The sequence below is a fragment of the Microcaecilia unicolor genome, chromosome 5 (assembly GCF_901765095.1).
Source record: "Microcaecilia unicolor chromosome 5, aMicUni1.1, whole genome shotgun sequence".
In the NCBI taxonomy this organism is placed as follows: Eukaryota; Metazoa; Chordata; class Amphibia; order Gymnophiona; family Siphonopidae; genus Microcaecilia; species Microcaecilia unicolor.
In genome coordinates, this window is record NC_044035.1 from 310,787,913 (window position 1) to 311,941,345 (window position 1,153,433).

The 1,153,433-nt window shown below is 42.4% G+C and overlaps 3 protein-coding genes across 5 annotated transcripts; 2 read left to right on the forward strand and 1 right to left on the reverse strand.

The window, feature by feature from the left end:
- Nucleotides 1-203,950: 203,950 nt before the first annotated feature.
- Nucleotides 203,951-639,312, reverse strand: PHKB (phosphorylase kinase regulatory subunit beta). 3 transcript variants are annotated; one of them, XM_030204382.1, is made up of 32 exons: nucleotides 639,157-639,241; nucleotides 636,884-636,996; nucleotides 584,312-584,401; nucleotides 566,163-566,301; nucleotides 509,197-509,296; nucleotides 494,860-494,967; nucleotides 483,049-483,129; nucleotides 476,489-476,604; nucleotides 426,145-426,208; nucleotides 380,907-381,002; nucleotides 377,519-377,716; nucleotides 374,760-374,817; nucleotides 362,676-362,753; nucleotides 346,615-346,773; nucleotides 330,103-330,197; nucleotides 295,571-295,626; nucleotides 293,737-293,830; nucleotides 287,666-287,749; nucleotides 283,802-283,906; nucleotides 281,655-281,737; nucleotides 281,430-281,520; nucleotides 269,417-269,478; nucleotides 269,161-269,323; nucleotides 268,278-268,359; nucleotides 264,283-264,340; nucleotides 252,773-252,863; nucleotides 249,318-249,520; nucleotides 216,256-216,390; nucleotides 214,673-214,802; nucleotides 212,073-212,180; nucleotides 208,868-209,008; nucleotides 203,951-205,275 (listed from the first exon to the last, which is right to left on the reverse strand). In XM_030204382.1, exons 2-32 carry the CDS (start codon nucleotides 636,936-636,938, stop codon nucleotides 205,138-205,140), a joined length of 3,261 nt encoding a protein of 1,086 aa, XP_030060242.1. In that variant the 5' UTR covers nucleotides 636,939-636,996; nucleotides 639,157-639,241; the 3' UTR covers nucleotides 203,951-205,137. The 3 variants fall into 3 exon arrangements, with proteins under 3 accessions (XP_030060242.1, XP_030060239.1, XP_030060241.1); XM_030204379.1 differs by lacking the exon at nucleotides 636,884-636,996 and having other exon boundaries at nucleotides 639,157-639,312; XM_030204381.1 differs by lacking the exons at nucleotides 252,773-252,863; nucleotides 636,884-636,996 and adding an exon at nucleotides 255,791-255,881 and having other exon boundaries at nucleotides 639,157-639,312.
- A 33-nt stretch (nucleotides 639,313-639,345) lies between these two features.
- ITFG1 (integrin alpha FG-GAP repeat containing 1) lies at nucleotides 639,346-951,933 on the forward strand. Its single transcript, XM_030204383.1, has 18 exons — nucleotides 639,346-639,753; nucleotides 663,023-663,095; nucleotides 664,730-664,869; nucleotides 667,675-667,732; nucleotides 671,126-671,200; nucleotides 692,832-692,926; nucleotides 720,425-720,486; nucleotides 759,401-759,485; nucleotides 802,845-802,939; nucleotides 818,378-818,541; nucleotides 847,438-847,588; nucleotides 849,687-849,795; nucleotides 863,098-863,141; nucleotides 885,094-885,172; nucleotides 909,577-909,701; nucleotides 918,884-918,966; nucleotides 935,741-935,858; nucleotides 951,492-951,933. The coding sequence occupies exons 1-18, from the start codon at nucleotides 639,531-639,533 to the stop codon at nucleotides 951,549-951,551; spliced, it is 1,839 nt and encodes a 612-aa protein (XP_030060243.1). The 5' UTR covers nucleotides 639,346-639,530; the 3' UTR covers nucleotides 951,552-951,933.
- Nucleotides 951,934-981,443: 29,510 nt separating this feature from the next.
- On the forward strand, nucleotides 981,444-1,084,892 carry NETO2 (neuropilin and tolloid like 2). Its single transcript, XM_030205147.1, has 9 exons — nucleotides 981,444-981,729; nucleotides 1,029,472-1,029,528; nucleotides 1,040,060-1,040,200; nucleotides 1,041,580-1,041,828; nucleotides 1,048,639-1,048,683; nucleotides 1,048,790-1,048,917; nucleotides 1,057,855-1,058,083; nucleotides 1,081,180-1,081,293; nucleotides 1,084,232-1,084,892. The coding sequence occupies exons 1-9, from the start codon at nucleotides 981,696-981,698 to the stop codon at nucleotides 1,084,810-1,084,812; spliced, it is 1,578 nt and encodes a 525-aa protein (XP_030061007.1). The 5' UTR covers nucleotides 981,444-981,695; the 3' UTR covers nucleotides 1,084,813-1,084,892.
- The last annotated feature ends 68,541 nt before the right edge of the window (nucleotides 1,084,893-1,153,433 follow it).

Here is a 1,153,433-nt window from a genome sequence, read left to right on the forward strand (position 1 = left end):
AGGCTTGCTTTTTCAGTCTGTGACAGATTCAGTTGATTGGGCATTTGCTTGACCAAAAGATGTTGTGTATTATCATTCATGCTTTAATTGTTACACACCTAGACTATTGCAATGTGCTCCTTAGAGCATTTGCCAGAGAGAGATCAAATGATTGCAACTCATTCAAAATGTAGCAGTTAAGTTGCTTTTTCATGCTAAAAAGTATGATCATGTGACACCATTACTGAGATTAGAGCACTGGTTACTGGTTGAATATTGTTTAACCTACAAAGTATTATTACTGTTATTCACTTGAATATAGTGTTATTCAAGATTCTCCAGACATATTTACTGCTTTGTACCTCTGTACAGGCTTTACATTCTAGTCAACAGCATTTATTGACTGTCCCTTCGGTCTGGGTCATTCCATCTCATACATTTCGTAAACTGATTCTTAGTGTAGTAGGACCTACTCTATGCAATGCCCTCCCTTTGTCATTCTGCACGTAGCCCTTCTTCTCCTCATTTAAGACATTACTAAAAGCCCATTTATTTCAGCTAGCTTTTAACACCTGATCTGGTTGCTGATCTACTGGATGACTTTTGATTCTGGGGTCCTGTAACATTTAGCAGGCAAGCTAATTCTCTTTTTATATTGTATTTTCTTATCCTTCTTTGTATTATTAAAATCATAGTAATGTAAACTGCCTTGTTAGGATTGCCCTAGGCTGTTAATCAAATAAATGTACCCTTGAATGCACCCTTGTGTCCATATGAATAAAGCTTAGTAAACCAGGTCTTTAATGTATATTCAAAATGGAATGAGTGATTATATATGAAACATAGAATATGATGGTAGATAAGGCACTTAATAAACCTAGTTCTACTGCTGTTGCTAATTATGTATTGGCTTCAAAACAGGAACTAGTTTGAACTTCTTGAGATTACTTCTAAGTTTGCTGGTTAACGTTAATGGCAACTACTTTCAGCTTTTACATTATACTAGACTTATATCCCATTAATACCATGAATAGTTCCAAGTGGGTTACATATTAAACAAGAATGAACCACATATTCAGATGTTACGTATCACTCAGTTAATAAGTACAGTAAAGATGAGAAACGTCAGCTAAAGACCAGTTTCTATACATTAAAATACTTCCGAAATAAAACCATTAAGTGAATTCCTAAAATATAGATAATTTACTATCAACTTAAGTTCTAGAGATAGGTAATTCCAAAATGATACTGCCTTATAAGAAATATAAGTAGACAATAATCCCTTAAATCTAACATTATGTACCTACAGGAAATACAACAGACATTGTCCTCATAAATGATTAGACTTAAAACCAGTTGAAATATTAAACATTTTAGAAGATAGTAAGGGCCCTCACCATACAGTATCCTAAAAACAAGAATCCCAAGTTTAAACTGCACCCTCAGCTCCACCGACAGCCAGTGCGTATCAAACAAACATGGTGTAACTGAATCAAATCAGCCTGACCAATTTATTTTGTATTATCTGCAAACTATGTAATGATGCTTTGGTGTGATTCTAAAAAGAATTAAAGATTGAACCACTAATCTGAAGGTAGAGGTGATGAAATATTTCATAATATACTACAATTTTTTCAACAAGAAAAAAAGACTTTTTAACAACTACGTTTATATGAGATCACATATTAAGCATATTACCTAGCTCTATACAGAGTACTCTTGTTGACTTACCAAATGAAAACAATCTGTCCCAATATTAAATTGCAAACAACTAAAAGGACGATCCACAGACCCCAACCAGAGAAATTTTGTATTTTCCTTGTTCAATTTTAACCCACAATTTTCTATTATAGCAAAACATTTCATAATACCAATAAGAGCTTCAGACCAGTTAGAGTAAACAGGTCACAAAATTGAAATATCATCTACATATATGAAAAAAAGTTAGATTAGCCTCCTCCAAAAAAGACAGCCAATGATTGCAATAAAACACTGAATAAAGTGGGTGATAAGGGTGATACCTGCAGAACTCCACAGGGTGATCCCCATTAGTTTAAAAATCCCTCATTCCATTTTACTAAGACCTGTTGGTAACAAAGCCTTGAAACCACATTAATACCAATCCAGAAATTCCAAATTTGCTCAATGTAAACATGATTTCATGATCAACCAGATCAAAAGCACATGAAAGGTCAAGTTGGATTAGGATGGCACATTTACCTTGACTCAGCAATTTTTTTCCCAAGGTGACAATCGAATTGACCATGGTTTCTGTACTATAAAGCCTTTGAAATCCAGATTGAGAATAATGTAAAATATCATACTTATCCAGATATGTTTGAAGTTGTTGAATAACAAGACCTTCCATTAGTTTTGTTACAAATGACATAGAGGCTATAAAGAAGACTGAAGGTAGAGACAACATTATGATCATCATCTTGTTTTCCCTGGTCCTAGATTGGTGCCTTTTTTTCTTGGCACCTTTCTTGTGGAATAAGGCTTCCTTTGCCACTGCATTAGGAACCTTCATATCTGAAATATAGAATAGGTCTAAACACATACCTGTTTCAGTATCTTATGGGACATTGGCACCTGGCTAGAGCAGTATAATCATTTTCTGTGGTCCAGATTGTTTCTTGGATTTCATTGAATGTATCTTGTGTGCTTGATTTCTTTCCTATCATTTGATTAACAGAGTTCTTTTCTCATTTCTCCTCTTAGGGACATAGTTATGAACATGGGCTACTATTAAGACATGTTATTTTACTACAAACTTGTTCTATTGTAGCACAGATCTGATTTTAGACAAGTTAGTAGTAACTAGGGTTAACAGTTACATAACAGGGTCAATATTCAAAATGATTTAACCTACCAGAAATGGCTCCTGGCTGGTTAAATTGCCTGTTTGAGGCTAGCTGATCATTTTCAACAGCATTTAACCACAGTTTGTGCTCCTGAAAATGACCGGTTAGTGCTTATAGCAAAACTGACTATTTGGGGGGCATTCCATGGGCAGCGTTGGCAGCCAAGGTCATCGCACATAAATAGGACCATATAAAAGTCAGTCCTATCTTTATCAGTGCCCCATAGCTGGTTATATGCTGAATATTGCACTTAAGTGGCTATGGTGTAGTCAGCTCTGGAAACCTGAAAATCCAATGCCGAAGCCCAGACATAGCATGACATTAAATTTCTGGGCATAACACTAGCAGTGGTCAGCAAAACACTAGAAGTGGCCAGCAAAATGCTGAGCACCACTGGCTGAACATCGATCCCAACACATCTTAACAGTGGCTTATATTGATAGCTTCCACCTGACAATCTGTAAATCCTCCGACTTGCTTGCTTAAATAAAGCAGAATAGTAAATGCAAATAAATAAATAAATCATTATTAAATACTACATCTTCCTTACCGTGTGAGAAAGGGTACCTAAAGTTTCTTGGGGGAGGAACAGTATATTCTCAAGGAAATGTCTAAATTTAACATTGTGCAAGCAGAAGGGCAAGTGTCAAAAAGTATAGCAATTCACATTTTGAACCTTTTTCATAGCTAGTACTGAAGCTATGTTTTTAATTTTAATTTCCCTGTGGGTAATGTCTCCAGATAAAAAAGCTGTCAGGGAAGCTAAGTGTGGGAACTGTGCTAAGTAATTCTCACAAATGCAGCAGTGTACAAAGATTAGTACCCAAAATGTATCCCCTGAAGGACAATATGAATCACAGCATATCATGAATACAAAATCTAAAAATAGTGCATGTATAAGTATAGAGTGAGAGCATATCATGGTAGCACATCAAAAACTATAATTAATTTTAACATTTCTTCATATGATTTCAGTAAAGATGATACATTTGTGCTGGTGTCATAATGCATTGCCTGTTAAAGACATTTGCAAGCACAGCCGAACATATGGCCTGATTCTTGGAAAGATATTATGGGGCTTCCGATTGCCTTTTTACAGCATATGGTGCCCAGCTATTCTGGGTGATCTGAGAGGTTCGGACTTAATGGTGATAAAACTGAGAAGGAAACTTTTACAGAGCTAACAAATGTAGTCAGTCAGTCTCTATCACCAGGGGAATGATTAGCTGATGCATATTGCTAGCTGCAGATTTGGAAATATATTTCAAATAAAGACATTTAAACTAATAAAATAGGAACCTAGATTTTGCAGCTTTACATTGAGTCACTTTGGGGTCAGTTTTCAAAGACCATTGGGAACCATTGGTAAAACAAATGCTTAGATATCTAAAGTTTAGATATCTAAAATTAAGAGGATATTTTGATGAATGTGGAGGGACATTTTTGATATGACATTCAAATGGCAAAATAAAGGTTTATTGGAAAACATCTAAAAATGCAAGTCCATAATGGAAGAAAGAACCAAACTTTTTCCGATATTCAGAAATATAGAAAAAAACGTTTAGAAAGAGGACGCACTGCGAACATCATAGATGTTCAAAGAGAGACGTCTGCTCCAATAGGAAATACACTACGCAAAATGTGCAATGGCTGTACTGGTCCCCATATCAAGAAAACGTCCGTGGCAACGGCAAGATTTAGATGTCATTCTACTCAAAATGTTTTTATGTATGGGTCATTATTGAAAAAATGTCCATTTTCCAAACATCTAAGTGGCTGCAGCTCAAAAGTCTACAGTACCCTATAAAATGTGCCTCTGGGAATTATGAACCTTCCCATCCCATCCCACAATTGCTATGGCACCAAAAAAGAAGGTCTCGAGCAAGAAGTGCAATTTCAACAATGGCGAGATTGAGCTCCATGTCAAGGAGATCACAGCACACCATGCCAATCTCTTTGTTCCAAAGAGGCAAACAAGCTGCCAATCCTGGGGCAAGCAGTGGCTTCCCCATGTCTATCTCAATAACAGAGTTTCCTCCAGGAACTTGTCCAAAACTTTTTAAAATCTAGATTCGCTTACCGCTGTTACTACATTCTCCAGCAAAGAGTTCCAGAGCTTAAGTATTCATTGAGGGTTCCTTTTTCTAAGCTGCGGTAAAAGGGGGCTACGCTAGTGTCAGTGCTTGTCAAAAACATGCGCTGATGCTAGCTCAGAACCCCTTTTACCACAGCAGGTTAATGGCTGTCTTTTTTCTGGAAAAGAAATGGGGTACCCAGTCAAAATAGCCCCGACAAAATGGCTTATGGCTCACCTGCCTCCTCATCAGCCATATTCAACAAATTTTGTATCAAAAATTAACTTTTAATATTAACTTTATGAATAAACTCTTCTCTACTTATCTTAAAAAGGTCAATCAGACTGCAGGACCAAAATGCCAACATGATCTCATCAGGGAACGATCCTCTATAGTAAGCATTTGCACTTCATTGATAAACATCAAAATATGAGTGGGAACCAGAATAAGGCTCATAACATACCCTTATAGGGCTAGATTCTATATATGACACCTGAAAAGTGGCATTGCTTTCAATGGAAGTAAAATTCTGGACTGGAGCCATATGGTAACCCCACCTAGGTGTATTCTATAAATTTAGGCGTACTTTATAGAATAAGTCTAAATTTCCACATGGATTGTAGAATAAGCCGAGCACCTGTCCGCATGAATTAATTTAGTCATGGGCAGTTTACACCAAGTAAAACTTGGTGTAAATCCAGACACCTAAATTATGTATGGACTGGGTGTATTCTATAACAAAACACATAAATTTGAGAAATGCCCCCAACCTGCCCATTCCAGCCCATGACCACACCCCTTTTCAACTATCAGGCTTATTTTCGAAAGGGATCGCCGGCAATCTTCCGACACAAATCGGGAGATTGCCGGTGATCTCTCAATCTCGGCCAAATCGGTATTATCGAAAGCCGATTTTGGCCGGCCCCAATTGCTTTTTCGTTGCAGCGCCGGCCAACCTTCAAGGGGGTGTGTTGGTAGGGTAGCAAAGGCGGGAAGGGGTGGAGCAGGGTGAGGTTACGAGATGGCCGGCTTCACCTTATTATGAAAAAAAAACGACAGCTCGAACGAGTATTTCGCCGGGCGGACTTGGTCCATGTATTTTTAGGACCAAGTCCCAAAAAAGAGCCCCAACTGACCAGATGACCACTGGAGGGAAGTGGGGATCACCTCCCCTTACTCCCCCAGTGGTCACCAACCCCCTCCCACACACACAAAAAAAATTTAAAACATTTTTTGCCAGCCTGTATGTCAGCCTTAAATGTCATACCCAGCTCCCTGACAGCAGTATGCAGGTCCCTGGAGCAGTTTTTAGTGGGTGCACTGCACTTCAGGCAGGTGGACCCAGGCCCATTCCCCCCCCCCCCCACCTGTTACACTTGTGGTGGTTAATGTTGAGCCCTCCAAAAAAACCCATAACCCACTGTACCCACATGTAGGTGCCCCCCTTCACCCCTTAAGGCTATGGTAATGGTGTAGACTTGTGGGCAGTGAGTTTTGGGGGGGATTTGGGGGGCTCAGCATACAAGGGAAGGATGCTATGCACCTGGAAGCTAATTTGGGGTTTTTTAAAGATTTTTTAAGTGCCCCCTAGGGTGCCCGGTTGGTGTCCTGGCATGTCAGGGGTGCCAGTGCACTACAAGTGCTGGCTCCTCCCATGGCCAAATGCCCTGCATTTCGCTGGGTTTCAGATGGCCGGGTCCAGTTTCTATTATGGCTGAAAATCGGAGCCGGCCATCTCATCTAAACCCAGCGAGCGATTTGGCCGGCGCCAAGCGTATTTCGAAAATACACTTGGCGCTGCCTGATCATGGCGCCAGCCACGAAGATGGCCGGCCATCAATTTCGCCACTGCCGTTTGATTATTCCTCTCTATGTGAGTTAGAATTTACATGCATCACGTTGCAGAATACGCTTAGACAGTTGAGCGTGTAAAATCTAATTAATGCCAATTTGTGTCAATAATTGCTTGTTAATTGGCAATGATCGGCGCTGATTGGCTTCTTAACTAATTAAGTTCCACGCGCAAATCCAGAATACGACTGGATTTGCACACGTAACAAGTCGTGCTATATAGAATCTGATGGATAGTGTGAACCTTTCACTTCACCATAAGCAATACTGCAATAGTGCAAAAAATATATGTTAAGACAACCAAACAGCAGCAGCAATCCAAGGAATGACAAACACTGCAAGAGTTTATCCAAATGTTAATTTTAATGGAAACAGGACCCAACCTGGCCAAGTTTCATAAAAACTTTTCTCAGGGGTCACACAGATTTCCACAATACCTTCACAGATTTAATACATGTACTGCAATACCTGCATGGAAAAAGCTGTGGTCAAATTCCAAAAGTCAGTAACCACCAAGAGTTAATCTTATTCATAGGTTACATATAAGACAGTTTAAAATAATCAAAAGCTCCATATAAAATATTTAGAGAGGCCAAAACCAATTATCAGGACCTCTAAACTCTAGGGGGTTTTTGTCTGGTAGCAGTGCTGGGTCACCTGGCAAACAAATACTGCTATACAGCAGAAAATAAAACTGAATTCTACCTTTTATGACTTAGTGCTACACCATTCTTTAAAAGAATCAAGAAATAATTGCCAAAACAACTTTGGAGTTGATGAAAACATGGATTATGTTTTTTAAAAATGCTTTTAAAAACCCACTATGTATTCCACCTATGCGTTCCAATTAGGTCATAGCGGACAGCATGGCCGCTACAACTAAAAAAACACTTAAAAACCTTTATTTAAGCAAAATAAAAGTATAAACATGAAAGATAGAGGCTGCTTATGTGGTTCTTATAAACAAAACTGTGTTTTAAATGTTTCTAAAATCGTGATTAAAATTTGCAAAAACAAGATGGCTGTAGTTTTTTTTAAAAGATTGATAGCTTCATTAAAAATGTATATTTTGGAAAACAAAATACATATTCATGAAGGGCAGGAGGTAAGCTTTCAGACAGTACCTAAAAAGCTTGGTTTTGAAGCATTAAAAATCATGCATAGCCATTAAGACAAGAAATAGAAAATCAGCCATGTTACTTCTGTGGTAAAAATGGCCGTAGTGCATAAGGGTCCACTAAAGGCCATTTTCTAACGCAGCTTAGTAAAAGGACCCCTAATTTGTACTTGAGACAATAAAGAGTGACTTGCACAGGATCACAGGGAGCTGAAGTGGGATTTCAACTGAGTTCCCCTGGTTCTCAGCCTTTTGCTCTAGCCATTAGGCTACTCCTAATACTGCCTCCATTCTGTCTATATTCTTTCAGAGAGACAAAGAAAGCTAAATATGATTTTCTTTTGCTTCCTCCATTTGTGAAGCCTTTTTGAAACTTAAAACTTTCTAAATTTTTACCTCAGACACATCGCCTTTAAATCTCACTTTTTGGTGCAGTCCTCCTTGGAATTTTTGTTTTGTACCGGAGGCAATGGAAGGTGAAAATGATTACCTAGCTTCTCAGGTTCTCAGTCCACTGTTCTAACCACTAGGCCATACCATTGAAAGTATGTTCTAACATAATGCCCATGTTCACTCACATCTTGATACTTGATACTGCTACAACATCTAGAACTACAGAGCCGGTGGTGGGAGGCGGGACTGGTGGTTGGGAGGCGGGGATAGTGCTGGGCAGACTTATACGGTCTGTGCCAGAGCTGGTGATGGGAGGCCGGGCTGGTGGTTGGGAGGCGGGGATAGTGCTGGGCAGACTTATACGGTCTGTGCCCTGAAGAGGACAGGTACAAATCAAAGTAGGGTATACACAAAAAGTAGCACATGTGAGTTTATCTTGTTGGGCAGACTGGATGGACCGTGCAGGTCTTTTTCTGCCGTCATCTACTATGTTACTATGTTACTGTTTGAGAGGTAAACAGTTGCAGTTAGTTTATTAAATTTATTATTACTACCACTACTTATCATTTCTATAGCGCTACAAGATGTACGAAGCACTATACACTGAACATGTAAGAGAGAGTATCTGCTTGATAGAGCATACAACCTAACCAAGACAGACAAGCAGGACAAATAAGGGATGAGGAAATTATTTATGGTGGGAATGGTAAAGCAGACATGAGTATTGAACAAGTGAACAGGAGTTAAGAGTTAAAAGCAGCCTCAAAAAGGTGGGGTTTTAACGTAGATTTGAAGACCGCCAGAGCTGGAGCTTGACGTAGTGATTCAGGAAGTCTATTCCAGGCATATGGTGCAGCAAGATAAAAGGAATAGAGTCTGGAGTTCGCAGTGGAGGAGCAGGGTACAGTTACGAGAGATTTACCCGCCTGGCTATATATCAAGATCACAGCGGTGTACAATTAATTTTAAAATAATACAAATACACAATAAGAAAAGGGAAATACAAAAAATGATAGGAAAGCTCAATCATATAAGACCACCTCCACACATATGAAAACATACACAGTAAAAACATATTAAACATACACTTTCTAGTCAGTCCACTACTGGGTGTGGCAGCCTGGGAGACGGTCATGAATGAAGGTCCCAGGGAGGGAGAGAAGGGTTGAAAAGGAGAGGGAATGACTGAATGTGACTGGAAGGGTTTAATACAAGAAATAAATGGGAGTTGGGGGGGGGGGGGTCTTAAATGTATGCAATGTTTCCTAGTTGTCCACTTCCAGGATAGAGATTTGAAGTCTTGGATTTCTGACAACACCATCTGATGCATTATGGGACATGCAGAATGCAGCTGTGATTTTAATGGGTAGAATCAGGAATTATAAATATCACACTACTTTAAAGATGTAGGTTCAAAACCAGAACAGGCAAAAAGTCTCCCCACCTGAAACTGGATAACTTGGGTAGCTTGGTAGCTCTGAGTATGTTTGCCTGGGTCCCACTATGTTATTAATCTGGCCCTGAGCTGAACTTGGAAGCCTAAGAGGGTACATTTTTTAAACACAAATCATGTTTTTAGATAAAATTTCAAGTTTGGTATCTACAATCTGTCGATCCATAACTGGGAGGAGGCTTTGACATGGATGAGCCTGAAATGGTATCTGTAATCTCAAAGCTACTGAAAGATCCAGCAGCACTAACACTAAGGTAGATCACCATCATGGGTTCTATGGCTATTGTCTAGCAAAGATTGTAAAGACGGTCTCCAAGCTGTAGCTGTGCCTGAATCTAGATTGAGACTTAGGGCTCTTCTTACTAATGATTCCCAGGCAGCAAAAGTGACAAAGCCTATAGGAAATGAATGGGCTTTGTCACATTTGCCATGCCAGGAATCACTACCGCAGCTTTGTAAAAGGAGCTCTTAGTTTATGCATTTGTTGCATCCTAGATTGATTAAGGTAATGCATTTTATATGATACTTCCACTAAAATCTTTATGCCATCTTTAGCCTGTGGGCATGGAAACCATATCAGTCCAGTTTTTCAAGATTTGTTTTGACTTCCTCTCTCCTATATTTAACCCTGGCCTGGGGACAACAAAGATCTAGTCTCCAACTTCACTCCTGGCAGAGCCCATCCCAGACTAGTCACACAAAGTTTACTTCAATTTAGGGCAAGGGCTAGGGCTGGAACTATCTCATGTAGCCCGGAGGGTTTCTTACCTTCACATCAGGGTTCTCTCTCTCTCTCTCTCTCTCTCTCTCTCTCTCTCTCTCTCTCAGCCAAAGAATGAGTCCACAATGCATGTAGAACAACTCGAATGCTTTACTACGCCAACTGGGTAACATAAAACAGGTAGTGATAAAGAACAAAAACAATCAGTCTTCAACAATATTTACAGTTCAAATGGTAAATTGTCATGGCATTTGATAACTCAGGGCCCTGTTTACGAAGGTGCGCTAGTGTTTTTAGCGTGCCTACACTTAGCACACACTAACCTTGTAGGCGCCTATAGGGATATTGTAGGCACGTACATGGTTAATGCGCATACATGGTTAACACACGTTAAAAACATTAATGCGCCTATAACACTGCTTAGTAAACAAGGCCCTCAATTTGTCTGTCCCAGATAAATAAAGTTGGAATAATTTACGTGTGATAGAACTATGGCTTGCACAATCTTGCATAAATCCTGTTGACAGAGGAATGATTTTATCTGCTTAATTAGATGCAAATTCAAATCAGACTTCTTTAAAAACAGTATTTACTTCCATATATAGTGTGAAATCCAGAATGATTCCTAAACTGTATACCTTATTTTGAAGGGGAGCTACTATCCCATCAGTTGTAGGATTACTTGCCAGTAGGGATCAATCTTTCCCCAACTCAATAAACCACCATCTTGTCCTTGCAGTAGTCTATTCCACTCTTGACTTGAAATCTTGCAGGTGTGAGCAGGAGCAGTTGATCATCTAATTCTTCTGCTTTTATTTTATGGAGCATATTTGTCTTTCCTAGATATTTTACTTGGTTTGTTCATGTTAATGCCAGTAGTTTGAAAAACAGTTGCACTTGACTACTGAAGCTGGTTCTCAGCCATGTAGACTCATTGTATCATGTTTTAAATGTAGCTTTAGGTTAAGGTTGAACATTTATGTTGCTTTCATTATCTTATTCTTCATTTCTCTTTTCCAGGTTTAGCTGTCAGGGATTGATATGTATTAAGCTCATGCTCAATGTGAGACTGCTATTTTATAGGTGGTCATCAGCCTGGTCCTCTGAGTTTGTATGACCTTGTCATAACAACACTCTATAAGCACATTGAGCCTGCAAATAGGTGGGAAAATGTGGGGTATAAATGCAATAAATAATAATAATAATAATAATAATATGGAGCATTAGAACTGTTATTTTAATTTATTTTTGAATTACAATGTGTTTTATTATTACTACTGATAATCATTTCTCTTGAAAGTGTACCTCTTTTTGAGTATTTTGTACTGGAACAAGTACATTTTATAAATCAATAATTCATTAAATAAGATGCTGATTTTGTACTCTAAAAGCCCATCATAGCTATTTCTATATTCGTATCTTATTATAAATTCCCTCTATAATCACCTTGATTGTGCTAATTATCATAGGAACACTAAGTTCTGTTATTTCGTTGAAGCTGTTGCTAGCTGGAAGTTGATGAAAAGGTCGATCTCATCTCCGGTTTATTAGTAAGTAATTACATAAGTATTATTTTGTTTTTTTCCCCCATTCATCATTAGTTTCTGTTTCTTAGTAATTATTATACGCTTTTAAAAATATCTTATTAAACAAATATTCTTTGCCCATGTGCAATATTGCTTTCTTTCTCCCTTGACTAGGTAATCATACAGCTGAAAGCTATTTTTCTTGCATTTCTGTTCTCAAAATCTGATTATGGTCGATTAGTATCTCTAATAAAATTGTCTGCAAATAGTGCAATCTGCTGAGGCACATCTTCAACTAGAGTACAATAATTACGTGTTCAGGCACTAGACAGCTTAGATGTGTGCTTAGCTTTCCTATAATAATGGAGTTCTTTTCATGCTTATTTTTATGTATTGTAAACCGCTTAGAGCTTTTTTTTTTTCCAAAGGGCGGTATATCAAGTTTAAATAAATTGTAATTGTTGACAGCATGTAGGTGCTATGAGCTATTACAACCTTCTCTCAAACCAAACATCATAGAACGAATGGGTTGTATATAATTCATATTATTCACACTTCAGAAGCACTTTAAGGTACTAATAACCCTGTGAACTGTTTGTATGGAGAAAATAAACACGTGTGCATTGTTATTCTGTGATACAGAGAGGAACAGGAAGTAAAGCTGCTAGTGAAAAGTTTATGATGAAGAGTAGTTTAAGATCTTGAGAGTCTTTGGACAGACACTAGTTTATTTCCCCTTTTTATACATCTGTGTTAGATTATTCTTTATAAACTTTAGGGTTTGGCATATTGAGACAAATGCAAGAGCAGACCATTATTCCTTTTGAGATACCATCATAGAGTCTTCTTTATCAAAGCATTTTTCGTCATTACACCAAACAACAAATAACATAATCACCATATATTTCATAATGACAGATGTGCTACATAAAAAATAGTTTACAGATTTATATAAAGCTGTTCCCAGATGTCTGTTTCTGAAAACCTGCATTGATCTCCACTGTACTTATCAAATACATTTTTTTTTTAAGAATTGTGCAAACAGTTCATCCCTCTTTGCAGCACTGTTGGAATGTGTCTCAGTGAGGGGCTCATTTCAAAACAGAAAAACATCCCAAAAATGGCACACAGCAGCAGATGGATGTTTTTCTTGCAAAAATGTCCAAATCACTATTTTCAAAACCCATTTTTAAGACTGTTTCCTACACAGTTACTCTGCAGTGCATCCAAATCACAAGGGGGCATGTCGGGGTGGGTTGGGGGCAGGATTTGGGCATTCCCACAGCTTGGACATTTTTCTGCCATAATGAAACAAAGCAAAAATGTCCAGGGTTCAAAGTTGGACGTTTTGGTCTGGACTTGTTTCAATAACAACTAAGTCATAAAAAGGTGCCCTAAATGACCAGATGACCATTGGAGGGATTAAAGTAAGACCCCCCCTACTCCCCCAGTGGTTACTGACCCCCTCCCACCCACCCCCTAAAAATGTGAAAGAACCAGTACATAGTAGCCAGTCCTATTAAAGTAGATCCCTGGAGTAGCCTAGTGAAGAAGAGGACTCAGGCCCATAATCCACAATAACTGTTACACTTGTGGTGGAAAGTGTCAGCCCCCCCCCCCAAAACCCACCAAAAACCAACTGTACCCACATATAGGTGATACCTGCAGACATAAGGACTATTGTAGTTGTGTACAGTTGGGTATAATGTTGACCTTAATACCCTTATCCACACCTGTCTTTTGCCATTTGCAGGATACAAACCATAAAAGTCTGTCTGGCACTGGACTTAGATTCCTAATCCACACCTGTCTTTTGCTATTTGTGGGACACAGACTGAAGAAGTTCATCTGGCACTGGCCTTAGTTCCCAACTACCATTAAACAACATAATGCCTCAACAACTACGTTTTGTTTCCGTCCACCTATTTAATCAATCGTTTTGTTTATCCCACTTATTTTTGAATTCCTTCACTAGTTTTGACTCTACATCCTCTCCTGGAAGGGCCTTTCAGGCACCCCTAAATCTACTGCTCTGGAACCTCCATTCATGTCCTCGAGTTCTCCTCTGGAAGAAGTTTGCTTCTATATTAATACCTTTCAAATATTTAAATGTCTGTGTCATATGTCCTCCTTCTATCCTTCCATCTAGCTTATACACATTCAGGTCTTCCAGTCTCTTTTAATACGTTAAGGTTGCAAACCCTGTATCATTCTTGTTGTCTTCCTCTGGACCACTTCAAATCTTTTTATGTCCTCGGAGAGAAATGGCCTCCAAAACTAAACACAATACTCCAAGTGGGTCCTAACCAATGACTTGTACAGAGACATCAACACCTTCTTTTTTCTGCTGTTTATGCCGCTCTCTATGCAGCCCAGCATTCTTCAGGCTTCAGCCACTGCCTTGTCACATTGTTTTGCTGCCTTGAGACACTGTGACACTTTCAATCCAAGATCTCTTTCCTGATCCATGCACATCAGTTTCTTGCCCCCTAGCGTATACTGCTTGATATATCAAGCACTAAAACCACAGACACCACAGTTTTTGTTATTGGTGTTGAATACAGTGCAATCCGCTTAAGTGCAAGGGTCTGGGACCATAGAAATACGTGCAGTTAACCGGAGCATGCACTTAACCGTTGTGACCCAAAGAAGCTTGACATCTGATAAACATATGTACAGTACTGTTTATTATACATACAGTATACAGTCTCCATTAACTGACGTTAGGCTTACTTGAAGTAATCAGTCATAGTCCTCTGTACACTCTTGTGTCTGTGAGTTCCATAGACTACGTCTGCCAGACGGTAAAAACTGTCATAGCACTGTCAGCCAGTGGCCTCCAGATAGGCCCGCATGGTGTTGAGACTCTCCAGAGCTCTTGCAAAAGTGACAGGAGGTCGTTGAATTTCGTCAGCATGTGCCTCGCTGCTCATTTCATCATCTGTTTCATCATCAGCCGTTGCCTGCGTGTAAGCGCATATCTGGACATCAGTGCTGATGTCAGCTGTTTGTAGATCGTAATCAACAGCTACGTAGTGATGAAACTCCTCTTCAGTAACACCGGCTGGGATGTCAATAGCCTGTTCATCTGAAGCACATGCAACAGCTGCATCTGTTTCGTCTCTCTCCACATCCTTAACAAAGATTGCCCACCTGTAGCAGTTCACAATGGTTGCCTGTGTAACATGATTCCGGGCTTCTTTCTGCATATGTAGGGAATCCAACAGTGATAGATTATGAGCCAGTTCAACAGCATTTTTATCCTTGCCAGTCTGGTCATCCATAACGCTCATCAGACAACGTAGCACAAGAGCCCGATAATGTTGTTTGAAATTGGCTATTATGCCCTGATCCATAGGTTGGATCAGAGTGGTAGTGTTTGGTGGCAGGAAGACCACCTTGATGTTAGACAGTCTGACATCATCACTGTGGGCAGCAGAATTATCACAAAGCATCAAAATCTGACGCCTGTGCCCGCATTCTAGTGTCTAACTTCTTTAGCCACTGCTTCCAAATTTCCCCAGTCATCCATGAATTTGCGTTAGCCTCATATGACACAGGAAGTCGCTTAACATTCTTGAAGCAATGGGGCTGTTTGCTCTTTCCAATGATGAGTGCTTCCAACTTCTCACTCCCATCCATATTGCAGCAAAGGAGGATCATCAGTCAGTCCTTCGACATTTTACTTCCTGTATTTTTGGCTTGTTTGAATGCAAGTGTATTGCTGTAATTATATTGCAGGATCCTGTCATGTGTATTGAGATGTTTGCCATTATTGCAGACTTATGTCTGGTCAAGTTTAAGATATGGGATAATGTAACTGTATTACAAATATCTGTTTTTATATTAAGTATATATGTGGTTTATATTGATGCAGGGCAGCTGTTGGGCAAACTACTTAGAAATCCATCATTAAGTGCTACACATACCTATATACATAGTGCCCACCCATATTAGCTCCAGGCCCACGCAAAATGTCAGGTCTGGCTACACCACTGTCTGAGAGTAGATCAGTCGACTGACTCCAGTCCTCTCTCTTCTTTGCAGTGCTGCCAGCTCACCATCACCTGAGCGCCATGCCCATGCCCAGTTCCGCCCGGGGCTACTCGGTCTCTCACCGGCACGCTGCGTCCCTCCTCCTCTTTTTGCCTCCACACCGCCGATCCGCCTTAAACAGGCTTCAGGCTACCCAACGTCACCGATCATCATTATGATGTTCTTCTTCGCCTCAGGCTCAGCCAGTCAGAGTCAGCCTTCCCTACGAGAGCTCCCGTCCCGTCATGATGCAACTTCCTGTTCCGCATAGGCGGGAGTGCACGGGAGGGGCCGTCACTGAGTAGGGAAGGCTCAAGGCTGGTTAAGAGTGACTGTCTGAAGTGTTCCCACTTCCTTCCCAGACCCAGACCATAATAATTCGAGGAAATTGTGGCACACGGCGCACGTTGGATTTCAGGAGAGGTAGGTGCTGACTCTGAAGGGTTTAAGTCAAAATAAAAAAATTAATATTTTGTTTCATGCAGATCTCTTTTGTTTAAACATAACTAAATGGGCTATAAGCCCCTAATACTTTTGGTTTTCCTATATTTTGTTTGTGATGACTTATACTGTGCCAAAATTGAAATTTGAAAACTCTTATCTCTATCTGGTCATTAATAAAAGGAGCTCATTGTGAACACTATCTACCCTAAAAGGGTGTTTTGTGGCTCCACATGAGAATTGTGATATTATGATCCCTTGTTTCATATTGTTGACGGTCTGCATTTTCGGTATGGGTGGTATATTGGTGTATACTGCTCAGTGTAATATTTATGGTACAGTAAGGTTCTGAGTGTGTTTTTGCACAAAGTTGTGCATAGTGTTTTGCAGTTGAGTGATTGTGGTTAGTATATGCTTTGAGCAACCACTTTATTCTTTGACATATGATACATATCTAATATCTAAATTTAATAAAAGGTATTAATTGTGACTATTTTATTTTTACTTTTTTTTTCTTTGTGTTGTCAGACAATTATGGATGTAAGCTCCGCCCCTGACCACACCCCTAACCCCACCCCCTTTAGCCTCCCCAAACAGTTCAGCCACCGACCGCCTATGTGGAAGATGTAATGGGGCAGTTCTACAAACTGAAGAGTAGCAAATCTCCTGGACCGGATGGTATTCATCCCAGAGTACTGATAGAACTGAAAAATGAACTTGCGGAGCAATTGTTAGTAATATGTAATTTATCCTTAAAATCGAGCGTGGTACCAGAAGATCGAGAAATTATAGACCAGTGAGTCTGACGTCGGTGCCGGGCAAAATGGTAGAGACTATTATAAAGAACAAAATTACAGAGCATATTCAAAAGCATGGATTAATGAGACAAAGTCAACATGGATTTAATGAAGGGAAATCTTGCCTCACCAATCTACTACATTTCTTTGGAGGGGTGAACAAACATATGGATAAAGGTGAGCCGGTTGATATTGTGTATCTGGATTTTCAGAAGGCATTTGACAAAGTACCTCATGAAAGACTGCAGAGGAAATTGGAGAGTCATGGGATAGGAGGTAGTGTTCTATTGTGGATTAAAAACTGGATAAAAGATAGAAAACAGAGAGTAGGGTTAAATGGTCAGTATTCTCATTGGAGAAGGGTAGTTTATGATGTTCCCCAGGGGTCTGTGCTAGGACCACTGCTTTTTTACATATTTGTAAATGATCTAGAGATGGGAGTAACTAGTAAGGTAATTAAATTTGCTGATGACACCAGCGGGCTTATTTTCAAAACAGAAGGGCGCCCATCTTTCGACACAAATCGGGAAATGGGTATCCTCCCAGGGTCGCCCAAATTGGCATAATCAAAAGCCGATTTTGGGCACCCTCAACTGCTTTCCGTAGAGGGGACAACCAAAGTTCACGGGGGATGCTTTTGTGTCACATAACGAAGTCTGCCTGAGCCTACTGTGAACCATCTATTCTTAGATAGTTTTATTCTTTGAGGCAGTGTTGAGAAGATGGTATGATTCTGTGCAGTCTTAGAAGTTGCTTTAAGTGCATTCAATTCCTGCTTTACTTTACTGAGCTCCTGTTTTAAACTAGATAGCTGAAGACAGATAGGACAAGACTTAAGTCTCCAGATGATTGGCCTTGAAACTAAAGCACCACAATTATTACAGAGAATAAAAGTCATCCTGGTTGGTAGAAATGGTTATGAATAGGTGTACTATGTTGGGGTGAACAGTCTGTAAGATTGCCTGTGTATGACTGATGAGTAAAGTTAATGAGTTTTGGCTTGTCTATAAATGAGTGGAAAACCCTGGGGTGGGTGGGACTTTAAGTCCCAGTGAGTCAGCTAAGTTCTGTACCAATGAAAGTTCTCTAGTATGACCAGAAAGTCTGATCAAGGAATTTTCAGTTCAAGATTAAACTTTCAAATTCCCCTAGAATATAACTTTCCTTTCGTAAATAAATCTAAATATTACTACTACTACTACTATTTAACATTTATAAAGCACTACCAGGGTTGCGCAGCGCTGTACAATTAACAAAGAAGGACAGTCCCTGCTCAAAGGAGCTTACAATCTAAAGGACAAAAAGTGCAGTCAATCAAGATTGAGGCAGTCTAGATTTCCTGGATAGAGGTACAATGGTTAGGTGCCGAAAGCGACATTGAAGAGGTGGGCTTTGAGCAAGGACTTGAAGATGGGTAGGGAGGGGGCTTGGCTTATGGGCTCAGGGAGTTTATTCCAAGCATAGGGTGAGGTGAGGCAGAAAGGGCAGACTCGGAGGACATGATGGACGGGAGGAGATTAGAGATACTAGAGCAGTGATGGCGAACCTATGGCACGCGTGCCAGAGAGGGCACACAGAGCCCTCTCCCTTGGCACGCGCGCTGTCGCCATCACTGGTCTGCCCACTCTCCCTCCCAGTTCGGCCTTCCTCCCGCCCTCCCTCCAACCCAACGAGCAACAGGCCGCCCGCCCGTCCTCCCTCCCTCCCAGCACCAGGAAACCCCCTCCTCCTAAAATTTAAAAAGCGTACCTCCTCGGCTCGGAGTCGGGGTTAAGGCGGCGTGCGTCCGTAGCGGCAGCGAAACGCGTGTGCTTCGCTCGACGCGCCTTCGGCCTTCCCTGTCTCTCAAGCTCTGGTCCCGCCCATAGGCGCTTACTAAAGTCTCCAATGACCTATTACTGGCTAAATCCAGAGGTCAATATTCCATCCTCATTCTTCTTGATCTTTCCGCTGCTTTTGACACTGTCGATCACAGCATACTTCTCGATACCCTGTCCTCACTTGGATTCCAGGGCTCTATCCTTTCCTGGTTCTCTTCCTACCTCTCCCTCCGCACCTTTAGTGTTCACTCTGGTGGATCCTCTTCTACTTCTATCCCTCTGCCTGTCGGCGTACCTCAGGGTTCTGTTCTTGGTCCCCTCCTCTTTTCTATATACACTTCTTCCCTTGGTTCATTAATCTCATCCCATGGCTTTTCCTACCACCTCTATGCTGATGACTCCCAAATCTACCTTTCTACCCCTGATATCTCACCTTGCATCCAAACCAAAGTTTCAGCGTGCTTGTCTGACATTGCTGCCTGGATGTCTCAACGCCACCTGAAATTAAATATGACCAAAACCGAGCTTCTAATTTTCCCCCCCAAACCCACCTCCCCGCTCCCCCCGTTTTCTATTTCTGTTGATGGCTCTCTCATTCTCCCTGTCTCCTCAGCTCGAAACCTTGGGGTCATCTTTGACTCTTCTCTCTCCTTCTCTGCTCATATCCAGCAGACCGCCAAGACCTGTCGTTTCTTTCTTTACAACATCCGTAAAATCCGCCCCTTTCTTTCCGAGCACTCTACCAAAACCCTCATCCACACCCTTGTCACCTCTCGTTTAGACTACTGCAATCTGCTTCTTGCTGGCCTCCCACTTAGTCACCTCTCCCCTCTCCAGTCGGTTCAAAACTCTGCTGCCCGTCTCATCTTCCGCCAGGGTCGCTTTACTCATACTACCCCTCTCCTCAAGACCCTTCACTGGCTCCCTATCCGTTTTCGCATCCTGTTCAAACTTCTTCTACTAACCTATAAATGTACTCACTCTGCTGCTCCCCAGTATCTCTCCACACTCGTCCTTCCCTACACCCCTTCCCGTGCACTCCGCTCCATGGATAAATCCTTCTTATCTGTTCCCTTCTCCACTACTGCCAACTCCAGACTTCGCGCCTTCTGTCTCGCTGCACCCTACGCCTGGAATAAACTTCCTGAGCCCCTACGTCTTGCCCCATCCTTGGCCACCTTTAAATCTAGACTGAAAACCCACCTCTTTAACATTGCTTTTGACTCGTAACCACTTGTAACCACTCGCCTCCACCTACCCTCCTCTCTTCCTTCCCGTTCACATTAATTGATTTGATTTGCTTACTTTATTTATTTTTTGTCTATTAGATTGTAAGCTCTTTGAGCAGGGACTGTCTTTCTTCTATGTTTGTACAGCGCTGCGTATGCCTTGTAGCGCTATAGAAATGCTAAATAGTAGTAGTAGTAGAACAAACACAGAGAACTAGCAGAGCTATGCACAGGCTAACAAGCCACACGGTGCCTAAGCTGGCTAGTCTAACACTAGGAACAAACACAAAGAACTCGCAGAGCTATGCACAGGCTAACAAGCCACACAGTGCCTAAGCTGGCTAGTCTAACACTAGGAACAAACACAGAGAACTAGCAGAGCTATGCACAGGCTAACAAGCCACACGGTGCCTAAGCTGGCTAGTCAAACATAGAAGCTCACACAGAGCAAACACTGAAACAGTGTACAGAGCACTCTACACACCAGGGCCCTTAGATGAGATGCAAAGGCAAGGGCTGTAGTCTCTAAGTCATTAATAAAGCCCTTCCACACCAGAGGCACAGCTGCAGCAATCACCTTGCATCCAAACAGAGGCTTGACACACAGAGAAGTCAGCTCAGCGGGAGCCATCTTGGATACTGGCATAGAGGAGTCAGCAGCAGCCATCTTGGAAGAGGCATAGCCCACACAGGTGGGGTTGAGTAGGGCAATCAGCACACAGAGCCAGAGAGAAACTAAGACAGAGACAGACACAGAGACAAGCAGAAGCCAGCACAGACACTGACTCCCAGAAACAGGGTAAGTCTGAGGGTTGTCACGGCCACAGACGTGACAGTGGGAGGGAGGCCTGGTGTTGGGTGCTGGGTGAAAGGGAGGCCTGATGGTGGGTGCTGGGTGGGAGGGAAGCCTGATGGTGGGTGCTGGGTGGGAGGGAGGCCTGATGGTGGGTGCTGGGTAGGAGAGAGGCCTGGTGTTGGGTGCTGGGTGGGAAGGAGGCCTGATGGTGGGTGCTGGGTGGGAAGAAAGCCTGATGGTGGGTGCTGGGTGGGAGGGAGACCTGATGGTGGGTGCTGGGTGGGAAGGAGGTCTGGTGTTGGGTGCTGGGTGGGAGGGAGGCCTGATGGTGGGTGCTGGGTGGGAGGGAGGCCTGGTGTTGGGTGCTGGGTGGGAGGGAGGCCTGATGGTGGGTGCTGGGTGGGAGGGAAGCCTGATGGTGGGTTCTGGGTGGGAGGGAGGCCTGGTGCTGGGTGCTGCCAGGTGCTGGGAGGGAGGGCAGGGGGGAGAGGAGGGTGGCTGGACATTTGTGGCTGGAGGGGAGAGGATGGTTGCTGGACATGGATGGAGGGCAAGAAATGAAGAAGAAAGGAGAAAAGTAAAGAAATCAATGGAAAGGAAGCCTGGAAACGGAGTTAAGAGAACAGATAGAGAGCAGCAGAATCAGCAACTAGAACCAATATGGATAGAAAAACAAAATCACCAGATAACAAAGGTAGGAAAAATCATTTTATTTTCATTTTAGTGTTTGGAATATGTCGAATTGGAGAATTTACATCTGCTGTCTTATTTTGCACTGGGTATACTGGAGCTGTAACAGCTTACAGAAATGATTTATAATGAAAGAAAATCATGTTATTTTTTTCTCCTATACTAGTATAATATTTTCAATGATGTCTGTTTATATGCGCCATGGCTGGTGTAAGGGATGTGGCTATCATAGGGGTGGAGTCATATGTGGTGACCCCGCCCATAATGAGTACCGGCACTTTACGATAAATAATTCGATTTTGGGTTGCTGTTTGGGCACTCGGTCTCTAAAAGGTTCACCATCACTGTACTAGAGGATAAGGTGGGAGGATCGACAGCCTGGAGATTCCTGAAAGTAGTGGTTAGTGTTGGGCGGGACTGAGGGGGAGGGTGATGAAGTGTAAAGGTGATCAAGTGATGATCTGAGAGTACCAAGATCAGAGTACCAAGGGAAGAAGTATAGATGGAGAAAAGAAGAGGTCCCAGGACAGATCCCTGAGGTACACCAACTGACAGTGGGATTTCTGGTTACTCTATAACCATTACCTCTCAGGAACGAAACGTGATTAGCTAGGTAAGCAGGGGCATTCCCAAAAAGAATTTTATGAACCAATGTTATCTATTGCAAGGTGCAATATCTCTGTGCATTCAGAATTAAGAATTTTGGGAGTTATTTTCAATAATGAATTTTTTTTAGTCCCATATTAATTACATTTTTAAGTCAGCATTTTTTCCAGTTGCAGGTGATATGTAGTCTGGGGCCTTATCTGTTACAGCCATCCATGCTTTGGCTGTAAGCCATCTTGATTGCTGTAAAATGTTGCTCTTTATAAGAAACAATTTGCCAAACTGCAGCACATTCAGAACACTGCAGCAAGCATTTTGCTGGACCTCATATTATCTGATCTGATATTACCTGCACTAGATTCCAGTTATATTGCAAGTAAAATTTAAAGCCTTGGCTGTCGTTTTTAAAAGCATTGGTTTTTTTGAGGCTCCTGCTTCTCTGAAGTTGAAATTGATAAGGTGTAAAACCTTCACAAACATTAAGATCATCTTAACATTAAGTCTGAGGTCAAATCCTGATGTAGCAGAAGACATTTTCCAATACCCCTGCAATGTAGAATAAAGCACACTCCTTTATTTGCCAGACTGAACCCTAGCTGTACTATGAAGACTACCCCTAGGAGTCAAAATAGCCTTCTTTTTTTTTTTCAATCCAGGCTGCCGATAAGGCTGAAGCATTTGGGGATCACTCCTGCTCCATACTAGCTGCAAGGGACCCCAGAAGGAGTCCAAGGGGTGGGGGAGGTTTGGTGCAGTCTGTTAAAGGGGGTCCGAGAGGAGTAAGGAGGCTGATGGACACTGCAGGGGGGCTTTGAGGGGATGGGAAGTTTAAGTTTACCCAACCTAAACTCCTGAACTCTGCTACACAATTGAAACTCTTACCAGAACTGGACAAAATCTATCTCTCTCTCCTTGATCACTTAAAATATTCTGTCATCTATGAACATCAACACTGGACCACTCTGTATTTCTCCTACCGGAATTGGCGACCGCCATCATGGTACTATGTAAGCCACATTGAGCCTGCAAATAGGTGGGAAAATGTGGGATACAAATGCAATAAATAAATAAATAAATAAATATGCATGTTGGGCTGTCATAATTGCATCGCTGTTAGCTCCTCTTTAGTAACATAGTAACATAGTAGATGACAGCAGAAAAAGACCTGCACAGTCCATCCAGACTGCCCAACAAGATAACTCATATGTGCTACTTTTTGTGTATACCTGACTTTGATTTTTACCTGTGCTCTTCAGGGCACAGACCGTATAAGTCTGCCCAGCACTATCCCCGCCTCCCAACCACCGGCTCTGGCACAGACCGTATAAGGCTGCCCAGCACTATCCCCGCCTCCCAACCACCAGCCCCGCCTCCCAACCACCGGCTCTGGCACAGACCGTATAAGTCTGCCCAGCACTATCCCTGCCTCCCAACCACCAGTCCCGCTTCCCACCACCGGCTCTGGCACAGACCATATAAGTCTGCCCAGCACTATCCCCACCTCCCAACCACCAGCCCCGCCTCCCGATCTTGACTAAGCTCCTGAGGATCCATTCCTTCTGCACAGGATTCCTTTATGCTTATCCCACACATGTTTGAATTCCATTACAGTTTTCATTTCCACCACCATTTGCCACCAGTGAGGTGGCAGCAAGTGCATCCACACACTATCTGCAGCTGTAACAGTACACAGTAACCTATCGTGCGCTAATTGAAAACTCTGTTCATTCCCATAACTAGTCCATTTTCCATCCTCTTCCCATCTTCTGCCATGGCAAGCAATTACCGTGCAGTAAGAGAGTAACCCCCACCCCCTGTTTACTAAGCCACGCTAGCGACTGCCATGCGGCAATGATGACATAGCCCATTTAAAACAAATGAGCTGTGTCGGCATTAGCAAATGGCAGCCACTAGCGCAGCTTTGTAAACAGGGGGGTAAGTCTATAAAGCATGTGCTAACATTTACGTGCCCATTATTCCCCAGATTCTATATGTGGCACCCAAAATAGGGCACCTATCCAAGATGTATGCCCAACTAAGGGGCCCTTTTACTAGGATGCGTAGGCGCCTATGCACGTACAGCACATGTCAAATTAGAACAACCACTCAGATACCGCGTGCCCCGGGTGGTAATTCTAATTTCTACGCGAGTCCAAAACGCACAGCAGAAAATAATTTCTATTCTATACTGCATGGCAATAACTGGGTGGTAATCGGCAGTGTACGCACACTGACAATTACCGCCCGGTTAACGCATGAGACCTTACCGTTAAGTCAATGGGTGGCAGTTACGGTCTCAGGTCCAAAATAGACGCACACTGATTTTTCTTTTGCCACACGCCCATTTTCGGCAAAAAGGCCTTTTTTGTAGGCGCGCTGAAAAATGGACCTGCGCACATCCAATACAAGTGTCTGCACCAACGCAGGCCATTTTTCAGTTCAACTTGGTAAAAGGGCCCCTAAATTGGCTAATGAGCCAATAATTGGGTGCTACCTGGCACTAATTGGCACCAATTTAAATTTGCATGAACATCATGCTACGTGCTATTCTATAAGAATGTGTGCCCAAAACCCATAGCATGCAACCAAAAGGAGGCGTGGCCATGGGAGGTGAATAGGCAGGTCAGGGGCATTCCTGAAATTTGCACGCAGTTACAGAATACCGGTGTTGTGCACCCAAATTGGGTGCTGGGAATTACATCTGGTTTCAGCAGGCATAGGTCCTGGTGCCCAAATTTGTGTGACAAAATCAGCATTCAATGCTGTTTTCTAATGAGCGCTCATCTTTGAATGAGCACCAACTGAATCTAGCCCTATGTGTGTAAATCATTAGAATAATAGCATGTGCGTGCATATGCATGTAAATCACAAAAATGTGCCTAAGTGCTATTCTTTCAATATGCGCATATCTTACTTTTTACAGATAAGCTACTCTACTCATACAGTAGGTGGAGTCTAGATGGAGCATGGTTGAGACTTACACTTACATGGGTAAGTTATAGAATACCATAAGCTCTTGTGAGGAACCCCTGAGGGTCAGGGAAGAAGGGATCCGGGAGAGGAGCAAGATGGGTAGGTTTCATACCCGGGATTCCAACTACAAGTCCCAGGATCCTAGGGGCTGGGAAGCCAAGCCCCCACAGAGCCAGAGAAGGGAGGAGGACTACAGTTCCCAAGAACCCCTGCAAAGCCCTGGGGGCAAGGAAAGGGAGCAGCAAGGGAACTACAAGTCCCAGGATCCCGAGGGAGAGGAGGGGGATTGACTGAGGAGGAATAATCAGGAGGGAGAGGACCAGCTGGACACCATAAAGGGAGAGGAGCCCATGGAATGGGAGGTGGAGAAAGAGGTCGAAGAGGAGATCCAAGCCCAAGATGACTGGGGAAGTGAGCCCATGGAGAATGCTGCTCTAGCTCAGGTACAAGGGAAGAAGTTAAAAGGCTTCATAACAAACCTTCTTCAAGGCTGGGGAAAGCTTGGAGGAAAAGTTAAACAGCTGTTCCACTCAAGGGGGAGAGAGGTGCTGTGCTGTAAAGCAGTGAATGATTTCAGTTGTGGCCAGAAGTCAGACTCGGCTGGAGAAACAGGTAGTGACTTAAACTATGTCCAGGAACCTGGCCATGCTGGGGAAGCAGTGAGTGATTTAAACTGTGTCCAGAAGTCATGCCATGCTGGGGAAGCAGTGAGTGATTTGAACTGTGTCCAGAAGTCATGCCATGCTGGGTAGGCAGTGAGTGATTTAAACTGTGTCCAGAAGTCATGCTATGCTAAGAAGCAGTGAGTAATTTAAACTGTGTCCAGAAGTGGTGCCATGCTGGGGAAACAGTGAGTGACTTGAACTGTGTTCAGAACACTGCCATGCTGGTGAAACAGTGAGTGATTTAAACTGTATCCAGAAACTGTGGCCAGTGGGGGGGAAGGAACAAGGGGTGATATGTGCTGTAACCAAGGACTGTGTCTGGAAGAGGAAATGTCTTGACCTTGCTGATGGAATAAAGCGGTTTTAAGTATATTTTTGGAGTCTGCTTCTGGGAGTGCTGTGTCCAGGGAAGGGCCCTTCCAGGGTCAGCCGAGTTCATGCCTGCAGGAAGGCCTGAAGGTGGTGGCCTGCTGACACTCTGCACATATCTCTGGCATTGAGATGTGTATGTTTGTTGTTATGGTAGTATTGTATAAAGTACTGTAGATACTTATGTTCCTTTATAGAATAGGTTCTTACCAGGTACCTTCTGGGCACCTAATTATAGGTGCACAGTTATAGAATGACTTCCTAAATGCTGTGGCTGTGCAGTTAACTATTACCATGTGCTAATTCATGCAGTAGCTGCTTACTGCACTTTAATTATAGGCTCCTATATTCAGATCTATTCTAATCTAATCTAATACATGTCTTATATGTCGCTCTATCCCAACAGGAGGTTCCAGGTGGTTTACATAAAAATAAACTCAATCAAGATGAGGAATTTACATAATGATAAATGTAATAGACAAAATTTTAACCATCATAATTATCAAATAAAAAAGTTTTCAGCATCTTACATAAGTGCAGATAATATTGGACTGTTCGATTGTACCCGGTAAATTATTCCAGATAGCAACTGCTTGAAAAGGGAACATAGAGTCTAGTTGATACTTGAATCAAAGATTTTTAAAAACAGGGATTTCAATAACAAACTATCACAAACTTGGGTTGACATATAAAACCATTGAGAAAAACACTAAATTAATAGTATCAAAGTATTACCATATAGAATCTGAAAAGCTATTCATGTAACTTTAATAGTAATCCATGCCACAAGCACGAAGCCCAATCCAACATACAAAGAGTTACAATAATCTAAATTAGACAGAACCAGCATCTGAACCAGAAATGCAAAGTGAGAATTATGAAAAAAATACCCCAGTGTTTCAGACTAGCTTAAAAGAATTCTCTGCTATCCCGAACAACCCCCTAGAAAGAAAACACTAGGGAACAATGCTGTTAAATCAGCAAATAAAGCACATTATTGACAGCTGAAAATCGATAACTCTGCCAGACTGGCAGTTCTTTAGTACCAGAGAAATTACAAAAAACTATCTAATATGACTTAAATATTTGTGCTACGTTTGTATTCTTCAGTTCCACATCTGTTTCCAGCCCACCTTCATCACCCCCCCCCCCCCAATCTTTTCCAACAGTAACCTCTGGTGAAAAATCAAAATCTGTGAAAATAACTGGGTGCCAAAGGTCTGTTTTGTGACATAAATGAACAGTTTGGGATGTTAAATACAAATGAGAAACACAGTAATAATATTGTTCATTATCCATTCTCGTCTGAATCTCTTATTTTTTTCTACTGTCCACCAGCACTTTCCTGGACATCCTGATTAAAGCAGAGAAAGTGGAATTTAATGCAATATTTTGTCCTGTCAATATGCCCTTTCTGTGTTGAGTCATTGACCTTTATGTTTTTCCATCAATAACTCAAGTGCTGACTCCCCCCAGAGCCCATTTAATCCCCCCCCCCCCCCCCCCCCCCCCCGTGGGCACGGGATGACAAAATTACATAAGGATTCAAGCTTCCCAACATGCTGAGTCATGACTTTTAGCAAGCTTGTTTTACAAATGAGGCACTGCGCTCTTATTTGTTTGATATAATTTATTTCTCCATTTACCCATAGCTTAATTAAAGTGAAAACGTATTAATTGAAAAATAACAAACATGCATTTATCTAAGGACTATTCATTTACAGCAGAGATGAGTGCTGGTGTGCACAGAAATATCCTTCATGAAAGGAGAACGGATGTCCATATACCACAGGAGCTGTTAGAAAATTCTCCAACAGCTGAAAACAAGCATTTTTCTACATAGTTAATGTATAATCAAGGCACCATCTGGCACTAATGAAAATGACTGAAATCGACAGAAACATTTCCAGTTTATATCATCTCCATGCTTAAGCTTTCTTATGTATCACATAGGAAAATATGTTAACGACTGATCAGACATATGGGGCATTGTTGTACAAGTACGCATTTAAATGAGCCGGAATCTTCTGCTTCGTGCACTTAATTGAAAAGACTCAACATTGCTGCACAAACCTATTTAGCATACCCTTCCATTCTTATCTGAGGGCACTGTTGCAAAGTCAAATGTTTTATTTCTCTTTCAGTGTAAATGGATGGCTTGATTTGCATTTCTGGCATGTCCCAGAATGTCTAGCGGAAAGGAACACAGGACTGCAACTAGCACAGAACAAGGGAAAATCCAGAAGCAAATCCAAAACATCACGATGCTCTTGGTATATATCCTATGCCTGAAAATCACGTAGGCGTAAGTAATCAAAATACCTGTGTTAGACTAAATCCCAGGGGTAGCTTTTGCTCATGGGGATTCCACAATAATTAAAATCAAAACTAAATGGGTAGTTTGGCTTTGATTAAAAGTATTACACTGTCTAGATAAATCCGTCGTATGTAGCATTCTTGTATGTTCTTGTTGCCACTAAATTGGACGACTGCTCCCCTATCTATGCAGAAATCAACTTCAATCTTCTTAAACAACTGCAAGACTTCTAGCGCCTGCCACTCAGTTTGATTGTGTGACTCTGCTTTTCACTTACATCACTAGCTCCCCATCTCGTCCAGAATGTATCATAAAATACTTACCCTTACTCACAAAGCATGTGTATGGGAACACCATCCTACCTAGCCTCAGCCATTTCCCTTTTCATTCACTTTAGGGCCTTTCGCTGTGCCACAGAGTATCGCATTTGTACCACCCCCCCCTCCCCACCCCCCGTTTTCTGTTCTCAATTTGCCTTCTTCTACAAGAGGTGTAGCCAGACCTCGATTTTTGGGGAGGCCTGAGCCCAAAGTGGGGGGACACATTTTGCCCTGCTTCTCCAGCACTCTCTGCTCCACCACAACCCCACATACATGGGCTGGTGGGGGTCCCCAAGCCCCACCAGTGAAAGCCTTCCTGTGGCGATACTCAGTGCTGTGTTACCTGCCCTGCTTTTCTGCCCCAGTGCTCATGCTTGGTTTTAGTGAAATTGGGCATGCGTGAAGTTTGTGCGTGCTCAATTTCATTAAAACCGAGCATGAATGCGAAAGAGGGGGAAACAGGGCAGACAGCATGCAGCAAATATTGCTGAAGTAAAGCTTCTGTTGGCGGGGCTTGGGGACCCCTGCCAGCCAAACCAGCAACTTTGGAAGGCCCAGGACCCCCCCCCCCCCCCCCCCCCCCATGGCTATACCACTGTTCTACATTTCATTCTTCCTCTGGAGTGCTCTACCTCTCTCTCCATAGTGAGCTCTCTTACCCAAGAGTCAGATCCTCTCTCAAAACCCACCTGTTCTCTGTTGCCTTCCCTGGAGGGGCAGTCTAGGGACAGCAGTCAGTGACCTTAGCAACGGACCAGTTGGTTCTTGTCCCTCCCTTATATCACCCCCCCCACTTCCCCTCCATCCAACCCCCCCTTTTTTTCCTCTCTCTACTTTCCTTTTTTTTTTAATTGATTGTATTTCTTTTCTACTTGCAATTAGCCTGATGGCAAGTGCGGAAGAGCGATATAGTAAGAAGCCAGTAAGCATAAACATATACATCTGTGCCTGTTATTATTATGTAGGTACTATTTGAAAGCAAATGTTCTGCCCTTGTGCCATTTAGGTGCAACTATGACAGAAGGTTAAACATCTGACCTCATTCTAGACTCCATGATGTCACGTGGTGAGAATCTATACTGCATCTGGGCACCAGATTCCAATATAGAATGCTCCCTCCTCCTCTTCCCCTCCTCCTCCTTCCCCTTCCTCCCGCCCCTCCTCCTCTTCCCCTCCTCCTCCTCCTCCCCCCGTCATCACAGCACCCCTCTCCCCCCTCTCTCTCGTCTTAGGACCCCCCTCTATCTGGGCTCCCCCTCTCCTCCCATTTCCACCGGCCAGCGCCTCCCTCCCTCTGTCTCTGTGGCCTCCGACAGCAAGGAGGACGTGTGTGGGTGCCCCAGCCCTTCGTATGTGGCAGCTGCTGTTTAAAAAGTTTTACCTCCTGCTTGTCCGCCCCTCCTCTACCCCCTCCGCCCTCATCTCTGGACCTCCCCTGTCATCTCAGGACCCCCCCTCCCCCCCTGTCATTGCAGGACCCCCCTCTCTCTCATCTCAGGACCCCCCTCCTCCCCCTCCTCCCATTTCCTCCAGCCAGCGCCTCCCTCCCTCTGTCTCCGTGGTCTCCGACAGCAAGGAGGACATGTGCGGGTGCCCCAGCCCTTCGTAAGTGGCAGCTGCTGTTTAAAAAGTTTTACCTCCTGCTCGTCCGGCAACACTGAAGTGCAGCAAGTACAGACGCCGCTTGTTTCAGCTGTTCCTCTGGTCCCGCCCTCATTTCCTGTTTGCAGAAGGGCGGGACCACAGGAACTGCAGAAACAGATGCGAAACCACAGCCTGTCTGAAGCGGCATCTGTGCTTGCTGGACTTCAGTGTTGGTTTCCCAAGCAACACGGTGACATCAAAGGAAGGCTTCAGACATTACAAACCGGGCTTCAACTTCCGGGCAGTCAGCTTCAGAACGTTGGAGGTGCAAATTATTATATTAGATAGGTTCTACATATGGAATAGCAAAAGTGCATAGTTCTGATTGTTCATAAAAACTTCACTGGCTACCAGTACAATAAAGGGCTAAATTTTTAAAACTCACTTTCTGATCTTCACGGTCATTAAAAGAAATGGCCCTGAGTACTTCAAGAACAGGATCAGTCTCTACACACCTCCAAGGACACTAAGGTCCTCCCAAGGAGTATCCTTAACCACACCCTGTCCAAAGGACATTACAAGATGAGATACTCACAAGTGAGTCTTCTCCAGAGTAGCCCCCACACTCTGAAATGGACTTCCTGAAAGGCTCCGCTCAATACAAGACTATCTCTATTTCAGGAAGCAGGTGAAATCGCTTACACACACACACAAACAGAAAGTGACACAGGCTGCACATACTGCAGCAGGACATGTTTATCCACTCCTATCCTAATTGAGATAATATTTAATCACCTCTCTGATCTCATGTGCAACCTTCTTTAAATTAGTCCCCTTATTTTCTAACTCCTTATACTCTTTTACCTATCTATTTGTTCCATCTTTGCTTATACCCTATGCTGTCTATTAAAATGTTTATTATGTACTATGTTGACATTGTAAGTAGTATACTATGCCATACTTTGTACTGTTATTTTAATATTTTTACTGCTGCATTGTCTATTGCTTATGCTTGATTTATTCCTACTGTACACCGCCTTGAGGGAATTCCTTCAAAAAGGCAGTAAATAAATCCTAATATATAAATAAATAAATATGTACTTCCTTTCTCACAAACAAATCTTGCCCTGAGAATTCCTCCTAACCCTCAGGAAAATGTATGTACTTTTACCCATGTTCTGAGGGAGCAGTAATCTATTTGATTTAGCTCACACCTTTCTACTAGTGTAATCAAAGATCCCATTTCCATGGATAAAACTGCATTTTACCCACTGAAAGTGCTTTCATTATTGCCCTCCCAGAGAAATGCTGACAAGGCTGGGATGATGGAAATGGCATACATATGAGTTTCTTTGCTTAGTGGTTCAGCAGAAACAAAAAGCAAACTGAACTAAGACTCAGCTGTATCTAAAGTGCTTGCTTGGTAGGATGGATCAGTCGTGTTGTTTTAATTTCAGCTGCTGCATTTTGCCTATGAAAAAGTGACAAGCCGTCAAAGTCATAAGAACAGAAGTGTTGCCATACTGGGGCACACCGAAGGCCCATCAAGCCCAGTATCCTGTTTCCAACAGTGGCTAATCCAGGTCACAAGTACCTGGCAAAATCCCAAAAGAGTAAAACTGATTTTATGCTGTTTATCCTAGAAATAAGCAGTGGATTTCCCCAAATCCATCTTAAATAATAGCTTATGGACTTTTCTTTTAGGAAATTATCCAAACCTTTTTTAAACCCTGCCAAGCTAAGTGCTTTTACCATAGATGTACACAGTGCTGTACACTGAACATGTAAGAGACAGTCCCTGCTCGACAGAGCTTACAATCTAATCAAGACAGACAAATAGGGATAAGGGAATTACTTAAGGGGGGAATTATAAAACAGACATAGGTACTGAATAAGTGAATATGAGTTAGGAGTTAAAAGCAGCCTCAAAAAGATGGGCTATTAGCCTAGATTTGAAGACGGCCAGAGCTGGAGCTGGAGCTACCCACTCCACTCCAGTCAGTATTTTATAGATCTCTATTATATCTCCTCTCAGTCCTTGAAAAATACTTTCTGGAAATAAATGTTGGTGATATGTTATCAAAAATATCTTCTTTTATTAGATTTTGCTCACGTCTACCCGTTCCACTCCAGTCACTATTTTATAGACCTCTGTCATATCTCCCCTCAGTCCTTGAAAAATGCTTCCTGGAAATAAAATGTTGGTGATATGTGATCAAAAAGCTCTTCTTTTATAACATCTAGATTTTGCTCACATCTTTTCCAGTAGTAGCTCAAGTGAATTACATTCAAGTATACTACACATTTCCCTGCCCCGGAAGGACTCATGATCTAATTTTGTACCTGAGGCAATGGAGGGTTAAGGACTTGCCCAAGATCATAAGGAGCACATGCTGTAGCATGGAACTGCAAGGGGGGTACATGTGGGTGGAGCATGGGCACATCTCCAATTTATACATGTAAGTTATAGAATACTATAAGTTACACACATTAAATGCTAAGTTAGCCACCAATATTCAGTGCCAGGCCATGTCTGGGCACCAGCATTGAATATCAGGGCCTACATGTGGGTGAGTTTGTGTAGGACGGGAGCAAAGCTGCTATATTCAGGCTTGGTCCCTTGAAAAAAGCAGACGGCAAAACAGATGTCCGTTGGGACACATCAAGCCAGAGATAAGTGCAGCCCTGCTGAATATATATCTTATCAGTTATTTAGTCATTTGTCATTGAAAGTTTGACATTACTAGAATATTATACACAGATGCACCCATTTTGAAACACTTTAAGTCACTGGAAATGGATGGAGGGGTTTTTTGTCGATGATTAGACTTATCATCGCAAAGGTCTTTACATGACCAGGTGATTAATGAGACTCCCCCCCCCCCCCCCCCCCCCACCACCACCACCACCACATCTCTCCATAACCTCACAATAATAGAAAACACAGTGAACGCACAGTCTACTTTTGGCTGATATATCTGATGTGTTAGAGACTGTGATTAAAGCCTACAATTTAGTAGTTATTAAGTTTTCTTACATCATTAGTGCACAGTGTAACCAGGGTCCTCCAGGTGTAGCCAAGGATAGAACAATCTCCTTCAGCCACAGGCTCCTGGTACAGTCAAGAAATAAATGTCCACCAGCAACTTCAATCTTAAGGACTTTATTCCATGCAGGTTTCTAGTAGACCTGATACACAGTTCCAACAGCAGCAGCATTCACCTTCAATCTTAAGCACATATGAGCCACCTGAAAGTGTGTGGCAAATAGTCCCCTTTAAGCAGTAGGCTATCAGCACATACCAGGATTCCATACAGGCTCACAGTCAGCTCCAGTCTGGGTTCTTTATCCAGTGCACAATAAGCAGTAGTTCAATTCCAAATAGAAGCAGTTCTTTCAGTTCATCATCACAGTTAAATCACAAAGCAGCAGTTTCTACCTTCTACTCTCTTTACCTTCAGGAGAGTTCAATACTTTAGGGACTTCTCATACCCAAGGAATTTCACTCTGCATCAGCTTCACTGGTAAATTCAATACTTTAGGGACCTCCCTTACCCAAGGATTTTCAGCCTGCAAATACTTTTGGGACTTCCTCACACACAAGGGATTTCAGCCTGCTTCAGTACTTTAGGGACCTCTCTTACCCAAGGGTTTTCAGCCTGCAACTGCTTCTCTCTTTCTGCTTCTCTCTTCCCTGGGACTCCTTCCCACCTGCCTAATCAATCCCTGGCTTCTGCTACCACAACCAATCATTCTCCTTCCATTAGCTTCCCCCACACCCATACCAGCTGAGTTAAGCATTAGACTAATGATGAGCTCCTGCACACAGGGTTTCCTATCTCTCTTTCCCCCTAGTGGCAGCCAATCTACACATCCTGCCAGCTTACACCCATGTCTTCCCCCATTGCAGCTAGGAGTCTAGTCCGGGTTCCTCATCTCACCCCCTAGCTCCATGCCTGCAATGCCTTCTGGGACTTGTATTTCAAACTGACACTGCCTTAACCCAACTATCCTGGGTGTGAATTTATCACAACAGTCATAAATGAAATTAATGGAAAATAAGGAGTTTTTATGGTCACGGTAAAAATGGCCTTAGCACGCATAAGGGTGTGCTAAGACCAATCCATACTGCAGCTTTCTAAAGGGACCCCTAAGGATTCAATGTACTATAAACTGTGTCAATGGTACAAAAGCAGTAACGAATGTTATACACCTTTTGTAAGTTAACACAGCAGTTAATGACCCCATCATTTGTCTCGGTACTTCTTGATGTTCCTATTACCATGGTTTGTTCTATTTGGAGATTATTTTAGATTCTCAACTTTTCTTTGTGGATCAAATCTCTCAAGTTCTTAAATGGAGTTTTTACTCATGACGCCATCTGTATGCCATTCATAATTGTCTTGATTTCCCATCACTTTGTACTTTAATAATGCTTTTGCCATCTCCTAGATTGGCTATTGCAATTCAACTTATGTTGGTATCCCACGGTCTCAAGATGTCTTGTCTTCAACGTCAGTGAGCCCTTAGGTCCCGCAAGGCCCCGAAGGACCTCAGAGGACAGCCGTGCAACCCCAAATCTTCACCCGCGGCAACCGCCGTTTACCAGGGGTTGAGCCCCCAGCTGCAGGCAGTCAGCAGGACTGCTGGAACCGTGGGGTTGACGGACTGACCTGGCTAGAGTCGGGAGTAACGGGCAATCAGCAAACAGCAGTCAGGCGCAGGGCAACTCTCTGGGCAGGCGGCTAGCAATCAGTAGTCAAATACAAGGCACAGTCTCTGGGCAGGCGGCTAGCAATCCGAAGTCAAGTACAAGCACAGTCTCTGGATAAGCGGCTAGCAATCCGTAGTCAAGTATAAGCACAGTCTCTGGATATGCGGCTAGCAATCCGTAGTCAAGTACAAGCACAGTCTCTGGATAAGCGGCTAGCAATCCGTAGTCAAGTATAAGCACAGTCTCTGGATATGCGGCTAGCAATCCGTAGTCAAGTATAAGCACAGTCTCTGGATAGGTGGCTAGCAAGCCGTAGTTAAGTACAAGCACAGTCTCTACTCCGTAGACGGGTTCAAGCAGTCTCTGGGCAGGTCCAAGAAGACGCAACACGGAACCACTGCGCAGGCTTTGGGAACAGAACCTGAAGCAAGGGTGTCAGCTAGATTCCCCGCCCTCGTGGGAGAAACCCACCAATCCGGCCCTGGGAGTCGGCAGAGCCCCTCGGATTGGCTCTGCCCGATCTCCCAGGCGGAGTCACCGCCTTGGTCCTCCAATCTGGTGCTAGGTAGGCGGAGCACCAGAGCCCCCTGGCTCTGGAGCGAAGAAGACGTCGGCCCCCGCGTACCAGCACCGCCATCTTGGGCGGCGCAAACCTCCTCCTGACCTCCTGCAACCAAGAGACCGGCGTTCGCCGTCGCCGGCCGCCAGTCCCGCGGCAGCGCCGGCCCCCACGCCGGAACCCCCCGACCGTCCTCTCGCGCCGTGGAGGCTGCTGGCTCCCGCCCCCCACGACGGGAGAGCAGGTAGGAGCGCGGGACGCGACACAAGAACATGCAAACCCTCCAAAACACCTGTGCTCATTTTCAATGTAGGGCTTGAAATTCTGATCATGTCTCACCCCTGGTTACCTGTGGAGTATTGTTCTTGCTTTAAGATCCTCTGCCTAGCTCGCAAAGCCTTACATCTAGGAGCTCCCTCAGTTGACATTCCATATATTCCTACCCATGAACTCCATTCACTAGATTCCAGTCGTCTGGTGCTGCCCCCTCTTAAACATGCCCATTATGAAGCTATCTGTAGGTCAGCCTTCTTTTTTGTGGCCCCTAGACCACTGTTCCCTCAAAACTGAGCAGGAGTCCTCCAACTGCAATGCTGCCAGTGGGGGGTGCTGCTTCAATATTGTGTCTTCAGTCACTAGGGATAGGCGGGTTCCATGGAGTTCTGCAGAGCTTGCCTGTCCCTCACTATTAAAAATGTGATATTGAGACTGCATTCCCACTGGCAGGACTGTAGGTGGAGGACTCCTACTCAGTTTAGAGGGATCAGTGGTCTGGGGTTGAATGAGCTCCCTGCATCGTGTGATTGTTGTTCATCTATGCTTTACCTTTGCTTTTAATATGGCGTTCCTTTTGTTTTGTTTTATTTGTGATCCTTCTGTTGGAAATTGTGATATATGTAGTATTTTAATAAACATTAACAGGAATGTTAATATTCATAAATTAGCTTGTGTTAGAGTTAATGGGAAATCTACACTAATGAAATAAGATGAAAAATTATGCTAAATAGCTCACTACCTATTAGCACAGTGGAAAATATACTTCAAAATGCATAACGAGTTGTCCAGATATATTAATGCAAAAAACTGTCTGGAAGCAATTGTTGATGAGGTAGCAGCTAGTGAGAGAAGGACCTCTAACTTACAAAAAAATATTTATTTACTCAGGGGAGTGTGGAAGTGCTTTGAGAGGGTGATCTTATAAACATCCTCCTTCCCTAGGGGTTTTGCAAAATTATGATTATTTGCTGGAATAAGCTGTTTGGGGAGATAAAGAAGGAATTCAGTAGAACACAGGAGAGAAAAAGTTACAAGCAGCAATATGGTTCATCAGCGGGTAACTAGGAGGCAACCCAAGTGCTGAGACTAAAGGGAATTCCGGGGCAGGACATGCAAATTACTGACCTTACTGTGAGGTGAAAATCATATGTCACTATTATTTACCTGCATAAATAATAATATCTTTCAAAACTGAAGTGTTAGAATATATTCCATATTTGTCTCACTGGCTTCCTCCTTGGTTTTTGGACATTTGAATGAAAGAACAGTGGAGGAGGAGGGGGGGCTCATCTAGCGGTCAAAGTTAAAGTGCCGTCTGTAGGCTGTATTAGCTGGAATCACTACAGAGCTAATCAAGAAAGCCGGACACTAGAACCGTGTTCCCATGGCTGAGTGCACAGTCTTCTAATGCAAAAGGTTTATGCTCCGAGGCAGTAAATTAATGCCATGCAACTTACCACAACATTAAAAAGTGTGCAATATCAGAAAAAAAAACAGCACACATGTCAGTGGTAGTTTGCAACCATTTGCTGTAGAAGAGCAAAACAATGTCCCCCTTCTTGTTAGTGCACGAACAGTGATTGGCTCATGCACTGACAGGAAGAGGGACATTTTTAAATATCCTGCTGCATCTATATCCTCTCTCCTCCTCCACACCCTTCCAATATCCCAACATTATCCCTAGTGGTCTAGCAGCAACTCTTCACTCCCCCAGACCTTGACCAACCTTACCCCACCCCTACCCCCTACTCACAACTCACAAGTAAGCCCTGTTAGTCTCGTGGACCTTTCTTCCTTCCCTCCCTCACCTCAACTGAACATGACCCCCTACTCCAAGACACAAAAAGCCCTTGATAGTCTAGTGGACCCCTCCCCAACCTGACCCCCTGCCTCTGACATAAAACAAAATCCCCAGTAGTCTAGTGGACTCTCCTCCTCTACCTGAATTCCCCAGACCCTCCCCACTCACCTCCCAGAGTGGAAAGATAGGAGTGATATCCACTCTCAGGTGCCACCGGTCCTTCATAATGGCAGAACCTGATTTCTAGCAGAGCATCCCAATGCACCATTGGGGATCAGTCTATCAAAGAGGGCAAAAAAAAATGCAATGCTAAGGGTCAAGTGCAACTATTTTGAATGATGGTAGAAAAGGAGGCAGGAGTGAATGGACATCTCTCCTGCCTTTCGTCTTTTTGAGGTGAGTGGGGAGGGTCTGTGAAGGGAGGGGGTCGCGAGACCATAGGTTCCAAATGCATTCCCAAGGGGAATGTGAGCCATCAGCAGGAGGAACACAGTGCCCAGCAAGACAGAAAACCAGACAATGTAAGTGCTGGTTTTCTGTCACTGCTGGCCACTCCCAGGTCACTGCTTGGTCACTGCCTGTTCCTCCATCCCACACTTTGTCATCATAGGCGACACATAAGAAACTTGGGGAGGCCCAACCTCCCTGACTTGAATTGTAACTTCCTTTATCTCCTGCTGTCTTCCCAGGTCGGAGCAGTAGCAGAAACATTGTGATGATGCGTAGGACCATTGAGATGATGCACCACTGCTAGCTCTGATCCCTCCCGGCAGAGAGAGGTTCCAGCAGCACAGAAGCAGGGGAGCAGGGACCCCTTCAGATAGAGGGAGTACAACAGCTGAGAGGCAACAGCCTCAACAGGGAGCAGTAGATATAGGCCAGGCCTAGCACCACAAATGCTCCCAAGTCTTCCAGCAGTCACCTGTCCAGTTGCACTCCTGCCTATGGATAAGACTTAGGGTATTGCAGAAAGTAAAATGGGGAGGACAACTAGTAATAGGAGATTGGGGAGAATCTCCCTCTGCATTAAACTTCCAAATAATTTCACAGGAATGAAATATAATCATTGATCTATGTCTCTAACAAACAGAAGTGCCTGTTAGATATTAGATACTGGACTTAAAAAAATATTTACCTTGTTTCGAGCTTTAAAAGCACAAAACATAAATAGAATAGACTGACATCTGACTGATTACATATCTATTAGAGACTCTCAACTTTCCTAGGAAGCAAACACTTCAAAGGGACTCAGACCCTTATCAAGCACTGTTTGCACAATTACACTCCACTGTTAATTGCTGCCAAGACAAACTGGCTTTGTGTTATACTGAATATCTAGAGAGCTCTGTAAGCTTACCTACCTTAAACAAGAATATGTTTTGGCCTAGTAAACCAAAGATCATCGTACATCCCAGCAATCTGGGGAAGAGAAACAATAGACCAGTAGCGGAGCCAGAGTTTAATTTTTAGATGGGCCTGGAGGTGGACTGGGTGGTCACAGGCCTCGTATTTCCTCTCTACCCGCTACCACCCCCCCCCCCCCACCCACCCGCCACCGGTGCCACCGCATTTCCTTTCCACCCGCTACCCCCCCCCCCCCCCCGCGACAGCCCCCTGCACATGGTCAGTTCTAGTCATTTTTACTGACCTGAAGCGCCGTTCTCCCTCCAGCACCAGCGATTCCCATAGCCAGCCTTCTGCCAGCGCGCGTCCGTCGTCAGAGCCTCTTCTCAGGTGCGTCCTGCCTACTCTGCAACTTCCGCAAAGGTGGGACGCAGGAAGTTGCAGAGTAGGCGGGACATGCCTGAGAAGAGGCCCCAACGACACATGCTGGCAGAAGGCTGGCTATGGGAATCGCCGGTGCTGGAGGGAGAACGGCGCTTCAGGGCAGTAAAAGTGAGCAGACCACGTGGACAGGGAAAGCGGGCAGAAGAGGCTGGGCGGGCGTGGAGCAAAAGTGGTTAGGCCTGGGCCCGTCCAGGCCCACCCGTGGCTACGCCCTGCAATAGACTCCCCCATCTGCCTAGAGGACACAAACTCAAGCTTACTGCAAACCCTGCAACAGAATCAGCCCTCCTGAACTATGGTGTGCCGCAGGGATGTCCCATTTTATTTAATATCTACCTCAAGCCTCTGGCTGATGATGTAGAACTGCTCATACCCACTGAACCAGGAATGGGCAAACAACAACATACTCTGCCTGAACCCAAGCAAAACAGAGACTCTTTGGGTATCTAACTCAAGTGGACAAATATCTGACTTCTCAATACGAACTCCCCCTAAAATCACAGGTCAGGAATCTTGGGATACTACTAAACTCAACACTTACTCTGATCCTGCAAATTCAAACAACCTTTAAAAATTGTCTCTATCACCTACAGCAGCTATGAAATCTCTCTCCATATATTGAAAAGACGAGTCTGACCACAGTGATCCATGCCATGATAACATTGGTCAAGACAAAAAGAGTTTGCATCAGCTCCAAATAATTCAGAAGCACAACTGATAGAAGGCTGCAAGCAGTATGACCACATCATACCCTTCGTGCAAAAACTACTCTGGCTACCGGTACCTTAGAGGGCTAAATTTAAAACTCCGTGTTTGATTGTCATGGCCCTCAGACAAAATGGGCCAGAATGCATAAAGAATATCAGCCCTTTACACACCTTTGAGACCTTTAAGGTTCTCTCAAGGATCTTCAGTATCTGTCCCCTTATTAAAAGAAATACCCACCAGTGAGCCTTCTCAGGAGTAGCCCTCACACTCTAGAATTTAATTCTAGAGGGGCTATATATAACTTGAGACTACCTCTACTTTAGGAAGAAGATGAAAGCATGGCTCTTCTCCCAAGCTTTTAATACATAGTGTGACTGATCATGCACTCATTCTGCACCTGGTCTACCTTGCTACACACACTGTAATAGATCAATTCCTTACATCTTGTTTAACTGTAGAAAGAATTTGCCTTGAGTTTAGCCACCCATCTATTTAGCCCAACTGATTCTGTACCACCCATCTTGTCCCCATCTATATATCTGCACTTGGTCCCTCAGCTAAATGGTAAGTTGTATTGTAGAAAAGCATTAGTATCATAGCTATGTTATTTGAATGTTCTAATGTGTGCTTATTAGATGTTTCATTAGTATTATGCCGACATCGCATTATATTTCTATTATTTGAATTTCAGTGTTGTTAAACGTGTATATTTTTGATCCTGTTTCATGGTAGTCCTATTATTAGGTTTCAATTTGCTGTTTTCAAGTTTACACTTATTGTATTTATATTTGTACTTGGTCATTTTACTATTGTTATGCTGTTAACAAAATAAGTTTTAAAATTTTAACAGCATTACAAAATATAATGCTAAACTGAACGTGCTGTACACCACCTTGGATGAATCTCTTCATAAAGGCAGTTATTAAAGCCCAATAAATTAATAAATAAGGGTTCATTATCTAGCTGGTAATATTGTGTTGGGATTGGCACCACAAATTATCTGAATGGCTATTTGATATTTTGATCCCTCAGCTGCTTAAATGTGCTGTTAGTACCTTCTATGAACCTATGGTTGTATGAGTTGAATAAACTTTTAAATATTGTCAATAGGTTTGTTCATAATCTTACTTGTGGGGTGGTTTTTCCTGGGGGCTAGAAGGGAAATCCCACCCCATTAACACCCTTCTTTCTCAGATGGATGCACCAGGAGCCACACATTCAGGAACCAATGGAGCCTGCTCAAGGCACAATCCTACCAAGTTGACCCCAGATCCAGGGGGTGCTACACATATAACAAGCTGTCAAGGCAAGGAGGCCAAGTAGGGCACCTATTTCATAAGGGCATAAATGAGTGCTTATATGTCTGTATAAACCTGATCCATAAAACCTGCGTAAATCCCAGCTAAATATTACAATTTCTTTGGGGCTGGTGTAAGTGTATGCAGCTGGAATATGTGTGTGTGTTTTGTTACCTACACATGCACTTCACAATGCCGGCTCTGAACAAAGTGCTCCTTTGAACATACCTACACTTAGGTTGCATAAAAGTAAAGGTTTTTTTGTCATTTACATAATGAAGCCACACACTTGTACAGATTAGCGCATTAGCTATACTTAAAGAAACAGAAAAATATCACAAATGTACCACAATCAGCTATAAGTTCAGAAAAAGGATGAATTCCAAAACTGAAAAAGCATATAGAAATTAACAATTTATCCATCAAATAAGAAAATAGCAACCCAATTCTCTGTCCTCAGAAAATATTATTCCCCACAGGTGATTTACCAGTGGGTATAGATGAAGCATCCAAAGATCTGCAATTAATAAAGACAAAGAGCTGGGGTGGCCAAAAAAACACACCATGTATAAACGACTGCATTTATAGGGAAATATTAGGGAAATTGCCTTTGTTTCTTTTGTCTTTTCCCCTCACAATATCAGGAAACAGTCTAACATCACAATTCATGAAAGAGGCTCTTGGGTGCCTAAAATACAACTATAGAAGCCAACCCTACCCATCAACAAGGCCAGAGAAATAATCATAGTAGAGGAGTTATATTAGCTGCCTGAGATGTCTCTAATCAAGCAGAAACATCTATAGGAACATCAGTCACAGCAGAGTCCTCAGTACTCCCCTGAGATTTTTATATTGCCAGTAAATAATAAACCTTAGACACTGGCAGCATTGATTCAGTCAAAACTTTCAAATGTTCTCTTAGATATTTTTGAAACATCTCTTGAGGCGTAATAAAAGAAGATTTGGGAAAATTTATCAACCTGAGCTTCGAGCCACAAACAACATTCTCTAAGTTCTCTGCTTTATTCTTTAAGATCCTGAAGTCCATGATCATATAGTCTGTAGGCTTTTTTACCATGAAACTTTCTCATGTATTGCTAATAGAAGAAATCAGAGATTGTATGGCTTCCAAGATAGTCTCTAATTTAAACATCTCTGCACACTGTAGGGTAAAAGATGAAGAGCAAATCCTTTTTTTTTTTTCCTGTCACAAAGTGTTGCTTGCTGATCGGCTGGCTGTTTCTTTGTTCTCTCTGTGGATTAACTTGTTTTTATAACCACATGTATACATAAAGGATTTATTCTAGCCAATCAGCTTCTTCTCAGAGAAAGTTGTTTGTGACCCCTGAGGCAGGCGCTTTGGCACCGAAACACGGACCATGTCAGGTTCTTGATATGAATATTCTGACTAAACTGCTTCTTGATATTATCTCCCTATTGGTTTGCACATTTGTCAGCCTCTACTTTTGCTGTTTTGCTTTGGGTAAAAGATGAAGCCATTAAAGCAGATTATGTACTCACGGAAGATTCTACAATTGCTCCATTTATGGATTTGACCCAAAGGTAAAGAATTCACAAGCACTGAGAGGGTCTTTTACTAAAGATTAGCTTGAGTTGTCTGCAGCAGGACCCATAGGAATAAAATGGGAACTGCTGCAGATAACTCGAGCTAACCTTTAGTAAAAGACCCCTGAGTCAGTTCTGCTCACAGCTTCTTGCTCCTCCATTCCTGCACCTCCTGCTGAAGGCATAGTGGCTCCCTGCTCCAGTTGGGGCGCCAAAGAATCTGTGAGTCAGGATCTTCCTCTCCCATTGCTGTCGCTAAGGCTGAGAACATCTATACTGTTCTGGGAAGGTCTCACAACTCTTCCGCAACTCCAGGTATTCATGCTAGAATCTGGCATCGGGCCACCCAGCTCTGGTATCAAGACAGCCTGCTGAGGTCTAGGGTCATTGTGAGGACTCAACCATTGCATAAAGGAATCCGTCAGGTCTTGGAAAGAGGCTTGCTGGGGTTCAGAGAGGTAAATCTGTAGCCTGCCTATGTACTTCACTGTAGGAAAAGGTAAAAGCAAGCAAGCTCAGAACATAAGGGAAACATGGCCGCCATCTTGGAACCCCTGGGGCATAAATGAAAAAGCAGGAGACTTCAAAGTACGTGTCTTCTTGTCAACGCTATACTTTTACATGTGGAATAATTGTATCCTGGGACAGGAAGAGCAGGTGCAGAGATTTTTTTCCCCTTTGCTGTTTTTAGTGCCAGAACTTGAGATGTGACTGTTCAGAAAAGAATAATTTTCTCTATTATAATAATCAAATGGTCTGAACACTAGTTTACAAAATTACCCCCGAAAGTATATTGTTTTGCTGTTTTGGAGTGTGAGAGAGCTGTTTCCTTGACTATTCACAGTGGTGTTTACTTTTCTAACTACTTGCTTCTGTCCCTGATCCTCAGATATATATGTTGTTGTGAAAATTAGGGGGCTGATTGACGGGATTTTGCATAACAGCATTAAATTGCATACTGTGGGTGCGCTGAGGCATTCCGCAGTAATTTTTCCATGTTCATGTGCAAACCATGTGCTAAAAATAGGTTTTATTTTTTAGCACTGGGGTGGGTCAGGGGGCAAAAAGTAGGCATGTTCTTCACTAATCAGTGCAACTACATTGCCATGTGATAACCAATTAGCACATGGTTAGTGCATGAGTCTTTACTGCCTATAAAATAGGTGTCATTAAGGGCTCACGCGCTAATGGCAATGTGCTAGTGGGAAAACTAGCATGTGGCCATTAATGCTGGAAATTGGAAAATTGGCCATTTTACCCACACGGTAAAATTGGCCTTAGCAAGTGTAAGTAAACAAAAAAAAGGAGGTAAAAACCCTCACGATACCGTGAGATATGAAACAAAAAAAGTGAGGAAAAACCAAATGAGGATACCAAAAAACACTTTATTGTATTAAAAAACGACACGGCCATGTTTCGGCCCTAAGGCCTGCCTCAGGGGTCTTGAACAATCTCAGATGATCTAGTGTATGGACATACACTAGTGAAATTTTACTTAAACGAAGACTTCATTGGTCTCCTCTCTTCTACAATATCATATATTCAGTTACCATTTTAAAATCAGTTGGTAACTATAAGTAAAATTTAAAGTAAAATTTCACTAGCAAAGCAGGTCATGGAGGCACCCCAGCCAATAAGATTTTTAGAATATCTACAATGAATGTTCATGAGAGAGATTTGCATGCAGTGGAGGCAGTGAATGCAAATCTTTCTCATGAATATTCATTGTGGATATGCTGAAAATCTGACTGGCCGGGGTGCCTGAAGGACCAGGTTTGGGAACCACTGCACTAAGGGTTTCTTTCACAAAGCCGCACTAGCAGTTCTTGTGTGGTACATGAAAAGAAGCCCATTCAATTCCTATGGGCTTCCTCTCATGTACCACACAGGAATCACTAGCGTGACTTTGTAAAAGAAGCCTAAGGCCACTTTTCACCACATCTTAGTAAAAAATGCAAACATTAACTCCAAATGTAACTTTCATAATTTGTACATAAATTGTATTTCATTGCCAAACAGAGGGGCCTTTTTAGTAAACCATATTAAATGCTAATGCATGTTTAAAACGGGGAAAAAGACTTATTGCAAAATGCGTTAAAGCGTTTTGCTGTAATGTTTCTGTCAGTGTGTGTTGATTTGCACTATTTATTTATTTAATGTTTTGAGAAGAGATGTCATGGTTAGGAAATGGGCTTGGAAGTATTATCTGGATAGTGCATTTGCATTAGGGCATGCTAACTAGATAAAGCAGAAAGTGCAGGAGCACTTAGTAACTCTTAAATAGAACACAGTAAATTCATTTTTGCAGGTCTCATGCACTAATGGAAATATTACTGCGGGCCCTGCAAAAAGAAAAAGCCCTGTTTTAGGGTCATGTTAAAAACAGGCTTAGCTTGCAGAAAAGTCCTGCATTAAAACACACTAAGCCCATTTTTTAATGTGTTCTAGTAAAAGGGCTCCAGAGTAAACAAGAATACTCCAAAATACAACTTAAACTTGAATTTGGGAAGAAGTCATCACACACCTAAACAGGTTTTTAAAAATGCAGACAGCATTCCAGCATCAGAGAGCTGGCTATTTGTATTTGGTCTTCGATAAGAAATAGGCACCCAAAATGCATGTAAATGACCAGAATACCATCACATATATGTGTATGTGTGCCAGGGGCGTAGCTATGTGGGGCCATGGGGGCATGGGCCCCTGTAGATTTGGTCCTGATCCCCCCCCCCCCTCCTGCCTCCGCCGCCATCGCTGTCTGGTACCTTTGCTGGTGGGGATCCCCAACCCCCGCCAGCCGAAGTCCTCTTCTCCAGCGCGGCCGCGTTGCTGATCTGCAAGGCTTCTGTTTCTGTGAGTCAGAACTCCTGCGGGGGGGGGGGGTCTAAACTGTGCCCCTCACCTCGGGCTCTGGACCCCCTCCCACTGAAGTCTGGCTACGCCCTTGATGTGTGCACATACGCATGTAAATGCCAACATTCTATAAAATGGTGCCTACCTGTGATGGTGCATAGTTTGAAGGTGGGCAGAGCATGGGTGGGGTGCACAATTATGCACATAAATTATAGAATACTATAATATACAAGCCCTTCTATGATAGCTCTTTTAAATTATCAATCTAGCAAGATATGGAATTCTCTACCTGTTCACATTCAGTCTTTATCTACTTATTTTCAATTTCGTAAAGTTTTGAAAACCTATCATCTTAGTAAGTATTTTGATTCTATTCTTTGAGAGAGTTTGGTTATTCTTGTACCTAGGAAACTGTTTTAACCACAAATGTCATAGTGTTGTGTTGATTTAGGTGTTTTGTAACCCGCTTTGATTTCATAGCGGGATAGAAATGTTAAAATAGAATAGAGTCGAATGTGTTTTTAGCAATCTTGGCATGAGTATTTACAGTATACCACCTGCTACACTTGCATGCTATATAGGAATGTGGATTCTTAATTTATTTATTTATTATTTATTTATGCATTCTTGTATCCCACTGTTATTCAAAAACAGGATTTGGTTCAAAGTGGCTTACAATTTCCATTTTGTTGAAGTTACCCTTCACATGTCACAGGTATAATTAACTGCCAGCTAGGAAAAGGGTAGATGTATGCATCCAATACAACGAGCTCCTAGCTTTCAGGGAACAGATCTGGTCTCTAGAGCAGGGGTTGTCAACCCTGTCTTCAGGACACACCTGGCAAGTCAGGTTTTCAGGATATACACAATGAATATGCCTGAGATACATTTGCATGCACTACTTAAGACACTCGTCACATATAATCCAAATGTTACAAGAATTTGATGAAGACACAAAAAATATTATTTTGGTAACTTTCAATATTGAGGGCCTGTACACCAACATCCCTCAGGACAAAGCATTGACCATAATCACTAACATTTTGAATGAAAGAACGGAAACAGTGAGAGTACCAACATTCTTTGTTATCTAACCAGCCACCCTGGCTTTAAAAGAAAATTTCTTTTGTTTCCAAAGACAATACTATAAGCAAATCAAGGGGACAGCTATGGGAGCCACCGTGGCTCCCAACATTGCCATCTTATACGTTGCCCAGTTTGAGAAAGAATTTTTACAATCACATCCATTCAAAGAAGAAGTCAGATTATGGAAAAGATACATTGATGATATCCTGATGTTATGGAGAGGAAGTGTGGCAAGACTACAAGATTTCCATGCATGGCTGAACACACTAGACTCCAATTTAAAATTCACCATGCATTATCATCATCAGATTATTCCCTTTCTAGACATTAATATCAGCAAGAATACTTACGGTTTTGGCACTTCAATATACAGGAAACCAACAGACAAGAACCACTTCTTGCACTTCAGTAGTTTTCATAGCAGACATCTGAAAGAAAATCTCCTTCACTCACAATTTTTGCATTTAAAAAGACTGTGTAATAATGTTGAAGATTTTGAGCACCAATCCAAGCCAATGATTGAACGATTTAGGAACAGGGGATACCCCTTGCAGTACATAGAACAGGGTTTCATGAAAGCAAGGGCAGCTGCACGGGAAGATTTACTTCAGCCGCGTATAGATAAGGATATACCAGATATTGTCTGCAGTTTAAGATTTTCCCATCTATCACATGACATAAAGAAGATATTGAGAAAAAACTGGGCACATTCTGGAAGGCCACCGCTGTTTTAAAAACAAAAAGGTAACTGTAGCACTGATTTGTGACAAAAATATCAAAGAAACAATAGCACCATCTGCATTTCCAGACCCCAAGGTACAAATACATCACAATTTGAACGGTCATCACCCATGTGGCGGATGCTCTGTTTGCACATCATCTATGGATCTTTTGGAATTTAAACACCCTCGTACTGGCAAGATATATCACCTACATAACTATACAGACTGCAACACAGAATGTGTGGTTTACATTATCATGTGTCCATGTTCACTGCTCTATGTAGGGAAAACAACAAGAAAACTGAAGACAAGAATCATAGAATGCAGGAGCAATATACGCAGACATAATGTCACAGCCCCACTTGTTCATCATTGCATGGAATTGTCACATATATTTGCAGACCTCAGATTTTTTGTGTATCAAGTCGCCAACACCTCATGGCGTGGAGGTGATTAGGATTCAGTACTATTACAAAACGAACAAAGATGCATCTTCAAAATGAATACTGTTGTTCCAGCAGGACTTGACAATTTGTCTGTTTTTTGATTGTTATATCAGTCTATGTGAACCTCTAGTGACTATTTGAAGACAGTTTATTTTCAAGTACTTTTTAATGTGCTTTTTGACATTTTTGAATAATATATTTCTTTTATGATTAAGACAATAATGTATTATATTATTATTTTACATTACTTTAACTTTTTATTACTATATTGTCAGAGGATTTAACAATTATGTTTTTTCAGTAACTAGTGTTGCCTTATAGTGGACCTTCATTATTATTATTATTTTTCATTTATTTTTTCACTCAGTGAATATTTTTAGGTTGATGTGGAGGGGCATAATCAAACGGCGCCCGGCCAAATCGATGGGCGGTCATCTTCGGGGGCCAGCTCCACGAAGGGGCAGAGCCACGTGTATTTTCAAAATACGCTTGGCGCCGGCCAAATCGCTTGCCGGGGTTAGATGAGATGGGCAACTCCGATTTTCAGCCATAATGGAAACCGGAGCCGGCCATCTCAAATCCGGCGAAATGTAAGGCATTTGAGCGTGGGAGGAGCCAGCGTTTCTAGTGCACTAGCCCCCCTGACATGCCAGGACACCAACCAGGCACCCTAGGGGGGCACTTTAAAAAATTAATAAAAAAAAAACAAAATTAGCTTCCAGGTGCATAGCACCCTTCCCTTGTGTGCTGAGCCCCCAAATCCCCCCAAAACCCACTGCCCACAACTCTACACTATTACCATAGCCCTAAGGGGTGAAGGGGGGCACCTACATGTGGGTACAGTTGGTTTTGGGGGGCTCCCATTTACCAGCACAAGTGTAACAGGTAGGGGGGGTGGGCCTGGGTCCACCTGCCTCAAATGCAATGCACCCACTACAAACTGCTCCAGTGACCTGCATATTGCTGTCAGGGAGCTGGGTATGACATTTGAGGCTGGCATACAGGCTGGCAAAATATGTCTGATTTTTTTTGTGTGTGTGTGGGAGGGGGTGGTGACCACTGGGGGAGTAAGGGGAGGTGATGCCCGCTTCCCTCCGGTGGTCATCTGGTCAGTTGGGGCACTTTTTTGGGACTTGGACCTAAAAAAAAAAGGGTCCAAATAAAACGGACCAAATTCTTCTGACGGCTGGCTTTCTTTTTTCCATTATCGGGTGAAGCCGGCCATCTCAACGCACGCCCCTGTCCCGCCCATGTCCCGCCTTCGCTACAATGTTGACATGCCCCCTTTCAACATTCGCCAGCCCCGCGATGGAACGTAGTTGAAGCTGCCCAAAATCGGCTTTCGATTATGCCGATTTGGGCAAATTCAGGAGATCGCTGCCCATCTCCCGATTTGTGTCGGAAGATGGGCGGCAATCACTTTCAAAAATGAGCTGGATAGTGACCATGTAAATTGCATAGATGAATACTACACAGTTGCAGTCCTTCCATTACTACTGATGATGTTATGTTTTATTAACTACAGTTATTTACGGATGTAATATTAGTACTGTTATTATAAAACATCAGTTTTAAGTTTAAAAGATTATTTTATCATATTTAGAAACATTTTCAGATATCACTATTATTGTTTCTGATGCTGTTTTTATTTCAGGTAGCGCTACAAATTTTGGATTTTTTTTTTTTTTTTTTTTTAGTTTCACAAACACTATATCGTTACACCTAGTCACTGTTTTATTGACAACTATTCACTTCAGGCACTGTATACAATACTACTCTTTGGCTCAAAAAACTACCTTACCATTAAACCTACACACTACCAGAAACAAAATAAGGGAATAAGGGTTTAAACAATATGGGTCCGCGTTTATTTCTTTTAGTCAACTGTTGACATGCAAAACAACTAAGATAAGACGTCATTCGTGATGTTGATTGATACGTTATTCTGATTAACAAATTTAAACAGCATGACTCGATGGCACATCCGTTTGCTCTCTGAACTAGATACGAAGGGACTTGACACTCCTGACACATCGAGTACAACTTCTCTCGAACCATATGGGTGAGTTTAAGCCTGCTGGTTTCCAGCATATCTCATTAGTATTCGTGTTTAAGCATTATATTTCTTCAAAAACACAATCAAGTGTAAAAATATGTTTTTTATAATCGAGTGGAAGGGATAGTCGCAACATTTAAGACCATAGTATATTGGAAACATTTAATTTACAATCTATATTGCTACTGAGCTTTGTAATTGTTTCCTGAGCCCCGATGTCCTTGCATTTTTCCCACACTTTCCAAGACATAGGTAACGCCTTGATCATAAGTAAAGTCTGTAAGTCTGATGAATATCACTTTGACGAAGGGATGCATGTATCACTTGTAAACATAATCTAAGCTACCTCATACCCTGTGAACATAGTTTCTTTCTTTTTTTCTTTTTTTCTTTTTGTTGTGTACATTTAGTCGGTAAGCTAAGAGATGCACTGCACCTACGATCAAGCATTTGTAAGCGGTAGCGTCTATTATTTATTTAATTTTATATTTCTTACCCATTATACACCAGTTGAAAGACTTGACTAAGACATTGCTGTTGCATCATAGGCAGTGTCCTTTTGATACCAACATCTCCAACACAGCACATTTAGCACATTTAAAGAACAAGTATCAATTTTTGTTGTCTTTTAGATTGCTATCCAATTTTATAGGAAAGAAGTTTTGGTCTTTGAACACACCAGGTGAGCGGTTACATTTTACAAGGTTTTTATTGTACCAATGTGGATGCAGCTACAACTTATTTGGTTTTATTATCACCAAGTTTGACATTATTTATCTAGGAGAATTACTTTGTGCCATGATAGAAACTGTGGTTTGCCATTACTACCTATCTTTGCTGCGCAGATAATGTTCATTTTCAAAAGGATTACTAAAGACAGTCCTTGGGTATAATTATTCTTTTATATACAGTGGGGGAAATAAGTATTTGATCCCTTGCTGATTTTGTAAGTTTGCCCACTGACAAAGACATGAGCAGCCCATAATTGAAGGGTAGGTTATTGGTAACAGTGAGAGATAGCACATCACAAATTAAATCCGGAAAATCACATTGTGGAAAGTATATGAATTTATTTGCATTCTGCAGAGGGAAATAAGTATTTAATCCCTCTGGCAAACAAGACCTAATACTTGGTGGCAAAACCCTTGTTGGCAAGCACAGCGGTCAGACGTCTTCTGTAGTTGATGATGAGGTTTGCACACATGTCAGGAGGAATTTTGGTCCACTCCTCTTTGCAGATCATCTCTAAATCATTAAGAGTTCTGGGCTGTCGCTTGGCAACTCGCAGCTTCAGCTCCCTCCATAAGTTTTCAATGGGATTAAGGTCTGGTGACTGGCTAGGCCACTCCATGACCCTAATGTGCTTCTTCCTGAGCCACTCCTTTGTTGCCTTGGCTGTATGTTTTGGGTCATTGTCGTGCTGGAAGACCCAGCCACGACCCATTTTTAAGGCCCTGGCGGAGGGAAGGAGGTTGTCACTCAGAATTGTACGGTACATGGCCCCATCCATTCTCCCATTGATGCGGTGAAGTAGTCCTGTGCCCTTAGCAGAGAAACACCCCCAAAACATAACATTTCCACCTCCATGCTTGACAGTGGGGACGGTGTTCTTTGGGTCATAGGCAGCATTTCTCTTCCTCCAAACACGGCGAGTTGAGTTCATGCCAAAGAGCTCAATTTTTGTCTCATCTGACCACAGCACCTTCTCCCAATCACTCTCGGCATCATCCAGGTGTTCACTGGCAAACTTCAGACGGGCCGTCACATGTGCCTTCCGGAGCAGGGGGACCTTGCGGGCACTGCAGGATTGCAATCCGTTATGTCGTAATGTGTTACCAATGGTTTTCGTGGTGACAGTGGTCCCAGCTGCCTTGAGATCATTGACAAGTTCCCCCCTTGTAGTTGTAGGCTGATTTCTAACCTTCCTCATGATCAAGGATACCCCACGAGGTGAGATTTTGCGTGGAGCCCCAAATCTTTGTCGATTGACAGTCATTTTGTACTTCTTCCATTTTCTTACTATGGCACCAACAGTTGTCTCCTTCTCGCCCAGCGTCTTACTGATGGTTTTGTAGCCCATTCCAGCCTTGTGCAGGTGTATGATCTTGTCCCTGATATCCTTAGACAGCTCCTTGCTCTTGGCCATTTTGTAGAGGTTAGAGTCTGACTGATTCACTGAGTCTGTGGACAGGTGTCTTTCATACAGGTGACCATTGCCGACAGCTGTCTGTCATGCAGGTAACGAGTTGATTTGGAGCATCTACCTGGTCTGTAGGGGCCAGATCTCTTACTGGTTGGTGGGGGATCAAATACTTATTTCCCTCTGCAAAATGCAAATAAATTCATATACTTTCCACAATGTGATTTTCCGGATTTAATTTGTGATGTGCTATCTCTCACTGTTACCAATAACCTACCCTTCAATTATGGGCTGCTCATGTCTTTGTCAGTGGGCAAACTTACAAAATCAGCAAGGGATCAAATACTTATTTCCCCCACTGTATGTATTACTAAGTGCAATATACAGAATTAATTACTTCTATTATATTAATTTAATTGATCATATATATATAAATATAATTAGATTCTGTTCAAATATGTAATTCATATCTTTTACACAATTTCATAGCAGAATAGTTATTATGATTTAAAATTTCAAATTATATTGTTGTGTTTCAATTTTTGTTTTTCAATTATTGTTTTTACTTATGGTTTTTTTAACTAATGTTTTTTTATTACTGTTTTAAACAATTTAAATCTACATGTTTTATTTGTTTTTCAGTATTGTCGTTCTGATTGATATGTTTATGTATGTTTAATATAGACCCCTGACGCAGGCGCTAGGCGCTGAAACACAGCCCGTGTCGGGTCTATCATGGAATATCAACAGTTGTTAATAAAGAATCGTGTCCCATTTTCCTAAGGCTCTTGGTGCTTCTGTGGTTTTCCTGACTTTTTTTGTACTTTGGACCCTCTCTGTACTGCTTTCTGGACATTACTAAATTTTAGCCAGGGGAACAGCCACTACACATATTCTTAAACAACACCCAACTTTGCTAAGGTTTATAGAATAATGTTAAGTGCATTGTTTTTTGGTGCCGATTTTTTAGGTGGTATATATCGAATCTAGTCCTTTATGCATATTTGGAAACTAAAAAGGATCAGACCCTATTTCTCATCAGAAACATTCAGACTATTGGTACAATCATTAACATTATCCCAATTCAATTATTGTAATGCCATATATGCTGGTTGTAAGGGGTACCTGTTCAAAAACCTCCAATAAGCTCAAAACACTGCAGTCAGGTTCATGTATAAAATTTCTCATTTTGAAAGTGCCTCCTCTTTATTAATCAAATTACACTGGCTTCCCATCAAAGCAAGAATCACCTTCAAATTATGTACCTTTACTTTTGTTACATTTGTACCCCACGCTTTCCCCACTCATGGTAGGCTCAATGCGGCTTACATATTGTATACAAGTACTTATTTGTTCCTGGGGCAATGGAGGGTTAAGTGACTTGCCCAGAGTCACAAGGAGCTGCCTGTGTCTGAAGTGGGAATTGAACTCAGTTCCTCAGGACCAAAGTCCACCACCCTAACCACTAGGCCACTCCTCCACACAATAAAACCCCACTAAAAGTCATAAAGTCTTTTTTTTTGTTACATTTGTACCCTGCGCTTTCTTTCAAATCTTAACTGGCACAGCTCCAGAATATACGGTACCATTAAAAAACTTACCTCAAAGAAACGCTAAATATGAGGCAAGAAACTATCTCAGACTAAACTTCCCAAATGGCACAAAAGTGACTTACAAAACTGTCCACTCTGCAGACTTCTCTTACCTAGGAACCACATGGTTGAACTCCTTACCACCCAAAATAAGAAATATACAGGAATGTATTAGATTCTGCAAAATCCTCAAATCGTTCCTATTCAAACAAACCCTCACAAAGAACAACCAAAACTCAAACAACTAATTATTACATGAATTGTGCTTCGTGTACAATTTCTCATTCATAATAGATTTTCTAAATGTTAAAACATCCATAGCTATCCCAGTATGTTCATGATACTGTATTGTAACACTGAATTCTTACAACAAATTACTTTCTTATGCATTATTCTTTGTTATGTATCCTATGCTGTTTATTGTAAGCCACATTAAACTCAAACTTTTTGTGGATAATGTGGGATATAAATATAACAAATAAATAAATAGTTATGGCCATGTACATAAATGACTTCAGAGTGGAGGAGTGGCCTAGTGGTTAGGGTGGTGGACTTTGGTCCTGAGAAACTGAGTTCAATTCCCACTTAAGGCACAGGCAGCTCCTTGTGACTCTGGGCAAGTCACTTAACCCTCCATTGCCCCATGTAAGCTGCATTGAGCCTGCCATGAGTGGGAAAGCATGGGGTACAAATGTAACAAAAATAAAATAGATACTATTGGAGATTCTACATGGAATGTTGCTATTCCACTAGCAACATTCCATGTAGAAGGCTGCGCAGGCTTCTGTTTCTGTGAGTCTGATGTCCTGCAGGAGCCTGCGCAGCCACATTGGTGATCCATGTAGAATCTCAAATAGTAGCAACAGTGGAGGAGTGGCCTAGTGGTTAGGGTGGCAGACTTTGGGCCTGAGGAACTGAGTTCAATTCCCACTTCAGGCACAGGCAGCTCCTTGTGACTCTGGGCAAGTCACTTATCCCTCCATTGCCCCATGAAAGCCACATTGAGCCTGCCATGAGTGGGAAAGCGTGGGGTACAAATGTAACAAAAAAAAAGACTTTATGACTTTTAGTGGGGTTTTATTTATGAGATTTCAAATTACAACTAAGCAATAAACTTGTGACAGTATGGGGTCCTTTTACTAAGGTACGCTGAAAAATGGCTTGTGTTAGTGTAGGCGCGGGTTTTGGATGTGTGCCGATCCATTTTCAACGTGCCTGTAAAAAAGGCCTCTTTTTTTGCCAAAAATGGACGTGCGGCAAAATCAAAATTGCCACGTGTCCATTTTGGGTCTGAGACCTTACCACCAGCCATTGACCTAGCGGTAAAGAATCCAGGTGGTAATGACCTACGCATGTCAAATACCACTTGGCACATGTCCGTTATGCATTTCCAAAAGTAAAAAATATTTTTCAGATGCGCGTATCGGATGCGCGCCAAATATGAAATTACCGCAAAAGCCACATGGTAGTCGGGTGGTAACTCCATTTTGGTGTGCATTTGGTGACGTAGACGCTTATGCTGCTTAGTAAAAGGGCCCCTATGACTTTTAGGAAGTAATTTTATAATTGGGATCTTAAGCAGAAACCTATGTTTAATTGGTAGCCACTGCAACTTTTCTCTTATGGATATAATGTGATCTATAAAATTCATGCCTGTGATAACTCTGGCAGCCATATTTTGTACTTACTGTAACTTCCTCAGTGAGCTCTGAGATGACCTGATTTCTAGGATATTGGATACAACCAGTGCCTGAATCACAGTGATCTACGTAGGGATGTTCAAATACAATCATGACTGATCTAAAAAAAACTCTTGAGCACCACAAAATTGCTTCTGTTCCATTTTAAAACTTTGTTGGGGGTTTATCAGCGGGCTGCTCATGTTTCAAGGTCTCCTGATGGGGAAGAAATTTGTTTTCCCTTGTGGATAAACTTAGCAACTTCTGGCATACAGTATTCCAAATATATGTAATTCTTTCAAAAATTTATTTTACCCCCCCTAAAAACGTTTTGCATTCATCGGTGAGTATTTCAGCTAGCCATCTTCTGAACATACCTGTTCAGATACTGCTTTAATCCCCCCCCCCAAAAAAAAAAAAAAAACAATTACAGTGTTCCTTTTAAGACCACCATATGGCAAATTCCTGCACATATATGAACTGCTGTGAATCATTCTTAACATCAGGGGAAATGGATTATCATCAGGAAATCACTTTTAGAGCATGATGAAGTGGCCTGCAGTGACTGAATATTTGAAACTAACTGTTCTTTCATTTATCATTGCATTTCAAGGCTGACTATTATAGCCTGAACAATTTTATTATCTCATCCTATTGTATGTGCAATTGTACCTTCAGATATCATATTTTTTATCTTAAAAGGCAATGCCAAAAGGAGAATGTAGCTTTCTTTCCTCTTCACTATAACTAATCCTCTGTTTGAAAATATTTTGAAAAATAATCAAAAATGGAGCATTGCTGTTCATGGGACATGGGTTTAGAGAGAAATAATATATAGAACCCCTTTTTTTGTGGGGTACTTCCCCAGGTAGAGATTAAGGGGTTCACCTTTAGAGGCTGTAGCTCAACTGCTCTTTGCAGTGTTTCAAAACAGGTTCTGGGAGGCCTTGGCCATAAGGGATCATTGACATGGTCCACTCAACTCAACTCAAAAATAGTCTGGTCCATCAGAATCCACAAGCCAATTCTGTTACTCGGTCTTCTTGAGAGTTTTGCGACATGAATCTTGAGCCTCTCAATTATTCCAAGGAGGTTTTCTCAACTCTTCACTCCAAAGACTTTCAAAAAGCCCTCCTCTATACATTAAACTCATTTTCCTCAAATATATTTTTAAGATTATATCTGGGTACCTGTCTCTTTGACCTGGGGAATGGCACACTTTGTGGATCCAGCTTCACTGAATTGTCCTCTCTGACTCTTCTAAGACTAGAGGAAAGACATCTTCTCTCCAAAGTATAAGGAAAGAACTTACTCTCTTTCTCTCCTGAGGAACAAGTGAGAGAACAACATACTAAAAAAAAAAATACATGGGTGGTTTACCTACACAGAGCAACAGTTACAACCCTAACCACCTTAATGGGCAGACTGGATAGGCTATTTTTGTTTTTATCTGACCTCGTCTACTAAATTACTTTGGAGTATATTATAGAATATTTAAGTGTTCTTTATATGGATTAGAAGCAGATTTATATGCATAAATTGTCATATATGTATAAATAGTGATTTTAGAAACAGTGTTACTTATGTATATACTTGGCAGCATGCAGAAATTCAAAGGAGGCATGTTTAGAATGGCAATCCAAGTATATCTCTGATAACTTCCATAATCAGCATTTACATCTTCAGATCATGAATAATGCTAATTAACTTCATGCTTAGATCTGGAATTTGGAGGAGTGCTGGAGGGGGGACTTGTGCTTACCTCACTGACTCTCTAATTAGCCAATCATGTGCATGTAGGTTTACAAAATACAGCAAACACCGTAAAGGAGGAAAAGTCCTCTATGAAAAAATACAGAAGAAAAGGAAGTAAGGGAGGACCAACAATAAAGTGAAAGCTGGGAGTCAAAGTTTGTTAAAATAAAAAAATAAATAAGGCGGCAGATCCAGGAAAAACAAATCCCCCAAAATAGTACAGGGCAGATATTCCAACCACAGGAGATAGTCTGCCCGCCCACATTTAGCCCCCAATATTCAGTGCCAGTGTCAGGACGTGGCCCAACACTGAATATCGGGGGTACTTTAGCCAGCAATGATCATTTTAGAAAATGCTGACTACCACCAGCTGAATATTGGGGAGCTACTGTTTCGGGGGACTTGTTTTACATAGACCCGGCAACTTATTATTTTTTTATTATAATAAACTTTGACTTCAAAGTTTCCTTTTTCTACTTTCTGTTGGTCCTCTCCTACTTCCTTTTCTTCGGTTTACAAAATACATCACTTATACATGTATGTGGTGCTACTCATAAGTGGCAAAACTACATCTTATGTAACATTTCATTTTGTACTCTTGAGTCTCCTTCTCACATTGATGAGACCTTGTTTTGACATGGATATTGAGCCCCACAGACCAGTTACATTTCCTATGCCATGCTCTGACTATATTTTGGTTATTTTCCCTCTTAATATGCCTACTACACCTGAACAGGATTAAGAAAATGTCTCAGAAAATTCATTCCATTGATTGTGAGCGATTACTGACCCTCTTCCAGGATTCTTCACCTTTCATTGTATGATTAAGCTCTGCTTTAGAATTCTATTCTGCAGAGGACCTTTGATAAAGATGAACCCTTAAGAGAATACCTCATTCCATCAAAGCATGCTCAACCTTGGTTCACTTCTGAGGAATTTTTTACTGAAAAAGTATGCATGCCAGGAAGAGACAGTGTGGAAGGCAACTAGAAGTCTGGTTGATATGGCTATTTATAAGGAGTGTTCACTCACTTATAAATCTCTCCTGAGAACAATAAAAAGGACTACTCCTCAAATCTGATTCAGTCTCAGGTCACTTATTAGGAGCTCTATCATTTGCTCTATCATTCTTGACCTTGGTCTCACACATTGAAATAAATGACAGATGTTTCCCTTTAGCCATCATCTTAAGAAAGTGAATGATATCCAGAATTACCTTTTATTGATTTTATCTTATACATCTGCTTCTTTAGTAGGTTTTCCATCATACATTTCCTCCCTTTCTGGGATACTTGGTAGTACTTTGCAGGATTTTAATTCTCTGCCAATCCTGAATCTGGGAAAGTAAGTCATAACTATGCCTGACTGCTCATCAGAAACAGAGCCATCACCCATGTTTCACATCAAAAATTCTTCCATGGGACTTTTGCCACATCTTATTTGCATGGTATATTCTAGTATTCCCCAGGGGTTATTTCCTGGCTTTTGTCCATCCCTCTCTGAAGAAATCATCATTGAACCCTTCAGTTCTAGCAAATTATCCTCAAGATAACTAAAAAGATTGTTTCCCTGCAATTGCTAGATTATTCAGACAAAACACATAGAGGGGCATAATTGAACGAAAACGTCTATCTCCATGGGCGTTTATCTCCGAGAACGGATCCGTGAAGGGGCGGACCGAACCGTATTTTCGGAAAAAATAGACGTCCATGTTTTATTCGACAATTTGTGAGCTGGGCGTTTTTGTTTTTTAGCGATAACGGAAAATGAAAGCGCCCAGCTCAAAAACGAATAAATCCAAGGCATTTGTTCGTGGGAGGGGCCAGGATTCGTAGTGCACTGGTCCCCCTCACATGCCAGGACATCAACCGGGCACCCTAGGGGGCACTTTTACAAAACAAAAAAAACTGGTAAAAGAGCTCCCAGGTGCATAGCACCCTTCCCTTGTGTGTTGAGCCCCCCAAATCCCCCTCAAAACCCACTGCCCACAAGTCTACACCATTACTATAGCCCTAAGGGGTGAAGGGGGGCACCTACAAGTGGGTACAGTGGGTTTGGGGGGGGTTGGATGACTAATAAGCATTAAGCAGCACAATTGTAACAGGTAGGGGGGATGGGCCTGGGTCCACCTGCCTGAAGTCCACTGCACCCCCTAACAACTCCTCCAGTGAGCTGCATACTGCTGCCAGGGAGCTGGGTATGACATTTGAGGGTGAAAATAAAAAGTTGTGAAACATCATTTGTTTGTGGTGGGAGGGGGTTAGTGACCACTGGGGGAGTCAGGGGAGGTCATCCCCGATTCCCTCCAGTGGTCATCTGGTCATTTAGGGCACTTTTTGGGGCCTTATTCGTGAAAAAACAGGGTCCAGGAAATGTGTCCTAAATTCTAGCTACAAACGCATACTTTTTTCCCATTATCGGTGAAATGCGCCCATCTTTGTTCGGCAGATAACCACACCCCAGTTCCGCCTTCGCCACACCTCTGACACACCCCCATCAACTTTGTCCGCATCCGCGACGGAGTGCAGTTGAAAACGTCCAAAAATCGGCTTTCGATTATACCGCTTTATTCGTTTTTGTGAGATAAACGTCCATCTCCCGATTTGGGTCGCAATATAGGCGTTTTTCTTTTTCAATTATAAGCAGGATAGTAACATAGTAACATAGTAGATGACGGCAGAAAAGGACCTGCACGGTCCACCCAGTCTGCCCAACAAGATAAACTCACATGTGCCATTTTTTGTGTATACCTTACCTTGATTTGTACCTGTCTTTTTCAGGGCACAGACCGTATAAGTCTGCCCAGCACTATCCCCGCCTCCCAACCACCCGCTCCGCCTCCCACCACCAGCTCTGGCACAGACCGTATAAGTCTGCCCAGCACTATCTCCACCTCCCAACCACCAGCCCTGCCTCCCACCACCGGCTAAGCTTCTGGGGATCCCTTCCTTCTGAGGAGGATTCCTTTATGTTTATCCCACGCATGTTTGAATTCCATTACCGTTCTCCTCTCCACCACCTCCCGCGGGAGGGCATGTTTTGGCTTGTGCCTGCTTCAGGAGCACATGATGTTACTTTAATAGGGAATTTCGGATTTAATTGTCAAGATTTCAAACATTCAGCAATGAGGTCTAGTCAACTAGGTAACTGCCTAAAATAAATGCTTTGTGAGCCATGTGGGAATGGTCATTTGCTCAATAGATTATTTAAATACAACTGCAGAAAGGAATTGACTAGATCTCATTGCTGTATGTTTGAAATCTTACCAATTAAATTTGAGATTCCCAGTAGAGGTAGCATCATGAGTCCCTGAAGCAGGTGCAAGCCGAAACAAGTCCGAGTCAGGCAGGTGACCTTTGTACCAGCAAATGAACTAAGGGGGGGGGGGGGGGGGATTCATCAAGCAGCATTGTGACCTTTATACATGATAAAGGAATTAGTGCAAGCTTAATGCTAAAAGCCCAGTCTATGCCTATGGGCTTTTCCCTATCTGCCTCCACAGAGAACTAGTTCCTTTAGATTGTAGATTTCTCTCTACAGGCATTTTTCTCTACAGAAATTTTACCCACACAAAATGTGAAGCTTCAAGATTGTGCCAATAACCGTTTTTTCCCCTCTGAAAATTAGGTACAGGGTATCCATGGACTCTGCACTTAGCAGGCAGTTAGTGAAGCAGTTTTCAATGTTGCAAATTTTAAACATAGAACTTAATTATTTTTATTTTGCAAAGCCAATTTTGGAACCTTTTAGAATCCCTGAAAAAGGGAAAGAAGTAACTGAGGGGCCCTTTCACAAAGCTGCGGGAGGGCTAAAGCACAAATAGCACTCACCAAATCGGCAGTGCTGCCGGAGTAGCATAAGCACCCGGTGGTAATTCTGAGTTTGGTGTGTGCCAAATCCCGTGGTAGAAAATATTTTTTTATTTTCTACCATAGAGGTGTTCCCGGGGGTAATCGGCAGCACGGCCATATTGGTGCATGTTGCATGGTTACCATGCAGGTAGCGCGTGCGCTCTTACCACTAAGTCAATGGCTGGTAGTAAGGGCTCAGGCCATAAACAGGCACATGCTAGTTTTAATTTTTGTGCCAGCCCATTTCCCAGCCCATTAAAAAATGGCAGCCATGGTAAAAACTGGTCCAGCCCACACTACCACAGGCCAATTTTTACCACGGCTTTGTAAAAGGACCCCTCAATAAATAGTTAAGCTCCAGAACAGTGGTTTGTGTATCTGGGTTTTTAAAAGGTTTGACCAAGATCCTGGAGAAAAAGTCCATAGTCTGCTATTGAGACAGACATGGGGAAGCCACTGCTTGCCCTGGGATTGGTAGCATCGAATGTTGCTACTATTTGGTTTTCTACCAGTTGCTTGTGATCTGGATTGGCCACTGTTGGAAACATGATACTGGGCTACATGGACTACTGGTCTGATTCAGAATGGCCATTCTTATGTTCTTATGTTCCTCCCAAGATCTACCCATGGGACCGCCCCAGTCCTCTCAGGATCGTGCCAATGTGGTCAGAGGACATATTCAGTAGCACTGTCCAGTTAGTACAGCTGAATATCCTCCTCACCAGCACTTATCTGTTTAGCACTGTCTGCTAACTGGATAAATACCTTTGAATACCAGCCCCATAATAACAAGATAAATAACATCATAAAACAACACCCACACTAAAACTTCCCAAACCTCCCACTGATCCTATCTGCCTCTAGAGAACTAGTTCCTTTAGATTGTAGATTTCTCTCTACAGGCATTTTTCTCTACAGAAATTTTACCCACACAAAATGTGAAGCTTCAAGATTGTGCAAATAACCATTTTTTTCCCTCTGCAAATTAGGTACAGGATATCCATAGACTCTGCACTTAGTAGGCACTTAGTGAAGCAATTTTCAATGTTGCAAATTTTAAACATAGAATTTAATTATTTTTATTTTGTAAAGCCAATTTTGGAACCTTTTAGAATCCCAGATAAAGGGACAAGAAGTAACTCAAGTTTTAAATAATTGGAACTCAATTACTTTAAGAGTGTTAAATGAGATTGCCCTTTTAAAGACAAAAATAAAACGGCATAGGAAATCAAACCCAACTTCAGCAGAAACAAACTTGTAGACAATTAGAAAGTGGAGACAGAATAACTCAGAAATAAAACAAACTGGAAGAATGCTATAAAATATTACAAAGTATTATTGAAAAACAAAATGAGAGAATATTATATGCAAGAGACAGGGAAAGACTTGAAGAAATTATGGGGTCCTTTTATTAAGCACTAATGTTCAACTTCAAATGACGCCACTGCAGGGGTCTTTTTACCGTAGCTTGTATTATTATGGGTTTTTTTACATCTTAGTCTCTTGATCACTGTAATCCGCATTGAACTTAACGGATATTGCGGAATATAAGAATCAGAAAGATGAAGGTTCAAGGTTACATTTATTTGATTGACCACCTAAAGACAATGCATCAAAGTGGTTTGCAAAGTTCAATAAAAAAAAAAGAAATACAAATATACAAAAAGGTCAGATTGCAAAGTTGTTGTAATCCAACAGAGCCCCGAACGAAGAACCTGCATGCAAAATAGATAGATGGATCATTTCAGCTCTATAAATCTTTGGATTTGGAGCTCTCTGAGGTTTTTCCTTCCTTTTTCACGTAAACATTATATGATTATATTGAATGTATTACTTTGTTTTTGTTTATCTTTTGAGATTTTTGAGATTCCACACCCAATTTTGTTGTTGCTTTAGTGAATATATAAATGAAATGCATTTCTAATGTAGAAGTAGGAGCAGAGCTTTTATTATGTTCTGTCTCTTTCCTCCTTCACATGTAAACAAACAGTTGAAAATATAAATGTAGGATACAAGTCATCATGAGTCATACTGCCTTTTCCACTGATGACGTGAGCTCAAGAGTTAGAATTACAGCAGCTTCACTGATACAATCCACTTCCAACTATGGAAATAAATGCCTGATCTAGTTTATATCAGTGACTTTCAAGTAAACCTAATGAACATACAGATGGTCCAGAATTTCAGTTTTGCCCTCCTACTGTCCTTTACTCCTACAGCATTGTATTTCTTCTGTTATCAATCCCCATAGCGCTTCAGCCCACCCACACGTTGATACATGGCTGCCACACTTTGAAATAATATGTAGTACAACCTATAATCTAGACACATTTACACAGATTTTTTTATTTGCATTTATGTTATACACATCAAGCCTACCAAGAACTGAAGCAGAAATCCAGTGATATAATATTATCCAAAACCATCTAATTCTGTAAGAAAGATGTGTACCCCAAACTCCTGAATGAAATAAGACCCAAGATAGAAAGGCCAGGAGGCAAGTAAACCATTAATAAAGCAAAAGTAAAACTAACATACAGAGGAGCACAATAACTAATCTTTAGGTAAAAGATCTAAATACTCATAACCTTTCTATTCACTCCACTGCTCTAACCCTAAGAAAACCTAGGCTCTTAGAAATAGCAGAACTGTGAAGCCTCAAGAAATAGTTAAGTTTAGCCAACTTAAGCATAAATTTACAAGAACGTTTAGAAAAAAAAAAAGAAACATCAAGTGAAAACATTTCTAGGACACATGGCAGTAAACATTATACACAGATGTACACAGATTTTGAATGGCATTAAATTGGCATATACTCAGAACAGTTGCCAAAGTTGCAACATTTTGAGTCAGTACTACAGATGACATTGCTTCTCTTCTCAAAATTATTCTTTCATTCACTGAGAATTACAGTGTGCAACTTTAATATGTCCCATTTTTTATCATATTAGCTCTTTACTGTCCCCATAACATTACATATTTAGGGTTCTTTTACTAAGCTGTGGTAAAAGGGGCCTTGTGCTAGCGGTGGTGGCCAGTTTTGCCATGCGCCAGAGTCCTTTTTATCGCAGCAGCCAGGTGAAAATTGGAAATATGAAATGGCCATGCGGTAAGTTTGCACTTGCCATATGGCCATTTTGAGGGGAGCAACTTACCACCACCCATTGAGGTCATGGTTAGGGCTCCTGCGATAACCTAGCGGTGACCAAGTATCATGTGGTACTACCCGATTACCGCTGAGTAAGCCCCCTGCGGTAATATTTTTCTCTAATTACCACTAGTGCAGGAAATGATATGTGCTGGGGGTAGAACTACAACTGGCACCTGCATTGGGATGGTTGCTACAAGGCAACCCTTTAGTAAAAGGGCCCGTTATTTATTTCATCATTTATATCGAACATTATCCAATAAACTATCGTTTCAATGTGACTTACAATAAAAGTTTAACAATGACAGAATTACATATAGAAAAAAACAGAAAAATAAATGCAGATAAAGCCCATATGGCCTATCCAGTTTGCCCATCCATGCTATCTACTCTCCCTTTCACTCCCTTATAGAGATTCCATGTACTTGCCCCAAGCTTTCTTGAATTCAGATACAGTTTTCATCTCCACCACCTCCAGCAGGAGGCCGTTCCATGAATTTACCACCCTTTCCATAAAGAAGTATTTCCTCAGGATACTTGAATCTATCCCCTTTCACCTTTGCCCTCCCCATTCCAGAGCTTCCTGACAGTTGAAAGAGACTCACTTCCTGTGCAATTATGCAGAGCTGCCAAGTTAACCATTCCAGGAGGAAGATGTTTTGGCCGGTTCTGATGTTACACTTACATCCCAAAGCAGTGTAGCATTTGTAGTCCAGGGTTCTATCCATTGAAATCAGTGCTGCAGGTCCCATAATACACCAGGCTGAGGTTTGGCAAAATCCAGGACTGGCCAAAAGTCTCCCTCTAGGAATGGGTTACCTTGGCAGAACTGATTATCGTCACGTAGGTAGGTATTTAAATGTCTCTATCATATCTCCCCTCTCCCACCTTTCTTCCAAAATACATATTGAGATTTTTTAGGAGCCCTTTTACCAACCGGCGGTAAAAAGTGACTCGTGGTAGTGTTGGCACATGGAATTGCAGTGCGCAGAGGCCACGTTTTACCGTGGCAGGAAAAGGCATTTTTTGAGTCATTTATGGCTGGCTATGCTCTAATATCAAAATTAGCATGCGGCAATGAAGCTACAAAGTAGCAAATTTAATACAAATCAGAGAAACGTTTTCTACACTGAACAGAACATTAGTATGATAGAAAATACAGAGATTTACCTAGCTGCAAAACCAGTGCAAACCTGATACTGCACAGACTCTGATAATGAATCAGCAGGACTGCTTATTAACCCCATCCCTCTATAATAATGGCATGTGAAATGAAAGTCAACATTTTTATGCTGACAAAACGGAATCACTATGCCCTGAAAAGTTCATTTTAATTTCTATAGCCATTAAACATTTGTGGTAATAAATGTTGCTGCTAAAGAGGTAAAAAAATAAAGTAGGATTTGGAAAAATTAACATTTGTTTTTACCAGTAAAAATTTAATGGACAGGGAGGAATGAAAGTTTACTTTTCAGGGACCATACATATGTGAAACATAAACAATACTGAAATCCATGCCAACACTGGAAACACTGAAATAAAACACAACGTGAATGTAATGCAATTTACTGGCAAATAAAGGCATTTGTGACACAAATGGCTAATAATAGCGTCTTTGTTAGGTATCTGCTCTTCAGGGTCTAGTGTGTGCATACTCAGTAGATCAGATTGTCTACTATATGATGTTTATTAGCTTTATCCTTTCCAAAAACAGTAGAGAAGACCCAAATGTTTCTACGAAATATAGACGCTTTTAATACCTCAAATCAAAGCAGGCATCAAATGATGGGAAGTAGAGGCACCCTGGTAGAAAGCTAGTGAAAAGCAAAATGAGATTTGCAGGTTATGTTCTTGGAAGTGTTTTTGGCTAATTACCTAATGTAATGATGAGAATGATGAAGGGCAAAGGGGGGAGACAAAAGAAGAGAATAGAGTAGAAACAGAGAAAGAGAAAAGCTGAGCACACAGGTTTGACAGGGTAGTCAACCTTCATATCAAAAATGACACTCAATAACAATGATGATAATAAATTTAGTTGACTAAGGATAAGTGTCTTACTGCTACCATCCATTATAATGTGTGGTGCTGTGAGGCTTCGGAAATGGTTCTTATTATATCATAGACTATAGCACTCAGTGCCACCAAGAAGCTTGAGGATGGCGTTCGTGGGGTTTGTGGAGCCAAAATATCTGGAACAAAAACTGGTGGATGGGGTAGGTGATGGCTGAAGGACTGGGTAAGCAAGAACTGGGAAAATAAGAGTGGAAACAGTAGGAACTAGGGGATTAGGGTTGGGCAGCAACTGGGGCATAGAACCTTGAGAACTGAAAAAGTCAGGGGAAGGCAGTACGTGGTGGCATTGAAGGAGGAATGCGGGTTGGATGGGAGGGCATCTACAAGAACTGGGAGATTGGAGGTTTGTGTATTGTATTTGAGGGATTGGGTAATTCAATGAATGATGATTGGCAGAGTGTTGACTGGGGAGTTGGAAAGTGGGATGGGGATCTGGGGAGTTGGCAGGTGCAGGATATAAGTCTAGAACAGTGGTTATCAACCTTTTTTCAGTTGGGACACACCTGATAGACAATGCTAGAATACATGACACACTCCATACATGTCCCTCTTGGGCCTTTGTTCTGATACAGTATGGCAATTCTTATAGATGCAGCTGTGTAATCCTGTCCCTTGCCCCTGGGGAGGGTAAAACACTTCAGCCCTAGAAGCTGGAATAAGACAGACAATCAGACTTAGATATAGGCGCAACCAGTAAAAGTCTTTTTTGGTAGCTCACTAAGCCAATACAAAATAATTGTTCTCTCTGGAGCAGGTTGTCACCCAATAGCCAAACGCACAGACTGAATAACAAAACTGCTCAGCAAAAACTTTCTTAGCCATCACATATATACTGCTGTAAGTTTCGTTTCTCCTAAATCATGTGATTTCTCCTAAACTAACTAATGGTCATATGTTTATTTATTATTTATTTATTGTATTTGTACCCCACATTTTCCCACCTTTTTGCAGGCTCAATGTGGCTTACAAAGTCTGGGTATGAGAACATCATTACATGTTTTATACAGACAGTTGATCATGAGCTGAGGTGAAAGAGGAATAAGATGGAGAGGTTTTGGATAAGGTCGTGTGAGAGGTGTTCTTTGGTGTATTTGGGTGGTTTAGGAATGATTTGGTTCATTGAGGGTAACTTTTGTAGGCTCTGTTGAAGAGATGTTCCTGTTTCCTTCCATCACACAATATAGTAATATACAAAAATGGCAATTTCCTGTATTCTACCATCCTCTCCTACTTGTGTTCACATGTACACTTTGTGGCAATTGGCTAATTCCTTATCAGTAAAGCGTGATTACAGTGTGCCAAAACCATGTAGCAAGCAAGTAGATATTATAAAACACCTGGTGTCCTTCTATCTGACAGGAACATCTCCTTCTGTGGAGGGTCCTCAGTCTCTCTTCACCACCGAGGTTATATCCAATTGTATCTGCCATATATGGGCCGCATAGCCTCAGTTCTTCCTGTCACCTTGACATGTAACATGTACTTTCTATGTCCTGAGAAAGCACTGTAACTTACATGCACAGCTGCAGGAAGAAACTAAAAATATGCTGAAGACAGCAAGGCTAGGAAAGCCGAGGGCTAGCAGAGCCATTTTACAGGCCTAGTACCATATTACAGATGTAGTATAGGAAGGAAGATACAGAGCACATTTTTACATTTCATTAATAAGAACCTTCTCCCCCCCCCCCCCCCCCCCCGCCCCTCAACAGATGCAGATCATAACTAGCATATTTTCTCCATTGCAGTTACCATACAAAAAATGCGAAGACATCTGTGATGCACAATTCCCAAAGCTAACAGAGACCACCTAATGAATTCAAAATAAAACACTTTTTTATTTTTCTAAGCATGTCAGTCCCAGTTACTTTTTTCTGCTTTGTTGTCTTTTTTTTGTGCTCTTTTTCCAGGGAGTACCGTCCATTTGACCACCTTTCTCCAGTTTCTCCTACCTTCTTCCATTTTGTTACGACCACGGCCATGCCCCACGCCCCGACTCACCTTCAGGCCTTGAGAAGGGGCATCGTGCTCAGTCTGTGGCTCCTCTGGGGGTCTCAGGCTGCCTCGTTGGTGATGCAAGCTAGGTGAACAGCACAATATATAAATTGCTCACTGGGAGAAAAGACAGACTAATGATCCACATTTACATTATCCATTACAGTTGATAGAGTTGGGGCTAATATACACATTCACTAAATAACATAGAGGGGCAAAATCGAAAGGGGCACCCAAGTTTTTATGAGGGCGTCCTCGTAGGACAGCCCCGCGAAGGGGCGGGGAGACCCATATTATCGAAACAAGATGGGCGTCCATCTTTCATTTCGATAATACGGTTCGCAGCATCTTTCAGTCTCACGATTCCATTTTTAGTCTTCCTCTTTTCTCTAATATATCGAAGAAATTTTTGTCACCCCTCTACATTTCTAGCCATTTGTTCTTCCGCTTGTGCTTTCACCAGATGTTTCTCTCTCTTGGCTTCTTTCAGTTTCATCCGGAATTCCTCTCCGTGTTCCCCCCTCTTCTTGAGTTTTTCTGTATTTCATGAACGCCAACTCTTTAGCCTTTATTTTCTCAGCCACTTGCTTGGAAACCATATCGGTTTCCTTTTTCTCTTGCTTTTATTTACTCTCCTTACATAAAGGTTTGTGGCCATATTTATAGTTTCTTTCAGCCTGGACCACTGCCCTTCCACTTCTTGTATGTCCTCCCAGCCCATCAGCTCCTTCCTCAGGTATTCCCCCATTTTACTAAAGTCAGCATGCTTGAAATCCAGGACTTTGAGTTGCTGCCCTCCATTTCAGCTGTTATATCAAACCAAACAGTTTGATGGTCACTGCTGCCCAGGTGGGCACCCACTCAGACATTTGACACACTATCCCCATTTGTGAACACCAGATCCAGCGTCACTCCCTCCGTCGTGGGTTCTGTCACCATTTGTCTGAGCAGAGCACTTTGAAAAGCATCCACGATCTCTCTACTTCTTTCTGATTCCGCAGATGGAACTTTCCAATCTACATCTGGCAGATTGAAATCTCCCAGCAACAGCACCTCTCTTTTCTTTCCCAACTTTTGGATATCTGTAATCAGATCTTTATCTAGTTCCTCCAATTGTTAAGCAGGTTAGTGGGTCAGAGAAAACTCTCACCAGATTATATTTGGGACAGTCTAATTGTGACCTCCCTGGAATTCAGACCCAGAATCAATTCCTCTGGTATACAGAGATTCTGTCCAGGATTTCTGTCTCTTGGTATTTTGACTAAGCAGGAAGGCTTCCTTTTATTGAGGAAATCCTGGAACTGCAGGCCACAGGCTCTCAAGAGCTAAGAGCTGTGGACCTGGCAAAGAAGGTACTCCTGGAGGCTCCTCCTGAAGACAGTAGATGATTTACTAGGTAGAAGGGCCTCGCAGCAGATCAGCCCTTGGGAGCAGGCTCAGGGCAGACCCATGAAAGAAAGCTGAGTGTGAGAAAAAGTTCCATTGAGGGTACAGGGAGGTCCTTGGAAGCAAGCTCAAGGTGATAAAAAAGGCCATGGGCAGGGAGGCCCTTGGGAGCAAGTTCAGGGAGAGAAAAAAGGCCTCTGAATACACAATCAGTGCCCAAGGCCCAGCAGCAGAGCAGATTCAGGGCAGAGGGGCCCCTGGGAGCAAACTCAGGGCAAGGTAGAAGGCCGCTGGAGCACGATCGGTGCCCAAGGCCAAGCAGCAGAGCAGCAATTGGGCGAAAGTTCAAGGCGAGGCAGAAGGCCTCTGGGGGAGCAATTGGTGCCCAAGGCCCAGCAGCAGAAAAGCTTCTGTGAGCACAATCAGCACTCAGAGCCCAGAGAAGGCAGAGGCTTCTGGGACTACCATCAGCACTTGGAGCCCAGCAGAGGCTCCTGGGAGTGAAATCGGTGCTTGGAGCCTGATGGAGGTGAAGGCCCCTAGGAGTGCAACCAACGATTGGAGCTCAACAGCGAAGTTGGCCAAGCCCGACTGACTCAGCCCCTCATTGGCCGTCCAGCAGCCACTGGACTGGTGCTCCAGCGAGTGACATCTGGTAGGGATGGACAAGGGGAAATATTTGGGGAAGGAGCAAGGAGTCATAGGAAATACTGCCACTCCAATAAAAAAGACTAAGTAAAGGAACAGGGAGATGTATTTAAAGCTACCACATTGGCAAAGAGGTTAACTAGCTCCACGAGCACTGTTTAAAGGTTATTTAGTAGGTTGCCTATTGAACACCATTCACTCAGAAGGCTTAATAAGTTGATTATCACAAATACTTCTCATTAGCAAATGTCTTAATGCTTTTATATAATATAACTTGTAGACAGTTCAATAAACTTACATTTCAGCCAGCCTTGTTTACAGCGGTCTTTTTGAATTTCCTAGGAGGGGAAGGAGGGAAATTCCACCCACTAACACTTTTCTTCCCCACGTGGAGGCCCTAGCTACCAATCATTCCAGGTCCCGACAGAGCCTGCCCAAGGAAGACTCCAGCCAGGTCAGCTCTGGCCCCAGAGATGCTCACAAGGGGGCACTACATCTGTTTGATTATAGACCGTTGATGAAGATTTGTAGCTGTTTTGTAAATAGTATAGGATAGAAATAGGGCTACTACGCCTTCAGAATTTTGCTGTTCAGAGTTTAAAGGACATAATCAAATGACTGAGTTCTAGTTTTCAAGAGACAAACTATGGGTTTTGGTTTTTTTTTACTAACAAGTTTTTCATTGCAAATATAACATTTTCTTTTTACTAATTGATGTGTACTTTGTTGAAAGATCAAGCTGTTCTAAAAAATCCAAAATAACTTTTTTGTGTCACATTCTGCTGCATGTGACTGAGGAACACTCAATAGTGATAAGTTGCACATTAGCTTTTGATGTAAATAGAGCCTAATTACCACTGTGTACTCACTTATGAGAGATGCCATGCAGAAGCAAGTTAAATGGATTCAATTAAAGGATTTTGCTCAACAATTATTCAGGAGTTAGGAACAAACTGTTCTTCACAAAAGATAACTAGTTTTTCTTTCCAACTACGAGCTTCTTTTCTTTTTTTTCAACCAGGATTCTCAATAATTGTTAATCTTTATTGTACAGTATAAATAATTACTTAACTGATATGCTGACTCTAGCTGTACATTCCAACATATCGTTAGGATGGCACAATTTTGAGGAAGGGTGCTACCGGGACAGGAGCAATTTGTAGTGCAGTTTCAACTGGACTTTTGCCCACCTGAGGGAGGTACGGGCATTTGGGAACAGGAACAGCCCATCAAGGATTATTTGAATGCAGGGAAGGGGGTAATTTTAATATTGGCAGTCCCATGGAAAGTCGGCAGGCCCAAGAAGGGGCTTGCCATCTGCTGTAACTGTAACCAGGGATGCAACATTATTCCTGGCCAAAAAAAAAAAGACTTAATAATTATTATGAAATATACTAAACTACAGTTCTCAATAAACTGAGCCCCTATCATAAGCCCTGTCTGCCTGACAATAACTTGTTTTGCAAGGTGAGAAATTAAATGTAAAATGCAATTCTACTATTTTTAGGTTTTAAAAGAGCCCAATATTCAAAGGATTTACGCTCAAATTGGCATTTTTGAAAATTTTCTAAAGCTGAGTGTTTAAATTTATAATCAAAAGTTCACTATAAATTCTATAAATTGGCAGGAAGATTTAGTCAATTCTATAAATTGGCGCCAAGATTTAGGCATCCCAATGCCATGCGCTTAGCGCCAATTCTATTAGTGTCAAGAGTCTATTATAGAATACTAACTTAAGTCAGAATTGGTGTGCCTAAATTTAGTCACCAGCAGTTAGGATAAGTCAATGACAGTTGTATCTGTTGGTGCCTAATTGTTCCCTGAAGTGCACTTAACTTATAGCATTCTATAAATTATGTACATATCTCAGAGACATACCTATAGCCTGCCTATAATCCGCCCATATTTATGTCTCCCCACACTTACACATATGCTATAGAATAGCACCTAGCACTTCTGCATGTAATTGCCAATTAGGGGCATAAGCATAGGTGCCAGCTCTTTAGGTACCTGAGTACCCCCAATATATTATAATGTAGTTTATTAAATGTAAATCTGAAAACTCCTTACTGTAATGCAGAAGGGTAAGGCAGGAAGGAAGTGCTTCTGTATCCCAGCTACTGCTCCTACCTTCTCCTGCAGCCTGTTGGCTGGCTGTATCTGACTGATGGGCTGTAGAGGGAAGACAGAGCTACTTGTAGCTTAGGATAAATGCACTTCCTGTCTATAGCTGCCAATGGGGAAGGGAAGAGCAGCAGATAGACACTGAGAAAAGAAAAGAAGACTGAGCCACATAACTATATTGGCAAGATAAGTTTTACATGTGTTTCGAAAGCAAATACATTTAACAGTTAATATTTTTAAAATCTCAGGCACCGATGCTGAAAACTCCGGTGCTGTTCTGAATAGTGCCATAAAAATACAGCTGTAACAGCACAGAAGAACAACACCCTAATGCTCAACACTAATGAGATGCAAATAGAGGCACACCCATAGCACTGAGCATTAAGGAGTTCAGCAGGAGGATTGTGCTGGTGCATGCGCAGAAGAGTTCTGAGGTAAGTTTGGCTCCTGTGCACATGCACCTTGTAAAACCCGAACATGGAGCACATGTTGGTGTCTGTTTTCTGAGGTCTAAATATAAGCATTTTAAATTTTTTTCAGCTTGGATGCTTATATTTAGACATAGGAAACAAGCGCTAGTGTGTGATTTCACTGATCATTTTTCTTTTTTTTTTCAGCATTGATGCTTTAAATTTAGATGCAGGAAACAGACGCCAATGTCTGCTTTCACTTGGATCTGCTGTTTCTCATGACCAGAGCTTAAGGGCTTGCACAGGCTTCCTTCTGCTTCCAAAAGCAATCCAAACTGGCAGATTTTGCAGAATGAATCATGAAAAAAGCATGAGAATCATCAGAAATCCTCTCTTCCAACACCCTAACGCCTACTCTCACCTGACGTTATTTTTTTGCACGGGTAAAGCAGTTTTGTTTCAGGTGCTCTTTTCTGAGCATTGGAGAGGAATACAAACAGGCTTATTTTTGAAAGGGATCGCCGGCGATCTTCCGACACAAATCGGGAGATCGCCGGCGATCTCCTGATCCCGGCCAAATCAATATTATCGAAAGCCAATTTTGGCCGGCCCCAACTGCTTTTTCATCGCGGCGCCGGCCAACCTTCAAGGGGGCGTGTTGATAGGGTAGCGAACGCGGGACAGAGAGCGGGATGGGGGCGTGGGTACGGGATGGCCGAAAATGGCTGGCTCGAACGAGCATTTCACCGGCCGGACTTGGTCCATTTATTTTTAGAACCAAGTCTGAAAAAAGTGCCCCAACTGACCAGATGACCACCGGAGGGAAGTGGGGATCACCTCCCCTTACTCCCCCGGTGGTCACCAACCCCCTCCCACCCAAAAATAAAAAATAAAACTTTTTTGGCCAGCCTGTATGGCAGCCTGCAATGTCATACCCAGCTCCTTGACAGCAGTTTTTAGTGGGTGCAGTGCACTTCAGGCAGGTGGACCCAGGCCCAACCCCCCTCCCACCTGTTCCACTTGTGGTGGTTAATGTTGAGCCCTCTAAAACCCCTCAAAACCCACTGTACCCACATGTAGGTGCCCCCCCTTCATCTCTTAGGGCTATGGTAATGGTGTAGACTTGTGGGCAGTGGGTTTTGGGGGGGAATTGGGGGGCTCAGCACCCAAGGTAAGGGTGCTATGCACCTGGAAGCTATTTTTTTCAAGTGCCCCCTAGGGTGCCCGGTTGGTGTCCTGGCATGTGAGGGGGGCCAGTGCACTACAAATGCTGGCTCCTCCCACGCCCAAATGCCTTGCATTTCGCCGGGTTTGAGATGGTTGGGCCCAGTTTCCATTATGGCTGGGGGAGAGAATTCTGCAGTGAAAGAAGCAGAAAAAAAAAATGCTCCAAAGAGAAGAGAGGCTGGATGATGAGGGACAGAGACTGGGAGTGCAGCTGTGAGAAAGAGAGGAACTCATAGCCTGATGATCAGAAGCCCCGCGCTGGTCTGAATACAGCTGGTACCCAGATAAGAGTCTGTGGTCACTTAATACTCAGATATTCAGTGCGGCCTATCCAGGTACGGCCTTGTGCTGAATATCTGAGTATAAAAAACCCCACAATGGGCAGCATTTAAAAAATGACTACATTAAGGGATTTTGTGATAGTTTGTCCCTTTCTGTATGTTAAACTGTTCCTTTCTGAAATTTTCTGCATTTTTTGTCAGGGGCATGGCAGGGGCAGAGAATGGGCGTGGAAACATTAGACAGCTAGCACGTTACACTTACCATGCTCTAACAGGAGGTAGTAAATGTTTCCGCATTAATTGTGGCTGGCTACCATTTGCTAATTGTCACTTCAACATGAGACCAACATTAGAAAATGCCGATTCTGCCCTCACTGGGTGCCACATAAAATTTGCAGCTACCCCCAAGTTGAAAGATGGTAACTACAAATTTTACCAGTTTAGTAAAAGGGCCCCTTAATTATTTGATTGAAAGGGGCGTTTTATATGGTTAAAGATTTTAAACAGGCCAATCACATTTCTGAACACATCCTTGACCAAGACATTGATTTTCAGATCTCATCAGCAATATCATGCTTTTTATGTGGGTAATTGAAATAACTATTAATATAAAACAAAAGTTTATGCACAGGAATGACTTCTTTTTTAAAATTGCCCTGACAATACGATATCAAGAGCCTGTATTTGTATACGTGTAGCTAAATGTGTAGGCATTTTTAAGGGCAGGATTGGAGAGGAGTTGGTACTTACGTGCATAATTTATAAAAACAAACATACATGTGTAAAATAAATCTGAAAATGTGTGTGTACTAAATCTCAGTTTAAAATGTATATGTTTACTTTCCGTGTTGTAATTTTCAAAGGGAATGTTATGTATGCACATTCTTTCCCTCTGAAAACAGGTATAAATTATGCGCACAGGTTACACAGGCTGTTATAAAGTTATGCTTTGTGTGACTAGAGGCTGTTTCTTGAGCTGCAGGGTCATCTACACAGATTGCATTCAAATGAAGGAGTGGTTAAATACAGAACTACTTTGCTATGCAGATGTTTCTCCATTAGTAAATTCAAATTGATGAGCGTCCACGTAGCAGATCTGATGCCAGTGTGTGCTATCTGCTGTGGTTGAGCAGAGACTAGAGTTCACTTATGAACTGTCTTCCTTGCAGTCATTTGCCATTTGTTGGCTGCCCTAAGAAAGCTCTTTGGGACTACGGGTATTGTTCATATGTGCAACGTTGCCAGGTCACTGAAACTGAGCTGATAATAGCATTGCCTCAAAGCCTGTCAGACCTGATGTGTGAAATAACTCTGTCCTCCCATCTGGTATTACACCTTGTGAACAGATAACTACACGGCAATATTTACTTTGCTGAAGGACTTAATACTGTAGACCAATAAGCAGAAAAAATGACATCGATTTCATGTGGACAAGTGCAGGGTAATTCATTTGGGGGTGCAAAAATAAACAACCGGCATAGCCGTCAGTAGGGACAGGCAAGACAAGAGACTGCCCAGTATGCCAGACCTGGGCAGAGCAATGTATCTCAACAGGGCATCAGTGCTCGCCTCTGAGGAAACAGGAAGTTACATCAAGAGACAGGCCGCAGTAGGGAGAAGAGATCGGTGCCGGCAGCAGGGCAGCCTATGGGAATCGCTGCTCCATGTTTTTGTGCTGCTACAAAGTGGCTGTGCAGCCTTGAAATTTTCCGTGGCAACTAGGGTGCAGCCATGTGATCGCAGGAGGACTTGGGGACAGCCTTTATGTTGATCTAACTTTATCCAGATAGTTACCCAGTTAGCAGATTGAGGGATGTGGTAATCAACATGGCCTACCAGTAAGATGTGTTATTTTACCATGCCTCACCTTTCTATTTGCAAAGCATATGCATCACTCCCGCCAGGCATCTCTACCTTCTGATCTGTCTTACCCCGGTGTCACATTACTCACCGCTGCTCTTTATCTTTTACTTTACCTCGCTTTGCCTTTTTCCCATTATACTTCTAGGACATTAATTGTTTGACCCCTGACATGCTGTGTTTTTATGTAGATTGTTGTAAGCCACATTGGGCCTGCCCATGGGTGGGAAATTGTGGGATATAAATGCTGTAAATAAATAAATAAATACATAAATGAAATGTCATTTTTCTAGTTTATCATGGTCTACCATCCATCCAACTTAGGAAACTGTTACATTACTATTTAGTAAGAACAAGTTTAACCCTGAACCCCCCCCCCCCTTGCCTCTGAACATGCTTCCTGTGTCTTCCCACATCTCCTTTAAATTTCTAATCATTACACCCCAAGTGATGCACACTGGCATACCTTCCTTTGGCCTTAGTTTTCTTATTCCATATGTTCCTTCTCACACTCACTGCACCTCCAGTCAGCATCTCCTCACTGTGCCTTCATTTTGCCATATCTGACTTCACACAATCCATCACTCCTGCTTTAGGGGCCCTCTTACTAAACGGCAGCAAGCCCGCTGTGGACTTAACGTGCGCCAATCTGTAGCTACCACTGGCCCAATACATGCGTCGGCGGTAGTTCTATCCCCCAGTGCACGGCATTTCCGGTGCAAGTGGAAAATATTTCCACAGGGGGTTACTCGGTGGTAATCAGGCAGTGCCACGTGCTACCTGGTTACCGCTGGGTTAGTGCAGGAGTCTTTACCACCACCTCAATGGGTGGCGGTAAGTGTTCCCCCCTCCCTCATGGCCATGTAGTAAGAGTAATCTTAACGCATGACCATGTCTTTTTTCAGCCTTTTTACCTGTTGTGGTAAAGAAGGCCTCAGCGTGAGGCAAAAACAGTCCCCGCCGCTAGCGGTGGAGGGCCTTTTTACCACAGCTTAATAAAAGGATCCCTTAGTGTTGTTGCAGCATACCTTCATGTGTTTTCCCACATCCACCTGCCCTCTATATATCAATCATTGCTTTGTAATTAAATTTGTAATTATTACTCCTTCTTGTGTTTTGTTTTTGTTCTTTTTATCTCATTTTCCCCTTGTTTGTCCTGTATTAGTGTCTGTCCCTTTTTATCCCTTTTTAAAAATGTTTTGTTTAATGCTGCTGAAAATCTTGGTATGGACCCTATGATCACATTTTATTCTATTCTATTCTATCAGATTCTTATATGCCGGCCGCTGTTCCAAGATTGGATTCACAGTGGTTTACAGAATGAGAGACTAGTTAGTTGAGGGGGGGTTCTTTGGGTGGTCAAGGGTCACATCGTTAGGGGAGCAGTTCGAGGGGCAGTGTCAGATGATATAATGTAATCGGGAATTAAATATCGAATAAGTGAGTTTTAATCAGTTTCACGAGCCATTTCTACCCAGGTGAATTCCACTGAAGATTGACAACTATGTTCATAGATCAAGGATACTTTTCAAAGTATTTCCATGGATAATACAATGATTTTACCTTTAAAAAATGGAGGAGTAGCCTAGTGGTTAGTGCAGCAGACTTTGATCCTGGGGAACTGGGTTCAATTCTCACTTCAGCTCCTTGTGAATCTGGGCAAGTCACTGAGGAGTTTTATTACCAAGCTGCGGGAAAAAGGGCCCTGAGCTAGCGGTGGGGGCTGTTTTTCCCGTGCGCCAGGGCCCTTTTTACCACAGCAAGTACAAACCCCCAGACACACATAGCCATGCAGTACAAGAACTCTTACCATGTGGCCATGCGGCAGGGAACTACTACTACTACTACTTATCATTTCTATAGCACTACTAGACGTACGCAGCGCTGTACACTTGAAATGAAGAGACAGTCCCTGCTCGACAGAGCTTACAATCTAATTAGGACAGACAAACAGGACAAACAAGAGATAAGGGAATATTAATGTGAGGATGATAAAATAAGGGTTCTGAACAAGTGAACAAGAGTTAGGAGTTAAAAGCAGCATAAAAAAGGTGGGCTTTTAGCTTAGATTTGAAGACGGACAGAGATGGAGCTTGACGTACCGGCTCAGGAAGTCTATTCCAGCCCTTTCCACCACCCATTGAGGTGGCATTAAGGGCTCCCGCACTAACCTGGTGGTAACTGGGTAGCACTTGGCAATGGCCGATTACCGCTGGGTTACTGCCATTCAAGCCATTTCTGGTGGTTTTCTTTTTCCCCTGGAAATGGTGCATGCTCAGGGTGGGACTACTACTACTACTACTTAACATTTCTAAAGCACTACCAGGGTTACGCAGCGCTGTACAATTTCACAAAGAGAGACAGTCCCTGCTCAAAGAGCTTAGAATCTAATAGACACGTGAACAGTCGGACCGATAGGGGCAGTCAAAATAGGGGCAGTCTGGATTCACTGAATGGTAAGGGTTCTGTGCCGAATGCAGCATTGAAGAGGTGGGTTTTAAGCAAAGACTTGAAGATGGGCAGGGAGGGGGCTTGGCGTAAGGGCTCAGGAAGGTTGTTCCAAGCATAGGGTGAGGCGAGGCAGAATGAGCGGAGCCTGGAGTTGGCGGTGGTGGAGAAGGGTACTGAGAAGAGGGACTTGTCCTGTGAACGGAGGTTACGGGCGGGAATGTAAGGGGAGATGAGGGTAGAAAGGTAGTGAGGGGCAGCAGACTGAGTGCATTTGTAGGTAAGAAGAAGAAGCTTGAATTGAATGCGGTATCTGTTTGGAAGCCAGTGAAGTGACCTGAGGAGAGGGGTGATATGAGTATATCGGTTCTGGCGAAATATGAGACATGCAGCAGCGTTCTGAACAGATGGAAGGGGGGATAGATGGCTAAGTGGGAGGCCGGTGAGGAGTAAGTTGCAGTAGTCCAGGCAAGAGGTAATGAGAGCGTGGACGAGAGTTCTGGTGGTGTGTTCAGAGAGGAAAGGGCGAATTTTGCTGATGTTAAAGTGGAAGAAGCGACAGGTCTTGGCTATCTGCTGGATATCCGCAGAGAAGGAGAGGGAGGAGTCAACGATGACTCAGAGGATGCAGGCAGATGAGATGGAGAGGATGAGGGTGTTATCAACTGAGATAGAAAGTGGAGGAAAAGTGGGTTTTGGTGGAAAGACGATGAGCTCAGTCTTGGATATGTTCAGTTTCAGGTGGTGGTTGGACATCCAGGCAGCAATGTCGGATAAGCAGGCTGATACCTTTGCCTGGGTCTCTGCGGTGATGTCTGGTGTGGAGAGATACAGTTGGGTGTCATCAGCATAGAGATGATACTGGAAACCATGAGATGAGATCAGGGAGCCCAGGGAAGAGGTATAGATTGAGAAGAGAAGGGGTCCAAGGACAGATCCCTGGGGAACACCAACGTGGTCACCGCCAGTGACCACGTTGGGCTGTCAGTAGTCCCGAAAGATCAAGCGGTAAGCCCATGTTGGGCTTACCGCTGTTCTGTAAAAGGGCCCCTTAACCCTCCATTGCTCCAGGTACAAATAAGTACCTGTACATACTACGTATACTGCTTTGAATGTAATTGCCAAAAAAAACAAACAAACAAAAAGACGATATATCAAGTCCCATTCCCTTTCCCTTTTATAAAATTGATGACTGAGTAATATGGATTGATTGCACTGTTGAAGTTGTATATGTGCTTGAAATCCATTTATCCCTGATGCAGCAAGGCGAAACATTGGCCACCATTGGATACGGATGGTTTGAATAAACATGTTCAAGAAACAGCAGCTCAATGACTATAGCAATGTTGTCAAGATAAATGCTAGATAAGTTTATGTTTCTTGTTCTATCTAAAGCACCCAAAGTTTTTTTTCACTGTATGTAAAATATTGGAGTTTTCAGGTTTAATAGGAAGGTTTTTTTTATATGATGATTGATTTCTGAACTCTATTGTAAAGCAGTTTTAAAAGAGTTTCCTGATGCTTTTTCCTTCGTAAAAACATGTGGTTATTGTTGACAACTGAGAGTAGTGGAGGTGATTGTGTCAATATTTAGTTGACGTTTTCATAAAATTGACCACCCCATATGCAGGTCAAGGTATGCAAGTACTGCAAGTCACACATATTTTAACCCCTAAATGCATACCTTTGAAAATTCAAAAGCATAAGCATGCATGCATTTCATTCAGCAAAAATATCCCTGTATATCCCAAAAGTCTTGAAAACTATGAGTAACCACCGAAATTATTGAAAAAACCTAAAAACTCACCTTTTCAGAAAGGCATACCCCACTCAACCAATATAAACTCCGAACTATGAAACATAACAATTAATCAAGTAATGGATACCACCCAATCCCTCACCAAATCGATTCCACTCTTGCAACCCACATGGAGCAAACCGCCTAATCTTTAATTTGTACTATCCACTTTTTTGTATTTGATCACACCGGACTCAGAAACAACCTCTCCGGAACTATGTAAGGCACATTGAGCCAACCAAAAGGTGGGAAAATGTGGGATACAAATGTAACAAATAAATAAATAAATAAAAGTTAGGTAAGACCCTTTCATACAAACTTTAAGAGCAACATAAACTCAGAATAACGTGGAGGGGCATAATCAAAAGGGGAGCCCAAGTTTTCCTGAGGATGTCCTCGCAAAACGTCCCGGCGAAGGGGCGGGGGAAACCTGTATTATCGAAACAAAATGGGCGCAAATCTTTCGTTTTCATAATACAGCTGGGGACACTCAAATTGAGAAATTTAGGTTGACCTTAGAGATGGTCGTCCCCAATCTTCGGTGATAATGGAAACCGAGGACGCCCATCTCAGAAACGACCAAATCCAAGCCATTTGGACATGGGAGGAGCCAGCATTCATAGTGCACTGGTCCCCTTGACATGCCAGGAAACCAACCGGGCACCCTAGGGGGCACTACAGTGGACTTCAGAAATTGCTCCCAGGTGCATAGCTCCCTTACCATGGGTGCTGAGCCCCCCCAACACACCCCAAAACGCACTACACACAACTGTACAACACTACCATAGCCCTAAGGGGTGAAGGGGGGCACCTAGATGTGGGTACAGTGGGTTTCTGGTGGGTTTTGAAGGGCTCACATTTACCACCACAAGTGTAACAGGTAGGGAAGGGTGGGCCTGGGTCCACCTGCCTGAAGTGCACTACACCCACTAAAACTGCTCCAGGGACCTGCAAACTGCTGTGATGGAGCTGGACCTGCATAATACTGTGATGGAGCTGGGTATGACATTTGAGGCTGGCATAGAGGCTGGCAAAAAATATTTTTAAAGTTCTTTTTTAGGGTGGGAGGGGTTTAATGACCACTGGGGGAGTAAGGGGAAGTGATCCCCGATTCTCTCCGGTGGTCATCTGGTCAGTTCAGGCACCTTTTTGAGGCTTGGTCGCAAGAAAAAATGGACCAAGTAAAGTCACCTAAGTGCTCATCAGGGACACCCTTCTTTTTTCCATTATCGTTCGAGGACGCCCATGTGTTAGGCACGCCCCAGTCCCACCTTCACTATGCTTCTGACACGCCCCCTGAACTTTGGTCATCCACGCGATGGAAAGCAGTTGAGGTCGTCCAAAATCGGCTTTCGATTATGCTGATTTGGGTGACCCTGGGAGAAGGATGCCCATTTCCCAATTTGTGTCGAAAGATGGGCGTCCTTCTCTTTTGAAAATAAGCCTGATAATATATTAACAGCCTCATTAAATAAACATTTACCTAATTATCCTTTTCTTGATACTCAAAGTCACTTTCATTGTCAGGGAAAGAAGCAATAATTAGACCAGCTGCTCCCACGTTCTTCACATCATAGAAATTACAAATGTTGCAGCCTTTGAGGTGGATATGGGGCTTCCTAAACCCTTCTGCTTGTATATCTATGTAGCTTCCTGTGAAAAGGATGGTTTAAGAGACTCAGCGGTGTCTGGAATGTTATCTGAAAGACTTTCTGCTTACACACAAATCATCTTGGCTTTATCCTAATGGAACTGTATGCTTGTTGTTATTGCTTGGTGATAGATTACAGATTGCCAATAGCAGGTCTGCGATTTCATATGTAGTATGGATACCATCTGGCTCTAGTGATTTGCTCCTGTTAAAGCTCTTCCCTGTCTTCTAATATAGCTTCCAGTTCAGTTTCACAGGATAACTGCTTTTCCTCAGAATCATCATCTTCAAAGAACAGCTTTGGTGTGGGAGTCTCAGAACATGCTCTCCACAAGACTAAAGCAAATTTAGCTTTTCTGTTATTTCTTAGTAATCCAACACATTCCCTTAGAGGCTTAAGACTTCTTTTGTAACTTGAAAAAGTTGTACTACACTTTTACCTCTTTGGAAAGCTTCTTTTCAAATTCTCTCTTGACACGCATTTTGCAACTTTACATCCACTGTTTCAATCCATGTGTGACGGCACCTGGAATACTGTATGCAGTTCTGGTTGTCACATCTCAAAAAAAAGGTATAGCATAACTATGAAAGGTAAAGAGAAGTGTGACAAAAAGGAAAGAAGCTTAAAAGTTTAGGGCTTTAGCTTGGAAAGTGAAACTAAAGAGAGGTTTATAAAATGAAAAGTGATATAGAACAAGTTAATGGAGAATGGTTATTTACTCATTTTAGTAAATAGAAAACATTTTTTTAATCAATGTAAACTTAAACTATGAAGTACTGCCAGAGAATGTGGTCAAGACTAGGGACTATAATATGTTTATAATTATGGTTGCACTGTACTGTTTTACCCTCCTGTTTACTAACCCGGCTACCGCGCGGCAATGCCAACACCGCCCATTCATAGTGAATGGGCGGTGTCGGCATTCGTGCACGGCTTAGTAAACAGGGAGGTTAGTGTTTTATGTTTTAATTTAATGTATTATATTTTATGTATTATGCACTTATGTATGTTTCCTTTTTCCCTGCCTTGAGTTGTATGGGACTAGATTCTGTGTATCATGCCTAAAAAATTGTTGCCAAAATGAAATTTGCATAAGCGTATTCTATGTTACTGACACTACTGACACTACTTTATCAGAACAACTTTATATTTGCCTATTTTATCATCCACCTGGAAATTGGCATCTGAAAGAGGATGACCTCTTTGATTTTATTTCAAATATCTGTGTCAACCACCCTAATATCCTTCTATTAGGAGATATTAACCTGCACTTAGATAACCAAGCAAAGCCTAACACAAAGGACTTTTTGAATTTCTTATCCTCCTAGAATTTCTTACAACCACACACCCCTGTCTCTAATTGGAAAGGCCACCTTCTTGATCTTTTTGCTTATAGATTTACCAACTCATTAGCCTTATCCATATCTGATACTTCATGGGAAACAACCCTATGGTTAGATCATTACAAATTAGTATTCACCTTAAATTGGCTATAATCATTGAAAGACACAGACCCCCAAGTCCACTCTCCCTCTTTTAAGTCTAGAGGAAGAATTGAAATTGATGACTTACGGTCGAACATTCAAGATTCTGAACTCATGTCCATGTCTAATTTAGTTAGTAGTTACTGAGGATGGGCAGACTGGATGGGCCATTTGGCCCTTATCTGCTGTCATGTTTTAATGTTTCAACAATTTTCCCAGAAACAGTTATGCAGCAGTAGGGGATTTAAAACTCTAAAGGTTAGCTTGACAAATCCTTTGAAGAGTGACGTATATATTCATTCCCTTTGTAGAGTATCACAGTTTACTAAGGCTTCAAACTGTGAATGAAATGAAAGGTGTGAGGGATTGAGCATCAATAATTTATGTTCTCTGAGCATGCTCACACTGACAGTGATTAAACTTGAATAACATGTACTAACATTTGATATCTAAGTATATGTTGGCTGATTTATTTTTCTGTACTTTTGCTTTTCAAGCCAGGGTGTCAAAAACACATTTTGACATTCTCCCATGTAAGGTATATTTGTGGGGGTTGGAGTACATATTGTTCATTATGTTCTCTGCTGGGTCTTAGGTCATATGCATTTGTATTGTGTAATGCTGTATTGTATGCCTTCCCATCATACTCCCCCCACCCACCCCCCAATGAAGCAACATGACAAAAATTTAATATCAATAATAAGCATGTTTTAAAAAGTTTTTTTAAAAGGTCCTCTTTGTGGTTGACTGTTGATCAGGCTGTCTGGACTTTTCACAAAAAGAGTTTTACTTGCTCGTCATATTTGGTTTAGATGTTTCTGGCTCTTTTATCATTTTTGGGAACAAGCCTTCCACAGCTTTCTCCTAAACAAAAGGTTTTTAATATTAACAAATGATTGATACCCTTAGCCTTGCAGCTTTCTGAGGAGATCTGTATGCTGGCTTCAGGGGAACCTGCTGTGCAGTGAATTTCTTTGACAGTCAGGGATAAAATCCATAACCTGGCTGCCAAGGAAGCAAACTGTGTACTTTGTATTGTCTACACATGTACACAAAAAATTGCCTGAAGTCTATAAAGAAAACATCAGAATTCTCAACAGCAAGAAACTGCTTAGAAACAAATATCCTTTTCTGGCAACTTTCCAGAGCCGAACGCAATTGAAGTACTACAAATAGAACTTGGGAGGACTTGTTTTATAAGCTATTTAACCAAAAAATACCAATTTATAGGGACAGTTACTAACACTGTAAAGGGAATAATGCACATTTGTTGTCAAATAACATGCTTATGGGAAAAATGTGCATCACTTACCCTTAAGACATGATTTTTAGTGCAACTAAAGTAGAATAATGATGAGATACAAAGTAAGCAAAATGAATGCAAAGCAGCTCATGATTACGCAAAATTTAAAACATAGCTTGTGTTTGACCTTGCAACTGCCCCTCAATTCATCTCCCACTAGCACCTACTGGGGTCTCCCTAATGAGTAGTGGACATCAGGACTGATCCTCGGATGCTTCTGACTCAGCATTGTAAGAAGATAAAAATTGCCATACTGGGACAGACCAAAGGTCCATCAAGCCCAGCATCCTGTTTCCAACAATGTCCAATCCAGTTCACAAGTACCTGGCAAGATCCCAAAACAGTACAATACATTTTATGCTGCTTATCCTAGAAATAAGCAGTGGATTTTCCCCAAGTCCATTTTAATAATGGTCTATGGACTTTTCCTTTAGGAAGCCATCCAAACCTTTTTTCAACCCTCCTAAGCAAACTGCCTTTACCACATTCTCTGGCTATGAATTCCAGAGTTTAATTACACATTGAGTGAAGAAATATTTTCTCTGATTCGTTTTAAATTTACTTCTTTCTAGCTTCATTGCGTGCCTCCTACTCCTAGTATTTTTGGAAAGAGTAAACATGCAATTCACGTCTACCCGTTCTACTCCATTCATTATTTTATAGACCTCTATCATATCTCCCCTCAGTTGTCTTTTCTCCAAGCTGAAGAGCCCTAGCTGCTTTAGCCTTTCCTCATAGTCAAGTTGTCCCATCCCATTTATCATTTTCGTCACCGTACAGAAGCTTAGCAGAGATTGGGTGGCAGCGCTGGTGGTTGGGAGGTGGGGCAAGTACTGGGCAGACTTCTATGGTCTATGCCCCAAAAATGGCAAGGATAAATCAAGGTCAGGTATACATCTAAAGTAGCACATATGAGTTTATCTTGTTGGGCAGACTGGATGGACCGTACAGGTCTTTATCTGCCGTCATCTACTATGTTACTATCCAGCTTATTTTCGAAGGAGATCGCCGGCCATCTTCCGACACAAATCGGGAGATGGCCGGCGATCTCCTGAACCCGGCCAAATCGGTATAATCGAAAGCCGATTTTGGCCGGCGTCAACTGCTTTCCGTTGCGGAGCCGGCCACACTTCAAGGGGACATGTCGGTAGGGTAGTGAAGGCGGGACGAGGGCATGCTCACAAGATGGCCGGCTTCACCCAATAATGGAAAAAAGAAAGCCGGCCCTGACGAGCATTTCGCTGGCTTCACTTGGTCCCTTTTTTTTCAGGACCAAGCTTTAAAAAGGTGCCCCAACTGACCTAATGACCACCAGAGGGAATCGGGGATGACCTCTCCTTACTCCCCAGTGGTCACCAACCCCCTCCCACCCAAAAAAATATATAAGTATTTTGCCAGCCTCTATGCCAGCCTCAAATGTTATACCCAGCTCCCTGACAGCAGTATGCAAGTCCCTGGAGCCGTATTTAGTGGGTGCAGTGCACTTCAGGCAGGTGGACCCAGGCCCATCCCCCCCTACCTGTTACACTTGTGGTGGTAAATGTTAAGCCCTCCAAAAACCCCCAAAACCCACTGTACCCACATGTAGGTGCCCCCCTTCATCCCTAAGGGCTATGATAGTGGTTTACAGTTGTGGGGAGTGGGTTTTGGGGGGATTTGAGGGGCTTAGCACCCAATGTAAGGGAGCTATGCACCTGGGAGCTATTTTGAAGTCCACTGCAGTGCCCCCTAGGGTGCCCGGTTGGTGTCCTGGCTTGTTAGGGGGACCAGTGCACTACAAATGCTGGCTCCTCCCATGACCAAATGCCTTGGATTTGGCTGGGTTTGAGATCATTGGCATTAGTTTCCATTATTGGCAAAAACCGATGCCGGCCATCTCTGACATTTGGCCGGCCCCAACCGTATTATCGAAACGAAAGATGGCCGGCCATCTTTTTCAATAATACGGTTCGGGACTGCTCTTTGCGATGCCGACCAAATAGATGGACGGCCATCTATTTGGCCGGTGCCATTCGATTATGCCCCTCTGTGTTACATGTTACTTTTCTAATTTCACTATCAGGTGAATTTTCGAAAGAGAAGGACGCCCATCTTCCGACACAAATCGGGAGATGGGCGTCCTTCTCTCAGGGTCGCCCAGATCAGCATAATCGAAAGCCAATTTTGGGCGTCCTGAACTGCTTTCCGTCGCGGGGACGACCAAAATTCACGGTGACACTGAAGGCGGGACTGGGGTGTGATTTAGAGATGGGCATCCTTGGCTGATAATGGAAAAAAGAAGGGCATCCCTGACAAGCATTTGGTCAACTTGGTCTATTTTTTTTTCACGACCAAGCCTCGAAAAGGTGCCTGAACTGACCAGATGACCACTGGAGTGAAGCGGGGATGACCTCCCCTTACTCCCCCAGTGGTCACCAACCCCCTCCCACCCCCAAAAGTTTTTTTTTTTTAATTTTTTCCATCCTCTATGCCAGCCTCAAATGTCATACCCAGCTCCCTGACAGCAGTATGCAGGTCCCTGGAGCAGTTTTAGTGGGTGCAGTGCACTTCAGGCAGGCGGACCCAGGCCCATCCCCCCCCCCCACCTGTTACACTTGTGGTGGTAAATGTTGAGCCCTCCAAATGTTGAACCCTCCAACCCCCCCCCCCCCCCATCGGGATACTCTATCTTCCCTGTTTTTGTGATATCTTGTTCCGAACCATGCGTTTAAAAGCTGCTCAATCTCCTTTAGCTAGATAGATAGATAGATAGATAGATAGATAGACTTTAGAGAAGGGGGCCAGGCCCATATTCCACTCTAACTGGTACACTTGTGGCGGAAAATGTGAGCCCTCCAAAAACCACAAATACCTACTGTACCTACATATAGGCAGGGCTTTTTTTTGTGCCAGTACATGTCAGTACAGCGAACCGGCACCTTTTTTTCACCAGCAGCTGTCCTGACTTTGAGCTGCTTTCTCTCTCTCATTGCTGCCGCTGCCTCTGCCACCAACGGTAGCTGTCCTGAGCTTCTCTCCCCCCTGACACCCCCCCCCCCCATACCTGTTCCAACATGATTTTCCCCTTCCAAGCACTAACAGAGGCAGCATTCCACATTGAGCTGCCCGCCTTGCATCAGCCCAGGAGTCCTTCTTTCTCTCTGCCGCCCGCTGCCTCGCCCCTGTGGAAACAGGAAGTTACAGCAAAGGGAGCAGGGTGCTGCAGAGAGAAAGAAGGACTCCTGGGCTGATGCAGGGCAGGCAGCTGAATGTGGAATGCTCAGAAAGGGAAAATCACTTCAATGTTTACCTGACACTGGCAAGGAGGGGTGGGTGCAGGACAGAGACATGGGGAGGGGGGAAATGTTTACCTGACCTGGATGAGGGGGGTGGGGCACAGGAGAGAGACATGCTGGAGTGGAGGTTAGAAAAAACAGGAGACGGGGTGAGCCAATTACACTGGTTCACCCTTTAACAATAGCAAATGCTATTGAAAACAATAGAAAAAAAGATTACTAGAAATAAGGGACTGCCTATGCCTGGTACATCTGTAAAAAGTTTAAAGTTGTTCCTGTTGGATAGGCAGTGCCTTCAAAGGTGGAAGGGAAAAGATTTTTTTTGTTGTTCTTATTGGACAGCTTTTTGATTTATTTGAAAGCTTCCCATATGTAGATATAGTTATATATGCTATATTTTGTGCTCATTTTTCGACACTGTTCTATACAATACAGATGGCCACATTTCAGTGAGTATATCCTGTTTCAGAACGGTTCATCTTAACTGTTGTTGTAATCTGCATTGTGAAGCCTGGTGTTATAAATATTGGAAGTAAAATTAAACTCTCCATTCATTGGGGCACATGGGAATCATATCTTCACCTGGACATAGATGGAGAAGGGGAGCAGGGGAGAGAGGAGATTTGCTGGACATGGATGGAGAAGAGAGATGGGTAGAGAGGAGAATTACTGGACATGGATGGAAGAGAGGGCAGGGGAGAGAGCAGAATTGCTTGACATGGATTGTTGGAGGGGAGGGCAGGGAAAAGAGACTCACTGGACATGGATGGAGGGGTGGGAAGAGAGAAGAAGGAGATGCACATGGGTGGAGGGGAGGGGGAAAATGCTGGACATAGATGCAAGGGATGGGAGAGAGGAGAAATACTTAACATAGATGAAGGGGAAGGAAGAGAAAAGAAGAAGATGCACATGGATGGAGATGAGGGAAAGGGAAAAGAGGAGAAAAACAGCACATGGATAGAGAAAATAGGCAAAAACTGGATTCACTCTATACCTCTTCCAGTCAAGTCTGCGGAGGACCCAGCTTTTACTTATGGATGTAGGGTAAGAAATGAAGAAGAAAGTAGGAAAGTAAAGAAATAAATGGACAGGAAGCCCTGGAAACGGAGTTAAGAGAACAAATAGAGAGCAGCAGAATCACAGACTAGGACCAACATGATCAGAAAAACAAAGTCACCAGACAACAAAAATGTAGAACAAATAATTTTATTTTCATTTTAGTGTTTGGAACATGTCCAATTTGATAATTTACATCTGTCTTATTTTGCAGTGTATAGGAGGAAATATGTTTCTTTCTGTTTTCCTGGTATTGTGCTGCATGCAGAGTCTAGCTTCTTAGGATTTCAGGTTAATTTGTGTGCTAATTTGGTTTGTGTCATTTTGGGTATACTGGAGCTGTACCAGCTTACAGAAATTATTTATAATGGAAAAAATGACAATTTATTTTTATTTTACTAGCCGTGGTGCATATAAACAGGTGTGTGACTACTGTGGGTGTGGCTGCTGCAGGGGTGGAGTCAAATAGTGGCCCCGTCCCTAAGGTTATCCATAATGAATACCAGTACCTTTTTTTCCTTCAAAAAAAGCACTGCATATAGGTGACACCTGCAGGTTTAAGGGCTGCTGTAGTAGTGTACAGTTGGGTACAGTACAGTTTTTGCTACTCTTTTATGTTTTTCCCTGGGATGTTTTTTTCTCCCTGACAATGGTATCAAAAGATAGGTGCACTGAGCACAAAAACATCTAGATAATAGGAATTTTCAAAACAAAAGATAGATGTTTTTCTTGTTTGAAAATCACTATGCTTGCCACTTGATTTTTGGACATTTTCATCAAAACATCCTAATTCATATCAAAAATGCCCCTCTATGTTACTATGGTCAGAATCTCGTACGTGATTTTAGTTTTCTGTCTATTTAGGAGCTGTGGGTGTGATGGAGCTCTAACCCATTGATGAAGAACATTTGTATTTTGAAGTGGTGGACCCTGATGCAGTGACAAATGAAACACAGCAGAATCAGGTTATCTGAATCAGTGCCGTAGCGAGGGCAGATGACACCCGGGGCGGGTCGCCGCTGCACACACACACACCCCCCCCCCCCCCGGTGCAGCACGGCACACACACACCCCCTCAGTGAGCACCATCCCCCCTCCGGAGCGCACCCCCCCCCCCCCCGGAGCGCATTCATACTTGCATAGGGAAGCAGCAAGGGGTGATCCGCCCCGAGTGCACGTTGCTGGGAGCTGCGTCGGCTCTGCTGGTTCCCTGTTCTCTCTGCCCGGAACAGGAAGTAACCTGTTCCAGGGCAGAAGGAGCAAGGAACCAGTGAAGCCGACACCCCCCAGCGGTGTGCACCCGGGGCAGACTGCCCCACTGCCCCCCCTTCCTACGCCACTGATCTGAATGAGGACTGATAACTTGTCTACCTACGGTTTATAAGCTGTTCACTGCAATAGATGCTGATAGAATATATGATCATATAGACTCTAATAACATCATGGCAATAGAGAAGAAGGGCAATATGAGAGGATCATATGGAATGAAAGACCAGTTAATGTTGAATAAAGCCATCATGGCCAGTGCTAAGAAAAGCAGAAATCTTAGTATAGCATGGATTGACTATAAGAGAGTCACACATTCCTGGATAATAAATTGTCTTGAAATATACAAAATCAACCCTAAATTAATGGAATACATCAAGGCTATCATGAAAGTGTGGCAAACAATTCTCTACATGCAGTATGCAAATGGACAATTTGTCAGTCCTAACATCAAGATTCAGGATAGCATATTTCAGGAAGGCTCCCTGTCCTCACTTCTGTTTTGTTTGGCACTTAATCCACTGAGTACTCTTAACTGCTTGGGCTATGGGTTTAGCCTTACTTCAAAAGATGCCAACAATCCAGAGGTTACATTGCATTTACTGTTTGTAGGTGACCTGAAACTCCTAGTTCCAGTGACCAGCAATTAGTGGAAAAACTTCAAATGGTGAAACGCTTTTCAGATGACATCAAGATGACTTTTGGGCTAGACAAACATCTCTCTGATGACTGTGAGATAAAAGAACTTGAACAGGAAGGTATATATAAATATCTGGGAGTGGAGGGAGGAACAACTAACAAGCAGAAATCACTGAGAAAAAAAATCAGTAAGGAATATTATAGGAGACTAGAACCGATATTGAAGAGTGCATTAACATCACGGAATAAAATACAGGCTATCAATCAAATGGCACGTCCTGCACTCTCATATATCTTTGGTATTGTAGACTGGCCTCTTAAAGACCTTGAAAAACTAGATGTGTAAACAAGAAAACTCCTTCATTTCCATGAGGTCATCTATAGGAATCAGTGTATGCCTAGACTGAAGGAGGGATGGGTTACTATCATAGGCCTCCAGGCTTACCTAATGGCATCATCAGATCCCAATGCACAAAAGGTGCTAAAATATGAAAGAAAACTTACAGAATTCAGTTCCATCATTAAACTTGGACGAGCATTCTGACATATAGACAGTGCATTTTGTCTAGCAAAAAAGGTGCCGGTACTCAAATGCCAGGCCACCCTTCAGGGGTGGAGTGATCATTGAGGGATCCACCCTACAGTAGCCAGGATCCCTGCAACCAGTCATAGAATCTATGACAAGGCAGAGTTTGTATGTAGAACCTGAGCTCTTTCATTAAAATACCAGAACCATGGGTCAAGTTTAGCAGACAGTGGAAAAGGTGCCGGTACTCAGTACCCCCAAGTACCACCTCAAAAAAAGCCCTGCATATAGAAGGAATGGGTGAAAATCCATCACTTCCAAAAGGGAAGGAAGCAACAGAATTTGCAAAGGAAGAGAAAAAAAATTCTTCAAGGAATTGGATCAACAGTGGAGAAACAAGAAGTGGCAAATACATAAGTACAGTGGGAAATATAAACTGTTACCTCCAGGAACCATTAGTAGATCAACATCAGACACATGAATGGTTAGGGAGAGATGAAATAAAACCTACGGATGAGCAACTGATAGTTGCAGCCTTGGACAATGGATTATGGACAAGTTAGTTTACAGCAAACAATAAAGAAACTAGGGCAACAAATATCTGTAGATTCTGTAAGAAAGAGCTAGAAACAGTTACTCGTCTTGTGGCTGGCTGCGAAGTGTTGTTGGCAGAAAAGCTTTATACAGAAAGGCACAACAAGGTGGCACATCTCATTCATTGGAAACTCTGTAAACGTTACAACATCAGTGTGCCGGAAAAGCACTGGGATCATGACCCTAAGAGAATTGTGGAAAACGAAGAGGTTATCATCACCTGAGACATCCCCATCCTGACTGTTAAAAAGCTGGATGCCAGAAAAACAGATAAAGTATTAAAAGACAAAAACATCAGAACAGCATTGATTATAGAGGTGTCAGTCCCAAGCGATTACTCAGTGAATCGTATCAAGAAAGGGAAGATCCTCAAATACCAAGAAACGCAGTCTGAGACTAAGAAAATGTGACAGAAAGATACAGAAATAATTCCCATCATTTTGGGTGCCAAAGGCTTGATTACAAGTAACTTCCAAGCGCACTTGGATAAGTTGCCTATACATGATACATCTTATGAACACCAGAAAGAAGCTCTCTTTGGTACAATGCAATGAGCGTTGGCAGTACATTTGAGAGACTGAGATCATACTCCATATACCCTGGCTTAGGAGTGAGTTTCATTCTTATTATCATGGTATGCGCAAAACTAACCCATTTGGAGAAACTGCCCCTGGAAGTAACTTTTTTTTTAAATATTAATTATTTGTTTGGAAGTCTTTACATCAGGCTACCTACCAGGAATGGTGGAACTTAGTGCTCCAAATTTACAAATTCGAATCACACCTTGCAAAGAAATCTCATTTTGCTTCATATAGGGAAAAATGGCTACCACTTGTCTCTTATTTTGATACGATACAAAGATAAGTACTAAATTTGATGTATTTTTTTGCATATGCATGCTTTATACTTTGATTTGTATCCCCCTAGCGCCCCCCCCCCCCCCCCCCCTTTCCCTCTTCTTTTCCTCTTTCCTCCCTCTCGCTTGTTTTCACTTAATTTGATTCTGAATGTAGATTGCTGCTTCTTACATGTGAGCTCCGGTATTGCCTTACTTTGTAAAATGTTACTTGTTGTTATGTTGTGAGCTCTTGATGGTATCTGTATCAAAAATCAATAAAAGAAATTAAACTTTAAGTATTTGTTTAGAACTCTTTAAATATGCCACAGAACCAGTGATATGAATGTTATGATGAGATATGTACTGGCTCTTAACTGCTGTAGTGTGATAAGTTGTATTTTGAGAAGTATCAATATGGTAGTGGCTATACTGATAAACTGCCAAGGCAATACTTTTTGCAGAGTACTCAATGTGCTATCAGCACAGATTTGGGCCTCGAGGAAAAAAAAATATGTACAGACTCTATTCTGGCCAAACTTGTGTCATCTCATCAGTGTCCTGAGGCAAAAGTAATCAAAGCTTTTATGTCTTCAAGGACTGGAAGCCTTCAAGATTTTGAGCAGCAACTATTTGAAGCCTTTATAGAAAAAACAAAGGTGTTTATATATTAGCTATTCATCTATTCTCTGCCCTTGCCACAATCATTCAAGTATTCTGTTTCTTCAAGAATTCTATTTCTTTGTACTTTTGCTATTTAAAAAAAAAAGGTCCTTCATCCCAATCTATAGATGCTAGTGACTTGCAGCCAACTTAACAGGGTTCAATAGAAGATTGGACAAGTTCCTGGAGGAAATGTCCATTAAAAAAATTATTAGCCAGGTAGACCTGGGAGAGCCATTCCTTATCTCTGGAATAAGCTATAAGAAACAAATCTATTTGGGGCTCTACTAGGTACTTGTAGAGGAGTAGCCTAATGGTTGGAGCAATGAGGGGTCCTTTTACTAAGGTGTGCCAAAAAATGCCTGCGCTGTTGTAGGCACATGTATTGGATGCATGCAGGTCCATTTTCAGCACGCCCTCAAAAAAGGCCTTTTGTGGACGGCCAAAAATGGACGTGTGGCAAAGTAAAAATTGGTGCACGTTCATTTTGGGCCTGAGACCGCCACCCATTGACTTAGCAGTAATCGTCAGCACGCGTACACTGCTGATTACCACCCAGTTAGCATCATATGGTAGAAAATGAAAAACATTTTCTGCCGCACATGTCGAACACGAGAAAAAGCTAAAAAATGGAATTATCACCCAGACACGCAACAGCTGGGTGGTAGTTTTCAACTGACGTGCATTGGACACTCATAGGTCTCTATGCCCTTAGTAAAAGGGCCCCTGAGTTCGACCTGAGGAAAGCTGGTTCAAATCCCACTTCAGCTTTTTGTAACTTGGACAAGTCACTTAACCCCGCTGTTGCCTCAGGTACAAACTTAGAGGCCCAGTACTTGCAAAAGATTAGCAAGGAGCACTTACTGCCTGTCCCTCCTCTTTTTTCCCTTCCTCCCATACCCCCTACACTTGGGGCCAGTCTCTCTCTCCTTCACTCTTTCTCACCCCCCCCCCCCCCAGCTAACTCTTTCTCACGCTTTGGTCCAGTGTCTTTTTCCCTCTCACCCTCCTCAGTCCAGTATCCTTCCCCCTCTCTTCCTCTCCTCCAGTCTCAGCATTTCTCTCCCTCCCTTCTACTCTCTCTGCAGTAGCTCTCCCTCTCCCCCCCAAACTCCTGGGTCCAGTCCTCTTTCCTGTCTGTCCTCCCTCCCTCCCTTCCCCCCCCCCCAGGTCCAGTAGAGAGCACCTCTGATTAAAGAATACTAGAAACTTACAATCTCTGTATCTCAGTAAAATGTTATCTTTATGTTTCCACGTGGAGTCACTACCACATAAGTACATAAGTACATAAGTAGTGCCATACTGGGAAAGACCAAAGTCCATCTAGCCCAGCATCCTGTCACCGACAGTGGCCAATCCGGTCAAGGGCACCTGGCACGCTCCCCAACGTAAAAACATTCCAGACATTATACCTAAAAATGAGGAATTTTTCCAAATCCATTTAATAGCAGTCTATGGACTTGTCCTTTAGGAATCTATCTAACCCCTTTTTAAACTCCGTCAGCTAACCGCCCGTACCACCGTTCTCCGGCAACGAATTCCAGAGTCTAATTACACGTTGGGTGAAGAAAAATTTTCTCCGATTCTTTTAAATTTACCACACTGTAGCTTCAACTCATGCCCCTAGTCCTAGTATTTTGGATAGCGTGAACAGTCGCTTCATAACCACCCATCCATTCCACTCATTATTTTATACACTTCTATCATATCTCCCCTCAGCCGTCTCTTCTCCAAGCTGAAAGCCCTAGCCTTCTCAGCCTCTCTTCATAGGAAAGTCGTCCCATCCCCACTATCATTTTCGTCGCCCTTCGCTGTACCTTTTCCAATTCGACTATATCTTTTTTGAGATACGGAGACCAGTACTGAACACAATATTCCAGGGCGGTCGCACCATGGAGCGATACAACGCATTATAACATCCGCGCACCTGGACTCCATTACCCTTCCTAATAACACCCAACATTCTATTCGCTTTCCTAGCCGCAGCAGCACACTGAGCAGAAGGTTTCAGCGTATCATCAACGCGACACCCAGATCCCTTTCTTGATCCGTAACATCCTAACGCGGAACCTTGCAAGACGTAGCTATAATTCGGGTTCCTCTTACCCACATGCATCACTTGCACTTGTCAACATTGAACTTCATCTGCCACGTGCACGCCCATTCTCCCAGTCTCGCAAGTCCTCCTGTAATCGTTCACATTCCTCCTGCGACTTGACGACCCTGAATAATTTTGTGTCATCGGCGAATTTAATTACCTCACTAGTTATTCCCATCTCTAGGTCATTTATAAATACATTAAAAAGCAACGGACCCAGCACAGACCCCTGCGGGACCCCATCAACTACCCTCCTCCACTGAGAATACTGGGCCACGCACATCCTACTCTCCTGCTTCCTATCTTTCAACCAGTTTCTTAATCCATAATATACCATACCTCCGATTCCATGACTCTGCAATTTCTTCAGGAGTCTTTCGTGCGGCACTTTGTCAAACGCCTTCTGAAAATCCAGATATACAATATCAACCTCCGCTCCCCAATGTCCACATGTTTGCTTACCCCCCCCTCCTAAAAAATGCATAGATTGGTGAGGCAAGACTTCCCTTCACTAATCCGTTGCTGACTTTGTCTCATCAGTCCATGTTTTGTATATGCTCTGCAATTTTATTCTTAATAATGCCTCCACCATCTTGCCCGCACCGACTTCAGACTCACCGGTCTATAATTTCCCGGATCTCCTCTGGAACCCTTCTTAAAATCGGAGTAACATTGGCTACCCTCCAGTCTTCCGGTACTACACTCGATTTTAGGGACAGATTGCATATTCTAACAGTAGCTCCGCAAGTTCATTTTTTAGTTCTATTATACTCTGGGATGAATACCATCAGGTCCCGGTGATTTACTACTCTTCAGCTTGCTGAATGACCCATTACATCCTCCAAGGTTACAGAGAATTTGTTTAGTTTCTCCGACTCCCCCGCTTCAAATATTCTTTCCGGCACCGGTGTCCCCCCCCAAATCCTCCTCGGTGAAGACCGAAGCAAAGAATTCATTTAATTTCTCCGCTACGGCTTTGTCCTCCTTGATCGCCCCTTTAACACCATTTTCGTCCAGCGGCCCAACCGACTCTTTGGCCGGTTTCCTGCTTTTAATGTAACTAAAAAAAATTTTACTATGTATTTTTGCTTCCAACGCTAATTTCTTCTCAAAGTCCTTTTTTGCCCTCCTTATCTCCGCTTTGCATTTGGCTGGGCATTCCTTATGATCTATCCTGTTACTTTCAGTTGGTTCTCTTCTCCACTTTCTGAAGGATTGTTTTTTGGCTCTAATGATTCCTTTATCTTACTGTTTAGCCACGCCGGCTGACGTTTAGTCTTTTTTCCCTTTTTTCTAATACGTGGAATATATGTCCTGAACCTCCAGGATGGTGTTTTTAAACAGCATCCACGCCTGATGCAAGTTTTTTACTCTGCGAGCTGCTCCTTTCAGTCTTTTTTTCCATTTTTCTCATTTTGTCGTAATCACCTTTTCTATAGTTAAACGCTAGCGTACTTGATTTCCTAGTTTCACTTCCTTCAATGCCAATATCAAAACCGATCATATTATGATCACTGTTATCAAGCGGCCCTCGTATCGTTACCCCCTGCACTAGATCATGAGCACCACTAAGGACTAAGTCTAGTATTTTTCCTTCTCTTGTCGGCTCCTGAACTAGCTGTTCCATGAAGCTGTCCTTGATTTCATCAAGAAATCTTATGTCCCTTGCGTGTACAGATGTTACATTAACCCAGTCTATATGCGGGTAATTGAAATCCCCCATTATTATTGTGTTGCCCAGTTTGTTTGCGTCCCTGATTTCCTTTAACATTTCCGCATCCGTCTGTTCGTCCTGGCCAGGCGGACGGTAGTACACTCCTATCACTATCCTTTTCCCCTTTGCACATGGAATTTCAATCCACAGTGATTCCAAGGAGTGTTTTGTTTCCTGCAGAATTTTCAATCTATTTGATTCAAGGCTCTCGTTAATATACAATGCTACCCTCCACCAATCCGATTCACCCTATCACTACGATATTTTGTACCCCGGTATGACAGTGTCCCACTGGTTATCCTCCTTCCACCAGGTCTCAGAGATGCCTATTATATCTAATTTTTCATTTAGTGCAATATATTCCAACTCCCCCATCTTATTTCTTAGGCTCCTGGCATTCGCATATAGACATTTCAAACTATGTTTGTTGTTCCTAAGTACATCATGCTTAGTACTTGACAGTATTAATTGGCAATCTTTTGTCTGTTTTTATTTTTATTTAAAGATACCCGATCTACTACAATCTCTTTGCAACCTCACTATCAGGATACTCTATCTTCCCTGTTATGGTGATATCTTTGAAAGATACCTTATCCCGAACCATGCTCTTTTGAGCGACTGTCGGCCTTCCCCCCATTTCTAGTTTAAAAGCTGCTCTATCTCTATCACATGTGCTCTAACACATATTTACTCTAGCTTACCCCTTGTTTGATAAATGGACTTGAATTTTGCTAGCTGCTGTCAGGCTAGTACTGCTCCAAAAAGATTCTGATTTAAAACAGAATTTCATTGTAGCACATTTGTTATGTTAACTCAATTTGAATAGAAATTTCTCACCTCTACCCAGGGAGAGATCCTTGCTCGACATCTTTCTCCATGGCACATCTTTCCGGTCCTTCTGCTGGGCTAGAGATCACCTTATTTCACATACTCCAAATCATTCACACTCCACACTCACTCTTACTCTCTCTTTCTCTCTCTCTCTCTCTCTCTCTCTCTCACTCACTCACTCACGCTCCCCTTCTCTCATTCTGGCTAATATCCAGGAAATCCCATCTTAGGTAGGATTTGTCTCCATAGCGATTAATGGTATATCCTGTCATTGGCTGTTGACAGACTAACATGGAAGTAATGGAGCTTGGCAATTTATGATTGGTCCAGCTTAATGAGGATTAAGTCATGGGGGTTGGTTCTATGATGCAAATGCCTAGTCATTTTTCATAAGTCCATGAGGAGAGTCTCTGCAGACCTGTCTTCTGACCACCTACTTGGGCAGTCATAATTGAGCTTGGGTTGTCATGTCCTCAGCTGTTCCCAGGTCACCTAGTGCATCATCACAATTTTTCTGTCCCATAATCTTACCTAGATTAAACAATCTAGCTCCATGTTCCAATGCTCTTTGGTACACCAGTTTGAATCAATAATGCTGACAGCTTAATTCTCCTAAAATAAGTTCAGGCCTGGCCTGAACAACTAGGAAGCAAAGCCTAATTTGACCTAACTTTCCTATAGCCAATAGACTCAGAGCCACCCCAAATCTAGCCATAACAGGAGATGATGCAGGCATCTGGAGCGGTCCTGAGCTAAACATCCCAGTAAGAGTCAGGAGTAGAGGAGTAGCCAAATGATTAGTGTAGCAGGCTTTAATCCTGGCAACCTGGGTTCAACTCCTACTACAGCTCCTTGTAACCTTGGGCAAGTCACTTAACCCTCCATTGCCCCAGGTCCCCCCAAAAAGATTGTAAGCTCTCTAGGGACAGAAAAACCAGAGAAACTACCTGTATATAATGTGTACAACACTGCATACATCTAGTACTGGTATATAAATTAGTAGTAGTAGTGGCTTGCAGCTAGGAAGACATTGAGGGGCATAATCAAAGAGAGGCCCATGTTTTGCTGAGGACGTCCTCGCAAAACGTCCCGGTGGAGGGGGGGAAACTAGTATTATCGAAACAAAATGGACGTCCATCTTTTGTTTCAATAATACGGTCGGGGACGCCCAAATCTTGACATTTAGGTCCTTCGAGGTGGTCGTCCCTAGACTTGGTCGTTTCTGATTTTCGGTGATAATGGAAACCAAGGACGCCCATCTCAGAAACGACCAAATGCAAGCCATTTGGTCATGGGATGAGCCAGCATTCATAGTGCACTTTCCCCCTGACATGCCAGGACACCAACCGGGCACCTAGGGGCACTGCAGTGGACTTCATAAATTGCTCCCAGGTATATAGCTCCCTTACCTTGTGTGCTGAGCCCCCCCCCCCCCAAACCCACTACCCACAACTGTACACCAGTACCATAGCCCTTACGGGTGAAGGGGGGCGCCTAGATGTGGGTATAGTGGGTTTTGTTGGGTTTTGGAGGGCTCACATTTACCACCACAAGTGTAACAGGTAGGGGGGGGATAGGCCTGGGTCTGCCTGTCTGAAGTCCACTGCAGCACCCACTAAAACTGCTCAAGGGACCTGCATACTGCTGTCATGGAGCTGGGTATGACATTTGAGGCTAGCATAGATGCTGGCAGGGGCGTAGCTACGGGTGGGCCTGGGTGGGCCCGCCCACCCAGTCTCAGTGATCACCAATCAGGTGCCAGCTGCCCTGCACATCACATCGCTGCTGCTCCAATCACTTAGCTCAGTCAGCTATGTGTAGAAAGTAGCAAAACAAATCTTGTGAGCTGAGCCCTGCAGTTTGGTGTTATTTTTTTAATTTACCAGTGCTACAACAGACCTTCAGCAAGCAAAGTAACAACCCTCCTGCTGTTATGCCATGTTTGCTACTTTACTCTGTTCTGGACTCTGGAGTTGGGCATCGGGGTCTTTGTTAGTTCGTTCCCTGCTGTGCTCTTAAGTAGGGTTACCATACGTCGGATTTCCCCGGACATGTCCTCTTTTTGAGGGCATGTCCGGGGCGTCCGGCGGATTTGCCCCCGCCCACGTTTGTCCGGATTTCTGGACAAACGTGGCGCGGGTGCGGGCAGCGCGTGCGTGCGGTGGGCGTGTGGGCGGGCGATCCGCGCGTGGTCTCCCGTCCCCTCCCTCCCTTCCTTACCATGTTTCCCTGGTGGTCTAGTGACGTCTTCGGGCAGGAAAGAGCCCCTCTTTCCTGCCCGGAGCGCTGCCTCCCCTGTCTATCATCCTTCTCGTCTGGCTGGGGATTCAAAATGGCCGCCGAGAGTTGAACTCTCGCGAGGCACTTCAACTCTCGGTGGCCTTTTGAATCCCCAGCCATACCGAGGAGGATGCAGCAGGCAAGGGCCAGGCAGCGCTCCGGGCAGGAAAGAGGGGGCTCTTTCCTGCCCCGAAGAGAAGACGCTACTAGACCACCAGTGGCTAGACAGTAAGTGAGGGGGGGTATGTGATGGGGGGGGGGGGGGCACCATGTGAAGGGGGGGGGGGAATAGGGGCGGAACCCGGACCTGAAGGGGGCGTGGCAGGGGCGGGGCATGAGGCGGGGCGGGGTAGGGGGGCGTGACATGTGTCCTCTTTTTCAGAGGACACAAAATGGTAACCCTACTCTTAAGGTGTTTACCTCAGTCGGCTCAGCTGTTCTGCTTCCATTCCACATGGCTGCTGCAATAGTAAGCAGTTCTTTTTAGTGTTCACTGACTCACTGATGTTTGTTTGCCCCTGCTGTGCGATCATGGATCCTGCACAGCTCAGGTCTCAGTCAGCCCCCAGGACCCAAACCTGTGGAAAAGTCAGGAAGTCGGAAGTCCCGGAGACCAGTGCTGCTTTGAACTTAGCAGCTGGGGAAATCTGGGTACTCATTATCCTCCAGCCCCAGGTACCAGGAGTGAGTCAGTAGTCTACTCCCCACTTCTCCCCGACACTGCACCACCTGCACACACTGATCGGGCTGTAGAGTTCTCTGAAATCTACAGGAAACTTTCTCTGCATTGGGTAATAAAAAAAGAAAGAAAGAAAAGAAAAACAGTTTTATATTTAATGGTGATGGGCTTCTGGGTGCGTGTGGTCTTCACAATGTTCAGTTTAAAGAAAAGCTGTATATTTCCTGTTGGTGGTCTTCTGGGGGGGGTGAGATCTGCAGTGGCTAGGTTAAACAAAAAAAAAAAAAAAAAATATATATATATATATATATATTTTAGTTGGGCTTCTGGGTGGGGGTGGGTGATTGGGAAGGGAAGAGGGATGTTAGACTATGGGGGAAGAGAGAGGGAAGGGCAGGACTGTTTCCAGACTATGAGGAGTAGGTAGAGGAGGGCTGATGCTGAGCTATGGGGGGATGGGGAAGGGGGAAGGGAAGGACAGGACTGATGTCGAGATACAAGGAAGGATGGGAAAAGGGGTAGGCAAGGGCAGGGCTGATGCTGGGGTATGAAGGGTAGGGAAGGGCAGGGCTGCAGAGATGCCAAGTTATCCAGTTCCAGGCTGGAGATTTTGGGGCAGTCCTGGTTTTGAATTTATATCTAGATTGTAAGCTCTTTGAGTATGGTGTGCAGCGCTGCGTATGCCTTGTAGCACTATAGAAATGATAAGTAGTAGTAGTAGTATATCCCCAAACAGTGTGGGATTTGTAGTGCCCATTGAGTGCTTCGAGTCCCATAATGCAACAGAATGGAGTGGGCAGAAATGCAGGACAGCCCCAAAATTTCCAGCCTGGAACTGGGTAAGTTGGCATCTCGGGGGCTGATGCTGGGCTACGGGACAATTCCTAATTTTTGATCCTTTATTCTGTAATTGGTGAGAGTTGTTCTGTGTTTTGGCATGTGCTTTGTGTGGGGACCTATATCAATCTGACTTGTCTGGCTTTTACAATGGGACATATATTGCTGTTGTATATATTCACTGCTGCCTTTTTAAAGGTACTGTTATTGATATTTGTGTGTTCAGAATTGATGATGTTAAGGTTTTCTACATAGGCTCTAAGAAGCTTCATAAGATTTAATGTTACTTCACAAAGAATCTGGCAGGGAATGGATTTTGACAATGTTGCTATTACTGAGGTCCTATCAGAATCTGAATACACTTTTTTACAGTGGAAAACTGTAAGAGGAAACATCTTAGCTGTGGACTATGACAGATCTGCCAAATATTTTTAGGCCAGTGTCCAATTTGCCATTTTTATCTAAAGTTTTAAAAAAGGTGATTTTAACACAGTTTAATCAGGCATTTACGTTTGTTGTAAAGCAAGGTTTGATGAATATGTGCCATTGCTATAATTATTTTGCAGGATACTGTGATGTGTGTTGAGGTGTTTGCCATTATAGTAGACTTATGTCTGGTCAAGTTTAAGTGCTGTTTGTCTAGTAATTGCCTAGAATTGTGGGATAGTGCAGGATAGAAATTTTTAAAATAAATTTTAAAATGGTGGTGTTCCATGAAGTATGTACGCAGTTTATGATGACACAGGACAACAGTTGGGCAGATTATTTACTTATCCTTCATCAAGTGCACTCTAAGGCATTTTTTGTAATATCCCATGAAACACTACTCATACCTGTATACATAATGCCCACCCATATTAGCTCTGGGCCCACCCAAAATGTCAGGTCTGGCTACACCACTGGAGGCTGGCACAAAATATTTTTAACAATGTTTTGTGAGGGTGGGAGGGGGTTAGTGAGAACTGTGGGAGTTAAGGGGAGGTCATCCCCGATTCTCTCCGGTGGTCATCTGGTCAGTTCGGGCACCTATTTGTGGCTTGGTCATAAGAAAACAGGACCAGGTAAAGTCGTCCAAGTGCTCATCAGGGATGCCCTTTTTTTTTCCATTATGGGTCGAGGACACCCATGTGTTAGGCACGCCCAAGTCCTGCCTTTGGTATGCCTCGACATGCCCCTGTGAACTTTGGTTGTCCCCGCGACAGAAAGCAGTTGAGGATGCCCAAATCAGCTTTCAATTATGCAATTTGGGCGACCCTACTACTTCTACTACTACTTAACATTTCTAGAGCGCTACTAGGGTTACGCAGCACTGTACAAATTACAACTAAGGACGGTCCCTGCTCAGAAGAGCTTACAATCTAAAGGATGAAATGTCAAGTTGGGGTAGTCTAGATTTCCTGAGTAGAGGTGTTGTGATTAGGTGCCGAAAGCGACATTGAAGAGGTGGGCTTTGAGCAATGATTTGAAGATGGGTAGGGAGGGGGCCTGGCGTATGGACGCCCATCTTCCGATTTGTGTCGAAAGATGGGCGTCCTTCTCTTTCGAAAATGAGCCCAATAGTCTCCCCAAGCATCTTATACCAGGTGCCTATGCCCTCTCCCAAAGATCCATTTCATGACCACTTAGTGATAAATTCCAAGTTGAAACTCTTAACATTTATTCTTTCTGTGCTGGATTCCAGCCTGGCATTAGGTTTTGTGCCTAGTAATTATGACCATGTCTGCCTACTCTTAAAATCACAATACTGATTACCAGTATCCACCAGAATCAAGCTCAAAATTCTTGCTTTAATGTTTCACAATCTCCATTCTTATAGTTCCCCTTATCTTTTGGGTCTTCTCATTCCCTATGACCCTCCCATTCCCTCCATTCTCCCCAGGCTTCACCACTTGCACCACCTCCTCCTTCCCACCACCAACTTGGTATTTCTCGTGACTTACTTTTTGATATTTGGTCCCTTCCCTTTGGAAATCCTTGCCCCTTTATATCTGTTTGGAGAAATACTTTTCCAAATTTAAGAGAAGGTGTAAAGCTTGACTCTTTGAAATCTATTTTTGCTGAGTGCACCGTGGTGGAAATACAGTGCCCTCCTGTTCTATCGCCTTCCCTCCTCCCATTCTGTCCTCCCTTCTCTTTTCTGTCAGCCTCTCTCTGATGCCCTTTTCCATCTGTAACATGTTATGCTTTTAAATTTATAACTGTCCTTGATGTTCTTTTGTTCAAAGGGCAATATAGTAATTGTGTGTAAATAAAATAAATAATAGAATAAAATCCATATTCTTTTACGAAAGTTTAAGTTTAATCAGAGCTTGATATGCCACCTTTTGTTTGTTGAAGGTCAAGGTGGTGTACAATTGTACAATTACAAAAATAAAGTAAGAAAGGAATTCCATTGGAATAGTAAAGAACTCAATCATATCAAAAGATAAAAGTCACATTCACCCAGACAAAGACAACAACAGGTTAAAAATTGGGGTGCGGGGGCGTGTTAAGATGGCTGCATGACAGTAGGCTTGTGAAACACTCCGACCTCCTGGGAAAGACAACATTTGTTTCTTCAGCATGCCGCATTCCAAACGAAAGGGAACGTTGAGATTAGTACCTCTGCCTACCTCAACATCTTCTCCTGCCCAGCCGTGTCTAGAGCATTACTTCCCCGGGACCTCCAATTCACAAGAGGGAAAAGATCCTATAGCGGGGGTTTCTGGAGAAGCAGATTCCCTGCTGGGAGATGAAACGTCCCTCTTGCCACCATCAGCTTCAATGTTTTCTCCCTGTCCGGCGTCGAAGACGGCCCTAGAGGGAAACCTAACCAACCCCGGAAGTGTGTTGGAGATGGCAACCAGCGAGGACCTAAGGCCGCTATCAGCAGACTTCCGAAACCTGAAGGAGTTTATTCTTCTTCGGAGAAGACTTCGGAGGTACTCTGGAAGCAATTTGGGTGATGTTAAACGGATGGATGCCACATTACAGAAATCTTCAGGTGATGTTGAAATCCTTAATAATACGTTTGAAGAATTAAAATTGACTGTACACTCTGTTAAACAAGATCTGACTACACGCGTTATAACTTTGCAAAAGAGGTTGACTCATTTAAGGAATTTAAAATACGGTTATTAAAGATAACAGTGATATATGAAGGAAAATAGAGCAGATGGAAATTTTTAACAGATGCCTAAATCTCCGCCTCCTGAATTTCCCTAAACTATCGGGGGTGACCCCAGTAGAAACTTTTTGCAGATATTTGAATGAAGTATTAAAAATTCCTCTGGATGCTATCCCTCCACTAAATAAGATATACCATATTCCTAAACCTAGAGGAGAAACGGACGGTGTGGAAAAGGAAAATGAGATTCTTGATTTACAAAATATATCTGCTATACTAGAGCAATCCTCAGAAACAATAATAGAGAGATCTACATTGATTGTTTCATTGCTTTTGAGCAGGACTTCAATACAGTCTTAAGACTTTACTTCAGAAATTCTAATTCTCTAATACATCAACTGACCAGTGTCCAGCTTGGCGTTGTCACCAGTGCTTCAACATTCTGTGTTAGTGTACCCTGAGGAAGAATTGCGAACGGGACTGTCGGAATCTACACGCAGGAACAGACTGTGACCTAGGCCATAAAGATAAAGTTGAAGATAAGTAACTTTGTGGCTTTTGGCACTATATGAGTGATTTACACGCAATCTGAAATGGATAGTTCCATGTATAAAGTGAAGACATTGGACTAATGAATTTTGGACACGTTTTTTTGGATGGGATTAATTTTGGTTCTAGTTTGAATAAGCAAAATATAATTTTCAAAAAAATCTGTTTTTTTCAATGGGGGTTTTTTCAGTCTATGATGACTGTTGTGCGTGCAACACAGTTGAAGCCTAATGTTGCCGTACTAGTTGAGACTTTTTCCCCTTTGATTTTTTTATTTTTGAAGTTTTGATATAGACAGTATCACTCTGCTATTTAGGTTTTGTTGTTTCAATACTGTTCAGCAGTTGTGTTGATCTGAATGCGATATTGTGCATGACTAAATTTAGTCATGCGGGTGGGCGCTTGGCATATTCTATAACCTGTGCCAAAATTTAGGCATATTTTTCTTTGGTGCTGATTTTTTAGGTCTGATATATAGAATCTAGCCCATAAGGGGAAATTCTATATACGGTGCTGAACATTAGGTTCTACTTCAATGCCAAATTTTGAGAATGAAAAGTGTTCTAACAGATGTAAGGCGCTGAAATGTGGCAAAAATGCAGATCCTTGTGAAAACACACACTTCCATTTACAGACTAGCACCTAAGTGTTTCCTTGTGGATCTGCAAAGGGTGCATGGCCATGGGAGCGTCATGGGCAGGTCAAGGGCATTTCCTTAGAATATACACAGTGTTATAGAATTCAGGGAATCTACACCCAACTTGTGCGCCTGGATTTACACCTGGTTTCAGTTGATGTACCTCCTTGCATCCAAACCTGATCATGAATCCCACTGCTATGCACTATTCTATAGTGGGCTCCAATCCCATAACACCCATTATAGAATATCATTGCTCTGTTTTTCAGGAAATATATAACATCTCAAATTATGGAAGAATACAATGTTAGTTATGGCTTCACTGAAGCATCTTAACTATGCTCTCAAGGGACAGTTGTAGATATGTGAAAGGATATGGACTAAATCATGAACTTTCATTTTGATTGAATTTATTCACATCAGACTGGACTATGCTTATCAGCTCACATCTTTCTCCCACTTTTTCCACTTAGAAATTTGGGGAAATAATGCACATCTCTCTATAAGTGTATCCATGGATTCAAGTGTCCTGCAGAGACAGCTACCTAATGCTTGCCCCGTGGAGTGGAAAACAGGTACCCAACCAAATTTATTGATTTAGAGGAACCAAGTTGAGACTGGCTTATGCTAGTAGGCCAAATAAGCAGTTCAGACATTTGTAAATCTCCACACTCAAAAATTCAGGTGACTCAGCAAGGTTGTTCTGTACCAGAATTTTACTAATGATTTTAGAGTCAATTATACTTGAACTGTGGAAAGGCGTCAACATGTAACAATTGAAATAGTAACTGTAGCAAAGGTATACACAAAAATCTACCCAGCAGTTCATTCCTGTTTCTCAGTAGTGCTGAACCTCCTTTAAATCTTATATCCTACCCAGTGTGTTTCTTTCTTCTACTACTACTACTACTACTACTACTACTTTTTGTTCTTTCTAGCAAAAAAGGTGCAGGTACTCAAATGCTAGGTTATTCTTCAGGGCTGGGGTGATCACTGAGGGACCCACTCCACAACCTATGACCAGGCAAAATTGGTATGTAGAGCCTGAGCCTCTTTCATTAAAACTTGGGGTCCATGGGTCAATTTTAGCATACAATGAAAAGCTGCCGGTACTCAGTACCCCCTCAAAAAAAGCCCTGCTCCTACCACTAAGGGTGGCAGTCAAACACAGTTCTCCCAGTTCTTTCTTCCCCTGCAAGGTACAGAGGTACAGATAGGATTAGCGATTCCCCTAATATAAATGTAAGAGCTGTTATCAGTTAGTTATCATTTACAGTTGGTTGATACTCTTGATGGAAGCCCAGGAAGATTGAGCTCCAAACAGCGACTCTCTGATTTGTACTCTTTTAGCTGTGCTGGAACTCACAAACCCTTCTGCAAGGTGATAATAAACATTAGAGCTCTTCATTCTTAAGACGTTTATTTCTGAACCAAAAGGTTTGTGGTCCAGTGCCTGGTTGGAAATCACACCAGTAGTCCGATCTCCTCTTCTCCTTATTTTGGGAGTAGATTAGAAGGATGTAGAAGGGTCCCCAGTTCCTCTAGGGATCCAAACAGGGCAGTGGATCTGACACCTGCACACTTCAATCTATCTCCTTATATTTAATATTTTATTGGTCTGTGTTACACAACTGGGTTTCTAGCCCAGGTATTATGCTGGTAAGGCAGGCTGGACGGTTGTTTCTAGCTGTGGTATGGGCAGAAGTGGGAGATTCAAACCAAAGACATGGTTTCAAGGGGCTGTCTTATACTCAGAGGATGGGTTCTACTGTCACCAGAGCCTCCCACTGATTATACTGGACACTCTTTTTATTCTACAAGTTTCTTGGCATCTTCTAACCTCTTCTGGAAAGTCAGGAAGTTAAAAGTTCAATTAAAGGCCATCTCACCCATGCTGAACTAGATACAGGTGAAGGAAACCCTCTGAACATCCCAGGACAGCACTACATTTCTACCCTGCTTCTGCTCCATTTCCAAGTGCAAGTCAAGCATCATGACCGGCACTTCCAGAAAAAGCTACTAGAGGGTCATAACTGTGCTGTCATAGGTCAGATCCAGCACATGACTCTCTCTCTCTCTCTCTCTCTCTCTCTCTCTCTCCCCCCCCCCCACCCCCCCCCCCCCCAATTATTGAAGTACTTGAAGATATTTGTTCAATTCCCTCAGTGTAACACACACTGACCCTACTGGTTCTTGCCTCTGTTCCTTAGCCTTCCAGGTATACCTACTCCTCCCCTCCCTTCATGTGCTGAGATGAAAAGGGAAAAACTGTCTTTACCTTAGTCCTTCAGGTGTGATTTCTGCATTTGTTCTTCTCCATTTCCTTTTGCAATTCGTTTGCCTTTTTAAAGTCATCTAACATTCAGCATTTGCCATTGTTATCAATTATCCCAGTAGCTCTTTAGACAGAGGTGTTGAACCAAAACAGTTTCGGATAGGCTTTTCCTGCACCTGGGCAGATCTCTTTGTTTCAACTAGGCTTAATGCAGTAAGTGTGATCATTTATATACATTAAATAACAGATGAGAACTAAGAGTTCGGGTCTTCTCCTGTGGATGTTGGAGTAATTTAACTGACTGGTAAATGCTGTAGTGCAGCACAGTGTGAATCCAGAACAAAGACTATGAGAAAAAAGTTACATACACTGGGGTTGCAGCCCCCCCCCCCCCCCCCCCCCCCCACTAGCAGCATATTTAGCCCATGCAGCAAACTACGTTAGAATTTATCTGCATGTAACTACTGAACTAGGAACATTATGCAGTCACGGTTGAGCAACAATGAGACAAAAAAAAAACATGTTTTGTATCACTCTGCTGCAGATTAGCTGGGTGGTGAAACACAATTTCAAAGCAATCATTTCTCTAAGAACCCCCGGAGCTGGTGCTATTCGTATGGAATTATTGTCATAGAGTGCTCTGTTGGTTTCTATGAGATACCATTTTTGCCTGTTATAACTTAGTCGTGTATTTTGTATTCATTTCACAAACCTACAACAAGAGGGCAAAGATTCACAGAATTAATGCTGCCTCTGTGACTAAAACCACTTGAGTAGGTGCGGCCTTTTGAGACATGAGGATTGAAGGCTCAGAGTAGCCACAAAGGTTACAACACACACTATCCGGCTTATAATTGAAAAAGAAAAACGCCTATATTGTGACCCAAATCGGGAGATAGACGTTTATCTCACAAAAACGAATAAAGCGGTATAATCGAAAGCCGAATTTGGACGTTTTCAACTGCACTCCGTCGCGGATGCGGAAAAAGTTGATGGGGGTGTGTCAAAGGCGTGGTGAAGGCGGAACTGGGACGTGGTTATCGGCTGATCAGAGATGGGCGCCTTTTGCCGATAATGGAAAAAAAATATGCGTTTTTAGCGAGAATTTACGGCACTTTTCCTGGACCCTGTTTTTCCATGAATAGGGCCCCAAAAAGTGCCCTAAATGACCAGGAGGCTCATTTTCAAAGCACTTAGCCTCCCAAAGTTCCATAGAAACCTATGGAACTTAGCCTCCCAAAGTGCTTTGAAAATATGCCATGACCACTGGAGGGAGTCGAGGATGACCTCCCATGACTCCCCCAGTGGTCACAAACCCCCTCCCACCACAAAAATATGCCGTTTCACAACTTTTTATGTTCACCCTCAAATGTCATACCCACCTCCCTGGCAGCAGTATGCAGGTCACTGGAGCAGTTATTAGGGGGTGCAGTGGATGTCAGGCAGGTAGACCCAGGCCCATCCCCCCCACCTGTTACACTTGTGCTGGTAAATGGGAGCCCTCCACACCGCCCCCCAAACCCACTGTACCCACATGTAGGTGCCCCCCTTCACCCCTTAGGGCTATAGTAATGGTGTAGACTTGTGGGCAGTGGGTTTTGAGGGGGATTTGGGGGGCTCAGCACACAAGGGAAGGGTGCTATGCACCTGGGAGCTCTTTTACCTTTTTTTTTTTTTTTGTAAAAGTGTCCCCTAGGGTGCCCGGTTGGTGTCCTGGCATGTGAGGGGGACCAGTGCACTACGACTCCTGGCCCCTCCCACGAACAAATGCCTTGCATTTATTCATTTTTGAGCTGGGCGCTTTCATTTTCCATTATCACTGAAAAACAAAAACGCCCAGCTCACAAATTGTCGAATAAAACATGGACGTCTATTTTTTCCCAAAATACGGTTCAGTCCGCCCCTTCACGGACCCGTTCTTGGAGATAAACGCCCATGCAGATAGACGTTTTCGTTCGATTATGCCCCTCTATGAATCTTTTCAATTTCTACACACAGCAGCACTTAACATGACCTAGCAGCAGTGATTCACAAGAAGAATTGGACTTCTCAGGGGTTGAGGTGGGATGTGCCTCCGAAGCGGAGCCAGGTTGATGACACGGGGGGAGCGAAAGCGGACTTCTGCCGGCGCTGGCGCACATTTTCAATGCAACACATTGAGAAAAAAATATGGCAGAACTTCCTTTGGGGGAGCGGCCGCTCCCCTGGCACCCCCCCCCCCCCTCCCGGTTACACCACTGATGTGCCTACCTCCTGAGGGATACAAAACTTTCCTGTGCAGCAAGCAGAACACCATCAGGACACTTGGGCCAAGTCCTGTTAGCCTCCACTGGTTTTCAAAAGTCTCTCACAGCTGGCTTCTCTTCCAGACCCTCCTTGGGCATGACAGCCTATTCTACTCTCCTCTCCTCTCCTCTATCTTGGGTTTGACCTAATCAGACTAGGGAAGGCAGCTCTCCCTTTCTTGTATGAACTTGCTGGCCATCAGAGGGGCATTTCCCCTTGCTGGTTCTGAGTCCCCCTTGGCTCCAGCAGTACCTCTGCCCCCTAACGTTTCCTGGTGTTGCTTTTTAGTTTCCCTCCTTGCAATTTCATTTCGTATCCTCTAATTATCTAGCCTGTCTGTTATTGGAAAAGGTTGTTTTCTTCCTTACTGTCTTTCGAAAATTTAAATATCTATATCATATCTCCTCTATCCCTCCTGTTCTGCAGGGTACTCGTTTTCAAGTCTTCTCATACATCTTCTGGCACAGACCCCATATCATTTTGGTCATTTTCCTCTGAACAGCTTCAAGTCTTTTTATGTCTTTGGCAAGTTACAGCCTCCAAAACTAAACACAGTATTCCAGAATGCAGTCTTTCTGACGACTTTTTCAGGGGCATTATCACCTCCTTTTTCTGCTGGTTATGCCCCTCTTAATGTAGCCAAGCATCTTACTGGTCTTGGGCACCACTTTTTTCACATTGTTTCACCACATTGAGATCCTCAGACACTATAGCTCTGAAGTCTCTTTTTCAGGTCCGTGCATATCAGCCTCTCAACTCCTACCTCATATAGCTCCCTTGGATTTCTACACTACATTTTTTTCACATTAAAGCTTAATGGCCCAGCATTACCTCAAGCTTCTAATTTTTGTAAATCACTTCTGACAGATTTCATCTAGAAAAAGGCATTCTTTTTCTTCTATCCATTTGGTAACATTGCTCACAAATATATATGTTAAGCAAGAAGGTAGTGGTGTAAGTTTGTCTTTTTGTTGTTCATTGAATGCAGTGATTGCTTTGATTGGTCCCTGTAATCCCTGAAGCAGCAGTTCAGCGAAACGCTGGCAGATATGTAGATGCGATATTCCAACCTACATCCAGCAGATTAAAGTCTCCCCTTCATATTGACATTCTTGACCCTGGGCAGAAATTGCGTTGCGTCAACACCTGCCGTGGATCTTCACAATGCTTTGTTTTAATTAGTGTCAAATTCCCTTGTCCGCAACGGTTCTATGTCAGCTGTAGGATGTCTGCTGAGGTGGAACAGCAGGCTGTCTATTCCCCATGCCCACCACAGCTGGAAGGGCCAGGCTCATGCCCGCTCTCACCACCACCCCACAGGATAGGGTGGTGCCCCGGTCAGCTGCGGCACTTTTCCAGCTCTGCTTCACACACCAGCATGACCAACCCAGCCCTTGGAGCCAATCCCTATCCCAAAGTTATGGATTTGCTGACTTCCCTTACCTACATTGTTACATTCAAGAGCTCTGATATTTCATTTGGGGCCAGATGCACTAAACCTTAACGACCCTTTTAATGACCCTTTACTGACCCTTAACGAAGAAATTTTCAACCGTAGCATGCATCAAAGGCCTTTTCCCAACGAAGCTAGCAGCTAACGAAACCAGAATGCAAACGAGAAACTACCATTGAAATGTTGACAATTCGGAATGCACTAACCATACCGACGATAGCAACGAATCACTTACCGTCAGAAATTTAACGTGAGCTCAGACCTGTCGTTAAGGCCTGAGCTATCATCTCCCCACTGGCCCCTGCACCATAAAAATCATGTTTAAAAAGAAACGTGAGCTCCCCGCTTCCCTCTGCCTAAAATAAAAATGAAACTAACAGCAAAAAAGGATCGGGAAGGGGCAAAGGCACTCATCAGGAGCATCCTTCACGGACGGCCTTGTCCCCGCCCCGCCCGAATTCGCCGCTACTCCCTGCTTCCCCCCGCTTCAAAACCAAAATAAAAATAAAACTAACTTTAAGGCTGCCCCGGCCCCCCTCCCTTCCTGTCTCTTTCCCAGCCCCACCTCCCGACATCCTCCGCCCTGTGCCCCGCCCCCTCTGCCCCCTCCTGGGGTCGTCGCCGCCATTCCCCTCTCCACCAGGTCCCCCTCCTACCGGGCCCGTGCAGTGCCTCTGCCTCTGTGTGAAGGCGCTGCATGGGCAAGAAGAACAGCTCACTTGATGCCTTCACCCAGTCTTCTCATTCGCGTCTCTCTCCTCCTGAGCCCGCCCCCGTCTGGCTCCTTTTACTAATCTGCATTAAAAAAAGAAGAAGAAGAAGAAGTGGCCTTAGCATGCCCTTACCTGGGTCTTTCTCCCCTGCTAAGGCTATTTTTAGAACAGCCATTAGCACGCGTCATTAACACAAATTAGCACGTGAGCACTTACCACACTTATTTTGTAGGCGGCGAGAGCTCATGCGCTAATGCTGCACTAATCAGTTAGTATGCTGTAATACAGCTGCAGTAACTGATTAGTGCAGAAACGCCCACACGCTTCATCCCCCCAGACAACCCCCTCTGTGCTAAAAAATAAAATATTTTTAGCATGCGGTTTATGTGTTGCACATTACAAAATTACTGCAGGGTTTCATGCTGTAGGTGCGCTAGCATTTTTAGTGTGTGCTAAAAATTAGCTAGAAACACCCATGGTGTCTCCAGCATTAGCGTGCGCTAAAAATACTAACACACCTTAGCAAACAGGGCCCTCAGACTTATCCCAAGGCAGTTGAGGCTCAAGTTATTTAAAATTTAGATACTCCTATAGTGTTTGTTTTCTCAGCTTTGGGGAGCATTATTAAGTATTAGTATTTAGAGTATTTCCTTTAATATACATTTTAGTTACATCTGTTCAAATGGAATTCGTTGCCAGAGAGTGTAGTAAAAGCAGTTAGTTGAGCGGGGTTTAAAAAAACGTTTTGATAGCTTCCTAAAAGAGAAGTCCATAAGCCATTATTAAAATGGACTTGTGGAAAATCCACTGCTTATTTCTAGGATAAACAGCATAAAATGTATTGCACTGTTTTGGGATCTTGCCAGGTAGTTGTAACCTGGATTGGCCACTGTTGGAAACAGGATACTGGGCTTAATGGACCTTCAGTCTGTCCCAGTATGGCAACACTTATGTTCTTATGTATGCTTGGTTTAAATACATTTAGTTGAATAAAATGATAAGCAATGTTCAATAAGCTATCATCAATGTTCTGTAGTTCTTCACACAGGCCTTCTAAAATTCCATGAATAGATTATGTCAGTAATTTAATTTACGCTCCGTTTAACCACTCTATGGTGTTTGGAATGAAAGTATATTTATTTGCTTGCATAAGTAGGTTTCCCATAAATGTTAGCAAGGCTTGAAGAGTTGTTTCTCCTGTTTGTATAAATAGTATACAAGGCCTGTGGTTTCCTATCATACCTTCAATGCAGGTTGTTGAAGCATTGCTGTGGAAAAAGGATAGAGAATCACCCAACCAGGACTAAATGACAAGTGTGCATCCTATATTTCAATTTTGTATATTGAAACTGGCTGGGAAAATAGCTACAGTAAAGCATCAGCTAAAACTAGAATAATCTGAATCAGGATTAATATGTTGTTCGTTGAGTGCAGTGATTGCTTAGATTGGTCCCTGTAATCCCTGAAGCAGCAGTTAATATACCACTTAAACTATTCAGTACAAAGCAGTTTACATTATGATAAAATAACATACTAATAATACCATTAACAGAATGCCAGCAATCAACAGGAAAGCCTAACTCAAACAGATCACATTCAACCCCATACATACATCTTAGTCAAATCAATTAAAAGATTAAAATACAATAGATTAGATTTATTATTTTTAGTCCACCCTTATCCAGGGCAGATTACAATAAAAATATTCATAAAATATACAAAAATACAAAAGCAGCAAAAACAATATATCACTTAAACAGGATAATAAAAAGCCTTAAACAAAAGAAAGTCTCTTAGGTGCTTCCAAAATGCTGGCTCACAGGTTTCACATTTGAGCTGCAATAGGGCCATGGATGGAAAAAGTACTCATCCTTGTGAGTTCCAGGTGCAAATGTTGCAATGTAGGAGTCGCCAGCATATGCTGATGCTCTGAGTGCATTGATCATGATGGTGTATACCACTGCACGATACAAAAACAGAAGAAACAAATCTTCGCAAGGGTATAGAAGGTAGAACAAACAGCGAAGAGGACTAAAATAAAAGACGCTCCAGGGAAAAAAAAAAGAAAAATAGAAAATCAATAAATTTTCTATGTATACCACTGAACTGCAGTTTTCAAGTACAAAGCTGAATCTTGGTAAATAGCTTGATAAACCATAGTCAACAACTTATATAGAATCCTCCATTGCAGTGGTAACAATTACAAGCATTTCAGACCAGAAGAAAGATGTTCAGAGTGGAGAAGTCCCATCAATAATCGCACAGCTGAATTTATTGTTGTCTGAAGCACTTGGAGGGAGTACTTTGGCAACCCAAGGTAAACAATGTTACAATAATCTAGACAACTAAGTACCAGAGATTGCAACACTGCATTAAAATCAGTCCAAAACAAAATAGATTTCAGCCGAGATAACATTCTCAATTTAAAGTACAAAGAACGAATCAACGCCTTGAACTTGCAGTCTAAATGTAAAAGCAGAATACAACACAATCCCCAAGTTTTTAACCTGTTTTACAATCTCATCAACACCAATTGTGTCGGTAACTTAGTAGTAGACGGCAGATAAAGACCTGAATGATCCATCCAGTCTGCCCAACAGTCACATTATTAATTCATGATTAAACCAAGAATGAATGGGGTATAAAACTACTTGATCCTGGTCTTTCTTTGCCATTTGCGGCACACAGACTATAGAAGTCCACCTGGCACTGTCCTTACACTTCAAGCTCCCTCCAGCTCATCCCAACCTGTTTCATCATATATAGGACACAGACCATAGAAGTCTGCCTGGCACTGTCCTTTACATTCCAACCACTGGAGTTGTCGTTGAAGCCCTCTGCAGCCCATCCCAATCTGTCTTGCCATATGTGTGCCACAGACTGTAGAAGTCCGTCCTGCACTGGCCTAAGTTCCTCACAGCCAGAGTCGCCATCCAAGCACCACACAACCATCAACACACATGCAGTCATTTCAATTTTGTTTTTATACCATCTATTTTATAATTAGTGATCCTCTGTGTTCTTCCCACGTCTTTTTCAGAAATGTCAAATTAATTCTGCAAGCTGTCCTGGGCTCTGACCCCCAGTTCAGTCATACTGCAGATACACTGGGAAACACAATTGCTTTGGAAGGGTCACCTTTTTCTACCAGTTTGGTATGGATTGTTGATCTAACCTGAGTCAGTGGGTCTCCATACATATAGGAGTGGGAAGGAAAGAAAAATGCAGATGGGGTCTTGTGAGAGAGAACCTCAGACTGTTAAGGAGTGAAGAGAGACTACAGAAGGAAATTTCCCCAGGGGACATCTCCCAGTTGCCTCTAAAGGAAGAATCTGAAAACTTCCATAATTAGTTTAATCCAGAAGGAATAGTGAGTGGAATGGAAGGACTGGAAATGTTAACTGAAGAAGAATGAAAATAACTGCATAATACTTGCACTACTACAACTTTTCAAAAACTGTATATATCTATCCTGTGAATAGTTGAAAGCATCTAGACTGAGGTACTCTCTATATTGTTGCCCCATTGGGTCACCATTAAATTGAAGTTAAAGGTACCCACTGTGGTGTGCAGTGGACTTATTTCATCTGATATAACCCACAATTGAAGGTCAGTGTACCTGCAGGATAAGGGAGAGAGTTCCCCCTCTCCCCACCAGGAACCATATCATTTTTGCATTTGAGTACCCTCAGAGACTGCTAAGAACAAGAATTTACCTGGGGGAGAGGGGAAGGCCTGCACTGGAATATGACAGTTTCACTCTAATGAAAGGGGCACCCAAGTTTTCCTGAGGATGTCCTCGCAGGACGTCCCGGCGAAGGGGCGGGGAAACCCGTATTATCGAAACAAGATGGGCGTCCACCTTTCGTTTCGATAATACGGTTGGGAGCACCAAAATCAAGAAATTTAGGTCGACCTTAGAGATGGTCGTCCATAGAGATGGTAGCCCCTGATTTTCGACGATAATGGAAACCGAGGACACCCATCTCAGAAACGACCAAATCAAAGCCATTTGGTCATGGGAGGAGCCAGCATTCATAGTGCATTGGTCCCCCTGACATGCCAGGACACCAACCGGGCACCCTAGGGGGCACTGCAGTGGATTTCAGAAATTGCTCCCAGGTGCATTGCTCCCTTACCTTGTGTGCTGAGCCCCCCAAACCTCCCCCAAACCCACTCCCCACAACTGTACACCAGTACCATAGCCATAAGGAGTGAAGGGGGGCACCTACATGTGGTTACAGTGGGTTTCTGGTGGGTTTTGAAGGGCTCACATTTACCACCACAAGTGTAACAGGTGGTGAGGGATGGACCTGGGTCCGCCTGCCTGAAGTGCACTGCACCCACTAAAACTGCTCCAGGGACCTGCATACTGCTGTCAGGGAGTTGGGTATGACATTTGAGGCTGGATTAGAGACTGGCAAAAAATATTTAAAAAGTTTTATTTTTAGGGTGGGAGGGGGTTGATGACCACTGGGGGAGTAAGGGGAGGTCATCCTCGATTCTCTCCAGTGGTTGTCTGGTCAGTTTGGGCACCTTTTTGAGGCTTGGTCGTAAGAATAAAAGGACCAAGTAAAGTCGTCCAAGTGTTCGTCTGGGACGCCCTTCTTTTTTCCATTATCGGTCGAGGACGCCCATATGTTAGGCACGCCCCAGTCCCGCCTTCGCTACACGTCTGACACGCCCCGTGAACTTTGGTTGTCCCCGCGACAGGAAGCAGTTGAGGACACCCAAAATCAGCTTTCGATTATGCCGATTTTGGGCGACCCTGGGAGAAGGACGCCCATCTTCCGTTTTTTGTCGAAAGATGGGTGCCCTTCTCTTTCGAAAATAAGCCTGATAGACACACAGGGGCTGATATTCTGACCATGGGAGTTATCCGGTCTGCATCCCGCAGTTGGCACTGAGCCCAGATATTCAATGCCAGGCCATTTCCAGTGACCAGTATTGATTATCCAGTTAATTTTTGACCGATTTAAACCAGGGGCGTAGCCAGACCTTGCCGGGAGGGGGGGCCAGAGCCCGAGGTGGGGGCACTGTTTAGCCACCTCCCCCCCGCCCGGCGCTACTGCCGCCACCACTTTGGACCCTCCCTGCTTATTAACAGCATGCCATTCAAGACTTGAACCCCCCCTCCCGCCACCAACTCTCCCCTGCCGTCGCCGCCCACCCTGCCGCCGCATCAGATACCTTTTTTGCAGCCGAAGAGAGTCTTCTTCAGCGCCCGAGTAACGCATTCGTTCAACGAAGTTCCTGCAATCAGCTGTTTCGACGCCTTACGTCCTGCACAGGGCTCGGTGCAGGATGTAAGGCATCAAACAGCTGATCGCAGGAATTTCATTGAACGAAGGTGTTACTCGGGTGCTGAAGAAGACTCTCTTCGGCTGCAAAAAAGGTATCTGATGCGGCGGCAGGGCAAGCGGCAACGGCGGGGGAGAGTTGGTGGCGGGAGGGGGTTCAAGAGGATCGTTGGGAGGGAGGCCAGGGCCAAATCTACAGGGGCCCAGGCCCCCTCAGGGCCCACGTAGCTATGCCACTGATTTAAACTTAACTGGCCAAGTTGATATTCAGCACTGGCCGGTTAAGTTTAAACTGGCCAAAGGTAGTAGGCCTGTTATTTCAGTGACCCAATTTGGCCACCAAAATTATCCAGCCATACACTGAATATTCACAGACAACCAACTATATTGCACTATATAGCCAGTTATCTGCTAAGTGCTGACCGGAAATATTCAACAGGAGATAACCACCTATCTTTTGCTGAATATTGCTAGATAGCCAGTTAAGTACTATTTATCTGGCCAGGAGCCATTAGTCACACAGAAAAAGTTACTGCTATAACCAATCAACGCACATTCATACAGACAGGTATCTTCGGGCCATCAGAGGTGGTATTCCTCTGTTAAGTATTGGTGCAGTAGCAATATCCACCTTTCTGGTCATCGGTCCACGATATAGAAAGCCTTTCAAATATCTTTTTCAATTCTTTTTTCACCTTTTTATAACAACACAAAGTTTGGGGCTCCCGGTGGTCTCCCTGATTTTCCGCTCCTCCTCCATCCAGGCTGTACTGCTGAAAAACAAGGAAGCCCATTTCAAATCCTACTACTGCTCCTTGTGATCTTAGGTGAATCACTTAACCCTCCTTTGTCTTGAGATTGTAAGTGCTCCAGGGACAGAGAAATGTAACTCAGCTTCAGCTGCTACTGAAAAAGATGTGAGCTCAATGCAAATAAATAAATCATAGATCATTCATACTGACAGCGGCTCATCTTCGCCTCTCCTTTCAACTGATCTACTTGGTGCTACCACATGTAATAAGAAAAGCTCAGCCCTATCCCAGTGGACTCCCCTGTGTTGGGTGATTATGAAATATGTCATTGATTGCTTTGTGAGGTGATTCCAAACATTCCCTTGTGTCAACATTTTGAAAGCTGCTCTGGGATGAAGCTTATTATTTTTAGCACATGCGGAGCTCACCTCTGGCCCCGCTTGTCAAACATCTGCCAGAGTCTCAGAAATGAAGATTAAGTGCTTCCTTCATTAACAGATGCTCCTCTGAATTTAGAGTGACACAAAAAGTTTGTGGCATTTATCAAATTCTCTGATGCTCGAGCTGCTGCTGTATCAGTGGTGTGGTTTCTATAAACAATCTCTTCATTTACATGAATATGGTCAAGTGAATTACATGAGTGAGATCGGGGCCAAAACCGGTAGTAAAATGAAATAATTGTGCTAAACGTTTGTCATCTAAGTGAGAAAAATGCTGCTCTTAAGGTGTGAATGATTCAGATGTGTAAAGTTCTTTCTTAAAGGAGTATTGTGTTCAGTTTTGGAGGCCGTATCTTGCTAAGGATGTAAAAAGAATTGAGCGTGGCAAAGAAAAGCTACGAGAATGGTATAGGATTTGCGTTACAAGACCTATGAGGAGAGACTTGCTGAACTAAACATGTATACTCTGGAGGAAAGGAGAAACTGGGGTGATATGATACAGGCGTTCAAATATTTGAAAGGTATTAATCCGCAAACGAACCTTTTCTGGAGATGCGAAGGCGGTAGAACGAGAAGACATGAAATGAGATTGAAGGGGGCAGACTCAAGAAAAATGTCAGGAAGTATTTTTTCATGGAGAGAGTAGTGGATGCTTGGAATGCCCTCCCGCGGGAGCTGGTGGAAATGAAAACGGTAACATAAGTAAGTAATGCCTCACTGGGAAAAGACCAAGGGTCCATCGAGCCCAGCATCCTGTCCACAACAGCGGCCAATCCAGGCCAAGGGCACCTGGCAAGCTTCCCAAATGTACAAACATTCTATACATGTTATTCCTGGAATTGTAGATTTTTCCTAAGTCCATTTAGTATTGGCTTATGGACTTGTCCTTTAGGAAACCGTCTAACCCCTTTTTAAACTCTGCCAAGCTAACCGCCTTCACCACGTTCTCCGGCAATGAATTCCAGAGTTTAATTACACATTGGGTGAAGAAAAATTTCTCCGATTTGTTTAAAATTTACTACACTGTAGTTTCATCACATGCCCCCTAGTCCTAGTATTTTTGGAAAGCGTGAACAGACGCTTCACATCCACCTGTTCCACTCCACTCATTATTTTATATACCTCTATCATGTCTCCCCTCAGCCGTCTCTTCTCCAAGCTGAAAAGCCCTAGCCTCCTTAGTCTTTCTAACGGAATTAAAACATGCGTGGGATAAGCATAAAGGAATCCTGTGCAGAAGGAATTGATCCACAGGAGCTTAGTCGAGATCGGGAGGCAGGGCTGGTGGTTGAGAGGCGGGGATAGTGCTGGGCAGACTTATACGGTCTGTGCCAGAGCCGGGGTTGGGAGGCGGGGCTGGTGGTTGGGAGGCAGGGATACTGCTGGGCAGACTTATATGGTCTGTGCCAGAGCCGGTGGTTGGGAGGTGGGGCTGGTTTTTGGGAGGCGGGGATAGTGCTGGGCAGACTAATACGGTCTGTGCCCTGAAGAGCAGAGGTACAAATCAAAGTAGGGTATACACAAAAAGTAGCACATATGAGTTGTCTTGTTCGGCAGACTGGATGGACCATGCAGGTCTTTTTCTGCCGTCATCTACTATGTTACTATGTTCTGTTGAACTACCCCTTTACATAAATACAATTAGAAGGGTCTTTGTGAGTTATTACAGAACAGCCAAGTACTGGCCAATAGGAATGTACAGTTGTTTTCAGACAAATAGGCAAATGCAACGAAAGGGCATTTCAGTTTGTTTCACCTTTGCCATTTTATTTGTTTTTGGCAAAGGTCTGAGGTGCCTGAGGGCACAGACACATTGGAACCATTCTAGGAGAGGGAGAATGGGAGGACACAAGCCAGAACACCAGGCATTTCAGCTAATCATATTGAAATTCTGACTAGCAGGGAAACAATCCCTGACTGACTTATCCAAATCCTTTTGCTGATGATGTCAGCAGCTGGGCAAGATGCGACACTACAGGATCAAAGCAAGGCTCCATTTTCTATCAGAAATTTATAGGAGGAAAAGATCTTGTGCTTGCTCCACTGCTTCAGCAAAATATTTCATTTGTCAAAGTGAACAAGGTGTCAGAGAATAAAACAAAAAAATCATCCAAAGAGCACACATTTCTGTAACTGAATAAGATCTGTGTCAGAAACAAATAACATAAGAATATAAGCGTTGCCATATTGGGACAGACCGAAGGTCCATCAAGTCCAGTATCCTGTTTTCAACCGTGGCCAATCCAGCTCGCATGTACCTGACAAGATCCCAAAAGAGCAAAATAGATTTCATCCTTCTTATCCTAGAAATAAGCAGAGGATTTTTCCCAAGTTCATCTTAATAATGGCTAATAGAGTTTTCTTTTAGGAAATTAGCCAAACCTTTTTTAAACCCTGCTAAGCTAACTGCTAACACAGTAAATGATAGCAAAGACCTTCATGGTGCATCCAGTCTGCAAACAAAGGGGGGTCAGAGCCAACACTCGTCACTTTGTGCAGGGCCCCAGCCACCCATGCTTAAATACTAGTTTTCAAGTCTCCACCATTCCAACCATATAGGCAGCCAAACATGATGGCTAAACAATTACTATTATTATTTCTATCATGCTTTATCATTATCATGTAACCCAAAATCCTTCTGTAATACCAAATGCCTAGTCTCTTCTTACTTCCACTATTCATGATATATTGTAAGCCACATTGAGCCTGCAAAGAGGTGGGAAAATGTGGGCTACAAATGCAATAAATAAATAAATAAATAAATAAACAAACATATTTCATCCCCAAGTACTGCTGACAGTATTCCACTTACAAGTCAAGATGTCTTCCCCTCCTGGGCTGTCCAGCACCCTCGACAATAAGGTGATCTACAACACTGGAGTTGCCAAAGCTTCACCTGTGTTTTGCCGTATGTGGGACACAGACCATAGATGTTGTCTGGCGAATCTTCTTTCCATCTTTTGCCATTTGCAGAACACAGACCGCAGAAGTATGTCTCGCTTTATTTATTTATTTATTTGCTGCACTTGTATCCCACATTTTCCAACCCATTTGCAGGCTCAATGTGGCTTACAAAATGTTACAATGACATATACACATTATAGAATAAGACCCCCCTCCACAAACCTCCATGACAGACAAAACAAAACCACACACACACAATACAACAGAAACACACCCTCAAAGCCACACACCAATCTAACCCACTTTGCCAGCACAGCACAGCACACCCCCCAACCCCCAAGCAAAGAACAAAACAAAACAAAAAAAGACACACATCAACAACCTGCACACACACCGCACCCTCACACACTCACACACACACACAAAATAACTCTGTGACACATACACACACACAAAAAACCACATGCTAGCGCCCGTTTCATTGGTTTTGGAAACGGGCCTTTTTTACTAGTTTCAGAATAAAGATACAGATAGGAGCATAAGAATATCATAGCAATCATATTAACGGAATAATAATTTTACAATTGTTACAAATAAGAGTGCAAAAGTAAATCATTTAGGACTGGAAGTGGATTGATAGATAAACATAACATAATGATATCAGGACAAGATATAAGCTTTGGCATTAGCTCCTACAACTCTTGCCCAAGTTTGGGTGAGGATGCCAGACCGGGGCAGTGGCGGGGGTGGCATCTCATCCCTGTCTCAGGCGGCAGATTGCCTTGGGCCGCCTCTGCTGGCGCCCTTGCAATGACCCTATTAAAAATGTATTTGTAACTGACATTATCTCTTATTACTGAGCAGGGCCTATCTGTAAAGTAATAACTTGTCTTCAAATGGCTGTGCTTGTGACTGGGATAATTTGAAGATGATGTGCCCTTTTAATGTGTGAAACTAAATATGCCTGACCACAGCCTTAAGTATATTAAGTCGGTTTTTCTGATAGACTCATTTCTAAATTCAGTGCAGAGGGATGACAAGAAGCTAAAATTAGCACCTGCCAGGTGATAAAGATCAATGTGGCTGTTGATTTCATATTGAATACTACACATCTGGCACTGTTGTGTACCATAAATGTTTGTGTGAATATTCATAAATTGATCCAGATTACTTTACAAATGTGCAAAGCATAAAATTTCCAGATCTGCCTGTAAAAAGATCTGCATCTCTATGTTTCATCCACATTTGAACAAGTAAATTTCGATTTGTTTACTGAACTACGGTGAAGTGCTCCACTACAATAACTGGAGCCACATTTCCAGGTAATCATCATGAGACTGCTATAACTCAAGACAAAGTATTTAAATTAGAGCAAACATTGTCACTTCCCTTATTATTTGTTTGTATTTATTTTACACTTTCCTATTTTTGCTGCGTGGTGTCATCTTCAGAATGTAAAGATATTCCAAGCTATGTCTCTCATTTACCTCCCAGGCAGGGCCGGTCCTAGGGTCTCTGTCGCCCCCCTGCAGACGATGAGTTGGCGCCCCCCCCCCCCCCCCAGCATCTCCTTTCTCACTTCTCCCACCCTGCCCCTGTCCAGCTATTCTCCTTCGCCCGAATCGCTCCCATCCCACTCCGCCCTTGGTGCTTTAAATCTTTAATTTACCTCCGTTCCGGCAGCCGCGTCATTTGAAAGCCTTGCCCCGTCTCTAGCCTTCCCTCCCTTCGTGAGTTTGTTCTGCAGTCCCGCCCTTGAGGAAATGACATCAGAAGGCGGGACTGCGGAACAAACTCACGAAGGGAGGGAAGGCTAGAGACGGGGCAGGGCTTTCAAATGATGCGGCTGCTGGAACGGAGGTAAATTAAAGATTTAAAGCACCAAGGGTGGAGCGGTATGGCGCCGCAGCGGTGCCCTTGAAGGCAGGCGCCCCCCTGCGGCGCTTACCCTGCTTACTGGGTTTGACCAGCCCTGCCCCCAGGCCTATCTCCCTCCATCTTTCCATTTTAAATAGCAAGGGAAATAAATCAAGATTTCCTCTTCAGCTGTCCTATGCTGCCATTACATTTTTCTGGAAGTTCAGATCATTGAATCAAATGAAATGCTCTTATTCTCACTTTTATCTATGTCAGACTTGGACAAAGAATCTTACCAAGATGGTTGTCCTTTTCTCCTGAAATAAGGTTGTACTGAGAACAGTTCTATAGATAACTGATAGTGGCCTGTATGCTAACCTATGTAATAACAAATACACTTCACTATACACACGTGTTCAGTTTTATTCTTTCTTTTATGATGACAATTATCTCTTACTACAATTCACTCATAAAGAGTGGAGAGGAAAAATCCTCAGATAGTGCAGGTCATTCCAGTTATCCAAATGATCCTGCTGCATCAATCACTGAGTGGTGTAGAACGAGTAGAAGTAAATCGATTTTTTACCTGTTCCAAAAGTACAAAGATAAGGGACACTCAAGGAAGTTACATAGAAATACTTTTAAGACAAAAAGGAGGAAATATTTTTTCACTCAACAAATAGTTAAGCTCTGGAACTCTTTGCCAGAGGATATGGTAACAGTGGTTAGCGTATCTGGGTTTAAAAAAGGTTTGGAAAGTTCCTGGAGGAAAAGTCCATAGTCTGCTATTGAGACAGACATAAGGAAGCTACTGCTTGCCCTGGGATTGGTAACATGGAATGTTGCCACAATTTGGGTTTCTGCCAGGTACTTATGACCTGGCTTTGCCACTGTTTGGACTATTGGTCTGGCCCAGTATAGCTACTCTTATGTTCTTATAGGAAAAAAAAAAAACCTTTCCCATTTATGCCACAATGATGTAACAGTCATGCTTTCTGTGAAATCTGCACGGAATCAGCATCCCCGCTACTTAGGAATGGGAAGAGATCAGGGAAAGGGGAGTCCAGAAACTGCTACCAAATCACATCCATTTGAATGCCCTCAAATTCCAGGACCTGACCTCTAACCTCTAACCTCTCCCCTCTTCCCTCTCCTCTCCTGCAGTCTAGCATCCCGCTCCATCCTACCTTCAGACTTGTCTTTGAGGTATGGTAGCAATTTGTGCAGGTTGCCTGGGACTGTCTCTGGAGCTTTCCTTCTCCTGTGTCCCACCCCCTACACCATGGAGTACGCTCAGTGCCAAAAATGTACGCATGCGTGAAAAATAGGGATGTGCCATTGGTAGTAAAACAGAGGAGATGGCAAAGCCTGAACCGCTTTAATACAAGTCGTACAATAAGAGAGCATTGCCTGTTGGGGCAATTTTGTTAGGGGGCCATTATGTCAGGCCATTTTGTCGGGGGATAATATGACAGGGTCATAATGTGGGCAGGCCATTTTATCAGAGAATATTATGTCCAGGGGTTTTTTTTTTTAGGTTTTTTTTTTTTGTGGGGGTGGGGGGGTATTTTGTGTCGGGGTTTTTTTGATGGGGCTATTTTGACAGGGTTATTTTGACCCGGTACCAGAATTCTCAAATCATTTAACATTTCCAGGGGAAAGCTTAGAGATATCTGAAATTGAGCAGAGGAGTACATCTGGTAAAAGATCTTACCAGAGAGGCTGGAACAACAGTGAACATACTGTCAGTGAGAATGGAAGTGAGGTCATAGAGGTATTTCTTAGAACCATGGCACCTGCCATAGTACAGTCACATGCAACTAGAACCTTCTTCACTTCTAGCTACTTCAAAGGCTTATTATATTAAGGGCTCTGAGAGGAGTTTGGGTGTAGAGAAGGATGGAGTTGCTTACATGTCTTTTGATCTGACAATGCAATTGGAAACTTCCATTGAGGAACCAGCAACAGAGTCACTTTGGTGGCTTCCTTTTTTCTGGCTTCCAATGTGATATGGCCTTATGATATTACCTCCATCTAACTCATCGCTTTTTTATGGCCATAAAATATATGCTTTCCCAGATGCTTCTATTAGGTCACAGAAGGTTTGGAAGAATTGCCTTAAGTTTTGTTAAAGAGCTTTGACTCTGAGAATGATTTTTTTTCCAAAGATTCCTTCAAAATGTTTTGACAAATTCCAGAGATGGGAATGTATTTCAAGGATCATCACAAATTGAGGAATTTATAGTGTTCATGAAGGAACCAGCACTGGTGGTCAAGAAGGTGCATCATCTGATGTTAGTGGGTAGGGTTACCATATGGCTCCAGAAAAAGGAGGACGGATTGAGCCAGCCGGGTTTTACTTCCATTGCTTTCAATGGAAGTAATTGAGCCAGCCGGGTTTTACTTCCATTGCTTTCAATGAAAAGCAATGGAAGTAAAACCCAGCTGGCTCAATCCGTCCTCCTTTTTCTGGAGACATATGGTAACCCTATTAGTGGGATTTGTTAAGAATATTGAGATAAGGGATATTTATTTATTTATTTTATTTATTTGTAGCATTTGTATCCCACATTTTCCCACCATTTTGCAGGCTCAATATGGTGGTTACATTATAACCTTGTTTTTGTTTTGCTGTAGTTTTTTTTTTTAATTGAGGTTCAGCCCTTCCGCCATCTTTATAATTGTATAGGTTATATTTTCGTTTGTTTTCTTTATATTTCTTAAAGGACTTTTTAGTAAGCTATGCTAGTAAATGAGCTTAGTGCGACCTTGCATAGACCTTTTCCTCACACTAAGGGCCAGATTCTATATAAGGCGTGGTGAGTAGCACATGTTAAATTGTGCACACACCCAATTTACGCATGCTAGTCACTTGAGTAATGAACCAATTAGTGATAATTGGTCAATAACAACCAATTATCATCACTAATTGGCAATAATTGGAATTTGCATGTGTTTTTTTTTAAATATCTTTGTTGTAGAATGACACATGTAACATATGAATAATATCAGAGTACGCAAAGATCCTCAAGCAAACCTACATAACAGGAACAGTAGTACAAGGACAGAAACAAACTTGTCATGTACATGACCTATTCACTTTTCTTTTAAGTGCCCCCCCCCCCCATCCCTCCCCTCCCCATTTCCGTGCTAGTTTAGGTAGGCGATGGCTGCCCTTGTAAGTAGTCTTGTGCCATTTTCCAAACATCCATGAACGGCCCGTGGGTTGGTGTATGTTGAACAGTTCCCAAGAGGCCATCTGCAACATATTGGCCTTCCACTCGGCCGAAGACGGAGGGTCCGCTCCCACCCAATAATGCAGGATCAACTTTTGTGCCAGCATTAAAGCTACTAGCACAATTATGGGTTTTTTTTAACCAGATAAATTGAGACAGTTTATACTTGCTAAAGAAAACGGGGGCGAAGTAGCCTTGGAAACACCTGAAGGGAGCTAAAACCACTGGTAGGCCTATGGATCCTACCCTCTCAATGTAAATTTATCTAGAGTATTGTCTCTTAATTTCCCACATTTTTATTATTTTGCATTTTGATCATTATGTGAGGACTAAGTAACAATGCATTTTCATGTGATCCTTGACTATGTAAAGGACAACAATTTTTTCCTTTTGTTATTTCCTGATTTTCCTACATTTATTTTAAAATGAATGTATATTTTGAAATCTATAAATAAAGAATTAAAAAAAAAAAGCTACTAGCACAAATTGTTGTTGATGTTCCAAAAGTCCCTGAGCACCCAAAGCAGAGTCCAGACCCGGTAAAAGGGTAGCATATGTCCACTCGCACTGGATTCTCACCATCGCTTCTATTGTGGACAATACATCAGACCAAAAAGACTTTAATTTATTGCATTCTAGAAAATGGTGCACCATGGTGCCCCTTCCCAAACCACATTTATCACAAACATCTGTATCCCATAATGCCATAGATTTCCTCTTGCTTTTTGAAATATAAGTATCATGCAAAATCTTAAATTGAGTCTCCTGCAGGCAGCCTCGCATTGGGAGTAACTTTAAAGGCCAATTCAAAGCACATTGACAAATCTTTCCCTGTTAGTATTTTCCCCAGGCTTTCATTCCATTTTCTCGCCCCCAGTATTTCTTCCCCAATCTATACCACACTGAGAGTTTGTTTGAGGAAGCCGGCATTTGCATAAACACAATATCCAACTGGGTAAAAACAGGGTAACGGCCCCCCCCCGGCTTCCCCAAAGATGTAGAGACATAATGTCAGAGTTGGAGATATCAGAAGAAAAAGTGAGCAGGCAACTTCCATTCCCTCTGACAGTCCCCAAAAGATGGTATACTACCCTCATCCAATTCCAAGAATGGTCCCACATACCTACATCCACCATGTCGCCATAATTCCCAAGTACTAAAACCATGCCCCTCAGGAAAATCGGGATTCTGTACAAGCTCCAAAAAAGGCGAGGCTCCCACTGCACCCCAGAAGAGGAGCGCGTAAATTCCAACGTACATAGCTGAAAAGGGTGCATGACCATGGGAGGAGTGTGGGAGTGTTAGGGGTGTCAATCAAATTTAAGTGTGCTATTATAGAATTTGGAGAAAACACATTTACATTTAGGCGCAGGTACTTACACCTGGGTTTCAGTGGCGTAAATGGCTGCGCCTAAGTGTACGGGTGTTCCCTATCATATGCCCTATTCTATAAACAGGATCTTACTGTAGACGCGGATTATAAAATAGCATGATGCGCGTTATTCCAATGTGCTTAGGCGCTGACTCCGTGGGTGCTATGGGTGCTCGAGCACCCCCAATATTTCACCCACCGGAAGTCTGTTCACCCACCAGAAGTTCGTTCCCTTCCTCCTCCCTTCAAGTTCCAGGCCCCCTCCCTCCGAATTTTAAAAGTCATCTATTTTACTTCATCGGGGTTACGGTGGCAGCAGAGGTAAAAAGCATGCAGGCTTGTCTCGGTGCTTAGTTCAGTTTTCCCTTCTCTCTCTCTCAGCTCTGGTCCCACCCTCATTTCCTGTTTCCACAAGGGCGGGACCAGAGCTGAGAGAGAGAGAGAAGGGAAAACTGAACTAAACACCAGCCGAGTCTGCATGCTTTTCACCGCTGCTGCCGCCCTAACCCCGAAGAGGTAAGATAGATGACTTTTAAAATTAGGAGGGAGGGGGCCTGAAACTCGAAGGGAGAGAGGGAGGAAGGGAAGGACGACGACCCTGAAACTGGGAGGGAAGGAGGGAGACCCTGGAACTGGGAGGGAGGGTGGAGGGAAAGGAGAGAGAGAGAGAGGGGATGGAGGGGGGCCTGGAACTCGGAGGGAGGTGGAGGGGGGATGAGGGAGGTGAGACAGGAGAGGGGGAGGGGGACAGGGGGACAGGGGGGAGAGGGAGGGGGGATGAGGGCGAGTGGTTACAAGTGGTTACGAGTCAAAAGCAATGTTAAAGAGGTGGGTTTTCAGTCTAGATTTAAAGGTGGCCAAGGATGGGGCAAGACGTAGGGGCTCAGGAAGTTTATTCCAGGCGTAGGGTGCAGCGAGACAGAAGGCGCGAAGTCTGGAGTTGGCAGTAGTGGAGAAGGGAACAGATAAGAAGGATTTATCCATGGAGCGGAGTGCACGGGAAGGGGTGTAGGGAAGGACGAGTGTGGAGAGAGAGTGTGGAGAGATACTGGGGAGCAGCAGAGTGAATACATTTATAGGTTAGTAGAAGAAGTTTGAACAGGATGCGAAAACGGATAGGGAGCCAGTGAAGGGTCTTGAGGAGAGGGGTAGTATGAGTAAAGCGACCCTGGCGGAAGATGAGACGGGCAGCAGAGTTTTGAACCGACTGGAGAGGGGAGAGGTGACTAAGTGGGAGGCCAGCAAGAAGCAGATTGCAGTAGTCTAAACGAGAGGTGACAAGGGTGTGGATGAGGGTTTTGGTAGAGTGCTCGGAAAGAAAGGGGCGGATTTTACGGATGTTGTAAAGAAAGAAACGACAGGTCTTGGCGGTCTGCTGGATATGAGCAGAGAAGGAGAGAGAAGAGTCAAAGATGACCCCAAGGTTTCAAGCTGAGGAGACGGAGAATGAGAGAGCCATCAACAGAAATAGAAAACGGGGGGAGCGGGGAGGTGGGTTTGGGGGGGAAAATGAGAAGCTCGGTTTTGGTCATATTTAATTTCAGGTGGCGTTGAGACATCCAGGCAGCAATGTCAGACAAGCACGCTGAAACTTTGGTTTGGATGCAAGGTGAGATATCAGGGGTAGAAAGGTAGATTTGGGAGTCATCAGCATAGAGGTGGTAGGAAAAGCCATGGGATGAGATTAATGAACCAAGGGAAGAAGTGTAGATAGAAAAGAGGAGGGGACCAAGAACAGAACCCTGAGGTACGCCGACAGGCAGAGGGATAGAAGTAGAAGAGGATCCACCAGAGTGAACACTAAAGGTGCGGAGGGAGAGGTAGGAAGAGAACCAGGAAAGGACAGAGCCCTGGAATCCAAGTGAGGACAGGGTATCGAGAAGTATGCTGTGATCGACAGTGTCAAAAGCAGCGGAAAGATCAAGAAGAATGAGGATGGAATATTGACCTCTGGATTTAGCCAGTAATAGGTCATTGGAGACTTTAGTAAGCGCAGTTTCGGTTGAGTGGAGAGGGCGAAAACCAGATTGTAATGGGTCAAGAATAGCATGTGAGGAGAGAAAATCAAGGCAGCGGCGGTGAACAGCACGCTCAAGTAATTTGGAGAGAAAAGGAAGGAGGGAGATGGGTCGGTAATTAGAGGGACAAGTAGGGTCAAGTGAAGGCTTCTTAAGGAGAGGTGTGACCACAGCATGTTTAAAGGCAGCAGGGACAGTCGCAGTGGAAAGTGAGAGGTTGAGAATGTGACAGATAAAAGGAATAAGAGTAGGAGAGATGGCATTAAGAAGGTGGGTGGGAATGGGATCAGAGGAACAGGTGGTACATTTTGAGGAAGAAAGGAGAAGTGTAGTTTCCTCAATAGTAACTTCAGGAAAGGAGGAAAGGGAATGAGGGGAAGGAGAGAGAGGGGAACGGACTAGTGGAGGGAGAGCTGGTGAGGTAGAGAAAGCAAGGTTTATCTTTTGAACCTTGTTGTGAAAGAATTCAGCAAGGGTCTGAGGAGATAATGAAGGGGGAGTTGGGGGAGGGGGCACCTTGAGGAGAGAGTTCAATGTGGTGAAGAGAAGTCGAGGATTAGAGCCAAGAGAGTTGGTCAGTTGGATATAATAATCCTGTTTGGCACGTAAAAGAGCAGATTGGAAGGAGGTCAGCATGAACTTGAAGTGTAAGAAATCAGCAAGGGCCCGAGATTTCCGCCAGAGGCGTTCGGCGGAGCGGGTACAGGAACGTAGGTAGCGGATATTAGAAGTCAGCCAGGGTTGGGGTTTTGTACGCCTTACAGGGCGGGTCATCAAAGGTGCAAGAGTGTCTAAGGCAGAGGATAGAGTATTGTTGTAAGAAGAAACAGCCTCGTTGACAGACGTGGATGGTGCCACAGTAGAGAGGAGGTTTGAAACATGGGAGGATAGAGATGAAGGGTCAATGTCGTGAAGATTCCTAGATAAATTAGATAGGATAGGACGGGACTGGGAGGGAGGAGATTTAAGTGTGAAAGTTATAAGATGGTGATCAGAGAGGGGAAGATCGGAGGCAAGGAAACTAGAGGGTGAACAGTTGGAGGAGAAGATGAGATCAAGACAGTGACCATTTTGATGAGTGGGGGAGGTGGAGCATAGTTGGAGATTAAAGGACGACGTTAAAGCGAGTAACTTGGAAATATAAGAGTTGGAAGGATCATTAGCAGGAATATTAAAGTCACCAAGGATGAGAGAGGGGGAGGAAGGATCATGGAAGAAGGCAAGCCAGGCATCAAAGTCACTGAGAAAGGATGAAAGGGACTTATCAGGGGGACGATAAATGACCGCTATTCGAAGAGGCAGAGGAGAGAAAAGGCGGATAGAGTGGACTTCAAAGGAGGAAAAAGTGAGATTGAGGTGGAAGAAGGGGTTGAAATCTGGAGGAGGGAGAGAGAAGTAGTCCAACACCGCCCCCACGGCCAGCAGGGCGAGAAATATGTGAAAATAGATAACCGCCATGGCACAGGGCTGCGACTGAAGCAGAGTCATCAGGGCAGAGCCAGGTTTCTGTTATGGCGAGCAGATGGAGGTGACGCGAGATAAAGAGGTCCTGGATATAGGGGAGTTTGTTACAGATAGAGCGGGCATTCCATAGGGCGCAAGAGAAGGGCAGAGAAGAGGAGGGGAGTAGAGGAATAGAGATGAGGTTAGAGAGGTCACGGTGAGATCTGTAGAGTTTGGATAATAGTTGGTGAGGAGGGCCAGGATTGGGATTGATGTCACCAGCTGAGAGTAAGAGAAGGAGTAAAAGAGAGCGGAGGAGAGTAGGAGAGGTGTGGCCACGAAGGCGTCGAAGGCGAGAGGTATTTAGGTGGAATGGGGAAGGCAAAATGGAGGGAAGAAAGAGACGGAGATTAAAAGCCAAGAGGGAGGAAGAGGGTAGGAGAGAAGGTGAGGTGATGAAGTCAATGGATGGGAAGTGAGTTCCAGTAGCGGAGAGAGGTAGGGGGTGAGGGAAAAGATTAGGAAGGGACAGAGCTAGGAAGAGAATGTGAATAGGGGCCATAAACGATTAAGGTACTTTAGCAACTGGAAAAAGATTAGATACAAAGAGAAAAATGCCCCGCGCACCGTTAGGCGCGCAGCACCTAGAGCGGAGGCCCTGAGTGGATCGGGGTGGACCTGGGTGTCACCCCGGAGAAGGCTGTAAGGATATGCAGATGAGCTGCAAGTCCTCCACAGCACCTGAAAGGCAGCCGGTGGTAGAGGTGGGCACCTCTCAGCTGAGGAAAGGCTTACCAGGGGTTAGGCCGAAGCCAGCATTCCTCCCCCTGAGGGTCGCCTGATCCTAGCCAAAAAGCACCTGGGAACTCTGGGCACTTGGAGAGAAGGCCCTGGGAAGATCGGGGTGGAACTGGAGTCACCCCGGATACAGCTATGAGGAAATGCAGAAGGGCTGCAAGTCCTCCACAGCACCTGGTGGGAGCGCTGGGCACCTAGAGCGGAGGCCCTGAGTCAAAGAATGACTGGGTACTAGAAGTGTATGTGGGGACTCGGAGCTTGGATGGGATTTTGAGTGAGGATTCAAGGACCGGGTAAGGTGGAAGAGTGGGGATATGGGAATTAGCTAGGGGATAGTAGGGGTTAAGAACTTAAAGACAGTGAAGACTGAATGCAGAAAGTTTGGGAAAGAAAAGGGGTTTTGAAGGCCTTAAGAGTTTGAAGAGAGGTTGGGAGGTAGTAGAAAGGGACAGAGTGGACTGAAAAAGGTGAAAGATGTAGAAAGGGGGATAGGCCTTTGACGAAAGTGAAAGAGAGTGGTAGGTACAAGGAAGAATGGAAGTCTGGGTAGTTGGGTAAGACATAAAAAAGGGTGTGGAGGTGATGAGGGGATGAATGATGAGGAAAGAGCTGGGGCTGGTAAGGGAAGGAGAGCCAGAAGAAGGGAAATGTGACTGGAGAGGGAATGAGTACAGAGGAAGGAAATGGGGAACTAGAAAGCGGTTCATACTGCAAGATTAGCTCCACAATGGGAGTGTAATAACAAAAGTTGGCTCAGGGTGCTACAACCCCTTGAGCAGCCCTGGGCATAAGCAAATATGTCGTATCACATATACGTATATGTACCTGCTGTGATATTGCTCTTTTTCTGACCATGTATATTTATTAAATTGTTCTACTCATGTGCATGTCACCATTTCTAGATGTACTTATGCCAGCCAAGCCTTTTATAAAATACTTGCCTAGTTTTACACAGGTAGACCTGAAATGTCCGTTTATCCATCTATGTAGCCTATTCAAAGTTGTCCTATAGATGCCCTAGAAGAAATGTAGGCACTTTCTTAATGACCTCATTCATCTATCAGCAGGCTATGAACTTTGCCTGTTGACCAGATAGACCATAGGGCCCTGGGAGCCTGGATGTTCACATAGCAGCTGTGCTTGTGTTGGTGGTTGTTTGGATTACTGTGGGACCTTGTATGCAGACATGGGAATGGAGGGGTGCTGGGTGTAAACTAAAAGGGGGATCTTTATGCTCAGCTAACCAGGAGGATGGTGTAGAACAGAAAAAAAATGAAGAAATACCATACAGGCAGTCATGCTGTACGACTGGCAGCAGAGATATACGCTTGGCAGAGTAGACAGGAATAACTGTGCAAATCAAATGGAGAAATTAGTTTTTCTCTAGCATCATCTACCGACGTTACTATGCTACATAGCAGCACACATTGGAGTCCTTCTACTAAGGCGTGCAGGCGCCTATGTGCGTCCAACATGCGCCAATTTGGAACTACCACCCGGGCGGTAATTCAATTTTTTACCCACGTCCGATATGGGTGCCAGAAAATCATTTTTATTTTCTACTGCGCGGCACTAGCTGTGCAGTAATCGCTAGTGTACACACCGATGATTATTGCCCGGTTAATGTGTGAGACCTTATCGCTAACTCGATGGGTGGCGGTAAGCTCTCAGGCCCAAAATGGACGTGCACCAATTTTAATTTTTCTGCACATCCATTTTCGGCCACAAAACAAGTCCTTTTTTACAGGCGCACTGGAAAATGGACCTGCGCACATCCAAAACACATGTCTACACCAGCACAGGCCATTTTTCAGCTTGCCTTAGTAAAAGGACCCCATTGTTATTTATAACAAAGTGAGGGTTTTAATGTAGTACACTTGGTTCTTAATAACTGCACTAAGTTTGGAGCTTTATCAATAACCAAACGCTCAGTATCCCTGTACCAATTTGCAGAGCCATCTGAGTCCCACAAGAAGTTCATTACTACAAAGTATAAAGCATACATTTTATCTATCCTGCAGAGACATTTTCAGGGGACCTTCTGGTAATAACTTTGAATATTTCTGAAAGGCATAAATGCACCGTAGCCATGTACCTGCTGTGACATTGCATAGCAATGAACTATCTAATTAGTGAATAATTACCCAATTACCTCTAGCTTAGAAAATAAAAAAAAAATACATTACCAAAATAGAACGTTGTAGAGCTAAATGAGTGGGAACCTAGCCCAACCAAATCATCCTGTTTATTTTATCAAGGCAAAAGGATGCCGATATCTGATTGCCAATAGACGGCCAGTCTGCTTGAAGTGTCGAATGTACCCACACCATGAGTGTGGGCCAGAATGGGAGCTTTCCTTGTTTTCATTTCCCTCTATGAAAATGATTCATATATTTATAATTAAAACCAATTCATGTCATTTTTTGTTTCAAATTCCATTGGCACAGACTTTCTACACAGGAGTACATCACACTGCAGGAAATAAAGAACCTAGAAGATGCATTGCAATATTGCAATCTGTTCTCATAATCTAAAACGCCACTTGTAAACCTGGAATTTGCCCTGAGGCTGGGTATACTGGATACCAATTACAAATATTAATAACAAGGAACCAGGAAATATGGGAAAAGAATTACAAAGGAAAGGAAGCATTATATACGGTTTGTTGGGTTTGGCCTGTAGCATCTCCCTGGCTCTTTTAAGCTCTCAGTTCAAACACCACTTGCCTCAGCTAAGACTATGGGGCCATTTCTTTTCATTCACAGCTTTGTGAGGAAAGGGGAAATCCTTCTTTTTAATCCCTCTTGGTTAGCCCATTGCAGTGACAGTCTTCTAACAAATAGGCACTGTTCTTTCTTCTTGATCTGCCCACCACCACCACCAGAAGGTGTCACTCTTGAGCTATGGTTTGTTCTTCCTTGCAATCTGTGGATGTTGCCCCTGTGATGTCTTCAGCTACTGCTGGTTTGAGAAGCAGAAATTCAGTCCATGAACCGAATCTAGACTTCAAGGCAACTGTAGATGAGAGGGTGGGGGGGGGGGGCAAGTTTCAGCAATGGGCTAACTGCATAAAGTTACAGATATAATGCCTATTTAACTATGTGGATTTTCAGGAGCATTAACTGTTCAAGTAGCATGACCGAAAATACATAGAAATAAAGATAAGATATGTATTTAGTTCTATCTCTGCCATTTCTGCAGCACCACTTAAATAGATATCACCACGTAGGAAGCAGCCCCATAGGCCACTGACTACCATGCAAATGAATAATGCTGCGGTGTTATTCTAGCAGGCTTAATCAGAGGGATCTACTTCAGAGGGTCTGAATCGGAGGGGGGGGGGGCTTTACTTTGTGGAGGGTTGGATTAGGGAGGCTCTTGATCTGTGGGGGAGGGAACCCTGTAGGTCATGGCCAGGATCATTGACCTAGGTGGTAAAATAACCCTTTTTCCATAATTTGAGGACCATAGAAAATGACTTACAGGGTGCACCTGCTGTTCACTGAAAGTCATGTTATAGAATTTACAAAGTAATGAGCTGCATGTTGTCAAGGTCACCCCCACGCTCCACATCGGGGTCCCATGTGACGCGCTCCGCTGCCCTCCACACTGCTCCCTCCTCTGGCCTGCCGACAGCTGTGTGTGCTCGTTCAGGGGAGGCTGGATTCAGGTTGGCGCTGCTTGGGCCCACCCCTCACTGACATCATCACCCTGGGCCTTCTTCTGCAGTCACTGCTCTCTGCCTCTTTGCCTTGCAACATGCTGTCCTGGTTCCAACATCCAGCTTTGCTTCAGCTTCCAGTGCAGCTCAGCCCTGGTTCCAGCTTTCAGCTCAGCTTAACTTCCAGCCCTGGTTCCAGCTATTGGCTCAGCTTCAGCTTCCAGCCCTAGTTCTGGCTTCCAGCACAGTTGCTTCCAACCCTTCTTTCAGATTCCAGCACAGCTTGAGCTACCAGCAAAAGCTTCAGTCTCCAGCACAGCTCCTGCTTCCAGTCCTGGTTCCAGTTTCAGCACAAGCTTCAGTCTCCAGCACAGCTCCTGCTTCCAGTCCTGGTTCCAGTTTCAGCACAAGCTTCGCCTTCCAGCACAAGCTTCAGCTTCCAGCACAGCGCCTGCTTCCAGTCCTGGTTCCTGTTCCAGCACAGCTCCTGCTTCCAGTCCTGGTTCTGGTCCCAGCACAGTCTCAGCTTCCAGTTCAGGGCCCAGCTTCCTGCTCCCTTTGACACCTCTAGTGGAGCAAGCCCTTCTGCAGGGACTCACCTACCACCTGCTGTAGCCTGTTCATCTTCTGGGTAGGCAGGCAGTACTGTTCCACCGCGGTCCAAAGGCTCACTCACCCTGAGACATGTTTTGCATCTCATTACTATGTAATCTGCGGTGATTTAAATGTCACTGTGTTAGGGAAAGGCAAGCTGCATTAGTGCCCTTTAAGTCCTATTAAGGAGCAAATAATTCAACTTCAAGTCCTAACACAGCTTGATAACGTTCCCCCCCCCCCCCCCCCCCCCCTTTAAATGGACACCTTTGTAGCTAGCCCTGAAACAAATCTAACCTTGCCCATTTTTGGAGAGATATCTTTGGCTGTTCAATGATTTAGATAGCCAAAGTTATCTGTATAGGTGGCCCATGTTTTTGTTTGAAAAAAAAAAAGTAGCTATATGCCACAGCTGAGCATGCGTGCTTTGAAATGTCAACCTCTTAAATGGTAATTTTATAAAGTCAAACCTAGGTAATACACATTTTCATCCACCTAATTTTACACTTATTTTATAAAGCCAAGTATGTACATGCCTCTATGACTATAAAATACTAGCATAGGTGCGAAAGAATGCGCATATAGTTACAAGATAAATAAAGTTAATCTCCACTCTCACAGTGTCTTAGTAGTTCTGAATCCTCTGACTTACAAGAAGGTCATTGTAGGAAATACTTTGTAGTTGTTCTCTTGCTAGATCCAGTCTTCAAAGAGGGCTGATTTGAGATAGATGGGAACACAAGGAGCTGAGCCTGTAGTCCTAGTAGCTGATTCCTTCCCTAATGAGATTCACTACTGGGATTGTCTGACGATGCTTCTCCTGGATAAATGGTTTCCGCTGCTCCTCTCCTTATTTTACTACAAATCATTTCTATAGCGCTACCAGTCATACGCAGCGCTTCACAATTTAACATGAAGAAAAGACAGTCCCTTCTCAAAAGAGCTTACAATCTAAATCAGGACAGACAGATAGGACAAATAAGGGATAAGGGTAGGACAGACAGGACACAAAGGGAAAGGGACTACTGAAGAGAGGAAGACAAGATAAAGGTTACGAGCAGGTGACAAGTTAGGAGTTAAAAGCAGCATCAAACAGGTATGCCTTTAGCCGGGATTTGAAGGCGGCCAGGGATGGAGCTTGACGTAATGGCTCAGGAAGTCTATTCCAGGCATAAGGTGCGGCAAGATAAAAGAAACGGAGTCTGGAATTAGCGATGGAGGAGAAGGGTACAATTAGGAGAGATTTGCCTAGTGAACGGAGTTCCTGGGAAGGAGTGTAGGGAGAGATGAGGGTGGAGAGGTAGTGAGGGACGTTTCCTCTGATATCAGTGTGATGGTCTGGTCCTCATTCCAAATACACCATAGAATCAGTGCATCAATGGGAATGTTCTGCCCCTGTTTCATTCACTCTTTCTTTCCCCTGTGTACTGGTAGTCACAAACTCCCCTTGCATTTAGAGGTGTAGAAGCCTGGGAGCAGAAGCCATAGACAAGGCAATTCTCCTGGGTTAGGCCCAAGTAGCCTAATGGTTAGTGCAGCAAACCTTCATCTTGGGGAAGTGGGTTCAATTCCCACTACAGCCCCTTATGACTGTGCAAGTTACTTAACTCTCCATTGCCCAAGGTACAAATAAGTACCTGTATATAATATGTAAACCATTTTGAATGCCGTTGCAAAAACCACAGAAAGGCAGCATATTAAGTCCCACACACACACACTCTTCTCTTGTAGTCCCTCAGTTTCCCTCCACAATGATGTCTCCTCCTACTGCTGTTACTAGGCAAAAAGGTTGAACCTTTTTCTAGAAACTGCAAGAGCTTTCCAAGTCAAAATTTTACACACACCTGACAGGCAGGATCTATAGGGCCTCTATACCAATTTCCTTAAAAACAAGGTGAAAACATGAAACCTAAATGCCTGATATTCAAAGGATTTAGGCATCTAAATTTGAGACTTGTGCTCATAAATTGGCCTCTTTGAAAATTTAGGAGCATAAACAGTGGGTGGCAACAGGAGCAGATTTAGGGTGGGAAAAAGAAGTTAAGAGCTTAGAACTCATTTTCATAAATTAGCCTCATAACCCTAAGCAACAGATCAAAGGCTTAAATTTGTGAGCATGACTTTTAAGCTCCTAAATTAAGATGAATTTTCAGCTAAAAAGTTATGCTCCTAAATCTGGCTGACAATAGGGCACAGATTTAGGAGGCTAAGCGCCCTGTTTACTAAGCCAAGCGTTAATGTTTTTAACGCACACTAATCATTAGCATGTGCTAACCATGAACATGTCTAAAATATTCCTACGGGCATAAATTAGGAGTTCAGCATTTTCTAAATATTAGGCCCTAAGAACATAAGACATGACATGCTGGGTCAGACCAGTGATCCATTAAACCCAGTATCCTGTTTCTAATAGTGGCCACTCTGGCAGACGCTAAAGAGGAAATCCATTCTCTATTATTCACTCCCAGCAATAAGAGGTAGTGATCCCCATATCTACCTGGTTAATATTCTCTCCAGCAGCGGCTTCTTCCGATCTGTAGTATGGTCTAGTATGTGAACCGCTGTAGCATGTCGGAGGATGGATCTTCCTTACTATTAATTTCTAAAATATCCTACATGACCTTTAAAAATGATAGAACCCTCACTTGCTACATACGGTGATGCTGTAATAATTGTTATAGCAATATTTTACTGTCTATACCATTGCTGCATTTTAGTAGGTGTTGTATATGTAAGGGGAGATTGCAGTCTCATTAATTCTTGTTTTCCCCCCACTTGTTTTGTTGTTGTCATTAATTCTGCTATTAAGGTTAACCATTTTTTTAGCAAAAATATCAGCAGCATTAATTTTCACTCTATAAATACATATTTTGCATATGAAATGAGATAGAATATTTTCTTTTTTAAAACGTGATTAGTTAGGAAAGTCAAAGTTTGTATCCAATTCCTTGGGGAGGTTTGGCAAGACGGTAGAAGCACCACATTGTAAATTGTTTACAACTGATGTTAATGGGTATTCATTTGATTTAATGTCTGATGTGCTGTTCAACTGCTCCAGGGGGGTTTCTTATAATAGTCAATCTTGTCCATAATTGCTCTGGTTCTGCTTCTGCCTGCCTGTAAAATGAATATATAAATGGGAAAATCCCATGAACCTCAAACAGAGGTAGTTAATTGTACAGCGGAAAGTTTTCTGTAAAATTAACTGCAGCCCAAGAAAAACAGCGGAGATCAATCCACCCAGCGCGGCTTCTGAAACTGTGTAGCGTTTTTGGATGTCGTCAATAACGCGCACTATTTCCCAAGAGTGCGCACTATTTGCAAAGAGAGTGCGCTCTTTAGGAAATTGCGCTGACTTTGCAAATAGAGCACCCCCTTGCAAAAAATACGCTCTCTTTCAAAAGAGCTTGCATTCTTACTGAAAGAGTAAGCTGTGGCAAAAGAGAGCCTGCACTGGCATCAGCACGTGTTTTTGAGGCGTGCTGAGGCCCCCTTTTACAGAAGTGGGTAAAAGGCAGGTTTCTCTTTGCTTAAAGAAATGGTGTGGCAAGTGAACCACTTACCGCCAGGGGCGTAGCTATGTGGGGCCACGGGGGCATGGGCCCCCGTGGATTTGACCCTGCCCCCCCCCGTTGCCAACCCCCTCGACCCCCCCTCTCGCAACCAAGCTTCCCTCCCCCCCACCGTCAGGTACCTTTGCTGGCAGGGGTCCCCAACCCCCGCCAGCCGAAGTCCTCTTCTCCGGTCCTGACGTCAGACTCACAGAAACAGAAGGCTGCCCTTGCAGATCAGCAACGCGGCCGCGCCAGAGAAGAGGACTTCGGCTGGCAGGGGTTGGAGACCCCCGCCAGCAAAGGTACCGAACAATGGCGGCGCGGGAGGGTTAGCGGTGGCGGGAAAGGGGGTCAAAAGAGTTGGAGCTGGGGGTCAAAGGTGGTGGTGGCGGTGGTGGCGACGGGGGGAGGTCCAAAAATGGCGGGGGGTCGGGAGCGCTGGGGGGGGCTACATTGTGCCGCCTCACCTCGGGCTCTGGACCCCCTCCCGCCAAAGTCTGGCTATGCCCCTGCTTACCGCGTTGCCATTTTGGGGGGAGCACTTTCTACCACCCATTGAGGTGGCAGTAAGGGATCCCACGCTAACCCGGCAGTAACCAGGCAGTGCGTGGCACTGTCCGATTATCGTTGGGTACACACTGGCGGTAAAAAAATTGAAATATTTTTGCCACACCAGAAATGGCGCATGCTAGGGAAGTTAGCTACCACTGGACTTCTGAGGTAATCCATCACTACTTCCCTTTTAGCGAGCGGTAAGCCCATGTTGGGTTTACCACCACTTCATAAAAGGACCCCATTCTATTCTATTCTTGACATTTACATTCCACTTTTATCAGCTAGAAGTCTAAGGGGTACTTTTACTAAGGTGCGCAGAAAAGTGGCCTGCACTGGTGTAGACACGTGTATTGGATGCGTGAAGGCCTATTTTTCAGTGCACCTGCAAAAAAGGCCCTTTTTTGGCCGAAAATGGACGTGCGGCAAAATGAAAATTGGCACGCGTCCATTTTGGGCCTGAGACCTTACCGCCACCCGTTCACTTAGTGCTAAGGTCTCACATGTTAATCAGGCGGTATGTGTACAATAGTGATTACCGTCCGGTTAGCACCGCGCACCAGAAAATAAAATATATTTTCCGGCACACGTAGTGGACGCGCATAAAAATTTAAATTACCACCCAGGCCATGCAGTAGCCAGGCAGTAGTTCCGAATTGGAGTACGTTGGGCACATGCAGGTACCTACGCGGCTTAGTAAATGAGCCCCTAAGAGGGTTACAATCGGGTTTTAAAAATAGAATTCAAAGGTGTAATTACTAGATCATATATTTATATACTTATCAAAAAGATGTTTTCAAAGGTTTATGAAACCCTGAAAGAATGTGGATTTGTACTGGAATAGAATTCCAAATTCTTCTAAAATAAGGGCCAGAACGTAATATTCAATCTGGAATGTATTTGTGTAGTATTGCCACAGATAGTGTGGCCTGAACCTTTGCAAGATTTTAAATGCTTTCCTTGGTAAAACACAGAATTCAGGAAATACTCAAGAGTGGCCTAAGACTATAGGGTAATATTTATTAAGTTATTACCCTTTAGGTCATTTTGAAAGCCATTGATGTGGGCAAACATGGATTTACTACCTGAAAACTACCCTCTCTCAATACAGCTAAAATTGCACCTGTACTTTTAGGTACATTTAGAGGAGGTCTCCCTTGGGTCATGTTTACAACAGATGAGGAAAAGTATGTAGACAGCGCATTCAACTCTATTAGCATATTTTCCATGAAAAGTATGGGCACAAAAAGCAAATATGAAACGTAAAGCACCCAAGGCAAGTTTCAAAGTGCAACCTTCTTTAAATTAGTCGCCTTACTTTCTAACTCTTCTTATTCTCTTACCTATCTATATGTTTCATCTTTGCTTATAACCTTCACTGTCAATTAAAATGTTTCTATTACGTATTGTGTTGACATTGTAAGTAGCATACTATGCCATACTTTGTATTTATTGTTAGTCGAATATTTTTCCTGCTGTAATTGCCTATTGCTCATGCTTGATTTATTCTTACTGTACACCGCCTTGCGTGAATTCCTTCAAAAAGGTCATATATAAATCCTAATAAATAAATAAATAAAGTGAAAGCACGCATGTACTGTCACTTTGAAAAACTGTGGCAAAAACCATGGGGAAAAGTGGCCTGGACAGTTCAAAAATGGCCACCAGAGGGAGTAATTTTTGACAGCCCATAGCATTGCAAAATATTCACCCACTTCTGCATGTGGTACTTGTAGCGATGCTAGCTAGCTGCAAGTGTACATGGTTCACATGCTCTGCAGCTGCCATTTCTGTGAGTAGATGATCTAGGATAAAAACAAAAAGCAGGTACAATTTTTTCTTTTTGAAAATCAAATCTACCTTGGCTGTTTTCTTCTCCTGATCTAACACAGCATTTTTATTTATTTTTTTATTTTATTGCATTTGTATCCCACATTTTCCCACCTCTTTGCGGGCTCAGTGTGGCTTACAATAAGATATGAATAATGGAAATACAATATGGTATAACTTGGTTATGGATTACATTGTGCACAGTTGTGCAAGACAATCGAAGTGTCGTTAGGAATATAACAATGGGACATAAACAATGAAACATTGGAAGGAGACAGTGGGAAGCTTAAAGGGCAGAGTTAAGACACAATGAAGTATGGTGTACATATTTCTGTGAGTAGGTGTGTGGGTGATGTGAGATTATGGGGAATGAGAGATTAGAAGTGGATGTATGGTGTATTGAAGAACAGTGAGTGTGGACTCTATGTGTTTTGGCTCTTTCCGTAGATTTTTTCAAAAAGATGGGTCTTCAGTAATTTGCGGAAGGAAGCTTGCTCGTGGATTGTTCTCAAGTTGCGCGGCAGTTTATTCCATTGGGAACTTGTTTTGTTTACCTGGATAAAAGTTTACAGCCTGTGAAAGGCAGCACATATTTCTAGGCTCTCTAAGAGAGGCAATTTTCCAAAGGGCAAGTTACCTGTGTAAAATTTACCTGGTTTGAAAGCGACTGGAAACCCCTTGGTATTGTAAACCTGGGGCGTAATAAACTACAGAAACTGACATGGGTAAAATATGTAGATTTTGAAATTTTGCAAGTGATAAAATCAAATCTCATGGCAGGAAAAAAAAGCAACAGTGTACCCTCTTGTCATGAAGGCAACTTGAATCGAGTGCTTTAATTTTATTTTAGCAATCCTAATTGAGCAACAGATAAACTGGATGGCAGCTCCCTGAAATTTCTGCAATAAAACTAGAGAACATCAATGCACTCTCATTGGCATGGATCTTCCTAGGATTCTGAAAGCTCTATTTTCCTTCATACCTCCTCATTCAGATTGAGTGTATATGGACGTGAGAATCAGTTTGGACCCGGTCCCATGACTAAAAGGGCTGGGTTGTAGCTGTGGGCAAAATGGCACCACCTACAAAGCTTGAGTTTCTGGCAGATGGTCACTCATGAAACTGGCAGTCAGCACAGTAATAAGCAAATTTGAATAGAATTGCTTTCATTCCCCTCCATTCCATTCAAGTCATGAAGCAGCTTCAGATTTGAAAAGGCAGTTCAAAAATTGGGTGAAAACAGCAGTATACACTGATAATGAATGACCCCTTTTAGTGACCTCTCTGTTTCAAGACAAGCTTAGGCTCTATTGAAAAATCATTTACTATACAGGACAGTTTTGATTTATCCAAATTCATGGATTAGAAATATTTAATGGTCAAAAGTAATTTGCATTCTATATATAAAACAAGAATGAATAGAGGAAATGCATATTTCAGAAACGTCATGTAATCTAAACTAAGGGCCTTTGCTTTGCCCCCATTTGCATGGAGGCAGGTGATGGGGTTGTGTAATAGGACTAGAAGCCCTATTACACACCCCAGTCCAGTTCCCTGTATCTTACGGGACTCTTTCCATTGACTTGCCTTGTTCTCTAAGTATGTGCCTCCCCCCTCCCCAATCGGGTCTGTAAAAGTTAGATTGCAGCAGTGGCGTACCAAGGGTGGAGCGGTGGGGGCGGTCCGCCCCTGATGCTCACCGCTGGGGAGGGTGCCGCGAGCCTGTCGGCTCTGCTCGTTCCGTGCTCCCTCTGCCCCAGAACAGGTTACTTCCTGTTCTGGGCAGAGGGAGCTTGGAACGAGCAAAACCGACAGGCGCGCGCCCCCCCCCCCCCAGCAGGTAAAAATGCACCTGGGGGGTCCTTTCACCAGGGGGGGAGGGGGTGTCCTTTCGCCAGGGGTGGGGGGGTCGTGCTGCACCCGGGGGGGGGGGCGCATCGGTGATCCACCCCGGGTGTCAGCCACCCTAGGAACGTCACTGGATTGCAGCATGTTTCCTCTGCTTATGCTGTATTTCTGTTGCACGATCCTTTCAAGCCATTGTGTCTCCTTCAAGATTTCACCAGTGTAAAAGTATAAACAACATTACTACTTAGCAGGTTGCTGAAATCTCCCAGCCTCTATTGCATGGAGAGAGAGCTGGTTGAGAACAAACTCCTAGTTTGCAAGGCAAAAACTCTTATCCAGCACATCTGAACTGTAAGTTATGTTATTCTTCCTTGTTTGATCACCGCATTAAAAAAGATTTTGGTTTAAGAGTTCTGAGTCTTCTTATAGTGGTGTTCTATACTCTGGTTTCAGCTGCATGCCAATCACCCCAGTCAGAAGTCAGAACAGCCTTTGACAGGCTTCCAGTAGGAACTGTACAATACATTGTTAGCTTGAATCCCTTTATCGGTATAATGCTACTAACATCTGAAACTGGGCAGAAGCAGCAAGATTTTTTTATTTTTTTATTTATTTGTATCCCACATTTTCCCAACAATTTGCAGGCTCAATGTGGCTTACATTTGCCGTAATGGCGGTTGCCATTTCCGGGTAACAGAATTATAAATGGTAATGTGTTAAGTTGCACACATACATGGTAACATACATGTAACATAACATACGTGAACAGATCATGGTATAGATATATATCATGTGCATATATATGTTAAGGAAGAATAAATTATGGTAATACATGAAAGTTCCTGAGTAAGAAATTGGAAGATTAAATTATAGTAATATATGAACGTTCCTGAGTACGAAATTGGGTTGTATAATTCCTTAGGTCATCGACTATGGAGAGACCATATTCGACATAGAGATTGAAGTGGTTATGCTTATTCATTAGTGGTAAGGAGGTTGATCAGTCAAGTGATAAGATTTCAATTATGTCTATGTCATGTAAAGTCTTATTTTTTGGTGTTTAAGATGGGTATTTATGGTATGCCTTCTTGATGGGTATTCTTCTGCTATAATGTCAGCTACAACCATAGGTGCCAACATTTCAAAATGCCTGGGGGTGCCCAAACACAATACAATTTACCCCTCACTAGACACGGTGAAGGAGCTTACTCAGTACTGGGGGTGCTTGATCCTAAGGCTACAACTAAGGACAAGAAGCTAAACCTATTTGTGCAAAGTTTAGTCATTACACTATCTTAATTAAATACCATCCAAAAACTAACACTGCCAGGGAGAAGGAATGCTTATCCGCCTCTAAGTCAGCAGCAGTAGGGCAGTCAGGGGAGGGGGAATTGTAGTGACTACCCCAAACCCTATGCCACTGTACATCAGAATCTGCTATCAAGCTTCCCATTAACCTTTGACTAGAACCTTTTCTTATCGTGTCTAAAGTGCAACACTACGTAGATATGACAGAGTGTCCTTATTGTATTTTCAGTTACATTGGCTACTAATAGAGGCTTGGGTACAAGAGCAGCTAGTTAGGGAGCTACCCTCCAAAACTCTCTCTCTCTCTCTTTCCCCAGGAAGGTGGTTTTGAATACCAAGCAGGTATGCACGCTTCCCTCCCAAAGAATATCTCCAAACCTGAGATCCAATATAAAACTAGCTAGGAATTTCTAATAGTTGCTCCTTGGGCTTCCAGGTCAATTTGAAACCAGCCTCTACTAGTCCCATTAACCTTCATCTTCTCCCCCCTCCAAGATTTTCTTCTGGGGTTTTTTTCTTCCTGTCAACTAAGCCTAGCCATTGCAGCATTAGGTCTTGGTATGAGCCACAAATTGAGGATCCCTCCAGGTCTTGGCTAGCAGGGATTCTAATAGCTAAGTGACCTTCCCTTCAGAGGTTATCATCAACACTGCCCCAGCACCATTCCAAGGCTTAATTATTCTGAGGAGCAGAGCTCCTGACTCAGCAATCAAACTCAGGTCTTGTGCATGACAGAGTACAGCACTTCTCATTCAGCCACCAAGTCAGCCCCCTCCCCCCATGTCCTATTTTTATTTCCCATAGGTATGGAACTGAAATCACTCTTTTCTGAAAAGAGACATTTGTGATTATTCAGAAAGAATAAAATCATTGAAAAATATTCTTAAAGTGCAGGGCTAGCATAATTCTTCTTGCTTATGTCAAAAAGCAAGTCAACACATTTTCTACCATTTTTTTTGCTTAATGACCACTGTTTAACTACTTCCTACTATATAGACTTTAACATGGTAACGTAATAATGGCAAAAAAAAAAACACTGAAATGACTCATCCTGTCTGACCAGCCTTCCAAATCCTAGTAAAGCTAAGCTGCGTTAGGTGTTAATGCACACCTAACGCAGCAAAAAACGTGCTCAGGCATCCTACAGTAACTTTGAAATCTGTGTGTGCAAACCAAGCGCTAATTTTTTTTTTTTTTTTTTGGGGCAGAGCGTGGGCATTCCTGTGCTAACCAGTTAGTGCATCTACTGTATATTACTGCACACTAACTGGTTAGCACATGGATGCAATATGAGCACATACTGTCTACAGCTGGGTGGCGGTAAGTGCTCACGTAGTAATTTTAAAAAATGGCCACAGGCAAAGGCAGCATTTTCCATCCGCCATCTTGTTGCCTTACAAGTGATTTATGAGTGACGTTCTTCCTTCCGAGGCAGCCTATGGTGAAACAAGTGACCCTGGTCGGGGTTTGGAGAACTGTGCTGAAGCAGACTGGAATGTGAATCCAGTATTGGAGATGAGTAACTGTACTAGCCGTCCAAAGTTAAGTAGTGTTTTTTTGGATGAAAGATTGATTTTGATTTTCATGTGCACAGTACTTTTTGGGAACGCTGTTTTGGTTTTGGTTTTTTTCTGGGACAGTTTGAGGGATTACAGTGTGCTGTGAAACATGTTTTGTTGGCGATTAATTTCACCTTTTTTTTTCAGCAGTAGGTTTTTCTCTGTTAGAGTTTTTTTCCTCTGCATTTTTTTCCAGAGTTATTGAAACCAATGATAGGACTGGGTGTCCCGGGAGATTTGAAGTTTTGTTTATTCCTATTTTTTTGGCGTTCACATTCATTAGCCGCAGCCTCCCGCAACCCGCCTGTTTGTGTAAAAATTGTTTCTTTTTTAACGTTAGCACACATCCATTAATGCAAAAAATAGAAAAAAAGTCACTTTTACGGCTGCAGCAAAAATGTCCTTAGCACGCTGGAAAGACCCGCATAAGGGAACAGTAAGGTCACTTTTTACCGCAGCTTAGTAAAAGGATGCCAAAGTGTTTAAGGCTGTAACTGCTATTACATTTCATGCCTTCGACATTGGATTATAGTAGTGTGGATGATATATTTGTCCACTTTAAAGTTTAATGAATAAAAATAAAATAAATAAAAAAGAATATAAAGTTTTTATTGAATTAACAATGCATGGTGTACTGGGCCCATGCCTTATAGCTGATGATACAGGCTGGCTGGGTGGTACTACTGAAGCCTTTTTTCTCCACCTTGGTGAGGCTGGGTTACACTGGGAAGGGTGCATTTATCTACAGTTGTAGAGTTGCAGCTATAGAGCTGGAACAGTGGATCTTCATATACAAATTGAAAGCTATAGTATACTTGGGTTTTTGTACATAAGAACATGAGTAGCCATACTGGGTCAGACCAATGGTCCATCTAGCCCAGTATCCTGTTTCCAACAGTTGCCAAGCTAGGTCACAAGTACCTGGCAGAAACTCAAATCGTGGCAACACTCCATGCTACCAATCCCAGGGCAAGCAGTTGCTTCTCCATGTCTGTCTCAATAGCAGACTAAGGATTTTTCCTCCAGGAACTTGTGCAAACCTTTTTAAAACCCAGATATGCTAACCGCCGTTATTACATCCTCCGGCAAAGAGTTCCAGAGTTGAACTGTTAGTTGAATGAAAAAATATTTTCTTCTATTTGTTTTAAAAGTATTTCCATGTAATTTCATTGAGTGTCCCCCTAGTCTTTGTACTTTTGGAACAAGTAAAAAATTGATTTACTGCTACTCGTTTTACACCACTCAGGGCCCCTTAAGTTTGTACCTGAATCAATGGAGGGTTATGCCTTGCCCGAGATCGCAAGGAGCCACAGTGGTTTTTAAACCCTGACCCTTCTTGGTTTTCAATTCACTCCTTTATCAGGCTATTCTTCTGCTCCTATTTATGGTGATTCTCCTTCTCATTCTCTTCATTCCCAGTTGCTGGTCCTATTTCAGCTATCCCATGCATCAAGGGTCCCTTTTACTATGCAGCACTAAAATGTGATCCGCACTATCCCCAGCATGGGTATTTCCCATTCAGTGAGGCCATACTAAAAGTGGCCCCATTTTCAATTTTTTCTATTAATGGTCACATGCTAATTTCCCCATTAGCACATAAGCCCTTATCATCACCTATTTTGTAGGTGGTAAGGGCTCACATGATAGCCATGTGCTAATTGTTTAGCTGCGCTCACCAAGTAGCACAGGACACATTTACTACCTCCATACATGCCCCCAGCGCTAAAAAATAAATTCTGCTTTTTAGCGCGTGGGTAGCATGCACTGATCCCAACAGGGCCACCGAGAGAGGAGGGGGGCAGGGGGCAAAGTTCCCCAGTCTCGGCTTCCAAGGGGGGACCTGGGCCCGGAACAGGCAAGCTTCTTCCTGCCTGCTTCCAGGACAGGTCTGCCTTTTCTCAAAAAGGTTGGTCTCTCTCCTGCTACATGCCACCCAGGACCCAGATGACTGTATTAATGTAATATTGCGTTACTGCAATCACCCTGGTCTGGGCAGCATACACAGAAGGAGCAGGAGAGGACAGCGGCAATTGGTAAGGAGGTGGGTGGTGCAAGTTGGTGCAGCGACAGTCTGAATATAGGGGGCGGTGCAGCAGCCCAAGTGTGGGGGGTACAGTGGTCCGGTCCTGCACCAGGCATGGCTGGGTTTCTCAGCGGCCCTAGTTCCAAAACTATTGTGGGACGCCTGAGCACGCCCCGCGGTAGTATTTTTTAACTTGCGGTCAGCAAACATAAATACATACCTCAGTTTAGTAAAAGGACCTCCAAATAAGCTATTTCCATTCTCAATGGGTCATGCTAGGGTCAAACACAAGACTGGTCCACGCTTTAGGGTGGATTTCAACTCCAATTTTTATTCTGAAACATCAGATAAACAGAAATAAGGGTTCCTTTGTCCTGGAAATCAAAGCAAATTACATGTTCCACAGTACTGTACAATCAACATAAATCTTCAGCATTTCATATGCACAGTAACGTGGAGGGGCATAATCGAAGTAGGCGCCCATCTTTAAGGATGCCCATCTCTAAGGACGCCCCGGCAAAGGGGCGGGGCATCCCATATTATTGAAACAAGATGGCGAGCCATCTTTCGTTTCGATAACACGGTCGGGGACGCCCAAATCTCAACATTTAGGTTGACCATCTTGACATTTAGGTCGACCTTAGAGATGGGCGACCTTGGTTTTCGCCACTAATGGAAACCGAGGACGGCCATCTCAAAAACGACCAAATCCAAGACATTTGGTCATTGGAGGAGCCAGCATTCGTAGTGCACTGGTCCCCTCTCACCTGCCAGGACACCAACCGAGCACCCTAGGGGGCACTGCAGTGGACTTCACAAATTGCTCCCAGGTGCATAGCTCCCTTACCTTGGGTGCTGAGCCCCCCAAACCCCACTGCCCAGAACTGTACAGCACAACCATAGCCCTTAAAGGGTAACGGGGGGGGGGGTGCCTAGATGTGGTTACAGTGGGTTTTGGAGGGCTCCCATTTACCACCACAAGTGTAAAAGGTAGGGGGGGATGGACCTGGGTCCGCCTGCCTGAAGTGCACTGCAGTACCCACTAAAAACTGCTCCAGGGACCTGCATACTGCTGTGATGGAGCTGGGTATGACATTTGAGGCTGGCATAGAGGCTGGAAGTATTTTAATTTGGTTTTTTTTGGGTGGGAGGGTGTTGGTGACCACTGGGGGAGTAAGGGGAGGTGATCCCCGATTCCCTCCGGAGGTCATCTGGTCAGTTCGGGCACGTTTTCGAAGTTTGGACGTGAGCAAAAAGGGACCAAGTAAAGTTGGCCAAATGCTCGTCAGGGACGCCTTTCTTTTTTCCATTATCAGCCGAGGACGCCCATCTCTTAACCACACCCCTGTCCCGCCTTCGGTACACTGCTGACATGCCCCCTTGAACTTTGGTCATCCCTGCAACGGAAAGCAGTTGAGGACACCCAAAATCGGCTTTCGATTATGCCGATTTGGGCGCCCTTAGGAGAAGGGCGCCCATCTCCCAATTTGTGTTGGAAGATGGGCGCCCTTCTCCTTCGAAAATAAGCAGGATAGTGACATAGTAGATGATGGCAGATAAAGACCTATACGGTCCATCCAGTCTGCCCTATTCTATAACCCGCATACTCACACAGATCACAGAATTAACCCATTTAGAGACATTACTTCACCAGACACCAAGTTCAAGACACAGAGAAATTATCTCTCAGCTACAGCAAATAACAGGTTCAAGGCTCATAGAGGCAACTGGGCATCAAAAGTTAGGCTCCAAAACGCAGTGTTCCGAGCACAAATTCTAGAACAACATCTGGGCGCCCAGATTCTATGGTAGAATACTAATGTCAACAGTTAAGCATGCACACTTAGACCACGTCGATAACAGGCATAAATTTGCATGCCTAAATGCGGCAGTTTAATGCACATAAAGATCTTTAATTGAATTACAATGATATAAAAAATAAAAGTACATATGAGAGGACACATAACCCAGACCCCAGTTCTGAGGTCCTCAGCACAACACTTAGGAGTCCTTTTACTAGCCTGAGTGCTAACACATGTTTACTGCAGCTTAAAAGGGCTTACCAGGAGACACATTCAGGTATCCTGCAGTAAGGTCCCAATCTGCAAACCATACACTAAAAAAATTATTTTTCAGGGAGGGGGGCATGTCTGGGGATGGAGAGTGGGCATTCCTGCATTAATCAGCGCAGCTACATCACTGTGTGCTAACTAATTAGTGCAGGATTAGCGCATGAGCCCTTACTGCCTACAGAATAGGTGCTGGTAAGTGTGTATGCACTAATTTTATTTGATGGCCGCACGATAATGGCAACATTAGCACATGGCCATTAATTCAAATAATGGAAAATTGGCTATTTTACTGCTGCGGTAAAAATGGCCTTAGCATACTAAGGCCACTCCCCTTAGTCATCTGATTGTTGGGGGATATTATTTATATTCAATTTTCTATGCCACCTAACTTGAAAACCAAGTCAAGGCAGTGCACTAGGCTGTTCCATGCCATCCAGTGGCGCAGCTACGTGGGGCCTGAGGGGGCCTGGGCCCCCATAGATTTGGCCCTGGCCCCCCTGGCGACGATCCCCTTCAACCCCCCCTCCCGCCACCAACCCTCCCCCACTGCCGTCCTCCCCGCCGCAGCATCAGATACCTCATTTGCTGCAGCCGAAGAGAGGCTTCTTTAGTTCAGCGCCGGAGTAGCGCCTTCGTTCAAGGAAGTTCCTGCTGTGATCAGCTGTTTCTGATGCCTTACGTCCTGCATGGGGCAGGCGGCGACGGGGGAGGGTTGGTGGCGGGAGGGGGGTCCAATGTGGCGGCGGCTGCGGCGGCTGGGGGGCGACGGCAGGGGGGTTGGTGGCGGGAGGGGGGTCCAACGTGGCGGCTACAGCGGCTGGGGGGCGACGGCGGGGGTGGCTAAACAGTGCCCCCCCACCTCAGGCTCTGGCCCCCCCTCCCAGCGAGGTCTGGCTACGCCCCTGCTGCCATCCCTTCTGAATCTCTGAGGACCAATCCAGATCCTCAGTGACAGAGCTGCAGGTCTAGGCTGGATCCAGTAGCAAAGCTCTTTTGACTGCTGAGCCTCAGATCAAGGTAGCTGAAGAAATCGGCAAATACTTTTAAGTGAGTAAAGGAGAGCATTTTTCAAATAGGGCATCTTGGTACATTCGGCCATTTTAATGTGGTTAGATTGGCTTTGGAAAATTTCCCTCTGATTCTTCACTCTGTCCTTTTGTGCTTTTTATTGTTAGATGCCCTATTCACCAAACTATAGCATGAACTTCAAGAATGTCATCAAGATGAGTTTAAATAAGTAATCATAAAATTATGTCTGCAACTGTTTTTAGAAGAAAACAGAGATACCAAGATTTATACACCAAACAAATGCAGAATGAATTTCCTGCTTCATAGAGATCACTGCAGAAGTGCATCAGCTCTTGTTGGGAAAACCAGCAGGACGCTGCAGCCTCGGAGAAGAAAGCTTGTCAGACCTGCACAGTTCCTTCTGATCTTTCTGTATATGGGTGGCGTGTCCACCGTTCAGTATTAAGTTATATATTATGGTAACTGTAGACCTTTGCTGCCTTTCATTCTACCAGATGCCAACCAAAGAAAACAACAAAATACTTTATGCCATTTTGTGGCAATAGAACCTTTCTCCAAACATCATTGCAAAGAAACAAGATTAGAGAGAGAGAGAGAGAGAGAACCAGACAGAGAAAATTGCACAGCAGGTCAGTGAAGATACGTTTCATAAAAATGCAAATTAAAAAGCAGAAGAAGCAATTAAAAAGGATGGGTTGTGAAGTGAAAGCAAATAGAGATACCCAAAAGAGAGAAAGAGAGACAATTTGCCTATTCAGCTTGAACAGCATAGCCCTGAGACTGTATATTCTATCAAATAAAAGTGCTTTCAGAAAATACAAGATATTCTTGGTTTTAAATACCAAAACCCAGAAAGAATGACAGAAGCAATGAAGACAACTAATAGTTAATGCTCCTTCATGATAGCTGCGTATGCCTTGTAGCGCTATAGAAGTGATAAGCACTAGTAGTGATAGTGTGAGACACATGGTACAGTACAAACAAACAAAGCAATTCCTTTTCTCCTGAAATGACTAGCATATCACACTGTCCAGCTATGCTGAGGTAATATAACCTGATTGTTTATTCCACATCTCTGTCAACTTATTATCTTGCTGACCTATAGGAGTCCCTTGACCCCTGATGCAGGCGTGCGTACGCCGAAACACGGACCGTGTCAGGTCTCCATTATAAATAAAGAACTACATTTTTCTCAATCCTGAAGGCCCAGTGTTTGCTTTGTTTGGTTGGTTGCTCTTGTATGCTGTATTCCCTCTCTTTTGTGGCTGTACATGGTACAGTACAACACATTTCTAGAATATGAGATATTTATTTATTTATTTAGATTTGCTCACACCTTTTTCAATAGTAGCTCGAGGTGAATTACATTCAGGTACACTGGGTATTTCTCTTTCCCTGATATATCACACCTTTCATTAAACCAACATAAGAAATGACAGGAAGAGGCTGTTGTCCATCAGCTCTTAGCACCATGCAAGTCTGCTCTTCAGATGTGAAAGAACAATGTTTATAAACCCAATGGGAGCAGTAGAAAGGACACTTAGAGGTACATTTACCAAACTGTGGTAAAAAGTGGTCTTAGCATGTGTTTACATAGGTCATTCCCACGTGTTAAGGACATTTTGTACCACATGGATAAAATGGCCACTTTTTCTTTTTTTTTTTTTTAATTAATGGCCATGCGCTAATTTTCTTATTAGCACGTGGCCATTGGTGAGTGAACCCCTACCACCACCTATTTTGTAGGTGGTACGGGCTCATGTGCTAATTATATGCTAATCGGTTAGCGTATGGTAATGTAACTCCAATAACCGATTAGTGCGGAAAACACCTACTCTCTGCCCCCAGCACTAAAAAATGAAATCTATTTTTTAGTGCATGGGAAGCGCGCGGCAATGCCAAAATTACCACAGGATGCCTGAGCGTGACCCACAGTAAGGTATTTTAAGCTGCAGTAAGCACACGTTAGTGTTTACCGTAGCTTAGTTTTTTAAAAAACCCTTAGTCCTGTTGGGGGTATTCAGATGTTGTGGCAGGGTCAGTGAATTAGCATAAAATTGCGAAAGGTTTACTTCTTTCTAGTGTCAGAAGTATTGTGAGTGGGAAAAGGTGAAAAGAGAAGTTGTAGAGTTTGATTAAGTACAGAACAAACTTTGTGCTTGAATATTCATGAGGTGCTGCTCTTGGCCTTGCTGCATTGAGTTGATAATCCATCATCCGGTTATATCTGCCTTAGTAGATAAATTAAGGGCATTAGATGTGTGGCATATTTTTCCCTTGTAGCACCGGAGTTGGCAGTTAGAGTTTTACAAATGAGGCCATATTCAGAAAGAAATGTTCCCCATTTTTAGCTTATGGTAATAAAATATTGAATAAGGCCCTGACACCCAGCCTCCAGTATCATGTAGCATATTTGCATAATTTACACAGTATTACATGTCAAGTAATTTAACATAACGTGGTAACCTAGTAAGTGACGGCAGATAAAGACCCGAATGGTCCATCCAGTCTGCCCAACAGTTACATTCGTTATCAATGCAAGATTAAATCAACAATGAACGTGACGTTATATGTTTCAAGATGACAGAGGGTCCCTGAACTCCAGGTTTCCCTCCGGCAGGTTCCACTGCTCACCCCACACCCCCCACACCAGCAGCATACTTACTGTTAGGGTTAGAGTTAGGGTTTAAACTTTTTGGAGGGGTTTAAACTTTTTTTTAAACTTAAAAAAAAAAAAAATTTCTGAACTTTTTAATGTACCTTGATATTTTTTAAGTTTTTTTCTTTTTCTGTGTGTGTGCTTTTCTTGGTGAGGGAACATGGGTTTTAGTGATCAGTACAGAGAATAAAAATAACCACTGTCTCCTCTTACTGCTAGCTGGCTTAGGGAAATTAGCAGGGGATAGAGGAGAAGGAAGGAGGCCTGCTGTGTTCATGCTTGCTTGCCCACAATTATATAAGGACTGAGCAAGGGATGGATTTTATCATAATTTTATTTAATTTCCAATATCTATAGTTCATATTTTTAAAGATAATTTAAGCAAAAGCTGATAACAGCAATGTAAGGGCCCTTGCACCAAGAGGCACTTTTCAAAATGTATCAAGATGGAGCAGATGCACAGGATCTCCACACCATTCTAAGATATAAGAATGCTGGGGTAACAAACCACAATCCCAAGAGCTGCAAACCAACCAGGTTTTCAGGATATCCCTAATGAATATGCATTAGATATATTTGCATAAGTGGTCAGTGCTTGCTGGTACATCTTATGCCTATTCACAAGGGCTATCATGAAAACCTGACCAGTTATGAGCCCTCCAGCAGGGCCGCAGAGAGGGAGGAACAGGGGGGACAAAATTCGCTGGGCCCGGGCCTCCAGGGGGGCCTGGCGCCGCATGTCACTTGCACGCAGCATTCTTTTCTTCATCCGTCGCCGGCAGTGCTGCCATTCATTCTCACAGGCAGCTCCGCTCCCCTCTGCCGTGTCTATCCGGCCCTCTCTGATGCACTTCCTGTTTACATAACATAGGGCCAGATGGACGTGGCAGAGGGGAGCGGAGCTGCTTGTGAGAATGAATGGCAGCACTGCCGGCAACGGATGAAGAAAAGTAAAACGGTTAAACGCGTGCGGGGGTTAGGAAGGAATGGCAGGGGGGTTAGGAAGGAATTGTGAGTGAGGAGGGCTGTCGGGGAGCTGAGGGAGGGCAGGGAGAATCGCTGGACAATGGATGAGAGGGCAGGGGGTGAGGAAATCGCTGGATGAGGAGGGCAGGGGGAGAGAGAAGAGATCGCTGGACATGGAGAGGAGAGGAGGGGGGAGAGAAGAGATCGCTGGACAGGAGAGGAGGGGAGGGCAGGGGGGAGAGAGAAGAGATCGCTGGACAGGAGGGGAGGGCATGGCAGGGGGAAGATAACTAAGAGATCGCTGGGCAGGAGAGGAGGGCAGGGGGGAGAGAAGAGATTGCTGGACAGAAGAGGATGGCAGGGCAGGGGGGAGAAGAGATCGCTGGATAGGAGAGGAGGGGAGGGCAGGGGAGAGCAGAGAATTGTTGACCAGGAGAGGAGGGGAGGGCAGGGGAGACAGGAGAATTGCTGAACATGGATGGATGAATGGAGGGGGCAGGGGAGAGAGGAAATTTACTGGATATGGGTGGATGGAGGAGAGGTCAGGGGAGAATGGAGAGTTGCTGGACATGGTTGGATGGAAGGGAGGGAGGGAGGGAGGGAGGGAAGTCAGGAAGGAGATACACATGGATGGAGGGGAGGGAAGAGCAGAGAAATGCTAGACATGGATGGAGTGGAGGGCAGTTAAGAAAGGAGAAATGTTGAACAAGGATGGAAGGAAGCAGATGCACATGGATGGAGGGGAAGGGAGAGAGGAGAAATGCTGGACATGGATGGAGGGGAGGAAAGACAGAGGTAGTGGCGTTCCTAGGGGGGCTGACACCCGGGGCGGATCACCGATGCGCCCCGCCCCCCGGGTGCAGCGGACCCCCCCCCCCCCCGGTGCAGCGCGACCCCTCCCCCAGCAAAAGGACACCCCCCACCCCGGTGAAAGACCCCCCCCGGGTGCACGCCGCTGGGGGGGGTGCCGCGCGCCGGTCAGCTTCCTTCGTTTCCATGCTCCCTCTGCCCTGGAACAGGTTACTTCCTGTTCCGGGGCAGAAGGAGCATGGAAACGAAGGGAGCTGACCGGCACGCAGCACCCCCCCCAGCGGCGTGCACCCGGGGTGGACCGCCCCCACCCCCTTGGTACGCCACTGGACAGAGGAAGTAGATGCACATGGATGGAGGGGAGGGAAGTGAGGAGAAATGCTGGATATGGATGGAAGGGAAATTGCTGAATTTAAGGGCTGGATCGGAACACTTTGAGGGCAGATGCTGAAACCGGAGGAAGGATAGGGACAGGGCTACAGATGCTAGACAGGACGCATAAGGACACAGGAGGATGGTGGACATGGTGAGAGAAAAAATATCAAATGAAAAGAAGACACTACATAAAACAAAAGACGCTGAGACCAAAGCGAATAGAAAAACTAAATGATCAGACAACAAAGGTAGAAAAAAATATTTTATTCAGAATTTATTAATTGGAATATGTCAGCTTTTGGAAATGTGCATTTGTGATATTTTTCATGTAAGTTTCCATTGTTCTAGTATTGCTGCATGCTGAGTCTGACTTCTTGAGGTAACTTTCCAGTTCAGTATTTTGCCTTCATATTTTTTTTTATTTCTAGTTCCTTGTGTCATATCTGTTGTCATGTGTTTTTCATGTGTGATCAAGGTGCAGTATTCTGCTAGCATGTAGTATTTGCAGCCCTTTTGTTTTGTTTTTCATTAGGCTGTGTACTGGTGTTTTAGATCCCGGTGTAATTATAGCGCTGCCTTTCCACACATAAGGTTGTAGCTCGTCCTGTCCTTGGAATTAGTGCTGTTGTGGTTTGGTAAGGTTATGAGTGGGTTTTTGCACAAGTGTGTGTATAGTGTTTTGCAGTGGCCTTACTGAGGTGGCACCAAAACATCAGAAAAGGTGTAGAGCCTAAATCATGACACACTACCTCTTGAAGGATCTACATATAGTGCAGGGGCCCGGCCCGGTGGCGGATGGAGGGAAGCGGGTGGAGGGGGGAGCGGCGACGATCTCGGGGGGGGGGGGGAGGCAGAGTCGGCCTTGGCCCGGGCCCGGCCCAATCTCTCAGCGGTCCTGCCTCCAGGGTGGCAGATTGATATCACTGCCACAGAGGAAGAAGAGAGAAGGTGGCACCTATGTTTTCTCAAAAGGTTTTGTTAATTTTTCTCATGTTGCTCCAACATAAGACATAACAGCCCACTAAAATACCAGGTATGTATATCAGAACCTTTGATAAGTGATGAAATATGGGTTTTGGTTTCCCCTTGCATTTTAGCATCCTCCTTGAATTAAAATTAGTCTTAGTAGAAGCAGTCTTTGGTGCTTCAACAATGCCAGAATGTGGGAAAATTTCCCATCCTAGACTGGTCAGGAGAGATTATTGGCCATAGTCACGTCTTGTCATTCTGCAGTGCAGATGGCTGAAACACCTTCTTCCAAGACAAATCTACACTTTCCCTAAAGAGCATTTCTTTTTCCAGCTGTGAGCACTGTCGATCTGAAGAAATATTAAAGTACTGCATTTCTTATGTTAACAGAAAGAGTCCTTCATAAATAAACATTTCTAAAAACCTTCAAATTATTTATGCAGGGGATCTCAGTCTGCCTTGTGGATAAGTTTATTGTCCTTCATTCACAATGGATTTCAAATAACTGTTTTCTGAGGAAGAGGAGCTTCATGTGTGCAGGAAATAGAAACAGAAAAATATTTTCATACAGAAGAATTATCAAAGTTGTCCTTTAGGAGGAAACCAATATTATTAAACCCTTTGTTACAGAAACCTTATGGGTCTCAGATGAATGTGCAAGTCAGGAAAATACTGAATGTGTACAGGGGGGGGGGGGGGGGGAATACATTCCCCTTACTAGCAGTAACTTCCGAGGTTTGACAGTCTCTGCTATCAGTGACTGACAATGGGAGGAGTTATTCTAATAGTATTTTTCAAAGGAGATGTGACTAGCCTGGAATATAAAACCCTTGTAAGGGAGGGGACTGGGTGCTTCCTTTGGCAGTTACTGAACTCCAAGGAGTGGGTCCTTGGGCTAATAGGCCTGAGGTTGGAAAAGGGAGACTATTGCATATGGTGTGGAATCTGTCATTCATAGATTATTGGTTCATGCATTGCATACTATCAGGAGAAAGTGCTATTCTATAAGACACACTTATTTATTTATTTAGATTTTGCTCACACCCAGTGGCGTAGGAAGGGGGGGCGGTGGGGCAGTCCGCCCCGGGTGCACGCCGCTGGGGGGGTGTCAGATCCACTGGTTCTCTGCGCTCTCTGCCCCGGGACAGGTTACTTCCTGTTCCGGGGCAGAGAGCGCAGGGAACCAGTGGAGCCGACGCAGCTCCCAGCGACACGCACTGGGAGCGGATCGGCCCTCCCGCCCGTCCCTGCCGCCTTTGAAGGTAATTATGTGCTCCAGGGGGGTGCGCTACGGAGGGGGGAGGGTGCGTTTTGCTGCACCCGAGGGGGGGGGTGCGCAGCAGCGACCCGCCCTGGGTGTCAGGTACCCTCGCTACAGCACTGCTCACACCTTTTTCAGTAAAAGCTCAAGGTGAGTTACATTCAGGTACTTCTGGATTCTCTGTTCCAGAAAGGTTCACAATCTAAGTTTGTACCTGAGACAATGGAGGGTTAAGTGACTTGCCCAAGATCACAAGGAGCAGCAGTGGGATTTGAACCTGGTCACCTCTGGATTGCAAGACTGGTGCTCTAACCACTAGGCCACTCCTCCACTCAGCCTAAAATGTACTCATGATCTGAAAAAGGGGGCGCAGAAATGGGAGGGTCATGGATGTAATGGGGCATTCCTAAAATTAACACACGTTATAGAAAAACAGAAATATGAGCCTCATGTAGGCGCATAAGTTTACACCATGTTTCAGTTGGTGCAAATGGCCACACTTAAAGTTAGGAGCAATTCCCAGATGTAAGCTCTATTCTATAAACCGTGCCTAACTTTAAGCGTAGTTTATAGAATAGTGCTTTTTTTCCACGCCTATTTTTTGGCATCATATTTACAATCTAGCCCTTTGCGTGCAAAATGTGCCCTCTTAACTGCAAATGACATTCATTTGAAGCAACTGCCTATCCCTTTTGAAGTTTGCTTTCATACAGTGCTAAAGAATTGCATCAACAATACCCTTTTTGTTTGAACAGTTATATAGATTGGATATTGCTTTTATAAATGTGACAGGACTGACTGTGACTTGAGAAACAAGCTGGATGAGAAACTTCCATTGAGGTAAGGCCTTGAAAATTATCTTCTTCCCCTATTCAACACAGCTCTCTGGAACCCACTCAAGTTCGTTACACACATTGGGCCAGATTCTATATATGGTGTTTAAAAAATCTGTGTGAAAAACATATAGAATACGCTTAGTTGATATCCCAGCGCCTAAAACTACGCGCCTCCGTTTACACCAACGAAAATGTGGCGTAAATCCCTTTGCGCAGATTTACGTAGCCTGGGCCATATACTATAACAATGCATGTAAATTTGGGAATGCCCACAAAATGCCCATTTCCCCGCCCTTGGCCATGCTCCTTTTGAACTGCACGCTTTTGAATTTAGGCACGGTTTATTAGTGAGTTATGCACGTAAATTCTATTTATTGCCAACTACTACTACTACTACTTAGCATTTCTATAGTGCTGCTAGGGTTACGCAGCGCTGTACAATTTTAAACAAGGGGAAGGACAGTCCCTGCTCAAGAGACTCATTATTGCTCGTTAAGTGCTGTTAAAAACCCCAATTGGCTTGTTAAGCCAATTACGTTACGCACATTGATATGAAATACACAGATTTCAGCACGGAATGCTAGGTGCAATATATATTTTGTTACATTTGTACCCCGCGCTTTCCCACTCATGGCAGGCTCACTGAGGCTTACATGGGGCAATGGAGGGTTAAGTGACTTGCCCAGAGTCACAAGGAGCTGCCTGTGCCTGAAGTGGGAACTGAACTCAGCTCCCCAGGACCAAAGTCCACCACCTTAACCACTAGGCCACTCCTCCACTCCAATCTGGGAGATTACATCAAACATGACATATTTAGGAACATTCTGCAATTCTCTAAAATACAGTTTTAGATTTTTTTCCTAATTTCAATCATTACAAAATTTCACAACCCTTGTGATAGGAGGGGGCAATGTTTTAAATTTATGCAGAGCTTGCAGACCCAAGGGGGCAAGCAAAATTTCGAAGGAAAACATCTTATGGAGTTTCCCTTAGAATAGCAGTGCCCATTCCTCCACCCCTTTCACAGAATAAGTAAAAGTAACCACATAGTTTGACAACTTTTCAGCCCCTAGTAAAGACTTTTGACATTTCTTCTCGTAATATTGTAAAAGGAAAAAAAAAATCCAAAACCTTGGCCTCTATGCCTACTCGAGACAACGAAAGTATGTGCATAGAATAACAGTAAACTGCTTTGGTTGTACCACAGAAAGACAATGGTGCCCTTTTACTAAGCCGCGTAAGCGTCTATGCGTGCCCAATGCACGCCAAAATGGAGTTACCGCCCAGCTACCGTGTGGCTCTTGTGGTAATTTCATTTTTTGGTGCGTGTCCAAAAAAAAAAATTATTTTCAGACACGCGTATGAGACGCACACCAAGTGGCATTTGATGCGCATAGGTCATTACTGCCCGGTTACTGTGTGAGTCTTTACCACTAGGTCAATGGCTGGCAGTAAGGTCGCAGACCCAAAATGGACACGCGACAATTTTGATTTTGCTGCATGTCCATTTTCCGTAAAAATTTTAAAAAGGCCTTTTTTACAGGCGCGCTGAAAAATGGATCAGCACGTGCCCAAAACCCGTGCCTACACTACCGCAAGCCATTCCTCAGCGCTCCTTAGTAAAAGGACCCCAGTATATCAAATGCATGACCCTCTACCCATCCAATCCTTCCGCTCACCTTTGCTTAAAAATACATGATCTTTTGCACTTTAAAATATTCTATCTCAATTCACAAAACAATACTGCATTTCTCTATCTTACCTGTTTGATGGATTCACAGTAAATTATTGAACCTATCAGTAAAATGGATTTAACTACCAAGCTGTTTTTGATTTTGAAGGATACATTTTAAACACTATTCAAATTATGCCTAGGGTTTCCCATTGAAAATGTGCTTACGGCAGTGGTTCCCAAACTTTCTATTTTCCAGACTTTTTGTGCTCAGTTTGGGGAAAGGGAAAGGGAAATAGGACTTGATATACTGCCTTTCTGAGGTTTTTGCAACTACATTCAAAGCGGTTTACATATATTCAGGTACTTATTTTGTACCAGGGGCAATGGAGGGTTAGGTGACTTGCCCAGAGTCACAAGGAGCTGCAGTAGAAATTGAACTCAGTTCCCCAGGATCAAAGTCCACTGCACTAACCACTAGGCTACTCCTCCACTAGCAACATTCCATGTAGAGGCCTGCCCTTGCAGATCAGCAATGCGGCTGTGCACGTATGTGCAGGACGTCAGACTCACAGAAACAGAAGCCTGCGCAGCCGCGATGCTGATCTGCAAGGGCAGGCCTCTACATGGAATGTTGCTAGTGGAATAGCAACATTCCATGTAGAACCTCAAAAAGTAGCAACAGAATCTCAATAGTAGCAACATTCCAGAATCTCAAATAGTAGCAACAGCAACATTCCATGTAGAATCTCAAATAGGGAAAGGGAAATGGGACTTGATATACCGCCTTTCTGAGGTTTTTGCAACTACATTCAAAGCGGTTTACATATATTCAGGTACTTATTTTGTACCAGGAGCAATGGAGGGTTAAGTGACTTGCCCAGAGTCACAAGGAGCTGCAGTGGGACTCAAACTCAGTTCTCCAGGATCAAAGTCCACTGCACTAACCACTAGGCTATTCCTTCACTTCTTTAGGTAAAATTTTCAACCCCCCAACATCCTAGAGAAAAACACACAAAAACAAGCCACAGGGATGGCTGTGTAGCACCATTCCCAGTAAACTGGCCACACAGACATCCCAGCAGAGCAGAAGGGCAGCCTAGTGATCAGTGCGGTGGACTTCACATAAAGAGACCCAGATACAAATCCCACCTTAACACCCATATTTTGTATTGTGAGCCCTCCAGGAACACCTAAAACCTACTGCAGCTATCTATACACCACTACAAAAGCCTGCAGATCTGAAGGCTTTGTAGTGGTGTATAGATAGCTGCAGTAGGTTGGCTCATGCACAAGACAGGAAGGGAGACATTTAAAAGAAAAAGCCTGCTCCCGCAAGTCACATCCACCCCCTACCCCCCCCCCCCCCCTCCAGAAATCCCTGGTAATCTGGTGTACCCCCCAATCCCCCAGAAAGACCCCGACCAGGGTGGCAACCAAGCTAGGTATACCACTGCTCATTTCCATCCATTTCAATAGGATGTGCGCTGGTGTCTACCTTGGGGTTTTGCACAGGGTTAGCTTCTGCACAAACCCTTTTTCTGCATTGCACATCCATAAAGCAGAGTACAGACATGGCACGAACTGTACACTTCTGTCTGCACTAGCTCTCTACATGGGCCCCTGTGTCTGCAAAAAGTGGCAGCACTCAATTCCAGGCTGTTTCAACAGAAACTAAGCACTGCCTTTATTCTATCAGGGGCGTAGCCAGACACCCAATTTTGGGTGGGCCCGGGCCCAAGATGGGTGGGCAGAACTTTGTTCCACAAGTGATTTGGTCTCTCCCTCTCTCACCTGCATGCCATATGGTCTCTCAAACATCCCCTCTCTCCCGCATACCTTTTAAATAGCAGATTTTCACTGGCAGCGAGCATCAACTAATACACACTGCTCATGTTGGCCCCACAGTCTTCCCTCTGATGCAACTTCCTGTTTCTGCATAATTGGGAATACATCAGAGGGAAGGCTGTGGGGCCAGTGTGAGCAGTATGTATCAGTCACTGCAGGCGAAGACCTGCTATTTACAAGGTATGCAAGAAGGACAGTTGTTGGGAGTTTTCGGCTGGTGGGGCTTGGGGATCCCTGCCAGCCACATCATAGGTGTACTGCTACTGGGTGGGCCTGAGCCCAAGGTGGGTGGGCTCGGGCCCAGGCCCACCCTTGGCTACGCCACTGCTGTCTATCTTGCAGGCCGATGCTCAAAACTCCTGCGCTGTAGGAAACAGCTCCTTCTTTATACCGCAGGAGCAGCGCAGAAAAACAGTGCTCCAATGCTAAAAGCTAATGTATTCGAGCAGGGACTGTCTCTTCATGTTCAAGTGTACAGCGCTGCGTACGTCTAGTAGCACTTTAGAAATGATAAGTAGTAGTAGTAGTATTCAAATTTATGTGCGGTGTAACAGCACTAGCATGAATGCAAAGTGGCAGGAATGCATGTGTATTTCTTTCACTTGCTGATACAAGCCCAGAACAACGCAGTTCTCCCATGCATCTGCAGTGATTGATACATATTATGTGTGTGCACTACATAAGCGTGCCGTAAAGGGTGGAAACACTGCTGAAAAAGTGCTGTAAAATAGTTTTTTAATGGCTTCTAGTTCAGCGTCCTGGTCTCTTTGTCTTTGCGTTTCATTGGCATTGTGCATGATTGCATTGTATTTGTGTGTGCTTTCAACGTAGGGGTTTTTTTTGGGGGGGGGGGGCTTGAGGTGAGTGTAAGACATGTATGTTCAGTGATGTTTGTTATCCAGTATATGTGGTTTTCTAACCTTCTTTTTCCTTTTTATGCATTGTCTTTGCTTGCTTGCATTGGCATTTGTTCCTCCAATAGCCTGTGGTTTGTCTACTGTACAGACGTAAGTGTGAAAGGTGGCATAAAAAAAATCCTGCTTGTACGTTTTGGTGATGTTGGTGATGTGTGCTTTTCCTACAAGTGTTCCTGATTCTAGCCCTGTTTCTTCATAGCATAATTTGTTTTTTAAACAGTTATGAAACTACTTTTTTGGTACCCCATGCTATAACACATAAAAGAGGTTTCTTCAAACAAAAATAAATATTGTATTCCAATTATAAGTTGAAAAGAGGGACAATGATGAGCATCAAAACTTCAACAGAACACAGTAACACAATATACTATAAATCATATGCATGGTGGCAAAGACTTGAAGGCTGAGTGACAGGAACGCAGTCAGCAGTCCAGAGAAGAATGATGTATTCTGCATGGAGATATAAAAGCTGTATCAGTCAGATAAGCAATAATAAAATAAAGCCATCCGACCCCTGCCCAACCAACCTTTTTCAGAACCTTATAGTAACAGAAAAGTACACATGCCATCTCAAAATTATGTCTCCTCTCGGGTCTAAAATACTCTTCCCATGGGCCTTCGTAGGCTACCTAGGAAGTAACAAAAATCCTTTTCCTGCAAAAGACTCTCAAATCTGGGATATACCTAGACCAAGCACAAAAATACTTGAGGAAAAATTGGACAAGTATTCTGGGATGGGATTTCAACTGCGGGCAGGGTCGCCGAGAGGGGGACAGAGGGGCAAAATTTCCCGGGCCTGGCCTTCAAGGGGAGCTTCTTCATACCTGCCTGCCTGCTTCCAGATCTGTCTCTCCTGCTCCTGCTGTGTGCTGCCCAGGACCCAGATGATAGCATTAACGCGATATCGCATTAATGCAATCATCTAGGTCCCAACTCCCAGCACACAGGAGCATGGGAGGACAGTAGCAATCACTGAGACAGGAAGGTAAGGGGGCAGGCAGCAGCGGTGGTCTGAGTGGGAGGGTGGCCCGAGTGTGGGGGCGGCAGCGGTCCTGACTGAGGGACCTTTTTTTAATTGCCTACCTCACCTCTCTTCTCCCATACAGATCTTGCACCTAACAAACCCAAAACAAATGTATGTTATGAAAACTTTATAAATCTCAACATGGTTCTGTCTTACTTACTTAAAAAGTATTGATCTATAACGTTTTGCCTGATCTCATTCCCCCTGATAGCATCTGTCCCCTTGGCAGCAGCTGCTGCTGGGTGAAAATCCGCCTCTGCACATCAGGATTAATGGGGATCTCCAGCCCATGCTTTGGCGCTATGTTGTGCAGCCTACAGCATGCCACGACCATTTATACAACATTCTGTGAGGAATACTGCAACACCCCTCCTGAAATACGTAGACAGTGGAATATGCTCTTCAGCACACCAAAGGTATGCTCTATTATTTTCCTAGTTTTGATGTGCGAAGCATTATAGAGTTACATAGTCCTACCATCGGATTCATCAGTCATGGCTTGTAGCCGTATCCAGCATCTTCTAGCAAACAGAATAAAAGATACATATGAATGTTCAGTACTGTTAAAGTAATCCCCCCCCCCCCCCAGTGAACAGTCAACTACTTGTTTAGCCATACCCTGCCACACAGCCCCTTACAGAGAAAATTATGTAACTTCCATAACAACATCAATATGGAGTATCTACTTCTAAGCATTCCCAGTAACCCAAACCATTTAGATCCATGCAGTGGACCACCAGGGTTTTGTTTTTTTAAGTTTTGGACTTTCTCTGGAGAGCAGCCCTGTGAGACGAGATGAAGGAACACATATCTGCAAAAAGCAAAAGGTTGGGATACGTGTGGTGTTTCTTATACCATTTCTACATGCTATAGGTGTTACTCACCCAAGATTCAGCCGGCACTGAATTTACCAGTGACAAAATTGTGACCTAATGCAGAGTGTGCAAATATGCAGGAGTCATGGGCAGCTCCCTGGGAACATCCACGATCCTCATGTTTGCATCGTACACAATGAACTCAAGATTCCATGGGATAATGTGGGATATAAATGTCACAAGTATGTCTGAACGTTCATACAGTATGACAATTTCCCGTTGTGGTATGCTGCTTCTCTATCCGCTGATGGGGTGAATGGTACGAGTGCAATCTATTGCACCCAACATGTTTGGAAAAACCGCAACCCTGAAAAATTGCTCTTTTAACTCCTGGATATATTCCCAGAAATTCTTTGTCAGGGCATGCAACACCTGCATTAAGGACTAGATTCTATATATCACGCCTATAAAAATCAGCACCAAAATGAAATTCGCCTAAGCGTACTTTATAGAATAAGCCTAAATTTCTGCATGGTATACAGAATACACCAAGCGCCGGTCCATGCAACTAAATTTAGTCCCAGACAGTTACTCCAAGTAAATCCCAAAGTCTAAATTAGGCGCAGACCGGTTGTATTCTATCTACATCAATGCACGTAGATTTTAGAAACATCCATGATCTACCCATTCCACGCCCATGGCCATGCCCACTTTTCAACTATACGTCTTAGAATTTATGCACAGCACGTTATAGAATACGCTTAGACAGCTCTGCGCGTAAATTCTTATGCCAGTGTCAATAATTTCTTGTTAATTGCTATTTATCAGTGCTGATTGGCTTGTTAATTAAGTTGTGCACGCAAATACAGAATACAACTGTATCTGCACATATTACGTAAGTCACGCTATAAAGAACCCAGGGATTATGTGTCTTGAAAAAGTGGATTGCTCCACACCACAGCAACCTCCTTCAACTTGCTGGAATGACGCCGTAGCTAGAAACTATAGGGTACACGATACTTTAACAAGTTCTGGGACATGTGATCATGCTGTGGAGAATCAATATCACATTGGATATTTTTCTGCAGGGCCAAAATAGCAATCCTGTTCAAACGGTAGTTTTCCACCACCTCGGTATCATGCATCCCCTCCCAAGACACCCTTGTATGATATACACACTGTCAAGATCTGTTAAGGGGCCTCAAAACCTGGGGTTCCTCTCTTCTCCTTGCCTGTTCTTTATCCTCTTCTCTGGGCTGCTCTGCTGCATGGGGGGGGCAGACAAATATGCAAGCATCAACGGGAAACCTCCATCTGCAGACATTTCACTGAAAAAAAGCACTCAACAAACTTTTGAAAACATGCCAAGAAGATGCGCTAAACAAACACACCGAGAAGACACACTCAACCAAGCACCTCTTCCTGCATTTTTCCTTCCGGTATGGTACAGAGTAAGCTCACATCTATTGAGTGTGGGGGGGAGGGGAAACTTATTTGTCCGCATGCCCACAAAATGATTTATCTATAATTTAAAGCAATAGAAGCAGCACTCATGAAGTGTGCTTTTCAAACTGTATGCTGTCGTGAATTGTGGCAAGGCAGATAAAATTTAATGTGGACAACTGCAAAGTGATGCACATTGAGAAGAATAATCCAAATCATAGTTACCTGATACTGGGGTCCACCTTAGGAGTCAGCACTCAATAAAAGGACCTAGGTGTCATTGAAGACAATACACTGAAATCTTTTGCCCAGTATGCGGCGGCGGTCAAAAAAGCAAGCAGTATGCTAGGAATTATTAGGAAAGGGATGCAAAATAAGACCAAAAATATTATAATGCCTCTATATCATTCCATGGTGCGACCTCACCTTGAGTATTGCATTCAGTTCTGGTGGCTGTATCTCAAAAAAGATATAACGGAATTAGAAAAGGCTCAAAGAAGAGTGACCAAAATGATAAGAGGGATGGAACTCCTCCCATATAAGGAAAGGCTAAAGAGGTTAGGGCTCTTCAGCTTTGAAAAGGGATGGCTGAGGGAGGATTTGATTGAGGTCTACAAAATCCTAAGTGGTGTAGAATGGGTAAAAGTGAATTGATTTTTCATTCTTTCAAACAGTACAAAGACCAGGGGATACTCAACGAAATGACATGGACATTCTTTTAAAACAAATAGGAGGAAATATTTTTTCACTCAAAGAATAGTTGAGCTCTGGAACTTGTTGCCGGACAATGTGGTAACGGCGGTTAGCGTATCTGGGTTTCAAAAAGGTTTGGACAAGTTCCTGGAGGAAAAATGCATAGTCTGTTATTGAGGTGGACATGGGGGAAGCAATGGAATCTTGCTACTAATTGGGTTTCTGTCAGGTACTTGTGACCTAGATTGGCGACTACTGGAAGAAATATACTGGGCTAGATGGACCATTGGTCTGACCCTGTATGGCTATTCTTATGTTCTTATGTAAGGCACATATGGATTAAGCTAAATGATCAAATATGCATTTATTTTTAGTTTTGCTCGCACACATTTTATTTTTATTTATTTATATTCATTTTGTAAAAAAACAAGACAAATCTGCAGTTTTAATCAGTAAAGGTTCAGTAACAGTGTTCTCTTGAATCCTACTGCTGGCCTGGACCTTGCGTTAATTTTCGGTGTTAGAAGCTGTCAAATCCTTCTGTGCATTGCAGTACTGTTTTCTGAGCATTGGGAAGGAATACCAAAAGACCCTATTTACATCCATTTGACCATTTAAATACAGTTTGTGCTAATCTTTGGTGTGCACATTGTTTCATATGCTACAGCCTTTAAGCATTCTGCGCACATTAACGCCAGTCCGGTGCTAATTGCTTCTAAAGCTGGCATTAGATTTCGAGTATTGGCCCATTGAAACTTTGCAGAACTGAGGCTGTATTTTCTATGTGTTTGGTCATTCAGATCAGCTGTGAATGCTTTGCCACTAAGTTCTGTGGGGAAAAATCATTCCTGAGCCAGAGGAAGGCAGCCACCAGAACCCTTTATGTCTAATGTAAACCTTGCACAATAAAAAGAATTACAAGGGGCACTGCTGTCTGCAGGCAATGGAAAACCAGAGGAGAGTAGCCAGACTACTGTTTATATTTTTTTCTTCCACCTGGCTAGTACAAGGAATGCAACACTTTAGCTCCCATCCAGTAAATCCCTTTGTATATATATATTTTTAATTTCTGCAGCATATATATGCATTCAGAATAGGAAGAAAACCACCAGCAGATCCTTTTATAATACAACCACCCCCCCCCCCCAAAAAAAAAAAATTGTAAATACACACCACTTCTAATTGGCTTATAGTCACCTGGCATTAACTTCCCAAGAAACCTCAGATAAGACTTAAAGCAGTTTTTGCAATCCTCACTCCACAGAAGATTGTGTCCTTTAGCTTCTAAGTAGGATTTCTGCAGAGAGGCTAATTCTTCTTGGACACTGCAGGGCATTTTGTAAGATTAAGAGCTGTGAGATCAAAGGCCCTCACAGGACTACATGCTTATTTTAGCTTACCAGTTTCATTTGGATTAACCTTTTAGTGACTGCTCAGCCAACCCAGAGCCCACAAGTATGCAGAGTTAGATTTCACGGCACAGGTGGATTTGCTATAGGTCACGTAGCAAACCCACTAGCCACAATTTTCCTCCTCCAGAGACTCTGGGGCTCAAAATGTTGAAACCCCAATGAAAAACATACTTTAGCAATCCTGCTTGGCCAGTCTCAATATTGTTCTCTTAAAGGTCTACCTGGCAGGATCGTTTTGCTTCAGTGTTTCTATGGAGTCCCCTGGCAATTATGTGCTCAGGAATAGAACAGCCAGGCTTAAATTATGGGTATGTCCCCAAAAACAAACAAACAAGCAAGCAAAAGAGCATTTACAAGCAGGATCTTTCTCGGCTCTCACGGTGTCAAAACAGATTAATCTCACTGTTCTGGAAGTATTAGATGAGGCCATTTAAATGATTGCTGACTTTGCTGGTTTTGCAACTCACTTCTTCCATCATTGCTTCTTTTCACTTACACAGTGTATGTTGAAAAATTGCTTTGATTATAATTTTAGAAATTGCTTTTGCCTGTAGCGCGTGCGTTTGAAGGTTGAATAAGCAGCACTGCAGATTGGAAACTGCAGCCCTTCCTTTGATAATCCATATTACAAAATGTACTGGGGAATGGGCAAGCAATCAGACTTCTAGTCTGGCATGGCTCGTGCACTGCATTATCTGTATGGTCTAGGCAGGTGTGCTAGAACAGTATTTAGACTGTTCCTCAGAAGAACATCACGTTTGTTTTGTAGAAAGCGATCTTATAGTTAAGTCCTGTCCTCCAGATGATGCAATATCATCTCATACCAAGCAAGGGTCTTCAGGACTTGTGCCCAGTAGGGCATCTTTAGAATAGCCATTTGTAGTTAGTGATTCAGTCATTGACAATATAGATGCCTGAGTGACTGGTAGATGTCACCATTGCTTAGTAACTTGCCTATCTGCTATTCTTGACCCACTACAATCTGGTTTTCGCCCTCTCCACTCAACCAAAACTGCGCTTACTAAAGTCTCCAATGACCTATTACTGGCTAAATCCAGAGGTCAATATTCCATCCTCATTCTTCTTGATCTTTCCGCTGCTTTTGACACTGTCGATCACAGCATACTTCTCGATACCCTGTCTTCACTTGCATTCCAGGGCTCTGTCCTTTCCTGGTTCTCTTCCTACCTCTCCCTCCGCACCTTTAGTGTTCACGCTGGTGGATCCTCTTCTACTTCTATCCCTCTGCCTGTCGGCGTACCTCAGGGTTCTGTTCTTGGTCCCCTCCTCTTTTCTATCTACACTTCTTCCCTTGGTTCATTAATCTCATCCCATGGCTTTTCCTACCATCTCTATGCTGATGACTCCCAAATCTACCTTTCTATCCCTGATATCTCACCTTGCATCCAAACCAAAGTTTCAGCGTGCTTGTCTGACATTGCTGTCTGGATGTCTCAACGCCACCTGAAATTAAATATGATCAAAACCGAGCTTCTCATTTCCCCCCCCCCAAACCCACCTCCCCGCTCCCCCCGTTTTCTATTTCTGTTGATGGCTCTCTCATTCTCCCTGTCTCCTCAGCTCGAAACCTTGGGGTCATCTTTGACTCTTCTCTCTCCTTCTCTGCTCCTATCCAGCAGATTGCCAAGACCTGTCGTTTCTTTCTTTACAACATCCGTAAAATCCACCCCTTTCATTCCGAGCACTCTACCAAAACCCTCATCCACACCCTTGTCACCTCTCGTTTAGACTACTGCAATCTGCTTCTTGCTGGCCTCCCACTTAGTCACCTCTCCCCTCTCCAGTCGGTTCAAAACTCTGCTGCCCATCTCATCTTCCGCCAGGGTCGCTTTACTCATACTACCCCTCTCTTCAAGACCCTTCACTGGCTCCCTATCCGTTTTCGCATCCTGTTCAAACTTCTTCTACTAACCTATAAATGTACTCACTCTGCTGCTCCCCAGTATCTCTCCACACTCGTCCTTCCCTACACCCCTTCCCGTGCACTCCGCTCCATGGATAAATCCTTCTTATCTGTTCCCTTCTCCACTACTGCCAACTCCAGACTTTGCGCCTTCTGTCTCGCTGCACCCTACGCCTGGAATAAACTTCCTGAGCCCCTACGTCTTGCCCCATCCTTGGCCACCTTTAAATCTAGACTGAAAGCCCACCTCTTTAACATTGCTTTTGACTCGTAACCACTTGTAACCACTCGCCTCCACCTACCCCCCTCTCTTCCTTCCCGTTCACATTAATTGATTTGATTTGCTTACTTTATTTATTTTTTGTCTATTAGATTGTAAGCTCTTTGAGCAGGGACTGTCTTTCTTCTATGTTTGTGCAGCGCTGCGTACGCCTTGTAGCGCTATAGAAATGCTAAATAGTAGTAGTAGTAGTAGTACTGGTGTCTCAGTGGTGGACCTTATGCATAACCAGAGATAGGATTTAGACAATCCTGGAGAGGAGCTGGCTGCCATGGTACATGTGGGCACCAGTTACATTGGAAGACGTGGGAGGGAGATTCTGGAAGTCACATTTAGTCTTTTGGGTAGAGAGTTCAATTCAATAGCCTCAAAAGTAGCATTCTTAGAAATGTTCCCTGTTCAATATGTAGGACCCCAGAGACCAGAAGAGCTTCAGGTTTATTACTGTCTCTTCCTACTCCCCTCTCTTACTCCCTCACAGTTCTGTAAAGTTTTGGCTTTACAGGACCACAGGAGAGTGAGAGAGGTAAGGGAGCAGTGCTGGACTCATGAGGAGGGGGTAAAAAGAAGGGGAGAGAGCAGCCTGAGGTGGGAGAGAGAAAGAAAAGGCTTATCCTGTAGACCAAGTGAGGTTAGAGGCTGGATATTTTGACATCCTTAAAAGCCGACACCCTGGGCCAGAGCCTCACCTGGTCCAGTGGTTAAGCTGGCCCTGCCTACGACTGAGAAAATGCAGTGACATGTGGTGTCATATCTAATTAGCCAAAATGAAGGTAGTTATATTTATAGTTTATTGAATTTGCTTAACCATTCTAGCTGCCTAGTCAGAGCATAGTAGTATACAAAACTAAAAATACATACAGAAAAGGAAAGGGAATACAAATAATGATAGGAAAGAAAAACTATCGCACAGAATAAGGAGAGAGATACAATCACACAGAAGAAGGCACTGAAGCACATAATCAAAGTAGGGGTAACTTGACCTGACCAACTGGCAGCAACCCCTAGTCAACCCTAATCTCCACAGGCTTGTCTGAAAAGCAAAGTTTTCAGGTTTGCCTTAAAACTTTTAAGAGACAGATCACTACGCAGGGAGAGGGGCAGAGAATTCCAGATGTGGGGAGAGAGGAAAAAGAAAGCACAATGTCTGGTTGTCTCTAGCTGGGCAAATTTAGGGCTTGGTAAAACAAGGTGGTGGTCGTTTAAGGAACGGAGGCAGGAGAGTAGGGGATAGTAAGTGGGGAGAGATAATCAGGAGGGCCTAAACTAAATTCCTTAAACATCAGAAGGGCGACTTTGTAAGTGATCTGGTATTCCACTGGACCCCAATGATGCTGTTTTAGTAAGGGGAATGTGTTATCAAAGAGATGGGCAAGGCATAGTAGTCTGATGGCCATGTTCTGTAAAGTTTGTAGGTTCTTAAGAGCAGAATGAGATAAGCCTAAGTAAATTATATTACAATAGTCAAGATGTGAAGTAAAAAAAAGAAAGAAGTGCATGGAAGCTATCATGGTCAGAGTGATGGTGGATAGTCCATAAATGTCAAAAAGTTAAAAGCAAAGCTTGAACAGGTGTCAGATATATGGCAAAAATGAGAGAGAAGAGTCCAGAATTACCCCCAAATAGTGAAAATGTGAAACCGGAGAGGTCACTTTCATGAACAGAGAAATAGGAGAGGGAGGAGGGGTTTCGATACTGGAGAACCAACAAGCCACAGTCTTTTTGGCATTGAGGACTAGTTGGTGTTCGAAGAGCCAGGTAGCAATGGCATCTAGTTTACACCTAGTCCTTAGTAAAGTGCAAGAATTGGAGCAAGAGGTAATGTTGGGGGGGGGGGGGGGCAGTGCTGGCTCAAGGAATAATGGTGCACTGAGCCATCTTGCTTTAGTGGTATTACTCCCCCCCCCCCATGGTATCACTTCTGGCACCCCCCTCCCCTTGCAGGTAAGGCATCTCTCTCCCTCGGGCCAGCATCAATCCCCCTCCCCCTGTCTGATCTCTCTTTCCTCCATACTCTGTCACCTCTCTCCGCAGGTTTGGTACTGCTCCATCTCCTCTCTCATTTCCCTGCGGTCCTGTAAAGCTTACAGTGGTTGCAGGTAGTAGAATGACAGGCTGCCTTCAGCCAGCCCCTGGGTCTTCCCTCTGCCACATCCTGCCTCTTCTGATGCAATTTCTTATGGGTGGGATGTGACAGAGGGAAGACCCAAGGGCTGGCCGAAGGCAGCCTATCATGCTGCTGCTGCTGCCTGCAGCTGACAAACTTTACAGGACCATGGGGAGTGAGAGAGGAGAGGGAGCAGTGCTGGGCTCACATGGGGGATTGAGAGGCAGGACCTCGGTTGGGGGACAGAGAAGGGGAGAGTCCAGACCAAAGGGGTGGGGAAGAAAAGGCTTGACCTTTAAACCAGGTGAGGTGAGAGGCTGAGTTTTTTTGATGTCCTTAATCACCTGCACCCTGAACCAGTGCTTCACCTGGTCCAGTGGTTAAGCTGACCCTTTGGCAATAGTAATCACAAAGCAATTAAATTTGTTTTAATAACTGGAGGGGGAGTGTCACAAAATGCCTAGCCACCCGCCTGGGGCTAGGGTGGCCACGTAGAGGGTCTATCCTCAGCACAGCTCAGGTCTGCCTGTACCTGCCACTTGTGCTCTACACTAGCACCCTCCTCCCACCGATTGGGTCACAACTGCCTCTGGGCGAGTCTCCCACTCTCCAATTATCCCCAGTGAATTCTAGGTTACTGGAGCCACACTCCTAGTGATCCCACAGTTCCCAAAAAGCACTCACAGACCTAACACACAAACCACCAGGATACTTTATCAGTACAGACAATCAGGGCAAACAAACAATTATGTTTATTCTCTTAACAGAGAGTTGAACAGCGGGATAAAATAGTGCAATTTAGCAAACAATAACAGGTAACTGAAATATGGATCAATTATAACACTAACTAAACACTCACATACTTCCTAGAAAGTACCTGGGGAGATCAGGACATATATCTGTTTCACAGAGCTTCAGCAAAGAGATGTCTCTCTCCTTCTTCTGGGCTGAAACTGAAGCAACAACCAGCAGCAACTGCTGGGTAATTTCAAACAACAGGCCAATCAGAGCCCAGTCAACAAGTTTTAAAGGTATACTGCTGCTTGCTTGCTACCTGCCTGCTTGTGTTAAAGAAAAAGATCATTCAGTTCCCTATAACAGCTTTACAGCAAAGAAACATCACCTGCTGGCCAAATAGGAGAAATACACTTCAGGACATCATTAAAACAGGGAAATATCTAATACATTTTACAGGCTTAAAACACATTGTTTCTTCATACTTCCCTCCTCAAGAGAGAGACCCCAGACTGCGGCCTCCACAGACCAGTGATTAGGTCTCAATAGTCCAATGTCAGGGCGGATCTGGCTTTTCCTTTGTGGAGAGGCCATCAGCTTTGCCATGTTCCTTGCCCTTCCGGTGCTTATAACAGAAGTTTTTACCTATATGCTGGGCTTATGATTCATCATGTGGCTCCACCATTTCCTTTAATTTTGGAGGTATGCCTAGGATGGGGAAGAGGTGTTGAAGTTGTGGTATTGTAGAAGTTGTGGTATTGTAGAGGTTGTGAATATAGCACTACTCACAGCCTGTCGCATGCCTGACCAGTATAGCAATGAGGAAAAGATGGTGGCAGTGAATGTGGCAGAAGGTAGGCACTGGATGAAGAAAGAAGGGCAGCAGCAGAAGGCAATTTTGACAACCTTCAATCTTGCCGCATGGGTCATGGTGGTCTTGTGGTTCCCCTCTGACTCGTCCTCTGCACTCCTTTAATACATCTCTATTCTAGTCCCTCCTTGCAGGCACTCACATGACTCCCTTCTGTTCTTCTCTTACCTCCTCTCTCTCTCACACCCAGTGTGCTACCCTCTCGTTTCACTCTCCCTCCTCCACAGTCCCTTTTTGTCCCTCTCCTTTGAAGGGTTACCAGCTTTTTCAGCAGCAAAAAAACCCCTAGTGTACTTATTATGACACTTTCTTAATATAATGCACTAATTCTCATGGGAAACCTTCAGGGTTGCTACAATTAGGGAGTGAAGCACAGCATGAGTTATGGAGGTATTAATGCAGAAAGGAGAGACTAACACAAGATGATCTTCACTTCAGGAAGATGAAAGTTTGGCTCTTCTCCCAAGCCTTTAATATAACAAGCAATAAGTATTCATATGCATAAGGACTAACACCTTCTGCACATACTGTACTGGACAAGGACTTGCTTAGCCACTTCTACTCTAGCTGAAATCATTTTCATATACCTTTTCTGGCTCCAGATGCAATTTTTCCTTAGTCATCCTTATTTCCTACCTAACTACTCTTACTCTACCGTATTTGTCTATATTTGTCCAGCTCCACTTAAACCCTGTGGTCTTTGTAATGTGCATTGTATATGATATATGATATGATATGATGCTTGTAGTCCGCCAACTCCCAGAACTTAGGTTCAAATCAGATAACAAAAGATAAAAAGAAAGACATTAATTAAAGATACGATTTCTGAAACAGATAAGTCTTCCAATTATTTCAAAAAGATAGATAGGTTGGCATAGTCCTAAGTTCAATAGGCAGAGAGCACCAAATATGAACTGCCTGATAGAGAAAAGATACCTGTAAACAGTGCATTTTTTCTAGCGAAAAAGGTGCTGGTACTCAAATGCCAGGCCACCCTTCAGGGGTGCGGGGGGATCACTGAGGGACCAACCCCACAATAGCCAGGCCCCCCTGCAACCAGTCATAGAATCTATGACAAGGCAGAATTGGTGTGTAGGGCCTGAGCTCTTTCATTAAAACTTGGGGACCATGGGTCAAATTTAGCAGATAATGGAAAAGGTGCCGGTACTCAGCAGACTATCAGTTGGCGCGCGCCCCCCCCCCCCCCCCCGGACCTGCCTGGCTCCAAGGCACATCTGGGGCGCGATGGAGGAAATGGCTGGGTTTGGCCTGAGCCTCCCCGATTCCCCGGCGCTTTAAATTTACCTCCCTCCGCCTCCGGCTCTGACGTCTGCGCAGCGTCAGTGAAAGCGCTGCCTATCTGACATCTCACCACCAGCCTTCCCTTCGCTCGTTCATTCCCTCTGTGTCCCGCCTTCTTCTGACGTCATTTCCTTGAGGGCGGGACACAGAGGGAACAAACGAGCGAAGGGAAGGCTGGTGGAGAGACTTCAGACAGGCAGCGCTTTCAATGACGCTGCGCAGACGTCGGAGGCGGAGCAAGGTAAATTTAAAGTGCCGGGGAATCGGGGATGGAGCAGAGGAGTAAGTTTTTTTTTTAAAATACAGCTCAACGGCGCGGCGCCCTTGAAGGCAGGCGCCCCCCCTGCGGCGCTTGCGGCGCTTACTGTGTTGGCACGGCCCTGGTACTCAGTACCCCCAAGTACCCCCTCAAAAAAGCCCTGCCTGTAAAGATTTTTTATATTTAACCCCAGAGAATAACAGAAAATAGAGAAGACAGAAACCTCCAGCTTGAGAAGAAGCAGGAGACAAAGGAAAAGAGAATTAGCTAATCAAATATTCTGGACATACACTTTCAAATCATTTATAAACACAGCAAGCCAGCTTAAAAGAAATGTGTGCATTCATGGGCAACCATTGCAGCCTAACCAAACAGGGAGTAGCATCATCAAACTTTTTTTCCCTAAACACCATCTTTGCTGCCATATTTTGTCAAACCTGTAGTCTACAGACTAGTTGAACTGATAAAAGACGGTAAAGACCATTACAATAATCCAAGTATGACAGAATCATTGAATGAACCAAGATAGAAAAATGTTTTTCAATGAAAAGTGAACGAATGTTTCTAAGTTGACGCAATTTTAAAAAGAGGGTCTTAACTACAGCATTAATCTGGGGTTTCATAGATAAGAACGTGTCCAAATAGACTCCAAATATCTTCTCTTTATTGGGTTAAAATCCATGTGCAGCATTCTGTTTCTCAATTCTTTTTACACTTAAAAAAAAATCTGAGGTAGAATTGAAGTCAAATTTCCTTGGTCAGTATTTACAAAAAATATTGCCTGCATATGAGAAACATTTTAACACTGTTATTTGAATTGGTGTACTTGTCAATTACTTATATATGGCTTATTCTTGCACCTGACAAACAAGGAAGGATTCCCGATAGGAAAAAGTGCTATCCAGCGAAGTAGGGAAGGGAAGTAAGGCAACCCAAACATGAAGGACTCCAGAGGTAGATGGATAAAAGCCTTTATTAGCAAAGAACAGATAAAAAGGACTCCAAATCAATGTCTAGGATGACTAAAATGATATCTGAGGGCCCCATCAAAGTCATTCAGCATATTGATTAAATATGTGGAGTCCCTAACATAAGTATCTATCCGTGGGATGAATGGATGCAGGAAGAAGTCGACAAAGATCACTAGGGGCTCCAATACTGACGCGTCACCCGATTCCTGAGACAATGGGACATCCTGGTAGATGTTCAAGAGATTTATGGTTCTTGAGCAGTACATACAACATAGGTATTATTGGTGTCTTAACCTAAAGAAATTCACTTTCCCTTGACAGGGAGCAATCTTGACAACCTCTTCAATTACTTTCTTTAGATTTCCTGTAGGATCTGATGATAGATGGTGATAATACATTCTGTCCATTGGTGTTCCTAGCTTGTTCATCACCCAGGGAGGGTCGCCACTGCACCCCCTGCTGTACCACCCACTCCAGCGTGTCACCCCTCAAGGCATGCCACACCCTCCCCCCCCCCCCCCCAAAGCATATCACCCCACCACCTTTCCTCCTAGCAAGGGAGTGTGCAGAGCAGGCACACACCTGTCAGCTTAGTCGGTCCCCTGCACACTTACTATGCACACCCCCTGGCAGACTGCCCCCACCACCCTGCCCTGCGTATGCTACTGGGTCTGTCACTCAACTGTCGCTCAATTTCTTCAACATAATCAGTGCTAATTGTTATAACAATGCCTCCGCTCTTAGCGGGCTATATAATAATGTCATGGTTTGACTTCGAAGAGTCAATAGCCTCTTTCCTGTTTGTTCAGATTAAAATACCATTGTTTCTTTCATTTCACTAATCTGCTAACATTGCGCTGGACACAAAGGTTGAATGCAAGTATGAGTGGATCCATAGATTCTGGGGATATCCAGTTAGGATTTCTCACTGTAGCTGAAACTCTTGGTCTCAGTCTTGCATCAGAGAAGGAATGAACAATCTGTAGTTTCCCTATGAATTTAAAGAGATCTACACGCATCTGAAAAGAACATGGACACGTAGGTACAAATAAGTCCTTTTTGTAATACATCAAAACTTCTGATTGTGAGAGCTGGATGTCTGACAGATTAAATATAGGTATTTCTAATTCCAGTTGTCTTGCCGCTGTCATTCTCGGTTCCAACTGTTCTCCTGCTTTGAGTGAATTTCTTCAAAAAAGTGGTAAATAAACGCTAATAAATATATAAGTGCCACAGTTTGCTACACTACTTTCTCCAAGATAAAAGCTAGCAACTCAGGTCCTGTCAGAGTGGCAGACACCAAGGGGTCTGTTTTCTGATCCATGTTAGCTGTTTCCATAGCAATTAGCAGCATGACCTGACCACTATGTTAACATTTAATTCAGTATGTTAATTGTGTAGGGGGTAGGCAAACTCGGTCCTCAAGGGCTGCAACCCAGTCCGGTTTTCAGGATTTCTATAATGAATATGCATGAGATCTATTTGTATACAATGGAGGCTGTGCATGCAAAACAGATCTTCATGCATATTCATTGGAGGAATCCTGAAAACCTAACTGAGGGGGTCTTTTACTAAAGCTTAGCTAGAGTTATCTGCAGCAGGGCCCATTTTATTCCTATGGGCCCTGCTGCAGATAACTTGAGCTAAAGTTTAGTTAAAGACCCCCCCCCCCCCCATGGGTTTCCCACCTTTGTGTTAATGCATGCTAACTGCCACAGTTAACAGTTTATGTCAGGGGTACTTAAGCCTAACCTGGGGGTTCACAGACCAATTGGGTTTTCAGAATATGCATTAACCCCAAATAATTGTTCTTCTATATAATAGTCTTTATTCATATCAAATTCTTAAATAATTCCTAAAATCTTTTTCTCAAGAAAATGAGAATTGGATTGGTTCAGATCAAAGAAGATTGGAAGATACAGAATTACTCTACTGGATTTGGACTGAAAGAACTATGAATGTCAATTATATTTGGTGATGCAGAAGATTACAAAAGTAGAGTTTATAATACTTTTATAAGATTGAGTGATAAAATGTGAAAAGAAAAATGTATGAATGGTTCCAGTGATAAAAATACAAGACATTGTGGAGACATTGTGGAGGGTGAGATGAGCAAGGTAGTGGAATGAGAGGTTTAGAATAGAGGAATGAATGAGTGTTTTGAGAAAAGGTTTTTATGGAATTATTTAAGAATTTGATACAGAAGAATAATTATTTGTGGTTAATACATAAACATGAATATAATTATATTGAAATTTAGATACCCATTTAGAAATATAATAAATATGCATGAGAGAGATTTGCATGCCTGTTATTTCCATTCAGTGGTGTATTTAGGGTAAGTACATCGTGGCATACACACCTTCTATCAGACCCAGCCCCCCACCCTTAAAATCCTCTTGGCTTCACCCGGGCAGTGGCAATGGAACTCATAAGCAGTCTGCAGCTAGCTCCGGGACTTCCTCCCTGAATCATCCCACCGAAGGGGCAGGATGATTCAGGGAGGAAGTCCCGGAGCAGGCCTCAGGCAGCCTAAGAGTGCTACTATCGCTTCCCAGGTGAAGACTAAGCCAAGAGAATTTTAAGGTGAAGGTTGAGGGACGCACCCCCTGTAAAATGTTCTTGGCTATGCTACTGTCTCCATTATATCCAAATGTCTCTCATACATATTCATTAGGGACATCCTGAAAATCCAACTGGCCTGTGGACCCATAGGACAGGTTTAAGGAATCCTGGTTTATGTAGAAAGGGACATGTAAATGGTAAGGACTGTGCCTTAAATTTAAGGCATAGTTACCACACATTATCTATGAATGCGGCAGATAACACAGCTAATGTCATCTGAATAGATGTAGCCAACTTCATTGTGTTATCTGCAATGCAGTTAGATGGCAGTTCTATAAAAGGGAGTCTCCTTTTAGGCACTCCAGTGCCACACAGTGATGTCCAATCTATAACAGAAGTTGTGAACCAAGATGTCTTTGTACATACTAGTGTAAGCTGCCACTGACACACCTAACATTTGTGCTCTGGCAGTTACACAACCCCTAAAGCATAAATGCAGTAAGGGCATGCATAAGTTATAGTATTCTATAAGTTGCATGTAACACAGTAACATGGTAAGTGATGGCAGATAAAGACCTGATTGGTCCATCCAGTCTGCCCAACAGTCACATTCTTTTTCAATTCAAGATTTAAGTGTACAATAAACGTGATATTATATACTTGATCATGATCTTCATGGACCACAGAAGTCCGCCCGGCTCCATTCTTATGTTTCAACTACTGGAGTTGCCATCAAAGCCCAGTCCAGCCTATCTGAATCCATATTGTCATTTGCGGGACAAAGACCATAAATGTCTGCCCGGCACAGTCCTCGCGTTCCAAATTACTAGAGTTTCCGTCGAAGCTCTCTCCAGCCCATCCTAAACCGGAATTGCTATATGCAGGACTCAGACCGTGCAAGCCAGCCCAGCATCAGCTATAGTTGATGCAACCAGAGTCACCATCTAAGCACCACTTGACATGCAAGCACATATGCATCCCTTTAAGTTTTGTGTTTTTATATCATTCGTTTTCTAATTAGAGATAAGTGGGAGCCTGTCTATGCTCAGTCCATATGTGCACTCCCCTTGCAGCTGCTTGCCATATCACTCACACACATGCTTATAGAATAGCATTTAGAGTACCTCTGCATTCAAGTGCTAACTTTTCTCAGCACTTTAACACTCACCCCCACATTCTACATATGGTGCCAAGATTTGCATTCCAAAATTTGGGGGTGCTCCCGAGATGCAAGCACAAAATTAATCGACTAACCAGCCAATTAGTATTAATAATTCTGTGATGAGAAAAAAATAGTATAGAAATTTTCTTGCTTTGCTGTGCCATTTATTACTTATGATTATTAATCTCTAGCGTAGGTTTATTAGGTGTCCCCTTGATATGGACTAGAATATTGTAATGTGTTTATTGATTATAGCTTGGTTATTTTTCTTCTTTTTGTTCTTATTTTACCTTGTGATAAGGTAAAAAAAAATCTTAATTAAAAAAATACTAATTAGATGCTAACAACCGATTACTGAGGTTAATTGGCACCCATTAAAATGTGCGCACACATCCGGCTGCACACTGCTCTAAAGGCGGGGTGCCTAACTCCAAAAGCGCATAACTCAAAAGGGATTGTGGCTATGGGCATGTCAGGGCATTATGTGTGTTGTTATAGTATACTGCCTCAGTGCACCTAACATGGGTGCCAGCATGTACATCAGGTTTCAGCAGGCATAAGTCTGGCACCCAAAGTTAGGTGTGGAAATCAGCGCTAAGTACAATTCTTTAAAAGAAGCACACCCTTTGTAGAATCACCTTTAACGCCAATTTTTTGAGCACCATTTATAGAATCCCCACCCTCCATGTGTGTGCAACCACAGACACTTATATATAGAATTGCCCTTTTAACCCTGGATTCTTATAGATTTGGAAAAACGCGATTTGAAAGTGCCAAACCCCTCCGGGAAAAACGACACTGGCTAGCAATCAAAGAACGTATAGCTTTCAAAATCTGCACCCTGGTCCACAAAATTATCCATGAAGATAATCCTGGGATACATGACAGACCTCACAGACCTACCATTAAGGAACACAATCAGATCAACTCGAACATACTACTACTACTACTACTTCTTAACATTTCTAAAGCGCTACTAGGGTTATGCAGCGCTGTACAATTTAACATAGAAGGACAATCCCTGCTCACCGAGCTTACAATCTAAAAGACAAGTATACAGACAAAGTGGGGCAATCTAGATTTCCAAAAGGTTAGGTGCCGAAGGCAGCATTGAAGAGGTGAGCTTTGAGCAAAGATTTGAAGATGGGTAGGGAGGGGGCTTGGTGTAGGGGTTCAGGAAGTTTGTTCCAGGCATAGGGTGAGGTGAGGCAGAAAGAGCGGAGCCTGGAGTTGGCGGTCGTGGAGAAGGGTATTGAGAGGAGGGATTTGTCCTGCGAGCGGAGGTTACGGGTGGGAACGTAGGGGGAGATGAGGGTAGAGAGGTAGTGAGGAGCAGCAGACTGAATGCATTTGTAGGTAAGGAGGAGAAGCTTGAACTGTATACGGTATCTGATCGGAAGCCAGTGAAGTGACCTGAGGAGAGGGGTGATATGAGTATATCAGTTCTGACGGAATATAAGACGTGCGGCAGAATTCTGAACGGATTGGAGGGGGAATAGATGGCTAAGTGGGAGGCCAGTGAGGAGTAGGTTGCAGTAGTCAAGGCGAGAGGTAATGAGAGCGTGGACGAGAGTTCGGGTGGTGTGCTCAGAAAGGAAAGGGCGAATTTTGCTGATGTTAAAGAGGAAGAAGCGACAGGTCTTGGCAGTCTGCTGGATATGCGCTAAGAAGGAGAGGGAGGAGTCGAAGATGACCCCGAGGTTGCGGGCAGATGAGATGGGGAGGATGAGGTTGTTATCAACTGAGATAGAGAGTGGGGGAAGAGAAGAGGTGGGTTTAGGTGGAAAGACGATGAGCTCGGTCTTGGACATGTTCAGCTTCAGGTGGCGGTTGGACATCCAGGCAGCAATGTCGGATAAGCAGGCCGATACCTTGGTCTGGGTCTCCGCGGTGATGTCAGGTGTGGATAGATAAAGCTGGGTGTCGTCAGCATAAAGATGATACTGAAAACCATGAGATGAGATCAGGGAACCTAGGGAAGAGGTGTAGATTGAAAAGAGAAGGAGACCAAGGACAGATCCCTGGGGAACTCCAACAGATAGTGGGATGGGGGTGGATGAAGATCCATGAGAGTGCACTCTGAAGGTGCGGTGGGAGAGATAGGAGGAGAACCAGGAGAGGACAGAGCCCCGGAACCCAAACGAGGACAGTGTGGCAAGAAGTAAATCATGATTGACAGTGTCAAAAGCGGCGGATAGATCGAGGAGGATGAGGATGCAGTAGTGGCCTCTGGATTTGGCCAGGAGCAGGTCATTACAGACTCTAGAGAGTGCTGTTTCTGTCGAGTGTAGAGGGCAAAAGCCGGATTGAAATGGGTCGAGGATGGCATGAGAGGAAAGAAAATCAAGACAGCGGCTGTGAACGGCACGCTCAAGTATTTTGGAGAGGAAGGGTAGGAGGGAGATGGGGCAGTAGTTGGAGGGACAGGTATGGTCAAGTGATGGTTTTTTGAGGAGAGGTGTGACTACGGCGTGCTTGAAGGTGTCAGGGACAGTTGCAGTGGAGAGAGAGAGGTTAAGGATGTGACAGATGGAGGGGGTGACGGTATGAGAGATGGTGTTGAGTAAGTTGGTGGGGATGGGATCAGAGGAACAGGTGGTGCATTTCGAGGAGGAAAGAAGGCGGGTGGTTTCCTCCTCAGTGATGTCAGGAAAGGAGGAGAAAGAGGCCTGGGTTGGTTGGTTGAGGGAGAGGGTTAAAGGGTGAAGAGGAGGAGGTGGCTTGGTAGTGAACTCAAGGTTGATTTATTGCACCTTGTCGCGGAAGTAATCAGCCAGTGATTGAGGAGAGAGTGAGGGGGGAGTGGGAGCAGGGGGCACTTTGAGGAGGGAGTTAAGGGTGGCGAAGAGACGACGAGGGTTGGAGCTGAGAGAATTGGTCAATTGGGTGTAATAGTCCTGTTTTGCAAGGAATAGGGAGGAATGGAAGGAGGATAGCATGAATTTGTAGTGAAGGAAGTCCGAGTGGGTACGAGATTTCCTCCAGAGGCGTTCTGCAGATCGGGCGCAGGAGCGAAGGTAACGGATGCAAGGACTCAAATACAAATCAACTTATGCATCCTGCTTCTCCTACATAAGCACACAACTGTGGAACGCACTACCGAAAGCCGTGAAAACAATGTATGACCACCTACACTTCCGGAAATCACTAAAAACCAACCTGTCCAAAAAGGCATACCCTACCGACCCAACTTAAGTGCCTAAACCCTTCAACACAACGAAACCAAAGCTTTTAATATACCTTGTACAACTCTTCCTCTATCCGATTCCCATATGTGCCTACAACACAGGAACCTTATTCGACCACATTAGCTCTTTGTATTTGTTTCTCTACCGGAGAAGGCAAACACCTCTACAGTATACTATGCAAGCCACATTGAGCCTGCAAATAGATGGGAAAATGTGGGATACAAATGTAACAAAAAATAAAATATAGATATATATGGTGCTCAAAACTGTGCATGCAAATTTGGGCATGCACCGAATTTGTGCACACAATTTAACTGAGCAATGAGCCAATTAGTGCCAAAAACTGGGCACTAGCAATCAATTACTGACTTTAAATAATTGGATTTATGCATGCATCTTGCTAAGCACTATTCTATAAAGATGCACATGCAAACTGTTTATTGCATGCAACTGAAAAGGGGGTGTGGCCATGGGAGGAGCATGGGTGGGTCAGGGATATTATTATTATTATTAGCATTTGTATAGCGCTACCAGGTGCACGCAGTGCTGAACACATGACACAAAGAGACAGTCCCTGCTCAAAAGAGCTTACAATCTAAATAATAATACAGACAGACAAGACAGTTACAGGCGAGGGAAGTAATGGGTGAGTAATGCACTAGTGATGTGCATGCTATTATAGAATTCTGAGTATCAGTGCCTAATTTACACGTGAGGATTTACACCAGGTTTTAGTTGGTGTAAATCCTCACACCCTACACGCTATTCTATAAACAGCACCCAACTCAGAGCGCCATTTATAGAGTAGCACTCCGCATTCATTTTTTTCAGTGTCCTCATTTGGGCACCATCTATAGAATCTAGTCCTTAATGTGCAGGTAGTGAGAATCCCTCTGTGTTTAGATGTGAAACTGCTGGGAAAGCACCCAGCAGTCAAGGCAGAGATTTTGCAGTTACTCTAGGTTAATTTTGACAATTAGGACTAGATTCTAGATATGGCACCTGAAAAATTGGCGCCAAAAATACTTCCGCCTAGGCATATTCTGTAAACCGTGCCTAGCTTTAGACACAGCTTATAGAATATGACTAGCAGCCATGCCTGCGCCTAACTCTAGGTGTGTCCATTTACACCAAGTAAAATCTGGTGTAAATACTGGGCCTAAGTTAGGCACAGAGCAGGTGTAGTCTATAACCGTGTGTGTAGATTTTCAGAACGCCCATGGTCCACCCATTCCATGTCCGTGGCCACAGCCCCTTTTCGGCAGCACACATTAATTTTCAAGTGCCACTTTACAGAATATGCCTAGCAAGTTGTACATGTAAATTCTAATTAGTGACAATTAGTATCAATAATTGCTTGTGAAGTAATTAAATTGCATGCATAAATTCAGACTATGACCAGATTTGCGCATGCAATTTCAGTGACACTATATAGAATCCGGAGGTTAATGCATTGGAACTGCAAAATTATTCCTGACTTCAGTAAATATTCTAAGTGATTCAAAGCACTTATTGTAAAAAAATATATATAACCAAGACTCCAGTAAAAGCTTTTCATTTGAAGACAGAAAAGATGTACACAAGCAACTCTCTGTTCTCTGCAGAGGAATTAAAAAAAAAAAACCCAACTTAAAATCAAACACCCTAATGTAACAAACAGATTCAACAATAATACCACACTTTAATAAAATAAAGACAAGCATCATTATAACAAATAAATGGTTTGCTAAGATTAATCTCTTATCATAAAACCACATGCTAGATATCTAATATAAAAAAAAAAAAGAAAGAGAAAATATATTTCTCTCTCTGTCTCTCTGCCCTACTCTCCTTAAAGAGAAGGAGACATCTTTTGCCCTCGGCACTGCATGCTGTTACAGAACTGCAAAATTTCTCACTTATTGAACTGTTGAAAATCTCTGCTATACTTTTCCTTTGACATTTATACATAAGAGATTTCCTCTCAGTCCAGACATGGTGTACAGGCCCTTGAAACTTAAAAATCCACCCACTTCAGGGCTGAGTTTTCATACATAGTCTTCCTAACACATAGCCAATTTGTTTTCAGTTAGGTGACTCTCTTTAGCTTTTCCTATTCTAATATAACTTATCTGTATCAAATTCAACCATGAAAATGACTATTATTTAAAGCAATAGCTGCAGTGCCTTAATCCTGAGGCAGTCCATTTGGAGCCTTAGAGCTTATCCCATCTGAATCCAACTGTCTGCTTTGAAGGAAAAAAAAAGTTGACTCAACTGAAGGAAGAATTAGCTGTAATAAAAAGGGCCTCCTGCAGGATTCAACGTGAAGATAAGCCACCCCCCTCTCCCACAATCAAATAACTCAAAAATAAATGGATTATTCTAGGCTCTGGCAGAGTATAACCAGCTACACAGAAATACCCACTTTCCCAAAGCATACACCTGCAAAATGCCTCTCTCCTCCTTGGAAAACATTGAGGCTCCAAAAATAGAATCTGAAGTGAAGCTATTAAAGATGAGCAGGCATCCAATGTACCAGAAATCTCTCAAGCAATGTCAAAAGAGCCCAAAGGAGAAACTGCTACTGTTGAGAGACTCTATATTAGAAGAATCAATTTGAATCACAGTTCAAGGGACAGAAAAAAAATTAAGGACTAGATTCTAAAAATGGTGCCTGAAAAATCAGTGCCCAAAAAATGTCTGCCTAGGCATTTTTTTTTTGTTACATTTGTACCCCGCGCTTTCCCACTCATGGCAGGCTCAATGCGGCTTACATGGGGCAATGGAGGGTTAAGTGACTTGCCCAGAGTCACAAGGAGCTGCCTGTGCCTGAAGTGGGAATCAAACTCAGTTCCTCAGTTCCCCAGGACCAAAGTCCACCACCCTAACCACTAGGCCACTCCTCCACTGTTGCTACTGTTTGAGATTCTACATGGAATGTTGCTATTCCACTAGCAACATTCCAAGTAGAAGTCGGGCCTTGCAGATCACCAATGTGGCCGGGCAGGCTTCTGCGAGTCTGACATCCTGCACGTACGTGCAGGACATCAGACTCACAGAAACAGAAGCCTGCGCAGCCTTCTACATGGAATGCTAGTGGAATAGCAACATTCCATGTAGAATCTCCAATAGTATCTATTTTATTTTTGTTACATTTGTACCCTGCGCTTTCCCACTCATGGCAGGCTCAATGCGGTTTACATGGGGCAATGGAGGGTTAAGTGACTTGCCCAGAGTCACAAGGAGCTGCCTGTGCCTGAAGTGGGAATCGAACTCAGTTCCTCAGGACCAAAGTCCACCACCCTAACCACTAGGCCACTCCTTCTTCACTAAACTGCGACTAAATCTAGGCACAGTTTATAGAATATGTCTAGCGGGTTTATAGAATGCACCTAGTGGCCATGCCAGAGCCTAACTCTAGGCACGTCCATTTATGCCAAGCAAAAATTGGTGTAAATACCGATGCCTAGTTAGGCACAGAGCAGGTGGATTCTATAGCCCTGTGCATACTTTTTCGGAATGCCCACAACCCGCCCATGGCCAAGCCCCCTTTTTGGCAGCGCACATTAGAATTTACGCACTCCACTTTACAGACTATGCTTAGCAAGTTGTGGGCCCCTTTTACCAAGCGGCAGCAAAAGGGGGCCTGCACTGGCGTCAGCGCTTGTTTTTGATGTGCATTGAGGCCCCCTTTTACTGCAGCTGGTAAAAGGTAGGGCTTTCTTTTTTTTAAGAAATGAGTAGGTGGCAAGTGAAGCACTTGCCGCACAGACATTTCTGGGAGGGAGCCCTTACCACCACCGGGGCAGCGCGCAGCATGGCCCGATTACTGCCAGGTACACACCGGATATGACAGCGCACTGGGGTGGGAAGTACCACCAGGCTGCTGGAGTAGCCCGGTGATACTTCCTTTTTAGCGAGCAGTAAGCCCATGTTGGGCATACCGACGCTTTGTAAAAGGGGCCCTGCGCGCATAAATTCTAATTAATACCAATTAGTGTCAATAATTGTTTAATTGGCAATTATTGGTGCTGATTGGCTTACTAAGGCAATTAAATTGCACACGCAAATCCAAAATATGACCAGATTTGCATACACAATTTCAGTCACGCTATATAGAATTCAGGGGTAAATGCCTCCCAGGATCCTCAGCCAGCAGAAACATAAACCAAATTGTAAACAAAATCAGAAAGGAAAGTATGGATTATAAAACCATGTGCAGTTCAAATAGACGTTCAAATATGGGAGATAGATTAAATCCTTAATCAAATCTATAGCATTTTCAGAAGTTCCATCTGCTTATGATAAAGGATGAAAGAGACTGCATCACACAACCAGCTTTAATATGTGGCTCCAAACCTGGTGTAAGCAAGAAAGGTTTTAAACCAGGAGCTCTCAACTTAGTCCTCGAGACTCACCTAGCCAGTGAGGTTCTCAAGATACCCACAATAAACATACATGAGGTAAATCTGTGTGTGCTACCTCCATTCCATGCAACTCTCTCTCAAGCATTTCCAGGTTTATAGAGATTTGTTTGTTTCTCTGACTCTTCAGCATTGAGTATCATTTCTGGCACTGGTACCTCCCCCACATCTTCCTCATTGAAGACCGAAGAAAAGAATTAATTTATTCTCTCCTCTATGACCTCTTCCATGAGTGCCCCTTTTAAAATTTAAAAAGTAAAAACGGTTTGGATAATTTCCTAAGTCTATAAGCCATTATTAAGATGGGAAAATCCTCTGCTTATTTCTAGGATAAGCAGCATAAAATCTGTTTTACGCTTTTGGGATCTTGCCAGGTACTTTTGACCTGGATTGGTCACTGATGTAAACAGGACACTGGGCTTGATAGACCATCAGTATGTCTCAGTATTGCAATGATTAAACTGGGACAGGTTAAATATACTTTTTATTCACCTGATCATCTAAAATCATTTCTGGACTTGAAACAACTGAAATAACATTAATAATAAATATGGGAGTATTACGCCACCTAATTACCTCTGATAATTGTATTTTATAATCTTCTCTAACTCATATCGACCCCCCTGTTTTTTTTTTTTGTTAATGGGGTCTAAGGAAGTAGAATTATTTTGTTATTAATGATTAGATTATGATATTGATGTTTAGTTTATCTTTGCTTTAAAAAACTTTTATTATGATTATATGAAAGTAATTATGGCTGTATTTCAAAACAAGTGTATTCTTGTTAAAATGTAAAAGCTAATAAAACAAATTTAAAAACATAAAAGTTACAATTTTAACAGCATAACAATAGTGAAATAACCAAGAATAAACATAAATACAATACATGAGATAAACTTGAAAAAAGCAGATTGAAACCTAATAATAGAACTACCGTGAAACTGTATCAAAAATATACACATTTAACATCACTGGAATTCATGTATATTTATTGTGGATTTCCAGAAAACCTGACTTTTGCCAGGTGGTCCCTGAGGACTGGGCTGAAAGCCACTGGTACAGAGTATTTCCACTCAGGTAACTCACATACACACACACACACACACACAAAGAGCATAGAGGTGGGTAACCTGCATGCAGTCGCATGTACAACCCTAACAATGAAGGGGGAGAGAATAACCTGCAGAGTGGCAGGTACAACCCTAAGAACAAAGACAGGGAGGGTAACCTGCATGGAGCCACAAGTACAACCCTAGCAATTAAGTAGGGAGGGTGACCAGCAGGGAGCGGCAGGTACAATCCTAGGGCCCTGTTTACTAAGCCGCACTATAGGCGTCCTAGCGTTTTTAGTGTGTGCTAAAAATTAACATGTGCTAACGCAAGTTCAATCATTACAAGAAAGAGGGGGAGGGTAACCTGTACAGAGCAGCAGGTAAAACCCTAACAACAAAGGGGGGGGGGGGGTATCCTGTTCAGAGTGACAAGTTCAACCCTGGCCACCTTTCTGGGCAGACTGGATGGAGCATTCTGGTCTTTATCTGCCATTATCAACTGTGATAAACTATATTAATATAAATGAGCTAGCTGAGATGCTTCACATAAAAATAAAATGTAAAAGCAAGAGAGTGGGGAAGATAGGCTCTTTCCAATCAGTGAGAGGGACGTATATAATGAAAAAAGTTTATTGGTAGCATCAAACGATGAGTCATTTCTTGATGTTACCAATAAACTTTTTTCATTATATACGTCCCTCTCACTGATTGGAAAGCGCCTGTCTTCCCCACTCCCTTGCTTTTACATTTGACTTTTTCTCCGTGGGGATTAAGTGCACCTCCACCTTTGTGTGGTCTCCCTCTTGTTCACATAAAAATAAAACACAGGCCAATAGGGAGAATTTATTTTGCTGGTAATTCTGCTGGAGTAACCAAAACCAGATCTTCTGAAACCTGACCTGGGGACCCCCCTGGTTTTCAAGATATCCACAATGAATATGGATGAGATCAATTTGTATATACTGAGTCTCCACTGCATGTAAATTGATCTAATGTATATTCATAGTAGAGATCTTGAAAGCCTAGTTGGCAGTGGGGTCCTCAGGAGAGGTTTTGGAAGCCCTACACTAAAATGAAAGTGTTTCTGTAATGCTAACGGCCACACAGTTCATTATGCTCACAAAAACCAGCATGAAGAATGACTAATGTTGCTTATATTTTTTTCTCAGTTTTATGCGTGTGTCCCTCAGAGGAACATGTCTAGTGTTTCCAAATCTCTGTAATTTTCTAAAGGTGGATACTGCAAGGAAAGCCTTGGTATTTGGCAAGCTAATTTAGACTTTGTTCCGCTGAACAGAAGGGAAAGACACAGGCTTGCTCCATGCATCATCATACACTAATTGCAAGGTGCCAGGCACTTTTATTTTTTCCTTTTTTCCACAGAGACTTTCTGATCTATTTCACGGGATGCTCTGGACAACTGCTCATAGTTTATAGACAAGCAGGGACATGCATTACTGCCGACCATTACCATGGGCTATACTTTGTGATAATTTATGAAAGATTCTTAGCAGGTTCCTGCTCAAAGTATATTACCAGAATGACAATAATTTCTCAGTCTACTCAGCTCGTATTTTTAGGTCATGGCCATATGAAATAGGGATCCACATGAGTCATAGCAGTTTGTATTGAACTGCTCAGGAAAATGACTTGCATAAATCTAGGATTCACATTTAGGTTGTACTGCTACCACTAGGACAACTAGTGCCTACTGGCACTTTATTTATCCTCAGTTAAGTAGAATATATAAGGATGAACTGGCAGGGCTGCCGAGGGGGAGGGGGGAGGGAGGTGGAGCAAAATTCCCTGGGCCCGGCCTCCTTAGAGGGGCCGGTGCTGTGGGTCTCTCTCTCTCCTGCTCCTGTGTATCAGGACTTTGGTGAATGCGTTAATGTGATAACCCGGGTCCCGGCACACAGGACCAGGAGAGTGACAGGCCGAGGGAGGAGCAGACGTAGAAAGGGAAGGGGGCAGGGGGTGGTGGCTGCCCATGTGAGGGGGAGTAGGGCCAGGGACCCTGGCCTGGCTTTGTCTTTCGGCAGCCCTGAAAACAGGTAATAGCAAAAGAATATATTCTTACATAAAGGGATGGTCTCTCAAGTGTAGAATTGAGCAGATTTGCACGACATGGTAGAAAGATGCGTTATTTAAAAAATGTTCAGTCCAAGGAGCATTAAAGATAACAGCACTTCCGTACAACTAATTAATTTCAGACATATTCAAATTAAAAAAAACAATAGCAAACAACTTGTAGAAGGATGTTAAATTCCGTTTTCTAATAACAATAATCCTTTAGATCATCTAGCTGCATTTGGCCGTTTGACCCTGATGCAGCTAGATGAAACACTGGCCACCGTTGGTTACGGTCAGCCCGTTGGAGGAAGGAAAGTTTTACAAGCTGAGTACTGCTAGCTAGATAAATTGTTTTGAATAACTGTTTAAGACAATTTGAAGACGTTTTTTCAGTCTTAAAAGTTTTGTTACTATTTTCACGGAGGTTTTTTTGCTGATGATGAAGCAGTCCTGCTCCCGTGGCTTTTAGCTGGGAGCTTCTTGAGGCTTTTTCCTCCTTGTTTTGAAATGCCCATTTATTACTCTTTAAAAATTGCCCACCTTGTACATGCTTCTTTTAGTTTTTATAGCCTTTATGATCTAGTGTTTTGCATTGACTGCAGAAGCTGTGTGCTGCCCCCAAAAGCTTCTGCTCTAGATGACCACCTCTGCCCAGCCGGCTCTGGCCAGTTTTCAGATAGTTCCCACAATAGTAAGTAAGGAGGTCATTTTTAAAGTGACCCTCTCTGGTTCATTAGAATTTTCTACAAATCTGGTGCAATAACAAAGATAAGAAGATAAGAAGTCCCTCCCTACCTCTCTACCCTCATCTCCCACCCGTAGCCTCCGCTCTCAAGAAAAATCCCTCCTTTCAGTACTCTTCTCCACCACCGCCAACTCCAGGCTCCGCCCTTTCTGCCTCGCCTCACCCCATGCCTGGAATAATTTCCCTGAGCCCATACGCCAGGCTCTCTCACTGCCCATCTTCAAAGCTTTGCTCAAAGCCCACCTCTTCAATGTCGCCTTCGGCACCTAACCACCATACCTCTATTCAGGAAATGTAGACTGCCCCAACTTGACATTTCGCCCATTAGATTGTAAGCTCCTTGGAGCAGGGACCGTCCTTTTTGTTAAACTGTACAGCACTGTGTAACCCTAGTAGTGCTCTAGAAATGTTAAGAAGTAGTAGTAGTAATACAACATAATTAGCACATTGGGTTGAGCTGGTTTCTCTTTTATGAATTTCTACACATCCCTGTCACTGTAAACAAGTGTTGCAAATTGCATTGGAACCCCCAAACTTTTTTTTTAAACAGGAATCTTTATTAAACAAGTCTCCAAACTTTTTTTTTTAATAAAAGTATTTTAAAAATACTGCCCTAAGATAAAATAAATAACTAATTTGTTTAGGTTAACAGAAGACTGACTTTTCTAGTGATATTTAGAAATGTTTAAGCGAACAGAGAAAATATAGACTCACTGATTACAGAATAAGAGCTCCACCCAGCTTTTCACTACTGGATGTCATCCTGAGCACTACAATTTTACCAGAGCACAATTTTCTGCATTAGACACTAACATGTGGTACCTCAAATTAATTTACCTGCACAGGTTAATGACTCATGCGATAAACTAAAATTTGCATTGCTACAGCTGGGAATATCATCTCCCAGATTCTATATAGATGTGAGTGTAAACTAATTAGTCAATTAGGTGCAATCAATTATTTATTGCATTTGTATTCCACATTTTCCCACCTATTTGCAGGCTTAATGTGGCTTACATTGTACCGTAATGGCGATCGCCAGTTCCGGATCAAGAAATACTTGGAGGGGCATAATCGAACGCAAACGCCTATCTCCATTGGCGTTTATCTCCGAGAACGGGTCCGTGAAGGGGCGGGCCGAACCGTATTTTCGAAAAAATGGACATTTTTGAGCTGGGCGTTTGTTTGTTTTTTAGCGATAATGGAAACTAAAAACGGCCAGCTCAAAAACGTCCTAAACCGAGCCATTTGGTCGTGGGAGGGGCCAGGATTGGTAGTACACTGGCCCCCCCTGAATATGCCAGGACACCAACTGGGCACCCTAGGTCAGTATGGTGGACTTCAGAAAAAGCTCCCACATGCATAGCTCCCTTACCACGGGTGCTGAGCTCCCAACCCCCCTCCCCCAAAACCCACTACCCACAAATGTACAACACTACCATAGCTCTTAGGGGTGAAGGGGACACCTACATGTGGGTACAATGGGTTTTGGAGGCCTCCCATTTACCAGCACAAGTGTTACAGGTAGGGGGGGATGGGCCTGGGTCCACCTGGCTGAAGTGCACTGTGGTACCCACTAAAAGTGCTCCAGGGACCTGCATACACGCAGGCCTCTAGGACTTGTTGCTGCTGTTTAACATTCAAAACAATGTATACAGTAGAGGATATCAAAAAGTACAGTATGTTACAGCAAGTTGTAACGGGTAAGTCTCATATGTGCTCAACGGCTGGTGTCACTTCACTCCCTCGGTGAACCTCTTGCCGCATACATATTATAATCATCGACTTTTACCCCCAACCTACCAATACTTAAATTTTTCACTCTTTATTCTTAACATTATATAAAAGTTAAGGCAATGTGTTACTTATCTTGTCTTATTTTCAAACAGGTGTGCTCACAAACCCCGACAGGTAGCCTGTTTCGCAATACTTGCTTTGTCAAGGGGGAGCTCTTCACCACATCTGTCAAAGTACAAGCAAATATACCTTAAGATCAAGTAAACATAACGTACTTCTAACTATTAATTCTCCCAGCTATCAGACTTACGTTTGATCGTAACACCTCTGGTTTTCTTAACAAGAACCTAAGATGGCGACGGCGTTTTTAAACTTTTGCCGCTCCTGGAAACAGCTGATAACTAGATCCGGTGAAGTGTGATAAACCAATAACTTACATAAAGCATCCCCAATGTACATAAGAATTGAGCCCACTTGGTTCTATGGTATTCAGTTTATGTATCCAGAAGGTTTCTCTTTGTAATACTTTTCTATTATAGTCCCCTCCTCTCAACGACGGAAATCTTGTTCAATAACTAAACATCTTAGCGATTCTACATCCTGACCAAACTGTATACAATGCTGGACAAGAGGGGCTCCTAGATTGTGTGCCTGGATACGCGAACGGTGTTCCGTCATGCGTATATGCAGTGACCTAGTGGATTTGCCTATATAAATCTTAGTACATGGGCATCTTATCATATATATAATCCCCACTGTCCTGCATGTCGTATGTCCCTTTAAAATATACTTTTTACCAGCATAGGTAAAATTATCTCCCTCTTCAGTAATCATACACGTCTTGCAATTTAATTTGTTGCACTTAAAATGACCTGCTGGTAATGAAATGTCTCGGTGTCTGTCTTCTCCAACATCATCAGGTAATTTCGCTGGACTTAAGATCTCTTTGAGATTACTTGAACGTGAAAACGTTGTTCTCAACTGACTGTCGCTAAATAAAGGATGGGACTTCATAATATCCCAATGACGCTTGATCATCTTTGCAACCATTTCTCCACCCGGAACATATCTCATCACAAATGTAAACAACTGTTTATCTTCTTCCGTACGCTGTTTCTCTTGTAACAGAAGACTTCTTTGATTGTATTTAGCACGTTTATATGCACGATTCAAAATTGTTTTCGGATAATGTCTATGTTGTAATTTCAAACTGAAACGTTCTGCTTCTGCTGTATAGTCTTCTTCATTCGTACAGATCCTTTTAAACCTGAGAAACTGTGAAAACGGAAGGCTGTCTCGTAAAGCTCGAGGATGACAGCTATTATAGTCCAACAACGTGTTCCTGTCAGTTGGTTTAGTAAAGACTTTCGTTGTAAATTGTCCATATGTTAATTGAATTTCTACGTCCAAAAAATGTACGACAGTCGCTGACCAAGTAATCGTAAATTGAATTCTTGGGTGGCGCTGGTTAAGCCAATTATGAAAATCTGTAAGTTCTTGTACTTCTCCTTGCCATATGACGAAAATATCGTCAATATAACGTCTCCAACGTCTGATAGCTGGGAGAATTAATAGTTAGAAGTATGTTATGTTTACATGATCTTAAGGTATATTTGCTTGTACTTTGACAGATGTGGTGAAGAGCTCCCCCTTGACAAAGCAAGTATTGCGAAACAGGCTACCTGTCGGGGTTTGTGAGCACACCTGTTTGAAAATAAGACAAGATAAGTAACACATTGCCTTAACTTTTATATAATGTTAAGAATAAAGAGTGAAAAATTTAAGTATTGGTAGGTTGGGGGTAAAAGTCGATGATTATAATATGTATGCAGCAAGAGGTTCACCGAGGGAGCGAAGTGACACCAGCCGTTGAGCACATATGAGACTTACCTGTTACAACTTGCTGTAACATACTGTACTTTTTGATATTCTCTACTGTATACATTTTTTTGAGTTTATATTTTAGTAGAGAAGTGCCCTTAAATTTTGACAGTATGCTGTATAACATTGGCACACCAGTTGACACCTGAAGACTAATCTCTCCAAAAACGTCCTTTATTGGAATAAGCACCATACTCACAGGTAACTAACTGCAGAGGTTGTGCCCCACTGGCAACGAGTCTCCCTGGTACTGAGATTAGCAGTAGGTCAGAGATGGCAGAATGCTGTACAATGCCCTCTTTCAGCCACATTCAAGGTAAGAACTAAGTTCTGTAACATGGCTAACACAGGAAAGGGAACTAAAACTGGCTTACAAAAATGGCCACTACCGCATGGACTACAACTGGAAACACAACAGGGCACACTCTGACCCAGTAGGCAGGGGGAAAAGCACCATAGGAGAAGAGCCTACCAACTACCAACAACGTGAGACTGTAACACAAGCTAATGAAATCACGGAGCCCAATACCCTACACCTACCACAATGCAATGCTGATGTGACCCTGTAGTGCACCCGAGAGCCACATCTGACCCAGGGAAAGACTGTGAGAGGATCGAACACATTCTACTGTCATGGAAGTGGGTACGGCATTTGAGGCTGGCATACAGGCTGGGAAAAAAGTTTTTAAAGTGGGGTTTTTTTTGGTGGGAGGGGGTTAGTGACCACTGGGGGTGTCCGGGGATGTCATCCCCGATTCCCTGCAGTGGTCGTCTGGGCAGTTGGGGCACTTTTTTGGGACTTGTTCGTGAAAAAAACGGTCCAAAAAAAGTGACCCAAAATCACGGTAAAAACGCCTTTTTTTTCGATTATCAGCTACAGACGCCCATCCCTCCTCGGCTGATAACCACGCCCCAGTCCCACCTCTGACATGCCTCTGACACGCCCCCGTCAACTTTATTCATTTCCGCGACGGAGTGCAGTTGGAAACGCCCAAAATCGGCTTTCGATTATACCAATTTGGGTGCCTTTGCAAGAAAAACGCCCATCTCCCGATTTGGGTCAAAATATAGGCGTTTTTCTCTTTTGATTATAAGCTGGATAGTGGTATTGTAGTAAAGTTCGTACAAGACAAAGTAAATTAAGCAGTCAAGTTTTAACATTTTTTTTTACCGGGTTAAGAATTCAAGTGGCATTGCGTTAAAGTTCAGTAATTGACAGTGTAGGAGAAGTAGTCAAGTATTGAAGGTTCATTTTGTCTATTTCAAGTATCAGTTTCTTTGTCTGATAATTAGTGTGGGTCAATTGTGGTATGCCTTTTTGAACAGGTTGGATTTTAGTAATTTTCAGAAGTTTGTTAGGTCATGCATTGATTTTATGATGTTTGGTAGTGCATTCCATAATTGCATGCTTATGTATGAGAAGTTGGATGAATATGTTGATTTATATTTTAGTCCTTTGCAGCTAGGGTAGTGGAGGTCCAGGAATGTTCATGCTACCTTTTTGTGTTTCTGGTTGGTAAGTCTATGAGGTCTGTCATGTAGATTGGAGCTTCGCCGTGAATGATTTTGAGGCATATTTTCAAAGCACTTAGCCTTCCAAAGTTCCATAGGGTTCTATGGAACTTTGGAAGGCTAAGTGCTTTGAAAATATGCCTCTTTGTGTACCAGGGTGCAGATTTTGAACGTAATACGTTCTTTAAGTGAGAGCCAGTGTAATTTTTCTCTTAGGGGTTTGGTGCTTTCGTATTTTGTTTTTCCAAAAATGAGTCTGGTTGCTGTGTTTTGAGCAGTTTGGAGTTTCTTAATGATTTGTTCTTTGCATCCGGCAATTATTGGCGTTAGCACTTATTTGGCAGTAATTAGGTGTTATGCACACATTTGCCCTATGCTCTCTTCTACAATATGCAAGCCTACATTTCATAGCGTGCAACCCAAAAGGAAGTATGGCAATGGGAGGGGCATGAGCGGGTCAGGGCATTCTCAGGTATTAGGCATGATGTTATAGAATACTTGGATTTATGTGTCCATAGCTATCAGGTGGGAGTGAGGATTTACACCATGTTTCAGCAGGCTTGAGTCCTCATGCCCGAAGCTGGGCATGGGAATCCACATTAAGGACTAGATTCTATATATGGTGCTTGAAAAATCAGCATTGAAAATATTTCTGCCTAGGTGTATTCTGTAAACCGAGTCTAGATTTAGGCGCGGTTTATAAAATATGCTTAGCCAGTTTAAAGAATATGCCTAGTGGCCATGCTTGGTAAACCTTGGTCTAAATATAAGCACCTAAGTTATATTCTACACCCACGTGAGCAGGTTTTTGAAAAACCCATGGTTTGCCCATTCTACACCTATAGACATGCCCCCTTTTTAGTAGCATGCATTAGAATTTGCATGTATCACTTTACAGAATATGACTAGCAAGTTGTGCACATAAATTCTAATTAATGCCAATTAGTGTCAAGAACTGCTTGCTAAGTGGCAAGTATCGGTGCTGATTGTCTTGTTAAGTAATTAAATTGAACACACAAATCGAGAATGAGCCCAGATTTATGTGTGGAATTTCAGTCGCGCTATATAGAATCCAGGGGTAAGCACTATGCTATAGAGATTGCTTGTTGCTAAGTGACGTTTATAAAATTGGGACTTAGCATGGATTTAACGGCACCATTTACTGAATCTGGCTCCATGTCTTCATAGCGACAGCAGCACAAAGACAGCATGCCCAAGGTTGGGCCCACTATTTTTCCAATATGGGCTGGTGGTGTATGAAACAATCCATGCTCCCATCCTGAATACCCCCCCCCCCCCCAATATCACACCTGCCCCATCAGCACTCAGGTTCAAAATAGTGCCAAAAGCCCTGATGGTAGTTTCAAGGTACACTGCTAGGGGTCAAACTGACAAATAAAGGAGTTCTTATTAATATTGGTCTGCATTCCATATACTACAGTATTTCAGATCTGGACTTTAACAGGACCCTATGACTACCTTGCTACACCCATAGCTCTGCTTCTCATAATCACTTAACTCTAGATAAAGGTTTTCACTGTGCTTCCTTGAAATAGGATTACGATGTTGTATGCACCTGCTTTCTCAAAAAAATATCACTTTCCTCACCAGTTTTTCATTTATGGGGATAGAGAAAACGTGCATGAGTGCTTCTTTGTTCAAAAACTGCAGCTATAAATCAGAGAATGGCAGTAATCAATAAAATAGTTTATGTATTACTATATTTAAGCATTTTTTTATACATTCTATATAGTTAATAGAGAATCAGCTTCTCTCATTTAGGGGAAAAATACATACATATTTGTTAATTAGGAAATATTTGTTTAGAAATGTTTGTGTTTTTTCCTGAAATCTGGCTTGAGCTGCACAAAAAAAGCCAGAAAATCAAATCAAATATATTAAAATAAATAAGATGTTTCCAGCTGGATGTGATTCAAAGTCTGCTTGCTTGTAGATTGCTGGAAACCAACCAAAACCTGATTTTCTGGCAGATATTTTTCATCATATTTCTATACTGGTTATACTACTTCTCTGCATTAAAATTCTATTTTAAAAAATCGGGGTGGGTAGGTGGGGTGGAGGAATTCACCATATATTTGCTGAAACACTAGGGACCCAGACACTGTTCAGTTTTAGAAGTTTTACAATACTACATTTTTTTTAGCAATTTAAAATTACACCTTATGGCCCTTATTTTACAAGCATCCCCATGTATAAATGGGCCCAAACTCCTCAAACATACCCCGTCAGCAGGCCCATAATTGAAGCCTGTCCTCAAGCAGTAATACCATGATATTAACAGTAGAGGCATTTTGAAGAGCTGGACACATGAGTCAGGAGCAAGTGGGCATTGCTTCCACCCCACTACTCACCAGGGACTGTGTCCAGGGTGGTGGCAACAACATGTTATGCTGTTGCTAGCACGGGATGGGCTCCCATGCTGGGGGTGGTTGTTTTTGGGAAGGTCTATGCTGCAACAGGGCTGAGGGGTTTGCTTAGGGGGAGTCTGGTTCCGTGATGGGGGAGGGTAGTAGTTAAATTGGGGGCGGGGTAACGTGGTATCACGGTAGAAGACGCCTATTGGAGGGACCATTAATGCTGTCAACTGGGGCCCTTTGCAGAGGGAGCAGCGATTTTAGAAAGCTGCTCCCATATAACCTTCTAAAAACTGCTGCACCCAGTGGCGTTCCTAGGGGGGGGGCGGTGGGGGCGGTCCGCCCCAGGTGCACGGCGCCTGGGGGTGCCTCACGCGCCTGCCCTCCGTTGTTCCATGCTTCTTCTCTGCCCCGGAACAGGTTACTTCCTGTTCCGGGGCAGAGAAGAAGCATGGAACAACAGAGGGCAGGCACCCGGTGTGGGGGTGTGTGGTGGGGGGGGGGGGGGGGGGGGGGGCAAATCGGCGATCCGCCCCGGGTGCCAGCCCCCCTAGGAACGCCACTGGCTGCACCCTCTGAACATGGGGGGGCTTTTATGTACAATCCTGTACATATTTTATAAAAGATTCTATATTTGGCAGAGCTGATTGTATAACAGGATGGGAATTTTCCACATTCTGACTCGGGCTTATGAATTCCCCTCTCCATGTTCTAAAAGCTGCCTCTACATCAAATAATTCATTTTTATTTGCAATGGCCATTACGTTATACTGTCTCCAGTAGGAGTGAGGAGCTATACTCATGACTCAGACCCTGCCCTTGGATCCCATTCCAAAAAGAGGTCGGAAGTCATTTGACTACTATGGGGCTACTAATTGAGTTTCTGCTAGATACCTGTGACCTGGCTTGGCTGCTTTTCAGAAACAGGATATTGGGCTAAATGGACCATTGATCTGACCCAGTGTGGCTACTCTTATGTTCTCATTTTCAAAGCACTTAAAGTTCCATAAGTTACTATGTTACTTTGTAAAGTCTAAGTGCTTTGAAAATACAGTTCTATATGTTTACTCTGGTTTCTCTTCAGTGAGACACAGGCTACTAATGCTTTATGTACCAGTAAGCATATGGAAGAAAATTTCAAAATAACAACCAGCTCTCTCCTCTCAAAATCAGACTAACATTTCAGAATACAATCATCTCACACCATCCTTACTGCAACTTTATAACAACCAGAGCCCATGAAAGGTTTAAATGTTTATTTACTTTTAAGATAAAAGTACATTTCCAACTATTTCTTGCAATCCTTATACAGCACTGTACACCATAGGGATGAATCAATTCTACTATGATTAGCACAAACCATGCAAGTGTGAAACTGAAGACCTTGCCAAACAACCATTAGCACATCTAATTGACCAAGTGTAAAACTTAGATTGTGCATCCTTTTGACCTTTGGATCCTAAGTCATGATTATCTGGATTGAAAAAGACTTCTGCTTCCAAACACTTTTAATACTTTTTCCACGCTTATTCAAGTAAAAGCTGAAAGCAAAGTGAATTTCCCCCCCTGTATTCTAACCTATTGGAGTTATAGCAACAATAAATATTATTCCTGTTTCAGCACTTATCCACAAACAGTAGTTTTGAATTTGTTTTCTAAGCTCTTGTTATGGCAACCTACACATGATGTGTCTGAGAATAGTTTTTCAAATTATATGAGGCCTTACATGTAAGGTAATAGAAATCTAATTGCTTGTATATATTATGATCCATGATTAGGTTACAAATGTGAATAAATGACTGAAACAATATTTTCACAGCTTTTACAAGGCTCTTATTTCAATAAAAATGGGCCAAAAGCTTGTTTTGCAGGTAATCCAAATTAGTGTATCTATAGACTGGCACAAAAATTGCAGTTATGATTAGTCCTAAACTCTGCTCTAAGTCATAACTGGGAAGCATAGATGATTTTTATTGGATAGATTTAGTGAAATGTGTAAATGGAAAGAAAATCAGATGGAAATTCTTGCAAAACACTAATGATTAAAAATTGCACAACTGTCAGGTGGATATATATGATCATTGATTTACCATCAAGCAACAGTCAATATAAATTCAGGTAACTTTATTTACCTCTGAGAAGTCTCACTTCAGAGACATAAATAATATGCTACAAGGGACATTCAGTATCTCAATCCATATGCAATTTTATGTATTTAGGTGAGGCCTGTTTATTGCCGATAGAGTTACTCTTCGCACTATTTTTTTGCTCTTGAATATGTTTTATGCAGACAATTAATGAACCAGTTATAGAATTCTTTATACCCAGTAACTATGTTTTTGCTGAAGAAGTCTCTCTCTCTCTCTGTGGAAAGAGTTGGGCCAAGGTATTGCCTATGGTTTACTCTTTGAAAGACAAACTAAATATCACACATAAATTACATGTGCTAAGCCACAGGGTCAACCCTTTTCTGTCCTCTTTCCAAACTTCAGCTAACGGTGCAAGGGTCATCATTGCTTGGCTTGACTTCACCTTCCAGCAAAAAATTCATTACTGCCTTTGTCAAGTAGCTGCAAGTTCCTCTTTTACCCAGCGGGGGAGTTTTGTAAAACGTATTCATGTCATCCTGTAGAAATAAAGAATTGTACATTTTGTCAGGGCTTGAGCATCGTAAATGTAAGTATTACTAGCAAGTTTAGGAAAACAGTCTTGCAGATGGAAATGTTAAAATGTTGCCAGTTCACCTGAAGTGTTTCAATCCTACAACAACGTAAGATAACCAACACGGAATTTAAAATCTTCTTTTAAAGATTAAAAGAGACTAAAAATATATTCAGATGCACATTCTTTTACCTATAGAATATTCAGAAAAAAAAACTACCCATCTAGTCACAAGAGGATTTAAAATGATAAGAATAAAGGTGTGTGAAAGGTTACAAACAAAATGGCAATCACATCTTTCAAACAACCCACATTTTCAGGTGCAATCCATCCTTCTGTAGTCAATTTTAATAGTGTTGCACTTTGTCTTTCAAAATTCTAGTCAGAGCTGAAGATGCATGTAGGAAGCACTATTTTCTCATTCACATGGAAAGCAGCAGTTACCTTTAGTAGGAACTTGGGATGAGTATGTATAACTACTTTGTTATGGTGAAACAGTGTAGGGTAGATTTGTGTAAGGGCGTCTAAAGCTAGGTGCCAGGATACAGAGTGCTAAGTGTGGATTTTTGAATGATAATTGTGCATGCAATTGCCATTATGGCATTATAGACCATTCATTTGGCTTGCAATCAAGTCCCCGCTGGGCTCCCCAACCCTAGAAGCATTTGTCGTCATTGGTGCAAAGGGGACACCTCCGTTCTAACATCCACCACTGTACTATGGTCCACAGATGAACTGTGATAGAAAGAGGCTGGGGGTACCATGCAATCTGAGATCTCACTGTGATCTTCTCATTTTGAGGTGAGTGAAAGGCACAACATGTACTGGAGTGGCCACATGGTCTAACATCTGCAAGAAAGATCTGGATCTTTTTACTGCACTAAGGGCAAGGTTGGTATCCAGACTTCATTTACAAAATCTTTCCAAAGAAAAAAAAATGTCTATTCTTACTGTACACTGCCTTGAGTGAATTCCTTCAAAAAGGTGGTAAATAAATCCTAATAAATAAATAAATATTCAGCAAAGTGAAAACAACAAAACTGAGGGACTGAGGAGACTGCTGCACACAGGAAAGGCACAACTGCTGAGAACATTAAACTTAGTTCTGAGCTCTGGGACAGCTGTTCTGTCCCACCAATATCAGATGACATCACCCACTTTTGGGCCTGGCTCAATCCTGTGTTCTTGATGGAAAATGTACCTCATGAAAGGCTACAGAGGAAACTGGAGGGTCATGGGATAGGAGGAAATGTCCTATTGTGGATTAAAAACTGGTTGAAGGATAGGAAACAGAGAGTGGGGTTAAATGGGCAGTATTCACAATGGAGAAGGGTAGTTAGTGGGGTTCCTCAGGGGTCTGTGCTAGGACCGCTGCTTTTTAATATATTTATAAATGATTTAGAGATGGGAGTAACTAGCGAGGTAATTAAATTTGCTGATGACACAAAGTTATTCAAAGTCATTAACTCGCGACAGGATTATGAAAAATTACAGAAGGACCTTACGAGACTGGGCGGCTAAATGGCAGATGACGTTTAATGTGAGCAAGTGCAAGGTGATGCATGTGGGAAAAAAGAACCCGAATTATAGCTACGTCATGCAAGGTTCCACGTTAGGAGTTAAGGACCAAGAAAGGGATCTGGGTGTCGTCGTCGATAATACACTGAAACCTTCTGCTCAGTGTGCTGCTGCGGCTAGGAAAGCGAATAGAATGTTGGGTGTTATTAGGAAAGGTATGGAAAACAGGTGTGAGGATGTTATAATGCCGTTGTATCGCTCCATGGTGCAACCGCACCTTGAGTATTGTGTTCAATTCTGGTCGCCGCATCTCAAGAAAGATATAGTAGAATTGGAAAAGGTGCAGCGAAGGGTGACTAAAATGATAGCGGGGATGGGACAACTTCCCTATGAAGAAAGACTAAGGAGGCTAGGGCTTTTCAGCTTGGAGAAGAGACGGCTGAGGGGAGACATGATAGAGGTATATAAAATAATGAATGGAGTGGAACAGGTGGATGTGAAGCGTCTGTTCACTCTTTCCAAACATACTAGGACTGGGGGGCATGCGATGAAACTACAGTGTAGTAAATTTAAAACAAATCGGAGAAAATGTTTCTTCACCCAACGCATAATTAAACTCTGGGATTCATTGCTGGAGAACGTGGTGAAGACGGTTAGCTTGGCAGAGTTTAAAAAGGGGTTGGACAGTTTCCTAAAGGACAAGTCCATAAACCACTACTAAATGGACTTGGGAAAATCCACAATTCCAGGAATAACACGTATAGAATGTTTGTACATTTGGGAAGCTTGCCAGGTGCCCTTGGCCTGGATTGGCCGCTGTCGTAGTGTGGCATTACTTATGTACTTACACTATCCAGCAATATTATCAACCTGACCTTAAGATGCAGACTCAGAGCTACTTCAACTTTGTTGCTAAGGCCTGTTATTTGCTGAAGCTGTGACCTTGCATACAGACGAAGACTGCTCCCAAGGGTCCCCATGTGCTAGAATAAAGTTGTTATCAGTATCGACATCATGGCCAGAAGAGTCAAGGACTCTTGGAGTCTCCCATGCAGTTAGAAAGACACTGTGGCTGGCAAATTGCTTATGAAACCCTGGCTTCTTGTCAAGGTGACCCCATTAATGTGGAGCCAGTGAGACAATATTGAGGCCCTTGAAGTCAAAATAATGGGGATAACACTGTTATGTGTGCATCACCCCAAGGCCAGAATGTACGTCATTATCACAGCTGCAGCCCATGACTTCTGTATAAAAAGGGGCTCTTATCTGAGGCAAGAGGCTGCTGTGTTGACATTCCATCCAAGGAGCAGACTGCACTGAATATGAATGAACATCTGAAGAACATGCTGTCACCTGCTAGAAGTCTGCATCAGGTTGTGTGTGCGCCATGTCCTTTTGTATAAGTGCTGTGGGCTCAGTGTGACTCTTTCACTTAGGAGTCTAGTTAGGGACTTATGTGCATTTACCCTGAGCTGTTCCTATGATAAGACTTCTTGTATCTTTATTCTTACCTTCATAGCACATTATTTTTGCTGCTATTTGTAAATAAATGCACACTATTTTTATAATACTTGGTTGTAAAGTTAGTTTTTTTTCTATAATTTAGGGCATAGTGAGCTTGGATGTAAGGATAAGAAGGAACACATTTGCTTCTGACATGTCATTCACTAAGACTGCTATTGGTAGAGACCTATTCCTTTTAGAATATATGCTAAGTGTCAGATACCCCAAAAAGGGTTGTATCTGTATGTGCTCACATATTTGTCATATGGAGGTAAAAGGAAAGGTGACAGTGCCTTAAGCTGGGAGTGGGAGGGATGGCAAGTGCTAGGGCCCCCACAAATGTTTTGGGGTTTTTGCTAGCTATAGAATATTTTGCATTGGTGCTGGGCCTGGAAAATCTTTGCCACCTTCCTAAGTAACTGGAGTCTCAGTCCACACCCCTACTATACCTAATTGTCATTTCCACTCTTCTAATAGCCACACGTCGCAAACAGGGCAAAACTATAAATACTGTCTGCACATACAACTTTTCTCACCTGTTTTTCCTCTCCTTTCAGTCGGCTCTGGTCTTTTTGAAAGTCAATGAATGCTTCCTTGACCAATTTATCCAAATCCACCTTTTCATGAAACTCCAGTTCAGGGTTTCTTTCCAAAATAATGGATACCACCATTAGCAGCTATTAAAAACAAAAACAAAAATAGAAAGCTCTTATGGTCAGCTTAGTGTGGAAAAAAAAAGGATTCATTAAAATAAGACATTTCTCATTTAGATTACTATTTTTCACATGAATCGTCTAAAATATTCACACTAAAGGTAACACGTTTTCTAAGGGAAACTATGCACGTTTTCCTTTTCAAAATTTCCCTAATCGGAATGCACATATTTCTTGGCTTATTTTATGCCTTTTAAAGATGACCCCTCCCCAACACCATACCCAAGAATGCCTCCACTCAGTTTGAGTACAGTTATGCATGTACTTGTATAAGCATATAGTCCAAGCACTTTTAAAAGAATCCTTTGCTGTGGGTTAACCTGTTTAATGTATGTATATGGCTTTTAAAATTAACATCTAACCCCCTAATTCTATAACCGTTAGCACCTAAATGTGAGAGCCATTTGCGCATAAGATTATGGAATACTTGCACTTACACGCGTGAATGTCCTATTCACGCACTTAAGTGCTATGTGCTAGAATGTGAATATGTAAGTTGCAAAGGGCTAGATTCTATATCCTAAAATTTACATGCATCATTATAGAATAACGGGGATCTGCGCCTAATTTAAGTGCATTCAATTTGCACCATGTTTCAGCTGATGTAAATGGCTGTGCTTAAAGTTTGGCGCGGTTTATGGAATAGCGCTTACACCTGGGAATAGCACTTAACTTTATACACAGCCATTTGCATCAACTGAAATGTGGTGCAAATGAATGCACTTAAATTAGGCGCAGATCCTCGTTATTCTATAACGATGCTTGTAAATTTTAGAAATGCCCATTATACCTATATCATTATACCTATGTCCCAACTCATGTCCACTTCCCCTTTTTCAGACCCTATGTAAATTTTACGTGCAGATCCTGCCCCTAAATTTATGCATGTACATCCCAATTAAATCTAATTAGTGTGAATTGCTTGTTAAAAAGCCAATTACTGGCACTATTTGGCTCATTATTCAATTAAATTGCAAGCACACTTTTTAGCGAATTTTATAGAATTAGGGAATAACTAACAACTGCAAGGGGGGATTCACAGGGGGAGGTGCATGGGCAGGGTATGGGTGTGTCAAACAATTACACATTAGGTTATAGAATACTGTGATTTGTGTGGTGAAGGGTCACATTTTGGTGCGTTCAGTTATGCCTCCTGTAGACATGCTGCAAGTTGGCGCCTAAATGCTGGCGTGCAAATGCTGACTTCTGCTAATATTCTACAACAGAACCTGAGCACCCAGATGCCGTTATAGAATTTGCTCTCAATGCTCTATGTTTTGGTGCCCTTTATAAAATTGCCTCCGAAATGTATTACACATCTACCTTATTATAAATTCTATACTTTGGAAACATTTCTGTGGAAGTGGGAAGGACGTCGATGGAGTCCTATATTTGTTTTGGATGGGGATTTGGATTTAGCTCATACCTTTTTTAGTAGTAGCTGCTTTTTTATGATTCTAAACTGAACTGGGCAGTTGTAAAACTCAGATTGCAATATATAATAAATGAAAGGAAATATTTTACATTACAATATTAAATTTACTTCTAGCAAACTCCTATTTTTATATTAGATTGAACAAAATTTTATGTGCTAACTTCATATTATCAATTACTAGTGGAACCAAGCCCGTTTCGTCAAAAATGAAACGGGCCCTAGGAAGTCTCTCGTCTAAGCGATTTTTCCTCTCTCTCCTGCCCTCCCCTCCATGTCCAGCAATTCTTTCCTCCCCCCTCGCCCCTCCGTGTCCTGCGATTCTTGCCTTTTCCGGGTTTCCCACAGCACTATGGCCTTGTCTAACCATGTGGTCAGTGGTTGGGGGGCCGCCCACAGCAATCATGTCTTCAGTGTTGCCAAGCTCTGCTTGCCAGCGAAATCCAGGTCGAAGCAGCGGCAGGCAGGCAGGCTGGGCTCGCGTCGCCTCCAGTGTTCCTTTGTCTTCCCTCTCAGTGTCCCGCCCTCCTCTGATGTCATTTCGTCTCTACGCGAGAGCGGGGCAGTGAGGGAAGGGGACGCTGGAGGCGAGCTGACATCAGCAAGATGTTACGAACCCAGCCAGCCATAGAACCCTGTGGTACAAATTATTATATAGGAGAATAGGCAATCTGGCCTCAACGAACACACATGCAGGAGGACATATACATTGGTCATGTAAAAATGTAAAACTTAAGGCCCTGTTTACTAAGGTGCGTTAGCAACAAATAGTGTGCGCGCTAACCATGAAGGCGCCTATAGGGATATTGTAGGCGTGTACATGGTTAACGCAGATTAAAAACGTTAACGTGCCTATAACGTGGCTTAGTAAACAGGGCCCTTAGTTGCTATCACAAAATCATTCACGCAGATGCCCCACTCTACATGCTAAACCTAGTGGACCTACCGCCCAGAAACGCCAAAAGATCAGCCCACAAATTCCTCAATCTGAACTTCCCCAGCTGTAAAGGACTTAAATATAAGAAGCATACACCACTACCTTCTCGTACAGAAGCACACAGCTATGGAACGCACTACCCACAGCCCTGAAAACCATGGACAATCTAATCAGCTTTCGCAAATCTTTGAAGACACATCTCCAACAAAACCTACAAAAAGAACCCTTAACGACACAAATCACCACCCAACCCACCCAAGTATCAAAATACACCTCTTACACCACCCTTTCTAACACCTCCTTCTCTAATACCTCATACATCTTCTGCTTAATACCGATTGTATACAAGATCCTGTCATGACTATGTCATAACAACACTCTGTAAGCCACATTGAGCCTGCAAATAGGTGGGATAATGTGGGGTACAAATGCAATAAAAAAAAAATCAAATCATAAAGGAAAAATGTCTTAAGCAATGGGCAAAGCACAAAAAAAAAGCAAAGCACAGATGTAATTCAGTTCATCCTTTTATTCTTCAATAATTCTGCCTGAATCTGTTCTTTACAAAACTCTTAACAGGTTTATAATTACTACTGCTCTTGCAGTTGTCACAAAAAACACTTTAGCATTACGTTAAATTCATCTGCTTTGTTGCATACCTCAACAATGATCTGTCGATACTCTGGCTGGGTGATATTCTGCAAAATGTCCTCTACCAGAAGGGAAAAGTTCATCTCGTACATTGTCATATCAGACAGGGTTGGCTGCTGCAATGACACATTTAATGCTCACAGTTATTACATCCTTCCTAAAATAAGTGTTTTTTAAATCTGAAACTAGTAATTAAAAAAAAAGTTTCATGTATTCATGCTGTTTCCTAAAAACTGCTCTGTTCTATAAAACAGCAAAACTTTCAACAGTTAGGCAGACATCTGGGTTATTTCCTTGACCATATGTAGACTTGTAATCAAATTCAAGGAAATACAACATGAATATCTTGAATGCAAAAGATAAAGGTAGCAAGAAACACCAACTGATGTCTTTTCTTTTATATCTACTACAGTTGAAAATTTAAGATGGGGCTACATAGAAAATACATATCTACTAATCTTAGGGAGGACATTATCAAGATGTGGTAAAAGCAGCGGTGTACCAAGGGCGGGGCGGTCTGCCCCCGGGCGCAAGCCGCCGGAGGGGTGCAGAGAGCAGCCGCGCGCCTGTCGGCTCCGCTGGTTCCCTGCTCCCTCTGCCCTGGAACAGGTTACTTCCTGTTCCGGGGCAGAGGGAGCAGGGAGCCAGCGGAGCTGAGAGCCGCGCGATTGCTCCCGGCAGCTAAGAATGCACCTGGGGGGGGGGGGGGGGGGTCGATGCGCCAGAGGGGGTGTCGTGCTGCACCCGAGGGTGGCGGTAGGGTGGGGGGTGTGCATCGGCGATCCGCCCCGGGTGGCAGCTGACCTAGGATCGTCACCGTGTAAAAGGCGAGCTTTTACCCCACATTGATTTACAGGTTGCTGACTCCCCTGATAAATGAATAATTCTGCTTGCAAAACACCTCAAAGCTGTGGCCTGATGCCCCTGGATTAGAGCCTAAAGGAGCTGTGGTGCTGTCTACCCAACCCGATTACACTCTCCACCCCTCAAAGGACCCCCCCTTCCTTTAATGGGTGTCTATCAGCCCTATAACTGATAGTCTAGTGAGTTCTAGAGCAGCAGCAATTCCTAGTTGCTCCTGTCCTGCAGGCGCCATCTTCTAAAATGACACCTTTAGTGGTAGTCTCATGTTACCACTGCTAGGGGCCATATTTACATAAAAGGAAATGTGACTCATAGCAGTAGTAGCATGAGACTACCACTAGGGGTGCCATTTTGGGAGATGGCACCTGCAAAGGAGGAACGACTGGGGATCTTTCCTGCCCTAGAACCCAATGGTCCACCAAGCACGGAGTTAGTAAACCCCCAATGATTGAGCAGGTCCTTTGGAGATTAGGGAGTTGTGATCGGGAATGGGTGGACGGCAACACGGCCCCTTTAAACTCTAGCCTGGGAGTATCAGGCTACGGCTTTGAGGCCTGATGCTCCTGGCATAGTAAAATAACCCTAACTTTTGGCTGGGGTTATTTTACCATCATTTTATGGTCATAATGTGACTTGCAGTTTGAATCTGGTCCTCATTGCAAACTGTGTTATGGATTTTACATAGTAATCAGCTGCTTTATATACATTCACATGTCTTGCATCTCATTACTATATAACTCATGGTGACCTAAATATCATGTTAATGAGCTAATAATGTGTGTTATTGTCCAAACTCAGCTTTTTAACTCCCCCCACCCCCCCAGTTTATCCTTTTCAAAAACCTGCTGTAGCAGATCAAACCAGAAAAATCACTATGTAGCGTGTTTTTATCAAAGGGCTTTTCACACATGCATAAAATGTTTTTTTTATTAGCATATTAATAACATCTTTGCAAAAACCATTGGGTGGGAGATATAAAAGTATATGATAAGTGAAATATGTCTATGGTTCTAACTTACTTAGGGGGTCTTTTACCAAGATACGGTGAAAGGACCCCTGCAGGTGCATCAGCACACAAGTTTGCCGCATGGCGAGGCCCTCTTTTCCGCAGCAGGTCAAAGGCTTTTTTTTTTTAAAAAGGAAATGGCTGTGTGGTAAGTTATCTGCTTACCACATGGCCATTTCCCAGGGGAACCCTTACTGCCACCTATTTATAGGAGGTGGTATGGGCTCCCGCGGTAACCCACCGGTAACCGGGCAAAGCGCAGGAATGCCTGATTACCACCGGGTAAGTTCCGGCACTGCTGGGCTCCTGTGGTAACCTGGCGATAGTGCTGAATTGGCGCACGGCTTGCTTGTCCATTTTTTGAATATTTATCAGTGCTTTTGTTTGAAGCTCATTGGATTTTTTAAATTTATATTGTTTTTGTTCCATTATTTTTGTTTGTGGATTTTTCTGGTGGTGGGTTTGTTTAGATTAAAATTACAAACTGGAAAAGGAAATACAATATATTTGGCAAACATTTTAGGATTAATTGTGCATACATCACATCTCCACCCCACATTCCTCGAAACACCTATGCATGGTGCATATATAAGTATGTGTGATCTTGTCAGCAAGTGTACATATTAAATCACACAGTCAAATATGCTTGCATAAGTCTGTTTTCCACATATAATACATGATTTATGTATGGAAAAAGCTTTATAAAATTACCCCCTTTATATGTAACACACATTTTACCTGCGGTAAGAATTTTCCAGCCACTATTATGCCATTAGGGGTCCTCTCCAAAATCTGCCACACTCTATCGTAAAAGCCTGTGGATGTTCGATTTAGGGAACCATCTATTTGGCGTTTGTTAAGCCAACATCTGTCAATAAAACAAACATATTGTGTTTGGTTTCAAGAACAAATCTGGCCTGCATGCAGAAATTAAACCTGTTTCATAGATTTTTTTTTTTTTTTTTTGTTCAGTAAGACGAAAAGGGCAAATGTGTTCTGCATTTCGAGTAGTATCTGATATGAATATAGAAATAGAGACACAAATGAAATAAAATGCACCTGAAATACGATAGAATGGAATTAGAAAAGGGCCACCAAAATGATAAGGATAATGTAGTGAAGGAGAAGCCTAATGGTTACAAACAGCGGGCTGAGAACCAGGGGTCCCTGGTTCAAATCCCACTGCAGTCTGTTGTGACCTTGAGCAAGTCATTTAGCCTGCAACTGCCTCAGGTACAAATAGATTCTAAGCCCTCAAGGGAAATACCAACTGTATCTGAATATAGCTTGATTTGAAAATAAATGGAATGAAATTATCCTCCTTTGTGGAAAGACTAAAGAGGATAGGGCTCTTCAGCTTGGAGAAAAGACAGCTGAGGGGAGATATGACAGAGGTCCATAAAATCTTGAGAGGAATGGAATTGATAAACACAATTTTTTTCAAAAAGTACAAAGACTAGAGAATATGCCGTGAAGTTGTTAAGTAATGTATTTAAAATAAATAGGAAAAATGTTTTTCACTCAATGCATAGTTAATCTTTGGAATTCATTGACAGAGGATGTGGTAAACAAACAATCCCTCCCCCCCAAAAAACTTTAATGTAGCTGGTTTAAAAAAAAAGGGTTGAACAAGTTCCTGGAGGAAAACTCCACAAGCCATGGGGGTGTCCACAGCCCCCAAAAAAGTTTGGTTGATTCTCGTTTCAGAGAAATTTTCACAATTTTTGGGCTTTTTAAAAAAAATAATTTGAGCTGCATATTTTTAAGGCATGCACTGTATGCAGGCAAGAACATAAAATGTGCTTAAGCAGTTGTATGTACAATAATCTGTAAACATACATGTGTACAAGTGATTTATATGCACTTTATATTTTTACGTGTCCAAACGAATCAAACATGCGCTCAAGGTTCTTATGACCTTGATTGTCCATTGTTGGAAATAAGATGCTGTGCTTGGACCTTTGGATTGACCCAGCAAGCAATTCTTATGTTCTTAAAAAAAAAAAAACCCCAGAGTGCACTAATTTTCTGTACATTTTTGTTTTGTTTAAAAATTCTGAATATCTTCCTACAATTGGGATTGCAGATTTGTTTTCAACCTGTTATAAATGTCCTAAAATCCAAGGTTGGGGAATTGCTCTGAATAGATCAATCTATTCCATTCCTTCCACTATCATCTGTGCTCAGTTCATTTCTCTCTTTCTGAGCCTACAGCTTAGTGTGCAAATGACCTATTGCAAAAGAGAGATTATGTACAGAAGCCTGGTTTATTTCTAAAGCTTGTGTGGGTGCCAGAAAGGGAGGTTGTTGGCTCCTCTTACCTCCCTTGCTGCTGAGGCTGAAGGATATCCAGCAGAAGCTGTTTAACTTCACTGGGCGACAGCTGGTACAGATCCCGGGCTGGCATGTCCCCTGCGCGGATCTTCAGTTCATACTTCATAGCATGGATAATCCATCTGAAATGTAAAATGAAACATTTAGTCATAAGAGTTCATTTTAAAAAATCTTGCTTTGGTACGGTAATTCTGAAGAAAGCGGCAACACTCATTTAATAGATACACCTCAAGATTAGTCACTGAAAAGAAAAAATGAGCTTGACACTGAAAAGTAATAAAACCACAACTGCAAAGCTATGAAAAAAAACCCTAACATATAATCAAGCCTTCATATTTTTGTGTTTTTTTAAAAATAAAATTCTGTTGAGCTGTTCTAATAATAGCAATACTAAAAAGATATGAAGACCTTTTACTAAGCAGTGTTAAAAAGTGGTCAGCACTATCCCCAGCGTGGGTCTTCCCTGCACGGAGGCCACTTTTAGCGTGGTGATAAAATGGCCCCATTTTCCACTATTCCTATTAATGGCCATGCGCTAATTTCTCCATTAGTGTGTGAGAACTTACAGACACCTATTTTCTAGATAGTAAAGGCTCACGTGCTAATCAGCTAGCATGTGGCGATGTAGCTGCGCTAACCAATTAGCACAAGATGCACTTTAGTGCATGAAAAACATTTTATGTTTTAGCACATAGGAAGCACATGCCGACTCCAAAACTACTGTGGGATGCCTGAGCATGTTCCATGGCAGTGCTTTTCAATCTGCGGCAAGCAAGCGTTAGTGCTCTTGCCATGAAAGAGCTGCACACTATTGCTTGAAGGCCCGAAGAGGCCATTTCAAAGGCTTCTTTCAGCGAGCCTTCCAGCTTCCTATCCTGCAGGTCTTTTAGGGCAATGACCCCTTCCACTGGCAAGGTGGTTTTCTTTAGTCACCACCGTTAACAAGGGAGTCCACCTTGGGAAGCTGCAATTTATTTTTCTCCTCCAGAACTAATGGGTAGAGGCAAGCCATATGTCTTCCCCACTCTCAGCCCCACGTCCAGTGAGACCCATTCTGCTATAATTAAGTCCTGAATGTCTGAATGCATCAGGAAAGCCTTAGAAGGACCTGTACGCCCCCTCATGATCGACGAAGATATAACTACTGACACCAAAGCAGAAGGCTCCTCGATGGAAAGCACTGCCAGTGCCAGAACTCCTGATGCCGAAGCAGAAGGCTCTTCATTGGAAATTACTGCCAATGCCTTAGAAATAAATGTACTGAGCTCCTCTTTATGAAACCTCAGTACTTTGGATCATCCCCCTCTTCAGGAGTGAGCTCTCCCTCCTCAATGGCTCCTTCAACAATGGCTCCTCTGAATAGAATGAGGCCACATCAGATAAGGAAGGAGAAGCAGAGATTGCCTCATCTGCCCACTCCTTCAGGTCTAAATGAGATCTCTTACAGCTGGAGGGCAGCATAGTGAGAAACTGAAGCACCTTGCACTAACTCAGAATGTCGTAAATAGGCCTGGTGTAAGAGCAATATAAACTTCAGAGAAAACAAAGATCCCAATGCAGCTGAATGCTCTAGCGGGCCATGAGGCTGTAAAATGGTGTCTGGGCTCTGCACATGATCAGACAGAGGCTGCTCCTCACTGTCAGTCGGCCCCGACAAAATGGTGCCTGTTCCTGCGCTCTCCTGCATCAAACTGCGCACCGTCCCTGCCAAGACCTCAAGGACTCTAGCATATTTGGATGGTGCACCAAATCCGAAAATGTGATGCCGTTGTTTTCTCCATGTCCCGTGGGATTCCTGGCTTGAATGCACTGCAATGCTCCAACACCAGTCGGCAGTTCCTACAGTGGGAACACCGCTTAACTGCCTCTGCAAGAGTCATCATTCACCCCGACTGGCACAAGTGCAACACAACATATCCCAAGTGGTGAGTCAAGATCCATCTCCTACAACAAGTACAATTTGTAGCCCTCCAAGCAGTTCTGAGTCTAACTTTAGTTGGACTTCCACTGCCACCTGCTCCTCCCAAGCTCACAGTCTCCAGAAGTCTTACTATAGATGAGAAAGGCTCAGGACTGATATTCTGTCCCATGCTCTCCAGCAAATCTTTCTCCTTCTCTCTCTCTCTTTTTTTTTTTTTTTAAGGTTGTTGTGCTGGAAAAGGAGAGCTCCACAGGGGACAGGTGAAAGAAGGAAAGAAGTAAATTTGCAGGACATCAGAGACAGGGATCTGACGACCTCTAGATATGATTTTGTAGACTCAAACCACCCAAAAAGCTCAACTGGGGACCAATTGACCAACTGGATCAGGAGCAAAGAACTCAGAACCAGAGGCTGTAAAGTGTGTCCATCCACCTGCTAGAGACAGAAAATATTGAGGAGCTGGACTGGATGCCAAGAGAGATATGTCTCAGCTTAGTTTTCAGTTCTCTATTTCCACCTGCTGGTTGATGGGCACAACTATCCCGCAAGTTCTGGATTAGTGGGAAACTATGAGGCATATTTTCAAAGCACTTTGGGAGGCTAAGTTCCATAGGTTTCTATGGAACTTTGGGAGGCTAAGTGCTTTGAAAATGAGCCTCAATGTAATACAAGAAACTGCTGAATTTCACATTTCAAACCAGCCCCAGCTCCCACAAAAAAAAAAAAGACAGCTCTATGGGTTACCACTCTGTTGACATTTAAACTTCCCATAAGGAATATTCATTTTTTTTCAATATGCTCAATGGATCAAATAACTGAATCCCTTGAAAAATACCTTATGCGCGCCAAAGAGATTCTTTAAGTTTTTTATATTATATTAATGAAAAACATTAATTTCTCATTTGCATGTATGCACTTATTAATGCTCTACACTTCAGAACACCTTAATACCTCAGCAATTTAGAACAGTTTTACCTCACACCATATACATCTTATGATGAAAGGAGGAGTGGGGGAAAGACATCATTCATTAAGATTTGACTTCTCCATAATTGTAATGCTATAGGGAGAAACTGCTTCAATTTACAGGTCAGGTCTTCCACACACTCCAGGCCAGCTAGGGGCTGCTGTGGATCTGTCATTAATCTTATAGAGATGTCCTGGGAGCCAGATTATGTGTCATTTGAATTATTTGTGTGTTATGTTCATGCATTTTCATTTTGGCAGGCTTGGCATGCCCCTTTTATGCTGTGTTAATGAACTGATCATGTATTATGTATACCATGCTGATTAGATTTTATAATTTATAGGCACAGTTTATAAATGAAATGAAAGGGTGTCACCCAAGCTAATCAAGCACATATATTCTACATAAACATCTGGCCCCAGTTAAGGAAACACTGGATATTATCTGTTGTGACAGAGCCAATGGCCTCTATTTTAAAAGTATCTTCTTATGTAAACATCAGCATTTACAAATATAGATCCATCCTAGCCAAACATGACATTTTGAGTGGGCCTAGAATCAACATGGGTGGGCACTAGGTATCTCTCTCCTGACCTCCCTGCTACAGATCCAGTAATTCTTTCTCTCTTCCTCCCCACCCCCCCAAGGTCCAGGATCACTCTTTCAGCTCTCCAAACCTCAGACCTCAGTCTCCCAAACGTGCACATCTTGGCTGCCCTCAGACACCTAGGACACCTTCTCTCTGCTGCATCTCATCCACTTGGTAACAGGAAATTGTATCACAGGTGGTGGGTTGAGGCAAAAGGAGGGCCCCAGGCTGGCTGGAGCCATCTTGCTGAAAGACATGCAACTCTGGAGGACCAACAGCAGGGGTGGGGGGGGGGGGGGAGGGGAAGATGGGGAGAGAACAAGAGAAGGAGAGATGTTGAAAGATAATGCAGTTTTGTATCTGGGCACCACTGGAGGGTCAGAGAGTAGCGCCTAAGAAAAATGGCAGCACCCAATTGGCAACCAGATTTGAGATGGGCCCAAGCCAAAAATGAGTGGCCATCCAGGCCCACCCATAGCTACACTCCTGATCCATACACATGTAAACAGCAATTTTAGAAAGTTTTTACACAGAAATTTCAAGGGGGCCTGATTTGGGCAGGGCAAAAATTTACATATGTATTCCCCATTCCACAAAAGGAATACAAGTCTAGAAGGAAAAATATTCTTGCCGGGTCTGACAGCAGTTCAGAGCCATGCAGATTTTTTTTTCTAAATTGCTTGTTTTCCCCACGGCTATACATGAGGAATTCAAAGAGTACTTCTGCTTAATCCTTTACTGTTTATTTCTACCTCCAAATAGAAACAAAATTGAGGGCATAGTTATCAATGTGGGCTACCATTAAGATATGTTATTTTTGGAGATCACGTTATGTGCTGTCCAGAGTGGCTGCATTTTTTTTGGAGCTCCTGAGCTCTCCCTGAAACTACCCCAAAATCGGGCAATATTCGACAGTGATATATGTGCCTTTTCTTATTCAAGAACAGCTAATCTATGGACAGATTTGTACGCAAATGAACTATAGAGATGGCTAGGAAATCAGCAAAAAAAAAAAAAAAGGAAAAGAAGGCGGCAAGTGTGGAAGGCGCGATGGCGGAGTGTGTAATATTTGCACTGCTGCCTTTTCATAGATAAGGTTGCTGCTGCTTGAGATCTGGGAGTTTCTCCTGTTTTGTTATGGCAGGTCTGCTATATAGGCTGCAAGTGACATTTCTGTACATGCTTTAGGAGTCATTTTATGAAATATTTTCCATTTGTAAAGAATGCTTTACATGTGGAATATGGCTACTATAAAATCGTGCAGGTGTATACATGCATATAAGTGTGAAGGCCAAGATTAGCATATGTACTTTTGTTTGCTCGATGCATAGGCATTTCCAGGGGCAATGTTTGGGTGGAGAAGGGGTAGAGTTGAGATATATGCATACTTTCCAAAATATGAATACAGTTTTCTCCTGTCTTGGAACAGGTGTAACCTTGTGCATTACTGGGGCTTGCTCCAGTAGTGTTTCAAAAAGGCATACATATACATAGTCAAATACCCACATATGTTGCTTTCAAAAATACGTTTATTTCTTGACCTTGGGTTTGTTTTTGCTTTTTTTAATAGGTACCCTTTCCAAAAGTCTCCTGTATTGCAGTTACAGTGGCAAGAAAAGAATCTGACATGGGGAGTTGGAAGGGGAATCATTCTAGTTCAACCTAGTCAGGCAAACATTTCAAAGGCTATTATTAGCAAATGTAGCTTAGATTTCTTGATTTTTGGTTTTGTTTGTTTTTGCAGTCTGCCTTCAAAAATCAAAGATGACATTTATCAGACACTGGACCCCTTTTACTAACAGTGTGCTCGCTGCCTACTGCCATAGCCCATTATATTCCTATGGATGTGATGGCAGATGGTGCACATTACATGTTGGTAAAAGGGGCCCATTTTGACATAATTTCTGAAACACATTTGTGGAGGGTGTATGCATTGCACTTTCCCTTTGAATCATGTATACTTTTAGGGTGGGCATTTTTCAAAAAGTTATTTCACTTGGGCAAATCTAGATTTAATGGGACAAATGACTTTTGAAAATTGCATCCCCTATATCTAATGACTGTATCTGATCTTATAGCATTATTCTGAGACGGGTGATGATGGGGTCCACTGAGTATAGAGTTTAATTATCAAAACTTTAGGGGAGGTGAGAAGTTGGTGTACAAGCCTGAAAGTTAATGGAGGGGCATGCTCAAGGATAAAGGTTCACTTTAGAGATTGGCCACAGACTTTGTTCACTGAGGGGTCCTTTTACCAAGCTGTGGGGGAAAAGGGCCCTGCGGTAGTGGCGAGGGCCCTTTTTCCCATGTGCCAGGGCCCTTTTTACCGCAGCGGGTAAAAAGCCCCCAAAACAAAATGGCCACGCAGTAAGAAAACTGTTACCGCATGGCCATGTGGCGGGGAGCCCTCACTACCACCCACTGAGGTGGTAACCCAGTGTTAACCGTGCAGCGCGTCGGGTTACTATAGTGCTAACCATTTCCGGGGTTCCCCCCCCTGGAAATGGCATGCGCTCGATCCGGAACTACCACCGGCAGTCGCATTGGGTTGATGGTAGTCCCAGATTAGCGAGAGGTAAGCCCACGTTGGACTTACCGCCGCTCTGTAAAAAAAGGGCCCTTGAGGCTTTTCTCTCATCCTGAGTCTAGCAGAAAAGGATTTGATGAGTCTACACTTCAATTTTATCAGGTTGAACAGCTGAATTTCTAGTCTTCCACTCCAGTTTGAGATGTTTCCATCCTCATCCATCCCTACTAATAAAAACCATTACCATTTATGAAAATGATGTGAAGTGCATAGTACTAAAATCAAATTATATTTGTAGAATGTAACAGAATACTACATGAGGAAAGAACTGGAAAATTGGTAATCTGGCACAGAATGAAATCATCTGCTCAATGGAGCTCAGCTGGATTGCATCACCTGATCTTTAACACCACGCATTACATACAAACACAAGAGCCTGCATTTACTGTTTAATTAACCTCGGTATAATTTTACAACTATCACCGTTCAGCTAGATTTTACATAGTAACCTGTGCCTGATTCAAATTCATGACTGGAAAATGTTAATCCCATAACATTGTTTTATCAAAAGCAAAGAGGGAAATTTTGTATTGGATAATGAGTTTGTATAATTTTAACTGATATTTAATTTCAAAATCAAATGATTAAAAAGGAGAGAGAGAGAGAGAGCGGGAATGAGCGCACATCCTTCTTTTTTCATTATGTCAGTTATACTGTCTTTTCAGTCTAAATTTAAATCAATCATATTGTCAAAACAATCAATCTAGTGGCTTTTGAGAGTGCTTGGCGTGAACATGGAGAGATACAGCAGGAAAAGAGGTAAAAGATCAGGAAAAGGGCATTATGATAGGGGCAGTGTTGGGTTTCATATACTTTTTATGTGTATGTATCCATCTACCTGAAGTAAAAGAATCTCAGCTGGGCAGATTGTATGGTCCATTTTGCCATTTTGGTCTTTTCTGCTATCATTTAATCTCTTTTCTGAGGGAGTTCTAAGAGAAGAGAAAGCCTCTCTAGGTAAGTGAATATTACTTTGCTGGGAGATTTAATGATTTATGCTTTTCATAGATGAAAATATGTAGGGTTCTTTAAAAAAATCAGTTTTAATTTCTTTTTTTAATGGTCTGTTCTTTACAACCTGCGCACAAAGTGTTACAGTAGTCCAGATGACTTATTACTAATGACTGTACTAGGGTACGGAAGATGTTTCTTGGGAAAAAAGGTTTTATTCTCTTGAGTTTCCACATCGAGTAGACAATTTTTTTTGTTGTATTCTTCACGTGGGTATCGAGTGTGAGGTATCGATCAATAGTGACTCCAAGAATTTTCAGATTTTCTGAGATAGGGATTGTGCAGTATGGTGTGGTTATGGTAGGGTAGTTATTTATGTTGTATTGGGAAGTGAGAACTAGACATTGGGTTTTTTCTGCGTTCAGTTTTAACTGGAATGAGTCCGCCCAAGAGTGAATGATTTGGAGGCTCTGGCTGATCTCGTTGGTTATTTCGTTTAAGTTACTTTTGAACTGGATATGGATCGTGACATCATCCGCATATATGTAGGTGTTAAGGTTCTGATTGGCTAGAAGTTTGGCTAGTGGTATCATCATAAGGTTGAAAATAGTTGGCGAAAGGGAGGATCCCTGAGGAACTCCACATTTCGGTGTCCAAGGTGGTGATCTGTCATTATTCGTTGTGACTTATACGGTCTGTGCCCTGAAGAGGACAGGTACAAATAAAAAGTAGCACATATGAATTAATCTTGTTGGTCAGACTGGATGGACCCGTGCAGGTCTTTTTCTGCCATCATCTACTATGTTACTATGTATGTTACTATGTTACTTGGTAGGATCTGGTGGTGAGGAATCCTTTGAACCATTTGAGAACTGGGCCTCCGATTCCAAAGTATTCTAATAGGTGTAGTAATATTCCATGATCTACCATGTCGAAAGCACTAGACATGTCGAATTGTAGTACGAGTATGTTCTTGCTGGTTGCAATTGGTTTTTTTGAATGAATTCATTGAAACTAGTACAGTTTCAGTACTATGATTTGATAGATAAATTAGATAGAAAATTGAAATCCTGAACTTTCACAGTGGCATTCTCACAAATGCTCCCCATTCCACGTATAGGACCCAAGAAGCAGGCTGAGCCCTGGAGTCTCAAAGTATGGAAGAGTTAATGATGCAGGGAAGATGGATTTAGATTTGTTTAGAGCTAGACAACATTTATGGAAGAGGAAGACTATTCCAAAAAGATGGACTCCATTTTAATCAGGGTGGAACCTGACTGCTGGCTAAACTTTTAAAAAGGAGATAGAGCAGCTTTTAAATTGGCACCTGGAGAAAAACTGACAGCTGCTTTGGAGCTATCCAAACAAGGAAGGCCTTTGTTACAGGTGCGCTGAAAAATGGATCTGCACGCACCCAAACCATACACCTAGATTAACGCAGCCCATTTTCAGTGCACCTTAGTAAAAGGACCCCCTAGTGTCATCGTGGACAATACGCTGAAATGTTTTGCAAACAGAATACTTGAAATTATTAGGAAAGAGATATAAAATAAGAAAAGAATATTACAGTGCATCTGGATCACTCCATGATGCAACCTCACCTTGAATATTGTGTGCAATTCTTGTTTATGTATCTCAAAAAAAGATATAGTGGAAATAGACAAGGTTCAAAGAAGGTTTATCATAATGGTTTAGGGGATGGAACTCCTTCCTTATGAGGATAGGCTTAAGAGGTTAGGGCTCTTCAAGTTCCAGAAGAGAAAGCAGGGGGTGGGGGTGGGGGGAATATGATAGAGGTCTACAAAATCCTGAGTGGAGCAGAACAGATAAACATAAATTAATTGTTTACCTTTTACTACTGGTTCTGATGGGCAGATGATCAGAAGCAAACGCAGGTGCTAGAGGCTATTAGCGTCATAATAGTGCCTGTGTTTGCTACTGCCCCATAATCAGCACCCCCGAGTGCGTGAAACATGATTGCAGGCTCTGAACACAATTAGCATGCAAATGCATGCTAAACAGGGCTGTTAGCACAAGTAGCATGCAAATGCATGTTAAACATATTCCTCCCCAATGATCAGCGAGCCAAACATTGGCGAACTGTCCACGGCAAACCCTATGGCAGCTCACAGCTGGCGTTAGGGTTTGCACACCATAGGGGAGGAATGGTGAGCCCTGTTCAGCATGCATTTGCATGCTAGCAGGCCCCCCCCATTCCCCCTAATACAACCCCCCCCCCCAGAAGTGGAGGAGTGGCCTAGTGGTTAGGGTGGTGGACTTTGGTCCTGGGGAACTGAGTTCGATTCCCACTTCAGGCACAGGCAGCTCCTTGTGACTCTGGGCAAGTCACGTAACCCTCCATTGCCCCATGTAAGCCGCATTGAGCCTGCCATGAGTGGGAAAGCGCGGGGTACAAATGTAACAAAAAAAACAAAAAAACAGAACCCCCGACCCCCAGCCAGTGACACGGTCCCCCTGACCCAAGTTCAGGGGTAGCTGGAGAACCAGTGGGTCTCCAGCTCCCTTGACTCCCCCTCACATCCCCCTCCCAAAAAAGCCATGGTGACCCAGTGGGTCGCAAATCAACCCCCACAAACCTGGTGGTCTAGCAGCCCTCTTTCCCAACCCCCCTACTATTGTTGGAGGAGGGAGATACAGTCCCTCCTTTTCCAGCAGCACTGACTTGAAAATGTTGGCGCCCAGCCCTGCCCCGTGGTATGCGCTGGGCGTGGCTTCATGCCATATAAGGGAGAAACTCTAGGCCACCAGGGCCATGCTGTTTGGGGTCTGGTGGTCTCAAGGACATCCTGTGTTTGATGGGTTTGGGACTGGAACTTGAAGTCAAGGCTCGAATGGAACATGAAGACAAGGCAGGACTGGAACCGGAAGACAAGGCACGGCTAGAACCTTAAGACAAGGCAGACTGAAACTGGAGACAAGGCAGGAACTCGAAGACACACAAGAAGACCTAAAGACATTTTGAGAAGGTGTTGACAGGGAGGCAGGAACGTCCTTAAAAAAAACCCCTGAACAGGAAGTGATGTCTTTGGAAGGCTTCCTGGGATCCCCGCTGCAGGCCCTTTAAAACTGGATCTGACAAAAACACATGCCTTACAAGATCGGAACACAGCAGCAGGAAGAAGGCGGGTTGTTGCCCTAAGGCACACCATGGAGAAATACAGAAATATTATGATATTTTGTTATCCTCCATTCCTTTCCCCAAAAATGGTGAATAGGTGGCATAGGGGGAAGGCATGGCAGAGCTGTGACACCTATTTCTTATTTTATTTCTTTCTGATTTATGTTGACTTTAAGCTCCCTTTCATTGTGGACTAGTGGAAGAAGTGTAATTTTCATTTGTATTCTGTTGTATTTTTTACTTTTTGTTTTGATTTGTTGTGACACACCTTTTCCCTTTCTTTTGCAAGTTTAATGCTTGTAATTCTGTTGGAAATTTATAAAGAAAAAAAGAAAGAAATGCAAGAAGTACGACGACAGTGAATATTTGCAAGCATCCCAAGGATTAATAAACTGACTCAATTCATTCATTATTTCACAGATTGTACAATGCTGACATTTAAAATGGCCCCCTTTCCACCCGCTGAATACCTTCAGAATTCACAGGATGTCTTCAAAAGAGATAGAATACCTGTGTACCACATTATACTCGTTTGTTTTGCACAGATTATTACAAAACAATGGAATATTCTTCAAGTTTACTCCTGTTTTCATTCTACTCAATGATTGACTGCAAATTTACAAGCATTACTGTCTCCTCTGAGTTCTGTAGTTATTTTCCAATCTTTGTCTTCTAAAAATACAGCTGTGCTTTGTTGAATATTGGGCAGACATCACGTACGTTTAGAATGTGCTTGACTGAATATAAACGCTACTTATTGCATTCAGTCACCAAAATCTTTTTCTCCACTATTTGTTTTTGACTACTATAGGTTGTTAATCAAGTGTTTTTTCACTATTTACATAGGGTGAGTTTTTGTTATTTTGTGATTTCAATTACCACAATATTGTCTGGATAAATGTCATGTTAGGAAATGCTAGGGAAGTAAAGTTCCCACATGAAATTAATGACTGCTTTATGGAGCAGCTGGTTCAGGAACCAACAAGAAGAGAAGCTATTCCAAATCTAGTCCTTAGTGGAATGCAGGATTGATGCAAAAAGTAACAGTGTTGGGGCCAGTGACATTAGTGTTTATAACATGATCAAATTTGAGAAAATAAAAGAAGTTAAAACACTAAAGAAATCTACTGTTTCAGCATTTAACTTTCAAAAGTGTAACAATGTAGAATGAAGAAAATTATTTATAAAAGCTAAAAGGATCAGATACAAAGGTTAGATGTTTAAATCAGGCATGGATATTTTTTAAAAATATCATCTTGGAAGCCCAGACCAGATGTATCCCTGTATCCCTTCCCCTGAAAACGTTCCAGAATTTGGTGCAATCCACGGTACTTACCCATGTCGACTACTGTAATAGCATTTTCTTAGGTTGCAGAGCCCATATCCTGAAAAAACTTCAGACCGCCCAAAATACAGCAGCGAGACTCATTTTTGGCATATCACGTTTTGAGTGAGTAACCTCTCTTCGTGTAAAACGTCACTGGCTCCCTATCAAAGAGCGAATCAACTTCAAGATCCACACATTAATCCACAAGATTATCCACGGTGAATCTCCGGACTATATGCTTAATCTGATTGACCTTCCTACCAGAAACATGTCTGAACCTTCGCGAAATTACCTCAATCTGCATTACCCCAATTGCAAAGGAATCAAATACAAAACCTATTATGGATCTAACTTCTCCTTCCTAGGCAGCCAACTCTGGAATGCCCTCCCCAGATCTATCTGATCTATCCATGACTACCTACCCTTTCGGAAAGCACTAAAAAACCATTTATTCAAGCAAGCCTATCCACACGACCCTGATTAATCTTATGAACCCATCTACCTATCAGACACATTGCCTATCCCTACCTACTCATCTCTCCTATTATTCTGGTATACTTAATTTTTACCCTTTCTAACAATATTCTGTATTCCTATTACTATGCAAGCCGCATTGAGCATGCTTTGAGTGGGAAAGTGCGGGATACAAATGTAATAAATAAATAAATAAATAAATAAATATTTAAAAAGGTGGAAGGAAGGCCAAATGACAATTAGCATGGTTTAAAGATGAGATGAAAGGGACTATTAGAACCAAAAGCATATCCTTCAAAAAATGGATCCAAATGAAGATAGTAACATAGTAAATGACAGCAGATAAAGACCTGTACAGTCCATCCAGTCTGCCCAACAAGATAAACTCATTTTTGCATGGTATGTGATAATTTATATGCATACCCGAATTTGATTTGTCCTTGCCTTTCTCAGGGCACAGACCGTAGAAGTCTGCCCAGTACTGTTCTTGTACTTCCTGACATTAGTCCCGAGTCTGCCCCCCTTCAACCTCAATTCATGTCCTCTAGTTCTACCGCCTTCCTGTCTCCGGAAAAGGTTCATTTGCGGATTAATACCTTTCAAATATTTGAACGTCTGTATCATATCACCACTGTTTCTCCTTTCCTCCAAGGTATACATGTACATGAAGAAAACAGGAAGCAGCATAAACCCTGGCAAGTTAGATGCCAAGCATTATAAAGAACTTGCAAAACACAATTCCCATAAAACAGCAATTAAATATGATGCTTCACATAATGCTTCAAAAAACTCCATCTAATATAAGAAATGTGCTCATATATTTTCAGTGGGACTATCACAGAAGCATTGGTCTCAAAAATGTCCTAATCAAACATTACTCAATTTTTTTCTTTTTTTTGTGCCATAACATGCTACCTATTACAAAATATGTTAAAATCACTTCACTTCTGAGTCAGTTGAATGGAGGAACTGAAACAAACCTCTGTGAACCTGGAAGATGTAATAAGCTAAGTCAACAAGCTAAAGAGTAGTAAATAATCTGGACTGGATGGTATATACCCAAGATTACTGAACTAACTCAAAAATAAAATTGGAGCGCCATTATTTTTTTTATTTTATTAGTAATCTATAACCTATCATTAACATCGTCCATGATACCTGAAGATTGGAAAGTGTCTAATATAATGACAATTTTTAGAAAAGGGTTCCAGGGGTGTTCTGGGAAACTACACTGATGACCTTGACATCAGTGCCAAGCAAATTGATAGAGACTATTATAAAGAACAAAATTACTGAACACAGACAAATATAGTTTAATGGGACAGTCAACATGGATTTATTTATTTATGTATTGCATTTGTATCCCACATTTTCCCATCTCTTTGCAGGCTCAATGTGGCTTACAATACATCATGAAAGGTGGAAATATATTAGAAGATAGACATTTAGTGTTACAGAGGATCTTGGGCAACATGATAATGATAAAACATATTAGTATAACAAGCAAACATTGTAAGACAGTTCTGAATATATGTGGAGGAGTTGTGTATATTCATATTGGTTGATCTTTCTGGTATGCCTTGTAAAGAGATGGGTCTTCAGTAGTTTGCGGAAGTTCGTTAGTTCGTAAATCATTTTTAAGTTGCGCGGCATTATTTTAGCCAAGGGACTCGCCATTCTGCTACATTTTTTGAAAGTATGAACAATTATCATTATTATGATTATTACCATTATTAAAAGTACCACCTACAAGCTAATGGAAAGCAATGTAGATTAAAAGCAAGGAGGCAATGCCCTGCTGCAAATTGGGAACTGGTTAAAAACAATAGAAAACAGACAGCAAGGCTAAATGGTTAATTCTTTTAATGGAACAGAGTGAATAGTAGAGTGCCAAAGGGTTCTATATTGGGATCGATGCTTTTCAACATACTTATAAATGATCTGGAAATGGAAATGATTGAAGGGCCCTTTTACGGCAACCCGTAACTACCGCTGGCTCAACGAGTAGTTCCACCTCGAGCACGTGCCATTTCCAGCACAACAAAAAATAGTTTTGTAATTTTTACTGCAACATTAACCCAGTAGTAATCAGTGCTGCCAAGTTACCATGGGAGCACTTACCACCACCTCAATGGGTGGTGGTAAGAACTCCCCTCCATATGGCTATGTGGTAAGAGTAATCTTACTGCATGGTCATTTTTTTAGGGGCTTTTTTTACCTACTGCGGTAAAAAGGGACCTGGTGCAAAGGAAAACTGGTCCCCACTGTTACCGCAGGGCCATTTTCACCGCAGCTTGGTAAAAGGACCCCTGAGTGAGGTGTTCAGAATTGGAAATGACACAAAATTATTCAAAGTTATTAAATTGTATACTGACTGTAAGAAATTGCAGCAGGACCTTATGAGACTTACAGTTTATAATTTATTCCAAATTTGATGCACCACCATTTGGCAACACCAGCATGATGGTTTACAAAATATATTAAAAAAAAAAAGAATAAAAAGAAGTTACAATTCATATATAGTATAGCGTAGAAACCAAAACTGTTACCATGTGTTCCAAGCCACTTGAAGAGTGTTGAATCTAATTGGCTGATGAAATGGAAGAATAATCCAAATTATAGCTACATGATGCTAGGTTACATATTAGGAGCCACCACACAGGAAAAAAATCTAGGTGTCATCATGCACAATAAATCAAAATATTCTGATCAATGTGTGATGACAACTAAAAAAGCAAACATGTAAGGAAATATTGGGAAAAGAATGGAGGATAACAAAATATCATAATGCTTCTGTATCGTTATATGGTGTGTCCGCACCTTGAGTACTGTATGCAATTTTGGTCACCATACTCAAAACCTCCCCCACAAAACCCAACCCAAAAAAGACGTAGCGGAATTGGTAAATAGAAGGGCAACCAAAACGGTCAAGGGGATGGAAGAACTCTCATATAAGAGAAGGTTAAAAAGATAAGGCCTCTTCGGCTTGGAGAAGAGACAGATGATGGAAGATATGCTTGTGATCTATTACATCCTGAGTGGAGTAGAACAGGTAAACACAAATCAATTGTTTACTCTTTCAAACAGTACAATGACTAAGTTGTCAGATATTTGTGACCTTGCTTGCCCAAGGAAACTGTGCTAGACAGATCTTCAGTCTGACCTAGTATGGTGACTCATTTGTCTTATGTTACAGTTTAAAACAAAATTTATCTCACAGTAAATGAGTATGGAAGTGTTAGAATTCAAGCATGCTTCAATTATGAGAAAAAAAGGCTAATATAAATATACCGACCCTAAGAGAGAAATGATGATGATGTATGCACACAAAAAGGAAACAGAAAACGAAGCAGATCTTTCAAACGGACCCAGAAAGAGTCATCTCTCTAATCAGCATTGATGAGGTTTGTAGATTTACACCGGCTGGTTTGCATTGCCCCTGACACAGCCTGGTGAAACACGGTCATGTCGGGCACTTGTTTGAGAGTCCTGGGAGCTTTGAACAACCAATAAAAGACTGTTTTTCTTCAAAAGGTCTGCTTCCTTTTCTGTTTCCAAGTTGGATCTAGTGGGCTGGTTGCCTTCCTGTTTTATTACTCCTGCACACAAAAAGGGAAAGAGATGTTTGTTGATATCTAAAAAGTTAATACAATTAAGTTAAAAATAAATATCATCACATAGTTAAATTTAGATGCCCACATGTGAAAGGCAACTAAGTGTACTACTAAAGAAGAATGGGAAGCAGTAGTTTTTTTTTTAAACATTTTATCCCGCATCCCTCCTGCTTTGAAAAACAATTTAGAATTTCCACAGTCTTACGCACAATCATAAAAAAAATTAATCAAATGCTGCAAGGGAGAAATTGGCAGGCCCTTTCCAAAACAATAATAAATCAGGTAAAAAAACACAGAATGGGTTTATTTAGCTGTTTCAACTATGAAAAACTACTGTAGAAACAGACTATATCTAAATCAATTTGTTAAAAAATAGTATTTTAACAATATGAATGTCAGAACATGAAAATAATAGTCACATTTCGTTGTTGTTGGTTTCAGCCACTTAGTGATACCTGGTACCACTTCTCTCTTCAAGTTCTGAAAGTGAACTTTAAATTAGCAAATGGTACTGCCATAGCAAATACTGAGTCCACCAACCATAGGAACAGAATGAGAGAAATGTAATGTAATGACTTTTAGTTAATCTGGAACCTAAAGCCTATCCTGGCCAAGACATAAGACAAGGGAATGAAATGAAAAGGTGTAAAAAAAAAGAGGAAGGATGGAAGATGAGCTCATTTTATTACCTAAGCTAGCTCATCTCTAGCTAATAACATACAACTGAATCTCCTAAGATAAATTACATCACTGCAGTCCTGCTTCACTGCCAGCCATGGATATTCTTATTCTCAGTATAACAGAGAATTAATTCTGAAATAAAACTCCAGGTATGATTTACCATTCACTTACTAGGAGTTAAAATATCTATGAGAAAACTAGTTGAGCGAATCAGAATTTGGACTTTACTTTTCACTGGGAAATAGATCAACCAGTAGGTTAATGATGTAGCAGAATGACTGTAATATGACTTTTCATGCATACTGTATGACACCATAAACTTAAAACCAGAGAAAATTATATTCTTTTCTAACAAATCAAAAGATCACACAGAGGCCCGGGGTACTTAGTATTTGATATTCAAGGATGTGGAAACTCAGGCTCCAGGGCTCTTTCCGGAATCCTGCAAACATGGACCCCAAATCCAACCAACAGGTGATACCGTTGCACAAAGACTATACCACTCTGTTAGAGAATCTGGGGGAGCAGGCCTATGCCAGGAATCAAATCCAGGTCCTTCCACATGGCAGTGCATAGAACTGCCGCTAAGCTGGCTCTGGTTTCTGTTTCCTAAGGGGCCCTTTTACTAAGCCGCATAAGTGTCTACATGCGTCCAACACGTGCAAAAATGGAGTTAAAGCCCAGCTACTGTGTGACTCTTTCGGTAATTTCATTTTTGCCGCACGGTCTATATGCTCAGCCGAAAAATTATTTTTATTTTTGGATGTGCATATCAGACTAGCGCCAAGTGGCATTTGACACGCGTAGGTCATTACTACCTGGTTACCACACGAGACTTTACCGCTAGATCACTGGCTGGCAGTAAGTTTGCAGACGCAAAATGGACGCGTGGCAATTTTGATTTTGCCGCATGTCCATTTTTGGCAAAAATGTTAAAAAGGCCTGAAAAATGGATTGGTGCTCCCCACTATCCGCACCTACACTACCACAAGCCATTTATCAGCGCACCTTAGTAAAAGGACCCCCCCCTAAGTTAGCACGTGCAAAGTGTGAGACTGAGGGAAGCCATCTTCCACATGGTTTATCTGGACACTGAAATAATGGTAGGATTAAACAAAGCAGGCCCATAGCTCACACACCACTTTGCAGAACCACAAGAAAAGTCTGCAGAAATAAATCTTTGTTAAGATAATCATTGAGTGGTATGCCAGGAAGAAGAGTTCAGTAACCGATTGTCAACTTAGACCATCAGTTTCTTGTGTTCTCTTGGAGAAAGAAATGCTGTACAAAAACAGTGTGCTATCTTCTTTGAGAATTGGTTTGCTGATACATTGATATATGTCAGACATCAGTGAAAAGCTATTTACAGACAAAGCCTTTTCTGACTGTAATTGCTTATGGGAGTTGTTCTGACAGTGGGGAAAGTGAAGATGAAACATAGCTGATAAAACAAACCTTTAGAGATCTCTTCTACTAAAATTTGACTGACATAGCATGGTGGACAGAAGCTGATTGGAGGTCTTTACAGTAATAGGTCTGTCAAGTACTTGATCTATTTCAACATGAAAGCCAGAACACAAATCAATAATGAGACTCCAAATCAAATCATTATCAGAATGGAATGCTATTTCTGTGAAAAGGTTAATTTTGCTCGCTGGAGTGGGTGAAAACAGTGGAATTGAAGAAATTGAATGTATAGGATTAACCTTGAGAGAAGGAAGAAAAGAGGTACATTCTGACTGATTTAAATAAGATTGGAGAGTGGGTAATGTGCATAAGGGGGGCAAACTAGATAAAAGGCGTTTGCTACGAGAATGTAAACCAAACACAATTAAGACCGCAGCCAGCAAAGATATATTATTGCTGCCTAATGGAATGGCATAAAAAGGGCAGCCATACCCTTCTGTGTCTACAGACTGTCGGGTACATTAAAACAATTCAGCTCCTGTTGCTCATATGTTCCATCTTCCTTCTTTCCTACTCAAGGTTCTTGAATTTATTTTATTCCAATATCTGGATCTCCCAAAAGAAATCATAACGCTAGTCATATTTCTGATGGGCAAGGTGCTATTTTCTGATGGACTAACACAAAAAATGTTGCTTCTCCATTTGTATTCTCCTTCTCATTACATCAATAGATATGGGCATGCAATGTCGACGACTTGTGCAAGCTCCAGTGCTGAGAAAAGGCTTTTAGCAAGTGTCTCTGTACTAGCAGCAAGTTATTTCTTTTAGTCCTCATGTATGAGAACTGAAATCATCTCTCTTTATTGAACAAAGATCAAATAATACAATTTTTACTTTGGCATCCAGATGGTATGCGGTGACACAACCAGCCAGAGATCTGATGGCAGCAGCTACTCCTGTAATAAACTACATGAGGCCATCTACAAAATATTAAATTGACAGATATACCATTGTGTAAAGTTCACTATCCATGAAAGGCTTCATCTTATAACTATATATGATCAAAAACAAGGGATTCCACCTGCTGCTTTTTAAAATCAAATACAAGAATGTACACTACCAAACCTGCCCAAGTGGCATTATGCAGGTGGGCATTTCTGTATCTCGTATTGATGGATATTGCAAAGAGATATCACATAAAAATGAAAATCTAAATATGCATGTTAACATTAATAAAAGTAATTGACCTATTAGAGGCTGATGTAATTAAACATGAGAAACAAATCTGCATAAAATGTATTGTATTTTTCTTTTTAAAACACATGCATTTAAAAAAATGCTTCTAATGCAATTAGCAAAGAGCATGCAAATGAATTGTTGGTTAATAACAGAATGCTAAAAATGTGGGCAAAATATGTATTGATAGATACACTAAGCTTAATGCACTTTTTTTTTACATATCAAAAGGTAAGTTGAAATGGAAGTAAAGCCCCTAATTTAATTACTGTTTTTAACATCAGTTGTTATTTATTTATTTGTAGCATTTGTATCCCACATTTTCCCACCTATTTGCAGGCTCAATGTGGCTTACAATATTCCGCTCTGGTTATTGCCATAGCAGAGTGAAGATACAATTAATAGAGGCATAAGTTAACATGCACCATTAAGCACAGCGAATTGCAAAACTAGGCAGCTGTCTGGCGCAGGCCAAGACTCCTGGGCCAGAGATCCTCTCCACTAGGACTCTTTCTAACTACTCACCAAGATCCCTCACTTACTCAACAATACACTCTTCACCAACCAAACTGCATTTAGGCACTCATTAGCTCATTCCTTGCTCATTTAACTGTCCTCCCCGGGAATACTACAGGTCCCCTATATTTACTTATCCTGGTGTCTACAGTCTTCAGTATGGAGGTTTAGCTGAAGTCAGTGACTTTAACTAAGCATATACTATTTTTAAATGGCTAGTATTGAAAACAGGGAGGAGCAAGGGGCTTATAAGGAGGAGAGTTGTTAAACGGGTGGGGATAGTTACGTAGATCAGGTGGATTAGTAAGTGGGTGGAGGAAGGAAGGAGAGGCAGGTAGGTAGGCTTAGATTTCCCAGGGCAGAATCCTTCTGACTCAGGGGTCTCTGGCTCGGAAACGTTAGTGCCTAGCCCATTTTTTGGGGGGCCTGGAAACTTAACCCTTGAAAAAAAAGTAAAGGCAGGTCACATTTCAGGAGCTAGTATTAGTCTATGGTGCTCTGCCAATGTGGTCCCAGAACTAGGGGCTCCTCGATGCAGCTGGGCACCCTGGATCAAGAAGACCCAAGTTCTGCACCCATGCACCCAGGAACTCCAGGTCCTTGCTGACCCACCGGCATAGATTAATTGCAGCCCCCCAAAATTGGAGTTAAGTTTACTCCACCTCTGACCCAGGAATCAAATTTCCAATCCTAAGAAAGTCCAGGCTAGGCACTGGGATATCTACATCAGGGACCCCAAGTGAGAGATGCACATTTTACTCACGCGTTTTTGTGAGCTAAAAATATTACTGAACTGTGCAGAGTTTAACTCATAAAAGGTCTGATAAGCTTAGCACATCTTATTAGATCAGCCTCTTAATTTATCAGTTTACTGGGATGATCATAATGAACTCATATTTCAATAGCTGCAGAGCACGTAGTTGAGGTGGAAAAGCAATGCATGACCTATATTAGGCACAGCAGAGTTCAAGGAAGAGAAACTGCAGCAATTAATTCTAAACTGTAGTTTTGCAAAATAAAACTTCAGTGTTAATGATTCAACTCTTTTATCACTTCCCACAATGAAATGTTACTGAACTGACATGTTTATCTTTGGTAACTAATTTATATTTCTGTCCAAAGCAAATATAATGCACTTTCATATAGGTGAGTGACAAATACATTCAAGGCATCTTTCTGAAATAAATTAGGTCGGTTGTAATGGGAAGTCAAAGAGGCTGCAGATCACAGAGAACAAACTAGCTGAGCAAGCACCATGTTTCAGTTTCTTTGCAAACAGTGATTTATTTCCTTATTAAAAGAATGCTATACAAAGGCACAACTTGTGGTCACCCAAATGAGTGGTTCTCAGTTCCAATCCTTGGGACCCACTGGTCAGTCTGGTTTTCAGGATATTCAGTGAATATGCAAAATAAATGTATGTATGCATGCACTTATAGTATGCAGATATCTCTCATATATATTCTTTGTGGCACATAAAGCTCCCAGAGCCCATTTATTTGTCTTGTCTGCATGTTTACAGAAGACTAAGCTCCAAGGAGCAGGGGCTATCTTTTGTGTTTGTCTTTACTATATGCTGCATAAATCTGCAGTGCTAAATGCAGAAATGAATCCTATTAAATAATATTCTGAAAAGTGCACTGGCCAGTAGGGTCCCAGGGACTGGGGTTGAGAAGCACTGGTCGAGAGACAAAGGTTTTCTTCCCTTTGAGCAGCTAGGTGACCAAGTTCCAGGAGGGAGATTTTGGTCAATCCTCATTTTGAATTTATATCCCACAGCAGTGTGCTATGCATGACCCCAGATTATACTCATTAAAACCAGTGCTGTATAATGCATCAGGATAGGGCTGGCAGAAATTCAGGAAGATGCCTTGCACCTCTGCATATTAGGGTGGGCATTCATGATCCTATAAGTTATGTCCAAAAAGTGAGATTAAAAAAGAGAAGTCAGTGCCCACAATCCTGGAAGGTAAGCAGAAGCCACTCATAGGTTGAAAAATACCCATCCAGCCTGGCAGAAGGGAGTGGGGGTGAAGAAACTATTTCAAACTGAGAAACTATAAACAACAGAAGTTTAGAAACTTGTGGGTGGGGGGGGGGGGGGGTCTTTTACATAGGCACGCTGGCGTTTTTACAGCGCATTAAAAATAGGCACGCGCTCCCCCTCCGAAGGGACACCACCTTGTAAGTGGTGGAGGGGCTTCCGTGTTTCAATGACTTAGAGGGCTATGCTGAAGGGTTACCCATATCAGACGGGCCTCTGAGGAGAAACCAGACAAAGAGTGTCCCAAACTGGAGGATCCAAGATGGCGTCGAAGGATGACGTTAGTTGAGTTCCCGTTTTACACCAGAATACCTGAAGAAGTAGGCGCGCTCCCCAGAGAATGGGGAAGAAAAAAGGCAAAGCCATGGTGTTGTCCTCCTCAAATACGGCTGGGGTTTCCACCACTTCTCAGTCTACTTTGGAGAGATTCGGGGTCATAACGTTGGGGATATCGGTTCCTGCTTCGGGGAACAGCAAGGCTTTATTGCCGAATCTCAGTGGAGAGGGAGTGACTTTGAGTCCCCCTGTTGGCATGACCTCTCCAAGACCCGGAAACAGTAACTCTTCGCTATGGAGGTCGACAGTGGAAACACCCGAAGTGGGTTAGGATTCTCACGCGATCCGAGGAGGTCCTGGCGCAGCACTGACTCCGGATAATAAACCAACTGGGGGATTGGAAAGTGAGCTCTTCCCCCCCCGAAGATATCTGGAGCGGTTTCTGTGGAGAAATTGGACCTGGTGAAGCCAAAAAAATGTCATAATGGACGCACTATGGGAAGTGCTGTAGAGTGTGAATAATTTTCTTCAGATGTCAAAAATTTTTCAGGAATAAATATGTGATTATATCAATACTTATCTAACAAAGTGGAAGTCCAAGATATAAAAATAGAGACTTTGATTACGGAAATGGTTTCTCTACGAAAATCAGTTAATCTGGTAATGAAGGACAGTCATGTTTCTTGTAAAAAAGTGGAACTTCTGGAAAACCAATTAAGGAAAAATAACTTGAGAATGATAAATCTTCCTAAAATACCCTATATAGAGAGTTATATTACTAGTGACTTTTGCCTTTGATTTAGATAGGAACAATGTTTTGAAATTGTATTTCCGATACATGGCTGATAGTTTTTTGGGTTCAAAGATAAATATATTTCCTGATATATCAAGGGAATCGCAGACTAGGAGGTGTGAACTCTTGGCTTTTAAGCCAAGAATCATTGCCCTAGGTGGGACCTTCCTAGAGCGATTTCTTTGTAAGTGTTTTATTTCCTTATATTACTTATTTGTTGAACCCAAGAAATTACAAGAGTTTGTGGAGTTAAAAGAACAGATGAAGAACCCTCTGCAGCAACTTCCTTTAGTTACCACTGTACCGGCTGCAATTACCGATTAACCTTCCTCCCTCAGAAAATATGAATTTGTAAGATTAACCATTTGGTGTTTTTCTTATTTTCTTTGAGATTGTTTTCCTGATCTTGGATCCCCCAATTGTGGACAATTATATATATTGTTGTGAGAAAATGTTTTTTTCTTTTTCCTTATATTAATTTCTGTTTTTCCTTACATTTACGTGATAAATGTGAATGTAATTAAGTAAAATGATAAATAAAAAAAAAATAGGCACGCGCTAGATGCATTTTCCGCTGTCGATCCAGGGGAGAATCCATCTTTTCAATATGATTTTATTTCCCAAACTAGTAAAAAAGGCCCGTTTCTGACACAAATGAAACAGGCGCTAGCAAGGTTTTCCTCGGAGTGTGAGTGTATGTGAGAGTGACTTTGTGTGAGAGAGAGAGTGAATGTGCAAGTGTGTGTGTGTGTGTGAGAGAGAGAGTGAGTATGAGTGCGAGTGTGTCTGTGAGAGAGTGTGTGTGTGAGAATGAGAGTGTGTGCAAGTGTGTATGTGAGAGACAGTGTGAGAGAGAGAGAGTGTGTTTCACACAGATACAGTGTGTGCGAGAGAGAGTGTGTGTGAGACACAGACTCTCTGTGAGACTGAGTGTATGAGACGAAGAGAGTGTGTGAGTGACTGTGTAACACATAGAGAGTGAATGTGATACAGTGTGAGACAGAGTGTGTGAGAGTGACAGAAAGACATTGACTGTGAGAGAGAGAGTGTGTGTGTGTGTGTGTGTGTGTGTGTGACAGAGATACCCCCCCTCTCTGGTGTCTGCCCCCCCTCCCTCCCTCTCTCTAGTGTCAGGCCCCCCCTCTCTCTCTGGTGTCTGAGCATTACTGTGCAGGACACTGAGTTCTGGCTGTGCTTCAAGGAACTGACCAATCCTATTTAATAGAATGCACCTCCAACATTCTGAAGCCGAGAAACCTCATGTGGTTGGTCACTTCTGCTTGTGGCGAACCCAGAAGTACGTGATGTCAATTCAGTAGATGGATACAGAGAGCAGGAATGCCCCAGCCATGCAGTTAGCTTCAGAATGTTGGAGGTGCGTTTTATTATATAGGATGGTTGTATGCTTTTCAATTGTTACCTATTAGAGTGTTGAAACGGGACTTGAATGCATTACGGAAGCTCTTATCTCATTTTTGTTGGGCAGGTAGGAAGCCGAAGAAGTCTTTTAAGCATCTGATTGGATCACTGAAGTATGGCGGACTGGGTCTTCCCGACCTCAGCCTATATAACTATGCTAGTCTACTTCGTCATCTTGGGGACTGGGTACTTGGAGAACGGCATTACACACCCAGGGAATATGAGTTGGCAAATTACTCAACGTGGCATGTTAATTCCTTTTTACATTGTGCAGCGGGGGAAGTGCCGCCTAGTTTATGCCGGATTATGATCATCTGCTCAATGAGACAGGTGTGGCGTTATTTGGTACAGCTTCTGGACAGGCATCCAGGAGCCTCTGATCAACTCCCAATTAGGGGAAATCTATGTTTCTCTCCGGACCAAGATGGAACTCATTTTCAATGTGGGGCGATGAAGGGGGTCACATTGATACAATAAGTTATAGATGACAGGGGTAGGATGCTTTCCTGGGGTCTGCTACAGCAAAGAGGGATTGTTGAGCCTAAAGATTTTCTGGCATACCGCCAATTACAGCATTATATTGGCTCTTTGGATAGGGCCGCGTTAGCTCCTTCTTTGGGTAGTTTATTGGAGAATTTTTTTGATAAACTCAGAGATAGTGGATTGACGGTTTCTGCCCTCCATAGGGCCCTACAAAGGGTCATCCCGAGGAGGTCGTTTGAATATCTTACTCAAAAGATGGAGCAGGGATTTGGGGGGGGGGGGGGGGGGGGGGGGGGAACGATAGCCTCTCTTGATTTTCATAAATTGATTAAACATATTTCGGAAATCTCGGTGAGTGTTGAGAGTCGAGAGTGTCAATTTCGCACATTACATAGGGCTTACTTTATACAAAAACAAAAGTTCAAAGCAGGGGGCATAGACACACCAGTGTGCCAAAAGTGCCGACAAGATAATAATTCATTTTTTCATGCCTTTTGGAGCTGCCTGAAGATAACACAATTCTGGAGAGACATATCAAATTATTTGGGGAGGTTGCTAGAACAGGAACTGCTGTTTTCCCCAGCAGGCTGGCTGCTTGATAAGTATGAATTTTTTAATATTTCCAACTGAACTCAGGTCTTATTAAAGATACTTTGTCTGTTTCAGATTTGTGATTCAACATTGTCAAAGCACTTTGTTCCTGATGAAGCCAGGTTTTCCGGGTGAAACGGTGGTCCCCGTCGAACGGTCATAGAAGAGTGCTATTTCAAACCACAAGCTAAGTGCATTTTCCTTTCGCACACAGAAAGACTGCTTTATAGTTGCTTGCATTGTGTGTTAAAACCCTTAGACCATTGTAATGATCTGGGAAGAATATTGAAAATTTTGCACAAAAAAAGACTGCTTTAAGAACGGTCATAGAAGAGTGCTATTTCAAACCACAAGCTAAGTGCATTTTCCTTTCGCACACAGAAAGACTGCTTTATAGTTGCTTGCATTGTGTGTTAAAACCCTTAGACCATTGTAATGATCTGGGAAGAATATTGAAAATTTTGCACAAAAAAAGACTGCTTTAAAAGTTGCTTGCATTGTGTATTAAAACCCTTAGACTCACATAACGGTCTAAGAAGAATATTGAAAAATTTTTGAGACTTAAGTACAGGTCCGTGTAAATTGGAGTTTTTTTGCCCTATGATAGAACTGTTGCGTGAGTTATACTATAAAAAACCTTGCATAACCTCGCACTAAACCGCTGGTATTTCACCAAAGGTTTCTGAGGGCTTTTTCTCCTTTTTACCCACTAAACATCGCACCAACACATGAATATTGGCTGGAATTTTTTGCTACTTTTGTATTAGGTTACTTCTTTAATCCAGCCAGGCTGCATCAGTTATATGTGATTTTCCTTTTGGGAGTAGGCAGCATGTCACAAAACCCATGGAACTCAGGATTTAGTTTTTCCAATGACCAATTCAAGAATTTACTCAGCTTTCCCTCAGATTTCGCTACGAGTACTCACTCCAGTCCCACGGACAGTGGGTGGAGTGAAATCACTTTGAAATATAAAGACATTGTAAAGATAGAATTAAATTGTGGTCTGCTAATCGAATATTGCAAGAAAGAACAAATCCCTAGGGGTTTACGCTTTAACAAAGCTCCACAATGTTTCACTGATGACCCTAATTTTGTAGACAAGTGGAATAGAATACTCAACAAATGTTCGCTTGATCTAATGTTACTCATTATTGAGAAAAGCCAAACTAGTCTGAATGTTCAGAAAGAGGAATTAGACACAGAGCTGTCCAAACTTAAGAACACCATTGCGACAGTAGAATTTGACAAACAACACTCTATTTTGAAGGAAAATATAGACAAATTTCGCGAAAATATCAAAAAGTCAAAGCTCAAAAAACTAATTAGAGATGAAAAAGATTATTCCACCAATAACGTATACCCTTGGATGCAGACGGAAGACGTACAATCTTCTGTTTATAAAAAGCGAACCGCAACTTTCAATTCTTCATCATCCGGTAGTAGTGGAGACTCTGGTGACAGTGACAGACAACAATCTTTTTTAGGAAAACGAAGAGGGAGGGGAAGCAGAAGGGGATACATAGGACAGCGGAACAAACCATGGACACGGTCACAAAAGTGAATTCCACAGTCATTAATCTGTCAAACAGAACTTTATCTCCCGCAGAAGAGTCTATTCTCCTTAAAGGATTCTCTTATGTACCATCCACTCACTTTAATAATTTCAAATTCCACACTGATCTAGAGAAATTCATTAGGAAGTTGGAACTCAAATTATTTTTTTACGGCCGTGAAAACATGTCTGATAAAACTATTATCAAGCCTAAAAGTATTTGGAGACCGCCAGTACCACAAATTCCAGCATTACAAACTTTCAAAGCAATGATTCTCAAAGATCTGGATTATTTCAAAAAGAAGAACAGTCCCCTGCACTTCAAACACTTTAACACCACCAGAGTAGAAAAAGAAGCCCTTTGCACTCTTAAGAATGACAATGATATCATTATTAAAAAGGCTGACAAGGGCGGTGGAATTGTTGTCCTCAACCGCAGTGATTATGTTAAAGAGGCACTAAGGCAGTTAAATGATACTAAATAATATAAAAAACTTTTGCTTAATCCAACCAGCCGACTGAAGTCCTTTATAAACAGGACAACCACAAAAGCGGTTGAAGAAGGCTATATTACTTCCAAAGACAAAAAGTTCTTATGTAAAAATTCTCCAACTATCCCCGTCATGTACTTCTTACCCAAAGTACATAAAAGTCTGTCGGACCCCCCCGGCAGACCAATACTATCTGGCAAAAATTCTGTCCTTGAACCATTGTCCACTTTTGTCGACTCCTTTTTGAGCGCTGAAGTACTAAAAATTCCCTCATACATCAGGGATTCTACTCATTTTCTTCAAAAATTACAAGATGTAAATATTGACCACAAAAAGATCATAATGGTCACTTTAGACGTATGCTCTTTATACACGTCTATCCCGCAGGAGGAAGCCTTAGACACAATTAGACTAGTACTAGATAGCAGACCAAGACCACATCAAATACCTACCGATTTTCTTATCACGCTAGCTAGAACAGCAATGAAAGAGAATTATTTCATGTTCCTTGACAAGTTATATCTTCAAACCAGTGGAGTAGCTATGGGAGCAACTTTCGCCCCTTCGATAGCCAATCTGTACATGTCACAATTTGAATCAATATGGATTGCAAATTCTCCATTTAAAGAAATTATTTTACATTGGTGGAGATATATAGATGACATCTTTATGATCTGGGCAGGCACAACAACAGACCTCCAAAGATTCCTGAACTGGCTCAATAGTTGCAACCAAGATATTCAGTTCACTGAACAACACTCGGCTGAACACATTCACTACCTAGATGTAGAAGTGCATAATACATCTGACTGCTTTTCCACCAAAGCATTCAAAAAAACCACGGACAGAAACACGTTTTTGCACAACTCCAGCTGTCACCCTCTACACCTCAAGAACAGTCTCCCTTTCTCGCAGATGTTAAGGTTGAGACGCATATGCTCAGATTCAGCCACCTTTAAAGTACAAGCCAAAGACTTGATGACAAACCTTTCAGACAGAGGCTATTCAAAGTCCGTTTTAAAACATGCATACCGGAGAGCAAAATACAACGATAGACAGCTACTGTTGTCTAAGCCTATGAAACATAAAACTGAAGATAACATACTTACCATGGTTATGCAATACAATGAGCATGGCCCCTTTCTTGCTAACATGATTCGCAATAGGTGGGATATTATGAAATCTACACAAACATTCAAAAACACCCACCTTCGTATAGCATTTGCTAGATCTAGTAATATCAAAGAAACGATCAGCCCTGCTGATATTCAACTATATACCAACAAAGTAAAAACAACAGGTCATTTTAAATGTGGTCATTGCCAAATTTGTAACATCACAAAACAGATCAAACAATTTGTCAACCCGCATACTAAAAAAACACACAAGCTGACACACTTTTCAAATTGCTCCACTGACCATGTGGTATACTCATTAAGTTGTCCCTGTAATAAAACATACATAGGTATGACTACGAGACCTTTGAAAGTCAGGATTTTGGAGCACAGATCAAACATCCGCAGGTCTGCAATAAAAGAACCCATTGTGGAACATTGTATTACTCAGAAACACAAATTCGAGGATCTACAATGCTCTGTCATCGATTGGATTGCACCACCTAAAAGAGGTGGCGATCGAAAACTTAAACTGGCCAGGAGGGAGGCGAGATGGATATTTGAATTGGACACGCTAGCACCCAATGGGCTTAACAGCTCCATTGATTGGTTCAACTTTTTCTGATACCTCTCACGTCATTCTCACGCAAGTATATCTAACAGCTGACTCGACGTGAACGCTGAGGCGCCATTTTAACACTAACGTCTCCAGCATAAGTATGCCTGTCTATGGGATGACCTTTTAGAGGTGTTTTCACTAAAGTTTTTTCGCACATTGGTAGGCATTTTAAAGATACTTTGTCTGTTTCAGATTTGTGATTCAACATTGTCAAAGCACTTTGTTCCTGATGAAGCCAGGTTTTCCGGGTGAAACGGTGGTCCCCGTCGAACGGTCATAGAAGAGTGCTATTTCAAACCACAAGCTAAGTGCATTTTCCTTTCGCACACAGAAAGACTGCTTTATAGTTGCTTGCATTGTGTGTTAAAACCCTTAGACCATTGTAATGATCTGGGAAGAATATTGAAAATTTTGCACAAAAAAAGACTGCTTTAAGAACGGTCATAGAAGAGTGCTATTTCAAACCACAAGCTAAGTGCATTTTCCTTTCGCACACAGAAAGACTGCTTTATAGTTGCTTGCATTGTGTGTTAAAACCCTTAGACCATTGTAATGATCTGGGAAGAATATTGAAAATTTTGCACAAAAAAAGACTGCTTTAAAAGTTGCTTGCATTGTGTATTAAAACCCTTAGACTCACATAACGGTCTGAGAAGAATATTGAAAAATTTTTGAGACTTAAATACAGGTCCGTGTAAATTGGAGTTTTTTTGCCCTATGATAGAACTGTTGCGTGAGTTATACTATAAAAAACCTTGCATAACCTCGCACTAAACCGCTGGTATTTCACCAAAGGTTTCTGAGGGCTTTTTCTCCTTTTTACCCACTAAACATCGCACCAACACATGAATATTGGCTGGAATTTTTTGCTACTTTTGTATTGGGTTATTTTGTGTGCCTGAGTGGGGGAGGAGGACCCCTCTTTTTGGGCTTGGTGAAACCGCATGCATGTGTTGATGCTGTTGGAAAGAAGACATGCAGGCTGCTTCCCCAAGCGTATGACACTATTTTTTTACAGTGTGGGGATGTTTATATTTAGTCATTCCGCACAGGGCCGGGAGCATGATCTTGAACTCTGTTTGAGGATTCATCTCCTATTCTGTTTTCCTGGTGAACTGCTGGACCGCCTTAGCCTTGCCGTGTCTTGGTGAATGTAGGGTTCGTCTTGGACTCGAGCCGCATGTGCCTCACCTCGATATTTACATTTGGTCGTCCATGGGGTTTTTTGGTGCGGGGCGAGGGAGGGTTTGGGGGGGGGGGGAAGGGATTTGATGTTAAATATGGAAAACTGGATGATGGATTTCTTTTCATACTGTTTTGAAGATACTATCTGCATTGTGTTATATTGTTTGGTTCTATAATGACTAATGTGGTTTTATGTAAATGAATCATCAATAAAATTGCTAAATCATAAAAATAAGCGTGCGCTAAATGCTGAAGATGCCTATATATTCCTATGGGCGTCTTTAGCATTTTGCGCGTGCCTATTTTTAATGCGTGCTAAAAACGCCAGCGCACCTACATAAAAGACCCCCTTGGGTCATTAACTAACTGTTAGCTTGGATCAATGTAAGAAGTTGAGGATTTCTCAGTAAAAATGAGAAGAGGGACTCATCGTTCAGAATCAGGACCAGCGCGTCAAGCTATGTAACAAAAGGATTGGGCTCATTAATGCTGACCAAGTAAGAAGTTGGACTTGATGGTTTGTTAGGATACAGGGCTGTTTTTGTACGATTCTAGTACCTAAATAGTTAAACACATTGCAGTTGCTCCTGTTTATCATCCAGAAGGATGAGAAGTTGTTACATACAAATTCGTGTAAATATCTGTGGCAAGGAAAGAAGGAAAGACTACTGCTAAAAACATTTATGAAACCTAAGGTTTCAGGAGGTTTGGGATTATTTGATCTTAATGCAATAAATTGGCTTGTGGTATGCGTCATCTGAGTGATTGTTTTAGAGACTCTAATTATATCTCCACTGTAACACTTGAAATTAGAATAGAAATACCACTGTACATTAGTTACATTTTATATAGTAAAGCAGCTAAATTACGACATGTACAAAAAGACATCTTCATTGGGCCAATGAGAATTACATGGCAGTGACTGTACAAACAGATTAAGGAGCTCATTTTCAAAACAAAAAAAAAAATTCCTCTCAAAAATGTCCAAGTTGTGACTTTTGACACTCCAATTTCAGATGTTTTGCTCCATAATTCGTCCATATTTCAAGGGGGTATGCTGAGAGCGTGTTTGTGGCGGGAGATGGCTGGCACCAAAAGATAGACGTTTTTCTGCAATAATGGAACAAATGAAAACATCTAGGGCCAAAATTAAGACATTTTTGCCTAGACGCGTTTCAATCACGATTAAGTGACCAAGAGGTGCCCTAAATGGCCAAATGACTACTGGAGGGATTAAGGAATAACCCCCTTACCCCCTCCCCAGTGCCAAGCCCCATAAGATGTGACAGTGACAGTACAAACTAGGCTCTATGACAGCTTCAGATATGATAGCCATTCCTATTACAGCAGCAAACAGGTCCAAGGAGTAGCCCAGTGGTCAGTGCAGTGGACTGTAGAGAACAGGATTTTGGCCCATATCCTAAACCAACTGGTTCACTTGTGGTGGGACATATGAGCCCTCCAAAAAACATTGAATACCTACATATAGGTCACACCTGCAGGAATAAGGGCTACTGTAGTGGTGTACTGTTGGGTACAGTAAGTTTTTGGTGGGTTTTGCAGGGCTCACTATACAATGGTAAGAGGTGTATCTGGGACCTCTTATGTGGTTCACTTAGTGCCCCCAAGGGTGCCCTACTGCTCTGCTGGGATGTCTTGTGTGGCCAGTCTACTGAGAATGATGCCCCCCCCCTCCCCCCATGGCATGTTTTTGTATGTTTTTTATACTACTCCTCTGGTTCTTTCTTTTCCAGCTTTCCTGCTCTAATGGAATTCCTTTCAATATTTCTATTATTAATTATATATGTACATGTGAACCGCTCAAACAGATTAAGATGGGTGGTATAATAAATAATAAAGAAACTTAAATCCTTCCAATACTCTTTGTTCCATAGTCAAAAAAATGTGTTTGGCGCACATTGTTACAGTGGCAATTAGTGCTCATTATTACTTGTCAAGTGTTATCAGCGCTCATTAGATTGTTAAATTACACACATTCTTATAGAATTGGTGCCGATTTTGGCACTGATCTCTAGGTGCGCTATATAGAATCCAGGGGTAAGAAGGAAAATTCTATAAAATTGCACTTAAAATTCGGCACTGAACAGTGTACTTTAATGGGCATTCCGGGACCAGCACCTTATGGAATAGAACATAGCACCCCAAAACACTTACGCACTATTCTATAAATGGGCGTGTGTGTTTTTGCATGGATCTGCTGTTTCAGTCCCAATTTCGGCGCCTTGTGTTCTAGAACACTTTTTTGTGTCAAAAATACAGCGAAGTAGCATCTAATTTTCAGCACCATACATAGAATTTCCCCTTAAGTGAATTACATGCATCATTTAGGGCCCCTTTTTCAAAGTCACGCTAAACATTAAGAAGCCCATTATATTCCTATGGGCATCTTAGCTTTTAGCTCATATGAATTTTTAGCTCACTCTAAAAATACTAGTGCACCTTTGTAAAAGACTCCCTTATAGAACAGCACAAGAGTGCTCAGCTAGCACTTACGTAAGTAAGCATACACTAACCGGCATAAGTTCAGGTATTTTATAAATTTTCATGTACAATTGAAGTTTAAATTTAGGTGCAATGTTATAGAACAGGGGTTCTTAACCCCATCCTCCGGACACACCAAGCCAGTCAGGTTTTCAGGATACCCACAAAGAATATGCATGAGATAAAATTTGCAATCATTGCCTTCATTGCACGCAAATCTCTCTTATGCATATTCATTGCAGATATCTTGAAAACCAGACTGGCTTGGTGTGTGACAAGGAATGGGTTGAGAACCCCTGTTACAGGATGAGAGGGATACTTTCCTTGTGCATACTTTTTGTATGAGGTCACATAATTTTACACTCCAAAAAATCTTTACAAAATTACTCCATTAATGTGCCTCTCCGAGTTCAACCCTGGTATGTACGCACAGATTTTTTATATTTACTTGCTGCCATGCTTCAGTATATTTGAGAATTAGTGCAGCACAAAGAAAAGGCTATAGATAAATACAATCATTCCTTTTATAAACCACTACAGGATGACAAAAGAAGGCATCATACTAACCCAACTCGTATTTGTAGCATGCCACTGAAAAGCTCAGGAGAGTTTGAGATGATCCAGCCAATATGAATGACAAGTTCTTGCTGTAAAACAGCTTCTCGCTCATCATGGGGGCTGCACTTGTTGTAGATGATGTCCTTAATTACTCCTGGAGACAATGGGTTTGAAATAACCTCTTCTTCATGGCCAAACACCCCAAGGGTTACCTATGAATACAGTATATAATCAGGATTTTTAAAACCCCCAAAAAAACTAGAATACTGAAAACTGTAGGTCTTAATGAATTCATTTTATATAATGGCAGATGACACTACAGTAACAAAAGGGGAAAAAAAAACAATTGAAGACTACTTATTACATGCAGTGATTACCTATTCACATGGGTCATCACCACAGTCATTAAAATACAATTATCTTAGGTATTTAGGTGTTTTCTTGTAATTTGTTTGGTTTTGTTTTTTTGCGATGTGCTACCTCAAAGTTCTTTCAGCTCAATATTAAGGAGTAAAAAAACACGGAACTTTATATTATGAGTGTCAGCCTCCCTCTCTTCCCCCTTCACTCCCACCTCCCCTCACCAAAAAATCAAACATTCTACAGCTCATCCAGTGATTTGATTATTCTTGGATACAATGTAAATTAAGACTAAGAAGTACATTGTTAATGACTGAAATCTATCAGCTTGATTGCTATTTCTATTTTAACAATTCAAGATGCAAAAAAGATAATGTTTGAAAAATGCTCTTCCAATAGACAGCAATGTCTTTGGGTGGCAGCTGCATTTTACAGGTTTCTGCACAATAAAGAGGTCAATTCTGTAAGTGAGTACCAAAATGTAGGTAATCACTTTCTGTGGGCTGTGCACCATCCACTTACACTAGGTCTATGGAATGCGTAAATGAGCATTGCTAAATATAGCACGTGTTAACGTAGTATGCAAATGTCAGCCCGCCCATGCTCTGCTCATGTATATGCCCCCTTGCATTTATGTGCTAAGGCTTTTGTACATGTGTCTGTCCTACAGGAGCGGAAACTATTATAAAGAATAAAATTACGGAACACATAGATAAATATGGTTCAATGGGCCAGAGTCAGTATGGGTTCAGGCAAGGGAAGTCTTGCCTTAACCAATTTGCTTCATTTCTTTGAAGGTGTGAATAAACATGTGGATAAAAGTGAGCTGGTTGGTGTAGTGTATCTAGAAAGCTTTTGACAAAATTCCTCATGAGAGACTCCTGAGAAAATTAAAGAGTCATTACCCCGCGCTTTCCCATTCATAGCAGGTTCAATGCGGCTTACATATTATATACAGGTACTTATTTGTACCTGGTGCAATGGAGGGTTAAGTGACTTGCCCAGAGTCACAAGGAGCTGCCTGTGCCTGCAGTGGGAATCAAACCCAGTTCTCCAGGACCAAAGTCCACCACTCTAACCACTAGGCCACTCTTCTGTTGATTAGGAATCGGTTATTGGACAGATCTAGGTTGTCATTGTAGATAATATACTGAAATCTATTGCACAGTGTGCAGCGGGGGCAGCCAAAAAAATCAAACAGGATGCTAGGAATTATTAGGAAAGGGGTTGTAAATAAGTCCAAGAATATTATAATGCCTATGTATCACTCCATGGTGTAACCTCACCTTGAGTATTGTATTCAATTCTGGTCGCTGTACCGCAAAAAAGATATAGCGGAATAAGAAAAGGTTCAGATAAGAGCGACCAAAATGATAAAGGGGATGGAACTCCTCTCATATGAGAAAGGGCTAAAGAGGTTAGGGCTCTTCAGCTTGGAAAAGTGATGGCTGAGGGGAGATATGATTAAGATCTACAAAATCCTGAGTGGTTTAGAACAAGAAGTGAATTGATTTTTTCACTCTTTCAAAAAGTACAAAGACTAGGGAACACTCAATGAAGTTTCATGAAAATACTTTTAAAAGAAATAGGAGGAAATATTTTTTCACTCAATGAATAGTTAAGCCCTGGAACTCGTTGCCGCAGGATGTTAACAGCGGTTAGTGCATCTGGGTTTAAAAAAAGGTTTGTACAAGTTCCTGGAGGAAAAGTCCACAGTCTGTTACTGAGATGGACATGGGGGAAGAAACTGCTTGCCATGGGATTGGTAGCATGGAATTTTTGAATTTCTGCCATGTACTTGTGACCTGGATTGGCCACTTTTGGAAACAGGATACTGGCCTAGATGGACCATTGGCCAGACCTAGTATGGCTATTCTTGTGTCTTATAAAACACTGTTATGGACACAGCTAGCATTTGTGTGTGTGCATGTATATTCACATGCCTGAGTGCTAGCATTCTATAAATATACAAAACACACAAAGCTTAACTTTAAGCGCACTATTATAGAATTAGTGTCTGCCTACAATACAGAATCATTTTAATAGAAATTCATATACTTCCCACTAAAACCAGACTATTTCATCATCTCTTGAAATAAAATAAGATGTCCGTGGCTTCAAATGTTATGTTTCTTTAAGGATCTGTTCTGTACAACCCAACAGAAGGCAAAATATTTTCAGAATTTCTGACACTCAAATCTACCTTACAATAATATCTATGTATGTTATTTCTTTTAAGAGAGATTAAATCCGCCAAGGCATCAAACTGTAAGCTGTACAAAGACAAACACTAGCATCCAGTCACATGCAAGAACAGTACTAACAGCTGTGCAAATGTTATGAGAAAAGAAAACACCCAAACCACAATAAAAGTATTTGTAGCACACAACAGAAGGAGGTTAGTGGAAAAACTTAATGAGCATGAAAACAAACAATGATAAGCCATGTTTCACACAAAGTGACTTGTACAGATGACGAAGTCCCTTTAGTAAAAGCAAATTAAAAATGTTTAGCTAATAAATGCATTATAGCTTGCTGTTTTTAAATGTATGATACTACTGCTGCTATGACTACTGTATTAATGCATTTAATTTTCTTCTTTTTGTCCTCTGATACACAGCGTGATTCCTCCCAATTTGCTCTGTGACTGGAATTTGCTGTTAGGGGAAGACAATCTGCACCAAGGGGAGGAGTGAAAGGAAAAGCAGGATGCTACTGCAGAAGAAAGAGCAAAAGGAAAGCTCCAGTGAACACGGTGTTAGAGAAAATGGAAAAGTCAAATCCACATCTGCTTGACTGCAGTCTTGCTGAATTTGGTGTGTACAGCTATTTGTGCGATTATATAGCACCACACATCAGAAAGTACCACTTCAGCAGGGCTGCCACATTTTGTACTGAAGATGGCACTTGAGGATTCATTAAATGGAAGAGCTTGTTACAAACTGCTCCTTTAATAAAAGGGTATTCTTAGATTGTGCAGTAATGCTAGTTTTACTTGTATATAAATTAAATAAGAAATCAGACTCTCTTTTTGAAATTAAATACATACAAATAAAAATTCCGAGTCTATATTTTTTATGTAGTTCTGAAAATTGCAGACTTACCTGTTTGCCCTGAACTAAAACATTAGTAATTGATGGAGCAAGGCTGTCCACTAGTTTACCTAAAAGACTGGCTGCACAGCGTACAACAGACCTGGGGGCAAAAAAAAAAAACAAGCAGTCCTACTGGGTATCAAATGCTAGTTTAATGAATTCAGATCATCTGAAGTTCCTTTACAAGGCTAGAAAAGATCCCAATAACCAATGATGTACAAATGCATAGATATGTTCAAATTTCTACTTTTAAAATAATTGACCAAAGAAAATAATTCAGCACCTCTGCTTTGGCATTTTCTTACTGCGCAGATTAAATACATCAATATGATGTTATTTGAACTCATTAAACCAGTTATCTTCACTAAAGTGTGCTCATTTTCGCAAAAAGAACCACAAAAATATGAGAATCCAGGCCAATAAAGGGCAGGGGAGTAGGAAATCCTTTTCTATTGATGTAGTTGGCCTGGCTCTTTGTGCACACTTAGAGAGACTGATGTAACTAAAATGAAATATATTTTCCAGTTCTCTCCCCCCTCCCCCATCCTGCATCTCCCACTTACACTCTTCCCCATGCACCTTTCCCCATCTCCACATGCTCTGGTTCCCCAATAAGCACTCTCACCTAGTGGCCGATGCACAAAGGTCGCTGTTAAACACAGCAGCCGCGGGTGAATTTACCGACTCATAAACTGCAACTGATGCACAAGGGGACGGCATACAAATGAGATGCATAGAAATTTAACGGCGGCCTTTGTGTATCGGTCCCTGGAAGTGCCAAGCACATGTGCAGAACAGTTGTTTCCAGGACACGGGGGTGGGAAGAGCTCCTGCACTGAAATGAGCTCATGTTCATCTTCGGGATAAATTCTGAGCTCCTGTGGCTGCCTGTGGCAATGGGGGGACCTGCATAACATCTGCTCTGTAAAGACAGCAGCGGGGGCTCGGGTGTGTGCGCAGGTCATGGGGTACTGAGGAGAACCAGGAGAAATAAAGGTCAGCAGAGCCCTGGAAGAAGAGGAGAGCTCTCTGCACAAGGCCGGGGGATAATAAGGAGGCAGAGGATTAAGAGAGAAGGGAACTGGACAGGGGGTCCCCGGAGTTGCCAGCATAGATGAGGAGGGCTCCTCTCTGACAGTTCCTGACCTGACATAAAATCTAGCACGTTAAAGGTAGGTGTTCCTTTCTTTTCATCGCATGGAATGCTCATTTTAATACTGATGAGCTTGTTGTAATATATTTGCATAGGGTTATTGGCAGCTGTTTTAGCGAATGGTAAAAGGGATGCAGAACCCCTTTGTGCATTAGATGCTAAATAATGTTTGCTTTAGACTGGCTATGACGGTCTAAAGCAAACAATGCAAGCATGGTAAGATTTGCGCATCGGCCTCCCAGCCCCATTTCAGTTGGTATCAATTTGCACTTACTTCTCCCATCTGTCAGCTCCACCATCCTGTCACCACCCCCACCTCCTGCAGACCAGCTCTCTCCTCAATCTGCTTTCACCTTCTCTGAGGCCTTGCTGCCAGCATTGCCTCTAGAAATGCAGTTTATTTTGTTCTTTCACCACATGGCTCAGTTTGTACCTACAATCCCCAAACACCTGGGCTGGTCTCATAGTTTCATGAGAATGGACCAGGAATTAGGGCAACTTGGAGCTTCAGTAGCAGAGGTGGCAGCAGCAAGCCTCCAGAGGAAGTAAAAAGAAGATTGTGTGCTTAGGAAGAGAATCAGGATGCCACACTTAGGGTTGAAGAGAGCTGCCACTGGCTCCCGGGCCTTAAAATGAAGAATACAACATTAAATGACAGAGAAAGCATAGCCAACTGGACTCCTATCCAGTAGTTCTTGTTTCAGTATGGCTGGGTAAAAGCTGCACTGTGAATGGTTGACAAGGTTTCATTCGTTTCTTAATCACCATGCCTCAATTTTGTCTTTAATTCAGAATATATCAACACTGAAGCATACACATTTTTGTTTTATCTAGACATTAAAAGCCATCACCAGTGTTTTCACTCTTCATTCCGCACTGAACATGTCACGGTGGAAAGAAGTGGCCAGATAAAGTACAAAGCTCTGTCTAGTAAGTGAAAACTCATTCTTCCTTCCATATTCTGAAGAAAATATGCTTTAGATTTTCTCTGTATTACACCTTTACAAGAGGTTTCTAATTTCTTTCATACCTATATTATGTTTTTTTTCATGTTAAAAAAAGGTCCTAAAGCATTAACCGTTCTTTTCAAGTGCCTTCAGCAAACTGTAAAATTGTTAATTGTCTGTCCAAGGAGTGAACACAGAACATGTAAATATTTACTTGAAGACATTTTTTAATGTTTTTTTTTTTTTTTTTTTTGCTGTAGACGATGTTTCATATTTGAAAGCTGAAGAGATGCATACAGCTTCAAGGATGGCTTTCTTTAATTTGCAGTAGCTTATATTTCAAAGGAATCTAGGTAACTAGAGAGATACTTAGCAAAATCTCAGACGCTGAGAACGGCCCAGCGCTCAATGCCTAGATCAGGTCAAAGAGTTAGCTCCAAGGTGAGTGGGGCGACTTTTCTCAACTATACTTTCCAGCTTATACTTGTGCCTACAGTTAAGACAAGGTGGTCATTGCTAAATCTAATGTTCAAAGGGAAGACATTATGGCATTTTCTTTTTGAAAACTAGCCAGAAAGTCTGTGGATACAAAAGTTCCTGCAGGCGTTCAAACTATATGGCCTTTTGGAAACTGCCTCCTTCACTTTCATTACCACCTGACAAAAAGTAGTTAAGCTTATGAGAGCAAAATGGTTTTAATCTAAATAAAAAAAATGTTTAATGAAAGGACAAAGAAAACATATACAGTAAGCATGGATACAGTTAGTGCATTATACAGTAGCACAAATGGATGGATTGCTTTTTATGTCAAAAAAACATTTGTGGGATGCAAAGTGCAAAGCATTTATTTCTCAGAAATACATTAGCTAAATACAAGAAAGCAAACACATGGCAAGTCTCACTGCTTCAAATCTTTGTGCATTTTACCTGCTTCCCATGTACCAGCATAGTGGTAATATGTGGGGCTATAGAGGAAGCAAATTTCTTTGTAAAAGCAGCAGTGTAGCGCACCACCATCCTAGGTATTGCACATGACAAGCAGAACAGAAAAATAGAGAAAAATGTTGTTACATCAACTCTCCTCCAAAGAAACAATAGTTACTTTCATGGGAAATGCCAAGCAGACTGTTGAACGAAAGCCCCATGATTACCCAGCCAGCCAATATTAATACTGCTGAAATGTATTTAATAATTTTGAGGGTCATTTATTAACAGTGCACATTAATGCTGTTAATATGTGTTATTTGTTGTAGGACCCATTTTATGCGATGTCATTAATGGTGTTGGTGTACCGTTAGTAAGTGACCCCCTTTATGCTCGGAGGATGCATTTTCTGTTACACAATCCTTCTAAAGTAAAAATGGAATGATTTCTTGGCAGGTATATAAATTGCTTGCTTCTTTGTTATAATGACATTTCTCTTCAGCAGGACAACTACTTGACACACTGAAATTTGTGTGCCTAGACATAAAACTGAAAATCAAGACTCAAGTTTAGAAAAAGCGAAGATACTTACCTGCAGCAGGTATTCTCCAAGGACAGCAGGCTGATTGTTCTCACATGTGGGTCGAAGTCCGGGTTGGCCCTGGAATCGGCAAAACTTTTGCAAGCAAAATAAAATTAAAGTCTTCCCAGAGAGTTCCGTCGTGCGGGCAGCGTGAACCGCGCATGCGCAAACGACTTCCCGTCCGCCACGCGAGTGTGCCTCTTGAGTTTAATCAAAAAGCATATAAACAAGAAAACAACAATAACAACAACTCCAAAGAGGAAGAGGGCAGGTTTGTGAGAACAATCAGCCTGCTGTCCTCGGAGAATACCTGCTATAGGTATGTATCTTCGCTTTCTCCGAGGACAAGCAGGCTGCTTGTTCTCACATGTGGGGTATCCCTAGCAACCAGGCTCACTCAAAACAATGAACATTGGTCAACTGGGCCTCGCAACGGTGAGGACATAACATAGATTGACCTGAAACCAAAATCAACTAACTGAGAGTGCAGCCTGGAACAGAATCAAAATGGGTTTAGGGGGGTGGAGTTGGATTCTAAACCCCGAACAGATTCTGCAGCACCGACTGCCCAAAAAGACTGTCACATCGGTCGGGTATCCTGCTGGAAGCAGTAGTGAGATGTGAATGTGTGGACTGATGACTACGTTGCAGCCTTGCAAATCTCTTCAGTGGAGGCCGACTTTAAGTGGGCCACTGACGCAGCCATGGCTCTAACATTAGGAGCCGTGACATGGCCCTTGAGAGTCAGCCCAGCTTGGGCATGTAAAGGAAATGCAATCTGTTAGCCAATTGGAGATTGTGCGTTTTCTGATGGTGACTCCCCTTCTGTTGGGATCGAAAGACACAAACAACTGGGCGGACTGTCTGAAGGGCTGTGTCCGCTCGCTCCACGTAAAAAGCCAATGCTCTCTTGCAGTGCAAGGTATGCAAACTGCTTTCGCCAGGGTGGGTATGAGGACGGGGAAAGAACGTTGGCAAGACAACTGACTGATTCAGATGGAACTCCGACACCACCTTAGGCAGGAACTTAGGGTGCGTGCGGAGGACTACTCTGTTATGATGAAATTTGATATAAGGTGCATGCACCACCAAGGCCTGAAGCTCACTGACCCTAAGAGCTGAAGTAACAGCTACCAAGAAAATGACCTTCCAAGTCAAATACTTCAGATGGCAAGAATTCAGTGGCTCAAAAGGAGCTTTCATCAGCTGGGTGAGAAAGACGTTGAGATCCCATGACACTGGTGGAGGTTTGACAGGGGGCTTTGACAAAAGCAAACCTCTCATGAAGTGAACAACTAAAGGCTGTCCAGAGATAGGCTTACCTTCTACACGATGATGATAAGCACTAATTGCACAAAGGTGAACTCTTACGGAGTTGGTTTTGAGACCAGACTCTGACAAGTGTAGAAGGTATTCAAGCAGGGTCTGTGTAGGACAAGAAAGAGGATCTAGGGCCTTGTTGTCACACCAGATGGCAAACCTCCTCCATTTGAAAGAGTAACACCTCTTTGTGGAATCTTTTCTGGAAGCAAGACTCGAGAGACAACCTCAGAAAGACCCAAGGAGGTGAATTCTAAGCTCTCAACATCCAGGCCGCGAGAGCCAGAGACTGGAGGTTCGGATGTAGAAGCGACCCCTCGTTCTGGATGATGAGGGTTAGAAAACATTCTAATCTCCACGGTTCCTCGGAGGACAACTCCAGAAGAAGAGGGAACCAAATTTGATGCGGCCAGAAGGGAACTATCAGAATCATGGTTCCGCAGTCTTGTTTGAGTTTCAGCAAAGTCTTCCCTATTAAAGGTATGGGAGGATACTCATACAGAAAACCAGTTCCCCAATGCAGGAGAAAGGCATCTGATGCTAGTCTGTCGTGGGCCTGAAGCCTGGAACAGAACTGAGGGACCTTGTGATTGATCTGAGTGGCAAAAAGATCCACCGAGGGGAGGGGGTGCCCCACGCTCGGAGGATCTTGTGGACTACACCCATGTTCAGTGACCACTCGTGAGGTTGCATAATCCTGCTCAACCTGTCGGCCAGACTGTTGTTTACGCCTGCCAGATAAGTGGCTTGGAGAAACATGCCGTGACAGTGTGCCGAAAGCCACATCTGGATGGCCTCCTGACACAGAGGGCGAGATCCGGTGCCCCCTGCTTATTGGTATAATACATGGCAACCTGATTGTCTGTCTGAATTAATATGACTTGGTTGGACAGTCGGTCTCTGAAAGCCTTTAGTGCGTTCCAGATCGCTCACAATTCCAGGAGATTGATCTGAAGACCTTTTTCCTGAAAGGACCAAGCTCCTTGAATGTGAAGTCCATTTACATGAGCTCCCCACCCCAGGAGGGATGCATCCATCATCAGCACTTTTTGTGGCTAAGGAATTTGGAATGGACGTCCCAAGGTCAAATTGGATCGAATCGTCCACCACTGCAAGGAATTCCGAAAGTCGGTGAACAATTGGATCACATCCTCTAGACTCCCTGCAGCTTGATACCACTGGGAAGCTAGGATGTATCCCAACCGGACTATTTGAAGAACCCACGGGTCAGAGGTTATGAAAGGCCACCTTTGGTGAAAGAACATCAACCTCCCCCCTACAAGCAAGTCGTCCGGTAACGACACTTTTACAGAGGTTATGCTGAACTGGAGCCAGTCAAAAGCCCGTCCCTTGCTTTTGCTGGGGAGCAGAGTGGGCCTTAGATGCACGCTGTTGACGAGAACGAGTGCGCTGGGGCTGAGCCTGGGCAGGCTGCCGAGAAGCAGGAGTGCACCTACGCCTAGAGTAGGAATAGGGAGCACTTCTCTTCCCTCCAAAATAACTCCTAGATGAGGAGGTAGTAGCAGAAGGCGCCTGGTGGGAGAGAGAATCCATAGCATCATTATGCTTCTTGATCTGATCAACGAGATCCTCTACTTTTTCACCAAAAAGATTATCCCTCCGGCAAGGAACATCCGCCATTCGCTGCTGGACAGAATGATCCAGGTTAGAGCCACGCAGCCATGAGCGTCTGCGCATCACTATACTCTGAGGAGCGATCCTGGATGCTACATCAAAAGTGTCAAACATACCCCTGGCCAGGAATTTTCGGCATGCCTTCTGCTGCCTGATCACCTGGCGAAAAGGCTCAGCCAGCTCCGTAGGGAGTGCATCCATCAAGCCCGACAGTTGCTGTATTAAGTCCCTCAAGTGTACGCTCGTGAAGAGCTGGTAAGACTGGATCTTGGTGGCAAGCATAGTGGCCTGATACGTCTTTCGCCTGGGGGCGCCGAAGCATACTCTCTAGTACTCCTAGAGAGTGGAATCCACTACCATGGAATTGTGGAGTAATTGGGACTTCATCAATCCAGGTTCACCATGGATCCGATATTAGGATTCAGCTTTCTTGGGAACCACAGGGCCAGATAGAGGGGCAGACCAGTTTCGCATAAGATACCAAAAGATACCAAGAAAAAAGCAAATGAAATCACTAACTACCGTCCAGTAGCATCGATCCCTTTGGCAGTCAAACTGATGGAAAGCATGGTAACCAAACAACTTACAAATTACATAAACAAACACTCAATACTACATGAATCACAGTCAGGTTTTCGCCCCCTCCACAGTACTGAAACAGTACTAATCACTCTCCTAGCCAAATTCAAACAGGAAATAGCAACAAGTAAAAACATCATCCTCCTCCAATTCGGTATGTCCAGTGCATTCCACACGGGAAACCATAATATATTAATAAGATTACTAAACAAACTCGGGATTGGTGGAAACATACTTAGCTGGATCAAGGGCTTCCTAACCACAAGAACATACCAAGTAAAATCAAACTCAAGCATATCACCACCGTGGAAAGCAGACTGTGGAGTACCGCAAGGATCACCACTATCACCGATACTCTTCAATCTAATGATGATTCCACTAGCAAAATCCTTATCCAAGCAAGGCCTCAACCCTTCCATATATGCAGACGATGTCATAATATACATTCTGTACAATACCAAACTGACAGAAATCACCAACGAAATCAAGCTCAGCTTGAACATCTTGGACTCATGGGCAAATGCATTTCAACTAAAACTCAATAAAGAAAAAACTCATTGTCTCATCCTCTCATCCCAACACAGCGCGGACAATCCCACAAGTATCAACACCCCAGACTACACCCTTCCTATATCAGATAGCCTGAAAATCCTCGGCAATACAATAGACCGCAACCTAACACTAGAGAGCCAAGTGGCATCCAAAACAAAGAAAATGTTTCACTTAATATGGAAACTCAAACGCCTGAAACAATTCTTCCTCAGGGAAACATTCCGCAACCTGATACAATCAATGGTGCTAAGCCACGTAGACTACTGCAATGGAATTTATGCAGGATGCAAAGAACAAACCTTAAAGAAACTCCAGACCGCTCAAAACACGGCAGCTAGGCTTATATTCGGAAAAAACGCAATTTGAAAGTGCAAAACCCCTCCACGAAAAACTGCACTGGCTCCCAATCAAAGAACACATTGCCTTCAAAATCTACACCCTGGTCCACAAGATTATCTACGGTGAAGCCCCGGGATACATGACAGACTTGATCGACTTACCAACTAGAAACACATCAGAATCAACACGATCATATCTAAACCTGCACTACCCAAGCTGCAAAGGACTTAAATACAAATCAACTTACGCATCCAGCTTTTCCTACATAAGCACACAACTATGGAATGCATTGCCAAAAGCCTTGAAATCGATGTACGACCACCTAAACTTCCGGAAATCACTAAAAACTAACCTGTTCAAAAAGGCATACCCCACCGATCCAACTTAAATGCCTGATCCCTGCAACACAACAAAACTAAAGTACGTAATGGACAAAACGCAACTCTTCTGATGTACATTTCCCTAATGTAGCTATGCCACATGAACTTCATCTTACCACAACGTCACTTTGTATTTGTTCTCACCGGAGTCTGCAAACGCCTTCCCGGTACTATGTAAGCCACATTGAGCCTACAAATGTAACAAATAAATAAATAAATAAGAACTTCTTTCAGTACCTTATGAGGAGGGACTGTCACAGCCTCTTTAGGTGGAGAAGAATAATCCAGGACCTCAAGCATCTCAGTCCTGGGCTCATCCTCAATCTGCACAGGGAAGGGAATAGCCGTTGCCATTTCCCGGACAAAGGAGGAAAAAGACAGACTCTCAGGTGGAGATAGTCTTCTTTCCAGCTGAGGGGAAGGGTCAGAGGGAATCCAAAAGGACTCATCAGAAGAGAAGTACCTGGGATCTTCCTCTGATTCCCACAAGCGCTCCTGCTCAGTGTCAAGGTACTCTGACACTGGACCTGCCTCGACGCTGAGGAACAATGTCCTCTGTGGCAATGTTGAGAAGTCAACGCCCGATCCAACTGCGGCGAAGCTCCCTCCACCGATGTCGAAGGGGAGTTGACTTGGGTGGCAGCCAATGCCGATGCTGCAGGTGGCGCTGCAGTCGGAGACCTCACTACAGGAGAAGTGCCAGACAGCAGATGGTACAGTAGACGCAAGCACCCCTGACACCGAAGTTGATTGTCGCAGTAAGTCTTCCAGAAGTTCTGGAAACAAGGCCCGGATATGCTCGTCGAGAGCCGCCATCGGAGAAGGCTGTGGGGGGCTGGTGGAACAGGCGGTGTCAGAATCCGTGGAGGCTCGGGAGCAGGTACTGGGATGCAAAGAGACTGACGCATCGGTACCTCCTGTACCAAGGGGGAGTGGTCCTCTCGGCGCTGACGCTTCTCGGGTGCCAACTCTCTCAATGCCCTGGAGCTCCCGGTACCATGCGAAGGAGAATGATGACGGTCCTTCTTAGCCTTTGCTCGACGCCCGTCATCGAGACTCCTCAGTTAAGATGAGGAGGACATGGAATCCTCACATCTCCTAGGGGCCGGGTCCGATGACGGTCGGTTCCGGGGGGCCTGCATAACAGGAGGCCTCGAGGGAGGTGGAGACCCACTTGACGCCTCACTGCTACCAACGTGAGTTGGTCTCTCAGCAGCCATTACCTCTCTCCTCGACGTCGATGCTCTGTCGATGTCGACGCCGACCTCGGTACCGATGTCGAAGGACCGGACTGGGCCCCAAAAAGCTTCTCTCATTGGGCCTCTCGAGACGCTTGGGTCCGTTTCTTCATACAGACACAGACAACAAGCGGCTGGGCTATCGTCGGGCCCAAGGCACTGGATACACCAGGCGTGGGTATCTGTACCAGAGATGGTCCGGTTGCACCCAGTACAACGTTTGAAGCCGCTGGGTGTCTTCGATGACATGGAAGGAAAAACGGCTTCGGCAAAATCAAATGACACGATTGTGCCAAGAAAGAAAAAGCACAAAAAAGGGAAAAACCCAACCGCACGGCCAAAAGACATATAAAACAAGCGAAAGCCGATCTCGAAAATCACTGAGAAGTTCTTCCTGGGCCTGAGAGAGGAGTGATTAGAAAAAAACGAATCACACCCCACCGCAGAGAAAAAAGAACTGAAGAGGCACGTTCGTGCATTCGCGGTTTGCGCTGCTCGCACAACTTTGATTTTATTTTGCTTGCAAAATTTTTTGTCGATTCCTGGGCCGCCGCGGACGTCGACCCACATGCGAGAACAAGCAGCCTGCTTGTCCTCGGAGAATGAGGATATTCAGCAAAGAAAATGAATTAGAATAACTTCTGAATGTCATTTGATATGACATCTAAGTATGACTGGAAGTTTTGCACAAAATGTCCAAAATCCAAATAAGAAAGAAGATCATTTTAAAAAAAGAAAATGCCTATCTTTTTTTTTTTTTTAAATACTATTTCGAACAAGGTTTTGTGCTTTGGACGTTTTTTTTTTTTTTTATCCATTAAAAAAATGAAAAGGAAAAAAGAGAAGAATTGCAAAACGTTGAAAATCAAGCCATTGGGATGTGGGAGCCAGAAAATACTGATTTGTACGTTTTTATGAGAAATACATCCAAATGCTGCTTTATGCCTCTTTTTAGACATTTTTCTTATTCGAAAATGAGCCCCCCCATGTCATCCAAACATCTTCTTTATAACCTAACACATTCATGTAATTCTTGAGCATTGCTAAAAATGTAAACTGCTTCAGAGTACGTTACATAAAATCCATTCACATTGTAACAAAGTTTTTAATGTCATTCATTTTGTTTTTCATTACAACTATTTTACAAGTAGGTTCATACATATGAAATAAGCCTGTGGAATCAGTAGGGCTCCAAGTAGACAAGAAGCATTTCTAAAGAACCCTCTTGTGTTTGGTTCTAACTGGTATTTTCTGTTGGAACTTTTAGCACAGGAATCAAGGACTGAATAGACATTGCAAGTGAATCCCTCTCAAGCTTTCAGAAAGAGAATGAAGCACATTGGCATGATATATTTTTTATGGCGATATATCTTTACTGGACTAACTAAATACATTTGTGATTAGCTTTAGGGGTATAGCTCTTGAAAACTAGACACAAATATATTTAGAATCCAATAAAAAGAAATCACCTACAACTGTTTTGCCGACTCTAATTTTTACATAGTCAGGAAAGACAACATCAAATATGCAGTCCAAGGGCCAAATGCAGCCCTTCTGACTTCGGGATGTGGTCTGCCTGCAATTTTTATTAGAGTAAAATTATCTAATTAGCTAGCACATATGATTTTCAAGAATTGCATTTGGTGGAAACGATCACAATTTCAAAAATATACAGATTTTCATGAATATGAATTATAACAGGCTAGCCTATAAATGAATTGATTTCTGCTCATGTGGCTTGCATACATATGAATCTCTGAAAAACACAGATGCTCCTGAACTATTTTTATGAAAAATCAAGTTGCCTTATTGTTGACTTCAGAATGAGAACAAACTACTAAGGCCAGAAAAAAATGGATATACACATACCAGAGCTTTTTGCTGCCAGATCTTCTATAGATTCTTTCTATCTGGTCATAAACAGTACCTAAGTAACAATATATAAAGGATAATGATTTATGAATGGATGCTTTAAATAATTTATCAGTATAACAGAACCTGTTCTACAGGGATACACGACCATAACCATGGATACAATCCCACCTCCTGTCTGATTTCAACTGTACTGGAGGTAGGGCCATTAGAGTGACACACTGAACATACACCAGTCTGCCATCTGAAACAGCTACACTGAATTATTGTTTTTATTATTTACTTATTTGACTCACACCTTTTTCAATTGTAGGTCAAGGTGAGTTACATTCAGGTACACTAGATACTTACCTGTCCCTGAAGGGCTTACAAACTAACCCCCATGTTTACTAAGCCTCGCTAGTGGCTGCTATGCACTAATGCTGACACAGCCCATTCACTCTGAACGGGCTGTGTTGGCATTGCCGTGCGGCTTAGTAAACAGGGGGTAAGTTTGTAACTGAAGTAATGGAGGGTTAAGTGACTGCCCAAAGTCACAAAGAGCTGCAGTGGGATTTGAACTGAGATTCTCTGGTTCTCATCCCACTGCTCTAATCGTTTGGCTAGGACTGGATGACATTGATTTGAGCTGGTGGAAATTCTGATATGTTGTGAGTTACGTGATTTGACACATAGGACTTTCTGATAACATTTTCTTATATACCCACAGTAGAGATGGAATGGATTGCAGTAAAGAGTATGAACTGAGGATTATAAAGTTGTGGACCAGAAAACTAAATGAAGTTTTCTGTGAAGCAGAGCTGTTGCCTTGAAACACGAATGTCTTGGAGAATTTACATCTATGACTACAGTTGTTGAAGATGAGTTTTTGAGGGTTTTTTTTTTTTTAGTAAAGTGGTGTGGTAGCTGTGTTAATCCAATTTTAAAGGTAATAAATAGAAATAAAACAAGACATAGAAAAGAAAATAAGATGATACCTTTTTTATTGGATTAACTTAATACATTTTTGATTAGCTTTTAAAGGTAACCGTTCTTCAGATCAGAAATGAGTAAGTATTGAGTTTTCTTTTTAATGAAAACACCTATTTTGAAATTGAAGCAGTTATTTAAAATCACCTAAGAAAGGATTGATTATTTATATCTAGAGAGGAGGAATAATCTGCTTATTTCCCTTATTAATCTGGAAATTTTCTTTTATGGTAGTTCTAACACTTCACTTTGGGGTCCTTTTACTAAGCAGCGGTAAAAAGTGGCCTGCGGTAGCATAGGCACGTATTTTCAGTGTGCGCCAGGCCAGTTTTTACCACGTCTGCAAAACAGGGCTTTCTTTAATGGGCCAGGAAAAGGGCATGCACTAAAACCGGCCTGAGCCCTTAACGCCGCCCATTGATCTACGGGAAGGGCTCATGCGCTACAAGCACGGTGATCGGTCGGCATGCACCAACTGCCGATTACCGCCAGAAACTTCCAGGCATTATGGGTGCATGGCAAATCTGAAATTACTGCCAGGAGAATGCGGTAGCCTAGTGTAGTCTCATTTTTGGGCACATTAATACAGTCTAACATGCTTTCATAAACGGGCCCCTTTATTTGGAATATTATTTATAGGAGCACATATAATAGGTTTTTGAACTTAATGATAAAAGCATTACAATGTTTAATCATTTGTCAGTGCCAATTCATAGAGCATGCCCTAAGACCTTAGAATATAAGCGGGAAGAACCTAATCTTGATTGTTCTCTATTTTGACCGTACAATTAGTACTGTAACTCTACGAAAATGAGAGAAAATAAACCTGGCAATATCAATTACCTTTCACTATTTTGTGTATAAGTTGTGGAAACGTGGCCTCATGGTTCACACACAAGCAGGTGAATTTTCGAAAGAGAAGGACACCCATCTTCCAACACAAATCGGGAGATGGGCGTCCTTCTCTCAGGGTCGGCCAAATCGGCATAATCAAAAGCCGATTTTGGGCGTCCTCAACTGCTTTCCGTCGCGGGGACGACTAGAATTCATGGGAGCGTGTCGGTACCGTACCGAAGGCGGGACTGGTGTGTGATTTAGAGATGGGCGTCCTCGGCCGATAATGGGAAAAAAGAAGGGTGTCCTTGGCGAGCGTTTGGCCAGCTTTACTTGGTCCATTTTTTTTCACGACCAAGTCTCGAAAAGGTGCCCAAACTGAACAGATGACCACCGAAGGGAATCGGGGATGACTTCCCCTTACTTCCCCACTGGTCACCAACCCCCTCCCACCCACCCCCAAATTTTTTTAACATGTTTTTCCAACCTCTATGCCAGCCTCAAATGTCATACCCAGCTCCATCACAGCAGTATGCAGGTCCCTGGAGCAGTTTTTAGTGGGTGTAGTGTACTTCAGGCAGGCGGACCCAGGCCCAGCCCCCCCCTACCTGTTACACTTGTGGTGGTAAATGTTGAGCCCTCCAACCCCCCCCCAAACCCATTGTACCCACATGTAGGTGCCCCCCTTCACCCCTTAGGGCTATGGTAGTGTTGTACAGTTGTGGGGAGTGGGTTTTGGGGGGGGGGGGGGTTGGAGGGCTCAGCACGGAAGGTAAGGGAGCTATGCAGCTGGGAGCAATTTGTGAAGTCCACTACAGTGCCCCCTAGGGTGTCCGGTTGGTGTCCTGGCATGTGAGGGGGATCAGTGCACTACGAATGCTGGCTGCTCCCATGACCAAATAGCTTGGATTTGGTCGTTTTTGAGATGGGCATCCTCGGTTTCCATTATCGCCGAAAACTGGGGACGACCATCTCAAAAACAACTTAAGGATGATCATCTCTAAGGTCGACCTAAATTTCATGATTTGCACGTCCCCGACCGTATTATCGAAACGAAAGATGGACGCCCATCTTGTTTCGATAATACGGGTTGCCCCGCCCCTTTACGGGGCCGTCCTGCAAGGACGCCCTCATGAAAACGTGGGCGCCCTGTTTGATTATGCCCCTCAAGGAGTTAAGAACCATGGAAGACACAGTTGAAATCCCACTTCTTCCAACACTGATGTTACTTTACCCTCCACTGTTTCATGTGTAACTTAGATTATAAGTTCTCTGTACCTACTGTACCCGAATGCCTCTGCCCTGAGTCACCATTAAAATGGAATGAGTGGTCTAATGGCTCAAATCCCACTGCAACTCTCTGTGATCTTGGGTAATTCAATTCACTCTCTATTGCTTCAGGTGGAAACTTTGGGTCTCTTTTAAGCTGCATTAGGCACTAATGCAGGATGCTCTAAAACGTTCTGCGTTGTTTTGTCAGGGGTGGAGAATGGGCGTGGATGCACCAATCAGCTAGTGTGCTACTACCTCTGTGCAAACTGGTTAGTAAGTCCATAACATGGGGCGGTAAGTTCTCCTGCAATAATTTGTTTAAATAGCTACACGCTAATACTAACATTCGCACATGGCCAGAAATAGAACAAAAAGAAAAAAATCCCTTTACAATAGCCGTGCTAGAAATGGGCTTAGCATGCAGGAAAGGCCAGAGTAAGGACACAATAAGCCCATTTACTAGCACACCTTTGTAAAAGGGCCACTTAGATTATAAGCTCTCCAGGAACAGGAAAATACCTCTTGTACCTGAATATAATGCCTTGAGATACTACTGAAAATGATGTGAGCTAAATTCAAAATCTCTTCTCTTTGTCCTCGTCCCCACCAATCCAAATAAACTCACCTTATCTTTAAATGTAATTACTAATGTTTCAGTTTAAATACATTAGAGTAAAACAAATACCTCACACTGCCTGCTATGATGACAACCCACCATTACAAAGACTGTACAGAACTGAGGCATTCTTACGTGTGGCTAATTATTCTAGTCTAACATCTGAATGTACACCTGGCTTCCACTAGATCCAAAAGCTCGTCCAATATATTATTTTCTATTATTCATATGCATTAAAACCTGCATGAACAATGGTGTACTTTTCTAGAATAGAAACAATTAATGTAGAAGAAACACTCACCCTCTCTGGTGATAAAATGTGGTCCTTCTCTCTTAAGGAGAATACTTAAAAGAATTGCCTGACTGGCTAAACAATTGCAGTCCTAACAATGAAAAAACATTTGACATAAATAAGTTATAACAGATTTCAGCATGCATTTATTAAAAATCCTCAAGACTGGGGGCCAGCCTGGTGACTCAGGGCAAATGTGGAAGATCGGGGTTCAATGCCCAGTTTTGCTTATTGGGCTCTCTGGGGTCTGAAGGGTCCTGTATTACCCTCAATTTAAACAGTTTTTACATTTCTTCCTCATCTCTGCATGTTGGACTATCACGTAGTTTGGGCCTATTGGTGTGTCTTAGCCTGCTGGCACAAGGATATCTCATTTTTTCTTCATGGTGTTATCTCTAATCCTAGATAAGGTGAAATGGTCCACCTAAGTGGATGAACGCCAAAATTCCACGATAAAATTGCAAATTTGAAGGGAAGTGAGAAGCTTTCCAGCTTTTCACAACTTTTAGCTGTCTTAGCTAACTCTCGCCAAATGTCTTTTTCAAGACCACCAATGTCGGTTTGGCTTCTAGACCACCAGTATCATTATCGACTCCCTTCTAGAATATGATTTGTTCACACAGCTAACAAAGACTACTGAGGCAGGCCTGTAGCCGAAACACAGATTTGTGTCAAGTCTACAATAAACCACCATGAATTTTATTTGTTGTCCTTGTCTCGAGTCATTGGCTCACTTCCCATTTTCCTTCACATTTGCAGTTATCTCTAACCCTACCACAGACACCCAGTAAATAGCCTTTTATAGCACAAAAGCTCAGTACCATATTGGGAAGGAACATACAATACAATTTCCCAAGCTTTATCTAAAATATTCATTTTTGACACTCCTTACATTGAGTTTTTGGAGAATTTCATAGGTTGGCTTGTTTTTCCATTCATTTATGTTGATCTCTGCTTGTTGCTCCAGTTCAGAAGCATTAGGTGTGCTTGTCTGTCTTTTGACTTTTGAATGTTTTGGAAGTTCAAGCTCCTCAAAACTTTTGAATTCAGGAAGCCTTCAAAAAAAAAAAAAAGTCTGTGTTTCATACAGGTCTCATTTTATTTTAATAAAAAGTGCACATCATTTAATTTCCCAAATGACCCCTTACTCTTCTGTTTCATTGATCCTAAGGAAGTCAAGTTGCTCAACCACTGCTCCAGAAATTAATGTCTGAAACACAAAGAAAAAAGGTATACTGAAGGTAATAAAAAGTGAACAAAAGAAATAGAGGGCAAGATCAATACTCTACAAAGAAATAAGGAGATTAGTGTAGAAAATGAAAAATTTAACATGGAAGCTTTGTAAGTTAAATAAGATGCACTTATCTTCACATCCCCACCCCCAAACTCAGTAACCATAAGCTCTTTGAAAGAATATGGTTCTATTCTGCAATATTTTGGAACTGTCAAAAAAAGTGTAACAAAGGAAAAAATCTTCACCCCTGTCCTCAATGTATTTTCTGCAGCATGAGAATAAAGATCTTCAGATGTAACTCAGGAATTTTGCAGATCTGACGCCACAAGCAGAAAATGGAAGAATATTCTCTGCAACAAGAACTTATCATATTTGAAGCCTTTACTATTTTTTACTAATATCGGCACATCAAGATACTCTGTAATTTGCAAAAGTCTGTTAAAAAAATTACTATTTTTGAAGTGAAAGGAAGCGAATGTACACTGCTGTAGCCACAATGGATTGTTTCATGTGGTTACCCATCAGGTCGCTTTATAACTGAACTGTTCAACTGTATATATTCCAAGTGGGAGAAGGTAACAGACAACTGAATGTGCATTTCTATGCTATTCTAGTAATGAACTCTTTCTTCCAACTGAGAAATAAAACTGTGCATATCGCTGTTATTTATACAGCCCTGTAGCACAAGCCTGCCTGAGCTGTTAATAAATGGAAAATGGAGGAGTGGGAGAGGCATGAAACTAGATCTTGCAGGCTTAAAAAATTACAACTGCAATAACAAGACATTATATTAAAATTCCTATAACCATAGCACAGCTGAAGTGATATTTAAACAAAGGTGAATCACAAGGGCTAATGGATACAGCCCACCAGAGCTACTAAGTGAACCCACAGCTGTTAGCAGGGGGAGCAAATGACGACTCCTCCTGCAGGCCTCAAACTTTGGAAAGCCTTGGACAGCCATGTTAGCATCACTCCTAAAATGATTTCCTCTGCTACCTGACAGAGTTGTTGTTGAAGAGAAAGTGAGTGGCAGATATTCTGGAAACTCCAAGGAGACACCCATGCCCCCAAAACATCATTATTCATTCTCCAGAACCTCTATTTACCCTCTTCAACCTTGGGGAGGGGCCCACTCAGGCAGATTTGCCCTTGACCACAGAAACCCCTATGTAAGGGAAGGGAAAGGGAAATGGGACTTGATATACCGCCTTTCTGAGGTTTTTGCAACTACATTCAAAGCGGTTTACATATATTCAGGTACTTATTTTGTACTAGGGGCAATGGAGGGTTAAGTAGTCCTGGCCTTTTTTTTATTTATTTGAATTGAATTTGCTCACACCTTTTCAGTAGTAGCCCTCTTCTGATATATTTTGGTAATTTAAGTGTTGATATCAAAACGGAAGAAAGAGGACTGTGATTACTTCAATGAACTTCAAAAAACGGGATACCTGCCATCTCTTAATCTCCGCTACCAGAGACTTCAGGAACACAAAAAAGTAGATCACATGATTTTTAAAAAACGATCCAGCAAATCAGTACATCCACAAAAGCTATCCCTGGAATTAATCTTCTGAAGTCTGTGGGTCTTGAACTCATACAGCAGGAACTCATCAAGCTGCTCATATAAGGGCCTTTTTACTAAGCCGTGTAGGCGTCTACATGCACCCAATGTGCACCAAAATGGAGTTACCGCTCAGCTACCGCATGGCTTTTGAGGTAATTTCATTTTTGGTGCGCATCTGATACGTGCGGCCGAAAATTTATTTTTATTTTCGGATGTGCGTATCAGACGTGCATCGTGACATTTGATGCAAGTAGGTCATTACCACCTGGTTAATGTGTGAGACTTTACCACTAGGTTAATGGCTGGCAGTAAGGTTGAAGAACTAAAATGGACGCGCAGCAATTTTTTACAGGTGCGCTGAAACATTGAACAGCGCATAGCCAAAACCTGCGCCTACAGTACCGCAAGCCATTTTTCAGCATACTTTAGTAAAAGGACCCCATAGTGCCCAAGCCAAGGGTAGTTTTAATCCACAAGGTTTGCACCAACAATCAAAGCAGAACTGCATGCATAATTTTTCTTTGATTATTGCCACTGGAAAAGGTACTTGTAGAGATTTATGCCTGTTTTTTTTTCCAAGTAATTTTGTTAAGTTCACTGCCTCTCCTTCTTGTGGTATCATCCCCAAACAATGCAGGAAAATTTACGAAGGTGGGTAGGGAGAACAGCTGCTGAGGAACTGAGAGAGGGGGTATAATGGTGAAAGAGATATGCAGGTGTGGAAAGCAGAGACTGGGGTCATGGGATGAGTAGCAACTGGAGAATAGGCAGCAGGTTGTGGGAGGTAATAGTGAAATTGGAGGGTGGGGTGAACTGGGAATTGGTGAGATTGGTAACCTTAGTGGGTATGTTTAGGAGATGGATCTTGCAGTGTGTGAGTGGGTTATAAGATATGGGGTTATGAATGTGGGGCAAGCTATGGGTTATTTGCAGTCAGGCGAAAGATGAGGCAAGGGATTGAGAGGGAAACTGAAGGTGGAGAAAAGGCAAAAGAATGGTATACAGATCAGGAAACAGGCAAGAGGCAGGGATTGGACCTTGTGAAAGGATGAGAAGCAGAAAAAAGAGATGAGAGCTGGGGAAGGGCTGAGTATAGGGGAAAAGAAGGACTAGGTAAAGAGCAAAAAAAAAGATAAAGGAAACGAGGCTGGGAGAAGAGTGAGAATGTGGGGGAGGAGGTATGAAAGCTAGTAGATAGATAAGAGATGAAAATAAAATAAAGAGAGTGAGAACTGGGAGGGGAAATGGGGAAGAGGGCAGGATGGGAAAGGTAAAGGATCATGGATTTGATATAGATAACAGTATCATTGACATAGATATAATCTCTAGATTGTAAGCTCATTGAGCAGGGATTGTCTTTTTTGTGTACGGTGTACAGCGCTGCATATGCCTTGTAGCGCTATAGAAATGTTAAATAGTAGTAGTAGTAGATACTTGCCTTCTAATGGTCTGATTTAATTATTGAAGCTATAAGTTACACTACTATGGAAGGGGCTATTGGATTAATAAAACAGAAATGGCAAAAGGTTGGGGGGGGGGGGGGGCACAGAGAGAAGGATGAGTCAGCTTGAAGGGAGAAGCTGAGATCGTTGAAAGGAGATGGTTGGAGAGGAACTCATAGGCCGATGCTCAAAATGTAATGCCAGTGTTAGTGAGCACAGAATGCTCAGAGGGCTCTAGCTCAAGAGAAAATGAACACGCCAAAGATTTGCACACACAGCATGCGAATGTAGTCAAACAGATGTTAATGATGTAATTTCCTATTTCCTCCCAATACTCAGAGAACAGCACACAAAACAAAGCCGCCCTTACAACTGAATACCTAACGCCAGCTCAGAGCAGGCGTTAGGGTGTTTGATGAGAGGATTCTCACGATTCTTTCTTTCATATCTCATGTTTATTTAATTTGGAAGAAGGAAGCCTGTGCAAACCCCTAAGCGCTGGTAGCAAGAGGTGAACGTATGTGAGTCAAAGTAAACCATAAGTGAAAGCACACATTGGCACCTGTTTTCTAACTTAAATATAAGCCTTCCAAGTTAAAAAATTTTTTTTTTGAAAAGCTTATATTTAAAGGCGCAGAAAACAGCACTAATGTGTGCTGAAATCTTCACAGTGTGTGGTGGCAGCCAGAAAAGGATGCTAGGAATTATTAGGAAAGGGATGGTGAGTAAGACTGAAAAAACTACAATGCCTCTGTATCGCTCCATGGTGCGGCCTCAGCTTGAGTACTGCGTTCAGTTCTGTTCGCCGTATCTCAAAAAAGATATAGCAGAATTAGAAAAGGTTCAAAGAAGAGCGACCACAATAATAAAGGGAATGGAACTCCTCTCATATGAGAAAAGGCTAAAGAGTTTAGGGCTCCTCAGCTTGGAAAAGAGACAGATGAGGGGAAATATGATTGAGGTCTACAAAATTCTCAGTGGTGTAGAATGAGAAGTAAATCAATTTTTTACTCGTTCCAAAAGTACAAAGACTAGAGGACACTCAAGGAAGTTACATGGAAATACTTTTAAAGCAAATATGAGGAAATATTTTTTCACTCAACAAATAGTTAAGCTCTGGAACTCTTTGTCGGAGGGTGTGGTAACAGCGGCTAGCGTATCTGGGTTTAAAAAAGGTTTGGATAAGTTCCTGGAGGAAAAGTCCAGAGTTTGCTGTTGAGACAGATATGGGAAAGCAACTGCTTGCCCTGGGATTTGTAACATGGAATGTTGCCACGATTTGGGTTTCTGCCAGGTACTTGTGACCTGGCTTGACCGATGTTGGAAACAGGATACTGGGCTAGATGGACCATTGGTAGCCCATTGGTCTGACCCAGTATGGCTACTTTTATGTTCTTGTGGGTTTGCCTGATGCATGCGCACAACAGCTTAGCTTAGTTCGAAACTCTTCTGTGCATGCGTGAGCACGTCCCCCTCCCCCCGCTTTCATTTTTAACAGCATGCATATAATTTGAATACCATTTCCGAACCAAATAGTTGAAGACTGGTGACAGGGAGATAGAGGCAATAGAGGGAGGGACTGGGTAGATGAATAGCTGGGACAGGAGGACTGGAAGGAGAAAAAGAGGAGTAAAATCTTTTTGTATGAATAAAGAGGCAGAAATATGCCAGAGACAATATGGGGAGGGACGTGAAGCAGACAAGAAGGAAAAGATAAAGGAAAATAATTCCTCGAAAAGGACAAAACTGAAGGCACAGAAAAAACAGACCAAAATCAGATAAAACATAGAATGTGCAGAAAATAAAAGGGAGAAAATATTTTAAGTTCATCAATTGAAATAGGTCAAGTTTGGGGATGTGCATTGCTGGTAATTTTGTACTTTGCACAGTACAAGAGGATATGTGATTTCTATTTTAATTTCTCCAGTGCTACATTGCATATAGAGTTTTACGTTTTAGGGTTTCTATTTCTATTTTGTAATTCCTTATTCCGTATTTAATTTAATTGAATGCAATGCAAGGCCTTTCAACCCAAACTTTCAAACTAAAAATCATACAGTACAGAGTAACATAAAAAGTAAAATATAACCCACAACAGAAATTTCCAACAACCCAGGGCCTGTCTGTGTTCTGTGTGCATAATGGGTATTCTGTTAATGTTTTGTTTCTTTGTACAATCAATAATAGTCTTTTGTCTCAGTAGAAGGTGTATTTTCTAGGGCCCAGGCTGCTTTGTTGAGCGCTACTGTTGAGCAGTAATCTACATTCAGGATTTTTGGTGTCCTTTATCCCCTGAAGAAGCCCCACGATGAAACAGTTCCGTCGGGTTCAGATGCCTGCCTGGGAGGATGTATGCAGCCAAGCTCAGCCAGCTAAGTTGAATTTATAATACTACAACTGCAGTACTGTGGTGGAAAATGCTAGTTCATTAATAAAAAGATCATTTTGTACACAAAAGCAAACAAGAAAAACAAAATAAATTTAAAGTGTTGCTACAATACATGTAGGTTGGCCCGGGGTGGGGGGGTTCTGACCAATGATTAAAGAGAAGAACTGTGCCATTAAGATTTCAATTGTCCATTCCAGCCTAGCAGCTGGTGGCCACAACTTTCTGAGGTCTTTTCCCCCGTTCTTCTATTTATGTTATGCAATTTTTTTGAAATAGTAATATGGTATAGTGGGGTGTAAGATGAGGGAAGGGGGTGAAGATGGTAACTGAAGGTGGAGAAAAGGCAAAAGAATGGTATGGAGATCAGGGAACAGGTGAGAGGCAGGGACTAGACCTTGGGGGAGAGGGTGAATAACAGGGAAGATTTTGAGCTTGTGATTTGATTTTTGAGAGCTGTGGAAGGGCTAAGTATAGGGACGAATAGGTACTCCATAAGGTACAGTGGGAATAAGAATATGGGCATTGGTAACGCCATCCCCCCTCCTGCCCCCAAGTTGGCAACTTTAGGTCCTTCCTTTGTGAGAATCATCTGTTTCCTCTCTGCCTCTATAGCACAGGTTGATGATTGCTGTGGTAGAGGACAAACAAACAAGTTGTGTTAGTTCATTGGCTCGGGAGCATCAGGCTGCCATGTCCTAACCAGATGCTAGGTCAATTCTAAATGAGGCAGCACCAAATGAAGGGAATTGTCCCTATGTGGCCCCTTCAAACAAGGTCTTCTCTTAATAGTGCTTCCAAAATACTACCCCCCCCCCCCCCATGGCTCTCTCTTATCCATACCAGTACATTTCCCTGGAGGTCTAGGGGGCAGGTAGGAGACCCTACTTGCTCCTGCCCTGCCAGCACTGAGATTCAAAACAGTGCCGGTGACCCCTAGCAGTAGTCTTGTAGTACTACTCTTAAGGGTCATCATCTTTCCATATAAAGAGCAAAAGAAGCCTAAAGCTAGGGTTATTTGACAGGCTAATCTGCAGCTTGCAATTTGCACCATGTATTTACATAGTAATGAGCTGCATTAAGGGGCAAATAACATGGGTTATTGCCCTAACGCACATTGATAACTTCCCCCCTAAATGTGGTTAGGAAGTAGGTTATTTTCATCTTCTAAGGGTATATATCACTACTTTTCTTTCAGTTAACATCCTTCACGAACAAGAAATGTGACAACTGTCAAATAGATGTGGAGGGGCATTTTCGAAAAGGTTGTCCAAGTCAGAACTTGTGGAGTGGAGGATTAGCCTAATGGTTAGTGCAGCAGACCTTGATCCTGGCAACCCAGGTTCAATTCCTACTGCAGCTCCTTTTGACCTTGGGCAAGTCACTTAACCCTCCATTGCCCCAGGTACAAAAAAGATTGTGAGCCCTCTAGGGACAGAAAAAGTAACTGTATATAATATGTATAGTGCTGAGTATGTCTGGTAGTGATATAGAAATGATTAGTACTAGTAGTAGAACATCCCAAATGGATGTCCATCTCACATGTATTTTCGAACAGGATAAGTGACATGGACATCCATGTGCTACAAACGTCCCATATGAACATCTATTTTACAAACTGAAAAGCCCAAATTTTAAATGGAGAAAACAAGGGACATGGACATATCTGTATAGCAGCATTCTTAGAAAATGGCCAGACAGACTTCATGCAGAGTAGAGGGTCAGCCTAGTAGTGGTTAGTGCAGTGGACTGTAAACCAAGTAACCCAGGTTCAAATCCCACTAACTCGTTGTTGGAGTGGAAGAGTAGCCTAGCAGTTAGTGCACTGGGCTTTGACCCTGGTGACCCGGGTTCAATTTCCACTGCAACTCTTTGTGACTCTGGGCAAGTTACTTAAACCTCTATTGCCCGAGGTACAAAATAAGTACTTGTATATAATATATAAACCGCTTTGATTGTAACCACAGAAAGGCAGTAGGTATATCAAGTCTCATCCTCTTTCCTTTTCCCTTAATTGTGAGCCCTGCTGTACCTGAATGTACACCATTTCAATAGCCTTCAGGCTTGCAGGATTCGTATATATTTAGATACCTTTGTTATTTTTCTCTTTCTAGAGGATTCACAATTAGTTCACTGCACTAACCATTAAGCTACTCCTCAGATTTGCTTCCTTCTGTGTTAAGAATGCCCATGTAGATAGCTGGGTGGCTGATGGACGTGAGGATTGCCTGGACACTTGCCTGCCTGGTGTAAAGGTGGCAGACCTTATGCATCACCTAGATATGATTTTAGATAGTGCTGGGGAGGAGCCGGCTATCTTGGCACACGTGGGTATCAAGGACATAAGAAAATCTGGGAGAGAGGTTCTGGAAGCCAAATTTAAGCTCGTAGGTAGAAAGTTCAAATCCAGAACCTGTAGGGTAGCATTTTCTGAAGTGCTCCCCATTCCATGCGCATGGCCCAAGAGACAGGTAGAGCTCCAGAGTCTCAATGCATGGATGAGGGGATAGTGCAGGGAGGAGGGTTTTAAATTTGTAAGGAACTGGGCAACACTATGGGGAAGGGGGTGCCTATTCCAGAATGATGGGCTCCACCTTAACCAGGGTGGGACCAGGCTGCCGGTATTTGCATTTAAGAAGGAGATAGAGCAGCTTTTAAACTAGAACCTGGGGGAAGACCGACAGTCGTTCAAAATCACATGGTTCGAAACAAGGTATCTTTCAAAGATATCACCAAAACAGGGAAGACAGGGTATCCCGATAGCGAGGTTGCAATAGAGATCATAGTAGAACAGGTGTCTTTAAAGAAAAAGAGGACAAAAGATTGCAAATTAACACAGTCAACTGCTGAGCAAAATGTAAATAGCAACAACAAACAGTTTATAATGTCTATATGAGAATGCCAGAAAACTAAGAAATAAGATGGGACAGTTAGAATATATTGTACTAAATGAAAAATTAGATATAATAGGCATCTCTGAGACCTGGAGGAAGGAGGATAACCAGTGGGACACTGTCATACCAGGGTACAAATTATATCCTAGTAATAGGGTGTATCGAATTGGTGGAGGGGTAGCTTTGTATGTTAAGGAGGGCCTTGAATCAAATAGCTTGAAAATTCTGCAAGAAACAAAACACATCTTGGAATCCCTATGGATTGAAATTCCATGTGTAAAGGGGAAAAGGACAGTGACAGGAGTGTACTACCGTCCACCTGGCCAGGATGAACAGACAGATGTAGAAATGTTATTAAAATTAGGGAGGCTAACAAACTGGGAAACACAATAATAATGGGTGATTTCAAATACCCCAGTACTGACTGGGTAAATATAACATCAGAGCATGCTAGGGATGTAAAATTCCTTGAAGAAATCATGGACTGCTTTGTAGAACAGCTGGTAAAGGAGTCAAAAAGAAGAGGAAAAATTCTAGACTCAGTCCTTAGTGGAACGCATGATCTGGTGCGGGAGGTAATGGTGATGGGGCCGCTTGATAACAGTGATCATAATATGATCAGATTTGATATCGGCTTTGGAGTAAATACACACAGGAAATCAAATATATTAGCATTTAACATGCACACTTTTACACCTTCTTTGGAGCAGAACTGAATCCTCTTCCCTCATAATTTTTACAGCCCCATATATACATTTAGGTCTCCTTTTACAAAACCGTGCTACCAATTCTCACTTGGCAAATGCGACAAAGCCCATAGGAATTGAATAAGCTTCATCGTATTTACTGCAACAGAATCGCTAGTGTAGCTATGTAAAAGGAGCCCTTAGTGAAGCTGTATATTTTTTCATTCTATTATTTCAGAAATCAGTTCCTGGTTTAAACCTAAAGTTAGGGTAAAAAAAACCTTAAAAAACCTTTGTACAAGGAAAATGATTTCAAATCATAGGAATTTACAGCATCTGTCTATAAGGTAATGGAAGCTTGTCTTCAACACGTATAACTGTCGAGGCATATTGGTTGTCCTAGCATTTGAGAATAAAAAGAATGGTTAAATTTGTATAGCACTTTCAATAACAGCAGGAATCACACAATTAATACAAATTAATGATAAAATCTTGCCTCTCCACACTGAAAGATTCGGGACAAAATAATTGATGATGTTACCGTGTTTACGACAAAAAAAAGTTTACAAGCTAAACCTGAGCATAGGGAGGTTATGTGGCCTAGTTACTAAATAACATTAAGGTTTTGCCATTAAACGCAAATTGAACACTTGTTGTTCAAGAGTTTCAAGGCTGACCTAAAACCTTGGTTATTTAACCAAGCTTATCAGGCCCTTTTCTGAGTCCCCAAGATGTTTAGTGCTGGTCCATTGCAGCCTCTTTTTTTTTTTTTTACCTTTACTGACTTCTTTCTCTCTATTCTGTCCTGGCATGAGTGATTTTGCTGTCCTATTATAATGTGGCGTTCATTTCTTACTTTATGTTTAGCCTGTACACCGCTCTGCTCGTCAGTAGAGCGGTATAGTAAATTTCAATAAACTATATTAGCAGTAATACTTCCACAGTAATGCTTTGGAGTGAGAGGGGGTGTGGTTGGCAAGTGGGAGGAATTAGCCACAATGTCAATGCAGCAGCTATTACTATAGAAACACTTAATTACATCTCTGGAGCGGCAGACAAATTTCCATAGCTGTTTGCCTTACCATTAAGATGTGTAATGGAAATATCTGTGCTACATTTCTCACCCCTTTTGTCTCCTTTCAAACATTTAAATAAAATTCCATTTTAGATGTTTAATGTGGGATTTAACTGCAGTAACGTTTAAATGGTTAATGTTCATGGAAAAAAAACCCTATACCTTAAAAACCTGTGGTAAATAGGTTGTAAATAGCTCAAGATTATAAAATGTGTGATCGAGACAGGAATTGTAGTATCCAGGTTTCACACCTATGTGGAACCTGACCATAAACCTGTCTATGGGTAAAAATTACCTGAACATCCTAGAGGAGAATTTATATCTATGACACGACCAAGAGGAACACAAGATTTCATAAACCTAGCCAATATTAACTTGTGTTCAATAGAAACAAACATGCTCAGAGCTCAAATTCTAAACTTTAAAAAGCATTCAAAAACTGTTTGCTATATACAGGACTAAAATGCCTAAGTACCACTGCATAAAGGGGTCCATTTACTAAGCAGTAGTAAGGCCAATGTGCGGGTAGCGCGTGCCAAATTGGCACTACCACAGGGGTAGTGCGAGCAACCTCCGGTAGTTTTGAAGTTGGAGTGCACTATTTTCTACCGGGGGGGGGGGGGGGGGGGGGCGTTTCCAGCAGTAATTGGTAGTGCGGCCTGATTACCGCACGGGTACCGCTAGATCGCTGGGTGGTGGTAAGGGCTCAGGCAGTAAGTAGCTGAGTGCTACTTTTAATTTTGGCACACGACCATTTACTGGCCCCATTAAAAAATGCCCTTTTTCACAGCTATGGTAAAAAATGGCCCAGCATGCACCAATTTCACGCGTACACACTACGGCAGACCACTTTTTACCACTACTTAGTAAAAGGACCGCAAAGATAGGACCAACTTTTATACAGTCCAACACGGACATTTAACTTAGGTGATTAAGTGCCGACTCTGCCCCCTGACCCTCCCCCCCAATAGCCAGCTTTCACTTTAGGGGTTTGTGGTGATATTCATTGGTATTAACTGGTTAAGACATGAATAGCCTACACAAAATTTACACCTAAGGGGTGAGAAAAGCAATTAATAAGAGATCACATGATTATATGTTTATATTTTAAAGATGACGCTCTGTTCATGTAGTCTACATGTAATTTTTCTTTGCAGATAAAATGAAATAATACAGCGTGCATAGGCGCTGACTCCGTGGATGCTGTGGGTGCTCGAGCACCCCCAATATTTCACCCACCGGAAGTTCCCTTTGCCAGCCCAGAATTTTAAAAGTCCCTCCCTTCGAGTTCCGGGCCCCCTCCCTCCGAATTTTAAAAGTCATCTTACCTCTTCGGGGTTACGGCGGCAGCAGCAGTGAAAAGCGTGAAGGCTCAGCGCTTCAGCCTTCCCTTCTCTCTCTCTCTCAAAGGGCGAGACCAGAGCTGAGAGAGAGAGAGAGAGAAGGGAAGGCTGAAGCGCCGAGCCTGCACACTTTTCACTGCTGCTGCCGCTGTAACCCTGACGAGGTAAGATGACTTTTAAAATTCGGAGGGAGAGGGCCCGGAACTCGAAGGGAGGGAGGGGGACCCTGGAACTCAGAGGGAGGAGGGGCCTGGAACTCGGAGGGAGGGGGGATAGCGAGAGGGAGGAGGGATGAGGAGAGGGAGGGGGACGAGGGTGAGGGGGGAATGCACCATCTGTAAAAAAAAAAAATAAAAAATTCAGCACCCCCAATCATTTTGAAAAGTTGGCTCCTATGACAGCGTGCATTTACTACAGAATTTAAATATACCACTTAAGTAATTCCTTCCACCCCAGAAAATCATATGTATGCTAGTAAAACCAAAGAACAAGAGTGATTGAAACCTGAGTGTGGCACTGCTTTTAGTAACGTACCTGTAACCTGTCAACGTGAACCTTCACATCTCCAACATTTCCTTTTTTAAATGATGCCAGCATGTCCAAGATAGGATTAAATCTGCTTCCTCTGTGTATTAAAAGAAAAGAAAAATAAATCAAACAGAAGGCCTTGCTAGGGAGGCATAGATGCTAATGGGGGAGGGGGAAGGCAGCATCATATCTAATAATGAACTGAACTGACCTCTCTGCATCTTTTCATACCTGATGTTATCTTCTCGAATAAGTACAAGGAACAGAGGACGTCCACGCATTTTCCAATACTGTTTAATAAGCTGCAGTGCATTCTGTGCAAAAACAAAGCAAGATACTTAATACAAAGGAACAGAATAAGCAAGCCACAGAATTACTAACAAAGGCAAAGAAAATGCTAAGCATCACTGGTAAAGAAATGATGTTTTCAGATATATCCCATTTCTCAGGCTACACCCTTTGGCATAAAAGGTGATCTTTAGTATACATCAAACAAAGTAACAATGATTTCATTTTGCATGAGCCACATAAGACAGAGAATTCAGAGAATTCAGAAATCTGTTCCTATCTAATACTAAAAGAGTGTACTTTGTGAAAGAGAATGATGGAATTACTGCAGTAATAGTTAAAAAGTGTTTATGTTTCATTTAAGTTAGCACAGCAGCCTTCTTCATATCCTCTTCTTTCTAGCCTGCTGACATAGTTCATAATTCTGCCACATCTCATTGGTCACTCTGTGGGACCCCTGATTGCACAGCCTGCCTGAAATATGTTGACCACTATAAAATGTAGACACTACAAGAGGAAAGTAAAACAAAAATACAGTACTAGACTTTGAGCTCAAGCTGCGGGAGAAAACACTGGAAGGATTGTGGATTCCTAATTTCATGCCAGATGTGGGTGAGGAGGGTCCAAAAACTCTGTTCTATATTTAGCGGGTTGTATTTTTTTTTTGAGTGGATCAACATTCTTGCTGTACACTGCTTTGAGTGAATTCCTTCGAAAAGGCGGTAAATAAATCCAAATAAATAATCATACGTACATTATTACAAGACTATAAGGGTGCTATTGTAGCTGGTGGCGCATAAAGACCAAATTGACCTATTCAGTTCGCCCAGTTGCAATTGTTTTTAATAGATGAGCATATTAACAGCCACAAACAATCCAACACCAACATGTATCCATCTGGAAGAAGTACTTAAATGTTTTCAAAATAATCCTTGCGTTGGCCTACAGAAAGACAGTGCAGCCTGTAGAACAACTGATTGTCTTTAGGACTAACTCGGCCACTGTCACTCTGCATCTGTGTGCTTTACAGTGACTGTAGTACGGAGGGTGGGGCACAGGCATGGAGCCTTCAGAGATACAGGTGGCAGACAGAGTAAAGCAGAAGAAAAGTCTTTATTATACCAAAAGTCTGTTATTGTCACAGACCAGGTAAGCCAACATGGGCAGGATTCAAATGGAACTTCATTCACACAAAAAACGACTTTACTCTTTCAGGTTCCCCAAAGCCCAGCTTCATTAACTTAACGCTCACAGTGACAGCTCCTAGCAGGCCCAACTTCAGTACTTCACTTGAGTTCTATAATCTTCCTACCTTGACTGATCTTGAAACACTGCAGTCACAGGCTGGTTAAATACGTCACAATACAAACCTCCTACTCTGACCATTCTTCAAACACTGCAGTCACAGGTTAGGACTCTCCTGGAGGACATCTTCCTCCAGTACCAGGCACATCTTCAAACACTGCTGCCTGTGCTTGGAATTCTCTCTTGGAGTGCCCTTGTTACCTGTTGTGGGCCTCCTGTTCCCATGCTAGGGATTTTGACTGTGCTCCATTTGAGCCCTGCCCGCCTGACTCAGCAGTCTAGTTAGCATTCCTTTAAGGTGACCTGGTGAGCAATTGCTTTTAAGGGGTGCTGTGTTTACTCACTTCCTCACAGCCATTAAAAATCATGTCCCTTTCCATGAAGCCATTGTACTAAATAACTTCTGTATCATTTGCATGGATGTCCATGGTGCCTTCCCCTACCCCCAACAGTTTATTTGCTCTGGGTATAATAAATTTGAAATGTGTTTTTCAATGATTTTCAAGAAGCAATATAAAACAATTGAATAATATGACTAAGGAAAATGCACCATGTTTAGAAAGAATTAAACACTTGACAAATTTAGATGAGGCATCTTATTATCTCTCCTTACTTACTAGACTGGATGTCATGCCCCAGCTAGCCTCACACCTTAAAGAAAATATAGCTTTCAAGGTCAAGTTAATTGCATCTGGACAAATTTTATACAGATATTTCTTAAAAAAATAATCTATATACACCATTGTTCTTTCAAATATATTGTGGACACACAATAAAAAATATACCTTTATATCATCAATGAGCAGCATAACATCCTGAGACATGTAGAAGTCACTTAAATCAAAAACAATAGGATAACACACTACCGTCTTTCCCAGAATTCGATAAATCTGTAGAAATAGAATCAAAGTCATTTAGTTAAGCCTTGAAAACCTGCAAACCTGGAAATGTTTATGTTTATTAAAATTTGATATACTGCCCTATCTAGACAAGCAGTTCAGAGCACTTTACAATAAATAAAATAACAATATATAAAGCAGAAAAAAGAAAAGAACTCCAAATATATGAGGAAAGCCTCAATCGTATCAGTTCAACCATACTCAACTAAACAATAAGAGCATAGACCAAGGGGGAGGGAGAAGAAAAACAAATTCACACAGAAATACTCTCTACTGCTGAGGCCCAAAGGTTGAGAAAAGAAAGAAAGTTTTAAGTAATGACTTGAAGGTCTTATAGGATGGTTTAGATCTTAGAGAGGGAGTCAGTTTTGGCCCTAAGAAATGGAGGGGCCCTTTTACAAAGCTGCACTAGCGATGGCGATTGTTTCTGCTGCACGCCAGGGCCCATTTTACCACAGCGGGTGAAAATAACCAAAAATGAAATGGCTGTGCTGTAAGTTTGCACTTGCTGTGCAGCCATTTCTGGGGGAGCGGTAAGGTGAGGTGGCAGTAAGGGCTGCCGTGCTAACCAGGCAGCGCGTGGTGATGCCCGATTACTGCTATTTTTTCAATATTTCTGCTAGCACCAGAAATGGGGGTGGAACTACTGCTGGCACCCGCATTGGGCTGGCGGTAGTTCTGGGTTCCTGCATGGTAACCCTTTATTAAAAGTTGCCCCAAGCACGTGGAATGCCTGGAAGAAATAATCTGAGGTGTTTCCAGAAGTAACATAAGTAATGTATTTTCTAAAAAGCTGCCTCTGCATTCAGCAGGATAACCAGTTATGCAACTGAGCAACATCATCTAACTGTTCTGAATGCAAAAATCATCAAGCTAAGCTTTAAAAACTTAGAAGGCTTTTCTGAACATACAAGGGAATTCCTGTGCAGCTGCCATCATGTGAGCTCCTTCAGTCCTATGTAAAATCTTATAATCCAGCTTCGTAGGGAGGCAGAAGGATGTATGTGATTGATTATCCTGTTGTCTGCAGAGAACACCCATCGCAGGTCAGCAGCTGTTTTTTTTTTTGTCGACAAGCAGAATGCCACGAAACACCTAGCCACCCACCCGCCTGGGGTTACCCGGTGGCCACAAAGGGTCTATCCCCAGCACAGCTCAGGTCCGCCTGCACCTACTGCTTGTGCCCTACACTAGCACCCTCCTCCCACTGACTGGGTCACAACCGCCTCTGGGCGAGTCTCCTGCTCTCAAGTTATCCCCAGTGATTTCTAGGTTACTGGGGCCACACTACCACTGGTTCCTCAGTTCCGAGAGAAAGCACTCACAGACCCAACACACAAACCACCAGGTTCTCTATCAGTCCAGACAAATAGGGCGAGATGTTTATTCTCTTAAAAATATTGAACAGTGGAACAAAATAGTGCAAATAGCAAACAATAACAGGTAACTGAAATATGGATCAATTATAACATTAAGGAAACATTTGAATACTTCCTAGAAAGTACCTGGGGATATCAGGACATATATAGCTGTTCACCAGTTATCAAATGTAAGTGTTTTTTACAGGGCTTCAGCAAAGAGCTCTCTCTCTCTCTTCTCCCAGGCTGAAACTGAAGCAACAGCCAGCATATGCTGGGTAATTTCAAACTCCAGGCCAATCAGAGCCCAGAACAGTCAAGTTTCAAATAAAAACTGGTTACATCACTACAAACACTTCCTATTATCTGTGTGCCAACTAAGGGGTGCTGTCGCACAGCTGACAGCATGCTTTGGAAAAGGAGACAATTACCTTTGCAGTTGATAAGCAGCGGCACCTTAATAAACTAATTTACTTAAGTTGCTTTGGCCACAGGCACAGAATAGGGGGGGAAAAAACGTCTTAGTAAATCAATTTCTAAAGTAGCAACTGTTAATCTGGGAGGGGATTCCAACCCCCCACCAAACTTCACTGGGGACAAGGTTGGAAGAGTGGGAAAGGAGAATCAAGAAAGGAGCCAGCTTCTAAGACCTAAGTTTTGGGGCTGGCTCCTAGATTTAATAAAAATTTGTTGAGGCCTGTCCTAGGAAGATATCTTAGTACAGATGCCATAACTAGGGATATTATAATCAAGTCACAATCTGTAAATATGCTCCCTGTGACAATCTGTTTTGGACACTGTCTGATGGTAAGAGGGGTACCACTTGAAGTTTTTGGCTTGAAACGAAACAAAATTATTGCAGCTGAAAAGAAAGCCAGCACAAAGCTGCCAAAGAGTCACTGGGATGAAAATATTCTGGGGCAGCAATGTTGACATCATAAAAGAAATGTAACATTTTCTGACAAAACCTATTAAGCAACTGAGAAGACTCACAAGACCCATAACGGTGACAAAAAAAAGAGAATTGTCAACAGCATAAGACCACAAAAAAGTGGTAGCAAGACAAGCTAGAAATGTGTGCGCCTAATCCTTGACCTGAAAGATTGATTTTGTGAGATTATTCAGCAGCAGCTGCTGCTCTAAACTCCAATGCCTACTTAGAAGAGACTTGTTGGCCAGAAGTAGGCAACTCAATTACTGGAAGCTGTTTCGGTTTTCTTAATATCCAAAATCAATATGGATGAAATATATCTGCATACAATGGAGAGAATACACTCAAATGTATCTTGAGCATATTCAGTGTAAATATCTCAACCAGCTTGCAGCACCTTGAGGACCAGATTTGTCTCTACCTGTTCTAGGTTTTTATAAGCTTAGGTAAACATCTCCTTTGGAAAATAACACCCACTTGTTTGGCTAATCACACTGCTTGTTGGTGGACAGTCTTTTCCTCTAAAGTGAGCTTGATTAAGGTGCTTTCACTAGTAGAATGATTATTCATTATTAAATACTGCCATGTTTTTCCAGGTGTGCACCAAAGACATATAAAGATGTGCTTGAGCGAATTTATAACAGTTTTACAATACCATTTTGAATTTCTACATTTTTCCTTCAACAAAGCACTCAATGTGTCATATAAATTGTAATAATTCAGTTACTGCAGTGCAGCCAAACTGCATGAATGACTGAAAAGCGACATGGCTGGTTACGTTTAAAGTTGTGCTTGAGACCTTCTTGCTGCATGCTTATGGATATGAAGTAGATTTGAGTCTGTAATATTTTGCTATTTTTTTAGGTCTGTGTGATTTCTGTATTCTATGTGTGTATATTTTGTACTGTGCCCTGGATAAGGGCGAGCTGTAAATAATAAATCTAAATCTAAATCTAAAGCAAAGGGTGGGTCAAGAACAGTTCAATGAACTATACAGTAAAGAAGTGTAGCAAGCTGCCCAACGACTCACAAGTGTAAAGTGACAAAGAAGGCACGTTTTAAGACTTTTTTTTTTTTGCTTCACTATTTGGCTATCTGGCAAGTCACCACCCATTGCCTCTGCTTTTTCAGTGCCTTCACATCATAGAACAGTGCTTTCTAGACCTGCCCTAGTGACCCCACAGTCAGTCTGGCTTTCTGAATGATCACCATGAATATGCATAAGATTAATTTGCATACTTTGGAAAACCACTATATGCAAACTTCCCTCATGTGTATTATGGATATCTTAAAAGTTGGTAGATCATCAGCACAGGTGTGGGAAGCCCCATAAAAAGATATACTTTCAAGTGCATATGGCTTCTGCAATGAACACAATTATTTATTTTCTGAATCAACTGTATAATTAAGAAGGATGCAAAGATTTTTCAGCTGTTAAAATAAACATTTTGTGGCAGGGACCTTTGATGTTCCAAGGCATCCAATGGGTCTATCAGGTCTTCCAGATAGTCCGAGTTTGTGATTGACACCCAAATGTTGGTAAGCCTGTAAGAAACAGAATAAAGTAATATTTCAAACTAGATAATCAAAACACTGGTGGATTAATGGCAAAAACTGCAGGCCCAGAAAGGAAATGCTACAAAAAGCAAAACTTTTTTCACACCATATAAATTCAAACAAAAGTGAAAACAATATTGGATGAAAAGGAAGGAAAGAACCTCACACAAGCCTGATAACTGAGGGGGTCTTTTACAAAGCAGTGGTAAGCTCAACATGTGCTTATCACATGCTAAATATGAACTACTGCCGGATCAAAACGATTACCAGTAGTTCTGGGTCTAGCGCACGCCATTTCTGGTGCTCTGGAATTTTTTAATTTTTTTCTAGCATGGCGGTAAACAGATGGAAATCGGGCATCACAGCTCACTGCCCTCGCTGGGTTACCGCGGGAGCTCTAATGGGTGGTGGTAATTACTTCCCACCACACGGCCAAACGGTAAGAATTATCTTACCGCGTAGCCATTTTTTGGGACTTTCTACCCACTGTGGTAAAATGGCCCTGGTGTGCAGGAAAAAAAGCCCCCACTGCTACCATAGGGCCCTTTTTCCCACAGTGCAGTAAAAGAACCCCTGAAAGCACACTCACTTTGACTTCCAATAAAGCTTACTTGTCAATCAAAGGTCATAAAACCTCCCATAACAATAACAACAACAAATGCCAATGAGTTCCTGGGTAAAGTTTTCCTCCTTTTATAATTGCTCATCATAACATTTTTACAAACATTAATATATTTATTTGTATATTTAAACATTGCATGAAGCTATGTTTTGGATGGTTGTCACATGATATATCCTTATATTCCAGTTTTTTTTCGTGGTTGGTATAAAAAATAATTCACACATGACGAATGAAATCTCAAAACAGAACCAGGATCTGAACACTAACTCTGATTTCATTGGAAAGAGAAAGGAGGCAAAAAGTGAACACAACACACAAAAAGAACCAAACTTATTTCAGCATTTAATAGCTCAGTTTTGTAGCCCCGTTGAATCAGAAAAGGGGCTGTAATCCCTCATTTGCAACTACTTAAGAGTATATTATCCCCAGTTTACATCCCTTCTCTTTCAGGTTGGCTGTCGTGATGATGTTGATTCTTGGTCAAAGATCATGCAACCATGCTTCTTTAGGAGCATTTGGCTACTAGTTGTCAAGGTATTTTATTCCCAAAACATCCCCAGTCTTGGTTTGCTAGAGGAGAAGAATTCTGACCCAAGAATTGAACCCCACTGCTTCCAAGCCATAGGGCTACAACTAAATATTTACTACTATTGATTGCAAACAGAATTTTCAGTTCAACGTACATTCCACTTAAGTGCACAAAAACATCTACATCTAAAAACTATACATAATATAACCTTTTTCATAGTGCATTATAATAATAATAAAAAAACTATGCAAAATCAAAATGTGCTTCCTTCCATTTTAATAGTTTAATATATACAGATCACTGTAATTTCTTGAGTTCAAACTTTTTTAATAAAATATGAAATGTACAGAAAACAAACCAAAACACAAATATAACCCAAAATGTTCTATTTTTCTCCAGCTGCACTAAGTGTTCATTGTTATAAGCACTTCCAGGAGGATTACATATAAAAAATTGATACTGAACAAAAGTAGTTTTGCCCATAGGCAATTTCCTATTAATATCTCTCCAAGTCCCTTCATCACCAACAACGATCTCCTTGACACACTCTCTCTAGTGGCCTGCTTAAAACACATGAACTGTGGCTGCCAATACTACATATAGTTAAGATTGTTACTGCTGATCTTACCCCTCAATATTCCTGTATCTGCAGTAGGGAAAGTGAAAGTCTGCTTATTTTTAAGGTTCAAATACAGAAACATCCTGTCACTGAACCCAAATAGAAATGGCTCTCTGTAGCTTAAGTTGAAAATTAGAGAGGAATTTTGGGTCCTTTTTCCATAGCTATATTCCTTGCTACTCTTCCAAAAAAGTAATTGGCCCCTATGGTTTTCACAGTCACCATCCAAATGACTACATTATATTACATTCCAGTCTTATATTCTGCCAATACCTTAACAGTTCACGGCGGATTACAATTTTAAAGACTAGAACCAATTTGTCTAGGAATGCCAGTTCTATGAAATCAATAATCGAAAGGTACTAAATATTGCTTGATAAACCAAATTTACAGTACAGATAGGTTTTTTAGTTTTTTCCGGAACCCCAAATAGTTTCTACAAAGTCTTGCAGCAGTTGGTATGGAGCTCCAAATTGCCACCGTTTGGTATGACAGAGAGTTGGTAAAACTGCTTTACAGACATCAACTTATGAGCCATAGACTGAAAGTATTACGAGTGTTTTTTGAATCATGGAGAAAAGTGACTAGATCGGTTTGATAAGTTGGAGCTTCGCGCATCAGTATCTTAAAAACTGATATTCCTTCTTTAAATTGTATTTGTGCCTTTAATGGAAGCCAGTGTAAACTTAGACTAGAAAGCTTTCATAGTATCTTCTCAATCTATAAATTTGATGAACTGCTGTATTCTGAACTAATTGTAGATGACAGAGAAGGATTTTAGTACAACCAGTACTAACATTTTTACAGTAGTCTAATCTGGATAAACTCAAGGATTGGACAAAAAGCTAAAAGCTCAAAATATTTCCTGGGTCGTCTTATCTATGAGTCATTCTCATCAGTGCCATAGCACTCTTGCTAATTGTTAGCTTCATGGAAGTACACAGTCTCTGGCTGTGCTGATCTTAAGCTCAGCACAGTCAAAATAGTTCCTTACAGCTTTTAGTTTCCTGAGAGCATAAATATATTTCTTTACAATAGCCTGAGTATATGTTCTCAAGTGAGAACATAAGTAGTTCCAGACTTGGGTCTGAGGCTTTTTCTCTCCACTTAACTTTTTTAATTACTTTAATTATTGACTAATACCTAGGAGTTTCTAATCATGTGATTGGGTTTTTGGTGTAGTGGTCTGGTATTGGGCTTGGTATGATTGTGAGACCACCTTTTTCTAACAATTTTTAAAATTTGGTTCTATAAGCAATGGCTCTCCAAAATCTATTTGGCTAATATTTTTATGGACTTTTTCTCCAGGAACTTGCCCAAACATCACAATATCCTCCAGCCACAGATTCCAAAGATTAATTATGAGCTATATGAAAAGATATTTTCCACATTTTGTTATCAATCTGCTTGTCATTAGTTTCCTGTAGCATCCTCTCATTTTATAAACTTCTATTATATCTGTACTCAGGTGGTAGTTACTAATGAGTAATAAGAGAATAATGCATGACATTTGCTAATTAACACAAGCTAAACAGCAAAACTGTGTTATTTTACCATAATGCACATTAGTGTAAGTCATCGTGGGATGAATAACGATTATATGCAAAGCATGGATATGTATGCTTGCACCTCATTATCATTCAAATTGAATAACACAGTTTACATTGAACTCTTCAAGGTGCATTATTTATGGAAGAATAACAGTTAACGTTGGCATTATTTTTCCTGACCAGGAGCATCAGGCTGCTAACATGTGGCCTGATGCTCCTGGGCACCATCTTAAAGGGGCCAGAGCTGCACAAATAGAAGAAGGCTTTGGGTGCCCCCCTTGCCCTTCAGCCCCCACCCCAGAAGACACACTGTTTATCTATATTCCACCCTCCAGGACCCTCTGAAGACCTTCCCTATCATAGGCTTCCCTGGGTTATCCTAGTTAGTCCCTGGTGGTCTTAGGGACCAGGGGTAAAAACAATTACTAGTTGCTTCTGCTCCAGCTGGTGCCTAGTTCCAAATGGTACTGCTGATCCCTAGTGGTAGTCTCATGGTACTACAGCTAAAGGGGGGGGGGGGTGTCACATGATGTAAAAGAGTACAAGTCCAAAAATTCAGACTGCTCGGAGATTGGGTCAGTCTGGATTTTCAGATTTTCTGCATTCTCAGGCAGTACTTTTAAAATTCAAATTTAAGGAAGAATAAAGAACATATGAAGAGGCAAATTTTGTTAGTTTATGCATTAACAAATACAGAATGTTTCATCCAGTGTCTCTTCCTCTCTCTGTATGTCACCCTTTCCCATCTAGCATCACCCCATCTTTGTCTCTCTTCCCCACCCAGCATCTCTCTCTCAATGCGCCTCTTTCCCATCCAGCGTCTCTCTCTCCCCCTCTTCCTCATCCAGCGTCTCTCTCTCTCTTTTTCCCATCCAATGTCTCTCTCTTTCTCTGTCTCTCTTCCACATCCAACACCACCCTATCTCTGTCTCAGCAGCTTAAGAAAATGCCAGAACCCAAAGGAGGGGGTCAGATCCCCTTGTGGCTATGTCCTCCTTCCCTGCTCCCTGCATGGTCTGGCATCTCTCCCTCCCCTCCCGGTCCTGTCCATGGCTATCTTTCCCTCCTCGCCGCCAGTGTACCTTTTCGAAGTAAGCAAGTCTTCTGTGCTGCAGTGCCAGCGGCAGACTTACTAACAGGCTGCCTCCAGCCTGCAATGGGCCTTTCCCCTCTGACCTGTCCCGCCCCTTCTGATGCAGCTTCCTGTTTTCGGAAGGCCAGATGCAGCTTGTAAGTCTGCAGCACGGAAGACATGCATACTTTTGAAAAGGTACACATGGGGTTTGGGCAGGGGAGTAAGAGAGAGCAGCATGTCATGGTGGTGACTGTTTCCTTGTCTATGCTCACCTCGCCCTCTGGTGGCCTGAACCAGTGGCTGCTATGAACTGTCACACGTTCCAGACTTCAGCCCAGTCTGGTCCGGATCTTCCAGGCTGCCAGACTTGCTTTTCTTGTCTGTACCTGAACAGCACCCGTAGCTGCCTTGTGATTCCTGCAGCTGAACTTCAGCTGCTGATGGGCTTTATAGCCACCTGGAAACTTCTGTTTGCCTTTGCATCGTCTAAGGCCCCTGGTATATGGGTGTGCTCTGTGCACTTCTGCCTAGTCCAGTTCTAGTCTGAGTTTCTTGCCTGGTTCTAGTTTGTTTGTGTGTAGTTAGCTTTGGTTTTATTGCTTAGTTCCTTGTCCAGTTTCTGGTCTGCATTTCCTTGTCTTGTGTCTGTGTTCCTTTTTAGTGGCTGCTTGGCAGCTTTCAGTCCTGTCTCTCACTTGTCTGTGTTTCTGTCTTAGTGGCTGCCTGGCAGCTTTTAGTCCTGACTCTCTTGTGTGTTTCCTGTTGGTATCCAGTGCCTGCCCTGTCCTGTAAGTCCTGCTGGCTGCCTGCACCCAGGGGCTCAACTCCTGGGGAACAGCGGTCAAGCGCAGGTGAAGTCTAGCTGTTCCTGCTCTGCCTGTCCCAGCTTGTTTGCCTCTGCTGCAACTCCAGTCCGGGGGTCCCAGTCCTGTTCTGCCTTGCCTCTGGTTTGGGGATGGTTTTGCCTGCCACTGCCGCTCCACGGCAGTGGTCCAAGGGCTCACAAACCCTGTGCTTCTGTGAGAAGCCTGACATAGCAGGCAAGGCTGGGAGTGGAGAGAGAGATGCCAGATCATGCAGGAGGGAGGGAGAAGGTGTGCAGCATTTTAGTCTGGATTCTCAGGTGGTTCAGATGTTAAAGGGACCAAATTCTCAGGTGGTCCAGATTTCTGGCATCCAGAATTTTGGACTTATATTGTAAAAGGCCATCATTTTCCTTCTCTTCTGCTCATCATCCCCGATTTCAATTTTCCAGGCATTCCTTGACCTACCACATATTTTAGGGCCCTGTTTACTAAGGTGCATTAGCATTTTTAATGTGCCTACAATTACCATGCGCGCTAACCGTGTAGGCGCCTATAAGGATATTGTAGGCACATACAAGGTTAACAAGTGTTAAAAATGCTAATGTGCCTATAATGCAGCTTAGTAAACAGGGCCCTTCATTTGTTATTAAATTAACTCATTATGAGATCATGAAGATCATCTTCTGTACACAGTGCAGGTTAAGGATATTGTTTATTTAACATAAAATCATGGAATATATAATTAGTAGAAACTAAGAAGTTAGAATTGCTTACCTTCACAAGTTCCTGCTGAGGCCATATCTGAATGGGTTCAACCTGCTGGGGAGTCTGGGTTTGGATACCGTATGTATTCAGAAAAACCTGCAAGCTACAACACAAATGTAAAACAGGCACAGCCATATGAAACTTGGACTTACAGAAAATAAATTTTAAAGACAATACATGTGCTGTCATAAAAGAATTCTGAAGATTAGCTGGAAAGATACAATATCAAATGAAAGGCTGCATGAGATGATAGGAGGCAAAAGACCCTGACAGACGATTTGGCCGTAAATATTGCTGAGACTTGCTGTTCATGTACTCAGAGGTTCTAGTGGTAAACTAGTAAACGAACACCTAAGTGAACTAACAGTTAACATGTGCTATTTGCCACAGGGCCCATTTTTATATATTAATGGCATTAGTGTGCATTAATTATTATAAAATTACTCCATATCAGGGGTAATTAGTGCAAATTTTGCTGGATTTTCAAAGCATGCATGCATTTTTATTTTGAAAATTATCCCAGGAAATGGATCCTTATATATAGTTTACATGGATACCTTTTCTGAGTAAAGGCATATACATGCTTTTGCAAATTCTAATGTATGCACTGAGTTCCAAATTCCAGCCCAGCCCTGCCCCCAGGAACCCTTTCCCTTACACTCACAAACTCAGAAAAAAATAACATCACATATGTTCTTTTACCCATATATGGTGGGGTAGTCAATTTTATAAAAGTTCATGTTCTTGGGCAATGCACAATTTTACCCAAGAATATGAATTTGAAATTTACCTTTCCTATAATTGTGAACAAAAGACAGAGCGAAAAAGAGGAACAACAAAAGGTGATGCCAGGAGCTATTTATATATTTAGTTGTTTGGAATTTGCTCACACCTTTTCAGTAGTAGCTCAAGGTTAGTTATATTCAAGTACACTGGGTATGTCCCTGTCCCTGGAGGGCTCACAATATAATTTGTACCTGAGGCAATGGAGGATTAAGTGACTTGCCCAAGATTGCAAGGAGCAGCAGTGGGATTTGAACCAGTGAACTCTGGATGTCAAGACTGGTGCTGTAACCACTAGGCCACTCCTCCACTCCACTGTTAAAGTAAAGCTAAAAGCTAAACACAATCAAAAACTGAAAGCCACGATAGATGCCAGCTTCTGTATTAAATATAGCACTTGATGATGACGATGACTGCATTGTGTTATCACCACATTTTGGGCCCTGTTTACTAAGCCGCGCTGTAGGCACACTAAATTTTAGCACACGCAAAAAATAGCACGTGCTAATGCTAGAGCAACCTATATATTCGTATGGGTGTTTCTAGCGTTAATTAGCGCATGCTAAAAAGGTAGCGTGCATATAGCGCAGTTTAGTAAACAGGGCCCTCTGAGGGTAATTTTACAGTAAAGTACCTAGTACTAATAGGGTGGCAAGAACGTGCCTATTTTTACAAGACTCATGAGAGACTGAATTTTTGCAGAAATCGTGCCTCCATTGAAAGCACTTGCTCTCAACCACGATTAAATGTTAATGTAAATTATTCTGCCCACCCCCCACCCAAATTCCCACATGTTAACATGGCTTCTATACAAATGCAGGTTTGCAATATGCATACTTTTTTAAGCATGATCTAATGTTAGATAAGCCCATTTACACATATAAAGCAATGTTTTACGGGAAAAAATGGATTATAAATTTGCCCCCTGTGTCTTTTCACTGAGCATGCAAAACAAAATCAATTTTTCACATACTTATGCTCTTAAATGTTTTGGATAACATTTTTTTGTCATCTGCACCTCCCTGTAAACAAGTACTTTTAATGGTAGTTGATGACATACCGTTGACTTTCTGCTATCAGGGCAACATGGATCATCACATCATTTTCCAGGGGTCCCTGAAAAGTGAATGGGCGGAAAATAAATACATTCAGGTAGATGGTCATAGTTAGATGAATTGGATAACGAGGATAATAGGATCAACCTTTATGCAGTCTATTAAAATTAACATGCATTATTGTTTTTATCTCCATGCTTTCTACTGTAGACAAAGTAATGGCATGCTATAAAAATAGATGATAAATCTCATGACCACAGTGGCTAGACTGCCAGTGCATAACAGAATGTGAAGGACAGCTAGATTCTTTGTCGTTGCATTAAATTTCTTGACACAGAAAAAATTAGATATACAGTATTTATTTAATGCAATAGGGTTCCTGAGAGGTGCTGAAAGGTTCGAATACATTATGTGACTGCATTAGAGTGTAAAAATAAACATGAACAAAATAGATTACTCACACAAAAGAATATTTCATACATACAGTGCTGAGAAAAAGTTTAAACCCCCAAGGGTGGTCTTGCATTTTAGAACAATTTCAACTTTAAACAATTCTAAACTATAAGATAGAATAATAACCCCATTAAATAAATAGCTGCGAAAAAGATGTTTTTATCATTTATTCAAACAAAAAGATTCCACAATGAGTAATCGTGTTTAAAAACGTATATGAACCCTTCATTCAGTAGTTGGCATTGCATTCACAAGCAGCAAAGCAAAACCTTCAACTAAACATTTTCTGTAACTGCTGATCAATCTCTCACCATAGGAGCCAGCTCTGCGGGTGCTGTGGATGCTTTAGCATCCCCAATATTGAGCAAACTCCTTAACTATGTCCAGGGATGGCTAATTTCAATTGGGTTTAGCACCCCCCCCCCCCCAATCATTTTGAAAAATTAGCTCCCATGAATCTCACATTGCTCTTCACAAATTTTGGCCATGAAAAGGACTGTATACGTATAATCTGTATTTGTTTATTAACCATGTATGTTGGTTGCAATCCATTAAGAACATTGGATTGGTCAAATCTAAGGGCCCTGTTTACACTTTTTAGCGTGCACTAATGCTAGACACACCCATAGGAATATAATGGGCATCTATCAGTGTGTGCTAAAAAGTGTGTGTGCCTACAGCATGGCTTAATAAACAGGGCCCTAAGGGGTCTTTCACCAAGCTATGGGAAAATGGGACCTGTGTTAGCGGCAAGGAGGCCATTTTTCCCACGAACCAGAGCCCTTTTTACTGCAGCAGGTAAAAAAACCCACAGACACACATGGCCACGTGGCAATATGGCAGGGCGCCCTTACTGACACCCACTGAGGTGGCGATAAGGGCTCCCACGCTAACCGGGCAGTGCACAGCGATGCCTAATTACTGCCAGGTTATCGCCGCGCAAGCCATTTCCAGGGTTGTAGTAGTCCCGGAAGAGCGAGCGGTAAGCTCATGTCGGGCTTACCACTGCTCTGTAAAAGGGCCCATAAGTATTTTAAAATAAGTAAAAGCTCTGACAGTTGAGAGCTTCCTTGCATGAACAGCTTGCTTCAGGTCTTACCACAACAATTCATCACAGGTTTAGATCAGGACTTTGGCTTGGGCAATCCAAAACACAAAATCTCATCTTCTTCAGCCATTCTGGAGTAGATTTACTTATATGTCTTGCTGCGTGACTTATTTTCAACTTACCTTCAGCTCAGATAGATGCCCTGACTGGCATTCTCCTCTATAATTTTCTAATATAAAGCAGAACTCATGATTTCATCAATGAAAACAAGTCACCCAGGCTCTAATGAAGCAAAGCAGTCCCACACCAGGATGCCCCTACCAGAATGCTCGACAATCAGGAAAGCAGTGATCGGTTCTTGTCAAACAAAATCGTGGTTATGATGACCTGAAAGTTACATTTTTGGCTTCTCTCTCCAGAAAACACTATTCCAGAACTTTTGTGAGTTGCTCCGATGGCTGGTAGAACCTGGGGGACTCCTTGCCCTTACCTTGGCTCTTAGGTTTCAGAGTCCAAGGTGTGTTCCAGAAATAAAACATAATACAGATTACAAGTGAATAATTATCTTAAAGCTGGATTTGGAGAGCTTGTCACAACTGCAAATCACAGTAGTCTCTGCCCTCCCTTCCAGCTGTCTTTTATTAGTAAATTTTAGACTACAGGCTAATTTCTTGGCATGGTAACATAATTGGCAAGCAACTCAATTTTTCTTTCTCAGGCTCTGTCTTGTCTTCATACGTCAATAGGCACATCATAACCTTTGGCCCCACATCCTTCTTTCTAACACAATTTGGGGAACCAGAGGTAAGCAGCAATGTTCTTTTTAAACAATAGTGGTAGTGGTCCCTTCCTGGCTATTCTGCCATGAAACTATTCCCATTCAGTTTCTTCCCAATGGTTGATGCATGAACATAAAAACATAATCGTTGCTATACTGGGACATTCCAAAGGTCCACCAAGTCCAGTACCCTGTTTCCAACAGTGCCTAATCCAGATCACAAGTACCTGTCAAGATCCCAAAACAGTAATAATGGCTGACAGACTTTTCTTTTAGGAAATTATCCAAACCTTTTTTAAACCCTGCTAAACTACCTGCTTTTACTACATTCTCTGAGTTTAAATACACATTGAGTGAAAAAAAATGTTTTCTCTGGTTTTTACTACTTAGAAGCTTCATTGTGTGCACCCTAATCCTAGTATTTTTGGAAAGAGTAAATAAGCGATTCATGGGTACCACTCCACTCAGTATTTTATAAACCTCGATCATATCTCCCCCTCAGCCACCGCTTCTCCAAACTAAAGAGTCCTAGCCACTTTAGCCTTTCCTGATAGGGAAGTCATCCCATCCCCATTATCATTTTCGTCGCCCTTCTCTGTACCTTTTCTAATTCCGCTATATTTGTTTGAGATGCGGTGACCAGAATTGAACACAGTATTCAAGGTTTGGTTGCACCATGGAGCGATATAAAGGCATTATAACATTCTCATTTTTTCCACTCCTTTCCTAATCATTCCTTTCACAGCTAGAAGAGCCGGTAAATATTTAGACATTAGTCTGGGGTTCTCTTTGATTTTGTGGATGAGTAGATGATTCCCCTGTTTGCTTTTGGTGTGAACTTTGCTCAGAGGAAGAATCACTGTAGCCTTTGACTTTTTCATTTGTAGGCTGACAGCAAATGGATGGAGCCCCACATTTTTATAAATGGTCTTTTAACTATGTCCAGACAGATTAGCATAAGTACATAAGTACATAAGTAGTGCCATACTGGGAAAGACCAAAGGTCCATCTAGCCCAGCATCCTGTCACCGACAGTGGCCAATCCAGGTCAAGGGCACCTGGCACGCTCCCCAAACGTAAAAACATTCCAGACAAGTTATACCTAAAAATGAGGAATTTTTCCAGTCCATTTAATAGCGGTCTATGGACTTGTCCTTTAGGAATCTATCTAACCCCTTTTTAAACTCCGTCAAGCTAACCGCCCGTACCACGTTCTCTGGCATCAACTACTTTTTTTTTTTTTTTTTACATAGGTCCTCTGATTTGATTTGAATGTGGCATGATGAGTTCCTACTAACTTTTATGGTGAAGATAAAATGGGAAATCTTTTGGACTTTGATACAGGACCGAATGCCTAGTCTTGATCATGTAAGTTTACTCTACGGAGTTGTTTAATTGTTACACAATTATTTAAGTAACTGATTACATTAACCAGCTTATTTTCGAAAGAGATCGCCGGCCATCTTCTGACACAAATCGGGAGATGGCTGGCTATCTCCTGAAGCCGGCCAAATTGGTATAATCGAAAGCCGATTTTGGCCGGCTCCAACTGCTTTTCGTCGCGGAGCTGGCCAAACTTCAAGGGGGCGTTTCGGTAGGGTAGCGAAGGAGGGACAGGGGCGGGACGGGGGCGTGCTTTGAGATGGCCGGCTTCACCTGATAATGGAAAAAAGAAGGGCGTCCCTGGCGAGAATTTGGTCCACTTTATTTGGTCCCTTTTTTTTCAGGTCCAAGTCCCAAAAAAGTGCCCGAACTGACCAGATGACCACCGGAGGGAATCGGAGATCACCTCCCCGACTCCCCCAGTGGTCACCAACCCCCTCCCACCCTCAAAAAAACAACTTTATGCCTCTATGCCAGCCTCAAATGTCATACTCAGGTCCATCACAGCAGTATACAGGTCCCTTGAGCAGTTTTAGTGGGTGCAGTAGACAGGCAGGCGGACCCTGGCCCATCCCCCCACCTGTTACACTTGTGGTGGAAATTGGGAGCCTTACAAAACCCACCCAAAACCCACTGTACCCACATGCAGGTGCTCCCTTTCACCCACAAGGGCTATGGTAATGGTGTAAAGTTGTGGGGAGTGGGTTTTGGGGGGGGATCTGGGGGGCTCAGCACCCAAGATAAGGGAGCTATGCACCTGGGAGCTGTTTTTATTTTTTAATTTTTAGAAGTGCCCCCTAGGGTGCCCGGTTTGTGTCCTGGCATGTCAGGGGGGCCAGTGCACTACAAATGCTAGCCCCTCCCACAACCAAATGCCTTGGATTTTGCTGGGTTTGAGATGGCTGGCCTCGGTTTCCATTATCAGCGAAAACCGAGGCTGGCCATCTCAAACCCGGCCATCTCTGACATTTGGCCGGCCCGAACAGTATTACTGAAACGAAAGATGGCCGCCCATTTCGTTCGAAAATACGGTTGGCCCCGCCCCTTCACGGCGCCGTCCTTGGAGATGGCCGCCCTTAGAGATGGGCATCTCCGGTCGAAAATGCCCCTCCAAGTCTATTAACTGTGCTAAGGAAACTAGGGGTTCGCTTACTAGTTCACACACTGACTCTGTTATTCCTACTTTGTACAGGCTTTGCTGTTCCCACTTTATATATTGCATCTCTAAAATATGAAATTGTTTATTTTACACCTATTTTTACTGCTTAAGACTAGTTTCAATTAAGCAAGGATATCTTGATAAGAACTTGTAATTCTCATGATTATACTTGAGAGGTCATAAACTATTCCTCAGCACTACACAGAGACACGCTATCCGTTGGGTATAAACAAAATTGCACAATCATATGCGCACAAAACTGACTAAAATTAACTACTGTTCAGAGAGCATAAAACAACAGCTGAGATGATCTGTCAGTCCTTTATTTCTTGTGCTATTATCATAAAGACAACACAGATTTCCAAGTTTGTTCAATAAAGAAAAAATATTGTTCAACGAACTATTCTACCTTTTGGGATAATGGCTTTCATAATTAGCCCAACTGACTGTTTAGATTTATCGTATGAATCTATACTTACTTATACATAGGTAATTATATCATACACACATAAGAACAAAATACTAAGCTGTATTTACTACTAACTACTTTTTAAGCCAGAACAGGTCAGATCTCTGGCTTACCTTAATTGATATCTAAAAATACAACTCTATCAAACCACAAATATTTAGATTCTCAGTAATGAGATTCTCAGGCTTAATTTCAAAACATCTTTCGACACAAATCAGAAGATGGGCGTCCTTCTCACAGGGTCGCCCAAATTGGCATAATCAAAAGCCGATTTTGGCCATCCTCAACTACTTTCCGTCGTGGGGACGGCCAAAGTTCACGTTGGGGTGACTTGGGCGTGCCTAACACATGGGATCCTCGACCCATAATGGAAAAAAAGGGCATCCCTGACGAGCACTTGAACGACTTTACCTGGTCCTGTTTTTCTTACAACCATGCCACAAAAAGGTGCCCGAACTGACCAGATGACCACCGGAATTGGGGATGACATCCCCTTATTCCCCCAGTGGTCACTAACCCCCTCCCACCCTCAAAAATATCTTAAAAAATATTTTGTGCCAGCCTCTATGCCAGCCTCAAATGTCATACTCAGGTCCATCGCAGAAGTATGCAGGTCCCTGGAGCAGTTTTAGTGGGTGCAGTTCACTTCAGGAAGGCGGACCAGGGCCCATCCCCCCCTACTGTTACACTTGTGGTGGTAAATGTGAGCCCTCCAAAACCCACCAAAAACCCACATCTAGGTGTCCCCATTCACCTGTAAGGGCTACGGTTGTGGTGTACAGTTGTGGGTAGTGGGTTTTGGGGGGGGGGGGGGGTTGGGGGGCTCAGTACATAAGGTAATGGAGCTATGTACCTAGGGTGCCCGGTTGGTGTCCTGGCATGTCTGGGGGACCAGTGCACTATGAATGCTGGCTCCTCCCACGACCAAAGGGCTTGCATTTGGTCGTTTCTGAGATGGGCATCCTTAGTTTCCATAATCTCTGAAAATCAGAAACGACCAAGTCTAGCGACGACCATCTCTAGGGACGACCTAAATGTCAAGATTTCGGCGTCCCCGACCGTATTATCTAAACGAAAGATGGGACGCCCATCTTGTTTCGAAAATACGAGTTTCCCCGCCCCTCCACTGGGACGTTTTGAAAGGACGTCCTCAGCAAAACTTGGGCGTCCATATCGATTATGCCCTCTCTGAAACAATTAGCTTTGAAGGGTGAGAGACTGACTCCTAATAAGAAACCTAAGTAAGAGAAATGGTTAGGTAAATCTGAGGTCACAAGCTACCCATAATGCCCTTATAGCTTTGATGCTCTGTCTTTTTTTATTTTCCCAATAAAATTGTATTCAATACCCGAAGAGACAAAACATCCTCTCTATCATGTCACATACTGATGACTCATAACCTGAACCAAATTTCCTTATATATCTAAGGGCCCTGTTTACTAAGGTGTGCTAGTGTTTTTAGCATGCGCTAAGCACTAGAGACGCCTATATATTCCTATGGGCATCTCCAGCATTAGCGAGCGCTAATTTTTAGCTCGTGCTAAAAACGCTAGCGCGGCTTAGTAAACAGGGCTCTAACAGTTTTAAAGTCTGTGCAGTAAGTAACACTTTAAAAAACCCATTTCTTTCATCAGCATTATTTGCACAGTGCAAAAAATAGCAGAATCAACAACTCTGCACACAAACTATAAAAAACAGGAAAAGTGCAGAAAGAATACAGTTAAAGTTGTTGCTCTCTAATCCATATTTAAGACTTGCTCTCATACTATTTATTTTGTCATCATGATGGAGCAGTGCTGTGTACCAGATGAAAATTATACTTTGCTTTTTCCATATCATCTTTTAAATCATTTAATTAAACAAGAATGCAATCTACATACAGAAGATCCTCCCCTTATCCCTTTATGCAGCCACCAGGGTGTAGCGTGCCTATTCTGCAATTACCACAATGATATTTTAATGTTTTACAACCAGGGTTTAATTTGTAGACAAAAAAAAGTAGAACTGTGGAGCTGGGGCTGGGGCTGGGGGGGGGGTGGGGGGACAAGCAGGCAGGCAGGCAGGCCAGGGTGGGGGGGGGGGCAGGAGAAACAGGAGAACAGCAACATTTCTTTGCTCTATTCCAGGTTCAGTCTTCCCTGCAGGCTGCCTGGAAGGAGGGACTGGAGTAGAACACACCTGATGCTCTGGAGTACATTTGGGACCAGAATCAGCAGTGCTTTTTTTGTGCCGGTACGCAACGGTACGGCGTACCGGCACCTTTTTCTCCTCCTGTCCTCCCCTCCCATTATTTCCAGCGATTCTCCGCCTCTCCCCTGTCCTCCCATCGATGTGCAGCGATTTTCCGTCCCTCCCCTGCCCTCACCTCTCCCATATCCAGCGATTCTTCGTCCCCCAGCGTCCTCCTTCACTGCCTGCCAGCCAGTCGGACTCAGAAGCGAACGGTGCAGGCAGCGATTGGCTGGCAGCGTCGTAGCTTCCCTCTGCAAGTCCCGCCTATGTGTAAAGAGGAAGTTGTAGGCGGGACTTGCAGAGGGAAGCTACAACGCTGCCAGACAATCGCTGCCTGCACCGTTCGCCTCTGAGTCCGACGCTGGCTGGCAGGCAGTGAAAGAGGACGGCTGGGGGACGAAGAATCGCTGGATATGGGACAGGAGAGGGAAGGAGAGAGGAGAAGTGCTGGACATGAATGAAGGGGAGGAAAGAAAAAAGAAGATGCACATGGATGGAGATGAGGGAAAGGGAAGAGGAGAAAAACTGCACATGGATGGAGAAAATAGGCAAAAGCTGGATCCATGTTATACCTCCTCCAGTCAATTCCATGGAGGAGGACCCAGCTTTTACTTATGGATGCAGGGCAACAAAAGAAGAAGAAAAGAGGAAAGTAAAGTAAAGAAATAAATGGAAAGGAAGCCCTGGAAACGGAGTTAAGAGAACAGATAGAGAGCAGCAGAATCAGAGACTGGGACCAATATGGATAGAAAAACAAAGTCACCAGACAACAAAGGTAGAAAAAATCATTTTATTTTCATTTTAGTGTTTGGAATTTGTCTTATTTTCCACTGGGTATAACTGGAGCTGTAACAGCTTACAGAAATTATTTATAATGAAAAAAAAATCACATTATGTTTTCTCCTATACTAGTATAATATTTTCAATGATGTCTGTTTATATGCGCCATGGCTGGTATAAGGGGTGTGGCTATAATAGGGGCGGTGCCATGTGTGGTGACCCCACCCACAATGAGTACCGGCACCTTTTTTTCTACAAAAAAAGCACTGAGAATCAGTAAATGGCGCCCCAAATTAGGCATAATTATAATCCTCACTAAGATAGTATTCTGTAAATGGTGCTCTGCACAGAGTGCCCTTTACAAAGTACAAGCTTGGCATGCTTCTCGCACTCTAATTTTGGGTGTGATCAATGTGTATACCGTGAATCATCTCACTATTTGATGGACTGTCTTTGTTGGTGTCACATGAAGTGGATGCTTCGTTCTGAGTGCTCTTGCTCTTCATGGGTTCCGGACTTTCGACTTTTGTCTGGAAAGTACTAGGCAAATAATTTTTTCTGTAGCAGGTTCTACAGAATGGAACAAACTCCCTGGTGCCCTTAGGAGTCAGAAGAAATTTGGACTCTTTAAAAAAGAGCATCTTTTTTTTTTATGTGAGTTGCAAGCTGCTCTCAATATAGTGAGGAAGCCATACAGTGAGGGGCCTAGTTGTATTATTTGGTATTTTTGTTATTTTTATTGTATTGTTCTTTTATATTGTGCATGTGATATTGTACACTTCTCTGGATAAGAGTGGTTTATAAATGATAACAAATGAAATAAAATACCTGCCAAAAGCTGGTATAAATGCTTGCACCCAACAAATGGCAGTCAGGCGTGCAAATGCAGGTATTCTACAATATCACGTCTAGTTTCTGCAATGCCCCTGACCTGCCCATGCCCCTCCCATGTCCATAGACCCCTTTTGAGTTGCGTGCTATGAAATTTAGGCACGCATGCTACAGAATAGGTCAGATCCACACATAACTCCCAATTACTGCCAATTAAGTACTTGTTCACTCCAGTAACTTATGTATGGATGTGGAATCTGCGCACAAATTTGGGTGACCTATACAGAATCTGGGAGTTAGTGCATTTTGTTATGTTATATCATCGAGTGACATCATGGCAGTTTATAATCCAGTAACGAGTTGGGTGGAAACAAATAACAGAGGACCAGACAAAGCAAGAAGACAGATCAGACAGGGGAAAAGCATCAAGGAGAGGAATGAAGAATCTGAAAAGAAGCAGTTCAACAGCGATACAGGCTGTTCAAGTTCTGTTTACAGCCACGTGGCTAACATTGAGTGTGAACATTCTTCTTTAAAAACTGCAGACATAAACAGAACAAATTCCACATCACAAGCATTTATGGCAGAAACAAAAACTCTTACTAGCAACCCTCACCGTAAAAACAATAACCAGAACCACACATTTTAGAAAACACCTAGTGCTGAAAACAAAAAGAAACATCTAATGACTGCTGACTGATAAGAACTCCTATAGGTAGCTCTGGACAAATTTCTTAAAAATTTAAGGGACCTACACTCAGATTCAAATTAACTTAACATCTAGCATTTAAGTTTGACCCACAGTTTTAATCATTCAATGTAACATAAAAACAAGCAAAAATATGTACAAGTTCAACCTAACATGAATCTCCTTTTCCAAAGGCACAACTCTGTTCAATGTAATCCATAACCTAGTCGTAACAAATGTATTTCTATTATTCAAGTCTTATTGTAAGCCACACTGAGCCCGCAAATAGGTGGGAAAATGTGGGATACAAATGCAATAAATAAATAAATAAACTAATGCACAAACTGAATGTACCTATAACTAACATATCAATCCCTACTCACAGATTCAAAGTACATGATCTCAACAGAAACATGTATAAGAGCTTCCAAACAGGAAGGTAACAAAGATCAATGCTAGTATAAACACTAACAGGGCACGTCTATAAAGTTAATACCCACAGTTACACATTGATTATAAACTTATTTCATTAGAATATATGTGTGTACATCCACATGTGTATGCCAAAATTTTGCTTGAGCACTGTTTCATAAATACCTGCATATCTTACACAACATGGGTGGAATTGGAGGAGGGATGTAGGTTGGAATCCTTTAAGTTGCATGTGAATCTCCGGCATTTAGGTGTGAGCAATTACATCAGCTCTATGGCTTGCTTAAGTATTCATGCATAACTTACAAGTGCATATTTTTGAAGTTATGCCTATGGGCCTGATGTTATAAAAGGACATCTATGTGCTCTTATACAATAGGCACCCAGATGCAAATCTGGTTGTATTCTGATTAGTGCGCAACTTAACTAGCTTAACGAGCCAATCAGCACAGATAATTGCCACTTAACATGCAACACTAATTGGCTTTAATTAGAATTTACATGCACAACTTTCTAAGCACATTCTGTAAAATGATGTGCGTAAATTCTAAGATGCACATCTGGAAGGGGGTATGGCCATGGAAGAAGCATGGGCGGGCCAACGGCATTCCTGGAATTTACATGCAGTGTTATAGAATATGCCTGTTATGCGCGTAATTTAGGCATGGGCATTTACACCAGGTTTTAATTAGTGTGAATGGCCATGACTACATTTAGTAGTGGGAAATGGGCTCTAGACATATTCTATACACTATGCCTAAATTTATGCATAGTCTATAAATTGCGTCTAACTTTAGGCACAGTTTATAGAGTACACCTAGGTGTAGTTTTCTCGGTGCTGATTTTTTAGGCGTCATAAATAGAATCTAACCCATTGTGTGCAAATACTAATACACACATTTACTCCTGCTCTGAGGGTCAGTGTACTCTATGTGTGCATTCGTTTGTTTCAGAAAATCAATGGGTAAATCATATCTCCACTCTTGTTCTGTTCAACATACACTCCCATGAACACCTACAAGTAGGGCAAGTAGAAGTATCTTGGTGGTGCATGTACTTATATGTGCCTATATTACAAGGCAATTTTATAGAACACCTTTTCTTGGTGTAAAAAGTCTTTACACATGAAAAACCTCTATAAAATTGTCCCCTAAATTACTGGTAAGTAAACTGAAGAACTCAGAGATCAAGAGCCCTATTTACTAAGCTGCGCTTTAGGCGCGCTAACTTTTTAGCTCACGCTAACAACAGAGACACCCATTATATTCCTATGGGTGTTAGCGCACTAATTTTTAGTGCATGCTAAAATGTTTGCATGCCTACAGAGCGGCTTAGTAAACAGAGTCCTAAATGACTTCCTGAAATGAATGCACATAGCCCAGGACTTCTGCCTGACCAGCCATTTAATGCTCTTATCACAGCATTATTCCTCCTTTCTTCCAGTAACTTATAAGGAATATCTGTTAGCCTAGAAACCACAGTATACAAGGCAACCAGCATGTATCAGGAACAATCAGCACTTTAAGAAACAAGCCTTATAATTAAGAAAATTAAGAGGCTTTTGGCACAAAACTTGCAATAAAATATTTTTAGCATGAACTCACAGAATATAAAATATACACACAAAGATACTACTTAAACATGCTATGAAAAGAGTGCTCGTGTCCACAGGTCAAATTTTAGTCAAATTAGCCTGCATATGCCCAAAAAAGAAAACACTGCTGTGAATGTTCCTCATGCTAGAAATCTCAACCGGGCTAGTAAGTAGTGGGGCTTACCTCCATTTCTTTCTCTCCCAAATCCGAGTGCTCTTTATGGCCCTCAGTTCACTAAACCCACTTGTACCTTCATCCTCAACCCTGCCAGCACCCTTCCAGAAAGTAACCGAACTCTTCTGGAGGATCCTAGGTCTTTGCGGGCAAGAAAGATGGCAAAACTCTTTTCCCTGTATCTCAGTCTGACATCAAATGTCACTACTAGGGCTACTTCACTACTATCATGTGATGGGACCTAGGGGTGATATGGGGTTTTGCAGGGGGACCATTAAAAACAAAAAAGGCTTAAAAAGAGAACAGGCTACAATTGTGAAAAAGATAGGGATGCCCAAAAGGCAGCTTATTGTTGAGGAGCGAGGAAATTCCAACTAGTAATTAGCTCATTTTACTTTGGGCAAGTTAACAGTGGGGATTTCCTATAGTACACCAAATAAAGTGGTGTAGTGGCCATGTTAGTCCACTTTTACAGGTAATAAATAGAAATAAATCAAAACATAGCAAAGAAAATAAGATGATACATTCTTTATTGGACTAACAATACATTTGATTAGCTTTCGAAGGTAACCCTTCTTCAGATATTTGAAACAGATGCAGTATACCCCACATTAAAAACTGGCATAAAACCAAATACTGAGGAGGATTTGCATTACAAGCATGCATCTTGTGTGCCTTGGTTCAATACACATGCGTAAATATAAGTGAAAGACCAATCTCCTATTATAATTTCCACCCTCCATTGACGTAAGTTACCTACGTAGGTAACTTACATCAATGGAGAGCGGGCCCAGGAACAACAGACTGACGTCGGAGGAGGGAGAAGCAATTGGTGATCAGATATTTTATCCAGTGCAGCGCCTCCACATACAGGTGACAAGGGCTGCGCGGGACGGTAATGCGGAGGGGGGGGGGGGGGGGGGGTCCGGGGGAGGGTGGGAGCGGCGGCGATGATCCCAGGGGGGCGGGGCACGGGGGCGGAGGATGGCGGGAGGTGGAGCCCTGGAGCAAGGGACAGGAAACACAGGAAGGGAGGGGGACCGGGGATGAGAAAATGTGGAGATTGGTTTTTATTAAAACCGGCTGAAGCGGGGAGCAGTGGCGATCTCGGTGGGGGGGGGGGGGGGGGCAAGGGTGCCCATACAGGATGCTCCTGACGAGCGCCTTTGCCCCCTCCCGATCTATTTGGATTTTTTTTTTGTTTTGGTTAGTGCAGGGGGAAGTGGGGAGCTACGTGTTTGTGTTGTGTTTTTTTTGGACGTTTGTGGCATGCGCAGAGCAGCCAGCATAACGCTTGGCTGCTCTGCGCATGATTTAGGGGCCCATTACCGACGGGGATTACGATTCATTGATACATTGTACTTTTCGATACTGCAACGAACATGTTTGACCTGTTTTTTTTGTGCATGCTTCGGTTTTTCAAAATCGTTAAGGACTTTAACGATTTAGATTTTTTTTACGTTTGTTTGATGCATCTGGGCCAGAGTAAAAATAGGTGCCTATATTTAGGTGTTCATCAAGGGAAATTTTCAGTTATGCAATTCTAGGTGCTTTAATTCAGGTACCTAAATCTTCTGAACATCAAAGCCTTAGCTTTTAAAGAAATACATAAAAGCATGCTTTTGTATCCACTGATTTTTGCACTCCTGCACTTTATTCAGCACATCCACTCAAAGTGATCATCTCCTGTGGTGCTGAATTAGAATCTAGGAACTAGCAGTCCTAATAAAACAACATACTTAGAATTCTGCTCATCTTTCTGACTCTTAGAATTTTCTCCAGACTGTTGGTTGCTGGTCATGCCTGAGCCTTATCAAACTTAATGTCAGAAATCTTCCAAGCACAGCAAGTAAAAGCCAGCTAATCTTCTAAGAGAACCCACTTGAGAGATGATTATCAAACATCCAAACCAAGCACTGTGCAATCAGAAAATCATCATGGAACATTAAAAAATGGATATACTTACTCCTCCATATCATCTTTTCTATCTTACAATATATATATGTAGAGCCAATTGCTACAGAATCAGATATTTTAAAGCATTTCTCAAATAAGAAAAAAATGTAATGAAAAAATGTTCCTAAAAATCCATGCAGAGACTTCTATTGAAAGCTTGTTTAATTGCGTAAGTTAATGAAACTGGGAACAACTAGCATTCACCAGGTAGTCACTACAAATTTCTCATTTAAAAGGCAGATATTTAGAAAGAATGTTCATATTGAAAATGAGACGCCTGGGTAGGGACATGTAAAATTACGGTAGTATTTTAGAAAAGGATCAGCCTGTTGTAAAATATATGTAGGAGTGGACGTGTATGCACCAGTTAAGTGCAGCACGAGCATTCACTTTACAAAGAAGAACATGGATAACATCAATGAAGGAAGCATAGCTACATACACATCAATGTTGCAGCACACACACATGTACCATATATACTTGACTATGGAGACATTTTGACTAACGGATGCCTTAAAAAAATTTTTTTAAACAGGGTCATCTTAATTGAAAAAAATTAAGAAATCCCCCAACCCCATCAGCAACATGATCCTGTATCTCACCACCAGCTCATGGGTTCAGCGTCTCAAACCCAACCATCCTCACTGTGCACTTTCAAAAGTATATTCTATACAGCCGCTGCAGTGCAGCGATTCTCCTAGGCTGCCTGCAGCCTGCTTGGGAGCACTCTCTCTGAGACAACCCATTCCTTCTGACTCAAATTCCTATTTCTGCAGGGGCAGGACAGATCAGGGAGAATGATCCAGAGCAGGCTGCAAGCAGCCTAGGAAGATCGCTACACTGACATGGCTCTATAGAAGATACTTTTGAAGATACACACCAAGGAGGTGGGGATTGAGATGCTGAACCTGCGGGGGCTGGCAGAGGGAGGGGAGGGAAAGAGAGGAAGCTTTTCCAGACCCTGGAAGTGAAGAAGACAGAGGTGCTGGTCGACGTGAGGAAGGGTGGGCGAGAGGGGAGCCTTGACTTATATTTGGGTCGCAGTATATTTTTTCTATTTTTAGTTCTAAAAAGTGCCCTCGACTTATACAAGACATCGACTTGTAGTTGAGTATATAAAGTATGTATTTCAGAACCTAGATGTGTACAGAAGCCATTTTGCAAACACACATTTACTTGCTGTCAATTAAGGAAGGAACCTGCAAAAGTTCAAACGATTGATTTTGGAGAACATTAAAAAAAGATTGTGAGATTAAAGGGGCAACCTTCATGAATCCCTCCTGTGGAGCACTGTCAAGAACTGTTCTGAAACCTAGAAGTCCTGAGGAGCAGCTGTAAATCCTAATGTGAACAGACATGAATTTCCCTTCTGACGTGGGAAATACACATGTATCTTTCAGAAGCGTATATCCCGGCTTTCTAAAATCAGGGTTTAGATGTGTATGTGATATACACATCTAAATGCAATTTATGCATATCCATATTATGACTAGGACTCCTAACATAAGGGCCACAGTCTAGCATCAAAACTGGGCACAGATACAGCAAAGATACATACCAGTAGCAGGTATTCTCCGAGGACAGCAGGCTGATTGCTCTCACATGTGGGTCGACGTCCGTGTCGGCCCGGGAATCGGATGGCATTTTGCAAGCAAAATATAAAAAAAGTTTTGTCAGAGTCTTCTGGCACACGTGCAGCGCGAACTGCACATGTGCGGACTGATTTTCTGCCCATCGCGCAAGTGTGCCTCTCAGTTAAATCAAACAGCATAACAATCTAGTAACAACTCCAAAGGGGAGGTGGGCTGGTTTGTGAGAACAATCAGCCTGCTGTCCTTGGAGAATACCTGCTACAGGTATGTATCTTCGCTTTCTCCGAGGATAAGCAGGCTGCTTGTTCTCACATGTGGGGTATCCCTAGCAACCAGGCTCACTCAAAACAATGAACATTGGTCAATTGGACCTCGCAACGGTGAGGACATAACATAGATTGACCTGAAACCATAAACCACTAACTGGGAGTGTAGCCTGGAGCAGAACAAAAATGGGTCTGGGGGGGGGGGGGGGGGGGGGGGGGGTGGAGTTTGATTCTAAACCCCAAACAGATTCTGCAGCACTGACTCCCCAAACCGACTGTCGCATTGGGTATCCTGCTTGAGGCAATAGTGAGATGTGAATGCGTGGACTGATGACCATGTTGCAGCCTTGCAAATCTCCTAAATGCAGGCTGACTTTAAGTGAGCCACTGACGCAGCCTTGGCTCTAACATTGTGAGCCGTGACAAGGCCCTCCAGAGTCAGCCCAGCTTGGGCGTAAGTGAAGGAAATGCGATCTGCTAGCCAATTTGAAATTGTGCGTTTTCCGATGGCGACTCCCTTCCTGTTGGGATCAAAAGAAACAAACAACTGGGTGGACTGTCTAAAGGGCTTTGTCCGCTCCAGGTAAAAGGCCAATGCTCTCTTGCAGTCCAAGGTGTGCAAACTGCTTTCGCCAGGGTGGGTATGAGGACGGGGAAAGAATGTTGGCAAGACAATTGACTGGTTAAGATGGAACTCTGACACCACCTTTGGCAGGAACTTAGGGTGTGTGCGGAGGACTACTCTGTTGTGATGAAATTTGATATAAGGTGCATGCACTGCCAAGGTCTGAAGCTCACTGACCCTATAAACTGAAGTAACAGCCACCAAGAAAATGACCTTCCAGGCCAAGTACTTCAGATGGCAAGAATTCAGTGGCTCAAAAAGGAGCTTTCATCAGCTGGGAGAGAAAGACATTGAGATCCCATGACACTGGTGGAGGTTTGACAGGGGGCTTCGACAAAAGCAAACCTCTCATGAAGTGAACAACTAAAGGCTGTCCATAGATACACTTACCCTCTACACGGCGATAAGCACTAATCGCATTAAGATGAACCCCTACTGAGTTGGTTTTGAGACCAGACTCTGAGAAGTGTAGAAGGTATTCAAGCAGGGTCCGTGTAGGACAAGAAAGAGGATCTAGGGCCTTGCTGTCACACCAGATGGCAAACCTCCTCCATTTGAAAAAGTAACACTTCTTCGTGGAATCTTTTCTGGAAGCAAGCAAGACTTGGGAGACACCCTCTGAAAGACCCAAGGAGGCGAATTCTAAGCTCTCAACATCCAGGTTGTGAGAGCCAGAGACTGGAGGTTGGGATGTAGAAGCGACCCCTCGTTCTGAGCGATGAGGGTTGGAAAACAGTCCAATCTCCACGGTTCTTCGGAGGACAACTCCTGAAGAAGAGGGAACCAAATCTGACGCGGCCAGAAGGGTGCAATCAGGATCATGGTCCCGCAGTCTTGCTTGAGTTTCAGCAAAGTCTTCCCTACTAGAGGTATGGGAGGATACGCATACAGAAGGGCCTGTCCCCCAATGTAGGAGAAAGGCATCTGACGCTAGTCTGTCATGGGCCTGAAGACTGGAACAGAACTGAGGGACCTTGTGATTGATCTGAGTGGCAAAAAGATCCACTGAAGGGGTGCCCCACGCTCGGAAGATCTTGCGGACTACGCCCATGTTCACTGACCATTCGTGAGGTTGCATAATCCTGCTCAACCTGTCGGCCAGACTGTTGTTTACGCCTGCCATATAAGTGGCTTGGCGAAACATGTCGTGACGACAAGCCCAAAGCCACATCTGGACGGCTTCCTGATACAGAGGGCGAGATCCGGTGCCCCCCTGCTTGCTGGTGTAAAACATGACAACCTGATTGTCCATCTGAATTAAGATCACTTGGTTGGACAGCCGATCTCTGAAAGCCTTTAGAGCGTTCCAGATCGCTCTTAATTCCAGGAGGTTGATCTGCAGACCTCTTTCCTGAAAGGACCAGGCTCCCTGAGTGTGGAGGCCATCTACATGAGCTCCCCACCTCAGGAGAGATGCATCCGTCGTCAGCACTTTTCGTGGCTAAGGAACTTGGAATGGTCGCCCCTTGGTCAAATTGAATCGAATCGTCCACCACTGAAGAGAAATCCGAAAGTCAGTGGATAGTTGGATTACTTCCTCTAGATCCCCCGCAGCATGAAACCACTGGGAAGCTAGGGTCCACTGAGCTGATCTCATATGTAGATGTGCCACGGGCGTGACATGAACTGTGGAGGCCATGTGCCCCAGAAGTCTCAAAATCTGCCAAGCCGTGACCTGCTGAGATGCTCAAACCATGGACACCAGGGACAGAAGGTTGTACACCCTTGTCTCGGAAAGATAAGCTCGAGCTGTCTGAGTGTTCAACAGGGCTCCAATGAATTCCAATTTTTGAACTGGGGTGAGATGGGACTTGGGATAACTTATGACGAAACCCAGTAGCTCTAGCACCCGAATAGTCATTCGCATGGACTCCAGAGCACCCTCCTTCGAGGTGCTCTTCACCAGCCAATCGTCGAGATAAGGAAGCATATGCACTCCCAGTCTGCATAGCGACGCTGTGACTACAGCTAGGCATTTGGTAAATACTCTGGGCGCAGACACCAGACCAAAAGGCAGTACACGGTACTGGAAGTGCTGTGTTCCCAGCCGAAATCTAAGATACTTTCTGTGAGCTGGAAATATCGAGATGTGTGTGTAAGCATCCTTTAAGTCCAGAGAGCATAGCCAATCGTTTTCCTGAATCATGGGAAGAAGGGTGCCTAGGGAAACCATCCTGAACTTTTCTCTGACAAGAAATCTGTCCAGGGCCCTTAGGTCTAGGATGGGACGCATCCCCCCTGACTCCTTTTGCACAAGGAAGTATCTAGAATAGAACCCCAGCCCTTCTTCCCTGGTGGAATGGGTTCGACCGCTTGGGCCTGTATAAGGGCGGAGAGTTCCTCTGCAACTACCTGCTTGTGCTGGGAGCTGTAGGACTGAGCTCCCGGTGGGCAATTTGGAGGCTTGGATTCCAGATTGAGGGTGTATCCTAACCGGACAATTTGAAGAATCCACCAGTCAGAGGTTATAAGAGGCCCCTTTGGTGGAAAAACATTAACCTCCCCCCAACTGGCAAGTCGTCCGGTACGGACACGTTTACTTAGGTTATGCTGAACTGGAGCCAGTCAAAAGCCCGTCCCTTGCTTTTGCTGGGGAGCTGCAGTGGCCTTAGGCGCACGCTGTTGACGAGAACGAGCACGCTGGGACTGAGCCTGGGCAGGCTGCCGAGAAGCAGGAGTGTACCTACGCCTAGCACAGGAATAGGGAGCACTCGTCTTCCCTCCAAAAAACCTCATAGTTGAGGAGGTAGTAGCAGAAGACGCCCGGCGGGAGAGAGAATCCATAGCATCACTGTGCTTCTTGAGCTGGTCAACCAGATCCTCTACTTTCTCACTAAAAAGGTTATACCCCCGGCAAGGTACATCCGCCATCCGCTGCTGGACCGAATGATCCAGGTCAGAGACATGCAGCCAATAGAGTCTGCGCATCACTATACCCTGGGCAGCGATCCTGGATGCTACATCAAAAGTGTTGAATGTACCCCTGGCCAGGAATTTTCAACTCGGCCTGCTCCGGAGGGAGTGCATCAACCAAGCTAGACAGTTGCCTCACCGAGTTCCGCAAGTGGATACTTGTGGAGAGCTGGTATGTCTGGATTTTGGCAGCGAGCATAGCGGCCTGATTTGCCTTCCTTCCAAAAGAGTCCAAAGTTCTAGATTCTCTGCCTGGGGGCGCCGAGGCATAGTCCCTAGTACACTTGGCTCTTTTGAGAGCTGAGTCCACCACCATGGAATTGTGAGGTAGCTGAGACCTCATCAATCCAGGCTCCCCGTGGATCCGATATTGGGATTCAGTCTTTTTTGGGATCACGGGATTAGACAGATGCGACCAGTTTCGCATAAGGACTTCCTTCAGTACATTATGTAAAGGAGTCATTGCAGCCTCTCTAGGTGGAGAAGGATAATCCAGGACCTCAAGCATCTCAGCCCTGGGCTCATCCTCAACCTCCATAGGGAAGGGAAATAGCCGCAGCCATTTCACGGACAAAGGAGGTAAAGGATAGACTCTCCGGTGGAGAAAATTTCCTTTCTAGTGGAGGGGAAGGTTCAGAAGGATTCCCATAGGACTTGTCAGAAGAAAAGTACCTGGGATCCTCCTCTTCCTCCCACGAATGCTCATCTTCAGTATTGGACAAGACATCCCTCAGAGCAGTCCGAAACTGAGCCTGCTTCGACGCTGAGGAATGACGTCCTCGATTGCGGTGCTGAGAAGTCGACGCCCGCCTGGATTCCGGTGAAGCTTCCTCCACCGACGTCGAAGGGGAGCTGACCTGGGTGGCAGGCGGCACCGAGGTCGGGGACCTCACCACAGGCGAAGAGCCTGACGCCGCTGCAGCAGATGGTATGGAAGGCGCAAGCACCCTTACCACCGAAGCAGACTGGCGCAGCAATCCTTCCAGAAGCTCTGGAAGCAGGGCCCTGATGCACTTGTCGAGAGCCGCCATCGGACAAGGCTGCGGGGTCAGTACAGGAGCCGGTGGCAGAATCCGGGCTACCAGAAGACCGCCGCATCGGCACCTCCTGAGTAGAAGAGGAGTGATACTCTCGGCGCTGACGCTTCTCGGGTGCTGATTCCCTCAACGCCCTGGAGCTCCGGCACCATGTGTCGAAGGAAAATGATGACGGTGCTTCTTCTCCTTCGCTCGTCATCGAGACTCCTCGGTACCGATGAGGAAGACGTGGATTCCTCACACCTTCTCGGGGCCGGGTCCGACGAAGGTCGGTACTGGGGGCCCTGCATAACAGGAGGCCTCGAGGCAGGTGGAGACCCACTCGATGCCTCACTGCTCCCAGCACGAATAGGTCTTTCAGCAGCCATTACCTCTCTCCTCGACGTCGATGCTCCTGTCGATGTCGACCTCGGTACCAATGTCGACATCGAAGAACTGGACCAGGCCCCAGAAAGCTTCTTTCGTTGGGCCTCTCGAGACGCTTGGGCCCATTTCTTCATACGAAGACACAGACTACAAGAGGCTGGGCTATGGTCGGGCCCAAGGCACTGGATACACCAGGCGTGGGTATCTGTACCTGAGAGGGTTCAGTTGCACCGAGTACAACGTTTGAAGCCACTGGGTGTCTTCGATGACATGGAAGGAAAAACGGCTTTGGCGAAATCAAAAGACGCGATTGTGCCTGTTAAAAGAAAAAAGGACACAAAAGTAGGGAACAAGCCGGCCGTGTCGAAAAACAAAGGAAACTTTAAAAGGGGACAAAAAAATAAAGGACACTACGGGTACCTTTTATTTATTTTTTAAAATGGTAAATTGTTAAAAGAAAATAAGAAAAATAAGGCAAAAAAGCCACGAAACAGACAAAGACTCTTCCCAGGCCTGAGAGGAGTGCAGAAAAACTCTACCGTACCTCAACACAGAGAAAAGAAAACTGAGAGGCGCGCTCGCGCGACGGGCGGGAAATCAGTCCATGCTTGCGCGCCAGAAGACTCTGGCAAAACTTTTTAAATATTTTGCTTGCAAAATGCAGTTCGATTCCCGGGCTGAAGCGGACGTCGACCCACATGTGAGAACAAGCAGCCTGCTTGTCCTCGGAGAATAAACTAATCCAATTTGATTATTGAAAAGAAACTTGAAACTTTTTAGATTCCTACTTTCAAATTTAAGAACTGGCAACACAGTGAGTGATGTACCCCAGACAAGGAAGAGAGATTATATGCTTTTTTTCACCATTTTGAATTGTTCATTGATGTATAACTGTTCAGATGATGTATGAACAGGTTATAAGTTGTGCTTGTTCAGCTCAAAAATTTAACTGACACAACTATATGGCCAAATGTTGAAAAATTACTTCTAGGACATAGCACCTAGGCTAAAAAGCAGCCAATATACTTTATTAAAAAAACAGCTGAGCTACTCATTTCTCACCTAATAAAACTACTTGCCATGAATAAAAGTTTATGAACTGCTGCGCCTGACAATATCCATTATCAAATCTATGCATTTCTGGTCCAGGAGATCTGGCACATCAGCCATTTTTGGCTTTAGAGCAGGGGTTCTCAACCCAGTTCTCAGGAGACCCCAAGCCAGTCAGGTTTTCAGGATTCCTACAATGAATATGCATAAGATAAATTTGCATGCACTACCTCCATCCATATCAAGCATATTCATTGTAGGACTCCTGAAAACCAGACTGGTTTGTGTCCTACTGTCCTGAGGACTGGATTAGAGGATATGATGTTACAAGAAACTACCTAATGTGCAAAACTAATATTATGAGACAATGCATGTACTATACTGTTGCAACATTTTTTTTCTGATCCCACCCCTCTGTAATGACCTTCCTGTATGATGATGCTTGTCTACCTCTGACCTTTACCTCTTGTATACCAACTTTCATTCAGCCACCAGTTCCAAAATTTACCAACAGCAATCAATGTTTTGGTGAAATAGAAAGCATTACAATAATCATTTGAATTTCCAGTAAGGAAACAAAAGCAGATAGAAAATATGTATTTGACAAACATTAAAAAATATATCTCAGGAATAAACAAACTGTAAAATAAAAAACCATAACACATGATGGTGGTGTGCTTACCACATACCACAGATTCTTCAAAATGCACACGAGGGCCCTATTTTGTATAAGGGCACACGAGTTAAGGTCTAGCAAGAATTGTCTGCAACTACTCTCCAAAAGCATAGAAAATTCCAGATGTCACCCTTCTCCTGTGCAAAGAGAGGATACGTTATAAATTGCTTTTTCCCTTTAGGATGGCATTCTTTTTCAGAGGGAAAACCCACCACGTTAAAACTGTAGGAGATGATATACCATCTGATCTGACCCAACTGCGGATGATCAATCTTGTCCCTCTCTGGGCTACTACATGGTTAACGCTCAGGATGTGACAGGCCTTGCCTCTTTCTTTAATGGGACTCGAGGCCTTATATTATATGATTCTAATCCTTAAATGGACATATAAATTGCAAGTTCTCCCAGTATTTTTGTTGCACCAGGAAGAATACTCTCTACACAGTTTGGTCACCAAATTCCTATGGTGCGGCCGTTGTCCCTGACTTTCTATGTTTCAAACATATCTGCCCATCCCCAGGGTGGCTTGGGGATACTAAATGTTAAGTTTTTTTCTGTAGCTAGTTGTCTGAGACATCTCACGGACTGGCTTTGTGGCACATTTTTTTCATGCACGACTACGGAGTGCAGGCTTCTGGAGCTCCACCATTTTAGTTTTTGGATTCAGACCACCTTGACAACAGTTGGAATTCCATCCTCTTATGCTCCTATTTTTTTTTTAAACTCCAGCCACATATCCAACTCCGAGTGTAGTCGGTGGTCTACAAGAGTCTCCGGAAATCCCACAAAGTGGAGATTAACTCTCCAGAATCTGTTTTCAATGTCATCAAGTTTTGCCGCTTGTTCTTTGACCATCAGCTGAAGTGCCTCAATATCATGCTGGCTGTTGTGCGCGCTGTCCTCCATGTCAGATACCCGTACCTCTAGCTCTCCCGTTCGCTTCAAGAGATCTGATAGCATATGCTGAACCGAGGTAAGCTGCTGTGATAGTTGTACTAGATGTGGATCCAGAGCTTTGACTACTGCTGTGGTGATACCATCTCTCATACCCGCAGAGGCTGGCCCCAGCGAGGCAGGTGCAGAATCTGCCATTTTGGAATCTGCCACTTTTGCCTTACTCCCGTCTCGTTTCTGTCCTTTATTCGTTATTTGTGTACCGGTGCTGAGCAGAAACTTGTCCATAAACGTTGCCACCCCTTCAGATTGAAGTTCTGGGGGTAGGGCATGCCCCCATCTCCCAGGATCCTCTTTCCCTTGAGGGCTGTCCCTAGGCTGAGGATTATTCTCCCCTCCTCATTTCTTGTTTCATAGGCTAAGCTTAGGGGTCTTACAGGGATACCATTACTGTTCTTCCCCACAATATGTCAACTGCATATTTTATCAATATCATCATTCAAAAATCACAGGCAAGTAATGCATGATTCTGCAATATATGTTTAATTCTGGAAACAAATGGCAGTCTGGACTTGGGGTGATGGAAATAATCAAACCTATTTAGAAATAAAGACTCACCAATACCAGCATGAATTTCTGATAACCTAGTATGGAACAAAGGCTTTAATCCGGCAAAAAAAGAAAACTAAAGTTGATTTGACAACATATTTTCTGAGCTTCTGAATGGTAGCTAACCCAGAGAACAGAACCTTCTAGATTTATTAAAGTGGTGTTTGAGACTTTCCTTCAAGTTATGACTATAATTATCACCTACATAAAGCATCAGTGGGCACCTTGACTCTGAGCACTGCAGCACTGTAATTTAAGCTTCCAACATATATTTGCTTAGAATATACTATTTTATGAGTTATTACAGTTAGATCAGACCACAGATTCATAGCTGAATGCCCCAACAAGCTGTGAAATATTAGTCTTCCTGTGCCTCGAGAGAGACCTTATGATGACTGCCTCCTAATACACCTTTTGTCACTGAATGCTTCTCAAGCTGGAACAGCAAGGTTAAAAAAAAAACAAAAAAAACCATGGTAAACACTATAAACAAAGCTACAATATAGTGCAATAAATTTCACTTACTAGGTGGAAGGGGATCCATGAACTATAATCTCTTGCAAAGAGAGAAACATTACTTCAAGACAAATTACTATCAATGGAGCCTTTAAGTCACTAAAAGCATACTCCTTGTTAGGAAAAATGGTCTAATTATTTAGAAATTCATCAGCAAGAAAAGAGACCACTAGAAGGCAATTAAGGGCAAATGCCAGATGTTATTGTACATTCCAACTATAGGAACAGTACGAAATTATGAATCCCAAACTATTATACTGTTTGGTTTGCAAAACATTCCCATTCGTAACATATAATTACATTCAGAGATACGTTTCTGTCTTATGGCCTTTGTTTCTCATTGTGAAAGTTGCTTTGCTATACTGCTTGAAAGGTGGCATGCCAAATAAACTAAGTAACATAGAGGGGTATAATCAAACGGCGCCGGCGAAATCGATCGCCGGCGATCTATTTTGGCAGCGCCACAACAGCTGGCCGGAATCGTATTATCGAAAAAGATGGCTGGCCAACTTTTGTTTCGATAATACGGTTGGGGCCGGCCAAATGCCACAGATCGCCAGTGATGTAACCACTTGGCCACAGCTCCACTTACTTGGGTGTCCCTCCCTTTTGATTATACCCCTCCAGGTCTCTCTCAGCCACTCACAGACAGCTTAACGCACTGTGATTGGCTGAGAGAGACCTGAAGGGGTATAATCAAAAGGGAGGGACAGCCAAGTAAGTGGAGCTGTGGCCAAGTGGTTACATCATGGCTCTTGTAATGCAGAGGTGGCTGGTTCAAATCCCACTGTTACTACTAAAAAAAACTGTGAGCAAAAACTGTTTTGATTTCCCTGTTTGGGGAGAAAGCCGGCCATTAAGAGAAGTGCACTTTCGGAGAGAAAGACGGCCATCAAGAGAAAGACGGCTAATAAGGGAAGTGCACGTCAGGGACGGCCATCAAGGGAAAATGAACGGCAGGGATTTTTTAAATTTGTATGAAGTCTTTCTTGAACATTTCTCAAAACAGTATCACAAAATACAGCACTCCAGAACAAGTAAGTCATAACATAACTGATCAGCAAGATCTTTTTTTTTTTTTTTTACGAGCTGGCCGACTGGCTTCCCCTCCTAGGAAGGAAATGTTTTAAAGTTTTTTTTTTGGGTGGGAGGGGGTTGGTGACTACTGGAGGAGTATGGGGAGGTCATCCCCGATTCCTTCCGGTGGTCATCTGGTCAGTTTGGGCATCTTTTTGAGACTTGGTCGTGAAAATAAATAGACCAAGTAAAACCGGTCAAATGCTCGTCATCGCCGGTTTTCTTTTTTCCATTATCAGCTGAAGCCGGCCATCTCGTAAGCACGCCCACATCCCGCCTTCACTACCCTGCCAACACGCCCCCTTGAAGTTTAGCCGCCTCCGCGACGGAATGCCGGCGAGTGTGTCCAAAAATCGGCTTTCGATTATACCAATTTGGCCGGTTTTAGGAGTTGGCCGGCCATCTCCCGATTTGTGTCGGAAGATCGCCAGCAATCTCTTTCGAAAATATGCCTGATAGTAACACAGTAGGTGACGGCAGAGAAAGACCTGTACGGTCCATCCAGTCTGCCCAACAAGATAAACTCATATGTGCTACTTTATGTGTATACCTGACCTTGATTTGTATCTGCCATTTTCAGGGCACAGACCGTAGAAGTCTGCCCAGCACTAGCCCCGCCTCCCAACCACTAGCCCCGTCTCCCACCACCGACTCTGCTACCCAATCTCCGCTAAGCTTCTGAGGATCCATTCTTTCTGAACAGGATTCCTTTATGTTTATACCACGCATTTTTGAATTCTGTAAGATGTGTTTGTTTACTAGCAACGAAAGCTGCAAGCACAAAAGCACCTAACTGGTGGTCAGAGGTATCATGACAAACACAGGAGACACACACCATGAACAAACATTTCTATGTTCTCTAGTCAACTGAATAGAAGCCATGTTATTTCTAAAACTGGACTGCTTTATGAAAAATGGTGTCCACAATACTTTTGCACACTATAACTCAATTGTTTGGATTCTTGTAATGCTCTGTTTTAAGATCTGTGGAAAATAATCAGGAATGTAGCCATATTACAGGTGCAAAGAAGTTTGATTATGTTACCCTTCTCCTAAAAAAACACTGGTTGCTTGTACCTTCTCAAATTCCTTTGAAGCTTCTAATGTTGGTATATTAAGGGAGAAAGTTATCAAAATTATCGAGCTGCGATAGGGCAGTAACTCACATTATCTGACAATGTGACTTAAATGGCACTAACGCCGGTTGGTTAATGCATTAGTTAAGTCACTGTGAGGTAAATAGTAATGAGATGCAAAACTATATAAATACTAAACTATGGCTGGTGCACACAAGCCACAGTATAGCTGGCAAACTAATAGCTAGGGTTATTTTACTGCCTGGCAGCATTGGGCCTCAAAGCATAGGATTGAGTTAAGTTAAAAAGCCCTAATGATTCTGGCTGAGTGAACTTTCCAAACTTTATTATAATAATCAGGCATTCTATTACTACTACTATTAAACATTTCTATAGCGCTACTAGACTTACGCAGCGCTGTACAAATTAACATGAAAAGACAATCCCTGCTCAACAGAGCTTACAATCTAAATTGGACAGACGGACAGACAGCTAGGGGTGGGGAAATTGCAGTGGTAGGGGTGATAAGTGAGGGTGTTGAGTAAGAGAGTCATGGTTAGGAGTCGAAAGCAGTAGCAAAGAGGTGGGCTTTAAGCCTAGACTTGAAGACAGCCAGAGACTGAGCCTGACGTACTGGCTCAGGGAGTCTATTCCAGGCATAGGGAGCAGCGAGATAGAAGGAACGGAGTCTTCTATGTGCCACCTCTTGGTGAATTAATGATCATGCAGTAGAAGCCTCTACTATTTGGCTTCCTATTGAACAGGAATTAATCCTATCCCACTTTCATACAGATTTGGATCAACTAGGATTCAAAAGACAGATGGTGGATTCAGGGGCAGAAAGGGTTGAGGGAGACATACAGGACAATGGGAAGGAAGAAGGGAAAAGAGAGGGAGAAATGCTGGACCATGGGGGGGGGGGGGGGGCAGGAGGGAAGAGAGAAGGGACAGGAAAATGCTGGAGAGAGTGGAGTAGAAGGGACAGGCTTTGAGGGTGAGGTGGGGAGAAAGAGGGAGCAGATACTAAGCTAAAAAGGGGGAGAAAGGAAGAGGCTGGGAATGGTGGAATCGTGTGGGAGAAGCCGAGGGGGAGGGAGGGAATGAATGAATAAGAGGAGGATAGTGATTACATGGGGTAGAAATATGTTAATAGAGAGTACATTAAATATGAAAGGGAATGGAAGGCTGGGGAAGGAATGAGATAGGGAATGGGAAAGCTAATGGGTGAGAGAAGGAGAAGTAAATTTGATAGATAGCTGAAAAGTAAAAAGAAGGGTGAGAAAGAAGGTGAAATATGAGTGGAGAGAGAGGCAGAAAAGAAGAAAAAAAGAGAAAAGAGCCAAAAAGAAATTATCAATATGTCAGAGACAGGTGTGCTGAGGGAATAGAACAAGACAGGGGAGAGCAGAAAACACAAATGGACAGCAGCCACTTGAAGACAAATTTAGCAGAGGACAGACAGGAAAGAAGAAGCTGGAACCAACATGATGGAAAAATAAAATGTCCAACAACAAAGGTAGAAAAAAACATTTTGTTTTAAATTTATTAACTGAAATATGTTAGCTTTTGGAAATAAACAAATATCAAACAACTGGGGTGAAGTGAATAACAGTAAATACAACCCTAACAATTCAGTGTGTAAGGTTCTAATATAATATCCTCTTATAAATGATTAAAAACATTTGTTTTGAAAAGGAAGAAAAAAAGCCTCAGAACTGGACGAGGGTGTTGCAGTACATGCTGGGTCTTGGAGTTCCCACTTTAAATTTTGTCTACATATTTTTGTTTCTAATTTGGGATCCCATGTTCTGTATTTGGTTGAGGGCCTGTCAATGTGAACTGGCAGGTGGGGCGATCGGAGGGGAAGCAAGAAGGAGAGGGGATCAGGGGCGGAGGGGCCCTCCTTTATATTCTGACCTGAGCCCCGGCATGTCAAACACTAGTCTTAACCTTTGCTGTAGCTGGTGAGGATCCCGAAGCATCGCCAGCTGAAGATATCCTCCAAAGGTGGTCAGAACTCCTATCTATCAAGCTCTGCAGTCGCAGCAGCATCCTTGAACCATCAACAACTAAGCATGTGTCGGGTGCAGCATCGGTGGCTCAGGGACATTGTTGATGTCTGTCAAGCTTGGTAAAAGGGAGTTCTGGTTGCTTTTTGGGGAAATCTTCAGCTGACAGACTTTGGAGATCCTTATTAGCTAAAGCATTTATATTTTGAGTTGGAAGGTGCTGGGGGAGGAGAGTGGGGGGGGGGGGGGGGGGGGGGGAGGGCGGAAGCAGAGAGAAAATGTTGTGCTCACCTGCTTTGAGTTCAGACCCACCTAAAATTGACTTTCTGGCTACATCACTGCTAGAAAGTGCTAAGTGCTTCTCTGGGAGCAGGTGCAGTATGTTAATCTGAATGTTAATGCATGACCTGCAATAAAAAAAAATGGGAATACCCTTTCCTGATGTAGTGTTAGTTTTGGGCTTGTCACTCATTAAAAATATGTGAAATTCCATTGAAACTTATTTTTACTTTACTGCTTCTGAGCACTGCTGTAAGGATTTTCAGGCATGATTATTTTACTACAGGTAGGTATCAGCACCACACTAAGAATGGATAGGCAAAGGCCCCTCTTATTTAATCCTACAGATCTACTTTGGTTTACTCTGTAAAACCGTTTTCTAACCTGCATATTGGGAAGGCATGATATTAAAAAAATACTAAATAAAATATATAAAATCTAGGGACTTTAGCATGTGCATCTACCATTCTGAGTCATCTAAATTATGTATACATCAGCCAGCTTAAGGAGTTATCCAGTGAGGGGACCGTCAAAGGGAGGGTGCATGGGAAAAATAAGATGCACATTCTTTTGTCTAGAAACCATGATGTCTTTAGAAATAAAACACCTTTCAAAAACACAAGACATAAGATCTAATTTTGTTACCTAAACATAATTGTGCATTTGTGTTAGACAGTAAGGTTATGGTTAATTCATTTATATTCCAACTTAAATCCAAACCAGTGTACAAGAACACATACATAACATAAAATATGAAACTAAACTTGCAATACATATATAAAATGCAATAAAATCTGCAAACACAGTAAATAAAAAAAAGCTAACAGATATCATAGTATGCATCAGAAAATAATTATGCATTTCATGCACCAAATGTCAGACAACACAAGTAACTGTTCAACCATTTCTTATGAACAGCTGCATCAGTTAAGAACTGTATCAGTAAGAAATGAGGTCAATGATAACAGATTTACTCGGCACAGATGTTTTGATATTACTACAATGTTTGCTGCTAAAACTGAATAAATTATTGCTAAATCACTAATATATGAAAGAAAGCAAATTTTAATATAGATCCACAGTCTAGAAAAACTTAACAAATCATTATAGGTAATTTTATAACTGTATAAAAAGTTTGGGGTCCTTTTACCAAGCTGCGGTAAAAAAGAACCCCGCGTTAGTGGCGGGGGCCCTTTTTGCCACGTGCTACGCCCCTTTTTACCACAGCGGGTAAAAATGGCATGGCCGTGTGGTAAGATTTAACTTACCGTGTGGTGCAGGGGGAAGCACTTAACACCACCCATTGAGGTGGTGTTAACGGCTCCCTCGCTAACCTGGCGGTAACCGTGTAGCGTGCGGTGCTGCCTGATTACCGCCACTCTGGAAAATAGCTATTTTCCGTAGCATGGGAAACGGCGCAAGCCAGAGCTGGAACTACCACCAGAGCCCATGTTCAGTCAGTGGTAATTCCAGATTAGCATTCGGTAAGCCCACGTTGGGTTTACCACCATTCAGTTAAAGGGACCTATGTGCATAGTTTTTTTTGTGTGAACTTGACTGCATTCTTGAAGCCAGAGTACACACCTGTTGTAAATCCATTTTGAACACTACTCCAGAAAAACTACGCACACACATTTACACTTCCTCTTTGCCACAAAGAAATTTGGGGGTAAATTTATGGACATATTGTTGAATTTTCAAATGTATGTATATAAATGCAAACCCATCCCATCTCCATAAAACATCTCAGGCTCAATCCAGTTCAATCTATGCTAAAACACACATTATCAAGTGGGCAATTTTATAAAAGTCTATTTCCAATGGTTAAAAAAAAAATGGAGAATGTAGGACAGAATTTTGCACAAATGCAATTGACACAGCAACATCTTTAACCAAGGTTATTTGATTTTAGATCCAATCTTGAAAACATGGATAATGTGATAAGAAGTATTAATTTGAGACTACTGAATTTCCCCAGGGATTCAAACTTTCTAGTTAAGGCTCTACTTAACAGATACATGGTTGTAAAGTTGAAAATATCAAAGAATCTACACCAAAAATTGTCTGTTGGGAAACGTGGAAAAACTGTAGCAATGGGGGAAATATCTGCTGACTCTGGAAACTTCGAGAGACACTTCTGGGAATACTGATAATCCTAATTCTAATATTACTCTCTTAGGGGTCCTTTTACTAAAGTGGGCTAATGGATTTTTAAAAATGTAACAGGAAGTCTTTATTAGAACTGAAACAACACAATACTTAATAGTTTGTAATTGTCTGTGCATTTTTTCTTTATTGATTTATTTATTTTCGCCCTCTTCACTCTACTGAAACTGTACTTACCAAAGTCTCTAATGACCTGCTGCTGGCTAAATCCAGAGGTCTCTATTCTATCCTTATCCTTCTTGACCTATCTGCTGCTTTCGACACTGTTGACCACACTATACTTCTAGATATGCTGTCCTCGCTTGGATTCCAGGGCCCTGTTCTTTCCCGGTTCTCCTCTTACCTCTCACTTCATTCTTTCAAGTGTTCACTCTAGTGGATCCTCTTCAACTTCCATCCTGCTTTCTGTTGGTGTGCCTCAGGGTTCTGTCCTTGGACCCCTCCTTTTCTCCATCTATATCTCTTCCCTTGGTACCCTGATTTCATCCCATGACTTTCAATACCATCTTTACGCTGATGACTCTCAGATCTAAATCTCCACCCCTGAAACCTCAACCTCGATCCCGGACAAAATCTCAGCCTGCTTGTCCGACATTGCTGCTTGGCTGTCTCAACGCCATCTAAAGCTCAACATGTCCAAAACTGAACTTCTCGTTTTTCCCCCTAAACCTACTTCCCCTCTTCTCTATCTCTGTTAATGGCTCTCACATCCTCCCTGTCTCCTCGGCTCGTAACCTTGGAGTCATCTTTGATTCCTCTCTCTCCTTCTCTGTGCATATTCAACAGATCGCCAAAATCTGTCATTTCTTTATCTACAATATTAGCAAAATTTGCCCCTTCCTTTCTGAATACGCTGCCAGAACCCTTATCCACACCCTTGTCACCTCTTGCTTGGACTATTGCAATTTACTTCTCACTGGTCTTCCGCTCAGCCATCTCTCTCCTCTCCAATCTGTCCAAAATTCTGCGGCACGACTTATTTTCCGCCAGAATCGTTATACCCACACTAGCCCGCTCCTCAAGTCACTTCATTGGCTCCCTGTCCGCTTCCGTATTCAATTTAAAAAACTTCTCGTACTGACCTTTAAATGCATCCACTCTGCAGCCCCCCATTACCTCTCCACTCTCATCTCTCCCTACATTCCTCCCCGTGAACTCCGCTCACTGGACAAATCTCTCTTGTCGTTCCCCTTCTCCTCCATTGCTAACTCCAGGCTTCGCTCCTTTTCTCTCGCGGCACCTTATGCCTGGAATAGACTTCCTGGACCTATACGTCTAGCTCCATCTCTACCTGTTTTCAAATCTATGCTGAAAACCCACCTTTTCACTGCTGCTTTTTAGCTCCCATTACTCCCTCACCTGTAACTGTCTTGTCTGTCTGTATTATTTAGATTGTAAGCTCTTTTGAGCTGGGACTGTCTCTTTGTATCAGGTGTTCAGCACTGCGTGCATCTGGTAGCGCTATACAAATGATAATAATAATAATAATTGTGTTTGTGTAGGATGTTGTACAAGCTTGCCTTGGTGGTATTAGTTGTTAGTCCCTGGATTGTTATGGGGGTTCTGGTTTGGTTCTACCAGTTGGTGGTGTGAGTGTTGTCTATCAGAAATGTGTACTGGGATGTTGTTCCATTCATTGGGTTAGGCAGCTCGTAGTCCAATTATCCAGATTGTTATTACGTAGTAAAGAAGCCATGACCTTAAATTGGCCAGGTTGAGGAATGCTGTGGTATTAGGAGGGAGGTCAGGCTGTGTTTTTTTTCAGTTTTGTGTATCACTCGATTAGGTCAGACTTCGCTGGTCATGATTTTTATTTTTCCTTCTGAAGTGAGTATGTGTGTGAGTTTAATTTGGCCCGCCGATTCTCTGTTGCGTAAGTCATTGGTTTCCAACCTCAGTAGTTGTCTTCTATGCAGGCACTTCTCTTTTTGGGTGGGTGACAAGGTTTGAGGCGGTTCTGCTGCAATTCAAGTGTTGGGTCCGGTGCCGACGTTCCGCTTGCTCTCCGTCTCTCCTTTCCGGCGACTGGCTCCGGCAGTTGGATGTTGTTCATGTAACATCTAATTCCTTGTATGCAGCTACTTAACAGCTCTCTAGGGTGAGTAGTAATGTTGCCCTGATCAGAATCAGGGCAGACTTTCTCTGCTGCTCTTGTTTCTTCTGCTGCTGCTGGGGTGGACTCCTAATGGAGGATTCTCTTTTCCTGTATGTCATAGGTTGCTCCCACTTTTCTTGCGCCACGACTCTTCTCGTTTTCCGCCTGTGTCTGGTCATGATGTTGGGGTTATTGTAGGTGTTTTCTTTCACTCTCTGACGTGGGTTGAGGTTGGATGGTGTGCAGATGTGGTGCGGGCCGTTTTCTCTGGAGTTTCTCACCCTGAGGCTGAGGGCGGTGAGTCCCGGGGTTTTGAAGGTGGAGTAGCAGCAGTGTTGTGGACTGATCGGCATCTCTGCTGCTCTCCTATGAAGCAGAGCCATTATCGAGCAGCCTGAGTGCAAGAGAACTCGGGACCGATGTGCAGAAGACACAGCGCTGCAGAGCCCAGGTTTGCTAAAGTGATTCAATTTCACTAACCTGGGCTGCAGATCAGTAGCTCAGTGATCTGCAGTTTTCCTTGGCTGGACGCTCCCTTTCACAACACGGTTTGGGATTGTCTGCCGGTGTGTTCTGGCATCGCTTCCCAGCTCTACTAGCCTGAGCCACAGATCAGCAGGTCAGTGATCTGTAGTGTTCTTTAGCTGGGTGCTCCCTCTCGCAAAGTAGTCCGCATTTGCCTGCTGGTATGTTCTGGTCTTCCTCGGCTCCTGTTGCAGTTCCTGCATTGCTTTCTGGCCAGGTTGGGTCGGTGCAGTTCCTCCGCTTGACTCCCATTTCGGTATGGAAGGGTTATGCATTCCTCATTTGAATTTCGGCCTGAATTAGTTTGGAGTTCCAGAGTTTGTTGCTCTATGCCCTCTTGTCTTGCCACTATATTCAAGCACCTTTCTGAGCTCATGTTCAACTTTTCTTTAAATTAGTCCCCTTATCTAACTCCTGCTACTCTATCGATCTATATGCTCCACCTTTGCTTACACCTATGCTGTCTATTAAAACGTTTTACTGCATATTGACATTGTAATGTAGTATACTATGCCATACTTTGTATATTTGAATATTTTTACAGCTGTAATTATCTATTGTTTATGTTTGACTTATTCTTGAGTGAATTTCTTCAAAAAGGCAGTAAATAAATACTAATAAATAAAAGGTCGCTAAAATTACAGTAGTATACAATAAATTGCCTCGGATTTCAACACCTTTCTCTGCACCCTATTTGACCTCTTCCTGCACCCCTTGGAGGTGAAGGCACCACCGGTTAAGAATCTCTGCAATACACAAAAAAATAATTTACTCTGGTGCATATTTACCTGATTGGAGTATCTCATGCTAATATTTCTTTGGTCCTTTGGAGCTATATAACGATGTACAGGATCAATATCTTTAGGGCATATTAATTCTTCAACTGAAAGACAACGAAGAACATAAAACAGTATAGATTTATATTAGCAATTTGTATATAAACTACTCCTCAGAGATCTTAAGCAGCCATATTCACATACTTGCCACTTATATTTATGGAAACTGACCAACAACAGAACCAAGTTTTGAACTCAGGAAATCCTCTTCCCACCATCCAGCCATGTGACTGATTTTGTACACTAAATATTTTGCTTATTTTAGGGTAAATCAAATCCTTAGTTGTTTGAAATAAGAAGTATACAGTATCAAGTTTTACAATTACAGATAACAAAAAGTGTTCTCAGCTCTGCAGACCACTGTAGGGTAGGCTTTCAGAAAAATTAGAGAGAGACATCGAACCTGGTCAGTTTTGAACCTGAATGGCATTGTTTTTCTTCACTATAGCAGTTGTATGGAACTACAATTTTTACCAAGAGAAGGTATCATCGTAGATATTTGCACAGAACTGACCATTCTGGCTCACCCAGTGTGCCTGGATATTCACATGTACAATGTCCTAGCAAGGTTATATCCCAGCTGGCAGTCATAAAAGCTTGGCTGCTTGCAAGTTATTCTTACGCAAATTAATTTTGTTGCCTTCTGTCTCTGGTCTTCTACTACTCTGATAGATAAGCATACATTCCCATAATTAAACTCTTGGGTACCTCCTTCCATTTCTTTTACATAACCTCTCAATCTTGTTTTTACCACTTGACTTTGATTTATATGCCAAGCATATGTGAATCCTATTACAGTTTTGATGTCCACTACATCTGTAGATATAGTGAAGCTCTCTGAATACAGTGGTTGCTTTAGAAACCCCAATACAGCATAAGTTGTTTCACTGTGTCCAGAGAAGTGTAATGTGAGTTGAGTCTCAAGTGAGCCCAGTTCACCCAATTGTTTTGAAAAGTTAACATCTATATTTGTGCGTAGATTATCCCAGGCATCTATTACCCTTTAACATATTTCTTCTAAGCTTCTCTTTCTCTACTGCCATAAGATGACCCCATGTTCTTTAATTTGTAATTTCTTATGCAAAACTAGGCTCTCCTATATTTCACTGTAGTCTCCAATACTGGATACAGTAATAGAGATTATTCAGTGAAGTTATTTATACATGCTGTAGTAAGTATTAAAATTCTTAATACTAGAAAAGATGAATACTGATCTTGAAATGCTGAAGCAGGACTGCTTTTCAGTATGTCGACTATGAATATTTATGAAGGTTTTGTACACAATAGCTCTAGTTCACAGTTAACAAATGTATTTTGGTTATCATCAAAGAGAACCATTTTTGGCATTCAAAAACCAAACATTAATCTTCCAGGTTATACTTTGATGAATTTTAAGCCTATAATGTAGTGCTAGAAAATCACAGGAAGTAGAACCATATTAATTATAGGGTTCAGACAGAAAAAAAAGAGGAGGTAAGAAACACAATGTAATAAACAGAGTGGTTTACTTAGCTAGAGCTGTGATTCAGAAAAAGTAGTGTAGCCAGATGTGAATTTGTGGGTAGGTCCAAGGGTGAACTTGGTAGGCCCATGGATTTTTTCCTGTTAGCCCTGCCACCCCCACCCTTTGACTGGTGGGGATCCCTAAGCCCTAACAGCTGAAGATGTCCTACACCACATAGCCAAAGGGAGAGGGTTCTGAACACTGGGGAAGTTGGAGGCTCACTTCCATCCACTGAAGCCTGCATCCTCCCTACACGTGAACTGTCAATTTTGTGCCTATATTAAACATAGATATCTATGTTGCCCTTAGAAAATAGATTTTCACAACTATCCCTAACAGCACCAAAATACTTTTGCACAAATGTATGTTTGCACTAAAGATGATGTACATATACATAGATATAAAAGTACTGTTGAAAAGTACATGTATATTTTACAAAACGTGTAATACACACTTGCCTAAACTGCACCCTCCAGAACACCAACCCATGATCTCTGAATAAGTACACACACTTTTCTGTGCATATATTTGGCCACATACAAATTTACAAGAGTCACTTTTTTCCATATGTAAAATATGCCTTACACACTCAAAATGCTTTATATCCCTTGCTTGTATATAATTAGATCACAACAAGCAGCAACAAGTGGTATGACAGAGTAAGTAGTAAGTGCTCAATTTGTATGTCAAAACTGTTCTGTCACTTCTTCCCCATTCTGTTTCCTCCATCCCCCCTCAAAAAAAAAAAAAAAAGACCATGTAAAACGTGTGCTCTTTATACTGAATATGTATAATTTTACTTAAATTGGTGATTTGGTTTGGTATTTTCTCTTCTCTGCATCCCACTGTATAACTAATGCACACTGCATTAATTAATCTAGGCTCTGATGTAGTTTCCCATCCATTGCAATCTGTAAAATGCTTGTAACAAAAACGTTGTTAAGGTTTTGAAGGATCATATGTGCAATCTGAGCTAACACCTGCAGGATAGTAAATATAACCAGAGCACTTCACATCTTATTTGACTTCAACTCAGTTTCCCCTAAAACATCAAGCGTTCATAAAAGAGAACTATGTATAGACACCAGAATTTTCTGTTGATCTTGCTCTTATTTGCATATATAGCACGTTCATATATGGAGTATATTTATAAAGTGGAACCTATATGAAAAGTCCAAAAAGGTGCACATTTTCTAAAGGCAACACAGATGCCTATGCCTTTAGACATTAAGCACCCAGAATGAGGCAAACAAACCCTCAAGTACAAATGTACACCTGAATCAGAGGTACAAAATGCAGGCTGGTGTTTTATGCATGTACTCACATATTTTATAAAATTTGAGCATATACTGCAACTCCACCCCTACTTTGCCCAAACTATGCTCCTGGGAGAAATTACACACACTACATACATTACTACATGCCATCTTGTCAATGAACATACTGAGAATCATTTCCATATGCAAAACATGCTTTATTAGATCACCCCCATGCTGTCCTACATACTGGGTTACTATCCTCCGTGTTCTTGCTGCCATTTGATGGCAAAAAGGGGTGATTTCAAAGGCTACATTTAATACAAGCACCGATTAGACCTCAGGCAGTGCAGCAAGAAAAATATTTCAAAAAGGGAGAAAGACTGGAAAGTGTACTGCATCTTTTTCTTGTTTTATCTAGAGTGAAATATATACACTGAAAAGGCACTTCAGTCCCTCTGCTCTCTTTGTATAGCAGAATTTGTGTTTAATATATTTAAACTAGAAAATCTCAGGCCTCTTGTCAGCAGCAATCTGTGGGCTCTATTTTTCATATTCTATTTGGGAAAGGCAATTTTAGAATAAAATATACATCTAAGCAGTTTCACCCTGAAATCTAAAAGCATATTAGAAGCAACAAAGGCAGTCATCTATTCTGCAATTGTACAACTTGATCTTAAAGCGTTTAGAAAATAACCCCCTTGGTGCATGAACTACTATATCTACGGTTCCAGTTGCATTCAGCCTGTCGGAATGACAGAATATTATTTGCTTGCTTATAAAGAAAACATGCTGATTATTATTAGGGGGGTGATGAACACAATTTTTCCCCGTCATTCTCAATCCTTGCATTTGCTAATGAAAAAAATCTCTTTTGTTTATTTTTTTTTGGGGGGGGGGGGGTGAGGGGAGCTTAAATCTATCAAAAGGACCTCATTGTTAAAACAATTTTTGGCGTAAAACGTATAAAGTTCTTCCACTGTATACTGTTGTCTCTATCCTATTGTATTCTTTACTTTCACTCTTCCCTGCTGTTCTTGCACCCTGTCCACTTTATGAAATGACAGGCCAGCCGCTGGCAAGCCTTTATGGCCTGGTGCCCAAAAAAAACAGCACTAGTTCTATTAGTACTGTTACAGTGACTTTAGGGGGAAGGGTCTCTTTGATAACAATATCTTATGGAAGCAAAAGGGGAGATCTCCCTTCAAATCTGAACAACCAGGAATTGCCCCTTTCACATCTTCAGCACACTGCGAATATTTTCAAAATGTACAGACTATCTCTACTTTTCTAATGGGTGATGAGACCAGTATAGCCAGTCCACCACTTGCTTGCAGTATGTCAGCAGTTAAATGTGCTGACTTGGAGTGCTTCATGTACCACCAATAGTGTGTTGGGTTGCTGACCCCCTCTCCCAAACCTCACTGTACACTATACTATAATTCAATGTTATTTGGAACAACTATAATCTTCCTGCAATCAAAACCCTTAATATCAATTCCTGCTACAATAAAAACACATACTTTGAGCTTTTCAGATCCAGAATAATTTTAAAGCTAAAAATGTTTACTTACCATGCTTCAGCTCTATTTTGTAATGTGCTTGTATATGGAAGTTGCAGACAATAACATAGTATTTATTTTTCCTCATTAATTTTCACATAATGAGAAAATAACTCTCAGTGAGCACAACCGTTTCACCCCAGTGCCCTAGAAACATAGGAGCTGATAATAAAAAAAAGCTGGGCTCCTAAATTTGGGGTATGTTTACTAAGGTGCGTTAGCGTTTTTAATGCGCCAGTGAATTTAAGGTGCATTAAACGCTAACACACCTATACATTTCTATGGGCGCTTTGGCATTTAACGCACGTCAACCATGTAAGCACGTTAAAAATGCTAATGCACCCATAGCGCCACTTAGTAAACATAGGCGTTTGTGTCTTATTTTCAGCTGAAAATTCATCTTAATTTACGAGCTTAAAAGTTAACCTTATAAATTTATAAGCCATGTGCGGAAAACCAGTGCTGAGTACTAACCTTTTTTTCCACCTCTGTTGCCACCCTATATTTGTGCTCCTAAATTTAGATGAGTGGAAAAAAACATAATTTGAAGTGTGTGTATACAAATGCTAGAAGCCTAAACTAAGATAGATTTAGAGTATAAAGGAAGAAGGGGCCCTTTTACAAAGGAGCAGCAAGCAAGCTAGGTTAGAGCTCTTCAGCTTGGAAAACAGATGGCTGAGGGGAGATATGATTGAGGTCTACAAAATCTTGAGTTGTGTAGAATGAGTAGAAGCGAATCGATTTTTCTCTTTCAAAAAAATAGAAAGACTAGGCGACATGCAATGAAGTTATACGGAAATACTTTAAAACAAATAGAAGGAAAGATTTTTTTCACTCAACGAATAGTTAAGCTCTGGAACTTGTTGCCGGAGGATGTGGTAACATCAGTTAATGTATCTGGGTTTAAAAAAAGGTTTGTACAAGTTCCTGGAGGAAAAGGTCATAGTCTGCTATAGAGATATACACGGGGAAGCCACTGTTTGCCCTGGGATTGGTAGAATGGAACGTTGCTACTATTTGGGTTTCCACCAGGTAGTTGTGACCTGGATTGGCCACTATTGGAAACCGGATTCTGGACTAGATGGACCATTGGTCTGACTCAATATGGCTATTCTTATGTTCCTATCTGGTTATCTAATTTGGAAGTCTAAATAAATGCCTATGTTAAAGCTACTCTATGAGAATACATAAGCGCCTATGTACTTTTATAAAATAGCCTCACATAACCTGTCAGAATTATGGCTAAAATATACCTGGATACATTCACATCTACTTGACAGCCTGTCAAAATGTACATGTGTGAAGTGTCTGTGTAGGGCAGTAGCCTACACAGAGGAGTAGCCTAGTGGTTAGTGCAGTGGACTTTGATCCTGGGGAACTGAGTTCGATTCCCACTGCAGCTCCTTGTGACTCTGGGCAAGTCACTTAACCTTCCATTGCCCCTGGTACAAAATAAGTACCTGAATATATGTAAATTGCTTTGAATGTAGTTACAAAAACCTCAGAAAGGCGGTATATCAAGTCCCATTCTGCCCCCCCCCATTTATTAACTATGCATATTCTTAGTGACTCTGCCCATACTCCGCCCAAAACACATCTACAAATGGCTCAGGTAAAGCATGTGTTCTCTTACGGTATACACTTTGATGCATGTAACTCGTGGTGCAATTTTGTAACAGGCCTTTTATGCACATCAATCAGGATTTGCAGGTGGGAAAAAGGTTGATAACATTACTCCTCCCATATCTCAACTCACAGGAATTCTCTGAATGCCTTTAAGCTTTGCAAATAAACCATCAGTTTCTTCTTGTTTTCATAGATACGTTCACATATGTAAGAGTTCTTCATAATCCCCTGTTATGCTTTCAAGGCAGAAACTAGGTTTGTGAGCCCTTGGACCACTGCCGAGGAACGGCAGTGGCAGGCAAAACCACCCTACACCAGAGACAAGGCAGAACTCTGACAGAAACAACTAGACTTCACCTGCACTTGACCGCCCTTCCCCTGGAGTTGAGCCCCTGGGTGCAGGCGGCCGGCAGGACTTACTGGACAGGGCAGGAACTGGATATCAACTAGGCTGAACAGGGACTGAGGGTCAGAGGGGAAAGGAATATACATGGGCAACAAGGCAAGAAACTGGGCTAGGACTCACAGACAGACAACACACGGCAGACAATGGACAAGCTAAAGGACAGGAACTGAAAGCTGCCGAGCAGCCACTGAAACAGGGTACAACACTGACAGACAAGAGTCAGGACTGAAAGCTGCAGAGCAGCCACTAAGAGAGAGACACAGACAAACAGAAACTAGACCAGGCATACAGACCAGAAACAAGACTAGGAAATAAGCAATAAACCTAAGCTAAACTACACACAGACTCACTAGAACCGGACAAGAAACTCAAACAAGAAACCAGACTAGGCAAGAAGTGCAACAAAGCACCAACAAACCAGGGACCTTAGACGATGCAAAGGCAAACACAGAAGTTTCCAGGTCATTAATAAAGCCCATCAGCAGCTGAAGTTTACAGCTGCAGGAATCACAAGGCAGCTACGGGTGCTGTTCAGGCACAAACAAGAAAAGCAAGTCTGGCAGCCCGGAAGATCCGGAGCAGACTCGGGTGAAGTCTGGATCAGGTGACAGTCCATAGCAGCCACCGGTTCTGGCCACCAGAGGGTGAGGTGAGCACAGACAAGGAAACTGTCACCATCGTGACATCCCCAACAAACATTCACCACATAAATGTGATGTGTGGAGGGGCATAATTGAAAGGGACGTCCAAGTTTTCATGAGGACGTCCTCGCAGAATGTCCACAACAAGGGGCGGGGAAACCCGTATTTTTGAAACAAGATGTACATCCATCTTTTGTTTCGATAATACGGTCAGGGATGTCCAAATCCTGAAATTTGGTCGTCCCTAGATTTGGTCGTTTCTGATTTTCAGTGATAATGGAAACCAAAGACGTCCATCTCAGAAACGACCAAATGCAAGCCATTTGGTCGTGGGACGAGCCAGCATTCGTAGTGCACTGGTCCCCCTGACATGCCAGGACACCAACCGGGCACCCTAGGGGGTACTGCAGTGGACTTCATAAATTGCTCACAGGTACATTGCTCCCTTACCTTGTGTGCTGAGCCTCCCCCCCCAAAAAAAAACCAAACCCCACTACCCACAACTGTACACCAGTACCATAGCCCTTACAGGTGAATGGGGGCACCTAGATGGGTACAGTGGGTTTCTGGTGGGTTTTGGAGGGCTCGCTGTTTCCTCCACAAATGTAACAGGTGGGAAGGGGGGGATGGGGCAGGGTCTGCCTGCCTGAAGTGCACTGCACCCACTAAAACTGCTCCAGGGACCTGCATACTGCTGTCATGGACCTGAGTATGACAGCTGAGGCTGGCATAACATATTTTGAAAGATGTTTTTTGAGGGTGGGAAGGGGTTAGTGGCCACTAAGGGAGTAACGGGAGGTCATCCCTGATTCCCTCCGGTGGTCATCTGCTAGGCTCGGGCACCTTTTTGTGGCTTGGTCGTAAGAAAAACACGACTGGGTAAAGTCATCCAAGTGTTCATCAGGGACATCCTTGTTTTTTCCATTATGAGTCGAGGACATCCAAGTGTTAGGCACCCCCAAGTGTCCCACCTTCGCTACACCTCCGACATGCCCCCGTGAACTTTAGCCGTTCCTACGATGGAAAGCAGTTGGGAACGTCCAAAATTGGCTTTCGATTATACCGATTTGGACGACCCTGTGAGAAGGACGTCCATCTTCCGATTTGTGTTGAAAGATGGGCATCCTTCTCTTTCGAAAATAAACCCGAAAGTAGTTCTGCTAGTGATTTCCACATCCCTTAAGACTGTTTTTGTCCCTCCTTAATTAATTTTGTGCACATAAAACACTTCAGTCTTCATCACTGCTGACTCCCATTAAGATTGGCACACCCCTTAATATTCAAAAATACACTCCCAAGATTTTCACCATTGCTTCATCCATTCTCTTCTTTTCAACTGCACATTTTCTGTTGCTTGTAAAACTCACTGACAGGGTCACATTTAACATTAAAAGATGTAGCAGCACACATCAATAAGATTTCCATATAAACCTGCATGCACAATACAATTCACAAAATAATCCCTGGAAAATATTTCACGTTGTGAAAAGGCACTATGGAATTCCATTTTGTAAATGATGTCATACCAGTGCCAACATGGGTCTGGAACAACCAGCTGAACAGAGTGGAAGGATTACATACCACACCTGAAAAGACATTCTTCAAGCAATTTAATAAGAGGGTACCTATTCAAAGTAACAAAAAGGTGCCTATTTTAAAAAAGCATCATAGGCAACTCAGTGAGTCATAGAAGTACTTCAAATCAATGGCATTTCTAAATAAAACACTTTGAACCTGCTCCAACACTGCACAAATTCTTATGCACAAATTTATACTTGTTCTGAGGAAGGTGTAAATGTGTATATTCTATGTATGCATATGTATATTTTATAAAATAAACTTGTACACCACAATGCCATCCCTGCTTTTCCCAAACTACAGTCCCGGGAATGCCTAAGTGGAAAACTTTCTACCTTAGAAATATATTTTAATAAATAAGCTAGAATTTAGTCAGTATGACCACTTTCTGAATGTGTATTACTTCACTGTTTAACCATGAAGAGCAGGGTAAGATGTTAGGAGACCCAGAGATATTTAGGAATGGAAAAACATTATATGTCATTTGTATCTTAACTTGGGAGCAATTTATGACTCCAATATATTAAGGATAATCTGATGGTCAAGGGGTGGAGACTATCATAGAGACAATGCAGTCATTAGTAAACTAATCTATGCTCCTGTAATAATGAATCTTTTTATGTATTCTTTTGATCCTTTTGTGTTCAAGATGCCAAATTCCCTATAAGGATCTGGTCTTTTTCCAGAATTTAGAACATATCTTGTCTGCCATTAATATTTGTATGTTCTCATATATTGATATATCAATAAACAATTGTCAAATTGAGCACAGGCTAATGTTTTTTTTTATTTACAGTTCTACACCTACATGCAGCACTCATATAAGTATTGTTATGATCAAGAGGGTAAATCCCAGGATACTAAACTTTTCCTTAAGGTATTGAGACCTATTCTTCCCTAGGACAGGCACAGAACCCTAGGAAGGAGAAACCTGGCACATCCTCAGGAAGGGAAGGGCTTCACAACTGCAGTGCTTTCCTGGAAGGGAAGGCGTTAATGATTAGGGAAGGGCCAGGATTTAGAACAAGCCCAGTTCTCCTGGCTCACTAAGCAGTGTACCATGGAACCAAAGAAAAGCTGAGAAGGGCTGGCGCCGCCGGTCCTTGCTCTCTAAGAAGATGCCAACAAAGAAAGCCAGCCAGAGCTGATGGAGTTCATGGAGGAAGGAGAACAGCATCTAGAGGGAGCGGAGATGGAACTCTTGGCAGAATAAGCTGGAACTCCAGGTTAGCAGTGCGCAGGAATCATGAACAGAACACATAGCCCAGCAGGTGATATCATGCATCAGAATACCTGATCAAGTGGGAAGTTGGTTAAGGACTCAGCTCTAAGCAGTGTCCTGAGAACTGAGTTTCTAAAGCTATAGAAAAGAATATTAATTGCTATGGGCTTAACATGAAACTTTTTGGTTGAGACACATTTTAAATTCTTCCCATCTCTTTCTGCTCGGGTATTCTTGTTGGGCAGACTGGATGGACTGCACAGGAGTGGAGGAGTAGCCTAGTGGTTAGTGCAGCGGACTTTGATCCTGGGGAACTGGGTTTGATTCCCACTGCAGCTCCTTGTGACTCTGGGCAAGTCACTTAACCCTCCATTGCCCCAGGTACAGAATAAGTACCTGTATATATGTAAACCGCTTTGAATGTAGTTGCAAAATACCACAGAAAGGCGGTATATCAAGTCCCATTTCCTTTCCCTTTATCTGCCGTCATTTACTATGTTACTATATGTATTGGGTTTGCAAAGTTGTGATGAAAGACTGTGAAAGGAAGTGATTTGTTTATATGAACTTTTACTGTTGTTTTGGGGGTTTCTCCTTTGAGTTTTGTGCTAGTGTGCTGGGAAAACATAGGTATTATTTTTTTTTTTACTTCTCCCTGAAAGCTGCTGAGCTGCACCTGGCTTAGCTGGAGGGGGAGGGGAAGAAAAGAAGGCACAGGAACGGGTTTATGTCTGTGCTGCAGACATTTTATACAAATAAACAGGATTGCTCAACTAGATTTTTGCTCCTTGATTTTAAAAGACTTCACCTTGTTGGACATTGTTGTTTTTGAACGCTTTGTCTGGAGAATTGGAAGTACTGGATTGAATTAGAATCCGGATTTTTTTTATTATTTTTTTTCTCTCTCAGTACTGGAGTTGGAGTGGCTAAGAGAGGTGACCTGGGCTGCATCATGCCCCTGTGCAATGCTATAGTACGCACGATCTTTTTGGCATACGTACTGGAGGCACATATGTGGAGGGGCATAATCGAATGGGGCGCCCAAGTTTTCCTGAGGGCATCCTCGCAGGACGTCCCCGCGAAGGGGCAGGGAAACCCATATTATCGAAACAAGATGGGCGTTCATCTTTCGTTTCGATAATGCGGTCGGGGACACCCAAATCTCAACATTTAGGTCGACCTTAGAGATGGTCGACATAAATGTTGAGATGGTTGACCTTAAAGATGGTCGTCCCCGGTTTTCGGCCATAATGGAAACCAAGGACGCCCATCTCGAAAACGACCAAATCCAACTCATTTGGTCATGGGAGGAGCCAGCATTCATAGCGCACTGGTCCCCGACATGCCAGGACACCAACCGGGCACCCTAGGGGGCACTGCAGTGGACTAACTGATGCACTAACTGAACGGAAAAAGCCCTTCCTTAACCGATCCCTTAGTGATTCGGAAAGGAACAAGCATGCATGAAGGAAATCGCATGCAAATGAGCTGCTCACTGTTAGCTCATTTGCACATGATTTCCTTCCTAAGGAGGGGAAGCCAGTGCAGAGCAGTCAAGCGTTATGTGTGGCTGCTCTGCGCATGCCAAAGACGTCTACAACCTTAAATAAATTGCCATCTACAACCTTAGAAAAATACAAGTCCAGGTGAAAATGTCCAAGTGCTCGTCAGGGATTTCTTTTTTTTTTTTTTTTAAGAGTATGGGTGAAGGACGTCCTTCGCTATGCTTCTGTCCCTTCAACAGCAGTTGAGGACGTCCTTTGCTATGCCTCCGTCCCTGCGATGGCAGTTGAGGACGTCCAAAATGTGATTGTTTGTGAGAAGGACATCCATGCCTGGATGTTTCTGTGAAAAGTACGTCCATGCCTGCTATGCCTCCGACATCCCCTTTATTTATTTGGGTTTTGGATCACAAGTAGCAGCAGTGGGATTTGAACCTGCCACCTCTGGATTGTAAGACCAGTGCTCTAACCACTAGGTCACTCCTCCACTCCACTCCCTTGAAATTTGGCCGTCCCTGTGTGTGTGTGTGTGGGGGGGGGGGGGGGGGGGCGCAGTTCAGGACGTCCAAAATGTTTGAAAGACGGGCGTCCATGCCTTCGCTATGCCTCCGCTGACACATACATACCTCCCCTCCCAGGGACCTGCATACTGCTGCGATGGACCTGAGTATGACATTTCAGGCTGGCAAAAAAAAGTTTTTAAAGTTGTTTTTTTCAGGATGGGAGGGGGTTAGTCATCACTGGGGGAGTCAGGGGAGGTCATCCCCGATTCCATCCGGTGGTCATCTGGTCAGTTCGGGCACCTTTTGAGGCTTGGTTGTAACAAAAAATGGACCAAGTAAAGTCGCCCAAGTGCTCATCAGGGACGCCCTTCTTTTTTCCATTATCGCTGGAGGACGCCCATCTGTTAGGCACACCCCAGTCCCACCTTCGATACGCCTCCGACACGCCCCAGGGAACTTTGGTCGTCCCCGCGACAGGAAGCAGTTGGGGACCCCCAAAATCGGCTTTCGATTATGCCGATTTGGGTGACCCTGAGAGAAGGACGCCCATCTCCCGATTTGTGTCGAAAGATGGGCGCCCTTCTCTTTCGAAAATGACTGATAGTCACACAATTTATAACAGCCCTTTTCGATGTATAAAAAAGATTTTACATGCAGAAAAACGTTTATATAAATATCCTCTCTGTGCATATTTCTTACAATATATGAGAAAATAAAGAGAGTAATCATTTCCTTACACTCCCTTCAGTCCAAGGTGCATATATAATTACAGTATACTTCAGTGACTCTACAAGAGTATTTAATCTTTTCTGCCCATTGCAGTAGATGCTAAGCCTCCCAATACGTTGTATTTATTTTCAGGGCAGATTTAGAGAAGCCAAAACGGAGTGCAACTAAATAGATTCAAGCGACCAAAACTCTCATCTCTCTGCTGTGTGATAAGATGTTTTCCCATACAGACTAATTTCACAGCTTGTCCACTGAAGTGCAAGTGATGACTGCTCTGCATTATCTGGCAAAGGCCCTTCTAAAAGGGTGGCAGAAGATATAACTGGAATTAATCAGACTTCTCTCCAGAGAGGTGTAAACTCTATTCCGGAGGTTATGTTTTATATACCTGACTGTACATATCACCACTGTATTGAGCAGGTAAAGATAGCGATACATAGGGATTTCTATGAGATGGTTTGATTCTTCAATATCAGGGCTACTCAATGCGCTTTGGAGACTTGGGTCATCCAAGAAGTCAGAAAGCCCGGAAATGGTCTGCTGGGATCGCCGTTTACTGGTAATGCTTGTTGTGATTACTTACTTTCTTTGCTTTAGGAGATGTTTACCCCCCTCCCCCCAACTAGTCTGGCTGCTAATTCCCTTCCTTCAGCATTCCTTTGTCTAGGAAGAGCAGTACGACCATACTCATCAATTTACTAGATCCCTGACTGAGCACACCTTTGGGTCTTTGAAAAGCCAACTTCCCTCAGTAGCCCATAAGAGGCATCCTTGCTCTTACACCAGTGAAAGTAGGAAATGATTTATTATGAGCTATCTGGTACACATTTGTGTACATTAAAATTGTCCCTGGACGGAGGAGGTAGCTATGAAAACAAAACAAAACAAAGGATGAAGGCAAGAATAAAGAATAACCTGCTGCATTTGCAGCAACCCTGGGAGCTTGTATAGAGTCTGAGTACTTCACTGAACAATTATCAGGTACGTATGTGGTGGCGAACATTGCTAGGACACAGGTTAGATATTAGAAATATTTGTGTTGTTCATCTGCTGTCAGTGCTTTTATTGCCCCCTTTTCCAGGACCTTTTCTACTGAAGGTGCCCCAAAGAATTCTTTATAAGGGTAGGCAAGCCATCTCTATACAAACTCTCTATACCTGACTGCTTAAAGTACTCTGTCACTTATGAACTTTAATGCAATACCACTCTGTATTTCTCATTCCGATAATGGCGATCGCCACTACAGCATAATGTAAGCCACATTGAGCCTGCAAATAGGTGGGAAAATGTGGGATACAAATGCAATAAATAAATAAATAAAAATAAATAAATAAATCTCAACTTCTCACACATATTTTGTTGATGCTACTTTATTTTGTTTTAAGTGCATCTGAGATGTCGGGCTAGATTAACATTATAATTGAGGAGTACCGTGTCCTTGAAATAATAGAAAGGTGTGTTTAACAGTCTGAGAAGCACATGGTAGCCCACTATGGTCAAGACAGTAGTACATCAACCACAATGATGACGGAGATTTAGTTGCACATTGGAAAACATGTAATCTAGGCTTCCATATGTGCATATCTATGTCTACGTAAACTGTCTCCCACAAACTTTTCTATTTTTTTTATATTGTAAACCAGTTGGATCTACCCTGCTTAGCGGTATATCAAAATTGAAATTATACAGTGTACTTTGAAAACCACTAGTAGGAAGGGGAACCATAGGGGCAGTGGTTAGGGTTGTGGACTTTGGTCCTGGGGAACTGAGGAACTGAGTTCGATTCCCACTTCAGGCACAGGCAGCTCCTTGTGACTCTGGGCAAGTCACTTAACCCTCCATTGCCCCAGGTACAAATAAGTACCTGTATACAATATGTAAGCCGCATTGAGCCTGCCATGAGTGGGAAAGCGCGGGGTACAAATTTAACAAAAAAAAAAAATCTATTTGGCTGGAGGAGCCAAACAAACCAATCCTCCTGCTCTGGCCCCCCAAGCTCTCTAGTTGCTATGCTGGACAAAATATTGGTCAGGTCATGGTCCCAGTAGTATACCCCATTCCACTACTTACGTAAAACAAATAAAATAGAACAGGTATTACTACGTATGTAATGCTAGATTTCTTTTTTCCATGTTAGATTTATCCATTGTGCAGAGAAGGGTAACTAAGGGGTCCTTTTACAAAGGCACATTAGCGTTTTTAGTGTGCACTAAACACTAGAGGCGCCCATATATTCCTATGGGTGTCTCTAGTGTTTTGCATGCGCTAATCATTAGAACATGCTAAAAATGCTACCGAGCCTTTGTAAAAGACCCCCTAAGTGTTTCAGAAAGTATACAAATGAGGTAGAATGGAGCTTAAAGCATGGGCAGTCATTTTTACCTCTTGCCCTTATTTCATGATGTTCTGTGTAGATAATTAAGCTCATACATACCTTAACGAGGAAAAAAAGCATTCAACTTGCATCCAAGTGACCTCAAATGCTTTATGATGCACACAGCGTAAAACCTGCTGTTAGTTTGCTACCTGTGCAGCCTTCACTCAAGCTCTGAATAATGTTTTTTTGTAAAATATATTTAACCAATTCTTAGCAGCAGTGATGAAAACAGTCTTGGAGTAAGTTGGATGCTCAGTGACTGGACTTTATGCTGCCATGCCTGAAACTGGCTTCTGTTGCTCAGACAGATCAGAGCCAAGGATGCTGCACAGCCAGCACTAATGGCTCCCAGGAGGAAGGGAGTCTCAACCATTGCACAACAGCAGCATCTACTGGCCAGACTGAGGATGTATGTGTTATGGGCACTAGAAGGCGTCAGTCTATGGAACCATATCCAAGGACTGCCATTACAATGATTGGGCTAGAAAAGGGGGTTAAAAATGAAGAAAAAATTCCAAACAGCTACAGACGTTTTAATCCTTATCTATTTTACTTTGATAGAGTTGAGGTATTATTGCTTTTTTGTGTTTTTAATACTTTACATTATTGGTTGTAAGTCTTTGATAGTTTTTCTTTGGGCTTCTTATATATGTAAGCTGCCTAGAACCTTTTGCTAGAATTTGTGTGGCAAATAAATCCTGTATTAGATTAGATAGGATGCAGTGATACTTCATCTAATCTCCAGTAGAGGCTGGTTCTGATTGATCATAAAAGAAATAGAAGGAGAAAGATGCCAGAAATGTATCCCTCCCCCTTCCCACCAAAGAAAAAACATTCTTATACTGGACAAACTGTAAATTCTATAAAGTCAAATCATAATAAAAAAATATTGTACTTCCGTCTTAAATAAGTAAACTTGAGTCTATAATATTAAATATTGTGAAATGGCTCATTCATTAATCCCGTGTGTTCTCTCCTGGCAGAGACTGGCCTCCTCATAAAAATGCAGCCTCAGTTCTCTTTAAGCATGCCTTCTCACCTCTTCCCCACCTCCTACCCCTCATCCTTCAAAACACATGAGCAAAGCTGTGTCTACTTTGTACATGTGTATACCTTCAGACAAGATTCCATTCTCTAAAGGTTTTTTTCTGTGTGTTAAAATTGTTTTGCACGTAGAAAGTGGCTTTTATAAAAACACACAACGAGATGGTGTATACTAATTTATCTGAACCATTCGTAGGTATTACTAGGGGTGTTGTTTGGGTAGAGCTGGGATGGAGTTGCAATATAGATTTGTATTTTATAAAATATTAGGGTACACGCATAAAGTACAAGTACACATCTACACCTTCTTTGGAGCAGATATAATTATGTGTGTGTGTGAAAATCTGTATACTATTCGTTGTAGTTCTGGGTGGATGTTTTCTATAGGCTCATTGGTGCCTTTTTTGGACTTTCCACATAGGAATTCTGTTATAAAATGACCCTTATCGTGTATAGAATAGCTGCACATTACCCACAGAATATCAGAAGGAGGGTGCTTGTCTTCCCATCTTACCCAGTAGTTTTGCTATGACATACAGGGCCTGTCCCCAGAGGAAAAGCTTTCCATCCCGCCCAGAGTTACTAGGAAATCGCTTTTGACTATCTGGATTCTTCTTTTCTGCTTCAACAAAATCAGCTGGTACGTAGTAATACTTAGGTACCACGGGACACTCTGTAAATTTAAAACAAAAAACAAACAAACAAAACACTTCATTAGCAAATAGCACAAAAGCCTACCATGGCAAACATTATATGAACCCACCTATGCAGCTGCTTATCAGTATATCATCAATCAAAACATCTGTCACATGGTACACAAGAGAAGTAATACTGTTATAAATAACAACCAACTTAAAACAAGTAACAAATATAGAATGTTGCAACTAGTATTTTGTATCTGAAGAAAATCAGTATTAACAGTTTTTGTCCAGTGTCTTAGTATTAATTTTCCTAATGGTGCAATCTTTTTTTTTTTTTTTGAGTCCCAAGACATGTTTGAAGTTTCTTGGTTCTCAAAACAAATTGCACTAGGAAAGTTAATACTAAGACATTGGACAGAAATTGTTAATACTGATTTTCTTCTTAAACTTAAGGAAAGTTGTCAGAGCTATAACTACAAATCTGAAGGGTTTTTATTGGTTTTATACAATCATTAGTAAAAAAAGGCCCATTTCTGACACAAATGAAACGGGCTCTAGCAAGGTTTTCCTCGGAGTGTGTATGTTTGAGAGAGTGTGTGTGAGAGTGACTGTGTGAGAGAGCGAGTGAATGTGCGAGTGTGTGTGTGTGACGGACAGAGAGAGTGAGTGTGGGTGCGAGTGTGTCTGTGAGAGTGTGTGAGTGCGTATATGAGCCACTGTGAGTGTGAGAGAGTGTTTCACACAGATACAGTGTGTGTGAGAGAGAGTGTGTGTGTGAGACAGATAGAGTGTGAGAGTATGTGTACGATACACAGACTCTCTGTGAGACCGAGTGTTTGAGATCGAGAGAGTGTTTGAGAATGACTGTGTGACAGAGAGTGAATGTGATACAGTGTGAGACAGAGTGTGTGAGAGACAGTGTGTGAGCGTGAGAGAGAGAGAGAGAGAGAGAAAGACACTGACTGTGAAAGAGAGAGAGAGTGTGTGTGAGAGTGTGTGTGTGACAGAGATACCTCCCCCTCCCTCTCTAGTCTCAGGACCCCCTCCCCTTCCCTCTCTGGTCTCAGGACCCCCTGCACCCCCCTTTCTGCTCAGGACCCCCTCCCCCTGTCTGGTCTCTAGGTCCCCTCCCCCTCCCTGGTCTCAGGACCCCATCACCCCCTCTGGTCTCAGGACCCCCTCCCCCCATGGGGCGGTTACTGCTGAACTGGGAGGGGTTGGAGCTGCCGAGAGGGGGGGGCAGGGTTTAATTTCCTTCTTTTTCCTTCATCTACCTCTGGCTTTTCATCGTTTTCTCACCCTTGCTCTCCCCATGCCCTTCCTCTTATTCTCCAGTCTTTCTCTACACCCCTTTTCCATCCAGCAGCTCTCCTCTTTCTCTCCCCATCCTTCCAGTGTCTCCCCTCTTTCTCTCCCCATCCTCCCAATGTCTCCCCTCTTTCTTTCTGCATCCTTCCATCCAGTGTCTCCTCTTTTTCCCTACCCTTCCATCCAGCGTCTTCCCTCTTTCTCTCCTGATCCTTCCATCTAATGTCTCTCTCCCCTTCCTTCTATCCAGTGTCTCTCTCTGTACCCTTTTCTGTTCAGTGTCCCTTCTTTCTCCACATCCTTCCAATCTCTCCCCTCTCTCTCTGCATCCATTCATCCATCTCCCCCTTTCTCTCCCCATCCTTCCATCTGTTTTCTCTCTTTCTCTCCCCATCCTTCCATCCAGTGTCTTTCTCTCTCTCTATCCCCTTCTTTCCATCCAGGCCCGCCCACCCAACACAGACCTGCCAAGTCTCCCATGAAACACGCGCCGCCAGCTCCCATTTCTGGCCACTGGTGCTTCTCCTGTTGAGCAGCAGTGGCTGCTACAAAAACAAAAAGAGCTAATTAAACAACCAGAAATGTTTTTAAAAAGGAAGCGCGGCACCGCAGGCAGCCATCAGGCATTGGCTGTCGGCTCTGCAGCCGCTCCTCTCCCCTCTCACGTTGCTGTGCTCCTCCGGGGTTCTGCTCCAGGGGGCCGCCAGTGAGCCTGACTTCTGTGGTAAGTAAATTAATGGAAATGCTTTTAAACAGAGAATAGTACGGTTTTTGGAATCCAATGGATTATAGGCCCTGAGGCAACATGGTTTCACTAGAGGCAGGTCTTGTCAGACAAATCTGATCAACTTCTTTGACTGGGTGACCAGAGAGTTGGATCAAGGGAAAGCGCTATATGTGGTGTACTTAAATTTTAAGAGTCTTTGACACGGTTCTTCAAAGACAACTAATAAATAAACTGAGTGACCTCGGTATGAGGCCTAAAGTGACTGACTGGGTTAGGAACTGGTTGAGTGGAAGGGTCAGAGGGTAACGAAAAATGGAGCTCATTCTGAGGAAAAGGATGTTACTAGTGGTGTGCCGCAAGGTTTGGTTCTTCGGCCGGTTCTTTTTAACATTTTTGTAAGCAATTTGCTGAACGACTGTCTGGTAAGGTTTATCTCTTTGCGGATGATACCAAAATTTGCAACAGGGCAGACACCCCCGATGGTCTGGACAACATGAGGAAGAACTCAGCAAAGCTAAAGGAAAGGCCTGGAAAAACATGAGGAAACAGTATAGTTTAGGGGGATAAGAACTTCTGTGCACGAAAGAAGAGCAGGACTTGGGTGTGATCGTATGTAATGATCATAAAGTGGCCAAACAGGTAGAAAAGGTGATGGCGAAACTAGAAGGATGCTTGGGTACATAGGGAGAGGAATGGCCAAAAAGGAGGTGATGATGCCCCTTTATAAGACTCTGGTGAGTCCTCATTTAGAATATTGTGTACTATTTGTAGATCGCACCTTCAAAAAGGAATAAAGAGGATGGAATCGGTCCAGAGGGTTGTTACTAAATGGTCAGTGGACTTTGTTATAAATCATATGGGGACAGACAGGACAGACTTAAAGATCTCAATATGTATACTTTGAAAGAAAGGTGAGAGAGGGGAAATATGATAAAGACAGTTAAATACCTATGCGTCATAAATACACAGGAGGCGAGTCTCTTTCAAGCGAAGGGAAGCTCTGAAACAAGGAGGCATAGGATGAAAGGGGACAGACTCAGAAGTAACCTGAGGAAATACTTCTTCACAGAAAGGATGGTGAATTCGTGGAACGGCCTCTCGGTGGAAGTGATTGAGATGAAAACAGTATCTTAGTTCAAAAGAACTTGGGACAAACACCTAGGATCTTTAAAGGACTGACAGGGAGAGTAAACTGTGAAAAGGCGCCAAAACCAGACCGTAATTTTAATAAGAGTAGCGTAATATGTCAAATGGATGCGAATGAGATATGCCTAATGAATATTAAAATAAGCTACTTGAGCATCTAAACAGCATATTATGTCTACTGAATATTAAAATGAGCTGTTCAAACATCTTAGAAGGGTAATTATCATACAGCTGGGACCCTATACTATCTCATAATAACAAAAAAAAAAAAATAAACGTAGACAGTCAACTGTTCTCTCTCTCTCTTCTATATACAGTCGCTGGTGCTACTGGAGGTGATTTTAAGGTCCAGGGGTGGATGGGGGGAGGGAATTGCAAGAGCTTTGCAGGGTCAGGAAGAGAGAGACGAGGGAAATGCAGCGTGAGACATACCCACTGTTTCCAGGGTCCTGCTGGCTTCCAGGAAAGATTCCACTAAGAGTTATTATACATTCAAATGGAGGTCGTTTGGCGTCTACTGTGAGGGCAAGGCCCTAGACCCTTTTCTCTTGCCCTACACAAAAACTGCTTGAGTATCTTCTATATCTCTCCTAGTCTTTTTTTTTTTTTTAATTCTTTTCATTAGCAAAATCAGGTTACAATACAGCCAGACCAATATGTACAAATGAAAGTGCAACATAACAGTATACAGGCTGTAACAACAGAAAAATAAGAATTCAATGACTTATTTTTTTGATTTAAGTTCCTCCTATCATTTACCCTACCCTAATCCCCTCCCAAGTTCCACCCCTCCCCTCCCCACATATGCTCCCAAGAAGTGACATAGCCCCAGCCCTTCCAAGAACAACATAACAGAACTGGAGCTTATACACTATTTTCAGCTCAGCACAGACATCCCCAGACCATCAGAATCCCTTCCAAAGAAAAAATAATTTTTCAGCAATTTAACAGCCAACTGTATGCTCTTTGTGGTACTGAACTCCAAACAGATTCCCATATTTGTTGAAATTTTTGCTATCTTTGTGATTTGAGCTTTACCCACCCTATGGCGTTCCATCACCATCATGGCATAAACAAGATTGCACCACTGTATCAAAGCAGGTGCTTGAGGTGACCTTGACAAAATGGCTTTACAGGCCAATGTGGTCAAATAATACACTAGTATCTTAAAATGCTTCTTTGACAAATAAGGTAGAGTGGTTACATGAACTGGGACAGCGCTCGAATGGGAAGTCAGTCCACTTTGGTGATAATCTCAAACTTTATTGGAACTTGTTATAAAGTAGTATTGCCTGCCTTAAATGATTTACAGTGATTGATTGGGAATAAAATTTACTGACTTCCTTATCAGTCCTGGAGTGTTCCAAGAGAGTTTCCTTAGGCCTAGAGTGGAGAGAAGTAATCTGAGATCCAGCATAGAGTGGCTCACATCACAAACATAAGAAATATGAAAAAAATTAAAAGACATAAAAACAAATACACAAAATAAATTAAAATTATCAAGAAGCAACAAGCTTACTCAAATTACAAAGCCTGAACCTTTTTCCTGAATCATCTAAATTCCTAAATGACCTAAAACTAGCTCCAGCCGAAAACAGCTTACAGAGTCCTAACTGACTGACTGCTCAAAATGAAAATATCAAATTACTAGTTACAGACCGATTTGCTAAATTAAACATGGACATGCAGGCAAATTTCTAATTCAACTGGAATATTCTTGGTCTGAACAAATAGAAAGCCTTTTATGTTCCCACGTCTGGAAGAGAATGCAGTGGGCACTGTTCCCCCTTTCATGACCTTATGGTTTTGCACAGCATGTGCATCAATCTTCAGGAAATAAATTCATATGTGGAACTGAATTCGCTAAGAATTTCTTGAAACTGGCACGGGGAGGGTGGGAACAGAGGTGCAAAAGTGCCAGTAGGGTAATTATATTTAATGGAAAAATGTAAGGAGGTGATGAGGATAAATTTCAATTCTGGTCATGAGGCCATGAAATGAAAAAGTATTGCTCGCAGAGACTAGCATTCTGAGTATCTCATCCAACACAAATTAAGCTTCCTTTATATGACAGGATCATACTAATTTATGACAGAGAATGACTAAATGAGACACTTTAGCAATTTCCTTTCGCTCTCAAGTATTGCATACCAATAAATATTCTTCACATTTTTGCTTTACTGTCTGCTTTGCCTGGACCAGGCATATCACTATCAGAAATACAATGCATTGTGGCTCCTTGTTATTTTCTTCTTTATTGCATTCAGAAAACAAACAAGGTTGCAGGAGGTGTCTAATAGACCATTTAATTTTTTTTAAATATATTAGTCTGTATGCATTTACTCTCCCCTTTAACTTAGCAGAATACATAGGCCATTTCTTAAATTTATTTTTATGAAAGTTTACAAATACATTTCACAAAATACTTGACATATCAACAATCACAAAAGAATATAATCATCATCTTAGGGGAAAAATAGCAATCAATACCACAATGAAAATCCCTAACTACCAGGCTCATTGAAAACAGAAAACAATGGTCAATATAGACTTGCAATGGCAAGGCAAATGAACCAATAACATTAATAACAAACATTTCTTCTGTGAAGGTACAGTATGGAACACAAAGGAATGGGCCTAGGAGGGTGAAGAACTATAGAACTGTATGACCAAACTGTCTGTCACAACTGCAAATATCTTCAGTGAAGGCAGATCTTAGGTGGGCTACTGACACAGCCATGGCTCTGACATTGTAAGCCATGACATGACCCTCCAGAGGAAGCACAGCCTGGGCATAAGTGAAAGAGATGCAGTCTGCCAGCAAATTGGATAAAGTGAATTTACCGATGGCTGCCCCCATCCTCTTTGTGTCATAAGAAAGAAAAGGCTGGGTGAACTGTCTTTGGGCTATAGTCTGTTCCATGGAGAAGGCTAAGGCTCGCTTGCAGTCCAAGGTGTGCTTTCATCAGGATGGGCATAAGTTTTGGAAAAAATGTTGGAAGAACGATTGACTGGTTAAGATGGAACTCTGACACTACCTTAGGAAGGAACTTAGGATGTGTGTTTGGAGCAGTACTCTGTTATGGTGAAACTTTGTATAAGGTGTATTAGCTATTATGGCCTGAACCTCACCGACTCTGCAAGCTGAAGAGATTGCCACCAAAAATAAGACCTTCCAGGTCAGGTACTTAAGATTACAGGAATTAAGTGGCTCAAAAGAAGCTTTCATGAGCTGAGTGAGGACAATGTTGAGATCCAATGACACAGTGGAATGTTTGATGAGGGGCTTTGTCAGAAGCAAACCTTACATAAAGCGAACAATTTGAGACTGTAGAGAGATGGACTTACCCTCTATACAGTGAAGGTACGCATTTACAGAATTGTTTTTTTCAACCAGACTCAGAGGAATTTCCAGTGGAGATGGCACACTATAGTGTATTTCAACAATGGAGGACAAGGGTTATCATAAGACTTAAACATCTGGTAGAAGAAGATGGGAGGCCTCTATCCTTTGCTCAGCTTAAGGATGCCTATCAGTTAGTGGCTCGGGATTATTTTGCCTATCTTCAAGTCTGTCATTATATACACTCGCTTCCTCAACAAGCATTAAAGGAGGACAGAGTGGAGTGTGTGAAAGAACGTTCTTCCTTTGTAAAAGTCTATGTGCTGATTGGTGGATGTTTTTCAGAAAATATTGTCCTCCCCTCCAGTACAATTTATAAATGCGACCCTGCAGGAGCAGACTAACATACTTATATTTTGGGCATATAACTTGCTTTGGCGGGCACTATGGATGGGCATCACCACTGACAGTTTTTGTTTAAAATGTGGGGAGGATATGGCTACTTTACAATGCTTTTGACAAGAGGTTTTGAACTAAATTCATAGGACACAGCACTTCAATCGCATTACTCCACTATTCTAACACTGGCTCCCCATCACTTCTAGCATCCACTTCAAACTGCTCGTGCTCATCTACAAGGGTCACTTCCTCAACGCCCTGCCTATTTAAACAAATTTTTGATCCATTATTCCCCATCATGGCAACTTCGCTCCTCTTCAGACAATCTCCTCTATATATAGTGGAGGAGTAGCCTAGTGGTTAGTGCAGTGGACTTTGATCCTGGGGAACTGAGTTCGATTCCCACTGCAGCTCCTTGTGACTCTGGGCAAGTCACTTAACCCTCCATTGCCCCTGGTACAAAGTAAGTACCTGTATATATGTAAACCGCTTTGAATGCAGTTGTAAAAAACCTCAGAAAGGCGGTATATCAAGTCCCATTTCCCTTCCCTTCCACCCCCTTCCGCCCTCCATCTTTCATTTTCACAGGAAACTGCCTTTAGCTACTTAGGTCCTAAACTTTGGAATGCCTTACCCTTGTCCCCCCCTCGGAAAGGCTATGCCTCTACAGTCCTTCAAAATTCTCAAGACTCATCTTTTCTCAGCTTCATTCCCTTCTGTTTCTTCTTGGCATTCTCTTTTCATCCTCCCTTCCTTGTGCCCTTGCTCATTCTCCCTTCCTCCCCCATCCCCCACTATCAGCCCAGTAACCGTTTTTTAGATTTTTGTTCTGAACCGCTTAGTCGCCTGCTTGGGATCAATCTGCGGTATATCAAAAGCCTGAAATAACTAAACTAAGATAAATAAATATATTAATAGAATCCTGATGGTTCATTTGGCCCTAAACTAATTTCTATTTTTATTTGCTGATGTAACCACTCTGCTTCGTTCATCAAAGAAGCATTTTAGGATATTATTGTATTATTTGACCAAATTGGCCTGCAAAGCCATTTTGTCAAGGTCACCTCAAGCACCTACTTTGACATAGTGGTGCAATCTTGTTTATGCCATGATGGTGATGGAATACCATAGGGTGGGTAAAGCTCAAATGACAAAGATAGCAATAATTTCAACAAATATGGAAACCTGTTTGGAGTTCGATACCACAAAGAGCATACAAATTGGCTGCTAAATTACTGAAAAAATTGTTTTTTCTTTGGAAGGAACTCTCATGGTCTGGGTATGTCTGTGCTGAGCTTAAATATTATATAAGCTCCAATTCTGCTATGCTGTTTTTGGCAGGGCTGGGGCTATGCCACTTCTTGGGAGCGAGAGGGGGGGAATTAGGGTAGGGTGGATGATAGGGGGAACTTAAAACAAAAAAATAGGTCATTTAATTGTTTTTTTTAATGTTGTTACAACCTGTATATTGTGTTATATTGCACATCTTGTAGATATTGGTCTGGCTGTATTGTAACCTGTTTTTGCTAATGAAAAGAATTTTAAAAAAATAAATAAAAAAGAAAGACTGAGAGGTATAGAAGGTACTCAAGCAGTTTTCATGTAGGGAAAGAGAAAAGGATCTAGGGCCTTGCCCTCACACTAGATGACAAACCTCCTCCATTTGAATGTATAACACCTCTTACTGGAATCTTTCCTGGAAGCCAGCAGGACCCTGGAAACAGTGGGTATGTCTCACGCTTCATTTCCCTCCCGCAACATCTCTCTCTTCACTTCTTGACCCCGCAAAGCTCTTGCAATTCCCTCCCCCCTTCAACCCTGGATCTTAAAATCAACTCCAGTATTCTCCCAAGTAGCACCAGTGACTGTGGCACTCATAGGCTGCCTGCGGCCTGCAGTGGGGCTCTCTCTCGGAACTGCCCCTTCATTAAGTAGGAAATTGTGTCAGAAGAGGTAGGATGGTTCGAAAGCCTTGGTGCAGGTCGCAGGTAGCTTATGAGTGCCACTGCTGTGGCAAAGACTGGAGAATATTTTAAGGCACAAAGGGGGGTGGGAAGGGAAGGGAAAGATGTGGTGGGAGGGAGAAGGGAGGGACTAGCAGGGGGTGTGTATAAAACACACACACCTTGAATGGTTATGCCATTGCCTGGAAACATGCTCAGCCAGTTGGAGGGACACAATTTTTACACTCTCAATACCCAAGCTGGGAAGGCCAGAGATTGGAGGTTGGGATGCAGAAGAGATCTCTCATTCTGTGTGATAAGAGTCAGAAAACACTCCAATTTTCAAAGTTCTTCAGAGGATAACTCCAGAAGAAGAGGGAACTATATCTGTCTCAGACATCAGAGCTTGATAAGAAGCATGGTGACCCGGTTCTGCTTGAGTTTCAGCAGAGTCTTCTCTACCAGAGAGAAGGGATGATATACATACAGAAGGCCCTTCCCCCAATCCAGGAGAAAGGCATCCGATGGTAGTCTGTGGTGTGAACTGAGTCTGGAGAAGAACTGAGGTTCTTTGTTGTTGAGCTTAGAAGATTTTCAGGCTACGCCCATGAAGGGACCACTCATGCAGTTGCATCACCTGCTCAGCCTGCCTCCAGACTGTTGTTTTTGGCTTTCAGGTATGTAGCTCTAAGCACCATGCCATGAATGGAGGCCCAGTGTTACATTCTGACTGCTTCCTGGGATAAGGGGCAGGATAATCTTAGAATTTCAACTTCATTTTTAATGCAATTAGCCAATTCAGTTAAACTAAGGACTATTTTTTCTTTCAGGACAAATTTTTTTTCACCAAAGCAATGTGTGGTAATGGGTGCTTTCCAGTGGCTACTTTGTATGTGGCACAACTTGAGGAGTTACATATCTATCCTTCTGAGTGGGTTTCAACACACTGTGATGCTTAACAGATTACTTGATGATATCATTTTGTTTGGATTGATAAGGAAGACAAATTGGAGGAGTTTGCGCACTGGACTAACTCTTTGGATTCTCATCTTCGGTTTACTATGCAATATCATCGGAATTATACTGATTTTTTTTTGGATGTACATATTTTGAAGATTGAAAACACACTGGACACATCCTTATACTGGAAATCAATGGAGATGAATGTGTATTTACATTTTAAAAGGTTTTCATCCTTATGCTCTGAAATCTAGCATACTAGTTGATCAATTTTTGCAAATAAGACTGTTGTGTTCCTATTGGGAAGACTTTAAATTTCAATCTAAAATACTGAAGCAGTGATTTCTAAGTCGGGGCTATCCCCAGCATATTTATGGGTGAGATTTGTACAATGTGAACTGATATTGCAACATATTTAGAAGACTGATGTGGAGAGGCTTACAGCAGTATTTCCTCATTCTGATTACAGTGCAAGGATCATTACGTTGATTTTAAAACATTGGGGAGTTCTTGCTTTACACTCCTGTCTCAAGGAACATCCTATGTTTGCATTTCATAAAACCAGAAATACTGGGGAGATTCGTACATATAGATGCACTGATTATGTTTCTAAAAGTGTTGAAATCACAGATCATACACAATGAGTCAGAGAAACTTAATGAATTCTCTGTAAACCTGGAGGATGTAATGGGGCAGTTCTACAAATTGAAGAGTAGCAAAACTCCTGGACCGGATGGTATTCATCCCAGAGTACTGATAGAACTGAAAAATGAGCTTGCGGAGCTATTGTTAGTAATATGTAATTTATCCTTAAAATCGAGTGTGGTACCGGAACATTGGAGGGTGGCCAATGTAACGCCGATTTTTTTAAAAAGGTTCCGGAGGAGATCCGGGAAATTATAGACCGGTGAGTCTGACGTCGGTGCTGAGCAAAATGGTAGCGACTATTATTAAGAACAAAATTACAGAGCATATTCAAAAGCATGGATTAATGAGACAAAGTCAACATGGATTTAGTGAAGGGGTGAACAAACATGTGGATAAAGGTGAGCCGGTTGATATTGTGTATCTGGATTTTCAGAAGGCGTTTGACAAAGTACCACGTGAAAGACTCCAGAGGAAAATGGAGAGTCATGGTTAAAAGATAGAAAACAGAGAGTAGGGTTAAATGGTCAGTATTCTCAATGGAGAAAGGTACTTCCCCAGGGGTCTGTGCTGGGACCACTGCTTTTTAACATATTAATAAATGACCTAGAGATGGGAGTAACTAGTGAGGTAATTAAATTTGCTGATGACACAAAGTTAATCAAAGTTGTTAAATCGCGGGAGGATTGTGAAAAATTACAAGAGGACCTTACGAGACTGGGAGATTGGGCATCTAAATGGCAGATGACGTTTAATGTGAGCAAGTGCAAAGTGATGCATGTGGGAAAGAGGAACCCGAATTATAGCTACGTCATGTAAGGTTCCACGTTAGGAGTCACAGACCAAGAAAAGGATCTAGGTGTCGTCGTTGATGATACGTTGAACGTTCTGCTCAGTGTGCTGCTGCGGCTAAGAAAGCAAATAGAATGTTAGGTATTATTAGGAAAGGAATGGAAAACAAAAATGAGGATGTTATAATGCCTTTGTATTGCTCCATGGTGCGACCGCACCTCGAATATTGTGTTCAATTCTGGTAGGCGCATCTCAAAAAAGATATAGTGGAATTAGAAAAGGTACAGAGAAGGGTGACGAAAATGGTAAAGGGGATGGGACAACTTCCCTATGAGGAAAGGCTAAAGCAGCTAGGACTTCAGCTTGGAGAAAAGGCGGCTGAGGGGAGATTTGATAGAGGTCTATAAAATAATGATTGGAGTTGAACGGGTAGAAGTGAAGCGTCTGTTTACGCTTTCCAAACACACTACGACAAGGGGGCACGCGATGAAGCTACAATGTAGTAAATTCGAATCGGAGAAAATATTTCTTCACTCAACGTGTAATTAACCTTTGGAATTCGTTGCCAGAATGTGCTAAAGGCGGTTAGCTTAGCGGAGTTTTAAAAAGGTTTGGATGGCTTCCTAAAGGAAAAGTCCATAGACCATTATTAAATGGACTTGGGGAAAATCCACTATTTCTGGGATAAGCAGTTTAAAATGTTTTGTACTTTTTTGGAATCTTGCCAGGTATTTGTGACCTGGATTGGCCACTGTTGGAAACAAGATGCTGGGCTTGATGGACCTTTGGTCTTTCCTGGTATGGCAATACTTATGCACTTATGTCAGAGGTGTGAATTCACCATTGAAGGACTGAAATGGACTGACCCTCAAACGGCTCAAGTAATTACAGCTACAGCCAACACATTATCCCCAGGATTCTATGTAAGGCACAGTGAGTAGCACGTGTTAAACTAGGCATGCACCCAATTTATGTGCACTATGTAATAAACAAGCCAGTAATAATTGGCCAATGATAACCAATTATCATTACTAATTGGTAATTTCTGGAATTTAAGCACACTTTTTTTAGGCATATTCTATAAAGAGGCGTGGCCATAGGAGGATTGTGGGTGCGTCAGGGGCATTACTCAAAATCTACCTGCGTGGTCATAGAATTCAGGGGAATGTGTTTACGTTTAGTAGTGGATATGTACACAAGGTTTTCAGTGGCGTAAATGGACGCACCTAAATGTAGGCATGTTCCCCGGCACTATGCGCTATTCTATACACTGCGCCTAAGGTAAGTTCTTTTTTCAGAAGTGTCTAGATTTTAGACACCATTAACAGAATCTGGCCCTATGTAACTCTAATTTTGTTAAATATTGTATCATCTGCCCTTGAAACCTTGTTTACATTGGTTATAATGTGAGATCTGTTAAAATAAGATTAAGTGAACATAAATCTAGGATTTCTCATAATGTGGCTATGGCACCACTGGTCCAGCACTGGTTGGCAAGAAGCATTCAGTTAGTGATGTCCACCAGTGAATTATTGACAGCGTTGAAATGGGGAGATAGGGTGGCTATCTTTACTAAACTATAAACAACGCTGGATTTATAAAAAAATGTAAACACTGTTAAACCGTGTGGATTGAATTTAGAAATTGAAATGATGACAGCAATTTGAATTTCGATCCTTGTCTTCCCATTGGCTCAAACTGGTCAAGTGACTGAGCTTAACTTTTATACGTAGACAGACACGGCCACCATTTTAATTTGGATGCTATGGAGAAATTTAAGCTTATATGCAGGTATGCTAAGTTTAGCATTGTACATATCCTTGCCACTCTGTTTTGAAGACTTTTTTTAGGAAACAATTTTTCAGCTGATGTTTTTGAAGATTTCTATTGATGAAGTGTTTGTTTGTTTTGTTTTAGGAGATCGCTTGCCCTGAGGCAGAGTTCAAAACATAGCTATTTTGGCAACTGGTTCTCCAGAGCATTTCCGATAAGTTTAAATTTTTTTTTTTTTAAAAAGGAATCCTTTCTTTAAAAACTTCCAGTGTGATTTGAGTGACTAATATTTCACCTATATGAATACAATGAAGAAAAAATGGACCGATGACGAATTATAGCAAGCTATGGTTCCTGTTTGTAAAGGAACTGGATATTTAAGCTGCTTCAGACTAGTCTATAAAATATGAAAGTGGTGATTTAAGAATTTAACTTGAAACTTATGTGAAGTGACCATCAAGCTTATTTCTAAGTTTTTCATACAGTGTGGGGGGTTTTATGTAGGTGTTCCTGGAGGCATAGTTTGGGAGGAGCAGTTACACAGTTGTGATGCAAGTGCATATTTTATAAAATAAGTGAGTATACCAGACAGTACATGAACACATTTATACCTTCCACAGAGCACATGTAAATGTTTGCATTGTCACGCTACTGGGGCTAGATCTGGGAACCTATTTGATAAAGATACTTATTTCCTTGAAAAATAGGCTTCAAATAGATGCCGTTTTGGACTTCTTACATCCTATTATAAATTCAGGTCCTTAAGGGCCCTTTTACTAAGCTGCAGTAAAAAGTGACCTGCGCTAGCGGCGGGGGCAGTTTTTGCCACTCGCTTGGAACTTTTTACTGCAGCGGGTGAAAAGGCCCAAAAAAAAAAGACATGGAAATGCGGTAACATTGCTCTTAACTGCATGGCCATGCAGGGGGAGCACTTACCGCCATCCACTGAGGTGGCAGTAAGGGCACTAACGCTAGAACTGATGTGTGCTGGGGGTGAACTACTGCTGGCGCCCACGTTGGCCCGGCAGTAGCTCCAGATTGGCGTGCGGTAAGAGTCCCTTAATGCATTTTGAATTGTCTTCTTTAGAATGCAGAATGTAAACCACTGTAAGTAATAAAAGCTCTCCCTCTCCTCAGGAAAGATCACCACACATCTCTGCAAGAAGAAAAAACTAGCAAATATGTGCTTCTGTTTCGTATTTAACCAGCTTTGTTCCTCCTCTTCATTCTTTCACCCCCTGTATGCCCTGCAACCTTCTATGGATCACCTAAACAATTGTTCCAGCATGATATACTATCTACTTAGTTACACAGCACAATTAATAAAGGGACAGAGCACATATTTGAAAAAAGGATGTTCTTAATGGATTTTTAATAACAGACCCTTATTAGATAAAGAGAAGCTGTTATTTTCCCCAATCGGTGATATTTGATAGAAATTATTTTGACTCCAGCAGATGGATAGAAGCAGTTTCTAAGCATATTTCTTCTACATTAATGTAATAATGCTAAGAAGAAAAAAGTCAAAGTTGATTTAAGATGAGCATGATAGAATTTCTAAAACTTGGTTCATAACTCTGGAAAAAAAAGGTCTTACCTCTTTGCTTTTCTGCATTAACTCTCCCCCCCCCCCCCCCTTCTGCTCACGCTTTTGCTGGCATTAACTCCCCCCCTTCTGCACATGCTTTTACTGTCATTAGTATCTTTCCTGTTTCCCTCAGGACTTTAACTATCCCGTTTTCCTCTTTCCAATTTGTATTATATCCCTTGATGCTGATAGTTTTGCACGTATCTTCTCAGCTACCTATAGCTGCACTCATCATGCCCTTGCATGTGCGAGCCATGCATGTGAATCAAGTCTATGCAGCCCAACCGGCATGAATCACGTGATAACACAGGACTAAGGCATGTCCAAATTTTGCATAATCAAACCAGATTTTATTCTCATTTATTCAGATAACCTTATTTACATTTATTCATGGTACTATAATACCTCATCCACCCATCTAAGACCTTTTTTATTCTCGGCAACTCAGACCTCTTGTAACAAATAACCTTAAACAGAGCATTCAAATCAGCTCCTCGTGTCCTGTTATTTTCACAGCAAGTTGGTACCAAACAACAAGAAACTGTAACAAATGCAAGAAATGAAAAGCAATTTCATAGCCCTCCTGCTGCTAGGACAAAGGAGGCGTGAAAGACCAAAGCGGTGCTAGCATTCATATTATTTGTCTGCTTTATAGAAACCATGACAGCGATACACCAGCAATGTAAAACTATAATAGTAGATATGAATGAGGAATGTTCACCTACAGATGTTGCTCTTTTCTTGCAGTATAGACAATTGAAACCCAAGGTGCTGGCCTCACTTAACCTTCCACTTTCCTGCCCAGACTAGCACTGAATACATAAGGCAAAACTCCCCCTTTAGTGTACATAAAACTTCATCTAGAACTACAGACCTTGGAATAAACTGTCCTCCTGTTTGCATTATCTTCCTCAAAGTAATCTTTTACCCTTCTTCACTCACTCTTCACCCCCTTCCCTAAGAATATATCCACACTTGGGAAGCAAAAAGAGCACAGTCTGCTTCCTTTAAAGCCAGGGAGCACTTATACTTCTTTAATAGATAACATTGGGACCAAAGATAAGAGAACGCTTTCAGAGAAAGCCTTGCTTTAAAATAAATTTTAAGTTTCCATAAAAACTTTCTATTCTTTTACAACTAATTCTTTTTTTAAAACATTTTCCTGAGAAACTTATTTGTCAAGATGTTCTTTCAACTTTTACACTGATTTCTTTAGAGTATTCACTGTGGCTTATTATACTTTAATACATTTCATCAAAACTCTTCCAGGAAGAAGAAAATAAAATGAACTAGAACAAGGACAACTTTACCTTCAAATGCTTGAAAAAGCACTGGATCCAAAAGCTCCTGATATTCCTTTACTTGTTCTGGATTTCCTCTAAAAACTCCTGTAAATATAATCAAAGCAATATTTTAGTTTGAACATTTGTATGTGCGAGGTACTTCATTTGAATTAATGTGTGACGTTGTAACTGTGCACTATAGGGCACATCTAAGTGGGCAGGAATGGAAGCAGCATTATTATTCTACTTCAAAAACTAAGCAAATATTCTGGTAAAGAAGAGACTATGAGTCACGTAACATACAGACTAACACATTCAACTACAATCTAAGAATTAATATTGATTACAGAAGACCATTTTGGTTTGCATAATCTGCTGCTTGTGTGAAAGCTTAGAGGAAAAGTCAACAGTACCACCTACTTATACATTGTACGTGTGTTTGTCATACATGTGGCACATTTTTTCATCAAGGATGGAGTCCAGCAACAGTAAATGGAGAAGATGCAAATATTGTGAACAAGAGGGAAGATATGCCTTTAGAGGTAAAATGATCTATTTTCTTCAGTCAGTCATCTCTACAGTGCCAGCGCCAACTTTTGAATCACTGTTTCAACATGATTTTGTTCATGTTGAAGAGTCATGGCAGGGGAATTTTGATTTTGTATAGACTTGTGAAGGCTGTGGGCCAGTACAGCATTTGAGTCCATATTTGCCCAGTTTTCTCTTGTTCTGTGGACTACATAAACTTGGGTCTTCCAAATAGAATACACAGTGCTAATTGCAGAACTTTCCCCTTCCCTCTATTACAACTGTACTCTAATGATATTCTGTACTCTCCAACAATATTTCTCTCTCTTGCACACTGCAGTAGACTGATCTATTTGTATTCCACTGCAGGTGTTAACCAACTTAACATGTCAGTTATAACAGCGATGCACAATTTAAACAGCTAAGAAGCTGATTGTCCAGCTACACCCATATATACTATTGTAAACCATTTTGTTATGCACTCACACAAAAGTCAGTAAATGAAGTCTTAATAAACCACAATAAGCATTAGATTTGTGGAATTAAACTTTATAAAGGTCACACCTACAGGAGAGCACTCATATAACAACAATATTGCTCAACACAACTATCTTTGAAATTTGTAACAACTAAAAGCTAATGAAGATAGCTTGATCTGATTTCAGTGGTGACTCATTTCACATAAGCCTTGTCTGTGAACCATGTGAAATGAGTCACCACTGAGGTCAGATCAAGCTATCTTCATTAGCTTTTAGTTATTACAAATTTCAAGAACAGTTCAGCGTTGAGCAATATTGTTGTTACACTGGAATTAAAGACACGTGGAGGGGCATTTTCAAAAGAAAATCCAAGTCAGAATTGGGACATCCTGCTCATAATGTCCAAAAAAACCCCATCCATATCTCAGCCATTTTGTAACAAGAAAAATGTTAGGATTTCCTGTTAGAAAATACTGGAGAAGTACATTCTTGCACTGAAAATACCCAAAATTAACAGCCATTTTCCAAAATGAAATGGCCAAAATATAAATGCCAAAAAGGCAGGCAGAAAACATCTGTCTGGCCTCGTTTGTACAAAAATGGCCACAGACATCCCCATCAACTTCATCAGTCCCAATTGAATTTTTTTTCCACCACTTTACATAACGCAATTTCTTTATATATGTCACAATTTTCGCAATCAATTCTAACTCTTGTCTCAGTAGTGCCAGATTGTCCAACGATAACTATTGGCAATTCAAACGGCACTCAGTTCTTCATTGGCTTTATTTTTCTAAATTAGTATTTTTAATGCACTTATCTTAGGCATTTTCGGACCGGGGGCTCAAAGCTGTCCAACATGCATGTTTCGCCACTGGGCTGTGTCAAGGACTTCCCCCTTATGCCGTTCTACCGCCAGCTCGACTGATTCACTCAAGGACCTATTCCTTTACTTTGTAAACAGGGGCCTACATTTTTTCACCAATAAAAGCAGTTACCAAAATCTCATTTGTTGATTCATTTTTGAAATTCTAATACTTGTTTTTATAGCACTACCATATATACATGATACTGTATTTAGGAAAAAAATGTTCTTGAAGTAGGTGATGAAGAAACCTGCCTGGGATTGAGTTTACAACTTGAGGCAATGGGAGACATAAGGGTCCGTTTACTTTCCTTCATTTTCACGGATCAGAGTGAATGGGCTGTGTTGGCATCAGCTAATGGCAGCCACTAGCACGGCTTAGTAAGCAGGGGGTTAGTTTGTTTTTAAGTTGCAGGCGTTTTCATAAATTACTTTATTTAATGGCCTTTTATGTATTTATTTACAGTTGTTTAGCCCCTGATGCAGCCCTTGTAGAGCGAAACATGGCCATGTTGGGTGATTTAAAGAAAATGTTCGCTGTTTTGATGATTTGGAAATAAATATCATTTTTTTTTACATGGCCTGCTCTTTTTTCTGTTAAGTTTTTATTTTTATTAGTTACACACATCCATTAACAACATGTATAAAGAATGGAATACAATTAAATTTAGATAAAGAAAAATATCACAATATTATATCCAACTAACCCACTTCAAGGGGAGAGATAATCACCCATATGAAAAAAAAAACTGTTCGAAAGAAAACAAGTAAATTAACACTAACTACAACTACAGTGCATATAACATAAAGTACAGTAATCAGCTCAAAGCAACATTTCTATTTCTCGTGACCATTAAGAAATTGCTCTAGTTGCAGAGAATTCAAAAAACATAAAGATAGTGCCTTGAAAGGAAAGAAGACATTTATAGGGGTATTTAAGGAAAAATGATTGCTCCCATTGCCAACACCCTAGGCTTTAAAGCCAAAAAAGGTCTTATGCCTTAGCTGTGTGGCACTGGCTACATACAGAAAAATATAAATCCTTGCACCACAAAAAGGCAAATCTTTCTTCTGAAAACATTTTTTTTTTTAAATCAAGGACCTATCCATTTCAAGACCAAAAGTCACAAGCAAAGTAGATCTAGCAGTACAGTAATTATATCTTAAGAATCCTCCAAAAAAGCTGTCAGATCCACATCTGATGTTGTTAATTGGCCCAACCCTTGCTGATCATTTTGACTTTTCTTTTTATCAGATAAATAATAACAATTAGGGCACTGTTTACAAAGGCGTGCTAGTGTTTTTAGCGTGCTCTAACTGTATGGATACCTGTAATAGTCCGATGGGCGTCTACACGGTTAGCCCACGCTAAAAATGCTAGCGGCTTTTACAAACAAGGCTTTAGCAATTTGTAATGTTTCAGCTGTAGCTAAGTTATTTTCTCAGGAGAATCTTGGGGAAAGCAAATAAATACAAAGAAATTGTAGTAAACACAGGTTTCTAGCCTAATTGAAATTCTCCATGATTTCTAATTTTAAATGAATATATATGTATATATATTATATATGTATAAATTTATCCAAACTGAACAGAGGTGTTCCCATTTTACTCCGACAGTATCTTAGGAAGGAACTTAGGATGTATGCAGAGAACTACTCTGTTATGGTAAAACTCTGCCTAAGACGGATCAGCTACTAGGGACTGAAGCTTACTGACCACCACCAAAACTAAGATCTTCCAGGTCAGGTACTTCAGATGACAGGAATTAAGTGGCTCAAAAGCAGCTTTCATCAGCTGAGTAAGCATGACACTGAGGTCCCATGATTCAGTTGGAGGTTTGATGGGTGGTTTTGATAATAGCAAACCTCTCATGAAGTGAACAACTAGAGGCTGTTCAGAAACGTGCTTACATTCTACTTAGATGATAAGTACTAATTGCACTGAGATGAACCCTTACAGACTTGGTTTTCAGACGAGATTCAGAAAGGTGTGAAAGGTACTCAAGTAGTTTCTGTGTAGGACAACACAGCGAATCTAGAGCCTTGTCCTCACACCAGGCAACACACCTCCTCCACTTAAAACTACAGCACCTTAGTGGAATCTTTCCTGGAAACCAGCAAGATTCTGGAGACACCTCAGGGTTTTGAAGGGAAGCATATTCTATGCTCTTAATACCCAGGCCATGAGGGTCAGGGACTGGAGGTTGGAATGCAGAACAGACCCCTCATTTTATGTGATAAGTGTCAGAAAACACTCTAATCTCCAAGGATCTCTAGAGGATAACTCCAGAAGAAGAGGAAACCATATCTGTCTTGGCCAGTAAGGCACGATCAGTACCATGATGCCTCAATTCTACTTGAGTTTCAACAAAGTAGGAGAAAGGTATCGGACGCTAATCTGTCATGTGACCTGAGTCTGGAACAGTACTGAGGAACTTTGCTGTTGAGATGAGTGGCAAAAAGATCCAAGGGAGTGCCCCATTCTCAGAAGATCTTGTGGGCAATTATTGTACTGAGAGGAAACTTGTGCAGTTGTATCACTCTGCTCAGTTTGTCTGCTAAACTACTGTCCTTGTCCACCAGGTATGTGGCCCTGCATACCATCTATGGTGGGAAGACCTCTGCCACATCTCAACGGCTTCCTGACAGAAGGGGTAGGAGATTGTACCCCCTTGCTTTTTGACATAGTATATAGGACCCTGATTGTTTGGAGTAGAACAATTTGATTTAACTGCCAATCTCTGAAAGCCTTTAGAGCTCTCCAAATTGCACTCAGCTCCAGGAGACCAATGTGAAGCTGAGTATCCTGAGCAGATCCTTGGGTGTGAAGCCCATCTACATGAGCACCAACATCTCAGGTTGGATGCATATGTGGTCAGAATTTTCTGGGGAGGACGAATTTGGAGTGGAAGTCCCAGAGTCAAATTGTTTACTGTCCACCAGAGCAGCAACTGAGCTAGCTCGGTGACAGCCAAGATTGCATCTGCTAGATTCCCCGTAGCCTGACACCACTGCTACTACTACTACTTAACATTTCTAGAGCGCTACTAGGGTTACGCAGCGCTGTACAGTTTAACAAAAAAGGATAGTCCCTGCTCAAAGGAGCTTACAATCTAATGGGCGAAATGTCAAGTTGGGGCAGTCTAGATTTCCTGAATAGAGGTATGGTGGTTAGGTGCCGAAGGCGACATTGAAGAGGTGGGCTTTGAGCAAGGCTTTGAAGCTAGGATCCACTGGGCACCTTGCAAGTGGAGGCAAGCCATAGGTGTGGTATGTACTGTGAAGGCCAAATGGCCTAATAACCTTAACATCTGCCAAGCTGGCTGCACCGAACCTGAGTGGCAATGAAAATGAGTGCATCCACCTGTGCCTGAGGCAGGTACACTCAAGTCTGAACCGTATCTAGCAGGGTTTCAATGTACTCCAATTGCTGGAGATTTGGAGGAACCCTATTACCTAGTACCAAAAAGTCTCTCGATCTTTCTGAGTTCTGTTCTGCATTTGGGCAGAACTTATGATCAGGACCCCAACAATTTAGGAACAAGTCATGTGGGTCAGTCACAGACATGGTCCTAGAACAGTCTGTGCACCACTTAAACCCACTAGAAGGATCCTGGGACATGACAAGGAAAATAGACATGGTGAAATCAAACGGCTCAATTGTAAAAAGTAGATTGTAGGGTTTTTTTTTTTTTTTTTTGAGAAACAAAACCCAGTGGGGAGCTCAGGCCTAAAAGATCTGTGAGCCATGAGAAAAATAAAGAAAACCTTAAAAGAACAGAAAAAAATCTAAACACAATGAATGGAAACAAGAAGAAAAGAAAAAGAAAATGGTCCCGCACTACTCACACGAATGAGGAGGAAGGCAAACAGCAAAAAAAATATCTCAGAGAGAACAGTACAAAATGCTGTTCCACTCGGTGGATGATGAGTAACTGCGGGTCCTGTGTGAGTCAGGCAGGCGGGAAGGCTTGCGCAAATGCATGATTGGGCCGGCCAAAGGATTCTGGAATAATCAGTATGCTGGGCAGCATCCGCACCAGGACTCCATAGATGACATCATCCACATATGAGAAACTATGTGCTGCTTGTCCTCTGAGAAGCATATACTTTCCATTTAAAATATAAAAGGTAACCTGTTATACAAGTTAGGTACCCCCTTTAATAATACAGCCAAATGACTTGATGAAATCTCAACCACTAAGCATACAATACAAATATTGAGGTTTTCTTTGAATTCTGTATTCTTGTTTCTTGAGATTCAGTTGTGTTCATTAGTTGCTCCTCATAGCGCAAATGAGATCGGATTACTAGCATAACCCAGCTGCAGGAAGATTTTTTGGCCAGTCTTGGTTTTGAACTTATATCCCAGAACAATGTAGTATGTATACTACCTGATTTTCACACTGAAATCTGTGCTGCAGATCCCATAATGCATCAGGATAAGGTTGTCAGAAATCTCCTTCCTGGAACTTGGTAACTTGGCAACTGGTCAATTAGACAGAATATAATCCAGACATTCATGCATTACTGAGGAACAGGAAACTATGGTTTAAAAGAAAGCACTGTCCTCTTGTGTACTGTGTGACTTTTTAAACTACATACAGAGCATGCAGTTTTACTGCCACTCTATCAATTACAATTCTATCTATCAAGTCCCTATTTAAAAAAATTATTCAGGCTTCTCCATTACAATAAGGACTAAGGAAAAGCCATGTTTGGAGCAATGTGACAATGACAAATTAATTCCCATTAAACAAGTGCTTAATTGTTCCATGCGGTGCAGAACGTCCAACAACTGCAAGAAAACTGGCTACACACTTGCTATCATGGTTTCTTTTGGGGGAGGGGGGACGAAACTACTTACATTTTAACAAATAAAAACTCAGCACTATTTTTTATTTATATAGTGCCCTGAATCAGAGCAAATTATAAAACTGATACAAATATATACTACTACTTGCTAAGTGTACTGTTGAAATACTGCATAAAGGAGAGGTTTCTTTAAACACCAAGTGGACCCTCTTAACTATGTGATTATATGAAAAACATCACCATCACTTATATTCAAATCTAGATTCTTAGTCCCTCTGAGAAGTAACAGTTACAGTATGGTGTATGCAGCTGTTTATAACATATTTAAATTTGTTTTATGATTTTGCTTAAGATGTTGCAGAGATTTTGCCCTTTCCAGCAAATTGTTTCTGATAAGAAATTCATTGCAGGCCAGGGAAACCAAACGTCTCCAAATCGCATTACTTTTAGGATATAAGCTGCTGCAGGCTTCTGAGAAATTTCCATATGCTTGGGGATGCACATACGTATCCTGTGTATTAATACTTTTTATTACTCCAACCATGCTACATAAATACTGTGCTTTGAAAATTATTAAAAATAAAAGGCAGATGCGATGATGTGCTGGCGGGTATCATGGGCGCTTTCAGGAACCTCAAATTATTTCATGAAAACACAGTGTGCATTCAGTGAATAATGTACAGTTAGTGAACGCAATGCAAATGCAAACTTAGGGGCCCTTTTACAAAGACGCAGGAGGGCTAACACGTGGGTAGCATGCACCCAATCGACACTACCGCTGGGGTAGCACGTGTGCCCTGAGGAAATTCAGAGTCTAGTATGTGCCGAATCCCGTGGTAGAAAATAATTTTCTATTTTCTACCATGGGGGACATTCCCAGCGGTATCCAGCATGTAAGGGCTCAGGCTGTAAATAGGTGCACACTAGTTTTAATACTAGAACAGTCCTATTCCCTGGCCCATTAAAAAATAGCCTTTTTCCCATCCACGGTAAAAAAAAAAAAGGACCAGCGTGCGCCTAAAATACACGCCCATAATACCGCAGGCCACCTTTTACCGCAGCTTTGTAAAAGGACCCCTTAGTTAATGCATTTTAGTGAACAAGTGAAAAAAATCATTCATGTATCAACTACCATATATTATCAAAAATCAATGTCCCACAATTACCACAAATCTCTTTTCCATGAAGGACTATCACTACTGGAGGGGAAGAAAGTCAAAACTTATCTTTTAAATAATGGAAGGTGGTCCGTTCACTATACAATCCCCAGAAACCGACTCAATGAGTTTTGTTGGCAAACGACTGCTTTGGGGGTTGAGAAAAAGCTGCTATTGTGAGAGCAGGGTTAAATGGTTAGTATTCTCAATGTGCAGTTCCCAAGGGATCTGTGATGTGACTGCTGCTTTTTAACATATTTATAAATGGATCTGGAGACAGGAATAATGAGTGAGGTGATTAAATCTGCTGACAACACAAAATTATTCAAAGTTATTAAATCACAAAAGTATTGTGAGAAATTGAAGGACCTTATGAGACAGAAAGACTGAGTATCTAATAGCAGATGACATTTAATGTGAGCAAGGAACCCAAACTATAGCTACAAGATGCAAGTTACACATTAGGATTCACCGCCCAGGAAAAGGATCTAGGTGTCATCAGTGATGATACATTGAAATCCTCTGTTTAATGTGCAGCAGTGGCTAAAAAAGAAAATAGAATCAAATTGACTCTATTTATATATCTAACACTACTTTGGATATCTGACTTCTATTTGCACATCAGATTGCTACCTGTAAACTCCATCAACTTCTATTTGCACATCTGACTCTATTGTAATTCTGAATGAACTTAATGTAAGCCACATAGAACTGAGTCCCCGACTCGAAAGCATGTGGAGTATAAATCCAATAAAGTAAAGTAAAGAATATTAGGAATTATTAGGAAAGGAATGGAGCACTAAACTGAAAATATTATAATGCCTTTATATTGCTCCACAGTGCAACCGCACCTTGAATATTGTGTGCAATTCTAGCCAAAACATCTCAAAAAAGATATAGTGGAATTAGAAATAAAAACAGAAAAGGATGCTCAAAATGATAAAGGGAACGGGATGACTTCCCTATGAAGGACTAAAAAGGCCAGGATTCTTCAGCATTGAGAAGAGACGGCTGAGGGGAGATATGATAAGAGGTCAAAAAAATCCTGAGTTAGGTGAAACAAGTAGACATGAATCATTTGTTTACTCTGCAATGAAAATACTAGTTAGTAAATATAAAACAGAAAAGGGAAAATATTTCGTCACTCAATGTGTACTTACTCTGGAATTAGTGAAGAAGGATTTATAAAACATTTGGACAAGTTCCTAAAAGAAAAGTCCATAAGCCATTATTAACCATTGGGAAAATTCCCTGCTTATTCCTTGGGATAAGCAGCATAAAATCTGTTTTACTTTTCTGGGATCTCGCCAGATACTTGTGACCTTCATTGGCCACTGCTGGAAACAGCATATTGTGCTTGATGCCCCTTTATGGTGATGCTTGTATACTTTTGTACCCAGGAGGATCCCAGAAGCACCTTTTTATGTCCTTGGAGAGAGAGAGAGCCTCCATAACTACAATACTCCAAGTGTGGTCATTGGTGAGGCCATATTTCTCCAAGGATATAAGAAAATTGAGGAGGTCCAGAGAAAAGCAACAAAAATGCTACAGGGTTTGCACCATAAGATGTATGAGAAGAGACTAGAAGACCTGAATATGTATATACTAGACAAAAGGAGAGAGATAGGAGATATGATACAGACCTCTAAGTACTTGAAAGGTATTGATACACAAACCAACCTCTTCTAGAGACGTGGAGGTGGTAGAACTAGAGGACATGAATTGAGGTTGCAGGGCAGTAGACTTAGGGGTAATATCAGTAAAATACTTTTTCACAGAGAGGTTAGTGGATATTTGGGATGCCTTTCCAGGAGAAGTGGTTGAGTCAAAAACAATGAAGGAATTCAAAAATATATGGGATAAGCACAAGGGTTGCCTAAATAGGATGCTGGAAACAAAACATGGCTGTTGAGGTATTATGATGGACAAGAGTAGTTGGGAACCAAGGCTAGTGCCAAACAGACTTTTATGGTCTGTGTCCCTCAAATGGCAAAAGAACAATGCAGATCGAGTGTGCATATTGTATATCACTTTATTATATTCTACAAGTGAGAGTGATATGCATCTCAAGGGGGAAGGAAAAACATCTTAAGGTTGAGATTAGCAAGTTAATTATGGTTAGCAATACATTTGGTTATAAATTCTGTCCCAAGACTCCATTGTATTTAACTACCTATATGTGATTGGCATGATGGCAAACTGCCAACCAGTGTTTAAACAAGAATGACTATAACCTGCACAGTAGCAGGAGCAGCTTCGCCTTTGTTGAGCAGAGTGGACGGACCATGTGGGTCTTTATCTGCTGTCATTTACTGTGTTACTGTGTACACACCTGAGTGGACTAAGCACTGAAGTACATCTTTTATCTTTCAGTCAAGAAGCATTCTTTACATATTATGGTCTACTTGCAATCTAGGGGAGGAAATCAAATATATCCCCTACTTAGAGATATACCCCTCTGTAACGAAGAGGAACTGATGGGAGTTGTGGTGTTCTATTGTTCAAAGCACTAGTACACTGAATATGCCTAACTTAGGGCCCAGAGTTTTTAGAGCACGCTAAACCTTAGAGACATCCATAGGAATATATGGATGTCTCTAACGTTAGAGCACCCTAAATATTAGCGTGTTAAAAATGCTAGCACACCTTAGTAAAAGACCCCCTTAGGTACCCAGTGTTCCGAGGGTGAAGCTACAGTTTCTTCAAGGAAAAGCATCAGCTTTGGTCAAAGTGACAGTACCTACCTAGGAACCATCTGAATGGAGAACTTAGAGAACGACTGCCAAGGAGAACTTTAAATCAAGGTTCCATATCCTACTTCAGTCTCTTATATTATTTTGATTGAATCTTGAACTAGAAATACTTTATTTTTAGGTTCACTGAACAAAGGTCTTTTATTTAAACTACTTATTAGTGCCCACATGTCTTTTTGCTTTTTTTTTGTTTTTTCCTTCTCCCTCCAATTTAGGCCTTAAGTTTAACTTCCCGCACTCTTCCAGGACCCTTTATTTTACTGTACTCACACTGGTTTACATTATTGTTATTATTTTCTCCTATTGAAGGCACCAGTTACCACCTAGCAAGAGTCTGGCTACATTTGTTCAGAGCTAATTTGTATCCATAACAAAGTTTCTGGAGTGGAAGAGCAACCTAATAGAACAGTAGGCTAAGAATCAAGGAAGCCCGATTTGAACCCCACTATTGCTCCTTGTAATTTTGGGAAAGACACTTAACCCTCCATTGCCTTTGGATACAAGAAAAATATCTACTGTACCTGAATATGCCCCGAGCTACACCTGTAAAAAGCCTGAGCTAAATGCAAAATTCCTTCTCTTCATGAAGCACATGTTAATATTCAGATAAGTTTATCAATTTCTAAAAACCCAAAAAGAACTACTAATATTATTAAGTCTGATATTCAAAGACATTTAACGAAGCAGAAGAGGCTCCTGTCCAGTGAAACGACACTCAATGCCTTGACCACCAATATTGTGGCACTTAATGGGCAGTGCCAGTACTTAACCAGTTGGTGGTGATATTCAGTCTGTAAATCAGCATAAAGACTATCTTAACTTTATCTGCAAAGTTAACCATGTACCACCTGAATAATCACCTGTACGCAGTTGGCTTCCAGGTGGCTGCTGTGACCCGGCTATTCAGTGCCAGGTCCAGCATCAAGGGGCCCTTTTATAAAGCACTGGTAAACCCAACGTGGGCTTACCGCACGCTATCCCGGAACTACTGCCAGCCCAACGTGGCTGCAGGAGGTAGTTCAAACTTCAGCGCACACCATTTCCAGCACTCCAGAAATTTTTTTAATAGTGCGGTGCTAACCCGGCGGTAATCAAGCATCACTGCATGCTGCCTGGTTAACGCCAGCCAGGTTACTGTGGGAGCCCTTACCACCACCTCAATGGGTGGAGGTAAGTGGTCCCTGCCACATGGCCATGCAATAAGAGCTATCGTATTGCATGGCCATTTGGGGGGGGGGGGGGGGCATTTTAACTGCTGTGGTAAAAAGGGCCCTGGCGCCTGAGAAAAACGGCCCCTGCCGCTATTGCAGGGCCCTTTTTCCTGCAGCTTAGTAAAAGGATACCTGAATGTCTGGCCTCTGATCACCCTGCAGTGAACAACGGCTTAAAAACCGCTGACCAACGTGGGTTGAATATTAACCCCATTAATACCTCAAGTATTACTCAATCAGAATTTCTATTTTTTTCATGCCTTTTATTTCTGTCCTTTTCTGTTTCAGGATATTGCATACTTACCATCAATTATCATGTAGATAAAAAACAAAGGAAACTGACACTCAATGCCATCAAATAACTGAAAAACAATAAGATCATAAAATTATTTTGTCAGAAATATTATGTACATATAAACAAATTCTACAGCAAACTAATTTAAAATACTTAACAAACCAGAGTTATACAACGTATTTTACAAAGTACTAATCTAATAAATATAAGAAACTTTAACATAAAGCACTTCACTGTAATAATTAGGAAATAAATATTTCTATTTGCTGTCCATTTATACATATATACATATCTGCACCTTCTTTCACATATATGTAATGATTAAAACGTCATATACACACTTTATTCTGTACAAAGTATACCCTGAAGAAAAATAAATTCCCTCCATGTATTTGAAACAAACATTTTATAGACTATATTGAGACATCTTTAAAGAGGCACACTACTGCTCCAACTCCCCTCCGACTCTCTACCCCCAGAAAGTAAAAACTGGTGTTAATGTACTGGGAATGTAGTCAACTGTGAAATTAAACAACATAGATGATAAATAGTGTGTCTATTTGTTATGGGAAACAACCTGTAGATGGAAGTTTATATGAAGGTGAATTTATCACCCAACAAATCAAACAGTGACCAAACGGCTGAATTTGAAGTGCCTCAAATTGCAAGCTTTCCCCCCCAAACCACAGATTAGCAAGCACTACTTAAACTCCTGCAGGAGCTAAACTTCCAATTTCTCATTTACCTTTTTCCTTTTTAAAAGACACTGCCTCTTCCTCTTCTTCCTCAAAAACTGCATTTACAGTACAGTAAGGGGATAATGAAAAGCTTTTTCCAGTGTGCAGACTAAAATATGACAAATACCCACATAACGTACAGATTTCTGTAAGCAACGCATCTAATTGGGAGCACCACTCAGATTTCACTGCTGTGTAGGCCCCTTTGCAAATTCACACTATGAGGGCAATTCTGTAACTGGGCACCTTCATTTAGGTGCCTTGAGGTTGCATAGTAGGTGTCTATTCAATAACAGAACCTAGGTGCAAGGATTCCATGGAGCTGGCATAAGTGTAGGTGCTTAAATTCAGCAGGGATGCATGTAAGTTGGAGCCCTGCCTAAATCCTGCCCATACTCTGCGCCTGTGGACACCCCTCTTGCAAATACTTGCTATACAAGTTGAGCTGGTATTTGCAGAATAGCACATAGGCGCCCACCGAGCACTTAAGTGATATGTGTACATATGCACGTATGTGCTAGTATTCTAAACAGTTACATATATACTGCCAAATTCTATATATCACGCCTAGCATTTTGCACTGAAATCTAAGCACATTCCATAACAATGTGCAGAACCAATCAGCATTAACAAGCAATAATGAGCACTAATTGGTAATAATTAGAATTTACGCGCATGACTCGCTAAGCATATTCTATAATGAACTGCGCCTAAATTCTAAAGTGTGCAGTTCAAAAGGGAAGCGTGGGCATTTTATGGGCACTCCCAAATTTACGTGCGTTGTTATAGAATATGGGCCAGTCTGTAAAAATATATGTGCAGGAACTTACGCCACATTTTCGTGGGTGTAAATGAAGGCAGGCAATTTTAGGCACTGGGATATCAACTAAGCATTATCTATATACCGTACCTAAATCTTATAGAATAGGCGTAGGCAGAAATGTTTTCTGTGCGGATTTTTTAAGTGCAATATATAGAATCTGGCCCATATTGTGTGCATAAATGTGGGCACCTAAATTACAAATCTATCTTTCATATAAGTTAAGTATTTGAAAATAGCGCTTAAGTGGCATGCTGGTATATGCGCTATATAAGTGCACTTGTGTATAAATGTTTCAAATATTAGAATATACACACACATAGGAGTAGATTCAAGAAAACGTGCCAAAAAATAGGTGTGGAAAATATAGGCGCTAAGCACCAATTCTATAAAGGCAATTGCATATGAAATTGCCAGTATAGAATAGAGTATAAGTCGGCATATGCATGCCTAACTAAGTGCAAGCTCTTATGCCATGTCAAAGGCTTGTGAGAATGGTCACACCTAATGTTGGCAGCTGCAAGACACGCCCCTGGTCTGCCCCCCTTGAAGTTGTGCACTATAGCATCTAGGTGCTAAGTTTATAGAATAGCGCAGTACTACAAATTAGTATTAGTTAGCACCAATTAATGCCACTTAAGGGCTATTATTAATGCCAACAGGCATCTAGTTTAACAATTAAGTTAGGCTCACAACTGGCACTAGTCTCTAACTTGCATGCCCAAATTTGCACATTAGTTGGAAATTTGGGCACACAACTTTATAGAATCCAGAGGTACATGTGTGCACCAATGGTAGCATCTAGTTTACAGAACTGCCCCAATATTTTATGAAATACGCTAGTACATGAATACCAGGTGTAAAGTTGTGTCTGAATTTGTGCTGTATTGAGGCCTGTTTTATAAAATGCACAATTTTATATTTTATATAGATTACCTGTTATAAACTTCTCCCCTAAATTTTTAAATACAAAACATCTAAAGAGTTTTTTTGTATATTGCCAGGCTCAGGCTAAACCTAATAGGATAATGAAAGGGAATCAAAATGCATGGAAGCATTCCAGGGATAACAATTCAAATGCAATCATAATTTGTTTTTCAGGTCACTGTGAAGATATATTGGCTGTAAAACAAAAACCATGCCTCTAGTGCTATGAGTGATGAAATACAATCTAAGCATAAATGAGGTTAAGGATTTCCACTGATAAATACCTTGATTTCCGCTGGCTTATAATAGCGTCTGTTAAAATCCTCCAGTGCTGTTCTATAGCCATCTCTTAAGAACCGTTTGAACCCATACTTTCCTTTTAGCTTTCGAACAATCTTATCAAGAGTCTGATAAAACAAGGCATCATCATCAACAGCAAATGAAGGATAACTAATGCAAGGAAGAAGTGCTGCATCGGTGTTCTGAAAAAGAAGATTTCTCTCTGTGACATATTGTAGTCTAATACCTTGAACAGAAGTATTGAATCACCCTGAAGCATATGCAAAAAATGGAAGACTGAGTATCTTTAAATAAAATGATTGCAGAGTATGGGATTTTTGGCCAGAAGGAGATTTGGCTGTTATATGTTAGTTTGAATTAAGAACTATGAAGAGAACTTGTTCTATACCTTTAAATAACTGAAATATTTAGTTTTTACACTGTTTTTTTTATAAGTACCTCATCATTAAAAAGAACACGTTGTTTTTTTTAATAAAGCATTTTGCCAAGATTTTACCATGTTTAGTTCATTTTTATAAACAATTTCTATCTATCAAGGAAAACCTTTGTGTTTACATGAATGAGTAATTAGGTTAATATGGTATTCACAGTTCATCTGTTTTGCAACATAGGAAAGTATTTGTGTTCAATATATTGCAGTATTTATCTACAGCACCAATTTGTGTGTATATGCCTTATAAACATGTTAAGAACAACAAAAAGTAAAATGAGGAAAATCAAGAAACAAGGAGCCCGGTATTCCCATACACTTCTAGCCCTCCGGGCTCATCTACACCTCTCCAAACCTTGCAGTTCCCCCACCAGTTCAAGAGCTTCCAGGCTGTCCAGGGCCCCAGTGTCAGGAGGAGTAGCCCTCCTTTCTCAATCTTCCCGCTTGCTCAGCTCCATTTGCTTTTTCAGCTGGGTAGGTCATGGCCCCTCCCTCTTAGCTTCCCTTCAGTGGAGGAATCAAGTATGGGTTTATTTCCCACCAGGGACATTGGGCTTCATCCCTGGGCCTCCCTCTAGTGACCAAATGGGGTAACTCTTACTCTAATCCTTCCCTCTTTTAGTACTAAAGTGCGGAAGTTCTGTACCTAAGGTGATTTGCCTGGGATCGGCTTCCTAGAGGGGATCTTTGGGGAGCTATTTCCACATATATTCCCCTTCTGCCCCCCTCAGTCTTAAGCAGATGTCCCTCTTTCCCTTACTTGCCCTATGGGCTCACACTTTCCTGTTTAGTGTGTTCTGCCAGTCCAAAGATTCCCTTCCAATCCAGGGGACTCCACTCCAAGTATTCTCCTTTCCCTGAGCTCAAAACTGCCTCTGTGTTCCTTGTGTATGAATGTGGTGGGAAAAGTGTCATGGAGTGCTGGGACGCTGCCTTTCCCATTACAATATTCTATGTCGGGCTGTTTCCAGCAACAGGCATTGAATATCTGAGGGTTTTTAACTGTTAAAAAGTTAACTGGTTAAGCCGAAACTCAGCACTAACCAGTTCACTTTTTTAGCAGTTAAAGATAAGCCTGGTACTTATGCATCATGTTTTAACTGCTGAACATAGCCGATTAAGTGCTGCATATCCACGGTTAGGCACTGATATACTATTTAACTGGCCAGCAGCCATGTCTGACAGCTTACATAGCTTTGAATATCAGGAAGAAGGAGTCAGATGTAAAAATCTCACTTCAGTTAATTCTTTAAAAAAAAAGGCAGTCCATGCTGCTGTCTAGACAAAAAGGACATATGAAGACACAGCCATGTTTCAGCTGTAATGCCTGCGTCAGGAATCAAGGCTATCAAATATCTCTAATGCTTAACTCGGCACAAAACTACAAAAGCTTGCAAAACAGCTATTTAATTTAATTTAAACATTTATATTCTGCCAGGCCATTCATTCTACGTAGAGTACAAGTTGCACTTACAAGTTAGAATTACAAAACTCTCTAACACATTCCATTCTACTATACTGCAATAAAAGCAAAGAAAATAATTTAATCCAACATTTAACTATCCCAAGAATCCCTTACACTCCTGTAGGGCAATTACACCCAGTCAAATGTCTTTTTAACAACCACGTTTTTAAATTATGTCAAAATAATTCATTATCAGTTACTTCTCCCAAGTACCTAGGCAGGGAATTTCAAAGTCTGGACCCTTTACCTAGTAATATTCGCTGTTCCATGGACTTCAAATGGCAAATATGTTGAGTAGGTCTAATTAATCTCTATTCTTGTGCAGATCTAAGATATCTTTTAGATGAGCAAATGATAACGTGATCCTTGAGAAAACTAGGACAAAGCCCATAAAGTATTTTAAAAATCAAAGTTAAAACTTTAAAGTCAGTTCTAGCAGTAAGTGGTAAACAATGGAGTTTACAGCAGCCAAACATCAGAGATGAACATGGACCACTGTGTAGCCAGAAAAGGTCTCTTAAAAATCTTTTATTGGCAGCAGTTTGTATGAAAACACATACAGCATTAAAAGGACTCAACATGGGCTGTGTTTCATCTATACTGCCTGCATCAGGAGTCCACAATACATAGGTCTTACTGCCCCTCCTTTCCTTTTCTCAGTGTCTATTGCTCTTCCCCTCCCCATTGGCAGCTGTCACTGAGGAAAGGAAAGGAGAGACAGTAAGACCTATGTATTGTGGACTCCTGATGTAGGCACTATAGCCAAAACACGGCCCATGTCAAGTCCTTTTTATAGTTGTGCACTTCTCCAGATGTTTTCATGTAAACTGCTACCAATAAAAGATTTTTAAGAGACCTTTCCGGCTACATACTGTGGCCCTTGGTCATCTCCGCTGTTTGGCTGCTGCTTCCTGGCCTGTGGAAATGGGTCCCTCTTTTTTGCTTTTCTTGCCAAACAATGGAGTTTAATCAAATAAAGGGACAAATGATCATCATACCCCTTTCTATCTAGGATCAATTTTGTTGCTGCATTTTGTTTAGCAGCACTGTACTGCTCTCAAGATTTTTGGGTTACTTTTTGAGGACACACTGCATTTTGTCGAGGTTTGAGATCATAACTGTTTTGAAAAACATTTGTAGTTCTGTGGCAAGTTAAGCACTAGAGCTATTTGGAATCACTGAATCCTGATACAGGTACTAGAGCTGAAACACGGCTGTGTCGCGTCATCTTGCTATTGTCATTTTTATGCTAGATAGCAGCATGGACTGCCTTTTTTGAAGAATAACCTGAAGTGAGATTTTTACATCTATTGGATTCTTTGTTTCTTGATTTTCCTCACTTTACCTTTTCTTGAATCTTCCCCATGAGGATCTTTTTCTCTTCTTTGATACCTCTCACAACAAATTGAGAACTGCATTAAAACAGATCCATTTTCCTTTGCAATCCTGTTGTATTGAAATGTGCAGACTGACTTACATGAGATCGTGACTCTCTAGGGAGCAGTGAGCAAAGAGTTTGTCTGTTTCTGTTATGGGCATCAAAATCCACAAAAATGACCGACCACGAGCAGCCCTATTGATAGAAGAGAAGGAATCAGAAATAGTCTCTTTTAAATTTAATTTTAAGGAAATATGTAACTATCTGTAGAATAACAGTCCTGATAAAACAAAGTTACTCACCTGTGACAAGTGTTCTTAGACAAAAGCAGGACAGATATTCTCACCGACATGGTGATGTCATTTGATGGAGTCTACACAGGAATGCTCCCCAGCCTACTTTCTGGAAGCGTTGCACTATGCATGTGTACATCTTCCTGTCTGTCCTGCACGATCTGTACAGCTTATAGAATGCAACTCCAAAGGGGACGTGGGCAGTTATGTGAGAATATCCATCCTGCTGTCCCCGAAGAACACCTGCTACAGGTAAATTTGTCTTCTCTGAGAACAAACAGGTTGTGAGATTGTCACTGATTGGAATCCTTAGCTACCCAAGCTGCCTGAACAAAAAAAGAGGAACAGCAGCAAAGCCTGTGAAAGGGGTTCTGCAACCACCTTCATTTTTTTAAGGCAGTCTGAAACAGAAAGAAATGGGTAGGGGTGGGGGCAGGGGCAGGGTGAAGTTGAATTTTAGAAGTGGAGGAGTAGCCTAGTGGTTAGGGTGGTGGACTTTGGTCTTGGGGAACTAAGGAACTGAGTTCGATTCCCACTTCAGGCACAGGCAGCTCCTTGTGACTCTGGGCAAGTCACTTAACCCTCCATTGCCCCATGTAAGCCGCCATTCAGCCTGCCATGAGTGGGAAAGTGCGGGGTACAAATGTAACAAAAAAAAAAAAAAAAAAAAAAAGATTGTGAAGGACTGTCTGACCAAAATCAACTGTTGCATCATAAGTTTTCTACTAAACAGTAATCTACTACAATAAAATTCTACTTTATAATAATTCTCACAAAATACAAACTTTATTACTGAAATATCTGTTTAAAACCTACTCAACAGTGCTAAGCTCAATTAGTACTATTGAGTGGGTTTTAAACAAATATTTCAGTAATAAAGTTTGTATTTTGCGAGAATTATTATAAAAGTGGAATTTTATTGTAGTAGATTTTGGTATTGGAACATCACTTTAATTAGATTGTGAACCCAGTTACTTGAATTGAGTCTACTAAACAGTAATGAGATGTGAATATGTGGACCGAAGACCACATGGCAGCTCTGCAAATTTCCTTTATAGAGAATGACATTATGAGCTGTGACATGACCCTCTAAAGTCAACCCAGCCTGGGCATTAGTAAAGGGAATGCAGGTTGCTAGCCAATTTGAAAGACCATATTTGCTGATGGCGACTCCCATCTATTTGGGTAAAAAGAAACAAAGGATGGACTTTTATGGGTTTTAGTCTGCTCCAGATAGGCTAAGGCTCTCTTGCAGTCCAAAGTGTGCAATGCAGTTTCCTACTGTATGCATGAGGTTTTGGAAAAAAATGTTGATGTTGATATAACAATTGACTGGTTTAGATGCAACTCTAACACCACGGATCAGCTACTAAGGCCTGGAGCTTACTGACTCTGCAGGAAGAAGTGACTGCCACGAAAAATAGGATCTTCCAGGTCAGGTATCCAGCGGCATGAGTGGAGCTTTCATCAGCTGAGTTATCATGACACATTGAGATCTCATGAAATTGAAGGGTGCTTAATGGGAGGCTTCAATAGAAGCAAGCACTGCATGAAGCAAACAACCAAGGGCTGAGATGAGTTTACTTTTCACTCTGTGATGGTAAGCACTAATGCACTGAAGTGAACCCTAATGGAGTTTATCTTAAGACCTGCCTTCTCCCCCTTCTGGTTCAGGTGTCCAGTTTCCACTCCAATGGGCACACTCAGCTCAGACCTAGGCAAACTGTATGTTGGACAGTTGGCTTTCTCCAACAGGTAAGTAGCCCTGAGAACAAGTTCATGGGATAGCGCCCTTTTCCACATCGTGACTGCTTCAAGATACAGCAGGTATGACCCCATTCCTCCCTGTTTGTTGATGTAATACACTCAAACAAGACTTACCGTTTGAATCAGAATAGCTTTGTGAGCTAACCAACCTCTGAAATCCCTTAGCACATTCCAAATCACACTTGGCTCTATGAGATTTATCTGATGAATTTTCTACTGAGCAGACTACAAACATTGGGTGTAGAGCCCATCTATATGAGCCCCTCAGTTCAGCATGGATATTATGTGTTGTCTATGCCTTCTGAATTTGAAAGTGCACACCTCTGGCCAGACTGGCATGAACTAAACTTGATGACAGGGACTACCTGAGAGGACATTGACAGATTAGCACATCCTGCAGGTTCCCCTTGGCACGACCGTTGGGAAGGAAGGGCGAATTGAGCTTGCCTCAAATTGAACCATGCCATGGGGGTTATATGGACAGTGGAGGCCATGTGGCCTAACATTCTCAACAAAGTTACAGAGCATATTCAAAAGCATGGATTAATGAGACAAAGTCAACATGGATTTAGTGAAGGGAAATCTTGCCTCACCAATCTACTACATTTCTTTGAAGGGGTGAACAAACATGTGGATAAAGGTGAGCCGGTTGATATTGTGTATCTGGATTTTCAGAAGGTGTTTGACAAAGTATCTCATGAAAGACTCCAGAGGAAATTGGAGAGTCATGGGATAGGAGGTAGTGTTCTATTGTGGATTAAAAACTGGTTAAAAGATAGAAAACAGAGAGTAGGGTTAAATGGTTAGTATTCTCAATGGAGACGGGTAGTTAGTGGGGTTCCCCAGGGGTCTGTGCTGGGACCACTGCTTTTTAACATATTTATAAATGACTTGGAGATAGGAGTAACTAGTGAGGTAATTAAATTTACTGATGACAAAAAATTATTCAAAGACGTTAAATCGCGGGAGGATTGTGAAAAATTACAAGAGGACCTTACGAGACTGGGAGACTGGGCGTCTAAATGGTAGATGTTTAATGTGAGCAAGTGCAAAGTGATGCATGTGGAAAAGAGGAACCCAAATTATAGCTACGTCATGCAAGGTTCCACGTTAGGAGTCACGGACCAAGAAAGGGATCTAGGTGTCGTCATTGATGATACATTGAAACCTTCTGCTCAGTGTGCTGCTGCGGCTAAGAAAGCAAATAGAATGCTAGGCATTATTAGGAAAGGAATGGAAAACAAAAATGAGGATGTCATAATGCCTTTGTATCGCTCCATGGTGTGACCATACCTTGAATATTGTATTCAATTCTGGTTGCCGCATCTCAAAAAAGATATAGTGGAATTAGAAAAGGTGCAGAGAAGGGCGACGAAAATGATAAAGGGGATGGGATGACTTCCCTATGAGGAAAGGAAAAAGGGGATAGGGCTCTTCAGCTTGGAGAAAAGGCGGCTGAGGGGAGATATAATAGAGGTCTATAAAATAATGAGTGGAGTTGAACAGGTAGATGTTAAGCGTCTGTTTACGCTTCCCAAAAATACTAGGACTAGGGGGCATGCGATGAAGCTACAATGTAGTAAATTCGAATCTGAGAAAATTTTTCTTCACTCAACGTGTAATTAAACTCTGGAATTCGTTGCCAGAGAATGTGCTAAAGGCAGTTACCTTAGCGGAGTTTAAAAAAAGGTTTGGATGGCTTCCTAAAGGAAAAGTCCATAGACCATTATTAAATGGACTTGGGGAAAATCCACTATTTCTGGGATAAGCAGTTTAAAATGTTTTGCACTTTTTTGGAAGCTTGCCAGGTATTTGTGACCTGGATTGGCCACTGTTGGAAACAGGATGCTGGGCTTGAAGACCTTTGGTCTTTCCCAGTATGGCAATACTTATGTACTTATAAGACAAGTAAATGTGAGGTGCAATGCTTCCAAACGCTTCCAGGAAAAGGGCTGGGAACATTCCTATGTGGGTTCCATTGGATGATGTCACCCGTCAGTGAGAATATCCATCCTGCTTGCCCTTGGAGAAACAATCTGTTTTACTTGGCCTGAGATTTGCTGACTCAAATTATGCACATCCCAGTCCAAGTTTAACTAAATATGTTTATTTTTCCTGAAAAAAATTTGTTTTTATTATTAATTTTCTAAATACAACCAAGACAACTCTTGATACATAGAAAATCATCCTTTAGTCGGAATTGAATCTAAAGAAAAAAGCTATTCTATCAATACAAGAAATAAGCAAATAAACAAAGAATGATATACCACCGTAATAAGGAAATAAAGAAATATATGAAAGGGAGAGAACTGAATATTCAAGTTAGGAGAATTAAACTACAATCAAAAGGAAAATGCAGGAAATCTTTCAAACCTGAATGCAGATATACCTTTAAAAAAAGGCCATTTCAAACCAGATTAGAGAAAGAGTGGAAACTAATATAGGTTGAGGAGGTTTCCTTGCACCTAGAACAGTAATGGGCAACCTTTTGAGCTTGGTGTGTCAAAATTCACCAAAAAACCGAACATAACTCGGGTGGTGTGCCACTTCAAGAAAAATCACTGCTACTAGGACCGCCCCCGGGCCCCCCCTACCCGAGATCACTGCCCACCCGAGGTCGCCGGGCCCCCCCTCCACCCGCTACCAGGCCTGGAACTAACCTTAAAGCCTCCTTTCACGTTGCAGCAAACAGGGCAGACCTCTCCTCCTTCCTTCTGTGCTCCGCCCTCGCGGACATTACGTCAGGCGAGGTCAGGACACGGAAGGAAGGAGTGGCCTGCCCTACTGCTGCTTGCTGCGACGTGAAAGGAGGCTTTAAGGTTAGTTTCCGGGAGCGAGGAGGGAGGGCGGACCACACTGCGGCGGCACCGCGTGTCATCGAAAATGGCTACGCATGTCATAGGTTCGCCATCAGGGACCTAGAACATTCTTAAAATGTTCTAGGTCCAGAAACATATAGGACTTACAATCCAACTTAAACAAACATTTATACAGAAACTGAAGAATGAACATTTCCCCCCAGTGCCAGTAGTTCAGGTTTCAAGGCTAAAAAAGGCTTTTTCCAGAACTGTGTAGCACTGCAAAGGTCAGGAAACATTTGAACTTTATGACCCCCAAATTAAACATCCTTATAGTGAAGATACAGTCTAAGGAGCCAGTTACGATCTGGCTCCATGGCAAAGGAAGCAATCAATGTGGCAGTAGTTACCACAGGACAGGACCCTACTAGAAACCCAGATAGGTCAAAAGTGTCCGATGAATGTTCTTTCTTTGCTTCATGGGGTGGAATAGACTCCTTAGGGACTTGTAACATTTCCATAATATATTTCTTCAAAATATCTGTTGGTGACAAAACAGGAGAGCTGGGAAAATAAATGAGCCTAAGATTTAACCACCTTTCCAACTTCTGGTGGGTGATCTTTAATCAATGTTCCTTGCACTTCTTTTACAGCTAACAAGTCCTGTTCAACTTTCTTTAGATCTTTCTCAGCAGCAGATGTTTTAGATTCCGATTGAAACACAAAGTTATCATAACAGGCTACTTGGGACTGGATGGCGTCTTTAGCTTGCTGAAACTAATCCAACCGAAATAGTAGAGTCCTCCATCTTACTCATAATGTCCCACAGTTCCTCCAAGGTGACTTTCTCCGGTCTCTTCCTCTTCACTGAACAACAGGAGGTTCCATCTGGCTGTTGATAACAAGCTTGAGTGACTTGAGGCTGTCCCATTGCTGCACCAGTCTCAAGGGATCCTTCCTAACCACTTCCCACTGCTGCCAGAGCCATGAATGCTTCAGCTCCATCTACAGGTTCAGCCGCAGCAGCAACTTTGGTATCTATACCTCTAGGTCAGGGAGGAGGGTCAGGACACTCCATTCTAAGGGTCATATTTAAGACATCATTCTCCTGTTTTCCTTCTGGGAGCATCCCCACCCGTGTTGTCAAGCCAGCTGCAGTCACCACAAAACTTGAAATCTTCTACTGCACCAGGACAGGAGAAGCAATGGGCTCAGGAGGTAAATCTGGGGTCTTCCCTTGCATTTCACCATTGTTGCTCCAGGCACAGAGAACGAGCTCAACAACATGCTATTTTGGTTGGCACAACCTTAACTTTTCCTCTTTCCTGAAATAGTTTATTAAATCAGTTGATGGTTTTTAAAGATTTTTAAAAAATGTAATGGAAAGCATAAAAATGTTTTTTATCTGTCCTAAAATACTAATAATTAATGCTGCAGAAATGTAAAAAAAAAAAAAAACCCCAAGATGAACGACATGAAAACTTTGAATTAAAATGTAAAATAATAACAGAATATGCTTGCATTTATCAGTTTACCAGCTTAAAAATGTTCCAGCACATGGAAGGGAATCTAATATTTCTGCTTGACAAGAATGAGTTGTTTTAAATGTTAATTTGCATGCTAAGCAGTTATAAATAAAATGCTGTGCAAGCCAGGTGTACAGATGCAGGGCAATATGTTATTAGTTGCGGGAAGAAGAAATAAAACCCCTTTTAATTGGAGCTATAAAAACTTAAGGCAGGTATATGTCAGATAAATGCAATGCCTACAATTGTATGTGAATTAAATAAGCAAATTAAAGTACTGCTAAAGCTCTTTTGTTATGTAAATGATATACTCTGAGGCATATTTTCAAAGCACTTAAAGCTTCTTTTATCAAGCCATGCTAGTGGCTCCCAATATGGTAATGCCGACAAAGCCCATTCACTTTGAATGGGCTCCATCGGCATTGCCACATGACTTGATAAAAGAGGCCCTTAAACTTACAAAGTTACGTGGAGGGGCATTGTTGATAGTGCATCTAAGTCTAACTTTGGACATTTTGCGCTAAAAGTACAAATCCGAATAACATATCCATTTTTGAAAAAAGAAAGATATCTATCTTTTTTTTCTTTTGTTTGAAAATATGGTTTCAAGCAAGGTTTTGTGCTCAGTGCGTTTACCTTTTTAGGTCTTTTTTTTTTTATTTGTACCCTGCGCTTTCCCACTCATGGCAGGCTCAATGCAGCTTACATGGGGCAATGGAGGGTTAAGTGACTTGCCCAGAGTCACAAGGAGCTGCCTGTGCCTGAAGTGGGAATCGAACTCAGTTCCCCAGGACCAAAGTCCACCACCCTAACCACTAGGCCACTCCTCCACTCCAGAAGAAAAATGCATAAAATCAAACTACTACTACTACTTATCACTTCTATAGCGCTACTAGACATATGAATTGGGATGTAGGAGGGGCCAGCATTTTTAGCAGACTGGTCCCCCAGACATCCCAGGAGAGTAACAGGCACCCTAGGGGGCACTGCTGTGAACTTCATATAAATGCTTCCTGGTACAAATCTCACCGTTGTTTACTTATCTGCTGAGCCCCCCAAATTCCACCTAAAACCCACTACCCCCAACTGTACAGATGGAGGGGGAACCTATATGTGAGTACAGTGGATTTCTGGTGAGTTTTGGAGGGCTCACAGTTTCCACCACAAGTGTAACAGGTAGGGGGAGGTATGGGCCTGGGTCCTTCTGTCTACAGTGCACTGAACCCACCACTAGACTACTCCAGCGACCTGCATGCTGCTCTAATGGACCTGAGTATTACATCTGAGGCTGACATTAGAGCTGGTAAGTAATGTTTTTTAATCACATCTTTGGGGGGTAGAAGGAGGGTCAGTGGTCATTTTGTCATTTAGGGCACCTTTTTGGTCTTATTTGTTAAACAGGTCTAGACCAAAAGTTAGAAGTTTTTGCCCTAGATGTTTTGGTTTTGCTCCATTACGGTTGTAAAACATCCAAGTGTTAGGCACATCTTAATCCCGCCTTTGAAACACCCCTGACATGTCCCCTTGTGATTTGAATGCACTGAAATGAAATGCATAGATAGACGTCAGCAAAACAGGTTTCAAAAACACCGATTTGGACCTTTTAAGAGGAAATCCATCCAAATGGTGCTTTATAACACTTTTTACTGTCCTGTCCCCGCTGGCTCCGTCTCCATTCCTGTCCGGTCCCAGCAGATTCTGAACCTGTCCCATCCCTGCGGGCTCTGTCCTCATCTGCAGAAGCTTCAAACACTTAGGATTTTATATTTAAATCTTGTTATTAAAGTATAAAAAGGAATAATATGCTGTGCAACTGTTTATAAATCACAAACAGAAAACACTAACAATGAGCAACTATAATACCTTCCCCACCACCACCACTCTCTACCCTTCCAACCCCAACAATAGCTGACTTCTACTACCACAAGGAATCCTAATCCATCCTGTTAAAATGTCCAGGGGTACAAAATACAACCCCCCCATGCAAATTCTGCCAGTTGTAGCCAGCATGTTTGCTTGTTTTTCAAAAATCAAAATATCATTGTCTGCATCAATAATGGTCCAGTTCATTAACAGCCTTCAAAAGTAGAGAATGACACCGAGCCAAAGTTTGTCCCCATCCCCTCCCCCATGGGTTTTGTCTCCATCCCTGCCACCACGGGCTGTGTCCCTGCCCCATCCCCATGGGCTCTGTCCCCACACCATTCTCTACTCTGTAAGTCTAAGTGTTTTGAAAATGAGCCCCTCTGTGTCTTTTCTAATGTGTTATATAATGTGTGACCAGGGCAAATTTATTTTCCTCTGAAACACAAAGATCTTGTTTGTAATTCCAGATCCAGGTCTATGACCTTATACATGAGGACTAGATTCAGATTTAGGAAGCTTTAATGCCCTAACAATTTCCATAATCAACTAACAAAGTGATTACAAAAGAATATGCAATAGTATTACCATTATAATTTCAAAATACAGAAAGAATAATAACCAGAATTACAAGATTCTGATGTTCAGTCATACTATGTTTCTGGCCTGATGGCAAGCTACAAAACATTGTCCTTCTATAGTTGCTGTTTTGTTTGTCTCCTATTCATTCTTTGATGGAAATCTTATTTTCACTGTCAGTCTTATAAATGTGCATCTATTAAATCTGAGTGTTTTTCTCAGTACCGGAAGAAACAGATTTTTCTGGTGTCACACTGCACATAGAATTTGCCTTGTTGAAAAGATTTCTATTTCAATTTATTATATATTTCTGTTTCTAACTTATGGCTATGGTTTTTAAAAAAAACTTTATTTCATATTTGATGGAGATTTGTCTGTTTCCCATGCATGACCAAGGTGAAGTATTCTGCAAGCATACAGGTTGTACATAGGGATCTGTACCAGTCATGCTTGTTTTTCTGTCCAATCTGTATTTCTTAGTAGCTGTATTGATGTAGTATTCTTGCAGTGCTGTCTTTTTGTTAAGTGGGCTTTTTGTTTGCTTACTGGACGTTCACGCTCTCCTACTTTCTTGCCTGAAAGAGTTGGGCAAAAGACATTGTTCTTGTTTGGTTCAGGTCATTTCTATCATATCACTCCTTCTGTATCAACTACAACCCTTTTGACCCCTCTACTACTCATATGCAGTCCACAAGGCTCCATTATCTCACTTTTCTGGCTGAAACCTTGGAATCACTACCTTTTTCTATTCAGGCTATATACCTGATCTCAAGTCAAACCTGGCTGCTGTTGCTAATTAGCTTTCAAGTGACAGACAGAAACTGAATCCTGAAAAACCAGAAGCTATGTGGATCCTTCAGAAGAACTAACCAATATCCTCTTGCATCCTCCATTCTTCCACAATGACTCTAGATATATTTAAGTTATATTCACAGTCTGCTATTTAGCTGTTTGGACACTAGAATGCCCTATTTCATAGCCAGTCCACTCACTCTTTGGACTAGCCACAACTTAATCAGAACACCTCACCCGAGTAGCCGTGTTATGCAAAGAAATTTGACTCTGCAGCACTCTACTAGCTGCCCATCACTGGTAACCCCTCTCATTTTCAAGATCTTTGTACTGGGTTAACTATCTTCTTAACCTGCATACTTCCTGTTGGAATCTAAGACTCACTCAGTTTAGTCTCCTAGCTATTCTACCCCCTCTCCCCCATGTAGAAAATGGGCTGTTTTTTGTTTGCTTTTTCTACTTTTTTTTCCAAATTCTCCTGCAGAGCCCATAATTTGCAGTAAGTCTCTGGCAGGTTTAAGTTCGCTTGTAAACCTTATGGATAAAGGATAAAATTTGCATATCCCAGGTATTTGATTTTGTCAGTCCTGGAATTTAGATTCTCTCTGGTAATATGGAAAGACCACTTATGTACAGCAGATGCCAAATGGTGTGGGACTGAGACTGTATCTGTGTCTTAATCACACTCCTGTCTGAAACAGCATACTGTTTATCTATATCTGACAAAGCTGAAAATTGGATTTGATTATATTATAGGTGTACCCCTACAGGTTTAAATGTGAGTGTAGACTAGGCTCCAGATAGAATCAAAAGATTGTATAAAATCAATAGAAATGTAAATTTACCCCCTGCTCCTCCCCCCAGTCCTTCAGAGGTGTGTTTTACTTGTTAGTCAGAACTTATAAGGTAAATGTGATCAATGTTAGGGATGGGGAAAAACTAGATCTTACACTACAGCATTCATAACAGGTGCCATACTGGGACAGACCAAAGTTTCATCAAGTCCAGTATCCTGTTTTCAACAGTGGCCAATCCAGGTCACAAGCACCTGGCAAGATCCCAAAACAGTACAATACATTTTATGCTGCTTATCCTAGAAATAAATAAACAGTTGATTTTCCCAAGTCCATCTTAATAATGGCTGATGCAATATATTCCTGTATAATACATTAACATAATTTTTCCTATTATATTTTAAACAGGAAATGTCCTATAAATTAATCTTGTTGAATGCTAAAATACAGAGAACTGTGGAAAATCTATGGAACCAAAAAATATCATCTATTCTGTACCATTTTACAAATGTTATTCTGCCTTTCACACACAAAAGTCTTGTTTCTGAAACTTGGGCTAAAGCTGAACTGCCTGAAAAGTGACAAAAGCTACAATATGAGCCTGTGCTCAATCCCTAGCATGCCAATGGATGCCTCTAACACTGCTTATGTCCCGTAGCACTTTTGAAACGATGAGTAGTAATGGCTCTTGAGCAATTTCCTAGAGTTTCATATTATTTAGTTGAGAACCTATTCAGTTCCACCCTAGCTCAGAGTTGGATCACCCTGTCCCAAACTATGTTGGAAGCAGGATATTGTTTGCTCTGAAAGCTATCAATATCAACTATAATTTCTAACTATGGGAGACCATTCAGAGGCCTCTTATAGCTGTCTATCACAAAACCCAGGTATTGTGTGGGACCATTTTCCCCTGCTTTTTATTTATTCACTGTTGGTTTCAAAACCTCTCTTCAGAGTTGGCAGTAAACACAATGTACAAGCACTTGTGCTGCCTTCTTTTGATCTGGCACAGCACCATGCTGTCACCAAATCTCTGGAGACATGACCAACTGGTATGATGTAAACCTGCTTCCTTACATTAGTTAGCCTGTTTTTTCAACTTGTGTACTTAGGGATCCTTTTATAAAAGCGGCGCTACTGATTAGTGGTGCTCTGAATGTGAAGCAGCCTATTCAATTCCCATGGGCTTCTTCGCATTCAGTGCACCCTAATCGGTAGCACTGCTTTGTAAAAGGAGCCCTCAGATTGCAGGAAAAAAAGCTTTGTGAACAGTTTTAAATATATAAATTAAACAGTGATGTACTGATTTTTCTTTGTTAAAACTGCTAAATGAAATCAATATGTAGAAAAGCAAAAAGCTAGAAAATACTAGTTAACAGAATTACAATTTCCTATAACAGTATAACACTTAAATATTTCCTTAATTATTACTTCGAAAGGAGTGAAACCTGTGAAAACTGGGATTGCTTTAATCAGTGGGATTTGAATTAGAGACTTGAGTATATGTATCATTAAATAATTTCTGGTTTTTAAAAGAGAGAGAATGTAATCAGATGTATTATTTCTAACTAAAACCTGGACAATAAGTATGTTCTCAATGAAATGAATTGACTTTACGCCGTATTTGGTCTTGAGGAAGCCAACCAGATGATCAATGTGGAATAATGAATTAGATGAGTAATATCTGGGGATAATCAGGTTAATACCATGTTTACTTTTTTCTGTTTACTGTTTAATTGATCTCCTTGTCTTATTTTACTCTCCCTATTTTTCTTCACTTTGTGGTCTAAGAAAGAGAAAGATTGTATACAATCCATATATCTAGTTGGGATTGTTTTCTTCTTATCTTGTATTAATGTGCAGTCATCTCTGTATTACTGTTTGCAAGTGACCCTTGTAAAATGAAAAATTATAAATAAATGATAAAAAAACAAAACAGTATAACACTTATTTTTTCATGCATAAATAACTGATGGCATATTATTATTTAGGTAATAATTTTATAAGCAGCCACTTAGTGTTATGCAGCAAAATGCACATAATTGGTGGTATTTTTATCATTTATATGCATAAGTAAGCACTCATGTGTAAATGACCGCTGTAAAAGTATGCACCTTATTTGCATGGTGTATACTTGACTATAAGCATGTTCATGGGCAGAACTTGGGCAACGTGTATATGTACGTGCATAAATTATAAAATACTATAATTTACACGTGTTCTTGCTAAATGTCGGTGCGATCATTTACAGTAGCTATAGCACTGGTTTAAGTGATCATACTTTAAATAAATATGCATTTTTTACACTACTATTTTACAAAAACAAAAGTAGGTACCTAATTTTCTTTAAAAAATAGGCTTGATTAGATGTGTAATTGTCCTCTTCAACTAGGTACCCCATTTATAAGATATGTGCCTCTGAGTGAGAGAAAATTACATCATAGCAGATAAATATTTTATTCTCACTAGTCACATACGCAACCGTTGATAAGATCCCCCTGCATAATGTTTGCTTTCGACTTCATCTTCCTAATTACAAGAAAATCACTCATAAATCAGTGCTTTCTGCTGATTTCTCTTTTCAGGGTACTAAATGATGGAATTCTCAACCACATACCATTAAACATCAAGATAATTTCTTGTTATTCCGTAAATTGCTGAAGTCATTCCTCTTTAGGAAATTTCTTTCTAAAGGTGATCTTCACTAGGTTATATAGTTCTATACAAGTGTGTGGTATCTTGGCAATGTTTATCTTTGCAATGGTTTTGTACTCTTTGATATTAAGTGTATTGTGTTATACATTGTTTTACTTATCTGTTTGTTCTCACTGTGCTTTGTAAGCCACATTGAACCTGAGGTTGTTTGGGATAATGTGGATTATAAATGTCATAAATAAATAAATATTTTTTTTATTCTCACTGGTCACATAAGTTAAATCTTCCTTTCCCTCAAGAATAAACAAAATGACAGGACATCTAACAATTATAATGTATTCTGTTTAGAGTATATGAATAGCGTTTAGCTTATACATGTTAGATACTATTTCTACCACAGTCTGTTTCAGTTTGATTGTAACTAATTCTTTTCACCTCTGTAATATTGCTTGTATCTATTTATATCTTACCCCATGGTCAGAAAAGCTTTTGACTCAAACCTTTATAATTTTACAATGGGATTCCTGCAGCCTTCTCTTCACTGACTTCAATTTATCTTCTACTCTATCCCACTGAAATGGTACAGAATAAGGCCAATGTTGTTTTTCCAGAAACCTAATTATTTGCCTTTGTTTCACAGGCATCACTGGATGACCATCAGATCCCTCATTTCAACATAATACGTACAAACTCACAACCTTAATCACCCCAGATCACTCACTCCCTATCTCAGACAGTCTGAAACTACACGGCGTTACAATCGACCGCAACCTCACACTCGAGAGCCAAGTGAACTCCACAACAAAGAAAATGTTCCACTCAATGTGGAAACTTAAACGCGTAAAAGCTTTCTTCCCAAGGGAAATATTTCGCAATTTAATACAATCAATGGTACTAAGCCATGCAGACTACTGCAACGGAATCTATGTGGGATGCAAAGAAAAACTTACTAAGAAACTCCAGACTGCTCAAAATACAGCAGCCAGGCTGATATTTGGCAAATCGTGATTCGAAAGTGCCAAACCCCTCCGAGAAAAACTGCACTGGCTACCAATCAAAGAAGGTATTACCTTCAAAATCTGCACCCTGGTCCTCAAAATTATCTACGGCCAAGTCCCAGGATACATGACAAGCCTCATAAACCTACCAATCAGAAACATAACTAGATCATCTCGAATATACCTAAACCTCCACTACCAAAACTGCAAAGGAGTTAAATACAAAGCAACCTATGCATCCAGCTTCTCCTATATAAGCACACAACTACAGAACACATTGCCAAAAGCTGTGAAAACAACCTACAACCACCTAAACTTCAGGAAATCACTAAAAATCAACCTGTTCAAAAAGGCATACCCCACCGACCCAACATAAATACCTACACTCTGCAACACAGCAAAACCAAAGCTCGTAATGGACACTATATAACCTTCCCTCTCCTTGATCCCCATTGTACCTGAAACACATGTACCTTTATTCGACCACTATATCACCTTATATTTGTTTCTCTACCAGACTTGGCGATTGCCTTTACGGTACTATGTACCATCGTACCTGAAACGCATGTACCTTTATCCGACCACCATATCAACTTGTATTTGTTTCTCTACCGGACGTGGCGATTGCCTTTACGGTACTATATAAGCCACATTGAACCTGCAAATAGGTGGGAAAATGTAACAAATAAATAAATCAATCTCTTTTGGGGACCCTAAACCAGTCAGGATTTCAGGAGACCCAAAATAAACACGTGCAAGTTAAATTTGTATTCATTTTGTTCTTATTCACTGCAAATGTTCTGAAAACCTACCTAGCTGGGAGTCCCCCAGATTGAGAACCTCTGCCTTATAAGACCTTAGCACTAACTTAGTAGATATTCTATGGAGCAGAACCCTCTTAGCTGCAATCCTCAACTATTCAGTACAAATTCACGTATCTCAGTACATATTGTAACCAAGTCACCCTTCCATGAGCTTTGCTAGCCAGTCACCGCACTTTCCTCTCTCTCTCTCTCGCCTCCTTGTTGATTTTTAAGAAACTGACACATTCAAGCTGTATAAAGCAATCAAAGTTCTTTATTGTGCCAGCTCTCTTCACACCAGATTAATCTTGCTTAAACACCTCCTTCCATCAGTAGACTTCAATTCATAATGGGTCATCCTCCCATCTTTACATATTGCAAACTCATTTTCCCCTTTACCATGGCAGTTTTCTGTTTTAAATCCCTCCAAACCTCCAGCAGCACTATCTTATCAGCAGACAGTTTTGGAGATTAGTTGAGGCCACATCATCTCTTACACAATACAGTCTGAATTTTCCAGTGCACAATCCTGCCCAGAAACAATCTTACTTTCAACTGCACTACCTTTTGTGAGCAGATAATATTGTAGCAAGTTGTGCTCTCCAGTCTCTTCTCCACTGCTTTACTCCCAGCTTCCCCCAACTCCACAACCGGGGCAATGCTGAGGCCACAAAAGCCTTCACCTTGTCTGCACGGGTTAGAGCAAAACCAGCCACCTCCATACACTCTTCACCCCCTTCTCCTTCTACCTCCTCTTTATTACAATCCATCTCCTCCTCCTCCCCAAGCTCCACCAGCTGTTCCTCATCTCCAGGATCAGACCTCATCTCCCAATCAGTCATTCCTCCCTCCCCCTCCTGGGAGTTCACTGCTCTCCTAGCTGGGCTGAATGACCGGGGATGATGCCGTCTGAAAGAACCACTATCCCTTTTTTACCCGCACCAACACTCCAGAGTGCTCACAATATAAAGACTTCCCCAAGTCCCTTTGTGAGAAGTCTAGGTAAATTTTGATGATATTATAAAGGGCTTTTACTATAGTGTATTAAATGCATGACTGCAGTAGCGGTTACCACACTGGTATGACAGTGCACTATTTTATATGTTAACTGCATAGCATCAAATGGGACAGGCAACAGGTGTGCACTGTGCCTTGCAGATAGTGCCTGGAAACATATCATGCACCGTCACTACATGTTCTTCACATATAGTAAAGGGTTTCCCCCCCCCTGCAGCTGTATAAGAAAGCCCAAGAGGCTAAAGCCAGCAGTAGAACAGTTATTTTTGATGAAGTGCCTCACTCCAGTCATGGTATTCATGGCGGTGTCAAAGGGTAGTGGGTGCTACATCAGCAAACCTCTCAATCTCTAATGACTGCCATGTTATGGTGCCACCTTGCCTCCACATCGCCTGCAACACATTCTCTTTATCAGCAAACTTCAACACACAACAATGTCCTGCAGGAGATTGGGGTATTGGGATCCTACCACCCTATGGGCCTGCTCTATTGCCAATGTTCCCATTTGATAGGCAGAGGTCTCATCCAGTATTATACTTTGACGGATTTGTTGAATTATTTCATGGCATTGAATATCTATTATTTCAGGCACACCACAAAAACACATCCATATGCACCTCCACTTCCCCCAGCTAGGAGCCAAAATCTGCCAGTTCCTTGTTATTGTCTTCAAACACCCATTCAATTTCTGTTTAAAAAGAGGTCAGCTCACCTTCAATATCATGAAAACCTTGATGAATTTCATCTTGAAGCGGGACTTGCTCAAATGTGCTCTTTGTGTCTCCCCATTGAGGAATCTGCCACACCCATCGCCTTATTGGCAGCATGCTTTGTGGCTGAGGGATACTGGTGTGAGACTGGTCACTGTGGCTCGGGATTGCTCGTATAAACAGTCTGCTGAGCTCCTAAGCTGCCATCTTCATCAATAATGCCATATCCCCTCCCTTAAAGATTTTTCTGTATGTTAACTGTTTGGGAATATGCTGGGAACAACCCCAATTGTTACTGCAGATGCTTTGCAGTTGTGCAGTAATTTGGGTTTTTGGAGAGCAGTAGCTATTAAAACTGTCACATATTAGTAAAAGTGCCCGTATGTTTTCTATTTCTCTGTAATATATTTTTCCATAATCAGTTTTATATTTTATTTTTTTGAGTATACATTTTATTTGTGTATATATTTTGTTGTAAACCACATTAGATGATCCTCAGATGGTCCATGAAGGAAATACATAAAATTCAGATTATATTAGGCTAAAACTTCCATGTTCACAATCACCTTTGTTCATGCCACACTGAGGCAACAATTTCCTGGTTTTTAATTGCTTATCTAACTTATCATCGTCATCCTAGACACAGACACTACTTGTCAACAATTCTTCCTCCAACACAATAATTCTTCTTTCTCCCTCTGCTTGTTCTCCTTTACTTGTTCATTCCATCATCATGTAGTAATAATTATGACATTTAAACTGAACAGCTATTAAGTACATTTTCAGGAAGTACTGCATACATTTCTCTGTTTCTATCTCTGCATGGACTACAGCACAGCAGCATCCAGCAAAGATATGCTTCTAGTGACAGTACAATTAAAACATATAGATAAGCATTTTTTAATTAATTTTTTTTACCACCATTATATTTTTCAAGCCCCACAGCCATCATATATTGGATTTGATTTTTTTTTTTTTTTTAATAATTTATGTAAGCCACATTGTGCCTGCATTTGTGGGAAAATGTGGGGTAGAAATGAACCATAAATAAATACATTTATTAACTTTATATATTGCTTATCACAACAGGGTATTAAGTGGCTGGTTTTGAACAGGAATCCTGGCCACCAACAGGGCCAAAATAAAGACTCTTCTGAAACTATCCTTCAGTGACACTTTAGAGACACCACAGTAGTGGTGACCATCTTGTCTCCTTGCTTGGGTTCAACTACATGGACAGCACAATGGAGTGGGCCAGAGGGGTGAAGGCCCTACTAAATTTCTGCCCCACAAAGCATCAGCACCCAGAGAGTAGGAGAACAGGAACAAAACTTGGTTTAATTGGTCCTCGCAAGCAAAAAGATGTTTTACTGCCCCTGAACCTTATCAATTCTGCAGTATAACCAGTACTTCCAGCCCTACTAGACAGCGTATTTAAACACAAGTCTGCTGTACGACAGTACTATGGCTTATGTCATGGGCTCAGGGCAGCAGTAAGTTTTTAATAAACAAAATGATATTTAGGTATGGTACAACAAACATATTAATGATCCATTAGGATTTTTTCATAGTTTGCCCATGAAAGATTGTGTTTCCAAATTAACTCATGGCTTTGCCATGGAGAATAAAACTGCCATCTTAATTGAAACAGAAATTAAAAATTCTTAAGGCATATTTTTTTAAGAAATCTGTATCTTTTTGTGGTCAAAAGGTATTATTGTTTCCAGATGTTGTCAAACCAACTGAAATGAAATGTAAAGCCTTCCTGAAGCTGAGACCTAGGGTGTTGGCTTTGGGTGGGACTTTTCGCATGGGGACAATTTTTATATATATTTGGATTCACTACACTTGGAAAATTATATTGTTTCAAAGGAAGGTCTTAATACTGTTCCTTCTAGTTAATGGCGAGTTTTACATAGAGGGTTTATGTTAATTTAACCTCTCCTACATTATCCTTGAGTTTGTCTTATAGGATATTAAGAGATATTATTGTATTATCAATTATCTTCTGGCATCACCCCATAACGTGAACTTACATACCGTTTATTTTTCTTCATCAATTTTTTTCTCTTGTTTGTAGATTTCCTGCATTTTTCTATATAATTACTTTGCAATTATTTGAAACTTTAATATAAAAAACTGCCATTTAAGATAAACTATAATATATTCTCTTGCATACATATCATCATATATATTAATCCCATGGTCTGTTACATATACAGATTAATTACATGAATTATGATAGCCTGAAATATAAAATTATAAATCGAAATTGATAAAACTCAACTTCCTTGATGAGTGGTACTAGACGTCTTCACATTCATACAATTCAAAAAAGAATGTGCTTTGGCCTAGTAAACCACAGATCATCATACATCCCAGTGATCTGAAAACAAAACAATAGACTCCCCAATCCACCTAGAGGATACAAACTCAAGAGGCAAAACTCTTATCTAGCTATGCCCACACGAATACCTGCCTACCACCATCAAGTAATCCCTAAAACTACAACAAACAGACCTGTACTTGGAAACTTGGGCCAAGTAAATGCCAGATCAACCAATAAAAAATTTCCTATGACCCATGATGTCATCAGTGAATGCCACTTAGAGGGGCATAATCGAAAGGGACGCCCAAGTTTGCTGAAGACGTCTTCGCAAAACGTCCCGGTAGAGGGGTGGGGAAACCGGTATTATCGAAACAAGATGGATGTCCATCTTTCGTTTCAATAATACGGTTATGGGACGCCCAAATCTTGAAATTTAGGTCGTCCTTAGAGATAGGTGTCCCTAGACTTGGTTGTTTCCGATTTTCGGCGATAATGGAAACCAAGGACACTCATCTCAGAAACGACCAAATGCAAGCCCTTTGGGTCATGGGAGGAGCCAGCATTCGTAGTGCACTGGTCCCCCTGACATGCCAGGACAACAACCGGGCACCCTAGGGGGCACTGCAGTGGACTTCACAAATTGCTCCCAGGTACATAGCTCCCTTCCTTTGTGTGCTGAGCCCCCCAACCCCCCCCCCCAACCCACTACCCACAACTCTACACCACTACCATAGCCCTTACGGATGAAGGGGGCACCTAGATGTTGGTACAGTGGGTTTCTGGTGGGTTTTGGAGGGCTCACATTTATCACAAGTGTAACAAGTGGGGGGGGGGGGGGGATGGGCCTGGGTCCGCCTGCCTGAAGTGCACTGCACCCACTAAAACTGCTCAAGGGACCTGCATACTGCTGTCATGGACCCGAGTATGACATTTGAGGCTGGCACAAAATATTTTTAAAGATGTTTTTTTGAGGGTGGGGGGGATAGTGATCACTGGGGGAGTAAGGGGAAGTGATCCCCGATTCTCTCCGGTGGTCATCTGGTCAGTTTGGGCACCTTTTTGTGGCTTGGTCGTATGAAAAACAGGACCAGGTAAAGTCGTCCAAGTGCTTGTCGGGGATGCTCTTTTTTTCCATTATGGGTCGAGGCCGCCATGTGTTAGGCACGGCTAAGTCCCGCCTTCAGTACACCTCCGGCACGCCCCCATGAACTTTGGTCGTCCCCGTGACGGAAAGCAGTTGGGGACGCCCAAAATCGGCTTTCGATTATGCAAATTTGGGCGACCTTGTGAGAAGGGCGCCCATCTTCCGATTTGTGTTGAAAGATGGGCGTCCTCCTCTTTCGAAAATGAGCCTGATAGACATTACTACTACTACTTACTACTACTTAACATTTATAAAGCGCTACCAGGGTTACACAGCGCTGTACAATTTAACACAGAGGACAGTCCCTGCTCGAAGGATCTTACAATCTAAAGGACAAAAAAGTGCAGTCAATCAAATTGGGGCAGTCTAGATTTCCTGAATAGATGTATAATGGTTAGGTGCCGAAAGCGACATTGAAGAGGTGGGCTTTGAGCAAGGATTTGAAGATGGGCAGGGAGGGGGCTTGGCGTATGGGCTGAGGGAGTTTATTCCAAGCATAGGGTGAGGTGAGGCAGAAAGGGCGGAGCCTGGAGTTGGCGGTGGTGGAGAAGGGTACTGAGAGGAGGGATTTGTCCTGTGAGCGGAGGTTACAGGTATGAGCGTAAGGGGAGATGAGGGTAAAGAGGTAATGAGGGGCTGCAGACTGAGTGCATTTGTAGGATAATAAGAGAAGCTTGAATTGTATGCGGTACCTGATCGGAAGTCAGTAAAGTGACTTGAGGAGAGGGGTGATATGAGCATATCGGTCTAGGCGGAAGATAAGACGCGCAGCAGAGTTCTGAACGGATTGAAGGGGGGATAGATGGTTAAATGGGAGGCCAGTGAGGAGTAGGTTGCAGTAGTCAAGGCGAGAGGTAATGAGAGAGTGGATGAGAGTTCGGGTGGTGTGCTCAGAGAGGAAAGGGCGAATTTTGCTGATGTTATAGAGAAAGAAGCCACACACAGAAAAACAGAGTGGGGTTCACACTCTCCACAGCAATCGAACACAACAAAAAAAAAGGGGGGTGGAGAGGGCCCAATGTCAAGAGATCAGTCACCACACTCAAGGGTAAGATGCTCCAGAAAAACCTTTATTGGGACCCAACACGGTCCGTGTTTCGGCTGTTGGACATCCAGGCAGCAATGTCGGATAAGCAGGCCGATACTTTGGCCTGGTTTTCCACAGTGATGTCAGGTGTGGAGAGATAAAGCTGGGTGTTGTCAGCATAAAAATGCTATTGGAATCCATGAGATGAGATCAGCAAGCACAGAGAAGAGGTGTAGATTGAGAAAAGAAGAGGTTCAAGGACAGATCCCTGAGGAACACCAACAGAGTGCGGGATGGGGGTAGAGGAAGATCCATGAGAGTGTACTCTGAAGGTACGGTGGGAGAGATAAGAGGAGAACCAGGAGAGGACAGAGCCCTGTAATCCAAATGACGATAGTGCGGCAAGGAGTAGATTATGATTGACAGTGTCAAAAGCGGCGGATAGGTCGAGGAGGATGAGGATTGATTAGTGACCTTTGGATTCTGCGAGGAACAGGTCATTACAGACTTTAGTGAGTGCCGTTTCTGTCGAGTGTAGAGGGCGAAAACCGGATTGAAGCGGATCGAGGATGGCATGAGAGGAGAGAAAATCAAGGCAGCGGCTGTGAACAGCACGTTCAAGTATCTTGGAGAGGAAGGGTAGGAGGGAGATGGGGTGGTAGTTGGAAGGACAGGTAGGGTCTAGTGATGGTTTTTTGAGGAGTGGTGTGACTACAGCATGCTTGAAGGTGTCAGGGACAGTTGCAGTGGAGAGAGAGAGGTTGAGGATATGACAGATGGGGGGGGGGGGGTGACAGTAGGAGAGATGGTGTTTAGTAAGTTGGTGCGGATGGGATCAGAGGAACAGGTGGTGCATTTCGAGGAGGAAAGAAGGTGGGCGGTTTCCTCCTCAGTGATATCAGCAAAAGAGGAGAAGGAGGCCTGGGTTGGTTGGTTGAGGGAGTGGGTTAAAGGGTGAAGAGGAGGAGGTGGCTTGGTAGTGAATTCGAGGTTGATCTTCTGCACCTTGTCGCGGAAGTAGTCAGCCAGTGATTGAGGAGAGAGTGAGGGGGGGTGGGGGTGGGAGCAGAGGACACTTTGAGGAGGGAGTTAAGGGTGGCAAAGAGATGACGAGGGTTGGAGCCGAGAGAATTAGTCAATTGGGTGTAATAGTCCTGTTTGGCAAGGAATAGGGAGGACTGGAAGGAGGATAGAATGAATTTGTAATGAATGAAGTCGCTATGGGTGCGAGATTTCCTCCAGAGGCGTTCAGCAGATCGGGCGCAGGAGTGAAGGTATCGGATGCAAGGTGTCAGCCAGGGCTGGGGATTAGTACGCCTTGTGGGACGGGAGATGGATGGTGCAAGGGTGTCCAGAGCAGAGGAGAGAGTGGCATTGTAAGCAGAGACAGCCTTGTCGACAGACTCGTCGGACATGATGGAAGGGAGGAGATTAGAGATACTAGAGGATAAGGTGGGAGGGTCGACGGCCTGGAGATTCCTGAAAGTAGTGGTTAGTGTTGGGCGACACTGAGGGGGAGGGTGATGAAGTGTGAAGGTGATCAGGTGATGATCGGAGAGAGGAAGAGCTGAGGTGCAGAATTTGGAGGTAGAGGAAGGACGAGGTCAAGACAATGGCCAGTTTGGTGAGTAGGGGTGGTGGAGCTCAGCTGGAGGTTGAAGGAGGATGTCAGAGTGAGGAACTGAGAAGCGTAAGAGTCGGATGGGTCGTCAGCGTGTATGTTAAAGTCTCCAAGAATGAGGGACGGAGATGAGGGTTCAAGAAAAAGGAGAGCCAGGCATCGAAGTCGGTAAGGAAGGAAGAGAGGGACTTATCAGGGGGGCAGTAAATGACTGCAACTCTGAGTGGCAGCGGGTAGAATAGCAGATGGCGTAAACTTCAAAGGATGAGAAGCAGTGAGATTGCGGTAGGAGGAGGGGAATAACTGAGACTTAGCTGGATGAAAATACAGGCGTACCATTATATGAACTATGCCCCACAGGATTCACTATCCTGCACCAACCAAAACAAGGGAAGCAGGGTGGAGGGGTAGCAGTCCTGATCCTAGAGACATAGTAACATAGTAACATAGTAGATGACGGCAGATAAAGACCTGCATGGTCCATCCAGTCTGCCCATGACAAACTCATATGTGTATACCTTTCCTTGAATTTGTACCTGTCCTTTTCAGGGCACAGACCATACAAGTCTGCCCAGCAGTATTTCCCGCCTCCCATCACCGGCTCTGGTACAGACCGTATAAGTCTGCCCTCCCCTATCCTCGCCTCCCAACCACCACCCCCTCTTCCCCACAACTGCTCCGCACCCAATTTCAGCTAAGCTTCTGAGGATCCATTCCCTCTGCACAGGATTCCTCTATGCATATCCCACGCATGTTTGAACTCCGTTACCGTTTTCATCTCCACCACCTCCCGCGGGAGGGCATTCCAAGCGTCCACCACCCTCTCCGTGAAAAAATACTTCCTGACATCTTTCCTGAGTCCTGCCCCCCTTCAATCTCATTTCATGTCCTCATCGTTCTACCGCTTCCCATCTCCGGAAAAGGTGCGTTTGCGGATTAATACCTTTCAAATATTTGACGTCTGTATCATATCACCCCTGTTCCTCCTTTCCTCTCCAGGTTGTACATGTTCAGGTCAGCAAGCCTTCTTTATACGTCTTGGAACGTAAATCCCATACCATCCTCGTAGCTTTTCTTTGCACCGCTTTCCATTTTTTTAACATCCTTCGCAAGATACGGCCTCCAAACTGAACACAATACTCCAGGTGGGGCCTGCACCAACGTCTTATACAGGGGCATAAAACCTCCTTTTCTTCTGCTGTCACTCCTCTCTCTATACAGCCTAGCAATCTTCTAGCTACTGCCCACCCGCCTTGTCGCACTGTTTCGTCGCCTCAGGTCCTCAGATACTATCACTCCAAGATCCCTCTCCCGTCCGTGCCTATCAGACTCTCCCCCGCCTAACACATACGTCTCCCTTGGATTTTCACTCCCCAAGTGCATCACTTTGCATTTCTTCGCATTGAATTTAATTGCCAAACGTTAGGACCATCTTCTGAGCTTCTTCAGATCTTTTTCATGTTTTCCACACCCTCCGGGGTGTCCACCTCTGTTGGAAATCTTGGTGTCATCCGCAAAAAGGCAAACCTTACCTTGTAACCCCTCGGCAATGTCACTCACAAATATATTGAACAGAATGGGCCCCAGCACCGATCCCTGAGGCACTCCACTACTCACCTTTCCCTCCTCGACGCGAACTCCATTCACCACCACCCTCTGGCGTCTGTCCGTTCAACCAGTTCCTAATCCAGTTCACCACTTCGGGTCCTATCTTCAGGCCGTCTAGTTACTTAAGAACCTCCTGTGGGGAACCGTGTCAAAAGCCTTGCTGAAATCTAAAGTAGATGACGTCATAGCACGTCCTTGATTTAATTCTCCCGTCACCCAGTCAAAGAATTCAATGAGATTCGTTTGGCACGATTTCCCTTTGGTGAAACATCAAACTGCACAGTCTCCATTCCCCACCTGTCTGAGTCAAAATGCCTCTTAATTCAGCTGGGAGATAAGGAACCAATGTAGCTGCTCGTGGTCTACAAAGCACCTTGCAACAATGCATCATCTGTGCAAGAACTACTGAATCTGGTGAATGAGGTAACCCAGAGCTACCATAGGTTACTGATCATGGAAGACTTTAAATCTACACATTAAAACTCCAGACAAAATTACTGCTAGCCTTCCTTGATATGATGGCAGCTCTGTGATTTCATTCAGGTGATCAAATTTCCAACTCATGAAAAAGGCCATATACTAGACTTGGAGGGCATAATCAAGCATGGACACCCATCTCCATGGGCGACTATCTCCGAGGACGGGTCCGCGAAGGGGCGGGACAGACCATATTTTCGAAAAAAGATGGGCGTCCATCTTTTGTTTCGATAATACAGTTGGTGCCGGGCAAATGCATCGGATTGGATGGATTTGAGCTGGGCAGTATCGGTTTTCAGCGATAATGAAAACCGAAGCCGCCCAGCTCAAAAACGAACAACTCCAAGGCATTGGTCGTGGGAGGGCCCAAGATTCGTAGTGCACTGGTCCGCCTCACAGGCCAGGAGACCAACCGGGGCACCCTAAGGGGGACTTGTAAAAAGTAAAAAAAAATTAAAATATCTCCCAAGTCCATAGCGCCCCTTACCTTGGGTTCTGAGCCCCCCAAAACCCACTGCCTACACTCTACACCATTACCATAGCACTTATGGGTGAAGGGGGCCACCAAGATGTGGGTACAGTGGGTTTTGGGGGCGGTTTGGAGGGCTCCCATTTACCACCACAAGTGTAACAGGTAGGGGGGGATGGGCCTGGGTCCACCTGCCTGAAGTCCACTGCACCCACTAACAACTGCTCCAGGGACCTGCATACTGCTGTGATGGAGCTGGGTATGACATTTGAGGCTGGCATACAGACTGGCAAAAAAATGTTTTTAAAGTTCTTTTTTTCTGGTGGGAGGGGGTTAGTGATCACTGGGGGAGTCAGGGGAGGCCATCCCCAATTCCCTCCGGTGGTCATCTGGGCAGTTGGGGCACTTTTTGGGGACTTGTTCGTGAAAAAAAAGGGTCCAAAAAAGCAGCCCTTCTTTTTTCCATTATCGGCCGAGAGCGCCCAGCTCTCCTCGGCCGATAAACACGCCCCAGTCCCGCCTTCACCACGCCTCTCTCAACTTTGTTCATTCCCGCGACAGACTGCAGTTGGAGGCGCCTAAAATCGGCTTTCGATTATACTGATTTAGGCGCCCATCTCCTGATTTAGGTCGAAATATGGGCGTCTTTCTCTTTCGAAAATAAGCTGGTTGGTGTTCTACAAAGGATCAACATCTTTGAATACAAGGGTGGTGGTATCGAAATAACATCCCTATCATGTACTGGTCATTTTCTAATCAAATTTTCTATTAAGGACTATATAAAATAGATGGGCTCAATCAAAGTTTGGAAGGAAATCCGAGACATAAGAAATTTGACTCCTGATAATGTCCAAGAGGCCTTGTTCTACCCCCAGCTGGATGAAAAGATGATGACAGTGTCAGAATAGTTTGATATCTGGAATACATGCTTAGCAATGGCATTAGAAAAAAACAGCCCCTCTAAAGAAGGTCCTATGCTCTACAAATGTTCCCCATTGTTCTACGAGTCTTTAAGCATCAAGGACGTCAATTTGAAAGAAAATGGCAAAAATCTCACCTAGCTGATGACAGGCTCAACTGTAAGAAACACATGGCAATGTACTGCTAGGCCAGAGTACTTAAAAAATAAGTTAGCCATCTGCATACCTTTGAGAGATCCTCTCAAAAAGAATCACTCTTTGCCACCTCACCAAAAGAAATTGTATGATGTGATACCCGCCAGCAAGCCTTCTCAGGAGCAGCCCCCACGCTCTAGAATGTACTCCCAGAAGGGCTATATATAACTCGAGATTACCTTTACTTCAGGAAGCAGGTAAAGGACTGGCTCTTCTCCCAAGACTATAATACATTGGGTGACTGACTATACACACATTCTGCACCTGGACTAGCTTGCTACACATACTGTAATTAGATCAATTCCTTATACCTTGTTTAACTGTACAAAGAACTTGCCTTTAGCTTAGCCACCCATTTATCCAAATTGACTCTGTACCACCCATCTTGTCCCCATCTATATATCTGCATTTTTCCCCACAGCTATATGGTAAGCTGTATTGTAGAAAAGCATTAGTATCATAGCAATGTTATTTGAATTTTCTAATTCTGTACTTATTAGAGTTCATTTTTATTATGCTGACATCGTATTATATCTGTGTTATCTGAATTTCAGTGCTGTTAAATGTCTATATTTTTGACCCTGTATCATGATAGTCCTATTATTAGGTTTCAGTCTGCTGTTTTCAGGTTTACCTCATTAATTGTATTTATGTTTATACTTGGTCATTTTACTATTGTTATGCTGTTAACAGAATTGTAAGTTTTATGTTAAACTGTACCTGCTGTATACCGCCTTGGGTGATCGCTTCATAAAGGTGGTTAATAAATACCAATAAATAAATAAAATACTGAAAGATAATTCTTCAGCTTTACTGTACTTCATTTCAATTTTAAAGAATGAATGTGTGTATGGTTAATTGCCCTAACATATCAATCCTGAATAAGTCTATGTGGGAGTCAAACTGTCATTCAACTTCAGAGTAATAAGTCTGCTTGTGTGTTTCCTTTGTCTTGTACTTACAATCCATGGACCTGAGATTCTTTGGGAGCCATCCTAAACATATTTTAGATTTCTACAAATAGCCTAGTTTATCACAGAAGAGTGCAGGTAAGGGCCTGAAATATACTCACTGAACTACTCTAAATCATTCACTGAGCACTTTATATGTGTGACTTAATAACTTCCCAATTATGTTCATCATGGTATTTTTCTAATTAGGAGAACATTAAGTCATATACTCCATTTAAAATGTGAATATTTATTATTCAAAATTTCAAAATTAATGGAGTAACATCAGCCTTCTCAGCATAACTCATCACATTGAAATATGTGCACTAAATCTGCTGAAGGAATGAAGCAAGGCAAATCGCTGAATGCGAGAGACCCTCTTTTCTCCTTTTTCTGTCTTTACCATACAAGTGATGCTTCCCTAATTCTTTATTGTTATTATTACTTTATTTTTAATTCCAGCAAGACAAGTAATCCATAGAACAACCCCAATGATTAACTCTACTATACATTTGGCTCAGTCTCCAATCTCCAAGCAACCTATTCCCACTGGATCTACTTAGCAATCTGTTTTTGTGAATAGAAGTTTTCATTTATATACTGAATACGAGGGGGGGGGGGGGGGGGCTCCATAACTTCCCGAATTTACTCCCTCTGTGCTTTACCAAAACCATTAATTTATGATATTGCATAATCTCTCCTACTTTCACCTCCCAATCACCCAATTAGGACTCTCCCTTTTTCCACGAACAGGCTATTACAATTTTTGCATTCAACAATAAAATTCCAACCAAGGTTTCTATTGACGCCTCCTCCCGATCCCCATCTAACTCCTTACCATTCCACCCTAACAAAAACAACCTAGAGTCCACCTCAATTCCCATCCTAGAATCCCATCAAGTTCACGGGTGATCCCTTTCCAAAACTGTCTCACCCTTCCACACTCCTATCACACGTGGAAAAAGGTATCTCCCCATTCCCTGCACTCTCTCAAATACTTCCCCCTCCATCAACAGCTTCTAGCCTCCTGCACAAAAGTGATGTAAGCTCCATAAACCACTTTATATTATGTCTGCCTTACAGAAGTTACTACTGAGCAATGGTAGTAACTCCACCCCCTAGCAGAGGAAAGCCATTTATTCCAGGTCCCTTCATGCGAGGAGCAATTCTCTGGCCTAGCCACCTAGATTCATAAATTTTGGATAGCTGCCCTTTATTCCCTTTTCCTTCAAAAATCAAACTTTCCATGTCTGGCACTACCTCCCTAAACCCTGCCAAATGTTCCTCATCATAAAATGCTGTAGATGAAAATACTATAAGAATGGGATCTGTACTCTCCCCTTCTTCTCCAAACGTTGTGTTGACATCAACACCCTTTCATGCAGTAGATAACTAAATCTCTCTAATCCCATTTCCACCAACTCATCCGTAACACTCCGTAACTCTCTTGATGCAAAGGGGTAGAAATCTCTATTTTTTTGACAGTACACTCATCCCCTCCCCATCCCCTCTTTTATCCTGAGCCCTCGCCAAACCTGAAACAGGAGAGTCAAGAAAAACATGAACAAACCTATCCCCCTGTCCATCCTCTAACTTTCAAATACCCCCTCAAAGAATAGACTAAGTAGCCAGATACTCCCATTCCATCCAGCATCAGTATGTTACCTCTAGCTCCCACAATAGCTTCTAATAGTCTTTAATACTGCTGTCTAATAGTATCTCATTAACTTAGGACACCCAACACCCCCTCCCTCTAACCACTGCCATTTAATTCAAGCCCTCCCCCACACACACTCATTCACCTGTCTTTCCAACTTCATAAGCCACCTCAATTCCCTAATAAGTAACAAAAACACCACCACCAAGTAGGGCACAACCACCATTTTTAGCAGCACTATCTTACCCACCCAATTTTTTATTATTTATTTTTATTTATTGCACTTGTATCCCACATTTTCCCAGCTATTTGCAGGCTCAATGTGGCTTACAGAAATCTGTTACGAGAAGAAATACAATTTAGCATTAATTATTCCTATTTCACCATATTTGTGAGTATATTTTGCACCAAAGAAGGATAATTAAGTAGCCTAATAGTGAAGTGGCTTGAGAACCAGGGGAGCCAAGTTCAATTCCCATCGCAGCTCCTTGTGACTCCGGGCAAATCATTTAACTCTCCATTGCCACAGGTACAAAATAAGTACCTATATATTATATTTGAGTTTACATATTATATACATCATCCTTGGATATCTTAAAAGCAGACATAAGTTCCCAAAGTTTCCTGCTATGCACCCAACAGCAAAATTTCCATCTTATCCACATTCACCTTGCATCCTGTGATTCTAGAGACATGATCAAGTTTCTTTAACAGAAGGGGAATAGATAGCTTCAGCTCAACCACAAAAATCCTACTGTCATCCATGTACAGTAGGAGTTCTTAACCAATGATACCAGCACCAAGATCAAAAAGGATGTGGAGAAGGGTCTTGAAATCTGAGGCGATTTATTGAAACTTTCTAGACAGAATGGAGTTATTAGGACAGTTATTGGTAGCATAACTGTACTACTGTAATTTACTGATATGTTAGCAGTTAGTGGCTAACAGCGACATATGTAGCTGTCGGTGGTCAATAGTGGACACATGGTTTAGGAAGGGCATGCAAGGGTTTCATTGATCAGTTAACGGGGTGCAGGAACCAAAAACGGTTAAGAACTCCTGATGTATGGAAATATTTTGTGTGCTTCACCCTCCACCCACATTACTCTAATTATTGGGTTCCACTGAATCTTACATGCAAGTGTTTAATTAATAGCAGAGGTTGACAGCGGGAAGGAAGGGAATAGAGTGCAGAGTAGATGCTCTCTTCTTTTCTGCCACAACAGCAGGCCTGCTTTATCCCCATACTCAGCAAAATTCCATTTGGCTAACTACATTTAAATCCTTATTGGCTTTCGAGGCATAAAGCTCCTTTATTGACTTTCCCAGCTTCCTCCACAACCCCTAAGACATACTGGACCATCCCCTGCCACTCTTAGGGGGTTCGACTAGTTTGTTAATCACTGTTTTATTAAGCAGCTAGGTTGAAGCTCATGAGTCGCAGACCTTCACTCATAGCCACCATCATCTATGTTACTTCCATTTAAATACAAAATAATTATTTCCCGCCAAAATGAATGATGTAGACCCAGAGACTACCCCTCACAGACTAGACCCAATCGCTAATGCTGAATGTTTTTGTTGCCATGGCCTTGGTCACTATGCTGCTGAGTGCAGCGAACCATCACAACACTGGCCCAGGAATCAGATGCGCCATCCTTCCCCGATCGGCAATCGTTACCCTTGTGGAACCCGGACCAACGCTGTCCGCAGTGACTAGGCGTAGTCCCGAATCCAGGCTGGTTTTGAAGACCCCATGATTTCGTGCTCAATGCGGGCATTCCTGTCCTGCTCTTAATTGTTACAGGCGCTTCTCGCTCTGTTTTGGCTAATGCCCCCTTTAAATTGAAAAAAAGCATCTTAAACTATCTAAAGATAATATCACTACTACAGGCTTTGATGGGGTCCCAACGGACACCCCCCTACTAGAACCGCTGCCTATCAGGTACGCGGGTCAACAGTTATCAGCCCCGTTGTTATATGCCCCACTGTGCCCCGTAAACTTGCTCGGTAGAGACTTACTGACACAGTTTAAGTTTGAAATTCACTTTGACTTGTCTAGTCCTACTGAAAGTAATTCCCTGATAATGGCAGTCACTTCCTTTGTTGACAACAAAATAAATGCTGCCCTTAACAAGCTTCCTGGCTTTCTCTGGGCATCCTCTGAATCACCCTATGGTGAGGTGATTGACCGATCACAACACATTCAGCTCATGCCAAAATGCAAAGGCCCTAAGATTGGTCAGTATCCTTTAAAACCTGAAGTCATTGCTGGTGCTCAGGAACAGATTAGCTCCCTATTGCACCAAGGCATTATTGAAAAATGCCACTCCCCATTTAACACCCCATTGTTCCCGGTTAAGAAGAAAGAACCCAGTCAATGGCGGATAGTCCAGGACCTGAGGGGCCTAAATGAGGTTGTGATATGATCAGCTTTCTTCTAGACTATTGGCACCTCAGCTGTTACACTCCTAAGCGGGGACCCGCTGTTCCTCCTGGCCACTTGCACATTGTGCAAGGACCTGGCCAGCACTGGCATGTAGATTTCAGTGGTAAACTGCATTTGCTTGTCTGCGTGGATGCTTTCTCAAAGTGGATTGAAGCATTTCCCTGCACTAGAGAAACTTCTCAGGTTATGGCTCAATCTCTCTGTAATGAGATTATTCCTCAATTTGGTATTCCATGTAAAATTACTACAGATAATGGTTCACATTTTGTTAATGATTTTCTTCAATTATTCCTACCTGCCCTAGGTATCTCTCATAGAACAGTTTGTGTCTATAAACCCACCAGTAATGGCTTAGTTGAGCGGTACAATGGATTGCTCAAAACTAAATTGAGACAGCTTATGGCAAATGGAATTAAAAATTGACTTGATGCCCTTCCTTTGGCTCTTATGTCTCTTAGAGCCACTCCATCTGCCTCATTAAAGCTGACTCCATTTCAACTTTGCACTGGTCGTAATATGCGACTGGTTGCTGGCAATCATGCCTATCACTTTCCAGATCATTACTCCGTTTATTGGGATGTTTTACAATCTATCATTATTTCTCTGTCTTCGATCTCACAGGCTATCTCAGACAGAAGAGGGGATGGTAATGGTACTAGACCCTCAACCAGAAACACCAAGGCTCTCAAAGTGGGAGACCTGGTCCACCACAAATATTATACCCACAAGATGTGGAAAGACCCCATTTACGTGGGGCCCTTCAAGGTTGAAGCCCTCTCTACCACAGCAGCCAAGCTACAGGACCACACGTCCTAGGTCCATCTGAAAGATATACGAGTTTACCAAGCTCCAGATTCAGATTTTCTTGATGCTACCAGCCCAGATACCAGCCCAGTCACCACAGAACCAGCCACCTCAGCCACCTCCCTCGCCAGACCAACAGATTCCACCTCTACTGACCCCTCGGCCACCAACACCAATACCAGATCGTGAAACACCAGAACTTCCACCTCTACTGATTCCTCATCCACCACCACTCCCATCACCAGCTGTAATTGTAGTTTGAGATTTGGTACCCCTACCGTATCAAGGTCCACTCCCTGATTTACGTACCCGAATTGTGGACAAAAAGGTTTTAATTGGACAATTGATTGATCCTGACTCTCCAGATTTCTACGCCCTTCAGAACATTTACCTTGAAGTATCCAATCTACTCAACATCTGGCATCATTTCTTTTCCTCGCAGGACTAAATCTTGTCTAAATGCAAAAAAAACTTAACCACTGACGACATCCCCTTACAAGAAATCATCTGCGTTGCAAACCACCACCTGCTGTTCGTCAACGAGAACCTACTGTTGCTGATTTTTCTGCCCTTGCAAATATCAAAGAGCTGACCCTGGTCAAGCTAAACTGTGCAATCTGCTTTTGACGTCAGCTGAGGCATCAATCTGAAACCTTAACTCAGTGGTCCAACGACTCTTCTAAGGACACAGACAGTACTACCACACTGGAGTACTCCCTGGTACAGGAATACTCCATTATCATTTGTTTTCCAACTTCTCGTCTGAGTATTATTGGACTTGCTTGTGTTTTTGCTATTCTATGTTTAGGTATTACATTCCTCTTGATTGTACTGTTTAATTTTGCTCCTGTTCAGGTTGACACCTATTTTGTTGACAATTACACCCACAGTGACATATTTTTCAACTGATAACTTCACTTTATCGGCTGAAAATTTCACTGTTATCAGGAATTGTCCTGTTGAAATTCCTACAGAATCTGCTATACATTCCACATTGCTAGAGAAGAGCTCCACACTTGACATCACTTCTCTTGACAATTTCACAAGGTCCACTATACCCACCACTGACAGTCCCACCTTGCCATCAGAAAACTCCACGTTGGATATATTTTCCACAGATAATTTCATATTACCTGTTGAAAATTCCACGTTCAGTTCTCCATCCCCGGACAATTACACTTTGTTTCCTACTAATACTTCATCTCCTGATAGCAATACCGAAACTGCTATCTTTTCTACTGAAAACCTTACCTCATCTGAACTCTCTTCCATCCCTCCTAAGCCTTCTACCTTGGCTGATATTTTTCCTATTTCTACCAGAAATTCTACCTTGACCGTACTGTGCCTGAAAATTCTACTTTGTCTGAACTCCTTTCTACTCTCCCTCAAGTTATTCTACCTTGCCTAATATCTCTCCTGACAACTCCACCCTTGCTGGTTAACTTAGCCTTTCTCCGAAGTAATGGTTAACTCCGTATGGCCTACCCCCGAAATTGACAACTTGGGAAATTGTGGCTGAATTCCTTCTTTCCATTCTTTGCCTTACATTCTCTATCATCTTTGCTCGTATTTGGTTTCTCTATTTTCACCAGAAGATCCAATTACCTAAGTCATTTAACCTGACAATCTCTCCCCCCCCCCCCCCCCGTATGAGTCAAACACTAGACTTCTCCACCCTTTGGACCCAGCACCAAATGATAATCCTCGAGGAACCCTACAGAAAGATAACCAACTCTTGTGTGAACCATTGCTTGAAACTTGGTGCTTGGCCCAGATAGAGTCATAGAAGATATTTTACCATAATTCAACGGGTATGGAATAGTATATAGTCGAACGAGGTAACCTCCCCCTAATAAGACCCGTAACAGGGGAAGCATATGAATTTTGGTTGGTCACCTATAATCTCTTCCATACTGGTGGAAGCCTTGGCTCTTTCTAGGAAAATTGGGATTAGACCCCTGAAGTTTATTGTGTTTCTCCTGATGGTGGAGGGTCTTTGGCTGCTACTCGCCTTATCCAAACTACATTGTTACTAACGCTTGAATTGTAGACTGAAGCAGCAGATAGTACCCAACTCTCTCCACTCCCTTTTTGGGATTTTTTGGGCTTTGACCCTGAAGATAGTCTAGATGGGAACCTTTGGGACCCTGCCCCTGAAGATAACCCAGATTGGGACCCTATAACCAGATTTCAAGTATTGTGTGAGCCACTACTAGATCCCTGGACCATTGGCCCTGATAGACATATAACTGACATTCTGCCTTATTTGGAGGAGCATAGCACTAAGGACAGAGCAGACAGATATATCATTGTTTAGGCCCGAGACTGAAGAACCAGTTGACTTTTGGCTTCTCACATACAATTTACTTGACACTGGCTGGAGACCCTGGTTATTCTTTAGGATAGTTGGGGATAGACCGTTAGAGGTATACACTCTTTCTTCTGCTGGTGCCATCAGAATCTACCCAGAATACACTCAACCTAATGCTTTACCCATATGTATTTTATATGGGAATAGTACTCTTCGTGACTCTGTCTTTGTTCAAACATTTGTTTTAATTATCCTGCGATAATATTTACTATTCGAGCTACCCCTCACTCTACCTTGACTCATTACCTATCTACAGAATGATTTGCAGACAAACCCCACATGACTATTCTTTTCTTCCTGTTATACTTTTCTGCTATCATTCCAGTTCCTTCAACCCCACAGATTGTAGGACCAGAACACTGGATTCCAACAAGGTAGTATTTAGCCCTACCAATGAGACAGTTACCGTTACTCTCGATGTTTGTTCTTTTATCCGATGTGGTGACCTACCTTTCCAGAGATATTATGCTAACATGCATATTTACATATGGCCTTTCTCTCATGTGGAAGTTGGTCAATGGTATGGTGGTATGCAGGTTCTTGGACTCCTTACTCTAAAAACGGTATTTCAATTATGAAACCACGGGTTAACCCTAATTGTTAATGACTACATGCAACCCAAGTTGCCATCACTTTCAGAGGTGAATCGTCAGCTACATACAGAGCCTATTCACTTGGAATAGAGGCCACAGGAAGGGACATTGCCACATTGCCACATTCCTCATAGTGGTTCCTCCAAAAACGGAGCAGACCAGCAAACCCTCTGATGCCAACCAAGGCCCCAGAAATCAAAATTCCTTATGAGGTCCATCAAATTACTAATGCCAAAGATTTGGTTATGATAGAGACTAGATATGGTGAAACAAATCTTTGGCTTGAATGGGCCCATTATACCTCTAACAGTTTGAATGTATCCAACTGTTATTTTTGTACTGAAGCTCGTGCAGAACCTATAGTGGTTCCATTCCCACTAGACTCAACCAATCATCCAGATGGGTTTAAGTGCATGTTACAGCTGTTCCAGGGAACCAAACCTACAGAAAAGGCTTGTCAAGTCTTAGATAAGCAATACTCTGAAATGCCTCTCCGAATGGGAATTCCACCGGCACTCAGAAAACCAGACACTAAGACAGTATTTCCAACTTGTGTGGCCAGAAATCCAAAGTGTAATCCAAAGTTAGTAGGTAACTTGACTTCCTGTAATGTTACTCTAGAAAACAGCTTTGACTTGGTGAATTTCACAAGCTTTATTCATCCCAGCGCTGCGTACGCCTTGTACCGCTATAGAAATGCTAAATAGTAGTAGTAGTATGGTGGTATTGTGGGATCAACACCCTTTACTACCACTTTGAGTCTGAAATGGAAAGGAAAATGTGCCCTAGTAAAACTAGTGATCCTCTTACAATTGCTTATTTGCGCCCTCTGATGATACACACAGAGCAAAAAGGAGCACATTGCCTTCTGGCTCCTTTGATGATCGTGTGTACATGATGGAGGGGCTCCAGATGAGTTTAAAGCCAGAAACCAAATAGCTGCTGGATTTGAATCTGTTTTCTTTTGGTGGGCTACGATTAACAAAAACATAGATTGGATAAATTATATATATTACAACCAGCAGAGATTTGTCAATTACACCAGAGATGCAGTTCAGGGGATAGCAGCCCAATTAGATGCCACTAGCAGAATGACACTTGAGAACCGGATGGTTCTTGACCAATTGCTGGCAGCAGAAGGTGGGGTATGCAAAAAGATTGGTACTCAGTGTTGCACCTTTATCCCAACAATACTGCCCTGAATGGGTCGATCACCAGAGCATTGGAAGGCCTCAATTCACTTTCTGAGGAACTTGCTACCAACTCTGGGGTTGATACATCTTGGACAGGTTGGATGGATAAAGCCTTTGGTAAATGGAAAACATTTATCATCTCAGCAGCTACTACCATTATCGTGGTGATAGCTATCTTTGTGCTTGCAGGATGCTGTATAATCCCGTGTGCCAGAGGTTTAGTAGAACGCATAATTGAAACCGCTATAAGCAAGAAAGAACCTACAGGACAATATGTCTTGTATGAAAATCTCATAACCAAGATTGCTGAAGGGACAGATACATTAGATTATCTCCCTATGCGCCGGTTAAACCGCTATGCAGCAGATGCAGTAGAAATACCTGCAACTATTTAATAGTGCACATGGGATTGCCAAGTATTAAGCGATGCTAACCAATACGTAACCTGCAGAATATATATATTAATCAGCTTATTATATTATGGTAAAGAATTTATAAGTGTATGGCAATCATATTAATCATACATTTATGTGTAATCATGCATTATCATTTGTAATCATGCTTGTAGATTTATAGTATAAGCTTTATGGAATAGGCAGATAGACCTATTTGCATGTCTCACCGCAGATTTGAAAAAGTTTTCAAAGGGGTACATTTAGGTTTAGAAACTGGCCAAGGGTTGGATTGTGTAAAGGGAACACCATATTCCCAATTATTATGCATATTGTGATAAGTATGAGGCTGTCCTATCCGGGGTAGGCCACTAGAGGGCGCTAGTAGAATAGGTGGAGGTTGCTAGGACCGGGGAGAGCCCTGGGATGTCAACAGGTGTAGGAGGTTATGGGCTGGGTCCTGTGTAGCTAATTAACCACTTTATACCCCACCTGAGTTGTGAAAGGAAGAGAAGGGAGCTGGCAGCAGGAGAAGAGAGATCCCCCTGGAAGATACTGGCTAACCCTATGGACTTGTGGTGAACTGTGTGTCCAAAGGAGAGAAGCAGGCTAAAAATCTTGGGGTAAGAAGTCCCTAAAGCATTAGTGTTGGACTGTGTGTCCTCAGTACTTACAGGAACTGTGTGTTCAAAGAAGGAAGGACTGTGTGTCCAAAGAAGGAAGGACTGTGTTTCCAAAGAAGGGGGGACTGTGTGTCCCAGTACTGAGAGAAGCAGGCTGCAAAGCCTGGGGTTGGGAGTCCCCAAAGTATTGAAGCTAGTACTGAGCCCATGTATCTGTGTGGGGCGGCTCAGTGTGAAGACCTATGAAAGCATAAAGTATTAAGCTAGAAGAAGTGTGCCCAAGGGCTGGAATAAAGAGTTGCCTGAGAAATATGCAGTTGGTGAGACCTGTTTAATTTGCTTAGTGGGAACCAGGTCACCCTGAGCGAGAAGGGGTAGCACACTAATTTGCATATGATCTGCATATTGAGAACCAGGTCACCCTGAGTGAGAAGGGAGATATCACAATATGTTAGCACCTATGCATGTAACTTCTGGTTTTGCACTGTACAGGTACACTGAAGATGTCAGAGGCCAGAGACACCCCCTCACATAGTCTAAACACCTTCTGGAATAGATGGTAACAACCTGGATGTTCTTCTTGGTGCTGCCCCCGCTATGGGGCCAACAAGAGGGGATTGTACAAATATAGTACAGCCTAAGGCCTACTGCCCAGCCTGGGGCCTACTGGAAAAGATAGGTCAAGTAGTATTTAATTGAAATCAAAAGAGCCAGTTTGTAACATAAGTTTCTAGCTGTCACAGTTTGACAGTTAAGAATTGTGAAACCAGGCTCTGACCACAGGAATAAAAGGAAAGAACTTTGTACCAGGTGCATGGAGAAGCAGAAGTAGGTAAAAACATTTGTGGTCAAAGACAGTTGACCATCTGCCGGAAAAAGGAGGGGGATTTTTCCAGAGTAAAAAATATCAAAATCTGCGGTTGGTTTTGCAATAACTGCCATCTGGGCAAAAACAAGTTTTTTTAGGGGCTCAAAGAATCCAATGTTATGAAAAGAGTATAAATTAGACTGTCAGCTAATGTAATTACAGAAAATCCTATGGCATGGCAGACCGACAGGTTATGCTGCCATTTGGACCTCCCATAGGAATATATGCGTATATTCTTATTCTGTATTGCTTTGGTAAGTAGTAAATAAACTTATAATTTTTAGGACTAAACTATCTCCTTTTCTCTTTATTAGTAATACCTGTAAATGACCTCCAGGTTTGGTTAAGAACAAGTGCACTGTTCTATCCAGGGATGGAGTCAGATGTAGATGCAATCAGCCTTCTCGAAGTTCTCTCTGGTATTAGACAGCTGGACTGCAACACCAGGGAGAACTGAGACCTCCCCATGAATCCATAGATTAGGGTACACATTACCCCAGATAAATTCAATGATATATAATTACTTTATTACCACTGTTTTCTGAGGTATTGTGCCCAACAGGGAAACATAATGATGAAGTGCGATGAAGCATTTTTAGCATCTCACTCTTTATTCATGCAGATGTCATGGTAGAAGCAGGCTCAGGGAGCTTTTGTTTAATTTAGATCAACTCTGCATATTGAAGAGGGGAAATGTAGTAGTAGTACACTGTAATGAACCTGAAAACACACATAATTTTAAGCAATTCCCACTGGCCTCTACGCAACAGTGTCTGTAATATACAGTAGAGTGCTAATCTTGTTAAACTTGTCAACATTTTTCTAAATTCCAACAATTATGCTACATTATTTCTAAATCCTATGTTTGAGAGCTTGACCCCTTAAGTGAACCAGGTTTTTATGAGCCATATAAAATTCCACTGCGACAATTTAATACTTTAAATAAAAATACACATCATCCTGACAATGGAGCTTAAAATCCTTTCCACTACCAGTTCAAAAGAGACAGCAAACATATAACAGTGTGATCATGGTTCCAGTACTCCTGAAAATGTATTATTACTACTAGAAAATAATATCTTTCATGAAGAAGGGAGAGAAAAAAAAAAAAGACTGTAGCATCTTAAAAAGGGAATTGATTTCAAAACTTAATTGTGCCATGTTCAAAGTACCATCACCTCCTTTAAGCTATCCTTTTTTTTTTTTGCTGTTGTTGTTGCTCAGATGGCAGTACTTCGCATTATTTTAAAAAGCATTAGGAAGGGGTGTGGTCAAAATGGCAGCACGTTTCTCGTGGCAGTTCTAAGCGCTTTACCTGCTGCTTTTTGACTTTCCTTTGATCATTATGTCGCATACCAAACAGAAAGGGGTTGTCACATCTGCTCCCTTGACGGTCAAGACATTTTTCCCTCAACAGCAGATGATATGAAGTTCATTGCCAGACCTCCTGCACAAGTTACTAGAAGGGGTCCTGCAGCCATTTCAAGCACAGCCCAATGACTTGGGACTTGATGTTATTCTTTCCCTCCAGATCTCAACCCGCCTCTGCATTCAATGAACCAGTGATGGAAACCCAATATTTGGGGGCAGAGGTCACTGGGATGAAGATGTAGACCAGGGCCAGCGTTAGGGGGTGGCAAACAGGGCAGTTGCCCTGGGCCCCCATACTACAAGGGGACCCCAAACCTGCCTCAAGCTGAAGATGGCACAGACCAACTTTGGGGCCCCCTTCCCGGTTTCTGCCCTGGGCCCCCAAATGTCTAACACCTAATCAGAGGTAGACAACGCTGCGTAACCCTAGTAGCGCTCTAGAAATGTTAAGTAGTAGTAGTAGTAGTAAATCTCTGTTGTGCTTTCTGCGCAGAAATTGGAAACCCATGATGGTGATTTTAGAGAGGATTTGGAATGCTCTCCAGAAGCTAGAATCTAGAGTGACTAAGTCACGTAGGATATATCTATCTTAGGGGGTCTTTTACTAAAGCTTAGCTTGAGTTATCTGCAGCAGGGCCCATTTTATTCCTATGGGCCCTGCTGCAGATAACTCGAGCAAAGCTTTAGTAAAAGACCCCCTAAGTGAGTATTGTTCATAACCTCTCTAAAAGTCTGGATGGGACCATGGTGGAATTTACTTCTGAATTGAAGACAATCAAGAAAGATGACTTTACAGGATTTAACTGCTGCTATTGTTAAGGATAAAGTGGAACTAAAAAGAAGAATTGAACAGATAACTATAATCGTAGATTGAATCTTGGTCTCCTGAATTTTCCAAAGTCCCTCCTCTAGAGGCCTTTAAGAGGTATCTGACGAAGGTTTTAAAGTTTTCTTCTGCAGCAATCCCTCCATTAACTAGGGTATACTATATAACTGTTAAAAATGTCACAGAAGAGACCCTGAAGTTAAAGATTTAAGTGCAAGAGACATACTGGATATATCTGAATTATTGGAGAAGTCTCTATCTGATAGTACTGAGAAAGCTACTTTGTAGTATTGTTTGGTTTTTTTGAGCAGGATATGAAAGCAGCGATGCGACTCTTTTTCCACAATTCACAATCTCTCTTTTGTGGGAAAATGTAGTAACACAGTAAATGAAGGCAGACCAAGACCTGAATAATCCATCCAGTCTGCCCAGCAGTCATACTCATTATATATAAACAATGAATGGGATATAAAATAATTGAATCACCGTCTCTCTTTGGCATTTCTGGGACAAAGACTGTAGAAGTCCGCATGGCCCTGTCCTTAGGTTCCAACTACTGAAGTTGCCATCGAAGCCCACTCCAGCCTATCCAAATCTGTCTTGTCATTTGAAGGACACAGACTGTAAAAGTCTGCCCGGCCCTGTCCTCACATTCTAAGTTACTGGAGTTTCCTTCAAAACCCCCTCCATCCCATCCTAAACCAGTTTGCCATATTCGGGACCCAGACTGTACAAGCCAGCCTAGCAATGGCCTTAGTTCTTCAAAAGGATTTGGATGTACCCAGATATCAGATGTCACACTGCAAACCCTGGAGAGAAGAAGAAGTTTCCTGGCAATGAGATCTAAGACTTTGGCACTAGGTGCATCCTTTTTTATTAGCATATCCCTGTAAATCAAATACTTGGGAGTGAGGTATATATTCTTCTTTCCAGAACAACTTTGAACCTTCCTTGACATGAAGAAAATAGTGACTGAAAATAACTAGTTCTTCAAAGGGCTGAGTTAGAATTATTTGCAGGGATACAACACGTTAGGCCTTTTCCTTATTTTTTTTACTTTGGATCTCCTTAACCATTTAGATGGCACTCCCCTCTATTGTTTGCATTGGATTGAGTGTATTTTCTTTTTATTATTTGCTGTATAGCATAGTGTTTCTTTATTCTGATCCAAGTTGCTTAACCAAGTGTTCACTTGTAAATTGTTATTCTGAAATTATAAATAAATAAATAAAACAAAATAAAAGGAGCACGAGCCCTGCTTTGAAATCGACAAATGGAATTTGCCTTTCTATCCATGAGTTTAACGCAAAATTCACTGATAATTGGTTATCTTTTTGGTTTCTAATTAAAATATATTGGTACTTTTTCAATCCTATTAAACCACTTTTAATAACAAACATTGTCAATTAATTAGGCATTGTATTAGAACACTCAAATTAATTCTTTTAACTCAAAATGGAATACATTTTACAAGGCTAGCAAATTATTTTAATTATGATTCTTAGGGCCCTATTTACTTAGCTGTGCTAGCGTTTTTAGCGCATGCTAAAATTAGCACACGCTAAATGCTAGTCGTCCATATATTCCTATGTGCGACTTAGCATTTAGCGCATGCTAATCATTAGCGTGTGCTAAAAACGCTAGCATGCCCTTAGCGCAGTTTAGTAAATAGGGCTTTTAGAGAAATAAAGGGCTCCTTTTACAATGCTGTGCTAGTGATTCCAGCACGGCAAATGCAACAAAGTCCATTCAATTCCTACAGGCTTCATCACATTTGCTGCATCGAAATCACTTTGTAAAAGGCAACCAAAATAATTGAAATCCGATAGTGAGATAAACACCGTAAGAAAAGAAAACAAGAAAACATATTTGATGATTAAATAAGTTATCTGAAGCAGGGCCTATTTTATTCCTATGGGCCCTGCTGCAGATAACTCAAGCTAAGCTTTAGTAAAAGACCCCCTTAAAGAGCTAGTTTAGATCAATTTAACAAATTTGTAGTAATAGTTTTTTTGTATTAGAGAAAATATTTCTTCACTCAATGAGTAATTCTTGAATCTCCACTACCCCAGTTGCAAAGGACTCAAATATAAATCAACATATGCATCCAGCTTTTCCTATATTAGCACACAACTATGGAATGCACTACCAAATGTCATAAAAACAATGCATGACTTAACAATCTTCCGAAATTACTAAAAACCAACCTGTTCAAAAGACATACCACAATGATCCATCCTAAATACCAGACAACGAAACTCTTCCAGAACCAGACAAAACCGAACTCTCTATACCTGACTGCTTCAGTCACTCTGTCACTAAAGAACATTAATGCACTACCACCTTATTTCTCACACCGGAAATGAACTGATTATCTAACTTACTCTATAATTTACTCTATCATTTAAGAACTTTAATGCAATACCACTTTGTATTTCTCATTCCGGAAATGGCGATCGCCAACACGGCATAATGTAAGCCACATTGAGCCTGCAAAAAGGTAGGAAAATGTGGGATACAAATGCAACAAATAAATAAATCAACTCTGGAATTTGTTGCCAAAGAATGTGGTAAAAGCAGTTAGGTTTAAAAAAAGGTTTGGATAATTTCCTAAAAGAAAAGTCCATAAGCCATTATTAGGATGGACTTGGGAAAATCCACAGCCTATTCCTAGGATAAGCAGCATTTTACTATTCTGGAATCTTGTCGGCTACTTGTGACCTGGATTGGCTACTGTTGGAAACAGAATACTGGGCTTGATGGACCTTTGATCTGTCCCAGTATGGTAACACTTATGTACAAGCTTGGGCCCATGCTTTATTAAGCATACTGGCCTAGCTGATTATTCAGGCCAGTATGCCTAGCTGATTATTCAGCTCTGCGAGGCAAACCAATCCCTTATGTTTTCAAGCCTGGTGGCTGTAAGTGAAAATGCTGAATTAAAATGAGTGTGTGTGTGTGTGTGAAACTGGAAATGAAATGTAACAAAAAATAAAAGTGCAAAGGGAGAGGGATTTGTGATGGGAAAAAGACAGACAATACCGCAGCGGTCTATTGACCCTGATGGTGGTTGAAAGCTTGGCTGAATGGATGGTTTAAATGACCAAGTGAACAAGAAATTCTTCCAACTTTCAACAAAATCGGAGATCATGCCACACAGAACCTGTATCTGCGAAGAATGGAAACAAAATTAGATGTCAAACAGCGTCAACTCCAAAATGAAAATGGGAAACCAAGAAGCTGCAGCTGGCTGTTTAAAAGTGAGTGGACTTAACAGATCCTTGCATGAATGAGTTGTGTCAAGTATTACTTTTGTGATGAGCAATACACATGACATAGATATGAAATTTTTAACATTTTTATGAAGTGTGATGGTTTCATGCTTTGAAGAAAGGAGAACTGCCATCGAACCCAACAACTCCTGTATATTTTGGACCTGATCCGCTAAAGGTGGCAAAGGTGAAGAATATGTTAAGAACCACAGTAGCCTTCACATTACTTTTGTTATTCTGACATTGCTTCAATGACATGTAACAAAGTTAACAACAATAATATAACCTGTGAATGATGGCTTTCACATGAAAAATCTAAATACAAGAACTTCTTTTGTCAAAAACCTGATTTTTGGGCCATCAAATTTTTGTGCAGTGCCCTTCATTCGGTTTTATAAGGTTAAGGAATTCTCTCAGTTCATGAGCCTCCTATGTTTGAAAGCCACACTAACTTTTTCTACTAAGTGCTTTGTGCGATTGTCTGTTGATCTACTATTTTGGAGCTGCCTCGTGCACCTCCACAGTATACGCAAACCAGCTCATTTTGAGACACTATTGCACGGTAAAAACAGACTTGGTTCTGGAAGGTGTTTCAGGAAAGCTTGGTTGCTATGTCTCTCACCTTACTTTTCTCAACTCTCCCTTCCATAGCATATTCTGTGGGTTTTCCTCACTGCCCTTAAGTACAGGATTTTAAAATGCATGAGAAAATTATCTCAATTACTGGAAAGATCTGAAATTCAAGATAAGGATTTTTTTTTTTTTTTTTTACTAAGCAGCGCTAATGGCTGCCATGAGCTAATGCCGACACAGCCCATTCACTTCGAATGGGCTGTGTCAGAATTGCCATGCGGCTTAGTAAACAGGGGGGTTAGTTTGTTAATTCATTCTTTTAAAAAGAGTGTTTGAATTTTTTATACAGACTCTATAATGAAAAAGAATAGCAGCTTCCATAACTATGCCACATATTTGTAAAAAAAGAAAATATAGCATCAAACGTAGGGGTCCATTTACCTAGTCACGCTAAAAAGTGGTGGTGCGGGTGCCAGCGCATGGGTTTTCCGTGCGCTATGGCCACTTTTAGCATGGCAGTAAAATGGCTGCCGTGCTATATTTTATTGTAATGGCCACACGCTAATTTCCTCATTAGCACGTGGCCATTACCGTGGGATGCCTTACTGCCACCTATTCAGAAGGTGGTAAGGGCTCCTGTGCTACTCCTGCGGTAATTGGGTAATGTGCAGTAACATGCCCACACTACCCGATTAGCACAAGTATGCCTACTCTCCGCCCATGGGCATGCCTCCCGCACTGGAAAATAAAAATTTTTTTTCCAGTGCAGGATCAGTGTGCGCTGAATGGTAAACTACTGTGAAACATCTCAGCGCATCCCATGGTAGTGACCTTTTAGTGAGCGTTAGGCCTACTGCATCTTAGTAAAAGGGCCCTTTAATATCTGTAACTTCCACATTCAAGCTCCTTTTTAATCAGAGCTTTACACATTCTCTTTTCACAATCTACAGCACAACTCACTTGCAGAAGACCTAGAACTCATAAAAAGAAAAATCAAAGATTTATAGTACCTGATTGCCAAACAAGTTGAATCCATTAATTGCTTCAAGGGCAGCTTTTGCTAAACCAACAGAGCTAAAAACAAAAGAAAAAAAAAAAAAGACTGTTACTCTTGCAATAACAAGAAAAATCTATATTTCAAATTTCTATCAAACACAGCAGCTCCTCTCAGTTAATATTTTGTTAAACTCTGAATATTTATCCTTCCAAATGAGGTGCATGCATGTCATCAGCTGGGATTTTCATTTCCAGTTCATTATTTCTGTCATTTTTACTAGTTTTCCTGTAAGATGCTCCACAGGAGAAAAACATCTTGATGCATCTTAAAAGTAAGAACATGCAGCACGGCTATCTGTTTACTGCACCCAGGCCCACTGCCTGGTTCAATCCTCAACTATATGTGACAAATGCTAATAAGAAATGTTCATTTCGTATATATTAAGTGATTTTTTTTGCTCCCAATTCTAGGTAATTTATAAATATATTAAAAATCAGTGATCCCAGTATAGATCCCTGTGGCATTCCGCTATTCCATTATGAAAATTGACCACTTGGCCCTATGCTCCGTTTTCTATTTTTTTAACAAGTTCCCAAACCACAACAGGACATTGTCTCTTATCCTATGGCTTTTTAATTTCTGCAGGAGTCATTTATGAGGTACTCTGTCAAATGTTTTCTGAAAATCCAGATAAACTATATCAGCAGGCTCATCATTATCTACATGTTTATTCACACCTTCCAAAAAAAAATATAGCAGATTGATGAGCAAGACTTGCCTTGGAAAAATCCACATTAGCTTTGTTCCATTAAATCATGACTATCTATATGTGCAATTATCTGTGTGTATATAGTCTTCCTCCACCATTTTGCTTAGCATTGATAGTAGACTCACTGGTCTGTAGTCTCCTCAATCACCCCAGTACCATTGTTAAAAATATATATTTATTTGATAGTTTAAATGTAAATAATTGTATAGCATGCAGCAACAAAGTTATTTGGATAATGGCATCACACTGAAAGCTGGTAAATGCTATTCCCGTGCTGTAGTTTAATAACATGCACTACTTGAACAAAAAGATGCCAAACTATGACTAGTTGCATACAGTGTAACATAATAGTATATTTCCCCTTTTCTCCATTCCCAAACTCAAATATCTCTGTGTGGAACTTAGATGAAACAGCCACAGTAAACTGTGTTTCAGTAGGCTAACGGGGGATGTGTGGGTTGGTAGAGATAGTGGCTATGCAGTATAAGTAGTGATCAATAGTATGTAATGTGTATAGGCATATATCAGTAGCAATATGATGTATATGTCTCCACAGGAAGAATGTAGCTATTTATCTGTGGGAATGTGTATGTGGGTTGTCATGTGGTTTGGTGATACATGAGGGCATGTCTATCTTGTGTGAGGCTGTGAGGGAGTGGATGACATATTGACAGGTATCCCTAGAAACTCCATCACTGAACTTACAGTTCAGTCACCATACACAGCAGGTGGTGCTAAACCTCCTGTGTTACAGCCAATGTAGCACAGGAACGTTAAGCTGCCTGGATAGGAGGGTGGAGCTCAACAGTGAGCAGGGAGTAAAAGCCCTTGGGCAGACTCGTAACCACTCGTATCCACTCGCCTCCACCTACCCTCCTCTCCTCTTTCCTCTACACAATTGATTTGTTTTCTTTATTTTTTGTCTAATAGATTGTAAGCTCCTTGAGCAGGGACTGTCTTTCTTCTATGTTTGTGCAGCGCTGCGTATGCTTCGTAGCGCTATAGAAATGCTAAATAGTAGTAGTAGTAGAACAGGGAGCCCTTGGGAGGAGAGAAGTTGCCCTACAATGTAGGTCTCCACTGTTTGTTTATGCCACCAGAACCTTGCTAAGGTAGGCTAAACTTTAAGGGTTACAAGAATGCTGTCTTTGGGTCTGCCTGGAGGCAAACCTGTATTGGGAAATCCTGCAAGTAGCAGTGCAGGTGAACTGTGGACTTAAGGCTGTCAGCTACAAGCCTGTGTGGCATTGCTTCTGAATTTAAGAGACTTTGTGCCTTACTTTGCTGTACCTGTGAGATAACAGGATTCAGAGCTTGGTTAATAAAAGGGTTTTTGTTCATTTCTCCCATGTCTGGCTGTATTCATTGAAGGCCTCCCACACCAACTCGGCTCACACAATCACAGAGGCATATAATTTTCCCCTTGCACTTCCACCTGTCCTCCTATAGTCACTTTCTTAACCCTCTATTTAACCTGTGCCACCTTCCCTCTTGCACTTTCCCCATTTTCCTGCCACCCACTTGCACAGTCTGGCCACCCCATCCCCCTCACTGTCCATGCCTGCATTCTCTCCCTCCTTCTCTGGCACCCCTTTCTCTCCCTTACACTTTTTCCTTCTCCCTTCTTGCTGGTCCTCAAGACTCATAAGCAGGTCCCCCCCCTTCCCTGACATCTCCCTTGTATTCTCTAAATTCCCTCCATGTATACCCCTTTATTTCACTGTGGCTCATCCATTTTTACTTCCTTCCCTTTAATGTGCTCGCAGGGGCTGGCCCCCATTAGCATGCTGTGTTTTTGAATACCGTGACCATGATGGTGGCTCAGCACTGTAGCTATTCCTAAGTCAGGGCCTGCTTTCCACATCACTGTAGCTACTTCATAATTCCTCTTGCCAACTCACTCTTTCTTCAGGGGCCAGGCCTCTTAATTCTTAAATTCTTCTCCTGCGGGTTCTCTCTTCAGAGCTGCAGTCTGAACTCCCTGCCATCTATGGCTTCTTCAATTCTTCCCCATCAGCTTTCTTCCTTAATGCTTGGGGAGGGGGTCAATCCAAACCTAATTTTTTGATTCTCCCCCAGTTGGCCCTTTCTTCAGATGGCGGGACCTGGTTTCCCCACCGCATGCGATTTTTAAGTTCTGACATGAGGCTGTAACGCATCTGTCTGTTTGTAAACGTGCAAACAAACAAATGTGTACAGATGGGGAAACCCTCCCCAATGAGCAATATTACTTAAATGAAATATGCCTAAAAATGTATGCATTGCAGTTTTCATTTTATTTGTTTTGGTGGGGGGGGGGGGGGTGATTGAGCTAAGAAGTACATTCAACTAGACTTGTAAGGCAAATACACTACTTTATAGCTTTAAGAAAAACCCATTAGCTAGAATTTACAGTTTTTCACAATCACCAGTTATTTTGTCATAGCAGATCTATTCAGCAGTAATTGCATTCCAACAATGTCATTGAGTCACAAGACCATTCTCTTGCCTCTATTAAAGCATAGTCTAGTCTACTTCTGTGGAATACAGATAACCAATGTTATATTATCTGGATGCAGGAAACAAGCATTAAAAGTCTTTCTTTTTTCACGTGTTCTATCAGATGTCTCTTAAAATAAGAACATAAAATTAGACACATGATTGTTCCACACAAAGGCTAAAAACTGTTTCCAGATATCACAAAATTGCTGATCATCTATACATCTGGATTATACAGTGGCACAAGGTAAACAAATACGTGGCTACAGAATGCAGTTAAATGCATGATTACTCACACCTAATTGGTAATCGGGGTGTTAAAAAAGTACTCTTTAGGCATTCTTTATAATATATATAGAGCATAATTTTCCAAGCCATTTCTGACTTTTATAAAATTGCAGGTAATGGACATTTCGAGGTTGTATTCTTCAGGATGGGGATTGCACTTGTATGCATACTTTTGGCTTTTCAAACACCCCCTCAAATTTCTTTGGGGGGAGGGATGTCTGAGCTAAAGAAGGGTTGATGAGAAGGATACTGAGGAAGATGATTGAGGCCTGGATCTGGGGGGGGGGGGGGGGGGGTTCAATGAGGAAAGGAAAACTGGGGATGGGTGGGGGGAGAGAAGGGGTGAGGACTGTACAGAGGAAGAGAAAGGACTGGGGATATTTATTTATATATAATTTGCTCACACCTTTTTTAGTAGTAGCTCAAGGTGAGTTACATTTAGGTACACTGGGTATTTCTGGATATAGAATGGATATATAGTGGATATAGAATGAGACTGGGAACTCAGCACACACACATACGTTTATGCAACTTGGAACAGATTCCCTTTTTCTTCCACATATGCACAGGCTCCATGGAAAGAATGCTTTACAAAATTGTGTACGTTAGCATTCGTCTGAATGATTAATTCTGTAAGGCACCCTTTTACTAAGCTGCAGGCAGTACTAGCGTGCTTACTGCAGGTTAAAAACCACTGCCATGGGGCGCGATAAGCCATCTTGAGGTAGTTTTGGTATCTGTGCATGCTTCACACAAACTAAAATAAAAACACATTATTTTTTAGCACTGGGGGCATGTTTGGAGGTGGAGAATAGGCGTGAGCAGCGCTAATCGGTTAGCACAGGTACATCACCGCATGCTAACCAATTAGCATGCGAGCCCTTAACATCTAGGTGTAGTTAAGGGCTCACGCACTAATGGCCTCAGAGTGTCACTTTTTATTGATTGTATTCTGTTTATGATTATATATGTTTTGTTGAGTAAAGTGATAGCCGCGTTAGTACACTTTTAAAGGTAGTAAACAGAAATAAAACACAGAAAAGAAAATAAGATGATACCTTTTTTATTGGACTAACTTAATACATATCTTTTGATTAGCTTTCGAAGGTAACCCTTCTTCAGGTGTTCTGTTGTAATTCGTCTGGGGTTTTAGGCAGAATATAAAAATTAAAATTATTATTATTATTTGTTGCATTTGTATCCCACATTTTCCCACCTCTTTGCAGGCTCAATGTGGCTTACAATACATCATGAATAGTGCAGACAGGACAGTATAGACATTTGGTTTTACAGAAAGATTTTGGGTTACATGCTAATGATAAAGCATAGTAGCGTTATAACAAGATAAACATTATAAAGCAGTTCTAGATGCATGTGGGGAATTTCACATGTCTTGATCTTTGTTATATGTCTTGTTGAAGAGATGGGTCTTCAATAGTTTGCGGAAGCTGGTTAGTTCATAGATCATTTTTAGGTTGCGCGGCAGCGCATTCCAGAATTGTGTGTTCATATAGGAAAAGGTTGATGCGTGCATTAGTTTGTATTTTAAGCCCTTTCAACACTTCTGTCCAAATATTCTTTTTGTTGTCACTGCTTTTGTGTCTCAATCCAATAACATGCTACCAGTTTCTGATTATATGGCTCTCACTAGATCTGCTTCTTTCAGAGACACCTCTGTTTTCACAAAATAATTTACAAGGAACCTCTATGGTATCTTCAAGCTAATTAGAAGTAAGCTCCCAACACAGACTCAAAAAGAAAAGAATGGCACACATCCCTGCAATATATCCAGCGGCAAACTATGCCAAAACATTTCACAGGACCCCACGGTCATTCACAAAGGAAAAATATTTAACACTAAGGAATCTTTCATGTGCTCATCTTCCAATGTGGTATATATCATTCAGTGTAAAAAATGCAACGAAGGCTGCTACATTGAAGAAACAAAACAGATGCTAAAGAAGAGATTTAATTTACATAGACATCATATGAAAAATGCTAGTACCAATAAAGATGTCACGCCTGTGGGACAGCACTTTACAAAACCAGAACACTGTACCAGTGATTTCATGGTGAGAATCCTGAAAAGGGAACTTTAAAACAATACAGAACGTAAGAACTTTGAAGTCAGAATGATTAAATATTTTGACACCCACCAGACAGGACTTAACAAATTCCAGCCCATTATAAACCATAAAATTGTACTGCTTTGTCACCCTTCTGTCTCCATTCATATCTCCCTGTCCCTCATCCACCCGACTCTTCCTGTCTCTCACCTATCCACCCCCATCCTGTTAGACTGTCACTGGAATGCTTTGATGTTTCACTTATATATACTGTCATCTACCAACATTTGCTTATTTCCGATCTGACGAAGAAGGGCACCTTCGAAAGCTAATCAAGAAATGTATTAAGTTATTTCCAATAAAAAAGGTATCATCTTATTTTCTTTTCCATGTTTTATTTTGTTTTATTTCTATTGATTACCTTTATGGTATCTTCGAAAGCATGCCGTTACCTTTAACTCAGGCACCCAGCCATGCTTTATTACTGTAGATTGTTTTCTTTCCTTAAAGGCAAAAACCTCAATGGCTTCTAAGAAAATGTAAAATAGGTGATGCTAGAATATTAAGTCCAAGGTCACTTTATTCTTTGTATACTGCCTATCATAACAGCTAACCAGTTTACAATAGTAATTCAAATAACACTAAAGTTTCCCTCCAAATGTTATTTTTATTCAATCATTGCCTTCCTTTTGAAATACCATTTCATAATTTTTGCACCTTAACATCACCTCTGATCTTTTCTGTTATCTCTCATTCCCAGCACATTCTAAGCTCTCTGTGGAAAAGAACTTCCAAACATATTACCTCAATGCCTGATAGATTCTGAAGCATAAGTACACATGGAGGGGCATTTTTGATATGATGCCCAAATCCGATTTTGGACGTTTTATGAAAAATGTCCATAAATCCAGTAGAGAATATGGCCATTTTCAAACCAAAAAAACGTTTAACTTTTTGTTTCAAAAATGGCCAATTGCTCGATATTTTTGTGCTCAGTGCACCTATATTTTTATGACCATTTTCGGAAATAAAAAAATCCAAAGGAAAAATGCACCAAAACAAACCATTGGGATGTTTGGGAGAGGCCAGCAGTAGATTGGTCATACAGACATCCCAACAGAGCAATGGGGCACTCTAGGGGGCATTGCAGTGGACTTCAAATAAAAGGTCTCAGGTACACATCTCACCGTTACCTCTTTATATTGTATGGTGAACCCTCCAAAACCCACCAAAAACCTACTGCACCCAACTATACATCACTACAATAGCCCTTATTCTCACACTGTTTCTTTCACATCGTTTTGGGGGGGGGGGGGGGGGGTGGAAGGAAGGGAGTCAGTGACCACTGGGGTAGTAAGGGGGGGGGGGGGGGAATCATGCCTTAATCCCTCCAGAGGTCATGTGTGGCTCCTTTTTGTGGCTTTCATAGCTGAAACAGGTCTAGACCAAACCATCTTTTAGCCACAGACGCTTTTGCTTTTTCCCATTATGGCAGAAAAAGTCCAAGTTTTGGGAATACCCAAATCCCACCCCCAACACACCCCAGAAAAAAAACATCTCAAATCTGAGCTTAGAAAATCAAGATTTGGACGTTTTTTGGAGAAAAACATCCAAATGCTACTTTATACCGTTTTTGAGATGTTTTTCTCTTCTGAAAACTGGCCCCTTTATTATTCAGAATATGGGGTTATCCCCCCCCCCCCCCCAGGCTATGGGACTTCTACTCTCATTAACCATTATTCTTATCCTTAATTTGACAAGATGTCCTCTAGGGCTGTGCTTCTAGCAACTGACTTCCCATCCCAATCCACCACTGTTCCTTGGTATGATAATTACATATGGATGCTCTGATTTACTTCAGTGCATGTTAAGCATGAAATGCCTATTCTGAGGTTCAGCTACAGCTACTATATAATGGCTAAACAAGAAGAAAACTGTTCATATTTAAATCTCTACTCTTTAAAACCAAACACACACACTCAAACCAGAACAAAAAAGCTGCACCAATTATCACAGCTGAAGGGAACAAATGGAGATACTAACTGGAACGCTCACAGCTGTGTTTAACTTAGCATTTGAAACGTAGAGGCTCCAAAAGACTAAAGAACAAATGTATTATTGTTCTACAAGGGTGGGAATAGAAATGAAACACTGCAGACCTCATAATAGACATAAGTGTTGGGGAAAAGTCATAAAAAATGCAACTAATAGAAGAATGCAGTACACCTTGAAGACAGTTGATTTTACAAGGGGAAGATCTTACCAACAAAATCTCAATTTTGATTACAACACCCTTAACTCCAATGCAAATGGAGTTACAGTAGTCAATATGAGCAAACAGAATAATCTGGTCAACCTAAAAGACATTTGATCAAAATTAGCTCTAACCCTTCTTAATTTCCACATCAACCTGAATACTTTTGTTGTTACTAATTGTATCTGATTTTCAAATGTTAAATGGCTGTCAAATATAATCCCCAAAATTTTGAGTTGAGACTCAAATTTAAAGTCCATTCCATTTATGTTCAAGTTGTTTGGTTGATAAAGTTTGTATGGACTGCTCAATACTAGAAATTTTGTTTTCTCACTATTTAATTTGAATTCTAAAGCCCATTGTTCCAAAACAGTTAAACCCTTTATTACTTGAATAACTATCTCAGAATAGCCCCACTAAAAGGGATATAAAATGTAATATCTTCTGCATATATAAAGGTATGATATCCTTGGACCGAAAGCCTTTTTCCCCAACTGTGACATTAGAATGTTAAATGGGAGATATAAGTGACCCCAGAGGAACTCTGCATTTCGGCTCCCATTCATTGGATAAACAGTTATACATCTTAACTTGATATGAACGACAAGTTAGAAATCATCTGATCCAATTCAGCACTGCAACTGTCACCCAATAATAATCCAATAAAATTCTGCATCAGTTTATGATCTACCAAAACATGTCAAACTGCATACTAGGACTTGGAAGCCCATACTAATTTCTCTTTTATTATCTCTCTTTTAATATCTGACAATACAGAGATCAGTGTTGTTTCATAAGCAATCCAATGACCTTTGCTAGTATCACTCATGTTTATGTATAAGAAAATTACACATTTATCTAGAAATGTCATTTGACTGTAAAAACGTCAAGTTTTCTTTGAGGTGTATTTTCAAAGTTCTTAGACTTACAAAGTTACATAGAGGGGCATAATCGAATGGCGCCAGGCCATCTTCGGGGCCGGCGCCGTAAGTGGGCGGAGACAACCGTATTTTCGAAAAAGATGGCCGGCTATCTTTTGTTTCGCTAATACAGTTGGGCCCGGCCAAATGTCAGAGTTCGCTGGGTTTGAGATGGCAGACATCGGTTTTCGGTCATAATGGAAAATAATGCCGGCAATCTCAACCCTGACATGCCAGGACACCAACCAGGCACCCTAGGGGGCACTTCTAAAAATTTAAAAAAAAAAAAAAGCTCCCAGGTGCATTGCTCCCTTACCTTGTGTGCCGAGCCCCCCAAATCCCCCCCAAAACCCACTCCCCACAACTCTAAACCATTACCATAGCCCTTATGGGTAAAGGGGGGCACCTACATGTGGGTACAGTGGGTTTGTTTTTTTTTTGGAGGGTTCCCAGTTACCACCACAAGTGGAACAGGTGGGGGGGGGGGGGGGATGGGCCTGGGTCCACCTGTCTGAAGTGCACTGCACCCACTAAAAACTGCTCCAGGGACTTGCATACTGCTATCAGAGAGCTGGGTATGACATTTGAGGCTGGCAAAAAAGGTTTTTTTTGCGTGGGAGGGGGTTGGTGACCAATAGGGGAGTAAGGGGAGGTCATCCCCGATTCCCTTCGGTGGTCATTTGGTGAGTTGGGTCTCCTTTTTGAAGCTTGGTCGTGAAAAAAAGGGACCAAGTACAGCCAGCGAAATGCTCTACAAGCCTGGCTTTTTTTTTTCATTATTGGGCGAAGCCGGCCATCTCGTGAGCACGCCCCCGTCCTGCCTTCACTACCCTACTGACATGCCTCCTTGATGTTTCGCCGGCTCTGCGACGGAAAGCAGTTGAACCCGGCCAAAATCGGCTTTCGATTATACAGATTTGGACGGGTTCAGGAGATTGTTGGCCATCTCCCGATTTGTGTCGGAAGATGGCCGGCGATCACTTTCGAAAATGAGCTGGATAGTAAACTATGGAACTTTTAAGTCTAAGGGCTTTGAAAATGTGCCCCTATTTCATATACATAATTCCATTTTTACTCTAGGCAGCAAGGAAAATAAAGTGAATGCTACATACCTGTAGAAGGTATTCTCCGAGGACAGCAGGCTGATTGTTCTCACTGATGGGTGACGTCCACGGCAGCCCCTCCAATCGGAAACTTCACTAGCAAAGGCCTTTGCTAGTCCTCGCGCGCCCATGCGCACAGCGCATGCGCGGCCGTCTTCCCGCCCGAACCGGCTCGTGTTCGTCAGTCCTATATGTAGCAAAACAAAGCAAGGGAAGACACAACTCCAAAGGGGAGGCGGGCGGGTTTGTGAGAACAATCAGCCTGCTGTCCTCGGAGAATACCTTCTACAGGTATATAGCATTCGCTTTCTCCGAGGACAAGCAGGCTGCTTGTTCTCACTGATGGGGTATCCCTAGCCCCCAGGCTCACTCAAAACAACAAGCATGGTCAATTGGGCCTCGCAACGGCGAGGACATTAAAGAGATTGACCTAAAAAATTTACCAACTAACTGAGAGTGCAGCCTGGAACAGAACAAACATGGGCCTAGGGGGGTGGAGTTGGATTCTAAACCCCGAACAGATTCTGAAGCACTGACTGCCCGAACCGACTGTCGCGTCGGGAATCCTGCTGCAGGCAGTAATGAGATGTGAATGTGTGGACAGATGACCATGTCGCAGCTTTGCAAATCTCTTCAATAGTGGCTGACTTCAAGTGGGCTACCGACGCTGCCATGGCTCTAACATTATGAGCCGTGACATGACCCTCAAGAGCCAGCCCAGCCTGGGCGTAAGTGAAGGAAATGCAATCTGCTAGCCAATTGGATATGGTGCGTTTTCCTACAGCCACTCCCCTCCTGTTGGGATCAAAAGAAACAAACAATTGGGCGGACTGTCTGTTGGGCTGTGTCCGCTCCAGATAGAAGGCCAATGCTCTCTTGCAGTCCAATGTGTGCAGCTGACGTTCAGCAGGGCAGGAATGAGGACGGGGAAAGAATGTTGGCAAGACAATTGACTGGTTCAGATGGAACTCCGACATAACCTTTGGCAAGAACTTAGGGTGAGTGCGGAGGACTACTCTGTTATGATGAAATTTGGTGTAAGGAGCCTGGGCTACCAGGGCCTGAAGCTCACTGACTCTACGAGCTGAAGTAACTGCCACCAAGAAAATGACCTTCCAGGTCAAGTACTTCAGATGGCAGGAATTCAGTGGCTCAAAAGGAGGTTTCATCAGCTGGGTGAGAACGACATTGAGATCCCATGATACTGTAGGAGGCTTGACAGGGGGCTTTGACAAAAGCAAACCTCTCATGAAGCGAACAACTAAAGGCTGTCCTGAGATCGGCTTACCTTCCACACGGTAATGGTATGCACTGATTGCACTAAGGTGAACCCTTACAGAGTTGGTCTTGAGACCAGACTCAGACAGGTGCAGAAGGTATTCAAGCAGGGTCTGTGTAGGACAAGAGCGAGGATCTAGGGCCTTGCTGTCACACCAGACGGCAAACCTCCTCCATAGAAAGAAGTAACTCCTCTTAGTGGAATCTTTCCTGGAAGCAAGCAAGATGCGGGAGACACCCTCTGACAGACCCAAAGAGGCAAAGTCTACGCTCTCAACATCCAGGCCGTGAGAGCCAGGGACCGGAGGTTGGGATGCAGAAGCGCCCCTTCGTCCTGTGTGATGAGGGTCGGAAAACACTCCAATCTCCACGGTTCTTCGGAGGACAACTCCAGAAGAAGAGGGAACCAGATCTGACGCGGCCAAAAAGGAGCAATCAGAATCATGGTGCCTCGGTCTTGCTTGAGTTTCAACAAAGTCTTCCCCACCAGAGGTATGGGAGGATAAGCATACAGCAGACCCTCCCCCCAGTCCAGGAGGAAGGCATCTGATGCCAGTCTGCCGTGGGCCTGAAGCCTGGAACAGAACTGAGGGACTTTGTGGTTGGCTCGAGATGCGAAGAGATCCACCAAGGGAGTGCCCCACACCTGGAAGATCTGTCGCACTATACGGGAACTGAGCGACCACTCGTGAGGTTGCATAATCCTGCTCAACCTGTCGGCCAGACTGTTGTTTACGCCTGCCAGATATGTGGCTTGGAGCACCATGCCGTGACGGCGAGCCCAGAGCCACATGCTGACGGCTTCCTGACACAGGGGGCAAGATCCGGTGCCCCCCTGCTTGTTGACATAGTACATGGCAACCTGGTTGTCTGTCTGAATTTGGATAATTTGGTGGGACAGCCGATCTCTGAAAGCCTTCAGAGCGTTCCAGATCGCTCGTAACTCCAGAAGATTGATCTGCAGATCGCGTTCCTGGAGGGACCAGCTTCCTTGGGTGTGAAGCCCATCGACATGAGCTCCCCATCCCAGGAGAGACGCATCCGTGGTCAGCACTTTTTGTGGCTGAGGAATTTGGAAAGGACGTCCCAGAGTCAAATTGGACTAAATCGTCCACCAATACAGGGATTTGAGAAAACTCGTGGACAGGTGGATCACGTCTTCTAGATCCCCAGCAGCCTGAAACCACTGGGAAGCTAGGGTCCATTGAGCAGATCTCATGTGAAGGCGGGCCATGGGAGTCACATGAACTGTGGAGGCCATGTGGCCCAGCAATCTCAACATCTGCCGAGTTGTGATCTGCTGTGACACTCGCACCCGCGAGATGAGGGACAACAAGTTGTTGGCTCTCGCCTCTGGGAGATAGGCGCGAGCCGTCCGAGAATCCAGCAGAGCTCCTATGAATTCGAGTTTCTGCACTGGGAGAAGATGGGACTTTGGGTAATTTATCACAAACCCCAGTAGCTCCAGGAGGCGAATAGTCATCTGCATGGACTGCAGGGCTCCTGCCTCGGATGTGTTCTTCACCAGCCAATCGTCGAGATATGGGAACACGTGCACCCCCAGCCTGCGAAGTGCCGCTGCTACTACAGCCAAGCACTTTGTGAACACCCTGGGCGCAGAAGCGAGCCCAAAGGGTAGCACACAGTACTGGAAGTGACGTGTGCCCAGCTGAAATCGCAGATACTGTCTGTGAGCTGGCAGTATTGGGATATGTGTGTAGGCATCCTTCAAGTCCAGAGAGCATAGCCAATCGTTTTCCTGAATCATGGGAAGAAGGGTGCCCAGGGAAAGCATCCTGAACTTTTCTTTGACCAGATATTTGTTCAGGGCCCTTAGGTCTAGGATGGGACGCATCCCCCCTGTTTTCTTTTCCACAAGGAAGTACCTGGAATAGAATCCCAGCCCTTCCTGCCCGGATGGCACGGGCTCGACCGCATTGGCGCTGAGAAGGGCGGAGAGTTCCTCTGCAAGTACCTGCTTGTGCTGGAAGCTGTAAGACTGAGCTCCCGGTGGACAATTTGGAGGTTTTGAGGCCAAATTGAGGGCGTATCCTTGCCGGACTATTTGAAGAACCCACTGGTCGGAGGTTATGAGAGGCCACCTTTGGTGAAAAGCTTTCAACCTCCCTCCTACTGACAGGTCGCCCGACACTGACACTTGGATGTCGGCTATGCTCTGCTGGAGCCAGTCAAAAGCTCGTCCCTTGCTTTTGCTGGGGAGCCGAGGGGCCTTGCTGAGGCGCACGCTGCTGACGAGAGCGAGCGCGCTGGGGCTTAGCCTGGGCCGCAGGCTGTCGAGAAGGAGGATTGTACCTACGCTTACCAGAAGAGTAGGGAACAGTCTTCCTTCCCCCCAAAAATCTTCTACCTGTAGAGGTAGAGGCTGAAGGCTGCCGGCGGGAGAACTTGTCGAATGCGGTGTCCCGCTGGTGGAGCTGCTCTACCACCTGTTCGACTTTCTCTCCAAAAATATTATCCGCACGGCAAGGCGAGTCCGCAATCCGCTGCTGGATTCGATTCTCCAGGTCGGAGGCACGCAGCCATGAGAGTCTGCGCATCACCACACCTTGAGCAGCGGCCCTGGACGCAACATCAAAGGTGTCATACACCCCTCTGGCCAGGAATTTTCTGCACGCCTTCAGCTGCCTGACCACCTCCTGAAAAGGCTTGGCTTGCTCAGGGGGGAGCGAATCCACCAAGCCCGCCAACTGCCGCACATTGTTCCGCATGTGTATGCTCGTGTAGAGCTGGTAAGACTGAATTTTGGCCACGAGCATAGAAGAATGGTAGGCCTTCCTCCCAAAGGAGTCCAAGGTTCTAGAGTCCTTGCCCGGGGGCGCCGAAGCATGCTCCCTAGAACTCTTGGCCTTCTTTAGGGCCAAATCCACAACTCCAGAGTCGTGAGGCAACTGAGTGCGCATCAGCTCTGGGTCCCCATGGATCCGGTACTGGGACTCGATCTTGTTGGGAATGTGGGGATTAGTTAATGGTTTGGTCCAGTTCGCCAGCAATGTCTTTTTGAGGACATGATGCATGGGTACAGTGGACGCTTCCTTAGGTGGAGAAGGATAGTCCAGGAGCTCAAACATTTCAGCCCTGGGCTCGTCCTCCACAACCACCGGGAAGGGGATGGCCGTAGACATCTCCCGGACAAAGGAAGCGAAAGACAGACTCTCGGGAGGAGAAAGCTGTCTTTCAGGAGAGGGAGTGGGATCGGAAGGAAGACCCTCAGACTCCTCGTCAGAGAAATATCTGATGTCTTCCTCTTCTTCCCACGAGGCCTCATCCTCGGTGTCAGACACAAGTTCACGAACCTGTGTCTGCAACCGTGCCCGGCTCGACTCCGTGGAACCACGGCCACGGTGGGAGCGTCGAGAGGTAGACTCCCTCGCCCGCACCGGCGAAGCTCCCTCTGCCGACGTAGTCGGGGAGCCTTCCTGGGAGGCAACCGCGGTCGGCACCGCACGCGGTACCGAAGCCGGAGACCTCACCCCGGGCGATGGACCAGCCGGCGCCACGCTCGACGGTACCGGTGGCGCAAGCACCGCCGGTACCGGAGGGGTAGGGCGCAACAGCCCTCCCAGGATCTCTGGGAGAACGGCCCGGAGGCTCTCGTTCAGAGCGGCTGCAGAAAAAGGCATGGAGGTCGATGCAGGCGTCGATGTGAGAGTCTGTTCCGGGCGTGGAGGTTGTTCCGGGCTGTAAAGAGTGGAGCGCATCGACACCTCTTGGACAGAGGGTGAGCGGTCCTCTCGGTGCCGATGCCTGCTGGGTGCCGACTCCCTCGGCGACCCAGAGCTCTCGGTGCCGACGCGGGAAGGGGACCGGTGTCGATGCTTCTTCGACTTCTTACGAAGCATGTCACCGGAGCTTCCCAGCACCGACGAGGAGGACGTAGAATCCAGCCGTCTCTTCCTCGGGGCCGAGACCGAAGAGGGTCGGTCTCGGGGGGGCTGTACCGCAGGAGCCCTCAGGGTAGGGGGAGACCCACCCGAAGGCTCACCGCCACCAGCAGGGGAATGGACAGCCCTCACCTGCACTCCAGACGAAGCACCACCGTCCTACGACATTAGCAGACGAGGTCCCGGTACCACCGACGTCGATACAGTCGTCCGATGTCTCAGCGCCGATGCAGAGGGCCGATGCCTCGATGCACTCGATGCACTGGCAGCCGAGGATGAAGGTCTGGACGCTGAAGACGTCGATGCACTCAATACCCCTGGTGCCGATGCCGACGAAGAGCCCGAGAACAAAATGTTCCACTTGGCTAACCTCGCTACCTGAGTCCGCTTTTGTAAAAGGGAACACAGACTACAGGCCTGAGGGCGGTGCCCAGCCCCCAGACACTGAAGACACGACGCGTGCCTGTCAGTGAGCGAGATTACCCGGGCGCACTGGGTGCACTTCTTGAAGCCGCTGGAAGGCTTCGATGTCATGGGCGGAAAAATCACGCCGGCGAGATCAAAACTCGAAATGACGAAAATTGGCACCACAAAAATAGGGAGAAGAAAATTTCGACCGAGGCCTAACTGAGGCCTACCCCGACGACGAAAGAAAACTTACCGGGGCGAAAAGCTCGAAATACGGGAAGGAAAAAAACCAAAAAGGCTCTTCCCGAACACTTTTAAACTTTTTTAGAAGAAACGAGTCAAAAGACGCGCGAGGTCAACTTTCCGGGGCACGAACGGCGAAACACGACCGTACCGAGCGCGGACAAAAGAAGACTGACGAACACGAGCCGGTTCGGGCAGGAAGACGGCCGCGCATGCGCGGTGCGCATGGGCGCGCGAGGACTAGCAAAGGCCTTTGCTAGTGAAGTTTCCGATTGGAGGGGCTGCCGTGGACGTCACCCATCAGTGAGAACAAGCAGCCTGCTTGTCCTCGGAGAAGAAATATTAAACAAGGATCTAAGAAAGTCTCCCTCTCTTTTTTTTCTTGTTGGTTTTTGCATTGTTTAAAAGAATATAAGTACTAAAAAGCTCTAGCATGCATGAATGGCTTACCACAAAGCCTTTTTTTTTTTGGCCGGGGGGGGGGGGGGGTCCTATTTCCCAAATATGTCTCACTGCTTCTTTTTTAAGAGACCTCTACATTTACAGATAGTTGACAACACGGTAGCTGAGCCACAGCAAATGTGTTTTGAATCTTTACTCATAAACCATGCAAATATATCCAATATTGACAATGGGACATCTACAAAATCACGGCATGAAAGTGTTTCCTGGGTTCCTGTTTAACTAGCGTGCGAACAGATGCATACATTACAATGTTGTATTTGCTTCCAATAACTCCAGGATCCCTATGAAAATGGGATTTCTCAGTGGGACAACTTCTTCTTGCAAAAATAAAACCAAAATTCCTGATATTATTTCAGTGAACGAACGCTTGAAGATCCTGCTGTAACTTATATGTACCTAAACTGAACAGTGACGTACTAAATGCAAATTATGAAGTTCTGAAGAATTTTTTAAAATGTACACTGAAGTTAAACTATCTCAGTTCATACCTATTTTCACGGATTCATGATGGTGATGCAGCCAGAACCCAACTGCGGCAGACGAGTCCCCTGGGCTTCAACAAGACAAGGTGATCCTAGACAAGAACCAAGGCAGGACAGGGCAAGGCAGGACAAGACAAGGCAAGACAGACAAGGACCGGCGCTGCACGAGGTAAGGAAAAGCAAAGTAGCGGGGTTAGAACTGGAACCCAGACAGGACAAGGCAAGTCAAAGAACTAAGCTAAAACTGGGCCCACACAGGCAAGACAAGGGCAAGGCAAGAGCTAGATCCAGATGGGGCTAGATAAGACAATGAGCAGGACAAACAAGACAAGGGCTAGACACTAAAGGCAACGCAAGGCACAAAGAAAGGCAAGATCTAGGCAGGACAGGGCTAGTCGGGGCAAAGGACAAGAGTCCAAGGCAAGGCAAAACTAGTCAGGTCCAAGACAGGGCAAAGTATGGATGCAAGGCAGGGCTGGAGCTTGACAGGAACTCGGAGACAAGTCAGGGCTGGAGCTTGGCAGGAACTCGGCGACAAGTCAGGGCTGGAGTTTGGCAGGAACTCTGAGACAAGGGAGGGCTGGAGCTTGGCAGGAACACAGAAACAAGGCAAGGCTGGATATGGCAGGAACTCAGAGAAAAAGGTAAGGCCGGAGCAGGAACCAGGAACCAGGAACAAGGCTGCTAGGAGGCAGGCAAAGCAAAACAGGAACCAGGAGCAAGGCTGAAACACAAGAAAGGCTGGAACAGAATACACCGCACAAAAGCAGGAGACCTCATTACAAAGGCACTGAAAGAGGGCATATACTGCCCTCAACTACCCCCAAGGCCAGAAACGTGTCTCTGCAGGCAATTGCAGCACGCTGCCCCTTTAAGGGAAGATCTTCAGTCCAACATCTCTCCCTGTCTCTTGCCTCCCTCCATCCTATTGTCCATCATCTCTCTTCCAAGCCCATTATTTGTCCACCTTCACCCACTACCCTCACTTTGGATCTCCCCCTCTCTTTGAACCCTTTTCCTCCAGTCTAATTCAAAAACAGCTGCTCCAGGGAACCCCGTGAGCCAGCATGTCTCTCCCTTCTCTCCAACCCTCCTCTGGCATCTCCCTCACCTTCCTGGTCTAACTTTAAAATGTTTTTTTTTTGTAGAGGTTTGCTGGTACGGCAGCAATTCAGAAACACTGTCTTCTTCCTCCTCGGCACTCTCCCTCTGCTGCTGTCCACCCAGGCAGAAACATGAAGTTGCGTCAGAGGTGGGGTGGACCGAAGCAGAGGAAGAGTGCGGAGGAGGCCGAAGTCAGCATATTTGAATCGCTCCCGCATCAGAAACCCTCTGCGAAGAAAAAATAAATTTTATGTTTAAATCATATTTATTTCAGCATACATTGCCAAGAACAGCAGCAAATTTCACTTTTACAACAAACCTTAACTGTCAATTATCCCCCACCCCTCTTCTTACCCTCCTTCCCTCCCCCTTCTACCTACCCTCTCCCTTCCCCCAAATACGTTCTAAGTATAACACAGTGCTGTGAGATTCATACAGGAAAGTGAGGGAGAAGTCACATGGGGGTGGTAAGAAGGGGAAGACATGTTGGCCTGTGGGGGCCCCGTGGAACTGTGGGGCCCAGGGCATCTCTCCTGTTTGCCCCCCCCTTAACACCAGCCCTGGGGGAGACTGTGTACTGGGGAAAGAGTCAGGGGGCCACACTTAGGTTCGATGGGGACATCATTGGCCCCTGGGTCTTGAAATGATCAACACTACAATAAATGAAGTAAAAATACAACTTTCATTTTCTTGGCACCACTGCTCCCAAGTTCAACCATGTATTAATTCAGTCCATTAAAAAAAAAATCTCTGATAACATGTACACAATACATAGGGGTGGAGGAGTATCCTAAGGCAGTGGTTCCCAAACCTGGTCCTGGAGGCAACCCCAGCCAGTCAGGTTTTCAGGATATCCACAATGAATATTCATGATAAATATTTGCATGCAATGCCTCCAATACATGCAAATTTTTCTTATGAATATTCACTGTGGATATCCTGAAAACCTGATTGGCTGGGGTGCCTCCAGGACCAGGTTTGGGAACAACTGTCCTAATGGTTAAAGCAGGGGGGCTCAAAGCCAGGGGAGTTTGGTTCAAATCTCATTGCAGCTCCTTGTGATCTTGGGCAAGTCACTTAACACTCCATTGCTTCAGGTACAAACTCACATTGTGAGTCTTCCAGGGACAGAAAAATACCTACTGTACCTGAATATACACCACTTTGATAGTTTTTGGGCTTGCAGGTAGTATATAATAAATCAAATAAATAAATAAATACCTAACTGCTTTTCAATTTACGTATAAATATTCTAGGCAGAAAATATATTTACAAAGAGGTTGTACCCTTTGAAAGGAACCATATTCTGATATGGCTGGCTTAATGGAGCGGCTACAATTAGTGTTACCAGGTTTGGCCTGTCCTTGTATGACCTAGAACCATATGGTAGCACTTTTATAGATGCTTCATTAAGCCAGCTCTAGCTGAATATGGCTCCTTTCAGAGAATGACATCTATGTGAAATTATCTTCTGCTTGAGATATTTAAAAATAAATCGACAGACAAATATTGGACACGTTAAAAAAGGACTGAATTAGTACAAGGATGAACTTGTGAGCAGCAGCACCAAGAAAAATGAAAGTGTTTTTCTTACTTCATTTATTGTATAGGCTGCTATTTTTTGAACTACTTAGTTTACCTTTATCATGTAACTTTGTATCCTGTATTTTAAAAAGGGCACACTACCATAGTCTGTACGTACACAGTGTCATCAGTGAAATGTATTCAACAGAAGTAAAACCAGGACTCCATTACCTGGAGCCATTTGGTAATCCTGTGAGAGACTTTTCTTTCTGTGACTGGATGACTACTTCTAGTGTCATGGAGCTGAAAGCATTAAAGCAGCAGTCTGCACAGGCCTTGAGAAGAAATTAGGGCATTAACTACACACACCAACTGCCCAAGACTTCGCTGGCTACTTTGCCAACAAGATCTCTCAATTACAATTGGATATTTCCATGGCAAATCCATTTGTGAAATCGATAATGTCCCCAGATCTATGCTCAGTTTCTAGCACATGCCCTATCCAGGTAGCCAAGTCAGACCAATCATGGTCCTCTTTTCAACCACTGCCACAGGAAGAAGTAAAAACCCTACTAGTAAAATGCTCTTGCTCACACTGTATCCTAGATTGTTATCCCAATGCTCTATTTTTATCAGTCCCTACAGAAGTGGTTCAATGGCTGACTTCTAGACCCAATGAGCTCTTGGAAATAGGCTCTCTCCTTCCAGACATGGGCAAAATTGTCCTTACACCCTTACTGAAGGGTTCAGGCCTTGACACATCATTGACCACGAACTACAGGCCGGTGGCCAGCATAACCCTCTTCACAAAGATAATAGAAACCCACGTTAGCAGGTAATTTTCCATTTACTTAGAAAGGTTTTCAATCCTACATCATTCACGGTTCGGGTTTAGACCTGCACACAGCACCAAGGCACTACTGCTCACCCTAACCACATACGTCAAACAACATCTCTGTAGGGGTGAACAGATAGTCCTACTTCAGTTCAATATATTGGCTGCCTTTGATGCAGTTGATCACATCATGCTACTCGAACGACTGGATCAAACAGGTATATCAGGATCCGCCTTCAACTGGTTCAGGGAGTTCCTGACAAACAGGAGCTACTCTGTCAAACAAAATCAACAACTTTCACTTTACTGGCTCCCTGGTTGAGGTGTACCACAGGGTTCACCTCTCTCCCCTAACCTATTCAACTTCTTCATGTCTTCACTAGGATCTATATAACTAAGCTTTGGTGAACTTTTGCTGTCCTATCCCAATGACATCCTACTTCTCCTATCACCATCACAGAACAATCATGATCTCACCCATGCAATCACAAGGGGAATGAATGCCATTCAGGACTGGGCCCTGACAAATAAACTAAAACTGAATCCAATCCACTAAAGACCAAAATCCTATGGTTTTGGAATCCTGGAGCAATGTCCCTTTATCAAGAACAAGGTACTCGCAATTAAGTCTGTAGCCAAAGTGCTCAGTATTCACCTTGACTCCTCCCATACATACTCCTCCCACATCAGCCAGTTCTGGAAGAACACTCTGTTCATCATGAGGCAGCTTCGACTTACAAGGTCACAATTCAACCAGAATGCCTTCACGCTCCTGGTCCAAATGATTGTCCTTCCACATCTCAATTACTGCAACATTCTATTTTTTTTGGAATTAAATCAAAATATCTAAGGAAACTGCAAATAATACAAAATACAGCAGCAAGACTGATTTACAAACTAAATAATCACAACAGTGTTTCATCATATCTTATGAAACTACACTGGCTCCCTGTAGCTGAGAGAATCAGGTTCAAAGCTGCCTGCTTCATTTTTCAAACTCTACATGGCATCACATCTGCATTACTGATCACAATAACACTACTGCATTTGGCTCATTCCAAGAGACTGAAGGACTGGCTGTGCTTGTCCTCATGGCCTTACAAAAGCACTAAATTTCAGAAGATATTCAACTTGCTTTTCTTCCCTGTAGCAGGGACTTTCCTATGGATCCTTCTGCCAACCACTACCAGAACAGACATCTACCTCAGCTTCAGGAGGAAGCTAAAAGCTTTTGTCTTCTCAAAAAATTCTTTGTGAACTCCACCTCCACACTGCACTCATAAGTCTTCAGGAGGAAGCTAAAAGCTTTTGTCTTCTCAAAAAATTCTTTGTGAACTCCACCTCCACACTGCACTCATAAGTCTTCAGGAGGAAGCTAAAAGCTTTTGTCTTCTCAAAAAATTCTTTGTGAACTCCACCTCCACACTGCACTCATAAGTCTTCTTAACCATATCTTCCTCTTCCTGCTCATGTCCCTCTCTCCTCTCAAAGTCTTCTAGCTGGGGTCATCTTGTCACATTCAAATTATTATATTCTAATCACTGTAAATCTCACTGAACCCTAAGATGGAGAAATTAGTGCTATATAAGACTTAATTTGAATTGAATTAAACTAAACTACAGTGAAATCTCCCCGCTAATGAGTACCTAAAAGAATGATGGCCAATTGTCATGCCAGGGCTTCAACATCTCTCGCTCTACTGAACAGAATATATTCCTTGTTAGGGTTTATTTTTTTTTTAAAGGTATTAAATGAGATATATAGTACAAGCAAACAAAAACCAAATTACATCCAGTAAAAAAAAAAAAAAGGGGGGGGGGGGCTCATGAGCCACTCAGCATAAAAATAATCATGTAATTAGACATTGGCTTCTGGGAAAAGGGAGGTCTTCACCTTTTTCTGGAACATTAGAGTGATATATTCTTTATGTACCTTGTAAGGTATATGCTATTCTATTATTCTAGCATAGCTATTGAAAAAAACACTGACTCAAACACCCACTGTGGCACTACTGACTAAAATGTAGCTCTACAACTGGACTATGCAACTTCAGTATATTCAGCAAGTAAGACAGCTTGTTGCTCCTCAAAATCTAAAAGGCCAGTCTGAACTTTATTTGTCCAGTCATTGGTAGCCAGTTTAACTTAGCATTCACCAAATGAGTGCTCACCCATCTACTGCTTCCAGGCACCACCCATGCTGCAACATTCTGTGATATTTGAACCATCCCTTAACACCTTGCCCAGGAGACCAATACAAAGCTGCAGCCACTGATGACCATAGTAAGGTAAGAGATGATAGCAAATAGAAGACCAATGTGACCTAGAAAAGTAAGTAGGGTTGTAGTGCCTGTTTTTAGGTTTGCAGTGCAGGTTACTTTTCCCAGGATTTCTTAGAAATAGTGCAAAAGTCATTTCACAGCTATTTTGAGCTGAACCACTGTATTCTTGGTTTTCACCTTCTTGCCCTTTAGGAATCCAGTGTGTGCATTTTGAATATCACCACTATTTCTTTTGGTAGGACATTCCAGGCATCCACTATCCTTTAGTGAAAAAATATTTCCTGTTGTTACTTTTAAGTTTACCTCTACAGAGCTTCCTATCATGCCCTCTAGTTCTATTAGCTTCCCTTCATTTGGAAAAGGCTCACTTAACCTTTCCAAGTTTATAAAGGCCTGTTTTATATCTCCCGTCCCTCCTCTCTTCTAGGTTATACATATTTAAGACCTCTAGTCTATTTTCAAATTCAATTCAATTCAAATCAATTCTTGTACACCACTAATATCCCCTTTCCAGGGTTCAGTGCGGTTTACATTCTAGGTGAGACAAAAGCAAATAGTGTTAGTGTGAGGTTTGAGAAACATTAGAGACCACTGGATTAATGCATGAGACTAAACACAATAAGGAAAGGATAATGGATGATACTAGGAAGTAGAAGTCATGATGGATTGTTATGAAGCACTCTTTGGGAAGAGAGAGGCTTTTTAGCCTCTTCCTGAAGTTGAGGTAGCTGTTTTCTGTTCTGATAGGAATAGGTAGAGTTTTCCATATTTTGACTCCAAGAACGGGGAATAGAGCGCTAAAAATCCTCTCATTTCTAATTGTCTTTTGGAACGGTGCTGCTAGCATTAGTTGTTGTTTCAGTCTGTTAGACTTGACCAGACATAGCGAAGCAGTCTTAGTGAGAAGTTCAGAGGTGAAGCCCTGTAGGATTTGAAAAACTAAACAAGCAGCTTTGAATCTGAGTCTTTCTGCTATGGGAAGCCAGTACAGTTTGTTCTGATGAGTTGAAACACTAGTATATCTATTCAGTCTGTATTAGTCTAGCAGCTGTGTTTTGTATGATTTGCAGTTTTTTTCCGATATTGACACTTAATACCAAGAAATAGAGCATTACAGTAATCCGAGTTAAGACTAAGGTTTGGACTTTTTATATATGTACTGATGGAAACCTATTATTACCTGTACTGCTTCCAGTCTCTGTATACCCTTATTGAGATATAGCCTCCAAAATTAAACACAGTTCTTCATGTGAGGCCTCGCCAACGACCTGTTTAGGGGCCTTTCTGCTGGTTTTGCCTCCATCTATGCAAACTTCTGGCTTTAGCAACCATTTCGTCACATTGTTTTGCTATTTTAAGGTCCTCAAATACTATCACCAAATCCTTCTCCTGGCTAATGCACATCAGCCATTTCCTCACTACTGCATACAACTCCATTGACTTTCTGCACCCAAAATATATCATTCTGCACTTCTTTGCAATAAAAGGTTAACTGCCAAACAATTTTCTAGTTTTTATAGATCACTTATTATTTTGGCTACTCTGTTTGAGATGTCCACTCTTGCAGATCTTTGTGCTATCTGTAAAAGGAAACCATTTCTTTCTAACCCCCTTTGCCAATATCATTCATGAAAATGATGGACAGGACTAACTCTTGAGGCACTTCAATACTCACCTTTATTTTTTTCAAATGAATTCCATTTACCACTACCCTGTTCATGAAGAAATTTTAATCCAGTTCACTACCCTGGGAACCATTCCTAGGATGCTCAGTTTATTTATACGCTCCCTATGAAGAAATGTATCAAAGGCTTTGCTGAAATCCAAGCAGGCCAACTCCCGTATGTATGATGTTCTGGAAAGCAATTTACCATTTTTTAAAAATGTATTTGGAATTTGCTCAAATCTTCTTCAGTTGAGTTACATTCAGCTACATTACCAAAACACAAACTTATTACAAGCTTTTAAAAACCAAGAGAGAGGACCAAGTCAGTACATAATAAGTAGAGTATAACATTCCAGTACCTTTATTAGGTCAAGCAAGGATAATAAATTGAAACCTTTTACAAGACCTGCTCTCTTATGCATCCCAAGTTATACATGCCTCTTGGTTAACTCCCCAGTTAGCACAAATTCTCAACTTTTGTCTTAGAGGAACTTGCCAACGTAGAAGCATCTTGACAACCACGATTGAATCTTACCTCAGTGCAGAAGTGCCTAAAAGTTCAGAAACAATCCTGATCATCTGCTGAGATTTCTTCTCTGTCCCTCTAATTAAATACAATTATATTAATCTAGTTCTCTCATTTTTACATTGGCTTTCAGTGCTCTATCACTTTTGCTTTAAACTCCTAGTTATTCTTTTCAAATGATTGGAAAGCATTGCTTTGACCACTTACAGGCCTCATTAACTCTTCCACACCGGTTGAAGAGTTATCATACTTTGCTGTAATCTCAAAGATGGTCACCATCAGTAGACCATTTCATACTAATTTTAAAATTCCAAGAAACTGAACACACACAACTAGCCACGTTATATGTAAAATAAATACTATTCCTAACAGAATGCTGGAAAGACAGGAAATATAATTGAATCTACTGTGAAGAATTTATTTTTCAATAGTAAAAAAACTGTGAGCACACTTTTAAACTGACAAATCATTGTGCCAACCTAATCCAGCAGACAGAGATTTATCAGGGCAATAATGAAAAATGATTTCTAAAGTACGGTGCTTTGCTTCTGTAAAGCTGCAAGATTAGTAGTTAAACTGGAGGCTCATACATTATTGCAGCAGCTGCAAGGGAAACACCTCCAACAATGAATGCTTAAATAGTAAGCAAAACAATCAGTTACATCCAATTTACACTTAAGAAATGAAAAACAAAGTATACAATACTGCTTCATGTCTAAGTGAGAAGGCACAGTATTGTACTTGGTGATTTGTAACTATCCCAGTTACAGTTTAAAATATCATTTAAAAACCTTCACACCACAAATCAATACTCTCAAACAGGATTTTTTTTCTTTTGCCCTCCATCAAATTCTATCAGTTAAACAGCTTCTGACTTATCTGATATGCACAATTTCATTTAGTTATCTCCAAGATCAACTGCTACAAATCCATCTACAGTGGACTCCCTCAAATCTCTTTTAAAAATTCAATTGATTCAATCCACAGCTGTTAAACTTTTTCATGGCGCATATTGCTCCAACCACATCACACCTTACTTATGTACATCTCTCTTCAGTCCCACTTTACGTGCCTTCCATCATTCTACTCTTCTCAAACCCCCTACATTCTTCTCGGGCCTCTCTCCTGATCTGCTGCCACCTTCCAGGATTTGGCTCGACATCATAGGCTCCACAGCTTTGTTACTTGGGACCATATCTATGGAACTCGCTCCCACATGATATCCACACCGATTCTTTGTACAAGAAACTTAAGGCTCTCCTTAAAACATGCTTCTTCCAGTAACCCTTGCAACTCTTTTTTTGGTTTGGAAGTATTCCATCCCATAACCTCTTCCCATCTGCAGACCCTCTCTGCTTCTCCTTGACTCTTTCTCTACTACATTTATTTAATATACTCTTATATTTTGTAATTCATTGTAATTTTTTTTCTGTTTTCTTCATTTTACACTGTAAACCATCTCGTGGCATTATGTGCCATTTGGTGGTATATCAAGTGCTTAAAAAAAAAAAAGACAGGGATGCCTGCACTGCAATAGCTTATAAATAGAGTACACGTACTACAATTTTCCACCATCAGAATCAAGGCTGGCTGAAGGCACTCGCAAAGCAAGTACATGCTTGGGGTAGAACATTTCCAGAGGCAGGCATTCTCGCCATCATTTTGACAAATAAAGAATATGGATGTGGATTCATTAAGGAAATACCAGAAGAAAAACGAAATGTTCTGCAGTGCAGAAAGCAGTCCAAAGAAGAGCAGAACACACATCTAATATGATAAAAAAAAGAGTGGCACAAATAAAGCCTTTTTATCATATTAGACGTGTGTTCTGCTCTTCTTTGGACTGTGGATTCGTTAATACAACTTACAAATTTTAATATGTGTAAATTCAATTTAACAGATGTTAATCTATGAACTAATGCACACACAATTGATTTGTGCATGTCAGGAAAAGTTCTAATGCGAAGAAGAAAAGCACAAGGAGCCTTCAAGATAGGGGGCGTCAACTCAAATTTTATTGGACAGACCTGACACGGTCCATGTTTCAGCAAAACAGTCTGCATTAGGGGTCTTAAAAACAATGCACAATATCCACAAAATGTATGAAATGGCAGTGAAACACTCCTCAATCTGAAGACGCCAACTTACACCAAAAAGTAATCACAAATACAGCTGGATTCTTAATATACCAACATAACTGCTTCAATGTTCGACCGGGAAACAGCAGAGTAACTTTTGAAAAGTTCTAATGCACATTGAAACCAAGTTGCAAAACGCAGGCACAGGTAAAAACCAACAAAAAATTTCAAGAGTGGGGCAGCAGAAAATGTAGTGCTGGCCCTGTTCAGCATGAATATTTAACCAACTAACAAGCTGAAATTTCAAATAAGTTTGTAATTTTGTGAAACTTTGAAATTCAAATTCTACTCCCAAAGTATAAATGACTACTGGAATATGCTCTGTATCCTCTGGTGCTGAATTTACTAGGTACATACAAGATTTCCTAAGAATATCCAGCAAATACTATTATATCACAAACCTTGGAACCTATTTTCCTCCCAACAAATGTGTCAGCCTGCAGTAATAGATAAGAATCATTCTTACAAAGAAACATTATAAACCAACTCCAACATAAGCCTGTCTGCCCAACTGGCTTTGTTTCACTGCACTGTCTGTCTGGGTGTGAAATTCACAGGGATTTACCCTACCCTCCTGGCCTGTCTCCCCTCACCCTGCCCCTTGTTCCCTTCTTGCTATGTACTTGGACCACTGCTACTGTATGTTGATACACAATGGATACTATCCACTGTACCTGCAGCCACAGCAGCAATACGAAGCAACCTGGTAGGTAGGAGCTGCTAGCTTGGACCTAGAGGCAGTGATGTGCTGGAGCCGGCTCGCACCGGCTCGCAAGAGCCGCTTGTTAAATTTTGACCGCTCTTGCGAGCCGGTTGTTGTTGGGGGCGAGCCGGCTCCATTGCGGGAGGTAAGCATGGCAGGAGGGCGCCATCACTGGCCATGCTTACCTCCCCTGCCGCTCCAAAGCATGTACAACCAAGTCCTTCACCCCCTCCGTCTTTTTTTAATTACCTCCATCGAAGCGCTGCCATTTAAAGCCCTGCTGCGTGCTGGCTGAACGTCTCCAGGCTTCCCCTGCTTGATTCGGATGATGTTCGTGCCTTAGTCCCGCCTTCATTCTGACGTCATTTCCTTTTTCGCGAAGGCGGGACTAAGGCATGAACATCATCCGAATCAAGCAGGGGAAGCCTGGAGACGTTCAGCCAGCACGCAACAGGGCTTTAAATGGCAGCGCTTCGACGGAGGTAATTAAAAAAAGACGGAGGGGGGCGAAGGACATGGTTGTACATGCTTCGTCATTCTGACGTCATTTCCTTTTTCGCGAAGGCGGGACTAAGGCATGAACATCATCCGAATCAAGCAGGGGAAGCCTGGAAACGGCCAGCCAGCACGCAGCAGGGCTTTAAATGGCGGCGCTTCGACGGAGGTAATTAAAAAAAGACGGAGGGGAGCGGGAGGGGAGGGTGGGAGCGAAGGACATCTTTGGACATGCTTCAGAGCGGCAGGGGAGGGAGGAGAATCGCTGGATGGGTAGAGGGGGGCAGGGGAGAGACTTGCTGAGCATGGGTGGGCAGAGGGGGGCAGGGAAGAGACCTGCTGGGCATGGATGGGCAGAGGGGGGCAGGGGAGAGAACTGCTGGGCATGGATGGGCAGAGGGAGGCAGGGGAGAGAATTGCTGGGCACAGATGGGCAGGGGAGAGAATTGCTGGGCATGGATGGGCAGAGGGAGGCAGGGGAGAGAATTGCTGGCTATGGATGGGCAGAGGGAGGCAGGGGAGAGATTTGCTGGCCATAGATGGGCAGGGGAGAGAATTGCTGGGCATGGATGGGCAGAGGGGGGCAGGGGAGAGAATTGCTGTGCATGGATGGGCAGAGGGAGGCAGGGGAGAGATTTGCTGGCCATAGATGGGCAGGGGAGAGAATTGCTGGGCATGGATGGGCAGAGGGGGGCAGGGGAGAGAATTGCTGTGCATGGATGGGCAGAGGGAGGCAGGGGAGAGAATTGCTGGGCATGGATGGGCAGGGGAGAGAATTGCTGGGCATGGATGGGCAGAGGGAGGCAGGAGAGAGAATTGCTGGCCATGGATGGGCAGAGGGAGGCAGGGGAGAGAATTGCTGGGCATGGATGGGCAGAGGAGAGAATTGCTAGGCAGAGGGGGCAGGGGAGAGAAGAGAATTGCTGGGTATGGATGGATAGAGAGGGGCAGGGGAGAGAGGAGAGTTTCAGGACATGAATGGCGGGGAGAGCAAGAGAAATTCTGGACATGGATGGAGGGGAGGGAAGGGAGAGAGAAGAAATGCTGGACATGGAGGGAAGATAGAGGAAGGAGATTAGATGAGGGAAAAGGAAGTGAGGAGAGAAACTGCACATGGATGGAGAAAATAGGCAGAAGCTGGATCCACTGTACAGTCAAGTATGCGAGGACCAGAAATGAAGAAGAAAGGAGGAAAGAAAAGAAATAAATGGAAAGGAAGCCCTGGAAACGGAGTCAAGGGAACAGATAGAGAGCAGCAGAATCAGATACTGGACCAGCATGATCAGAGAAACAAAGTCACCAGACAACAAAGGTAGAAAAAAAATAATTTTATTTTCATTATAGTGTTTGGAATATGTCCACTTTGAGAATCAGGTGCTGAACGTTAAAAGTTTATGTTTATTTACTTATTTATGGCATTTTATCCCATATTAAACATGAATTAGATTGGAACCTGGGATCATTTAATTTTTTTTTCCTGGAGAGAGTAATGTGTTGGCCGGTGCCCCGCCCCCCCCCCCCCCCCCCGGGTATAGCCAGCTCTGCAAATTTTTTTTTTTGGGGGGGGGGGGGGCGCAGAGGTGGACGGAGGGCGCAGGGGTGGACGGGGGGGGGGGGCGCAGAGGTAGATGGGGGGGCGCCGAGGTAGACGGGGGGGGGGGGGGGGGGCGCCGAGGTGGACCAGGGAGAGAGCCTGTTGTTAAAAATTTACCAGCACACCACTGCCTAGAGGGCACACTGTGGGGCTAGGTTTCCCCAGGGTAAAGCTAAAGGAAAAAGGCACTAACCTTATTTGTTTTCTTTCCCAAGTTAGTTGGACAGAGGGAGAAAGGAACTAGTAGAGAATGACACAGGGACAAAGTTTGGATTCTGTCTCTGTCACCACCCCATCCCTGTAGGTTCTGTCTCCGTCCTTATAGGTTTTGTCCCCACAGATTTTGTCCCATCTCCACGGGCTCTGTCTTCATCTGAAGAAGCCTCAAACACTTTATATTTAAATCTTTTTTTTTAAATATAAAAAGGAACAATATGTTGTGCAACTGTTGTTTATAAATCACAAATAGAAAACAATAACAACAACAAGCAACTATAATAACCCCAACCACCATCACCCCCCTTCAACCCCAACAATAGCTGACTTCTATTACCCCAAGGAACCCTAATCCACCCTGTTAAAATGTCCAGGGGTACAAAATACAACCCATTCTGTATGCCCTAGTGGGGGAGAAATATGCCCTATGAAGCACTGTTATGATTTTTTAATCTGTGGATGAATAAATTATCAGCAATCTCAGGATTTAGCCTAGCTCTCCTGTCTTCCAGAGTCTTTCTTGCAATAGAAAATGTCTTCTCAGAAGATGTGCTGGTAGCAGGAATGTACAGTATCCCCCATGCAAATTTTGCAAGTTGTGGCCACCACTTTTGCTTGTTTTTCCAAAAAATGAAATCATTGCCAACATCACTCGAACATAAATAACTGTCCAATTCATTAACAGCCCTCAAAGTAGAGAATGACACGGGGACAAAGTTCGTCCCCCATCTCCATGAGTTCTGTCCCTGTCCCCACCCCGTCCCTGGGGGATCTGTCCCCGTCCCCATGTCATTTTCTAAGAAACAGTACACAACCTCTTAGTCATATAGAGGTAAATTCAATAAATGCCGCTGGGATGATCCGTGCTGAGTGTGAATTCTATAACTGTAGTTCCAAGTAAGTTCTCAGTGTTGCGCCTAAACTTAAGACGCAAGCACTTATGCGATGTCAAAGCCTGGTGCAAGTGTTCATGCTTAACGATTAGGCATGATAAACCCCCTTAGGAGTTGCGCATGCAGCTTCTAGAATAGTGATTAAGGTCAGTTGTGTGCATCACTGCCAACTGGTGTCAATTAATGCCAATCAACACCAATGTAAGTTGATAATTGGCTGTTAAATCCAATTATCAAATTACGCTGTGCACACAACTGACCTTATTCTATAAACTGGGTATCCAATTTTGCATGCTAAAGATAAAGTTTGGCACCCAATCTTATAGAATTGCGGGGATAGTATCTATTTCTTTTTTTATTTTTAAATTAAGGCAGCAGAGAACACTGCAGTGCAGCTCCCACCTCCACTTTTTTTTTTTTTGGAGTACGCTGAAAACGAGCTTCCAAGTTTATTCAATATTTGCTACCCCGCCCCACGGAAGCCTTCATGGCAGTTTATAATCTAACATGGTAAGAAAAAAAGAATAAAGCATGACTATAGGACAAGCAATAAAGGCTCTCCTCCTTAGTGGGGCTAGGTACAGCACAGTCTTTTATAACAGGAGATTTTGGGAGGCTTGTTAGGCCAGAAGGGCACTACCTGTCATGATGAAGAGTCTAGAAAAGAGGTCCAGGCCAACCACTCAAACTTCTCTTTTCGACTCACCCAGTCTTCGTAGCACAAGCTAACGCGATTGGCTACATGCTGTGTCAGACCTGCTATGATGCCTGCTGAATCCACAATGCCTCCCTTCCACCCAATCTGCTCTCCTTGTACTTCCCTGACAGCATAGTACAGCCAAAGTGTCATTGGCTGTGGTTGCAGTGGCCATGTCAGAAAAGGAGAAGGAGTCACCCAGTCAACTGGACTGCTCATCAAGGCCAGGGGTTGGGTCAGGCGACACATATGTAGACTGCACAGTGCCATATCCTTACTGTCCTACTGAATAGAGCTACAGTCTCCATTATCTTCACAATACATAAATGTTTTGTTTTAATGTGAAAACACATACATGAACTTAGAAATATTTTAGGGGTAACCCATCACAATAGCAATCACCCACTTTGTGATGGTCCACAAAAATATTAAATATATAGTTAGACGGAACCTTCTTGGGTGTTATTGTTTTAATGTGAAACATTTAGTCACAATTTTCTTAAATTACAAAAATTTCTCAATATATCAAATATTTCCATGATATTACGCAATTATGTGATAGTTGATAAACTGCAATAAACTGTCAGTAATTATAGCATTAAATTAAGTTGTTATTGGTCTCATCTGCTAGAAATACATGAAAGTGACTTACATTGATCTGTAAAAAGTCAAAGCTGGTAGGCACTCTTTTAAAGGAGATTATGGTGCATTTACTGCTACACTAGCTCAGTATATAATATGCAAAGTAGAAAAGACAGAAAACAGGAAGGTGGAATTGGAAGACAGACATGAAAAAGTGGTAAAAAGGAGCATTTACAAAGAAGACAGGGGTTGCAAAACTCTAGGGGTTTCAGACAAAAGACAAATTTGCTTGTTTTTCCCAAGGTGTTCATCTGTTAGCACAGTTTGATTTCAAATGCCCTATAGGCCTATTTGAGATCAAGGAAGACAAAGGTCCTCTTATTAACAAGTCTTAAATATTTAACCACACTACACTTTCTAATCTACAGCTTCTGAAACCAGTCCTGGTAACCCCACTCACATTGAAAATTGGCATATACTGGGTATTCAACATATGCACATCTACTTCATGCATATTCATTGTGGGTATTCTGAAAACCTGATTGGCTGTGGGGTCACTAGGACAGTTTGGGAGCCCTGCTTTAGCCACTGTGAGCCAGTAAAACTTTACCGATTTAGAAACACAGAGGGATTCACAAAGAGAACTGCATGCAAATTAGCTGCTTGTTGCTTTTGCGACCAAGCTAATTTGCATGCGATATCGGCGAAGCCAGTTGGCGAGCTGAGCATGCGCAGAACAGTCAATCACGATGCATGACTGTTCTGCATATGCTGCAGACAAGCTGCGTGTATGACAGCAGTAGATGTAGACATTTTGGGGGGGGATGGACAGACCTGTGTTGGGGCTCCCTGCCTCCCCGCTGCTGGGAATATTATGCTCGTTGCTGCTCTGGCTCTGGGCTCTCTCAGCATCAGGGCTTGGTTCCACGTACAACTGTTCCTGCTGCTTCCTTCTATTGGCCGGCTGAAATCAAGGAACGCCCATCTCCCTGCAGATGGACTCACATTGGCTGGCTGCTGTCCCAACTCCTCCTCCCTGCAGGGCTTCCCTGATGACATCATTAGAGCTGTGAGCCGATTGGGTCCGAAGTTCCTGGTGTCCCCCTCCAGTAGTGAGTGGGTGGGACATCCCAGACTGACACGTCCAATTGGTTTATCCCCTCTCTGTTGTGCTTCTAGCAGGGGGGGGGGGGGTGTTGTTTTCCAACAGAGGTTGTTTGACCCTTGTCTTCCTTGCATTTTTGGTAATTCACCATTACTTTTATGCTGCTCCTTTTGGAATAGGCTCCCCCTTCCCCAAAATGTTGCCCAGTTCCTAACAAATCTAAAACCCTCCTCCCTGCACCGTCTCATCCACGCATTGAGACTCCGAAGCTCTGCCAGTCTCTTGGGCCCTGTGCGTGGAATGGGTAGCATTTCAGAAAATGCTACCCTAGAGGATCTGGATTTGAGCTTTCTACCTAAGAGCCTAAATTTGGCTTCCAGAACCTCTCTCCCACATTTTCCTATGTCACTGGTACCCACATGTACCAAGACAGCCGGCTCCTCCCCAGCACTATCTAAAATCCTATCACCAGGCGATCCTCACGTCCACCAGCCACCCAGTTATCTATATGCCTAATGATCGAATCACCAACTACAACAGCTGTCCTAATCTTTCCCTCCCGGGCAGCACTTGGAGACATATCCTCAGTGTGAGAAGATAGTGCATCCCCTGGTGGGCAGGTCCTGGCTACAGGAGTACTTCCTACTTCACCAGGGTGATGCTCTCCTTCTAGGAGACCTCCCTCCTCCAAGGTAGCACAGGGGCTATCAGACTGGAGATGGGACTTCTCTACAACATCCCTGTAGGTCTCCTCTATGTACCTCTCTGTCTTCCTCAGCTCCACCAAGTCTATTACTCTAGCCTCAAGAGAACGGACATGTTCTTTGAGAGCTAGGAGCTCTTTGCATCGGGCACACACATATGACATCTCATCAACTGGGAGATAATCATACAAGTGACACTCAATGCAGAAGACTTGATAGCACCCCTCTCGCTACTGGACTGCTGACTCCATCTTAGTGTTTTTTAGTTTTTCAATAATTTAAAACTTGCTACTGTATTAAGGATATTAGCCTAATATAAAAGTGTCTTTTAATTTATATAGTTAATGTTTTTATTTATTTAATGGTTGCATGGGAATGCCCTAATACTTCATGGTTCCAGCAAGACATTTCAATCATACAGTAATATAGGCAGAGAAGCTGCTGGAATTACATCAGCTATGTATCAGACATTTTCATCAGCAGTAGAAGTGAAGTCACTTCAATTAGGTTAGAAATGCAAGACACACTTATTGTAATGACTCAACAGTTACAATTTCAAATACATTTTAATTTTTATGGTGATGTTGAATACACATACTATAAAGGTTAGCCATGAAATATGTGTCTAGGAGCACAGCAGTTTTTCAGTTTATGTTTTCAAAATAAGGCCGTTGAAAGTTGAACATTTGGAGTGATTTAAAGGGGCATATTCTTCCATTAATAAAAAGAGGATAATAATACTGTAATAGTTGTTTTTTTTCTCAGAAAATAGGTCACAGTTTTTTTTCTATTGAAAAGTTGCCCTGAAAATCAAGAAAGACTCACAGGTTCACACAATTTCAAGTTCAGGTTCCAGCATTCAGTTTTCAAGACCAGAGTGTAAAACTAATTGTCAAGGCACACTGACAGATCTGGTTTTCAAGATATCTACAATCACTACTTAAAAGATGTATTTAATGTTGGACTATATCTTTCATGCCTGAATTAAATAATGCTCCAACTGAAAAGCAGTATAAAGATTTACTTGCATATAATGGATATAAATCAAATAATTTTGTTATCGCAAAAAGAGACCAAACCCACTGCACAAAAGCAGAAGGAAAACATATCTATATCTATATATAATAAACATTCCAGTATTATCTAAAAATTCAAAGAAAAAGATCATCTAAATAATCATAAAAAGCAAAGCAGGCTAGATCAAACATTCATTGAAAAACAAAAGCTAAAAAAATATAGCCAAAACACGTATATATAAGTAGTGAAAGCATTTAAACTTAGAGGATCCCTATTTAGCAAGCGAATGGGGTCAAAGAAAAATAAATGACAGAGGAGTGTAACCTGCTCAGAACCGCAGGTAAAATCCTAAATAAATGCATAAGGAGGTAACCTGCATGTTCTCCACAGGCCAGCAGGAACAACTCTAGCCCCCTTGATGGGCAGACAAGATAGAACCAGCTGGTCTTTATCTGCCATCTGTTACTATATATTATTGCAATACCTGTATGTGGCTCAAATACTCAACGTATTTCAGAATCTAGAAGTAAGGAGATCTTGGATATGTTACAGGAAGAACTATTCCAACAGTTGGTAATGGAACCCACATGGGATGGAGCTATTCTGGATCTGGTGCTTACAAATGAGGAGAGTGTTTCTGACATTACAGTGGGTGACCATTTGGCATCTAGTGATTACCAAATGTGTAGTTCAATATTAAGACACATGAGAAGAGGGTGTATTCAAGACTAAAGGTTCTAGACTTCAAAAGAACTAACTTTGTCAAGATGGGGAACACCTCAAGGAGTTGTTAGTTGGATGGGAACAGCTGGGGGAAGTAGAAAAGCAGTGAACAAAACTGAAAGGAGCTACTTTAAGGGCAACAACGCCTTGTGTTAGGAAAGTAAATAAAAGTAAGTGGAAAAGAAGGCCACTTTGGTTCTCAAAAGTAGTAGCTGAAAAGGTAAGGAAAAAGAGGTTAGAATTCACAAATTATAAGACATCACAGAAAAAGGAAGACAGGCAACAATACCTGAAGAGGCTAAGGGAAGCTGGAAAAGCAGTCAGGAAAGCAAAGATACAAATGGAAGAAAAATAGACACTGGGGAACTGAGTTCGATTCCCATTTCAGGCACAGGCAGCTCCTTGTGACTCTGGGCAAGTCACTTAACCCTCCATTGCCCCATGTAAGCCGCATTGAGCCTGCCATGAGTAGGAAAGCGCGGGGTACAAATGTAGCACACAAAAAAAAATACGGTAAAACTGGGGGGACAACACTTTTTTTTTTTTAGATAAAATGCCAAACTGGCATCGTCTGAGGCTCAAGGGTAAAGAGGAGGAATATCTAGAAGCTGATAAGGCTAATGCTGAACTGCTTAACAAATATTTCTGTTCTGTGTTCAAGGATGAAGGGCCAGGAGTAGGACTGCAGAAAACTAATAGGAATGGATGTGTGGTAGAGGTTGACAGATTCTCAGAAGACTGCGTCTGTGAGGTGCAAGCTAAAAGTAGATCGTGATGGGGCCTGATAGGACACATATGGGGGTACTCAAGGAACTCAGAGAAGTTCTGGCAGCTCTGCTGTCTGACCTTCTCATTTTATTTTATTTTACTTAAGAATCTGGCGTGGTCCCAGAGGACTGGAGAAGGGCAGATATGGTTCCTGTCCACAAAAGCAGAAGGAAGGAAGGAGGTTGAGAAATACAGGCCTCTTAGTCTGTGGTGAGCAAATGAAAGGAAACACTTTTAAAGCAGAGGATTGCGAGTTTTCTAGAATTGGATTATCTGAATGACCCAAGGCATTATTTTACTAGAGGCAGATCTTGTCAGACAAATCTGATTAACTTTTTTGACTGGGTGACCAAACAGCTGGATTTAGGGGGAGCGCTAGATGTGCTGTACTTAGATTTTAGTGACCACATTACATACATTTTCAGATAGCAGTACATGTAACATAACACGGAACCAGAAAAAAATAACTTGCTGGGGAGGTGCTCCCCATTTCCCAGAGCTCCATTCCCTGCTCCCACATATCCAATTCTCCCTCCATCCAAAATCCCCCCCCCCCAAGAAAAAGTCATGTACCCCCAGATTCTAAGACACACCCTCCCAGGATCTACCCAGATATCTCCAGTTTCCATGGTAGTCTAAATAGTATCCAGGTAGCAGCTAAGACCCTCTGCTGCTACCCGGGACTGCGCTAAGATCCAGTATGAAACTTGGCGGTCAATTTGCACTACTGTAGAAGTACCATGAGATGACCACTAGAGGTCATGGACTGTGCTAGCATCCAACTCCTACACCTAACGGTCATCCTGTGGTATTACTGAAACACTGCAAGATTTAAGTTTTCAAAGTTCCAGAAAAATACTAAGCAACTCTTCTCTTGACAAGATAGTTATACTGTTCCAATCAATATTACATATTCGCGATTTTCTTCAATATATTCATCCCCAACTTTCATAAAATCCTAGCAAATTATGCTAAAAGAAATTACACTGACAAACCAGCTGAATATGGCAGTACCTTTGGGCACAGTTTTCATACAACCCCCCCCCCCCCCTCTGTTAGAAGGTAATATAAACAAGATTTCATTGAGCTGGCAAGTTTTAAGGCGCTTAAGCAAGTTTTAACTCTAAAGGAAAAAATATTGCCAATTGTAGAGCCCTAACTATGAAGTACTTAAAAAAAAAAATTTCAGATCAACCAATGATCCCTTAACCCTCAAATATGAAACCTATCTAGATCTCCATTGCTATGAAGAAGGATACCAGTCAAAATTGTCTGCTAAAATCTTAGGCTCATTAAGTCTAACATCTCTAAGTAAGAGTAAAAGCTTTGAAAACCATGGTTTCATTCAAGAGAAGGCAGCAAGGAGTGAGTAGCAGACAGACAACTCTATCAGGGCCAGCTGAACCATTAGGCAGACTAGACAGCAGCCTAGGAGGACTGAGCAGCCTCAGAAAGAACATTCTGGATCCCTGCTCCAAATTAGTACCTGTCAAACTAATGAAGGGGAGCCCAATAGTAGAAGTGCTTTGACAATTGGAGAGAAGTATAAAACTGGATGTAGGGAGGTGCCCAGAAAGGTGTTCTAACTCTGAGACTAAGGAGAAGGAGAGGAGAAGAGAAAGGCCAGGAGTGAGGCCTGTGTCCTATAGGAAATGTGTGGAGAGTAGGTGCCACAACAGAAGGAAAGGGGAGGAATCACCAGAGAGAATCCTATCCAAAGATAAGTTAGGAGACTGCATCTGCAATTAGTTTCAATCTACAAAATAGAGAAGGATTGGAACTGAGAAGTGACCTGGTGACCTGGATGCTGGCTGCTTACCTAGCCCAGAGAGACTGAGTGTTGTGAAAAGAGAGAACTAAGTCCCACAAAAAGGGGGAAGACACATGCCTAAACATGGAATGACTGCGCAAAAAGATGATACAGTGTGAGAGGAAGAGAGGGTAGAGCACTAAGATTATCTGAGGAGGAGACTGGGGCTTGTAGCAGCAGTCCCCCAGATTATGAAAGGCACTTACGGAAGAGCAGACAGTGACAGCCTATCCACAGGAGACAGAAATGCAAGAGATCAGAAGTGACAGCACGCCACAAAGATGATCAAGAAATATCAATGCTGTGGAGCAAGTTTAAACCTTCACCATTGCCTTACTCTATTTTTAACTGCTTGGAAACCTTCCATTAGACGAACACATGCTTTCAAGTAAAAGAGATTTTCAATCTTGTGTTCTAGTAATGGCCATGACCCTATTACTTGTCCTCCTACTAATTACATCATAGTACCTATACCACTTTCATTGTCTTGGAATGCAATCGCTTTTGATTTTCAATCTTGTGTTCTAGTAATGGCCATGACCCTATTACTTGTCCTCCTACTAATTACATCATAGTACCTATACCACTTGCATTGTCTTGGAATGCAATCCTCCTTTAATGGACTACACCTCAGGGCACTATCTGCTTATCACAGTCTGATGGCTACTCATTTATTATTTATTTATGACATTTATACCCCACATTTTCCTGCCCAATTTCAAGTTCAATGTGGCTAACATGCTAAAAAGAAGCCATTACAAAATATGAAACAAAATACAAAACCCCACACTTATCAATAAGGAAAGAATTGTAAATATATAACGAATTCAATAATAAAGCTTGATAGGGAGAATGGAAGGGGGGGAGATTAGGCACCAGGATCAATTAAAAGAAATTTTTTTGAAAGGGAAGATTTCAAAAACTTACGAAAAACCAAGTAATCATGCTGGGATCTTATATTTTTCCAGCAAGTAATTCCACCATTTAGTACCTTGGTATGAAAAAGTAGCTGAATATATAAATTCATAAACTACTTTCTTACACGTAGGAAAATGAAGACACAGGTAGTCTCTTGTACCAAAGATTGAATTGTGAGAAGGCAAAGTAACAAGGGGCAACATGTAGTTCAGGGCAATACCATATATACAATCTAAAATATGAATATGAGAGCACTGAGTTTGAATACAATCCTGGACCTAATGGGAAGCCAATGCAAATATATATGCAAAGGAGTAGCAAGTATATCAATAAAGGATTTAGACCTTGACAGAATACAGTAGAAAGATCCACAATTTTGACACTTATTCTGAGTGTTTCATGCTTTGGTCCCAACAGCAAGCACTGTGTTCAAATGTTGCCACAAGACATTTGAGCCTCCATTACAAGATCTCCCTGTTCCCTAGGACCTACATTTTGCTCTTAACTCACTTATAAAGTCTGCTATGAATCTCTGGAATCTGCATCTCTTAAGTTCATACCCTGGAAAGTACTCTTCCTAGTAGCAATTACTTCAGCAAGGAGAATATGTGAACTTCAGGCACAGGTAATATATAAACCCTATACACAATTCCATCATCATGTTCTCTGGACAAATTCCCAGCTCTTGCCAAAAGCACCTAAATGAAGTACTATTTCTCCCCTTCCCCACTCAAAGTCTCTCGAGAAAGCTCTTGCTTCTTACTTGAAAAGAAGTGAATTGTTTAAACTAAATCTACTTTAGCGACAGTGGCTCTCTCAAAATCTGCCTCACTAACACTTGCAAAGCAGCTGTGTGGTCCTCCCTTCATATTTTTACTGTACATTTGGACCAAGCCTCAGCACAAGACAATGCCTTTGTTTAAGAAGTGTTAGCCACTCTGTCCCTATAAGTTGTTCTCCATCAACTAAGCGGGTGATCTAAATAAGATAACATGAAACTTGAGCAGACCTAAGCTTCAGAGCCACCCCTTTAGGGTGCAGATGCTCAAAAGCAAATGCGTGCACTAGAGGCCATTAGAACTGGACTAGTACCCACATTTGTTACTGCCCAATGTTCAGAGATGGTGAGCGCATGAAATAACAAGCTCACCGGCTCTGAAAAGAGGGTCTCCCACATTCCTCCCTAATACTCCGCAGGCGGTGTGCCAAACAAGGATGATCCTCCCACGGCAAAACCCACGCTAGCTTGGAGCTGGCATTAGGGTTTGCCAGGGTATTAGGGAGGAATGAGGAGACCCCAAGATGTGAGGGCCTGGAGGTCCGGTGGACCCCCCGGACCTCTCACCCCCCCCCCCCCAAATATATAGAACCCTAGTGGTCCAGTGGGACCCTTTGCCAGACCTGACCTCTCCCCAAAAGCTAGCCTAGAAGGCACAGCAAGGCCTAGTTCAGTCCTCTTTCCTGCCCACTATCCCCAACTCCCACCCACCCCAGCACATCTCTTCAATCATAGTCTTCATTTATAGTCAGTTAATTGGCTCAATCGCAGTATTTCCTGAAGCCGGGCTTTACGTTTATGGGCCATATAGCTTATAATTCACCCCGAAACACCGCTTTAGCCGCCTCCCTAGAGAGGATTGGGCGATCAGCATGCGGCCCATTATGTAGCTTATAATCGCTCCAACTGCGAAGTATAGAGGCCTTAAATACTGGGTCTCAATAGAGCTCCACAGGGAATGCCCACCTGCCATGTCCTCCCTGATCCTTCTTAGGCAACCAGCACATTTCCACCCATGCATGATCTGAGATTACTGTGGCACCTATAACTGCACTTGGCACTGAACCAAAAAGCTGCTCCGAAACCAACAAATAGTCAATTCGCGCTTGCGTGCCATGCGCTCGAGACAGATGTGTGTAATCCCTCCCTTGCGGATCGAGAGTCCACCAAACATCCACCAGCCCCATCTGTCGACAGAGATTAGGCAGCCCCCGATTCTCCTGTCCAGGAACCTGTCTCCGGGGCCCAGTACAATCCATCAGAGGGTCCATTACTGTATTGAAATCCCCACCAAGTATTATGGGTAGAGGATGCTGTCGTAGCAATTTCAATGTAATCATCTTATAAAACCTCCTATCGTATTGGTTCAGGGCATATATATTCCCAAACAGCACTGTCTGACGGTTTATAGTAACCTCACAGATCAAAAATCTCCCCCCCGGGTCAGTATATCTAATCTCCAATTTATCTACAATCCCCTTTCTGAACAAGATGGCAACCCCTCCTTTCTTCCCCCTAGCCGCTGCAGAGACGCACTCCCCCACCCACCAAGTGCGCAACTTCGCATGTTCCACGTCTGATAAGTGGGTTTCTTGCAATAGGGCTATATCTACTTTGTGTCGTTGTAAATGATGTATTTTTGTTGGAAGGGTAGGAAACCACGAATTCGGTTTTCCTGCTTGGTCGGTAACTGGAGACAAGGCGGGGTGGGAATGCCGGATCTAGCGCTATATAATCAGGCATGCCAGTTACGCCATTTGGGAGACTGGTTTTTAGGAACACAGCGTTACACCCCTATAGCATTGGAGACGGTATACTTGGAACCTTATCGGCTTTTCTCATTGCTACATCACAAAATAGGTAACTTACCAGAGGGATTGCGTAAAAGCGTGTTGGTGCGACCGCTAAGGGAGGTGTGGAGAAAGCTTGTGCGCCAGCTTGGGGGAGATCCAACAGTGTCAGACCAGCTTACAATATGTGGGAATTGTGAGTTTTTACCTGGGATGTCGAGCCGGTATTTTGTTGACTGGGCGAGTCGAGGAATTATATGCTTGGCTGATCTGCTGGATGGAGATGGGCGGCCCCTATCAGCTGGAGACTTGTTGAGTAAGGTGGGGGATTCCTGGGGTAACAGATTTGCTATAAGGCAAATGCAACATTATGTGGCGTCATTGCCGGAAGCCTCCTTGACCGGACAAGTGGGGGGTAAGTTACGAGATTTTTTTCACTCAATGGGCGAGGGCGAAATTACTGTCTCCTTGCTTTGTAAGGCATTAACTAGATGGCAACCCCCTAGAGATTATGGGCCACTGAGACGCGCGTGGGAAAGAGAATTGGGCTTTGAATTGGTGGCATGGGATGTACCGAGAGTAGTGGCGCGCATACCCTTGCTGGTAACAGATGCTCGTTTGAGAGAATGTGCATATCGATGTATCCACAGAGGGTATGTGGCAGCGACACAATTAGCACACATGGGAGGGGGTCGTAGCCCAATTTGTCTTAAATGTGGAACGAGTCCAGGTACGTTATTACATATGTTTTGGAGCTGCCCTCTAGTGAAAAGATTTTGGACTCAGGTTCGAGGCTTTTGGGAAAGGAGATTGGGTATTAAGGCCCGGGGAACAGTTGAACAATTAATCTTAGATCTTCCGGAATCCTTTCGAGGGCAGAATCGTTTTGAAGTACTGTTACTTCGTAAGATGTGCTTACTGGCTAGGAAATGTATTCTACAGTACTGGACGGTTAAAGACCCCCCAGCATACTGGCATTGGAGGAACCAGTTGCATCAGCTGGTTTCCTGGGAGGCTGGCGAGATTAGAATCTCACAGAGAAAGAGAATTGCGTTTCTGGCCCTCTGGGGTCCCTACTTACGCATCCTAAACCCTAGAGGCCGGAGTTTACTTCTTAATGCAGGGTGAACTTCCTATGTTGATTTGGTAAAGTTCCTTCAGGTTGGTAAAGGGTGGGAGGGGGGGAGGTTGGGGGGATGGGGAGAGAAGGTTAAGTTGGGGGGGGAGGGGGGAAGATATAGAGTGGGTTGGGGGTTTCGAGAGGGAGGGAGGGACTTTATTGCAGGGCACCTTAATGTTGATTATTTCTGGAATCTTGTTCTCTAAATGGGTATAGATTGTACTTGTTGACACTATGCGAGTTCCTTCCTGTAAGGGGAGTATTATGACTGGATGACATTGTGTATGTTACAGGAGCACTCTAGATATGTGTGGTGGATGTATTTGGGATTCTGCTGGATGATTGCTCAATTATTATACTGTTTGTCATCAATAATAATAAAAATTGTTGAAACATAAGAAAACAAGAGGGGAGTTTTCATTACAGAGTTTGAATTAAATTTCATTACTTGCTGAAAAGCAAACACTAAATAAATCCCACAACATATCATATAATCTTAAGGCTCTTTATATTAGTCTAATATCCCTAATACCTGAACTAGTTTTAATTAAATAACTCAATAATAATATGATGCAGACAGTAGTCCAGCAGCGAGAGGGGTGCTATCCAGGCTTTTGCACTGTCACATGTATGATTATCTCCCAGTAGGTGAGAGGTTATATGTGTGTGCTCAATCCAAAGAGCTCCCATCTCTCAGAGAATGAGTACATTCTCTTGCAGCTAGAGTAACAGACTTGGAGGAGATGAGGAAGACAGAGGTACATAGAGGAGATCTACAGGAATGCTACCGAGAAGTCCCGCCTCTAGTCTGGCAGCCCCTGTGCTGCCTTGGAGAAGTGAGTCCTTCTAAAATGAAAGCATCACCCAGCTGAAATAGGAAGTAATCCTGTAGCCAGGACCTGACCACCAGGGGATGTAATATCCTCTTGCATCGACGGTGTGTCTCAAGGGGCTTCTGCCCAGAAGGGAAAGGTTAGCACAGCTGTTCTAGTTGGTTATTTGATCATTAGGAATGTAGATAGGTGCGTGGCTGGTGGACACAAGGATTGCCTGGTCACTTGTCTACCTGGTGCGAAGGTGGCGAGCCTCATGCATCACCTAACATTCAATTTGATCGACTGACCTCACGTTACACATCAGAATTGCTCACAACTTTTTCAGATCTAGACTTAACACAACACATCTCTCTACCAACGCACTCTGCAGGACATATCTTCGATCTAGTACTATCACCTTCTATAGAGATGTATCACCCGCATTCATTTTCCGTTTCTACCCTGCCATGTACTGATCATTGTCTCATTACTTTTCCACTCACTACACTGCTTAACCCCAACCCACAATCAGCCCATTTTACCACAAACACTAGAGACCTTAGCAAGTTACCCCTACTTCAATTCTAGAAAAACCATCCTTAGATGTAGACCCCTTCACTCAACTCCAGACTGAAGAACAAGTTAGCATCTGGAATAATGTCCTACAAACTTCATATGAAATTTTAGTCTCTTTAACTGTATCCAGCATAGAACAATCAAAACATTTCAAAGAACCCTGGTATACCCAGCAATTACACCTTCACAAATGCAGACTTAGACAGGCAGAAAGCATCTGGAGACATCAACGCACTCAAATCACCCTTACTATTTATAAAGATACTGCCAATTCCTACAAATCAGCACTCCTTGCAGCTAAAAGGAAATTCTACTCTAAGGCACCCAATACAACCATACTCTTCTATTAGACTCTGAAAACTCTAACTACCCCTCACATACCTCCAGTTGATCCGCTATTGCTCCCTTCCAGCCAGGAACTAGCAGACCATTTCAGAGATAAAAATCAATGCCAATCGTAAGATACTTTCAACAACACCATCTACAACATTAGTCAGCTCTTCATCCAACCCCCTTTTACCAATTAGTACACTTAAATCCTTTCATAGCCCATCAAAAACTCAGCTAAATCAAATTATCCAAGGTATGAAACCCACAATAGCCCCCCATGATCCTATATCCTCGATTTTCATTAAATGATCCACTTGCAAGTTAGGTCCATTTATCACGCAGATGATCTCATCCTCATTCTCACTAATAGTCTCTGAGGCCTGGAAACAGGCAACTTTTAAGACCCAAATTACAAGATCCCCACAAACTCATTACAGACAAAAGCAATTATCGCCCTATTGCTAACCTTCCTTTTCTTGTAAAAATCCTGGAAAGCGACATCCATATCCAACTTCAAGACTTCCTAACCAAAACACATATTCTCAACCCAAACCAAACAGAATTCAGGCCACACCACAGTACCAAAACCACACTGTTAGGAATTACAACGTACATTCGCCGACAGTTTGACCAAAATAGATCCACCATTTTACTGGGCAAGATGGACCATTAGTCTAACCCAGTATGGCTATTCTTATGTTCTTATAAAAAAAAATCATAAAAGCCTCTGATGTATATATCTGGAAGTAGAATGCATGGAAAGTTTCTATGATTTCTGAATCTTTAGTGAGGATTGTACTCATGTCAGACTGGATACCACTAATGCGCTGTTGTCTCTTCATCTCTTTAAGATACTGAACTAAAGTACAGTTCATCCTATTAGTCTTGGTACATAATCTAACTTTTTGTGCAAAGATAAACCTGTCTAACATGTTGTGCCATTTATTATATTGCTACTTTAGATTTTGGAGGCGAACCCTGTCCACAGACTGAAACATATGAATCAGTTCAGTTTCAAGTTGATGGAAATCTCTGCTGATCTCATCCACTCTGTGGTAGCAAATAAGTTAGCATCACCTTTAAGGTAGCTTAAAAGACATCTCATTTGAGTTGTTAAAATGAAAGAACTCAGTAATCACTGTTTTCACAGTTTGTATAATGTTTTCATCAGTTAGGAAATGATTATTGAAATCTACACGGTGATCAACTCTTTATCTCTGATTCTATGATAAGATCTGTCAGGATACCAGTATGGCGAGAGACTAGGAATCCTCAATTTTTTATGCCATTGTGCTAGAAGTCAGTGAATTTGAAATTAGTATACAGTTGATTCTGAAAACAGTATGATTCATATGGGGAAAAAGGGAAAATTCCATTGCTGTGGGGTTTAACAATCTCTAAGGATCTATTAAAATCAGCATAGATACCATTTGAGTAAGGCTCTGTACAAGGGAAGAGGGTTTTCACATCACACTGGGTGGTTGTTTATCCAATACAGGATCCTATATTTGACTAAACTCCCCAGAAAGCATGATGGGAGCAATAAGTCCTATTAAGAATGTCATCAATTCACTATAGAACTGTGTTGAGCTCACCACCAGTGAATAGACATTAAAAATTGCCAGATCCCTCTTAGCAAGGAAGATTCTGACTAGAGTCTATCTGCCATTCATTCTTTGTGGTTATATTTGTATGTGAACATTTTTTTAGTGTGGCTATTTTTTTTTTTTTTTAAGCACCAGTGGCGTAGCCAGACAGCCAATTTTGGGTGGGCCTCAGCCCAAAGTGGGTGGGCACAAAATTTTTTCTCTGCCCCGCCTTTCCTCCCCCTATTCTCCATCTCTCCCCCAGCACCTCCCAACTCAAAATAGAAACAGAAACACTTTAGCTCATGAGGAAAGTGACATCCGCTATGCATATTTCTCAAGCTATCATATTTCAGTTAAGATTCAAAATAAAATGCCTTTTCTACCTTTTTTGTCTGGTCATTTTCTTTTTCCATCATGTTGATCCAGTTTCTCTTTTGAACTTTCCAATCTTTCTGCTATTTCTCCTTCAAGCAGCTGCTGTCCATTTGTCTTTTTCTCCTTTCTTGTTCCATTCCCTCACTTCACTTGCCTCTGACATATTAACCTTTTAGCATTTTAGCTCTTTCCTCTCTTTTTCTTTTCTTTTCTCTGTCCACCCAAATTTTATCCTAACCCCTTTTCCTTTGTTTTACTTTTCAGATACCTGTCAGATTTCCATTTCCTTTCCACACACTAGTTCTCCTATTCCCCATCTCTCTACTTCTCCAGCCATCCATTCCCTTCCATCTTCAATCTATGCCCCATTACCATATTTCTTTCCCCTGTAATCACCATCTTCCTCATGTTTATTTCCTTGCCACCCCCTTGGCCTCTCCCACATGGTTCCACCTTTCCCAGTGTCTCTCTCCCTCCACCCTTCTAGCCCCGCATCTGCTCGCTCTCTTCTCCCCAGCCTTCACCCCCCTCCCAGCATCTTCCTGTCACTTCTCTCTTTCGTCTTGCCCCCCTCTCCTGTGATCCAGTGTGGCCAGGATTTCCCCCACTCCTTCCCTGATGCCCACACACACGTCCAGAACCTCTCCCTTCCCTTCAGCCCGCTCCCCTTTGTCTTCCTCACCCCCACACACGTCCAGAACCTCTCCCTTCCCCCACACACGTCCAGAACCTCTCCCTTCCCCCACACACATCCAGAACCTCTCCCTTCCCTTCAGCCCGCTCCCCTTTGTCTTCCTCACCCCCCACACACGTCCAGAACCTCTCCCTTCCCTTCAGCCCGCTCCCCTTTGTCTTCCTCACCCCCCCCACACGTCCAGAACCTCTCCCTTCCCTTTAGCCCCCCTCCCCTTGCAGGGCGAGCAGACCGCTGTCTTCCTCACCCTCTCCCACCCCCGCCGCAGCACTTGTATTCGATGCTATCGGCGCTGCCTCGTCCACCTCACAGTCTCCGTCTCCCCCCCCCCCCCCCCGTGGCAGCGCTTAGAATTTGCTACCGGCGCTGTCTGACATCACAGACGCGGAACCGACGACCTGCTCCAAGACCTTCCCTCTGCCGCGTGCGTTCTTCTGCCCTGCATAAACAGGAAGTTGAATCAGCGCGGCAGAGGGAAGGCCCCGCCCCCGGAGCAGGACATTGTGCCGCGTGTCAGCTGTCAGGCAGTGCTGGTAGAAAATCGCAAGCTGCTACAGGAGTGGGAGACGGACTTGGAGACTGTGAGGTGGAGGAGGCAGCGCCGATAGCGTTGAAGACAAGTGCTACGGCGGGGGTAGGAGAGGGTGAGGAGACACGGTGACATCTGGGTGGGCCTGACAAAAAACTGGGCGGGCCTGGGCCCACCCAGGCCCACCTGTAGCTACGCCCCTGTTAAGCACAGGAGAGAAAGCACCAGCTTGAACACATCTAATTCATTTTTGGGATTCAATAGCTGATAAGTGCATCTCTTGTAGTATGCAAATGTCAGCCTTAAGCTTGCACAGGAGCATGAAAGTCTTTTAATAGAGTATATTATACCATTTTCATTAAGAGAAATGATGCATAAGCCACTAACCATTGGAGTGTTATAGATAAGCACACTGCACAATTAACCACCAAGGCAGGTCAGAAGAAGCAGTAGGTGGCCACGATATACTTTGTTGCACATATTAACCCAAGACCAATGAAAGCAAAAGAAAAGGGTGACAGACAGAACAGAAAAGAGAATCAAAATAATACTAGATTCACAACACAACACAAAGCCAAAGAAGAGCGACCAAAATGACAGAAAGGATGAACCTGCTCCCATTTGAGGAAATGCTAAAGAGGTTAGGGCTCTTCAGCTTAGAAAAGAGATGGCTAAGGGGGGATATGATTGAGGTCTACAAAATCCTGAGTGATGTGGAGAAGGTGGAAGGGCGTAAAGAGGGTGGAAGTGAATCGATTTTTCACTCATTCAAAAAGTACAAAGACCAGGGGGACACTCAATTGCATGGAAATAGTTTTAAAACAAATAGGAGGACATATTTTTCCACTTAAAGAATGGTTAAGCTGTGGAACTCATTGCAGGAGGATGTGGTAACAGCGGTTAGTGAATCTGGGTTTTAAAAAGGTTTGGACAAGTTCTTGGAGGAAGAGTCCATAGTTTGTTATAGAGATGGACATGGGAGAAGCCACTGCTTGCCCTGGGATTGGTAGCATGGAATGATGCTACTACTTGGGTTTCTGCTAGTATTTGGCCACTGCTGGAAGCAGGATACTGGGCTAGCTGGACCATTGGTCTGACCCAGTGTGGCTATTCTTATGTTCTTATTATACAAACAACATATCGTGTCACTGGTATTAGAACTGATGATAAAGGGAATGGGGAAAGGGAATGGGACTTGATATAGCGCCTTTCTGTGGTTTTTGCAACTACAATCAAAGCGGTTTACCTGGGGCAATGGAGGGTTAAGTGACTTGCCCAGAGTCACAAAGAGCTGCAGTGGGAATCTAATCCAGTTCTCCAGGATCAAAATCCACTGCACTAACCACTACACTACTCCTCCACTCCACTCCACTCCACTCCATGATGTGCAATGGGACCAGGTCTGCAAAACTGACTTTGTTAAGAGTGTAAATTCCAAACCCTGACTGATCTTTAAACAAGCAAACCATCATAACAGTAACACAATTCATGTGATCAGTGGTTGAAAGATCAAAAAGTCTGTCAGGAGAACTTGGCAACAAGGAAAAGTTACCAGTGACAACTGTTCCAACGAAAAAATGAGTCACTGACCTGTTTAACTGAATTCTAGGGTTTTTTTTTCCAAGTTCTTGGTTGAATTATTTAGTCACTCAAAGATAGAAATGATTAAAAAAGAAAGCCCATGCTGAGCTCCCAAGGCGTTCAGTCATGGTCGAAGACGTAAAACTGTTCATTTTACTCTCATTGTCTTGGAAAGGTCAGCTGAAATGAAGAGATGTTAGTCTTGCCAGACAATAGTAATTTTAGCTTTGCCACAGATCAAAATGACAAACACGTGTTGATTCAGTACCTTATAGATGAACAGCCTCAAAAATTCCTATCCTCATGTAGGCTTAAAAGAAATGCAGAGTGCTCTTTCCACCTCTGATATAGCTGTTAACTGAATTTCCAGATGCGATGGTATAAATGTCTGAATAAAACCGACTGGGTCACTCCCTTTGATATCAACAATAATGCAAATGCTACAGTGTCTCTTTCTGTTATTCACATCTCCCAGTTCTCTACTCATTTGGGGGAGGTTGATGCAATTTTACGACTTTTCTTAATCTAAATCACCATTTCTTTAATGCATGAAGCTCAGCCTTCCAGTATGGCTACTTAAGAGGCAGCCTCGACCAACTGCTGTTTTAGCTTGGACAAGTGTGACCTGATTTCAAGAGCAGTTTCATTTGTAGCTTTAGGTGGCTTTTTCATGGTTAAAAACTCCACCATTACTAGAGCCAGGAAGTCATCCACATCTGAGGAAACTGCTATTTTGATCAACATCGGAGGTTCTCTTTTCACTCTTACCGCCAGCCATGGTCACAAATGTGTTTCCACTTTATTCTGTTTGTTTACTGCCATGATTGTAAATGCAATCACATCTCTGGATAGCAAAACACATGCAAATAAAAGTGGATTTAGCTCTTTACTCCAGATATTGAGTCACAAGCTTTTTCTCTATGTGGCGTTTATGTGCCAGCTCCACAGCACATCCGCTCCCCCCATACACTTCTCTTTGGGTTTTATACTGATGTGCAACACTTGAAGGGAAATAAGAAATCTGTGTGACTTGACTCTGAAATGCAATAATGCTATTATTCACTAACAGTGAAGTTTATTTTTCATTCAGCTAAAATAAACCCAAGTATTTGTAAAATCTCTGAAGAATTGTAATGAGGGAGAAGGAGCCAAGTAACTGTAGTCTGAACATGACTTCAGTCCAAGCAAGAGAAAAAAGAAAATGGGCAGAATATTTGAAAAATACCTTGAATGGAGTTCTATGCTGCCATTATTGTATTTGCTTCCTCTTTCCCAGATGCCAAAATCAGGCACTCGATATGCTCGCTCCACACAGAAAACAAGGTTCTGAATGAAAGACACCTACAACCAAGGAAATAAAAACAACAAACGGAAAAACTAATCAGTTAAAGATCCTTTACAAGGTTTAATTAGAGCCTTTATGTCATCTTCAAGAACACTGTCATGAAATGCCAAGAAGTTGTCAAAGTTATAATTCATTCAAAACTATGAAGTAATTCAATTTCACTTTAGAGAATCAGGCTACCTTTTATTTTGAAGAAACAATGCTTGGATTTTTAATCAAACTTTTGATTAACTGATTAGAACCATATTTCACATGTATTAATTCAGAGAAAGACTGTATTTTGTATGTAGATGATTTTTTTAAAATTTGCATTATGTTTGCTATTAGTTGTACTGTACTCTGGTTTGGGCTGAACATGGACAAGGTGTAACACCAATTATCACTATCTACAGTTAACTGGAGACAAACTGAAGTACTGATCAAAAGTACATCCTTTTATGAACCATAAAAAATGTCAGTGCAATTCTAAATCAATTACCACTAAAGTAGCAAAAAGGGAATATATTACTGTTAGGAGGATTCCACACAAAACGTTTGTGCACAATTTTTTAAAATTCTGCACAATTCTGCATATGTTATTTGTAATTTTTCTTTGAGCAGAATTCCTGCCATCATTCCCTGACCATTCACCTAGATTCTTCTTTCCCCAGTAATATCACTCTTCAGGTTCCATCCTCATCCATTCACTCTTGCCCAAAATTAGCTTCAACCCCCAGTTTTTTCTGTCCCTTCTTAAGGTGAAGGCCTCTTAGCGTCTCCCCCTCCACCCTCTATTTTCTTACCAAGCAGCAAAGGCTTGGAACTCACTTCCTGCTAATGTAAGATCTCTAGACAGTTATATAGCTGTTTTTTTATTATGTGACCAAGCCCCAAGGCAGCAGCAGTGAGGTTCCCTAATACTGAACAGTTGATTGGTGTTCTTCAGTATTCTGCTTACTGATTCGCCACTGAAGTGGCAGATCCTGTGCCCGCCCATCATCGCTGAGGCCCGGAAGTAACACTCCTGGTAGTATCTTATTTCTTCAGACCCTCAGTGGTCCTGCTCCTTTCTACGCCTCCTATCATTGGAATAATATGATATATTTACTCTATGGATGCTCTAGCGTTAATTATCTTTTATTGTCTCTTATTTCTCTCATACACATCATGTGCTTATACCTACCAAGCCCAGTGATCTGGTGCTGCCGACTTGAGAGACCTACACATCACTCACATCCAGCCCAGGTAAGGCAATTAATCCAATGCCAACTTCAAAACTATCTTCCTACATCTAGACACTCCCTACTCAACACAGGGCTTATGAATTCCAGCTCAATAAAAGGGAAATATCACTTAATACATGATCTTATTTCAGCCAATAGACTAGATGTCGTATGCATCACGGATGCTTAATATAAGACGTAGCTTTAGTATGGGCCTACAGCTAGCTGTATTGAGTGGATCTGCTTACATGGTTGATCTCCATATGATGGAAATTCTCCCAGAGTTAAGAAATTGTTAATGAGTATGAGGGCTAAGTGAAGAAGTCCAAGTTTTGATATTGCGAACCAAGGAAAAGGAATAGGATCTAGTGCACAAGTTGTTTAACTGATGTAAATGTCTATGATAAAACTATAAGAGAAGGAAGTTGAAAGGAGGTCCAATGATGTGAAGAAGAAGCGGAAGATAATGAGTCCAGATCTAATAAAGGATTGGCTTGAGGTATATCATTGTGCTGGGACCATATGACTACTTGAAGTCTGGTGGGTTCTTTTACCCTGTGGAGCTAGGTTACTCATCACTCACAAGCTTATGTGACACAGTTGTGTACTGATTTCTTGTTAGTTTCTAGAAATCTGTTGCACAAGGTCCTTGAAGTGGCAGTAGGTCCCATAGAGATATCTGACCATGCAATTACTTGGACAGACACGAGACTGTTGGACTGAATTGGGGTTGAGATCCTGGTGGGTCCCCCTGTAGTTGTATAAGAATGAAAAATTTAAGGAACTTGTGATCCCATCGCTCTTTTAGTGGATCCTCTTCCCCTGCTGTCCCACTATCAGTCAGTGTACTTCAGGGTCCTGTCTAGGGACCTTTTCTCTTCTCTCTACATACTTATTCCCTCAGTGCTCTTATCTCCTCTCATGGTCTTCAGTACCATCTTTACATGACTCCCCCCAGATCTACCTCTCCACACCAGAAATCTCTCCAGTTATAAAGTCCCAAGTCTCAGCCTATTTGCTGCCTGGATGTCTCACTGCCATCTGATAAAGAAAATGGCCAATATTGAGCTCCTTCTCTTTCCTGTAAACTTCTCCTCTTCCTCTAGTCTCTATTTCTGTGGCTAACACTCTCATCTTCCCCTTCTCATCAGCTTGTGACTTTGGGGTTATCTTTGATTCCTCTCTCTTTCTCTACACATATCTAGCAGAATGCTAAAACCTGTCATTTCTTTCTCTATAACAAAAGAACTCAAACTTGTCCTAGGTCCCTAATGAATATGCATGACGGAGACTTGCATATAATGGAGGTGAGAGGCATGCAAATCTTGACAATGCATATTCATGCATTAGAGATATCCAGAAACATCGACTGGCCTGTTGTTCAAACAAGAACGACCAAAATGATAAAAGGGATGAAACTCCTCTCATATGAGGAAAAAATAAAGAGGTTAGAGCTCTTCAGCTTGGAAAAGCTGAGGGGAGATATGATTGAGGCCTACAAAATCTGTTTAAAATTCTGCTGCATGACTTATCTTCCAACAGTGCCACTACACTCACATAACCCCTGTCTTCAAGTCACTTCATTGGCCCCCCACTATCCATTTGCATATACAGTAGAATTCAAACTCCTCTTACTGCATTCATTCTGCAGCTTCTTGGTATCTCTTCTCTCCCTACACTACTCCCTGGGCTTGATGCCTCCAATCCAAAAATGGCTGCCGTGACCTCCAGCAGCAATCTCGCAAGACTGTGGATCGCTCCTACCAATTCTCCCCAGACCATCAGGACTATATGGTAGGCTGAGGGGGCTATCTGTGGGTCCAGGAGGGGCGTTTCCTCTGTTTAGAGGGAGGGGAGGAGGAGCAGGGAGGAAGTGAAAGATTTTTTGACTTGGGGAAGCTTCAGCGGAGGAGGGACACCAAAGGGGAGGAGGGAAGGAGAGGAATGCTGGACATTTGAGACATATTAACCTAGATTTCATTTTGGTGGTGGGTTATATTATATGATGTCCTTTGTTTATCTCCCCTGTTTCTGAGGGATTTTGTTGTTAGTCTGGAAAAATTACTCCAAGGGCACATTGACAACTAAACGTCCCAGAAGAAAATGCAAAGAACTGCAGGCCTCTCTAGCCTCAGATAAGGTCAGTGTGTTCATGACACAACAATAAGAAAGAGACTGGGCAATAAAAGGGTAGCAAGTCAGAAACTGCTGCTATCTAAGATTAACATCAATGCTCATCTCACATTTGCAAAAACATACCTGGCTGATCCCTAAGACTTTTTGGATAATATTCTGAGGACTGATAAGTTAAAAGTGGAACTCTGGACAATACAGGCCACATTATATCTGGCATAAAGCAAATACAGCATTTTACAATAAAATCATCATACCAACAGTCAAACATGAGGATGTTTTGATGCCTCAGGACCTGGAAAACTTGCCATTATTGAAGGAACCATGAATTTTGCACTGTACCAGAAACTTTTTAAGGCGACATGCAGTCCATCTGTGAGCTGAAGCTGAAGCTTAATTGGGTTATGCAGCACAAAACACAATAGGAAGTCTACATATGAATGTCTGAGGCAGTAAATAAATCCCAATAATCTTCCTACTTTTAGTCATTTCCTTTGATTTATTACTTCATTATCAGGATATAACATTTCCTGTTACATTCAAGGATCAGAACTAGTGACTCACAGTTCATTATTAGCAATCAAAAATTCAGGCCTGCAACTCTGACATCTGAAATTAGTCACAGATTATTAATTCCTTTTTGAAGAAGGGAGACAGCATTAACAATTAGTTTCAAATTAGAACCAAAAAAGGTAGAAAAGAGAAAAGAATAACTTAATGAAGTTATTCCAGATGTTCCAGACGCCAAAAGTAATAAAACTATGGGGTAAGGGTAGTGGATCTGATATATCGCCTTTCTGTGATACATCCAAAGTGGTTTACAAAGTGGTGGGTTGATATTCAACAAGATTTAACTGGCCAGAAACGGATCCTGGCTTGTTCAAGGCTAACTGGTCATATTCAGCAGCAATTAAATAGATAGCACCACTGAAAATGTCTGGTTAGTGCCCAACTCAAAACATTCTAGGTACAGTGTCAGCAATTGGCCAGTTAAGTGCCAATACTACTATTACTACTATTTAACATTTCTAGAGCGCTACAAAGTGTACGCAGCGCTGTACAAACACAGAAGAAAGACAGTCCCTGCTCAAAGAGCTTACAATCTAATAGACAAAAAGTAAAGCATTTAAATTTAAAATATTTAAGCAGTCAAGCACAAGAGAACAGTCACAGAAGGACAGAAGATGTTGAAGGGTGGTCAGTGTGATTAGGTGTAACTCTGGTTGGAGTAGTGGGAGAAGGTGATAGAAGAATAGAAATGGGTGAGGTAAAGTAATGAGTGGGTTGATAGGGAGGTTATATAAGACATGTCACTCTATATTCAGCACTTAACTGGCAACGGTAACTACATAAATAGTATCGTATAAAAAACAGTCCTATCTTTATGCAATAATTCCCTTATTTCTTATTTGTCCTGTTTGTCTGTCCTAATTAGATTGTAAGCTCTGTCGAGCAGGGACTGTCTCTTCATGTTCAAGTGTACAGTGCTGCGTACAACTAGTAGCGCTATAGAAATGATAAGTAGTAGTGGTTCACCCTTGCCAGTTAAGGGCTGAATATTGCAATTAACCAGCTGTTTTTGCCGGCTCCATAAACCCAGAAATTCAATGCCAGAACCTGGACGTGGCCCGGCATTGCATTTCCAGAGATAACGTCAGCAAAACGCTGATCACCGTTAGCTGAATATCAGGCCCTCTTTTCTTGCAAATAAACAGCTCAGACTGTTTGCTTTTTGTGTCCTCTGCAGTGTACTCCTACTCCTTGGGGCTTCCAGCTCAATCAGATCCACGATGGGAACTGAAGCTGTGAGGCAAAGTGAGATAAAGGGCATTTAAATAGCTCCAAGATATAAATGCACAGATGGTGAGTGTTCTTTAATTAAAAGGAGGTTCTGGAACTAGATGTTGTAGGATGAGGGTGAAGGGCAGAGACTCAGGGATAATATGAGGAAATATTTCTTTATCAAAATGGATGGCAGATACATCAGACAGACATTCAATGGAGGTAGTGGAGACCAGGACAGTATATGAATTCAAGAAAGAATGAGACATAGACAGAGGATCTCTGAGTGAGAGGAAGGAATTGTAAAGGCGAGCAGTTGACATGGACAGAATGGATAGGCTGTATAGTGTTTCTCTGCCATCACATTCTTACACCACACAGGGATACTTTCCCCTATTTGAGATCCTCTTCCAACCTATTCCAATCTAGTCATTGCAGCCACAGTCCTCAGTGTGGATCATGTATCAAAACTTGTAGAGCCCTGAAATCATGAGCCCTAAATTCAAACCTGTGGGCACTGCCCCCCTCACCCCACAGCAGCCTTAATACAGGTTGACCTGGTGAGCACAAAAACGTAAGCTGTTTGCATGGTAGTGCCCTTGAGTAAAACATGCAACTATTTTTACTTTTTAAAAATACATTATGGTATTAACACAGTAAACATTTGAATCATAAAGATGATTTAAAACTGAATTCAAAAGATTTTGGCTTGTTTGAATAAATGGTAGTCATTATACTAAAATTACTTGCAGTGCAACAATTTGAGACAGGTAGCACTAGGGTTCATAATGAAAGAAATTCAATTATTTCTTATGCTACTGGAAATAAAGACTGAGATTTTTATAATCCCAATTTAGTTTGGCTAAGAGAAGACACTAAGGCTTAAAATACTTAGGGCCCTTTTACTAAGCCGCAGCAAAAAGTGACCTGCAGAAGTGCCAGTGTGTCTTTTGGGTGCGCGCCAGGCCATTTTTTACCGTATCCTGGAAAAAGAGCCTTTTTTTTAAGGGGCCGGAAAATGGGCGTGCAGCAAAATTAAAGCCAGTGTGAGTCTACATTTGGCCTGAGACCTTACCGCCATCCATTGACTTAGTGGGTAAGGTCTCACACGCTACCTGGGCAGTAAGCATGTAGCGTGCACCCACTGCCATATACCACCGGGTAAGCGCCCTGTGGTAATAAATAGAAAATATTTTCTAATGGGTGCTTTCAGCGTGCACCAAATTCAGAATTACCACCTGGGATGCACTGTAGCTGGGCGGTAATGCCAATTTCGCACACACCTTTGTAGAAGGGCCCCTTAAAACCCTACATGAAGCTTACTTCATCTGTATTGTAGATAATCTGCAGTCCTGATGATATCATCTCCACCAGGTAAAGGAGAAAGAGTGACACTGCGTTTATCTGCAAGAGGGAAATAAAAGCCAGATCACATTGGTAAACTTTAATAACAATACTGTACAGGAAATTTAATAACAGCAAAGGGAATTACCATATCATTGCATAGCTTCTCACACCTATGTCACTGGTTCAAGCCCCACTAAAATTAGTAGATAGTTAGACGTGGCCTGTGACATAAATGGGTGGTCTCAGCCCAGTTCCAGAGGCCATAACAGAAGTGCTTACAGAGTGACCCCTGTCAGATTTCCAAGAATTTGTCAACCCAATATTCAAAGCAATTTAAGTGGGCAGGAAAGGCTCTGGCCCGCTTAAATCGCTCATGGCCACCCAACCACTGATATTCAGTGGCATTTAACTGGGCAGTGCCACTGAATATTGGCTTTGACCACCCAACAAAAAAGTGAGCCAGTCAGGGTGGTACATGGGGCAGCATTGGGGAGGAGCTGGCAAGTACGAGGATGGCAGCATTGTTCAGTGCTGGACCCACATAGCTGAGTGGGTGAATTTGGAAATATCGGCCGGGACCTGCATAACTCAAGAAGCTAGGGGCAAGAAATTGCAGGTAGGCCCAAGGAAGAGGGAGGGGAGTGGGGGTTGTGTGATCGGTTGAGAGGGAGGGGGGACTCCCATGTCAGGGGGGGGGTGAATCAGAGGGCCTCTTAACGTTTTTGAGTTATGTGCGTCCTGGCCAATATTCAGCTGGGGCCCACATAACTGTATTATACGGACCTGGTTGAATTTTGACCGGATCTGCATAAGCTCCGGTGGCCAGCCCCCACTTAAATTGGCACTGGGTATATGGCCTGGCACTGAATATCCAGGGCTAATATAGGCAGCTGTGGTCAACTGGCTGAATATTATCTCCTGTGAATTTTGCTACATACTTAGTTATTGATTTGTGACAAGAACACGGAGAGAGAATGGCAAGAATACGCTTGATCAGGTTTCAAAATCGCAGGTAACACTGACAGGAGAGGGCACCTCCTGTGGGTAGTCTGTTTGAAATCTACTGGTAACAATCTAACCATGCTCTTATTTTCATACTTTGAAAGTCCTTACAAATATAGCGAAAGTTTATCCTTGGTGGGTAGGCCATATCACAAGGATGAAGGACATCAAAATTCTTTAAAAAAATAGGCATAGACCACAAGGAAGGCCATGCCCCAGATTTAAAAGCCTTCAAGTGCAAATTTAAAATCTGCAAGTTAGACCTCAACATTTGGAAGGACACATACTGGACTGGGGTCAGATGGATGCAGCTTTGTCATTTATCCATCCATAGCTTGTTTACTGTCTATTATCTTAGTTACATTGTAAACTGTTCTGATATTTCAAATAAAGGGTAGAATATTAAGTGAGAGGAAAAACAATTAAACACAACCTCTACAACTTCATAACTGCAGGTTTCATCTGTGGTTTCCTTTGCTGGTCAAGCAGTGGTCTCATATCAACAGTCACATAAACACACATTAATGTAAGACTTCATCGTATATAGTGAATGAATTTGATCAAGAAGATTGCTCGAATCAACTGCTTCTTTAAATACCAGTGATAAGAATATTGTTTTCTTCTACAGATATTTTGCATGGATTCATACTTAGGTCACACATTTCTCTTTCTCTCTCCAAATAACTAATTATTTCATGTACACTTAAGTAAGGCTGTTTCAAATGTATTTAAATGACAGAATGAATACGGAGTAAAGAAGCAAGACAATTTAAGAAATGGCTTGAAAAGTAGGCTGAATATCTGAAAAAATATACACTCTTCCCTAGTGCTAATAAATGATGTATCAATGTGGCCACCTGCAGGGAAGTGTGTATTTTAATCAACACTGCAGGACATAATTTTGCCTGCTTCCATGAGCAGAGTCCATTATAAACTGACATCAATTAAGTTCAAACAAAAGCAAACAGTGTATAACAAAACAAAACAAAAAAAATCAGTATTCCATATAGCAAAGGTAGTGGTGATTCCACTAGAACAGGGGTTCTCAACCCAGTCCTCAGGACACACAAAGCCAATCTGGTTTTCAGGATATCCCGAATGAATATGCATGAGATAGATTTCCATAGAATGGAGGTAGTGTATGCAAATGTATCTCATGCATATTCACTGGAGATAACCTGAAAACCTGACTGGCTAGGTGTGTCCTGAGGACTGGGTGGAGAACCCCTACACTAGAGACAAATATGAAAGAAGTGAATCATGGCTAAGTCTTAATTTTAAAAAAGAATTCATAAATTGAGTTTTCAGATGTAATACATGCGGATAAAGCTTAAATTAAAAAAAAAATAATAAGTTCATAGCTATTTAATGTGCTAACTTTAACACCTTTCCTGAATAACTTTATATCAGTTGTTCAGGTTAGTGACGGAAAGTAAGAAATGTAATCATATAATTCCAGTGTTGCACCGGTTACATTGGCTGCATGTGGCTACACACATCACTATCAAGCTTTTGTCTTTGATTTACAAATTGCTTTATGAGGGGCTTTGGTAAGAGCTACGCTGATCAGAGAAAAGCTTTCTTTAGCTTCCTGGTCTTGATATCATTAAGCTTGCTACAACCAGAAAAACTGTGTTCTCATATGTGCAGTGGCGTACCTAGGGTAGTTGACAACCGGGGCTTGTCATTTTTTAACACCCCCCCTCCAAAATCCTGTACTAGGCATGCTGAGAATACAAAACACTCAGGACCTATAGAGCAAATCTACCATACCATAAGCAATCATTTCTACGAGTCACACAAGGAAAAGGAAAGCATCTTAAACACTACAGTGAGCACTAGAACATCAATTCACCTATTGTAAAACGAAACCAGACAGAATAGTACAGATTGTTGATCCTGCACAGTCAATGCCAACTGAAAGCCATGTCTTTTTCACAAACACAGATACACCCTAATCCACTATAGAATAAGTAATCATAAACTTTCTATCTAGACAACGATTAAACTGAACCCCCAAGATGCCAGACTCTGCATACAATGCAACACCACAGAAACAGAAAATGTCTCCTAGTACTGTGCAAAATATAAAGACAGCAGATGTAAATTTGAAAAAAAACTAACAAGTATCAATCACCACTTTACAAATTAACAAATAGAAAAAAAACAAATATAGAAAATAAAACAATACCATTTTATTGGACTAATACATTTAGCTTTCAGAGGCCAAAACATCCTTCCTCAGGTCAATACAGTATAGTGCTGTTACAGTATCCTATCCTGACCTGAGGAAGGGGGTTTTGTTCTCCGAAAGTTAGTCAAAATGTATTAAAATTAGTCCAATAAAAAGATTACCCTGTTTACATGTTCTATTATAAACATTTATTAACACAGCTACAATACTACTTTATCCTAAAGCAAAAAAATAAAAATATATATGTTATTTACAGTTCGTTGTCTCTGGTTTCTGCTTTCCTCATCTTCTTTTCACTGTCTTCCTTCCATCCAGCATCTGTCTTCGCTCTCTCTCTCTGCCATCCAGTGTCTGCCCTCTCTGCTGTTCCCTCCATCCAATATCTGCCCTCTCTCCCTGCCCATCTACATCTGCCCTCTATCTCTGCCCCTTCCATCCACCATCTGCCCCTCTCTGCCCTCTCTCTCTCCTCCTTCCATTCACTGTCTGCCCTTTCTCTCTGACCCTTCAATCCACCATTTGCCCTCCCTCTCCCATCCATCCAGGGTCTGCCCTCCCTCTCACTCCCCCTTCCATCCAGGATCTGTCCCCTCTCTCTGCCCCTTTTTTTCAGCCCCCAGTTCCAGTCCCCTTATCCCACCAGTCCCCAGTTTCAGCCTCAGCCCTTTTCTCCCACCAGTCCCAAGCTTCAGCCCCCAGCCACTTCTCCCTGTCCCCTTTTCAGCCCACAGTTCCAACCCCAGCCCTTTTCTCTCACCAGTTCTGAGCTTCAGCCCCAGCCACTTCTCCCTGTCTGCTTTTCAGCCCCCAGTCCCCACAGTTTCAGCCCATGCCCCTTTTGAGCCCCGAGTCCCAGTACTAGCCCCCTTATCCCACCTACCCTCCCCCTTTTCAGCCCCAGTTCCAGCCCCCTTCATCCACATGCCTTGCATTAGGGCCCCCCTTTTCAGCCCCAGACCCATTCTCCCACCTGACCCACGCATGCCCCATTTTCCCTCCAGCCCCAGACATGGCCCCCATTTTCCCTCATGGCCCCTTCTCAGACCCCAGTTCCAGCCCCCTTCTCCCATCTGAGAACCCCCTCCCCAGCCCCCCCTTCTCCCATCTGAGCGAGCCCCCTGCTCACCCCACCTCCCTCCCCCATTCTCCCATCTGAGAAACTCCTCCCCACCTGAGAACCCCCTTCCAGTCCCCTTCTCCCATCTGAGAACCCCCTTCCAGTCCCCTTCTCCCATCTGAGAGCCCCCACCCCTCCCCTTCTCCCATCTGAGAGCCCCCACCCCTCCCCTTCTCCCATCTGAGAACCCCCTCCCAGTCCTCTTCTCCCATCTGAGAACCCCCCGACCCGACTACCAGCTCCGTCGACAAACGACAGCTCTCTTTTCCTGCCACAACCCTGCCTTTAAAAAAAAAATCTGTGAAGCGGCGTGGCAGGCAGCGTCTGCCCTGCTTGAAAAAGAAGCAAATCTCCTCGGTCGTCAGGCCTTCCCTGTGTCCCGCCCTCACGGAAATAGGAAGTTACCTCAGAGTAGGGTGGGACACAGTGAGGGAAGGCCCGAAGACTGAGATTTGCTTCTTTTACAAGCAGGGCAGACGCGAGGCACTGCCTGCCACGCCGCTTCACAGATTTTTTTTTAAAGGGTGGGAACAGCGGAAGCGGAGCACCCCCCCCCCCCCCCACCTGCTGACACCCGGGGCGGACCGCCCCCATCACCCCGCCCTTGGTATGCCACTGCATATGTGGGACCTTCATTATGGAACTCTTTGACTGAGGATCTCCAGAATACTTATTATTTCAGTTTTTGTAAACCTTTAGAAACTTGGTTGTTTCAACAGTGTTTTAATTAATGTGGTTTGTATTTTCTGGAACTGAATGCTTAATTTATATTTATTAGTAGTAGTTTTTTTTTTTTTGTAAACAGCTTTAACACTATAGTACAAATGAAGTACATAAAATTATTAAATTTAATCCAATACACACCCCTAGTCAAACTGTATATTCCAAATATTTCCTAGGTGAATAGATACTGACACAACTTCTACATGATACAAAGTTAAATACCTCTTTTTTCTCTCCACTTTTTAAAGTAAAATTAATATTTTCTGATTTTAACAGACTTAAAATAATATAAAAAATGACAGGGGTGGGATTCTTTTTTCCTAAGAGATTCCTGTAAATATTAAGGGCCCTGTTTACTAAGCCACATTATAGGCGCATTAACATCTTTAACGCGTGTTAACCATGTACGTGACTGCAATATCCCTATAGGCGCCTACAGGGTTAGTGCGCGTGCTAATATAGGTGCATTAAAAACACTAACACACCTTAGTAAACAGGGCCCTTAGTGAACTATTAGGACAATTATATTTTCTTTGCATCAAAACAATTACATGCTTTTCTAGATGTGCCAGTATTGTCTAATAAACAGCTTTTTCTATTTTTATAGTAACATCTGAGCCTTGTGTTCGTCCTTCTTAGTATTTATACTTTAGGCCTATTATGAACTGAATTGCGAGAGTGGGAAGTGTGTGATCTAATTTCACAGAGTGCTAGTTTACCATTATTTGTTTGTTATGCTTCTCACTCATTGCCTTTCCTCTCCTGGGGTTCAGCAAGGAAAGATGGAATTGGCCGAAGGCTGCAATTTTAACGTTCAGGTTTAAAAACGGAACTGTACCATGTAGCACTGCACATACTACTTCCATGTAGGGCCTTTTTGTTCCCACAATCTCAAATTGAAGCTGAAAAGATGCTGGTATATCAATGAACAGCGATTCCAAACATACTTCAAAATCAACCATGAAGTACAGGAAAGAAAAATGAAGATTTAAGAATGGACTTCAAAATCTCCAAACATGAGAATTACTGAAAATCTGTGGGGAGAGCTTAAATATGAAGTGCAAAAGTTCTTCAAGAAATATAAGAATAGCCATACTGGATCAGACCAATGGTCCATCTAGCCCAGTATCCTGCGTCCAACAGTGGCCAATCCAGATCACAAATACCTGGCAGAAACTCAATTAGTAGCAACATTCCAGCTACCAATCCCGAGGCAAGCAGTGGTTTCCATCATATCCATATATCAATAACAGACAATGGAACTTATCCTCCAGGAACTTGTCGAAACATTTTTTAAACCCAGATACACTAACTAAAAACATTTGGTCGATTTTGGCTTCATTGGAGATAGTGGGTAGGAATGGGGACTCATATTTGCTGGTCTGCTTTGATGCAGAAAAGGCCTTTGACCGTGTGTTATGGCCTTTTCCCTTTGCAGTGCTGCGGCAATATGACATTGACGGCTTTTTTAGGGATGTAATCAGTGTCTTATATTCGGACCTCCGTGCATTTATGTGGAACGGTCACGACTGTTCAACATCTGCTGGGGTACGAGGCAGGGGTGTCCACTGTCGCTTTTTTTGCTTGTGTTGACTATTAGAGAAATAGGTACTCATCCAGAAATATCGGGAGTTTCCATTGGGAGGTCAATTTTCATAATCTCAGCTTTTGCTGATGATTTAATTGTGCCTCTTATTAAACCCAGAACATCTCTCCCTGCGTTACTGGAATTTTTTCAGGAATTCAGTGATTTCTCAGGGTTCACACTAAATTATTCTAAGTCGCTTGCCTCCATGGATGGGCTAAGGCGGTAATGGGGGCCTGATTTTCCTCTTAGGTGAGCCCCGGGGTATTTCATGTATTTGGGTATACAGATCTCTATGCAGGTGTCTGCATTATATCAATTAAACATTTCTCGATTACTGGACATTACACTGGAATACTTGAGGAGCTGGATGTCACTGCCATTTACTTTGCATGGCAGGATACAGTTATTTCGCATGATTGAGCTCTCCAAATGGCTGTATGCTTTACAAATGTTACCCCAATGTCTTTTCAAGAGGATCTGAAATTATTATATAAAATGCTGAGGAGGTTTTGTTGGGGGTGGGGTAAGTCTAAACTTTCATTAACACAGTAGTTAGGGTCTTGGAGGGAGGGTGGTATGGGATTACTTGATCTCTGGAGGTACAATCAGGCATGTCTACTTCATCATTTAGGGAAGTGGTTACTGGACAGGCAGGATTATACTCCGAGACAGCTTGAGGTTAATTACTTCAAACCCTGTCATCTTTATTTTTTGCTGCATGCCCTGCGACATATTATTTCCACTCCTTTTTAGAGCAGCCTCTTTCTGCGTCCTTCACGGGGGGGGGGGGGGGGGGGGGGGGTGTCAGGACTTGGGCACATCAGACCTTTTGCCTATTCAGGGCAATTTAATGTTTTCACTGGGGAATGACAATTTTTGTAGTGGACTCACCAGGGCATTACAAGATTACAGCATGTTTTGAATAGAAGTGGTTCCCCACTGAGCTTGGGTGCTCTGGGTATTGGTATAGATTTTAGTAATGCCTATGCTTAGACTCAATTGACTCATTATCTTCATACTTTAAATAGAGAGCCTCTGGGGGCAAGGCATGGTCATCATATTCGGGAGGTTTTTGTTTGCTATGGTCAGAGGCAACAAACCTTCGGTGTCTGGCCTGTATCAGGCACTTGTGAAGATATCTCCTCGGAGGGCTATGGAGGCACTCAGAGTCTAATGGGCTCAGGATCTGGGGTGACCTAATATTTCTCTTGGTTTTACTTATTTATCTAAGCACATAACAACATTAACAGTGAATGTAAAACTTCAGGAATGTCAGTTACGGGTGTTACACAGTTTGTATTGTGTTATCTTGCTGTACATCAAACATTTGTATATGTAATGTCACTATGAGTGAGTATTTTGTTTCATGGTTGACTATATGTTACTTAGTTGTGTCATCAATAAACACATTAAAATACAGACTGAGAGGGGGGTATTAAAACACTGTAAACAAAAATTATGAGGACAAACTATATTATGATGTGGTTATATCTGGTACTCTTTGATACTTGTCTCTGTATCCACAATGTTGGTAGTGTTTACTTTGATTTGTCATCAATAAAAAATGTTGAAACATGTTGAAACATAAACCCAGATACACTAATCGCTGTTACCACATCATCTGGCAGTGAGTTCCAGAGCTTAACTATTCTCTGAGTGAAAATATTTCCTCCTATTTCTAATTTCATTGAGTGTCCACAGGTCTTTGTAATTTTTTGAGAGTGAATAATCGATTCACTTTTACCCATTCTACACCAATCAGGATTTTATAGACCTCAATCATATCTCCCTCAGCTGTCTCTTTTCAGCGCTGAAGAGCCCTAACCTCTTTAGCCCTTCCTCATATGGGAGGAGTTTCATTCCCTTTATCGTTTTGGTCACTCTTCTTTGAACCTTTTCTAATTCCACTGTATGTTTTTTGAGCTACAGCAACCAGAATTGAACGCAATACTCAAGGTGAGGTTGCACCATGGAGCGATGCAGAGGCATAATAATATTGTTGGTCTTATTTTGAATCCCTTTGCTAATAATTCCTAGCATTCTGTTTGCTTTTTTGGCTGCTTCCATACACTGGGCAAAAAAAGTGGACAAATTCCAAAACAAGAAAAAAAAAAAAAGAGATTCTCGACTGGCTACAGAAAACAATTGCAAGCTGCTATTTCTCCCAAAGGAGGGTTAGAAAGTACTGACTGAAAGGGTGCTCAAATTTTTACATCTGTTTTATTCTCTATTTTTAATCTATATTTTAAAAAACTGAAAATAATTAGTAATTAAACATAATGCTTGTATGCAATAACTTTATACTGTGTAGAGGTTCTGTAAGCTTCTGTTCTATTAGGAATTCATTGAAATGTACAATCTGACCAAGGGACTAGTGGTGTCTAAACTTTTGCATTAAACTGTACAATATGCGTTGCTGAATGTCTTAATGTTTCTATTTGTGCAAATTTTCTTTCAGTCTCTGTAGCTACCATCATAGGGAAATGGACATCCTTTCAGAGTTGTTTTACAACGCTGCAGTTTTATGACCAGTTCCACTGACCACAATTTTTCCTGTAAGCACTTATGAAAAGCATACAGAAATTAAAAAGTATTTAATGATCTAGTAAGAAAATTTTAATATAACAAAAAGAAAAAGCTGCAAAAACATAGTAACACAAAGGCATATTTTCAAAGCACTTAGCCTTCCAAAGTTCCATAGAAACCTATGGAACTTTGGAAGCCTAAGTGCTTTGAAAATATGCCTGATAGTAACATAGTAGATGACGGCAGAAAAAGACCTGCACGGTCCATCCAGTCTGCCCAAGAAATGTGCCACTTTTTTGTGTATACCTTACCCTGATTTGTACCTGTCTTTTTCAGGGCACAGACCGTACATGTCTGCCCAGCACTATCCCCGCCTCCCACCATCGGCTCTGGCACAGACCGTATAAGTCTGCCCAGCACTATCCCCGCCTCCCAACCACCAGCCCCGCCTCCCACTGTGCCACTTTTTTGTGTATACCTTACCTTGATTTGTACCTGTCTTTTTCAGGGCACAGACCGTATAAGTCTGCCCAACACTATCCCCGCCTCCCAACCACCAGCCCCGCCTCCCACTACCAGCTCTGTTATCCAATCTCGGCAGAAAAAGAAAAGAACAGGTAAAAGAATACAGAGGAGAAGGAGGAGAGATTGTGTTGAGTTGCACAGAGGGTTTTATATCTTTTCACTTCTATGCAGATGATGTTGTTCTTCTTTATCCCACTAACCCTTTTAATCCTACTTCAGTCTGTTAAATGACTGCCTGAATCTTATGTCCAGTTGGTTGACTGATCATAGGCTAATCCTTAATAAAGAGAAAACAGTTAGTTATTGGTTAGCTGGAGGACTGTCAATCCACACAGCTTCATTAAACCTCTTTGTGTCATCTATTCAATCAGTAGATTCTTTCAACTATCTGGGGGTAATACTTGATTCCCATCTTATGTTTAATAAATTTCTTCATTTTTTTTATTGAAAATTTTTTGAAAATAACACACAAAAGTTAAACAACCAGAGCATAGGCCAAACAATAATAATGCTATTCATTCCCCCCTCCCATCCAAACAGAACCCTTAGTCCAGAGGGTGGCCAGACCCCCTATTCAGAAAGCTTATGAGCTCGCTAACAACTCAAAGAGGAGGAGCAATCAATCACAGAGCATCAAGATCTATTTCTGAGTGGGATCTCCAAGAGGTGTATTTACCTCATTGCTTATGGAATTGAATGATTTGTTCAGCTCGGATAGCAGTCAACTTAGACATCTGGTATAGATAGTCCATCTTGTGTACAACTTTTATCGTTGGAGGTGGGAGGGAGCTTTTCCAAGCTGCTGCCAATGTGATTTTTCCCGCTACAAACAAAACCGAAGCTAGGCAGTGTATAGCAGGCTGCACCCCCGCGGGTCTGAAGTGCAGAAGGCAAGATTCTGCTATTGCTGGATATTGTGTGCCAGTGATTTGGCTAAGTATATGTATTAATTCAGTCCAGTAAGTCTCTATCTTAGGACAAGACCACCAGATATGAATCATATCCCCCACCTCTGTACATCCCCTCCAACACCGGCCGGATCCCTGGTTATACACTTTTGCTAATCAATAAAGCATTTATGTTTACTAAATTTCTAATGTAAGTAAAATGGGGTTTTTCATTCTTTGTCAACTTCACTCAATTTGCCACTATTTTACTGTCAATATTTTCCATGCCCTCATGCTTGTACTATTGACCTCACAATTGGGTTACTGTAATATTGTGTATGTGGGTTGCACTCATTTCAATATAAAATGGCTTCAATCTCTGCAAGATATGTCCATCAGATTGCTCTACCATGCTCAGCGTACAGACCATGTTTATCCACTATTTCACAAGTTTTAACGGTTACCTGTTCAACAATGGATAATTTTCAAACTACTGAACCACACTTTTAAATCATACAGGGTAGGGCTCTCTCTTTACCTGAATACACTTACTATTGCTTACTCTCCTGCTCGTCTGCTTAACAATCACCACCTTGTTCTTCCAGGTCCTAAGTTTGCTCAGTTAGAATCTACCAGAAATTGCGCTTTTCACTGCCCCCTCTTTCTAGAATTCGCTCCCCCGCCATATCCATGCAGAATCGTCCTTTAAGGCTTTTAAACCTGCGCTAAAGGCTTGGCTTTTTGCACGCCTTTGAAACTGTTTAAGTGTGTTCCCTTGAGAATGGGCTCTATGGCTATATGCAGTTGCTCTTAGATACCTGTTGATAAATGTTTGCGTTTTTAACTTCCTCCTGTTCTGTACTTATGTAGTAAGTTTACTTTATTGCTAGAATGTGTTACCTTTCCTATCCAAATTGTAGTTCTTTTATTTTTTTCAACCCTTTATGTTTTATTTATTGTAAACCGCTGAGACCTGCTAGATAGCTTTCGCGGTATAGCAAATTTTAATAAACTATAACTATATGTTCATCTATGCTGGGCAAACTGAATGGATCGCTTGCGTTCTTTATCTGCCTTTATTTATTATTTATTTAATTGCTTTCTTCTATCTCCCTAGGACTATAGAACCATACCTGGTCACCAGAGTCTCCTGTATACCCCATCACACGTTGTTTAAGAGAGGCTAGAAGAATTTAAATTCAAATTATTTAAAAAAATATCTTACCTGAATATGACCATATTCATCATAAGATAAGATCTCATCACCAGTATGCACATTGAAAATTGAATGAAGGCATTTTGAAGGACTTGGATCCTGCTTAAACTGCTCAACCTATGGACAAATAAATATTTCTTATGATTGCAGATATGCTCAATTTGCAGATATATCCAGTTTGTTAAGGCAGAACATGCTTTCATCATGAAATGCAGAAGAGATAAATAAAAAAAGGAACGTGTATAGTTCAATTTGGTTACGTTTCAGTCTGAGAATAAAGTACATTCCTATATTGTGAACATAACAGAGAAATGTCTATAGAGATGATATGAATACCACTGAATTATTACTAAGTATCTATATATAATCCAATTAAAAACCTAGCTTTTGTTTTAATCTTCTTGATCACAGTTCAAGTTACTATTTCAACAGAATACTCTCAGCAGGTCTTGTACCATTTACCTTTGAGCCAGTAAGTGAGTGCTCCATCTGGGAGGGATAGGAACAATGGAAACTTGGAAGAGTGGTAGACAGTTTATTCTATAGGTCCGTCTGGGAAATTCCTTATTAGCTCACAAGGAGCACCACCCCTGACAGGCCATCATATTAAACTTAGAGGCAGCAAGATCCTATGTAAGACGGCCATTTAAGTTTAGATGAAAACTTGTTAGGAGGTAAGAGATACGAAAGTGCTTGTTTTTTGTTATCCGAGTTGCATTGGCTTCCAGTCAAACAACAGCATTTGGTCATAACCAAATGAAAAACTATTGCCATTAAAAGACAGGAGAGAAAATTGTGCATCAAGGAAACATTTAAGATCATCACAAGGAATATCTTAATAGGGGATGAGTTTTGAAAAGAGAAGCAAAAAAGCATGCAAGATCTGAAGGCTGGACGTATGGTTTTCTTACACCGACGCTTTAACGCTAGGTATGAGGAGGTATAAAAAGTTAGCATCGTCTGTGGCTGGTGTTAATTGGATTTTCATGTCTTTCTTCTTTCTGAGAGTGTTAAGGTTCTGAAATTTTCTTTTGCTTAATTTACTGAAGAACATGGATGAAAAAAGGGGGCAGGGGATGATGGCCCAGAGGGGGGGGGGGGGTTCATATGTTTGAACAGTAAAGCACCAGATTGTGTATTTATGCACAGAATGCCATTCTAGTACATGCACATTTGTATTGATGATATTTTTTGGCATGTAAAATACAGCTGCTGCTAGCACAGACCTGTGTGTGCATTCTTCCGGTGTGTTCTCCCATATTTGTGCACAACTTACTTTATTACAATTTGATTACTTTATTGGGGCACATTTTTTTTTCTTTATGCATGTGCTAGAAAACTGCACTGAGGTTCAGTGCACAGCTCTAACACTAAGTTTACTACATCGGCTCTGAAGGCAATAAAGGGTTAAGTGACTTGTCCAAGATGCAAGCAAAATCAGTGATATTTGAACACTGGCTTCTCTACTACTCAGCCTGCTGTCTAACTATTAGGCTAAAGATAAAGCAATAAAATGAAAATGGAACTCCAATTCAGGCACAGAGTACAAACATAAAAGCGTTAACACTGAAGAGCAGTCCAAAACAATGGAAGACATCCAACATACTAAATTTCAAGCAGTCAAACCTAAAAAAAATGATGACCAGTGCAATCACTTTTTATTGTACATTATGGGGAAATTCTATAACTAGGCACCTCAATTTAATTTTCTGGATGTACAATAGGAGCCTATTCTATAACAGCACCTGGGAGCCTAGGCTCCATTATAGAATACTAGCGTACTGGTGCATCTAATATTTACATCCTTGAAGTTATACCAACCATAGACCTGGCATAACTGTGGGTGCCTAAATGCATCAGTGAAATGCATAAGTTATTTATGGAACTGGGAGACCCACTTATACTTTGCCCATATGCACACCCCCCTTGCATTTACACACTAAAGATTAGATTCTATATATCATGCCTAAACATTTGGCGCCAAAATGAAATTTGGATAAGCGTATTCTATAAAATACGCATTAATCTAGGCATACCTTATAGAATATGCCTGAATTTCCACGCGGTTTACAGAAATCTGTCGTTTCTTTCTTTACAACATCCGTAAAATCCACCCCTTTCTTTCCGAGCACTCTACCAAAACCCTCATCCACACCCTTATCACCTCTCGTTTAGACTACTGCAATCTGCTTCTTGCTGGCCTCCCACTTAGTCACCTCTCCCCTCTCCAATCGGTTCAAAACTCTGCTGCCCGTCTCGTCTTTCGCCAGGGTCGCTTTACTCATACTACCCCTCTCCTCAAGTCGCTTCACTAGCTCCCTATCCGTTTTCGCATCCTGTTCAAACTTCTTCTACTAACCTGTAAATGTACTCACTCTGCTGCTCCCCAGTATCTCTCCACACTCGTCCTTCCCTACACCCCTTCCCGTGCACTCCGCTCCATGGATAAATCCTTCTTATCTGTTCCCTTCTCCACTACTGCCAACTCCAGACTTCGCGCCTTCTGTCTCGCTGCACCCTACGCCTGGAATAAACTTCCTGAGCCCCTACGTCTTGCCCCATCCTTGGCCACCTTTAAATCTAGACTGAAAGCCCACCTCTTTAACATTGCTTTTGACTCGTAACCATTCGCCTCCATCTACCCTCCTCTCCTCCTTCCTGTACACATTAATTGATTTGATTACTTTTTTTTTGTCTATTAGATTGTAAGCTCTTTGAGCAGGGACTGTCTTTCTTCTATGTTTGTGCAGCGCTGCGTACGCCTTGTAGCGCTATAGAAATGATAAATAGTAGTAGTAGTAGTAATATGTGGAGTGCCAATCCACGCGACTAAATTTAGTCATAGCCAATTATGCCAAATAAAACCCGGTGTAAATCCCAACACCTAACTTAGGTGCAGAGCGGGTGTATTCTATAACAACATGCATAGATTTTAGATATGCTCATGACCCGCCTATTCCATGCCTATAACCATGCCCCCTCTTCAATTATGTGACTAAGAATTTATGCGCACCACATTACAGAAGATGCTTAGCAAGTAGTGCACACAAATTCTAATTAATGCCTATTAGTGCTGATAATTGACTTAACATTCAATTATTAGCACTGATTAGCTTGTTAACCAATCAGCTTTTGCGCACTGTTACGGAATATGCTTCGATTTCTGCACGGAAATCTCAGTAACGGAAGTTAAGCGTCAAAACATGGGTGAAATGCAGTTAGGCACTTAAGTGCACTTATGCATTGTTGCTTAAGTGTTTGATAGTATGGGAGGGGCATGGACAGATCATGGGTGTTCCAACTATTTAAGCATCTGCTTTGTTGAATATTGTCAGTTAGGTGCCTAAATGCTAGTCACGTACTCATGTTTACATCAGCTGTACAGAAAGCATAAGTGGTGGTGTCCAAATTTAAACACCTAATTGCTGACTAGGGGCTTGTTTCACAAACCTGCGCTAGTGATTCATGTGTGACAAATGAGAGGAAGCTCATTCAGTTCCTATGGACTTCCTCTCATTTACCGCACAGGAGTCGCTAGTGCGGATTTGTTAAAGAAGCCCTTAGTTTAGTATTCTATAATGCAATTTGGATGCCTAATTTGTATCGCTTTTTATAGAATATTGCTCAGACACCTTGACAGCACTTTTGTGGGTAAATGCATACTTACGTATGTATGTACTAGTATTCCATTCATTTATGCACACAAGGGGTCTGTAAATGCAGGTGCCTAGATAATTTTGCCCTTAACATGGGTATAAATCTTTGTAGGTCAGGTCTCCTCATGTGAGATAGAACATGCTAAAAGTTCTGCTAAAAGCCATGCTAAAAGTGTATGAAGAAAAATTCACATTTCCATATTTGTGCATAGTGTTTTGAACTGTCAAATGAATGCACAAAGTCAGATTTTTTTAAGTTTTCTCTCTTCCCACAGAGGAAAAAATACTTATATAAATCATCCCTAAAAATGTAGGGCTTCTATTACTGACGACACCCAGCTTTATCTCTCCACACCAGACATCACTGCGGAAACACAGGCCAAAGTATCGGCCTGCTTATGCGACATTGCTGCCTGGATATCCAACCGCCACCTGAAACTGCTCATGGCCAAGACCGAACTTCTTGTCTTCCCACCCAAACCAACTTCTCCTCTCCCTCCACTCTCTATCTCAGTTGATAAAACCCTCATCGTCCCCGTCTCATCTGCCCGCAACCTCGGTGTCATCTTCGACTCCTCCCTCTCCTTCTCTGCGCATATCCAGCAGATAGCCAAGACCTGTCGCTTCTTCCTCTATAACATTAGCAAAATTCGCCCTTTCTTCTCTGAGCACACCACCCGAACTCTCATCCACTCTCTCATTACCTCTCACCTTGACTACTGCAACCTACTCCTCACTGGCCTCCCACTCAGCCATCTATCCCCCCTTCAGTCCATTCAGAACTCTGCTGCACGTCTTATATTCCCCCTGGACAGATATACTCATATCACTCCTCTCCTCAAGTCACTTCACTGGCTTCCAATCAGGTACCGCATACAGTTCAAGCTTCTCCTACTAACCTACAAATGCACTCGATCTACAGCCCCTCCTTACCTCTCTACCCTCATCTCCCCTTACATTCCTACCCGTAACCTCCGCTCTCAAGACAAATCCCTCCTTTCAGTACCCTTCTCCACCACCGCCAACTCCAGGCTCCGCCCTTTCTGCCTCACCTCACCCCATGCGTGGAACAAACTCCCTGAGCCCATACCCCAGACCCCCTCCCTGCCCATCTTCAAATCATTGCTCAAAGCCCACCTCTTCAATGTCGCCTTCGGCACCTAACCACCACACCTCTACTCAAGTAATCTAGACTGCATCAACTTGACATTTCGTCCTTTAGATTGTAAGCTCCTCTGAGCAGGGACTGTCCTTCTTTGTTGATTTGTACAGCGCTGCGTAACCCTAGTAGCGCTCTAGTAATGTTAAGTAGTAGTAGTAGTAGTAGTAGTAAGCCGCTCTAGCGATTCCCGTGCGGCAAATGAGAAAAAGCCCATAGGAATTGAATGGGTTTCCTCTCATTGCTAGTGCAGCTTTGTAAAAGAAACTCTTAGTCATATAACACTTACATGATCTTCAATGCCCCTCCCTCTGGCCAAAAAAAATATAGATAGATAAACTTGATGCTATAAAAGCTTCTCGGTCAATAAGAACAGTTTCAAACACAACTGACTGAATTTTTTTTTTAATCACAGAAATATGTCTTGGCATCACATAAATGTTGGAAGAACACTACAAGCCAGCTGCTGAGAAACCAGCAGTTGCAATTACTCAGAACTCAACAGGGATCAGAGTACACACGATTTAAGCATATGTTCTACACCTGTCTCCTTCCTCACTGAAATTGAGGGGTCATGTGGGCATCAGGTTAACTGTAAAATTTGTATGTGTTTCCCAGGAAACAAAATTCTGAAGTAAATTTCAATGACAAGGTAAAAAGCAGCAACAATCTACTTCGTTATTTTTCATATAAATGAGAAAGGTGGTGATAAGATTAAAAGAAACCCCAAAAAGCAAGTACGGCCACTGCAAAGGAAGGCAGTAATGGACCATATAAAACGACAATGACCAATAAGTACATAAATAATGCCATACTAGGAAAAGACCAAAGGCCCATTAAGCCCAGCATCCTGTCCCCAACAGTGGCCAATCCAGGTCAAGGGCACCTGGCAGCTTCCCAAACGTACAAACATTCTATACATGTTATTCCCGAAATTGTGGGTTTTTCCAAGTCCATTTAGTAGTGGTCTATGGACTTGTCCTTTAGGAAACCGCCCAAACCCTTTTTAAACTCTGCCAAGTTAACCGCCTTCACCACATTCTACCAATTGGATTTCTATATATCAGGCTCGCAGTTTGTCTATTGTTTGTCTATCTTTTAGTCTTGTTAATACAGATCCTATTTGTGCTAAAACATTTTATGTCATGTATATGTGTATGTTTTTAGGAAAAACAAAAACAAAAAGGATAATTCAGGGTGCCAATCATCCCAATACTGATTGGGTAAATGTCTCAGAACATGCTAGGCAAGCTAAAAAATGGTATTGGAACATCCTTATGCAGGTCTTTCACTCATGCTAAGTCCATTTTTAGGGCAGACATTTCTGGCCATGTGCTAATGTTAAAAACATGGAAAAAATCCTCATTCCAAATCACAGAAAAGCCCCACATACAAAATGAGTCAAACACCATATATTGGAAAAAATATCTAAATTCTCATTGAAGGAAAGATACCTCAATAGCAGTCCAGGTCTCATAATAGAGACCATGAACATACCTCACAAGGATTCAGTCACTGGTCAAAAAACCTCCAAGCTGGAATATAATCAATTGTGCTTAGTTGCCTTTTTAATTTTACTTTTTTATATGTATTTTTAACATTTATTTCATGTTCAATCTTTACTCTCAACAACAAGAGCAGACAGCCAAAGAAAAAAATAGAAAATTATCTGTGCCAGGCTCAACGGAACCGCGCATTTCAGTTATCTAAAGCTTAGTCAGGAGCAAGTTCACTCAACACTTCAACACATATTGCTCATCTGACACAAAAATTTTAAAAGAGGCAAATGGATTCCCGATTAGAAGTAAAAAATAAACGTGCTGTAATGGCTACAGTGCAACACTAGGGGCCCTGTTTACTAAGGTGCACTAGCGTTTTTAGTGCACGCTGAACGCTAGAGTCACCCGTATGTTTCTATGGGTGACCTTAGCGTTTAGCATGTGCTAATCATTAGCGCTGCTTAGTAAACAGGGCCCTAATAGTTTAAGCTGAAAGGTTGGAAGTGTGAGGGAAATTTTGGAAACGTATGTTATTTTAATTGTTCATTGAATAATTAGTGGCTGTATGATTACATCTTACATCTTTGTATTTAAGGAAGCGGTTTCTACATGTGTTTCTAACTCTGACTTCTAATAAACATTTTTAAAAAAGTACACTGGGTGCCAACCTTCTATTATCATGATCTAAATGTATTCTACAATACAGATTCCATGTTTCACTGTACCATAACATCTGAAAATATCTTTGCCTTAATACACTTGACACAGCATCATTATTCACGGCTATAAAATCAAGCTATCTACTAATGAACTAATTTACTATGCTAATCCATAAATTAGCTTATGCAGCATTCTTTTCCCATTGCTGCAAATTACTCTCAAGGTAGAATATATTCGTTAAAAATATGGCTGGCTAATTTAAAGTCTTCACTAGCTTGATTTACTAAGCATTTTCTTCTGTGATACGTACATGGAAATAGTTTCAAAAAACAGGAAAACCAAGGGCTTCCAAAAGAAAAAACAACAGGAAAATGCAGAAGTGTAAAAATACTAAATACCAAGATGGGTAAAGCAAAAACAGTTTATTCTTCCAAAATAACCAGAATGTCCTCAACATAGGCCATGTTTCAGTGCAACAGCCTTAATCAGGAGACCATGAAATTGATACTGGTGAGAGCTACAAAGTGCAATGCGCTGGCGTGCCCACCAAAAAGAAACAGCATACAATGGGTAAAGTCAATGCTGGTACGGAGGCGGCTTGAACATTGTAGCTTTTTACCAGCATCGATTTCACCCATCATATGCTGTTTCTTTTTGGTGGGCACGCCAGCGCATTGCACTTTGTAGCTCTCACCAGCATCGATTTCATGTTCTCCTGATGAAGGCTCTTATGCCGAAACATGGCCATGGAGATAGCGTTCCATAAATCAATTTTTAAGCTCCACCATCACATGAAAAATTAGATTTGTAAAATGTTCAATATGTGTCCAAGTTGAGTAGGAGGTATTTTCTCAATTGGTGTCTCAAAGATTCTGGTAAGGCGAGCAAGGCCAAGACACTATTTTTCTAACTTTAGAAAGCACAATTTGGACAAGGACAATGCCTCCCCTGATATTATACTGAACGCGCCACAAAATAACACACACACATGCAATGTGTGGAAATGAGACATTTGAGTTAAAAAAATATATATATAGCATGTCCATGTGGATAACATGCTATTGTATAAAGCAGAACTGACGTATTCATTCAGGGAATACATGGATATAATACACAGTGGAGACACGCAAATAGTAGCACACATTTTGATTTTTACAACTGTTACCAAAGTAAGAGAAAGGAATTTGTTGAGTAATCTGTTGAATTTTTTGCTATTGTTATTGTATTTTGTTTTAATATAGATATGAATGTACAATATTACTGTTTATAAAATTGGAATGAATCTGTGCACTGTTTTAGCACACATTTTTGCTATGCTAAAACTTCCTGCATCAGATGATGCTCTAAAATGGGAGCAAAATGGTCTATTATAAAAGACTATATTGTAATGATGGGCTGCATCTCACTGTGGCAGGAAAACAAATCTTTGGGGAGAAATTTAGATAACATGTTTCTAGGTATTTAAACTAGGAGAGGGTGGCATATAGAGGCAGGTCACTTCAAGTGGTCACCCTCAGCTAAAGCTAAAGAAAAGATGTGACAGTAGAAAAGAAAGCAATGAAAACAACAGTCTTAGCAAATCACTTCTTAACAACACGTAGGAAGTGAGACTAAACAAAAAACTAAACAGGAGACAAAAAAGCCACTGAAATGTAGATTGAAAGTGATGACCACAAATGCTCGCAGTCTAACCAACAAAGTTCGTGATCTGCAAGACCTGATGTTAGGGGCAGACTTAAACATTGTTGCAATCACAGAGACATGGCTCAATGATTCCCATGAATGGGATGCTAATATACCAGGCTATGATCTATTTAGGAAGGATAGAGATGGTCGTAAAGATGGAGTAGCAGCTCTGATGTGAGAAATGATATCACAGTGACTGAAATGACAGGAGCCTGGGGAAAGGAAGAAGCGATATGGATCACCTTAAAAAGAGATGATGGAACCTCTCTCCACATGGGTGCTGTCTATAGACCTCCAGCACAATCAGAAGACCTAAATAAAGGTCTCGTTACAGATATTCAAAAGTTGGGAAAGAAAAGAGAGGTGCTGTTGCAGGGAGATTTCAATCTGCCGGATGTGGATTGGAAAGTTCCATCTGCGGAATCGGAAAAGAAGTAGAGAGATTATGGATGCTTTTCAAAGTGCTCTGCTCAGACAAATGGTGACGGAACCCACAAGGAAGGGAGCGACGCTGGATCTGGTACTCACAAACGGGGAAAGTGTGTCAAATGTCTGAGTGGGTGCCCACCTGTGCAGCAGTGACCATCAAACAGTTTAGTTTGCTATAACAGCTGAAGTGGAGGGCAACCACTCAAAACTCGAAGTCCTGGATTTCAAGCATGCTGACTTTAGTAAAATGGAGGGAATACTTGAAGAAGTAGCTGATGGGCTAAGAGGACATATGAGAAGTGGAAGGGTAGTGGTCCAGGCTGAAAGAAGCTATAAATATGGCTACAATCCTTTAAGTAAGGAGAGTAAATAAAATAAATGACTCTCCAAGCAAGTGGTTGAGAAAATAAAGGCCAAAGAGTTGGCGTTCATGAAATACAGAAAAACTCAAGAAGAAGAACATGGAGAGGAATAGTGGTGGAACTGAAAGAAGCCAAGAGAGAGATGTGTCTGGCAAAGTGCAAGTGTTAAGAACAAATGGTTAGAAATGTAAGGAGGGGCAACAAAAATTTCTTCAGGTATATTATTAGTGAAAGGAGGAAGACTAAAAATGGAATTGTGAGACTGAAAGATGCTGCGAACCGCTATGCAGAAAAATGATGACGAAAAAAACAATGTGCTAAACAAATATTTATGTTTTATTTTCACGGAAGAAAATCATGGAGCAGGACCACAATTGACTGGCAAAAGTACATATGAGAATGGAGCGGATATAGCACCGTTCACAGAACAGCGTGTTTATGAACAACTTGAAAATCTAAAGGTGGACAAAGCCATGGGATTTGTACAGTTACAATTTAGTTACAGTTTATTAAAATTTGATATACTGCCAAGCTTTTTTGGTTCCAGGTGGTTTACAGTAAAAAGTACAAATATAGCTAGAAAAGAACTCCATAATCACGATAGAACAGACCTAACACATTCATTCCACAGATACAGAAGAGAGAAAACAAAACAGAAAAGAAAAAAAAATAATTTTAACACTTTTCTATACTACCATGTATTTCAGCTTTGATAATATATCTTACTCTCCCCATCTGGTTGTGTATCAAATGCTAAAATAAAAAAAATGAGTCTTTAATTGTCTTTTAAATAATTTTAAGTTCATTTCTGCAAGTACTGAATTTGGGAAAAGCAGCACAGTGTGCCGATTCACAAAGAGCCCTATAAACATGAGGCACTGCCATTCTAAAATCTTGCAAAGACCTTATTGTCCTGGCTGGCAAATAAGGAATGGCTAAATTACTGCACTGACCACTTGTACAGCGCTGTGTACGCCTAGTAGCGCTTTAGAAATGATAAGTAGTAGTAGTAGGCAACTCCTGGGAGTTGCTTGCTGCTCTGTTGGGTATGCCTGGTATACCCTTTCAGTTTCACTTCTTATGGGGGTGGGAGGGAGGGACAACATCCACTGGGAAATTAAGGAGGGGTCAAGCCTTAATCCTTCCAGTGGTCAGCTGGTCAGAGCACCTTTTTTTGTAATTTATACATGATTGAAACAGGCCTAGATAAACACATCCTTTTTTGCCTTGGATGTTTCTTCCTGTTCCATTATCACTGAAAGCTGTTCAACTTTTGGGCTCGCCCAAAGCACACCTCCAAAATGCTCCCTTACTATTTGGATGAACCGCAGTGTAAAACATCCTAATTTTGCTTTTTGAAAACCGCAATTTAGATGTTCTTAGCAGATGTATTTTGGGGGGGCATATTTTGAGATATATGCTTTGAAAATAAACATCTCTGTGTACAATTCTACAGATCGCACCTTCAAATACATATAAACAAAATGGAGTTGGTCCAGAGAGTGACTAATAAAATGATCAGTGGTTTTCATCACAGAGAGCATGGAGACAGACTTAAAGACCTCAATACATATATTTTGGAAGAAAGGCAAGAGAGGGGAGAAATGATAGAGACATTTAAATACCTCCATGGCATAATGGCCAGGAGGCAATTAAAAGGACACTCTGGAATGAAAGAATGAAGATGAAATGGGAGAAACTCAGGTGTCTCAGGTACAATATATACTATTTAACTTGTAAGCCCATTAGGAACATTACTAGTACCTGTATAGAAAATTGTACTTGTTAACCGATATATATGCCTATTTGAAGACCTCAGCAGCATATCAAATGCGCTAAATAAAGGGAAAGGTAAATGGGACTTGATATATCGTCTTTCTGAGGTTTTTGCAACTACATTCAAAGCGGTTTACATATACTCAGGTACTTATTTTGTACCAGGGGCAATGGAGGGTTAAGTGACTTGCCCAGAGTCACAAGGAGCTGCAGTGGGAATCGAACTTAGTTCCCCAGGATCAAATTCCACTGCACTAACCACTAGGCTACTCCTGAAGAAATACTTTTTCATAGAAAGAGCAGTGAATTCATGGAACAGCCTTCCCAGCGGAGAGGAAGACTATATCTGAATTCAAGAAAGCTTAGGACAAGTACATATGATCTCTAAGAAGGGATAATAGATGACATGGATGGGCAAGACTGGATAGGCCATTTAGTCTTTATCTGCCTTCTTTTTAACATGTGCTATGTTTCTACCTATCAACCTTAAAGCTTACAGTCTTTGCAAAACATAGCTGCTCGACTCCTAAGTTATGATAAAAGGAGTGATCAAGTTAAACTGCTTTATTTCATTTTCGCTGGATTCCTATTGTATTTTGAATTCAATTTAAAATTGTAGTTTTAACTTTTAGGACTCTTTGAGATGGCATTCCACACTACTACTACTTAACATTTCTAAAGCGCTACTAGGGTTACGCAGCGCTGTACAATTTAACATGGAAGGACAGTCCCTGCTCAAGGAGCTTACAATCTAAAAGACAGGTGTACAATCTAAAGACAAGTGTAGAGTCCGTCTGATAGGGAATACTATATTTCACGAAAGGTTAGGTGCCGAAAGCAGCATTGAAGAGGTGAGTTTTAAGCAGTGATTTGAAAATGGGAAGGGAGGGGGCTTGGCATAGGGGTTGAGGAAGATTGTTCCAGGCAAAGGGTGATCCCCACCATCACTTATATACCTTCTCACTTTGATCATTAAACGATCATAAGTTAATTCTACCAGGTTCTTCTACTGTGTTGCTAGAAAGTACCAGACATAATACATAAGTACATAAGTAATGCCACACTGGGAAAAGACCAAGGGTCCATCGAGCCCCGTGTTGGAGGAGGCGGAAGGCCTCCAATTATTTAATTCTGTACATTAAATAATTGGAGGCCTTCCGCCTCCTCAAACACCAGCATCCTGTCTACGACAACGGCCAATCCAGGTCAAGGGCACCTGGCAAGCTTCCCAAACGTACAAACATTCTATACATGTTATTCCCGGAATTGTGGATTTTTCCCAAGTCCATTTAGTAGTGGTTTATGGACTTGTCCTTTAGGAAACCGTCTAACCCCCTTTTAAACTCTTCCAAGCTAACTGCCTTCACCACGTTCTCCGGCAACGAATTCCAGAGTTTAATTACGTGTTGGGTGAAGAAACATTTTCTCCGATTTGTTTTAAATTTACTACACTGTAGTTTCATCGCATGCCCCCTAGTCCTAGTATTTTTGGAAAGCGTGAACAGACGCTTCACATCCACCTGTTCAACTCCACTTATTATTTTATATACTTTTCTCTTTTTAGCTCCAGCCTTGTAGAACCATCTCTTTACCTCTCCATTCTGAATTATCTAAAAGTTTAGGACAATTCTGAAGTCTCAATCTTTTTTTTTTTTTTTTTTAAATTTAGCCTTTGGAAGAACTGTCTTAGAACCAGAAGCTAGGAGTAACATCCTGTGTTTAATCCAGGCAGGGTTTTTTTTTTTTTAAATTTTAAATCGTACTGCTGAGATTATATAATTTCTACCAATGACGATATTTATTAATGTGTGTCTTGTATGGCTGTTACTATGGCAAGAATTGCTAGCTAAAATTCTGGTGCAGTTGAAGGGCAAAAGGTGAAGGGTGAGAGAGATGTGTTAATGTATCGCATCCCTACAAACCATAATATCTTCAGAATAAATAAATGCATTTCATCTACTATGTTTACCTGCTTTATGAGTCACCAATTTAATGCACCATCTTCATTTGGAGAAAGTAATACATTTGAATTAAAAAAAACTGGCAGCTGTTTTTCCACTTGGAAAAAAAAAGGTCATTCCATAGAATACACATTCTCTTTTTTCAACTTAGCTTTAAACCATTCCTCCACCAAGTTTGATCTCCTTCAACAGGGTCATACCCAGCTTTCTCTGTCTTCCCCTTCTCTATATAAACACCCCACAGCTTTCTCATTCTCTCCCATTCCACCCTCCCTAGCAAGACTCTCAGTTCTCTCTCCATTTCATATTCCCTCTCTTCCTTTTCTGCTTCCCAGCAGACATCAACTCTTTTTTCTACCCCACCAACACCCACCCCCAGCCTGCCCACTTCCCTTCCCAGTCCTGATCAATACAGTAGTAAGAGTAACAGTGGTGCAATGAGTTATCTATTTCTTCTCTGATGCCTGAAGTCCAACTGCTGATTTGAACTACTCAGCTAAACGATGATCCACATAATTCAAATAAGAAGTTAAAGTCAGGGAAGTAGAGGAAAAGCATCATATGATCTGACATGCAGCTGTTCTCCTCCTCTTGTGGTGATCCATGAGAGATGGGGGAGGAGAAATTGATATCAATTGATGCTGCTAAGAGCTCCTGGTCTGTGCAGAATTGTACACAGATTTCTGCACCAATTCTGCATTGCACCGTTATACAAAATAACCCCAGGAGTACACTTTTAATGGCCAATTCCAGATTACCCTATCACACATGACATTACCTACAGCTTCAGTAATTGCCCTTTAGAAGAAATTTGAAGGCTTCATTTCTTCAGCAAGCTTTTTATGAATCACTTTGATGTTCTTTGTGAGAAACTGTCCTTGTTTGCCATTGGAATCCAAGCCACTTTTAGAAAAAATTATAATAACCTGTCATTTGAATAAATATCATCCCCTCCTCCCCCGAGCTTGAAAGATTACCATCCTATCTAGGACTGTCTCGTTTTTAAGTTCCTACAGGGAGATTTTCTGACAGATTACTAGTCCACAGATCATTTTCAAATGTGCTATTACAGTGCCCTTTCAGTTTTATCTATCTAGAGGAAGATATCATTGAACATAGCTAAATTATGCTGTAAGAATGAAGTGTGAGCATTTTTACCTTATCAGCTTGGCGCATATAGCAGTAGAGAATTCCTCTCATGCATTTTACAGCAGAATGCTCCAATTCGTGGGTCCTTCCCTTGTCATCATCAATTCGCCTGGAGGTGAGAGATAACTCATAAGATGAATTGTTACTTTTAACATTTATTTTTAATGTATTTTCAAGAAAGCTTTTCATGGTGCTGAGTGGATAGTTCAACAGTTAGCTGTGTATTGAACTATGTATTGTGACTTACTGGTGGCTGCCAGCATTCATCAAAAATAAAATTATTTTCCATAGGAGAAGTAAATCATTAAAACTTGCAATATGGTGCAATTTTGAACCTGCTAACTAAAACAAATGTGCAGAAAAACAAAATTATATCATTTTGTTAGCAGTTAGCTAGTTCCCTTTTTTTTTTTTTTTTTTACAAAGACCTCCCCTTACTCCCCCCAGTGGTCACTGACCCCCCTCCCACCCTCAAAAAACTTTTTTAAAATATTTTTTACCAGCCTCAAATATCATACCCAGCTCCATGACAGCAGTATGCAGGTCCCTGGAGCAGTTTCAGTGGGTACTGCAGTGCACTTTAGGCAGGCAGACCCAGGCGCCCCCCTCCCCCACCTGTTACACTTGTGGTGGTAAATGTGAGCCCTTCAAAACCCACCAGAAACCCACTGTACCACATCTAGGTGCCCCCTTCACCCATAAGGGCTATGGTAGTGGTGTACAGTTGTGGGGAGTGGGTTTTGGGGGGCTCAGCACACAAGGTAAGGGAGCTATGTTCCTGGAAGCTTTTTCAAAAGTCAACTGCAGTGCCCCCTAGGGTGCCTGGTTGGTGTCCTGGCACGTCAGGGGGATCAGTGCACTACGAATGCTGGCTCCTCCCACAAACAAAGGGCTTGCATTTGGTCATTTCTGAGATGGGCGTCCTTAGTTTCCATTATCGTCGAAAATCAGAAACGACCAAGTCTAAGGATGACCATCTCTAGGGACGACCTAAATGTCAATATTTGGGCATCCTCGACCATATTATCGATACGAAAGATGGACGCCCATCTTTTTTCGATAATACGGGTTTCCCCGCCCCTTCATTGGGACATCCTACGAGGACGTCCTCAGGAAAACTTGGGTGCCCCTTTCGATTATGCCCCTCTAAGCCTTCCAGGCAGAATCCCTCAACAACTCTTAACTGGCACTTCATGCTGAATTACAGATAAAAGAAGACAAAAGTTTTCTCATTCCTACAAAAGATGGTCTATAATCAAAAGTATAAAATGGAAATGTTTTGAAAAAACAAAAACAAAAAAACAAAAGCATGCCACACTATTTAAAAAAAAAAGAAAAACTCATGGCAATAAGCACATTCAGCATTCATATTCAAAGTGTAAATTTTCAAGAGAAACTAGCTATAGGATTGTTTTTCCTAATTTAAAAATACATGTCATTTGTGAATGAAAAATACTAACATTCTAATGCATTCCAATTAATTCTCTGGCTGCAGAAATGGCAAATCCAATAGATTTCTGCTAGGAAAGAAAGATTATCATCTTAATATACTATGTTGAATGTCAACAGAAAGTAAATTATTATTATTCCCATATCAATCTTTTCATTTGGAAAGTATATCATAAATAAGCACCACTCTCTTACATTCAGTGCTGTAGAAAAAGAATGATAAATATTGGCAATTACCTGTGTCATTTTTTAAATTATTTTTATTTAGTTAGGTCCCCTGAGGTTCTGGTATGTACTTCACTGTTAACAGTGTTAAATACACATGACAAAAAGTTTGGCAATACGTGTACTGAGTTAACTCTGCCCATTTCTTATCTTGCATTTTACTGCATCACTGAATGCTTTTGTGATTTCACATAAGTACTTGCTCTTCCTTTGCAGACTCAGAGAGCTGATTGCATATATTGTTACTTGTGGAAAGGAAAGTCTTGCTTTTTTTTTTTTTTTTTAATGAAAAAAGGTCTCCAACAACCAAAACTACTTGACCCAGCAGGATAAATGCAAAATATCTAATAGGCCTATTTACTAAGGGTGCGCCAACATTTGTCATCATTATTCTAAGTGCTGCCCGAGTCAAAAAAAAAAAATTGCAAGCAAAATATTAAGGAGCTGGGTGGCATGCAAATACATGCAGATCAGCTTATTTTGTCTTCCCTGCACTAAGATGCAATACAGTACAGACAGCCAAACTCTAATTCTTTTTAAATGCACACAGGCTTCCTTCTTAACTCCCATAACACTTACTGAAAACAATGACTAGAGAAACTCAGAACTTACTGTTGGATGAAATAGAAATAAAAACCGACAAAGAATCTCTGAACTACTGGAGTCTTGAATTAACACTTTTTTTCTACTGACTTTTATAAAAAGTAATGCTTTCTTGAGGTTTGGAGAGACAGACAGATCCAATGTAACTGGTGTTGTAGGTTTATCCTAGATTCTTTAGATAAAGTGGGAAATTTTGCCCTAAGAATAATCAACATGCCCATAATTAAGAACATGGAGGGAACTACCACAATAGGGATAATTTCTCTGGAGCCAATTGTCCCAGGTTTGGGCCATCCTGCCCCAGAAAATCCATCAGATCTGCACTCCCTCCCCATTCAGGCCCTTATATCCTCCTCGGAGAATTTGATAATTAAATAATCGCAAATCACTACAAAATCAACCCTTCCAAAATGAACTTGTAAAAATGCTTAATTGGAAAACATCAACATTGAAATATTAAATGTTACTTTATAATGAAGACAAGTTTCAAAAGTCATTTACCCTGGTGAATGTGCTGTACGAAAAATATCTACTCCCTCAGCAGGTGAAAATACGAGCTTATGGCTCTTTGAATTTGTGTGGCTGTTGCAACCTACTGTTTTGCTTTGAATACAACTGTTCTTTGCTATCCTCTAAAGTTGCTACCCCAGGTGATGGACTAGTCCACCTAATGGTTAAGCCAGCTCTGTGCTCGCAAACTCCTCTTGTGGACAGAAAGACAATGCATATGGGTGAGCTGAATAGACAGACCTCTTTGGGTAGTACTGGTTCTGACCCCCTCCCACTCTTCTTTCTGCCAGCAACTGACTTACCAGGGCAAAAATCTGCCTTGAGAATCATTGAACTATACATCTGAGAGGGACCCTCCTAAATACTTGGGCCCTGGGTATGTGCCTCATTTGCCTATTCCTTAATCTTGTCCAGGTTGTTAACTGATTTTGATAACTTAATACAACCACCAGGAGAATGCATAACAAAAAATATACATATAGTTTAATATTAAACTGGATTAGTGCACATTATATTGAGATACACAATCTGTGTAAAGTCACAAAATTAATGTTTATCTTAAATAGGTGTACTTTATTTGAAGCGTGCATATCAGCTGGTTAATATCTCACCCACGAGCTCCTCTTCCCTCTCTTCCAAAGCAGCCTCTTGACAGAAATCAATAGATTCTCTTTTCACGCCCCCCCTTCCAGAATCATGAAAGCCAAGCCAACTCCAGCCTCTACCCCTTCCCCCCCAAGGTTCCTCCATCCCTGCTTACTTTAGTTTGACAAGTGCTAATGGTTCTTTGGGACAAGAACAATCTCTCTACTCTCTCACTCTTCAAAACGACACTAGCTGACCAATTTTCCATTACATATTGAACAGAAAGGAGCAATATTCTAATACTTCTGGAAAGATCCTCCAGGTTTTCATACGCTACAAGCACTGGTACAGCATATAAAAGGCCCGAGGAAGCTAAGCTTCCCCACCTCAACTACAACCTTCCTACCTCCCTAAAGCTGTCAATTCCTGGGACCTGTGCAGAGGCAACCCTTCCCTCCCCAAACAAACAAAAATCAAAATAAAAATGTCCATAGGGCCCCTGCCTCTGATGGCTCTGCTGATCACCTCCTCTGATGTTGACATCCTGTTTCGGAGGGCCGGGACTAGCAGAATCAGCAGTAGAATGCACAAAGGCAATGACTGGAAAATCCTTGTGCTGCAGAACAGCTGTTTGCTGCTCCCTATATGGTCAGGAGAGGCAGATTTTAAGCTCCAATGATGTCTATGGGAATGCCCTCTGCCATTATTCCTTTTTTGATTGTTAAGGGAGGAGCCAAAATGCCAATATTCAGAAGATGTGTATTATGATTCTACTAAGGCAGGCAGGGGACTTGCTTCTGATTGGCCTGTTAGGGATTGAGCTGACGTCTGAGGCAGCAGACGTCAGATCTAATTAAACCTACCTCTCCCTACAGCCTATGCTTTAGCATTGATTCCTGTCATCTGAAGCCTGTTTCCCCTCTGTCTGTGCTAGCAGCACTCTGTGCATTCATTGGAGTTTGCTTACTCTTCTTGTTGCTTGCAGCTTCTCTGTGTGCTGGTTGTTCCCAGCGTATGATTGCTTCCCTAGCTTAGCTGCTTTCCTTGATTACCTTGCTTCCATGCACCTGTGGGGGCTCTGTTTGCTCTGTCTCTGTGTGCTGGCTGAGTTCTGGTAAGAACATTGTTGTTTTTCCACTTTGTTAGCTTTAAACCTGTGACTGCAGTGTAAGCCCTGCTTCTTCCTGACTTGTGTGTTAAAGCAGCCCTTCCCTTTAGCATGCTTTAACTCTGCTGCGTTTGTCTCCTGATTCTTGTGAGCATTGCTCCTTATCTGTTTGGTGTATGTAAAGGCAGCTTTCCCTGCTTGCTTGCTTTTCCCTTTGTCTCTAGTGTCTGTTATTTGACTCTGTGGCTGTCACGTCTGTGGCCGTGACTCTCAGACTCACCTTATTTCCTGCAGTCAGCTTCTGAGCTGGCTTCTGTCTGTTCTTTGTGAGTTAGTTCTGTCTCTGTGTGCTGGCTGCATTAGATTGTCTGTGTGCTGTCACCCGTTCCAGATTTCAGCGCAGTCCAGTCCGGATCTTCCAGACTGCCAGACCTGCTTGTTTTGTTTGAACCTGCACAGCACCCTTAGTTGCCTGGTGATTGTTGCAGCTAAGCTCCAGGTGCTGCTGGGCTTATTAGCCATTTTGATACTCTCTGCCTTTGCATTGTGTCTAAGGCCCTGGTATGTTGGTGCTTTTGCACTTCAGCCTGAGTTTTGTTTCCTTGCTCTAGTTCTTGCCTGAAATCTTGCCTGTTCTAATTAGTGTATAATTATGGTACAGCCAGAGACCCCCCCCTTCTGGAATGGTGGCGGGCCCAGTCATAGAGCTCAAGCCTTTACAGACCTTGGCTGAGTCAGAAATCTGATGGCTGACATAACTGGGAGCTTACTGGAAAAGTATGGCCTAGTTTGTAGCCCGGATTGAGGCCTGAATAAGCTAAATTAGGAAAAGTTAGGTCAATAGCTATGGAAACAAAATGGAGGATTTCAGCACAAAATGGAAGCCGTATCTGTTACAGAGTGGAATTTTCTGTAATGTAAGTTAGAAAAACAAGTTGAGAAATGAGACTTTCCTGTGAGCAGGATTGTGGTCAGCCATGGTGTGAGAAAGGAAAGGTGTAGCTGGATGCAGGGTCTTGCTTAAGATTTGTGGTCAAGCGAGCTAAAGACAAAAAAAACCATGTTAGCAAGATAGAAGCTACTCATTAGTATGAGCCAATCAGTGGTAACCATGACATTAGCATAGATCCAATCAGGTATATCTACTGTCATATTATCCATATCCTGAGGGCACCTATAAAAATCAGAGTATTTCCTGGTTTAAGTTAGAGAGAAAAGGGTTGCCACTCTCTCTCTCCAAGGGAAACCAATGTGTCCAACAGAATTGACAAATTACCTAATTGCTTTCCCTTGTAAAACCTTTAATTGGTAAAAGAAATTATAAAAGATTAGGAACTAATTAACACCTGTTTGCAGCTGGATTATTATATTCCTATAACTAATTGATTGTACGTGCCTGTTGTCAATCACTGATTTGACTTGTACCTTGGCAAATAAACTCCTCATTCCAAATGATGATTTGTGGACTTCACTTTATGATCAGAGGCTGTAAGTATAAATGCTTTTGCTGTATCAGGCTGTCTTTCACTGCATTCTATAACTTGTGACATAAATCCAGATTGCCATAAGGCTGGTATCTTTTCCTTAGACCTAACATCTCTCTTAGTGGCAATTCCTTTTAGAACTTCACAACTCCTTGATTACCCCAGTACTAGTGCTATTTAGAGATGGAGTCAGATTTAAGGTCACTCCAGCCTTCTTGGGGGGCTCGGGACCCCTCAATTCACAACATTAGTCTATGTTTTGTTTGGGGTATTGCTTGTTTACTGTATTGCTTGTTTTCCAGTCTGGTGTCTTGTTTGTATGTCTTTGCTTAGTTCTGGGTTTGTCTGTGTTTGTTCCCTGCTTCAGTGGCTGCTTGCAGCTTTCAGTTCAGTCTCCTGTCTAGTTGTGTTTGTTCCCTGTTTCAGTGGCTGCTAGCAGCTTTCAGTCCTGTCATTTAGCCTATCCTTTCCCTGTCTTGCTGTCCCTGTTTATGCCTTTTCCCTCTGACCCTCAGTCCCTGTGCTGCCTAGCTGTTATCCAGTCCTGCCCAGCAAGTCCTGCCGGCCACCTGAAGCCAGGAGCTCAACTCTTGGTGAAAAGTGGCCTAGTGCAGGTGAAGTTTAAGGGTACTTGCTCTGCTTTAGTCCTGCTTGTTTGCCTCTGCTGCAACTCCAGTCCGGGGTCCAGTCCTGTTCTGCTTAGTCTCCTGTGTGGGGTGGTTTTGCCTGCCGCTGCCGCTCCTCGGCAGTGGTCCAAGGGCTCACAACCCAGTTTCCAGCTTTGAGTACGTGACAGTGGCACAGCCTTGTGTATTCCTATAGGTGGCTTCTCTTTACCCTTGAATGCTGTATGGTACATTCCTATGAGGGGCTTCCCTTTTCCCTTGAGTGCTGTGTGGCACAGCCTTGTGTATTCCTATAGGTGGCTTCCCTTTACCCTTGAGTGCTGTATGGTGCAGCCTAGAGTGTTCCTGTGGAGCTTCGCTCTTGTACAGTCTGTGTCCCATTCTGTCCTCGGCTTTCCCTTTTTCCCTGTGGGCTTTGCCTCTGCTACCTGTGTTTCTGTGTAGCCTTGTTTGGGTTCTCTTCCTCTGGTTGTAGCCTGTACCTGCCAGCTTTTTGTCTGTCGCCCTTCCCTTGTGTCACTAGCTAGTGCTGTGTGCGTTGCATGTGCTCCAGTCCCTTTTGAGACCCCTCGTTGTTCTTTTTCCCTTCCCTAGTGTATGACTCGGTTCCAGTTCAGCTGTGAGGCCCGTACACTTGGACTCTGTACGAGTGAGTTCCCGTTCGGCCGTGAGACCCGCCTGAATGGTCTATCTCCCTTTTCTGGTGGTGATAGTTGATTGTCCTGAGTGTACGGGGCTTTGTGACTGTGGTATTGCTTAGTGCCTGTCTGGTCTACCCTAGGCCTTGGCCAAGATCCTTCCTAAGCCTCGGCCTAGGCACAAGGGCTCACAAACAGTTTAACAATGTGATTCATTAGCGAAATGTAAGAGAAGGGGAGGAGTTATAATTTTCTATGATGCTATGAATCTTTTCTAAGTAACTGAAGTGTTCTTATTGGTGCTAAGGGAGCTTCAGCTCTTTCAAAGAAAAGGGGAGGCAGCATAGTAACTGGGTAATAAGCTGCCATCACCAGAAGGTACATTGACTATATCCAAAGATGACAGACAACTGGAAGTTTAAAGTGTGGATGGTGCAGCAACAATTTGTGTCCCTCAGTCCAAAGTGTTGGCAATCAGAGGATTTTCAGTGAGAATCTTTGTTAGGTGATTCAGAAGGAATAACTTTACTTGCTTTCTGGTGGTTCATATTTTTATGTTCAGCGAATGATTTTCCAGTGGCACAGTTGCCAGTTATGAGCGCTTTGACAGGTGATCTTCTTGCTGTTTTGTGCTTCAGTACTGAAGGAGATTCCTGCAGCTTCTCTCTTTTCGTTTCTAAAAACTCCTTGAACTAAGGTCTTATCTTCCTCATTTTAGCACATTTTAAATAACTATTGATGTCAAGAGAAGACTCATATGATTTATACACATATTATATGTATCTGTTACTAACATTTTATTGTCACAATCCAGCCAACGTTCTTTTAAATTAATCTTTATAAACAGCCACAGAATGCAACCTCTCTCTAAAAAAGCAATACAACATATTGGTTTTAAATTCTTCACCCCACAACCATCCCCTCCCCAGTCAAAGAATACAAAACAATCGGATCAGAACCCACATTTTGATTCTTCACAGTGATCTGAACCCTTAATCATAATTATCCCAAACTGCGTCACCTCCTCCCCTTCCAAAAAAAGCACGTACTTCAAGTTACAGGTTCAACAAGTAGCTATGAGCGTGATGTGCCAAATAATCCCACACCGGGTGCCAAATTTATTGAAAGGCTTTCCTGGCCACAGGAGACCTCCGTCCAACATCCAATATCTCCATCTTCATGAGATGAAAAAGTTCAATCCTCCAAGAGGTCACTGATAGTGTGGCAGCCTGTCTCCAGCAAATCAAGATACACTTTCGAGCCAGAAAAAAAGTCCTTATCAAAAGAAGATTAGGACCCAATCTGCGGCCCAAAGAGACAAAGTTTGAGAACAACTGAATGTCCGCTCACAGCGGCAGTCATCTACCCAAGATCATAGACAGAGGAGTGAGTGTTCGTAACCAAAAATGTTTTATCATAGGACATGTCCAAAACATATGCACCAGCATCGCCAGCTCAGCCTTGCATCGTGGGCACTCAGCCATGCCTGTCAGATAAGCCAAATATGCCCGATGAGGAGACATATAGAGGCAAAGCAGAAATTTATAATGTTCTTGAAAGGATATAGAATGGGTAAAATGCCTCATACGTTTCATGAGCAACCAAAGCTCATCACCTGTTACCCAGTCCTCTGAGTACAAACCTTGATTCCAAACGCCAGTCAGAGCATCATAATCCCAAGGAGGTACCAGGTTACGCAAGCTAAGATGATAAAAGGATAAGCTTGCTTTGGTTGTACAAATCAAAAGCAAAGCCTCAGTGATTAACTCCACAGCATCCTCATTCACAGTAGAGATATCCAGCAAGCTCAAAAAATGGTGTACTTGACGATAGGCTAACCAGTCAGCAGGGTGCAAACTCCCCTCCTCTCATAACTGCACAAAAGATTTCATAACCCCAATGTCCAGCACAAGATCACGAACATAAAGCAACCCATATTAGGGCCAGCGCTTTAAGTACAGTTTGATCGCAACAGGATCCAGGTCTTTATTACCCCACAGAGGAAGCAACACAGTAGAGGTGGATTGGAGTTGCATCTGCTTGCAAAGCCACTTCCAACCATGGCGCATAGTTTTTAAAATAGGATATGCCACAGCTGTCACCTCCCTCGTAGGTTACTTGGTATGAAGATAGTACATCAGACGAGTCAGTGCAATCAATTGTTCTTCCAAAACGGTAGGAGTAAAGAGTATCTTTAATCCAGTCCACTAGGTTTTGCACAATACAGGCCACATTACAGCACCTCAGATCAGGTAAATATACCCCCCCTCCCCCCCCCAAACAAAAGGCAGGAAGAGCTGATGCAAGGAACACGAGGCCTCTTATTATTCTGAAAAGGAACCAGATCATAATTGGTGAGGTACATCAGAAAGGTCTGTAAAACATAAAGCGAATTTGGAAATAAAACCATCTTACATAAAGCTATACGCCCAGTAAGGGATAACGGTAGCAACGCCCACAATGCAAAACCATCCAAAGATTTTTTTGAGCAATACAGTATAATTTTCCCGAAAGGCATCCGTCACCTTACTGGTCAAACAAACCCCCAAATACTTCAATTTATGATGCACTGTCTTGAGTGGAAAGTCATCCCCCCAATCATCATATTGGTATCCTACCAGGACCAAAGCCTCAGATTTACAAAGGTTAAGGGACAAACCAGAAACTTCACCACGGGAGTGAAACAAGTGCAAAAGCCAATACAAGGAGAGGTGGGGAGTGAAGATACACGTCATCAGCAAAAGCTATATATTTCACCACTTCATCCTCAAAAGTGAGGTCATTAACCACAAGGTCTGCCCACAATGCAATCAAGAGGGGCTCCAAAGCAAGAACAACAGAAGCGACAAACAGCACCCCCTGAAAAGTGGAACTCACTTGCTTTAAAATTGGAAGATTTGAATAGTTATGATAGTTTTCAGAAACTTCTGAAGACTATTCTTTTTAAAAGATTTGTTCGTTAATTTTTCTTTTTAATTTTATGGTATAATTTTAATTCCCGTGGTTCTGTCCCAGTTTGTTTTGCTTTATAGTTTATTGTAAACTGTCTAGAAACTTGTAGGTCAGGTGGTCTAGATATCCAATGTAATGTTCTTTGCATCTTTATATCATGTTCCCTATTTTCAGAACTAATTTCCCTTTGAAAATGGTTCATTTCTTGTGTATTACTACTTTTCAAGTATATAAACATCTGAATGATATCTTTCCTGTCCCTACTCTCTTCTATAGAATGCATTGAAAGGAAAGGGAGTAGGAGTAGGAGTTCTGGCACACAGATCCGAGGCTAGTAAGACATTATGGGGTTGGGGTGAGTGAAGGGTGCAGGAGAAATAAGTGGGCTTTGTTGAGATTTGGAGATGCGAGGGGTGAATGGGAAATCAAGAATGGGAAAACATGAGGAAGGAATTTTGATGATGAAGTATATAAATCAAGCGATAATATTTATGTCCACAAATCTCATCTTCTATGTCTTCCGTGCAGACCACACTATTTTGATTGCTTTTTATAGACTGCTTCTAGTCTCATTATAACTTTGCTGAGCTGCAGCCTCCAAAACTGAACACGGTATTCCAAATGAGGTCTCACTAACTGCACAGGGTCATTAACACCTCCTTCTTTTGGCTGGGTATACCTTTTTCTATGCAATCAACTAAATCAGTGCTTCTTGACCCAGTTCTCGGGGCATACTCTGCCAGTCAGGTTTTTAGGACATCCACAATGAATATGCATGAGATAGATTTGCATATCAAGGATGCAGTGCATGCAAATCTCTGGTTGCCTTGTTAACCCACTTGGATATATGTAAATAAGAATGAAACAAGGTAGATGTGATATATACAGTTAGTCCAATAACAAGGTATATTTTTGATAAGTTTTTGAGAGTTGATGAAGAGAGACATCTCCTGCAACTTCTTTGTTGACCCTTATGTCTACAAAAGGTAAAAGCTTTTCTTTCTTGCCCCCCACTGGATTGCAAATAGCAAATTATGCTCCCTATTTACTAAGCCGCACATCAATGTCAACATCGGCATTAGCACGGCTTAGTAAACAGGGGGCTACGCTTTCTTTCAGTAGCACTGCCTTTCTTTTTCTTACCACTGTTGTAAGGCTTGCCAGCCTGAAGTTTTCAATTTGCTCTTGTTATTCCCCTTAACTGTATCAAGTAGTTTATGCAACTTGTAATAAAATTATTCATGAAGGAATTAAAACACTAAAGTAGAAAATTGCTTAAAATGAAATTAGCATAGAACATTTAATCCTACATCTGGTTATTCAAATTACATGTCAGGGCAAGGGCAAAAATTATCTTGTGAGTTCACTTGAAATGAGGTAATATATTCATTCAAAAGGAGACACCAGAAAGAATCCAAAAACACAAATAAAAGAATTGAAAAAAGTAAAATAAAATCCTGTCCTTTATCCTTATTAAGACTTGACTTCTTCTTTGGAGAGAGAAACAGAATACACAAAGAATTTGCTAGATATAATTTCATACCGGAATGCTCTATTTATGCACACATATTCATTAACAACAAAATTAAGCTATTAAAAAACCATTGACAGGCTGCAACAAAAATACATAAAATATAAAAAAAAACAACTGAAAGAAAACAAAATATATCATAATACAGATCTCTAACCTTTAACAATTAAACTTATATTCAGTGGGTACCATTAACCATTTAGTGTCCAATATTCCCGTAATAAGCCATATGGGAACAGATTGATGGGAACATTGGACACTAAAGGGTTAATTAAACAAAGGTCATATTAGCCAAACAGCCATTTATTTTCTTTTTTTATCCCTAGATTATTTTACATTTCTGGAAAAAAGGTGAGCTTGGAAACAATTAACATTCAGGATACTGATTTTCTACAGACATCTAGGAGGTCTGGAACCTAGAAGTTCTATTCATAGATTTTGATGGGAGCTGGGGGTCAGTATAAAGAGAGGTTGGGAAGAGTACTGAGAGATGTAAACAACCAGGAAAATGCTGTAAAGGTACTGTACAGATGGTACCTTATACCTGCCCACCACTGCCATGCTTTCCCGGGCAGGTTCTTCTCTGTGGTGGAGGCACTATGGGTTACATCTGGTAGTTTTGTGTTAAAGCAAGGGTATAATGGAAGGCAATACAAAGCAAGCTCCAGTACTGATAGATTTGTGTGATACTTTGGGTTCCAGGAGGTCTTCTTGTTCATTGGACCAATCTCAGACATGCCCAGTGCACAGCTGGTCCTGGTGAGGAACGACTTTAGTGTGGTCTGTCTCACACTGGTAAGCTGTTAGAGCAAGAGGGGTGTCCCTTCTTGAATAAATGGATGTCTCAAGTGCAGTACATTTCTGAAATGGAGCACTTGAAGGCTCAACACATAAGTCCTTAGCTCCCTGATGGCGAACCTATGACATGCGTGTCAGTACTGACACGCGTAGCCATTTTCGATGACACGCGGCCGCATGTGGCGGCATACAGAGAAGCAGCGGCATTCCTTGCTGACACCCGGGGCGGATCGCCGATGCGCCCCCTCCAGGTGCAGCGTGACCCCCCCCCCCCCCCCGGTGCATGTTTACCTGCTGGGGGGGTGCTGTGCGCGTTCCTATTGGCTCCCTCCGAGTCCTCCGCTCGTTCCCTCCCTGCTGCTCCCTCTGCCCCGGCTCCTGCACGGCCGTTAGGGGATCTTTGACCTCACTTCCGGCCGGCGGAGCAGACAGCAGCGGAATGCCGTGGGTGACGCATCTCTGGGGGCCCTGTGATCGCCATTACCAGCAACCACATAACCACAGCAACCATCATCCAATCTACTGTTCTGGGGTGTCGTGGATTTCTAATTGACCATCATTACTGAGATAGGTGAGGGAGAGGCTGGGAGAGGCGAGGGCATGTGCTATGGGTGCCGTTTCCCGCCATTAGAAATAGCGGCAGCCATCTTAATTTACATAAGGTGGTCAGTTAGGCTAGTTAACCCCTAATTGCCTGCAGGCTAACAGGCTATCTATAATTCTATTTTCTGTCACTGCCCCCCTGATGGAGAACCCAAAAAATAAAAAACCAAGGTTAAGTAAAGGAAGTGATAGTAGCAGTAGCCGACCCTTTCAAGAGACATGGACCGAGATGTATGGCATTATAGAAAAAAATGGCAGATCATTTTGCGTTCTATGTACTGAAATGGTAGTAAGCAGAATGTGGAATATAAATAGATATTTTGAAACTAATCATTCCCAGCTCTTGAAAAAAAGTGAGGATGAAAGGAAGGAACACATTTCCAGGCAGCTACACTTTTATAAGAGCCAATCTAATTCCATCCTTAAATTTGTAAAAGGTTCTACAAATTTAACATCTGCAAGTTTGAGCATTGCTCACTCCATAGCTCAGCATGGAAAAGCACTCAGTGAGGGAGAATTTATTAAAGAAACTCTCCTAAGATGTGCACCAGTTCTATTTCATGATATGCAGAATAAAGATGCAATTATTAAGAGAATATCTGAGTTTATTAAATACAGTTATATATTACAATTATACATTTTTGTTATTTAAACTATAAATATCGCAAAATTATGGTTTTTTTTCTCGAAGTGACACACCACCCGAGTTATGCTTGGTTTTTTGGCGAATTTTGACACACCAAGCTCAAAAGGTTGCCCATCACTGCCTTAGCTAAATAGGAGAAAATATGGGGCCTCTTCTTGGCTAAATGTGACTACTAGGTGTTGTCCGGGTTACAACTAGATAACTCTATAGTTTTTAGCTCCCCTACAGGTTATTTAAACATGCAAGTTGCTTAGTGAACTTGTTACATTTGTTGGAAGATAATCTTCCAACAAATGTAACGTGTTCACTAAGCAACTTCCTACTCTGTTCTTTACCAGGGAGGGAGGGATGGGGAGGGGAAAAAACTAAATTATGGCACCGGGTTATCATGATTTATGTTAATACTTGTTTACTATACACTTTGTGTGGGTACTTGGAAATGTATTTGTTAATAGTGCTATTTTGTAAATGTGCAGTTTTTCAATAAAAAGACTTCCGAAATTAAAAAAAAAAAGTATATTCTGACATCTTTCTAACCCTTTTTGACTGTCATTACCTTCCATGTTCCTCCTCTCCTTTTCCTTTTCTTGTGCCTCGGTCCTCCTCTTCATAACCTTTTTTTATGCCCAAACCTAATTCTTGCATCCCTTTACCTTCCTCCTATCACAAGAAACATGTCTAGTGGTTATACTGCAGCCTCTCAGGCTGTCTACTAGCACAATGTGAATACTGGCAATACTACAGCGCCTCTTGTTTTCCAGACAGATAAAAAATGTCTACTTTATCAGTAGATAAACTTGTATAGCATATAGGTGGTATAGTGCAGTGGTTCCCAAACTTTATCAGTTCACGGCATCTTTCGTGTCCAAGCAACTTTTTGCGGCACCACCCAACTTCCGTCCATCTTTTTATCTGCACAAATATATCAGTGCTAGGGTGCCCTATAACCAGCCCCTCCAAATAACACACTGATTACGATTTATAACAAATTACTATTCTACCTATGAAAAGTTATTCCATTATTATACTTCGTCTTTGTACATCTGTATGCTGCACAAGCCAGCATGTTAAAAAATATAAATGAGATTAAATAAAAAATGCTACCAACAATAAAGAATGACAACTCGGATGGAGCAGCTCATAGATTTGCTTGCTTTTTTTTTTTTTGAATGGGAATGGAAACAGAGACTACTGACCTATTGGCTTCAATTTTTTTACTTCATCCTGTCTCCTGTTTTCATCTGACCTCCTTAGCAGTCACCTCTGAGCACCGAACGCCGTCTACTCCCTGTCCCCATTGGCCACGACAAAAAAAATAAAAATAAGAGCAGGGCCACAGCAGCCTTCAGGCATGTGCTGTCAGCTCTGCTGGTCCTCTGCCCCCGCTGACGTCAACTTCCATTACTGGGAATAGAGGACTAGCAAAATTGACAGCACATGCTTGAAGGCTGCTGAAGTCCTGTGCTTGTTGTTTTTCTGCTGCTGCTGTACTGCTGTGTGCAGTAGCGGTTCAGCACCCCAGAGAGGTCACTGCAGCGCATCATGGTGCCACAGCGCACAGTTTGGGAAACGCTAGTATAGTGAATTCAGCACATTCCTTACAAATAAATCATATTGCAAAGAAAAACACTTTTAGTTTTATAATTATATTTTTGCAAAATAAAATCTAAAGAATTTAACAATTGGACTTATGAAATTCTTCTGCCCTTCCAAATTGTTACTTTTGGCAAAAACTGGTGCACAAACCTTTCCTTAAGAGGCAGAAATAGGCCTGGATTCTGGAAAACTAAGGTACAAACAACACAGCGAAGGTGATAAAACCACAAGATATTTATTCTCCTCATTCAAGACTCAACAGGTACCATGTTTTGGCTACTAGGTCTGAATCAGGAGTCTAAAATACAAACATATATATGAAAAATAAAACATAGAAACATGATGGCAGATAAAGGCCAAATGGCCTATCCAGTCTGCCCATCCTTTGTAACCCCTAGCTCTTCCTTTTCCTCAGCGATCCCACATGCTTCTCCCATGCCTTTTAATATTCTGACACAGTCCTAGACTCCACAACCTCCACTGGGAGGCCATTCCATGCTTCCAACACCCTTTCTGTGAAATAATATACTGATAATATACACTAAGAATCAATAATGAAATATGTTATACAACACAAACCACTTGAAAATCATAAAATAAAGCTTCAAGAGAAAAGGGAAGGAACCAAATAATCCATAAACCATACAAATTAACATATATTTCAAATTAAATGTACATATATGTAAGTATGTCCAATGAATATTTACAATGGCTATAAACATAATCAAAAGTACCAGCAAAAGCAGGCCTACCTGCAGATCTTAAGAACTAGAGCAGCTCAGCATTTGACAAACACAGGCTTCAATGCAGTCAATCTTACAGACATATCTGTACATTGTACAATAATTTTATAAAAATCATATATATATATATATATATATATATATATATATATACACACACACATCTTGAAACACCATAAAGCGAAGATACTTAACTGTAGCAGGTATTCACCGAGAACAGCAGGCCTTATATTCTCAAATGTGGGTAACACGGGTCCACGTTGATGGTCCAGAGCTTGCAACAAGCTTAAAACAGGCCTTTGAGTGCGAGACGTGCTCCACCATGCATGCATGAATGCCTTCCTTCCTGCCTGCTGCAAGCATGTGGGACCAGCAGTACAATATAAAGCATATGAAAAAAGGAGACAACTCCAAGGGGAGGTGGGAGAGTATGCAAGTATATAAGGTCTGCTGTCCTGAGGGTGGAGTTGGACTCTAGAACCCAAATAAACTTCGTAGAACTGTATATCCAAACTGACTACCGTGCCAGGTATCCTGCTCAAGGTAGTAATGAGATGTGAATGTGTGGACAGAAGACCACGTCGCAGCCTTGCAAATTTATTCAATGGAGGATAATCTCAAGTGGGCTACCAACCAGGCTATGACATTGTGAACCCTGACATGAACCTCAAAGGTCAGCCCAGCCTGGGCTTAAGTGAAAGAAATGCAATTTGCCAGGCAACTGGAAATGGTGTGTTACCTGATGGCAACCTCCATCCTGTTGGGATCAAAAGAAACAAAATGTTGGGAGTACTGTCAGTAGGACCTAGTCCATTCTGAGTAAAAGGTCAATGCTCACTTGTAGTTCAAGGTGTGAAGTGCGCTTTCGTCAGGATGGGCATGAGGACGGAGGAAGAATGTTGGCAAGACAATTGACTAGTTCAAATGGAACTCCAATATAACTTTAGGTAGGAACTTAGGGTGCGTGCGAAGGACTACTCTGTTATGATGCAACTTCATATAAGGTGCATCTGTCACCAAGGCCTGAAGCTCAAGGACCCTGCAAGCTGAAGTTAACAGCCACCAAAAATATGACCTTCCAGGTCAAGTACTTCAGATGACAGGAATCAGGTGGCTCAAAACGAGAGTTCACTAGCTGGGAGAGAACAACATTTGAGGTACCATGACACAGGTGGAGATTTGACAGGGGGCTTTGTCAACAGCAAACTTCTCAAAACGAGCAACTAGAGGCTGTCCAGAGATGGACTTACTCTCTAAATGGTGATAAGCACTAATTGCACTGAGGTGAATCCTTACAGAGTTGGTCTTGAGACCAGACTTGGAGAGGTGCAGAAGGTATTAAAGAAGAGTCTGTGTAGGGCAGGAAACAGAATCTAGCACCATGCCCTCACACCAGATGGCAAACCTCCTCTATTTGAAAGAATAACATCTCTTAATGTAATATTTCCTGGAAGCTAGCAAGACTTTGGAGACACCCTCAGGAAGATGCAAGGAAACAAATTCTAAGTTCTCAACATCCAGACCGTGAGGGCCAGTGACAGAAGGTTGGAGTGCAGAAGAGATCCCTCATTCTACTACTACTACTACTATTTAGCATTTCTATAGCGCTACAAGGCATACGCAGCGCTGCACAAACATAGCAGAAAGACAGTCCCTGCTCAAAGAGCTTACAATCTCATTCTGCATGATAATGGTTGGACTTGCCGACTTGAACATGTATACCTTGGAGGAAAGGAGAAACAGGGGTGACATGATACAGATATTCAAATATTTGATTAGTATTAATTCGCAAACAAACCTTTTCCGGAGACGGGAAGGTGGTAGAACCAGAGGACATGAATTGAGGATGAAGGGGGGCAGACTCAGGAGTAATGTCAGGAAGTATTTTTTCATGGAAAGGGTGGTAGATACGTGGAATGCCCTCCCGCGGGAGGTGGAGGCGATGAAAACGGTAATGAAATTCGAACATGCATGGGATAAACACAAAGGAATCCTGTTTCAACGGAATGGATCTACGGAATCTTAGTGGAGATTGGGTGGTGACGCCAGTAATTGGCGAGTAAAACCAATGCTGGGGGGACTTCTACAGTCTGCACCCTGATCGTGTCTGAACAGATATGGATGGGATGGAGTGTAAATTTTAAGGTGCTTTGATGTTAGCTTCAGAACTTTTAGTACAGGTACAGTGCTGGGCAGACATTTACAGTCTGTGCCCTGAGAAAGGGAAGGACAAATCAAACTTGGGTATACATATAAAGTATCACATACCATGTAAAATGAGTTTACCTTATTGGGCAGACTGGGTGGACCATTCAGGTCTTTATCTGCCATCATTTACTATATATATGTAACTATTCTTTAGATAACTCCAGAAAAAGCGGAAAACAGATCTGCCGGGGCCAGTTGGGAGCGATCAGGATCATGCTCCCATGGTCTTGCTTGAGTTTTAGCAGTCTTCCCCACAAGAGGGATGGGAGGATACGCATACAAAGTCCTGTCCCCCAATGAAAGAGGAAGGCATCCGAAGCTAGCCTATCGTGGGCCTGGAACAGAACTGTGGGACTTTGTGAATGGACTGAATGGCAGAGAGATCCGAGGGGGTGCCCCATGCTCGAAAGATCTTGCGGGGAATGTCCATGCTGAGGGATCACTTGTGTGATTGCATGACCCTGCTCAGTCTGTCGGCCAGGCTGTTGGATTTGCCTACCAGGTAACTGGCCTTGAGGAGCATCCTGTGCAGTTGCACCCAACACCAAATCTGGACAGCCTCCTGACACAGAGGGCGTGATCCGGTGCCCCCTGCATGTTCGTATAGTGCATGGCAACCATATTGTCTGTTTGAATGAGTACAGTTTGGTTGTTCAGCTGATCCCTGAAAGCCTTGATATTCCATATTCCAGATCCCCTGGAGCTCCAGAAGATTGATGTGGAGATCAGTTTCCAGGGCTAACCAAGCATCTTGAATGTGAAGCCCATCTAAGTGAACTCCTCACCCTAGATGGGATTCATCTGTCATCAACAACTTTGTGGGCTGTGGAATTTAAAATGGGAGTCCCAAAATCAAATTGGATCGAACTGTCCACCAGAGTAGGGACTGAACCAGCTGAGGCAGAAATCAGACGACATACTCTAGGTTCCCTGTGGCCTGACACCACTGAGAAGCTAGGGTCCACTGGGCAGTTCTCATGTGAAGACGTGTCATGGGTGTCACATGAACAGTAGAGGCCCAACAACCTCAACATCTGCCAGGCTGTGACCTGCCAAGCTGCTTCGACTTGAGTGGTGAGGGCGACAAGAGTGTCTGCCCATGCCACAAGGAGAAAAGCCCGAGCCGGCTGAGTGTCCAGCAGCTCCAATGAACTCCAATTGCTGTACAGGGAGCAGATGGTCTTGGGGTAGCTTAAAAGAAACCCTAGTAGCTCTAACACCCAAATAGCCCTCAGCATGGACTCCTGAGCAACGTCGAGATAGGGATATACATGGACTCCAAGTCTGTGTAGCGACGCTGTGACTACTGCAATACACTTCGTGAAAGCCCTGGGAGCTGATACAAGGCCAAAAGGCAACACAAGATACTGGAAGGGACTTGTCCCCAGCCGAAAATGAAGATACTTTCTGTGAGCTGGAAGTATCGGGATACGAGTATAAGCATCCTTTAAGTCCAGAGAACATGGCCAATATTTTTCCTGAAGCACAGGAAGAAGGGTGACCAGGGAAACCATCGTGAACTTTTCTTTGACCAGGAATTTGTTCAGGCCTCTTAGGTCTAGGGTGGGACGCATCCCTCTACTTTCTTTTGCTCAAGGAAGTACCTGGAATAGAATCTCTTTCCTTCTTCCCCTTGTGGAATGGGTTCGACCACATGGGCCTTGAGAAGGGCTGAGAGTTTCTCTGCAAGTACCTGCTTGTGCTGAGAGATGAAGTTTTGTGCTCTCAGTGTGCAATCTGGTGGTCTCTGTAGGTAATGCAAGGCATAACCGAGACAGATTATTTAAAGAACCCACCAGTAAGAGGTTACAAGGGGCCACCCTTTCTTTGTAAAACTTCAGTCTCCCCCCCCCCCCCCCCCCACCAGCAAATCACCCGGGACAGTCACTTTTACAGTGGCTATGCTCTGCTGGAGCCAGTCAAAAGCTTGTCCCCTGCTTTGACTGGGGAGCTGCCTGGGCCTTAGACACACACTGTTGACGAGAACATCTTAGCCCTGGGCTCGTCCTCCACTTTCAAAGGAATTGAGTTGGCAGCCATCTCCTTCCCAAAAGATGGGAAGGAAGGCTCTCTTGTGGAGAGAACAGATCAGATGGGATGCCATAAGACTCCTCCTCCAAGAAGTACCATGGATACTCCTGAGTCCCATGAGCATTCCTCGTCAGTGTCAGCCAAGAACTCTTCATGGGAGGGCTGAGACAGACCTCACTTCGATGAAGAAATACCATGACCCCGAGATGGGAATCAAAGTGTTGGCTTCAACTTCAACTCCGGTGAAGCTTCCTCCACCATGTTGAGGGTGTGCCAACACGGGTGGCAATCGACGTTAAGACTGGTCCTGGATGTATGGACACCCATGCATTGGTACCTCCTGTACAGAGGGGCGCAGTCCACCCAGCACAGACACTACTCAGGGACCGTGGATCCCTCAGTGCCCCAGAGCTCCCAGCACCATGCGTCAAGGGAGATTGATGCTGATGCTTCTTCCAATGCCTGGCATCGATGCTCCCTGGTGCCAAAGAGGATGACATTGAATGCTCATGCCGCCTTTGGGTCAGGTCTGTCGCTGATCGGTCCCAGGGGCCTGCATAGCGACCGGCGTCAAGGCAAGTGAAGACCCATTCGATGCATAGTCACTCCCAGTGTGCAAGGATCTCACGGCCATATGGACCGACACACCCAATGCCAATGTTGATGCCGAAGACAACTATGCCTACACTGGTGTCGAGGCTTCAGACGTGGTTCCAAAAATCTTTTCTCTTTGAGACTCTCTGGCCAACTGTGTTCTCTTCTTTATACAAAGACAGAGGTCCAAAACACTGCAGACTCCAAGAATGGGTGTCTTTGCCAGCGATGGTTCTATTGCACTGAGTGCAGCGCTTGACGCCACTGGGAACCTTCGTTGACATGAAAAGAAAAACAGCCACAGCCAAATCAAACTCCTCAATTCTGCTAAAAAGGTCAAAGTACCAGGAAAAACCCAACTGGAGCTCAGGCCTAAACATGGCCTAGCAAGCGTGGTAAAATAAACAAAACTTAAAAAGGAGGCAAAAAATAATCTAATAACATACAGGGAAGGAATAAAATGAAGAAAAACCCCGAGAGAGATACATCGAAAAATAAAAAGGAAGGCGCAAAACAGACCAAAGGCTGAACCAGTTGTGAGGAGTAGGAATAAATGTGTTCTCTCCTCACTGCAGAAAAAAAGATAACTGCTGGTCCTATGCACTCACAGCGGGTGGGAACACATTGGTACATGAACAGTGGAGCACGTCTGACGCTCAAAGACCTGTTTTAAGCTCATTACAAGCTCTGGATCAAAAATACGACCTGCGTTAGCCACATGTGAGAATTATAGGCCTGCTTGTTCTTGGACAACACCATTATAATTTGGTCATTCTGGAAAAGGTGGCAAATAATCAGATGAAGAGAAACATTACCAGGTGTTGTTGTGCCAGTAGTAACTACCACAAAGGCAGGAGCAGCTACAGAAGCTGATGTGGACAGGACTCTGTGAATGTTTGCTTTTGGAACTTTGTGTAGGTACTGGATGTTAGCATTTCCCCATCATCTAATCAGGGATATGGCAGCATATGTACTACATTACAATAATCCTTATGAACATGTCATATATATTCCTAAAATAATAAAATGTGCTCTATCACTTTACATTCAATTAGAAAAATCATCTACCAGGAGACTTCCTCTCTGTGATGAGAAGCTTAAGTGCTCAAAACACTGTTGAGCAGGATATTTAAGAAATGACTTTTTTTTAAATTTTAAGTACCGGCAAATTGGATTATGTTAATATACAAAAAGACCAATAATCCTCACGGTATCTAATGAATTATCACATTTCTATCCAGGATCCTGTACTTCATCCGTAGTCCAGATGCTTAAAATGACTCTCTTTATGGCATCAAGAATTTCAGGTTTTATGTTGTCTACAATACATTAATTGTTGCAGGGTACATCACTGCTGTTCTAAACTACACAGCTACCACTTCAGACCTTCCATTTTTTTCCAACATTTCAACTATATATTCAAACTTCTGCTATGTAATCAATCTGTGTATTTGTCTCCGATTTCTTTTTAGAATGTTGCTGACTTTACCTCCATCTATCCTATACAGAAAAAAAAACCTTCTCACTTTCAGAGCCGCTTGCTGCTACGTTCCTGCCCTCCTTCTGACTCTTCCCACCCTTTCCCACTCACCCTTAGGGTAGCTCTCCCTTTATAGAAAAACCAAAAGACAATGTATCTTCAATAAACTCTCGATTGGTCAGTCCTGCCTATTGATATCCCTTAACATAGTGTACCTTTTTACATCTATTAATCATATCAACATGACTTTCAGTCAATGCAATATTTAAGTATTGTTATGCCTTAGTACTAAGGAGATCCGGGAAATTATAGACCGGTGAGTCTGACGTCGGTGCCGGGCAAGATGGTGGAGGCTATTATTAAGAATAAAATTGCAGAGCATATACAAAAACATGGACTGATGAGACAAAGTCAGCACGGATTTAGTGAAGGGAAGTCTTGCCTCACCAATCTAATGCATTTTTTTGAGGGGGTAAGCAAACATGTGGACAATGGGGAGCCGGTTGATATTGTATATCTGGATTTTCAGAAGGCGTTTGACAAAGTGCCGCACGAAAGACTCCTGAAGAAATTGCAGAGTCATGGAATCGGAGGTAGGGTATTATTATGGATTAAGAACTGGTTGAAAGATAGGAAGCAGAGAGTAGGATTGCGTGCCAGTATTCTCAGTGGAGGAGGGTAGTTAGTGGAGTCCCGCAGGGGTCTGTGCTGGGTCCGTTGCTTTTTAATGTATTTATAAATGACCTAGAGATGGGAATAACTAGTGAGGTAATTAAATTCGCCGATGACACAAAATTATTCAGGGTCGTCAAGTCGCAGGAGGAATGTGAACGATTACAGGAGGACCTTGCGAGACTGGGAGAATGGGCGTGCAAGTGGCAGATGAAGTTCAATGTTGACAAGTGCAAAGTGATGCATGTGGGTAAGAGGAACCCGAATTATAGCTACATCTTGCAAGGTTCCGCGTTAGGAGTTACGGATCAAGAAAGGGATCTGGGTGTCGTCGTCGATGATACGCTGAAACCTTCTGCTCAGTGTGCTGCTGCGGCTAGTAAAGCGAATAGAATGTTGGGTGTTATTAGGAAGGGTATGGAGTCCAGGTGTGCGGATGTTATAATGCCGTTGTATCGCTCCATGGTGCGACCGCACCTGGAGTATTGTGTTCAGTACTGGTCTCCGTATCTCAAAAAAGATATAGTAGAATTGGAAAAGGTACAGCGAAGGGCGACGAAAATGATAGTGGGGATGGGACGACTTTCCTATGAAGAGAGGCTGAGAAGGCTAGGGCTTTTCAGCTTGGAGAAGAGACGGCTGAGGGGAGATATGATAGAAGTGTATAAAATAATGAGTGGAATGGATCGGGTGGATGTGAAGCGACTGTTCACGCTATCCAAAAATAATAGGACTAGAGGGCATGAGTTGAAGCTACAGTGTGGTAAATTTAAAACGAATCGGAGAAAATATTTCTTCACCCAACGTGTAATTAGACTCTGGAATTCGTTGCCGGAGAACGTGGTACGGGCGGTTAGCTTGATGGAGTTTAAAAAGGGGTTAGATAGATTCCTAAAGGACAAGTCCATAGACCGCTATTAAATGGACTTGGAAAAATTCCGCATTTTTAGGTATAACTTGTCTGGAATGTTTTTACGTTTGGGGAGCGTGCCAGGTGCCCTTGACCTGGATTGGCCACTGTCGGTGACAGGATGCTGGGCTAGATGGACCTTTGGTCTTTCCCAGTATGGCACTACTTATGTACTTATGAACCTTAGAACTTGCCCTATTTGTCTCCAAATATCAGCTATGAACGATGAAATCAGGACTTCCCAATTCCGAGCTAGTTTACCACCAGCACTGCCACAGAGAAAAAAGCAACAGAGAAATAGATGGGTTACAGTAAGCTCAGGTAGATGATGATGTGTCACAGAGGCATTCATCCTTCCAGTCTTTGCCATTATGTAATTTCTTTGCTGCATTGGAGCATGATGATAAGAAAAGAAGTACTCAGGTAGATAGAGGCAGGGAATGAAATTCAATCTAAAGGGCCTCTAAAAAAACAATGACATATCAGCTCGGAGCAGAAAATTCTTACTGCTATGAGGCTCAATTTCCTAGAGCTGACAGATTATAATTAGTATATTCAGAAACAAAAAGTACTTTTTTTCTACCTTTATTGTCTGAGTATTGCTTTGGTCCCAGTGTGTCTTTTTTGCTTTTTTCCTGTTTTTTGCTTAACTCTCATCCCACGGTCTCCTGTCCTTTTGACATTTCCTTTCTCGCTGTCCAACATCCATCTTTCCTCTGTGTCCCTATCCGTCATGTCCAGCATGTCCCTTCTGTGACCCTGTTCCTATCCTCCCCCACGTTCAGTATCTGTCTTCTCAGTATCCCTATTCTTCCTCCATATTCAGCATCTCTCTTCTGTGTCCCTATCCTTCCCATTGTGTCCAGCATTTCCCCATGTGTCCCTGTCCCTATGCTCCCACCATGCCCAGCATCTCTTCTCTGTCCCCATCTTTCTCCATATCCAGTTTCTCTCCTCTCTCCTCTTCCTTCTGCATCCCCCCTGACCCCCCCCCCCCCCCCCATGCTGGCATTTCTCCCTCCCTCTCTCCTTGGTCCAGGGTCTCTCTCCCTCTCTACAGTCTTTCTTTCTTTTTCTCTCTCTCTCTCTTCCTTCCACAAACCCCCTAGACCAGCATCTGCCCCGTTTCTTCCCCCTCCTCTTATTTCCAGGTCTCTCTCTCTCTTTTCTTCTTCCCTCTGTTTCCTTCCCCTAGGTCCAGTGACTTCCTCTCTGTGCTCCGGGTAAATTTCTCTCTGTCTTCCCACTGCCCCCCTCCAAGTCCAGCATCTCTCCATTCCCCCTCTTCTCCTGAGTCTGGTATTTCTACAGCTCCCCCTCCCCCACCAGTCCTCCAAGCATTGCAGCTGGTCATGGCAGACAACGCTGATAACTGCTCTTTGCCTGTCAGAGATTTTCTTCTGTGATGACCTACTCATAGGAAGTTGCATCAGAGAGTTGGGATGCGCAGAGGAAAGTCTCCACTGGCCACAGTTTTCAGAGCTGTGTCTGCCACAACCCACTGCAGTATTTGGAGCACTGTCATGGTAGGAGGGATGGAGGAGTAGAAGAAGGAAGGAAGGGTGCAGTTGCAGCAACCCTTACCATTGAGTGGCCCTGGGCATTTTGCTGGGCTCACTTAGTGGTAATTATGTATAGGATAGATGGAGGTAAAGTCAGCAACATTCTAAAAAGAAATCAGAGACAAATACACAGATGAGAGTGCAGTATAGAATCTATGAATCAAACCAAACACAAAATATATAAATTCAGAAAAGCTTAGCTTTCAGGCTAAGATTAGTTCACTCAGGATTATGACCAAATACTTCCACACATCCTTCTCCCACATTGTTGCAGTGTCCCCTAAGTATGTGGCAGATCATATGGATTTTCTTTATCAGTGTCTTCATTCTTGTCACCTTCCCTTGCAGGTCATATTTGTGGCATACGCTAAAAACTGTCTGCAGTATGAGCCAGAGACCTCTATAGTTTTAAGATAACCCTAAATCTCAGAGTGACTCTCCAAAGCAGTTTCCTTAACTGTGGAGGAGTAGCCTAACAGTTAGTGCAGTGGCCTGAGACCCAAGGGAACAAAGTTCGATTCCCACCACAGCTTCTTGTGACTCTGGGCAAGTCACTTAACAAAATAAGTACCTGAATATAATATGTAAACTGCTTTGATTGTAACCACAAAAAGGCAGTATATCAAATCCCCTTTCCCATAACTCATGGTTACTGACTCTGAAGGGATAGCTTAATCAAGACAGTGCCTTAGTGGTGTTAAATGGTTTCCACTTTACAATGAAGGCCCTAACAAACACATTCCAAATTTTGTATAGCCTTCCCCCAATCTATACATCGTCACACAGCAAATGAAGACAGTTAAAGACCAGTTTGACCTGTCCCCATGGGCTCTGTCCCCATCCTTGCGGGCTCTGTCCCTGTCCCCGTGTCATTCTCTACTTCATACAACAGAAGCTGTTTGATTTACCCACTAGGAGTATTCAAATCAACTCAACTACTGTGACTGGATACATGTGGGCTCTATTTAAGTTTATATGGCAATTTTAAGAAATGGGGCTAATTTGGGTTTTCTTTGACTTTTTTAAACTTAGTTTTGTCACAATGTGTAGACTATGTTGTGCAGATAAGTGAAATAAGCATCATCTTTAATATATTTGAATTGATCTGTAGACATCTGTGAAGCTTTTATTAAAAAATGTGCCATGCTTGTGAAAGTAGTGAGCATCAGCTATACATATTCAAATTTTAACACTCAAGTTCATAACTTAAAAAGGACAACTTAACTAGGATAAAACAAAGAAGCTTTACTTTAACTATGTTAAATGAACTATATTATGATTAACCCTAAATTCTTATAAAAATCAAGTCAATCTCATCCGCGTATGGAGAGATCTACTTACACAATAATTTATCTACCTTCAGCTGGTACTGTATGCCCTGAAAGCACAGAAAGACAATATTTTTTCAGAGATTTAACACCTCTTTGAAGAACAGCAGATGATTTTACAATAGAGAAATAACTTTTTAAAGCTTAAGTGACTTTTAAAGAGCTGAGATATAACCTTCCTCTGAACATTCACTACAAGCAGGCAGAAGAAAAACTAATAAGTACAAATCATGTTACATGAACAATAGTCCTACAGTACATCTACTAAAATAATTTATAATGGACAAGATGTAACACAACGATTTCTTGTCTGACAGAACTCCACCATGTTTAAGAATTACTAGCACACATCTATGTTTATCATGCCAATATTGAAAATGCTTTTCATTATAAATGGATTTCAATTCCAAAGAGACCTTATCTAGATTAAATCAGAGGGTGGTTTAAGACTGTTCGTGCGGAAGTGTCAACATGGGGCTATAAACATATCTACTGGGAACTATCACACTATGGCAATGAAAATGTTTCTGTGGCTTCACAATCAATGTTGCATTGACTTGTGCAACTAGGGACTGGATCTCAAGTTATTACGCACAACCTAGTTAAGATCTCAACACATGATAATGGAATTCTCTGCTCCATTGATTTATCAGACACGGCAACCATAAAAAGACAAAAAATTTGACTTTATCCACACCATTGTACTACCAGAAATCAAATCAAACTTAAGAGTTCATTTTATAGTTACATTCATATGATGGCAAATGCACGATTTATAAATGCTAACACATGTTCACATTTCCTTTTTAAATAATCTGAGTTTCTTCCAAAAATGTGACTAAGGATCTGATATAAATAGGGCTTCCCAAACCTGTCCTGGGGATCTCACAGTTCATTGGGTTTTCAGGATATCCATAATGAATATGCACAAAATCAACTTGTATATACTGAGTCTCCAAAACACGCAAACTAGTGGCCTAGTGGTTAGGGTGGTGGACTTTGGTCCTGGAGAACTGAGGAACTGAGTTCGATTCCCACTTCAGGCACAGGCAGCTCCTTGTGACTCTGGGCAAGTCACTTAACCCTCCATTGCCCCATGTAAGCCGCAGTGCGCCTGCCATGAGTGGGAAAGCGCGGTGTACAAATGTAACAAAAAAACCACAAAACTATTTTGAGTGTATATTGTAGATATCCTGAACAAAGGCTATGGGGTCCTCAAGACAAGCTTGGGAAGCCCTGTGATATACTAAAAGATTTTTCCCCTATTTTGAATTTAAGATAAAATAATTAGTCCACAGATCCCTCATAGAGAAGTTGTGTTGGGAGTCCAATCTTATTCAAAGAAAGATTGGAAAATGCCAAGCTTATATACTGAATACACTATTTATCTTGTGAGTCAGGTAATTCAGCCTAAAGGCATGCTATTAAAATTTGAACTGATATAACTGAAATATATAATTAGTGTGGCATTTTACACACAAGACCTGCCTTCTACTTTAAATGCAAGAAATGTACAAATTTGAGGATAAAGGCTTAATCTAAACATAATGAGTAATTTGTTCCTTAGAAACATTGCATGTTTATTTAAACTGGCTAGGTCTGTGCTGGCAATAAGGGTGTTTTTCATGAGTCTAATAAGTGGGGGTATGGTTTGGTATACATAGCTAGACAGCTTGCACTTTTAAATTGTCAAATCAAAATTTATTCATATAGGTAATAATTCAGGTATTTACCAAACAAAATCATGGCAAAATGAGTAGTGGTCTCAATTTGCTCTCTTACATATGTACGCTTTTAAAAATCAGGCCAAAGGGAAAAATGATAGAATTCAAGGAGTACTGCTACAATCTTTCCAAGTATCATGCACTGTTATTTCAGAGCTCACACCAGCACTTTTTATTGAACAGTCCAGTATAAAATTTTATCCTGATAACAAAAATGCTAATGCAAGAATATATATATATTTTTTTTTTTTGGGGGGGGGGGGGGGGTTAGGTTTATGGAATGTACTGGAAAAGTATTGAATTCATTGTGCAGCTGTGTATGTGGAATGTACTAAACAAAAAAAAATCTATATTGTAGTAAAAAAATAGATACATTAACTACGTTTACTAAACAGTGCTATAGATACGTTAGCGTTTTTAATGCACATAAATGGTGTACGCGCATTAAACGCTAATGCGCCCATAGAAATGTATAGGCACGTTAGCGTTTAACGCGCCTTAAATTTACAGGCATGTTAAAAATGCTATCACACCTTGGTAAACATACCCCTAAATTACTTATAAAAACCTGAAAATGATGCTTGGCAATGGCCACTTTATTATGCCAACCTTTGGCACTTTGTGCGATCGTTCATTAGTGTCAAAGTTGCTTTTTACACAACAAAAAAACAAAAGTACTTGCACCCAGGTAATAAATCATAAAATGTAAAATAAAGATAAGAATGCCATTTAGAAACCAATGTGAAACTTAACAGCAAGTGTAATAGGAATCCTTTTACTAAGCTGCAGTAAGAAATGGCTTTAGTACATCTTTATATAGGCCATAGGGTCAGCAACAGAGGGGGGCTCTTTAGACCTGCACCACAAGTGATTCACAAGTGATTCAAAACAGATTGCACAAAAGGTCCCAAGAAAAAATAATCCTTTATTGAAACAAACACCTGACGTGATCCACTTTTCACCCATTCATGGGTTGCTGTAGTAAGAAATGGCCTTAGCATGTCTTTTTTTTGTTTTTGATACATTTGTACCCCGCGCTTTCCCACTCATGGCAGGCTCACTGCGGCTTACATATTATATACAGGTACTTATTTGTACCTGGGGCAATGGAGGGTTAAGTGACTTGCCCAGAGTCACGAGGAACTGCCTGTGCCTGAAGTGGGAATTGAACTCAGTTCCCTAGGACCAGAGTCCACCACCCTAACCACTAGGCCACTCCTCCACTCCATAGGTCTTGGGGCGAGCAACAGAGGGGATCTTTAGATCTGAACTACAAGTGATTCAAAAAACCCTGCAGACTGCACACAAGGTCTCAAGAAAAAATAATCCTTTATTGAAACAAACACCTGACGTGGTCCACTTTTTGCCCATTCATGGGCTGCCTCAGGGTCAGTGCTAGTTAGATTAATAAAATCCACACCTCCCAGCTGCTCTAAAAAGGCTCAACAGTTGCAACAGTTGTACTACTGACCATTTTTAGGACAGCTGGGAGGTGTGAATTTTATTAACTTAACTAGCACTGACCCTGAGGCAGCCCAAGTGGGGGAAATATGCACCACGTCCGATGTTTCAATAAAGGATTATTTTTTCTTGGGACCTTGTGCGAGATCTGCTGGATTTTTTTGTTGTTCTTTTTTTGCTTATATAGGTCTTTCCCACATATTTAGGCCATTTTTACCATGGTTGTGATAAAGGGCTATTTTAAAATATTCTTTCTATATATGGTCATGCACGAATGATAGCATTAGCACTCAGCCATTTAAAAAAAATTACCACAGGAGCACTTACTGCCACCTATTTAGCAAGTTGTATGGGCCTCCTGCATTAACCGTGCACTAACCAGTTAGTGTGCAGTAATATGGATATAATAACTGGTTAGCACAGAATCATTCTCTGCTCGACATACCCCCTCAAAAAAATTACAAAAAAAACTAATTACCATGTATTTACTGAATGCTCATGCCAAAACTAATGTGGAATGCTTTTGCGCAGATTGCTTTAGGGTATCCCGCATTAGGCTATTTTTGTTGCATTAAGCATGCATTTAGTGCTTTACACAGCTTAGTAAAAGGACCCCTTAAACCTTCTGTGGTAAAAATAACTGTCTTATTTTTTTTTGTTGTTACATCTGACAAAGCAATAAAACTTGACAGACCTCTCAAAATATAACCATCTTTAGTTCTTGGCTTTAATGAGTACATTCTGGAAAGTACATCAAGGTCTCTTTCATTTGCTATTCAAATTAAGTCTGTTGTATGAAACATAGAACATGATGGCAGATAAAGACCATATGGCTTGTCCAGTCTGCCCATCCAACTACTAATCTCTATAATCTCTTCCTTTCCTTTAGAGATAATCTGTCCTTGTCCCATGTGGAGGGGCATAATCGAACGCAAACGCCTATCACCATGGGCGTTTATCGCCAAGAACGGGTCCGTGAAGGGGCGGGCTGAACCGTATTTTCAAAAAAATGGTCGTTTTTGCGCTGGGCGTTTGTTTGTTTTTTTAGCGATAATGGAAACTAAAAACGCCCAGCTCAAAAACGTCCTAATCCGAGCCATTTAGTCATGGGAGGGGCCAGGATTCATAGTACACTGGCCCCCTGATATGCCACGACACCAACTGGCCACTCTAGGTCAGTGCGGTGGACTTCAGAAAAAGCTCCCACATGCATAGCTCCCTTACCACGGATGCTGAGCTCCCAACCCCCCTCCCCCACTACCCACAAATGTACAACACTACCATAGCTCTTAGGGGTGAAGGGGGCAACTACATACTATTACTAATCATTTCTATAGCGCTACTGGACGTACGCAGCGCTTTACACTTGAACATGGAGATACAGATAAGACAATTTAACGGTAGCTCATGCAGATATCTAGGCCCTTACCAATGTTATAAGTTAGTGTACGGGCATTAATAATACATTTAGGATGCACTGAGACTTGCTTACAATTGGTAGTTACATGTGAGGCTTTATTCTATAAGGTAGTATCCAAGTGTTAGAATGTGTAACTGCAACCAAGGGATGTACAAGTACGCAGAGCATGGCCGGTCCATGAGTGCGTCTCCAAGTGACACACATAACCTATCGAAAACTATCACTTATGTGCATCGCATAATGTACATGTGGGTACAGTGGGTTTTGGAGGCCTCCCATTTACCAGCACAAGTGTTACCGGTGTGGGGGGGGGGGGGGGGGGGGGAGGGATGGGCCTGGGGCCACCTGGCTGAAGTGCACTGCGGTACCCACTAAAAGTGCTCCAGGGACCTGCAAACATGCAGGCCTCTAGGACTTGTTGCTACTGTATAACATTGGCACACCAGTTGACACCTGAAGACTAATCTCTCCGAAAACGTCCTTTATTGGAATAACCGCGTTTACTCACAGTTAACTGCAGATCAGAGGTTGTGCCCCACTAGCAACGAGTCTCCCTGGTACTGAGACTTAGCAGTAGGTCAGAGCTGGCAGAATGCTGTACAATGCCCTATTTCAGCCACATTCAAGGTAAGAACTAAGTTCTCTAACGTGGCTAACACAGGAAAGGGAAGTAAAACTGGCTTACAAAAATGGCCACTACCGCATGGACTACAACAGGAAACACAACAGGGCACACTCTGACCCAGTAGGCAGGGGGAAAAGCACCATGGGAGAAGAGCCTACCAACTACCAACATCGTGAGACTGTAACACAAGCTAATGAAATCACGGAGCCCAATACCCTACACCCACCACAATGCAATGCTGATGTGACCCTGTACTGCACCCGAGAGCCACATCTGAGCCAGGGAAAGGCTGTGACAGGATCGAACACATTCTGCTCTCATGGAGGTGGGTACGGCATTTGAGGCTGGCATACAGGCTGGAAAAAAAGTTTTTAAAGTGGGGGTTTTTTTGGTGGGAGAGGGTTAGTGACCACTGGGGGTGTCCGGGGAGGTCATCCCCCCGATTCCCTCCCGTGGTCATCTGGCCAGTTGGGGCACTTTTTTGGGACTTGTTCGTGAGAAAAAAGGGTCCAAAAAAAGTGACCCAAAATCGCGGTCAAAACGCTTTTTTTTTTTTTCAATTATCAGCTAAAGACGCCCATCTCTCCTCAGCTGATAACCACGCCTCAGTCCCGCCTCCACTACACCTCCAACACGCCCCCGTCAACTTTATTCGTTTCCGCGACGGAGTGCAGTTGGAAACGCCCAAAATCGGCTTTCGATTATACTGATTTGGGCACCTTTGCGAGACAAACACCCATCTCCCGACTTGGGTCAAAATATAGGCGTTTTTCTTTTTCGATTATAAGCTGGATAGTGTATTCCTGCTATTTGTGCGATCAGTATTTGCTATTTCGTGATTCCGCGGAGGTGTGAAGAGGTCACAATTCACCATTCACACCGCTTAGATCACATATTTGCAGATATGCGCATGTCAAAATGGCCTTATTTTGCTTTCACTTTCGCATTTTTTGGCATTTACTTCTGGAAATGGCAACAAATGTCCAGAGAGTGAGTTGCAAGCTACCAATCCTAAGAAAAAGAAACATGTAATGTGTCCGAGAGCCGTTTATTAAGCCACGCTAGCATTTTTAGCGTGTGCTATAAATTAGCCTGCGCTAACGCATCGGAATATATGGGTGTCTCTAGCATTTAGCGCACAATAAAAATGCTAGTGCATCTTAGTAAACAGGGCCCATAATGACAAAGTGTGTTAGATACCCTTCATTCTGGCACGTCTGTTTCTGGTGTTGGCCACAAGTTTAATGTTAATGAATCAACAATAAGATCCATCCGGCAAAGAGAGGTACATATTCGTCGGTCTGTTCATGAAGCCATGCCGGAAGTTCCAAAACAACATCTGTGATTCATGATGAGTCAATAGAAAAGATGGAAAAGCGGTTAAATCTGTGGATAATGCACATGGTGGAAGAAAAAAAAAAGCACAGTGGCTAGCACTGTTGTGAGGATGAAAGCCAAAGAGATTTATAAACCTTCATCCAGGACCAGGAAAACCTTTTTCTGCTAGTTCTGGCTGGCTTGTGTGTTTTATGTTTAAATATGTTTCATTGACGTCACCAAACAAAACACAGCAATAACATTTACATAAGTGATACAACCAAGCCACATACACTTCCATCAATGTGACAACAAGGTTTTCTGTTTAATGTACCCCTCTTCAATGTATGCCATCCCTCCAAACCAACTATCCCAACCCACTATCTTCCCCTACCCAACCTGACCCCCTACCCTCCCAGGGAGTGTGCATTTTAAAAAGGCGATTTGTGCTTAAAAATGTAAGCTTTTCCAGCAAGGCAGATTCTGACAATGAAGCTGCAGCAGGATTTTTTAAAATACATGCTAAGTGGAATACAAGAAAAAGGTTATGTGCCAGAGCAGATCCTCAATGTCGATGAGACTAGCTTGTTTTACAAGAAGACTGAGAAATGGACATATACAATGAAAATGGCAGCAAAAGCCCCTGGCTTTAAAGCATTTAAAAATTGTGCCACCCTGTTATTTTGTCCCAATACCAAGGGTAATTTCACTTTCCACTGCAACTGTTCCTGATGCCTTCAAACATGCCACAGTCACACCACTCCTTAAAAAAACCTTCATTGGACCCTACCTGTCCTTCCAACTATCACCCCATCTCCCTCCTCCCTTTCCTATCCAAGATACTTGAACACGCTGTTCACCACCGTTGTCTTGACTTTCTTTCATCTCAAGCTATTCTTGATCCACTTCAAAATGGCTTTCATCCTCCTCATTCAACTGAATATGCACTTGCTAAAGTCTCCAATGGCCTGTTGCTGGTCAGATCCAAAGGTCTCTATTCTATCCTCATCCTTCTCGATCTGCTGCTTTTGACACTGTTGATCATACTCTACTCCTTGATACGCTGTCCTCACTTGGATTTCAGGGCTCAGTTCTTTCCTGGTTTTCTTCTTATCTCTCCCATCGTACTTTAGTGTATACTCTCGTGGATCCTCCTCCACTTCTGTCCCACTATCAGTTGGTGTACCTCAGGTATCTGTCCTGGGACCTCTTCTTTTCGCCATCTATACTTCTTTCCTTGGTACTCTGATCTCATCCCATGGTTTTCAGTAGCACCTTTACATTGACGATTCCCAGATTTACCTCTCCACACCAGAAATCTCAGCAGGTATCCAGGCCAAAGTATCAGCCTGGCTGTCTGACATTGTTGCCTGGATGTGTCAGCGCCACCTGAAACTAATCATGACCAAGACTGAGCTTCTTATCTTTTCCCCTCTCCCCCCATTCTATATTTCTGTGGATAACACTCTCAACCTCCCTGTCTAATCAGCTCGTAACCTTGGTGTCATCTTCGACTCCTCTCTCCCCTTCTCTGCACATATTCAGCAGACTGCTAAAACCTGTTATTTCTCTATAATATCACCAAAATTCACCCTTTCCTTTCTGAGCACACTAACAGAACCCTCATCCACACTCTTATCACCTCTCGCTTAGACTATTGCAACTTGCTTCTCACAGGTCTCCCACTAAGCCATCTCTCTCCTCTTCAAATCTGTTAAAAATTATGCTGCACAACTAATATTCCACCAGTGTTGCTATGCTCATATTAGCCCTCTCCTCAAGTCACTTTACTGGCTCCCTATCCATTTCCGCATACAGTTCAAACTCCTCTTAATGACTTATAAATGCATTCACTTTGCAGCTCCTCAGTATCTCTCCAATCTTATCTCTCAATATGCTCCTTCCCGGGAACTCCGTTCACTGGGTAAATCTCTCTTATCTGCACCCTTCTCCTCCACCGCTAACTGCAGACTCCGTTCCTTTTATCTTCCTGCACCATATGCCTGGAATAGACTTCCTGAGCCGGTATGTTAAGCTCCATCTCTGGCCGTTGAATGCTTTTGCTGTGACTGCTTGAATTTGGGCATCAAAACACATACATGTAAGTCGCATTGAGCCTGCCATGAGTGGGAAAGCGCGGGGTACAAATGTAACAAAAAAATATATATATATATAAGAATCAATTATTATTACTAATATCTTTAGTTGTGAGTCCAAAGATAAGTTACTTAGATATTAATTAGACGGGTGACTAACTTTCTGATTCCACACACAATTTTTCCTTAAAAATGCACGTGTGGTAAGCAAGTCCTACTGCAGTAAGGGCTCCTTTTACTATGCAGCGGTAAGCACAACGCGGGCTTACTGCTCGCTAAACAGGAAGTACCGCAAGGTGGTACTTCCTACCCTTAGCATGCCGTCATATCCAGTTCTACAAAAATGTCTTTATTTTTATACCGCCAGGATAGCACAGGACCCCTTAACACCACCTCAATGGGTGATGGTAAGGGCTCCCCACGAAATGGCCATGCAGCAAGCGCTTGCTGCATGGCCATTTCGTGGGGAGCCCTTACCAACAGAAAAGCGCTTTACTTGCCGCACGGCCATTTCCAGAAGGAAAGAGAGACTTCCCTTTTACTCGCTGAGGTAAAAGGGGGCCTCAGCACATGAGAAAAACACACACTGACACCAGTGCAGGCCCCCTTTTGCAGCAGCTTGGTAAAAGGGCCCTAAGACCTTGACCTATTTGTTGCTTTTGGCACTATTGAGCATCACCAGTTCCTTGACACACTGTCCTCACTTGCATTTGAGGGTTCTGCTTGATTTTCTTATCTTGCCCATAACATTACTGGTATATGTTTTGGTGGATCCTTCCCAAATGCTCCCCACTATCACTCAGGGTACCTCAGGGCTTTCTCTAGGGTCCTGTTCTCTTCACTTTCTATACTTGATCTTATGGTGCTCTGATCTCCTCCCATGCTTTTAAGTACCATCTTTATGCTGCTGACTCCCAATCGTACCTCTTCAACACCAGAAGTTTCATCAGGAACTGTACAACCATAATTCCATTAGGATTGCTACACTCACATAGGCCTTCTTCTCAAGTCACTTAATTGTCTCCCTATTGGTTCCCACACACAGCTGAAGCTTCCCTTATTTACATAAAAGTGCATTCATTCTGTAGTTCTTGTTATTTGTCTCGTATTTCTCCCTAAAATATTTCCTTGTGAACACAGTTCATCAGGTATGTCAATCTTTTCTGGGCCCTTCTCATAAACTACCACCTACAGACTGTTCTTTCCACTTTGCTGCTCATACATTTGATTACATTGAATGTGAATGTATACCTGGAACAGACTTTCCAAATCTGTGATTATCATGCTCTCTCTCTAGCCTTAAGATAATCTATAAGTATGGTGAAATAGATCAGATTCATTTTTGTTCTTAAGCTAATCTAGCCTAAAAACCCACTTTTTTGTGACTGTTTTTTTACATGTTATCTTCTTATTCTCTGTTCGTACTCTGTTTTCCATCATTGTCCATTAAAACTTAAACTCTCTAAATCTTATTAGTCCTGTTTTTCTTGAATGGATATTAAGAACTAGGAAGAAGGACCTGACTCCTGTATATATGTGTAGTATCCTATGTATATCTAGTAGAAATATAGCAATGATAAGTAATAGTAGCAGGTTCTCACTTTCAGAGCAAAAAAATATGGTTCAGTCGTATGTTAAAAAACATAATATACCATTTTTTTTAATGTAATATATTGTTTTCCTTTTGCATGTCAAAGAGGAAAGGAAATGTAACTTGCATGTGAGCTATTTCCAAATACTACCTAATTCAAAAGGCATATAAAATGTCCACAAAATATAGCATTGTCATTTTCTACTGCTTATTTTTTTTTTATTTATATCTTAGCTATAGAAAAGGCACCAAAAATAAAACTGGACCATTACTATTTTTCTTCACAGTTAAAAAAACAGAAGCCATAAAAGACCATTGGCACTAATAAGCCAACTGAAGTTGAATCTGTATATCTGCTTTGAAACAGAAAAAAAAATTTGGGAAAGAATGTTGCACAACCAGTATATAATTTTTTTTTTTTTACTAAATTCTTATAGGCCCTTTAAGGGTAACCATGGCAACCCATTAAAATTCTGTATGCTACATTCTGACAATTCTTAAACTATTCAAACGTTGCTAGAATTTCTGCTGTTCATGTGAACAAAAAAAAATTAACATATCATCATTGCAAATTGTATAATTCCAATTGGAAAGCATGCCTTGCTGTTAGCTTGGCATTTATTGTCCTTTTCTCCTTTTAAAATATAATTTGTTTTAAGGTTGAATGATTACATTTAGTGGGAAAAGGGTTTAATGACTTGCAGAAGAGTTGAGACTGTATAATTACATATGATTACATTTGTATAATGCAGTCTTCTTGCAGAAGAGGCGGATCCTTTCATAATCTTTCCAATCACAAAAACTTTTGTCATATTTGTAGTCAGAAATATGACGTTACTATCTTATAGAATTCTTAAATCAAAAAATATTTGCCTCAATTACATTTGCATATTTTTGAACTTGGAAGAAACATCTACTTTTTGATAAAAATTGCCCAGACCCCAAATAACAAAGTCAACCTATATGCAACTGAAATACTTCATTTGTCTGTTTATATTATTAGTAGCCTCAGTATTAGGAAGCACTACTGAAGCTCCATTACACAATGGATTAGTAATTCTCTGAGAAATGTTGTCATATTGTCAAAGGGGAAATCATGTCTTAAACTGCCTTATCCCCAGATATCTAATGGATAAATGACCTTTAGTATTAAATATAAAGTTATGATGTGGTGATAAGATACACTAGAACTGTCAGCGGGGTTTTGGCTGGAATTTCTAATGGCATCTGATTTACTAATGACTACTTCTTCCATTCCTTTAATATTTCTCACTATGGCAAAAGCATCCAATTGTTAATCCATTCTAGGCCAATCAGAGCTCTAAAAATAAAAATATCCCTACTTCAGCGCACTGTACAGAGGTCAAAAAAGTGCAGAAGTCCTAACTGATGCTGCTAAGAACTTGACAGCCAGAATGGACTCCAGGCTGGGAATTGTCAGTAAAATGGCCCAGCTGGTTTAATTTGTACAAAACCATTCTGTCGATATCAGGACCACCAAAAGTTGCTTCTCAGAGCTCAAAGACTCACCATAATTGCAAAGAAACAGAGACAAGCTGGAATTTAAAGTTAATACTTTCGATGTAGAGAACAGGCATCAGGACATATACATTGTGGGTCTATCAAAATAAGACAAAAGAGCAGAGGCAGTACAGTTTTTGGTAAAATGGTTGCTAGAAGCTCTCAACATTCCAGTGAAAGGGAACATTATCAAGAATAATAGAGTCCATGAGACACCAGGTCCAACCATGCCTGCTCGACTATATAAAACTCTGAGACAAGCCTAAGATTACATCAACAGCATGGGCACTAGGGAAATTACAATACAAGGTCAGCCGGATTTACATTTTTCAAGATTTTACTCCAGCCCTGCCAAGTATGCCCTGATTTATCCCACTAAGCTGAAGATTGTTAGGGGCAGCAACCATGACTGTTTTCTTCTGCAGAAGCACAACAATTTTTTCACCCATGACCTTTTTTGGGCAAATCTAAAACTACATAAAAGCCTATTCGTTTTATAACTAGAAAGTATAGCAAATCGTGGTACTATTGTATGGTTATCTTATTATATGGGACTAGATTCAGTAAATGGCGCTCAAAAATCAGCTCTGAAAAACAATCGGCGCTCAATGCTTTTCTATAATGGGCACTCAAAGATGAAACCAAGTGTAATTCCCAGCACCCAATTTGGGAACACATTCCCAGTATTCTATAACACTGTGTACAAATTTTAGGAATGTACCGACCCTCCCATGCACCTCATATGGCTATGCCCCCTTTTGGGTTGTGCGCTATAGGATTTGGATGCACATTGTTATAGAAGAGTGCATAGCGAGATGTGCATGCAAAATGGGATTTGGATGCACATTGTTATAGAAGAGTGCATAGCAAGATGTGCATGCAAAATCAAATAATTAGCACCCAATTATTGAACCATGGGGCCCTTTTAAAGAGCAGCGATAAGCCAAACGCAGGCTTACCACTTGCTCTTCCAGGACTACCGCTGGCAGTAGTCCAGCCCTGAGCGCGCACCATTTCCAGGGGGGGGAAAGAAAACCCCCAGAAATGGCTTACTTGGTGATAACCTGGCGGTAATGGGAGGGTCATGTGATCGTACCTTTAAATAGTAATGACTAAACGCCGTGGCCATGTTGTTGGTCGGGGCTTTTGAATAGTGGATACTCGTGTTTTCAGACATAAAGGTAAAAGACTGATAAGATATTGTCTAAAGAGAGAGGATATTTATTTTCTATATTTAGACCTATATGATTTGCTTTTTTATAGGGGCATACCTATATGGTGAAACATGTGTCGGTATGCTGCCCCACCTTGCATCTTTAAAAGATAAGTAAAAGAAATTTATTCCATTCCTTTGTGGATATATATATTTAAAGACTTTGAAAGACTGGAAAATATAAAAACTTTTTGAAAAAAATGAATACTATGAACATATGAATATTTGAGACCTATGACGAAAAAGGTTAGAAATCTGTCACCATAGAAGAATAATGTTATGGTGATTTACAAGCGATTTTGAGTCTACCTCTGATGGTCTGAAGAAAAAACAATATATAGAAAAAACATTATACAGTAATTATATAAGCTGTGAACTTCATATGGATATTGAATTACTGATAAAATATTACAATTTAGTGGGCATTGTTTGTATCTTTGCTAATCGGTTATTGCCAGGTTAGCGTGGGAACCCTTATCGCCACCTCAATGGGTGGTAGTAAGGGCTCCCTGCCGATGCAGCAAGAGTTCTCTTACCACATGGCCATGTGTGCTGGGGGCTTTTTTAACTGATGCGGTAAAAAGGGCCCTGGCGCAAAGGAAAAACAGCCCCTGCCGCTAGCGCAGGGCCCTTTTTCTCCGCAGCTTGGTATAAGGGCCCCCATATAAAGAATCCGGGGATGGCCAATACAGTCTGTTCCTTGGTGCATGGGTACACGATGTGTTTGTAGTATGTGTATTGGGCTTACAAATAATCGGTCTCTCTTTCTCTTTGCTTAACTATATGCTCTTATATAAGCCTCCAGCATAAAGTGTTTAAAAAAAAAAAGTGTAGGTACAGACCACTTAAAATTTATGCTGATCATGATGGGATGATTAAACAAAGATAGATGACTTCACAGCCCACCAGCAGATACACTATTTACTATCATGATTTTGGACACTAACAGCCCTGTTTACAAAGGAGCACTAGCATTTTTAGCGCACACTATGTAGATGCCCATAATATTCATATGGACGTCTACACAGCACACAGTAATTTTTAGCGTGCCTTTGTAAACAGGCACCTTAGAAAATTACAGGCACAGAATAAGGCACATCTACACAGTCATGTCAAGTTGCCAAAAAAAGGGATAAAACCCCAAAAGTTATTTATAATAAAATGTAAATTGGTGTACAAAAGCTTTTTCCAGTACCTATTTTTGAAAGATATACAGAGCTTTTAAATGTCTTAATGATCAACAGAAGAAAGATAAAGACAATGGATAGTGACACTGTGCTACAGTTCTTGCATTGCAGAAAGCTATTGTAAGATAAAAACCCCAAGAAGGAAACAAACTTCAAAAGAGGTATACCTTTATTATTACCTAGGAGTGGAGAAGAACATTGCAAATCTATTTCCTTGAATAAAGTGATGATTCATGTGTAATATCCACATTTCTAAAATTGTCTTCCTAATATGGGGTAAATTTATATATATACAACTTGTATGCATATATCCTTATTCTTTACCAGATCTGAATGGAGCAGTCCTGGGGACAGGGTCAGGGAGAGATTAGAATTTATATACAGAACTTGAATCTATACACATACGCACAGAAAATAACCCAGAAAATGTGCGCATGGTAAACATGAGTAAATGAAAGCAAGTATATAGTAATTTTCAAAATGAAAATATGTGCATAACTTCATTTTTTAAATTTACCAGTTCCCATACAGGGAAAATTGTACATGGACTGTTTACACATGATGTCAGTTTGCCAATCTTGATCTCACCAATGTGCAACGTAGGCGCGTACACGAGCCCAATGTGCACCAATTAAGAACTACTGCCCAGCTAATGCGTGGCCCGGGCAGTAATTTCATATTTTATTCACATCCACTACACGCGCTGGAAAATATATTTTATTTTCCAGTATGCGGCACTAACTGGGCGGTAATTGGCATTATACGCGGACTGATGATTACCGCCTGGTTAACACGTGAGATCTTACCGCTAAGTGAACAGGTGGTGGTAAGGTCTCAGGCCCAAAATGAATGCGCACCAATTTTCATTTTGCCTCACGTCCATTTTCGCCCCCCCCCCCCACCAAAAAAGGGCCTTTTTTACAGGCATGCTGAAAAATCGATCTGCATATGTACAAAACACGCGTCTACACTAGCGCAGGCTATTTTTCAGCATACCTTAGTAAAAGGATCCCTAACAATTTTTAGAATTGCCCTCTTTGCTAGACTGTAATATGCCTTTCCACGTTTATTTTAAAATACATCTATGATGAATTCAAGCAACGAACTACTTGAAAAAAAATTAATTTCACCAAATCATAAGATTCTCAGATGCTTCAAGAAAGGAGGAACAAGACAAGAATATATATGCTCCTGACTACTAATTTTGAGTTATTTGACTGATATTTAACAACTGAGTACTTTTCACCGACACTGGGAGGAAGACTGCCCCAAAGCACTTCTTCCATAGTGCAGCTGTCACTTTTCCTTTCTGAAATATACCATTTTTTAGTCTGCTCTAGAATAAAATCGGCAAAACCTTCTCAGCAAATTGCATTTGTTTTGTAGATGAAGCAGAAGATTTTTCACTGCTGCAAGGTTACAGATCTTACAGGGCAATGTTATAAAAGTGTAGAGACATAAATACAGATAAGTATTATATACTAGAGATTCTTTTCCATCTAGAACACTCCTTACAGAATTTATGAAGGAGAAAAAATTTCATTCACTTTTGACAAAATACACAAATCAGAGTTTGATAGCTGCAATTATGCAGATATGACCTTTAACCGACGTGAAGATAATCTGCATAACATTCTACTGATCCATGCTAAATGTAAAGTTTAAACAGCAAAGAATATATTCTTGTGAGCTTTGGGTCAATATAGAAAAGCAAGTGGAGCCTTGGTAGATTTTGTATGGCACATTTCCATAAATAAAAATGAAACAAAACTACCCAACCTAATACAATTTAAGTTCTTCTTTCCATCCCAATCCCAGACTAGCTTTTCAATATACTCACTAAGAATGATTCAAAAAGCAATCTGCAAGAAACTTATCCTTTTCCTACAACAGATTAGAGAAAAGCTGAGAGGAATGTGCTGTATTAGAAGTATAAAAACATATATAGGTCAATACAGAGGATCTTTTAAAACAAAAACTAAAGGCCCCTAAGTTTCAACAAAAAAGCAGAGTCCTCTTTCCTAGTGTATTTATTTACTTCCTTAATAAGAACTTTTTTTTTTAAGTTTGGTTATGTTCAGTAGTGTAAAAACAACCCATTTTCATAATTCTGTATAATAAAGTGAGAGTGAGCTAAATACAGTTGAATTGTGGTATTCCAAGGTCATCATTTATGTTTAACTAATTTTATTGAAGACAAAGAGAAAAAATACCAAACATTACAAAACTGTAATCATTTTAGTTTCAGTTACAAACCTGTTATAAGAAAATCAATATTATCAACTTTACATTACACATATAACACAGCATGAATGGCTGTGTTAACTATCCTCAGAAGCCTATAACTAAAGTCCCCTCCCTCCAGTTCATACCCTTCTACCCACCCTACCTCCCTCCCCTCTCTCTTGAAGGCTATAAAATCTAATACAATACCACGCCTAGCTTATGCAAATAAGATCCTGATATGTGCCACATGAGTCAACAAGTTCCAGAAAGGCTCCCACAGATGCTGGAATATTAGATTGAGGTTGAGGTTTAACCCCCCCCCCCCCCCAAACCTACCTTGGAGTGGCTACATTAGACACTAGGGGGCCCTTTTACTAAGCTATGTAGGCACCTACGAGCGCAAAATTGGAGTTACTGCCCAGTTACTGTGTGACCCTTGCAGTAATTTCAATTTTGGTGTGTGTCCCCTACACGCATATGAAAAATATTTTTTATTTTCTGACACGCAGCAGCTACGTGCGTCAAGTGGCATTTGACGACCATACACCACGTGAGACCTTTTCCGCTAGGTCAATGGCTTGAGGTAAGGTCTCAGACCCAAAATGGATGAGCGGCAATTTTCATTTTACTACACTTCCATTTTTGGCAAAACTTTTTTAAAAAGGCATTTTTTGTAGGTGTGCTGAAAAATAATTCTGTGCACGCCCATAACATGCATCTACATTACCGCAGGCCATTTTTCAGCGTACCTTAGTAAAAGGACCCGTGGGTCCGGATTTGGAAATTGGTGCTCATTGTTAGGCACAGAAAGAGCCACACTAAGATAGTAATCAGCAAAGGGCTGAGCACCCTTTACAGAAGACCAGCTTTCTGTGGATTTTGCGCCTAACTTTGGGCACCACCATTTATGAATGACAAAACCCAATGGTGGAATGTCCCCTATCTGCCCATGCCCCTCCCATGGCCACGTCCCATTAGATGATATGAAATTCAGGCGCGCATTTTATAAAATAGCAAATTGTTGCTAATTAACATCAATATTATATTGTTAAACAGTATGGGATTTTTATTTGCAGAGGGGGAGAGCAACTTCCTACCCCCACTTAGTTACCAAGGTAAAAATCTTTTGATAACTATTTCTGTATTAACAATAATATTTGGTAAACTGATATTTTAAGATGTTATTTTTGAGCTAGAGAACAAAGCTGCAAGAAGAGCCTGCTGTTTATAACATATGAAACAAATATGAAGCAAAACATGGCAGAAAGTAGTATAAATGCAGTTTACTTTGTTAGCTTCTTGCCAAAACAGGAAGAATCCATCAATGGCTCAGAAAATAAAGATAAAAGGGCATGTCTAAAAGGAAAGAGTTCCATAAGGATAACAGGCTGTTGAGTGGAGCATAACAAAACACAGCCAAAACAGTGCAAGATGTAATGAGAACATATTTTACTTTCTCTTATTATTTAAGAAGAGAAAATGTCTCTAGGTCTATGAAAAATTAAAATCATCAAAAAATATAGTCACATAACAAGAAAATGTGGCAGAAGGATACAGGTATGTAAAATAGATAGCCCAGCAGGCAGAATTTACTAATTTTCTGAAAAACTTTCTTACGTCATTCATGCTCACGATAATGTTGTTTATAGGGCGAGGCAGACTATGGGACCTGCTCCTTACGAAGCATCTGCGAAACAGGGGCTCGCTGTTGGGCATTACCCATTAGTCCAAACTGCATAACAGATAAGTGCCGGAGTATTCTAATAAGAATGTTAAGAAGAACAACTTAAGAAAGAAAAATAACATACTAAGTAAGAAGGCACATATTGGAGAGGTTTTTATGACTCATGAAGATGCTCACCAGCAGGTTTACATTAAGAAAGTTTATTTTCAAAATTAAGCGCTGAGCAGCACAATAGCCACTATTAAATATCAAGTAGGGGTCATCGAGTGTATGAAGTCTTTTCCTCTCCATAGTTATATGATTGATGTAAGAAAGGTTTATTTGTAAGTAGTGAAATTTTAATTATAGACCTTATTAAAAGCAATTTCCAAGAGCACTTTGATAAGCTGCCTATACATTTTACATCTTATGAATCCCAAAGGAGGCTCTCTTTGGCACAATGCAAGTACTACAATAAGTGTTAGCAGTACATTTGAGAGACTAAGCCCATACCCCAACTGCAAAGGAATCAAGTACAAGACCTATCATTGATCTAATTTCTCCTTCCTGGGCAGTCAACTTTGGAATACTCTCCCCAGATCTATCCGATCAATCTGCGACTACCTACCCTTCCGGAAAGCACTAAAAACCCATTTATTCAAGCAAGCCTATCCAAACGATCCAGATTAATCTTATGAACCATCTACCTAACACATACCTCCATGATCACTACTGTAATTGAATGTGCAAAAATAACCCATCTGGAGACACTGCTTTTGTAGAAAAACCAACTATGTGGCTCAGACAGCTGGATATATATACAAATCATTACATCTCTAGACTGATGTGGCCCAAAAGGGGATGGAGCTTGGTTACTACACAACAAATTGGTCCTTAAGCCTGACAAATCTAGATGCTTACTTTTTACAAATTCTCTCAATGCCACTCTTTCTCAGCCTATCATTCTTGGCTCTGCCCCTATTCTCCAACAACAAAATATTAGATGAATCACTAAACTTCAAGTGTCAAATCTCTGCTGTTGTTAAGACTTGTTTCTATTGGCTTTAAGAAATTTGTTCAATCCACTCCCTCAAACCACCAGAATTAAACATTCTTATTCCACTCCTTTGTCATTAGCAAGCTTGACTACTATAACTCACTTTATATGGGCCTCAGATCAAGAAATGCCCAACATCTACAACTAGTCCAGAACACTGCCATTAAACTTATTACAAAGAAAAAAAAATTGACCATGTCACCCCTCTTCTGAAAGCAGCCCACTGGCTTCAGCTACCCCATCGTTTAGTTTATAAAGTCCTTCTACAGGTATTTAAAACCCATTTCTATGGCGAGCTCACGTATCTCTCTCACCTACTGATCCCCTATTCCACCCAGAGAACACTACAATCATTGTTCCAAAAAAGATTAGTAGTGCCCTCATTCCATGAAACTCTCCACAAACACACTAGGAAAGAGACCTTCTCAGTCCAAGGCCCAGAAAATTGGAATAGATTGCCACAATCCCTTCCTCACTGGACATCTCTCCAAAATTTTAAGTTGGAACTTAAAACTTTCCTTTTTTCAGATGCATACTCCTAATCCCCTCTCTACAATCATCCATAAGAAATAAGCCTGAAGGATTTGTCAGACCAGATAAACTTCCCTTCTCATTACTTCCTTTTCTATCCTATTATGATTGTAGTTCTTCTCCCCCCCCCCCCCCCATTGCTCCTTTTCTATCCTATTATGATTGTAGTTCTCCCCTTCCTTGCACTCATGTCTTGTCATCCCCCTCATTCCTTTAAGAAATTTTTAGATTGTAAAGCGCCTAGATATTCAATATGATGATGGACGGGATAGTAAGTCCTGAATAAACCCGGAAAGTTGGAGTGTTCTGAAGGCACTGTTGGTTACACATATAGGGCCGGATTCAGTAAATGACGCCCAAAGTTAGGCGCCAGATACATCCGCAAAGGGCGCTCAGTCTTTGCTGAATACTTTCTTAGCGTGCATTTTTTGTCTAACTTTGGGCACCAGCATTCCTGCTGCAATCTGGTATAAATGCTGACACCTAATTTTTGGCTGTTGGGTGCATAAATGACATTCCATAACATCATGCCTAACTTCCAGAATGCCTCCTCATCTGCCCATGTCCCTCCCATGGCCATGCCTCTTTTGAGCTATACACTATAAAATTTAGAGACAGATATTATAGAATAGCGCCTAGGACAGATGTGCGCATAAATCCAAATTGTTGCCAATTAATATTAGTGGAGGAGTGGCCTAGTGGTTAGGGTGGTGGACTTTGGTCCTGGGGAACTGAGGAACTGAGTTTGATTCCCGGCACAGGCAGCTCCTTGTGACTCTGGGCAAGTCACTTAACCCTCCATTGCCTGCCGCATTGAGCCTGCCATGAGTGGGAAAGCACGGGGTACAAATTTAACAAAAATAAAAAAAATAAAAAAATATCAATTATTGATTGTTGATACCTAATTAAATCATTAATTTGTGTATGCATCTGCTATAGGCAACCAAATTTGGGCATTCAACTCTGGGTGACCTACATAGAATCCAGGGGATAATTTATAGGTGTAAGTGGCAATAAGGGATATAAATGAAACATCTATTTTGGACATTCCACTTATACCTGTATATTCAGCAGTATTGCCTAGACAGACAGTACCACTGAATACATGCATAATTTCAACCATATAAAGACATTATAAGCTGTCCAATCCATTGAACATTGGCCTCAGCATACTGTTTCTATGCTTATATTTGGAAAAGTGGTTAGTTTGGGGGTGGCTTTGAGCCTGTAGGCTATAGAAAAGTTAGGTCAAATTAGGCTTTGCTTCCTAGTTGTCCAGACGAGCCCTGAACTGTACTTTTAGGAGAATTGACCTGTCAGCATTATTGATCAAAGCTGGTGTACCAAAGAACACAGCAACATGGAGCTGGACTGTTTAGTCTAGGTGATACAAAGGGATAGAAGAATTGCAATGCACTAGGTGACCTGGGTACAGCTGAGGACATGACAACCCAAGCCTAGTTATGCCTGCCCATGAAGGTGGTCAGAGGGTAGGTCTGCAGAGACTACCCTTTGATAGGCCTATCAGAGAATGGGTTGTGTATGCTTGCGCTGATTAGGCCTTTGTATCATAGAAGCAACCCTCATGACATAATTTATTTTTATTTTTGTTACATTTGTACCAAGCGCTTTCCCACTCATGGCAGGCTCAATGCGGCTTACATGGGGCAATGGAGGGTTAAGTGACTTGCCCAGAGTCACAAGGAGCTGCCTGTGCCTGAAGTGGGAATCGAACTCAGGTCCTCAGTTCCCCAGGAACTGAGTCCACCACCTTAACCACTAGGCCACTCCTCCACTCCCATTAAGCTGGACCTATCACAAAATGCCAAGCTCCATTACCTTCATGTTAGCCTGTCGACAGCTAATGACAGACATACTATTAATGGCTATGGAGACAAATCCTATAGAACATGGGATTTCCTGGATAGGAGGGTGAATGAGTGAGAGAAGGAGAGGGACAGAGTAAGAGTGACAGTAAGTGAGAGAGTTGGAGTATGTGAAAGAAGAGGGACTGGAAAGATGTGCCAGGGAGACAAATGTCTCACCAAAAGTGGGAACAAGGATCTCTCTCCGGAAATAGGTGAGAAATTCCTATTCAAATTGAGCTAACATCAAAAATGTTGCTACAGTGAAATTCTGTTTTTAAATCAAACTCATTTTGGAGCAGTACTGACCTAACAGCAGCTAGCTAAATTTAAGTCCATTCACCAAACAAGGGGTAAGCTAGAGTAAATATGTGGTACTGACTCTGTGTGGAATCATAAAAAGATATCATCTTACTGAGATACAGAGACTAAGTTTCTACATATTTCTTTAATCAGACCTTAATTAAAATTACTCTATTAATTTAGGTTAAATAAAAGCCATGCTTTAATTCCTAAGCAAAGTTGTATTCAATGAGCACCTTTTGTTAGCATTAAGAGGGCATTCAGGTAGTGCCTAATAAGGTATAAACAGATCTAACATATACTGCTTGTCAGAAGAATCAGTAGAATGATACACTGAAAAAGAAATATACCACCATAGGAATTCAGATATTATCTCAGTTAGCATTTAGGGATTCCCCACTCAGAAACCTTGGAAAAAAATGGGATTTTTTCACCTAAGTCATAGAATAATATGAAATCCCTCCTTTTTAAGTTTCAAAGAGCTTTCAGCAAGTTAGCGCATGCTAACGCTAGAGACACTCATAGGAATATATGGGTGTCTCTAGCATTTAGCGTGTGCTAAAAATGCTAGTTCACCTTAGTAAACAGGGACCTAAGTCAGAAGAGAATAGATTTGTTCTGTACCCTGGAAACTCTTGCCGCAAAAGACTGCCTTATAGAAGTGTTTTGTTTGCACTTGTCTTCAATAAATTGAGTTGTAGCACCTCATATCTTCTCTGGCTGGTAGTTTTCTTGAACCTCTATGTCAGGACCTTAAAGGGAAATCTCCTTCCTACCAGAGGAAACCTGATCCCTTGGAGAAGAGTGTGCATGCAATGAGCAAAGAGAAGAGATAACTAGGAATATGTAAATGCTCTGTGGGGGCCCTGAGCTGTCAATCTGTTGATAGATCCTCCCCCATTTACATTCTATTTATTTTGATTTTTGCCTAATCAGTAGCTGAAAAACACAACAGAATAAACCCATTAACAACAATTCGACACAATAGATACATTTCACAAGAACATACTAAGAATTGCGAAGCACAAATTTGCATTCAAAATAGTACAACCTTCTATCATTCCAGTGGCGTTCCTCAGGGGGGGGGGGGGGGCAGTGGGTGCGGTCCGCCCCGGGTGCACGCTGCTGGGGGGTGCCGCGTGCACCTGTCCTCCGTTCGTTACATGCTTCTTCTCTGCCCCAGATCAGGTTACTTCCTGTTCCGGGGCAGAGAAGAAGCATGGAATGAACGGAGGACAGGCGCGCGCGGCACCCCCCCCCCCCCCCCCCCAGCGGCGTGCACCCGGAGGGGGGGTTCCTTCGCGGGGGGGGGGGGGTGTCGCGCTGCATCCCGGAGGGGGGGCGCTGCAACCGGGAGGGGGCGGGGCGCATCGGCGATCCGCCCCGGGTGTCAGCCCCCCTAGGAACGCCACTGTATCATTCATATATGTACTTCAATGTAAGGCTGTTTTTATGCGTATGAATCAAATTCATGTTGCCTGAGACATAAGATTTAACTTCACTGTAGATATGTCTTCAGGGGAAAACAGCAAACATTGTCTAATTAAACCTGAATTCTCAGACTCATTTAAACCACTGGATCAATAATTACAGCCTGCAGTTTTGTTTTGTTTTTTTATTGTGATGACTGATCTGATGGTGAACAAGAACAGCAGCTTAAATTAAAAAAAATAATAATAAATTGATTGGAAGGTTTAAACTAGGTCTCCTGTGATCGCTTAAAAGTCACTGCAATAATTTACAAAGAAACAGTTTGTTCCTTGAAGGTCATACTTTCTGATATCTCCTAACATATAGGTGAGGGGAAAAAACTAGTTTTTGTTACCATAAAAACCAATAGAGTACATTTCCATAATCCAAGTCTGCAGGTCTGTTTGGAAGAGACCCAATAGCTGATTTTTACATTCAGATAGTTTATTCTTATATTTATACATAATGAAAACCCTGAACAAGCATACTGAAAAAAACACTACGTGGTTGATAACATATACAGTTTAACTGCACTAGTTTTCATATACTTAGAAGTACTCTGCCATCCACTTTAATATCTTGATAGCGTGGTCAGGTTGTTGCATCTGTGCTCAACAAAAATAGGAACATAGAAAAATGTAGATAGATAAAGACCATATGGCCTATCCAGTCCACCCATCTATGCCATTTACTCCCCTTTCACTCCCTTAGAGATCCTATGTACTTGTCTCAAGCGCTCTTGAATTCAGATACTGTTTTTGTCTCCACTACTTCCACCGGAAGGCAATTCACCACCCTTTCCATGAAGTAGTATTTCCTCAGGTTACTTCTGAATTTATCCCTTCACCTTCATCCTATGCTCTCTTGTTCTCCTGTGCATTTATGCTGAATAGGCATTTAAATGTCTCTCTCATATTTCCCCTCTCCCACCTTTCTTCCAAAGTATACATATTGACATCTTTTAAGTCTGTCCCCATATGCTTTATGACGAAGACCACTGACCATTTTAATAGCCGACCTCTGGACCAACTCCATCCTGTTTATATCTTTTTGAAATGAATTGATGTGGCTACTTATGAGATCTGAATCGTCCTATGTCACAGCTTACCAATTTCCAATGCATGGCATTCTGTATTATAAAATGTGTGTAGTTCTTCCCCCCCCCCCCCCCCCCCATTGCTCCTTTTCTATCCTATTATGATTGTAGTTCTCCCCTTTCTTGCACTCTTGTCTTGTCATCCCCCTCATTCCTTTAAAAAATTTTTAGATTGTAAACTCTTGGAGAAGCAACACGTTTGTTACAATATTATTGCTATGTTATTAATTAGAACATTATAACCCCCCCCCCCCCAAGGTATACACATTGCTCTCCCAGTCTCTATGGTACACACTTACCTTGTTTTTCACCTCCCCTCTAATCCCCCTGGCACACACTCACCTTCCTCTGCCCCCAAATCCCCCTGGCACACACTCACCTTGCTCTGTCCCCCCCCCCCCCCCCAATCTCTCTGGCACACACTCACCTTGCTCTGCCCCCCCAATCCCTGTGGCACACACTCACCTTGCTCTGTCCCCCCCCCCCCCCCCAATCCCTCTGGCACACATTCACCTTGCTCAGCCCCCCTTCAATCCCAATGGCTCAAACTCACGATGTTCTGCCCTCTCTCATCCCCATCACACACACTGCTACTGGCAGCAGCTGCTCTCCTCACTCTCACGCTTCCTCTCCTGCTAAGACTGTGCACCAAGAAGAGGATGAGAAAGTGAATGGCTGCACATCAGGCCATAGAGGCTCACCAAATTTCGGTTTCTATTACAGTAAGAAACTAGCTCAAAATCCTTTATCTGCCCAGTTTCGGTTTTGGCTGAAAGATTATTTTAATGATTTATTGTTTATTGGTACTTGATAAACCACATTTCACATAAACAACCAAAGCGGTTTACACAAAACTGACGACCATGTGTTTTTGGTGGAAACCGAAAAGTTGTGCTTTGTCCCCCTTTGTCAACCTCCCTCCCTCCCCCCAGACCCCACCTGTGGGATCCTCTGGGCCTATCTTACAATCCTTGGTGATCTACGGGTATAGTTAGGGCAGGAGCAATCCCCAGTTAACATAAGAACAGCCATATGCGGTCAGAACAATGGTCCATCCAGCCCAGTATCTTGCTTCCAGCAATGGCCAACCCAGGTCACAAGTGCCTGGCAGAAACACAATTAGTAGCAACATTCCACGCTACCAATCCCAGGGCAAGCAGTGGCATCCCCCATGTTTATCTTAATAGCAGGCTATGGACTTTTTCTCCAGGAACTTGTCCAAACCTTGTTTAAACCCAGATATACTAACCACTGACAGATACCACGTCCTCCAGCAACGAGTTCCAGAGCTTAACTATTCTTTGAGTGAAAAAAATACTTCCTCCTATTTGTTTTAAAAGTACTTACATGCAATTTCATTGAGGGTCCACTAGTCTTTGTACTTTTTGAATGACAAATAAAATGATTCACCTCCACCCTTTCCACTCCACTCAAGATTTTGTAGACCTCAATCATAACCCCCCTCAGCCATCTCTTTTCCAACCTGAAGAGCCCTAACCTCTTTAGTCTTTCCTCATACAGGAAAGTTCCATTCCCTCTATCGTTTTGGTTGCTCTTTGAACCTTTTCTAATTCCGCTATATCTTTTCTGAGATACAGCGACCAGAACTGAACACAATACTCAAGGTGAGGTCACACCACGGAGTGATACAGAGACATTATAATATATTTGGCTTATTTTATATCTCTCTCCTAATAATTCCTAGCATCCTGTTTGCTTTTTTGGCTCTGCTCTCAAAATGGCTGCAGTGACTGGGGCATCACTCCTGCCCTGACTATACCATTAGATCCCCAGGGACTGTAAAGGCAGTCCTTTAGGGCAGAGAACTACTCTTTGCATTCTTTTTTTTTTTTTTTTTTTGAATTGTGAAAGCAAGTATTGCTGTTATGAACACACAGAATAGATTATATGGTAAATAGAGTGCTCCAAATAGAGTGAAACAAAATGTTAGCAGGAATTTAAATCTGTAAATCCTATATAATAATTCTCACCTCCAACATTCTGAGGCTGCCTGGAACTGTGGTCTGCTAGGTGCTGTAGATCAAACTGATGTCATGAATCCCACTGATTGGCTGCGCCTCGGGTGAAGTCACAAAGCAAGCAAACCTATGAGATGCTGCAGGACGTTTAATCTCTCTTTCCACTCCCCTACGCAGCCGTCATTGGTATACACTCAAAAACAAGCAAACCTAGGAGCTGCTGCTTCACATTGTCGTTTTTAAATTGTTGTTCCATCTGAAACAAGTCTAAAGCTGTTTCAACTGGATAGACAGTGCCTTAAAATGTGGAGAACAAAAGGAGGGGGGAGACAGACAGACCCTGCAACTGGGTGGGAGGGAGGGAGGGGGGACCCCCCCTACAACTGGGAGACAGACCGGGGGGGGCAACGACCCTGGAACTGGGAGGGAGGGGGGACCCTGGCACATACTCTCATTCTCACACACACACACTCGCACCCAGTCTCACTCTCTCTCTCTGTCACACACTTGCACATTCACTCTCTCTCACAGAGTCACTCTGACACACACTCTCTCAAACACACACTCTCCGAGGAAAACCTTGCTAGCGCCCGTTTCCTTTAAAACAGAAACGGGCCTTTTTTACTAGTTTGAGATAAGCTCCTTAGGAATTAGCCTGTCTGTGGAATTATGACATCAGCTGTCACTCGGAATATGGCACAAATCAGCCACTGTAAAAACACTGTGGTTTTAGTTTCAGTTTTCTATAGCTGCAGTCCATGTGTGTAGAGGCTTTTTTGCTTGGATGTAACATACGGTCTTTCGTTATTTAAATTATTATATTCCTGCTTGGATACTGTAGGATTAGCAGAGCGATGCAGATTGCAAGCTCTGACAATGTCCAGCTGTCCTCACTGGCTGACACTTGCAGAACCAAACTTGACTTTTTGCTTTCAGTCATAACCAAGTGATGAATTTCAGCTGTAGTTTCAGTTTTAGCCAAAAGCCTTCAGACAGTTTCTGTGGCAGTTTTAGTTTCATCCAAAACTGAAAAACACAGTTTTGGTCAGCCTCTACTGGGTCACTTCTTTTTCCCGTGCCGTCCTAGGCCGACTGTTCATATGAACTGTGCGGGCCTCCATACATCCCTGCGGTTCAAATGAATAGTCAGGTCTAGCAGGAGGAAAAAGTGGCTCCAGAGCAGTCATTCAGTTCCTCCTCCTCCTCCTCTTTCTATGCAATTTCAGTGGAGAAGGGAGAAGAGCTGCTACTGGTGCCTGTGCCTTATTCTGCAAAGCAAGTACAGTACAGTCTCGATTATCTGATCTTCACTAATCCGACCATCCGGCATATCTGACAGACCCCTGGTGGTCATCGCACTTATTTCTATTAAAAATCTTTATTTTAGATGGAGGGATGAGTTAAAATGGCAGCATGATCGGGGGGAGCGCTGCTCAAGGAGCTTTGCTGTACTTATGTATTTCTTCTTGTGTAGACTAATTACAAAGTTTATTCGTTATGCCCTATACCAAGCGTAAAGGAGTAGTGAAGCCCGGGACCTCTACGGGTTTTATTTTTACCCTTGTGCAGTGAACAACTAAGCTTTATTTGACCGTCATTCCCACCTCCCCCAGAGAGCCTGCAGATTTTCTCGGTGGAGCAGTGTCGGTGAAACACCTCTCCTCTTCTGGTCTGCAAGCGAAGGATATAGCTGCAGTGGGGCTGACTACAGAAGTAGCTGTTGTGAAGCCCCCAGAGGGAGCACCTCTTTGGAATACTATCTGCACTGAGAACCCACTCGTCGGAGGTATTGAGCCAACTTTGCCCCCAAGTGGACTTCTTTGGAGGTAACACCGCTGGTAAATAAGATTGATACTTTATCACAAAGCGTTGACTCAGTTAAAATGGATTTTGCAACCAGAGTTCAACAGGTTAAAGATGAGGTGAAATCATTACAGGATTTGACATCCTCATTGGTTAAAGATAATTTGATAATTTACAAGAGAATAGAGCATTTTAAATTTTCCAAGATTTACTGGTTTAACCCCTGGTGATGCCTTTAAAAATACCTGATAAAGATTTTGAAGTATACCTCAGAACATATCCCAACTTTGAAAAAAGTTTATTATCTTCTCTCCTCTGTCTTGTGAAAGTCCCAGGGTGTAGGCCTTACTACAGATGCCCCAATAACCGTAGATTCTATAAAAGATAAATCTCGTTAATGAGAACATTGTAGGTGATAATGTTCCACAATTGGGAATACTCCTGTGACGGAAGAATTTAATGTGAAGCAAAATGAAGTGCAAGTTAATGGACCAAATGGAGAAAGTAGCTTGGATATAATTTAACTGCTTTTTAAAGAATTCTATCTATGAAGTTGTGGAAAGATCAATGTTGTCGGCTGTGTTTGTATTTGAGCAGGATTTATTTTTATTTTAATATTTTGTTTATTAGGCAAGTAAACGTTCAAACAGAGTAAGACATCAGTTTACAAATTGTGAGTTTACACTTAGAGACAACAAATGTACATTAGTAAAGCTATATCATGTCTCACAGCTCTCTCTACTCATCTAATTACCTACTTCAGACTATGTGGTCTATTGTAAAGTACAAAGCTTAGGCCTAGTTAAACATTCTAAGATTTAAATGCTTTGTTAAGATTATATTTTAGAAGATCTCATGAGCTTTTCTTTGGTCGAAAGATCTGGAACTATCCGCACATAACGAAAGCTACTGAAGAAAGGAAAACAGTTTTTATTTTTTATTGGCAGCAGGTTAAAGATTTGGGGGCCTCGTTTATATTAAGTTACCCCTGTAAATGCTTGATAAAGTACCCTGGAGTTAAGTATGTTTTCTTTATACCAGAGCAGCTGAAATCACTTTTGGACATAAAATGGATCTCCATAGTTTCTGGTTCGACCACTAAGCAAAATTAATATAGGTAGGATATTTTTGTATCATGTAACAGCATTACGTTTTAACTTTATTCCTTTTGTATTTCTCCTTACATTTCTTTTTCTTCCCCTTATTATTGTGGTCTGATTTAGAGAATATTTTAAATTGAATTTCTTACTACATTTTTATTATAACTAGCTACTCTGAGTTGCTTTAAACAAGTGTTGTTACATGTGAATCATGTTGCAAATATTATAAATAAAGAATTACAAAAAATATATATTTTGTTTCAGAAAATGTTTTGAAAATCAGGAACTCTATGCCTTTGTGCTTTGTTTTCTGTATTATCCGACTTGTTTACTTATCAGACAATGGGTCGGTCCCATTTATATTGACAATCGAAACTGTACTATACAGAATTCTGCACTGTGCAGTTACACAAAATTCCCCCAGCAGTAAACAGTTATGTGCTTTCTATTTGGTATTTATTATTTGGTTCTTGCTTCCATCCATCCTTCAAATTCTGAGGAATGCACAGCCCACCAGCAGATAGTAGCCAAAATCATTATAGTAAATAGTGTAACAGCCCTGTTTACAAAGGCGTGCTAGCATTTTTAGCTCGCACTAACCGCGTACATGCCCATAATATTCCTATGGGCATCTACACAGTTAGCATGCGAGCTAGTGCGCCTTTGCAAACAGGGCCCTAAGACATTATTTTAGAGATATATCCAGTTTTACCAAAATGTTTTCCTTTATTATATCTGAAATACAATTAGTAAATACTTTCAATAAAAACATAATTTAATGAAACATAACAACACTCCATGAAGTCAATAACAAAGGACATATATATATATATTTTTTTTTTTACCTGTAAGCAAGTGCTAAAGCCCAAGCACTTGCAGCACAGTAAAGGCTGTCTTGAACCTTAGCCTTTTTAGAATCACCAACGGTATGTGTGGGGAAAAGGCCAGTAGTTGGACTTTGGTAGTTCAGTATCGTAATCTTAACTAAAAGAAAAACAAAAACAATGCATTAAAATACTTCTCTATTTTTCAGACATAGGCACACGTTCCTAAATTACCTTCTGTGATATACTAATTCCTGACATCAACCAAGTGTAGGTCAGAAAAACATGCAACAAATGTTTTCCATTAGAGCTCCTCCACCCCCTCCCCACTTCCTTTACTGCTTCTTCAGTATTAGTATTCATATCATCATCCACTGGCAGAGCGAATGCTCTGATGAGACTATAAACAACCTCACGTCAGTCATCCCAATAGCTTGTATATGCTTAGCAGTGCATGGTTTGTCTAATCATTTTGAGACTTATTTTATTTTATACCATTTTCATTAAATCTCCATCCTCCTTCAACAAATCCAAGAATAGGTTCTCACTAGTCCAAGAAAGCAATCTTGGAAACCAGGTAGAAATGCTTCTTACATATTCAATTCATTGTTAGACAAAATTCACTCTTCTTGTAAACCTCTTCTGGCACACAGATACTGTAACTCGCTCAAGTTGGCACCATGCACCTCCACAAACTAGTCAGACAGCGCAATCTTAACCCTTTCAGGATTACGATCACGACAAATTAATAGTCTATGAAAGAACCACTATTTTAACCATACTTGGAACTCAAATTACCTGTTAATATAAAATGGGCCCAATATTCAAACAGGTTTATACATTTCGAAGTGGCTGCTAAACATATAAAAACTCTATCCATGAATTTTCAGTAGCACTATATATAACTGTGTCACTGAAAATTCTTACAGACTGCCCTGACAATATTCAGAGAATGCCAAGGCAGAGCCAAGGTGGAAAGTGGATATTTAATCTTTATATTTATTAGTATTTGATATACCACTCCATCTGAAACAGTGGTCGGAGTGGTGTACAATCAATAAAAACAGGAAATAGGAAAAGAAATACCATTCAGTAACAGAAAAACATAACCACATGTATACTCAGCACAATCATAGTTTGATTACAGATAAGAGAAATCTTAAGAGTTCTGTCAAATCTATGTATAGTTTGTGATATTCTGCCGCTATTCATATATGTTTAGGCTAGAAAAATGGCTGTTCTCAATTCATCTGTATAACTATACGAATAGCAGTTCAATGCCATCGGCTATCCATATAGCAGGGCGCTCACCACTGTATAAGTATTCAGTGCTTCTGCTTCTACAGATAAAGGCACTGAATATCTCTATATATAAAAGGCACCACCAACGTTCTAAATGAAGCCTCCAGCCAGAAATGTGAAGGGGGAGAGATATCCGGTTTCCCCATGAGTGTCTGCCCCGCCCTTGCTCTCTCTGTAACACCAACAGTGAAGGAAAACACAGCAAAACACGAAATCAAATCGCTCTCTCTGTAACAGTGAAGGACTCAGAGGGGGGAGGGGAGAGAGGGCAGAAGCCCTCACTATCTCTGTAACACAAACACAGCACAGCAGGAAACTTAACACCGAAGGACTCGACTCCCAGGGGGGAGGGGACAGAGAGAACAAACAGCACAGGGGAAGGGAGAGAGGGCAGAGGGAAGGGACACACACACTCCCACATGCACACAGAAGAAAACCTTGCTAGCCCCCATTTCATTTGCATCAGAAACGGGGCTTTTTTACTAGTACATAAAGAAAATATATGTAAAATATTTCAATGCTGTAGCTGGAATTAAAAAAAAAACCCACTAATTGTTGTTTTTAAATATTGGCCCATAACAACTTAGTTTAATAAATTTAACTCATAAATAAATAAATAGTTAACATTTTTGCTTTATGCATTAAAACCGAGACATCTGAGCTCCATAATTACTATTTCTAAAGCTTCTCCAAACTGCAAACCACCCTGTGCCACTGCTAGATACACTGGGAACCAGCGTGATCCCAACTAGCAGATGCTACCAAGTGTTCCAGAGTACTGCCTCAATACCACTACACTTCACCAACGGGATCTTTGTGGCACTGGGAAATTATCCTGCTTGCATACTCCTTAAAACTAGACTTGGAACACCACAACTGGTCATCACAAAAACATGGAAAAATAGATTTAACAGTATGTTTTGTAAACAGAACAATCAAATTCTTTTACTACAAGATTAACATGCAGTTAAAACACAACTTGCTAAGGATTTTCTCCCATTCTTTATCTATGAGAAAAAACCTTAATGAACCAGGCCTTACAATATTTTTCCAGAAATTCAGCAGGACTGCATCACTATGGCTAGACAAAAAAGTACATGCTGTATTCAAACAAATGATAATTGCTTTATTTAAGTCTGAGTAACTCCACAACTTCATTTAAAACTTTTTCACAACTTGTTTATAGAAATTAAATTTAATAAAGTTGTTATTTTCAAAAATGTTGGCACTATTAACAGTCAGCAGTACTCTTCCAAAGAATCCTGGTCATTTGACAATAACTTTGCTAAAAGGCTTCAGATGAATTATCAATATAAAAAAAAAAAATAGAGAGCCAAGATGGCGGCGACACAGGACGGCTGAGAAGTGCTTTTCCTAAAATATTAAAACGTATACTTTTCTGCTAAAGAGCATGCCGAAGAGGAAGGGTAAGCCTCGGGGTCCTCCTCTACTGAAGCTGGAACCCTCCTCTTCGGGTTAAATGTCCATCTCAGCCTACTTTTCAACCCCGATTTTGGGCGGTTCCATTACCGGGGCGAGGAAAAGCCCCAGTCAGAAGAGCGAATTTTCGCTTAGCCCGGCAGGGCCAGCTACCCCTCCCCTCCCACGACCAGACGAGAAAACGTTACCGAGTACACTAAATAAGGAGCACTTGAAGGGGAGGCGTACCTCGTCTCAGGAAGCAGTCGATGGAAAATCTGCCAAAGACATGAATCGGCTTTCAGGGGAAGGAAGCCAGCAACATTCAATAATGGCGTCGAGAGAGGCAACGGGGGAAGTTTTAGTGGTTAGTTATTCTCAAGAGAAAATTTCCTTGTGTGCCTCGGCTATCAAACCAGTAGAGAAACCAAAGGAGACATCGCTGGAATCTATATGGAATGCCCTTGAAACCCTGAATAAGGTATGCTCGTCTTTTGTATCGGTTTCATTAACTAATTCTATGCAAGTAAGAGAAATCAATTGAAAAATTTTCCGCTACACAAACTCAATTGGAAACGGACATGGTGAAAGTTCACAAGAACCAAGCTCAATTCAAGGGTGATAGATTATTGTTACATCGTAAAATAGAAAATTTAGAGAACATTACAAGAAATTTGAATTTACGACTACTTAATTTCCCATATTCAAGATACATTGCTCCAAAGGAGATGTTCCATAAGTTTTTGAGGGAGAACTATAAATATTCAGATCAAACATTTCCACCAGTGCAGAAGATATATTATTTAAATACAAAATTTAAACAACAAGGGAATTGTGAACAGCAGTTAGATCAAGAACAGCAGCAAGAAAGATCGATGGATATATCAGATATTTCTACATTTTTGGATAACTCTAAAGAGGAAATTAAAATAAGAGCAACGCTTTTGGTGACTTTTGTATTTTCACAGGATAAAGAAGCCTTATTAAGGCTCTATTTTCAAAAAGTTCACCCTGAATTCTTGGGAGAAAAAGTGTCAATTTTTCCAGACATTTCTAAATGGACTCAACAAAGTAGGAAAAAATTCCTGGAGTTGAAACAAGAGACTTTAGTACTAAATGCCCGCATCCAATTACGTTTTCCATGTAAATGTACTTTGATTTTTAAAGACAAAAAATATGTGTTCTTTGAACCTCTTCAATTGCGTAGTTTCTTAAATGTGCAGGGTAGCACGGGTAATGGTCCAAATGATTAGCTGACCAATTATATAGGCGTTAACCTGTATCTTTATTTGTGATTTTGTTTTATCCAACTTCCTTTGGAAATAATCTTGGACTCTCCCATTATTAGTGGACTGCTTAATCAATAAGTAAAATTTTCCTTTGATGTTTTTCTTAGAATATATATATAAGTTGTTGATATTGATGTATTCTTTCAAAGATTATAATGTCTTTGTCTTTAATTGAAACTATGACAACTACCAAATCCCTCATTTGTAGTAATTTAAATGTTTGTCTATACCAAATAATTTTGCCATATATTCCAAATGCCCTTGTAAGAATTGAATAATGGCCAGTCTCTACTGGCTTAAATGGCAAGTGTGAAGCCAGTTCAATCCAAGTTGTGTTTTCTGCTCCTCAGTAGACGAGCTGAAAAATGGTCTGCGGTAGTGCAGACATGTGTTTTGCGCACGCGCAGAATCATTTTTCAGCGCACCTGTAAAAAAAACAAAAACCTTTTTTAAAATTTTTGTCGAAAATTGCCGCGTGTCGGTTTTGGGTCTGATGCCTTACCACCAGCCATTGATCTAACGGTAACGTCTCACATGGTAACCGGGCGGAAATGACCTGCGTGCGTCCGAAAATACAAATTATTTTTCAGACGCGCACCAAAAATGAAATTACCGCAAGAGCCACGTGGTAGTTGGGTGGTAACTCCATTCTGGCATGCGTAGACGCTTAAGCAGCTTAGTAAAAGGGACCCTAAGAATGCTACAGAAGCTGCATTCACAGTTCCCTCCCCTGATTGGAGATTGGGAGTGTGGAAAGGAATAGAGCTCAGTGCTTCAGGGAGACACCTGTTGACTAGATTAAGCACAATAATTACAGGATTCAGGAAGGATGCATGGTCCCAGGCTCAAACCATCACTACAATAAGGGATAAAAAACATAATCTTTCACCAGTACTTTTTAATATTTTCACTGCACCACTACTAAGAATTATTCAGGAATTTGGGATGAGGATGTACTGTTATGCAGACAATATTTTAATACCTTAGGAAATTGGAAGACTGGAAATCCAAATGGCAGATGAAATCTAATGTGGACAAATGCAAAGTGATGCACATTGGGAAGAACAATCCAAATCATGGTTACCTGAAGCTAGGGTCCACCTTGGGAGTCAGCACCCAAGAAAAAGATCTAGGTGTCATTATAGATAATACGCTGAAATCTTCTGCCCAGTGTGTGGCGGCGGCCAAAAAAGCAAACAGGATGCTAGTAATTATTAGGGAAGGGATGGTAAATAATACTGAGAATACTATAATGCCTTTGTATCACTCAATGGTGCTACCTAGCCTAAAGTATTGCAATCAGTTCTGGTCACTGTATTTAGTAGTCAAAATCAAAAATGTTCAAAGAGCAAACAAAATGATAAAGGAAATGCAACTTCTCTCATAAGGAAAGGCTAAACAGGTTAGGGCTCTTCAGCTTGGAAAAGAGACTGAGGGAAGATATGATTGAGGTCTACAAAATCTTGGGCTGTGTAGAACGAGTTGAAGTGATTAGATTTTTTACTCTTTCAAAATGTGCAAAGACTAGGGGACACTCAATGATGTTACATGGAAATCCTTTTAAAACAGGAGGAAATATTTTCTCACTCAGGGGTCCTTTTACAAAGCTGCGGTAAAATGTGGCCTGCAGTAGTGTGGGCACATCTTTTGGGCACGCGCTAGGCCACGTTTTACCGAGGCTGGGAAAAAGGTCATTTTTAATGGGTCAGGAAATAGGAATGCGCAAAAATTAAAACTAGCATGCACCTATTTGGGGCCTGAGCCCATACCACCAGCCAATGACTTAATGGTAAGGGCTCAAGTGCTACCCACACGGTAACCATGCAACGCACACCAACATGGCCACGCTGCCAAATACCACCAGGAATACCCCCCATGGTAGAAAATAGAAAAATATTTTCTACTGTCGGATTTGGCGTGCGCCAAACTCGGAATTACCGCCCAGAATGTCTTACATTTAGCAGGTATTATACGTTCACCAGTTTCCCGCTCCCAAATTTGACACAGAGATGCACCTCTGAAGCACTGTGCATTATACTTTTTGATTACAGAACTACATATTATGTTTATAACCTAGATCTGGAATGGTAATTAATAAATGCAATTAAGGTGCTACACACTTCTGTAAAATAGGCTTGTACAATGAATCCCATTGGCACAAAAATGTACAAGCTCTGGAACTCTTTGCCAGAGGATGTAGTAACAGTGGTTCGCGTATCTGGGTTTAAAAAAGGTTTGGACAAGTTTCTGGAGGAAAAGACCATAGTGTGCTATTAAGACAGAGGGAAGCCACTGGTTGAACTGGGATTGGTAGCATGAAATGTTGCTACTGCCTGGGTTTCTGACAAGTACTTGTGACCTGTTTTGGCCACTGCTGGAAACAGTATACTGAGCTAGGTGGACCACTGGTCTGACGCAGTATGGCTAATCTTATGTTCTTATGATTTAAATGTGTTTGTATATATGCATATTTACACAATACATATGTATACTAACTCTGGCCCAACTCCACCCAGGGGAAGGCCTATTGCACAGATAACATAAAAGTAAGCACAATCTTGCAGTATGCCTATTAGAACATTTTCACATGTAAAATATGCTTTACATGTGGGAAATGCTTTATAAAACTTACCCCCAATGTGGGTATTTCAGTCACCCAGGAAAAAGCACCAAGGGCCTCCAAGATTGTTAAAAGTTATATTTTTGAACAATAGTTTAAATTTGTTTTTTTTGACTAGTGCTTTGGATAGTTATTTGTCCTTACTGTTGGAATTTTCCTGTTTTTGCCTGTTGTAAACCGCACTGAATCCTTTTGGAATAATAGCAGTATAGAAACCTTCATTAGTACAGTATAGTACTGTAATAAGATTGGGTGAACATCAAACCTTTAATGAAGGACTCGATATGGGCTGTGTTTCAGCGGAAGCCTGCATCAGGGGGTCAGACTTAAATGCAAAGTGCCTTAAATAGGGCAATCGCAACACAAACTTTTAGTCACTTCTATTGAGTAGCTCACAATCTTGAGGACAAGAGAGCCTCCACCATTGTTCAATCGCAATACTTACAGGACAGACAGGATACTAACCAAGGTACAGAAGGCTGGGTTCAGTTTTAAGGAAAATATTACAAAAAATACAGAGGAAAATCCAAGGTAGCTGTGAACAAAGGCTTATGCTACCCTAGGTGAACAGAAAGTAATTCTATGTGAGAGGAGCTCCAGGAAACTGACAGAAAACAATAGTAGTGATAATAAATCATACCAACATCAGTACACAGGATCAATGCACAGTAGCAAATATTTGTAAACACCTAGAAATATTATCTACATTTGCTTTTAGATGCAAATTATTACCTCATATTTTATTGTCAGCTGGCATGTAATAGATTTCTATTCTATTAAGTTACTCAAAATGTCAAATGTGCCCTTTAGTAACATGCAGAAAAGAGTGGAAGTAAATCAGCAACACCTATTTTTAATGTTCCATATTTCTACATTTTTGAAATAGATGGTTTTGAATGATTTTACAACTACCACCACCAAATAAATGACGATTAATCAAGTTGTGCATTCCAAGCCCGAGGCAAAGACACCAAAATGAAGGTGAAGAGCACTCTGTCAAGTGAATACTCTGTTTCAGGCAATAAAATAGCAAAGATAAAAGAAATCATAACTTTTAATGATTTTTTTCAACTCGTGCCTCAAGGGACTTCTATTTTATCACATAAACCAGAATTTAAGTACTGATCTTGCTAATCTGGCTGTAAATTCTTAATTTATTTACTTGATACCTACCTGTTTTTTCACTATCCCACTATATGCTAGATTTACAAAGTGCTTTTGTCAATAAAACAAATAGTTTGTAGAGCAGGTCTTAAAAAAAAATTATTTACAGGTTTATATTATCTGTATTGCACATCTATCCCAAAGGGCAATACAGTGCTTTTTCCTCCTTGAATACTTTTACCCATTTGTTACACAGTAATGCAGTGAAAATATCATCTAATAATGTGCATGCTGACTGCTACCAATTAGTTCTACAAAGAGCCGTGCACTATGCCAGACAACTGATTATTCAACATACAGATGAGTCTTCAAGTTGCGGGATCTAGGGGAGAGCTATTATTTCTTTGGTACCTATTATAAAATAATATCCTTATGCAAGTACCAAATCACAAATGATGTATAGGCATAGCCACTTGCGTGACTCTTTCTTGGCAAACTATTGGACATTGCCTTCCCCAGACAAATTAGCTTCCCCCCTCCCCAGCTATAAGGCTGAATACTCATTTACTGACCGAAGGTGTGCAGTAGGCAACTGCACCTCAAGGCTTGTAGATTACAAAATTATTTGCTGTACATTTGGATGGTTGGCTGAGCTTCTGGATGACTGGAGTGCATGGTCTACTTCAAACCTATTTTCACATCATGGTAAACTTCAACAATGAATAATAATAAAAGCCAGTTTTCTATACACCCTTTTTCTTCTATTGCCCCTCCCTTTATTATCTAACAGGATCTACTCCTTAAGCAGTCTCCTCTGAAGACAGGCATGAGCAAAACAAACTGCTTTTATTACTATTTATCCAATGTAAAAATGCATTCATACCATGACAAAATTATGCCAAATGTCACCTTGGTAGGCTTTCCCTGAGCAATCTGAAGTCAGATAAGAATGGGAAAAAGGACTTAATCTGGCTCCTTGAGGAAAGGCACAAAGGGAGGCAGGCCTTGATGAGGTCCATCAGGTTACACAGAGCTGGATTAAGGCATGGGCAAACTAGGCACATGATTAGGGCCCAAATGTTTGGGGGGGGGGGGGGGCGGGGGATATCAGATATGCTCAGGCTCGGAGATAAGATTGCTATCTTGATTTTTTTCTTAGGTTTCTACAGATTTCTACAATTACCTTGCTCAAAGTCAAAAGCATGGCTAAAATATATGGATATTTTTCAGAGTTTTAGCCCACTATATTTCTCCAATCCTCCCACCTTCCAGTGCAGAAGCTGTGGTAGGATCCAGCCAATGGGAATGCTGCTCGAGTCACAAAAAGGAGGGACTGAGCTGGGGATGTTCTTGTGCAGGTCAAGTGCTGTGGGAAAGACAGAGCTCTGAACAGCGCCTTGGTGAGAGGCAGTGGGAGCAGTTAGTGTCCTGGGGGGGGGGGAGGAGTATTGAGAAGGAACAGAAATTTAAAATGCATGGGGTAAGCGTGAAGGGATTGCTGCTGTAGGCTGAGTTTAAAAGAGCTAACAACAAATGCAAGAACTTTACATGAGGTTGACAGACCTAGTAGGGGGTGGGTGCTGGGTGGCACCGACTATATGAGAAGTAGGACAGCACCAGAAGAGCAAGACTGAAAATATATATGTACGTATGTGTCTACGGCTGGAGAGAGTACATGTCTAAGTCTATTTTTCTGTGTCCCTACTGGGGACAGTCTCAGAATCCCCTTTGAAATATTTGAGCTGGAGTGGAGAAGGTCATGGGTACAAATGTATATGTGTACATTCTAAGAGAAGGGAGGTTTCAGCCTGGGGAACTTACCAACTGTTACCTGGGCAAAATCCTGTGAAAACAACCCTAATACTGCCTTCAATCTGTATATATCCTTTCATAAGTACATAAGTATTGCCATACTGAAACAGACCAAAGGTCCATCAAGCCCAGCATCCTGTTTCCAACAGTGACCAATCTAGGTCACAAATACCTGGCAAGGTCCCAAAAAGTACAAAACATTTTATGCTACTTATCCCAGAAATAGTGGATTTTCCCCAAGTCCAATTTAATAATGATCTATGGACTTTTCCTTTAGGAAGATGTCCAAACCTTCTTTAAACTCTGCTAAACCAACTGCCTTTACCACATTCTCTGGCAACAAATTCCAGAGTTCAATTACACTTTGAGTAAAGAAACATTTTCTCCAATTTGTTTTAAATTTACTACTTTGTAACTTCATTGCATGCCCCCTAGGTCCTAGTATTTTTGGAAAGAGTAAACAGACGCTTCACGTCTACCCATTCCACTCCACTCATTATTTTATAGTTCGCTATCATATCTTCCCTCAGCCATCTTTTCTCCAAGCTGAAGAGCCCTAGCCGCTTTAGCCTTCCCTCATAGGGAAGTTGTCCCATCCCCTTTATCATTTTCATCGCCCTTCTCTGCACCTTTTCTAATTCCACTATATCTTTTTTGAGATGTGGCGACCAGAATTAAACACAACATTCGAGGTGCAGTCGCACCATGGAGTGAAGCAAAAGAATTATAACGTCCTCATTTTTGTTTTCCATTCCTTTCCTAATAACACCTAACGTTCTATTTGTTTTCTTAGCTGCAACAGCATACTGAGCAGAAGGTTTCAACGTATCATCAACGACGACACCTAGATCCTTTTCTTGGTCTCCTAACATGGAACCTTGCATGATGTAGCTATAATTCGGGTTCCTCTTTCCCACATGCATCACTTTGCACTTGCTCACATTAAACATCATCTGCCATTTAGACGCCCAGTCTCGTAAGGTCCTCTTGTAATTTTTCACAATCCTCTTACGATTTAACGACTTTGAATAACTTTGTGTTGTCAGCAAATTTAACTACCTCACTAGTTACTCCCATCTCTAGGTCATTTATAAATATGTTAAAAAGCAGCGGTCCCAGCACAGAGCCCTGGGGAACCCCACTAGCTACCCTTGTCCATTGAGAACACTGACCATTTAACCCTACTCTCTGTTTTCTATCTTTTAACCAGTTTTTAATCCACAATAGGACACTACCTCCTATCCCACGACTCTCCAATTTCCTCTGGAGTCTCATGAGGTACTTTGGTCAAATGCCTTCTGAAAATCCAGATACACAATATCAACTGGCTCACCTTTATCCACATGTTTGTTCACCCCTTCAAAGAAATGTAATAGATTGGTGAGGCAAGATGTCCCTTCACTAAATCCATGTTGGCTTTGTCTCATTAATCCATGCTTTTGAATATGCTCTGTAATTTTGTTTTTTTATAATAGTCTCTACCATTTTGCCTGGGACCGACGTCAGACTCACCAGTCTATAATTTCCCCGATTTCCTCTGGAACCTTTTTTTAAAAATTGGTGTTACATTGGCCACCCTCCAATTTTCCATTATTATTGTGTTGTCCAGTTTGTTTGCGTCCCTAATTTCATTTAACATTTCTACATCTGTCTGTTCATCCTGGCCAGGCAGACGGTAGTGTATCATTTTGCTTCTTTCATTTGTGACAAGAGGATTGTGAAAATTGCAAGAAGACCTTACAAGATGGGAGACTGGGCATCCAAATGGCAGATGGCTTTTAATATGAGCAACTGCAAAGTGATGAATGTAGGAAAGAAGAACCCAGAGCTATAGCTATACAATGGAAGGTTCAATATTAGGAGTCACCACCCAGGAAAAGGATCTAAGTCATTGTTGATGATATGCTGAAACCTTCTGCTCAGTGTGTGTAGCGGTATGGTGCTATAGCACACAATATTGTGTGCAATTCTGGTCACCACATCAAAAATAAATAAATAAATAGCGAAATTAGAAAAGGTACAGAGAAGGACGATGAAAATAAGGGGATGGGATGACTTCCTTATGAGGAAACCCTAAAGAGGTTAATGCTAGTCAGCACTGAGAAGAGATGGCTGAGGGGAGATATGATAGGGATCTATAAAATACTGAGAGAAGTGGAACAGGTAGACATGAATCACTAATTTACTCTTTCCATGAAGCTACTACGTGAAGGGGCATAATTGAACGAAAACGTCTATCTCCATGGGCGTTTATCTCCGAGAACGGGTCCGTGAAGGAGCGGACCGAACCGTATTTTCTAAAAAAATAGACGTCCATGTTTTATTCGACAATTTGTGAGCTGGGCGTTTTTGTTTTTCAGTGATAATGGAAAATGAAAGCGCCCAGCTCAAAAACGAATAAATCCAAGGCATTTGTTCGTGGGAGGGGCCAGGAGTCGTAGTGCACTGGTCCCCCTAACATGCCAGGACACCAACCGGCCACCCTAGGGGGCACTTTTACAAAAACAAAAAAAAAGGTAAAAGAGCTCCCAGGTGCATAGCACCCTTCCCTTGTGTGTTGAGCCCCCCAAATCCCCCTCAAAACCCACTGCCCACAAGTCTACACCATTACTATAGCCCTAAGGGGTGAAGGGGGGCACCTACATGTGGGTACAGTGGGTTTGGGGGGTTGGACGACTAATAAGCATTAAGCAGCACAATTGTAACAGGTAGGGGGGGATGGGCCTGGGTCCACCTGCCTGAAGTCCACTGCACCCCCTAACAACTGCTCCAGGGACCTGCATACTGCTGCCAGGGAGGTGGGTATGACATTTGAGGGTGAAAATAAAAGTTGTGAAACATCATTTTTTGTGGTGGGAGGGGGTTAGTGACCACTGGGGGAGTCAGGGGAGGTCATCCCCGATTCCCTCTGGTGGTAATCTGGTCATTTAGGGCACTTTTTGGGGCCTTATTCGTGAAGAAACAGGGTCCAGGAAAAGTGCCCTAAATTCTAGTTACAAACGCATACTTTTTTTCCATTATCGGCGAAAGGCGCCCATCTCTCCTCGGCCGATAACCACGCCCCAGTTCCACCTTCGCCACGCCTCCGACATGCCCCCGTCAACTTTGTACGCTTCCGCGATGGAGTGCAGTTGAAAACGTCCAAAATCGGCTTTCCATTATACCGATTTATTCGTTTTTGTGAGATAAACGTCTATCTCCCGATTTGGGTCGAAATCTAGGCGTTTTTCTCTTTCAATTATAAGGTGGATAGTGAATTTAAAACAAATCAGAGAAAATATTTCTTCAGTCAATTAAGCTCTGAAATTTGTTGCCAGAGAATGTGGTAAAAGCAGTTAGCTTTGCAGGGCTTAAAAAAAAACAAGCAAACTTTGGACAAGTTCTTAAAACAAAGTCCACAAGTCATTATTAAGATGGATTTGTGAAATCCTATTGCTTACTCCTGGGAAAGCAGGATAAAATCTGTTTCTCTTTTGGGGATCTTGCCAGGTACTTGTGACCTGGATTGACCACTGTTGGAAACAGGATACTGGGCCGGATGGACCTTCAGTCTGTCCCAGTATGGTGATGCTTATGTACTTAAGAAAAGTTTTTCACATGTAAAATTTTGTAAAGTTTATACCTCAGACACACATAAATCTCATTCTTTTTGTCTTGTTTCTATCCACTGAAATCTGTGCTGCAGGTCCCAAAAAGCACCAGAATAGGCTTGTCCAAAATTCAGGACTGGTCTATGATCACCCTGTTGGAACTGGGTAACTTGACAGTTCTCCAGTTCTAAACGCCAAGCCATTCCATTCAAAGAACATGCCTGCCTAGTCTCCATGCTCAGAATCAAAGACAACAAACAGCTACTACAGGGGACCCACTGCTACAGAGTCACAGTGAGAGTAATCATTTTATTAAACACTTTTTTTTATGTAAATACATAATATTGCTGATTTTTTTAAAAAAGCAATTATTTTTAATTGAATATTTTCAAGTTTCTAATATAAATTTAAAACATTCTTATTCCTGTAATGTATGAAATCTTATTTTACTTGATGCAGTATAATTAAAGAGAATTAAGCACAGAGCTGGAGTACTGACAAGTTTTAACATAGCAATTTGTTTTAAACAGAGATTACTTTCAACAAGGAGATTCTTAAATTTGCATGAAAACACTTTTTTTTTTTTTTTTAATTGTCTATTACCTATTAGACCAGTTTGAGCTGTTCGGCCATGAATCAGGACTTTTGTTGAACAGTTGATCACAAATTGACATAACCTTATTATGAATAGATTGTGCATTGACTAACAAAAAATGTGAACTGGGCTAGAACTTGCTGAATCTTGTTCACATCCAGGATAGTTGGGTTAAGGCAGTTTCAGTCTGAAATACAAGTCCCAGAAGGCACTGCAGGCAAGGAGCCAGAGGGTGAGATGAAGAACCCGGACTGGACTCCTAGCTGCAATCAGGGAAGACATGGGTGTAAGCTGGCAGGTTGTGTAGAGTGGCTGCCACTAGGCGGAAAGAGAGTTAGGAAACCCTGTGTGCAGGAGTTCATCATTGGTCTCATTAGTCTAATGCTTAACACAGCTGGTATGGGTTTGGGGAAGCTAATGGAAGAAGAATGATGGGTTGTGGTAGCTGAAGCCAGGGATTAATTAGGCAGGTGGGAAGGAGTCTCAGCAGTTCAGGAGAGAGAAGCAGAAGGAGGGAAGCAGTTGCAGGCTGAAAACCCTTGGGCAGGGAGGTCCCTAAAGTATTTGCAGGCTGAAAACCCTTGGGCAGGAGGTCCCTAAAGTACTGAAGCAGGCTGAAATTCCTTGGGTAGAGGGAGTCCCTAAAGTACTGAACTCTCCTGAAGGTAAAGAGGATAGAAGGTAGAAACTGCTGCTTGGTGACTGAACTGTGATGATGAACTGAAAGAACTGTTTGTCATGGGAATTGAACTACTGTTTATTGTGCACTGGATAAAGATCCCAGACTGGAGCTGACTGTAAGCCTGTATTGAATCCTGGTATGTGCTGATAGCCTGCTACTTAAAGGGGACTGTTGGCCACACACTTTCAGGTGGCTTATCTGTGCTTAAGATTGAAGGTGAATGCTGCTGTTGGAACTGTGCATTAGAAACCCACATGGAATAAAAGTCCTTAAGGTTGAAGATACTGGTGGACATCTATTTCTTAATTGTACAGGGAGCCTGTGGCTGGAGGAGATTGTTCTATCCTTGGCTACACAAGAAAGGTACCTAGTTACAATCTATAGAAAATGTGACAAGGGAAGAGGAGGAAATGACTTCACTCTTGGTGACAACCGCATGTTGAGCTAGCTATATATATATATATATATATATATATATATATATACACACACACTTTTTTTCTTTTTTTCTTTTTTATTTAACACCAAGTGCTCCTGTTGATGTAGGCTTAACACATGTACTCATTTTTTTTCCTTTTGTGTAATTTTCTAGCTAAGATTTTGTTAAACATTTGCATTTCTTATGAAACTCATAATTACAGAATAACATTTTGAGAGTAGCAAATTCAACCATTTAGAAGTATGATGACAACAAGGAAGCTGGAAGCTTATGTATACAGTTAAGAGCAGTGTAAATGAAAATACTCGAGCTGAACAAGCGAAAGGTGAGGACAATATAGCACCTGTAGATTCAGCACATACAGGAGACTATAGCCTCCGAAGCGGAGAAGTAGCTGTTTCAGGTCAGCAGGGAGAGGTGATGCAGCTGTTATTAAATACTATTAAATAAAAAAAATTAAACTTATCTTTGTTGTCTGGCAACTTTATTTTTCTAACTGTCTTGCTCTCTTAGGTTTCTACTTTCCTCTTTCCCGACTATTTTCTTTCGTCCTATCTTTACTTCCTCCCCTATATCCATTCCTGCATTGATCTTTCACTTTCAGCTTTCTCTCATGTATTTTTGTTTCTCTATTCACTCAGATTTCACCTCTCCTTCTCATCAATGAATCTGCAAATCCCCCCATTTTTTTCTTACTGTATCTACCTATAGTTTTGCTATCTCCCTATCTGCCATCCCATTCCCCATCTCTCTCTCCTTCCCCAGCCTCATACTAACTCTTCCTGTCCCCCACATCCAGCATTTCATTTTTTCCAGTTCCCCTATCTGCCATCCCATTCCCCATCTCTCGTTCCTTCCCCAGCCTCTTACTAACTCTTCCTGCCCCCCATATGCAGCATTTCACTTTCTTTTCTCCAATTCCCCCATAGTCCAGCACATCCTCTTCTCCCAGCTCTGTGTCCACTCCAGCATCTTACCTCCTCTTCTCTATCCCTGTGGATTTCTAGCATCTCCTCTTCCCTTCCCTACTCACTCAGGTATTCAAAAACCTCCCCCTCTTCCTTTCTGTTGCTACTGCTGCCTCTACCCTACCTCCACTGGGACTGAGAGCAGAGATAAACTACACATGGAGCCTTTGAGCACCAGCGCATGATCAAGGATGCCATGCCCCAACCCTTACAATGCAAACTTCCTATTGGAGTGGACAGAATGCAACTGGTCTTCAGTGTATACCTCTGCTCGTAAGCCCTATGCCACACCAATTCTCATCACTTTTAGTGCTGGCATACTGCCATCCTGTGCACCAGCACCACCATGGAACTGTGCTGCCCCAGAGAAATGCCTACTCTGCCCTGTAACAGAGTCAGCCCTGGTTATGATCTAAAAGTGACAATGTGGAAAATAAATGTTAGTAGGATAAATTGAGACCTATGGATTTAGCTGGTTGACAGAAATTATTATTTTTTAGAAGTCACTGCTGTGAGTAAAATGAAGCCTGCAAAAATAACTTTTTATAAAACTGATCACCATATATGCAAACAAAAATAAAGTATATAGTGCCATTTCACATACATTTCTCCACTGTAGGATCTAGAATTATATATTATAGCTCTCAATTTTCAAACATATATGGCAGTATTTTATCTTGGAAATGTGCGAGTATGGTTTATTTAGTTTAATATAATGTAGATTTCCTAGGATGCATATTTTCACTCTTAAAGTCACCTTTCTGTCTATGGAAACAAAACGCATCTTGGCAAGAGCAAAGCTGTATTACTCAGAAAGCATCGATAAGATAGAGTAGAAATATTTTGCAATATAAAACAAACCATTATCACAATATTTAGAACAGTGAAATTCTTGTTGAAACCAAGTGTTAATGTAATAGCTATAAAATCTGTCTTCTACTCAATTTGTTTGTAGAAAAAAATTCCTCTAATTTAAATCCCTCCTCCCTCAAAAAAATTATGAATATTTAATCTGACATCTTGCTTGTTACATTACCTGTGTACTACAGAGGCTCATTTTCTAAGCACATAGACTTGCAAAGTTACATAGGTTACTATAGGGCTCATTTTCAAAAAACATCCATAAAGGGAAAGGGAAAGGGACTTGATATACCGCCTTTATGAGGTTTTTGCAACTACATACAAAGCGGTTAACATATATTCAGGTACTTATTTTGTACCAGGGGCAATGGAGGCCATTTGGATGGATTTCTTCTCAAAACGTACAAATTGGTGTTTTCAAAATATATTTTGCAGACATCTATGCATCTCGTCTGCAGTGTGTTCAAATCACAAAGGGGCATGTCGATGGCGGGATTAGGGCATGCCAAACACTTGGACGTTTTACAGCCATAATGGAACAAAACCAAAATGTCTAGGGCAAAAACTTCAACCTATTGGTCTAGACCTGTTTTTCTAACAAATAAGACACAAAAAGGTGCCCTAAATGATCAGATGACCACTGGAGGGAATAAGGGATGACCTCCCCCTACTACCCCAGTGGTCACTGACCCTCCTTCCACCTCCTAAAAATGTGATTAAAATCATTACTTACTAGCTCCATGCCAGCCTCAGATGTAATACTCAGGTCCATTACAGCAGCATGCAGGTCCCTGGAGTAGTCTAATGGTGGGTGCAGTGCACTGTAGACAAAAGGACCCAGGCCCATACCTCCCCCTACCTGTTACACTTGTGGTGGAAACTGGGAGCCCGCCAAAACTCATCAGAAACCCACTGTACTCACATACAGGTGCCCCCTTCACCCATACGGGCTATTGTAGTGGTGTACAGTTGGGGGTACAGGGTTTTGGGTAGAATTTGAGGGGCTCAACAGACAAGATAAGGAAGCAATGGTGAGATGTGTACCAGGAAACATTTATATGAAGTTCACAGCAGTGACCCCTAGGGTGCCCCATTGCTCTCCTGGGGTGTCTGGGGGACCAGTCTGCTAAAAATGCTGGCCTCTCCTACATCCCCATAGTTTGATTTTGTGCATTTTTAACTTGTGCAGTTTTTTCAGGAAATGGCTGAAAAAGATAAACACAGAAAGCACAAAACCTTGTTCAAAACAGTATTTTCAAATAAAAAAAAAAAGATGTTTCTTTTTTCAGAAATGGGTACATTTCCTATTTGAATTTTGTACATTTAGCGTAAAACCTCCAAAGTCCGACATAGACACACTATCAAAAATGCCCTTCTATGTAACTTTGTAAGTCTATGTGCTATGAAAATGAGCACCATAATGTACTAAATATGGAAAAGTTTACACTTTTTTTTTTTTACATAATATCTTAAACTTCGTTTACCTTACCTATTTTATAGTACCGATCCAGTTTGTCCCAAAGGCTTTCATTATCTGGTCGTGGAAGATTGATGCTCTTAAGCGGTTCATAAACTGAGCCTATTAAAAAAAAAAAGCAAGAATCATAAAGAGAAACCAACACAAAACTATTGCAGTTATTTTTCATTTTCAACGACCAACCATACATTTTAATTAAACAATGTCACTTTCTTAAAACAGATTTTCACCAAGCATATTATTTTAATTTGTTTTTCATAATATGGTTCATCAATAAATCTGTGGGCATTTAGGTCAACAACCAGTGCACAGACTTCCTAGAGCAAAGTGTCAGAATGACGGAGAGCAAGGGGCATAATATACTGCTCTGCCATGGACATGTTTTCAGTATTGCAAATGCCTACGACTAGGTGCAGAAATGAACATTGGTGCCAAACTGCAATAGCTCTCTGAATTAGATATTTAGGGGCCCTTTTACCAACCGGTGGTAAAAGGGGCCTTGTGGTGACGTTGGTGCACAGGATTTGTAGCTCACTGAGGCCCCATTTTACCACAGCCAGTAAAAGGCTTTAAAAAAAAAAAAAAAAAAAAAAAAAAAGGAAATGGCTGTGCGGCAAGTTAAACACTTGCCACGCAGCCACTTCCTGGGGGAGCCCTTACCGCCTGCTATTTAGGTGGCGGTAGGGGCTCCGGTGGTAACTGGGCAGAGCATGGCAGTCACGCCTCCTGTGCTAGAAAATACAAAAGTATTTTCTAGCACCCTATCACCGCACGCCAGAACTACCATCAGACTCCTGAGCGATCCCAGCAGTAGGGCCAGTTAAAACATCCTTTTTATGAGTACACAAAATTTTATTCTCAAGATACAACTCATGCTTACTACAATTTAAGGGGTCCTTTTACTAAGCTGCAGGAAAAAGGGCACTGTGGTAATGGCAGGGGCCAATTTTCCCGCACGCCAGGGCCCTTTTTTACCGCAGCCGGTAAAATGCCCCCCCCAAAACAGCCAAGGTAACTTTTACTGCGTAGCAATGCGGCGGGGATCACTTTTTGCCACCCATTGAGATGGCGGTAAGGGCTCCTGCGGTAACCGGGCAGCATGTGGAGATGCCCGGTTACCGCTGCGCTAGAAAAAAATAAAAAATTTCCAGAGTGCAAGAAATAGTGCATGCTCGACATGGAACTACCACTAGCGGCTATGTTGGGCCGGTAATAGTTCAGATTTAGTGTGCGGTAAGCCCACTTTGGGCTTAATCACCGCTTTGTAAAAGAACCCCTTAGCTTTTACAATTAATCTAGTCTGCTAGCAGAGTGATATTTAAGATTGTCAGCTGGGTCAAGGCTCTCCTGTATCAAGCAAGCTCTGATCAGAGTGCTGTATTACTTAGCAACTTTATCACAGCATTGCCTTCATGGCAGACTATGAGCAACTAGGGAGCAGCTGCCATGTCCACAGACAGACTAAACATTATTTCAGCTGAACTATAAAAAAATATATATACAGAAGTTTAACAGTTATTAAATATTTTAGTACATGACTGATTTTCAGTTAAAGCTTTCAAGCTAAATTTATGCTGCTTGTCTAATATTTAAAGGATGGAATAGAATGAGGCCAGCCTATATCTTTCAGATAATGTGACACCCTACACCCAGTCATGGACCTTAAAAATATCAGCATGAACGGACTTCAAAAAGAGTAAAAATTAAGGACCCTGTTTACAAAAGCATGCAAGTGTTTTTAGCATGCGCTAACCGTGTAGACACTGACAAGAATATTATGGGCATCAATTGGTTAGCGTGCACTAAAAACGCTAGCATGACTTTGTAAACGGGCCTAGGTTGCACTTGCCTTGGCTTTTGGATTTGTGTTGGAGGGCAGGGGAAAGAAGAAGAGAAGGAGCTAATTTTATTTTTCTTTATATGGTTATCAACTTTTATTCTTCATTTTACTGTTTATCCCACTGGTTTGGGATTGTACCTTAAATTTCAACATAATGTTATAGGAAAATACTAAATGTTTTAAATAAATACATGATATTCTTTTTTTCTTTTTAAAGTCCATTTTTAATAAAGAGCAGACACAAAACAAAACCTCCACTTCTCTGTCTTTGATGACTTAAATTATGAATACAAACGATTATGACTCAATTCTACAAATGGCACTGATAAAAATTAGTGCTAATTGCTATTCTATAAATGGCGCTCAGAGTTAGGCGTCATTTATAAAATAGCATTTGATGCTGGGATCTGCACCCAATTCTGGGCGCAAGGATTTATACCAATTGAAACCTAGTGTACATTGTCACGGTTCTCCCTTGTTCTGTAACAATGTGCTCAAATTCCAGGAATGCTCCTGATCCCATGCCCCTCCCATGGTTACATCCCTTTTCTGATCCCCACATAAAATAAAGATGCACATGTAAATTTAAATTAATGCCACTTAGCACCAATAATTGATTATTAGCACCCAAAACGTATTTGTCTTGTGCATGCAATTTTGAGCGCCACATACAGAATTAGGGTACAACTGCTCAGATAACATTACAAGAAAGCCTCCAAAAAAAAGTAGCCAAATGAAAAAAAAAGTCTCAGATTTACTACTACTAATTTCTATAAGTAGTAGTAGTAGTAAATCAGAGACTTTTTTTAGGACCCTGTAGGCGCGCAAATATTTTAGTGCACGGTAAAAATTAGCGTGCGCCAACGCTAGAGACACCCACAGAAACATAATGGATGTCTCTATCATTAGCGTGCTGTAATGTTTAGTGCATCTGCAAAGTGGCTTAGTAAACAGGGCCCTAAGACTAATAATCTTATTATTATTTATAGCCAATAATGTGATGAATATTTTAAGTCAGTTCAGCTGTAGGCAAGGACCTCTGTACCTTGATAATATATGAGAAAGAATGAACACTAATAATCAAAATATAACCTGAAGATATAATCAAATTTGTTCTAAATATAACAAGTAGAAAATTTTAAAAAATAATTAAAAAAAAAAGATCATCAGAATGTGGTGGTGGTGTTCTTAAATTTAGATAAAAGTTTTGATTATAATACTGCTTTAAACTGAGATGCAAGAGTTGTTAGACATCTCCTTTACTAGCCACGAAATTAAAACCAAACTATTGTATACTTTTCACACCACATCTAATTTTGTCAGATGGTTTTATAAATTTATGATGTTTGCATACTATTTCACTAATTGTCAAAGGTAGATGGACCCAAAAGACCAAAACCATATTGTAATTCAATGTAGTCTAAATCCATCAATAAGATTTTAATTAGATAAGTGACTTCTGAATTAATTATGCAAGGTAATTTACATGGTCTTTAAGACTGTGTTGGAAGAAATATATAGAATCCAAGGACAATTTCCTTCTTTAAATAAGTTAGCATTTAACTTCCAAAGAGACAATTTTGTTTCTAACCCAGAACTTAATTAAAGTCAAAATTCTGCCACCAATATTAAATAGAGCAGAAAATAAGTTTAAAATAAACTATAAAATGTTGAAGAAACAGAGAACATGATGGCAGAAGAAGACCAGAAGGCATATCTAATGCTGTCAATATATGTCTGGTTTTGAAAAGATTTCCCATATTCGAAACATATATGGGTCCTTTTACTAAGGTGCACTAACGATTTGCATGCACTAAATGCTAAGAACACCAAAGGTATAAAATGGATTTCTTAGCATTTAATGGGCCCCTTTTACCAAGCTGCAGCAAAAGGGGGCCTGCACTGGTGTCGGCGCATTTTTGATGTGTGCAGAGGCCCCCTTTACTGCAGCTGGTAAAAGGGTAGTCTTTCTTTTCCGCAGGAAATGGCTATGTGACAAGTAGAGCACTTGCCACGCGACCATTTCAGGTGATGGTAAGGGTTCCCATGCTAACTCGACAGTAACTGGGCAGTGAGCGGCACTGCCTGATTACCGCCAAGTACACCCCGGCGCTACAAAAATAAATATATTTTTGAAGCACCAGATATGATGGTGCACTGGGGGTGGGAAGTACCACTGGGCTGCTGTGGTAGCCCGGCAGTACTTCCTGTTTAGCAAGCGGTAAGCCCGCGTTGGGCTTACTGCCACTTTGTAAAAGGGGCCCTAAGTGTGCTAATCAATAGTGCACCTTAGTAAAAGGACCCCATAAAGCACAAAAGGCACACAAACCACACACTGTGGTGATCTTGGAACATTGCTAATTTGAAAATTAGTAATATGAGAAAATAATCCATAAGGAAAGCTTTGTAGATAAAAATGTATTTAATTTGATATTCCATAAGAAAAGCTTTGTAAATAAAAATGTATTTAATTTGACATTTTAAAGGTCCTGCGGGCCTAAATACTCCCACAGTATCTTCATATGGACAGCAGCCAAAGGTCAACTGAATATAACACATACCCTGTTTCCCCGAAAGTAAGACATCCCCCAAAAATAAGACCTAGTAGAGGTTTTCCTGAATTGGTAGATATAAGGCCTCCCCCGAAAGTAAGACCTAGCAAATTTTTGTTTGAAAGCAGGGCCGCTGAGAGCAGGACAAGGCCGCCCCCGGGCTGCCCCCCCCCCCCCCACCCGAGGTCGCCAGGCCCCCCTCCACCCACCCTCCGTCGCTCCCGGAACTAACCTTAAACGCCTCTTTTCACCTTCGCAGCAAGCAGCAGCAGGGCAGACCTCTCCTTCCTTCCGTGCCCTGCCCTCGGGGATGTTACGTCAGGTGAGGACGGGACACGGAAGGAAGGAGTGGCCTGCCCTTCTGCTGCTTGCTGCGAAGGTGAAAGGAGGCGTTTAAGGTTAGTTCCGGGAGCGACGGAGGGCGGGCGGGCCAACCCCGATCCAACCCTGATGTTTCCCTGAAAAATAAGACAGCCCCTGAAAATAAGACCTAGCGCATTTTGGGGGGCAAAAATTAATATAAGACAGTGTCTTATTTTCAGGGAAACACGGTAGTTGAAAGCCAATAATTTCAATGAAAATCAGCTTTTACTCTTAAACATCTAAAGGCTTATACGCAATATTTAAAGCCCATTACACCTACAGGGTGTATTTCAACCTACGGGGTAATTTTACTAAATGGTTGCCACGTGGCAACCTGGAACTAACATTAGCCCAATGTGACCTCCGGTGGTAGTTCCACCTTAGGCTCACGCCATTTCAAGCGCAATGATTTTACCATGGTGCTAACCCAGTGACGATTGGGCAGTGTTGCACGCTGCCAGGTTACCATGGGAGCCCATACCGTCACCTTAATGGGTGGTGGCAAGTGCTCCCCGCCGCATGGCTATGTGGTAACAGTAATCTTACCGCATGGCCATATTTTTAAGGGGCTATTTATGTGCTGCGGTAAAAAGGGTCTTGGTGAGTGGGAAAAACAGCTACCACAGGGCCCATTTTCCCAAAGCTTGGTTAAAGGACCCCTACGTTAAAAGATGAGTTAATTAGGTTCAAATATTCCTCTTTAAAATGATCGAGATGCTGGGCTCACAGCAGTAACACCATGACAAATTTCATTGGGATGCTTCTATGTCCTACTACTACTTAACATTTCTATACTTCATACTTCCCCTAAAAAGTATGAAACAATACATCACGACAGGTTTTCCCTTTTCTCAATGTGAACTACTATTAAAGATGTCTCGGGGATATATTTTTGAGTTTGAAACAATGAAATAATCATCAATTTCTAATTCTTAAGCAGCAGATATCTTCCTGTTTCGTTTTTCCCACAAAAACATATAAAAGGTAAAAACAGAATATAAACCAACACAACTACAACTGGTACATTAGGTGAGAAACTGCAAATTCCAGAGAACCAGGAAATAACTCCATGGAACACTCAGAGCAGAAGCCATCTCTAACAAGATGCCATGCACTAGACATGCCTCATGCTTCCATACTTTTCCTTCACACACAAATTTTTCCAAAAAATAAAAAGGGCAGAGGAAAATATTCAGAATCAATTTTCACTCTCTTATTATTCTGTAGTATTTCCAGAGTGGTGTATATCACTGAATTTAGACCAACGGGACTGTAGTTCTCACTTTTATGGGATGGGGTTACTTCTACTATCCTAGTCGATCGAGATCCCTCGAGTTTCTAAAGTAAATATAAGCAGAACTATAAAAGGGATAGTCAGAACTTTCCAGCAATGATCTCAACATTTTTATCAAAAAAAACTCTGGGATAAAGGAAGAAGGCAATAAGAATTTTCAATGTGTTTGAATATCCCTTGTTGCACTCTCAGGTCCATCACAATACTGTGAAAACTATTTGGCACCACAAAGACACTGCCTCGATCAAGATGTCCCTCCAAAGTCAGAAGCTGCAGATTAAGAAAGGTTATTGCGATTCTTTAAAAGAACTACAGAGGCCTCCAACTGAGACTAGGGAACATGTTGACTGTTCAATTACTTCAATATTATGCCAGAAACATTGCTTACATGGAAGGGTGGCAAGAAGGTAGTCACTGCTGAAGAAAAGCTGTACAATATGCCACACAGCATTAAAAAAAACAAAAAAAACACTTAGGGGATGCTGCACCAGGGGTGTGCATTCAGTTCATTAGTGCACCTTAAAACATTTAATTGTGCTAAATTGATTTAATGAACATTAAATTGACTTCTAGGCTTATTTTCAAAGCACTTAGACTTCATAAGGGCCCTGTTTACTAAGGTGCGCTAGCATTTTTAGCGCGTGCTAAAAAATTAGCGCACACTAACGCTAGAGACACCCATAGGAATATATGGGCGTCTCTAACATTATCACATGCTAAAAACACTATCGCACCTACAGCCGAACAACAAACGAACATCTACGCTTCCGAAAGCTACTGAAAACATACCTCTTCAAACAAGCCTATCCAAACGACCCAACTTAACTTATGATCCTAATCCACACCACTAACATTAAACATGCCTCAATCCTTCCACCACATTTCCTCCTCTTGTCCTTCTCAATACAATTGTATTATCTTTGTGATACTTTTTACCCACACATTGTATTACATCTATGATACTCTGTACCCGTACTTTGTGTTATCTCTGTGATCCTTTGTATCCATACATTGTAAGCTGCACTGAATCTGCTATTGAGCGGGAAAGAGCGGGGTATAAACTATAAATAAATAAATAAAATAAAAACAGGGCCCTAAGTTCCATATAACCTATGGAACTTTCTAAGTCTAAGTGCTTTGAAGATGAGCCTCTTAGTGCACCTTAATTAGTTGGTTAACACACCTTGAATCAATTTAAGTGTGCACTGAAAATTCCCTATTAAAACAAATGTGTGAAACTAATCAAAACACACATACACAAAAACTGGAAATGTTCATATAAAAAAATTTAAAGCAACTGAAATTGTTGCCTGTGCACATTCCTACACTGCCCACATAAAGGAAACAGTTTTGTGGTCTGATGAGACCAAAGTGATATTTTTTGGTCTCAATGTGAAGCAATATGTGCTGCAGAAAACAAGGTCATCCGTAAAATGTTGCATGCTGGCTGCACCATTAAGCAATGGGTATGATAACAGCAGCAAAGTCGGAAAAGTTCGTGAAAGTCGAGGAAAAGATGGATGAAGAACAGGCAGATGCTGGAGGAAAACTTGTTCCAGTCAGCCACAGACATGGGACTGAGAAGCTACACCTTTCAGCATAAAGCCAAAGCAACAATCCAGCAGTTCAGCAAGTAGAAAGCAAAACCCAAATTGAATGCAATAGAAAATCTGTAGCATGACTCGAAGACTGTAGTCCATAGAATATTGTCCCTTGCTAACCAGAAAGAGTTTGAGCCATTCTGCCAAAAAGAATGGGCAAAATCTGTACTACCATAGGTGCAAAGTTAGCAGACACTTACAAACATTCCACAGCTGTTACTGATGCAAAAGAGGTAGCTATCAAATACCGAGTCAAGGGGTGGGAAGATTTATGCCATCAAGACTTAGCTTTTTTTTAAACTTAATCTCTCTATATAAAAAGCAACACCAACGTTCTATGAAGCCTCCAGCCGGAAGTGTGAAGGGGGCGAGATATCCGGTTTCCCTATGAGTGTCTGCCCCGCCCTCTCTGTAACACAGTCAGTGAAGGAAAACAGCAGAGCATGAAATCAAATCGCTGGCTCTGTAACAGTGAAGGACTCAGAGGGGGGAGGGGAGAGAGGCCAGAGGGCAGGGACACACACACTCCCACATGCACACAGAAGAAAACATTGCTAGCCCCCGTTTCATTTGCATCAGAAACGGGGCTTTTTTTACTAGTTTCTTAATATTTCTATAATTATTCTTACATATGAATATGCAGAGAATGCCATGTAAATCAGTGAAAAACTCTTACATTAATGCATTTTGAATTTAATTTTTTAGACAGCAGAATGTGAAAATTGCAAAAGGCTGTTAAAGACTTTTACAAGGCACTGTAAAACTGGTTAATTACCTCAGCTGCAGCTAGTACTCTTATTCTCTCAAATCACCTTCATGCAAGAACTGAAAAGAAGGCAGTTGGGTACGTATATACCCCTAACAATCCTTATAGAGATGTGGCGGTAGCAGTGTCCTTATGGTAGCCATTTAACTGCTTGCACAGTTAGTTTCTAGTACATAAGTATTGCCATACTGGGACAGACCGAAGGTCCATCAAGCCCAGCATCCTGTTTCCAACAGTAGACAATCCAGGTTACAAGTACCTAGTAAGATCCCAAAACAGTACAATACATTTTATGCTGCTCATCCTAGAAATAAGCAGTGGATTTCCCCCAACTCCATCTTAATAACAGCTTATGGACTTTCCTTTTAGGAAGCTATCCAAACCTTTTTTTTTAAACCCCGCAAAGCTAACTGCTTTTACCACATTCTCTGGCAACATATTCCAGAGTTTAAATACACCAAAGCAGCACTAGATATGCTGGTGTTCTCTTCGGGTGCTTGTGGAACACAGAAAAACCACCTCCTCTCTGGACTAAGACCTTCTCCATGCCCTATGAGATAAACAGTAACTACAACAGCTCAGCACCATCATATCACAAAGCAAATGAGGCAAGTTTCTGCCATCTTTTTTTCCTCTTCTAACAAGTGCGATCAGAAGTTCTTATCTCCTCCTTCTGCTATCAGTTCCTCTCCCCCCTCAATTTGAAATTTAAACCTGGAGATATAAACTGGCCAATCTTTTGGTCCAAAGCTAATCGCCCCACCTTATCTGCTGGCATTTCACAATCCTCTTTTTTTCACAAAGCCTATTGGACGCCCTCAAAACTAGCGAAAATAACAAGATCAACAAATCCATCCCCTATGTTGGTCATGTTCTTCACCAGGTGGTGATGTGGCCCACATGCTCTTTGATTGTTCTCAAGTGAACAAATATTGGACTCAGGTATGGAAAAGAATCACTACAGTTCTCCCCATTTCATCTGCTACAATCCCATCTTATGATATGATAATTCTATGATCTTCATCTCCAAATCTTTTGCTTGAAGAACATTATATGGCACCTGCAACACATCTGATCGTCCTACACTGGAAAAACTCTTCACAACTAAACTTTTATAAATGGTGGAGTCATCTTTGCACTATTAATAAATGTAAGGAAAGCGCAGCCTTCAAATCTCGTCAGTTTTCCAGCTTTAAAAAGAACTGGGCACCCTTTGAAAATTATATTGCATCACTATCACTTTGATCTCTTTCAGATGTATTTGCATTTCTGTATACTTGCTTGTTTTATATCCAATACATGTGAAAATGTTTACTGTTTGTTTAATTCTGTTTTGATTTGTCATATTTTCTCTTGACAAAATCAATAAAAATGATTTGGAAAGTAATCATTGTTGGACTTCCAGATCTCAGGCCCTCCCTAGTTCTGCCCAAAACATGCCCCTTTGCTATTTGGATGTACTGCAGTGTTGAACATCCTTATTTTGCCTTTGCAAAATCGAGATTTGGACGTTTTAAACACATGGATATCCATTTTCGCCTTTTGAGACGTCCATATGCCCATAAACAAGACCAAACAGCAGGTACATGCATCAACCTTCTCCTACAAAAGCACGCAACTCTGGAACGCACTACCACGCGGCCTGAGAGCGGTCTACGAGTTGACAGACTTCCGCAAACGATTGAAGACCTATCTCTTCGAAAAAGCATACCGCAATGATCAAAACATATAAATCCCATATACATCACAACAATGCCTCAAGACATGACCTCACGTACTCCACCTCCACGTACTCTCTCCCTTCCAACAATCTACACATAGATAAGAACTGTTCACCCCATCGCTCTCCTGCTATTATTCGATCACCGTAGCAATTCCCCAACGTCTTATCCTATAGTTTCTACGCACCAAAGGTGATTGATCTGACTCTATCTTCTTAACTTTTCACAATGTAACCCATAATCGCAATGTAATAAACTGTATTTCCATTATTTACAATGTATTGTAAGCCACACTGAGCCCGCAAATAGGTGGGAAAATGTGGGATACAAATGCAATTAAATAAATAAATAAGTACCAGACAATGTGGGGAAGGTTTTAGGAGAGTCAAAAGAGGAACCGAGGAAGGTGACAGCATAACAGCAGCTCCCCTCTGATGCAGCATGTGTACCTGGCCCTAAGTAAGCAGAAGAAGCCTTTTCTTTGCCCTGGAATTAGCACTCCCAAATTTGGTCACCCTAGGCAGTTGCTTATGTCTAAATCTGGGCATGTGATTAACCACTTGCACAGTTTCCCCATTCCTTTTACAATACCATTCCCACTCCCTATCTGTCTCGAACACATTTAAGTTTTCGTTAATTCTCCTTTGCCAGGTCTCTCCTCCCTCTTTGTAAATTTCCTTGGGACCTTTTTGTATATGCCTATGTTTAACGGTGCCTCTCAGGTATTTTTATACAGAAGGTGGGAAGGAGATTGTAGTGGTATGCAACATTGTGCCCTGAAAATCTCTTTAATGTTATTTCTTTCTTATTTTTTAGTCATGTTCTATCGTGGTCAGGATGAACTTTTTCACATGGCCGGAAGTGTTAACTGTCTGTATATACCTGATTTCCATTTATTTTTGTTCTTCTTTCCTTTTATGCTGGTCCCCTAGAGCAGGTATATTCTAGCACAATTTCCTGGATCAACCCAGTCAGTCTGATTTTCAGAACATCAATATGCATGAGTTAAATCTGCATACAACAGAAGAATATATATGTATCCTGCATATTCATTGTGTCATCTGAAAACCTAACTGACCAGATGAGTCCCAGGGACAAAGTGGAGAATTCTTACCCTTGGTACAAGTGTATTCTTGAGCCAGTACCTGGGTGCTGCTTTTATAAGAGAGCTCAAACTTGATCCTGATGGCTGTGAATGCTGCTTCTGCAGCACCTTTCAGCCACTACTGGCCTGAACAGTTGGGTTCTGGACGCACATACCATTTTCTTAGAAAGCTGTGCTCCACATATAACACAGATGCCCTGTAACCCAATGCTGGCATGCTGCTAGAGTTGAAACCTCTACTGTAAGTTCCTCAGTAGTTTAACAGAGAAGATAACATTGTTATTTATTTCTTTATAACAGAACATTTTAAACAAGTTTTCTGCATGATTTTATTAAAATCAGTATTAGTATAATAAAACATGTACATCTTCATTAGTTCCACCAAGATAAAGACAGTTTAAGTCTCGATTTTTAATATTTTATTTTCTTTTATACTGCAATTCTCCACAGCTTCCACATTTAGTGCAACAAACTAAATGAAAAATTCATAAACAATTTAAGTGATTTTTGCTCTGGATAATATTGCAGGCAATAAGTCTCTTTAGGAAAAGCTGTGACAAACTGCAATCCTTCCACACAAACCCACAAGGTTATGGGAGTCATTTATAATAACCTCTCCATGTGAAGTTACTCTTAGAGATTTAGGGCCCTGTTTACTAAGCTGCGCTGTAGGAGTGCTAGCAATTTTAGTGAGAGCTAATACTAGAGACACCCATATATTCCTATGGGTGTCTCTAGCATTAGCGTGTGCTAAAAATGCTAGCGCACCTTAGTAAACAAGGCCCTTAGTTTAGTTTAATAAGGATTTGATACAACGCCCTTCAACAGAGAATCAGAGCGGTGTACAACAGTAAAAAAAAACCACTATGAAAATGAAAAGAACTCCAAAAGCAACAAGACAGTGATAGAACAGAGTAGAAAAAGGAGACAGATCTATTCCAGGGCAGGCCGCCAAGCAACACTATACGACGGCCAACTAGGGGAAGGCCTGGGAGAATAGCTAAGCTTTAAAGTCTCGGAATTGGGAGTAGAATTGTTCACCATGAAGCTTGACAGGAAGAACGTTCCATAAAGCCGAGGCAGTGTACAAAAAAAAGCAGAGTGTCATTTAGCCTCAAGATGAGAGCACGGACAGGAGGAATAATCAGGCAAAAGGCTAAGGCAGAATGCAGGGATCTAGACTGGGTGTAAGGGGAGATGAGGGAAAACAAGTAGGATGGGTCCCCATGCTACAACAAAAGGAACTTCAACATGATATAGACAATAGATATATTTTTTTTTTTGTTGTTGTTGATGAAAGGTAGAATGGAGCTAACACAGTATTTTGGGATTTCATTCCCCCCCCCCCCCCCCCTTTCTTTTCCTGTTTTTGCTTCATGGTTGTAAATATACTAACAGTCAAGTGTGGACGACTGCTAAATCCTGAAGAACACTGCTACCCAAAGTATGTGCTTGAAGACTGATGTGCCAATGTATAGCTGCTATTTTTAAGTCTTTGAAAGCCTCTATAGCAACATGTCTCATGATTATATCATCATACTGGACTGTTACTTTACTGGGATTTTCAGTAAGTGTTACTATCACACACAAAAAAATTATGTATATATGTTTTTTCAGCCATCGGAGAAAACCAAGATGCTGTTCACAAGTTGCATTGACTTTCATTAAAACATTCTGTGCACATTATTAAAAAAAATGTTTAAAATATCACTCATTGAATAATTTTTACATTAATATGGTCAGGATTAGGAAGGTACTATGCAAGTAGAAAGTGTAAAAGATACAACTGGATCTTTTCCTATATGCGCTCTCTTTTAATCAACGGCAAAACAAAGCATGAACTAATGCCATAGTTAACACATTGAGATCTTCCTGTGTAAACCTGCTAAAGTTGAGAGCTAAACCAATTTAAAAAAAAAGTGGAAATTTCATTCTCATGCTCTGGTCTAAACTTGGACACACACAAAAAATTTTTAGCAGAAAAAATATGACATATTTAGACCAAACTTGGGAGTTGGTAGCCTTCTGAATCACTGTTAGCAATTTTATTTATTTGTTACATTTGTACCCCACATTTTCCCACCTATTTGCAGGCTCAATGTGGCTTACATAGTACCATGAGGCGTTAGCCACCTCCGGTGATGAAAACAAATACAGAGTGATGTGATTATCGAAAGAGATTATGTGTTACAAAATTAGGAGAATCATAGAGAAAAGAGTTATATAGTGCTCATTACGGGCTTTGTTTTCGTTGTGTTGGGTTCAGGCACTTAAGATGGGTCAGTGGGGTATGCCTTTTCAAATATACAGTTTTCATTTTACAGTTTTCCATACTATTTTCCCCACTAAAGTCATAAAAAATTGTGGCAACATGGCATTCTGTGAAAAGTGGATACGTTGATATATTGAAGCATTATGGAGTCCTACAGTTGTTCCTTTATAGCACTGCAAAAACAGGGCTACATATATCATTCAAATAATTTTGCCTACTGTGATAAGGAAGAGGCTGTCCTACCCTGGTTGGGCCCCTAGAGGGCGCGGACCCCCTAAAATGTCCAGGGAGAAGGGCTGGGTGAGTTGCTGAAGGGAGCCAGTAAGGGGAGGTATAGCTGGAGGTCGTTAGGACCGGGGAGAGTCCTGGGGATAGAAACAGGTGCAGCAGGTTATGGGCTGGGTCCTGTTTGGTCATTAACCACTTAATACCCCACCAGAGGGTGAGGGGGAGAGAAGAGCTGGCAGCTGAGGAAGAGGGCTGGTAACTGAAGCAGAGGGAATCCCCCATGAGAAACGAAGAACCCTGTTTACTAAGGTGCACTAGCGTTTTTAGCAAGTGCTTAAAATTAGCGCACACTAACCAAGAAGATACTCATAAGAATATTATAAGCATCTACATGGTGAGTACATGCTAAAGCTTAGCTCACGCTAAAAACGCTAACGTGCCTCTAACGTGGCTTAGTAAACAGGGCCCTAAGTACTGTCGTGGGTCTCGGGAGTCTCGGTCACCATTTTTAAAATAAGGTGGTGCTGGGCAGGGAAGAAATAGCGGCAGCCCAGCGGGCCGGGCAGGAAAGAACATGTTCTCCCCGCTGGGGCCACTAGATTACCAGCGGCGCGCTGGGCATCCGGGAAGAGCCTCTGAGAACCTCGGGCACTGCCCGATTGCTCGAATAGTCAGTCTGCCCCTGCCTACTAGTATTGATGCAGTTGGTGTCCATGGTTCCAGCAACTTAATAAAACTTTTAATTTCTGAGATCAATTGAAAGAATCTGCGTTTCCCCTATTGAAATACTACCAGTTGGGCAGGGTACCACACCGCCACTTGACTTCCATATGCCGTCATTGCTTGCTTTTACTCCGAAAAGTCTTTCCATTTCACATAGTCTTCGCACTCAAATCAGGAAAAATCCAAATATTCCAGTTTTCAAGTTTACAGGTTTTAAGCTGCCTGGCAATTTTTAAAACATAATTCACTTCAGTGAAATGAAGTAGCTTTACAATGAAAGCCCGCAGTGGAAGGTTGGGATCAGGCCATGGGCGCAGTTCTCAGTGGGCCCTCTCAATCTCATAGTAACATAGTAAACATAGTAACATAGTAGATGACGGCTGAAAAAGACCTGCATGGTCCATCCAGTCTGCCCAACAAGATAAACTCATATGTGTATACCTTACCTTGATTTGTACCTGCCTTTTTCAGGGCACAGACCGTACAAGTCTGCCCAGCAGTATTTCCCGCCTCCCATCACTGGCTCCGGCACAGACCGTATAAGTCTGCCCGCCACTATCCTCGCCTCCCAACCACCAACCTCTCTTCCCCCACCTGCTCCGCCACCCAATTTTGGCTAAGCTTCTGAGGATCCATTCCTACTGCACAGGATTCCTTTATGCATATCCCACGCATGTTTGAATTCCTCTCGTTCTACCGCCTTCCCATCTCCGGAAAAGATTTGTTTGCAGATTAATACCTTTCAAGTATTTGAACGTCTGCATCATATCACCCCGTTCCTCCTTTCCTCCAGGGTATATATGTTCAGGTCAGCAAGTCTCTGCTCATACATCTTGGAACGCAAATCCCATACCATTCTCGTAGCTTTTCTTTGCACCGCTTCCATTTTTTTTAACATCCTTCGCAAGGTACGGCCTCCAAAACTGAACACAATACTCCAGGTGGGGCCTCACCAACGACTTGTACAGGGGCATCAACACTTCCTTTCTTCTGCTGATCACACCTCTCTCTATACAGCCTAGCAACCTTCTTGCTACGGCCACCGCCTTGTCACACTGTTTCGTCGCCTTCATATCTTGAGAATGCTGGTGATTCTGGAAAGCACGTGCTCAGTATTTCATAGACGAACTACCTAGGCTGAGAGCCTTTCAATTCCTTCAGGTATAGTTTGACTGTTTATTCCAATTTTCCAAGTCCTCAAGCTCAGACATCAGTTCCAGCTGTTTATGACACACCAAAACTTGCTCTGCGTTCTTCTCCTGGCCCACCTCCACTGTGTGCATGCGGATTTCTAGTTCTATTTTTTTCTGTAAGACAATCCAATTTTGATTGTAACTTGATCACCACAATGTCAGAAATCTCCATCTTAGCTAACCTCAATTCTTGAAGAACAAGTGCAAGTAAATCCTCTGGTTTTCTTCTGGGTCTGGAGGGGTCTGTGAGTCCCAGATAAGCATTTCCAGCAGGCCTCTTTCCAACTAGAGCACCATGCTTCAGGGCCTTGCTCACATACATTTCTCTAATAGTAGGCGTGCTCCTCATTTTAAGCACCCACAGCATTCTAGTATCCCAAGAGAGTGTCTTACGCTTCCAGCCTTTTTTTGAGCTCCTTCAGGTGGCAGCAGCGCTAAAAGCCAAGGAAGTACAACTGGGGGGATACAGAGCGATCTTACACATGTCTGCTCAGCATGGAGGCTCAACCGGAAGAAGTCTAAGAAAAACATTTCTAACATGAACATGAAATGATTGTGACACTTTACAGAATGACAGCAAAGTGCTATTTAACCTTTTCTGTAGTGTAAAAATTGCAGAAAAAAAACTAAAAAAATAAAAAATAACGTTTACAATGTTATCAAAGATCTTTCAGTGCATTTGTATGAATTCTCTTTTTACTTTCCTATTCTAAAGGGCTTGGTCAATTTTGGCAGAAAATACAAGATAGATCTATTATTTATGATCACCAATACACTTGTGTTAATGTTTTGTGATTTTTATTTTTAGCCTTTTATATGACAGTATGAGCATACTACAAAGGCAGACAATTGTCTAAGAATTAAGCTGCAGCAGCAAAGCTATTACAAACATAACAAGAATCAGCAACTAAACACAAGATAACCTCTCCCCTTCAACATTATAAAAATAAAATAGCTTTTCAATATTGCTTGTGTGTATGTATAATTTATTTTGGTATTTTGGGTAGGGCAAAGGAATTTCAGGTAATTGCAAAAGGACATGATCTAACTGATTTGAAGAGAAAGAGCGGGCAAGAAGACCAAGAGTTACAGAGAAGAGAGGGAAGCTTGGAGATGGATAGCAGCATAAGATAGGCTGGGGAATGAAGTGGAGAAGGAGAAAAAGAGAGAGAGAGAGAAAAGAGAAGAGGAGGGAGAGACTGCATCCCTTTCTTCTGCCGCTTGGAGTTCAATGTGGTATACTGCATGGTTCAAAGTGCCAGTCAAATCTTATATGGACATATATGAACATATATAAACAAGTATATAGACAGCTATAATGGCAATTCACTTTCTCTTCTTGCAATGCCAGATCAGCGGGGGCATTGGTGGAAGAATGCGGGATTGGTAGGGTGGCTGATCGAAGGTATTTGGTCCCCTGCACAATGGAAGGACAGAGCTTTGGACATGAAAGACCACATTGAGAAGGAATAGCACATGCTTTACACTTTGGAGCCACAATGAGAGTGGATACAAGCAGATGCACTACTCGGCCCCCATGAGACTGTGTGCTGTCCTCTAGTGAGAAGCATGTGATTGCACATTTTCATCCTTTGCCACACTCCGATTTTTGGTACCCTAGACCGAGGCCTGCAGAGCCCTCCCCAGCATAAGCCCATAAACATCCCCATCCTCAGTCACCCCAGACATGCAATCATTTATTCATCCCTAGTGCACCCTTATACACAGAATCCATTAGATCCATTCTCCAGAGCCTGCCCTTCCCTCAACCTCCACTCATTTAGGGAAGAACTTAATTTTTGGGTTTACCTGATTGACAGGAAGCCACTTTTGGCCCTGAATCAGGAAGGTAAAGGTAGTGGCAGAAGGCAGGGAACACTGACCCGCTCCTGCAGTGCCAGGTGCTTGGAGGAGGCTTTGGTTACTTGAAAGTGCAGCACACGTGTCTTGTGCTGCAGTGAAACCACTGCTGTGTTTGCCCTCAAACTCTGCTCTCTACTTACTCCTCCTCTATAAGGATGCAGCAGCAAGCATCCTGAGTGAAAAGAAAGCCTGTAGCCAATTCTATCCATTCTAACTGATAAAAAGCTGGATGTAAGGAAACCAGACATAGGCCAAGATGCACTAAAACAATCGTTAATGCCCGTTGCTTACCGATTCCTTAGCGAATCGGTAAGCAACGGGAATGCATCAAGGAAAGGGAATGCAATGAGCTGCTCGTTGTAGCTCACTTGCATTCTTTATTCCATCACTAAACAGTCGGCCAGTTGGCTGGTCGAGCATGCGCAGAGCAGACAAGCGTTATGCTGGCTGCTCTGCACATGCCAAGGACGTCCTTTATGGACGTCCTTCACTATACATAAAAAAAAGACGAGCTGTGCCTATGGACGTCCTTTATGGACGTCCTTCGCCCCCCCCCCGAGTTCGCTGCCGCTCCCCCCTCCCCCCTGCATTGAAATGACAGCTTCCCGCAGCCCCTCCTCCCTCCGCACCCCCGGGGCCCCTCCCCTACCACCCCCCCCCCGAGGTCGTCGTCGCCACCGCCGCCGCTCCCCCCCTCCACCCACCCCCCTCCGTCTGCCACGGCCGGGCTCTCACAGCGCCTCTCACCTCCGTGTGAAGGCGCTGCAGCAAGCAACAGCTCAACGCTTCCCTTTGGACTTCCCTCCTTTCCTCGCTGGCCCACCCTCGTCTGACGTAAGTCCGAAGGGAAGCGATCAGCTGTTGCTTGCTGCAGCGCCTTCACATGGAGGTGAGAGGCGCTGTGAGGGCCCGGCCCGGTGGTAGATGGAGGGGGGCGGCGGGGAGGCCGGGGCTGCCGGAAGTTGTCATTTCAATGCGGGGGGAGCAGCGACCTCGGGGGGGGGGTGAGCTAAACGTGCTGTGAGAGACTTCCAAGTCTCTCAGCTGAGTGAAGCATGTCCATAAAGGACGTCCCTGACGAGCACTTTTTTCCCCGATTTTTTTTTTTTTTTGTAACGTTTATAGACGTTTTTCAATCCTGCGCAGCCCCAACGACAGGTACAGACCTCTCGTTAGATTTTCCAGCATTAAGGCAATCAGAAAAGGTTAGTGCATCTCATTACAATAGGGTTTCTACACAATTTGCTCATCTGCATTCCATTTTCGTTAGCTGCTACCGTCGTCAGAAAATGGCTCGGAGAAGTCTTTAGTGCATGCCAGGGTTTACTACTTGCTCGTTAAGTTCAGTGCATCTGGCCCATAGTGGTTAAGAAGGAAAGACACCAACATGACCCCGATTATAAAGGTGTCAGTTCCAAGCAATTATTCTATGAATCAGGGAAGAGGGAGAATATCCTGAAATATAAAGAAACGCAGTTAGAGAAAATGTGTCAGAAAGATACAGATATATTTCCCATTTTATCAGGTCCCATAAGCTTGATTAAAAGCAATTTCCAAGCACACTTTGATAATTGCCTCTATAAATTACATCTTATGAACTCCAAAAGGAAGTCTCTTTAGAATGATGCAAATACTATGGCAAGCATTAGCAGTAAAATTTGAAAGGACTGATAGGGTAGGAAGAATAAAATGAAGAGAAGGGGTAGGAGAGAGTTGAAAGACATGGGATAAAAGATGGCAACTAAGGGAATACAGATAGGAACTCAGAAGAATATGTCCACTCTATGGAATGATGTTCTTTTGGAGTTAAGATTTGAAATAAGTCTTACCAGTCAATAGAGAGAATATTAAATACATAATTACACTCACAGATTTAAATTTGGATTTGTTAATTTTTTTTTATCATTTTGTGTTGAGTTTTTTTATGTGTATCTATTTATAAGAAGTTTTTAAAGAATTGTTATTATGCTTTTTAATGGAAGGTGGTAATATGATTTTATGTTTAATATTTTCTCTCTTTTTGAATGAGAGAAAACCTTTGGAAAAGTGGATTATTAATATTAAATTAAATTAAAGAGAACAAGGAAGAAAGCAGAAAAAGAAAAGTTCAAATCCAAGGTGGTGGTGCTGTGGCAAAGACAGCATGCCTTTGGGTATTTAGTCAATCCTTGTCTCATGTATGTAACTGTTCGCTGGCCTGTATTTTCAATTCCTAGAATACCACTCTTCTTTTTACACTCTGCTTCTTATATTTTTCTTTCTTGAGGGCCACTGGGGAGGAGAGACAAGAATCTTTGGTCTCCCCCTCCCCCCCCCCCCAAAAAAAACTCTGCCAGCACTCTTCTTTTTTCTTCTACTACCTTTAATCAATTGTGTCTGTTAGCCTTCTTCCTACTTTTTGGGCTAGCCAGATAACTTTTTTAAGTTGACTTCATCATTTCCCCTTGTCTGTTACCATTCCACATAGTTGAGCATACGTTTTCATGTGTAGACCAACACTGAGGTTCTTAATTTCTTTTATCTCACCATTCTCTCCTTTTCTATCCCAAATATAATTAAATTCTGTCAAAAACAATTGGTTACTACTATTTGTTTGGTATGTTATTCCAAGCATCTCTTACCCTGTCAGTAAAATATTTCCTCTGGGCTTGTCTCCAACTTCATGACCCCTTGTCCTTGAATTCATTTTATTTAATAGAGACATCATTTATTAAGCCTGTGTCCATCATTTATTGTTCTCTTGTTATTCCAAAACAAGCAGGGCTCAAGTCTCAAAAATGATTACATATTGTGATGAGTAAGGGGTCCAAGACACTCCCCAGTACTCTTGCTGCTTGCAGATGGATGTAGGAAAGATTAGAGAGCAGCAGAAAACTTGGACTGGGGACCTTAAAATGGGAAGAGATTAGAAAATTCCCATTGGCTTTATTGCTGATAAAAGGAAAGACCTAGGGCAGGGGCTTTCATCCCACTCCTCGGGACACACCTAACCAGTCAGGTTTTCAGTACAGCCACAATAAATATGAATGAGAGGAATTTGCATACAATGGAGGTAAGACATGCAAATCTATCTCATGCATATTCATTATGGATATGCTGAAAACCTGACTAGCTAGGTGTGTCCCAAGGACTAGGTTGAGAACTCCTGGCCTAAGGAAACAGGTGTGGCTCAACAGGGGCATGGCTTCCCAGACACCTCTCTGGAAACTTCCTCCTCAGCATAAGAAAAGTCTGGGCAGTGCAAGGAGGAGGAGGGAGAGAGGGAAAAAAAAGGAGGGAAAGGAGCTCCCTCGCAACTGGCCAGCAGGAATAAACAGGCTACCCAACCTGGGGCAGGAAGGACCCCAAAGTAGATGCTGGGCCAGGAAGCTGTGGAATGGCCTAAGGCCTTGGAGGTAGAAGCAAGGATCTGAAAGGTGCAGCACTAATACAGAAAAGGACCAGGAATGAAGCTATGTCTTAAATGGTTTTTTTAAATCATTTTTGCTGCAAAACAGAGAGCCTTGTAGTTTATTTAGGGAGCTCAACCCAGGTAGAAAAAGGGTAAGAAAAACCAGGGCTACAGTTTTCTTGTGAGTTTGACAATGGGCCTGCTTGGAAAGAGTTTGTGGACATAGCAAAGGTGAAGAAAAGAAAACTGCTTAACAGAACTAAGAAGGGGGAAAAGAATGATCCAGTAGTTCAGAAGGGGCTGAAGGAGAGGAGGAGTTCCCTTGTCTCATCAAGTACTTAAGAGCAGGGACGCCGAGAGGGTGGGTGGCAGGGGGGACAAAATTCCCCGGGCCCGGGCCTCCAAGGGGGGCCCGGCGCCGGAGTCCCTCTCCTCCTGCTCTCAGGCCACCGGCGCTGCAGTCTCCGGTCTCACCTGCCCGCCCTCAGCTCCGTCGACAGCCTCCCTCCATCCCCCACTGGGCCCCCTGCATTCAAATCAGCAGCGCCTCACCTCCGTGTGAAAGCAGCAGATCGCCTCCCTTCGGGCTTTCCCTCACTGTGTCCTGCCCTCGTCTAATGTAATTTCCTGTTTCCACGAGGGTGGGGCACAGTGAGGGAGGGCCCAAAGGGAGGCGATCTGCCGCTTTCACACAGAGATGAGGCGCTGCCGATTTGAATACAGGGGGCCCGGTGGCGGACGGAGGGGGCCATCGATGGGGCTGGGGGTGGGCGGGTGGAGACTGGGGACTGCGGTGCCAGCGGCCTGAGAGCAGGAGAGGGAGGCGATGGTGGTAGCGATTGGGGGGGGGGGGGAGTGGCCCCGGGGGTGGCCTTGCCCCAGGCCCGGCTCAGTCTCTCAGCGGCCCTGCTTAGGAGGTCTGTAGTAAAAGTTGATGGTCACAAAAATGTTCCAGTATACAGTACAGTACGGAAGCCACAGGCATACTGAAGAATTACTTGGGATGCTTAAGCTAAAGCCACAGGAATACTGCCATGTTAATCAGGATGCCTAATATAAAGCTGTATTTTGCTTTGTGGAACTCGAAGAACTGTGTTGCTTACAAAGTACTTCAGGATGGCCTTTACTAGAAAGTGGCAATGGGGAAAACATGGAGTAAGCTAAGCTAAACTGTGCCAGAGATGTCCTCTCTGTAAGTATTTTAACAGTGCATAGTCAAAGGAATGAAGCCACGAGTGGAATGGTACAGAAATATGAAAATTAAATGAATAAATACATGTGGAAGAAGAAAAAAAAACCCTGAACTACTTGCATTGGTTTAGTTACTCAGCAAGTCATCCTAGCACATGCTAATTTTCGTAGATGTTATGCTTCATTATTCTTTTCAGATCAGTTTAATTACACACACTAATAAGGCCTGTAACGTTTGCATGTGCTGTGCTATTTTTCAAGTGGACCATAGGAAATCTGAAATGCAACTTTCAAAGAAATTGTAATAAAGAATTATTTTCTTTACGTTTTGTTTTTATTTGTATTCCAAACAACAAAACATTGCTAATGAATAACCCAACATAGTCACATATAAACATTAACAAAGGATAATTAATCACAACTACTACAGATAATACTAGTACAGAGCAAAAATCTAATGCCATGCATTTCATCTTCTTTTTTTTTTTCTTTACCTTCTCCATTTCACTCAGTGGCGTAGGAAGGGGGGGGGCGGTCCACCCTGTGTGCACGCCGCTGGAGGGGTGTCACCTCCGTTGGTTCCTTGCTCCCTCTGCCCTGGAACAGGTTACTTCCTGTTCCGGGGCAGAGAGAGCAAGGAACCAATGGAGCCGATGCAGCTCCCAGCGACGTGAACTCGGGGGCGGATCGGTCCTCCCGGGCCGCCCCTCGCTTCTAAAGTAAGTAAGTAAGAAAGAAAGAAAAAACGCGCTCCGGGGGGGGGGGGGGGGAAGCGCAGCGGCGACCCGCCCCGGGTGTCAGCCGCCCTCGCTACGGCACTGATTCCACTCTATCTATACACCACATTCACATCCTCACACGTACTTACACATTCATGGAGTCGACTTCCAGAAACCTGTGAACAAATCTTTGACCATCTCTGTTCTCTTCCTATGGCTTTCAGTACCATCTCTGCACTCATAACTCCTACATCTAACTTTCTACACCAGGAATTCAATCCCAAATCTCATCCTCCTTGTCTGGCAATGTAGACTGGACGTCCAACCACCATATAAAACTTAACATGGCGAGACAAAGCTTATATTTTGCCCTAAAACTACTCACCCCCTTCTTCTGGTTAAGTGGATAACATTCTCATCCTCCTGGTCTCCTTCAACTGTGATCTTGGCATCTTTGACTCCTCATTCTCTCTCCATATATCTATATCAGCAAAACCAGTGCCTTCATTTCAGACCACAATGCCAAACTCCAAATCCCCTTTCATCCTTTCTGATCTAGACTACTGCAAGTTGCCCCTCACAGGTGCCCCAATGAACCATCTTTCTCCACTCCCCAAAATTTGGCTGCGCAGATTCTCTTTGGCCAGTGTTCCTACACACACATAATTCCTCTTCTGAAGTCACTTCATTGGCTTCCTATCCATTTCCACATACAATTCAAGCTTCTCTTACTCACATATTAGGGCATTTATCCTGAAGCTCTTTATTACCTGTCCTCTCTTATCTCTCCCTACACCTTCTCTCAGGAGCACCAACTGTCAGGTAAATCGCTCATCTGTGCCTTTCTCCACTGCCAACTCCAGATGCCATTCTTTTCACCTTGTTGCACATACATCTAAAATACACTCTTGAATCAGTGTGTCATCCTCCCTCTGGCCTCATTCAAATACATCCTAAAAGTCTGCCTTTTTGAGGGTGCTTTTACATATGAAACCGCCTTAGTCTTCTCATAACTATGTTGTTTTTAACTGTTTCCCACAATACATTTAACTACCCAATTATATTAATGTTCTTGTCCATCTGTCTTCAATACATTGTAAGCTTCACAAAGAAGGGACTGACTCTTCTATGTATGTGTTACAGCATTGCATAAGTGTAGTCTCACTATAGATATAAGTAGTGGTATTACTTTGTTGAATCTCTCAGCTCAAGCATCATTTTCCTTTGGGTTTTTTCCAGTAGCAGTTCATATAAATATTCTAAAGATTTCATTGTACTGCTAAATTCCCTTGCAGGTTATGTTTTTCTAGCTGCATAAAATCAGCCATTTTGTCTTTTCAAACATCTATGGATGGTGCAATGTCTACAATTCATTTTTGTAGTAGACATTTTTTAGCAAAAGCCACAATGTCAAATCGACAAAATGTCTATATCCTTTGGTTGCTTACACAATTTTATTAAGATCACCTAAAGGCAAGACAGTTACCTGAAAGGGAGTTTGAAACCCTTTAATACTTTTACTCATGTTTATGAATGATTTTGCTCTGGGAAAAGATGTGGCACATTGAAAAGATATAAATCATTGTACTCTTCAATTTTGCATTTAGTACTATGGTTAGGAGCATTTAATCCCATTTTAAAACACTTTACACTGTCAGTAAAGTGGAGAAGTATTTGGAATTGCATTTCTTTAACACTGGCTGCTACTGAGCTTTTGCATTTTTGGATTTCCCCCAATGATCTCTCTTGCCCCAACTCATTTTGTCAGTAGATTTCTAATTCTTCTAAAACTATATTAGAATTTGTGCCAGCTTCTGTCCATTCCATGTTTGCTTCCATTCAATTTCTTCAGATTTTTGCTCGTTAAAAATTGAAAGCCTCCACAGTCTTAATTATAAAAAAAAAGCATATGGGATATTAAACTATTTTTGTATTCGGGTGACAATCATGAGAGCTGTTTCTTCAGAAAAATAATTAAAGGAAATTAAAAGGCTAAAATATTCTCAAATCTAAAAATGTCTAATATAACGACCTTTTAGCATGGGCTTATTTATTGAGGTTTCATGTTATTATGCTGCGTTACATAACTTTTTCCCAAGAAGATTTGTCTGAAACTTAATAAAATGATTTCTAATGCGCATACTAAATACTTAAGTGTACATACATAAAAAAATAAGTGATGCCATACTGGGCCAGACCGAAGGTCCATCAAGCCCAGTATTCTGTTTCCAACAGTGGCCAATCCAGGTTACAAGTACCTCACAAGACTTCAAAGCAGTACAATACATTTTTTGCTGTTTATCCTAGAAACAAGAAGTGGATTTTCCCGAATTCCATTTTAATAATGGCTTATGGACTTTTCTTTTAGGAAGCTATCCAAACCTTTTTTAAAGCCCGCTAACTGCTTTTACCACATTCTCTGGCAACGAATTCCAGAGTTTAATTACACATTGAGTGAAGAAATATTTTCTCCAATTCGTTTTAAATGTACTACTTTGTAGCTTCATTGCGTGCCCCTAGGCCTAGTATTTTTGGAAAGAGTAAACAAGCGATTCACGTCTACCCATTCCACTCATTATTTTATAGATCTCTATCATACCTCCCCTCAGCCGTCTCTTCTCCAAGCTGAAGAGCCCTAGTCATTTTAGCCTTTCCTCATAGGGAAGTCATCCCATCCCCTTTATCATTTTTATTCCCTTCTCTGCACCTTTTCTAATTTAACTATATCTTTTTTTAGATGCAGTGACCACAATCGAACACAATATTCGAGGTGCGGTCGCACCATGGAGCAATACAAAGGCATTATAACGTCCTCATTTTTGTTTTCCATTCCTTTCCTAATAATACCTAATATTCTATTTGCTTTCTTAGCCGCAGCAGCACACTGAGCAGAAGGTTTCAACGTATCATCAACGACGACACCTAGATCCCTTTCTTGGTCCGTGACTCCTAACGTGGAACCTTGCATGACGTAGATATAATTCGGGTTCCTCTTTCCCACGTGCATCACTTTGCACTTGCTCACATTAAATGTCATCTGCCATTTAGATGCAAAGTCTCCCAGTCTCTTAAGGTCCTCTTGTAATTTTTCACAATCCTCTTACGATTTAACAACTTTGAATAACTTTGTGTAGTCAGCAAATTTAATTACCTCACTAGTTACTCCCATCTCTAGATAATTTATAAATATGTTAAAAAGCAGTGGTCCCAGCACAGACCCCTGGGGAACCTCACTATTTACCCTTCTCCATTGAGAAGACTGACCATTTAACCCTACTCTCTGTTTTCTATCTTATAACCAGTTTTTAATCCACAGCACTACCTCCTATTCCATGACTCTCCAATTTCCTCTGGACTCTTTCATGAGGTACTTTGTCAAACGTCTTTTGAAAATCCAGATACACAATATCAACTGGCTTGTCTTTATCCACGTTTGTTACATAGTAACATAGTAGATGACGGCAGAAAAAGACCTGCATGGTCCATCCAGTCTGCCCAAGATAAACTCATGTGTATACCTTACCTTGATTTGTACCTGTCTTTCTCAGGGCACAGACCGTATAAGTCTGCCCAGCAGTTTTTCCCGCCTCCCAACCTCCTGTCCCGCCTCCCATCACCGGCTCTGGCACAGACCATATAAGTCTGCCCTCCCCTATTCTCGCCTCCGAACCACCAACCCCTCTTCCCCCCACCTGGTCCGCTACACTCCTTCAAAGAAATATAATAGATTGGTGAGGCATATTTGCTTTGTGTCAGTAATCCATGCTTTTGAATATGCTCTGTAATTTTGTTCTTTATAATAGTCGCTACCATTTTGCCCAGCACCAATGTCAGGATAATCAGTCTATAATTTCCCAGATCCCCTCTGGAACCTTTTTAAAAATCAGCATTACATTGGCCACCGTCCAATCTTCTGGTATCATGTTTGATTTTAAAGATAAATTACATATTACTAACAGTCAGACTACTTTACAAACAGTGATAGTATCATTAAATTATCAAAGTTTAAGCAGCAGTCTTAGCTTTGTATATACATATATGGTCCATTTATTCTACATTGGTGACATAAAAAGCCACAGTACTGAGTCAGTGTGTCTTTAATTACCACACCGCCCTAAATCAATAATAATCTGGGAATGCCTCATCTGAAAGGGGATGAAAAGTGATGTCATGTATTGATTAAAGCAGTGTTTTCTCCTGTCTCAAGAAACATTATAATCAATACACCTCTTGTGGCTGAACTCATCTAAAGACAGGAAAGCAAATTAAATCGCGTTTTTCAGAGACACTAGCTGGAAGTACAGTAGAGCACTTCTTCTTGAAAGATCCATTATTCAGAAACTCCCTTTATCAAGAAAATGAATCTCTGGTTGGACTCTTCTCTCACTTGCTCCTTTTTCCTATAGTAAGAAAGGGAAATGGGACTTGATATACCGCCTTTCTGAGGTTTTTGCAACTACATTCAAAGCGGTTTACATATATTCAGGTACTTATTTTGTACCGGGGCAATGGAGGGTTAAGTGACTTGCCCAGAGTCACAAGGAGCTGCAGTGGGAATCGAACTCAGTTCCCCAGGATCAAAGTCCACTGCACTAACTACTAGGCTACTCCTCCACTCACATAGTAACATTTCAGATCTGCTTTTGAATCTTGGATGATCAATTTCCAAAGCATGCACAGTTTAAAGAGCTGATCCAAAATGTGAACTGGTAGGAAAGAGATGGACCAACAGCAGAAAGAACTGGGAAACGACAGAAGACAAGGGAAGAACTTCTGTTAGCTGTATAAAGTAATTAGCCCAAATGGTCTTGGCCCTGAACATTCCTGATAAAAACGTGTCCTCTTACTGCGCTGCTCATTTGAAAGGAAGGAAGGAGACAAGAGTAACATTTCATCAGTTACACACAATTTTTAACTAAGTTAATTATATTGAAATTTGTTCTCCTTGCAGTTGCATAAGACTTAAAAAGCAACACACTACAAATACTTATTTTTAATTGTTAGAATTCATTAGAATCTGAGGATTATTACTGGGTGGAATACATCTGGCTGCCCTCTAACCCTTTCAGGAAGCCACTGCAAAAGTGTACCATAACCTATCTAGGCACCAAAAGGAATTGATGAGTGCTGGTCCACACGACTAAATTTAGTTACGTGAATTATGCTCACTAAAACCTGGTTTAAACCCAGACACCTAAATTAGGTGTGGAGCTGGTGTATTCTATAACAACGCACATAGATTTTAGAAACACCTATGACTCTCCCATTCTACGCCATAACCACACCCACTTCAACTATGTGAATTAGAATGTATGTGCACCATGTAACAGAATATGCTTAGACTGCAGTGTGCATAAATTCTAATAAATGACAATTAGTGCTGATAATTGCTTAACATCCAATTATCAGCACTGATTAGCTTGTTAAGTAAGTTATGCACATTGTTATGAAATATGCTTTGAATTCCACTCAGAAATCACAGCACGATATATAGAATCCCGGGGAATATGCACAAAATTGAAGACATTGCTAATTTTAAGCATACTGCAGTGTTTTGCGCAACTTGAATGGAAAGCAAAGATTTCTGAGGCAAAACAAGAAAACTTCCCCTTCACCAAGATTTAAGGTTGGTTGGCTGCTGTTTTTCAATCAGTTCCCATCAGAAGCCTTGAATTCTAGCTGTGGGTCACAAAATGACTATTTGCTAATTAATTTCCAATAAATTCCTACTTATTGAGCTGAACAGACTGACAAGTATATATCTAATGGTTATAACTTTTCTTAACATAACTATTTTGAGAGGAAATTACTAACTACTACTACTACAAATCATTTCTATAGCGCTACCAGTCATACGCAGCCCCCGTTTACTACTACTACTTATTTCTAAAGCACTACTAGACGTACGCAGCGCTGTAGACTTGAACATGAAGAGACAGTCCCTGCTCGACAGAGCTTACAATCTAATTAGGACAGACAAAAAAGCAACTGCCATGTGCTAATGCTGTCACAGCCCATTCACTTTCAACGGGATGTCATCTTTGCCGTGCGGCTTAGTAGACAGTGGGGGGTGGCTAAAGATTTGACAACCGCTGGACTGTTTGAAGCAGAAGGAAATGATGACTTCAATGGATGTTTGGAAACAAATAATTAGTATGTTGATGTAGGAATTGGGTTCACAATTGACTATAGGATCTCTGATATAACTTCACAGCATTAATACCTATAAGGTGAAAAAAAAATCCTCATTTTGCTTGACAAATAGTCTACTTGGATTATTTTAACTGAAATCACATAAATAATTTTTTAAAAATCCAATATCAGCTGTCAGGTTCTCAAGGCAGAAACTAGGTTCGTGAGCCCTTGGGCCACTGCCGTAGAGCAGCAGTGGCAGGCAAAACCACCCCACACCATAGACAAGGCAGAACTCTGACAGAAACAGCTAGACTTCACCTGCACTTGACCGCCGTTCCTCAGGAGTTGAGCCCCTGGGTGAGGCGGCCGGCAGGACTTACTGGACAGGGCAGGAACTGGATACACACTAGGCTGAACAGGGACTGAGGGTCAGAGGGGAAGGGAATATACATGGCAGCAAGGCAGGAAACTGGGCTAGGACTCACAGACAGACAATACAACACTAGGCAGGGAATGGACAGGCTTGAGAGCAAGGACTAAAAGCTGCAAAGCAGCCACTAAGAAAGGAAACACAAACAGGTAAGACACAGAACTGAAAGCTGCCAGGCAGCCACTAAACGAGAAACACAGATCATCAAGAATTAGACAAAGAAATACAAACAAGAAACAAGACTGGGAAACAAGCAATACAGTACAAGGTAAACTACACAAAGACTAGACTAGAAACAGGCAAGACTCTAAGACAATAAACTGGACTAGGCAGAAGTGCACAGAGCACACCAGCATACCAGAGACCTTAGGCGATGCAAAGGCAAACACAGAAGTTTCCAGGTGATTAATAAAGTCCATCAGCTGCAGGAATCACAAGGCAGCTATGGGTGCTGTTCAGGCACAAACAAGAGAAGTCTGGCAGCCCGGAAGATCCGGGCCGGACTGCGCTGAAGTCTGGAACCGGTGACAGTTCATAGCAGCCACCAGTTCTGGCCACCAGAGGGCGAGGTGAGCACAGACAAGGAAACGGTCACAAACGTGACATCAGCCTCACTATTCCAAAAGTGACCAAAATCTTTTTCATATGGTCATCCTAGGAAAGTTGAGACTGGGTAATAAGGTGGTTACAAATGTCTCTAAGAATATTTTTCATGACCTTTATCAACCAAGAGAGCAATGTCATAGGTGGATTTTTCCTAAATAAGACTGAAATAGCACTATTCTTTAAATAAAGTTTCAAGTCTCTGGATATCACATACATATTTCTGTATTACGATGTGAAAATATCTAAGCCAAAACTTAATGGAAGTTGATTTACATTCTGTATGTGAAGACAAAAGTGGAGAAATGATGGGGTATTAATACACTCAGTATTTGAAAAGAATGATACAGAATTCTATCTGGATAGGACAATATTTTTTTGTCTTTCCTTTACAAACAGTAAATTGTTGTTAGCTAGTTGTACTAAGGGGCCCTTTTACAAAGCGGCATTAAGCCCAACGCAGGCTTACTGCATGCTAATCTGGAGCTACCGCCGTCCCAACGCAGGTGCCGTTGGTAGTTCCAGCCCCAGAGCAGGCCATTTCACCCATGCTAAGGAAAAATTGGCCAGTATTTTTTAGCGTGGCGCTAATCTGGTGACAATCGGGCAGTGCAGCAGCCTAGCTGGTTTACTGCTGGGCTGGCACAGGAACCCTTACCAGTCCCCCTCATATGGCCAAAAGGTAAGAGCAATCTTACCACATGGCCATGGCTATTTTCAGCCTTTTTTACCCACTGCGGTAAAAAGGGCCTCAGCATGTGGCAAAAACAGCCCCTGTCGCTAATGCAGGGCCCTTTTTACTGAAGCTTGGTAAAAGGACCCCTATGTTTTCTTTAAAAATATGTGTGTGGGGGGGGGGGGGGGGGATATTCAAAACCATTTACATGGTTAACTGCTGCATGTAACGGAATAAGTAATTCTTTAAAAATGCTGGGTCCACCTACCAGATAAAGTCTGGCTTCACATGAAGTTCAATCAAATTAAACTGGTTTCAAAGAAAGAATGGGATCAGAGTCAGGTTGGAGCACATGGAAAGTCAACCACACTGTGCCAATTCTTAACTTTAACTAGCTAGGTTAGGCCACAAAGTAATCAAATAAGGATTTCAGTTAAATATAGCCTGCAATAACCTGTTAAGCGAGTCCTGCGGAATGTGGCTGAATAAACTGGAAAATGTGCCAATGAATAGTGACACCACAGTGTTTATTCTAGTTTGCTGCATTGGATTCTTGCTCTTAACAACTGTAAGAGGGTATCTAACTTTACAATGAAAGTTCTATATAAACAATTATTATATTAATATAATTTGAGCTACATTTTATTCATTTAATTTTAACCTAATCATTTCTTATATCCCATCCATCCAATGGTCTGAATGGCTTACAAAGTCACATGCATAATAAAAAACAAACCTAAAACACTTCACAAACTTTATTGCAGCTAAAATGATGCATTCTGTCAAAATCTTGGCATGAATATTTCAAATACGCAAACAAATTTTACAAGACAAGTAATTATCCCAGGCATTATTTACAATCCTGTGCAGTAAGAGATCATCAGTTGAGAAAAAGTATAAATGGAAATGAGCCAGGAAAATCACTTGAACTGAACAGCTGCTAAGTATATTTTATGGTTTATTCCCTACACGCTTTCCCAGTACAACTGAAAATAAACCATTTTGGCAAGCCTGTAGGTTTAAAGCAAGTCACATGAAATAAGAATGGGAGTTACTGCTCAATTTCAGTAAGAAAAGAGTTCTATTATGACTCCCTATCATAATATTAGAACTTTCTAATGGATTATTCAGCCATCTGGAGCCCCAGCACTACTAGTTCATAGATCTCATTCTCTGAGACAGATACAAAACCCAGTGTTTCATAGAAATGCTTCCTGCTGGTGCATATATTATAGGCAATAATGGATTCTTGACTATCTAGTGGTATCTACAAGCAACAGTCTCTATTCTGTACAATTCAAAGGTGTGTAAAAAATTATAAACCCAAATAAATTGCTGAGGGACACAGAAATATATGCTCCACGCCAGACTTATCTTGTTCAGAAAAACATATACAAAGAAAAAAAGTCGTAAGTTTAATCCGCCTAAACAGATAAGAATTTAAATGGAGTGGCATAGTGTTTAGACCAAAGGACTGAGAAAACTAGGGAATCCGAGTACAAATCCAGCTTCTGTTATGGAATACGCTTTGATTCCCACATGGAAATTGCCTCAGGAACCCATTTAGACGATAAGCTCTTTAAGGAAGAGATATACTGTACCTGAATACTTATCGTCCCTGCATATGTCTACTAGCAAGTATTAAAAAGCCAATGGGGGTCCAATGGTCACCATATTAAGGCGAGCACTTGCTCTTAATATGTATATTCAATGCAGCAATTCAGTACTAGATTCATGGAATGAGTGGCGACTACACCAGCACAATTCTTTCAGATTTAGACTTACTATTGAGCGAGCTTAAACGGATAACTTATCAATTTATGTTATTTACTTCAAAGCACTTGATGCACTAAAGTGCTGCTGTGCCATTTATAAATTAAAATATTGTAAGAATCGGATCCCTTATTATCTGAATAAAATCTGGATTTTATTAAGATACTTTTAAAAAACATCTGACAAGTTAGTTCTCACAGCTTACTTTAAAAATAAAAATTTCTTGTTTTGTAGGCAAAGAATTCTCATCTTTCCTGATGTGGCTAGATCCACTCAGCTGAGAAGGTAGCAATTTCTGGAACTAAAAGCTTGTATACTTGTTTTAGGAGCTACTTTTGGGGGGGACGGTTCCCATGCAAGCGCTTAGTTGCAGAAGTCTTGCAAAGTCACTGCTTGAACTCTTGGCAGCCATTTTGAATCGGCTTTGGGAGCAAAAGAGGTCTACAGCCGCTTCAGGCAGCAAAAAGGGGGCTCTTTCCTGCCCCGAAGAGGCCACTAGACCACCAGGGCACTACAATAAGGTACAGGAGGGGAGGGGTAGTGAAAGGAGTCATGTGGGTGGAGGGAGACTGGAAAATTGGAGAGGGAATCTGGTTTTCTTGGGGGGGGGGGGGAGTCAAAGTGACAGGGGGTAGAGCAGGATGTGACAAGGATGGGGTGGGGTGGGGCATGTGTCCTCTTTTTTCTTAGGTCAAATTGGTAACCCTAGCTTTATGCAGTTTAAATTAAGAGACTGCTAGAGAAACTGCTGACATTTCTTGCCTCAAAGAAATGCACCTTAAAGGGAACATTGGACTTAACTCCTGAAAGACATACTCACAATTACTTGCCTTTTAGCATACATCTGATATATCCTATATAAATTATAAAAATAATTTACTGCCTTGATTTTCAACCTGTCCTTTAAACACTTCTAACTACTTTTCAGTAACCCATGAGGTTTTTCTACACAAAAGTTGCTTACTGTTTATAACCAAAATACACACTGTATAAGGGTGTTAAAAAAACAGTTCAATATTTGTGACCTAAACTGAAAAATATACCATTACCTATTTTAGAAAAATAATGGTATTTATCTCCATACCATGACAGTAATTAACCTCAAGCCTAAACCAGGTTATGTTTTGTATGATCTCAATCTCTTAGATTTACTGCCAGCACTTACTATAGTACTTACACCATGCCAGAGAGCTTCCTTCTGGAGTTCTTGGACATGTGCAGGCAATCTATACAAACGGACTTGAAAGGCCTGTGGCTCACAGTACAACTGGAAATATTTCTGTATCTTTCTTCTACATTTCTTGTTATCTAAATATTTTGTCTCTCTCCACCCGAATGGAAGCTCTCAAACAAGCTCTTAAATGAGGGGGTATAGAAAGAAGCTGAAAGGATAAGTTATTCATGGAATAGCCTACCAACTGAGGTGACGGAGAAGAAGAAGACTATCAGAATTCAAGAAAGCGTCTGTCCGGCCCTACTAAACAGGAAGTGCATCAGAGGGCCGGATAGACGCGGCAGAGAGGAGCGGAGCTGCCTGTTTGAATAGCAGCGCAGCGCGACGAGTGAAGAAACGAGCGGGGCGAAGCCTGGGGAAAAGAGAAGCACAATTTCAGGGCAGGCACTGACAGATAACGCTGATCGCTGCCTCCCGGAAGCCGCGGGAGTAAAGGCAGCGACAGCGATGAAGGATTTGGATGGGTGGGCCTGGAGGGAAAGTGGTGGGCCTGGGCCTGTCCAGGCCCACCCGTGGCTACGCCCCTGCTTTAGAGACAGTTTACATAAACCTCTCAGCAGTCCCAAAACAGTTCGCTCTAGAGTTCTCCTTGAGAAGGGGAAAACTCTCACACCTTTTCTTTATAAACACAGTTCAAGTCTCTTTAAGCATAGTCCATACAAAACAGCAAAGAAAAAGGAAAACATCACCTGCGCTCTGAATACCTTTCTTTCAGAGTACTGCAGGCTGGGCAGCACACCTCCCGCTTCACATCTACTTCACTCTTTGTCCACCCGCTGCCATTCTTTCAGACTTGCAAACCTTGGTCATTAGTATTCTCACAGTCCATGGGTATTTGCTCCTCCAAACAGTTCTCTACTGCAGGTAAATCCACTCCCTCTTCTATGCCCTCCATCCAATCAGGCTCCTCTCCACCCTTCATGACACTTGATTCCGCCCTCCCATCAGCTGGCCTGCACCTTTTCTATCCCTCCTCCCAGGTGGATGGAATCCTATATTGATTTCTTAACCATGGAAACGGAGTTTTAGCATTGTTGCTCCCTCTACTTGCCACCCACTGATATAATGGTTTTTCTCCCTGTGTCCTGCCCTTCCTTTCTAGGGAAGGATTCCATGTCAGGGTTCCTAGGTTGCTCTTTCTTCCCTTCCCCCCCTGGCATTGTGGGTAAGGTAGTTCTATATCCCCTGGATCTGCAAAGTGTCTATGCTGCCCTCCCTCACTACACAGGTGATCATAACCTCTTCATTTTCAATAATTCTTTTACGTTTTTTATCCCAATACATTTCCTGTACAGCAATGTTGTAATGCTCACAAAGTTTCCCAAGGATCAGACATGCTGCCTTATAGTGCCTTTCTGTATAATTTTCTGCCATCAGGACCTTGCAGGCAGCTACGAGATGAGCAACTATTTCCAGCTATTTGTTACAGAATCTACATTGGTCTGTTTTCTCAGGGGGGGGGGGGGGGGGGGGGTTCTATGCTTACTGTGAACCATCTTGTCTGCAATCCACTGTATTGTGCTGCAACTATCAAACTCTCATCCTTCAGTTTCGGTTTTGATTGCCATATTGTTCCTGCAGTAACATATATTTCTCCAATGTTTTTGTTCAGTTCCCACTTAGTTTTTCCTTATTTGCTGATCTAATTCGTTAAAGAGTGTTTTCTTTTGTTTCGCAAATTCTGATGTTTCCTTCCCTGTGCGTTTTTGGATACTCACTTATTGCTTCTACTCATCAGAATGCTAGTGGAAGATTAATGATGAAGACGCATTCTGGACATTTCCTTTCATAATTCAATAATTTTTGTGTATTTGGACCTGTTGAAGATGTTAAGTAGGCTTGGAGACCTATGACAGGAGCTCTACATAGTCTTAGCATACACCAATTCTCTTAAAAGACCTTGCGGGAATTTGTATCTCTGTCCATAAGTTTGTACTGGTGGGGAATGTCACATAGCCACATCTTGCCAATAACCAAGATGCATCCCTTGTTGGGAGGGGTGAGGCACAATATGGTGAACACCTCCCAACTGTCTGCTGAGCTGGGTCCCATCATCTCCTCCATTTGCATATATGAACCGAAGACTCATGCCTATATATCCTTACACATGCCCAACTGCATACTCATGCCTGCTAGATTGCTTATTACATGTGAACATCTTGTAGACTAGGGAGTACATTTTGAAACACACAGTGCCAAAGCTGAATTGACTCAGGTAAATATAATATGATTCTCTCTCACTGCATTGTGATATATGCTAGGTAACCTTCACCAGCCACATTTAATAATTTTATGTATCATGTATATTTTATTATGTATGTTTTCATTGTACACTGCCTAGAGCTGTGTATAGTTGCAGCTCATAAATGTGTTTAATAAATAATTGGACCATATATGACCAAAATGGTGATTAAAGTCACCACAAACAAAAAAAAATGAGGTTTTAATGAATTCAGTAAGAGCAAACAATTTGTAATATATAACAGTCCTAACCCCATCTTTTTATGTGAAAAAAATAAAAAAAGTTACAGAACTTTAAACATGTAACTTTTGCCGACTGCTTATGGGCCCCATGACATGAAAACCTGGCCAGTCTCAACATTTTGGATCTGAGTCTTTAGTCACATTTTCCCAGAGACAGTCACATATGCTATGCAAAACTGAGGGCAACCTGGTTGTTTCTCTGTGGTGCAGCATTCTCAGTGAAAAAAGTTTTATTACATATTACCAAGACACTATTAAAAATGTTCAAAAGAAATACTGCAATATACATTCAAAAACCATGCATCAAAATCTGCACTTCACACCACACCACCCGCTGGATCTATTATTATTCCCTATCTAATGCAATGGGCTTTCTACAATGTATTAGGGATGTGCATGGGCTCAGAGTTCTCAGTTTGTTTTAAAAAATATTACCACATATCAGAATGTTTCAACGAGAACAAATTAATTGCACACATAAAGGTATATTTTCAAAGCACTTAGCCTTCCAAAGTTCCATAGAAACCTATGGAACTTTGGAAGGCTAAGTGCTTTGAAAATATGCCTCATAGTCATTTGTAGAATACAAAATAAATTGATTTTGTGCAAATTCTAAGGCATGGCAATCAACACACAACCCTAGTATTTATATTAACTTCCTGAAACTTATTGAAATTTCAACAGAACACATTACAAATTATAGGTGATGGACACATGTTCCCCACTACCACCACAAGCTGAGCTCTAAGCACTCTTCCCCCTGCCAGTCAGACTCCAGCACTCTCCCCTTACCTTCAGCCTCATTCCAACATGCTCTCCCCTTTTTCACTACCCTCAGGCCAAACCCAGCACTTTCTCTTCTCAGCCTGATCAACTCCCACCCCAGCAGTCATCCCACTGGCCCACCCTACTATAGAGGCTACCACCATGGGTTGTTTTAATTCAACCACCTCAGTAGCTTCTTTATCCAGGATGACAGAGATGCTTCCTCCAGCCTACAGCCCACATGGCCAGGTGCCTTCCACACAGGTAAGATATTGGTATTTTCCCCCATGACATACATACTACTGCTTCCTCTTTCTCATGCATCTTGTGATCTGCTGAGTCTATGTTGTTGGATCCTGTAACATGTATATTTTTTACAAAGAGCACACATTGAATTCTTATAGACTTAACTATTTGGTGTACAAAATGTAGACTTTTGCAAGTAGTCTCTCTCTCTCTCTCTGGTTCTGAATGTTTACCTGTTTTGTATATCTGTGCATGTGGGGTGATAGAGCAGCTAGGGAGTTGTGACAGTTGAAAATAGGGAGAGGCAGTTTGAAAGGAGTAATTCCCTAACTGCTATGTTGCACTTTATGTAAGTTTCTATGCTACAGAAGATGGAGCTTCTTCTCCTGTAGAAATGCACTGACCCATTTTAATGGGAGGCTTATTTCTCAGGAACTCCAGCCAATTCTGGCCCACTTGCAAAATCAGTTATGTCTTTTTATTAATTTTTCCCTATATACCAAATTCCATAGCATACTATTACATTTTCAGAGTGCTCTTTTTGTCCACATACATTCTTGATCCTTTTTGTATAATTCTTTCCAAATCGTGAATCAAAGAGCATGCTCTAAATAGATAGTACTCCTTGGTGGTTCCTGCCAAGACCACACCAAGAGAAGTTACCAGCTCAAGTGTATTATGTACACAGACCAGGTATTTTAAACTTTTACCTTTAACTGCACATCAATATAATAATAATAAAAAAAGCATTAAGCCAATTCATATGAACAGTTTCACGTAGAGTACCTTAATCTGAAAGTAACTTTACCCTCACAGTATTGCATCTAAGAATCCTTTATGCTTATGCCATGTTTTCTTGAATTCCATTACTTTTGCCATCAGGGGCCCAAGATCACAACTTCTATTAGGCAAATAAATTGATATATTAATGCTATCAATTGATATTAGGGTTTCAGGTTGAATTGAGCGGTAACTACATCCTGGCCTTCCATCTATGGTGTTACATACTTTAACTTATTGCTTATGTACAGATGAGTATACAATGATGTAGACACACAAGCCCTACACTTACAGCATTCCAGTCAAAATATGCTTGAAGCCTAAAGATACATTCATTTTCAAGTCCTTTAGAAACAAGGGGATACAAGCTATAGACAAAAATAGAACTCTTCTTTAAGTCAGCCATACCTTTTGAATTCTGAATAGAAATAGCTGTTGACAACAAACTAGTGCCTAACATGCTTTTACAGAAATATGAAATGTGTCATTTACAGTCAAATGAAAACAACTTAATCCAAAAGTCTTGTGCACACACTGTTCCATTATGAATCCTGCAACACTGGCCAGTTTTCTCATTCATATATATATGAGTTGTTCTTGTCTATTCATCCTAACTTCACAGTTGGAGTAATGATTTATTTTAAAATCTTGGTAATAACTGAAACTACAGTTCTGGAAGGAATTGACCTTTATACATGTAATCTTATGACAAATCCTGGGCATTCCTAAACCATTTTAAGGATTTTCACATAACTTTTCACTCTTGAGCCCCCCCCCCCCCTAAAAATACTGATTTTCTATTGTAAACAATGTAAAATCATATTTTAAGCTATACTCACCAGATAGCATTCCTTCTGAGAGCAAGAGGAAACAAAAAGAAATTATCACCTACTCATAAAATCTATACATAATACAGGAAGCTGCACTTTGTGCTTCCTCCCTACACCATGTCAATCTGATAGTACCAAGACATCTTATGTTAACAAAAAAACAAAAATACTTACCTGTAGCAGGTATTCTCTGAGGACAGCAGGCCTTACATTCTCACAAGTGGGTAACGCAGGTCACGTTACCCGATCCGGATCTCATGACAAGCAAAAGAAGAACTTTGTGGAGTGTGAGAGACAGTCCACTGTGTATGCACCAGTGTAGTACCGCCCGCCATGTGAATGCGGTCACCTCAGTTGAGTATAACAGCAAAAAAGAAAAAATAATAAAGGAGACAACTCCAATGGGAGGTGGGAGGGATTGTAAGACTAAGGCCAGCTGTCCTTGGAGAATACCTGCTACAGGTAAGTATCTTCACTTTCTCTGAGGACAAGCAGGCCTATCTATTCTCACAAGTGGGGAATCCCTAGCATCTAAGCTCACTACAAATAATGGACAACTGGGCCTCGCAATGGTGAGCACAGTACTCAGATTAACCTGAAACTATATACAAACTGAGTGAGAGTGCAGCCTGGAATGGAATAAAATGGGCCTAGGGGGTGGAGTTGGGTTCTAGACCCCAAACAGATTCTGCAGTACTTTCTGCCCAAACAGACTGTCGCATCAGGTATCCTGCTCAAGGCAGTAGTGTAATGTGAATGTCTGGATTGAAGACCACATCACAGTCTTGCATATTTTTTCACTGAAGGCTGATCTCAAATGGGCTACCAACGCAGCCATGGCTCCGATATTATGAGCAGTGACATGACCTTGTAGTGCCAGCCCGGCCTGGGCATAAGTGAAGCAAATGCAATCTGCTAGCCAGTTGGAAACAGTGCATTTCCTGATGGTGACCCCCATACTGTTCAGATCAAAAGAAATAAAAAGTTGGGCAGACTTTCTGTGGAACTTGGTCCTCTCCATGTAGTAGGCCAATGCTCTCTTGTACAAGGTGGTTTCTCCAGGATGGGCATGAGGTTGGGGAAAGAATGTTGGCAAGACAATTGACTGGTTCTGATGGAACTCAAGCAACTGAGGCTTATCAAATCCAGGTGTGCTGTGGATCCGGTTCCTGAAATCAATCTTCTTGAGCGGTACTGAGACCAACAGAAGGGACTCCCAATTCCTAACGAAGACTTCCTGGAGTACCTCGTGGAGAAGGATAGTTACAGCCTCCCTAGGAGGAGATGTGTAGTGCAGGACCCGGGCTCGTCCTCCACTTCAAAAGGTGGAAATAAAGGGCTCTCTGGGGCTCCGGTTGAAACAAATCAGTCGGGGTCGATACTGAAGCCAGCTGGTGGCTGCTGGTAGAAGAACATCGGTACCTGTATGGAGGGAGAGTGGTCCTCCCGGCACAGATGCTTCTCGAGTGCTGAATCCCTCAATGCCCCAGAACTTATGGCACACAAATCAAAGAAAAACACACCAAAAGGAAATCTGAGTTCTTGGACCAAGCAATGTGTGGAGATGGTGAAAAAGTACACTCCCTTCTCAGCACAGTATAAAATCAACTGAGGGTGAACATATTCGCGAAGCGGGCGGAAAGACTCTCACGCTGTGTGAAGCTCATCTTATGCTTCTCATAAGATCCGGACAACACGGCCTGCATTACCCACTTGTAAGAATAGATAGGCCTGCTTGACCTCACAGAATATGGCTGTAATAATTTATCAATGAGTGATTTAAAAAAAATTCTAAATCACATTACAAAGTTAACATGGTAGAGTATAAAATCTTGAAGAATTAATAATTAAGGAGTTAAAGGAACAGGGGAATACACCTTAATCAGCCATATAAAGGTCAGTCTGTAAAAGAGGAAACTCGCTTCACTGAGACCAGATTTGGAAAAAAAAAAAAAAGCCTTTCTTCACACTGGTTTCTTTCCTGCATAGATACAACACAAAGGCACTGCTTTTCCCTGGGATAATATATGTTATTAATGGACAATAATTCAGAATAAGTCATTTGCATAAAAACTGTACAAAAAGAATTGGAGATCTTTCACCCAGCTGCCTTAGCTATCACAAGTCTAAATCATGCTAACCACCAGATCATAAAACCCACAGACATATACAAACTTTTTGGGTATACACCTTTAAAGTTCATAAACAAGGGGCCTAGTTCCCTAGCTAATAGAAGCTCAAGAGTAATGACTTCATTTTTCTTTTCAGTTGGCTGTATTTCAACTGGATTGCACACTTCAGTAATAGGAATCCCTTCTTCTGCTTGTCATTCCATGCTCTATGATCAGAATCTCAGTTTTTTTAATGAAGGACTAGAAGGCATGAAATGGCCCATACAGTATGAAAAAAAGTTGGACACGCCATTTCAACTGTTTAATTTTGGGTGGAAAGATACGCCAACCACACTAATTAGATCTTGCTGTCTTTCTCAAACCACCCCAAAAACAAAAAGTGAATTCTGTTAGAGCAGTTTGAAATAAAACAGTCCAAATCTCATCCTTTTATGTAAAAAAGTTTTTAAAAAGTTACAGAAGTTCAAAACATTCGACTGGCCACTTTTCATATCATGGGTCCAAAGCATTCTCGACATTTTGCATCTATGACAGTCACGTAGCTGTTTCTTAATATTATTGAATTGTTAGTTATTTAATGTTGAATCCAATTATGCAGATTGGATGGACCATATAGGTCTTTATCTGCTGTCATCTACTATGTTACTACGTTACAATTTCAAGTCTCTTCAATTTATAATACACATTTTATATTGGTTTGTCAATAAATTGCTATAGGGCCACAATTAATTTGTTACTATGATTGCAGTAAATTGTTGATCTAAATCACTGATTCTTGTGATGAATTTCCCTCCCAGCTATGGTAATGGTGTACATATAAAAAAAAAAAAAAGGTGACTTGGGTGGGTGGGAGATAGGGTGGAAGGGGGTTAACCCCCCCCCCCCCCCCCCACACACACACACACATTGCTTACTTCCCTATATGAAACAGCTCTCATGAGAAAATCTTTTTCTACAAAAACATACTATTCACCCAACATACACTATCACTTAGTGGCTCTTTGAAAAAAGCTGTACACCACTAATAGGTATTACAGTTACAATTTACAAGGACATAAGATAATTCAAAATAGTGTTCAAAGTCACATAAAACCCAGATCTCCCATAATGCAGCAGGTAATAACACCAAGCCATCAGCCTGAACCAAAATATGAATGTTTATTTAGCTCTTTTGTATTAACAGGCATTTCTACTATAAATAATTTACCCCCTGTTTACTAAGCCGCACTACTGGCTGCTGTACGGCTATGCCGACACAGCCCATTCAAAGTGAATGGACTGTGTTGGAATTAGAACGCAGCTTAGTAAACAGGGGGAGTTAGTATTTTACAGCTGGAATCTTTTATAGAGAGAATAAGCCCAAAAGAATATAAAAATGCATTTACATGTTACTGTTCAGTACTTAATACAATGTAAACATTAATAAGTTAAAGGAGCATTACATATTACCCAAGGTGATGTCCTTTGGCATTTTATCAGTTGAAAAGCATAATACTTTCAGGTTAGGTAAATAACTGTTTTTTTCCTGATCTCAATCACAGAACAAAGACAGGACTATTTACACACTGGCAAAAAAATCTTTTAGAACTTAAAATTAAATTCCCTTTCAACAGTCTCTTTTTAATGAACAGCTGCTGTCTAAAACAAAGCACAGTTTGATTGTAGAGTACAAATACTCTTCTTAACCTAGTTTCCCAACAAATGAACACCATCTTAAAAAAAAAAACAAACATACATTTAGAATGCAATTAATGAAGGCATCATGTGACAACATATTCTACTCTGTCATTTACCAAATGGGAGGTGTAACATGGCCATTCATTAGTTGGGTGATATATGCCAAAGCTTAGGACATAGGAAAGCATACAGACATGCAAGGGTTGGTAAAAAACAATTATATTTATGCTTATAAGAAAAGCAGGGGACATGAACCATCTGACCACTATGAGCCATTATCTGTAGAGAAGATAGAAATCTACACGAATATGAGTATTTCTCAAGGCTGTCGGTTAAAAATTGTTCCAAGTCAACATGCACAGAACTAAATAGAATGCAACTATCCTCAAGTACAGAATTCACCAAAAAGAAAATACTATACACCCACCATTCCATTAAAATTCACTGCATGCTAGGCCTATTCTTTGCAGGGGAACATACTTAACCAGTTTAATGGTCTATGACCAGGGAAACAACTGAAAATGATGAATGACAAAACATGACCTAAGTGATGTACAATAGCTATTACCAAATATATCAATGTCTTTAAACAGCAAGACTATAAAGCATCTTTCAATAAAATGAGATGAGAACTACACTGTGGACTATGAGTATGTGTAATTGAAAAAAATGAACCAGTATTTAGAAATAAAAGCCAGGTGGGTCTAATTTAAAGCATTCCCTTCATTAATCAGCAGCAAATGAGCAAGATTTGGTTTAAGACAACAAGTTACAAGGAAAATCTGATTACACTGGAAATGCTGTATTCTACCTATAGAGTCAAAGGCAAATTAATATATTTAGGTATGACCTTGTTACTTGGGTAATATATGAGTACAATCAATGAGCCTTGAACAGTCAACACTTCAAACTGAAGGCTGCACAAATGTGGAGCCACTCTTTTACATGGATTAAATTAAATACCCTGCACTACAGCAAGGACTGGCAATGGAAAGGCTACCGAAATGACAGAAGGATGCTTACGGTCTCCTGCGAAGTCTGAAAGATGGTATAAAAAGTCACTACATTTTACAGCCCTGTGCTTTAACTGACCTGAACTAATAAGACACAGTGCCAGTTCCAAATCCGAGCTGAAAGGGCAATGGTGCACCAAACAGAATAAATGGGGTCAAGAAAGTGATGCATTCACTCTGAGCTGAAAAGTAATTTGAGTTAAAAAGGTATATCAGTAAACAACCCAAATGTCTGAGAAAAACAAGAATTGGAGCAAAGAATGAACAGGAATATAAACCTCCATTACCCAACTTGCAAAGGACTCAAATACAAAACAACCTATGCATCTAGTTTCTCCTATATAAGTGCACAAATATGGAACGCACTCCCAAAAGCTGTGACAACAATCCACGACCACCTAAACTTTAGGAAATCACTAAAAACCAAACTCTTCAAAAAGGCTTACCCTACAGATCCAACATAAATCCTCACACCCGGCTACACAACAAAACCAATGATCGTACTGGACAATATACTAACTCCCTCCCTCCCTTCGACCCTCATGATGCCTGGAATACACCTACCTTATTCGACCACAACATAACCTTGTATTTGTTCTCTACTGGACTTGGCGAATGCCTTTACGGTACTGTGTAAGCCACATTGAGCCTGCAAATAGGTTGGAAAACGTGGGGTACAAATGTAACAAATAAATAAAATAAAGAGCAAGCACTCAGAATCAAAGTGATTTACCAAAAAAAAGGCAATTAAAAGACTTTCTTATGCCACTATCAGATTATTCTTAATTAAGGCAGCAGATGGCACAGTGGTGATAGAAAAGAAGAATATGAAGACCTGACATGAAACATTACTGGAGTGTTACAAGTCTGTGTTAAAATCTTGAAGCCAGACTCAAGTAATTTGCACAACAGACGCTTCTTCTCAAATTTCCTAACCAAAAATCAACTCTTTACAAAAGGAAAAAAGCCTTACAGAGATAAAACTTCATAATACTGAGTCTCATGAGCCAAGAATCCAATCTAAAAAAATCATCTCAGGCCACACAGGCAATTTGACTGACTTACTCAAGATTCAGGGTGACTTAAGCCAGCATCTAACAAAGCAAAAGCTGACCGCACATAAAATGTGCATTTATCTAAGGCCCTCCAATAAGTAAACTACCACTTGCACCTGTTTTAAACCAGCATTTTAAATTTATTTGCCAGTTTTCTTCCTCCTCGCTATCCAGTACTAAGTGAATTCAGCAACCAGACATGTATTTAACTAGATGCAAAATGTTTCTCTGTAGAGCTGCTATAACCTGATCCTAAAGGGCAAACCTACTGACTGATATTAACTAATTGTGTTTCTGAAGAGCAGCAGTAATATTTAGCTGTACTTACTCTATTAGCATTTTGAGATTGCACTCTCTCTAATGCCACAAATTATACCCTATTTCATAAGATTCTTAAAAATTGAAAATGTATTTGCTGACAGAAAATCTTGTAAAAGTCTAATATCCCTTGTATGAAAAAACAAAAATCAAGTACTCGGCTACGTGTGAAGATCAGTAAATAGCAAGTGAGAACAAATAAGCATCAACTTCCAACAACGAGGTTGAATCAACGGTTGTTCAAAGCTTACTTTTGTCTATCCTTGATTATAGTAATAGTATTTATGGAGCCTGTTAAAAGAACCTTCTAAAGAATTTCCAAACCGTTCAGAATACAGCAGTTTGCCTAATTTTCTCTGCCCATAAAAGTGATAAGAGTTTCCCCTATGCTGGTGGCCCTTCATTGGATGCCGATAGAGGCACATGTTCAGTTCAAGGTCTGCATAATGGTCTTTAAGATCCTTTATGGGTTAGCCCCAGCCTATGCATCTAATTGGGTTCAGACCACTACTAAAAGTAGAGGTCTCCGTGATTATCTACAACTTCATTTCCCCACTCCTAGTAGATTGAAATACAAAACTATTTTCTTTGTGAGCCTTTTGTATCAAGCTCCAGCCATTTGGAATTCAATCCCATTTTGCTTGAGAAAAATACAAAATAATTCTGTTTTCAGAAAAGCACTGAAAACATTTCCTTTTAAGAATTTTTTTCCTAAAATTGTCTGTAAACTAATTTCTGTGTTGTAATGATTTATGGTATCTACTTTTAACATAGGACTATGAGACATATTTTCAAAGCATTTAGACTTACAAAGTTAAATAGAGGCATATTTTCAAAGTCTTTTTATGGAACTTTGTAAGTCTAAGTGCTTTGAAAATGAGCCCCTTAGTAACCTATGGAACTCTGTAAATCTAAATGTTTTGAAAATGAGCCCCTATGTCTATTAGCTCGCAGGGTGTGCCTGCTTATTCTTCTCCTGTGATCTGCATTGAACTCACTTGGGAACTTGCGGAATACAAGCAGTAATGCAATGTAAAATTAAAAATAAACCAGAAATTAGAATATAAGGGAATGTTTGTTAGATGGTACATACATACACATGTAGTAGCTTGACCCAAAGGTTTTGGAAACTGGTGAAATCAGAGATTTAAAAAACAAATTAAAAAAAAAAAAAAAAGAGGGAGATTCCATTAAAAGTTGAAGGTTTATTTTGTTCGTTTGTTAGGAATGCCTGTGTCAGGAATAAATGCTAAAACAATGCAACTTTGCAGCGCAGCACTTCCTACCTTCACTAGAATGTTAAAAATTCTGTGAAGGAGCCAGGATCAGGTCTCTCTTCAGTCTCTCTTCCCCCTCCTCTGCAGATGTATGTGGAAAGAGGAGGCGGAAGATCAAGTGAATGGCTGCACATTGGGCCATTTCCTCCCCCTCTACTGGCCTCCATACAGCCTTGTGGTTCAAATAAACAGTTGGTTCTAGGATGGAGGAGTAAGTGGCCCGCTGTGCAGTAGTTCACTTCCTTCACCTCCTGCTCCTGCCTCATGATCTCTTTGAGGGAGGGGGGGAGAGAGACTGAAGAGACACCTGATGCCTGCTGAATGTGTGTCACAGAGGCAGTGCAGATCAAGCTGAATGTGCCATGAGATGGGGGGAGGGGGGGAGAGATAGAGAAAGCAGAGTAAACATAGGATTCGCTCTGTTAGATGTTGCTTGGAGTTTGCCTCTGTTCACCATTCTTCTTCACACTTTTCTCTTATCACGAATTGACTATTGTAAACTACCCTATTTACAAACACTTCAAAATGCAGCAACTAGAATGCTTCTCAGGGCTGGATGTTTTGATTCAGTCCTCATCTTTCTAAACTACATTGGTTGCTATTGCTTTTTTGCATTCAATTTAAAGTCCTTCTTTTGACTCCCAAAGTTCTTCATATTGGAGAGCTATCTTACTTGTCTAATGCTGTTATCCCATACACCCCATCTCATAATCTTCAATCTCTAGATTCTAACCGCCTTACTCTACCTTCGCCTAGATATGCTTACCTGGAATCAACTAGATCATCTGCTTTTTTCTTTCTATCACCTAAACTCTGGAACGATCTCCCCCCCCCCCCCCCCCCCCCCAGATATTCATAATAAATTATCTTTAACCAACGTTAAAACTAAACTAAAAACTCATTTTTTCCAATTGGCTTTTGGGTCCTAATGCTGTAGAGGACTCCCGTGGCGGGTTGAGAGAACGTGTATCCATTATTTTTGTATTCGTGTTTTTTATATGCTGCTCAAATATACATTTCTCTGGTTTGAATATAGTTATTCTTTCCTATCTATTAATGAAGTTCTTTTATTGGTTTCTTATTTTTATTATTTTATATTTTACTGTATTACTGTAAACCGCTTTGACCTTGCTTGAAGTAACAGCGGTATATCAAGTTTGAATAAACATATGCACCAGGGGGGATGGGAAGGGGCAGAGAAAGTAGAGTACATGCCCTGGAGATGGGAGAAGCAGAAAAGAAAGCTGAGATTCTGCCATGGGAGTAGGAACAAAGACAGAAGAAGCTGAGATGTGTCACTGGTGCGGAAGGAGATACAATGATAACTGGGGAGGGAAAGAGAAAGAATGAGAGGTGGGGGGGTGTACCTGAGGGGAGGACTAACCAAGATCAGGGTAAAGATGTCCTGTTGCTTTCATTTGACCTCTCTGCTGTCTTTGATCTTATGGACCACCCTATTCTTCTCTGAAAGGTTTTCTGACCTAGACATTTCTGGCTTTGCCCTTGCTTGGCTTCAATCTTATCTTGACAAACATTCCTTGAAAGTTCACCAATAAAACACTATTTCTATATAGCATTCTGTTCATTATGGGTTCCTTAACGCTTTATTATTGGGCCTACACTATTCAATGTCTTCCTTTCACTCTCAACACTTCTAATTAATTCACTAGGAGTACTGATATCAATGCAACCTGGATTGCAGAAAATGGCAAGAAGCTAAATCCCTTAAAGACAACTGCTGGATTATTCCCCTCGTATTTGAACCCCCTTAATACATTCTTGCCAAAGATCCAGGGAACAACTATTCTACTTAGTTCAGCTGTTAAGATTCTTGGCATTACCTTTGATGTTGGTCTTACTTTTAACTCGCAACCTTCCACCATTGTTAAGAAGTATTTTTCCACTTTGAGACAGTTACGTTCAGTAAAGCCCACTGGGATCAGGGTGTACTATGTTCAGGATGCACTATGTTCATTACTCACTCATTCTATCCTCCCTTGATTATTGCAACTTTTCATGGAATAAAATCCTAACAAAAGGAGATTTCAGATAATCGAAAACACATCTGTTAACCATATTTGGAGCAAAGAAATTTGATAGGGCTATCCCGTTATGTTCTAAACACTGGTACCAATTTCATACTATATCTCTTTCAAGACCCTCATCATAGCCCACCAAGTTTACTAGTCTGGGTTGCCCCTCTTTTTAATCCATTTCCTACTTCTTTACACACCTTCCCATTTTCTCAGATCATCCTAGCAAAATTTTCTAGTCATTCCATCTCATTTACCTTGTCTGTACACATGAATCATGCTTTAGTGTTGTAGCTTCCACTTTATGGAACAGCTAACCAACTGATATTCATTAAAAAAAAAAAACTTTTAAAAAAATGCTAAAAACATTTTACTGTTGCTTTTCATTCTAATAATACGGGGCAGCACTGCAAATTTATACACTTGATTGCCCTGCCCTTTCATTTTCTGCTGTGTTCATCACTGACCGCACTGTCCTTAGTAATTTGTCTTTTGTTGCTTTGTCTAACATGGTTACCCCTCCCTCTCATTTTTGTCTCTTAAGGCTTCTTTTACAAAGCCACGCTAGCGATTCCTGCACGGAAAATGAGAGGAAGCCCACAGGAATTGAATGGATGTCCTCTCATTCACCACGTAGGAATCGCTAGTGCGGCTTTGACAAAGAAGCCCTTAGGTAATAATTATATCCAGTATTTCATGTATTAGATTACTATTGTAATTTTAGCAGGCTCAAATTATTGATTTGTTAAAATTGTAACCTAGGCACCCCTAATGTGTTCTTCACATTAAAATATTACCCCTTATATTTTAATGTATTGTTCATTGCTTAGACAGTCACTTTATAGGTGGTATATGAAATATAGATGAACTATGAACTAATAAGAGGTAGGGGTGTGCACCGGGGGGGGGGGGGGGAGAGAATGAGAGGTGGGGGTACTGCAAGTAGGAGAGGACTTTGGGAGCAGACAGAATTAGAAGTCATGCTGGGAGTTAGAGGGAGGGAGAGAATTGCAGTTGGAGTGAGAGAGGGAACTGGGAGGAGGGAAAAGGAAGGAGGAGATTTTAGGCCTTATGTTGAGGGAATTCTGTGCAAACAATGCAGAATTTTGCAGTTTTAAAATATTGTGTGCAGAAGTCCACTGGGAATAAACTGCAAATCAGCTTCACATTAACTCATTCATGCACGATTTCATTGGCATCTACAAAGAAAACAAGCATGAAACTGAGTTTTGCTAACGTTTAGCCACAGTACGGGAATACTTTGATGTGGAAAAAATGACTGGATAAATAATACTGACAAATATTTAAAAACATGAGAGTCACGCGAAAAACACAACCAAGAAGATGTTCCACTCAATGTGGAAATTAAAAAGAGTAAGACCTTTCTTCCCAAGGACAGTCTTCTGCAACCTGGTACAATCAATGGTACTCAGCCATCTAGATTACTGCAACGCACTTTACGCTGGCTGCAAAGAGCAAATAATCAAGAAACTTCAGACAGCTCAGAACACTGCAGCTAGACTCATAGTAACATAGTAACATAGTAGATGATGGCAGAAAAAGACCTGCATGGTCCATCCAGTCTGCCCAAGACAAACTCATATGTGTATACATTACCTTGAATTTGTACCTGTCCTTTTCAGGGCACAGACCATATAAGTCTGCCCAGCAGTATTACCCGCCTCCCAACCACCAGTCCCGCCTCCCATCACTGGCTCTGGTACAGACCGTATAAGTCTGCCCTCCCCTATCCTCGCCTCCCAACCACCCCCCTCTTCCCCCCAACTACTCCACCACCCAATTTCAGCTAAGCTTCTGAGGATCCATTCCTTCTGCACAGGATTCCTCTATGCATATCCCACGCATGTTTGAACTCCGTTACCGTTTTCATCTCCACCACCTCCCGCGGGAGGGCATTCCAAGCGTCCACCACCCTCTCCGTGAAAAAATACTTCCTGACATCTTTCCTGAGTCTGCCCCCCTTCAATCTCATTTCATGTCCTCTCGTTCTACCGCCTTCCCATCTCCGGAAAAGATTCGTTTGCGGATTAATACCTTTCAAATATTTGAACGTCTGTATCATATCACCCCTGTTCCTCCTTTCCTCCAGGGTGTACATGTTCAGGTCGGCAAGCCTCTCTTCATAAGTCTTGGAACGTAAATCCCATACCATCCTCGTAGCTTTCCTTTGCACCGCTTCCATTTTTTTAACATCCTTCGCAAGATACGGCCTCCAAAACTGAACACAATACTCCAGGTGGGGCCTCACCAACGTCTTATACAGGGGCATTAAAACCTCCTTTCTTCTGCTGATCACTCCTCTCTCTATACAGCCTAGCAATCTTCTAGCTACTGCCACCGCCTTGTCGCACTGTTTCGTCGCCTTCAGGTCCTCAGATACTATCACCCCAAGATCCCTCTCCCCGCCTAATATTCGGCAAATCAAAATATGAAAGTGCTAAACCCCTACGAGAAAAGCTACACTGGCTCCCACTCAAAGAACGCATCACATTCAAAATATGCACCCTAGTTCACAAAATCATTCACGGAGACGCCCCAGCCTACATGTCAGACCTGATAGAATTACCACAGAGTTACACCTAATCACACTGACCACCCTTCAACATCTTCTGTCCTTCTGTGACTGTTCTCTTGTGCTTGACTGCTTAAATATTTTAAATTTAAATGCTTTACTTTTTGTCTATTAGATTGTAAGCTCTTTGAGCAGGGACTGTCTTTCTTCTGTGTTTGTACAGCGCTGCGTACACTTTGTAGCGCTCTAGAAATGTTAAATAGTAGTAGTAGTAGTAGAATGCTAAAAAAGCATCCCGCACATTCCTTAATCTTCACTTCCCCAACTGTAAAGGTCTAAAATACAAACTAACGCATGCGTCAACCTTTTCCTACCTGAGCACACAATTCTGGAACGCGCTGCCGCGCAATTTAAAAACGCTCTATGAACTAACCAACTTCCGCAAACTACTGAAGACCCATCTCTTTGACAGGGCATACCACAAAGATCAGCAAATGTGAACTCCTATACAAATATCCAGAATTCCCTTACAATATTTGCTTGTTAAACTACTAGTATGTTTTACCATTATCATATAACCCATGTTCCTTCTGTAATGCTAAATGTATATCTTCTTATATGTTTCCACTATTCATGATGTATTGTAAGCCACATTGAGCCTGCAAAGAGGTGGGAAAATGTGGGATACAAATGCAAAAAATAAATAAATAAATAAGTTTATGCAAACTATCCCAACAGAGTGAAGACTATAGTGGATGACAGCATGTTTGGCATTTTATAGAATAGGAAATAATCTGATTCAAATGTTCAGGCCTCATTTTCCCTCTTACGTATTTGGAATCATAATATGTTGGGTTTCTATCTGTTCTTTTATCACCTTTTATTTGCACTAATATCAATGATATGTTTGCATGATGTGCAAACTCCTAAAATGTTTACTGTAAATTCTGGAAATTTCATTTCCTTAAAAAACAGCATACTAGCTACCCTATACATGATAACACAACAAATGATGTTATTAGATCTGCTCAAAGGAATTAATGGATTCCATATCTATCAAAAATCTCTCACGTCAAACCACTATTGCAATTTTAAACTCAGAATTACAATTAAACAAACACAAAAAAATCAAATGTGGAAACTGAGCATGCATGACATTCCTCTTGTTCAATTTTAGTTCCTGGTTTCAATGATTAATTTTAAACCAAACAGAAAAGCGTGCAATTCCATTTAAAAAAAACAAATGCAAAAACATAATTAGATAATTGCCTTCTAGTGCACACACTTACCAGACCTTGAGAAAATATGCAGAGATGCATATTTGGAAACATAATATGCCGGGTTTCTGTTCTTTTATCACATTTTATTTGCATTAATATCAATTATATGTTTGCATTATGTGCAAACTCCTAAAATGTTTACCGTAAATTCTGGAAATTTCATTTCCTTAAAAAACAGCATACTAGCTACCCTATACATGATACCACAACAAATGTTATTAGATCTGCTCAAAGGAATGAATGCATTCCATATCTATCAAAAATCTCTCATGTCAAACCACTATTGCAATTTTAAACTCAGAATTACAATTAAACAAACCAAAAAAATCAAATGTGGAAATTGAGCATGCATGACATTCCTCTTGTTCAATTTTAGCTTCCTGGTTTCAATGATCAATTTTAAACCAAACAGAAAAGTGCGTAATGCCATTTAAAGAAACAAATGCAAAAACATAATTAGATAATCGCCTTCTAATGCGTACACTTACCAGACCTTGAGAAAATATGCAGAGATGCGATGCGCTCATCATCTGAGCTGGCCATTTCAAATTCTTGTGGCTAATTGTAATCGTCTCAGGCTAAACCACAGCAATTCCCAAAACTGATTAGTAGAGATTAGCAGCAATTACCACAAAATTAAAGCAATATTAGCACAGTTAATTTGATGCAGTGCAAAACAAACCGAAGGAAATAAAATGTATTATATTTCAATCATTTCACCATTTTAGAACAAATTAAAAATATTGCAAAAACATGCTTATTTTAATTATTCACATTTACTTATTTAGGGGCCCTTTTACTAAGCTGCGGTAAGGACTAAGGTGTGTTTCTTGCAGGTTAAAAACCACTAGTGTGGGGCGCGCTCAGGTGTCCCACGACAGTTTTGGCATCTGCCCACACTTCCCACATGCTAAAAAATAAATTGTATTTTTTAGTACTGAGGGTGGAGAGTAGGCACGCGCAGCTATATCACCACACGTTAACTGATTAACGTGAGAGCCCTTACCACCTAGAAAATAGGTGTAGTTAATGGCTCATGTGCTAATGGGAAAATTAGTGCACAGCCATTATTGCAAAAATGGAAAATATGGCCATTTTACAGCTGTTTTAAAAGGCACGGGATTCCCATAGTTACGTATGGGAAACCCATGTGCTAGACATAGCACAGGCCATATTTTTGTACAGTTTAGTAAAAGGGCCTCTTATTTTAAAATTATGGTGCATTTTTTTTAGTGTATGTCTAAAAAGTTAATATCAAATTAATGTTCAGTTCTATATAGGTATAAAAATAAACCTGCGTTGCTAACTGTAACAACTTTCATAATGAAATTTGGCAATAATTTGTGCACTGTGCTGTTAAAATTTAAAATAGCACAAGTACTTTGTTTACTAATCACTCAAAGGGAAAACTGACAAACCAGTAACCACTAACATAACATACCTTTGTAATAATTTGACCAGGTATTAATTCTAATTTGATGTGTGATGTAATCTCATTTCATGAGAAGCAAATTTAATAATGCATATTGACTACCATAGCTTTAAAAAGAACAGATAGGCCAGACAGCCCTGACTTAATTATACAAATTAGTATGCTGTCAAGGCTACTGAGCAATACTTTGTCAATTTTGACAACAGTAAATAAATATCAACAAAGTTAGCATTCTTCTCTGAAATCTTTACTCTCTGGTCTTCTTGGATTGGTATGAAAAGCATATGCAAAACATATTTTATTTCTTAAAATAAGTCCTGAATTATGCGTACAGCTACAAAGTGATGGAATGTGAGTTTAGAAGAATGTGGATAAAACTCCAAATGAAACCCAGTATGCCAGAGCTGCAAAGCTACCCAGATCCAAGACAGATTTTTTTGGCCAGTCCTGCTTTTTAATTTAAAAATCTCAGAGCAGTACTGTATTTATAGCTCCTGATTCTACCCACTGAAATCAATACTGCAGGTCTCAAAATACATCAGGATAGGATCGTTAGAAATAATGCAAGGAGTAGAATATATGTCATAAATCTAATGGGTAGCTTTAACTATGGCATAAACTGCAGAACTGGTGCCAAGGAATTAAGGTTAGAAAATGTGGGCAAAGCAACAAGCATAGTTGGGATTAAAAGGGGTTTTGACAAGTTCCTGGGAAAAAAAAAAAGTTCATAAACAATTAGCCAAGTAGATTTGATGAAGTCTACCGCTTATCCCTGTGAGTGAGGAAAAGGGAATGGATCTAATCTTTGGGCTCTGCTCTCAAAGACAAGATACTAGGTTCCACGGATCTTTAATCTGACCCAGCATTACTACTTTTATTTATAATAGTAAAATTTGCAATTATTGCCACCGGGAAACCCGGAATTAGGTCGACTAAGGAACCTTTCTAAACAAACGTGGAATTTGCTATAGGGTGTGATGCTATTGAATTACAGTGCCAGTTAAAAAGCAAGGTTAAGGCAATTTAAGTTCGTGTTTCTTAGAGCAAAAACATGGTATCAGAACCTTTCAGGCAACGTTTAACCAACACAGTACGTTCAAAGTGTATGTTTAGTTGGGGTTTTTTTTTTTTCAGTGACCGTCGTAGGTTACAGAGGATCAGGACAGGACTCAAGCCAAATGTTCCAAAAATAGGCAAATGCCTTGGAGAGCACAGTAGCCTAGCCGAACATGAGTATGCAGTCGTCCCCTCCCCCCTAACCCACAGCAAGCCGACTAGTGCTTCATTATAGCGTTGCAGCGAAGCGAGTTAACGTGTGCTGTGCCAAACCTGAACGCTTGGACCTGGCCCTCAGCTCCAAAACCTTCCAGCTAACATCAGCCAAGTGAGCCATGTCCCGCGGCCACCAGCGCGCGTTGACCCTCTCCCGAGTACCGACCCTACTATGATAAGCGCCGCCGAGTTGCACACCAGCGCGACACTGTCGTAAAGCGGTACCGAGCAGGAAGTAGCAGCTAGTGCTAGAGAGGTCGGCCCGGATGCTCACTGTTGTGGACGCCGGCTTCGGTTACCCTCATCATCACATCTTCTTCGGCTGCAGGCAGTGGAGGCTAACGCGGGTACCGAGTGAAATTGTGACGCCAGTAGGAAGCTGCTTTTTGTCTTCGGGCAGTGTCTGAGTGTCGCTGCGTTAGGTTTCTGTTATGAGAGAGAGGGAGATAGGGGGCCATGGACAGCATGGTCCCCGCCGGTCGCTCCTTCATCTCCTTTTACTGCTGCTGTTGGTGGAGCTGTGCTGTCCCGGGGTTCAGGCCACGCTGCAAAATGTCACTGCCGAACTTTTCGGTTTTGAGTCCTTTGGTACGGTGGCGGCGTTTGGGGATTTCAATGCGGACAAACAAACTGACATCTTCGTCATCAGATCCAGTCAGTTCTTTCTTGTTTTTCCTTCTCTTGTTTTAGTTTTATCTGATGATCTTCTCTCCAATTAGGATTGTATTGGTCTGTTACTCTTTTCATTGAGGTGGTGATTCTGTGCAGATTGAATAAACGTTAGGTGCTGGGATGATGCACACTAAGGACGAATTTTATGTTGGCAACTACTTATGCAATTTCTGTTATAGATTACTAGTGTAAGTGCACAGTTGTGAGCCCTGCTTTAGGCATGAGCACTTTCACCAGCTCAATGGCTGCCTGTTGTAAATGCTCAGGCCTAACTGCTAAGGTGACTCAGAAATGGAAGCCATACGATGTTCACTGGAGTAAAAACTTTATTAAAACACATGCAAAACTTGACACTGCATCTGGATGTTTTGACCTTCTAGCTTCCAAACTAAATCAAACAGGCTGGTAAAATAAGCTCAAGTAGTGAACAAAACAGTGATTGGTGCGAAACAGCCAAAGAGCTCAAACATTCTATAACACAGCCTACAGCAAGATAGTTGCAGCCTATTTTTCACCAGTGACTACTTTGCTGTAGGCAGCATTACAGAATGTTTGAGCTCTTTGGCAGCGTTTCACACCAATGACTGTCAAGCTCATTTTCAGCACTTAGCCTCCCAAAGTTCCATAGAAACCTATGGAACTTAGCCTCCCAAAGTGCTTTGAAAATATGCCTCTGTGTTGTTGACCACGTTGAGCTTATTTTATCAGTTTGTTCGATTTAGTTTGGAAGCTAGAAGTCAAAACATCCTATAGCAGACTCCTGACGCAGGCCACATAGACCGAAATACAGCTCGAGTCTTTGATGTGTTTGAATAAAGTTCTTACTCCAGTGAACATCATCTGTATTCTATTTCTGCCTCACCGTCACTGTGTTGCATCTTCAAGACTGCAGGGGTCTTTTTGGTTCTTCTGTCTACCGCAGGGCTAACTGCTGTCAGTATGAACTTATGCCCACAAGTTATAAAATACTATGCATACCCATGTCCGTACCATACACATCCCTCTTGCAGACGTGCGCTATGGATTTTTTTTGCTTGCTCAATTTGTAGAATATTGACTAAGGGTAGCTGCTAATTAACTAGCACCAGTTAACTACAGCTTTAGCCAGGTATTCATTAATGCCAATTAGCAGCTTATATAATAATTGTTACAGGTGTAATTGACATTCTGTAACTTGCATGCACAATTTGACACATAGCATGCAAAGTTGCATGTGGAAGTTTATAGAAATAGGGGATCGTTATTTTCATATAGCTAAGTGGTTATTAAGGGGCAATTCTATAACTGGACAAAACAAGTTAGGTACCCTATTCTATAACAGTACTTAAACGTGTAGTTGGTGCTGACTTATGTGTTATTCCATAACAGCAATGCACATACTAGGCACAAGCATGTATTCCAGGTCTGTGGCTGGTGTAATTGTTTGCCAAAATGTGACATTTACATGCATAATTTATAATGTACAAGTGTATAAATGTTGCTCTGCCCCTCCTCCTAATTTCACACACAAATGCTAGTATTCTATGCATTTAACGGGAATGGGACTTGATATACTGCCTTTCTGTGGTTTTTGCAACTACATTCAAGGCAGTTTACATAGTATATACAGGTACTTATATGTACCTGAGGAGTGGCCTAGTGGTTAGAGTGGTGGACTTTGGTCCTGGGGAATTGGGTTCAATTCCCACTGCAGGCACAGGCAGCTCCTTGTGACTCTGGGCAAGTCACTTAACCCTCCATTGCCCCAGGTACAAATAAGTACCTAAGCCGCATTGAGCCTGCCATGAGTGGGAAAGCACGGGGTACAAATAAAAAATATATATATATAAGTGACTTGCTCAGAGTCACAAGTAGCTGCAGTGGGAATTGAACCCAGTTCCCCAGGATCAAAGTCCCCTGCACTAACCACTAGACTACTTCTCCTCTCTATTAAGTACATAAGTATTGCCATACTGGGAAAGACCAAAGGTCCATCGAGCCCAGCATCCTGTTTCCAACAGTGGCCAATCCAGGTCACAAATACCCGGCAAGGTCCCAAAAAAGTACAAAACATTTTATACTGCTTATCCCAGAAAGAGTGGATATTCCCCAAGTCCATTTAATAACGGTCTATGGCCTTTTCCATTAGGAAGCCGTCCAAACCTTTTTTAAACTCCGCTAAGCTAACTGCCTTTACCACATTCTCTGGCTACGAATTCCAGAGTTTAATTACACATTGAGTGAAGAAAAATTTTCTCCGATTCGTTTTAAATTTACTACATTGTAGCTTCATCGCATGCCCCCTAGTCCTAGTATTTTTGGATAGCGTGAACAGACGCTTCACATCTACCCGTTCAACTCCACTCATTATTTTATAGACCTCTATCATATCTCCCTTCAGCCGCCTTTTCTCCAAGCTGAAGAGCCCTAGCCGCTTTAGCCTTTCCTCATAGGGAAGTCATCCCATCCCCTTTATCATTTTTGTCGCCCTTCTCTGTACCTTTTCAAATTCCACTATATCTTTTTTGAGATGCGGCAACCAGAATTGAACACAATATTCAAGGTGTGGTCACACCTGTGCATTGAATTGCTCTGATTTTTATCTATATTTGTGCATTAGACCTTGCCAGTAGTTCCTCAGGGCTTAATCTCAGCTTTGTGTAAAATCGTCCCATAGAATGGGTTTCAATTATTACCTTTTATGAATGTCTGGTCCTCTGGCATCTGTTTCTTATTCTGTAAAGCAATGGAAGGAGATTGTGAGGAATACTAATGTTGTACTCTGTGTCTGCCCATGTTAAAGAAAATGTACTGAAACTTCTGCATTGATATGTTACACCTGCACAGTTTCACAGAGGGCTGAAACTGGACCCTACTTGTTAGGGGTGCTTTTGGCCAGTTGGAGTCATTTCTCCCTATATGGTAGGAGTGCCCGGTGGTGTCAGCCTTCTGGATTTCAGTACAGGGTAAGCTCAATTCAGTCTTGGGAATTTCTGTGACTTTTACTTCACAGATTTGTCTGCTCAATAGATATCCATCAGACATGGACCATCTGATTGCAGAATCTTAGTGTATAATATATGCTGCTCATTTTGTTATAGCAGCAGCGTGAAAATCCTGGCACCCTCTTATACAATTTGTTACCCTGATGGAACAACTGACAGCTGTGCAGAGGAGCCAAATGCATGAACTGGGACCAGTGTGGTCTGTAATGCACTATCTGTTGGAGTTCCCCAGGGATCTGTCCTTGGACCCCTTCTCTTCTCAATCTACACCTCTTCCCTAGGCTCCCTGATCTCATCTCATGGTTTTCAGTATCATCTTTATGCTGATGACACCCAGCTATATCTCTCCACACCAGACATCACCGCGGAGACCCAGGCCAAGGTATCGGCCTGCTTATCCGACATTGCTGCCTGGATGTCCAACCGCCACCTGAAGCTGAACATGTCCAAAACCGAGCTCCTCGTCTTTCCACCTAAACCCACTTCTCCTCTTCCTCCACTCTCTATCTCAGTTGATAACACCCTCATCCTCCCCGTCCCATCTGCCCGCAACCTCGGAATCATCTTCGACTCCTCCCTCTCCTTCTCTGCGCATATCCAACAGACTGCCAAAACCTGTCGCTTCTTCCTCTTCAACATCAGCAAAATTCGCCCTTTCCTTTCTGAGCAAACCACACGAACTCTCGTCCATGCTCTCATTACCTCTCGCCTTGACTACTGCAACTTACTCCTCACCGGCCTCCCACTTAGCCATCTATCCCCCCTTCAATCCGTTCAGAACGCTGCCGCACATCTTATATTCCGCCAGAACCGATATACTCATATCACCCCTCTCCTCAAGTCACTTCACTGGCTTCCGATCAGATACCGCATACAATTCAAGTTTCTACTCCTTACCTACAAATGCACCCGGTTTGCGGCTCCTCACTACCTCTCTACCCTCATCTCCCCCTATGTTCCCACCCGTAACCTCCGCTCACAGGACAAATCCCTCCTCTCCGTACCCTTCTTCACCACTGCCAACTCCAGGCTCCGCTCATTCTGCCTTGCCTCACCCTATGCCTGGAACAATCTTCCTCAACCCCTACGCCAAGCCCCCTTCCTACCCATCTTCAAATCTCTGCTTAAAACTCACCTCTTCAATGCTGCTTTCGGCACCTAACCTTTTGAGAAATATAGTAAGCCCTATCAGATCGACTGTACACTTGTCTTTTAGATTGTACACTTGTCTTTAGATTGTACACCTGTCTTTTAGATTGTAAGCTCCTTGAGCAGGGACTGTCCTTCCATGTTAAATTGTACAGCGCTGCGTAACCCTAGTAGCGCTTTAGAAATGTTAAGTAGTAGTAGTAGTATTTTGACTGCTAGTAATACGTGAGGGAACATTCTTTTCATATAATTTGTAATAAGGGGGTTTTGTTTGCCTGTTTGTCTGATGTTTGCTTTTTGCTTTCAATAAAAATTAACTATCAAATAAAATATATAATAATTTAAAAACCTCTGTCCAAACTCCTCAAGTAAATATTACTTTGATAAGAATACTTCTTGAATGGCTTCTTTCCACTAGGAAGCTATTCTTTAAATAAAGCACATAACTCAAGTTCAGTCCCATCCTGAAACTTCCTGATTCTTTTTGATTTTCTTACTCATCCACTGGGACTCAAATACATTTTTCTATAGACCATTAAAGATCATATGGTCTGTCCAGCCTACCCACCTATGTCAACTATCACTCCACCATCCCTTCCTTTCCCTTGGAGGTCCTCTGTGCTTGTCCCACACTTTCATAGATTCAGCTAGAATCTTAATTTCTATCACCTCCATTTCTGTAAAATATTTTCTTGGATTACTCCTTTCACCTTCATCTTGTTCCAGAGTTTCCTTTCAATTGGAGGCGGCCTGCCTCCTGTACATGTATGCCACAGACATATTTAAACATCTTTAAGGTAGCTGAAGCAGGTGCTCAGTTACAGCAACATCTGTTAAGTATGGGTTGCTTGATTCAACTTATTCAGGGTTTCACAGTGTATATGGTAACAAAACAATGTTGGCAGATTTGTTAACTGAATTCAGGGTCTTTATAAATGAAGGGCATCAAGGTTTTGTGATGCAGTTGGATTTTCCCACAGCATTTGATTTAGTGTCGCATGACTTATTTTCTGATAAGCTCTGCAGAGAGCACTGGCACTGTATTGAGTTGGTTTACAGCTTTCCTGAGAATAGGGCTTTACAGGTAACCTGGCAAGGACAACGTTTCCAAAATTTGATCGGTGGACCAAGGACTTCCCCAGGGTTCTCCCTACTCTCTTAAAATGCTTGGGGTTCATTGTTGCTCATAGGCTGATGGCATTCTTTTGATAGTTCCTTTGACAACTTTACAGAATGCTTATGATTTATGCGTACATCTTTTGAATGTATATGAGGATTGATGCAACAGAGTAGTTTCAAAACTAATCCTGAAAAAATAAAAAAAAATCTTGTGGATAGGAAGATGGAATTTTGGCCTACTTTTGATCATAGAAACATGACGGCAGATAAAGACCAAATGGCCCATCCAGTCTGCCTATCCTCTGTAACCCCTAATTCTTCTTTTTCCTAAGTAATCCCACATGCTTATCCCATGCCTTTTTAAATTCTGACAGTCCTCAACTCCACAACCTCCACTGGGAGGCCATTCCATGCTTTCACCACCCTTTCTGTGAAATAATATTTTCTTAGATTACTCCTAAGCCTATTCCTTCTTAAGTTCATCATATGCCCCCTCGTTCCAGAGCTTTCCTTTGGGCTCACTTCCTGTGCATTAATGCCCTTGAGATATTTAAACGCCTCTATCATATCTCCTCTCTCCCTTCTCTCTTCCAGCGTATACATGTTGAGTTTCATAAGCCTGCCCCTATATTTTTTGTGTGTTCAAGACCACTTATTAATTTGTTGGTGCCCTCTGGACCGACTCCATCCTGTTTATATCTTATCTTAGGTGCAGTCTGTAGAACTGCATATAGTACTCTGGGGCCTCACCAGAGACTTATACAGTCTGGTTTTGGCAGGTATTAATATCCCTTTATGTTGTGATTTCAGATACCTGGTATGATGTTGAACTGTAGACTAAGGAGCTCATTTTGCAAACAGAAAAACGTCTAAAACAAATGGCACAAAGTGGCAGACGGATATTTTTTCCGCAACTCATTTTAAAGATGTTTTTCTATGCAGTTTGTCTAAATCTCAAGGGGGCGTGTTGGAGGCATGTTTTGGGTGGGACTAGGGTGGGATTATGATTTGTACGTTTTTCTGTGATAATGAAACATTGTGAAAATGTCCAGGAGAATAAAATAGGATGTTTTTGTCTAGACCTGTTTTAATAACAACTAAGTGCCAAAAAGGTGCCCAATCTGACCAGATGATCACTGGAGGGATAAAGGCATGACCTCTTCCCACCCCCCCCCCCCCCCCCCCCCCCCCCCCGCAAGTGGTGAAAGTACATACCAAGTTCTCTCTGACAGCTGTACATATAATAGCAATTCCTCTTAGAGCAGAATCAGGTCCCTGGAGTAGCCTAGTGGTTGGCACAGAAGACTATAGAGAAGGGTACCCAGACCCATTTATTTATTATATTTTTATCCCGCACTTTCCCACTAAAAGCAGGCTCAATGCGGCTTACATAATAATAGGTAACACAGAATTTTGTTATGTACTACTACTACTACTACTTAACATTTCTAAAGCGCTGTAAGGTAAAGTAGGAAATTAAGTATAACATAATAGAAGGATGGATGGGGTAGTAAATGGATGGGTAGGTAGGTAGAGACAGGTAATAGAGAGAGGAGGGTAAGGTGGGAGATAGATTCTGGGTCAATGTCGTTTTCTCTTCAGTATATGTAAGGTAGATGGGTTCATGAGATTAATCTGGGTCTTTTGGGTAGACTTGTTTGAATAGATGGGTTTTTAGTGCTTTTCTGAATGGTAGGTGGTCATGGATTGCTCGGATAGGTCTAGGGAGAGCGTTCCATAGACGGCTGCCCAGGAAGGAGAAATTGGATCCATAATAAGTTTTGTACTTGAGACCTTTACAGCTGGGGTAGTGCAGGTTGAGGTACTTTCATGAGGATACAGACATGTTTCTTGCTGGAAGGTCGACCAGATTTATCATATAGTTCGGAGATTCTCCGTGTATTATCTTGTGGATTAAAGTCTGGGGTTAGAAATTGATACGGAGAAGAGTTGCACTCTCAAAACGTGATCTGCCAAAGATGAGTCTTGCTGCTGTATTTCGGGCGGTCTGAAGTTTTTTTAGGACGGTCTGAAGTTTTTTTAGGATATAGGCTTTGCAGCCTAAGAAAATACTACTACTACTATTTAGCATTTCTATAGCGCTACAAGGCGTACGCAGCGCTGCACAAACATAGAAGAAAGACAGTCCCTGCTCAAAGAGCTTACAATCTAATAGACAAAAAATAAATAAAGTAAGCAAATCAAATCAATTAATGTGAACGGGAAGGAAGAGAGGAGGGTAGGTGGAGGCGAGTGGTTACAAGTGGTTACGAGTCAAAAGCAATGTTAAAGAGGTGGGCTTTCAGTCTAGATTTAAAGGTGGCCAAGGATGGGGCAAGACGTAGGGGCTCAGGAAGTTTATTCCAGGCGTAGGGTGCAGCGAGACAGAAGGCGCGAAGTCTGGAGTTGGCAGTAGTGAAGAAGGGACCAGATAAGCAGGATTTATCCATGGAGCGGAGTGCACAGGAAGGGGTGTAGGGAAGGATGAGTGTGGAGAGATACTGGGGAGCAGCAGAGTGAGTACATTTATAGGTTAGTAGAAGAAGTTTGAACAGGATGCGAAAACGGATAGGGAGCCAGTGAAGGGTCTTGAGGAGAGGGGTAGTATGAGTAAAGCGACCCTGGCGGAAGACGAGACGGGCAGCAGAGTTTTGAACCGACTGGAGAGGGGAGAGGTGACTAAGTGGGAGGCCAGCAAGAAGCAGATTGCAGTAGTCTAAACGAGAGGTGACAAGGGTGTGGATGAGGGTTTTGGTAGAGTGCTCGGAAAGAAAGGGGCGGATTTTACGGATGTTGTAAAGAAAGAAACGACAGGTCTTGGCAATCTGCTGGATATGAGCAGAGAAGGAGAGAGAAGAGTCAAAGATGACCCCAAGGTTTCGAGCTGAGGAGACAGGGAGAATGAGAGAGCCATCAACAGAAATAGAAAATGGGGGGAGCGGGGAGGTGGGTTTGGGGGGGAAATGAGAAGCTCGGTTTTGGTCATATTTAATTTCAGGTGGCATTGAGACATCCAGACAGCAATGTCAGACAAGCACGCTGAAACTTTGGTTTGGATGCAAGGTGAGATATCAGGGGTAGAAAGGTAGATTTGGGAGTCATCAGCATAGAGATGGTAGGAAAAGCCATGGGATGAGATTAATGGACCAAGGGAAGAAGTGTAGATAGAAAAGAGGAGGGGACCAAGAACAGAACCCTGAGGTACGCCGACAGGCAGAGGGATAGAAGTAGAAGAGGATCCACCAGAGTGAACACTAAAGGTGCGGAGGGAGAGGTAGGAAGAGAACCAGGAAAGGACAGAGCCCTGGAATCCAAGTGAGGACAGGGTATCGAGAAGTATGCTGTGATCGACAGTGTCAAAAGCAGCGGAAAGATCAAGAAGAATGAGGATGGAATATTGACCTCTGGATTTAGCCAGTAATAGGTCATTGGAGACTTTAGTAAGCGCAGTTTCGGTTGAGTGGAGAGGGCGAAAACCAGATTGTAGTGGGTCAAGAATAGCATGTGAGGAGAGAAAATCAAGGCAGCAGAGGTGAACAGCACGCTCAAGTAATTTGGAGAGAAAAGGAAGGAGGGAGATGGGTCTGTAATTAGAGGGACAAGTAGGGTCGAGTGAAGGCTTCTTAAGGAGAGGTGTGACCACAGCATGTTTAAAGGCAGCAGGGACAGTCGCAGTGGAAAGTGAGAGGTTGAGAATGTGACAGCTAAAAGGTGTAAGAGAGGAGAGATGGCATTAAGAAGGTGGGTGGGAATGGGATCAGAGGAACAGGTGGTACATTTTGAGGAAGAAAGGAGATTACTGTTGCAGTAATCAGCATGGGTAAGTACCGTGGATTGCACTAAATTCTGGAATGTTTTCTGGGGTAGATATGGTTTTACGCATTTCAATATCCACATCATTGTGAACATTTTCTTTGTGGTGGATGTGGCGTGATTGTCGAGGGAGAGGTGGCTGTCTAGTGTCACTCCAAGGATTTTCAGGTTTTCAGAAATGGGGATTGTAGTGCCGGAGATGGTGAGATTAGATGGGAGAATTGTGGAGTGCTGAGATGAAAGGATTAGGCACTGTGTTATTTCTTTGTTCAATTTCATCCTAAAGCCAATTTCATCCTAAAGGCGTTGGCCCACTCTATCTGGTACACTTGTGGTGGAAAGTATGAGTGCCCCCAAAGACCACAAAATATGTATTGAACCCACATAAGTACATAAGTACATAAGTAGTGCCATACTGGGAAAGACCAAAGGTCCATCTAGCCCAGCATCCTGTCACCGACAGTGGCCAATCCAGGTCAAGGGCACCTGGCACGCTCCCCAAACGTAAAAACATTCCAGACAAGTTATACCTAAAAATGAGGAATTTTTCCAGTCCATTTAATAGCGGTCTATGGACTTGTCCTTTAGGAATCTATCTAACCCCTTTTTAAACTCCGTCAAGCTAACCGCCCGTACCACGTTCTCCGGCAATGAATTCCAGAGTCTAATTACACGTTGGGTGAAGAAAAATTTTCTCCGATTCGTTTTAAATTTACCACACTGTAGCTTCAACTCATGCCCTCTAGTCCTAGTATTTTTGGATAGCGTGAACAGTCGCTTCACATCCACCCGATCCATTCCACTCATTATTTTATACACTTCTATCATATCTCCCCTCAGCCGTCTCTTCTCCAAGCTGAAAAGCCCTAGCCTTCTCAGCCTCTCTTCATAGGAAAGTCGTCCCATCCCCACTATCATTTTCGTCGCCCTTCGCTGTACCTTTTCCAATTCTACTATATCTTTTTTGAGATACGGAGACCAGTACTGAACACAATACTCCAGGTGCGGTCGCACCATGGAGCGATACAACGGCATTATAACATCCGCACACCTGGACTCCATACCCTTCTTAATAACACCCAACATTCTATTCGCTTTCCTAGCTGCAGCAGCACACTGAGCAGAAGGTTTCAGCGTATCATCGACGACGACACCCAGATCCCTTTCTTGATCCGTAACTCCTAACGCGGAACCTTGCAAGACGTAGCTATAATTCGGGTTCCTCTTACCCACATGCATCACTTTGCACTTGTCAACATTGAACTTCATCTGCCACTTGCACGCCCATTCTCCCAGTCTCGCAAGGTCCTCCTGTAATCGTTCACATTCCTCCTGCGACTTGACGACCCTGAATAATTTTGTGTCATCGGCGAATTTAATTACCTCACTAGTTATTCCCATCTCTAGGTCATTTATAAATACATTAAAAAGCAACGGACCCAGCACAGACCCCTGCGGGACCCCACTAACTACCCTCCTCCACTGAGAATACTGGCCACGCAATCCTACTCTCTGCTTCCTATCTTTCAACCAGTTCTTAATCCATAATAATACCCTACCTCCGATTCCATGACTCTGCAATTTCTTCAGGAGTCTTTCGTGCGGCACTTTGTCAAACGCCTTCTGAAAATCCAGATATACAATATCAACCGGCTCCCCATTGTCCACATGTTTGCTTACCCCCTCAAAAAAATGCATTAGATTGGTGAGGCAAGACTTCCCTTCACTAAATCCGTGCTGACTTTGTCTCATCAGTCCATGTTTTTGTATATGCTCTGCAATTTTATTCTTAATAATAGCCTCCACCATCTTGCCCGGCACCGACGTCAGACTCACCGGTCTATAATTTCCCGGATCTCCTCTGGAACCTTTCTTAAAAATCGGAGTAACATTGGCTACCCTCCAGTCTTCCGGTATTACACTCGATTTTAGGGACAGATTGCATATTTCTAACAGTAGCTCCGCAAGTTCATTTTTTAGTTCTATTAATACTCTGGGATGAATACCATCAGGTCCCGGTGATTTACTACTCTTCAGCTTGCTGAACTGACCCATTACATCCTCCAAGGTTACAGAGAATTTGTTTAGTTTCTCTGACTCCCCCGCTTCAAATATTCTTTCCGGCACCGGTGTCCCCCCCAAATCCTCCTCGGTGAAGACCGAAGCAAAGAATTCATTTAATTTCTCCGCTACGGCTTTGTCCTCCTTGATCGCCCCTTTAACACCATTTTCGTCCAGCGGCCCAACCGACTCTTTGGCCGGTTTCCTGCTTTTAATGTATCTAAAAAAGTTTTTACTATGTATTTTTGCTTCCAACGCTAATTTCTTCTCAAAGTCCTTTTTTGCCCTCCTTATCTCCGCTTTGCATTTGGCTTGGCATTCCTTATGATCTATCCTGTTACTTTCAGTTGGTTCTCTTCTCCACTTTCTGAAGGATTGTTTTTTGGCTCTAATGATTTCCTTTATCTTACTGTTTAGCCACGCCGGCTGACGTTTAGTCTTTTTTCCCTTTTTTCTAATACGTGGAATATATTTGTCCTGAACCTCCAGGATGGTGTTTTTAAACAGCATCCACGCCTGATGCAAGTTTTTTACTCTGCGAGCTGCTCCTTTCAGTCTTTTTTTCACCATTTTTCTCATTTTGTCGTAATCACCTTTTCTATAGTTAAACGCTAGCGTACTTGATTTCCTAGTTTCACTTCCTTCAATGCCAATATCAAAACCGATCATATTATGATCACTGTTATCAAGCGGCCCTCGTATCGTTACCCCCTGCACTAGATCATGAGCACCACTAAGGACTAAGTCTAGTATTTTTCCTTCTCTTGTCGGCTCCTGAACTAGCTGTTCCATGAAGCTGTCCTTGATTTCATCAAGAAATCTTATGTCCCTTGCGTGTACAGATGTTACATTACCCCAGTCTATATGCGGGTAATTGAAATCCCCCATTATTATTGTGTTGTCCAGTTTGTTTGCGTCCCTGATTTCCTTTAACATTTCCGCATCCGTCTGTTCGTCCTGGCCAGGCGGACGGTAGTACACTCCTATCACTATCCTTTTCCCCTTTGCACATGGAATTTCAATCCACAGTGATTCCAAGGAGTGTTTTGCTTCCTGCAGAATTTTCAATCTATTTGATTCAAGGCTCTCGTTAATATACAATGCTACCCCTCCACCAATCCGATTCACCCTATCACTACGATATAATTTGTACCCCGGTATGACAGTGTCCCACTGGTTATCCTCCTTCCACCAGGTCTCAGAGATGCCTATTATATCTAATTTTTCACTTAGTGCAATATATTCTAACTCCCCCATCTTATTTCTTAGGCTCCTGGCATTCGCATATAGACATTTCAAACTATGTTTGTTGTTCCTAAGTACATCATGCTTAGTACTTGACAGTATTAATTGGCAATCTTTTGTCTGATTTTTATTGTTATTTAAAGATACCCGATCTACTACAATCTCTTTTGCAACCTCACTATCAGGATACTCTATCTTCCCTGTTATGGTGATATCTTTGAAAGATACCTTATCCCGAACCATGCTCTTTTGAGCGACTGTCGGCCTTCCCCCCATTTCTAGTTTAAAAGCTGCTCTATCTCCTTCTTAAACGCCGATGCCAGCAGCCTGGTCCCACTCTGGTTAAGATGGAGCCCATCCTTTCGGAATAGGCTCCCCCTTCCCCAGAATGACACCTGCAGGCATAAGAGCTATTGTAGTGGTGTGCAGTTAGGTACAGTACTGATGTGATGTGTACCTTGGACTTTTTTATGTGATGTTCACAGCAGTGCCCCTTAGGCTGCCCCACTGCTCTGCTGGGATGTCTGTGTGGCCAGTCTTGTAAGACTGCTGTCCCCAGACATCCCAGTGGCTTGGTTTATGCGTTCCCTTGGACGTTTTTTTTTTTGTTTGAAAATGGCCCTTAAAGACGCGCTGAGCTCAAAAACGTCTAAAAAGGCAATTTTTAAACCAAAAAGATAACATTCTTCTGGTTCGAAAATGGCCCTGTTTGGCACTGGATTTTTGGGCGTTTTAATTGGATTTGGATGTCATATCGAAAATGTCCCTCCACATTTAGAATTACATGTGGAGTTGAAAAAAACCTTTTATAACTTGACTATTCCACCAAATTAAATCATATTTGAAGTCTGGGCATTTACAGATGATTATTCAGTCAATAATCCCTATTCACAGATTATTACAGTATTACTTTTTTTCGGACCTACCAGATAGACAATTGCATATATAGCAAAGTACTGCATTGCAAAATTTGGCAACTAAGTTGAGTAGAGAGATGGGAGGGAGGTTTGATCTGGCCACACCTTACTTGATTAAATCACATTGTCTCCTGATAAGGGCGCAAATTGTGTTTAAACTTGTGTGTTCATGTTTAAAGTACTGTATTGTTTGACACCAGCGTGTAGCTATATCTTGTTACATTTAAGTGTAAATTTCGTATGACTGTGTGAACATTTTGCAGTATAGATATTAATTGCATTGTTTGGTTTGTAACTTAATTTTATTGTTGCTGCATTTGTTGTGTGCTTGTGAATCCACCTTGAACTATTTGGTAAAGCAGAATATAAATATTTATTTTAAATTATTCAAAGCAAATCCAGTGCTGGGCAGACTTCTACGGTCTACACTCTGATCGTGACTGAATAGATATGGATGGGCTGGAGTGTAGATTTTAAGGGGTTTTGACCTTAGTTTCAGCAGTTAGTATAAGAATAGTGCTGGTCAGACTTCTACGGTCTGTGCCCTGAGAATGGCATGGATAAATCAAACTCTGGTATAAAGTATCGTATACCATGTAAAATGAGTTTATCTTGTTGGGCAGATTGGATGGACCGTGCATGTCTTTAACTGCCATCATTTACTATGTTACTGTGTTCCCTTCTCCTGCCTTTCTTCCATAGTATGTATATTGAGATCTTTATGACAATTATAGTAGCTACCTTCCGAACTGACTCCATCTTGTTTATATCTTTTTTTTTTTTTTTGAAGGTGTAGTGTCTAAAGTTGTATTTTGCAAAGGGAAACAGGGAAGATAGGGTTTTTGGATAGTGAGGTTGCACAACAGACCGTGGTAGGCCAGGTGCCCTTAAATACAACTAAAGATCAGACAAAAGATGGCAAATCAATAGTGTCAGGTACTAACGATCATGAAAATAGGAACAACAAACATACTCTGAAATGTCTATATGCAAATGCTAGGAGTCTAAGAAATAAGATGGGAGAGTTGGAATATATTGCACTAAATGAAAAATTGGATATAATAGGCATTACTGAGACCTGGTGGAAGGAGGATAACCAGTGGGACGCTGTCATACCGGGGTACAAAGTATATCGTAGTGATAGGGTGGACCGGACTGGTGGAGGGGTAGCATTGTATATTAACGAGAGCCTTGACTCAGATAGATTACAAATTCAGCAGGACACAAGTCACACCTTTGAATCATTGTGGGTTGAAATTCCATGTATAAAAGGGAAAAAAACGGTGATAGGAGTGTACTACCGTCCGCCTCGCCAGGACGAGCAGGTAGACGCAGAAATGATAAAAGAAATCAGAGACGCGAACAAAATGGGCAATTTGATAATAATGGGTGACTTCAATTATCCAAATATAGACTGGGTAAATGTAACATTGGGACACGCTACAGAGGTACAATTCCTTGATGAAATCAAGGACAGCTTTATGGAGCAGCTGGTGCAGGAGCCGACGAGAGAAGGAAAAATTCTAGACTTGGTCCTTAGTGGAGCGCATGATCTGGTGAGGGATGTTATGGTACTGGGGCCGCTTGATAACAGTGATCATAATATGATCAGTTTTGATATCGACCTTGAAGTAACTGTACACAGAAAGTCAAATACGTTAGCGTTTAACTTTTAAAAAGGAGACTACGATAAAATGAGAAGAACGGTAAAAAAAAAACTTAGGGGAGCAACTGAGAGAGTAAAAACTGTACAACAGGCATGGACGCTGTTCAAAAATACCATCCTGGAGGCCCAGGCCATACATATTCCGCGAATTAGAAAAGAAAGACTGAAGTCCAAAAGACAGCGGACGAGTCGGAGAAACTTACTGACTTCACGGTAAACCTGGAGGATGTAATGGGACAGTTCAGCAAACTGAAGAGTAGCAAATCTCCTGGACCGGATAGTATTCATCCTAGAGTACTGATAGAACTGAAAAATGAGCTTACGGAGCTACTGCTAGTGATATGCAACTTATCCTTAAAATCGAGCGTGGTACCAGAAAATTGGAGGATGGCCAATGTAACACCGATTTTTAAAAAAGGCTCCAGGGGAGATCCGGGAAATTATAGACCGGTGAGTCTGACGTCTGTGCTGGGGAAAATGGTAGAGGCTATTATTAAAAACAAAATTACAGAGCACATCCGAGGACATGGATTACTGAGACCGAGTCAGCATGGCTTTTGTGTGGGGAAATCTTGCCTGACCAATTTACTTCAATTCTTTGAAGGAGTAAACAAACATGTGGACAAAGGGGAACCGGTTGATATTGTGTATCTGGATTTCCAAAAGGCGTTTGACAAGGTACCTCATGAAAGGCTACAGAGGAAATTGGAGGGTCATGGGATAGGAGGAAATGTCCTATTGTGGATTAAAAACTGGTTGAAGGATAGGAAACAGAGAGTGGGGTTAAATGGGCAGTATTCACAATGGAGAAGGGTAGTTAGTGGGGTTCCTCAGGGGTCTGTGCTAGGACCGCTGCTTTTTAATATATTTATAAATGATTTAGAGATGGGAGTAACTAGCGAGGTAATTAAATTTGCTGATGACACAAAGTTATTCAAAGTCGTTAACTCGCGACAGGATTGTGAAAAATTACAGAAGGACCTTACGAGACTGGGAGACTGGGCGGCTAAATGGCAGATGACGTTTAATGTGAGCAAGTGCAAGGTGATGCATGTGGGAAAAAAGAACCCGAATTATAGCTACGTCATGCAAGGTTCCATGTTAGGAGTTACGGACCAAGAAAGGGATCTGGGTGTCGTCGTCGATAATACACTGAAAGCTTCTGCTCAGTGTGCTGCTGCGGCTAGGAAAGCGAATAGAATGTTGGGTATTATTAGGAAAGGTATGGAAAACAGGTGTGAGGATGTTATAATGCCGTTGTATCGCTCCATGGTGCGACCGCACCTAGAGTATTGTGTTCAATTCTGGTCGCCGCATCTCAAGAAAGATATAGTAGAATTGGAAAAGGTGCAGAGAAGGGCGACTAAAATGATAGCGGGGATGGGACGACTTCCCTATATAGAAAGATTAAGGAAGCTAGGGCTATTCAGCTTGGAGAAGAGACGGCTGAGGGGAGACATGATAGAGGTATATAAAATAATGAGTGGAGTGGAACAGGTGGATGTGAAGCATCTGTTCACGCTTTCCAAAAATACTAGGACTAGGGGGCATGCGATGAAACTACAGTGTAGTAAATTTAAAACAAATCGGAGAAAAGTTTTCTTCACCCAACTTATAATTAAACTCTGGAATTCGTTGCCGGAAAAAGTGGTGAAGGTGGTTAGCTTAACAGAGTTTAAAAAGGGGTTGGACGGTTTCCTAAAGGACAAGTCCATAAACCGCTACTAAATGGACTTGGGAAAAATCCACAATTCCAGGAATAACATGTATAGAATGTTTGTACGTTTGGGAAGCTTGCCAGGTGCCCTTGGCCTGGATTGGTCACTGTCGTGGACAGGATGCTGGGCTCGATGGACCCTTGGTCTTTTCCCAGCATGGCATGACTTATGTACTTATGTACACAATACTCTAAATGATGTCTCACCAGACGCAGTGTTACCTCCTCTCCCTATGTATCCTTCTGGCTCTTGCTATCAGTTTTTCTACCAATCTGGCCTGCCTTAAGATGAGCAAATTCCATTTACCACTACCCTCGTCTCCTTCCACTTAACCAGTTTTTAACCCAGTCAGTCACTTTAGCACCTATACCGAGGGCACTCAGTTTATTTATGAGACACCTGTGCAGAACCATGTCATAGGCTTTGCTGAAATCCAAGTACAACACATATAGCGCCCCTCCCATATCCAACTGTTTGATTAACCAGTCAAAGAAATCAATCAGATTGTCTTACAAGACCTGTCTCTAGTGAAACCATGCTGTTTTGGGTTCTGCGGTCCATTCAACTCTAGAAACCTCACAATCCTCTGCTTTAGAAGCATTTCTATCAGTTTACTCACCACTGAGGTCAGACTAACAGTGTAATTCCTGACCTCCTCCTTACTACCACTTTTGTGCAGAGGGACCACATCCACCCTTCTCCAGCCCTCTAGGACCGCTTCAGACTCTTAAGGAAGCATTGACGAGGTCAGACAACGGAGCCACCAAAACTTCCCTGAGTTCTTTGAGCAAACTTGGATGTATCCCATCAGGCCCCATTTCTTTGTTTTTAGTTTAGCTAGCTCCTCCTTATTCCTAACAGGACCAATTCTCAGAAGACTGCTACTGAACATCCGTTCCCATTAGCATTTGTTTTCTGCAGTCCTACCCCTGGTCTTTCATCCGTGAACACAGAACAGAAATAATTGTTAAGCAGTTCAGCTTTATCCTTATCGGCTTCTACATATTCCTCCCCTTCACCCTTGAGCCTCACTATGACATTTTGGTACTTCCTCCTATCATTTATCTAAAAATTTGTCTTGTCCCCCAGTTTTACTGTACTGGGTATCTTTTCTTCCATTTGTATCTTTGCTTTTCTGACAGTTTTCTAGCTTCTCTTAGCTTTTCTAGGTATTTTTGCCTGTCTCCCTCTTTCTGTGTCGTTCTGTAACTAATGAAGGCTAACCTTTTTTTCTCTTACCTTTTCAGCTACTGCATTTTGAGAACTAAAGCGGTCATCTTTTCCTCTTTTGCATACTTTTTCTAACTTGAAGGTTTGTTGCCTTTAAAAGAGCTCCTTTCAGTTTTGCCCACTACTGTTCTACATCCTTCAGCTGTTCCCATCCAATAAACTCTTCCTTAAGATATTCTCCCATTTTGGCAAAGTTAGTTATTTTGAAGTCTAGAACCTTCAGTCTTGAATAAGCCTTCTCATGCATCTTAAATTGAACCACACCATCCAGTGATCACTAAAGGCAAAATGATCACCCACCGTAAAATCAGAAACACTCCCCGTTTGTAAGCACCAGGTCCAGAGTAGCTTTGTTCTGCGTAGGTTCCATACCAACTGCTGGAACAATTCTTCCTATAAAGAATCCAAGATCCCCTTGCTTCTAGATGACCCCGCAGCAGGGATGCCCCAATCAACGTCCAGTATATTAAAATCACCTATCAGTAGTACTTCACCTTTCATAACTATCTTGTGAATGTCTTCAATTAAATCTCTGTCCATTTCTTCTGATTGTGAGTAAGGCCTGTGTATCACACCACTGCAAATGCTTTTTCCATTCCTACTTTCAAGGTTAACCCACAGTGCTTCTTCCTTACCCCGTATGTCCTGCAATTCTGTCACTTTAATATTATTCCTAACATATAATGCCAATTCTCCACCTTTTTTTCCCTACTCTTGTCTTTCCTGGATAGATTATATACAGGTATAACTATATCCCAGTCATTGCTTTGTAGCGCTATAATAATGCTAAATAGTAGTAGTAGTAGTAGTAGTAGTTCTCTGTGACTGCCACTAAATCTATGTCTGCTTCTACCATTACTGCCTAGATCTAGAAATTTGTTTCCCATACTATGAGCATTGGTATACAAAGCTCTCTAGATATTGCTCTTTTTTTCCCATTTCTATAAAAGTATTTTATATCTTAAATTCATGAGAGTTGTATAATGACTTTAGGGCTTTTCTAACCCATCCCCAGCAAATCTAGTTTAAAGCCCTCTTTAGTACATTAGCCAGTCTGTTATGGAACGCACTTTTTTTTTTGTTACATTTGTACCCCGCGCTTTCCCACTCATGGCAGGCTCAATGCGGCTTACATGGGGCAATGGAGGTTTGTTCCTTCTGTGATAGATGGGCGCCATCTCTGCTCATTAGGTCTTGGAAAAGCATTCCATGGTCAGGGAAACCAAATCACTCGCACTGACACCATCCACACAACCACACATTCAGCTCCAGGATGCAAGCTTCCCTCATTCGGCCTATACCCTCAACAGGAGATGAGAACACCACCTGTACATTTAACTGCTTCACTTTCTGTCCCAGAGCCATGACGTCACATTTGATATATTCAGCAGGATAACTAGCAGTGTCATTTGTGCCAACATGGATGAGCAGCATAGGATAGTGGTTAGTAAGTTTTATGAGTCTTGGTAAACCTTTTGCTACATCCCGAGCTTCTGCACCAGGCAGACAGCATACCTCCCTGGACATAATGTCTAGGCAGCAGATGGGCGCCTCAGTATCTCTCGGAAGATAATCACCAACTGCAGCTACTGTTTCACTTCTTATGGGCCACCGATCCAGCAGCGTTGGGATTATTGAGCTTTGTTTCCTCCTGTCTTGAGATTTTCAGCTCTTCTACCTCCAGTGCTGCAAACCAGTTCTTCAGTTCAACAGAAGATGAAGTTGGGTGGGGGGGGGGGGGGGGGGGCGGTGTTGATTTTACAGGATCTGGTCATCTGGTCCAGCCGTCCTCTTTCTCGACAACATCTCCTATCTTTTTGTTGGAGATCCCCAATGCCTTGAGATGCATTTCCATGATGGATTTCTGGTTGTCACAAATGCTGTGTAGTCTTGCTACCTCCTCTTTTCGTTCTTCTACTTCTTTCATGAGAGATTCAATGTGCATACATTTAGCACATGAAACCAGTCCTTCACCTTGGATCCAGCATTCAGTCTGGACAGAAGCTGTAAGGAGAGCAGCAGCTTTGGGGCCCAATGTTTCTTAGCTATACTTCAACTGTAGATGCTTTTTTGTACCAGAAAGGAAAAGTCCTGGTCCTATTTTATCCTTCATCTGCTCTGTAAGTTGCAAGAAGCGGGTAGTCATATTAATGTGAGATCCTCTATGGGTGTACTTCTGTGTACTTCCTTACCTATTATCGGGACATTCAATGAATTAGCCTGTTGTTTAAGGCTTTTATAGTTCTGTTATAGTTCTGTATCTGATATGTAGTGTGTTTGCTTTGTAGTCTTAATTCAAGGGACTAATCTTGCTGATTAAGAGACCCAGAATTAAAAACTGATCACTATTAATAGTTTACAAATGTGACTTGGTGATTTCTTTTATTATCCTTCCAATATTAACTGGATAAATGTCACATCAGGAAATACTAGAGAGGTAGAATTCTTATATGAAATAAGACTGCTTCAGGGAGAAGCTATTTTTGATCTGATCCTTAGTGGTATGCAGGACCATAAATTGATCAAATTTAAGATAAACAGAGGAAATCAACTGTGGCAGCATTTAATTTTTGAAAGGGCCACTATGATAAAATGAAGAAAATGCATTTTAAAAACATACCATCTTGGAAGGCCAGACCAGTTGTATTCCACATATCAAAAAAGGTTGTAGGAAAGCAAAATGAAATCATGGTTAAATGGTGAGATGGAAGAGGCTATTAGAGGGAAAAGAACATTTTTTTTTTTTTTTCAAACATTGGAAAAGAAACTTACAGAGCCTGCAAATATGTGGGGTACAAATGTAACAAATAAAATAAATAAACTTGTGAAGAAAACAGCAACATAGGCACTGTCGAGTTAAATGCAAGGCATTAATAAAGAAGGCTAAAAGAAGCTTGCTGTAGACTAGAAGGAAAAACTCATAGCAAAAACTTTCAGGTTCATTAAAAGCAGAATCAGTCGGTCCGTTAGTTCATCAAGGAATTAAAGGAGTACTCAGGACAAAGCCATGGCAACGAGACTAAATGAATTCTTTGCTTCAGCCTTCACTGAGGAGGATGTAAGGCAAGCTACCTGTGCCAGAATGGAATCTACGGGGGATGATGTGGATGAACTGAAAAATCAACAAATTAAAGAGTGGCAAATCACCTGGTCCAGAAGATATACACTCCAGGGTACTGAAAGAACGTGAAGATAAAATTACAGATCTGCTGTTGGTAATCTGTCTTTAAAATCGTCCAGAGTACCTGTGGATTGGAAGGTGGCCTATGTAACGCCAGTTTTTAAAAAGGGTTCCAGTGGTGATAACTACAGATAGGTAAGCCTGACATCAGTGCTGGGCAAAATGGTATAAATTATTATAATAAACAAAATTACTGAACATAGATTAATGTGGTTTAGTGGTACCGGGTTAACATGGATTCAGCCAAGAAAAGTCTCTCCTCAAAAATTTCTACTTTTTTTTTTTTTTTTTGAAAACATGAATAAATATGTGGATTAAAGTGAGGCAGTTGAGGTAATGTATGTATATTTTTGAAATCTTTTGCCAACGTCTCTCATTAAAGTCATTAGAATAAGAGGCAATGGCCTATTGTGGATTGGTAACTGGTTAAAAGATAGAAAACAGAGAGTAGGATTAAATGGCCAATTCTTTCAGTGGAGGAAGGTGAATAGTGGATTGCCGCAAAGGTCTGTACTGGGATTGGCTCTTTTTAACAGCGAGGTGATAAAATTTGCAGATGACAAATTTTGTATACAAGTGCAAAATGATGCAAATTGGTAAGGAGGTAAGGAGGGGCTGCAGATCATGTGCATTTGTAGGTTAGTAGGAGAAGCTTGAACTGTATGCGGTACCTGATCGGAAGCCAGTGAAGAGACTTGAGGAGAAGGCGTAAGATAAGACGCGCTGTAGAGTTCTGAACTGATTGAGGGGGGGATAGATGGTTAAGTGGGAGGCCGATGAGGAGTAGGTTGCAGTAGTCAAGGCGAGAGGTAATGAGAGAGTGGATGAGAGTTCGGGTAGTGTGCTCAGAGAGGAAGGGGCGAATTTTGTTGATGTTATAGAGAGAGAAGCGACAGGTCTTGGCTGTCTGCTGGATATACGCAGAGAAGGAGAGGGAGGAGTCGAAGATGACTCCGAGGTTGCGGGCAGATGAGAGGAGTACTAAATTATCTTTTGCTTCTCTCACCCACCCTAAGCCTTTTGGTAGTGTCCCGCCTCCTCTGACAGAACTTCCTGTTTCTGCCTCCTCCCGTCTCTCCTCTCCATGGGCTCCACCTCCTCCTGTCTCCTCTCCCCTGCGCTTCCTCTCTATGGGCTCCAGCTCCCTTCTTTGTTTTTTCCATCCCTTATTTCCAGCATCTGAACAGTACCTCCCCCCCCCCCCCCCCCCCATTTCTCAGTACCTCCTTCCGGCACTCCTGAACCCCCCCCCCCCCCCCCCAGTCTGCATCTCTCCTGGGGTATCAAATCTAAGGGGGGGGGGAATTATATGAGCAGCAGCAGTACAGCTGCACTCATTTCCACCTGCTGAGGTGATATTACATGCAGCTGTGCTTGGCAGTCATAACAACTAGCAACAAACTGTGCACTAGCTGTCGCAGCCAGCCATGCCCCGCTCCATCACACTCGCAACCCACCTCAACTATGTTAAGCAGCAGGTGTGGGGGGTTTTTACAGTGCTGGATGACTTTAACCTGCAGTTGCCATTACTGCTGGTCTATGCTAATGGCTACTTTACAGAATAATCTGTGCTAGCAGCTTAATAAAATGGCCCCTAAGATGACTCTACCCAGTGTTTCTAGCTATGAGAGTAAATGGCAATGATCTGCAGTTTCAAAAGCAGCCATTAGTGCTAATAGAATTGCTAACAGGTTTATTCCTTTAATTTCCTGTATAAATTATCAATCAATGTCCCTAGAGCTGTCTGCCCTGTGACCTTCCCTTAAATTAGATAGAAAAGGTTTTAGTAAATTTGTTATTTTAGCCAAAACTCCAGTTCAAGAGCAGCAGCTATTTAGAGCATCTGAATTGAGACCTCAATATTTCTCTCTATTTCAAATATTACTTTGATGCAGAATGTATACTGTCAATGGAATGAAAATATACAATAATTAGGTTATTAATATAATGAATATTAGTCAGTAGTTTCAGCATGTTTGTTTTTTTATGAGTTTTCCAGAAAACTCCCACAAAATCTCACCAATAAATATTGGATATCTTTCTATAGAATCTACCAGTGATATCCGTGTGTATTAGCTCCCTTTTCTCTGTCTTTTATTTCAGTAGTACACTGGTTTCACCTACTGTTTTACTTTTTGTTTTGTAAAGTTAATTGTTTTGTTTTTCAGGCAATGAATTGTTAATCTTTCTAGCAGACAAAAAGGAACCTTATTTCAAGCCCAGAGTAAATTTAACAATAAAGTAAGTGCTGTGTTCATTTTGATTTTCTTCCAGTGCTAGTGTTTTATGGGTGAGATTATATAAGCTTATCATGTTCATTAAGGGGGCAAATTCATAAGGTATTTATGCATGTAAAACAGCATTTTATATGCAAACTAGGATTTTGTTAAGTGCCAAGGTTATATGCAGGTAAAAGTATGCACTAACCGCCCCCTTAGCCTGCCTGTTTTTCCCAAAACACTGTATTCTGGGAGAAAGGTTGTGCTTATGTACACATGTTATAAAATATGAGCAGATATGTGTAAAACTGGCCAGGATACTTATGTAAGCCTTAGAGCAGGTATAATTGTGTGTAGTTGCTTTTCTGAAAGGCATACAAGTTCCATTATAAAGTATCTTTCTGTTATTTAATAGGCATAATTTGTGTCCATATCTGTTGCACAGGTTTAGACAGCCTCTTACCAAGCTACCCTCTAATGGACAGATGCAGAAAGTTGTGCATTAGGGTTGTACGCTAAAGCTCAACTTAGCATTTCCTAATATATGTGTTGTTTTTTGTTTTTTTTCTTTACATGCTCACCAATTTTGTAAGTAAATTGCATAGTAATAGGCTGTGCAAAAAGAATACGCGCTAGCCTGGGAGAGTGTGTCAAAAGCATGAACACATGGATCTGTGCTAGCAGCAGCTACACTTAGTGCACAAGAAAACTGTATTGGTGCCCAGAGTTGCATGCACGTGTCAGCATGTGAACTAGAATGCCATTATTTCTACAATACTGTTGTTTATGCACAGAGTAGCATTCCATTATATGTTCAGATGTGTGTGCATGCAGCTCCAGGTGCCAATATGCAACAGTCCAATATTTCTTTGTTTCAGCACACCTCCTCCCTCAGTTCCTCCTCTTTAACAAAGCCAAATAAAGTTGCATTTCCTATGTGCTCTCATGCCCTGATGCTCAAAACAAATGCAGGTGCTAGAGAACATATAGAACTGTTTCCTTAGAGGCTGGGCGCTCTTCTGTCCTTTAGCATCTGCAATCAGCTTAGTTGTGGCAGATTCTGACACTCCTTAGGGGCCACATCTTGTCAATAACCTTATCTTGAAGGACATTTTCTTGAGCTGTCTCCCACAGAGAACCAATGCCACTTGCACAGTGGTCCTGTCTCAGATGTATATTTTGGGAAACCACAATATACAGGCTGGACTATTAAGTTCTTCAAATGTCCAGCATTCAGGTGCACCTGATATCTTCTAGCAGCAGCAAGGAAATAATTATGTGAAAACCCTTGGTCCCATGTTTCCCTAGGATGTCGAGCTGTCTCCTGCAACCTTTTAGGAAAGAAAGAGGTCTTGATACAACTTTCCATTCTGCAGTCTTCACTCAAGATTCCCATCTAGGTCCTATGAGCAGTGGTTTGGCTCTAGAGACCTGTGTCTAAGAGATCTTTACCTAAGATTTAGTGTAAGACAGTTGGGACTCCATTCATACCGTTAGCTCTCAGGACAGTCCCTTTGCTGTAGCATCATAAATTCCCTTGACATTGTGTATTTTTAGTTCACAGACTTTTCTTTAAAAGTTGAGTGCCCTTTATCTCATTCTACATAGGCTTATGAGCACTGTACACTGGAATTTATTCTGCCTTTGTTCTTTCAGAAGTGGGGGTGTGATAACAAGTGTAGTGCCTGGAGATTACAATGGTGATTCACAGATGGATGTCCTCATTACTACTAATAAGATTAATAGTGAATTTCCCGTATCTGCATTCATATTTTGGGGACACAATCAAACATTAGGTAAGTTTGACAACATAGTACATATTCTATGGAGATAGGTATGAGCTTTATACATGCTGTTTTGACTGTTTTATACTTTTCTTTCCTTATAGAGCATGCTTAAAGGGGGCGGGTAGATTTTTTAATGGTTAAATTTATTTACTTTTTATTAAAATGTGGTGCTATTTATTTTCACATATGTTGAATGCATTAGAAGATAGCTATTATACAGCAACTTCCAACAAGTAAAAACTGCAGTCTTGCTGTGGGTAGCAATACAAAAGCTGACCAGCAGCTCAGAGAGAGAAAATAAAATAGTCTTTATTAACCACCACACTTTAAAAACTACAAAATGCACCGACATGGCCCTGATTTGCCTGTAAAGAGCTGTGTCACGGTTCTTAAATGAGTTTCCTCTCACAGCATGATGTGAGAAGAAATTCTTGGGCCGCTGCAGTGAGCGCATTCACATGAATGAAGTTCCTAGTTTTCATTCCTTCTTGTAAGACCCCTGATGTAGCCCTTTCTGGGCATTTCATTGTTTTAAAGTGTTATGGTTACTAAAGACTATTTTATTTTCTCTCTGTGTTGCTAGTCAGCTTTTGTTTTGCTGCCTGTATTTTGCAGATTGTGCCTTTTATTTTTTTTTTTTTTTCTTACCTTGCTGTTGATTTCAGTATTAAAATAGTTTAAGTTTAATCGTAGCATGTGTTCCACCTTCTTGGTAAACAGTATCAGTAGCTAGTACCTTCACTAAATGTCCATTGCAATTTGTGCAACTTTTTCTTTCATTTTCATCTTAACTCAAATCAAGAATATATTTTTTTAATCTGCCATGTAATTTGGTCTTTTAATTTTTGCCCAATGACTGCTGCCCAATTGGCATTAATATGCTTTATCATTTATTTATTTAATATACCATCTCCTCACCATCTCTCCTTTACTATATTCCTCCTTACCCCATTTCCCCCAACCTATACTATCATATCTTGTCTACCCTCCCTTATCCTAATCATACATTATCAAGCTTCAACTTTATCATGTTTCATCACTATTAGACTTTGTATTTCAAATTACTATGTAAGCTGCATTGAACCTGCATTGTGTGGGAAAGTGCGGGTACAAATGTAATAAATAAATAAATACATGTTAAAAAGAAACATTAAAAAACACAAAACAACTAGGAAATCCAGTAATCGATAGGAAAGCACAGCAAACCAACCATACAAAAGATAATAACGAATAATAACAATTATACCAAATCTAAAAATTTATAATAATTCAAACTGTGAATTAGCATCTTGTTTATTTTATCTTTATCGTGCATTATTATCAAATGTATTTTGAAAAAGATATGTTTTTAGGGTTTTACGAAAACGGGTATATGTGTCCTCTAATCTTAATAATTTTGGGAGACCGTTCCAAAGTGAGGGCAATAGAAAAAAAGAAGGCTGACTTTCGTGTAGATTCCCATCTAGCCCTCATTGGTGATGGAATTACTAACCTATTATCTGTAAGCGACCTAAGAGTGCTTATTGGTGCATATGGTATAGTAAGATTTGCTAAATACGATGGCATTGATAAATGTAACGCTTTATATGTCAGAATGTAGATCTTAAATTTTATTCTGTCTTGAATCGGAAGCCAGTGAAGTTGATATAAAAGTGGTGTAATTGTCATAATTCAATGCTCGACAAATAACACGGGCTGCAGTATTTTGTATCAATTGTAAATGTCTTAGATTTGCCTTTGTGGTGCCTACATTTAAATGACATTTCAGTAGTCTAGACATGTAATAATATAAGCATACGTTAACGTATGTAGGGAATCTTTATCCAACGAATTTCTAATAGAACTTAATCTCCGTAAATGTTAAAAAGATTTTCTTATTACATCTGATATTTGTTCATCAAAAGATAATGCCTAGTTAACAATGTGGGTTACTGTTAAGATGGATTATTTTACCACGGGTCCCATTTTATGTAGTGAAACATTTTACTGTTAACCCCAGTTATTAGTAACTAACATGTATTAATGGTAGCCCATGTTGATAACTACACCCCCCACCATTTAGTCTCTTATTCATTGTTACCTATGAATTTCCCCATATTTGAATTCCTTTTTTCCCCAGTTCCATTTGAATCACTATTCTTCTGGATAAGAGGCACAGACCATGGCTAGTTTCTCTTGAAGTCCATGTGCTCGTACAACCAGATAGTGTCACTATTGAGCAATGTCTAAGATTCCCTTTTTTCATGCCACTGAAAGCCCACCGCCGACTTCTACAGAAAGGAAGCAGCGCAAGGAGGAGGGGAATGGCGGCACCGTATTTGGCTGGCAGGACTTTGGCATCCTACCAGGAAAGATAAAGGGGTGCTGTAGTTCTGGAGGAGTCCTGCACCCTAAGTGTGTGTGTGTGTAAGGGAGGGGGGGCTCCCGAGGCCGCACCACAGGTGGTCAGAGTTGGATAAAGCACTGAGGCTGATGTTCCACTGTTTCTTTCTGACCCCAAACAACTTCAGTTGGATATAGGTGGTCATTTTCCTAATAGATTATATAGCTATTTCTAACGGATAAAAGGTAAAAAGAAATTAGTAGTCTAAAATTTGGTGGAGCCAGTCAGAGGCGCCTGGACATGCAGACTTACCTAAGTTGAAAGACCAAAATGTTTTTATTGTATCCCTCAATTGTACTGTATGTAGATATTTTTGTTCAGAGATCATTGTTGCCTTCCTTTCTTGTAATAGACAAACCATTCTAGCTGGGTTAAAAAATAATAATAACTATGTGCAACATAATTTCTTGAAATGGTTTTTCTTTTTTTAGATTATAATAACAAGACTGACTTGAACAGAACATTCCATGATGAACCATTGATTATGGAGTAAGTACATAGTTTAACTTCATCAGTTTCAAGTCAGTGGCACTATAGCTGCTGAGCTACAGCACAGTTATTATATACTAATGCTGATTATTAATGTTTTCTAAGACTGAATGTACAGTATCTTCTGTTGAATGAAATATTAGTAACTTGTCTTACAGTTGTGTGTGGCATTTTTTAGAGCTCTATCTTTAATCCCTACGTGGACAAAGCGGACACACCCTCTACATATCTTTCTGTAATTCATAATGCATAATTACTGTTTGCTCATTTAGTAGATTGAAAATAGGTCTACGGCAGGTATAAAGGTTTGGAGAGCCTACCAGTTGATTTAACTGAAGCATATGAGTATTGTGTTCCGTTTTGGAGGCCGTATTTTGCTAAAGATGTGAAAAGACTAGAAGCGGTGCAAAGAAAAGCTACAAAAATGGTGTGGGATTTGCCTTGTAAACCAAGTGAGGAGAAATTTGCTGAACACTCCTAACCCTTACTTAGTTGTTCAGTACCCTTATTTTATCTTCCCCACCTCAGTAATTCCCTTATCTCTTATTTGTCCTGTTTGTCTGTCCTAATTAGATTGTAAGCTCTGTCGAGCAGGGACTGTCTCTTCATGTTCAAGTGTACAGTACTGCGTACATCTAGTAGCGCTATAGAAATGATAAGTAGTAGTAGTAGTAGACCTTGGAGGAAAGGAGAAACAGGGGTGACATGATACAGACATTCAAATATTTGAAAGGTATTAATCTGCAAACGAACCTTTTCCAGAGACGGGAAGGTGGTGGAACTAGAGGACATGAATTGAGGTTGAAGGGGGGCAGACTCAGGAATAATGTCAGGAAGTATTTTTTTACGGAAAGGGTGGTGGATACATGGAATGCCCTCTCGTGGGAGGTAGTGGAAAAGAAAACAGTAATGAAATTCAAACATGGGTGGGATAAACAAAAAGGAATCCTGTTTAGAAGCAATGAATCCACGGAATCTTAGCGGAGATTGGGTGGCAATAATAATTGAGAAGCAAAACCAGTGCTGGGCAGACTTCTACTGTCTGCAATATCATTAACAAATGGAAGTTATATGGGTTTGCCAGACCTGCCTGAAGATCTGTTAAATCTGCAAAACAGAACCTATTGGTAGCTCAAAATAATATATTGAAAAGTTTAGTTGATACTGGAATAGTTGTTCACAGATCTATGGTACATAGCTCCAAAAGGAGTAACTGGGCAAATAATTATCAGGCAATCAGGAAGAATTGTTTAAAATGTGAACATAACAGTTAAAATATTCTTAGAAAACTACAATGATCTACATGGGAGAGTTGTCAAAAGCAATCTTTATCTATGACCTCAGCAGTCTTCATGTAAGATATATAAGAGAGAACCTTGATAAGCCTAGTCTAGAAGTTTCAAAGTGTTTTGAACTGATGAAACAAAAATTGAACACACAAGATCTATTTGGATGAAAGAGGGTGAAGCATTTGAAGAAAAATACCTTGCCAACCATTAAGGGCCTTATTCTATAAAAGTTATGCTTCTAAATTTATGCTCCTAATTTATGAGCATAATTTATGCTCTAAAATATATGCTCTTAAATTACGAGCATAATCAAATTTATAAGCATAAATTATGCTCATAAATTTAGGAGCGTAAACATAGGAGCATAACCTTTAGAGAATAAGGCCCAAAGCATAGAGGTGGATCTCTTATGCCTCGGGGTTTTATTGCAGCCAGTAGCATAAGAAATATTCAGCTAAACATCAGTGTCCTAGAAACTAATGTCCCATAGTCAATGAAGAAATTGAAGGCAACAAGAGGCTAACTATTTCAGCAAGATGGTAATGTAAAGCATACTTCACAGGAAACAGGTTTTCGAATGGCCTTACAGTCCCTAGACTAGAATATTATTGAAAATCTGTGGGAAGATCTCAAACATGCAGTGCATGCAAGAAGACCTAAGAATATTTCTGAGTAGGAACAACTCTACAAGGAAGAGTGAGGAAAAATTCCAACAGGAAGAGTAGAAAAGACTTGGGGCCCTTTTACTGAAGCGTTCTAAGCATTTATCATGTGAAATAGCATGTAGTAGCAACACATAGCTGCAGAAAGTTTTATTTTGCTGACAGTGATGGTGCACACTAATTCGTGCACTAACTGCATTCCCTGTATTTGGGCATGAAATAGGCATCACAGTTAGTGCATAGTCAGTGGTGCAGGTAGTGTGGATGTAGGAAGTGCATGCACAGGAGCACTTACCCTCACAGTAAAGTGCTTTTCTGTGTAATAATTTTATAGGAAATGCAGGGAGCCTTTTCCCAACATTTAGCACAGAGGTGTTGTGTGTTAATTTTTTCTATCTAATATACAGTAAGTGCAAAATGTTACCACTGTTAAGAAAAAGGTCCCATAGTTGGCTACAGGAAGCATTTGAAAGCTGGTTTTTCCTGCTAAACATGTTACCAAATATTGACCAAAAAAGTGTTTGAAATTTTATATCTGCTGTATTCATGTTTTTATTTTTTTTTTTTTCATTGTTTGATAATAAGGAAACAGTAATTATACAATACAATTTGCAGTAAGGTGTCACGTTTAACTTAGTACCGCGCACACCATGCACAGTTTGGCCCTTATCTGATGTTCTTTTCTATATATTTAAAATCTTCCCATCCACACCGGCTGGTCAGCTGTACAATTCCTTCATCTCCTTCAGATATTCTGTGCTTCTCCCATGCTTTCTTCAACTCCACACTTGCACAAGGAGTTTGTTCCACAAATCCACTGCCCTTTCTGTAAAGAAGTATTTCCTTAGATGATTCCTGAGTCTGTCCTCTTTCACTTCCATCCTGTGACCCTGCTGCCTCATGTGCAATAATGTCAGTGAGGTATTTTATGCTTCTGTCATACCTACCCTGCCCTGCCTTATCCCCAGAATATACATATTTTCATCTTTAAGTCTGATCATTAGCAATTTAATTAGTCACCCCCTTGGTGAACTCCTTCTGGTGTATAACTTTTGAAGGTATGGTCTCCAGAATTACACACATTACTTCAAATGAGGGCTTCTATACTATGAGCAATCCAGTTTTATATTTAGGTTTTTAAATCAGTGGTGTAAAGAAAAGCAAGGTTTTGTGTAGTCTGGAACTAAAACTAAGCTTTTGAAATTTCTGCTCTTAGACGAATAGTTCAGCTGTACAAACATTGATAAAATTCTTTGTTGCTGAATGTCTGTGTTTCATCACAGTATGAAAAAGGTTCACTTCTAGTTGCTGCATTGGGAAGCTGAAAATTGTAAGCTAAAACTGAAAATTAGAACATAACCTCTTTTTTTTTTTTTTTTAATGAAAGCATATTTTAGGAAGAATGGACAGTTAGAAAATTAAGCTTTTTTTTTCCCTTTCAGTTTTAATGGTGATTTAATTCCTGATGTGTTTGGGGTCACAAATGAAAGCAGGCAACCACAAGTTCTAATTGGAGGGTAAGTCAGAACTACTCATACATATTTCATAATGTTATTGAAGAGAACATTATGTAGATTTGCTGCAATATATTTTGTGTTTCAATGTGGAAATTATACATCTGGGTATTAGAAAGTGATGTGATGAGCAAAATATTTTTTAAGTTGTTTCTCTGTAATCTTTTGAATGATGGATATGTTCAGCTTTCTTTTTTTTCTCTTGTGAATTCCCATCATCCTTCTGGTCCTGTCCCAGTACCTGTAATGTGTGTGTGGGGGTCTCAGATAAGGGTCATTAAAGGGGTTAGTAAGGCTTTCGTCTGGTGCTTTATTTGCTTGCACTGTTTGAGCTAGGTTACTGTAATGCTGTATATCTAGGTCTGCCTGCATGTACAGTACACTCACTCTAGTTAGTACAGAACTCTGCTGTGCGACTCTTGTCTGGCTATAGTAAGCAGGACCACATCACTCCAGTGTTTTCATTGTTTCTTGCCTGTAAAATTTCAGGTAGAGTAAGTTCTGTTGTACAGTAGTTAAGGCCTTAAATGATGATGGCCCTTGTTATTTAAGGGAGATAATCCTTGTGGTCCCCGATGATCTTGCAGCCATCTGGGAAGGGTTTGATTGATCCTCCAGTGGAGGATGGGAAGCTAAGTGTGATTCAAACTCCTTTTGTTTTTGTTTTGCTGTAGCTCCTAATGTGTGGAATACACTACCAGTGGTAGTGTGAGTTAAAGACTACTTGCGATTTCTCAAATTGCTGAAAATCCATTTGATTGCATTGGCTACACATGGCATTTGTATGGTTTATGAAAGGGGGAGGGCAAATAGATTTTTAGGCATCATTAGTTTTGTCTTTGTGTTCCTCTTATTTTATCTGTGTATGTCTTGCTAACTGCCTGATGGTCATAAGAACATAAGAGTAGCCATACTAGGTTAGACCAATGGTTCATCCTCAGGGGTGGGGTTCAGGATTTACACATGTGTATAGCGCAGAGTATACATTGAAATTCAGGCAAATACACACAAAAATATAAGAATAGTTATACTGGGGCAGACCCATGGTCCACCTAGCCCAGTATTCTAGTAACATAGTAGATGACGGCAGAAAAAGACCTGCACAGTCCATCCAGTCTGCCCAACAAGATAACTCATATGTGCTACTTTTTGTGTATACCCTACTTTGATTTGTACCTGTGCTCTTCAGGGTACAGACCGTATAAGTCTGCCCAGCACTATCCCCGCCTCCCAACCACCAGCCCGCCTCCTGCCACCAGCTCTGGCACAGACCATATAAGTCTGCCCAGCACTAACCCCGTCTCCCAACCACCAGTCCCGTCTCCCACCACCGGCTCTGGCACAGACCGTATAAGTCTGCCCAGAACTATCCCTGCCTCCCAACCACCAGCCCCGCCTCCCACCACCGGCTCTGCCACCCGATCTCGACCAAGCTCCTGAGGATCCATTTCTTCTGCACAGGATTCCTTTATGCTTATCCCTCGCATGTTTGAATTCCGTTACCGTTTTCATTTCCACCACCTCCCGCGGGAGGGCATTCCAAGCATCCACTACTCTCTCCGTGAAAAAATACTTCCTGACATTTTTCTTGAGTCTGCCCCCCTTCAATCTCATTTCATGTCCTCTCGTTCTATCGCCTTCGCATATCCGGAAAAGATTCATTTGCGGATGAATACCTTTCAAATATTTGAACGTCTGTAAATCACCCCTGTTTCTCCTTTCCTCCAGAGTACACGTTTAGTTCAGCAAGTCTCTCCTCATACGTCTTGTAGCGCAAATCCCATACCATTCTCTTAGCTTTTCTTTGCACCGCTTCAATTCTTTTTACATCCTTAGCAAGATACGGCCTCCAAAACTGAACACAATACTCCAGGTGGGGCGTCACCAACGACTTATACAGGGGCATCAACACCCCCTTTCTTCTGCTGGTCACACCTCTCTCTATACAGCCTAACAACCTTCTAGCTACGGCCACCGCCTTGTCACACTGTTTCGTTGCCTTCAAATCCTCAGATACTATCACCCCAAGATCCCTCTCCCCATCCGTACCTATCAGACTCTCCCTGCCTAACATATATGTCTCCCGTGGATTTCTATTCCCTGAGTGCATCAATTTGCATTTCTTCGCATTGAATTTTAATTGCCAAACCTTAGACCATTCTTCTTCTTCTTCGGATCCTTCTTCATGTTTTCCACTCCCTCCCGGGTGTCCACTCTGTTACAGATCTTAGTATCATCCACAAATAGGCAAACGTTACCTTATAACTCTTCGGCAATGTCACTCACAAATGTATTGAACAGAATCGGCCCCAGCACCGATCCCTGAGGCACTCCACTACTCACCTTTCCCTCCGAGTGAATTCCATTCACCACCACCCTCTGGTGTCTGTCCGTCAACCAGTTCCTAATCCAGTTCACCACTTCGGGTCCTATCTTCAGCCCATCCAATTTATTTAAGAGTCTCCTGTGGGGAACCGTGTTAAAAGCTTTGCTGAAATCTAAGTAGATTATGTCCATAGCTCGTCCCTGATTCAATTCTCCTGTCACCCAATCAAAGAACTCAATGAGATTCGTTTGGCACGATTTCCCTTTATCTTATCTATCTATAGAACATATAGATAGATAAGATAAAGTAACAGGAGTAAGAAATAAGGGATTAGTTTAAAGAAAGTTGCTTGAACATTACCTTAGCAAGGGTAGGAGTGAATAAACATGTCCTCCTATAGTATGTGCAGCAGGTGTCATTTAATTCTTCCATTAAAGGCCTAGTTAAAGAGTCAAGCTTTCACCTACTTCCTGAAGTAGAGATAGTCTTGTGTTAAGGAAAGCCTTTCAGGGAGTGCATTCCAGAGTGCGGAGGCTACTCCGGAGAAGTCACAAGTACCTGGCACAAACCCAAATTGTGGCAACACTCGATACTACAAATCCCAGGGCAAGCAATTGCTTCCCATGTCTGTCTCAATAGCAGACTATAGACTTTTCCTGCAGGAATTTGTCCAAACCTTTTTTTTTTTTCTTTTTATATGAAGTCTTTATTGAAAAAATAAGAACAGTTGTCCAACAAAACATAACAGGAATGGACCTTATATGTTACATAAAATGTCATACCACATAGCATAAGCAACACACTAATCAGTGCAGAACACACAAACCCCACATTGCCAGCCCAGTAAGCCCAGACCCGTATACTGGCTTGCCACTGTACTTGTACAAACAAAGCCTCCAACACTTCAATCTTTATAGAACTTTTACAATATAGAACAACACCCACCCCCCCTCCCTATTTGGACTTGCACAACTAGTACTCGTATCATTCTGCAGGTTTTGTAGTTATGAGAAAAGGACCCCAAGTTGAGTGCCACCTACTGAGTTGGTTACACCTCTCAGCTATTAACTTTTCCATCTCACAGACGTACCCCAGTTTCTTAAGCCACCGAGCTAATGGTGGGACTGCAGGGTGTTTCCAGCATGCCGCTATAACAATTCTAGCCGCACATGTGGCATAACGTAAAAGGTGATATTGAGCGGGAGAAAATCCCACCACTTTTGCTGAGAAGAGAAGACTGTGGGGTGCCATGGAACAGGGCTTCCCAGCCACACCTGCAATCTGCTGCGGACCGCTTTCCAGAAAGCCCTGATTTTCCTACAGTTCCACCAAACATGCCCCATAGAAGCCTTAACCCCACAACCCCTGCAGCACAACCCCGACAACGCTGGGTAAATGCGCTGGAGGCGATCAGGTGACATATACCACCTAAATAGGACTTTAATGGCATTCTCCTTAAAAGGAACATGAGACGACACCTTCGCCGCATCTCTCTCCATCCTCTCCCATACCACCTCCATGCCCAACTCCCGCTGCCAACTCCTCCTATGAAGAGTGTATCGAGGTGCTTGCTGTATGATAACATTGTGGAGGCGTGATATCAGTCCACTGATCATTTCCGTTCCCTCACAAAGGTGCTCTAGTACTGACTTTTCCCTAAGCATCACTTCCCGGACTGCCCGTGTTTTAAGGAAATGATGCAATTGAAGGTAGGCATATTCATCGGTCTCCACTACTGAGAATTTCTCTCGGGCTTCTGGGTATGACATAAGAGACTCCCCCTCAAACAGTTGTCCCCACTATCGCAGCCCTCCCTCGTACCACCTAGTAAACGTACCTCTCTCTGTTCCCGGGTAAAACAATGGGTTGTACGCAATAGGGGACAGGCGAGACAGTGTGCACCGACGATGTGGAAAAAGACTATCCCAGTTGGCTAGAGTGGTATATATAGAAGGACACAGGCCCTCCCCCAATGACCTGAGGGAGCTCGGAAGCCACATAATCACCCCTAGGGGCCTATCACCCACAGTAAATTGCTCTATATGCACCCAATGCCTATCGGGATGGCCCTGAAACCAGTCCACTGCCGCACGCGCCTGCACTGCCCGATAGTACCAATTCAGGTTAGGGACCCCGAGCCCTCCCCAATTCCTTACCTGATATAAGAAGGCCCGCGCTAATCTCGGCCTCTTGCCTTCCCATACAAAGCGTACAATACGATCTTGTAGTGCAGCTAAGAACTTGCGGGGCATCTCGATTGGGAGGGCCTGAAATAAATATAGCAGGCGCGGCAGGACATTCATCTTAACTGCAGCTATACGACTGAGCCAGGAAAGTTCCAAGTCTCCCCACCTTTCCATGTCCTCTGTAAGCACCCGGGCCATTCCCTTATAGTTAGCTGAAAAGAGGTCTGAAAACTTGGCCGTTATGTTCACCCCCAAATATCGAAGGCTCTTATTAGCCCACCGAGAAGCGTACAAGGACTTTAATTCTTCCACCGTTTCCATAGGAAGCGACAGGTTTAAGGCTTCAGATTTCGACATATTCACTCGAAACCCTGATACTACCGAGTACTCCTCAATGTCTCGCAAGAGCACAGGAAATGTGGTCAGAGGCCGAGGGACAAAGAGCAGCACATCATCGGCAAATAAAGACAATTTATGCTCCCTCCCCGCTATCGTAATGCCAGTAATCCCAGGATTTGATCTGACCCTAGAGGCAAATGGTTCCATCACCATAGCGAACAACAGCGGAGAGAGAGGACACCCCTGCCTAGTACCTCTATGTAAGGTAAACAAATCAGAATTCCCCCCGTTCACTCTAATGCACGCTTTTGGTGAGCTATAGAATGCTTGAATCCACCCTCGGAACTGTGGCCCAATCCCAAATGTCTCCAGAACTTTTTTACATAAATGGCCAATGCACCCTATCAAAAGCCTTTTCGGCGTCTAGACTAAGGAAACACAGAGGCCTTCTAAATCTTTTAGCCAAGTATATAATATCTACAACTCGCCTTGTGTTATCCATTGCCTTTCTGTGTGGAACAAAGCCCACGTGATCTGGATGAATGATCGTGGGAAGCAGAGGGGCCAGTCTGTTAGCCAGAACCTTAGCTAATATTTTAAAGTCTGCGTTTAAGACCGATATGGGGCGATAAGAGCCACACTCTAAGGGGTCTTTATTTGGTTTTGGTAGCACAGCTATCCAGGCCTCAAGCATAGAGGGAGGTAAGGACTCCCCCTTCCCAATTTGATTGAACAAGTCTGCCAGAAGTGGAGCTAGTTCCGGGATAAATTTCTTATAAAATTCGTTAGGGAGCCCATCCAACCCTGGGGACTTACAAGATGGTAAATTCTGGATAGCCTTTTGGATTTCAATTGGGGTAACTGGCACATCTAGAGTTGCTTGCTGTTGGTTTGTCAAGGATGCTAGCTCACTCTGCGCTAAGTAGTCTGCGATGGATTCTGCTGAGGGATTAATCTCCTGATCATATAGCTCCTGGTAAAATTCGTTAAACGCCTTTGTATAGCCTCTGAGGTGTTAAGCATATCTCCCGCACCACCCCGGACCTGAGTTACTGCCCTCTCCACCTTCTGTTTTCGCAGCCATATGGCCAAAAGACGGCCTGCCTTATTAGTAAATTCATAGGAACGAACTTTCGTTCTTGATTGGAGCTGGCATAAGTGCTCTGAATAGATAGAATCCAGCTGGATTCGCTGGCTGCGCAGCTCCTCCAGGACTTCCTGAGAGCCACACGCCTTGTGCCGTTCTTCTAGTTTCCGAATCCTATCCAAACATTGAGCCAATTGATGCCTACAGGCCTTAGCTCGCTGACTGGCCAATTGCAGAAAGTAGCCTCTAGACACGGCCTTCATAGCGTCCCACACTGTACTGAGGGGAGGGCCTGACTCCATATTCAACTCCAAATACTCCTTTAACACTTTCCTACATCCCTCCACAACCTCCCTTTCTTGCAGCACATTCGCATTGAGCATCCATCTCTTATCTTTATGCTCTGCCTTAATATTGGGCAGTGTAACCCAGACCGGCGCATGGTTCGATAGTGTCACACTGCCAATACCTGCGCTCGGACCTCTTTCTACTAGGGCTACATCAAGAAAGATATAATCACTTCGTGAGTATGAGGCATGCACTGCAGAGAAAAATGTATAATCTCTCACATGTGCATGACCCAGCCTCCAAACATCAAGAGTTCCCAAGGAGTGAGCCAGAGAATCTAAAGCCAAAGAGTCCTTGTTCCCTACTTGCTGAGCAGACCCAGATCTATCTAATTTCGGATCCATGACCCCATTGAAATCTCCCCCCAAAATGATGGATCCCTGGGCAAATGTAGCTAAAAGGTTCTTTACCTTGGTGTAAAAAGCCCCCTGGTGGTCATTTGGTGCATATTTAGAGGCTATTGTTATGTCAACTTGACCTATAATGATATGTAAAAACAAAAAACGCCCGCCTGGGTCCCTCTTGACTTTCACTATTTGGACTGATATCATCTTATGGAACAACACCGCCACCCCGCACTTCTTAGAGCCATCTGCAGGGGAGGCAAAATAGGCCCTGGGGTAGTTAGGATGGGAGAGGAGTCTCTCATGCCGCCGGCGAAGGTGCGTCTCCTGCAACATTACTATATGAGGCTTCAGCTGCTGAAACTCCTTAAAGAGTTTTTGCCTTTTTTGAGGCACATTAAGTCCTTTTACATTATAGGATAAGACCTTCAAGTTCGTACTCATTTCAAGTGATCAGAACAAAAACAATACAAGCTAAGGTGAACACTACATACCATTCCATTACAAATGTCTGCAACCCCCTATTCCTCAAATGTGCAAGTCCCGCCCCTCCATCCCTACACCCCGCCCCCCTCCCCCACCCTCCCCTAGTCCTTCATCCCCCACATCCAGCCACCACCCAGAGGGGGTTAACCCCCTAGATGGGAATTAGAGAAAGTACCCCACTGTGCTCCTGACAACCTAGCTCCCCCCCCCCCCCCCCCCCAGCCATCTCCCCACTACCACCATTCCCTAAGTCCTTCTTCACACAATCAGCCTAGGAACAGGTCAAAAACACTCCCCGTCTCCCCTCATGTTCCCACATCCCCCCTATTATACCCTCCCTCCATCTCTCATGCATAACCCTCACATCATATAGCATCTCCCCGTACAAATTCCCCCTCTCTTCCAAACAGTTTTACATGCAGAGAAAAACCTTCCTCTAACATAACATTCCAGGGATAACTGACAACATTGCAATTCTTTTAGTACTCTAAACTCGTTATCCCCGATTTACCACAAAGGTGTCCATTGTCCCAGTGATCTCCACAGAAGCACTGTATTCAAATTGCAGACCCCAACTAGACTGCTTCGCCCCGGTTCAGGTTCCCTCTGCCGCTACTCCCCGCTTCGGGTTACTTCGCTTAGTGGACTCAGGGATCCGCTGCCATTTTTGGAACTTCGCTTTAGTTGCAGGTGCCACCGCTCCCGGAGGTGCCTTTGAGGTCACATCCAGCCGCATGCAGGGGCGCCCAGGCCTCGGCAAGTGAGCTAACTCTGTGCTTGGCTCCCTTAATTGTGAAGTTTACTGAGAAAGGGAAACCCCATCTTTAGGTGATATGCTCTTTTATTAAAACATCCAGAGCCGGGTTCAGTTGACGCCTCTGTTGCAGGGTGAACTGTGAAAGATCTTGGAAAACAGTTATTTTAGCTCCCCCAAATTCCAGGTCCTGTTTCTTCCGGGCACAAGCAAGTATTTGCTCTTTAACTTCATACTTGTGAAAACGGACGATTACATCGCGCGGTCTGTTCTCCTGCCGCTGACCTAAGACTCTGTGTGCCCTGTCCAGCTGTATTGCCACTGTTGCTGCCGCCTTGGTCCCCAGTAAGTTAGTGCAAAGAGTTTGCACAATTTGGTTGACATCCTCCGTTTCACCACCTTCAGGAACTCCGCGAAATCGGAGATTGTTTCTCCTACCCCGATTTTCGAGGTCGTCCAATTTATAATTTAGCTCCCTCGTTTTTTGATCCAGCTCTTGTAAGTGCACCGCATGTGCATTCCGGGAGTTCGCATGCTCTTCCAGCCGCAGTTCCACGTCTCCCACTCGTCCCCCCAACTCCCGAAGGTCCGAGCTCAATACCTCCATCCGGTCCAGTATTTCTTCTTTAGATTTTTGAATGTCACCCTGGATACCGGAGAGGAGCTTTCGAAGCTCGCCAGAGACGCCCTTTTTGGCGGGGGCCCTCCGTGATTCTGCCAACGATAGCGCCGAATCAGAGTCCAATGGTGAGGCCTGCGCCATTGCCTCGTGGCGCTTCGGCGTCTTGCTAGGCCCTCCTCCTGCAGACTTCTCAGGGTCTTTATTTCGCCCCGTATGCGCTTTGCTCATGGCGATACACGATAAGTCACCTCCAAGGATGCGTTGCAGGCTGTCCAGTATCGCGGATGGCTGCTAATTATAGCTTTTTGTAGCTGTGGGAAGCGGGAGCTATCGAGCTAAGCTGCCATTGCTAGCCGTGACGTCACTTCCGTTGTCCAAACCTTTTTTAAAACCCGGATACACTAACCGCTGTTACTACATCCTCCGGCAAACAGTTCCAGAGCTTAATTATTCGTTGAGCGAAAATGTATTTCCTCCTATTTGTTTTAAAAGTATTTCGATGTAACTTCCTCAAGTGTCCCCTAGTCTTTGTACTTTTAGAACAAGTGAAAAATCGATTTACTTCTACACCACTCAGGATTTTGTAGACCTCAATCATATCTCCTCTTATCCGTCTCTTTTCCAAGCTGAAGAGCCCTTTATCCTTTCCTCATACGAAAGGACTTCCATCCCCTTTATCATTTTTTGGTCACTCTTCTTTGAACCTTTTCTAATTCCGCTATATCTTTTTTGAGATACGGCCCCATGTAAGCCGCATTGAGCCTGCCAAGAGTGGGAAAGCGCAGGGTACAAATGTAACAAAAAAAAAAAAAAAAGAAATGAATGCAATACTCATGGTGCGGACGCACCATGGAGCGATATAAAGGCATTATAGTATTTTCAGTCTTATTCACCATCCCTTTCCTAATAATTCCTAGCATCCTGTGTGCTTTTTTGGCTGCCACCACACCCTGAACAGAAGATTTCAGCGTATTATCAACAGCTAGTAAAAAAAGGCCCATTTCTGAAAGAAATGAAACGGACGCTAGCAAGGTTTTCCTCGGAGTGTTTGTTTGAGAGAGTGTGTGTGAGAGAGAGAGAGAGTGAATGTGCGAGTGTGTGTGTGTGACAGAGAGAGAGTGAGACTGGGTGCGAGTGTGTCTGTGAGAGAGAGTATGTGTGTGAGATTGAGAGTGTGTGCCAGGGTCCTCTCTCCCTCCCTCCCAGTTCCAGGGGTCCCCCCATCCCTCCCGCCCTCCCTCCCAGTTCCAGGGTCGTCGTCCCTCCCTTCCTCCCTCCCAGTTCCAGGCCCCCTCCCTCCAATGTTTAAAAGTCATCTTCACTTACCAAGTCAGGGTTACGGCGGCGGGCAGCAGCAGCGGTAAAACGCGTGCAGGCTCGGCCCTTCTCTCTCTTTCTCAGCTGTGGTCTTGCCCTTGCGGAAACAGGAAATGAGGGCGGGACCACAGCTGAGAGAGAGAAAAGGGCCAAGGCTGCACACGTTTTACCGCTGCTGCCGACCGCCGTAACCGTGTGTTGGTAAGTGAAGATGACTTTTAAACATCAGAGGGAGGGGGCCTGGAACTGGAAGGGAGGGAGCCTGAAACTCGGACGGAGGGAGGGATCCTGAAACTCTGCCTGGCAACTATGCTGCGTCCCCTTCCCTCTCAGTGTTCATCCCTCGACGTCGTAACGTTATGACGTGAGGGCGGGACAGTGAGGCAGATGGTTACAGGCAACACGAACCCTTCAGTGCCACGGGAGTCAGCTTCAGAACGTTGGAGGTGGAAATTGTTATATACGATGACACCCAGATCTTTATCTTGAGCGCTGACCCCCAAGGTGGACACTAGCATGAGGTAACTATGATTCGGATTATTCTTTCCTATGTGCATCACCTTGCATTTGTCCACATTAAATTTCATCTGCCATTTGGACACCCAGTATTCTAGTTGCCTAAGGTCTTCCTGCAATATTTCACAGTTCGCACGCGTTTTAACAACCTTGAATAGTTTTGTATCATCTGTAAATTTGATCACCTCACTCGTAGTCCCGATTTCCATATCTTTTATAAATATGTTAAATAGTACCGGTCCCAGTACAGATCCCTGCGGCACTCCATTGTTCACTCTTTTCCATTAAGAGAAACAACCATTTAACCCTACCTTCTGTTTTCTGTCCAATAACCAGTTCCTAATCCACACCAAAACATTGCCTCCTATCCGATGACTCATTAATTTTCTCAGGAGTCTCTCATGAAGAACATTATCAAAAGCTTTCTGAAAATCTAGATACACTACTTCAACCGGCTCACTTTTATCCACGTGTTTATTCACGCCTTCAAAGAAACTAAGCAAATTGGTGAGGCAAGACTTCCCGCAGCTGAACCCATGCTGACTCTGTCCCATTAAACCATGTCTGTCTACGAGTTCTATAATTTTATTCTTTATAATAGTTTCCCCACTATTTTGCCCGGCACCGACGTCAGGCTTACCAATTTATAATTTTCTCTAGAACCTGTTTTAAAAATCAGCGTTACATATTACTAACCGCAGTTCAGCAATTTAATGCCTAAGTTTTTTGAGTACATTTGGATGTATGCTATCCAGTCCAGGTGATTTACTACTGTTTAATTTGTCTATTTGGCTCTTTACTTCCAAGTTCACCTAGATTCTTTCAGTTTCTCCACATTATCACCCTTGAAAACCATTTCCGGTACAGGCAGATCTCTTACATCTTCTTCCATAAAGACAGAAACAAAGAATTCATTCAGTTTTTCCACTATGGCCTTGTCCTCTCTGAGTGCCCCTTTTGCTCCTTCGTGATCTAACGGTCCCATGGATTCCCTCGCAGGCTTTCTACTTCTGATATACCTGAAAAAGTTGTTACCATGAGCTTTAACCTGAGCGGCAAGTTTCTATTCATATTCTCTTTTAGCCTTCTTTATTAATGCTTTGCATCTGACTTGCCAATGCTTATGTTGCTTCTTATTTTCTTCATTTGTATCTTTTTTCCATTCTTTGAAGTGTTTTCCCTTCCCATGCCCCTCAGGAGAGGAAAACACCTCAGCCATGGAGATAAACTCCTTGGCTGGTAAAAAAGAAATAGATAGGTGTCCCAAATAAATATTTGGTATTTCTCTTGGTTTGTACAAAAATGATTGTTCCCTCTGCAGCAGTTTTGTCACCCAGTAAGCAAGACGCTAAGGTTGAATTGCAAAATCTGCTCAATTTGTCTTTCTCATTCTGCACTTATATACTGTTATAAGTTCCATTTCTTCTAAATTAAGTGATTTCTCTTATTCTTACTTATTCTTAAAAGGATATTTCCTGTTTTCTTACCAACCTCTCCTGTCCCAATACATGTGTATACTTTGTGCTCGTTGGCCATTCCTTTATCCCATATACGTGATACCTTCATGCAACTTGCCTTTCTTGTAGTGTGCAAGTTGAATAAATCTCCTAGCTCTTCTTCCCATAAACACATATTTGGGTAGAAACATCTCCTTCTTTGGAGGGTTCTCAGACTCGCTCACCATCAAGGTTTAATCAGTTTTTATCTGCCATATATGGGTCATATAGTTTCAGTTCCTCATGAGATACTCCTTGTCATGTGATTTACCAGAAGTGCATAACAACACTTGCTATTTACAAGAAAACAAAACTTATGAACTCTATGTACAAGCAGTAGTAGGGAGAAACAGAACTTATACTCATGACATCAGATCTGAGTGCTTGCAAACCAAGCAGAGAAAGGAATATACAGATGGACAATCTTTTGGCTATAATGGTCTCTTTTACTTCACCTTTTAACCATGCTGGCTGATGTTTTCTGTTCTTTCCACCTTTGCAAATACATGGAATGAAATGCATCTGGACCGGGCTTCCAAGACGGTATTTTTGAATAACTTCCATGCCTGATTTAGTGTCCTAACCTTTGCAGCCAATCCTTTTGGTTTCTTTTTAACCATTTTCCTCATTTTATTATAGTTGCCTTTTGAAAATTAAATGCAGCTACAGTAGATTTCTTTTGCGGGTTCATCCCAGATAGGAGCTCAAACTTGATCATGTTACGATCACTGTTTCCCAGGGGATCCAACACTGCCACCTCTCACACAATGCCCTGCACGCCACCTAGGACCAGATCCAAAATGGCTCCCCCTCTTGTCGGTTCCTGGACCTGCTTCTCCAAGAAGCAATCATTGGACTCCTGATATAACATTTATCCAGTCGGTGTTGGGGTAATTGAAATCACCCATTATTATACTGTTGCCCAATTTGCCAGCTTTCCTAATCTCTGTAAGCATTTCTTCATCCATCTATTCGTTCTATCCCGGCAGACGGTAGTACAGCTCTACAAGAATACTCCTTCCCTACACACATGGAATTTCTATCCATAATGATTCCATTCTGCTATCTGTGTCATGTGGAATGTTTATTTTATTTGACTCCATTCCCTGTTTAACATAAAGTGCAACCCCACCCCCCTCCAATTTGATCCTCTCTATCATTGCGATACAATTTGTACCCTATTAGCACAGTGTGCCATTGATTGTCCTCTTTCCACCCAGCTTTTGAGATGCCTATTATATCTACTTCATCTTTTAGTGCTATGTATTCTATCTTTCCCATCTTATTTTTTAGGCTTCTATCATTTGTATACAGGCACTTCAAATTGTGTTGTTGTTTTTTTTCCTTTGATCTACAAGCTGCTTAGAAGTTGAAGGGGATAATGTGCATCCTGTATCCTGTGCTCTCATTAAGCACACCTGGCTTACTTTCAGCAGTGTTGAAACCTTTGTACTGGGATTCCCTAAATGTCCTGTTTCAATAGTATCCTTCAAGGATACTCCACACCGAACCATGCGTTCCTGGATGACTGTTGGCTTTCTCCTCCATTCTAGTTTAAAAGCTGCTCTGTCTCCTTTTTAAAAGTTAGCGCCAGCAGCCTGGTTCCATCCAGGTTAAGGTGGAGCCCATCCTTTTAGAACAGTCTCCTCTTTTCCCAGAATATCATCCAGTTCCTAACAAATCCCTCATCCCTTTACCATTGCCTCAACCACGCATTGAGACTAAGGAGCTCTGCCTGCCTTTTGGGTCCTACACATGGAACGGGGATCATCTCTGAAAATGCGACCCTGGAGGATCTGTACTTCAGCTTTCTACCTAAGAGCCTAAATTTAGCTTCCAGAACCTCCCTCCTACGTTTTCCTATGTCATTGGTACTCACATCTACCAAAACAGCCGGCTTCTCCCACACTAAGATCCTGTCAGTCCACAAGATTGTAAAATTAAATTAAATGTTGGGAAATTAGTGTCAAGAACCTCCCCTGAGAATAATAAAATAAGTTTTAAAAGAAAAACAGTTCGATATATCTTCTTTTCCCATGTTATATACAGACAACAGTGAGATAACAGAATTCTTGATGAATTTCAGATTTCCTGATTCATTGTTTCCCTGTCTAGCTATGGGCAAATCTCATTATTAGTGTATGACTGTGCTTTGCTATTAACTGTATTAGCATTGTTCATTCTTCCCTTCATTGCCTTTGGAAGCTTTTTAGACACCAGAAAAGTATTGTCATCCATCCATCCAAGCAATAACTGCATCTAAACTGTTGAAACATGTTTTTGAATCTTGTTTGAATGAAAGATACCTTGTAAACTCAAATCTTACCGTCTTATTTGGACAGAAGAATTTCCAGCACAGCTGTCATTTTATCAAGGATTTTGAAATACAGAGCTAAATAGTAAGTCACTAGTCAGATAACACTCTAAAATAATATTCCAGTAACATACCTAGTTCTTTAATTTTTATGAGAAATTACTCTAGTGATACTGAGTTTATAGTGAAATGTTGTTTTGCACACTAAATCTATATAAATGTTGTATTACAAAGAAATGGCTATAGGAAAGATATGTATATGTGTATATTCATGATTTAAAAAAATAGTTCTAAAGTTTTTTTTTCTATTTTCCTAATGTTTTTTTGGTAGCTATTATGTCAAAAGATACCTATTAGACTTGGAGAATTCAAACAGATTATACCAGAAACAATGCATCTGTTTTTCTTACAGGTTATAACACCATAGCCCTAAAAATATTTAATTAAAGCAGAAGAATTTGTATTGGTATGATTTATCAGGTTTAGATGCATTTTCCCCCATGAGGAAACACACAAGTTCTCTGGTAAAACTTTTCATGATTTTATGATATTTTCTTGCACTGGACATTCTGAATAACTTTCCATTCTGTCATTCTGTTCAAGGAAATTCCTTCATTGTAATTGTTGCAGTCTTTTACATTATTCTCTAGATGCTCTAATGTGAATTTTGACTTTGGTTTACTACACTGAAAAAATTTAAAATAGTCCCGGAGGTGAGGTGAAATAAAATTGGTGATTTTTAAATATCCCTATTTCTTCCACCTATTGTGTTAAGTTATCATGGGGGTTAGGAAGACTGGACTGAATCCAGAAGAGAAGAGTGTTTATGAAGGATTAAAAAAAAAAAAACAACTTCTGTAGAATTCTCCAAAATGTGTGACTGGAAGAAGTTTTACTAAGTACTCTTCTTCAAAGATGTGTTAAACCATTATTCTGCTGTCAAACTGTTGGGTTGATACTTAAATCTGTGAACTGTGTAGCACAAAGCTTTCTGTTCCCCTTAAAGTGTTTTTGACAGGAACCTTGAATTGATAGTACTAGAAAGGTTTATACTTTTTTCAGTGAAGCTACCATTTAATAACAATTTTGTGATAGGAAATGTCAGGATATCACTACAAGAGAGATACTTTCTGTTCAAAATCTTGGGGCCCTTTTAACAAAATGCAATAACTTGTTGCACATACCGTGTGTTAGGTACATAAATTAGCGGATGGTAAATGCAAAAACTGTGCGGTAAATGCCAGGGACATTGCCAGCAACTGTCATGTATTTACCGCTCAACACCCACCACAAAACACCTCGATACATGCAGTGGCAGATAGATACCATCGAAATACATGAGCTACCACTGGATACAAGGAGGCATATTTTCAAAGCACTTTGGGAGGCTAAGTTCCATAGGTTTCTATGGAACTTTGGGAGGCTAAGTGCTTTGAAAATATGCCTCATAGTAACATAGTTAAGAAAAGCAGAATCATGCTGTCTGTCAGATTTTCAGTGGCACACTTCCTAGCTGTTGGTGACACCCCAGTGACTGGTTGAAGAACCACTGCTCTAAAGGAAAACTGCATTTGTTTCAATAAGACATTTTATCAACAAATAAGTTACAGCTATAGGCTGCACCATGGCACCATCCATGCCAATCTTTATATGGCCAGTTTAAAAAATATATTTTTGACTGTACATCAGTATAGCAAATGGGTATGGAAAAGGTACATCGATGTTTCCATAGCGTCAGCAGCAGTTGAATCCAGAAACCAGTGGGTTGTATCCGTCTACCAGCAGGTGGAGATACAGAACTAAATTGCTGTGAGCTATACCACAGTACAACTGTCATAGCATTTAATATATCTCTAGCTCCAGCAGCTGGTGGACAGATCTTTCCCAGCTCCTGGGGCTCTTCTGCTGATTTTGGGGTCTCCTGGGCACTTAGCCAGTTGAGATCACGGGTGCATGTGGTCTCTGATCCGCTTTGGAGGCATACTGTGTTCTAGGTCCCTGCCTTACCCTGTGAATGCAGTGTCTCCCTGTGTTTTGGCTCTGTAATTCTCTCTAAACTTCCTTACAAAAAAAAAAGAGAGAGAGAGCCGAGTAGAGCAGACGCTGCTGTTTGTGCAGCAGAGGAATTCCCCTCTGAGGAGGTGCTGTGCAGTGTGCTGCAACGGAGAGTCAGTATAATTGAGGGTAGTCAGATTGGCCTCTGCCCTTGGTGAGTGATTTCATCTTGATTTCTCTGATTCTTTGTCGTCGTGTCCCCCCCCCCCCCCCCCCCCCCCCCGCTATTAGTAATGGCAGCAGAGGCAGTGAAGTGCTGCTCCTGCTGTGGAAAGTGCCAGTCTCCTGTGTGTGGGGGGGGGGGTGTAGTGCTGATTGCACCGCTTCTTTTGGGGGTGATGCAGGGTCCCTTTCTTCTGGCGTGCTGGTTTCCCGCACGGAGCTCGATGAGACAGGTGCCATTTTGAATTTGCCCGCAGTTCCATTTTCTGACTCTGCAGTCAGTTGCCTACTCCCTCGACCAAACTTCTGAGGGGGACTGGGGGGAAAGGCAGTAAGAGAGTCTCTCAGGGACCGAGGGACTGTGCAGGATTGGCAGCAGGGGATGAGGAGTCTTCTCCTGCGGGGGGGACGGGGGACGGGGGACGTTCTCTCCTGAATTTGGTTTGCTTTTGCACCAGGCTTATTTGTTAAAACGCTTCCTGCCCTCTTCTGCTGTGCAGATGACAGGGGTGCTTCTGAGTTAGTGCTGGATAGCTCTGTTCACAGCCTTCATCCTCTGGCCTTAACTCAGGTTCAAAAGCGCAGACGCGTGGAGTCAGGGTCTGACAGGGGCTCCGTGGGGCCGCTTTCAGTTGCTCCTTCCGGGCTTTTCTGCTGACTTGTTGAGATCCGCAACTGCGGAGGAAGTAGAGGAGAGGGAAATCATCTCAGAAGAACCGGATGACCCTATGGTGGTGCGCATTTTTCATAGGGAGGAGCTGTCCTCTCTTATTTCCTCGGCCTTAGAGCTATTGCATATTGAGGACCCAGAGGCACAGGAGGCGGCGAAGGTAAATTTCCGCAGGGCAAGTACTAGACGGCCTGCTAAGGCCTTTCCTGTGCATGAAGCTATTCAAGAGATCATTTCTGCTCAATGGTCTGATCCAGATGCGGCCCTTAAGGTGTCCAAAGCCATGTCTCATTTTTACCCGATGCAGGGAGATCTAGCGGAGAAGTTTGAGCTGCCACTGGTCGATGCCTTGATGGCGGCAGTAACTAAGAAAACTACCCTTCATGTGGAAGGGGGAGTGGCACTGAAAGACATGCAAGATAGACGTTTGGAAGCCACTCTGAAGCGCGCCTTTGAGGTTTCCACTTTGACCCTCTTGGCATCCATTTGTAGTTCTTAGCGGCTCGAGCTTCTCTTGAGTGGTTTCAGCAGTCTGTAGATCAGGAGCAGGAAGCTAGCTCCTTTTCCTTGGCGGTGGTGCCTAGGATGGAGACTGCTTTGGCGTATCTGGCGGACACCTTATACAATTTAGTGCGATCTTCAGCGAAACTTATAGCCTTGGCTGTCACTTCTCAGAGGTTGCTTCGGCTGCGGCATTGGGCTGAAGATATGGCCTCTAAACAGCGACTTACCAAGTTACCCTTTAAAGGCAAACTCTTGTTTGGAGAAGAGTTGGAGAAGATTGTCAAGGATTTGAGAGACTCCAAGTCTCAGAGGTTGCAGGAGGACAAGCCTAGGTTGTCGGCTCGTGCTGGAGCCTCAAAACCTCGCTTTCAGGAGACTCGAAGTTGTTAGCCAGGTAGACCATCCTTGTCCTTTCAGCGTTCTCGATTCCAACAGAGAACTTCCTTTCAGGGTGACAAGAAGGGATCGGGGGCGGCAGCCCGGCAGGATGTAGACACTTGCTCTTCCCAATGATGGGACGCCGACCCACTCTGGGACAGTGGAAATAGGGGGTCGGCTGACCCACTATTGCCAGGCATGGGTCAACATCACTTCGGACCAATGGGTTTTCGACTTTATCAAAGATGGCTACAAAATAGAGTTCTCTTCTCAGGTCACAGATTTTCTTGGAGTCCCGGTGCATGACTTCCTTAAAACGAAAAGCTGTGCTAGTTCTTTAAGAAGTCTTGTGACTATTGGGGTGGTTTCACCATTGCCGAGGCTGGAGAGGTTCTCTGGCCGGTATTCAGTATTCTTTGTGGTTCCAAAGAAAGGAGGATCGTTCAGACCTGTTCTCGATCTCCAAAAAGCAAACTAGTTCCTCAGAGTGCGTCATTTCCACATGGAAACCCTCAGAGCTGTCATAGCAGTGGTGCAGCTGTAGGAATCTTTGACAGCCGTGGACCTCAAGGAAGCTTATCTACATATTCCAATTTAGCCCCTGCATCACAGGTTCCTCAGGTTTGCGATTCTGGGGCAACACTTTCAGTTCCAAGCGTTGCCCTTCAGACTAGCCACGGCGCCACACACCTTTTCCAAGGTTATGGTGGTGGTGGCAGCTGCGTTGAGGAAAGAGGGGATTCGAGTCCATCTCTATCTGGACAATTGGGTTATTCAATGAGTGGTGGAAGTCCTGCAGTCTCTTGGATGGGTAATCAATTTTGCCAGGAGTCATCTCTGTCCTTCGCAGACTCTAGAGTACCTGGGCATACAGTTCGACACCGCTCGGGGGATAGTCTCCCTGCCAGAGGGCTGGAGGCTCAAATTAGTGGACCAAGTGAACAGTCTATCGCATCTACCAATTCCTCGGGAATGGGACTATGTGCAAGTCCTGGAATCCATGGCAGCCACGATCGAGATGGTGCCTTGGACCCGAGCACATAAGAGACCATTACAGCTGGCTCTTCTGAGCCGTTGCTCCCCAGTTTCTCAGGATTATTCTCGAAGGCTTCATTGGTTGCCTCGAGCACGGCACAGCTTAGTGTGGTGGCTTCTTCCCTCCCACCTGAGGAGGGGGATGCCTTTAGCGTGACCTCATTGTGTAATAGTGACAACAGATGCCAGTCTTCTCGGTTGGTCCACCCCAGCCTTGGCTGACTCTAGAATCCGCTACCTACGTTCCTGTGCCCGATCTGCCAAACACCTTTGGCTGAAATCCCATGCTTATGCTGACTTCATACATTTGAAATTCTTGCTGACCTCCTTCCAGTCTGCTCTTTCACTTCCCAAACACGAATACTAAATCCAGTTGACAAACTCTCTTGGCTCAAACCCTCAACGTCTGTTTGCCACACTGAACTCTTTCCTCAAAGTGCTTTCACCTCCAAACCCCCCCCCCCCCTTCACTTTCTCCCCAGTACTTACATGATAAGGTTCGCAAGATTAATCTCAAATTCTCAACCAAGTTGCCTCCAACTCTCCTTCCCTCAGTCCATTCTCTCAACCCCTTCCTTCTTTTCTTCCTTTTCTGAAATCACTGAAGAGGAAACTGCACATTTTCTTTCCTACTCCAAACTGACTACCTGTTCCTCTGATGTTTTTCTCACCCATCTACTTAGAAGGGCTGACAGTAGGAAAGATAATGCTATCTGTCATATCCTCAGTCTTTCACTTTCCACTGCGACTGTTCCTGATGCCTTCAAACATATCGTAGTTACACTACTCCTCAAAAACCCTTCATTGGACCCTACCTGTCCTTCCAACTATCGCCCCTCTCTCCCTCTTCCAATTCCTATCCAAGCTACTTGAACTTGCTGTTCACCGCCATTGTCTTGACTTTCTTTCATCTCAAGCTATTGAGCCACTTCATCTGGCATTCGCTGACTTCATTCAACTGAAACATTCCTTGCTAAAGTCACCAATGACCTTTTCGTAGCCAGGTCCAAAGGTCCCTATCCTCATCCTTTTCGATTTTATCTGTTGCTTTTGACACTATTGATCACCGCCTAGTCCTTGATACTCTGTCCTTATTTGGATTTCATGGCTCTGTTCTTTCCTGGTTTTCTTCTTCTCTCCCATCTCACTTTTAGTGTGTACTCTGATGGATCCTCCTCTATCTCTATCCCACTATCAGTTGGTGGACCTCTTCTTTTCGCCATCTGAACTTCTTCCCATGGTGCTCTGATCTCATCCCATGGTTTTTAGTATCATATTTATGCTGATGAATCCCCAGATGGTTTTTAGTATCACATTTATGCTGATGAATCCCCAGAGCTACCTCTCCACACCAGAAATTTCAGCTGGAATCCAAGCCCAATTATCAGCCTGCCTGGATGTCTCGCCTCCATCCAAAACTAAATGTGACCAAGACTGTGCTTCTTATTTTTCCCCCTAAATCCACTTCTCCTGTTCCCCCATTCTTTATCTCTGTGAATAACACTCTCATCCTTCCTGTCTCAGCTCATAACCTTGGGGTCAACTTTGAGTCCTCTCTCTTTTTCTCTGCACATGTCTAAAAGACTGCCAAAATCTGTCATTTCTTTCTGTATAATATCACCAAAATCTGTCCCTTCCCTTCCTTTCTGAGCACATTACCAAATCCCTAATTTGCACTCTTTATCACCTCTCAGACTACTGTAGCTTGCTTCTCACAGGTCTCCCACTAAGCCATCTCTCTCCCCTTCAATCTATTCAAAATTCTGCTGTATGACTTATATTCTACCAGTGTCGCTATCCTTATGTCGGCCATCTCGAGTCACTTCATTGGCTCCCTATCCATTTCCACATACACTTCAGACTCCTCTTATTGGCTTACAAGTGCTTTCACTCTGCAGCTCCTCAGTACCTCTCCACTCTTATCTCTCCTTTCACTCCTCCCAGGAAACTCCATTCATTGGGTAAATCTCTCTTGTCTGTACCCTTCTCATCCACTGCTAACTCCAGACTCTGTTTCTTTTATCTTGCTGCACCATACACCATACTGACTTCCTGAGCCAGTACATCAAGTTCAATCTGTCCGTCTTCAAATTTAGAATAAAAGCCCACCTTTGTGAGGCTGCTCTTAACTCTTAGCCCCTATTCACTTGTTCAGTACCCACGTCTGTTTTATCATTCCCACCTTAGTATTTCCCTTATTTGTCCTGTTTGCCTTTCTTGATTAGATTGTAAGCTTTGTCGAGCATGGACTGTCTCTTCCTGCTTGAGTGTACAGCTTCGTTAATCTAGTAACGCTATAGAAATGATAAGTAGTAGTAGTTTGTGTGTCTGATCCCAGGAGACAGTACATTTTGCAAAACCTACAGGTTTGTATATTAAATTATACTGCTGGTGGCCCATAGTCTCTCTCTTCATGCATCTTTGATAGTTCTCATAACTATTCCTTCCTAATGATTTGAAAATATTGTCTTTGTATGAGAGAAATTGTGACACCCTAACTATGTACAACTAGGTATATAGATGATGACACTAAATCTAGGGAATGACATACTTAAACACTGGTCCCAAGATCCAAAACACTCTTTATTATCTACTGATAAGGACTATGGACCAGTGACAGTAACATATGGTGGAAGGGTGTTTTATCCCTTACATATGGGATATAACCTTTTCTTATCTTTCTTTTATTTCTTAGAACTTTATCATGGCAGCCTGCCCTGGGAATTCAAAATGAGATGTTCAGGCCACATTCTCATGCATTTATAGATCTAAACAGAGATTACAGAGCAGGTAAGGCCCAAATAACTTTGGCAGATGTACTGAATATTTTTCCTGAAGACACCGACTGGGAAACATCTTTTAGCTAATCTTGTCCTTTATAATGCTTATGAATTGATGTTTTTAAATTCAAATACTGCATTTTGAAAGAGGGCAAGTTATGTATCAATCCCTTGCCCCAGGTACAGAAACTTAGGGGCCCTTTTGCTAAGCTGTGTTAGATGCTAACACATACCTAATGCAGCTAAAGGTGGAGTACTGCAGGACACACGCGGGCATCATGCGGTAACCCAGAAATGTGTACACACTTAACCCCATGTTTTAAAAAAAAAATCTTTTTTTTATTTTGAGGGGGTGTGTTATGGGTGGAGAGTTGTCGTTACCTTGCTAACCAGTTAGTGCATCTATATTATTGTATGCTAACTGTTTACCACAGGGATACCATGTGAGCCCTTGCCACCTACAAAATGGTTGCTCACGTGGTAATTTTATTAATAGCCATGTGCTAATGACATCATTGGCACATGGCCATTAATGGGGAAAAATAGAAAATCAAGCTGCGGTAAAAATGGCCTTGGCACAGGGAAGAGCTGCGAAAGGGTGTGCTAATGCCACTTATGGCCACATCTTAGTAAGAGGACCCCTAAGATTATGAGCCCACTAGGGACAGAGAAAGTACCTGAATGTAATATTTAAGTTGCTTTGATTGTACCACAGAAAGGCAATATATCAAATCCATGACCTTCTCTCATTTATACATGTCTTCCTCCAAAGAATTTTATGGCAATCTGTTTCCAAGCATTTATAAACAGAGCTAAAATAGAGGACAGCACAGAAAAGTTGCACATATTTAATAAAATATCTGTAGTCAAACTTTTGGCCTCTTTTACCAAACCACACTAGCAATTTCTGCACAGCAATGCCGACACGGGCTTCGTCGGCATTGCGTCGCTAGGAATCGGTAGTGCAATTTAGTAAATGGGGCTCTTTGTGACTTTAAAAAAAATCTGTAGCTGTTTTGTGGGTGATGGGATGAATTTGTAATTAAGTTATGACTATTTTAGTAGTATAATTTGTGTGTATTAACATTTTAAACATTGAAAGAGACTTAAAGCAATATATGTTTACCTACAAAATTAAAACATAAAAACAATACAATTTGAAATGGACTCACATAAAATCATTTGAAAAGAAAAAATACACTGATTTTTTTTAATCTAATTTGATTCTCTTAAAATGTGTTAAGTTCATAAAACCAAAAGCTTCCTACAACCTAAAATTGCACACAAACTGAATCTTTGCCAGGAAAAAAAAAAGTAAGAGTACACATCCAAGCCAATCCAGTCCTGTGAAGCAGAATGTTTTTAAGCCTACCTATATGCTAGGCCAAACAGACATGTGTTCACCTTTAGCAACAAAGGCAAACATAAGGAGTCTCTAAGGGGAAAGCAGAGTAAAGTTTGCAAATTATCCCTGTCAGTGGCTAAGCAGCTTGTAGATACAGCCTGCAAGTGACCCTTCTGGTTCCAGTATTAAAGAAAATGGTGCCAGAGGATGATCTAGACTATTTCCTAACACACATCAAGCGGACCAATCAGTTATCTGGCTGGCCAGAGGTGTCTTGGACTGCTTTATCTAGAGAACCCTTTTGATTGGGAGTAGCCAGGCTACCTTCCAGCATGTTAACCTTAGCGGGATGGCCACCTATGTGGAAGTGAAGGCTGCTATTCTGGAGAGGGTGGCTGCAACCAAGAGTCCTACCGACAGTGGTTTTGGAAGGGGACTCTGCAAGTCCATGAAAACCCCTGGGGTTTCTTCTATCGACTAAAGGAGATGGCTGCAACTGGAAGGAAAGACGGGCTCTAAGATAGCAGGACTTGTGTTTCTTGAGCAGTTTTTTGAAAGGTTACCCTTGCCTATGAGACAGTGGGTAAAGCAACACCCTAAACTGACCCCAGAGAGTGTTAGAAGCAGCTGAGGCCTTGTACCAAGCCCAACCAGAGTCAGAATTCTATAAGGAGAGGACGCTGGCTGAGAGGAAAAAAGAAGATTGGAGTTGATAATCCAATGGATCAAAGTCCAACTTCCTACTCGGAGTCTCCAAGGAAGGCATCTGAGTGATGGAGACCCTCATTTCCACGAATATACTGCAACCCACAGACCTGGTTGCGGGATCCATGTGGCCCCCCCTTGTTTCCAGAAAAAAGTCATATAGGCCGGGACTGCCAAGATCCAGCCAAAGACGCTATGAATCTAAACAAGGTGGCCCCACTCCACTGCAATTTTGAAGAAGCTTCCCCTCTGGGGAATGGAAATTGTGTATTACAAGTTGAACTGGAAAGGCAATTCTGCCAAGCCCTAGTGGTCTCTGGAAGTGTCAAGACCCTTATTCAAAGGGAAATACTCACTGTCTACAATTGATCTATGAACGAATGGTGACTCTGACATGCGTGCATGGTGACCAGAGGCAGTACCCAACAGCTCAAGTATCCCTTGAAACACCTGTAAGGCAAGCTCAGCTGGAAGTGGTGGTCTTGCCTTGGCTATCTTATCCAGTAGTTACTGGCAGGGATTTCCCAAATTTTGGCGCCATTTGTACTCGGTTGATTGCTGGCCCAAAGAAAGAGGAGGAGTCTTTCCCTGATATCTTCTCACTGGAGGACCCTGACTTATATACCAAAAGCCCGAAATTGCCTAAATCCTGCCGCCAGCGGCAGTTGGAGAAACTGCTTTGCTGTCTGAATCTAGGAGCTACAGCAGATAGAGATCCAAAGCAGATGGAGATCCAAAGCTGGGGAAAGACGGTGATCCGGACACTCTTGACTCTTTAGACAGCCTACCCAAATGGAGTAACAAGGGAGCTACAGGGAAGTTTAAAAAGGCGCCGTCAGAGAATGAGTCCCTCAGAGCAGCACGAGCTAGGGTTGTTAGCGTAGATGGGAATCCCACGGGCAACCAAGACCCTTCTAAGGCAGCACTCCTACCCTGGAGGGGAAAGAAAGGAATTATTAGTTCCTCGATCCTATTATAGGTAGGTCATGCAATTAGCCCACAGTCACCTGTTAGGAGGTCACCTAGGGGACCAGAAGACATGGGAGCAGGTTTTGACCCAGTTTTTCTGGCTGGGGGTAGTCAAGCAAGTTGAACTCTTTTGTCAGCTGAGTAGTGCTACATGGGTTCTACCTGCCCCTCTCGTGCCCATGCTCCTTATCGACGCCCCATTCGAAAGAGTAGCAATGTATTTTGTGGGACCCCTAGAATGCACCACCCATGGCAACAAATTTATTCTGATTATTTTAGATTACACCACTCACTTCCCAGAGCTCATTGCCCTGCATAATATGAAGATTACCTCGGTGGCAACTGCTCTGTGGGAAGTTTTCTCCCCCATGGGGATCCCTGCTAAAATATTGATTGACCAAGGCACCACCTTTATGTCCAGAGTTATGAAGCAGTCTTGTGCCCTGTTAAAGAAGACCTTGCAGACATCCGTTTATCATCCACAGACAAATGCTGAAGAAGTTTGTGTCAGAAGATGAGGAAAAACTGGGATTCTCTACTCTGGATTTTCAGAAGGCGTTTGACAAAGTACCTCATGAAAGACTCCAGAGGAAAGTGGAGAGTCATGGGATAAGAGGTAGTGTCCTATTGTGGATTAAAAACTGGTTAAAGGCTAGAAAACAGAGAGTAGGGTTAAATGGTCAGTATTCTCAATGGAAAAGAGTAGTTAGTGGGGTTCCCCAGGGGTCTGTACTGGGACCGCTGCTTTTTAACATATTTATAAATGACCTAGAGATGGGAGTAACGAGTGAGGTAATTAAATTTGCTGATGACACAAAGTTATTCAAAGTCATTAAATCGCGGGAGGATTGTGAAAAATTACAAGAGGACCTTACGAGACTGGGAGACTGGGCATCTAAATGGCAGGTGACGTTTAATGTGAACAAGTGCAAAGTGATGCATGTGGGAAAGAGGAACCCGAATTATAGCAACGTCATGCAAGGTTCCACATTAGGAGTCACAGACCAAGAAAGGGATCTAAGTGTCATAGTTGATGATGCGTTGAAACCTTCTGCTCAGTGTGCCACTACGGCTAAGAAAGCAAATAGAATGTTAGGTATTATTAGGAAAGGAATGGAAAACAAAAATGAGGGTGTTATAATGCCTTTGTATCACTCCATGGTGCGACCGCACCTCAAATATTGTGTTCAATTCTTGTCGCCGCATATCAAAAAAGATATAATGGAATTAGAAAAGGTGCAGAGAAGGACAACAAAAATGATAAAGAGGATGGACAACTTCCCTATGAGGAAAGGCTAAAGCGGCTAGTGCTCTTCAGCTTGGAGAAAAGGCAGCTGAGGGGAGATATGATAGAGGTCTATAAAATAATGAGTGGAGTGGAACGGGTAGATGTGAAGCGTCTGTTTACGCTTTCCAAAAATACTAGGACTATTGGGCATGCGATGAAGGTACAATGTAGTAAATTTAAAACAATTCGGAGAACATTTTTCTTCACTCAATGTGTAATTAAACTCTGGAATTTGTTGCCAGAGAATGTGGTAAAGGCTTAGCTTAGCGGAATTTTAAAAAGGTTTGGACGGCTTCCTAAAGGAAAAGTCCATAGACCATTATTAAATGGACTTGGGAAAATCCATTATTTCTGGGATAAGCAGTATAAAATGTTTTGTACTTTTTTGGGATCTTGCCAGGTATTTATGACCTGGATTGGCCACTGTTGTAAACAGGATGCTGGGCTTGATGGACCTTTGGTCTTTCCCAGTATGGCAATACTTATGTACTCTCGTATATACTGTTTGCAATTCGGGAGGTAGCCTAGAGTTTGACAGTATTCTCTCCATTTGAACTGTTATATGGAAGGAGACCATATGGGTGTGAATCAGGAAGCTTGGGAAGAGGAACCCAGCCCGGGAAGGAACTTACTACTACTACTTAGCATTTCTATAGCGCTGCCAGGGTTACACAGCGCTGTACAAGTTTAACATGGCCAAATATGTGCTCACCATGCAGGAGAAGCTGAAAAAATCTGGTGAGGCAGCCAACCTCTGCTTGGAAAAGGCTCAAGTGGGTCAAGCCTGAGCTTACAATCAAAGTGGTACATAGAACCTTCAGCCAGGTGATAATCTTAGTCCTCTTATCCTCCTGAGAGAGTAAACTATTAATTAAGTGGCAAGATCCATATGAAGTTGTGGAAAAGATGGGACCTTTGAATTATAAGGTGGCCCAATCAGACAACAAGGACAAGGCGAAGATCTTCCACATTAATTTGTTGAAGAAGTGGGCCCCCATGACTGCAGCACTGGTCTAAAGAGACAACACAGGGCCAGAGATCCCAACAGAGGCCAGGTCTTCGCAGGTTTTATTTGTCGACCAGCTGTCTGTCAGAAGGCTGACCTAGAGCGATTGGTACGTCAGAATCAAGATGTATTTTCTGGAGTGCCAGGCCGGACCCATCTTGCAACTCATGATATTCTCACTGAGCCAGGAGTGGTAGTCTGGCATCATCCCTATAGGGTTCCAGAATCCCGGCAGCAAGCTATGGCAAAAAAGGTAACTGAAATACTAGATCTGGGCATCATCAAGGCATTAACCAGTAATTGGTCAGCTACCATTGTGCTGGTGCCAAAGCCAGACGGGATTATCCAGTTTTGTATTGATTTCTGGAAGGTAAACACTGTCTCCAAACTAGAGACCTATCCAGTGCTGAGGGTAGATGAATGCATCGAGTGACTGAGAGGAGCCCGATTCATCTCAATGTTGGGCCTGACTAAGGGATATTGGCAGGTACTTCCCATTCCGGCTGCCAAGGAGAACACAGCCTTTTCCACCCCCAGGGCTTGTTTCAATTACGGTGTTGCCGTTTGGCCTTCTTGGAGCTCCAGCTACCTTCTAGCGCCTCATGGATCACTTACTCAAACTGCAAGGCGTCTTCAAGGCTCCTTACCTAGACGACATTGTACAGTAAGGATTGGAGGACCTATCTCATCCAGGGACAAGCTGTACTGGATAGCCTACAGAATGCTGGGCTAACAGTGAACCCTAAAAAGTGTTTCTTGGGAGGACAAGAAGTCCAGTATCTGGAATTCTCAGTTGGGAAAGGGCAAGTGAGACCTCAGGTGCCAGTACCCCAGATGAAGAAACAAGTACGAGCCTTCCTTGGTCTCGTCGGTTATTACCGCTGGTTTATTCCAGACTTCGCTGAGAAAGCAGAACTGCTAACCTGCCTCCTACAGAAGAAGGCTGCAGAATGGATACACAGGAACAAAGAGCTAGGTGTAGCCTTCCAAACCCTGAAGAGGAACATTTGCTCAGAGACGGTGCTGGTCAGCTAGACTTCAACTGGTGTTTTTATTGTGCAGACTGATACATCAGAGGTTGGACTTAGTGCTGTTTTGGCCCAGGAAGTGGACAGGGAAGAGCACTCATGGCCAATATTAGCCAGAAGCTGTTCCCGATAGAGAAGACTTATGCGGTGATTGAGGAGGCGGCTCTGGCAGTCAAGTGGGCATTGGAAACATTCCAATATTATTTGTTGGTGACCAGCAGGAAGCGTCTCCTTGACCATCAACCCCTTCAATGAATGGCTTGACATTAAGACTCAAATGCGCATATCATGCACTGGTTCCTTAGCCTCCAGCCCTTCAGCTATTCTGTGAAAAATCGGACAGGCCAAGACCATGCCAATGCTGATTTTATTTTTTTTTTTTTGTCTCAGGAGGTGGGCCCTGATATGGTCGGCACTCAACTGGTTAGGATTGAGCTGAGGGGACAGCTATGTGAGGGGGAGTATACAGAATACTGCCCTTTACCCTTAAGGCTAGTACCTCAGATAGCCTGAGCCACCTTGAACCCATTAGTCCCACCCAGAGAGGAAGGGAGTTGAAAGAGGTAGAGCCAAAGATACTGGAAAGAGGAAATATAAAAGGTAGAGCCAGACTGAAGGAAGAGTTGAAGTCCCACAATATGCCTGTACAATGTATGCCTAGCGACTGTGACTTGGCTGAAGTTAGTCACTTTTGATTTGAGTGCTGTGAGCCTTGCCCCTGAGGTCTGGATTGAGCCAGACCTGGAACTCAGAGAAGAGTTTACTGGCTATGTTTGGGACGTAGCAGCCAACAGCCTCAGACTGTATTTGGGCTCTGTCAGCCACAGGCCCTGCTTAAGACTGTATTCATTAAACCAAAGAGACTTTTCTCCTTGTGTTCCTGGCCCTGTGACTTAACAGGCCTCAGGTTTTCTGTTATTAAAGCATTTATTTTCAGTTTTACACCTTAGTCCTGCTGTGTTATTTGTAGGCCCACCTTCAACTCTCGCTTGCAGTATTACACTTGGGTACAAATTATATCACAGTGATAGGGTGGTTCAAATTGGAGGTGGGGGTGGTGGTGTTGAGGCTATATGTTGGAGGGAATTGAGTCTAATCAGCAGTTGAATCTAATCAGCAGTAAATATAGCAATGTGAAATTCTTAATGGACAGAAATTCCATGTATGAAGGGAAAATGAATATTAGTAGAGTTCTACTACTGTCCACCAGGCCAGAACTAACAGACAGAAATGCTAGCAGAAATTAAGGAAGCTAGCAAATTTGGCAACACTAATAATAAGTGATTTCAGTTACCTCAAAACAAACGAGTGTGTTAGCAGACCATGAATATCGATATAACAAAAAAAAATCTGACATCAAGCGTTTAACTCAACTGAATAAAAGAGCTCAATTTGGCCAACTTCCTTTGAAGGATGCCAGCATTTAAATGAACCAGTCTGAAATCCTCAATAGAACATGTCATACCCCTGCACAAACCACAAAAAGAATTTAAAAAAAAATTGTTGAAAAAAATTTTTTTTCCCAAAAGGCATTTGAGACTGCATCTCTGGTTTCTACTTAGCCAAGTGGGTTTCCTGATAAGATTTTGTTTGGATGTATTTTGTTTACTGTCATATTAAAAATTGGTGTTCCTTTCTCATTTTTAACAGTATTGTACTGTAAACCACTTCAACCTCTGAATGAGGCAGTATATCGTTGTGATTTAAACTATAAATTATCATGAAAATTCAGATCATATCGATAAAAAAAAACAATGCATTTCATTCAACACAAATTTTTAACCCATGTGATTCTACTGCATTTAGGTGGAATACCCACTTTTACCCCGTTGCTGGAGAAGATATCATACATCACCCCCACCCTTACCCTCGGATTGTTAATGAGATATGGTCCAACACTGTGTATATTAGCTGATCAAATGTATATTGTTGTTTGAATGCAGTGTCTTACCATATGTAACAGAATGTCTAAAAAGGTACACCATTCCATTCCTGAGATCTTCCCATCAAGTTCATTCCATCCTGATGAACAGCGCCCACAGTGGAAATGGCTACGAATAGCTGTTGGCATTTCAGTTCATATATCTGATTTACAAAGTGCATCTTTGTAAGATTTTTATTTGTAGTGAAGGAAAATAATAATCTTTTGGTGGCCAAACACTGTTGTAATTTCAATACTCTTCAGTGTTTCCTGATCATTTATGCTAGTCCCTCCACACTATTGATGAATTGCAACTTAAACGCCAGCAGATTCTCCTCTACCTGTTTACCTCAATCTTGTAGTAAAAACTTCCAGTGATTATATGGAGTGTTTTCGTGCCTGCTTTACTAATGTCTTTGGACAACCTCAAGATGTTAACTTAGAAGATTCTCAGATGAATGAATATGCGTTAATTATTAAAAGATTTCCAAGTAGAAAAGCTACTTGGAAAAGATTTTTTTTCATCATTTCTGTTAAGAATAGAATAGTTACAATAAAAATTCATTTTCATCAAGAGATATAGCATTGTTCTTTACAACAACTAAAGTGTAGGTAGTACATGGAGTAAGAAGTTGTATGAAATGCTTCCTGAAAGGTGATTGTGATGGGTTTATATCTTATCACTGGGGAATAGATCCCCCAGACAAGAGAAGATATCCCCAGCCAAGTACAGTAGGACTGCTTGGGTGTAGTCTATTCCATTTTACTCAGGGTAGTTCCTGAGACCCTGCTGGGGTGGCTGTAGTCTTGGGTAGAGACTACATGGGAGGTGCAGGGACAGATTAACCCAGTCCTGAAAAGCAGGGAGTGGATTAGTATCGTGAGAAGAATCTGTGGAAGAAATAATATTGACTGGAATAGTGATCTGCATGTGTATTTGTATACTTGGACTAACCAAGAGTTTGGAAAACCCCAGGAGAAGGAGAGTTTGAAGAATTTTCTTTAAACCCTTCAGTTTAATTACAGACTAAATTGCTGACATTAACATAGGCTACAAGAATGTTAAAAAATCAAGCATACATATTAGTACATAAAATTTAGAATGTATGTTATTGTAAAGCCTTTAGGTTTGTCTGAGAGGAAGTCATGACTTGAATTTGTTTCAATGAAAGGTGTTAATTCTGTTCTTAATTTAGTATACAATTCATCAAGATTATCATCTTAGGCCACTTCACTTACTATTACTATCAATTGCTTTTAATGTTCCTAAATTGATGTCTTCTTTTAACTGTTGATGAACTGGTTGAGTCCTTAACTAGTACATAATCTGTAGGATGGTTTTTGTAGTAAGCTTTTTTTTTTCTATTAATTCTTATAGTTAACTACATCATCAGATTTCTAATATAAAATTCTCAAATATTGATTACTTATATTTCTAGTAACTGCGGATGGCTCTTTAAATGTTGAAGGTTTCAGTTATCAGATAAGCCCTTTGACATTAACAAGAAAGGTCAAGTTGATCATTACTGAAATGAACACCCTTAGCACAGCCTATAAATAGTGTTCTCTTTATCATGCCTGGCAGAATCACATGAAAAGAAATGTATGCATCCCTATAGGTTAATTAGAAGCTAATTGATAGCAAGTCAAAAATGTCTCATTTAGTATTAGTAAAATACACTTGAAAGCTATTCGCAATTTGTATTAAAGTTTAAAATGCATATATACATAATTTTATTCAGTTGAAATTGGAAATTGGCTTAGCCTATACTACAGGCTCTCAAACTGGAATCTCTAAAATTTAGGTACCAAAGTAAGGATTTAAACTGAGAAACCAAATCTGTAAAAAAAAAAAAATTTTAATTATTTAATTTCATCTTATCTGCAGAAGGCACTTATGTTGTTTCTAGATCTCTTAACATATAGCAGGAGTGGTATATTGTTGTCCATCTGACCAAGATGGTGAAACAAACCGTGAAATATTAACAAATTAGCCAAACACAGTAATGGGAGATATCGATTATTCTGCTATTGACTGGTTGAATGTTTTCTCAGCGCATACTAGGAATGTAAAATTGCCAAATGCCATAAATAACTATTTCTTGGAGCAATTGTTGCTGGAACCAAAGGAAAGCTACATAAGATCAATTTTTACTGAAATGCAGGGCCTGGAGTTATGACTGTAATATAATTAATTTTGACATGATCACTGAAGGGAGAGAATAATAAAACTACTGGGTAACATTTTACTTTACTTTAAAAATGCAGATTTTGATAACATGAGGAAATTAGAAGGAAATTAAAATAAACTGTTGAAAGAGTTAAAAGATTTCATTAGGGGTGAAGTGGAAAGTGATGTATGTGGGGAAAGAGGAACCCTAACTATAGCTACATAATGCAAGGTTCCATATTAGGAGTCACTGACCATAAAAGGGATCTAGGCGTCATCGTTGATGATACGTTGAAACCCTCTGCTCAGTGTGTAGTGGCAGCTAAGAAAGCAAATAGCATGTTAGGTATTATTAGAAAAGGAATGGAAAACAGAAATGATGATATAATGCCTTTGTATTACTCCATTGTGCGACTGCACCTCGAATATTGTGTTCAGTTCTGGTCACCACATCTCAAAAAAGATATAGTGGAATTAGAAAAGGTACAGAGAAGGGCGACGAAAATGATAAAGGGGATGGGGATGACTTCCCTATGAGGAAAGGCTAAAGCAGCTAGGGATCTTCAGCTTGGAGAAAAGATGGCTAAGGGGAGATATGATAGAGTTCTGTAAAATAATGAGTGGAGTGGAATGGGTAGATGTGAGTCGCTTGTTTACTCTTTCCAAAAATACTTGGACTAGGGAGCATGCTATGAATCTAGATAGTAGTAAATTTAAAATGAATCAGAAAATTTTTCTTCACTCAACATGTAATTAAACTCTGGAATTCGTTGCCAGTGAATGTAGTAAAAGCAGTTAGCTTAATGGGGTTTTAAAAAAAGGTTTGGATGACTTCCTAAAAGAAAAGTCCATAGACCATTATTGAAATGGTCTTGTGGAAATTCCACTGCTTATTTCTAGGATAAGCAGGATAAAATGTATTGCACTTTTTTGGGATCTTGCCAGTGACCTGGATTGGGCAATGTTGGAAACAGGATGCTGGGCTTGATGGACCTCGGTCTGTCCCAGTATGGCAATACTTATGTACTTATGAAGCATAGCCAGATTTTGATGGCAGGGGGAGCAGAACATTTGTAAAATAGGCGCTGATTCAAGGCTGCAGGCCCAGTCTACATAGGTGCCATTTTATTCCGAATCCGTTTTGGGGAGCAACTGCTCCTCATGTACACCACCCAGCTACATTTCTAGTTCAAATGTACCAGAAAACACAGATTTTATTTTCTTCTCTCCTGTACTCTGCTGATCTTCTAAGGCTTAGATATGGTATATTAAGTGGCATAAATAAGTGTATTGTGTTTTGTTTTGTTTTTATCTAGTGCATTTGAATCTGTATTGTTAGGGTCTAATATATAGTATATTCCCTGTGTTACAAAATCTTTACTTTTTTCTAAAACCAAGCACAGTATTTCACACTTGGGATCTTAATCTCTTGAAACAGTCTTTTTATTAAATTATAATGCAGAAAGTATTTTATTTTTTTATTGTAACTGAGATTTAAAGTAAATACATTTTCAGGACCTCATAACAGCTTGAGAGAATTCATAATTGTAAACATTTTAGTATTTTTAACTTGCATTGTACACACTTCAAGCACTAATTAGCAGTTTTTATATATGTTGCTTTCAGTGTGTTTTGAGTTTAGCCCCGAGATGTAGCACATTCCTCCTACACATGGATAGCAAACCATTCTTTAAGAATTATTTTCAGTACAGTTCTAGAACAAATTTAAGATTTCTCTTTTTTTCTAATATACATATAGGATATTTTCTTATTGGTGTGTCATTGACTTGGAGGCAGTGATTTAAACCTGTTGCTGTGTTCCTTTTTATGAATGAGCCCAGATCATTTTTAAAGGAACAGTACAGTGAGTCATATGACTAAATAACTCGTTGAATTTGCGTGCATAATGTCTTTTCTTCTTTAGCCCCTGGATTAATTTTGATTTAGAGTATTAAGGGCCAGAAGTTTCAGCTTTCTGAAACTATTTGTGGCTTCTTTGTTTTATGGATTTAGGCAGGGCATTTTTGTTTGAGTGGGTACTTGCCAGTACTGAGTTTTGACTCCTTCTCCATTGCCTCCTAAAATTGACCAATGGTCCCCATGTATTAATGAAGGAGCCCAACTCCTGTACATCCGAAACTTCAGCTATACCCTACAGGCCTACAGGAGAATGTTGTGCATCTGTGTCTGCCTATGGGAAAATGTGGAGGCACGCTGCAGCTGGCACATAATACTCAAGCCCCTTCAAAATGTGGGCTACAGAAGCTGAGCTGCCTATACACAATAAAGGTAGAAGAAAAAAAAAGTTGGTTCTGGTTTAGTGATTTGATTGTGCCAGCTTTGAGAATTTGAATGTATAGTGTGTTTGATATTTTTTATTTTGCACAATATAAGAATGTGTTTCTGTTTTGTGTGTTTCTCTAGTGTGCATTCCCTTCAGAATCTGGCTTTTAGAAGTTTCCAGTTCATTCTTTTGTCTGCATATTTCCGTTTCTGGTTTGTGATCATTGATTTGGTGAGGCTTTATTCATGTTCTGCATGTGAGACCAGATTGAGGTATCTGTGATCATTTAGCTTTTATGCAGGTAATTGCAGCAATCCAGCATGTTCTTTTCCCAAAAAATTAACATCATCTACAGACTGGTGTAATTATTGCAGTAATGCCTTTTCATTACTATGCTGTTTGCAGGGAATGTAGCTATTGTAGGGCAGATTCCTGGATGGTGTCACAGGCCCGTAAGAACATTCTTATCTCTGACCATCATCTGATATCTTTCATACTCACCCGCTCCCCCGGTCTCATCCAATCTCCACCAATACCTTTAGAAATCTTCAGGCTATTGACCCTTGCACACTCTCCACCACTGTCTTCTCATCCACTATGTTATCCAAATATGTCAATGAGGCTGCCTGTTTCAATAATACTACTTTCTCCTCTGCTCTGGACCCTCTTGCTCGTCCCATTCCCCATTCTGTAAAGCATATGCAACCCCATCCTTGTCTGACCTCCACAATCCACTATGTACATTCCTGTGCCTGATCTACTGAATGGCTTTTTGGCTTAAATCTTGTGCACATGCTGACCTTACAAAGAAAGAGAGGTCTACAAACAATCACAATAGAAAAAAAAAGCACAGAGCAGACTGGTAGATGTAGAAAAAGTGCTTTGTTTTGAATAAATTGCACTTTTTCTACATGCTGGCCTACATAAATTTCAGTTTCTTTCTGACTGCCTCCTAGTCTGCTCATTTTACTTGCCAAACAAGGCTACTACATCTGGATGGTGCCAAAATGGCTGCTTCCAAGGTGTCTTCTATGGTGTCCAAGGTGTGCCATGGCTCCCACCAGCCTTATGTGGTGGAATGTATGCTGCATCACAATTGTAGAAGGAGTCAGTCTGAAGATCCTCTTGGAGTGCAGGGATGGCAATATTGGAGCCTCTCAGGAAGGGATCATGCTTATCTGGTGCTACCAGACACTAGAAGAGGTAACGTGACACTACAAAGTTGATTGCACTTCAAGCAGATGTCAGCTCACTAGCTTTGGTGCTACATAAGGCCATGGGGCATATTGAGCAGTATTTGTCATTTGCCAAGGATAACTTCTTGGAGCTGCGAAGAGAAACATGAGCACCAGAGATACTTTGCAAAATGCACTGGTTCGTATCAAGGATTTTGGAGTGCTGATCTCACCGCAGCAGTATTTGGCTGGTGGGAGTATCCAAGGGCACAGAAGTGGGCTCAGTGGAGGAATTTGTTCCTAGCATTCTTCGGGATGTTTTCTCTGATTTGCCATTGCCACCTAACTTTGGTGATAATATGTGCTCATAGAGTGCCTACCTGGCAGTCAGGTATGACTGACCATCCCCATACTATTTTTGTTGAAGTTTTGAAGTTCATACATTATTAGCTTCTCTTGCAGAGAGCTCAAAAACATCGTAATCTTCGCTTTCAAAGAACTTTATCAATGTTCTTTGCAGATTACAATCCTGAGAATTATTGCCAACGCATGGCCGTCAGAGAGGTTAAATAGACTTTTTTCCAGCGTATCATATCGCAAATTATGCTCTATCCTTCCAGGTTGTGGATTTCCTGCTAGGGAATACTGTAGTATTTGTAACACCTTTATTAAATGACATGTGGTGGCTGACGGGTCACAAACCCACAGCTCTTCGCCATAGGAGTCTGCCCCAGCAGGTCCTTCTTACTGCTTTTAGGCAATCCATGGTGACTGAGTATCCTTGACTTTTTTTGTGTCTTCCTGCTTAGTTTTCCTGTTCCTAACTGTTCTTAGTAGTGTGAGTCACTCTTTATTTTTTCTTAAACAGTGAGTGGCAGGATCCTCTTTTTTGGGGGGGTTGCTAGAGAATTTGGGAGCAAGGGAGGTTACCTTGGGATGGAAAGGTGGGGGGGGGGGGGGTTACACTTCTTTAGATGGTTCAGTTTTTACTTCTTGTTGGGGTTGTAATGGTCAAGGTACTTTATCCAGATGTGGTGGCCCTGCCCTGTGGTCTAGTTTTCCTGCTTTGTGGTCCAGTGTTTTTGGCAGAAAATTCATGGGAAGATTCAAGCTATTCTAGGACGGTCTTTTGCTTGTGCCCCTTTATTTTGTTTGTTGGGTTATGTAAGAGAGCTGGAATTATCGGGGGAGGACTGGCAGTTAGCTAGCCATTTGATACATGCTGCTCACCATATTAAAACCATTTTTTGGGAAACTACTTCTGATTTTGACCATTGGGTTGCTCAGTAATGGAAATTGCTTTGATTGAAAAATTATACTGTATTGTAAAGGATAAATATGACATTTATCAAAAGGTCTGGAAGAAATATTGGGCCTACCATGCACAGAGAGTACAAACTGTGTAATTTCACTGCCTGTTTTTATACAGTGACTGATAAAAAAAATTTTAATTGCCATGTTGTTCTGGATATTGTCTGATTTGTGTATGTTCTTCCAAGTAAAATGTGTATAAAAAACAAGACTACTACATCCATTTGACAAATTGTCTTGGCTCCAACCCTCGCCATATCTTTGCCACACTGAACTCTCTTATCAAACTGCCTCTGCTTCTAACCCCCCCCCCCCCCCCCCCCCTCCTCCTCACTTTATCCTTAGACTGTGGCTGGGTATGTCCAGTAATTTAATTTAATTTGATAGCACATTTATAAGCTGCTTAGCTATCAGTATAGTTCAAGTTCGGTAGCAAACCATGATGGTCGTAGGAAAACATTGCCTTACAAATGAAAAAAAAAAAAGTTAGTCAAAAACTTTCAACAGCCCAAAATGAAAACAAATAAATATAATAATACTATAGAATAGGTAATAAAGTTTCTTAAACAACCAGATCTTCAAATCATGATGAAATCTCTCATATTGTTGCTGTGAACGCAAATATACGGGTAAGGCATTCCACAACATAGGGCCACTACCCACTATACATTCATGACAAGGTTCACAAAATTAACCTTGATTTTTCAACCAAGTCACCTCCATCTCTTTTTCCCCCACTCCATTCTGTCAACCTTCCTTCAACCCCTGCCACCTTTTCTTTCTTTTCTAAAACCACTGACGAGGAAACTGCACATCATTTTTCCTCCTCCAAACTTATTACCTGTTTCTCCCCATTTACACCCACCTACTCAGCACTCCCTCTTCTATTGTCATCTCTTCTATCTGTCATATCCTCAGTCTTTCACTCTTCCCTGTAAGTGTTCCTGATGCCTTCAAACATGCTGTGGTTACACCACTCCTCAAAAAACTGTAATTGGACTCTACCCGCCCTTCCAACTATCGTCCCATCTCCTGCCTCCCTTTCTTATCCAAACTACTTGAACATGCTGATCATCGCCATTGTCTGGACTTTTTCATCTCAAGCTATCCTTGATCCACTAAATTCCAGCTTTCGCCCTCTACATTCAACAGAAACAGCCCTTGCTAAAGTCTTCAGTGACCCGTTCCTGGCCTTGTCCAAGGGCCTATCCTTATTTTTCTCGATCTATCTGTTGTGTTTTGAAATTTGTTGATACACTGTCCTTACTTGGATGTCAGGGCTCAGTTCTGTCTTGGTTTTCTTCTTATCTCTCCCATCACACTTTTGTTGTATGCTCTGGTGGATCTTCCTCCACTGCTATCTCATTATCAGTCAGTGTACCTGAGCACTCTGTCTGGGTACCTCTTCTTTACTTTATCTGACTTATTCCCTTGGTGCTATGATCTTCTCCTGTGGTTTTCAGTATTATCTTTATGCTGATGGCTTCCAGATCTGCCTCTCCACACCAGAAATTTCTTCAGGAATCCAGGCCCAAGTCTCAGCCTGCTTGTCTGACATAGCTGCCTGGATATCATACCACAATCTGAAACAGATCATGGTCAAGACTGAGCTTCGTATCTTTCCCCCTAAACCTACCTCTTGCCCTGTGCTCTTTTTCTGTGGATAGCACACTTGTACTCCCTTTCTCGTCAGCTCGTAACCTTGGGGTCATCTTTAATTCCTCTTCCTCTTTCTCTTTTTCTGAATGTATTTAACAGACTGCTAAAACATATCATTTCTCTATAACACCACAAAATGTTGTCCCTTTTTTAATGAACACACTACCAAAACCCTTTAACTTGCTTCTCACAGGTCTCCCACTAAACCATCTCCCCACCACCACCACCACCTTCAACCTGTTCAAAATTCTGCTGCACAACTTGTGTTCTGCCAGTGTCTCTATGCTCACACTAGCCCTCTCTCCAAGTCATTTTATTGGCTCCCTGTCCGTTTCCACATACAGTTCAAACTCCTTTTACTGATTTGCAACTGCATTCATTTTGCAGGTCTTCAGTATCTCTCCACTCTTACCTCTTCCTATACCTCTCCCCAGGAACTCTGTTCATCGGGTAAGTCTCTCATATCTGTACTCTTCACCACTACTAACTCCGTTCCTTTTTATGTTGCTGCACCGTATGCTTGGAATAGACTTCCTGAGTAATGTCGAGCTCCATCTCTGGTCATATCCAAATCTAGGATAAAAGCCCACCTTTTTGAGGCTGCTTTTAACTCTGAACTCCAGTTTGCTTGTTCAATACCCATTCCAGAAGCGGAGCCAGGTTGGCGGCGCGGGGGAAGCGAAAGTGGCACAAGAGCGGACTTCCGCCGGCGCACATCTTCAGTGCAACACATTGAGAAAAAAATAGGCACTGGCGCCAGCAGAACTCCATTTGGGGGAATGGGCCGCTCCCCTAGCTACGCCACTGACCCATTCCCAAAATAAGTAATTCTCTAATCCCTTAATTGTCCTGTTTTTCTGTCTTGAATAGATTGTAAGTTCTGTTGATCAGGAACTGTCTCATATATGTTTAGTCTGTAGTGCTGTGTACATCTAGTAGCACTATAGAAAAGATAAGTAATAGTAGTAGGATCTTGGGTATAGCTGTAGCAAGATTTGGGGAGCTTGTGCACGGTGGGCGGTTGTGCCTTGTCAGTACAGAAGGGCCATATCTCTTACTTGCAGTGGGTCACCAGTCCAGAGGTGATGTCCCAATGCATCCAAAAAAGTTATTCCTCCTCACCCTTCCTAATATTCAATCTTTGATACAGGTTGAAATTATGTTATTTAGAAGGGCTTGTGTGCAAATTTGAGGTGATTTGTTAGTATGACTAATAAAGCTGCAGCTATAGATGATTTCCAACAGATGTTGGTGTCTGTCACTGTTCTCGTGTATGTGCATGTATTGGCTGGGACACTCCCTTACCTTTGCTGGAACATGTCATAACTGCTCTGGTTACATCTTTTAAAAAATGTATTTGATATTATTGGTTTAGTAACACTTTTATATTAAAATACAATTTTTTATAAACCACAGTTCAGAAATTAGAAATATGACTGTCAATAAACGTTATTTAGGAATGCTTTTACTAAGCTGCAGTAACTACTAGTGCATGCATAGTGCAGCTTAGAAGGGCTTACCGCGAGATGAGCCTAGGCATCCTACAGTAGTCTTGCAATGTGCACGTGCAAACCACATAAGTACATAAGTAATGCCTCACTGGGAAAAGACCAAGGGTCCATCAAGCCCAGCATCCTGTCCCACGACAGCGGCCAATCCAGGCCAAGGGCACCTGGCAAGCTTCCCAAACGTACAGACATTCTATACATGTTATTCCTGGAATTGTGGATTGTTCCCCAAGTCCATTTAGTAGCGGTTTATGGACTTGTCCTTTAGGAAACTGTCTAACCCCTTTTTAAACTCTGCCAAGCTAACTGCCTTCACCACGTTCTCTGTCAACGAATTCCAGAGTTTAATTATGCGTTGGGTGAAGAAACATTTTCTCCGATTTGTTTTAAATTTACTACACTGTAGTTTCATCGCATGACCCCTAGTCCTAGTATTTTTGGAAAGCGTGAACAGACGCTTCACATCCAGCTGTTCCACTCCACTCATTATTTTATATACCTCTATCATGTCTCCCCTCAGCCGTCTCTTCTCCAAGCTGAAAAGCCCTAGCCTCCTTAGTCTTTCTTCATAGGGAAGTCGTCCCATCCTCGCTATCATTTTAGTCGCCCTTCGCTGCACCTTTTCCAATTCCACTTTATCTTTCTTGAGATGCGGCAACCAGAATTGAACACAATACTCAAGGTGCGGTCGCACCATGGAGCGATATAACGGCATTATAAGATCCTCACACTTGTTTTGCATACCTTTCCTAATAATACCCAACATTCTATTCGCTTTCCAAGTCGCAGCAGCACACTGAGCAGAAGGTTTCAGTGTTTATCGACGACGACACCCAGATCCCTTTCTTGGTCCGTAACTCCTAACGTGGAACCTTGCATGACGTAGCTATAATTTGGGTTCTTTTTTCCCACATGCATCACCTTGCACTTGCTCACATTAAACGTCATATGCCATCTAGCCGCCCAGTGTTAATAAATTTTATTTTTTTGCTGAGGGGGTGTGTCTGAGAGGTGGAGAGTGGGAGTTTCTCCGCTAATCAGTTAGTGTGTCTGTATTACTGCACATTAACTGATTAGCACAGGATTAGTGCATGAGCCCTTACCATCTACAAAATAGGTGTAGGCAGTTTTTGCTAATTTTTGTTAATGGCTGTGCACTAATGGCTCAGCTTAGTAAAAGGAGCCCTTAACGAATTATAAACTTGGATTCTTACAACAAATTACTTTCTTATGCATTTTTCTTAGGTATGTATCCAGTACTGTTTATTGTAACGCACATTTAAGTCAAACTTGTTTGGAATAATGTGGGATATAAATGTCACAAATTCTTTTATTTATTTATTTTATTAAAATCTCTCTCTTAATCTATACGAGAAACACCTGATCAGAGTTAAAGAAGAAATGGTATTTATAGCATAGTATTACACATTTATACATCATCTTGAGTACTTTAGATTTAAAATGCAAAAGGATTAACACTCTTTTAAAATTCAAATGAGCCAAATTATCATCTTAAAGCCTTCTATGTATATGCAATGAGTAAAATTTTCATTGCGTCGTCATTATGTTAACATTAAAGTAAATAGAGCTACGAGAATGTTTTCCAGGTAGTCTGTACCTTGTTTTAATTAACTAGAGTTTGGTTAATTGGACTGTCAGTTTGACTGATGCTTCCAAAAGGCTGAAGAGTTTTAGGCACAAGCAAGTTGCGCTTTCTTTATTAAGACTTTATTTTATCTGGTAATATTGTACTTTCTACTTCAAAATATGAATGGATGGTTTAAGGCTTAATATGGTTGTGCCAAAGAGAGACGGTATATCAGAACCATGAATCTCTTGCTATACAAACACATAGTTCAGAAAGGATCTGTGTTAGTTATTTCTGTTGCATAAAAGAAACATAAACTACATTTGAAAAAGGAGACATTTTATAATTTTTGTAAGAAGTTAGATTCATGCAGAATAAAGACCGATAATATACAATGAGATTCACAGAAGAATAATCTTATGTTTTTCATTCCTTCAAGATACTCATATGCTACTTTGTTATTCTAAAATATTTAATTATCATTACGAAGGAGGCGGATTATGTGACAGTTGAATTTTGCATGAGTTCATTTAGTGGGATGAATGAAGAAAAAGCAATGTTAGTTATCCAGTTGCAACTGAGAAGACTGAGGTAGAGAAATGTGTAAAAATTGATGATGAGGATAAATGACAATGAAATCAGAGGTAAAAGAGAATTTATTTTGCATACTAGTAGTATGATCTCTGATGCTGTTTTATTATTTTCATAGCATTTTTTTTCCAATTTTTTTTGTACAAATGAATCTGAAATTTCCCACATACCAAAAACAAAATGAATTACAGCCTCTCCAAAATTCCCATAAGATGAGAATTAATGGTCTAAGTATGCACACCATACATGAAAGAAGAGACAGGAGAGAGAAGACAGGGTAATTCAAACACCTGATAAATATCAATGCATGAGAACTGGACAGCTTGTCATGGTATTTGGGTTCAAGGGAACAGAACTTGCTAGGTACTTGAGACCTGGATTGGTCACTGTTAGAAACAGGATACTGGGCGTGGTCTGTCCCAGGATGGTGATTTTTATGTACATAAGGTTCTGGAGCAATATCACAATACAGTCTGTACCAGAACTCACTCTGAACTAAGTGGTAGAAGTGGGGGGGAGGGGGGCTGGTAATTTTCTACAGGTTTCCTAAAGTTAGGCACCAGGATGATGCACATTAAATGTGAATTCTATATTACACACATAATTGCCATTATAGAATGCTAGTGGAAGTTGGCATTAAATTCATCAATATTTAGGTTCAGCCACTTACACCATATTAATGGCTAGTGTAAATGTCGGCAACTAAATGTTTGTTGTGCACATAGCTGTCTGTATTCTGTAAACTTAACGCATAAGTGCTGGGCATGCCTCTGACTCACATGTGCCCTATCCATGTTCACATCCCTTTTGTAGTTAGAATTTACCCACTTGACACTACTTTAATAAAAATGAAGTTTAAAACAAAAACTATAATGGTTATTGAATATTACTAAGTGCATGTGTTCCCTTTTCTCGACGATTGGCTGGTGAAGAGTACCTCGAAGGCAGGCGCTCTACAGTCCATGCGAATGACTATTCAGGTGCTAGAACTACTGGGGTTCGTGATCAGTTACTCCAAGTCCCATCTCACCCCAGTTCAAAAGTTGGAATTCATTGGATCTCTGTTGAACACAGACAGCTCGAGCTTCTCTTCCCAAGGCAAGAGCAGACAACCTTCTGTCCCTGCTGTCCATAGTTCCAGCGTCTCATCAGATCACGGCTCGGCAGATGTTGAGACTTCTAGGGCACATGGCCTCCACAGTTCATGTGACTCCCATGGCACGCCTACACATAAGATCATCTCAATGGACCCTAGCTTCCCAGTGGTATCAAGATCCGGGGAGTCTAGAGGATGTAATCCAACTGTCCACCGACTTCCGGAATTCTCTGCAATGGTGGATGATTCGATCCAATTTGACCTTGGGACATCCATTCCAAATTCCTCAGCCACAAAAAGTGCTGACGACAGATGCATCCCTCCTGGGGTGGGGAGCTCATGTAGATGGGCTTCATACTCAAGGAGCCTTGTCCTTTCAGGAAAAAGGTCTTCAGATCAATCTCCTGGAATTGCGAGTGATCTGTAACGCTCTAAAGGCTTTCAGAGACCGGCTGTCCAACCAAATCAAATTGATTCAGACAGACAGGTTGCCATGTATTACACCAACAAGCAGGGGGGCACCGGATCTCGCCCTCTGTGTCAGGAAGCCGTCCAGATGTGGCTTTGGGCGCGCCATCACGGCATGTTTTTACAAGCCACTTATCTGGCAGGCGTAAACAACAGTCTGGCCGACAGGCTGAGCAGGATAATGCAACTTCACGAGTGGTCACTGGACATGGGTGTCGCCCGCAGGATCTTCCGAGCGTGGTGCACCCCCTTTGCCACTCAGATCAATCACAAGGTCCCTCAGTTCTGTTCCAGGCTTCAGACCCACGACAGACTAGAATCAGATGCCTTTCTCCTGCATTGGAGAACAGGCATCCTGTATGCATATCCTCCCATACCTCTAGTAGGGAAGACTTTGCTGAAACTCAAGCAAGACTGCGGAACCATGATTCTGATTGCTCCCTTCTGGCCGTGTCAGATTTGGTTCCCTCTTCTTGTGGAGCTGTCCTCCGAGGAACCGTGGAGATTGGAGTGTTCCAACCCTCATCACCCAGAGTGAGGGGTGGCTTCTGCATCCCAACCTCCAGTCTCTGGCTCTCACGGCCTGGATGTTGAGAGCTTAGAATTCACCTTCTTGGGTCTTTCTGAGGGTGTCTCCTGAGTCTTGCTTGCTTCCAGAAAAGATTCCACAAAGAGGTGTTACTCTTTCAAATGGAGGAGGTTTGCCGTCTGGTGTGACAGCAAGACCCTAGATCCTCTTCCTTGTCCTACACAGACCCTGCTTGAATACCTTCTACACTTGTCAGAGTCTGGTCTCAAGACCAACTCTGTAAGAGTTCACTGTAGTGCGATTAGTGCTTATCATCGCCGTGTAGAGGGTAAGCCTATCTCTGGACAGCCTTTAGTTGTTCGCTTCATGAGAGGTTTGCTTTTGTCAAAGCCCCCGGTCAAACCTCCACCAGTGTCATGGGATCGCAACATCGTTCTCACCCAGCTGATGAAAGGTCCTTTTGAGCCACTGAATTCCTGCTATCTGAAGTACTTGACCTTGAAGGTCGTTTTCTTGGTGGCTAGCTCGTAGAGTCAGTGAGCTTCAGACCTTGGTAGTGCATGCACCTTATATCAAGTTCCATTACAACAGAGTAGTCCTCCGCATGCACCTTAAGTTCCTGCCGAAGGTTGTGTCGGCGTTCCATTTGAACCAGTCAATTGTCTTGCCAACATTCTTTCCCCGGTCTCATACCCACCCTGGTGAAAGCAGTTTGCATACCTTGGACTGCAAGAGAACATTGACCTTTTACGTGGAGCGGACAAAGCCCTTCAGGCAGTCCACCCAGTTTGTTTCTTTCGATCCCAACAGGAGGGGAGTCGCCATCGGAAAACGCAAAATCTCAAATTGGCTAGCAGATTGTATATCCTTCACTTCTGCCCAAGTTGGGCTAACTCTAGAGGGCCATGTCACGGCTCCTAATGTTAGAACCATGGCTGCATCAGTGGCTCAATTAAAGTCAGCCTCCGTTGAAGAGATTTGCAAGGCTGCAATGTGGTCATCAGTCCACACATTCACATCTAACTACTGCCTTCAGCAGGATACCCGACTGACAGTCGGTTTGGGCAGTCAGTGCTGCAGAATCTGTTTGGGGTTTAGAATCCAACTCCACCAATTTAGTATCATCAAATTAGGATGGATATGTAGACATTGATCACAGTATTGGTAGCTTATTAAAAAATGTTTTTGTTAAAACAAACCATGAATACAACCCTATTTTTTCATACCCCTAACCTATTCCCACCAACATTAGATTTTATTCAACATTGATCCGTGTCCTTAGCTCGTTCATAATTCAGTACCTACTCTTCCAACTGTACTGTACTGGAACAAGAAATATATAATCATTATCCTAAAATTTAACAAACTGGAAACTTCAAAAAGAATGTCATCCTGAAGGCTATGGCCGTGGGGCAAAGCATAAGAAATAGTCCTGCTTTTCTCCCTTATTTTATAAAGTTATAGGTTATATTCTCTGTTTATTTCATTGATCTACTGCCTTTGATTTTGTGGGGTCTATTACCTTTGCCTGATTTTGATTGAGCAATTTCTTTGATTTTGTTAAATGGAGTTGTACTGAGCTCCTAAAAAAAAAAACTAATATTTTTTTTAATTATGTGGTTTAAAATGAAGAGGGTGCTGGATATAAGATAACTGGGAGAAATCAGACCAATCGAAAAGTATGGAGATTAGTAGTTAATTAGGGATGTTGCCGCATGGTAGTTTTGATAATGTTGGAAGGATTGATGTACTAAATGGTTGTTAAAAAGTTGGCAAACTTAAAATGTTAAACTGTACAGCAAGTAGGAAGAAGGAAGGGTGGCAAAAGGTTAATTGTAAATAGTATACTACTACTACTACTTAGCATTTCTATAGCGCTGCCAGGGTTACGCAGCGCTGTACAAGTTTAAACATGGGGAAGGACGGTCCCTGCTCAAGAGAGTTTACAATCTAAAGGTAACAAACTATGTAGTCAGTGTAGGTATCATGAATGGGGAAGGTGGTTAGGCGCCAGAAGCAAGGGAAAAGAGATGGGCTTTGAGTAAGGACTTGAAAATGGGCAGGGATGGCGTATGGGCTCGGGAAGTCTGTTCCAGGCATAAGGTGATGCGAGGCAGAAGGGGCGGAGTCTGGAGTTAGCGGTGGTGGAGAAAGGTACAGATAGGAGTGATTTGTTCTGAGAGCGGAGGTTACGGGTGGGAACATACGGGGAGAGAAGGGTAGAGTATGAAGTAAGGTTGTGTTTTCCCCAGGATTTCTGGGAACATGTTGGGTTAGGTAATGCTAGTATATACTGCTAACTCCCGCATCAAGGGGTGGGGGGAGGAATTAATACAAAAGTTTGATGACAAATGTAGTTCTATGTATTAATTGACAAACCTATATGTACATGCCTAAGTCCTTGTATATTTGGCAAGTGGAATATATTTCATGTGGGATGTCATCAATAAAAATGATTGAAACATAAGATAACTGGGAGATCTTGCATGCTTATCTTACCAAGAGGATGAAGGATTAAAGATAAAAACTGCATTGATTAAGCAGTGATATCCAATTAGTGACTCTTTTTTAGTTAGTAGTTGGAATATATCCTTGGATGTGTGGACAGGAATGATTAGGCAGACTGGATAGTTTATTTGATCTTTTTCTACCATCATTCATATTTACTACATACAGAGAACATAAGAATTGCAATACTGAGTCAGACCAGAGGTCCATCAAGCCCAGAAGTGGCTGATTGGGTCACAACTATCTTGCATTCCATATTATGTATTCCCAAGGATAAGCAGTAGCTTTCCCCAGGTTTATCTTTAAAACAGTTTATGAACTTTGTTCAAACCTTTTTTTTTCAACCCAGCTACGCTAACTGCTTTTGCTACATCATCCGGCAACAAACTCCAGAGCTACGTATCTATTGAGCAAAAAATATTTTCTTTTATTTACTGCTTTGTAAATTCACGGCATATGCTCCACTCTTTGTGTATTTTAAAAAACAATTGATTCATGTTTACCCATTCCACTCCACTCAGGATTTTATAGACCAGTATCATATCTTCCCTCAGCTATTTCTTCTCCAAGCTGAAGAGTCCTAACCTCTTTAGCCTTTCCTCGTCTGAGAGTTGCTCGATCCCCTTTATTGTTTTGGTTGCCCTTCTGTATTCCTTTTTTAATTTCTCTACATCTTTTTTGAGATGTCAATCAGAATTACACAGTATTCACTATGCAGTCACACCACAGAGCTATATAGAAGCATTATGATATTCTTTGTTTTATTCTCTTTTCATTTCCTGATAATACTTCCAGTTCCGCGTGTTGCCTTTTGGCCTCATGTCAGCTCCCAGGGTCTTTTCCAAATGCCAAGCAATAGTCACAGCATTTCTACGCAGGCTGGGGTGCATGTGTTCCCTTAACTCGACAATTGGCTGGTGAAGAACACGTCGGAGTACATGCAGAGGACTATTCAGTGCTCAGGAGTCCACACAGAGGACTATTCGGGTGCTAGAGATACTAGGGTTTGTTTTAAACTACCTCAAGTCACACCTTAGCCCTGCCCAGCAATTGAAATTCATTGGAACCGTGCTCAATATGCAGAAGATTCAAGCCTTTCTCCCAGGGCCGAGAATAGATGCTCTAGTTCCACTGGCCTCTCAGGTTCGAGCCTCTCAGCAGGTCTCGACTCAGCAAATGTTGAGGTTGTTGGGCCACGTGACGTCCACAGTTTGTGACACCTATGACACACCTTCATATGAGATCAGCCCAATGGGTTCTAGTCTCCAAGTGGTGCCAAGCCACAGGAGATCTGGAAGAGATGTCATCCCAGTGTCCCCAGAGCTTGTAAGCTGGCTGTTATGGTGGACCATTCAATCCAGTTTGACTCTGGAACTGCCATTTCAAATTCCCTCAGCCGCAAAAAAGTTCTGATGATGGGTGCATGTCTCCTGGGTTGATGATCTCATGTGGATGGGCTTCACACTCAAGGAGCTTGGTTCTTACGAAACAGATCCCCAGATCAGTCTGGAGCTCCGGGCGATCTGGAGCTCTGTAAAGTCTTTCACAGAGATGGGCTGTCTCACCAAATTGTACTCTTTCAAATGGACAATCAGGTTGCTATGTATTCAACCAACAAGCAGGTGGGCTCTAGATCACGCCCTCTGTGTCAGGAGGCTGTCAGGATATGGCATGTTCCTTCTAGCCAATTGATTGGTGGGCAAAAACTACAGTCTGGCTTACAGGCTGAGCACGGTTGTGAGAATCATGGCCTTCTTGTGCTCAGAGAAAACGAAGATACTTACCTGTAGCTGGTAATTCTTTGAGGACAGCAGGTCTTATATTCTCTTAAACCCACCCACCTCCACTTGGAGTTGTCTCCTATTTTTCCCTTTTTTTATGCTGTAGTGTCTTACTGCGGTAACCGCACTCTTACGGCAGACGAGAAGGCACTCGCGCATGTGCAGTGGAGCAGCTCTCACGCTCAACAAAGCTCTGTTTAAGCTTGTTAGAAGCTCGGGACCATGCAATGCGAGATTGCATTACCCAATTGTGAGATTATAAAGTCTTCTGTCCTCAGAAGCTACAGGTAAGTGTCTTCGCTTTACCTTCTATGCATGCATGGCACAAGTCAGTTGAATGAAGTGCCCCTTCCTGAAGATCTCATTAATTTGAACAATCGGAATTTAAGTGACTATTCATGGATAGGGGAAATTGCCAGCTACTGATTGAGCCATGTCTCTAATAACTACCAAATGTAGTTAGAACTTGTCTCCTGAAGTTCTTAACTGATAACTTCCTATAGTTTCCATAAGAATGAAGGTGAATTTGGAAACCAAATTATTATCCTCATATAAGTCCATCTAAATTGTCTTTTCAGATTTGTTCCTGACTACTTCATCAGAATCTGGAGAAATTCAGTTTGAGATATGGAAGAACATGGTAAGAAATGGCATGAATCTGAACACATAGGAGATAATTTTAGAAAGGTTCTCTACATTTTGAAACTGGATTTTACACATGGAAAAATCCATTTCTAAACTGCTAGCTGTGCACATACATTTATAAGTTGCTTAATTTGCATCCTCGGGGGTGGGGTTCAGAATTTACACATGTGCATAGCGCAGAGTATACATTGAAATTCAGGGAAATATACACAAAAATATAAGAATAGTCATACTGGAGCAGACCCATGGTCCATCTAGCCCAGTATCCTGTTTCCAACAGTGGCCAATCCAGGTCACAAGTACCTGGCAGAAACCCAAATAGTAGCAAAATTCCATGCTGCCAATCCCAGGGCAAACAGTGGCTTCCCCTTGTCTTTCTCAGTAGCAGACTATGGACTTTCCCTCCATGAACTTGTCCAAACCTTCTTTTTAAAAAAAACCACATACACTAACTACTGTTACTACATCCTCCAGCAAAGAGTTCCGGAGCTTAACTGTTCGTTGAATGAAAAAATATTTCCTCCTATTTGTTTTAAAAGTATTTCCGTGTAACGTCATTGAGTGTCCCCTAGTCTTTGTACTTTTTGAAAGAGTAAAAAATTGATTCACTTCTACTCGTTCTAGACCACTCAGGATTTTGTAGAACTCAATCATATCTCCCATCAGCCATCTCTACCATATTTTCATGCTCTCTCTAAAGCATAAATATTCAAGTGTGTGAGCTGCTGCTAGAGGCATGTGTAAGTGGCAATTTTAGAAGGGAAGGTTTATACGTGTATTTCCCCTCCAAACCTGCTACTATTTACACGTAACAATGGCCACATCCACTCATGCAGTCAGTTCTAAAATTGCCCTTTGAGTATTCTGCTATGATTTATGTTGAACACATACATAAAATATATAAACATAGATGGTGCTTGACACAGTTGTCATTAAGAAACTATAGTTGTCCTCCTGCATTCAAGCTGCTGAATCCTATGAAAGGAAATGGTTCACTTAGTACCAGTTCCTCTGTGGGGGGTTTTAGTATCACTGCCAGTTTAACACCAGTCAGTCTACCCTAATGAACATGTTAACAGGCCTCCTGTTGTGGTGTCAGCTGTTGTACAACATTTCTGTCATTTAATTTCTCAGCACGATAGCTTATGAAGAAGAAATCTTTTCAAAATATAACTTTCTTCTTTGTGCCCCTAGTTTTAGATGTTTTTAATTTTAATATCGGTTTAAACATGACTTTGCCAAAGTGAAGTAATTGAAGCTATAATGCTCCACTTATAATTCAGTACTAGCAATAGTGTGACGTTGCAGCTGGGAAACTCGGGTGCCAAGTTTCTGAGTAATGCAAGCTTACAAATATAAAATGCACTTTTATATAGACCCAAATGCAAAACTCCAAATTCTAACATGACAACTCTCTAAAAACATAACCAAGTGCTGTTGGAGTGTGTTGAGTAAACTTGTTCTTCATTATTATTAGTAGATGTGAAAAAACACTTAAACCAAAGTGATATGATAATAATAAAAAAGAAAAAAACTGTGAAGCTTGTATAGAATTAAATGAGCTGAAAAGTTAAAATAGGGATTATGCTTGCCAGTATAAATGTTCTTAAATTTAGTATTATCCTAGTCATAGTGATAATAATCTTTAGAGGAAAGAGTACAAATCTTCATATACTGCATCACTGCACTTTCATTGTTATTGTGAAAGTGACATCATCACTTATAAATGTTCATGCAACCAGTTAAGTTCCAGATTTCATTCAGTAAAATATGTAAAATGTACCCATGGAAATGGATCTATGCTATGGAAATATGTAGAGAGAGACTTTCAAGGAAGCGAACTGAACGTTCAGATGATATAGCAGGAGTAGGCAACTTCGGTCCTCGAGGGTCACAACCCAGCTGGGTTATCAAAATTTCCACAATGAATATTCATGAGATCTGTTTGCTTGCAATGGAAGCAGGACATGCAAATCAATTTCATGCATATTCATTGTGGAATCCTTGAAAACTTGACTGGGTTGTGGCCTTCGATGCCTGTGGTTGCCTACCCCTGTGATAGGCTTTCTTAACAATTGTGGTTTTAACATTCAAAACAATGGCGTAGCCACGGGGAGGGGGAATCTTGGAGGGCCCCCCCAACAAAAAAAACTGCAGTACCCTGAATGGCTGGTGGGGATGCCCATGCCCTGCCAGCAGAAGTGCTCCATGGCCCAAACCTCCCCTGGTGCAAAGAACTCAGCAGTGTGCTTTCCAGCCACCAATGCCAGCACGCTTCATCCATACTCAGTTTGTGTGCATGAACTGGGCATGTGGGAGGAATGCCGGAATTGATGGCTAGAAAGCATGCCGCTGACTTCTTCGCACCAAGAGAGATTCAGACCACGGAGCTCTTCAGCTTGTGGGCCTGCAGAGGTAAGTTTTTTAATGGTGGTGAGTGCAATAAAGAGTGGGTGGCCCTCCCAGTCTAACTCAGGGCCCCCTAAAAAATGAGCTGCTGGCTATGCCCTTAATTCAAAAGCTTAATTTTATTGTTTTTTTAAAAATGCTATTTTGGCTGTATAGTCATGAAAAATCAAGAAGTAATATCTAGATTTTATATTGATATGTAATTTTCCATAAATTCAAGTAAATCTTATTTTCATCTGTATCGCCACAACACATTCATAGCATTCTTGCTATTTTACTTTTGTACCTTGCCTTTCCAGTAAAAAAAAATTGCTCAGAGCAGCTTAGAAACGTAGAGGAAACACAGAAACATGACAGCAGATAAGGGCCAAATGGCCCATTCAGTCTGCTCATCCTCAGTAATCACCATCTCCAGATCTCGCGTGCCTGTCCCATGCTTTCTTAAATTCAGACACAGTCCTTGTCGCCACAGTCTCCACTGGCAGGCTATTCCACAAGTCCACCACCCTTTCTGTGAAAAAGTATTTTCTTACATTACTCCTGAGCCTATAACCTCTCACTCCAGAGTTTTTCTTCATTTGAAAAAGGCTCTCTTCCTGTACGTTAATGCCATAGAGGTATTTAAACGTCTGTCATAGCCCCTCTCTCCTGCCTTTCTTCCAGAGTATACATGTAGGGGTCTATAAGTCTGTCCCCATAAACTTTGACAGAGACAACTGACCAGTTTTGTTGCCGCCTTCTGTTCCAACTCCATCCTGTTTATATCTTTTTGTAGGTGCTATCTCTAAAATTGCACCCAGTATTCTAAATGAGGGTCTCACCAGAGATTTATACAAGGGCACTATCACCTCTTTTTTTCCTGATGGCCATTCCTCTCCCTATGCAGCCAAGGATCTTTCTTTGACCGTCACCTTTTCTACCTGTTTGGTCACCTTAAGCTCTTCTTTCATACTGTACCGTTCCCTTGGATTTTTGTAACCCAATTGCATGAGCCTTCGTATTTTAGCATTAAATCTTAGTTGCCAATTACGGAACCATTCTTCAAGCTTCGCTAGATCTCTACTCATGTTATCCTCACTCTTCAGGATGTCCACCCTATTGCAGACTTTGATATCATCTGCAAAGAGGCAAACCTTACCAGACAGTCCTTCTGCAGTATCACTCACAAAGATGTTAAGAGCTGGCCCAGGGACCTATCCCTGCGGTACACCACTTATAACGTCTTTTTCCTCGGAGCAAATTCCATTTACCACTACCCTCTGTCCAGGGCCACTGAGGGGGGGCAGGGGAGACCAAATTCCCCGGGCCTCCAAGGGGGGGCCCGGCGCCGCAGTCCCCAGTCTCACCCACCCGCCCTCAGCTTCGTCAACCATCCGGGCCCCCTGTATTCAAATTGGCAGTGCCGCAATCTCACCTCCCTGTGAAAGCTGCAGATTGCCTCCCTTCAGGCCTTCCCTCCCTAGTCTCATGTAACTTCCTGTTTCCGCAAGGGTGGGACACAGGGAGGGAAGGCACGAAGGGGGCGATCTGCCGCTTTCACAGGGAGGTGAGGCTGCCGATTTGAAATCAGGGGTCCCAGTGGCAGATGGTCAACAGAGCCGAGGGCAGGCAGGTGAGACCGGAGACTGCGGCGCTGGGCGGCCTGAGTGGTGATTGGGGGGGAGGGAGAGCGGCCTCGGGGGGGGGGGGGGGGCAGCCTTGCCCTGGGCCTGGCTTAGTCTCTCGGCGGCCCTGTCTCTGTCTCCTTCCATTTTACAAGTTTTTAACCCAGTTAGTCACTTTAGGGCCCATACCAAGGGCACTCAGTTTATTTATTAGTTGCCTATGTGTAACAGTGTCAAAAGCTTTGCTAAAATCCAAGTACACCACATCTAGCGCCCCTCCCTCGTCCAGTTGTTTGGTCACCCAGTCAAAGAAATCAATCAGATTTGTCTGACAACCTGCCTCTTTCAATCTATATAAATTAAACCATACAATTCATTATATCATTTGAATAACAGTAGATATAAAATACAAGAAACAGTTAAAACAAGCTAATAGTAATCAAAAAGCAATCCAAAATATATATGTGTGTGTGTGTATATATATATATATATATATATATATATATACATTGCACTCCATTTAAGTGCACGTCGGATAAGAGCATGCTCTGTTTAACTGCATGCCGTACTTCGGTTCCGTTTTTGGCACCATCAATTTCTATGGGGACAAACTTTGTTTTAGCGCACCACTGATAAGTGCAATATTCACTTATATGCATGGTTCAAGACCGCTCCTCTGCAGGAAAGACTCCGCATTAGCGCGCGCATGGAATATGGAAGCCGATTGGTGCGTGACAACCAACAAGATTTCAAATTTACTGCCTCTTTAACTGCCACAGGCAGAATAAGCGAAAGAATGTTGTTAGAGCGTAGACCGGTGTCGTTGTCGTTGTCGCGGCAGACTTTAACACTGGCTGAACGAATAGAAGTTCTTTAAAAATTAGAAAATAAACAAAGTCAAGCATCTATTGCTAAAGAATATGGTGTCAATCCCAGTCAAATTTCACGTGTCTTGAAGCAGAAATACCAGCTTCTGAAAGACTGGCAAAACAATACAAATCCATAACGGAAACGAAAACAGGTGGGAAAAGCTGAGGAGGTAGAAGATGCTCTTTTTCGGTAGTTTTCTCGAGTCAGGAGCAGACAGTTTTCTGTCAGTGGTCCACTGCTTATGGAGAAAGCTAACCAGCAAGCTGAAAGTCTTGGACTAACTGAATTCAAAGCCACTGTTGGATGGTTGGAAAGATGGAAGGAGAGGAACAACATAAAGTTCAAGAAACAGCATGATGAGAAACAAGTCGCTGATGACTTTGATGCTGAAAATTGGGTTGTTTCAGTTCTTCCTACCATCTTGAACGAGTTTGCACCTCTTGACATTTTCAATGCTGACGAAAACGGTCTCTACTGGCGAGCGGTTCCTGATGGAACACTTGCATTCAAACATGCCGAAACTACTGGAGGTAAAACGTCAAAGGACCGACTGACGATCCTCCTTTGCTGCAATATGGATGGGAGTGAGAAGTTGGAACCCCTCATCGTTGGAAAGAGCAAACAGCTCAGTTGCTTCAAGAAAGTTAAGTGACTTCCTGTATCATAAGAGGCTAACGCAAATTCATGGATGACTGGGGAAATTTGGAAGCAGTGGCTAAAGAAGTATACACTAGAATGCAGGCACAAAAGCGTCGGATTTTGCTGCTTTGATAATTGTGCTGCACACATTGATGATGTCAGGCTGTCTAACGTCAAGGTGGTCTTCCTGCCACCAAACACTACCTCTCTGATCCAACCTATGGATCAGGGCATTATAGCCAATTTCAAACATTATCGGGCTCTTGTGCTACATCGTCTGATGAGCATTATGGATGACCAGACTGGCAAGGATAAACGTGCTGTTGAACTGGTTTGTAATCTATCACTGTTGGATTCCCTACATATGCAGAAAGAAGCCTGGAATCATGTTACACAGGCAGCCATTGTGAACTGCTACAAGCGGGCAAGCTTTGTTAAGGATGTGGAGCGGGACAAAACAAATGCAGCTGTTGCAAACGTGTCAGATGAAGAGGTTATTGATTTCCCAGCCTGTGTTACTGATGAGGAGTTCCATCGCTACGTAGCTGTTGATTATGATCTAGAAACAGCTGACGACAGCACTGATGTTGAGATATGCTCCTACACACAGGCAACAATGGCTGATGATGGAACAGATGATGAAATGAGCAGCGAGGCACATGCTGACAAAATTCAACAACCTCCTCCTGTCACTTTTGCAAGAGCACTGGAGAGTCTCAACACCGTGCAGGCCTATCTGGAGGCCACTGGATGTCAGTGCTATGACAGTTTTTACCGTCTGGCAGACGTAATCTATGGAACTCACACACCCAAGATTGTACAGAGGACTATAACTGATTACTTCAAGTAAGCCTAATGTCAGTTAACGGAGACTGTATACTGTACGTATAATAATAAACAGTACTGTTTATCAGATGTCAAGCTTCTTTGGGTCACAACGGTTAAGTGTACGCTCTGGTTAATTGCATGCATTTCTTTGATCCCAGACCCTTGCACTTAAGCGGATTGCACTATATATATATATATATATATATATATATATATATATATATATATATATATATATATATATATATAATTGGAAATGGAATGCCAAATATTGATAGGACAGAATACAGTCACACACAGTATATTATTTACAAAACAAACAGAAAAAAAAGAGAGAGGGAAAGGCCTACACATATACAGCATCAGTCATCTACTCCATCTCAACCATTAGCCAACTCCATACCCCCAAACGCTTGTTGAAAAAAATGGATATTTAATAGAGTTTTAAATTTAGAAAATGAGAGTTCTGAGCAAACTATTGGGGGCAAGTCATTCCACAATTTTGGAGTAATGAAAAAAAAAATGCAGAACCCCAAGTGGATGCTATTTTTATTCCATGGTTTGCCCTTTTTTCTGGCTGTTGTACTTTTATATGTACCTCTGTGGGGAAGCTCAGTTTCATCAAGCAGAGACCCTCAGAACCTGAGTGCTTGAGCATATGCCATTGTTACCGCCTCCTCTATTGAATGAGCCTATTATAGCTGGTTTGGGAGCAGCCAGTGAATTGGAAGCTGATAACTCATTTGGTCCCAGTGAACAAACTGCACCCATAACTCTGCAATGCACCATTTCAGCTGCAAGCTGCATTTGTAACAGCTGAGGGCAAACAGATGTTTGGGAATAATGGAGACTGGTGGTAGTGACGTGTTTGGAAGTAGCTTTGGTCCTGAAGTGATGTGGTAGCTGCAAGACTATCCACCCCCTGCCACTAACAAAGCAAATGTCTGGGAGAAATACAGCATTCCTACTTATATAAATGTAGCTATTTTGAGGCTGAAGTCCAGTACCCAGTGGTACAGAGTATTTGTAACATTATGCCTTCGTTTAAGCAAATTGTTTCTTCTTTAGTTGTACTTGTTGATATCTGTACTAGGATGCAGGTTCAGGTAATCAGCTAGGTAGGGTGAATTGTGAAATTTAAGAATTGCAGTTCACCATTATGAACAATACAAAAACTTAGAAACTTCTATTGGGTTCCTCTACCTGTGAGTATTGAATTTCTCAATAACCTCCTCTGGAACTAAACACGAAGTACTTTAAACAAAGTGTAGGAGTCTCAGATAAAGGAATTTCTCCTATAAGTAAAACAGTTTATCTCTTTCTGCAAGAGAAATTTGAACAGAAGTGTGTGTTGGAGGTAAAGGGGAGATAGTGGATCTTCTGGTTGATAGTCTGGAGTTGATTGATTTCCTTGAAAGCCCCAAGGATGAATAAATCAATAGAGCACATTACCATTTGTTTTCCCCTAGGATTAGAATTCTACATTATGCTTGTGCTTTGATTTTGTTTATGAAGTATGTGAATATTTCTAAATGTGTGTATAAATACAAAAAATTCATGTTTATGCACCTGGAAGCCTTAGAGGCATATTTTCAAAGCACTTTGGGAGGCTAAGTTCCATAGGTTTCTATGGAACTTTGGGAGGCTAAGTGCTTTGAAAATAAGCCTCTTAGTCTTTGTTGCAGCCTTTCTTATTGTTTTTTTTTTTTAATATAAATGTGTTCTTGTGTCAGCTGATGTTATATATATTTTTGAGCCTTTTCCATTCTGATTTTTCTTGGTTGCGAGAAAAACAGTACACATCTTTGGAAAAGAGGCTCTAGGATGCAGTTCTTTTGACTATTTGGATAATGGTCTCCTAAAGATTAAATTTCCTTTTACCTTTTCTTAGTGTTGAAGTTTTGTTCCAAGATTTTTATTTTATTTTCTCTCCATGTTATACATTATACATAAGGAGTAGAAGAGTAGCCTAATTGTTAGTACAGCAGTCTAAGAACTCTGGGCAAGTCACCCAGATACAAAATAAGTATCTGTATATAATATGCAAACCACTTTGATATCAGATCCCATCCCCATTCCCTTTATCTTCATAGGGTTATATTTTGTTTTGTTTACAAAGCTTATAGCCCGTGAAATCACCATTGGTCAAGGCAGGGTTGTATCAAACATTTACAATAAACAAAAAAACATAGTAATGCACAAAATCAGAAGAAACAGATGAAATTAACAAAAATAAGTACTTCTAAATATCCTTTTAAAACCTATGAAAATCATCTGTGTTATGTAATGCAACTGGTAGTATGTACTGTAGCACAAGGGAGGTGCATAACAAGAAAAGACGTATGCCTTTTTTCATTATATGTACTTCTTTTCAAGCTGTCCTTAATATAAATACAAATTTAAAAATTAAAGCTTATCTAAGGAAAATCCTAGTATGAATTTATTTCTATCTAATCAAAAGCCAGTCTTAAATAATCCTCCCCAGACGATCTTAAGCGCTTTTTTCACACAGACACTAGTACAGTTTAAGTTCATAAACATAAGAAATATGTGTAAACTATAACCCACTTCCTAGGTAGTCTTAAATGACAAAGCATCCCATCAGAGTCATAAATAAATCACAAATAAATGCCAATCCATATCTCCTTATTGTTCCTGAAGGGATTTCTAAAAGAGCAAACCCCCTTTGGGTTTCTTCTTTCATAGCAGCTTGCCCTTCGGTGTTGGGCCAGCTTTTCAATATATAAAACAATGACTTTGGGGGTAGAACCAAAGAATTCATGTGGGCAGATGGAACTGGGAAAACAGGAGCTGACAGGCAAAGTTCTTCTCCCTGGCTTGTGCTTCTAATGTTTATTTGGTCCCAGTGTTAGTGGTGAGCTAATTCTTCAACCCATGGGTCTATGACAACATGGGGGAACAGAGCCTAAAGTACAGAGGAGTTTATCTTGCAAAGAGGTAAAAAGAAAGCCAGAGATGGCTGGAATCTATAGCATTATACCAATGGTGATATTGGCAGACCAGTTGGGCCTAAATTGTATTTTTTTGCTGTCGTGTTCTATATTTTTCTAGGAATAGGGCTGGAAAGCACAATATTGGAAACTATACGCCTTTTGGTCCCAGAAATGAGAGGAGACAGTGGGAAAGTTGACAAGGACAAAAGAAAAGTGTAGAGAATAGTAGCCAGATTCAGTAATACTGCAGGTCATGGGATCTCCATCTTGGTACCAGCAAGCTACAATATACCACAAATCAACCGAGTCAGAGCTGGCAAGTTGGTGGAGACTAGGTATTACGGTAGGTCCACAGGTACCAAGGGAAAGGAGAAAGGGTGGATGTTTGTACAAGACACTCACTGATTATTGACAAGGTCATAGATTATTACAAAGCTTTCTGGTAGAGTATAAAAGAGGAGCTGTGTTGCATTAAATATGGGATCTTGTATGCATATCTACCCAGGATGATAAATAAGCACTGAAGTAATCCTAAAGGAGTGTTGAAACAAGATATGCCTCTGATAATGAATCTGGACTTGTGAGAATTGGCTTGCTGGTAAACTGTGTACATGAAAATTTAGGAGAAGAGAAATTGAAGGTTAAATAGATAAATTCGGTATATATTTAAAAGATACAGGTGAAACTTAGCTAAAAATCTTTCTATTTGATTCCCACCTACCCAGGGCCTCATAAGTAGGTCTTTAGTTTCTTCCTAAAAATTTGAACATGCAACTACATGACATAAAGGAACAAATTCTATAAATAGCGCCAAAAAATTGACACCAACTATTCTGTAAGTGGCACTAAAATTGGCCATTTATAGAATACTAGTTAAAAAAAAAAAGCCCGTTTCTGAAAGAAATGAAACGGGCGCTAGCAAGGTTGTCCTCTAATGGCAATTAGGTATTTAAGGGAACTGTTAGGAGAGAGTATGTGTGAGAGAGTGAATGAGTATGTGTCAGAGAGTGAGTATGTGTGAGAGAGAAAGAGTGTGTGTCAGAGAGAGAGAGTGTGTGATTGAGAGAGAGACAGAATGTGTGTGTGTGTGTGTCTGTTTTGAGTGGGAGAGTGTAGTGTGTGTCCCATGTGCACTAATTATGCTCTCTCCCCTGCATTCAACCATATGCAGCAAACGTCCTCTATGCTCTGCCCCCTTCATCCATCCATGTGCAGCGTCTCTTCCCTGCCCCCTCCATTCATCTTGGTGCAACAATTCTCCTCTGTCCCTTGCCCTCCCCCCCCTACATGTGCATCAACTCTGCATTCTCCCCTGGCCTCTCCTCCATCCACCCATATCCAGGGCCCCCCTCCCTCCATCTCTCTCCCCTCTGAGTTCCAGGCCCCCCTCCCCTTTGAGTTCTAGGACCCCCTCCCCCCTCCCCTTTGAGTTCCAGGCCCCCCCTCCCCCCTGAATTCCAGGACCTCCTCCCCCCTGAATTCCAGGACCCCCTCCCCTTTGAGTTCCAGGACTCCCTCCCCTCCCCTTCGAATTCCAGGATCCCCTCCCTCCCCTTCCCTTCAAGTTCCAGGATCCCCTCCCTCCCCTTCCCTTCGAGTTCCACACCCCCGCGCCTCCCTACCCCCCTCCCCTTTGAGTTCCAGGATGACCCCCCCCCCTCCCCTTCGACTTGCAGGATTCCCCCTCCCTCCCTCCGAGGTCCACGCCCCCCCCTCCTCCGACTTCCATGCCCCCATGCCTCCCTTCCTCCCTTTCTCTCTCTGCCCTTCAAGCACGACCTGTCCTCCGGCAGCCCCTCGCCTTCCTAAGTGCTGGCTGTATTTTTAAAATTCTTACCTTGGGGTGCGGCTCCACAGTAAAGGCGAGCGGCGCTTCAAACTGCCTTCGCATGTGTCTCAGCTCTGCCTCAGGTCCTGCCCTCATTTCCTGTTTCCGGAAGGGCGGGATCAGACGCAGAGCTGAGACATATGCAAAGGCAGTTTAAAGCATCGCTCACCTTCACTTGGACGCTGCACCCCAAGGTAAGAATTTTTAAAATACAGCCAGCACTTAGGAAGGCAAGGGGCTGCCGGAGGACAGGTCGTGCTTGGAGGGCAGAGAGAGAGAGGGAGGGAGGTGCGGGGGCTCAGAGTTCCCTCGAGGGCGGAGCGATTATGAACACTACACGGCTTCACTGCCACGCTGCCACGGAGTCAGCTTCAGAACATTGGAGGTGCGAATTACTATATTAGATACTTAGCGCATAACTTTAGCCGTGAAGATTTACATCAAGTGAACATTGATGTAAATCCTTGCATCTAAATTAGGCACAGATTCCCTTTATTTTGTTTGGCAATATATTATGCCTAGTGTTTTTTATATTTGTTTTTAATTATGTATGTTGTTATAGTAGCAGCATAGGTTGTAAGTGGTTTAGAAATTTTTTAATAAATAAATAACAGCACTAAATTCTAGGAACGCCCCCGATCTGCCTATGACCGTGCCCTCTTTTCGGAGTCACGCAACTAAAAATGCCACATAAATTTCTATTAAGGCCAGTTAGTTCTGATAATTGGTTATTCCCACCCAGTTATCGGCACTAATTGGCCCGTCATTCAATTAAATTATGCACATAAATAGGGTGACTGCCTAAATTTGTGCACACAATTTTAATTGCCATTTATAGAATTTCGGGGAAAGTGTATGATAATGAATTCCACAATAATAGATAGTGCTGCTATTGAGGGAGCCTGCAAAGAACATATTCCTAATTAGCAACCTTTACTGCTAGTAGAAATAGCAGACCCTGCTGAGAAGACTGTGGAGCCCAGGAATGCTAATAAATTAGGTAAGTTCAGAATTCAACCAATGACATGCCATGTAATGCCATCATAATTATCAGTAACAACTTAAACTAACTTACTGCTACTATTTATCATTTCTATAGTGCATCAAAACTGAGCTAAAGACCCTGCTATTTGAAAATGTGTTTTCCTGCGCACGCTCTCCCTATTTGGTAAGGGCAAAGTCGTGGGTGTTCTGTTGGGGGAGGGGTGTCCTGGATGGCACTCCTGCGTTGGTCTCTTATAGCTTTGTTTCTTTTACTTTTCCTATCCTAATGGAATTCTTTTTGATAATACTTTCTTAAATTGTATGTATGTGTAAACCGCTCAGACAGACTTTGATGGGCGGAATAGCAAATAATAAAGAAACTTGAACTTGAGCTGTTATTATTATTATTATTATTATTTGTAGCATTTATACCCCGCTCCTTCCCGCTCGATAGCAGGTTCAGTGCGGCTTACAATGTAGGGTACAAAGTATTACAGAGGTAACACAGCGGTTTAATGCGGTTTACAATGTAGGGTACAGAGTATCCCAGAAATAGCACAGTTGTATAGAGTGGGACAAGAGGAGGAGAAGTGGGGGGAAGGATAAAGGTATGAGTAGTGTTAGTTGTGTGGATGAGGTTCGTTAATTAAGTTGGTTCGTTTGGATAGGCATGTTTGAAGAGGTAAGTTTTCAGCAGCTTTCGGAAGGGTAGGTGTTCGCTAGTTGTTGGGATGGGTCTTGGTATGGGGTTCCAGAGTTGGCTGCCTATAGCAGAGAAGTTGGATGCATAATAGGTTTTATATTTGAGACCTTTGCAATTGGGAAGGTGACAATTGAGATACGTTCGGGAAGATTTGGACCCGTTCCTGGCTGGAAGGTCGATCAAATTGGTCATGTAGCTTGGAGATTCTCCGTGGAATATCTTGTGGATCAGTGTGTGGACTTTGAAGTTTATTCGTTCTTTGATAGGGAGTCAGTGGAGTTTTTCACGGAGTGGTGTTGCGCTTGCAAATCGTGATTTACCAAAATGAGGCTGGCTGCCGTGTTTTGGGCAGTTTGGAGTTTTTTCAGGATTTGGGCTTTGCAACCAATGAAGATGCTGTTGCACTAGTCAGCGTGGGTGAGTACTGTGGATTGAACCAGATTACGAAAAGTTTTTTGTGGGAGGAACGGTTTTACTCTTTTCAGTACCCACATCATGTTGAACATTTTCTTCGTCACGGCTTTTGCATGGATCTCTAGAGTTAGGTGGTTGTCTAACGTTACTCCTAGGATTTTTAGATTGTCGGATATTGGAATTGTAACGTGGGGGTTGATCAGGGTGGTTGGGAGGAGAGTGGAGTGTTGTGATCAGGGTGGTTGGGAGGAGAGTGGAGTGTTGTGATGAGAGGATTAAGCATTGAGTTTTTTCTTTATTCATTTTCATCTTGAAAGCGTTAGCCCAGGAGGCTAGAATGTTCATGCCAGTGTTTATTTTCTCAGAAATTTCTGCAAGGTTGGATTGGAAAGGGATGAATATGGTGACGTCATCTGCATAAATGAAGGGGTTTAGACCAGCTTCGGATAGGGATTTAGCCAGAGGGATCATCATTAGATTGAAGAGGATCGGGGATAGAGGCGATCCTTGGGGGACTCCGCATTTTGATGACCACATAGATGATATTGATGAGGTTGATTTGACTTGATAGGATCTGTTGCTGATGAAACTTTTTATCCATTTAATGATGTTTCCGCCGATCCCTAATTTGTCCAGTAGTTTTGTAAGAATATCGTGGTCTACCATGTCAAATGCGCTGGATAGTTCGAACTGCAGAAGGAAGTATTTTGTTGCCAATTGAAATTTCTTGTTTGAACTTGGATATGAGGGTGAGTAGTACTGTTTCCGTGCTATGTGCAGGTCGAAAGCCCGATTGTGACTCGTGTAGTATGGAGAATTTTTGTATGTAGTCGTTAAGTTGGGAGGTCACTCTATTTTCCATTAGCTTGATTAGAAGAGGGATGGAGGCCACCGGTTGATAGTTAGTGATGTCTTTTGCTGGTTTCTTGGGGGGGTTTTTTAGAATTGGTCTGAATAAAATGTTGCCATGTTTGGAGGGGAAGGAGCTTTGATGGAGTAGGAAGTTTAGGTGGGTGGTAAGGTCCGTGATGAATCGTTCTGGGGCATTTTTCATTAGATAATTGGGGCATGGGTCCAGGTGGCAGTGAGACTTGGAGAGTTTAGATAGTGCTGTGGAGATTATTAAATTTTTGTTATTAAATTTTGGGTTTTTGCCAGGTTCTTGGGGCCTGGATTGGCCGCTGTCGGAGACGGAGTGCTGGGCTTGATGGACCTTTGGTCTTTTCCCAGCATGGCAGTGCTTATGTACTTATGTACTTATTTCCTTAGTACTGAAGGGGTTAAAATTTGTCCAGTAGCGGTCTGCCAGGGTCTCAGTTCTAAGTCGGGGTCCAGTTCGTCGAGGAAGGTATTGATGTTGGTGTCGTCACGGGGAATTGTGTTGCACAGTTTAATGATTTTATCGGTGAAGTATTTGGCCATCTGGTCGGCGGATGGACAATTTGATGAGGAAGTTGTTACTGGATTCGTGTTAAGAAGATTCTTTATGATTTGGTATTGTTTTTTTAAGTCTGTTCCGGTAGCTGTGATTTGTTTTGTGCAGTATGTTCTTTTGGTTCGTTTAATGTCATTCTTGTACTTCTTTTGTGTTTGTTTCCACGCATTTAGGGTGAGATCATCTTTTGATTTGCTCCAAGTTTTTTCTAGTTTCCTGGTTTGTTTCTTTAGTGTTTTTAGTTCTTCATTGTACACATTATATGCAGGTACTATTTCTGTCCCTAGTGGGCTCATAAACTAAGATGTTTTGTTGTCATACTGGCAGCCAATATAGAATCATCAAAATTAGTGTTTTATGTTTAAATTTTCCAATATTCCTTAAAACCCACACAACTGCATTTTGCACATCTGTAAAGCTTTGGTCAAAAATTATGACATACCCACCAGTAAAGAATTGTAATAGTCTGTGTATATGAGGAATTAGGAGAACCATAAAAATGATTAAGTTCTAAATAGGCCTTAAGTTGCTGTTAGTAATACAGCTTGTCAAAAACTTTTGCAGCCACACATAAAGGTCTAGATATGAATTTAAAATCACCCAAGGTACTTCTAGCCAGTGTTCTATAGGCTGGATTCTTGTTCACACTGAAATGAATCAGGAACTGAAAGAACGGCTTTCTCTTTAAGGCAAATTGGTTAATAAGCTATTGTTAGTAAGCCAAGTAAAAAATAGTCTGAAGCAATACGTCTACACTCCAAAATTGAAGCTAAACAGCCACAAAATAGGAAAAAACATATCAGCATGAAAATAAAATTGTACATTCAAGCAATAAAGGATTCCACAAGGAGGTTGTAAGTATAAATTAAAAAGAAGAGTAGAGAGAGCCATCCCTTGAACATCAGATCTTAAAGGCATCCTATAGTTTTCATATCTAACCTGTTGTCAATGCAGGGGCGTAGCCACGGGTGGGCCTGGACGGGCCCAGGCCCACCCATTTTCCCTCCAGGCCCGCCCATCCGCATTGCTGTCTCTATCCCTTTTGTCCCACGGAGGCAGCGCTTCCTTCCTGCCCTGTCTTCTCCCGAAGCTCCGCTGCATCAGTCCCTCCCTGCAAGTAGAATCCTCCTTCGCCGGTCGCGCTGCGCTGCCATGCAATTGCTCACGCAGCTACGCTCCTCCCCCTGCCGCGTCTATCTGGCCCTCTGTGATGCACTTCCTGTTTAGGGCCGGATGAACACGGCAGGGGGAGGAGCGAAGCTCCATGTGCATGGCAGCGCAGCGCAACCGGCGAAGGAGGATTCTACTTGCAGGGAGGGACCGATGCAGCGGAGCTTCGGGAGAAGACAGGGCAGGAAGGAAGCGCTGCCTCCGTGGGACAAAAGGGATAGAGACAGCGCGAAGGATGCGGATGAGCTGACCAGGAGGAAAAATGGCTGAGCTGCTAGGGCATGGGAGGGAGAGGAGGAAGGGACTGGAGGGAAGGGAGAGAGTTGCTGGGACATGGGAGGGAGAGGAAGAAGGGACTGGAAGGAGGGGAGAGAGCTACTGGATATGGGAGGGAGAGGAAGAAGGGACTGGAGGGAAGGGAGAGAGCTACTGGATATGGGAGGGAGAGGAAGAAGGGACTGGAGGGAAGGGAGAGAGCTGCTGGATATGGGAGGGAGAGGAAGAAGAAGGGACTGGAGGGAAGGGAGAGAGCTGCTGGGACATGGGAGGGAGAGGAAGAAGGGACTGGAGGGAAGGGAGAGAGCTTCTGGGACATGGGAGGGAGAGGAAGAAGGGACTGGAGGGAAGGGAGAGAGCCGCTGGGACATGGGAGGGAGAGGAAGAAGGGACTGGAGGGAAGGGAGAGAGCCGCTGGACATGGGAGGATAGGGAGAGAAAGAGGGGAGATGGATGGAAGGATGCAGAGAGAAAGGGGAGAGACTGGAAGGATGTGGAGAGAGAGAGAGGGGAGACTGAACAGAAAAGGGTAGAGAGATAGAGACACTAGATGGAAGGATCAGGAGAGAGGGTAGATGGGTGGAAGGATGAGGAGAGAAAGAGGGAAGACACTGGATGGAAGGGTAGGGAGAAAAAGGAGACGCTGGATGCAAAAGAAAGAGGGGAGCTGCTGGATGGAAAGAGGGAGAGGACAGAGTAGGGAAAGACTGGAGAATAAGAGGAAGGGGCATGTGGAGAACAATGGTGAGGAAAAGATGAAAAGCCATAGGTGGTGAATGGACAGGAAACCCTGGCAAGAGAAAGACGAAGGAAAGCAGAATCTAGAGACTGGGAGCAACACAATGAGAAAAAGTAAATGGCCATACAACAAAGGTAAAGAAAATAATTTTATTTTAATTTAGGATAAAGTAATATGGTACCTGTGTTAATAAAGTTTCAGAGACCAATACGTCCTTCCTTAGGTCAGGAGAGGATACCATAACAGCGTTATGCTGACCTGAGGCAGGAGGTTTTGGCCTCTGAAAGCTCATTGAAAAGGGTGTTAGGCTTTTAAATAAATTTTCTGAAACCTGATGCACTGAAAAGCAGCACTTTAACCCTATGTGACAAATGCATCTGATTAGTGTGACTAAATTTTGCTGGGGAAGGGGGAATAGAGAGAAAATTTTGTGCCCACCCACTTTAGGTTCAGGCCCATCCAAAATTGGCAGTCTGGCTACGCCACTGTGTCAATGATCTGTCAAAAGACCAAAAGCACTGCAGCACTGTTCCCCCATACCAAATGAAGACAGATGCTGCAGTAAAATAGTATGATTCTCTGTTTCAAATGCTGCTTTGATATTACAAATAATAATAATAAACCATCATTCCCTGATCCAAGGCCTTGTTGAACAACATTAAAAAAAACAGTAACAACCTTAAAGTGCTATAGGTGGGGCGGAATCTATGTTGATAAGAATCCTTATCGTTCATCAACAAAACGTTGAAGTTGCCGTCATACTTCTTGTTCAATTAGTTTTTCCATAAATGACAAACTTGATATGAGTTGATAATTATTATCTAGGAGTCAAATACACATTCCCACTTCAAAGAGGAGAGCAATGCTCCCTCTTGCAAGGAGGCTTTACTGAACACATATAAAAAGGCACAAACTATTTGGGGTAACACATGATATATAGTGACTTGGAAAGGGTCCAAAGCACACAGAGTTCATTCCAGTAGTTGTGCCACTGAATATCTGGCCCTGCCCTGTTAAACCCATGTCACATCCTCTTTAAAAAGTTTTCATTAGTTGCTGGTCGAATTTCGTGTTGGGTTTAAGGTTCTTTTGCTTGCATTTGCCAGGTCCCCACAAAGCCCAAATGGAGAGCACTCGCCACAGTGCCTTCTTTTTTCTAGCCCTGTTCCTGTGGAACTCTCTGCCTCTTTATTGAGAAGTGAACTCTCATTTTAAAAATTCAAATTGTTATTAAAAGCCTGGTTTTTCGAGGAAGACTACTTCACGTGTTTGGTTTGACAGCATTACCTTTGAGGCACAAATTAGAAAACTCCTAATCGTTTAGTATTTGTGTCCTTTCTCATTTTTTTGTAGTTCCTTTCCGCTTTTTGAAGTAGTATGTACACTGCTTTGCCCTGCCTGCCAGTTAAAGCAGTATAGGAAGTATGGAATAAATAAATAAATATTGACCAATGTTGTTGGATTGGGTGAAGTAGAAAAAAAAAGAAAGACTTATTCAATAACAGTAGCAGATGAATTAATAAAATTGTAAGTAATATTTAATTAATAAGTTGAATAATTTATTTTTTATACATTTATACTGGAGAACAGTTAAAATAGCTAGAAAAAAAACCATATAATTTTCAATCGATAAAGAAAACAAGTTTTGTATTTATTGGGTCCTGTTTACGCTGTAGGTACGCAAATGTTTTAGCGTGCGTTAAAAATTAGTGTGATAATGCTACAGACCCCCATAGGAATATAATGGGTGTGTTTTCATTAGCATGCCTACAGCATGGCTTAGTAAACAGGGCCCATTGTTCTTTAATGTAGATAAAACGTCAATGAACTGCTAAAACGTAAAATTTAAAATGTGGGAGGCAGGCCGTCTGGCTCTGTGATTTAAGTGGCAGTGTTGTGTGCTGCCGTATGGAGAGCTTGGGTATGTAAAGGCAGTATTCGCAAGCTTGGGGGAAGAGGAGGCCCAAGCCATTGTTCAGTGGTGACATCTGGTGACATATGAAGGGTCTGTGCTACTGTGTTCTTGTTTCAGCTGCAGTCTGTGGTCACTGGTCAAGATTGTTGATAACATGGGCTGTGTTTGGATGTAAACAGAGGAGAAAAATAGGACATCCTAACAGATGAGAACTTTTAGCTCTTTTCCCAAGAGGCTAGTTGTGAATGAGATGGAAGTCCAAAGGAGTACAAAGAAATACTTGCCCCCCCCCCCCCCCAAAAAAAAATGCCAAAGGTCATATAGTTTTTTTGTGTGTTAAGAGCTTTGCAAATAAGATTTAAATGTTTTTAATCAGCGCAAACACAAATATCTCATTGGTTCAAAAATATGTACAAATACAAAGAGTCAAGGGGGTGCTTAGATCATTATAAATGAATATATGTAATGACAAGTGCTTGATAAATGTTTGATGCTGATGACTGACTTTGACTTTCCAATTTCCACTTTCCTCAGATATTTAAGATGAAATAAAATAGAATGAAATTGGAAAGAGGCTCAGTGCTTGCTTTTTTTTCAAAGTTCTGAACATCATTACATAGACAATTCCTTATCGCTACTCTGTTCACAAGAGAAAAATATAGGGATATGTTATCTGTGTTTGTACAGTGCAGCAGAGTAATTTAGGTGTCAAATTCCACTATTTCCAAGGCTCTGTGACTGGCCAAATATCTAAAGATATTGGGTAGATGGCACTAGTCCTATAATTCAGATAAGATATTCCAGTTTTGCTTTAATGGAAACTTATTCTTGTACTTGATGGCATATTACCAATCTTGCTATATCAAAATGAAAATGAGGAGTTTTCAGAGCCTTGTATAGTTGTAAGGTGTAGCTGCTTTCTTTCCACGTGTACTTTGGTAACTAATTTTGTAATAGAAATAAGCAGAGTTTACCAAGGTAGGGAAGGGAAAATAGCACATGTATTCCTCTCCCCCCCCCCCCCCCCCCCCTCCTACACACACACTCAATGAACTACGGAAACCTATGCTTAATTTTGGTGGGCAGAGGAGGAAAATTATAAAGCAAGACAGAATACGTGGATAAATGATTTGGAAAATTGATCTCCAAACCCTTAGAGAATGTACCTGCTTGAACAGCTGGTCAGGTGAACAGTATAAGAGATTCCAACCAAACTGAACTAGTTAAATATTGAATAACAGTAAGCAAGTTGAAAGTAGGTTTGAAATTTGTCTTCCCAGAGAAACTTGAAGGGAAAAGTAACTGATATCATTAAAGGGTTAATGTCACTTGGTGCATTAATAGAGCAGACATGGTTGAAAAATTAAGACTGCTTTATAGGCCTTGTAGGGAGGGGGTCTTTGAGCAGCAGCAATGTCCAGTCACTCCTGCCCAGTCTGGTGCTGGCTGCAAAATGGTTCCCTTAGCAGTAGTTTCGTGTGACTACCGCAAGGGGCATCATTATGCAGTCGGACAGACTGGGCAGGAGCGACTGGACATTGCTGCTTCCCAAAGACCCTCCTAGACTACTAATGTTAAACAAGTAGCCCTTTGAGGAGGCAGGGGGTTTGAGCCATTGATGGGCCAGAAGCCTCAGGGGACCCTGCTCTGCCAGCCCAGGAGATTGGTCTGCAACTTTTTATATTTTTTTATTACATTTGTACCCTGCGCTTTCCCACTCATGGCAGGCTCAATGCGGTTTACATATTATATACAGGTACTTATTTGTACCTGGGGCAATGGAGGGTTAAGTGACTTGCCCAGAGTCACAAGGAGCTGCCTGTGCCTGAAGTGGGAATGGAACTCAGTTCCTCAGTTCCCCAGGACCAGAATCCACCACCCTAACCACTAGGCCACTCCTCCACTCAACTTTGCAGCAAAATGCTCCCAAGTGGTGAAATAACCTCAGCAAAATGCTGTGGCTATTTTACTGTGATTTTTTGCCCTTAAGGTGATTTGTGGTGTATGACCACAGGTTGCATTAGTAATTAATGGTAATGAGATTTGCATATTTTGCATCTCATTACTACTTGACCTGCAGCAACTTAAATATCACTGTAGTTATTTAAGTCAGGCAGCGTTAGGGTCCTGTATGTCACGTAAAGGGACTAGTAACATGACTTAAAGTCCTAATGCTATTTGATAACTACCCCCCCCAAAGTGTACACTTACCCACAAAAATGTCATTTGGGCATTCAAGTAGTATTCTTCAAATAGGCAGTCAAATGTTATAGCGCTTATTTGTAAGGGGGTGTTCACATAGGTGGAGCATTGGCAGGCCATTTGCAGGGCAGGCATTTTAGGCTGGCAACTTACCAAATACTGTAAGACAGTGTTTCCCAACTCCGGTCCTGGAGTACCCCTTGCCAGTGAGGTTTTCAGGATATCCACAATGAATATGCATGAAAGAGATTTTCATATACTGGAGGCAGTATATTCAAATCAAGTTCATGCATAGTCATTATGGATATCTTGAAAACCTGATTGGCAAGGGGTACTCCAGGACTGGACTTGGGAAACACTGCTGAAAGACATCCATTTACCTGCGACATTAGGTGCCAGGTTTGTGGCAGTTAAAAATGGTGTGCCTAAATGTACACTAATTTTGGGCACACGGATGTGCAGTAGTATTCAATAAGGACACATGGAGCGCCATAATCAAAAGGGGCGCCCACGTTTTCCTGAGGACGTCCTTGCAGGATGTCCCAGTGAAAGGGCGGGGAAACCCTTATTATCGAAAAAAGATGGGCATCCATCTTTAGTTTCAATAATATGGTCAGGGACGCCCAAATCGCAAAATTTAGGTCGACCTTAAAGATGATCATCCTTAGAGATGGTTGCCCCTGATTTTCGGCGATAATGGAAACCGAGGACGCCCATTTCAGAAACGACCAAATCCAAGCCATTTGGTTGTGGGAGGAGCCAGCATTCATAGTGCACTGGTCCCCCTGACATGCCAAGACACCAACCGGGCACCCTAGGGGGCACTGCAGTGGACTTCAGAAATTGCTCCCAGATGCATAGTTCCTTTACCTTGTGTGCTGAGCCCCACACCCCCCCCCCCCAAACCCACTCCCCACAAATGTACACCACTACCATAGCCCTTAGGGGTGAAGGGGGGCACCTACGTGTGGGTACAGTGGGTTTCTGGTGGGTTTTGAAGGGTTTACATTTACCACCACAAGTGTAACAGGTAGGGGGGAATGGGCATGGGTCCGCCTGCCTGAAGTGCACTGCACCCACTAAAAAACTGCTCCAGGGACCTGCATACTGCTGTCATGGAGCTGGGTATGATATTTGAGGCTGGCAAAAATATTTTAAAACATTTTTTTTGAGGGTGGGAGGGGGTTAGTGACCACTGGGGGAGTTAAGGGGAGGTCATCTCCGATTCCCTCCGGTGGTCTTCTGGTCATTTAGGGCACATTTTTGTGGCTTAGTCGTAAGAAATAAAGGACCAGGTAAAGTCGTCCAAGTGTTCATCAGGGACGCCCTTCTTTTTTCCATTATCGGTCAAGGACGCCCATGTGTTAGGAATGCCCTAGTCCTGCCTTCACTAGGCCTCCCACATGCCCCCGTGAACTTTGGTCATCCCCACAACGGAAAACAGTTGAGGGCGCCCAAAATCGGCTTTCGATTATGCCGATTTGGGCAACCCTGTGAGAAGGATACCCATGTTGCGATTTGTGTCAAAAGATGGGCATCCTTCTCTTTCGAAAATAAGCCTGATGGTCACCCAAGTGTTATATAGAATCAGCTGTTGCCCCTGTTACCAAGGCACCTAAATGGAGAATTGCCTCCTATATGGCCTATTCAGTACATCCATCTGCAGAAACTAATAAGCTTACAATCCCTTCTTCAGAGATCTCCTGTGTTCATCCTATGCTTTCTTGAATTCAGATACTGTCTTTGTCGCTACCACCTCCACTGGGAGGCTGTCCAGTGCTTCTACCACTCTTTCCATAAAGAAACATTTCTTTAAGTTATTCTTGAATCTGCATCTTTATAACCTTATTCTACAGCTTTCTTTCGAATGAGAGAGGCCTGACTCTTGTGAATTTGTACCTTGGAGATAATTAAGGGGCTCATTTTCAAAAGAGATAAACATTTCACAAACAGCATAAGGTGGCATTTGGACAATTTTCTGTGAAAAAATGTCCAAATCATGATTTTCAAAAAACTCCGATTTGAGACATTTTTCTCTACAGTACATCCAAGTCACAAGGGGGTGTGTTGAGGGTGGGATTTGGGCGTTCACAAAACCTGTGACGTTTTTCTGCCATAATGGCACAAAGCAAAAACATCCAGGGCTAAAAGGCATTTTGGCCTAGATGTGTTTGTCACGCTTAAGTCACATAAAGGTACCCTAAATTAAAAGATGACCATTGGATTTAGGCATGACCCCCCCCCCCCCTTACTCACCCTCCCACCCACCAAATATGTAAAAGAAATGGTGCATACCAGCCTATATGACAGCTTCAAATGTTATGGCCAGTCCTATTAGATCAGCAAGCAGGTCCTTGGAGTAGCCTAGTGGTTGGAGCAGTGGACCCAGACCCATAAACCACTCTAATTGTTACACTTGTGGTGGAAAGTGTGAGCCCTCCAAAACCCACCAAAAACTTCCTATATCTCCATCTAGGTGACAAATACTACTACTACTACTTATCACTTCTATAGCGCTACAAGGCATACGCAGCGCTATAGGTATAATTGATATTGTGGTGGTGTACAGTTGGGTACTGTAGGTTTTTGTTGGATTTTGGAGGGCTCCACATACAATATAAGGGGGTAACAGTGAGATGTGTACCTGGAACCTTTTATGTGAAGTCCACTGCAGTGCCCCTCTGCTTTGCTTGTGATGTCTGTGTGGCCAGTCTACTAAGAATGCTAGCCCCCCATACATCGCAATGGTATGTTTTTGTGTGTTTTTCCCTTGGATGTTTTTCTGGTTTGAAAATGGCCATGTTCACTACTGGATTTTTAGATGTTTTTCACAAAATGTCCAAAATCAGATTCAGACATCATATCATATCTCCACATGTCTCTATCATACCTCCCCTTTCCTATCTTTCTTCCAAAGTGTACATTATTTAGATCTTATAAGGCTGGATCCCTATGCCTTATGATGAAGACCATTTTAGTAGCCACCACTGGGATTGATTCTATCCAGTGTATATCTTTTACAAGGTGCAGTCTCCAGAATTGCTCTTTCATCTCCTTTTTTACTGCAGGCCATTCTTCTCCCTATGCATTTAAGCATTCTTCTGGCTTTTGCTCTCACCTTATCTAGCCACCCCCAGATCCCATTATTCTTTGCACAGAAGTAATTCATCCCTTATTTTGTACCATTCCCTTGGGTTTTTGCAGCTCAAATGAATTGCCCTATTATTTTTTAACATTGAATCTTAACTGCCATCCACACTCTATTCCATTCCTCAGGCTTTGGGATCCTTTCACTAAGGCGTGCCAACAGATTAGTGTCCACTAAGTGATAAGGCACCCATTATATTCCTATGGGCACATTATTTAGTGTGTGCTAAATCAGTGCACCTTAGTAAAAGGACCCCTTTGTTAGGTCCCCCCCCCCCCCCATTCATGTTTTTCACACCTTCCAGGATGTCTATGTTTTTGCAGAGTTTTGTATTATCTGCAATAGAGCAAATATTTTCTCAGTACCCTTTTCTCAGTATTGCTTACAAAACATTGAAAAGAACCAGACCAATGATCAATTCCTGCAGCATACCACTGGTAATGCCCTTTTTCTCAGAATTAAATGTGTTTAGCACTATCCTTTGTTGCCTTCCACAGTCACTTTAGAGCCCTTACCAAGGACACTCGGTTTATTTATAAGTCATTTATATGGAGCATTGCTGAAATCTAAGTACACCACAGCTAGTGTTCTCCTATAATCCAACTGTCTGGTCACCTAGTCAAAGAAATTGATCAGATTTTGGCTCAGATCCTGTAATCCACTGGATGTCAGAAACTACTTTGACCTTTGTTTAGTCTCTCAAGTCAGACAAACTCTTCCTTACTTATTCTTTTGTGATAAGGAATCATATCTTGTCTTTTCAATTGCTCAGTGACCACTTCCATCTCTAAGAAATGTTGGAAAGCACACTTCCCTCAGTACCCTCAGATGTGTCCCATCCAGCTTTGTTGCTTTATCTTCCAAAAATTGTTCAAAGTGTGCCTCACTTAAATTCTTGTTTATCTGTCTTCTGTAGTCCCACTTCTGGACCTCCCTTGGTGAACACTGAACAAAAGTATTTGCCTTTTTTTCTCATCACTTCATATTCTTCCCCTTCACCTTTGACTCTCACAGGCTACTTTTGTACTTCTTCCTGTTACCAAAATATCTAAAGCAGTTTAGCTGTTTACTCTTGTAATTTAAACATTTGCTTTCCAAAAGCACAAAAGTACAACAGTCATGAGTACACTATATGAAAAGCCAAAAAGCTCCACCAAAATGTCTTATTTGTTTAAACTATAGAACCATTATATAATCTTTAACTAGATATGAATTTAATTTTCAACAAAAATTTAAATTAAAAAAAATTGTCAAAAAGGATCTTAAAAAAACAAAGAGCACAAACACAACTTAAAGCTTCTGCATTCAGATTTCAGTCACTGATCTTAAGCAAATTCCAGTTTTGTCACTACATGTTTTTAATTGTTCTAATGCCATTAAAGTTCTTTACTCAAATGCAAATTACAAAGAGAGTCATCTTAAGATGTCTGATGAAATTGAGGGTATTCACTGGAGATACATTCATTTTAATCTCAAATTTTCTCAAAATCACTTGTCATAGAATTGTTAAAAGGTCCTCGACACTGGAAAGTCCAACATGGGCCAGTATTTTGCATTAGCTCCATCAGAAACTATCCCTCATTCCACTAAAACAGCCCCATTTATAAACTTCAGAATAAAAGTAAGCCTCATTTCTTTTATAGATGCTTGCTCACTCAACATTATAGAACTTCTCCTGGCTTGCACCCATTACTCAGTTTGTGAAACAAAGCAGAACATCTGTTTTGTACAAATAACTCATTTATTGCATTTGTATCCCACATTTTCCCACCTATTTGCAGACTCAATGTGGCTTACAATAATCAAGAGTAGATAAACAATTGGTTATATAAAGAATAGGTGTAACATAATGGATATAATCAATTCAAAAAACATATCATTTAAACAAGATAGCCACATTACATAATGTATATCATTTGTCCCAGGACCAATTGGGTCCTGTCAAGAAGTCTGCGCTTGCCTACTCTCAGATCTTCACACCCGGCATATAGCATACCTCCTAGGAAATCATGTCTAGTCACTGAATGTATGTGTCTGTGCTTCCCCACCACATCCTTTAGTTCTGTTACCTATTTCCTGGCATGTTTCATACAGAATTGGTTCCTTGGAGTGGATCAAGATAATTGTCTGGAAAGAGGCTAAAGTAGCAACAGTGGGTTGAAGCTTTAAAAACAAAAAATAAGAAAATATATATTATTTATTAGGATTTATTTGCAACTTTTTAAGTAAAATTCGCCCAAGACAGTGTACAGCAAGAGTATCATAGTTTTGGAACTAATATATGTATTCATAGCAGGGAAAGACTATTCACCTCTTTACCCTGCTTATTTTTCTTTACCTTGTAGAATATCACAGACCTGACTTCTAGCTTTATTATTAGTTTTCCACTGATAGGTTCCTTTGTTTTCCATTTGTTGCTACTCTTAAGTCTGAAAACATTGCGGGGAGGTGAGCACATACTTCCCTTTCTGTGAAAAAGAATATGCCTTTGTTCTATATCTTTCTCAAATACTGTATATCACAACTGTTCTAAACTTGGGATATGCACTTCTGAGTCTAAGGTTGACTGTGACTTTTTACGCCTCTAAAATTTTGCAGTATGCATAAGCCATCCCAGAAGAGACATCCTGGTTTTGTTTCTCTGAACTTCCTTTGAAAACATTAGCTTGTACTAGTTTTTCTTATTTTTTTAAAGATATTATTGAATCAAAGGACAAGATGGTATGTTCATAAACAACATCTTGTTGTATCACAAAAGTAGTACATGAGTAAATTAATGCATTTGCTGCTGTTGCCAGTCTGCTTAGTCTTCACATTTGTTCTTAAAACGTATTAGTGCAGTCAGTACCACTTAGAGATATCTTTATACCAAAGAGTCATGTCATCTAAATTTAGTCTGCCAAGCCATTTTCATTATAGGAGTTGTAAATTTAACTATTAGTATGATGTATGAATGCCACTGATGGCAGATACAGAGCAGAAATTGATCCCTTTGCAGCACTTATGAGTGCTAATTAGTTGGGATTATGAAGAGAAGAGTCTGCAGGCAAAAAAGTTGCCAGAGAGACTGCAGTAATGGCATCATAAGCTGCTCTGCTACTGGCCAGGAAAAACAAAATTTGTAAATTATTTATATCTTTCCAAAAATGAGTATAAAGGGTTTTACTATTCATACAGTGCTGATAAAAATTTTATGAACCCAAAGTATAATGAGAATTGCACATTCTTGATATAAGAAGACATTATGACATGAAATTATACTTATCTGGTTTCAGGCTAAATATCTGGCTTATGCTTCCGGAAAATACTACATGTTAATGGACAGTTTTTGTGAATTTGCTCAAGTGTGTTATTGACACTAGGTAACCATTAAATGCTGACTACACTGATTGGAAATAAGAACAGTGTGATTATAATATCTAACTATTACAGATGGATACCTAAGAAAACGGTGCTCACCATTTTGCCTTTTAGGTGATGTATGGAGAGTTTTATATATAGATATATAGATAGATATACACTCATGTCATTTTTGCTTTATTATTGGACCTACCTTTTATTTTTTCTAGTTTCTTGAGGATATATTGGTTTTAATTAATTTGGAATTGTTTAATGATATCCTTATTTAATTGAACCAGTTTCTTGTGCAATAAAAAGGGTAAAAATTAAAGTTTCATGTTTGCTAGGACACAATGTACAGAGTAGAAAGATTGACTAATTTGGAATGTGTGTGTGAAATAGTAAATGTGCTCCTAGTTTCCTAGCACAATTAATTGGCTAATTAGAGTTTTAAATAACTATACTGTACAGTACTTCTATTCCGCATAACACCTGACCAATTCATTGTGAATTACATAAAGAAGACTGGATCAAAACTTTGCAGGAACTACAATAAATTTCAAAAATAAAACGAAATTAAACTCCAAAAAAACGTATCAGATAGCCATGTTTTTAACAACTTACGAAAGGTTAAGTAATTCAAGAGTGCGAATTTCCAGAGGCATAAGATTCCAGAGTACTACAGCCTGATAATATAAAGAAGAATTGAATATAGATTTTTATCTAAGCTGTCTGATTGAAGGAAACTGTAGCAACATCAATTTATACATAGAATAAGAGGAATTAGAGCAAATTTGCACAGTCAGTAAGATAGAAAGGGGCTAACCCAGTTTAACACTTTGTAAACAAAAGAGCAAAGCTTATACTGAGCCCTGGCTTCAATTGGAAACCAGTGAAGCTTCCCAAGAAGCGGAGTAGCAAATTCAGATCTAGAAACTGAAAATATAAGACGTCCTGCAGTATTCTGTACCAATTGTATTCTACTCACTAATTTCCGTAGACAGCCAACAAATACAATATTACAATAATCCAATCTGCTTAGAACTAATGCTTGAACCAGCAATGTAATTCAGCAAATCCAAAAAATTTTCAAATTATTCTTAATTTACACCTAGTAAAGAATGATTTACTATGTGTAAATCAATAAACTATCCACTTCAACTCCTAAGATTCGTGAAGAGTTCTCAGAAACAAAAGAATCAGTTCCTATTTGAAAGTTATGTGGAAAGTTATCCACTTCAACTCCTAAGATTCGTGAAGGGTTCTCAAAAACAAATGAATCCGTTCCTATTTGAAAATTATGTGGAAAGTTTAGACACTCCGGTCCCAGCCATAGAAACTTAGTTTTTTCTCGATTTAGTTTTAAACAATTAGTAGTAATACAATTATCAATGTCTGACACAACCCATCTTGCTATTCAAGGTGGGGTGGCCCAATCTTTAGCTGTTGGTAACAATAAAGTGATGTCATCCACATAAATATAAAATGATATTTTTAGCCGCTCAAGCTCCATTCCCAAAGGTTGGAGCAACAGATTAAAGAAAGGGAGAGATGTTGCAGATCCCTGTGGCACTTCACAACCAGGCCTCCAACAGATGCAAAAACAATTTACCCTTTTCACCATATAACTACATACTGCCAAAAAAGCCTGTAAACCAAGAGAGCACCGTCCCACCTATTCCCAACTCATTCAGACAAAAAAAACCAAAAGATCATGATCGACCAGATCAAACGATGAGAGATCGAACTGAATAATAGTATTTTGCCCCTTGTCCAACAAAGGAGCCAAGAAACACCCTGCAGAGTAGACTTGCACACAAAGCTTGTGTCTAGTATCCTGCTTAAAAATATTTTGAGCTTAGTCTTTACCATAACCATTATTGGGAAATCGTCATGTCATAATCAAATTTTAGAGGAAGAGGAATTGATGTCACCACAGGGAATGGCTGCCTAGGAGGAACGCTCTGGGTAAAATTCCCCTAAAGTAGCTATAATTTGGCAGTCACTGGCACCAAAAATGCAGTATTTGGTCTCCTTGTATGTTACCATCAATCATGCTTAGAAATGAGTGAAAAGGGTACAGCGGTTGATTTATCCAGTTTTGCTTACTTGGGGGTGGCGGGATCTAGTGCCATGAGGGCAGAGTTAGATACTCATAGGATTGCACAGCTGGCATCTCAGTCTCTGGGCTCACAATCCCTGGACTTGTTTGTGTTCGGAGAACCGTCTATAGATCCATCGAGTGAGCCCCTGCAGGAAATCCACGACTAGCTTCGGGAGATGAAGACGTACATTAAAGTGGTCTGGAAAGAATTAACCACACTGGAAGTGAACTTGTGCACCGAAATCGCAGAGCTGGGACAGCGAGTGGAGGACATGGAGCAGTACGTGGATGAATGTACAGAGGCGCTTCCTACTGTAGAGACTCGGCTCCAAGACTCCCAGGCTGCTAATCTGTCTATACTTGATAAAATAGATTACATGGAAAACAGAAGCAGGCACCAAAACTTATGTTTTGTGAAGTTCCAGAAATCCCTGCTTATCTGGACTGTGACCATGTTGTACAGTCTATAGCAGGGGCACTCCTTGGTGTTGAGGGGTCCACAGTACAATTGGACAGAGCTCACAGAGCATTGGGAGCACCCCAAAACAATAAACTTAAGTGGCTTGCTTTACAAATTACAAGGTCAAGGAACACATTTTGCAGGCAGCCAGGAAAGCTGGGATTTATATCCTATAGAGGTGTATCAAGACTTGTCAGGAGTGACTTTAAAGTGCTGCTTGGAACCAGGACCCATTACCCAACAACTGAGAGCTGCAGGTGTCCCTTACAAATGGTGCTACCCATTTACATTGCAGTTCTATAAAGATGGCAAGCTGCATCAGGTCTGCAAGGTATAGGAATCACAACAGCTTTTCCCAGAGACAGGTGATTCATCGCTAATGCAACAGTCTTCCACCTGTAAGCCCTCTTGCGGCTCTCTTTGCAGCCAAAATGGCAACAAGTCACAAAAGAGGTAGCCATTTGAAGCTACTAATATTCATTGATGCTTTGCCTACCGTCACTGCAACCTGACAGCCTTCAAGTTTTTAGATTAGAACCTGTGAAGATATTTGCTGGCTCTGTGGGAGTTGAACTAGAGCTCCAGAAATTGGACATTTATTTGGTTGGTTGGTTGGTTGGTTTGTTGGTTGGTTGACTCTGCTTGTTATGCAGGAGATTCCTCATGTTATACCTGTTGTTACTTTATCCTCTTTTACACTATCTTAGCTATAGTGATGTTTTACCACTAACATCTGCCCGGTGACTGTGACATGGTTTGGGGAACAAGCACTATGGTGAACATTTCTTCTGCTTGATGGTGGGCTTTCTCTATTGAGCAGAGCCTGCTGTGTTCATTATTTGGAAGGGGGAGGGGATTGGGGTTGGATGGGAAGGGGACTAGGGTCTTGTATAGGGTTACAGAGCAAGAGGTGGGAGCAGGGGAATTATGGGATGAGGGCACTATCGATATTGTCTCTCCCCTGGGCATACTTAGGATTTGTTTTTTAATTTCACCCTGTTTGGTAGATGTGCAAGATAACCTTGCTCAGTTATAATGTTAAAGGTTTAAACTCGCCAACTAAAAGGCAACTCCTATTCCATGAACTTGAGAGGACTGATGTAGCAATAGTATTTGTTCAAGAAACACATTTGCTATCTACTCATGAGAAAATACTGTCTGCATAAGAAATATCCCATTATATATTTTGCCTCTAATACATTGCAATGGAAAACCAGAGGGTTATAATAGCTTTTTGTATGAAGCACCATTGGCTAATTCACAATGTGGTGAGAGATAGAGAGAGGAGATACCTACTCCTTGTAGTCACACTAGGATCTTTGGTCAATACACTGCCTAATGTTTATGCCCCGAATGAAGATCAAGGGACCTTTCTGTAAATCACATGCTCTTAACATATGTTCATGGTAGTATTTTATTGGGAGGGGATTTTAATCTAACTTTGAAATCAGTCTTGGATAACTCTTCTCAGAGTATCTCCTATAGCAGGAAGGATAGGCAAGCTTTTTAAGGCTTGGTTTTTTTTTTTTTACTCACTGGGGCTTGGTAGATCTATGGAGGACATTCTTCCCGGAGGGGCGGAAATATACCTACTACTCCTCGGTATATAAATCTCATTCTCATATTGATTATTGGTTTGGAGATTTACTCATTCAGAAGAGGGCAAAGGCGCTTCAGATATGATCCCGGACATGGTCCGATCATTCTCCCCTGCAGTTAGAACTCGCTGTAGAGGTGTTTCAAGGAGGCACAAGGTACTGGCATCTTAGTGATGAGATTTTGCAAGATCCATTATTGTGAACCAGTTAGAAAAGGTTAATACATACAATGTAATGATAATGGTGAAGTTGACCCACTTATGCTATGGGAGGGGCATAAAGCTGTCATGAGGGGGAAACTCATTGCTTTGCAGGCCCATCTAAAGATTATGTGAGAGAATGTGGAGCAGGATCTCCGGACAAGGGTAGTTGCTTTGGAATCTCAGGCTAAAAAGTGAGATGCTGCTACTTCAGAAGGGGATGATCTACATGCTCTCCGGGTGGAGCTTTGTGCATTGCAGCTAGCAGAGTGGTCATTAAATTGCAGCAGATGCAACAGACACACTTTGAATTTGGTAATAAGGCAAGCAACCTCTTAGCTCTTAAGCTAATAGCAGCGCGGTCGCACATAAGCTCCATCCAGGTGACAGTGGGGTTCTCCATACCTCAACGGCAGGAATTCAGGAAACTTTTGTCCGTTATTTTGAGCGGTTTTACACACCTGATATCTCCCCCATGGAGGAGGAAATATAAGAAATAGAATCTTATCTGTTACCTCTTGATATTCCTAGGATATCTGTGTGGGAGAGTGATAGTATATCCCACCCAGTAAAATTAGAGGAGATAATTTGAGCAATTAAAAACTTACCCACAGGCAAGGCTCCTGGACCAGATAGATTTCCAATAAGTATTACAAATGCTTTGGGAGGCATCTGGCTACATTACTTCATCATGCTTTAAATTTTTTGGAGTAAGAAGGCACTTGCCGGATTCATGGAGACTGGCAGCTATAACCATACTCCTCAAACCGGGAAAAGATCCCCTGATTTTTACCTCATATAGACCTATTTCCCTATTAAATGCAGACTAAACGTTTTACCAAAATAATCACATGGAGGGTCCAGCGCGTGTTACCCTCTCTGATTCTCTTAGATCAGTTGGGGTTTGTGGTTGGACAGCAGACTTATGATGATGTTCATAGAGCTATCCTTCTTATCCAGCAGGCCCACATGGCTCAGATTCCAATGATGCTCCTGTCATTAGATGCCGAAAAGGCATTTGACAGGGTTAACTGGCCTTTTTTGTTTATCATGTTGAATAGAACAGGATTTTCTGGCTGTTTTCTTACCTGGCCAGCCCAGATTTATACTCAGCCAGAAGCCTGTTTCAAAATAAATGGTACTTATACAACTCCTTTTTTTATTACATAGGGGGACCTGACAGGGCTGTGCGTTATCCCCACTGTTTGCTGTTGTAATTGAACCTTGAGCACAATTTATCTGACAGCATCCCAAAATAGCTGGGCTTCGTTGGGAAGCGGAGGAATATACACTACAACTTTTTACTGATGATGTTCTCCTTACCTTTACAGATCCTGAATGGTCCCGACTACATTTGGATGGAGTGTTGTGACTCTGTGGGGCCTTATCTGGTTTTTAAGTAATTTTGAAATTTCAAATGTTACCCTGATTAGGTGTTCTCATTACAGGAAAGGTTTCCGCATTGGGCTCCCTATCATATATGCTGTTTGGGTATTGATCTGACTTCTAATGCACTTGATTTTTATGCTGCTAATCTCCCTGTTAAGATGGAGGAACTGTTTGTGGGAGGGCCTTAATATTTCCTAGTTGGGAAAAATAAATGCAATTAAGATGATGCTCCTGCCAAAGTTGCTGTATCTATTTATGGCTTTGCCCCTCCAAATATCCATGACCTTTTCAGCATTTAAAATGGAAGGTCTTTCGCTATATTTGGAATAAAGGACCCCAGTGCCGGATTTCTTCCTTTATTTTCAGGCTGCACAGCTTTGTATTCTGACAGCCTGGTTAGCACATTCTCCCAAAGTGTAGATGCAAATGGAGCAACACTGGATGGGCTGTTCCGTGGCTGCTTATTGCAGAGCTCTTAAGCTGTATTAAACAGGTGCCAGTGGGTATAGGAGGCTCTCTTCAGACCTGGTACACTATATGGAAGAAGTTCTTCCACTGGAATGTGTTTCTTCCAAACAAGCTATTCGATATGCCCTTGGATTTTGGATGAGACTGGAGGATGGGATGTATTTCCAATGGGAAGCTAAAGGGCCGTGACTTTGGGTCAGATTTGGGAGGAAGGGGAAATTTATTCTTATCAAGACCTTCAAGAAGAATATGGATTACTTCCACACCAGGTCTTTCATTATGAGCAAATTAGAGATTGTATCTTAAGGAAAGCCTGAAGAGAGATTAGTTTAGATGAGACTCCTTTAGAGAAAGCATTGCATGGTAGTGGTGGGCGGGGCTGTATTTATCATCTCTATCAGGCCTTGCTCTTGGCTTATTCGCCTTTGGATCCTTATATTCATCATCGGGAACATGACCTATGGGTCACGTATGAGAAGAAGAAATAGGAAATGAGTTTTAATTTCTACTTTATCCATCTATCAGTAGTGCACTAATTGAAAATGGACACAAAACGATGTGCCGTTGGTATTATATACCGCAGCACTTGTTGTGACTTTTTAAATGCGGTACAGGAATTTGTTGGTAGAACTGCAGACTGCCAGGGAATATGTACAATATTTGGTGAACTTGTCCCTTTGTCCAACCATATTGGCAGAATGTTCATTCTTTGGTGCAGCAGCTTTTAGGGGCTCTTAAAGATCTTTTGGGTATAGCTCTCACAATATAGTTTGGCAATTAATTTGTTTACAGCAGCATGCCTAGCTTTGGCAGCAGCCTAGAAGGGTTCAACGATACCAACTCACGCACTATATTTACGTAAATTGGATTATCTTTGATTAACAGCAATTAAAAATGACCAACCTACAAAATTTCATAATATCTGGGACTGCTATTGAACATAGAGGTCAAACCCACAGAACCAAGTATGATTGAAACTCTGCTTACTTGAACTATTATCTCCTGGAGCAATGCAAGGATAGACTGAGTGCTTTTGTCCATGAAGTTGCAAAGAACTCCACACCACCATCTAAAGAGTTGCAGGATTCTTCTACTGCTGTAATGTAAGGTTGTTGCATTAGCCATCAAGAAAAAAAACTGATTGGGAATGGTGTTCATTAGGGAATAGCTAGGAAAAGATGCATGCCACATAATTCATCAAAGAGCATCTTGATGACCCATAGGAGTTCTGGAATAATGGTCTCTGAACAAATGAATCAAAAATTGAATTTTTTTTGCTTACAATAACAAACATTTCTTTGGCAAAAACCAAACACTGCCCTCTACTACAAGATGGTGAAGAAAAGATTTCTTATTTTGTGTGACCAAATCAGAGTCCAAGCTTAAATCCTATTGAAATGGGGAAAGCTCTGAAGTGAGCTGTTGTGACTTGTGAAGGCTTCCTTGCATAAAGTTTCTATGGAAGAATGGGTTAGAATGTTTCAAGGGTGATGTCAGAGACTGATGTACAGTTACAGGAAATGTTTACGTTATTGCAACTCAAGGAGGGGTCACCAGTTACTGAATGAAGGGTTCCCATATGTTTTCACACAAAGTGGCTTATTTTTTAATCCTTCTGTTGAATAAATGATCAAATTATAGTTCTTTTGTCAGTTATTTATTCAGTGCAGTTACTTTTCTCTCCTGTTAGGGTGTAGAGGATGTTCACAAACTTTTTCTCAGCACTGTATTTCCCATATTAACTTTGTCCAATTTAAAATAAAATATTTTCTTAAGATAGAGCACTAGATTGAGAATTCAATCACAAAAGAAAAATCCCAAAAGAAATAGAAATGTTGATGAGAATGGCTTTCTGCAGTGATTCAGTTACAAAGATGATGTGAAGTTATAAGTAAAACTGGTTATGCACAGAGAAGGGCAGGTTACCATTGGCTTTAGAAAATTATTTATTTACTCTAGCTGCTGCTGCTAACATGCAAGCTAGAATTTTAGAACTTGCATTGATTCTAGAAAAGCATATGGAGAAAAGCCAAATATTGACATCCAGTAGCACTGAGAAAAGGCTTCATAAAGCTCTCCCTGGGAATTTGTAAAGCTACTCGCCTACTGGCTTCTTTCATTCTTTAAGAAACTGTTATGTTCTACAATTACATCCAAAAAATAATATTAACTGGTTTATGGACTTTTTTTAAACATTCAAGAATACATTTTCATGCCATTCTGCTTTAGTATGAATGGTTCACTGAAATCATAAGAACGTAAACACCAGTTGAGTGGATAATTCATTACAAATTATTTATTTATTGCATTTGTATCCCACATTTGCCCACCATATGGCAGGTTCAATGTGGCTTACATATTGCTAAAAAGGCGGTTACAAAAGTATAATAAACGCTTAGGTTGATATATTAGCATATTGTGAGAGAGGTTAATATTAGTGTTTTCCATTTCTGAACTTTTCGTGATGTATGGTGGTGTGGGATTAGGCAGATCCAGGGGGGAAAGACTTCTTGAAAAGATGTGTTTTTGGTTTTTTTTCTGAATTGTAGGTACTTTTCTGTGAGTTTCCGGTCTTTGGGTAGTGAGTTCCAAAGTTGTGTGCCTATAAAGGAGAGGCTGGTGGCATGTGAAGATTTGTATTTTATACCTTTGCGATTGGGGTAGTGAAGGTTTACGTAGGTTCTTGCTGTTCTAATCACGTTTCTTAATGGTAGATCGATAAGTTCCGTCATGTAATCTGGTGCGAGTCCGTAGATGATTCTGTGGACTATTGTGCATATTTTGAATGTTATGCGAGCGTTAATAGGAAGCCAATGTAAGCTTCTTAGGAGGGGTTTTGCGCTTTCGAAGCATGTTTTTCTCAAGATGAGTCTAGCAGCCATGTTTTGTGCTGTCTGTAGTTTTTTTATGATTTGATCTTTGCAGCCTGCGTAAATACTATTGCAGCAGTCTAAATTGGTTAGCACCATGGTTTGGATCATGTTGTGGAATGAATCCCTGGGAAAGTAAGATTTTATACGTTTGAGTTTCCACATAGTGTGGAACATTTTCTTGGTTGTGTTCTTAGCTTGGCTTTCTAGTGTTAGGTTGCAGTCAATTGTTATGCCTAAGATTTTCAAATGGTCTGAGATTGGGAGGGTTTGAACCCTGTGCGTTAATTGCCAAGGGGGGAACATTATTGAGAATGAGACATTGGGTTTTATCTCTATTGAGTTTTAACTTGAATGCCGATGCTCAGGTTTCCATGATGTTCATGCTGTTTATTATTTCCTTGGTGATTTCTGTGGGGTTCTGTTTTAAGGGAATATAGATGGTGATGTCATCTGCGTAGAGAAATGGATTGAGGCCTTGTTTGGATAGATATTTAGCCAGTGGTGTCATCATTAGGTTGAATAATGTAGGTAAGAGCGGTGATCCTTGTGGTACTCCACATTCCGCTTTCCAAGATGAAGGTATATCTGAGTTTGAATTGAACAGTGATCCTTTGTTTTATACTTGTAAATAGTGCCCAAGCATGGGTGCCAGAAAAAAACAACACAGGTCACTATTCTACAAAGAGCACTCCAAGTTGAGCTCTCTCTATAGAATATAGAATAGTGCTTAAGAGCCCATTCCCATGCCAAAAACTTAGTATAATTGCTAGCACCTAACTCTTGGCTTATCCTACCCTCACGCCGTAAAATTTCATATGATTTCACTCGATCACAGATATTTAGTTTCATTGCGTCCACTCTTTGGAATGCTCTTCCTTTAGCTCTCCATCAGAAAAGCTCATACACTAAATTCAAAATAGATCTCAAAACTTCCTATCTTTCCTTATATGATGTGTATTTCTTTTCCCCCTTTGGAAATTATGTAAACTGCTCTGAAAGCTGTCTTATGGGTGGTATATCAAATCCTAATAAACTTGAAATGCTGTATTCTGTAACTCCACACACAAAGTTTTGGAATGCCCCTACAATGCCCCTGGCCATGCCCCTTTTGAATTGCACGCTAGAGGATTTAGGTCTGCAGGGTGTTAGAATAGCATGCAGGAAGATGTATGTGTAAAATGTAATTACTGTCAATTTATTGCTAGTTAATGGCTTATTAGCTAATGTATATTCTTATTACAGCTATGAGCTTTGGTTCAAGGCCTGACTTTGGTTCAGGATCTAAAATAAGAGAAAACCTTATAGGCCCATGACTTTAACCTGAACTCCAGTGTGACTGCAGAACTCATGATCTGTTGTGACACTCTCATGCAGCAGAATAAGGAAGGGGCATGAGTGGAAAAAACAGAGTAGGATCGTTTAGCAACATTGTGGTCACAGATGTTTTTGGAAAAACAGAACAAGATGGTTTCTCAGGAAGATGGCTTAGTCTTCCAGTAAAAGCTAGTCTATTGTTGACCTTTCCAGTAAATACTAATCAACTCATTACCATAACCAATCAGTGTTAACCATTATATTAGCATAGATCCAATAAGGTGTGATTACTGTCATATTACCTGTATCCTGAATGGGCATATAAAAATGAGTGTACTTCCTACTTCAATGGAGAGAGACAGCCCCAGCTGGGCTGCTCTCTCACATGAGAAACCAATCAAATTGTAAAGTAATCAATTGCTTTCTGATAAGTAACTTTGAGTCTTTTATATCCACTAATTGGCTTTGGCATTGAAGACTCAGACCCAGAGAACACCTATGGGTAGTTGTGGTGCTATATTCCCATAACCAATTGATTGTACATGTTGCTTGTATATTCTTTGGAGTCTCAGATATAGAGGTAGTTCCATGTAGCTATACTCTGTACTCTCTGTGAGATATCACTGATCTGTTAATTGTACAAATACTTGATAAGGTATCTAATAAAGAGCAAACTGATGCAGCCTTGGGTGGTTTATTTCTTCCTAAGTATTAGTGGGTGGTCCACTATATTGGGAAGGGTAAATACACCTAAAATAAATCACTAATTAATTTGTGCAGATCATCTTGAAGTCCCAGTTCTTAGAGCCAAGCCTTTCTGTGGGTAACAACTATAACTGGCTGTTCCCTGATTTTGTTATTCAAAGAGATGCTAATGAGTGATTCTCAAGACAGCTACAATAGAAAAGACAGGAATAATCTGATATGTTAAAGTTCTTCATATTTTTACATTTTTATTTACATTTGAAATACTTAGACATGGCTGTGTTTTACTGCCTACTTAATCTTCTGTCTGGTCCTTAAAATATTAACAATTTATTCTGCAGGATGGGAATTTTACCAAACCCTCATACAAAAATCAGAAACCTGACAAAGTGGTTGTGACTGGACAAACAGTATTTGCTGATTTTGGTAAGCTTTTAATTTTACTTCATAAATTTTGATTGTTTTTTAAATAAAGAATTGTGTGGTTTCATAGTCATACTGACTTGGATTGTTTTATTCTTGTCAATTTACAAACCATATCGACTTTGGAAAAGTGGTGGACATTTTATACTGTCATTCTTCAGGCTCTTAGTCTGAATAGTAAACATAAGCGCCTTTATACTATGCTACATTTTACTGATCAGTAGACATTATTGTAGGCCCATTCTTGTCTCTCCTGCATTAAAAAGGCAGCCATCTTGGTAAAAATCCTGTGTTATCTGCCTAATGTAGGAGTGGCATGATCTGGGTATGCCATGGGTGGACGGAGGAGTGGCCAGCTATGACCTCTGGTTTACAGTTTGGTACCAATTGCTAGTTGTCATGATTGCCAGCTGGAAAAAAAAAGGTGATAGTGCCTACTGGAATGCTCTCCTGCAGCACCTCAAAACGCAAGTGGACCACATCCTCTTCAAGAAGTTGCTGAAGACTTACTTCTTTGCTAAAACTTACTCCCAGATTTACTCTGCTGATTGATGTACCCTTCATGATCCTCACCCTGCTTAGTTTCCCATTGTCAGCTACTGCTCCCTCTGTCTATTCTCTGTCCTCTTGCAATATTTTCATACATTGTAAATTTTTCCTAATTTTCTGTGAGCCACATTGTGCCTGCACGAGTGGGAAAATGTGGGATACGAATGATCCATAAATAAATAAAATATAAGTCTCTGGTGAGGCTCTAATTAGAATACTGTGTGCAGTTATGAAGACCGCACCTTCAAAAAGATAGAAAACAGGATCGAGTCGGTCCATGATCTCTGTCATGAAGGGTATGTGAACAGACGTGTAGACCTCCTTTAATTATTTATTGGGATTTATTAACCACCTTGATGAAAAGATTCTCCCAAGGCGGAGTACAGCAGGTACAGTGTAACAAAATTTACAATTAACTGCATAATAATAGTAAAATAACCAAGAATAAACATAAATACAGTAAATGAGGTAAACTTGAAAACAGTAAATTGAAACCAAAGAATAGAACTACCATGAAACAGTATAAAAAAAAAGCATGTATACTCTGGAAGAAAAGCGAGAAAGAGGGGATATTATGGAGATGTGTAAATGTCTCCATGGCATTAAGCTACAGGAAGCGAGTCCATTTCAGTTGAAGGAATACTCTGGAATGAGAGGGCATAAAATTAAGTTAAAAGGTTGTAGGCTCAAGAGTAACGTAAGGAAATACTTTTTTACAGAAAAGGTGGTGGATATGTGGAACGGCCTCCTGGTAAAGGTGGTGGAGACAAGATTGTATCTGAATTCAAAAAAGCATAGGACAAGCACATGGGATCTCTTAGGGAGAGAAGGCGATAGTGGATGGGCAGACTGGATGGGCATTTTAGCTTTTCTCTTCTGTCATGTTTCTATTGTCCCTTAGCATGCACTAAGCTTTAGTAAAAGGGCCCTTAGCCTTTTACACAGATACACCTGTTTATCTTGCATCTATTATTCCATATAGTCCATTGCATACCCAGAGATCTTCTCAGGCTAATTATCTTGACTTACTACTACTACTTATCATTTCTAAAGCGCTACTAGACGTACGCAGCGCTATACACTTGAACATGAAGAGACAGTCCCTGCTCAACAGAGCTTACAATCTAAGTAGGACAGACAGAACAAACAAGAGATAAGGGAATATTAAAGTGAGGATGATAAAATAAGGGATCTGAACAAAGTGAATAAGAGTCCCAAAATACAACAAGGCAAACGATCTGCAAAATCCAATATGGGAAAGAAAGCCAGCAGATCAATGTCACAACAAAAAGATTTTATTGAAGATACCGTGTATGAACAAATCGCCCGACACAGGCCGTGTTTCGCCCACCTAGGGCTGCGTCAGGGGCTACAATGAACAAATATATAATAATTATCATAGATCATATTAAATAAAATATAACACACATACGAGCATAATATATCAAATATATAAATTGACAAAAAACAATAAAATATGGAATATTACTAGGTGTACATAGAGAGTATACTAGAATAATTACATGAATAAACGTATCACTACGCACTGTCCAATATAAATAATATATATATACATGTACATAAAAGAGCATATATAAGAAAATATATATATAAAAGAAGTATATATAATGCAACAATTGTATGACAGTGCATATAAACATATATATAAAAGCATAATAAAATCTGACATCACGTAACAGCAAAGCAAGGGCACTGGTATAGGTTACGAACTTCAATACGAATATGTATTAAAAAATTTATAAATGAGATAATAAAAGGCACATACCTAATTTGAAACCTTCATAAAGGGGCAACTATAAAGAAGTGAACATGGACACAATCAAATAATATTCTATGTTACCAAAAATGAGAAATGGGGTAGTATGTATGGGAACAATAAAAATATTACTCGCATATGGTGCATAAAAGTCAAGAAAAAAACAGCTAAAACGGGAATCCCTATAATCATAAATCAAAAAGAATTAATAAAAAGCAAAAAATAAAATTAGAGCGGATCAAGACTAATAATATGACATTAGTTTAAGTATCATAGGGGGTATTGACACTACATTGTGTATTGACATGACTAGTGCAATGTGTTTATAAAAAATACTATATACAAAACGTCTTGCAATCAAAGCAACATCATGGCACAGCAATGTCACATATATAAACACTAAGTGCAATATAATAATAAAATATCTACAATGTTAAAAGTGCCGTGTTATAAAATGATGCACTTATTGTTATGTATGACAAACAATTATCAGTGCCCTTAAAGGCTGACAGAAGCGCAATGAAATATTAATACAGCATCAGAGGAGAATTAAACCACCACGTTGCCCGTAAACGTCCTGCTATACTACTTCAAGTGATTATATATAAAAACAGGGATGATTACAGCATTAAAGCAGGGACCACAAAAAGTGTGGATAGCAACGTCTCTAAAAAGCAAAACTGCTACAGTCTGGAGATTAAAAACAAAAGTGCAATACTGCTTCGAGTGAATATGTATGAAAACAAGTAAATGCCAATAGTGCAATGATGCGCATACATAAAATGTGTCTCAAAACAAAAATATACTTACTGTGGTCTCTAGCATACACAAATGGACACATCATTATTGAAGCTGGAAAAACTATTGCAAGTGTCCTGTGATGTTTATATGCATCATTTCCGGGTCAAAGTTCAAAAAAGCGACAAATTAAATTAAAGAATGCCAGAGACTAAAAAAAGGGGAAATAGCTATGAATCAAATCAAATTTATATGCAATGATCGATTAATAAATGCGGTGAAGAAAATACTGAATAAAAAACAACAATGAATGTGATCTGATGTAACACAGGATATGTAAATTATATTGATGATGGGACTATGTGCGGTAAAGAATGAAAATGAATTGAATTAAAATTAAAAAATATGAACTTATACACCTCTTCTGCTGGGAGACCGTTTGATTTGTATAAAAACCACTGAAAACAAAAATGTAAAAAATATGTATGTGAACACCCTAAGTAAAAAAAGAGCATGTCAGTGAGCCATATATATAGAGAATGCACAACAATAAAAATATAAGAACAAATTAAAAACAAAACATATATATATATTGTGAATAAAAAATGAAAGAATAAAAAGTAAGAACAATATTATTTCACAGGAATACTGATAGGTCAGTCTCCATGTTCAGACCCTGAGGATGTAATGTTTGTAACTCAAAAATGAATTGTAGTTCCTTTCTTAGGAGGAGGGTGTCTACTGGTCCACCTCTCCAGGAGGAGTTTGAACTGTGTGCGGAAACGGATAGGAAGCCAGTGAAGTGACTTGAGGAGAGGGCTAATATGAGCATAACGACACTGGTAGAATATTAGTTGTGCAGCAGAATTTTGAACAGATTGAAGAGGAGAGAGATGGCTAAGTGGGAGACCTGTAAGAAGCAAGTTGCAATAGTCTAAGCGAGAGGTGATAAAAGTGTGGATGAGGGTTCTGGTAGTGTGCTCAGAAAGGAAAGGGCGAATTTTGCTGATATTATAGAGAAAGAAATGACAGGTTTTAGCAGTCTGCTGAATATGTGCAGAGAAGGAGAGGGAGGAGTCGAAGATGACCCCAAGGTTACGAGCTGATGAGACAGGAAGGATGAGAGTGTTATCCACAGAAATAGAGAATGGGGGAGGAGGAGAGGTTGGTTTAGGGGGAAAGATGAGAAGCTCAGTCCTGGTCATGTTTAGTTTCAGATGGCGCTGAGACATCCAGACAGCAATGTCAGACAGGCAGGCTGATACTTTGGCCTTGATTTCCTGCTGAGATTTCTGGTGTGGAGAGGTAGATCTGGGAGTCATCAGCGTAAAGATGATACTGAAAACCATGAAATGAGATCAGAGTACCAAGGGAAGAAGTATAGATGGAGAAAAGAAGAGGTCCCAGGACAGATCCCTGAGGTACACCAACTGACAGTGGGATAGAAGTAGAGGAGGATCCACTAGAGTATATGCTTCTCACACAATTCATCTTTTTGCTGTTCTGCTCCCACACTATGGAATGCTTTACTTTCCAAATTATGCCTTGAAAGTTCATATAAAAGATATGAGGGTTGAAGACCTGGCTTTTTTTCTTCGAGAATTCTCAAATTATTTATACACACTTGGAATACTCACCTTTTCTATTCTATTCTTGCACTCCTGCTGTTAAACGTGGAGGGGCATAATCGAACGGGGTGCCCAAGTTTTTCTGAGGGTGTCCTCGCAGGACGTCCCCACGAAGGGGCGGGGAAACCTGTATTATCGAAACAAGATGGGCGTCCATCTTTCATTTCGATAATACAGTCGGGGACGCCCAAATCTCAACATTTAGTTCGACCTTAGAGATGGTCTTCCCCGGTTTTCGTCGATAATGGAAACCAAGGACGCCCATCTCAGAAATGACCAAATCCAAGCCCTTTGGTCATGGGAGGAGCCAGCATTTGTAGTGTACTGGTCCCCCTGACATGCCAGGACACCAACCGGGCACCCTATGGGGCACTGCAGTGGACTTCATAAATTGCTCCCAGGTGCATAGCTCCCTTACCTTGAGTGCTGAACCCCCAAAACCCACTCCCCACAACTGTACACCACTACCATAGCCCTAAGGGGTGAAGGGGGGTACCTACATGTGGGTACAGTGGGTTCCTGGTGGGTTTTGGAGGGCTCACATTTACTACCACAAGTGTAACAAGTAGGGGGTGATGGGCCGGGGAACGCCTGCCTGAAGTGCACTGTACCTGCTAAAACTGCTCCAGGGACCTGCATACTGCTGTCAGGGAGCTAGGTATGACATTTGAGGCTGGCAAAAAATATTTTTTAAGGTTTTTTTTTTTTTAGGGTGGGAGGGGGTTAGTGGCCACGGGGGGAGTAAGGGGCGGTCATCCCCGATTCCCTCCGGTGGTCATCTGGTCAGTTTGGGCACCTTTTTGAGGCTTGGTCGCAAGAAAAAATGGACCAAGTAATAAAGTCGGTCAAGTGCTCGTTAGGGACGCCCTTCTTTTTTCCATTATCGGCCGAGGACGCCCATGTGTTAAGCACGCTCAAGTCCTGCCTTCGCTATGCTTCCAGCACACCTCCGGTAACTTTGGTCATCCCCGCGACGGAAAGCAGTTGAGGACGCCCAAAATCGGCTTTCGATTACGCCGATTTGGGCGACCCTGGGAGAAGGATGTCCATCTCCCAATTTATGTCGAAAGATGGGCGCCCTTCTCTTTCGAAAATAAGCCTGATGGTCTCTGAATTATGATGTGCTCGTCACCTTTTGTCCCTCTATATTTTTCAAATTCTGTGTAAAAAAAAAATGTAGACATTAAATTAAAGTAGTTTGTTTCATTCATCTGTTTAACATACAGTTCAGTTTGGACATGAAAGAACAATTATAGAATATTCAAAGGTAATTAAAAATAAGAAACCACAAAGTTCTGATTATATACGCTCTACACCACTTGGCTCAGTGTGTTTTTTAGCTATAACAAATATATCGGTATTCAGTTATTGTGCTATTAAATCATAACTTAAAAATCCTGAATATGAAACCCTAAAAATATGTCCAAAAAAATGTAGATATTTGTCACAATTCAAAGTCAGTATATTTCATACCAATTTTAATTTTTCAAAAGCTTTTCAGGAAATTATTATCACTTGGTATCCATGTTCTCCCAGAATGTTTTGAATGGGTGCACCACCCAGCTGATTTTACTGACCACCTGGCTAACTTAACAGAAACTTTTATAATATTGTGCAGTACTGCTGCACCTCCACCTCCCCTCCCCGCTACTACTTCCCGCTACCCAGCTGGCAAAAGTTTCTGGGGAGAATTTTGCTTGGCATATTCATGTTAGAATCTGTCTTGAAAAATAACCCCCTCAATATGTGAATAAAGTATTGTAATAAAAAGCTGAGCTCATTCAAAAGCTCTTCCACCATTCAAGTAATTAAATACTACGTATGACAGTATATGGAACCACAGAACCTTTTTCATCCTCTCTTAAACTCCTAGTCCATTTAGAAGTCTGAACACTAAAATCACCTTTCTCATTCCACATTATGCTTGAAAATGATTATTAAATATCCATAATGCATTCCAAAACAAAATCACATATTAGTTTGATCTCAGCTTTCAGTTTCACCCTGTACTGGGGCAGCTTCTTAGCAAAGTGTCTCTAAATTGTGTTTTCACTCTAAAGAGAGAAACAGATTAATAAGTATATAAAATTGTACATCAGTATAATGCAATACATTATTGCACTTACTATACTGCATTCCTTAGCGTCTCTCCGGACCGGACCAGGATTGGACTGATGGGTTGTGCTCGCCTTCCAGCACCCATCAGTCCAATCCTGGTCCGGTCCGGAGGGACTAAAGGAAAGCAAATTAGCAGGTAAGATCTCATTTCTCCTTAAGTTCTTCACTACCATCATGGTTTCTTTGCAAAAAAAATGCTCAGGCATGTGTATTTGTTTAAACATGCAGGTGATCAGTGTGGCCTACATGTGTAAAAATAGGATGCACGGCATTTAGCACATGCTGTCTTTCAGCACACACTAAACTTTAGTAAAAGAGCCCCTTAGTGGCTGGTTATTTTTCAAGATAGATTCTAAATAAGTGAACATAGTGATAATTTAAATAAGTGAACATAGTGATAATTTTCTGAAAATTTATAGAAAAAGTAACATATTTTTGTGTGTAGTATATAGACCTTTTTGAATTTTGACAAATATGTTAATTGTTTTTGGAGACTCTGGGCGGGGTAATATTCAACCAGTGGTAGATATCCTGAAAACCTGATTAGCTGGGGTACCCCTACCACCAGGTTTAAGAACCACTGTTACTGCTTATTTGTGGTAAACCAAAAATATACTGTTAAAAAAAACCTACTGGTAATAAAATACCAAAATATAAATAATAACCAGAGTACAGAAGACAAACAACTGTGGGAAAACCAGTTATGAATATTCAGCTCAATCTGACTCAATATTATATTTAGAAGCTTAGTTATTCATATTTTTTTAAGTCTCAATAGATAGTTAAAGATATCCTTTTAAGGTTTATTTGTATAGCTCTTTTTTGCTGTATTTTTTGTCTTGTTTTGCTGTACGTTTGAACAAAATTATATTGAGAAAAGCTTTTAGCAGCACTGGATGTGCTTTAAAAAAATTAGCGAGGATGTTCAATGATCGAGAAGCTTGTCCACCCTTTAGAGTGGTAATCCACCTTTTATAGTGGATATCCCCATATGGATGAGTTATATCTCTGAGAATTCTCCCATTCACTAAAAAAATGTAAGGCTTACATTTTCCTTTCATTATGATAGTGGTCCTTTTCTTGTGTAGCATAATAAGACAATTAGTAGAAATAGAAAGGAAGTTTTACTTTCTAAATATATTGAGTCAGATGCTGGATTTTCATAACTGTTTTTCCCACAGTTTTTTGTCTTCTATACTCCGATTATTATTTATATACTGTTTATTTGTGGCAGAGGAAACGCTCTAGACTAAAATTTATCTAAAGTAATGATGCCTAGGTCAGAGGGAGGCCTTTGTCTTTTGAGCCTTAAATGTTGCTAGTCAGATTCATCATATTAATGACTGGTTTCAGAGAACATCACAATTTTCTTTCATAGCAGTGGAGACAGATCTCCTTTTTCTGTTACACTAGCTATTTTTTACATGCTGAAGTTGAACACATTCACAAATCATTAAAAGTTTCTTTAATTTTCCAAATTCTTCAGTTAGCTTGGAAATGGCTCTGTAGATGCCATAAGTACTCATCAGGGGTGTTTCTCCATTGCTTCCCGTTTAGGGTGGTTAGTATATAAACCACTTTGGTTGTACCACAGAAAGGCAGTATATGAAATCCATGACCATAAACTTAGTTCTCTTTTGTAAGTAGATTTTCAAATGTTTTACTGTACTTTGGTGTGTTATAGTTTTTGCCTAATAAATGTATTTTTAACAAATTAAAATTAGCAACTGAGGTGCAAAAACTGCAGAGATATGAAGAAAACAGAAGAGAGATATCAAAATAAACGATTTAGTGAGAACCCAAAGCAATTCTGCATGGAACTGGGAAAGACCATAAGTACAGTGAAAATAACAAACAAAGCTTATAAAGAAACACTCTGGAGAAGCTTATAGTGGAACCCTGTAGAGCACAACCAAGAAGCACAGTAGCTACCCCACATCCAGGAGAATCTGTAAAAGGCAAACATCAGAGTAAAGGAATGCTCTGAAGTAACAACAACAAAAGAGCTGGAAAATAGGTTGAAAAGATTCCCAAACTGGAAGAGTAACCAATTTTTGGTTAAGACAATATCACTCCACCAAATCCTGTCAGACTGCAAAACCTTAATTGGTCAGGCAACCAGACTTAACACCAGAATGGGTTAATACAAGACCAAACACTTCAACGAAAAAATTATAAAATTACGAATCACGTTACCACTCAATACCACCGACCATGAAAAATTCATTGACTGTCTGGACCCAATCCCCGATGAATATCCAGCTGACTGTATCTGGACAAACTTCACTCTACTTACCGATGATGCCGTCACCCAAGCGATCAACAGGTTCGCCAAATCCCACTGCAAACTGGACATATGTCCCAACAACTTAATAAAATCCACCCCTCAACGCTTCATAGTAGACCTCACATCACACCTAAACTACATGTTACAACATGGACTCTTCCCTAAGGATAAAGGAAACATATTACTCACCCCAATACCTAAAGATTCAAAGAAAAAAAACAAACGACATAACCAGCTACCGCCCGGTAGCATCTATCCCTCTGGCAGTCAAACTAATGGAAAGTATGGTAACCAAGCAGCTTACTGACTACTTAAACAAATTCTCAGTACTACATGAATCACAATCAGGATTTCGATCCAACCACAGCAACGAAACAGTACTAATCACTCTCTTAATCAAATTCAAACAAGCAATTGCAACTGGCAATAGTGTACTTCTACAATTCAACATATCCAGCGCGTTTGACATGGTAACCCACAAAATACTATTAAACATCCTAGAATACTTTGGGATCGGAGGAAGCGTACTTAGCTGGATCAAAGACTTCCTAACCGCAAGAACATACCAAGTGATATCAAATTCGAATACATTATCACCATGGAAACCAGAATGCGGAGTACCCTAAGGATCACTGCTTTCACCGATACTTTTCAACCTAATGATAACACTTCTAGCCAAATCACTATCCAACCATGGCCTTAATCCTTACATCTACGCAGACGATGTCACGATATACATCCCGTTCAAACATGATCTAACAGAAATCACAAATGAAATCAAACACAGCCTCCAAATCATGAATTCATGGGCGGATGCATTTTAATTAAAACTTAATGCAGAAAAAACACAATGTCTCATCCTCTCATCACAATATAACACGAACAAACCCACCGCTATAAACACCCCAGACTACACCCTTCCTGTTTCAGATAGCCTAAAAATTCTCGCAGTTACAATTGACTGAAATCTCACACTAAAAAGCCGCCAAGCGAAAAATACAACAAAGAAAATGTTCTACTCAATGTGGAAACTGGCCACCTAGATTACTACAATGCAATCTATGCCGGATGCAAAGAACAAATCATTAAGAAACTCCAAACTGCCCAAAACACAGCAGACAGACTCATATTTGGAAAAACGAAATACAAAAGTGCCAAACCCCTAAGAGAAAAACTACACTGGCTCCCACTTAAAGAACGTATTGCGTTCAAAATCTGCACCCTGGTTCATAAAATCATTCACGGCGAGGCCCCGGTCTACTTGTCAGACCTCATAGACTTACCACCATGAACACAAAAAGGTCAGCACACACATTCCTGAATCTCCACTACCCCAGCTGCAAAGGACTAAAATATAAATCAACATATGCATCCAGCTTTTCCTATATAAGCACGCAACTATGGAATGCATTACCATATGCCATAAAAACAATGCACGACCTGACAAACTTCCAAAAATCTCTAAAAACCAACCTGTTCAATAAGGCATACCATAATGATCCATCCTAAATACTAGACAACGAAACTTACACCAGAACTGGGCAAAACCGAACTCTCTATACCTGACTGCTTCATTTACTTTGTCACTAATGAACTTTAACGCAATACCACTTTCTTTCTCATTCTGGAAATGAATTCTCTATACTTGACTCCTTATTTAATCTGTCACTTATGAACTTAAATGCAATACCACTTTGTATTTCTCATCCCGGAAATTGTGATCACCATTACGGAATAATGTAAGCCACATTGAGCCTGCGAATAGGTGGGAAAATGTGGGATACAAATACAACAAATAATAATAATAAAGGGAGATCCAAGTAAAGTTTCCAAAAATCACAGATCCATATCTTGTCTACCTGCATTCTATAAGCTAGTTACGGCTATAGATGCTGATAAAACATATGATTGTATCGACTCAAAAAACATTACAGCAGTAGGGTGGTAATGAGAAAGAAGCATATAAAAGCAAGGCGCAATTAATGCTGAATAAAGCCATTATGGCCAGTGCTAAAAAAAAAAATTTAAATTAAAAAAAAAGCAGAAATCTCAGTATAGCATGGATTTACTGTAAGAAAATTGTTGATAGCATCCTATATTCCTGGTTAATAAATTGCCTTGAAATTTTCAAAATAAACGCTGTTGTGATCAAGTACATTCAAGTTCACCATACAATTGTGGGAAACCACAGTTCACCTGCAATATGCAGATGGAAGTTTGTTATTCCTATCATCAAGATCCAGTGAACCATATTTCAAGGAGATTCCCTGTTACCTCTTTGTTTGTTTGCAAGCCAGTCTGTTCACTAGATTGACTTAGGCGGCTGGCCTTCTCCCTTCCCCACCATGGTCTCCATTATATTTCTCCTTCCTTCCTCAGTCTTGAGGTATTCAGTATCTTACCCCTCTTCTGCCAGAGAAGCAGCACAGTAGTCATCTATAAAAGATTCATCACGGCCAGAGTAGGGCCTTGAGCATGTGACCTTGATCAAGGTTTGCCAGCTTTTGTCCCCTCTGGAACAGGAAGCTCGAAGGTGGTGTTTACCACAAGCCTTGAGCATGCATGGATGCTCAAGGTCCAGTGCCAGCCATGATGCATCTTTTATAAATGTTAATTACCATGTTGCTACCCTGGAGGAAAGGAGGTAAACTACAGACCATATCATGGGGGAGGTAGAGGAAGGGAAATAGGAGGAAAAAAAGAGATGCTGGACATAGGGGTGTCAGGAAGGGAAGGAGAAAGAGGCTTGATGCTGCGGGGGGGGGGGGGGAGCCTTGTGCTGCGAACCACCCCTTGGTGAGGAGGAGGCATGGCTGAAGGTTCGCCTACAGCGTTGGATACCTTTGGGCTGGCCCTGTGTGTTTGGTGCTTACTCCACCGAGTACTCTTGTTAATTCTTTGGGCTATTGGTTTAGCCTTACTCCTAAAGATAACAACAGTTTAGAGTTTACTTCACATTTAACTGTTTGTTGGTGACTGAGGTTCTACAGTGACCAACAATTAGCTGAACAAAGCCAAGTAGTGTCATGTGGGCCACCGGCTGAGAGGCCATCCTTCAAGCATATTTTCTCCTCCAGCTTTGCCTGCCCTGGTTGGGGCCCTACAAACAAACAGTATCTTTCCACTAACACAAATCAGTTATTATAGAGAAGAAAAGTCCCCTCTGGGATTATTTTATAATCCACTTCCATTCCCAGGAGTCCCTGATGGGAGCCCATTACAAATAACATTCCAAAAGCAAGTTCAGCAGCAAGCATAGCTTGGTCCCAGGACAGTTTGTTCCCCTGCAGTACTCTCGTCAAAGTTTTCGCCCCGTTCAGCAGGGCTGTGTTTGGAGCCTTTCCCTCTTTCTTCCCTCCTCTTTCAGGCCTGCGAGAGGTCAGGGTCCTTTCCCTTTCACAAGTCTCCTTTATTCTAGGGAAAATTCCCCTTCCCCCCTTTTGTTTTTGTTTTGCCCAGTTAAAAGGCTTTCAATCCAGCTTCTTCCATCCTTGCTTCCAGGTTCCTCAAGACCAGTTTTTATTAACTTAAAATATGGCTCTAGGAGCTGCAATAGCTCAAATATCACTGTCTAAGAAGGAAAAAGTACAACCCTTGTGCTTTCCTGCCTCCACTAGGACTGGGCAGCCACCTCCTTCAGTGTTTACTGTCTCACACTTACCCACCCACTGCTGGCATAAACAAGCACAAAAGGCTTCTACAAAAATCTTTAATTCCAAGTAAAGAAAAGAATCAAAAACTTAACTCCATGCTTTCCTCTGCTGTGTTGGAACCAACTCCTCCCAATTCAATTGGGATGGTTCGTTTTACCTACATTGCTGCTGGGCCCGTCTCAGCCTGAAGGTTTGTACTCTCCAACTCCATGAGCTCTGTCTCTTTTTTCCCCCTTATATTTCCTTCCTCTTCTCTAGTTAGCCTAGAAACTGTTCCTAGTTCCAGAGGGCCCCTCCTTCCTATTACAGACAGCTGTATGCCAAGGGAAGCATGATCCCTCCTCTTTGGAACTTTTCCTGGGGGGAAATAAGGATCTTATTTAGGGCCTCCTTACTGTACAGAAAAGCATCTCAGGTGACATCAAGATAAGGTTTTGGTGTGGACAAATGTGCTAAGGCAACATTCCTCAAAGGAAAGTTGAGCAAAACTGAAAACATCTCTTTGGCCGACAGATTAAGGAACTTGAACAGGAGGGTGAAGGAATAGAGGAAGGAGTGACCCATCAAGCATCAGTACAAAGATCAATAAAGAATATTATAGGAGATTAAAATTGATATTGAAGAGTGCCTTAACATGACAGAATAAGGACTCCTGCATATGCTGGATGCCAATCTCAATATGGCTGCTGAGACCTCCAGCAGTTTCGTGAGGCTGCTGCAGGAAGTCTCTGCAGCCATCTTGATTCAGAGGTGGCAGCAGGCAGGAACTAGTGGGCTCTGTTCCTGTCCCCTGAAGAGGCCACTAGACCACCATGGTTTGTTAAGGTAGGCCCGGGGAGGGTCTTACAGGGTGGTTGAGCAGCCTCTGGGGGGTGGGGGGCAGGAGCACAACCCATTTTCTGCCAGGAGAGGAGCAGGCAGGAGGGCAATTCATTTTTGGTTTCAGCTTTGGTTCCAGTCAAAAACCAAGCAGTGAATTTCATCCATAGATTTGATTTTGGTCAGTTTCTAGTGGACTCTTTTTATTTTTTTTGACATGTTAAGACATCTGTATGCTTTGAACTTGAGCCTTATTGCCTGCAATTACATTGGAATGGTAGAGCCAAGGAAAACCCTGATGCCAGATAGAAACAACATAAACAAGGTTACTCAGAAAATCCAGAGGCTAATAAATGTGTGCTGTCTGATACCCCCACCCCCCAAAAATAGAAGCCAAATAAGTTCAAGTTTCAGGTTTTAAGTATATTTGATATACTACATATTACAACAGTATCTAGATAAATCTGAGATCCCACTGGTAATGCCAGCCATTTAGCATTCATTAACAAAGTTGCTCAAGCTCAGACAAAAAAAATATGTTTAACATTTAAAAATATGACAACAGAATTTTGAGGAAACTGCAAAAGAAATTGACTGCCAAGAGAATGCCTGGCAGATAATAAGAAATCTTTTCCTCTTGTCCTGTTTCACCTTTCACAGATCATGGAAAATCCAAACTTTAAAGCTCATATATAAAGCTTGCCTATGACAGAAAAAAAGATGAAGAATATGTCATTTGTCCTGAGGGAACACAAACATACCCTGTCCAACCTCAAAGTATTCCAAGAAGCCCATAAAATTCAGACTGTTGACAGTTCACTCTTATTCCTACATCCACCAGGGCAAGGCGTAAGGATGAAATACAAAAGGCCTTATTTAAAGGCATAAGGGCTGTCTCTGGAATTCTTAGAATCTGACACAGCTACTTTAAAAGACTAAGTACTAGGGGGGTGGGGGGGGGGGGGAACTTTACACGTTGTATGGTCCAACCGAGATATTTTATTGACTGTATGTAGGATGTTATGAGTATGTTGAGTTGTTTACCTTTGTTATAACAATAAATAAAACTTAAAGTAAAAAAAAAGTACATTGGGGAGATGACAGGCACTCTGGGGAAGTTTAAAACCTGCAGATTAAGATATTTTAACTGTTTTCCCGTCTGTACATATCCTTAATCGGTCCAAAAGGCACCTATTCTATCTCCATAGTGGTCTCTTCCTGCTTCCTCACCTGCGCTTTTTTGTTGTTTTTTAAATCTCTCCAGACTGTACCTGAATCTTCTGCCAAATATCCAAGGTAAACACTCTCAAAGTAGAAATAATGTATGTACCCCAATCAAGTCACCCCAGAGAATACCCAGAGGATTAGCCCAAAGATTTTCAGCCACCATAACCTCTGACAGGTTCTATAAATGAGGGTTTTCACTTTTAATCCACAAAAAACATCAATATCACGCAAGTGGCAGTCTTCAACTTCTGCTCACTCCCATGTTAAGCCAGCATATCCCATTCTGGTCTCCAGTCTCCCAGAGGCTCCACCAGGGTAGATGTGCCCCCCAGTTCACCAACGCCATTTCACTGCCAAGCAGTCTCCATAGCATTAATTGCTGTATACATAGAAGCACCACTAAAGACACAGGAAGAGCATTTTGCTCACCTGAACTGAGCAATGTTTCATCTTCAATGTAGTTACCACTTCCATTTCCCCTCAGCAGATCTGGGTAAGAATGCCAAAGCTGGGGAACTTTCTGCCTCTGCCTGTTCCAGTCTCAAAACAGCTGCTATAAGACTGTCATTTGAAGGTTTCTGTAGCCATTTTAAAGATTGCAGGAGTGACAGGGAATCACTGCTGTTCCGATTAAGCCTGTAGACCACCAAGGCTTCTAAGGTAGGCCAGGGAGGACCTAGGGATAGTGGGAGGGCAGCAAGATTTGTCAGGGAGGGGCTGGGGTTCGGTTTCAGCTGAAAATGCACTAGCTTTTTCAGCTAATACCGAAACATGGCTAAATTGGAATTTTGGCATCTAAACTGAAATTCAGTCAACCTCTAATATACAGGCAAAGTCAGACAACCCACACACACAATAGTGCACTTCTAATGCTGATGTTGTATTTACTGAATCTAATTCCGAATTCTACAGTTCTTTTATGTGCACTACTATTACCTTTACATAGGCAGACAGCAAGCTGTCACAGTGCACTAAGCACAAGCATAATCTTTTAGTCAGTGTTTCTTTCCTAAGGAGAAGTGCTAGACAAGTCTAACAGGGACTGACTCCTCCTAGTGTGCTTTAACCTACCTTGCTGAAGTGCTGGATCTGAGTCTAAAGTTAAAGTAATGCAAGCACAAAGCTGAAGGCGCACAGCTTTAAAGCCTTGTGACTGTTCCTGATTGCTGAGTAGCCAAGGACCATCAGAAACTACTTCTACCCTGTTTTGAAGACTTTCACTCAAGTAACTGCAGAAAGGCATCTTGTTGCACTTCTGTTTCACTTTTGAGAGAAGCTGAGATTGCCAGGTTGGAAACCTGCTTGCAGGATCGTCCTGCTCCTTCTCTCAACTTCCATTGGTTCTAGGTTGTCTGGGTTGAAAAATAAATGTGCAGTGCTTATGTTTCCCCATCACAAACAAAGCAAAATGAAATAAGACACTTATTTATTTAGGGCCTCTTTTATCAAGCCACACTAGTGGTTCCTGGTGCAGCAATGCCAACAAAGCCCATTCATTTTGAATAGGCTCCTTCAACATCGCCACGTGGGAACTGCTAGCGAGGCTTGAAAAGAGGCCCTTAATTTATCTGAAAATGAAGCAGCCTGTTTCATTGCATATTCATTTTTTTCTGACTTGAGTGTGAATCCCTACATATATATAAAGGTATCTCTTGCCTATTTGGAATATTCTGAAAAATTGGTTGTCTGCAGACAGGCATGACTTATAACTTACATATATAGCATCTGTTGGATGTTTTGTAACAGGCCTTGTGGTTCCAAAGCTGGTTGTGTGGTCTTTGAAAAAAAATCACAAATTAATTGAATGGCTTTTGAGTTGAAGAAAGTTCACATAGCACCAGAAAGTAGAACTTTTCAAATTGGCCCGTTGCATCAAACATACGAGCTGCGGGGAAGTTCTGTGCAGCCTGCATCATAGTATCTAATGTGCATTCAAAATTTAATATCTGATTACATAATGTAAATTTGGCTCCTAAATAATTATAATTGGGAGAATAATATTTTAGTGCTACCCATAGATGAATGTGTGGCTGCTGTAGCAGCCCAACATTAGTCATGAGTTTAACGTACCTGAATGACAATATAAATGATACAGAATTTGAGATGGTGGTAGTGCATTCACTGAAAAGATCCCCTTTTTCATGCCCTTACGGATAGGCAAATTTGCTCAGTCAGCAAGATGGGGGGGGGAAAAAAACATTTCCTTTAACGGAGGAATTTTTTATATTCCAGAATACTTTGCTGAATAAATTTGCTGCAAATGGCATTTCAAGCGATTAAAAAGAGCAGAGCTTTTCACTGGAGAATTCTGTTCTTGTTTGGAGCACTTTTCTGAGCCAAATAAGTGAGAACATGCATATCACTATGGTGATTGCAGGTTACTGGTTGCCATGAGAAAAATTACTATTCCCTGAGTTGCTACTATGTACATGTTAGCAAAGGGTTCCACAAGCATGTCCTGTCTGTGATATGACCCAGAGATGCAAGACTTGATCCTAGTGAGTGTAGGTAATGTGACTTTTATTAGACATATTTTATTATGGAAATGGATTGGTGATGTCTTTTGGCATATGTTTCATAAATGTATTTTAAGGAAGCCATGTCTCCTAACATTGAAATTATTCAAATTGTAAGTTATTTAATAATTTTTCTACATGTAATTCTTCATTAAAGTATTACATAGTATGTTTTACAGAACTTTGTTCTTTTGTATCTATTAGAACAAGTGCCGGTGGGGTGGGGAGAAGCTTCTATTATATGATATAGTAAACACATGTTTATTATACAGGAGAATATGATTTTTTTTCAGGTGTATTAAATTCAAAAAGAAATTATAAAATTGTGTAGTACACTGACAAGATGGTGAGTAGTTCTATGTGTGCTGTGTATGTGCATTCCTGGGGGCGTAGTTTGGGAAGAGCAGGAACAGACTTAGTGATATACATGAGTATTTTATAAAATACATGCTAAAGATACATGATGTACACTCATATATTTACACCTACCTCGGAGCAGGCGAAAATGTGTTCATCAGTATTTGTGCACTGTTAGGGTGGATCTGGGGGCCTATTCATTAGCCTGTGTTGACTTTATAAAATAGGCTTAAAACAAGTTCTTGTTGGATTTCTCACATAGGCAGCTTGTTATGAAATCAGGTTCTACGTGTGCATAGTCTAGGTCAGTGATGGCGAACCTATGGCACACCTGCGAGAGAGGGCACGCGAGCCGTCGCCTAAGCCAGAGTCGCTTCCGAGTTCCCCTCGAGTTCCAGAGTCGTCGTCCCTCCCTCCGAATTTTAGAAGTCATTTCTTGACTTACCTCGTCGGGGACGGGTTAAGGCGGCCGGCAGCAGCGTTAAAATGCGTGCAGGCTCAGCCTTTCTCTCTCTATCTGAGCAATGAGGGTGGGACCAGAGCTCAGAGAGAGAGAGAAGGGCCGAGCCTGCACGCATTTTAACACTGCTGCCAGCCGCCATAACCCATCCCCGATGAGGTAAGTCAAGAAATGACTTTTAAAATTCGGAGGGAGGGAGGTGGCCTGGAACTCGGAGGGAGGGGGAATGGCACTTTGCGATAAATAATTAGATTTTGGGTTGCTGTTTGGGCACTCGGTCTCTGAAAGGTTCGCCATCACTGGTCTAGGTAGTTTGTTGCTGTGTTCTCTGTCTCCTTGAACAAATATATTGCCTGTATTTGAAAAACTTTTTATTGCATTCCTTCTGCCAGCTTAATATTTGTTTGTTTTTTAAGTTTGGCAAATTAGGAAACAATGATCTAACCAGTATCATTTCCCAGCTGAACTATTGTAATGGACTTTACATGAGTTTGCCAGATAAGTCCATTGGCCACTTACAGCTGGTTCAGAATCTGCAGTTGGAGTTATCAGTGGAACCTGTCAGTTCTCATCTTATTTCTCTGGTACTGCAGCACTTGCACTGGCAGCCCATTGTTTGGTGATCTTATTTTTAAAGTATATTGATAGCTTTTAAGGTTACAGAGATTGGAAACAAGTATCTCAGCCAGATTTTGCTGCTGTTCTGCTTGCAGAAATCTTATTTCAGCAAGATGAATTTTGTTGACAGTCTTTTTTGCTGTTATTGTGAAATAGTTTTATCAAAAAATTACTAATGAATGAAAACTTGGTTATTTGCACAAGTGTTGACTGTTTTGATTGAATTTGTTATGAGTTTAGTTTTGTGTGTCTTATTACTTACTGATTTATTACATAATTATGGGATTCTGTTATATAGTACCATATCTTGAGGTTGTTGGTAGGTGCATAATAAATATTATGGTAAATGGCAGAGTTAAATATTCTGCTAGCCAGAAACAGAGTCCAAACTTTGATGTCAGATAACTTTGCATTTCTAGGAAATAACTGTTAACATCCATTAAAAGTAAATGATATGGGTGTTTTCTAACTTTTTAGTGTGTTTAATTTAATGGTTATTGATGTCTGTTTTTCTTTTTTTTAATATATTGGGAGCTTATATTTGTAAGGGATCCTTTTTACTAAGCCACGTTAGGCACTATTGTACTCCTAACACAGTAAAAATAGCCTAACGCAGGGTGCAGTTTTGCAATCTGCGCACGCTAGGTGCACTGTATTTCTTTTCTTTTGGGGGGGGGGGGGGACAGGCACGACATGTCAGGGGTGGAGAATGGTTGTGGATACACTTAACTATCATGCTCATGTTGCCACCAGGCTAACTATTAGCAGGTCCATAACACAAGGAGCCCTTAGCACCTCCATGCAAATTTTTTCAGATGGTCACATGCCAGCTAGAAATGACACAAATTGAAAAAAGGGCTGTTTTACAACCACTCTAAAAACAGGTTTAGCATGTGGGAAAGATCCACGTAAGGGCACACTAAGCCCATTTGGTAGCACAGCTTAGTAAAAGGGCCCCTAAATTATTTGGTATGTTTTATTATTGTGAACTACTCAGAAGCTATGCAATCAGTAGTCACGCTAAGGACTGGATTGACATGAGCAAAAATTTTTCTTTCTGTCTAAAAATTTTCAGTTATTAAGCACTACTTACTATTATGCAATATAGTAATTCATTAAGTTGTAATGAGCTGAAATTTAATGTGCTGTTTTCCTCAGTGTAGGTATATTTTAATCCTCATTAAGTTGTCAAGGTGTTAAACTTCTAGTCAGTTTCTCATCTAAGTTTTAATTGTATTCATCAAGCTTAATCGCCTTTCGCAATCAGCACTGAGAAGCTTGAAAAGTCTCAGCAATCACAACATGCATGTTGCTGGCCTACTCAATCAAATGCTTAACGCTTCTGTGGCACTTGTTTGCTCTAGCTCTGAAACTTCATATCTTTTCCTCTTTGTCCTTCTTTGGTAATTATGTACTAATGTAAACCACTCTAAAAGCTGTCTTATGGACGGTATATCAAATCCTAATAAACTTGAAACTTGTTTCCCAAGTGCACAAGTTTGCAGCCCCTGTACAAGTGCACAGATTTTTAGGTGCCATCCCTAGTAAACTGACAGACATTAAACTTCCAAATCTCCCTAACATAAATAATAACTCCCTTGAAAACCCTGAGATTTCCACCCACCCATAACACATTTGCCACACTCATCCTACCCCTAATTCACTCTGTCCCACACTGCCAATCTCTTTTCCCAGACACCGTGACTTGTGACTGTCCACTGGGTGAGTGCTACTGTTGTGTGTCGCCAAAATTACGGCAATCCACTCTGAACTACTGGAGAGCAAATCAAGCAGAACGTGGAGACTTCTCTTACTTAATCCATTTTTATAATAAACTCCAACAAGGGCACCTTGTTTCGCTCATGATAATGCTTCTTCAGGAAGGAAAATTATTACACCAAGACTGCTACATAGTAACATAGAGGGGCATAATCGAACGGCGGTGGCCATCTATATGGGTGGCGCCGCAAACAGCGGTCCTGAACCATATTATCGAAAAAGATGGCCGGCCATCTTTCATTTCGATAATACGGTTGGGGCCGGCCAAATGTCAGAGATGGCCGGTTTTGAGATGGCTGGCATCGGTTTTCGCCGGCCATCTCAAACCCGGCCAAATCCAAGGCATTTGGTCGTGGGAGGAGCCAGCATTTATAGTGCACTGGTCCCCCTCACATGACAGGACACCAACTGGGCACCCTAGGGGGCACTGCAGTGGACTTCAGAAATTGCTCCCAAGTGCATAGCTCCCTTACCTTGGGTGCTGAGCCCCCCAACCCCCCCCCCCAAAACCCACTACCCACAACTGTACAACACTACCATCGCCCTAAGGGGTGAAGGGGGGCACCTATATGTGGGTACAGTGGGTTTTGGGGGGGGGGGCGTTGGAGGGCTCACATTTACCACCACAAGTGTAACAGGTGGGGGGGGGGATGGGCCTGGGTCCACCTGCCTGAAGTGCACTGCACCCACTAAAAACTGCTCCAGGGACCTGCATACTGCTGTCATGGAGCTAGGTATGACATTTGAGGCTGGCATAGAGACTGGCAAAAAAATGATTAAAAAAAATTTTTTTTTGGGGTGGGAGGGGGTTGGTGACCACTGAGGGAGTAAGGGGAGGTGATTTCCCGATTCCCTCTGGTGGTCATCTGCTCAGTTGGGGCACTTTTTTGAGGCTTGGTCCTAAAAATAAATGGACCAAGTGAAGCCGGCGAAGTGCTCGTCAGAGCCGGCCTTCTTTTTTCCATTATTGGCCGAAGCCGGCCATCTTGTAACCACGCCCCCGTCCTGCCTTCCATACCCTGCCAAAACGCCCCCTTGAAGTTTGGCTGGCCCTGTGACGGAAAGCAGTTGAAGCCGGTGAAAATCGGCTTTCGATTATACCGATTTCGCCGGCTTCAAGAGATGGCTGGCCCGATTTGTGTCGGAAGATCGCCGGCCTTCTCGTTCGAAAATAAGCTGAATAGTAACATAGTAGATGATGGCAGAGAAAAACCTGCACGGTCCATCCAGTCTGCCCAACAAGATAACTCATATGTGCTACTTTTTGTGTATACCTGACCTTGATTAGTATCTGCCATTTTCACAGCACAGACTGTAGAAGTCTGCCCAGCACTAGCCCCACCTCCCAACCAACTCCCCACATTTCACGTGGCACATCGTGACATGTAGCAGTCTTGGTGTAATAATTTTTAGATTGATTGCATTTCTGAGACTTGTCTTATGACCACATCTTGGAAAATAGCATATATGCCATTAGTATACTACTTGTTCCATGTGGTAATGTGAACGAAGGCGGGCCATGGAGCCAGGTAAGACAAGCCATACATACTCAGCAAATTACAGTGGAAGCAAATAATATTTATTAAAGGTGTCCGGTTCACTTCACTGGAAGGGTGGAAACAATACTCAAAACTAGTTCTGTAAGCATAAGCGTCAGCACATCAGCAACTCTTACTGGTCCCAGGGTCTAGGATTGCCAGCACAGTCTCTAGCAGGTACACAAGACTGGCTTGCAGCCAGAGGTGCCATGTTGAACTTGGCCTACCTGAACGTAGTAGTTGCAGTTTCTCAGCTTTGGGGTGGAGGCATCTGCAGTGGATGTCGCTACTTCCCTCTGAGCTGCCTTAACCTAGTTCCGGCCCAGCCTTGTATACTTCTGCACCATTCCCTCCTGGTTCCACCCCTCCTGCATCACTTCCCTTTGGGGTGGGACTAGGGGTTTTTAAGGTGTCCCTGACACTTTGAGGGAGTGTTCAAATGAGGAAGTGGCAATATCCTATAGACTGCCTCCCATTGCAGTTATTAACAAACTAGTGGAACCAAGCCCGTATCGTCAACAATGAAACAGGCCCTAGGAAGGCTCTCGTGTAAGCGTTTTTTTTCTCTCTGCCCTCCCATCCATGTCCAGCGATTCTTCCCTCCCATCCCATCCCATGCCCTCCATGTCCAGCGATTCTCCTCTTCCCTGCCCTCCCATCCGTGTCCCACGATTCTCTCATCTCCTCTCGTCCCATCCCATCCATGTCCATCGATTCTCCTCTGCCCTCCCCTCCCCTCGATGTCCCACAATTCTCTCCTCCCCTCCATGTCCAGCGATTTGTACCTGAACGTTCTCTGGCTGGCTGGCTTCCATTAGTAACATCCTGACGTCAGCTCGCCTCCAGCGTTCCCTTCCCTCACACTGTTCCGCCCTCCTCTGACTTCCTTACGTCTTTACGTGAGGGTGGGACAGTTAGAGGGAAGGGAACGCTGGAGGCTTGCTGACGTCAGGAGATGTTACGAACCCAGCCAGCCAAAGAATGTTGGAGGTACACATTTATTTATTTATTTCATTTATACCCCGCCTTTTGTCACAGTTTTGCAGCCCCAAAGCGGCTTACAATGAACTAATAAAATAAATACCGTTACAATTACATTTCAAAAGTTAGGGCAGGAGAACAGGGTAAGAAGGGAAAGGGAAAGGCAAGGGAGACAAAGAAGGACAGCAGAAGTCCAGGTAGACCAAGGGGAATGATGGAAATCCAGTCTGACACAAACAGGGCCAGCAAGACGAATGAAGCTCTGAAGTAACAGCAGCAGCATGCAAAGGCAAGACGAAGCCGGAGGCAGGTATCCTCTACAATGGAGTTAGCGGCGCAGGATTCAAGATGGCGGACCAAAATGTCGTCCTCCACAGCCCCAACCGTCGGAGCATTCCGAGCCAGAGACCTCCTCCATTGCACCTCCATCACACAGGCCGATGAAGTCCGCAGCAGACAGAAGAGCAGCAGGGAAAAAGAGTTGACACTGGAGAAGTTCGCAGAAGACGACGATTGCAGCAGGGATCAGCTTGGAGGAGGCAGAACGGTGATAGCAGCAGCGGCTGTAGTGAAGAGGTGAAAGCCGTCGAACTCAGCAACGATCAGCTGGGAGGAAGCAGAGCCGGAGAGTTCTGCTGAGGCTGCTTTGAAAAAAGGATGTTATAAGGAATAATTTATACTTGGGGATAGCTAGAGCACTCGCTATATTTATAAGTTTTAATTTTCCACCAGTTGCCGATTAAAGCAACAAGATTCAAAATTGCAATGAATTAAGCATTAAGTACATTTATTGGATTGCATTAACCTGCATTACCAGGTTTAAGAACATATGTAAAAAAACAATATATATTTAGTTTCAAAAGGAATTTATTTTAAAATACAATTGCAGCGAGAGATAAGAGTCTTAATCTTACAGAGAATCTGTGCTTAAGTAAGGTAGCCGGTTTAAAAGTTAAGGTTATAATTTAACTTACAGGAGAGTCTTTGTTACAGAGCATGCTGTTGTCCAGCTGATTGATGAGCACATGGTCAGGAGCAAGGCATCAGCAGAGATGGATCTGGGTTGCAGCTGAAGAGAAGAATCTGTGTTATGTGGAACACTTCTTCCTTTTATATTCTTAGTTTGCAGGGAAGACTGAGTGCATGTCCTGGATCATTTGCTTCCTGGTTTGCACTGGACCCTGGGTATTTGCAAAGCATAGTGGTATCTTGGTCTCATGTCCTATGACACAAGACTTCCTGTCTGGATTTTGCTGACAAATGGTCTTTTGAAGCACAAGGCTTCCAGTCTCTGTAGCAGATACACATTATACTTTCCTTTTGTCAATAGGTGTGTGGATTCCCGCCTTCACAGGTTTTCTGTCTCCTTGCCTCTTTGACCTTTGTTGTGTTGATCAGCCAGGCTTTTGATCAGAGGAAGAAAGTTAAACCTTTGAAGCAACCTCTTACTTGTTTGTCCTTTTGTTAAGTAGTAGAGGTGTTAATGGCTTTTAGGTGAACGCCTAGCCAAGCTTTTATTAACAGTCCTTCAAGTGGGAGGGGGAAAGGAAGTTTGAAAACTTCTGAAGTAGTGCTTTTTGTCCTTTTAAATGTTCCCAAAGGGAGGGGGAAGAGGGGCTTGAACTGAAAGCCAGTTTCTGCTGCAGTTTCAATAAGTCTTTTAAAATTGTATTTTATATTGTTATATATTTGTATCTGATCCAATACAACATCATGCTTCATATATTTCAATAATCCTGATACCATTACAAGGAGAGCCGGCAAGTAGCAGGTTGTAGATGGAAAAGGCGGGGCCTTGTGGACTAGATGCTAACGAGAAGTCGGAGGGAGACAGCACAACGTTCAGACGGCGACACGATGTAGCCCTAGGGCAGCTGTCAACATGATGTTTAGCCTGTGCCCGAGTTTAGGTTAAAGCAGAGCGCACCAGGCTAGTCCCGCAGAGCGGAGGAAACCGGAGCCTGAAGACAGAAATCGCCGTCCCCCGCAACTGCTCCGTCAAAACGAACAGGCCGTCCGCTGGCACCGAAACATTAAGAAGTGAAGAATGCCTGCAGGTCCCCGAAACAACTTGCACCAAAATAAGTGAGAAGAAAAGCCCCAGATCTCCATGGTCCCCAAGGATCGAAATCAGGCCAATGCCCTGACAGACAACGGGCGACCTCCGAGATGGGATCAGTAACTGATGGATCGTCTGCCCGTTAGTCGGTGGCCATCTTTGGAAATTATTATATAGGATGTTTTAAACGTTCATTAACAATAGACATGTTAGCTTTGAACCTATGAGTCATTGAGAGATTTATTAATAAGCTAAATTACCCACCCACCCACCCCCTTTTACAAAGCCACATGGTAATTTTGACACAGCCCCTTCACTTTGAATGGGCTGTATCAGCATTACCACACTGGCAGCCACTAGCGTGGCTTTATTTATTTAGATTTTGCTCACACCTTTTTCAGTAGTAGCTCAAGGTGAGTTACATTCAGGTACACTGGATATTTCTCTATCCCAGGAGGGCTCACAATCTAAGTTTGTGCCTGAGGCAATGGATGGTTAAGTGACTTGCCCAAGATCACAAGGAGCAGCAGTGGGATTTGAACCGGCCACCTCTGGATTGCAAGACCGGTGCGCTAACTACTAGGCCACTCCTCCACTTGTAAAAGGGGTGGCTTAGGTTCCTTTTGGACTGTATATTAATGTTTCCTATATCTTCTGTGGCTTAATGGTAGAAACAATGTTTTTGAATATAGCAGTCCAATGTTTATCCAGTTTCAACTTAACCCAACAAAGAAGTGTGAAATTGGTACTTCAAAGAAGTAGGTGTCAGATTGCCACAGAGATGAGTGTGTCCAGGAGGCCACTTAACCTATTAAAATATTGAAACATTTACTCTATCTTGAGCAATTGGATTAACATAGTAAATGATAGCAGATTAATACCTGCACAGTCCATCAGAGCAGTCAGAGTTTCACCTGCTACTCTGAGCAGGTTACACCCTTTCATGATTAAACACTGGCATCACAAACAGGGCAGACTGCAATTTGACACAGTGCCAGCCACAGAAAGGCAGTTATATGATGCATTTTAGGAAGAGTGGTTTGTATTTTGCCATCTTTATTATAAATGGGCATTGATTAAAATTTTAAATCAAAATTGATCTTGTCATTAAACTTTATTATTGCATGATTAATTGTAATAGTGGAAAACCCCTAGAAATATGTAAACACACCAATGTTCAGGTGTTTTCTTGCTATTTTTTGATGACGTACACTTTTGCAAAGGGACTTTACGAAACTGCATAATAGTAAACTTTGGTGCAAAGTCCTTTTCCTAAAAAGCTTACGTAAATTTTGCAATAATGACCTGCTGCAATGCAAAATTATGCTAAAAAACAAAAACAAGCACACACAAAGGATTTACAGGTTCATTCTTGCAGAAAAGATAACTACAGCTCAAGAGCTGTATTTCTACTGCTGGCAGAAAACAAACAGGTGAAATTTGTACTTACCTCTTAATTTCCTTTTCTTGAGTCATGTTAGACCAGTGGTTCCCAACCACTGTGTCACCAAGAGCTGGGAGGTATGCCACTAAAACTTAGACAGTAAATACATGCTTTCCTTAACTACATGTGACTATTACTACTACTATTATTTCTTATCATTTCTATACTGCTGCTCGACGTATGCAGCCCTGTACACTAAACATGTAACAGGCGGTCCCTGATCAACAGAGCTTACAATCTAATCAAGGTAGACAAACAGGGCAAATAAAGGAATTGCTTAAGGTGGGAATGATAAAACAGACATGGGTACTGAACAAGTGAATAGGAGTTAGAAGTTAAAGGCTGCCTCAAAAAGGTGGGCTTTTAGCCTAGTTTTGAAGATGGCCAGAGATGGAGCTTGACGTACTGACGCAGGAAGTCTATTCCAGGCGTATGGTACAGCAGTGGAGTTGGCAGTGGAGAAAAAGGGTAGAGATAAGAGAGATTTACCCGATGAGCAGAGTTCCAGGGAGGAGTGGAGAGGTAGAGTGAAGGCACTTGTAAATCAATAAGAGGAGTTTGAACTGTATACGGAAATGAATAGGGAGCCAGTGAAGTGACTTGAGGAGAGGTCTAATATGAGCATAGTGACACTGGTAGAATATAAGTTGTGCAACAGAATTTCGAACAGATTGAAGAAGAGAGAGATGGCTTAGTAGGAAACCTGTGAGAAGTGAGTTGCAGTAGTCTAAGCATGAGGTCATGAGAGTGGATAAGGATTTTGGTAATGTGCTTAGAAAGGAAGGGACAAAGCTTGGTGGTGATATAGAGAAATAAATGACAGGTTTTAGCAGTTGGATATGTGCAGAGAAAGAGAGAGAGGAGTCAAAGTTGACCTCTGCAGATCAGGGGTGTAGCAAGAATTCTTTTTGGGGGAGGGGGAGATTGCATTTTCTCTCTTCTTCCCCCCCCCCCCCCCCCCCAACCACATTTTTGTTAATTTTACCTTTGTTGGCAAGGATACCCAATCCCCATCAGCCCCTTCCAGCTACTGACGCCAGCACTCCTCAAGCATGTGCAAGGGGTGCCAGTGTCAGCGGCTGGAAAGGAGACCGCTGACTTCTTCGCAGCTGAGGCAGCACTGGGTACAGTTCAGGCAACGGATCTCTTCGGCTGGCAGGGATTGGGCATCCCCACCAGTCCTTCAACAGGTATTTTGGTTGTGGAGGGGGCCCAAGCCCATACCCCCTCCAGTGCCTAGCAGTAGAAGGAATTATGTTGTTACTGCAGTTATACAAGAATTTAAATATATATATATTTTTTGGTACATCAATCTGTTCAAGCTTTGCTAAACTCCACAACAGGAAAACAATTCTTGATTATGGACAGTAAGTTTAGTGTAAGGTTACCTACCATTCAACCACATACTGAAAAATGTGTGCAACCCATCAGTCCCAGGTTTCTAATGAAGTAAGCAAAGATTTTTAAAAATTTGTTAGAAAAATAAAAATTGCATAACTTTTGATTTCAATAAGAAAGTTAATTCTGTTAAGAATAGTTTATATTTCCATTGCACCATTTTTAATTACAATAAAATGACATTTGGGCTCTTTCTGTTCTTCAGCTGCAGATTACCTGTAGATGTTTAGATAACTAATAATGATATATAGGTATTGTTATTTCAAAAGTGTACACAATTGGCTCATCAAAGTTTCCTTTGTGGTACACTGAGGCCCCTGTTTGCTAAGCTGCATTATCTGTTAATCAAGTAATTAACATACACTAACAGTTAACAAGGGCACCATGTGAATAGTTAATAAGCACTTAGCAATTAGCATGTGCTAATTTCTGCATTAGTCACAAAAAGCAGAAGGGTACCATGAGCAGTAAGGGACTGCAACTTACAGTTAAAGTGGCAGATAATGTGGAGTAGCTAATGCTACCTCAGTAGCTGAAACCAGCAATGCATTTAAATGCAAATGAAAAAGTATCTGTGCTAATCAAATTGGAAATTGCTGGGAAAGCCTCCCAATAGTTAACACAGAGATGTTGAAGTTATTGCATGTTAATTTTATCAGTTATCACAGAGTACCTACCGTGTTTCCCCGAAAATAAGACAGTGTCTTATATTAATCTTTGCTCCCAAAGATGCACTAGGTCTTATTTTCAGGGGATGTCTTATTTTCGGCGAAACACGGTACAAGCCATACCCAAATGCACCACACTAGAGAACCAAACGATTACACATACAAAAAAAAAATCCCAACGATGGCCCTGATAGAGGAAGAACGAGGAAAAGAATGCATTGCTTTGTGTTATAGACGTCCGGCGCTCACAAGGACACAAAAAAACAAACAACCTCCCCTAATAAACCACAACACAGTACCATATCGCCATCACTACCTCCACACTAATGGGAACTGGGCTGGGTGGCTAGTTGCCAAATAGTGAGCTTCTGGGGGGGAGAGAGTGGGCACCCATCGAGGCCAAACAAAAACTTTGCTAGGTCTTACTTTCGGGGGAGACCTTATATTTAGCAATTCAGCAAAACCTCTACTAGGTCTTATTTTCGGGGAAACAGGGTACAAAACTGAATGTACTTATCTGGAGAATGGGACACAAAGTGAAGGTTGTTGGGAATTGATTTGTTTAAACCTGTGAAAGGCCTCCTTCATATATCAGGTAGACTGTAATTCTCTGCATACAGCCATAGGGCCTGTTTTAAAGCATCCCTAAAAATGTATTTGTTTACCCAACCTTTGGGAGATTTGTAAGGCAAACTTGAGTTGAGGATCCTGGTAACTAAATCACTATGATTATTTTGTTTCTCTCTTGGAAATATAAACTGTACACTGTTTATTCCTTTCTCTCCTTAATTATTCTAAATTATGCACGGCAGTCGTATCAAATTTTTAAAAACGGCAATAATAATTTGTTTTCAGATGTAGTGGAAGCATGTTTAATAGAAATATGTATTTTGATCCTCATAAAGAGTACTGAGTATAGAAACAATTGTAAGTCAGAGAATCCACTGACTAGTATTCTCTGCAGACAGCTGCAAATGATAGAAAATATCTCTCTTCGGTCCTTGCATAGTTCCTACTGTGCATATTTATTTATTTATTTATTTGCTGCATTTTTTCCCCACCTCTTTGCAGGCTCAATGTGGCTTACATTATGTCACCATGACAGTCGCTATTAGCAAAATAAGAAGAACAAAGTATTATTTCGATTAAGGTAGATGGAATTCATGAGAATTAGAAATAAAGAAATAATACATTACAAGATATGCAAAGAGTAAAATGACAATATGATTAAAGTAACCAATTTAAGGAATTCAGTGTTGATTAGTTCTAATGTAGATATGAAATGAGTTTTTTATGAAGAATTCTTATTATAGGTCTTGTTGAATAAGTTCGTTTTCAGTGACCTCCGGAAAGTTGCTAGGTCGTGTGTTGTTTTCAAGGTATTCGGTATTTGTTTCTATTAGGTATGAATGACTTCTGTTTCACTAAATCCTGAGTTATGCTGCCATTCTTAAGTCACAAATTGTTTATGCTTCACTTACCCTTATATGCTTTTACATCCTTTATACTCAGGGCCAGTCCTGCTACTAGGTGGACTAGGGCAGAGGTTCTAAAACCTGTCCTGGGGGAACACTAGCCAATCAGGTTTTCAGGATATCCCTAATGATTATATGCATGAGACAGATTTGCATACCTGTCACCTCCATTATGGACAGCAAGTTTAGTGTAAATTTATCATTCAACAACGTATTGAAAAATGTGTGCAGCACATCAGACCGAGGCAAATTTGTCTCTCATTCATTATTCAAAATATTAGTTAAACTCTATGTAATACAGGGAAGTCCAAACTTTATAAATGACAATATACTACATATATAAAGAAGTTTGTACAATTTAGTTTGCGAGTGTCTCCCAATTTTATATAATTTAATCAGTGGGAACCTCAAATCTACTGACAGGGCTAATTACCAATGTATTGAACAACCACTGTCATAGATAGGAGTCCGTTATTATCAGTTCCACTAAGGGAAAAAACAGGAGAAAAAACAATCTTGCGAAAAAACTCAAAGTGAGAAAAACGGATGATTTTTTTAAAAACCCTTCTTTTAATCCCTTAGTATATCACCTAGTGGGGGACACCAAACACCAAACTACCATTCTATATTTCTCCGCCAACAAAATAGAAATAGAGTTTATTCCTTCTAACACCAACCTCCCCAAGTATAAAGTCTCAAACCAGCCCAACTGTCATTGCATTCAAAAGTACTTAGCTGCTCAGGTATGGCATGATTGCTGTCTGTTGGTGAAGAGGTCGTTTGACTCAATTTCTGTGTTGGCAAAATCTGACATGTATCCCTTCTTCGAAATTGTTCGTATTTACTCTTTCAGAACTTGAAGTGTATCACTTCTCGACTTGTACATATAGCTCCTTCCTTCAAAATATTACTCAACTATGACCAATTGCAAAAATTTTTATTCAAATTTATACAAAAGTATTTCAAAAAATATCCAATCACCTAATAGTATTGCGATAGTGCTGTTACCCTACTCACGTACACACATATACCTGTTAAAAAAACAAAATGTGATCTGGATTGGCCATTGTTAGAAACAGGATGCTGGGCTTGATGGACGTTTGGTCTTTCCCAGTATGGCAATACTTATGTACTTATCTATAATGTAAAAATAATAGCCCACTCTCCCTCACACAGCAAACAATTGAAAGTCCCGGTGATAGGTGGTATACTTATCTCAAAAGTCCTTCCAGTAGTCTCTTGAACAGGGTCTGCACTATTCACCACTGCGACAACCACGGTGTCAGTATATATCCAAAGGATAAAACACAGTCAATTAATTTTTCTGCTCATGTTTTAAAGATCAATAGAAATAAAGTTTTAAAAAACAACTGGGTGGTGAAGCTAAATTCCATATTCATACAAATTGGTTTATTTATGTTATGTAAAGTTCTGTGAAATAAGTCATAATTGGGACAGTGACAAATTATGTCCATGATCTATGTGCTTGTATGTATATTATGCTTGTTAGTTGTTATCCACTTTGAACTTTGAAACTAGAAGGCTATTATAGCACTGCCTGAATGGCTCCACTTAACAGAAGACTATCTCTGCTTCAGAAAGCAAGTTAAAGCTTGGCTCTTCAACCAGGCCTTTAATGGAAGAAGTAACTAACTTGGTAGTCTCACTCACACACACAAGGGGTGATTTGGGCTGCACATACTGCAGCAGGACATATTTATCCACTCCTACCCTAGCTGAGATTTTTATTTATTTATTTATTTATTTATTTATTTATTTATTTATTTATTTATTTATGAACATTTATACCCCACTTTTTTCCACATGAAGCAGACTGATAATATTTAACCATCTCTCTGACCTCGTGTGCAACTTTCTTTAAATCAGTCACCTTACTTTCTAACTCTTCTTACTCTTACCTATCTATATGTTACATCCTTGCTTTACCTTTCACTATCAATTAAAATGTTCTATTACGTATTGTGTTGACATTGTAAGTAGTATAACTCTAAATATCAAATTAAGGCTTGGATTATCATCAATATCTGTTCACGATAAAGCATACAAAGATATCCAATTACTGTGTGTACGTGATGTATTGTGTTGTAATTAAACGAGGAAAGCCTCAAATGCTAAGGAAAGCTTCTTTGTTAGTCACCCAACTTAAGGGAGCCACATTTCATTCATCATAGGCTGAAAAACATCAGCTCATAGTATTACTCAGGGGTGTGGCTACTATAGGGGGGGGAGCCACAGCTAGTGACCCCACTCCTGAGTACCGGTATCTTTTTTTTTTTTTTTCCTTCAAAAGAAGCATTGGACATAAATGTGTAACTACTGCTTACATATGTAAATGGCAATTTCAGAAAGCCACTATTTACATGTGGAGGTCCATGTCAAGTAGAAATTTCAAGGGGTTGTAGTTTTTTTTTTAATAGTTTATTTATATCATTTTTACATTTACATATCAACTTAAATGTAGCAGAAATTACAAGAAACATAATAAATCAGCTTATAATTTTAAAGGAAATACTTCTCCTAACATTTTGTCCACAATCAACCAAAGATCCAAGTACTAGGTAAAAATGAGAAGGTAAATTATTGCAAATGAAAGTTTGAGAGGGAGCATAGTCTCGAGAGCTGCCTAAACAACAGCATTTATTCACTGGGAAGCAATTACTGTTTTTTCCACACTTTCTTGTGCCTCAATAAACTGTAACAATTTTAAGGGTTCAAAAAAAACATAATTATTTTCATTTAGAGATACCAAGCATCTGCATGGAAATTTTAGTTGAAAAACAGCGCCAAGCTTGAGAGCTCTAGTCTTAAAAGACAAGAACTCTCTCCTTTTCTTCTGGGTGTCTCTAGCCAAGTCCGGAAAAATCTGAACTCTTGATCCCATAAATTCTGTATTAATATGGTGGAAATAGGTCCGAAAAAATATTGTTTCTATCCATTTCTAATGTGAACGTTACTAGTAGTGTTGTCCTTTCAGTCACTGTCTCCAGGGAGCTTTCAAGAAAATGGGTCAAATCAAGGCCCGGTGCAACTCGAGGTTGTCCAGATTGATAATTAATTCCAGTTATATACTGGGCCCTAGCGACCGACTGGTGGGAGGCCTGCCGCTGGGATCTCCAGTACTTCTAAGAAATACTTCCTCAGCATATCCAAAGGAGCAATTAAAGGGGATCTTGGAAAGTTTATAAACCTCAGGTTATTCCTTCGGCTTTGATTCTCTAAGTATAATATTTTACGAGCAAAGATTTCTCTCTCCTTGATTAAAGTGGCTGTAGTATTCAAAGATTTAGAAACCTCTCCTTCTAAGGTCGAAACCTTTTCAATAGTTCCCTGGACTTTTTCAGCCATATTTTTATGCTTTTCTTTTAAATCAGTTATTTCACCACCAAGGGACTTGGAAATAGATTGTAAAGAAGTGTGAATACCTTGAATTGCGTCCCAAAGCACTTCAAGCGTTACAACAGCCGGTCGAACAAATCCACGGATACCTTCAGGAGTAGCTACACAAACCAAAGATGAGGAAGGTACTTCCTCCGTTGTAGAATTGGTTGGAGTTGAGGATATGACAGGCTCTCCCAACACAGCTAGCAGGGGTGGAACACCACCAATCGCTCCTGTCTCCGTCATATTCAAGCTTGCTCCTGGACACGGAGGGGCTGTATTCGGAGGAGGGCTGAGCGAAGCTCCCTCAATGCTGCCGTCCGCATCAGCAATAGCGGGCCCTGTAGAGTCGAGCCGTCTCTCTCCGAGGATCCTCACACTGTAAGACTCCAAGACTGCCTGGCGCACAGCGGGATTCCCTGCCAAACTCGGGGAGATAAGAGTTTTAGCTTTCTCCTTTCGCTTTCCCATGCTGTTCGTAGGAAGACTGGCGTTCAGCTGTCCAGGTCTGCCGGAGCTCCGAACCTCGCGTCCTTTCACGTCGCCATCTTGGATCATATGAGAAGGGGTTGTAGTTTTGGTGTGGCTAGAGTGGGCCAACATGTAAAATGTGTTTCCTATTTTACAATGGAAATACATAAATTATGGGAAAAAATGTCCCCCGCTGGGAAATTTCACCAGCTCAGAGGCAATCAGAATTTTTTGAAAAATGCTCATTTCAGCCAGCTCTTTAGAAAGTAATTCTCCCTAAGCCTCCTTTGTTTCTGCCTCTAAAGTGAGAACCGATAAGTATTGTGGTCTCTATACTTGGCACCATTACACGTGTAGGTTAGTCCCCTTGATTGGTTTCTCTTGATGCAGTGATTCATTTCTAACTCTATAAGAAATGTGGCTGTCATCTTTGATTCTGCCCTTTGATTTTCTTCCTTTTAACTTAAATCTCCTGCTTCTCATTTCGATCACTGCAATAGCTTCTTGTACAACTTTCCTGATTCTGTTCTTCAGACTTTGTCTGCATATCTCCTTTCTAAATTATCATGACTTTCTAATGTGTTGCCTCTTTTTGCTGGCTTGTACTTGGTCTCAGTTAAAATTCCATTCTAGCTTTAAACTTATTGTTTAACTTATATATAATTTTATGTTCATCTGTTCTCCATATCTCTAGTGTAATCTCTATACTCTTTCTTCCCCTTTCCACTCCCATTGCCCTGACTCTTATTGCACACTTAACCAGGCTTCTTCCAAGTTCTGTGCTTTCATTTTGCCTCTCACATGTGGGCAAACTATCCCTCTAGTAGCAAGCTATGTCCTGTGTTCACTCTTTTCAAAATTTAAAACACATTGCATTCAATTAATTCAGTTGCCAGGTTGTCATTTTCCTCTTATGTGATGTTTATATCTTCATACATGATAATATTGTGGCTTTGTATTGTGCCCTGTTGAAGGATAATTAGTTCCACACATAAATTGTACTTCTTCTTTTATGGCTCAAACATAAAGCTTATCCTTGAATGCTGAAATTTTAGCATGCTGGCACAAAGTCTAAATCTTGCATGAAAATCAGGAAAATCTGCATAAGATGCATTACTTTTTGTTTTTCAGTTGTTCAAAAAAATCCATGAACAGATACTTACAGGAATGTAATTTGTATGCATATGTCATCTTCCTTTCGAAGTGGCATGCAACAAAATATCACCTTGGTTATTTCAGGCATCTACCACCCTCTCTTGTTGTAGAGAATCAAGTTGTCTTTGGTTATGGCTACACTAGAGGATTCCAGGATAGAAATATGACTTCCCATTTCAGTTATTTTAGCTTCATGATCTTCCCTCTTATTATTTTGGAAAGCCAATGTAGACATCACATCCGTAACAAATAGTTTCACAGATCAGCCAACTAATATAGTATACATTTTCAAGGTGGTTTGCCCAGTGTTTCCATATATAAGCTTTTTAGATCTTGGCTGCCACACTTGATGTTGAAACTGTAAGGCTAAGAGCTGGCTCCATCATCAGAGGTTTCACTCAGCAGGATCATACCATATAAGGAGTTGAAATATGTGTCAAAAGAGAGCCATCTACCATTACTCTCAATGATGTATCCATAATAACACATACTTTCCTCCTCCATCTGGCAGTTTCTCAGTAAAAGATCCGGACTAGCATCTCATTACACTTCCACTCCTTCTGAAAACACCACAGCACAAGCGACATCCATCAAAATCACGGGGGGGGGGGAGGGGGGGTCAGAAGACATGCATTAGAATCCAAACAACAAGGGAACTTGGCAGTGGCTCCAAATTTGTTGACAACAGTTTAAAGCAACTTTCTAACATCTGACCCCACTGTATAAGCTTGTGCCAATAATGATATAAATTAATATGGGTCTATGGGAATGCCTCAGAGGCTCTTCTGGGTAAAACTTAATTCTCCACTTTCTTTTCATGATTTTCAGATAAGGACTCATGAAAGGCAAATTAAGGAGGAGAAATTACACAAGATTGTGGAGCTCAAGTTGCATCTGGGTAGCAGCCATCTACATCCCTCCCCACCCCGCCCCTTTCCTATATTTTATCTTCAAATAAAAGGCAAAATGTAATTTTTATAGGGTGCAAAATATGCAATAGGTGATGAGTTTAAAAAAGATGAAAAAAGATTTTTGAACATGATTAACTCATTTACTGAAATATAAAGCATTCTGTTACCTATTTACCCTCAGGAGGCCCACCTCACATAAAAGTGAGCCACAGCTTTCTCTCGGTAAAAGACATCACAAGTGAAACCTTGATGATGCAGCTTGCTTTGATTGATTCCCTGAAGCCGTTTAAACCTAGAAACTCCTGGTCTACCTTGCCTTTTGATAGGTCTCCCGTTCAAGTTTCTGGGTGTACTACTACTTCTGTCTGCTGTTAACAACCTTTGCTTGTCTTTTGTTCCTAAACTAGAGCCTGATATCATACTCTAAATTCTGCCTGCTGAATTTGCACTGCTCATGATTCTTTGGTGTTGATATGATTTGACTGATCACATTCCTGACCTTTGGTTTGGTGTTTCTCAATCTCCCTTTTATCTGGTAACCATTGACTAACACTAACTAAAAGAGGAACTGCTTGGGTTCATGCTTTTCCTGGCTTAAACTGAAGAGAAAGGCAGTTTGTTAAGGTGAACATGTGCAAGCTAGGCTAAAGATCTCCTGGTGCTCCCCACTCAGCTGTCGTCCAGTAATGACATTTTTTTCCTTCTAGCTCTTTGTATCATTTCTTTATAGTTTGTGTTATGGAGCTCTGCTGCTTTCAAAACATGTTTTGTTCGATACCTCCAAAGGTTCAATTCGTTGTCTGCTACTCTGATTTCTTTCATCTGTCAGGTTCATTAATTGACTTCTCTTACTATGTTAATGCTGAGAGTATACAAATTTTTCTTTTTCTTTTTTTTTCTCCTGCTGCCTTTCACAATATTTCTTTTAGTTTCACTATTCTTTCCTCTACTGGCTGTTTAGTCGCCACTTGAATTTTTCCTCATGTTTTTCTTCCCTCACTGTTTGTCTCATTCTCTGCCATGCCCTCTCACACTTGGTACAGCTAACTGAGACATTCATTTTTTTTTTTGTTTCTACATTCTGGACATTGCTTTTTTCCATTCCTGTTCATTCATCAGTATTCAGTGTTAAAGAAAGCTGACATTTTCTGTTCATTGAATTTCTCTAATCTATCCTATTAAATTCATTTGCCAGTGCTTTGCTCTTTGCATGTAGATTTATGCAGTGAACTACCATTATATGATTGAAGCAGCAAACTGAAAACCAGAGACACCAAGGTTCAAATCCCGCTGCATCTCTTTGTGATCTTGGGCAAGTCACTTGGGGGGGGGGGGGGTTTACTGAGGTGCACTAACATTTTTAACTGGCGCTAAATGCTGAGACGCTCATAGGAATATAATGGGCATCTCAACATTTAGCGCCAGCTGAAAACACTAGCTCACCTTAGTAAAAGACCCCCTTAACCCTTTATTATCTCAAGTACAAACATAGATTATTAGCACTAGGGACAGGAAAATACCTGCTTTGCTTGAATGTAACTAGCCTTGAACTACGACTGAAAAAGGCATGAACTAAATCCAAAATCCCATCTCTTCCTTTCCTCTCCCCTTCTTTCCCCAGTTAAGCTTTTCTTGCAAACTTTGTTTTTGTCAGGAGCCAGTGTTTCCTTATGGGTTAGGACCCTGTTAGGACCATGTGCAAAACTCACTCCTAATAGCAGCCAGTTAATAGTCTTGCCTCTTTTCTGTATTGTAAATCTATCAATGTGTACACTATTTGTAGTTTATTTGCTGATCTATTACTCTCAGCCACTTCATCATACTACTTCACTATTGTTGAAAATAACTCTGTATTTTTAATCTAAACTGTAAGCCACATTGAACTTGAGCTTGTTTTGGGGATAATGTGGGATATAAATGTCATAAGTAAATAATAAATATAGATATATACAGGGTGGGACAAAAATAATTAACCTTCTAGAATTTGTTGCCATTTTCTCATCAACCACTATGAATTTCAACGAGAAATTTTATGTACATTTTTAGTTATCATACTTACATATTACTATTAAACATTTAATTGTCTTTAGCTATATTGATGTTACTAACATTTTTGTGTTACTACGTAGTGATTTTTACACGTTAAAAACGTTTGAGCTAAATCACATCATTCAAACGACACAATTGAAATTGTCAGAATTTCTCAGTCATTGTGAATGCTCAATGTCTGCCCCCAGCTCTGCTTGTTTGAAGCTTGCGAGCCCTACCCATTTTGTGGCAGGATACAGTGGAGGGCGGAATTCTGGGGAAGATAATGTTGTGTTTTACCCAGATATGCCAGAGGAGGCTTTTTAATTTCAGTTCTATTTGGTTTCCTTCTCTTTCTCCAATAGGTTAATTCTGTCTACATATGTTTCTGTACAACAAAGCAGTGGGTAAAAAACCAGGAGTTCCAGAGTGAAGATGAACCAAAGGGCCAAAGGGCCTACATCAGGAGTCTTAAAAAAGACCTTTGTTCTGAAGTCTTAGACTGCACAGCCCAGATGCTCATGGAGTGATCTGGCTCAGGCTTCAGAACAAAGGTCTTTTTTAAGACTCCTGATGTAGGCCCTTTGGCCGAAACACAACGTTGTGTCAAGTCACTATACTGATTAATAAAGTTTGGTTCATCTTCACTCTGGAACTCCTGGTTTTTTACCCACAGCTTTGTTGTATTGTGACTATCCTTGGGATTTCGTTGAGTTCTCCACGTTTGTGGATTCTCTACATATGTGCTGTCTTATTCATTGTTCTCTGCTTCTGTAAAGTACCATGTTTATCCTTACTGTATACAGGTCTAAATACCTTGCTTTTCAGTATCTGACTCATCTGTTTAAAAAATAAATAAATAAACTTGTCTATCCCCTTTTTGGTTGCCTGCATCCATTTCTATATTCAGACCCCTTTCATCAAAATCATTTCCTGACCCCCCCCCCCCCCCTTCCCCATTCTGAATCTTTTGATTTATTTTAGTCTTTTCTTGTTGAAATATTAGTTGTTTTTCTACTTATGCACAATTATTAGTAACATGGATAATTTAAATAATTTCTGAACAGAAATAGTAAGTATTCTGTATATGTTGTTAATTTGATATTGTATTAAATTGGTTCTCTTTAATCCAAAGACTCCCACAATTTGGCTACAATTTTAGATATATTTTAATCTATATAACTTGCCAAAATAAAAAAAAACACACTTCACTGATATCGTATTCAGCTACAGTTATCTGCAAGACTACATTCAATGATCTCAAAAAAAAAGGGAGAGGACAAATAGCCTCATAAAATGCAGGGCATTTTATTCAATGTTTTGCCAAATGAACCTGCTGCATCAATCATCAGCATTAAAAAAAAACTCATTCTCAGTTAAGAGTTAGCATATTTTTTTGTTTGATTTTTATATCTATATTTTTTTTAATTGGCAAATTCCACTTCAAATTCAATTCATAAATATAACTTATTAGCTTAAACGCAGCATAATAATCACCCCCCAGTGCTGGCCCCATTTCACGGGCCACTCTGCTGCTTCAGGGGAAGACTGAAAAATCCAACACTGCTAAAAAGAAAAGCATAGTGATCATACTCCCAGTTTCAAAACCATTTATCAAAAAATAGCACATTTATTTGCTGCTCACCCTGCTTACTGTTTGAGCTGAGCATATTCAAAATGGCGGCTCAGCGCCTTTCGGTCATATTTAAGGAAACAAATAGCCAATCAAATGCTTTCTAGAAAGATACTATGGATGTTCATTGATTCACAGAAAATGAACCAGCTCAAGGTCACAATTTAGATCAGCGGGTTGCAAACATCCTAGATGAAAAATCCAGCTCTGTTCTTTTTTAAGAAGTTGTAAACGTCGGTCGTCTCTTTCCCGCCCCCACCCCCGCAATCTGCAACAATTCTATCAATTGCAAAGCACTGAAGATCTTCAAAAAGGTTCTTGTGATTCACACAGTGTTCTACTAGGGACGCTTCCATAATGTTTCTTTTAAGAGCACTACGGTGCTCAGTAAGTCTTGTATTTAACTTTCTTATCATCTGGCCAACATATGTTTTTGAACAAGGGCACTAAATACAGTACACAACAAAATCAGAATCACAGGTAGTGAAATGTCTCAGATGGTAGCACTTTTGATCATATGGATTAACAAAACTTGAAAGTGTTACTGGACAAATAGAGCAACTATCACAGGTACTGTGTCCCCACTCAATAGGAAAAGATCTTCCACAATGCAGCATTGCAGGGGATAAACATTCTTTTAAATTTTTCCCACATTTAAAAAGCATCCTCAATCTCTTATTGTCAAACACTGGCAATATTGGCCAATATTTTCGTAAGATCTTAACGAGCGCTCTACTCCCAGCACCATACTGCAGAATACATGTGACCACTTCATCTTCAGATTGACCTGAGGTTCTAGTGGAATATAAAAGTTCCCGATCATTAAAAAGCATTTTTAACAATTTTTATAGGATAGCCTCTCTGTGCCAACTTCTGTTTCAAGATTTTCACCTGAAGTTTGTATTCAGCATCAGTAGAACACAGACGTCTATATCTGAGAAACTGGGATAACGGAGACTATTTTTAAAGCATCCTGATGACAGCTAGTGTAATGCAGAAAAGTGTTTCTGACCGTTTTCTTTCTGAACACTAGATTTAAATTCTTCACTATACTGTATTAGTACATCCAAAAATGAAATTTCAAACCTGTGGTTATTTATCACAAACTGGATAGTATGATGACAGTTATTCAAATAATTCACAAACTCTTTCAGCAGCACTTCGTTACTTGTCCAAATCAAAAAATATGATGTTGAAACGAACCCACAGCTTGATGTGCACAAAAAACTTGAAGTCTTCACATATTTCTCTTCAAACCAAATCATAATAAATTTGCTATGGACAGAACCATAGTTACTCCCATGGTGACTCCAGATATTTGTTTATAGAATCTTTCATCAAACGTGAAAAAATTATTTGTCATAACCAAATCACTCAGTTTAATGATGAAAGAAGTTGGAACCCTCTTCATGTCTGTTCTGTGATCTAAAAATTGCCCAAGAATGCCAAGTGCTTCTTGCTGAGGTGTAACCGTATAGAGTGGATGTCACCAAAAATTTCTTCATCAGCAGTTCAACACACCTGTTGAAGAAGTTGTAGAAAATGAGTTGAATCTCTTACATATGAAAAAGAATCTTTTACAAGTGAAAGTAGAAAAAAAAATCTGAAAAAAAATCAACAAAGGCTCAAGTAGTGAATCCTTACTGGAGTAGCCTAGTGGTTTGTGCAGTGGACTTTGATCCTGGAGAACTGAGGCCCAGATGCACAAAACTTTAACAACCCTTTAACGAGGAAATTTTGAAACGTAGTATGCATTAAAGGCCATTTTCCGACTTCGCTAGCAGCTAACGAAAACGGAATGCAAACGAAAAACTACCATTGAAATGAGGACAATTCGAAATGCACTAAGCATACCGACGATTGCAACGAACCATTTACCGGCAGAAATTTAACGTGAGCTCAGACCTGTCGTTAAGGCCTGAGCTGTCATCTCCCCGCTGCCCCCTGCACCATAAAAAACATGTTTAAAAAAGAAAAGTGAGCTCCTCCTGCTTTCCTCTGCCACCGAACTTCCCTCTGCCAAAAGCAAAAAATGAAACTAAAATTAAAAAAGGATCGGGAGGGGGCAAAGGCGCTCATCGGCAGCGTCCTGTATGGATGGCCTTGCCCCCCCCCCCCCCCCCCGAGGTCGCCGCTGCTCCGTTGTGTGAAATAAAAGCTGTTATAAATCTTTAACTTTTGCAGTGCCGGGCCCCCCTCCCTTCCTGTCTCTCTCTTCTCCTTCTGTATACAATGCTCCGCCTCCTGCCATCCTCCGCCTCGTGCCCCGCCCCCCTGAGTTCGTCGTCACCGCCTCCCCCCCTCCCCCGGACCCCCCCCCCCCCCTCCGCCATAATGGCTGGTGCAGCGCCTCTCACCTATGTTTGAAGGCGCTGCACGGGTTGGATCAGCTGTTCGTCGATCGCTCTGCTCTTCCGATGTCTCTCTCTTCTTCTGTGCCCGCCCTCCTCTGAATATTGCAAACCGCTTGAATGTAATTGCCAAAAACCTCAGAAGGCAGTATATCAAGTCCCATTCCCTTTCCCCATCCCTTTCCCTTACTAGATATTATCGGGCGACTAGGAGCATTACTTAAAGTTTTGTGAACTGTAGGTAACATGTACATCACAGGTGTCCAAGGATATTTCTTGTTCAAAAACAAAAATCCTTCCATAGTTAGAAAACCTTCTCTTAATCCATTCTGCAACTTGTTGAATTTCTTGTTGTAACATTTATTTGGATCTTCACTCAATTCTCTATAATCCCGTTCACAACTCAGCTGATGTTCAACCTCTTGAATGTAATCGCTTTTATTCAGCAGAACAATGGTCCCACTTTTGCCAGCTTTCTTTAAGACAATTTGATCATTATTTTGAAGATTTAATAATGCGGCCTTCTGATCTGTGACATTCTGATGAAAACAAAACCTTCGTTCATCGAGTTTATCGATTTCCTTTCATACCAGATCTTAAATGCTTGCAACAAGAGGTCCACTGGAACAGGAGGGATCCACTTGGACGGGTTTTCTCACAAGTGACCCTTGCCCTGAAGAATCATGCTCTGATTGTGAAAAAAAAACATTTAATATGAATGTAATCAGCTCAAATAGTAAAACAGTAAGGCAGATGAGCAGTAAGTGATTTGCTGGTTCTTGATGAATGGTTTTTGAAATTGGCCATGCTTTTCTTTTTTACAGTGTTGGATTTTTCTGTCTCACCCTGAAGCAGTGGAATGGGGCCGCGAAACGGTGGCCAGCATTGGGGTGATTATTATGCTGCATTTAAGCTAAGTAGTTATATTATGAATTAAATTTGAAGTAGAATTTGCCAATTTTAAAAAATTAGATATAAAATTCAAACAAAAAATATTCTAACTCTTAACTGGGAATGAGACTTTTTATGCCAATGGTTGATACTGCAGGTTCATTTGACAAAATGAAGTAAAATGTCCTTCATGTTCTGAGGCTTTTTTTTTCTCTCCCTTGAGTTCATTGAAATATAGTCTTGCCAATCAACGTAGCTGAACATGATATTAGTGAAATGTGTTTTTTTTTTATTTTGGTTTGGTAACTTCACTCTTGGTAGTGTAGTTTGTGAAGCTACGTAACTTGTCAATTTCTTATATTAGGAAATATATTCACTGATGAACGTTTTGATAAAGTGGCTCTTTATTTGATGATATGCTTGTCTCTTGACAGATGGTGATGGACAACAAGATCTCTTGTTGCCTGCATGTACAGATGAAAAGTGCCAGAAAAGTGCCATCTATTTAATGAAACCAGGATCAAATGAGGTATGTTGATTCTTCTTTCTGTTGAACCAGTGTAAGTAAAGTTGTAAATTATTGGCAGCTATGGCTGACTGCGTGAGGTGGGAAATGTATCTTGATATTTCAGTAAGGCTCAAGGCACCAGATCCCAGCCTTGGATCAAATTGAACTAGAAGCTGAAAGAAAAATGAAGTAAACTCGTATTTAAAAAAAAAACACACACACACAAGAAAAAAAAAACCAAAAACTGCAGTGTTTTTCTTATTTATCACTTAGTATTTAAGCAAATTAAGGGAGCCTTTACAAAGCCACGTTAGCGTTTTTAGTTCACGGTAAAATCAGCGGCAGTAACGCGGAGATGCCCATGGACTTTCAGCATTTATCACCAGCTGACTTTTACTGTGAACTAAAAATGCTAACTGGCTTTGTAAAAGACCCCCTGAGATGATAATATGCTCTCGAGAGAGAGTGAAATAAAACGAAATCTGAGCTGCCTAGCTCATCCAGTGCAAGGACTGAACTATGAGCCAAAAGTTGGTGAAATCCACACTGCAGAAAATGACAGAAAGAGAAAAAGATTAGAGTACATGGTACTGACTGGATTTGGAGGCAGGAGATAGATAAGATAAAACATTCTGAGTGCAGAGTATGATGTGAGATCTGAGGATACAGATAACAGAATATTATGCGAAAGAAAATCTAAGGAAGTTTGTATTTGAGAGAATATCAAAGGCTTGAAGTAAGGCAATATTATATTGCAAATAAAATGATTGCCAGTATGCATTAGGTAGCAACATAGAAATCTTTCTTTCTTTCCTTCAGAAAATTGCATTGCTTCTTTTCCGATGCAGAGAAGATCATTTTCATCAGTCAGTAATCTCTACAGATGATCCTGTCTATGTGTCCTAAACATTTCCTTCTAATTTTTCAATCTTGTCTTACTGTTCTCTTGGTAGAAATAATTAAATTAAAACTCTATAATCATTAATGCTTAACAGTGCTATTGCTGTAGTATTTTCTAATTCTTTTAAGTAGAACTTTGTGTTGGTAGTGCCAGTTTGCATGTGAATGTATATTTTGGTTGCATTGTGCCAAATGTTTATAAGAACATAAGAGTAGCCATACTGGGTCAGACCAATGGTACATCTAGCCTAGTATTCTGTTTTCCTAACAGTGGCCAAGCCAGGTCACAAGTACATTGCAGAAACTCAGATCGTGGCAACACTCCATACTACAAATCCCAGGGCAAAGTTTGCTTCCCAAGTCTGTCTCAATATCAGGCAATGGGCTTTTCCTCCAGGAATTTGTCCAAACCTTTTTTTTTAACCCAGATACGCTAACCGCTGTTACCACCTCCTCTGGCAAAGAGTTCCACAGCTTAACTATTCGTTGAGTGAAATGCTATGGCATTTAACCTCTACTGTTACCCTCAGAAACTATCCATATATAAGGAGCAACTGTAAAGCATTTTCTGCATGTATAGTATGTTTTAATAAAGAAAATGTGTGTGACAAGTAGGTGTACCACAAAATTGCACCTGCTGCTATATGATCTGTGCATAGCCATTCCTGGGGTCATGGTTGCAGTGTGCACGTGTGTTTTATAAAATCTACATGTGCACACACACTTTCATACCTGCTTCAGAGCAGCTGTGAATTTGTGTGGTTTATAGTTTTTTTAGATTTAATATACTGCAGTTATGGGGGGGGGGGGGTTCTGGGGGAATGGGGAAAGTTGGATTAGTATAAAATGGCTTATTATGCTTGTTCTGCTGCTTGTTCTAATAAAGATGATATTTTTAAAATATATATATATATATATACACAGTGATATCTCGGTTTTCGTCGATAATCCGTCTGAGAAACAATCAGCGAAAACCGAAGCAATACATACCAAAAACACATTTTATAGAGAATAAATGTAGTGTTTAATACTAAAAACAATAAGAAATTAATATAAAATAAATATAAAAGACTAATGTAAAGAATGAATGAACATTTAACATGGCATTTACCTTTCTGAAGACTCTTCTTTGCGTACGGAAGACGGCGAGGAGGGGAGAGAGAGGTGCAGATGTTATTGTTTGGAAGGGGTGTCCCCCTCCATAAGGACCTTAGGTATCAATGCACTTTCTGGGGTCACTTCCCTTCTTGGTCTTTTGACACTAGGACCAGCTTCAGAGTCAGTGGACCCATGTTGCACAAGAAAGCTGTCCAAAGAGGTCTGTTTCTGCCGCCTCTTTAAGATTTGCCTAAAATGGGGCAAGACATTATCATTAAACAAGTTGCAGACACGGCCTGCAACAGCTTTGTCTGGGTGATTTTTCTCCACAAACCCCTGTACCTTACTCCACATGGAGAAGATGTCCTTAATCTCTGAAGAAGGCACATTCTCCCCATCTCTTCCTCCTCATCTGAAGCAACTTCTTCATCTGCCATCTGTTGCACTTCTAGGTGAAGGTCTTGCAGCTCTTCAGTGGTGAGTTCTTCACTGTGGTCATCCATCAGCTCTTACAAATCCTCACCACTCACCTCCAAGCCTATGGACCTCCCAAATCAACAATTGACTGCACCATATGTGTAGGGTCATCAGGGGAAGGCTCAAACCCTTCAAAATCTCTCTCATGCACACATCCTGGCCATAATTTCTTCCAGGCAGAGTTCATCGTCCTGGATGTTACTCCCTGCCAAGCCTTATCTATGAGGATAATGCAGTTGAGAATGTTGAAATGGTTTTTCCAGAACTGTCTTAAAGACAATTCTGTATCTGATGTCACCTCAAAGCACCTTTGAAACATTGCTTTTGTGTACAGTTTCTTGAAATTTGAAATGACATTCTGGTCCATGGGCTGGATGAGTGGTGTGGTATTAGGGGGCAATAACTTCACTGTGATAAAACTGAACTCCTCCAACAATGTGTCTTCCAAACCTGGAGGGATGTGCAGGAGCATTGTCCATTACCAGGAGGCACTTAAGGGGCAACTGATTATCCTGGAGGTATTTTTTCACACTCGGGACAAACACTTAATTTATCCACTCAATGAAAATTGGCCTCTTGACCCATGCTTTCTTGTTTGCCCTCCACATCACACACAATTTACTTTTAATCACATTGCTTCTGCTAAACACTCTAGGAGTTTCTGAATGGTACACCAGTAAGGGCTTCACTTTACAATCACCACTAGCATTACCACACAACAAAAGAGTTAGCCTATCTTTCATAGGCTTATGTCCTGGCAGGGCCTTTTCCTCCTGTGTAATGAACGTCCTCTTTGGCATTTTCTTCCAAAAGAGGTCAGTTTCATCACAGTTGAAGACTTGTTGGGGGATGAATCCTTCAGTCTCTACGTAATCTTTGAATTCGGACACAAATTTTTTGGCCCCAGACGTGTCCGAACTCGCACCTTCGCTGTGCCTAGTAACACTGTGTATGCCAGTGCACCTCTTGAATTTTTCGAACCAGCCTCTACTGGCCTTAAAATCGCTAAGTACACTAGCACTCGTCCCACGCATTTTCTTAATGAGATCGTCATACAACAGTCTGGCCTTTTCACATATGATGCCCTCTGAAACTGAATTGCCATGTAACTGTTTTTGATTGATCCAAATTAATAATAACTGTTTGACATCTTCAATTGTTTGCAATCTCTGTTTCGTTAGCACATTCACGCCTTTCGCTACATTAGCCTCCTTTATTGCTTCCTTTTTCGCCACAATGGAACTTACCGTGGGTGGCGACTTCCCATACATGCGGCCGATTTCAGCAATCTTAATGCTGAGCTCATATTTTTCAATGATTTCCTTCTTCAACTCTATCGTGTTCCTGGCCTCCTCCTTCGAAGGGCTGCTGGCTCTGGAAACTTTCTGTGGTCCCATAATGGAGCTAAAAGGAAAGGGTTAACTTATTAGCACAAAAACACTGGAAAGCAATGGAATTGTATGGCTGGACATGCGGGGTGATGCTCATACAACGAGAAACAACGCCACACTGAACAGGAGAACGCGTGGACCACAAAATTAGCAGCGATGTCATGTGGGCACGCCGATGAAATTAGAGACAAATTTTTTGTGGAAAAAATCGACGAACACCGAAACCGACGATAACCGAAGTCAACGAAAACCGAGGTATTACTGTACTGCACTTAATACCAAGCATCAGAACGGTATACAATTAAAATATAAGCTAAATTTATAGTCGGAAAGGAACACCATAAGTATTCAGTAAAGGATAGACCCACAGAAAAGTTACTTAGGTTCACTGAATGAGCCTGTTTTACAAAGACACCTAAAATAGGCATTAAAGGGGTAATTCTATAAAGAAGGCACCACATTTAGGTGCCAAGAGTAAGAATAAATGCCAGTATATTAGCTGAATGCTGTTTATAAACTGGCATCTAAATACAGTGGTGTCGAATTTGAAGGTGGGTGTGCATATGGTTGGGGTACAGAGTTATACATGTAAGTTATAGAATACTATAATTTACATGAGTGTTTTTTGAAACAGTCTAAACAGAATCATTTACACTGACTATGACTGGTATAAGTGGCCATCTATAGGCATATATTTTAACTGTTAGGCTTGTATTCTATAAAGGAAAGTAGACACCTACTTTCCTTGATGGCGTAGGCTCCAGATAGATGCCCCTTTGTAGAATTGCCCTTTTTGTGGCCACATTTTTGGACATTACATAAGTGCCTGTGAGGGAGTGAGTGGTAAGCAGCAGGTGTCCCTGAAAACACTCCCTCCCTGGAGTTGCAGTTTAGCCATTTTACAGCAGGTCATGCTAACCTGCCATGTCGGAGGCTTAGTCACAGGGGTGGGGCTCAGGCTGGGTGGTGGTTAAGTGCCCTGAGAGAGAGTGGATCAAAGAGGCCCCAAGGGAAGAGCTTCCAGAGCAAAACCATGAGTACAGAGGTCTCCTGGAGGAATACTGGAAGGGAAGAAATCCTCCCAAGACGTTGGCTGAGCTGCAGTACCTGTGGGGGTCCCAGGGAAGTAAGGAGTGGCCCCATTTTCAAGGTTTGCACCTGTGGTAAAAAGTAACCAATAAATATCATACACTGAATGCTCAGCAATTCTTACACAGCTTCCAAAGATATTTTATAAAGTATTTGCACAAAACACAAAGAGGAAAAAGCCTCAGCAGACCTAGCTATTTTATGTCATTACAGCCAATCGGGGTTCATTGTCTATCATCGGCATAAAAAACCTCTTTAGTTATTTTTTTGTATTATTTGATAATGTAGTAAGCTCTCCTGCACATTCTTTCAGAACACCATACTTAACTTGTAAGTTTGATGACCACCAAATAAGTCTGATGGTGGCTAGCGTTTCATTTTTGCTTCAGGGACTTGCGGTAGTTAATAGATAGAAGCACATTCTCTATAAGTCAAACATATATTCTTATAATCTAAAAAGTGCAAATCTAATCAAAAAACAAAACAACAGATTAGCATACCTCGAAAACTTAAGGAGCTCTTTACTAAAACGCTCTCACAAACAAGACATAGCATTCTACCACTGCCCTGCATTTCTAACGTCTCTTATAACTGTGACATAAAGATACCCAATTACCAATCACTTCACAGGGCAGGAAAATTTCAAACAGACTTCCAATCAAAAGAAGTGTTGCCATTCTATCTTTGCATTGAAACCATTGGGTTCCAAGGATTTCAATTTTAAAGAACCAACTCTGTTCGGCTTGCAGCAACTGACGTCTCATATTCCCTCCCCTATTTTTCGATAATATCTGTTCCTAAAGAGGCAAAGCTGTGTACAATGTACCGCTAAAGGTGATATCTCATGTCTGAATAGTGCTTTTATGCTCTATTAACCTCAATCTCAGAGCTCTTGATGTTTGCCCTTACAATTTTTGGCATGGACAGCGAATACAGTATACAACATAAGAGGACAGACAGGTAGTATTAATTCTCATTTGAAAATCTTTTCCATCCGCCTTCCAATTTATGATTCATAGTGGTAAAAAGTAACCACCCAAGAGTTACAAGAAAAGAAATAGAAGACTGCGTTTCTTTATTTGTGAAGACTCAGAACTGAGTGTGATAACTAGAGCCAGGCCCAGATTTATGCATGAATGATTGAACTATGCTGTAGAAACTTAATAAGAGAAGGCTGCTGAAGAGAGGAGAAACCATTGTTAATGTGACTGTTGCTATGCTAAGCCTTGAGTCTGCTGTTTGGTTGTTCAGCAATAAAGCTACCTTTTGATTGACACTGCACCCTGTTGTGTCTGTGAGGGCTCCCAGCCTGTCCGCTAGCCACACTGTCATGGTTCCCTGTTACATTAACTTATACTGTTACAGCATTATGGATCTTCATTTGAAACCTAAACTAAAGAACCCAAAAACTCACGTAGTCCAGAGATCAGCAGCAGAGATGCAGGCTGAATCACACCTTGTACTCATTTTAGGGGGTACAGCAAATGAGGTTGTTATCTTCATTATGTGATACATGAATCATGACAGAAATATGAAATAATATCTTATTCTGATTGTAGGCTTTTCTGAGAGCAGTTAAGCCTTGGGCCAATATTCAAAAGGTTTTATCTAGAAAACAGCACCTGCTGTGCAGAAAAGTTCTGTTGACCAGAATATTTAGCAGCACTGTCCAGAGTGCCTCTGAATATCCTTACAGACTGTCTTGGCACTCTGTAGATAGTGCCGAGGTGGAATGAGGGCATCTCGGAATGTATCCGGATAGTGCCAGTATTCAGCCTACTAACTTAGGATAACCTTCTGTCTGTCTGTGCTAAGTTATTCAGATATGTGATCTGGATAGCAGGCTGAATATTGCCACTATCTCAGAATAAGTTCCAGCGCTGACCACCTTATTCAAATTTTCAACTTGAGCCACTAACTGCATAATGACACTGAATATCCATATAGTTATTGACTTCCACAACTGGCATTTAAACATAGTGCTGACTGCAGCAGCTTACTATTGGCCCATGTATTTCTAATCATGTAAAATTGCCCTTTTATTAGTCACACATTTTTTTGCAATTCCTCTGGAAATAACTGTTTCTGAAACAAAAAATTATTGCACCTACAAACCCCATTTTATACAGCTGCCTTACCTGAACTTCCTAATCTGACAATGTCTGAAAATTTACATTATAATTAGGTGATTCATTTTTCTTTCTGGTTCTATTATAAAACAAGCCTTGAGCTTTCTGCTTTATTTCTTATTTGTCAGATGTCTAGGTAGTCTCAGGTTTTTTGGTGGGTATAAATCTTTTGATGTCCTAAAGCAGGTATGGATGCCTATGGATTTAGGAGACAATAATGTTCTGTTAGTCGTCATGTTAGAAGTCATTATTTTCTCTTTCAAATAATTCAATGAATAGAACTATGCATTGACTTCCCAGTCATGACTAGATCTGATAATTACAACCTGTCACAAAATGACAGATCATGTTGATTATAGTTTTCATCCTGTTTAATAATCTCATCACTGCTAGATAAATATCACAGTTCTTCAGAATTTGCTCACAACTTTAAATCAGTTGTCTTGGCTTTTGACTTTTGTCATTTCATTTATTTAGTTTCTCTGTACTAACCACATTAAAGATAAATATCCAGGCAGTATTTTTAACTTAATTTATTCTGATGCATTAATCAGAGATGCCTGCAGCAATGAGCATTTTGTTAAATTAATTAGAACATAAGAATTCCCATACAGGGTCAGTCAAAAGGCCCAGCTAACCCAGTATCCTGCTTCCAACAATGACCAATCCAGGTTACAAGTACCTAGCAGAATCCCAAAGAGTATCAAGATTCCATGCTACTGATCCCATAGCAAAGAGTGGCTTTCCCATATCTACCTTAATAGCAGTTTATAGACTTTTCTCCAGCAACTTATTCAAAACCTTTTTTAAACCCAGATACATTAACTGCTTTTATCATATCCTCTGGCAAAGAGTTACAGAGCTTGTTGAGTGAAAAAAATATTTTCTCCTATTTGTTTTAAAAGTATTATATAATTTCATGGAGTATCCCCTTGTCTTTGTACTTTTTGAAAGAGGAAACAATTCACATTTACCCATTTAACTCCACTCAGGATTTTGTAGACTTTTATCATATTTCCACTTAGCACCCTTCTCCAACCATTTAAGCCTTTCCTCAAATGAAAGGAATTCAATTCCCTTAATCATTTTGGTCACCCTGCTTTGAAACTTTTCAAATTCCACTATATCTTTTTTTTTATGAGATATGGTGACAAGAATTGCACACAATATTCAATGAGGTTGCATCTTGGAGTGATACAGAGGCATTATTATTTAGGAATGACCACAAAATGCCCATTTCACTGCCTATGACCACGCCCCTTTTGAAATATGTGCATTAAGATTTAGGTGCAGGTCATTACAGAATATGTTTAGCGAGTCGTGCATGTAAATTCTAATTATTGCTCTGGGGAAAAAAAGGTTACAACTATGAAGGGTACTTTGAAAAGACTGGAAGATCGGGTTAATATCCTAGAGGGGAATGCTCTAATCAATGCTCTAATCAATTAAGGAAGTTGGACTCTAACATCAATACAAGAAGCTGGAATAGCAATGATTAAAGACTCTAATTTATGCATAATAATTTAGAGATCTTGGAGAATAAAGTGAGTAATTTGAATATGAGAGCTCAGAATTTCCCTCGGGTCCACTTCATTTACTCTAGAGAACTTCATGAAAACCTTGGAGTGCCTGAAGGGGCTATTCCTCCTCTTCCAAAAGACCACCCACCTACCATATAGATAGAAGGCACACATGAAGGATTACAAGAAAGTGCACTTTCAAAAGTTAAATGCTGCCACTGTAGACTTTGTGAGTATCTTCATTCCATTTATTAGCTCAAATTTGAGTGTTATGATTACTGTTTCCCAGCGGACTCAACACTATTATCTCTCGTACCAAGTCTTGCATGCTACTAAAGACTATAGAAGATTACCAAAATCTTTTTTTCATCTTCTTCTTTTTTTTCTTTCAGCCAAAACTGAACCTGTGACTGAATTTCATCACTCAGTTTTGGCCAAAACTATAACTAAACCCAGCTACCTCCAAGTCCTTCCACCCCTCCCTCTCCTATCAGGGCCTACCTTTCAAGCATTTGTGGTCTGGCAGTCAAGGCAGGAGCGATCCCCGCTCTTTGGTCCCATACTTAGCAGTCCCAATTTCAAATTTCAAAAACCTGTAAAATCAAAAAATGGTGGAACTTAGCAAAATTTTATTCACCTTAAAACAGTTCACTTACCTGCATCGAAAGTGTCATACGTTGTCCAATTCTTTCTGGCTCAGAGACTTGAAATAATCCACTTCATCCGGATGACAAATGAGTTTTTTTTCCATTCCCAGCAGTATACCAAAACTCTTCTATGTTCACTGCGTCTCTAGTAGACCCACAGCACCCAGTAGAGGATAGAGAGCAGTTGGGTGCTGGGTATCCAGAAGAGATCCCTGACCTATGCAGAAAATAACTTTTTATATTTACCGGTAAGTGTTGTCATTTGAGGTGATATTCAGCGCTAAAGATTAACACTCTGCATCTTAAGGGGAGTGTTTTAACTTGGCTGACTTTAAGAAGCAAAGTTGAAATGCATCTCTAAGGAAATGTAAACAGAGTGTTAGAAATAAAAACAGCCAGGGGTTTATAGCATTTTTTTAAAGGAACTATAAAATATACAAGTACTTTGTTTTAAATTCATAGCTGTGATAGAATATGTTAAAACCATAAAAAAACATACTGTATTTTAGGAATGTTGTAAACTGCTTTGGTAATAAAAACTGTTTAAAATGGTATAAAATAAAATGCCCAAGAGTATAATCAATAAAATATAAGTTAAAAACAAAGGGGTGCTGCTGTTAGGTTGCCTGTCGAAATTTTATATGGACATTTCCAAAAGGATGAAACTAAACTGTGCAGCCTGGATGGGCACTTTAGTCTTTATCTGTTGTCATTTATTGTTACTTAATCACTTTCTCCTGAGGAACCCTAAGCAATCCTTATGGTCCATAATTTCTTTTTGTTGGGCTGTAGACTTGGTAGGTCAGTTCCTTAAGATGAATAGATAATTGGACAAAGTGAAAAGTATTGTGCGTTTTCTTGATTTCTCAGCTGCCTTCAACATTGCAACCAAGAAAGGAATTGAGGAGTAGTTGGCTGTTAGTCATTGTTTGGCTGAGACATCTTGGTATGGTTTGAATACCCTTAAGTGGCGTGCAACAAAGTCAAAGTCCTCATGAACTGGGCATGAAGAATTTGATAATATTTCACTGTGTCTTGGAGAATAAAAAAGTCCTTCGAATGAAGTTCAAGGGTTAAATGAAAAGTAATGCATCCACCTCCATAACGTTTGTTTAAAAGAAGGTGATAGAATGATTAAAAAATGAAAATAATCAATTGCATGTATTTACTTTTCTACATAGTTGCCACCATTCACTACACATTTCTGCCAATAATGGACACATTTTTGAAAGCTTTTGCAAAAGAATTGCACATCTTGTCTTCAACCGGGTGCTCATAGTCTTTTCCACCTCTTCATCTGAGTTGAACAGATGCCCCCAAAGGGGGAATTTAACTCTCATAGTATGAAATTTAGGGGTCCTTTTTACTAAGGTGTGGTAATGGATTTAGCACGTACTAATGTTAGCGTGCACTAAATGATAGGACACCCATTATTTTCCTATGAGTGTCTTATCATTCAGTGTGCTCTAAATCTGTTAGTGCACCTTAGTAAAACACCCCTTAGTCTATTTGGATTTAGCAGTGCAGCTCTCCATTATCTTGGTAACAAGAAAGAGGCCTTTGGGCATTTTTGCATGATAATGGCAACTTCATCCCTTTTTCACACTTAGGGATCTTCTGCCAGTAGTCCAGACTCTAGGCAATTGTAGTCTAAACTATTGTAGTATGGTTATTGATAGATTTACCAAAAGAATTACTGAAAAAATTACAGCTTGTGTAAATAAGCAGATGCTGGTTTTGATAGAAGACTGAAAGCTAAAGATTTTGTTAGTCCAGTGTTCATGCCAGCTCCACTGGTTACCAGTGGAGTTCCAGATTAAATTCAGGATTTTGACACTGATCTTTAAATCTTTAAATAATACGATAGTTAAATTATTTTTCTTGATTATTTAAGGGATATAGGCTTGATGCAGATGTTATCTGAGCTTCCCCACATGAGTGGTCATATGTTAGATCTGTTATAGATAACTGAAGAATTTTGTTTTAGCATTCGAAGAGCTGAAATGTAAAATAAAACATTTAGACCAACCAGTTTTGTGTTTTGGGATGTGGAGGGTATGAAGTGTGACAGAAATCAATGGTATAGTATATGCACATAGGAACATAGGAAAGTTAATGACTGAAGAGCGTCTGTTTGTATATAAGAATTTAAGGTTGAATTTTTAACTGATTTTTCTTTAGTTTGACAGTTAGCAAATGAGATCAGTGTACATACGGAGAACTGTTCTGGTGCTGGAGCTCCTAGGATTCATGATCAACTATCCCAAGTTCCACCTTCTCCTAACTTGTAGAAATACATAAGAGCCCTGCTCGATACAGTGCAAGCTCGGGCTTTTCTGCCCCTAGCAAGAGCAGATGCCTTGATAGCACTCATCTTGCAAGTCCAAAAAAGCAAACAGGTCACAACTTGACAGATGTTGAAATTAGGCCACATGGCCTCCATGGTACATGTCATACTCATGGCTCACCTCCATTTGAGAGGGGCCCAATGGACTCTGGCTTCCCAGTAATCTCAAGCTGCTGGGAACCTAACTGAAGTTATTCCTTGTCCTCCAGAGTTGGTTCACTTCCTCCTCTAGTGGACAATATGGTTGAATTTGACTGTGGAACTCCCATTCCAAACCTCCTCAGAAGATGTTGGCAATGGATGCATCCAACTTGGGATGGAGAGCTCATGTAGATGGGCTTCACATCCAAGGAGTTTGGTTTGCTCTGGATACAGATCTCCACATCAACCTCCTGGAGCTAAGGGCCATTTGGATCACACTAAATACTTTCAGAGATTGGCTACAGAACCAATTTGTTCTCATTCAAACCGACAATCAGGTTGCAGTGTAATATATGAACAAGCAGGGGGGTATGGATCCCTACCCCTTATGTCAGGAAGCATTGTAGATGTGGCAGTGGGCCCTCCTCTATGGGATGGTACTATGAGCCACGTATCTGGATAGCAAGAACAGCCTGGCAGACAAAATGAGCAGGGTAATGCAAAATTATGAGTGGTCTCTCAATATGGGCATAGCCTTCAAGGTCTTCTGGGAGTGGTGTACTCATCTTTTTGCCACTGATATCAACTACAAAGTCCCTTGGTTCTGCTTCAGGCTCAGTTCATACGGCAGAGTGGCTTCAAATACCTTTCTCCTCCATTTTGGGGACGGTGTTCTGTATGCATATCCTCCAATACCTCTCATAGAGCAGACTCTGCTAAAACTCAAGCGAGATTACATAATAATATAGTAAATGATGGCAGATAAAGACCCGTACGGTCCATCCAGTCTGCCAAACAAGATAAACTAATTTTACATGGTATGTGATACTATATATACCCGAGTTTGATTTGTCCTTGCCATTCTTAGGGCATAGACCGAAGAAGTCTGCCCAGCACTGTTCTAAGTTCTGAGGCTAACGTCGAAGCCCCTTAAAATTTGCACTCCAGCCCATCCCTATCTATTCAGTCATGATCAGGGCGTAGACCATAGAAGTCTGCCCAGCACCGGTTTTGTTTCCCAGTTACCAGCGTCGCCACCTAATCTCCGCTAAGATTCCGTGGAACCATTCCTTCTAAACAGGATTCCTTTGTGTTTATCCCACGCATATTTGAATTCCATTACCATTTTCATCTCCACCACCTCCCGCGGGAGGCATTCCACATATCCACCACCTGCTCTGTGAAAAAATACTTCCTGACATTACTCCTGAGTCTGCCCCCCTTCAACCTCAATTCAGGTCCTTTAGTTCTACCGCCTTCCATCCCCATCTACACAAAAACTGCTTGAATACTTCCTGCACCTCTTTGAGTCTGATTTGAAAACCAACTCTGTAAGAGTACATCTCAGTGCAGTCAGTGCTTACCCCATCTCTGTAAGCCTCTACTTGTTTGATTCATGAGAGGTTTGATGTTGACAAAGCCCCCCATCAAACCTTCCACTCTGTCATGGAATCTCAATGTTGTCCTCATCCAACTGATGAAAGTTCCTTTTGAGCTGCTAGACTCGTTTCATCTGGAGTGTCTAACCAGGAAAGTTATATTTTTGGTGTCTGTCATTTCAGCTCACAGAGTTAGTGAGCTTCAAGCTCTAGTAGCTGATCCACCTTATACAAAGTTTTATCACAGAGTAATTTTTCGCACACACTCTTAAGTTCCTTCCTAAGGTAGTGTTCGCGTTCCATCTAACCAGTCAGTTTTGCCAACATTTTTCCCAAAGCCACGTGCTCATCCTGGTGAAAGCATAGAGCATACCTTAGACTGCAAGTGAGCCTTAGCCTTCTATCTGGAGTGGATTAAAGCCCATAGACAGTCCACACATCTTTTTGTTTCTTTTGACCCAAGCAGTATAGGGGAAGCCATCAGTAAATGTACTCTTTCCAATTGGCTAACAGATTGCATCTCCTTCACTTATGCCCAGGCTGGGCTTACTCTAGAGGATAATGTAGAGGCTCATAATGGTCAGAGCTATGGCTATGTTGGTAGCCCTCTTGAGATCAGCTTCCATCGAGGAGATTTGCAAGGCTGCGATGTGGTCTTCAGTCCACACATTCACATCTTACTGCTGCCTTGAGCAAGATACCCAACGTGATAGCCGGTTTGGTAAGTCTGTCCTGCAGAATTTGTTTGGTGTCTAGAATCCAACTCCACCCTCCTAGGCCCAGTTTTGTTATGTTACAGGCTGCACCTTCACATCTAGGTTTTATATAATTTAAGGATGATTGACTTAAAGGCCTCAACGTTTCACGTCCCTATTGTCTTAGCATTGTTTTTGGTGAGCCAGCTAGCTGGGGATTCCCATGTGTGAGAATACCAATGGCCTGCTTGTCCTCAGAGAAAGCAAAGTTTCTCACCTGCAGCAGGTGTTCTCTGAGGACAGCAGGCCAAGTATTCTCCCATACTCTCTCATCTCCCCTAAGAGTTGTATTCCTTCAGCTATGTTATTCTACTGAGGAACCTACCATTGCACTTCGAGCAAGAAGGTAGCCGCGCATACACGGTGCGACGATGCTAGAATTTTCTAGTAACCGTATACATTGGGCAGCATCTGCAGTGGGCTCCATCGGATGATGTCACCCAGATGTGAGACTATTTGTCCTGCTGTCCTCAGAGAACACCCGCTACAAGTGAGTAACTTCGCTTTTAAAAAGGATCATAAGACCACACTTTTCACCTGCTTCTTATTAAGAAGTTGACAATCCATCACCCAGTTCACTCTGTTATTTAAAACTTATTTGGCCTCTTCAATCAAACTGGAATACTATATTTTCCTTTTTAGGGTCATGAGAGAGAAGAAACTTTGCCTTTTTTAGATTTAAATTGTTGTTCTTCAATAACCATAAGCTTACATGTCCAAGAAAAGATGGTACATGTGTGTGTTCAAGAGTGCACTTTCCTCCCTAGTTGTAAGGGCAATATAGTTTGTGGAATACAGAGTCTTTGCATTTTGATTGCTCGTTTATATTTTCTACAGATTTGATTTCTTCTTTCCATTCTGCCTTAAAGGATCAGAATACAGTAGACTTCAGTTTTTGCCATAGTTTAGCAAATTCTGCTATATTTCTGATGTTTATCACTATTAAAAGTGCATAATATTTTTTAATAATATTTTGAGTCGACCCTGTGGCTCAGGTAGTAAGTACTGTCCACTATCTTGAACTACTGTTGCAAAGTTGTGAACTAAATAAAATGCCATGTGGAAAGTCCCAAATTTAATCTTCATTCCGGGCCTTCCACTCCCCTGATCCACTGTGATTGGATATGCTGTGGAGGTAGAGTTCACTCCCCCAGGTGGGGGAGAGGAGGATGAAAGAATGTCAGTTATTGTTTAAGGCAGAGTTTCCCAAGTTATTCCTTGAGTACTCCCTTTCCAGTCAGGTTTTAGGATATCCACAATGAATATACATGAGATTGATTTGCTTACACTGCCTTCATTGTATACAAATCTCTTTCATGCATATTCATTGTGGATATCCTGAAAACCTGACTGGCAAGGGGGGGTACTCCAGGACCAACTTGGGAAACACTAGTTTAAGGGAATTAGGTAATGGGGAAAAAAATCCCTGGGTTGTAAATGAAGACTTATAGCACCAGATCCCAGATCTAGTACAGTCTAAGGTATAAAGGAACAGGAGGAAACTGCCAGGTGAAAAGCAAGTTTCATTTTTAAAATGTTTTCAGTAAGTAAATTTGTTTGCTTTCTTTTTTTTTCCCCTCCTGCAGTGGATTACACTTTTACAGGACTTCAGTAATAACAATGCGCTCTGGGGTTTTGTGTCATTTACAAAAGAATCTTCACTTACCATCCCCATTAGTCTTCATATTGGAGACTACAACATGGATGGTTTTCCTGATGCTTTGGCTATTCTAAAGAATACATCTGGAAGGTAAGCCTTGGTAGTGATAAAAATATTTAAATACATACAGTTGTAGTATGTTTTAAGAATGCATTTTTATTAGGGCTGCAGTTCAATCAAAATTTTTTATCACAGTTAATGATTCTAATCGCGGTTTATTCATGCAGTTAAAGCTGTGTTTTATTTATCTATATAATACCTGTATAAAATATGTAAACCGCTTTGATTGTAACTGCAGAAAGGTGGTATATCAAAATCCATCCCTCTTCCCTTCCCTAAAGGACTGAATTTCCCTCTCTCACCTCCTCCCCCAGATCCAAAATATCATCATATCATCCTTTCTCTTCCTTCACTCCCCCCCCCCCCCTCCGTTCATTATCTCTTTGTTCCTCCCTCCTATTGTTCAGCACCTCTAGGAAACCGGCCAAAGAGTCGGTTGGGCCGCGGGACGAAAATGGTGTTAAAGGGGCGATCAAGGAGGACAAAGCCGTAGCGGAGAAATTAAATGAATTCTTTGCTTCGGTCTTCACCGAGGAGGATTTGGGGGGGGACACCGGTGCCGGAAAGAATATTTGAAGCGGGGGAGTCGGAGAAACTAAACAATTCTCTGTAACCTTGGAGATGTAATGGGTCAGTTCAGCAAGCTGAAGAGTAGTAAATCACCGGGACCTGATGGTATTCATCCCAGAGTATTAATAGAAACTAAAAAATGAACTTGCGGAGCTACTGTTAGAAATAGCAAATCTGTCCCTAAATCGAGTGTAATACCGAAGACTGGAGGGTGGGTAGCCAATGTTACTCCGATTTTTAAGAAAGGTTCCAGAGGAGATCCGGAAATTATAGGACCGGTGAGTCTGACGTCGGTGCCGGGCAAGATGGTGTGAGCTATATTAAGAATAAAATGGCAGAGCATATACAAAAACATGGACTGATGAGACAAAGTCAGCAAGGATTTAGTGAAGGGAAGTCTTGCCTCACTAATCTAATGCATTTTTTTGAGGGGGGTAAGCAACATGTGGACAATGGGGAGCCGGTTGAGATTGGATATCTGGATTTTTCAGAAGGCGTTGACAAAGTGCCGCACGAAGACTCCTGAAGAAATTGCAGAGTCATGGAATCGGAGGTAGGGTATTATTATGGATTAAGAACTGGTTGAAAGATAGGAAGCAGAGCGTAGGATTGCGTGGCCAGTATTCTCAGTGGAGGAGGGTAGTTAGTGGGGTCCCGCAGGGGTCTGTGCTGGGTCCGTTGCTTTTTAATGTATTTATAAATGACCTAGAGATGGGAATAACTAGTGAGGTAATTAAATTCGCCGATGACACAAATTATTCAGGGTCGTCAAGTCGCAGGAGGAATGTGAACGATTACAGGAGGACCTTGCGAGACTGGGAGAATGGGCGTGCAAGTGGCAGATGAAGTTCAATGTTGACAAGTGCAAAGTGATGCATGTGGGTAAGAGGAACCCGAATATAGCTACGTCTTGCAAGGTTCCGCGTTAGGAGTTACGGATCAAGAAAGGGATCTGGGTGTCGTCGTCGATGATACGCTGAAACCTTCTGCTCAGTGTGCTGCTGCGGCTAGGAAAGCGAATAGAATGTTGGGTGTTATTAAGAAGGGTATGGAGTCCAGGTGTGCGGATGTTATAATGCCGTTGTATCGCTCCATGGTGCGACCCGCACCTGGAGTATTGTGGTTCAGTACTGGTCTCCGTATCTCAAAAAGATATAGTAGAATTGGAAAAGGTACAGCGAAGGGCGACGAAAATGATAGTGGGGATGGGACGACTTTCCTATGAAGAGAGGCTGAGAAGGCTAGGGCTTTTCAGCTTGGAGAAGAGACGGCTGAGGGGAGATATGATAGAAGTGTATAAAATAATGAGTGGAATGGATCGGGTGGATGTGAAGCGACTGTTCACGCTATCCAAAAATACTAGGACTAGAGGGCATGAGTTGAAGCTACAGTGTGGTAAATTTAAAAACGAATCGGAGAAAATTTTTCTTCACCCACGTGTAATTAGACTCTGGAATTCATTGCCGGAGAACGTGGTACGGGCGGTTAGCTTGACGGAGTTTAAAAAGGGGTTAGATAGATTCCTAAAGGACAAGTCCATAGACCGCTATTAAATGGACTGGAAAAATTCCTCATTTTTAGGTATAACTTGTCTGGAATGTTTTTACGTTTGGGGAGCGTGCCAGGTGCCCTTGACCTGGATTGGCCACTGTCGGTGACAGGATGCTGGGCTAGATGGACCTTTGGTCTTTCCCAGTATGGCACTACTTATGTACTTATGTACTTATGTACCTCACCCTCCCTCCCCTCCACCCTCATGAGTAGCAACACAAACTTGGTGGTGAGCAACACAAAGTTCTTTTCGTGGCTGCTGGAGCTTACTGCTTTGGCAATAGCTTCCAGTGGTGACCCCTCCAGTTCTACTTGCAGGTCTGCAGTTCACTCTACTCCCCCTGCTCAGGGTTTGGCTTTAGCCCCCCTCTCAATTCCTCTCTCTCCTCCCCAGTCTTCCTTCAAGGTTGTCTTCTCTTGGTCCCTGGTATGGCTATCTTGCGGTCAGGTCCAAAGCTTTTTCTCTGACCCATCCTGCCTATGTAAAAACAGGAAGTGATATCAGAGGAGGCAGAACGGGCCAGACAGAAAGCTTTGGAACAAACCTCAGCCAGCATATGTGCACCACTGCAGCTGCTGGTGAACAACAAAAGACCATTTTTAGGATAGGCTGACATGGGGGGGGGGGGTGATGTTGAATCCTGAGTGGAGAGAAAGATGCTGGATCATGCTGAAGACAGGGGTCAGACGTGGAAGAGAGCAGAAGAGACAAGAGATGATGGAATGTGATTAAATTCTTTAAGTGTGATTAACTTTTTAATCTTGCCTGATGCATTAATTGCATTGATAACTATGATTAAGTTGCAGGCTTGATTTTTATGTTTTCTACCCAATGAGATGTTGGAAAGAAATAAAAAGAGGTCCTCCTGTCTGGGGACAAAATAGCTCCTCAAAATTTAACAGAAGCAGACCAAAATTGTTGGAGGTAACCAGAAAAAAAGATATTTAAGTTCAACAATGAATCAGATAGGACCTTAAGACTCAGGAGAAATAAAATCCCCCCAAAATACGGGAAAAGCAGATCCAGCAGCTGCAGTGTAAAAATATTAAGACATAGAAATCATAGGGAACCTTTTTACCAAGCTGTGTTAGTGCACCTGACACAGCAAAAATGGCTTTATTCAGGACGCACTAAAGTGTCCTGAGTTAGTTTTGCCATCTGCATGCAATTAGTGCACAGTATTTAATTTTTTTTAATGTTTTGGGGAGGGAGCAGGGCTTGGGCAAAGAGTGGGCAATTGAAGCAGAACCAGTTAGCACATGCACATTAGCACACACAAACAGGTTACCTCAGAGTTAGTGCAGGAGCTCTTAATGCTCCAGGACATAGCCAGACTTCAATTTTTTTTTTTTTTTTTTGGGGGGGGGAGGAGAAAACATTTCCTTTGTTCTCCTCCTCCTTCACCACTGCCACCGCCCCCTCCTGAATCACACTTTTGCTAGCAGAGATGCTCAAGCCCCGCCTGCCAAAGAGATTCTCTGCCCAAGCCCCCACTCATGTTGCTTGAGCAGCGAGGAAACCAGCAGGGTTCTCCTGTCTATGATGCAGGCACTACCATGTGTGCTCAGTTTATAAACTGAGCACGCGCAGAAGTTTCAGTATTGGTGGCTGCAGCACCCTGCTGGCTTTCTTTCTGCTCAGGCAGCACAGGTGGGGGCCCTGGCAGAGAATCTCTTTGGCTAGCAGGGTTTGAGCTTCCCCATCAGCCAGGCATTTTGTGCCACAATTTTGGAGGGGGCCTGAACCCAAAGTGGGGAGACCCAGGCCCCTGAAGTGCTCCAACATTAATTTTTTTTAAAAAGTTTTGTTTTTAGAAATTTTCAAATATATATCACTTCAAGAATTTTCATGATTAGAAAACAGGAAATCAATTACAAAACCAAATATATAACTAGGAAATATCATCTACATAATTCACCCACAAATCAGGTAGTGTAGACTCCAAGATATGGGAAAATAAGCTAAAGGAAATGATCTTTACCACAATACCTTCTTCAGCCCATTTATAGTGAGTTAAAAATCAGGAAACCTTAACGTGAACTTAATTTCTTCTCTATCTACCAGAAAATCCCTCAGCTGTTTTGGATCAAAAACATATAAGATTTAGACTGATAATACACACCACACACCAACAAGGAAATTTCAAACCAAAACTTGCTCCAAGATCCAAAACTCTGTGGCGAAGAGCCAAAAAATCCTGGTGCCTCTTTTGAGAAATTCCAGAAAGATCCGGAAAACTTCTCACTTTTGATCGAAAAAAGTCGTCATTAATATGCTTCAAGTAAAGACATAGAATATTGTTACGGTCCATTTCTGATGCATACTTCACAATCAAAGTTGTTGTTTGACTGACTGTCTCCAAGGATGATTCCAAAAATCCTGCCAGGTCAAAAGATGGCTGACCTAGTTGTAAATGGAGCCACGGAATGTTTCAAAGTCAAATAGTAGGCTCGTACAGTTGGTGGCAATGCTTCAGATGGTAAATTAAGAATGTCTTTACAATACTTCCAGACCATATCTACAGGAGTTACCGAGGAAAGTTCAAGAAATGCAAATTATGATGTCTCACCAGATTTTCCACGTGTTCAACTTTCCTAGTAAGAAAAACATTATCCTGAATAAGAGCCTGAGATGTCTGATTAAGCTCTTGATATTTAGTCTCCATGGAGCTTATCTTAATATCATGACCTACTAACTCTTCCATTTGTTCCACAACATTTTGAGAAATAAGTCTAATACAGTGGCGTAGCCAGACCTGACATTTTGGCTGGGCCCAGAGCTAATATGGATGGGCACTATGTATACAAGCATGAATAGTGTTTCTTGGAATACTACAAAATAATGCCCTAGAATGCACTCAATGGATTTCTAAATAGTCTGCCTAACAGCAGCCCTGCATCAACAAAACCACATACATAGTTAATGGGAAAACGATATTTTAAATATAGTTACAGTATCCCATATCTTAAACTTGACCAGACATAAGTCTACTGTAATGGCAAACATTTCAACACACAACAGGATCCTTCAATATAATTACAACAATAGCATAAATCTTTCAAATTTTGCTTTATAACAAATGTAAATGCCTGATTAAGCAAAACAGGTAACCTTTGAAGCCTTTTTCTCTTCTTTTGGCTCTACTGCTTTCTCTCCCTTCTGATTTAGTTCTTTGGTCACCCAGTCAAAGAAGTCAATTGGATTCATTTGGCAGGATTTTCCTTTGGGAAAGCCATTTTGCCTCGGATCCTATAACCGTTGGCTTATAGAAAGAATAATAAAGAATATTTAAAGGAAATCCTTTCCTTTAGCAGCAATTCCATTAGTTTTCCTACCACTGACGTGAGTCTTTCCGGCCTGTTGTTTCCCACTTCTTCCCTGTCTCCACTTCTGTGAAGAGGGACCATATTCGCTTGCCTCCAATCCCTCGGTACCTCTCCCATCTCTAAAGACCTATTAAATCCTTAAGAGGTCCTGCCAGGACTTCTCTGAACTCCCTCAATAACCCTGGGATGTATTGTATCCAGCCCATAGCTTTGTCCACTTTCAGATTTTTAAGATGTTTATAAACGCTTTCTTCCGTGAACGGCGCAGTATAAAGACCAGCAAATTTCATGGAAAGGAGCAGATTTTATGACCCTTCCTATATGATTTTACAATATGTTTTGCAAATTTTAGATAAAATGTTTGCATTTGTTATAGCAAATTTATTTAAAATGTACTTGTTCACACTTGTTAGAACAGGGAAAGAAAAGGACCTTTATGTATTATGGGGGGGGGGGGGGTGTCTTTTTAAGGAACTTCTTAATAGCAAATCTTAGTTATAAAAAAAAACAAATTATAACCTTCAGAGTAATTCTTCTGTGTTACTTATAACAGAAGCTCATTTTTGCTGCAGCATATCTTTCCAACAGTAGGTTTTTTAGAAAGAGGGAGTAATTTGTAAATAATTCAATAAACAACTAAAGATTATTTAAATCGGAGTGTTATACTGCTTTAAGGGACCAACAGGTAATATACTATTACATTATATTAACCTACTTGATTTAGAGCACAGTGTTGATACTCTAAATTCTAGTACTATTTATCTGCAGATAGCTAAAATGCATTTCACTGTTCAGCACAGTATACCATTATTTCAGGTAATATAAAATAAAACAAATTTAGAAATTTCACTAACTGAACACTTACCTGGTATGAAATAAGTCTTGAGATATTGTTTCTTCAAATTCTTGCTTTGGTTTTTTATTTTTTTTTTCGTAATTGATAATGTTATCATATTTTTGAATAGGTACACCAACCTTTAAATCTAAATTCTTAGACAAGTCTTTGTGAAGAGATACAATTTAAACCATATACTAAAGTACAGGAATTTCACTCGTAGTGTAATATTTTTTAAAAACTTATTTGGTTAGTTAAAATGAGTTCCATCAATTGCAACTACATAATTAAAGCATCTCTCTGACCTCATGTGCACCTTTCTTTAGTCACCTTATTCTCTAACTCCTTTTATTGTCTTACCTATCTATATGTTAACTATCTCTGACCTCATGTGCAACTTTCTTTAAATTAGTCCCCTTTCCAGCTCCTCTTACTCTGTTACCTATCTATATGTTCCATCTTTGCTTATACCCCACACTGTCAGTTAAAATGTTGTATTACGTATTGTGTTGACATTATAAGTAGTATACTATGCCATACTTTGTATTGTTATTTGAATATTTTTACTGCTGTAATTGTCTATTGCTCGTTTGATTTATTCTTATTGTACACCGTCTTGACTGAATTCCCTCAAAAAGGTGGTAAATAAATCCTAATAAATAAATAAGACACAAGAAGCAAACCTTTTTCAGAGAAAAGAATACTCTAGGTTCTCAACCCATTCCTTGGGGTACACCAAGCCAGTCTGGTTTTCAAGATATCCACAATGAATATGCATGAAATAAATTTGCATGCACTGTCTCTTTGTAGGCAGATTTGTCTCGTGTATTCATTGTGAGTATCCTGAAAATCTTACTGGCTGGGTGTGTCCTGAGGAGTGGGTTGAGAACCCCTGATTTAGAGCAAGAGGGCATGATATTGACTTCAGGGGTGCATATTCAGGATGTAAATCTGTAAATATTAATGGAATTGGTTTGTCATGGAGTGTACTCCAGGAGGAGACCATGGAGACAAAACAAAACATTAATGGAACTCAGTCTGAGGTAAGAATACAGGATCTTAGAAAGAATGATAATAACCAGCACAGAGTGGTGTGATTGCATTATGCTTCCAGGAAAGGCTCTAGAGTAACAGAAAAAGTGGCAAAACCCTAACCAGCAGTGGTACAACAGCATTGGGGTTCATAGAGCACAGGTTCCAACCCTATTTGGTGGTGGTACTATAGCATTATGCTTCCAGGAAGGCTGTGGTGGTTTACATGGATGAGACTATGATTAAAACCCAGGCCTTAAAGAACATGGAAAGACCGTTTTTGGTTTTTTTTTAAAACAAATCACTAACCTTGGTGGCTGTGGTATAGTGCTTGGCAATGAGTCCTGAAAGGGAGGTAAGGGTTTTGGCTAGAGTACTGATGTATGTTGAAAATAACAAGACCTAAAGTGGGAGATTCTATGTATGGCGCCTAAAATATTGGCGCTGAAATCGTTGCCGACTTAGCATATTCTGTAAGTAGTGCCTAGATTTAGGTGCGGTATATAGAATATGCTTAGTTGATATCTCGGCGCCTAAAACTACGCGCATACATTTACACCAACAAAAACTTGGCGTAAATCCTGATGCGTAGATTTAGGCACATTGAGCCATATTCTATAACAATGCACGTAAATTTCAGAATGCCCAAGAAACACCATTTCCCCACCCTTAACCATGCCCCTTTTTGTCTGCGCTCATTAGAAGTTCGACACACTTCGTTACAGAATATGCTCAGCGAGTTGTGTAAATTCTAATTATTGCCAATTAGTGCTCATTATTGTTAAGTGCTGTTGTCAGCGCTCATTAGCTTATTAAGCTTAAGTTACTTGTTATAAAATCTGCATGGATTTTGGCACGGATCTCTAGGTGCACTAGATAGAGTCTGGGGGGAAATGACTTGCCAGTGGAGATGGTGAGGGCCATCATTCCAGTGGATTTTGGCCCTTCTTGGGACAGATATGAGAAGTTAATGGTGGAAAAAGGATTGAAATGTCAGGTAGTGGTCATAGGAGGAAGGGGAGTTGGTGTTGCTTTGCTTATGGAAACTTTTGTGGACATGTACCTAAAGTGGATATATCTCACTAGATAAACCATTTTTATCTTCATCTGACATCATTTACTGTGTTTCTACGTAATCATTGGAAGCCAAATTTGTTCCTCCCCTAGTAATAAAAAGGAATATAAGAATAGTGCATGGATATTAGTCTTGTTATGCTGCAGTAAAGATTTATGTGTATATTAAAATGTCACTAAGAAAGGGCCAGTTTTTTATGGATCTTTGTAATGCTGTTAATAGCCCTGGATCTGCAAAGATGTGCAGATTGGAAGATTAGACTGCAGGAACTATTTGAGCAAGCCAGGATATTCATTTGTTTGATTTGCTCATCTTCACTGTACCACAGAAAAGTATAAAACAGAAGACTTATATAGAGGCAACATATTCTAAGTTATTTTTCTTCATTGCAGAGCATAACACTTAATTTAGTTTGCTGAAAAATGAAATTTACTTTGCTAGTCCAAGCTTTTATTTGTAAGTATATAATTCTTTCAGACTTTTATGTTCATCTTCCTCTATGGTACCTGAGGAAAAACATATGCAAATTGAAGCAACAGGATTAACTTATACTCCTGAGTAATCATGTTCAACAAATGCCAACTATTACAGTATCACAAGATAACTTTGAGAATATTTTTTAAATAATTGGTATCTCAGGCAATACAAAAATTTAAAACTGTATGCAGCCATTAAATGTGTTCACATTGGGGGTAATTTTATAAGCCAATATTTTATGTGTTCAAGTAGGCATGTATAAAAACAGATTCTTGGAACACACAGCACCTACTTTTATGCAGGATATACGTGGAGGGGCATAATAGAAAGGGGCACCCAAGTTTTGCTGAGGACGTCCTCACAAAACATCCCGATGGAGGGGCGGGGAAACCCGTATTATCGAAACAAGATGGACTTACATCTTTTGTTTCGATAATACGGTCGGGGACACCCAAATCCTGAAATTTAGGTCGTCCTTAGAGATGGTCGTCCCTAGACTTGGTCGTTTCTGATTTTCGGCGATAATGGAAACCAAGGACGCCCATCTCAGAAACGACCAAATGCAAGCCCTTTGGTCGTGGGAGAAGCCAGCATTCGTAGTGCACTGGTCCCCCTGACATGCCAGGACGCCAACCAGGCACCCTAGGGGGCACTGCAGTGGACTTCCTAAATTGCTCACAGGTACATAGCTCCCTTACCTTGTGTGCTGAGCCCCTCAAACTCCCCCCCAAAACCCACTACCCACAACTGTACACCACTACCATAACCCTTACGGGTGAAGGGGGGCACCTAGATGTGGGTACAGTGGGTTTCTGGTGGGTTTTGGAGGGCTCACATTTACCACAAGTTTAAAGGTAGGGAGGATGGGCCTGGGTCCGCCTGCCTGAAGTGCACTGCACCCACTAAAACTGCTCCAGGGACCTGCATACTGCTGTGATGGACCTGAGTATGACATTTGAGGCTGGCACAAGATATTTTTAAAGATATTTTTTTGAGGGTGGGAGGCGGTTAGTGACCACAGGGTGAGTAAGGGGAGGTCATCCCCAATTCTCTCCGGTGGTCATCTGGTCAGTTCGAGCAACTTTTTGTGCCTTAGTCATAAGAAAAACAGGACCAGGTAAAGTCGTCCAAGTGCTCATCAGAGACACCCTTTTTTTTCCAATGGGTCGAGGACGTCCATGTGTCAGGCACGCCCAACTCCCGCCTTTGCTACGCCTCCGACACACCCCCGTGAACTTCGGTCATCCCTGCGAATAGGCTTTCGATTATACCAATTTGAGCGACTCTGTGAGAAGGACACCCATTTTCCGATTTGTGTTGAAAGATGGGTGCCCTTCTCTTTCGAAAATGAGCCTGCTAGGAATTCCCAGGATTGAGCAAGAGCAGGGTCAGCACTTAACACATGTATTTATTATGTCCATGCATATGTGCTGATTCCTACTGGAACATACACATTCCTGACAGCCAATGGGGCTTTATATGAGTGTTTGGATAGGCTATTTTATAAAGGCACATAGGTGTACGTGTTGCTCTTATAAAATAGGCACAAGATATGCCCCTGTTTGCCTTTCCAGTAAAGATACCAAATTATAAAATTACCCTCATAACATCTGTGCAGTGAAATTACACATATAGAAAATATGGTTGATAATACTAAGGTTTTATTTATAGCATGCTAATGGCTGCAGGCTTAAACCCATATTTTGCAGGACCAGTGACTTACGTTGGGCATTAAGAAAATATTTGAGATACAGTAATTGTCTTTATGAAGAGATTCATTTAAGATAGTGTACAGCAGTTTCAACTTGAAATAAGTAGCTTATATTATACTAACACTCTAATATCACTAAGGGGCCCTTTTACTAAACTACATTAAGCACTAACTTGTATTTAAAGCAGGAAAAATGGCTCATCGCAAAATGCGTTAAAACATTTTTTTTAATTTTCCCTTTTGCATGTGCTAAACATATGGTATTTATTTATTTTAGGAGGTGGCATGTTAGGGGGAATAAGGTTAACAAGGAAGCCCTTAGCACCTCCTAAAAAGGAGGTGGTAAGTTCTTCTACATTAATTATTTGCAGTTTCCCCACGCGAATAGCAACATTAGTGCACATCCTGCAAATAAAAAAAATTGAAAATTTTATGTGCTTGAGAGCAGTGATTTGAAATTACTGCTCCTGCACTCATCATTGCCCCAATACCCCTTGGCATCGTCCCCCATCCCCCAGTCATGGATGCCAGCCTCTTCATCCCCCCCACCACTCCCCCACAATCACAGCTGCTGGTCTCTGATGCCCCCCCCCCCCCCCAATCACATCCGATCCTCCCCAGGCACCACCACCTCCCTCCCTGGACAGAAGACCACCCTATTCAACTGAACACCCCCTCCCCACCAAAACATCCTCCACAGCAAAATCCGCAATCCCATCCTTGGCCTGTTGTTGAACAGGAGCGATGCTTACTGCTGCTTGCTCTGATGGTCCTGAGTTCCAAATTTGGCAGGCAGGCTGACTCCTATTAGTAACAAAATAAATCAATAAATAAAAGCAAAAAAAAAACAGGAGGTGAAGATCCACACCAGATGAACAACAAGCCAGCAGATGTAGATCTACAAGAAAGAATTATGTTAAGAAGCATTTATTGAATCAGAAAAGTCATATACCCAACATGGTCATGATTTGAAATATCTTCATCAGGGGTATAACAGCATAAAAATGTTATAATGTGGGATCCCACTGTAATAAGCCTGAACGTGCCTGATGATATTGGTCTCCCACGCCTTGAGACAGCACATGGCGAAACTCTGGCCAAAGACAGTGTGATGGACCGACCACTTGCACGTTGTTCATTACATTTGAAAATTAAGCTAAGTAATTTTTCATTTCTTTTGGGGATCCATCCTAAGTCAGTTCTGTGAAGCTAGCATTTTTACATTTATACCTAAAGAAATAAGGGGGTTTTTGGTGCCAGTGAAGATAAAACAGCCCATTGATTATCCTCGTTTTTACTAACGATCTCTTGGGTTGGTGGTTGGGCTTTTTTCAGAGGCTTTTTCTCCTTTTTCTTAAAAAAATGTCTTTAAAAATTTCTAAAATTAAAAATTTGAATGCATTTCACAGAACTATAGTCTTCACCCTCCCCCTCAGCCCCGCCCAACATTAACCACTACTTCCAGGAATCTCCAGGCTATTGACCCTCCCACCTTATCATCTAGTATTTCTAATCTCCTCCCCTCCATCATGTCCTCCGAGTCTGTCGACGAGGCTGTCTCCGCTTACAATGCCACTCTCTCCTCTGCTCTGGACACCCTTGCACCATCCATCTCTCGTCCCACAAGGCGTACTAATCCCCAGCCCTGGCTGACCCCTTGCATCCGTTACCTTCGCTCCTGCGCCCGATCTGCTGAACGCCTCTGGAGGAAATCTCGCACCCTTTCAGATTTCCTTCACTACAAATTCATGCTATCTTCCTTCCAGTCCTCACTATTCCTTGCCAAACAGGACTATTACACCCAATTGACTAATTCTCTCAGCTCTAACCCTCGTCGTCTCTTCGCCACCCTTAACTCCCTCCTCAAAGTGCCCTCCGCTCCCACCCCCCCCCCCTCACTCTCTCCTCAATCACTGGCTGACTACTTCCGCGACAAGGTGCAAAAGATCAACCTTGAGTTCACTACCAAGCCACCTCCTCCTCTTCACCCTTCAACCCTCTCCCTCAACCAACCAACCCAGACCTCCTTCTCCTCCTTTCCTGGTATCTCCGAGGAGGAAACCGCCCGCCTTCTTTCCTCCTCAAAATGCACCACTTGTTCCTCTGATCCCATCCCCACCAACTTACTTAACACCATCTCTCCTACTATCACCCCCTCCATCTGCCATATCCTCAACCTCTCTCTCTCCACTGCAACTGTCCCCGACACCTTCAAGTATGCTGTAGTCACGCCACTCCTCAAAAAACCATCACTAGACCCTACCTGTCCCTCCAACTACCGCCCCATCTCCCTCCTACCCTTCCTCTCCAAGACACTTGAGCACGCAGTCCACAGCCGCTGCCTTGATTTTCTCTCCTCTCATGCCATCCTCGATCCGCTTCAATCCGGTTTTCACCCTCTTCACTCGACAGAAACAGCACTCTCTAAAGTCTGTAATGACCTGTTCCTTGCCAAATCCAGTGGCCACTACTCCATCCTCATCCTCCTGGATCTATCCGCCGCTTTTGACACTGTCAATCATGACTTACTTCTTGCCACACTGTCCTCATTTGGGTTCCAGGGCTCTGTCCTCTCCTGGTTCTCCTCCTATCTCTCCCACCGCACCTTCAAAGTTCACTCTCATGGATCTTCCTCCACCCCCATCCCCTTATCTGTTGGTGTTCCCCAGGGATCGGTCCTTGGACCCCATCTCTTCTCAATCTACACCTCTTCCCTGGGCTCCCTGATCTCTACTCATGGTTTCCAGTATCATCTCTATGCTGATGACACCCAACTGTATCTCTCCACACCAGACATCACCGTGGAGACCCAGACAAAGGTATCGGCCTGCTTATCCGACATTGCTGCCTGGATGTCCAACCGCCACCTGAAACTGAACATGTCCAAGACCGAGCTTATCGTCTTTCCACCAAAACCCACTTCTCCTCTTCCTCCACTTTCTATCTTAGTTGATAACACCCTCATCCTCCCCGTCTCATCTGCCCGCAACCTCGGAGTCATCTTTGACTCCTCTCTCTCCTTCTCTGCGCATATCCAGCAAGTATAGCTCCTGATGAAGGAATACAAAACGGGGCACCTCGTAGAGCTGCAGACAGTGTAAAGGACGCCACAGCTAAGTGATTTTTATGATACATTTATTTTGTATTGAAGAATTGTAATGATTTTTGGAGTGGGGCTTATGAAGTTTTTTGACAGTGTATTGTTGCTTTATAGACACGGCAACACATAATAGTTTTCTTTAAATATAAAATTGCACATATATTTATGGTTTGGTTCACAAAAGAAGTTACGGTGATGTGTGAACATCATCACCGGTGTTAGCAAAAGTAGCTAATAGCTCTGTTGTGCATAAGTGACGCACTTGTGTGCGTGGTGATACACTTAATGATTTCTTATATACATTTAATAATATTTAATAATACAGCTATTGTGTTCTTTGTTATTTAGAGTAATACATATTGGAGTGGAGAGTTTTTGAAGCGCATCAATATGGTAAACAGTAGAAAAACTTCATTAAGGCTATCCTTATTAACTGTTGAAAGAGTAAAGGATCATGAGCTATACAGTGTTTCTATGGGACAACCAAAGCGTTTTACATTTGAAATAGATCCTTCCATTAGGACAGTGATAAAGCTAGACTAAGGCAGTCACTGTAAGGGAGTGACTTGAAGACTTGAACAGTATGGCTGTTGATAGGGCCACCGAGAGACATAGCCGGGGCAGGACCGCCTTCCCCTACCTGGGCTGCCACCTACATTCAGGCTGCCACCCCCACCTGCCCCCTTACCTTCCTGTGTCTGACTCAAGGAGGGTTTATGGTCTGACTGCTCCTCCCTCAGTCTGTTGTCTCCTGCTCCTGTGTGCCAGGACCCGGATGATTGCATTAACATGATAACTCGGATCACCTGGGTTATCGTGTTAATACAGTTATCCAGGTCATGGCACACAGGAGCAGGAGACGAGAGACAGACCTGGAAGCAGGCATGCAGGAAGAAGCTTAAATATTGCCCCCCACCTGCCCCTCCCCCTCTCGGCAGCCCTGGCTGTTGATGAGAGTGCTAGCAGAAATTGATGTGGTTGACCTGAAGATCATTTACTTGGTGGTCTTTCTGAAGCAGGGTATGAAACGTGGCCTGTGTCTGAGACCTCAAGAATGAAAGTTAAGTGCAGTATAAAATATTTTGAAATATACTTTTGGCATAGTCACAATAATTTTGATCTCACATTTTCTTTAAAAGTTAAAAACACTTGAAGTATGCAGAGTGGTGCTATATTATGCAAAGATTAAAATATTTGAGACTTGCTGTCTGTGAAATCTCATGAGTTTACAAATGTCTCAACAAATATGAGCACGTATTTTTTTAAATTAATATATTTGGTATCAATGTGGGGTTCACTTTTGGTATAGTCTTATTGATCAAACAATAAAATTGATAAAATATACTCAGTGTTATAGGATATGTGTACAGCATTTAACATTACAAATTATATCCAAAGTATCTCATGAGATATGCAACCTTCATTTCTTGGCATGATATCACACGAGTTAGCAGTATGATCATACAACACACAATCAGAAGCCACCAAATCTCCAATACATAGGGAAATTTTGTTTATTTCCATTATCACTTGTACAAAAACAGTGCTTTATAAGAGTAATCTTGTTTACTTTTGCTTTCATGCTTCAACTGTTCATCTCTCTTAAACAGCTTTTATAAAGAGGATCTCATGAAGCATGAAAATAGTAAAGGCAGTCTCAAGCTCAACGTAATAAAAGATTTTCACACAGTTTTATATTTATTTAAGTTGTATGCATTGCTTCATGTAGATCTCCTGCTAAAGTTTCCTTGGTCTTAGAGAGCAGAGAGCCCTGGAACCAGCAATTTAGGTACCCTTCCAGCAATAGCTGTATTTTTCTGTGAATCAATCAAATGGTTTTTATTTAGGAGTAGTTCAGTGGTTACAGCAGTGGGCTGAAAACCGCTACAACTTCTTATGATCTTGGGCAAGAAACTTAACTCTCCTTTGCATCAGGTACCAATTTACATTGTGAGCCCTCCAGGGCTAGGGAAAATACCTACTGTATTTGAATGTTACTCACTTTGAGCTACTACTGGACATGTTGTGAGCCAAAATATAAATAAGTAATTAGGATTTCAAACTGAAAGGTTTTCATGCTCCCAGCAATAGGCTCATACTGCATTAATTCTAGAACCCCAGTGGTTAAAAATGACATTCCAGAGAACTATATATCTATGTAAAGTTTCCCTAAGGGTAAAAAGGTACAGAGGACAGTGGCTTATTACTTAAAAAAAAAAAGTCAGAGTTGTTTTCTTGACTTTCTCTTTTTCTATAGTAAAACCTTTTAAATATATTTAGAAAACCCTCAGTGTGTAATATGAGTCATAACATGGCATAATCAATTACCACAATGCTCAATCGCACTTGAGCTGAGTCTTACAAGCTCAGCACCATCATAGTGCTCCTAGTGTGGTAAGTGCAAAAGTGCTATATCCAGTGAAAAATTAGAAATTAAATAAATACACTGTCCAGCATGCTCGAAATCCACTGTTCATTCAAAGTTAAATGCGGCTCCACTTCCAAAAAATAAGTCATGAGTATACTAAATCATTATCTGATTTATAACTGATTATCTGAGTAATCAGTCATAAATCGTTAGTCACACAGAGCAAATGGGTTCTAAAGAGCTCCATTTCAGAGAAACTCACCTTCCTCAGGAACCCTCTCACATTTCACACTACTGCCATGTAGTCACAAAGATGGTGTTGCAGGAGAACTAGCCTAGTGTTAGAGCAGCAGGCTAAGAACCAAAAAATCAAAGGTTCAAAAATCTCGCCAACACTCCTTCTGACCTTGGACAACTTACTGCACCCTCCATTGCCTCCGATACAAACAGACTAAGAGTTCTCTGGGGTCAGGATAATACTGTGCCTGAATGTAACTTCCCTTAGCTACTAGTAAAAAGACATGAGCTACATTTTAGAAAAGACCAAGCTCCATGGGAAGAATAGAATTCCTAATATTTGACCGATTTCAGTTAAGTATGTGACATGATACTTTGGGACTCATTTTCAAAATAGAAAAATGTCCAAAAAATGATACAAAGTAGCAGATGTACTTTTTTTGGAAAAATGTCCAAATTGCTATTTTTAAGACGTGTTTCTATGCAGTTTGTCTAAATCTAGAGGGGGCATATTAAAGACGTGTGTTGAGCAGGAATAGGATATGTTTACAATTTGGATGATTTTCTGTGATAATGGAACACTGTAAAAATATCCAGGACAAAAAATAGGATTTTTGGCTAGACCTGTTTCAGTAATGACTAAGTGCTAAAAGGTGCCCAAACTGACCAGATGAACACTGGAGGGATAAATGTATGACCTTCCCCTTAAACCCCCAGTAGTCACTGACAACCTCCCACCACCCTAAGGGGTGAAAGTGACAGTACATACCAGTCTCTATGACAGCTGCAGATATAATGGCCATTCCTCTTAGAGCAGCGAGCAAGTCTCTGGAGTAGCCTAGTGGTCGGTGCAGTCAACTGTAGAGAAGGGAACCCAGGCCATATCCTACTCTAACATTTAACAATCACCATTGTATCTGCATCAGACAAAATCAAAACTGCCTTAAAATATTTTCTCAATAGAATCTCAGCAGTTAATAATGGACAAACTGGAAAATTAATATATCTCAAGTTGGGAAATCCCATATGATTTTCTAACATCTCAAGTTGCCTGTGCAAGTGAAGACTATCAGTTATACTGGTAGTCCCCACTTGCTGCAAAACACCAAGCTGAGACTCTACTTTCTTCAGGGAACTATTTAAAGTCATTATCTTTGAGTCCATATCCTCGACTTTCAAGGCCACACATAAGGAAAAAAAACACAGAACTGTTTCAGTCCTTTTTACCAGTGGCGTAGCTAGGGTAGTTGACACTCGGGGCCGGTCATTTTTTAACACCCCCCCCCCCCCCCCCCCCAAATCCAGTACTAGGCATACCGAGAATACAAAACACTCAGGACCTATATATAGAGCAATTATACCATACCATAAGCAGTAATTTGTACGAGTCACACAAGGAAAAGGAAAGCATCTTAAACACTACAGTGAACACTAGAACATCAATTCACCTATTGTAAAACGAAAACAGAAAGATTAGTACAGATCGTCGATCCTGCAGTCAATGCCAACCGAAAGCCATGTCTTTTTCACAAACACAGATACACCCTAATCCACTATAGAAAAAGTAATAATAAACTTTCTATTTAGACAAAAATTAAACTGAACCCCCGATGCCAGACTCTGCATACAATGCAACACCACAGAAACAGAAAATGTCCCCTAGTACTGTGCAAAATATAAAGAAAGCAGATGTAAATTTGAAAAAACTAACACATACCAATCACGACTTTACAAATTAACAAATAGAAATAAAACAAATACAGAAAATAAAATACCATTTTATTGGACTAATACGTTTAGCTTCCAAAATCTCCTTCCTCAGGTCAATACAGTATAGTGCTGTTACAGTATCCTATCCTGACCTGAGAAAGGGGGTTTTGTTCTCTGAAAGTTAAGTCAAAATGTATTAAAATTAGTCCAATAAAAAGATTACCTTATTTACATGTTAAAGCAAAAAAATAAAAATATGTATTTTATTTACAATTTGTTGTCTCTGGTTTCTGCTTTCCTCATCTTCTTTTCACAGTCTTCCTTCCATCCAGCATCTGTCTTCACTCTCTCTCTCAGTGTCTGCCCTCTCTAATGTCCCTTCCATCCACTGTCTGCCCTCTCTCTCCCTTCCATCCACTGTCTGCCCTCTATTTCTGCCCCTTCCATCCACCATCTGCCCCAGTCTGCCATCTCTCTCTCCCCCTTCCATCCACCATCTGCCCTCTATCTCTGCCCCTTCCATCCACCATTTGCCCCAGTCTGCCCTCTTTCTCTCTCCCCCTTCCACCCACCATCTGCCCTTTCTCTCTGCCCCTTCAATCCGTCTGCCCTCCCTCTCCCATCCATCCAGGATCTGCCCTCCCTCACACTCCCCCCTTCCATCCAAGGTCTGCCTCCTCTCTCTCTCTGCCCCCTCTTTTCAGCCCCCAGTTCCAGCCCCTTTATTCCACCTGCCCCTAGTTCCAGCCCCTTTATTCCACCTGCCCCTAGTTCCAGCCCCTTTCATCCACCACATGCCTTGCATCCCCCCTTTTCAGCCCCAGACCCATTCTCCCACCTGCCCCAGGCATGGACCCATTTTCCTTCTTGCCCCTTGTCAGACCCCAGTTCCAGCTTCAGACCCCTTCTCCCATCTGAGCACTCCCCTCTGAGCACCCCCACCCCTCCCCAATCCCCTTCCCTCTGAGCACCCCTCTGAGCTCCCCCACCCCAATCCCCACCCCTCTGAGCTCCCCTACCCCTTCCCAATCCCCTTCTCCCCTCTGAGCACCCCTGTGGGCTCCCCCACCCTCCCTCCCTCCCAATCCCCTTCTCCTCTCTGAGCTCCCCTCTGGGCTCCCCCACCCTCCCCAATCCCCTTCTTCCCTCTGAACACCCCTCTGGGCTCCCCCACCCCTTCCCAATCCCCTCCCCCCTCTGAACACCCCCACCCTTTCTCCCATCTGAGCACTCCCCTTCTCCCCTCTGAGCTCCCCCTCTCCCATCTGACCCCCCCACCCCGACCCGGCCCGTCCCCCCTCGTGGAGAGCCAACAGAGCCCTCGTCTCCTGCCATCACCCTTCATTTTTTTTTAATCCATTGCAGAGACGCAGGCAGTGCTTCGAGTCTGCCCTGCGTGTGCTGTGAAGAGAGAAATTCACCTCGCTGGCGTCGGGCCTTCCCGCATTGTGTCCCGGCCTCGAGGAAATAGGAAGTTACCTCAGAAGAAGGCGAGACACAATGCGGGAAGGCCCAACGCCAGCGAGGTGATTTTCTCTCTTCACAGCACACGCAGGGCAGACGCGAAGCGCTGCCTGCGTCGCTGCAATGGATTTAAAAAAAAACGAAGAGTGAAGGCAGGAGACGAGGGATGTCCGGAGCACCCCCCCACCCGCTGACCGCCCGCCCCGCCCTTCCTACGCCACTGCTTTTTACCACTTTCCAATTATCAAGCAGTGAAACGTCTGAAGGACCAGCTTCAACAGCTGGAGCTTCCTTAGGAGAAACAGCCAGTTGAATTGAAATATCAAAAAATAGAAGTGGCAATGGCTGTTGCAAGGACTGCTTCTCCCAAGCTGGGGACTGACCTTCTGGGAACAAACCCTCAGCAGGGGATAAAAGAGAAGCCTTAGGTAGCTCAGGGGTTAGCCTGTTCCCTTAACGAAGCACCTGATTCATCTCCTATGATTAGAGGAGAGGGGAGGGCCTTATTTAGAGGCACCAGATGTTGATCAAGTGGTCCATATATATTAGGGGTACTCTCAATCAAATGTTTAGCTTTATGCTTCCCCCCTTCCCCATAATAGAGACAAATAGCCCTTACCAGATGATGTCAAGATAGCAAATATAATCCTGTGCTCCACCAAGGCTCCAAAGGGTGTCGCAAGGAGCCTAGAGTGCCCCTTAGGGCACACCCCTTTGGCCATGCCCTGCACCTGTTCCAAAGGGAATGCACTGGCTTTTTTCTCTGGCACCAGCCTGCACAGGTGACATCAGCGGGTCAGCGGATGGTATCCAAGAGAGTCCAAAGATGTAACAAACACCTCCAAGAGCTTGGCAGATGTCCAGGTACTGTTCTTCCTTTCAGTATTTTATATTTTGAGTTGGGGGGCATCAGGGTAGAGTCTGGGATGGGGTAAAGAGAAAACTTCTTCACTCGAAATTGGCTCTCTAGCTTCACCACTAAATGATAGACAAGATTGATTATTCAGGATTTGTAGGAATTTGCAACAACGGCAGATGTGCAGGTACTCACTCCTCCTCCTCTAGCACCACAGAAAACACACTGGCTTTTATCTCTGGCGCCAGCCCGCACAGGTAATAGCAGGTTGACGGATGGTATCTAAGAGTCCACAGATGTAACAAACGCCTCCAGGAGTTCGGCAGATGACCAGGTACTCCTCTTCCTCTCAGTATTTTATATTTTGAGTTGAGGATATCAGGGTAGGGGCTGGGATGGAGTGAAGAGAAAACTTCATGTTCGCTCGAAATTAGCTAGACCACTAAATGTTAGACAAGATTGATTATTCAGGATTTGTAGGAATTTACCACAAATATTTCTCAGCTGAAGTGCACACACTGTGAGAGATTTGTATATTTAAAATGATCAAACAGGGAAATGATTGTCAGAAAGAGAATGCTCGTAAACATTTAAAAAGACTGTATTAAACTTCTCTCCACTTCAGAACTTCCCACTGGATATTAATCATCAACACAAAGTAGTGAGCAAATAAATGTCTGACAGCTTTCTGTTATTCTCTGTTTCTCATATGTTTAATCAGCCTCACTGTCATGGGACTACAGCCTTTGATCAGCAGACATTATGCTAATCAGTCACCAGATTTCAATCATTTAATTTCCTGTTGTGTAGAGATTGCATTAATATTGGCTCATATACCAATAATTAGAACATTTGGAAAATGAAATCAAAGAATTTAGAAACCTTGCAATAGCTTTAAAAAAACAATTAAAGTTCTTTCAATAGCTAATGCCATACATCTCAAAAGAATTCAGCAAAGGGATGCATGACTGAGTAGATAGTGAGAGATGTGTCATTTGATTTACTTATAATAAATTCAAAATTATATAGAGAAGATACTATAACAATCAAAACATCACTCTCCTCAGATGCTAGCTTTATACTATCATCTTGATTAATAACACAAACTCTGCAACAGAGTATGCTAATGTGGGAGGAAAAAGCCTCAGAACCCCATCTCCTCCTGCTAGAGTAGTGAAGACTTATGGGGTGAGTCATAGGCATAAAAAACCTCCCTATATAGCATTAAAACTCTGAAATGTCTTTAATCACTGTTTAACCCAAAACAATGGGATTTAAAAAATGAAAGACGACTTAACTTTCAAAAAAATGTGTGTAAAAAATTTTTGCTCTGTGGAGCCCCCAGTGACTGTGGTCAGAGTTTCACTAAAATTCCTTACAGTCACAAAAATCTCACTAGACTGAGATGGAGAGGATTCAATAACCTGATTAAAATATTTTTTTTTACTTCTCAAGGTTGCATCATTATGGGAGTCTTTTCCTAAGGTGCGCTAGCGTTTTTAGCTCGCACTACAGATCATCATGTGCTAAACGCTGAGATGCCCATTATATTCCTGTGGGCATCTCATGAGCTAAAACACTAGGAGGCATATTTTCAAAGCACTTAGCCTTCCAAAGTTCCATAGAAACCTATGGAACTTTGGAAGGCTAAGTGCTTTGAAAATATGCCTCAGCACCTTAGTAAAAGACCTCCTATATAAGCCTAACTTCAGGTTATAAGTTTCTAATGTAACACCTGATGGATACTTCCTCCATTCACATTCAGATCTGCGAACTTCCTTTTTAAAATTTCTCAATTCATTATTATACCAAGGTACTGAATGAAAATGCTTTACTATAAATTGTTTTTAGGAGCCACTTCATCCAAGGAATCAGACAAAACAGTGTTCCATTGTTCAACATTTAACATTTTCGTCTTATCATTTTCAGACTAATTACAGATTTCAGTTTAGCCAATTCAAATGAGTCATGCTCTTCAAAAGTTTTCTCAAACTGTATTCACTTGTTTTCTACTAATATTCACCCTAAAACTTATCAAAACATAATCAGATCAGGGGAACCTGCCTAAAATCTTTGTCTACTAATATCTAATTTGTAGTCTCTTTATTTATAAAAATAAGATCCTGAGGGTGGGGGATGGGGGGTATGAAAGAGTTTGTAAAGTTTATATTTGATGCACAACTTTGAGTTTGTTAATAAAAATTTAAAGTAAAAAAAAAAAAATAAGATTCTAAAATACGACCACCTTTATGAGTCATCTGTTGTACAATCTGTTTCTACCCTAACACACAGAACAAATCTAAAAAATCTGCAACATTGCTATCAGTGCCACTAGCATCAATATGAAGATTAAAATCTCCCTATATAACTGTATTTGATGGAGCAAATTTAAGACAATTCACCACTTCAAACAGGGGGAAGAATCGATGAAAATACATTGAATTTGAAAATGAATCATATATAACTGGGGGTTCCAGAGAATAAGCAACTCAAAAATGGCCAGTGCATTTTTGTTTGATAATCAGTTACACCTAGCGAATTTCTCCCTTCAGACTGTCTGTCCTTTGTTTTCTACTCTCCTGGTCACACCTCCAGGTAGACCCATCTCCTACCCCATCCACCCTAAAACTGCTGCCCTTAGCTATCCCACAAAATTGCTCCCCCCCCCCCCCCCCCCACCAACTACTCCCAGCATCTGTATGCAGATCGCCAGTCCTCCTTCCTCTGTGAGTAAGCCTGCCCTGCTGTTCTTGCTTTTAGTATTAATTGTAGCAGCATCTATCAGTAGGATCCTCCTGCTGATGGCAAAACAGTGAGGGTGGAGCACTGGAAGGCTGCAGTAGTCACAGGAAGGAAGAGAGTGAGCCAGCAGGAAGCTCCTTTGCTACACAAATGAACTTCATGCATGGTATAATGAGGGGAGGAATGAGCACTGCAAGAGTCCATGAACCTCATTGCGGGGAGGCTGCTGAGAAGGGCTAGAAATGGGAGAGGAATGAGGGCATTTGTTCCTGTTTGTGCTGCTGTTCATGACTAGAAGATTAAGCTCTCCTTGCTTTACCTGGCCAAATTGAGAGTTTCTTATGCAGATACTGAAACATTTGATGAGGATGTAAAGTTGGCTCAGGACTTCCTTAATTCCTTGTCTCCCAGTTCATTGGGCTGAATTTTTCTTCCCAGTATAATTTTCTACTTTTGGATTTACTGTACCTGCTTTTTTTCAGTTATAAATTCCAGACTGTTGCCTTTGTGTGGCCTTGCTGATATGCTGAGGTCTACTGTTCTTCCTTTCTTTTTTTTTTAAAGGGCCGGTGCTAGACAGAATGGGGCCCAGGGCAGATGTTGGGGAGGGGGCCCCAAAGCTTGCTTGCAGATTGGTCCTCTTTCAACTTTAGGCAGGTTTGGGGCCCCCATGACATGAGGGCCCAAGGCAATTGCCCTGTTTGCCCACCCCTAAAGCCAGCCGTGGGTGTGGGACTTAACTTGTACTTTGAGGGTCTGAATCCATGTTTATACTGTTACGCTTTGGTTCTCTCTTACTGTCACTTATGATGCCTGTCTCAAGGGTTTTTTTATTTTTTTTTCTTGGGAAATAGCCATAGGAAGTAAAGTGCACTGATACATGATGAGTTTGATTAACAAACTCGTGGGGGTAGAAGATTGGGGAACTAGAAGGGGTATCATTGGTTTGGGAGGGGGAAGGATATAGGGGGGCTGGGTTTGTGGGGTGTATGCTGGCTGTTGTATGGTGGGGATGTGTGATGCTGTGGCTTTCTTATGGTGATATGACTTTGTTACTTTTTCCACTTTTTTCCCGTTTGCTGTTGGGTTTGCTTTCACATTCTCCCTTTTTCATCATATTGCTCCCAAGGAACCTCTCTTGGTGGTGTAGGTTAAGGGAGGGCGTAGGCTGAGGTGCCCTTCTCCCACATAGTTTGCTATGGTGGTGTTACACCTTGACTGTTCTGGGAATTGAGGAGTATGGTTAAATTAGTGTCTTGGAATATTGGAGGCATCACTTCCCCTATTAAACGTAGTAAAATTTTGCAAGTTTTAAATAGGCAGAAAGCCCAAGTTGTGATGCTTCAAGAAACACATTTGAACTCCTTGGAACAGAAGAAGTTGTGCAGTAGAGAAATACCTAAAGGAAGTGAATGAACTGATGACTACATAATGTGAGTTGGAAGCCACAAGTATTATGAACATCTCAGGGTATACCTACTTGGCCACTTTTATGATTTTTGTCATAGTTGTGCACTTGACTATGTACAGTGGTTTTAACAACATTTTGTATGTGTCTTGTACATAATCTTGAATAAAATAAACCTATCTGTAGATGTATACGGTGAAGGGAGAAGTCAACTGTTAAATAAAAATTAAATTTAGTATATAAAAGTTAGGTACTAAAGGTCTCTTAAGTTTGATCCAAACTTAAATTGATTAACTCTGACATCAAAGTATTAAAGCTATAAACCACTGAGCCACCTTATCAACTTTCCTCCACTACCGTCATCTTCTAGTCAGAAAAGAAGCTGATTGACCTGAATAAAATAAGTATCAGCATTTGATTTCCCCATTTAGGCCTGCTTCTTCTATAAATCAGTTCTGAAGAAAGTATATTAAAGTGACATTTCCAATATAGCGAACATTATCTTATGTTTTCTTCTGATATTTCAGGTCTAGTAACACTTTTCCAAATGATAATATGGACAATCTTACCAGCTGTAATGCAAGGAAATAATAATAATTAAAATACAGTAGTTAATGGAGGTTCTAAGGGATGGCTTTTTTGTCAGAGTTGCCTTCTTCAACGTTTTCTTACTTTTACAGTTCTCATTATTGCAGTTTCCTTCGGCTGTAATTCTCTAGTTCTTTCTTCCTCTCTGTCATGACCATGTGTTGTAATTACACACCACTATTAGTATAATCCAGTACTATTATAAGAATACAAGACAGCCGGTAATCAGGAAGAATGCAATGAAACACCATAATCTAGAAAACCCCCAGAATGAGAACAATATATGTATTCCTGGGTAGCATTTTAAACACAAAAAGTTAGTATGTGACTATGCGACATGTTTTATATAGTTTGTGGGGAGAACTGGCACAATTCAATTGTATGTCTTATTTATCACTGTCATGTTTTCACTTGAAGATAAGCTGTTTCGTAAAAGAAAATACCATTCATTTCAGAAAAACAAATTGTTCTTAGTTTGGAGTAGCAATTATACACAACTGCATCATTAGTTAAAATGTAGTCATTAAGACAGACGAAGTAAATTATATGAAGGTTTGAATGCAGATGTGAGATGCTTCAGAGATATATCCCTAAAAATTAAACATTTCTTCAAGTTTAGTTTTCATTTTGCTATAGAAATGTACATAAGCTGTTTAGATCAGTTGAACTTGTGTTTAATTTTTCATCTAAAAGCACCATCCATCGTTTGTGAAAGTGTGGTCAGGAGAGTTTATAACAGAGCATCTTCTAGATAATCTGCAATCATTGACTATTTAGGCAAAATTTGAATACTGTAATAAGCTGATTCTGATATCAGGGTCAATGCAAGGGGATTAAAGTCCATAAGTGAACTTTTCGGCCTCTTGTACCTTCCTTGTCCTAATTATCTTTCATGTCCCTATCCTCAACAGATGGACCTCTCACTTTAAATATTAAACTTTGTTTTGTATATACGTATGTTATGGGGGCAACTTCTGAAAGCCAATTATCCAAGTAAATGAAATATTTAAAAATTACTTACTCTCCTGGGGCAGTGTCTAAATAGGTTGATTTTGCACATACTATGACAGTATTAAACCTAAGCCAAGATATGTGGCGTATGATCTCAGTATCTCAAATTTGAACCCTTCACCCTGTATGTTCTGTTGGTTCTTTGAGTTGTCTGGCTATCAGAATCGGCACTTTGCCATACCCTTACCCTAAATATTGCCTCCTTAGGCCTTCTGATTAATTCAGTCCTGTCTAAATATCAAGACAGATTCCATATCATGTAAGGTCTGTGATATTGGGGGCAGAACTAAGTATTCTCTTTTTCTCAACAGATTTTATGGACGGAGTTCCACTGGCACCAGTTATCAACAAGCTGAAAAGTGCATGCTTATTATGTGACAAAATGGCACATTACCATTTCCTCCATTTGCAGACTCTTAAATGAATGTTCAGGGAATGTGTATGAAAAGACATGGTATATTGTGGCTCATTAGGGTGACAGGGGCTGTATGAGGCATGTGTGTGTTTGTGTGAATGTCTGTGTTCATGCGAGTATGTGTATTCATATATGTGTGACTGTATTCTCGTGCTTATGTGTACACATAGACAGATGAATGGAGCCGCCCCAGTAGGTGCTATCACTTGGGTGAAACATGCTAAAAATATATACTTCTGCTTCACCTAGGTTTGTTCAAGGCTTGGTTACTTATTTTTATAGACCATGAGTGCTTCCATGCATGTTCCATTCCACCCTGTGTAATGGTACTGCAAACTTGGTATTGATCAGCTCATAATTTGCAGTTGAATTATATCTTTTGAAGGTTTCAGCAGTGGGTAAAATAAATTGTCCTCTACTTGGGATGGGGCCTTTTTTGTTGCTAGGCCATGCTTATGGAGTTCCCTACTCCTGCTGCTGCATTCAGGATATGAGTTGTTAAAATTCAGGAAGTAGTTGAAAGCTTGTTTTTTTTTCGCACATTCTCCCTAGGATAGTTTTGTGGAATTATTTAGCTATTTATTATTCTTGCTTTATTTGCTGAATGATTTTAATGATCTGTTTTTCTTTCATACCAATATGTATGTGAAGTGGTTTAATCAGAACTACGGTATATAAAATTGTTATAGGCATTTACATTTAGAAGAATTTTATTAATGTTTAGAATAATTTTCATTTGAACTATGGTTCCTAAGTTTTGTGGTGAAATAATCTTAAACTTAGGTCTGCAGTTAATTCACCTGCACCTTTCATCTTCCACTAACTCATATCTCATCTCCTTTGTCGAGCACTACTTACATCCAGTAGTATAATAAAATGTTAAGGACCCCTTTTACCGCAGTGGCCATTTTGGGAGAAGCACTTACTGCCCCCATTGAGGTGGCAGTAAGTGCTCCTGCGCTTATTCTGTATTGTGATTCCCCAGGATTACTATAAGTACCTGAATATATATATCACCATGATCTTGAATTTGAAACAAAAGAAGGTGAGTTATTAAATCCATCTCCCTCTCCACCTCTTGTGGAGAAAAGTATAGGCAAGGCCCATTTAAAATAAAATTTAAAAACTTCATCTTCATCCACACTAATTCCACTCTGTCATGTCAAATATTGTAAAATGTCATGTCAAATAAGACTCAAAGAATTGACATAATACCCAGTCTAATTTTGTCTGCAGTTGCATTTGCTGTTTTAAAAATATAGGGGTCAGTATTTAGTGGGACATATACAGGTAGAACAGCTCCTGCTCTGATAAGTCCCACTGACCAGGTCTAAACCTGGATTTTCAGTGGCATTATCTGGATGATTCCACAGCACTATCCAGGTAGTGCTGGGGGAGGGGGGGACACAAAGTTTGGGCAGAACCCGGGAGTTACCCAGTTAGCAGCAATACTGGGTATGCTAACCGAGCAACTGCCCAGGTAAAGTTAGGACAGAAAACAGTCTATCCTAACGATATCCAGTTTCCTATCCAATATTGTTGGTACCCGGATAAATAGCACCAGCCAAGTTATACCCAGATATTCATTACCAGCCAGTATCTGGATAGCTGCACCAAATATCTGCTGTAAAAAGTTTCACAAGTGGGCAGTGTTTAAAAAAAAAAACACTGACCACCGCTGGCAGAATATCAGGAGGGAGGGAGATGAATATATTAATGTTATCTACAGAAAATAAAGAACAAATATTAAGGGTGATAACTGCGGAGTAGGGGTTTCTACATTTTTTTTAATACTAAGAAGAATAGTTCAGTGCACAAAAAATATAATCATGTATATGCATTTCTCTGACACATTTGAAATGTCATGCACCTAAAATAATTGAATATTTGATGTAGATAGAAAGTGGTAAAAACCTGGAGTCCAGCACTTCAAAGCTTGGTCTAGTTGGCTCAGTAACTGTGTCTTTCCCTCCCTCTTTGTCTTCAGCTTCTATATATAAAGCAAAGAGCTTCAGCTTCTATATATAAAGCAAATCATAAATATGATTCCATATTTAGCGAGATCATAAATGTTCATTTGAGGGATATAGGATGCTCCAGTGTATTTATCCTGTACTTTTTTTTATATAAAGTTTAGTTTAAAATATTTCTTGATTGACTTTTTGGGCCCTGTTTACTAAGGTGCGTTAGTGTTTTTAGCACACCTACACTTAGCATACGCGCTAACCATGTAGATGCCTATCGGGATATTGTAGGCACGTACATGGTTAACGCGCGTTAAAAACGTTAACGCACCTATAACGCTGCTTAGTAAACAGGGCCCTTAATATCTTACTGACAAGACCAGTAAGATCACAGAACACTATATTGCAGGTTGTGGATTAAGGTGTATGCAGTGTTCTGATGATCAGAAAATACATTGTTAAAATATTTTTTTTTCTTTTGACAGCAACCAGCAAGCTTTCTTACTAGAGAATGTTCCATGCATTAATGCAAGCTGCAAGAGCGTGGGTCGAACATTTAAAGTCTACTGGGAATTATCAGATCTAAATCAAATTGAAGATGCTGTGGTGGCAGCCTTCTTTGACATTTATGAAGATGTGAGTTCAGAATGCTTCATTGTGCTCTCATTTTAATTGCCATCTGCTTGTTCTCATTTGCGCTTTTTAATCTGAGCATCTCATCAGTGCTGGACCTGAACATCTAGAGTAGATAATGAAAGCAAATGACTTAATTAGAGAAACTCTTAAATCTCAAGGATGAGCAAGAAAGATTTATCAAATAGTTTCCTGATTGAGAGGCTAAAGAAACCACTTTTTGCACGAGACTTCCATTTACTAAGTTAAAACATCTGCATGAAAGAGATGAAGAATGCATGTAATGGGAAGAACTGGGAAAGGAGTAACTACTGGAAATCCAAGCAAAAGTACTACCAAGATTTTTTTGGGCAGTTCAGTTGCTAGTCTAATTAAAGAAAATAAGATGCCTTGTTTTACCATGGCATTTTTAACAGTTTCCAGTCAATAAAAAAAGCACTTATTGTCACATCCTGACTTGAGGGTTATATGAAGCATGGGCCTTGGCACCTACCCTGTTGAAATATACTTCTCAGTCTGTTCATGTTGAGCTCATTTTAAAGGTCAAAGCCAAAAAGTTCCAGAAAAGCCAAATATAAACGTAACTTGGAATTCCTTGCTCGAAACCTTCCTTAAGAGATACCAGTGTTTATGAAATTTCCCCAAACAGAGCCATTCCCACAAATGTGACTCAAAGTAAATCAATGCATTGCTCGGCTGACCCTCATTAGAACAGCATGTACTGCTAAACTATGGATATAAAAGAAACAACTGAAAAGTAGTCTCGGAGACCCTGGCTGTATTCATACCTTTATATACCCCTGGGTGTAACAAGTTCTTATATTGTAGGGTGCTAACTAGCATCAGCAGAGTAGCATCTCCATGTACTTAGATTCACGGTGAGGGAGCATTGGCAATGCTGGTCATCAAGGAGTAAAGTCTAGAAGTTTGCGCCTAAAAATCGGCGCTGAACACTATTCTATAAAGGGTACTTTAGGCACCAGAAATTACGCCTGTTAAAAGCAAGATGTAAATGCCAGCGCCTAAATTATGAGCGATTCAACTGATTTCTATATTTACGTGCATAAAGTTTTAGAACACCCCTAACCACCCCCCAAAATTTACTCACATTGGGATTTACCTGCAGATAGTTATAGAATACAATCTGCACATAAATCCTAATTAAGGCAAATTAATGCCAGAAATGGCTTGTTAGCAGCCAGTTATTGGCTTGTTTAAGCAACTAAGTTGCACGTGCAAATCAGCTATGCATTCTGATTTTCACACCCAACTTCAGTCGCCATTTATAGAATCCGGGGGTAAGTGGCCAAACTAGTCAAGTTTTCAAGAAATTCACACTGAATATACATGATATGTATTTCCATGTACTGCTTGGCTTGTGTGCAGATGCATCTGAAGCATATTCATTATGGTTATCCTGAAAACCAACTGGTTAGCAGCACTTGAGGACCAGAGTTACTTAACACCTGTTGTACAATATTAGTCATCCACATTTCCCAAAGAATTTGAAGAACTTGTAGCCAAATATGCATTTTTTTTTTTAGTCCAATTACTAGGAGATTAAATTTTATTCGCCTTTAATTAATTATACTGATCTTATTTATGTTAAGATTTTATTTAGTGTGTTTAATTTTTTAAAATTGTGTTTCTGTAATCTGTCTTGAGGTTCAGGGTTGAAGCAGAATATAAATGTGTTTTAAATTAAGTTGAAATAAATTCTTTAATGTCAACAAATAAAAACAGAAAGAGGAAATTAAATATATTGTAGCAAATTTTTTAAATGAGCCTGGAAGAGAAAACAATGCTATAAAGACCTGGGCTGATTGATAAGTGATGAATTAAGCTGGTATTGCCAATTTAAACAGTTCTCCAAGGAAATTGTTTTCCTCTATGTCAGACATACAGAAAATTGGATTAAAATTGGCTAAATGTCAGTATTTACCAAAAGCCGCCAGTTTACTAATGTCATTGAATTTATTCAAGTCATATCCATATCTGTCAGTAGTAGAATTTGCATTATCCCTAGTCATCTTCCAACAGTACCACTGAGTAGTTTATTCTAGGTTTTCTTTATTTTTCTTTTCTTTTTCTTTTTTTACAGGGGATCCTAGATATTGTTGTGCTCAGCAAAGGATACAAAAACAATGAATTAGCTATCCACATGCTAAAAAATAATTTTGAAGCAGATGCTTATTTTGTTAAAGTTATTGGTAAGTAGATGTCCATGATAATTGTTGTGACCCTAAAGAATCATGCTTGGTGGGGTGGAAAAAGCTATCCTAAGAATTACCACTAAATTTACTTGTTGGGACCAGTCAGGTATTTTGACGTTTTGAGGCTCATTTTTGAAAGCATGTAGACTTAGTTACATTGGTTACTGTGTAACTTTGTAAGTAAGTGTGTGTACTTTGAAAATGGGCACCTTAATATTCATTTACCTCTGTAAATTTAAGGCTGCGTTTTATTTATTTATCATCCTGTAATAGCCTAAGGCAAGTTAAAGTAAGTAAAATAACATAAAATAAACATCATGAATAAAATAAAATAACACAAATAAGAAAAATGACAGTCCATTAAGGTGGTTATTTTTAAAAGACTTAGGAGGAGATGCGCAACGCAAACTGAGCTTGCAACGTTTCATTTAGACTGGTTTTTGCCAGTCTAAATGAAATGTTATTGTGCGCCTAATGCACAAAGGCTTTCGGCGCTGCTTTTACCATGCATGTGAGCAGCGACCAAAAGCCCTATGCAGACAAGCTCACTAGAATTCAAATGCAGCCATTAGCAATTCCCTCCAGTGCTCAGAGAAGCAGCACATGAAAACCCCATGCCTGGAGCTGTCGGTAGGTTTTAGTCTAGATTGGAAGACTGGTTTGCTTTGAGTTAAAGGTCTAGAAATGTTAGTGGCCTTCATCGTTTTGAACTTGTAGCCATGCCTCCTAACACAGAGGAAGCATGGCTGCACGACACACCTCATCGCACCAATTCTGCCACCCGAACATTGAACATTACTAAACAGCTTCTGCTCCTCAATCACCGCTTCAATCCCCAGACTCCCCCTACCAGGCCAGTAGTCTGTGAAATACTGTCCGGGCGTAAGGGGCAGAACAGTGCCCATTGACTGGGCATGTCCACAAGAGCTGTGCCTACCACACAGCTCTTGTGGGCATGCGCCAGGGACATTCCTCCCCCTTTAATGTTCAATGCTCAACGATAAACAGTTGGTGAGCATCGGTCGTTGTTTTGTTTTCTTTGTGACTATTGGTATTTTCCGGCGCATTTCCCTGCCGCGCTGGATTTCTGTGCATCTCCCCCTTAGTCACAATTTGCACATGAAAATACCTGCAAACTAAGTAAAACAAGTGGGGAAGAAGTGGGAGAGTAACATTAACTGTGGCTACCACTACAGATGTAAAAGTTATTGACAAAAATTGGGAAAAGACTTCAGATGCCTGTGCTTCTTTAACGCTGGAGTATAATGCAGCAATTATAACACAGTGCTGGCTTCAATCATAGGTCAAAAACCCAATAATGCAATTTTTATGATTATGTAGTGATGCAAAAACATTTTTCATTTCTTCCAAAGCATGAAAAGAATCAATAAAGATCGACTTATCTTGTAGGCAGTGATCAAGACGGCTGAGGGGGAGGTTTGATTGAGGTCTACAAAATCCTGAGTGGTGTAGAATGAGTAGAAGTGAATCAATTTTTTACTCTTTTGAAAAGTACAAAGTTTAGGGAACATTTAATGAAGTTGCATGGAAATACTTTTAAAACAAATAGGAGGAAATATTTTTTTCACTCAATGTATAGGTAAGCTCTGGAACCCTTTGCTGGAAGATGTAATAACAGTTGTTAGTGTATCTGGTTTAAAAAAGGTTTGGACAAGTTCCTGGAGGAAAAAGTCCAAGTCCAGTCTGCTGTTGAGACAGACATGGGGAAGCTACTGCTTGCCCTGGGATTGGTAGCATGGAATGATGCTACTAACTGAGATTCTGCTAGGTCCTTGTTACCTGGATTGGACACAATTGGAAACAGGATACTGGGCTAGGTGGACTATTGGTGTGACCCAGTATGGCTATTCTTATGTTCTTGCCACCTGGCCATTTCGGGGGGGGGGGGGGGGGGGGGGAGCCCTTGCTGCCACCCGTTGAGGTGGCGGTAAGGACTCCCATGCTAACCTGGTGGTAACCGGGCAGCACTTGGCGCTGCCCAGTTACTGCTGGGTACACTCCGTCGCTACAAAAATAAATATATTTTTGTAGTGTCAGATGTGACGGCACGCTAGGGGTGGAAAGTACCGCCATGTTGGTTCGGTAGCTTGCGGTACTTCCTGTTTAGCAAGCTGTAAGCACACATTGGGCTTACGCCGCTTAGTAAAAGGTGCCCAAGGCTAATAGTGAATTACTTTTGGGGGTGTTGAGATCAACTGATTGTACATCTGATTAGTCTATATAGTACATGTGCTTTGCTAAAAGTGAATCTATAGGTTACCAGGTGACTTAAAAAAAGCAATTACCAATGTAACAAGCCACAGTCCATCTTAATAACTCTTAGAGGCCTATAGTAGAAAGGCACTGACAGTCCAAGAATGCAAAGTTTGTTTTGTAGTAATATCTTAATATATGGTATATACACTAATGTATTCTTTTTTTTTTTTTGTCCTTTTTTTCCAAACCTAAATGGTTTATACATTCCTACTACAGTACTTCCTTATAAATTGAGTGAAATCTTTCCAGATGCTTTAATAAGCAGCCTAATTATGATTAATAATAAAACTATAGGACCTCTTTTACTAAGCCGTATTAAAATGTTGCAATTAACATGCATTAATTGCTAAAATTAACATGCTGTAACTGTAAAACCTTCTCATTAACTGTTGCGGATGTGCCCATAAAGTTAATGCAGAAACAGTGCATTTACTGCTTGTTAACTGCATTACAGATAACCTAGATACACTTAATGCCATCTGTTAATGCATGATACTGTGCCAAATTTTTAAGTGTAAGGCACAGTCCCCACCCATTCCCTACCTCCTTCCACATTTCTCAGTTAATACAGGAATTAGCATATGCTAAATTCAAGCCGTTGTGGTAACTGTTAATGCAGGCATGTGCTAACGCCCCCGTTAATTGCTTTAACAATTAAGTAAAAGGTGCCATTGGTATAGTTAATATTACTACTCTTATTAATCTGCATTGGAAACTGTATTTCCTATTTTAGACAAAACAGTTGGCACACAGATCATTTATGTTTATTAAAACCATTATCTTTTTGTCCTTCGAGATAATGTTCTTCTGATCCATCACAGAGAAGTCTCCTGTGTATAAACTCCAGTGACAAAACAGTTTGCTTGTATCACAAATGGTGCTGCTTATTGCAAATGAACAGTTTTTTAAACCCACTTTGGTTCCATTAACTTCGGTGTCACCAGTCTTTGCAGGTTGATCCAGCAAAGTTCTCTGAGCGTGAGAAATTCCCCTAGGCTTTTCATGCTCATCATGGTGCACATTCACATTTAGAAGACGCATGATTTTAAAACGTACCTTGCAAAGGCAAGCTGCTAACATGAGCAAAAAAAAAAACCCCACAATTCAATTTTGTACCAACTAACTAGCTTTGTTCAGTTTATACCAAGCAACTAATTCTTTTGTACGTTTAAAGTCCTCTTATCTAGCATGCTTGTGTAATCTCCCCAATCTCCTTTCGTGTCACTTACAGGGAATATGAGAGGGATTGATACTGGACAGCAAAGAAAAGCTACTCTGCTCCTTAATCCAGCCTATCCCCTCTTGTCATTTGCCTGAATGTTGCTCCCTGGGCACAGTGCTGCTTATTTCAGCAGTTTTATTAGTCAAGTACAGGATAGTAGTGGGGGGGGGGGGGGGGGGGGGTTGCTGAAATCACAGTAAGCATTATAAAACTTTCCAGTACATATATAGTACCTTGTAAAAGTGATCACACCTTAGAACATTTTTTTGCATTCTGCTGTCTTAAGAAATGCAGTTCAAAGTGCATTAAAAGAGTTTTTCACTTATCTATACTTTCAGCATGAAAGAACAATCATATAAAATTCAAATAGCAATTAGGAATTTAAAAAAAAACCACAAAGAATTTTGATTGCATAAGTCTTCACACTCTATTACTGCAAACCCAACTTACCTCCATTTCTAAAAATTGTCTTTACAAGGCCTATAAGAGTACTTTTAAAGATTGTTGAAACATTGTCTTTTTAGGAGAGTGGCAAGAAGGAAGCCATTGCTGGAAAAATGCCAAAAAGAAGCACTTAGGGGACACAGCATGCACGTGGGAGGTTTTATGGTCTGATCATAGTGATGATCACATTATGTTGTGAAGATGGTTTGCAACAGTGGGAACAGAGAGCCTGACGATTGAGAGAGAGATGGGTGGTGCAAGTTATATAGGCAGATCCTAGAGTCTCGTAGATCTGGGACTGGGGAGAAGATTCACCATTCAGTAGCACAGTGATCCTAACCAAAGCAGCAATGGCTCAGCAAGAAGAGAGTGAATGTCCTTGAGAGACCAGGCTGGAGGCATATTTTCAAAGCACTTAGCCTTCCAAAGTTCCATAGGTTTCTATGGAACTTTGGAAGGCTAAGTGCTTTGAAAATATAAGCTTGAAGGTCATAGCCCTTATGTGAATCCAATAAAAAAATCTATGGTAATACTTGAAGACTGCGGTCCACTGATGAGCCCCAGGCAACCTGAAAAGTTTTGAGCTGTTTGCAAATAAAAATAAGGGAAAACTTCATCATCCCTCTGTGCAAAAATGGTAAACATTCTAAATGACGTATCGCTGATACTGCTGCAAAAGGGCTTCCACCGTGTACTGGGTAAAAGCTTGCACAAGCGATTATTTTTACTATCTTATTCTTAATTACCTTTGGATACTTGTATAAATTATTCTTTCACATTGAAAATAGAGAGTATGTTGTGTGGGTGGGTAAAACAAACTCCTACTTTATTGCATTTTGAATTGTATGTTTTGACGGCAAAATATGGCAAATGAACAAGGGTTTGAAGGCTTTAAAAAGGACTTTTAGGTATTACAAATTAGATGGTAAATATTTTATGCATGTAAAATGGAATCATTTGGCCAACATAAGACATCAAAAGATATAGTGCATGAGCTTCCAAGACATGGGGTATCTGAAGAAGGGAGCAACATGACGTAGAAAGTAATTTGCTGCAATATCTCAACCTGTAAGGATTTCATTTTCTTCAGGGCATGTATAACTGTTAGAATTCTGCACCACTGAATGTATTTAAAAAGATACTTTGTGTTGAAAGTTCCGTTTTTTGAATAACAGTGCAGTTGTCTTTCTTATATACTTTGTTGAACATTCAAGTGCTATCCAGTAATAAAACGCAGCTTCAGATAGAAATAGATTGGCGATCAAACCATGCTGAAAGCTCCAGTCCTCTATTATCACTTTCTGAAGAAGAATGCACAGCACTGGAAGATGACACTGAGAATGATAGCCCTTAGCTGAAATTATAAGGTGTTACTGGGCAACCCCTAGCTGCTCAATCCTAACATACAAATGGCTGTCAGTCCACTCTGTGCTTTTTAAACACAAAGATTCGCATTCTATGAATAACATTTGTTTTTGTTATGACTAGACTTAATCATAGCTGAAATTCCACCATTTCTTATACAGAGATACTCACTTTGCAAACTTTTTGATGCAGGGGATTTTCATATTTTTTTCAATATTACTCATTCTTTTCAAAAACAAACATTATGATTATGGTAGTTACATTCATGTTTTTGCATCTGTTTTCTTTGTGTGATGCTATCTATACCATAAACACTACAGAGGTAATTTTGAAAAGGTTGCAGAAGTTTACGTGCTAGGATGCCTTACACGAAGGACTAGATTCAGTAAATTGTGCCCACATTTGGACGCCGACAAAATGCACAGTGACCACTCTTCTATAAATGGTGCTGTGAATTGGACACCGTTTATAGAGTAGCATGTAGTGCTGGGGTCCATACCTAACTTTGACCGTAAGGATTTACACCAGCTGAAACCTGATGTGAATCGAGCACGGATCCCCCCCAAATTCTATAATACCATGTGCATCGTTAGTGAATGCTCATGCCCCCTTTTCAGTTGCAGGCTAAAAGATTTGCTTGTGCATCTGTAGAATAGGTCTGAGCTAGATGCACAAATCCAAATTGTTGCCAATTAATGCCAGTAATTGATTTAGTACCTAGTTATTAGTACTAATTGGCTTCTTACTCAAATTGTACATGCAATTTTGGGCGCCATTTATAAAATACAGGAGTAAGTGCGAATTCTGTCTCAACAATTAGGCACATAATTGCCGTTCTGCACACTAATGTAAGTGAACATTTATTTGCCAACATTTAGGTGCAGCCACTTATGCCTTGTCAATGGCTGGTGTAAATGATCATGACGGAATATTGTAGCTGCATGCCTAACTGACAGTATTCTAGAATTTTAGCACATAGGTGCTGGGTATGCCCTTGACCTACCCATACCCTCCCCCCCCCATGTGCATGCTCCCCCTTGCAGCTATACACTATAGCTTTCACACACTGAATAGTGACTACTTGCAGTTACATATGTAACTGTAACTGCAAATTAGTTCCAGTTAATGCCAATTAACTCCAATTAAAGATGATTATTGGTTATTAGTGCCTAAATTGCCAATTGGCACGCGTAACTGATACTGTTCTATAACCTGTGCATGCAGCTTTGTGCACTAAGCACAAAAATGTGCACACATGATTATAGAATGAAGGGATATATAAAAATAATCAGCAAATTTTCATTTTAAGAAAAAAAGTATATATCTACATATTTATTTCAATATTTAGCTCATCATAGCATGAATCCCAGGGTAAGTATAGCATATACAGTGGGGGAAATAAGTATTTGATCCCTTGCTGATTTTGTAAGTTTGCCCACTGACAAAGACATGAGCAGCCCATAATTGAAGGGTAGGTTATTGGTAACAGTGAGAGATAGCACATCACAAATTAAATCCGGAAAATCACATTGTGGAAAGTATATGAATTTATTTGCATTCTGCAGAGGGAAATAAGTATTTGATCCCCCACCAACCAGTAAGAGATCTGGCCCCTACAGACCAGGTAGATGCTCCAAATCAACTCGTTACCTGCATGACAGACAGCTGTCGGCAATGGTCACCTGTATGAAAGACACCTGTCCACAGACTCAGTGAATCAGTCAGACTCTAACCTCTACAAAATGGCCAAGAGCAAGGAGCTGTCTAAGGATGTCAGGGACAAGATCATACACCTGCACAAGGCTGGAATGGGCTACAAAACCATCAGTAAGACGCTGGGCAAGAAGGAGACAACTGTTGGTGCCATAGTAAGAAAATGGAAGAAGTACAAAATGACTGTCAATCGACAAAGATCTGTGGCTCCACGCAAAATCTCACCTCGTGGGGTATTCTTGATCATGAGGAAGGTTAGAAATCAGCCTACAACTACAAGGGGGGAACTTGTCAATGATCTCAAGGCAGCTGGGACCACTGTCACCACGAAAACCATTGGTAACACATTACGACATAACGGATTGCAATCCTGCAGTGCCCGCAAGGTCCCCCTGCTCCAGAAGGCACATGTGACGGCCCGTCTGAAGTTTGCCAGTGAACACCTGGATGATGCCGAGAGTGATTGGGAGAAGGTGCTGTGGTCAGATGAGACAAAAATTGAGCTCTTTGGCATGAACTCAACTTGCCGTGTTTGGAGGAAGAGAAATGCTGCCTATGACCCAAAGAACACCGTCCCCACTGTCAAGCATGGAGGCGGAAATGTTATGTTTTGGGGGTGTTTCTCTGCTAAGGGCACAGGACTACTTCACCGCATCAATGGGAGAATGGATGGGGCCATGTACCGTACAATTCTGAGTGACAACCTCCTTCCCTCCGCCAGGGCCTTAAAAATGGGTCGTGGCTGAGTCTTCCAGCACGACAATGACCCAAAACATACAGCCAAGGCAACAAAGGAGTGGCTCAGGAAGAAGCACATTAGGGTCATGGAGTGGCCTAGCCAGTCACCAGACCTTAATCCCATTGAAAACTTATGGAGGGAGCTGAAGCTGCGAGTTGCCAAGCGACAGCCCAGAACTCTTAATGATTTAGAGATGATCTGCAAAGAGGAGTGGACCAAAATTCCTCCTGACATGTGTGCAAACCTCATCATCAACTACAGAAGACGTCTGACCGCTGTGCTTGCCAACAAGGGTTTTGCCACCAAGTATTAGGTCTTGTTTGCCAGAGGGATCAAATACTTATTTCCCTCTGCAGAATGCAAATAAATTCATATACTTTCCACAATGTGATTTTCCGGATTTAATTTGTGATGTGCTATCTCTCACTGTTACCAATAACCTACCCTTCAATTATGGGCTGCTCATGTCTTTGTCAGTGGGCAAACTTACAAAATCAGCAAGGGATCAAATACTTATTTCCCCCACTGTATTTGTAATTTAGTATTTCCCACTATGATGGTGTCATACAGAGCAAGAATAAATAACCATTCTCCTCAAGGGCCATAACCTAGTCAGGTTTTCATGATTTTTCAGGCTTTTGGCAATGAATATACAAGAGATCTTTCTGCACGCACTCTCTCAATTTTATGAAATAGATCTCATGTGTATTCATAGTAGAAATCTGAAACCCTGACTGGGTTGCAGCCCTCAAGTGCCATAGTTGTTGACTCCTGTGATAGTTTTACAGAGTGGAGTGGAACAAGTCGATAGGTATGGTTATTTATTCTTTGCAGTTGTACCAAGATTAGAGGATACGCCATGAAACTAGTAGAAGATCTAAAATGAATTCTTGAAAGCGCTTTTTTTTTTCAGTCAATGCATAATTAAATTATGGAATTGCTACCAGAAAATGTGGTCAAGGATAACTATTATTGTCTTCACCTTCTGCTTGTGGGAGTGAGCAGCATTGAATAGGCTTTCCTCTTTGGGATCTGACAGATACTCCAGGTGACCTGGACTGGCTACTGTCCGAGACAACTTGCTAGACTTGATAGATCATTGGTCTGCTCCAGCATGGCACTTCTGATGTTCTTATTTCTGTGTATTAAAGTAGACAAGCACTAGCATTAAGTGTTTTAACACATTAGACGCCTGCACTGGTTAGTCCTAAATTGTGCCTTGGGTCAGAGCTAACATTAATGCCGCTTAGTTGAGCAGTTCAAGAATATGGATTCTTCCAAACAGCATACAGTAATGCAAGTTATACTATTCAGCTGAGACTATAAAATTTTAACTGGCATTTAAAATATAGATACAATTTCATATTCAGAAGCAATCCCCAGCCATGGTCCAAGGATCTGCCAAATTCCAATGTTTTCTTCTCATAACTGCCATTCAAAATGAGTCGTCCTTGACTGACCATCCCCAATCTTCTACTGCATTAGAAGGTACCCAAATGACAAAGAGGCAGTGAGCCCACCTTTCCCTTTCTTCATTGGATCCAACATATGGAGCTGAACTTACATATGCCATATAGGTTAAAAATACGACATTAATCCACAGCTCATTTCCAAATGTCCTTCTTCCTGTCGGTGTATAAGCAATGGTGTGCTCACACACTGACAGGAAGGGTGACATTAAAAAAAAAATCCACCAGGTATACACCCCAACCCAACTCTCTGCACTGGCCACTGTAATGCCTGGTAATGTAGTGGCTCCCCACCCCAACCCCCGCCCCAAACATTAACATAAAAAACCCTGGTAGTCTAGTGGACCCTCTCCACCTAACCCAACTCAATCTGACTCACAAAGAGTGGGGTCAGTCTAACAAATAAGGGAATGTTTCCCTTGTTTGCTAGACTCCACCCAGACTACCAGGATGCACTGAGCAGTGTCAGGTGCTGCCGTTTTTCTGCATCAAATTTTTAACTCTTCTAAATGTTTGGATTAACTGATGGTATAGCATTATGGAATGTATATTTTTCCTCCTATTTTTATAAGATTTTTTTTCTTACTTTTTGGATTGGGGACTTGGTAATTACTTCAAAAAGGGCATTTTTATAATGGCAGTAATGTATAGATTTCGTACTAGGGTTTTAGAGTACCTTCATTTAATCACAGTGTATTTTACATCCTTGAATTAGCTTGGTGCACAGATAAATTGCTCTCAGGAGCAGATGTTGTGGAGGTATTAAAGGGCAAAGAAGAAATAAGTAAATGAAGTATTAATTGGTAGTCAGCAGAATGTTTGTCCACGGTCAGCAGGTTCGTTCTTTGTGCATCAGTCCCCAAACCGTTACCAGGGAAAAACTGTAGTACTGACATCATCTGTTTGCAGAAGACAAGCTTCTGAATTGCTGACTAAACTAATGATATTTGACAGTAATCTAGGGCAAGGACTGGCCAAAGACCTAGTTCTACTAAACTAACAGCTATGCTTTATGTTGTTTGCTCTTTAATGATGAATGCTCTTTTACCTCATTCATACCTCCATCCTAATTTTGCTACCATAAAATATCAGTATTTCAGTGGTTTTTCTTTCTCTGCTTTTTAATTGAGAGATTAGAAATCCCCATCAGTACTTATACAAAATAACAGTACATAGCAAAACAGACCTTGTACCAGCACAGTGAGGCAGACACATCTATGGCACAGTCATGGTTATTTTTAACACAATATAGCCACTTACGATTTATTTACTGCAAGTATAATACAGAGCAAATGGAAAATAAACATCAACCAATCACTAAATATTCTATCAATTAAACCATCCCACAAGACTTCCCAACCCTCAGCAGTGAAGAGAGGAAAAAAGAAAGAAAAAAAGGCAAAGACCCAGGCAGGGGTCTGTGCTGGGTCCGTTGCTTTTTAATGTATTTATAAATGACCTAGAGATGGGAATAACTAGTGAGGTAATTAAATTCGCCGATGACACAAAATTATTCAGGGTCGTCAAGTCGCAGGAGGAATGTGAACGATTACAGGAGGACCTTGCGAGACTGGGAGAATGGGCGTGCAAGTGGCAGATGAAGTTCAATGTTGACAAGTGCAAAGTGATGCATGTGGGTAAGAGGAACCCGAATTATAGCTACGTCTTGCAAGGTTCCGCGTTAGGAGTTACGGATCAAGAAAGGGATCTGGGTGTCGTCGTCGATGATACGCTGAAACCTTCTGCTCAGTGTGCTGCTGCGGCTAGGAAAGCGAATAGAATGTTGGGTGTTATTAGGAAGGGTATGGAGTCCAGGTGTGCGGATGTTATAATGCCGTTGTATCGCTCCATGGTGCGACCGCACCTGGAGTATTGTGTTCAGTACTGGTCTCCGTATCTCAAAAAAGATATAGTAGAATTGGAAAAGGTACAGCGAAGGGCGACGAAAATGATAGTGGGGATGGGACGACTTTCCTATGAAGAGAGGCTGAGAAGGCTAGGGCTTTTCAGCTTGGAGAAGAGACGACTGAGGGGAGATATGATAGAAGTGTATAAAATAATGAGTGGAATGGATCGGGTGGATGTGAAGCGACTGTTCACGCTATCCAAAAATACTAGGACTAGAGGGCATGAGTTGAAGCTACAGTGTGGTAAATTTAAAACGAATCGGAGAAAATTTTTCTTCACCCAACGTGTAATTAGACTCTGGAATTCGTTGCCGGAGAACGTGGTACGGGCGGTTAGCTTGACGGAGTTTAAAAAGGGGTTAGATAGATTCCTAAAGGACAAGTCCATAGACCGCTATTAAATGGACTTGGAAAAATTCCGCATTTTTAGGTATAACTTGTCTGGAATGTTTTAACGTTTGGGGAGCGTGCCAGGTGCCCTTGACCTGGATTGGCCACTGTCGGTGACAGGATGCTGGGCTAGATGGACCTTTGGTCTTTCCCAGTATGGCACTACTTATGTACTTATGTACTTATGACTGAATCATTGAGCAGTCAACCCTGAAAGAAAATACAGAAAAGGTGCATAAGAAAAAATACTATTAATAATCTTTTCTATAGTGCTACTAGACATACACAGCAATTTCCCTACATATACACATGAGAGAGAATCCTGCTCAATAGAGCTTACAGTCTGTTCAAAACAGGGAAAACTGACTCTGTGATAGAAATGATTATCAGCCCTTCCCAAAGTTGAAACAAGTTGAAAGTTGCACATTTAGTCTAACACAATAACACATTTCTCCTTTCTTCCTCTTTCCTACTCCCTTCTCCCTGACACCCCCCCCCCCCTCCATCTCCACAACACATAGTACCTATCGCCTCCTCATCCCCCTTCCCTCCTCTTTAAGCTAGCTTATCTTCTTCAGAACGACTGCGCCATCTGCACTTTTCTGCTACAGGTACAGCCTAGCATCTTCCAGTGCCACAAGGTTTGAGATCCCCACATCATCCAGTGCTGCTATTCACTAGGGCTGGCAGCCTGCCTGTTCTTCCAGTGCCACTATTGGCTTGCAGGGCTTGGGAGTACCAGCCTGTTACTTCATCCAGGGGTCCTTTTACTAAGGTGCACTGAAAAATGACTTGCATTAGTGTAGGCGCAGGTTTTGGGCATGCACTGATCCATTTATCAGCGCACCTGTAAAAAAGGCCTTTTTTAAAAAAACTTTTTGCCAAAAATGGACATGCGGCAAAATCAAAATTGCCATGCATTCATTTTGGGCCTGCGCCAGCTGTTGACCTAGCAGTAAAGTTTCACGTGGTAACCGGGCGATAATGACCTATGTGCGTCAAATGCCACTTGGTTCGCATCCGAAAATAAAAATGATTTTATTGGACGCACACCAAAAATGAAATTACCACAACAGCCATGCGGTAACTCCATTTGGGCGCGCGTAGACGCTTATGCGGCTTAGTAAAAGGGGCCCCCAGTGCCATAAGGCTTGGGATCTCTGTGTCCTCCTCTTGGCCGAGGCTACTGGCCATCTTCTTCCTGTTGCTGCTTCCTGCTTTCTTTTAGGCATAGGTTTTCTTGTGCATGTGCAAGTAATCCCATGTGTCTGGATGAATGGACCAACCCTCCCCAAAAGGTGCTATCGCCCAGATGGTATTAAAAACATTTGGCTTCTCCCTCATCATCCAAATGAGCTTTTTCATAGCAGCAGTACTTCCAATTTTGTTTTTTGTTTTTTTTTTTTGCATTCAGTTATATAGTAAAATGATGGGCATTCCTTTTTCCAGTTTCTCAGTAAGACTACTCTTGCTGCTAACAGATGTTGATGTAATCACTTTAGTTATATGGGAGCACAGTCCTGTATAATTCTGTAGCAAAAGTGCGAAGTAGATAAGGGGGTATGTTAAATTCTGAAATCTTGGTCAGGAAATTATTTCAATAAAAACAATTTTTGCTAAAGGAGGAATACCATTATATCTGAAACAGAGTCATCCATTCTGCAATTAAACTACCAAAATGGAGAAACAGACATCCTCTCATTCACTGATCCTAAAAGAAGTTGGATCTGATTTCAGGAATATTTTAATTATTGCTTTTTTTTTTTTTTGTAGTTCTAAGTGGCCTTTGTTCCAATGACTGCCCTCAGCAGATAAAGGTAAGTAAGATTAACTTACATTTGCTATTTCTAGCTGAATCCTGAGAGCTGTGTTGCATGCTTAAACTGATGGTATACAGTGCCAGACAGTATTGAAATTTGTTTGGAAAAAGTTGACTTTCATTAAATTGACTTCAGTTTTATCCTAGTCTCACACCCTCCTGATATTGAGTCTTCAGTGATCAGTGATTTATTTTTAACAGTCTGCTGTATGCACAATTTAAAAAAAAAACCCAGGAAGAAAACAGCGTTGGTGAACTTTGTAGTTTTACACCAGCTGGTTTTTTATTGCCTCTGACGCAACCTGTAGTTCTGGCGAAACCTGGCCATGTCATGCTCTTGTTTGTGAGTCCTGGGAGCTTTGAACAGCCAATAAAAGACTGTTTTTCTTCAAAAGGTCTGCTTGCTTTTTTTCTTCTGCTAACCTGATAGCAGCAATATTCAACTGCTATCTGGATAGCACTTTTTGTTTGCTGTCCTAAGGTACTCAGATTATTAGAAGAATAGCAGCACTAAAAATATTCTCTATCTGGATAAATTGCTTCTCTGCCCTGACTCCGTCCCTGGACAACTCTGGCATTGTCCATATGGTGCTATTATGGTCTGTAAAGATATTCGTGAGAAGAAATCCGCCGAAAGACGGAGAACTCAAAACGCCCCACGGTAAACAACAGAACAAAAATAAAAGTGGGAGAGCGACCAAGGAAACCAAAGACTGGAAGATGTGTATCAGTAAAGAAGTTGATTGAAGTATGGAGACTCGACACAACATTGTGTTTCGGCCGTTAGGCCTGCATCAGGAGTCTATAAAAATACATATATACAATAAAAAGAAGAAATTAAAAACAAGTCAAGTGCTAAGAGATACACAGATAAATTTCACTTATAAACACTTATAAAACCATAATAAAATATAAATATGTTTTATCCATATATATGTTTATTTATATTTTATTATGATTTTTATATCTGTGTTTATAAGTGAAATGTATCTGTGTATCTCTTAGCACTTGACTTGTTTTTAATTTCTTCTTTTTATTGTATATATGTATTTTTATAGACTCCTGATGCAGGCCTAACGGCCGAAACACAACTTTGTGTCGAGTCTCCATACTTCAATAAACTTCTTTACTGATACACATCTTCCAGTCTTTGGTTTTCTTGGTCTCTCTCCCACTTTTATTTTTGTTCTGTAAAGATATTCGGCAGCATTATCCAGCAATGTTTCCTCTAAGCCGTATGGGAGTCCTGCAACCACATTCCTGCCAGTGGGAGGATGCTGTTTCAATATCGTGCTTTCAGTCACTAGGAACAGGCAGGTCTTGTGGCAAGCTGCAGAACCTGCCTGCCCCTTGATATTGAAAATGTGATACTGAAAAAGCACCACAACTGGCAGAAATGTAAATGAAGGACTCCTGCACAGCTTAGAGGGAACATTGCTGTCCAGGTCTTAGTTATTGTGAATAAGATTATATTAAACGTGGCTTTCTTTTTATTGTCTTAATTGTATTTTACTGTATTTATGAACAAAGATGACTATCCTGTTTTATGTTGTAAGTATATGACATTATGTATGTGAGACTGTAAGCAGCTCAGAATGGTAGATGATGCAGGATGTACAATGCAGATAAATCCTTTTATAATATCAGCCCTATATGTTTTCACATCACTACCGGATTGGAAATAAAAAATCTACTAAATCAGTAAATGAATATTGTAATAAGCTATTTCCACACAGTACTAGCAAGGAAATCATATTTGATTAAAAAACTGAAATACATATGTCTTAAGCGTTGTTGCTGTGTTTTATTCTGCTACATTTTGTTTAAAATTGTTTTGCATTGTATACTCAAATATTTGTCTCGTTTCTTCTTTCCTTGTACTTGCCCTTTGACCTCACTTTTTTTTGTTTCAACCCAGTCAGGGAGCCACTTATTAAACTCCTCCTTTTCTCCTCAGGACATGATTAGCTTCGAAATTCTTTTGCAAACAATACTAAGGATGACTGCTGTATCTAGGACATTTCTAAAATCTAGTTCATGCTAATGTGAATGTGGTATATTTTTAAGAGTTCTCATACTACTACAATTCCATAGCTTCCATTTTATGTCAACAATAGTGGGATAATTTACTAATAGGTCTCCTGATTTTAGATTTTAACCAATAAACCATAAAACACTCTGATGCAAAACCATGAAAATAGGTGTTGGTTAAACACCAAGAAATGCCACTTTCCCTGGTACTCATCACCCCTCCCTTGGCTTATTTTGTATTCTCCACTGTTCAGTGAGGGGGAGGGTAGAAGGGAGAGAGATGCAGAACAGTGTGCTTACCCTGATTAGCTTGCACGTTCTGCCTGCTTCAAATTTGCATATTATGAGCTTACTGTAGGATCAGGCAAACCTCTGTTACATTCGTGTTAGAAGCCATGTTCTTAGCCATCGGTCCATGGCTTTCTGCATCAGCTCCCCTGAGAGCTTATGTGCCCAAAGCTTTCCTGTCATACTTTTTCTTCCATTTGACTTCATTTGAAGATTTAGATTTCATCAAGTAGGTTTTGGTTTTGGCTTCCCTTTTCAAAATATATTTATGTTTTACAACTGCATTGACAAGTGGGGGAAATTAAGGGTTTCAAGAAAATTTCTTCTTCTGATACATGTTCATTTCCTTTACTTATTGAAATCCATAAGAAAATTTCATCTTTTTTGTATTATTAACTTTGTAGTTATATCGTGATCATGGAGTCATAAAATGCACTTTTTCCGGTTTTCGTGTCCTAATATAGGCTTGTTTATAAGGGGTATGTTTACTAAGATGCACTAGCATTTTTAACACACCTTTAAAGTTGAGGCACGTTAAACGCTAATGCGCCAATACATACAATACATGAAAATGCATGATAACCATTGTAACGATTGACATATTAGTAAAGTTACATGTGATTAAATCCACGGAACAGTTTAATTCAGGGACTTGGTTTCCATAGACATATGTTAACTCTGTTATAAGAAATACTCAGCTTGCTGATGTGTCGATATGTCCTGATTAGAGATGTATGATCTCCCTGTTTTTGTAACGGGTGCCATGTAACATTCTGAAAGTTTAAATTGCAGGGATACTTGTTGTAATGTATATGGGTATGTGTGGATTGTATGCATATGATGCTGGGGGAGTATGAGGTGTGGTATGTATGAGTGAGTTCATGGGTCTAAGAGAATTATTGATAAATCAGACCTTGAGCACTAGTTGGCAGAGATTTTGTAGTGTTCACCTCTTCAGTTACAGCTATTTAAAAGATATATATCCCTGAGTTTGCTATTGTTAATACATTCCTATAGGCACGTTAGCGTTTGATACGCATCAACCATTAACGTGTTAAAAACAGGAGCACGCCTATAGCGCACTTTTGTAAACACAGGTCTACGCGTTTTATTCCTGACCTGCAAGACCAGCCTTAATTTAAAATGTCTTAAGTTTTGTAAAAGTGTGCCTGATACACATTCATTTATCAATAATTCTTCTCTTTTAAACTCTAAGTGTTTTCTTACATGCCACAAATACTTGATAGTATAGTTATTTTCCTGTTAAATCATGGAAGGGTGTTACTGTGTTCATTGCCTGCATTCTGCTATATAATTTGTAGTGCAGCTGTCAAAAGCACTGTAAATTTTATTATCCAATATTACAGTAGAAACAAAATAGGAGAAACATTTTAGTGAATCACACCTGTTAGGCTTTCTGGAAACAGGTTTCCCTCATACAGTATTATCTTGTTAGGCATTTTTCTTTTCAGCAAATTAACTTGCAATGTGTTCTTCAGATTTTGCTGGTATATAGATAAAATTAGCTTAATGTTTGCAGGTTCACATGTAGCACTGTACCAAGGGCTGTATGAGCAGTGCAGCTGTACAGGGTGGAAATATGGAGGGGTGCAAAAATTACTATCAACCCACCATCTCCTCTCATTTGCGGTGGTGAAGCAGGCGATTTGCATGAGGTGCAAGAATAGCACGATACAGTCTTCTCCACATGTATCTTAGGGAACAGCTTACATCAGTGTGGAGCACAGATTTCCATCTCCACCCTGTATTTTGTGAGCCAGCCTATCTATCTAATGTCCCACTAACATAGCATAGAAATAAGGCGCATTTCAGTACTTAAGGACCCGAATTATAGCTACGTCATGCAAGGTTCCACGTTAAGAGTCACGGACCAAGAAAGGGATCTAAGTGTCATCGTTGATGAAACGTTGAAACCTTCTGTTCAGTGTGCTGCTGCGGCTACGAAAACAAATAGAATGTTAGGTATTATTAGGAAAGGAATGGAAAACAAAAATGAGGATGTTATAATGCCTTTGTATCGCTCCATGGTGTGACCGCACCTCAAATATTGTGTTCAATTCTGGTCGCCGCATCTGAAGAAAGATAGAGTAGAATTAGAAAAGGTGCAGAGAAGGGCGACGAAAATGATAAAGGGGATGGGACGACTTCCCTATGAGGAAAGGCTAAAGCGACTAGGGTTCTTCAGCTTGGAGAAAATGCGGCTGAGGGGAGATATGATAGAGGTCTACAAAATAATGAGTGGAGTTGAACGGGTAGATGTGAAGCGTCTGTTCACGCTTTCCAAAAATACTAGGACTAGGGGGCATGCGATGAAGCTACAATGTAGTAAATTTAAAACGAATCGGAGAATAATTTTCTTCACTCAACGTGTAATTAAACTCTGGAATTCGTCACCATAGAATGTGGTAAAGGCGGTTAGCTTAGCAGAGTTTTAAAAAGATTTGGACGGCTTCCTAAAGGAAAAGTCCATAGCCCGTTATTAAATGGACTTGGGGAAAATCCACTATTTCTGGGATAAGCAGTATAAAATGTTTTGTACATTTTGGGGATCTTGCCGGGTATTTGTGACCTGGATTGGCCACTGTTGGAAACAGGATGCTGGGCTTGATGGACCTTTGGTCTTTCCCAGTATGGCAATACTTATGTACTTATCTACCAGTTATTTTAAAAAGTCACAGTGTAGATTTGAAAAAGAATCTGACTAGTATATTTTATGTGGAGCACAAAAGTAAGTTGAGCAGAGATAAGGTGCCAGTATTTTTAATAAATTCACATCTTTGGCTCCTGCCAAGCACCATGTGATCTGTGAACTGCATGGGAAAGGCCAGAGCTGGAAAGAGAAAGAAAGAACATGATTCCATATGCTGTTGTATCAAACTGAATTTGATTGTTCTATCAAGCTGTGTCATTGCTTGCCCCTCCTAGAGAACCTTTTTGATAGAGGCTGACTCACTTTGAGTAATCACCTGTACAGCAGAAGGGGTGGGGGGGACTAGTCTCATCTCTGCATAGGGAAACGTAGACTACTTAGCAGTATTATGGTTCAGGTCCAGCATATGAAATGCTTCAAATTTTTTTCTGATATTTTAATTTCTCAACTTTCTGGCTACATGTTTAAGCTACCTGATATATCTATTCTCTAGATTTGATTGTTTATTGCTTAATTAATTTGTCCTGTGAATCTCTATTGTGGTATATCTGTATTGTGGTGTACTTTTCTGTCTTCTAACCCAGACCCCCCCAAAAAAGACAAAAACAACAACAAAAATAAACCTTTATCTCCCTTTCTGCCTAGTTCTGGTAATAGAGAGGATAGGCTTTTCAAACTGTTTCTTGTCCTTCACTCTGCTAACTCTTGCCGTAGTATTCTAACTTTGGCTACTATATAGTGGACTAGCTCTGCCAGGTTTATTTTCCATTGTCAGTCCTAGGTAAAAAAGCAGCTTTAGTCTTAAAACTGGTTTAATTTGCATTTACATTGATGAAACTGCTATAATTCTTGGGAATATTTAGATTTAAAGGAGAAAAATTAGTTTCTTTGTATCAAACTGAATTTGATTGCTTTATCAAATAAGGTGCCACTTTAGCAGAAAAGCGAATCCTGCGACACCTCCAGACATCTCGAGCTGTTTTCAGGAAAGGATATCAAGTATTATGTAAGACATGACTAAAATGGACCCCTGGAATCATACCAATTTCAAGGGCTGTATTTGAAAAAGAATCAGTATCCCGATACCAATCATTTATAAGCCTAATGTTGCTAGACACTGTAAGGTATCGAATATTCACAAACCCATGCCACCATGTGCTTTGGGAATCTGGACCATATCCAGCGGCAAGCAGGGCCTTTTCCCCAACCATAGATAATTCTGTAATAAACTTAGAGCCACTGAGGGACCTGACAAACGACCCGGAGATGGGAAGGCGGTAGAACTAGTGGGCATGAAATGAGATTGAAGGGGGGCAGACTCAAGAAAAATGTCAGGAAGTATTTTTTCACGGAGAGAGTGGTGGATACTTGGAATGCCCTCCCGCGGGAGGTGGTGGAGATGAAACCGGTAACGGAATTCAAACATCCGTGAGATAAACATAAATGAATCCTATTCAGGAGGCATGAATCCTCAGAAGCTTAGCGGAGATTGGGTGCCAGAGCCGGTGGTGGGAGGCGGGGCTAGTGCTGGGCAGACTTCTACAGTCTTTGCTCTGAAAATGGCAGATACAAATCAAGGTAAGATATACACAAAAAGTAGCACATATGAGTTTATCTTGTTGGGCAAACTGGATGGACCGTGCAGGTCTTTTTCTGCCATCTACTATGTTACTATGTAGATGTATTCGGCTCCATAATGATAGTGGATACTTTTTCCAAAGGCCCAACTTCAGTCTGTTATCCAAAAGGGGTTTAATATTCAAGAGATATAAAGTTCTTAAATCTAATGCCTAAGTAAGTCAGCACCTCATCTTATACAAATGGAAAATCTTGCCACTGAGTGCGAACCTCTGGTAACACCAGTAATGCCCTGGACTTCATTAGATTTAAGGTAAACCCAGAAAAGCTCCCAAAATGACCAACCAAACATAACAGATGAGGCAGTGCCTCCCTCGGTGACATCAGAAAAAGCAGCACATCATCTGCATATACTAGAGTTTTAACTAAATACCCATTTAGCCAAAGTCCAGGGATATCAGGCGCAAAGGTAAGCACACTAAGAAAGGGTTCCAATTACAGTATAAACAAGGGCGAGAGAGAGCATCCTTCACGGGTACCTCTACCAATTTCAAAAGAAGGAGTACATCCCCCATTCATCTAAATTGTTGCCTGTGGGATATGGTACAACGCTTGCACTGCATGAAAAAAAACACCCGCAAATCCCACCCAATCCAAAACTTGAAACATGCAGCCAATGCACCTGATCAAATGCCTTGGCAGCATCTAGACTAAGCACCATGGCAGTGATCTCCAATGCCTGACAATGTGACATTGCTAATAAAACTTTACACACATTCTGCACAGAGTGACGAGCTTTTACAAACCAAATTTGCTGAGGCCCATTTATGTTAAGAAGATATTCTGCTAGGTGCATTGCCAACACTTTTGCCAAAATCTTTACATTTACATTGAGGAGAGATATAGGACGATACGAATCTGCTTCTGCTCGAGATTTACCTGGCTTTGGAATAAGCATAATAAGTGCAACATTAGCATAACTCGGGAATTTACCAACTGTATCACTGATTGATAAAAATCTATTAGTGGCTCCAGCACCTGACCTTGCAAAATTTTATAAAATTCCCCAGAAAAGCCATGTTTCCTTTGTGCAGATCAGGGGCACAAAGTTTTAATAATTTTCTGCACCTCTAGCACTCTAAGAGGGGCATTAAGCACATTACACATCTCTGAAAATTTAGGCAGAGCCGCTGGGTCATAAGGAGTAGACCCAAAAATCTTTTAAAAGCAGAAGTTTTCTCCCTTGCCACCATAGCCTTAAGAGTATATATCTGCCAGCATCATCTCTCGCGAGCTCTTCCACAGAGCAAGCAAGGGATTTGCTAACAAGGACAGCCACTCCCCCATGCCTGCCACCCGATGAGGCCAAATAAACTTCTCCCACCCATTGTGTTTTAAATTTGACATGCTCTTAGAGACAAGCCATGTCAATTATATGTCTTCACAGAGCAGTTAGTATTTTTGCACATTTCACGGGGGAAGTAATACATCCCAAGTTACAATACGACTACCCCTAAAAGCTGTCATTTTCAATATCAATTAGGAGGACATTAATCAAAATTAAACAGTAGTGCAAAGCATCCCAGATGTCCAGCCTACACCCAGGGTACCAATCTCGCCAATACAAAACCTCCAAAGCAGAATTTCGCCATGTGTGTGGAAGACTAAACCTACCGTCTTGCCCTTGAAAAAAGAAACCCTCCCCCTCTCTTCCCCCCACTGAACCCCCCCTAACAGAAATCCCAACATGTAAACAAGACTTGAAGCCTGTGCACTAGAGCCCATATCAGCACCTCAAGGGCCTCTGCTGTTATTAACAAAACCCAGCAATGAACAAAATTATAGTGACATTAATAAACCCACAGAAGAAACAATCAGGCAAAGGCAATAACAAGGGATACAGAAACACACTGGAATACTCTAAGAAAGGAAGCATAACTTAGTTCTAAATAAAGTCACCCATCTGGTGGAGAACATTCTTTAGACGTTAAGGTCATCAATAAATGCCTATGCCTTTTCCAACTTATCTAGTTGATGCCATTCACCCTTGTGGTAAATCTTAAGCAGGGCTGGGTATAAAAACATAAAATGAGTTTTCCTTTCAGCCAGAGTAGAACACAGTGGGACAAAGTGCCTCGTTTTCCTCTTAAATCCAAAGAAAAATCCTAGAATATTCAGATATGTTGATTGTCATAGGTGAAGTGTTCCCTGTGCAAGCGGTATTGACGCAACATCTCCGTGCGATGCAGGAAGCTCTGAAACCGCGCTACAGTTTTTGTGGGCCTAGTGTAGTCCTCGTACCGATGCCCCACTCTATGGGTGCGATCCAGTGTAATTGGACCCATTCCATCTCACAGAAGAAAATTAGTCACTAGCCAGTCCTCCAACAAGGATAATATCTGACTGTCCACAATAGTTTACAGGAATCCCAGAAACCTCAAATTCACTCTTCGAAAGCGGTTCCTAATTCTTCTATGCAATCATAATGCTATGTGACTTGTGCCCATAAATGATCTAACTCTGTGCGCACTGCCATTGCATCATCCCTCACCGTAGATACGTGGCTCTCAACTCCTTTGTCCGGTTTCCAATACTTTGTAAAGAGGTGCCCAAATGATTAATTTGGTTAGAAGGTTGTTCCAAGCGCAGATCCAGAGCCTTCATTACCACTGCAGTAATATCCAACAAGGCTAACTCAGAGAATTAGGTTACCTCCATCCAAACCAGCGCCTCCATCTTGTCTTCTGGAGGCTTGTTGCGATGCCAGTCCCATTTATTATTTTCACTGGTCATTATTCAGGGGGAACAGTGAAGAAATTTGTGCTTACATATTTTACTCCAGCCCCATTGTGCAATTGCGGGAAAATTGGGCCAAAAAAGAAAGTAAACAAAATTTAGTGAGGGCCCTCAGCGCAAGTAAAGATCTCATCCTTACTCGCTCATTGCACCATGTAACTGCACTCAATTTATTTACTCGTCTATGCGTAACCGTTTCTAAGGCTTTGCTAAAATCTAAATACATCACATCTAGTGCTCTCCCTCAATCTAACTCTCTGGTCACTCAGATAAAGAAATGAATCAGATTTGTCTGACAAGACCTCTTGTGAAACCGTGTTGTCTTGTGTCCTGTCTATTGTAAAGCATTTCCATTAATTTACTTACCACAACTTACCTGCCTGTAGTTCCTAACCTCTTATTTATTTTCTGCTTATGTGGAGAGGGACCAAATCTGCTGTTCTCCTGGACCACTCCCGACTCTAGAGAAGCATTGACAAGGTCAGCCAGCAAGGCCTCTAGAACTTCCCTAAGGGCCTCTTTTGCAAAGATGCACTAGGATTTTTTAGCATGTGCTGTGTAGATGCCCATTGGAGTATTATGGGAGTCTGCATGGTTAGCACGCGCTAAAAATGCTAGTGCGCCTTTGTGAAAGAACACCCTAAGTTTCTTCAGTACCCTTGGATGTATGCCATTCAGCCCCATCGCTTTGTCCACCTTTAATTTAGCCAGCTCCTCCCGAACACAGTCCTCTGAAAATTGCTCAGGGACTATCACTCCTCCATTCCTACACAAGGGCCTTTTCCAGTGCAGCCCATACCTTGTAGAACAATCTTCCTCAGAAATTGCAGTTTCGAAGAGAGTTATCTTATGTTCAGGAGAATGTTGAAGATTTGGGTATTTTCCAGATAAACGAATCTGATTCAAAAAAAACAAGGTGTAGGGATTAATTTTACCTCCTTGTAATAGGGTGTGTGCTGAGGGGGGCCTTTGCCTCTTTTTTTTTTTTTTTTTGCAGTTTCCTCAACAAGCAAAGCCAGACCATAGTTTACAAGTAAACAAAAAGACCTTTAATAATGTGTTTCAAACAGAAAACATACAAAGAAACCCGCTCCTCTCACATGCTGTTAGCTCTCTATTGCACAAAAAGTAGTTTGAAGTTCAACAGCAAACAAACAAATTTGGTCAGGTGGGTTCCTACCAGACCATAGAAGAATTCCAGTGTGCACAGAGTTGAAAAGTAAAAAGCTTTCCAACCTGCTCCTTCCTGCTCTGGGGTTTTATCTGCCCTGAGCACTAGAGCTGGGATTCTTAATGAGGCCCCATGAGGGAGAGTGCTTAAGGGGGACTGGTAGATTCCTACACACTCCATCACACCCCTCTTACGTTATATTTAGATGATTATTGGTTTTAATTTTTGTAATTATCTATATAAATAATTCTCACCTCCAACATTCAGAACCTCACTGTGTGGCAGGGAAACACTGAAGCCCTGTAGTCTTCTAGGCTGTCAGCACCACTCATTCTCACTCTCACTCATAGCCCCGGCCTCAGCCACGCCCCATCCACACATAATTCACAACCCCAAGATTCTAAATGCAAATTTGTAGTTGCAAGATCCCATGAGTGTCTGCCCCGCCCTCGCGTCACAACGTGATGACGTAGAGGGCAGGGCTATGACACTTAGCCAATCGCCAGTTCCACCCCCCCCCCCCACGCACTGCGAGATACTATAATAAAATGCACCTACAACCTGAAGCCACTCCGTTACGTCACTCAAGGGTTCGTGGATTTGTAAGGGTGTAGCCAAGTGAATTTGCCCTGCACTCGCGTCAAACGTTATGACGTTAACGTCATGACGTGAGGACAAAGTGATGCACAACCTATCAGACGGGATGCATGGGAAACCAGTTTCCAGGCAACGGAACGCCACGTGAAATGCAACAGGAACCTATCAAAACTAGGGTTACCAGCCAACTGCAACACACTACATATATACAACGGAGGTCGGAGAGGAGCATCACAGAAGGGGTCACAGAAACATCGCTGCCACAAGGAGGAAAACATTCCTGCTATAACACAGGTGCGGTTCTATTACCGGCGAATATATTGCGTGGAGGGAGTATAGCGCTGACAATATTGCTGTCCTTCAGTAAAGCGGCGAATATATTGTGCCAAGGGGGTATACCGCCCACAATATTGTTGTCCTTCCATCCTGCTACCGGATAATATATTCCGCGGAGGGGCTATAGCGCACACAACATTCGTGTCCTTCGGCCCTGCTGCCTACCGTTCTCAACAGCTTCCCATTACCCTTTTCCCGCGATTCAGTGGGCCCGCTAAATACAAAAACACAATTACCAGTGAAACGAATACAAGAACGGAGGGTATTACAATACTTTCACTGCGCTTGCAAATCACTTGCCTCGCTACATTAAATAACCTAAACAACCAAAAAAAGGAATGAAACTAAAACAACCGCTCATTCATTTTTTTTTTTATTTTAAAAGTGTTGTTTCTTACTGCTTCAACGAAGTATTTACCCACTACCTGTTTCACATCTAAATTCACTGCGATTAGGACAATGTTGCCTTCACTACTCCACAATCTGCTGTACATGATCCTACTGCTTTCTAATACCAGGCAACTATAACAACAAAATATTCTTCACAAAATAATACTTCAACTTACTTTATGTACAACGATGGGGATAGGTTTTTACTATCTGTGTGTGACAGACATAGTGCTATACATAGAGAGTCTGAGTGACTGCTGTGAGGACCCCCCTCTTACCCCCTCCCTCTCCCCTGCCCCTCCCCTTTTTCAAATACATTTATATCCCTTAATATCAAACACACACACAAAAAAAAACATGCTAGCGCCCGTTTCATTTGTTCCCGAAACGGGCCTTTTTTACTAGTTGTATATATTTTAAGATTATTGCAATTTATTGATTATATTGTATTATATAATTTGTTTTTATTTTTATGATTTGTTCACTGCCTTGAATGGGAGAGACCCCTGGAAAAGCTTATGAATGTCAAATTAGATTAAAAGAAGTGATATTCCTTTTCATTAGAAATTTATATTTTTCCTCCTGGTTTTGACCTAATTGAATTTTTTAATCTATCAACAAGTACCTTATTGTCTGTAGAATTACACTTCAAACAAAAGTTTTCCTTTAGATATGGATTTCTTTCCCAGTTTCATTTGATTCTTTGCTTTTCAAGATGACCATACAATCACACAAGCAAGCACTTTAAAGGTGATATAATTGCTAGTTTATTTGTAGGCTGGTTGCCAAGCAGCAAAAAAACTTTGTCCTTTAGAAAGAAAAGGTCAGGTTGTTTTGCTGTATCCTATTTTGGAGAAAATTTAAGATCAATTCTAATGACCCTTTGTTGTTCTGTGGTGTACTGCTTTACAGTCTTCACTGTAAGTACAAAAGACATATTAAACTCCAAAAGTTCACACTGTGCAGATATTGGAATGTTGAAATTAAATGGCAGAAAAGTATAGTGCACAGTTCAGAAAATGTTGAGCTCATTTCAAGAATTGTCTTTCAAGGCATGCTACAGTTCCATGAAGCCATCCTTTAAATTTGCCTTAGTTAATGGAAGAGACTTGGTAATAGAAACGTTAGTGTTCTGCACCATTGAATAGAGCCATTTGAAAAAGTGCAGAATATACCACTGTTTTAACTAATTTCATAGACTTTTTAATGAGCTTAGTATACAAAGAGGGGTATTTTTTATATTTTCGAAAAAAGGAAAATGTCTATCTTTTTTATTTTTTTTAAATACCATTTTGAACAAGGTTTTATATTTTGTACCTTTTTTACCATTTTAGAAAAAAAATCTGTTCAAGTGCAAAATGTCAGAAATCAAGCCACTGGGATGTAGGAGGAGTCAGCATTTTTAGTACATCCCAGGAGAGCAATTGGGCACCCTAGGGGGCACTGCACTGGACTTCAAATAAATGCTCCCAGGTATACATCTCACCATTGCTCCCTTATCTTGTCTGCTTAACCCCCCAAAACCCACTACCCCCAACTGTACACCACTACAATAGCCCTTATAGGTGAAGGGAGCACCTGTATGTGGGTACAGTGGATTTCTGGTGAGTTTTGGAGGGCTCACAGTTTCCACCACAAGTGTAACAGCTAGGGGGAGGTATGGGCCTGGGCCCACCTGTCTACAGTGCACTACAGCCACCACTAGACTACTTCAGGGATCTGCAAGTTACTCTAATGAACATGAGTATAATATCTGAGGCTTGCATAGAGGCTGGTAAGCAATGTTTTTAATCACATTTTTGGGAGGGTGGCGGGGGGGGGGGGGGGGTCAGTGACTAATGGGGGAGTAAAGGGAGGTCATCCATGAATCCTTCCAGTGGTCATCTGGTAATTTAGAGCACCTTTTTGTGCCTTATTTGTTCTAAAAACAGGTCTAGCTCAAAACATCTTAGTTTTAGTCCTGGATGGTTTTGTTTTGGTCATAAGTACATACATAGGTATTGCCATACTGGGACAGAACGAAGGTCCATCAAGCCCAGCATCTTGTTTCCAGCAGTGGGCAATTCAGGTTACAAGTACCTGGCAAGTTCCCAAAACAGTACAATACATTTTAAGCTGCTTATCCTAGAAATAAGCAGTAGATTTTCCCCAAGTCCATTTTAATAATGGCTTGTGGACTTTTCTTTTAGGAAACTATCCAAACCTTTATTAAACCCCGCTAGGCTAACTGCTTTTACCACATTCTCTGGCAATGAATTACAGAGTTTAATTACATGTTGAGTTAAGAAATATTTTCTTTGATTAATTTAAAATGTACTACTTTGTAGCCTCATTGAGTTCTCCTTAGTCCGAGTATTTTTGGAAAGAGTAAACAGACGCTTCACATCTACCCGTTCCACTCCACTCATTATTTTATAGACCTCTATCATATCTCTCCTCATCTGTCTTTTCTCCAAGCTGAATACCCCTAGCCGCTTTAGCCTTTCCTCATAGGGAATTCGTCCCATCTCCTTTATCACTTTTGTTGCCCTTCTAATTCCACTGTATCTTTTTTTGAGATGCAGTGACCAGAATTGCACACAATATTCGAGGTGAGATCGCACCATGGAATGATACAAAAGCATTATAACGTCCTCATTTTCATTTTCCACTGCTCAGAAGGTTTCAACGTATCATCAACGGTGACGCCTAGATCCCTTTCCTGATTGGTGACTCTTAATGTGGAACCTTGCATTACATAGCTATAGTTCATAGAAACATAGAAACCTGACGGCAGATAAAGGCCAAATGGCCCATCCACTCTGCCCATCCTCTGTAACCCCTAACTCTTCCTTTTCCTAAACAATCCCACGTGCATATCACATGCCTTTTTAAATTCTGACGTAGTGCATTGAGAGGGCAGAGCTTCTGAAGTCTTTTCCTCCATTAAGAACATAAACTGTATACTGAGAGAATTTCTTGTTATCTTACGTATTTGAATAACCATTCATTTACAAGAGCCATAATAGATACTAAATGATTATTATTTTTGCAGTTTTAATATATTATTTTTGAATTTCTTTATATAACTTATTGTACTAGGTTAATTATAATTGAACCCTTTCCCTTAGCCAGAGATAACACAGGTCAGATCAGTGGAATGCTATATAGTTTAGGAAACACCTTTCTACTGGTAAATCCAGTACTCCACCTGTGCTACAATGTATGATCAATAAACTTTAGGAATGTACACAGTCAAAATTTTTGGTTCATTGCTGGAAATCATCTTGTTTTGGGGGTGTTCTTTTCCATTTCTTTCACACATTCACTTTAATGACAGCTTTGCTTGTTAGAATTTAATTCAGATAAATTGATTTGTATATGCACTAATTTCTAGGTGTTAAACTGATTTTTGCTTGCACTGAGAGGTCCTTTCACAAAGCTGTGGCAGAAATGGAAAAGTCCCATATCACCATGCACTAAGCCCATGTCTACCAAGTCATGAAATTACCGTTTTCCTATTATTTTGTTTTCAGGCTGTGCGGTAATGTGAGCATTAGCTGACAGCAACTGAAAAAAATAGCATTGGGTGGACTTGCTGCTTTTCTGTTTAGAAGGTGCTAAGTGGTCCCATGTTAAGCGCGCATAAACCAACTAACCGGTTTACGCTTCCATGCCCATTCTCTGGCCTATGACATGCCCCCAGCCATAAAAATTATTTTAAATAATAATTGTGAGATTACTGCATGCTTATGGCCAAACTAACCCTTTACTGTGTCCTGTGTTGGCCCATTTTTATCATATTAGGCCTAGTAAAAAGGATCTTTAAACTTTTGTGTGCTAATAAACTGAATGTATGCTAGTAAATGCACCTCCCTAATAAACATTGTACAATAATAAAACATTGGGGAAGCATGAAAAAGATTTAAAGGCCTAATTCAGTAGAGGTTTTATCCATAGAAACAGAATGGGGACATTTCATTTTTGAATAAGACCTGAAGTTACAGAGATGATGGTAAAAAAGGTTCTTGTGTTTGACATTGTCAGAGAAACAATATAGTGCAGTAATAGTTTCCACATGGTTTAAAGCCATTATTTATGTTATCTTCATGATGATTGATGTATGCTGCCACACAGCATCTAGAATAAAACAAGAGCCCGAAGACTGGAGCTATAGTATTAACATACACTGTTCCTTTACCTTGAAAACATTTAACATGGCAAGACAAACAAATGAGTTGTCAGTGCAAAATGACCTTTTTAAGGACAGAGAGAAGACAGACACCATCTTATTCTTTAAAACTTTCTCATCCTTCCCAGTATTTACTGTTTAAAAGTATATTTTAATCAATGACAGAACCAGATGAACAGGTGGTTTCAATGGTAAATTATGAAAGAAACTGATTATTATGATCTTTGTATTTTGAATGCATTGGATCATATAAAGACTTCTTCTGATACATAGACGAGAAAACCTGTGTACATGAATACGTGAGCATCCACCTTACTGAGATGGACCAAATGTCCTTCAAGCTCAGCATCCTGTTTTCACAAGTATCTAACGATCCAAAAAGAATATAATAGATTTCAAGCTGCTTATCCGAGCAATATGGATTTCCTAGGTCCACTTTAATAATGGTTTCTGCTTTTTTTTTTCCATTTAGGAATGTGTCCAACCCTTTTTTAAAACTGGCTGTGCTAACCACTTTTACCACATTCTCTGGCAAGCAATTTATTGTGTGCTGCTAATCCTTGTACTTTTGGAAAGAGTAAACTAGTCTCCCTGTTCCACTCCGCTCATGAATTTATAGACATCTGTCATATCTTCCCTCAGTCATCTCTTCTCCAAGCTAAAGAGCCCTAGCCTCTTGTATTTCCTCAAGGGAAGTTAGTTGTTCCCATCCCCTTAAAATTTTGGTTGCCCTTCTCTGTACTTTTTCTAAATCTGCTGCATCTTTTTTTGAGATGTGGTGACCAGAATTGCACATTATATTTGAGGTGCTGTCACACCATGGATCTATGCAAAGGCGTAACAATATTCTCTATTTTAGTCTCTTTTCCTTTCCTAATAATTCGAGCAGTAGTCCATTTTTTTGCTGCATTAGTCACATGTTAGTGGACCTATTATTGTAGCCATCTGCTAGTGTGGAGTGTATGTTGGTTTGTATTATGGATTATGTATGTTTTAAATTGTAAACCTCTTGGGACTAAGCGGTCTATACATTTTATTAAATAAATGTAGCTTAGTAAAAGGACCCCTTGGTAAAGAAAACACAAATGCCTCAACTATTACACTAAGAGGGAATTAATCAAGGTGTGGTAAAAGTTTGCCTTTCACTGCACCTTGACTCCCCGTGGTATTCCGTAACCTGCGGGATCCTGGTTCCGCAGGTTGCAGAATCCTGTGGTAGAGGAATAGTGCTGCTTGCGAGTCGCCTTGCAGCATTATATTATGTGCCCGAGAGCATCAGGCCGAAAAGCTGCATCCTGATCTCCTGTGCTTGTGCTAATTATGAGCTAAATAATGTTTTGTGTTTTTTAAGGGGTGTGTCAGGGAAGGAGAGTGGGTGTTATTGCACTAACCATTTAGTGCATCTGTATTACAGCACGCTAACTGATTAGTGCACGGATAATGAAGGAGCCCTTGCCAACTTCAAAATAGGTGTCTGTAAGTGCTCATGCAGTAATTTTTAAAAATGGTCACATACAATAGTGGTTTTTATAACTGCTGTAAAATGGCCTTAGTTCACTAAACTCATATCTAGTGCAACTATAAAATAAGCATTTGTCTGTTTGTTGAATCTCTGGCCATGTACTAATGTTAGCATGAGAGTGTGGCCATAAAAAAAAAAATTAATGCAATAGCAGTTACTGCCTCTTATTTAGAAACTGCTAAGGGCTCCCACGTTATGGACATGCTAACCAGTTAGTGCAACGATAATGTCAGCACGCTAGCTGAATAGTGCTTCTAAGCCCATTCTCCTTCCCTGACACAACCCCTCCCCAAAAAATTTTAATAAATACCGCGCACTTAGCATGCACAAATTACAAAACTAATGTAGAACGCTTTAATGTGGCCTGTATTAGGCCATTGTTTTTACTACTAGTACTAATCATTTCTATGGCCCTACTAGACATATGCATTGCTGTACACATGATATGCAGGTACTTTCACTGTCCCTAGTGTGCTCATAAGTTTTTGTTACTGGGGCAGTGAAGGGTTCGGTGACTTGAAGAAACTGCAGTGGGAATTGAAATCAGTTCCCCAGGATCTGTTCTATTGCACCAAGCATTAGACTACTCTTCCACACAGTTTTCATGTGTTAAATGCACATTAGCGCTTAGGGCCCCTTTTACCAAGTGGCAGTAGAGCTACTGCCACTTTGTCATGTTCCAGTCCAGCACTACCGCCAGCCTACTGTGGGAGCCAGCAGTAGTGCCACACTCACGTACGCCTTTTCCGGCTGAACCAGAAATTTTTATTTCTTTTTTTTTTTACCACCTGGGACTGGCAGTAATCAGGCAGCTCCACATGCTGCCCAGTTACTGCCAGGTTAGTGCAGGAGCCCTTACTGCCTCCTGAATAGGTGGCGATAAGGGCTCCCCACTGAAATGGCTGCACAGCAAGTGTGTACTTACCGCACAGCCATTTCCTTTTCTTTGGCTTTTCCCCCACTGCAGCGTGCGGCAAATCCACACACTGTGGCTGCTACAGGGCTCCTTTTACTGCAGCATAGTAAAAGGGGCCCTTAATTCAGCTTCGTAAATGGGCCCCAATATTAACAGTTTTAATAGAGGAAAGCAACTTGCCTAAAACCTCTTCTTGTGATGTAGTTAAAATAGTTTCAAATAAATATACCACAGGGACCTTTACCTTAGGAAATTACCTTCTGACCAGCCTCTCCACCACCTTCATACTTACGAGACTGGGAGACAGGGCGGCTAGATGGCAGATGACGTTTAATGTGAGCAAGTGCAAGGTGATGCATGTGGGAAAAAAGAACCCGAATTATAGCTACGTCATGCAAGGTTCCACGTTAGGAGTTACGGACCAAGAAAGGGATCTGGGTGTCGTCGTCGATAACACACTGAAACCTTCTGCTCAGTGTGCTGCTGCGGCTAAGAAAGCGAATAGAATGTTGGGTATTATCAGGAAAGGTATGGAAAACAGGTGTGAGGATGTTATAATGCCGTTGTATCGCTCCATGGTGCGACCGCACCTTGAGTATTGTGTTCAATTCTGGTCGCCGCATCTCAAGAAAGATATAGTAGAATTGGAAAAGGTGCAGCGAAGGGCGACTAAAATGATAGCGGGGATGGGACGACTTCCCTATGAAGAAAGACTAAGGAGGCTAGGGCTATACAGCTTGGAGAAGAGACGGCTGAGGGGAGACATGATAGAGGTATATAAAATAATGAGTGGAGTGGAACAGGTGGATGTGAAGCTTCTGTTCACGCTTTCCAAAAATACTAGGACTAGGGGGCATGCGATGAAACTACAGTGTAGTAAATTTAAAACAAATCGGAGAAAAGTTTTCTTCACCCAACGTGTAATTAAACTCTGGAATTCGTTGCCAGAGAAAGTGGTGAAGGCGGTTAGCTTAGCAGAGTTTAAAAAGGGGTTGGACGGTTTCCTAAAGGACAAGTCCATAAACCGCTACTAAATGGACTTGGGAAAAATCCACAATTCCAGGAATAACATGTATAGAATGTTTGTATGTTTGGGAAGCTTGCCAGGTGCCCTTGGCCTGGATTGGCCGCTGTCGTGGACAGGATGCTGGGCTCGATGGACCCTTGGTCTTTTCCCAGTATGGCATTACTTATGTACTTATGCTACTGACCTTTGTCTGTTCCACTTCTTCCTCTGTAGACCAGAAGGCTCATAATCCTTTTTCTTTGCTCAAAGTGAATTGTATTTATAAAAAAAATAAGAACTATTAAAGGGAGAAAGTGATGGGCCAGGGGTATGGGTTGGAGAAGTGGGATCATCTTCTGAGATTCTAATACTACCTACTTCTACCTTCTTCCTCTGCTTGACACTGAAACATGTTATTAGACTTTTGATCTTTGTATCATCAGTTTTAATTTGTGTAATTTGTTGCATTGATGCTTTTTATGGGGTTTTAAATGTGTTTTAATTAAATGCTGTTTGTACTAGCTGGTTCATTACATCATAATCTTTATTTATTGACTTGTGTTTTGTTCCCTTTGTACTATGAATTAAATGGCCTTCGTGGCCAAATTTGGAGGCTTCCCACCCACTCCTCCAGGAGGCCCCCAACGCATGATGGTCCATTGGGCTTTGCAACTCTCCTTCGTCTTCCCCGCACTGTCCCCATTAACCCTGATTTGGGGAGCATTAATGATGGGGAAAAAACACCCCTGGACCCTTCCTTTGGGAGGACCTCAAATCCCTTCTGGCTTAGTGTGCTTCCTTATACCCCTAGCCCTGACATGTAAAACAAAATGTTAAAAGTAATCCTCCATGGGGAAAAGTACCTGCAGCCTTTGTCTCAAAACAAATGGATTTGAAAACTGCTGTTTTAAGTCTGTAAGGGGTTATTTTGCCTATAACATTTTGCAAAATGGGCCTATTTTATAAAGGCAACATGGTGCCTATGTGCCTTTATAAAATAGGGTCCCAGAACTATTCTCTGTGGTGCACAAATGCTGTTTCTCAATTTTACACCTTCTCCAAGGCAGGTGCAAATATGTGTATGTCCTCTATGTGTACCCTTTTAGAAGGCTTCTATGTATGTTGTAAAAATAGGTGCTGTTTCTGTGCCCCATGTCTAAACCCTGTTTAACAAATAGAAAATGCTTTATAAAATGAACCCCTAAATGTGTAGGAAAACAACTTTTAGACAGCAGTTATGTTTGTGTACAGTTTTATTATCATTAGTATAAACCTTAATTTTCCTTTACTTTTTGTTGACATTTACTAATTCTTTCATAATGACCCACCCGTTGTTTTTTTGTTTGTTTGTTTGTTTTTGTATTATAGAGGTCCTTTTACTAAGCTGTGGTGAAAAGTGGGTTCTTCCTGCGCACTAATGCCATTTGAATCCCAGCCACAAAATGGCCGATATTTCTCTCTTTTTGTATTAATGGGTCACGCAAATTTTGCCATTAGAGCATGACCATTTTGTAGGCAATAAGTGCTCATGCGCTTAATGTAAATGTGCTAACCATTTAGCACAGGAACACCCACTCTCTGCCCCCGACATGCCTATATATTCTGGTGTGTGATTAGTGCATTCATTTGGCAGTTACCACAGGATGCCAGAGCATGTCCCATCCTGTGGTGCACCATTTTAATCTGCATGAGGCACACATTAGTGCCTAAGCTTCTAGTAAACGTTTTGCTTGTTTTATACTGTTTAAATATGCTTTTCTGGAACTAGTATAAGATCAAATACTTCTTTCAGTATTTGCAGATCTCAAATACAGAATTATTTGAAAAGGCAGGTGAAACATATGGAAAAGTGGATTTGGTTAGGCTTAAACTAGTCACTTTGAATGCGGGTGAGTTGCTCTCTTCTTTAAAAGAACAAAAATATTGGGCTATCTCAGAAAGGAAGGTAAAGATGTCGATTCTTGCGAGAAATTTTACCTCAATATGAGAGAACATTAGGAAATTACAGAAAGATTGGGTGGTTGAACTGGCTTTCTCATTTTTCAACAGTAGGCCAGATGAGTGGCAATCCTATCACACAAGCAAATATTCTTTGATACTCACATGATACCAGGGGAACCAAAGGGAAGATATATAGTTATGGTGGAAGTGCTGCATGGGATAAAGTTCATGCTTTGCAGTGTATACACACCCAAAGTATTCATTCACAGATTCCTTTCTGCTCAAAACTTACATTTTCTGATGACTATTATTTGGTTCTGGGACAACTTTAATATCACAAAAACCCACTAATATATAGTGGGCCTTCAAAGAAACTTCCAAAAGATGTAGAGTGAAAGGGAATAAATTTTTGATGGCCATATTGAGCTTAATAGAATTATTTGAAGAGGAAACTTTAACTGGGAGTTATTAAATTATTTGCTTTGATATTTATAGCTACTTTTAGTGGTCTGATTTCTTCTTTTTATTTATTTTAGCCATTTGGGGTGAATCAACCTGGACCCTACATCAGCTACACAACAGTTGATGCAAATGGATATATGAAAAATGCTTCAGGTATGATAAATTGTAAAATATGTTGGTGGCTGTTTTCAGGAACTATTAAAGAAGTGTAAAGTGTGGAGACCTTTCACTAGGCTGCGCTAGTAAATGAGCTTAATACATCCTTATATAAGCCCATTTGCACTAAGCCCATTTCTAGCACGGCTGTCAAAAGAGCTTTTTTCTATTTGTTGAATATCTAGCCGTGTACTAATGTTAGCATAAACATGCAGCCAATTAAAAAAATGAATACAAGAGCACTTACCACCTCCTATTGAGGAGGTGCTAAGGGCTCCCACATTATAAATGTACTAATCAGCACAGTGGCAATGTCAGCATGGTAGCTGATTAGCACATCTATGCCCATTCGCCACCCCTAAAATGCCCCCTCCAAAAATGGTAAAAATAAATACCATGCGCTTAGCGTGTGCGAATGAGAAAACTAACACACAACAGTTTTGTCAAGGGTTTTTTTCAGTGGTCCCTGCCATTATCAGGCACCTGATTTTATTATGGTTCCAAAAAAAGCCATCTCAGGTGCAAATCCTCTCTTTTTCTCTGGTAATACTTAGACCACTTTCCCCTGCTTTGAGCTACACAAGACCTTTCAGTTATCTTGCTTTGGTACTGGTCTAGTCCAAGGATTCTCAACCCATTCCTTGAGACACACCTAGCCAGTCGGATTTTCAGGATACCCACAATGAATATGCATGAGAGACATTTGCGTATGATGGAGGTAGGGCATTCAAATCTTATCTCATTCATATTCATTGTGGGTATCCTGAAAACCTGACTGACTAGGTGTGTCCTGAGGACTAGGTTGAGAACCCCTGGTCTAGAATAAAAGCAGAATGTGGAGACAGTAAACGCTGATGAATGTGCTGTTCTCTTCCAGTTGGAAGAAAGGAGCAAGACCTAACAATTGAAGGAATGGGTGTTTGTGAGATGAAGGAAGAGAGGGGGCAGGGGGCTGAGTATTAAATTAAGCCATATATACGTCATGGGAATGGGGGGTGGTAAAGGGAGGCAGAAACAATGGGGAGGGTAAGGTGGGGAACAGATGATGGGACTCTGTACTGAAGAAGTGCCACTGAGAGCAGGGATTTTACCAATCATTCCATCATGTAATGGGCAAAAGGACTTGGAGGGGGTGGAAAAAAATTTTAAGTGAATGTGAAGTTATATATAGTGTAACCTTTCTTATGCTGAGGTATTCATACAAAGTCTATAGAGTAAGTAAGTAGTATAAGTGCTGCTTATGTAACCGGATTCCTAGCAGATGAACTATGGAGTTTCAGTATAAAACTAGACTTTGAGCCCGTAAAAACTGGCTATTATAGGAAGGGGGGGTTGAAAGGCCCGCCCCCACCGCCGAGTTCGCTGCTGCCCCTCCCCCTCCGAGTTCGCGCCGTCACCACCCACCTTCCACCCGGCCGGGCCCTTGCTCCGCTATTGAAACAGCGAGGATCCGGGAACGCAGCACTGAGCTCTGCTGAGCTGCCGACGTTGGCCTTCGTTCTTCTTCTCTGCCTGCAGCTGCCTGTCCCGCCCTCGTGTGACGTAACGTCGTCGAGGGCGGGACAGAGGCAGAGAAGAAGAAGGAAGGGCGATGTCGGCAGCTCAGCAGAGCTCAGTGCTGCGTTCCCGGACCCTCGCTGTTTCAATAGTGGAGCGAGGGCCCGACCGGGTAGAAGGTGGGTGGCGGCGGCGACTCGGGTGGGGGGAGCGTTAGACGGCGGTGTCCCTCCCTCAGCAATGCGCAGTACAGACCCTCTGTGTTCCGCCCCCCGTCATCACATATTGACGTGGGGGCGGGGCAGAGAAGGTCTCTACTGCGCATTTGCGAGTGAGTACGGTCACTCGCCGTTTATATGTTTGATAGAATAAATGATCCTTTCCACCAGCAAAATCAGATCCCTGGTCATTACAAAGTATTGCGTCAATTGTTTTCATACTAGAATCATAGCTTTAGGAGTTTATTATTTAAAAGCAAAATGTGAAAGGATCACAGTTTGCTGTTGCTTACTTAAGTTGAAAAAATTTGCAAAGCCAGGTCCAGGTTTTATTACTGAAAAGTAATCCAGTCCCATACCGCTCATGATCAGGATGAATAAAATGTTATCAGTGAAACATTTCTCTATGTATTTTGTTATAAAGTGTCTGCATTCTGAGACATCCTGTGGATATTCTGGAGTTTGTTGTTGCAGCAGCATTCATGCAGTGCCATTGAATTGGTCTTTCACCTATCAGCAATCTCCATTCCCTTTAAAAATGAGGAAAAGGGCAACCATGGGGAGTATATCCAGTGTCTTCACTTAAAAAAGAAGAGTATTTTTACTTTAGGGTTATTGGATCGTTCCCACAGACTCCCACAATGTTTTTGCTGGCAGTCTTTCACCAGGGTTCAGACACACACAACAGATCTGTCCGGTTGTATTATAGGCCAATTTTCTACTGCATTCTTGAAACAGTGCTAAAAATAAAATGCACTTTTGTTTAAAAAAACATAGAGTACTTACTGTTCAAGGTTCCCTTTTTCCTTCCCTGTGGTATAGAAGGTGTCCAAGAGGGTTGTGTAAAGTCAATGGCATTTCATTCAGTTGCCAGTTTTTCATAAGTCTAACATATATGCAATAATCTGAAGAAAATTTAGCATTTCATTTATGAATACAGCAGTTTTTTGTTAGTAATTTATCAGTAACTGATAAGATGTAGAGTTATGAATACAAGTCACTTAACCCTTCATTTCCCCAGGTACAAATAAGTACAAGTATATACTATGTAAACCGTTTTGAATGTAGTTGCAGAAACCACAGAAAGGTGGTATATCGAGTCCCATTCCCCAATAACACTCCTAGATCATGATTTATGACGTTCATTAACAAACTTCTACAGTTAAGGATTTTGCATGTAAACCACTCAGATGCCTATATGTAGGCTTTGCAGTGGTATATCAAAAGTCAAAAAAAAAAAAAAAGAGAAAGAGAGATATGACCATTTTTTTAAATTTCATTTTTTTTTAAAGCGAAAGGGGATGGGACTTGATATACTGCCTTTCTGTGGTTACAATCAAAGTGGTTTACGTATTATATACAGGTATTTCGAAACCCCTTAGGGGCCCATTTACTGAAGTGTGGCAAGTTTTTTGCAATTACTGTGCTGTAACAGCAAACCTTAATGCAAAGGCTGTGCAGTAATTGTTAGGACATACCCAGTATGTCCTCTGCAGGAACTAAAGATTACACATGCAGATTTGGGCGTGTGTCCAATCTCCCTGCACATTTCTTTTTTTCAAATCAAATTTGCACGTACATGTTGCTAAAAAATAAAAAGTCCACATTAATGAGGAAAAAGGAGATACAAAAAAAATCGAATCAGTTAGATGTACAAAACATCAGACCTTGGTACCAAAATATCTAGAACCCAATTGTAAATCCCTCATCTATATGACAAGAAGAAAAGAAAAAAAAACCTATAAATCACTTATTTTCTTTTTGAAGTAGCAATCGCTCCAACTGAACAGATTAAAAAAACACGTAATTAGAATCTGGAAATTTAATCAAACACTTGCAGGGGGATTTCAAGAAAACATTTGCTCCTACTGCAAGAACATGAGCCTTTAATTGCAGGAAAGCTCTTCTACATATCTGTGTTATACGAGCCATATCTGTAAAAATTTGTACTTTAGCTCCACAAAAAAGGAATTTTTTTTTTTTTTTTTTACTATCGTAACACATACTTTATCCTGTTCATTGGTGAAAGACACCTTTCAGACGTAGTATCTGAAGTAGTTTCTAAGAATTTTGTTAAATAGATAATACATCTAGGTCACGCTCTTTCTGCTTTCCCTGGATAACATATTAAGGTAAATAATAATATGCAGAAAATAACATCTGGTCAGATTCAGTTAACATCAAAACCTCCTTAAGATATTGTCTCAACAAAATTTCAGCTGATAAAAGACCTCAAACAGGAAAGTTCAAGATCCGAATATTTATATTCTTCATCTGATTTTCCATTGTATCTAATTGCCTATGATGGTTCAAGTAATCTTTAATCCCAGACGTACTGACACATTGCAAAGTCATAAGTTGAGTCTCTTGTGATGTTAAGCAAGACTGTCTCCTTGTGATTTTAGTTTCAGTTTCTTCAAAGTGTGAAACCACGTTGTAAAAATTCACATGCACAATCTTCTATATAACTAGCAGAGTCACTTCCCTCTTCAGGACCTCATAATTCAGAGACAGAAGGGTCCATCCAAACTACTGATTTTAATGATGTAACCATCCTACTAGATCCTCACTAGCTGTAACGTACATTTACGTGTGTGTGTGTGTATATATATATATATATATATTGTGAAGATGAGCCTATTGTGAAGATGAAGCTCCCACCTCAGGATCCCTGGTCCCTCTTTCACTCAGGGTGAGCTGGTTCTCAGTATGCAGATTTTATGCAAATTATTCTACTACCCCTTTCTGCTCAGGGTGACCTGCTTCTCAAAGGCAAACACAGTCAGGTCTCACCAACAGGATATTCTCTTACAAATCTTTTATTCCCCCTTCCTGGGGCACACTTCTTCCAGCTTAAAACACTTTTACAAGCTTAAACAGTCCTTCCAGCTTAAACATTTCTTCCTAGTCAGTTCAATCTTCCAGCTTAAGCACCTGGACACTCAGTCCTTCCTTGTAACATGAACACCCCAGTCCTTCCTTATAACCCGGACACCCAGTCCGTCCTTGTAACACACAGTTCTTATAACTGGCACTCTAGGGCCTTCTTACCCCAGCCAGCTTCCTTGCTTTGCACACAGTTCACCACCAGTCCAAAGGGCTCAGCCAGTACTTCACATGGGGACCTCCTGCTTCAGCTACCAGCTCTCTTCTTCCGCTGCTAGCTCTCCCCTCCCCCTCACCACTCAGGTGGGGTATTAAGTGTTTAATGGCCAAACAGGACCCAGCCCATAACCTGCTGCACCTGTTTCCACCTCCAGGACTCTCCCCGGTCCTAGCGACCTACTTCTATACATCCCCTTACTGACTCACCCAGCCCTTCTCCCTGGACCTTTTAGGGGAACAGCGCCCTCTAGGGGCCTAACCAGGGTAGGACAGCCTCTTCCTTCTCACAATATAGATATATAGTTAAATATTTCAAGATGGGGATGCGCCTATATGTATATAATACACAGAATTATATTTGTTACAGCTGTTATGGTAGTGCTGTTGTAATGTGTGTACAGTAATAAAGCGTGCATACTATTGTGCTCTTTTCTTTGCAAAGCACCTAATGGTCTGGCAAGCAAAGCCAAAGGAAAGTGGACTGCTTGCAAGACCATGGCTGCAGTTTTAGATGGCGGAAGGGAAGCAGAAGAAGAAGACTGGGATCCAGATGAGGGGGAAGAAAAGTAAGAGCTTGGCTTAGACCAGAGAGGCATAACAGAGTGCTACATTTGTGCTGAGGAAGGGGAGAGGGGACTGAATTTTCAGCAAATTTCTGCTTATGTTTTTTTATATGCTGAAAGGATATAAGTACAGTGCAGGTTAATAATAAACTGATAACTAAAAGAGTAATTATAGGAGCATGGCTGCACCGTCCATTGGGAAAATAGTTTGCTTCTGCATTTTGTGGAACAAAGAAAATCATTTAAAAGCATTCAAGAGTGCATCAATACATCTTGTTTTTTTAGTTTTTCAGACCTTTGTTACAAATACCAATCCATAACTATTCTACAAAATTCCTATTATGTCTCTAAATGATTTTAGCTAAATTGTAATTATATACTGTCAATATTCTCTTAGAAGTGGGTTCCAGTAGCTGTTGGTGGTTCTGCTCCATTAACTTAGAAATCCAATATTATACCTTATAATCATTATCTTAGAAAAATAGAAACTGTGGCTGTTATACTTAAATGCAGCAACTTTTCTTTCAGAACACCTTACGTTTATATATATATATATATATATATATATATATATATATATATATATATATATATATACATTAAGTGGGGTGCAGTTACATTTCAATTCATGTTTTTGTGACTGCATGAGGCCTGGAGATTGACTAAATGTCTTTATTCTCCCCAGAAATGAGTATCATTACAGGGAAGCTGAAGGGCACATGCCTTGCTCTAGCTTTTGTGAACTTAAAGGTCTGGGAGTTAGCACTATGGATTGTAAATTAGGAGGGTATAGTTGGATACATTTCTTAAATACTTTTTTCATGTTTATTTTCCCCTTGTATATTGAACCTCTGTCCCCACTATTCAAGAAATCATAATTCTAGGATCAGAAATGTAAGGGTTGTAAGAAGGGCTATAGACTTAATTTATCATGGAGGCATAGGCCACAACAACTGATGCAAAATTGAAGTTCTTGTGGCCTATGCCTTGATATGGTGTTCTAGGTCATTGTGTCAGACTAAGTCACTTGCAACTGCACAGTCCTTCCTATTTCACTGCTATCAATTTTTCAGATTTTTCAGACCCTACCTGCCCTCCCACCTATCGCCCCATCTCCCTCCTCCCTTTCTTATCCAAGCTACTTGAATGTGCTGTTCACCACCATTGTCTTGACATTTTCATCCCAAGCTATTCTTGATCCATTTCAATCTGGCTTTTTCCCTCTACATTCAACTGAAACAGTCCTTACTAAAGTCTCCAATGACCTGGTCTTGGCCAGATCCAAAGGTCTGTATTCTATCCTCATCCTTCCTAGTCTGTCTGCTGCTTTTGACACTGTTGATCACCATCTACACCTTGATACCAAGGTCTACCAAGAGGTCTGTCGCTGCACCATGGTTTAATGATGATCTTCAACAACACAAAACCACTTGCAGAAGACTCGAAAGGGCCTGGAAAAAGCACCAGGACACACAAACTCTAAATGCTGGGAAGACATCTCAGAGAAAGTATAAATATGCAATTAGACAATCAAAAAAACTCTATTATAAATCTAAAATAGGCCCGGATTACAAAGATTTGAAACAACTCTACTTTTTTGTTAACAAACTAACAGATACTACCTCACTCACATCCGTCAGTAAAGGTATTCCACCAGCTGCAATTTTGGCCAAGTATTTCAAAGAAAAAATCATAAACTTGCAGAGTTCCCTACCGCAGAGCAGTTTGATTTTCTCAGTGGCCTGGATCCGGGCTCAGGCGAGCACCCAGCTGACCGATCATTCTCACTCTTCGCACCTCTTACTGTTGATTCTGTCCTGCAGGAGCTCCGCAGACTTTCCAGTAAATTTTGCAAATTAGATACGTGTCCAAACTCAAATGTGCTCCTCATTGCTTCATAGCTGATTTGACGCTGCATTTTAACTACATGCTTGGTATTGGCATGTTCCCTGAAGCTTATGGAAACATCTTACTTACCCCGATTCCCAAAGATGTCAAGAAAAACAGCCATGATCTTGCCAACTATAGGCCAATTGCGTCTATTCCGCTTTTCGTGAAACTAATGGAGAGCATGGTGTACAAACAGCTCAACATGCAAGTTCAATATATTGCATGAGTCACAGGATTCCGTCCACTCCATAGTACAGAAACAGTGCTTGCCAACTTTAAAAAGGATATAGCTGTTGGAAAGAGAATTCTGCTTTTACAATTCGACATGTCAAGTGCTTTTGACATGGTGAACCATAACATCCTACTTCATCTTCTTGAGTACTTCGGTGCCAGTGGAAATGTATTAGCATGGTTGAAAGGTTTTTTAACCACAAGAACCTACCACGTTTGCTCTAACTCAAGCCTATCGCCTCGCTGGAAAAGCAGCCTGTGGAGTGCCTCAGGGCTCACCGCTTTCCCCAACTCTCTTTAACATAATGCTGATTCCTCTGGCCATAGCCCTTTCCAAACTTGGTCTCCACCCATTTATCTATGTGGATGACATCACGATTTCTATTCCTTTTAAAGACTTAAGTGAAATAGCCACTGAAATACACCTTGGATTGCACACCATGCTGGATTGGGCCAACACTTTTAAATTCAAATTCAATGCTGAGAAAACACATTGCCTTATCCTCTCCTCTCCCTACAACAAGTTCACGACCTCTACATTAATCACACCTGAGCTTGTCTTACTGATCTCTGAGACTCTAAAAATATTAGCCCAATATATCTGAATTACTTGTAAAGTGCTGACAATAACTTACTGGGTTTATACATGTTTCATCTCAAACCTATAAGAAATAGTAGTTATAATGTAGAATTTTATTTTTTCAATATCCCTTCAGAATCTTTAGAGCACTGGTTAAAAATACTGTTTTCAAGAGGAGCCCTGTAAGTGGTATTTACTTTATAAGTTAATTTTTACATGTCTGTACTGTTTAATGATTATCCTACTGTTTGTTTAGCCCAGATACCTCAGACTGCGAATGACTCATCTCTGCAGCAGCAAGGTGTATAAGCAATTTGCTACATCAATGCTTTCAATAACTTCCATTTATTTCTTCATTTTTTATTATTATGAACACTAGTATAAGGACAGTTATTTAGGCAGCACTTCTCTGTCATGAAACATCCTAAGCATCAAAGCACATTTTTGCCCAGTGTTTGAAGATCATCTATCTGCAAAACAAATAAATGTAAAAAAGAAAATACATAAAAACAAAAGAGCTTTTCCCTACCTCCCAAAATTGTATGCTGTATTTGTTTCTTTGCCTAGAATATAGGTTTTTGTGGCTAGGATTCTGATAGTCTCTTATTTTGTCTCTTTCCTTTGATTCTTCTTGAATTTGGTTTGTGTTTGATGTGTGATTATATAACTAATGTGCATTAGAAGATACGAAAGAGAATAGACTTTCCAGTATGTGACTAGATTAAGCAAAGTGGCCCATCTCTATGCTTAATATTACTTCAGTGAAGTGTGGCAACCTTTCTAGAGCATATAGTAAGTCCATGTTGAACAAAATCATTCAATATGATGAAGTGAAACTTGAATGCTGCACTGACAGTTTTGAGTGCTTTAGTATTACATTTTCCTTCACTTAAGAACATACCATGCCAACTATTGAAAATATTTAGTAGGACTATGAGCTCTATTTTCAAGTCATAAATATTTTATTGAACATTTTTGGGCTGGATTCAATAAATGGCGCTCAAAATTCAATGCAGAAAAAAATCAGCACTAAATGGTATTCTGTAATGGGGGTTTGGAGAGCAGCATCTTTTATAGACTAGCGCAGAGCATCAGGATCTGTTCTCAGATTAGGGCGCAAGGAGTTACACAAAGTGTAAATCCGAGCCCAAAAGTTGGGCTCTGATCCGTACTATTCTATAACACTTACGCATTTTAAGGGAACGTCCCTGACTCACCCATGCCCTTCCCCTGACCACGCCCCCTTTGCAGGTTCATACGGAAACACTTAGGCACTATATGAGTGGGCGCATACGTGTGTTTTCACATGGATCTGCCGTTTCTGTCCCGTATGGTGCCTTGCATCTCTTAGAACGCTTTTCTGAGCAGAAAGTTCAGCACGGAAGTCGTGTCTAACTTTCAGCACCCTATATAGAATTTCCCCATTTATGTTCCCCCATCTTTACAAGCATTTCATACAACTATTTCAGTAAACATAAAGATATAGAGCCCAATGTATTATTTCGCTATTTCCTTAGCCAGGCGCTCTCCTTGGATATTCAGTGGCAATACACGGATAGTGCTGCTGAATATCCTTACAGATCAACTCTGCATTCTCTGTGATAGTTTCGTGCCAGTGCATGGGCAGAGTGGCAAGTTATCTAGAGAACATGATATTCAGATTTCTATCTGAATAAAGTTAGGACAGAAAAAAAGCTATCATAATTTTATACTAATAATTAGCCATACAGCGGCCTGAATATCACCACTGTCCTAATAGCAACGGTTCAGCCCAGTATACCTCAGTATACCTCAGACTTCTGTTGTAAAGTACCGGAAAGGCTAGTTGACATACCATGCAGTACTGTGATCACTAGTGGTTAGGGTGGTGGACTTTGGTCCTGGGGAACTAGGTGGTGGACTTTGGTCCTGGGGAACAGGGTCCTGTTTACTAAGCTGTGCTATAGGCACGCAAGCCTTTTTAGTGTGCGCTAAAAATTAGCTAACACTACAGACACCCATAGGAATATATGGGTATCTCTAGCATTTAGAGCGCACGCTAAAAACGCTTGTGCACATTAGTAAACAGGGCCCTTGGTTTTACTGGATTTTTTGTTGTCATATGAAGGATACATTTTATTTACCACCACATTTGTGATGTCCCCATACTCATAACATTAGTAGTAACAAGAAGCTTAGCAAAATATTAATCTCTTTTGAGCAGAATATGAAATTATAAGACAACTAGAAATGTAAAGGACTTTTAGAGCAACCAAATCATCAGCCAAGGAAAATGTAACAGGGCAAATTGTTCATTTATGGTTATTGGGTCCAAAGGAAAGAATACTAGACAAAAGAAAGTGTTTACTGTCAAAAAAAATACCTGACTGGAAAAATTGTCAACACCCAAATGTTTCTATCATCATTACTATTCTGCAGTAATCCCTGCTAAAATGTGGCCATGTTTTAACATTTTACAGTAAACAACTGATGGGAGACATTTTTGGACTTTAATAGTGTATGGAAGAAATGCTGGAACATTTCTAGTATCTTCTCACAAGAAACACTACGGAGAGTCGAAATAATTGCTCCATCTTAAACTACAAGAAAAATGTTGCGTTCTGGGATTTGTATGTAATTTAGGGAGATGATTTCCTGGATAAGGAAACACATTTAGTATAACAATATTTTTTTTCAGTGACATGGTAGTGATTTAAGACACAAATCCCAGTTTAATTTTTCATGTTTTGCATTTTCATTACCTGATTTTGCAGCGTACAGAAAATCAATAAAAACAATTTAGAATACATTTTACATTCTGGAATCCAGATTGCACTGAAAGTAAATAGAGTATATCCTGAAATTTAGTACGAGTGACCTGTATTGTCACTCTTGTGTTTGTGTATTCACTTAGGGGGTCTTTTACTAAGCAGCCGTAGAGTTTCTAGCTCGCGGTAGAAATCAGCTGGCGGTAAATGCCGAGACACCCAGAGGAATATAATGGATGACTCAGCATTTACCGCCAGATGATTTCTACCACAAACTGTGGCTTACTAAAAAGACCCCCTTAGTTATCACAGTGATGAATGCCATTACTGCCAGTGGAAGAATTGTTGAAAATAATGTGCCTTCCTTGTATCCAACATCTTATAATTAGTGTAAATCTTTTCTATGCATTTTAGTCATAGGCAGTCATTTCAGACAGGCTTGTAAATAATTTTAACAAAGAATATGATTTTCAGGTGCTTTCCCCAAGCAACTTTAGTTTGAAATCATAACCTCATTATACGCTTAATTTAACCATGATTAAAACCTGCTGAATTCAATCTTACTCCACCCAAATTTACATTCATTAGTAACCAACTGAATAGACTTTTATGATGTCTTCTCAAGGTTGAGGTGTCCTGGTCCATATAAGCAATGCCTGAACTACCTACCCTTACAAACTAGCAGATCAATAATTACCATAATTAGATGAGGCTAATCTAATAATACACATACATGCAAGTGCAGTGAAATTAAGATTCTCATTTGCCACCTGATGCATTGTATTAAAGTTCAAAGTCTCTACTAGACACATTAATGATAACACCATTAAAGTCCCTCAGAAATGTGCACCATATAGATTTATCATATCACATTGGCATTGTAAGCCTGATGAAGTGATGTCTGCCCTGAAGAACTGCGGTCATCACTGCTATCATACTGCATGGGAATATGCATCATTTAGGATTGCCCCACATGCAAAATGTTAATGGACAAGGAAGTACTGGAAGTGGCACAGGGTTCCTTTCATGGCTGTTAGATTAGCTCCCGTGGCTTTTGCAGTTTTCACTGCAAAGCTAGGAAAATACTTGCTGTGAGTTAAGCTCAGTTTCCTCAAAAGATGAGAAGAGCGGTGGGGCCTTCATTTTTAAGCTATGTGGCAATCTTGTACAAGGCTGTGATCCACTGAGGCCCACACAAAAAAAGTCATCCAAATAATGGGTAATCATGCTGTATGTGGTGTTAACACTATCTACAAATGTACCAAACATTTTAAAATAAGTATATGAAATAGAGTATTCCATTAGCAAACATTTTGGGGAAAAAATGCTAAAATGAAAGTGATTTGAAACTGTCAGGATACACTGGTGAAGAGCATGAGTGCATCCTGTCCTCAGTCCCTCACAGATGTCAAAGTATTCATACGGTGTAAAATATGCTTCAGGGGAGATGAAACATCAATAAATTGTGAATTAGCAATATTTGCCAGATTTCTTTTTAGTTACTAGGTTTAGAGAAGATGTTTAAGGAGCAACTCTATGGCACCACAATGGGATGCGCTTAGTGCCAATTCTATAATGTCACAGGCAGATCTAAGCCATTACAGAATACTAGCACAAAGCTGAGTTGGTGTGTCTAAGTCAGTGGCCGATGTAAGTTGGCATATGCCTAATTGCTCCAAGCAATGTGCACAACTGATAGTATTCAATAAGTTGTACACATTGCTTGGCTCTGCCCACATGAATGTGCCCCTCACCATTGCACGTTAAGGGGTGAATTCTTTATATGGTGCCAAGAAAGCCACACTTAGTGCTATTCTATAAACCTCGCCTAAAGTTAGGCGTGGTTTATAGAATATGCATAGCACTCGTTCCCACGACTAAAATGTAGGCGTGACCATTTATACAAACTAAAACCAGGTGTAAATGCCCATGCCTAACTTAGGCACATACTGCTACGGGACATGTTTATCCACTCCTCCGTATGCAACTTTCTTCAAATCAGTCACCTTACTTTCTAATTATTCCTACTTTCTTACCCATCTATATGTTACAACTTTGCCTTACCCTTCACTACCAATTATAATGTTCTATTACATATTGTGTTGACATTGCTAGTATACCATGCCATATTTTGTATTGTTTTCGAATATTTTTACTGCTGTAATTGCCTATTGCTCATGTTTGATCTATTCTTACTGTACACCGCCTTGAGTGAACTCGTTTAAAAAGGCGGTAAATAAATCCTAATAAATAAATAGGTGCAGATCGGACATATTCTATAACAGTGTGTGTAATTTTTAGGAATGCCCACAACCTGCCCATGCCTCTCCTATGGCCATGTCCTGTTTTGAGATCCACATGTTAGACTTTACACACACAACTTTACAAAGTATGCTTTGAAAATTGCTTGCGTAAATTTTGATTAGTGCCAGTTAGTGCTGATAATTGCTTGTTAGTGTCCAATTATCGGCACCGATTGGCATGTTAACCAGTTAAGTTGCGCAAGCAGTTTAGCCAAATTTACATGCACAACTTTAGGCGCTGCATATAGAATCTGGGGGTGAGTGACTTTATAAAATAATGCCAAGCACTCACACATACAAATGCCTATTATTGATACCTCTGACACATATAAGTGTGAGCTTTCTGTATATTATATGCATAGTAGATGCCAAATTATAAAATGTGGGAGTTAGTATTTGAGAGAGAGGTCTGCTTGGAAAAGGACAAAAGGACCAACCACGTGGGGCAATCTTAGGTAGTAGTAGTAGTAGGTAGCAGTCAAGTGCTTTGTCGAAGGTGTCTTTGGCATGCCATAGTGTAGGGGGCCATGATTTAGAATTTTGATGCAGTGGCTAAAACCACTTAGAGGAGCATAATCGAACGGCGCCAGCCATCTATGGGGCCGGCTCCGCAAAGGGGCGGAGCCAACCGTATTATCGAAAAATATGGCCGGCCATCTTTTCTTTCGATAATACGGTTGGGGCCGTCTAAATCTCAACTTTTAGATCAAATGTTGAGATCACCGGGTTTACAGATGGCCGGCTTCGGTTTTCGGCCATAATGGAAACCGGACCGGCCATATGAAACCCGACGAAATGCAAGTCCTTTGGTCGTGGGAGGAGCCAGTATTTGTAGTGCAGTGGTCCCCCTCACATGCCAGGACACCAACCGAGCACCCTGTCACGGTAGCAGCTAACGAAAATGGAATGCAAATGATCTACAGGTTATTATAATGAGCTAATTAGAAGATTCACAGCTGTTTTCTGGCCCCATGCACTGTGGAAAAAAACGGGAGATCTACACCTCTCATTGGGGCTGCGCGGGACCCATGCAGTGGAGGATGCCCACACTGTTGGGATACAGTACTTCTGGATGTTTAGATCTTGCTGATCAGTTATGCTATGACTGACTTGTTCTAGAGTGCTGTATTTTGTGATGCTGTTTTGATAAATGTTCAATAATGACTTCATACAACTTAAAAAAGTGGGAAAAAATCCAAGTGCTTGTCAGGGATGTCCATTTTTTTTTTTTGAGTGAAAGGATGTCCCTCTCTGGACGTCCTTTTTGGACGGCCATCTCTGGATTACAAGACCCGGTGCTCTAACCACTTGGCCACAGCTCCACTTACTTGGATGTCCCTCCCTTTTGATTGTGCCCCTTCAGGCCTCTCTCAGCCAATCACAGACAGCTAAATGCGCTGTGATTGGCTGAGAGAGACCCCTGTCTGTGATTGGCTGAGAGAGACCTGAAGAGGCATAATCAAAAGGAAGGGACATCCAAGTAAGTGGAGCTGTGGCCAAGTGGTTAGAGCACCGGGTCTTGTAATCCAGAGGTTGCCGGTTCAAATCCCACTGGTATTACTGAAAAAACTGAGTAAAAATAGTTTTGATTTAGGACGTCCCTGATGAGCAATTCGATTTTTTGTGGGGGGGGGGGTGGGAGGGGATTGGTGACCACTGGGGGAGTAAGGGGAGGTCATCCCCGATTCCCTCCAGTGGTCATTTGGTCAGTTGGGTCTCCTTTTTGAAGCTTGGTGGTGAAAAAAAAGGGACCAAGTAAAACCGGCAAAATGCTCGTCAAGGCCGGCTTTCTTTTTTCCATTATCGGGCGAAGCTGGCCATCTTGTGAGCACGCCCATGGCCCGCCTTCACTACCCAACCGACATGCCCTCTTGAAATTTCTCCGGCTCTACAACGGAAAGCAGTTGGTGCCGGCCAAAATCGGCTTTCGATTATACCGATTGGGCCGGTTTCAGGAGATCGCCGGCCATCTTCCGATTTGTGTCGGAAGATGACCGGCGATCTCTTTCAAAAATGAGCTGGATAGTGTGGATGTAGGGATATATATGTATTGGGGAGCACAGGAGCCAACTTTTCAGAATTATTGGGGGGTGCTAAGCCCAATGGAAATAGCCTTTCCTTGGACACATACAAGGAATTTTCTCAATATTGGGGGTGCTCAAGCACCCACAGTACCCACACAGTCTTTGGGGAGGGATTTCTATTTATGATGCTGGGGGTCACTCAGTCAAAACTGGGGTTTAATTAGCTTTGTTTTTAAGTAACTCTACACTTTCCATAATGCACTTTTGGAAGCAAAGCTCGATATAAAAGGGGTGGAGAAACCTGACACAAAAAGCCAACAGAATGAGCAGGATCTATTTCCATGTCAGGGGAAAAAAAACAACACTCAAGCCTCTAAGGTCACTAAAACTGAATTGCATTATCACTAGCCTTGAACCCCCACCAGCCAGTGACCACAAATAAGATTACCTGCTGGGTTTTTTTCTAAATGTATTGTTTCTTTAAGACTGTGCTAAATTGAACCATGTGACACTGTACAAGGGTCTTGTGGATTAGTAAAAAGAAAGGTGAGTATTCTTGTCCATGTCCTCCTAAACTTCTCATCTATATTGCCTGTTTTCTCCACCATTGATTTGAGCAATCCCTGTGGGCTTTCAAAATGTACTTGGACATGCTTGCTCTTGCAAAGCCTTTCAAGATTTATGGAAGTAGAGCTCTACAGTTGGGGTTTTCAGTTCGATATTCAGTCTTTACATTAGTAATGCTTTTACTACAAGCAATGATAGAGTCTCATTGGGATTTGCAGGCTCTCCATAAGATAATGGAACACTTCCAGCAGTACCGTTAGAAGCACAACTGAAAATATATGTTGGTAGATATAAAAAACATTGCAGTAAACATACCAGATTTAAAAAGCCATACAGAGAAATTATAAGCACTGATCATTGAGCATATTGATGAGGACTGTTGGATGAAACCCATAAGATCAATATACTGTCAGCATTTCAAAATTCATTATTTACAGTAAATGTAGGCAAAAAAAAATCTTTACTCATAAGATGACCTCATATTTAACCTAATAACAAAACTTATAGCAGGAATGTACCTAAAACATCGTAATACTTGGAACTTTAATAGTTGCTAAAAAGGTTTGTTTCTTTTGTTAGCTGTGTCCTGAAGCTATGAAATCCAGTATGCTTGCCATTTGTAATTAGTGGTAAAGTGTTTGCCATGTACATTCTGAACTTTCTGTTTCTGGAGCCAAAGGCTTAATATGTTTAACCTTTTAAATGTGACTTATCAGTTCAGGTCTCAAAAATGGTTTTCACAGTTTTATAATTATACAATGTACTTTATATTTCACTGATACTCAGATCTGATGCGTTCTCTGGGCATCTGCCAGTCTTGGCTCTTAAGTATTGTTGGATCCAGTGTACCTCAGAGTGGATTGCCAACTTGTGTATAGTTTAATTGCATTTTTTGAAACACTAATTGGTATTTGTTTATAGTTCTCAGTTTTTTCATTGTTCCTACTTTGGTATTTCGTTGGGGATGATCGTAGAGCTTACTACTCGGGGGGGGGGGGGGGGCTGAGCTAGTCCTAATTTCACTCTTTTGATGCATACAGCTATCTTCTTTTCCTTAGGCAAATAGTAATTGTATCTTGATGAATGTCGCGTCCCTTACCTGCGCCGCCCTGCCCGCTGGGATGCCTCGCTCCGTGAGCAGGAGAGAGCGGGGTATCGCTGGCGATGGGCGGCGTGGGCGGAGAGTTGTGCCCGCCTCCTGGACAATGCCGGTTCGCCGCTATAGCGCTGTGGCGGCCGGAGAGCGCCGGCGCGGCCAATATGGCCGGCGCTCACTAACTAGAAAGTCTCTTCCGGGTGCGGGACCTGGGAGCATAGAGAATGCCCCTTCTGGACCCGGATTGGCTGGTCGCGGCTGGACTCCGCCCTCTCTCTGTGACCAGCCTATCCAGAGCCCTGGGGTTGGTAGTTGGCTCCACCTTCCGGACAGCTGATGAGGATCTCCCTGATGGTGGGGGCTATTTAAGTGCAGACGCTGGCAGAACTCTTTGCTTCGGCTTCTGCTTGCGGATCCCTAAGTTCTGTGTTTTGGATTGCCTGCCACCTGCCTTGAACCTTTGTTTGGACCTGGACTTTGCGTTTGCCTGCCACCTGCCTTGAACCTTTGTTTGGACCTGGACTTTGCGTTTGCCTGCCACCTGCCTTGAACCTTTGTTTGGACCTGGACTTGCTTTTGCCTGCCGCCTGCCTTGAACCTTTGTTTGGACCTGGACTTTGCGTTTGCCTGCCACCTGCCTAGAACCTTTGTTTGGACCTGGACTTTGCGTTTGCCTGCCACCTGCCTTGAACCTTTGTTTGGACCTGGACTTGCTTTTGCCTGCCGCCTGCCTTGAACCTTTGTTTGGACCTGGACTTTGCTTTTGCCTGTCGCCTGCCTTGAACCTTAGTTTGGACCTGGACTTTGCTTTGGCCTGCCGCCTGCCTTGAACCTCTGTTTGGACCTGGACTTTGCTTTTCCGGCTGCGTTCATTTGGTTGGACCTGGACCTGGTCTTTGGCCATCTGGCTGCTTGCCATCCGGTGTTCCGCTCTGCTCTTCTTTGGAAGTTCCTGTCCTGACTCTCCAGGTAAGATCAGAACTGTCTGGCTGCCAGACGTTGTTTGGCACAGGGGCTCACTTTTCGTGGTACAGGCTTGACAATGAATGCGGTGGGGCAAAGCCTGGATTGGCTCAACCTCTTCCTCTTGATATGGAGATAAAATTTGACCAAAATATAGGGTGACCATATAAGTTTTACAGCTTCGGGTGCTATGAGCTCGCCAGATAAGCCTGATCTGACCGACTTGGCTCAAGCTCTTCAACAGCAACAGGCCCAGCTCAACAGATTGTCTGGAGTATTGCAAGATGTATGTTCTCAGATGTCAGCGCAGCGAGCATCGGCTCCCGGAGCAGGTAGGACATCCCCACCTCAGCCTGCTTTTCGTCTGCCTGAACCTCCTCGATTTGATGGCACACCCTCCGCATGCCGCGGATTCTTGAACCAATGTCAAATGCTTTTTGACATGCAACCTGCTTCTTTTCCTACGGACAAACAAAAGATTACCTACATCATTTCATTACTCTCCGGTTCGGCCCTGGCATGGGCTTCTCCTCTCTGGGAGCAACAGGATCCGCTCCTTTCGGAACTAGGAGAATTCCTGCGTCGGTTCCGTATGGTCTTCGATGTTCCAGGGCGCCCCTCCTCTGCTGCAGGAGAGCTCCTACGGATTCAGCAAGGGAGCAGTACGGTTGGAGCCTATGCTATTCGATTCCGTACCCTGGCGGCGGAACTTAAATGGAATCAAGAGGCTCTTACGGCCATTTTCTGGCAAGGCTTGAGTGGGCGCATAAAGGACGAGTTAGCCGGCCGTGAAATCCCTAGCACCCTGGACGCTCTGATCTCCCTAAGTACTCGGATTGATGTCCGCTTCCAGGAACGGGCACGAGAACAAGTTGCCTCTCGCCCGTCTCGCAGGTTTTCCCCTCAAAGACAACGAACTGTCTCTCCTCAGGAAGCTGCGGTCCCGACTGCGGAGGGATCGGAAGTGCCTATGGTGATTGGCAGGCACCGACTGACAGCTGTGGAACGAAACCACCGGAGGGAGAATAAACTATGTATGTACTGTGGGAAACCTGGGCATTTTGTGAAAGGATGTCCCAATAAGCCGGGAAATGCTTAGACCCTAGCCTTGTGAAGGGGGTGGTTTTGGGTCGATCAGGAACCCTTCCGGATAACTTAATGACTGTACCTATTATCTTACTCTGGCAAGAATACAGGATAAACACCCTAGCCTTGCTGGATTCAGGAGCAGGAGGCAACTTTATTGATGCAAGTCTACTTCAGGGCCTAGGAAGGCCGGTGATTCCCTGTAAACCAGCTCTTCAAGTAACATCCATTCATGGCTCTACTCTGCCACAACCTATTACTCATCTCACTCTTCCGCTTCGGATGCAGGTGGGTCTTCTTCATCATGAGGAGATACAGTTTCTTATTTTACCTCAAGCCATTCATCCTGTAATTCTAGGTATACCCTGGCTGCGGTTGCACGCGCCTTGCATAGACTGGCCCTCGGGAGAGATCAGCCAATGGAGTGTTCGCTGTTTTGAGACCTGTCTGACACCAGTGCACCCTCCTCCTACTAATGTGCCAGCGCTACCTGGAGTTCTCCACCCTTGTGAGGCTCATCTTCCGAGGGAATACGATGAGTTTTCTGACGTCTTTGATGCCCGGGAGGCAGATTCCCTCCCACCCCATCGCCCGTTCGATTGTCCCATTGATTTGTTGCCCGGCACGATGCCGCCTAGAGGGAGATTATATGCTTTGTCCCGGGATGAATCTGCTGCCATGCGGGACTACATTCAGGACAATCTTCGTAAAGGGTTCATCCGACCATCTTCTTCTCCTGCTGGGGCAGGGTTCTTTTTTGTCTCCAAAAAGGATGGGTCCTTGCGGCCCTGCATTGACTATCGAGGGCTTAACAAGATCACAGTCAGGAACCGTTATCCCCTTCCGCTTATCCCGGAGCTTTTTGATCGACTCCAGGGGGCTGTTATTTTTACTAAGTTGGATCTCCGAGGGGCCTACAACTTGATTCGTATCCGCCAGGGGGACGAGTGGAAAACTGCGTTTAATACTCACGAAGGCCATTTTGAGTATCGTGTCATGCCCTTTGGACTTTGTAATGCTCCGGCTGTGTTTCAAGATTTCATCAACTTCATTTTCCGGGACCTCCTTTATTCTTCAGTCATTGTTTACTTGGACGATATTCTGATCTTCTCTGCTTCTCCCCAGGATCATCCCCGGCATGTCCGCACAGTGCTTCAACGACTCCGGGATCATCGACTGTTTGCCAAGTTGGAAAAATGTGCGTTTCATCAATCCACTATTCCTTTTTTGGGACATATTATCTCTGCTGTTGGATTACAAATGGATCCTGCTAAACTGCAGGCTATCCGGGACTGGCCTCTTCCCCAAGGTCTCCGGGCCTTGCAGCGCTTTCTTGGCTTTGCTAACTACTACAGACAATTCATTCCCCATTATTCGCTCCTCACAGCCCCTTTGACAGCCCTTACTCGGAAGGGGGCGGATGTTCGGCATTGGTCTCCTGCTGCCCTGGAGGCTTTTTCTGCCTTGAAGACGGCGTTCTTGTCTGCATCTGTGCTCCGTAGCCCTGATGTCACGAAGCCTTTCATCGTGGAGGTCGATGCCTCTGCTTTGGGAGTGGGGGCGGTGCTGTCCCAGACAACCTCTTCTGGTAAGAGACATCCTTGTTTTTTCTTTTCTAAGAAGTTTTCATCTGCTGAACGTAATTATACCATCGGGGACAGAGAGCTGCTGGCTCTGAAGCTCGCCTTTCAGGAATGGCGATACCTACTGGAGGGTGCAGCTCATCCTATTACAGTCATTACTGATCACAAAAATCTGCTTTATTTGCAAAATGCCAAACGCTTGAATCCCCGGCAGGCCCGTTGGTCACTATTTTTTGCACGTTTTACCTTTCACTTGGTGTTTCGTCCCGCGGAGAAGAATATACAGGCGGATGCCCTCTCCCGAGCGTTTGATGTGCCTGAGGAACCTGAGGAGCTCTACCCTATGCTTAATCCTGCTTGCCTTTCCCCTACGGTGGGGGCCTCCGCCTGTCTCAAGACTTCTGTTCCAGCTCGGTCTCGTCGCAAGGTCCTTCAGTGGGGTCATTCTGCTGCATTTTCGGGACATTTTGGGTTTCGTAAGACCTACCATCTTATTTCCCGTTATTTTTGGTGGCCCCACATGGCCCAGGAGATTCGGCAGTTTGTCTCTACCTGTCCTACCTGTGCCCGTACCAAGTCCTTGCCCGGCAAGCCGTGGGGGCTTCTTCAACCATTGCCGGTACCCCACTTCCCGTGGCACGAGGTCTCGATGGACTTTATAACTGACCTTCCTTGTTCCAAGGGCAACACGATCATCTGGGTGGTGGTGGATCGTTTTTCTCGCATGGCCCACTTCGTTCCCATGCGGTCCCTGCCATCCGCGAAGACACTTGCGTCCCATTTTATCCAGCACATTTTTCGGTTGCATGGACTACCGCACCGTATCATCAGTGATAGAGGGTCTCAATTCACCTCTAAATTTTGGAGATCTTTATGCTCAGCCTTTGGGGTTACCACGCATTTCTCTTCAGCTTACCATCCTCAGACCAACGGCATGGCGGAGCGTACTAACCAGACCCTTAAAGCTTTTCTTCGGGCCTTCACTAATGCTCGTCAAGATAATTGGACTGATCTCCTGGCCTGGGCTGAATTTGCCTACAACAATAGTTTCCATTCTGCTTCCCGAACATCACCCTTCTTTACTGTTTTTGGACGTCATCCTCGTCTTCCGCCTCCGATTCCTTTGACTGAGGCTCCTCCACTGATCCGGTCTACTCTCACCACCATTCATGCTACTTGGAGGACAGTTCGTCAGCAGTTGGGGAGGGCGGCTGCACGGTACAAGCGATTTGCTGATCGGCGTCGCTGTGCCGCTCCCGTATTCCAGCCAGGACAACAGGTATGGCTCAGCACCAAGTACCTCAAACTTCGTCTTCCCTCCCTCAAGTTTGCTCCTCGCTTCATCGGGCCATTTTCTGTGAGATCTAGAGTGGGGACGGTGGTCTATCGTCTTCACTTACCTGGTAATCTTCGCATTCATAATGCTTTCCATGTGTCTCTGCTTAAACCTTTTCGGACTTCCCACTGGCATCCTGCTCCCAAGAAAGTTCTGGTTCCGGACTCTGACCCTGATCCGGAGTTCGAGGTAAAAGAGATTCTTGACTCTAAACTTCAACGGGGTCGATTGTTTTACTTGATCTCGTGGAAGAACTTTGGCCCTGAAGATAACTCCTGGGAGCCAGTTGATAATATCCTTGCTCCTGATTTGTTGCACGAGTTCCACTCTCGCTACCCTACTAAACCAGGACCTAGACGGAGAAGGGGGGCTTACGGGGGGGTACTGTCGCGTCCCTTACCTGCGCCGCCCTGCCCGCTGGGATGCCTCGCTCCGCGAGCAGGAGAGAGCGGGGTATCGCTGGCGATGGGCGGCGTGGGCGGAGAGTTGTGCCCGCCTCCTGGACAATGCCGGTTCGCCGCTATAGCGCTGTGGCGGCCGGAGAGCGCCGGCGCGGCCAATATGGCCGGCGCTCACTAACTAGAAAGTCTCTTCCGGGTGCGGGACCTGGGAGCATAGAGAACGCCCCTTCTGGACCCGGATTGGCTGGTCGCGGCTGGACTCCGCCCTCTCTCTGTGACCAGCCTATCCAGAGCCCTGGGGTTGGTAGTTGGCTCCACCTTCCGGACAGCTGATGAGGATCTCCCTGATGGTGGGGGCTATTTAAGTGCAGACGCTGGCAGAACTCTTTGCTTCGGCTTCTGCTTGCGGATCCCTAAGTTCTGTGTTTTGGATTGCCTGCCACCTGCCTTGAACCTTTGTTTGGACCTGGACTTTGCGTTTGCCTGCCACCTGCCTTGAACCTTTGTTTGGACCTGGACTTTGCGTTTGCCTGCCACCTGCCTTGAACCTTTGTTTGGACCTGGACTTGCTTTTGCCTGCCGCCTGCCTTGAACCTTTGTTTGGACCTGGACTTTGCTTTTGCCTGCCGCCTGCCTTGAACCTTTGTTTGGACCTGGACTTTGCGTTTGCCTGCCACCTGCCTAGAACCTTTGTTTGGACCTGGACTTTGCGTTTGCCTGCCACCTGCCTTGAACCTTTGTTTGGACCTGGACTTGCTTTTGCCTGCCGCCTGCCTTGAACCTTTGTTTGGACCTGGACTTTGCTTTTGCCTGTCGCCTGCCTTGAACCTTAGTTTGGACCTGGACTTTGCTTTGGCCTGCCGCCTGCCTTGAACCTCTGTTTGGACCTGGACTTTGCTTTTCCGACTGCGTTCATTTGGTTGGACCTGGACCTGGTCTTTGGCCATCTGGCTGCTTGCCATCCGGTGTTCCGCTCTGCTCTTCTTTGGAAGTTCCTGTCCTGACTCTCCAGGTAAGATCAGAACTGTCTGGCTGCCAGACGTTGTTTGGCACAGGGGCTCACTTTTCGTGGTACAGGCTTGACAATGAATGCGGTGGGGCAAAGCCTGGATTGGCTCAACCTCTTCCTCTTGATATGGAGATAAAATTTGACCAAAATATAGGGTGACCATATAAGTTTTACAGCTTCGGGTGCTATTGTTTGTAGTTTTGTTTGTTTGTATTTGCTTATTTTATTTTGTGACTTTAGAGCCTTCTCCTACTCCTTTGAGTCAGATTTGGCTCCTTCTGGACTGGGGGCAATGAACCTTCATTTGCAAATATAAGTGCCATGTAAGTTTCACGCACCTGCATATTTTTCACATTCTGTTATCTAAAAAAAAATACAATTCAAGATATATTAAAGTAGGAGTTTGTTTCAGTGATCTACACAACACATTCTACACTTTCAAATGAAAAAACAATTATAGAGATATTCAAAAAGTTATTAAGAATAAGAAACCAAAAAGTATTCATAAGTCTTCATACTATCATAGCAAATCCATATTCCTTTTCCAAATTAGTCTTAGCAAGGCTCATTATAAATTAAGCATCAGCCACCTGTTTTCTGTTAATAAATAATTGAACTTGATTTTAATATTCCTGGATGAAGAATCAAAACTATTTCTGTTATGTGAAGTGAATATGAAGTAAAAGTCTAAACATGCTGAACGTGGAGCTGCCAAGGGGTAAAATTATTCAAAGGTACCAATTTGGAGAAGGCGGTAATCGGCAGAGAGGCCACATTGGCGCACAGGTAGCGTGTGGCCCTTTATGCTAGGTCAGTGGTTGGCAGTAAGGACTCAGACCATAAATAGGCGCATGCTAGTTTTAATTTTTGCGTATGCCCATTTTCCAGTCCATTAAAAAAATGGCCTTTTTCCCAGTCACAGTAAAAAGTGGCCCAGTGTGCACCAAAAAGATGCGGCCACACTGCCGCAAACCACTTTTTACTACAGCTTTTTAAAAGGACGCCTTAAGCTGTTGATAATAACAATCTGGAAAGTACAAGTTAACGGGCAAAGATACTTGTTTAGTAAAATTCTGCGGTATACTCCAGACTGGAAGCTTCATTTGGGCCAGCAAGCTTTATTGGTTGTTTCTCCCAAATAGGGAGTACACAGACATTCAAGCAGTATATGTTATGTAACGTTACTATTTTGTTAATTCTAGCTGGACAGCTCAGCCAGTCAGCACACTTGGCTCTCCAACTTCCTTACAATGTATTGGGCTTGGGACGCAGTGCTAATTTTCTGGATCATTTATATGTTGGCATTCCTTGGTCTCCAGGAGAACAGGTGAGTTAAAGAAATTACATTTTGGGAAAAATGGAAAACTTTAATGGTGCTTTGATTAAAAGTGCATTTCTTTGCATTGCACTGGGCTGTATTCCAAGAGTTAACATGATCAGTCGTAATGTGCTTTATTAATTGAAATGCCTGTTTTTAGACTATCATTTTTCTAAATTCAATTAGAAGAAGCACTGCTGTCCTCAGAGCAATTGTGCTACAAGTTCTTCTCAATTCAGTTTATTCTTGTGACACTGTGCATCTGCCAAAGGGTGTACAGTACAAGTGTTAAACTTTATTAAATAGCAAAGCCTATGTTGGATCCTGTGTTTCGGCCTAATGGCCTGCATCAGAGTCCAAAAATGCATCTAAAAGAAGCCCCAATTAGAATAGCAAATAACTTACATTAATATATACAAGGAATGTGGAAACAAAACAGATGAGACAAAAAAAGGCAAAAACACCAAGCCGTGAGTACATGAACATATCAAGTATTCATAAACCTGACTACATGTATGTATGTGTGTGTGTGTGTGTGTGTGTAGAAGCACTGCATTACAAGAACACAGCAGTATGGTAAAACAAAAATCCATTTTCAATTGCATAATGGTTATTGTATGTTATCCCCCCAAAAAATATATATATACAGACAGTATAACAAATTTAAAATCCATGTAAAATAGAGGAGCAGGTAAATTGCATATTGGAGCACAAAACAAGGGTACATCTTACATTACACAGATTTATGATCTAGTCTTCCAATGTGGTTACCAAAATACCTACAAAAGTGATATTGTAATAAGAACCATCACTGATAGTACACTACATAACTGTAACTATCATTATGACATATGTTGTCTTAGTGTAATCAAAGTGGAGGAGTGGCCTAGTGGTTAGGGTGGTGGACTTTGGTCCTGGCGACCTGAGGACCTGAGTTCGATTCCCACTTCAGGCACAGGCAGCTCCTTCTGACTCTGGGCAAGTCACTTAACCCTCCATTGCCCCAGGTACAAATAAGTACCTGCGTACAATATGTAAGCCTCATTGAGCCTGCCATGAGTGGGAAAGCGCAGGGTACAAATTTAACAAAAAAAAAGAAATTGGTTTCTATGTAAAGCCTAAAATAAATAAACCAATGTTATGCCAAATTGAAAAAAATGGAAAAATATGCAGCCTCACTCGTGCAATAAAAACATACACTAAAAGCAACAAGAATTAAAGCCAGAGACTATCAATTGTGTAACTGTGTAGCACCACCAGTGTAGCCTGTATTGCCAAAACATTTCAGCACACTCATGAGAAACAGAGAACTCATGAACCTCAATGCAGAAAACCATAGCACGTTTGCAGTTGCAACATTATAAAATAAACAAGTAGTGAATGCAAACGTCATAAGGAACCACTTATTCAATGTGACCGAGAGGCATCGAAAATCTAAAAAGATGTGTGCAAGACGTAAGACGGAGTATATATAGAATGTGAAAATACCACTAAAATACCTGCAGAAACCTGACTTCCACACGCACTTCCTACAAGATGCATAAATCACAAATTCAGAGATGAGTATATAAACATAACGGATGCAGAACTCATTGTATGAACACAGTTTATTCTGATTATCAACCCAACACACATATAATGCCACCTGTGAGTGTCGACGCCATGCTTAGCTCACACATTGCATGAAACAATCCTACTCACATACTAAAAATCAGTTAGGCATGGCAGAACACAGCGATTACACCCATTTCAATAAATATTAACCAGGGCAAAACCTTGATCAAGAAACCATGTTTTTTAAAGAAAAAAACTATTATTAAGACTCACCACCAATAGTAAACTATGTAATGGAAAACACCACGCATGTGTCCATGAACCAATTTAAAGGAACAGAATAACATAAAGATATGAACAATTTAAAAACTTGTTGAGGCAGAGGGCAAAAAAAGACATAAAGTTTATGTATAAAACCAGTTTTAGCAAATGTAAGAGTTGTTCTCCGAGGACAAGCAGGCTGCTTGTTCTCACTGACGGGTGACGTCCACGGCAGCCCCTCCAATCGGAATCTTCACTAGCAAAGTCCTTTGCTAGCTCTCGCGCGCACCGCGCATGCGCGGCCGTCTTCCCACCCGAAACCGGCTCGAGCCGGCCAGTCTTCTTTCGTCCGCACTCGGTACGGCTGTGTTTTTTGCCGTGTCGAGCCCCGGAGAGTCGACCTCGCGCGTCCTTTGTCTAATCGACGTGTTTTTTCTTCGGAAAATATTTGATTTCGTTCGGGAAGTGCTTCGCAAACCCCCTTGGGTTTCGTTTGCCCCTACCCGTATTTCCAGTCTTTGCCCCGGTAAGTTTTCTTTCGTCGTCGGGGTATGCCTCTTTTCGGCCTCGGTCGAGATTTTTCTCCCTCAAAGTTTTGGTGCTCATTTTCGTCATTTCGGATTTTGATTTCGCCGGCGTGATTTTTCCGCCCATGACATCGAAGCCTTCCAGCGGCTTCAAGAAGTGCACCCAGTGTGCCCGGGTTATCTCGCTCACTGACAGGCACGCATCGTGTCTTCAGTGTCTGGGGGCCGAGCACCGCCCTCAGGCCTGTAGTCTGTGTTCCCTTTTGCAAAGGCGGACTCAGGTAGCGAGATTGGCCCAGTGGAACGTTTTGTTCTCGGGCTCTTCGTCGGCATCGGCACCGGGGGTATCGTGTGCATCGACGTCTTCAGCGTCCAGAGCTTCATCCTCGGCTGCCAGTGCATCGAGGCATCGGCCCTCTGCATCGGCGCCGAGACATCGGATAGCTGCATCGACGTCGGTGGTACCGGGACCTCGTCTGCTGATGTCGTCGGACGGTGGTGCATCGTCAGGAGTGCAGGTGAGGGCTGTCCACTCCCCTGCTGGTGGCGGTGAGCCTTCGGGTGGGTCTCCCCCTACCCTGAGGGCTCCTGCGGTACAGCCCCCCCCGAGACCGACCTCCTTCGGCCTCGGCCCCGAGGAAGCGACGGCTGGATTCTACGTCCTCCTCGTCGGTACCGGGAAGCTCCGGTGACATGCTTCGTTCCAAGAAATCGAAGAAGCATCGTCACCGGTCCCCTTCCCGTGTCGGTACCGAGAGCTCTGGGTCGCCGAGGGAGTCGGCACCCAGCAGGCATCGGCACCGAGAGGACCGCTCACCCTCTGTTCAGGAGGTGTCGATGCGCTCCACTCTGGACAGCCCGGAACAGCCTCCTCGCCCGGAACAGGTTCTGACGTCGACGCCTGCATCGACCTCCATGCCTTTCTCTGCAGCCGCTCTGAACGAGAGCCTCCGGGCCGTTCTCCCAGAGATTCTGGGGGAGCTGTTGCGCCCTACCCCTCCGGTACCGGCGAGCGTGGCGCCGGCTGGCCCATCGCCCGAGGTGAGGTCTCCGGCGCCGGTACCGCGTGCGGTGCCGGCTGCCGTCGCCTCCCAGGAAGGCTCCCCGACTACGTCGGCGGAGGGAGCTTCGCCGATGCGGGCGAGGGAGTCTACCTCTCGACGCCCCCATCGTGGACGTGGCTCCACGGAGTCGAGTCGGGCACGGTTGCAGACACAGGTCCGTGAACTTGTGTCTGACACCGAGGGTGAGGCCTCGTGGGAGGAGGAAGAAGACCCCAGATATTTCTCTGACGAGGAGTCTGAGGGTCTTCCTTCCGATCCTACTCCCTCTCCCGAAAGGCAGCTTTCTCCTCCTGAGAGTCTGTCTTTCGCTTCCTTTGTCCGGGAGATGTCTACGGCCATCCCCTTCCCGGTGGTTGTGGAGGACGAGCCCAGGGCTGAAATGTTTGAGCTCCTGGACTATCCTTCTCCACCTAAGGAAGCGTCCACTGTTCCCTTGCACCATGTCCTCAAAAGACATTGCTTGCGAACTGGACAAAACCATTAACTAATCCCCACATCCCCAAGAAGATCGAGTCCCAGTACCGGATCCATGGGGACCCAGATCTGATGCGCACTCAGTTGCCTCATGATTCTGGAGTTGTGGATCTGGCCCTAAAGAAGGCTAAGAGTTCTAGGGAGCATGCTTCGGCGCCCCCGGGCAAGGACTCTAGAACCTTAGACTCCTTTGGGAGGAAGGCCTACCATTCTTCTATGCTCGTGGCCAAAATCCAGTCTTACCAGCTCTACACGAGCATACACATGCGGAACAATGTGCGGCAGTTGGCGGGCTTGGTTGATGCTCTCCCCCCTGAGCAAGCCAAGCCTTTTCAGGAGGTGGTCAGGCAGCTGAAGGCGTGCAGAAAATTCCTGGCCAGAGGGGTGTATGACACCTTTGATGTTGCGTCCAGGGCCGCTGCTCAAGGTGTGGTGATGCGCAGGCTCTCATGGCTGCGTGCCTCCGACCTGGAGAATAGGATCCAGCAGCGGATTGCGGACTCGCCTTGCCATGCGGATAACATTTTTGGAGAAAAAGTCGAACAGGTGGTAGAGCAGCTCCACCAGCGGGACACCGCATTCGACAAGTTCTCCCGCCGGCAGCCTTCAGCTTCTACCTCTACAGGTAGACGATTTTTCGGGGGAAGGAAGACTGTTCCCTACTCTTCTGGCAAGCGTAGGTACAATCCTCCTTCTCGACAGCCTGCGGCCCAGGCTAAGCCCCAGCGCGCTCGCTCTCGTCAGCAGCGTGCGCCTCAGCAAGGCCCTCGGCTCCCCAGCAAAAGCAAGGGACGAGCTTTTGACTGGCTCCAGCAGAGCATAGCCGACATCCAAGTGTCAGTGCCGGGCGGCCTGCCAGTCGGAGGGAGGTTGAAAGCTTTTCACCAAAGGTGGCCTCTCATAACCTCCGATCAGTGGGTTCTCCAAATAGTCCGGCAAAGATACACCCTCAATTTGGCCTCAAAACCTCCAAATTGTCCACCGGGAGCTCAGTCTTACAGCTTCCAGCACAAGCAGGTACTTGCAGAGGAACACTCCGCCCTTCTCAGCGCCAATGCGGTCGAGCCCGTGCCATCCGGGCAAGAAGGGCTGGGATTCTATTCCAGGTACTTCCTTGTGGAAAAGAAAACAGGGGGGATGCGTCCCATCCTAGACCTAAGGGCCCTGAACAAATATCTGGTCAAAGAAAAGTTCAGGATGCTTTCCCTGGGCACCCTACTTCCCATGATTCAGGAAAACGATTGGCTATGCTCTCTGGACTTGAAGGATGCCTACACACACATCCCGATACTGCCAGCTCACAGACAGTATCTGCGATTTCAGCTGGGCACACGTCACTTTCAGTACTGTGTGCTATCCTTTGGGCTCGCCTCTGCGCCCAGGGTGTTCACAAAGTGCTTGGCTGTAGTAGCAGCAGCACTTCGCAGGCTGGGGGTGCACGTGTTCCCATATCTCGACGATTGGCTGGTGAAGAACACGTCCGAGGCAGGAGCCCTGCAGTCCATGCAGATGACTATTCGCCTCCTGGAGCTGCTGGGGTTTGTGATAAATTACCCAAAGTCCCACCTTCTCCCGGCGCAGAGACTCGAATTCATAGGAGCTCTGCTGGATTCTCGGACGGCTCGCGCCTATCTCCCAGAGGCGAGAGCCAACAACTTGTTGTCCCTCGTCTCGCGGGTGCGAGCGTCCCAGCAGATCACAGCTCGGCAGATGTTGAGATTGCTGGGCCACATGGCCTCCACAGTTCATGTGACTCCCATGGCCCGCCTTCACATGAGATCTGCTCAATGGACCCTAGCTTCCCAGTGGTTTCAGGCTGCTGGGGATCTAGAAGACGTGATCCACCTGTCCACGAGTTTTCTTAAATCCCTGTATTGGTGGACGATTTGCTCCAATTTGACTCTGGGACGTCCCTTCCAAATTCCTCAGCCACAAAAAGTGCTGACCATGGATGCGTCTCTCCTGGGATGGGGAGCTCATGTCGATGGGCTTCACACCCAAGGAAGCTGGTCCCTCCAGGAACGCGATCTACAGATCAATCTTCTGGAGTTGCGAGCGATCTGGAACGCTCTGAAGGCTTTCAGAGATCGGCTGTCCCACCAAATTATCCAAATTCAGACAGACAACCAGGTTGCCATGTACTATGTCAACAAGCAGGGGGGCACCGGATCTCGCCCCCTGTGTCAGGAAGCCGTCAGCATGTGGCTCTGGGCTCGCCGTCAAGGCATGGTGCTCCAAGCCACATATCTGGCAGGCGTAAACAACAGTCTGGCCGACAGGTTGAGCAGGATTATGCAACCTCACGAGTGGTCACTCAACTCCCGAGTAGTGCGCCAGATCTTCCAAGCGTGGGGCACCCCCTTGGTAGATCTCTTCGCATCTCGAGTGAACCACAAAGTCCCTCAGTTCTGTTCCAGGCTTCAGGCCCCCGGCAGACTGGCATCGGATGCCTTCCTCCTGAATTGGGGGGAGGGCCTGCTGTATGCTTATCCTCCCATTCCTCTGGTGGGGAAGACTTTGTTGAAACTCAAGCAAGACCGAGGCACCATGATTCTGATTGCTCCTTTTGGCCGCGTCAGATCTGGTTCCCTCTTCTTCTGGAGTTATCCTCCGAAGAACCGTGGAGATTGGAGTGTTTTCCGACCCTCATCACGCAGGACGAAGGGGCTCTTCTGCATCCCAGCCTCCGGTCCCTGGCTCTCACGGCCTGGATGTTGAGAGCGTAGACTTTGCCTCTTTGGGTCTGTCAGAGGGTGTCTCCCGCATCTTGCTTGCTTCCAGGAAAGATTCCACTAAGAGGAGTTACTTCTTTCTATGGAGGAGGTTTGCCGTCTGGTGTGACAGCAAGGCCCTAGATCCTCGCTCTTGTCCTACACAGACCCTGCTTGAATACCTTCTGCACTTGTCTGAGTCTGGTCTCAAGACCAACTCTGTAAGGGTTCACCTTAGTGCAATCAGTGCATACCATTACCATGTGGAAGGTAAGCCGATCTCGGGACAGCCTTTAGTTGTTCGCTTCATGAGAGGTTTGCTTTTGTCAAAGCCCCCTGTCAAGCCTCCTACAGTGTCATGGGATCTCAATGTCGTTCTCACCCAGCTGATGAAACCTCCTTTTGAGCCACTGAACTCCTGCCATCTGAAGTACTTGACCTGGAAGGTCATTTTCTTGGTGGCAGTTACTTCAGCTCGTAGAGTCAGTGAGCTTCAGGCCCTGGTAGCCCAGGCCCCTTACACCAAATTTCATCATAACAGAGTAGTCCTCCGCACTCACCCTAAGTTCTTGCCAAAGGTCGTGTCGGAGTTCCATCTGAACCAGTCAATTGTCTTGCCAACATTCTTTCCCCGTCCTCATTCCTGCCCTGCTGAACGTCAGCTGCACACATTGGACTGCAAGAGAGCATTGGCCTTCTACTTGGAGCGGACACAGCCCAACAGACAGTCCGCCCAATTGTTTGTTTCTTTTGATCCCAATAGGAGGGGAGTGGCTGTGGGGAAACGCACCATATCCAATTGGCTAGCCCACTTGAAGTCAGCCTCCATTGAAGAAATTTGCAAAGCTGCGACGTGGTCATCTGTCCACACATTCACATCTCATTACTGCCTGCAGCAGGATACCCGACGCGACAGTCGGTTCGGGCAGTCAGTTCTTCAGAACCTGTTTGGGCTTTAGGATCCAACTCCACCCCCCGAGGGTTTGTTCTGTTCCAGGCTACACTCTCAGTTAGTTGGTAAATTTTTTTAGGTCAATCTCAGTTATGTCCTCGCCGTTGCGAGGCCCAATTGACCATGGTTGTTGTTTTGAGTGAGCCTGGGGGCTAGGGATACCCCATCAGTGAGAACAAGCAGCCTGCTTGTCCTCGGAGAAAGCGAATGCTACATACCTGTAGAAGGTATTCTCCGAGGACAGCAGGCTGATTGTTCTCACAAACCCGCCCGCCTCCCCTTTGGAGTTGAGTCTTCCCTTGTATCTCTTTTGCTACATACGAGACTGGCCGGCTCGAGCCGGTTTCGGGCGGGAAGACGGCCGCGCATGCGCGGTGCGCGCGGGCGCGCGAGAGCTAGCAAAGGACTTTGCTAGTGAAGATTCCGATTGGAGGGGCTGCCGTGGACGTCACCCATCAGTGAGAACAATCAGCCTGCTGTCCTCGGAGAATACCTTCTACAGGTATGTAGCATTCGCTTTACTTGTATGAAGTTTTGAAATGTGACCCAGTGCAATGTAGGTGATATTTTCTTACTTTTTTTTCTTTTAACCTTGAAGATGTAAATTACATATGCTTACTCCAAAGAAGGTTATGACCCTCAATGCTGCTGCTCACCTTATATGTAGATTTCCTCACTTCGCCAAAACCACTCCTCTTTTATATGAGCTACAGTTGGTTACCAATAAGAGAATGTCTTTCTAATTATGCATTTTCATTCATCAAATCCTGTTTGGTCAGTTTGAATAATCTTATTGAATTACTCCCTCATAATGCTGTTTCATCATCTAGAGAATATCTTGTCTTACATTTCCCTTTCTTTAAGAATGTAAAATAGTCTGTAAAATAATAAATAAAAGAATGTGATATATAAAACAATTCACTCTGCTAATTTCTTCTATCAAGGCACCAAAATTTGTAATTCTCTTTCTAAATTCAAGTTTACAGACAATTGCCTAACTTATACAAGTCTTCTAAAAACACATTTCTTCAGTCTAGCCTTTCTGAATGCAAAGAACTGTATTTGAATTTACCTACACCCTTTTCTTAATCTTATTCCCCATCTAGTCCTGCCTAATTATACTCTCACCTATCCACCCTTAATTGTTTGTTTTTGAGATAGTCTAAATCACTGGTTACTTATTGCACATGTATTAATTTGCTTCTTGAAGTTATTGTAATTTGTGTTATATTCTGTACATTATTATGTTTTATTCACTTTATTGTTTGTTTGTCAGCCACATTGAACTTGAGTCTATTTCAGGCTAATGTAGGATATAAGTGTCATAAATAAATAAATAAGCAAAGCAGATTGTATGGCTCATTGCTGTGATCTGCTTCCATAGAGTAAAAAGGTGCACAGACATTTATCAAGCTTTACTTCTGCAAGCATTGAGAAATTTGGATCTCTTCCTCCTCCTATTCCTCCATTATCTTTTTTTTTATAGAGTTTAACTGGACTTAACATATTTAAAAAATAGGTCTCTGAATAAGCACTGTACAGAATGCTCACGCTCACTGTGATTTAATTGCAGAGCATAAAGTAGATAAGTAAATTATTCCTGTAGCAGAGGCTATAAATGTGTGTTGATTGTTGTATTCTCTTTCAGTCTCAAGGATTTCAAGAATGGACTGCCATTATCCCGAATTCCCAGCTTATAGTCATTCCATATCCACACAATGATCCTCGCCGGTAATGTTTACATCCTTGCTAAACCATGTAACGTGATGGTATGAATGCTTAGATAACTATTTGATACACCTTTGAAGAGAGAGAGAAGATTTATTGTTCCTGCTGTGTTCTGGTATGAATATAATTATTTATTGTACTCCTGGGAAAACTTAAGACAAAACCAATGAAGAAAAACAATCTTTAACACTTCTCATTACAAGTAGATTAATTAACAACTGGTGTTCATTAAAACTTGTATACATATTGTTCTAGGTTTCTTAGTAGAGGTAGGTCAGATCATTATGATCATTTTGCCACTAATGCAGGTATTTCCTTAGACCTGGGGGATTTTTTAGACCACAGTGCTTGATCGGACTAATGCATATTTAATACATTGGTGTTAAATTGACTGTCAACTGTTGTGCAAGGGAATACCAAGATTTAGAACTTGATCGCATTTTGGCTAATTTGTACTTTATTATGATAATAAGAATTAGGTACATTATTTATAAATTGCTTCCAGTGGCTTTAGGAATATTATGTTGATTTTTATGGTGTACAGAGACACATATGGACAATCTCTACTGCCCAAAGGTTACAATCAAATAAAAATAGACAAGATGCACAACCAAAAAAAAAAAAAAAAAGAGCCTTTGAGCTAGAAAGAGCAAGGCAACGATTAAGAAGTATTAAACTGGGTGATTAAAGGAGAGATTTGATCAGCAATACCTTGGTCGGACCACTACCAACTGGATTTTATTTTGAACATCTATTTAAATTGTTGCTTATTCATAGATTTAGTCAAAGTTATCCTCTCTAGGGGGAATATCAATGAAAGCATTTTTGCTGGGATTCTGCATTATATAAAGTAGCACCTTTGACTAAGAAGAGTAGAACTAATAAACATTCCCCTTGGTTTATAGACGAACTCCGTACCGTGAGACACGACTGCCAACAATTAGAGAGGCATTGGCATAAAACCAAAGATTTTAGTTGACAGGCTTTCTTGGAAATTGCAATTTAAGCAATATTTTCAATTAAACAAGCGAACAGTACTTTCGATATCAAATTTGTCCAATGGAGTACAAAAATATATTCATTTATTTGCCAGGTGAATATATGAATATATTTTTTCTCCGAGGACAAGTAGGCTGCTTGTTCTCACTGATGGGTGACATCCACGGCAGCCCCTCCAATCGGAAACTTCTCTAGCAAAGTCCTTTGCTAGTCCTCGCGCGCCCGCGCGCACCGCGCATGCGCAGCCGTCTTCCCGCCCGAAACCGGCTCGAGCCGGCCAGTCTTCTTTTGTCCGCACTCGGTACGGTCGTGTTTCGCCGTGTTGAGCCCCGGAAAGTCGACCTCGCGCGTCCAAAGTTATTTTTGACGTGTTTTTTCTTCGGAAAAGTCTTTTAAAGTGTCGGGAAGTGCTCCGGTTTTCGTGTTACCCTTCCCGTACTTCCAGCTTTTTGCCCCGATAAGTTTTCTTTCGTCGTCGGGGTAGGCCTCTTTCGGCCTCGGTCAAGATTTTCTCCCTTTAAATCTTTTGGTGCTCTTTTTCCGTCATTTCGGACTTTGATTTCGCCGGCGTGATTTTTCCGCCCATGACATCGAAGCCTTCCAGCGGCTTCAAGAAGTGCACCCAGTGCGCCCGGGTTATCTCGCTCACTGATCGACACTCGTCATGTCTTCAGTGTCTGGGGGCCGAGCACCGCCCTCAGAACTGTAGTCTGTGTTCCCTGCTTCAAAGGCGGACTCAGGTAGCGAGATTAGCCCAGTGGAACGTGTTGTTCTCGGGCTCTTCGTCGGCATCGGCACCGGGATCTTCGAGTGCATCGACGTCGTCAGCGTCCAGACCATCTTCCTCGGCCGCCCCTGCATCGAGTGCATCAAGGCATCGGGCCTCTGCATCGGCGCCGAGACATCGGATAGCTGCATTGACGTCGGTGGTACCGGGACCTCGTCGGACGGTGGTGCATCGTCAGGAGTGCAGGTGAGGGCTGTCCATTCCCCTGCTGGTGGCGGTGAGCCTTCGGGTGGGTCTCCTCCTACCCTGAGGGCTCCTGCGGTACAGCCCCCCCGAGACCGACCTCCTTCGGCCTCGGCCCCGAGGAAGCGACGGCTGGATTCTACGTCCTCCTCGTCGGTGCCGGGGAGCTCCGGTGACATGCTTCGGAAGAAATCGAAGAAGCATCGACACCGGTCGCCTCCCCGCGTCGGCACCGAGAGCTCTGGGTCGCCGAGGGAGTCGGCACCCAGCAGGCATCGGCACCGAGAGGACCGCTCACCCTCTGTTCAGGAGGTGTCGATGCGCTCCACTCTGGACAGCCCGGAACAGCCTCCTCGCCCGGAACAGGTTCTGACGTCGACGCCTGCATCGACCTCTTTGCCTTTCTCTGCAGCCGCTCTGAACGAGAGCCTCCGGGCCGTTCTCCCAGAGATTCTGGGAGAGCTGTTGCGCCCTACCCCTCCGGTACCGGCGGTGCTTGCGCCTCCGGTACCGTCGAGCGTGGCGCTGGCTGCGGCCACCTCCCAGGAGGGCTCCCCGACTACGTCGGCGGAGGGAGCTTCGCCGATGCGGGTGAGGGAGTCTACCTCTCGACGCCCCCATCGTGGACGTGGCTCCACCGAGTCGAGCCGGGCGAGGTTGCAGACACAGGTTCGTGAACTTGTGTCTGACACCGAGGGTGAGGCCTCGTGGGAGGAAGAGGAAGACCCCAGATATTTCTCTGACGAGGAGTCTGAGGGTCTTCCTTCTGATCCCACTCCCTCTCCTGAAAGACAGCTTTCTCCTCCTGAGTCTGTCTTTCGCTTCCTTTGTCCGGGAGATGTCTACGGCCATCCCCTTCCCGGTGGTTGTGGAGGACGAGCCCAGGGCTGAAATGTTTGAGCTCCTGGACTATCCTTCTCCACCTAAGGAAGCGTCCACTGTTCCCTTGCACCATGTCCTCAAAAAGACATTGCTTGCGAACTGGACAAAACCTCTAACTAATCCCCACATCCCCAAGAAGATCGAGTCCCAGTACCGGATCCATGGGGACCCAGATCTGATGCGCACCCAGTTGCCTCATGATTCTGGAGTTGTGGATCTGGCCCTAAAGAAGGCTAAGAGTTCTAGAGAGCATGCTTCGGCGCCCCCGGGCAAAGACTCTAGAACCTTAGACTCCTTTGGGAGGAAGGCCTACCATTCCTCTATGCTCGTGGCCAAAATCCAGTCTTACCAGCTCTACACGAGCATACACATGCGGAACAATGTGCGGCAGTTGGCGGGCTTGGTTGATGCTCTCCCCCCCGAGCAGGCCAAGCCTTTTCAGGAGGTGGTCAGGCAGCTGAAGGCGTGCAGAAAATTCCTGGCCAGAGGGGTGTATGACACCTTTGATGATGCGTCCAGGGCCGCTGCTCAAGGTGTGGTGATGCACAGGCTCTCATGGCTGCGTGCCGCCGACCTGGAGAATAGACTCCAGCAGCGGATTGCGGACTCGCCTTGCCGTGCGGACAACATTTTTGGAGAGAAAGTCGAGCAGGTGGTAGAGTCTCTCCACCAGCGGGACACCGCATTCGACAAGTTCTCCCGCCGGCAGCCTTCAGCATCTACCTCTACAGGTAGAAGATTTTTCGGGGGAAGGAAGACTGTTCCCTACTCTTCTGGTAAGCGTAGGTACAGTCCTCCTTCTCGACAGCCTGCGGCCCAGGCTAAGCCCCAGCGCGCTCGCTCTCGTCAGCAGCGTGCGCCTCAGCCAGGCCCCTCGGCTCCCCAGCAAAAGCAAGGGGCGAGCTTTTGACTGGCTCCAGCAGAGCATAGCCGGCATCCAAGTGTCAGTGCCGGGCGACCTACCAGTCGGGGGGAGGTTGAAAGTTTTTCACCAAAGGTGGCCTCTCATAACCTCCGACCAGTGGGTTCTTCAAATAGTCCGGCAAGGATACACCCTCAATTTGGCCTCAAAACCTCCAAATTGCCCACCGGGAGCTCAGTCTTACAGCTTCCAGCAGAAGCAGGTACTTGCAGAGGAGCTCTCCGCCCTTCTCAGCGCCAATGCGGTCGAGCCCATGCCATCCGGGCAAGAAGGGCTGGGATTCTATTCCAGGTACTTCCTTGTGGAAAAGAAAACAGGGGGGATGCGTCCCATCCTAGACCTAAGGGCCCTGAACAAATATCTCGTAAAAGAAAAGTTCAGGATGCTTTCCCTGGGCACCCTTCTCCCCATGATTCAGCAAAACGATTGGCTATGCTCTCTGGACTTGAAGGATGCCTACACACACATCCCGATACTGCCAGCTCACAGGCAGTATCTACGATTTCAGCTGGGCACACGTCAATTCCAGTACTGTGTGCTGCCCTTTGGGCTCGCCTCTGCGCCCAGAGTGTTCACAAAGTGCCTGGCTGTGGTTGCAGCGGCACTTCGCAGGCTGGGGGTGCACGTGTTCCCATATCTCGACGATTGGCTGGTGAAGAACACATCCGAGGCAGGAGCCCTGCAGTCCATGCAGATGACTATTCGCCTCCTGGAGCTACTGGGGTTTGTGATAAATTATCCAAAGTCCCATCTTCTCCCAGTGAAGAAACTCGAATTCATAGGAGCTCTGCTGGATTCTCGGACGGCTCGCGCCTATCTCCCAGAGACGAGGGCCAGCAACTTGTTGTCCCTCGTCTCGCGGGTGCGAGCGTCCCAGCAGATCACAGCTCGGCAGATGTTGAGATTGCTGGGCCACATGGCCTCCACAGTTCATGTGACTCCCATGGCCCGTCTTCACATGAGATCTGCTCAATGGACCCTAGCCTCCCAGTGGTATCAGGCTGCTGGGGGTCTAGAAGACGTGATCCACCTGTCCACGAGTTTTCTCGAATCCCTGTATTGGTGGACAATCTGGTCCAATTTGACTCTGGGACGTCCTTTCCAAATTCCTCAGCCACAAAAAGTGCTGACAACGGATGCGCCTCTCCTGGGATGGGGAGCTCATGTCGATGGGCTTCACACCCAAGGAAGCTGGTCCCTCCAGGAACGCGGTCTACAGATCAATCTCCTGGAGTTGCGAACGATCTGGAACGCTCTGAAGGCTTTCAGAGATCGGCTGTCCCATCAAATTATCCAAATTCAGACAGACAACCAGGTTGCCATGTACTATGTCAACAAGCAGGGGGGCACCGGATCTCGCCCCCTGTGTCAGGAAGCCGTCAGCATGTGGCTCTGGGCTCGTCGTCTCGGCATGGTGCTCCAAGCCACATATCTGGCAGGCGTAAACAACAGTCTGGCCGACAGACTGAGCCGGATTATGCAACCTCACGAGTGGTCGCTCAACTCCAGAGTGGTGCGCCAGATCTTCCAAGCGTGGGGCACCCCCTTGGTGGATCTCTTCGCATCTCGAGTGAACCACAAAGTCCCTCAGTTCTGTTCCAGGCTTCAGGCCCCCGGCAGACTGGCATCGGATGCCTTCCTCCTGGATTGGGGGGAGGGCCTGCTGTATGCTTATCCTCCCATTCCTCTGGTGGGGAAGACTTTGTTGAAACTCAAGCAAGACCGAGGCACCATGATTCTGATTGCTCCTTTTTGGCCGCGTCAGATCTGGTTCCCTCTTCTTCTGGAGTTATCCTCCGAAGAACCGTGGAGATTGGAGTGCTTTCCGACCCTCATCACGCAGGACGAAGGGGCTCTTCTGCATCCCAGCCTCCGGTCCCTGGCTCTCACGGCCTGGATGTTGAGAGCGTAGACTTTGCCTCTTTGGGTCTGTCAGAGGGTGTCTCCCGCGTCTTGCTTGCTTCCAGGAAAGATTCCACTAAGAGGAGTTACTTCTTTCTGTGGAGGAGGTTTGCCGTCTGGTGTGACAGCAAGGCCCTAGCTCCTCGCTCTTGTCCTACACAGACCCTGCTTGAATACCTTCTGCACTTGTCTGAGTCTGGTCTTAAGACCAACTCTGTAAGAGTTCACCTTAGCGCAATCAGTGCATACCATTACCATGTGGAAGGTAAGCCGATCTCAGGACAGCCTTTAGTTGTTCGCTTCATGAGAGGTTTGCTTTTGTCAAAGCCCCCTGTCAAGCCTCCTACAGTGTCATGGGATCTCAATGTCGTTCTCACCCAGCTGATGAAACCTCCTTTTGAGCCACTGAATTCCTGCCATCTGAAGTACTTGACCTGGAAGGTCATTTTCTTGGTGGCAGTTACTTCAGCTCGTAGAGTCAGTGAGCTTCAGGCCCTGGTAGCCCAGGCCCCTTACACCAAATTTCATCATAACAGAGTAGTCCTCCGCACTCACCCTAAGTTCTTGCCAAAGGTCGTGTCGGAGTTCCATCTGAACCAGTCAATTGTCTTGCCAACATTCTTTCCCCGTCCTCATTCCTGCCCTGCTGAACGTCAGCTGCACACATTGGACTGCAAGAGAGCATTGGCCTTCTATCTGGAGCGGACACAGCCCCACAGACAGTCCGCCCAATTGTTTGTTTCTTTTGATCCCAATAGGAGGGGAGTGGCTGTAGGGAAACGCACCATATCCAATTGGCTAGCAGATTGCATTTCCTTCACTTACGCCCAGGTGGGGCTGGCTCTTGAGGGTCATGTCACGGCTCATAATGTTAGAGCCATGGCTGCGTCGGTAGCCCACTTGAAGTCAGCCTCCATTGAAGAAATTTGCAAAGCTGCGACGTGGTCATCTGTCCACACATTCACATCTCATTACTGCCTGCAGCAGGATACCCGACGCGACAGTCGGTTCGGGCAGTCAGTTCTTCAGAACCTGTTTGGGCTTTAGGATCCAACTCCACCCCCCGAGGGCCCTGTTTGTTCTGTTCCAGGCTGCACTCTCAGTTAGTTGGTAAATTTTTTAGGTCAATCTCAGTTATGTCCTCGCCGTTGCGAGGCCCAATTGACCATGGTTGTTGTTTTGAGTGAGCCTGGGGGCTAGGGATACCCCATCAGTGAGAACAAGCAGCCTGCTTGTCCTCGGAGAAAGCGAATGCTACATACCTGTAGAGGGTATTCTCCGAGGACAGCAGGCTGATTGTTCTCACAAACCCGCCCGCCTCCCCTTTGGAGTTGTGTCTTCCCTTGAAGTGTATTGTCTTGCTACATACTGGACTGGCCGGCTCGAGCCGGTTTCGGGCGGGAAGACGGCCGCGCATGCGCGGTGCGCGCGGGCGCGCGAGGACTAGCAAAGGACTTTGCTAGAGAAGTTTCCGATTGGAGGGGCTGCCGTGGACGTCACCCATCAGTGAGAACAATCAGCCTGCTGTCCTCGGAGAATACCCTCTACAGGTATGTAGCATTCGCTTTGTACTCCATTGGACAAATTTGATATTGAAAGTACTGTTCGCTTGTTTAATTGAAAGAGTTTTTGAGAGATATTATTTCAGGTATTAACAATTTGCCACACTTAGGTTCTTTACCTTCTGGTGTAGGGCAAAATAGTCTTTTTTTATTCTCTGCTTATTCAGGGGTTCTTTTACTAAGCTGCAGTAGCATTTTTAGCTCACAGTAGAAATCAGCTGGCAGTAAGTGCCGAGATGCCCATTATATTCCTATGGGCATCTCAGTATTTACCACCAGCTGATTTCTACCATGAGCTAAAAACACTACCACAGCTAAGTAAAAGACCCTTTCAGAGAAATTTTCCTGTTTGCACTTTTCTGAATTTGGATTTAGATCTGCCCATAGCATTGAAACTCTTTTATTGGTTTTAGATTCACATATTAAACAGTTAAGTTTGTTTCAGTAGACAGGCTATAGTACTTCTGCTTGATATATCTGCTACATTTGATGGTTTGGACCACACACTCTTGATTGAAATTGGTCTTACAGGTCATGTTCTTAATTGGTTTCAGGACTTTTTATGTAATCATAGTTACTGTGTAGAGCAAAATAATCAGCTTTCTAAATCCTGGTCTCCGGGTTGTGGAGTTCCCCAGGGTCTCCTCTGTCTCCTGTGCTTTTAAATCTTTGTTTTTTATGGCCACCTTGGGTAAGATTAGGCTGAATCCTGGGGAACTGTTGCTCTCTTATGCTGCTGATATTTTAATGCTAATACCTATTTCTGAATGATGATAGGTCTGACATTGCACAAAGAATTTCTCACAGTGTAGGGTAGGATTCAACGCTGTGCACTAGATAATATGCTAATCTAATGTAATCCAGGTATTTATATACCACAGTGTCCAATACAGATCCTAAGCAGTTTACAAAGGTGAAACATAACATAATAAGAAAAAGCAATGCACATACAATACTGATAGAAAAATGATAAAAATAAACGTAATAAATAATAGACATTCAAAAAATAATTTTTCAAACAAATAAGTTTCTAAATTCTTCCTAAAAACAAAATATGAAGATTCTAACCTAATTGCTAAAAGAATATCATTCCAAAGCAGCAGAAAAAGAAGCTGTCCAATGTCTACTAAACTTTGATCCCAATGGAGAAAATGGAAACAATGTACATCTACTTTTAGATCTACATCTGTTAAACTGAGAAAAAGCAGAAAAATGTAATTGATCCTAACAGGAAGCTAGGCACAAAAGCATAAACAGCCTTATGAATAAAACACAGAATCTTAAATGTAGTGACCGCAACAATGGGGTAATCCTATCAAATCTAGAACAGTGATAGATCAGTTTAACTGTTGTGCTCTGAAGTAGCTGCAATCTACCCATTATTTTTTGAGGAAGAGCAAAATGTACAGCATTGCAGTAGTCCAAGACAGAATAGTCACCTGAACCACTTAAAATGTTCCTGATAAAATAATGGTGTATAGATCTCAACTGTTTGAGTTAAAAAAAAAAAAAAAGCAAAACTTTTATGATCACATAGTTAACATGAGCCTCAAAGGATAGTGTTGAATCAAAAACTACACCCAAAATTCTCACTTGGTGCAGCACTGGTAAAGATTTTCCATTTTGCAAAGGATCAGAAACCGGAATACTGGATAGTGTATTGCTAAACCATAGAATATTCGTCTTTTCCACATTTAATTTTAACAGATTATCATAAGCCTATAAACTAACTAGAAAAATACATCATTAAAGTCAATTGTAAATCTGCAAATTCTGGTGCCAAAACAAAAATGTCATCTACATATGAAAACAAAAAAGTATCCTCAGGTAAAGCTATTGCACTTAAATCCACCATAAAGAGGTTAAACAATAAAGATGAAAGTGGGGAACCTTGAGGAACACCACACATATCTTTCAAGTTCTTAGAACACTCACTATTTTTTAGCATATAATAATCATGGTTCTCCAAAAACCCCTGGAACCAGTTGAACACTGAGCCACTCACCCCAGTTTCACTAAGTTCCTTAAGAAGTTCAGAATCGTCTATGGAGTCGAAGGCCCCAGATATAACAAATTGTAAAAGCACTATCTGCTTTCCAAGACTCAAAGCCCTACGAATTTTGGTGAGCAAAACCAAAAAGAGAAATTCAGTACTATGTTGACTCTAGAATCCAAACTGAGCATTATGCAGACATTGATGTCTTTCGACGTACTGAGACAATTGCTGACGCTTAATTCTAATAAAACTAAAATTCTCTGGTTTAAAAATCCTGACGTTATTACGCCGGACTCCATAAAGTTACCTACAGATATTATTTTGCCAGTTAAGGATAAGTCTAGAGTTCTAGATTCCTTTTTGTCTTTTGAACCACAGTTCAGCTGTGGAGAAAAACATTTTTTAAATTGAGGCAGCGACGATTAGTCAGATCCTATATTGATCAAGGTGCTTTTATTTTGCTGGTCCAGTTGTTGATATTACCCCATCTTAATTATTGCAATGTCCTTTACTTGGGTTTATCCTCTAAGCTTCTGAGAAATCTTCAACTAATCCAGAATACCTCGGCTAGATTAATTTTTAGACTTAATAAGTTTAGTAGTATATCGCCCCCATACAGCTAAACTACATTGGCCACCTATACACAAGAGAATTCTTTTCAAACCAGCCTGTTTGATGTTTCAGATCCTATATGGAGTTACTTTGTAACTACTGATAAATTTAGTTGTTACTCCTTTGTTCAGATTTTCCTCTCATTTATACAGTCAATTGATACTCTTACCTCCCTTTTTTAAAGGTATACACTTCGTTAAAATGGCCAATGCTATGTTCTTGTTTTTGACAGTGTCCTTTTGGAATTCTCCTCCTCTTGCTATCAGGACTGGGGAGTTATTTAACGTTTCACAAAAAACTTACAACTTTTCTGTTTGATAGATTATGATTTTATGATATGTCTTAGGTTTTGGTAGTTTTATTTAATTATTTAATCGCTATTTTTGAGCTGTAGTTTTATTTTGATGGATTTATATGTTATGCTATTTATTGTTTTGTAAACTGCAATGGACCCTCTTTCTGGGGATATAGCGGTTAATAAGATCCACATAGACATTAAATTCAGGTGACCCTCAGGGGGAAGAATGCTGTCTTCGGCCTAACCACTGGTAAGCCTTTTGTTGACTGGGAGGTGCGTGGTGGAGGTGCCCAGCGCTCCCACCAGCTGCCTTCCAGGTACTGTGGAGGACTTGCAACCCATCTGCATATCCTCACAGCGTTCTTCGGGTTGACTCCCAGGTCCACCATTCACTCCAGGTGCCATGCGCCTGACGGCATGTAAAGCATTTTCTCTATACACTTCGTATTTTCTCCCAGTTACTTCTTATGGCTCCAGTACACTTTCTCTTCTTGGTACTGTCCCTTCCCAGTCTCTTTCTCCATCTGAAACTACTAAATACTGCAGGAACACATTGCCCACCTTCTGCTTTCATCATCTCACCGTTTCTTTTGTTTTGTCTCTTCTTCTCAGCTCTCAACCTTCAACATTTCCTTCTTTCCATTCAACCACCTCCATTCTCTCTGAGTAATCTCGCCTTCCTTGCTGTCAACATGCCTCTCCTACTGTTCTCCATACTCTCTTGCTCCTTCTCCTGGTCTCCGCTGGAGATTTCAATCCCAGTTCTCAGGGCCGGTCTTAGGTAGGGGTGACAGGAGCGGTCACACAGGGTCTTGTGCCTCCAGGGGCCCCACAGCGCTTCCTGTCGCTCCCTGCCATTGATCCTCAGCTGCTTTCCTTCCAGCCACCCTGCATTTAAAAAGTTGCGGCGGTGGCAGCGGCAGCGAAAAAGCAGATTCACCTCTATAGCCTTTAAGCCTTCCCTTCTCTTTCAGCGTGCACTGTGCCGCCTTTCTATGATGCAATTTCCTGTTTCCGTGAAGGCAGCACAGTGCACCCTGAGAAAGAAGGTAAGGCTTAAAAGCTAGAGGCGAGCCTGCTTTTTCGCAGCTGCTGCGACTTTTTAAACACAGGGCGGCTGGAAGGCAAGCAGCTGAGGAAAACTGAGGGCACAGCTGGGGCTGGGGTTGGAAACTGAAACTCAGGGGCTGAAAAGGGCTGTAAGTTAAGTTGGGGGCTAGGGCAGGTGAGTCACTGGACATGGAGGGGAGAGCAGAGGAGAATCGCTGGACATGGATGGGATGGGACAGGAGAATCACTGGATGTGGATGAGAGGGGAGGACAGGGGGCAAAGGAGAATCGCTGGGAATGGATGGAGGGGAGCGCAGGAGAAATGCTAGACATGGATGGAGGTGAAGGAAGACAGGAAGGAGATGCACATGGATGGAGGGGAGGGCAGAGGAGAATCGCTGGACATGGATGGGATGGGACAGGAGAATCACTGGATGTGGATGAGAGGGGAGGACGGGGGCAAAGGAGAATCGCTGGGAATGGATGGAGGGGAGCGCAGGAGAAATGCTAGACATGGATGGAGGTGAAGGAAGACAGGAAGGAGATGCACATGGATGGAGGGGAGGGGAGATAGGAGAAATGCTGGACATGGATGGGAGGGGAGGGCAGGGAACAGAGGAAAATCACTGGATGTGGATGAGAGGGGAGGACGGGCAAAGGAGAATCACTGGACATAGATGGGAGGGGAGGGCAGAGGAGAATTGCTGGACATGGATGGGTAGGGGGGGCAGGGGAGAGAGGAGAGTTGCTATGGATAGATGGAGGGCAGGAGAAATGCTGGACATGGATGGAAGTGAGGGAAGACAGGAAGGAGATGCACATGGATGGAGGGGAGAGGAGAAATTCTGGACACGAATGGAGGAGAGGGAGAGTTGAAATGTTGGAAATGGATGGAGGGGAGGGAAGAGAGAGGATGTAAGATGAACATGGATGGAGGAGAGGAGAAAGAGGAGAAATGCTGGACATGGATGGAGGAGAGGGAAGAGAGAGGAAGGAGATGCATACTGACGGAGATGAGGGAAAGGGAAAAGAGGCCACACTTACAGAATTGTCCCAAAGTGTGGCACGAGAGTGTGGAAAGATGTAAACAGGATGGAGTCGGTCCAGAGGACGGCTACAAAATTGGTCAGCGGTCTCGATCATAAAACATATAGGGACAGGCTCATGAACCTCAGTATGTATATACTGGAAGAGAGGTGCGAGAGGGGATATGATAGAGACATTTAAGTACCTCAGTGGCGTTAATGTACAGGAGATGAGCCTTTTTCAAATGAAGGAAACTTCTGGAATGAGAGGGCATAAGATGAAGTTAAGAGGAAATGGGCTTAGGACGAGTCTGAGTAAATACTCTTTTACGGAAAGGGTGGTGGATACGTGGAATGGACTTCCGGTGGATGTCGTGGAGACAAAGACTGTGTTAGACTTTAAGAAGGCGTGGGACAGACACATGTGATCTCTTAGGAAAAGGAGGACTTAGTGGTTACTGAGGACTGGCTGGGCCGTACTGGTTATCCATCAGAGCCAAAAGGAAAGTCTAAAAAAAAGTTTGAAAATATGGGTTGATATGGATTTTCTACTATTCACTTATATTCATGACTAACCGTTAAGCCCGTTAAAACGGGCGAGATTTGTGTTTTGCAAAATGTAATAATTCTCACCTCCATCCATCCATGTCCAGCAAACCTCCTCTCCCCCCTGCCCTCCCCTCCCCCAATCCATGTCCAGCAACCCTGCTCTCTCCCCTGCCCTCCCCCCCCCCCAAGTCCTGCAGCCCTCCTGTATCCCCTGGCATCCCCACGTCCACCAACCGTCCTCTCTCCCCTGCCCTCCCCCCATATCCAGCAGCCCTCCTCTTTCCCTTGGCCCCCCCCCCCCCCCCGTCCACCAACCCTGCTCTCTCCCATGCCCTCCCCCCATGTCCAGCAATCCCCCTCTCTCCCCTGCCCTCCCCTCCATCGATCCATATCCAGCAGCCCTCCTGTCTCCCCTGGCCTCACCCCGTCCACCAACCCTCCTCTCTCCCCTGCCCTCCCCCCATATCCAGCAACCCTCCTCTTTCCCTTGGCCTTCCTACCCCTGCTCTCCCCTGCCCTCCCCCCATGTCCAGCAACCCTCCTCTCTCCCCCATGCCCTCCCCCCATGTCCAGCTACTCTCCTCGCCTGCAGTGCTTCCACACGGAGGTGAGAGACGCTCTCATGTCAGTGCAGGGGGCCCGATAAGGAGGGGGGCGGGAGCAGCGACGACGTCGGGGATGGGGTGGAGGTTGGTGCGCCGGCGATGTTGCTTCGTCTCCAGGCTCCAGCGGCAGCGTCCGTTTCCCTCGCTGTTCCGCCCTCTGACATCATCACGTCTTGACGCGAGGGTGGGACAGAGAGGGAAGTCTCTAATGCGCATTTGCGGGTGAGTCAGTCACTTGTCATTTATGTTTGATAAGTTTTTCAATGCCAGCATGTTAGTGTGTAGAGTAGTAGATGAAAAGCTCAGGTGCTGCCTTATAGGCTGCCCATGACCAGCTGTCTGATCTTATAGCCAGTGAACACTGCTAATCCTGGCAGTGAGTTGTTCGGTATTGATTTTTTTTTTTTTAAAGTGCTGGAGCGTACGTTTTGTATTGTAATATATAAAAACTTACTTTGATAACTGCCAACCAAAGACTTACAAGTTTAATTGGGGTTGGGGAGATGTTAGTATCACATCACTGCATACTTGTTTCCATGTCTCCACTCAGATTTATAGAGAAAATAAGCATAGGAGTCATTTTAATGTGTTATGACTGGACCTGCAGTATTTCTGCCTCACCCTGGAAAACAATGACTTTATTGCTTTGCTGTGCCCATTCACTTATATTACTTTCATGCCACTAAGAGATGGGACAGTAAATCTCTAGGTGGCATGTAAGTAATGTAGGTGACTGGGTACACCTCTTTCAATTAATGACAATGAATATTTTTTCAATCTCCCTCCTTGTGATCCAATATTTTATGTGGCTCTTCCTGCATTAAACAACCTCCAAGGCATTTACCCTTTAGCTCCCTCCTGGGATTTCAGTAAAAGCAATTTTTCTAAATTTATGCTTATAATAAAATCATATTGATTTCTTTTTTTTTTCTATCCTTGCAAATTTATTAACTTAAGGGGTTAACCTTTTTGTTTAATATTTATTGATTGGGATCTAGATTTACAGCAAATACAGTTTTTTTTTAATTGGCAGATCATTGAATTTTTCAGCTGAATAAGTAATTGATCGCTAGGTTAATAAAAAAGTAGAACTGTAATTTGTTTACATAGTTATAAATGCTTGTGTGTGCATATGTTTTCCTTACAAATGTCATTGTTACTAGATTTAAAAGCATAGAACTTAAATTTCCAAAAGTGCAGCTCAGAAGTCCTGTATGTCTTGCAAATATAATTCAGTTCCCCCATTTTTTTATGGCTAACTTTTCTTAATCCCTCCAGCACTCCAACTCTTAAGCAAATGATACAGTTTTGTTCCTTTACAACATCTATCCCTTTTTACACGAAGAGAATTGCACTCCTTATGTCACCAACATCTGAAAGTGGGCTAAAGAAGCCACTAAGAGCATGCAAATAATTTTAAGCCATAGAATTTGTTACCAGAGGATATGGTCAAAGTGTCTAGCATAGGTTGGTGTAAAAAGGATTTAGGTAGGTTCCTAGATGAAAAGTCCATAAACAATTACATTTATATTTTCTTGGATTGAGCTCATACCTTTTGCAGTAGTTACTCAAGGTGAGATAAACTGAGGTACACTAGGAGGCTCATTTTCAAAGCACTTAGCCTCCCAAAGTTCCATAGAAACCTATGGAACTTAGCCTCCCAAAGTGCTTTGAAAATATGCCTCTAGGTATTTTTCCCTGTTGCCAGAACGGATCACAATCTAAAGGTTTATTTAGGACAGTGAAGGGTTAAGGGGGTCTTTTACTAAGGTGCGCAAGCGTTTATTAGCTCATGCTAAAAATCAGCTGGCGCTAAACGCTGAGGCACCCATAGGAATATAATGGGCATCTCAGCGTTTAGCGCCTGCTGATTTTTAGCACGAGCTATAAACGTGCACCTTAGTAAAAGACCCCCTAAGTGGCTCACCCAAGATCACAAATAGGATAAAGTTAAGAAAGTTACCATTTATCTGTGTGGTTGAGCAACAAAGAATGGATCTACTCTTGAGATTTCTGGGGCACTTCCTAGTGACCCAGATCAGCAACTATCAGACAGGATACAGGGCTTGATGGATCTTTGGTCATGGGTCTTAAGTTCTCACTCTGATATATTTGTGAACTGGAATATAGGCATCTCTTATAAAATATTTTATAGAGATTTTGTCCTGATTTGAGCTTTTTTGATAGCTTCTCCCCAATATGCTTGAGGAAATTTACATTTATGTAATCAAAGTAAAAATTGCATAGCTGAGATGTTATCATTTCAGATGGCTAAATTATGTAATACTGTACTGAAATAATGCACAAATATTACACAATAAGCAACATTCATTCAGAACATATCAACTCACGTGAATGGACTCCACATGTCCATCCAGGAGAAAAGGCTTCATGCCAACCTTTAAGAGCAAAGGATAATGCGTTATGCACTAAGGATTTTAAGAAATCATATTGCCATGGTCCAGACAATCAGTTGTGTTCCACCTGAACAGCTGAGGAATTGTACCCTCACGAATGGTCATTGTGTCCGAGTTTAGTGAACAATATAGGTCAATGTAGTCAATTTCCCATGAGATTATTCCAAATACCTAATTCAGGCTCCAAAACATAGTTCTTTATAATACTTTGTTCAGTGTTAGCATAGTTTACTAAATTGTTGCTGATAGATATTGATGTTATTCAACTCAGCTTACTTTCTGGGAGCCATAAATCTCTTTTAAAATGTTAACACCAAGTCGCCTCGCACTTAGCCAAAGAGATCTTAGAGGTTGAGGTTTGGAAGTATTTATGAGGGATTGTCATTGACAGTGACTCAGATGTACACCTGGAAAGCTGGGATTAATGAATAGTGGCTCATATTTGTTTGAGATGTTGATCACTTACTGGGGGCCATAAGAGAACAGGCCCCAAGTGGGAGTTGTAGTCAGTGGGTGGCACTGCCAGATTCGGAGGATGTCCCAGAGGCTGAGTGCTGTAAAATCAAGCAGACTTACACAAGAAATGTTATATTGTTCAATGTCGAACAGGGGGGAGGAAGGGGATGGGAGGGGAGTAACACAGGGGGGGAAATGTTATGATGGTGTTGAACATCTTGACCTTGATTGTTTATTGAAACAAGTTTTTGATGCTTTGCCATGATGTACGTGTTGTGTTTTATACTTGCCATCAATAAAAAGGATTTAAACATAAAATGTTAACACCATGAAAATTTTAGCCATGCACTGCAGTAAGCAAAACTGCCACATCTGCCACAGTGCAGTGACTTGTAGTGGCAATATGCATCCTAAATAAATAAAAAAAATAGTCCTTATGTAACTGAAATTTCTTGCTTCAACATATCAGCCATGTCTAGCATCTCTGGTACAGATTTTCTCTCATCTCTTTTATTCTGCTCTTTTTCTGTAGCTGGAGCGCAAAACTTTACCTGACCCCAAGTAATATAGTACTACTAACAGCTATCGCCTTAATTGGTGTCTGTGTTTTCATCTTGGCAATTATCGGCATACTGCACTGGCAGGAAAAGGTAAGCTTAATTAAAAGGTAATGGCTTTTTTTTTTGTAGCACTGCACCCCTTCAGGATTGTTCTGTGTTCCTCAGTATTATGTAAGGAGTTCTTGAATTCCATTTAGAAAATAAGAACCACTGTTTGAAAACCAGCAGTAGTTTCCTAAACCTGGGAGAACAGGTCTTTCACTATGTTTTGTCAGTAGGTATTGATAGTGACAGAAACAGCATGTTGTGGATCAAATCAGTAATCCAAGCCACTCATCTCACTTTGAAATGGGTTCTCAAGTTGTGACAGAATCTGGCAATCCCAGATTGGCCTCATTGGTCATTTTTTTGTTCCATAGATAAGACAATTATCCTTGGTCTCAAGGGACTGCCAATAAAGATGATGATTGATAGAGGTGTGAGCGCATGCACATAATGGTTCTCATGTGCATCAGGGCAGTTTTTTCTTGACTCTGTCTTTGAGAACCGATTTAGTTTTCAGGATTCCATAACGATTATGCATGAGATGTATACAGTGGAGGAAGTACATACAGATACATCTCATGCAAATGCATTGTGAATATCTTGAAAACCAGACTGGAATGAGAACTGCTGCAGTACAGAGTTTGTGTGTGTATACACACAGACCTACCTTGTGAGAACCATGATAATATCCCAGTATCATGATTATTTACGCCTTTGGCGGATCAAGACTTGTACACCTGTTTGATCACTCGCTGAAGAATAAAGAATTTTTTAGAAGCTTGAACTTCTTTTTTTTTGTCTGATTATCTTGGAACATTTTTCTTCCACCCCTTTTGACTTGTGGAAGCTTTGTGTCCTTCTTTTTGGTGTGGGTGTTGTAATATCCCAGTATTGGCATTGTCATATAAAAGAAAAGTGTGTCTGGAAATCTATGACCTATGCAGCTCGTAGTAGGATATTGAATTGTTAATTTCTGTGAAGGGTTATCAGTTAAAGGAAGGAAGGGAAGACAGGAACTGAGGGAGAATGTAACTTTGGTCTCACGTGAAGATCAGTAAAGGGATTTTGCTTCTTGTGTTATGATCAGGTTCTTTAACTGTCCAGCATGTTTCAGAATACGATATTATTCTGCTTCTTACTGTTTTGAAAGTTTTCTACTTTTTGTTGTGTCGTTGCTATTTGCTAATAAAAAAACAAGTTTTAAACGTGATAGAAAAATGTGACGCATCTTCCCCAACTTCTGTGCAATAATCCAAAAGATTGGCAAGCAAGTAGTAATTTGTGTCTGGGTTGATTAAAAACTGTATTTTCAGATTCTAAATTTTCAAGTTAATTCAAGCCATTCCCCTACAGTTCCTGTAAGGAATTGTTACAAATTTACTTCATTTTGCAAGATGAACCTATACAAGGCAGATAACAATGACAGCAATAAAAGACAAATGAAATTAAAATAATAAACATACAAAATAAAATCCTACAAAAAAAAAAAAAAAACTAAAGATGACCAAGTAATCTGAACCTATCCTTGTCCCTGAGACGCTGACCTGTTCCAGAGAAGCTAGCCTTGCTCCTGAGACACTCTCTTATCCCTGAGACACTAACCTGTTCTAGAGATACTAGCCTTGCTCCTGAGCTGCTATCTTGTTCCCGAGACCCTGACCTGTTCCAGAGATGCTAACCTTGCTCCTGAGACGCAAGCTTTGTTCCTGAGACACCAGCCTTGATCCAGACGCAAGCCCTGCTACTGTAGTGCTCTGAAGCTGACCCTATGTGACTTCTACTAGCAACCCTCCTGTCCTGCTGGAGACTCATCTTCCACAGTTTCCATCACTGTGGACCAAGGACTCACCACCCTGATCATAACAGTGGGGAAAACAAGCTTAAAAGAAAATGCTTATTTTTATTTGGACTCAAGGGGAAGGAAGCTTGTTCTCTGAAGACAAGGAGTTCCTCAAGTAATATAGATGGTTGATGTCATCTGACAGCACAGACATGGAACAGTTTTTCGAGAACTTTACAGTGCATGTTCAGCAGCTTGTGAAGCATGCCTCTGCCCATAATTTATCATTTGAACCTGCCAGCATCTAAGCTCACTCTTATAGGCAGCTCACAATTCAGAAGTTAAACCTAATAGAAAAGCATCACAATACAATGAAATGATGTCATTCTTGTTCCCCTCCACACAGCTGTACTCTGGTAATTACTCTGCATTCTTTCTTCCAGATTCACTTCTTTGAGATAGCAATGTGCCTTTCTTTAGTTTTTTATTCTTAGCGGTCCTTTTACTAAGGTGTGCTAACAGATTTAGCACACTCTAACGATTAGCACCATGCTCTTCTTTCACCAAATCAAAAAAAAAAATCATCTTTTTTTTTCCCTGCCTCTATCTTGCACAGTTTCCTAAGATGGTGACTTAATAGTCTAATTATCTTTTGGCTTTTTTGGCCATTATCCAAGTCCAAACAAGAGATGCTGAAGACCACAGAAAGTGATAAAAACAGACCAAGTCAAGAGAAACCTTGTTGAATAAACCAACAAAACAAAATGAACTACCAGTATGGCAATCAGTAAAATTTATTGAAAATAGGATGAGAATACAGAACTGACTCAGCCATGTTTCAGTGAATGCACGCCCCAGGGTATAATAACCTCTGTAAAGACATTCAAGCTCATAGAACTGTGCAGATCAAATTAAAGACAAATATAATGAAATCAAGACTATAACAAGGATAAGACCATATGAATCATTAAAAAAATAAAAGCCATTACTGGTGTAGTAAAGGAGTAAAATGGCATAGGGGCTCATTTTAAAAACACAAAAACGTTCAAAAAGCGGCAGATGGATTTTTTTTTTTTTTGCCTAAACATCCAAATCGTTGAAACCCATTTTTAAGGCAGCTTTCTATGCAATTTGTATGTAGTGCATCAAAATCGCAACGGGGCATGTTGGGGTAGGATTTGGGTGTTCTCAAAACTTGAGCATTTTTCTATCCAGGGCTGCCTCACTTTTTTGTCTTGTTGCTCACGTTTGCATTAGGTTCTTTTCCTCCTTTTTTGTTTTTTTTCCTCAGTTGCTACTAAGTCACAGAAAGGTGCTCTAAATGACTAGATGACCACTGGAGGGATTAAGGCATGACCCTCCCTTATTCCCTCTTACTCTCCCAGTGGTCACTGACCCCCTCCCACCCCCACCCCCCCCCCCACCCAAAGATGTGAAAGAAACAGTACACACCAGCCTGTATGGCAACTTCAGATGTTATGGCCAGTCCTATTAGAGCAACAAGCTGGTACCTGGAGTAGCCTAGTGATTGGTGCACAGTACTACTGGGTTCCCTGTAGAGAACAGAACCCAGGCCCATATCCCAACTCTAACCATTACACTTGTGGTGCAAAGTGTGAGCCCTGCAAAATCCACCAAAAACCTACTGTACCTACATATAGGTATCACCAGCAGACATAAGGGCTATTTTAGTGGTGTACAGTTGGGTACAGTAGGTTTTTGGAGTGTTCTCCATACAATATAAGGGTGTAATGGTGAGATGTGTACCTGGCACCTTTTATGTGAAGTCCACTGCAATGCCCCTTAGAGTGACCCACTGCTCTGCTGGGATGTCTGTGTAGCCAGTCTACTAACAATACTGCCCCCCCCCCCCCCCAATACATCCCAATAGCGTGTTTTTGTGCATTTTTCCCTTGGACTTTTCTTTTTTTTTCTCATAAATGGTCCAAGAAGAAAGACGCACCGAGCACAAAAACATATAGGTGCCCCCCTTCACCCCTTAGGGCTATGGTAGTGTTGTACAGTTGTGGGTAGTGGGAGGGGGGGGCTCAGCACCCAAGGTAAGGGAGCTGTGCACCTGGGAGCAATTTCTGAAGTCCACTGCAGTGCCCCCTAGGATGCCCGGTTGGTGTCTTGGCATGTCAGGGGGACCAGTGCATTATGAATGCTGGCTCCTCCCTCAACCAAATGGCTTGGATTTGGTCGTTTCTGAGATGGGCGTCCTCTGTTTCCATTGTGGCTCAAAATCGGGGACAACCATCTCTAAGGACGACCATCTCTAAGGTTGACCTAAATTTCGCGATTTGGGCGTCCCTGACGGTATTATCAAAACGAAAGATGGACGCCCATCTTGTTTCGATAATACGGGTTTCCCCGCCCCTTCGCCAGGACGTCCTGCGAGGACATCCTCAGGAAAACTTGGGCGCCCCTTTCGATTATGCCCCTCATGGTGTTTCCAAGACATTGGATTTATTTTATTCCCTGTTCTTAAGTTTATAGAATCATGGTCTTTTGTTTTTCACTTAAAAGACACACTGAGATCGATTTTATAGGCTTAGCAATTTTCGTTCCCATAATTGCTTTCTTCAGTCTGCTTTGTTTACTGCTGCACAGGATTATCCCAAGAAGCTAACAGTCATACTTAGTAGACTTATGGTTCACTGACATTGGTTTTAAAGGTTAAAAACAGGGATTCAGTGTCATATTTCAGTCTACCTTGAACTGTGAAGACAGCTTTACAATTGTTTGATGATAGCAGCACAATTGCATTGTTTTTATCTATCTGAGATGTTGCATCAGAGAAGGCAGGATGAAATTGCAGGAAGACTCTCGGGGCTGGAGGAGGAAGCCCAGTTATATTGCAGACATTGGCCAGGACAAGAGAGCTGCTGGACCACCGGACGGAGGGAGGGGGGGAGGTCAGAGGTGGAGCACCAGCCCAGCTGTTTATTAATCGTGATTAAAATTTTTAATCAAGTTTGGCAAATTGTCTCTACTATTTTTGGACTCTCCACACTTTTTGCTCCTAAGCTAATTATTTTTGGTTCCCTATCACTTGAAGATTCCCTGGATGATAACCTTTTCAACAACGTAATAGCGATAGCTCTCAAACTGGTTTTAATTAACTTGAAAATTAATACAAAACTAAACGTTCATTTTTGGTGGCACTCTGCTACAAACACACGTTTGAGCTTTGGCTTGTCAATAAGCTTAAATCTCTACTTCATACTCATAAGGTCTAATTGGCCCTTGAACATTATGTAATGACTTCTGATACTGGTTCTTTTTCTTTTTCTTTTTTTAATTCTTTATTTGTATTTTTAATATACAATTAACAAGGATAACCTTGCAACAGAAACACAGGCAAATAATAAGTAATATTAATATTCTCATCTTACATCTGTTCAAAACATTGAAGTAAAAGAAATATCTTATACAGGACAAGAAAATTAGAATTTAACTAATCAGTAAACTAAGGAAATACATTAGCCTTTCTTAGACCTCAAAAAACGGAAGGGGGGAGTGATAGAGTTAGAGAAGTATTCAAAATAGGTAACATATACTAAAGGTAAAAGCTGCCTATCTCCAGATTATTTCTACATTTACTTCAGCTGTTTCATTTCTAGAAACGATTTCAGTTCTGGTGAAAAGAAATTATATTTAGTTTGACCTAATTTTACTACACATTTAGACGAATATGCCAAAAAAAGGAACCCCCAATATCAATTGTCTTTTGTTTCAAAGCAAGAAACGCCTTTCTTTTCTGTTGTGTTTGTTTAGTCACGTCTGGATACATCCAGACTTTAGATCCACAGAATTGAGCCTTTGAGTTCCGAAAATAAAGTCTTAAGATCAGTTGCGTTCCTGGGGGGGCTGACACCCGGGGCGGATCGCCGATGTGCCCCACCCCCCGGGTGCAGCGCCCACCCCCCCTCCCCCGGAACAGCGCGACACCCCCGCCCGGCAAAAGAACACCCCCCCTCATGTGCAGCGCGATCCCCCGGCGAAAAAAAAACCCGGGTGCACGCCGCTGGGGGGGTGCCCGCGCGCCTGTCGGCTCTTCGTTTTCATGCTCCCTCTGCCCCGGAACAGGTTACTTCCTGTTCCAGGGCAAAGGGAGCATGAAAACGAAGAGCCGACAGGCGCGGCACCCCCCCCCCCCCCCCCCCCCCCCCCCAGTGGCATGCACCCAGGGCGGACCGCCCCCTCCCTTGGTACGCCACTGCTTAAGATATTATTATATTCTTGCTCAAAAACCAAAGAGATTATTAATATGGCTCTATCAAGTATTATTTTTCTGATACTGGTTCTTAAAATATTGCTTTCCCTCCCTTCTCATTTTTGTCCTGCAGTAACCACTTCATCATCCTTATTCATTATCTTTTCCCCTCCCCCTTTTATTTCACTTTATTTATCTATCTACTTATTTACTTTAAAAATTTCAGTTTAAGTGCTCTCTCAATTACATTTCAGCTGCTTTACCATTAATAACTTAATTGCCATTTATTATTGTTACATATTCAATGACACTGGATTGAATGTACTTCTAATTCCCATGTTGTTGTTGTAAACTATGAGCTTTTCTCTTTGTTTTATTGCATTTTTATTGAAAACTTCAATCAAATTTATTAAAAAAAAAAAAAAAGAATTGTAATCACACAGAAAATTAGCACAATCACTTTAGTTAATGTGATTAATCAACAAATGTTAACATAGTCTTTACAAATGTTATCGTACCTCTGAGGTGGATATCCGCTGAAACATTGCTGCTTCACTTCACTGGTCTCATCCTATTTTCGATGAATTTTATTGATTGCTATACTGGTGGTTTGGGTTTTCTTGTTTTCTTTGACTAGGTTTCTCTTGACCTGATCTGTTGTCATCACTTTTTTTTTGGCCATTAGCCAAGCTTTCCAAGAACCAAGATAACAGCCATGTTCTCTTTCTCACAGGTCAAGATGTATACACTTTTGCTACAAAATGTTGACTATCTTGTTACATGAACAACAGCCATAACAACCATGTATTAGAATACACAGGAACAGCTAGACCTAAAGCTTAAAACATTTTAGTACTCTTTCAGGTAGTCAGATGTAAATACTGCACTGACTAGAAAGATTTTGGTGCCAAGATAAATTGCTTATACTGATTAAAAGTTTTACTCTGGCAGTTCCAATTCTGAATTTCCATCATTTTTATTCTTTCCAATTCCAACCCAACAGAAGTTGGAAAGAATTATACAAAAGGGTCGGGAATGTTTGTCAGTTTCTTTGGATGGGATTTGATATACCGCCTTTTTGTGGTTATAATCCAATGTAGTTATTTTATACCCGGGGCAATGGAGGATTAAGTGACTTGCTCAGAGTCGCAAAGAGCTACAGTGGAAATCAAGCTTGGTTCCCCTGGTTCTCAGGCCACTGCACTAACCATTAGGCTAATCCTCCACTCCAGTTTCTGTTCATAGAAACTGAGTGAAATGGAGCAGTTAGAGAACAGCGCAAGGAAATTTAAAAGGTGGACTTTTCCCGCGGCCTAAAAAAACACACACCTTCAACTGCCCCACCACCCCACATATTGCTCCCACACCTAAAAAGTATCCTGCAACTGCCTCACCACCCTGCAAATTGTTCTATCCCCAAATACTAACCCCTCCAACTGCCCCACGCCTAAAAACTACCCCTCCAACTGCCACACCACTCCCAAACTGCTCCTACCCCTAAACCTACACCCTGCAAACTTCCCCACTCCACAAAAACTGCCCACAAACCTGTAAACTACCCCACTCCTACAAATTGCCCCAAACCCCAAAAACAAATCCCCTCCCCCATAACTACCCCTTTATCCCACAAACTACCCAACACTCAACAACCACCCAACCTGCAACTGACATAACATCCTACATTGGGTACTTTGGAACATATGTGGTGAGATTGCCCTCTTACAATCCCTGTGGAAAGAAGTTTCTGCTCTCATTACCAAAATAAGTGGGAGAAATGTAATTCTGTTGTCTGAGGGGAGGGTTTTTTTTTTTTTTTTAACAACGATTACTAGAAATGTGGACAGGTGTTTCAGGACAGTGGTTGTTGACGTATATTTCTGTAGTTAAATTAGAGATTCCAAGGTGCTGGAAAGACCCTTCTGTTCTTAAAATGGATAACATTCTTATACAAATTGTGTGAAATTAGATACATATAATGGAGACAGAACTACTTTAACTTAAATCTAAGTGCAGAGGATGACAACTAGCTATATGCATTTTTCTGTCGTTCATGGTCGATGCTTGTTGAATCAGTGGATACTGCCTTGTGGGAAGGGGTGAGGTCATAGGGGTTTTGTTATTACATATTGTGTTCAACTTGTGTAATATTTTGCAGCTGAGACACTGTGGTTTATTTCTGTTCTATATTATATGCCATACTTTTGACATTAATAAAGAATAAATATTTTTTTAAAAACATTAAAAATATATGCATAGACATACATAAACATGTTCACACACATCCACCTCTTGCCCCCCCCCCCCCCCCCCAACACAAACACACATTTTGGAAAGAATTCCATGAGCCATGCTCTGTATGTTTTCCCAACTTGTTCAGTTCTTATATCAGTTAACCCTTCTTGCCCAGGGGTTTACATAGGTTTTTTTTTTCATTATTAGTGAACTGCTTTCTTCAGATAACACCCATCACGGTTCCACAACTTTGTTTTACAATGTATATGTTAGTATGTTTTAAAAAAGAATACCTCTTACCAGTTACATAAGAAAATATCAAGACATATACAGTACATGGAGGTTTAACTATTTGCAGATTTGAAGTTGCATGTTTGCAGGTAAAGGGAAGGTTCATTCAGTGGTGTGCTGGTAAATGTTTAACAACAGGCTCTCTCCCCGGTCCCTTTCTGCGCCCCCCCCCCCCCCCCAAATTGCAGAGCTGACTATAGCCGGGGAGAGAGCCTGGGGGGGGGCAATGCATTACTCCAGGGAGAAAAAAATAAATAATCCCAGGTTCCAATCTAATTCATGTTTAATGTGCGATAAAATGCCATAAATAAGTAAATATAAACTTTTAATGTTGAGCACCTGATTCACTATAATGAAAATAAAATGATTTTTTTTCTACCTTTGTTGTCTGGTGACTGTTTTTCTGATCATGCTGGCCCAGTATCCGATTCTGCTGCTATCTGTCCTCTTAACTCCGTTTCCAGGGCTTCCTTTCCATTTATTTCTTTCCTTTCCTCCTTTCTTCTTCATTTCTGGTCCTCAGCTTCTGCCTATTTTCTTCATCCATGTGCAGTTTTTCTCCTCTCTTCTTTTTCCCTCATCTCCTTCCTCACTCTTCCCTCCATCCATGTCCAGCATTTCTTCTTTCTCCTCTCCCCTCCATCCACCCATGTCCAGCGACCCTTCTCTCCCCCTGCCCTGCATGCACCCATACCCAGGGACCCTCCTCTCCCCTGCCCTCCATGCACCCATACCCAGGGACCCTCCTCTCCCCTGCCCTCCATGCACCCATACCCAGTGACCCTCCTCTCCCCTGCGCTGCCCTGCATGCACCCATACCCAGCGACCCTCCTTTCCCCAGCCCTCCATCTACCCATGTCTAGTGACCCTCCTCTCCCCTGCCCTGCATGCACCCATGTCCAGCAGTGACCATCCTCTCCCTTGCCCTGCATGCACCCATACCCAGCGACCCTTCTCACCCCTCCATTCATTCACCCATGCCCAGCGACTCCCTTCTCTCCCCTGCCACCCCCTCCCGAGTTGTTCAGCAAATTCTCCTCCCTCCCTCCAGATCCGGTCCCTCACCAACCTGACTCTGAGTCACCCTGCCTTGGCCTTCAAATTCTTTGGGGCAGGCAGTCTTGCCTACCCGCTGCCAGCGCTGACTCTCCCCCGCTGCCGGATCGCGCTTCAAAATGGCCACCGAGACTTCAGCAGAAGTCTCGCGAGGCCGCCTCTGTAAGTCTCGGCAGCCATTTTTAAAGCGTGAACTGGCAGTGGGGGAGAGTTAGCGCTGGCAGCGGGCAGGCAAGTCTGCCTGCCCCGAAGAATTCGAAGGACAAGGCAGGTGTCAGGTCGGTGAGGGACCGGATCCGGAGGGAGGGAGGAGAGCCGGCTCGCAGTTTTTAACAATCGGCTCGCAAGGCCGAAGAAAATTTAACAGCCGGCTCTTGTGAGCCGGTGCAAGCCGGCTCCAGCACACCACTGGGTTCATTCCAAGGTACTTGGGCCAGAGTAAGAAACAAGCCTGTCCCAACTGTTAGGCCAGTGCTTCTGGAAGGGTGCCAAAGAACAGCTGCAGTGAAAGCAAACAGTCGGTCCTGAAAACTATACAAAGTCAAGGAAATAACAGGGAGTACTTATTCAAACTGCCATTTACCTGGATTATTCTGGGAGAGATAGTGTTGTGGGTGATCATAATTGTTGAGGATCCCAGTAGGCCTGAAAGTTAATTGTGGTGGGGTGGGGGGTGGGGGCACAATGCAGAAGGTTTTTCTAGGATGCCTAATATCCTTTCACCAGCCCTGGAAGCAAAGGACTTTTTTTCTCATTTGGTGTTCCTTTCTTTATTAGGATTTATTTACCGCCTTTCATTCAAGTAGCCTGTTCAAGAGAATAAAGAGTGAACTTAGAGACATGATTGCACCTGGGGTCCAAAAGAATTTCAGTGATAATTTAAAAGGGATATATTGGGTATTGCTACTTTCTGTATAGACATTTTACAGTATACAGTTCAGATGCTGTTCTTAATAGAAACTAAGTGATCTCCTTCCTACCTGGCTTCTAGTCTATGAACTAGTACAGTACACCAGTTCATACAGTAGCACTGTAGCTTGTATCAGAGTTGAGTGATGGCATTAATGCCATGCTTCCACAAAATGACTAATTTATTTATTTTTTAAGCATTTGAGGATTTTTCTGTAAATGTGTTAAAACATTCCCATTTTTCTCAATTACTATGTATTCACTCTAGCCTCCAGTTGGCAGAATAGCCAAAGCCCTGCTGCTTAGCCAAACTGTAATCACAGCTGTCAAATAAAATTACTACACTTTTAACTTAGACTGTCCTTGGTTGAATAATAGAAAAAAAATGATAAAATGGGGAAGCCTGATAAAGCTACTGCTACACTTTGTGTGTGAACAGTTCATTGTGCAGAAAGAAAGAGATCACTGGAGCTCACTACAAGTGACTAAGAGTTGCTTTATTACCTAGAGGGTAATTTTAATTCAAGGTGCCTATAAAAAGTTTCATAAAAGTATCTATTTTATATTTGTTTTATAAAGACAACATGCGTGTATATGTGCTTTTTAAAGGCAGGCTGACATAACAATCTCCAGTAATAAATGCTTTCACAATAGGTTACACCTGTTATGAAGTAGGTGCAGCCAGGACCAGTGTTAGGGAGTGGCAAACAAGGCAATTGCTGTGGGCCCCCCTACCCTAGGGGGCCCCAAACCCTGCCTCAAGCTAAAGGAGGCGTAGGTCGAATGCCAGCTTTGAGTCCCCCTCCCTGATTTCTGCCCTGGGCCACCTAAATGTCTAAAACCAGCCCTGGATGCAGCTATGAATGTGTGCGTGCGGTTACTGGGTAAGTTTACTGCTCCACCCTTGTCCCACCCAGCTGCTGCCCCCAGTCGCAGAAGGAGTGTGAAAGATTGCAGGAGGACCTCGTGAGACTGGGGGATTGGGCGTCCAAGTGGCAGATGAAGTTCAGTGTTGACAAGTTCAACGTGATGCATGTGGGTAAGAGGAACCCGAATTACAGCTATGTCATGCAAGGTTCCGCGTTAGGAGTCACAGAACTAGAAAGGGATCTGGGAGTCATCATTGATAAGACATTGAAAACTTCTGCTCAGTGTGCTGTGGCGGCTAAGAAAGCGCACAGAATGTTGAGTATTATTAGGAAAGGGATGGAAAAACACGAGGATGCTATAATGCCGTTGTATCGCTCCATGGTGCAACCGCACCTCAAATATTGTGTCCAATTCTGGACGCCGCATCTCAAAAAAGATATAAAGGAATTGGAGAAGGTGCAGAGAAGGGCGACGAAAATGATAAAAGGGATGGAACGACTTCCCTATGAGGAAAGGCTAAGAAGGTTAGGGCTCTTCAGCTTTGAGAAAAGGCGGCTGAGGGGTGATATGATAGAAGTCTACAAGATAATGAGCGGAGTAGAGCGGACAGATGTGAAGCATTTGTTTACACTTTCAAACAATAATAGAACCAGGGGACACAAGATGAAGCTAGAATATGGTAGATTTAAAACAATTAGGAGAAAGTTTTTCTTTACTCAGCGTATAGTTGGACTCTGGAACTCGTTGCCGGAGAACGTAGTGACAGCAGCTGGCCTTATGGAGTTTAAGGGGGGTTTGGACAGATTCCTGAAGGAAAAATCCATTTAACATTATTTTTAAAGAAGAGGGGGGAAAAAAAAGGGGGAGAATTTTTTTTTTTTGGGGGGGGGGGGGGGTTGCCGGGTTCTTGGGGCCTGGATTGGCCGCTGTCTGAGACAGGATGCTGGGCTTGCTGGATCCTTGGTCTTTTCCCGGTATGGCGGTGCTTATGTACCTGCCTTTTTCATGCCTATTCACAAGGCTCTATAGTAATCTAAATAGTCAGCAATACTAGTGTTGCCATTGCCCAAGCATTCGGCCTCCTAGGTTCCTGCATAGCCTGCCCGACAGGCCCAGCTCTGTGAGCATTTGCATTTCCTCCAAGACTTCTAGTTAGGATTTATACTCATATAATCAAACTGTGAGAACAAAGTAACCTGGCTGAAAGACTTCTCACATTGGCTGCCTTCTTCCTACTCTCTGTGTTCTGCCCCCATATTCATGGAGGCAGGGTATATTGTGATTCATATTTAGTATGAATATTATTTGTATTTAATTGCATTGTGTCTGTAATAGATAACACTGTATATTAGGACTGCTTTTCCTATTGTTTGCAGTTCCTGTGATTGACTCCTTGTGAGCTTTCCCTATTGGCTGTTAGCTCTGAGCTAGGGCCAGCCTTTCCTCTCTGTCCCTGCAGGCTCTGTGAGAGAGTCCAGTCTTCCTAGCATGCCTTTGTGATTAGCAACTGTTCTAGGGGCTGATCCCTCCTTAATCTACTGTAATTCCATTAAGATTTTTCACCATCTTCCCAAGTCATCTCCTCAAGCCATCTTCCAAAGAAATCTTACCAAGTCATGCATTGCTTCCACTGCATGCAAATCTCTCTCATGAATATTCGTTGAGGCTATCATGAAAACCTGACTGGCAGGGATGCCTCCAGGACCAGGTTTGGGAAACACTGATCTAAGGTGGGTTTTTTGTACCTGGGGCAATGGAGGGTTAGGTGACTTGCCCAGGGTCACAAGGAGCTGCAGTGGGAACTGAACCCAGTTCCCCAGGATATCAGTCCGCTGCATTAACCATTAGGCTGCTCCTCTACTCCTACCAAAATACCATCTGCTCATCTTCTGTGATCTGTAGTGTGTTCAGTGGTTTGATAAGGGACTATATCAGTTCTGTTTGAGACAACTGGCTACTGTACCATAGTTTTATTGTCAGGTAAAAGTGAAATGGCAGAAAAGTGTGATTGTGGCTTGTACTATGCTGTCTTTGTAATCCTTACTGAAAGCACCATTTCTGAAATGTACACACACAAATGTGTGTATGTACAGTTCTACACGTACTTTTATGAACTTCAGTAGCCAGAGAGATGAATGTGTAGCTCCTTCCACACAGTTCCTAAAAAATACAGGTACACATTCAGGCAGCCCAGTTTTCTGACACATATCTCAACCTACCTGATCTGTATAAAATTACGCCTGCCATGTCCATGATTGGAGATTCAAAGGGCCAACATCACTATCCACCTTATGTTACCAGCTAAACTCTGTGTGTCATCAGGCACCCTGTCCATTAACCTGAATGTGCAGGATAATAGACCCATAAAACTAAAATTAGCTTTGGTTGAAGTAAGACTCTTGCAGGGTAGCAAACTATTAAAAGGTAGTTTTACTGGGAGTGGGGGAGTTCTAAATATATTTTCATAATAAGTGGTTTTGAGGCTAATTACTGAAGTACTATTCCTTATGTTTATTTTTATCATCTGTTAATGATCAACATGCCAGTTAACTTCCTTTCAAGATGTCCTTAAAGCTGCCTTATTTAAAGTTTCATTAAGGGCCCTGTTTACTAAGGTGTGCCAGTGTTTTTAGCATGTGCTAAAAATTAGTGCATGCTAACGCTACAGACACCCATATATTCCTATGGGTGTATCTAGCATTCTCCGAGGCCCATTTTTATTCTGTTCCAGGCTGCACTCTCAGTTAGATGTTTCTTCGTAGGTCAATTTTTGTTATGTCCTCGCCATTGCGCAGCGCAGTTGACCCTGTTTGTTGTTTTGAGTGAGCCTGGGGGCTAGGGATGCCCATCAGTAAGAACAAGCAGCCTGCTTGTCCTCGGAGAAAGCGAAGTTACTTACCTGTAGCAGGTATTCTCCAAGGACAGCAGGCTGATTGTTCTCACGAACCCGCCCGCCTCCCCTTTGGAGTTGTTCTTTTCTTTGTTTTTGCTTCATAAGTTGACTGAAGCGGGTCTCTCGCGCGACGGGCGGGAAGATGGCCACGCATGCGCAGTGCGCGCACCCGCACGCTCGAAGGCTTTAGCAACCTTTGTTGCTAGGAAGATTTTCCGGACCTGGGGCTGCCGTGGACGTCACCCATATGTGAGAACAATCAGCCTGCTGTCCTCGGAGAATACCTGCTACAGGTAAGTAACTTTGCTTTAGCGCACGCTATTTTATTTAGCAAAGCTTAGTAAACAGAGCCCTAAAGGCCTCTTTTATAAAGCCATGCTACCAATTCTCTGTGTAGCAAACGAGAGGAAGCCCATTCAATTCCTATGGGCTTCTTCTCATTTGCTGCACGGGAATTGCTAGCACAGCTTTGTAAATGAAGCCCTAAGTGCTGACAAAGGTGCCAGAAGCCATAGTGTCCTCCCGCGGGAGGTGGTGGAGATGAAAACGGTAACGGAATTCAAACATGCGTGGGATATACATAAAGGAATCCTGTGCAGAAGGAATGGATCCTCAGAAGCTTAGCCAAAATTGGGTGGTGGAGCCGGTGGGGGAAAGAGGAGTTGGTGGTTGGGAGGTGAGGATAGTGGTGGGCAGACTTTTACGGTCTGTGCCAGGGCCAGTGGTGGGAGGTGGGACTGGTGGTTGGGAGGCGGGGAATAGTGCTGGGCAGACTTATACGGTCTGTGCCAGAGTCGGTGGTTGGGAGGAGGGGATAGTGCTGGGCAGACTTATACGGTCTGTACACCGAAAAAGACAGGTACAAATCAAGGTAAGGTATGCACATATGAGTTTACCTTGTTGGGCAGACTGGATGGACCGTGCAGGTCTTTTTCTGCCGTCATCTACTATGTTACTATGTTCTTAAAGCCTGTTTTTGTCAGTGTTTATTTTAACTTAATTATATATTGATTTGTTTGTATTGTAACTAATTATTTTTGTATATATCAGTTGTATTTATTTTATTGTTATATTGTAATCTGCTTTAGAACTCTGGTTGTAGGTAGAATATGAAAGTTAATGGTAATGAGCCAGTGCTTTCCATTACTTTAGCACTTAAATAGTCATTAATGGCTCTTGTGAATTTAAATAATTGGTGATGTAATTTTATTTGGATCATAAGTGTTATAGGAGAGTTTGTAATTTTTTGATATATTTTGTAATCCACTTAGAACTATGTAAGTGAAGTACAACAAAAGTGTGAAATTTAAATTTTATGGTAGAAATGACTGTGTCAAAAATCATTGATCTAACCACTCAGCAGCTAACATCTCAGATGTTACACTGTTTGTTGAATTTCACAATGTGTCTTCAATGTATATTTTTCAGAAAGCTGATGACAGAGAAAAGCGACAAGAAGCTCACAGGTTCCATTTTGATGCCATGTGAAGTAACTTCAGTGCCAATTGAGGGTGACCACCGTAGCTCACTAATGAATCAGTTCTAGCCCTTTATTGCTTTAAATTTGAACGGGAAGGCAGAAGAGAGCCACTGTAAAGTGCACTATTTGTAAATGTTGCATTAGATGGTATTTATTCATGAGCATTAATCAGCAGATCTGCAGGGGTCAGGGTCTTTAAGTGAACACTCTGTATATATTTTGGGGGTTGGGGTTTTATTTAACAAAGATGCACTTTTTTTTTCTTAATGGGGATCACAGAACTTGGTAGATCCAGGGTTTACATTATATTTCATGGAACAAAAATTAAGGGCCCTGTTTACTAAGATGCGCTTGCATTTTTAGCATGTGCTAATGTTAGAGACACCCATAGGAATATATGGGTGTCTGTAGCGTTAGCACCCGCTAAAACGTTAGTGTGCCTACAGCACGGCTTAGTAAACAGGGCCCTAAATTTTACAGAGCATATGCTTTTGGTACCAAGTGAGTTGGTCACAGTAATCGTTCATATCTGCATTGTAAATCACATTATTGTAAAAAAGGAAAATGATCATTATGACCAGGTGTAAGGATATATATTGGTCTGATGTGCTTAGTCATCTTTGCCTTTGTTATAAATTCACTGTACAGTAAAGGCAGATATTAAAAAATGTGTCTGTTGGAATAATGCACCGTATTAATAGCTAATCAAATGTAGGTACTAAAAGCAGCCAAGCCAGGTCACAAGTAGCTGGCAGAATCCCAAAAAGTAGAGAGTTTGTTACAATCTGGCTTAAAGAGTACAGTTGATAAGAAATAATGTTAAATCAAGTTGATTTGAAAGGAACACAATTGTATCAAGATTCAGAATGTGTATTACAGGGGTGGGCAAACCTTTTGGCGTGGAGGCTGAATCCCGCAGCTGTGACCGGGCTAAGAGGTCAGCACAGTTTCTGATATGAGGTGTGGAAGGGTCCTCCTAACCACTGCATTGACTATTCATTGGTAGTTTTTCTCAAATTACTAGTGCCACACGTATGTATTTTTACAGTGATGGAATCATTACTTGGCAATTAATGCATGTAGCACTGCTAATATGAAAATAAAACTACTTCTATTTAGTACAGACCTGTGTGCACCATCTTTGAATTGTTTTTGTGCCATTGCTTGAAAATGAGAAACTTCGGTTCCTTTCTAATGGCTGCTGTTCCATAGATTTCCCTTTTCTTCCCGATGGAGCTCCACAACTGTCACCGCCAATGTCTGTGCCATTGCTTCTGATGACAGCACTGACAAGAAAGAGGCAGGAGTGCACCAGTGCTCCTGCCAGTCACTCTGCCGGTGTCATCCCTCAGAACCCTGAATGTTAATGGCATGCCAGTATCGCACCTTCTTTAAAAGCGAACGTTCAAGGCTCTGAGGGATGACAATGGCAGAGAGACCAGAAAGAGCACTGGTGCACTTCTACCTCTGCTTCCCTTGGCAACGGTGAAAGCAACAGCATGGGTAATGGTGGGCTGCAGTGAATGTAAAAATTTGTGGTGTGAAGCGGACTGGAATGTAGGCAGTGACAGGCTGTAGTTTGCCCAGTGCTAGTGTATAGCATTCTTCATTCATATAGAGTGGTGCTTATTGCACAATTCCACTGTGTTTTAAATTGAAAAGAATCACTGACAGAAATTCTTAAGGCATTCAATCTTCAGTTTTCCAAATGTTAAGCAATCAGATAAGATGCTTGGTGCCGCTGTCCAAAAATATCTTAGAAAGAATAAGATGTTAATGATAATGATGGAAATTCATATAAAATACAATGGACAATGGTGTCATTTCTGCTTTTTAATTGTAAGGACAGTGATTATGGTGTTCAGCTTTTTTACCAAGACATTTACTCTTTGTTCTGTGTTGTGAAGTGATTTGTTTAAATTGACGGACTACTGTGCACTTAAACTGTGCTTATTTAATTCCATTAATAAATGCTCTTTATTAAAACCTGAAACACATTTATTGTTTAACAGTGAGTTTGTGTATGTGTGCAATATATATATATAGAGAGAGAGAAATTAGAAAGGGAGAGCAGTATTGCATTAATGAACATGCATTATTTATCCATGAATTATGATGAACTTGAGCACCCACTGGAGCACAGCAGAGTTGCTAGTAAGATGTGAGAAAAATAAATAATAGATCTGTAATTAGATAAATTATAACATCCACTGTTGTGTGTGCAAAATATTATGTGGTCTGTGTAAAGTCTGATAAAGACAGATATAGGGGTACACAAATTATTTTATGGAAGGAATAAATTGCATCTTGTTCATTTCAGGCTGGTTCAGCTGTCCTGTGATGTGTTAAGGTTCTGTAGCCAGCTGCTCCTCATCCACTGGCTAATGCTCCTTCTGAAACATTGTTCTGATGTGACTGGGACGTTGCCCAAGGTGTTAGATTTTTCAGGGCACTTCCCGCTGTTCTCTGTGGAGAAGGAAAGTGCCCTGCACTGCACATTGCATTTCCTGTGGTGATGCCCCAGGTGCCACAACAGCCAGCTCTGGTGCTGGGTGAGCACATCAGAAATTAAATTATAGCATTGTGCTTGCAAATGCATAATAGCCATAGTTCTGCAGTTTCTAAGGTCATCTAATGTTATAAGAGACTGACACGTGCCTAAACCCAGATAATTTGCTTCAGATGTATAAACAAGTTTGCAGGACAAAATTAATTTTCTTAGGGGGTGGTGTCTGCAAATAGGTTACTTTTGTACCTATTGAACCTCATTCCCAAACCAGGATATGTTGGACATGGTCTCAGTCTTTTCAATTTACTGCTAATTTGCTCTAATACTTGCTTCAGGAATGTATAAGGTGTAATACGTACATTCACCATGACAAAAGTGACCTTGAAAATTATTTTCAATCAGGCCAGTCACATACAATTGAGAATATTTCTGTAAGTTTCTGCCACATTATCTTGGTCTCTGATTGCATTTCTTGGTACTTGAGGATCTTCCTCCTCTCCGGTCGATGTACTGACACTTCTATTATCAATGACATTCTTGTGTGGTTCTCCTTTACCACTTTGTCTGGGTTTCTTGTATCAGTTGGAATGTAAATATGCCAGGTGATCACTGTTAGGGTTATGATACCAGTGTTTTCACAACCAACAATGAGAGGTGTAACTCTTTCAAGTTCTGTTTTACAGAATCTACTTTTGAAGGCTTGCTTCGTATTAAATTGCAAAATAATTAACGGTGCACACGGTAACAGTATTGACACATATTTGTAAATTAGACCTGCTATGTTAGCAAAGAATAAAATAGAATGTTTCAGATTTATTTAGGTTATCACGCACACTGTCGGATTCCCATTTTTCATAAGGTGAGATGCATTCTCATGTTTCAGTTTTTCACAGCTTTGTTAAAAAAACAAGACTACGTGTTTAAAATAAGGGCTTGCTTTTGGTGTTTTCAGATATCAAGCTGACATAGATGTGATGCTGGACACACACCCTTGGTAGTTTAGTTTAATAAGGACTTGATATACCGCCCTTAACATCAAATGCTTCTGAGTGTCAGTTACTATTTTTTTTAACCATAAAACAACAGTTTCCCTAAAATGATGCTTTACTAGTTCTTTCTCTTCAATTTAAATGTTAATGGATTTTCAAAACAAACACACATGAGAAATATGAAACCTGACACATTTAGTTTGTTTGAGGTTTAACAACTTAAATCATACACATTACGATTCACTATTATGTGTCCAACAATCTTTATTACAATTCAGAATCAAGGGTGTAGCCATGGGGGCCCAGACTCACCCACTTTCACTAAAGGCCCACCTAGAAATGGTGCATCCCAGCAACGCAGGATCCGGCATACCTCAGTCTCTCCTACCCCCCCACCCCCACCCCGCAGATCCAGCAGCGGTTCTCTTGCTCTTCCTTTCCCTCCCTCAACCCCTGCCACCACGCTTTCAATTTTACAATACCAGCAGTGATTCAGACAGGCCTGCTCCGGGGGCCTTCCCTCTGCCACATCCCACCCTGCATAAACAGAAAGTTTCGCAGTAAGTGGGATGAGGTAAAGGGAAGCTCCTGGAGCAGGCCTGTTTGAATCGCTGCCAGGTAGCGCTGGTATTGTAAAATTGAAAGCGCCATGCTTGGAGGATGAGGAAAGGAAGAGCAAGAGCACCGCTGCTGGATCTGTGGGATGCGGGATTGGAGAGAGGTGCTGGACCTGCAGGGGGAGTTGGGGATTGAAGAGGTGCTGGACCTGCAGGGGTGCTGGTGGTGGGTGAGAGGGAAGGAGGGAGAAAGTTGCTGGACCTGCAGGAGTGGGCTGGAGGTGTGAAGGAAGGGAGAGAGGGACTGGACTTGCAGGGAGGACTGGAGGTGGGGGGGGGAGGGAGAGAGAGTTGGATTGGGGTTGGAGAGACGCACTAGACTTGTGGAGGAGAGCTGGAGATCACAGGGAAGGGGGAGTGGTGTTGGACGTGTCAGGGAGGGGTTGGGTGCCACAGGGAAGGGAATTCCAATCCGATACCGCATTCAGTTCAAGCTTCTCCTTCTTACCTACAAATGTACTCAGTCTGCTGCCCCTCTCTACCCTCATCTCCCCTTATGTTCCCACCCGAAACCTCCGTTCACAGGACAAATCCCTCCTCTCAGTACCCTTCTCCACCACTGCCAACTCCAGGCTCCGCCCATTCTGCCTCGCCTCACCCTATGCCTGGAACAACCTTCCTGAGCCCTTACGTCAAGCCCCCTCCCTGCCCATCTTCAAGTCTTTGCTTAAAGCCCACCTCTTCAATGCTTCTGGATATCCAGACTGCCCCAATTTGACTGCCCCTATTGAACTGACTTTTCACTTGTCCTTTAGATTGTAAGCTCTTTGAGCAGGGACTGGCCTTTTATGTTAAATTGTATAACGCTGCGTAACCCTAGTAGCGCTTTAGAAATGTTAAGTAGTAGTAGTAGAGGTGCTGGACCTGCAGTGGAGGCTGGAGATGGTAGGGAAGGGAGAGGGGTGCTGGAGGTGGTAGGGAAGGGAAAAAGGTACTGGGCCTGTAGGGTGGCTGGAGGGAAAGGAGAGAGCTGCTGGATCTGCAGGGGGGAGCTAGAGGTTGGAGGGAAGGGAGAGAGGTGCTGGACCTGCAGAAGGGGTGGGCTGGGGGAGAGAAGCTGGATGGGGTGGGGTCAAAGAGGAGAGGGACATGTTGGTGTGGGGGAGGGAGATAGGGAGAAGCTGGACACATGGTGATACAGTGGGGGAAATAAGTATTTGATCCCTTGCTGATTTTGTAAGTTTGCCCACTGACAAAGACATGAGCAGCCCATAATTGAAGGGTAGGTTATTGGTAACAGTGAGAGATAGCACATCACAAATTAAATCCGGAAAATCACATTGTGGAAAGTATATGAATTTATTTGCATTCTGCAGAGGGAAATAAGTATTTGATCCCCCACCAACCAGTAAGAGATCTGGCCCCTACAGACCAGGTAGATGCTCCAAATCAACTCGTTACCTGCATGACAGACAGCTGTCGGCAATGGTCACCTGTATGAAAGACACCTGTCCACAGACTCAGTGAATCAGTCAGACTCTAACCTCTACAAAATGGCCAAGAGCAAGGAGCTGTCTAAGGATGTCAGGGACAAGATCATACACCTGCACAAGGCTGGAATGGGCTACAAAACCATCAGTAAGACGCTGGGCGAGAAGGAGACAACTGTTGGTGCCATAGTAAGAAAATGGAAGAAGTACAAAATGACTGTCAATCGACAAAGATCTGGGGCTCCACGCAAAATCTCACCTCGTGGGGTATCCTTGATCATGAGGAAGGTTAGAAATCAGCCTACAACTACAAGGGGGGAACTTGTCAATGATCTCAAGGCAGCTGGGACCACTGTCACCACGAAAACCATTGGTAACACATTACGACATAACGGATTGCAATCCTGCAGTGCCCGCAAGGTCCCCCTGCTCCGGAAGGCACATGTGACGGCCCGTCTGAAGTTTGCCAGTGAACACCTGGATGATGCCGAGAGTGATTGGGAGAAGGTGCTGTGGTCAGATGAGACAAAAATTGAGCTCTTTGGCATGAACTCAACTCGCCGTGTTTGGAGGAAGAGAAATGCTGCCTATGACCCAAAGAACACCGTCCCCACTGTCAAGCATGGAGGTGGAAATGTTATGTTTTGGGGGTGTTTCTCTGCTAAGGGCACAGGACTACTTCACCGCATCAATGGGAGAATGGATGGGGCCATGTACCGTACAATTCTGAGTGACAACCTCCTTCCCTCCGCCAGGGCCTTAAAAATGGGTCGTGGCTGGGTCTTCCAGCACGACAATGACCCAAAACATACAGCCAAGGCAACAAAGGAGTGGCTCAGGAAGAAGCACATTAGGGTCATGGAGTGGCCTAGCCAGTCACCAGACCTTAATCCCATTGAAAACTTATGGAGGGAGCTGAAGCTGCGAGTTGCCAAGCGACAGCCCAGAACTCTTAATGATTTAGAGATGATCTGCAAAGAGGAGTGGACCAAAATTCCTCCTGACATGTGTGCAAACCTCATCATCAACTACAGAAGACGTCTGACCGCTGTGCTTGCCAACAAGGGTTTTGCCACCAAGTATTAGGTCTTGTTTGCCAGAGGGATCAAATACTTATTTCCCTCTGCAGAATGCAAATAAATTCATATACTTTCCACAATGTGATTTTCCGGATTTAATTTGTGATGTGCTGTCTCTCACTGTTACCAATAACCTACCCTTCAATTATGGGCTGCTCATGTCTTTGTCAGTGGGCAAACTTACAAAATCAGCAAGGGATCAAATACTTATTTCCCCCACTGTATATAGAAATGGGGGAGATGATGGGCATTGAGTGGGAGCATAGGGACTGAGACACTAAGGGGAGATATGGGGGGAAATGGGAAAACAGAGACTGTTGAACGATGCTGGGGGGTATATGGACACAGAGAGGAGATATTAGACACGGGGAAGAATAGAAACACAGCAGGGAGATGCTGGAGATGGCGGAGGGTATAGGGACACAGAGGGGTGATGATGGATGTGAGGACATGAACACGGGAGATGTTAGATAAGGAAATATAAGGACATAGTTGGATGATGGATGGTGGCCATGGAGAGAGAAGAAATGAAGACCCTGGTAAGTGAGTTAAGAGAAGACGGAGGGAAGCAGAAACCAGAGACTGGGACCAATATGATATGAAAAATAAAATGACCAAACAAAAAAGGTAGAACAATTATTGTATTTTGTGAATAGAATATTTCAGATTTGGAATGTACATCTTGCCAGAGCTGGTGTTAAACATGGCTGGTGTCCAGGGCAGAAATTTGGAAAGGAATTCCAAAGCCTATTACGATGCTGTGGTGTATTCAGCTTCTGGCAGTCTTGGGGCTCTCTGTGTCCAGAGAGCCAAGGATAATTGCCCTAGTTGCACCCCCCTAACACCATCATGGCCTATGCTATCTTTATATTTTGTACAAGAAGAAATGCCTTTCTTATTTCTCTGATGCTGTACTACATGCAAGGTCTGACGTCTTGGGGTTTTGTTTCTAGTTTGTGGTCATTTAGGGCTCCTTTTTCAAAGGTGTGCTAGTTGTGCTAAAAATTAGCATGTGCTAAACACTAAGACCCTATTGTATTCCTATGGGATTCTTAGCATTTATCAAACGTGAAATTTTAGCATGTGCTAAAAATGCTAACGTGACTTTGTAAAAGACCCCCTTATTCTGTGTTTGGTATTTGTGTTCCATGCGTATGACGAAGGTATTCTGTTAGCGTGAATTTTTTGTGTAGTATTCTGTAGTGATGTGGCTTGTTCAGTTTTGCCAATAAATGTATTGATATTTTAGGGCCCCACTAATAATATTTAGGTAGGATTCTTGTTTTGAAGGTTAGTGCTGGCATAGTAAATTTGCTCTAGGTTTTTTTTAAACCTAGAGCAAATCTACCATGTTTTAAAAAAAAAAAAATTTTAATTACTTTATAATATGTTGTTGAGATTACATTAGACATCAAAATTTCTTTGGTGAGTTTTATGGGGAAATGTCATAGCTCTGCTCTGCATCCATTGTTGGGGAGGGCCAGGGGATTCTGTGGATGCAGAATGTATTTGGCTTCAGTACCATATGAGGGGGAGCATAAGTGCTGGGGGATTGTGGCTAAATGGGGACTGAAGAGTGCAGTCTCTTGTACTTTCCCTAGCCCTCAACGTGTCCTGCATCCTCTGAAGCCTGCACTGCTACCTTCATTGAAGTTGTTGGGATTGAGTTAGAGGTGGAGCATGAGTGCATCAGGTGACAGGTTTTTCTCTTTCAACTGTACTGCACACCCATCGAAAAATTGCCTTCTAGCTACATCGCTGTTCAAAATTAGCAGAACTATTCACTGCAACAGCAGTCCTTTTATCTCCTCCCCCCACACCCACCCTCTCCTTTCCACCCCCTAATCTTGTCCTGAAATGAATCTGTAGTTGGGTTATTAGAAATATTGGATGGATATTGTATACACTGTTCTGAGAATCTTGGGAAAAAAACATTTATGCAAAAAAATAATCAGGATCATAAAATAAAATCCAAACTAAGTGGTCTTGGCTGACTCCAGGAGAAGTTGATGGGAAGGTATTAGGGAGAGAGAGAGAGTTAAAATCCTTTAGATTCAAGAGACCTTCTGAAGAAATTGATCTATTCTGGAATCTGTAATGGGGAAGGGGACAGGGACTATGAGGGATGTGGGAGCTCAATAGGGTTGAGAGCTGTGTTTTTCATCTAGATGTATAAACGTTTTGAACATTTGTATGTTATATATTTATAATAACAAAAAGGTCTGAACATAAAATAAAATCCAATCATATGAAAGCAATGGGATAATGGAAGATGTTGTGGAGAGGTGGGGGTTCGGCACACATCAGAAGGGGAACCAATGAGGTCACCCAAGCCTGTGCTGGCTAGTGTGAGGAGAGTAGAGTCCCAAGGGAAGAGTTGGAGGTCTAGGGCAGTCTGGGAGGAGGAAGTAGGGGGTGTGGGGGCAACAAGGTAAAAAAAAAAAAAAAAGGAAGACCCTGAGACCATGGAGATGGGAAGGGTTGTGACTCATGCTGAGGAAGTGGCTGAACCAATGTACTTGATGGGAGCCGGGGCCCTATTAAACCAGGAACAACCCCAGGACCTGGCTGGAGACAGCATAGAGGTAGAGCTAAGACCCTGAGATTGCCTGCATGCTAACCAGCATACTGGGGTGAACACATTGCCTTATTTTATTGTAAACCCCGACAGCCGTGAGAGGGATAGTGTTCAGCATTCCCTGAATGAGGTGGAAGCTGCCCTAGCCTGGGCAAGGCACTATTTAGCCCAGTGCAGGAAGGGTCTCTTCTTTTTGGATTGAGGGGCTAACATTTTGTGAAGAGATTGAGAATTGACTGTTGAACTTAAAAAAAAAAAAACATGTGGACAACTTTTGAACTCTGGAAGAGGTGGGGGGGAAGCAGAGCAGATTTTTGCCGGCAGGCCCATGATAGCTCTAGATTATAAGCACTAAGGTTTCTTTTCTTTTTTTTTTCATTTCCTTTTTGTTATTTCCATGGGGTATACCCACACTCTGGATGTCTCCCAGCGTTGGGGGGCTGGGAGGTACTGTTGAAGTACAGACTGAAGTATAATTTAGCTTGCTTGAAAAAATGAACCCTGGAATACTGTTGAGTGACTTCATCTGGGGAAGCCCAGACTGGGTTCTGCAATGGAATGCTTTACTAAACTTTTGATTAAACCCTAAAATGAAAGCGGAAGCCTGTTGACAATGTCCATGTCAGGGAACAAGGGTGACTCCAAGCACCTAGGCCAGTTGCACCCTAATAATGTAGAAAAAGAAAATATTACATAATAATGGATATTAATGTGCATAACATAACTCTTGTCCTTGTGTGTCACACATGATCTCTACCATGTTATCACTATGTACTTGTCATACCGGAACTGGAGATCGCCAGCACGGTGCTATGTAAGCCACATTAAGCCTGCAAATAGGTGGGAAAATGTGGGATACAAATGCAATAAATAAATAATAAATAACACCACCATATGGCTGAGGAGCTGACCACGAAAAAAGGAAATTCAAAAACATAAAAGAATATTTGAATGTGTCATTTCTCCATTTCGTCCATAAAATCTTCAAAAATATACATGCCCCTAATCAATACCAACTGGATATCCTAATGAGTCCAGTTCATGCCCTGAAAAGGGAACCTGTCATAGGATTGGATCAATTCACATAAAATGGATTGGTTCACTAAATCCATAAGGGCCTATGTACAAGCCTGTAACAATGTTTGCAGGTTAGTACCCATTTCTGTGAAATTTAGCTAGTAGATGAAAAGGGGCTCGACTCATTTACATCCCTACCTAAGGGGTCCGTTTAATAAGTTGCACTAAGAAATGGGCTTAGTGTGTCCTTGTATGGGACATTTCCTATACACTAAGCCCATTTTTAGTGCAGCGGTCAGAAAGGGCTTTTTCCTATTTGTTGAACGTATGGCCATGCCCACTCAAAAAAGTTTTAAAATAATTACTGCATGCTTAGCACAGCAAATGGTAAAACTAACATGAAACGCTGCTTTAGGACATTTTTGCTGTGTTAGGCAAGCGTTAGCACCTAGTACATCTTAGTAAAAAGCCCCCTAAATTTTGCATGGAATTTTTCACATGTTGCCACAGCCAGGGACTTAAGTTCTCAGCAACAGCTGGTTAAAGGTCCCTCAGAACCCCTCCCCAGGCAGAAACTCATATCCCTAATGCCCCCAAGGACCCTACATAACCCTCCATCCCTGATGTGGGGCCAAAAATTGTTTAAAATCCTTCTTCAAAGTCCTGCCTCTTACTGAAGCCCTGCCTGTGGTCTCCAACAGCATGCGGCCCCCGCAGTCCATTTTTGTTGCCCTCATATCTAGCGACCCCCACCGCTACTGCTGGTAAAGAAAAAGCCCTGTGACGCCCCACTGGGTCGCACGTGCCTGCGTGGTCACGATGTGCATGCATGCATGGAAGTGCCGATCGACTCACCTTTCCCGTGTGTGTGTTTGCATGCATGCATGTCAATGTGACCATGCAGGCACACATGACCCAGCAGAGCTTTGCAGGGGTCTTTTCTCTACCTGCAGTAGCAACAAAACCTCCCAACAGTGCACCTCTGCTCCAGCTCAGCCCAATTTGAAAGATTTGCCCACATAATTCACTTTGAAAACAGGTGAGAAACCATTGCTTCCTTGTCCTTGACTATTATATTGGATTTTTCCACCCAAAATGCAAGATATTACATTTGTAAGACACCCACCCCCCATACATTATTTTTCTTTTATTTCCAAGCCAAAATAGTGATTTAAAAAAATACCCCTGTAGAGTCAAAATTAGTATTTAAAATTACATTTGTAAGCCTGAAATCTTTTGGTGGCCCCTGGAGCTTTCTCATGTCCACTTTGCAGTCCTTTACATGAAAAGGGTTGGAGAAGACCACTGTTGTAGGCTATATTCACTGAACACCAAAATTTAAGAGATGATCCACTGTTTATGTGATGAGGTTTGCAATAGCAAAATCCTGTTCTCGGTTTTGCTGTTTCATTTGGTTTACTAAAGAATCCATCATTTCCATCTCGCTTCCACTTTAAACTGCAAGCATCAGATGTAACTGAGTACAAGTAGTAAAAACTGACAAAATTATTACTTCAGTGAAAGTAACAAATGTTATCCTGTACTTCTTTACAAGTAAAAATGACAAAACTTGTACTTTTAAATACAGTTACTAGTTGCATTTTACTTTGCTATAATTTAACATTGTAAACTGCTTTGAAATGCAGTATATTAAATAGTAATATGGAGAAAGTACAAGCCAAATTTTTCTGTGTGGCTTCTGGATTTTCAAAGCAAACCTATGCAACTACTTCCACTTTGAAAATTTACCCCAGGAAAGTTGTGCATTTGTACGCGTGTCTCCTGTTCAAGGCAGACAGATTCCCTGGGTTAAATCAGGCGCAATGCTTAATTTTCAACAGTAAACATAAAACTGTGAACCCCACCCAAACACTGCCTTCATACCTCTTCAAATAACAGGTAAACTTACCCATGTATAGTCTGTGTACATATAAATTTAGATAACGCTAGACCAAATTTTAGAGAAAATAAAATAGAGAATAATACTAGTAATGAGCTGAAATGATCTTGCCTACCCTAATTGCCTGACAGTGGCATTAGTATGTGGTATCAAGTTAGTGACTTTCTTTTTTTCTTATTTTAAAGTGGAGAAAAAGACCTCAGTAGTCACCGCGTGGCAGCAGAACACTAATTGTACTCAATGCCCACATTCATTTGACTCCGTTTTTATCATTGGTCCAAAAAAAACTCCACTGTGTGTAAGTAAGGGCTGTAAGTGTGGTTGACTATCACCAATAAACCGTGTTGCTTGGCTATTACTTAAACAGATAATGTTATCCTAAAAGGGTAATCAAAACTGCATATCATAGAGCCAAACATAATAACAGAAATCTTCTTCAAGGCTCTTCACAATCACGTACAGATTCCAATGACGCGAACACCTTTGTAATCCAATTTCCCAAAGGCGGTGATGGTTTGTGTTGCATACAGATAAGACCTGGATACTTAAAACTTTTTTCAAGTAAGAGATAAATTATTTAAAGGTATTTTGGTTCGAATCTTTCCAGACTTGGCTCGAGAGACACAAAGGCGTAGACAGAAATTTTTACAACTGAAACAGGAAACAATACAGATTGGAGGAACTTTTTATTTAAAGTATCCTTGCAAGTGTTTGGTTACCTATCAATCGGTAAAATATGTATATTTTGATCCTTCGCAACTGTCCTCATTTTTAACAACTAAAAAGGCTGCATAAGATTGTAATTTCAAGCTTGTAAACGTATACCTCTCGATTTAAGTTTATTATAAGTTTTCCTTTTATTTCTCCAGGATTTGATCATGGACTCCCATATTGTGGACTTATATGATCTAATAGACATTTAATTGATAAGGTGTTGGAAATATCCTATGATATATTTTTTCTTGTATTAGTATCATTTTTCATATCAAGTGTGTTAACTTGTAATGTAAATAAATAAAATTATTAATAAAAAATTTAAAAAAATAAAATAAAATGCAACTGAACCATCATGAAATCTCATTCCATTCTACATAATCAACTATTAAGAACTGCGTTTTCCAGAACACGAAATTTGAAAGAAATTATCAGTCCGGCCAATTTACCCCCTTTGACACAGCACTCAGTCATTGGTGTACATAACAAATGTAACCATTGTAAAACATGCACTATCACATTTGAAACACGAGAATTTAGGAATCCTGTAGATGGCAAAATATATGATACAGATTGCCAGACAACACATGATCTACATTCTTGCATGTCCCTGCCAAAAATTTTATGTAGGGAAAACCAAGCATCGGCTACATCACCACATCACGGAATACCGCTCTTGCATTAAAGTAGAAAAAAGAGGTGCCCCACTAGTGGCACATTGTCAAGAGAAGGGCCATAATTTTGATTCCTTAAGATGCTTTGCCATTGATCATGTCCCTCATAACATTTGAAGTGGGGACAGAAACAAGATTTTGATCAGAAAAGAACAAAAATGGATTTATACACTAAAGTACCTTGAGCCACGCAGTTTAAACTCACAAATAGAATGGTCTGTATTTTTCTAATTATCTCATTATGTACATATAATTGAGCGTAGGTAGTGTTGATTATCCCCATGCTTTAAATACTCAAGCATGTTTCCGGTCGGAGCTTTCACTGCCGGTGTCACAAGAAAAGTGGACGCCATCTTTACAAGGTCTTTTTCTCCACTTTAAAATAAGAAAAAAAGAAAGTCACTAACTTGATACCACATACTAATGCCACTTTCAGGCAATTAGGGTAGGCAAGTTCATTTCAGCTCATTACTAGTACATGTAAATTTACCCACCTATTGAGTGGAGAATTTTGTAATGGGCCAATTCTGTATGCAAAGCACTGCCTTGCCTGTGGACATGCCTTTGAAAATTGTTCTTTTTAACTGTAAAGGTAAGTCTGCCTTGTTCTGTGCCTGTCTGATCCTACTAGAAATCCTAACAGATCAATGTCTGTGAACTGCAAGATCGCAGACCCAAGACTCTAAACTCAACTTTAGCGAGAAAATTAGGCAGAAATGCTGTCACTTCCATGTAAAGAGCAGAAAAATGCTGATTAACAGCAGGACAGGATATGTGGACAGGGCCTAGAAGTCATTATATTTCAAATTACAGCTGCTGCTACCTGAAATTTACTTACTACTACTACTACTACTTATAATTTCTATAGCGTTACTAGACATATGCAGCACTATACACTTGAACATGAAGGGACAGTCCCTTCTTGACAGTATGTGACTGTCTCTGGAAAAAGGTGACTAACGTCTCAGATCCAAATTGTTGAGACTGGCCGATTTTTTTTCATGTCATGGGGCCCATAAGCAGAATGAAAAAGTTACATGTTTGAACGTAATTTTTTAATGTTTTTACATAAAAAGATTGGGGTGCCATTTTACAAAGCAATGGTAAGCCGGAACTACCACTAGCCCAATGTAGGTGTGGAGGTAGTTCCACCACCCAGCGTGCGGCATTTCCAACACTAGCAGAAAATTTGAAAAATATTTCTGCAGGGGGCTACCCAGCAGTAATCAGGCAGCATCATGCTGGTCGGTTACCACCAGGTTAGCAGGGGAACCATTACCGCCACTTCAGTGGGTGGTGGTAAGTATTCCCCCAACATGGCCATGTGGTAAGTGCAGTCTTACCACATGGCCATTTATTTTTTCAGGCAAAAAGGGCCTCAGTATGTGGAAAAATGGCCGCCACCGCTAGCGCATGGCCCCTTTTACCACAGTTTAGTAAAAGGGCCACTGGGTTTGGAATGGTGTATTACAAATTATTTGCTCTAACAGAATTAATTAAAACTTATTTTTTTTGTTTGTTTGTTTCTGGTGACTTTAGTCACCTTTTCCCAGAGACAGCCACATGTTTCAAGCTAATATAATAATTCCATCCTAGTTGATGATAAATAAATGTTATGTTCCTCACCTGGTTCCAGGCCTGCGCAGCCGATTCGCCAGCGAGGCAGAGATAGCCGGCTATTTTGGATGTGGTTTCTCCAGGATGGGTCTGTTTCTGTTTCCTATTTCTGGCAGCCATCATCTTGGTTGGATCAAGGAGAGCAGCCATCTTGGCTAGCTCAGAAGGGGGCAGCCATCTTGTATACGAGAACAGGAAGGAAGCCCATATTTGGGCGTTGTGCTACTCTGCTGATGGGGGCAGCCATCTTGGATCAGCTGCACATGCTTGAGCCTAATTCCTTCCCTACTTAAGGCACTGCCTCCAGCCCTTCCTTGCTTCGGCTTCTGCTGCATAGAGGTCGTGGTCCACATCTGTGTTCCTTGTTGGTTATCCTGTTTCCAGTATTTTTGGTGTTCCAGACCTTGGCTTGTTTCCTGCCCACGCACTGTGTTGCTGCCTGCCTCTGACCCTGGACTGTGTTTTGACTATTCTCAGCTCTGCTGTTTTCCTGGCTCTTGGACTGTGTCTGTTGGCTACCTGTCTGGTCGGTGGTCCTGCAACCCCGCTGGTTCCGGAAGTCCTGCTATCCGCTTGAACCCAGGGGCTCAACTCCTGGGGAATAGTGGCTAAGTGCAGGTGAAGCTAGGGGTTGTCTGGCTGCCTGACCGAATGCGGTGCACTCCAGCTTCGCCGTGCTCAGTCGGGGCGCAAGGGCTCACATCCCAGTCATAACAATAAAGCACAAGTGGTGGAGGATTTTGTTACTATTTTTTTTTTTTTTTAGAATTCCTCCTTTAAGAATATTTATAAAATTGCAGTTTTAAAAAATGAGGAGGGCATATTCCCTATAAAATATAATAATCTGTAATTAGAAAATACAGGCCCTCACAGTTGCATGATTTATTGTTATGTTCGGCAAAAGTCATCAAGCACTTACAGTGACTCAATAAGCAAATTACTAAGAACATAAGAATACCATACTAAGTCAGACCAATGGTCCGTTTAGCCCAGTATCCTGCTTCTAACAGCAGCCGAGCCAGGTCACAAGTAGTTGGCAATACCCACTCCTAAGAGCATCACCCAATCACCCCCTGTGGCACTCCAATTCCTCCTGGCATTAAACAATGTTTCACTCCCCCCCCCACACACACACACAAACACCCCCCCCCCCCAATGAAGCAGTTGATATCCCCCACATTTATCAAGGTTAGAGTATTGAAAGCAGGAGGTTATGAAACACCGCTTAAAGCCACAAGCACAGAAATATTAGGAACACATGAAAACATCCCAAATTTGAGCATCTTGGCTATTTCAAAACTTAAGTGGGTTGTTCTCATGCAGCAGGGGAGTAACTCAGCTTAAGCTTTTCCTTTGAAGTGTAGGGAATAAAGCCCACTTGAGCCTCCTCCATATGAAACTCCTGTAGGAATGCCAGGAACCACTGAAAACATTTAATTAGTAAACTCTGTAATGCAGAGATACCCAGTTCCAAGAAGGAGACTTTTTTTTTTTTTTTTTGCAATTCTGGTTTTAAACTTACACCCCAATGCAATGTGAGATTTATAGTCCTTGATTCTACCTATTGGAAATTCCTCCCTGTAGATCCCATAATGAATCATGATAGGGTTATCAGCTAGGACTGTCCTAAAATCTCTCTTCTCAAACTAGGTAACTTGGCAGCACTCAAATTTAGTTAAGTTCTTCTATCAGCTTTTTTATTTACGTGATCAAGTCAATCTTTCAGTACCTTTGTTTTGGCTAGTTCATTCTGTCACAGTACCTGAGGTTTGAATACTAGACTAGAACAAGACATGAACTAGAATCGTTTAAGGGCAATGTTTCCCAAACCTGGTCCTGGAGGCACCCCAACCAGTCAGGTTTTCAGGATATCCACAATAGAAAATACTCTTTCACCGAAAAGGTGGTGGATACGTGGAATGGCCTCTCGGTGGAGGTTGTGGAAACAAGGGCTGTCAGAATTTAAGAAAGCTTGTGGGACAAGCATGCGGGATCCTTTATGAAAGGAAGGGTTAGTATTGAGGATGGGCAGAGTGGATTGGCCATTTGGCTCTCATCTACTGTCATGTTCTATGTTTCTCTGAGAGAGCTTTGCATGTAGTGAAGGCAACACATGCAAATCTCTCTTGTGAGTATTCATTGTGGATATCCTGAAAACCTAAAAAACAACAAGGCAAACGATCTGCAAAATCCAATATGGGAAAGAAAGCCAGCAGATCCATATCACAACAAAAAGATTTTATTGAAGATACCGTGTATGAACAAATCGCCCGACACAGGCCTGTGTTGTGTGATTTGTTCATACACGGTATCTTCAATAAAATCTTTTTGTTGTGATATTGATCTGCTGGCTTTCTTTCCCATATCCTGAAAACCTGACTGGTTGGGGTGCCTCCAGCACCAGGTTTGGGAACTACTGGCTTAGGGTAAGTCTTAATGTCACTGTACCTCCAAGAAAGTGCATCCAACACAAAAGAACAAACAGAGATTACGAAAAGCTGGAATCCTGAGGTATCAAGAAGCAAGGCAAAAACAGGAACCAAATGGATAGCTGGACATTGAAACAACAGGAAACAAGCACAGAGGAGTGGCAAAAAAAATGCTTAAGCCTGCCTGGGCTGCTCTCTGCTGGGCCAGTCAAGAAATAGGAATGAAGATTATCAGAAATACAAGACACATGTAGGAATGGGCTGGCTACAGCTAGACTCCCAAAAGGCAGACTAGCTCCTCCTGCAAAACCCCAATGTGAGTTTGTTCCTTGATAGCACTTTGTTGATGAACATAAGAGTAGCCATACTGGGTGAGACCAATTGTCCATCTAGCCCAGTATCCTGTTTCCAGCAGTGGCCAATCCAGATTATAAGTATCTGGCAGAGACCTACTTTGTAGCAACATTCCATGCTACCAATCCTGTGGCAATCAGTGGCTTCCCCCATGTCCATCTCAATAACAGACTATGGCCTTTTCCTCTAAGAAATTGTCCAAACTTTTTTAAAACCCAGATACGCTAACCACTGTTACCACATCCTCTGGCAGTGAGTTCCAGAGCTTAACTATTCTTTGAGTTAAAAAAAATGTTTCCTCCTATTTGTTTTAAAAGTATTTCCATGTAATTTCATCGAGTGTCCCCTGGTCCTTTTTGACAGAGTGAAAAATTATTCACTTCTACCCATTCTACATCACTCAGGATTTTATAGACCTCAATCATTTCCGAGCTGAAGAGCCCTAATGTCTTTAACCTTTCCTCATGGGGACAAAAACCTGAAATTTAAAGACTGCTTCCAGGAATTTGTCCAAATCTTTTTGAGCTCCAGAGCTTGACTACAGGTTAAATGGAAAATGTTCTTCTATGTATTTTAAAAGTATCTCGCTCTATATATTTATTTATTTATTGCATTTGTATCCCACATTTTCCCACCTATTTGCAGGCTCAATGTGGCTTACAGAGTTTGGTTATGACATAATCATTCCATGATATCAGATACTATTAGTAATGTTCAAAGATTAGGTAAGGGAAGAGAGAAGGAAGGTGTTAGGCAGGATAGAAGGTGGACTGTAATAACTGTGTGGATTGGTGAGGTAGTTTTGTAAGGCTATGGGTTCTCTTTGTAGACCTTGTGGAAGAGATGTGTCTTCAGAGATTTGCAGAAGTTAGTTATTTCGTCAATAGCTTTCAGGGCTGTAGGTAATGCATTCCACAACTGCGTACTCATGTAAGAGAAGGTATATATATATATATCTATATAGTGTGTTCACTAGCCTTTACTTTCTGAAAGGGTAAACAATCAATTTGGGTTTACTCATTCAACTCATGAGTTTGTAGACCTCTATCATACTCACCCCCCCCCCCCCCCTCAGCTGTCTCTTCTTTGACTCTCTTAGCTGTCTCTTTTCTGAACTGAAGATCCCTAACTTCTTTAGCTTTTTGTTATATGAGAGTTGTTCCATCCCCTTAATCACTTTGATTGCCCTTCTCTGTACCTTTTCTAAGTCCACTGTATCTTTTTTAAGGCACAGTGAGCAGAATTACACACAATACTTGTGGTGCAGTCACACCATGGAGCGATGTAGAGTCATAACGATATTCTTTGTTTAGTCTTTATTCCTTTCCTAATAATTCCTAACTTTCTGTTTGCTATTATGGCCACCACACTGAGCAGAAGATTTCAACATAATGTCCATGTGGACACGTAGATAGTTTTTCTGGGCAATGACACCTAGGGCGTCTTTTACTAAGGCGTGCTCACATGCTTAGTGTTCGCTAAAATTGTGGATGTGCTAAATGTTAGAAATGCCCATAGGAATGCATTGGTATCTTTAACGTTTAGCGCGCCCACAATTTAACACGTGCCAAAAATGTGAGCGCGCCATAGTAAAAGGGGGCCCTAATGTGGAACCAAGCATTGTATAGCCATAATTTGGGTTATTCTTCCCAGTGTGCATTTTGTACTTGTTCACATTAAATCAGGGACGTAGCTGCTATGGGGCCATGGGGGCCTAGGCCCCCATGGATTTGGCCCTGGACCCCCTGCTGGTGACCCTCTCAACACCCCCCCTCCTGCCGCCAACCCGCCGCCTGCTACCTTTGCTGGCGGGGACCCCAACCCCGCCAGCCGAAGTCTTCTTCCTTCATTTGGTTTCTGACTGAGTCTGACGTCCTGCACATACAACGTGCAAGACGACAGACTCACAGAAACAGAACGAAGCCCTGCAGATCGCAAGGCCATTCTGTTTCTGTGAGTCTGACGTCCTGCACATTGTATGTGCAGGACGTCAGACTCAGAAACAAAACAAAGGAAGAAGACTTTGGCTGGCGGGGGTTGGGGTCCCCCGCCAGCAAAGGTGGTAGGCGACGGCGGGTTGAGAGGGTCATCGGCGGGGGGGGGGGGGGGGGGTCAAAGTTGTTGGGGATGTCGGCAATGGCGGGTGGGCAGTCAGTGTCGGTAATGGAGGGGGTCGGCGGCACCGGGGGGGTGGGCTAAAATGTGCCCCCTCACCTCGGCTCTGGAACCCCCTACCGTTGAAGTCTGGCTACACCCCTGCATTAAATTTCAATTGCCATTTAGATACCCAGTCTTGTAAGGTCCTCCTGCAATTTCTCACTGTCTGCATGCGATTTAACAACGTTCAATGATTTTGTGTTGTGTGCAAATTTTATCACCTCACTCATCATTCCCATTTCTAGATAATTTATAAATATGTTTAAAAGCACTGGTACAAGTACAGATCCCTGTGGCACTCCAGTATTCATCTTCTCCATTAAGACAATTGTCTGTTTAATCCTACTCGGTTTTCTAACTTTTCACAAGTTCCCAGTCCACAACAAAACTTTGCTTCCTATCTCATGGCTTTTTAATTTCCTTGGGATGCTCTCATGAGGGGCTTTTTCAAAAGCTTTCTTAAAATCTAGATACATCGACTGGCTCATCTTTATTCACATGCTTATTCACACCTTCAAAAAATAAAAATAAAAAACAAATTGGTAAGACAAGACTTCCCTTGGCTAAATCCATGTCTATTCTGTCCCATTAAACCGTGTTTGTCTATGTGTTAAGTAATTTTGTTCCCTGTAATAGTTTTTACCATTTTGCTTGGCACTAAAGTCAGGCTTACCAGTCTGTAGTTTCCCAGATCACCCTTGGAACTCTTTTCTAAAAAAATGGTGTTAGATTGACCACTTTCCAATCCTTAGGTAGCATGGATGATTTTAATGATAAGTTACAGATTTATTTGTATACTCTTTCAGAACTCTGGGGTGTTTACCATCCGGTCCAGATGATTTGCTGCTCTTTAGCTTGTCAATTTGGCTTATTACATCTTCCAGGATCACAGAGAGTCACAGGAGCTGGCACCCAGGCTTTAGCCACACCAAAATATTCCTCTTACCCATTGAATACCTATCTCCACAGTCTAGCATCTTACTCTCTCTCTCTCTCTCTATTTCTCTATTCCCTTCCCTCCCCCCTGTGGTCCACCATCTCTCAATCCCCCCTTTGTGGTCTTTCAAACTTGCCTTTGGCTAGTAGCTGCAGTGCTAGAGACACATGTCCAGAAAGCCTGGGACCTTCCCTCTTCCTCAACCCACCTCCTCTAATTCAAATTTCTGTTTCCAGCAGGGTAGACCTGGTATAGGGAAAGTCCCAGGCTGGCCGGAGACAGCATGTCTAGTGTTGCCACCTCCAGCCAAAGGCTAGTTTGGAGGGTTGTGGGGGGGGGGGGGGGAGAGAAGAAGGTATGCTGGGATCTTTGAGAAAAATAGGAAAAGGAGAGAGATGCCAGGCCAGCAGGACAGTACAGGAGGGAAGGGAGAGAAAAGGATGCTTACTGGATCCCCAGGGAGGGGGTGAAGGTAAGGAAAGATGCTGGCCTGAGGGGGAGGGTGATAGGAACAAAGGAAGAGAGATGGAGAGTTACTGACCCTAGGAGGCAGGAAGAGAAGAGGGAAGGGAGGAGCTAGAAATGAGGAGGGAGGACAGAGTTGCAGGTGAGTGATGGCCTTGGAGAGAGGTAGAGAGACATAGAAGGGCAATGCTACACAGAGGGGACGGTGAGGGTGGCAGAAGGGATCTAGTACTAGTACCGGGATAAGGGGGCTGAGAACACAGGGACTAGAGATAGAGGTTGGATAAGGGATCAAAATGTTTTTTTATTTTGGGACCATGCCTCTTCAAGTCATCTTTTAAAAATGAGTACCACCTATCAAATGCAAATCTACAAAAACTGTTCCTGGTTAGGGGTAGAGTTGAAAGGGAGGTAGCTCCTTTACATCCTCCTCAGTAAAAACTGAAGCATTTAATTTAGTCTCTCCACTATGGCTTTGTCCTCTCTGAGTGCCCTTTTTACTTCATGCTGATCTAATGGTCCAACTGCCTCCATCACAGACTTTCTGCTTCTAACATACCTGAAAAAGTTTTTATGAGTTTTTGCCTCCAGGCAAGCTTCTTTTCAAATTGTCTTTCAACATTCCTTACTAATGCTTTGCATCTAACTTGCTTTATGCTGCTTCCTGTTTTCTTGAGTCAGATCTGTACCATCTTTCCCTGCACAATTAAGAAAAGGTTTCTACACTTCCCTCACATCTTAATACTTGTTACTTAACATAATAACATAGTAGATGACAACAGAGAAAGACCTTTACGGTCCATCCAGTCTGCCCAACAAGATAAACTCATATGTGCTACCTTATGTGTATACCTGACCTTGATTTGCATCTGCCATTTTCAGGGCACAGACCATAGAAGTCTGCCCAGCACTAGCCCTGCCTCCTACCACCGACTCTGCCACCCAATCTCCGCTAAGTTTCTGAGATCCATTCCTTCTGAAAAGGATTCCTTTATGTTTATCCCACGCATTTTTTAATTCCGTTACCGTTTTCATCTCCACCACCTCCCGCGGGAGGGCATGCCAAGTATCCATCACTCTCTCCATGAAAAAATACTTCCTGACATTTTTCTTGAGTCAGCTTAACATAGAAATTGATAAGTGACAGAAACAACACCTTCCACAATAATTGTACTCAAGTATCAAAACGTGATTTAGCCACATTTTGTCTGGCAAAAAAACCACCCAAATAAATTCGAAGAGGATCAGTGGAAGAAAGTTATTACACAACCTGATGGAAATGTGAGATTTACTTTTGAACCTCTATGGTGCTGTTCATGACAAACACTGCTACCTGTGACACTGATTCGAAGACAAAGTAACAGGGCTAACTTTAGGCTGGTGTGAATGATTACACCTTATGGCAATCACACTACCTACAAAGAACTAAAGATGAGCAGCCATGACCCAGATGTTCCAGCCAGAGGAATGGAAAAGGCAGCAGCTGGTTCAACACGGAGCCAGTGGCAGCAGAAGGAAGGGCAGTTTCTGGCCCCAGACCCAACTGTGTAATTGAGAAAAGCCATCCCTAGGCAGGCAGCAACTGTAACACCTAGAAGGAAACATTTCAGGACTACAGCTTATTTCCTCCTCCGCAGTGCATTCTCCACCTGCAGCACCTATCCCTAGGCTGCCCAAACATGTGCTGGAAGCTCTGTATATACAAAATTATCTCCTACGTATTCATTGTGGATGTCCTAAAAATCTGATTGATTATGGGGCCCCCAGCCCAGGTTTGGGAAATGTTGTCAACAATCCTGTTGCCAGGGCAGGATTAACCCTTTGGTGGAACCTAAGCAAACAAGCATGCTGGACTTCCTTTTGTAATATAAATGCATTTACCATCCCCACCCCCCAAGGGAACCTGCCTGGTTTGGAGTGCAGTGATAAAATGGCAGCAGAGCAAGCAGCAGGATAGTGTTGCTCGCAGAATCCTCTTACTGGTGGGCTGAAGCTCAGAACACAGAACGACAGGGGGATGGGGGCAGAGCCCACAAGGACGGGGACAGACTTTGTCCCTGTCCCCTTGTCATTCTCTAATGCAGACAATGATGTTTTGATTTTTTGGAAAAACAAGCAATGCTGGCAAAGCTTGCATGGTAACTCCTGTGCATTTCTGCTACCAGCACATCTTCTGAGAGGACATTTTCTCTTGTGGGAAGGACTGTGGAAGACAGGAGAACTAGACTGTATCCTGACATTGTTGATGACATATTATTCATCCACAGATTAAATGATCATAACAGTGCTTCATAGGGCTTATTTCTCTCCTGCTAGGGCATACAGAGCAGGTTGTCTTTTGTACCCCTGGGTGGATTAGGGTTCCTTGGGGTAGTTGGTCAAATATTATTGGGGTTGGAAGGGTAGGGAGTGGTGTTGTTTCTTGTTGTTATTCTTGTTTTCTATTTGTGATTTATAAACAACAGTTGTACAGAACATTGTTCCTTTTTATACTTTAATGAAAAGATTTAAATATAAAACCATAAGTGTTTGAGGCTTGTGCAGATGAGGACAGAGCCTGCAGGGACGGGGTGGGGATGGGAACACAGCCCATAGGGATGGGGCGGAGATGGATACAGAGCTCGTGGGGATGAAGCAGGGATAGAGACAGGTCTTGTGGGAACGAGGCCAAACTTTGTCCCTGTTTCACAGTGGCGTTCCTAGGGTGGCTGACACCCGGGGTGGATCGCCGATGCCCCCCCCGGGGGCAGCAACCCCCCCCCCCCCCAGCGAAAGAACACCCCCCCGGGTGCATTTTTACCTGCTGGGGGGGGGGGGTGCCGCGCGCCTGTCAGCGTCGTTCGTTCCATGCTCCCTCTGCTCCGGAACAGGAAGTAACCTGTTCCAGGGCAGAGGCTGTTCCGGGGCAGAGGGAGCACGGAACGAGCGGAGCCAACAGGCGCATGGCACCCCCCCCCCCCCAGCGGTGTGCACCCGGGGCGGACCGCACCCACTGCCCCCCCCCCCCTAGGAATGCCACTGCTGTTTCATTCTGTAGCTCAGAACTCCGGTGCTATCTGGAACAGCACCCGATCAATAGCGCAGGAGCAGTGCAGAAAAATAGCTCAACAATGCTCAGCCATAAAAAGATGCAAATGATATGCATGCTGTTTGACTGAAGGCAAGGGGGAGGTACCCGCCTGGTGCATGCATGCAAGAGTTTTGTGATAAGCACAGCTCCTACACCAGGCAAACCCGTTCCAAAAGAACAAAGACTAGGGGACACTCAAGGAAGTTACATGGGAATACTTTTAAAACAAATAAGAGGAAATATTTTTTCACTCAAAGAATAGTTAAGCTCTGGAACTCTTTGCCAGAGGATGTGGTAACAGTGGTTAGTGTATCTGGGTTTAAAAAAGGTTTGGACAAATTCCTGAAGGAAGAGTCCATAGTCTGCTATTGAGACAGACATGGGAAGCAACTGCTTGTCCTGGGATTTGTAGTATGGAGTGTTGCCACGATTTGGGTTTCTGCTAGGTACGTGTGACCTGGCTTGGCCACTGTTTGGAAAACAGGGTACTGGGCTAGATGGACCATTGGTCTGACCCAGTATGGCTACTCTTATGTTCTTATGTAAGCAAACCATACATTGGCACTGTTCTTCTGCGCCTTTACATATAAACTTTTCAATTTTGTTTCACCCAAAAAGCTTATATTTCAGGGCAGAAAACAGGTGCTAATGTGTGCTTTCACTTTCAGGTTTGCTCTGATTTCCATACATTCGTCTCTCACTACAAATGCTTAGAGGCTTGCAGGGGCTTCCTTCTGCTTTCATATTAAAAACCAGCGGCTTTTAATGAAAAAATCATGAGACATCCTCTTGAAACACCCCAATATGTGCTCTAAGCCGGCGTTAGGCTTTCAGCGGTAAGGGCGGCTTTGCTTTGTGCACTGTTCTCTGATCATTGGGAGGGAATAGAAAAGTGACCTCATTAACATCCATTTGACTACATTTGCATGCTATTTGTGTTCATCTTTGGTGCACACATTGTCTCCTGCGCTAGAACCCTCTTAAGCATTATGCGTTCACTAACACTGCCACCAATCGCCTCTAGCGCTGGTGTTAGGTTCTGAGCATCAGCCCATGAGTGAGGGACATTGCACAGGGCGTGAGGAGAACAGACAGATCTCAGAGGGCCAATGCTATTTCTGGTCCCTTCCCCCCATTCTTCTTGTCGGGCAGATGAGCTATGTATATTCCTTCCTATACTAGGCCTGTAATATGGCTCTACTGGCCCTCAGTATTCCGTGCTTTTCTGTCATCAACATATTTTTAGTCTCTTCCTGCAGCTTCATCTAAGCTACAGTGCTTTCTCAGTAAATGGAAAGTACATGTTACATGTCAAGGTGACACTCAGGACGAACTGAGGCTATGCGGCCCATATATGGCAGATACAAATGGATATAACTTTGATGGTGATGAGAGACTGAGGACCCTGCAAAGTTCATGATGTTCCAACAGAAATATGTGTTCAGAGAAGAAGGACACCAGGTGTTTCAAACCACTTATTTGTTAGCTGTTTTTCCATGCTGGGAGCACGCATTACTGATAAGGAATTAGCCAATTGCCACAAATTGTGCATGTGAACACAAGTAGGAGAGGATGGTAGAATACAGGAAATTACCATTTTTGTATATTACTATATTGTGTGATGGAAGGAAACAGGAAGATCCATATATGATCACAAGTTAGTTTAGGAGAAATCACATGATTTAGGAGAAATGAAACTTACAACAGTATATATGTGATGGCTAGGAAAGTTTTGCTGAGCAGCAGTTTTGTTATTCAGTCTGTGCGTCTGGCTACTGGGTGACAACCTGCTCCAGAGAGAACAATTATTTTGTATTGGCTTAGTGAGATACCAATAAAGATTTTTACTGGTTGCGCCTATACCTAAATCTTATTGTCTCTCTTATTCCAGCCTCTAGGGCTGAAGTGTTTTCCCCTCCCCAGGGGCAAGGGACAGGATTACACAGCTACCAAGGCAAAACTCTGCTTTGAGAGCCACTGAATTAGCATATCTGAGAGGGCCGTTCCTAAACTTTTGGGCCCTAGGCACATGCTTAATTTGCCTATACTTTAAGCCTGCTCCATCTGAAGGCAGAGAGAAGGGAGGGAGGGAGATGAGGTTAACCAGCAGGGGAAAGGGTTGAGTAGAAGCAGTGAGAATAGGACTCAGACAGAAGAGACGTAAGGGGGTGCTGGAAATGTGTGAGATTAAAACCAAGGTGAGTGAAAAGGTAGGGCCAGAGAGGTAAGAGAAAGAGAGAGGAATGAGCCTTGTAGAGTGTAAGGATTTGAGCTAGGTGGTGCAGTAGTGAAATAAGGAGACCTGAATTTTATTCTTGCACCAGGACCTGCTCCAGTCCACAGACAGCTTTGCAATATGAACACATCTGTGCTTGGGAGACTCTTATGGATATTGTCAAGGATAAGCAGTAAGTCTAGGCTTTAACTTTTTGGTGATGCAATTCGATATGTCAAGTGCCTTTGACCTTGTTGATCAAGAGTTGCTTTTAGGCCTGTTGTATCAGTTTGGATTGTATGAGAAGGTCCACCAATGGTTCCGTGGCTTCCTAAAATCTAGATTGTATCAGGTGAAGTTGTTAGGTTCTCTCTCACCTTCCTGATCTCCTGACTGTGGGTGCCACAGGGCTTGCCGCTTTCTCCAGTCCTATTCAATGTTATGATGGCTCCATTAGGTGAAAGGCTAGAAGCAATGGGGGTCCTGCGCTTTTATTTACGTGGACAATGTCACAATCCGTATCCCTTTCAAGACTGGTCTTCTAGAAATTGTCCCTAAGATTAGGCTTGGTCTGGATATGTTGGAATCCTGGGTTTCCGAATTTAAGTTTAAGTTAAATAGAGATAAGGCTAAATTTCTTGTGTTAACCCACCCCTTTGACCGTATTCCATATAATAATTGTACTATTGACAACGGGCCACATACCTCCTAGACTCTACGCTTAGGGTACTGGGTATATTAATTGACAGTCTCCTCATGTTCCAGCCTCAGGTTTCCTCAGTAGTGAACAAAATCCTTCAGGTCTCTTTAGAAGCTGAGGAGAATCAGATCACATTTCTTGCAAGACATCTTTAGACTGCTAGTTCAATCTTTGGTTTTAACTCAGTCCGGTTACTGCAGTTCCATGTATGCTGGATGTAAGGAGGGTGTCCTAAAAAGGCTACAAATGGCCCAAAATACTGCATCTAGACTTGTCCTCAAGGTATGGTGTTTTGATAGAGCCACTCCATTATTATGCAAGCTGCACTGGTTGCCCATTAAAACCGGGATTATTTTTAAATTATGTGTTTTTGCCTTTCAAATATTATATGGCATGGCACTGGTTATGATCCCCTACACAATATCACCTCTGGTTCTAGGAACTACCTTAAACTTCACCTTCCAGATTGCAGATTGCTCATAAATCAGTTCACTCTGCTGATTTCAGATACCAGGGTGCTAAGTGGTGGAATTCACTGCCAGTGGAAATCAAGGGTCAGCCTGATTATTTGGCATTTTGTAATAGACTGAAAACTCTCCTCTTTGAGAGGTTTCTATCCTTTAATGGACTATCTTAGATTGCCACTGGCCATCAATGGTCTAAATTTGATATTTTGTTTATGACTTTGTAAACCTTGTCTGCTGTTTATTTTCTGTTAGTCACATTGAACTCGAGAATGTTTGGGATAATGTGGGGTGTAAATGTCAAAAAACAAAATTTGAGCAAAACCCTCATAAGTATCTTTTCACTCATTCTTTCCATATGAGAGCCTTGACACAAAACAGTTGAGTCACTGCAAGAGCACAAGTAATCTCTCTGCTAGACATATTAATGAGGTTCCCTGAGGCACTCTTATCATTATTAGAGGGGTTCTGCTCCGATTCTTTTGATGTAGGAATCAATGGGGTTCCAAAGAACAAACGTGGGCGTCGCACACTGTACTTTCATAATGAAAATAGTCCTCGGAGAGCTTTATTTCTACTATTTACATAGGAAGATACAATAAAAATCTCTTTACTGAGAAATAATCGGGGTTGCTCTTTCGCCTATGCATTTCATGCCATATTTCCAACTTACATTACAAAGACAACCAACCTATTGGTCCACCCTAAAGAATTTTTAACTAAATGGCATCTCGTATCAGAAGTACAATATGCCATGTGATGGATAGCTGGGCAGGAAGAGGTTCTGCCAAAGATCTAGATGCAGCTTTTAGTGAGTTGTAAAATATTAGCTCTATTTTAACTGTCACTTTTGTCTACTGGGGCAGCTTTGCAAATTCCTTCGATCCCCAATATGGTAATAATATTCTTTGCAAGACATAGCAGAATATTTATACTTATAGTAGGGGTGAAGGAGACTCTGATCTCTCCTTTCCCCAACAGCACAAATGAGCATCTTACGGGCGTGATGTGAATCTAGGTTTGCCTGTAGTGCAGAAAGAGCGAGGGCTTCCCTCGTGTTATGATGCTGCTGCAGGGGCTGGAGGAAGCCACAGTCTTTTAGAGTGGCAGTGTCTGGGCACCAGAGTGAAGCTCATCGTGACAAAGGGGTGGGGGTGGGGAGGGAAGCACTGAGAGACGGTGAAGAACACGGGGGGGGGGGGGGGGGGTCTCAGCATGACCTCAGGTCCTGCTGCAGTCTATAGAGGGCTCTGCTTCATGTAGGGGGCTTCATACTCTATCCAGCAGCAACCTGAAAACCATCCACCTGCTCCAGCCCCGAGAAATGAATGCAGGAGATTGGGCTCTATGTGATCACCTTGTACAGAGGGATTTGTGTGACAGGGCATGGGTGCCCATGGAAAGGAGGAAGCAAGGGGGCTCCTTTGCCTCTGGATTTAAACATGAGCAATTGTGATTATAAACTATTTCTGTGATTCCGTGTTTGCACATCCCTGTTTATTTTTACGTTATCCGTGTGAAAGGGGGCTCATCATGGCAGGGAGCTGTGATTTGTGTGTATCCCCCGCCCCCGTAAATATAGGGGATGTCTGAATAACAGCCCGGGGAAGGTCACCTGTCACCGCGTGTCTTTGGTGGTTGGGGGAAGAGGGGGGGGGGTTATAACCGAAGCCTGCATCCTTTCCCTCCTCCCCTCCCCCCAGTATTAACACCCATAACCCTTCTCCGTCTTGTATCTCTCCAAACGCATTCCTCCTCCCCAACTCCCCCGAGTGGGCTGCGTTCCGCCGGCTAGGGGAACGCCAAGGGAGGGCACATGCGTAGAAGCGGCTCATTCAAGCGATCGGGGCTCAGGCGTGTCTGGAGTGGTTAGAAGCTTCAGTTCAACCGGGAGCCAGCTTGAGGCTGTTCCCTCCGCTCGTCCGTTCGCCACGCTCTGCTGCGGCTCCGCCCATGGAACTGAGTGATAGCGAACAGCACAGAGCTTCCCGCGGAGGCAGAAGTCCAGCTTGGGAGTGACACGATGAGAGCTTGGCATGGCAAGCCTAAGGAGCGGAACTATTCGTGAGGCGATGGGATTCTGTGGGAAGAGGTTCTAAACGGGATCGGTAGGTCCCTTCTCTCCGCATGGCTGGGAAGCGGGGGCTCCCTTTATAGCTGTGTGACAACCGAAGCTTTCCCCCTCCCTTTCGGATTATAGGGAATCTTAAACCCAGCTACAGTGGATCGAAGTCAAAATGGCATTAGAAAAATACTACTTTGCACTGAAAGGTAAGGTTGCGTTTCTGTGTTTATAGAAAAAGGATTCTCAAAGAGAGCTTTTATTTTTTAAGCAAATGAATCGGGGGTCTGCTGCCCCACTTTCCTCACTATAGCAGAAGTTTAAGCCTCACTTGGTCTCTGGGCGCCCCCTACAGGACCAGGCGGAGAACTGCGCCCAGTCGTGGACTTCCTGGCCCAATTGTGCCTTTTGACAGGAGCACTTAAGGCGGTAGAAACAGACCGTTCCATTCATTTCTGATGGCCCATGAACGTTCTGCCTGACACATGATTTTCCTTATTCTTTAACTCTTCTTCATTACCCATGTCAAGGTTTGCAAAGTTCTAGCAGCTCTATCTATAGTGGTATGTGCTAGCTGCATCTTCTTTCCTTATCAGCATAGATGCAACTTTTCTCTTAGTGGGTCGTCGCCTTCTGACTCAGTCCACAGAGCCGCAGTAGTAGTGGAACTAGGCATCTGTCAAATGAGAAACCACCCCAGCAGTGGCTACCCTCCCAGAGTTGGAGGTGGAGGGGGGGGGGTCAGTAACTGCCTGACATGCCACATACTACATGTGGCGTGTAATGTGCCAGGTAGTCACTGAAACAATGAATAACATGCCCGCGAAAAAGCTTCAGGGGAAACTTATCCCAGAAAATAATATTGCTCTGTGTGTTTACTCTTTGCTCCAATTCCTTCCCACCCTGCACTTCACCTAAAACCTGCTATCACCCCCAAGGGAGGAGGGCAAAATGCATTAGACCCAGTGCCCACCAGAAGGGAGAACACACAGGGTTTTTTGCTCTGGCTCCAGGTATATGCAAGGTCATCGTACTGGTCCCTTGGCTAGTATTAAGAGCATTGGTATATTATTTCTTATGATGTAGTAGTATGGCTAGGTATTTTATTAAAAAACCGATCTGGGCTGCGTTCCTTCAGGGGAGACAGTCTACAAATATATATATAACACAACATTAATAGCAGCTTTTGAAAATGACAGACGTGGTGGTGCAAGAAGCCAAAAAGGTTGCAGTTTTCAAGATCTGAACTTCTGTCTCGTTGCATATACTGTTCCGAATAACCTATTTTTTTTAATGTTTATCTCATGTGAGACATTTCATTTTGTGCAGAAATGTAACCTCATTCAGCAGAGAGGTAGAAGTCCTCCTCTTCGGAGACAGGGTTGCTTATAAATGAGTCTGGCTGAAAGGGGTCTTTCTTTTTCGCTGCAGTTGTGTATGAAAACCCCCAAGTCCTGTGTGGGTTTGTCAACCTGACTGTTACACAACTGTGGGTTGGGAAATCAACATGAAACCACCGTATTCAAATGCTAAATTCGTTCTGAGAAAATCAAGTCAACAAGAAAAGTGTTTCAGTGTGGCACTGTGAGAAGAAAGCTGCTTGAGAGCGTTTCTTTATTTCTTAGAACTGCGGCAGGGATACAGAGGGTAATGACTGGGATGTTATTCATTGGACTGTATTAATACAATGCCTAAATTTAAGCCACAGTAACCAAGAAATCATAGTAATATGTGCTAAGGACTTGTGATTAACAGCTACCCTCTTCCTACCTCCTTAGCTCAGGCTGTTGGAGAAAGAAACTTTCAGATACGCTCAAAAGCTTCCAGATTAGATTTAATCTGTTTTAGTGTCAAGTAATCTTTCTCTTTTGTTGATCTGAATAATCTGGTCCACACCTTTTTGTGAGGCTTGTCGTGTATTTCACAATATGCAGTGGCTGAAGGAGGCTTTGCCTTTCTATTTTCTGTTTGGTCGGGGCTAACTGGAAAACTGGTGTCACAGATTTTTTTTCCCCCTAGAAAGATCCATCTCAAACAAGATGCTTCTTCCTGAATGCTAATTATGCGCTTGGCAAACAGTCTCAATAATTCACATTACCGTTGCTGAGAATGAGAAAATAATCCATTGGATAAGCATGAATTTAATTCTGTAAACGAAGAGCAACTTTCATCATCTGTCAGGCATCTTTTCACCTACATCCACATTTATAAATTAATAAAATGCAACAAGTAGACTTCTTAGTGTACTATATTATATTATTAAACCGGGTTTTCTAGGTTACAGTGCCTCAGGGCTGTATACACAATTATGTGGATTTTGGTAAAGGCGACAGATTGGATATGTTACTGTTGATACTTTGTCCTGGTACCGGTTTAATGGCATTTAAGGCTGTTCTTGGAATGCATGTAATTTTCTGTTTACTGAAAGCACTTGAGCAAACACAGCATAGTAATACAAAATTACATGTACTTATTTTGATCTTTTGTGACTAGATACATCCGCTTTGTTTCAATAATCCAAGTGTATATTAGTCAGTGCACCCTATGAAACTCGTTCGTTCCATCTACCAGTGAAGGACAGATAGAAAGAGAAAGGGCTTCCACAATCTCCAATCTCTGCTTTGGGATATCAGTTGAACTGCAAAAGAGTGTGAGGGTACTTAGAGTATTCAGTTATTTCTAGAAGGTACACATCTGGACTGGTTGCAACAATCCATCACCGATCGTGTTTTGCTAGATGTAAGAGCTATACAGTATTATCTAACTTCAGGCTGAACTGGGAAAAAATGACCTACCCTTGTCATGCTTAATTTAAAAAAATTAATAATAATATGCAGAACAGTGTGCTGCTACCCTACCATGGGCTGTTTTCAGGTAAGTGACTCCCGTGCAGAGGGAAATATTGTGTGTATGTCCATTTATATTGTTCCTGCTTATCAAAAATATGTGGCTGTCACATTGAAACAGTTTGTGTACTGTCTGCCTGATGATCCTAAGGTCACTTTCAGGCATATTTTCGAAAGAGAAGGGGCGCCCATCTTCCGACACGAATCGGGAGATGGGCGTCCTTCTCTCAGGGTCGCCCAAATCGGCATAATCGAAAGCTGATTTTGGGCATCCTCAACTGCTTCCCGTCGCCGGGATGACTAAAGTTCACGGGGACGTGTTGGCACCGTAACGAAGGAGGAACTGGGGTGTGTTTAAGAGATGGGCATCCTCGACCAATAATGGAAAAAAGAAGGGCGTCCCTGATCAGCACTTGGCCGACTTTACTTGGTCCATTTATTTCTTGCGACCAAGCCGTGAAAAGGTCCCTGAACTGACCAGATGACCACCGGAGGTAATTGGGGATGACCTCCCCTTACTCCCTCAGTGGTCACCAACCCCCTCCCACCCTAAAAAAAACTTAAAAATTTTTTTTTTTGCCAGCCTGAAATGTCATACTCAGCTCCATGACAGCAGTATGCAGGTCCCTGAAGCAGTTTTAGTGGGTGCAGTGCACTTCAGGCAGGCAGATCCAGGCACATCCCCCCCCTATCTGTTACACTTGTGGTGGTAAATGTGAGCCCTCCAAAACCCACCCGAAACCCACTGTACCCACATGTAGGTGCCCCCTTCACCCCTTGGGGCTATGGTAGTGGTGTACAGTTGTGGGGAGTAGGTTTGGGGGGGGCTCATCACCCAAGGTAAGGGAGCTATGCACCTGGGAGCAATTTGTAAAGTCCACTGCAGTGCCCCCTAGGGTGCCTGGTTGGTATCCTGGCATGTCAGGGGGACCAGTGCAGTACGAATTCTGGCTCCTCCCATGACCAAATGGCTTGTATTTGGTCGTTTTTGAGATGGGCGTCCTCAGTTTCCATTATGGCCAAAAACCGGGGACGACCATCTCTAAGGTCGACCATCTCAACATTTAGGTCGACCATCTCTAAGGTCGACCTAAATGTTGAGATTTGGGCGTCCCCAACTGTATTATTGAAACGAAAGATGGATGCCCATCTTGTTTCGATAATACAGTTTTCCTCGCCCCCTTCACGGGGCCATACTGCGAGGAGGCCCTCATGAAAACTTGGGCGCCCCGTTCGATTATGCCCCTCTTTGTATTTGAGACATTTAGTCTTGTTTTTCCAAATTGACGTTATTGTCTTTTCTTTTTCACCTGGTTACCTTTTTCTAAGGCACCCACTTTTTTTTTTAACTCTGGCAAGAGAACAGTCACTGTGACATTAATGTAGCCTCTTCAGAGACACAACTCTCCCAGTCCTGACCTACTTGAGTCTTATCCCCCTCCTCCCTCCTAAGTGTTAATGACATGTTTTCATAGCTATCATTTTGTACATCCCTATTTTTGGGTTATGTCTTTCACGCTTTGCAGACACTTTGTGTCTATGATTCAAGAGGGCTGTAAAGCAGCTAATGTACTGAGGACTTTTTACTTTACTTGGTAAACCCACAGCTAGTTGAGTTTTGAGGCTATCTCCAATGAATTCAAATGAAAGAAACTGGCATACATTGGTGACTCACTAGGATGCACGTTTACCTCATAGCAGTGGCGTAGCTAGGTGGGGCCATGGGGGCCTGCCCCCCCCCCCCAATTTGCTCTGGGCCCCTGGTTGGCGCTGGTCTGCGGTGGCGCCACTGCATTGTCTGCCCTGCTCTCTCTTCCCTTCATGTCAGGCACGCTCCTTTTAGTGAAATTGAGAGTCTTCAGCTGGCAGGGGTTGGGGATCCCCACTAGCCAAGGTATCTGCAGCGGCAGTGCTTCAGCTGGTGGGGGTTGGGGACTCCCACTAGCTAAGATGTACAGCGGTGGCAGTGGGTTGCAGAGGGGGTGGCGAGGCAGTGAAGGGGGGTTGGTGGTGGGGCGGTGACCAAAATGTGCCCCCCTCCCACCTTGATGTCTGGCTACTCCCCTGCCTCATGGGACATCCTGAAAACCCGACTGGCTGTGGGGTCACTGGCATAGGATGGGGAATCCTCGCTCTAGGGGTTTCAGCCCTGTGATGTGCAGTACAGAAAATGTTCTTTTCCCTCGTTTTCACTGCAGCAGTTTTATTGACCTGCACTGTACTAGGAAATGATTGTTTTGCATGTCAAGGGCAGTATTCCTTTATACTCTGTACAGAGATGTTCTCAGCAATGTTTGAGAAAGGACAGCAGATGCTCCTTTGATGCTAAACTCCCTGTCCTGTTACATTCCTGGGTGTATTCTTCATTATAGATTTACCATTTTTCTGTATTGCAGGATGAGTAAAGCCCGTTCACAACCTGTTAGGGGATTCTTCCGGCTCAATGGATTGGGCTTTTCTTTCACAGCTCCCTGAAGATTGCTCACCCCAGTCATAACATACTTAGGGGTCCTTTTATTAAGGTGCAGTAATGAATTAGTGTGCGTTAAGTGCCATGCAGTCCCTAGGTATACATTTAGTACACTCTAATTGTTGGTGTGCACTAAATCCATTAAGATAAACTTAGTAAAAGGACCCCTTAGTCTGTTCCTTTGCAGCAACAATTTTGGGCCACAGTCCATGCAACTGGGCTCCTTTCGGAATCCCTCATTAGTGGCCCCTGGTGTAGACTCTGTAGTACTTCTTCTCCATCAGTTTGCACCCATAATCAAAGCAAAAGTCCATACAGGCTTCTGCTTTGATTATTGCTGCCCAGGAAAGATTAAATGCAAACTGCAGCACCTTTCTCTGTGACCTTTCATGTACCTGGAGGAAGAGCAAAACCCCGGTGTGCGCTCCCTCCTGGTGGGCACTAGATCTAATCTATGTTGCTGTCCTCCCTTGGAGGTGGCTGCAGGTCTTTAAGATGGTTTGAGAGAAAATGGAGGAAATCACACGAGACTGATAATTATGATTCCTATAAATCTGTGTTTGCAGGAATGTTTAAGTGCCTGTGAGCTTCTTACAAGTAGTTATTTTCATTCTAAAATTTCTCAAGCTGTTAATAAACTGAGGGGCCCTTTTATTAAGTCATGTAAGTCTCTACGCGCCCAACATGCACCAGAATGGAGTTTCCGAACGGCTACCGCATGGCTCTTGCTGTAATTTTATTTTTGGCACGCAGCCAATACGTGTGGCTGAAAAATGTATTTTTGGACGCGCGCCAAGTGGCATTTGGCGCGCATAGGTTATTACCACCCAGGTACTGAGTGAGACTTTACCGCTAGGTCAATGGCTGGTGGTAAGGTCACAGACCCAAAATAGACGCACGTCAATTTTGATTTTGCTGCACGTCCATTTTTGGTAAAAATTTTTATAAAGGGCTTTTTTTTACAGGCGTGCTGAAAAATGGATGGGCGCGTGGCTAAAACCTGCGCCTACACTACTGCAAGCCATTTTTCAGCGCACCTTAGTAAAAAAGGAACCCTAACAGAGCTATTTAACGCTGTTGCTTTTTGACTGGCACTCAGAGATTGGACTGCGATAACCGCTCTGTTTGCTGATTTTTTTCATGTTTTTTGCTGCCAAAGGTCTGTCTTAAATCAGGTAGATCTTGTGCAGGATGAGCTGACTCAGAATACCTCTGTTTAGGAAGTTTTTGAGGAAGTTCAAGAGCATGAAGTTAAAAATGCAGTTTGTTGATTGACACCAACTAGGGCAGTTCATGAAGGCTGCTGTTCAGTGATTTTAAGGGGTTTGGGTGATAAACGTGCTCCTGCTTTGTTGTAAATGGTGAATAAATCATTGAGGGGGTCTTTTACGAAGCAGCGGTATGCCCAATCAGGGGCATAGCTAGGTGGGGCCACGGTGGCATGGGCCCCCACAGATTTAGCCCTGGCCCCCTCTACATTTGATCCTCCCCACCGCCGTCAGGTACCTTTGCTGGCAGAGGTCCCCAACCCCCGCCAGTCAAAGTCTTCCTCAGCGACCATCTCCGGCGCCTTCGTTGATCTGTTTCTGTCAGTCCTGACGTCCTGCTTGCACGTCCTGAATCTAGCCCCATGCAGGACGTCCATGCAGGATGTCAGGAGCCAGGACTGACAGAAACAGATCAGCGAAGGCACCGGAGACCGGCGATGAAGAAGGCTTCAGCTGGCGGGGGTTGGGGACCCCCGCCAGCAAAGGTACCTGGTGGTGGGGGGAGGTCGAAAGTGGCAGGGGGGTCGGCGGCTGGAGGAGGCAGGCTAAACTGTGCTCCCCCCCACCTCGGGCTCTGGACCCCCCTCCCATCGAGGTCTAGCTACACCCCTATGCCCAATGCTGGTTTAATGCTTGCTAATCTAGAACTACCACTAGGCTACCACAGTAGCCCGGCAGTAGTTCCTACCCCCAGTGTAGCACTAGTGTTGACCCGGTGGTAATAGGGCAGTGCCGAGCGCTGTGCAGTTACCACTGGGTTAGCGTGGGAGCCCTTACTGCCACCTCAGTGGGTGGTGGTAAGTGCTGCTCCCCAAAATGCCACGTGGCAAGTGGTTCACATGCTGATGGCCATTTCTTTAAAGAAATAAAAAGACACTTTTACTCACTGCAGTAAAATGGGGCCTCACTGTACGTCAAAAAACACATGTTGATGCCAGTGCAAACCCCCTTTTACTGCAGTTTGATTAAAGGACCCCTGGGTGAGGGGAGGATACATGACCAGCTTAAAATGCCACAGTTAAACTTTTGTTAAAAAATAATAATAATTTGGATGTATCTGCTTGGTCTAATTCTAGGCCAATTTCTGTGATATCAGCATTGAGTAAAATTATTGAGAAGTTGGTACTGAACCAGTTGATGTCATGTATTGACAAAATGGCTCTATTAGACAGGAAATAGTATGTTTTTTGAGAAGGACATAGCACAAAAGCTTTATTAATATCCACTGTGAATGTGATAAAGAAAGGAATTGAGGCACAAGAAAATTTTTGTTTTGTCTCGATATCTCCTCTGCATTTGATTTGACAAATGATACTATTTTATTACAGCGTTTGTGGGATATGGGTCTGAGGGGAAAAGTTCATGAGTGGTTTTCATCTTATTTGGAAAATTGTAGGATGATAGTAAAGGGGGATGATATGATATCTGAGGTCCATGTTTTGAATGTGGTTGTTCCACAGGGTCTGCCCTGTCAGCTATACTGTTTAACCTGTTTTTGAAACCCTTATGTGATGTGTTAAGAGGCTTGAAAGATGATTTTAGGGTTTATGTAGATGACATTGTTTTTCTTTTTGATTGATGATGGTTTTGTATCTGGTCGTTCAAAATCACAGCAATGTATAGATACTATTCAACTTTGGATGAAGAGTAATAGGTTGGCTTTAAATTTAGTAAAGACTGAAATTATGCTCGTCAGTCGGGAGGTTTGTTGCCAGGTTGACCCAGTATAACTCCAGGGCTTTCTTGTTCCTATTAAACATCAGATTGTAAGCTTTGGAGTTGTACTGGATGCACAATTGAATTTTAAGACAAGGGTAGCAAAGATAGCTCAAAGTTGTTTCTATCAATTACATCTTCTAAGCAAAATTAAACCTATTCCTGATTCCTTGATCTGATTTTTGGATAGCAGTTCAGAGTTTAATTTTGTGTAGATTAGATTATTTTAATAGTCTTCACCTGGGTTTATCTCAATCTTGTAAAGCATTACTGGATGTACAACATGGTGCTATACGGCTGATTATGAGATTACAAAGTACTGGGCATGTTACATCTTCTTTGAAGTCTTTACATTGGCTACCTGAGAGCTTCAGGATAACGTTTAAAGTACTGATGGTTGTTTTTAAAACTGACCAGTGGTGTTCCTGAATATTTGAAGAATACTCTGAAGCTCTATGAACCAGCTTGATCCTTGAGATCTATAGGAACTTGGCTATTGGTACAGCCTTCTTTAGTGAAGGTTCGATATGTTGATACTTGTAATGGCGTTTTCTCCTTGGCTGGTCCAGGCATATGGAACAAACTTCCCAGAAGTATTCAGATGTTCATCTATTACTGGATTTAAAGGAAAATTGAATACCTTTTTGTTTATTCAAGCCTTTATGGAGTAAGAAGGCTTGGGACTGGATCTATGATGCTGCCATATTAAATTCTGTAAAAAGAATTTGTTATTTAGATTTCTATTTTTAGCTTTACATTTAATGTATGATTTGTAATACGTTTGTTGTTTGCCATGTTTTATGTATTTTATTATATGTTCTTTGTTCCTTGCCTAGTTAATAGGCGAGTTATAAGTGATTATAAATAAATAAAATAGCATGCATAACTATGCCCATTCCCCCTTATTCTATAATCTTAGTGCCTAAATGCATGTGCCATTTATATGCTACGATTATAGAATACTAACCCTTATGTGCATGAATGTAATATTCATGCGTGTAAGTATTGGTAGGGCACTGAATGATATTCTACAAGTGCGACTGAAATTGTGTGTGCAAATCTGGTTGTACTCTGGATTTGCACACACAATTTAATTACTTAACAAGTCAGTCAGCGCCGATAATTGCCACTTCACAAGTCATTATTGATACTAATTGGTATTAATTATAATTTACGCACACAATTTGCTAGGCGTATTCTGGAAGGTGGTATGTGAAAATTCTAATATGCACTGCCAAAAAGAGGGTGTGGCCATGGGTGTGGAATGGACGGGCTGTGGGCATTCTGAAAACCTACACGTATGGTTGTAGTATATACACTTACTTCGTGCCTAACTTAGGCGCCAGTATATACACACCAAGTTTACTGGGCACAAATGGACGTGCTTAGAGTTAGGCACAGGCATGGCCACTAGGTGTATTCTATAAACTAGTTAGGCATATTCTATAAACTGCAACTAAGTCAAGGCACAGTTTACAGAATACACCTAGGCAGAAATATTTTCAACGTCGATTTTTCAGGTGCCATATATAGAATCTAGTCTTTACTGCACAACCTGATAACTGCAAGGGGGGTATTGATGTGGTGGAGCAAGGGCCTGGTCCCACACTTTGACATATAACTTATAGAATGCTTTAAGTTACACACTAAAGTATATTTTTTCTATGCTAACATTTACACCTGCCTTTACATGGCATATGTGATAGCACCTAAATTTTGATGTGCAAATGCTGACTTACACTTGATTCTATAACAGTGCTCTCTGCATTTCAATCTTTATAGACTTACTCTCACTGTTCAGTGACCCACCCTTCCCTCCTTTTGGCATGGTTGAACAACGTACATAGTACACTGTTACCCACAAAAAGGTTGGGGAATGCTACTTTACCTTCTGTAAAAGCTTTCATTATTACTGACTATGAGAGTGATGAAGAAACAATTTGATCACTCCTATGCTTAGGAACAGCCTTCCTAGTGATCTAAGGGATGTTACTACTACTACTACTACTTAACATTTCTAGAGCGCTACTAGGGTTACGCAGCGCTGTACAAGTTAACAAAGAAGGACGGTCCCTGCTCAAAGGAGCTTACAATCTAAAAGAACGAAATGTCAAGTTGGGGAAGTCTAGATTTCCTGAGTAGAGGTGTAATGGTTAGGTGCCGAAGGTGACATTGAAGAGGTGGGCTTTGAGCAATGATTTGAAGATGAGCAGGGAGGGGGCCTGGCGTATGGGCTCAGGGAGTCCGTTCCACATATGGGGTGAGGCGAGGCAGAAAGGGCGGAGCCTGGAGTTGGCGGTGGTGGAGAAGGGCACTGAAAGGAGGGATTTGTCCTGAGAGCGGAGGTTACGGGTAGGAACGTAAGGGGAGATGAGGGTTGAGAGGTAAGGAGGGGCTGCAGATCGAGTGCATTTGTAGGTTAGAAGCAGAAGCTTGAACTGAATGCGGTACCTGATCGGAAGCCAATGAAGTGACTTGAGGAGAGGGGTGATATGAGTGTATCGGTCCAGGTGGAAGATAAGGCGTGCAGCAGAGTTCTGAACAGACTGAAGGGGGGATAGATGGCTAAGTGGGAGACCAGTGAGGAGTAGGTTGCAGTAGTCAAGGTGAGAGGTAATGAGAGAGTGGATGAGAGTTCGGGTGGTGTGCTCTGAGAGGAAAGGGCGAATTTTGCTAATGTTATAGAGGAAGAATCGACAGGTCTTGGCTATCTGCTGGATATGCGCAGAGAAGGAGAGGGAGGAGTCGAAGATGACACCGAGGTTGTGGGCAGATGAGACGGGGACGATGAGGGTGTTATCAACCGAGATAGAGAGTGGAGGGAGAGGAGAAGTGGGTTTGGGTGGGAAAACAAGAAGATCGGTCTTGGCCATGTTCAGTTTCAGGTGGCGGTTGGACATCCAGGCAGCAATGTCGGATAAGCAGGCTGATACTTTGGCCTGGGTTTCTGCAGTGATGTCTGGTATGGAGAGATAAAGCTGGGTGTCGTCAGCATAAAGATGATAGTGGAAGCCATGAGATGAGATCAGGGAGCCCAGGGAAGAGGTGTAAATTGAGAAAAGAAGGGGTCCAAGGACAGATCCCTGAGGGACGCCAACAGAGAGCGGGATAGGTTTGGAGGAAGAACCATGAGAGTGTACTCTAAAGGTACGATGGGAGAGGTAACAGGAGAACCAGGAGAGGACAGAGCCCTGGAACCCAAAAGAGGACAGTGTGTCGAGAAGTAAGTTGTGATTGACAGTGTCAAAAGTGGCGGATAGGTTGAGGAGGATGAGGATGGAGTAATGACCTTTGGATTTGGTGAGGAACAGGTCATTGCAGACTTTAGATAGTGCCGTTTCTGTTGAGTGTAGTGGGCGAAAGCCAGATTGAAGCGGATCGAGGATGGCATGAGAGGAGAGAAAATCAAGGCAATGGCTGTGAACGGCGCGTTCAAGTATTTTGGAGAGGAAGGGTAGGAGGGAAATGGGGCGGTAGTTGGAGGGACAGGTAGGGTCAAGTGATGGTTTTTTGAGGAGTGGTGTGACTACAGCATGCTTGAAGGTGTCAGGGACAGTTGCAGTGGAGAGAGAGAGGTTGAGGATATGACAGATGGGGAGGGGGTGATAGTAGGAGAGATGGTGTTAAGTAGGTTGGTGGGGATGGGGTCAGAGGAACAGGTGGTGCATTTCGAGGAGGAGAGAAGATGGGCGGTTTCCTCTTCGGTGATATCAGGAAAAGAGGAGAAGGAGGCCTGGGTTGGTTGGTTGAGGGAGTGGGTTATGGGATGACGAGGAGGAGAAGGTTTAGTGGTGAATTCGAGGTTGATCTTCTGGACCTTATCGCAGAAGTAGTCAGCCAGTGATTGTGGAGAGAGTGAGGGGGGGGGGTGGGAGCGGAGGGCACTTTGAGGAGGGAGTTGAGGGTGGCAAAGAGACAACGAGGGTTAGAGCTGAGGGAATTAGTCAATTGGGTGTATTAGTCCTGTTTGGCGAGGAATAGGGAGGACTGGAAGGAGGATAGCATGAATTTGTGGTGAATGAAATCAGTAAGGGTGCGAGATTTCCTCCATAGGCATTCAGCCGATCGGGTGCAGGAGCGAAGGTATCGGGTGCAAGGGTTAAGCCAGGGCTGGGGATTAGTGCGCTTTGAGGGACGGGAAACGGACGGTGCAAGGGTGTCTAGGGCAGAGGAGAGAGTGGCATTGTAAGCGGAGACAGCCTTGTTTTAAATTGTTCAATTGTTGCCTTGTTTTAAAAAGTAGCTGAAAGCTCTTTTTTTTTGTCTTGGTGTTTGGGGTGCCAGATTTGTTTGGTGGGGGTGGTTGGGTGTGTGTGAATGACTTACTCTTTCCTATCATTTTATGGCATTCCGTTCTTCTTGTATTTATACTTTAGCTTTGTAAATTACTGTGATCATTACTAAAGTGGAAATAGCGAGTGATTCACTAAAGAAATCGCATGTAACTAAGCTGCATGGACTTTTGCTGTGCAGCTCGGTAGGGAAGGCTGTCAAGGCAAGCACAGAGCAGTCAGTTGCTAAGCTTGGCTGCTCTGCACATGCCCTGAACATGCCTCCATAGTGTTTCAACACACAAGCAGTTGGATCACTAGCAGCTGGGCTGAAAAGCATGAAACCTGCCGCTTTGCTCCTCATGTCTTCTGACTACATAATTACTCTGTACTCTGCTCTGTAATTTTACAGGCTAGTCTTAGCAAGTTGTGGGGGAATCTGCTCCTTGCTGCTTTCGCCGTCAGGATTCAGCAGTGTCGACAGCTCCTGACCGCCCGTAAAAATTTCCCTGTACAAGACTGCTGTGCTTATTAGCATACTTTTGCATGTGATTCTCGGAAAGGATGGAAAGGAGCCTGCAGAACCCCTTTGTGCATCATCCGCTGAATACCCTGCTTGCTAAACCAGCTGGGGCTAGTCAAAAAGACCACAGTACTGGCCCAGTAAGTTTTGTGCATCGATCCCTCGCTATCCTGGTATTTTTCCTGGCAGTATAGTGAAGAGGTGTACATTATGTTGCTATAGCATCCCTTGCCTACCTTGCCGTAGTGGTTCTTGCTAATTGTTTATAAGTCAGGGATCCCTAGAGTTGGTGAGATGATTTTTAGTTGTGATTGGAGGAAACTGATGCTAACACTCTTGGTCTCTGTGTGAGCTTGTTAGTTTTGTCTTGTGAAGACTCTCCCTCCCTTGAATGTAAATGTGTGTCCTTCATGAAGCTTGTCTGGAGACAGGGGATTTTATTCTCACCTCTTTATTTTTCAAGAAAGGAAGAGGCTGCTGTGGAGATTCTGGCTTACGAGCCAAAGAGAGGTTTCCATCCGGAGCCGACCATAGAGAGAGAGATACAGTGGGGGTAATTCCCAGAGGGAGTTTGGGTGCTGAAGAGGATCCTAGTGTGGAGGGGGTGAGAGCGGGGTATTCCCTGTCACAATATAATTAGAAGACAGGATGATAGGGGGGGGAGAGGGTGGAGATTTCCAGCACAGTTATACCAAGATCAACATTTACGAACCCATATACAAAAGACCTGGGCCCAATACCTAGAACATAATCAAGTACATCTAGATTCACAACCAGAGCTATTCTGGTCCGCTTCTAAAGCAGTATTACGAGGGGCCATCATAGCATATTGTCACATTAAAAATAAAAAAAGGGCCATTGGTATTTTAAGGTTGGAACGACAATTACAAAAAGCTAAGAGAGTCCACCTACATCAGCCTACAGTAGGCAACTTAGAAACTTTAAAGGCCACCCAGGTTGCATTGAATAGCTTACTGCATGAAAAAGAACTCAAATCAGCTCTGTTCTATAAATTTAAATTACAGAAGTTTGGTAACAGAACAGGCAAAATGCTAGGACGTTTAATAAAAAACGCAGGAGTCCCAAGGACGATAACAGCAATTAAAGACCCTAAGGGGAACATTCTCACTGATAACAGAGACATAGGGCAGGCGTTTACAAAATACTTTACTGCATTATATCAGGCGGGACCACCCTCAACAGAACAGGCGACAAGAACTTACTTGAAAAAGATGGGGCTTCCAAGATTAACTGTAGAACAGGTGGAAGGTCTAAATAATCCATTAACAATGCAAGAATTACTAGGGGTGATCAAAACATTAAAATTATGGTCAGCTCCTGGTCCAGATGGATTATCCGGGGAATATTTTAAACTGTTACCGGGAGAAGCTTTAGCAGCGTTGTTAGATTACTATCAGGAAGTAGTGGACAAAAAAAATTTCCCAAGATATGCCAACTCGGCATTGATTACACTGATACCGAAGCCAGGGAAACCTCTGGATAAGGTGGAATCTTATAGGCCGATATCACTGCTCAACGTTGACACCAAAATATTAGCAAAAATGTTGGCAGAAAGACTGGCACAATGCCTGCCATCACTGATAGGGGAGGAGCAGGTGGGCTTTGTAAGAGGTCGCCAATCGGTACACAATGTACGAAAAATCCTGATGGCCCTAGCAGCAAGCCAACAGATCCGAAGGCCTACACTGATTTTGAGCTTAGACGCAGAGAAGGCCTTTGATAAAGTAGGATGGGACTTCATGTTTTCAACATTATCAGAGATGGGCATAGAGGGCTGGTTTATGCAAGCAATACAGGCGCTATATAGCGGACCGAGAGCAGGGGTGGTGGTAAATGGTGTTAAAGAACCTGAATTCCAGATTCAACGAGGTACAAGACAGGGTTGCCCCCTGTCGCCTTTGCTATTCTTGATATCCCTGGAACCTCTGATAAGAAAAGTCTCTTCAGCCTCAGATATCCGGGGGGTCACATTGGCAGGCCAGGACATAAAAATTTTAGCATATGCAGACGACTTGCTAGTGGTCTTGAGAGAGCCCACTGACACACTGGGACCACTAATCCAGACAATAGAAGATTATGGGGGCTATTCAGGTTTCAGTTTAAACTTGCACAAATCAGTGGCGCTGCCAACATCCCCAGAGGTGCGAACAGGATGGAAAGGGACATTTCCCTTGCAATGGGCACAAACCTCCATAAAATACCTGGGGGTGAATATCCCTATGAACTTGACCACCCTTTATGAACAAAATGTACAGCGATTAATGCAGGACACAAACAAACAATTGCTTGCTTGGACTGTATTGCCACTCTCCCTGATGGGGAGAATAGCTCTGTTTAACATGGTTATCGCTCCCAAATGGCTATACACTTTTCAAACATTACCACTCCACCTAACAAAGAGAGATGAGCAAAAACTGACAAAAATAGTACAATCCTTTCTATGGAAGGGGAAGAAACCACGCCTCCCTTTCTCCACAATATGTGTTCCTACAGAGTACGGTGGACTGGGTCTATTAAATGTAAAATTTTTGACTATTGCCAGTGGAATGCGTCATTTGAACGACTGGTTTAGAGGCACGCAAGACTATACCAATACATCAATGGAATTACAATTGTTTCCTGGCCTACATTTCAGTAATTATCTACATACTGGAGGACCTCCACCCCCATATATACTGCAGAAATCTGGAATAATGGGATCCGCGAAGGCGGTGTGGAAATGGATCTGTAAACTACATAGGTTTTCAGCTAAAACCACTCCATATCTGTCGATCTGTGGAAATCCTGCCTTCGAACCAGGGCTCCTCTATCCAGTTTTTGCCCGCTGGAAACGGAATGGGCTGGAATATCTGACGCAGGCAATCACTCCAGAGGGTAAGACAAAATCCTTTCAAGTCTTAAAAACTGAGTTTGCAATGCTTCCCTCAGACAGGTTCCACTACTTCCAGTTAAGACATTATATACAATCCTTATCATGGGAGGACCTGGCTGGGGATGTCCAAGAGGAATTGGCCTCGGCTTTCTCACTGACAGCACAGCAGGGGGTGCCTCTTAGGTTCCACCATAGACATATCCGTGATACGGCAGAAGAGTTGGACTACAAGAAACTATTACTCATGTGGCAACAAGATATACCAATGAACCTTACCTTGTCCCAGCTCAAATCACATATACTTGCAATGCGAAAACAGACAATGATGGTATCGCATTGGGAGACACAATACAAGGTGGCGTTAAGGTTGTATATATCCCCCCGAAGGGCATTTCACATGGGACTCTCTCCTTGGGGAGAGTGCCCTAAGTGTCAAGAGCCGGGGGCTACTTTGGGGCATATGTTGTGGTCCTGCAGAGGTATACGCCAATTTTGGAAGGATATAATACAATGTGTCTCCGGAATGTGGTTATCAGGATGGAAGTATGATCCAGGCTTACTATTGGGACATTTGATATTAGTCCATCCCATCCCAGCAGGATTAACAGCCTTTGTGACCAAGTCTATCATAGTGGCTAAACAGGTGATTTTATCTGAGTGGATTACCAGACATTACCCCACCAGTTCTCAGTGGAGAGCCCGCATGATCGCATTAATGCGAATGGAAAGGATGGCAGTGACAGACTTTAAAGCCCAGGCAGGACGACAATTTCAGAACATCTGGAGCCCATTCCTTGATACAATGACCTCCCAAGCTAGAAGTAGAATATTGAACTTTTAATGGACACATGGCTAGACGCAGAAGTTTTTCCAAGAAAAGGGGGGGGGGGAGGATTTGGGACTTGGGTAAGGAAGAAGGGAGGGATGGGAGGCAGAGGGAAAGTGAAAGAAGGTTTAAAGGACTAAGAAGCCACACATTACGTTTTTGTATTACAATGTTCCTTTATTCAATAATAAAAAGATTAACACAATTAAGAGGAGAGATGGTCAAGGGGAAGAGGGGAAGTAGGGGGGATAAAATGAAAAATTTGTACGTCGATCTGAGCTATAGCACCATCAGTTTGTATTGGTTGGATATCTTGTATATTTGTACAAGCTTTGTTACTATTAATAAAAAAGATTTAAACATAATTAGAAGACAATTTCTAGGGACCGGGTTTGCTTAGAAACCTGGAAACCCTGCTACATGGAGGAATTGTGTGATCTCTCTCCCTCCTTCCCCCAATCATCACAGACGCTGGTTAAAAAATAAAATGGTGCATCTGGGAGTAATGTTGTTTTGCACATACCTTGATCAGATCCTCACTCCTAAGCCAGGGTATATGGAGTATGATCTCATTGTCTCAAAAGTAGTACTAATGTCTGGTGTAGTGTACATCAGGAAGAAGCAGTGTTTTTGATCAGTGCTGTGCAATTATAGAAATTGTCTACCTCAAAGGACTTTGTTTGTTATTTGATAAGTTTGGATGAGACACCTTAGGCCATAAAGGGAGATCACATCCCCTCCCCCCCCCCAACCCAAAGAATCTACTCCATGAGCTGAGAGTAATGGAAACACAGCCAGGACCAGGACAAAGAAATGATTTGTGTTCACACCTGCTTGGATGTCTGGAGGTGACCTGATTAGGGTTTTACATTTAAAACACACAAATAGGACTCGATTCTAGAAATGGTGCCTGAATTTGGGCACCAAAACAACAGTGTTCAAAGTTAGGTGCCGTTTATAGAATAGTGCTTAGTGCCAGGATTCACGCCCACTTTTGGGCATGAGGATTTACACCACCTGAGCTGTAGTGTAAATCCCCGCACCTAAATTAGGCATGGATTGGCCTTATTCTGTAACACTGTGTGCAGATTCCAGGAATAACCCCTGACCTGCCCATGCGCCTTCAGTGGCCATGTCCCTTTTTGGATCTGCACGGAAAAATTTACACATGCATTTTTATAGAATAGTGACTATAAAGATGTCAACGTAATTTCCAATCATTGCCAATTAGAACCAATAATTGTTAGCTCCCAATTGTTGGCACTGATTGGCTCATTAAGCAATTAAATTGCATGTACAATTTTGAGCACTATATATAGAATCAGGGGGACTGGGTTAGATTCTATATGTGGAGCCTGAAAAATCTGCACTGAAATAAATACGCCTAGACATTTTCTATAAAGTATGCCTAAATGTAGGCGTACTTTATAGAATAAGATTAAATTTCTGCGTGGATTATAGAATGACAAGCGCCCATCTGCATAACTAAATTTAGTCGTGGGTAGTTCCCAGTGCCTAAATTAAGCACGAACCAGGTGTATTCTATAACCACACACATAGATTTGAGAAACGCCTATGACCCATCCATTCCATGCCCCTCGTTCAACTATGCAATTTAGAATTTACGTGCATCATGTTACAGAATATGCTTAGACAATTCTGTGTATAAATTCTAATTAATGCCCATTAGTGCCAATAATTAAGTGGCAATTATCGGTGTTGATTGTCTTGTTAAATAATTAAGTTGCGCATGCAAATCCAGAATACGACTGGATTTGCGTGTGCAACTTAAGTCATGCTATATGGGATAATGTGCAGATTCTTAGGGCATGTAACACACAGAGTTACTCTTGCCTTAGAGCAGCAGCTTTCCAGTGGATTGCTTTATTAATACACTAGAGGAACCATGCCCGTTTCCTCAACAATGAAACGGGCCCTAGGAAGGCTGTCATGTAAGCTTTTTTTTCTCTCTCCCTTGCCCTCCCCTCCATGTCCAGCGATTCTTCCCTCTCCTCCATGTCCAGTGATTCTCCTCTTCCCTGCCCTCCCATCCATGTCCCCCGATTCTCTCCTCTACTGTCCTCCTATCCCATCCAAGTCCATCAGATTTCCTCTGCCCTCCTCTCCCCCTCCCCTCCCTCCCCTCGATGTCCCGCGATTCTCTCCTCCCCTTGATTTGTACCTGAACGTTCTCTGGCTGGCTGGTGCTGGCTTCCGTCCCGCTCATAACATCCCTCCTGACGTCAGCTCACCTCCAGCATTCCCTTCTCTCTCACTGTTCCCTCTCTGACATCATTACATCTTGAAGCGAGGGCAGGACAGTGAGGAGGAATGGAACGCTGGAGGCTGGCAGACGTCAGGAGATGTTACGAACCCAGGCAGCCAGACGTGGAACGTTGGAGGTGCAAATTATTATATAGGACTAGGGGTCCTTTCACTAAGCTGTGACAAAAAGGACCCTGTGTTAGCGGAGGGGGCCGTTTTTGCCACATGCTGCGGCCCTTTTTACTGCAGCGGGTAAAAATGGCTGAAAATAGCCCTGGCCATGTGGTAAGATTGCTCTTACCGCATGGCCATGCAAGGGGGAGCACTTACCGCCAACCATTGAGGTGGCAGTAAGGGCTCCCGCCCTAACCTGACAGTAACCAGGTAGCATGTGGTGCTGCCTGATTACTGCCGGGTTAGCGCCAGGCTAGAAAATAGCCAGCTATTTTCCCTAGCACAGTCAATGGCGTGCACTGGGGCTGGCAATACCGCTGGCACCTGCGTTGGGCCGGTGTTAGCTCCAGATTAGCGTGCAGTTAACCCACATTTTGAAAGGGCCCCTTAAGGATAGAGCCGGTGGTGGGAGGCGGGCTAGTGCTGGGCAGACTTATACGGTCTGTGCCCTGACAATGGCAGATACAAATCAAGGTAAGGTATACACAAAAAGTAGCACACGTGAAATTATCTTGTTGGGCAGACTGGATGGACCGTGCAGGTCTTTTTCTGCCATCATCTACTATGTTACTATACATGAGATGTCTTGTAAAATTATCCTCCCTGTGTCACCCTTAAGCAACAATCACCTCTCTTTTTCCATTCAGCTGTAAATATCGCCCGTGCAGCATTCCTAGTTTAAAGCTAATCCAGGAAGATCCGATTTGGGAACCAAATCAGGGATCTTATGTATTGGCAGTACAGTTTATAATAATCAGTCTCATTGTAGAGACAACATACAAGATAAGAGGGTTTGACAGCTGACAACTTCTCATTCTTGTTATATTACATAAAGTTGCTGCCTAAGAAACCCAGGGAGCAGGGCATCTGATGGTTACCAACATTTTTAAATGGAATTCTGTCACACAGTGTTCTCTAGTGACATAGCATTGAATTAAATCACAGGGTTTTGATTAATTATAGCAGCTGTTTCTATTTTGTGAAGAAACGTGCAAGAAAATGGGACTTTCCAAACACCAATGATAAATTACTTTGTTAATTTTTTTTTTTATTCTCCATCCCGAACATCTAAAACTAGCTGTTGATTTTCTTAATCTGGAATTTGACGCAATATTCAGTAGCCTTAACCTTATGAATTATTCACAACTGCTGCTTCCGGACTGAGGGAGAGATGCACAACGCTTACCCATTCTAAAACATGTTGCTTTCGACCAGTTGTAGCCGTCTGAAGCAAACATTATTTATAAAGGGGTTCTGCGTGGCTTTAACTGTTCACTGTAGCAGCTACCTATAATCCAATGCAAATATATTACAATGAACTAATCAGTATTAAAATGCGCATTCCGTGCAATGCACAGAAAGAAGGAACACCTACCTTTTTAACCTGCAAATTTTTCCAGCAGGTCAGGAGCTGTCCTTGTGTGACTCCTCTATTCACATCAGCAGGATACACCGCTTTAAAGGGAAAATGTTTTGCATATGATTTGGGAGGAATAGTCACTCTCTCTGAAGTCTATATGTTGCATAGGCCCCCACCACCCCTGCTGCTTTCTGCTTCCTATCAGAGGCCTGTTGCAGTTCTGATCAGTGCTGTTTGCTGTTTCAGAGAAATTACTGAAGGGTTTCTTTAAAAAAAAAAGTGCTGTGCAAAAAAAGTGCCTCCTCTTTCCCAAACTTGCCATAAAAGCAGTCAGTTGCTTCAGACTCTACAATACATGCATCAGCATTCTCCATCCCTAAAAAGTGAGTCATTTCTAATCCAATGAATTATAATACACCACTTTACTGCCAAGTAATGTTTTCTTAACCAGCAAGATATCCAGAGTGTGCCCCAATGGGAACCTATGTTGCAAATCTGGAAGACATACCTTGCACTGTTCTGCGCATACGCTAGGCACTTTCCCTCGCAGAATTTCCGTGCATCTAATTTGCACGATTCCTTTTGTTCAGTGGTTGCTGTTTGCGAATCGGTAGGTTCAACAGTGACTGCCGTATTTAACAGCAACCTTTGATCATCGGGCTCTGAGTTACAGGGGTAGGGTATTAACCATAAGATAAAGTCTGCTATGGAATCAAGGCAGGTTGGATTTACCTCTGAACATGGTTAATAATGCCAAATACGTTTGTGGATTGTAGTTAAGGGTGAAAATTTACAGCTGGATTCCTTGCTTTCTGACAAACACTGGGTTAATCAACATGGAATCTATTTACTCTTTTGCGATCCTGCAGCCAACTACTTTGTGACCTGGATTGGCCACTGTTGCAAACAGGATACTGGGCTTGATGGATCTTCAGTCTATCACAGTACGGCAATGCTTATGTACTTATTGTAAGTGCTCCGCATCATTCATTACTACTTAAGGATATGTGGTTTTTTTTTTTCAAAAGAGATCTGCTTGAAGGCTCTCTATCAGCCAATTCCATCAAATGATGCATTAAGAGGAAATATTGTTCCTTAGGCTCCAAATGTGAGAGTGTGAAAAAAGATTTTGTTTTCAGATGAGGAATTTTAGATTGATGAGAGAGGGCTGAAGCACACAACTCTTTCTTTTGGCTATACTCTTAACTTTTCAAGGTCTGCAGACTAGAAAGTGTTGGCATGCAGACAAGATGCCCAACGGGCTTCCCTTCACTTGTTTAATTTTGAATCATCCTGAAGTAGACTTTAATCCATGTGGGAAAATTGTTACCAGCTCTTCTCCTGTTTTGTATTCACTGGTTTTATTGGAAATTAGAAAGCTGGAGCGAGATGACAGTCATCCACTCTTTGTGGTACAAAAAGAAAAAAATTTTTTTTGCACGCTGGCATTAACAAAATAATTAAGGAAGCCTGAATTGAAATACATAAAAACACAGAGAGCAATACCTAAACTCTCACAGAAGTTCTGTGGAATCCTTAATGTCCATATAATTGACAGGACCTCATTTTACAACAGGGGTTCTCAAGCCAGTTCTCAGGACAAACCTAGCTAGTCAGATTTTCAGGATATTCATCATGAATATATATGAGATAGATTTGCATAAAATGGAGGTGGTGCATGCATATTTATCTCATGCACATTTATTTATTCATTAGGATTTATTTACTGCCTTTTTGAAGGAATTCACTCAAGGCAGTGTACGGTAAGAGTAAATCAAACATAAGCAATAGACAATTACAGCAGTAAAAATATTCAAATAATAATACAAAGTATGTCATAGTATACTACTTACAATGTCAGCACAATATGTAATAAAACATTTTAATAGAGAGCGTAGGGTATAATCAAACATATAGATGAGTAAGAGGAGTTAGAAAATAAGGGGACTGATTTAAAGAAAGTTGCACATCAGGCCAGGGAGGAGATTAAATATTATCTCAGCTAAGGTAGGGGTGGATAAACATGTCCTGCTGTAGTATGTGCAGTCCCGTGTCACTCCTTACTTCTTCCATTAAAGGCATGGTTGAAGAGCCAAGCTTTCACCTGCTTCCTGAAGTAGATATATTACTCGGGGCCTTTTCCTTTAAGGGTCTTGAAGATCAAATCAAATCAATTCCTGTATACTGCTAATATCCCTTTTCCAGGGTTCGGCGTGGTTTACATTCTGGTGAGACAAAAGCCAATAATGTTAGTGTGAGGTAAGAGAACAATTAGAGACTATTGGTGTACTGCATGAGACCAAAAACAGTATAGGACAGGATAATGGATGGAGGTAGATCAGACATAGAGCTTTACATTTAGCCCTTTATTGTACTGGTAGCCAGTGAAGGTTTTGCAAAGATGGTGTGATGTGGTCATGTCACTTGCAACCTTTTATTAGTATGGCTGCAGCATTTTGAATCAATTGGAGCTGGTGCAGAACCTTTGTAGTCAGACCAGTGTAGAGTGCATTACAGTAATCCAGTCTTGATGTTATCATGGTATGCACAACTGGGATAAGATTTGCCTTCTCAATCTAAGGAGAGAGGCAGCGTAGTTGTCACAAATAGTAGAAGCAGTTCTTGAAGGTTGCTTGGATTTGGGAAAACAGAGTATGTGTTGAATCTAACTGTATTCCAAGGTTCCTGACTTGTGGTTTGAGGGGGAGTTCGTACTTCCTAAAAGATTTTGATGTCAAGTATGTGCCCACTTGTGTTGGGGACCCAGAAAATCTTGGTTTTACTTGAGTTCAGACAAAGTTTGTTGTGCTTAGCCCATTCATGAATTGATGTTAGGTAATCAGTTTAGTCAGGGCTGTAGATAAGTCAGGTTCAATAGGTATAAGTAGCTGCACATCATCCGCGTAGATGTAGCGCCAAGTGTCCATCGACCGAATCAGTTCGGCTAGTTGCTTAAGGTAGATATTGAACAGAGTAGGTGACAGTAACGATCCTTGTGGTACCCCACAGGTCAGTGCCCATGGTGGCGATGAGGTGCTGCCAAACAACATGGATTGTTGCCTATCTGATAGATAGGATCTGAAATGAACCAGGCAAGTACTGTTCCATTGATACCTGTTTCTTCCAGTTGTGCTAGCATGATATCATGATCCACAATGTCAAAAGCTGCTGAAAAATCTAGCAGTAGTAACACCGAGGCAAATCCCCGTCTCAGTTTCTGTGAAGATCATCTAGATGGATCTAGCCAGTTTCTCTCTTCTAGCCACTCATTGAGTTGAACACAGACTGTTCTATAAGTTTTCCTAAAAATGGGATGTTGGATACTGGCTGGTAACTTTCAAGTTTGTCCTGGTCAAGGTTGTTTTTCTTTAGCAAAGGGTGCACCACTGCCCTTTTTAATGCTGTTAGTAGTTACCCACACCCATTGGAAAGAGAAGAGTTCATGATTTTTGTGGTGCCTTCTATAAGGCCTATACTTGCCTACTGCACTATCTTTGATGGGCAGGGGTCAAGAGAGCAGACAGTTGGTCAAAGGTCTCTTAGGATTTTGTCAAGGTTGTCCTCTGTTATTGGTTTAATAGTGTCCCATATGTTGGTATCAGGAGGGGGGGGGGGTGACTTTTTGTGCTCCTAGTTAGCTGACTGGAAACTGGGTGGGACTGCCTGTATATCCTGGTAGAGATTTTTAATTTTGTTGGCAAAGTATGCAGCAAAATTATTGCAGTCTAGTTTTGACTGGGCAGGATGGTTCTGGTGGGGTTTGCAGTAGGCTGTTAACTATACTGAACAGCTGCTTGGTTGAATTGGCAGCCTGTGCAGTGCATTGAGAGAAATGTTTTTTTGGTTGCTGTTAAGGCTAGGTGATACTTTGTCATGTGTTTCCTACAGTTTAGCCAGTCTTCATCCAGGTGAGATTTATGCCATTTCCTTTCCAGTTTCCGTCCTTCGTGTTTAAGGATCCGAAGTTCTGGAGAAAACCAAGGTGAGTGTTTGTGAGTGGGGCATAAGACCTTTTTTAGTGGTGCCGTTTTCTCTAAGGTCTTGGCTAGGTGTGTATTGAAAATGTCAACCTGTTCTGACACTGTAGTTATCTTTCCATCCACATGTGGATAGTCCAAGGCCTCTAGGAAATTCTCAGTGGTCAGCTTTTTTTTGTTTCTGATCTCCTTCCAAACTCTGGGAGGTGCCATTTGTTTCAGGTGGTCACTTAGGGAAAACTTTATTAGAAAATGGTCTGACCATGACAGGGTTGTTATTTCAATACTGCTATCCCGGAATTCTGAAATGTCAACCCCTTTGTAGAATACCAAGCCTAGTATGTGACCCTATTTGTGGGTTGGAGAATTGATCACCTCTGTGAATCCTAGTGCTGTCATCGTGTTCAGGAAGGCAGCTGTGGTGGTATCTAAGGTTTCGATGTGTAGATTGAAATCTCCCATGATCACCATCCTAGGGTAATTCAGGGTCACTTGACTAATCAGGTTCAGGAGTTCTTGCACAGATGTGTTATGAGGTGCTCAGTATACCATGAGCACCAGATTGGTTTCTCCTCTTCAAGCTGGATTAAAAGAGATTCTGATTCATTTAGTTGGGGAATGGTGAGTCTGCACAGTTTGATTGTATCCCAAATCAGGACTGCTACTCCTCCACCCTGTCTTCCTGGTCTTGGTTGACGTTGATGTTGAATGTTGAAACCTGTTGGACATAGTTTAGCCAGTGGTAAACCCTCATTTTCATCTAGCCAAGTTTCACTTATCCTAAAGGTGTGAGCAAAATCTAAATTAAATTAAAATGTTAAGATGCTGTTCGTGGACGTCTTCATGGATCACTGAAAATTTCGAAGCAGCTCATCTGGCATTCATCAGACCTATAGTTCCAAAAGGTGATCTGGGGGTGCTAAGGGTAGCTTGGGTATGGCAGTGAGGTGATCTTTTAAACACTGTTATGTAGGCATTTGGTATGTAGGTGTAGCAGACTTTGATCCTGGGGAACTGGGTTCGATTCCCACTATAACTCCTTGTGACTCTGGGCAAGTCACTTAACCCTCCATTGCCCCAGGTACAAATAAGAACCTGCAGATACTATGTAAACCGCTTTGAATGTAGTTGCAAAAAACACAGAAAGGTGATATATCAAGTCCCATTCCCTTCCCTTCCCCTCTTGCACTTTTGCCTTCTCTTTGGTTGGTGGGGATTATAGTTTCCTCTCCCACACACAACTGGGATCCCAGAGGTCTCTTGGTTTGCTGAGCCTAGACACATTCTTTTTCACTGGGTGTCAATATAGCCCCCCAAAACTCTGAGGATCAGCAATCTTACCAGTTGGTACTGTAGGATTAAAAGCGTTCCCAGTTATTTAAGAGAACAGACCTTTCAAGACCACCTCATCATCCACTAAATCAACCCACTCCGCTGGATTACAGTACAATGCAGCCAAATGGTGGAACACACTAACAAGAGACATACAATACAATATATCTTATGCAAACTTTCGCAAGGCAGCCAAACTTTCACCATACACCCAAATAGGAACTGTGCCCGAGAATCTCTCAACCCAGTCTCCTTTTGGTCTGCTACGGGACCTCCAGGACACCAGTGCTGCACACAGTGTTTGAGTTCCCTCAAGATCAGAGATTAAAGGCGTATTTTTGTGATGCAAGGTACCATACTGTGCTCTCTGGCACACACCAAGCAAACTTGGTTCTTGTAGCTGTCTGGATGGGGCTAGGTCCCACATGACACCCAGCATGATGTTTATGTTTATTAAATCTTGCTATATTGCTTAGCTTTAAAGGTCACAACAGATTACATAATAAAACAATAGAAAAACAGAGAAAAAGAGAAAGAACTCCAGTTATGATAGGACAGATCTAAACAATCCACAATATCGGAAGCATTTAACATCCCCCCCTGAATTCTATAAATGTCGCTAAAAATTGCATGTGCAAAATTGGGTGTGTGCCCAATTTAATTGAATAACGAGCTAGTGTTAATTGGCTTGTTAACCGATTATTGGCACTAATTAGATTTAATTGAAATATATACACACAAATTTAGGTGCAGGATCCGTGTCTAAATTTTACGCGCAAAGTCAAAAGATGGTACGGAAATCGGAGAGTTATGGGTGCAACGGGGGCATTCCTAGCATTTATACAGATTGCTATAGAATAAGGGGGGATACGCACCTAATTTAAATGTGTCCATTTGCACCACAGTTCAGTTGGTGCAAATGGTCACGCCTAAAGTTAGGTGTGATTCCTGGGCTTAAGTGCTATTCCGTAAACTCTGCCTAACCTTAAGCGCAGCTTATAGAGTAGCACTTTATTCGATGCAGATTTTTTTTTGTGGCATATATAGAGTTCACGTACAGTCATGAAGATATGGTTTTCAATATCCTATGTAATAAAATGCACCTCCAACGTTCTGAAGCCGAGAAAGTGAAGCCTTGAAGCATTCGTGCACTCTGTAAGGCTCCATCTGCTGAATTGACGACACGTAGTTCCGGGTACATCACCCGCACCACTGACCAACCGCACGACAGCAGGACGAGGCCCCGCCCCTGCTGCCCTCGCCGCAATGCCATGCCCCCCCAGGTTGCCACCGCCACAGCGCACGAATGCTTCAAGACTTCGATTGGCCAGTTGGCGGAGGGGCAGAGATAAAAAAAACCATTGCCACAATTCAACAGATGGGAAAAGGCCAAGGGAGGACGGGTTTTTAAATACTGCATCAGCCTGAATAGCGGTTTGGGTGGGGGGAGGGGAGGGGAGCCGGCGTTGCCATAATTCAGTAGACTACAACAGACCAACGGAGAGAGCACGCAACAGCCTGGAAATCCGGAGCTAAGTAGTAACCATAGAGCAGACTGACGCGTCAGCTCTTTTTGTGTAGGGATGTGGTGGCTCTTAAAAGACCCTTTTGGTTGTGTGTACATGGAGTACAATGCTTTCCAAACCCTCTCACCATGAATACGACGGGCTAGCTGGATATCTTTGCAAATGATGGTGACTCTCTTGGCATGGATAGCGCACAGATTGATATCCTCGAAGAGCCCCACCAGGTAAGCCTCGCTAGCCTCCTGCAGGGCCATGACAGCCGAGCTCTGGAAGCGCAAGTTGTTTTTTCTGGAACTGGGAGGCAGTGAGTGTCACATCGCTGCAAGCGATCTAGAGTAGTGAGCCCTTGGGCTGCTGCCAGAGAACGGCAACAGCAGGAAGACCACCCAACAGGAAGTGCGGACAAACACCAACAGGCTGGACTGGAACCAAAAGCTGGAGCGGACTTGGCTTGACTAGACTGGAACCACAAGCTGGAGCGGACTTGGCTTGGCTGGACTGGAACCACAAACCAGAGTGGAGTTTGTCTTGACTGCTCTGGAACCACAAGCTGGAGCGGACTTGGCTTGGCTGGACTGGAACCACAAGCAAGTACTCAGGCAAGGCAGACACGAATGGGGAAGGGCTAAAGCTAAGGACAACCAGGGTGGAACAAGCAGGCAGGGAACTATAGCAGAAGACAGACAGATCAGGGAAACAATAAGGAACTGGAGCTAGGCAGAGCAGATACAGCAGCAAGGAACTAAAGTTAAAGACACCCAAGGCAAGAACAAACAGAAGAAACTAAAGCTAAGGACACCAGTGGCGTAGCCACAGGTGGGCCTTGGTGGGCCGGGGCCCACCCACTTAGGGCTCAAACCCACCCAACAGTAACACACGTTTAGCAGTAGCCGGTGGGGATTCCTAGCTCCACCAGCTGAAGTCTTTCCCCTGATGGTAACAAAAACGCTACTCTCCATGATACCGGCACCTGCGCATTCTCAGTTTTCAGCATATGCCTGCTGCAGAGTGGCATTTTCACGCCAGCTGAGATATTTTTTTGGTAGTGGTGGTGAGGGGAGAACACTTGGTGCCCACCCACTTCTTGTCTAGGCCCACCCGAAATCTGTTGTGACAGTGAGGGAGGGGGGCGACCCTGGAACTGGGAGAGGAGGAGGGGAGAGGGCGGGGGGGCCCTGGCACACACACTCAATCTTACACACACACTCTCTCTCTCACAGACACACTCGCACCCAGTCTCACTCTCTCTCTCTGTCACACACACTCGCACATTCACTCTCTCTCTCTCTCACACAGTCACTCTCACACACACACACTCCGAGGAAAACCTTGCTAGCGCCCGTTTCATTTGTGCTTATATAATTCCCAATACCTGTGAGCTAAAAGCTTGGACAAAAAACACGTGTTTATAATATTATTTTAAACTTTTTTAAAGAGGTTTTGGCCCTTAGTGGAATCGGTAATTAGTTCCATAAACTGGGAACTAGCCCAACAATTTACTGAAAATGACTGGGGTTCAGGGTTGCCATGTATTAAAGAGAAAAATACAGTGGCAATAGAAAGAAGGTCCCTTTATACTGAGCATTTTCTCCATAGATACAAACAGAAAAAAAAATATTTTTGTACAACTTTCAGAACCTCTTTCCAAGTGGTGTCCAGTATCCTGTATAAGGAGCTCATAACGTATAACTGAGCATTCGAGCACAGTTCATTTCTACTACTACTATTACTACTACTACTACTTACCATTTCTATAGCGCTACTAGACATACACAGCGCTGTACACTGAACATGTAAGAGGCAGTCCCTGCTTAACAGAGCTTACAATCTAATCAAGACAGACCAACAGGACAAATAAAGGATAAGGAAATTTCTGCAGCGTCCATACCAGAATGCTATTTTTAATTGCCTTCACATGCGTTCAGTTTAGATGCATGACCTATAAAAGGCTTCCCTGAGTTGACACAGTAATGAAGTTACAGTGATTTTCAAGCATTTTCAACTGGCAGCACACTTGACAAGGCGCTAAAACTGTCAAGTTAGGCCATCAGTTTAAGTATGTGAAGCCCGATATCTACTGAACAATAAAACTGACGGATTACCTGAAAGGATCCTTTAAGAAGCAGCATTCTTTGAAAAAATAAAATGAAAAACATATATGTTTTGGATGCTTTTCTTCCTGAAAATTGCACCAATTAACAGTGTGCCCTGCAAAGGCCCGTCTTCGTAGCCATGCTAGGTCAGACCAGTTCAATGGCATTAATCAACTAGAATGCCTGAAACTGGGATTTTCACAATGTAAAAACAAACAAACCCTAAAACTTCTCTGATTTAAACAATTTGATCTTACCTATTTTGTACAATTATCTTTCCCTTCTCTCCAATATTTTGCCAAATGTAATGGTTGGTAAATTTATATAAATTGCTTTTTTTTCCACCCCCCCCCCCCCCCCCAAGTTATATAAATTATCCAGCTTAACATTTAGCACAATACATGCAAAAATATAGAAAAAGTAAATTATGAAAATCTGTGTACTGATCTTAAATGACTAAGAAATAATGATTTAAGATGTTAATGATAAGGATTGCAGCACAAAATCTGGAAGCAGCATTACCTGTTTCCCCCAGCTGCCTCGCGTGCATTCATTTCAGATGCACGACCTATAAAAGGCTTCTCTAAGTTGACACAGTAATGAAGTTATCAGTTTGATCTTGTGTACCACACTGTTCAGCGTCTGTTCTGCTCACAGCCTCGTAAAAGCATTTCAAGGTAAAATGATTCCATTTCATTGCTCTCTGCTAAAATAAATAATTTAGCAAAGGTTAATTTTAGGCAGACCGACTGTCTTTTCAAAGCAAGCCTAACATTTGACAAGAAAATATGTAAAGATACCTTTGATATTGTAGAGTACAAATTTCCAAACTCTGTGTGTGTGTGCATAGCAGATAATGAACTCTGGAATACTGACTGACTAGGTTCTGAGACATAGCCCCACTGTGGGCATTCAGCCAGGAAAAATTGAAGTACGGAGACAGCAGGATACAAATGATTTGGAGCAAATAGCATCACCCTTTCAGTGTTAGAACTGCAAGCAGCAGCTCCTTTTGGTTTGGATTCTAAAGTTGTTTTGTTTGGTGGGAAAGCTTGTGAATTTCTTCCTGCTGCAATGGATTCCTTGCAGGTTGCGATATCCTATAGCGGGAACAATGCCGTGCTCCCCTCTGGTCCTATTCAAATCTAAGCTAAAAGTCATAGAAAATTGTTGCTTGGTGATATAACCTCCTTAACATTCTGACCAGTGTTCTTTAATTTAAAATGGTGTGTGTTCACTACAGAAACACTGACTTCAGCCCAGTGTAATACTCCTACTTGGGCCTGTGGACATTAGAATTCTGTGGCTTACGTTTCTAGCATCGTTTGGAGGAGCAGGAGGAGATGTGCACACACAGGGATTTCCTAACTTGGGGGCCCTTTTACTAAAGCTAGATCTTTAAAGGGCATCTTTTACTAAGGCGCGCTCACGTTTTTAGCTCGTGCTAAAATTGGCGCACTAAACATTAGACACACATAGGAATGAATTGGCGTCTCTAATGTTTAGCACACCCACAATTTTAGCGCACACCAAAAACATGAGCGCGCCACAGTAAAAGACCCCCTAAGTTTCCCTAATATCCATTACAGTACCCGTTTCCAACCTCCTAATAGAAAGGATTATGAAATGGGTAAGGTGCCGTTTCACTTGATCACTGATGGGCTGATTCACTAAATAGCATTGTAGTAAATCAAGTTCTCTGCTGCTGTACAGGAACAAAGTGCAACGGTACATAAGCGCTTCATTCACATACTCTAGAAATCACAAAATTATGCATTGACACACAAAATTTTGCTTCACCCAATGAAGTGACATAAAGTGGGTAATTTTATAAGGGATTTTTTGTACATATTTACATTATGTTTACTTTACTTTTTCTTAATAGTCACCAATATTCCCACATAAAGTTCGATGCGCCTTAGATCAAGAAATAAAGTACATTTTTTGGTTACAGCATAAGGAAGGAGAGATTGGGGAGTGTCTGATGGGCTAAATACTGATAAACATTGGTAATTGAGATTTTGTAGGACAATTCTTTTTGATAGATGACTTACATTGAGAAACAATGTACATTTTTGTCAGTTACAACAGAAAGAGGGAGAGGTTGACGTTTGTCTGAGGAGCAAATTATTGGCATATATATTATCAATATATGCATACAAAATGCCTGTTATAAAACAATCCCTCAAGGGACAAGCATACACTATGTTAAACAGGCACATCCCTGGGCATGACTTAGCTGTAGGAGTGTTTGGGGGAGGAGTTTGGGTGGAGTCATAAACTCCCAGATTCTCTATATCAGTGTTTCCCAAGTCCAGTCTTGCAGTACCCCTTGCCAGTCAGGTTTTCAGATATTTGCATATATAGGAAGCAGTGTGTGCAAATCAAGTTCATGCATACTCAGTGCAGATATCCTGAAAACCTGACTGGCAATGGGTACTCCAGGACTGGACTTGAGAACCATCACTCTATATGGTGCAATCCTGAGACGTGCACACAACTTAATTGGCTAATGAGCTGCTAATGAGCAATAATTTGCCACTAATAACCAATTATTGATATTAATTGGCACCAATTAGGATTTGCGTATGCATCTGGCTATGTGCTATTCTATAAAGCTTGGCGCCCAAATCCCATGGCACGCAATTGAAAAGGAGACATGGCCATGGGCGTGTTGAGGTGAAGTTGCGCGTGTTTTTACAGAGTACTGGGTCTCTGCACCCAATGGTGCCAGCATTTACACCAGGTTTCAGCAGGTCTAAGCGTGGCACCCACAGTTAGTGCATGCAAATCGGCACTAACTACGATTTGATAAAGGGTTCATGCCCTTTATAGAATCGCACTGATCTTTTCCAGCATCCATTTTTGAGGACCGTTTATAGAATTCGGCCCAAAGTGTACACATCAGGGGCATAGTTAGGTGGGGCCATGGGGGCATGGGACCTCACAGATTTAGCCTTGGCCCCCCTGCTTTCACCCCCCCCCCATCGTCGACCCTCCCCCACCACATTCAACCACCCCTACTTTCAACCCTCCCCCGCCGCTGCCATCAAGTACCTTTGCTGGCGGGGGTCCCCAACCCCCGCCAGCCGAAGACCTCTTCAGCCCTTTCTGTGAGTCCTGAGGTCCTGCTGTGCTTAGCGATTGGCTGCTCTGCACATGCTCAGCTGACCGACTGGCTTCCCCCCTATTGCATGCAAATGAGCCTGTTCGCAAAAGCAGCAACCCACTCATTTGCATGCGATTTGTTTTGGGAATCGCTCTGTATTTCCAAATCGGTAATTTTTACCAAGATGGAAATACAGACTGTTTTTTTTACGGGGACCTTTGTGCATCTGGGCCTAATTTGGTTCAGAGTGCAACAAGTCACTTAATGGGAATGTCTTTCCAGCAGAGGTAGATTTAAAGAAGCATCAACTGTTCACAATATTCCCACAGTCCGCAATATCCATTCATATATCTTCTATACGCCAATTTGAAAACAGTGGTGTTCTCTATCACTCCTCATAAGATACAATTGTAACAGTCAGCCGTGTTGTACAATAATGATGGTCTTGGTGATCTCTGTCTGTCAGACCTGTGAGTTCTTGTACCAAGTAGAGTGCTGCCGAGCCCGGTACTCGGACCAGGCTCTGCTTGGCGGCCGGACCACCCCGGGTTTCACCTGCGCTGACTGCCGTTCCCCAGGTATGTGGGGTTGTGTGACCAACCGTGCGTGTACCTATCCTCTGTGAGAGAAGCAGATTGTGTGAGAGCCTGCCCTGTGCAGAAGAGGTCTGTCTGTGGGAATAATAATCCCCCTCTGAACCAAGTGTCCAGACCCAGGGAAAACCTGTGATGGAGTGACTGCCAGAGCAAGTGCCTGCCCAGAAGAGAGAGAGATCTGACTATAAAAGAAAATCCAGAACAAAGAGCTCCTCTCTTCACGCCTGCCACTGTGAGCGCCTCCAGCTAGAGGTTTGCCTACAGGAAGTCAAGTTTACATGCCAGACGGTGCCAGTAGATGTTAAGTCACGAGTGGGAAAAACATAAGAGAAACTAAAGGTATAGGTGGGGGAGTTGGGTAGGACATCCCCCTGATTATCTTTATGTAGGTAGTCCACAAGGCTTTTGGCCAAAGAAGACGCTGACTGGAGTTAGGGCACAATCACAGAGGCAGGGAGTCGGGGTTTTCCTTTTTTTTTTTTGTATTATTTTGAGTCTGGATAGTAGGTACACTGGAGTTTCCTGAGCCTGTGAGCTGACACCGAATGCCAGAGGAGACTCGGAGTGGAGACGCCTAAGGTATCCACTGCAAGACAGTTGCACCACTAGCAAAGACTCAACACACCGCTGCTATCATTGCGTGCACACAAGTTTATTTCTTTTAATAAGAAAAATCTCAGATCTGAATATACTATCAATTCACCATAGGGTACTGACCTGAGAGAGAAGGTAGGGGGTGTGTGTGAATCAGATGACACTTGTAGAAAAAAAAATAAGATTTGAGAACATAGGATCAGGTCTTGTGTGGATGGAATCTGAGTCATATAAATGTGAGAGGGTTTTTTTTTTTTAACACTCATATGAAGCTGTGTTCTTTGTAAGCCGCTTGTTGCTGAGTTACTGTATCCCAGTTGTTGACTGAGGGAACAGAGCAACAGCCAAGTTTTTGTGCAAACGTTTGGGATATTGGGTTTTTGTTACAGAAGTGAAATTGGAAAGTATGGTAACTGTAATTGCTGCATATACAAAGACACCCCTCCCCCCCAACACACACACACACACACCTAGCAGGCTTGTTACAGTAAGAATGAGATACATAGAAGGGAAAGGATGGGCAAGACCAGTCATGGAAATCAATCATCAGTCCAGATCTGCACCTGCACTTTAAAGTTTTCAGAGGCTCATATATAGGTGTAGAACAGGCGCTGATATGCTTTCACGTTCAAGTTTGTTCAGATAAGACACGTTTGTTACTTACCATCTGCCTTTAAAACTTGCATGGGCTTCCGCTTGCATAACAAGACAAAGCCAGCACTTTAATGTGAAAAATAGACAAGAAATGCTCTCTGAAAACCTTCTATGCTACCCCGGACCCTTGCAGAAAAATTCTCATGTTGTGCATGAGTTAAAAGTAGGCAGCGTACTCTCTACATAACATAGAATACCTAAATTACCTCATCAACATACATTTTAATACAATTTGCGGCTGCATCTTTCATGTGAGTTAACACCCTCTCTGCTTTCCTTGGCATGTATAACCAGCGTTCAATCCTTTGTAACACTCCAGCTAAACCTGCGGTTGCTTTCTGCATTAGCCACTAATAATGTAAAAATCCCACAGTCTGTACGCAAATCTGATTAACTTTTTTATTGGGTGATCAAAGAATTGGTCAGGGTTTATGCTTGATGAGAGAAACTTTAGCAGACCATTGTTATAATTTTACACAGGAAACTCACAACCTGAGCAGCCTGGTGGTTGAGTGGATTAGAAACTGGTTGAACCACAGAAAGGTTCTGTGCATGTTGGTGGGACTCGCTTAAAATATCAAGGGTAACGTTTTTTGCCCTCCGTTTGTGTGTGTGTTAAAGGCCACTTATAAAGTTACCTCACATGTTCAGTGCAGTAACAAGAATGTGTGGATGTTTACATGACTAGGGGGTAAGCATGTTTGGGGGTTGAGTTTGTGTGGGCAGAGTCCTGGTTTTAGCACATGCGAACATTTTACACCTGCCTCTGATCAGGTATAAATGTCTGCAGCCTCCATGATTTCTGCAGGTTTGGTGGATTTATTTTTATAAAGATATAAGTGATTATGTGGCCCTTTTACTAAAGGATTGTTGTGCGGCAAATTGAAACTACCACAGGCCTAACGCGGCCTCCGGTGGTAGTTCCGCCCCCAGCACGTGACACTGCCAGCACTACCAGAAAAATATTCATGCAGGGGGTTACCATCGGGTTAGCACGAGAGCCCTTACCTCTACCTCAATGGGTGGCAGTAAGTGCTCCCCCTCCCAAATGTCTTGTCAGTAAGTACAAACTTACTGCACGGCAGGGACGTAGCCAGATTTCGACGGGAGGGGGGTCCAGAGCCAGAGGCGAGGGGGCACATTTTAGCCCCCCCCCCCAGCGCCGACACCCCTGACTGCCTCTAACTTTCACCCCCTCCCACTGCCACAACCCTGTCAACCCCCCCTTCCCGCCACCAACCCTCTCCTTTGCTGGCGGGGGACCCCAAACCCCGCCAGCCGAAGTCCTCTTCTCAGCCGCACGGCGTTGGTGACCCCCCTTCCCGCCGCCAACCCTCTCCCGCCGCGTACCTTTGCTGGCGGGGGACCCCAACCCCCGCCAGCTGTCCTCTTCTCGGCTGCGCAGCGTTGCCGAATAATCTGATCAAGTTTGAATCTGTTTCTGTGCATGTGTCTGACGTCGAGAGGGTCGCGGCAGGGGGGTTCAGGTCCAAATCTACGGGGGCCGATGCCCCCGTGGCCCCATGATAGCTACGCCCCTGCTGCACGGCTATTTCTTTTTTTCAGGCCCTTTACCCGCTGTGGTAAAAAGGACCTCAGTGTGCGGCATAGCCTGTTTTACCACAGCTTAGTAAAAGGGTCCCTATTTGCCTTATAAAATAGTCTTGAAATAGGTGCTATTTCATAGAAAGATGACCTCTTTTTATAAACTTACCCGCATGGAAGGTAATTTCACAAACTGTTTTCAGGTGGAAAACACTGATTTACTCCCATAAATGAGCTCTTATAAAATTAGGTCACACCTAAAATCACACGCAATGCAAGAGGTTGCATGATTGCACAGTAGGCATGCTCAGAGGCAGAGTCCCAGCTTACTCACATATATTTACACCTGCTCTAGGCATGATTCTACAAGATTTTTTGCTAGTATTTTATAAAGGTTCATGTAAGGAACTAGAATAGCGCTTAGGAAACTGAAACTGATTTAAATAAAGGAGTGGAGTTAATTTTACAGCCTTTAAATTGTACCTTTCTACTTATCTGATGGCTACTTCATCGTTTACAGATAGTGTTGTTGCGATGGCATGGGCCGGATATGGTGGCAGTTGGAAAGGGCTGTAGTGAGTTGTCTTGATAATTTGTTTATAAATGAATAAATATAAAATAAAATAAGAAATTGAGAGGATTTACAAATAAAATAGAAAACATCATCCATCACAGCATAGTATAAATCCATATTACACTCACCTCTTCAGTATTTTGTTTCTGGTTACCTCATCCTGTAAAGGCAATAGAGCATCTATAAAAAGTACAGAGAAGGGCAACAAAGGTAGTGGGTGTGGGAAACCTTCCCAGCAAGAAGAAAAACACTACAGAAAGAAAATGGTTTAAAGTGATGTGACAGAGGACTATCAAATGGTAAAATAAAATATTACTCAGAATCTCTCATGACACATGAACCAAAGGGCCATAAAAAAAATTTCTGAGCTGCAAGATTTAAAAGAGAGAAAAGGAAGTAATGGTTAGTGTAGTGAACTGAAAACCTGGGGAACTGGGTTCAATTCTCCTTGCAGTTCCTTGTGACTCTGGGCAAGCCACTTAATCCTCGTTGCCCCAGGTATAAAAATGATTGTGAGCCTGTTAGGGACAGAGAAAGTACTCTCATATAATAAATGTAAACTGCTTTAGTTGCAGCATAAAAAGGCGATATATCAAATCCTATGACCTTTTACCCATACTGAGCACAACCAGTGGCGTAGCCATGGGGGGTCTGGGCCCTCCCAGTTTGGGTTTTGGCCCCCCAAATTCTGCTGATCTGGCTGCCAGAGGTCCCCACAAACCACCAGCAGAAGCTTTCCTGTGGCAATATTCACCACTGCGCTGCCTGCCCTGCTTCCCCCTCCCTCGCATGCATGCTCAGTTTTACTAATATTGAGCATGTGTGCCAGGGCGGGAAAGCAGGGCATGCAGCGCGGTGCCAAGTATCGCCACAGGAAGGCTTCTGTTATGTGGGGTTGTGGTAGGGGTGGAGAGCGGTGCGTTGGCAGGGCAAAATTTGGCCCCCTCCCCACACACACACTTTGGGCTCAGGCCAGCACAACACGTGGAGGGGCATTTTCGAAAGGGATGTCCTTGCAAAATGGAGAAATCCAGGGGCGGGGAAACCCATATTTTCGAAACAAGATTCTTTCATTTCGAAAATACCGTCAGGGGCATCCCTAGACATGGACGTTTCTGACTTTAGGCGGTTTTCGAAACCAAAGATGTCCATGTCAAAAACGACCAATTGCAACACATTTAGTCATGGGAGGAGCCAGCATTTGTAGTGCATTGGTCCCCCTGACATGCCAGGACACCAACTGGGAACCCTAGGGGGCACTGCAGTGGACTTCATAAATTGCTCCCAGGAACATAGCTCCCTTACTGTCATGTTCCCTACCTCAACGCAAGCGGCGTCCTCAGGCTGCGCGGGGTCCCGTCGACACGCACACTTGACTGGCACTGCCTGAGCCATGTGTGTGTAGTCCTCTCTGGGTTTGTTCAGAGAGCGGTGGTTGCAGGCTCCTTAATTGCTTTGTCTCCATGTACCTGTTTCTGCGCTCGCTCTCTCTCTCTCTCTCTCTCTCTCTCTTTCTCTGCCTGCCTTCCAGGCTCCTTGATTGCTTTGCTTCCACCCACCTGGGTCTTCTATTCCTCTGCCTGGCTTCCCTTGCTTCTCGCCTATTGGTCTTCCGGTTCCTCCTTCCCCTGCTCTTGTCCTATGGCTGTGCCCCTTCTCCCTGCTGATGTCAGATGCCAGCACTTTATCAGCTGAACTCTCCCTGGACTCCATGCTTCGGCTTCTACTTTGGTAGGTGTTTCTAACTCTGTAGTCTGCTTCTTATCTACTGATTCCTTGTTGCTGACTTTGCCTGTACCTGGATTACCCTTCTGCCTGCCGCGTGCCTACTGACGTTTGCCTATACCTGGATTACTCTCTTGCCTGCCGCCTGCCTACTGACTTTCACCTGTACCTGGATTACTCTCTTGCCTGCCTACTGACTTTCGCCTGTACCTGGATTACTCTCTTGCCTGCCGCCTGCCTACTGACTTTCGCCTGTACCTGGATTACTCTCTTGCCTGCAGCCTGCCTACTGACTGTCGCCTGTACCTGGATTACTCTCTTGCCTGCCGCCTGCCTACTGACTGTCGCCTGTACCTGGATTACTCTCTTGCCTGCCGCCTGACTGTCACCTGTACCTGGATTACTCTCTTGCCTGCCTACTGACTTTCACCTGTACCTGGATTAGTCTGTTGACCTGCTGCCTGCCTGGCCGATACATTCATCACCCCACTTCCAGCTCCGTCCCGTAAGTCCTGCAGGCTGCCCTCACCTAGGGGCTCAACCTCTGGGGAACGGCAGTCAGGGCAAGTGAAACCTAGGGTTGTCCAGCTGCCTAGCAGAACCTGGTCCGAGTACCGGGCTCAGTAGCGTTGTACTTGGTACAAGAACTCACGTCTCACACTTACCTTGTATGCTAAGCCCCCCAAAAACCCCCACCCACAACTGTACACCACTACCATAGCCCTTACGGGTGAAGGGGGGCACCTAGATGTGGGTACAATGGGTTTCTGGTGGGTTTTGGAGGTCTCACTGTTTCCTCCACAAATGAAACAGGTAGGGGGAGATGGACCTGGGTCTGCCTGTCTGAAGTGCACTGCAGTACCCACTAAAACTGCTCCAGGGACCTGCATGCGCTGTCATGGACCTGAGTATGACATCTGAGGCTGGCACAAATTGATTGTGGAAGGAGTGGACCCCCTTTTCTTGTACGTTCCATAGAGGCTGGCATGACATATATTTAAAGATGTTTTTTGAGGGTGGGAGGGGGTTAGTGACCACTGGGGGAGTAACGGGAGGTCATCCCCGATTCTCTCCAGTGGTCATTTCAGGCACCTTTTTGTGCCTTAGTCATAAGAAACAGAGGTCTGGGTGAAAACGTCCAAGTGTTCATCAGGGACGTCCTTGTTTTTTTCGATTATGGATCAAGGACGTCCAAGTGTTAGGCACGCCCAAGTCCTGCCTTCGCTACGCCTCCAACATGCCCCCTTGAACTTTGACCGTCCTTGTGACGGAGTGCAGTTGGAGACGTCCTAAATCGGGTTTCAATTATACCGATTTGGACGTCCCTGGGAGAAGGGCGTCCATCTTCCGATTTATGTCGAAAGATGGACATCCATCCTCTTTCGAAAATGAGCCCAATAGTCAACCTACGAAGCTCCTGGCCATCAGACACTATGGTTGGTAGATCAATCACAGCCATTCAACATATCTGTCAGGGATGCTACACCTGGATTCAATATACCTTAAATCATAACTGCTAGAAACTATGGATGGATATCCTAGAGGTTAGTGGGCCAGCCTGGTGATTCAGTTGGAGTGTTCTGTGCACTGTCCTGTAGAATGTCCCTGTTTCCATTCTCCTGAGCTGGGTCCTCCACTTTCTGGGTTGCTTGGAGCTGAGGTGTTGTGGGGGTAGCATTTGGAACCCTTGAGGGTACAGGAGAGTCATGTCATTGTTTAATCTGGCCACCAGGTGTCATCCTTCAGAATCCACGATAGCAGGTTCCGTAAGTATCCCTGGTGCATGGCCTCTGGTACTGTATAGCCAGTGCATTTAACAGACTAGGTATGTTGGGGACTGGGCAAGGGGGGGGGGGGGGGAGAGATAAAATAGGGGTAGCTTCACATGCAAGCTCATTATGCCAGATCTCAGCTTTGGTTCTAGCTGAACTGGAAGTACAAGATTCAGAAATAAACTGCTGGGACAATGAGGGGAAAATGGCCACTTAGATCAGCTGGTTACATTGTGGTATTAAAAATGCCATGGCTATGGGTTTGATCTCCATTGGCTACTGTCATATAGGCAGGAGCTGCTGGAAATACTGGGTGGGACAAATTATCTTTACCTACCAGCAACTACCATTTTACAACCTATTTCTTACATCCATCCTTTAAGAACCTGCTGCTTGCTGCAGTCAAACAGGATACTGGGCTACGTGAGCCTTTGGCTTGTCTCAAGTGAATGACTGTTCCTTTGTTTCCAACATACATTTCGTGCATGGTACACTCATGGTTCCAGGGATGGGGTGCACTGAAAATCAAACTTTCTTCAACTACCTGCATGCATAGATGCTACTGAATTACATAACTGCACTTAAGTGGTCTTATCTGTAAATGAAGTGTATAATGAACGTATGGCATAAACTGCATTTCTAATTTGAATCTCTCTCAGATGCTTGAACAATAAGCTGCCTCTAGATATACAAGCAAATCCCTCTTTTCTATGGAGCACTTCAATCTGTCCAAGGGGGCACTTAGAAAAAAAAACAATTTCTAATCCCTGGTTTTCTTTCTTTCTCTCTCTCTCTTTGGACTCACCATCTGGGGGGGGGGGGGGGGGGGGGGGGGGGCAATACAAAAGCATTACCGTGGGTCCGATCTGGTTTTATTAGCCAAGCAATGCACTAATGGTTTCAGTGTGGGTGTTAATGCACACCACATTAAAATGCAAATGCATGGTAATGCAGTCATTATCAATTCTGTAGCGACTCAATAAAATTTTTTTTACAAAGCTTTTGATATGTGTTGTGCATGGGAAACTTTTCACCAGATCAAGGGCAGTATAGAAGGATTGGCTGAGAGGAGTGGGTGTCTAGTGTCACCCTCTGTCTCTATCTGACCTGACCTTATCTGCTACTCCTTCCCTCAATATAAAAAAAAAAAAAAACTTGCCCTGGTAGTCTAGTAGCCCCCCCTCCTTCCCTAACCCCCCTTCCAAAAAATTCCATGGTGTCTAGTGGCACCCACCCTTTCACACTGTCCCACCTGACCTGAATTAGAACAAAAGACCATAAGTGTTGCCATACTGAGTCAGACCAAAGGTCCATGAAGCCCAGTATCCTGTTTCCAGCAGTGGCCAATCCAGGTCATAAGTACCTGGCAAGATCCCAAAAGAGTAAAACAGATTTTATGCTGCTTATCCTAGAAATAAGCAGTAGATTGTCCCATGCCCATCATAGTAATGGCTTATGGACTTTTTTTTTTTAGGGAATTATCCAAACCTTTTTTAAACCTTGCTAAGGTAACTGCTTTTACTACATTCTGTGGTAACAAATTTCAGACTTTAATTACATGTTGAATGAAGAAATATTTTCTCCGATTTGTTTTAAATTTACTACTTAGTACCCTCATTACATGCCCTTTAGCCCTTGTATTTTTGGAAAGAGTAAACGAGCAATTCATATCTACCCATTTCACACCACTCAGTATTTTATAGACCTCTATCATACCTCCCCTCAGCCTTCTCTTCTCCAAGCTGAAGAGCCCTATCCTCTTTAGTCTTTCCTCATAGGGAAGTCAGCCTATCTCCTCTAATTCCACTATATCTTTTTTGAGATGTGGAGACCAGAATTGTACACAGTATTCAAGGTGTGGTCGCTCCATAGAGCGATACCAAGGCATTATAATAATCTGTTTTGTTTTTCCATTCCTTTCCGAATAATTCCTAACATTCTATTTGCTTTCTTAGCCTCTGCTGCACACTGAGCAGAAGGTTTCAACATTATCATCATCAACAATGAAACCTAGGTCGTTTTCCTGGGTTGAAGACTCCTAATGTAGAACCTTGCCTCATGTCAGTGGCGTTCCTAGGGGGGCTGACACCCGGGGCGGATCGCCGATGCGCCCTGCCCCCCAGGTGCAGCACCCCCCTGGAACAGCGCGACGCCCCCCCCCCGATCCCCCGGTGAAAGAACGCCCCCCCCGGGTGCACGCTGCTGGGGGGGGGGGTGCCGCGCGCCTGCCAGCTCTTTGTTTTCATGCTCCCTCTGCCCCGGAACAGGAAGTAACCTGTTCCGGGGCAGAGGGAGCATGAAAACGAAGAGCCGACAGGCGCGCAGCACCCCCCCAGCGGCGTGCACCCGGGGCCGACCGCCCCACCGCCCCCCCCTTGGTATACCACTGCCTTATGTAGCTATAGTATTGGGTTCCTCTTTCCTACATGCATCACTTTGCACTTGCTGACATTTAAATGTCATCTGCCAGTTGGATGCCCAGTCTCGTAAGGTCCTCTTGCAATTTTTCACAATCCTCTTGTGATTTAAAAACTTTGAATAACTTTGTGTCATCAGCAAATGTAATTATCTCACTAATTATTATTCCCATCGCTAGATCATTTACAAATATGTTAAAAAGCAGTGATCCCAGCATAGACCCCTGGGGAACCCCACCTACTACCCTTCTCCATTGAGAATATGGACCATTTAATCCTACTCTGCTTTCTATCTTTTAACCAGTTCTTAATTCTCACTAGAACACGTCCTCCTGTTCATTGACTTTCTAATTTCCTCAGGAGTTCTTCATGAGGTACTTTGTCAAATGCCTTTTGAAAATCCAGATACACAATATCAACTGGCTCACCTTTATCCACATGTTTGTTCACCCCTTCAATGAAATGTAGTAGATTGGTGAGGCAAGATTTCCCTTCACTAAATCTGTGCTGGCTTTGTCTCATTAATCCATGTTTATGTATATGCTCTGTAATTCTGTTCTTTATAATAGTCTTTATCATTTTGCCTGGCACCGACGTCAGTCTCACTGGTCTATAATTTCCCAGATCACCTCTGAAACCCTTTTTAAAAATGGGCATTACATTGGCCACCCTCCAGTCTTCCGGTACCATGCTTGATTTTAAAGATAAATAATATATTACTAACAGTAGTTCTGTTAAGTTCATGTTTCAATTCTGTCATTACTCTAGTATGAATACCATCCCGTCCAGGCATTTTGCTTCTCTTTAATTTGTCAGATTGCCCCATTACATCTTCCAGGTTTGCAGAGATTTGTTTCAGTTTCTCTGAATCATCAGCTTTGAGTACCATTTCTGGCACTGGTATCTGCCCCACATCTTCCTCAGTGGAGACCAAGCAAAGAATTCATTTAATCTCTCTGCTATGGCCTTGTCTTCCCTATCTTCCTGTTTTACCCCTCGGTCATCTAGCAGTCCAACCGATTCTTTTACCAGCTTCTTGCTTTGAAAAAAAAGTTGTACTATGTGTTTTTGCATCCAACTCAATCTTCACCTACCACATTTGCTTATTTCCGATCTGACGAAGAAGGGCAATCTTCGAAAGCTAATCAAGAAATGTATTAAGTTATGTCCAATAAAAAAGGTATCATCTTATTTTCTTTTCCATGTTTTATTTTGTTTTATTTCTATTGAATCTTCTTTTCAAAATCACTTTTTGCCTTCCTTATCAGCGTTTTGCATTTGACTTGCCATCCTTATGCTGTTTTCTATTGAAGTTAATTGGCATTCGTTAAAACTGGGTTCATATCAGACTGTGACTCTGCACAATTCTATAAGGGAGGGCACCTATCTCTGCTAGCATGCAACTCAAAAGGAGGCATGGCCATGGTTGAGTCGGGGTGTTCCAAAACGTTGTGCACATAGTTACAGAATACGGCCTCATTGCGCCTAACTTGGACACCAGCATTTACACCAGCTTTCAGCAGGAGTAAGTCTGGCGCCTAAAGTGAGGTGTGGGAATCAGCTTTATGCATGATTCTATAAAGGCCTTATGCCCTTCATAGAATCACACTTAACGCCAATTTTTTTCACTACCAAATTTTGAGTGCCATTTATAGAATTCACTCTAATACGTCCCTCTGCCTCTACTAGACCCGAACACTTTCCATGGGCTATCATTTGCGGTGGAAACGAAAAAGTGAGGACAAGTGTGGAGGAAATCCAAGAAACTTTATTGATAATCAAATAATGACCCGACACGGCCGTGTTTCGGTATCAAAGCCTGCATCAGGGGTCAAACAAATCTTCTTAGGTTGTCACTTGGTTAAAAACCAAAAGAAAATGTGGTTATGGGACTTCCTTCAAACTCAGGAATGAAGAAGTCAACTATCAAGTGCCTCGACAGCAATGCACAGAAATGACGTGTCGGGTCGTTATTTGATTATCAATAACGTTTCTTGGATTTCCTCCACACATGTCCTCATTTTTTCATTTCCATTGTCTTTGATTTGCATGAGGATTTTCCTCCCCACTTTTTTGTTGCTATCATTTGCGCTGACATGGGAAATGTCAACGAAAATGAGTAAAAAAAACCCCCTGAACTTTTTATTTTTTCACTTGCCAATAATAGTGCACCGTCAGTGCATTTCAGAAAGAGGGTGTGTGCCCTTCCTAAAGAATGTGCACTATTAGCACTCTCTTTGCAAAGAGTGAACCCTCTTGACATTTGTCAAAGAAGAAAATCAGACAAAATGAACATTTCCATAAATGACGTGACAAGAAAACTTTCTATCTGCCCATCCTATCAGAAATTAATTTGTGCCCTGGAAAGACCTGTGAAATTAACTCTGCAAAGCCTGAATAAAAATATGGAATTTGACAGGCTGTTCCCCTGACCTATGGGAGTCTGCTAGAGGCTACAGACTCCCATAGGAGGCTACAGCTGAGGGAAAATACATTAAAGCTTGTGTTTGTAGGTCAGTATTATGGCAGCATGGTTAGCGGACAGGCCTGGACCCTTAATAAATACAGCCACACAGAGGGCTATGTGTAAATCAAAAGCATTAATTTTCATGCAGGGGAATAGCTGACCTGTTCTCTTCATAGGTCAAGAGAAAATAGACATGTAAAGTCATTCCTTACATTCATAAGTTCTCTCCCATGGCCTGCTCCTGTGGGCTCACGGCGTACACTTGTCTGCCCCTCCAAAAGACAGCCCAACCACCTTATCTTTTTCTTGGAGTCCCCAAACTTCAAGTCTTGTAGTCAGCACAAATGGGATCTGGCTTGGCCCTAATATGCCAACTAATTTACTGCAGCCAACAAAAACACCCTAGGAGAATTCCTTCACTCAGGGCTTCCCCATCCAGTTCTGCCAGAGGGCTTTTGAATTCCTGCTCTCCCCTTGAGCCCTGCCCTCCTGTCTATCCAGGCTGCCACACCTTTTCTTAAAGTGGCTGTGGTTCAGTGAGGGAGTGTTACTACTTATCATTTCTATAGTACTACTAGACATACGCAGCGCTACATATGCAGGAAACCCTGCCTTATACACCCCACACCCTCACTGGCATCTAGCTTCTAGACCCATTGATGTTTCTTTATATCTTCATATAAGCAGTCTTGAATTTAGCTCCTAATCACTAGGTTAAACTTGTGCTGTGACCAGCTGCTTGTCTAGTCTTTATGATGTCACCCACCATTGTGACATCACTGTGCTGTTCTAGGCTAGGTGAGGTTACAAAGCTTCAACAGAGAGCTAAACTATTCCCAAGGAAAACCTTTATCAGTAGACTCTCAATTCTTAATCCAAGTCTTCAATGTAGCAATCTTAGCAAACAAAGAACATCAACTTACAATTCAGTTGCTTGGAAAGAATTGCTTCCTTCTGCAAAACAGAGTCTGTGTTCAGCCACCTCAGAGGCAAGGAGATGGCCAAAACCTCAGCCCAGCTGAGAGGAAAAGCTGTAATACTCGAAGGGGAAGGTGTGGGAATATTGGGAATCTATTGGTAAAAAATGTTGATGGAATAAAAGTAAATTAAGGAAGGATCGGTCCCTAGAACAGCTGCTAATCATAAAGGTATGCTAGCAAGAATGGGACTCTCTAACACAGACCCCAGGGGCAAAGAGGGCAGGCTGGCCCATAACTAAGAGGCAATAGGGAAAGTTTACAAGGAGTCCATCACAAGATACTGCAAATTATAGGGGCAGCAGCCCTAGCACACAGTTCTCTCTCTCTCTCTTTATATATATATATATATTTATATATATATATATTGAATACAAATAATATACAAAATATACATAGCAATGCACCCTGCTTCCATGAATATGGGGGCAGAACAATCACTGTGATATCTGCCTACTGCATATTTGCAAATAAGCTTTCATTTTACAATCTTTCTTTTGTATATATTAGGTACAAATAATTCAGTGATCTAGTGACTGGATTTTGGTACACCACACTGGCGACTCTTATCACACATCTCATCGTAATAGTAAGATTCCTGGCCCAGGTTTACAACCATATTTTTCATTGATTCAGACCAGAAAATCATGTTCCGCCCAAGGCATGGGATAGTTCATGTAGCAGTAGGATCAATAGTTGTCATGGCAACACTATCATGCTTCCTTTCTCTGTCTTTCATGTCACGCACCAGTCACAAACTGGCACTAGTCCCAGAGTGAAAAAATATTGGCACCATGTGAAGGAATAATGGCCTCCAAGGACAATATTTTACTGGGCTTGAAGACTCTTCTAGCAGCTGTTATTCTCTGTCATGTGCAGTATTTTTCACAATAAGTTTTAATTGCTCTTTAAAATTGATATGGGTTGTATATGAAAATGATGTGAACTGTTTGTGTATATATATCCTGCAGGATTTATTGTACTGTCATGGCTCAATGTGCACAATACATATGTTAATAAGTTCAGTTAAATGGGGATGAGTATGGCATAGTGCGTAAATGGGTTAATGGATAGAGCAGATTTAATGTGTAGAGGTACATCTCAGTGGCAGTACTTACTGTGTCTGGTTGTAAACTTTAACTCTGTTATATGGTGCTCCATTTTTTTTCTTTTAATTTTCCTTATGATGTGACCCAGGTGTCACTAAAGCTCTTACCACTGAAAGTGGTACAGGATAAGGCAGTGATTTCCCAAATGGAGTTCCTTGAATTCTCTTCAGGAGTTACCCAGGAAATTAGGTTATAGAATCTGTTTGTGTGAACATATATATATTTACATAAATTGAGGGTTTCTTGTTGTATGCAAAACTTTTTCCTGCCATAGTAAAAAGTTTGGGAATCGCTGGGAGAAGGGGATGAACACAAAGGGTAAAAAATGAACCAGTGAAAAAAAACCTTTGTTATAATATTATTTGGATCAATGATAAAACTCTGCTCCAAATAGAGTTGAGACGCACCCAACATGGGAGCAACTATTCATGAATGAATTGTCTCACTAGGAAGCTTTGAGGTCCATGACCCTCCCATTTCTGCTCTCCATTTTTGAACTTGCACATAAAATTTAGGTGCAGATCCCATGCTTAAATTTATGTGCATATATTTTACTTAAATCTAATTAGTGCCACTAATTGCTTGTTAAGCCAATTAGCAGCGCTAATTAGCTCATTCAATTAAATTGCACTTGCAAATCAGGTACGTGCCCAAATTTGTGCACGCAATTTTTAGCAACTTTTATAGAATTCAGGGGTATATGTCAACTCGTACAAAAAACGTACACATGGAAGAAACGGGCCTTCCACAGGAAATTTATCTTGGGGAATATGGGCAAGGGTGATCTCCTAGCCCTTGTCATAATGTGGTGGTGTGTATTTTCAAGTTTCCAGCTGTATGTTTTAACCTGTCTTCTCTGTCTTTCTTCGTAGTCTTTCTGATAACGATCCTGGTAGTGGAAGGCATTGCTGTGGCACAGAAAACACAAGGTACAGATGAGTTTCACTTTATTTTGCTATTCCAATTAGCAAGTATTTCATCTTCCTAAACGAGATCTGTTCTGGGGTTTCATTTTTCTTTAAATATGTTTCTACTCACACGTTTTGTCTTGCAGTAAAATTCTAATTTATTTTGAAAATGAAGGGCTGGATTTACTAAGGGTGTGCTCCTCTTTAGCACCCAGAATCCTATCGAAGAATCGTACTATTCAAAGCACAGCTCCCTAAAAAAAACTAAGGGTCCCCTTTTACTAAGGGTGGTAGGGGCTACTGCATGGGTAGAGCGCGGCAAAACAGCACCACTGTGGAGCACACCAAGGCATCTTGCAGTATTGCTGTGATCAGTGTATGCCAATCCCTATGCTAAAAATAGAAATTATTTTCTAGAACGGGGGCAGGGAGTGGGCGTACTCTCCAGCAATCGGGCAGCGTACAGCCATCACTGCATGTTGCCCGATTTACTGCAAGATTAGCATATGAGCCCTTAGCGTCAACTAAATAGGTGGCGGTAAAGGCTCAGGCAGGAATGGCGACACGCCAATTGTAAAATTAGTGCACGGCCATTACTAAAACAAATAACAATTCTGGCATTTTTCTGCTGTGCTAGAAAGTGGCCGGTGCACGTGGCAAACCCATGCACTGATCGTAGTGCCGACTTGGTAGAAGGACTACTCTATCAATTACTTCGGGGATCACATTAACCCCCTTGTTTACTAAGCTGCGCTAGTGGCTGTCGTGCACTAATGCCGACACAGCCCATTCACGCTGACAGTATGCAACAGGGGGATACATTTTTTTAAATTTTTAACCCTGAATGATCAGAGTACAGATCAGTATAATTGAACACCGTTCAGGCCACTTATAAACACCAATATATAAACAAAATTAATGACTGTGCTCACAATCACATTTATTTTGTTTATATATTGACATTTATAAGTGACCTGAATGGTGCTTAATTATACTGTGTTGGTAAAAGGACCCCTGTTGTAGTCACACCAACCATGATGTTATAAGATCACAAACTGCCATGTCAGTCTCTACAAGAATAAATTTGTTCTTGTCTGTGATGCAGAGACCATTCAGGAAGTTCAGTTTAGGGCTTTTTTTTAAATTGGGATTTATTGACCACCTTTATGAAGAGACTCACCAAAGGTGGTATACATCAGGTATAGCTTGTGACTCAGAGTATGTAAATAATTATAATCTGTGTTCAATATCAACCTCCTGAAACCCAGACCAGCAAAGATTAGGAACCACTGATAGATAGCAGGGGGCTTCTCAGCGAGGGCTGTAAATGGGTCTGTGTTCAGGGTGTCTACAAGGAATATTCATCAGAAGTAATTGTATACATATGGGCTAAGAGCAAAGCTGGTCTTTCAATCCCTGTTCCAAGAGAGATGAGGCTTAATAAGAGACAGGTTTTCTTTGCATGCTCCCATTTTCTTTGGAACTCATTACCAAGGAAATACAGTATGCCTACTAAAGGTTAGACATCTATTCAAATGTGATTTAATCAGGCCTGTAACTTCCATTCTTAATTTCCGTTATGCTTTGTTATTATATCTTCATGTGTGACACACAGAGCCAGTGTTGCTGTGGAGTAGTCGTCTAATGGTTAGTGCAAAGACCCGAGAACTAGGGAAACTGAGTTCAATTCCCTCTGCAGCTCCTTGTGACCCTGGGAAAGTCACTTAGGGGCCATTTTACTATGCCACGTAGGCGCCTACATGTGCCCAACATGCGCCAATTTGGAATTACCGCCCGGTGCCCGTGTGGTAATTTCATTTTTGACGTGCGTTCACTACGTGTGGTCTGTCCTCTGACAGCCTTGCACTAGTTTATAATGTGATTCTTAAATAGAGAGGTGTGGTAGCCGTGTTAGTCCACTCTTAAGGTTATCAATAGAAATCAAACAAAATAAGATGATACCTGTTTTATTGGACATAACTTAATACATTTCTTGATTAGCTTTTGAAGGTTGCCCTTCTTCGTCAGATCGGAAATAAGCAAATGTGGTAGCAGATAGTATATATGAGTGAGACATCCAAGCATTAATGTGATTCTAAAATGTGTGTAATGCTTTTACTGTTACTCTCATTTCTAAGCACCGTCACTGTTGTAGTTTCCTCTGCAAAGATATGTGAGCAAGGCATTGTGTGTAATGTAATTCACAGGCAATGCAACCACACTTGTCTGTATGAATAAGAACAGTTACCACTGGTTGTGAGGCTGCCTAGACCTCTTTTCTCTCTCAGCCAAGCCTGGCTCCTGTGTCTACCTGCTATCATTTCCTGTTCAGTCTTACTATCTCTGTCCTGAGAGGTCAGCCAGGTATGACCTTTCCCTCCAATCGAGAGCTAGGACCACCCCTTGCTACCCGATGGCAGGCTCTGTCCCCATTGGTCTCTATCTGCTCCTCCCTGAGCCTGTGTGAGGCTCAACATCTTTGTCCCTTCAGCCATGAGGCATTTCACCATCTTGTTAGAGACATGGGGCATGCACCATCTTGGCCCAGACAGCTGTCCTGCTGAAACTCCCTGCAACAAACTTGTTTTTTTACCTTGAAAATATCTCCTCCCTAATGAGATATCGCACATTCCAGTCACCCAGCTTTGAACCACTTCTACCTGTTCAACTATCTTTCTCCCCTGCAATAAAGCTACCTCTCCTCTGATCTCCACCTCCAACAGCTCTCAGATTAAGGAGTCTCTGTGCCTTGGAGCAGCACTTCTGAACATCTGTCTGTGAGTAAATTATCTGTGATTTATTCAAATAAAAGAGGCTTCAGAAAAATATTGGGTGTGACTGGTGTGCCAAGGTTATACTCTAAGATATCATGACTTTACAGTAATAAGTCTATGAGAGTCTTAACACATGTGCCAGAAAATATATTTTCTGGCGTGACAAAGATCAGGCAGTAACTCTAACTTGACGCGCTTAGGTGATTGCTGCATGGTTAATGCGAGAGACCTTACCACTAAGTCAATGCTTGGCAAGGTCTCAGACCCAAAATGGATGCACGCCAATTTTTAATTGGCCGCACGTCCATTTTTGGCAAAAAAAAAAAGTTTTAAAAGTTTTTTTTACAGTTGCGCTGAAAAATGGATCTGTGCACACCCAAAACATGCGTCTAAACTAGCACAGCCCATTTTTCAGTGCACCTTAGTAAAAGGACCCATTAACCCTCCATTGTCCCAGGTACAAACAGATAGATTGAGTCTGCTAGAGACAAAGTACCTGCCTATAATAAATATAAACTACTTTGGTTATACCACAGAAAGGCAGTATTTCAAATCTACGACTGGTTTTCACTTCATTAATTTGGGTCTTATCCAAGGACCTGGGAATCACAGAGAACCAGCGTAAAACATATGTTGTTCCAAGTAGGGTAGTTTTTTTGCAGAATTGATGGGGTTATTCTTTTTCATTTAACATTTTCAAGTCTTTTGGGAGTCCAATCGGTATTGGTCCAACAGCTTCAATACAACAGCTTTAATAATAATTGATTTTTGCCATTGGTATTTTCCCCATCCTTCTCTTCATTTTGAAAATCATGCTGTTTCGTTTTTGGTATTATTATTATTATTATTACTTACGCTTTAGACAGAAATAATATGTGGCATAAGTTGACTTACCAATTGTTGCAACATGGTTACTTGTACCTATGGTTAGTTTTTTATTTATGAGATTTTATTTTTGTAAACTAATCTCCTTGTTTTGCTCTATTATCATGTTACTTGAGAATTTTTCTGGTTTTAATAATTCAGTTGTATTGTTAAGTTTTCATTTCTTTGTCATCCTGTGTTCTTACTATAGCCAGTGGCTTACATTTTGTTTTATTTTTTTGTTATAATTTGTTTATTTTAGGGTATAATTGTTAACTGTATTTTCATTTGGATTTGATTGTTCTAACTCACCCTGGGCACTTGAGTGAAAAGGCACATGCCAAATAAGTGTTTCCTTAGCATCCCTCCGGACCGGACCAGGATTGGACTGATGGGTTGTGCTCGCCTACCAGCAGGTGGAGACTGAGAAAAAACTCTGACTCTAGAGAGCCAATAGGAGCCCTGGCCATGTGACCTTAGCCTCAGTATTTTCTCAGTCTCCCAGCAGGTAGGAAGTGAGCCCATTAGTCTCTCTCCTTTTCTCTTTAGATATTACAGATATTTGTGATAATTCTTCTGTGCCTGGAATCTTATTTAGAGGCGTGACAGGGTTTCCTTTCTCTTCTTTCTTTGACAGCCTCGGGGGTGTTAAACTCGGGTGTCTCGAGTCCACCCCCCTTCCTCCCCATCTCCCTGGCTTAGCAGGGAAGGGCCGTCCCTTTCTCTGGAAAGGTGTACCGTCTTTGGGAGAGGCAGCCACTTTTAACAGGTAGCTGCTTTAAAAGAATTAAATCAAATAAAAGGAAATTCAAAGAAGCAGCCTTTCTTTCCCCAGACTTCTAACGAGCAGGCAGCTCCAGTGTTTTATTATGATTGAGGGGTTATAAAAAAACAAAACAAACAGAAGAAAATAATTCAGTATCTGTGACTTTAAACAGCGATTTTTCTCGTCAGATTTAATTTCCTCCATTTTCTTGCGTTTTGGCGGCGGCAGTTTAAACAAATGAAAAAAAAAAAAAATGTGCGAACCGCGTAAGCGCGGCCACCTGTTTTTTCCGATATGGCTTAAAAGTTCAAACAGCTGCTGTCGGTCAGCGTCATGCAGTTCACGCAGCCGGAACGTGTAAATTTTGCTCTCCCTTCAAGGTTTCTTCGGGTCCGGTGCTGCCTCCAGTTTTTTCGGGGCCTTTTTCGCCGGCTGTTGTTTCTTCGCCGTTCCACTGGGCTCCGCTTGTTCGGAGGTGTCGGGCGCGCTGTCGACGATCGCCACAGGGCCAGTGGAGCGAACGGTGGCCATTTTGTTTCTCCCTCCATCTTATCAGTCGGGGATCTCTCTGCTGAAGGTAAGGCTGCAGTTCATAGAGCAGTTCGGCTCCAAGATGTGTACACTTTTGTATGTGCTGAACGGCGTATTCTAAAATGCTCTTCACATCAGCAGGCAATATTTGGTTGAAAGGGGGCTCCTTTCATATATGAATATATAACAAGCTTTTCTTCTTTTAAATTTCTATGTATCACGGGGCTGTTAACACTAGTTTTTTCTGGTGCTCAGTCATTTTTCATTGCCTGGTGGAAAATCTACATCTTATCATAATATCATAATTCATTTCAAGCATTTTCCTCAATAGCTGTAGTATTATACAGTGTTTTAAGAACTTTAGAAACTTTCTCTATAGGCATAGAGTAAATTTCTGTCTTTCTCATTCCCTGGTGAATAGGACTACATTGTCTAAGAGTCAATTGATTGGTACTTTGCAATTCTGACCATAATATATTAGTTCCTTTCAAGCATTTTACTCCATGCCTATGATGTTATATAGTGTTTTAAGAACTTAACAGACACTCTCAATGGCTGTAGTGTTATACAGTGTTTTCTTTTTCCGACTTTAAGAAGCCTTCTCTAGAGGCATACAGTATATTGTTCAGATGCCATGGAGATATATCAGCTCTTTCATATTCTCTGAGGGACAGTCCTGTCTACCAAGCTCCCAATCACTCAGCTGCCTTAGCAGGCATGCTTTATTCATGTCTTCCCTTCTTTTCCAACTGCCTTGAAGCCTCTCATTTTTCATTTTAGCTTTCTTCTGGTTTTTACAGGACATATGGAGGCATATTTTCAAAGCACTTTGGGAGGCTAAGTTCCATAGGTTTCTATGGAACTTTGGGAGGCTAAGTGCTTTGAAAATGAGCCTGATGGTCACTTAGAGAATAAAGTCATCCTTTCACTTAAAGATAGTGGACGGTCCTCAAACCATCTACTCGTGTTTGTCTCTACTCTATCAGTTCAGCATTGGCAGATTATAAACATCCTGGTTTGGTCCAGTATGCCTATACATACCATCTGCTATCTCTTCCTCTTCCTTAGAGACCTGATGTTATATCAAGCTTTCTTGAATTCAGATACAGTCTTGTCTACACTGCCTTCACCAAGTGGCTGTGGCACAACTTCACTTTTTTCGTTACAGGTAATTTCCAAGTTTGTCCTTTTTCATTTTCATTCTATGCGCCTTCACTCCAGAGTGTTCTTTCAATTGGAAGGGGATTCACTCACTTCCTGTGTATTTATACCATAGGTACATAAGTATGGTTATGCTGGGTAAGGCCTAAAGTCCATCAAGTCCAGCATTCATATCTAATGGGCATAGGTACATAAGTTTTGCCATTCTGGGGAAGCTCAAATGTCCACCTTTCTACAGCCAGAACAGCATTAAAGAAAAGAAAAAAAAAAAAAAACCAAACCTCTCACGAGAGTATCGAACAGAAATCTCTGCTCCAAAAGCAAGGCTTTGCAGTAATTCTGCAAACTAACGCATACAATATTTGCCATGGCTGTTCACCACTAGGAACACCGGGGACCCTGGGCCTAGGTTCGGTGTTTTAACCTGAAACAAGCTCAACATTCATATCTATTGGGTGTGAGTCTGGTACTACTACTACTACTTAACATTTCTAGAGCGCTACTAGGGTTACGCAGCGCTGTACAAATTAACAAAGAAGGACGTTCCCTGCTCAAAGGAGCTTACATTCTACATCTCAGTGAGAGAGGACGCATGACCGTGGTACGTGGATTAGTGGTATGTGGATTAGGGAGATCCAAGAAATTACAGGCCAGTGAATCAGACGTTCATACTGGGACAAATTTTTTTTTCTGTCCGGAGCGTACTATCATAGCTGGTGGACTCCTATATTCAGAACTTACCCAACTATGGAACGCCATAGAGATAGGGTTGGAGTTTGTAGCCCTATTTAACTGGTGTCCTTGGTCACCCTTCCTCTTCTCCTCAGGATCCAGAGAATGGCTAGTTTTTTGCTTATGCATTAACCGGTCATTTTCAGCAGTACTCTCTCTTCCGTTCTTTTATAGATCTAAGAGGATGTTCATTGCGCTCTTAGGGTCATTTCATTCTTACCTAGACGACTGCCTAATTGGAGAAAGTCTTATCAGCAGAGTTCTCAGGTCACGCACCGGGTGTTGCATTTCTTACAGTCTCTAGGTTGGGTGGTGATTGTAGCCAGGCCTCTTATTTGATCTCTCATTTGATCTCTCATCAGATATCTCTGATTTTCTCTTTGTTTAGTCAGGTTGGCGCACAGTCTTTTGTCTCCTCTGCAAACATCCCAGTTTATATTTTTCTTGGTGACCTTGGGCCTTCGGCCATTTCCTCGCTCTATTCTGCAGAATGCAATTTTACTTTCTAATGCCCAAGAAGGAATTTTCCTTCATCCTATTGCGAATCTCAGGGTCATCAATCGCACTATTTAAGTGTCATCTAGTTATCTCAAGAACCTTAGTTCTGTCATTGGGATGCTTCGTGCAGTACACTTTTTGGCAGAAGCTTGTTTGTATATATTTTTTTTCTGGGGGACCTCAGCAATTCGTTTTACCTTCGGGTGAATTTTGTTTTCCCTACTGACAAACAAGGCGGAGAGAGCTATGTTGGTCCTTGCCATGGCAATGGGTTATGTCATCCGCCAAGGAGGAGTTAAGAGTATACTCTTGAGTTTGTACTCATTTTTTCTTAGTTGTGTCACCCTGCTTTTAGGTGAATGGACTCTCATTTTTTTCAGCCTTACTTCCTCACTGCGACACTTCAGGGCTATCTCTTTTTGCCTTCAGGCTCACGAACATTTCTTGCTTCTTCCGTTCAGCAACAGTCTTGACAGAGACAGGGACAGATGCCAACGTCCAGCAGGGGTTTTTCAGCCTTCTTTATGCGTTTCTTCCATCATCTCACTAGGTGTTTACGCAGAACCAAGGCACTCAAACTTATGGCGTGGTTACTGGGTCTGCAACATCTTTGATATTTTCGCAGGAAGTACTTCAAGTTTTAATTGCTTCCAGACAGAAATCTACATTAAAGTCCTATGAATCAAAGTGGCGACGGTTCACTCTGTGGTACTCCTCTCGCCACTTCATTCCACAAACAGTATCCATTTTGCATGTTTTGGAATATCTTCTGCATCTTGCGAAATCTTGTCTGTCTTACTCATCCATTAGAGTTCATTTGGCAGCTCTATCAGTGATGCATGATACTGTTGACAACCGCACGCTTATGCAGCATCCACTGTCAAAGCGGTTTCTTAAAGGAGTCCTGCACCTGTACCTCCCACTTCGTCCACCAGCTAGGTGAACTAGGTGAACAGACTCTTAAAGTTCTGTTTTCTAGTAGCCATAACTTTTTCTATAAAGTTTTCCTCTTCAAGCAGTGTTTCCCAGTAGCCATTGCAGCAAGTAGATCTATGTGTGGAATACTTCTACGGTTGGTAACTTCTTTTCGGTCTGCTGTAGTTTAAAGTTTTCACCTTTCCCAATCGGTTTTTTCTTATTGGTTTTGTCCTTCTAGCCAGTAGGCGTAAAAGTTTTTCATTGTTTCTAACCCGCTATATCGCGAAGGATCAAGGAAATGAGAATGTCTATTTCTCTTCTCGCTGAGAGGGCAGTTCCACAGCGTATTACAACATATTCCACAACTTCAGAAGCGGGCTCTATTCTTACTACGGCGATTTTTGGTGCTCTCGGTGCACATTGGTAAGTTGGCAACTTAGTCCTAGTTTCATTTTATTTTGCTCATTGGGACACACTACATGTTAGTTGTCGCCAGGTGGCCTATGCAGCATGAACATTTCTCTGCAGTTTTCATAGGGTCCCTCCCTTCAGATTACTGCTTTGGTACTTCCCATCAGTCCAATCCTGGTCCGGTCCGGAGGGACGCTAAGGAAGGAGAAATTAGATCTTACCTGCTAATTTGCTTTCCTTTAGTCCCTCCGGACCGGACCAGGCCCCTCCCATGTTCTCTCTACTCTTTAGCTTCTTTTATTAAGTAGGAAGTGTATTCAGTAGGAAGTGTATTCATTCCTTTACGATTCGTGGAACAATACTATATATATACAGAACTTTACGTGGTCTATACCACTTCTCTGGTGGTTGCTGGTGAGCTCAATTGCTGGAATCTATCTATAAAACCTTAAATACGCCATACCACTTCTCTGGTGAGAGTTGTGGCTGAGCTCAGTTGCTGGAATATCTATAAAACCTTAAATATGATTTACCACTTTTCTGGTGAGAGTTGCTGGTAAGCTCAGTTGATGGAATATATATAAAATCTTAAGTGGGCCATACCACTTCTCTGGTGAGAGTTGCTGGTGAGCTATAAGACAAGTGAGCCATACCACTTCTCTGGTGAGAGTTGCAGGTGAGCTATATTATGCGTGAGCCATACCACTTCTCTGGGGAGAGTTGCTGGTGAGCTATATTACATGTGAGCCATATCGCTTCTCTGGTGAGAGTTGCTGGTGAGCTATAGTACAAGTGAGCCATACCACTTCTCTAGTGGGAGTTGCTGGTGAGCTGTAATACATATCGGGCCATACCACTTCTCTGGTGAGAGTTGCTGGTGAGCTCTGATACTTGGCATTGCCGAGTGCTTTGTGGCTGCTAGGATTCCATACGGCACAGAAGGTCTTTCTTTCTTTCCTGCTTTGTTATTCAAATACTGAGGCTAAGGTCACATGGCCAGGGCTCCTATTGGCTCTCTAGAGTCAGAGTTTTTTCTCAGTCTCCACCTGCTGGTAGGCGAGCACAACCCATCAGTCCAATCCTGGTCCGGTCCGGAGGGACTAAAGGAAAGCAAATTAGCAGGTAAGATCTAATTTCTCCTTGGGTTGACTAATTTGCATGGTTCTATATTTTGAAAACCAGATCTGTTTGCAACACTCACTGAGAACCCTAACTTAGAACAAAGGCCATGTCAAATAAATTTAAGGGACACAAATTCCTATGTTTTGTTTGTGGCTGATCTTGGCTTTGTCACTATGGGGCCCTTTTACTAAGCTGCGTAAGCATCTACGTGCGCCCAACACGCACCAAAATGGAGTTACCGCCCGGCTACTGTGTGGCTCTTGCGGTAATTTCATTTTTGGCGTGCATCCGATAAACAATTTTTATTTTCAGCCGTGCGTATCAGCCGCGTGCCAAGTGGCATGTGACGCGTGTAGGTCATTACCGCCCGGTTACCATGTGAGACTTTACCGCTAGGTCAATGGCTGATGGTAAGGTCTCAGACCCAAATAGACGCGTGCCAATTTTGATTTTGCCGCATGTCCATTTTTGACAAAAATTTAAAAAGGCCTTTTTTTATAGGCACGCTGATAAATGGATCGGCGCACACCCAAAACCTGCGCCTACACTACCGCAAGCCATTTTTCAGCTCATCTTTATAAAAAGGACCCCTTTATCTTCATATATTTCAAGGTTATGAATTTGTTCCTGGGTCTTATTTCTTCCCTGAAATTAATTCAACTTTGTGTCTGTTCATTCTGCCACTGTTGTCCATTCTTGCTATATTGCTTGTGTGTTTGTACAACCACAGAATGTTATCACTGAGACTTGCACTTGTGTGTTTCCTTTTTTAAAGATGAGATAAACATGGGAGTCAAATACATTCCCCCTACTCAATGTGGCATTTGGATTCGGACCAGCAATGGAGGCCATTTTGCATCCCCAAATTTTCCTGATACATACCCACCAAACAAAGAGTGCATCTACATACTGGAAGGTAATAATGCATTTATCTCCATATTTCTACTGTAATGGGATTGGCGAGTGGTTAGTCACAGATGTGAATAGTAAGCAAGGCGGTAACCTACTTTCATCATCCATGGGAATGCTCTCCATCTGAACAACCACACACAGAAAACTCAAAAAATATATATGACAATGAGCCACTTCAGTCTCAATGGAAGCCGGATCCTTGTTTATCAAGAGAAAATTTATTTAATTGATATAGGATCTGTGTGTGTCACTATCAGGCTATTCTAGTAATTGCCTGATAATGCCGGTAATTGGGAAAGAAAACCGGTGCTGGGCAGACTTCTACGGTCTACGCCCTGATTGTTGACTGGATAGGGATGGACTGGAGTGCAAATTTTAAGGGGCTTCAACGTTAGCTTCAGAACTTAGTACAAGAACAGTGCTGGGCAGACTTCTACGGTCTATGCCCTGAGAATGGCAAGGACAAATCAAACTCGGGTATACATATAAAGTATAACATACCATGTAAAATGAGTTTATCTTGTTGGGCACACTGGATGGACCTTACAGGTCTTTATCTGCCGTCATTTACTGTCATTTACTATGTTACTATATATCAGCTGGACCCAACATGGTGCTTGTTTCAGTGATAAGCCTTCTTCAAGGGTCACAGAATGTTGCAAGTGTCTCGTTTTATGTGACCTTAAATAGTTTTGAGGAAATCGTCTCAGGCATTGCTAGTACTGCAATCACCATACGTTTCCAAATGTTACTGAGAATTACTATTTTCTTGACCTTGATGAGATGATTTCCTCAAAACTATTTAAGGTCACCTAACTTTAAGTGCGAGGATTTACACCAACTGATAACCTGGTGTAAATCCCCATGCCTAAATTAGGCGCAGATCGGGTGTATTCTGTAACAGTACATTCAAATTCTTGGAACGCTCCCTTTGCAGATGTGCACACTAGAATTTACATGTGCATCTTTATAGAATACACCTAGCAAGATGTGTCCATTAATTCTAATTTGTTGCCAGTTAGCACTGATTATTAGCACCCAATTCTTGATGCTAATTGATTCGTTATTCAATTAAATTGTGCCTGGAATTTAGAAATGTACCCAAATTTCTTTGCGTAATGTTGAGCACCATATATATAATCCGGAGTGGGGGATAATGGATCCCCGTGCATGCTTTTAACAGGGAAAAGAGTGGGCAATTTCCAAATCAATTTATCCAGGTAAATAGGTAAATGGTTTTAAAAATTGCTTTGAATATATCTATCTCGGATGAAGACTCGGGCAGTAATTTTCTTAACAACTCCAAGTATTCCATATTTTGTCTGTTATTCTATCAATCCAATGTCTTGCCCTCATTGCTTTTAATATTCTGCTCTGTTGTAGCGGCTCCACGCCAAAGAATCGAGCTGACTTTTGATGAACCCTATCACATTGAACCTTCCTTCGAATGTCGGTTTGATCACCTAGAGGTTCGAGATGGGCCTTTTGGTTTTTCCCCCCTCATAGATCGCTACTGTGGTCTAAAAAGTCCCACCTTAATTAGGTCAACGGGAAGGTTTATGTGGATAAAGTTTTCCTCAGATGAAGAACTCGAAGGTCTGGGATTTCGCGCAAAATACTCCTTTATACCAGGTACAGTTCGGAAGGCTTCACCTTCCCTTCTCTTTTCCTCTAAAGCAAGGTTTTTCAACCCTCTTCCCAGAGGCACACCTTGCCAGTCAGGTTTTCTGAATTACCACATGTAGCGGGAGACTCATTAACGCCCAGTTCTATATAAGGCGTGGTGAGTAGCGCTCATTAAATTGTGCACATGGCCAATTTATGCGCACTACTTAATTGAGTAATGAGCCAATTATTGATGGTAATTTGCCAGTAACAACCAATTATCACTAATTGGCAATAATTGGATTTTACATGTGCTTCTTTTTAGGCATATTCTAAAAAGAGGTATGTGTAAATTCCAACACACATAGCTGAAAAGGGGGTGCAAGCATGGCAGGGGTGTTGATCACATTTACCTGCATTGTTATAGAATTTGAGGGAACGCACCTATATTTAGGCATCGGCACTTTACACCAGGTTTTCAGTGGCATAATTGGCCGTGCCTAGATGTGCGTTCGGTCCCCCGGCCTATGTTAGGCACCAAAATGGGGCTGGAACGGCAGTTAAGCACTCTTTTAAAACTTGTCACCTAAGTCTTCTAGGGCCCTTTTTACACAGTGGCGGCGGGCTTACCGCTCGCTAAACAGGAAGTACCACTGGACTACCGCAGCAGCCTGGCAGTACTTTTCACCCCCAGAGTGCTGTCATATCCGGCATTACAAAAATATATTTATTTTTGTAGCACTGGGCAGTGGCGTTCCTTGCCTGGATGGCACCCAGGGCGGAGCACCGATGCGCCCCCCCCCTGGGTGCAGCGCGCCCCCCCCCCCCCCACTAAATTACACCTTCCCCCCCCTCCGGCGAAATGACACCCCCCCCGGGTGCAAGCCGCTGGGGGGGGGGGGGTGCCGCGGCACGCGCCTGCTCCGAGTTCGCTAAACTTCTTTGCTCGTTCGCTGCAGCTCCCTCTGCCCCGGAACAGGTTACTTCCTGTTCCAGGGTAGAGGGAGCTGTAGCGAACAAGCAAAGAAGTTTAGCGAACTCGGAGCAGGCGCGCGCCGCAGCACCCCTCTCCCCCCCAGCGGCGTGCACTCGGGGTGGACCGCCCCCACAGCCCCCCCTTAGTACGCCACTGGCACTGGGGTATATCCAACGGTAATCGGGCAGTGCTGCTTGCTGCCTGGTTACCGCCAGGTTAGCGTGGGACCCTTACGCCACCTCAACGGGTGGCGGTAAGGCCCCCCCCCCTGAAATGGCTGCGTGGCAAGTGCTTTACTTGTGACACGGCCATTTTCTGCAGAAAAGAAAAACCTACCGTTTTACCAGCTGCGGTAGAAGGGGACCTCGGTGCGCATCAAAAATACGTGCTGCAGGCCCCCTTTTGCCGCAGTTTGGTAAAAGGGGCCACTACCATGTAACTGCATAGGGGGTGTTTGCATGGGAGAGGCATGGGCGTTTCCACTATTCCTGCACGCTCTTTATAGAACAGATGCATTTACGCACCCAGCTGCTGATTTTAGGTGCCAGCATTTACACCAACCATGGACACGGTATAAGAGGTCGCACCTAAAGTTTTGGCGTGTAGCTGCGGACAGGTTTAATATATCTATAACAGGTTTAGTGGCCAATTCTGCCATTATAGAATACTAGCTTGGCATCCAGTATTTATATAGTCCCCCCCCCTATATGCAAGTCTGTCTCATGCATATTCATTATGGTGCTCCTGAAAACCCGAGTGGCATGGGCTGCCTCCAGGAAAGGGCTGACAATGCTGCTCTGAGGTGTTACTTCTTAGTGGGTTTAACAGTGATGCTGTAACAATACATTTGCTGATGTGTAAAATTTGTATTTAACGATCTATTGTATGCTTATATTTTATTTCTCCTGTATTATATTATACAAAATAAATCAATTTATGCCACTAGCTATTAGAAAGATTGAGAACAGCAGTGTAGAACGGTATTGCATTTTTAAGAGTCAGTGAAAATGTCAGTATCTACAGGTGATTAAGTGACTTTAAGGGTTTGGCAGAGGAGTTCCAGCCTGGACCCACAGCAGTACACCATGCTGTCATGTACTGCCAGGGGTCCTTGTAACAGCTTTTCACAGCGTGCTCCAGGTTTTATTATCTGCAGAGCTAAAGGCACCGCACAAGATAGATAATTGCTTTCAGTGCAGAGCTCTCTGTTTCAAAGTCATTTCACTATGCAGAGATAAAGCAACTTAATCAAGGACATGCAATGACTGGTGGAGGTGGGGGTTTGGACCTGAGTATCCAATGATTTCTCTTATAAGCTGGAAAAGAAAGCTTCTTGTGTGTGGCATTGGTATGGCTCGCCTCTTTCTGGCCTGCTTTTCTGGCTTTTCCAAAGATGGGTTACTCACAAGATCTACAGTACATTGGAGCATAGACAATATCATATGAATTGATACAGAAACATCAAAGCTTTTTGCTTATTGTTGAGCTAAAAATCGATGCATATTTGAATTAAGAATGTCCTGGGGAAAAGAAGTTTTTGTTTCCTGAGTTCAGCATTGACTGCTTTATTTTCAGCAGTAGAATCTGAAGTGTTAGCAGATTTGACCTACATTGTATCAGAATTCTGCTGCTGCTTTTAACAGACCTCAGGGTCTTGTTTTGTGGTTCCCTTTCTTTGACCTTTTTGTTCATTGTAGTTCTCTTGTTGTCATCGTATATTATATTTTTCATACTATTTTCACTCTCACCACATTTCAATGCCCATGTTCAGGGCCGCCGAGAGACTGGGCCGGGCCCGGGACAAGGCCACCCCTGGGCCCCCCCCCCCCCCAAGGTCACTGCCGCTCCCCTCTCCACTTGCCACCGGGCCGGGCCCCTGCACTATATGTAGATCCTTCAAGAGGTAGTGTGTCATGATTTAGGCTCTACACCTTTTCTGATGTTTTGGTGCCACCTCAGTAAGGCCAATACACAATCTCTCCACTGCAAAACACTATACACAAACTTGTGCAAAAACCCACTCATAACCTTACCAAACCATAACAGCACTAATTCCAAGGACAGGACGAGCTACAACCTTATGCATGGAAAAGCAGCACTATAATTACACCGGGATCTAAAACACCAGTACACAACCTAATGAAAAACAAAACAAAAAGGGCTGAAAATACTACACACTAGCAGAATACTGTACCTTGATCACACATGAAAAACACATGGCAACAGATATGACACAAGGAACTAGAAATAAAAAAAAATATGAAGGCAAAATACTGAACTAGAAAGTTACCTCAAGAAGTCAGACTCAGCATGCAGCAATACTAGAAAAATTGAAACTTACATGAAAAATATCACAGATACACATTTCCAAAAGCTGACATATTCCAATTAATAAATTCTGAATAAAATACTTTTTTCTACCTTTGTTGTCTGATCATAGTTTTTCTATTCGCTTCGGTCCCGTCTTCTGTTTTATGCAGTGTCTTCTTTCCATTTGATATTTTTTCTCTTACCATGTCCACCATCCTCCTGTGTCCTTATGCGTCCTGTCTACCATCTGTAGCCCTGTCCCTATTCTTCCTCAAGTTTCGGCATCTGCCCTGAATGTGTTCTGATCCAGCCCTTAAATTCAGCAATTTCCCCTCCATCCATATCCAGCATTTCTCCTCTCTTCCCTCCCCTCCATCCATGTGCATCTCCTTCCTGTCTTCCCACTCCTCCATCCATCCATGTCCAGCAACTCTCCATTCTCCCCTGGCCTCTCCTCCATCCACCCATATCCAGTAAATTTCCTCTGTCCCCTGCCCCCTCCAATCATCCATCCATGTTCAGCAATTCTCCTCTCCCCCCTGCCCTGCCCTCATGTCCAGCAATCTCTTCTCTTTCCCCCTGCCCTCTTGCCCAGCAATCTCTTCTCTCGCCCCCTGCCCTGCCCTCTTGTCCAGCAATCTCTTCTCTCTCCCCCCTGCCCTCCCCTCTTGTCCAGCGATCTCTTCTCTCCCCCCTGCCCAGCGATCTCTTCTTTCTCCCCCCTGCCCTCCCCTCCAGCAATCTCTTCTCTCTCCCCCTGCCCTCCCCTCTTGTCCAGCAATCTCTTCTCTCTCCCCCCTGCCCTCCCTTCTTGTCCAGCAATCTCTTCTCTCTCTCCCCTGCCCTCTTGTCCAGCAATCTCTTCTCTCTCTCCCCTGCCCTGCCCTCCCCTCTTGTCCAGTGATCTCTTCTCTTTCCCCCTGCCCTCTTGTCCAGCAATCTCTTCTCTCGCCCCCTGCCCTCCCCTCCTGTCCAGCGATCTCTTCTTTCTCCCCCCCTGCCCTCCCCTCCCTCCAAGATCCAAGGCCCCCTCCCTCCCTCCCTCCCTCCATCCATCCCTCCCTCCGAATTTCAAAAGCGATCTTCTTACTTTGTTGGGGTTACAGCGACAGCAACATGCAGTGAAAAGCATGCAGGCTCGCGCTTCAGCCTTCCCTTGTCTGTCTCTCAGCTCTGGTCCCACCCTCATTTCCTGTTTCCACAAGGGCGGGACCAGAGCTGAGAGACAGACAAGGGAAGACTGAAGCGCGAGCCTGCACGCTTTTCACTGCGTGCTGCTCTTGCCAACCCCAATGAGGTAAGAAGATCGCTTTGAAATTCGGACGGACAGAGGGAGGGAGGAAGGGACGGAGGGCGGGCCCTGGAATTCGGAGGGAGGGGCGAGCACCTATGGACTTGGCGTCTATGCATGCGGCGCCGGGCCCCCATGGAGGCCTGGGCCCGGGGAATTTTGTCCCCCCCCCTCTCGGCGGCCCTGCCCATGTTTTAGTTGGGATTAAATGGATGATCCTCCAGACAAGTTGGCTCTCAATTTTTCTGATTTGTGGCTTTTGAGATCTAGTGTATCAAGACATCAATATTTACCTATGAACAAGTGGACTAAGCTAAAAGCCCCCCCCCCCCCCCCCCCCAGTATTCAAAAGCATTTAACCGGTCAGGATCGGCATCTGGTCAATTAAATGCTTCATTACTGGCTGGCGGACTATCCCTCGCTGAATATTGCCGGTTAGTGGACAACTGGTTATATTGGGCGATATAACTGGCTAGCTGCCTATTTTCAGCTGGAGTTTAGCAGCCAAAATATGCCACTTGAAAACGTGGGATATCTTTGGCCGGTTTCAAGATAACCGGCTAAGTCTGAATATCTACTTAGCCGGTTATATTGAAACCTGCTGAAAATAAACCACATATTCAATGCCAGTCACAGGAAATGGCCCGACATTGAATATCCGGCATCACCATGGACCGCAAGAGTTAGCTGGGTTATCTCCCGCGGGAATATCAGCCCCAATGAATTTTGCTGATTTTTGCACGTGATTGAACGGGTTATCCCGACTGGCCACACGGACAACTGTGCCAACCAGTTCAGGTGTGAAAAATGGGTTAGCTCACTTGTCCTTAAGACAATCCAAATAATCAGCTGAAAAAAAAGCCACACTGCTGGATGGATGCACTGATATGACCAGATAGTTCTAGTCCTGGTTTTGCACTGTGGCAGGGACGTGGCATTGATTTCTCTTTCGTGCATGCCATTGGGGCTGTACCAGGACTTGCTCAGTTTTCCTTTTCTGCCGTGGAGCTGTATGGTCATACTAAAGAGAAGGAAGCTAAGGCGAGGGACGCTTTGGAAATTTTTAAGCACTAATCTCTCTTCAGTTATGAAATAAAGCTCAGAGTTCAAAAGAAAAATGGGGGTGGCAACATTTAATAAATTGGTTTAATCTAACTGCCCGCTGAAGTACTTGATACTGCTTCTTTCAAGCTTGAAGTAGCTCTGAAGCCTCTTGGGTCTGGATTTCATTACATGCCATTTCAAATCTGAGCCAAAGGCAAGTTACTGATCAGGTCTGCTGGAATTCACCTGCTCAAAGTTTGTGACAGACTCGATACAGCCTTGGTCTTCACTCCCAGTCCACAAGGGCCACCAACAGGTCATGTTTTCAGGATATCGCTAATGAATATGCATTAGAGAAATTTGCTTCCCTACTTCTTCCATTGTATGCAAGTTTATTTCATGCATATTCATTAGGATACCCTAAGAACCTGTTCTGTTGGTAGCCCTCAAGGACTGAGAGTGAAGACCACTGCAATAGAGGGTTAAGAGGCTCTTAAAAGCTCAGTGGGAGGTGATGGTGATGAAAACGGTAACGGGATTCAAAAATGCATGGGACAAACACAAAGAAATCCTGTTTAGAAGGAATGGATCCAAAGAAGCTTAGTGAAGATTAGGAAGCAACATCGGTAATTGAGAAGCAAAGCTAGTACTGGGCAAACTTCTGTGTTCCGTGTTCTGATCATGGCTGGACAGATTCAGCTTCAGCCGTTGGAGAACAAGGCCAGTGCTGGGCAGACTTCTATGGTCTGTGCCCTGATCATGGCTGAATAGATTTGGATGGGCTGGAGTGGAGCTATTCAGGGGCTTCAATGTTAACTTCAGAAATTTTAGAACTAGGAGAGTGCTGGACAGACATCTATGGTCTATGCCCTGAAAATGGCAAGGACAAATCAAGACCAGGTATACATATGAAGTATCACATACCATATGTGATGAGTTTATCTTGTTGGGCAGACTGGATGGACCGTACAGGTCTTTATCTGCCGCCATCTACTATGTTACTATCATGTGCCACGTAGCTGATAGATATAAAATAGGATGTGCAGCATTTAGCACATACTAATGTCCATTAGTGTGCAATAAGCATTAGTAAAAGGGCCCCTAAGCGATTTGGCCTAGGTCACAAGGAGCCTCAACTTGAACCCTGGCTTCACTGGTACTCAGCAGGCCTTCATCCACTACCAGTGCCACTAACTCATGTCTCCATCTCTTACAGACCCAGACTTCACGTACCTTGGCGGTATTTTAAATCCAATCCCAGGTCTGGTTTTGCTTTTTGCAGCTTTTTCTTCTTCTACTATTTTCCTGAATTTTAAAAACAGTCTCTCAAGTTGCCCTTTGACGCTGCGTTTCTATCTTTTTCTTAGACTGCCAGTTTGAGCTTTCTGGAGCAGATGGAATAATACGCTCTAGTCAGGTAGAGCAAGAGAACAAGACTGAGTCTGGCCAAGCGGTTGACTGTATATGGACAGTTAGGGCAACTCCGAAAGCTAAGGTAAGTCCTTTTGTATCATTCAATGTGTAATGGACTCCCAGATTATGAGTAACAGCCCCTTCTCATTAGCTGGGATTTGTACAATGCTATGCTTTCATTTAAACATTGCATAAATGTTTAAATGAAACAGTGACTGCTGAGGAGTCTAGGTTGATGGTTGGATGAGCAACGTTCTTCATCACTCAAAGCCAAAGTGCCACACCTCTGTGTCAATGATGGGATCTGAATTTTTTTGTCTGTGTGCAAACTGGGTTTATGTAACAGTATGCCTGGCAAGATATACAGTTCCAAAATACTGCATCAGCCTCTCTAAGTATGATGAGAACTTCCATATATGCTCAGTGCGTTTTTTCTAGCCAAAAAGGTACCGGTACTCAAATGCTGGGCCACCTTCAGGGGTGGGGTGATCACTAAGGGACTCATCCCACAATAGCCAAGCCCCCTGAAACCAGTCACAGAATCCATGGCAAGACAGAATTTGTATGTAGAGACTGAGCTCTTTCGTTAAAACTTGGGATCCATAGGTCAATTTTAGCAGACAATGGAAAAGGTGCTGGTCCTCACTACCCCCAAATACCTCTTCAAAAAAAGCCCTGTATATGCTAAATATAACGTGATGAGAATCAAACCCAGTTAGCAGTAGTATGGATTCATTCAGTACAGATTTTCTGCCAGGTCATGCCAATTCATTGACCCTGGCATCTCTTTGAACTGTTGAAAATTGCTTCCATTTCCCTACAATAGCTGGTGTTGAAGATGGAAGACACCTCTGGGCCCCAACTCAGTATCTTAATTTTTTTTTTTTTTTTTTTTTGGGGGGGGGGGGGGGTTACAAAATCACTACATGTTCCATTTGCCTTATAGCCACTGCTTTGGGCTGTGCACAATGTGTGTTGCCAGCTGAAGGGACCATGTGTCGATATCTGATAAGGAAGGAACTAAAGGATTATTGGGTGTTTAGCTCTGAGCTGGTAGTGTATTGCTAGCAGATAATATAAAACAGTGAAACTGTGTCTAGGGCTATGATTCTTGCTTTGGGTGCAGGAGGTCCTGGGTTCAGTTCACAGGCGAGCCTTCCTTACTGAGGACAGGAAATGGCCTAGTTCTTATTGTAATGGGCTGAAAACCAGGGAAGCCACAGTTCCTGCTGCTACTGATGCTCTTTGTGACCTTGTGAAAGCCACTTTATCTCCCTTTTAGATTATAAGCTCTCTGGGACAGGGACATAAGTACTCGGGTACAATATCACCACATAAGAACGTAAGCGTTGCCATACTGGGACACACCAAAGGTCCGTTAAGCCGCCTAAGCATCTACATGCACCCAACGTGCGCCAAAATGGAGTTACTGCCTGAATACCGCATGGCTCTTGCGGTAATTTCGTTTTTGGCGCACATCCGATACACGCATCTGAAAAATATTTTTTATTTTTGGGCACGCGTAATGGACGCACGCCAGCATTTGGAGCGCGTAGGTCATTACCGCCTGGTTATCACATGAGTCTTTACCGCTAGGTCAATGGCTGGCAGTAAGGTCTCAGACCCGAAATAGACATGCGGCAATTTTCATTTTGCCGCACGTCCATTTTTGGCAAAAATTAAAAAGGCCTTTTTTTTAAAGGCGCGCTAAAAAATAGATCGGCGCACGCCCAAAACCCGCGCCTACACTACTGCAAGCCATTTTTCAGCATGCCTTTGTAAAAGGACCCCCTAGTATCCTGTTTCCAACAATGGCCAATCCAGGTCACAAGTACCTGGCAAGATCCCAGAACAGTAAAACAGATTTTATGCTGCTTATCGTAGAAATAAGCAGTAGATTTTCCCAGGTCCATCTTATTAATGGCTTATGGACTTATTTTAGGAAATTATCCAAACCTTTTAAAACCCTAATCTAACTTCTTTTACCACATTCTCTAGCAATGAATTCAAGAGTGTAATTACACGTTGAGTGAAGAAATATGGTTCTCCAATTCATTTTAAATGTACTACTTAGTAGCTTCATTGTGTGCCCCCTAGTCCTAGTATTTTTGAAAAGAGTAAACAAGCAATTTATGTCTACCCATTCCACTTCACTCAGTATTTTATAGACCTCTATCATATTTTCCCTCAGCTATCTGTTTTCCAAGCTGAATATCCCTAGCCACTTTAGTCTTTCTTCATAGCCGTATCTTATTATTAACGGGTTGGAAATTATCTTCCTAAAAGAATCCTTTCTTGCAATGCTCTGCCAGTGAGCTGAAAATCTGATTCCAAACAAGTTGGCAAGGTGTCTGGCTTCTGTTGCCCAGCAAGACGTCGCCACAGCGGTTTGGCTGAAAAGTTCATTGAAACCCAGAACCTTAAGTGTGAAGAGAAGCAGAGCAGATTGTCTGTGCTGTCCTTCTGTGAGCAAATGACCTAGAACCAGCAGAAAAGGTGAAACCCTGCATTAGTCTCACAGAGGTAGCTGCTAACTGCTCATTGCTTTCTGTTCCTGTGGTTATCAACACCAGTTAATTACCTGGTACCTATTTAAAAAAAAAATCCACACATGCTAATGTATAATTCTCAGCTGATAAGCAGAAGGCAGCTACAAAGCAGTAGCCCTGGCTGTGAATGCCACATTTGATTTAGTGCTGATTTTTTTTTTTGCGGGGGGGGGGGGGGGGGGGGGGGGTTGGTTTTAACATGTACAGTATCTCAAATAGTTTGACAGGATTAAAACCTGTCCTCGCAGAGCTTAGAATGGAACCAAAGAATGTTACGTTTCTGATGAGAGGAATGAAAGATAGGAATGGGGGGTTTTTCTGGTTGCTCGCTTTTATCTTGTGCCATAAATTAATTTATAGAACAAGAGAAGGCAGGCTAATGACTTTCTATCCCAATACTTAGCTTCTGAAAACATACTTCAGACAGGGACCCAAAAAGAATATTTGGGGGTTGAGGATTTAAGTAGATTAGTAATTAACCTCTTGCTGCTCCAGTGCTTCTGAAAATTCTATTAATCTCTTCTCTTGTGAATAAGAGACTCGCAGGCGCTGGGCAAGAAGGCAAAGCTACACTTTTAGGAGGTAATTTCATAACAGGATGCCTAAGTAAAATTTCCAAAAAAGCTTCTATGTGCCTTTAAAAAAAATGGGGGGTCTTGCAACTATCCCTAAGAGCGCACTGATGTTCTCTCCCTAATGTATACCTGCCCTGAAGGGAGAGTAAATGGGTTCACCTAGCGGCCCTTTTACGAACATGGGCCTCAAACTGGGCTTAACACATGCTAATGCAGAATTTTACTGTATGCTAAGCCCAGATTTAATACGACACTTTGGGGGATTTTTTCAATATATTTTATTGCGGGTTGTGCGCTAATGTTGTCATTGGCATGCAGTACCTGCATAGAGTTAACGCGAGACCACTTACTGATGCCTGTTTAGAAGGCATTAAGAGCTCCTGCGTTAACTTTGCATTAGAAGGTTAATGCGCTAGCTGGTTAACCCTTGCATGTCCACTCTCAGCCTATGACATACTCCCTCCCAAACAGATCTTTGCACAAACAGGGAAAATATGCAAAACACTTTAATGTATTTCTGTCGTAGCCTGTTCGCACGTGCTAACTGTAACGGGGAGTTCTATATATGTCACTGAAAAAAAATTAGTGTGGAATAAAACTGCACATGGGGTCTGTGAGACCCTGGGTGAGGGTTATGGGGTGGCCCTGTCAATAACACAGTCAGACTTGTAAACATGAAATAAGTGTTTATATTAACTTAAATCTGAGGCCTGTTCCTTCACAGGCCTAGAACAAAAGTAAAGTCACTTAACTTCAGAGGGGGAAAAGTGTTTGCATGGGCCTGTGGCCTACAGGGCCCAAAACACATTATATGGCCTGTGACAGCCAGGCCCCAAACACAGTTTGCAGTTTCTCTCTTTGTATTTCCAGATCTGGATCCAGTCAGACCTTGGAACAAGGCTCATAATTCTTCAAAAAAAGAGATTGGCTTACCTCAGCCAGCTAGAAGTGTTCAGTAAAGGCATATTCTGGGGCTTCAGTTCTTCCTTCCCTGGGCCTCCTGAACCTCAGCCTGGTCCTGTCTTTTAAACTCCTAGATATTGACTTCACCCCTCCTGGCTCACTTCCTCCTGGATTTGATCAGTGCTCTTAAGGTGGCCCAGACTAGTTAGAGAGAGACTTTTCTTAAGGGTGAGGGGCAGTGTTCTATAAACCCCATCAGAGGATCTTTTACCAAGCTGCGGTAGGATTTTTACCTCGCGGTAGAAATCAGCTGGAGGTATATTCCTATGGATATCTCGGTGTTTACCACCCACTGATTTCTACTGTGAGATAAAAACGCTACCATGACTTAGTAAAAGATTTCCTTAGCACTATTCTATAAACCTTGCCTAAAATTAGGCACAGTTTATAGAATACATGTAGCATCGTCCCCGTGACTAATATTTAGATGTGGCCATTTAGCCTAACTTAGGCACAGATCGGATGTATTCTATAACAGTGCATGTAATTTCTAGAAATGCCCATGGCCCGCCCGTGTTCCTCCCATGGCCACACCCCTTTGAGAACCGTGCATTAGAATTTACATGCACCACTTACAGAATAGGCTTAGCAAGATGTGTGCATAAATTCATATTATTGTCAATTATTGCTAATAATTGCTTGTTATGGTCTAATTATTGGTGCCGATTGGCTTGTAAGTTGAGTGCACAATTTGGCCACATTGCCAAATTTGCATGCATAACTTTAGTTGCCATATATAGAATTCCCCCCTAAGGGCTTAATGCCCTTTGGGCTCCATAATCTGTCTGTGCATCATCAACAGCAGCCATGGGCTGAGCACCTGTTGGTGTCCAATACCTTCTTGAACATAAATACATATAAGTGTTGCCATACTGGGACAGACCGAAGGTCCATCAAGCCCAATATCCTGTTTCCAACAGTGGCCAATCCAGGTCACAAGTACCTAGCAAGATCCCAAAACAGTACAATACATTTTATGCTGCTTATGCTAAAAATAAGCAGTGGATTTTCCCAAGTCCATTTTAATAATGGCTTCTGGACTTTTCTTTTAGGAAGCTTTTTAAAACCCTGCTAAGCTAACTGCTCTGACAATGAATTCCAGAGTTTAATTACACATTGAGTGAAGAAATATTTTCTCCGATTTGTTTTAAATTTACTACTTTGTTGCTTCATTGCGTGCCCCCTAGTCTTAGTATTTTTGGAAAGAGTAAACAAGCAATTCACGTCTACCTGTTCCACTCTACTCATTATTTTATTTATTTATTTATTGCATTTGTATCCCACATTTTCCCACCTATTTGCAGGCTCAATTTATAGACCTCTTTCATATCTCCACTCAGCCATCTTTTTGCCAAGTTAAAGAGTCCTAGCTATTTCATCCTTTCCTCATAGGGAGTCGTCCCATCCCCTTTATCATTTTTGTTGCCCTTCACTGTACCTTTTCTAATTCCACTATATCTTTTTTGAAATGTGGTGACCAGAATTGCACACAGTATTCAAGGTGCGGTTGCACCATGGAACGATGCAAAGGCATTATAACATCCTCGTTTTTATTTTCCATTCCTTTCCTAATAATACCTAACATTCTATTTGCTTTCTTTGCTGCCGCAGCACACTGAGCAGAGGGTTTCAAAGTATTGTCAACAATGAAGGACTCTTCCAGTCTATGATATTTTGGGAGACAATTCCAAAGAGAGGGGGCCAGAAAAAAGAAAGCTGAGTTTCTAGTAGACTCCCATCTAGCCTTCTGTGGTGATGGGATAATCAATCGGTTGTCTGTAAGTGAACGAAGGGTTCGCCTAGGCAAATACGGCAGGATAAGATTTGATAGATATGATGGAATTAATAAATATAGTGCTTTATGAGTCAGTGTAAGGATTTTAAATTTTATTCTGGCTTCTACTGGAAGCCAGTGAAGTTGGAGCAAAAGTGGCATAATTCTATCGTATTTTGAAGTTCTACAGATGACTCGAGCTGCAGTGTTCTGTATCATCTGTAAACGTTTTATGTTTATTTTAGTTAGCCCTGCATAAGTGATGTTACAATAGTCCAGGCGTGTTGTGATATATGAATGTGTTAGTGTGCATAGTGAAGCTTTATCAATTAAGTTTCCAATTGAACGTAATCTTCGAAGATGATAGAAAGAGTTCTTGACTACCATAGATATTTGTTCATTAAAAGATAAGGCTGAGTCGATAATAACTCCTAAATATTTAAAGGATTGTACTGTTGGTATCGGTTTATCAAATAAGGTAGGTATAACAACAGGGACAATATCACGTCCTGTGATCCACGATGTAACGGTCTTGTCTGGGTTCAAGACTAAATGGTCTTTTAAGCCAGCTAGCTATTTCTTTAAGGCCATTCTGAATTTGTGTAAATTCAATATCTAATGGTTTTACATAGTGGATCAGAAGAAAATCATCGGCATATGAATAGAAGCTGATACCCAATGATTGAATAAGTAGAGCAAGAGGACTGACGTATATGTTAAACAAAAGTGGCGATCGCTGCGGAACCCCACAGGAAATAGGATACACTCTTGAGGTAGAATCATTTTGTACTACTTTGAAAGACCGATTTGCAAGAAAAGAAGCAAACCAATCATAGATTGTACCTGTAATACCAATTTCTTTTAACTGATTTAATAGGAGATCATGATCTATAAGATCAAATGTCGCTGATAAATCCAGTGAAATGATTAAGGCAACATAACCCTGCTCTAATCTATCATGTATTTCACTTAAAAAAGAAGTTATAACTGTTTCAGTGCTATGCCCTTTCCGAAAACCTGATTGTCTAGGATGTAGTATGTTTTTAGATTCTATATAAGATTGAAGTTGATTAAATACAACTGTTTCCCCTTGTCTGACATAACTTCTGTGAGGGCGGGACACAAGGACAGAAGGAGGGCCGGAGGGAGGCGATCTGTTGCCCTGTTGCCTGCAGTGCTTTCACATTGAGGTGAGAGGCGCTGTGATACCAATGCAGGGGGCCTGGCCAGGTGGCGGATGGAGGGGGGGAAGGGCGGCGGCGGCAACCTAGGGGGGGGGGGCAGGGCCAGGGCCCCGGGGCCCAGCCCAGTCTCTCTGCGGCCCTGGGAAAGGGAATCACATGTATTTGCATTTCTGTGGGCTGGATTTCCTAAAATGTACTATTGCATGCTAATACACATTAATACACATTATTTACCGAAAATCTCACTTTCCTAATAACACGTGAGATATGAGAGAAAAATGCATGACGGCTGGAGGGGGTGAGTTATGAGAGAGAGACTGCATAAAGGCAGGAGGGGGAGTGAGCTACGAGAGAGAGAGACTGCATGAAAGCAGGAGGGGGAGTGAGTTATGAGAGAGAAACTGTATGAAAGCAGGAGGGGGAGTGAGTTACGAGAGAGAGACTGCATGAAAGCAGGAGGGGGAGTGAGTTATGAGAGAGAAACTGCATGAAAGCAGGAGGGGGAGTGAGTTATGAGAGAGAGACTGCATGAAAGCAGGAGGGGGAGTGAGTTAAGAGAGAGAGACTGCATGAAAGCAGGAGGGGGAGTGAGTTACGAGAGAGAGACTGCATAAAAGCAGGAGGGGGAGTGAGTTATGAGAGAGACTGCATGAAAGCAGGAGGGGGAGTGAGTTATGAGAGAGAGACTGCATGAAAGCAGGAGGGGGAGTGAGTTACGAGAGAGAGAGAGAGACTGCATGAAAGCAGGAGGGGGAGTGAGTTACGAGAGAGAGTGCATGAAAGCAGGAGGGGGAGTGAGTTACGAGAGATAGTGCATGAAAGCAGGAGGGGGAGTGAGTTACGAGAGAGAGTGCATGAAAGCAGGAGGGGGAGTGAGTTACGAGAGAGAGTGCATGAAAGCAGGAGGGGGAGTGAGTTATGAGAGAGAAACTGCATGAAGGCTGGAGGGTGGAGTTATGAGAGAGAGGTGAGGACCCATGCCATGATGATTTCAGTAAATCCTTCCCTACGTGCACTAATTCCCAGTGAAAAAGAACATGGTGCAAATGTGCACAGGTGATCTGTACCCGCAGCGAGGTACATACATGCTTTATGCTTGTGTGGCTAAGATGTTTCTGTGGACTTTGTTTCACTCTGGACAGTTTGCAAATTGTTCTCAGAATCCTTGAAGCTTCAGAGGTACTACCCACGTCTGTGTTTATTCCTTCAATTTATTTATTGTTTTTTTTTTCTTTCCAGATAGCTCAAGGTACAGTACAGACGATTAGAGCAGCAATCATTTTGTGCTAGAACAGCCTGATTCAGCCAGTCTGTCTGACTGATTTTGGTTCCACCAGTGTCTTCTATAGTTTTTACTCAGTCAAGAACTATAATCTGAATTGTTGATCCATGTGTTCATTTGTTAACCCTATGTGTTTTCCTCATTCCTAGCTTTCACCATTGCATTTTACATAAGTATATAAGCATCACAATACTGGGACAAACTGAAAGTCTATCAAGCCAAGTATCCTGTTTTCAACTGTGGCCAATCCAAGTCACGAGTACTTGGGCAGGTTCCCAAAAGAGTAAAATAGATTTAATGCTGCTTACCCCAGGAATGAGCAGTGGATTTTCCCCAAGTCCACCTTAATAATGGTTTATAGACTTTTCTTCCAGGAACTTGTCCAAACATTTTTTTTTTAAATCTTGCTGCGCTTAAATTATATGCTAAGTGTAGAAATATTTTTTTCACCGATTTGTTCTAAATGTACTTCTTAGTAACTTAATTGTCTGCCCCCTAGCCCTTGAACTTTTGGAAAGAGTAAACAAGGAATTCACATCTACCTGTTCATTCTACTCATTTTAATTGACCTCTGGACACCCTGCCGTTCAGGGAAGCCCATTCTATTTTGCTCTCCCTAAAGGTTTCATCTGAACTATGTATTGCCTTTGTATAAACCACCACTTATGGCCAATGCCTACCTCCCAAAACAGGTTTATTTGAGATTCCTGGACTACCAAATGGAGCATTCAAATGAATGCAAAAGAAACTTTGTGGCCATCTATGACGGGAGCAGCTCCATTGAGAATCTGAAGGCGAAGTTTTGCAGCACAGTGGCGAGCGATGTGATGCTCCAGACAGGCACAGGAGTAGTGCGCATGTGGGCAGATGAGGGCAGCAGGCACAGCAGATTCCGGATGCTGTTCACCTCCTTTGTGGATCGTAAGTAAATTAATGCTGATTGGTGCAAGCAAAGTGCTCTCTTTAGTGTAAGGTGCAATCTAGTGATCTTTTGGCTTAAAGAAATATAAAAACAAAAATGGAAGGAGGGGGACAGGGACTCTGAGTATTTAGAATGATTTGTTTTCACTCTGTTCTGCAGTAACTTATCTTCTTAAACTTGTCCAGATATGGAAATGATCATCATGCAGATCTTTAAATCAAGGCTCGACAAATCCCAGGCACCAGATCGCCTTGGCACTTAGAAACTGCACCCTGGGACATGAGATCTCTTTCCCTTAAATTTGTATTACTATTTTTGTGCTGCCTGAAAGAACATTTCCTACTTACCCACAGCGATTCAGCTCGCTGTTGTAATCTTGAGCCACGCGGGTACAGGAAGTTCTTGCGGTTTCAAGCCTCGCGTGACTTGAAACCGTGACAGTCCCTGTACTTCTTACACTGTATGGCTCAAGATTACAACAGTGAGCTGAACCACTGTGGGTAAGTAGGAAAGCAGCAAGCCGCCCAATGGCAAGATGCGAGAGAGAAAGAGATTACATCAAAGCTGGAGGGGGTGAGTTATGAGAGAGACTGCATGAAGGCTGGTGAGGAGGGGGTGTTATGAGAGAAAAATGCATGAAGGCTAGAGGGGGGGTGAGTTATGAGAGAAAGTGCATGGCTTGGGGGGGGTTAGTTATGAGAGAAAAATTCATGACGGCTGGAGGGGTTGAGTTATGAGAGAGAGACTGCATGAAGTCAGGAGGGGGAGTGAGTTACAAGACAGAGTGCATGAAAGCAGGAAGGGGGGTGAGTTATGAGAGAAAAATTCATGACGGCTGGAGGGGGTGAGTTATGAGAGAGAGACTGCATGAAGGCAGGAGGGGGAGTGAGTTATGAGAGAGAGAGACTGCATGAAGTCAGGAGGGGGAGTGAGTTACAAGACAGAGTGCATGAAAGCAGGAGGGGGAGTGCATGAAAGCAGGAGGGGGAGTGAGTTATGAGAGAAAAATGCATGACGGCTGGAGGGGGTGAGTTATGAGAGAGAGACGGCATGAAGGCTGGATGGGGGGTGAGTTATGAGAGAGAGAGACTGCATGAAGTCAGGAGGAGGAGTGAGTTATGAGAGAGAGAGACTGCATGAAAGCAGGAGGGGGAATGAGTTATGAGAGAGAGACTGCATGAAGGCTGGATGGGGGGTGAGTTATGAAAGAGAGACTGCATGAAGGCTGGATGGGGGGTGAGTTATGAGAGAGAGATTGCATGAAGGCTGGATGGGGGGGTGAGCTATGAGAGAGAGATTGCATGAAGGCTGGATGGGGGGTGAGTTATGAGAGAGAGACTGCATGAAGGCTGGATGGGGGGTGAGTTATGAGAGAGAGATTGCATGAAGGCTGGATGGGGGGTGAGTTATGAGAGAGAGACTGCATGAAGGCTGGATGGGGGGTGAGCTATGAGAGAGAGATTGCATGAAGGCTGGATGGGGGGTGAGTTATGAGAGAGAGACTGCATGAAGGCTGGATGGGGGTGAGTTATTTATTGTACTTGTTTCCCACCTCTTTGCAGGCGCAATGTGACTTACAAAACATCATGGATAATGGAAATGAAAAGAGAATAGGCATGTGGTGTTACAGAAGGATGTTGGATTGCATGGTAATGGAATACACGATAGTAATATAATAGAAGGCATTATTAACGTTTCTGGAAACAGCTCGAGATGTCTGGAGGTGTCGTAGGTTTCGCTTTTCTGCTAAAGTGACACCTTATTTGATAAAGCGATCAAATTCAGTTTGATACAAAGAAACTAAGTTTTCTCCTTTAAATCTAAATATTCCCAAGAATTATAGCAGTTTTATCAATGTAAATGCAAATTAAACCAGTTTTAAGACTAAAGCTGCTTTTTTACCTAGGACTGACAATGGAAAATAAACTTGGCAGAGCTAGTCCACAATATAGTAGCCAAAGTTAGAATACTACGGCAAGAGTTAGCAGAATGAAGGACAAGAAACAGTTTGAAAAGCCTATCCTCTCTATTACCAGAACTAGGCAGAAAGGGAGATAAAGGTTTATTTTTGTTGTTGTTTGTCTTTTTGGGGGGTCTGGGTTAGAAAGACTGCATGAAGGCTGGATGGGGGGTGAATTATGAGAGAGAGACTGCATGAAGGCTGGAGGGTGGGTGAGTTATGAGAGAGAGGTGAGGACCGATGCCATGATGATATGTGAAACAGAGGCCATTACCTCTTTGCTTCACCTATTAGTTAGGTAATGTCACACTGCTGACAACATGCTTCTAGTTTTTGGCTGTGATGTGCAGTGGTACCTTAAGGGACTGATTTACTAAACTTTCAGTCACAGAATGGGAAAAGAGCCTAGTAAATCAGTTTCTAAAGGAGACGATTCTGATCATAGAGGGGATTCCGCTCTGCCCCCCCCCCCCCCCCCCAATATCCCCACTTTACTGTGAACAACTTTGGGTGTAGGGGAAATGAAAGACATTTCAGCCACCAGCTCCTAAGTTTTGGGGCTGGCTCCTAGATTCAGTGAAAATTTGTCAAGGCCTGCTGTAAATATGAGAGGGCGTAATCTGTAATATGTGAGACTTTTTCTGAATGCCAACTCATTAGTACCCAGGACCCTGACAGAAATAGCACAGATTAACCGGACACAGCTTTGCACGGCTGTTTAACTGAGAATTCCTAAAGCACAGTGTTTCTTTCTGTCTATCTGGGACTTTCAGCCCTGTCCTAGGGACCCCGCAGCCAGCTAGGTTTTCAGAGAATCCGCTTGGAGGGAGACAGAGTTTTTACTATACTTCTTATTTTTGTGAAGGTCTATGGGCTATTTTGTTACAAGGTTATTATATCGGGTTGCACAGCCTTAGATTGTTACACCCAGAAAGGATGAGTATGGACAGGAGGAGCTGTAGATATGTACATACTGTAGGATTATTATAAATTGCCTTGAAGAAGATTGCCTCTGATATCAAGTTGGATTACAAAGTAACTGTTGGAGATAACGGATTTGAACTGCCTGTGCATAAAATACAATCCTTGGAGTGGTGAGTATTTCTTTGAAGTGAGAGTGAAGTGAGTGTGGAGGAGTGGCCTAGTGGTTAGGGTGGTGGACTTTGGTCCCGAGGAACTGAGTTCAATTCCCACTTCAGGTGCAGGCAGCTCCTTCTGACTCTGGGCAAGTCACTTAATCCTCCATTGCCCCAGGTACAAATAAGTACCTGTATACAATATATAAGCCGCATTGAGCCTGCCATGAGTGGGAAAGCACGGGGTACAAATGAAAGCAAAAATAAAATAGATACTATTGGAGATTCTACATGGAATGTTGCTACTATTGGAGATTCTACATGGCATGTTGCTACTATTTTGAGATTCTACATGGAATGTTGCTATTCCACTAGCAACATTCCATGTAGAAGCCTGCGCGGCCACATTGGTGATCTGCAAGGGCCGACTTCTACATGGAATGTTGCTAGTGGAATAGCAACATTCCATGTAGAACCTCAAGTGGAGGAGTGGCCTAGTGGTTAGGGTGGTGGACTTTGATCCATTGAGCCTGCCATGAGTGGGAAAGCATGGGGTACAAATGTAACAAAAAAAAAAAGTACAAATGTAACAAAAACAAAACAGTGATTGCTCCTGGACTATCAAAGAGTACCCTGCAGCCTGCTGAAGTAAGTCCAGCCCTGGCCTAAGCTCGAGTGAGAAAGACTGAACTGTGTATGACTGAGATTTTGTTTTTTGTGACCTGGGTCAGGGGTGTCCGACCACGAGAGCTAGTTGGTGCCCCAGGACGCTGTGTTGGGAGTGAGACCCAGGTTACACATGGATAGAACAGAATAGTGAAAAGAGGGCTGCTTTAAAAGAGAGTTGGACAGTGTCTATAAATTCCCCAACCCAGAATCCAGCTTCTCTTTTAGTAATACGTGTGTGATTTATTTAATTTCTTGTAGACTGCCTTGACTCTTGTCACACACCAACACCGCTACAAGAATGGAAACTGATACACTGTAAATTCAGGTTAAATGGTGCTGCAGGTATTACTTAGAAAACTATACATTTGTCATCACAAAAAGGGGAAAACAGGTCAGTAATTATCAACGTACTTAAGCAAAGCAAATATGTAATGCTCAGGTCTGAGGAGTAAGAGGGTAACTTTCTAATTCTGAAGAGGAAAGAAAGCACCTCCTCCGTTCCTTTATAGAATACTAGAGTAACAAGTTAGATTTGAGTGTATGCAATTAGGCACAAGCACATAGATCACCCATAGAGCTGCCGTAAGTGTGTGCGTCTAACTGCCAGAGATATGCATATAATTTCTAGAGTATCTATAAGTTACATTTATATCTCTGGCAGTTTGGAGCAGCAGCTGGATTGTCAGCCTAGTGTTCTAACCACTAGGCCACTCCATCAGCTCAACAGTGCATAGATTGCAGATGGATGTTCACATGGGCAGAGTCTGGGCGGGGCATAAATTACAGATAGAGTGTTCTATAAGACCCAGATGCATCAACCAAACGTTAAAAAATCAAAATTGTGAAAGTGCTTAACAAATATGAAAAAACGAAGAATGCTCAAAAAAAAAACGCTTCAGAAATGTTCGGTGCGGTATTGAAAAGAAGGATGTATCACACATTCGCTATCCCCGTCGTTAAACGGCCCCTAAAGCATGCGCAGAGCAGCCAAGCGTTATGCTGGCTGCTTTGCACATGCCGCAAACATCAAAACAAACAAAAAAAAAGCCACAACAACGTGGCTACCCTGTCTGCACCAATATAAAAGTACAAAAAAAAGGATCGGGAGGGGGGCAAGGGTGCTCGTCCGGAGCGTCCTGTATGGACGACCTTGCCCCCCCCCCGCTGCTCCCCGCTTTCCTCCGCTTCCCCCACGAAAAAGCGAAATTTTAGTAGCCCCGGTCCCCCTCCCTTCCTGTTCCTCTGTTTTGCCAAAGCTCCTCCCGTCATTCCTCCACCCCGTGCCCCGCCCCGCCGCCCCTCTGAGGTCGACTACGCCGCTCCCCCCTCCACCGAGACCCCCCTCCGTATTACGGGCCCGAGCAGCACCTCTCACCTCTTTCTGAAGGCGCTGCACGAGCAGGAAGAAGATCTGTTGCATCTGTTGTTGGTCGCAGATTCTTCATGACGTCTCTTCTTCCCTGGCCTAGGCCCGCCTCCTTCTGACGTTACATCATGAAGAAGAGACGTCATGAAGACTCTGCGACCAACAACAGATGCAACAGATCTTCTTCCTGCCCGTGCAGCGCCTTCAGAAAGAGGTGAGAGGTGCTGCTCGGGCCCGTAATACGGAGGGGGGGAGCGGCGTAGTCGACCTCAGGGGGGGCTGTGGGGGCGGGGCAACGGGGTGGAGGAATGATGGGAGGCGGAGCTTTGGCAAAACAGAGGAACAGGGACATCAATAAAGGATGCCCCTGACGTGCGTTTTCGCCCCCCTCGGTTTTTTTTGGTTTTTACATTAAAATTTTTAGCGGACAGCCCTAACGAGAGGTACAGACTTTTCATGCATTAAACTAATCGGAAAATGTTAGTGCATGTCATTTCAATAGGGTTTGTAGACTAATTGCTCATCTGCATTCCGTTTTGGTTAGCTGCTACCATCGTCGAAAAATGGGCTTTAGTGCATCCAACGGGTAGAAAATTCTTTGTTTAAGGCTCATTTAACAAGCAAAAACATTTAGTGCATCTGGGCCTAAGTTACATGTACAATTTGTGCCCTGCTCAGACCCCGCTCATGTGTACAATCATCTGCTGTTGGAATGGAGGAGTGGCCTAGTGATTAGAATACTGGGCTGACAATCAGGGGGAGCCTGGGTCAAATCCTGCTGCTCCTACTTGTGATCTTGGGCAAGTCACTTAACCCTCCATTGTCCAGGTACAAACTTAGCCCTCTGGGGACAGAGAAATATACCTATTGTGCCTGAATGTAACTCACCTTGACCTACTACTGAAAAAGCTGTGAGCTAAATCCATATAAATAAGTGAATATTATGTACATAATTGTTATCACCTGCTGTATGGAATTACTCATTCAGTATGCAGTAGGATATCACAGTCAGCATGGCACTAAGGGTGTATTATCTGGTGTAAAATGGTTTAAAAAAAAACAGGGCAATATCTCTGTGTAGCTAGGACACCAGGGATCTGCCCCTTGGCAGATACTGAAAGGGTGGCTATTGGACAGGGTTACTTACTGTTGTAAACCAGGCCTCAGAGTCTAGCTCCCACATTCCTGCTAGGTTGAATTGTACAGCCCCAGATGACGCTAGCAAAGAGCACAGATGGTTCCGGTTCAGTTAGCTCAACATGCTGTAACACAAGCTTACGGCCATTCACTCTATAAAGAACTCTTACTGAGTAAAGGTCCCTAACCCGAGGGCTACAGTGATTTCTGGCAAGCTGTCTCTCAAGCCAGACACTTCATTGTAGCAGAAATAATGTCTGGGCAGTGCAGGCTTCTCAGTCTGTCTCCCCAGTGCTTAGCTAGAAAACCAGCCAGGAGTTCCAACTAACCAGCCTGTCTTTGAAAAAGAACAGTCTTCTTCCCTTATGTGATGACGTTTGTAAACTGCACTGACTGTTAGTGCTGCGGGTTACACTTAATTTTCCCATGCTAAATCTACCTCCCAATGCAGAAAGAAAGATTACTGCAGGAAAACCAGTGTAAGAACACTGTGCTTAAAGAGAGGTACACTGGGCTTGCAAAACTCATGCAAATCACTAAATTAATAATCGCTCCCTGATGTAAAATAAAACGGCACTAAAGTCTAGCACGGTTATATACTCATTCTGTAATGCTGAATCTTTACATCAGCTCAGGTTTGGTGGAAAGATGCAGCGCGGGGGAAAAAAAGCATTGAGGGGGTAATTCTGTACCTGATCTCTATCTTACCACAACATCACTTTGTATTTGTTCTCACCGGAGTCTGCAAACACCCTCCGGTACTATATAAGCCACATTGAGCCTACAAATAGGTGGGAAAATGTGGGATACAAATGTAACAAATAAATAAAGTAGATGGTAAAGTTCATGCACGATTGCATGGGTAAATGGCATATGTGCACACATCTACATGTATACGCCAAAAGCTTTCCTAACTGCTATTCTGTAACTATATCTATATCTTACCTAGCATGTAGATTGGAGGTGGGCATACAGATGGTGGACTTACATTTATATACCCTCAGGCATCCCCTTTTTGGGTGCTTATATATAGGCACACATCCCCTTAGGGCGTGGAGGAGTGGCCTAGTGGTTAGGGTGGTGGACTTTGGTCCTGAGGAACTGAGTTCAATTCCCACTTCAGGCACAGGCAGCTCAGCTCCTTGTGACTCTGGGCAAGTCACTTAACCCTCCATTGCCCCATGTAAGCCGCATTGAGCCTGCCTTGAGTGGGAAAGTGCAGGGTACAAATGTAACAAAAATAAAATAAATATTCTAAGCATTTTCCCCACAGATACAAAATAGGAAAAATCTCATTACTGAGTGTGTGTGTATGTGCATATATATAGACAGGCAGATACAGATAAAAAGAGTTTACTGTTTGCACCTACAGCTCTCTCTGCACATGTGCTAAACAGCTATAGTGGATGCTATTTGGAAACAGCACGTGCTGACTGCAAAACAGTACAAGTCCAAAAATCCAGAATCTTTGAAAACTTTTTTTCAGTAAATGCAGCTGTGCAGACGCAGGTCCGGAACCATTTTCCTGTGCCTGTCGCTCCTAGGTCTCCTGGTCCCACTCCCTCTGACGCAGGAAGTTTACATCATAGGGGGTGGGACTGGCAAACCTAACAGCGACACGCACAGGGACATGGTCCCGCACCTGCAGCTTTAAAGAGCGTTTACGGAGCCGCTTGAGGGCAGCAGCAAGAGGGTAAGTGGGAGGGGAAGGGAAATGCAGCAGAGGGAACATTGAAATTGGGATGCAGAAGGATACTCTGACTCTGTACTATTAAGGCTGGGAACGCTTGGAATCTTGAGTGAGGGTTGAACAAATAGATTCTAGAGGAGGGGGGGCAAGCAGTTTTGTTGAGGCCAACAAAGTTCTATGACAATCAATGTAAGTTAGACTTCACTGGAGACATTCTGGATGGGAAGAAAAGAGAGAGACAGGGTGATTGTGGTGGGGAAGACAAGAGAGAGAGAGAGAGAGAGAGAGCAGCTGGATGGGGAGGGGAGACAGAAAGAGATTTTAAATGTACTGCCTGAGAATCCGGAAAATCTGAAAATCCAGACTGACTCAATCCCTGAGCAGTCTGGATTTTTGGACTTGTACTGTACATAGTAACATTGTAACATAGTGAATGACGGCAGATAAAGACCTGAACAGTCCATCCAGTCTGCCCAACAGTTGCACTCATTATCAGGTCATTGATTAAACCAACCATGGATGTAGTATAGAATATGTATACTTGAGCCTGATCTTTCTTTGCTATTTTCAGGACACAGACCTTTAGAAGTCTGCTTTGCACTGTCTTTATGTCCGAACCACTGGAGTTGCTGTCAAAGTCCACACCAGCTGATCCTGATCTGTCTTGCCATAAACAGAACAAAGACAATGGAAGTCTGCCCGGCATTGTCCTTATATTCCAGCTCCTTGAGTTGCCGTCAAAGCCGTATCCAGGACGTCTTAATGCACTGGAGTGGTGTAGCTACGTGGGGTCACAGGGGCCTGGGCCCCCACAAATTTCCTCTGGGCCCCTGGTTTTGCTGGAGGGGGTCCCCAATCCCTGCCAGGTGAAGCATTATCCAGCTCCACTCTCCAGTGCCACCACATTGCCTGCCCTGCTCTGTCTTCCCTTCACATCCAGCACGCACCTTTTAGTGAAACTGAGCATGCTAAATTTCACTAAAAGGAGTGTGCAGGACGTGAGGGGAAGACAGAGCAAGGCAGGCAATGCAGTGGCGCTGGAAACTGGCGCAGGACAATGCTTCAGTTGGTGGGGGTTAGGGACCCCCACCAGCCAAGGCATTTGCTGCGGCAGTGGGTCGGGAGCGGCAGGGCGGCAGCAGACCAAAATGTATGCCCCCACCTCGGGCTCTGGCCCCCTCCCACCGTGAGATCTGGCTACGCCCCTGATTCAATGTGCATTATCTGTGATCGGCAAGCACAGTTTGTCCATGCTAAGTACCTCCAGCACATGTGCAGAGTGGCTGCTGAGTTTAAGGGGCAAGAGCTTGCCCTGGGGAAAGAGGGGGCAGCAGGTACGAGGGACCACAGTTTTGGAAAAGTCAGCCAAGGCAGGTTCCAGCATGCAGAGGAGAGGAGTGGCCATCGTTTTCATGGGGTAGGAGTGGGGGTGGAGAGGGACAGAATAGAAGGGAAGTCATTTTACTCTATCATTTCTTTTTAGTTATCTATTTATTTATTTTTACTATATTATTATATAGTATGATTTCAGTTTAAAACTGTGGAAAAAAATCCCCCCAAAATGTGCAGGTAAATATGAATGACAAACACTCCAATTCAGTAAAAATATTTACCCATCACCATCAATGTGGCCAGTTATGAGGAGAAATTGGCTGCACTGATGTTCATGGGTAAATATTTGTACTGAATTGGAGTGTTAGAAATGAACATTGACATCCTTGTAGGTCTTATTTTCAATTATGGCACTGCAATTTTCTTTTCTGTACAGCTAATAAATTGTAAGCAGTATGAGTTCTCGTATGCGAATGGGAGACGCATCTAACGAGCTTTGCATAGCTGGACAAATACTGTGTGACAAGGTCACTTCACACTTGCCCTGCACAAATTGCAATGTGACCATCCCAAACTAGTTTGTCAGCTAATGGCGGGCCCTGTAGAAAAGCAATCAGTCTATGTGATTTCTTCTCAGCTGCAGATTTCTAAAGCAGCACCTGCTTATTAGGAAGGATAAACCTACAGGCAAAGAATTTCTCTGCCTTTGAAGGCAAGTGTGGGTTGCTTCCATTAAACTCTGAGCAGGCTGTGCATGTGAATTAGCTGCGGTGCAGGGCTCTGTCTAGTAACCCTGAATGAAACTGGTGAGACGAGGAGCATTTCTGAACAATGGCTAGAGGTGTTTGGTATGCAAGAAACCAGCGAACGAATGAGAGTGGCCTGTTCTCTATTCGATCCAGAGTCGAAATATATAGGATTAAATGCAGGGAAAATATAGGGGGTTGAGAGTCGGGAATACTTCACTTAAGGCAGTCCTTGACAATTTTTTTTTTACATTTAAGAGCTAGCCCAAAAACTTAGGAGCCAGTAGCTGAGATGTTTCACCCCACCCCCACTGTCTGTTGTCTCCACCAAGAAGAGTAGGATGATTGAGAAGATTGATTGAGATCTACTGCAGCTCTATTAAGGACTGTATTGCTTCCCTTTCCATGTCTAAGGCAGGGGCGTAGCCGGACCTTGAGGTGGGAGGAGACCAGAGCCCAAGGGGCACATTTTGCTCACCACCCTGCCTCCACCCCCATCTGCCGCCGCTCCCCCTCCGCCGCTTCACCGCCCTGCTGCTCCCCACCCACTGCGCTGTACATCTTGGATGGCAGGGGGCCCCAACCCCCGCCAGCTGAAGACTTCATCCAGCGCTGGTCTCCGGCACCGCCGCATTCCCTGCCCTGCTCTCTCTTCCCCTCATGTTGGGCATGCTCAGTTTCACTAAAAGGAGTGTGCCCGACATGAGAGGAAGAAAGAGCAGGGCAGGCAATGCAACAGTTCCGCCGCAGACCAGCACTGGATGAAGTCTTCAGCTGGGGGGGGGGGGGTTGGGGACCCCCGCAAGTCGACCAGAGGCCCAGAGCAAATTGGGGGGGGCCCAGGCCCCCATGGCCCCACCTAACTGTGTCACTGGTCTAAGGGAAAAGAGAGGTTAGCAAATCAGGCCCTCAATGTAACTCTGCAGGATACAGATAGAGATACACAGCCTCCCTTCTCACCCAGTCTCTCTCTCTCTCTCTCTCTCTCTCTCTCTCTCTCTCTCTTGTGTCACTGTCTCTTTGTTTTCCCTCTCTTCCCCACGTCTCCCTCCCCTATCCTACCATCTCCCTCCTCCTCCTCCAATTGACTGCACTGCACCCTCAGCTAGCACTCACCAAGGAAATAAGTCGGCTATCTCCATTCCAGATAGCCTGTATCACCCAAGAAGCCAGTCAGCCACTCCCTCCAGTCCTTAACCCCCCCCCCCCATATAATCAGCTAGAGACCCCCCAGCTAGTGATTCTTCACATCCACTGACCCAGCCAACCAGCCTCCAGACTTTTTATTAGGCTGCCTTTACTGATCTAGAACTTTCTCCTCCGTGGCTATCAGTGAGTTTGAGCCGTATGATACAGCCACTACCATTCTATTCTCATGAGACTCTGAGACCAGTGTGGAATTCCTGTACCATGCAGCTCAGAGAGGAGGAAGTATCTTGTAGCAGAAGCAACAAACAAAGACAAACCAGAGCATGAAAATCCTGATACCAGAGGAAAATTTCCAGGATTTGTCAGGGCTTTTTTTTTTTTTGTAAGCCAGGGCTCAAGCCACATTGAATGTTATGCCACTGGATGAATCCTTCTCCTTGCACTCTAATGTAGTGGCTGATGGAGCATGGAGGACATAAAAATGACTGCACCATTTCATTTTGCCTGAAGACATTAATTTTGGGTTCTGATAGGTTTCCGCTTTAACACTGAAATTCTCCTTGGGCAGGGGAGAGGCTAGCATCTGACCCCTGGTGCCATTATGGTTTTATTTGGAATAATCAGCAATATCTCATCTCACATGTGATTTCTCGCAAAGCTCTTTTTCTGTCTAACATAAGAGTACTGAACACTGTATTAGTTCTCACAGACATTGTGGATTCCTGATGAAGGCCAATAGGCCGAAACACCGCCCATGTCGGGTCCTTCATCTTTTCAATCAAGGATTGTTTTAAACACCTGCCCCCGATATTGAAAACCATTTAAATGACCAGGAATGGCACCCGGCTGGTTAAATTTCACTTAACTGGCTATCCGGCGATTTTCAGCAGGGGATAGCTGGCTATCCCCTGCGGAACATTCCCAGTTAGCGGATAGGAAATAACTAGCTGGCTACTATATGCGGCCACATTGGGCTGCTTAAATAGCTGGAATATCTTTGACTGGTTTAAACTTAACCATCTATCTCCAAATATCAACTTAGCCAGTTAAGTTTAAACTGGCCAAAAATAAACCGGATATTTATTGCTGGTCACCAGAAATGGCCTGGCATTGAATATTCAGGCTTACTGCCAACCGTGAGAGTTAGCCAGGCTCCCTCCTGTGGTCTGAATATCGGCCCCCTTGATTGCACACTTCACTGAGTGAGTGTTACGTTTTGGTTTCTTGGACTATTGTGGAGACCGTCTTCCCTTCTTTTTGTTGCTGCATTTTAACACACAAACCATGTCCTATTAAAAAAAAACCTTTTATCTACGGAGAGGGTTTCAGTAGGAAGGCAAGTGGTGTGGCAAGAGCAAGCTGAAAAGCTACTCTGCTCCCTACTCTGGTCCCATCTCGTTTGTGCAGAGAACAGGTGAGGATGGATGAGTTTGGACTTGGGCAGTACAGAGAAGAGCTATAACATAGGCAGCCGTGTTATTTCTGCTTCTTACCTATCCCGTCTGCCTCAACAGGCGACGGATAGCTTCCGTAGGAGAAATGATCAGCCACATTGTAGCTTTGATGGTAAAATATTAGGCCGCAGCTTTTATTAATACATCAACCTGCCATTTAAATAACTTAGTACCTTAGCCCTCTGGTACTTTTGATCTAACCATCAGGTATGCCTGTCATACTATCCAGCAAGGCCCTCTGTTACCTTTTGCATGGTGAGGGGGGTAGCACCAGCCATGAAGCAAGGTGGCCCCATGCTGCACCCACTCAAGCTTGAGCAGTCCATTGTTCTAGGGGTACACCGTGCCTGCGAACAGGGCACCCCTCTCAATCAATATCCTTCTCTAGACCATCGATTTCCTTTCTGACTCGGGTACCCCCTCTGCTGTTACTGCTGCCATCCCCAAGTCTGACTGGGGTGGGTGGGCTGGGACTCTGCCTGCGCCTTGGGCAAAACAGAGGGTGCGTGCTTCACGGCCTAATAAACGAGACTGCTCCCTCCCATCAGCACCCTCTCTTTGCCACGTGTGTCTGCAAGGAAGGCACATTTTGGCTTCCTGCTATTCACAATACAACAGGATGTAGCTCAAGTACTTGAGGGCCACTAACCAATCTGCTTTTTGAAGATAACGAAAATAAGCAAATAAGCTTGTTTCTTGGTGTAAATGTATGAATGCATACTTTAGGACTATTCACTATGGATTCAGAATTGTTTATGGCTGTTCAGCACCAGAACTGCACCCCCCCCCCCCCCCATCCTATTCCTTTATGGCGTACAGGGGATAGATAGTTTATTCCTGCTCAGTAAGGTAAGGTGGTAGGGCTTTGTGGCAACAGCTGCCTGAAACGTTCAGCTGAGTAAAGTAGATCTGTCAGCTATAGATGTGTGGAATATGAAAACAACAACGGTGAGTGACCCTGCAAATCAGCTAATATTATATGAAGGATTTCCCTTAGCATTCCACTGTACAATCCACTTAACATAAAATGAGCCATTTTCTTTTCTAGCGGTATCATCAGTGATATACTGTACTTTATGCTGCTTTCAATAACAGGCTATTCTTCATTCTCGTTTGAATTGCTGTTATCGAAATAGAAATGTGTCTGAAGTATGCAGCAGTAGTAGAATATTGGATTGAGACAGAATGAACGCATTACTGGCAAACAACCTGGCTCTTGCCATTTTGATTAGGTTAGCGATTCTCAATGTGCTCCTCAAGGACCGACTGGCCAAGCGGATTTTCAGGATTTCCACAGTGAACATGCATAACTAATAATTTCATGCTCTACCTGCTTTTATTAGTAAACCTATCTTATGCATGTTCAGATGCTCCTTGAGAACTCCTGATCTAGTCCAGTAGTTCTTAATTTGGTCCTCAACTCCATTCCTTGAAGGACATAAGAGTCTGTTTCCAGAGCGATCATGTTATGCAAATTACTACTACTACTACTTATCATTTACATTACCCCACCTGCAGGAATGTTAAATACAAGACCCTTTATGCTTCGTCCTTCCCCTACATCAGTCCAAAATCCTGGAATGTCCTGCCAAAACAGCTCAAAGAGCTTGTCGACCATCGACTGTTCAAGAAGTCCTTAAAAACATTCTTATTCGACAAGGCTTATTCCACTGGCTAATCCAATGTTTAACCTGTGCCATCCCATGTTCCTTCCCCTCCTGTCACACTCCGAATCTGTGCCTTCTCTGAATTGTATTGTATCCTCTTGAATTTGTGTAAGCCACATTGTGCCTGCTTATGTGGGAAAATGTGGGGTAAAAATGCGCAATAAATAAATAAATAAATACATTTCTAAAGCGCTACTAGACGTACGCAGCGCTGTACACTTGAACATGAAGAGACAGTCCCTGCTTGACAGAGCTTACAATCTAATTAGGACAGACAAACAGGACCAACAATTAGCCTTGTTCTTGGACCATGTGGATGTTAACGCTTCTGATGAATTTTCATCCTGGTATCCTGAGAACCAAGCATGTTTCCAACCCTCGCTAAGAATTCCTAGACTACAGATCACTATTGTATGAAATTTCAGCTGTGTCTTGTTCTTTTTTCATTCTCCATATTTTATTGTTTAGAAAATTACAAAATAAAGCGTAAATATTAATAACAGCACAAATTATGAAAGTTAGCAATAACAGTGAGAAAAGTGTAAACAGGGGCATTTGAAATAAGGATAAACCACAAAATAATTGTAACAATCTTGATTATATATTAACTAATCAGAGTCAGTGCTATGAAGGTAAGATTCAAGTGGGGGGACCAGACAAAACACTTGTTCATAACCATTCCCAATATTTCAGCTAAAGCAATCTTAAATTTGTGATGTTGTAACGCTGATTGCTACCAGAAGTATACATTTAACATATTAGAGTGTTCCCAATTAGAAAGAATAAGTTTCTGAGCTACAGTAAGAAGGATATCAAAAAGCTTCTGATGATTATCAGACAAGCTGATGTGGGTGGAGCATGATTTGAATATTAGCAATAGAAGGTGAAATATCTGTTTTTAACCTAACGATTTTACACAGTGGACCAGACCTTTTTCCAAACAGGTTAAATATTACATTCATACAGCATACGTAGTAGAGTACCTATTTGAGATCCTCAGTTCCAACATACATTAGAGGTTGTTAAACCAGCCATATGAAGTGTAAAAGGAGTCCTTATTGCCAAATTGCTTTCTCTTCTCTATCTTTTATCCACCTTCTAGTCCCCCTTTTCCACCCTCTATATACTTATCCCATCTACCTTCCTCTGCCTCTCGTCCCTTTACAAGTCCCAGCAACTTCCCTGTCACTCAACCTGTTTCTTACCTCCCCATCCAGACCGTATTCCTTCAAGGACCTGGCTCATTCCTTTGTCTCTCACCCTCTCTGTAAGCTCTGTCACTTTCAGCTGCCTCCTAATCCTTCCCAAACTCTCCAGGTCTTTCAAATTACCTCCCCTCCCCATTTACTGCACTCAGCCTTACACATACCTCTCACCCAGTCTCCACTGTCCTCCCTAATCCCTGCTCATTTCTTAGTCCCCATCTAATCTGCAATTCTCCACTATTCTATTCTACTCAATCCCTGAGTTCTCAATCACAAGCCCTGGGACCCCACTTATCATTCCAATACCCAGCCTGTCTTAGAGTCTGTCTTCTGGTCTCCCACCTAATCCTAGAGACTCTGCCTAAGTCTGAGTCCCTGCTCTCCCACATTCATGTTTCAAGTTTGTCCTCCTGCATCTTTCTCTCTTTCCTAAGCATCCATTGCTCATGCCTCTTCTACCATATCTATTTCTCTCTTCCCTAATGTCTTCCCCGGCATATGTCCTTGTTTCTCACAGTATCTGTCCTCTTCATTCTTCAGGCATCAGCTCCCAGCATTAGCCTCCAGCCCGATAGGGGAAAAACAGATCGCTGCACTGTAGTAATCCCATTAGCAAAATTCTTTACCAAATAAGAAATTAAGCATCATGAAATATTAACACATTCTTGTTTCTTAGAGTTTTAATTGCAGGGGGTGGGGATGAAAGGTACATACACTTTGTAGGTCCACACACTATTATTTTGATGTTTCTCCTGATTCTAGTAGTTTAGCAGTTGATGCTGTAGTCATGCTTCGAGCTATCCATTTGAGGTGTGCCCCCTGATTTATGCTTCATGGCACTGTTAAGAGAGCATTCTAGAATCAATGTTCGGATGAACATGTACTGGGTTCTGGGAGGAACTTCAGTTTGTGACCCCTGGCCAAGGATTGCCACTGCAATAGCTAGACTGGAAGTGGGGCTTACAAAACAGGGGGAGGGGTTGACCCAGTAACTTGCTAGCTCCGTGCGCTGCCATGTGTCGGGATCTTGGTTCAGTTCGTGGATCAGGTCTTTCACTGCCCAGTTTGTCTGGTGCTGAGGATGCTGCAGATATATCGAGGGTAATTCTCTAACTAGGCACCTGCAAAAGCCAAGAAGATTAATATTTATGAGCATAAGTGTCCTAAGTGCCATTCTTTAAGGGCATGTAAGTACAACGGCAAGGGGGACGTACACATGGGCAGAGCTCCTAGTCATGTGTAACTTCTAGAATACTATGTCATGTGCACTTTTATTGCATTTATGTGCCAGCAGTTCTGCCAGCTCTATATCTGGTGTAACTGCTCATGCCAATCTGGACATACGGTACTATTCTGTAATGGCATCTTGGTACCCAGATGGTTATAGAACGAGCATTCACTGTGCCACAACAGGAGGCACACACTTATAGAATTGCCATTAACCAGTGGCATAGCTAGGTGGTGCCACGGGGGCCTGGGCCCCCCCAAATTTCATTCAGGCCCCTGGTTTTGCTGGTGGGGGTCCCCAATCCCCGCCAGCTGAAGCCTTCTTCAGTGCTAGTATCTGGCGCCACCGCATTCCCTGCCCTGCTCTTTCTTCCTTTTCACGTCCTGCTAAAGCTCAAGGTGGACAAAGCCATGGGACCGGACGGGATCCACCCCAGGATATTGAGGGAGCTCAGAGAGGTTCTGGCGGGTCCTCTTAAAGATTTGTTTAATAAATCCTTGGAGACGGGAGAGGTTCCGAGGGACTGGAGAACGGCGGAGGTGGTCCCTCTTCACAAAAGTGGTGATAGGGACAGTGGCGTAGCCAGAAGTCAATTTTTGGGTGTGCCAACAGGTTGGATGGGTGGGCACTAGACAGTGGTGTGCTGGTAAATGTTTAACAACAGGCTCTCTCCCCGGTCCACCTCTGCACCCCCCCCCCCCCATCCACCTGTGCACCTCCCCTCAAAATTGCAGAGCTGGCTATAGCCGGGGAGAGAGCCTGGGGGTGGGGGGGGCAATGCATTACTGTCTCCAGGAAAAAAAAATTAAATGATCCCAGGTTCCAATTTAATTCATGTTTAATGTGGGATAAAATGCCATAAATAAGTAAATAAATATAAACTTTTAATGTTGAGCACCTGATTCTCAAAGTGGACATATTCCAAACACTATAATGAAAATAAAATGATTTTTTTCTACCTTTGTTGTCTGGTGACTGTTTTTCTGATCATGCTGGCCCAGTATCCGATTCTGCTGCTATCTGTCCTCTTAACTCCGTTTCCAGGGCTTCCTTTCCATTTATTTCTTTACTTTCCGCCTTTCTTCTTCATTTCTTGCTCTATATCCATAAGTAAAAGCTGGGTCCTCTGCAGACTTGACTGTCTAGTGGATCCAGCTTCTGCCTATTTTCTTCATCCATGTGCAGTTTTTCTCCTCTCTTCCTTTTCCCTCATCTCATCTCCTTCCTCACTCTTCCCTCACCTCCATCCATGTCCAGCATTTCTTCTCTCTCCCTTCCCTCTCTTCCATCCATGTCCAGCAACCCTCCTCTCCCCTTCCCTCCATCCAGCAACCCTCCTCTCCCCTTCTTCCACCATGTCCAGCAACCCTCCTCTCCCCTTCCCTTCATCCAGCAACCCTCCTCTCCCCTGCCCTCTCCTCTCCCCTTCTTCCACCATGTCCAGCAACCCTCCTCTCCCCTTCCCTCCATCCAGCAACCCTCCTCTCCCCTTCCCTCCATCCAGCAACCCTCCTCTCCCCTGCCCTCTCCTCTTCCCTTCTTCCACCATGTCCAGCAACCCTCCATTCCCCTTCCCTCCATCCAGCAACCCTCCTCTCCCCTTCTTCCACCATGTGCAGCAACCCTCCTCTCCCCTTCTTCCACCATGTCCAGCAACCCTCCTCTCCCCTTCCCTCCATCCAGCAACCCTCCTCTCCCCTTCTTCCACCATGTCCAGCAACCCTCCTCTCCCCTTCCCTCCATCCAGCAACCCTCCTCTCCCCTGCCCTCTCCTCTCCCCTTCTTCCACCATGTGCAGCAACCCTCCTCTCCCCTTTTTCCACCATGTGCAGCAACCCTCCTCTCCCCTTCTTCCACCATGTCCAGCAACCCTCCTCTCCCCTGCCCTCTCCTCTCCCCTTCTTCCACCATGTCCAGCAACCCTCCTCTCCCCTTCTTCCACCATGTCCAGCAACCCTCCTCTCCCCTGCCCTCTCCTCTCCCCTTCTTCCACCATGTCCAGCAACCCTCCTCTCCCCTTCCCTCCATCCAGCAAACCTCCTCTCCCCTTCTTCCACCATGTGCAGCAACCCTCCTCTCCCCTTCTTCCACCATGTCCAGCAACCCTTCTCTCCCCTTCCCTCCATCCAGCAACCCTCCTCTCCCCTTCTTCCACCATGTCCAGCAACCCTCCTCTTCCCTCCATCCAGCAACCCTCCTCTCCCCTTCTTCCACCATGTGCAGCAACCCTCCTCTCCCGTCTGCCCTGTTTCCTTCCTGCCCCCCCCCCGTACCTTTAAATATTATAGTTTTGCTGGAGTCGCGGGCAGCCTGCATTGAAGACATCGGCAGGCTTACGCCGGTTCCAGCAGCCTTCCCTTCCCTCGTTGCAAGTCGGATGATGGCTCCGCCCTCTTCTGACGTATTTCCTGTTTCTACGAGGGCGGAGCCATCATCCGACTTGCAACGAGGGAAGGGGAGGCTGCTGGAACCGGCGTAAGCCTGCCGATGTCTTCATTGCCGGCTGCCCGCGACTCCAGCAAAACTGTAATATTTAAAGGTACGGCGGGCGGCGGCGGGGCAGTGGCGGACTGGGGAGGCAGATGCGGGATCGGAGCTCAGCCTGCTCCCTCCGCTCCGCTGCCTCCACTGCTGGGTGGGCCTGAACCAAAACTGGGTGGGCCTGGGCCCACCCAGGCCCACCCGTGGCTACGCCCCTGGATAGGGAAGAGGCTGGAAACTACAGGCCGGTAAGCCTCACTTCGGTTATTGGTAAAGTAATGGAAGCGATGCTGAAGGAAAGGATAGTGAATTTCCTGGAAGCAAATAAGTTGCAAGATCCGAGACAACATGGTTTCAACAAAGGGAAATCGTGCCAAACGAATCTCATTGAATTCTTTGACTGGGTGACGGGAAAATTAAATCAAGGACGTGCTATGGACATAATCTATTTAGATTTCAGCAAAGCTTTCGACACGGTTCCCCACAGGAGGCTCTTAAATAAACTAGATGGGCTGAAGATAGGACCCGAAGTGTTGAACTGGATTAGGAACTGGTTGAAGGGCAGACGCCAGAGGGTGGTGGTGAATGGAGTTTGCTCGGAGGAGGGGAAAGGTGAGTAGTGGAGTGCCTCAGGGATCGGTGCTGGGGCCGATTCTGTTCAATATATTTGTGAGTGACATTGCCGAAGGGTTACAAGGTAAAGTTTGCCTTTTTGCGGATGACACCAAGATTTGCAACAGAGTGGACACCCCGGAGGGAGTGGAAAACATGAAAAAAGATCTGAAGAAGCTAGAAGAATGGTCTAACGTTTGGCAATTAAAATTCAAGGCGAAGAAATGCAAAGTGATGCACTTAGGGAGTAGAAATCCAAGGGAGACGTATGTGTTAGGCGGGGAGAGCCTGATTGGCACGGACGGGGAGAGGGATCTTGGGGTGATAGTATCCGAGGACCTGAAGGCGACGAAACAGTGTGACAAGGCGGAGGCCGTAGCTAGAAGATTGCTAGGCTGTATAGGGAGAGGTGTGACCAGCAGAAGAAGGGAGGTTTTAATGCCCCTGTATAAGACGTTGGTGAGGCCCCACCTGGAGTACTGTGTTCAGTTTTGGAGGCCGTACCTTGTGAAGGATGTCAAAAAAATGGAAGCGGTGCAAAGAAATGCTACGAGGATGGTATGGGATTTGCGTCCCAAAACGTATGAAGAGAGACTTGCTGACCTGAACATGTATACCCTGGAGGAAAGGAGGAACAGGGGTGATATGATACAGACATTCAAATATTTGAAAGGTATTAATCCGCAAACGAATCTTTTCCGGAGCTGGGAAGGCGGTAGAACGAGAGGACATGAAATGAGATTGAAGGGGGGCAGACTCAGGAAAGATGTCAGGAAGTATTTTTTCACGGAGAGGGTGGTGGATGCTTGGAATGCCCTCCCGCGGGAGGTGGTGGCAATGAAAACGGTAACGGAATTCAAACATGCGTGGGATGTGCATAAAGGAATCCTGTGCAGAAGGAATGGATCCTCAGAAGCTTAGCTACAATTGGGTGGCAGAGCAGGTGGGGGGAAGAGGGGTTGGTGGTTGGGAGGCGAGGATAGGGGAGGGCAGACTTATACGGTCTGTGCCAGAGCCGGTGATGGAAGGCGGGACAGGTGGTTGGGAGGCAGGAAAAACTGCTGGGCAGACTTATACGGTCTGTGCCCTGAGAAAGACAGGTACAAATCAAGGTAAGGTATACACATGAGTTTATCTTGGGCAGACTGGATGGACCGTGCAGGTCTTTTTCTGCCGTCATCTACTATGTTACTATGTTACTATGTAAGTGAAACTGGGCTCAGTTTCACTTAAAGGAGCGTGCAGGATGTGAAGAGGAAGAAAGGGCAGGGAATGCGGTGGCGCCGGAGACCGGCGCTGAAGAAGGCTTCAGCTGGCGGAACCCCCGCCAGCAAAGGTATTTGCTGCTGTGGGGTGCAGAAGGGCGGCGGGGGGAGCAGCGAGGCAGTGCAGTTTTACTAAAATTAAGTTATTTGGATGCAATGTTTCTACTATTGTACTTTTTGGATTTGTCCATTTGCTGCTATGCGGAAAGGAGGTGGGGGGAGCGGCAAGGCAGCGGGGGGGGGGGCGAGGCAGCGAAGGGGCAGACTAAAATGTGCTCCCCACCTCGGCTCTGGCCCCCTCCCACCGTGAGGTCTGGCTACGCCCGTGGTGTTCACACTCTTTGAGGTCCTGGTCATTGTTAAGGGTGATGCCTGATGGTGGGGTTTAGAGCCCTCTGATACAGGGTTCTAGGAATCCTGGTGCATGGCTGTCAGCTTCAGGATTGTTGCTGCAAAGTGGTCAGAACTTTGGGAAGTTGGGCTTACTCAATTAGGGGGAAGAATCTTAAGGTAATTGTGAACTAAGGCTCAGGGTGCTGAATGCCAGCCCTGACTTTTATTGAGCTGGAATAAAAATAAGGGAATCCCCAGTTCTGATTGAGAAGAAAGGCCAAAAGAGCAGAGGAAAATGCCAGGCCTCAAAAAGATAGAGACTGTTTCAGGGATCATAAATGTCACTGTCTTCTCAGAAATGAAATGAACTAAAAGTCAAAATAAAACAAGAGAAATGGATGAGTCGCTTAATGATCAGCTATGTTAGTTTGTGTATTTAGCACTGATGTTATAACATTTATGTATGATTATTATTTCTTAAAAAAAAAACCAAAGGGCCTACAAGTTTTTTTAAGTATTATTTTTCATTTTGGTTTTGCCTGATAGCAACAACATGACACTTGCAGACTTCTGAGATGCCTGAGCTGAAAATGCTGAAATGTTAATATATATGAGGCATAGAGATGTGCTGCAATTTTAAAACAATATGAATGCAGTAATGGTATTATGTTTTTGTCATTTTTCCATCTGAAATAACACAAAAAAACAAAACAAATGTTTTTGTTTAAGATCATGCCATATTGTTTTACAGTGCCCATTACTAAGAAATGCATATGTTTTTAAAATCCAGTGTGCTTTAAAATGAAACAAGTATAGACACAGGAAAATTAAATGATAGGAACATCATTAACAAATAATGACAGAAAACAAATATTTTACATGCACATCCCTACTGGAGCATCCTTCTGTGGGTCTCTAGCATTACTTATACCAGTGTTTGAGCTCAGGGCCGCCGAGAGACTGGGCCGGGCCCGGCCGCCCCCCAAGGTCATCGTCGTCGCTGCCCCCCCTCCGTCCACCACCGGGCCGGTCCCCCCTGAATTCAAATCATAGCGCCTCACCTCGACCTCGCTCCGTATGAAAGACGCGCAGCAGCGGCAGTCTGCAGATCGCTTCCCTTCAGGCCTTCCCTCCCTGTGTCCCGCCCTTGGAGGCCCGGGCCCGGGGAATTTTGTCCCCCCTGCCCCCCCCCCCTCTCGGTGGCCCTGTTTGAGCTTGTTCTGGTACTTGATCATACTATATCCACTCAGGGAGCTTAAGCAGTCCTAATGATCCACCCTAGGATAAAGACTGTGCCTATATTTAACTCACAGACTTTGCATCTGTAGACGCATACTTTCACTTTTTTAACTTGCCAAGGGCACAAAATGCATGCAGTCACTTGCGTCTGCCTTTCTTGGGGTAGAATTGTGCTGGCAAAGTACTCACAAAGCTTTAAAAATGCCATCTACACAACTAAATGCACCTCTAAGGATGCCTTCTGTCACTGTGGCTAAAAGTTGGCGTGTTGTGGGACAGTGAGGAAATGTTTAATTGCGTTAATTTAGTGCGATTTGCTGACGGCCAAGAGTAAAATGCTTTGAAGATTGACCTCAATATACTTGGAAGAGGGACACACTACATGCTGTGGTATAGGAACATTTATTCCAGTATTTATGTAGATACACAAATAGTCTTTCTTTGCTAACAGTCTTCTTGGCAATTTCTCCTTTTATTTTCTTCCAGCTCCGTGTATGAGTGGGACGTTCTTCTGCCATAGTAATATGTGCATTAACAACTCTCTGGTCTGCAATGGCATTCAAAATTGTGCCTACCCCTGGGATGAGAACCACTGCAAAGGTGAGCACTCCCACCACATCACCATCCTTCCAGGAACGAAAATTGCCTGCCAATTTACCGGTGGTGGGTAGATTGTCCTACACTAGAAGACTTTCATTTGTTCAATTTCCTGATCTTTTCTGTGAGAAGATATCAGTAACCTAGATTTGAAACGTCTTATACTGCTTGTAATAAAGGTTCCTTAGATTTATGCATAATTCTCACTTCCTAGCTGAGTTGGATCCTGTTTGCCAAGAATCATCATCTTTCCTGTACTTCTGATATTCAGGACAATATGCAGTTCTTTACATTTTAAGCCTGCAGGAGTGTGCCTGGCATAGACTAGCCACGTAGTAACACACAGAATTAATATTATTGCTCATAGGGTTATTACTGTTCCGTTCACTCACTCCTTATAAGTATTGAGTATCTATATTTGCTCCAGGGGTAAAGAGAGATCTGCTCTCCTGTGTTTTTCTCCTATTGTGAAGCTCTGACAAAAATTATTTTTGAAGCGAGAGCCGTGAAAGGGCTAACTGGGACAATTGAAGGACTCTAGGAAGGTGGAAACTGTTTGACAAGGAAGAAGCTTTGTTCTTGGGCGATGAATTTGCCACGGCAGAGGAAAAGAACAGAGCAAAATGGGGTGCTGCAGAGCTGGGAGAAAGAAAACTGTTAGATTTGAAAGTGGCATTGATTCTAGCTTCCAACTGGGCTTAACTCATAAAGGCTGAGTATTGAAACCTGCTTCTATCTCCCTCCTTCCTTTTTCATTCCAAAAGTGCTCACCCCGGTGGAAGAGTAGCTTAATGGTTAGTACAGTGGGTGAAGAACCTGGGGAACTAGGTTCAATTTCCACTGCAGCTCCTTGGGACTCTGAGCAAGTCACTCAGGGCCCCTTTTACTAAGCCACGTAAGCATCTACGAGCGCCCAATGCGTGCCAAAATGAATTTACCGCCTATCGCCTGGCTCTTGTGGTAGTTTCATTTTTGGTGCGTGTCCGCAAAATATTTTTTATTTTCTGGCGCGTGTAGCGGACGCGTGCAGGTCATTATCATACAAATTCTTTACCACTAGGTCTATGGCTGGCGGTAAGGTCTGAGACCCAAAATAGACGATCGGCAATTTTGATTTTGCCGCATGTCCATTTTTGGAGTAAAAAAAAAAAAAGAGGCCTTTTTTACAGGCGCGCTGAAACATAATTCTGCGCGCGCCCATAACCCGTGCCTACACTCCCGCAGTCCAGTTTTTACCGTGGCTTAATAAAAGGACCCCTTAACCCTGCATTGACCCAGGGTACAAAGCTTAGATTGTGAACCCACTAGGGACAGAGAAAGTACCTGCATATAATAAATGTAAATTGATTTGATTGTACCACAGAAAGGCAGTATATCAAATCCCATTAAGCTTTGCCCCTTACCTCTGAAGAGCAGCATTTCAGGCCTGACAGTTTCAGTATTTTTAGCTCCAACTCCTTTCCATAAGGTATTTACCAGCATCAATAAGTCAATAATCCTGTTCTAATATTGTGTATTAATTATGCTGCAAAACTATATATAGAGAGCATTTTATTTTGTTCATTCAGTTCTCTTCTAATTAAACTTTCAATACAAAAAGGCAGGCAGAGGCACATGATTTGGGATGCGCCCTGTCAGCTGATTGGAGGGAATAAGCCAGTCTTTTTTTTCTTCTATATAAAAATTCATGGCAACATGTCTAACATATCTTAAAATTTTGCTTTGTCAAGGTCACTTCTAGGAGTGCAGGGCATTGGCTGAATTGCCTTGATAGACCTTGCTTTCCTTAGCCTTGCTAGCATAGCAATGTGTGGTTAACAGAAGGACACAGATGCAGCCAATAAGTGTCACCGTTGTATAAGAGCTGGAGCACTCCTCCTTCGTCCTTCTCCCCAGAGGCCTGATCACTGGGGCTGTGGTCACTACCTCTGCTGCAGTTCTGACCTTGGCCAACTGAAGGAGCTAGAGCTGGGTCTCAGTAGCCATTTTGAGACTGGAGCCAACTTGGGCATGAGCAATCAGCAATCACTCCCACCCATGTTCGCTCCAGTCTCAAAATGGCTGCTGGGACCTCCCATGGATATCATGAGACTGCGCGGGTGGTCCCAGCAGCCATTTTGTCACCAAGGCTGGCATAGGCAGGAACAACTGGGGATTGCTCCTGCCCCGACTAGCCTCTAGACCACTAATGATAAGGTAGGACTGGGGGGGGGGGGGGGGAGGGACGACCTCAAATGAGTGTAGTCTGCACAGCACAGTTTTTGGTTGTAGCTGAAAATGCACTGGCATTTTTGGTCAAAACCAAAACAAGGCCAAATCGGAATTTCAGGCCACTTTTGGTGCCAAATCCAACCCCCCCCCCCCCCAAATTTAGTTGGCCTTTACTGGGGGAGGGTGGAGCATGTTAGGTTGGAGGGGGGTCAGGTGGGTAATCAGAATGTGGTGCAGGGCTTGTTGGGGGGGTCCAGCTGGGGGATTGGAACTTGTTTGGAGGGGGGTCAGGAAGGAGCAGAACAGGGGTTAGAGACCCAGGCTGCTGCCCAGAGGCTATACAGGTGCAGTTCAAAATTTAGTGCCGGCACCCACATAGCTAAGTGACTAAAGTTAGAACAACCTTTTGTGTGGTCCTACTTGGTCTCTTAGCTTTGTGGGCACTCGCACAGAATATTGCCAGCATCCGCATAATTCCTGGCTCCTCGCTGCCTCCAACCCTAGAATGCCCCTTTCTTGACCAGATTGGAATGGCTGGTTAGTGCCAATACTCAGTAACACTGTCCGGTTAAGTGTCACTGAAAGTTCTGGTTGCTTAAAAATCACTTTGAATATCAGGCTCTGTATTTTAACTTCCACAAAACATGGGTGTGTGTTTACATTGGAAAGATTTTTTATCCAAGCTACAATAGTCTCAAGGTCTCTCTCTCTCTCTATTCCTATTTTGTAGAAAAGAAGAAAAGTGGACTGTTTGAACAAATCACAAAGACCCATGGAACAATTATTGGCATTTCTTCTGGGATTGTGCTGGTCCTTCTTATCATTTCTATTCTGGTGCAAGTGAAGCAACCGCGCAAAAAGGTTATGACTCGCAAAAGTGTGTTCAACAAGACAGGATTCCAAGAGGTGTTTGACCCACCACACTATGAGTTATTTTCTTTGAGAGACAAAGAGATCTCAGCAGACTTGGCTGACTTATCTGATGAACTTGAGAACTACCAAAAGGTTAGGCGGTCTTCCACAAGCTCTAGGTGCATCCATGATCATCACTGTGGATCTCAAAGTGCGAGCATAAAGTTAAGCAGGACCAACTTAAGCTCCATGGACCTTCCTTTCCGCAACGATTTTGCACAGCCCCAGCCCATGAAGACATTTAACAGCACCTTCAAAAAAAGTACTTACAGTTTCAAACAAACCCATGACTGCCCTGAACAAGTGATAGAAGACAGGGTGATGGAGGAGATTCCTTGTGAAATTTATGTCCGGGGTCGAGAAGATTCTGCTCAGGGTTCGATATCTATTGACTTTTAATCTTCCCCTGACTAAAAGCAAAAAACCGTTTCCATTCATCATGTATGTATATATAAATATATATTTTTTAACTTGCTGTATCGGGCTATAGAAATTTCATTTTTTTAAAAAAAGAAATCTGGCTATAGAAAGGCTACAGAAATTTCATTTTTTTAAAGAAAGAAATAAATAAAAATTTTAGATGTACAAGTCTTCAGATTACAACCAATAACTCCTGTAACGGCAAGTATCGGGTTGATCAGACTGGTTCAGCAATACAAGTAAAGGTTTTGTTTGGCAACCTTGTTACCAACTTTAAAATGCTGGCCTCTATGGTGCAAAATTTAGAGGGGTGCAAAATTTGCAGGGAAGAGCACACAGCACCCTAGTATGGAGCGAAATATCCCTCAACAAGTCCTTGAACATTTAGGAGCAGAGGGAAAAGGCCACAGCCAAACATCATCAGTTATCTAGCTGTTTACAGAGCTCAAACATTTTGTAGAACTTAGGCCAGTGTAAGTAAGTGATATAACTAAGGGATTTTAGTTGATGTAACCATGAAAAAATATTCACAATTTTTTCGTATGTCCTTTTGCTATTTTCTGCCCTTATTTTCTTGTTTATTCCTAACTGCACTGGTTGATCAAGCTAAGTTGGAAAGTAAATGTAGGCACGTTTGTTATCATGTATGTCAAGTTACTGCTTTCATTACAGTGGTAAGTGCCAATTAATTCTCAAAAGTGTTATGTTGCATCCATCTGTTTCATATTAAGTCATTTCTACTGCTGCCTTTTAATTACTGTTCCTAGTTCACCTGTTGTGTGAGAAATATGTAAAATTGTTTATTGCCTTTTGATAGTGTTTATTTTTTTGTACCTATGGAATACAATGTATGGCCTTTGAGACGTTAGATAAAAAAAAAAATCCTCTATCAAATGAAGAGATGTATTGTTTAAATGTTAGATAGTGTTAGTACTATCTGATCTCTTTGTAGCAAGGTCAGCCAGTTTGCAAACCTGAGCTCCCAGTTCTTATGTGAAACATGAATGGGCTTCATCGGCATGCTGTGCGGGAACCGCTAGTGAGACTTGATGATAGGTCCTAAATTGCTTTCCTGAGCATTTGAACTTCATGTGCTATTTCTATATACCTGTATAATTACTATGCCAGAAAACCCCCAAAATAACTTTATTAGCCATTCACAACATCTTACTCAAAACCATGGGGGCCTGATATTTCCAAAAAACTGAACTCCTAAATTTGTGTACTATTTTTAACCAGACGTAGGAGCCTAAATTTACAGCTGAAAATTCATCTCAATTTAGAAACTTAAAAGCTATCCTTTTGTAATTTTAGGCCTAGATTTAGGAGCCTAATTTATGACTTAGGTCTAGATTCTATATATGGCGTCTGAAAATTCCACATGGAAAAAAAATACGCCTAGGCGTATTCTCTAGTATGCCTAAAGTTTATAGAATAGGCTTAAATTTCCACATGGTATAAAGAATATGCTGAATGCCGGTCCATGTGACTAAATTTAGTCATGGTCAATTACGTCAACTAAAACCTGGTGTAAATTCCAGCGCCTAAATTAGGCATGGAGCGGGTGTATTCTACAACAATGTGCATAGATTTTAGAAATGCCCATGACCCGCCCATTCCATCCCCATAACAATGCCCGCTTTTCAACTATGTGACTCAGAATTTATGCGCACAGCATTACAGAATATGCTTAGACAACAGTGCATGTAAATTCTAATTAATGCCAGTTAGTACTGATAATTGCTTATTAACATCCAATTATCAGCGCTGATTAGCTTCTTAACTAATTAAGTTACGCACAATGTTATGGAATACACTTTGATTTCCACGCAGGAGGTGCAATATATAGAATTCCGGGGTTAATGCTGAAAGTCAGTACAAAGCTCGTGCATTTTTCCCTACCCTAAATCTGCCCCTGTTTTTATGCTCCTAAATGTAGGAGTTTAATGAAATTTTGAATATAAATTTAGGTAGTCAAACCTAGTAAGATTTCAAAGAGACCAATTCGGGAGTATAAGCATTAAAGTCAGGAGCATAAATCCTTTGAATATCGGGTCCATTCTTTTCTAGAATTCATCCCATACTGCCAAGATTGTACATGTCGTTTTGGGGCTTATTTTTGTTTGTTTGTTGCTGGTCTTATGTGTTATTTTTGTATGGCATGTACAGTACAAGAATTTATAAACATAAGCTAAAAATTCCCACAGTTTTTTTTAATGTTTTGATATGTTTTGATACTGTGAATTAAAATGCAGCACCTCTAGAACAGTTTTGTTGAAAAGTATCCGGTTCAATCCCTAGTGACAATCACATAAAAGGCAAATCTAGAAATGGCACATGGCAGGTATATGCACCTTGCACATATTAGCAGTTATGTGCACTAATGCAGTAGCGTCACTCTGTAAGGTAGCATGCAAGTGCCTTAGGGGCCCCTTTTTCCAAACTGCGGCATAAGGGGGCCTGCGGTGGCATTGGTGCATGTTTTTCACGCGCGCCAAGGCCCCCCTTTTACTGCAGGAAATGGTCATGCGGCAAGTAAAACACTTACTGCGTGGCCATTTCAGGGGAGCCCTTACTGCCACACATTGAGGTGGCGGAAAGAGCTCCCATGCTAACCCGGCAGTAACCGGGCAGTGCGTGGCACTGTCCAATTACCGCTGGGTACGTGTGGCGCTACAAAAATAAATATGATATGATGGTTATGACGGTACGCTAGGGGTGGGAAGTACCGCCGGGCTGCTGCCATAGCCCGGTGGTACTTGCTATTTAGCGAGCGGTAAGCCTGCGTTGGGCTTACCGACGCATAGTAAAAGGAGCCCTTAGTGCACACCTGCAAAGGGGGTGTCCACCATCAATTTGGGCATCTTATAGATTGCTATCAGAGGTGCACACTGAGTGGCACATTTAAGCTTGCCCACTTACGCCTGCCACTGACTTAGTGTATATGGGCACATCTTTATTTTGGGTGTTCCAATTCAGATTTCCACTAATATATAAATGGAATTGAGGTGTAACTGATTCCATTATATTACTGCCACTCTCCACACTGCATCAGGGTACCCAAAAGGAAGTGCGTCTTTCTAGAATTGCTCCCCTTGTGATTGATATGCTTTACAATAGAATGCAGTACATATTTCAAAATGCACTTATACATTACACTTTCTACATACTATTATTTTTTATTTACAAGAACCTTTCCTTTTTCTCTCCCTAATAAATGTGTCCTTATTATTTGAACTTGATGAAATATTCTGTTCTTATTTACGTGCTTAGAACTAGATTATCAGAAAAGGTGGCTTGTTGAGTTGATTGTGATGTGAAATCTAATTTTCTTTAGAGGGTAGGTTTCCACAAAATTGAAGCCATTTTATGGCTTCAAGGTACGTAGTGTTCTAGTATGGAACATGTCTGAAGAAGGGGATGTGTGTGGTCTCAAAAGCTCGTGGATACAAAACTGCTTTTGACAATTATGTGCCCCCCCCCCCTCAAAAAAAGAACCATCAGTCCTTTTTCTTAAGAACAAGAATGCTATTTGTTCTCTGGACTGTAGATTGGAACGTAGCACAGTGCTGCTGCACAGAATAACAGGTCATCCAGTTTAACTATCCCTGAGGAGGAAAAATGGCTCACTGGTTTTCACTTTTTAAAGAAAACTGATATGCATTTACTTCCCGCATAGATAAGGAAAATCACTATGAGGGACATTTACGAGATGACGTCTTAGATTTTGGACGTTTTGCAGGAAATGTCCCAATGGCGAATAGCCAATGTAGCCATTGTTGAAAAAGCAAAATGTCTCCCCCCCCCCCCCCCCAAATACCATTTGTAACAAGGCTTTAAGCTCTGTGCATTTATCTTTTCAGGCCATTTTCGGGGAAAAAAATACAAGTGCAAAACATAAAACTCAAGCCAATGGGATGTAGGAAGAGCCAGCATTTCTAGCAGACTGGTCCCCCAGACACCCCAGAAGAGAAATTTGGCACCCTAGGGAGCACTGCAGTGGACTTCATATATATGCTCCCAGGTACACATCTCACTGTTGCTCCCTTATCTTGTCTGCTGAGCCCTCCAAATCCCACTCAAAATGTACTACCCCCAACTGTACACCACTACAATAGCTCTTATGGGTGAAGGGGGCACCTATATGTGAGTACAGTGGATTTCTGGTGAGTTTTGGAGGGCTCACAGTTTCCACCACAAGTGTTACAGTTATGGGAAGGTATGCGTCTGGGTCCACCCATCTACAATGCACTGTATCCACCATTACACTACTCTGGGAGCCTTCAATGCTGATCTAATGGACCTGGCTGTAACATCTGAGGCTGTCACAGAGGCTGGTGAGTACTTTTATTCACATTTTAGGGGGAAGGGGAGTGGGAAGGGGTCAGTGACCATGAGGGGAGTAAGGGGGCTCATGCCTGATTCCCTCCAGTGGTCATTTAAGGCACCTTTTTGGGCCTTATTCATTCTGAAAACAGGTAAAAGTTGAAGTTTTCACCTTAGATGTTTTTGGTTTGTTCCATTATGGCTGTAAAGCATAAAAGTGTTAGGTACACCCTTATCTCACCTTCAAAACACCCCCAACATGCCCCCTTGTGATTTGGACATACCGCAGACAAAATGAATAGATAAACGTCTGCAAAACAGGTTTTAAAAATACTGATTTGGATGTTTAGAGAAGACGTATGTCCAAATGGTGCTTTATCACACTTTTTTGATGTTTTTCTCTTTGGAAAATTATTATTATTATTAGCATTTGTATAGTGCTACCAGATGCACGCAGCGCTGAACACCTGATACAAAGAGACAGTCCCTGCTCAAAAGAGCTTACAATCTAAATAATACAGACAGACAAGACAGTTACGGGTGAGGGAATTAATGGGAGCTAAAAAGCAGCAGTGAAAAGGTGAGTTTTCAGCATAGATTTGAAAAAGGTAAAGATTGAGCTAGATGTATAGGTCCAGGAAGTCTATTCCAGGCATAAGGTGCCGCGAGAGAAAAGGAGCGAAGCCTGGAGTTAGCAATGGAGGAGAAGGGGGACGACGAGAGATTTGTCCAGTGAGCGGAGTTCACGGGGAGGAATGTAGGGAGAGATGAGAGTGGAGAGGTAATGGGGGGCTGCAGAGTGGATGCATTTAAAGGTCAGTACGAGACGTTTAAACTGAATGCAGGACAGGGAGCCAGTGAAGTGAGTTGAGGAGCAGGCTAGTGTGGGTATAATGATTCTGGCGGAAAATAAGTCGTGCCGCAGAATTTTGGACAGATTGGAGAGGAGAGAGATGGCTGAGCGGAAGACCAGTGAGAAGTAAATTGCAATAGTCCAAGCAAGAGGTGACAAGGGTGTGGATAAGGGTTCTGGCAGCGTATTCAGAAAGGAAGGGGCAAATTTTGCTAATATTGTAGATAAAGAAACGACAGGTTTTGGTGATCTGTTGAATATGCGCAGAGAAGGAGAGAGAGGAATCAAAGATGACTCCAAGGTTACGAGCCGAGGAGACAGGGAGGATGTGAGAGCCATTAACAGGGATAGAGAAAGGGGGAAGAGGGGAGGTGGGTTTAGGGGAAAAAACAAGAAGTTCAGTTTTGGACATGTTGAACTTTAGATGGCGTTGAGACATCCAAGCAGCAATGTCGGACAAGCAGGCTGAGATTTTGTCCTGGATTGAGGTTGAGATTTCAGGGGTGGAGATGTAGATCCGAGAGTCATCAGCGTAAAGATGGTATTGAAAGCCCCTATGTGTGGTGTGGGTTTAAAGATTTTAAAGATCCTGTTTTCTAGTGGTTTTCTTTCATTCTTTGGCTAGAGTAAATCTTTGACATCACATTTTCCATTCTTTAAATTGATATGTGTTGCTGGAGTTCTGTTCCACTGAGTTAACATCAGCAGGACCAATGCTTAACTAGTTATAAACCTCCGCCTGCTCTGGGCTGATGATGTGACAACCTTAGCAGCTTTAAAAGCAATAGTTGTAACACTGTAGTGTGTCCTTGAATTGGAAGAGAGGTTATGATTTCTCTCTTTGAGGTGAGGCAGGGTAAAATAATTTGGGATAGCCAATCCCATTAGTGGTAGCATTACAGCATCGTTGCCCACTTGTTTTGGAACTGATACATAGAGGGGCATTTTCGAAAGAAACGTCTAAGTTGAGATTTGGACGTCTTTGTAAAACGTCCAAACCTGGGGGCGGGGAAAACCGTATTTTCGAAAAAAGATAGACGTCCATCTTTCGCCTCAAAAATACCAAGGACGTCCATGGATTTGGACGTCCTTAGACATGGACGTCTTTGACCTTCGGCAATTTTCGAAATCAAAGACGTCCATGTCAAAAACGTCCAAATCCAAGCCATTTGGATGTGGGAGGAGCCAGCATTTGTTTTGCACTGGTCCCCCTGACATGCCAGGACACCAACGGGCATCCTAGGGGGCACTGCAGTGGACTTCATAAATTGCTTCCAAGTATATAGCTCCCTTACCGTGTGTGCTGAGCCCCCCAAATCCCCCCAAAACCCACTACCCCCAACTGTACACCACTACCATAGCCCTTACGGGTGAAGGTGGGCACATATATGTGGGTACAGAGGGTTTCTGGTGGGTTTTGGAGGGCTCGCTGTTTCCTCCACAAATGTAATAGGTAGGGGGGGTATGGGCCTGGGTCCGCCTGTCTGAAGTACACTGCACGCACAAAAAATGCTCCAGGGACCTGTATGTGCTGTCATGGACCTGAGTATGACATTTTAAGGTGGGAGGGGGTTAGTGACCACTTGGGGAGTAATGTGAGGTCATCCCCGATTCCCTCCGGTGGTCATCTGGTCATTTCGGGCACCTTTTTGTGCCTTATTTGTAAGGAAAACATGTCTGGGTGAAAACGTCCAAGTGTTAGTCATGGACGTCTCTGCGTTTTTCAATTATGGCTCAAAGACATCCAAGTCTGAGGCACGCCCAAGTCCCGCCTTCACCATGCCTCCGACACGCCCCCTTGAAATTTGGACATCCTCGTGACGGACTTCAGTTAGAGATGTCCAAAATCGGGTTTCGATTATACCGATTTGGACGTCTCTGAGAGATGGGCGTCCAAGTACTGATTTATGTCGGAAGATGGACGGACGTCCATCTCTTTCAAAAATGAGCCTGATAGTGATTTCTACAAATTCTAAGCTTATTAAATTAACTCCGTGCTGGATAGATTTCTATAGTCTGTTCCCTGAAAATGGCAAGGACAGCTCCAGACCAAGGGCCTCTTTTACAAAGCGGCAGTAAGCCCAACGTGGGCTTACTGCTCACTAAAAAGGAAGTACTGTCAGGTTACTGCAGCAGTACTTCCCACTCCCAGCACGCTGTCATATCCAGTGCTACAAAAAAATATTTATTTTTGTAGCATCGGTGTGTACCCAGCGCTGGCGGGTTAGCGCAGCAGCCCTTACCGCCATTTCAATGGGTGATGGTAAGGGCTCCCCCCAAAATGGCCGCACATCAGGTGCTTCACTTGCCACATGGCCATTTCTTTAAAAAAAGAAAGACCTACCTTTTACCCACTGTGGTAAAAGAGGGCCTCAGCGTGCATCAAAAACACGCGCTGACACCAGTGCAGGCCTCCTTTCGCCGCAGCTTGGTAAAAGGAACCCTAAGTATATATATGTTAACTCATAGTATATGCTATGAGTTATATAATATATCTTGTTGGGCAGAGTGGACAGACTGTGCAGTCTTTATCTGCTGTCATGCACTATGTTACTTTTAAAAAATTGCTCACCTTAAATGTGGGCAAATCATGTACCCTCAAATTCTATAAAAAGTGCTAAAAATCGTGCTTAATTTGTGTGCACAATTTAATTGAATAACTAGCTAATTAGCACTGAAAATTGTTTTTTTAACAAGCAATTATTGGCACTAATTAAAATTAATTAAAACGTACATGTGTAAATTTCGGCACAGGATGCCTGCTTAAATTTTACAAGAGAGTCAAAAAAGGGAGCGCAGAAATGGGAGGATCGGGGGTGGATCGGGGGCATTCCTTTCAGTTATACCCATAATTATAGAACAAGATGGGATCCATGCCTAATTTAGGCGTGAGCATTTGCCGTCATGTTTCCATTGGAGCAAGTGGCCACACCTAAATGTAGTCACAGTTCCCAGGTGCAAGCGCTATTCTATAAACTGTGCCTAACTTTAAGCGCAGTTTATAGAACAGCGCTGCGCAGGGGGTGTTTTGAGCCGATTTTTAGGCGTCATATATAGAAATTAGTTCATAGTTTAGGAGTTGTCTCTGAGGGTACGGGTGGGCTGGGCTGCGGGGAAATAACATGCATAAATTGTAGTTGCAATTCTATGCAATAATCAAAGGAACATTGCATGTGTCATTTTGCTTTGATTTTTTTTGAGGAGCCTGGGGTACAAGCCTGCTCCAATGTGAGTACCTCAGGGGGAGTGGCGGGGGCGGGGCCACGGGAGTGCAGAGGATGGCGGGGAAGCTGTCATTTCAAGAGATGGGGGAGCGGCGGCGGCGATGACCTTGGGGGGGCGGGGCTGCGGAAAGCTCTTTCAATGCAGAGGGGAGCGGCGATGGCGACCTCGGGCGGGGGGGGGGGGCGAACGCCGTCTATAAAGGATGTCCATAAGGACGTCCATAGGCACGTTGTTTTTTTGTTTGTTTTATTTTTGACGTCCTTGGCATGCGCAGAGCAGGCAGCATAATGCTTGGCTGCTCTGCGCATGCTCTACCGGCCGATTCTCCGACCGTTTTACCAGGGGTTAGAGAATGCAAGTGAGCTGCAACGAGCAGCTCATTTGCATTCCCTCTTTTTGATGCATTGCCGTTCCCTACCGATTCACTATGGATGGAATTCGGTAGGGAACGGCTCTAACAACAACTTTAGTGCATCTGAGTGTCAATTTATAGAATTAGGTACAAATACCATCAAAAGCGATTTCCAGATATACAGTCCAGCCTAATGAATCTGGCAGCCAAGGGGCTGACAGAGCAAACAAACACCAAGAGGTCCTTTTACAAAGGCATGCTGAAAAATGGCTTGCGGTAGTGTAGGTGCGGGTTTTGGGTGCACGCCGATCCATTTTTTTAGGGCGCCTGTAAAAGCCTCTTTTGGGGGGGGGGGGCGAAAATGGACGTACGGCAAAATCAAAATTGCTGCATGTCCATTTTGGGTCTGAGTTCTTACCGCCAGCCATTGGCCTAGTGGTAAAGAATCTGGGCGGTAATGACCTACACACGTCAAATGCCACTTGGCTTGTGTCTGTTACACGCGCCAGATAAAAAAAAATATATTTTTCAGATGCGCGTAGCGGACACGCACCAAAATTGAAATTACGGCAAGGGCCACATTGTAACCAGGCAGTAACTCCAATTTGGCGTGTGTTCAGCATGCGTAGGCATCTACGCGGCTTAGTAAAAGGGTCCCCCCAAGGGAATTAAGTAAAACATCTTCAAAAGCATGTGCACACTGTGTGCCTGGAAAGTCAGCTTTTTTGCAGCCACGCTATGAGGTGGCTGGAGCACATGGGAAATCACACACTACAGCTACCGCCGGCCACCTTTTAGCGTGCCTTTGTAAAAGGGGGAAAGGGAAATGGGTCTTGATATACCGCCTTTCTGAGGTTTTTGCAACTGCATTCAAAGCGGTTTACATATATTCAGGTACTTATTTTGTACCAGCAGCAACGGAGGGTTAAGTGACTTGCCCAGAGTCTCATTGCAGAAAATAGCACAAATTAGTGATAAGATAACACATCTATAAGGTAGCCCACATTGATAACTTCTCCTCTAAATACTGTAAATAAAAAAAATAAATCCTTGGTATTGATGCAATCAAGACAGCTGATGTTTTAAGGACTGCAGGGCAGGGTGCTGCCATTTTTCAAGATGGCAGCTCCAGAAGCAGGAACAAGTGGCATCGCTCTTGCCTCTCTTCTAAAGTTCAGTGGGGTCAGCGATGGGAGGTTGCTAATAGACACCAGGGATTTAATTTTTTTTATTTCAGAGAAGGGGTTGGGATCAGAATTGGGATCAGGGTGTGGGCCACTAGACTACCAGAGAAATCTTTAATCTGGATAGGAGGTCAGGTTGGAGAGGGAGAGGGGTATCTACAATACATATGGAGGGAGTGTTTTGTTTTTGTTTTTTAATGTCACCCTTCCTATCAGATGCTCCTTGCTTGAACTCTGGACCAGTGGCGTAGCCACAGGTGGGCCTGGGTGGGCCGGGGCCCACTCACTTAGGGCTCAGGCCCACCCAACAGTAGCACTTGTTTAACAGTAGCTGATGGGGATTCCAAGCTGTACCAGCTGAAGACTTCTCCCTGATGGTAATGAAAATGGTGTGCTCCACGATACTGGCACCTGTGAATGCTCTGTTTTCAGTGCATGCCTGCTGCAGACTGCCAAGGTGGAAAGAAGCATTTTCCCACCAGCTTAGATATTTTTTGGGGGAAGGGGAGAACACTTGGTGCCCACCCACTTCTTGCCTAGGCCCACCCAAAATCTGCTGTCTGGCTACGCCCCTGCTCTGGACCCTCCTGGATCCAACTCCTTTTAGACTACACTCAGATATGGCAGCAGGCACTTCTTTCCTGTAGAACCCTGACCCAGCCCTCTTTGTCTCAGCTCCTGGGGTTGTCCTCTGGATTCTTTTCTTCAGTTCCAAGATCAGTGGAAACCTTCTCTATAACGTGCTTAAGTGATACAATATATTAGCTTAGACAGCCAAACAAAACTCCAAGCTCCTTCTATAATGCAATGGCTCTGCCCCTCAAACATAAGCACACGTTGTGGTACAATAGCTTAGTCAGCCAAAAACAAAAAACAACTTTTGGGCATGGTATTTATACCAAATTTTCCTCCAATATGAGGTCTCTTCTTCCTAGCATTACCTCACCGTAAGGAGAACCCTCCCAATTTCTGGAGAGCACTGGGTGGTATAAAGAAGTCACATACAATAATTAGTTGAACCACTAGAGGTCGCTACCCTCCAAATACAGTATAACCTTAGGGGGGGAAAAAGGGGGAAATGGGACTTGGTATACTGCCTTTCTGTGGTATTTTGCAACTACATTCAAAGCAGTTTACATATATACAGGTACTTATTTTGTACCTGGGACAATGGAGAGTTTAGTGACTAGCCCACAGTCACAAGGAGCTGCAGTGGGAATTGAACCCAGTTCCCCAGGACCAAAATCCACTGCACTAACCACTAGGCTACTCCTATGCTACGTCAGGTAGCTAATAATTGTTTTATGGAATTTTCTTCAAGTTTGAGAGGGTGTGAAATTGTTCAAAGGGACCTGTGGCTAGTGTTGGGTAAATAACTCCTTCCTGGTGTTGGTTTGTTGGGGAATACAGCCCAAAGTGGGTGGTAAACTCCATCTAAAGTTAAATTACATTTATTAAAATGTATAGACTGCTAAGTGACTTATAAATATGCGCTCATAATATAAAACACACTATACAGACATTTCAACATCAATAAAAATAAAACTCATGATATTGCTCTCCTCCGCCCCCGCCCCATCACAGCCCTGATTTACTCCCACCCTTTTAACATTACTTAGCAAAGAGTCAGGCTGATGTTATGTAGGAGATCTGAGACCACATAAGCTGTTTGTTCGTGAAATATGTGTACTGCAGCTACAAATTTAAATGTAGAAAATAAGAACAATAACAACAATAATTTTTCTACAATAAATCTGGAAACGTGCAGTATCCTGTGATAATAAAAGAAATATAGAAGAATACAAAGAGGAAAGCCTGAAAAGCATATAAGTGGCTCTTACTTTCTCAGCAATGATGCATATTCAGTCAATTAGCTGGCGGTACAGTAAAGTCTGAATTTGAATTTTTCTTCCTAATCTCAGTTTTGTAGGGTCTGCTAAATGACAGTACCGAAAGATGAAACACTGAAGGTTTTCACAGGCGCACAAGAAATGTAATTGCTTTTCATGGAGCTCCCTGCAGAGTCGTGCATCGCATAGTACTAATCACTCTGCAGTCATATCTTGTTGGCAATTGGCTGCCTGCTGTCTGCGAAAGTGCCATGCCTGAGATAAGACATCTTAATACATCCTGGAATAAGGAAGGGCCTGATACTACAGATGCAGTTTTCTGTGCTTTCCTGAAGACGATCCAAGTCTGATTCCTGAGTCTGGTCTGCTTTTCAGATAACGCAAATATAACATGGGCAGCACTGACCATTCCCCTTGCCCTGCCATTTCTGTCTCCTGCCTTTCTTGTCTGCCTGAACAGGCGACAGATAGCTCCATCAAATGAAGATTGACCCGCTGCCAGGGTTGCCAGATTTAAATAATTTTTCCCACCCCAAACCAGTTCTAAACCCGCCCAAAACCACACACCCCCGCCCCCGACGTTCACAGCTCCACCCCCCGATGTTCACAGCTCCACCCCCACATTCACAGCTCCACCCCCTGATGTTCACAGCTCCACCCCCCACGTTCACAGCTCCACCCCCTATGTCACCAGCTCCACCCCCTCCGTCACCAGCTCCACCCCCTCTGTCACCAGCTCCACCCCTACGCCATTAACCACGCCCCCCACACCACGAAAACTGCAGCTGAAGAACAAAACAAAACCCGCCCAACCAAACGCGAAGCCACCCAAAAAACCGCGACCTGCAGCGGTCAAAAATTTCACGCAGCGGGTTGCGGAAAGCCGCCCAATTGGGCGGGAAAACCGCCCATCTGGCAACCTTGCCCGCTGCACAGTTTCTGAGTGGTAAAACATTAGGCCGCAGCTTTATTGATACATCAACATACATTAAATAACTTAGTATCCAAGCCATCTGGTATCCAAGTCATCTGCGATACAGCAAGGCCGTCATCATTGTCGCACGATGATTGTGGTGTTGGGGTGGCGCCTGCTGTGAAGCAAGGCAGCCCTGTCCTACATCCAAACAGACTTGAGTGTGAGCTGTGCATTGCCCTCAGGGGTACAACAGCCCTGCAAGCAGGGCACCACTCGCTGTCAGTCTCAGAACTACCAAGTCAAACACATTTGGTGTGTGACACACACTTTCAGCCCCCAACTCCAGCTCACACATCAAAGCATCCTTCTCTCACGCTTTGAGAGGAGGGGACTTCGGCATGTCATCAGACAGCAGCAATTTCTCAATCGCTACTTCCCGTGCCGGCTCTGTGGTTTAAAATGGTGACTGCTAACTCTCGCAAGACTACTGCGGGAGTTTGCAGCCTCCATTTTTAACAGAGCTAGCACAGGCAGCAGTGATTGGGGATCACTGCTGCCCAACAGTAATCTAAACCATCAGGGCATCGTGATGGGGGAGAGCAAGGAGTGAGACGTCAGTGCTGCATCAGGGGGAGAGAGACAATGAATGAGAGGTCGGTGCTGCATTGGGGAGGAGGGAGGACAAGGAATGAGAGGTGGGTGCTGCATCAGGGGGAGGAGGCAAGGAGTGAGGTGGGTGCTGGATTGGATGGGGGTGGGGAGCAAGGATTGAGAGGTCAGTGCTGTATCAAGGGGGAAGGAGGGGCAAGGAGTGAGAGGTCAGTGCTGTATCGGGGAGTGGAGGAGTGAGAGGTCGGTGCTGCATCGGGTGGGAGGGGACAAGGAGTGAGAAATCAGTGCTGCATCTGGAGAGGGACAAGGAACGAGAGGTCGGTGCTGCATTGGAGGAGGGGGACAAGGAGTGAGAGGTCAGTGTTGTATTGGGTGGGCAAGGAGGTGTTGCTTGGGTGGGCAAGGAGCAAGAAGGGAGGGAGGTGCTGGATGGCCGGCTATCTCCTAAACCCTGCCAAATCGGTATAATTGAAAGCCAATTTTGGCCGGCCTCAACTACTTTCCATCGCAGAGCTGGCCAACTTCAAGGGAGCGTGTTGGCAGTGTACCGAAGGCGGGACAGAGACGTGGTTACGAGATGGCCAACTTTGCCTGATAATGGAAAAAAGAAAGCCGGCCCTGACGAGCATTTGGCTGACTTTACTTGGTCCCTTTTTATTCACAACCAAGACTCAAAAAGGTGCCCCAACTGACCAGATGACCACCGGAGGGAATCGGGGATCACCTCCCCTTACTCCCCCAGTGGTCAGCAACCTCCTCCCACCCAAAACAAAAACCCCACATTTTTTTGCTAGCCTCTATGCCAGCCTCAAATGTCATACCCAGCTCCATGACAGCAGTATGCAGGTCCCTGGAGCAGTTTTTAGTGGGTGCAGTGCACTTCAGACAGGTGGACCCAGGCCCATCCCCCCTACCTGCTACACTTGTGGTGGTAAATGGGAGCCCTCCGAACCCCCCCCCCCAAAACCCACTGTACCCACATGTAGGTGCCTCCCTTCATTCCTAAGGGTTATGGTAGTGGTGTACAGTTGTGGGGAGTGGGTTTTGGGGGGCTCAGCACCCAAGGTAAGGGAGCTATGCACCTTGGAGCACTTTGTGACGTCCACTGCAGTGCCCCCTAGCGTGCCCAGTTGGTGTCCTGGCATGTGAGGGGGACCAGTGCACTACAAATGCTGGCTCCTCCCACGGCCAAATGCCTTGGATTTGGCCGGGTTTGAGATGGCCGCCATGAGTTTCCATTATCGCTGAAAACCCAGGCCGGCCATCTCTAAAGCCGGCCCAAATGATAAGATTGGGCCGGCTCCAACCGTATTATCGAAACAAAAGATGGCCAACTATCTTGTTTCGATAATACGGTTGTCCAAGGATGATGATGCTGCAGGAGCTGACAAATCACTCCTATCTGTACCCTTCTCCACCACTGCTAACTCCAGACTCCGTCCCTTCTGCCTCGCATCACCTTATGCCTGGAACAGACTCCCCGAGCCCATACGCCATGCGCCCTCCCTGCCCATCTTTAAGTCCTTACTCAAAACCCATCTCTTCTCCCTTGCTTTTGGCGCCTAACCACCTTCCCCATTCATGATACACTGACTACATTGACTACATAGTTTGTTACCTTTAGATTGTAAGCTGTCTTGAGCAGGGACTGTCCTTCCCCATGTTTTAACTTGTACAGCGCTGCGTAACCCTAGTAGCGCTATAGAAATGCTAAGTAGTAGTAGTAGTAGTAGGAGGAGCAGCAGGTATAGCCTAGAAAGGAGGAAGTCACAGTTATGTCACAGCAGTGACACCTAAAGGTAGAAATTAAGGCCCATGATAGCAGATCCCTGGTGCATGATTACCAGCTAAGGAGTACTCCTACAATGGCAGGATTAAATTAAGTGAGGAGATATAAAAATAAGAGAAAAATACTCATGTAGTTGTAAACGAAAGCTCTGCTTTCACTTAGCAAAAAGCCCAAAAAGGCAGCAGAAAAAGGCCAGGTTAAAAAGTGCAATTTATTGTGCATTAATTGCTTTTATAAATAGATAGATAATAATCAAGAGAGGCTTCTGTCCACTTAAATTGAGCTCATGAGCCATCTGCCAATATTCAGCGGCGCTTAACCAGGCAGTACTGCTGAATATTGGCATTAGCTGGCTATATCAAATCTGGCCAGGAGAGAGGTGTTCTCTGGGGCAGAGCCGGAGACGATCCCAGAGTCATGCAGGTGCTGGCAGTATTCAGTGCTGATGTCTGCATAGCTAGCCAGGCATGTAGGACCACATACATAGCCCTTCCTAACTTTGCCCTGTTTGCTATGCGGGTGTCGGCACTGGATATCAGCTAGCACCCACATAATTTATGGATAGCGACCACCCTATAAATGTCTCCCCTCCTTCCTGACCCCTTCCAATGTGATCTGAACCCCCCCCCCCCCCCCCGGATCCCCCACGTGACACAACCCTCCCTGATTCCACTTCCTCCTCAAGGTCAAAAGGCCTACCCTGATCTGATCAACCCTCCCCCCCCAAAAGCAAAAGAACCCCCCCATCCAATCCATCTCTCCCTTCCAACTATCCTTTTCTAGAGCCCTCTAGCCCCCAATATGTCCCACCTCACATCCATACGCACTCCCCTAGGCCTCCCATTGGAATCCACCACGGTATAGGGGTCTTAGGGCAGTAGGGATCCCCATTCACTCCTGCCCATTATGGATCCATATGCAAAATGGAAAGGCTAAAGAGACTAGGGCTCTTCAGCTTTCAAAAGAGATGGCTGGGGGGGGGGGGGAATAAGATTGAGCTGTATAAAATCCTGAGTAGTGTAGAATGGGTAAAAGTGAATCAATTTTTCACTTTTTCAAAAAGTACAAGACCAGGGTACACTCAATAAAATTACATGGAAATATGTTTAAAACAAATAGGAGGAAACATTTTTTCACTCAAAGAATAGTTAAGATCTGAACTCACTACCGGAGGATGTGGTAACAGTGGTTATCTAGGTTTAAAAAAGCTTGGACAGGTTCCTGGAGGAAAAGTCAATAGTTTGCTATTTAGATAGACATGAGGAAGCCACTACTTGCCCCGGGATTCGTAGCATGGAATGTTTCTATTAATCTGGGTTTCTGCCAGGTACTTGTGACCTGAATTGGCCACTGTTGGAAGCAAGATACTGGGCTAGATGGACCATTGGTTTGACCCAGTATGATTATTCTTATGTTCTTATGTGAACATATTCAAACATACAAACTCAAGCTCACAAAAAATTATGCCATTAGTGTCTAGTTACTTTTCAAAATAGTTCAGACTTTCATACCAGATTATGAAAGGCTTTCTATATATATTTAGTTTGTACCTCTGAGGTGAGGAAGATTGATAGATCTCTGCTGCCATCTTTGCTTTACTTTCACAATAAAAACATAATTTTACAGTTATGGGAAGAGAAAATGAGAAGCATTATTTACCAAAACAGGTATTGCAATTCTCCTTTGACATAAAAGAGAAGTGCCTAAAACAATCATTCATACAGGAAAACAGTCTCAGCATTAACTAGAAGAAATGACAGCTCCAAAGATGCCAAGCCTTGCTCATTAGCACTGGGTCACATTTAATTGAAGGATCTTCCACTCTAGCAAAGCCAAAGCCTACTTATGAAGGTGCAGTAAGGTTAGCTGTTACCATGCACTAGTTGCCCAAATTATTGCAAAACCTCTGCAGTAACCAGGTGCGGACTGAGAGTGGTCTGGGCTCCTGGGCACTGAGGATGGTCTGGGCACCCCGCCCAGCCGCTGCCCGACACACCTCCTACCGCCCTAACTGTTGCCCCCCCCCCCGTACCACCATAGCCAATGCCCCCGCTGCCCCAGTCCTACCTGAAGGACCCTAGTGGTCTAGTAGTCTCTACGGGGGGGGGGGGGGTAGGAGGGAACATGTTCTTTCCTGCCTGCCGTGCTGCCACTATTCCCCCACTTGCTGGCACCACCATGTTTTCAAAATGGTGGCTGAGATTTTCCACGGTAGTCTCGTGGGTCTCGACAGTCTCATAATTTTTAAAGTACGGCGGTGCTGGGCAGGGGGAATAGCAGCAGCACAATGGGCAGGAAAGAACATATTCCCCCTTGCAGAGGCCACTAGATCCCAGTGGCGCACCTTTAAAGGTAGGACTGAGGAGAGCTGTAGTGTGCAGCGGGCATCCGGACACAGCTTCTGGGCCCCCTAGAGCCTCTGGGCCCTCGGGCACTGCCCAGTTGCCCAAATGGTCAGTCTGCTCCTGGCATTAACTGTTGGGGTTGTTCACAGCATCTTCCCACTCAGTTAACATAAGAGGAAATGTCTTTACCACACATTAACTTAGGTGCCTAAGTGCTAGCAGAGTGATTGGCGCTGTTCTGTAAGTACATGCACAAATGCCTTAGGACTACATTCAGTAAATGGCACTGCGAGGTGGACGTCATTTAAAGAAGAGAGCTTAGCACCGGGTTCCATGCCCACACACCAACTGAAACCTGGTGTAAATGCTTGTACGTAAATTAAGCAGAGATCCCCTGAATTCTATAATACTGCGTGCATCTTTAGTGAACACTTTTGAACCGCCCATGCCCCTCCCATGGCCACACCCCCTTTTCAGTAACACGCTAAAATATTTGTTGGTGCATCTTTATAGAATAGTGCTTAGCAAGATGCATGCACAATCCTAATTGGAGCCAATTAACTGCAATAATTGGTCATTGGTGTTCAATTATTGCTAGTTATCAGCTTGTTACTCTAATTGCATGCATAGTTTTGGGCACCGTATATAGAATCCAGGGTTAGTGTGTAAATGCACAGTTTACAGCCATAAAAATGTACACAGATGTCTTGCTAGCATCTTGCTAGCTTTCTGTATCACCCTCAGTGCCAGTGCACTGAGCCTGATTACTGTATTCATTCGAGGCAAGCCCTGGAGTTAGAAAAGCTAGGTCCTGCTAGTAAAAAGGAATTTAAGCCCCACTTCCTGCTGCCTCCGGTGAATGATTGGTTCTCAGGAGTGACTGAGCTCATCTGCTCCAAGGGGTGGAAGTTACCTGGGAAGCAGTTTTCAAAGGCACAGAAGAGAGGGTAGGGAGGGGATTTCAGTAGGAGAAGAAAGAGGGAATGCCTGTCTTTCTTTCCATTTGTGTGTCTCTCCACCTCTGTCTGTGTCTCTATCTGTGTCTCTTCCTTCATCTCTGTGTATATCTGTTCATAGGAGCCAACTTTTCAAAATTATTGGGGGTGCTAATCCCAATGGAAATGACCCCTCCCTGGACACTTACAAGGAATTTTCTCAATATTGGGGGTCCTCAAGCACCCACAGCACCCACAGAGTCGGCTCCAATGTATCTGTTTATTTCTATTAGTGTGTCTTTCTGTGCTTTTCTCTGGTGGAGGCAATGTCATAAATGCGGGCCCTCAGTTATAAAATTGCCCATTGAGTTTGATCCAGCAAACCCATTGACCTCGGAGTCCTTGTTCCACTGTAGCCCACTGTAGTATAAATGATGTGTTTGGAATAATACTGTAAAAAATGGTTACAGCTCATTTTTGAAAAGATGAAAGCATTAAACTGGATTAGGCATCACTTTGAATGCAAGTTGGATTACAACGAAATCACAGCTTTTAGTGCTTTTTAGTGCAATAACCCACTTCTGCTCCAATCTAATGAAATTCTCAAAGGTGATAGAGTATATAATCCTATTTAAAAGCGAACTGTCTTTGATTCAGGCTATAATCATGTGTGTAGTTTAAGGCAATAAAAACCTAACTGAGCAATCAAATCTCCAGCATTTTTCATTTTCTTAATCTGATCTTAGATTTTATTGTCCAGTTCACTGAACATAGAGACAGTTTGTTCAATGCTGCAGTTACCAGCATCACATTATGCCTCACTTCAGTATAAGTCTAGTAAAATAACAGTATTTGACATTTCACCAGAGTGGATATTTGATTTAAATCAAAACTATTTAAATCAGTAGTCAGGAAGATTCTATTTACTCATCATTTTTTAGTAAATATGCATTCATTTTGTCAATCTCAAGCAGAAGTGAGAATACATGGCGGGGGTGGGGGGGTTGAGGCTGGGAAGTGCTGGGGCAGGATCACCTAGACCTGCTACCCCACTATCCATCAAAGAGATCCCAGGTAGATGCAGGAGGGAGAGTGATTTTGGAGAAGAGGTCAGTGTGAGGGTACTTTTTTTTTTTTTTTAACTGCTCTGGCCCCTTTACATTGATTTCCAGAAGTGCCAGGCCTGATGATCCCAGGGAGGAAAGATAACAACACTCCATGAGGTGGTGTTATCTTCCCATGAATAACACATCTTGCCAGGTTTCACACAAGCTGTCTTACTCATTTTGCATAATAATGAAGTGCTTTGAATGCATTTGCATGCCTTGCATCTTATTATTAATTAACATATGTTGTAGTAAAAATCATCTGTTAAAAGTAAATACAGTAACACAGGTTTTTGTTAACTAATATATATTTGGTAAAAAGGAGGAGAGGTGTAGCCTAGTGGTTAGAGCACTACTACTACTATTTATCATTTCTATAATAGCGCTACTAGATGTACGCAGCGCTGTACACTTGAACATAAAAAGACAGTCCCTGCTCAACAGAGCTTACAATCTAATTAGGCCAGACAAACAGGACAAATAAGAGATAAGGGAATTACTAAGGTGGGGATGATAAAATAAGGGTACTGAATAAGTGAGTAAGGGTTAGGAGTTAAAAGCAGCATCAAAAAGGTGGGCTTTTAGCCTAGATTTGAAGACGGCCAGAGATGTAGCATGACGGACCAGCTCAGGAAGTTTATTCCAGGCATATGGTGCAGCAAGATAAAAGGAGCGGAGTCTGGAGTTAGCGGTGGAGGAGAAGGGTGCAGATAAGAGAGAGTTACCCAGTGAACGGAGTTCTCAGGGAGGAGTGTAGGGAGAGATGAGAGTGGAGAGGTACTGAGGAGCTGCAGAGTGAGTGCACTTATAGGTCAATAAGAGGAGTTTGAACTGTATGCGGAAATGGATAGGGAGCCAGTGAAGTGACGTGAGGAGGGTGCTAATATGAGCATAGCGACACTGGCGGAATATAAGCCGTGCGGCAGAATTTTGAACAAATTGAAGAGGAGAGAGATGACTAAGTGGGAGACCTCTGAGAAGCAAGTTGCAATAGTCTAAGTGAGAGGTAATAAAGAGTGTGGATAAGGGTTCTGGTAGTGTGCTCAGAAAGGAAAGGGCGAATTTTGGTCTATAAAATAATGAGTGGGGTAGAGTGGACAGATGTAAAGCGTTTGTTTACACTTTCTAACAATAATAGAACCAGGGGACACAAGATGAAATTAGAATGTGGTAGATTTAAAACAAATCAGAGAAAGTTTTTCTTTACTCAGCGCGTGGTTAGACTCTGGAACTCATTGCCGGAGAAGGTAGTGACGGCAGCTGGCCTTGCTGAGTTTAAAGGGGGTCTGGACAGATTCCTGAAGGAAAAGTCCATTGTTATTAAATTTGGGGGGTTTGCCAGGTTCTTGGCGCCTGGATTGGCCGCTGCTGGGCTTGATGGACTTTTGGTCTTTTCCCAGCGAGGCAGTGCTTATGTACTTATATAGAGCAAGGGGCTGACAAGCAGGGGAGCCTGGTTCAAATCCTACTGCTGCTTCTTATGGCCTTGGGCAAGTCACTTAGCGGGAGCTTTTACTAAGGTATGCTAATGTCTTTAGCGCATGCTAACAATCAGCTGGCACTAAATGCCAAGACGTCCATAGAAATATAATGGGCACCTCAGCATTTAGTGCCAGCTAAAGACACCTAGTGCACCTTAGTGAAAAACACCCTTAACCCTTCATTGTTTCAGGTACAAACTTAGGGGCCCTTTTACAAAGCAACGGTAGGGCTACTGCGCAGGTAGCATGCAGCAAAACAGCACTACTGCCGGGCACGTCCAGCAGTGGCGTAGCTACATGGGGCCTGAGGGGGCCTGGGCCCCCGTAGATTTCTGTGGGGACCCCCCTCCCGGCGAATCCGCCCCCGCCGCCGCCTACCTTCCGTTTTGCTGGTGGGGGACCCCACTCCCCGCCAGCCGACGTCTTCTCCCGTAAAACGCAGCAGCCGGCACTGGCAGAGAAAAGTCTTCATCCGCACATGCTGACGTCCTGCACGTTGTACGTGCAGGATGTCAGACTCAGAGAACAGAACGTTCTGTTCTCTGAGTCTGAATCAAACTCAGTTCCACAGGATCAAAGTCCACTGCACTAACCACTAAGCTACTCCTGATCATTTCCCCGCATTGTTCCAAAACAGCGCTGCTAAAATAGTGCCAGAACAGTGCGGGGAATTAACTCACCAAAACATGCAAATTTAAGCGTGTTATTAGTGTTGATCATCGGGGGAAAGTGTGAGACGATTGTGCCTGGGCTTGTTTGACAGGTCTGGGCTGTCAAAAGCCCAGACCTGTTCAACATTCAAAGGGGCTACCCCAGGACTCCCCAAAAGCAAGGCCCTGATGGTCTACTGCCTCCCAAGCCCCCACACACCCCTGGACACTGACACAGGGGCTGGAGGTCCAGTGGACCTCCAGCCCCCTAACACCCCCCAAGAAGAAGAAAGTGCCGGAGGTCACTGGACCTCCAGCCCCCACCAGGTGGTCTAGTGGCCCTAAATCCCCTCCCCCATACCTTTAAAGGTCAGAGGAGGGAGTAGCACTCCCTCCTTCTTCCAGAGCTGCCTCCAAAATGAAGGCACCCTGCCCTGCCCTGTGCATCCTGGAATGCACTGGGCGGGGCTTCCATACCATATAAGGAAGACCATCAAGTGGGGGGGCGCTAGACCACCAAGGGGGCTGGAGGTCCACCAGTCCTCCAGCCCTCTCTTCTGTCGGGGGGTCAGGTGCACACTTTGGTCCTTTGCAGGGGGGGAAGCATACATTAGACCACCAGGGTCTTCTGTCTGGGGGAAGGGTTGGAGGGTCTACTGGACCCCCAGCACTAGTGACAACCCGGGCTGACTGACATGGACTGGGGGGGGGGGGGGGCGGGAAGAAATCCTTAACCCTGACCTGGCGTAGGGTTAAGGCGGTATCTGCCCATATGATTGGAGGAGTGGCCTAGTGGTTAGGGTGGTGTACTTTGGTCCTGGGGAACTGAGTTCAATTCCTACTTCAGGCACAGGCAGCTCCTTGTGACTCTGGGCAAGTCACTTAACCCTCCATTGCCACATTGAGCCTGCCATGAGTGGGAAAGCGCGGGGTACAAATGTAACAAAAAAAATGATCAGAGCACAGTGCTCTGATCATACAGGCATAATACCCCAGAGGTCATTTAAATATAATTTAAATGAGCTCTGCAGTATTCCCTGCACTCTTGATCATCTGTGCTGGGTAAATGCAGGCGCTAGTGGCCTCTAGCACCTGCATTTACTTTTGATCATCGGGCCCTTAGATTTGTTCCTACTGGCTGTGCTGCCTGGCTTTTCTCCTCTTCAGCTTGCCTCTTTTGAAAGCAGTGTCAGAATCTGTGCACTGGCACTGAAGGAGTGAAGAAACTCAAAGAACATGAGAGTGAAAGGGCCTTCAAATGAGTGTGAGTGAAAGAGCCTTCAAATGAGTGTGACACTCTTCTAATGAGTGAGGCATCTCTGTACAATGATTTTCTTCTTTTGGAATAATTCATTCTATCTACACCTGGTTTTCCGTTTCAGTGGTCTCTGAATCCAAGTGTTTAAGTGATTTTCTTCCCCCAGTTCACTGGTGTGACTTTCAAGTGGTCAAAAAGGAAACAGGTTGCCAGACAAACTTAATATTAGGTATCATTTCCTTAAAAAATCATTTATGAATAACATTGAAAAAATAAGATAAATTTGACCTTGTGCTTTATTATGTATGGCACCATGTTACAGGCTACCTTTCTACCTTCACTGGTCCAAGACTTATTTCTTAATGCATCTGAAATGATAGACACACTTCAAAAGGTTCTATTGAAAACAGGTTACATACACTGACTCAGTAAGTCCTTCCACAAAATATTGGAAGCCAATTCTTGTAACTGTCTACTGTTTTTAGAGCTGTGAAGAGATTTGCTAAAGTTATGGAGAGACATAGTAACATAGTAACAAAGTAGATGACGGCAGGAAAAGACCTGCATGGTCCATCCAGTCTGCCCAACAAGATAAACTCATATGTGTTACTTTTTGTGTATACCTTACCTTGATTTGTATCTGTCATTTTCAGGGCACAGACCATATAAGTCTGCCCAGCACTATCCCCGCCTCCCAACCACCAGCCCCGCCTCCCACCACCGGCTCTGGCACAGACCGTATAAGTCTGCCCAGCACTATCCCCGCCTCCCAACCACCAGCCCCGCCTCCCACCACCGGCTCTGCCACCCAATCTCAGCTAAGCTTCTGAGGATCCATTCCCTCGGAACAGGATTCCTTTATGTTTATCCCATGTATGTTTGAATTCCGTTATTGTTTTCCTCTCCACCACTTCCCATGAGAGAGCATTCCAAGCATCCACTAAATATGAGCAAGACAGATTTGCATACAATGGAGGTAGTGCATACAAATCTATCTTATGCATATTCAGCGTGGAAACCCAGAAGACCTAGCTGCCTAGGTATGCTCGAGGACTGGGTCAAAACCCTGGGTTTACAGAGATAAAGATTTTACCTGAAGTAAGCCCAAAGCCAGTGTTTTAAGAAAACTACTACCTGCTTCAGTGGACCAAAGACGACACCTGTATCCAAGAGGGGCAAAATATATTTAGACTTTCTTGAGATTCATTCAACGGCATCTTCCTTATCTGACTCATCAGTTTTGCATCGGTGCTGTTGACTTCAAAAGTTTTTTCCATGGTGAAATATTCTGTGACAAGGGAAACAGTTATAAAAGTTCTTGTGAAATTAGCTGTACCATTGAAGTAGCACTTCAGGAGCCCTCCCTTTGAGGAACATCAGAAGACCGAGGCTACCAGAAGACCTCAATCTCATGGACAGCGGAGTGAAATACCATTGGAAGAAATGCCACGAAGATAGTGACTGCATTACAACACATTCTTGAAAACAGAATGAAAAAATAATCAGTATGTCCCCTAAAGGCGAAGCCTCCTTCTTGTGGCAAAGCAAGTTGTATTTGTAATTAGGGATGGGATGGGTCATAAATAGTAATGTCTGCTGTGCGATCTTGGTGTTGTTCAGTTAATGATCTGTTAGAGGCCTGAGGAAAAGCCAAGCCATTTTTATTTTACTGGTTGTGATAAGAATTCGACCCTTGTGCTGGAGACAGAATGCTTTGCTTGTACCATCAGGTCTTTGCTGGAGGCTTGACTACAGCAGAGACATTTTGGTAAATATCTGCTAAACCCAGTTTAATTAAATTTTTGTTCTGTTCACAACCAGAAAAATACATTTACAGAGAAAAATATATTATCTTGCAAAATTATTTGTGAATCACATCCAATAAATATGCTATTTCTCTCAGGTCTTATTCAGGTTTCGCATTTATTTAAAAATCAGCATTCACTTGCATTCATTCTTTCTGTTGAAAATGATTGTAGAGTAATTCAGAAAGGCTGGAAACTTATACCAGAGATAATAAAAGTGGATAAAAAATATATTTCGTTTTGTTAGACCAGCAGGCCGAGAAGTAGGAGAGCTGGGGTTCAAATCCCACTGATGCACCTGTCATCTTGGGCAAGTTGCTTCACCTTCTACTGCCTCTGGGGCTGATGCAGAAAGCTAGTGCTAGAGCTGTGCACTGATGGATTAGTGCATCGCTTGTAAACTAATGGCATACAAATTACTGCCACATTAAAAAGCGTGTGCTGTCAGATGAAATAGTACATACCGCAGAGATAGTATATAGTCATTTGTAGCTGAGGAGCAAAAAAAAAAAGTCTCTCTTCCTGTCGGTGAATGAGCGGTGGTTGGCTCACATACTGACAAGAAGGGAAACATTTTAATAAATGCCTGCTGCCTTGGGTCTCCTCTACCCCTCCCCCCCCCCCCCCCCCCGCCAAAAATCCCTGGTAGTCTAGTGGAGATCCTCCAATTCCCTGATCTCACACCCCTGGACCCATAATGGATCCAGTCCCTAGAGTTGCACTGTCCCCCCACCCTTTGACACTACTAAAAAGAAAATCTTGGGTAGTCTAGTAGATACCCCATGTTCTAACCCCAGAGAAGACACCTTGATGCTTCCTGAAATCCTCCCCCTCAAAATTCCTGATGCAATGGACCTTGACTCCCTGCAATACCCTCCCCCACAAGCCCTCCCAGACCCCCCCCCCCCCACCCTGCTGAGTATCTTTAACAAGGGGCAGGAGCAATGTCAACTCGCTCCTACCTCTGTGCCACTATCTTCCAAAATAATCTGGGTGAAAACTACCAGATAAGGGGCAAATTCCCTTATTTGGCAGAGTGACCCCATGCAATGTGTCCCAGTATGCACCATTTGGGGTCAGGGGCTTCCTGCCTCTTATTAAAGGTACCTGAGGGTGGGAGGTCTGGGGATGTCAGGACCTCTGGCAGTCAGATCATCTCATGACATCTAGCATGCAGTAGCAATTTTCACACTAGCCATCCCTGCTGGCCGCTCTCCTGCTTTGCCCTGACACGTCCGTCCGCACACTGTCCCTATCTACATTAATCAGCTCCTGCTTTTACCGTGTTGGCTGTTTTTTTAACAACTGTTAGCTGTTAGCGCAGGTGCACATTGATGTAAAGCCTGTGCTGGCTGCTAAACACAGCTTAGTGAAAGGGGCCCTTAGTAGACTCAGGTCTAGCTGCTGTAGAGGCTTATTTCATCTTCTTTTTATTTAGTGCAAGAAAAAGCAGCTCACCAGAATTTGTCAACATACACCATAGGGAGTTCTGTGATATCAAAGTGATAAGCTACAGATAGACGTGATATCAAAGTGATAAGCTACAGAAGAATAAACATTATGAGACTGAGAAAGGCAATTCATATTCTACTTGGGCAGGAGAACAGATTCCTGTGCTAGTGGGCTCTGTGTTACCCCCCTCCCCTTTTAGAAAGCGGTGCTAGCGGATGCTGGTGCGGTAATGCCGACACCCATTCAAAGTGAAAGGGCTGTGTCGGCATTGCTGTTCTGCAGCTGCTAGCTCAGCTTCGTAAAAGAGAGGGGGGTTAATTCGGTGTAGCACCACTTTAGGAATTTTTATGGACTAGAGCTTAATGATACCCAGCTGTAATTGTGGGAGGATTAGGTCATTTCTAGTCATAGACCACAAACAGCAAGGTGTAAGGAATTTTCAGTGTGGAGTCCTCACTGGTTGCCCTTCTTGCACTTGAGCCCACTTTCCATCATCACTGCTGAAGTGTCACATTCCTTCCTGGCTTTACCCTCCCTGCCAACCCCAAGTTGTAAAAAACAAAAAACCTTTCCCTGGTTATCTTTAAATTCCAATAAAGGTATCCAGCTAAAATAAATGTCTTAAATTAATCAGATAAGTTATCCAGTTAACTTCATGAGCGCAATTTGTTCAACCAGACTTACCCCCCTGTTTACAAAGCTGTGCGGCAATGCCGACACAGCCCATTCAAAGGGGCTCTTTTACTAAGCTGAGGTAAACGGGGCCCTGCGAAAGTGGTGGCGGTATTTTTTGCCATGCGCCAGGGCCCCTTTTACCACAGCGTGTAAAAGCCCGAAAAAAGAAATGGCCATGCAACCATTTTGGAGGAAGCCCTTCCCGCCACCCATTGAGGTGGTGGTAAAGGCTCCTGTGCTAACCCAGTGGTAACTGGGCAGGAGCGCAGCACTGCCTGATTATTGCCAGGAAACCCCCCAATGGTATTATTTTACAGGAAAATCTGTCAGCGCTGGAAATTGTGCACACTGGGCTACCGCTGGCACCCACATTGGGCTAGTGGTAGTTCTGGGTTGCCACACAGCAACCCTCTAGTAAAAGGGCACCTAAGTGAATGGGCTGTGTTTGGCATTACCGTACCAGCAGTCGCTAATGTGACTTTGTAAACGGGGGGGGGGGGGGGGGGGGGGGTTAACCAGTTGCTTTTTAATGGTGTCCTTGGCATTCCCCCATATTACTAATTCATGTAGATATGGCAACAGTCACTGGGGTGATCAATTCAAAGACAGATCTTTTAAACATTGACACTCATGTATATATTCTACATAGATCGGTAATCAATAGAAATAAAGCAAAATAGAACATGGAAAAGAAAATAAGATGATACCTTTTTTATTGGACATAATACATTTCTTGATTAGCTTTCAAAGGTTGCCCTTCATCGTCAGATCGGAAAAAAAAGGGCAACCTTCGAAAGCTAATCAACAAATGTATTAAGTTATGTCCAATAAAAAAGGTATCATCTTATTTTCCTTTCCATGTTTTATTTTGTTTTATTTCTATTGATTACCTTTAAAAGTGGACTAACACGGCTACCACACCTCTCTACATAGATCGGTAAAGAAGGTCTTAATTCTGCTAATTGACATAGGCAGTGGCGTACCAAGGGGGGGGGGTGGGGGCGGTCCGCCCGGGTGCACGCCGCTGGGGGGGTGCTGCGCGCCGGTCAGCGTCGTTCATTTCCATGCTCCCTCTGCCCCGGAACAGGAAGTAACCTGTTCCAGGGCAGAGGGAGCAAGGAAACGAACGACGGTGACCGGCGCGCGACACCCGCCCAGCGGCGTGCACCTGGGGGTGTTCTTTCACCAGGGTGGGGGTGTCCCTTCGCCGGGGGGGTCGCGCTGCATGAGGGGGGGGTGCTGCACCTGGGGGGCGGGGCGCATCGGCGATCCGCCCTGGGTGTCAGCGCCCCTCGGAACGCCACTGGACATAGGACAGTGGAATGCTATTGTAAGGACACTCATCAACTGTTCAAATAATCTACCTTTATAAGCATTTTCTTACTGAGATGTTATTCATAGGAACTTCTTAAAAATCTGGTCCCATGTGAGTTTTTAGCATCTGCCTTAGTCTTAAAGCTAATTTGTAATCTGTAGTAATCTCGATTGTGCAACTCAGTCAAATAACCTTTAGCAGATAGTAGTGAAGCAGGGCAATGTGGTGTTTGGTTTGTATCACGTTCATAGGATACAGTACTTGAAAGCTAGGATTTGCATAAGTTAGTCTGTAGCCGCAGGGCACTTTCCCAAATTATATTCGAGTAGTATGCAAGATGTGTAACATCAGGGTTTTACTGTGCCTCAGTCAAAGCGACAGGTAGTGCAATACAGTTGGCGAATATTAATGGATGACAGGCGAGAGAATAGGGAAGGGAAAACAGTTCACACAGCAGCTTCTCCCTCAAGAACAATACTGAAAGCAGCAACGGAGTCTATGGATGAATATTAATGTGTAGTGTACGGTGTACAGTTAGTCCTCATTTACAAGCAGCCAAAGTACACAAGGAGGGTCAGTGGCCATCTTCAAGGACAATTATGCATAACTGGGGTTGATATTCAAAAGGATTTAAGCTCTCCTGCCCAGCTAAACCCCACTGAACTGACCATGTAGAAATATTCAGCACCACTTAAGTGGGTAGTGCCACTGAATTTTGCCTGTGACTGCCCAGGCAATGTCCAATTAGTGCTGGGGCAGGGCTTGGGCAGAGCCACCACTTAACCGGCAAGTGACAATATTCATCAAAAACAGGCTGCCCTAACTTCACTCGCCAAGCTAACCATGCACGGGGCTGAACATCAGTCGGTGTATGGGTGGCATCCAGGTAACCCAGATATTCAATGCTGGTGTCTGGACAAAGCTCGACACTGAATAACCACACTCTGTTCAGCCCGTGGCTGTAAGCAGCTTAAAAACTGCTGACCGCTGGGGGCTAAATACTGGCCCCTGTACAGGGCCGGTCCTAGGGTCTCTGGTGCCCCCTGCAGACTATGAGTTGGCGCCCGCACGCCCCCCCCCCCTCCAGCACCCGCGTGCCCCCGCCCCCCCAGCATCTCCTTTCTCTCTTCTCCCACCCTGCCCCTGTCCAGCGATTCTCCTTCGCCCCCATCCCCCGCCGCCCTTGGTGCTTTAAATCTTTAATTTACCTCCATTCCAGCAGCCGCATCATTTGAAAGCCCTGCCCCGTCTCTAGCCTTCCCTCTCTTCCTGAGTTCGTTCTGCAGTCCTGCCCTCGAGGAAATGACGTCAGAAGGCGGGACTGCGGAACGAACTCACGAAGGGAGGGAAGGCTAGAGACGGGGCAGGACTTTCAAATGATGCGGCTGCTGGAACGGAGGTAAATTAAAGATTTAAAGCACCAAGGGTGGCGCGGTATGGCGGTGCGGTATGGTGGCGCAGCACTGCAGTGGCGCCCTTGAAGGCAGGCGCCCCCCTGCGGCGCTTACCCCGCTTACCGGGTTTGACTGGCCCTACCCCTGTACACATATCTCGAATGTTATCCTGAAAATGAGATGCATTTGGAAATCCTTCTTATCTGTTCCCTTCTCCGCTACTGCCAACTCCAGACTTTGCTCCTTCTGTCTTGCTGCGCCCAATGCCTGGAATAGACTTCCTGAGCCCCTACATCTTGCCCCATCCTTGACCATCTTTAAATCTAGATTGAAAGCCCACCTCTTTAACATTGCTTTTGACTCGTAACCACTTGTATCCACTCGCCTCCACCTACCCTCCTCTCCTCTTTCCTCTACACATTAATTGATTTGATTTGTTTGCTTTATTTTTTGTGTACTAGATTGTAAGCTCTTTGAGCAGGGACTGCCTTTGTTCTATGTTTGTGCTAAATAGTAGTAGTAGTAGTAACTCATGAACTGGATGTGGTCTTAACCCACATTTTTAAGGTTGCTTAAAATCTTCCTGATTGTAGGCTTGTTAGGGATAATGCCGAGCCCATGGCCGTCGTGGGCAAAAGAAATTCAGCTGCAGTATACGGATAGTGGCTGCCACTAAATATCTGGAGCTTCTGGTCGGCACTGTGGCTATCTGGATAGCAGAGATATCAGCAGTATTCAGCTGCAATCTGCAAAGGTGCTAATCAAACAAGTGCTGTGGCAGTCAAGAGAAAATATTCAGCAGCACTCTCTGGATAGTGGGCTCACTGGGACTCACCTGGCTCCACTGATTTTAATCATGCTTACTATATTTCAAGAAGCCTCTTGTGTGCCTGGACTATATTTTAAGCTCTATGGAGAAGGGGATCTTATATATATCTGCAAAGAATTCAGCTCCATTTGTACCTCGGGAGTTTTCATCATCTACACATTTATGTGCATAGGAGCCAACTTTTCAAAATTATTAGGGGTGCTAAGCCCAATGGAAATGACCCCTCCCTGGACACATGCAAGGAATTTTCTCAATATTGGGGGTGCTCAAGCATCCACTGAGTTGGCTCCAATGTTTATGTGTATCAGTCTCAACTTTGCCCAAAACAATCAGCATGGGCGAACTTCTGGTGATGTATATTAAACACTATGGGTGAAAGGAGGAGATGGAAATTTGATAGGTATCTTAAAAGTAAAAAGAAGGAAATGATTTAGAAAGAGGGTGAAATTTGAGTGGACAGAGGCAGAAAAGAAAAAAAAGTGAGGAAAGAGTTAAAATGGAAAGATCAATACGTCAGAGGCAAGTGTAGTGATGGAATGGAACGAGAGAGGAGAAAAGACAAATGGATATCAGCCACTTCAAGAATTAGCAGAAGACAGACAGGAAAACAGAAAAGAGAAACTAGAACCAACATGATGGAAAAATAAAATGTCCAGACAACAAAGGTAGAAAAGGCATTTAAAAAAAATTTATTCACTGAAATTTGTCAGCTTGGGAAATGTATGTAGTAGATGTATTTTTATTGTATTCAGTAGAATAGGAAATACATTTCTGTTTTTATTTCTCCACTGTTGCAGTACATGCTGAGGTTCCCAGTTCATTTTTTGTCTACATATTTTTTATTTCTAATTTGTGATCCTTTGTTTTGTATTTGGTGAGTCTGCCAGTGTGATTGTAATGGCAGGCGGGCAGACTGGAGGACTGGAGGACAGGCAGGGAGGAAAGGGAATTGGGGTGGAGCCTTCTTTATTTTCTGCCTTGGGCCCTAGCACATCTAACACTAGCCTTGACCCTTACTGTAGCTGGTGGGGATCCCCAAGCCTCATCAGCTGAGGACCTTCTCTGAAGGCAGCCAAAACTCCCTTCTATTAAACTTGTCAGATGGTGACAGTATCCTTGAGCCACCAACAACTAAGTGTGTGTGAGGTGCCAATTGGTGGCTCATGGAGCTGCTGCTGCTGCTGCCTGTTAAGCTTGGTAAAAGGGAGGAAGTCTTCAGCTGACAACCTGGGGATCCTAGTATTTATATTTTGAGTTGGGAGGTGCCGGGGAAGGGGTGGAGAGCGAGGGGAAGGTGAAGGCAGGAACAGAGAGAAAATTTTGTGCCCACCCACTTTAGACTCAGGAGTCGGGCCTACCCACAATTGGCTGTCTGGCTATGCCACTGCTCTGTGCAGTTTGATTTACATAGGAACAGGGCCAGAACTAGGGCAGGCTGACCAGGGCAGCAGCAGCCACTCTTCCAGAGCTGTTCTGTGCGGATAGGAAAGGGTTGCTTTTCCTGCAGCAGGGCTCTGGGTACCACAACCAATGCTGCTTAGAAAAGTCCTGGAGAAAGATTATCTGTATGAACCTGTGATACTAAAATGATGGAAGAAAACAACATTGTAATATATTCCTTTTATTTTAGGGACACATTTAATTAGAGGTTGTTCTGCTTTTTTATCAAGCGCAACATGGACTGCAAGGCCAAAATGCCATTTCAACCATTTACTTAGAAATCATTCTTGTTTAAAGTTTAAACTGTGTTAAACTTTTTGAACCAAAAAAAAAACAGAAAAGAAAACAAACAGTTAAATTAGAAGCATATTTCAACAGCCATACACTAACAATAGTGTGAAGAAAAAAAGAAAACTATTTTAGATATAAAAAATATTTTTTTATTTGGGGTTAGGATAGTATCTGAAAATTGAAGTCCCTTCTGTTCCAGCCACTTTCAAAAACAGTTTTGATATGATTCAGGACTGGGAACATCACAGCAATGCCCAGCTCAATTATCACTGATGGAGTTTACAGTCTATCTTCTGTTCTCATTGTCCTAGTCTAACTCTACTCAACAGTTTGCTTCTACAGCATCAATTTGGAAACTAGTATTTACTAGAGTCAAAAGAATGGAATGAAAGTCTGAATGTGGGTTCTGTTTTCAAATGTATTTACTTGCTAGCACAAACTTGAGTTGTCTGTAATGTGAAGAGACAGTATTAGTGACATTTTATTTCCTGGTGGACTGAGCTCCATGTGTGTGTGTGTGTGGTCTTACCTGGTCATGTCCTTTTGTTGAGGACACTGTGTGAGATTTTCCCAGCCTGCCCGTTTGTCCAGATTTGTGGACAAACAGGCAGGCTGGAATCAGATGTCTCACAGAGTGTCCTCAAAAGAGGACAAGTAAGTCTCCCACAGTCCTATGGCTAGCAGCATGCTACCGGCACCAATTCAAAATGGCTGCCAAGACTTCAAGCAGCGGCCTTGCAAAATTTTCAGAAGTATCATCAGCCTTTCTGAAGCAGCACCTGCAGCGAGTGGCATCGCCAGGCAGGAAAGGGTGGGCTCCTTTCCTGCCCCGAAAAGGCCACTAGACCAGGGGATGATAAGGTAAGGTATGGGATGGGATGTAGAATGTGGGTAGAGGGTAGTGGGGTGAGGGAGCTGTAAAAAAAAAAAGATGGACGGAAGGAGGCTGAAAAAAATTGGGGGGGGGGGAGGGAAATATATAGAAGGGGAAGGCTTTTTTTGGAGGGAGTCAAGACAAGGTGACTGTGTGGTGTGGGGGTGGGGAGGGGTGGGTGAAGGGTATGGCTAATGGTGTCCTCTTTTTTGTTGGGGCAAATATGGTAACCCTAGAAATGGACTGCACAGATTTTCTTTCCTCACCTTCCCTTACCCAACCAGGGAATGCGTTTCTACTTAATTAATATTTACTATGCAATAATAAAATAGTTTCTAACCTTTGGAATCTCTGAATTGATTTTCAGCTCAGATCCTACTTTCTCATTCTCTGCCCTTGTCTCTGTTATGCTTTTATTCTTTCTAACTCAAATGAAAAGAATTCTATAACAGAGGTTAAGAATATCAGTCTGTCTAGGGGCAAAATATATCTCGGAAAATTTAACAGAATCGGATGAAACTCGGAACAAGAGAGAAACTGGTAAAAAGACACATTGAGTTTGAAAATGAGCCAGATCAGGCTTGGGGTTTAAGAGCAACAAGCCCCCCTCCCAGAAAAAAACTGCTGTTATGCATTTCTATGGGATAAGGAGTTCCAGTTTCTGTGACAAAGAAACTTAAAATTCAAACACATATCAGTTAAGGAATTCCACCTTTCACAATGCATCTGTCTGTTCACTACTCTCCCCAAACTCCGAATACTCCACCCCCAAAACTACAATCACAACTGCCTCATCACCCCACAAACTGTCCCATACCCCAAAACTACCCCTCCTCCAAAATTGGGTCCCAGGTTGCCCACCCCCATAAAACTACCCTCTGCAATTGTAACTAATTAATCTATCAAGTTAAACATGCAAATTTGCGCTTTAGTCAGAAATTTGGGGCTGCATCTTTCTAGAATTAGGGGTAAAATGACTTGAGAATAATGGAAAAAACAAAGTGCTAAAAGAACAATTTTTCCATGCAACCCATCCCAGGGCAGTGGCTTCCCCATGTCTATCTCAATAGTAGACTATGGACTTTTCTTCCAGGAACTTGCCCAAACCTTTTTAAACCCAGATACATTAATCGCTGTTACAACATCCTCTGGCAATGAGTTCCAGAGCTTAACTATTCATTTACTGAAAAAATATTTCTTCTTATTTGTTTTAAAAGTATTTCCATGTAACTTTATTGAGTGTTCCCTGGTCTTTGCTCTTTTTCAAAGAGTGAAAAATCAATTTACTTTTACCTGTTCTACACCACTCAAGATTTTGAGGACCTCAATCACATCTACCCTTAGCCGTCTCTTTTTCAAGCTGGAGAGCCCTTACCTCTTTAGCCTTTCCTCATCTGAGAGGAGTTCCATCCCCTTTATCATTCTGGTCGCTCTTCTTTGAACCTTTTCTAATTCTGCTATATCTTATTTGAGATACGGCGACCAGAATTAAACGCAATACTCAAGGTGAGGTAGCGCCATGAAGCGATATGGAGGCATTATAGTATTTTGGTCTTATTTACCATCCCCTTCCTAATAATTCCTAACATCTTGTTTGCTTTTTTGGCTGCTGCCACACACTGGGCAGAAGATTTCAGTATATTGTCTTCAATGACACCTAGATCTTTTTCTTGGGTGCTGGTTCCCAAGGTGGACCATTATCAGGTAACTATGATTTGTGCATCACTTTGCATTTGTCCACATTAAATTTCATCTGCCATTTGAATGCCCAGTCTTCCAATTTCCTAAGGTCTTCCTGCAATTTTCTCAGTCCGCATGTGATTTAACAACTTTGACTAGTTTTGCATCATATACAAATTTAATCATCTCACTTGCTCTTCTAATTTCCAGATCATTTATAAATATATTAAATAGCACCAGACCTAGTACAGATCCATGCGGCACTCCAGTCTTCACCTTCCTCCATTGAAAATAAAGGTAATTTAATCCTACCCTCTATCCCTACCAACGGCTTTCGCAGTTGTGTGGGCTTCCCCTGAAGCCACGACCAGCCAAAACACTCCCTGTTGGGAGTACATATATGTTTTGAATAATTATAAATGTGGAGTTTTTTTCTGACTAATGATTATGGAAGAGCCTGCCTATTATTATGGATGATGGGGCATGGTTTCTTATTGACTGAAGTTTTTTTTTACCCACTTTTGTTGGGTTATTCTGTTGGAATGTATTGTATTTTTACATGCATTGCCTGTCACCTATTATTTCTCTGTGATTACTCTGTGACCTCTGATATGAATTACTTAGAGAGGTCACACTGCTATGCAACTTCCTGTGGGGGTCAGATGCAGCAGATGCAGCACATGGAGCACATGGAGCTCATGTTCTCTCCTAACCTGAGAGGATCTATGGTGGTGTGAGCATCCATTACCATCTAAGCACATGGAAGGAGCTGATAATACAAATGTATAGTAATATGTATATATATAAGCCTGTCTGATTATAATCTAACTACAAACTGTGAGTAAACAGATGTTTTGTTACTTCAACTTTAAAGTGACTCAGCAGTGAATTATTCAGGGGTGAATGAGAGAGAGATGAAGAAAGAAATTAACATTTCTAAAGCTGAAGCTGTGTGTACTAAAATCTGCTAATTATTTACTACAAATAATCCAACAAAAGGGTTATGGGCCCAGGTCCAGGAATTGAAAAAGAAGAGAAATATTACCAGGCAGAAAAAAAGGCCACATTTTTCTCTTAAGTTTTAAAGGAAAGATTCAGTCTGTCTCTCTCTCCCCCCACACAGCAGACAGAAGGCTAAGAAAATGGCTGAGGGAAGAAATTCACCATTGTTCTATTCTCTCAAGGTGCCTAAATTAACTGAGTTTAATTATCAGAAGTGGGAACTAAGATTCATATGTCTCCTTCGAGCAAAAAGATTAAATATATGCTTAGACCAAGACAGAACAGCTGAAAATATGGCTGAATGGGACAATGCAAACTATTATGTGAAGTGCATGCTTTTGGAAGCTCTCTCAGAGAAACAAGCCATATTAGTGGAGGGAAAAGATACACCAAAGGACATTTTATATAAACTGAGAACTATGTATGCAACTACATATGCAAAGCAGCAACCAGTTTGGCTGGCAGAGTTGAATGAAACCAAATTAAGGGATAAAAGTAAATGTAATGATCACATTATGCATCTTATGTCTTCATTTCAAAAGTTAGAACTTTCTGGAATTCCCATGTGTGATGCATTGAAAAGAGCATTTCTTTTTACCTCACTATCAAAGAAGTTTGATGTTTTTAGGTCTGTAAATGAGGCCATTGAAGGGCAATCTTTTGAACAGGCAACATCAAAACTAAGGCAGGAATGCATAATAAATGATTCTGAGGAGATGTGTTCTCAAAGCAAGTCAGAGAGAAATGAAACAAATTTCTTGGCAAAGAACAGAGGAAGGCGGAGCTATGGGAAAACTCCACCCAAGGGCAAGCTGATTTGCTACTCATGTGGAAAGGAGGGACATGTATCTAAATGGTGTGAGGAAACACAAAACACTCCCTCTAGCTCACCTAAGCCAATGGAACTAAAGAATTTTCAAACCAGGAAATGTATGAAGGACAAAGATAAACACAAGGGCTTTCTAATGGCAGAAAAATCTTTGACTATGGTAAATAATAATTCAAATGAAAGTACTTGGATTTTGGATTCGGGGAGCACATGCCATTTAACCAATTGTAAAGATTTCTTTCAGGAAATGTGTCCAGAAGAAGGTATTCTTAAAACTGCAAACGCAGGGACTGCTAAGATCCAAGCAAAAGGTATTGGATTCTTAAAATGCAAAGTGTCTAATGAAGTTAAAGAAATTCCTGTAAGTGATGTCTTGTATATTCCCCAAGCAGTTTGCAATATGCTTAGTGTATCTACATTAGATAAGAAGGGATTTGTGATTCATTTTGAAAACAGTAAGTGCACAATCTCTAAAAATGATGAAGTGTATGCTGAAGCTTTTATGCATAATGATGTTTATAAGCTGAACATTTCAGGTGAAGCCTCACATATGGCGCAAGTAAGGAAGAATGATGGTAAATGTAGTCTGGAAATCTGGCATCGCCGCCTGGGACATCGTGATTCTAAGGTGATCCAGGATCTTTACAGTAAGCAACTGGCCACCGGCATTCAGATAAGTGCAGATGCTGGTAAAATGGAGAAATGCATAGACTGTGTTACTCAAAAAAGTGTGAGACCCTCATTTCCTGCATACACAGGAAATAGGAGTAATAAAGTGCTGGACTTAATACACAGTGACTTATGTGGACCGTTTAATATCCCATCATTGGGAAATAACAGATTTGTGCTAATATTCTTGGATGATTTCTCTAGATATTGTGTGGCCTATTTGCTGAAAGAGAAAAGTCAAGTCACAGACATGCTGAAGAAATACGTAGCCATGGTGAGCAATAAATTTGAAAGAAAACCAAAGGTTCTTCAGACCGACAATGGTGGTGAGTTCACTTCACAAAGCATGCGCACATTTCTAGAACAAGAAGGCATTCAGCATATCACAACAGTAGCTTATACACCAGAGCAAAATTCTGTTGCAGAGAGAAAATTTAGGTCACTTGTGGAAATGACCAGATGTATGCTGTCAGATAGCAATCTCCCTAAAAGACTATGGGGGGAAGCCATTCTCACAGCAGTGTACCTACAAAACAGAATGCCAACTAAAGGCGCTGAGCGCACACCACATGAGACATGGCATGGTAGGAAGCCAAACCTGTCACACATAAGAACATTTGGAAGTACAGCATATGCTCATATACCAAAGCAAAGAAGGCATAAGCTGGATTCCACAACAGAAAGGGGCATTTTAGTTGGCTATGCTCCAGGACACAAAGGATATAGAATTTTGAATCTGAAAACTGGCATTGTTGGCATAAGACATGTTACATATTTTGATGAAAACAAAAGGGTTGATAAAGGCTGGACTATCCCAGATGAGCCTTATCATCCAGAATATGAAACTAGAACCATAATAGACATGCCAGTGTATATAAATGCCATACCAAGGCAGATGTCTGAAAGCAACTCATCTGTATCTAACGAGGAACAGACAGAGGAAGCAGACACAGAAAGGATCATTGAAGAAGACAGTACAGTTGGAGAAGGGGAATCAATTGGAGAAGAACTCTCAGATATAGAGGATGCGGAAAGGTCGGACCAACCTGTTGTCAGACGCTCATCCAGGGAAAACAAAGGTGTTCCACCCCCAAGACTGTCTTACCTAACAAAGTCAGCAGAAGCTCAAGAGCCCTTAACATGGGATGAGATTGAGAAAATGTCAGCAGAAGAAGCTGCTGAATGGCATAAAGCTGCACAAGAAGAAATTGATGCATTGAATAAAAATAATACTTGGATTCTTACAAAATTACCTCCTGGCAAGAAAGCTATAGGATGCAAATGGGTATTCAAGTTAAAAAGGAATGCACAAGGAAAAGTGGAAAGGTATAAAGCCAGATTAGTCGCAAAGGGATATCTTCAAAAATATGGAGAAGATTTTGATGAAGTGTTTGCACCTGTAGTGAAACACACGACAATAAGAACACTTCTGAGCATTGCAGTCTCAAAAGGCATGCAAGTCAAACACATTGATGTGAAAACAGCGTTTCTTCATGGAGAAATAACTGAAGACTTGTACATGGAACAACCAACAGGTTTCATAAATACAAAACAAAGACAGCTAGTGTGTAAATTAAACAAAGGTCTTTATGGATTAAAGCAAAGTGCAAAATGTTGGAATGAAAAATTGCATGAAATATTGACAAATTTAGGATTTAAGCAAGGTGAAGCAGATAAATGCTTGTACACTAGGTGCACAAATGGACAATATGCATACATTTTAGCTTTTGTTGATGATCTGCTCATTGCAAGCAAAAGTGAGCAAGAGTACAAGGACATTGTAAAGTGTTTAAACCAGAATGTTGAGATAAAAGAACTGGGTAATGTGTCATACTATCTTGGTATAGAAATTGAGAAACAAAATGATGGTTCTTATCTTCTAAGCCAGAAGCAGAAAATAAATGAGCTTATTGAAAGTTTAGGTATGCAAGATGCCCAAGTTGTAAGCACTCCCATGATCACTGATTTTCTGAAGGATGAAACAGTAAGAGAACCTTTACCAGATAACATCCAATATAGATCAGCCATAGGTAAGCTTTTATATCTAGCTACCACATACAGGGCTGATATAGCAAATGCAGTAGGAATTTTGAGCAGAAGGGTCAGCTCACCTACCAAATCAGATTGGACTGCAGTTAAAAGGATGGTAAGGTATTTAAAGGGTACCATTGATTGTAAATTAAAGATTTCAGCCAATAGTAATCCAAAACTAATATGTTACTGTGATTCAGATTGGGCAGGGGATCATTCTAATTATAAATCCACAAGTGGATATGTGTTTATGTATGGAAATGTACAAATTTCATGGGCCAGTCATAAACAAAGTATTGTGAGTCTGTCTTCTACAGAAGCTGAATATGTGGCTGTATCGGAAGCGTGCAGAGAACTGATGTGGATTGAAAAACTTTTGCTGGATTTCGGAATAGCTGAAAAGAGACCAATCCAGATAATGGAAGATAATCAGAGCTGCATCCGACTGTCACAGAATGACAAGGTTCAGTCACGTACCAAGCACATCGCAACGAAATACCACAACGTGCGAGAGTTGGCAAAAGAAGGGGTCATCAGTCTACAATATTGTCACACCAGTGAGATGACAGCTGACATCATGACCAAACCGTTACCCAGAGAACATTTTGTGAATCTGCGTATAAAGCTTGGACTTTGTATGAATAAATAATTGCATGACAGTTATGCATGAGAAGGGGTTTGTTGGAATGTATTGTATTTTTACATGCATTGCCTGTCACCTATTATTTCTCTGTGATTACTCTGTGACCTCTGATATGAATTACTTAGAGAGGTCACACTGCTATGCAACTTCCTGTGGGGGTCAGATGCAGCAGATGCAGCACATGGAGCACATGGAGCTCATGTTCTCTCCTAACCTGAGAGGATCTATGGTGGTGTGAGCATCCATTACCATCTAAGCACATGGAAGGAGCTGATAATACAAATGTATAGTAATATGTATATATAAGCCTGTCTGATTATAATCTAACTACAAACTGTGAGTAAACAGATGTTTTGTTACTTCAACTTTAAAGTGACTCAGCAGTGAATTATTCAGGGGTGAATGAGAGAGAGATGAAGGAAGAAATTAACATTTCTAAAGCTGAAGCTGTGTGTACTAAAATCTGCTAATTATTTACTACAAATAATCCAACATATTCTCCATTTACACACTGTAAGATAGGTGTTTGGTATATTTTGATTGTTGAAAGTACCCCTATTCCCTGATTGTGTTATAGTGAGGTAATTGAGATCACCCATTCATATACTGTTGCTCAATTTGCCAGCTTTCCTAATTTCTGTAAACATTTCTTCATCTCTCAGTTCGTTCTGCCTGCAGGACTGTAGTACAACCCTACCAGAATGCTCCTTACCTTCACACATGGAATTTCTATCCATAAGGATTCCACGCTGCTATCTGTTTCATATAGAATGTTTATTTTGTTTGACTCAATTCCCTCTTTAATATACTCCCCTCCCCAATTTGATCCATTCTGTCATTGCGATATTAATTTGTACCCTGTTAACACAGTGTCCCATTGATTGTCCTCCTTCCATCAGGTCCTTGAGATACCTATTATATCTACTTCTTTATTTAGTGCTATATACTCCAACTCTGGAATCTTATTTTTTAGGCTTCTAGCATTTGTATACAGACACTTCAAATTGTGTTTTTTCCTTGCACCTACAAGCTTCTTAAAGTTGACAGAGATAATTTGCTTCCTGTATTCTGCTCTCCTCTTAAACACTCCTGGTTTTCTTTCACCATTCTTGAAACATCTCTAGTTAACAGTAAGCAGTAAAATAACACATTTAATGGTAGACCATGTTGATAACTTCCCTCCGAGTGGAGCATCTCATTCTATTCCCGTTCAAGAAAATGTAAAATATTTGAGTGTAATATTTGATAATAATTTGTCTTTTCGATAGCAGGTTAATAAAGTTATTCAAATTGTTCTTTTTAAGCTAAGGATGATATGTGGGCTGCTAGAAGCTGATGGCACAGTAGCAAATAGAATGTTAGGAATTGTTAGAAAAGTAATGGAGAACAAAACTGAGATTATAAAGCATTTGTATCACTCAATGGTGTGACCACACCTCGAATATTGTATAAGCTTTTGTGGCTGTGTCAAGTGCATGCCATCTGGAAATTTCTTATACAGTGAACAATGGAGATAGACCCTCCCACAAGGATAATAAAGGGACTTAAATCCCTTATTCCACATTTTTGGTGCTGCCAAAAAAGCCTTAGCTCTCTACATTGCCTTCCTTACTACCCCCAGAGTCTAACCTTCAAAAGATGGCCCTGGCAAGGCTGCAGGTTTCTACCTGGAATATACCACTGCAGGATTGTTTTGCTCTAATGCCTTGAATGTCATAGCCATCTCTTTAAAGATTACTCTCTGCTTGATTGACAACCAGTGTAGATTGGCCAAGAAGACTGTGTACTTTCCTGCTGTACCAGTCAAGATTTCCTGTTGCCATACTTTGGACTGTCTAACTGCCATAGCCACTTGTCTGGAAACCCCATATATAGGGCATTGTCAGAGACCAATACATTGAGGATCACTGCCTGCATTACAAAACAAAAAGCCAGTTCTCATATAAATGGCTTCAGGTTTTTTTACCAGTTGTAATTTACGAAAAGCAATCTTCACCATGTTCATAATTTGTTCTATAAGCCCCCTTGTGGTGGAGCAAGGTATTATACTGATGTTAAAATATGTCACAGTGTTTTCCCCAAACAAACTCTATGCCAACCAGGGAGTTTTAACAATAAAAATATATTTTAATTGAAAACATTTAAACAAATTAACAGCAATTTTTATCCATCTCTCCATTTACAGATCTCTCAGAACATAAAAACAACGTATTATTCAAGGAGATTTTATAAACATTTAAAAAACAATATCAGGTAAGTATTCTTGTATTTTTTTCCTCTATAAGCAGAATTTAAAAAAAACAAGTTATCAAATTAACCCTTTTCTTCCTGAGGGTGATGCTCTGTGAACCAATTTTGCCTTACAGGTTCTTCAGATTCCACACGATGATCCAAAATTGGGTGTTTTACTTTTCTTTTCTTTTCTTCTCTACCTTTCTATCCTTGTTCATCCATAAGTCACTAATGTCTCTATTCAAACGTCACTTAACTTTGGTCTGTGAAATCTTCTCTTTCTTGTGTTGGCTGGCATCGAACCCAGGTCTTGCAGGTCTTCACCCTACTATCCTTTCTTTTAAAACTCAATAACAAAAACTCTCCCCCTGAGTGAGTGCTCCCCCCTAAATATGCCCTACCTCAATCTATAACTTTTTCTTTTGCGTATACTATTATTTAAAACAAACAAGAATGAGTCCCTTCTTTTTCCAACCCAAAGCTTTGTCCCAGTACAGTTTCCACTCACTTACTCCACATCTCCAGTGTTACTCTTCCAATCACTTTAAAATTCTCATGGTCATAACTCGACATACTTTACGTTTAACAAACACACAGAGAGGGGCATAATCGAATGAAAACGTCTATCTCCATGGGCGTTTATCTCCGAGAACGGGTCCATGAAGGGGCGGACCGAACCGTATTTTTGAAAAAAATAGACGTCCATGTTTTATTCAACAATGTGTGAGCTGGGCGTTTTTCTTTTTCAGCGATAATGGAAAATGAAAGCGCCTAGCTCAAAAACGAATAAATCCAAGGCATTTGTTCGTGGGAGGGGCCAGGATTCGTAGTGCACTGGTCCCCCTCACATGCCAGGACACCAACCGGGCACCCTAGGGGGCACTTTTACAAACACAAAAAAAAGGTAAAAGAGCTCCCAGGTGCATAGCACCCTTCCCTTGGGTGTTGAGCCCCCCAAATCCCCCTCAAAACCCACCGCCCACAAGTCTACACCATTACTATAGCCCTAAGGGGTGAAGGGGGGCACCTACATGTGGGTACAGTGGGTTTGGGGGGCGGTGTGGAGGGCTCCCATTTACCAGCACAAGTGTAACAGGTGGGGGGGATGGGCCTGGATCTACCTGCCTGACGTCCACTGCACCCCCTAATAACTGCTCCAGTGACCTGCATACTGCTGCCAGGGAGGTGGGTATGACATTTGAGGGTGAACATAAAAAGTTGTGAAACTGCATATTTTTGTGGTGGGAGGGGGTTTGTGACCACTGGGGGAGTCAGGGGAGGTCATCCCCGACTCCCTCTTTGGTCATCTGGTCATTTAGGGCACTTTTTGGGGCCCTATTCGTGGAAAAACAGGGTCCAGGAAAAGTGCCCTAAATTTTCGCTAAAAACGCATATTTTTTTTCCATTATCGGCAAAAGGCGCCTATCTCTGATCGGCCGATAACCACGCCCCAGTTCTGCCTTCACCACGCCTTTGACACGCCCCCATCAACTTTGTCCGCATCCGCAACGGAGTGCAGTTAAAAACATCCAAATTCGGCTTTCGATTATACCGTTTATTCGTTTTTGTGAGATAAACGTCTATCTCCCGATTTGGGTCGCAATATAGGCGTTTTTCTTTTTCAATTATAAGCTGGAGAGTCACTTAAATCTCCATTGACTAACTCCAAAAGTCACCCAAACTCTTACTTCAAAAATAAATAAATAAACAGTTTTCCCTCACAAAACATTACATACACACTTACCCAACTTGAGTCATTTAACACCTTGATGGCCTTGTCCACATAGCACATGTGAGCCATCCTAGCCATTTCCTTACTTACATCTATAATTTTTATCAGTCTTTCTTCTCAAACACAGCATCGCATCCTCTTGGGCAAACAGCTACCTACCAACAGACAAGAGGTAACAGCAGCAGAAAGAATGTTTTTTTCTGGTTACCAGGGCAACCAGCAGGCTCAGCAAGCACATACATTCCTTCACTCACATCCATAACAATGTAAAACCTCTGTGCTACATTTGCCTTCACATTACAGCAAAAACACCAGGGGTTTAGCCAGACCTTGATGCCAGACCTCGATGGGAGGGGGGGCCAGAGCCCAAGGTGGGGGGGCACATTTTGGCAGCCTGCCTGCTGCCACTGCCCTCCCGCTGCCACCTCTGCCCCCCCTCGCAGCCACTATCGCCTCCCCGCCACCACCCTCCTGCCTCTGCTTCTGCCCCCTACACCGCTTCTCCCCCCCCCCCACTGCCATTGCGAAGGTATCTTGGCTGGCAGGGGTCCACAACCCCCGCCTGCTAAAGCGTTTTTCCTGCACTGGTCTCACATTGCCTGGCGCTCTGCTCTGTTTTCAGTCATTGTGCATGCTCATTTTAATGAAACTGAGCAGACAGCCAAACTAGGGGCCCCTAGAGCCAATTTGGGGGGCATGGCCCCCATAGCTACGCCACTGAAAAACACATCCCTTAATGATCTCCCTACCTTGTCAGAGTTTCCCTGGATCCTTCCACACTCCTCACTGGCTGCTAACCAACACTCTCCCTGCTGTACAGCTCTGCACAAGCGCCAAACGGCCCCCGTTTCTTCCAAAACTACAGCATTGCCTGGCTGCATGGAAAGGGCAAAGGAGAGAGACCTGGTAGGCTTTTTTTTTATTTATTTATTTTTTTTAAACTCTGGTTACAGTTCCTACCCTACCCCTCAACTGAACTCCTAAATAATCCAGTTGTCTATCCGGGGCTATAAGAACACTTCCTTGTTTTGCTTTCTTCCAAGTACTACTGGTGGAGTTTTCTGCCCTACTTCATTACTGAACCATTGGGTCGATTTGGGCATTAGCAGCAGTGGCGTAGCCACAGGTGGGCTTGGGTGGGCCAGGGCCCACCCGTTTATCGCTCAGGCCCACCCAACAGTAGCACATGTTTAGTGGTAACTGGTGGGAATCCCAAGCTCCATCTGAAGATTTCCCCCTGATGGTAACGAAAATGCTACTCTCCACAACACCGGCACCTGCGCATGCTCGGTTTTCAGTGCATTCCTGCTGCCAAGGTGGAAAGAAGCGTTTTCCCACCAGCTGAGATTTTGTTTTTTTTTGGGGGGGGAGAACACTTGGTGCCCACCCAATTCTTGCCTAGGCCCACCCAAAATCTGTTGTTTGGCTACGTCCCTGATTAGCAGCAGTAGTGCCATTCTTATTATGAACAAGTAGGGAAAGCATGCAGAGAATGGTTAATGTAATTCTTTACAGCTTTGTGTACATGTGTATTTTGTCTCTGACCTGGAGGGGAAAGGGGTTGAATGGTTGACTGGAATAGTACCCAAACATTCTATTGGATTCCCCCCCCCCCCCCCCCCCTCCCCATTTCTTCCCCTATATGGCTTGGTCTTTCCCTACTTGGCCTTGAAGCACCTGTTACAAAAGGATCACATCTCTTTAGTCCTAGCAGACTCTGGCAGTATTAATCTTAGCATTAAAAAAAAGTGCCAAGCTTAGAATGTCTTTGTTGAAAGTAAACATTGTTACCATGGAGTAGCAAAAGCAATTGCTTGGGCTAATTAATAGCTTTGTATTAAACTGTGGGAATGTTCTTTATATTTATGATAAAATTTGATAAAACTGACATCTTCACTAATAACAAAACATGATGCACAGCTTAACAAACAGCCCAAGAGGTTTCCAGTAATGGAGAGAGAGAGGGTTGAAGCATCATTCTCTGTTAAGAGAGCATGAGAAAAAAAAAACACTGCACAGTCTGGAGAGATTCCCTAGACAAAAGTAGAATTAGAAGCTTTCATACAGACTGGGTAAAATAATTACAAAATATTATTCTTCCAGATCCCAAGTCCAATAAATAAACATCGTATTTAGTGCAGTGTGTTTCTCCTTCCCTCCTTTGCCTGCAGTTACAATGAAAACTACTAAGGCAGAAATCAGGGATGAAGCCGCGGCAGGCTAAGCTCGTCACTTAATGCCGACGTCTAGTTTCAGTTAATCATATTCCTCATCTTCATTTCATTAGTTGAATATCTTACCAGAAATGTTTCTTGATCTTAATTTCTACAGGGCTTTACTGAACATTAATAGCACCTGTCATGGGGGTCTTCCTCAATAATTAATTTTCCTAACTAAATGATCTCAACAGTAGCAAAATTAAAAAATCTCCACTTCTAATAAAGGCATCCATATCTTCCTTCTCTCTTCAAGGCAAATCATTTCAAGCTTGCCCTTTCTTTTATATTATGAGACAAACTCAGGACCATCTCAGGGAGTTAAATTAGTGTGTCAATCTAGTTCTAGGGAATAAGGATGAGCGAGATATTCTTTTCAAGGAAACTACATCAAAATCTTTCTCTGATTATGAGTACATAAGTATTGCCATACCGGGACTGACTGAAAGTCCATCAAGCTCAACATCCTGTTTCCAACAGTAGCAAATCCAGGTCACAAGTACCTGGCAAGATCCCAACAGAACAATACATTTTATGCTGCTTTGGATTTTCCCCAAGTCCATTTTAATAATGGCCTATGGCCATCCAAACCTTTTTTTAAACTCCACTAAGCTAACTGCTTTTACTACAACCACTAATGGTGTTAAGTAGAATTTTCTTTTTAATAATAATAATCCAGTCTTTATAGACTGCCCATACCGAAAGCTCATAGCAATTTACAATACAAAATATAAGTCCAAATTGACAAACAAGCATAATCAAGAAAAATAATTGATACATAACCATGGGTCTGATAGTCAGCCAGCGGCAGTGAGCATTTTGCTGATAGCCAATGGAGTTATTCCCAGATATTTTTTTTTTGTTACATTTGTACCCCACACTTGCCCACTCATGGCAGGCTCAATGCGGCAGGCAATGGAGGGTTAAGTGACTTGCCCAGAGACACAAGGAGCTGGCTGTGCTGGGAATTGAACTCAGTTCCTCAGGACCAAAGTCCACCACCCTAACCACTAGGCCACTCCTCAAAGCTGAGACCTGTGTGGGCTTTGGCTTTGAACATCTGGCTATTTTTAAGCCAGCTAACACATAGCCGCTAAAGTCAATATTCAGCACTCAAGTGGCCATGGGCCGCCCCCGAAATGCCTCCAACATAGCCAGCTATGAGTTATGCACTAATTTTGAATTTCAGTGGCACTTAGCCGGTTAAGTGCCACTGAAAATTAGTGGCTAGCCCTCACCAAGTGAATATCAGTCCCCGTGTTTTTAGCAATTTTCTGAGTGCTAGAGCTCTGAATGCCCTACAGCTCTGCTTCAGCTGCCTCTCTAGGGCCTTCAGAAGGCATTTCTTTTCACTTAGTAATTCAGCAAATGCACTTGGAAGACTCATCACAACTTCTGACAGAATTGGAGACAGTGCATGCAAATGTCTCTCATGAATATTCATTGTGGTTATCCTGAAAACCTCACCAACTTGGGTGCCTCCAAAGAGATGAGTTCCAGGATAGTGAACATCCTGAGGTCAAAGGAAAGGAGCATGGATGGCCCTGAGACTTGTCTCATCCAGAGATATTTGTGATTTTTCTCTTTGAAAACAAAAGGGAAAAACTTGCTAACATTTTTATAGATTTGAGAAGAGACAAAACCCTTGCAAGAACAAGTGGGAGACCAAGTGAAGGGACTGTCCAGAGAGTCTGAAAAGGATTATGTCTATGAATATTACAGCTTTCTACCTCGCTATTGGAAAACTGCTATAACTTTGACTGTAATTTTGTATTATCTTATGCTTTAATTTCTATCCTGGTTTTGATGGACCTTCAGTAAACTTTTTCTGATTCAGAACAAAAGCTGGACAATGGACTGGATAAAGAGTGCGAGACCTAAGCCTTCCCAGCATTTGCTGGTCCAGTCCCAGGATCCATTTTTGACACTATAGTAGCAGGTAATTGCTGCAGCCTCTGAAGGTGGAGACCTTGTCCTTAACCTCAACTTGGCATGTGCCCCACTGAAAGATAAAAAAAAGGGGGGGGGGGGGAATGGTTTACAAGTGACTAACATAGTAAAATAGTAACATAGTAGATGACGGCAGAAAAAGACCTGCACGGTCCATCCAGTCTGCCCAACAAGATAACTCATATTTGCTGCTTATTGTGTATACCCTACTTTGATTTGTACCTATGCTCTTCAGGGCACAGACCGTATAAGTCTGCCCCGCACTATCACCTCCCCAGCCCTGCCTCCCAACCCCGGCTCTGGCACAGACCGTACAAGTCTGTCCAGCACTATCCCCGCCTCCCAACCACCAGTCCCGCTGCCCACCACCGGCTCTGGCACAGACCGTATAAGTCTGCCCAGCCCTATCCCCGCCTCCCAACCTCCAGCCCCGCCTCCCGATCTTGACTAAGCTCCTATATGTACAGGCATATGTAAAGTACCTGCATTAACAGTGTATCTATTACAAGCACATATTTTTGAAATTTAAAGTGCACCTGCAATTTTCAATCACATCCACAGAATGCAGTTCACATTATTCATACTCTTAGTATGTATGTTTTCAAGCAACTGAAAATCCATTAACTCAGATTCAGCTAATGTAACCACACTGCTGCCTATTTCTCAGCCTTGGACTATATATATATATATATATACTGTTTATATATATATTTAATGCTGTACTGAAAATGTGTGAAAATACCATATGAAATGATGAGTCTTCTCAATTTAGGTATATTGAGTTCTCTTTTAATTATAATTGATTCTTTTTTTTTTAAAGTCTAGTTGCAGTAATCAGTACACATTCAGAAATCCTTCATATTAGCACTATGAGAGCTATGAAGATGTTCACCTTCAAAAAGCTTCCTTTGATATAAAATGTGCAAATAATTAGAATGATGGTTTTTTCCCAGCTTACATTCTATATTTATAAAAATAACAACCTTCCTCCCTGAGGATACTGCAGGGTTAACAGGGAACCTAGGAATGATCAAAGGATGATGGCTAAACCACACAAAGGTACCAGGCAGACTTCTACAGTCTGTGTCCCAAAATTGGCAGGTCAAGACGTAGCTAAAGTATATCAGTATTTAATCATGAAGAAATGGAACCTGCGCAGAGTGCCAGATTCAGCTCTGGCCTCCTTGGTGGGCAGCCTGGATGGACTGTGCAGGTCTTTTTCTGCTGACATTTGCTATGTTACTATCGGGCTCATTTTCAAAAGAGAAGGACGTCCACCTTTCGACATAAATCGGAAGATGGATGTCCTTCTCCCAGGGATGTCCAAATCGTTATAATCGAAACCCGATTTGGACGTCTCTAGCAGAAGTCCATCGCAAGAACATCCAAAGTTCAAGGGGGCATGTCAGAGGCATAGCGAAGGCGAGACTTGGGCGTGCCTAACACTTGGACATCTTTGACCCATAATCGAAAAAAGCAAGGACGTCCCTGACGAACACTTGGATGTTTTCACCCAGACCTGTTTTTTTTTTTTACGAATAAGGCACAAAAAGGTGCCCGAAATGACCAGATGACCACCGGAGTGAATCAGGGATGATCTCCCGTTACTCCCCCATTGGTCACTAACCCCCCTCCCACCCTCAATAAACATCATTAAAAATATGTCATGCCAGCCTCTATGCCAGCCTCAGATGTCATACTCAGGTCCATGACAGCAGTATGCAGGTCGCTAGAGCAGTTTTAGTGGGTACTGCAGTGCACTTCAGACAGGCGGACCCAGGCCCATAACCCCCCCTACCTGTTACATTTGTGGAGGAAACAGCGAGCCCTCCAAAACCCACCACAAACCCACTGTACCCATATATAGGTGCCCCCCTTTTCCCTTAAGGGCTATGGTAGTGGTGTACAGTTGTGGATAGTGGGTTTTTGGGGGGCTGAGCACACAAGGTAAGGGAGCTATGTTCCTGGGAGCATTTTATGAAGTCCACTGCAGTGCCCCCTAGGGTGCCCGGTTGGTGTCCTGGCATGTCAGGGGGACCAGGGCACTACAAATGCTGGCTCCTCCTACGCCCAAATGGCTTGCATTAGGACGTTTTTGACATGGACGTCTTTGGTTTCGAAAATCGCCAAAAGTCAGAAATGTCCATGTCTAGGGACGGCATTTTCGAAACGAAAGATGGACGTCCATCTTGTTTCGATAATATGGGTTTCTCCACCCAGTGGCGGCACCACACTGCTCTCTCTCTCTTTCCTCCACAGCACCCCAGCATCTGCCCTCATGTCTCTGAATCCCATCCCTCCCAGGTGTACCTTACAGGCATCCCCAGTGCCTGCAGCGATTCATTCTGCCTGAGCCAGTCCCGCAGGCTTCCATCTGCCGTGTCTCACCAGACAGGAAACAGGCAATGACATCAGCGAGGGCGGGACACAGAAGATGGAAGCCAGCAGAGCTGGTGCAAGTAGTACAAATAAATCGCTGCAGGGGCTGGGGATGCCAGTATGGTACACCAGGAAGGGAGAGGGTTCAGAGACAGGAGAGCAGATAATGGGACACTGTGGAGGAGAGAGGGGAGAGATGTTGGATGTGGGGAAGGTGAAAAAAGCTTCTAATTTTTTTTAAATACCTCCAGGAAGATGGGGGAGGGGCATAGAAGGGCCCATCCAATTAACTCTGAGCCATTGAAAATACTGGGTCTGGCTACGCCTACTGGTAACTGCTACTGCATCAGCTAAGCACTATTCTGTAAGGATGCCTGTAAGTGGTATAGTACAAAAATGCTAGAGAATGTACACAGGGGCAGAGCATGAGTGGGGTTTCCACTTACATGTCTAACTTACAGAATACTGTCAGTTGCATGTGTCCTTGATGCAGTTATGCAAGGTTCCATGTTAGGAGTTACAGACCAAGAAAGGGATCTGGGTGTCATCGTCGATAATACACTGAAACCTTCTGCTCAGTGTGCTGCTGCTGCGGCTAGGAAACCGAATAGAATGTTGGGTATTATTAGGAAAGGTATGGAAAACAGGTGTGAGGATGTTATAATGCCGTTGTATCGCTCCATGGTGTGATCGCACCTTGAGTACTGTGTTCAATTCTGGTCGCCGCATCTCAAGAAAGATATAGTAGAATTGGAAAAGGTGCAGCGAAGGGCGACTAAAATGATAGCGGGGATGGGACGACTTCCCTATGAAGAAAGACTAAGGAGGCTAGGGCTTTTCAGCTTGGAGAAGAGACAGCTGAGGGGAGACATGATAGAGGTATATAAAATATTGAGTGGAGTGGAACAGGTGGATGTGAAGCGTCTGTTCACGCTTTCCAAAAATACTAGGACTAGCGGACATGCGATGAAACTACAGTGTAGTAAATTTAAAACAAATCGGAGAAACTTTTTCTTCACCCAACGCATAATTAAACTCTGGAATTCATTGCCGGAGAACGTGGTGAAGGCGGTTAGCTTGGCAGAGTTTAAAAAGGGGTTAGACGGTTTCCTAAAGGACAAGTCCATAAACCGCTACTAAATGGACTTGGGAAAAATCCACAATTCCAGGAATAACATGTATAGAATGTTTGTACATTTGAGAAGCTCACCAGGTGCCCTTGGCCTGGATTGGCCGCTGTCATGGACAGGATGCTGGGCTCGATGGACCTTTGGTTTTTTCCCAGTGTGGCATTACTTATGTACTTATGGCTGTTGTAACTGTGGGCACATAAATATAATGTGGTCTGATACCAGGTTACACTAGTATTCTATAACAAAATCTGGGCGCCCAGATGCCATTAGAGAGTAGACTCTCACCCCATCCTTGGGGCACCTAAATGGAGGCAACCTGCATATGGCATTCTAGAACCAGGTCAGCCCAAGATATCAGTTACTGTTGAACTATGGAGAGACGTTATAGTTTCAAGTGTTAGAAAATAAATATCAAGGTAGTTGCTTATCCTTCATATCATAGGCAAGGGCTGTGGTTCTCAAATCTGTCCTGGGAGACCACCAGCCAGTCGGGTTTTCTGGATACCCCTAATGAATATACATGAGAGATTTGCCTACACTGGCGGTACCAGACATGCAAATCTCTCTTCTGCATGTTATGACCAACCAGATCGGTCAGGATCTGAGGAGTGGCTGAATAGCAGGAATAACTCTCAGAGAAGACCAATAGGTTTCCCCATTGACAAGGAAAATATAGGGAACCAAGCAGAAAAGCACTTTTTCCTGAAATCTGCACACCAGGGGTGGACTGACCATTTTTTGGCAACCGGGCAGTACCCGAGGGCACAGAGGCTCTGCCTGGTTGCCCGCCACCGCACACTACAGCCCATCGGGGTCCTGGTGGTCTAGTGGCCACTGCTGCTATTCTCCCTGGTGGGACTGCTTTGTTTACAAAATGGCTGTGAGACTACCACAGGAAGTCTTGGAAGCCATTTTGTAAACACAGCACCATGCCGGGCAGAGCGGCAGCAGGTGGGCAGGAAAGAGAGGATTTCTTTCCTGCCCCCGAGGAAGCCACAGCCACTAGAGCACCAGGGCCCTTCAAGATAGGGAGCGGGATGGCAGCAAGACAACGAGGGGGGGGGGGGTCTGTAAGGCGGAGGTGGGAGCACTGGCGGCAGTGGCAGTAGCTGTGGTGGCAGCAAGATGGGGGGGGGGGCCCAGAGAACTCTCAGTGCCCGGGGCCCAAAGTACTCTCAGTCCATCCCTGCTGTACCCTCTTCCTCCTGAGAGAGTCGAATAACATGAGCAGGCAGAATCCAAAGGGGAGGGGCAGGAAGAGGCAGGACATGAAAGGCTGAACAGGCAGCTTGCCCAGGGAAGCTCACTGAATTTTGAGAAGTGTAGTTGTTTCCCCACTAGTGGCTGGAAGAGTTAATTAATGTTGCCAGCCATTGCAGGAAAGAGGGTGAGACTGAATGCCTCCCTCAGTGTTGCACTTATATCAGGAGGCTGGCGAAAGAGAGAGAGAGAGAGAGAGAGAGAGAGAGAGAGAGAGAGAGAAGACAATAAACTGGGGAAAAGTCCCAGGGGAAAGTTTTGCAGGGAGTGAGCTGAAGGACTCCCTGGACAAGCTAGAGGAAGGAGGATACCCTAATGGAAGGCTGGCAGGGAAAGCGCTGAGGTGTTTCCTCCACTAGCTTGGGGTGAGAGGAAAAGCCCTAGGGAACCTGCTGACAGGGAGTGAGCTGAAGGACTGCCTGAACAAGTGGTAGGGCTTAGCAGCTGCTGCTGGGCTGCTGAATTTTCCCCTTTAAAGAAAAGTAACAAAAGGTTAGTCTCTTGGGAGGTGGGCCAGCTATGGGAGAAGGGAGAGACCTAGAGGTGGTTAGGTTCTTCGGGGAGCTCAACCAGTTGTCCTGAGATAGGAAGGAACTCCCTGAGCTGGAAGCAAGGACCAGAGAAAATGGGGAAAAGAGAAAGGGAAAATTCCATGGTGGTAAGGGAGCTGCCTTAAGCAGGGAACAAAAAAAGGCAAGCCCTGGTAATTATTTTTTTTAATTGCTGAAGCAAACCTAGAGGGTTGCTTTATTATTATTTTTTTTCTTTTGACCACCACTGGTTGGTTCCTTTTGGTTACTTTGTGGCTGAAACAAACCCAGAAGAGAAACTGGGAGGAAAATGTCATGGCAAAGTTTGGAAAGTGCAAACTGGTACCCTCCTTAACATTAGTTTACTTGTTCTTTCCACCACTATGCTCTCTCATCTCTTCTCACCTCAACTGCTGTAATGTCCATTCATCTGGTCTTGCTAATACTCTCTTCAAATGTCTTCAGACAGTTCAGAATACTGCAATCTGTCTTCTCTCTCACACTTACAGGTCTTATCTTGTCACCCCCTTATTAGCACACCATCATTGACTTCCCATCCCCTTTTGTATTCATTTGAAGACTCTGGCACACAAGCTCCTCTACACTGGTACCTCATCCTATCTATCTTCGCTTTTTATCCCTTCCACCCTTTTGTGCTCAGCCTTGGCCCATCACCTTTCTCTCTCCCCCCCCCCCCAGGTCCTTTGCTGATCTTAAGATGGCCAAACAGGTAGAAAAGGCAATGGTGAAAGTTAGAAGGATGCTTGGGTGCATAGTGAGAGGAATGGTCCAAGAAAACAGCAAGGCAAACGATCCGCAAACTCCATTCAATAAACTATTTTGTTTGATTGATCTGCTTTTTTTGTCCTTCCATAGTGAGAGGAATGGCCAGAAGGAAAAAAGGAGGTGATGATGCCCCTTTATAAGACTCTGGTGAGACCTTATTTGAATATTGTGTACAATTCTGGAAACTGCACCTTCAAAAAGATATAAACAGGATGGAATTGGTTCAGAGGGCAGTTACTATAATGGTTAGTGGTGTTGTCATAAAGCATATAGAGACAGACTTAAAGATCTCAATATATATACTTGGGAAGAAAGGCAAGAGAGAGCAGATATGATAGAGACTTTTAAATACCTATACAGCATAAATGCACAAGGAGGTGAGTCTCTTTCAACTGAAAGGAAGCTATGGAATGAGGGGGCGTAGGATGAAGGTGAAAGGGGATAGACCCAGAAGTAACCTTCACGGTGAATTCAAGGAATGGCTTCCCGGTGAAAGCGGTGGAAATAAAGATAGTATCTAACTTCAAGAGAGCTTGGAACAAGTACATAAGATCTCTTAGGGAGATGGCATGGAGGGGCAGAATGAATAGGCCACATGGTTTTTATCTACCTACATTTTTCAGTGTTTCTATGATTAGAATCTACTTGTCAGCCTACATTTTTCTGTATTGCTCCCACATTCTGGAATTCCCTTCCCATCACACTTTGCGCAGAGCAATCATACACAAGATTCAAGGACCTACCAAAGACCCACCTTTTTTCTGTAGCTTCCATAAATAGTGTCAGGGAGGGTATAGCGGTGGTGTACACTCTTTTAAGTGGTTGACTTTATGTATGATTTAAAGATTTTTTTTCTTCCTCCATGTTTGCTATTCTCATTTTCCTCTGCCCTGTCACTTTTAATGCAGTTCTTTTCTTTTCCTGGATTTTATTATAAACTACTTCGATTACTTTGAAAGGCGGTATATCAAATACTGAATAAACTAAAGTATACTGTTTGGAATGCTGCAGTTAATTAAGCTAATGAATGAGGGAGTTCTGTTAATTCACTGCTACCAAAGAGTAAATCTCTAGGGAAATGGTTGGTGAATGCAGAAGGTTTTACTCCTAGAAATGCTGCAGTTTAATTGAGAAAAGGAGGAACGGAGAAAGAATTCCTCCTTAGTATGCTGAGTCTTCACAGGCGAGACAGCATGCGCAGGCAGGGCTGAAAACCAAGCACAGAATTTCAAACATAAAAACAGAGGAAAATGAAGACAGATAAAGACTATGGCCCTGATATTGAGTAAGTGGAAGTTAGACTGGCTAACTCCCACTGTCACCAGCAAACCCAGAAATTCAATGCCGGGGCTGTATCTGGCCACCAGCATCGAGTTTGGCACTGCAAACCTAGCCAGTTAAGCCGATATTCATTGGCTGACCAGTTAGGTTCTAGCGGCCAAAGACAGACCTGCTATTTACGCGGGTCTATCTGGCTGCTAAACTTAAACAGTCAGCTGCTGAAAATCAGCGGTAACTGGCTGTATCATATGACTTAGCCAATGACCGGGCTTGCCACTGACTTGGATATTCAGTGGGAGATAGCCGGTTATCTACTGCTGAATATCAGTGGATAGCTGGCTTGAGGGTATTTAACCAGCCAGGTACCGTTCCTGGCTGATTAAATACTTTTGAATATTAGGTGGAATATGGTCAATCCAATCTGCCCATCCATGCCATCTACTATCTCTTCCTTAGAGATCCTATGTACTTGTCCCAAGTTTTCTTGAGTTCAGATACAGCTTTTGTCTCCACCACCTCCACTGGGATGCTGATCCACAAATTTACCACCCACTCCGTTAAGAAGTATTTCCTCAGGTTACTTTTGAGCCTATCCCCATTCACATTCATCCTATTCCCCCTCGCTCCAGACCTTCCTTTTAATTGAAAGAGACTTGCCTCCTGTGCATTTATGCCATGTAGGTATTTAAACATCTCTCTCATATCTCCCCTTTCCGCCTTTCTTCCAAATTATATATATTAAGATCTTTTGAAGCTGCTTGAAATACTGCATGTCACAGTTGTCCAGTACCTTTGGAAGTAGTTGTGATATTTGTAATGGTTGTAAGTTGTTGTAATGTAATGTTTCTTAACTTGGAAAGAAGAAAGTTTACCTTCAATTCTTTATAAGGTCTGGAGCCTGTGAAGTTTAACAGTTACCCCAGGGAAGTGATCTTCGCTTTCTGGTACTTTTTGGTTGGTAACCCTCTAAATGGAAGTAAGCTTGAAAGCTGTGTAGTTTAACTATAATGCAGTTGTACAATAAATATGCCAAACAGCTTCAGTAGCAATCCTGGGAGTTGTTTATTTGTAAGTAAATTTCTTCGAAGAGTAGGAGATAGTTGGAACCTGAGAGGGGAGTAAGACTGGTTGGGGGGAATAGTGGAGAACAGGCAGGATTCCCTCTAGTCTGTTGATGCAGGGCCGGATATACCAAAGACCAGCAACCATTATAAGCTCCACGTTCAGATCTGGATAGCAGCGTGAGCAACCTCTATGAGTGACAATATTCATTAGAGATATTCTGATAACCCAACTGGCTGGTGGTTCCCCACGACAGGCTTGAGAACCACTGGGCTAGGGAGATGGCAAAAATAATGTTGTTGACTCCTGCCTTAGATTATGAATCTAGAAACTTTTCTATATGTTCTGACATCAGCCTGGAAAGGAGAAAGTCTCATGGAGTAATGTCCAACAGTTGAGTGGGGAGATATTAAGAGGGCAGTGATCACAAAGTGCCTGAGGGAGGCTGAAACGTTAGGAGCTATAATCACATACTGTATTGCACCATCACAGTTGTGTGATTTTCTTACAGTACTTAGAAGAGTTTTTGACACCTACATAGAGAAATTTATGGTAGGTAACATTATAACAAGGACAGGAAAGCACAGCATCCATGCCGTGCACCAGCAGTGATGAATGCATAAGCTAAAGCATTATGATTGACAGATGAGCTTTCAAAGAAAGAGAACACATTTCAGAGGTATGGAATTGTACAAATATGGGAAAAAATGTGCACACACTAGGTTATCTGCTTTTGTGAAATGACTTTCATAAGAGCTTCTTCCGGAACCGATTTTACCATAATTGGTAGAATTGGAATGCTGTCTCTCCTGCTTAGTCCCACTGCCTGGTTTCTTTATATAGACTCCTAGAAAGCAGAAATCTTTTATTCAGTTAAAGTAATCCTCTGAAATCCAGCCTAATAATTTACTTTTTGAGGCTGCTACCCTTGCATTAGCATGCTTTTCTTACATACACGCTTATGAGGCCTCATTCCTTGCAGTTTTACTCAATTAAAGTTATCCCTTCACTAATCCCAACTATAATCCCTATCATGGTCTCATTGTTTTAACTCTAAATCTAATTGTTGTTTTTTTTTTAAATCTGTTTATTGTGTTTGTCTGTCCGAATTGATTTTAAGCTCCAGTGAGCAGGAATTGCCTATTATATATATATACTAGCCGTTCAGCCCGTAAAAACGGGCTAGTATAGGAGGGGGGGTTGAAAGGCCCCCCACCCCTCCGCCGAGTTCGCCGCTGCTGCTCCCCCTCCGAGTTCGTCCCACCCCCACAGCCGTCGCCACCGACCTTCCACCCGGTCGGGCCCTCGCTCCGCTATTGAAACAGCGAGGGCACGCAGCACACAGCTCTACTGCTGAGTTGCCGTGGCCTTCCTTCTTCTCTGCCTGTGTCCCGCCCTCATGTGACGTAATGTCGTCGAGGGCGGGACACAGGCAGAGAAGAAGGAAGGCCGACGGCAGCTCAGCAGAGCTGTGTGCTGCGTGCCCTCACTGTTTCAATAGCGGAGCGAGAGCCCGACCGGGTGGAAGGTGGGTGGCGGCGACTCCGGGTGGGGGGAGCGTTAGCGACAGCAGTGTCCCTCGCAAATGCACAGTACAGACCCTCTCTGTTCCACCCTCGTCATCATGTATTGACGCGGGGCAGAGAGGGTCTCTACTGCGCATTTGCGAGTGAGTACGACACTCGCCATTTATATATATTGTATATATATATTGATGATGATGCTAGCAGTTCTATACAGCATCTTCTGTCCCAGCTGCGCTAGGTGTGAATGCACACCTAACACAGTAAAAAATGGAGTACCACAGGATGCACTGAGATGTCCAATGGAAACTTTGAAATCTGCACACGCTAAAGTATTTTTCAAACTTTTATTTTGAGGGGGTATGTCAGAGGCAGAGAGTGGGTGTCCTTGTGTTAACCAGTTTATTTATTTATTTGGATTTTGCTCAGACCTTTTTCAGTAGTAACTCAAGGTGAGTTACATTCAGGTACACTGGGTATTTCCCTGTTCCTGGAGGGCTCACAATCTAATTTTGTACCTGAGGCAATGGAGAGTTAGGTGACTTACTCAAGATCAAAAGGAACAGCAGTAGGATTTGAACCAGCCACCTGTGGATATCAAGACTGGTGCTCTAACCACTAGACTACTCCAGGTGCTAACTGGCTACCCTAAGGATAATGCAGGAGCCCTTATCACCTACAAAATAGGTGCTGGAAAGCGCTCATGCAGCAATTTTTTAAAATGGCTATGCACTAATGGCAACATTAACTCATGGCTATTAATGGAGAAAACAGAAAATCAGCATTTTTGTAGCCACGATAAAAGTGGCCTTACTGTGCAGGAAAGACTTGCATAAGGGCACACTAAGGCCTATTTTTATCATAACTTAGGAGCTCTTTTACAAAGTGGTGGTAAGCCCAGCGCGGGCTTACCACATGCAAATCTGGAGCTACCGCCAGCCCAACGCAGTGCCAGTGGTAGTTCCAGTCCACCATTTCCTGTGCTGGGGAAAATAGGGCTGTATTTTTTAGCATGGCAGTAATTGGACAGCGCCACGTGCTACTCAGTTACCGCCAGGTTAGCGCAGGAACCCTGACCACCATCTCAATGGGTGGCAGTAAGTGCCCCCCCTCGCATGGCACACAGTAAGTGCAATCTTACCGCATGGCCATTTTCAGCCTTTTTAATCCGCTGTGGTAAAAAGGGCCAGAGCACACAGCAAAAATGGCCCCTGCCACTAGCACAAGGCCCTTTTCACCACAGCTTGGTAAAAGGACTCTATAGTGACTGAAGACCCAACTTGGGGATCAAACCAGGGGCTTTCCACATGGCAGCACATAGCACTGATATTGAACGACTAGGCTGGCCCTTTTCTTATTTGTTTCTGTTTGACATTTTCTATCTTCTTTGATCCATCCACTTAGATATTCATATTCTCTAACTGTTTTATTTTGTTCCATCAACAAATATTGGGCATCTTTTATCAAACCATGCCAGTGATCACCAGTGTGGCAATGCCAAGCTCATTCAACGTGAATGGGCTTTGTCTGCATTGCCGCATGGGAACCTCTAGCGCAGCTTGATAAAAGAGGCCCATTGTTATATGATTGATATTCTTTTCACTAATTATCATAAATTGTTTTCTCATGGCCCAATATTCAAAAGCATTTTTTGCAGTGGCAATTCAAACTACTTGAAGAGTTAATTTTGGATGTATAGATTGTTATACAGTTAAAATTATCCATCCAAAAAAAAGGGCTGGTTTGGGGCATTCAGGGGCCTGCACCACTTAGACATTTAATTTATTTTATTTCAGAAATTTATCCTTGCCTATCATTGCACTCTTGGATAGTGAACAACTTTATGGTTCCTGTTTACTAAGCCGCTGTAGGTGCGCTAGCATTTTTAGTGCACATTAAAAATTAGTAAATGCTAATGCCAGAGATACCCATAGGAATATATGGGTGTCTCTAGTGTTAGCACATGCTAAATTTTAGCATGCACTAAAAACGCTAGCGCGTCTTAGTAAACGGGGCCCTATATATGTGGCCATCTTTGGGAAAAGGTGACTACAATCACCAGAAACAAAAAATTAAGTTTTAATGAATTATGTCAGAGCAAACAATTTGTAATACAACAGTCCACACCTCATGCTTTTATGTGAAAAAAAAATAAAAAGTTATAGAAGTTCAAACATGTAACTTTTGCAGACTGATTATGGACCCATGACTTGAAAAACTGGCCATTCTCAACATTTTGGACCTGCTACGTTAGTCACCTTTTCCGAGAGATGTCATACATGTAATTAGTTAAAACAAAACGATACAATACAATCAAACAACATTATTGATTTATAAGCAAGAGCAGATAAATGAGCTTCTACTAATTTTCTAAACTTTAAAATACCACATCCACAACATATTTCTAAAGGTAAGAAATTCCAACATTGTGGACTTTAGACAGAAAAAAATCCTTGCATGAATGTGAATTTTATCTATTTTGATGAATGTTGAAGCAACCAATAAATCCAGCTGGGATGAGTGTCAATCAAGTAAGCTGATATATCTTGATAAAACTGTCCAAATCAGAAGGGAAGAAGCCATCAAAAATTTAAAAACAATACAATACAATACACCTAAAAATAACACAATATTGAACTGGAACCCAGTGGAGTTCAATCAACAAAGGTGTTGGTGTTACATGATCATAATGCCAGAGTCCATCAATTATGTGGGCTGCAGAATCCTATGCTAGTTGTAACAATGCATATAAGGGAAAACCACTTGAATGAACAACCAATCGAAAAGAAGCTAAATCCAGAAAAAGACATGATCGCCTTACCAACTGCAACTTGAAGAAGACAGTGTATAGAACCATAGACCATTAATAAATTGACTTGGGGAAAATCCACTGCTTATTTCTGGGATAAGCAACATAAAATGTATTGAGTTTTCTGGGATCTTGCCAGGTATTTGTGATCTGGATTGGCCACTGTTGGAAACAGGATGCTGGGCTTGATGGACCTTTGCTCTGTCCCAGTGTGGCCATACTTATGTATTTATGAACCATATTTAACTGAGGTACCATTAAAAGCTGCATTTTTAAAACCACACAAAAAATTGGACCTGTTAGTATATAGGTGTTGGATATTTTATACTGTTAAGAATAAGCTCTGCTGGTGGCAAATAATTTGACATAGTTATTACAATATGTGACTCTGCCTACTTTAAGTTAATAACCAGTTCATGTGCAACAAACCAATTCAAAATCCCCATAAAATATTTAACCAAATTCAAACTCTTTAGCCTTACTAAAATTGAAAATGGAACAATTAAAGAAGTATTGTCTACATAAAGACTAAGGGCCCTGTTTACTAAGGTACGCTAGCATTTTTAGTGCACACCTAACCCATAGGAATATATGGGTGTCTCTAGCGTTAGCACGCACAAAAAATGCTAGCGTGGCTTCGTAAATAGAGCCCTAAAAGAAAATAAGCTCCTCAGAAATCTAGACTGCATCAACTTGACATTTCGTCCTTTAGATTGTAAGCTCCTCTGAGCAGGGACCGTCCTTCTTTGTTGATTTGTACAGCGCTGCGTAGTAATGCGCATAAATATGTCATGAAAACATTAAACATAGACAAAGGATGTGAACTCTGTGATACCTCCTATTAATATTCCTCCATTCAGAGACCTCCTATGATGTATAAATGGATTGCTTATGTCCACTTAAAAATTATCTAAACCAATCCGAGGCAGTTCCTTCTATCCTGACATATGCTAAGCTAGTCAGCAACATATCATGACTTGATGATTCCTTAATGACTTGATTATTATTTTATATCTAAACCAACCACGTACTGATCCCACTGAATTGATTACATTAGTTATATTATCATTATTGGTCCTTATATTTTACTGCTTTTTATTATGTGTTATGTAAATCATACTGAGGTACTGAGGAGGAGTGGCCTAGTGATTAGGGTGGTCGACTTTGGTCCTGAGGAACTGAGTTTGATTCTCACTTCAGGCACAGGCAGCTCCTTGTGACTCTGGCCAAGTCACTTAACCCCCCATTGCCACATTGAGCCTGCCATGAGTGAGAAAGCACAGGGTACAAATATAACAAAAATAAATTCTACATACCTATCTTCCTTACTTTTACACAATAATATGTTAAATTTTAAAGCCTATTACTCTGTTCATAATTATGCCTTTTGCAATATAATGTAAACCACATTGAGCCTGCAAATAGGTGGGAAAATGTGGGGTACAAATGCAGCAAATAAATAAATAAATAAATAAAATCATGGTTAATAGCATCAAAAGCTGATGAGACGTTTAAAAAAGCAGAATTCATAAGTTCTAAACCATGATGCTCCATCTCTAATAAAGAAGAGGTTTAGGTTCCATGTTCCATTTGGAACCCATGTTGCCAATCATCCAAATGTCCATTCTCAATTACATATTCATAGCTGTACATGAATTATTTGTTCTATTAAAAGGAAACCCTGTATGACAGCACAATCAGTACAAGAGGCGGTTGGCTTCTTCAGAACTAGTCTAACAATTGCCCTCTTCAACGAAACAGGAAGAGTAGCTGAACACAGTAAAACATGTGTCTATAAACCTTAAAAAACCTTAATGCCAGCAACTGAGAAGGGATCCAATTTACACTTAGTAGGATGCATATGATTAATTATATCTACAATTTCAACATCACCCAGTAATCAAAACTCCAGCCAATGTGATTGAATAAAACTAAAAGTATAATCAGACAGCAAATTGACTCTACCACAATGGGATGGTAGACAATCAGCAACACATGCAACTTTTTCCTCAAAGAATTGAGCAAATTTCTCAGAAGATAGCTGTTCAAAGACAGTCATTTAAAAATAACTCTTTCTGTTATGATATTGCGTTTTGAATCTTTGAAATAAAATAAGTTCTCTTACCATTATCCAAGTCTCCACATTTTGTTTCCATCTGGGCCCACTACACTGCATTTCTGCTGTTGTTCTTTTTGTGTTGCTGATTCCCTCTGGTCTGTTCGTGGAGTATTGGTGAGACACGGGCAGGGCTCCACTTACACACACAACTTACATAAAGCTATAAGTTACACGCATTCCTGCAGCGTTTAGGCACCCATACACATGGCACATGGCACCCATACACATGGTATTGGGTTATGCTAGCATTCTATAATGGAACCTGGACACCCAGATTCCTTTTTAGAATAGGCTCCTACTGCATGGGCTTGGGGCGCCTACATGGAGGAACCTAGTTGTAGAATTTCCCCCTTAGGGCCTGATTCCTAAGCTTTGTCTTCCATAGACACAGAATGGGAGAAAGATGAAGCAGGCTCATAGCCTTGGACAATGGTTATTATAAGATGGGTAGTGTGTAATAGCACCAACCTTCTTTGTCTTTTAATTTGATTTTCAGTTGGTTTGAGTTGGTTAGGTATTTATAGATGAACAGTTCTCAACCCTACTACTACTACTACTACTTATCATTTCTAAAGCGCTACTAGACGTACGCAGCGCTGTACACTTGAAGCCTACCTTGATAGTCTACTTTTCAGGATTACCACAATGAGTACATATGAGACAAATTTCCATTTATTGGATACTTATATGTAAATCTTTATCATGCATATTCATTATAGCAATCCTGAAAACCCAAATGGCTAGCCATGTCTCCAGAGCAATATTTTAGCTATTTTATTTAGTGTTTAGATGCCCTTCAAAATCATACTTGATAGTTCAGTTGGATGAGAGCAGTAGATTAACTATTAATCTATACAAATTGAATAAATAAGCCTAGTTAAAATCATAACTCACTACTGCTTATCATTTCTATAGTGCTACTAGATGTATGCAGCGCTGTACACTTGAACATGAAGAAGACAGTCCCTGTTTGGCAGAGCTTACAATCTAATCAGAACAGACAATCAGGACAAATAAGGGATAAAGGATTTACTAAGGTGGGAATGGTAAAACAGACATGGGTACTGAACAAGTGAATAGGGGTTAGGAATTAGAAACAGCATCAAAAAGGTGGGTGTTTAGCTTAGATTTGAAGACGGCCAGAGATGGAGCTTGACGTACTGGCTCAGGAAGTCTATTCCAGGCATATGGTGCAGCAAGATAAAAGGAACGGAGTCTGGAGTTAGCAGTGGAGGAGAAGGGTACAGATAAGAAAGGTTTACCTAGTTCTTGGGAAGACAGTAGGGAGAGGTAAGAGGGGAGAGGTACTGAGGAGCTGCAGCGTGAGTCAATAAGAGGAGTTTGAACTGTATGTGGAAATGGATAGGGAGCCAATGAAGTGAATTGAGGAGAGGGCTAATATGAGCATAGCAGCACTGGCGGAATATACGTTGTAGAGCACAATTTTGAACAGATTGAAGGGGAGAGAGATAGCTTAGTGGGAGACCTGTGAGAAGCAAGTTGCATTAGTCTAAGCGAGTGGTGATAAGGGTTTTGGTAGTGTGCTCAGAAAGGAAAGGACAAATTTTGGCAGTGTTATAGAGAAAGAAATGACAGGTTTTAGCAGTCTGTTGAATATGTGCAGAGAAAGAGAGAGATGACACCAAGGTTACAAGCTGATGAGACAGGGAGGATGAGAGTGTTATCCACAGAGATAGAGAATGGGCGAAATGTGGCCACGTTAGGCTATCTTAAACAAAAATGTGCTATACTTCATCTTCATATACCACAAACTGGGCTAAATGCTCAATAATTAGTCACATATCATTCAATACTCCTAACGTTTGACTAATATTTGTTTACCTTCATATCACATATCAACTAACACATACATGCAATACCAATTGTGCTGTTTATTACAAATTTGTGAATTCTTATTACATAAATTATTAAAATGACATGAATGATACTCTGGAGCTTTTGCGGTGTGCCTAACATGAATTCGAGGTTGATTAAGGTCTCCTGAAGAAGTGAACTAGGAAACACGGCCAGTGTTGGGGACCAGAAATGAGACAGACGGTTGATAAGAACTCAGAGAAATCTTCTGTGTGACGTCTGATACTCTACTTTATTCTAAAAGATTGGCGACACCTCTCTGACATTGGACTTATAAGCAACAAGGCAGCGTGATTAGGACGGTTGCAAGTGGAGCTACAAGATATAAGCTGCAAATAGACCACGGACGTTAAGGATTGTTAGAAGTTTAGCAGTAGCAGCTTGTTAAAGGACATTAGTTTCTTTTCCTCTTGTGTCTGATGAGGTGATTAAGATAGAGTGTCATTCGTGTCATTTTAATACATTTATGCAAAAAGAATTCACAAATTTGTAATAAACAGCACAATTGATATTGCATGTATGTGTTAGTTGATACAGTATGTGATATGAAGGTAAACAAATATTCAAACGTTAGGAATATTTCATCTTCTGAGATCCATTATCTTCTTTCACTTCTACAATCTGTGGATCATACCTGCCTCTTTTTCTGTTGATACATTAACTGTTAATTACAGTCTTTTGGTTTTCCAAGGAGGATGAATGTTACACGGCCCATAAGAGATCTTACTTTGCTATAATTATTCAATGTGTACGGATAAAAATGCTTATTTGCTTTTCAAGTGGAGGTGGAAAAGCCACTTCAAATTGAAGATATTTACCAGACTAATTCTCCAGTGCAAATTTCTTTTTAAGATTTTGCTTAACTTTTCTCTGTTTCCCAAATTTTTTTTATGGTTTTCTCAAATGAAGCCCTGTTGTTCTCTTGTTCTTCATTTTTCACTACAAAAACAAACAAAAAAAACCAACAAACATTTTAACCTAGAAACTGCCTTGTCATCCTGTAGGCATCTAATTTGATTGTAACCTGTCCTAACTGGAGACACAGCACCATAAACCATCATTTCTAGTTACCCAAGGGTTCCCTCCACCCACCCCCCACATTTTTATATATTCACTTTTCTTCCAGAATTATCCAGTCATGGGAATGTGTCTGTTGTACTAGAGCAGATCTGAGCACAATGATGTTAAAGGGCAATTCTATAACAGGGTGTATATGTACCACATGAGCACAGAATAGTGTCACTTTCACAAGTATTTATTTATTTAGATTTTGTTCACACCTTTTTCAGTAGTAGCTCAGGTACTCTGTGTCATGACTCTTGGAGCTTGGTAATTAGAAGCCCCAATATCATGGAGCATAACCCTGGCACAGCAGTCACCTGAAGTCTCTATTATTTTATGAAGTCTCTTTTATTGAATAAATCACAGATAATTTACTCACAGATAGACGTTCAGGATACAGAGACTTCTTAATCTGGAGGCTGTGGGAGGTGGAGATCTGAAGAGAAGTAGTTGTATTGCAGGGGGAGGGGAAGGTAGTTGAACAGGTAGAAATAGTCCAAAGCTGGGTGACTGCAATGTGCGATATCTCATTTAGAAGAAGATATTTACAGGGTAAAAAATCCAGGTTCGTTACAGGGATTTTCAGCAGGACAGAGCTGTCTGGAGCGAGATGGTGTTGGCTCCATGTTCCTGGCTATAATGGAGGAAGAAGCCCCACGTGGCTGAAAGGACAAAGAAGTGGTGGGGCTTCACACAGGGAGGAGCAGATAGAGACCAATGGGGACAGAGCCTGCTATTGGATAGCAAGGGGTAGTCCTAGAGATAGGAGGGAAAGGTCATACCTGGCTGACCTCTGAGGACAGATAGTAAGACTGAACAGGAAGACAAAAGAGCCAAGCTTGGCAGAGAGAGAAGGTCTGAGCAGCCTCACAACCAGTGATAGCAGTTCTTACACAGCCAAACAAGTGTGGTTGCACTGCCTGTGAACTACATTACCCACAGTGCATTGCCCGTGTATTTTCCAGTGCAGCAATGATAGTCCTTGGGGCTGAGAATAACAGTAAAGGCATTACACACATTTTAGGATCACATTATAAACTAGTGCGAGGCTGTCGGAGGACAGAACACTCTGTATATTTCTCTGTCCCAGGAGGGCTCACAATCTAAGTTTGTACCTGAGGCAACAGAGGGTTAAGTGATTTGCCCAAGATCATAAGGAACAGCAGTGGGATTTGAACCAGCCACCTCTGGATTGCAAGACCAGTGCTCTAACCACTAGGCCACTCCTCCACATGTATAGTTAAGTGCATAAGTGGCAGCAAAACAGCTAAGTGCTATTCTATAAGGGTGCGCATAGGTAGCATAGCAAAGGGGATGGGATTTGATATTCTGCCTTTCTGTGGTTACAATCAAAGTGGTTTACATATTATATACAGGTACTTATTTTGTACCTGGGGCAATGGAGGGTAAAGTGACTTGCCCAGAGTCACAAGCAGCTGCAGTTGGAATTGAACCTGGTTCCCTGGCCACTGCACTAATCATTAGGCTACTCTTAAACTCCGTGGACATCAATGAAAGGGGGCATGTGTGGGACTGTAAGTTTTACACGTGTCCTTGCTGCATTTTGGCATGTGTAACTTACAGGTCTACGGCTGATGTAACTGTGGGCACCTAAATGTAAGGCCAATACCAGGTTACACTAGTACTCCATAGCTTTTAGTATTATTCCACACACCACAGCTCCATTCAGAACACAGTAATGTGCATCCTGAATTCCATCCATAGGTATTGCTGCTGCTCAATGGCTGGCACTTTCTTCCACCTCTCTCCCCACCCTGTCTCCTCTACACAACCCCAGGGCTGTAAAATGCTGCCTCTGAATCATCTCTGGCTCTCACTGTTCTAGTATCTCAACTTGAAATTCTCACTGAAGTATTTTTTTCGGCAGAAATTTTCCTCTCTTGAGTTGTATGATCTTCAATGATGTTAAAATTCATTGTAGTGTCATCTGCCATCTGATCATTTCCAAAACAGGCCAGACAGAATCATTTCTTTCAGAGCCTGCATTCTTCTCACTGGAGGCTCATTGATTTCTCTGCAATGCTTTTGACATTCACATTCCCAAAGAGCAGATGGATGAAACTATAATTTATACTCACTTGATTGAATGTCCTGTTCCAGTCACATCCTTTAATCACTGTTCACTAGATTCTAACAAGCAAATTACTGAATTCTAAATTTCATAAACCATATCTCTTAGAAAATAAGCCCTTCTGATATCTAAATGAAGGAAAACTTTTATTCCACCATCAAAACTAGAGCATATTTCAATGACTCTTGAGGTTGCCTCTTGTCTTGATCAATCCAATACACCATAAGATACTAACCAATATGGTAAAGCAATGTAAGCTAAAGCTGAGAAAAACAATATATTGAAAACCTATTCCCATAATTATAATTCCAACTTCTTTGCAAATTCTATGACAACATCAAATTCAGAGCTGAACCCCCTGCTTCCTCCCATACCCCTCAAGCTGTAGACAAAAAGTGGTTCCAGTCTTATGGTCACTCCACCCCCAGCCTTGAGTCCTCTCCCTCAATTTTCCAAACCCAGCCAGATTTAGAGCCTTTCTCCTAGTCCCTTCTCTTACTTGCCCTATAAAATTCCAGATCTGGGAACTCTTTGCTCTCTCTCTCCTTCCCTCTCTCCCCACATCTTATGAGTAAAATAGTGGCTATGGGCTTTTGACCCCCCCCCCCCCCATGATATCACCTTAAGCACTCCAGACCCCCCTCCCCCAGAACTCTCCACAGGCTGACAGCAGGACTCCTCCTTTTCTGTTTTCAGCTCAGTGTAGGGTAGGTCTGACAATGCTATGCAAATAAATGAAAGATAGCTA

What these genes read in the sequence shown, in the direction of transcription:
- NETO2 (XM_030205147.1), top strand. Translation starts at nt 981,696, where the DNA reads ATGGCATTAGAAAAATACTACTTTGCACTGAAAG. An exon ending in ATACTACTTTGCACTGAAAG is followed by an intron (nt 981,730 to 1,029,471) that starts GTAAGGTTGCGT and finishes CTTTCTTCGTAG; the next exon opens with TCTTTCTGATAACGATCCTG. An exon ending in TATTTTAAATCCAATCCCAG is followed by an intron (nt 1,048,684 to 1,048,789) that starts GTCTGGTTTTGC and finishes TCTTTTTCTTAG; the next exon opens with ACTGCCAGTTTGAGCTTTCT.
- ITFG1 (XM_030204383.1), top strand. Translation starts at nt 639,531, where the DNA reads ATGAGAGAGAGGGAGATAGGGGGCCATGGACAGCATGGTCCCCGCCGG. An exon ending in GATGAACCATTGATTATGGA is followed by an intron (nt 667,733 to 671,125) that starts GTAAGTACATAG and finishes TTTCCCTTTCAG; the next exon opens with TTTTAATGGTGATTTAATTC. An exon ending in CCACACAATGATCCTCGCCG is followed by an intron (nt 918,967 to 935,740) that starts GTAATGTTTACA and finishes CTTTTTCTGTAG; the next exon opens with CTGGAGCGCAAAACTTTACC.
- PHKB (XM_030204379.1), bottom strand. Translation starts at nt 639,220, where the DNA reads ATGGCTCACTTGGCTGATGTTAGCTGGAAGGTTTTGGAGCTGAGGGCC. An exon ending in ATATGCGCCAAGCTGATAAG is followed by an intron (nt 494,968 to 509,196) that starts GTAAAAATGCTC and finishes ATTTGTCCATAG; the next exon opens with GTTGAGCAGTTTAAGCAGGA. An exon ending in ATGAATATGGTCATATTCAG is followed by an intron (nt 483,130 to 494,859) that starts GTAAGATATTTT and finishes TCCCTCTTGCAG; the next exon opens with ATAAACGCAGTGTCACTCTT.